The following is a 1,153,433-nucleotide window of genomic DNA, read 5'->3' as shown; positions in this document are numbered from 1 at the left end:
TGCTCAAATGCCTTATAGCATTGAATGCTGAGCAATGACTGACCCAGTCCAAATCTTCTCTCATAAATGGCTTGAACTTTCTGTCTGGCTGTCCATAGTATTACTTCTTTTTCCTTAGAATTCGTCACTTTTACCTGGATAGGTCTCAAGAGTGACAGTTCTGAGACTATTTTTCCTCGGACAAAGTGTGTTCTTTTAATGTACAGATTCAAGGGGGCACCTGGGTAGCTCAGTTGGTTAAGCATCTGCCTTCGGCTCAGGTCATGATCCTGGAGTCCTGGGATTGAGCCCCACCTTGGGCTCTCTGCTTAGTGGGGAGTCTGCTTCTCCCTCTGCCACCCCCCAATACATTAATAAATAAAATCTTTTAAAAAGGTACAGATTCAAGTCCTCTTCTAATCTTAGAGAATTGTCTTATGTATTTATTGATATATGTGTTCTCTTTCTGTATTTCCATTTTCTGCGTTGGGAACTCAAAACTGTGTGTATAATTGGATATTGCTTGCCTGTCTTTCACCTCCATATTTTTTTCTGCCAATTCTTATTTTAATAAGCATTTTTGTTGAGTTAAAATATACCTACGAAAACTGCACAAATCATAAATGCATAGCTCATTGAATTATCACAAAATGAACATACCCATGTAGCCACAACTCATATTCTAATTTTTAAAAACATTTTATTTAATTTCATTTTGCTTTCTTTTCTCATTCCTATTCTAGGTGTTTTTTTTTTTTTTTTAAGATTTTATTTATTTATTTGACAGAGAGAAACACCGCGAGAGAGGGAACATAAGCAGGGGGAGTGGGAGAGGGAGAAGCAGACTCCCCGCCGAGCAAGGAGCCCCATGCGGGACTTGATCCCAGGACCCTTGGGATCATGAGCTGAGCTGAAGACAGATGCTTAACTGATTGAGCCACCTAGGTATCCCAGGTGCCCCAGTCTTTCTAGGTTTTCAGCATGATTCTCCTTCCAGTTTGACCCTCATTGCTGTAATGACTTCTTTTTTTTCTTCCACATTTTTCCTGAGTTCTGTTAGCTTTCAACTCTCATTGCTATTTCTCCATTTCCTTCCTAGGCTCTTTATCTCTACTATGTTCTTTTGGTATATTGTATATTTATAGGAAAAAGCTAGATACTAAGGATACACTGTCTATAATCACACAATACATGCAACATCTAAATATGTAATGATCTGTGGTCCATCACCAGATCACAATACATAACATTTCCAATATATAGGATCCCATATATTCTTAACAGATAATACCCTGTACCCAGAGATAATTTCCATTCAGACCTCTATCACTCTAGATAAGTGTTGTTTCTGCTTGAATTTCTTCATATAAATGGAATTATTCAGTAAATAGTCTTTTGTGTTATTATTTTTAATTGTGGTAAAATATACACAATGAAAATGTATCATTTTAATCATTTTTAAGTGTACAGTCCAGTATTATTAAGTATCTTCACATTGTTGTTACAGTACATAGTCCTTTGTGTTTGCATTTTTAAAATCATTATATGAATGAGTTTATCATAGTTTGTTTTTTTTTTAATCCATTCTCCTGTTGAGACATTTTCAGTCTGTGGCTATTATGAATAAAGCCGCTAGGAACATTATTGTCCGAGGCTTTTTTTGGACGTATGTTTTCATTTCTCTAATACCAATACCTGGGAGGGGAGTATGTTTTCATTTCTCTAATACCAATACCTGGGAGGGGAGTATGTTTTCATTTCTCTAATACCAATACCTGGGAGGGGAGTATGTTTTCATTTCTCTAATACCAATACCTGGGAGGGGAGTATGTTTTCATTTCTCTAATACCAATACCTGGGAGGGGAGTATGTTTTCATTTCTCTAATACCAATACCTGGGAGGGGAGTATGTTTTCATTTCTCTAATACCAATACCTGGGAGGGGAGTATGTTTTCATTTCTCTAATACCAATACCTGGGAGGGGAGTATGTTTTCATTTCTCTAATACCAATACCTGGGAGGGGAGTATGTTTTCATTTCTCTAATACCAATACCTGGGAGGGGAGTTGCTAGGTCAGTGAGCACACGGAGACTTAACTTTGTAACACATTAGCAAACAGTTTTCCAACGTCGTTGTACCATCTCATGCTCACCAGCAACGTAGGAGAGTTAACAGCTGTTCCAAATGCTTGCAGCCCTCGGGGTTGTGGATTGTGTTTCATTCTGATGTACCATGTAATGCAGTAGTGGTACCTCCTTCAGGTTTCAATCTGCATTTCTTTGATGATAAATGATGTTGCACACTGTTTCATGTGCTTATTGGGCACTTGATTCTGTCCTTTTTGATTACATATCTTTGAATGAGGTGAAGTTTTCCTAAAATTGTTTTTGTGGGAAGTTTGTATAGTGTGTGTTCCATACGTGGTCATCATGTTTCTTATGATCCGATTAGTCCAGGTTTTACTTCTCCCGTGCAAAGGGAGACGTGTAACCGTAAAGCTGTTCATCGTGTGAAGTTTCTCTTCTCTCCCTCTGCCATGGCGATGAATTGCTTCCGGGAAATGAGAGATAACAAATAAGTGAGTCGTGTTTCAGGCCCATATCTTTTGCTTCTTGGAACCGAAGTGTGTCCTAAGTAGCTTCTGTCACCAACGAATGCATCTCATTCTTCTTGTTGCAAACAAGATATTTGGGTTCTGCGCTATAGGAAATGCCTCTGACCTTGAAGAAGTCTCTTGCCGCGTTTTTTTTTTTTTTTTTAGATGTACATTCTAAAGCAGGCATCTTCTCTCTGATTCCTCTGCTGTTTGGCATCACTCCCACTTACTGAGGTGAGAGTTGGAGATTCAACATTCTCCTACATTTTGTTACAGGTGTAATTAGCTTTTCTGTTTCTTAATTTACTGCGGTGATGGTGGTGGCTTTGGGTGATTTCCAAGAGGGAAAGGAGATACTGAGAGGACACTACCATCTTCAAAGTAGGAGTTTTGATAAATATCAGTTACCAAGTTAAAGCAGTTTGCTTCCATATTTTGCTGAGATTATTTTTTCTTTTAAACATGAACGAGGGCTGTATTTTATTTAGGGATTGATTATATTAGAATGATTTTTCATCTGCCTGTTAACTTGTTGTATTTCACTGAAAGATGTTCTGATGTTGATCTATCCTTGTGTCCCTGGATCCTATCTTCGTGGTTACCTTTCATTTTTAGCTGCACGAATTTGATTTGGAAATATTCCATTTAAGACTGCTATATCTAGTCTCATAATTGATGATTTCTTTTTCTCTCCAATTTTAGCATCAAGCCTCTTAAAATGAGTCAGAGAGATTTTCCTCTTTTAAAAAATACTCTGAAATACTTTGTATAAAGCAGGGATTACAAATCTGTGGGGGCCAGTGGCTTTTTTAGGAAAAGACACATAATTACTAATTTACTTTCTTTAATAGCTACTAGCTTACTCAGGCATTCTATTTTTCTTTTCATCTCTACTTTCAAATTCGTTGGCATAAAGACATTAAGTGTTTTATAAATTAAAACATCTCCACCATATTTGTAGTTATGTGCTTTTATTTTTAAATTAAATTTTTTTTAGAGAGAGAGTTAGAGCAGGGGTGGGGGGAGGGGCAGAGGGAGAGAGAGAATCTCAAGTAGACTCCATGCCCAGCATGGAGCCTCCCGTGGGCTTGATCTCAGGACCCTGAGATCATAACCTGAGCCAAAGTCAAGAGTCAGCCACTCAACTGACTGAGCCACCCAGGCACCCCAATGTGTACTCCTTTTAAATTCTAGTATGTCTTTTCTCGTTTTTTTTTTTTTTTTTTTAAGCTTGCTCTATTTTTGTTTGTTTTGTAACTTCTATCAATATTGAGCTTTTTGGTCTAGATCTCTCATATTTCTTTGCCACTCCCCATACAGTAATTTCTGCTCATTTTTTCATTATTTCTTTCCTTTTGTTTCTTTATTTCTGTCTTATAGTGTTTCTAGCATTCTGAGCTGAATACCTCATTCATTTCACTTGCTTTAGCAGCATTCCACAAATTATGATAATGTAGCATTTTCATTATCATCTTGTTTTGGGTAATTTGGAACTTTTGTGATGATTTTGTCTTTACCATGACTAATTTAGAGACAATTTTTGTTGTTGTTGTTCCTAAGCACATGACTTGGAAAAATCTGTTTATTGTGGACTTTCAATTTAACTGCACTAAGTCAAAGAACATGAAATATATGATAACAATTCTTAGGAATTTGTAAAACTTTCTTTGTGAACTAGGATTTGGTAGATTTTTACAACTCTTCCATATTTGAAAAAAATGTCTTATTTGGTAGGCAGAGTATAATCTCTCTCTCTTTGTTAGATAAAGTATTAGATAAAGCTCATTAAATTTTTGCTCGCATTTACTAAGATTTTCTAGGAGTTTCCAATCCTTACTAAGATTTTTGTGTGTGCTTGGTCTAAGAGTTTCTGATGGTGATATGTTTTAAAATGTCTTCTAATTATTAACTCTCTCACTTTGTGTTCTAGAGGTTATTCCATCTAGTAGTAGTTCTGTGTGTGTGTGTGTGTATTAGATAGGTTGTTTTTTTTTTTCAAATTTCAGGGGCTAATCTTTTTTTTTTAATTTCTAAGAGTATTTATTAATTGTTGTGATGGGTGAAATAATTCCCCTCACCCCAAAATTCAAGTCTGCTCAAAGCCTCAGAATATGACTTTATTTGGAAATAGGGTCTTTGCAGATGTAATTGGTTAAGAAGAGGAGAGGACATATAGAAGAATGCCACACAAAGATGGAAGCAGAGATTAGGGTGATGTACTACGTGCTAAGGAATGGCAAGGATTGCTAGGGGCCACCAGAAAGGAGGGAAAAGCAAGGAAGGATTCTCTTCTAGAGGCTTCAGAGAGAGTATGGCCCTGTTAACTCCTTGATTTTGGACTTCTGGTTTCCAGAACTATAAGGAAATAAATTTCTGTTGCTTTAAAACTATACACTTTGTTGCAATTTATTATGGCAACCGTAGGAAATTAATACAATATTTTTTGCATCCACCTCTTCTCATTTTGTTTATGCCTGTTTTGTTCTGTACTTCCTTTCTTATATTTATGGATGTATTATATTGGATGTATTGTATGGCTGTTCTTGTACTTATGTCTATAAAGCATCCTTAGTCTATAAAGTTAATTTCCTCTTAAGTGAGTTCAGGTTCAGTTGTTGATTTGTTGCCTGTCTTTCTTTGCACCTCAGTTCTTTTTTTTCTTTAAGATTTTATTTATTTATTGGAGAGAGGATGCACTAGGAGGGGCGGAGGGGAAGAGGGAGAGCGAGAAGCAGACTCCCCACTGAGCAGGGAGCCCGATGCGGGGCTCAATCCCAGGACCCTGAGATCATGACCTGAGCTGAAGGCAGATGCTTAACTGACTGAGCCACCCAGGCATCCCTTTAACATTACAGTTCTTGATGTTTTGAACTTTTATTTTGCAGTTCCATTTTGGGTGGAAAGGGAAGTTTTTGTTTATCTGCTTACTTGTTTTCCCACTTTTCTTTTTTTCTATGCTCACTCTCTCCTGTTGTATAACATCGGTTCCAGGCTGATATTGCAGAGCCAGTCAGGAGCGGCTAGATTCCCCTTTTCTGGGTTTCTACAATTCCATGTAAACAAGTAGTCATAACAGAGCTGCTGCTGGTGGAGTCAGTGCCAGGGAGAATGAGGAGGCTGTCTCTGGGTTACTTTTGGTCCCTTCCTAGATCTAAAACATAGGCTAGTATTGCCACGGCTTCTCCTTACACGTGACTTTGTGGGGGTTTTCTTCCCCCCTACTTTTAGTCCATGGAAATGTTTATCTTGGCTTACGCTCTTGCGAGGTCCTTTTGTTTGCTTGTTTTCTCATTTTCATTTCCACATCACCATTATGAATTTGAAATAGAGGTTCAACGAGTGAACCTTTTGTGTCCTCTTGCCAGTGGCCTTTTCAGAGCCTATCAAAAATATTTTAGGCTACACTTTTGTATTGCAATTGAGTAGAAATTAACTGAATGAATGTAACCTGATTACTCACCTGGTCCTACTCCCATCTATCCCATCTATTACCCCCCTCCATACATGCCAAATTTGTTGGCTTCTCTCCATCTCTATCTCTGCTGTTACCACCATACTTCAAGCTACCATCACCTTTCATCTGGAACGCGGCAAGTTCCGCCTAACTGCGCGCGCTGCTTATCCCTCTATAATCTGTTGCTTATACAGCAGCGAGAGTGATCGCTTGTAAACCTAAATCCAATCCTGTCAGCCCTTTGTTAAAACCCTCTGGTGATTTCATTGTTCAGTAGAATAAGAGGAAGCCTCTCTTGTAGTGGCCTAGATGGCACTGTAAGATCTGACTTCTGTCTGCCTCCTGACGTCATGTCATCCTGCTGCCCCCCCCCCCCCAGCTTATCACATTTCAACATGCTATTCCTAAAACACACTAAGATTGTTTCCATTTCAGAGCCTCTGTATTTGCTATTTCCTCTGCTAGGCTCCTAAACCAGCTGGCTGCTTTTCCTAAATCAGGCCTCATTCTCTGTCCTCCCCATCTACCCCCATTCATGAGCAGTCCTATTGTCTCTGCCTCCAAGATACTTTCCAAATCCTACCATTTCTTTCCATCTTCACCATTACCATCTTGGGTATAAAACCTGCTACCTGGTAACTCTGTTACTGTCCTTGCTCACTGAAACAGATGTATCAGGGCTTATTGACTATCGACTATCGAGGGTGCCCCAACAGACTCCCTAGTGCCTTTGAAGTTATGTGGAGTCATGTCACTAATTATAGCCAATGGAAATGTAAATGGCATCTGTCACTTCTGGATTCAAGCTCTATTTTTCTTTCCATGCCTGGGCAACCACAAGACGTTGGCTACGTTATTACGGTATTCACTACTTGTAGAGGGTTGTACAGGATTTGCCTTGTAGGGAGTTTCACAGGAAGTATGTTGGAATCTGTGTGCTTTGTGCCCCAGAAATTTTGGTATGTTGTATTTTCATTTTTATTCAGTTCTGATATTTTGTAATTTCCCTCAAGACTTCCCTTTTGGTCCATGGGTTACTTCGAAGTGTGTTGTTTTCAAGTATTTGGAGATTTTTCCTCTTACCTTTCTGTTATTGATTTCTAGGTTCATTGTAACATGGTCAGAGAACATACTTTATATAATTTAAGTTCTTTTATAATTGCAATTATTTTAAATTGGTTAAGGTTTATTTTATGATGTAGGATATTGTTTATCTTGGTGAATGTTCCATGTGCACTTAGAAAGAATGTGTATTTGGTAGAGTGTTCTATAAATGTTGATTATATTCAGTTGGTTGATGAACAATTCTATTGATTTTCCCTGCTGATTTTCTGTCTACTCATTCTAGTTATTACTGAGAGAGGAATGTTGATGTCTCCAACTAAAATTGTGAATTTGTTTCTTTTGCCTTTCAGATCTGCTAGTATTTTGCTTCATGTATTTTGAAGCTCTTTTGTTAGGTGTGTATCAATGTAGAAGAGGACTTTAGCCTAAAGATCAGACCTTTTATTTTAACAGGTATAAATAGGTATTTAAGGTATGCAATAAAATGAGCATGACATACCTGTAACATTTTATTGCTTAGAATGGAGCTAAATATAAAAGCAAGGTGACAAAGAGAAATGTTAAATATAAATAGTAACCAAATTTGAGAATTGGAGGAGTTGTATCCAATGTTACACAACTCAGCTCAGGAAGCACTCATCAAGGCCACATGTAACAGGTATAAATTGAACTGTTATAAGGTCTTCAAAATCTGTGAACACAGCAACAGAACCCACAGTTCATGACAGAGATTTTCATTCCCATAAGTGGGGGAGAACTTAGTCCTGGGCCTTTCACAAGTAAACATCCAGGGGCTTTTCCCAGGTGGATTCGAGATTCTTTTCTCCATCTCAATGTGGTACCCAGCTGTGGCCCTCGTCCTCCTGGCAACGCCCCCCGCCCCCCACCAGGAGGCCCCTCTGGTGACTTTTATAATTGCAATTATTTTAAATTAGTTAAGGTTTGTTTTATGATGTAGGATATGGTTTATCTTGGTGAATATTACATGTGCACTTAAAAAGATAACCTTCTCATTGAATCGACCCTTTTATTATTATGTAATGTCCCTCTTTATCCCTGGTAATTTTGTTTTTCTTTGAATTCTATTTTGTTTGATATTAATCAGTCATTCTAGCATTCTTTCTTTTTTTAATGTGTTTTTCCACAGCTGTACAGAGATTTAGTACATTTTTAAAAATTGTGGTAAAAAATGCATAGCAAAATTAGCCACATTAACCACTTTTAAGCATACAGTTCAGTAGTATAAGTATATTCACATTGTTGTGCAATAGAACTTTATCATAATGTAAAATTGAAACAATAGCTCCCCATTTCTTCTTCCCCCAAGCCCCCGGAGATCCCAATTCTACTTTGGTTCTATAGGTTTGACTACTTCATTTATTTATTTATTTAATATTTTATTTATTTATTTGACAGAGAGAGACACAGTGAGAGAGGGAACACAAGCAGGGGGAGTGGGAGAGGGAGAAGCAGGCTTCCCGCGGAGCAGGGAGCCCGATGTGGGGCTTGATCCCAGGACCCTGGGATCATGACCTGAGCCGAAGGCAGACGCCTAATGACTGAGCCACCCAGGCGCCCCAGCTACTTTAGATATCCACTCCAGGGTTCTTTTGATTAGTGTCTGAATGATAAATATTTTTTCCATCTCTTTACTTTTTTTTTTTTTTTTTAGGAGAGAGAGAGAGAGTGCACACACATGAGCAGAGGTAGGAGGGACAGAGGGAGAGGGAGAAAGAGAATCCCATGTGGGCTCCACACTCAGCATAGAGTCTGATGCGGTGCTTGATCTTACAACCCTGAGATCATGACCTGAGCTGAAATCAAGAGTCAGACACTTAACCTACTGAGCCACCCATGGGCCCCTCCATCCCATTACTTTTTTTTATTTTTTATTTTTTTAAAGATTTTATTTAATTATTTGAGAGAGAGAATGAGAGAGAGAGAGAGAGCCCATGAGAGGGGGGAGGGTCAGAGGGAGAAGCAGACTCCCTGCTGAGCAGGGAGCCCGATGTGGGACTCTATCCCGGGATTCCAGGATCATGACCTGAGCCGAAGGCAGAAGCTCAACCAACTGAGCCACCCAGGCGCCCCCATTACTTTTTTTTTTTTTTTAAAGAACTCTATTGTTATAATTGATATAATTTACCCATTTAAAGTGTACAATTAAATATTTTTAAGTATATTCATAGATATGTGCAACCATTACCACTACCTAACGTAAGAATATTTTCATTACTCTCAAAAGAAAGCCTATACACATTAGTAGTCACTCCCTATTCTTCCTTACTCCCAGCCCCGAATACCACTAACCTTCTTGCCCGTATAGATTTACCTATCCTGGTTATTTCACATAAATGGAAGCATACAATTCTGTGACCAGTTTCTTTCACTTACCATAATCTTCTTCAAAGTTCATTCATGTTTTAGCACGTATCAGTACTTTATTCCTTTTTTTAAAAAAGAGATTTTATTTGAGGGGCACCTGGGTGGTTCAGTTCTTAGGTGTCTGCCTTCGGCTCAGGTCATGATCCCGGGGTCCTGGGATCGAGCCCCACATTGGGCTCCCTGCTCCGTGGGAAACCTGCTTCTCCCTCTCCCACTCCCCCTGCTTGCATTCTTGCTCTTGCTATCTCTCTCTGTCAAATAAATAAATATTTTTTAAAAGATTTTTTTTTTAAAGATTTTATTTATTTATTTGACGGAGAGGGACACAGCGAGAGAGGGAACACAAGCAGGGGGAGCAAGAGAGGGAGAAGCAGGCTTCCTGCGGAGCACGAAGCCCAATGTGGGGCTCGATCCCAGGACCCCGGGATCATGACCTGAGCCGAAGGCAGACACTTAACGACTGAGCCACCCAGGCGCCCTTAAAAAAGATTTTATTTGATAAAGAACAAGAGAGAGCTCCCCACCCCCAGCACAAGTGGGGGGAGGGGCAAAGGGTGAGGGAGAAGCAGATCCCTGCTGAGTAGGGAGCCCAACAAGGGGCTCAATCCCTGGACCCCGGGGATCATGACCTGAGCCAAAGGCAGACACTTAACCGACTGAGTCACCTAGGTGCCCCATTTTATTTCTTTTTTATAGTCAAATAATATTTTATTGTATGGATCTAACACAGTTTATGCACTCTCTTGTTGATAGACACCTGAGTTGTTTCTCCTTTGACTATTATGAACATATAATAGCTAGGAACGTCTGTGTAGCAAGATTTTGTGTGAACATGTTTTCAATTCTCTTAACTGGAGACGAATTTCTGGGTCATATAGTAATTCTATATTTAACACTTTGATGTTTGTTTTCTAAAGTGGCTGTGCCATTTTACATTCCCAATAACAATACGTGAGAGTTCCCATTTCTCCATATCCTCATCAACTCTTGCTATTGCTCATCTTGATTATAGCCATCAAGGTGGGTATGAAGTGGCATCTCATTGTGGTTTTGAATTGCATATCCCTAATGGCTAATGATATGGAGTATCTTTCCATGTACTTATTGGTCATTTATATATATTCTTTGGAAAAATGCCTCTTCAGATTCTTTGCTCATTTTTTAATTGGGTTGTCTTTTTATTCTTGAGTCATACAAACACACACACACACACACACCATCTGGATACAAGTCCCTTATCAAATATATGATTTGCATTTTTTTCTCCCATTCTGTGTATTGTCTTTCCATTTTCTTGATGGTGTCCTTTGGGGCACAAAAATTTTAAATTTTTATGAAATCCACTTTAATTTTTCCTCTGTGTGTGTACTTTTGATGTTGTATCTAAGAAGCCTTTATTTACCCCAAGAATATGAAGATTTACTACTCTTATGAGTTATATAGTTTTAGATTTTACATTTAGGTCTATGATCCAACTTGAGTTAGTTTTTGTGTGTGGTCTAAGGAAAGGGTCCAACTTCATTCTTTTGCACATGGATATAGAGTTGTCCCAGCATCATTTGTTGAAGTGACTACCTTTGCCCCATTGAATTATCTTGGCATCCTTGTTGAAATCAATTGACCATAAAGTGAGGTTCATCATACCATGTAGACAGCTTATAATTGATTCATGTTATTTCTTTTATTATCCATTTTGACATTATCTGTCATTTAATTATTTTGTTTATAACATTTACATTTAATACAATTTTTCTATGCTTGGATTTAGATGTAAGGATATAACTTAGATATGAGATCTGGAAAATAATAAAGCTCTATGATTTGTGTTATAAGAATTTCACAAGAAACCTTTTTAAAGACATTGACTATTAGAATTTCACTTAATTTAGAAAGTTTGTTTTGAAGAGTTGCATTGCATATAAAACATATTGTATTGGGGCGCCTGGGTGGCTCAGTTGTTAAGCGTCTGCCTTCGGCTCAGGTCATGATCCCAGGGTCCTGGGATTGAGCCCCGCATGGGGGTCCCTGCTCAGCGGGAAGCCTGCTTCTCTTTCTCCCACTCCCCCTGCTTGTGTTCCCTCTCTCGCTGTGTCTCGCTATGTCTGTCAAATAAATAAATAAAATCTTAAAAAAAACCCATAAAAAACCATATTGTATTATCATTGATTTCATATAATCAAATCAGAAGAAATAGAGCTTTCTCTGTTTTTAAATTTTTTATTGAGATATAACTGACATATAACATTGTATTAGTTGTAGGTGTACAATGATTTGATATATGTACACATTGCAAAACGATTATAAGTTTAGTTAACACCTATCACCACATAGTTACACTTTTTTTCTCATGATGAGGACTTTTAAGATTCATTCCTTTAGGGGTGCCTACGTGGTTCAGTTGGTTGGATGTCTGCCTTTGGCTCAGGTCATGATCTCAGGGTCGTTTGATGAGCCCCCCATCCGGCTCCCTGCTCAGCCAGGAGCCTGCTTCTCTAGCTTCCTTTGCCCCTCCCCCTGCTTGTGCTCTCACTCTCTCAAATAAATATATAAAATCTTAAAAAAAAATCGGTTCCTTTAGCAACTTTCAAATATACAATATAGTATTGTTAACTATAGTCTCCATATTGTACATTATATCCACAGGACTTATAAACTGGATGTTTGTTTGAACTTTTTGATCACCTTCACCCATTTCTCCCTTCCCCACTTTGGCAACCACCAATTCCTTCTCTATATCCATGAGTTTTTTTTTAGATTCCACATATAAGTGAGATAATACAGTATTTATCTTTCTCTGACTGACTTATTTCACTTAGCATAATGCACACAAGGTCCATACACGTTGTTGCAAATGGCAAGATTTCCTACTTTTTAGGGCTAAATAATAGTCCTCTGTGTGTGCGTGTGTGCACATGTATGTGCATGCATGCCACATTTTCTTTATCCATTCATCTCTTAATGGACACTTAGGTTGTTTCCATGTCTTGGCTATTTTAAGTAATGGTGCAATGAACATGGGGGGTGGACACAGAGCAGTCTGCAAAAAATCAATTATTCATTCCAACTGCCCAAAGATTCATGTGTTTATCATAAATATTACATGAATATTTTTATACTTATTGGTAAACTAGTAAGTTTGCATTGGACAATAAACACAGAAAAGCATTACTCTTTTACTCCAGCTAAAACATCCCTGGTGTAGAGCGTGCACTTCGGATTGTGCTGGGGACGCCGGAGGAAATGGCCTTGAACAAACTTAACGCTAAATTGAGTAACTTGAGTCTTATCTTGTTCAAGTTTCTATCTCTCTCGTAGAGTTTCCTCTGATGAACACAAGATGCAAGATCCGTTCTAACAGGACCCTCCTGCCGCCCCCCGCTCCCAGCCCCCCGTTGACGTGCGCTACAGTCCCCGGAGCCCCTTGCTCTCTTAGCTGCTGCGCCTCCTGGTTTCTTCTTCGCAGAATCTTCCAGAATTGCTCGCTTTCCTGGGCACGCTGGCCAGTGGTGGGGAGGGGTGTTCCAGGCTTCCAAGCCATTCTTCCGGGCCTCAGGTCACCGAGATCCTTCTCGGCTGTCCCTGACCTGCTTCAACCTCCATCAGCTCCTCCTACCCTACAGAGCCCCGGCCTCTGACCGTTTCTCGCGCACTCTTCGGAGGAGGCTGTGCTCCTTCCGAGACGCTCGGCTTGGCGGTAGCAGGCTCTGTGAAGCGTGCTGTGCACCGGTCCGTTCCGAGACCTCCACGCCAGGCGCTCGGGCTTCCTGGGACGACGCTTGGCTCTTCTTTATTCGCGGACGCGGCGGCTTCACCTTCCTCTCTAAACAGCACCCCGGAAAACCTCCTCCTCGCTAACCTACCAGCTCCGGGAGCGACCCGAAAAGGCATCCGCGGGTTGCGCATGCGGACTCGGCGGCCGCCACACAGACGCCCCGCGGCCGCCTCCCTCCGACCCGCCACGGCCGTTTGGAGCTCCCTGACAGCTCCACGACCAGCGGACGCAGCCTCGTCTCGTGCCTCCACGTTGTCCTATCAGAGATGGGGCGGGGCGGAGGCCCCCGCAGCCTATCAACGCGAACCACGACCCCGGCGAGCCCAGTAGGAGAGCAGCCGGGAAGAAGGCGATTGGGCGGCAGCTGCGCTCGGGGCGTAGCGTCGCCCGGGCTCCGCCCACCGCTGCCTTCCTCCGGTGGGCGCCCGCGGCCGCTTAGGCCTGAGCGAGAGCCGACGGCGGGCGGGCGCAGCTGCAGCCTGAGCGCCGGCGGGGCTGGTGGGCCCCGCACCCTCTCTCGTCCTCGCCGCCCGCGCCCTCGGACATGGTGGCCCCCGGCTCTGTGACCAGCCGGCTGGGCTCGGTGTTCCCCTTCCTGCTGGTCCTGGTGGACCTGCAGTACGAAGGTGAGTCCTGTCCTGCCCTGGCCGGGGGAGGTGGGCGCCCGGGCCAGGCCCCCTGGCGCTTCCCCGCCTGCATCCGGGCGCGAGTCTCGGGGCGGCTGGGCGGGAGCCGGGGAGTCCGCGCGGCCCGGCTGGGCCTGAGACCGCCCCTGGGCGGGGGCCGGCACCCGATTCCGGGTTTGTCTGGGGAAGAGGTGGTGGGACCGGCGGGCCGCCCGGCGGGGACGGACGGGTTCGGAGTGAGGAGCGGGGCCGAAGGAGGTCGAGGGGGTGCGGGGGAGCGGGGCATCCGGCACGACTCCTGAGTGTCCCGGGACGCGGAGACCGGAGCAGCCGTCGGGTCCCGGCCTCGCTTGGGACCCTCTGGGGACACTTGGTCGGTGGTGCTGGGAGGAGGCAGTAAAGGTGGCCAAAGGGGAGGTCTCTTTCGCTTCGGAGTTCCGGGGGGCGGGGGGAGTGTGTCCGACTGCGCTTAGTGGAGGGGACAGTGTTGACTGTTCAGAGTTGAGTAACCCTCGCATTACTGTGTGTCGTGGATGGAAGTTGTTAGGTTGGTGCGTTAAGGCGGGTGCTGGCATTCCAAGCTCCCGGAGGGCAAGGCACGAAGTTTGTGGTTTAACTACTCCCGGCATGGTGCCCTTCAGCTTACCGCTGGCTTTCCTTTTCCGAGTTCTCTGAAAAAAGGTCCCCTTAAAAGGTACGGAACGCTTAAATTGTGCTTGAGTCCTACAGATTGGATTGTTGGCTACTCTAACAGAATAGCAAAAGCAAAGGGCTGTCCCATCATAGATGTCAGCGGGAGCAGTAAGAATTAAAGCTGAGGGTGCCAATTGAACTAATGCTTCCATCCTGGTGACTGCAAGAAATATTCGAGTGTGATGTCCTATCACATGCACTGATCTGCTTTCATTCCTATGAAAAGGGCTAGTCAAGGGGGTCACATATTTCAATATGAGACTTAATGTTAGATTTGGAGGGACTGAGGAACCACAGTTGGGAATTGTTTATGGTAAAATCCCCTCAAAATTCTCAACTTAAAAAAAAAGTAGGGCGCCTGGGTGGCTCAGGTGGTTAGGCATCTGCCTTAGGCTCAGGTCATGATCTCAGGGTCCTGGGATCGAGTTCCGCATCAGGCTCCCTGCTCCTTGGGAGCCTGCTTCTCCCTCTGCCTCTCTCTCTGTGTGTCTCTCATGAATAAATAAATAAAATCTTTAAAAAAAAAAAAAAGTAATACACTCTCCACATTTTAGGTCCCATTCATGGCAGTGTTAACGTTGTTCTCCTGGTGACCCCATATCAGAACATAGAATCGTGACAACATTGGGACAAAGAAATTGTCTAGGTTGCCCTAGACAATCTAGGGAATTGAACTTTGAATGCCCGGACCACTTTAATATGGGTCATGTATTCCAGTTCTCTTGCATTTTCTAATGTTAACACCCCCCCCCCCCATGTCACATTTTGTCCAGTTACTACTGGTGATTTATTTTGACCACTTAAGAGAAAGTTCCCTATGTTCTGTTTTATGCTTTTTAAGTTATGAAAGCGCACACTTTTATATGATTTGCTTTCCTACTAGCTTTTGGACTACCTTTTTGGAATGGCTGTTCTGTACGACTCAGTACTTCATTTCCTTCCTAGAGTATTTTCCATAAGAAAAACTTCATTAGAGAGTTTTTCTGTGTAGAAGGCATTCTCAGAGGAGTGCCAGAGTGCTGTTCTTGAGGAGCATTGCCTGTATGAAGTAGCAGAGACTTGGTACAGGTAGTAGGAAAAAAGGGGAAAAGATCTTAAATTCATTAAAGGTCTTCTGTGTGCCAGCCTTCTTTCTTTTTTTTTAAAAGATTTTATTTATTTGACAGAGAGAGATACAGCGAGAGAGGGAACACAAGCAGGGGGAGTGGGAGAGGGAGAAGCAGGCTTCCTGCAGAGCAGGGAGCCCGATGTGGGGCTCGATCCCAGCACCCTGGGATCATGACCCGAGCCTGAAGGCAGACACTTAACGACTGAGCCACCCAGGCACCCCGAATGTTTTATATTTTAATTTTTTTTTTTTTTAGATTTTATTGATTTGAGAGAGACAGAGATAGTGATATAGAGAGCAAAGTGGGGAGGAGAGGGAGAAGCAGGCTCCCCACAGAGCAGGGAGCCCGATGCGGGACTCGATCCCAGGACCCTGGGATCATGATCTGAGCCGAAGGCAGACGCTTAACGACTGAGCCACCCAGGCGCCCCATCCCAGGCATCCTTCTATAAGTGATCTCTCATTCATGGAGGTATGTGATACTATTTCTACTTTACAGATGAGGGAACTTTAGCTATAATGTCACAGAGCTGTTAAATCCAAGAACCATAAATTAAACTCAGTTATTTGACTCTGAAGTTCATCTTGTGTATCATGTGGGCCCCAGCATTTGTAAGTGGTGGCAGCTGAGAGAAATCAGCATTTTTTTTTTTTTTTTTTTTTTTGGTTTGTTTGCCACTGGGGGTAATGAGATGATTTCTTGTCATGTTAATACATCGGTTCTCAAACTTGAGTGTGTATCAGAATCTTAACTGAAGGGCTTTTAAAAGCAGAGTGCTGGGTCCCCCTCTCAGCATTTCTGATTCAGTAGGTCTGGGTGGGACCTGAAATTTCACATTTCTAAAAAGTAATCACTGGTGAGAATCACTGGTCTAATAATTCATATAGAGGAGTAAAGTTAGGTGTCTGCATGTACTAGACACTAAATTTGGTGATGAGGATATAAAGGTTAGAAAGAACCTTTGACCTGAATTGACAAACTGTTAACTCCTGTTTTCCAGAATAAGTTATGTTTGGTTTCAGGAACCTCAGAGTCCTCCAGGGGGATATAGGTCTGAGGTTCAGAGGGAGAGGAAGTGAAGGAGAAGGGTGTGAGAATAGTGAGTGTGAAACACAGAGTTGCATGCGACAGAGAGGGTCACCAGTAATTAGCTTAGTTGGCCTAGTTTTTTTCTGATTTAAAAATATTCATCTTGGGGCGCCTGGGTGGCTCAGATGGTTAAGCGTCTGCCTTCGGCTCAGGTCATGATCTCAGGGTCCTGGGATCGAGTCCCGCATCGGGCTCCCTGCTCCTTGGGAGCCTGCTTCTCGCTCTGCCTCTCTCTCTCTCTCATGAATAAATAAAATAAAAATCTTAAAAAAAAAAAATATTCATCTTTGTACCCCCCCCTTCCAGGCTTTTCTGTTAATTGTGATCCAAAGAAAGAGACTATGTAATAGTCTTATGAATTGAAAGATTACATCTTTTAGCACTCTTTTTCAAAAAGGCCTTTGAAAGAAGTCCAAAGCACTAGGTTAGGAATAGAATTTTTGGAGCAGAAAGAAAACTTTAGTAGTATCTAGTATTCTCATGTTACAGATAACATAGCTATTTTAATTCTTTGCTAATGGTTTGTTCTGTGTGGTGCCTTGAGTAGGAACACAGCCTTTTATCTTTTTTTGTTCCTTAACATGCTTCCTGGACCCAGTTTTTCTTTATTTCACTGAACTGACCCAACTAAACCATTTATTTGGCCGTAGGTAAAGAATAGTTGGAAATCTGTAGGTATAAATGATACTGAAATTTTTATATTCATTTAACCTACTTAAAGTATACTTTGTTTCTCTAGGATTTTCTGGCATTATTTAAATTTGTAAAGACACATAAAGTAGGGAAAATGAATGACTTTCAGTAATTTACACACACTGAGTATTTTAGTAGATGGTCAGATAGCTTCTAGAGTTCTTTTAATATGATAGGTTATAGATAATAGTGTAAAAGTTCCAGTTCACTTGACTAGCTAGCATTTGCTGAGCAAGGGCCTGAAATGCAGTAAAATTTTTTCTGTGGGACAGCGGTGGTTGTTCTGAGATGGGATTCCCTGCAGTAATTATTAGGCTTTATTTTCTCATATGAAGTGAATTAATTGTGTTTAAGTTTAATTTCTTTTGTCATGGTTTTCTTTTGATTAATGTCCAGCAGTTTATCTTTGTTTATATGGAAATATCATGGGAACCCAGTCACCTGCTCTTTAGAACTAAGACATTTCAACTGTAGATTTATTTTTCTTTCAAGATCTTTAGAAAGCTGGTTTTTAAAAAAACTTGTTTATTTCTTGTTTTGTACATCTGATAAGTTTGTGTCATTTGGAGTTCTGGAATATGGGAATCAGTGGAGGCTTACTCTATAGTGCTTTCTGGTGAGATATAGTATAGAACTCATGGTTTTGCCATTGAGTTTATAGACCACTTGAGGGTATAAGACATGCTTTGTGAAGTATGCATGTCCTCTTCCCTCTCTTCTCAGTTTAGATTTATTGGTCCACCTTATAGTCACATCATTGCAAAAATCTTTTAGTTTCCTTGCCCCTGCATTCTTTTGTTTTACTCATGTGGCAAAATTTGACACCTCTGAAACCCAAATTGACCAGCTTGTTTGTTGTATCTCAGAGTTGAACATGGCTGGAGAAAAATGGAAATAACCTTGCTGACTGGTCTCACTGTAAGCATATAATCTCAATTTCAAATGCACACTCAATATTGCCAGCATTCCTACAATTCCCTAGTATGTCCATTCCTGAAAAGCAGCATTTCAGACCTTTTCTTTTCCTTAAATCTCCAATGTAACCCCCCTTTCCTCCCTCTGTACCTCATTCTTTTAGACCTTGTCTTTATTTGAGAAAATGAAAGCCACCACAGGCAGTTTCCTTTTCTTTCTTCCACTAAAGTCACTAGCCTACCTATGTTTATACCCAGTCTGCTACTTTTCTTATATTAAAATGGCTAAAGTGGGCACCTGGGTGGCTCAGATGGTTAAGCGTCTGCCTTCGGCTCAGGTCATGATCTCAGGGTCCTGGGATCGAGTCCCGCATCGGGCTCCCTGCTCCTCGGGAGCCTGCTTCTCCCTCTGCCTCTCTCTCTCTCTCTGTCTGTCATGAATAAATAAATAAAATCTTTAAAAAAAATAATAAAATAAAATAAAATGGCTAAAGTATCTCTATTCCTGGCAAAATCCAATTCCTATACTTAGGCCCCGGATTCCACTTCCTCTCATCTTCTGAAAGTACTGCTCCTGTAGTTATCGTGTCTCTCCTGTGTCATCACTTTGTTTCTCTCTGTGGGATCTTTGACATCAGCACTCCAATGTGTTGTAGTGTTTCCATCCTAAACTGTTCTTGGATGTCATGTGCCCTTCAGCTACTGAACTGTGTCTTCACTTCTTTAGACAGTAGGACTTTGAAGAGTTGCTGATAGTCTCTATTTCCTCATCTTCTGTTCTCTCTTCAACACGTTACTGCACTGATAACTGCAAAGCCTTACTATCTGACTCCTACTTACTTACACCTCTTATCTTAATCTTCCCCTCATCATTAGGCTCCCACCACACCAACTTCTTTAATTTATTATTATTATTATATATAATAATATTATTAGAGGGAGAGAGCAGGGATGGTGTGGGTGGGTTGGGGAGGGGCAGAGAGAGGGAGAGAGAGAATTTCAAGCAGGCTCCATGCCCAGCATGGAACCTTTTGCAGGGCTCAGTCTCACGACCCCAAGATCATGACAAGAGCCAAAATCAAGAGTCGGATGCTTAACCGGCTAAGCCATCCAGGCGCCCCCACACCAACTTCTTTTACTTCCAAATGCCAACCTAATTTCTGACTGATTCTTGCTGTCCCCACCGTCTGGAAAGCTTCACATGAGGTCTTCAAATGAACATTCATATTTCAGAGAGGCCTATCCTGACACACTATGTAAAAAGGACTCTCTTCTTCAGTTAATAGTTTCTGTTTACCTTTTTGAATTTACTTCATAAAACTTCACATTGTCTGAATTATCTCATTTACTTTTCTTTCCTGCCTGTTCTCTCTAGAATATGAGCTTTGGAAAGGGCTCTTGTCTCTACCTGAAACACATTGACATGAGGTAGATGTGCAATAAATATTTTTTAAATGGGTGAGTGAAGTTGACTATTTAAGCTGTTTTTTTTTTTTGCATGGACTCTTCTAAACTTATTTTCTAAGTTGAAACTCAGGGGGTACTGTCAAAACGTTTGTGTTCACAGTTAATTGAAGCAAAGACAAATAATGTCCATTGAAATTGAGCAAACCTGGTTATAACAGATTTTATTTTCCTAGTTCACCTAGGAAGCTTTTAGTGCATTTAGTTCAGATGTACTACACAACTACTCAGTCTTTTCTTCCTTTCAATTTGGCTCAACCACTTTTTGGGTCATAGTGACTGGAAAGAGATGCTTAGGGTTTCCAGCTCAGTTTATTTTTATTGAAACTGTTATGTCATCCGTCCTTAGTTACGCTTAGTTGCACTTCTTGCTCTGTCTTTCTGTGGCCAATTTCCACTTTTTCTGTGTTTTTGCCATGAGACTTCTTTCAGACTCTACCCCATCTTGCTTGAATCTTGGATTCAGATTAGATCTCTTTCAAACAGTATTTTGTCTTTTTTGCCTCATGTGCCTTTGTAGGATGACCTTTGCGTTTTCCTCATCCATCATGTTCTTTTTTTTTTTTTTTTTAAGATTTTACTTTTAGTAATCTCTGCACCCAACATGGGGCTCGAACCCACAACCCCAGATCAAGAGTCACACATTCTACTGACTGAGCCAGCCAGGAGCCCCTCTTGTCCTTCACATTCTGAGTGCTCCAATCTGAATAACCACACTGGGCTTGCTACCTGCTGTGTCACTTGGCCTTAGCTTGAACCTTAGTAATTTGGCCACTAGTTCTTGCCTTTTTCATTCTTGTTCTTCAACTCTTGATTGTGACTCTCACCACGTCATATTCTTAACCCCTTATCTTTACATTTCTTTTTTTTTTTTAAGATTTTATTTATTTATATGCCAGAGAGAGAGAGAGAGCACAAACTGGGGGAGCAGCAGAGGCAGAGGGAGAAGGAGGCTCCCCACTGAGCAGGGAGCCCAGTGCGGACTCAATCCCAGGATCCTGGGATCATGACCCATGCCGAAGGCAGACACTTAACCGACTGAGCCACCCAGGTGTCCCTCAACTTTACATTTCTTAAAATTCTTTATTTCTTGCTTGCCAAAATGTGATGATTCTAATGCTAACTTCATAAAAAGACTTAGCTACTCTACCTTTTTCCTTACACTTCCTGTATATTTTGCTGACCTATGGTTATGCTCATCTAAGGAGAAACTTATTGTTTAATGCTGATTAGGCATGATGTTTGGTTGCTTTATCTCTTAGAAAGTAGGAGATCGCTCTTGTCGCTGTTTCCCAGTATGTGGCAAAGGAATAAAAAAGTACCCATGGCTCAAAACAGGGTTAAGATAGTACAGAAACAGCCACAACTTACAAATAATTTTTTCTTTTTACATATTAATGTCTTTATGAATCTTTGGTAGTATCAGTTTGATTTGATAATTGTTATTATGTACCTTGGATTCTATTCTTTTAAACTTTTACACTAAGTATTTTATTGTATGCCACTGTCAGTGTATATAAAATAATTACCCTTGTGAAATAGAAATTTATGAAAATTTAGAGAGGTAGATTTAAGGACTGATAAAGGTAGAAGTTTCGTGTGGTACCTCTTTAGGGATAAGCTTTTGTACAGGCTTCAAATTTAGTTCTCCTTTGAATATTCACCGGTTCATGAAAAGTGGTTTAGAAAACCATCCAAAGATTCATTTTACTACAAAAAAGAACAGACTTTCTGGGGTCTGAAGGGATTCCTACTTGAAGTTACTCCAGTCAGCAGGGGGTTGTGTTGAATAATCTGCAGACAGAATTGTTTCAAATCTGCAGCTGCCTGGGAAACCTTCAGGTGGTTGAGCCCAGGCTGGAGGAACCAAACCAGACATCAATTCTATTAATCGGATGACTTGTGATACTTTTAAGTCAGAAGGAAGATAGGTACATTCACTCAGTGAATATTGAGTGTACATTTGTGCAGGGTATTGAACTGGGTGATATAAAGAAGAAAAGATGGTTTCTTCTCTCAAACTCACTTTTTATCTGGATTGGGATATCAGGAGTTATGAGAGGCTGGCAAACTGTGAAGGTCAGTGTATTGAGATGGTATTGCAAAGTGAAGTCATGTACTTGTGAGTGTGGTGATGTCATAGGAACACAGAAGGGGCTTTCCCCACCCTCTCACTGCAGTAGTTAGAGGGGGTCTCACAGAGGAGCCAGCATTTGAGGGCAGAATCCTGTTGGAGGAGGAGCAATTTCCCAGGGGGAAAGTGGGAAAGGTCTTTTCATGGAACAGCAAATGCAAAGTGATGTGGCATGAGAATATAGTCTGTTCAAGGAAGTACAACCAGTTCATTATGGTCTAAGGGTCTAGGGGTGTAAAGTAAGAGGTGGAGGAGTGAGGGATGATGAGGCTGGACCCACATCATGGGATCTGATCATGAAGGGTCTTGTTTGCCTTTAGACCTGAAGAGGTTTAGACTGAATCTAGCCAGTGATGTGAAAATACTGCATAATTTTTATTAGGAGTGCATTTTGGAAGGATTGCTCTGGCAGCAGCATGGGGGCTGGATTTGGAGGAAGGTGGGGGGTAGGTCCCAGTTAGGAGGTACACCATCTCTTGCAGGGAGAAAGGAACCTACACAACAACACTTAACACTGTGGCAGAATCTGTTATGGAAATGTGACCAATATGCACTGAAGGAATAATAATTCTTTCTGGATGATTGGGGTAGGCCATGGAAGATTTTCTTAGAGGAGGTTGTATTTACTTACACAATATAAATGGAAATTATATTGGATAAAATTATAACGTAATAAAGATCCGAGTTTTATTCAGAAGGGACAGAAATCTGGATACCTTTTTTTTTTTTTTTAAAGATTTTATTTATTTATTTGACAGAGAGAGACAGCAAGAGAGGGAACACAAGCAGGGGGAGTGGGAGAGGGAGAAGCAGGCTTCCCACGGAGCAGGGAGCCCGATGGCGGGGCTCGATCCCAGGATCCTGGGATCATGACCTGAGCTGAAGGCAGACGCTTAACAACTGAGCCACCCAGGCACCCCCTGGATACCTTTTTTAATCCTAGAAGGTGAGAGAAATTTAGTTTGAAGAGTAATTTCACTTTTGGGGTGACAGAATGACATAACATTTTTGGAGGGCATACCAGATTTTATTTGAAGGAATAGTACAAATGAAATAACTTTAAGTGGATGTTTTGGTACAATTTAGAGAAAAGGTAAAGGTCACCCCAGCGTGCATGCCTGGCCTTGGTGACCAAGGAAGTCAGCCCTTGAGAAGCCAGCCTAAGGCTTAGCTCTTACTGTCCTGTCTCCCAGGATACACTTAGCAAAGAGATACTCTGCCATACCAGATTCCAGGGTCCCTATTCTTTGATGGATTTCACCTGTTCATTCAAGTAATGAATGTCAATGAAGTCACATTAATAGGGGTCATTTTTGTCAGTGACCAGTTGGTGCAGTTCCAGTAGTGACAGATTTATGCTTTTTTCCAAGTGTAACATTTGCACACTCCATTGCATTTAGACAGCTCTCCCAGTTAACCATGGTTTGTTTTCTTGATATCCTGAAGAATTTGGGATTTGGCCACCTTGTTGGTCTGCAGCTTCCTCACTTTCTCAAGCATGTTCCCTCTCTTGAGGTTGGTGAAGAAAATATTTGGCAAAGTTCTTCAAAGCCACACCATTGGGGTCAAAGCAGTAAGGCATGGACAGGTAGACGTAGGAGGCGTAGAGCTCCAGGTTGATCTGGCAGTTGATGGTGTCTGATTCCTGGTTATAGTTTTGGCGCATCTGCAAGAGGAATGCATAATTGTGATGGGTGGCCAAGAAGGGTCCTCTGAGGGCACTTTGAGGTGGTGGTGGAGAGCCAGTGGGTTGAGCTCTGGTTCCTTCCAAGCACTGTGAAAGCAGGAAACCACAATGACTCTCAGTGAGGAATGTCTATCTTGAAATAGCTTGATATAACAGTTCAAAGAACATTGCAAATGCATTCTTGCCTCCCACTAGGCTTAGGTTCAGATCAACCTTGGAGGTTGCAAACCATTCTGCTAAAATGTTGTATTAAATGATGGATTGCATGAGTGAAGCATACAGGGCTTAGTAACTGTGGAGCACCTAGCCTGGATTATAGGGGAAAGGATCATGGGCTGTGCTGAAAAGAAAGCTGGGCTTTGGAATTGAATCTTGTTTTGACAGTTACTGTGAGTCTTCCAGTAGGATGAGTTGGAGCCTAGTTTCCTGAGTTATAAGAGTATGAAAGATGTTCACTTTCTATGGTCATTGTGAAAATTAAGTGAAATTATGATACTGAAAGTAGCACATAATAGGTTCTTAATTCTTTCTGTGTTACATCTTTCCTGTTAAACATTTTCATGGTAGGGTAAGGAAAGCATTTTGACTAATAATTTAGCTCATACCCAAATTTCTTCCTTCCTCAAGTAATAGAATCCTCTATTCAGTGCATTGATCTGATCTTTCCTTTGAGAAAATGTAATAGGGAAATGTTTGAAAGCTTCGTGCTATTTTGAAGACTATCCCCTTCCTACCCCCTGCATTTTGAGAATACACAGAATCCCATCAACATGCCCCTATAATTACTTGTACCCCCTGTAATAGGCTGAATTGTTCCAGAGTTCATATACAGTGCTTTCATCATTCTTACTTGATTCTTAATCATTCGCTACTGTAATTTACCTTGGTTTCCATATACATGTTTCTCTCAACATGAGTGATGCACAGATTTTTGTTTTTACACTAGGAACTATAAATGTTTATGGATGGATAGTTCATATTAGAAATTATATTTAAAAAATGAAAATGAGCTATCTTTAACTTTTTTTTTTTTTTTAAGATTTTATTTATTTATTTGACAGAGAGAGATACAGCGAGAGAGGGAACACAAGCAGGGGGAGTGGGAGAGGGAGAAGCAGGCTTCCCGCCGAGCAGGGAGCCTGACGTTGGGGCTCCATCCCAGGACCCTGGGATCATGACCTGAGCCGAAGGCAGACGCTTAACAACTGAGCCACCCAGGCGCCCGTTTAACTGTTTTAATATCCCCACCCCTAGTCCCTTAAAGAGATTTAATATAAAATTTTATTATGGAAAATTTCACACATTTACAAAAGGAGGGAATGGTATATGAACCCCCAGGTACCCATCTCCTAGCTTTAACAATTACCAACTCATGACTGATCTTATTTTATCTATACCCATGGATTATTTTGAAACCTATCATACATGCCATCATTTCATTCATAAATATTTTAGAATCTATAAAGGCTACGTACTGTTTTAAGTTTTAGGATCTATCTCACCTATATTCTCTGCAGTATCTGATTACAGTGCTGTCCCTTTGAACTATAGTTTAACAAAAACATTTGAGGCAGGGTTTTGTTGTTGTTTTGGGGGGATCAAACCATTTTATTGAGATGCTTTGGGGAAAGGTCAAAGGGTAGGAGGACAATGACATCTGGGCCGGAATCTCCCCAGCTTCACAGTCGCTGAAAGGAGGAAAGGTTATTTTGCTTTTCTTTCTTAATTGCCTGCTTAACTGTAAAATATGTCTGTAGTGTTTACAAATAATCTTTAAGAGTTTTCAATTGCAAGTGATTATTCAATCAGGATCATCTTTAACAAGCACATTCCTCAGTTCACTTTATTAAATTTTTACTGTATTAGTAGTACATTAATACATTTTTACTGGAAAAAGTTAATATAGAATTACATGTTATATATCTATTTTATTTATTTTATTTTATTTTTTTAATTTATTTATTTGACAGAGATAGCACAAGTAGGCAGAGCGGCAGGCAGAGGGAAAGGGAGAAGCAGGCTCTCTGCTGAGCAGGGAGCCCGATGCGGGGCTTGATCCCAGGACCCTCGGATCATGACCTGAGCCGAAGCCAGCCGCTTAACCGACTGAGCCACCCAGGCGCCCCTATATATATTTTTTAAATCATAAAATCAGAGTACATATACTGTTAGGCAACTTGCTATTCTTAGTTCACACTCCCACACTTCTTTCCATCCTGGCCTGCTTTGAATCTCTTCCACCCTGTGGCCACACAGCCCCGGAGGGGATCTTTTTAAAATGTAAATCACATAGTTCCTTGATAAAACCCATTCTGATGACGTCTCTTTTTACTTAGAATAATGTAAGCTTCTTACCAGGGCCTGAAAGGCCCAGTGTGATCTACCTTGCCTATATTCTCTGTCCTTCCTAATATGCTTGAGCCTCCTTTTGATTCCTTGAAGGTGTGTTCCCCCCATCATAACACTAAGCCCTTTGCACTTGCTCTGTGCTCCTTGCCTGGTCATATTTTGGCTTTCTGGAGGCATTTGTCATTCAGGATCCTCCCCCCACCCCCCAGCTCCATTGTCTTTTAACTCAAACATTATCTTCTCAGGGGAGACTTATTTGACCCCTTTGTCTATATTAAGTCTTCCTCCTCCTTTCCTCTGGCAGCTTGTCTGGGCATTTAAAAATGGCTTTATCTGTCTTTTTATCCACTGCAAGAGCAGTAAGTGCAAAAATACTTGGTCTGGTTTTTATGAATGCTGCATCTTTTGAAGTTGTAAGATGTCAATTATATTCATTTTTGGAAATTTTTTTCCTGTTTGTCCCACTCATTTTTTCCCCCTTAATTCTCTTATTTGGTGTTAGTTTCTTAAAGATTGATTTTTATCATCTTTGTAAATTTCAGAATTGCTCATTGCCAATCTGTGAATACTCACTGTTGGAGAAGACTCATTGCCTGGCTGGAGGCTGGGAAATCCAAGTGTTCCTTCCTTTTCCTTGTATCAGAGTTTGGAGCCCTCAAAGAACTGCATCTCAGATCTGTACCTCTGAAACAAATGATGCAATATATGTTAAGAAAGAAAAAAAAAGAAGAAGAAGAATGTAGCAGGAGGGGACAATGAAGGGGGGGAAATCGGAGGGGTAGACGAACCATGAGAGACGATGGACTCTGAAAAACAAACAGGGTTCTGGAGGGGAGGGGGGTGGGAGGATGGGTTAGCCTGGTGATGGGTATTGAGGAGGGCACATTCTGCATGGAGCACTGGGTGTTGTGCACAAACAATGAATCATGGAACACTACATCTAAAACTAATGATGGAATGTATGGGGATTAACATAACAATAAAAATTTAAAGAAAGAAAGAACTGCATCCACCTCCATGGCACACTTCCCTCAGGAAGGTGTTTGGATGTGATTTTGCCCACTAACCCTATCCTGTCCTTTCTATGTTTTTGGGTTTTTTTCCTAAAATTTCTGTTTTTCTGATGGCCATCCTCTTTTAGAGGTCCCCCCCACCCCTTGGAAAGGTTATGCATGTATTCTTTAAATAACTTCTGTCATTTCTGGAATTTGAGCACATTGGGAGATAGGCTCATGTTCTCAGTTGGCTGTCCTGATCTAGTCCCTGTGGTCCACTTCAGAACATTTTTTTTTAATGTATGAGATTTTTATCTGCTGGTTTTCTCTTTATTGAAGGGATTTAAATTTTTTTAAAAACTTGGTTTGGGAAAATCTTAAAAAGTAGGGAGAATAATATCGTGTACCATGGTGTACTTTGCCCAGCTTCAAAAATTATCAACGTATGGCCGATCTTGTTTCACCTATACTTTCACTTTCCTTTCAAGATTACTTGGAAGTCAGTCCCATTCTTTGTATTATGTATTCTATAAAGACTTCAGTATGTTGCAGAGATGCCAGTGTAATGCTCAGAAGTAGTCTGTCTTCCTGCAGTCACTGCTGGGAACCCTGCTGCCTAGAGCATTCTCACAAATGGCTAAAGCCTGGTGGATTCTCCTCATTGTCTCTTTGGAAAAGACCACCCTATTCATCTCTGTTATGGCCACAGTTTGACACATAGTACATATTCAGTATCATTTGTTGAATGAAATACATTCGTTTCTGTAATCTTCGTTATGAAAAGCAGGTTATATTTTTGGATATGGTATGGAATTAGGTGGAACTACAGCTGACCTGTCAGAATAGAACTGGTTTCTGAATCTTTATTACATAGTGAATTTTCAGAGCAAGAGTCTATATTCTCATTTTAAAAGGGAAAGCAAATGATTTCCCAGCCCATTGAAAACTCCAACTAATTTCTCTAAGTGTTACCCATACAGTCTTAAATGGGTTAGATATCTTTATGTTGTTGCCCCAAACAAACAGGGCTCTTCAGGACCCTGAGTTTTTGAGGCCATCAAGTTAAGGTTCCCTCCTTGGCCTCCCTCCCCTTCTTCCCTTTCTTCCTTGCCTGGAGGGGTCCATCAGGCACCCAAGGAAATAAGACACTGTACAGGAACTAGGAACACTGAGAGCTGAAAAAGCTACTTTGTTTAGTAGGGCAAATAGCAAGATAAAGTGAATTTCTTTCAGCTCTTTGCTGTAGTAGAGGAAAAGAGTTCAGTTGCTTTTGATGACTAAAGTGGCAGGCACACATAGTTGCTCACATAGTTGCCGTGGGCATCCTAGACTCTTGTTCTTTCTTCACTTGGCTTCCACATCCAGTTGCTGTAAGCCATGTGTAGTCTTCTTTCTCTCTTCTGTTCTCTGAGCAATCTGTTCTTCTCTCTTTCCATGGCTGCTCCACAGTCAGATAACCATCATGTCACCTGCATGATTGTTACAGATACCTTATGGTTTCCCTCTCCCTCCGGCTGTTTATGAGACTCACCTAGCACCTGAAGTGACCCACTCCAGAATAATGAAATCATGACGGAGAGGAGAGCTACCCAAAATGTAGGACTTTAATTTCTCTGAAAGCCTCATTAATTCTCTTACTTCTGGGCATTTAAATGCAGTGTTCTTCGTGTTTGGAATGTTGGTTTTTCCCTGTTAAGACCTCTTCACCTTGGTGGTATTCCCATTTTTCCTTCAGGTTTCAGGTGAGACCTCCGGAAACCCCCCTTAGTGTTGTCCAGTAGAACTTTCTGTGATGATAGGAAGTGTTCTGTACTGTTCACAGTGTTTTCCTGTGCTGTCACTAGCTTCCCAGCACTTAAGCTGTAACTCGTGTGACTGAGAAATTGCATTTTAAATTTTATTTAACTGTAGGTGTTAGGTGCCCTAACTTGTGTCCTTACACAATACTGTGTGTGTTCCCCCATCATAACACTATATTATATATTTTCCTAAATTTTTATTATTAAACATTTCACAAAGTTGAAAGAATTTTTTAGTGTACATTCCTGTATCCGTCACCTAGATTCTACCATTAATACAAATACCATACTTGGTTTTAACACATATCCATCTGGGCCTTTCTCTATCCATCCATTAATTCTTTTTTAAAAATACATTTCAAAATAATACCAGTACTCATTCCCCTAAATACTTTTTTTTTAAACATTTTATTTATTTATTTGACAGAGAGAGACAACGAGAGAGGGAAAACAAGCAGGGCAAGTTGGGGAGGGAGAAGCAGACTCCCCGCTGAGCAGGGAGCCCGATGCGGACCTCCATCCCAGGACCCTGGGATCATACCTGAGCCGAAGGCAGATGCTTAATGGCTGAGCCACCTAGGCACTCCTCCCCTAAATACTTTAACATGCATATATCATCAACAGCTTTTTTGGATGTAAAGTTTATGTATAATTGTCCATGTTTTAAGTATCTGTTTGCTAAGTTTTGATAATTGCACATCCCAGTGTACCCCATACCTCTATCAAGATTAGAACATTATCATCACCCCGGGAGTTTCTCTCTTGCCCCTTCCCAGTGTGTCTTTTCTCTCAATTTCCCAAGAGATGACTGTTCCGAAGATTTTTTTTTTTTTTTCTGCAGTGTCCATTTAACACCCTGAATAGCTTAACATCACGCTCACTATAAAAGAGAAATGCTTGGCTTCTTAGTTTCCATATGCACCCTTCTATACACATTCAATTAAATTTTGTGTTTGATTTTCAGCTAGATCAGCTCTGTGGCTACCCAAAATAGGAGATTGTTTTAGGGCTGCCGTGGAAGCTCACAGAGGGATACTTGAGCTGAGGGTTCAAGCTAGCAGGTTCTTTCTCTCTGTAAGTGCTCTAGTGCACTTAAGAGAATCCCCCCCCCACCGCAGTCCTTACCTTCCTCACTACTGTCATTGGGATCAAGTGCAGCAGCCTTGGTTTTCCAGTTAGCATGTGATTACTGTCAACCACAAATGGTATCGTGATTAATTCTGATTCTAATACCTGCTATGGATTATTGACATCTTATTTCTAATTGACAGTGAGCTCAGCACTGCACTCAAGAGGCTCAAGGGCATGACCAAACCAGTATCTTTGTGGGTCTGTCTGCTAGGACCACTCCCCAGTGCCAACAGTACATAAGTCTGGGTCCATTCAGGAGACAGAGACCACAGAGTAATTTAAAAGAAGGAAGTTTAATATAAAGAATTGTTAAGTTATGATAGGAGAATAACTATAAAGATGTAAACAAAGCTCTACAGGATATTCTATGACTAACAGATGGTCCTCAAAGGAGGGCCAACTGAGAGGGGATCCCCCTACTCAAGTCTGGGGTTTAGATCTTATTAGACAAGTTATAGGTGCAACCTAAAGTTGCTGATAGAAAAATTTGTTGAGTTGCTGGGACTAGAGCTGGTCCACTGTAGCTGAGCAAGCAGGAAATAACCTTCTCAGGTATAGGTGAGCCCGGGTTGGTTGGCTTGTGAGTATGGGAAGTTGGGGTGCTGTTGTGGGCATGCAGCCTGGAGTGTATGATGTCCTCATTGGGAGATAGTGCCCAGTCAAGCCTGCCAGGTTGCTGAGGGACTGGACCTGTGGGCATCTGGCTAGGTTAGGGCACCACTGGATATCCTCCCATTTGCACCATGCAGCAGGAGCCAGAAAAAAATAAAGACAGCAACAAGATCCAGAAAGCGTCCTTCCTGCAATGCCCCTTTGGTACATTTAACTGTGACAGAGTGTAATATTGTGCTCAGTATAAGGAAGAAATGCTTAAAAACCAGTCCATTTTTAAAGCCAGGTACTGATGGATGAATTCAGAGCAGAGAAAGTAGCACATTGGTAATTGTCGTAGACAGTCAGATCATGTTATTCTACTCACAATTCCTCAGTAGCTCCCCATTTTACCCAGAGTGAAACCAAAGCCAGACACAGTCAGGCCCTCTACTTGACCTCATCTTATGGTACTGTCTTCCTGTTGCTCTGGGGTAGCCATCCTGGCCTCTGCTGGCCTATCTCAGTTTCATGCTGCAGTAGGTTTGTATCTTGGAACCATGTTTCTGGAACATGACCTGCCATGCTCCTGACATAGGGCCCTTGCACTGGCTGCTCCTTCTTGGAAAGCTCTTTTTCTTCGTATCTGCGTGGTGAGTTCCTTACTTTCCTTCAAGTAAGTCTTTGCTCAGATGTCAGTTTCTCAGTGAGGCCCACCCTTGACCACCTTGTTTAACACTGAAAGCCCCAGCACTCCTGATGTCCTCACATGGCTTGACTTTTTCCATGATACTTTTTACCTGCCATGCTATGTGATCTGTGTATTTCTGAAGTCTGTCTCCTCCCTCCATAATGTCCAGTGCTGTCCATGGCGGAGGTTTTTGTTTGTTTTGCTCACTTATCCCAAATACCTAGAATAGTGCCTGGTGCATTGTAGATGCTCAATAAGTACGTGAATATTAGAGTGGACTTGATATACTCATTAAAATGAAATTCTGAGGGAGCCTGGGTGGCTCAGTTGGTTAAGCGTCTATCTTCAGTTCTGGTCGTGATCCCGGGATCCTGGGATCGAGCCCCCACGTCTGGCTCTCTGCTCAGTGGGGAGCCTGATTCTCCCTCTCCCTCTGCCTGCCACTCCCCCTACTTGTGCTCTCTTTCTGTCAAATAAATCAGTAAAATCTTTTAAAAAAATGAAATTCTATTTTAACAAAGCAATTATGATTTTGTTGTTTGACACATTTTTACTACTACTGTGTTATGCAGTTTCCCTTATATTTTGGAGACTGGTTACATTCTTTTGATTGACCAGGGTGATAATGCGTATATTTTGGGGTCACTTGTACTCTGTAAAACGAAGCACTGTGCTTTTTTGTTACCTTTTCTATGTCACTCTTTAGCTTCTGTGACTCTTCTTATCTGAGCAGATTCCTGAAGCAGATAACTATATATATATTTTAAAGATTTTATTTATTTATTTGAGAGACAGGGAGAGAGTGCAGGTGATTGGGGGGCAGGGCAGAGGGAGAGGAAGAAGCAGACTCCCCACTGAGCAGGGAGCCCAACACAGGGTGATCCCAGGACCCTAGGATCATTGACCCGAGCTGAAGGCAGATGCTTAACCAACTGAGCCACCCAGGTGCCCCGTATTTTTAACATTTTATTCTTCAGAATTAAGTCTTGGTCACGGAAAGTTAACTTATTTTTGTTGTTGTTTTTAGGTGCTGAATGTGGAGTAAATGCAGATGTTGAGAAACATCTTGAATTGGGCAAGAAATTACTTGCAGCTGGACAGCTAGCTGATGCTTTATCTCAGTTTCATGCTGCAGTAGGTTTGTATCTTGGAACCAAAAACCCTCAGGGGCCATTCTAGTGAATTATAATTAACAGCTCCTTCTTTGGATAACATTTAAAATAAACATTATTTAATGTTTAAGGAAAACATTTAAAAATATTTACAGGATTCTGGGTGAAATAGATTAATAAAATAAATGCACAACACTTAAATGTGTATGTATCTAACACGAGAGAATTTTCCAGGTAACTTAAGACTTTCTACTGTAAGTACCAAGAATAATTCAAGGTAATTTTGACAGAAAGCTTTTCTCACTGTATTATATAGTTTTTTGCCCTCCTAGAAGATTTCACTGAAGACGGTTTAATTTTCTTGATGACTTGAGAACATTGGTATAATTATTTTACTTTGGGGCCTTTGGGGGATCCTCTTGTCCATTGCCTCTTCCGTGTTGGCCAAACTTCCTCCATCTCTTAGGCTGTTCTGTTGCTCACTTGTATTTGTCTGTAGTGTCAGCTGTCTTTGCACCTTTCAGTCTGTTGGGATTGAGAGAAACGAGATGGCCACAATAAATAGGTTCTAAGTGAGGGCTTAAAGGATTTTCTTACGAGTCACTGCGTACACTTTTGTGCTAGGACTTTTTGGCATTGACTTTTTGAATCCTTTTTTAAATTTATGCATTCTCACCTTTATTTGGGATGGTTAAGAGTGACAAGTTAACTGCGGGGTAATGAGGTGGGGTTTTTTTGTTTTTTGCATATTTTTAATAAGATACAGTTCTGCTCACCAGAAAAATTATCATCCTACTCTTAATAATTTACTTTGTAAACAGAACATGATTAGATTTTGGTTTGGCAATATTATTCTTCATGCTGTTTTGAAAACTCAGATTTTTATTACTGGTGTTATTAGCTCTCTGGAATAATAGGAAACCTAAATTTTAATCTTGGCTATGCCACTTGATAATCCTATGATTATTGGTCAAGTTGTGTAAGTAAATTTTGGCTTAAACAAGTGACCTGCATATTCCTAGCAGTTTTCACTGTGCTACCCAAAAAAGGATTTCTTTGTGAAGGTTAGGTGAAGAATAACGTATATAAAGATCTTTTTGAAAATAGGGTACAATAACACATGTAAGGTATGTGGAAATATAATTTTTATGTCTCTGAAAATTAAGACTTTTAAAAAACAGACTTGATGTGTTAATAGGATTTTCTTAACTATGTGAAGTTTCTATTAGGAAATTTTTTCATTTTGGCAATTAGCTCACCTTGGGAAGTGGTGGGTAATTGGCACAACAATTCACACAAGTTACTTTTCAGTAGAGACCATATACTATGTGACCATGTCATTACTGAGGCCACACTTTTCTGGTGATTTGAACTGTCTTCAGTGCTGCAGCATAGTAATGAAAAAAGATTTCCATTATTGTCTTAGATAAAGCATGTCTTAAAAAAATACTGATTCTTCCCTAGTAGCGCAAGAATATTTGCAGAAACTTATACCTCCTACCTACTTTACAGTTTATTATTTGCTTTCTTTAATCTCACATTTAGCAGAAACATTAGGGCCTGTAATATTGTTACAGTAGTTTAAAATGACTGCCTGTTTTTCTTTAGCTTCAGTGCCATACAAGAATTCTTGAGATGTCTCTTTCCCAAAATACCCAATAAAATGTTGTTGTAGTCGCTGAAAGACGTAAATTAGTAAAGCTAGAACATGGTAATTGATTTGTGGAATTCACTGAAGGTAGAAAGCGAAGCACTACTGTGTATTCAGAGCTCAGAGCAGTGTCCTTCTGTCTGTCATGATTTGGCGGGTTGCAGCCATTCTCAGCATGGTGCCCACGTCATACTTTCTGAGGAGGACCTGTGTAGTTCGGGACATTCGTCATTTTAGTTTGTGTAAAACACTGATCATAGCCAACTTCAGAAAATAAAGTTTAAATTGGATATGACGACACTGTGTGAGAGATAGTAATGGGGGGGTGGTGTCACGGTCCGTTGACTCTCTTATGAGATGTGTATGTGTGTGTATCAGAAAAGAGCTTTAGAGCCTCCGTTTCAATGGTCTCCTTTACCCAACATCAGATTTTATAATGGCCCCACTGGCTGCTTCGGGCAGCGCAGTGAGTTAGTGAGCGCCTCTCCCCAGCAGTGAGCGCGTCCGGGCTCCTGCCTGGTAGACGGGCCCGGCGTGCGCTCCCCGCTGCGGGCCGAGGGGCTGTGCTGTGGGGAAACGGCACTCGCGTCTTCATGCCTTGCTTTACGCGGACTGTATAAAGAGCTCATTAAATGCTTACTCATTTATTATGCTTCCCAACTGCTCAGTTTTGTGATGTACTTATTTCTTTAACTTCTGTGATTAGAAACTGATGGTAGGGTTTGTAATAGAATTTGGCTAGCAGCCTTGTGAGTTATCAACGGATTGTTTTTTTATTATAATGCTATAGTTGACATTATTTATGGTTGTGGCACCCTTCCATTTTCATTTTTGAAAAATTACTAGGTGCATTTTGAAAATTGGGCTTGGTATGTTTTATGATTACCTTTTTAACACAGTAAAAGGTTTATGTATTAAAACTCAGTAGCAGCACAAATGGTTTCTACAGTATGGTACAGATCTATCAGTGATTTGATATGAAGTTTTTTCGTATCTGGCAAATGAATATTTTTTGGCAGGAGTTTTAAAATTTGGAACTGATGGAAACATTCTTGATCTGTTGGAAACCGTGATTTAGGGAAGAATGTTGATTACCACTTTCCACTTAGTCTTCTGAAACAGTGGCACTTACCTCAGTCCTCAGTGTTACGAAGCAGTCAGACACAAGTTTTGTTTAGAGATCTCTCATTAGAGAAACTGCAGTGCAGTGTGAAAGATGCCCTCTTATTCCTGCAGCATGATCTTACGGAGGTAATGAATTCTAGGATCTGAAATCACTTTTTTGATAGACTTAACAGAATGTCTTAGCTCTCTATATCTGGCAGGAATGAATGTCTAAGGCGGTGGATTAAACGGTGGGCATTTCTGAAATGATGGGTTTCCCCATTTGCTTGGTAAGAAAATCAGCATCCCATTCACAATTTGCTAAATCAAAAAACAAAATCCATGTCTACATTTATTTGTCACTTAAACATATCATGATGCTTTCTTACCACATTTGTACCTCATTTGTGAAATGGGGATGGGCATTACTAGTCACATCTAGACAGAAGGAAACAAAGAGTATTTAGTAACTTTCCAGACGTCACATTCTAATTCAAAAGATTGTGAACTTCCTAGGGATAGGTAGAATCTTAGTATTATTGTTATTATCATTATTATTATTTGTATTGAAGTGTAATTAGCATACAGTGTTATATTAGTTTCAGTTGTACAACATTGATTTCACAGTTCTATACATGATCCAGTGCTCACCACAATAAGTGTAGTCATCTGTCACCATACAGTGTTATTACAATATTGTTGACTATATTCCCATGCTGTACATTTCATCTCTGACTTATTTATAAAATGACTAAGTTTGTGCCTCTTAATCCCCTTTATCTATTTTACCCATCTCTCCACACCACCCCCAGAACCACCAGTTCTCTGGATTTAAGAGTCTGTTTTTTTGCTTATCCTGTTTTTTAGATTCCACATATAAGTGAAGTCATATGGAGGGCGCCTGGCTGGCTCAGTTGGTAGAGCATGTGACTCTTGGTCTTGGGGTTGTTAGTTCGCATTCCATGTTGGGTGTAAAGAGTACTTAAAGATAAAATCTTTAAAAATGAAATAGATGAAGTGGCGCCTGACTGGCTCAGTCAGTGGAGCATGCAACTCTTGATCTTGAGCCCCACATTGGGTGTAGAGATTACTTAAAAATAAAAAAAAAACTTAAAAAAAAAAAATAAGTGAAATCGTATGGTATTTGTCTTTTCTGACTTATTTCACTTAGTGTAATACCCTCTAGGTCTACCCATGTGTTGCAATGGCAAGCTCTCATTCTTTTTTATGGCTGAGTAATATTCCTCTGTGTGTGCACGTGTGTGTATCAGCCACCATCTTAAGGATATGCAGTATCCTATTTAGTCATTATTTTATTTATTTTTTATTTTTTAAAAGATTTTAATTATTTATTTGACAGAGAGAAGCACAGCGAGAGAGGGAACACAAGCAGGGGGAGTGGGAGAGGGAGAAGCAGGCTTCCCGCCGAGCAGGGAGCCTGACGTGGGGCTCGATCCCAGGACCCTGGGATCATGACCTGAGCCGAAGGCAGACGCTTAACGACTGAGCCACCCAGGCACCCCTTAGTCATTATTTTAATCTCTGGTAGGTACTCAGTAAAAGTTTGAATGAAGCGGTAGAGCTGGGTTAGCTGGGAGCAAGAATAAACATTTTTTGTATCTAGGCAAGGGTGGTGGTCTTTCTGCTTTCCACTGCCACTGTTTACATCATTTATAATTGGCTTTCTGATGTATTTTCTCCAGTTAGTAGTTGTGGGTTTTTTTTATTATGGCTAATTTTCTTATATTTGAGTTGTTTGGTAGTTTGAGGATTAGGATGAACTCTCATGTTCACATTTTTTTTTTAAGATTTTATTCATTTATTTGAGAGAGAGAACACAAGCAGGAGGGAGGGCCAGAGGGAGAGGGGGAAGCAGACTCCTCGCTGAGCGGGGATCCTAGGTACCCTGAGATCATGACCTGAGCTGAAGGCAGACACTTAACTGACTGAGCCACCCAGGCGCCCCTTATGTTCAAATTTCTAATAAACTAGTATAACAATTTGAATGACCTGTTTTCAAGTGAAATCTAATATTTCTGTATGCAGACTTGTGAGTATTTTAAATAATGAACTGCATTGTGTATTGAATGGATAACAGGATAAGTGATTATTTTCAAGGTTATCGGATTTTGTATTATGAGACACTAAGCATGAATTTCTTAAACCAGCCCTTGTTCAGTTGCTGCTTCGTGCACAGTGATACGGGAATGGACATGAGTTCTAGGAACTGTTGGTCTTTTAAGATGAAGACACAGGGACAGCTATTTTGTTTGGCCATTCAGGTGACCCCATACAGCTAAGAACATTGATTCTTGATTCACACGTTGAGCCATTATCATTTGATTCCTCGTTTTTGTAGGTTTATTGTTATAAATTGGGGTTCTAATTCCCACTTCATGTCTTAAAAAATACCTAAAAACTGAAGAATAAAGCAAATGAAAGTGAATGCTCCAGAATTATTTTATATAGACATTTTGAATATATGTGTAATCAAATACTTAATACAAAAGCTGTGTCATATATAATCCTCCTTGGAGGTTTTTCTGCATAGACTGAAATGGTCAGTTTTTTCCCAAAGTGAAGTCCAATGCAATTTTTAGTGAAAGTGCCTTCTTGATAAAATGCCCAATGTTAGCACTAAGCATTCTTCTTTTCTTGAAAGAACTAGATACAGAGTTCAAAATAAGCAACATCTGTGTTTGCAAATCCATTGCTAATTTCATGAGAGAATGATTTGAATATTCTGGTGAGGCACATCTCTTTAAGAGCTATGTCCGTTCTCTCGAATCCCGGAGTGGGGTGGCTGGCAGGGAAAAAGGGAGCCGTGTGACCAGTTGTTTGCTTTGCCTCCTGAATGGAAAGTACTCCAAATGGAAAACTTTCTCGGACCAGTTAGGTCGGAATCTATGAGCAGCTCCTCTTCCAAAAGCAAGTGACAGCGGAGTTTGCCAGACTCTCCGTGCCAGCTCGGGAGGGCTGCTGGGACCAGAGGGCAGGCGATGGAGCAGAGACCTCAGCCCTCGCCGTCTTTGGTCTCCTCTGACAAAAACCTCTTCTGGGCAGAACAGAGTGTGGCAACAAACCATTTGTTCCCCAGGTTTACAGACCTGGCTCTGGAAGGGAGCCACATTCATCCGGAGGCTGGGAAATGTTTTCCTTGGTCTGTGGCTGGGCTGATGTTGTTGTGCTTCCTTCTTGTCCACAGCAGGATGGCACTAGGGAAAGCAAACAAAATAGAAGCCTTTCTCGATGAGAAGGACCCAGGAATCGAGGCCCGAAGCAAGGGAGGAGCTTCTGGGGGAGGGTAGGGGTGAGGAGAGCCTGTGGGGAAGCTGGCTAGCTCCAGGGACCTGCCAAGTATTATTATTACAGTGTCCTACGGAAATGAGAGAAAGACCAAACAAGCTGTGTCCGTTCTGACTTCTTCTAGTCCCTTGCTTGTCCTAGGCAGGTCTCAGTGTTGGCCTTGATTGTGGTGATCAGGAATTTGTTTCCATTTCCTTTTATTTGAGTCCCTGTGGGCCAGGTGATAAGGGAGACAAAAGTGAATTTACTCAAGGAATTTATTTTCTCTAGCTTGAGGTGTATGTATAAGTAATGTCAGAGGGAGTGGTAAGTGTTATGGGCATAGTAAGAGAGGTATGCTGTATTACAGAATGCTGTGGAAATTTAGGGAATGGAAGGTATATTTTCACATGTGTAATCAAATAGGTCATTTAAGCTGTGTCTCAGAGATCGAGTAGGATTTGGACATATGAAGGTGACAGTGTGTGATGTAAACTCCAGGCCTTAAATCATGTAATTTCTAGTATTTATTTTTTGCTTAGTGTAAATAAGTCATGAAAGTACTCCATGTTCATTGTGACACATTTTGGAGTATGTATATACAGTATAAAGAAGAAAACCCGATCTGTCTGCCCAGGTAGCTGCTGTTGACCAATGGTGAATTTCCTTTTCCGTTCAGAGGCAGTCACTTAAGCGTCAGAAATCCTTAGGTATCAAATCATTCTTATGGCCAGACCCACATGTTTAATTCATTGCACATTCTAAGTTGAATATGAACTGAACCTAAAAATAATCTATATCATGTATGCTCTAAGTGTAGTTACTCTGTTTCTTACTTTTTCTTCAGGCTAATTACAGTCTTTTGTAGGAAATACCCTATATACAGCTGCTGACAGTGCTCCTTTTCCCTTGTCTTCCAAGCAAAATTGACCAGGAAAGAAATTTCAGTGATGCTTAGCTGTGATATATGGGTTGTTTTTGGTTTTTGTTTTAGATTTGAAAAAAAAAATTAAACTTTTTTTCTTGTTAAAATGCCCAGTTCTCTTGGTTTTTCAAAAATATAACTACAATAAAATATGTAGTACAATATAATGCGTATTTCAAAATGTACCATTTTGACATTTGTGAGTGTACGAAGTTGTGGCACTAAGTGCATTGATATTGTTGTACAGCCCGCACCCCCATCCGTCTCCAGAGCTTTTTCATCATCCCAAACTGAAACTCTGTACCCATCGAGCAGTTGTTCCCCATTTCTCTCTGTCTGCGTTTCTCTCCTTCCCTCTTTTTTCCTTTCTTTTTATAATAGCCATCTTAATGGATGTGAAGTGGTATATCTTGGTGTGGTTTTGATTTGCATTTCCCTAATGATTAGTGATGGTAAACATCTTTTCGTGTGCTCTTGGCCATTTGTACACCTTCTTTCGTACGTTGTATAGCCTACTCTCTCCTCCTGGTCCACCTTTGCCCAGCAGTACTTCAGGTAGTTTAATGCCACTAACAACTGCTCAAAACCAGGATTTTCAATGATTATATACTATCCTGCCATACAGATTCCCATTTGTCATGTTTTTCAAATGATAAGACCTTCAGGGGTAGAACTTTCGGAGAGTTTTAGTTGTAAATCTTACAATGATGGAACATCTGTGTGCATAAATAAATGTTTATTTGTTTAAGACACATGGCTGGATTTGGTCAAGAACATACATGTTTCAGAATTGCTTTCTAGAAGGCCTGTTTGGCAGCACGAGGTTTGCTTCTAATTGTAGGCACTGCGCAGAGTGGAATTAGCTCAAAACCTAACGTATCCATCTGTTTTCCTTCTTTCAAATGTTGTTAACTCAGTTAGTCCTCTCATTTCCATTCTCCTCCTTTGTCCTAAGATTTGTACCTTTATTTCTTCACTGCCATTTTAGTTGGAATTTGTGAGGGAGCAGAGATTGCACTTTTTTTTTTTAATTTTTTTTTTTAAGATTTTATTTGCGACAGAGAGAATGAGAGACAGCATGAGAGGGAGGAGGGTCAGAGGGAGAAGCAGACTCCCTGCTGAGCAGGGAGCCCGATGTGGACTCGATCCTGGGACTCCAGGATCATGACCTGAGCTGAAGGCAGTCGCTTAACCAACTGAGCCACCCAGGAGCCCTGCACTTTTTTTTTTTTTTTTAAAGATTTTTATTTATTTGAGAGAGAGAGTGCGAGTGAGCATGAGCCAGGGGGAGGGGCAGAGGGAGAGGGAGCCTGATGCGGGGCTCAATCCCAGGACCCTGGGATCATGACCTGAGCCGAAGGCATACGCTTAACCAGCTGAGCCACCCAGTTGCCCCGAGATTGCATATTTACTATGTCAGTTTAATTGGAAGTCTATAATTTTCTAAAGTCCTATGAATAAGGCATAGTCACATTCTCAATCAGTATTTTACTTAAGGAAATTTTGGCAAAGACAAAGACTGAATTGCATACTTATAGAAGTTATGAGTTGAATATAGTTAATATTTTAACCCAGAGGTTGGCAGACTTTTTCTTTAAAGAGCCAGATAGTGAATTCTTTTCAGATAATGAATATTTAAGCTTTGTAGCCATATAGTCTCTGTGTGCATATTTTTTTATTTTTATTTTTTGGCAACTCTTTAAAAATATAAAAGTATTCTTTTTTTTTTTAAAAGAATTTATTTATTTGATATAGAGAGAGAGGGAACACAAACGGGGAGCAGCAGAGGGAGAGGGAGAAGCAGACTCCCCACTGAGCAGGGAGCCTGATACGGGTAAGACTGATGAATCACAGACCTGTACCCCTGAAACAAATAATACATTAGGTCACGAGCCCTAGGATCATGACCTGAGTTGAAGGCAGACGCTTAACTGACGGAATCAGCCAGGCGTCCCAGTCCTGTTCTGGCTTTATTTGCAGTGATCTTGCTACTCAACATGATGCATTATTGATGAAGAAATTCTTTTTTTTTTTTTTTAAGACTTTATTTTAGAGAGAGAGCACTCAAGCAGGTGCAAGAGAAAGAGCAAGCGGGAGGAGGGGCAGAGAGGGAGGGAGGGAGGGAGAAGGGAGAGACTCTCAGGCAGACTCTGTGCTGAGCCCAGAGCCCTATATGGGGCTCAATCCCACAACCCTGAGATCATGACCTGAGCCAAAACCAGGCGTTAGATGCTTAACCGACTGAGCCACACAGGTGCCCCTCCTTAATACCTTTCTTAAGAGAATTGCAAACTCAAGTACTGTTCAGGTTATTTGGGTTTTGAATAAATTACCAAGAGCCAATACTTACTATTTTAATTTTCAGATGGTGACCCAGATAACTATATTGCTTACTATCGGAGAGCTACTGTCTTTTTAGCTATGGGCAAATCAAAAGCAGCACTTCCTGATTTAACTAAAGTGATTGAATTGAAGATGGATTTCACTGCGGTAAGTGCATCTAAACTTTCTTTAAAGGAGAACTTATGGGAATTTGGAAGAGGTAATTTGTCTTTTAAGGTGAGGACCAGCCTGCTAGGCATAGCTGGAGGACAGAGAAAGCAGCTGTGGTGTAGAGGACTGGGCAATAAGAAAAACTCACAGTTTCTGCAATCAAAGGTCTGTGTGAAAAGAGGAACAGTGGGTGCAGCCTCTGATTTTTAGAAGCTTGGCAGTGGTGTTAGCTTTGTGGTTTAGAAAGACCTCTTAATCTCAGGAAACAAACAGAGGGTTGCTGGAGTGGAGGGGGGTGGGAGGGATGGGGTGGCTGGGGGATGGACATTGGGAAGGGTATGTGCTATGGTGAGCACTGTGAATTGTGTAAGACTGATGAATCACAGACCTGTACCCCTGAAACAAATAATACATTATATGTTAAAAAAAGAAGATAGTAGGAAGGGAAAAATAAAGGGGAATCGGAGAGGGAGACGAACCATGAGACTATGGACTCTGAGAAACAAACTTGAGGATTCTAGAGGGCTCTAGGATGGGTTAGCCCGGTGTTGGGTATTAAAGAGGGCACGTATTGAATGGAGCACTGGGTGTTATACGCAAACAATGGATCATGGAACAGTACATCAAAAACTAATGAAGCAATGTATGGTGATTAACATAACATAATAAAATTTAAAAAAAGCTGTTGAATTAAAAGGCTGTCAGGTGACTGATAATAGTTCCAATTAAGGCTGTAGCAGGAGGAATAAAGAAAAGGAGATAGGTCAGTTAAGCAGTGGTTTGTGGTGAGGACACAGTCGTGAATTAGACTGATCCTCCCCTGCACCCAACACAGAGGCTTCAGAAATGGAGGAATTGATAGTCTAGTGGGATATCCTGATGACTGGGAGGTCAGCATAATGGCTTAAAATAATAGGATAGGTTAGATGGTTTCAAAATTAATTTGGTGACTCATTTATTGTTTATATCTTGCCATATTCCAAAAAGGACTAGGGATAACTGATTAGGTGTGGGTGAATGTTTGGTTTGAAATATTGTTTTAGGATGGAATTCCCAAATGTCAAAAGTTTTTTCTGTTACTTTACCTAGCTAAGCACAACCTTTCACAAAGGTTAAGTAGTTCATTTTCCTAGTATTATAGTAGCTATTAGGTAGTTGAAGTGGCTTTCATCTTGCTTTTTATGTGTGTTGATGCACTTAACAGAGGATTAGGGACATTTTTATGTATTGTAAAAGTAATATATACGTTTTAGTGGACTATCAATGTATTTTCTGTCTTATGGTCACGTTGGTCATCAGAGAGTTGGTATCCTTAGAAGAGCAAAGGGTTGTGCAAGCATCACCACTGTCTAGTTCCAGAACACTTTCGTCACCCCCAAAAGAAATCTAGTACCTATTAGCAGCCCCTCCCCATTTATGCCCTGGCCTTTGGCAACCACGTATCCTTCTGTCTGTATGGATTTACTTATTTGGACATTTCATATAAATGAAATTATACAGTGTGTGGCCTTTTGGGTCTGATCTTTTTCACTATGCATATTGTTTTCAGGGTCCATCCATGTTGTAGCCTGTGTCAACACTTCATTCCTTTTTGTTTAGATAATATTCCACTGTATGGATAGATCACATTTGCTTACTGATTTATTAGTTGGTGGGAGTTTGGGTTGTTGCCACTTTTTAGCTATTGCTATGAATATTACATGTACAAGATTTTGTATGGACACCTATTTTCAATTTTGGGGGATATAGCACAAAAAGTATTTTTAAGAAAGCATACTTTAATAAAAGTAATACACATTCAATGGTTCCAGGAATTGTTCTCAAGAGTGCCTTTGTCAAGTGGACATTGGAAAAATAAATATTTCATTAATGCTTTATTAGCGCATTTGGTTTTATTCTTTGTGCTTAAAGAAAATTTGGAAATGCATGGTACTCGGAACACCTTTTCTTTTTTCTAGGCAAGATTACAGAGAGGTCACTTATTACTCAAACAAGGAAAACTTGATGAAGCAGAAGATGATTTTAAAAAAGTGGTAAGTTCAGTTTGTATTTGGTTTTATGAAGATGTTGAACATCTTTATGAAGACGAGTGAATTTATGGGACTTTTTATAGTAAGACATTTAGCAATAACTTTATAGCTAAAAGGGAAAATCATCTGATTTGTGTATATAAAAATCACAGTTTCTGAATTAATACATAGTGACTGACATGAGGGAATCACTTTATTTTTTTTTTTTAATTTTTTAATTTTTAATTTTTAATTTTTAATTTTTTTTTTAAAAGATTTTATTTATTTATTTGCCAGAGAGAGAGATAGCAAGAGCAGGAACACAAGCAGGGGGAGTGGGAGAGGGAGAAGCAGGCTCCCCACCAAGCAGGGAGCCCGATGCGGGACTCGATCCCAGGACCCTGGGATCATGACCTGAGCCGAAGGCAGACACTTAATGACTGAGCCACCCAGGTGCCCGGGAATCACTTTTAATAGTTGGAAGATAAAATATGTGGAAAGAGTATATAATTTTTTTTTAAAGATTTTATTTATTTGAGAGAGAGAGAGAGAGCATGAGAGAGGAGAGGGTCAGAGGGAGAAGCAGACTCCCACTGAGCAGGGAGCCCAACATGAGGCTCGATCCCAGGACCCTGGGATCATGACCTGAGCCGAAGGCAGTCACTTAACCAACTGAGCCACTCAGGCACTCAGTAATACGTAATTTTAATTCAGTTTATATAGCTCACATGTTCTGCTTTGTTTTCCATGAGAATCTAGAGATGTCAGCTGAACTATTCTAAAGTGCTTGGGAAACCCTTCATTTGATTTGAAAGGAATAATGAGACATTCTTAAAACGGAATTTTGTAATTTCCCATATGGCTATTTTACAGTGTGTAAAGTGTTTTGGATTTGTTGGGGGATGGTACAGATTACATGTAATTGAAAAACGATTTGGAGAGAGAGCCAAAGTCTTCATTCCCTCATGAAGCTTATTTTAAGACCTGCATTTTTATTCTGTCTGGATTTGTTTTTGGAGTGGTCTAGAAAGAGCATATATACAGTGGGCCTTTGAACAAAATGGGTTTGAACTGCATGGGTCCACTTATATGTGGACTGTTTAAGTAGTGTAAATGTATATTTTATTCCTTATGATTTTTTAAATAAAATTTTCTTTTCTCTAGTGTACTTTATTATAAGAATACAGTATATAATACATATAACATTTGAAATATATGTTAATTGACTTTGTTATTGATAAGGCTTCTGGTAAACAGTAGGCTACTAGTAGTTAAGTGTTGGAGGAGTCAAGTTGTATGTGGATTTGACTGTAGGGGGTGGGTGGTGCCGTGCCCCTAATAACCCTAAGGGTCAACTGTATAAACCTCATTGTTCATTATTTGCATTTTTGTACTTTATAAAAATGCTCAGTTATGAGATGATAACCACTATGAATATAAAACTGAAATTTCTACTATTTTCATAACCTTTGTCACAATGCTCAGTCATATGCAGAGAAATCCAAAAAACTAAATTAGACTTAATTGTATTAAAATCTAATCAGTAGCTGTCTCATGGTCTCAGTAAAACTGGATGTTCCTTTATGTTTGTCTACTTTTCCTTACTATTTGGGAAGATGCTTGAGAGCAGGCTGAAGGACAGGTGGTGGGGAGGCCATGGTGTTGGGGTCACTTTTCCCCAGCCCAGTTCTTGTACATAACAAGTGTTGTGAGAAATTTGTTGAATGGATGGATGAATGATAAAGCATAAGAATGGGTTTCCTTCTTTTTAACAGATGGTTAAATCTATTACTTAGAACTTTGTTCCAATCACAACATTAGAGTAGCCTTTTAGAAATAACACAATTTAGAATAAAGCTTTAGCAAAAATTAATCCTTACTGGGCAATGGATGTATCTTTTTGGAGAAGTGAGTTCTTGGAACTCTGGGTATGTCTTGATTAATGTCTTTTCTGTGATTGATATTAAAACCTCTCGGAAACAAGAAGGGGGACTTTCATGAGACTTTACACTTTTAGATTGTTTTCTGACAGTCATACTTCCGCTAGTGTGTGTTTTTTTTTTAAAGATTTTATTTATTTATTTGACAGAGAGAGAGATAGTGAGAGCAGGAACACAAGCAGGGAGAGTGGGAGAGGGAGAAGCAGGCTTCCTGCGGAGCAGGGAGCCCGATGCGGGGCTCGATCCCAGGACCCTGGGATCATGACCTGAGCCGAAGGCAGACGCTTAATGACTGAGCCACCCAGGCGCCCACCGCTAGTGTGTTCTTAAAACCACCCCCTGCTCAGTATGTTAACTGCAGTGTAAAGAAAAAGGGTACTGAATTAAACACACACAAAGAAGTGAACACTACTACTAAAACTGAGGAAAACTGAATAGACAGGTAAATTGTATCAATGTCAATATCCTGGTTGTAATATCGTACTACAGGTTTACAAGACATTATCACTGAGGAAAAGTGGGTATTGGGTAAAGGGTACACAGGATCTCTCTGTATCATTAATTACAACTGTATGTGAATCTACAATTATCTCAATAAAAATTTCAACTAAAAATAAAAAATCATTCAGTACAGCTGCACATTCTCATGGAAGAATCCCGTAATAATAATAGCAAGGGTGGTTTTTTGTGTGTGTTTTTTTTTTAAAGATTTTATTTATTTATTTGACAGAGAGAGAGATAGCGAGAGCAGGAAGGATCCCTCCTGTTGCCTCTTTATAACCACACCCACTTCCCTCACATACTATTCCGGCCCCTCATCCATAACTTTGGACAACCACTAGTTTGTGATTCATTTCTTAAATTTTGACATTTCAAAAATGTTGCATACATGGACTTAAAACATTATATAAACTTTTGGCATTGACTTTTTTACTCAGTAGAATTCCCTTAAGATTCATCCAGATTGTTGCATGTATATCACTTTGCTTGTTTAATTGCTAAGTATTCCATGGTATGTGTATGTCACCTTTTATCCATTCATCAGTGGATGGACCTTTGGGTTGTTTCTACTTTTTCACTATTATCAATAAAACTGCAGGGCGCCTGGGTGGCTCAGTCGTTTAGTGTCTGCCTTCGGCTGAAGTCATGATCCCTGGGTCCTGGGATCGAGCCTCGCATCAAACTCCCTGCTCAGCAGGGAGCCTGCTTCTCCCTCTCTCACTCCCCCTGCTTATGTTCCCTCTCTCGCTGTGTCTGTCTCTGTCAAATAAATAAATAAAATCTTAAAAAAAAAACCACCAAAAAACTGCTATGAACATTCTTTTTTTTTTTGCTATGAACATTCTTGTACAGGTTTTAGTGTGAACAGAAGTTTTCATTTTCCTGGGATAAATGCCTAGGAGTACAATTTCTGGGTTGTATCATAATTGCCTGTTTAGTTTTAGAATGAACCACCAAATTGCTTTTTAGAGTGACTGTGCCATTTTATGTTCCTCTGCATCCTTGCCAGTATGTGGTTTTGTCACTTTTTTATTTTAGCCATTCGGAGAAGTTTGTAGTGACAGCTCATTGTTTTTTTAATTTGTATTTCCCTAATGTTTAATGATCTATTCTTGTGCTTATTTGTCATCCTTTTTGGTGTAAAGCTGGTTCATGTCTTTTGCCCATGTTCTAATTGGATTGTTTGCTTTTTTACTATTGTGTTTTGGAAGTTTTCTATGTATTTTAAATACTTTATCACATGTGTGGTCTGCAAATGTGCTTGCCCACACCATGGCTTGTCTTGTCCTCTTCACAGGGTTTGTGAGAGAGCGAATGTTTTTAATTTTGCTGATGTCCAATTTATCGGTTTTCTGTTTTCTCCTATGTATAGTGTTTTTTGGTGTCCTGTCTAAGAACTATTCACCAATCCCTAGGTCCCAGAGTTTTTCTCCTGTGTTTTTTAAATTAAATTAAATTTTTGAGAGAGAGAGAACATGTGTGCAAATGGCAGGGGAGGGCAGAGGGAAAGTGAGAGAGAGAAAGAGAATCCCTAGCCCGGGTGGCTCAGTCGGTTAAGCATCTGCCTTCGGCTTGGGTCATGATCCCAGGATGGGATTGAGCCCCATGTCAGGCTCCCTGCTCAGCCGGAAGCCTGCTTCTCCCTCTCCTCCCTGCTTGCACTCTCTCTCTTGCTATCTCTGTCTCTCTCAAATAAATAAAATATTAAAAAAAATATTATGGTATTATCATAAAATAGATGATTTCTGGGTCTGGTTTGAAAAGATAAATTTTGTGTTATGACTGTATTTTATCTTTACCAATCAAATAATTCTTATACTTTAATTTTTAGAGATTTGTGATTACAGATGATATATAATAACTTGTTTGCTTTATATGTTTTTACTTAAATGGGCTTTTTGTGGTATTAAGGGCATTTACCAGTCTATTAGAGGTAGCAAAGATTTATTCTTACTAATAAAGTGCTATATATACAACCAGGTAAGTATACTCAGCTACATTTTACATAATGGAACAGAAGTTTGAATATACTTAATCTCTTTTTGGGCTACAGTGAGGATCTTGTTCTTTGTTGTATGTACAGGTTACTCTGCTGCTGGAGGGTCTCCTGTAAATAAGCATCACCTCAGGTCCATACCAGCTATCGTGATCCTAAACAGTATCTTACATGGTTTAGTTTGTCTTTGAGCTATCACTGACTCCTGCTGTCCCCAGTGCATTTGGTCACTTGTTAGTTCAGTGAACACTGAGTGCATATTATTTGCAAGGCAGGGTGGTAGATGTTGGAGAGTTGCTGATGAAGAAAACTAGTCTCTGCCTTGGAAAGATTTTACTAGGGTAAAAAATAATCAGGCAAATATGATACCATATAACTAAAGTGTGGTGATTGAGCCCTACAGGAACAGACAGAATGGTCCCCTAACTTGACTGGGATTTGGGAGTCTGGTCAAGAAGGGCTTTCTTAAAGGAGGGGATATACTGGAAATCTGAATGTTAAGAAGGTGAATGAATCTGTGTTAGCAAAGTGGCTGGGAGGCCCATCCTGGCAGGAAGTGAGCATCCTTGTCATTTAAGAAAACGATGCCTCGGGTATGATGAGAGCAGGAGCTGAGAAAACTGGACAGGGAAGCAGTGATCTGATTGCAAAGAGGACATATGTAGGCCCAGGAGCTGGGTTTTTTGGTTTCTGTTTTGTTTTTATAGTCATGGAGGCTTTATGCTGGGAATCAGGGTTTTCTTCCATAAAATCCAGGCTACTCCGGAGAATGGGTTGGAAGAAGACATGAGTGAAAGCAGTCTGATAGTGAAGCTGTTACAGTAAGTAATCCAAGTATGACTTTATGGAGGCCAAAGATTAGACTAGCGTAGGTGGGGATTGAGAGAAATAGGTAGACATTTAGGAGATTGGATCCAGAGAGATACAATGAATGGGGTAAGGGAGAAGGAAGAATTAGGTATGATGCCCAGGTTTCTGGATTGTTCAGATTGGTTACATGTCCATGAGATAGGAGCCCAGAGAGAAATTATGTAGGGGAGAAGGATGGGTAGAGAAAATACAACTCTCTTCTTTCTTTTTTTTTTTTTAGAGAGAGAGAGAGAGACTGTGTGTGTGTAGAGCAGCAGAGAGAGAGGGAGAGAGAGAATCTTAAGCAGGCTCCATGCCCCGTGCAGACCCTGAACCAGGGCTCGACTCACAACCCTGAGATCATGACATGTGCTGAAATCAAGAGGGATGCTTAACCAACTGAGCCACCCAGGCGCCCCTAAAGTTTAATTTCAGTTAGTTAACATACAGTGCTAAATTAGTTTCACGTGTACAATATAGTAATTCAGAACTTCCATACATCACTCTGTGTTCATCACCCCAAGTGCAGAAGCTTTTTATTTTGATGTAGTTCCAATAGTTTATTTTTGATTTTATTTCCCTTGCCTCAGGAGGCATATCTAGAAAGTGACTTTGAGCCACAGAATCCCCCTGTGTGTAAAAGGGGGATAATCCAAAATGTCCTTTAGGTTTTTTGGTTTAGCTTAGAATAGGGCCTGAAGTACAGAAAGCGCTTAGTAAATGTTTTCTCCTGTCATGATTGATCTTCATCATTGCTATCATCCAAAGCAAGACTTCTGGCAAGTTATATAATCATTCAATTTCTTTATCTAAAATTAGAGATCGTACAACCTAGCTCATAGGTTAAATGAGTTAGTATTAAATGAAAAAGAAAAATAGGCATTAATTTTAGGCATTAAGACATATATCCTGTTCTTCAGCAGTTTACCCTTTAGTTGGAAGAAATAAGCCCTAAATATGTGAAAAGTTAATAGCACAGAGATATTTATAAAAAGTGACATATAAGCTTGTCAAGATAACAAGATAAGATTAAGAATGATACATGAGGGGCGCCTGGGTGGCTCAGTTGTTAAGCGTCTGCCTTCGGCTTGGGTCAGGATCCCAGGGCCCTGGGATCAAGCCCCACATCGGGCTCCCTGCTCCGCAGGAAGCCTCCTGCTCCCTCTCCCACTCCCCCTGCTTGTGTTCCCTCTCTCGCTGTCTCTCTCTCTCAAATAAAATCTTTTTATAAAATTATAAAATTATAAAATTTTTATAAAATTAATAAGTGGTATTTTTTACATTTTTGCAAATCTCTTTAATGTCTGGCTTACTTGAAGACAGTCAGGTTCCCAGATCTGATTTATATTTTGGTTGAAGTATTACTGAAGAAAATGTGGCTCACACATTTAAGTGGTTGGAAAAGGAAGAATATTTTAATAATCGTTTTATGTAGTTGTGGATATTCTTTGATGTTATACCAAACTCCAGTAGTTATTGTTGGTTAGTTGCAGTGTGGACTCTGAAATCTTATGAGTGAACTTTTAGTACCCTGTCATAATGAAATCCATTAGTTTATCCTGCACTTTGAATGCATTGTCTTTTATCCATATATACTTTTGTCCCCACAGACCTCTGAAAGGGTATTAAGGGTTCCCGAGGGTCCCTGGATCACCTCCAGTTGCTGCTATAGGGTATATACCCAAGAGGATAGTTGCTGCTTTGAAAGTTATGGGCATTTTTAACCTGGCCAGACAGTTAGGCACTGTCCTGTTAAGTGGTTATCCAGACGTCTATTCCCACCAGCGGCGTAGGAGGGTTCCATGTGCCCCATATCTTCCACAACACTTGGTATGAACAGGGTAATTTTCGCTGGCTTGGTTGGTATAAGAAATGCAACTTGATGTCTTTTGTGTCTGTTTCTATTAGATTCTGTTTATCCAACTGTTTCTTTTCTTCAGTCCACCCTTCTCTTCCCTCCTGCAGCTGATTTAGATTTTTCTTCCTTATTCTGTTCTTTCTATACTGTTATACATACTGTGTCTTTTTCTCTTAGTCATCACTCAGGAATTTCAACATGCATGCTTAATAAGGTTTACAGGTAATCACTAGCTTCCTCTAGAAAATTACAAGTACCTTAAAACACTAACTCAGTCACCCACCCCTTCACTTGCATACAATTGCTTTTCAAAAGTTGGGTCTTACTTTTTTTTTTATTGACATTCAAATTAGTTGGTATTATTTTTGTATAGTTCCCTTAACAAAGATTGCAGAAAGAATTTGTGAAGGCAAATTTTAGAAGTCACTGGGGAATGTTCCAGTATACCTCAAATATTACATATTTTTCTATGTTATCAATTAGTATCAAATGAAAAATGTAAATTTGTGCTACTTACCTCTTAAAACCATAATTAAATTTAATAGAATTGGAAAGATTAATTTCTTGAGCAACAAGTGGTTTGGTGAATGTATTTTATGCCAAAATCTAATTTTATTTTGACCTTGAGTCAAATTTTTTTTTTAAAGATTTTATTTATTTATTTGACAGAGAGAGACACAGTGAGAGAGGAAACATAAGCAGGGAGAGTGGGAGAGGGAGAAGCAGGCGCCCTGCGGAGCAGGGAGCCCGATGCGGGGCTCGATCCCAGGACCCGGGGATCATGACCTGAGCTGAAGGCAGATGCTTAATGACTGAGCCACCCAGGCACCCCAACCTTGAGTCAAATTAAGCTCTTATTATTCTGAGACTTTTTTTTTCTTAAGATTTTATTTATTTGAGAGAGAGAGTGCATGGGGTAGAGAGGGGTGGAGGAGAGCAGAGGGAGAGGGACAAGCAGACTCTGTCTGCACTGAGCACAGAGCCCGAGGTGGGGCTCGATCTCACGACCCTGAGAGCACAGCTGAGCCAAAACCATTAGAGTCAGATGCTCAACCGGCTGAGCCACCCAGGTGCTATTCTGGGACTTTAATTATGCAAACTTTCATAGAGGGCACCCAGTTTAAGTTGGCTGATATGTAATGCAGTGGGAGGGAAATAAATTGAATAGCCATTTAAAGTATTGCATTCTGTCCTCATTGTCAATTTATATACTATAGAAAGTTCAAAAAAGGAGCTTGGAATTTTTATTAGCATTTTTTGGAGTACTTGCTATGTGTTGCATGAAGTATCTTTTTAATTTCTCAGTGACTATTCCTCAGGGTGTAAGCATTATTGATGTAGGAAATGTTGGGGTTCAGAGCCAATGGCCAAGAAAGAATTCTTGAGACATCTTGGTCCAAAAAAGGTGGTTATTATTTATTTATTTATTTTTAAAAGATTTTATTTATTTATTTGAGACAGAGAGCATGAGAGGGAGGAGGGTCAGAGGGAGAAGCAGACTCCCTGCCAAGCAGGGAGCCCGATGTGGGACTCAATCCCGGGACTCCAGGATCATGACCTGAGCCGAAGGCAGTCGCTTAACCAACTGAGTCACCCAGGCGCCCCAAAAGGTGGTTATTATTAAAGCATGGCTATAGGACCCATGGGCAGAAAGCTGCACTGGGGTTCTGATTATATACTTTGAGGTTGGGAGGGGGTTAGGGACAGTATTTTAGAAACAAGGTTTCCAAGGTATTTTGGAAACAAGGTTTCCAGGACCTTGAGGGGGCTTGCCATTGTTAGGAAAAGGTCATTTATTACTGTCTAGTAAAATCTTAGTCATGAGACTCTTCAGATATGTATCAGTGGGCCATATACTTGGAGGATGATTGCTAACATGTATCTTGGCAGGGAGGGGGGTTCAGGTAGAGATAAAGGAAGTTTCCAAAGGAAATTTTTTTTTTTTTTTTAAAGATTTTATTTATTTATTTGAGAGAGAGAACACATGAGAGGGGATAGGGTCAGAGGACGAAGCAGACTCCCTGCCGAGCAGGGAGCCCGATGCGGGACTCGATCCAGGGACTCCAGGATCATGACCTGAGCCGAAGGCAGTCGCTTAACCAACTGAGCCACCCAGGCGCCCTCCAAAGGAATTTTTATATGTTAAAGTAGACTCACAGGATCCTGGGCGTTGGGCTAAGATTGCCTTTTGCCCTTAGCAAAGTATCAACATCGAGGTACTTGAGTTCCTGGAGCAAAGTCACTCTGCTTGTTTCAAGGACTTGTCAATGGGCTATAAATAGTAAGGAAATTTAATTTTTTCTTTTGCCTTTGTTTCCCACATCATTATTATCCCCCCCCCCCTTTTTGGTGAAGATAATGTAAATAATATACAGATAATAAGTGATAAAATCAAGGTTTGGGCTTAGGTGTTTTTTTTTCCCGCCATTTAGACTTTATTTTAAAACATTAATAACACAAAATCTGTTTGGCAATATTCACAATCTAGCCACTGAAAAGTAGTAAAATACTATATTATCTATTGCTGCTAAACAGATTACTCAAAGTTAGCAGCTTAAAGCAACACACGGCTCATGGGGTCAGGAATCTGGGCGGGTTGAGCTGGGTGCTCTGCTTCGGAGTCTCTCCTAGGCCACAGTCAAGGTGTCAGGTAAGCTTGCAGTATTACCTGAAGATTTGGCTGGTGAAAGAACTGCTTCCAAACTCATTTCACTGTAGGCAGGATTTAATTCCTCTTGAGCTGTTAGTTAGACTTGAGGCCTCTTTCTGAGTGTCGGCTATCGCTTCCCTTGGTTCTTTCTTTTGTGGGCCTCTCCATAAAGCATCTCACAGCATGGTGGCTTGCTTCATCCGGGTGAGCAGGTGAGAAGACAAGAGACTGCCAGCAAGAGAGAATGAGTGCTAGTCAGATGGAAGTCACATTGTTTTGTACCTAACTAAGGAAGTGACATCCTGTCATCTCTCTCATATTCTGTCTGTTAAAGGGAGTTACCAGCTCCATTCTATACTCTAGGGGAGGGGATCACACAAAGGTATGAATTCCAGGCGGTGGGGGTCTTTTGGGGCCATCTTAGAAGTCTGCCCACTACAATTATCGGCCCATTGTTTTCATTTGAAGTCCCAGAAATAGGGGTGTATTTAGATTAGAGAGCGGCTCATCCCTTTTAACAAACCCCCATCCCATAGCTATTACGGGTTTTTTTTTTTTTTTTTTAAGATTTTATTTATTTATTCATGAGAGACACAGAGAGAGAGAGAGAGAAGCAGAGGGAGAAGCAGGCTTCCCGCCAAGCAGGGAGCCCGATGCGGGACTCGATCCCAGGACCCTGGGATCATGACCTGAGCCGAAGGCAGACGCTTAACCATCTGAGCCACCCAAGCGCCCGCTCTTACGGGTTTTTATCCAGAAGCTCAGTGATCACAGTAAATGGTAAGAAATAAGAAATAAATTAATGTCATGGGTAGAGGTTTGTCTGAGAGGGTCAGAAATATGAAACACTGAAGAAGAGAAGGGTTATGAAGAAACATGAAAAAAAGAGGAAGGGAAATGCTAGCAGGGTCCAGTCTCCACATGTATATATCCTAGGAGGAGTCCCCCACCTGCAGTAAGAGTGAAAATGTTCATCTCCCTTAACTTACTTTGAAACTTCTCAGGGTTATAAGTCCTTAGTTTGTTTTTCAGACTCCTTTCTTACCTCCTTGCAAGAATCCCCTCCTTCTCTCCTAGCTCCCTCTATCCTCAAAGAGGTCCAGAGGACCTGACCTCACTCCCTCTTTCCCATTCCCGTTGTCTGAGCACTGAGTGAGGTTGAGCCCTCCATCCTCAACCTCAAGCTTTAGGGCTTTCCCTGCTCTCACCTTCCAACAAGGAAAATCGTGTGGTAGAGATCAGACTCTAAAGTTTGAGGGAAAAAAGGATGCAAATCCCATCCAGAAGAGGCAGTCTCTAAAACAGTCTAATGTATTCTGTTCAAAAAGGAGCAGTAATGTACATATAGGAAACAAGTTAATCAATAAATTACCTTTACCTAGAGCAAAGGACATACACATTTGTCTTTCTTCCGACGTGGTCTGCCAGAAGTGTTCGAGACCATCCTGATGATGACAGAACAGTCGTAGGTTAGCATGCCATGGCTTACAGCAACTCCCTTCACCTGGGGAATTCAGTCATGCAGGGACAGTCCTCCTCAGAGCAAGCTGAGGTTGTTAATTCCTAGTTACCTATGAATACTTGGAGCCCTATCCATTCTGTCAAAAGCCAGTGGTTTAAACAGACAAAACAATACCTAAAGTATCCAAAAAACAAAATGGAGAAATATAGAGCCTCTACTCAGAAATAGTATTCTTGAGGTTTCTCATTTGGAGTGTTCTCTACTACCAGGTAGCTAGTGGTGGGGGTGTTTTTTAGCTAAAAGGGGGAGCAGTGTGATTGGTCAGTTGAAGGAGAGACATTTCTAGAAACAATCTACCAATGGTTGTACCTCACCCAAAATAGGAACCTATCAACTACAATTTCCGTCTTTAGTAAGAATATTTGATTTCAGGAATTATTACACATAAACTATAATCGCCAGGAAAAAAGTCCCCCTTTGCCCAAGTCAGAGCTTTTTAATGTAGGCACCCAATTTTTCTAAGCCATGAAGCTTAAGATTTTCCATTTGGAGGAAGAAATTGTTAAGAGTCGCTGTGCCTGAGGCCGGTCTGGGAGTAGGAATGAACTATAAACAGACATAAGGGATCTTAAAAGGTTGACAGAAATGGTCTAAAACCGTGGTAGTGGGTACATACTTGCTAAATATGTTAAAAATCAGAATTGCACACTCAAAATGGATGAGTTTTATGGTATGAATTATACCTTGATAAAGTTATTAAAAAAGAGAAATGTGTAGACCTCTTAAAACTGTAAGTCTTTTTAATGTAAGGTATTACTCTCTCATTTTTCCCCATAAATTCTTCCTTTCTCATTACACCTTAGCCTCTCTGGTATCAAATCTTCGTCCTATAACCTCTAAAAAACATGCCCTCTCCTCAGTTTCCCTGTTTTTCATTATTTTGGTAAAATTATACTTAAAAATACATATTTAGGAAATAGAGCTAGAAGGCAGAATACATGAAACTCACATGACTCTGCTGAGCTGTACCTAAGAGTGAGGCGAGAGCTCTCCATACTTCGTTCTTCTCTGCCCTTTCAAGTTTCTAACTGTGTTTGCTTCCTGGTCAGGTTCGGGGGACCCAGGTCTTTTGCCCCCAGCTTCCAGCTCACGCCTGTGTACTGTCCGCCTGAGTGGAGGCAAAGATGCCCTCCTGCTGGTCAGCCCCACGGCAAGTCCTGGGAGGAGCTGGTGTGGCCAGCGTCTCTTTACCCTTTGCCTCCAGTGAACTTCAGGATTTAAAATGGTCAGATAGTGGTGTGTACTGCACGTGTTAGATTTAAGAGATTGAATATTTCTCATTAATTTCTCATTCTTACAGCTCAAATCTAACCCAAGTGAAAATGAAGAAAAGGAAGCCCAGTTGCAACTTGTGAAATCTGATGAAATGCAGCGTTTGCGCTCCCAAGCACTTGATGCTTTCGAGAACTCCGATCATACGGCTGCTATAACCTTCCTTGATAAGATTTTAGAGGTAAGTTTCTCAGACATTGCAGCTGGCAGGCCTGACACACACTGCTTTTTACTCTAAGGCATGTTTATGCACTTTGACATGTTACGTATTACAAGAAACCTAGATAGGATAAAATCAGGTTGATCTTTGGGCTTTTAGCTCTGAAGTGAAAAGATGGTATTTAGATAGAACAAAATTTGGAACTGAAGTTTTCAGTAAATGTACTGAATGTGCTGTGGAGGAGGAGTTACGTATTTTTATATATTGCTTGCTTTGCTATTTTTGTTTGATTTTACATTTTGTGTTTGGGGGAGAGAACTTGGGAGGTTAGATAATGGGATAAAGGATGAAAGAATTGCTTGAAGGAAAAGGAAAAATAATGTTTGTGGCGAAGAGGAGTGTTTAGAGTAAGTTTCTAGGGAAGAAGCAGATGGAGTTGACAAGGTCCAGAGTTCTAGATAGGAAACCTAAGTCTATAGTTTTCTTGCCTCTGAAGGATTGAATGACAGATGGCTTCAGAAGGAAGTCTACTGAAATATTCCAGTAGAAGCAATCATAATTCATGTTTATTTATCATTTTCATAGCACTTTGATGTATAGTTTCACTTAATCTTGGCAATAAACTTGGGATGTATGTAGAGTAGCTTCTTTGATGATTTTGTAGAGGAAATTATGTGGTGTGGTCTAGTGGAATTCATGTTTTATTACAGTATTTTGTTAATGCTTTATTAAGGAAATACAAAGTTAAAATTTTTACCTTCCAGTAGTTAGACTATCCATTTTGACCTAGCTTATTATTCAAGATACTTAATGTACAGTGTTGATTTTGATGTCTTAACATATGTGAAGAATTGACATGACTGTAGAAAGAACAGCTCTGAGAAATAGTTAAAAGATACAGGCTTTATTGGTGGACTTTTGGGCTTAAGTTTTATTTATTTATTTATTAAAAAAAATTTTTTTTAAAGATTTATTTATTTGACAGAGAGAGACACAGCTAGAGAGGGAACACAAGCGGGGAGGTGGGAAAGGGAGAAGCAGGCTTCCCGCTGAGCGGGGAGCGTGATGGCGGGGCTCGATCCCAGGACCCTGGGATCATGACCTGAGCCGAAGGCAGACGCTTAATGACTGAGCCACCCAGGTGCCCCTGGGCTTAAGTTTTAAAGAATACTAGTCCATTTATGAACTTTGTTGACTTTTTGATAAAGTAGAAATGGTGAAGCCTCAGCCTTCCCACATTGTTTTCCTCTTTTCTTTCTTTTTGTGATATGAGGATTTGATTTCAAAGAGGCAACAATTTATAAAAGAATTCTATTTAGTTATTAGTAGAACAGAAATATTTTGCAGATGTAGAACCTAGATTTTATTTTTTTGAGACTAGAAATTAGAATTGTTGATTAAGTACAAAATCTGATTATGGAATATTCTTTTCAAAATCAGATATGCTTAACTGGGAACAACCTTTTAATAGTAATGCCATGTATTCTTATTTTCAAAGTTTTAAGATTATATAATTGAAGGAAGGAGGAAAGGGGCCTCGTTAGTATATACGGGATATTCCTTCCCTCTTAGACTTTATTTAAGATATCCTTGGAGAAATTATTTTGTCACATCTAAATTGTATCAGACTTTTTAATACTATTTACGACATAGAAATCACATTACCTGAAGATGGTTTCATGTTGATAAGTATGTAGGCAAAATATGTGGGAGGGAAGCATGACTGTGCATAGTTTACTGTTTCTTAAAGTCTAGTTCTCTTGTTTCTCAAGGTTTGTGTTTGGGATGCAGAACTGCGGGAACTTCGAGCTGAATGTTTCATAAAAGAAGGGGAACCTAGGAAAGCAATAAGTGACTTAAAAGCTGCATCAAAATTGAAGAATGATAATACTGAGGCTTTTTATAAAATTAGCACACTGTACTATCAACTAGGAGACCACGAACTGTCCCTCAGGTCAGTTCCAGTGACGTGCACATCTCCTGTCATCTTTTTCTTGTTGGCCGTAGGATAATAATCTCATTTTCTTTTTAATTTTAAGTTAAAACTGTGGTTAAGGCTGTTTTTACATTCTTCATTTATATATTTTGTGTTATCCCTAAGTTATTCTATTTCCACAGTTTATTTTCACAAGCTATGCTTATGAAGCTAGAGATACTGTATTTGCAGAAGCAAAGTGGGGTGTTTTATGTATGACCTATTTAAGTCATTTTAATTTGAGTTGATGTGTGTGTGACAATACCATATGTAAAATGTATGGTAGATTATTAGGTCTGTGTGTTGTGTTTAATTGTTACCAAAAAAATACCTTTTATTGTGATTTCTGTATTTGGTATGGAAAACTACTCATTGATTATTTTGACTTGGAGTATTTTCCTCTTTTTAAATACATGAGCAGCGAAGTTCGTGAATGTCTTAAACTTGACCAGGATCATAAAAGGTGTTTTGCACACTATAAACAAGTAAAGAAACTGAATAAGCTAATTGAGTCAGCTGAAGAGCTCATCAGAGATGGCAGGTAAGAGTACGCTCGTTTGCTGTACAGCCTCCCTTACACGTCTTTTCTGGGCACAAAAGAACAGTTGAACTGCTCGCTCTTTTACTCGTTAGCCATTGAGGATAGAATATCCTAGAAAGCACTGGGCCTTGGCAAAATTACTACAACTGTACATTTTTTTAATATGGCAGAATATAAATAATAGTAACTGCATAGTATTCTTACCAGCAGATTTGTTTATATTTCACCAAATATTTATTATCTCCTGTGTCAGGCACTGACAATGTACTAGTGGTGTAGAAATGAATATGACATGGTTTTTGGTCTTAAGCTTCTAGATTAGGGTGAGAGACAGACATATAAATTGATTATTAAAAGATAATGCGGTATCTAGAGTGATAGAGATATATACAGAGTATATAGAGATTTTCTTGTGGTATAGGATTCTGGGCTAACAGCCCTTTTGTTACAGCCCTGAAAAATATTGTACCTCTTCTTTGTGACCTCCTTGGTTTCCATTGTCATTCTAATGGTCTTCTCCCTAAAAATAAGGCATTTTCCTCTGACTGCTTTCAAGATTTTTTTCTTTGTCTTGAGTACTCAGAAGTTTAATTGTGTTGTATCTAGGTATGGATATCTTTGTTTTTATCCTATTTGAAGTTTACTTAGCTTCTGGAATATGTAGGTTTATGTCTTGTCAAATTTGGGAGGCTTCAGTCATTATTTCTTGAGTACTTTTTCAGTCTTCTCTCCTTTCCATCTTAGATTCCAACTGACATAAATGTTAGCTCTTCTGTTATAGCCCCTCATGTCCCTGAGACTCTATTCATTTTTCTCAGCTCATTTTCTTTCTGATCAGATTTGGTCATTTTTTATCATTCCAATTCACTGATTCTTTTCTCTGTCACCTCCGTTCTACCGTTGAAGGACACTCAATGAGCTTTTTATTTGGGTTTTTCTGTTTTTCAGTTCTAATAAACAGATTCCATTTGGTTGTTCTTGTATCTCTTCTGTTACTTTGCCAAGGCTGTCTGTTGCTTTCATTTGCTTTAAGCATGTTTGTCACTGCTGCTATTTCCATGGCTGCTTTAAGATCTTTGTCAGATAGTTCTTTTTTTTTATTTTTATTTTTTTTAATTTTATTTATTTATTTGAGAGAGAGAATGAGAGAGAGAGAGCAGGAGAGGGGGGAGAGTCAGAGGGAGAAGCAGACTCCCTGCCGAGCAGGGAGCCCGATGCAGGACTCGATCCCGGGACTCCAGGATCATGACCTGAGCTGAAGGCAGTCGCTTAACCAACTGACCACCCAGGCGCCCCTCAGATAGTTCTAACACCTCTGTCCTTTGGGGGTTGGAAGTGTCTGTTCTCATTCAGTTTGAGATCTTCTTGTTTCTTGGTATGCTGAGTGGTTTTTAATTGAAACTTGGACACTTTGATTTTGTAAGACTTTTTTTTAATTTAAATCTTCTGTTTTGGCTGTTTTTTTCTGACATTGTTCCAGCGAAGCAGGGGTGGGCATTGCGTTGTTACTGTCAGGGAGGTAGAAGTTTCCTACTTGACCTTTGTTGATACTTGAGGTGTGGGGCTTCTCACTACTGCTTGGAGCAGGTGAGAGTTTTGGGGGCTATTTGTAGCCATGGATGAAAGTCCTGGCTCCGCACTTGGCCTTGTGTGCACCACCTCGGTACAGGGCGGGGCACACCTTGGCGCGGCCTCAGCAGGAAGTGAGGGCTGTCCACCGGACTGGCTGGCGTTGGTTGAGGCGGGGCTTTACTCGCTTTCTGTGGCGTTCGGCTGGAGTGGAGCTGTTGTTGTCAAAGTTGCCATCTAGGCTGCCCTTCCCAGGTTTTTTGGCCTGAGAGAGCAGACTCCTGGTGGGTTTTTGATTTTATTGTCTGCACCCTTTGGCATTTCTGAGTTGCTGGCTGCTTTAGCTCCAAATTTGGGGTATAGGAAGAAAAAAAAAAATCCAGGAAGTTTACCATATTATGTTTCCCTCAGGTCCCAAGGTCCCTAGCTGTTGGGTTCCCCCCCCCCCAAGTTTTACCATTGTTTTAGTTAGTGAAACAAAATCAAGATAAATCAAATTATGTGCAACAATGTTTCTAACAGATGTAAGAGGTCAATACGAATTTTATATGACAAAATGTCATACTAGTATTACTATAACAAATTTCCAATAATTTGACAATTATCTTTCAAAAAATTTCCCCCAAATTCTAAGCAAAGTATGCATATTGGAAGTTAACTCTAAACAGGCGTAACTGTCTTCTTATCCAGTTTTGTGTGAAGAGACTCAAGAGTTCAGGTCTGACCAAGATATTGATGGTGAACATAGAATTCTCCCCTCCCCACCTCTAAGCTTCCAGCCCCGCAACTACAGCTACCTGCCCAGACAGGTCAAAAAGAGCAACACAAGTGCCCAGTGTAGAATTAACAAGTATATTAGATTTGTATTATCATCTATATAACTTTATGATTTGTATGCATAAAACATAAAAGCATATCAGCATTAAAAAGAACACAACATTTGGGATTAATTCACTCTAAATGTGCCATCCTCAAATGGTCTACCTTCTTCTCTCCTCTTTCTGAGTTTTTTCATATTTTTACAAATATGTAATGTCTAGGGTATTTTAATTTAATTTTACCTAGTTGGAGGAACTGGGGAAAGTACATCCATTTCACTTTCTCAGAAGCTAACTTTTTTTTTTGTAAGTGAAATGCAGTTATTTTCTAATTGAACTTTTTATTTGGAGCTAATTATAGTTTCAAATGTAGTTGTAAGAAGTAAAGTGAGGTTTTGTATTCTCTGTACAGTTTCCTACAGTTGTTGGACCATCTTGGAAAACTACAGAACAATATCTCACCTACGATTTTGACATTGATAGCTTCCATTTTAAATGTTATATTTAAGTCTGTGTTTTAATACATCAGCATTTAAATGTGAAGATTGTAATGCATTTTGGGAATAATGTGCCACAGTGGTATAAAAATATCTTTTAGTTTGCCATTACTAAGGAAAGTAACTTAGTGTATAACATGACTAATACTTTTCACTAGTTTTTTTTTAAAATGCTGAAATAGCTTTTATTGTTCTTAGAAAGCTGGGAATTCTGCAAGGAACTACATTATACTTAGCTGTGAATATTGACATTCATTATTTAAAATGGCATGTAGCTAATGGGCTCTGTTATTTCATGAAGGTGTGTAGTGACCAAGAAATAAAACCTGATCTCTGTTTTGCTGAAAATGCTTTGTGTGAGTCAGACTTTAACAAGGTGTTTTACTCCGTTTCAAAATTGTGAGCATTTTTCTGTAAAGAAATTCATCACTTTGTTTGGTATTCACAGGTATGCTTTTATTTGTACATACACATTTTCTGTGGTCATGTGTTCTATCTCCCAACTTTTCCTGGCAGAGGTACCTTCTTTGCCACTGTAGATTAATAAGGGAAAAATAGTGTTTGAAGGCACCTGCTCATTCAGGTGAATTGATTAAGTAACATAGTGAAGAGTAGAGGGTCCTTTCTTTAGCTCTAGGTACTCATCATGATCTGCTCATTCATAGATACACAGATGCAACCAGCAAATATGAATCTGTCATGAAAACAGAGCCAAGTGTTTCTGAATATACGATTCGTTCAAAAGAAAGGATTTGCCACTGCTTTTCTAAGGTAACAGTTGATTGGTTCCCAGAAATGTAAAAACTTAATATATGGAATAACAACCATAAATCCTTTTCTCAACATTTATTTATTGTAGGATGAGAAGCCTGTTGAAGCTATTCGAGTATGTTCTGAAGTTTTACAGATGGAACCCGACAATGTGAATGCTCTGAAAGATCGAGCAGAGGCCTATCTAATAGAAGAAATGTATGATGAAGGTAAATCTTTAAGGAATTTGATTTGCAGTGTCTAAAAGTTGATGTATATGAAATCACATGTTTAACATCCTTTTGTTTAGAACGAGTTTGCCAGAGTAGCTAGAAATGTTAACAACTGTAGGAAGATGGCAGAGAACTTGAAAATTATTCTTCCTTAGTGGAACTTGAAAGGTATACCATATGAGGAGAGCGTTCTGCTGTTAAAACCAGTTCAGTGGAATATAAAAATAAAAATTTTAGCCTTTATGTGTTGTAGACAAGTTAGAATAGTTAAATAGCAACATAGAAAATTTAAGTGTTAGATTTCATATCATCCAGAGGTAATCACTGTTCATCTGGGATTTATATCTTTCAGACTTTTTCCTGTGCATATATATTAGTTTATGTTTTATGCATGTGTATGTATATATATATTCTCTGCATATGCATGGTATACATATTACACCTGCAACATACATATATATGTCATATATGCCTAGATATAAAATGATCTCCTGTGACCACTGAGCTGTTGAGTAACATTAGGATAGTTGCTTATCCTACTTTGTTCAAGTTGAAGTAACAGAGTTTCCTGTTAGTTGTTGTAAGGGCCTTGAATAAACAAGGGCAGTATCCTATTTTTGGAAGAGAACTAAGGCGCATACAGTAATATATATTAAAAAGAATTCTTTCATATTTATTGTTTTGTGACTTTTTCATGTGACAGTATGCTATGAACATTTAAGTATGATGGTTTTTAAAAGAAGTGAGCCTTATAGCCCTTATTGCAAAGTTTTCATTTCAAATCAGGTAAAGCATTTTATTTTATTTATTTATTTATTTTTAAAGATTTTATTTATTTATTTAATTGACAGAGAGAGAGAGAGAGAGAGAGACAGCTAGAGAGGGAACACAAGCAGGGGGAGTGGGAGAGGGAGAAGCAGGCTCTCCACCGAGCAGGGAGCCCGACGCGGGGCTCGATCCCAGGACCCTGGGATCATGACCTGAGCTGAAGGCAGTCGCTTAACCAACTGAGCCACCCAGGTGCCCCCAGGTAAAGCATTTTAAATTGAAAATGGTAAGAGTATTTTTCTGGTGAAACTTGGCTTGTGGTACTCTTTTTTTCCCCTCCATTTAAGTGCTGAATATTTATATAATAAAACATGCGGCTGTTAATACGTATTACTGTCATGTTAAAGTAATTATATTATGGTAAGTGGTAATCCTGGATAACATTTTAAATGCACTGAGAATGCATCTGCAACAGTGATAATTTAGGTAGGTTTGTGGTACTCTTTTTTTTTTGAGAGAGAGCAAGCATGCAGGTGGGGAGGAGCAGGGGGAGATGGAGAGAGAGAGAGAGAGAATCTTAAGCAGGCTCCATGCCCAGCGGGGCTCGATCTCATGTTCCTGAGATGGTGACCAGAGCTGAAATCAAGAGTTGGGACACCTAAAAGACTGAGCCACCCAGGTGCCCCTCTTTTTTTTTTTTTTTAAGGCACACTGATCATTCACTTTTTTCCTGCTTTTCACAATTTGTAAAGAATCTTATTCCTTAGCAGTTTCCTGTGAGTGATGATGGCGCTAGTTACTGCTATTTGTGGGACATTTTGTAGTACAGTCAGTCCTTGGTTTGATTGAGGCTTGAAGTGTATGTAATCAAAATGATCTTCAAGAAGATCCTGTTAGCATCCTTTTCTTTTCACTTTTGAGCTACTGTGTCTACTCAGTGAGATTGGCTGTACTCTAGGATTTTTGCATTCCTGTTAGTTTTTGGAACTCTTCATCAAAGGTACTTTTGTCTTCTGTATTTAAATCCTCAGCTCTAATTGTGAAATTAGAGAAGTTGCTGAATATAAAAAGCTTAGCTGTTAAAAGAAGGTTAAATCTTGTAGGCTGCTAAAGATAATTTGAAGATGCTTTTGTAACTTGAATGCTAAACTGACTTGTTTTTTAGGGAAACTTGACAGCTTAATTCTTGAAGAAAAAGATGCTTAGTACTAATCTAATAGAATAGATATGTCTTCGGAGTCTGTTTTTGCCTTTAAAAATATCTTTTAAATAGGAGTTTATTCTTTGTCTTCATTGGTATGTTTGGATTATACACTGGGGAATCTTTCTGAATTTTGGTTTTAGAATAAAATGGTTGTTCAAGTCACAAGTATGGCAACTAAGCAACCTCATGGAGAGATTGAGAATGGGATTGGTAGGTCTTTCAATTTGGGGGGTGGGGTGGGGTGCCAAGGAGGCCTGTATAACTAAAACTGAAGGGTATTACTTGACTTGTTTAGATTTGAGTTGGAGGTTTAGTAAATGATGTAGATGAGTGGTAATCTTACTTAACTAGGCTAAATCATATTTTGAAATCCCGAGCTAAAACATGAGGGCTTTCTATATTCTGTTTACTGGTTTTATCTTTTTTTAAATAAGCAATTTAAAGTGATGATAGGAATGTAATGAATAAAGAAAAACAAGGTTTAGGTTAGTGAATAATGGAACATGGAGATTTATTAATTTGGGGATTATGACAGAATTATCAGGAAAGATATTAGGGGATTCCACTCACTAGAAAGTAAAGTAAGCCTGTTGTTTGAGGATGCCTCTGAGATCATGAAAAATGAAGGAGGCTCTTCAGAACTATATGAGTAATTCTTTTCATAGCTTTTGAGAGGAGCAAACTGACATTGAAGCATTACTAAACAGTAGGTAAAGTTCCTTTGAATATAGGGATGATTCAGGTGTCCTTATGAGATAAGCAGTTATATTGGCTAGAACTTAAGCTATGTGAGGACCTGTGTCTATTTTATTAATCGATCCGTCTCTGCTACTTGTGCCTGGCATGTAGCAGGCCCTCATATATTTGCTGAATGAATGAATGGAGTTAGTTTATCAAGAAGGGCATAGTGGAAAGAGTATGGGATTTAGACTTAGTCCTGAATTTGAGTCTGACTATACTATTTATTTTTTATTTTTACTTGTAGGAAAATTCATGTAACCTAAAATTGGCCCTCTTAGCCATTTTAAGTTTTTATTTATTTATTTGTTTGTTTGTTTGTTTGTTTGTTTGTCTGTCTGTCTGTCTGTCAGAGAGAAAGAGAGAGCGAGAGCACAAGCAGGGGGAACAACAGGCAGAGGGAGAAGCAGGCTTCCCGGTGAGCAGGGAGCCTGATGCGGGGCTCAATCCCAGGACCCTGGGATCATGACCTGAGCTGAAGGCAGACGCTTAACAACTGAGCCACCCAGGCGCCCGCCAAGCTTTTATTTTAATCACTGGGTGCTCATCATGACAAGTGCACTCCTTAATCCCCATCACCTATTTCACCCATCCCCTTCTCCACCTCCCCTCTGGTAACCATCAGTTTGTTCTCTATAGTTAAGAGCCTGAAGGACACCTGGCTGGCTCAGTTGGTAAATCATGTGACTCTTAATCTCTGGGTTGTGAATTTGAGCCCCACTTTCGGTGTAGAGATTACTTTAAAAAAAAAGTGTCAGTTCCTTGATTTGTCTCTTTTTCCTTTTGCTTGTTTTGTTGTATTTCTTAAATTTCACAATGAGTGATATCATATGGTATTTGTCTTTCTCTGACTGACTTATTTCACTTAGCATTATACTCTCTAGTTCCATCCATGTCATTGCAAATGGCAAGATTTCATTCTTTATTATGGCTGAATAATATTCTATTGCAGATATATACCACATCTTTGTCCGTTCATCTGTCCATGGACACTTGGGCTGCTTCCATATCCTGGCTATTGTGAATAATGCTGCTATGCACATAGAAGTGCATGTATCCCCTTGAATTAGTGTTTTTGTATTCTCTGGGTAAATACCCAGTAATGCAATTGCTGGGTCGTAGGGTAGTTCTAGTTTTAACCTTTTGAGGAACCTCCATACTGTTTTCCAGAGTGGCCGCACCGGTTTGCATTCCCACCAACAGTGTAAGAGGGTTCCTTTTTCTCCACATCCTCGCCAACACCTGTTGTTTCTTGTATTGTTGATTTTAGCCATTCTGACAGCTTTGAGGTGAATAACAAACTCATTATAGTTTTGATATGCATTTCCCTAATGAGAAGTGATGATGAGCATCTTTTCAGGTGTCTGTTAGCCATCTGGATGTCTTCTTTGAAGAAATGTCTGTTGATGTCTTCTGCCCATTTTTAAATTGGATTACTTGTTTTTTGGGTGTTGAGTTTTATAAGTTCTTTATATATTTTGGATACTAACCCTTTATTGGATATGTCATTTGCAGATATCTTCTCCCATTCAGTAGGTTACCTTTGAGTTTTATTGATCCTTTCCTTCATTGTGCAGAAGCCTTTTATTTTGATGTAGCCCCAATAGTTTATTTTTACTTTTGTCTTCCTTGCCTCAGGAGGCATATCTAGAAAAAAGTTGCTATAGCCAATGTCAGAGATATTACTGCCCATGCTCTCTTTAAGGACTTTTAATGGTTTCAGATCTCACATTTAGGTCTTTCATCCATCTTGAGTTTATCTTTGTGTATGGTGTAAGAAAGTGGTCTGTTTTCATTCTATTCTAGTCTATTTATGTATGTGTGTATGTATGTATGTATGTATGTATCTATTTATTTGACAGAGAGACACGGCGAGAGAGGGAATACAAGCAGGGGGAGTGGAAGAGGGAGAAGCAGGCTTCCCGCGGAGCAGGGAGCCCAATGCAGGGCTCTGTCGCAGGACCCTGGGATCATGACCTGAGCCAAAGGCAGATGCTTAACGACTGAGCCACCCAGGCGTCGGGTTTCATTCTTTTGCATGTGGCTCTCTAGTTTTCCCAACACCATTTGTTGAAGAGACTCTCTTTTTCCCATTGGATCTTCTTTCTGGCTTTGTCAAAGATTAATTGACCATATGTTTGTGGGTGTATTTCTGGGTTTTGTATTCTGTTCCCTTGATCTTTGGGTCTGTTTTTGTGCCAGTACCATATTGGTTTGATTACTACAGCTTTGTAATTAACTTGAAGTCTGGAACTGTCATGCCTCCAGCTTTGCTTTTCTTTTTCAAGATTGCTTTGGCTGTTCGTGGTCTTCTGTGGTTCCATACAAAGGTTAAGATAGTTTGTTCCAGCTCTGTGAAAGATGCTGTTGGTATTTTGAGAGGGATTGCGTTAAATGTATAGATTGCTTTGGGTAGTGTAGACATTATAACAGTATTTGTTCTTCCAGTCTGTGAGCACAGAATGTCTTTCCATTTCTTTGTGTCGTCTTCAGTTTCTCTCATCCCGGTGTTTTCTCAGAGTACAGGTCTTTCACCTCTTTGGTTAGGTTTATTCCTGGGTATCTTATTATTTTTGATGCAGTTATAAATGGGATTTGTTTTCTCAATTTCTCTTTCTGCTGCTTCATTATAGGTGTATAGAAACACAACAGATTTCTGTAGATTGATTTTGTATCCTGTGACTTTACTGAATTTATCGGTTCTAGCAGCTTTTCGGTGGAGTCTTTTTGGTTTTCTGTGTGTAGTATCATGTCATCTGCAAGTAGTGACAGTTTGACTTCTTCCTTACTGATTTGGATGCCTTTTATTGCTTTTTGTTGTCTGATTGCTGTGGCTAGGATTTCCAGTGCCATGTTGAGTAGAAGGGGTGAGAGTGGACATCCTTATCTTGTTCTTGACCTTAGAGGAAAGGCTCTCAGTTTTTCCTCATTGAGGATGCTGTTAACTGTGGGTTTTTCATATATGGCCTTTATTATGTTGAAGTATGTTCCCTCTAAACCAGTTACTTTGTTGAGAGTTTTTTTATCATGAATGGATGTTGTACTTTGTCAGATGCTTTTTCTGCATCTATTGAAATGATCATATGGTTCTTACCCTTTCTCTTATTGATGTGATGTATCATGCTGTGATTTGAACCACCCTTGCAACCCAGGAATAAATCCCACTTGATGGTGTTGAATGATCTTTTTAATGTATTGTTGGATTTGGTTTGCTAGTATCTTGTTGAGGATTTTTATATTTATGTTCATCAGAGATATTGGCCTGTAGTTCTGTTTTTTTGTGGTGTTTTTATCTGTTTTGGTATCAGGGTAATGCTGGCTTCATAAAATGAATTTGAAAGTTTTCCTTACTTTTCTATTTTTTGGAATACTTTGAGAAGAATAGGTGTTAACTCTTCTTTAAATGTTTGGTAAAATTCCCCTGTGAAGCCTTCTAAGTCCTGTACTTTTTTTGTTGGGAGTTGATTATTGATTGAATTTCTTTGCTGGTAATCCATTTGTTCAAGTTTTCTGTTTCTCCCTGTTTCAGTTTCGGTAGGTTATATGTTTCTAGGAATTTATTCCTTCTGGGTTGTCCAATTTGTTTCCATATAGTTTTCCATAATATCCTCTTATAACTGTTTGTATTTTTGTGGTGCTGGTTGTTACTTCTCCTCTCTCATTTGTGGTTTTATTTATTTGCATTCTTTCTCTTTTTTTCTTGATATGTCTGGCTAGAGGTTTATTAATTTTATTGTGTTTTTTTTTTTTCCAAAGAACCAACTCCTGGTTTCATTGATCTGTTTTATTGTTTTGGTTTTTTTTTTTCAGTTTCTATATCATTTATTTCTGCTCTAATCTTTATTCCTTACTTCTGCTAATTTTAGGTTTTGTTTGTTCTTTTTCTAGTTCCTTTAGGTGTAAAGTCAGGCTGTTTGAGATTTTTCTTGCTTTTTGAGGTAGGCCTGTGTTGCTATAAACTTCCTTTTAGAACAGCTTTTGCTATGTGCAAAGGTTTTGAACTGTTGTGTTTTCATTTTCATTTGTTTCCATGTACTTTTAAATTTCTTCTTTTATTTCATGGTTGACCCATTCATTGTTTAATTGCATGTTATTTAAGTAGCATGTGGTCTTTCCAGATTTTTTCTTGGGGTTGACTTCTAATTTCATAGTGCTGTGATCAGAAGAGATGCCTGGTATGACATCAGCCTTTTTAAAATTTGTTGGGGTTTGTTTTGTGGCCTAATATGTGATCTTTTGTGGGGAGGATATTCCATGTGCACTTGAAAAGAATGTGTATTCTTCTGTTTTAGGATGGAATGTTCTTAATATATCTGTTAAATCCAGGGTGCTGGGGTGGCTCAGTCGGTTAAGTGTCTGCCTTCAGCTCGGGTCATGATCCCAGGGTCCTGGGATCAAGCCCCACGGTGGGCTGTCTGCTCAGCGGGAAGCCTGCTTCTCCCTCTCCGTCCGCCTGCTGCTCCGCCTGCTTGTGTTTGTGTTCTCTCTCTGTCAAATAAATAAATAAAATCTTAAAAATATATATATATGTATATTATCTGTTAAATCCGTATGTTCCAGTGTGTCATTCAAAGCCACTGTTTCCTTGTTGATTTTCTGTTTAGATGATCTGTATGTTGATATAAGTGGGGTGTTAAAGTCCTGTACTATTATTGTATTATTATTGATTAGTTCCTTTATGTTTGTTATTACCTATTGTATGTATTTGGGTGCTCCTGTGTTGGGTGCATAAATATTTACAATTGTATATCTTCTTGCTGGACTCTTCCCTTTATTATTATATAGTGTCCTTCTTTGTCTCTTGTTACAGTCTTTGTTTTAAAGTCTAGTTTGTCAGATACAACTGTTGCTACTCTAGGTTTCTTTTGATATCCATTTGTGTGATAAATGTTTTTCTGTCTCCTCACTTTCAATCTGTAGGTGTCTTTAGGTCTAAAATGAGGCTCTTGTAGGCAGCATATAGATTGGTCTTGTTTTTTTTATCCATTCTGTCACCCTAAGTCTTTTGATTGGAGCGTTTAATCCACTTACATTCAGTGTAATTACTGATATGTATTTATTGCCATTTAATTTTTTTTATTTTAAAAATTTTTTATTGTTAGGTTAATCACCATACATTACATCATTAGTTTTTGATGTAGTGTTCCATGATTCATTGTTTGTGCATAACACCCAGTGCTCCATGCAGAACGTGCCCTCTTTAATACCCATCACCAGGCTGGGGCGCCTGGGTGGCTCAGTTGGTTGAGCGACTGCCTTCGGCTCGGGTCACGATCCTGGAGTCCCGGGATCCAGTCCCGCATCGGACTCCCTGCTCAGCAGGGAGTCTGCTTCTCCCTCTGACCCTCCCCCCTCTCATGCTCTCTCTCTCTGTCTCATTCTCTCTCTCAAATAAATAAATAAAATCTTAAAAAAAAAAAAATACCCATCACCAGGCTAACCCATCTTAATTACTTGCTTTGTGGTTGTTTCTGAAGATTTTCTCTGATCCCTTTTTGTCTTTCTCTCATGGCTTGCTGGGGTTTTTTTTAAGTGATATATTTGGATTTCTTTCTCTTTATTCTTTGTATATTTATTAGTGGTTTTTGATTTATGGTTACCATTAGGTTTGTATATAACCTCTTCTGCATATAGCAATCTATATTAAGGTGATGGTCGTTTAAGTTTAAATCTGTTCTTTTCTCCTCCTCACGTTTTAGGTATATGGTGTCATATTTTTTTAATTTTTATTTTTTAAATTTATTTATTTGAGAGAGAGAGAATGAGAGACAGAGAGCACGAGAGGGAAGAGGGTCAGAGGGAGAAGCAGACCCCCTGCTGAGCGGGGAGCCCGATGCGGGACTTGATCCCGGGACTCCAGGATCATGACCTGAGCTGAAGGCAGTCGCTTAACCAACTGAGCCACCCAGGTGCCCCTATGGTGTCATATTTTATATCCTTTTATTTTGTGAGTTCCTTGACTGATTTTTTACAGAAATATTCATTTTTATTGCTTTTGTGTTTCCTCCCTTCATACTGTCGCTTTTGGTCGAAATTTCCACTCAAAGAGTCCCCTTTAATACTTCATGCTGGGCTGGTTTAGTGGTCATGAACTCTAATTTTTGTTTGTTTGGGAAAGTCTGTCTCTCCATCTATACAGAATGATAGCCTTGTTGGATAGAGTGTTCTTCAATGCAGATTTTTCCCATTTAGCACTTTGAATATATCATGCCACTCCTTTCTGGCTTGCAAAGATTTTGCTGAGAAATCCACTGCTGGCCTTAGGGGCTTTCCTTTGTATGCAGCCATCTTCTTTTGTCTTGCTGCTTTTAATATTTTTTCTTTATCATGTATATTTGCCATTTTAATTGCAATGTATCTTGGTGTGGATCTGCTTTTGTTGACTTTGTTTGGGGTTCTCTGTGTCTCCTGGATCTGGATGTCTGTTTCCTTCCTCAGATTAGGAAGTTTTCAGCTATTATTTCTTCACATAAATTCTCTCTCCCCTTTTCTTTCTTCTTCTTCTGTGATCCTCTAATATGAATGTTACTACCTTTGATGGAGTCACTGAGTTTCCTAAGTCTATTCTTGTGTTGCATAATTCTTTTTTTCTCTTTTGTTCAGCTTGATCACTTTCCATTACTCTTCTATAGGCCATTAATTCATTCCTCTCCTTTTTCCAGCCTGCTCTTCTTTCCATCAGGTGTGTTTCTCATTTTGTTTATTGAGCCCTTCCTCTCTGCTATGTTATCTCTCTGCTATGTTATCTCTGTGTTAATTATCTCTCTGCTATGTTATCTCTCTGCTATGTTATCTCTATGTTAATTATCTCTCTGCTATGTTATCTCTGTGTTAATTATCTCTCTGCTATGTTATCTCTCTGCTATGTTATCTCTGTTAATTATCTCACTGATGTTCTCTGCTCTTTTCTGAAGTCCAGTGAGTAGCCTTATGATCAATCATTGCTTTAAATTCTCCATCAGGCCTGTTACTTAGATCTGTTTCACTTAGATCTGTGGCTGTGGCCTGGTCCTCTTCTTTCATTTGGGGTAGAGTCTTTTGTCTTCTCATTTGTCTAAGTCTCTGTGCCTGTTTCTGTGTGTTAGGAAAATCAGCCCTGTCTCCTGTTCTTGAGGGTGATGGCTTTATGAAGAAGAGGTTCTGCGGGTCCCTGCCGTGTGCTGTCCCCTGCCCCCCAGGGCCTGGCGCTCCCGGGAGTGTGTCCGGTGTGAGCTCTGCTGTTGTGTCCTGGCCGCTTTGTCCTTCAGGCCGGTAGTCTGCAGAGGCTCTCTTTGCCTGTCGTGGGCAGTGTGTGGTCCCTGGCCTGAAGATGGCGAGTTTTAACCCCATGTGCCCTGGTTGGCTTGTGAAATGTGACCTGTTCCCGTTGGGACCAAGGCCTCGAGGCGCACGACTCCCAGAGGGGGAGATGCAATGCTGGTAGGAGTTTGTGGGGTCTCGGGGAGGCTGCCCACCCTACTGGGACAGAGGCAGGCGTGCCTAGCATGGGTGCTTCTTCTGGCCCACGGTGTTGGGGGGACCTGGTATACGCACGTTAGGTGGCGAGTGTTGGCGCGGCCGGGTTCCTGCCAGTGGCTCTGTACTTCTGCTGAATCACGGGGCAGGGAGAGGGCCCGGGCCACCAGCGCCTTTGTGCCCCGAGGGGTCTCTCCGGGAACACAGCCTCTCTGGGACACACTCTGAAATGAGCGAGCAAGCCACCGGCTGTGTGCCCCAGGTGTCTTCAGCCGGGCAGCGGCCGGCTTGCCCTGCCAGTTCTCTGGGCGCAGCGCCGTGTCCCTCGGTGCTTCCTCGGCGCTCCCGGAGCCCGGCACACCGAGCCCTACAGCCCCAGGCTTCAAGCGCCGCTGGTTGGAAGAACTTACACGGTTTGGGCGCTCGCTTTCGCAGCCGATTGTTCTATCAAGCTGCCATTTTTTTCTCTAGGCGCTTTAAACTCTTTATTTCCATTTCGTTAGGGCCTTCTTTTTTTCCCATATGCTTCTGCTTCCTGGGCTCCTTCTCATTTCATCTGTGCTTCTGTGATCGTTTTGGTCTTCTTTTTGAGTATTGACTACTCACGTTTTTATCTCCTCTTTGTCTCTTTGCTGAGTTCTTATTCTGCTTTGTGAGTACCCTTAAAAGAGGTGATTGGATTTTTTAAAAATTCATGCCATAATGTCTGCTCAGAATTTTCATGTATTTGGCTATTGTTCTGATGAATGTTAATCAGGTAAGTTTAGGTGCTCTTTTCCTGTTTCAGTTTAAAAACTGGCTTTGAATTGCTGCTGTACCATTTAAAAAAAATGATCATAGAATGACTTGACTTATCCTGCCCTATTTGTGGGAAAGTGCCTTGGCTGTGTGTGTGTGTGTGTGTGTGCACGCGTGTGCGTGTGTAAGGGAGTGCCAGGCCCAGGGCAGCCTTCTGTATTTAACAGTTGCGGTACTCTCTGCTTCACTGTTTCCACAGACGTTCTGCCTCCTGCTAAGAGGGCCTTTCTCCATGGCCCTGCCCTCTCTGCTTCTCTGAACCCAGACCATGGCCAGGAGGTCATCTGCTGCCAGCCCGGCTGCTCGTCTGCCCACTTCCTTTGCTACACCAAAGGGGTAGATCTTTTGCACTTGAGGGTGAGCCCCTCACCTTCACAGAGCACATGGTTGCTGGGGGTTCCTGAGATGTACTGCCCAAGGCGATTTGCTCTTCTCTTTGTTCCCCCCTCTCTTTTCCCCAGTAAGGCCTCTGCTTTATCTTCACTCTCTGGCTCTGGATTTCATGGTTCTCGTAATATGCAAAGGATAGAGGTTGTCACTCCGGGGTGAGCGCATACACCCAGAAAGTGTATTTTGCTGGCATTTTCTGTGATTTTTTGCCATTGGGCTTTCTCAGTATTTGCTTCCCCCTCTCATCTTGGATTCATGGCTGATACTAGCTCATTTTAGCGGGCCTGGCGCAGTTTGTTCTGCATGATATTCTGGACGAGAAGATGAGTGTTGCGTGGGCATATTTATATTAGGGTCTGATGTGCTCTTTAAAAGGCTCTCCAAGGCCCTGTACTGAGAACAGACTCTGAGGGGAATAAGGACGGAAGCTGGGAAGAGCTGTTCAGGTGTGTTAATGATGGACTGCAGCGCAGTGGTGATCGGGGAAGTGGTGAGAAGCAGTGCGATTCTGGATCTGTTTTGAAGGACAGCTGATGCGGGATTTGCTAATGGACTGTGGACTGAAGGAGGCCAGTCATTTGCAGCCATGCACACCTGTCTTTCAAATGCTGCTTCTGCCATGGGGAGCTGCGGGCAGGGTCTCCGTGGGTAGGACTGCTTCACGGGGAGACTTCCCCTGTGGGCCTTGCCATCTTGCCCAGTTGCCAAAGTGAGCAGCTCCTTACCTTACTTATCTGCTGGGGTCCTTTGGTGTATTTAAATTCTGGGTGGAACTGCTTTTCCTTGGTTTGTTCCAGATCTGTTGTGGAGATCTCGAGTGCCCGTGGGCTTGGTTCTGCAGCTCTTCCTGGTCCCAGCAGCCACATCCGCGGCCCCTCCGCATGCACAGCAGTGATTCAGTCTAGACTCTGGTTCTTGGGCCCCCTGGGGGGCGGGTGCTGTAGAAGCTTCACACCCAAGGGGAGGCTTTAGTCATCCACAGACTATGCCGGTGGTTGCCTTTAAGCTGCTCCTGCTAAATGCTAAACTGAGGATCCTTGGCCAAAAAGAATGGCTCCCAAATCTGCTAGGGCTTCTACTTGGATACTTAGGTTTATTCATTATTAATAGGATCCCATTTGCTTCCTCTCTTTCAGAAATTTAAGAAAATTTCTGGTCTGCTGTTTTCAGTGCTGCCACAGTTCTGTTATTATTAGTAGTAGTAGTAGTAGTATTTTGTCCTTTCGGTGGGGGAGTGGGGTGGAAGGGAGGCACACTCGTACGCTTCCCTTGTTTGCATTGTCCCTTCAGAACTGAGTGGGGGGAATATGGAAGAAAAAGTTTTTCTTAGGCTCAGAGGATAGAAAATGAATTGGCTAATATGTAATAGATTTTTTTTCAGGGCCTTAATGTTTCTGACTTATTCTACTTTTCGTGGATGCTTAATTATGGTATAGGATAAACATAATTGGATGTTATTTACTTTTTCTTTAAAGATGACTCCTTAGAATGTAGAATCTGAGAAAATATAATTAAAAATGATCTATCTAGTTTATGTCTATGGGAAGTTTTAACACCACCCATATTAAATTTCTAATTAAATTACCTACCTGTAATGATATGAATGTAGGAAACAACCTATAATTTTGTATTTTTTCTGGATTGGGAAAAATGTGTCTACCTTAAATTTTAATAAAAGGGTAGGATGTAGAAGACCGCTTTGGGGGAGATACTCTAAACGTTTAAGAATGAAAAACATGTTTTAAATGTAGAGTTTGCATAAATAGCAAAATTGCATGTATTGAAATATTTTCCCCTTGTATTACATTCCTTCAAAGTACATTTCCTTACTAGGTTGTGATAATTTAAACCTCACTACTATGATAGTTTTGTGTACTAAATTGGAAAGGTATTTTATGTTGTCACTGTGGGTTGGGTGACTGTAGTAGTTTCATATTAATATTTAATATTAATGCATTGAGGCAGGAATTAAGATAAAAGCATAAAATGTACTACTCACCCCCCCCCCCCGCCTCCTGGGACCAGAGGTAGTGTTGGTTCATTTTTCTCTCTAGTGCAGGTTAATTCAGTCATTCTCCCTTATCTGCAGGGGATACCTTCCCAGACCCCCAGTGGATGCCTGAAACTGCCAATCATATCCATCCTGATATATACTATTTTTTCTTATACATACATATACCCATGATAAACTTAAACTTATAAATTAGACATAGTAAGAGATTAATAATACTAGAACAATTACAGTATACTACTGTAGTAAAAGTTATGGGAAAGTGGTCTCTCAAAATTATCTTATTGTCCTATATTCATCCTTGTTCTTGTGATGATGGGAAATAAAATGGCTGATGTCTGCGTGATGAGATAAAGTGAAGGAATGACCTACGCATCGTGACATGGCATTAGGCTGCTAGTGACCTTCCAGCAGTATGCCAGAAGGATCATGGGCCTTCCTGAAAGTCGTCTAGGATTAGCTGTTGCCAAGACAAATCCTCAGACCTGTTGTCCAGAGAGATGTTTTTTCCCACGGTGAAATGCACTTCCCTAAAAACTAGAATTTGAATCCAACAGTTCCTTATTTGAGATGTCTGCTTCTCAAGACCACTCCCAGATTTGGTGATTCAGTAGGAGGACACATGGGACTCGGCACACAGTTGTACCCAGGCTAAGATTTATTCTACTGAAAGGATACAGTAACATCAGCAAAGGGAAAAGACACATGGCACAAAATCCAGAGAAAAGCAGGTAGAAGATTCCAAGAGTCTTTCTCTTTGAAATCATAGGACAAGCTGTAATTCCTTAAGACGTGCAAGGTGCTGTCTGCTGGGGAAGCCTGCTAGAGCACCCGTGTCCGGGGCATTCATGAGGGGTTGGTCAGCCAGGCACCTTCTGCCCTGCCAGCACTCAGATTCCCAGAAAGACAGACGATGTGTAACGTAAACCACATTGTCTGTACAAACATTGAGGCACAGTGAGCCATTCTTGCCAGGAAATGGTGGGAACGCTCCTGAAGGCCGTCTTCTGATCTGCCAGCCAGGACCAACCTTGCCAGGAGGCCTTTCTAAGGGTAACAGTCTCAGGCTTGCTACGTTGACTCTTTTCTACATGACTTAGATATCCTGATGCCTTGTGTTCTAGATAGTATTCTAAAATAAGGCAAAAACTGTAATACGGATTGTTACCAGACTTCCCATATCAGGACAATGTCATCTGCTTTGATCGATAGCTTAAAAACAGTAGGTTTGTAATAGTTCCTTTTGAAACCCCTAGATGACTTAGACATTCTGATTGCTGATGGTTCTTCTTGCTCCCTTTCTAAGCCTCTGATTCTTCTGAATTGTGGACCTGTAGCTGACCATGCAGATTTTCTTTGCCACGGTCTTATTTTCCTATGTAACGATCAGTTCAGTCGTAGTGATGGAAAGACTGCTTTGTATAAAGTACGGATATGAAGGTGTGGCGGTGGGAAGATGGGCGAGTAAACAGCAGTGAGTTTTATTGAATGGGAGTAAAAAGCTACCTAAATTCAGCCTTCATTAGGCCTTTTGTAAGTTGGCTAACAAAATCATCACCGTCCCTCTTAGGCTCTTAGCAATAATGGCAAAAGAGTGAAGGGGCTGAGATGGTGACTTGAGTATCAATCTTACAGGATAAGTAGAGTTTATAAATTCCCGTTCCTTTAACAGCATTATCTTCAACATTTTGACAGCTATTCAGGATTATGAAACTGCGCAGGAACACAATGAAAATGATCAGCAGATTCGGGAAGGTCTAGAGAAGGCACAGAGGCTATTGAAACAGTCGCAGAAACGAGATTATTATAAAATCTTAGGAGTAAAAAGGTGAGTTATTTAAAATTTACATTGTTATTTTTAATCAACTGTTTTAAAGCTTCTTTTTTCTCCTCTGATTCGGTTCCTTGCTTTATGTAATTTCAGTCCAGGATTAAACCTAAGCATCTTTCACATCGTAACCATCATTTTGTTACAGGTAGATTTCTTTAGACTAGTTCTGAAACGATGGGGGAGTAAGTAGTTGGTGACAGAGGGATGACAATGTAGCATGAGTAGGCCCTAGCCCAGATTTTTTGGGAAGGGTAAAGAGGAGTGAGCTTTCTTTTGGTGGGGACAGGAGGGTTTTGGAAAAGCAAACTTCTCTAGGCTGAATTATAAAGTGGCACTTTGAGAATTAACTTATAGGCACTGAGATAAGACAAAAGCTGGGTAAATTATACAAGATCCACCTTCCCTGAGCAAGGGAACCATCCGTCTTTCAATCAAAAGTCTGAACCAGAACTAAGGAAGCTAACCAGAAGCAAAACAGGAAGTGTGGTTCAGAGTCAGAGTTAGCTCTTAATGCCAAGAATTGTATCAGGTAGTTTGGAAATCCAGAAAGTTTAAAAATGGGTCTGTGCAGCTTTCTCTTTTTTTTTAAAAAGAGAAAAAGATCACAAAGATCAAAAGTAATTTCTTCCCATTGAGATTCTGAAAGCTGACCAGCTTTAATGATCACCTAGAACCGGACAACATTGGCACGGTTAGGAAAACCAGGCTGCTGATTTGCCAGGGGGATCATAACTGTCTCTCAGTTTTTGGGGGTGGTATGTCGGGCACTTTTTGACTAATGAGCGTTAATTTTAATACTGCTCAGAAACGCCAAAAAGCAAGAAATCATTAAAGCATACCGAAAACTAGCACTGCAGTGGCACCCAGATAACTTCCAGAATGAAGAAGAAAAGAAAAAAGCGGAGAAAAAGTTCATTGACATAGCAGCTGCTAAAGAAGTTCTCTCTGATCCAGGTATTGTTTTGTTTTGGGTTTTTTTTTAAAGATTTTATTTATTTATTTGAGAGAGAGAGAATGAGAGCGAGCACATGAGAGGGGGGAGGGTCAGAGGGAGAAGCAGACTCCCTGCCGAGCAGGGAGCCCGATGCGGGACTCGATCCCGGGACTCCAGGATCATGACCTGAGCCGAAGGCAGTCGCTTAACCAACTGAGCCACCCAGGCGCCCTGATCCAGGTATTGTTTGTCTCTCGAAGTGGCTGAGTCAGTGGTTGGTGACTTACTAGCTCTCTTCCCAGTGTCACATGTGGGGGGTGGCCAAGCTGCCCCCCCCCCCCCCCCCCCCCCCCGGAGCTGGGGTCTGCTCCCCAGCCTGGCAGTTCCAGAAGTCCAGTTTCAGGCCTGCCCCTGCCAGACTCGGCCCCCGTGGGCCCGGTGCAGTGGGAAGACCAGCAAACACGGAAGCAGGAAGCCTGGTTCGACTCCTCTCTTCTGCACAAGTGACTAGGGCTTGTTGAGTCTCAAGAGTCTCAGCTCTTCCACCTGCGACAGCAAAGCACAAAAGTGAGGGGAAGGTTTCAGGTTCCTCCCCCCGCCCCCGACCAATGATGAACTCTTCATACTAAACTTGTAGGAGCGTGATTAGGAAACCGGGGCACCAGGATGGAATGTACTAGCCTGGGGCTGCTTATCCTCTGTGTTCCTCAGGAATCTTGCCCTAAGTCAAATGTTCATTAGATTTTCTGGTTGCTGGAAATGCTTTTATCATATGCTAAAATGGCCTGGAAAATGAGAGAGAAGGCAAGGAAATTAGGTAATAGTGAACAATGTTTAGAGATTTGCAGAGGGAATTGAATATTAAGCTAATAACTACTCCTTCTTTACATCTTTCCATGTCGGCAGGAGCTAGGACTAGGGCTAGACAAATTCATCAGAAATAGAAGGAAATGACATTTTATGCCCATTTGGCCAGTCTTTTTTGAACATCTGCTTCTGCTATGGAAGCGAAGCTTTATGAGCCTCTGTGCTCATTTATGATCCCGCAAGAGAGGTAGAGCTGTACTTACAGAGTACAGCAGGATGCTCTGTTCTTTTACTCAGCAGCTGAGGGCCGGCAGCCCCTTGGTCTGTCCTCCGAGCTTGCCGAGTGCACGCGGGAGGGGGGCGGGCACAGAGGCATCAGGAACTGCGGTTGCCATTACTAAGGGTTCTTTTGTGTTCTGTTGCTTTTTCTTAGCCCCTGTTCTTATTTTAAGGATGAAATAGTTCTTTTGGTCTCTGAGGATGTTAGTCTGCTCTCCTGCCCGCCTGCCCCCCCCCCCCCCCCGGAAGTGTTCCTCTGTCCCATTTGTTGGCATTAGTCTCGGTCTCATCGGAGACCTTCCTCAGGACCGCTGGGCATGGCAGTGGGGGTGGCCTCCTGAGCTGTACGCCAGGGAACCTTAGTTCTGCTCGGATCTAAGACGGGGAGGCCCAGAAAGACGCTTGGAGTGTTGGCGACGTTGGACTGCATTGCTGGGGCCAGGATGGTGACATGGCTCTTTGAGTGGGGACTTTTGGAGGTCTCCTCCTCTGCAATTATTTTTTTTCAGAGAAGAATTTCCTTGGGTAGATGCTTGTGAGGTGAGAAGATTCAGGGGGCCTGAATTTCAATGAATTCCCATTGTCAGCCCTGAACATCAACCCCTTCTCCGTGATGGGTCCCCTCTAGGACCTTTCTCCTGAGACCAAACCTTGGCGCTGGGTGGGAACGGGATGTGTATCAGGCACAACTGTTTGGATAAGAGGAGAGGAAGCCTCCCCCTCCCCGTGCTTAGTGAATACCTGGGTCTTAATTTGCTCCTTTCGTTCCTAGAAATGAGGAAGAAGTTTGATGACGGAGAAGATCCGCTGGATGCAGAGAGCCAACAAGGAGGTGGTGGCAGCCCTTTCCACAGGAGCTGGAACTCATGGCAGGGGTTCAATCCCTTCAGCTCAGGCGGACCTTTTAGATTTAAATTCCACTTCAATTAAACCAGCTGTTTTTCTGCTCTTCTTCCTTAAGTTTTTTAAAGATTAAATACAAAGAAACCTTGTTCCAGGATCCTAATGAAAAAAAAAATTCAAATCTTTTAGTTTGTCCATGACCAAAGAGTTGTTTTAATAGGAAAAATCGTTCTATCCCTTTTAGACTGGAGGTTGATGGGTCCATGGAGGCAGGGAGGCGAAGACCAGGTCTATCTCTGACAAAGCAGCGCCTGTAAGTGTTTGGAGGGCCTGGAAGAACGGTCTGCGGGAGCGCACCTGCGGCAGGGCTCCCGCATGTGCCCGCACTGGAGCCCGCCGAGACTCTTCTTCCCGGCCTTGCAGAGGGCAGCAGTGCCCGCGTGGGTAAGAAGGAGCCAGGAGCCTCATGAGAAGGGGCTGTGTTTTAGGATTCTTAAAGAGAATATCAACATTTTGAGTTGTACGTTCTTAGGGACACCTTTGCTTAGGTTCTGCTCAGTCCAGTTGCTTGCCAATACCTGTTAAATTACAGAGCCTCGGCCAGTCCACATGCGTTTCCCTCTCTCTGCTGGCGTGAGCAGAGTCTGGATGGATGTGGAGCATGTATTTTATGTCTGGTACGTTCAAGAGAACACAGAAGACCACAGACATAGAATTAACCGTAAAAACATATGGGCCCTTTTGTTTAATAACGTGAAACAAATTAAAAGAGAATATGTAACACCGGTTCAGATAATAGAGCAGTGGTGTCACTTAAAATAAGCTTGAAGTGCAGAATGTAATACTTTAAGAACTGAAGTTGTGAGTTAGAATTTCCTGTAACAGGACTGCCTTAGAAATGTAAAGTTGCTCAGTTGACAGAGAATGCCATGTTCCCCATTTTTAATAAAGGCAGTGGGGCAGCTTCTCGTCCATCCTGACCGACCCTCTTGAACTGTAGTCCCCTCACCCCCCCATGTGGTACTGTCTGAGGCGGGCGTGAGACAGGAGACCTGCCTCTTGACCCGACCCTGATGCCTCTGGATGTTCTCCTGCCTAGAAAAAAAATACACGTTTACAGATCTAGTCAGCTCTGGCTATATTTCCACCATCGCGATGGCTCTCTTCTTGGGATACCTTCTTAAACCTTTTAAGAAATGAACTTATTCAGTCTTTGTATACTGGATAATTTTTTCCCTAAAAACTGAGTGTTACTTTAATCAAGAACATTAAATATTTATGGAACTATTGATGCTGCATTTAAACTCTAATTACTTTAGATAAGAATTACTACCTTCATTCTGGAAAGGTTTTTGTTTTGGCCTCAGAGCATTTTGATGAGTATGGGTCTAATATGTTGTTTTTATGAAATCAGGCATTTTAATTTTAATGGCGGGAGGTGTCCTGACCATAGCAGCCAAGTACAGGGCCTTTCCTTCCGCAGTCATCCTGAAACAGACGGGGAGATTTCCTTAAATGGAGGGGCAAAAATCACATAGTTGAGCTGAGCAAAACACCTGTGTGCTTTTTGCATCTATTTAGAAGTCTGTTTCTTACCAATAAACTTAATGCATTTTGAAAATTAGTGAATAGTTCGCAGCTTTCCTTTCGTTTTAAGGTCTCAGAATTCAAGTCAGTGCTGAAGGGATTTCCAAGGGAAATTCCGTTTTGTTTATTCTTTCATCTTCGTAAGCTCACGACTGCATTAGATCAGCACTGTTTGCCAGTCTGGTTCTTTGGTACATGAGGTCACTGTGACCGTTTTGCGATCTAGCAATGGCCTCTACCTACTTTTAAAGTAAGAACTTTCACACAGAATCAGACCGAGGAAATAGGAAATCACTTGCCTTTCCGCTCAGAGAAGACGAGAAGCCGCCCCAAGGAGCCGGAGGGGGTCAGGACGGTGGCGGGCTGGCCGGGGGGCGACGCGCCCGGGTGCTGCCCACACGGCTGTTGGCGGGCTCTGTCCACACTGGCGGTAACTGTAAGTCCCGTTCCTGAAATTCTACCGTGGGTTCAGTTTAGTCACCGTAACTGAAATGCGCAGCTACTTGCTGGTCTTCAGTGGAGAGAGAGGAGCGACGGGGCCAAGGGCCAGCGCCCCAGAGACCCCCGAGGACAGTGCGGCCTGTGACTGCGCCCCGCCTTGACGCGCCGCCGACAGAAGCTGCGTCCCGCCGGCCTGCGGGGCGGCGTCCTCACGCCCCGGAGAGCTCGGGACTGAGCGTTTGACCTGTTCGCGGCTTCCTTCTACTTGCCCGTCTCCTGGCTCTTGTTTCGGGGCCTGTGGCTGTTTCCGGAAAAGTAGAATCACAGGGCTGCCCAGCCTTAGCTTATTAGACTCCTGTCTTAAACTCCTTCCTCCCTTTTTGGGAAGCTCCTGAAATGAAGGAGCCCTTGTCTGTATATTGTGGATATTTTCCACAGCAGCAAGTATTAAACACATCAGCCTGTAAACACGAGACGATTCTAAAAAGAATAAATTTATTGCCCATTTTTGAAACTGTGCTTTCTTAGCATGGATAAATGAAAACTTGAAAACGAAAACTAATAGTTTACTACTGTGAATTGGATGGATGTAATGCTAACTTTAAAATATCTTTAGTCAGTATTAAAAATTTATCTTAAATACCAGTATGAAAACGACTTTTTGGGACTCTGATAATGGAATGTAAAAACTCCCCATAGTTTTTTTTTTTTTAAGGGGAAAATACTGATAACCAAGTATGAAAAAAGTTAATAGAATCACAATTTGAAATTGGCAGCATTTCCTATTCATGGTGGAAAATGGAAGATTTCACTTTAAAGGCATGAAATTGGCCAGAAGTTGTGACATTTACTATGGAAAAAATGCATAATAAGATGGCTTACGTTGAAACCGGTTCCTCAGGTTGGGTCAGAGCTGCCTGCCTTCAAGCACAGGGTGCCAGCAATGGGCCCTGCAAAGGCTCTGAGTACCGTGCGTGGTGTGACCTGGAGAAATTCATGCAACTTCATTGAATGTAGTAGACTTTCCCATATTTATAAAGGAAGGAGGAAGGCAAATGCTAATTTGTTAACAAATACTATCCTTATTCTAAATCAGATCATTCCTTTTGTTAGTAGCAGAGTCTGTTCTGCAATTGCAAAAGATATTAATAGGTGGGGACTTTTTTTTCATGGATGATCTCATTTGCTGAATGATTTAAGAGAACAGTTAGCCACCGCGTGGCTTTATGTATAGTTGACAGGTGTTGCACTCATCCGCGGTGACCTCTTGCCTGCAGCGGAAAGCAGTTGGAGGAGGGAAGACGTGGAGATGTTTGAGCAGTTAAAACTACTCCTACTGTAAGGCTATTGCTGGTTCTGAGACAAGACTAATTTAATCCATCTCAATTTAGTGTTTTAATAAAAAAAGAAACTGAAAATTAATTGAAATGGATCTCAGATATGTCTGCAAATATGGGTACTATTTTTATGCCCGTGTATTTTCACATTTAATAAAAATATTTATGGTCAAATCAGTATTTTCTTGCTTTCGATTCATGAGAAGTCTACCTTCCAACTTGGCTTTGCATGTAGTCCGGAGCTGGGGTGACGGGAGGGCGGCCCGTGTGTGTGGAGCTGAAGGAAAGTCCGAGCACGAAAAGCAGAAATGGTTAAAACCTCTTAACCCCAAAAGTCCTAGCACAGCTAGGACTTTCAGTGGACAGTTCTTCGGTTTCAATACTATTAAAATCTAGTATTTAAATTGGCTTTGTTTGAAGCCTTTGGTTTTTATACCATAATTTGCACATTTCTGTAAAAGTCTTTAAAAGGGGTTTGCTTGGGGTGGGGGGAATGCGGTTTATCTCGATCAAAGTTCTTTTTTCTTTTTAAGTAATCTCTACACCCAACATGGGGCTTGAACTCACAACCCCGAGATCAAGAGTCACATGTTCTACCGACTGAGCCAGCCAGGCACCCTGTCACAGATTTCTAACTACAAACCCAAGCAGCTTTCTTCTCAAGTATTCCACACACCCTAAAATTAAAGGACTAGAACACTTATATTTAGAACCTTCCCAGAAAGTGCAGTTTCCAAATTCTTAATAATGCTATCTTTGCAATATATGAGCACTCAGCCTCTGTCTGAGGCTATGAAAGTCCCCCCAGGCATGAGGGCTGCCAGAAGAGAGAGGGAGGGCAGATCCATTTTCTCTTCCCAGATCCTCAGGACTCTTCCCGGTGTGAAAGATGCTTTAAAGATAGCAAAGGATAGCTCTTCTAAGCGACATTTCACCATGTTAAGTTTTTCTTAGGATTTTATTAACTCTCCCTATCACCTGTTGCAGTGTTTTTCCTGTGGTTTAATGCCTTTTATCACCTCAAGTTCATAGGACCTCACGAGAGTGGAAATTGTACAATTTTAGTGCAAACAAAACAGCATGTCTTCCTCCTACTGGATGCCCTCTGCTACGCTAACGGGGGGGGGGGGGGGGCGGCGTGGGCCGTGGCCTTTACAGCAGCCCAGCTTTATGATGGACGCTGTGCGGAGAAGAAACACGGCATCGCCAAATCCCAGATCAGCCTGTTTGTCCTGGTGTCCAAGAGCTGTGGCCCAACAGACCGCTGTAGAACACACACTCGGCATAAACAGGACCCTCAGGAAACAGTGCAGGCGGAGAGATCCGGAGAGAGCCCCGCCGAGCTATCCTGGGCAAGTGGTAGCAGATGCCAAAGCCCATCCCGGCCCTTTGGACCCAGAGCGCCAAACTCCCCCGTGGGACCCTGTGCCTCCCCGCCTCCCCAACCCTCCTCCTCCTCCCCCTCTGGCTAGCAGGCTTCTCCCACCTCCTTTCATCCCCAGTGTCACCACCTGACACTTTCCCCTCCATAACCTTCTCATTTGGATATTTATTTAATGCCATTTATTCTGATCTGGTAAATTCAAAAGGACACATAGTAGATACTTAGTCACTGGATTGGTCCAGGTTATATGGAGACTTCTACTTTAGCCTTCCTCAGAGGAAGCCTCTTAGAAACATTTTCTGGTAGCTGCCGACTGTGGGAAGACAGAGGAAAAGGCCACGTGCGGGCAGCGCTCACGACTTCTGTAGAAAGGGGTCCGAGTGCGCTGTTCTGGCCTAGATTCTCCACCTATGATGAGTTACGCTTACCTCAACTCACCCTCCTCAGCCCGGCTCGTGATTATGCCTTCTCCGCCTTCTCCCCAGTTTCAGATGAAACATGAGGTTGACCTTTGTCGTTCAAATGTTTTGGTTTTGAACCAGTCTTTCAAAATTTGAGTAATTTTTATTCCCTCAATTCTAATTAAAAATTTTACATTTTAAAGTGGAATCGTATCAGGTAGGAAACAAGCCTGATACAGTTGGGCATGTCCACGGGATCAAAGAAACATTTTAAAATGCAAGTAATTAACTGTAGGGTACAAGATTATTTCCCAAATCTGGAATCTTTGAACAACGTTGTTAACAGTAATTTTTAAGTCGAGAGGTTCCACTCTGGAATTTTCCGGAGAACAGAAGTTTGTGTTTGATGACCTGAGCTTTGTAATCCGCTACAAGACGGGAGCGGCTGTCCCATTTCCAGGATCCCTCCAGACTCCAGAGGAGCGGCAGCCTTGCCCCCACCGCCCCCTGCGCACCACCGGCCCCGCCCGCACCCACGACCGCGCACCGCAGGCCCCGCCCGCACCCACGACCGCGCACCGCCGGGCCACACGATCTCCTGTAAGCTGAGCTCGGGCTCTCAGAGTCTGGGCCTTCCTGCCGCCCCTCCTCACTCTGCCACCGAAGGTAAGATTTCAACAAATCCCACCAGTTCTTTGGAAGTGAATGGATTGCTTTAGTCCTTCCAAGTCAGGTGAGAGAAGCGGGCAAGACAGGGGTGGGACAGTAGCTTAGACTTCGTGGTCCTGAGCCTGATTCATTGGCGCCTTTCATCCCTGGAGCTGAGACCTGTCCGAGTCCTTTGGTGAATAGTCTTACTTGTTCTAGTGGAAAGTTAAATGTCGTTAATTTTTTTCCCCCTGCCCCCTAAATGTCACTAACTTCTTGGAGATACAGCAGCAAAGAAGAAATCGGTCTCAGCCACGCTTTAGTCACCGAAGGGTACCGAGTCGGCGGCTACCTACTGAAGCCCCTTCTGGGGCAGGGCCCGCGGTCAGGCCGCTTCCCAGGGGCCGGAGTCGGGGCCTGGCTCCCGCTTGTGTCAAACTACATTTTTACCATTAAAGAAAAGACCAATTTTATCTAACTCCAGGCTGAGATGGCCTATGTGTTTTCCAAAGTTCTCGCTCTCTAGAGGCTCCACTGTCCTCTGAACTTGATACCTGGAGCCAAAGGATGGGCACTTCCAAAATCTAACCTTTTGAATATAAGCTTCCAAGTGGTACAAAGACTGGATGGTCTTCAGTCTCATATTTTGGGTTTACTTTATGCCTAAAGTTTACAGGTCTTTCCATGATAAGCTCAAAATCTCCTAATTCTTGAATAAACTGTTGACAGTTTCCTTTAAGGAGGGGGAAAGATAAGTGGATTGTACTTCTCGAAGAAAGTGTTTTCTTTCTCTTTCAGGATTTGACTTTTGTTAACGTTTGACAGGGGGCCTGCACCGGGATCCAGAACGGCGCAAATGCCCCAGGCTACGTGTCAGCATTTACAGCTCAGGGGAGCTGGTGGCTTTCCTTGTAAGAGCTGGAGGTCACTTCCCGCCCTCGGCCCCTGAGAAGAGCGGATTTTTGTATCGCACAGCAGTCTATATGCACTTAACGTAGAAATTTAAAAGTGAGCCATTTTATAAAAGAATCTTCCTGTAAAGAAGTATCTTATTTATAGATCTGGATTTTTAAAATTTTTAAAATTTATTCTTTTTAAGTGGGCTCCACGCCCAACACAGGGCTTGAACTCATGACCAGTCAGGCACCCCTTAAATCTGGATTTTTAGATACAAGCTCTTACTCATCTGGAAATGAGACATGGACACTGTGCCCTTCGAATCACAACATACAAACTAGAAGGGGAGCATCAAGACCATTTACATTATTCTGCAATATTAGCTTATACTCCGTGAAATAGGAAGTCTGGCATACCGGAGATGGTAGCTAGTCCCGAGCACGGGAATCAGGTGCCTTTGGCTAGCCGATCCTTCTCCCCAAAGATTCTATGGAAGTGAAATCGAGCTGACAATAAAGGAAAGCACAGTGCCATCTTACCATCAGGTGGGGATTCTGCCCCAAACCCCACGGCACACCTCAGTTGGCTTAGAGAGTCCCTTACCGCTCCCCAAGCCCAGACGTTGGAGGAGTCAGCACCACGGAGCTGGCCACCCCAGGCTAAGTTACCACTCCAGCCTTCCACAGCATCCCTTGGGATCCTTGGAACTCACTCACAGGAATAATCTAGTTCCATCAGGGCAGGCCACACCTGGAACACTCCATTTTACCGCAGACAGAGGGGAACAAGTGACAAAGGGAGGGTGACCAGGAGAGGGAGAGCTCTTGTGACTTCTCATTAGGAATGAAGGAAGCAGCTGGGAACAGGGAGGCTATTTTCAAATACCCTATGGGCCGTGCTGCCGAACAGAGGAGGGCTAGACCCGTTCCGAAGAGCTCCAGGAACAAGAGAGACCCCGGTAGCCAGCTCTGGCTCACTGTGGAGCTCAGATGGACCTGCCTGTCTCCTGAAGCAGACTGCTCCCTATGGCCTGGCAGGGTTCCCAGGTGCACGGGGCCCGGAAGGGGGCCTGCCGCGGTGGCTGGGGCGAACCTCTGTGAGACATTTCCCACAGCACACTCGGCAGCAGGTCATAGGGAGCGCTCCGTACACAATCACGATCGCCCGTGCTCAGTCCCGCCCAACGGATCAGCTTCTTCAGGGGATGGGGTTCAAGTGACACTGAGGTCTCTTCCATTCCCAAGATCCAGATTCTAGAATAAGGGGATAGTTTTTGAACACTATTTCTATTCATCTATTATTAATACATAGCAGGAAAACAAACTTCATATGTTTAGTTTCTATAAAAGTGACTACTTGATATTTCTTTTTATACTCCTTCTTTTAAAAGCATACAAACCTCAGAAGCCCATGAATATAATTTTGTGAAATAAAAATTAGAAACATTAATACAAATACAGCTTAGAATTGTATCATATCGCTTAAGTAAACGATTATAGTATAGTATCACACTTCTTTCATTTTAAAGTAAGTTATAAATGGGCTTAAATTTTTTTTTTTTAATTATTCAGAGGTAACCATGAGTCCTTTTCTTTCTCAGAAGAAAAAAACACAAGAGGTTTCTCTAATTTTAAGTGCATTTTGCGATTAAAGAAGTATGGACGCATAAAGAGGGAATACACAGACGTAGATGGTTTGATAAATCCCAATGAGGACCAGCTAGTCAGTTATGTTCTTCTACTGGGCGATCTGGCAAAGTATCACTTTAATGGGTGAAAACCTAGTGTTTCAAGCAATAAAGAAAAAGAAAGAATCTAGTTTTAAATACTCGATGGCCATTTTTTATATAACTTAAACTTATTCAATACATTAAGTACATGTATTATTAAATAATTAATATTATTTAAATTGAGGAATATGTCACTGATCTTTAAGGAAAGCTCCAGAAGTCTTAGCAGTAGTTCCACACTTCCCCAGCAGGTGGCAGATTTCTTGTCATACTTTCCTCTTCTTTTCCTAGAAGCCAGTGCTAGAGCTCATCATGAGTCACAACTGTAGGGGAGGAAAATGTATTTAGTTATTGAAATCTTAAATATCAAATTAGCTTATTAGCATATATCTCACCAAATTCAGAGATACAGAAAAAGCAGCATAGGTGCTGACTGAGGATCCTTTCATTTGTTTAGTACCTATTTCCTTCCTTATGTGAAATGCGATTAGTTCTTTGTACATTACGGTACTTATTATATTGTATCACAAGCCCTCACATTTTACCACTTAGAGGGGAGTTCTCATGGGTCACAAGGACCACATCTTTTTTATCTCTGTTATCTCTAAAGCCTAGCACCCTGCCTGGCAATGGAAGCCTTGAAAAATACTGAGAGGTTACTCACCACGCACAAAGAGCCTATGGTTAACATAATGGAACAACAAAGAGCAGAAGCCATATGTGGTCCTCTTCTGAGATGGGAGAGACAAGAGCACTCAAACACTGACAGAAGGTGACACAAATGTGAGGATCAGTACTAGCGAAGACTCTTAGACACCAAAATGGTTTCTTCTTCCGCATCACTGAGCTGTCACATACTGGTCTTAAAACTAACATATTTAGGGCGCCTGGGTGGCTCAGTTGGTTAAGCGACTGCCTTCGGCTCAGGTCATGATCCTGGAGTCCCGGGATCGAGTCCTGCGTCGGGCTCCCTGCTCGGTGGGGAGTCTGCTTCTCCCTCTGACCCTCCTCCCTCTCATGCTATCTCTCATTCTCTCTCTCTCAAATAAAAAAAATCTTAAAAAAAAAAACCAAAAACTAACATATTTAAAATGACATTTTCAAGCAGAAATGTATTAAAGTACGATTTAAACGCATCCTCTTCCATAATTCGAGATGTTAGACTATGTTTCTCTCTTCACTAAATTCCACTTGAGAGATAATAAAGAAATATAAAAGGGAGTAACAATGAGAATGGGGGAAGTGGTTATGAAACATCGTTGGAGCAGAGTTATGAATGAATTTCTAAAAATTGAAGACAGAACACGTAGCTGATACACGAGCATATGGCTGGGAAGAGGAGCTGATTTTCCCGACAGAGGAGGATCTCGTAACAGCAAACACTGGTGGGGCGTGAGTGAGAAGGTGAAGCAGTAACTGAAACACTGTCAGGAAAATCTGTGCCTCTCAGCTTCCCACTCTCATTCTGTCCCTACGTTTCACAGAGAACTGGTCCGGCTGTTTATTCCAAGACAAAAAGTAGAAGATGATTTTTGAAAACAAAAAAAACCCCAAAAACAAAAAACAAAACTGAACAATCTACTGAGAGACAGAGATTGATTTTCATATGAGTGTCAGTGCTATTGAATAAAATGCCCTCATTTTGGCTTTTGGCCAGGCTGGTGTGTAGCATGGCCTTTATCTGTTCCGTGCCCGTACATCCAGAGAAGTCTGTCAGTTCTGCACATGCTAATGCACCTAGAGCTATTGATTAACCCTCCCACTCAGGGAAGAAGCCTATTGGAAAAACAGACATTTTTACACAGAGGAAACGCTTGCCAGCTCTCTGTATTGATCAATCTAATCTTTTACTCTTAAAAATATAAAAATAGCCAAGGATCTCCAGGCATCTGAGGAAGACCAATAGCAAAAGAAAAAAGGACCAAGATGAACAATCAACATACCCAAAAGAAATAAAGGTAACAAAGAGAACCAAAGAGGTACTTAAGATAATTCTAATATTTTCCAGATTATTCTGAAAATGAAATTCGATGAAATCATAAAACAAGAAGATACTGAAATTCAAAGGCAGCAGAGAAAAAGATCTGCAAAAATTAAGATGGGATTGCCCCCTTCAAAAAAAATCAATAGAAGTAAAAAAAAAAAAAAAAAATCCCCTGAACAGAGGGGAAAATTAGGAAATATAAAAAGAAAATATAACTACAGAAATACAAAGAACTGTAAAAGACTACTATGAACAATCATACACCAAGGAACTGGGACAACCTAGAAGAAATGAATAAATTCCTAAAAACATACAACTTACCATGAATATACTGATTCATGAAGAAACAGAATACCTAAACAAACCAATTACTAGTAAGGAGACTGAATGAGTAATCAAAACCTCCTGAGAAACAAAAGTCCAGGACCAGATGGCTTCACTGGTGAATTCTACCAAACATTTAAGGAATAATTAATACCAATCCTTCTTAAACTTTTCCAAACAATAGACAAGGAAGGAACACATCTGAACTCATTTTATAAGGCCAGCATTAACTTGATCCCCAAACCAGAAAAGGACACTACAAGAAAAGAAAATTACGGACCAATATTCCTGATAAACAAAGATGGAAAAATCCTCAACAAAGTATTAGCAAACCAGATTTAACAATACATTAAAAGGATCACACACCGTAATCAAGTGGGCTTTTTCCTAGAGATGCAAGGATGGGTTCCACATCCACAAATCAACCAACACGACACACCACATCGACAAAACGAAGGATACAAATATGATCATCTCAATGGATGCAGAAGAAGCATTTGAAAAAACTCAACATCCATTTATGATAAAAACTCTCAACTAAGTGGATATAGAGGGGACTCTACCTCAACATAATAAAGGCCATATATGACAAGTCCACAGATAACATCATACTCAATGGCAAAAAGCTAAAAGTTTTTCCCCTCAGATCATGAACAAGATAAGAATGCCTACCCACGCCACTTTTATTCAACATAGTATTGGAAGTACTAGCCATAGCAATTAGGGAAGAAAGAAAGGCATCCAAGTTGAAAAGAAGTAAACTGTCGCTATTTGCAGATGACGTGATATTATATATAGGAAACCCTAAAGATTCCACCAAAAAACGGTTAAAACTAATAAATGAATTCAGTAAAGTGGCAGGACACAAAATCAATATACAGAAATCTGTTGTGTTTTTTTACAGTAGTACCAAACTATAAGAAAGAAAAATTAAGAAAGTAATCTATTTACAATTGCATCAAAAAGAATACAATACCTAGGAATAAATTTAACCAAGGAGGTGAAAGCCCTGTACATTGAAAACTATGAGTTGCTGATAAAGACACAAATAAATGGAAAGATATTCCATGATTATGGACTGGAAGAATCATTACTATTAAAATGTCCCTACTATCCTAAGCAATCTACAGGATCAGTGCAACCCGTATCAAAATTCCAACACCATTTTTCACAGAAATAAAACAAACAATCTTAAAACTTATAAAGAACCACAAAAGACCCCAAATAGCCAAAGCAATCTTGAGAAAGAACGAAGCTGGAGGCATCCGGCTCTCCGATTTAAAACTACACCACAAAGCTATAGTAATCAAAACAGTTTGACTCTGGCATAAAAACAGACCTACAGTTCACTGGAATAGAATGGAGGGCCAAAAATAAAGTCAGACAAATATGGTCAATTAATTTATAACAAAGGAGCCAAGAATATGCAATGGGGAAAGTACAGTCTCTTCAATAAATGGTATTGGGAAAACTGGACAGCCACATGCAAAAGAATGAAACTTTGCCCCTTTCTTACACCATACACAAAGAGTAACTCAAAATGGATCAAACACTAAGGTGTGAAACCATAAAACTCCAGGACAAAACATAGACAGGAAGCATCCTGAGATCAGTGTTGGCAATATTCTTTGAATTTGCCACCAAAAGCAAAGGCAACAAAAGCAAGCAAAAGTAAACAAGTAGGACTACATGAAACTAAAAAGCTTCTGCATAGCAAAGAAACCATCAACAAAATGAAAAGGCAACCTATGGCATAGGAAAAAATTGCAAATCATATATCTGATAAGGGGTTAATATCCAAACTATATAAAGAACTCATACAACTCAATAGCAAAAAACCAATCAATCCAATTAAGAAAATGGACAGAGGCTCTGAAGAGACATTTTTCCAAAGATGATATATAAATGGCCAACAGGTCAACATCACTAATCATCAGGGAAATGAAAATCAAAACCACAATAAGATACCATCTTGTACCTGTTAGAATGGCTATTATCAAAAAGACAAACAACAAGTGTTAGCAAGGATGTGGAAAGAAGAGAACCCTTGTGCACTGCTGAGGGAAATGTAAATTGGTGCAGCCACTACGGGAAACATATGGTAGTTCCTCAAAAAATAACAAAAAGAACTACCATATAATCCAGAATTTTACTTCTGGGTATTTATCCAAAGGAAACAAAAACAGTAACTTGAAATGTATCTATGTCCTCACGTTCATTGCAGCACTATTTACAATACCCAAGACATGGAAACAACCTAAGTGTCCATTGATGGATGAATGAATGGATAAGGAAAGTGTGAGGTGTGTGTGTGTGTGTGTGTATAAAGTGAAATATTATTTGGCCATAAAAAGAAGGAAATCCTGCCATTTGCAAAAGCATGAATGGATCTTGAAGACATTATACTAAGTGAATGAAGTCAGAAAGAAAGACAAATACTCTATGATCTTGCTTATATGTGGAATCTGAAATAAAACAACACTGAGCTCACAGATACAGAGAACAGGTTAGTGGTTGTCAGGGGTGTGGGGGATGGGCAAAATAGGTGAGGGGGTCAAAAGGTACAAACTTCTAGTTATAAAATAAATGTCATAGGGATATAATGAACAGCGTGGTGACTGTATTTAACAATACTGTATTATATATTTGGAAGTTGCTAAGAGAGACTTTTAAAGTTCTCATCACAAGAAAAAATTTATAACTGTGTATGGTAATGAATATGAGACTTATTTTGATCATTTCTCAATACATACCAATAATAAATCATGTTATACACCTGAAACTAATATAATGTTGTATCTGTCAATTATATCTCAACTTAAAAAAAGGAAAAATAAAGAATAGTAGGTCATGACCAAGCTGAGTTTAATTCTGGAACACAGGGATGATTCAGTATTAGGAAATATATTAATATAGTTTGCTATATTAATAAATCAAATATAAAAACCAGATAGTCACCTCTATTTCTGCTGAAGAGGCAGTCAATCAATTGCAACCCATTCTTTTTATTCTTTTCAAATTCTAGTTAGTTTATATACTGTGCTAAATACAATTTATTATATTACTGATAAAAACATTTACTAAAATAGGAATCAATAGCTATTTCCTCAACATGATAAATTTTTGTAGTCCAAAGCTATTATCTTACTTAATAGGAAAACACAGAAAGTTGGCCAGGCAAAGTGAGAAAGAGGCCTAGTGCACTACTGTTATTTAACACCATATTAGAAATGTTAGCCAAGGGGCACGTGGGTGGCTCAGTTGGTTAAGTGATTGCCTTCGGCTCAGGTCATGATTCTGGAGTCCCTGGATCGAGTCCCGCATAGGGCTCCCTGCTCGGCAGGGAGTCTGCTTCGCCCTCTGACCCTATCTCCTCTCATGTGTTCTTTCTCTCTTTCAAATAAATAAATAAAATCTTAAAAAAAAGAAATATTAGCCAAAGCGATTAGATGAGAAAAAGCAATGTGAGGTATAACGATTAGAAAGGACGAGGAAAAACCATTTTTGTTTGCAGATAATCTTGGGAGGAAAAAAATCAAGAGAATCAACTTAAATATTACTATAAATGAGAATTCAGTATGATCACAGAAATAAAAATTCATATGCAGAAAATAGTCTTTCTATGTACAAGTAACCACCATTAAGAAGATACATTGTAAGAGAAAATGCCATTCATAAATAGTAACAAAAAGATGAAATACCTAGGAACAAACTTAAAAAGATACGTATAAAGCTTAGATGATTAAAATGTTATGATTCTTGACAAACATAAAACTGAACCTGAACATAAAGATACAACACATGCTTAAATGGGAAGAACAGTTTTCATGAAGATGTCAATACTCCCTAACCTAATTAATAAATTTAATGTAATCTTCCCTCCAGCACCCTCACCCCCCCAAAAAATCCTGAAAAATGTTGACCTAGATAAGATGATTCTAAAGCTTATATGGAAAAATGAACAGGAGTACCGGGAAAACAACAACAACAAAGTAGCAATGAGGGGAGAGAAGCCCTACTCAGTATTAAAACATGCTCTAAATTTTCAAAAAGGAGTGTGAAATAGGCACATGTATAGACAGAGATCAATGGAACAGGATAAAAAATGTGCCAAATGAGACATAAATAATACAGGAATTTAGTATACAATAAAGGTGGCAACACAAATCTCTGGAATAAAGATCATTAATTTTTTTCCAGTGTTGGACAACAATCCTCTAGAAAAAAATGAGCAAAGGAAAAGAATAAACAGGTGGAAAACAGAAGAAATTACAAATGGCCCTTAAACATATGACAATAGCCTCAACTCCATTCATGTTATGGGTTGAACTGTTTCCCTCCAAAATTCATATGGTGGAATCCTAACTTGCAGGACTTCAGAATGTGACCTTATTTGGAAATAGAGTCTTTACAGAGGGAATGAAGTTAAAATGACGCCATTAGGGTACACCCTAATCCAACATGACTGGTGTCCTTGTTGAATGAAGAAATCTGCACACAGACATACAGAGAGAGAAGACAAGGTAAAGGGAGCCAGAGAGAAAATGGCCACCTACAAGTCAAGAAGAAGGCCTGGGACAGGTCCTCCCTCACTGCCCTCAAAAGGAACCAACCCTAATGACACCCGGATCTTGGACTTCAAGTTACCAGAACCGTGAGACAAATAATTTCTTTTGTTTAAGCCACCTAGACTGCGGTACTGTGTTAGAGCAACCCCAGAAAACTAATACAGCTTGCAGTAAGAGAAATGCAAAAGTTATAAAATATATACCATAGCCTTAAAAATGATTGCCTCTTCGTGTTTGAGTAAAAGACGTCTTCCAACTTTATCCTATATACTTCCATGTTGTTTTAATATTTATAACATATCTTACATTTATAATTCAAAATTAAGTAAAAAATTCAATAATCTTTCATAAAGCTTATTTTTTAATCTCTTATTTTTATACAAATACATATGTAAACACATACAAACACACCATTTTTCTTTATGATGGGGTCAATCATATTACAAATATTATTCTATATTTTTAACTTAAAATATGCTGTCAGCAAAACACATTTATCTCAATTCTCTTGAAAGGCTATGCTATATTTCATTGTTTGTATGTAATGATGTTTATATAATCAATAGTCTATTTATGGATAAATTATTTCTTATTTCTTGCAGGGCTTGAACTCATGACCCTGAGATCAAGACCTGAGCTGAGTAGATCAAGAGTTGGATGTTTAACCAACTGAGCCACCCAGGTGCTCCACTGGATAAATTATTTCTATCTCATTAAAAACAATGGTAACAATCATACGTATACATCTATCTTTTTCTTTTTTCTTTTTTTAAAGATTTATTTGAATGAGAGTGAGAGAGTGTGTGTCTGTGTGTGGGGGGAGGGGCAAAGGGAGAGGAGGAGAGAGAATCTCAAGCAGACTCCTCACTGAGCATGAGCCCTATGTGGGGTTTGATCCTGCGGCCCTGAGATCATGACCTGTGCTGAAACTAAGAGTCGGCCTAACCGGCTGAGCCACCCAGGCACCCCATCATTTCTCTTTTTTAAATGTAAATTTGTTAAAGTGAATTGCTGGGTCAAAGGGCACACATATTTTAAATTTTTATACATACCGTAATATTTCCTTAATTTATACAGCTACTGTATGTATGAGTACATGAGAGTGCTCACTTGTCAATACGCTTGCTAAAACTGGATATTATTAATCCTTTTAACTCTTTCCAATATGATAAGAGAAACATTTCATCTCATGTTCTGTGCATTAAAAATTTTTGAGGTAATTATGTAAAATTTCATTTTTCTCTTCCTTTTACTTTCTTCCTTTTCTCCCCCTTCTCTGTCTTATCTCTTTCCCTTCAAAACAGTTATATCACACCACTTACAGAATCTTCTTCTGCACTGAAATGGTGTCTTAATTATTTATTAATTAAAAATACATGAGTGTGTTTTATTTTTTAAAAAAGATTTTATTTCTTTTTTGACACAGAGAGACAGCGAGAGAGGGAACACAAGCAGGGGGAGCAGCAGAGGGAGAAGCAGGCTTTCTGCCAAGCAGAGAGCCCGATGCGGGGCTAGATCCCAGGACCCTGGGATCATGACCTGAGCTGAACGCAGATGCTTAAGGACTGAGCCACCCAGGTGCCCCCGTGAGTGTTTTAAATACTGAACTTCTCAGAAAATAACCACACTAGTTTTGTTAAGGAATACAGAAAGTCAAGATAAAACACAATTTCATGCTTATGTGAGAAATAACATTTTTATGTTTATATTTAACATTTGAACTTCTTGAAAAAATAAAGCTGAGGAAATTAAGAATTTTATTCTGAACCACTGGAAAGAATTATTGTTAAGGATTAATATAACCTGTGAAAGTCTCTAACACGGACTAGAGCTCAGTGCTATTTTTAAAAAAGAGTAAAGAAAAACAGAGAACTAGGCACTGATGAGGAAAGAATTACGAGGCAATCAAGAAGTTTATATCAGCTTTAAAGGCATATTCAACGCTTATTTGTTGAAGGTTTATGCTGAGTGATGAAATGCTCAGGTAACCACAGTTTAATCTTGGAAATGGAAGCACATCGAAACTGAGTCACGCTCCAGCCCTAAGGCTGCGAGAATCAGGAACACATGGGAAATCCCTATGCTGTAGGAGATTCGTTTAGGAGATAGGAGGTAATATTTCTAGTTACTATGTAAGTCTTTTACTAAATCTCAGGGCTTGGATTTTTACCTTTTGGGAAATTTGATATAATCTTAAAGACAAACATTTTTTTCTTTTTTTACACTGTGTCAGGAGGCTAATGCCACAGCACCCGGATCTGTGGTGACATGAACTGAAGTTCTATCCATGGGGGAAGAGATTCTCTATCCATGTTTTTTTTTTTTTTTTTTTTAACGGTTTATTTATTTATTTATTTGACAGAGAGAGAGAGATAGCGAGAGCAGGAACACAAACAAGCAGGGGGAGTGGGAGAGGGAGAAGCAGGCTTCCTGCCGAGCAAGGAGCCCGATGTGGGACTCGATCCCAGGACCCTGGGATCATGACCTGAGCCGAAGGCAGACGCTTAACGACTGAGCCACCCAGGCGCCCCTCTATCCGTTTTTAATTTGTGAGCTTAGTCCATACAAAAAGGAAATCCTTAATAATGTCACAAATTTCTTAAAGAAATTCTGATCTAATTTACATTTAATAAATTCGCCAAGAAATGAGTTTGTAGTCTATTATAATCTCAGTTAATGCAACACCACCCCAGAATGATGACTTACTTGCATTTTTCTTCTTGTTCTCAAGATGATCTAACAGTTGTCGTATCTCAGTGTCATACTCCACCCATTCTGGGACAATCCTCGCAGCAGCTTTTAGCTTGGGTTCTTTTGTTTTGGGATTATTGCACTGAAAGTTTAAATAAAGTTTTGTTAATGAAAAACTATTATCCTTGTATGTTAATTATACTTCAGTTAAGGAAAGAAGGAAGGGAGGGAGGCAGGGAGGGAAGAGGGAAGGAAGGACTGACTGACCATTGTTCAGAAAACATAAAGGAAATGCTTGAGGACATTACTATGTCACTAGAGCAAACAAAACACATTTTGTAAAAAGCTGAGTCCTAAATACTAAATATTTAAAGTACTACAATTAGTTTAATAGGGAAAGGATCAAGTGAAATGACAAATCATTATGTAAGCAAAAAGTGTTTAATGCAAACACCTCAATCAGAAATTTAAACAAAAATTAATTAAAAACATTCTGATGCTTAAAAAGGAGTTTGTCAAACAATTCTGCAAACTGTTTTGACAAAAGATCTAATTACATGACCATTTGTAAAAGAACATAGGAGACTACATTAATAAATATTTTTTTTTAAAGATTTTTATTTATTTATTGAGAGAGAGAGAGAATGATAGAGAGAGAGCAGGAGAGGCTGGAGGGTCAGAGGGAGAAGCAGACTCCCTGCTGAGCAGGGAGCCTGATGTGGGACTCGATCCTGGGACTCCAGGATCATGACCTGAGCCAAAGGCAGTTGCTTAACCAACTGAGCCACCCAGGCACCCAATAAATATTTTCTTATCTTTTCTTTGGACTAAAGTCTGGTTTATATGCTTTATGTTTTCCACAGACAAAAGTATTTGTTAGCCTTTAGAAACTCCTTGAGTTTCTTTAGCAAAAACATTCATTCCCCTTCTTATGCCTCTGTTCTAATTAGCAACTGTGATGCTATTAAAAATCAGTTAACTGGAAAAAAAATCAGTTAACTGGAACTCATTTGTCAAAATATTGATAGATGTGAAATTCAGAGTAGTTTATCAATCTCATGTCTAAAAATATTAACTAGTCTATCTGACAGACACAGTGGGAAACCAGTGGATTCAGATCCTCAGTCATGGTTCCAACTCCACTCTTTCTAGTAGTGCGATCCATACATTCACCTATATGTGTGTCCATGTGTGTTATATGTGTTATGTGTGTGTGTGTGGGGGGGGGTCTAGTGCTTCATCATAGAGGAGGGAGATAATCTCCAGGGTTCCAGTGACACGGGATCCATTTAAACTACTCAATGAGCAATTGGTCCTACTGTGGAGTTCCTTGGGAAATTAAGGGTTAAAAGGCAAAACGTATCATAGGAGAAGGATCTGATTCTGGATGTAGGGGATAGTACAGCTGACAAAGGTCTGCTAATGGGCTGCATGGGAGTTGTGAGGAGAGAGGTCACAGGTGCCCCCAGAGTGTCTGGCTGAAGCCATGTGAAGAATGGAGATGCCACTGGCTGAGACATGAAGGACAGTGCAAGGAGCACAAACGTCCCCAAGCTCCACAAGCCTCGCCTTGCTCTCTACAAGGCATTCACAGAGGATGCATCTTGAAGCTCACGCTCTGTGACATTTTCTTATAGTTGCCACAGCTTGCTTTCTCCTTAATTCCTTGTGGGAAAGCTATTGGTTATAAGCCATGAGCCTGCTGTCTTGATCCTTTCCTCACCAAATATTTTCAGTTCATTCCATTATGGACTTTTTCGATAGTAATATATTCCTGAAGTAAGTGGGAAAAGAGGATTTTCTTTGCAGAAATTAACCTTACAGACAATATGTTCTATAAAGTGAAGATAATGGAAACATTTTCTTTCATTTTGTGTCAGAAACTGTTAAAAATACTATGTTTTCCTTATTTTTTTGTGCTATAATTTTTTCCCCCTCTAATCTCTATCAGTGGTACTTAAACAGGGCTATTATGCCCCTCAAGGGAGCTCTGACAAGGTCTGGACACATTTTGGGTGTCACGGCTCAGGGTGGGGTGGGGTGGGGTGATACTGCCATCTAGTGGGTAAGGCCAGGGATGCTGCTAAACATGCTACAAAGCGCAGGACGGTCCCCACAATTACGGATTATACGGTCCTAAATGTAAATAATGCCCAGGTTGAGAAACCTGATTATTGAAATGGAGCTGAGACAGTATCATGACATTCATAAATGCTCTCCTTCTCACCTTCAATACCATTAATCATGCTTTCTCCTCTTCATTAGGCCATTTCCTTGGGATTTTTCTGCACTCCCTTAACTTTTTCTCCAAGAAGCTGGCCCAAATTAGCATGTTCTCTCATTTTGAAGTGTTTCTGTGGAGGGATTGCTAGCTGTCCACCAAAATTTATGCCACCTTTTCTCTATGTAGACCCATCCCTAGGAAGTAGCCCATCTGGGAATGCCATTTCTCAGCTCTTTTGACATCTAGATGTGGCCACACAACCAATTCCCACCCAAGGGGCCACAGCTTTTAGGAGTCAGGAAGCATTCCTCACACTTCTTACCTCCCCTCCAGATCAACACTTCACAACAGAAATATGTGGAAACTACATATGTCATCTTAAATTTTCTAGTAGCCACATATAAAAAGAACAGGTGAAATAAATTTTAATACTGTATTTTATTTAACCAAATATGTCCAAATTATCAGTCAATATGTAATAAATATAAAAGTTAGTAATATGAGATATTTTTACCTTCTTATTATTGTACCGAGTCTTCAAAATCTGGTATCTTATACTTTACAGCACATCTCAGTTCAGACTAGCAACATTTTAAGTGCTGAATGGACACATGTGGCAAGTGGCCACCATCCTGGACAGATCAGCTCCAGATGGATACAGATGATGACAGGACCTCAGAGGATGAAGTAGCCCCCAGGTAGATGGAGGCTGGTCCCTGAGTCATGATGGACAGGGAAGCTACTCACTGACAGAATACTCACTTAGATCTGTATTCAGGTGAGTGAGAAACCACTGAAATTTGGGGTTTGTCACAGTTAGCTCATGCTAACTATCTCTAAGTATTATAAGTATTAGAGATCCCAAGGAGATCTTGCATCCCTAATGTATGAGTCACAACCTTTTATGTCCCAGCACAACTTTAACAATCTCTTAGGAGTTTCGTTATGTTCTTGACCTCTCTTTAGAACATTCCCTTGCTTTCTTCTTACAAATGCCATCTTACTTGTTTCTGCTACATTCTATCACCTTTGACTGAAACCTAACATACTGGCATGCTACTTTTTTTTCTATACATTTCTATACATACCTAGAAAAATGTCTATTTTATTGTCCTGTCTTATTTTGTTCAAAACTGTATGAATGCTAATATTTTGACAGCTTATTTTTTACTGAAGATCTTGTAAATAATTATTTAAAACTTAAATTAGCACAAAAAACAAGATGGTCAGAAAAAGAATGACAACATCTCGTAACTACCAAAGACAATAAAGTATTGGAATGTGACTTTGAGACAGCTGGAAAATAAATTAGTTTGAACTATTTCACGTTTAGGAGACTTACACTGTGTAGCATAATTAATCTACTTAAAATTAAAATGAAAAAAAAAATTTCTCACAAGGAAGAAAAACAGACATATATAGGATAATTTAGTAGAGACAGAATTATTTCGGTTGTCTTCATTTGGGGAAAATATTGGCAGGAGAACCAAACTGGTTATATATTAAGATAACAGTTAATCCATGAACACTTCAGGCAGCTCCTGGCCTTTCTTTCAGAAGCCCCTGAAAAGTGCTGAAAAGAGTAATGCGGCAAGCCCGAGATCGGATCCTTCGAAAGGCCTGCTTGCAAGGATGGCCCCTGGCTGGCGTCTGGGCACTTGGGTTTCAGCAGTGTTCCCACCATCCCTGGTAAGACTGGCTCACAGTGCCTAAACCCTGCCAACCCCGTGGTTTATGCTGAACCTGCTTTCCTTTTGATTGTTGGGAATTTTCAGTGTTTTTACGTATTAAGTGTCTGGTCAATGCGACAGGCAGGGGGAGTGCTTGTGCGAGCAGCCCCCCTGTAGGAATCCTGGGCCCTGGGTTCCTAACCAGCTGCCCTGGGACACAGCACCTCACCAGTGTTGTGGAATTCCCCACAGCTTACGGGGTTAAGCTGCTCTTGTGTGACTGCACAGGGAGAGGGCTCCTGGAAGCTTGCACCTGGCTCGCTCTGCACTTTGCCCCATACACCTCTTCCCTCTGTGGACATGGATTTGTACCCCCTGGAATAAAGCACAGCCATGAGCAGGACGATATCCTGAGTCCTGGGAGTCCTCTTAATGATTCCTCAAAGCTGGGGGTGGTCCTGGAGGCCCCTGACACAGCCCTGTACTTGGCCGACCTAAGTAAACAGAATGGTACTAACAGACGAAGCAGCCGGGTGCCACAGGGGTGCCATTCTGTCTATAAAAGAGAAACGATTCTACTGGAACACGTTCACACCTGCCTGCATGCAGAGGACAGCGCGCACACTCACCAGATCAATGGTTTTGGCTCTCTGTTTGGAGTCATCATCACACCACGTTTCACACCACAACCAGTCTTGAGGAAGAGACTTAATGGCGACTTGGTAAATCATATTATTGGGAAGATCCTATGGAAACAAGTGATTTAAACAAGGAGGTACAGAAATTAGAGGGAACAAGGTCAATTAGATTAAAAACAGGTTCAAAAAAAACATTCGCAGATCTAAGGTACCGATTTGTAGGCTATTAAATCCTTAATATGACCCAATCATCTTGTGTCACGATGAACCCATGCACTAGAACTACACCCACAGCTGTCCTGGACGTCACCCTGGGTGTCAGGATGCAGCGGGAAGCCCAGACACCCACCACCCCACAGGCCCCCAAATGGACAGGCTCCCTGCCTCCGCCTGCCCCAAAGCAGCGCAGCTGGGCACCCGCACTGGGCCTGCCCTTGCCAATGCTGTCAGAAACCGCCACGCCCTCCCGATTCGGCGGTGACCCTTCATTTCCCTGTTAGGAAACAACGTTCCAGGGATTCTCACATCCCTTCATGCTCCGAGCTTTCTAAGCAAAGACTGCTGGCACCTGGGTTAAAGAAAGTTTCTAAGGCAGATGAGCCTCGTAAGTGGCAAAAGAGCTCGGCGTGCTGCCTGTAAGCACGTGCGTGACCGAGCCCAGTCAAGTCTTCGGAGGAGATGGCCATCCCTGGGTCCACAATGATTCCAGCCTCGTGAGAGACTGTGGAGCAGAACACCAGCTACGTCAGGCCCAGATTCCTGGCCCACCGAAACTGTGTTATTGCAAGCGGTTATGTTTTCAGGTAAGCCGTTAGGGAGTGATAGATAATGAATATAGGGTTGTTGCAGAATTTGGATTTTCCAAATAAAGCTGCTTACAACTATTCATGCACAAGTCTTTGTATAGACATATGCTTTTATTTCCCTTGAAGTAGAATGACTGGTCATAGGGTAGGTGTAAATTCAAATTCATAAGAAACTGCCAACTGTTTTCCAAAACGGCTACAGCATTTTACCTGCTTGTCAGCAGTGTATGTGAGTTCTAGCCGCTCTGCATCCTTGTCAACACTTAGTGTGGTCAGTCTTTTTAATATCAACCATTCTAATAGTGTGTGGAACAGTTCATTGTAGTTTTAATTCTCATTTCCCTAATGACTAATGATCTTCAGCATCTCTCCATGGACTTATTGCCACTTGGTCATCATCTTTGGTGAAGGGTCTGTTAAAATCTGATTTTTTAAAATGAGATGGTTTTCTTATTAATGAGTTTTTTTTTTTTTTAAGATTTTATTTATTTATTCGACAGAGAGAGACACAGCGAGAGAGGGAACACAAGCAGGGAGAGTGGGAGAGGGAGAAGCAGGCTTCTCGCCTAGCAGGGAGCCCGATGCGGGGCTCGATCCCAGGACCCTGGGATCATGACCTGAGCTGAAGGCAGATGCCCAATGATTGAGCCACACAGGCACCCCTTATTAATAAGTTTTAAGAGGTCTTTTATATATTTGTCAATTATTTTCTTATGTGAATCACACTTTTAACGGGTCTAAAAACATCTGCATAAACAAAGGCCACAGAGACTTATTTTCTCCTATCTTCTAAAAGTTTTATAGTTTTACATTATGTCTTTAAGATCTATGATGTGTTTTGAGTTAGTTTTTCCACGTGGCATGTGTTATGGATGGCAGTGTTTGTCTTGAATTAGACGTGGATGTCTAATTCTTCCAGCGCCATTTGTTTAGAAGGCTGTCCTTTCTCCACTGCACTGCCTTCACACCTCTGTCAAAAGTCAACTGTTGACATGTGTGGGTTATTTCTGGAATCTCTATTCCTATTTATGGATTAGAATTATCTATTTTTACACCAAACATTAGCTTTATAGCAAGTCTTGAAATCAGGCAAAATAAGTCTTCAAACTCTGTTCTTCTTCAAGCTGTTTTGGCTATTTCGGGTCTACTGCATTTCTATATGAACGTAATTTTAAAAATGCTATTAGAAATAATATTGTCTTTTTAGTTTCAATCTCCAACTGTTGCTAGTAAATAGAAATACAGAATTGATTTTCATATATTGATCTTATATCTGCAGTATTACTAAATATAATTATTGACTCCATATAACTTTTTAGTAGATTATAGAGGATTGTCTACATAGATGATTCTGTCTGAAAAAAAGTTACTTATTCCTTGCCAATCCAATGCCTTTTATTCTTCTTGCCTTGCTGTACTATCTAGTACCTCTACTACAGACTAAATAGAAATGATGAGTAGATATCTTTTCTTTGTTCCTGATCTTAAGGGGAGAGTATTCAGTATTTCACCATTAAGTATGTTAGCTACAGGTTTTTCATAGGTGTCTTTTTTTAAAAGATTTTATTTATTTGAGAGAGAGAGAGAGAGAAACAGTGAGCACAATAGGGGGAAAAAGCAGAGGGAGAGGGAGAAAGAATCTGAAGCAGACTCTGCACTGAGCATGGAGCCTGATGTGGGGCTTAATCCCACGTCCGCGAGATCATGACCTGAGCCAAAACCAAGAGTTAGATGTTCAACCAAAGTCACCCAGGTGCCCCTCATAGGTGTCCTTTATCAGGCTGAGGAAGTTCCCTTCTTGTCCTAGTTTGCTGAGAGTTTTTATTAGGAATGGATATTGGAATATATCAAATGCTCTTTTGTATTAAGCTGATCATATGGTTTTTCTATTTTTTGGTTTGTTGATATAGTGAATTACACTGACTGGTATTCTTTTTTTTTTTTTTTTAAAGATTTTTATTTATTTATTTGAGACAGAGAGAATGAGAGAGAGGAGGGTCAGAGGGAGAAGCAGACTCCCCGCCGAGCAGGGAGCCCGATGTGGGACTCGATCCCGGGACTCCAGGATCATGACCTGAGCCGAAGGCAGTCGCTTAACCAACTGAGCCATCCAGGCGCCCTACACTGACTGGTATTCTAAAATGGAATGAACCCAGGGATAAAGTCCATTTAGTTATGATACAGGGTCTCTTTTATATATTGCTGGATTTGGTTTCCTGAGATTTTTATTAAGGATTTTTACATCTGTTCATGTAGGATGTCAGTCTGTAATTTTCCTTTCTTGTAATGTCTTTGTATGGTCTTGAAGTCAAGGGAATGTTAGCTTTGCAGAATGAGTAGAATTGGTATTTTTTCTTTAATGTTTGGTAGAATTCACTAATGAAGGTATCTGGGCATGGAGATTTAAACTAAACTCAGTTTCCTCAACTGACATAGGACTATTCAGACTATTTCATTTTGAGTGCATTTTGGTAGGTTGTGTCTTTTAAGTTGCTGACTAGATTAGACTCTTTCTAACTAACTAGGAAACATAGATTCTTCTGAATTGAAATATACAGATGTTCTGTGTATGGGTTTGCCTTTCCTGCTCACAGAGACTTAGCACCATTATCCAAGGGCTTACAGAGCTATCCCACTGAGAGAGGATTCCATTTAATATTGCAGTAGACCAACAGACCTACTTGATAGCAAGGAAAGGAAGCCTGGCAGGGGGCACATGACCAAGAGATCCCAAGGTCCCATCTCATACTACATCACCCAGAAGCTGCTGGCCTGACAAAGCAATAGAATGATTTTTGGAGACAATACCCTGCAAGAGTGGGGTGCAGCATTATATTCTAAATCACCAACCATTATATGGTGCTGTGTTACCACATGGAAAAATGACATGGGTCCAGGGAGCAAAGAAGTGATCCTGCTTATCCTCACTCCCAGTGACCCTCTTGGGGAAGCTGTGTTTGTTATCCCCATAATTCTGGGAGATCTGGGTCATATCATTAGGTTAAGTAACTCTAGAAATTAGTTGGATATTGAGAAAAAAGGTGTTTATCTATTAGGTAAAACAAAATGTAAGGCAGTAGCCATTTGGGACGCAGGACGAAGGGAGTTTGTCTTAAAGATCGGAGACAGAGGGTGCCTGGGTGGCTCAGTTGGTTAAGCGACTGCCTTCGGCTCAGGTCATGATCCTGGAGTCCTGGAATCGAGTCCCGCATCGGGCTCCCGGCTTGGCGGGGAGCCTGCTTCTCCCTCTTACCCTATCCCCTCTCATGCTGTTTCTCTTTCTCTCTCTCAAATAAATAAATAAATAAAATCTTAAAAAAAAAAAAAAAAAAAAGATCGGAGACAGAGACATATTTAACTGATGATGGAAGTGAGTAAGAAAAAGGTACGGTAAGTGAGCCAGGGCATGTGGTGGGATGAAGAGGCCTAAGGATGGAAAAGTGAAGGTAAAATATGATTAGTTTTGAAAATGTTGAGCTGAAAGTGAAAAATAGTATGTAAGTCAAGACAGATGAGATATCTAATACAAAATTGTACCAAGGGGAGAAAGAGGCTGAAAATGTCAGATTTTGAAGTCTACAGGAAGGGAACTGGAGCAGTCTGGATCCATGTCTATGAACATTCTACCTACCTGATCGAGGTTTGAAAGGCTGTTTGGATCTTGACTGAGAGCTTGGTACTGGCCCCGGAGCCTGTCTCCTGCTGCAATTCTCCTGAACTTCTTGAGATCCACCACATACAAGGCGCTGCAAAAGTGAAGAGTCTGTGGTGGCCCATGTTGTTCACGTACTTTTACTCTCCCCCAGTGACGGTCCACAGTAATGGGACTGACTTTAGATCTCCCTGGGTCTAATAATGATGAATCCTTTCATAAATTTTCTCCCCATGTCCACGCTGTTTCCGAGGGGTCTGAACTTTGTTATAATACTGTTAGGATCCATACCCTCGTAGAGTCACCTCAAGTTTTTCCAAGATACCATGAAAGTCATGGCTCTACAAAACAACAGTTTTGAAGACAGTATGCTCATTGTGCTATGTAACAAACCAGTTTATTCTGTAGTGGTGAGGAGCCTCTCACTTGAGTCCTATTACTTGGGTTTAACTGCCGGCTCAGCTATGCACTAACAGTGTAAGCCTGGGAAAGTCACATGAATGCTGCATGCTGTGGTTTCCACATCTGTTAAATGGTATCCGGATAACGGTATCTCAGAAGGCTGTCATAGGGATTTTATGAGTTAATACATGTGAAGTCTTGTAAGAGTGACTGTCATGCCATAAACACTAACTGGTTGCCATTACTGTCTGATTTCTAAGAAAACTGAATATTGTGATCCAGTAAGTTATTTAGTTACTAAAAAGTAAGAATATAAATTTTCTTACCTGATATGGTATTTCCTTCTTAAAAGATGTGATGCCCAGTATCCTTTTTTCCAGAAACGATATCCATCCATTTCAGTGCGGCTATCACAAAATGGAGTATACCCATAAGGTGCTCCACCCAGATCGAAATCTCGGAGTTCTTTTAGGTCATGTCTCACAATCTAAATAATTAAAATAGTTTCTCTGATGAAGACTATAAAATAATATAATATTATGTTGTTATAATATAATAAGTCCTTTTTATGTGAATCTCAAATCATCACCTGATTGTAGAAATAAAGAGAATTGTGTTTTTCTCACAGCTCTTTCAAGTGGTAGTGAGTTTACTAAGTTCCTTTTTCTCTTGTTCTTACAGGTGAAAAGAAACCAGGGTGCCTGGGTGGCTCAGGTGGCTAAGCGTCTGCCTTCAGCCCAGGTCATGATCCTGGAGTCCCAGGATAGAGCCCCAAGTTGGGCTCCCTGCTCAGCGGGGAGTCTGCTTCTCTCTCTGCCCCTCCCCCTGCTTGGGCTCTCTCTCTCTCTCTCACTCAAATAAAATAAAATCTTTAAAAAAAAAAATGAAAATAAACCTAAAATGTATATGCCTAGTCTATACAACAGTGGTCTTACTCATTAATAAGAATAGTTTGTTATGTCATTTTATTTTTTTTTAAAGATTTTATTTGACAGAGAGTATTTGACAGAGAGAGCATGAGTGGGGGAGGGGCAGAAAGGGAGAGGGACAAGCAGATTCCCTGCCAAGTGCAGAGACCGACACAGAGCTTGATCCCAGGATCCTGAGATCATGACCTGAGCTGAAGTCAGAGCCACCCAGGGGCCCCTTGTTACACCACTTTAATCAAGATAGTTTAAACAAAATGTATTTTGGGAAGAGATGAAATATTTCACAAGTACATCAATCTTAGTTTATCAAGGTATAGATTAATAATTCAAAATCATTTTATGATAAATCTCTATTATTGTAATATTGGCAAATATTAGTCTGAATGATAAAAACCTCTTGGTTACCCTCAATGGCTTTAACGAAATAACAGTAAGTTCCTTTTTTTTTTTTTTTTTTTAAGATTTTATTTATTTAAGAGAGAGAGCAAGCACAAGCAGGGGAAGGGGCAGAGGGGGAGGAAAAGAATCCCAAGCAGATTCCATGCTGAGCCTGATGCAGGGCTCGATCCCATGACCCTGAGACCATGACCTGAGCTGAAACCAAGAGTTGGATGCTCAACCAACTGCACCACCCAGGAGCATTTTTTAACAGATTCAGGCCTGCTGGAAAATATCACTATGTAAGTTGGGGGAAGATAGGAGAAATATATTTTATGTTAGATGGTATGTTTGGAAGTGCCTAGTTCATTACATTTGCCTGTTTTCTTAGTTTTTAATTATAATGTTTCATATTTATCACTTTGAAAAATACTACAAAAATACTAAAAGTTTACAATGTAAGTAAATCCTAATATAGGATTTGAAAAATATACTTTTTGCCCTAAATAGAAATTGTACTAACTTGTACACTTAATTTATATAATGTTACTATTTACATTTTACTGTTCTTAAAAATTCTGCGTATTTTTCAAATATTTTTTCCCATTAATGATTACAAAGGCATGCAAGGAAGGGAAGGGGAAAAGTCATAATTTTTGGATATATAAATTTTGAAAGCTGAGTACTATAATGGCTTTTAGGGGCCAAATTTGGGACTTTCTTCCCCCTTAAGTGGTAGAATGAGGAGGATTTGGCTAGTGCCCACGAATACCGTGGGAGGTTCAGAAGGAAAGGAGAGATGTCTGTAATCGTTAATTTTTTCAGCAAGAAGAAATAGCTCATTTTAAATAAGTAGCTCATATTCATAGGAACTCAGACTACTTTTATTGTGACTAGTATCAGTACTTATTTTTTAATTACCAAAATTAAAAAACTACTATTTCAGAGAGAAAACTGCAATGTCCTAAATAGTAAATGGTACTTCTTGCGATACAACATTTGATTTTCCCCTGGAATTCTGACAGTTTTGTTTTGTTTTGTTTTGTTTTAAAGATGCTTTCCTTATGTATGTTGTATATTTTTATGTAGCATGGCAACAAAGATAATAATGAACACCAGCAATATAAACTGAGCCCTACACTCAAACAGAAGTGCAGAAAAAGTTTAAGTACTACTAAAAACAACAGTTAATCTTATTACCTGGTCAGCATCAACAAAAATGATTTTGTCCACCGCTAGAGGAAAAAGGACATCGAGGAAAAGAATTTTGTAACCCCAAATGATCCTCTGTTTTTCAGTCTGCTGATGAAGCCAGCTGGGCCATCTATACTGCACTAGTTCATACTGGAATCCATACTCCTCAGCCATGGGGGGAATGACTTCCTAAAAACATACACATACACACAAATCAAAGAATATGTTCAAGGAAGAGGAAGTAGTTTTTGTTTTAGAGAAAAAAATCAACATTTTAAAAAGCAGAGTTTACTATAAATTGTTACAAATGACTTGGTAAAATGCCTAAACTACTTCTACAACTTATACCTACTAATGAGGAATATGGAAATGCTGACAAATATAAAAATACAAGTATACATGAAACTATATAATCCACTGACATTAAAAAATAGGTACACCATTTTGAATAGCAAGTTTATTAAGTAAAAAAAATGTTCCCCTAGTTTTTACTACCAGTGTTTGACTTGAGAAAGCCTGACTATACAAGGAGAAGCGTCTGGATCTTGGAACACCGATGCGTCACACAGTTTGTGTGTATGTCAACATGCTGGCTCCTCAGACAGACACAACAGGAAGAGGGAGTGCAAAAACCCATAAAATGAGTTGTAAAGTGATAAGTTAGGTTTTCTACATGAGTTTCATGTTTGAGATTTATGACCTATTTAATTCAAGAATTAAAAATACAGGGTAGTCATTATGGTTCTGGATGTTTGGTATTTGGTGCATAGTCTTACAGACTTAGAGTATCTTATTCTGTTTAAAGCAGAGCAGTTAATGAAATGCACTGTTGGCTAAGTTTGGTTCACGAGCCCCAAACTGAGAGGGAGAGTGGTAAAGGTGGGGGTGGGGAGGGAGATGGGTTAGCAAACAGAGAATTCGCTTTTTCCTTCTCAGTTCTCATTTGTAGCTTGTTGCTGGTTATACACCTAGTTTAATTTTCTTCCTGCTTTTGTAAGAACAGTATAGATTTAAATTACGTTCCTTAGTGTAAGCACTGGTTTTATCTGTGAATTGAAATGCTGCAATTATGGCTAGAATGGTTGCTGATAATCATTGTTTTGATTTCAAAACTAAAAAATATATGTATGTATTAGGAGAAAGTAGAAAAGCTCTCTAATCAGCAAATATGCATTAATATTTTCACTGAGCATGCACTAGGTGCTAGGCACTATTTTAGGGCCTAGGGATACAGAAGTGAACAAAACAGATATAAATCATGGCCTTCATAAGGCTTACATTTTAGAGGTGGTAGGTAGAAAATAAATGAAAGAGTAAGTCATCTATAGAACATAGTGCTAGGGGAAAAGTAAAAGGGAGGAAAGCAGAGTGAAAAATCAGAAGGGACTGTAATTTCAGATTGTGCAGTCAGAAAAGGATTATTCCCTAAGTAGGTATATAATTCATCAAAGATTTGAAGGAAGAGAGAGAGATGTTTTGAAAACTGGAAGGAAAGGATCTAGGGTACTAGTAATTTCTGTATAGGACTGCTGGTTACATAGGTGTTTTAACTTTGTAAAAATTCATCAAAGCTGCACACTTATGATTTGTACACATTGTACTTCACTGAAAGATTTCAAAAAGATAAACATTTTGCGGGAAAGGAACGAAATTCCCAAAAGAAAAAAAATATTATTTCAGATATGCTATTACTTTTGGCCACATGGTAGAACAAGAACTTTATGCAGGCACAGCATGTATTTCTACTGAATGGTATCACTGCCTGCTAAGAGAATCTTCAGATTGTACTAGCTCAGTTTATGTAGAATTAATCCCAGCATGCAGTGTTTGCCTAGTAGGATAACATCAAAAATTTGGTAACAAACTAGTATGACTTCTTGTTTGTATTTATAGGTTCTTTTTCGGTTGTCTTCTGCTAAATGAGCATGCGAGGTGGCACTCTTGGTGGAGGTGGCGGGAGAGGATGTGACATAGGGTTAAGCACCTGGGCTTTGAGGACAGGATGCTTGGGATCAGATCTCAGCTATGTTCCTAATTAGCTGTTTGATCTCAGGCCTGGGCTTTAAAGGACAAATCTTGTTCAAAGAAAGGTTGGGCCCTTTGCCCTGCACTCCTGGGAGGTAACTCTACCCTTGCCCTGTCCTGCCTTGGGCCACACCAAATAGTCTATGCTAACAATGCGACTTAACAGCTGGGACTCTGAGCCACAAGGTATCAGCTCAACCTCTGGGGGGCTGTAGGCGAAGGTCAGCCACGTGGCAGTCAGGTGGGTCTATGTGGCCAACCCCCAGTAAAAAGTCTGGACACCAAAGTCTGAGTGAGCTTCCCTAACTGGCAACCCTCCACGTATATTGTTACATTTACTGGGAGAAATAAGCTCTGTCTGCCAACTCCACTGGGACAGGCCAGCTGGAAGCTCTTGGTCCAGTCTCCCCTGAACCCTGCCCTATGCACATGCATCTCTTTGCCTTGCTCATTTTAATCTGTATTGTTTTGCTGTAATAAACTGTAACTGGGAGTATAATGGCTATCTTAGTTCTGTGAGTCCTTCTAGTTAGTCTCTGAACCTAAGGGTGGGCTTGGATACCTCCCAGCTGTATAGGCCGGTTATGTAATTTCTGAGTCTTGGTTTTCTGGGAATAGAACTTTATAAAGAGCAACTAAATAATGTAGGTAAAGCACTTAGCAATGTGCTGGCAATAGGAATAAAAACATGGCTGGCTAGTCTTATTTCTGCTTTTACCACTGGTTTTGGATTAGAAAAAGAAAACTCCTTTGAACTGCTACTGAATGAGACCCTAACTTACATGAAATTTGATGAATCTGTCATGAGAATAGGGAGACATATGGTACACCTTGTGGCAGGAGTGTGAGGCTGAGTAAAGGGTAACAGTGGTTGACCATCTGAAAACTCCCAAGATAAAATGCCTCATTTTAAATGTAGTACCCAAACCATCAGCACAGCAATCACCGTGCTGCACAAAGATAAAAGATCCTTTTTATTCTCAGGATTATCAAACTATTTCCTATGGTACAGTGTTCATATTCTCCAGATACTACTGTTCCAGCCTATCTTTGTAAAATTATGACAGAACCTAATTCTTTTTATTGACAATCTGTGCATATCTTTCATTGCCAAATTTTATTTAATTATTTAATTATATTCATTTCATATTATGAAATAGCACTAATCTTTCTGATTTTGAGCTTAGTTTAAAATAAACCATCTCTTTCTGTCCTTTTAAACACTTCTTTAAATAAAAACAGCATAGAATTTTTCTTTAGATAAAAGAATAGTGAATATCGAAGTTTTAAAAATTGATTAAAAATAGTAATTTAAAAAGACTCATTCTGAAATTATGTGAACTTACAATGATATAAAGAATTTACTATTCAAACATTGAACCATTCTATAATAAAGATTAATGTACTTACTTTAAATGTTGGTGAGAGATAATTTTTTAGAAACCAGAATTTCACGGGTGTTTTGGTGTTACGTAAAACAGAAAGCATCATAATTCTGTATAAAGGAACGTTAAACCCAGTGAGTTAACAATAGGAGTTCACCCTGCTTTTTCTAAGGCTTTTAATTATTATATATATATAATTACTTAAAGATATTCACTATGAATTGTGGAGAAATAGACTGAAGGACCTTCACAAATTATGGTTCCTCATCAAGTATGTAATGTGTAAGGATATATACATACAAACATACACACACATACCATGCAGAATAAACGGATTGCTTTTCATTTTTTCCAATTGACTCTGAAATAGTCTTGTTTAGTTGAACTACACTCCAATCTCCATTCTTTTACTATGTCATTAATATCAGGTGTACAAAACTCCAAGAGCTGAATAACCTGTGTTAGTAAATTCACTGGACAGGTCACTTGTCTTGCTATGCTAGATCTCTGACTAGAGAAGATACAGATGTATCTAAATTTCCATGTTAAAATATCAACACATTTTCAAGTATTTTTGAGGGATTCTCGGATATCCTTCTATATACAAAGTTAAAAAAATAGCCCTTTGTAGTTTGGAATTAAGCTTTTCTCCTCTTATCCCACCCATGTTTTCTATAAAATAAGGAATTTCCTCACCAGAAAAGGGAAATTTACTATATATACTTTTCCTCACTTATAACATATGTTCATTTCCTAGCCATACAGAACAGCAGCATTCTAATCAAACTCATGAAATGTCACTGTATTTCATTTTATTTTATTTTTTTTAATTTTTTTAAATTCATGAGAGTCAGAGAGAGAGAGAGGCAGAGGCAGCGGAAGAGGGAGAAGCAGGCTCCCGCCTAGCAGGGAGCCCGACGCAGGACTCGATCCCAGGATCCCGGGATCATGACCTGAGCCGAAGGCAGACGCTTAACCATCTGAGCCACCCAGGCGCCCGTATGTCATTTTATTTTTTAAAAAAGATTTTATTTATTTGAGAGAGAGAGAGAGATAGCAAGAGAGAGCGTAAGTGGGGAGGAGAGGGAGAAGCAGGCTCCCCATGAGTGGGGAGCCTGAAATGGGGCTCAATCATGACCTGAGCTGAAGGCAGATGCTGAACCAACTGAGCCACCCAGGCGCCCCTCACTGTGTTTTAAAAATATACTGCTTGGTGTACTGGGGTAGCCCAGTCGGTTAAGCATCCAGCTCTTGATTACAGTGCAGGTCATGATTTTCGGGTCATGGGATCAAGCCCCGCATTGCAGCCTGGAGCCTGCTTGAGATTCTCTCTTTCCCTCTCACTCTACCTCTCCCCCTGCTCACGCTAAGTGAATAAAATCTTAAAAAAAAAAAAAAAAATATATATATATATATATATATATATATTGCTCTTATATTTTTAGGTAATCTCAGGGTCACGAGATCAAGCCCCACATCTGGCTCCATGCTCAGTGGGGAGTCTGCTTGAGATTCTCTCCCTCTCCCTCTGCTCCTCCCCCGACTTGCTCATGCACGCTCGCTCTCTCGCTCTCTCTCTCAATCTTTAAAAAAGAAAGAAAAAAGCAAGGTGCAGAACAACATAAATTTTGTTACTACTTAAGTAAAAGAAGTTAAAAATGAAGAAAATATAGTTGCTTATTTACATGTATCTTTGGCAAGATATGAAAATAATAATACTAGTTTCCTGTTGGAAGGAGACTGGGTAATAAGAAAACAGGTGGACTTTTTCACTGTACATTCTTTTATTCTTCTGAACTTTTGAAATTCCTTTTGAACCATGTATTACTTTTCAAAGCATTAGATAAAAATATATACCTACCTTAAAAAGCGTTCATATAAATGGCCAGAAGCAACTGAAAATATGTTTAGAACATCTGCTTCCTTTTTGTCTTTTTCTTTATGCAAACTTCTTGTGAAACTTGGAATAAGAAAGTAGTGATTGAGAGTTTCTTAATATGGATTTACAAACTGTACATACCTAAATACTAAATTTAATATGCAATAAAATTAGGGAAGCCTCTCAAAATAAGCCCCATCTCATATACAAAAGTGACCGAATCTTTTATTTGGGGTATTCATAATGTAAAATTGTTTTTCTTCCTAGGTAAAAATTTTATTCAATTAAAATTTTCATTTTTATATGCACAGATATTTAGAATGACTAAAATTTGGAACAAAATAAACTTATAATCACTACAGATATATTTTGCCAAATAGGAATTGTATGACAGCATTTTTCAAATCTTTTCTTATTGTAATTTCCCAGATAAGAAAAACACAGTTGATACTCTGAGCTGATAAAACTTAGGATAAAAAAGTGAAAGCATTATATTATACACAATACTCATGTGACCGGAGGAGTTACTGTCCCAAATGCACACCTTCTCCTTTTCTAACACAGCAGTATCTGCTTCTGGTACCTTCTGTAGACTTAGTGGCTGTGCTGTTGTTTGATGGTCATCTGTATTCATTCTTGTCTCCACCCTCTGGTTTTAATGGAAGCTAATGGACAATACCCTTTAAAATGCCCACATTCTGCTTCATTATCCTCCCAAACATACCTACTCTCCAAATGATCTCAAAATGAAGGGGCTTGAGCCCTTCTCAATCAGTAACAGTTCAATGTACATAAAGGAATAGGAACACCATTCTTATCAAACAAGAAGTCAACTACAGAAAGAGGCCTAAACTGGGCACAATCCTAAATGATGGGAGTGCTTCTGATTGGCAAAATAAAATCTGCCTAGGTTGTTGAATCTATTTCTTACCCTTGATAAAAATGATCACTGGTTCTCCATCATAAGTCACGTGAAGCTTAGATCTCTGAAACGGACTTTCAAAGTTCTCTACCATGTGGATCTACAGCACACAGCTTTTGTTTTTGCTCACCTAACATCCTTTATATGTCTAGTAACAATAACCTAGTATTCCTCCTCCACTTTCATTCTGTGAGGTCTAGTGGGACAGGCCCTCTCACTGGCTCTGGAGGTAGGCATATGACCCAAGCACGGTCAGAATTACAGTGACCCCCATTTGGGACAAATAGCTAACAAGTGGACCAATGAGTCAGCCTGGGACTTTATGGAAAGAACCAATCTCTTCCCACTGGAGATGGCAAACTTTTTCTTCTAAAACTTTATCTGAAAATGAAGGAGGCACAGAGAATAGAACTAAGACATGGAGGAATAATTTCTAGACCACATCACCTGAATGCCCAAAGCCAGCTCTACTCCTGGACTCTCCACATGCGAGCCAATATAGTCCTGTTTTGATTAACTAATATAGGCCCCAACCTAATTTATAGATTCCCTATTATATTCAATGTCCCAGTGTCTCAGCTAAGCTGGGCTACTTTCTGTTCCTATGAACATACTCAATCTTTTTGACTTCATAACTTCGCTCCATCTCCAACTTCTGAGATCCTGTTCCTCCTTCAGAGCACATCTTAACCACATACTTCTCTACGGAATCTTTCTGGAGGTTCCTCCTCACTAGAAACAGCCTTTTGCTCCCAGGGTTCACAGAGCACCTTACTCTCAGCTGTCTTACAGTTCTAGTTTCCTATCCTGTTTTAGTAATATTTATGTACCGATCTCATCCCACAAGAGGAGAGGATCTGTGCTTTACTTAGATGTTTACAATCTGCAGGCCTGCCACATACTAGATTCCTGATGGATCTATCGTTATAGGTTAAAACATTCACTAGTAATTACCTTTTAATGGAATCCCATATTCCTTTTTTCTTTTCTTCCTTATCAGTAAGGATATCCTCCTTAATTTTGTCTGGCTTTTTTTGCACCTAGATAGCATGGTAAAGGAAAGTCTTAGAACTGTGCAGCTTTAAATATTATGCCACGTGGTTAGAAAGTGAAACACACAGGGCAAGGTGACCCCTGTAAATCTAAGACAGGTGCAATGACAGAGCCAGGGAAGTACGTAACAGACACAATCTGGTTTCAATCATCAGGTCAACCTCTTGCTGGTAGTTCTTTTGGTGGTTACCTCCATACTACTAAATAATGTGCTTATAAACTTGTAATTACTGATTTATCAACTTCAGACATTATCTACTAGCATATCTAGAACCACAGGGTTTAGACCTTTTTCATTCTCTGTGATGACAGAGGAGTAGCTCACTTATATCACTCTTCCTCTCTTTGGAAGTTTTGGCAGTAATATCATTATCATTAGTTCCACTGAGTGTCTTTGTAGCTTCAAATACATAAATATATATTTTTTTGCTCCAACAACTTCAAGTTTCTCTTGTATACTCTGTAAGATAAGGATACTAATATTTCTACCTTTTCCCTCCACCTCCTGCCTTACATTAGTTCAACTTTTACTTTAGCATTGTAAATACAGATAATATCTACATTTATTTTGGTAAAACCTAATTATAACTTCAGCACTTTGCTATGTTTATTCTACAACTTGAAAGTCAGTAGACAGTGCTTATTGTGACAATGTAAATATTATTCACTGAAGAGTCTGCAAGGCCACCAGCACTGGATTACCTCTGTGTAGTGACAGTAACGTGACCACTGTGCCTCTCATGAGAGACTCTCGGTATTTCAAATGGATTCTGCTTTCTCACATTCCTTCAATAGACAAACACTTTTCCTTAGAATTTTATTGCATTTATTTTTTCTTGTGGTGAGATAAATTTCTTCTTTACCATACATCTAATATTTTCCAGTTTATTATTCATGGTCATTGTATGGAATTCCTGTCTTCTTGCAGATATTTTTCTTGGAGCTCAACAATTAACTGCCTATTTCTTTCAAGGCTTTCTTTGTGTTGGTTTTCAGATTAATTCACAGTTTCTCAAAATACCTATCTTCCTCTTTCTTGGTCTTCATCCTCATTGTGCTTGCAAACACCTTCAAGAAGGGGTGTGAAAATAATTTTTCTCCATCTTCACTCTTCAGAAAATAACTTTGTCTTTGTGTTTAAGAATTTGGCTAAAGAATCCTAGCTTCAAAATAATTCTCAGAACACTAAAGGCTTTGTTTTGCTGTCTTGTAACATCCATCTTGAAAATGAAAAGTCCGATGCTAATGCTGGTGTCATTCTATGGCTGTGACCTGCTTTTCCTCCTTGATACTTATTAGGATCTCATGGGGGCCATTTTTTACTCATGCTAATCTGTGGACCCTTTTGACTGAATATTTTTCTCTTATCTGTGAAATATCTTCCCTCCTCCATTTTCTGTTCTTTCAATGTGGGAATTCCTATTCATGGGCTGCTGGGGTTGATGGGCTGATCCTTAACGTTGTCTTTTCTGCTCCTTTTTTTCTATGTAATTGTGAGAGATGGACAGTGAGAAGATAAAACTATGTTATTAAAATCAACTGAAAGACCTAGGTGGTTGGGCTGCAGAAGGTCTGACTCAGGTAGGGCATGATTTTTACCCTCAAAGATTTGGTGGCTATGGTCAAAGAGTTCAAACTGCTCTGTACTACAGACCAACAAGCCAAATTAGAGCCAATACACAGAGTGAAAAAATTCAGCTCAAGAGAACTTAAGTAGCTTTTCAATGGTCAAAATAGCTCAAAGATGGATATGTTCTTTCCTGCGCCCAGCCCGGCAGAAATGGTGTTTCTCTCCTGTTTACAGGACTATCTGGAATACTGTTCCTACAGGGCTTGGACCTTAGTATCTTAAGTAGCTGGTCTGGATTTCATGGGGTTTTTCATCTGAAATGGCCAGAAAGAAATGTATTCAAGGAGAGACTATGTTACTATTGAGAAAGAAAATCAAGGTCAATACAGGAGAAAGAGAATCAAGATAAATGTGAAGCAACATGTATAACTGATCACAGGATAAAGGTGATTAGGAACAGGTTATGATGTGGGATGCAAGGTAAAATTTGGTGATACAGTAGTTTAGAATCCGGGCAATACGTAAGGTGTGAGCTTTGGTGGCCTATTGTTATTGGATCTTAGAAATTACAACCACATAGTATTTCTTAGTTGTACGTGGAAATTAATTTCTACTTTACTGCATTGTAGATAGAGAATGTACTCTGTACGATTTCATTCTTCTGAAATGTACTGAAACTTGCTTTCAACTAAATGTAAAGCTAATTTTTATCAACATTTCCTGTGTATTTGAAAGACTGCTCATTTGGTGATACTGGGTGTTGTGTTCTATATGTGTCTAGGTCAGAATTTCTAATCTGTTCACATCTTCTCTATCTCTTGATTTTTTGGTCAGCTTGTTATATCAAGTACTGAGAGACAGGTATTAAAAATATCCCAGGAGCGCCTGGGTGGCTCAGTCAGTTAAATGTCTGACTCTTGATTTCAGCTCAGGTCATGATCTCAGAGATTGAGCCCTGCATCAGGCTCCACGCTCAGTGAGGAGTCTGCTTGAGATTCTCTCCCTCTGCCCCTCCCCCCACCGTTGCATGTGTGCTCCCTCTCAAATAAAAAAATTTTTAAAAATATCCCAGCATGATAGAAAATTTTAAATTTCTCTTTGTAATTCTATTTCTGCCTCATATATGTAAAATGACCTTCTTTATCTTTAGTAATGTTGTCTAATTTAATCTCTGGTATTAGTATAGCTATGCAAATTTTCTTTAGCTTAGTATTGGCCTACAATACTTTTGCCACTCTTGAGTTTTATTTTCATCTTCACCCTAAAGTTGTATTCTTATGTATTAGGTGTTCTTTCTGCAAACAACACATAGTTGTAATTAAAACAAAAACCCAATATGACAGTTTTTGTCTTTTAATTAGAACATTTAGTCCATTTACATTTAACATAATTGAGTTAAATTCTAACTTATTATTTTGCTTCCTTTATATCCCATATATTCTTTCTTTTTTCTTATTCCATTTATATTAATTTATTTTATTCCATTTTTCCTCTTTATGGCATTATGCTTTCTTTCTATTCTTTTAGTGGTTATCTTAGAAATTAAATTCATATTTGTCCTAAAGCCAGTATCTTCTGGCTTTCATTCTTACTGCTGAGAAATCAATGATCAGACTATCTATAGCTCTTTGAAGGTAATTTTTCCTTTTTTCTCTGATTACTCTCAAGATTTTTCCCTTTGGTTTTCTGCAGTTTTACCAGAGTATAGGTGTAAATTTTCTTTTAATTATCTTGCTTGGGAATCATTGGACTTCTTGAACATGTAAATTGGTATCTTTCATCAATTCATGAAAATTCTCAGCCATTATTGCTTCAAATATTAAATATCTTTTTTTTATAGAAGATTTTATTTATTTATTTAACAGAGAGAGACACAGCAAGAGAGGGAACACAAGCAGGGGGAGTGGGAGAAGGAGAAACAGGCTTCCCGCAGAGCAGGGAGCCCAATGCGGGGCTTGATCCCAGGACCCTGGGATCATGACCTGAGCTGAAGGCAGACGCTTAACGACTGAGCCACCCAGGCGCCCCCTTTTTTTTTTTTTTATAATGTGAGTATAGTTGACACACCATGTTACATTTACCTCACACTCTTTCACCTTTGTCTGGAACTCCACTTAAAATGATTTTAATTATTCAATACTCACAAAGCACTTTACAAACTGAACTATCTTATCCTTATAACAGACATGTAAGGTAGGTTCCATTATTAATCACAATTTATAAATGAGGAAAATGAGACAGAAAGAGGCTAAGCAATCTGTCCAAGGTCACACAGCTAGAGAGTGGTGGAGCCAGGTTCAGTGCAATCCTGGAATCTTTAATTTCTCACTCTATTCTCTATGCCTTTTATGCTCTCTGCTGCATTATCCTCTTTTTTTAATGTCCCTGTTGCATTAGGAATACTTTTTCTAGTCTATCTTCCAATTCACTAATTCTCTCCTTAGCCATGTAAAAGTCATCCATCGAATTCTTAATTTGGGTTATTGTATCTCTCAGTTTCAGAAGTTCCACTTTAAAAAATATCAGATATGCATTTTTTATAGTTTTCTGTTCCCTGAATTGTTTTCAAGCTTGTCTTTTATTTCTTTAAATATTGTAAGCACAGTTGTTTCGGAGTGTCAATAATTCTAATATAGAGAGTGTTTATATGTTTGCTTTCTGTTGTTTCAGCTGGTTTTCTCTATGTATTTGGATACAGTAATCTTATTCCAGAGACGTATAGGAATTTGGCCCTATACAACCTCATCAATCTGGAACTGGTATAGTGCAAATTCAAGGCTCAGAGTTTCCTGGACTACTTGCATGGAACAAATTTGGGCTAAAAGACTGTGTGGAATAATTTACTAGGGTTCATCCTTACCCTGAAGCTACAGCCAGCTTATTGCTGAAAGGGTCTTCTAACAGATTACCCACTTTATATGGGTCCAGGGATTTACTTTCTGTCCCCATCACCCTGCAAATTAAATCAAAATGATAGTTCAGGTGTACCAGGATGGACAAATGTTCTCAGGACAAGAGAAGATTCTGTGCTTGCTTACTTCATTAGGATCTTATTTTCCCTTTAATTTTGGTTTTGTAGTTCCTTGTTATCCTTATTATTTTGTTACTGTCAGCTCCTCATTGCTTTTAAGATGTTTCAAAAACACCCAACATTTTTACTAGTTTTAAGAAGGTGAGTGGTAAGTTGGTCCAAAGGAATAAATCTGCCATCATTAAAAACTCCTCTTCTCTCTCACTCTCTTCCATTTTTGGGGGGGTGGGGTGGGGGGTAAAGGAAAGAAACATCACTTTTTCTTTTCAAGGCTAACTTTTCAACCTGTGTTCCTGAGCTCATCTCTAGAGCCTAATTTGTAACGCTATCTGGTTGGCTATAGATACAGTAGATATAACAGACACATCCTAACTTAGAAAACGTTGTTCCTTTTCTTTTATCTTCAAGCTCTCTGCCTTCCCTTCATGAACTTAATCCTCTTCTACCTTTCATGCCAGAATTCCAATATAACATTTTAGGTAGTAAAATTGCAAAATTAGTTGTAAAATAATATTAATCAATTAAGGGCAAAAAAGATAATTCTTAATACTAGGAACAAAACAGCAAGAGCTTCTGCCTCACACACTTGTACTTCCAGTATTTTGCTCTTGAAGCTGTTTATCACAACAATGACATCTCCCTGGTCTGGTTGAGAGTCAGTTCCTTCATGCCTAAAAGCAGAAAAACATGTAAATGTCCATAATCAGCTCCAGAAAAGACATGTAATTATGATGGTATAAATAACAGAATTCATTTTGCAATAAGCATAAGCGTAAGATCACTGTGTATATATATTTGCTGTTTCTACAGTCAATTAAGATATACTATAATACACTACAATTTTCAAAATTATCCAATTTTAACTTAATACAAATTAATATTGTACAAAAGTTACTCACTAAATTCAATATTGCCTAATCACTGAGCAAGCTCAAATTATTGCTTATCTTTGCTACTATATACCAAGATTATCACAAAAGTCAAATCTATCATGTCTTTGATATATTACAATGATAATTAAAATATGAAATGTTTTTGAGACTTTAAAATAAGTTGTTATATATCATAATCTAAGGAATTCTATACCGTCCAACAACTTTTCAATATTCAGCAGCCATTTTCAAATACCAAAATTTGAAGTATATTGTTAAACCTGTAAGACTGAAAATGTGTCTATGATGGTCACCTGCATCACTTGAATATTTCTATTTTATATTATAACATATTTCATTGTCTGATTTTCAAAACTGCTTAATCAAATATGACAGCTCTGACCAATAATTTTTGATACCATTCTATGTATAGAAAAATACATAAAATACTGTTAAAAACATTTACAAGAGAGTCGAATTTTGTCAAAGAGGGAATGCAATCAGAGGTCAAATTAGTAGATACTTTGAGTTTAGTCAGATTCACAACACACCTGAATACTTTCCTAAAAGGAAATTCTGAGGGGTTATAGGACTATGCTGACTAACACATGCCTTTGACCCCTTTCATCCAACCCCCCAGCTGAAGTGGTTAAACCAAAGTAGAAGGCACACCCACACCCACCAGTTACCACTAGGAAATAAAAAGGGTTCCAACTTATGTACTAGTAATGTCAAATTTCTTAAATTTTTCAAGAGCTTCCAGTCGTAAATGTTGCTCAAGGGCATCAGCAACTTCAGCCATTGAATCCACTGTCCAGCGAGAGTAGGACAGACCCTGGTCACACACACTGTAGCTAGACCCACACAAGATCTAAAGCAAACTCCTTCCATCCAACCAGATGGTAGAGGTAGTAGTGATGAACACTCTTACTCTATTTCAGGCATCATTTCAAGCACTTTAGAGATGTTGACTCATTTGATCCATATAATCATCCTTTGAGGAGGGTACAATTATCCTAGATCCAAACAGCCCAGGTAGCCTGGATCTTCCCAACTGCACCGTTTGATCTTTCTAAGTAAAGCTAAGCAACTAAAACTCATTGCATACATGAGTACAGTCAGCAGCTTAAATGAAGGGAACAAGCTAAGCAAGCAAGCAGAAGACATGGACTTCACTTAGAAAGAATTAATGCAGAAAAAAGGGGGAGAATTCAAATAATTTATATACTCAATGAGATTTCAAAGAAGATCGTATCTCAGTAAAAGCCATTTACCTCAAAATGAAAGGATTCACTACATCTCAGGAAGGATTATATTTTTTATAAAAGGACACACACCTATTTTTCTGGGAATTCTAAATATAAAAATCATTTAAATTTTTGTAGAGGAAAAATAAATCACCCTGCCTCTCATTTCTTATCCAAAAGACTAAAAACTTAATTTACACATAAAAACTTTAAAGTGGTTTATATAACTCACCCAACTATTTGATAAATATCTTCAGATTTTCCTTCACGTAATTTCAGAATCCAAGCACCTGGGTTTGCTTTTAATTGAAAATATCCCTTTTAGGATGAGAAAAATATGATGATAGCTATAGGACTAAAAACATCCAATTGTTCAAAAACGATTATACATGAATGACTCAAGAGAGTGTTACCTAACTGGAGTGAATAAAATCTATAAATGAATTCCAAAAGGGAGATTTTGCAATACCCTGAATAACACATCATGAAAGTATGATTCCCTTCATTTTTGTTTTATTTAATTACCTTATTTAAGGATTCAATTTTGTTTTCTGGGAGCTGTTCAGCAATAGCAGGACAAAATCGATTTCATCTTATTATTAGGGAAACTTAAGAGGATTTCACCAAAATGTGTAATTAAATACAATTGATTAAGTATGTATAATACTTACAAGATTGGCCATCACTATTGTATCAACCACAACAGGTTTATTTTTTGTGCCCAGTGTAAACTGCAGGCCCCGAGGAGGCTGTTCTGTCATTGTATCAAAGCAATGTCCTTCAAGTAGTAGATATTCTAGTTCATATTCTGCTGTAACAGTTCTCTCAATCTGTGGGAAAATAGGTCATTGTTTTGGTATTAGTAACTCTCATCATACAAATTTTCTAATAAATAAATGTAATTATTTTAATATTAGCCAATTTACTGTGGGGGCAACGTCAAGTCTTTTATATGAATGACTTAATAGTTGAATCAATTTCTTAAAGACCAAAACTCAGGATGAGTTTTTTTTTTTTTCCTGTCCCATGACATCAGCTCTACTCCAGCCTCATGATATATGCACCATTATCACAAGCAGGAAAGAGGTCATAAAGTTGTAGTATTTGAAGATCTCTTCAAGGCAGAGTGAGATGGGAAACTCCTCAAAGAATCTGCTTCATTGGTTGTTGCCCTAGAGCTCCTTCAGATCTGGCAAAAAAGCCAACCTATCAACATCCATCACCTTTCTTGTAATTTAAAAAAATTAATGTTTGTGCTCAAAATAATATATGCTCATCAAAAAAAGATTAGCAAATAAAAAAATGTGGAAAAGAAGAAAAACAGAAATCACCGTAGACTAAACATTCCTATACATAACACACTGATTTCTTTTTCTCGTTTCCATACATTTTTTTTCTAAGAATGTATACTGCTTTTTCATTAAGTATAGTTTTCTATGAACATGTCCCTGTCTCTACAAACATCCTTTTAAATGGCTGGGCATTCCAGTTGTTTCCAGCTTTTCCTCTATTGCAAATGTCCTAATATTTTAGGGATAACACTTTTTCTCCACTTCATATGAAAAACATAAGTAAACACAAGAATAAATCCAATGGTAAGTGATTTTTACATAGTTTGGTAATTTTGTTGAACAGATAAGACAGTGATGTTATCTGTATCTTATTTCATTATGAGGTTTTGACACTTTTTAAATGTGTTTAGGCTATAAAGTATTTGAAAATATTCTATATTGTATAGCTGTTTTTCTTTGTAATTACTACAGAAATAATTATAACCCTTGTGTATGTAGCATTTCTCTCTTAAGTCCAATTCTTAAGAACAAGAAGTAAGTACCTTCTTTGACAACAGTGCTTGTTTCAACTTCAGCTGGGTTCTGAATCAGCTGTTGAACTCTTACTAGCCTAGTAATGAGGTTCATATACTTCACTGACTCTTGTTCCCAGTGCTCACAGCACTGTGTGCATGCGTGGATGGAAACATTCACACGAGACAGTCTCAGAATGTGAGAATATTACAAGTTAGAAAAAAGTTGTAGAGCTCATCTAGTTCAACTCCTTCATTTTACAGACAAGGGAACTATACCCCACAGTGGTCATGAAGCTTATATATTTTTCCTTATAAATTAGATATTAGGGCAGAGCCCAAATATGTTCCATCAGGTTGTGACTAATAAAACCTTTATTTTATTTTAATGTGAAACTTTCTCTCATCCCTATAGGATTGTATAACAGACATCAATTCTGTGGATTTACTCAAACCACAACACCAAATAGCCCAATTTGTTTTTCAAAGAGTTCTTTCTAGTGAATATTTTAAGTTTATTGTTGTTTCATAAAGGTAATTTAAGTTAAATTCATTCCTATTATCAAGGTTTATTTTTAGCAAGGATGGGAATTTGTGATTTTTTGTGATGTTTACATCTCCTTTATATATTTAATTATCTGTTCTAAATATTAACTGTTGATATGAGACATGAATTTAATACCTTTCAAGTAGAACTTTGGGTGCATATTAATATCTCTAACAGAAGTGTTTATTGTATTGTTCTGTGGCTAAATAGTAAAGAAGTTAGCTTCTTCCTTTAAAAGAAGTGGAAGTTTAATTATAAAGATTATCATTTGGGTTTATTAACAATTATCTATGGTGCTAAAATAGGAGTTTTTTATTTTTTAAAGATTTTATTTATTTATTTGACACAGAGAGAGAGAGAGAGAGAGAGAGAGAGACAGCGAGAGAGGGAACACAAGCAGGGGGAGTGGGAGAGGGAGAAGCAGGCTTCCCGCTGAGCAGGGAGCCCGATGTGGGGTTGATCCCAGGACCCTGGGATCATGACCTGAGCCGAAGGCAGTTGCTTAACCAACCCAGCCACCCAAGTGCCCCTAAAATAGGAGTTCTTTAACAATTACATTGGCAATGGGTGTCTAAATTACAGCTGACCCCTGAACAGCACGGGCCCACTTACACGCAGGTTTTTTTTTTGATACAGGACAGTACTGTAAATGTATTTTCTCTTCTTTATAAGAATTTTCATTATGTCTTCTCTTCTTCAGCTTACTTTAAGAATTTAAAAAATTAAGTATTAAGAGTACAATATATAATACATATAAAAGGTATTGATTGACTGCTTATGTTATCAGTAAGACTTCTTGTCAACAGTAGGCTATCATTAGTTAATTTTTTGGCTGGGGGGTCAAAAGTTATATGTGGATTTTTGACTGTTCGACTTAGGGGGGTGGTGGGAGAGGTGGGGATGGAGAGGGGTGGGGATGAAGAGGGGTGGGGTGGAGGGTGGTGGGGGTGGAGATGCAGGGGATGGGGTAGAGGGGGGCTGGGGCAGAGTGGGGGTGGGGATGGAGAGAAGTGGGGTAGAGGGCAGGTAGGGAGAGCAGGGGTTGGGAAGCAGAGCACCCAGCCTGCAGCTCTGAGTGGGCACTGTTCCCTGCTTTCTACCTTTTCAGGCTGCTTTCTCTGGCCATGAGTTGTGGGGCAAAACAAGAGCTTGAGATGAAACTGCTCCTTTCAGAGTTAAAAACAAAACCTCAAGGGCAAAACAGGTATTTCACGGTGTCGTTCTAAGTTGCTGTGCATCCATCTCTGTATTCTCTACATTGTTCATCTTAGAGGAGCGCCTGTGAACCAGGGGGCTGAAACCATAAAGCAGGTGAGAGCATCCAGGAATGTGGGAAACTTGGGAAGCTGAATTTGGAAGTTAGAGCAACTCAAAAATCAAAGGAAAGACTGGATCAGGACCTAGAACCATAAGGAAGACAACCGTGCAAGCAGCCACAGCATGATCACACTCTTGCTGCAGTTCCAGGCACCCTGTAATTTGCCCTTTTCCTCTTTCCTGACAGGACTTTCCAGGAGCACTTACATCCTTGAGGTGAATATTATCAAGGTCACAGTTGCTGTGCACTGTTTCAACCAACCAGCCTTCAGGAGTAATCATGTTGAGGGTTAGAAGGGGCGCTTCAGGGATATCCAAGAATGTTGCCACGGGTCCAGTAATGCCATTAGCCACTAACACCAGCTCTGGTTCCAGAACAAAACGATAAAAGCTGTCAAAAGAACATAAATAAAAATACATACTGTGACCAAAATTGAGGTTTCTTCTGTAAACATGACCAAAAAGTCTCACGTTAAAAAAACCAAAACACACTATACTGCAGAAGAGTTAATGCTTATAAACAGTAGACAATCATCTACTATAGGATATTATATATCCTTGTTAATTATTCCTTAATGAACACGATTAGAATGCCTTTAACATATACTGACTTATGTCTGTTCTGCTAGTTTATGATCTGTATTTGCTCACTGATCCTTCTTCAGATTTGACCATGGTCCATTTTTCAGCCATTTTATTGGATCCTAGCACCACTAATCATATGAAGAGAAATGATAACCAGAAAGCAATTAAATGCAAGCAAATTAAAATTCTGGTAAAAGTTCAGTTAAAAACAGGACTGAGTTGAAAACAGCTGCTTATTAACAGAGCTTTAGTGTATTTTGGCCTTATCCCCCAATGAAGAATTAGCTTTATTACTATAAAGAATCGTGACTTTCACTATTTGGAGACAGCAGTCAAGGTGTCAGCTGTGCTGTAGTCAGCTCCAGCCCCTCCCCAGGGGAGGGGACCCACGTTGAGGCCGGTGCAGTGACCCCCTAGGGCCACCGGAAAAAGGACTGCAGCTGGTTACGGCAGCTGTCTGCAGTGTGCTCTCGGGTCCTCGCCACAAGGGCCCCTTCAGCTCGCTCGGTCAGAGAAGCATGCAAGAGCAAGAGATGGAGAATGCCAGCAAGACACCAGTCACAGCCTTTTATAACCTAGTTGCTGAGGAGACCTTCCATTACTTTCACCTCGTGCTTTCCACGAGAGGCAAATCACCAGCTGCAGCCCAAGCTCAAGGAGAAGCTACAGAGCAGATGAATCCCAGGAGACCACGATCCCCGGCAGCCACGTCCAAAGCTGCCTACTGCAGGCAGGCAGAGTGAAAGGGAAGAGGGGTAAGAGGAGACATGGGAGAGAAGGGAGCCATAAAGAAAATGAACAAAACAAATACTCGGTACCGTCCAATGCAGCGGAAATGTCAGAGTAAGAAGTATTCCAAGGATGCTGCCAACAGCAACATGTCTGTGATTTAGTAAAAACAATCCAGCAGCAAAGAGGAAGTTAAAGGCAAGCTGCAGGGGGAGGTACAGTGAATGAGAGATGAACGGGGGTATGAGTAATCTGTGAAGAAGCCGTGAAGAGAAAGAATGCAGAAGAGGAGAAAAAGTCAGGGCTCCAGGGAGAGGAAATTAAGAGAGCAGTTTATTTCTCTTTTTAAATTGAGTAACTCCCAGGATGGAAAGAAACGGGCTGGCAGAGAGGTTAAAGATATGGAACAAAGGGACTATGTGATGAAGGAAGGCTCCAGAACAAGTGGGAAAGCACAGGCTCAAACAGAAAGGGAGGGTTGGCAAGAGGAGAGAGAGCACCCCCTGCCGCTGCCTCGGAGGAAGGCTGGACACACGAGAGACGAGAGACAAGAGACGCAGGAGGAAGCTGCCCATGACCTCTCCCCGCTCTGAGAAGGATGGGGTAGTATTCTAAAAAGTAAAGGCCTGGGGATCAATATGTTATCTTGTTGGCTTGATCGATGCTACTGAGCCAATAATGCTCCTTTGAGTTCACAGTTCCAAACCAGTTTCACAGTTCTTGTGCTGTGCAGAATCATTAACCACTCAAAGTATTAAGGGTCATTTCACCTTAGAGAGGTCAAGTTCTTTCCCTAATGGATTATGCTTGCTTATGTTCAATATTCCTACTCTTTATTATATAATCCAAAGCTTTATAGAGATACTATGGAGAAGATCTCTACTTGTATGAAGAAAAATTCTCTACTCAGAAAGCTAACAGACCTCTCAGTTAGTGGCTAAAATAAGATGAGAGCTTTTGTTTGGATTTGGGACATGATAAAATTTGAAATACACAAGATAAATGAGAAGTCGGAGAATAACATGAATGAAATATGAGGACAAGAGTCTCAGGAAAGGAATAAATGTACCCTAAACTTTCATCTAAATTCTCTACATTTCACATTTTATTGCTTTCCAAATATTAAAAATATTTGCCATGTTTAAAATATCTGCTCGAGGCAATAATCTCTGGTATGGTTATCAATTATAACAAATACAATTTTATAAGTAAACAAGGGATTAACTGAATGCAACTCTTCGGTCTTGTGTTTGCATATATTCTTTTAGAGCTACATAATTACATTATACATTTAAGAAAAGCATATTAATAAGCCCTTTTTCTGCACCATGACACCTGAAGGATACTGTATATCCCTATCAGTAAAAGTGGCTCAAAATGATACCGATTCTGAGCCTGAAAGAGGAGGAAGGGTATATTTCTGTCCCTACTTGAGAGACAATGTTATTTCTTTTTCTTTTTCTTTTTCTTTTTTTTAAAGATTTTATTTTACAGAGAGAGACAAAGCGAGAGAGGGAACATAAGCAGGGGGAGTGGGAGAGGGAGAAGCAGGCTTCCCGCCGAGCAGGGAGCCCGATGCAGGGCTCGATCCCAGGATCCTGGGATCATGACCTGAGCCGAACGCAGACGCTCAATGACTGAGCCACCCAGGTGCCCTGAGAGACAATGTTATTTCAACAGCACATTATTAATGTGGAATATCTGCATACAACAATAAACATTTTCTATATTATTGAAAGATTATTTTACACTAATTACATCTCAATACTCCCAAATAATGAGATGATATCCTAAAGATCATTTTCGTAAGTCAGCTCTAAAATATTGAAAATACAGCTAAACAGGGGCCTCTGTGGGGCTCAGTCGGGTAAGCGTCTGCCTTCAGCTCAGGTCATGATCCCAGGGTCCTGGGATTGAGCCCCATGTCAGGCTCCCTGCTCAGTGGGAGTCTGCTTCTCCCTCTCCTTCTGCCCTCCCCCCACCCCCTGCTTGTGCTCTCTCTCGCTTTCTCAAATAAATAAAATCTTTACAGACAAAAAAAGGAAAATATTGCTAAACCAAAAATGGTTTCATTCAACTTTATTTTCCTCTTGTGTATTTCCAAATAGGTATTCCTAGATCACATTTTCAAAAATACCCATGGACAAACATAAATCCTTGTAAATTCTGCAATTAGATTAGATCAATCTTACTGCTTAGGTTATTTTAGTTTTATATCAATTAAGGTTAATAAATTATCCTTGATCTTCTGGCCTATTTCAATTAAGCATCTTATGAAGAAAAAACCAAACCCAGTAATTATGGTCCTCTTTTTATTTTTGGTCTTAGCATTTGCAAACCTTTTGAAATGAAATTATGTTCACTTAGACTCACCTCTTTAAAGGGGCTTCTGAAAGCTTACCCCTACAGTTCATGAACAATTTTATCTTCATGTTGATAATCTTGCCAAGTACCTATTAGAAAAAAAATTCCCATATTTGATATTAAGTAATCTTACTATCTAACATTTATTAAGCATTTACTATGTACCAGGCACTGTGTTCACACTTGATACTCATTATCTCATGTGATCCTCACGACAGCCTTCAGAGGTAGCTACCTTCACAGCTGAGACACAGAGAGATGTGGTAATTTGCCCAAGATCACACAGTAAAAGTCATGGCAGAGGTCAGATTTGAATCCAAACAGCTAATTTCATGGCTCAAGGGTTACGCTGCCTCCCTTTTGCCTCATGTGACTGTCTTTCATGGTATATAAATTTCTTTAGCATTGAAGGACAAGTAAAGTAATTGCGAGAACCATGACGTGCAAATACAGAGTGGTGGCCTCCCAGAAACAATGGCGAGGGTACCCCCGTCCATTCTGAATTCCACCCACATGGTAGGGATGTAGGAAGTTCCTGGCTACATATGGATGAAAGACACTCTTTTTATTTCCCTGGGGCATATGACATAGAAGAGTTATTAATTTTGGTAGTCTCTATCTCTAGGAAGGCAAGTCTGTGCAGATTTGAAAGATATTAGACAACAAAGGACATAGGTAAAGAGAGAAGGGAAAAAACAGGTGCATGGAACAGAAAGGACGCAGGCTTGAGAAGGAATTAGGACAGAGGACTGAAGAGCTCTGATTCTCATTCTTCACTCTACGTATTTGCTACAATGGAGGTTGCTGAGCCAATGTTTTTCCCAAGTGTTAAGTGAGACCCTATCCACTTCTTCTAATAAATTAATTTCTCTTTTATAGCATAAGTTTTCTTTATAGTAAGAAATAATAAATTATGTGACGTGCTGAGGTGCTCAGGAAGACTTATTATTTCCAATCATGTAAACTGGGATCCAATCCCATATTTTATATTTCTGTATAATCTCTTATTTCTTATTCCTAAATTCTATCTTTACCTAAAAACTTCAGAGGTAAGCAATGTTTTTTTCTGAATAACGACTCTGTAGAAACAGGGTGTGTGTAGACTATAATGTATCGTACTAGCTCCACCCCTTACGGGTATGATTACTAATTGCTGTTCTCTAAAGAATAATCTGAATAATGTATCTCCAGAAGTTCAAATTTGAAGGTGTACAAATGGTAAAAGAAAGGACGGGGTAAGTAAAGCAACTATGGAATTATTTACCCTGGTTATACACTAAATAAGTAGAATGGCAAAGATTTTCCAAAATTATTTGTCCAAACAATGGTAAGAGCTATCGATAATCCCTTTTTCCAGTATGGTTTGGCAGGGCAAACTAATTTGAGAGAAACTGCAGGCTGAAATTTCGCTGGCATGTATACCCATATGACCCAGCTTGATCCCTCCCTTACAGAGTCCATGAGACTTAATGTCTAATCACTTTTGCCTGTTTCCAAAAGTGAGGCCAACTGTCAGAGGACAAATGGTTTCCACTTGAGAATGTTTTTTTTAAATATGTCTTTAAAAGAACCACGGAGTAATTTCAAATAGGAATACCCCCAAATTTTGAACATCACTAGAAAAAATATATAGATTTCCAGTGTAACTAGCTTACGTGATTTACCCGCTGAAAGCTGCATCACAATGTGAACCTCTCAAGTTTTCAGTATAATGAAAAACACATAATCTCCTTTCAGAGTCAGCTAGCTCCCCCCAGTGCTCCTTCTCTCTGCTTTCTCAGTGAATGAATGTTCAGCTTCATGCACAGCTTCTGGTCTCCCTTGTGTCTAGGTGCAGCTGCATGACTCGCTACATTCTGGTCTGTGAGATGTGACAGGACGGAGTATGCCCTTGTTGTCCCCTTCCTGCTCGCAGAAACAGAGGAGAGGAGCCTGACGAGTGATCTCAGACCATGAGCCAGGAGGAGCTTCACGAAGATGACTGAACCACCAGACAGAAGTCGCCTGCGTCCTCATGCTGTGGAGCTGCCTTAGCCACTCCAGGCAGCTCACGCTTGGACTGTGAGATGAGAAAAATAAACTCCAGTCTTGAAGCTGCTGTTACTGCGGCCAGACTTACTGAACACAACCTTCACTCACCTATTTGGCTATTGTTACTTATTAGATCATCGGCTTCTGCAGAAGCCATTCTTCAGAACTCAAGACAGGATGAAGAGGGGAATTAGGATGAATTAGCTCAAAATGCTGTCATAAAATACCACAGACTGGGTGGCTTAAGCAACAGAAATGTACTTATTTTAGATCAAGATGCTCGCTGATTTGGTTTCTGCTGAGCGCTCTCTTCCCGGCTTGTAGACAGCCCCCATGTTGTGGTGCGCTCCCATGACCTCTTTGTGTGCGTGAGGAGAGAAAGGGATCTCTCCCCCTTCCTCTTCTGTGAGGCTATAAATCCTACTGGATTAGGGCCCAAGCCATAAAACCTTATTTAACCTTAATTACCCTCCAAAAGGCCCCGTTTCCAAATACAGTCACAGTAGGGGTGAGGGCTCCAACATACAGATTTCAGGGGAGGCAGGGGACAATAACTAAGTCCACAGCAACACCTAACCTTGGGACTGCCATAACACCCCAGGCATAGCTCTACCATTTCATTTTCTACATTGAGAATATGACACGCTAATTAAAAGCTGCACAGATTAAAGCATCAAGAACACAAATACTTGAAAACAGACCTGAAAGATTAATTATAAATTTCAAAATGAAAATACATAATAAAATGATATAGAAAATATATAATAAAAACATTATATTATCTTACAATCAATAACTGGGCCATTTTCTGTGCTTCTCTTGTCAATGGATCAACAATAGCAATGACATCAAAGAACATGTCATTCTCTTCAGGGTTTATCGTTATAATGCTAGGAAAATAGAAAATAAGATGAGAGATGATCAGTTAAATTAATTATCTAATAAGTCGTAGTCTCAGCTATATACATTCCCTTTTTTTTTTTTTTTTTTTAAGTAATCTCCATCTCCAACATGGGGCTTGAACTCACATCCTTGAGATCAAGAGTCACATGCTCTGCCGACTGAACCAGCCAGGCGCCCCTGAGCTATATGCATTCTTATAAATGGCTTTTTTTTCTTAAAAAAAAAAAAAAAATTGCTTTCTTTCTCACTGGATTAAAAAAAATCCTGGTTACTTCACGGATGAAAATGCAAATTTATTTATTTTTAATTCTAAGTTTTTATTTTAATTCCAGTTAGTCAACATAGAGTGTAATATTAGTTTCATGTATAGAATTGAGAGATTCAACACTTACATACAACACCCGGTACTCATCACAGCAAGTGCCCTCCTTAATGTCCCTCACCTACTTAAACCCATCCCCCCACCCACCTCTACTCTGGAAACCATCAGTGTGTTCTCTATAATTTAGTCTGTCTCTTGGTTTGCCTTTTTCCCCATGCTATGTTCATCTGTTTCTTAAATTCCACATATGAGTGAAATCATACAGTATCTGTCTTCCTCTGACTGCTTTATTTCACTTAGCATAACACCCTCTAGTTCTATCCACATCCTTGCAAATGGCAAGATTTCATTCTTTTTGATGGCTGAATAATATTCCTGTGTGTGTGTGTGTGTGTGCACCACTTACAAATCAAAAGTGATATATATATATATATCACTTACAAATCAAAACCACAATGAGATACCACCTCACACCAGTCAGAATGGCTAAAATTAACAACACAGGAAACAACAGATGTTGGGGAGGATGCAAAGAAAGAGGAACCCTCCTACACTGTTGGTGGGAATGCAAGCTGGTGCAGCCACTCTGGAAAATGCAAATTTAAAAGCCTAACGTTTGTGTTCAATAAATTAAAAAACTGGAAAGAATCAGAGAAAATGAAAGATTTTATGAATGAGTGACTTTTAAAAACTCTTCAAAGAACAATACTATTACAGTGAAAACTCTAATTTTAACCCCCCCAAAATTCTCATGGATCACACAATATTAAAAAATAAAGCCAAGATAACTTTTGTGTTTGTTGAATGCATTTTCTCAGATTTGAGAATAAAATTAACTCTTCAGTAGTTTTATTAAATTTAGTATTTAAAAAATCCCAACATATAACAGGAAAGTTCAGGGGAAAAAAGCCCAAATTGATCATACTTATTTTTGACCCCAGTCACCCTCTCCTAACCTCCTGCCCTTAGTCTCCTTCCTTGTGTCTTTCACTGAACTAAATTCTAAGTTAGAAGATGGAATAATCTTTACTGAGAAATGTTGGGGAAATTAATAAAAGCACAGAAAACGCCAGTGGAAGATAATAAATTCGATATTTACTGTAATCAAAAGTTAAAAGTATATATTTGACTAAAAGTACAGAATATTCCAACTGAATTACTATTTTAACATTGTAAACAAGAAGTCAGTTTTTCAAGATGTATGAATTAAATATCTTACATATTACAAAGGGAAAAAGATTTCCAAATCAAAATGTATACCTGTAAAATTACAGGGACATTAGTCTTCTTTGGTGCAGGAAGACATTTATAAATATCTAGACTTTTTGCAGTGAAAGGATTAATTTCTCAGCAATAAAAGCTAATGTAAAAGTCACTTCAAATATGGGTCCTCTGAGAAAGAAATAAAAGACATTTTATTTTATATGCAGTTGACATGATTTGATTTTGCTAAAACAGGAGTGACAGAATCAGACAACAGGTCCTGCCAGATAACTACTGCTAAAGACTACAAATCAGATGTTTTAAAATTAAAGGGCCTATCTACAGTGGTTAATGATGTTAGTAATCTTGGTGAAAATTTCACAAATTACTTCCATACTTGTAGCATTATTCAAAACTGGTCATTTTCTGTATGCTTTATGAGATGGTATGGTGGCCAAAGTAGGCATGTTTACTCAGACTACTGCTAATTCTGTGAGGTGGTATGTATCAGAACCCCAGAGTGCCTATCATCTACCTCTCTGTGCATTGGTATAGACTCAGGACAATTTTCTGAGCAGAATCCTGAGCCTATCAGTAGGTATTACATTGATTCATCTAAGAATGGAAGTAGGAGGTCTCATTCCTCACACAATATCAACAAAAAGATGCTAACTCTACCTACACCACCTTTTTAAGGCAATGGATTTGTATTCAATTGTCAAGAAACTATTGCTATACTTCATGCCAATAGCCAGGAAGAATAATGCCAATTACGCTGACAGTCAATAATTATTATTTTTATTTTTTTAAAGATTTTATTTATTTATTTGAGACAGAATGAGAGAGAGAGAGAGAGCTCATGAGACGGGGGAGGGCCAGAGGGAGAAGCAGACTCCCTGCAGAGCAGGGAGCCCGATGCGGGACTTGATCCAGGGACTCCAGGATCATGACCTGAGCCGAAGGCAGTTGCTTAACCAACTGAGCCACCCAGGCGCCCGACAGTCAATAATTATTAAAAGCTTAAGTCAGAGAAAGCCATGAAGGGCAGCTTGAGGTATGTGCAGTCTGTCAAGTCTTAGAGATAAACTAAGGACATTTCAAACAGGCCATAGCAATGAGAAGTTACTACTCAGCCAATATCCTATCCATTCCATGCAGAGTTGTTTTACTGAATTAAATGATCAGTTTTTTATAAAGACAGGTCAAACTGTCTATTTTAAAGATGTTGTTGAAAACACTATTCATCCTATAGTATTCCCTCTGTGAAGATTTCTCAGAGAAGTTTCTGTGTCCTCCCTCTTCTTAAAACAGTTACATTTCACCTGAACAACTCATTTATTTTCATTTGTGAACTCTGTGAACCGTGTACACTGGAAAACTTACAGTTAAATTTGGGGTGTGGCATGGCAGGCAGAAAGGCCGGTCATCCCGGCCTTAAAACCTCCTCTCCTTCCTGCCTGCCCTGTGAGCTTCAAGCTCTAGAATCAACAGCCTTAGAGGGACGGCTTCACCAGCTCTCACAACTGTGTAAGGGCAAACCCTACAACAATTCTTGTATAAATAAATCGGTTCTCATCTACACACCCCCATATGCATACGCGTGTGCGTGCACGCATACTCACACACATGCACACATTCGCAGCATCTCTGTGGCTCTGACTGAGCCCTGACTGGACAGTCCAGCATTGCTAATGTGATCCTCTCTACTTTTCCTACAGTTCCAACACAAATCAAATCCAACAAAGTCATTCTTTCTTCATTAAATTAATACCTTCAATTAGGTTATCATTAAGTTTTGCTGGCCTGGATCCTACTTTTAAGGTGGGTATTCACATGTCTCCCCCCAGATTGATGTGAGTTGATTTTATGGTTTAACTTTCAAGTCCAATCCTCTTTCTCTTATTTCCAAGTTTCATTATTTGTCTACAAATACACATAATAGCTGCAATGCATTAATTATCTATTATATTCAAGGCAGTAGGTCTGAGTCTCATAAAACCCTTGTAGGGTAGGAATCAACACTATATTTTATAGATTAAGAAACTGAAGGAATAAGAGGTTACAGGGCTATGGTAACTGGGATTCAAAAACTGGGTGTTTGGACAAGAAAGCTCATGCTATGTCACACGACCAATGCTGACCTAGATAAACATATCAACATGGGTAACCACATAGAAAAAAAGGCTAAATGCCTAAATTATATCCATGAACTCAGAAAATGGCAAATTACTAACTCTGCATGTTCAGAAGGCAGGCATTAGGTGAGGATATTTATTGTATAAACAGAGAGGCATGCCAATACATACATGTTACATGCCCATTTATAAATATTTATAGTAATGCCCCAGAAATAACAGAAAAAATTGGAGAATTGCAGACCACTGTCACAAAGTCCCATCATACTCTTCCACCTTCCATTTCTAGAAAATAAGGCAGTAGGCTTAAAAGCAGCAGATGCATTGACAGACGTGAAAGGTAGAGAAAGAAAGTCAAGACTAACCGACAATAAACGATAAAAGATCAAATGTATCAGACATTTAACACAGGCATAAGTAAGTTCCAAATGTACCAAAATTCCTAAGTATAATATAGCTTCATGGAACAGTCTAGTGACTAATGTTTACAATGACGATTTTGAGTAATCTGTGTTAAATTATTTCAGCGCATGGTATGCAGAAGTCAAAGATGTTTGTAAGAAGAATTCCAGGAGATGTGTTTAAAAATACAAGTACTGAATCTCAGCTATCTGAAAACAATAAAACTTCCTTTCCAACAGTGCTACTTTCTTTAGAAAGTAATCTTCCCCGAGTTTACTCCTGCGTGTGTGTAAAGACCTCTCTCTAAAGACAGACGCCCTGCAGCTAAAGCTGGTGTTAGTGCTGGAGGTACGCATGAGCAACCTAAGACAGCATCTGCCATAAAACCAGCAAACTTACGAGGGAGTGTTAGCCATTCCGAGTCTGTGCTAAAGTGTTTGTCTCAGTTGAGTTTTATAGGAGCGGTGATTAGAAAAAGATCATATAAGGGGCGCCTGGGTGGCTCAGTCTTTTAAGCATCTGCCTTTGGCTCAGGTCATGGTCCCAGGGTCCCGGGATAGAGCTCCGCATCCGGCTCCTTGCTCTGCGGGAAGCCTGCTTCTCCCTCTCCCACTCCCCCTGCTTGTGTTCCCTCTCTCACTGTCTCTCTCTGTCAAATAAATAAATAAAAAATCTTAAAAAAAAAAAAGAAGATCATATAATAAAACATGCCCATAGTTTAATTATATGATGTCTATTTTTTCCCCAATTTTATGTGGTCTGTAATTAAAAACAACAGAAAAGGTTCTCTTCTGCGGACACAGATAATTGTATGTATGTAGACAAAGCTTGGTGAATTTCATTTCGACTATCTTAGAGGAACTGTGTAATATAGTGAAATTACACACTAGCTTATTATCCCAAAACAGTATTTCTCTGATGGCTGCCTTCGGAAATCTAATCTTCATGAAGTAATTTTTAACCAAAAAGTGTTCTATGGATAAGCAAGTTGCACAACTGCTGAATTAACCAAAAACGAACTTTTCTTTCACCTTTAAGTAGATCACATCTCATAACTGTTAGTATATTGATGCATACTGAAAATCTCTCCCTATTCCTTCCCAAGAATGCAGTGTTCTCTAAACTTACTTGACCAGAGAACAGTTTTCCTCTCAGAATATATGTGTCAACATCTCAGAGTAGTGTTCCATTGAACACATCTTGGACACGTTATTGTACATGTCTACATTTTATTTATTTATTCATTTATGTAATCTCTACACCCAGTGTGGGACTTGAACTCACAACCCTGAGATCAAGAGTTGCATGCTCTTCCGACTGAGCCAGCCAGGCGCCCCCGAATTATTAATCAGAATTCTTTAGTAACTGAATCTTTTATACACTGAGAATATAAATGTATTATTTATATATAATGATAATCCCAAGATACTGCAAAAATTCCAAATGATCTTGAACAAGAAAGATAATAAATTATACTAGATAGAACTTACTTGAAGCTTCAGATCCTTACACATCATCCTTTATTTACTAGAATATATAATTAACTGGAATTTCTTTTCCTAATCTTGTCAAATACATTTCTTCTCTAACAATTTTTAATTCTACTTTAAGTTTTGCTATATTATAAATACAAATGGAAGCCATAATTGAGTATGGGATGCAGTGACAGGAAAAACACAGACATTATGTTCTTACCTGTGATTCTCTCTAAGAAATGTGATATCATGGCGAGATGCACGTTTAGGCAAAGAGGAAAGAAGGGCATCAGCTTTCATAACAAGGTCGCTCATGCTAGATAAACGAGACAATGTGTGAGTTTTCAAAGGAGAAAGGTCCACATTTCATGTTACAATTAATGCCCTGAGAAAAGGAAATTGAATTTTAAAATATCTCCAATAGACAAGCTTTATGTAAATAACTTTTCTTCCAAACGTGTTGGTAATTTGTCAGTTTAAAGAGGACTGTTGCTTTAAAAACCATCCTGCTTTTCCTTATCATTGATACGATCTTTAAACACTTGTAATTGGTGTTCTCAGCAGTGTCCATAAGCATAGGGTGAATCATTCAATTCAAGGCAATATTTGCTGAGTGCTGGTTATGTGTCCAAGCAGTGGGGCCCACACAGGAAAGAAAGGGCAGGAAGATCCAAAAAGGGGGAGTTTTTAATATAATTAAGAAGTCCAGACTTCTATGGTCACAAATTAGTTTGAAAACTAATTAAAACTGCATAAAATACCTAGATTACATACAACCAAATTTGAAAATCCATGATGGAGGAAATATATTTTATGTTCATTGATACACTGGGGCAGAAAATGTTGGCTGAACTTTAAGACAAGTTTTTGGAAAGAAAAGGAAAAAGAAAAGAAAGAATAAGCACTTCCATTTTATAAAGAAATTTAGATTCCGAGTGGTTGAGAACCTGTGTCTACTATACCATTTTTTACTGGACTATCAGGTTCTGACATGTAGGACTTTGCTTAATGGCCACTTAATAAACATAAATAAAATGAATGAATTAATCAAAACCAGTCTCTATAATCTCTATTCCTAAACTCCCTCAAAGGTATTTTATCAGCTACATACTCTCTAGTATGTGAAATTGGAGGCACAATGCAGGAAATGTGGTCAAACATGCTCCCCACGTTTCAAGGAGACCAGATGCACTGAGAAGAAGATATGAGGAAAGGGAAATTTGGGGCCCAAACAGCGTTTTTGTAGATTCTCTGAATACTGTGGTATCCAGATTGTTTTTTCTCTTTTTGCCAAGAACTGAAGAGGGGAACGGGCACGAGATGCTCCGCGCCTCCTGTCTGAGGAGCGGGGACCTCTCTGAGAGCCGAGCAAGAAGTAAGCACTCTGCTACTGCACGTATCACGTGCTCCTGGGGAGGTTTCCAGGGACTCCGCCTTCTGCATCCAGAGTCTACCTTCCTAGTTCGCCTACTCTTGGAAAGCATGAAAACAAGGCCACAGATCTTAAGCATATGTTCATATTAAAGCAACTATGAATTTATTCAACCACAGCACGACTTGTTCAGCATTGTGTGTGTGCATGCAACAACTTCAGACAACTAGAGGGGATGTTCTTATAGTTTAATGTTATTGGTTTTTATTGTTTGGGGGGTGGTTTTGCTCTGAAATGCACCTTTAAAGTAGCTGAAATAGCTTCTCAAGCCTACTTAAAACTGTATTTTTTACCAAATAAGGTTAAAAAAATTAGCTCTGAAATGTTAACAATATAGTCATAAAATCCAATAACTACTGAATTATACACTTTCCAACATATACTAGACCTAAATTATTTAACTAAAAATTATAACTTTTTTTTTCTTTTTAAAGCTTTCTTTAGTTTTACTCCACTTGAAAATAACTGTGGATTTTTTTTTAAAGATTTTATTTATTTATTTGACACACAGAGAGAGAGAGCACAAGCAGGGGGAGCAGCAGGCAGAGGGAGAGGGAGAAGCAGACTCCCTGAGGAGCAGGGAGCCCGACGCGGGGCTCGATCCCAGGACCCTGGGATCATGACCTGAGCCGAAGGCAGACGCTTAACGACTGAGCCACCCAGGCGCCCCAGTGGTACTCTGAAGTAAAGAACAGAAAAAGATGTAACAGCAAAACATTAACGCAAAAGAACACTGAGGTGGCTTAAATATAAGATGCCACAGACTTTAAGACAAAATAAATACTAGGAAAGGAGTAATTTATTTAATGATAAAAGGAACAATTCACTAGAAACGTAACAGTTCTGAATCAGGGTATATATGACTATAGCTCAAAATATTTAAACAAAAATTGGCAAAGTTATAAGAATTAAATGATAGATCCATAATTCTAGCAGTGTTTTAACAAACTTCTTTTAGTAACTGACAGATAAAACAAGGTATTCAGTATTTCGATGGCTGGAAAAAAACCAGCATGTTCAGTATGATAGACATGTATAAAATCTTCCACATAATTAGAAAATATGCTTTTAAAAAAATCAAGCATGAGACAATGGTAAGAATGAACCCTGTCTTACAAAATTCAGAGAAATAAATACTAAATAACTGGTTCATACACCATGTTCTCTAATCACAGTCCAAAACAAACTGAAAATCACACACTGTGCCATTTAAAAAATTTAAAGCACATCTTATTCATTTATTTATTTGATAAATATTTACTGGGTGACTAACAAGATCTAGGCAGAATTCTATATAGAGAAGATAAAAACAATAAAATAGACCACAAATTTTGCCTTGATGAAGCCAACAATTTTAAATATTTTAAAAATCTTAAAAAATAAATGTTTAAAAATCAAAACAGAAATTTGAACATATTAGCACTGATTCATAATGAAATATTTATATTTTAAAACTTATGTGATACAACTAAATAAGTGTTTACAGAGATGCTTTAAGCTGGTAATTTAAGGATATATAAGGAAAAAATGTGATATTAATAAGCTATGAATTCAACCTGAGAAGTTTATAAAAGAAAACGGATTAAAGAGAAATAACAAAGAACTGAAACTGATAAAAACAAAACAAAAACAATTGGGAGGTTGTCATGTTCTATATCCACATATATGAAAAGTAAAAAAATAAATTAGTAAAGTAGTTAAGTCTAGTAAAATAGATATATCTTTCACTAAATTAAGCAAACTAAGATAAGAGAAAGGCCAACATAAATGAGATGTTTAAAAGCTGGAAGCTAAGGAACAAAGCTGTTAAAATTCACAAATGACAGGAGTGTCTAATATTTGAAAAAATGTTACAAAAATTGAGAGTCAAGCAAGGAATATCGATATAGAACCTAATATTGTTCCTGTAATTTAGCATTAAACAATTTGAAAATGTAATTTAAAATACACCATTTACAATATGAACTAAAAGCATAATGTACAAGGGAATAAATCCAAAAATACATGTGTAAGTCCTCATGGGAAATAAATAGAAGCTTCACTGAAGGACCCAAAAGGAACACTAAGTAAGTGTATGTAACTATCTACCTACATATTCTCATATATATGTTTATATATAAATTATATACCACAATTATATAACAAATCATCAGTTATATACATTATTTTATATATTATATTAAATTGTATATACTGTATTATACATTTATATAGCTATATACAAACAATACATGTCTATATTTAATAGATGGGTAATTTAATATTATATAAAGATGGTAATTCTCCTTAAACTAATCTATAAACTCAAAGAAATTTCCATAAAAATTCCAGGAACATTTTTTATGGAACTTGTTATGCTGGTCCTAATCGTATTTATACAGAAAAACAAGTAGCCAAAAACAGTCAACACAATTTTGAAGAAGAGGCAGAAGAGAGAATTTCTGCTCTCCAGTATCAAAATCTATTATAAAGCTGTGGTAACTGGAGTGTGGGACTGACACGAGACAGTATACCAGTGGAACAGAATAAAGATCCAAGAAGAATTAAAGATATAAACCAGTAAAAAAAAACCTAAAATTTTTAGAGGAAAATAAAGGAGAATATCTTTATGAACTCAGGCTAGAGAAAACTCTTATACATCTCACACACACACACACACTTGTGCGCGCAGACCACAGACAAGCTATGAAGGAAAAATCCTGATAATATTTTGGTATTGAAATTAAAAACGTCTATGTATCTGGTAAAAAATTACAATAAAAAAGTAAACAGCCATGTCACAAACTGTAATATAATATGTGAGGCACATATAACTGACAAAGATTAGTATACAGAATCACAGAAAATATTTATATATCATTAAAAGAAGAAAATAACCCAACAGCTAAGCAAAAGACAGGTACGAGTATTTTACAGAAGAGTAAACATGAATGAAAATAATTGTATGAAAAGATACTCAACTTTACTAAAAGTCAAAGAAAAGCAAATTAAAAAAGACACAATTTCACATCCACCAGATAGAAAAAATTAACAAGTCAGATAACACCAAGTATTGGTAAGAACCTGGGGAAACAGAACCTTCACATTTCTGGTGGAAGTGTTAATTATCGCAACTATTTTAAAGGACAGAATTTAACAGTATCTGGTAAAGCAGAGGACATGCATACCCTACAACCCAACGGTAACACTCCTGTGCTCTAGAGAAACTCACATTGCACAAGGAGACATACATTTATTTATTTATTTAAAAGATTTATTTATTTATTTATTTGACACAGAGACAGATAGTGAGAGAGAGAGCACAAGCAGGGGGAGCGGCAGGCAGAGGGAGAGGGAGAAGCAGGCTCTCTGCTGAGCAAGGAGCCCGATGCGGGGCTCGATCCCAGGACACTGGGATCATGACCTGAGCTGAAGGCAGCCACTTAACTGACTGAGCCACCCAGGCGACCCGCACAAGGAAACATTTAAAGCTGGTTCATTATAGCATTTCTGTAACAGTAAAAAACTAAAGCCAAGTTAACTGTATCTCAGTATTGGACTTTATAAATGAACTACAGTATATTCATTAAATGAAACACTAAAAAGGAACTAAAATGAAGAAACTAGCTCTACATACATGAACGTAGATAAAGCTCCAGCAGAAGTTGCAAAGGAGCCTACAGTAAATAGCATTTCTCTATAAAAGTCAGGCATTCAACACATCAACACTGATCATGGATATTCACATAAGAAGCAAAAGCACAAACACAAATATGGAATCATGCACACAACACTTAGGAAAATGGTTACCACTCAGGGAGGATGGAGACTGGCTGGGTGGGTAAGAAACAAAGAGGACTTAACATCTATGGTTTGGTGATGGTGAGTATATGGAGGCTTTTCGTTATTTAAATATTCTCCACATATCTCTTATTATATCTTATGTACATATTTGAAACATTTTCTAATCTTAAAAAGAAAAAATAAGATGCAAAATAGCACCCCCCCAAAATGAATTGCTCTTATGATTTTAAATACTTACTTCTTTGAGCTGATTTCCATATTTTCAACAATGCCTTCAATTTTCTCTACTAGATTAGTAAATGTTATTTTTTCCAAGAAGTAAAAATCTTCTGTATAGAAATTTTCATCTAAAGGTCCTAAGAACTTAAAATGAAAATAGTTTTATTATTGTATATCTTCTAGAGGATACCAGTTTGGGACAAATATTTTCTCACCAGATATTTAAGCAAAAACCGATTACAGATTAAACAGATGGTGGCTATCAGTCCCACCATTTACTAAATCTACTGGGAAACAAAGAAGAGAAAAATGTTTCTCACTTTGATATTACAAATAACATCTGCATAAACACCAAAATCAAACTGACAAAATAAAAAAGGAGTAAATTATTTCCATTTGGAAATCTTACTTTGAAACATAATGCTTCCAAAAACCAAAGGCTTTCCATCCTAAGGTAAATTATGAAAGCAAGTGTCTATATTTTATAAATCTTTTATTTTCAATTTGCTTTTCTATTCACCTATAAATTGTGGTCTACACTATGTCGATGCAAGTTAGTACATAAGCAAGGCATAAAAGAGCAAAAAACAAGAGACAAATCACATAATTACTTAAATGCACCAACCCATCTTCATCGAACTGATGCTGTATAATGGTTTGGAGCCCAGCAAGGTCATGCAGGTCAGCTTTAAACCAGTAACTCTAGAGGGGCAAGGTGTCAAACTGCCACATACCTAATTTCATCAGATGGCTACTCCATCACAATGACCACCAACTCGACTACCATTAGCACGCCCTGAGGGAACTAGTACGTAGAGTCATCATCATATTATGAACACAAGCCCTATGTAGAAGGTGAGCCTGACATAGTCTTATGCACTAAACAACTACACTTAATGACCAACAACTAGAATATTGTCCAGAGTATTTTTTTTTTCTTGGTAAAAAGACCAGAATAAATGGTTATAGCAGACTTTCTCACTTGCCTTTCATCTGCTTGTGCAATTAATATTTTCTAAAAATTGATAAAGTTCTTGAATCTCTTCTCATTTGCTGATATCACAGATGATATGAGCTGGGATGTCAGCATTCCAGCTAGACAAATACCATGTTTCACTTTAAACATAAAACACGGGCTCTTAAAAATGCAAAAAATGGGCACTAAAAAACTAAAAGTACACATATAAACATTTCATTGCCTCAAGATTTGGTACTCCTTTTAAGATAACTTTGAAAGCACTTTCAAAGTTGTATTTTATGGACTATGACTAGCAGAGGCTTGAAAAAGAGCTGAATTTTATCTATACTACCTCTAGTGATTGCAGCACTTTTGTTAATAACTAAGAAAAAGGAAATACAATCTCAAATTATTTTAAGGGGTTCATTAGATTGGCTATCTTCACTGATCAAAATCCACCAGAGAAGTGGTTATATTTCACCTATGTAAGTACAGTGTGAAACAGCTGGGAGAAACTTGATTCTTTTGTGTCTTAATTCTACTTAAAGTTGAATGCAATATTTGTGGAATAAGGTAACTTAAATAGTATAAAATTCACATAATGTCCAAGTTGGGAAAAAGGAACATTGAACTTGAAAATCCTGTAAAAACACAATTAAACCTGTGCCTATCCAACCTATCCATCTTTTTTACAACACTTGGGAAATGTGATCTTTCAGTTATACAGAATAACTGTTGTAATAGAAATGCATTACCTCCTTTGACAGCTCATTAATATTTTAGAAAACTCAGAGTGTTCATCCATGTACTGAGCTAAAAATCTCTCTACACTCATGGGGGTCTCAGCAACTGGCCTTGATTCTATTCTCTCATCAAGCGTAATGCAAATCGAGACTACAAATGTATCCACTACTTCTTATAACAGCCTTCAAATATTTAAAAGAGAAAACAGGACGGGCGCCTGGGTGGCTCAGTTGGTTAAGCGACTGCCTTCAGCTCAGGTCATGGTCCTGGAGTCCCTGGATCGAGTCCCGCATCGGGCTCCCTGCTTGGCAGGGAGTCTGCTTCTCCCTCTGACCCTGCCCCCCTCATGCTCTCTATCTCATTCTCTCTCTCAAATAAATAAATAAAATCTTTAAAAAAATAAAAAATAAAAAATAAAGTAAAAGAGAAAACAGGAATTAATATTTATTGAAAATTTACTGTCTGTGGCTGTTTTATGTGCTTTAGGTTTAATAGTATGTTTAATCTCTGACAACTCTGTAAAATAGATATCATCATTCCCTCTGTCCAAATGACATTTCCAAACCAAGTCTCATAGAGGTCATATAATTAATGGTGCAAATGGAATTTGAATCCAGACTTGTTTGGCTAAGAAAAAGGCCTTGCTTGTTTCTCTACCCTCTGCTACCCCTCGTCTTTCACCAATTTGTAAACATGTAAGTTAATAACAGTAAATTTATTGTAATTATAGTAACAGAGTTATTTAGCATTTTATTTAATACTAAAAATAATTTTTTAATTCTTGAGCATATAGTAAGAAAGTATAGATGATTGCTGCCCCCAGTTTTAATCATTACATTAAACAATTTGACGTTGAGTCTGTTCCAGTTCTAACAAACGTTTGGACAGGTTCAGAATGAAGACTCATTCTAAAATGTCAGATTTCAAGCACTGAACTATCTGGTTCAGAGTTGTAACTATCTGCTACAATTGCTGTGATTATTGTGCTTTTTAAGCATTACTCTGAGACAGAGTAATAAGCTAAGTATTAAATGACAGCTCATAAATCACAGTACTTCTTTTCAGATATACTTTTCAATTTGAATCACAGTTCCATAAATAAAAAATAATAAAATTATAATTTTTCTATGAACACAAAAGTCAACATAATTTGACTTAATATCCATCTCCAGCCCCAACCTCTCCCCTGAATTCAACTCATACGTTCAATTGCCAACCCAACAAGCTTCAGTGGAGGTCCAGACCTGACCACTGAACTCTTCCTATGTACAGAATGAACTCTCTTTCCCTTTCCACTCCTCCTCAACAACCCCACTCTGTCTGCAGACTTCCTCACCTTAATACAGGGCAACTCCACTCTGCCAGTTACACAGTTCTCTCACATCCCACGTCAAGTCTGTCAGCAATTCCTGTTCACTCTTCCTCCAAAATATATCCCACAGCCACTCCTCTACTACCTCCACGAGAGCCATTCTGGTCCAAGCCACCAGCATCTCTCCCCTGGACTACTGAAATAGCTCCCAACTGGCTTCCTGATTCCCTACAGTTTATTCTCAACATAACAGCCACTAGAGATCCAAATAAAACATAAGTCAGATTATGTCAGTCCTCTGTCCAGAACTATGTGCTTCATGACTCATTTAGCATAAAGCAGGAGTTCTTAAACGGTCTATAAAACCCTACATCATCTGGTAGGCAGCTACTTCTTGGAGCTTCTCTTCAGACCACTCTCTTTGTACCTGCTATTCCTAGAACATACAGCAATCATCTCACCGTGGGACCTTTGTCCTTACTGTTCCCTCTATCTAGAACATTCTTCTTCCAGATATTCCACATGGCGTGCTCCCTCACCTCCTCTGGTTCTCTCCAAATGACACCTTATCAATAAGGATGTTACTTGTTCTCTGTTGCTGCCCACCAAAATATAAACTTCATGAAAACATGTTTGTTCACTACTATACTCTCAGAACCTAGAAGAATGTTTGGTTCACAGCTGGTGCAAAATTAGGATCTGAATTTTTTTTTTTTTCAAGATTTTATTTAGAGAGAGAGAGGGAGAACTCAAGCAGACCCCGTGCTGAGCGTGGAGCCTGACATGGGGCTCAGTCTCATGACCCTGAGATTATGACCTGAGCCGAAATCAGGAGTTGGAGGCTTAACTGATGGAGCCACCCAGGTGCCCTTAGGATCTGATTAGTTTTGTAAATTTCAAGGAAAATGAGGAGAAACCTTTATTCTAGGAAAAATAAACATAACTATAGCTAACATTTGTTATCACTAAAATTGATGACAACTTATGAATTACATTAAACAATGACAAAGAAAACATAGGGGAGCTTTTTCATAATGTATTACCAAAAGGCAAGGTACTAGATACATCAGGTGTAATTTTTTACTCTTTATCCCTTAAAATGCCAGACAGAGCCAAAGATAGCCACATACTATAAAACTGTTCTAAAAAGCTACATTTCTTCCCAAAGCAACTGTTAAAAAGAAAAAGCAATGCAATTTCTTGGCTTCCAAATACCTCACTATCAAATTCACAAATACTTTGTATTACTGTAATAATATAAGACAACTGTCCTCACTGATTTGTAAAACAGCACTGTACAAAGATGAACCTTTAGGAGCTAATGCAATTAGCTTGAAAATTGCTACACTGAAGCAGATATATTTGATCTGGGAAGTCTTGCAAATATGAGTCCCTCACTATTCTCCAATTCCTAGTGTTTATAGATTCAAGTAAGAAAGAATAGCATAATTTTAAGGGAACATGATATGGTAATAAAACATAGCGAAATGTAGAAAATGGGCGCCTGGGTGGCTCAGTCAGTTAAGCATCTGCCTTCGGCTCAGGTTGTGATCCAGGGTTCTGGGATTGAGCCCCACGTTGTTGGGCTCCCTGCTAAGCGGGGACCCTGCTTCTCCCTCTCCCTCTTCCTCTCTCACCCCTCTGCTCATGAATGCACTCTCTCTGAATCTTAAAAAAATGTAGAAAACAAAGAAAACGTTAAGAGTGTATTATAGCTTGGAAGACAATTTAGGTACATATAATTTGGTAGTTCAAGCAAAGATATGTCAAACACATTGCATTGGTTGATATCTTAACAAATCTAAGCACCAGATTCAATTTTTTAAGACTTAAATCATTCCTGAGAAATAAAACCAGATTCTCATACTCAAAAAATAAGTAGATCTCATCATGAATTCTGTAGTTCTATAAAGATTCTCTAATTAACGAGAAAAATGTTTCTGATGTACCAAGAGAAAAAAGTGATATAAATTATACATACATATATACATAATAGGATTACAATTATGTATTTTTACAAACCAGACATGGCTATGTAGAGTAGAAAAAAGGGTTAGAAGGTAAAACAATAAACTATTAATAATAAATTTTATTAGGAGGGTAGGAGTAAGAGTGACTTTTCTTATAGATTTTAATGATTACATTAATAACTATTACTTTATACCTCAAAAATAACAATTCAATACTTTTGGAAGTTAACAATCAATTGTAGAGAAAAGCTGTAAGAAGAAAAACGTGTCACAGGGTACTTTCTGCCCCCATTACAACAGTGGTTCTCAGTCTCAGTGTTGTAGTGGATACTAAGTTGTTCTTTCTAGCACTTGTATTACAGCAAAACAAAAGCAACCCCCAGGAGACATTCTTACCCACCACATTCAACGATGCCCTCCCTGGGGGATGTGGGAGTGTGCCCTTCCATTCACACTGAGACCTGTGTGGTGCGTCCAGCATAGGAGCCCCATCCTCTGCAAGTGCTGCAGCAGGTGTGTTGGGACAGAAACAAACCTGAGACCCCCATCATAGGTCCACAGAAGAGTGAGCAACCGCTTTTTCTACTTACTTTCCCATTGCTGACAATACCTATCTCTCCAGGACGCAACTTAAGTACATCTTGACAGAACAGCTGATGAGTTTGGAAAATATTCACTCCAACAGTGTTATATTTTTTCTCAAAAGCATTCTTATCCATCCCCTAAAGCATAGATTAAGAAGGATGTAATTAGTAAGAGAAAATATATTAAATCATTTTCTTAAAGCCTACTTTAATATATTGATGCAAAATTTGAAATTATTCTAAATCTTGATTTTTAAAAGTACTATTTTCTTCTGCAACACTAAAAAAAGAATATTTCTTCCAAGTCAATTATGGTATCTGTACATCTTGTTACAAGTAGATATCATATGTCATCCATTCTTTGAAAATTTCAGGTGGATTATTGATTAGTAATATGCTAGGGGACATCAATGTAAATAAAATTTAACATTAAAGAAATGGAACAAATGTTTATTAAATTCTGAACTCAGTACCCCCATTTGGTACACTCGGTAAAAACAACTGTCTAAAATAGAAATACCCTCTCTAACCTCATTCTACCAATCTCACAAAACCAATTTAGTAATAATGCATTTTATTTCTGAAATACACAAGTAACCCTTGGTTAAAGTAAAAAAAATATATGAACATTCATAGAAAATAAACCACGAATAGGTTCTTCACATCTTCACACTAAGACACATTTCTCCTTATCAGTACTTATCAAACTTCAATGTGCCATCACCTGGTGCCTTGTTAAAATGTAGTTCCTACTTCGGAAGATCCAGGGTGAGGCCTTAAATTTTGAACTTTTTTTTTTTTTAAGATTTTATTTATTTATTTGAGAGAGAGAATGAGAGACAGAGAGCAGGAGAGGAAGGAGGGTCAGAGGGAGAAGCAGACTCCCTGCTGAGCGGGGAGCCGGATGCGGGACTCGATCCCAGGACTCCAGGATCATGACCTGAGCCGAAGGCAGTTGCTTAACCAACTGAGCCACCCAGGCGCCCTAAATTTTGAACTTCTAACAGGTTCTTGGGTGTTCCCACGATGGTAGGAATGTTCCACTGCACTGTCCAATATGGCAGCCACAGCCATGGATGGTCACTGAGCACTTAAAACGTGGCTAGTATGACTGGGGCACAGAATTTATATTATTTATTTATTTAATTAATTCTAAAAAATTTATTATTATGTTCAATTAGCCAGCATGTAGTACATCATTAGTTTTTGATGTGGTGCTCAACGATTCATTAGTTGAGTATAACACCCAGTGCTCATCACCACACGTGCCAGAATTTAAATTTTAACTTAATTTTAAGTTTTAAAGAACCACATTTAGCTAGTGGATACAGTAGTGGACAGTGCAGCCTTAGATCCTGCTTACTTCCAAAATCTCCATCTCAGTCATCCCGTCTCTGACCACAAGCTCCTGAATTTCCAGCTCATGCAACCTAGTGTCACCAGACCAACCATTACTCAATCCTTTCAGTCCTCCACCCCTACCACTTATCTACTGTCCATCGTACCTCCCATAGTTTTCCTCCTATATGAGTTACACCACAAAGTCCCTTACCACAACAAAAACCTTCCATGCTTCGCTCCCTTGAATGCTTCCCTGAATTCACATTCACCTGGCAATTCCCCAACTCTGTTTAAACACAACTCTGCTTCCCCTGCAACTAGAACCAAACTGTTAATACAGCTAGAGAAAAACATGCAACTAATACTGATCTCACTTTCAATTTGGGTCACTAACATCAAGTGGGTCCTCAGAAACCTTCCCATGCTAATATATTTAATTCATGTGCTCACTTTCAGAATAATAAAAAATATGTGGCATTTTCTCCTCTTTCCTCAAACCTCTAATAATACCTACTCTTACTCTAATAATTGGCAATGACTGGAATTTCTTTTGAAAATGAATATAATTAGAAGTACTTCATCCTGCTACCACCAAATAAATCTACCCTTCTGCAACCATGCCCACACATTCTGCATTCCTTCTGGTTAAAACAGATGAACAGTTCCTTTTCTTAAGACCAACAGTTAACACTTGTCCACTGGATCCTGGCACCTCTTCTCTACTCAAGAACTTTGCTCCTAACTCTGCTCCCATCTCTCTGTATCATCCTTTCTCATTGTTTGGATGGACTGTGTCCATTAGCATACAAAACAGTGACATCTCCCCAGTTTAGAAATTCTTGACCTCAAGTCCCGTTCTAGATACAAAATATTTCTGTTTGTGGTAAAATTAAAGTTTCTTAAAAGAGCTACCTATACTCACTATCTCTATTTCCTGGTTTCCCATTCTCTTTTCAATCTAGTTTACTTTTATACCTACTATTCCACTGAAACAATTCTCATCAATGACCACCTTAACAAGTAAATGGTCAATTATGAAGCCTAATTTCAGGAACGTCTGGCATAGCTGATCATTCCCTCCTTGAAATATTTTCTCCAACTGACTTTCAGGATACCATACACTCCTGGTTATCTTCCTAACTTGTTGGCTGCTCCATCTGTCTCCTTTACTGGATCATCCTTTTCTTGCATACTTCTATATGTTGGAATGTTCCAGGGCTCTGCTTTCAGCCTCTCTTCTCTCGCCCAACTCACTCCTGAGGTATCTGATCCAGTTTCTTGGCTTTAAGTTATATAGAATATTGGTAACTCTCAAAGTGTCTGACTCTAAAAATACCCCGACAACCCTGAATTGATTTCTACACTCATTAACTCAATTGTCAACCCAACATCTCCACTTGAATGTCCAACAGGAATCTCCAACATGTACAGACTTAACTCTTGATCCCTTATGTGTCCAAATCTTCTCTTCATCTAGACTTACCCATCTCAAAAAAAAGACACCACCATCAACTCAAGCCACTCAAGCTAAAATTTAAGGATATTACATTTTATGTCACATACAATTGATCAGCTAATCCTGTTGACTAGAGTTGTAACAAATACTATGCGCCAACTGCCTCACTATCTCTACCACTAGTACCTAGTCCAAGACACCATTATTTCTTGCCTGGATTATTGCAATAGCATTCTAACTGTTCATCTTATTTCCACTCTTGTCTGCCTGCTACCAAATCTTCACATGGCATCCAGAGTCATCTTTTTAAAGATTACTCACTTCTTCAAGATTCCTCAATGGTTTCCCATTATACTCAGGAAAGACTTCAGTTCCTTACCATGGCTGATAGGTGCTTGAGATAACTGGGTTCTGTTCCTGACCTCATCTCCTTGTACTTGCCACATCACTGTCTCTATTTTGCTCATAATGGTCTTCTGCCTATACCTCAAACCTGGAAAGCTGATCGCTGTAGCAGTCCTTTAGACTTACTGTGTTCCTGAATCTGGTACATTCTTCTCGCAGATTTTCCATGGCTTGATTTCTCATTTCAGACCTCTGCTTAAATGTAAACTCTTTAGAGATGCCTTCCCTGACCACTCCAGCTAAAAGAGCATCCCTCAAACTATCTACCCTCTTGTTTCTTTATATTGTTCTAGTACCATTCAGTTTGTCTGTCCTTCCTACTATCATGTAAGCTTCACAAAAACAGGGACTCAATATATCTGCCTTGTTCACAAGTGTATCTCCACCGTCTGGCAGACAATCAGAAAATATTTTTGAAAGGATTAATGAATCTTCCTTCTTGAGGATCATCTTCCATCTTTAGAATTTCCCTCATACTGGATCCCTTCAGGGAAATACCTATTATTTACATAATCCTTTAACTCCCATTTTTCATTTAAGTACATGTGCTAACCAGAATGCCATCAACTTCAAGGATCACAAAGTGGTAGTAGTAATATTTGGTTTGCTAAAAGCCTTGATGCAAAGTCATATCGTTTAATATTTATCTTTTTCCCGTATGAAGGAATGTTTATTATGCCCAGTTGATTATACTTATTTATTGATGTTTTTCAGGAACATGGTAACACTGGCTTACACTTCTTAAATATGCAACAGATACTTATTATTCCAAACAAATAGCTACTGACCTCAGTAAGAAATGTTTTAATTTTTTCTCCGGAGTAAATAGCCGTAGCAGTTTCTTCCCTTGCCAGTTTCCTGAGAAAGTTTCTCAAAAAGCTGTTTTTCTGTGTAAGAAAAGCTGCCAAAACTCCTCTAGAAATAGCTGTGTTCTCTTCATTTATTTTTGAAGTAGGATTATAAATAACCCCCAACCGACTATGAACACTTGTTTTCTGCAAAACACATTTATAGGTGAAAAAGATCAGTATCTCGCATATCTTTGTACAGCTGAACTTTTTTCTTTCTCATCAAGTTTGTTCAGTTTACCACACAGTATGTTTCACTGTAGATGATTTACCACACAGCATCTTTCTATGTGGACTGTCCTGAATGTGCACCTACTAACATAGCCTAAAAACAGCCATTGTAGTAACTCTAAGAGCTTCACCTCTTTGTATAAAGAGTGTTTTAGAATGCAATGTTGTCTAACCTCTTTTTGTGTGTGAAGTAACACATATAAAACAAGACACAAAACATAAGTGTAGAACTCAATGAAATTAGCCCATAAAACTATAATTCGGGTGGAGAAACAGAGCACTCTAGTAGGCAACCTAAAGTCATCTCTCATATACCCTGCCCGTTACTACACCTTCCCACTTTTCTAGAAACAACCACTACCCTGTTATTTATTGGTTGTATCATTCTTGCTTCTTTCTGGTTTATCACCTAAGTTTCATCGTTAAACATGTAATCTATTTTGAACTTCATATAAATATAATCCTATGGTGTGTATTCTTTCCTGTTCTGTTTCCACTTAACATATTGATTGTGAGATTTATCAACATTGTTTTGTGTGGCTGTAGTTACTTTACTTTTTAGGATTGTACAGAATTCCATGATATGAATATACTCTATTTTATCTGTTCTACTGATGCTGGGCATTTGAATTTTTTTTTCATTTTGGTACTCTACAAACAGAGCAAGAAGAATACAGCACCAGCCATGAAGTCTTCTTGCCAGAACATGTTGAAGCTGAATCTAATTAAGCTTCAGACATAACTTCCAGTACAGAGAAGATGTAAGGGCTAAAGAACAAGTTAAAAATACTACAAGAAAACAAACAAACAAACAGTGAAATTCAGAATGTGGGATTTTTCTACAAAGCAACTAGCTTGGTCTCTTTAAAAAGTCACCAGACAAAATGTAGATGTTACTGTTTTACAATAAAAGAAACTAATGAAATTTAATAATGAAATGCATTGTGGGAAAAATGTTTGGGTCCTGGTTTGAAAAAAGAAAAGACATCTTTGTGGGAACAATTTAATGAAGACTTAGTACTAACAATGTGAGAGTGGTATTGCAGTTACGTAGAAGAATACCCTAATTCTTGGAAAATGCATGTTGAAGTATTAAGGGATGATATATGCTGATTTCTACAACTTTTTTTTTTTTTTTAAGATTTCATTTATCTATTTGACAGAGAGAGACAGCGAGAGAGGGTACACAAGCAGGGGGAGTGGGAGAGGGAGAAGCAGGCTCCTCACCGAGCAAGGAGCCTGATGCGGAACTCGATCCCAGGACCCTGGGATCATGACCTGAGCTGAAGGCAGATGCCCAACGACTGAGCCACCCAGGCGCCCCTGATTTCTACAACTTACTTTAAAATGATCTAGACCATTCCTGCCCTTCCCCCCACAAACAGTTAATTAGATAAACCAAATATGGCAAGATGTTAACAATTATAGAATCTAGGTGTTAGGTATGTAAGTGTTCATTACATCAGTCTTTTGAACTTTGTGTAGTTTTGAAAGAAAACATGGTCTTCAAAAAACAGACCCAGAGAACATGGTCTTCAAAAAACAGACCCAGAGAGCCATAAGGAGAGGCCCCAGTAAGATAAAGGCAGAAGTTAAAAACAAGCTGGCTAAAATGAAATGAAAATGAGAGGCTGAAAATATAATACTGGAAAGAATGAAAGAATGAAACTCAGAGCTGATACCACAGATAATTCAATTAATGAACTAGATTCAGAGTCAGCAAATTACAGCCTGTTGGTGAAATCCCATCTGGAGCCTGTTCTTATATGGTCCTCCAGGTAAGAAAATGTTCATTGAAATGATAGAGCAGCCACAGGTCTAACAGAGAGAATCAGAGAAAGAGACAGATGAAAAGAGCTGTCCTGGGATCACATTCATCCCTAAGGGTCTGTAAAACTGCATATATTCTACAATGGCCCCATTTAGGAAAATGGGAATGAGGCAGGGGACACACTTGGAGGCATTCCCTGAATAAACACTGCTGAATAAAAAGCTACTCTGAGGGCGCCTGGGCGGCTCAGTTGGTTAAGCGTCTGCCTTCGGCTCAGGTCATGATCCCGGGGTCCTGGGATCAAGTCCCGCATCGGGCTCCCTGCTCAATGGGGAGTCTGTTTCTCCCTCTACCCTTCCCCCCTGCTCGTGATCTCTCTCTCTCTCTCTCTGAAATAAATAAATAAAACCTTAAAAAAAGAGAAAAAGCTACTTTGACCAGGCAACTCCGAGGAAGGCAGGTTTAAAAATAATTATTAAATCTATTCTGGGCAGTCTGGAAGACTTCATGCCAAAGGCTGGATCTTCTCAGGAGTAATGAGAAAGAGAAATTCCAAGACATTATTCCATGGGTGAATGTGGGGCAAAATCATAAAATCCCTGAACTGGGAAAGTAGCCTTTAAGTCAAGTACACATCCAACAGTAAACGGTGAACATCTAACCACTTACGGGGACTTAAGCACAAACTTTGAGCGGTAACTGGCTTTTGCTGACTCAGAGGCAGTCTCTAGGAAACCAAGATAAAAGATAAAAACAAGGAAAAAAGTCTAAGCAGGAACATCAGAGATAAACAATGAGAGGGAAACAGACAACAGAATTAGCTCAGTCACATCACTAAACAAATAAACGAATGATCAAACAAACAACGGGTAACCCTGGGGATGAGGTGATATTGGTATCCATATGTGCTCTGTATTATCTAAAATGTTTGGTTTTCAATAAAAAATTATGAGATAAGCAGTTAAACAGTAGAGTATGATTTATGCAAAGGAAAAATACCAAGCATTAGAAACTATCTTTGAGGGGCCTTAGATAATGGTCTTAACAAACATATAAATATGTTCAAAGAATTAAAGGGAACCATGTTTAAAGAATTAAAGGAGAGTATGGTAATAATAGTTATTACACTGAGAATAATAAGAAAGAGATAGAAATTATAAAAAAGAACCAAATGGAAATTCTGGAGTTGAAAAGTAAAATAACTGAAATGAAAAGTTCATTCAGAGGGGTTCAACAGATTTGAGTTGGCAGAAGGAAGAGTCACTGAGTTTAAAGATAAATCCATAGAACTAGAATCTAAAAAATAGAATGTAAAAAGAATGAACAAAAATTAATAGATCCTCAGAGAAATGTGGGACACCATTGTAACTATTGGGAAAAGGCAGTCTGTCAGCCTTGCAAAGAACATGCTACCAGAAATTCTTGAGAAGAAAGAGAAGGAAGAAGTGACGTATTCCATAGATCCCAAATACCACTTTTTGGAATGTGCTGGTCTGAAGACCACTTAAAGAAGGCCACAGTATGTTCTGAGATTATCTAACATGACATGAAAATTCTCCTAGCTGATGTTATACTTTGTTTAACATGTATTAACTATTTTTGATGTGGTAGAGCACCTCCAGATGGCCCCTAATAATCCCCACTTCTTTGTACTCATGCTTTGTACTTACTCAGCTGAGTCACTCCTGAATTTTTAAACCCCAGACACTGGGAAAAAGAAATGTTTGTTGTTTTAAGCCATTAAGTTATAGGGTAATTTGTTATCAGCAACAGATTTACACTTAGCTAATATAAAACAATTTCATAAAATGTTTTGGTTTATGTTTCTTAGGTGTTTTTAATCTAGACAGATTTTTATGCTCCCATAGAAATAGAGAAGGTTATAAGAGTTTTTTGGATTTTCTTTGCTTGTTTTTCTTAGAGAGAATGACAGTTGGGAGGGGGAGAGAATCTTAAGCAGGCTCCACACCCAGTACAGAGCCCAACCAGGACTCAATCCCATGAACCCTAGGTCATGACCTGAGCTGGAATCAAGAGTCAGACGCTTAACTGACTGAGCCACCCAGGTGCTCTATATAGAAATGTATCCTACTGAAGTATATTGGTTTGTAATTCTCTAATAACAAAATAATTAAGGTTGATTTAAGGCTTAAAATACTCTTCAGTGAGATAAATTTGTTTTTTCTTAAATATTCAGAGAAATAAAGTGCTGCCTGATAACGTGATGAAAAATTTCTATTACGAATTGCTATTATTGCTATTGGTAAAAAGCAGATTTGGGGTCATCGATGTAATGGTAGGGTCTAGAACCATTCACTCTGATTTAATAGCCTTTTTATAACTGCTAAATCTTAGTTTTGGCTGCTACAACAAAGTAACCACAAACAGGGTGGCAACAACGGAACTGAAATTTATTTCCTACAGTTCTGGAGACTGGAAACCTGAGATCAGGTGCTAGCCTGGTCAGGTTCTGGTGAGGACCCTCTTCCAGGTTACAGACTATTGATTTGTCCTTGTATCTACACAAGATGGAAAGAGAGTGAGCAAGGCTCTCTGACCTCTTCTTACAAGACCACTAATCCCATTCATTAGGGCTTTACCTCATGACCTAATTACTTCCTCAAGGTCCCACTTCCAAATACCATCACACTGCAGATTAGATTTGAACATAGGAATTTTGAGGGGGAGTTCCTGTCTTAAGTTTCCTTAGCAACAACTTGAGGTACTTAAAATGTTAATATGGAGGGGAATAAAGATTTAATGCATGTTCTTCACTTGGCTTTCTCAGAATTAACAAAAAATTAAAATTTTTATAGTAAGAATATCTAAATACTCACCATGAATTTTAATGCATTAAACAGTAGTTTTCGCCCAGATGGTTTGTCAAAATCAGCAATAATCCAGAGAGTAACTGAAGAAATTACATCATCCTCTGAAAGTTTCAAATAGTTTAGTCAAACTACCTCTTTTATTTTTTTATTTTTATTTTTTTTAAAGATTTTCTTTTTTTGACAGAGAGGCACAGCGAGAGAGAGGGAACACAAACAGGGGGAGTGGGAGAGGGAGAAGCAGGCTCCCCGCAGAGCAGGGAGCCCAATGCGGGGCTCGATCCCAGGACCCTGGGATCATGACCTGAGGCGAAGGCAGATGCTTAACGACTGAGCCACCCAGGTGCCCCCAAACTACCTCTTTTAAAAATCAAGCTAAAAGCAGGGAACATTTCTAGTTAACAACATACATTAAAAAGTATTAAAATATTAAACTTAATTTTTTAAAAATACGCAAATATTGTTAAAGATTATGCACACATGCACATACACTGACATGCATATAAAAATACTAGAAGAGTGTTCTATAGGTTTATAGAAACTCAGATGCCAAAAAGAAAGAATAGTCCCTATGGGACATATCTGTGGAATACTTTTATTAGTAGACAAAAATTACATTATGCTTATTATGTTTTCAGTGTTGGCAAGCAAAACTATCTTCCAGCTACAGCTACATTCTTTTTAAACTGATACTTATACCCCACTATATGTAAAACTAGATACAATAAAACTTATCAGTAGATATTAAAACAGCAATATTTTATTAGCTTACAATTCATTTACTTCAAAACGTCTGGCTATCATTAACTTGGTCTAATCTACATCATCTTGTGCCATCAACAGCAATACAGTTATTTTCTTCAGAAAAATTTGAAAATTTGGAAGCAACGAAGAGAAACAATTTTTAATTCTGAAGTCAGTTAAATGGGTTTAATTTCACCTAGGCTCAGCATCTGTCATCTGAAATAATACTTTTCTAGCCATCATTAAAACCTATAGAAAAATTAGTCCCTCTGATCACATGACCTACTTAAAACAAGTGCAAAAAATCTGCTATACCAAAAACTTACTCCTGAATAGAAGTGAGGTTACAGTTACTACCATACTCAGGAATATCTATACAATATTATATAAAAACTGTAACAAAAAGAAGGTTAACATTGAGTCCACATTGAAGCAACTTAAGAGTAAGGCAGTAGTGGTACGTTCTTTTCAAAGAAAAGTAAAGAATTTTAATGCCTTCTTAACACCAGCACTTTTACCATCATAGTAAATTGAGAAATATTTCAGAAGTGCTAAGTAAATTTCTCACAACCATTATTTCTTTACACATTTACATAATTGCAAGAAAGAGGAAAGTAGGTGTTTCTCAGTTAATATTCTTTTAAATTGTTAGAGATTTAACAAAGGGCATTAATTATAGGCTAACTTACTCTGAGAGACAATTTTCGAAATACATCCCAGAACCTGATAAATAGATTTCTCCTATTTTTTATTCCCTGTTTCTGTTTCCTTTTCTCTTCACTAAACATAGTCAGGACCTTACTCTGCCATAACACAGAACTGCATTATATTTTATTATTTGTTGGATTTCTTGGAGACAGACCACTTTATGAACATAAAATCAAGGATCTGTTAGAAAATGATTCTGTGGCGATCTGGTCCACACTTGACCCCACAGCATTATAAAAAACTGGCTGTGTGGCTTCTGCTTAAAACTCTCATATATAAAAATATACCCCTTACTACACAGTTCATCCTATCTTGAGATCACTCTCATTGTTAGATGACTGCTTTATACCCCGAGATAAAAAGCTGCCTTCTCTTATCTTACGTGTATCGGCTCTCATTTTTCTCTCTAGAGCAAAGATGGTCAAACAAAACAAAACGAAACAAAACCAACCAAACTCTACCTTTGTCTATCTGAATAAGTCACTGTCCTCTAATAAACATGCGGACGGACCCACTGCAGACTCCCCTGTCCAGGATAAATCCGTATTTCCAAGTACCTTCCTGTATCGGTCTCCCCTCCTTTGTTATAATCCTCAACATACGCAAAAAATCCAGATGTTGTTTAATCAATGTGTGGAACTACTCTCCTCTGATCTGGGATTTATACTCTTATTCATGCAGTATAAAGTGTCAGTTAACACAGTCCTGAAAGGGTTTTACCACTTTCTAAAAAGGTGAAAAATGGAATAGCTTGCTTTGAGAAAAGGCAAAAAACCAAGATGAACTCTTGTGCATGTATGATCCAGTAGGGTCAAAGGCAGTTTCTCAGCACAATGCTTATATCCTAACAAACTACAGACTCCCTTGAAAACCAGACCCCTAGTCAAATAGCAACATACAAATTCATTATGCAACCACCTTACTAAAATTACAAATTTTGCTACTTTAGGAATAAAGTCAGGAAAATAAAATATGCTTATTACCTTCTTGGGTTAAATAATACATGTTCTCTGCTATTACAGCACTCTTATCTTGTGAATCCAAGAAAAAGAACGTAGAGAAATCTTCAACATCAGCAGTTACTGAAAATTTTCATATTAAATGTTAAATAACCAATTAATAAAACATTCACAACTCAATAAACATTTGTAGAAAGTATATGGAAGGATTATTTTACCTGATGTGGGTATTAAATTAAGGTACTGCCATTTTGTGTGCAAAATCAAAGGATTTAAACGGGGTACAACATTATTCTTTTCCATAAGGAAATCAATTACATTTGTTCGATCATTTAATGTGCCCTACAACAACAAAAATATTACTTAGGTAACCTAGGCAATTTATATGTATATATTTTAAAGTTTTGCACAGAATACACTTAACTACTTCATCTAAAATAATAAATAAATAATGTAGGCAATTAGGATTCATACAATAAATTTTACAACAAATTTGCCTGTAAAAATTTGAATTTTCTTTCCAATAAAGCAGTTGATTCAATTATGCACAGGTAAACTTAATTAACTAATTACTACTTTTAAAGAAACTACTAAGTGATCAGGATGGGAATTTTTGCCATGAAAAGATGTTTTAATACAAAAAATCATTTTTAAACATCATTTATCATGTATTTTCTCATAAATGCTCACCTACCATGAAAACTTCCTTCTGTAAATTTATGGTTGCATCCATCATTCTGTGAAGAACACTTGTTTCCAGCTCTTCAGTATTCCGCTGTTCGAGCTTAAAGGGTTCTCCATTATAAAGGGCTTGAGGCAAAGGACCCAGACCAGTCATCTTATAAAAGCTTGCTCCTTCCTATTTAGTTCAAAAATGCCAGAGAGTTAAACTGAATATGGTTGTCTGGAAAAGAAATGCATATGAAAAACAAGGGACGGAAACTGCCACATTTTTATACGCCATAGAAAAAAATGTGAACTTTGCTGATTTCACTTGTCCTTTCCAAACATTTTTTAAAGGAAAGTAATTTACCCACATAAAGCAAGAATCAGGTAGCTTTTTCTGTAAAGGGCCAGCTAGTACCCATTTCAGACTTTGTGGGCCATCCAAACTCTGTCTCAACGACACAGTTCTGATGCTGCCATCCAGCTGTGATACCCAACACCTGGATGCATACCCACCGCTAGGTCCCAAGAAAACTGTGTATGTAAAGGCAGGCAGTGGGCGGGCAGGATTTGCTGACCCTTGTATAGAGTGTAACATTAAAAAAACAAAAACAAAAACCAAAACACCATTTACCTGTATCAGAGAGTCATTCATCCCTGCATTCATTTGTTTAATAAACATCTGCTGAATTCATGCCATCGGCACGAGGCTACACACTGTGAATACAGAGCTGAAAGTCTGCCCTCAAGCGGTTCACACAGACACAAAATAGATGTATGCACGCGCTTCTCTGGGAGCCAGAAAGAAACGTCTAGCCAAGCTTGAGTAAGGAGAGGAAGGGGTCAGAGAAGCCTCTGGGAAGGAGTGGCATGGAAAGTCTTAAAGGATGAGTAAACATTTGCCAGGAAGATAAACTGGAAAAAGATATTCCATGGGAAGCGAGACAGCATAGCAAGGAATGGAGGGGAGGAGAGAATACAGCATCTTTAGGCAATGGCCAGTAATTTTCTGTGTCTACAGTGGGCAGAGTTACATATGTGGGTGTGGTCAGATACAGGGGCAGAGACCAGATCCTGAAGGTGCTCAACATCTGGATTTTATCTTGTGAGTGATAAAGTGTGACTAAACAATTCATTTGCTATTCAAAACTATGTATTATTATAATTATTATTGCCAACATTCTCAAAATTACTCTGTGAAGCTAAGTACTACCATCACATCCATTTCACAGATGATGACGTATGACCTCCAGCACCACCCAGCTACTGCATTTTATTTGAAAATTTTTTTTTAATTTTTCATGTTTTTACTTAAATTCTGGTTAGATAACAGTTAACTGTAATATTAGTTTCTGGTGTAGAATTTAGTGATTCGTCACTTACATACAACACCCAGTGCTTATCACAAGTGCCCTCCTTAAAGCCCATCACCCAGTTAACCCATCCCCCCACCCACCTCCTCTCCAGCAACCCTCAGTTTGTTCTGTTGAGAGTCTGTTTCCTGGTTTGCCTCTTTTCTACCCCCGCCATGTTCATCTGTTTTGTTTCTTAAATTCCACATGTGAGTGAAATCATACGGCATTTGTCTTTCTCTGACTTATTTCACTTAGCATAATTGCTGTAGCTCCATCCACATCGTTGCAAATGCAAGATGTCATTCTTTTTATGGCTGAATAATATTCCATTGTACATATATATATATATATATACATACATACATATATATATATATATATATATATATACCACATCTTCAGTCGATGAACATTTGGGCTCTTTCCATAATATGGCTATTGTTGATAAAACTGCTATAAACATCGGGGTGCATGTATCCCTTCCAATCAGTATTTTGGTATCCTTTGGGTAAATACCTAGTAGTGTAATTGCTGGGCGTAGGGTAGTTCTATTTTTAACTTTTTGAGGAACCTCCATACAGTTTTCCAGAGTGGCTGCACCAGCTTGCATTCCCTCCAACATTGTAAGAGGGTTCCCCTTTCTCTGCATCCCCACCAACACCTGTTTTTTTTCTTGTGTTGCTACTGCATTTTAGAAACAAAATTTGTACTTAGAGCTCTCTGACCAAGAGTCTGAACCCTTAATCACTATTATCTCTGCAATTATTGGGCACTTATGGTATATTAGGCTTATGAATGCATATAAATAAAATGCAAATTCTATCCTTTAATGTAGATGGGTACATTAAAAACAAGTGTGAACATAGCATCCAGGGCTACCAAGGAGGGCATGGTCAGTTCCGTCTAGAAAGAGGGTAAATAATGATAAGTAATATGATCAGATTTGCGTATTTAAAAAAAGACCACAGTGGCAGTGGTGAGAAAGAAGGGCATGGGAGAGCATGCCCTGGGAATGTTGGTCAGGGACTCCTGCACTAGTGTGGGGAAGAAAAAGCAAGAGCCAAACAGAAATTCATGGTAATGCGCAAGGGGAGAATGAGCAAGTTTCTGAAACATTCAGCTGGCAGGATGGACAGAACCTAACAACGTATTGTTTGGGATGGTATGAGAGAAGCAGTAGGTTAGGATGACGATGAGACTTCTAGCATCGGTAGCCAGGGTGAATGACGATGCTACCCTCTAGGATAGGGCATAAAGAAGAAAAAAATGTTTGGGGTCCCAAGGAAGATGATGGGCTTGGTTTCGGATTCTTTTAAGATGCTTATGGGCAAGCCCCAGGTAGCTGCATACATGGGTATGGACCCAAGAAAGAGGTCTCTGCTAGAAATACAGGCCCTCTTTTGATTTACTCTGTGATTTCTAATTAGGCAACCTGTCCATTCCGAAAGCTTTAATTACAACAAATACCACAAATAAGCCAATGACACTGAATTTTATAATTTTAGCCCTGCCAGACTGAGTTCCTAAACAGGGGCTTAATACCCAATCTAACTGCAGCTTCAGTCTCCCTCAGAAATGTAGTCTTAACCCATCAGTCAGGAATTTTCCCATCAGATCAGTACCAATGAGTCCGCCACATGGGCCCTCTCCATCCCCCAAAGATAGATGAGGTAGTCTGCCTGGTAAGACCCTTGCTTTGCCCCTAAAGGAAAGCCACCTTGCCCGAAACAATCCCCTTTTTTTTTTAAATTTATTTTATTAACATATAATGTATTATTTGTTTCAGGGGTACAGGTCTGTGATTCATTCATCTTACATAATTCACAGCGCTCACCATAGTACTTACCCTCCCCAATGTCCATCACCCAGCCACCCCATCCCTCCCACCCCCCTCCACTCCAGCAACCCTCAGTTTGTTTCCTGAGACTAAGAGTCTCTTATGGTTTGTCTTTTGCTAATAACATTCCTGCCCCACCCTCCTATAAAACCTTCCACTTGGTTTAACTCCTCAGAACATCCCTCTATTTGCTAGACGGGATGCAGTCCTAGTCATGAATCATTTTAAAAAGCCAGTTAGATCTTTAAAACTTACTGGGTTGAATTTTTGTTATTGAACAGATCTGGTGGCAGTGACAGGACCCAAAGGGAACTTCCGGCAGCATTCGGGGACACAAGAAACACATACACGGTGCCCGCACACTCTTGGATTTCATGGTCTTTCTTGCCATTTCTAAGAGCCGCAGGGCAGTTCCAGTCGCCTTCCCTCTTCTGAGCTACAGACAACCCCATACACTTTTACCCTCCAACAATCGCTTCAAAATAACGGACAATGCCCTTTCAAAATAAAGCAGGTCGCAGTCTCTTCATTGCTTAATATCTTCTCAGATTTTTTACTGTTGCCAAGGTGTTTCACTGTTCTGAGTTCAATTTAATATTGTTCACTGTGCAAGCCGGCCCCCTACTTCTCCAGCTCACCCTGTGAACTTCCCTCCACGACACAAACACAACACCTGGCTGCTATCCATACGGCGGCAACACCAGCTTCTCCGTACTTCTTCACGACTCAGGACCTCCTGACATTTTTCTCTGGGAGGTTAATCTCCTGTCACTTTGTTTTCTTGCACCCGGCTCTTCCTCCTACTTCAGGACTCAGAGACGAATTCTTCATGTCCACCCTCAGAGCACTTCTCCCCTCATTCTATGTGCTATGTGTCTGGTGGGCCCCTTCCAGCCAATACTTGTGTCCATCAGTCTCGGGGATTTCATTGTGTTATTTCTCTGATGCTTTCCTTCCTGTTGTTTTCTCTGTTCTTCCTGAGTCTTCTGGATTGAGTCTCTACTTGTTTACCATTTATTCTTATTTTCATTTCTTTGAATTTGTCTCTCTGTTCTATTACATTTTTATTTTGTTTTGCTAAAATTTGCTCTATTCTTTTACCTACTGCGCTTAGAACATTGTAAGTACTCAATAAATATCTCTTGAAAGGGCAGATAAAGTTTAGATGAAGAGAGAAAATTATAGGAACATGAGTTTAGAGAATGAAGGCCTAAACTCATTTCTTTTCTTTGTGATGGAGGAGTTAGAATGATTTTCTAGGCCTGGAGAGCAAGCTGGAAAAGGGGCTTAGGGGACTGATGAATGTCTAGAATGTTTGGGAGGGGCAGGGAGCGGGGGAGACTAAGCATGACTGAAGGGCTCTCAAGTAACACAGAGTCTGGCTTAAATTAGAGGTTGGACAGATTTGGGGAAAATGGGCCAACAGGACACTGAAGCTGCAGATCATCGTTATAGGACAGCCGCAGGGAAGGAGAGCAGTAAAACGGGAGCTTTAAGGGGAAGCGTGTACTCACACACTAAAAAAAACGGAACTTAATATTTCTGAGGAGTGTTCAGTGTCCTCAATCTTTACAAAAATCCTTAACATTTCTAACTTTAGTAGACAATGACTGCAGACACCTTAAAATAGTAACACCACAAAAATACTCATTTCACTATTAACTCTTTAAGAGTAAAAGTGGGTTTCTGATTAAATATGGTAGATTTATCCACACACATGCTCATCTCTCCTCTCCTCACACATTTCACTGAAGTGAGAATATAATAATAGAAAATATGAGCCCACAAGGGTCAAGAAAAAACAGGAGAAAAGATAAAAAGTAGGTAAGCAAAGTAAAAAGCGAAGTCACATCTGTTTAGACAGAAGAGAACATGAACATTTTTCGGCATCCCTGGAGACACTCAGTGCCCTAGAGGGAGGACAAGAGCAGAGTGCCCAAATGGCCGAGAGTCTGCACACAGGGTAGTTGCCTCTCAAGGCCTGTCTCTCAATGCTGCAAAGCCACAGTGTCCTGCTTTTCTTATTCTCTGCAGAAATTGAATCACAAAGGCTAGCCTGGGTGACAGCAGGCAGAGAAAGGGGATGGAGACCAGGCGGGAGATTAAAGGAGAGTGCCCATCCTTCACACCCAGGAGGTGACCACATCCATTCCCGCACATATCCTGTGCCCTCACCTTCGACACGTGCACCCTCTCCACCCTCTTGTCTGCCACATGTACTCCTTCTAAGAGCAAAATAAAGAATTCTTATTTGAAGAATCTGCTTTAATCGAGAAAGTCAGCTCAGCTCCCCAAGTGAGGCTCACCAACTCATAAGAACTTTGTATTTGTCGTCAGCTTTTTAGGGTTTCATACTTACGTGTGGAAAGATAACCGGATATCATAAGACATTTGACAAATGCTTCAAACACAAAAGAGAGAAATCAAAACGAATGAAAAAAGGGAAGCTGTAGAGGGCAGAGGTAATGCAGGGAGAACACATCACAAAATTAACATTCTTAGATTAAAAAAAAAATACTGTGTCCATGAAAGAAAAACTGAATGTTATAAAACAGGAATAGGATAGAAGAAAGATCTCCAGAGAATTTTAAAAAATTGAATGAAAAGGACAAAGGAATACAAAAAGAAGAAAAAGCAAACAGAGACTCACCTGAGAAGATTCAGAAAGGACAGAAAAAAATGAAGGAAAACATTAGAGAAATAAAGAAATTCCCAGAATTGATGGACACAAATCTCCAGTAGAAGGACCTCACCAAATGCCCAATACACTGATTGAAAGAGGATCAATACAAAGACATACCGTCATGAAATTTCCAAACACCAGGGAGAAAGCTTTCAAACTGGACAAATACATAATTAAATAAAGCAGAAAGACAGAGGAATTAAAATCAGAATGATAACACTGGTCTCCGTAGCCTACTAGGAGATAGGAGACAGAAAAGACAGCCTCCAAAACTTGGAAGAAAAAGGATCATCCAGTCCAACTACCAATAAGATGGAAATGTAGCATAAGATTTTTAACCACAAAAGAGTTAAAATATTTTTTCTATCATGCATGTTTACCTGGGAGAGGAATAAAATCAGAAATAAATCATAAATAGGAAAGGTATAGTACTCACAAAACCAGAGATAAAGCAGAGACCTGTAAAATGAAGTGGCAATGGCACACCCAGAAAGGAAGGAAGCTGTATTCATTCAGGTCCAAAGCATGACCAGTTCACTTTAGAGAAAGAGTGGGCATGGCTACGGAAGGGCATTCAAGGGGCTGGTGTGAGTGAAGAAGGTGCTCGTTTGTTAACTGCTGTGTTTATTTGTAAGAAAATTTCTGGATAGGTTATCTGTCCTATCTACTATCTGGATACATTTGCAATAAAGAAGAATACTATGGGAAATGGGTAAAAAAAAAAAAAACGAAGTAATTTTTAAAGTTAAAAAAAACAAGTTGCTAAAAAATGGAAAGACAATCATAGTATTTGATTTACTAAGCAAGGAATATTTAAAAAGTCACACACACTAAGTATTCACTTAACCAAAATGTGTTAAAAACAGACCTGATAATCAGCTGGCTTGCACTGGACAGGCTTTACCACTTCTCGACGTATTGAAATATATCTGTACCAGTTGGTAAATAGCTGCTGTCCTGGGACGGTGATCGCCCATAAGAAGCACTTTGACCTCTTTCCCAGACCCTCAAGGTCAACACAATTCAGCCACTACAGGGTGACCGTCAGCACAAGGGCCTAAAGACTCCACTCCAGCTCGGGATCTGCCTCCGGTTGACTCTCTGACTGGCTGCTCTTGAAGCCAGAACAGTTTTTAAATATTTTAAGTAATGGCCCTGGACTTGGAGAGAGCAAGCGAAGGTAGGGAGGTAGAAGGGAGCTCAAGCCCCAGTTACCATAACAGGAACTCAGCAAATATATCTAAAACTTAGGACTTGCAAATACAAAACTGGAGGAATACAAAAGAATAGGAGTCCTTTTCTTGAAGTATAGTCCAGTTGGAAATGACATTTATATCCACATATGGTATGAAAGGCAAGAAAGGCAATTAATGGGAAACGATGCTATTGGGTTGTGAATTCCAATATTTGAGGGTAATATGGTGTTTATTCAGACGACATTTTTATGGCATCTGATAATAAGTATCATGTTTTGGCTGCGTAATATCTCAAATTCACTTGTATCACAGCAGATATTACTGTTATATTTACCTACAACAGACACAAGTAAATGAATCCATTTCTTTCCACCTACAAGTTAGATTATGAATAATATTTTATTATTATAAATTATTATTATTATAAATAATAATAATTATTATTATTATTTAATATCAATATATTACACTGAAATAAACAGCTTGAATATTTCTTACCAGCTGTTCTTAGGAACGTATTTTATTTTAATGCACTTAACAGCCTCAGGTACACAGGTGTTATAAAAGGCTTTAAATATATAACTGATTTGAACCAGAGAAGGGTTCTTAAGAAACAAAGCATACACAACTTAGTAAAAAATCAGTAAGTAGTATCAGACTCATTTTAAAAGAGGGCAAATCAATCAGAAAAAAATTTTTACTCTCGCATAAGAAGTGGTTCTTAGTATCACCATTATGCATCTATCAGTCATGCTTAATAGATATGACTCTTGCACAAGTGTCAGTCCTTAAGGAAGGTAAGGTCTGAATAGAAATTGTGCTCTACCAGTGAGTAGCAAGCAGAGAAGAGCCCACTTCTATTAAAAAAGAAGAAAGAGAAAGAAAAGCACAGCATGTAAGGTCTAAGTATGGAATTACTTCCAGGTAATTACTTCAGCTGATATTAAAACCCAAATGGTGCAACCTTTTGCTTTCAACCTGTGCAAATAGGATCCTTAATATATAAAAACTCACTGCTTTTCTATTCCATGAGTTTATATAATCACTACAGGAAATTTGTGTTCCTTCTCCCCATAAGAGTACCTGAAGAGTACTTATAAAAAATAATTTTCTTTCTAAATTTCCTTAGTCCGTGATCATTTTATTATAAGAGATGCCTCCATGCAACTTTGGCCCCAAAAGAAAGTTCATCTTGGTTGCTTTTTAGTTTTGTTTTTCATTATATGAAAATATCGTAATGAAAAATAGCAATGAAACTCGTTCTCAGTTTAGAAATTATCATTTGGAAAACCATTCTTACAGAACTAAAAACAATCCCTAATTCCTACCACACTGGCTTTTCAATTGTACTGGGACCCCCAGACCTCTGGCTTCCTGGCTTTGCGGCTTTGCTTCCATTTCCAAGCAGCCTACACATGCCCCAGAGGTCTCCTCACAGGCTCTGGGCCTCTTATGCCAATACCACATCCAGCTCCTAACGTTTCAGCCTCACAGCACTTTATCTAGCTACCTTCCTTCATTCATATGCCTGGTATTTTGGACTTTCTTTAAAAAGAAAGAGACTGATGCTCCTGTAAATTTATGGTAGGCAACTCCAGCAGGAATTCGGCATCATAGCCATTTTTATACATGGCTTCACCGTGCCGCCTTTCCTAGCCCCCAGAGCAGCAATTTCTAAAACCTCACTGCTCTCGTGAAGTTCCATCCTACAACATAACCCTCGTTCTCAGATGGCCCTGCCTCCTCAGTCACGTCATTCAGGAGATGTTTACTGACGACACACTATGTTCCAGTCGCTGGGCACTGGGCCTGCAAGACCCAGCAGGAGACATGATCCCTGCTCCCAGGGAAGATTCAGTCCAGGGAGAAGGCAGGTAATGAACAGCCCACTATAACCAGCATTATGCAGGAGTGTGCAGTATTAGCATGTGGTGCTAGCATGAGCAACTTAATCTCAGGTGGAGGGTTAGAAAAGGCTTCCCAGAAGTTCCTCCCAAAATGTTACTTTTCCCCCAAAGTAACATTAAAGCCAAGAGCCACAGAGAAGCACACACAAGCTAGAAGAGAAGGGAGGCAGGCTGCACGAACCAATGGTGGGAACAAGCACATGGAGGCCCTCTGGTGAGAAGTAGGAACCCATTCGGGAACCTGAACTAGTCTGCCTGCGCAAGAACAGAAGAGCAAGGAAAGAGTCATGAGAGGTGAGACTAAGGAGTTAAACAGGGGCTGAGTCAGGTGGGACGTTACAAAGCCAATGATTCTGACCTTCAATGGTTAGCATGGAGACAGGACCAGATCTGCGGTCTAAAAACTCTTATAAAATGCAAGAACCCATCTAAAACACTTGAAATCTGTATGGGCATGAGAAATTCAGCCCCAGTGATGCTCCATCTCCCCAAGTTTGGTTCTTGTCCTAGCATTTATCTAAAAAGCCAGCTTTCCATTTCTTCCTAAGAAAGTACAAATTACATTCTTTAATATTCTACATTCAGGGCACCTGGGTGGCTCTGTAGGTTAAGCGTCTGCCTTTGGCTCAGGTCATGATCTTGGGGTCCTGGGATTGAGCCCCACATCGGGCTCCCTGCTCAGCGTGGAGCCTGCTTCTCCCTCTGACCCTCCTCCCCACTTGTGCTCTGTCTCAAATTAAAAAAAAGAAAAAAAAATTTCTACATTCAAGTTTCCTATCCTGTAAATCCTGACAATTCTCGTCTCTCATACTTTTCAAAAGGTTAACAATGGCAATTTGAGTACTCGTATACAACTTGCATCATTCAGAGGTGTTAAACTTCCCTTCTTTCTGAGGGTCTAAAACCCAAATCATGAGTTAACTATATTGAGATCATTTATTCATGAGATTATAGTGAAAGTTTCTTGGATCATATTTTTGAAAATTTGCATTTCAACTTACCTTTCTGTCATTGTCATATTTAGAATGAATTCCCAAAATATCCCAAATATTAGCATCTGGAAATAGATTTAGGAGAACACTCTTCACATTGTCTACAGTGAGCATATTGTCATTCTTCACTTTTTGGTACATCTGTAGAAATAAAGATCTTATCATTAATTTTCATCTTATGGCAATTAGTTTTCTTTCTTTCCCTGAGCATGCAGATTTATATAAAATATACTTTATACTTTGTAAGTTCTAAGTATACCACATATGTACATATATACACACATCCCCCACCCACACAGATAAATCATTTTAACCACACAATATATCATCTCCAATAGAAATAGTTTTGTGAATATTCTATAGCTTTCAAAATACCAGAACAAATTTATGTTATGGTCCATTTTGATCAAACTAGACACTGTGATTCCCGGCAAAATAATAGCTCCCTTTTTCTTTTTTTAAGATTTTATTTATTCACTTGAGAGAGAAAGAGAGAGCACGAGCAGGGGAGAGTGGCAGAGGGAGAGGGAAAAGCAGGTTACCTGCTGAGCAGAGTCTCCCATGTGGGGCTCGATCCCAGTACCCTGGGATCATGACCTGAGCTGAAGGCAGATGCTTAACCATCTGAGCCACCCAGGTGTCCCGGCTCCCTTCATTTAAAAAGGTATATATAAAATATATTTTTAAAAGATTTTATTTATTTATTTGAGAGAGAGAGAGACAGAGGTAGTGACAGAGAGCACAAGCGGGGGGCGCAGCAGGCAGAGGGAGAAGCAGGCTCCTCGCTGAGCAGGGAGCCGGACAGACATGGAGCCTAATCCCAGGACCCCTGGATCATGACCTGAACCAAAGGCAGACACCCAACCGACTGAGCCACCCAGGCACCCCTATATAAAATATTTTAAATGGCTTATTTCAGAAAGGCTTTATTTTCATTCCTGATTGCTCTCCAGTAAAGATCTTAACTAGGTTTCCTCTGTACCTCCATTCTTCCCCCCCTGCTCAGATGTTGTAAGCACAGTGGCATGATGTAAACTGTAGCTCCTTTATTTTCTTGCTTCATTTCTCCTTCATTATAGACCCTCTATTATGCCCCAGGCTCTCTGCTAGGCATGGGGTAAGGGACAGCTCTGCATCGAGAGAGAAGGCATCTCCGAGCAAATGACTCAGCTGAGACATAAATATGAACACTGAGTTAGCATTAAGGCATTCTGGGGGAAAACTTCCCAAGCAGAAGAAACTTGTACTTACAAACACCATCAAGTACCATTTTGATATACAGGTGTCTCTCACTTCTCAAAAGATCATGTTAGGCTACTTTTCTTTTAAGAGAGTGACATCAGCATCTGTTTTCACTAACCAAAAGAAATCCAAAGAGGATTTTCATTTTTATGAAAAATGGTAGAAAGTGAAAATAACATTTAGTGTTTGTTTTGCAGTGTGATTGGCCCCGCCATGCTCCTTCCCCAGGAACTACAACTCGGGATCCAGAGTTTGAACCATGTCTGTGAGCATCTGTGCTTTCTTTCAATTTATTCTGTGCATATCATTAGCAAGATGTGTCCTAAGATGTCAGAAAAGCCTAAAAAAGGTTATTTTTTGGTTCTGGAAAATGCTAAAAAATTTTTCCATATCAACTGATGATTACTGCTGTTTTACACCATTTGGGCTTATTACAGAGGTTTCAAGGGAATGCTCTACTCAGAAGCGGGGGAAACCTGCATCAGTTAAGAATGTTATTTTGAAGACGCCTGGGTAGCTCAGTTTGTTAAATGTCTGCCTCTGGCTCAGGTCATGATCCCAAGGTCCTGGGATTGAGCCCCAAGGGGGACTCCCTGCTCAGCGGGGAGCCTGCTTCTCCCTCTCCCTCTGCTTGCGCTCACGCACGCACACACACACACACACACACTCTCTCTCTCTCTCTCTCTCTCGCAAATGTCAATTAAGTCTTAAAAAAAATGTTGAGTCCCAATTCACTTAAGTCATTATTGCCAGAGACAGTCCTCATATGCGGCCTGACGGAAGCCCCACACTATTCCTCATGATAACCTTTTCCTTTTCTCACTGTAAACCTAGTGACCTATTCCTTGAAGAAAAGCCTCAGTCCTATAATTAGGTCCCACAGTTTAATTTTACAAGCTTCTCAATTTATAGGCAAGTTTCCTCCTCATAATCAAGCCGAGCATGCTATGATCTTAGTAACTAAAAAAACAAAAAGCAAAAATTTTAGCCTTCTGTAAAAAATAAGGATTAGAAAAAATGTGATTTTGAATAAGGCAAAAATTATATATGAAAAGTTACTGATATTAGTCATCTTACAAATTAGTCATTTTCAAATAGTAGATATTCTTAAGCTATCTCAGGCAGCTAGAATGTCTAGCATAAGCCACTTAGATATATAATGATTCAATCTTCTTATACATTTTACAAATTTTAAAACTGTTATATAACTTGGTAAGCAAAAATAGCAACCTGGGGTCTTTACTTCTTCATATAAATTTTATTTATTTTTCCCTTTTTTAGCTTCATTAAGGCATAACTGACAAATAACACAGCAATACATTTAAAGTGTACAACATGATGGCTTGATAAATGCACACCGCGTGAGGGGACTCCCACCATCGAAATAACTAATATATACAGCACCTCACACATATTTTTCTTTTTTGGTGAGAACATTAAAATTCTACTCTTAGCAAATTTCAATTATACAGTACAGCATTATCAACCACAGTCACCATGCTGTACATGAGATCTCCAGAGCTTGCTTTTTTTTTTAAGATTTTATTTATTTATTTGACAGAGAGAGACACAGCGAGAGAGGGAACACAAGCAGGGGGAGTGGGAGAGGGAGAAGCAGGCTTCCCGCTGAGCAGGGAGTTCGATGTGGGGCTCGATCCCGGGACCAGGGATCATGACCTGAGCCGAAGGCAGACACTTAACAACTGAGGCACCCAGGTGCCCCAACTTATTCCTCTCATAATTGGAAGTCTGTATCTCTGACCAACATTTCCCCATTTTGCCCACCCCCGGACCAATCACTTTTCTACTCTCTAAGGGTTCAGCTTTTTTAGATTCCACATACACGATATTATACAGTATTCATCTTTCTTTGATATATTTCACTTCGCCTAATGCTTTCCAGGTTCATCCATGTTGTCACAAATGGCAGGATTTCCTTCTTTTTAAAGGCTGAATGATATTCTGAGCTTTGTATACATATATACCACACATTTTCTTTGTCCATCCACCCACTGATGGATACAAAGTCATTTCCATACCTTGGTGATTGTGAATAATGCTGCAACAAACATGGGAGTACAGCTAACTCTTTGAGATACTGGTTTCATTTATTTCATTTCCTTTGGAAACAGGTGAAGTGGGTTGCTGGTTCATACTATCATCCTATTTTAAATTTCTTGAGGAAGCTCCAGACTGTTTCCATAATGGCTGTACCAGTTATATTCTCAGAGGGTTCCCTTTTCTCTGCATCGTGCCACCATTTGTCATCTTATTTGTCTGGTAACACAACCCCCTACAGGTGTGAGGTGACAGCTCACTGTGGGTTTTGATTTGCATTTCCCTGATGATTAATCAAGTTGAGTACCTTTTCATATACCTGCTGGTCATCTGTATGTCTTCTTTGGAAAAATGTCCATTCAGATCTATTGCCCATTTTTTAATTGGGTTTTTTTTTTTTTTGCTATTGAGTTATATGTATTCCTTGTGTATTTTGGACATTAACTCCTTACTGGATAGGTAGTTTGCAAATATTTTCTCCTGTTCCACATTTGCCATTTCGTTGCATTGATGGTTTCCTTTACTGTGCAGACACATTTTATTTTGATATAAATCTCATTTTTGCTTTTGTTGCCTTTGATTTTGTTGTCAAATCCAAAAAAAATCATCACTAAGATCAATGTCAAGGAGCTTACCCCCTGTTTTCTTTCAGGCAACAGTTTCAGGTCTTATCTTCAACTTTTTAATCCATTTTGAGTTGACCTTTGTGTATGGTATAAGATAGGGATCCAGTTTCATCATTTTGCTTGTGGATATCCAGTTGTGCCAATTTACTACAATCTACTCCCTCCTAATCCTAACTTTATGTTGACAAAATATTGAATTTTAAGTTCCAAAATAGATTTATTTTAATCCCCTGTTCCTTTGTACAATTATTGTCATATGTATTATATCTATGTTAAAATCTGTTTTCTTCAAACTTGTGCAATTTAAACGCAATAGAATATATTCTTTTTTTTTTTTGTATGTACCCATATATTTACATTTTATTTACAGCTACCATTTCATTTCTTCCTGTGAATGTGCGTTACCATCTGGTGTCGCTTCCTCTTAGCCTGAAGGATTTCCTTTAGTATTTCTTTTGACGCAGCAAGAATTCTCTCCATCTCTACCTGTGAATATTTTTATTTCAATCTTTTTGCAAGGATAATAGTTTGTGTTAGCTCTTGTTCAGCTTCTGAAAACCGACTTCTTTCATGTATTTTGTCCAGTTTTATACTTGCTTACTGTGAGATGGTTCATCTGTTGTCAATTACCCCATCATAAACAAATGTTGAAGGCTTAAAGTACTTCTGCATTCTCAAACATGCATTCAACAAATATTCATCAAGTACATGACATACATTTTTTTAAATCTTTTTTTTAAAAAGATTTTATTTATTTGACAGAGAGAGAGAGAGACAGCGAGAGAGGGAACACAAGCAGGGGGAATGGAGAGGGAGAAGCAGGCCCCCCTGCTGAACAGGGAGCCTGAAGTGGGGCTCGATCCCAGGACCCTGGCATCATGACCTGAGCTGAAGGCAGATGCTTAATGATTGAGCCACCCAGGCACCCAACATTTTTTTTAATCTTAATCTTGCAAGGTAGGAAGAGAAAATTAAATTAGTAAATTTGCATAGCCACTCTGAAGAGCTGAGATACATAGTCTGATTGTTTTACCATATAAATACTGTACTTACTCTATCATAATTCTCCATCACATGTCAAAAATTTTCATATAATTTTGACCTTCTACATTCTTCTTTCTCCTGACACCATATTTTCAAATTACCTAACTTAGATAAAATAATTTGCTCATTGAAAGTAATGAAAAAATATTAAAGAGATTTTATAATTCACATATTTTAGTAAAAGACTAGATTTTGCTCAAATTATTCTAAATTAGTGAAGCTAAGTCATCTGAAGGATACAATACAATACATTCCCAATAGGATGTTAGCTCAATCATGTTTTGGTTTTCTATGGGTTACAAAAATTTTAGGGTTGAAGCATACATAGTCTGAATAACCACCAACATTTGCACACTTCAGACCCTGGTGGATTCTAGTATGCTATAAATATTCCTTCCTCACACATTTTTCCCTCTTTTTCCTCTAATTGCTTAGTACAACTTGTAGGCTATAGCACATATTTAATACTTTTCATGCTGCGTTGTATGGAAACCTATGGTTTCAAGTACAATTTGGTCTTCCAAGATATTACAGTATTATGCTGAACATCACAGTAGATAATTCAAAAGGCCAGTGATTGCGAAGTACGAATTCACATGCAAATTTATGTCTGATACAAAGCGCTTCCAGAATAGAGAGTCAATAGAGAGAATTAAGATAACTTAGGTAAGGAGAATTTCAAAAGGTCTTCAAGTTTCTTAGTTTTGACTATCATACTGATCCTTTCACGATAAGGTGGCCAGACTTCAATAAAAGCTATGTCAGTCTAAGTCCCTTATAAATTCTTACACCAATCAGTTAATAAAAGTAATAGCCTGAGATACAAAATTGACACGTAATCCACAGCACTATTTTACAGAACAAAGTGTATCCCCAAGTCACTGAGGCTCTGGTAGTTTCTGTGTGGCAGGACACTGAGTTCATGAGGTATTCAGTGGTCTTCCCAGGAGCTATGGAAGCAGGGCAGGGAGTATACAGGGCTTTTGTAATTTCACACTCTCACTTTGAAGAACCATTCCTTGTTATAATAGTGGGTGAAAGCGAAAAGACCAATGAATTTTAAAATGAACAAAAGCTAGTTTTTTTTTTTTTTTTAATTTTTAAAATTAATTTATTTGACAGAGAGAGACACACAGAGAGAGGGAACACAAGCAGGGGGAGTGGGAGAGGGAGAAGCAGGCTTCCCGCTGAGCAGGGAGCCCGATGTGGGGCTCGATCCCAGGACCCTGGGATCATGACCTGAGCCGAAGGCAGTTGCTTAACCGACTGAGCCACCCAGGAGCCCCCAAAGCTAGTTTTTAAGCTATGGTCTGACTTTCTTAATAATAATACAGTTCTTCAAAACATCTGTTTCCACAATGGGCCGTAATAGTTTCAAAACCTCAATTATGAGATAATCTTCCCATTTCTTATTGTTCTTTAAGTTCTTGCCAATTTCTAACTTTTTTTTTATACAATCTCTTTGTCAAATTCAGTACGCATCCTGCTATTTCCACCTAATTTGCGGTCATGAAGTGATCTCCTTCTCCTTTGAAATTCTCTAGGAAGGGTCTGCATACCTTGTCATTTACAATATTTAAGTTTGCAGTAATCTTTTTTATTCATGATTTTTTTCAAGACCTGGTTCAGGAATTCTTCCCTGACTCATCATTTTCTCTGAGTATGTTTTCCTCTAAACTTATATATACAATTTAAATTCTATTAGCAGCTGGAGGAACTCAAGCAAATTCACCTATTTTGGCAGAGTGTCAGTTGCCTAATTTATAAAGTGGGGACAACATTATGTATTTCAACTGGGAGTTGCGAGAATCAAATTCATCGTCTGTATTAATCTCCATGATTGTTTTTTATAAACTTTGAAAGATAAAAATAATAAATGATAATTACAGTAATAATGCAGAAAAACCCACTGTACAGTCTAAAGAAATTATACCTAGTGCACTCACTTGTACTATGGAAATAAACGCTTGTGATACATCACGTTCTTCTGCAATATACTTGAAAGCTCGCCAAAGAGCAACGCCAACGTCATCTGCTCCATCAACTTCATCATCTGTGTTAACAATGAACACAAAACCAATTCTGGGAAAAGAAGGTGAATAAGGAATGTCACAACTACCCCTTGGATCACAACCAACACGATTTTTCAACATTACTAGCCTATAACATCTAGATGGATAGAATGTGTTAATAGGGGGGGAAGAGGGAGTATTATATTTGAAATGGTTTGATTTGTAATGTCTAGTCACCAACATCCGTCTGTCTAATGGATTCCTCCAAACTGTCAAACTCTCTCTGGTGGTGATATTATCAAATGACCATGTTTTTCCAGAAAAATAAAGGGAAAGTATACTCTTAACGCAACCTCAGGGAAATGGATCCAGCTTTAAGCACCCAAAGTGATCAGATCATTCTCTCAGGAAATGAACAGGGTTAACGAGATTACTAAGCAGCTTTGACTAACAGAGTCTACCATAAAGGTAAATGATGTTTCACAGCACAACCATGTTGTGTCAGGCGCTAAAGACCACCCACCACTGCTTTGAATTTCACATGAATACTCCGTGCAATACTCTATGGCACAACATGAACATCACTGGATTTCCTTTAGCTGTTTAATGTTATAAATTGACAATTACCTAAGAGGAATTTTATGATAATAGAAAAGTTCAGCAAGTTTTATAAAATCCAAGGTATATTCTTGAGCAGGATCAATAAACAGAACCTAAAAGAAAGTAGATAGTTTATAATCACTATTTTAACGTTTTGGAATTTTCATGAAATTCAAGTTTAGTTTAGTTTCTGTCACTAAAAGTATGAAATTCAAGGTGCAATCTTTTTTAAAAGAAATTTTCAGCAATTCTAAAGAATTCTATATAAGAGAATTTCATAGGTAATGAAGGATTTCTAAAAGCTGCACATCTGAATAACACATAGAATTTAATATCAGATCACTCATCCTTTTTTTGGAAGCACAGCACAAAGTAAACCTTTTTAATAACAAGTGAAATACCTTATTCTGAATGTGCATTGAATTTTCTGTATTTTTTTTTTAAAAGATAGTAATTGAATTTTGAAAAAAATAGCATTAATATAACTGCTTACTCTACACTGCTGTAGGAAATAACATATTCACTTTCTTTGTGGAGAAAAAATAAAGCCCCAGCTAAGTGTTCTCTGCACATTTCACAGTTGTATCAGGTTATTTAATATTATAAGAGTGAACTCATACACATAGATGATAAAGTGATATCCACGAATTTTCCCCTGAAATGTACTAAACTTTAATCTTTAATTAGTTCTTTAGAACACAGAAGGAAAAAAGTTCAATCAAATTCCTTTCAGAAAATGTGAACGTAACTCATCAATTTCACATCGGAACTATAAAAGCACATCTAAATAAGAAGAGGCAGCTTTGTGGCATTGCTGGCTTTGGAGGTCTCATTGGCCAATGCCACCTCAAGCTTGCTGCATCAGGCAAGTATTTCCCTCCGTATTACACAGATGTCTATTCACCAAGAACAGGCTAATCCAAAAAGAATGCTGTTACCTTTATAAAAGATGTATACAAAATGTCTTATAAAACTCACCAAATTATGAAAATTACGCCTTACAGAAGGTATAGTTCCAGGGAACACGGGCTTCAGAAGCTCCTGGCAACTTGCAGGCCATGTGACATACAACTCATCATTTTCTAGGTCATTAATCCACTAGAGAAGAATCCAAAAATCTGTGAACGCTATATTAAGCTAATACTTAAGTCATTTTTCTTTTTTTTAAGATTTTATTTATTTTTTTGACAGAGAGATAGAGAGCACAAGCAGGCAGAGTTACAGGCAGAGGGAGAGGGAGAAGCAGGCTTCCTGCTGAGCAGGGAGCCTGATGCGGGGCTCGATCCCAGGACCCCGGGATCAAGAACTGAGCCGAAGGCAGACGCTCAACTGACTGAGCCACCCAGGCGCTCCACTTAAGTCATTTTCAAAGCCAGTTTTCACTCTTTCAAAGTAAAAATACACAAAGATTTCTGTATTTCTGATTAAAAATAAGAAGCCAGTTGAATATTCTTTAAATTAAGAAATATATTATGTGCAACAATTTTATATTCCCATGGTCTTTTATTTTTTATTTATTTATTTTTTTAAAAGATTTTATTTATTTATTTGAGAGAGAGAATGAGATAGAGAGAGAGAGCATGAGAGGGGGTAGGGTCAGAGGGAGAAGCAGACTCCCCGCTGAGCAGGGAGCCCGATGCGGGACTCGATCCCGGGACTCCAGGATCATGACCTGAGCCGAAGGCAGTCGCTTAACCAACTGAGCCACCCAGGCGCCCCTCCCATGGTCTTTTAGATTAAGCCTGACCCTCCTCCCAGAACTGACTTCTTCTATTCATGTTTTTCATATCAAAAATAAAATATTATAAAAATTACTCTCCATAAACCACTTGACAGAGATTAAGTGTTTATCTTAATTATCAGCAGTATAGGAGGCAGTCAGGTCCTCCACCTCCCTTCTCAAATTTTAACCCTTAGACATAAGGAAAATAAAACATGATACCTTGGATGTCTGATTCTAACCAAGAGCTAACGGTTTATACTAGACTAAGCCGCCTGCCTGAAAGAATGCTAAGAACTGGGGAAAACATATAAACCACTGTTCAGACGCATGGAGGTAGGGTCAACCAATTATCAAGAGTGAAGGAATTACAATCCTTGAAGGCAGGAAGCATAGGAGACAAGCTCCATGTTCACCTCAATTCTGTCCCTAGGGACATTTTCCAAATTGCAGCTTGGAATAACTCATTCAAACAGCAAGTGACAGTCATATTGGGCTGGAAAGACAGGAGTCAAAATTAGGGTTGCCTAAATGTTAGGAGTTAAAGGGGCAGGGAAATGCAGGAGAGGGGGAAAGTGCAGGAAAGAAACCAGACAGTCCCGTCTCTCTACAAATTCCTCTCATTTGCTGACTAGGAACCTGCACGCACCCATGGCAACATCCTGGCCCCAACACCACCAAAAAAAACCCCAAAAAAACCAAAACAAAACAAAACCACTACACAGTAAGGAGACAGAAGTTGAAGTCTGAAGTGTTAAGACTTTGGCAAACACTGTACTTTGAGAAACTGACAGGGCTAGCTCCCAGGAGTAAGACACAAAGTGGAAGAGCTCCCACAAAGCCCAGAAACATGCCTCAGCAGAGCCAGGTGAGGTCTGGTACTCAGGCTGCCGCAGCAAACCTGAGAAGCATTTGCTTCTGTAACTTTACATAGGCAATTTCGGGCTCCTACCAAAAACTGCCATGCAAAAAAAAAAAAAAAAAAAGGACCAAATATTAAAATGAAAGAGAAATACCAGACAATACAAAGGGACTTAGACAAGGACTTTAAAATAACTACGATTAATATATATTTTTTAAAAAGAAAAAATAGATGGAAAATGTTAAAATAACTAAAAATCCATCACACGAAGAGCCAAAGGGATATTCTAGATTTTAAAACTCTGTAATTAAGAACTGTAAGAAATTCTAAAGAAGATTTAACTGCAGACTGGACATGGAGGAAGACCATGATTAGTCAACTGGATGACAGATCAATAGAATGTATATTAACTAAAGTGCACAAAGAAAAGAAATAATGCAAAATCAAAATGAAGGGTGAGAGAGATGAATGACACAGGCATGTGGTCTAGCAAGTGCCACTGAAAGGCCCAGAGGAGAGGAGAGAGGAGACCAGTGGTGCCCAAGAAATCAGGTGGCCTCTACAATGGTCCAGACATGAGGTTTTGGGGAGTGTTTAATCACGTCAGAGGCAATGACTTCAGAGAGAAGACTGAAATCACTTTGCATAGGCCCAGAGACTGAACTGCCCATTTTTTACTCTCAAGTAAATTTACAGAAGCAGCAACAATAACTGGAAGAGTGGCCTCACAAAGCTGCTTGCAGACCTGGCACTGATATTCCAATGATATATGGCCATTAGTTTTGTTGGCCATAACTCTGGCCTTTGTATCTACTGGGCTACCAAGATATTGAATAAAAGATATTGTCATTAATAGATTAGAACTTATAAGACGATTTCCTCACTGTCCAAGGAGCTACAATAGGTTAGCAAATGGACACAAGATGGGTCATGGTGTTAGAGGATGAATTTCTGAGAGAAGTGAAGAACTTAAAAGACTTGAAATTTACATCTTTTGGCTTTTGTCTAGGGAGTGACATCAGCTAAAATGGCTGAGTAAGGAATTTCAAAACTCCACCCTGACACAAAAGCAGTAAGCAATTAGAATATTGGGGGGAACTCAACATTTTAAGAACTATGAAAACTAACCAAAAGCTTACAGCAACCTTGAGAGCATTTACTCAAGAAAAAGGGCTGAATCTCAGTCAGAACTGTGAGATATGTGGTGTGAAACTTATCCTAGTCCCACCTCGTGCTCCCAAGCTTATCAGTAGCCTTGAAAATGACAGCCTGAATTCCAGTATCAATATTGGAGAAAACAGAATGGACCTCATTCTGAAAGAATTTTAGTTTTTGTTTGAACTGTCTGGTGACTCCCTAGAAAACCCACTAAAAAGGCTTGTCTTTATCCTGCCTAACTCAAAACAGTGTTAGAGCTGCTACCCCATTTTGTGGAAAACAATTATGGGCAAATGTTTTAGTCGCTCCTGCCTGCAGCAATAGAAAACAGTTGGGACGAAAGCAGAGCAACCAAAATCTAGTGAGGAAAGGTTGGGGAATGAGAGGTTTTGGGAAACAGGGCTTTGAGAAGTTCTGACATATTCTTGGGATTCTAAAAGGCTGTGCACAAGCCCAGGGAAGACTGAGAAGCCCCAAGTTCCCTCCTCTGGTTTACTCTGAAGCTCTGTGCAAGCGACAAGTGAAGGCTAAGGGGGATGCAAGCTGCCTGTCTGAGGGTCCGACGTGGACTGCTCCCTCTCCATCTGCCACACACACACACAGCCCCTATGCAAGACTGGGAAGCTTTTGGGGTCCAGGCATTTAAGTAAATCTGTGTCTCATACTGAATAGATGACTAGGTGAACGTAACAGAGACTTCTGTGGCCACACATAAGAAAGAATACAGGCTTTACAAAATTAGTTCAGAGAAGTCACTAAACAAGTAATCAAAACAACAGCAAACAGCAACAATAAACCCAGGGAAGGTAAGAATCTGACTTTCAGAAGTGCCATACTGTAATATTCGAAATGCCTAGTTTTCAACAAAAAATTCAGAGGCACTGAAAAATCCTAAAATAAACATAAGAAAAACAATTCTATTTACAATAGCATCAGGAAGGATAAAATACTTAGAAAGAGGTTTAACAAGTATGAGACTTGTATACTGAAGGCTACAAAAGCTACATCATTGAAAGATAATAAAGAAGATCTGAATAAATGGAAAGACATCCCATATTCATGGATCAGAAGACTTAATATATTAAAATAGCGATATTCCTTAAATTATCTATGTATTCAATGAAATTTCAATAAAAATTCCAACTGTCTTTTTTCCAGAAACGGACAAGCTGATGATGCAATTCATAATGAAAGGCAAGGGTCCTAGGACTGCCAAGATAATCTTGAAAAAGAAAAAAGTTGGAGGACTCAAAATTCCAAATTTCAAAACTTACTCCAAAGCTACAGTAATCAAATAGTGTGGTGTTTGCATAAGGGGAAGATATAGATCAATGGAACCAAATTATGAGTCCAGGGATAAACCCAGTATCTGTGGTGAGCGGATTTACATCATTATGGGGCTTGGACGGGGAATTGCTGTTATAGATTGTGGGGCTCACTGTCAATAGCAAGTTACATCCTTAACCTAGATAAAGAATTCATTTCCTCTGCCTGTGCTGGTTGGTGTTTACTAGTTTTGAATCTTATCACTGTCATCTTGGTGACAAGAATGAAGAATTAGAACTGTTTTGAGAGAATAACAAATGGCTAGGGTGACTTGGGAACTTTAAGGAAAAGGAAATTAAAATGATCATAAGCACCTCGGGAATATGACTAGAGCATGAGCATCACAGGATAGAAAACAGAAAACTGTAACTAGGGGCAGGGGTAATTTAGGTGGAATATGACCAAAGCCCCCACCACTGTGGACTGAAAAGGAATTACAATCCAAAGGAGCCAAACATATAATCATATGCCTGTTTTTACTGACTTAAGTACTAGCGAAACCTGAGGTACCATGGCAAGGCTAAAAACAGGAAATAAAACTATATAAAATTTAAATTGTGTCTTCTCATATCTGGGACAGAGAAACCTAGAATGGTTAACCAGGCATGGGAGAATACCCAATGACTCCCTTGAGTTTTTACTCAACTGTTAAGCAAGCAACTTTTAAGAAATAAACTGCCAAGGTTTGTTTTTGGGAAGGGTATAAATACAGAGGTCAGAAGTAATGTAATTCAGTGACTCAACTTTCTCTGTAAAGACAAAAAGTGGAGGGACAGATCCAGGGGGTGAAAAAGAATTAAAAGCAAAGTATTGCTTTCATTCTTGAATAGCTCTGTTTTAGCATTAGGATGTCCAACAGATTTTCTGAGTGCTTCCTATGTGATAGGACCTGATGGATGTTGAAGATATTTAACAAAGTCCTGGTTTTTGTGGAGCTTACATTCCACTGGAAGGAGAGTATACATAAACAAATAAATGCATAATAAATGCATATCATATTGGGTGGTAGCAAATGCTATGAAGCAAAAATCAATCTTAAGTGTGAATTAATTTTGCTGCTCTAACAGACCAAGGGGAAAAGAGTGCTCAGAACTCAGGGCTCTGCATTTTGTGCAGTTAATTTTATTTTTTTCAAGTAGGCTCCTTGCCCAGTGTGGGGCCCAACAATGGCCTTGAACTCACGACCTTGAGATCAAGACCTGAGCTGATACCAAGAATAGGATGCTCAACCGACTGAGCCACCCAGGTGCCCTGTGTCAGTTAATTTTTTTTAAAGGAATCTACAGAATAAAGTATCACAAATAATTATCTACTGAAAGCAGGCACTTTCCAAGTAGAAAAGTAAAAGCATTTAATTAAGACACAAAACTGCTCTTAATAGTATGCAAAAAAATATTTTAAAAATTAAGTTAGTCTTAAAAAGTAATAAAATTCTGATACATGCTACAACATGGATGAACCTTGACAGCAGTAAGCCTAATGAAATACACCAGGCTGAAATGGACAAACATTCCACTTTTATGAGGCACTCAGAAAAGGCAAATTCATAGGGACAGAAAGTAGAACCGAGGTTACCAGGGAGCTTGAGAGAAGGGAGTGGGGAGTTACTGCTTGATGGGTACAGAGTTTCTGTTTGGAATGATGAAAAGGTTCTGGAAAAATGGATCATGGTGATGATTTTATGACACTGTGTATGTAATTAATGCCACCAAGTCATACACTTAAAAAGGTTAAAAGAGCATATCTTATATATTTTTTACCTCAATAAAAAATTACTTCCCGACACTCTTAGCGGGAATGGAGAAGAACGCCTCCTCAGGCGCCCAAGAGCTGGGCCAGAGTCTGAGCCCTCACAGCAGAGCAGTGGGGAAGTGGACCAGGCGTGGGCGATGGGGACAGCAGCAGGGCTGCTCCTCCCTGGTGCTGACAGGCCTCTGCCAACCTGGGGGGACCAGGGTGTTACTTTATGAATGGAGCTGCAAAGTTTCCTCATAGATGCCTTTCTTCTTCAGTGTAGTCTTGAAACTTACGGCCCTCCTTTCCTTACCGTGGCCCATGCTCCCAGTGCTCTTCTACAAATGTTTAAAAGCATAAAGGCTTAAAATAAAAGTCCCAAAGTATTAAGATTACTAACATGGTCATTCCTTTTTCTGATAAAACATTTTTAGAGAACACGTTTGTTAACTGAGCTTAAAGGTATCCAAGTCAAAGTAAAATCCAGCCAATGAGAGAAGATGGTCTAAAGAGCAGGAAAACACAGTAAGGATAGATAAACAGTTATAACAAGGCACTTAGTGCTCTAGAAAATACAAGGGTAACTAATTCAGAACTTATGTAACTTGCCCTGAGTCTAAGGTCTTTATCCCTCAGGGAATATACAGCATTTCTTTGGTGCTGTTATCTTTCTGTGATTCTTGGAGGGAGGACCAAATTTGTAGGTGGGAAGGCTGGTTGGGTAGGACAAAAGTAACTGTAATAACTGAACATTTCCAAGAAAATCCCTTAAATTTTTACATGAGACGATTAGCAGGATGGTCAGAGAGGTTTTCCCCCCCCCCCTTTTTTTTTTCTGATCATGTAAGTCATACATACCCATTGCTAAAAATTTGGAATTTACAGAAGAGCATGAAAAAAAAAAAACCCCACAAGTACCTATTAAACCACATCACCCATTAATAACAACATTTTATTTCCTCTGGATCTTCTGTCTATCTTTACACATGATATATCATGTAAGTCTGTGTTTCTTACTTAACATGAGAGCACAGTCATTGTTCCTGGTTGCTGAAGCATGATTATAAGCATGATTCTAATGTCTGAATAATATACCCAAGCACATGGATACACAATTTACAATATTTCTGTTATATACTTAACTCATTTCTATTTGGTTTTAAGAATATGCAGCAATGATCATATCTTTGGGAATAAATACTTTTCTCCATTTCCTACTATTTCTTGATGGTACTTTCCAGGGAAATTACTTAGATCAAAATTTATAAACGCGGGAAGGACGCCACAGCCACAGCTGCTTCCAAGTCTGCGCCAATTAATACTCTGTCCAGGCGTCCTTCTATCTTTCTGCATTTCCTCAGTTAAGCTGTAGTTTTATTATTGGTTATTAAGATTATTACATAGTAAAGATATTATCAAGGTATCTGAATTTTTATGTTATTATGAATAAATCACCGTGTTTTCCAAATGGTTTTTGGAAATAAAGCTTTTGACCTGCTTACTGTCACTTCAAACCCATTTTACTAAGGTCTTATTAATTAAAATGCTGTTTTGGAGGAGTTTTAGTTATATAATCTGTCACATAATACTTTTATTTTCTCATTTCTAATAGTTATACTTTTTTACACTGTTAAATCATAATGGTGATATGGACATATTTATATTGATTGTGCTGTAATTAGAATGTTCTCAGAGTTTCATTGTTACAAATTATGTTTTATGTTGGTTTGAGATATTTACTTATTTGTTCAAAGAATACTTATGTTTATTGAGTACCTACTAAAACCAAGGACATAATGGTGAGAAAAAAATGGATAAAATTCCTACTTTCAAGAAGTTTATATAGTCTAGTAAGAAACAAAGACATCAAAGAATCATAGGACAAAATTATAAAATTATAATAATTCACTGTGCAAAGTATACGGAAAGACTGGTAGTTCTGTAACATAATAAATATGTATATATACAAACACACACGTGTGTGTATGTGGAGGGGTAGAAAGGGTTAACTCGGCGGGCCAGCTTGCTCACACCTTGCACATTCCCTAGAAGGGCCTGTTTCTGTGACAAAGGTTCTCTAGGTTGGCTTCTGAGAACTCACTCTTGAAATGTTCTGATACAGTTCCTCCCATGCTGAGGGTCCTGCTGCATGGAGTTTCTGTGAACATGAGGATGAATACCCGCTTTTCCTCGGAGGGTCTGGAGCTTCAGTGACTGAGATCAGTCACACAGGCATTACATTCCCATACGACAGACCCCTTTTCGAACCCTGAACTCCCGGGTCAGGCTAGCCCGGCACGGATTGTCACACATGAAATCAAGCATGTTGTCTACGACTCCGTGAGGAGCAGCTTCTTGGAAACTCCCGCCTGGTTTCCTCTGGCCTTTGCCTCATGCTCTCTCTCCCTCTGCTGCTCTAATAGATTGTAACCAAGGGTCTAACAATTGTGAGGCTTCCTGAGTCTCTTTAGCATATCACTGAGCCTGAGGCTGATCCTGGGGCTCCTCAATACAATGCCTATATGAAAACACCTTCTAATCTGGGTAGTTGAGGTCAGCTTCTCTCAGGAAGTACTGTTTGGAGCAAAACCTGAAGAAAGAGCGGGAGTTGACTGGATAGAGAGGGGAAACATTGCTTCCCTGGCAAAAGAGAGAAGGGAAAGTGGTGAGAGGAGTACTTCACAGTCTAAGAAATGAAAGGAGGGAGAAGGCCACTGACAGCCTCACAGGCCACACTGAGGATGGGACGGCACCCTCGCTGCAAGCAGGGGTGAGGTGAGCAGATTCCCAGTTTCCACAGGTGGTAGCATAGACCAGAACGCTTGGAGGCCCCTGTAAGCTGGCCAGGCAAGGTTCTCACGATAGTAGGTTGTATTCTTACATTCCTCAGATTTTAATTATTTGATGTTTTGTTGCTGTTGTTCATGGGGTTACTTGGTTGTTCGTGTTTGTTTGTTTTTTTAAAGCTGGAAAGGATCCTGAAGGAGTGAGCTCTTGAGAGGAAATGCCCAGAACAGGAAGAGGGGGAGAAAAGATATGAGAATGAGAGGAGGATGAGTCCGTATTTTTACTTTTCTTTTGAGTTCTGCAACCTCTTTCAAAATGCTTAAATTTATTTGAAAGTCTGCCAATATTTGGTTTTATATTAAGTCTTAAATCTAAAGGTTTTAAAAACAAGGAATTACATGAGCACTTACCATTACAGAAGAATGCCTAATATCTAATGCATAGGTATGGTCCAAAACATGTGAGTTTAATTTTAAAAATTTGCTAATATCTTCTTTGTTGATCCCAAGATTGCGGAGGCCATTCATCATTTTTCCTTCTAGTTTCAGCATATCCAAAAGACTTTTAAAGAAAAAAAATAAGTTTTATTTTGATTCGCCAAATTAAAAAAAAAACCTTTAAAGTTTATAGCTTTCTTAAAGCATTAGAAATGAATTCCACTGGTATTTTTATTAACAGCAGGAAAAAATATTATTAAACTCATTAACAAACAAGACAAGGAGTTCTAATTAGTTACCTGGGGTAAACTCATGTTGACTTTTTTGTGTGTGGTGACAAAATCTTGTTATTTAAAAGGTAAGGCAACAAGGTATATTTATTACATTCTTTAGCAAAGAAGTGAAGATATGCTCACCCCTGAGTGAGCCAAAAATGAAGGGAAAAATATCCTAGGTCACTATTTTGGTAAATCTACTATGAAAACAAGGGAAGCTCAAATAGGACCTAAAATATAAAATTTTAGCACAGAAAAAGAGCCATTAAAGCCAAAGTTCACATCTGTTTGAAATACATATAAAAATTTCTAATCATATATATAATACTCTGAGAGCTTTTAAACATGACAGAAAATATTACTGCTAAAAAATAACAACATCAATAAATAACCCTACTGGCAAAAAGTCTGGGCAGTTTGAGTCTTTAAACGCCTACTGATCAAGCTCCCACATGTGCCAGGTAAGTGCCACGTTCTTTCCAAACAGAGCGCCTCTCACAACTCCTCAGGAAGTCCCAAGTGGTGCAGGTGAGGCCAGACAGGTGGTCTCCCACCCAGGTCCCGCAGCTGGTGCACAGAATGGGGATATGAAAGTTGTGGGAAGACAGTGCCTCCCTGTAGCTGTAAAGATAAGGCTTTACCAACTGTGGTAAAGTGTGCTTATGTTTGAAAAGGTAAAACTTTACCAGGCAAGAAAGAACTTTATTACTTTTAGAAACCAAGTGTTAAAATTCATATTTATAATATTAACCTAACTGCTTCCTTAAAAAAATCCAATCATGGAAATCACTTTGCTTTTCAGAAATGAACAGAATCAGAATAAAGCAATATATGGATTTTAGAATACCATTCTCAGGGAGGTCTATAGAGATCTACACTTATTTTTATTTTTAAAGATTTTACTTTATTTAGGGGCACGTGGGTGGCTCAGTCAGTTAAGCATCTGCCTTCGGCTCATCTCCCTCTCCCTCTGTCTGCAACTCCCCTTGCTTGAGCTCTATCAAATGAATAAATAAATCCTAAAAAAAAAAGATTTTATTTATTTGAGAGGGAGAGAGACAGAGATAGCAACAGAGATAGCAAGAGAGTAGGAGCGGAGAGGAAAGGGAGAATCGCGTGGGCTTGATCCCAAGACCCTGGGATCATGACCTGAGCCCAAGGCAGATGCTTAACTGACTGAGCCACCCAGGTGCCCCTAGAGATCTATATTTAAAAAGTAAAGATCTAATATCTGAACTCTTACAAAAGCAGTTTTTTGGTTTTTTTTTTTTAAGTATTTCAAGTTGGCCTGGAGGACTTACCTCTGAACATCTGTATCCTAAGCAGTTCTAACCACTGCTTTACAAAGCACGCTTTTTAGCCTCCCCTCCCATCTATTAGAGGATGAGTGTGGTAGAGAGAGCACTAGCTTTGATACCACAAATCACCCTTCTAATAATAAGATTTAGCTACTTCACGTGTGGCTTCTTGAAGTTCTTAACCCCTTTAGTCTAAATTCTCTTATTTGTAAAATAAGAATTCTGGATTGCATTGCCAATGTTTTCTCCATTTTTAAAATTTTATGATGCTTACTGATCAGACACTTTTTTGGGGCAACAGAACTTTAATAGTCTCCATAGCTTTTGTATCTACCATCTTTGTAATCTCAATCTAGTTTCCAAGAAAAACCATCAATAGAAAGACCAGATCGAGTTACGGGGTACACTGGAAAGAGCATGAGATTTTAAATCCTGCTACTATTTGCCAGCTGTGTCCCTATCTTTGTGTGACATTTGAGTCTTCATTTCCCTGTCTAAAAAAGAGAATGGTGATAATCACTTTATAAGGCATTAAGATTAAATTAATTCCCTACTGGGCACACAGTTGCCCTCAATAAGCATGTTTCTTCCTTGCTCTTTTCAAATCTTGAATTTTGGCTACCAATTAAAAAAAATGGTTCTTTAAATGTGCTAGGTTTGTTTATCAGGAAAACTCCTTATATCTCTGGAGTTTGAAACAATATAATTTATCATGCTTCTCTTTTAAATAGTTACTATCTTTAGATTTGCTCAGAGCCCTTCACTGGCTTCTCCTGCCCTAGAGAGGAAAGGTGAAAATCTGAAACCTGGTTGCACAATCTGCCCCTTGCCCACCTGTGTGACCTCAGCTTCTTCTGGCTCCTCCTCACTCCACAGCCTGGCCACAGGAGTGGATTTTCATTTTCTCAAATGTGTCACTGCTTGCAGAAACCCCCCCCCCACTTTGCCTGATCTGTCCTTTAAGTGTTAGTTTAAATGATCACTTCCTTGAAGAAATCTGACATTTCTACTGTCCCCATGTTCCACCAAGAACTAGTTTAAATCTCTGGAGTTATATACTCCCAGAGCACTACACTTTATCTTTTGTAAACTTACTGCACTATCATTATATATTTACTATCAGTTATCCTACTAGACCACTTATTTCTGTCTTCTTCACCACTACACCCCCAATATCTACCAGTTTCTATAGCATAGTAGGCACTCAGATATTCACTGGATTCAATTTTAATATTGATTTTATAATACTGAATTTTAATGTTACATGCATTACAAATACATATTTAATCGAGAGCCCCAAAGGATTCTGAGCCAGACAACTTCATTAAGATACAGAGAAAAACCACCCAAGTAGGGATATCAAGACACCTTTGTTACGTCTTTCTTTCTGGTAGGTATACTGCGGGGACACAGCTCAAGCAGAATAGGTTGGCTATCAAAATGATTAACATCCACTTTGTACCAGTTTGTCTGCTCAAATCTGTGGTTGAGGTGATTGCTTAGAGAAAAAGATGTGTCAGTGGTTCTAAGGTAGAGATGTGAGACACCATTTATGGACCTCCTCAAATTTACTCAGCCCTACCTGCCTTCCTCCCTGGCCATGGCCTTCTGCAGCTAACCTCCCCGGGGGATGAGAGCCAGGCTTGGACCAGGCCTTGACTCAACCAGTGCCGACCAGCTGGGCCCACCGAGGCTTGGGCCCCTCCCACTACTTCCAGGGGCCGAAGGCAAGGACTGCATCAGTCTTCTACAACCCACAATGCAGGGAGAGATGGGCAGTAGGAAAGAAGTGTAAAATAATTCCTCACTCCCGTTCTTTCCCCAAACGGGTAATTCTGCAATACTAGTCACAGGGGACCTCTCTCTGGATCTAGGATATAACCTCAGGAACATGACATTTTCCTTCCTTCTCCTCTTTCCTGAATCATTCTCTTCCAGGATCCACACTGATTTTTATTCTCCATGTTCTGATTTCTTTCTGGGAATTTATTTTGTGCTAAAAATGTTAGAAGATATAAACATCCTCACATCTTTTCTTGTCCTCCTTGAAGGGCCTCAGAGGAGATGCAGCTAGTGATCACATCAGTGAGGAACAGAATGTGTCACAAGTTGCACAGATCACTACCCACCAGCTGCAGGAGCTAAGGGGGCTGTATTTCCTGAATAACCTGCAGCCTTTCTAAATAACTGGGCAAAGTGTTCCTGCTATGAAAACCTTCCCAAAATCTACCCACCACTTACTCCCTCTCTTAAACCCGTTTTCACCATTCCTGAGCACAGATGGCATTTCTCCTGCTGAGGCTTGCAGGCCAGCAGCTAACAACCGCTTTACTCCTGCTGTGGATAGTGCTTACCCGATGTATCTTAGCTATCATTTTCCCCAAGGATCCAACTAAATAAAGAGAAAAGCCTCATTTGGGCTACTGTATTTCTCAGCCTTTCGTACATTTTCCTACTCTTCCCAAACTGGTAAGAAAAGGAAATAAACATTTAATCAATTGAAGTTCAATGGAAGTATATTCAATTGAATTAAAATTGAATATCTGAACTAAAGTATTGTGTTTACTAAATTTATCTTATAAATATGAATTTTTAAAGTAGTTTTATGCTTCTCTTTAAAAGTAAAATAAATTCAGTTTGGTTTTTCTTCTATTTGGCCCATGATTAATTTGTGGATCAATGCTCATGACAAATACAAGACTTTCTAATTTTGCCCTACAGCATTTTTTTTTAAACATTTTATTTGCGGGGGGGGGGGACACATGAGCAGTGGGATGCGCAGAGGGAGAGGAAGAAGCAGGCTCCCTGCTGAGCAGGGAGACCAACATGGGGCTCGATCCCAGGACACCGAAATCCGGACCTGAGCCAAAGGCAGACACTTAACCAAATGAGCCACCCAGGTGCCCCTGCTCTACAGCATTTTTTAATAATTTTTTTTGACCTACGAAAATACACAACACCCTGAATTCTACAATTTCAAATTTCCTTTCTGACAAATACAAGTACTTTAAACTCTTTCTGTTAATTCCATTCTTCTGGGAAAATGTCCTGTGCTCCTTTCAATTCCTTTCTGGGGGGTAGAGTCCCTGGCTGCTCAGTGCAGTCCCATGGAACTTCCCTGCTAAAGGACAGACCTACTAAGGAAAGACAGTTTCCAAAAATGTGACAACTACAGGCGCAAGGTTTAGAAACTTCAGTTTTCACATCTGAGCAAATGTCTCCAAGGTCTCTCCCAGGTCTGCATCCTAAGACATTTGAGAGTATTCTAGCAAAATAATAGAATTGTTTTGCACAAAAACATGTCTTTGCTTTACCTTTAGAGTGATTATTTGCATTTTGGCAAATACTAAATATTTTCCCTTATATAAATCACAGTTCATATTAATATAAACTAATATACAGTTTTGTATTAGTAATTTAATACTTACCTAAAAGGATCATAAGCACTCATATCAACACGAAGTCCATTTATGAACAGACAAGCATCACCTGGCTGAATTTCAAATCTATCATGAAGACCCTTGAAACAGAGCAGGGTAATAGTCAACCAAGTCATAGAACAACAGCACGATCTATGCCAGGAATCGGCAAACTTTCTACAGAGTTATACAGTAAATATTTTAGGCTCTGCTGGCCATGTCATCTCTGTTGCAACCACTCAACTCTGTTCTGTAGCACAGAAGCAGCCACACAACATGTAAACCAACGGGCATGACTGTGTTCCAAGGGAACTTGTATTTATGAAAAGAGGCGGCAGGCCGGATTCGGCCTATACGTGGCTAGTAGCCTGCCCACCCCTAAGCTAAGTGATGGAAAGCTCATGATAGGTTAGAGACACAAATACCTGAATATTTTGATTCTGCAATATATATTAAAGTTCTAATTCTAGGGCAATTACTTACCTAATACATCTTACAACGTGTGTGTGCATGTAGGCGCATACACACTTAGAATTTGATAGTTGCCACACTCCTAGTCTTTAATATCCCAAGACTCAAAACTTTGGTGTATTTGTAAACACCTGTTGGAGATCACTCTAAATTCATAAAGGTGAAACACATAATGCAGTGTTTCAATGTTCATCTTTTTTTCATTCAGTAGATGTTCCCTGAGCACCTGTTTTGAGCTAGAAACTAATCCAGGCACTAGGGCAGTAACAAAAGTAAAGAATGTAATGTTCTTGCCAGTACAGAATAGTTATAAGATAGTGGTGGGGGGAGGGGGGTCATATCAACTTTAAATCCTAGTCTTGCTATTTAGTCTTGAAGAGTTGGACAAAGTTACTTTGCTTCCATATGTCTCCATTTCCTCATCTGGAAAATGGAGTACTTACTTCTATCTCACAGGTAATAAAGTATAAATGTGATATATATCTGTGTCTGGTCACACAGGCAGCACTCACAAGTGAAGCTTTTATTACTATTATTATTAGGGCAGGCAAATTCATTTAAAAGGAAAAACAACTTCAAAACAGTACATTTCAGTGATGCCACATGGTAAGTGACCTAACAGAAGTTTGTTTAAATTATTCTAGAAAGGCAGGTGAAGCAACTAACAAGAAGAGATTCAGAGAAGGTTTGGCAGAGGTGAATTTTTCTATATGTTATCACTCACCACAACAGTTTACATAAAGAGAGAAGGAACTAAATTTGTAACGGGACAGAAAATATTTCCACTTGATTTATACAGAATACTAGCAAGAGGTTAAACTCTAACATGAGAAGATTCATAGGTGAAATTCTGATTTATCTTTAACTATTTCTATGCCTTTCTATCAAACACTTATTCTATGAAATCTGCATTCTAACTTCAAAATCTACAGATGCCTAATGAACTCATCGCTTATTTTCCCAAAACTTGCACTGAACCCTCATACACATTATGTCAAGCTCTCTCCAGCACTTCATTCATTTTAGGCATCTCAATAATAAGAAGAAAGCACATCAAGCACACAGATCTATACTAAATTGCTAATTCCCTCCAGAATGTTGATGTTGGCTGCAGTGCCTTGAACAAAGATCGTCAAAACAGGGTAACCAATTGAACTCAGTGGATCTGACTGCTGAAATACTGTCTGTCAGTCTACTGGAGACCGCTGCTGACAAATTCTTTCTCATTCCCCTCAGAGGAGTAAACCTCTTACTCCTCTGTAAGGAAAATTACCCAGAGTGTACGATTTAAGGCAGATTTTTGCAAATCAAGAGGTTAAGACTTCAGTTTCCAGCGACAGGATGAACCAGAGATCTTGAAATCCTACTAAAAAATGCTAGATTAAAATATTAATAATGTCTTCTAAATAGATGGTTTATTTTTTATTTTTATTTTTATTTTTTTTGTGGGATGGTTTAGTTTTTAAAAGTAAAGACTTCATTTAAGGGCAGAGAAGAGGTAGGAATATGAGTCCAAGGATATAAGCAAACACTGAAGGCCCTGTACCTAGGAAATCTCAAGCTTCCTAGGTGGCCTAAACCTTGGGGCTTAGAGGGCTGATCTCAGAAGGACAGCAGGCGAAGCTTTGGGCCCACTCAGGGCAGGGAGGAGCGTAAGAGATATCCTATGCACACAAATGAGTCTTACACTCACAGTGAAAGGTGACCTAGAAAACAAATTGCCCCGCAGAAACAGCATAGAAGCTTGCTGGTCTCACCTTGGTTCTTGGTGAGGTAAGAACAGGTCTTCTTTCTTTCTTTTTTTTTAAGATTTTATTTATTTATGTGTGAGAGAGAGCACGCACACAAGCAGGAGAGGCAGAGAGAGAGGGAGAAGCAGACTCCCCATTGAGCTGGGAGCCCGATGCGGGGCTTGATCCCAGGATTGAGATCATGACCTGAGCCAAAGGCAGACGCTTAACCATCTGAGCCACCCAGGTGCCCCAAGAACAGGTTTTCAATAAGAATTCATGACCTCTTTCATCTTCATAGGAGCTTGAGGCTGATTTCACATTATTTTTAAGGTCCAAAAAATATACACCGACCTTTTATTTGAAGTGGAGTTAAGCTGGGAGTGCTCTTTGGCTTTGAGCAGAAACAAACAAATTCCCAATGAGAAACAGAACTTCATTCAAAAAAAAGAGGGACTACATTGCAACATATCCCCCTTTAACAATAGATGGAGCTGGGCCATTACCTGAAGCTAAAAAAATTCCAACTGAGTGGATCTCAGAAGACTGGTTTGAGCTTTCTAATGGTAAATTTTTTTATAACTATGTCTGGAGGCCCTTAAGCTGAAACTGCATCCATCTGAAGTCAGATATATCTTAATGTAGGAGATGTCCTTTTTTTTTTTTTTTTTTCTAGGATGAGTGATGAGAGAAGATAAAATTAAAAAAAAAATGTTCTACAGAAGAACTTTTGGAAAGGATATTCTAATTTAGGGATTTTCTTTAGAATTCTAAAATTTTCATACCTTTTAAGTAATTAGTTCACATAATTAGAAAAAGTGTGAGCTTTTATTTGGATTAGGTATAATCCTTTACTTGGATTTTGTATTTAAATATCTGCATTTGGTTTATTACATAATTATGAAATTGAAACAATAGGTTTCACAACTACTGAAGTAAAAAAAAAGTTACCAGATTACCCTCTCATATCTCCATTTTATTCCCCCAAATGAAAAAATGTTATGGAATTAAACAGCTCTTACAGTAAACAATAACACATACACATTGGACTGACATTTAAAAATCACCAAAAGTAGGGGCACCTGGGTGGCTCAGTTGTTAAGAGTCTGCCTTCGGCTCAGGTCATGATCCCAGGGCCCTGGGATTGAGCCTCACATTGGGCTCCCTGCTCCTCGGGAAGCCTGCTTCTCCCTCTCCCTCTCCCTCTCCCACTCCCCCTGCTTGTGTTCCCTCTCTCGCTGTGTCTCTGTCAAATAAATAGAAAAAAAATCTTTAAAAAAAATAAAATCACCAAAAGTAGATTCTGACCAATATCTGATTAAAATAACAATTCTGAACTTCAAAGGGAAATTTGCTGTACTTTGGAGTGAAAGCAGTTGCCTCCTGAATAAAACCAAACCCAAATTCACTTATATAACTTCAGCATGGTCATATCTTCTGAATAATCTCTGCATGAGTTCGAAGTCAAACCATATAAAAACCTATACACAGGGACGCCTGCGTGGCTCAGATGGTTAAGCATCTGCCTCCGGCTCAGGTCATGATCCCAGGGTCCTGGGATCGAGCCCCATATCGGGCTCTGTGCTCAGCAGGGAGCCTGCTTCTCCCTCTCCCTCTGCCTGCCTGTCTGCCTATTTGTGATCTCTCTCTGTCAAATAAATAAGTAAAAAATCTTAAAAAAAAAAAAACCCCAAAACCTATACACAAAGAATTCTCATGCTCATTCAAGCACCTTTCACCCGGTCTCACGGCCCCTCTTGGTGGCCCAAAGAGGTGATTGGGGTTTTCTCCCCAGTTTCTTATTCATCCTTCTGGTGTTCCTTTATGCAAACACTAAAATATACAAATAAATATCTTGTTTTCCCTGTTTTCTTTCACAAAAGAGAGACTTGCTAACTGAGGGCAATATCAAACTTTTGAATTCGTAAAATCTGGTGTCTCAGTTTAACTCTGATCTGTATTTCTTATTATGAGTGAAGATAGATCATCATTTTACATATTAAAGACCACTATTATTTCTTTTTCATATGTAAAACTTTTATTTATGTGTTGTACGGGAATTGTACTCTTTGGTGTGGATGGATGAGATGTCACAGCAGTGACCTACGTCCAGGGTGTCCGTGTGCCCAGTCCATGCTCAGGAACACTGAAGGGACACCCCAGGGTTCCCGGCCTTCTAGTCACCACCACCCTCTCCTCTAAAACTGGAACTCCAGGTTTTTTTTTTTAGGCACCACTCACACTCATATCCCACGTGGTTGTGGGTAACATGAACTTCTAGTCCGATCGCATTTGGCCAAGATTAATAACACGAAATCCATGACCATCCTTGTCTTTCTCCCGGCACGCTCTGAGGGAGATGGCTAACCAAGATGACCATATACACCATGATTATTTATTTTACTGATTAAATTCAGATTTCTTGCTCTGAACGCAAAGCTATGTCAAAATTATTTCACTGACTCCAAATGGAGGAGAGATGGAGAAGGTGAGGCAGCAGTGGCCCCGGGGACCCTGACCAGGCTGGAGCAGCTGGGGGCCACCACAGATGAAGAGTGACAAGGCATGATGGTTGCTAACAGGCTGTGCTGGTGCGCACGTGGGGCAGGTCCCTACTGCTCTTTTAATGTTTCAGAGTATTCCTATCTTTTTCACATGAATTTTTAGATTCGTCAAGTATCAGAAAAAAAGAAACTCTTGATATTTTTATTAGGTTCTGATTACATCTATAAATTAACTTAGAACTGACTTTGTTGTAATCTTCCAACATAAGAACGCCCATGGGGCGCCTGGGTGGCTCAGTCGTTGAGCATCTGCCTTGGGCTCGGGTCATGGTCCCGGGGTCGTGGGATTGAGCTCCACATCGGGCTCCCCGCTCCACGGGAAGCCTGCTTCTCCCTCTCCCACTCCCCCTGCTTGTGTTCCCTCTCTCACTGTGTCTCTCTCTGTCAAATAAATAAAATCTTAAAAAAAAAAAAAAAAAAAAGGAAGAACGAACGCCTACAAGGAGTGTTTCAAATTCTTCCTTCTATAGGCTTTATCCACTTATTACTAGATGCTGTTTCTTTTGCTATTATGAGTCTTTTTCTTTTCTTTCTCAAATCTTCCAACTAGCTGTCTACAATACATGGAGCCTATTGGTTTATATATATATCGTGTAACCTATTACCTTTTGTTGTGGACTAAAGATGTCCCTCTCCAAATTCAAATACTGAAACCCTAACCCCCACTGTGACTATATTTAGAGATGGGGACTTTAGGGATGTAAATAGGGTGAAATGAGGCCATGAGGGTGGTACGCTTCGTATGCATAGAGGAAAGGCCATGGAAAGACACAGTGAGAAGGTGGCTGTCTGTCTATGAGCCAGGAAGAGAGCCCCCACCAGAAACAGTCTGCCCAAACCACCATCTGGTTAGGCTCCCAACCTGCAAGAAAATAACTTTTTTTTGCAGCCATCCAGGTCGCAGCAGCCTGAGCAGACTGGTACCTCTTTCTATCTCTGGTTTTTGGCTTTTTTAGCGATTCTCTTACACCTCATCTTCCCCAGTGTTTACACTTCAACATATTTCTCTTGACAAATAACGTTGGCTAAGAGCTAATACAATAATAAATTACAGTGACAATAATGAGCCTCACTGTCTTGTTCCTGATTTTGGTGAATATGCCCCTAGTACTTTTCCACTAGTAAGATGCTGATTTTTAAGCCAAGATATACACAAATACACACGCACACACTTTTTTTTTTTTTAAGGAAGAGTTTTGTTTTTTTTTTTTAAAGATTTTATTTCTTTATTTGAGAGAGAGACACAGCGAGAGAGGGAACACAAGCAAGGGGAGTGGGAGAGGGAGAAGCAGGCTTCCCGCTGAGCAGGGAGCCTGATGTGAGGCTCGATCCCAGAACCCCGGGATCATGATCTGAGCCGAAGGCAGATGCTTAACAACTGAGCCACCCAGGCACCCCCACACGCACACACTTTTAATCACATTTGAAAAAAGTATCACTGATTCCCTTATGAAGGTTTTTTTAATTAATTTTTTTACAATCAGGAATAGGTCTTGAATTGTGTAAAATGCTTTTCCACCTCTATGGAGATAATCATGCTACTTTACAACTAATATCTTTTTTTTTTTCCCCAGCTCTGTTATTTATTCATCTTCCACTCGGTCTAAAAAGCCATAAACCTTGCACTGATGGATGCAAATCATCTCAGACAATTAGTTCCAATTGTGTGATAGCAAATTTGAACTCTCTGCAGTTTAATAATCAGAAAGCCTTGGAACTCGGATGGGAGTGAAGTCAGGAAGAAAAGGGGGTGCTGCTTGAGACAAACTGAGGGTTCTAGAGGGGAGGGGGGTAGGGGGATGGGTTAGCCTGGAGATGGGTATTAAAGAGGGCACGTACTGAATGGAGCACTGGGTGTTATACGCAAACAATGAATCATGGAACACTAAATCAAAAACTAATGATGTAATGTATCATAATTAACATAATAAAATTAAAAAAAAGAAGGGCTATAAGTTTACCTTGAAGAATGGAAGATTCAAGGACTCACAAGAGCTGTCTTCAAATTTATGAAGGCTGACACAGGCATGGGGCTAGCCATGTTTTCACAGACCCCAGAGGTTGGTGCCCTGACCAGTGGGAGAAAGATTTTGTCCCAATGAAATGAATTTTCTAATACTAAGAGCTTCTCAAATGGGACCAGTCTCTCAGGAGGAAATAAATTTCCCTTTATTTCAGATGCTCATAATAAGCTGGTTCATGCATGACATGGAGATACAAGGTGGAGGGTTGAGTATCATGTGTCTGTCTGAGAATGTATGTGGGTTTGTGGCCATGTATGGGTTATTCAGAAAATGGGGGTTTAAATGGATGACCTCCTAGGGTTCCTGTGACCCTAGGTGGCTGTAATAACTGTCACGGGCAGATTATTTCTCCAAGTCCTCCTTTTTAACATATCTAGTACATCCAATCCAGTGCATCTATGGATTCACTTTATTTTTTAATAACCAGTGAGTGCATATGGGTGGAAAGAGGCTAGCCTGGGGTTTAGATGTGGGTTTATCCTAATCACTGCCATTACTAGTGGTGTGACCTCTGGCAACTACAACTAATATTTTAATGTTGTTATTATATGAATAGATTTCTTAATATTGAACCATCCTTGCATTCCTCAAATAAACTTCATTTAATTATGATACATTATCCTTTTATTAGTTTTGCCATTTTTGTCTTTTAATGCATTAATTTTTAACATGTATTAATTTCTTCTTTCTTTTGATTTTCTTTATTGCTCTTTTCCTAACCTTTTTTTTTTTTTTTTGAAGATTTTGTTTATTTATTTGTCAGAGAGAGAGAGCATAAGCAGGGGGAGCAGCAGAGGGAGAAGCAGGCCCCCTGCTGAGCAAGGAGCCTGACGTGGGGCTCAGTCCCAGGACCCTGGGATCATGGCCTGAGCTGAAGGCAGACACTTAACTGACCGAGCCAAGCATCCCATTTTCCTAACCTTTTAGGTCCAGTATTAAGTCCTTTATTTTTATTCTTTCTTTTTTACTGATGTAAGATTTTAAGGCTTTTCTCTGAACTTTGTTTTGTGCCCCAAAGATTCTAATAGCTTGTGTTTTTAAACATCATCAAGAAATACTGCAGTTTGGGGGCACCTGGTGGCTCAGTTGGTTAAGTGTCTGACTTGATCTCAGGCCTTGATCTCAAAGTCGGGAGTTCAGGCCCTGTGCTGGGTATGGAGCCTACTTGTAAAAAAATACTGCAATTTTGACATGTATTTTATTTTTCCTTCTACTTAAGAGTAAATAGAGTTTTAATTTCTTGGTAAATAAGCCCTTTCTCCTGATTTTGTTACCAACTTCTAGTTTGACTGCACTGGAATGAGAGAATTCTTTTCTATCATATCTACTTTCTAGATTTTTTTTTTTTTTTGCCATTTATTCCATAAAAACTTGAGAAGAGGTATATTTTCTCTATTATCAGGATACAAAATCTATTATATATCTGGAAGACTTATCACATTGATAATGTTGCTTGGTTGTCAATATCTTTACTTATTTTTTTGACTACATCAGTCTTAGGTAAATTCTGCTTTTCCTTCCATCCCTAGTAGTTTCTGTTTTATGAATGTTGCTACAGTGCTTTGATGTATAGATACTAATACCTGCTATATTTTATTAGTATTATACAGGGCCCTTTTTTGCTCATTAATATTTTTAGGCCTGAATTTGGCTTTATGGTATTAAGATCACTACCCCTGCAGCACAGCATTTGCTTGGTTCACCTTTGCCCCAACTTTAATTTTTAACATTTCTGAATTAGTTTAAGAGTTTTTATTTCACATACATTTATCTGCCCAATGATTCAAACTGAAAACTTTTCTAATGTTAAGCTTATCTACATTTATTGGTATGACAGAGATTAGCCTCAATGATCATTCTTTCCTGCTGTATTTACTCTTCCTAGATATAATTTTTTTTTAAAGAGATTTTATTTATTTATTTTGAGAGAGAGAGGGAAAAAGAGAACCCAAGCGAGGGAAGGGACAGAGGCAGAGGGAGAGAATCTCAAGCAGACTCCGTACGGAGCGTGGCGACTGAGGCGGTGCTCAATCTCATAAGTCTGAGATCATGACCGGAGCTCAACTCAAGAGTCAGACACTTAACTGACTAAGCCACCCAGGCGCCCTGTCTTTCTAGATGTTGTGTTTTTTTTTTAAACGTCATTCACAAATGGTTTGGTCTGTGCGTGTGTGCGTGTATTTTTGTTGTTGTTCTTTTCCTGCTTGGGTAGATTAGACTTTTGCTCCACCAGTTACTATTACACATGTATCATCATGTAATACCCTCAGTCATCTCTTCTCTAAATGGTATCTAATGATTCTATTACAAAAAATAATAAAGTCAGTTGCTGACCTCTTCCTGCTGCCTCTCCTATTGCACGGCCCAACCTCACTCAATAATTTTCTACTCTTTAGTGGTTAACTATGTACTTTTAATATGTTTACGCTTTGAAGCACTGCTTGACTTTTCAGCTTTAATCCAACTGGCTGATTCCCAAGTATCTAAGGTAGGGCAATCAGAAAGTTTATCCTATTTTCGACCTCCCTCATTACCTGTATTAGCTGCAATACTGTATCACGTCAGAGCAGGTGCTCTTTACATACTACATAATGACTCCTTCCCTGAGGTTTGGCAGTTACTCTGCTAAAGTATCTTCAGTTAGTCTTTGGTTGGGAGAAATTCCTCAGAAGGCACTCTTTCCTTAAGTTCTTGTTGTTCAACGTTTTTGTAGCCTACATATGCATATCTACCTGAAAGTCAGGTTGAAGGACAGTTTTTCTTTCCAGGAGTATCCCATAGGTAGAACTTCACTGTCTCCTGGGGTTGAATACTGTTTTTGAAAATCTGATGCCAATCTGGTTTTCTTTCCTTATAATCCTTATTGCTAAATTCACAAATAATTCATTTTTTCCTAAAGCCTTTGTTTTGATGATTCCTAGTCAATTTTCCCAGTTACACAGTGTACCCTTTTAATAATGTGGGTTCAAGTCTTTTATTTCAGAAAATTGTCTAATTACAGTTTTAAAGATTTGCTCTGTCCCTTTCAGAGACTCCACTATGGGAATGTTGGATTTCCTTTACCTGCCTTTTATTTATCATTTTTCTTGAATCCTTTCTATTTCTGTTTTAATTTCTTTGCATTTCTTAATTCTATCCACTATGTCTTCTACTGTGTTTTTTATAAGGTCAGTTCTCCCTTGTGCCATTTGTAATTTTGATTTTCATTTATGAAATGGTTACTTTCAAGATCTTTGTAAAGTGCTTCCAGCTCTGGTTTCACACTCTCTGGTGATCTGAGCATCACTCCCTCTTCTCAGCCCATCTTTGCTGTGAGTCACTGTCATTCTGCATTGTGTTGCTTCTTGGTTTCATTAGCTTTTCAAGCACATGTCTGAATGTCGTGTTGCGATCTTTCTCTGCTTACTGAAGTTTCTTCATCTATAGTATAGTTTTGTTCCTCCTCTCCCCCTTTACAGTGAGATCGTTAGATGGATTTAGTAGTTCTACCTTTCTGATTAAGAATATCTGAATCACTTAGATTTTCTTGGAGTAAAAGAGGCAAAATTAGCCTTCCAGATTTCCTGGCCTGAAGTTTCCTTATAGAGATCAGCAGTTTGGGTGACATTGGTCACCCAATGTAGACAGTCTTCCTTAGATTCTCCAACATTAACCCGGCTCAAAGGCTCTGATCACCAGGCACTTGATTTCTTCACTTTGCCACCAGAGGATGCAGCCCTTATCTCCTGGACAAGCTGTCCCCTTGAACTGGCCAGGTTTTCTTATGTCTGCCACTTCCATGCACTTCGCATGACTCCTCTCTCCACCTCCCTCAGCAGACGTGTCCTCTCCTATTTGTTTTAGTCCCACCTGCCCATAGTGTTCCGACTCAGAGTAGAGCCCTCTCCTCTGACGGTGAGTGCTTGATGCTCTCTGGGGCAGTCATTCTGGGACCCCCGCCATGTTCCACTCTTCCCTCCATGCGACTGTGGCTTTACACTTCAGTTCCACTGGTGCTGGGCATTTCCCCCCATACACAAAATTTAGAGTTTTAGGTTTTTGCCTTCTGCTAGTTTTGCTGAAAATGTTGTTTCATTCTTCTTGTTGCTATGTATGATTTTTAGGAGAATAAATAGGACTATTTTGAATTGGGCTGCAGCCATATTCCTATTGGAAACAATCACTATATTCTTAACAAAATGTCAGCTTAGGCCAGCTTTAACTCAAAATATAACTAAATAAAATTAACCAAAGCCAGCCTCCCTACCTAAGTTGATAATAAAATGCTGAATTATACAAATAATAAAGATACTACAATTTAAAAGATTCAAATAATTCCTAAAAAATGAGGAGATACAGCAAATACTAGGATTGACAGATAATGTTAATCCTAGATAATGTAAATGAAAGATCTTTTTAAATGTGATATTAGAATAACTCTTTCTGTAATAATTCTAACCTTAAACTTGTTACTTTGACTACATTTCCATTATTTCTGCCATCTTGCAGTTGTATATGTTTATAAAATACGCTCACAGATGCTAATCTGAACCGTATAATTACATTTTACAGGAGAGGTTTGAAGAAGATGACTTCCTCAAAGCTAGTACCAGGAACTAAACCCAGAACTTCTGCCTGTTCTTTCTTAATTTCCATAGCTATTTTATTCCTTCACTTCTTCTAATAGCCCTAAAATAATGGTTTCATAGAGCAACAGAAATTATTCTGAGTTTCTTTCAAACACAGAAACATTGTTTTATAGTTTCAAGAGCGTAAGATAAAATGCAATTTAACAAATGGAAAAGTAATGTATGAAATTTAACATATTTGATGATATTACTGTAACCAAGTTCTTAATATAAAGAACTCCCAAATCTCAGTGGCTTACTAAAGGAAACATTTACTTCTTGCTCATATCAATATATTCACACCTTCAAGTCATCTTCGGTTCTACTCTAGGGCCTTTTTCATTTCAGGCGCCAGACCAGGCAAGCAGCCTCTATGTGGGACATGCCTCAGGATAGCAGAAGCAACAAGGCAACTGAACCACAAAAGCATCTGCTTGCACAGATGTGGGTATCTGCTCATTTTATATTAGCTAAAGTGACATGGCATCAATCAACATCAGAGGGAAGAGAGTGACTGTGAACAATAACATAATCCATCTCAATATTTCATGTTTTCCCTCTGCAAAATATCAACCAATGATCTTAAATTTTTAAACAGCCCTTCCCTATGACTATCTACTAGCAATATCAAACCTTTGGTTATGAAGTACTATAGGGAAAATAACACTGTCTCTCCCCACTTTTCTAGCTAGGGTCTACTTCTTGAGTCATCTCTTGCCTTGCTAGAGCGCAATGAGACCACCTACGTCATTATAGCTCAACTACTGGGACTGAGAACGGAGATCCCTTGAGCCAATACCACTTAACTATTACAGGAAATTCTTGTCCAGGAAGATAAAGTTATAGATGAATAAATAACCATTTGCTTCAGGAAGTTCTTGCAAACAAATTGTTCCAGGCAAATCTGGAATAGATGTGCAAAACAGTCTGGTTTGCAAATCTGAACAGTTACCTAATCTGGGCAAAGAGCTTGCTTGTAAGTTTGCTCATCAAAACCATCACTTTTGTGTTGACCGATCCTAAACTACTGTGTTACAAACTCCACACAATCCCAAATAATTCCCTCCACCTTGAAAGACCCAATCAAACCACTTGAACAGAAGCTCTAGAATCTATAAATAATCTACCTTAACATCCTTCATTTGAGAGTCAGATTGTACCAGTGTTATTCTCCCTTACTTCAGTAAGTGATTAAACTCAGCTTTGCTTTATCAACAGGGTTTCCTGTTGGTTTTCATAGAGGAGCTGACAGTCTACATTAGACTTCTCCTACCCCACCTGGTTTTATTAAACACATTTCTCTAAATTTTGTATGTTGTTCTTCTGGAAATAGGAGTCAATCAAGAATTTTGAGAAGAAACAAAAGTAGATCAAATTTCTTAATCTCCCTGAATATCTTTGTTTTCTCATCACCTGGCAAGATGTTTGGCCCTTGAACAAATTCAAAGTGCTTATGAAATTGATCTGAAATGAACTGTGTATCAGAGCATAAATTCTGGTTCTTTTACCAACTCTGTGACCCAAGAGAAATCACTGGATCTCGAGGCGCCTGGGTGGCTCAGTCGGTTAAGCGTCTGCCTTCGGCTCAGGTCATGATCCCAGGGTCCTGGAATCAAGCCCTGCATCGGGCTCCCTGCTCAGCGGGAAGCCTGCTTCTCCCTCTCCCACTCCCCCAGCTTGTGTTCCCTCTCTCGCTGTGTCTCTGTCAAATAAATAAATAAAATCTTTAAAAAAAAAAAAACCTCACTGGATCTCATTTTATAAATTGGGGTATTAATAACTGCTATAATACACACATAATATTTAAAAAACTACCTGTTGCTAAACATTGACTGTATTACAGATAACATTTAAACATTCAACAGTTCTCAATTCAACAAATATTTCTGAGGGAAAGCGCCATACCAGGCACCATACTCATTCAAGCCTCCAGATTCAGAGTTTCCTGATTTCCTCAATTCTATCACCTTCCACTTCCACTCTGCTTCAGCAACCAGCTTTGGCCGTCACCCTATGATTAGGCCATCGCACTGGTCTACCTGTGAAATTTTCCAGTGCAGTGATCTGGGTCTTCAGTCCTTCCAATGACCTCTCTTTCATCCCCACTATATTCTTCTTTAACCTCATGAAGTCCTCCAGCCTTTTGACCCTAAGTGACCACTTGGAGCAAAGCTCGGATGACCAGAACACCCACTTGGGACTGTTAAATGAGCACAAAAATATACTGGATGAAGCCACTTATACTCTGGCATCCTTTGTTTTTCCTCCCTTTTCTTTGCTGCCCTCTCTTCTTTTCCTACTGCAGGTACGTTGTTCAAACAAAATTCACTGGAAATACAGCAACCTTCATTAGAAAACAATGCACTCTGTTCCAAGAGGGGTAACAGCAATTAGGAAAATTACAGAAAGGATACTACTACAACTAGTTTTGGAGGATAAGCAATAATTTGTTAGGTGGTCAGCGAGGCAAGGAATATCCCACACAGGGATGCTGTATGACGGCTCCCGACACCCAGCCTCCAGGCACGGACTAGGCATCTACTTCTTCACTATTACTGTTGGAGTTGTTGGTCACCATCAGAAGAGCTGACATCTATTGAGAGCTCTGTCTCCATGGGACAGGCACTGTTGGCTGGCTAAGCTAACCCACCTCTCCTCGGCTTGCCTCAATTACTAGAAAAGAACACGAGTTTTCTAGCCTCCCTTGCAGCAAGAGATAGCCGCATGACAAAATTCTGGCCAATGTGATGGAGGTAGTCAGCTCAAGTGTTCCAGGAAGGCTTTAGAGAGGATACATGTGGCTAATACCATCCTCCTGCCTCTTTCTGCTTTGAATACAAGTAAGAAGCCCAGAGCTCTGGGAGCCACTCTGCAGCCACAGAAGGAGAAAATCATGTCTGTACCTATCTACTCTGAGACTTCTTTATGTGAGAAAAACAAACTCCTAGTGTTCAGGGCCCTGTGCATCTGGTTCTATTTCTTAAAGCCAAGGCAGTCCTATGTCATTAAGCCGGGCAGTGTTCTAAGCACTTCACAAATACTAACACAGCTAGGGTCATTTGGATTCTTAAGGTAATTTAAGAGACCACTTGGCAGAATCTTATCAAATTACTGATCAACTGTGCCCTATATGACATACGATTCTAATAATGTTCCTATGGTCCAAACCTGACTCAGGCCTCACAAGCTTTTAAAGCAAAACCAATTATGAGAAACAGAATAGTTAACTCATAGTTTTATTCTTTATCCTATAAAGAAAACCATACTACATGGGCAGAAGATCTGGAGTAAGGGTGAATGAAGAAGATATATGTCAGGAAAGATTGGCTAGAATCACAGACTGTAAGCTATATAAAGTAGACAATCTAAAAATGGAAAAACCTCAACTGTTTTAACAATCAAAAAAGCACAAATTATGATTTTCTTTTTTGCATGAAAATTGGACATCCAAAGTCTAAAATAGTGATATTCATGTAGTAAATTAAAAAAAAATTCAAACAAACCTTTTGATTTTCCTGTATTTCCTCCCTCATAAGTTGATTTACAGCAATTCTGGTCAGAGATCTGGGAAAATAAATAGTGATACAATTAATTTTTTCTTAAATGTTTAAGACTAATCTGTAATTCAGTGTAATATAATACTCTGGATAAGAACCTAAAAACTCGAAATGCTTCATAACCGAAAAGTATACATTTCCATGTAGCCTATTTGACAACTGGTACAATGGCTTTCATTTGACAAGGGTGTTCGATTCAGGTGGATTACAGACTGTCAAGAGTTCATGTACACTCTGGGTGATGTATGGAATTGCTGAATCACTGTACTATACACCTGAAACTAATACAACACCATATGTTAATTACACTGGAATTAAATTAAAAACTTAATTTTAAAAAAGGGCTCATGTGCACTAATTGTATGCATTAAGTACTGTCAGAACTTGTTTACTACTAGATACTTATTTTTCAAATATACTTGACTGAAAATGCTATTTTGTGCTATTTGGCCCATACAGAGAAATTTTGTATGAAACTACCAATATCATCAAATGTATCAATGCAAACGGGCAATTTTCAGAATACTTGGACATTAAGATCTTGGTTAACCTGGGACCTCTACCAGAGCATGTAAGTTCTAAACAACTAATAAAACTGATTTCATGTATTCACTCTTGAATATCCCCTATAACGTAAAGACAGAGAAGATGCTTTTTTTTAACAAGTCTATTAACTACATTTATTTGACTTGATAACTCCTAGCAAAATTAGTTACATATTTGTCAATTTTATGCAAATAAAATGATTGAAAAATTAAAAGACTGATAATGTAAAGTTCAGCTTTAAAGGAAGGGAAAAATGAAGGTGGGGAATCAGAGGGGGAGACGAACCATGAGAGACTATGGACTCCGGGAAACAAACTGAGGGTTTTAGAGGGAAGGGGAGTGGGGGTATGGGTTAGCTCAGTGATGGGTATTAAGGAGGGCACGTACTGAATGGAGCACTGGGTGTTATATGCCAACAATGAATCATGGAACACTGATTCAAAAACTAACGATGTACTGTATGGTGACTAATATAACATAATAAAATAAAAAATAAAAAAAAATAAAGTAAAACACAAGCAGAAAGGGGTATCTTAAAACAACCCACAATTAAGTATCCATTATCTCCTAAAATTTGGCAGCATTTGAGAGAAAATACAATAGATAATTTGATAATACAAATTTTTCATTCATTTAGCAAATAGTTTATCATTTACTGATTGTCTATCGAGTGGCTTTACAGATATGCTCAAGCCTATAAATTAGCCACTAAGCAGTGTTACCATAGTTTGCAATTTTTTTTAATGATCAACCGCAAACTAAGAGCAGAGTTTAGCAACACAACCCCGGATTACAACTGTCAACAGAGTGAATAAACAGTCTTCTTAAAACTAGAGTTATTTCACTTAATTTGTATTTGACCTAGTAATTTCAGAAACAGCAGCAGAGCTAAACATTTATGCACATATGCATATTTCTGTTCTAATATATAAATACTGACTTCTCAAATTCTTGACTGTTTAAACTAAAATGAACAGAGTCACAAAAATGCATTAATTCTTAATCTGTAAATAAGGTGACAAACCCCTCTACTTCAGGGTCCCCTGGAAAGGTTCTTGTTATCTTGTGGCCAACTCTGTACTACTTATTTATCTTACAAAGGAAAGAATATCTAGATGTAAATTCAGTGATTTGCACTGTGGACAAATGTACAACCTAGTGTCTGAGACACATAGAGGCACAGCAATCCCCCACAGGTGGAGAAAGGCTGCGGCCACGGCAGGAATGCTCTCCCCTTCCCTTCAGAAAAAACACGGCTGCACTTGTCACGGGCTCTGTATCTTCAAGATAAGCTAACTTATTTTCACTGGTTGCTTATAATTGTAGATCCTGTCAGTCCTAACCAGACTACAAATGCATAAGAGTTTTGTTATTTTGTAAAAGTACGGATTACTTTTAGACATGCAAATGTATTATCTATTGAACTGCCAGATACGTTTAATGTAAAATCTGTATTTCTGGAAGGAGCTCGATTAGGTATCCTACTGGAAAAAAAGCACTCCACAAAATATTGCATTAATAAGACATTACTACCTGTTTAGAATCTGAAAGGGTTAGAACATGATCTAGCCATACTCTGGGCATAAATCTATTTAGAGTAATACTTTTCATCATCCCCTACCTAGAAAAGAGAAAAAAATTTCCCTCATTATTCATTCCTTAAACAAGTTTACCGTATCTGGATTACCATATCACTGTTTATGTTTAAACAACTTTAATAATTTTTCCTTTCTAGTTGCCTCTAATTCAGGAGTTCTATCTTGCAATATACACACACACATATACACAAGCCAGTATTTTCCTCTGATAAAAAAACAACATGCATAATGAAGAAATATCCTGATTTCCTTAACACTATATCTATTAGAATTAATTGATATCACCATGTTAAAATAAAATCAGCTATTTTCATAAAATTTATTTAATGGAAAAAGTTCTGGCTATAATCAAAGTAATAAGCTTTAACATACCTGGCTTTTATGGGGAAGTTCTGTGAAATGTCTTTCATTAATTTTACAGCATCATAAATTGGAGTGGACATTATTTGAGAAGCTGCCTGAAAACTAAGATCTGGAAAAAAAAAATCATTAAGCAATCTAGCATAGTATCAGATCTTTACCGACATCACCATGTAATTTAAATAATTTAGTCAACACTTCTTGCCATGTATGTATATATAGATATTAACACTCTTATATTTAACATTCTTCAAAAGTTTTAAATGGAAGGCTATCACTTATGTCCAAATAAGGTAAGCTTTACACTTTCATGAAGGACTAATTACCATTTTTTTTTTAAGATTTTATTTATTTATTCATGAGAGACAGAGAGAGAGAGAGAGAGAGAGAGGCAGAGGGAGAAGCAGGCTCCCAAGGAGCAGGAAGCCCGATGCGGGACTCGATCCCAGGACCCTGAGATCATGACCTGAGCCGAAGGCAGACGCTTAACTATCTGAGCCACCGAGGCGCCCAGGACTAATTATCATTTAATACCTATTGTTTTCCACAAATTACAGTATAGCTTCAAAAAGATACAGGGAAAGAAATGTTGAGGCAAAACTATTTTTTCTAAGGTTGAAGAAAACATGAAACAAAAAGCTTTGGTAAGAATAACAAAAGGAAAAAAGAGCTTCGAGGAGCCAATTCTGGAAAGAACTTTAAAATCCAATGTGTCCAACTCAGTAAATATCAAACATTCACTTTCTCTTTCAACATGTCTTAACTTTATACCACAATGAAAATAAAATCCTAGACTTTGTATTTTCCTCGATACTACAGTTCGACGGAAAGAAAACCATGGCTTATGTGGTCAGTCTCCAGTATGCCCGAAGCAGTCATTTTTCTTAGTCTCCTTTACCTTGTCAAGATTCAGAAAAGATTTTAAAGCTGAATTCTGTTCATTACAGAACAGTGAAACATATTGTTTCTCTTTAACATTTCACCATGGGTAGAAACCTAGCTTACCATTACTAGCAAAATAACCAGTTTAGCCTAACAAGGTTAGTTTTGTTTCCACGTTCTCAGGGTGGTGAATTGGGCTGGAGTCAAAGCTTAGGAAGAGAGATTCTTATTAGCACAGCTTCCCATGGGATGGAGAGCCTAACAACCAAGGTTCAAATTCCAGCTCTGTATCACTTTCTAGGTGAATAACTTTAAAAAAAAATTTTTATTGTTGTTAATCACCATACATTACATCATTAGTTTTTGATGTAGTGTTCCATGATTCATTGTTTGTGCATAACACCCAGTGCTCCATGAAGAATGTGCCCTCTTTAATACCCATCACCAGGCTAACCCATCCTCCCACTCCCCTCCCCTCCCCTCTAGAACCCTCAGTTTGTTTTTCAGAGTCTATCGTCTCTCATGGTTCGTCTCCCCCTCTGATTTCCCCCCTTCCTTCATCCCCTCCTGCTATCTCTTTTTTTTCTTAGCATATATTGCATTACTTGTTTCAGAGATGAGTAACTTTAAATAGCATTTCCTCAGCCAGCTTCAGCAAGTTTCCAGCTCCAGCACTGCTGTGAAATTGTCAGTGCTTAGTACTATCTCCTGATTGCCAAACACAACAACCATTTCTCAATGCTTATCTCACTAAGATCCTTCTGCAAGAGGATCACTTCCTGCAAAGTACTGACTTTCTATTCAATAAGTGGTGCTGTGAAAACTGGACATTCACATGCAAAAGAATGAAAATGGACCCCTATCTTACACAATACACAAAAATCAACTCAAAATGGGTTAGACTTAAATTTAAGACCTAAATCCATAAGATCCTGAAAGAAAACATAGGGGTAAGCTCCTTGACATTAGTTTTAGCAATGATTTTTTGATTTGACACCAAAACCAAAGGCAGCAAAGTGAAAATGAACAAGTGGGACTATATCATACTACAAAGCTTCTGCACAGCAAGGAAATCAACAAAATGAAAAAGCAAGCTACAGGATGGGAGAAAATATTTGCAAATCATCTGATAAGGGGTTAATAACAAAAATATACAAGGAATTCATGTAAACTGGTATTGCCACTACGGAAAACATTATGGGGATTCCTCAAGAAATTAAAACTAAAACCACCATGTGATCCAGCAATCCCACTTCTGGGTATGTATCCAAAGGAAATGAAATCAGTATCTCAAAGAGATATCTGTACTCCCATGTTCAGTGCAGCATTATTCACAATAGACAAGATGGAAACAACCTAAATGTGCACGGATGAGTGAACGGTTAGAGAAAATGTGGTATATACATACAATGGAATATTATTCAGCATTAAATAGAATGGAAATTTTGCCATTTGTAACAACATGGTGAACCTGGAGGACATTATGCTAAGTGAAAACAGACAGACAAAGACAAATACTGCACAGCATCACTTATATGTAAATCTAAAAAAAAAAAAAAAAGTCAAACTCACACAAACACAGTAGAAAAGTAGCTGCCTGGGACTGGATAGAGGAAAGATGGAGAGGTTGGGAAAAGGGCATACATTTTCAGCTATAAGATGAAGAGGGGATGAGAATCTAACATACACCAGGGTGACTAGAGTTGGTATCACTGTACTGCATAATTGAAATTTGCTAAGAGAGTAGAAAGTAAATGTTCTCACAAAAAAAATACCTGATACACAAGTAGGTGCTCACTATTGATGAATGAATGAATAGTAAAATTACAAGATCCTTTATGTTCGGTTTCTCATTCTATTGTTATTAAAGGCATTTATAAGCAATACAATTTTTAACTGATGTGTATATTTAGGGATATACATATTTTTAGGTGAGAAAACTTAGTCATTACTTACATGACTGAATGGTGTAACAACTTATAAAAGAGGAAAGTGTATGATCAAAGATCTTGCCTGACAGTATTTGGCTGTACATTATACTCAAAAAGGCACAATGCTAGGCAGAAGAAAGAATTTAGACTTTATGACACAGACCTGCTCATTTTAGGTATCCCTGATTTGTGCTTTATCAGATTTGTGAACTTAGACTCATTATTGTATGTGTCCATTTCTTAATTTCCTCATCTGGAAGAGTGGAATATATAACGCATATGAGTTTTTTAAAAAGTAATTAGGATAATGTATATAAATAGCCTAACACTTTGCCAGACACAGTGTTGGCTTTTTTTTTTTTTTTTAAGATTTTATTTATTTGAGAGAGAGAGAGAGAGAGAGACAGCGAGAGAGGGAACACAAGCAGGGGGAGTGGGAGAGGGAGAAGGAGGCTCTCCGCCTAGCAAGGAGCCCAATGGGGGGCTCGATCCCAGGACCCTGGGATCATGACCTGAGCCAAAGGCAGACGCTTATCGACACCCAGGCGCCCCGGCTAATTTTTTTATTATCGTCAATCACCATTGTGATGATCATGGACAACTACCTTTTACTCAGGTTTGAGAACACAACTAGTCTTTTAAAACGTTTTATAACATGAATGTAATTCTTTACATGACCAATTTTATGTGTATAAGTTATTTGAAAGCCCCCTGAAAATCCACTTATGAAATCAGATAGATTATAAATAACCAAATGAATATAGTATTATCAGATTCTATTAACATTTTTTGCTTTGTTCTAAACTGTTCCATACCTATTGATTCATAAGTAACTAAGTCCTACACTTTGCCTATTTAACTGTTTTACCACTTGGATATTTCCAAAGCAGCATGTTTAATAATAACTTTGTGATATTCCTGTCCCATCTTTGCCCAAATCTGGTCCTCTTTAGTCTTCTCAGAAACCACCACTGTCTATGTAGCTGGGCAAACCACCATCTAGTCAAGTTCTTAGTATCTCTTTTTCCTTCATGTGTCCATATCTAACCTCTCACAAAGATCTTTGTGTTCTCTTTAAATAACCCTCCCCCAAATTTATTCCAACCCCTCCTCAGATCTCAATTCAGTCATCACTTCTTGGCAAAGACTTCCCTTTCTCTCCCTGCCCCTCACGCCCACCGGTTTGGATCTTCCTGGCATATACCCTTCTTAATCCTATCTACCTTTGCTTTAAAGCAATTACAACCATAATTTTTATACTGGTTTTCAAAAAAATTTTTTGACAGCAAGAGAGGGAGCACAAGCAGGGGTAGTGGGAGAGGGAAAAGCAGGCTTCCCGCGGAGCAGAGAGCCCAATGCGGGGCTTGATCCCAGGAGCCTGGAATCATGACCTGAGCCGAAGGCAGACGCTTAACAACTGAGCCACCCAGGCGCCCCTCTGGTTTTCAAAATTTTTATGTTTATCTAAGATCCTTTGAAGATATGCAGGGTCTATTTTAGCTCAGTTTATCTTCAGAATCCAGTGTTTTCCAAAATGTCAGTTGGAACCCATTAGTTAGTAGTGAAATCAGATGGATAGGTAATATGAAGTTATTTTTCTAATGAAATAGGGTAGGAAAAAAAGTTTGTCAGAGTGAATAAAATGTAGTAAACATACACACATTGTATGCGGAAGCCTTTTTTACTTTTATTTTTTTTAGTTTTGAGCATATCTATGCATTCTTACATCATACACTTGTATATGGGTCTTGAGGTAAAATAGGTTTCCTACTGTAGCTCTCAGCCAAAAATTATGAAACCATGGATGTACAGACATGGCTGACCTGTAGTAGATATACAATAACTATTTGGTAAATCAATAAAAAAGGAAAAAAGATAGCGCTTACATTCTCTGTCTTGGAAATCTATTTTGTTTAGCTTCTGTAATGTGCTCCTCCACTTCTTCACGGACTCTACTTTCCACACATGGATGAGCACCACAGCGCCCGCCCTCGTGTACCAACTGGTCACTCTACACCACCAGTTAGCTCCCCCTCCTTTGTAAGCTTTTGTGCTAAGATGTTCAGCTCCTTCAATCTTCTCCTTTTAGCTTACAGACTTTATGTTCACCCCATGCCTGGACCCTGTCATCTGAATATGTCACAGTCACTTTAAGCAATCCTTTTAACACCAGTCTCGTTATTCTTGAACTCCATCTTCAACCCCGAAACATACTGACATGTTTTATATTCTCCCTATTCAGGCTCAAAGCTGGAAATCTTCAAGCCATCTTTGACTCCTTTCATCTCCTCAATATTTGCTCAATCCAGCCTTCCTTTCTACGTTGTCTACCAGTGACAGCGTGATCTCTCACCACAGGATTTCAAAGATGTCTTAATGGAGGTCCTGGTTCTGGTTCATTCAAATCTATCTTACATAGTCATCAGCCAGATCCATTAAAACTAAGCTGACTGAGCACGTCCTGTTTATAAGCCTTCAAAAGCACCCCATCACCTCCAATTATCACCTGCAATTATATTTTCTAAATTATGGGTTCCTTGGAGAACATTTTAAAGGAAAAAGTAGAATGGTGTTTGCCTACAACAGTTGGAGAAACTGGAGAGCAGTGGGCAGTGACTGTTAATGGGTATGTTACTTTCCTTTCAGGGTGATGAAAATACTCTAAAATTGACTGTGGTGGCAGTTAAAAAAAACTCAGAAAATATACTAAAACCCATCAGATGGTACATTTTAAAGGGATGAGCTGTAGAGTATGTCAGTTATCTCAATAAGCTGTTAATAGAAAGTTGATGGGAGATGTGATAGAAGTTATGGATTACACAGCAAAATGATGTCCCCATGAATGACTAAAAATTACAAGTAATAAAAAAGAAAATTAAAAATCGAAAAGAACTTACAGTTCAAACTGAATTCTGATCACGAGATATCTGCTTACAGGAGGTCAGCACAAGGCTGTTCTAAGCTAACATTGAAATATGCAATGGTCTATTAAGCTCAAAATTTTAAACAGAAAAAACTAGTATGATTTAGTTCTGTCTTCCTGACTAGTCAGGATTTTTATTCAATGTTATAGATTCCCTGAAATGTGATTTAATACCTGAGATGAACCTACAAGATAAATCAGTGTATACTTTAAAAATGATTAGATAATATCAAAAACTACACTCTGTATAATTTAAACTCTTACAAACATAAAAACATGCTTTGCTTGGTGGATAACCTTTTAATTAAATATCAATTTCTACAAAAATTCACATCAGTAATTATTATCTAGGAAATAAATTTTTTTTTTAAAGATTTTATTTATCCATTTGACAGAGAGATAGAGAGAGAGCACAAGTAGGCAGAGAGGCAGGCAGAGGGAGAGGGAGAAGCAGACTCTCCACTGAGCAGGGAGCCCGACGCGGGGCTCGATCCCAGGACCCCGGGATCATGACCTGAGCCGAAGGCAGCCGCTTAACCGACTGAGCCACCCAGGCGCCCCTATCTATGAAATAATTTATATCGTGTTATATAAAAGCTTATTTATCAGAACAGAGATCAGTTACCAAAATGCTACATTAAAGTAGACCAAAATACTATACCTTGTAGTTCCCAGACTTTCAAAGGTGTCATTTCTTTGTTACTCTCAATCAGGTATTTTTGGAATGCTGTCAGATTATCTCTAAGATCTGAATACCTTTCTCTGCATTAGAATATGAAGTAATGTTAATTATCATCACCTACTACAAGTTATACAAGCAGTATGTTTTTGAAATTAACCCTTTCAAATAATTAGACAAAAACTGTTCACCAAGATCATACCTCATGAGGCAACTTTGTCTGCAGAGCTTAAAAATAATGAGAGCTGTGTATGTGCACTTTTTTCAATATATAAAACAAAACAAACCAAAACCTGAAGGGATAGACTCTCGATTGTTAACATGGTAACATTACCTAAAAGGGACCCAAGGGAGAGGGCAGAATTGTTAGCTTTCATGCTCTATACTTTTTTTTTTTTTTTTAAGATTTTATTTATTTGACAGAGAGAGACACAGCGAGAGAGGGAACACAAGCAGGGGGAGTGGGAGAGGGAGAAGCAGGCTTCCCACGGAGCAGGGAGCCCAATGCAGGACTTGATCCCAGGACCCTGGGATCATGATCTGAGCCAAAGGCAGATGCTTAACGACTGAGCCACCCAGGCGCCCCTCATGCTCTATACTTTTTAACATTTTATAAATTACAGTATTGCTTTTATAATTTAAAACAAAACTATTTTATAAAGAAAACATGAATGCTTCCTATACACTTTTGCCTGATGTTAAACACATCTAGGTATCTTTTTTGAGAGTGCCAAATAATGTAATAGGAATGACATTTTACTACACATAGGACCTCAACTATGGTTTCTTTCTTCTAACTCTTATGAAATCAAGACATGGTGCCATTTTAGATTTAAATAGGATTCTCTCTTAAAAAAAACTTTACCTCCAACACAACTTACAAAATACATATTTTCAACAGTAAAAAGATTTTAAAAAGTGAAATAAAAAATATACAGAACCATATACACAGAAATGCATTAATCTTATATTTAACAATAAACATAGTGTCAATACCATGCAATTTTATTACAGGGACCATGTTTTAAAAACAAATCAGGACTGACTACAACTGTTCTTACAGTGAAGCGAAAAAGCACCAGAACTTCTCCTTTTATAAAAGGAAATTTACTACGAATTAAATTAACCCCTTTCTCAATTTTTTTTTTTTTTTTAAGATTTAATTTATTTACCTGACAGAGTGAGAGAGCACAAGCAGGGGAAGCGGCAGGCAGATGGAGAGGGAGAAGCAGACTCTCCACTGAGCAAGAAGCCCGATGTGGGGCTCGATTCCAGGACCCCGGGATCATGACCCAAGCGGAAGGCAGACGCTTAACGACTGAGCCACCCCAGGTGCCCCTCAAATATTTTAAATCACAGAATATTAAGTTTATAAGAGCTATTGTTGTTTTTCATATTTAACCATAATCTTAACAATTTTCACTGCTGAATTTATGTAACTCAGACAAAAATATATTATTCATATAATATCTCAAAGCAAAGGGTTTTGCCTCAATCGAGTAACTGTGTAAGAACTAATTTTGAGCACTGCCTCTTTTAAAAAACTAATATCCCAGGGCTCCAAAATCTTCTTGTAAGTTGTGCAATTTATTCCAATAAAAAGTTATGTGTAGAAAAGAATTAAGAAAAAAATAGAACTGTGGATTCCAAGATGCTGAGACTGCTGACAATGAAATAAAATGTATTGTTACCTACTAAATAAATACCTTACTTAGAATAAATCTGTTTTATGCATTAACTTCTTAAGGCCACTAGTATGCCACTGGGCCAATATACTTTAGAAATCGAACTCCATCATCTGTATAAATTAGCACAGTCTCCAGAAATGTTCCCTTGCTCTGTAACAATATCTACTCACCAGGAGAACTGACCTTAGTGTCCTTTATAAATACTTAGAATATCAGGCAAAAATTAAAGCTATTAATAAAAACTGGCCTTTACCTTTAATTAATTTTGCCTTTATAATGAAACCGCAAACTTTCCCTTCTTGTAAATAAGGGAAAGCACACAGAAAACAACAACCCCCACTCATAAGTATTCAGAGAGCACTTACCATCCTATTCCTGGTCTTCAATCAGTGATGCAGGAAAAAAAAAGGGGGGGGGGCCACAACTTTAATTTTTGAATGGTTACTTATATATGTAAATGAAATTAAGACCAGATGTTAAAAGGTTTTTAATATGGCACTCCACACACAGAAAATTAAGAAATTAATTAAGGAAATAAATTAATTTAATTAAGAAAATAAATATTTTCTTTTGAGGCACAAAAATTTTGATTATTTCATGCTAATGACCCAAAACTGGCCATGATTTTTCTAATCCAGCAGATCTGTAAGAGATTCTATAATGTTTTTTGACAAAGATAACTTTGATCATTTCCAATTCTTATTTTTCTAATCATACTCATCGTACTGTGAAATTCGTGATTATTTTTCCATTGTGTTTTGCATTAACCATGTATTACTTCTGTAATAAAAAAACCAATTACGGGTATATTTTAAGAACATGAAACACAGGCCAGCATAGCATACTGAGTTCCTTTAAGGACAAACTTAAGAGCACAGCAATACAACTTCATTTCAATTCAGACTCACTTTAGTTTCTGGAAGAGAAATCCTTGAACTTCATTTGTCTCAATCTCACCCTCCACAGTAGTATTGGTCACTGCTGTTTTGAAAACAAAAATATTTTCAGACTGGGAAAGGAACAGGTCATCAAAAATTAGAAGAACACAAACTTAAATTCCTTTTGTTTTACCTTGTTTTTCTTTCACAGACCAGCTCACTGATACACACACATGCACACACTTGTATTTCTGAGTGTGCTCTCTTTTTAAACAGGTTTGGGTTATTAAATATTTAACCAATGCTTTACAGATTATTTCACAGTCGTGTTCTATTTTAGAACCAGAATCATAAACCAAAGTGGTTGCAACAAATCCTTTAGCTCTTAAGCCAGGCAGGAGCTCCAAGCCCTAATTAATATAGGCATGCTTACCTATTTCCAGTGCCCTTAAAGACCATCAGGAAATCTTTAGAAAGACACCAAAACTCATGATCTCAAAGAGTAAGGATACAACATGTTACCATTATTTCCCTTCCCCTTTCCTTCTCCTCTACTCACCAAACAATTATAACATACAGGGTGGCAAACGGTCTATGTGCAGGGTACTTGGGATCACAAGAACTTGTTACGTCTTAGAGCATGGGGCTGCTCTCGGAGTGTGCCTGAGCCCCTCCAGTACGCTCCTCCCCTCTCTCCTGAAGGCCCGCATCCCCTGGACTACAGCTAAACGCCCTGGGTGCTCTGATCCAGTTTTCCTTCTCCTTCCTTTTATTTCTTCATCTGGCCAACATCTACTGGCTGCCTGTTATGCTGTTTCCTGTCAGATATACACCAGGAAGAAGAGAGACAGAAAAGACACAAACTCCACTTGGTAGAAAGGAGAGACACAAATAGACAATTTTAATACAGTGTGTAAACCTTTTATGAAAGAAAGCATAGACTATATGGGATATAGAGAAGAGAAAACCACCCTTGACAGAGCAAAAAGACAGCCAGCCATCTCAGAGGTACTGACAGGAGTTTTAAAAGATGAGTAGGCCTTTGATGAAAGAAAAGGGGGGCAAAGGAGGAAGGTTTCAGGCAGTGGGAACAGCATATGCTAAGGAATAAAAGTACTCTATAGAGGTCATGAAGGCTTAGCATGGAGCCAAACATGGAGGTATCCAGGCAACAGAAAATTATTCTGTATAGTAGTTTAGTGTTGCAGAACCAGCGGGTACAAATGAGAGGCTGAGGGAGAGTGATAAGGCAGAAAGAGGCTGGAGTATGAAAAGCCTTCTTTGCAATGCTACACTACTAGGATTTATGAGGGGGGTTATGGGGACCCTCTGAGGGATTTTAACCAGTGGAGTCACAAAGTCAGATTTTTATCATAAGGCATTCAACCCGAAAGCACTGTGAAGGACACTGATTCATCTATTTTGGGGGGTAAGGAGGACTGGGGGCACAGAAGGCCAAAGATCAGAGAGAAGGCCAGTTAGAAGTCTGATGTATAGAGGGAAAAAACAACTGAATTAAAGGAGTGGTGACTAGAATGGAGAAAAGATCTATTCCACACATATGTTTAGAGGGTGACAAGAGAATTTAGTGTGTAATGTGTAATACAGATCATTCATGTGATCACCTGACTTTTAAAATTTTTTTATCTGACTTTTTAAAGAAAATTCCACAAGCCCAAGGATAGCTAGAAAATGCCTTCTATTACTATTATGACTATTAATGAGATACTAAGTTATAAAACATTGTAAAGCTACATATAAGCTATATAGAAATACATAAAACATGAATATTACTACCTGCACGATACTTTTCCAGCACCCTAACTGACAGGACTTAACAGTAATACAGATCTTTATTCGAAGCACAATCAGGAGGACTGGCCAGAGCTAGGTCTGTGGTCAGAGCAGGGCCTCCAGGACCAGATCCTGAGTAGATAAAGTTGAAGCAGAAGCCACATCTGAGAGCATATAAAAGAACGAACTAAAAACGCTTAACCAGGGGTGCCTGAGTGGCTCAGTTGGTTGGACATTTGACTCTTGATTTCAGCTCAGGTCATGGTCTCAGGGACCTGGGATTGAGCCCCATGTGAGGCTCCCCGCTCAGCCCGGAGTCTGCTTGAGATTCTCTCCCTCTCCCCCTGCTTGCACATGCACGTGCTCTTTCTCAAATAAATAAATAAAATAAATCTTAAAAAAAACCCCAAAGAACTCTTAACCAAGAATCAGGTATAAATAAATTTTGGATGATCCAGGTAATAAAAGATTTTCATAAGAATCTGAAAACTACTTTAATTTCTTCAGGTGTCCAGAGTCCTTTATCTAGAGCATGCAGTTTAGTGTACAACCAGAGATATGGATTTGTAGATCTCAAATCTGATCAAATCTACTTCATCTAAACTAGCAATTCACAGGCCTCTCCCATCCTACTTCAAGGGCAGCATCATCATGCTAACTTCATTATAAATATGTGAGACAAAGCTTCCTAAGACCATGTGTTGCCAATGACTTTCAGACTGAGACACTGACCCCTTAGACGCCCCCTACCCCCACCGCCAGTCCCACCCTCACTCCGCCCCCAGCCCCCGACTGGCTGGGTACCCCCTTAGATACCCCTCTACCCCCAGCCCCACCTCCAGGCCAGGCTGGCTGGCCATATCCGGCTGTCACGATAGCCATGACCAGCCTCATCTACTGCCTCAGCCTGCCTTGCGTAGGTTACTATTTTTTATATGTTGCTGAAAATGGTTGGGAAGCCACCGGATAAAGCAAAACAAGATGCTTTTTCCAATTTTTAAAGAAGTTTTTGAGAGCACTATATTAAATATATTTCTTTCAGATTCATATCAAATTCTAAACTAAGGAGAAACAGGTCTACCCTATCTCCAGCCTCAAATTAACATGTGTAAGACTAGAGTCATTAAATATTTTTGAAAAAGTATATAAGCCTCCAAATTTTTATTCTACTCAAGTACAGAGTAAACTTACTTTTAACTTGGGTATCATCCAAAGCTTTGTATTCTGTACTTTTAATCGCTAGCTCCACACCATAGCCAGATAGGTACATTTTCTGTGAGACTGGTTTCTGTTCCAATACATTTAGATTTTAAAAAAGAGAAAATATTTAGTCATACATCTTTTAAATTCAGTATGTTTGTGTATTAGGACATTAGGGTAAATTTACTAAAATTTTTAAAAATATTTTATTTATTTGTCAGAGAGAGAAAGTGAGCACAAGCAGGGGGAGTGGCAGGTAGAGGGAGAAGCAGGCTCCCCACTGAGCAGGGAGCCCAATGCAGGACTCGATCCCAGGACCCTGAGATCATGACCTGAGCCGAAGGCAGATGCTTAACCGACTGAGCCACCCAGGCGCCCTTACTAATATTGACTTTTTAAAATCACTGTGGAATATTATTATTTGGGGTATATTTATATTCTTTCTAAATAGTATATCAAGGACCCAGAATTTGGTTGACCACCACTTCTTTACTTTCTAAAAGCGTTGTCATGGCTCTAATGTTTTAATTGCTCTTTTACAAAGAAAAAATACCTCATCTTTTTGTGTTATACTATGGTAACTTCCCCATTTCTCCTATGAATTAATTAACAGAGGCTCCAATACAATCAAGTTTCAATAAAACTGTACTCCTTTCAGTGAACTACACAGGATTTGCTAACCCAGCAAATGCTATTCATTTGCTAGTTATCTAGATATAGGACAACTAGAGTGTTGCCAAAAGCAATACTAAAGAGTAGAGGCAAAAGACACAAAAAAATGCAGTGTCTTGAACACCCTGATTAAATTTTTCCTCACATTTCTCAATGATTAAAATATACCAAATGCCACAAATCAATATCTACTCTCGCAACAAGGAGCAAAAGTTGTCTAAAATGGAGTTGTCTGAAGTACTGATGATCGGTATTTTAATACCTAATTTTCCCCTTTCTGTAAAGGGCAAATACAAAATGTACTTGTAGAGATTACCCCATCAAGGAAGAGAACTCACATTTTTTTCAAAAGGTAAGCAACCTGGATGAATATACATAACATTTTTAGAAGATGTCTAAAGTTCTTTCTAGCTTCCAGATGGAAATTCTTATCAATTTTGCTACAGTCATCATCATTTGGCACATTCTTTCACAGCTTAGGAAACTAGTTTAACCTAGTGCCCAGCAAACTCCCTAGAACATGCTATGCATCTCTCTTACTCAAGTTTGCAAGGGGGCAGTTTTGCAATCCTACACATGATAGAGGAAGAGGTGGAGATCGGAGGGAAGGAGAACCTCAATAGTTTTTTTTTATTTTATTCTCTTATTTCCTAACTCCTCCGCCCCCAACCTTAAAATTAAGTATATGACTAGAGTGACTATTCCTGGGCTGTTCTATTTCCAAATAAGATGATATAAGAATTAGTTTCAGATATGCAAAGAAATATTTAACACTGCTGCCCACATGAAAATGTATAATTTCTCAGGCACATGCTATACTGAAAGATAGCACAAGGGAACTGAGTTGCTTATAATTATGGTCATCTGAAAAAGTTGAAAATATTTTAAAGAATTTTCAATTTCATACAGCTCAATTTAAAAATGCATTTGACTCTCCACCAAAAAGACAATCAGCTGGTAGAGAAGCAACTGAAGCTCCAAGTCTACATATTTTGTTATAGTTCATAAAAGAAATGCAATTTCACATAACCAATTTCCATGATCAATTCTGAGATATTATTAGCTCCTCAGGAATAAAGATATATGTTTATTAAATTCATATTTACTGTCTCCATTTGAAAATGTATTAATATAAAATGTGAACTGTAGTCTAATAAGTTTGGATTTGCAAACCAAAAATGCTCATAGACTAAAGTGGTGAGAAGAATCTTTCTTCATTTTTCTATTTCTTCTCTCCCCATAAAAAGGCATCTGTTCCAAAGGCAGCATAAATATGTCCATTTTATTAGAATTACATGTTGACTAGATTTAAAATATAACTACTTTGAATGTACGATATATCATTCATTAAAATGAAGGCTCTGATTTGATGTGACAAAGTGCCCAGATAGTTGTCTAGTATGATTTCATAGTACATTTAATGGTCACATTCTCCAAAAAATAACCTGGGACACTGACTCTTGACCAATGAGCATAACCCCCTGCAGGGCACATTAGAATCACTTGGGGGACATTTTTTAAAAAGATAAACAATAATTTGATCTCCCATTTCCAGTCCTACTCTAATTGACATAAACACTGTATTAGTTTAAGGTGTATGACAATGATTTGATAGAGACAATATGAAATGATTACCACAGTAAGTTTAGTTAACATCCATACCTCAGTATTTTTTCTTGTGATAAGTACTTTTAAGTTCTATTCTCTTAGCAACTTTCAAATATGTAACATAGTATTATTAAGTATAGTCGCCCCAGAACTTATAACTGGAAGTCTGTACTTTCCAACCACCTTCACCCATCATCACCACCTCCCGTTTTCTAGAGTTTGGTTTTTTTTAGGTTCCACATGTAAGTGACATCATCACAGTATTTGTCTTTCTCTGTCTGATTTATTTCAATTAACATAATGCCATCAAAGGTCCATCCATATTGTCACAAATGGCAGGATCTCTTTCCTTTTAAGGATGGATATTATTCCACTGTATACATACACCACGTTTTCTTTATCCATTCATCCACTGCTGAACACAGGGGCTGTTCCCATGTCTTCATTATGGTAGGTAATGCTGCAACGAACATGGGACCACAGATATCTTTTCAAGTTAGTGTTTTGTTTCCTTTGGATATATACCCAGAAGCAGAAATATAGGATCATATGGTGGTTCTTTTTAAAAATTTTTGAGGAACCTCCATACTGCTTTCCATAGTGGCTGTACCAGTTTGCACTCTCATCAACAGTACAAAAATATTCCCTTTTCTCCACATCCTCTCACACTTGTCTTTTTGATAACAGCAATTCTAACAAGTGTGAGGTGGTATCTCATTGTAGTTTCTATTTACGTTTCCTGGTTAGTGATGCTGAATGCCTTTTCATGTACATGCTGGCCATTTGTATGTCTCCCTTGGAAGAATATCTATTCAGGTCCTTTGCCCATTTTTTTCATCAGACTTTTTTTTTTTTTTTTTTTTTTACAATTGAGTTGTATGAGGTCCTTATATAGTTCAGATATTAACCCCTTATCAGATATATGATTTACAAATATTTTCTCCCATTCCATACATTTTCGATTTTGTTCATGGTTTCCTTTGCTGTGCAGAGGCTTTTTAGTTTGATGTAGTCCTACTTTATTTTTTTCTTTTATTTTTGATTTTATTGCACTTTATTTTTGCTTTTGTTGCCTTTGCTTTTGGTGTCAAATCCAAAAAATCACTGCCAAGACCATTGTAAAGGGGCTTTTCCTTGGGTTTTCTTCTAGGAGTTTCATGGTTCCATATTTTATGTTTAAATCTTTAATCCAATTCAAGTTAATTTTTGTGACTGTTTTAAGATAGGGGGCTAGTTCCATTTTTTTGCATGTGGTTATCCAGTTTTTCCAGCACCATTTAAATGAACATGCTTGGCTCCCTTGTTGAATATTAGTTGACCATATATGCATGGGTTTATTTCTTGGCTCTCTGTTCACTGATCCATATATTTTTATGCCAATACCACACTGTTTTAATACTACAGCTTTGTAATATAGCTTGAAATCAGGAAGCATGATGCCTCTAGCTTTGTCCTTTGTCAAGATTGCTTTAGATTTTAAAGCTGTTGCAATTAAAATATATTTGTGTAGAACAGACATCTACATTATTGGAACAGAATAGAGTCTAAAAACAATGCCTATATGAAAACTTGGTATATGATGGCTTAGAATAAAGACTTAACTGTTCAATAAATTATGTGGGGACCAATAATTTTCCATATGGAAAAACTAGAATTGTATCTCTACCTTGCAGCATATTCACATACATTCCAGATGAATTAAAAACCAAAACTTAAAAAATAGCATTTTAATTCTCACAAGAAACTACAGATGTCCTTATGTCGTCGTGAAGCGAACCACTAAAGAAAAGTTGGATAAATTTGACGTCACAATTATTACGTGCACTGAACCAAAGATGTCATAAATAGTTTGTTTTAATACCAGAAGACCAGAAATACTATGGAAGATGTTTGCAAAGTATAGAAAAAAAGATTAGTATTCAAAACATATTTTTTAAAATCTGCAGATAAGAAAAAGAGAAACCCAAATAATCCAATATAAAAACATGGGTAGGCAATTAGCAAGTATATCTGTGATGCTTTATTATCTTAAACATTAATATACAAATCACTAATATTTCAAAATAAAACACTCTTTCCATGTTGGGAATATAGTGGTAAAATAAGCAAAGTGCAGGGCGCCTGGGTGGCTCAGTCGTTAAGTGTCTGCCTTTGGCTCAGGTCATGGTCCCAGGGTCCTGGGATCGAGCCCCGCATCGGGCTCCCTGCTCCGCTGGAAGCCTGCTTCTCCCTCTCTCACTCCCCCTGCTTGTGTTCCTGCTCTCACTATCTCTGTCAAATAAATAAATAAAATCTTTAAAAAAAAATAAGCAAAGTGCTTCTCTAATGGTCATTCTAGTACATTTGTGTGAGTGTGGTCGCATGGGGTGGGAGGAATGGTGTGGAGGTATGAAAGAAATAAAACTTGAGATACGGCAATGGGTCCTATACGGTCATTAAACCAGAATACTGTAACAAGAGTGTGACAGCAATGAGAGGTTGCAAGAGTGGGAACACACCATATTTGATCAGAAACTTCAATAAAACTGTAGTCAGCTACCTAAGAAATAGTTAACAGCATTCCTATACCATGCTTCACACTTTGAACTAATATATACTATGAGTCTATCAATTAAATTAGATTTCCTCATCATAATACATTTTCATTACAAATAATTGTATTTGTGGGGCACCTGGGCGGCTCAGTCAGTTAAGCGTCTGCCTTGGGCTCAGGTCATGATTCGGGGGTCCTGGGATGGAGCCCCGCATCAGGCTCTCTGCTCAGCAGGGAGCCTGCTTCTCACTTTCCTCCCTGCTCATGCTCTCTCTTGCTATCTCTGCCTTAAATAAAATCTTTAAAAAACTAATAATAATTGTATTTAAAGGGGGTGCCTGGATGGCTCAGTTGGTTAATCATCTGACTCTCCATTTCAGCTCAGGTCATGCTGAGCATGGAGTCTGCTTAAGATTCTCTCTCTCCCTCTGCCTTTACCCCTTTTTGCCCATGCTCACACTCTCTCCTTTCTCTCAAAAAAACAAAAAAAACCAAACTATATTTATGAATCCTAGCAAATATTATACACATATGGTTTTGTTTTTTATCCAAGTTTTAAATCTGTTTCAGATTTAAGAAGGAATCTGAAGAGAAAGGAGTATCAACAATATACAGAATCCCCATATATTTTTCCACATAAAATTCACATTTGATAGGTGTGTTAATTTAAAAAAATCTTTAATTGTTCAGTTGGAAATTATGTAAAACCTAGTAAGGAAATTATCAAACGTAATTTTTATAGACAAAATAATCTTGGATAAAACCATACCTGAATATAATGCCGAAGAACATACAGAATTTCCCCATTTTGAGCTTTATCAGACAATACTTTGTGAAATTTACTAAATGCTCTGGTACCAATTTCAGCATAGAGTATAGTCACTGGTAAGTTCTCTTTGTTTGTAGGAAATTTATGATCGTCTTTAAACAGATAAGGTCTGGGCCTAAAATGGAAACCAAACACAAACATACATTTATTTATTAAGATTTTAAGTAATCACTACACAAAATGTGGGCTCAACCTAAAATGGAAAGAAAACACAAACATTTATTTATAAAGATTTTAAGTAATCTCTACACAAAATGTGGGGCTCAAACTCACAACCCCAAGATCAAGAGTTGCATGCTCTACTGACTGAGCCAGATGGGCACTGCAAAACACAAACTTTTAAAAGAACTCGAAGAACATATTGAAAACATATCATGACCTTTTATAATTTCTACTTATCAAACAACTTACAGGAAAAAAATACAATATATACACACATATTAACCCATACACATACATACACACACATATGTATATACACACATACATACATATATATACATATACACACATACATATATTTTTTTATATATATGATCACAGAAAAAGAGTTTAAACTTCCTGTGGTGAATTTTCATCCTGTGTACAGGTTAACATAGTAATTTCTGTGGGAGAATTAAAAAATGTAAAGACAATATACCTACAAAATAACTTTCCTTACACACAAAACAATATAACATATGAGACAGAATGTAACATTGAAAATTTTATAGCTACATGTGAGTAAAAATCCACATTTAGTATATGAAATCTGAGGGAATCAATAGAAAATGACTTCTATTCCAGACAGAAATCTGGTTAACCCAAAATTGAATATTACAAATATTTTTTTTTATAAGGTAAACTTTCTTTTTTTTTATTATTTTTTAAAGATTTTATTTATTTATTTATTTATTTATTTTTTTTTTTTTTTTTTTTTAAGATTTTATTTATTTATTTGAGAGAGAGAATGAGAGACAGCACAAGAGGGAAGAGGGTCAGAGGGAGAAGCAGACCCCCCGCTGAGCAGGGAGCCCGATGCGGGACTCGATCCCGGGACTCCAGGATCATGACCTGAGCCGAAGGCAGTCGCTCAACCAACTGAGCCACCCAGGCGCCCAAGATTTTATTTATTTATTAGAGAGCGAGCGAGAGAGAAACAGCATGAGAGAGGAGAGGGTCAGAGGGAGAAGCAGGCTTCCTGCTTTAAATAACATATAATGGCAATATATTTTTCAATGAAAAATTTTTTTTCTTCTATTTGAAAGGTATAATTTTTCATAGCTCACATTTCCTGAAAATGGGTTCCAAATAATTAAAAAACAAAAGCACGCTATCATACAAAGGTTATCAGTACTTAATATGAACAACTCATTGGGGCGCCTGGGTGGCTCAGTTAGTTGGGCGACTGCCTTCGGCTCGGGTCATGATCCTGGAGTCCCGGGATCGAGTCCTGCATCGGGCTCCCTGCTCGGCGGGGAGTCTGCTTCTCCCTCTGACCCTCCTCCCTCTCATGCTCTGTCTCTCATTCTCTCTCTCTCTCAAATAAATAAATAAAATCTTTAAAAAAAAAATATGAACAACTCATGAAATCCTCAAGGATAATCAAAGAAACAGGGAAATCCTATGGTCTGGCCCTATCGTAAACTTTCATACCTTCTTATTTGCTAGGCACTGTGCTAGATTCTTTATACATATCAGTACAGTCTCTTTTCCCAACAATTCCTTTAGATAGTTACTATCATTTAAACTTTTAAGGTTCCTGAGGCTCAGACAAGTTAAATATCCAGGACAAGATCAAACAAAGCCAGGATTTCAACTCCTGTCTATGGAATCCTAAACCCACATCTTTTAACAATTTATACAGGTAGAAAGAAAAACGAGATAATGAAGTTAATTATAACAAAGGTGTTGAGAAATAAATTTTATTTAATGAATTCAGATATCTACAACCTTTTAGTCATTTACTGTCTTTAAATAACAAATATGAAAAAAAGGCGAGAGGGATAGGGACATGAATAACAACACTACAGCATACTCGTGAAAAGACTGTGGGGTTTGAAAGTAGGCAGAATTGGATTCAAGCTCTAGTTCAATTACTTACTAGCTATGTGACTCTGAGCCAGTGATTTGATCTCTCTTGGGCCTATTCCTTTTTCTGTTCAAGAGAAGGTATTCTCACTACCTGGTAGGAGTGTCCTAAAGATTTACCAAAATGACTTGCAAATCGTCTAGCAGAGCATAAAGCACATGCTTGATGCTCAAGAATCATTCTTCTCTCATTCTTGCAAACCTCCCCTTATTTTAACTATTGATCACGAGTACTGTCAAGGAAAAAAGGAATCAAATGTTGGATGGTATACCTCCATTAATGACCAAAGTAGGGAGGGTGCCTGGGTGGCTCAGTCAGTTAAGCGTCTGCCTTCGGCTCAGGTCATGATCCCGGAGTCCCAGGATCAAGTCCCACATCAGGCTCCTTGCTGGGGGTGGGGTAGGGGTCTGCTTCTCCCTCTGCCCCTCACTGCCCCCCCTTAAGTATTTTTTTTAAAAAATGATGAAAGTAGGGGGTATTTATCTATGTAATTATGACTATATATACCTTATTTCCAAAAGGATACACAAGAACTTGATAGCACTGGTTGACTCTGAGGTGAGGAGAAGTTCTAGAAGTCTGGAGTAAAAAAGAATCCTATAATTTGCTGTATGTATGCACTGTATTAATTTTTAATGTTTAAACTTAATGCATTGGGAACATGTCCTTTTGTTGTAAATTAACATAAAATTCATAAAAAAATTAAAGGGACAAATTCTACACTCAGATGAACATACTGAATTGTTAGGTCACTTTCTATTGAATCCCTCAGGTTTCATATACTAGATGTGTATAGGATTCTTTTTTACTTATTGACATAACCATAAAATTTTACAGCATGTTTATATTACAGTCTATCTTATGTTTATTATATTGTTTTGTGTATAAGTTACTTTGTAAGCATATTTTCTTTACATTTTTTAATTCTCCCACAGTAGTTAATTTAACCTGCAGAGTAAGGAAAAAAAATTCTCATCATCAAAATTTAAAATGAAATGGAATCTTTTTATCAAGAAGTAGGATTTTAAATATGAAAAATTTAAAAATAATATTCTATTACTTATTTGAGCTAAGTAGGAACTGATAAAATGGTTTGGTGATAACCATTGTTATTTTATAGAGAAAACATTTCTAGAATATTCATGATAGACTTTCTACAATAAACTATGGTAAATAACATAACTAATTTTTCAGTTTTCTGATATGGCTGGGAAATTGTACATTTATAAATTATATCTTCTAATACAGAAATTCAAATTTCTATTTTAATTACAGAACAAGGCTTACCAATGAAAATGTTAACTATTACATTTAAAAACTGGCCAAACTACTTTTTTTTTACATTTTATTTATTTGAGAGAGAGAGACACAGTGAGAGCAGGAACACAAGCAGGGGGAGAGAGGGAGAAGCAGGCTGAGCAGGGAGCCTGATGTGGGGCTCGATCACAGGACCCTGGGATCATGACCTCAGCTGAAGGCAGACGCTTAATGACTGAGCCACCCAGGCACCCTGGCTAAATTACTATTGTTCCTGGTTATTGACTTATTTTAAATCAAAATCACTCAAGTGCTCAATACTTCTTACTAACAGAATAATGAAAACTTCCACTAATTACTTGGCTTCAAATGTGTTTTATTTCTGGACGTTAACATGGAATACTGTGTTTATTTCAGGTTTATAAGATTACATGAGTTTAAGCACCTTTACAGTGATTTATGGTTTGGCTGTCATTGTAAGTATGCACACTCACCCACCTTACTTTAATAAATTTCTTTTGAAATTTTACACATTCATCCACTTTTTTTTTTTTTTAAGATTTTGAGAGAGAAGGAGTGTGAGCAGGGAGGGGGATGGCAGCAGTGGGAGAGGGAGAAGCAGACTCCTCACTGAGCAGGGAGCCTGATATGGGCTCAATCCCAGGACCCTGGGATCATGACCTGAGCCAAAGGCAGATGCTTAACTGACTGAGCCACCCAGGCGCCCCATCATCCACTTTCATTAACATTTAAAGTAAGATAGGATTTTAAAAATATTACTGTCAATGTTTGGATATTTGAAACATGAAACAAACAAGATTTTATCAGCCCCAAGAGTTGAGTTCACGATTAATCTCTTCTGCAACAGGTGAAGAGACAAGAATGTGCAAAACAAGAGAAATAGAATTAGTTGCCATTCTTCATAGGATCCTATTAATAAACACTAAAGAATGCTAAAAGCATACTTCATTTAAAAAGTAAAAAGGAATCGAACCAGATGAAATTATTAAAATCATTTCAGAGGCGCCTGGGTGGCTCAGTCGTTAAGCATCTGCCTTTGGCTCAGGTCATGATCCAGGGTCCTGGGATCGAGCCCCGCATCGGGCTCCCTGCTCCACGGGAAGCCTGCTTCTCCCTCTCCTGCTCCCCCTGCTTGTGTTCCCTCTCTCACTCGGTCTCTGTCAAATAAATAAAATCTTAAAAAAAAAAATCATTTCATTAATTTTAATTGATACCTTGGAACTCAAATGGCACTAAGTCAAATGGATTATTAAAATTACTGATTTTTATCAAATCAGTACTGTAGAAGTACATTTCAGAATTTATACAGGATATCTTACATTTTAATATTGTCTGAAAGAAGATGTTTTCAAATAATTTATTATTGTAATTGGGAAGGCTGCTAATGAAACAATGCTAGTGGATAAATCTTTAAGTGGAAAATAAAAGGAAAAATTACAAGAAAGGGGATAGATTTTCCAGAGACAAAGGTCTCCTGAGTGTAGACCCCCCCCAAATTCACGCATAAATATGCAGACTGGCACAACTTCATCTTGATGATGCAAACTTGTGTACTTCTGGGCTGGGAGCAGCCTTACGTGAGGCAGCATGAAGACAGAGACTGCAGCTACCAGGTGCGAGTTCAACAGTTTTGGAACTGGAGTGACATGTGCCACTTTCGGGGTTTCTGTCTGTATTTGGGGAAAGCAGGCACAGAATGTTTCCACTGGGGACAGGGCTTGCGTTTGGGGCCTGTTTACTGTCCCCAGGGAATTTCTCCAGTGACAGCAAAGATCAGGTAGGTATAAACTCTCCTGTACAGGTTTTAAGGGATAACAGACTGACATCCGACTACAGCCCATCTGTCTGACATAGGACATACTCCTCCCCCTGGGACTTATTCACAGTCGGCTGAATCTGGGACCCTGTGGGCATGGTTGAGGCTAATCCTGCAGATGGAGCTCTTCCTGCTGCTTGGAGTCCTGTTGAGAGTAGCCTTCATTAAAGGCTTTCTGAGACAGCAGAATGGCTGATGAGGAGCACCGTCACAGAAATGCTGAGTTTGGTCAAGAATTTGTCAGGCCCAAGGATGGACTATTGGGAGAGGCCTTCTGCCAGAGCCATTGACTGTTTTGCTGGAGACATCAAGACTATGATAGGCCATTTCTCAGGGTTTGCAGCAAGAGACTTTGAGGGGTATGTTAAGGTCTCCCTCTGGCACAAACAGCAGGTTGCTTACTGCTTGTTATAAGTCCTAGGTTCCCCAAGCTCCATGTCCCTCAGCTGTGATGCAATCCCAACTGCTCGTGTAGTGTTCTTGTGGGCCCACTTTCATGCCTGGGGAATGTATAGCCATAGGAACTAGTGCCAGCAGGCTAACGCTCATGCTGCTCGTGGCCACGAAGAGTACCGTTCTTTGCTTCTGACCCCAGAGCCTCCTGTCTTGGGCCAGAATCCATGAAACAGTCAAAGGCAAGCTTATTAGCTTGTAGGCAGGACAAAATCAATTCCCCAGCCTGAGAGAAGCTATATATAGCATTTAGGTTAACACATTTTTTTTTTCTTTTTGGGAACTTTAGGCACATAATCCTTGGTTTTATAACCTATGGATATTTGTCCATAGTGGTTGTTTTTTTTTCTTTTGTAAGCAAATAACTTATGTATTTGCATATATATTTACAGTAATATTTTAATTTTTTCCCTCTACAGATGTTCCTCATTCCTAAATTTTCTTCAGTTTTATTTTCTTTCATGTTTTTCAGGTTAGATTTTGTTTTTTTCTTTAAAGAAATTACTGATTAGAACAACAGAAAAGAACAAGTCTATTACCTTTTACATTCATATTATTTTCTTTTCCCTTTGGTTGAGCTGAACACTTGGTTTATTTTTTCCTTTTTTTAAATCATAACACATTTAGGGCATCAAAGCTGTCTTTCTTTTCTATGTGGTATTTTCACCATTCCAATTTCCAAAAAAATATTCCTCAATAGTTTTATTTCCTTGTTGGGGGCGGGGGAGCAAGTAATACTAATTTAGGATGGCGATGACTGCTGTCACTTTCTCCCAAATACATAATACATATGTATTTACATATATAATATCTGTCAAGTTTTAGGGCAGATCCAGAGCACAGATCTTTAAACAGGAGGTAGGGAAGAGACAAATGATTCTACCTTTTTTTGGCTAGAAAGTTCTTGTGTTTGAAGTAGTAAGGGATTAGGTTTTAAGTGGTAAGCAGCTTGACTTCAGACTAAAAGAATGGGCCTAACGCTGTGTACGTTTACAGAAATAACTCAGACTGGCAGATGGGCGGCTGCAATTTATGTCCACAGTGTACAGCCCCAAAGAGTGTGCCTTTACTCTGCCAGTTGGTGGTCTTCCAAGTGGCCGACCAGACGGGCAGGCCACTGGCAACAGTCCGAGAGTCAGCATAAATGTACCAACTTTCACCAAGGGGTCAGAGACTAGTCAGGAATAGGAGCACTGCCTTGAATTTTGTCTGCTGACTGCAGTGACCACATCTGCTTTTGGTGTTACATAGCTGTCGTCGACTGAACAGTAACAGGACCCTGAAGATACCACCAGCTTTAACTTAGCTGAACATAACAGTAACGCAGCCCAGGCATTAAGGGAAACCACTGTGGACTGAGGGCCCCACTGAGCCAGAACTTTACCTGAGGTAGTGGAATAGGGCACAGGGTTTGTCCCAAAGGGTTGCTACCACTTTTCCATGTAAATCGAAGATCATGATAAGGCAAAACAACTATGCACTTGAATATACCATTTTCAATCGACCAGGGACTTGTTGGGTCCCTCTATCTCGTTAGTCACTGAATCCTATTTGACCTATGCCAAAATGTAAAACATCAGATGTTAGAGTCACAAGGCTTCCCTGGGTCAGGCCGTCAGTTTCAGTATGAGCTTAAGAGCCCCCTAGGAGCTGCTTTTTTAAAAAGGAGTGTACTTGATGTCCGAGTCACGCAGGTGGCGCTGTTGTACTCGAAACTGCCTGTGGGTAGTCCAGCCGCCACTCAGACTGTAACTAAAGTTGGGATGGGATTCTGGCTCAACTTTCTCCTCCTGAGATTCTATGCTGTTCACCTGGGAACAGATGGTACATGTGTGGCAGTCTCCCCTGAGACTTCATTAGCATTCAGAGCATTCACAGTATAAACAGAAACAGTATCAGTGCCAAACATGATTCAGTCATGGAAGCCAAAATAATAAAACTTCATCGAATTGGTCTAGAGATCATTTTAAACCCTTGCCCATCATGAACACCTTCCAAACCCCATCAGTTGAGTTTGGGTGCCTTTTCCTGTAGGAACATATATCAAGGAGCTGTGACAGGGTTATCAGAAAACTGCTCCCACCCAGCCAGGAGCAGAGAGTACAAAATGGCAGGGGGAGAGAGAGGAGGGCAGTAGGGAAAAGTTTTAAGTGTTGAGTTTTTGTCTTCCTCCAACCATGTGGCCCTTGTTCTTCCTCTTCTGGAAAGCCATGTGTCCGTCAACATCTCACCCTTGTTTCTAAAACTGTCAAGAACTGTTAAAGATCTAAGGTTTGACTTTACCCTACTTACAAAACATTAAGTTAGGTTTTTATCATTTCCTGGTGGTGGGGGTGGGATGGGCAAAATATGGACCTAAATGGATACTACACAAATAGTGGGTGTACGTTGTAGCTGAGGGACACTATACTTGGGGAACCACTGTTTTATAGCAAGCAGTAAACAAGCCTGCTCTTCTTTCCATAGGGAAAAATCACCTCATTCCTCCAGGTTGCCTGATACAAACACAACCCTGAGAAATGTCTCAGGTAAAGAGCAGTCAGGGTCTTCCACTTTCTACTCATCAGACCAAGAACATGCAAGGCTCACAGGGTCCATTGCAGATGGCCTCTCCCAAAAGCTTGATGTTAACCTCTTTTTAATCTTAATTTTATATTTAATACCTAAATATTTAATATTTAAGAAAATTATAAAGCCAGACATCAAAAATTAATTTTAAAAGTCACCAAAATTGTTTTAAAAATGCACTAGGAAAAGAAAAAAAATGCACAAGGGCTGACAATTTCACAGTCTATTAACGCTATAAAGGGGAAAAAAAAGCTATAAAGGAATTGAAGATCTTGCCATTTGTGACAACATGGATGGATCTAGGGGGTGTTGTGTTAAGTGAAATAAGAGAAAGACAAATATATGATTTCACTTATATGTGAAATCGAAAAAGCAAAATAAATGAATAAATTAAAACAACCAGAAACTGATAAATACAGATAACAAACTGGTGGCTCCCAGAGAAGGGAAGGGGATGGGCAAAATAGGTGAAGGGGATTAAGGAGGTACAGACTTCTAGTTATAAAATAAGTCACAGAGATAAAAAAAAGTACAGCATAAGGAATAAAGCCAATAATACTGTAATAATGTTGTGCGGTGACAGAGGATAACCACACTTATCATGGTGAGCACCGGAGAAAGTACAGAATTGTTGAATTACTATGTTGTGCACCTGAAGTGAATATAACGTTGTATATCAACTATACTTAATAAAATAAAAGTTCAATGCAGACACCCTTAAAACACAGCAGAGGTACTTTTCATAGAAGCTTAATGGATCTAAAACTTAAATACAAGTATCAAAACACCTGGTTCAGACTCCTTTGAGAAATAAACTGCTATATTTAAAAAAAAAAAAAGGAATTGATCATTTCTATGATATACTTTTCTATGACATATATATGTACAAGAACAGAATTTAAAGAAATAACATGGTTGCCTAATTCACTGTATGAAGCTAAAATGATGGTTTTAAAAAGATAGCATTTATAGTTAATAGCTAACCTCATCTATTAAAATAGAAGCATGAATCTTAAAACATAAGCAATCTTAATTTAATAGAAATTAAGATATCCCACACCATAACAAATGCAAAGATGGTACAATATTTTAATATACATTACCATAATACACAGTATGTCCAATGAGAAAAACTTTGTACTCATCTCAATAAATAAATAGATAACTCACTTCTGATTTTAAAAACATAAAATTACAAAACTTTAACATTGTAAAAGGTATGAACAAAAAAAGGTATGAACAGAAGACATACCATGTCATCTGTTGAGAGACTCAATATAATAAAGATTTAAATTGTTCTTAATCAACAGGTTTAATGTAATTCTAATTAAAATCCTACCAAGGCTTTTTAGGGAGGCAATTTGGCAGGAGAAAAAGGACTCTAATGTTATTTTGAAAGCATCAATAACCGCAAAGAGCTAAAAAAATTTGCAGGAAATAAAGCAGCAATGAAATTGTCCTGTGAGATATCAGAATATATTATAAAACAATAAATACTAAAACAGCATGGCACTGCTACAAGAAACAGTTAATGTACTGGACAGCTATGAAATAGAGCATAACATAAATATAATGAATATATAATCAACTAGTCACCTGAAGGGAAAAAGATCTGACTGGATCCTTACCTTTGATAACAATAACTTACATGGATTAAAAGTTCATGGAAAAATGAAAGGAAAAACTTTAGGAAAGCTACTGGAAAATAATAGTTAAAATCTCTCAGGTTTGGAAAAAGCTGTAAGTATAAAAACACACACATAAAAGAAAATTTGGGCTACATAAAATTAAAGAGGTTTCTGTATATTAAAATTAATATAAAATGCAAGAAAATATTTTAAAAGGTTTACAACAACCAAGAAAGTACTGATATGAATTACTAAGTATATATTATGTTTAATATATAAAGAACTCCTTCAAAATTATAGAAGCAACTTTAAAACTTTTTAAAGTATAAATAAATCAGACAGTAAAACATATACTGGTACTAGTAAATTAATAATTTCCTTTTGACTGCCCATCCATATCCATTTGTATTAAATACTTGGAAGAAGTAAAAAAATTTTTAAAAATACATTATAACAAAGCAACTCTGTACTCTGTATTACTGTATTATTATTTTTTTATTCCCAAGTTATACATTCAGTTTATATTTAAAGAGATAGAGTCCAAATAAATGCAGTTTTGTGTGTTTATTTGAAAAAACAATCTAGGATTATATAAAACATATTTAATGTATTTTATGGTATTTTGGTATAATTTATATTCTAAAATCAAAAGCTAATTAGAAAAAATATTGAAAATACTTGTATATTTTAGAAAAGGACTTGAACTACCAACTCAGATTCAATTTTTCAATACAGAGTACATTCTTTAATAAGCAGTATCTTCATTATTAAAAATTTTTATTATAAGAAATTTCTGCTATTTCAACCCTCATCTCTTTTTATAAACCATGTCTTTCACTATAGGCTATCATGAACTTACCTTGAAGTAGCCTTCTTCAGCAGCTTTTTAAGTTCATTAATTTTACAGGTGTGTTTTTTATGGATAACCACAAATGCATCACAGCCATCTGGCGGGGGCTCATCAGCTGCAATCTAAGATTTCAAAGATTATATTTAGCTACAGTAGTTGATAATTACAACATGATCTTTAAAACTCATATATTCCTTTGATTAAAATAACTCATCAACTACTATTAAGCTACTGCTCTAATTAAAGTAAAAAATATCTATACGCAGGCAGAATCAAATACTTGAACAAAATCAACTTTATAGTAGGGACATGCTTCAAAGTCACTGAAAATTGCCATCAAAAAAGAAAAAAAATGCCTTCAAATTAAAATTTTAATTATAGTTAATTTCAATAATCATTTGTTCTCATAATTTCCTTATTCCAAATAACTATAAAATTATATAATGTATTCAATTATAATTGATTAACAATGATAATACAATCAATGACAGGCTATGGAAGCAGGTATAAGTCTATAGGATTTTTTCCCTCAGGGTTTTGTCAGAGCGAGAGCGAGAGCGAGCGCGCGTGCATGCGCACAAGCAAGGGCTACTTCTACATACCTGTTGAAACATCTGAATAGTTGGTGAGTACGCCCTTATAGAGAAAGCAAACTTTAAGAGATTGATATGTAAATTGTCTAAGAATTGTCCAGCTTTCTTCAGGATTAAGTTGTAATGAGAATAAGCTGATTCTAAAAAAAAAAAAAAATTCAAGAGAAAGGATGTTATTTTCATTTTCAACACACTGGCACAACTCTACTGTAAAGCTAACTTAGTATCATCAAATCTGAAGTTTGGTTATGGGTGGTGTTGGAGAAAAATGGAAAATCAAGATCTGGTTTATTAACTTCATTTGGATACTCCAGTGAAGTATACAATCAAGCGACAGGAGTCCAGGTGAAAATAATCCTGCCATTAAAATCTATTTGGAAGATGCCAGCATATCAGATTAATTCACTCAAAGGCTGTGGGGTTATAATACAAGGATAAGATGCAGGGCCTACCTACAATTTAAGAGGAGACTAAGAACAGCACAAAAAAATTAAATATGACTTAATAAATTTTAAATGACACGTATAAATAAATTCCACTCAGATTTAGTACACATAGCCTAGAGCAATTAGTGTGTCCAGAATGCTTTAGGAGACAGAATTTGAAGCAGACCTTAGAGCATACGAGAAATGTCTTCTTGTATACAACAAATAACCTGAACTGCCGTTTCCCTCCTCTAAACCCGTCTGCAAAGGTCCTGAACAACCAAAGAGGATGAATCCTAGAGTGTAAGAACTCCTGGACACCCCTGGGGAGATGGAGATCATGTGGCTGGGAGAAGGACCGCAGAATGGAAGCCAGGAGCTGAAGAGGGCCTGGTGACACTCATGGGGTAAGCGGGGAAAGAACCATCTATTTTTGCCCTTTCCTCTTGTCTGCACCGCCTGGGGTGTAATATCATCTGCACTGTTGCCCCTGTGCCAGCCAGAGGTGGCAGGGCAACAGCACAACAGCTCTGGAGCCAGCTGGCATAGCCCCGTAAGCTGGCCCCATAAGCCGGCCCCCATAAGCTGGCATAGGCCCCGTAAGCCTGGCCCCCATAAGCCAGCATGGCCCCTGTAAGCTGGTCCCCGTAAGCTGGCCCCCGGCCATTCGCTGCTCATTTCCTCACTCCTTTACTCCCTGGTACTAAGTTACCAACTGATAGGAGAAACTTCATTAAAAGAGCAGAGCTAAGGTAGACTCAGATCTTTACCTCACCCACAGATCACAGTTCCTGGATGTGAAAAGGGAGGACAAAAGGAATGTGTAACTACAGACACGCTCCTGTGGCGGGCCGGGGGGGGGTTGCTGCGTGGAAGGAGAAACTTTGGGGGTACTGGGGGAGACTGGACCGTTTGCTGACTGCTACAGTGTCTACTACTTGTTCAAAAGGTGCTGGGCTCTTGACCCTTGGCTCCTCTCCCTACTACAACCCATTCATTCAGGTGTCATCTGGCCTCTATGGTGCCCTGTGGGAAGCGGGGCTCAGGGAACCAGCACAAGTATGTGGACATGGTGGGTGCTGCTTTTTCTTTGAGTAATAAAGTCCTCCATCTCTCATCCAGGGGTTTCAGGTCTTCTGTCAGCATCCATGAAACTAATCTGTTAGCTTGGAAACGGTAAAAATCTGAGATCCTTTACAGTACTTGACAGATCTGACAACAGAGATGGAATGCTGACAGATACACAGATTTTTGGAGGAGAAAAGACCCAGCCTCATGGGTCAACTGAGAGAATTTGAAGGAAGTCCTTATAAATTGATAGTGAATATACTGATAAAATTGTATGGTCAATCAGACAATCAATGGTCCTTCACTTTGTTGCCTATTATTGAAAAGAAAATAAGGAAGAGGTTACAGATCAAGAACTGGGCAGTAGATTCAAAGGCATTTACCTAAATGAGGTCTTAGTTGTTAACTCTCTTCCATGCAAGTGGACTTCCCCACCAGTGGTTCTGTCAGCTTCAAGTACAACCGACTGTGACAAGTACAAAGACCTATCTTGGATTAGAATAGAAGGCCTTCTTCAGACAAGAGCTACGGACATGCATACCTACACGAAGTGAAAAAGGAAGGAAATCTGTTACCACTATAGACAGAAGGCCGGAAAGTCATTAGAACTTTTGCTTGCCTGGCAGAGGAGAGGATGGAGTACATAATGCAGAATTACAACCAACTTACGATTCAACAACTCCTACAGTCTATCACGCCAACCTTAGATCCTTTCAAACAGGACAGAAAAAAGCCTCAAAAGTTACTATAATGGGTTGTGGCTGAGAAGAGAGAGCTGTGGCCCACTTGGGAGATTTCCCTTGGTCAGTTAGAAAGTCTTTCAAGTTCTGATCCAGGACTCTCATGTCTCATGTCTTATGTTTGATCCTTGAAACCATGGGAAGCTAAGTTTTTAGCTTGCAAGTAGGATAAAAAAAAAAACTTCAGCCCCTTTACAGTTCTTGATAAAAAGCTCAAGAATGAGAGAACTAAAAAACAGGGGGATATGCAAACCGTCCTGAAAGAACTAAGGAGAGAACAAGAAAGAATACCAGAAAATACAGACTAAACTAGAGGTAACACAAAAGTAAAAAGAATCAGGAAAAACAGAAATAGAGAATATGCAGGGAAAATGTGAAGAAAGTGAAACAGAAATAAAAAGAACAGAAGATGAAAAAAAGATTTAAAAGTAAATGACAGATGCAGAAGTCCCGCAAAGGGGATCTACAGTATATATAGTTATATCCCTGATGCAGAAAATCAAAGGAATAGAAGAGAATGAACAGAGAACTCTCCAGAATTAAAAGGAACAGTGAGTCTACATATCTAAGAATGAAGACTCAGAATGGTTAGCACTGCAATATTTTCTAGTAAAACTAAGGGACTCTGAAGTTTAAAATCTGAAGTATAAAATTCATGCATACGTAGTCCTGTATGTGAAGAACTTAAGGCCATTATTCCTAGTTGTTGTTCATGAGGCATCAACCAGGGAGCAAGCTTTACCTAACTGAGAAATAACTGGAGGAACTGTAGCATAAAGTTTGATGGTGAGCTCTGAGTATACTTAACTGTAGAAACAAGACCAAATGAAGGAGCTGAGATTTACAGAAGACTATGTAAATGCTGCACGCCCCAGTGGTGCAAAAACGCATACCACTGACTAACCTGCAACAAAGGGGAAATTAAGTGGAAAGTAAAGTAAGCTCGGTAATTCCCCATAAATGTTAGCTGGGAATAAAAGAATATCACTGAAGCCAACAAAGCAAGCAGTAGAAGCTCATGTATACTTAAGAATACAAAGATGAAAACTAAGAATAGTGGTGACCCAAATCAGATGGTGGTGAGGGGAAGAAAGGATCACTAGCTATCTCATCACTGCCTCTAGGGGACCAAGAGACCATACCCACAGAGAGAAGAGGCTAACAACGCTGGGCCTTCACACGCCACTCCTCTGGTACAAAATGCAGAAGGGTAAGCAGTGCATGTTCAGCCAACTCCTATTCAGCAAACCTCAGCTTAAGAGTCATTTGTTTTGGAAAGAGTTTTCCCTGACTCCCAGTGCAGATCCTGTTATACACGCTGACAGGTCCATACCATCTCTAGATCAAGTCTCAAAACTAATGAAAAATTATTTGTAAATTTGTTAATGCTGTCCCTCCCATTAAGCTATAAGCTGTGAAGGCAGGAATCTTTTCTAGGCTTTCAGTTGTACCTTTCTGCTCCTGGCACACCAAATCGGTCTTCAATACATTTCTGGAATTAATGTTTAAGAAATGTATAGGTCTCTTCCGTCTAGGCCGTAAGACATTCCTAATGCAGTACTTTTAAAGAGTTATATAGAATAGGTGTATGCTCATTCACTCCTACTTCTTAAACTATAGATGATTTCTCAGGGACTTATGGTGAGTTTCCCTCAAGAATAAAAAAATAATGTAAGACTCACCTTCAACAGTAAGAGCAGCACAGATCAGAGAAGAGATTTTATCTTAAAAACTCATCTTAAAAAAGATGTAATAGCTACAGGGCCAACAAAAAAATAGCCAGAATTAGTGTAATAGCCTAACTAAGACTGTATCAGTCAAAAAGGGATCAGTCATCCATGAAAACAGAGTCAACAGAAACAAATATGAGTCGTGCCTGACAACAGACATTAAATTTTGTCACCAGTCACTGTTAAGGTCTCTAATGTAGAGATGGATGTAGGGTTCAGGGGTTTAGGTTCTATAATTTAGGCTTAACTTGCAAGATCACCTCAATCACAAGATGGATGCACTGGACTATTTTAGCTGATGTTTTAAAATAACTAAATTCAGGGGCACCTGGGTGGCTTAGTCAGTTAAACATCCAACTCTTGATTCCAGCTCAGGTCATGATCTGAGGGTCATGAGATCGAGCCCTGCATGAGGCTCTGTACTGGATGTGGAACCTGCCTGGGATTCTCTCTCTCCCTCTCCCCCTGTTCACTTGAGCTCTCTATAAACAAATTAGATTAAAATAAAACTCAATCCAGGCTCACCTACTAAACTACTAATAAGGACTTCGCCCTTTCAATATCCTTCCTCTTTCTTCAGCCTCAGGTTTTACTTGATTTTTGCCTACTGGCCTTTAATATACATAAATCACTCTCACCTTCATGGGGGGAGAAAAAGCAGCAGCCTCCACAGTCTGCTACTAATTCATCTTATTTGCTTCACAATCTTTTTTTTTTTTCTTCAGGTGTAGAATTTAGTGATTCAACACTTACATACAATACCCGGTGCTCATCACAAGTGCCCTCCTTAATGCCCACCACCCATTTAACCCATCACCCCACCAACCTCCCCTCTGGTAACCATCAGTATATTCTCTATAATCAAGAGTCTGTTTCTTGGTTTTCCTCCCCCCCACCCCTTGTTCATTTGTATCTTAATTCCACACAGTGAAATCATATGGTATTTGTCTTTCTCTGACTTATTTCACTTAGCTCCATTCAGGTCATTGAAAATGTCAAGATTTCATTCTTTTTTATGGCTGAGTAATATTCCAGTGTGTGTGTGCATGTGTGTGTGTGTATACACACACATCACACTACTTCTTTATCCATTATCACTTGATGGACACTTGGGCTTTTTCCATAATTTGGTTATTGTTGATAGTGCTGCTATAAACATAGGAGTGCACGTATCCCTTCAAATTAGTATTTTTGTATCCTTTGGGTGAGTATGCAGTAGTGTAATTGCTGGGTCGTAGGGTAGCTCTATTTTTAACATCTTGAGGAATCTCCATACTGTTTTCCAGAGTGGCTGCACCAGCTTGCATTCCCACCAACAGCGTAGGAGGGTTCCTCTTTCTCCACATCCTCGCCAACACCTGTTGTTTCTTGTGTCATTAATTTTAGCCATTCTGACTGGAGGTGACAACTCATTGTAGTTTTGATTTGTATTTTCCTGATAACGAGGGATGATGAGCATCTTTTCATGCTTCACAGTCCATCTTGAAAGACTTAACAATATCTTTCTCTGCTTCCAACCTCGACTCATACCTCACCCTACCATAGTTTTGATAACTATACCAGTGAAACTGCTAGCTAAATCACCAATAATTTTTCTGTTGTTAAAACCTTAATATTCACATTATTTGATCTGTCTATAGTATTTGATAACATCCACCACTTACCACTCAATAGTCCCTGGCTTTCATGACATCACACTGTAGGTTTTCTCCTGCCTCTATGGGTACTCCTAAGTCTCTATTGTGTGTTCTTCCTCTGGTTAGTTCTTAAACATCGATGTTCTTCAGCGTTCTGCCATTGGGATCTGTTTTCTTCTCATTCTATACCTCTTCCCTATAGCTTAAATTACCCTCTTAGTGCTGATAACTCCCAAATCCTACCCCTTAGCCTCGATTTTTACCACCTAAATCTCCCACACAAATATCAGCTTACAGAATATCTTCACTTGGATATTCAACAAGCATTTCAAATGTGACACATCCAATCTGCAATCATCCTTCTATCCAAACCCGGTTCTCAGTTATAAGTAACTGAGTTAGAAATGTCATAACATTTTCCAAAAATCTTTCCATTAAAATATATAAGCAACTTTACTTGTGTAAAAACCATTAAAATCTTCCAAGGATTTTGAGAATGAATTTCTTCTATGTGGAGCACATGGGGAAGTAAAAATAAATAGGGACTCTGGAATTAGGTAAACCTTGGTTGACATTTCTAACTCACCACACAAAACTCATAGGTTAGCTAACACAATGCCACTTAATCTTGAAGCATCAATAAATACACAACTCCATAGCAGAACCATATAAAATGGTTGAAAAGTCAGGCAATTCAATTTTTAAAAGGTCTTAATTTGCTGACACATAATATAAAGTGTTCTCACTAAATGGCATGAAACTAGCACCTGAATTCAAAAAGTTAAATCTTCAATATTTACAACTTTTTTAGGCAAGTAAATCACTGGAATTATTCTTCATTAAAGAGTATTTACAGGGTTTTATGGAGATTCAACAACCTAAAAAATTACACGTAACTGAGGATTTAAAATGTTTCCTCTAGGATAATAATATCTTGAAGTAAATTCAGTAAGTCTGACAGTCGACATATTTAACTGCTCATATACAGCATCCTCTCCTACACCTAACAGTATCAGTGATGATGTAGCATATGCATTTGACCCTTGCCATTATAAATAATTTTAATGGAATTCTATTTTCAGTATTAGTAATTCTTATTTAATAGAATTTCTTTTAGGTTCAACCCTGAAATACACACCTCCTATTTTATATGCTTGAAGTAGAGCTTAGGTATTCCTAAGCTTATATTCCAGCTTGTTAATAATCATCTGCCATCAGATTGTCCAGACATGTCATTTCATTTAGGGAAAATACATGGACACATCTAAGCAACTAAAGAGTTCAAAATCTGTAAGAGTAATTTTTGAGAATAGCACTGAATAAGACTATAAAGTATCTACCAAGAACTAAAGATTTGGGAAAGCTACACTTAGGATTTTAGGTGAGGGCCACAAAAGTTGGATTTTTTAACTGTGAGAACCTTACATATTAACCTAGCCTTTTTTACCACAAATACCAAAACTAAAATTATCAGGACAAATACAAAGCCAACCAACAACAGTTTCCCATCAATTTGCCAGTCGACCTGTAAGTGGTCCAAATTCCTCTGCTCGTCTCCCTTCCCTATACCTGGCTCCCGCGGCTATCATCCACACTGAACTTCAACACTCACCACTAGAAAGTCCATCCTGCTCTCTCTGAAGTACTGACCAGGTGCCCTTTTTCATGCACTTCCTTGTCAGCGCGGCCCATGAAGCTCTATGAAGCTCTCTTACCACCTCAGAGCAGAGCGGGCTCTTCCGCTGTCCCCTTCACAGTATTGTGGGACCCGGGGAGTACTGATCACATTTATTCACCTTTGTATTCCCAGTAACTACAGCAGTGCACAGTAGGACTCAAATAATGATAATTAAATAATGAAGCTTTTCAGTAAAAGTTTTTTTAAAAGAGCAAATTACTTGGTTTTGAAAACATTTCAGTTTAAAATATCATGAAAGGCATGTCTGCTCTATTTTTTTTAACCTATCTCATGAAATCCTAAAACTGCTGAACTTCAAGGCCACCTGAGCCAAATGGAGTCCAGTAAATGAACACTTAAAATAATCAAAACTGTTGTTTCGGTAACATTTACATTCAAGAACAAAATTAAACTAATCACCACAGTAAGTTGTCTCTAAACTATTTAATCTCCATAGTTAAGAAGTTCTCCCCATGTCTACAAGGCTAAAGAAATCCCCCTTGAGGGATTCCATGTTAATATTTATTCTGTTCTCTGTAGAGACAGAAAAATAACCTTTCTTTATAATTAGTAATTAACCTTTTAGCCTCTGCTGCTAAAACCCCATTTCAGTATCTTTAATCTACTGAGCTTCTCTCAGAAACATATTAACAAACACTTGTTCATTCTAAAGATATATGCATATATACAGGTATGTAATATGTATTCATATATATCTAAAAAGGAGGAATGACTAACTGCATCTTCTAGATAGTGAAATGAAAACACATAGTTTACCTGATTGTTAAGGGCAAGTATTAAAAAAATCTCTTTAAAAGAATTTTGGCAAAAAAACCCAAAAAAACAAAAAACAACACTACTAGATGCAAAACTAATACTATTTCAAATAAATCTAGGTAAAAAGAAAGCCATAATTCAACAATTTCTAGTTCTCTTTGATATAATGCAATCTGCAAACACTGATAATTATGTGAGAGTTCTTATAATAAAGTATTAAACCTTTATTTTTTTGGAAATGGATGCTTAGAATAATTTTCATTAAAACATCTTTTCAAATATTCAGATTTACTAACCCAATTAAGCATTTACACTTACCCTTAACATTAAAAACAATAAACATATCTAATGTATGCACACAAATACAAATTTTTTAAGTTACAGTATTCACATCACCTACCTGTTCGTTTATAAATTGCTAATTCTTGTACAGTTTCCAAAAACTGCCAAAATTTTTCATTACTTTCTTCTGCCATAAATTCACTATTAAAATAAAAGTAATCAGTTAATAGACAGAAATGAAAAATGAAATGAAATGAGAAACTATACCTTAAAACCAAATTATACCTTAGGGTTAAAATAAAAACCTCCAAAAATTAAAGTGACTGATTTCCATTTACTATAATGCAGAAAGAGAACAAATTAATGATTCTTACATGAGATATCATTCCCAACTTACAAGCATATACTTGTGACTAGAAAAGATTGCACGAGAAATTACTTCTGGCTTTTCCTCATTATTAGCTATAACTAAGAAATGGATAATTTATTTTGTTTCTATACTATATAACCGTTTAGTTAACATACAGTGTTATATTAGTTTCAGGTGTACAATGTAGTGATTCAACAATTCCATACATCACCCAGTGCTCATCACAAGTGTACTCCTTAATCCCCATTACCTAGTTCACCCATCCCATCTTCTCTCTGGTAACCACCAGTTTGTTCTCTACAGTTAAGAGTCTGTTTCTTGGTTTGTGTCTTTTTCCCTTTGCTCATTTGTTTCCTAAATTCTACATGAGTGAAATCATATGGTTTTTGTCTTTCTTTGACTTATTTCACTTAGCATTGTACTCTCTAGCTCCATCAGGGTCATTGCAAATTACTGAGAAGTATAATTTAACAGTAATGGAGTGTTATATAAAGGTAAAGAAAAAAATAGACTGCCTATGTTTCACAACCAAAAACTGGTTTTATAAACATTTTTTTAAAATGTTACTGGGGCGCCTGGGTGGCTCAGTTGTTTGGGTGTCCAACTCTTGATTTTGGCTCAAGTCATGATCTCAGGGTCCTGGGATCAAGCCCGGCACTGGGCTCTGTGCTGGGTGTGGTGGAGCCTACTTGGGATTCTCTCTCCCTCTGCCCCTCCGCCCCCACTCTCTCCCACGCACTCTCAAAAAATAATATCTATTATTTTTATTTAGCTACTTATTTGTATAGACAATCTTTTTATTATTTGAAACAGAAAATACCTTAATGAAAAAATTAATAGGAAGTTGGTGTATCGAATTAGGTCTTTGGCCTTCAAGCCCACTTTGATTTTTCCAGAGTGTAGGTCAGAAAAAATGACCAAAGCCATTTAAAACCTTAGGAGATAATGGGGACAAAAATAAATAAAAAATTAAACCTTTGGAAATAATTGAGAGGTTATTCAGTCCTATACAAAACAAAGTGCAAGACACCCAAAGGCAAGTAGATCCAACTATTTTTTTTTAAAGATTTTATTTATTTATTTGATAGAGAGAGCGAGAGCAGGAACACAAGCAGGGGGAGTGGGAGAGGGAGAAGCAGGCTTCCCATGGAGCAGGGAGCCGATGCGGGGCTCCATCCCAGGACCCTGGAACAATGACCTGAGCCGAAGGCAGATGCGTAATGAGTGAGCCACCCAGGCACCCCAAGATCCAACTATTTAAACTAGAAAGGGAACAGCCATCAAACAGATGATACAGATTTATCATCCATCTTATCTTTCTCTCTAGTCTCGGTGAATTTAAACTAATGCTTAATAAAAATGGAAGGTATGAGGACATCCACGACACATGTAAAGTAATTCTTGTGAGTCTGGTCACTAAAAGGCAAAAGGAGGGGAGAAAAACTGGTTTATCCACATAAATATGATAAGCACAGGAATTGAAAGCAATGCATAAACAACTCTTGCTATTAATGGTGTCCAACTCAATGGCATTTAAAAAAAAAAAGAGAGAGAGAGAGAAGCTAAAAGCAGAAGAAACAATGGGATAAACAGGATGTGACCTGAAAAGGTCAAGGATGGTACAAAATCTTAAGCAAAGCAGGGAGCAACACTTCATACCTAACCGACTTGACTACAACTACAGACACACTCACATACTGTGCAACCACAGGCAAAACTTTCGTATGCCAGAATTTACACATTTAAGTATGATCCTTCCAAGTGTTCACCTTGAGAATGTATTTTCACACTTATTCCCTCAATATACCACCACTCTCAGCACTTTTGGAACTCTTGTGGAATTTACTTTCAGGGGCAATTTGCCAGTAACTCATTAATTTTAAAAGAGGAAATAAATATCCTTGAGAGATCATCGAAATCAGTTCCTCACCTAAAGTTTAAAAAGACACAAAAAACTAGCATTTCCAATTTGTTCACTTGTTTTAAACAATATTTAGCTCCAAATAACAGTGTTTCCCAAAAAAGTTCTACCACAGAGGAAAAAAGTGATCTGCAAAGAAGATAGGTTTAACATATGTATGAAAGAGCATGAAAGTAGTTATAAGTGAAATTCCAAAAAATATTTTCATCAAGAGTAACACCAGGGGAATAAAATGCAGTTTTGATGTAGAAGTTACATGTTATAAAAATTTAGCCTCATCAGTCTATAATTATCCCTAGCAAATAGTCCTAAATTATAAATTTCTTTAGGTAGGGGACATACCTCATTCATCTTTGCTCCCTACACAGTGCCCATCATAGGGCCATGCACCACTAGATAAAAGCTGTAGTGGGAAAGACTTTATATAACAAAGGACTTGCTGACAATTTATATTTGTTCACAGGTAAGTGCATGAGGGAACACTAAGCATCCCGTCTGGATAATGCCATAAGGACACCAGTTTCCACAGGTCAAGTATATTGTAGAGGTAATTCTGATGGTGGTCTGGAGAAGACACTACCTAATATAAATTATATTATATAATATATATAAAATATATATATATATATAAAATATAAATCCGGTGAATCAACATTATTGGGCACCTACTTCTTTCGTACTGAGCCTTGGGAAAATAAGTATAACTAAGAAATACTCTTGGGGCCCCGGGGTGGCTCAGGCAGTTGGGCGTCTGACTTGATTTTGGCTCAGGTCATAATCTCAGGGTTGTGAGATCGAGCCCGTCATCAGGCTCTGTGCTCAGCGGGGAGTCTGCCTGAGAGTCTCTCTCCCTCTCCTCTGCCCCTCCCACTCATGCTCTCTCTCTCAAATAAATAAATCTTTAAAAGAAATACTCTTATTGCTTCTACCAAGCGAACACTTATTACTAATACTTACTGAGCACCTACACTGTACACTGTGCCTTGGCAAAATAAATGTAAATAAGAAATAATCTTATCCCTTGAAGCTCACATTTTTGCAGCAGAGGTTAGCATACATACCTTGCAATAAGAATTATTACAGAAGTATTGACCAAATGCTATGAGAACATACGAGAAAGACATTAGTTTTATCAGGGGATAGGATCAGCCAAAGAGAAAGTAATATGGTAGGTCCATAAATAAGGTGGCAGTGAAGAAAAGACTGTAGTAGAGTACTACATTGCCTTCCTAGGGCTACTATATCAAATTACTACAAACGTAGTGGCTTAAAACAAGAGAAATTTATTCTCACAGTTCTAGAGGCCAAAAGTCTAAATTCCTGGTGTCAGGGTTAACACAACAAGTTCCAAAAGTCAGGATCTTGATTTATCTTTTTTGGGCGGGCCACCATTCAAGCCACTATAGTCCACCCTGGGCTCCCCAGAATCCACATCTGTCTCACATACAAAACGCATATGCCCTATCTCAACAAGCCCCAATGTAATCTCAACCCATTAGAGCATCATCTCTAAGCCAAAAGCGCATGGAAATATCACCAGAAGTCTCACATCTCATCATGTAAATCATTTAAACCAGGTATAAGTAAGACACTGGGCATGCTCCATCCTGGGGCAAAATTCTTCTCCATATGTGGACCTGTGAACTAGAAAACAAGTTGTCTGCTTCCAAAATGCAGTGTTGAGATAGGCCATCCAAATTCCAAAGATAGACATTCCGATTCCAAAAGGGAAAAATTAGAAAGAATAAAGCAGTTACCAGTCCCATACGAGTTCGAAACACAGCAGGACAAATTCTATGAGGTTTCAAGCCCTGAAGGGTTTCATAATCCTCAGTGGTTTATTGCTCTACTCGCTGTGCCACCTGCCATGGCTCTGCCCTCAGTCTCTTGAACGGTAGCACATGTTTGCCGCCAAGTAGTGTATCAGCCAATTTCCTGCCTATGGAATTTTGAAAGTCTGACAGCCCTGTCTCATTTCATCCTGTCTCTGTCTCTTTTGTATGAGCTGGCAATGTTTCTGCTGATACAACGTAATAAAAATCCTTGTAAGTCTCTTGTAGGTCTCACCAGGGTCATGCCATTACAGAAAAACCCTCCACAGATCCTTCCTGCATAAGCCCACCTCTATTCCTGGCTTCTGCTGAGATGGTTGCCATGAGTCAGATGCCAAACCTAATTAGAAAAAGACTGTCCAGCCCTTTATGTGGTCTTCTTTCCAGAGCATGCATTCCCAACACTGAGTTTCCTCATTTCAACACTCTTTGCAATCTGGACAGGTGGAGAAGCTCCCAAGTTATAAAGTCCTGCCTTCCTTTTTCCTTAACAGCTCCTTCTTCAGTTTCTCTTTCCTCTTGCATTTTACTATAAACAAGGAGAAACCAGGAGACACTTTTAATGCTTTGTAGGAAATCTCCTTAGTTAGCTATCCAAGTTCATCACTTACAAGTTCTGTTTTCCACACAACTATAGAATCCAATTCAGCCAGCTTTCTGCCACTATAAAACAAGGATCATCTTTGTTTCTGATAACAGGTCCTTCATTTCCTTCTGAACTCTTACTAGCAGTGCCTTTAATGTTCTTACTTCTACCAACATTCTACTCATGAGGACATAAGTATTTCCTATGACAGAAGCTTCATCCCGATCACACTCCCTGCTTTCCTCTAAGTCCTTAGCAAAATCACCTTTAATGTCCCTATTTCCGCCAACAGCCTCCTTAAGGCAAACTAGGCTTTTTACCATATTTCTCAAAACTCTTCCAGCTTTTGCTTGACTTACCAGCTACTTCCATATTTTTAGCTATTTGTTACAGCAGCACTCCACATTAAGTTATCAAGTCTGTACTGGTTTCCTAGGGCTGCTGTAATAAACTGCCAAAAACTTGGTAACCTAAAGCAACAGAAACTTATTGTTTCACAGTTCTGGAGGCCAAAAGTCCAAAATCAAGGTAGTGGTGTGGCTACACACCCTCCAAAGGCTCTAGGGGAGAACCTTTCCTTGCCTCTTCAAGCTTCTGGAGGATACAAGTGTTCCTTGGCTTATGGCTACATCAATCCAATCTCTGCCTCTGTTCACATGGCCTTTTTCTCTTCTGTCTCTTATAAGGACATTGGATTTAGCACCCATCCAGATCAAGATCCTTAATTACATCTGTAAAAATCCTTTTTCCAAATAAGGTAACATTCATGGGTTCCAGCAGTTAGAATGGAGACATCTTTTTGGGAGCTGCCATTCTCCCACTACAAGTGATTAGGTTGGTACATCACACGGGGGCTAGATTGTGAAGGACCTTAAGGAGCAACCTACAAAAGTTCCAGTTCTAAGACTCAAGGGAAATAAAAATCAGGACACTGCAACTACAAATCTAAGACTGGGAAAAGTTAGACTGATTTGGAATGGAGTATGGGATCAGATCCATGCAAACTCTGGGAGAAATAGGGGAAGAGACAGAGGAAGAGGACACATGTTAGCCTACAATACTTTATTCAATAAGACTATTTTATTACACCTGATATCATAAAATACAATGGATTATAATATACTATGAATTATGTACCAATAAATCAGACAACCTCAAAGAAAATAACTCCTACCAAGACTGACTCACAAAGAAATAGAAAATCTGAACCAATTACAATGAAGGAGATTGAGTCAGTAATCAAAAAACTTCCCGGGCGCCTGGGTGGCTCAGTTGGTTAAGCGACTGCCTTCGGCTCAGGTCATGATCCTGGAGTCCCGGGATCGAGTCCCGCATCGGGCTCCCTGCTCGGCAGGGAGTCTGCTTCTCCCTCTGACCCTCCTCCCTCTCATGCTCTCTGTCTCTCATTCTCTCTGTCTCAAATAAATAAAAAAAATCTTTAAAAAAAAAAAACTTCCCAAAAACAAAAGTCCAGGACCAGATGCCTTCATTGGTGAATTCTACCAAACATTCAAAGATGTAATACCTGTCCTTCTCAAATTCTTCCAAAACTTAAAGAGGAGGAAATGCTTCCAAACTCATTTTACAAAGCCAGCATTACCCTGATACCAATACTAGGACACACACACACACACACACACAGAAATTACAGGCCAATGTCCCTGATGACCATAGATGCAAAAATCCTCAACAAAATATTAGCAAACTGAATTCAACAATACATTTAAAGTATCACACACCCATGATCAAGTGGGATCTATTCCAGAGATGCAAGGATGGCTCAACGTCCACAAATCAGTCTACATGATATACCACATTAACAAAGTGAAAAGTAAAAATCATGATTACCTCAATAGATACAGAAAAATCATTAAACAAAAGTCAATGTCCATTTATAATAAAAACTCTCAACAAACTGGGCACAGAGGGAACAAACCTTAGCAAAATAAAGGCCACATATGATAAGCCCAGAGCTAACATCATACTCAACAGTGAAAAGTTCAAAATTTTTCCTCTACCATCAGGAACAAGACAAGGGTGCTCACTCTCACCACTCTCACCACTTTTATTCAACATACTTGAAATTCTAACAAGAGCAATTAGGAAAGAAAAAGAAAAAAACATTCAAATCACAAAGGAAAAAGTAAAATTGTCACTGTTTGAAGATGACATGATGTTATATACAGAAAACTCTACCAAAAATCTATGAGAATATTAAGTGGCAGGATACAAAACCAACATATGAAAATATATTATATTTCTGATACCAAACTATCAGAAAGAGAAATTTAAAAACAATCCCATTTACAGTTGGATCAAAAAGAATAAAATACCTAGGAATAAATTTAATCAAGGAGGTAAAAGTCTATACATTGAAAACTATAAGACACTGATAAAAGAAATTAAAGACACAAATAAATGGAAAGATATTCTATATTCACGGATTAAAAGAATTAGTATTGTTAAAGCATCCATACTACCCAAAGCAATCTACGGGTTCAGGGCAATCCCTATCAAAATTCCAATGCCATTTTTCACAAAAATAGAACAATCCACAAATGACCCTGGATACCCAAAGCAATCTTGAGAAAGAACAACAAAGCTAGAGGCAATAGGCTTCCTGATTTCAAACTATATCACAAAGCTATAATAATCAAAACAGTATGGGACTGGCATAAAAAAAAGACACATAGATCAATGGTGCAGAATAGAGAGCCCAGAAATAAATTCATGTATATATGGTCAATTAATTTATAAGAGAGGAGCCAAGAATATACAATGGAGAAAGGACAGTCTCTTCAAAAATGGTGTTGGGAAAACTGGACAGCCACATGCAAAAGAAACTTCACCCTAATCTTACACCATACACAAAAATTAACTTGAAATAAATTAAGACTTGAACATAAGACCTGAAACAACCAAACTCCTTGAAGAAAACATAGGCAATAAGCTTCTTGACATTGGTTTTGGCAATGATTTTTTGGATTTGACACCAAAAGCAAAAGCAACAAAAGCAAAAATAAACAAGTGACACTATAAAATGTCTCTGCACGGGGTGACTGGGTGGCTCAGTCGGTTGTCGGTTGAGCATCTGACTTTAGCTCAGGTCATGATCCAGTGTCCTGGAATGGAGCCCTGCATCGGACTCCTTGCTCAGTGGGGAGTCGGCTTCTCCCTCTCCCCCTCCCCTTGTTCATGCGCACTCTCTCTCTCTCTCTCTCACAAATACAATCTTTAAAAAAAAAAATGCCTCTGCACAGCAAAGGAAATCATCAACAAAATTAAATGGCAACTTACCAAATAGGAGAAAATATTTGTAAATCATACATCTGATAAGGTTAACAGTGGTAATACATAAAGAACTCACACAACTCAATAGCAAAAAAAACCCCCACTCCATTTAAAAAAATGGTAAAAAGCTCTAAATAGACATTTTTCAAAAGACATACAGATGGCCAACAGGTACAAGAAAGGTGCTCAACATCACTAATCATCAAGGAAATGCAAATCAAAACCATGAGATACCACGTCATACCTGTTAGAATACCTACTGTCAAAAAGAGACAGCAAGTATTGATGAAGGTTTGGAGGAAAGAGAACCCTTGTCACTGTTGGCGGGAATGTAAATTGGTGCAGCCACTATGGAAAACCATATGGATGCTCCTAAAAATTTTTTAAAAAGAACTACCATATAATCAAGCAATTCCACTTCCGGGTATATACTCAGAAAAAAAAAAAAAATGAAAACATCAACTGGAAAAGATATATACACCCCATGTTCATTGCAGCGTTGTTTACAATAGCCAAGATATGGAAACAATCTAAGAGTTCATCAATGGATGAATAAAGAAAACATGGCACATGCATACAACAGAATATTATTCAGCCATAAAAAAGGAAACCATTATGATCTCATCCATATGTGGAATCTTAAAAAAAAAAAAAAAGAGCTCATTTACAGAGAACAAACTGATGGTTGCAGAGAGGCAGGCATTGGATGGGAGAAATGGGTGGAGGTGGTCAAAAAGTATGTGAAAATTAATAAAGGGAAACCTCACTAACATGGAGGGGGGATACTAGAAGAAACTAGAAGGGGGAGTTGTACCACTCAAAGTCAATTACAGAAAAAATTGTCAATTACAGACCTCTAATAATCTTCAATAGGAAAGAATCATCAATTACAGGGCCCAACAGGGAAAAAGGTACCTTGCATCTCCTACAATGAGAAACCATCATCACCCTGAACTCCTGCTTTTCTCCAACAGACTTTGCTTCAAAACAGCCCCTTCCAATTTCCTCTTTCTATAAAATAACATCCCTCTCCTTTGTTAGACTTGCCATAGGTTTTGCCATAGCTTGTTTGTCCCTAATTGCAATTCTTTTATTCCTGAGGAAAACCATTTTTGTTGGTAAAATAACTGTTTTAAGATTAACATTACTTGGTGATCAGAAGTAGGATCCAGAGATGACCCCCAACGATCCGAGGCTGGTGAGCCAAATAATGCCCATACCCACAGAGCCAACAGGGTTCACAGTTTTCTTGCCCACTTTGGAGTTTGAGGGTAAGTTTTCTCCTGGACTGCTAGCCATGCTCTCTTTGTGTTTGAGCTCTCCAAGCTTTTATTTGGGATTTTAAGGCCTTGTTCTTTCTGAGAGTACTCTTTTAGCCTTTGATCCAACTCCTTTTCAGAACCGAACTGTTTCTGTTGGAACTGTACCTTATGTTGGCTTTTGGTCCAATTCCTTTTTGGGATTAGACTGCTCCTGTTGGAACTACACTAGTCTTTAGTCCAATTCCTTTTTGGAACCAAACTGTTCCTGTTAGAACTATGCTAGCCTTTGGTTGGTCCAACTCCTTTTCAGAACCAGACTGTTCATCGGAACTGTGCAAGTCTTTGATCTGACTCCTTGTTGAAACTGGACTATTCCTACTGGAACTATGTTGGCCTTTAATTTGATTCCTTCTGGAACAGGCTTTTCCTGTTGAAACTGTGCTGTTTAGGACTTTTTTTTTTTTTTCTCCTTTAGAAAAAAAGCTTCTACAAAATGGGATCCCAAACATCAAAATGCTTTGAGCTCCCCACCCTACTCCTGCTTTTGGGATCCCGGTTGTTTTGTGTTTAAAAACTATGGTCCCTCCTCATCTACATTTCTAAATAAATGCACCAACTTAACCAAAAGTAATTTAGAACTGCAGTGGCCATTATGTGATCTCCCCTAACACTTTTCTCAAAGCTGAACTGGGCAGCCATGACTCTGAAATGGTCAAAGCTGTGTGGGATGCCTATTTGGATTGGTATTTTGAAGTTTTCAAAGGTTATCAGAAATCTAAAATTGCCTCTCAGCAAAATACGATTTCTGGATTAGCTGAGGCAAACAATTACAAAGACACAAGAGCTTCTGAGGTCTCTCCTTCCCTCCTGCTGTCTTGTCTCAGGATGCGCGGCAGCCACCTTGCCCGCACATTGCACCTCCCATGCCGTCATCCTCCTTCCCCTCCATAATGCCTGCACCTCCTCTACACCCTCATTTCCCTCTTCTTATTCTCTAGCTGCAATTACTTGCCCCCCCACACTTCCCACTCCCTTCTTTCCTGAACCCATTAAAACCTTCCCCTTAAAGTTAAGTCTTCTGAGGATCTAAATAAACCCCAAATTCATTATGTTCCCTGGACTGAGGCTGAATTGTGAGCCACAGTCAAAGAGTTTCCTAAAGTGACTGAGGACCTCGATAGGTCTGCTGAAGAATTTAGCATAGTTGTTCAAACTTAGCAGCCTGGTTTCTCAGATTTATATAAATTCGTCCACATGCTTGTTGGTGAGGGTCAGGCCAAACACTGGATAAAATTACTCCAATGAGAAGATCCTGAAAGGGATTTAGAAAAACAGACACCTAACTTTTGGCAAGATGCTGAAACACTTGCTGGAAATCTCCACTGAGCAAGTACAGTAGCTTTTCCTAAGCCTGTTGATTGGAACAAAATTTAGGCTGGCACACAAAAGCCTGGTGAATCCATTCATGACTATTACAATCAACTCCAAATTGTTTTTAAATTCTGATGTTCCTTTAGATGCTGAATCCACCTAAGTAGCATTTAATTCTATGTTTATTAATGGGTTCTCATTTAGTTAAAAGGACCAGGGTTGAATGGGAAACTATGTTTACTCCAGATTTAGTCAATTTGGCAGACTAACTTGCTCAGATCCTAGATGTGTCACCCCCCTCCAAAAAAAGACCGATAAAATTCTTAAAATTCTTCATTTTCATCTCCAGCAGATGAAGGCCCCTGAACAAAACCAAAAACCTACTCGTTTTTACTATTTGCAAAGAGGCAGGCCATTGGGGAAAAAGTTGTTACTGGGTTAGGAACTCCTGGCACCTTCAGCCCCCTAGCCAGTATTTCCAGAGTCCTCCTAATTCCCAAGAACAGGACTACAAGGAGCTACAGAGGCTCTTCCCAGTCTTCCCTCTTAATCGATCAGAGAAACCACTCTCCAGATTGGGAATGAATCTCTGTTCTTATTGACACCAGAGCTACACTTGGTGCTCAACCCCACTGCCATGGAGCAGCCCCTGCTCTGGAGTACTAAAGTGTGGGGTCTCCAATAAACCTCAACAGGTTCCTATCTCTGAATCTACTCCCTTTTGTCTAAGCACTCTGATACACATACCTTTCTCCTTAGTTGCTCTGCCACTCTTCATTTATTGGGCTGAGAGTTCTTAGAAAAATACACCAGAATTCCTTTCTCCCAAAAGGGGAAATAATTCTAGATTTTGACTGTGGTGATCAAAATAGGCAACCAGGTAAATTAAATGATCCTTTGACATCTTTTGTTTGCTGACTCTGACAGCCCTACAGCTGAGTCTGAGGACACTGGTCATTTGCGCTATTGGGTCCATCCTCTATGGACAAGATCTCCAACTAATATTGGCAGAATCCACAGTGTGCCTCCCATCAAGACTCAAATAGATTCCTCAAAACTTCTCCCTAGAATTAATGAATATCCTATAAATAAAGAAGCCTTTCAAGTACCAAGCACTATAATAGAAGATTACAAAGCTCAAGGCCTCATTATCCCTATTACGTGCCTATTTTACCTACGAAGAAATCCAATGGCCAAGGATGGAGGTTTGTCCAGGACCTCTGAGCAATAAATGACACTGTTATCCCTCAGGACCCTGCTGTTCCTAACCCATACACTGACATCCATTCCCACTGGAGGCAAATTTTTCACTATAATTGATCTACACAATGCATTCTTTAGTATTCCAGTTAAGAAAGATAGCCAGTATCTTTCTGCTTTTACTTAGGAAGAATGGAAAGACACCTGGACAGTAATGCCCCCCAGTTTCACAGAGTCCTTCTTTTCACAAACCTGAGAAGCTGATTTGTATGTTAAGTTTTTTACAGGCTCTACTTGGTTACAATACCTAGATGATTTGCTTCTCTGTTCTCCTTCTCAAACCTCTTCATAGGAAGACAGCAACCACCTGTTAAAACTTTTGGCATTAAAGGGAAATAAATACTCTAAAGAAAAACTCTTTGCTCAAGCTCAGGTTTGATACTTAGGGCATCTGCCCTCAGAAAAAGGACTACATTTGGATCCAGGGAGATTTCATGGCATTCTGAACTTTCCAAAAACCTAAAAATAAGGCCAATTATGAGGTTTTCTTGAACTGGCTGGCACTGTCAAAACTGGATTCCAAATTTCTCTCTCATGGCTCAATCTCTAAATGTTTTACTAAAAAACGTAAAACCTCACCCTATTATTTGGAAAGATCAGGAAGACATAAGTGTCTTTGCATGAGAGAAGGGAATATCCTTGGGAGTACTCACCCAAAAACATAGGGACCCATAGGGTATTACAGTCAACAGTTAGACCCAATGACACAGGGTTATCACCCTGGCCTCAGAAACATTCCTGATGAAATCATCATGGGCTCCCTTTTAACCACCCTTATATTTTGGCTAAGGGCAAAACCGCAGACATTGATACCGAGAGCAGTATGCCTTTGGGGTAGCTCATGACTCTGGATTACGGAAACAAAGTTTTCTTACCTCCAGTAGGGCTAAAATTAAAAATGGCTCTTACGTCCAAAATTTGTTAGATACCACACTTTTGCTGGCTGCCCTGGCTGTTGTTATGGCTCCTGAGCATTCCACACTCAACTCCCTGGAGGCCAAAGGGAACCATCTCATTGATATTTCTGCCCAAAACACTGCTCTCAAAGAAACCAATAACCTCTGTCATGGTCCAAAGAGATGTTCTGCCAAATGATAATTCAGAAAGACCTAGGAGATACCCAACAAGTGGGGCGCCTGGGTGGCTGTCGGTTAAGCGTCTACCTTCGGCTCGGGTCATGATCTCGGGGTCCTGGTATCGAGCCCCACATCGGGCTCCCTGCTGAGCAGGGAGTCTGCCCCTCCCCTCTGCCTCTCCCCTGTGTGTGTGTGTGCATTCTCTTGCTCTCTCAAATAAATCTTTAAAAAAAAAAAAAAAAGGAGATACCCAACAAATTGCCCCAGAGGGGTATAAAAACAATATTGGAAATCTAGTAATTGTTGGTTGGTTCAATAAGAAAGAGAGAACTCTGGTTTGGACCAAAAACCAATCTGGTGCTACCAGAAATCTTCAAGTTCCTACTACTTACCACTATACGTGCATTAAACCATTGTGGTCTACTGACACAAGATAACATTCATGAACCAGTACTGGTGGGGACATATTAGTGAGGTTGCAAGAAGTGCCTACCTCACTTGCCCCACCTGTCAAAAACACAATCCAGGGAAACCTGTTTGTGCAGATGGATTTCACAGCACTTTCCCATCGCATGGATAGAAACAAGTTTCAGTAATGGTCCGTATGTTTTCTCACTGGACTGAAGCTTTCCCTTATAGAGAGGCTGCTGTTTTTACTTGGCTAAAAATTCTGTTAGAAAAAGTGACCCCCAGCTGGGGAGCCCTCTCAAACTTCACAGTGATTGGGAACCCGTTTTAATGACCAGGTGCTTCGACATCTGTGCTGTTTGCCCAGTTTTACAACAGTGTCACGGGGCAGATCATCCTCGATCCTCAGAGTTAGGTGAACATACTAACAACACTATTAAGACTCAATTGGCAAAATTTGTAGAGATCCTCCAAATACCTTCGCCAAAAGCACTGCCACTGGTTCTTCTAAATCTCAGATCCACCCCTTTGACACTCAGACTCTCACCCTTTGAGATGGTCACAGAGGTCCAATGCACTTGGCCCCTACAGCTCCTTTGACCCACAGTAGATGAAAGGAGATATACTTCAATACTAAATAGCCTGATTACTTCTATGAAAAATAACTGTGCTTTGGTAGAGTGATCTTTTTCATTGCCGGGAGACAATGACCTTAAGCATCACATCTTGCAAACTGGAGATTTCATCTGCAGAAAAAGGCACCTCCAGAAAGACTATCCAATCTCGCTGGAAAGGCTCTTATCAGGAACTGCTAATCTTTGTGGCACCAAACTCCAAGGGACAGGCTCTTGGATTCACGTGACACATCTAGAGAAATCACCAAACCCTGACTGGACCTGTACACCATTTGGGGACCTGCAAGCAAAGATTTCCTCGAAAGAAAGTAGACCACATCTGACGATACAGCTTTCTCAGCTTGTCGGGACCAGGCCTGTATACCTTTTCTGCACTGTTTGCTTCTACTACCTCTTCCTTAGAAAGGAAATGCTCCCACGCATTTCCCAAACCCTTGTGAAAGGGAGAAAAACCTCTTGATTACGGCCTTTCAGCAACAGCCTCATCATGATCCCATGACAAATTAAATTTTCACTTGCTTTTTCTGAAGGGTTAGAAGGTTCAGAATTTACAAATGTCTTTCTTTCATCTGCACTATTATGATTCTGAATTCTTATTCAAACTCATGGTTTTTGAATTTGCAACCTTACAGGCTGTATTACTGGATAACATCTGTTTTCGAATGGTTCTTTTGAGATAATACTGTTTTAATACACCTTTGAAGTTTTGCTATTTTTGCAAAAGGTTCATTATTGCCTCATGTTTATACCTGCATGAATCTCTCAAATGCACGTGGTGAATTCTTTCAGTTCGCTCTTACAGTAGTCACTATTTTGCCTTCGTGGCTACTTTAAGTGGGGACTTCCAGGAGGCACACATGACTCTAGGTTTGCCTCCATAGGGAGAACTTTTCTCTCTTAAGTCGGAATAAGTGCCAATAAATACCTTCAGCTGGAAACTTTCTGACCTAGGGGCCCCATTTAGAACCATAATACAATTTGAAAGTTATGTTACTTCTTCTATTTTTGTATAATTATTTTTTTGTATTTAGTCGCCTGTCAAACTTTTATAAAAATGATGTACTCAATTAGGAGAGGATCTCCAATACTTTCTTGAAATCAGAGAGACTTTAAATGGTTAGGAGGGAGAACTCTGAGGCACTTCCCTTCCTTGTTACTCAAATGTGGCTTTAAGTGGTTTCCAACCCCTATGTACGTTCCATCAATGTAGGACAAGACAATCAGGAAAGACCCTTTCTGGCACTGAGGGACAAAACCACTAAATATGAAAAACCTGACTTTTGGTCAGTGATGCTTTCAAGGAAAGATTTTGATCAAAAGGGTGAAATGTAAAAATTATTAAACAGAAACCTCACTGAAGTGGACTGGGGATGGAGAAGGGGGGGGGGGTCCCTGTACCACTCCATGTCAATTACAGGAAGAACTGTCAATTACAGACTCCTAACAGAAAATTTTCAATAGGAATCATCAATTATAGGCCTAATAGAGAAAGATGTATTTTGCATCTCCTACAAGAAACTGACTAGTCCTGCAACTCAGCCAAAGAGAAACTGTCATCATACTGGCTCTGGCTTTTCTCCAAAGACTTTTTGTTCAAAACAACCCCTCCAAACTTTCTCAGTCTCCATAAAATAATGTTCCTCTCCTTTGTTTGTTAGACTTGCCTATGGCTTTGCCACAGTTTGATTGTTCCTAACTGCAATTCTGTATTATTCCCAAATAAGTCCATTTTTGCTGGTAACTTATTTTTAAGGTTAACTGGTACAAACTTTCAGTTGTAAAACCGGTCATGGGTACCTAATGTATAGGATGGTGACTACAGTTAATTGTACTGTACTGCATATTTGAAAATTGCAAAGAGATGTTAAAAGTTCTCAACATGAGAAAAAAAAACTTGCACCTATGTTAGGTGATGGATGTTAACTAGACTTATGGCTATGATCATTTCACAATATATAAATACTGAATATTATTACACCTGAAACTAATATGTAGTGTTAATCATATCTCAATTAAAAAACTGTTAGTATCTTAAATATGCAATGTAGTGCCAGGTGACGGACTCTTCTTAGGACCATAAGCTGCTTCTTGGGCGAACCGACAAAACTGGCGTTAAAAGTTCATGCTGGGGCGCCTGGGTGGCTCAGTTGGTTAAGCGACTGCCTTCGGCTCAGGTCATGATCCTGGAGTCCCGGGATCGAGTCCCGCATCGGGCTCCCTGCTCGGCAGGGAGCCTGCTTCTCCCTCTGACCCTCCCCCCTCTCATGTGCTCTCTCTCATTCTCTCTCTCAAATAAATAAATAAAATCTTTAAAAAAAAAAAAAAGTTCATGCTAACTAAAGAAAGGAACTTTCAAATTCTGTTTAACTTCTAGAACACTAAGAGCAAAATCCAACAGCTATAGGTTTTGTTTCTGCAAAGTGATATCTTACGAACTAATTTCAGGGAAGAAGTAACTTGTGGGAAACCGCCTTCTCCGCAGGAAGCCTAGAAGCCGAGCCTATCAGTGGTGTGGCTATGAAACTAGGTGCTTCCAATACCGTTTCCTAAAAAGAACTGCCTACATCCGTGGAAGTTGCCTGCGTTAAACGCCACCCTCCAGCTCCCGTTCTTCCTTTCTTTTTCGTAAACGCTAATGAAATCCAAACGAGCTGAAGGCCCCGAAGTTTGGAAAACCGTGGGTGAGGAGGCAAAGTAGGAACTGCAAGGGAGTGCCGCGCTCGGGGTCGCAGGGGATGTGGTGACGCTCCGGCGCCCAGCACGAGGACGCCTGCCGCAGCGGTTGCAAGGAGCTGGAGGGCCGGCCGCCGGCGAGACGGGGCCCGAGGGGCGGCAGGCGCCGGCGCGCCCACAGCCCCGCCGACCGTCCCTCCGCGCTGGGCTCGGCAGAGGGGCCGGCCCGCACCCACCTGGCCTCCAGCAGCAGCGGGGTCTCCGGCCACTTCGCGGCCAAGCGGGCCGTCACCGCCTTGGACGCCGAGGCCGTCCGGGCGCCGAGCAGCGAGAAGCACAGCGCGGTGCAGCCCAGGAGCAGCCGCGCCACGTCTGCGGCCTCTGCCATGGCGCGGAGAGGGAAGCGCGAGCCCCTCGGACCCGGCGCCCACAGCCCGCAGCCGCCACGGTACCGCCGGCTCCCCGCGTCGCGCGGCCGCCCACTTCCGGTGGGGGGAGCTCGAGTCCGTTACTCGGCGCTCCGGGCCTGGCGGGCAGCGAGCGCATGCGCGTCCCGCTCCGGCGCCGTCCGGGGAGCCCCCCGGGGCAGGATCCTGGATCCACGTAGGTGCGGGCGGTGCCGGAACGAACCGCCGCGTGGCCGATGCTCCGGCCAGTCTGCGATCCGGGCCTCCTGTTCTCGGGCAAGGCTGTGGGACACGGGGAGGGGAGGCTGGCTCCCGGAGACCGAACTGGGATTGCCGCCGACTAAGGCTGGGTGGACATGCCAAAATTTGGAAGCAAAGGCAGGAACTGTTGTGGATTTTATCCACGTTTACACACGAGGAAAATAAGGCCCATCGAGGTTCATTTGTCTACTTTATGGGCTTCTAAATTTTATTGCATGTTAGAATCATCTGGTAGGGCTTTGAGAAAGCCTGATGCCCAGTAGTATTTAACCCACCCCGCCCTCCTCCCCATCCCCGTGATTCAAGAGGGCAGTCAGGTTTGGAAACCAGTGACATCACCTGGAGGGCTTGTTAAAACCCTGGGTGTTGGGGGACATCTGGGTGGCTCAGTCTGTTAAGCGTCTGCCTTCGGCTCCGGTCATGATCCTCGGGTCCTAGGATCGAGCCCCAAGTCAGACTCCCTGCTCAGTGGGGAGCCTGCTTCTTCCTCTCCTCCCCCAGCTTGTGCTCTCTCTCTCTCTCCCTGTCAAATAAATAAATAAATAAAATCTTAAAACAACAAAAACACCGGTTGTTGGGCCTCATCCTAGTGTTTCTGATTCTGTAGATCTGGTGTGTGTGTGTTGGGTATGGGGAGGGGGCAAGAATTTGCGTTTCACATCTATCACGTTCCCAGGTGATACTGATAATGCCGGCTGGAAACCCCGCTTTTAGCCTTTGGACTAAACGTGGTCCACAAGGTAGAAGCAGCATTACCTATGAGCTCATTAGAAATGCAGAATCTTAGGCCCCCACCCCGGACCTACTTAATCGAAATCCCCAGGTTAACAGGAACCCCAGGTGGTACTGTGCTCATTAAAGTTTCAGAGGATCTGGTTTAGAGGGTGACGGGTGAAAAATGCATGGGAAAGTGACAGTAGCTTATGTCATTATCAGCCCAAATCACACAGCTTTGACTGGGTCTTGATTTAAACCAAGGACGGTCTGACCCGGAAGCTCCTGCATTTACTACATCAGGCTCAAAGACAAAACCTTGCAACAGAGTTAAGTGGTTTTCCAGTACATATGATTCATCAAATCAAAACATTCAGTTTTATTTAACTGGGCAGAGGTGGAGCCTCGAGATTCTGGCTCCTAGTCAGGAATGATTCTTTTTCTCTTCAGAAGGCTGTTAATTTATTATAAATATTAAAATATACAGTAAAGAGAAGGAGTAGCTGGGAAAAGTAGTTGAGAATGCACTGATCCATTCCTTTTTTCCAGTTACTCCCCTGCCTCATAAGGAATCTAGATCTCTTGAAGCTGCTGATCTTTTTTTGTTTGTTTGTTTTCATTTCCCTTCATTTGCTTAGTATATGCCTTTCCTTAGAAGACCTTGCTCTGGAAATTCTACTCAGGTGTCACCTTCTAAGTTTAGCCTTCATTTCCTGATTTTTCCTCCTTGATATGGTCTATCCCTCCTTCAAATTCCCATAAGCTCTTTATTTTCCGGGTCATATATCATTTGTAATTCTCACTTTAGAATTTGAATACAGTACTTACTTATTTCTCCTATTAGAGGTGGTGTTTTCCCTCAGGACTCATGCCTTACTTATTTTTAGCATCCGTTGCAATACCTAGCACAATACATGTTATTGGGGCTCAATAAATATTGAACAGTCCTTGTGTTTTTTTGGATAAGTAGGCAGAAAGCTAAGGCAGATGAGTAAGGAGCTTCATTTTTATCCACAGAACATAATGGAAATATATATTATGAATCTTCCACAACTATTTGCTTTGATTAACTCCTCATGTGCACTTATTCTTGGACTGAAATTTTGACTGAAATTGTAGGATGAAGGAAATAAGATATTTACAGTGAATGTCTTCAATGAAAGCATATCTGATGTTTGCAAATTTTTAAGAAATGACTTGTGGCATGAAGAGTCACATAGAATACACTATGAAAGGACACTACTAAAACATATATACATTCAGTATATTTAAGTTCACAGTGGGGAGGAATGCTACATTTCTCTTTTAAAGAATGAAATTAATCTAATCCAGGGTCATTTATTTACATAATTATTATACCTTTTAGCTTACATAGTATTTTCCTAGAAATTTAAGTGGGTTTGAAATATTCCTTAGACTGACCATCCTTGGGCTTGTTTCCTCATCTGCAGAACAAAAGAATAGGACTAGGTGAAATGCAATCATTGGAGGAGATCATCAAGAGACCTGCTAGTTGACCTCAGAGCCGGACTCGGGCGATGGGATTCCTTACTCTCTCTTCTGTCCTTGGAATGTAAGCTCTGCCCACCGTTCCCACATCAGGAGCCGCTTCGAGGAAGCAGCCTTCGGAGAGTAATATTATTGAGACCATCTGCTCTGTATAGGAGACTGAACTCTGGTAAAGCTTCCGTATAAACTTTTAAGCTTCTGGCAGGTGGGTGCACAGATCTACTTGTCTTGCAGTTGTCCCGAACAAGCCTTGTAAGAAAGTTCCTTTGCTTCTTAAAACTGCCACCTACCAATGTGGAGTGGTCTGCTTCTTTCTTCGATTTCTCCTTGTCCTCTGAGTATGGCAGCCAGTTTCAAATTTCACCCAGGAAACTCTCCAGGTTGAGAGCCTTGAGATTGAAGTCTCTTCTATATGTCATTTCTACGTACAGATAGAAATATTAAAATGCAAAAATTGAATAACTCAGCGAAGGTCACTCAAGTTAGTGGAGCAGCAAAGCATTCTAACATTCATTATCAATAACCCTTTGGCACAGATTGGCTATGAAGTGAATGTAGTTCAGGGACACAATTGTACTTGAATATTTTTTAGCAAAATGTTATTCAAAGTTATTCACATCAGGGTGATATGAATGAAAATTGATGATGATAGCAGTTTTCATTGTATGTGGAAGAAGTGATTAATGAGTGCTTCATAATATGAATATTGTGTTTAATAACATAAATCATCTTGAATTTTTTTTAGGTAGGTACAGCATGGACTATATTTATTTCATGAAAATAGTGGTGCTATGTGAGGATAAAGTTACTACCAAATTATATAATATAATAAAACTTTAATTTTCTCTACCTAAAGAAGTCTCACAGCTGAAATGGCTTTTAAAAAATATTACCCAATAGGTCTTCCAGATTTCCTTTACTATAACAAAGACACCTTTCTCATTTTTTAAAAAAGATTTATTATTTGAGAGAGAGAAAGAGTGCAAGTAGGGGGAGGGGGAAAGGGAGAGAAGCAGACTCCCCACTGAGCGCAGAGCCTGACGCCAGGCTCAATCTCATGACCCTGAGATCATGACTTGAGCTGAAATTAAGAGTTGGACACTTAAACTACTGAGCCACTCAGGTGCCCCACCCTTTTCTCATTTTTTATTTGAATATCTTAAGTACAAGAAAATGTCCTACTCTTCATTTCAGTTGGGAAGAATTTGTAGACTTATTTAATTTATTATATTTCTGCTCCCTAGGCAAGATTATACTAAAATCATAATCAAATGAGTTATTGTTAAGTGTCAGTAAGTTCGATTTTTATAATTTTGCATATTTTATTTAACATCTATTACAAATGCCTCACAAATGTCTAACTCCAGGTATGTTTCAGGAAATTTTTTACTGTAGTGTATTTACTACAGTGACTTTCAAATAGCAAATTAAGTATACAAAATAGATAATTTTTTAATCAATTGGGATGATATAAGAACTTGACATCTACTATTTAACAACATCCTTTTATACTTACATACATGGTCAATATTTTATAATTATGCATTCAAGTTTGCTAAGTCACTATTCTATTGCTTCTATTATTTTGTTTTGTTTCTTTCACAAAACACATAGAATTGGGACATCTGGGTGGCTCAGTCATTAAGCATCTGCCTTTGGCTCAGGTCATGATCTCAGGGTCCTGAGATCGAGCCCCACATCAGGCTCCTTGCTCACTGGGAGGCCTGCTTTTCCATCTCCCACTCCCCCTGATTGTATTTCCTCTCTTGCTGTGTCTCTGTCAAATAAATAAATAAAATCTTAAAAAAAAACCACACATAGGATTGAAACATGTTGGTATCAGACAAACATGTGTCCCGTTTTTACATCTAGGAGAAGTTAGTACAGTTATATGCACAAACTCACCAATTTATTCAAAATATGTTGTTTATCATCTATGGGAAGCTGATTGTATCATATGTTGGGAAAAATACTGAGGTGAATAAAATGGTTAATGTCTTCGAAGGGTTTATGGTGTAGTGAAACATAACATATACCAATAAATTATTACAGAGAAAAGTCAATAAAATTCTATGGAAGTCAGAAGAAGATACTTTTTTTAAAAGGTGTTATTTATTTGAGAGAGAGAGAGTGTGTGCAGGGGGGAGGGCAGAGGGGGAGAATCCTCAAGCCGACTCCCGGCTGAGTGCAGAGCCTGACGCGGGGCTCGATCCCAGGACCCTGAGATCATGACCATGACCTGAGCTGAAACCAAGAGCAGGACACTTAACCGACTGAGCCCCTCAGGCACCTCCAGAAGAAGATACTTTTTCAGAAACCTTGTTGAGCAAATAAACAAATAAAAAGCTTTAGTAAATTTTATCAAATTATTTCATGGATTTGAATCTAGAACTTTGAGAAGCTGCACAAATCCTTTCAGCCCCTAGGGGGGCGTCTGAGTCTACGTCATGAATTACCAGCAACACAAATCAGCATTTGTAGAGTTGCTGCTTCACATTTATGTCATGAAACGTGGTCTCAAACCCTCAGTGACTTTGTCGTCTGGTTGGGAGGGCAGTACAGTACATAAAAGGGGGATTACAATGAGGAGTTTTGTGTGAGAAGATCTAGAGGGCTGGCATGTGACAATAAACATGACAGGAATTAAAGGAGGAGGCGGTCTCAAGAATAGGTGGTGTGACTACAGGCTGAAGGAAGTAGGGATGACCCGTCTGCCATTGTCACATGAATGCAGCCACAGACAGTATGTAAACAAATGGACGTGGGTATGTTCCAAAAAGCTTTATTTAGGGACCTATGAAAATCTCCTATTGTCACATACCATGAACTATTCATTTTCTTTTGCCTTTTTTAAATTTAAAAATGGAGGGGCGCCTGGCTGGCTCAGTCAGAGGAACATGCGACTCTTGATCTTGAGGTCGTGTGTTCAAGCCCCATGATGGGTGTAGAGATTACTTAAAAATAAGTCGATAAAACTTTAAAAAATAAAATAAAATTTTAAAATGTAAAACCATTCCTAACTCACAAGCTATACGTATTTGGCCCATGGGCCCTAGAAGGCCAAACTTTGCTCTGAAGGAAGTTTTGCAGGAAACTTATACAAGAAAGAATTATTTATAGAATTATTGTTTATGATAACAAAAAACTGGGTATAGCTGAAATGTCTATTGAAATACAATGACAAAATGTGGCTTATTTGTTCAATGGAATACTAAACAGCAGTGACAATAAATGAGTCACAGATATGTAGATAAACATGGATGAACCTCAAAAACACAGTACCAGTGAAAAAGCGAGTCAAAATACATACTCTACGATTCTATTACACAGGGTTCAAGGACAGGTAGACTTAACAATATAACCTTTAGAGATACATGCAAACTCTAATGAAAGCAAGGGAATAACTAGCACAAAATTCAGCATATTGATTATCTCTGAGTAAGAAAAAGAAGATGAGATCAAAGATAGGTCTTCAAAGATATTAATAGTCTACTTCTTAAGAAAGGCGGTAAGTGCACAATTTCACTTGTGTGTGACATAGTTCCTAATGTTTACAAAGTGGAATAAAGAGCCACAAAACAAATTATGTCGATGTCTTAAAAAATGATGCTTCTCCATTGCCTACAGAATTAAATTGAAATTCCTTACATATATACTGCTTGACACACTTTTAGATTTTAAATGTTTAATTGAATACTGGCCATGGCTTCTTCATGTCCTGGAAGAGCCTCCACTGGTGTTCTAGGTCCTGTTATGCTGTTTAGAAATCTTCTCTCCAAGAATGAAGTGGGGGAAATCGGAGGGGTAGACGAACCATGAGAGACGATGGACTCTGAAAAACAAACAGGGTTCTAGAGGGGAGGGGGGTGGGAGGATGGGTTAGCCTGGTGGTGGGTATTGAGGAGGGCACATTCTGCATGGAGCACTGGGTGTTATGCACAAACAATGAATCATGGAACACTTCATCTAAAACTAATGATGTAATGTATGGGGATTAACATAAGAATAAAAAAAAATAAAAGAAATCTTCTCTCCAACAGGGCCTGTTAGAGTCAGTTAAGCATCTGCCTTCAGCTCAGGTCATGATCTCAGGGTTGTGGTATCTAGCCCCACATCAGGCTGTCCGCTCGGTGGAGAGCCTGCTTCTCCGCTGCCCCTAACCCTGCTTGTGCTCTCTCTCTCTCAAATAAATAAATAAAATCTTTAAAAAAAATTAGAAATCTCCTCTCCTAGAGTATGTCAGTTTTTAGAGAATCTTTCTATAAATATTTTCTTTTTCCTACATTTAAAAAAAACTTTTTTGTTAACACTCTGACCCCATTATACCCATGACATATGGGTTTGTCCTCAACCTCATTATCATGTTCCTTATTTTTTAAAATTACTTTTCATTTCCTGAATTTTCCAAGGCCTTTGGTGTACTGTTTTATGTGGATGTTGTACCTTTTAGCTAGAATTCACTTTCATTCTTTTTCGTCTGGTCTGACAGCAAAGCCCCTATCTTTTCTATTATGCCAAGATGTAGAATAAGGTCTTTGTCACCATGGCTCTCTAGTCCTTGCATGGGGTTTAGCTTATAGTAAGTGCTTAACAAATATTTATTGAATATTAAATGATGAATAGAATAGAATTGTAACTTCTCTAGAATATTTGGGTTTTCTTTTTCTTTTTAGTGTTTTCAGTGGAAAGAATGTACAAAATGACTCTAAAGCAACGAAGTTAATTTTCAGAATTTACCTATTTTTTATTTATTTCTTTGAGATTTTCTTCTTCTTCTTCTTCTTCTTCTTCTTCTTCTTCTTCTTCTTCTTCTTCTTCTTCTTTTTTCTTCGAGAAAGAATGCATGCAGGGGTGGGGAGGGGCAGAGGAAGAGGGAGAGAGAGAATCTGAAGCAGGCTCTGCGCCCAGCGTGGAGCCCAATGTGGGGCTCAATCCCACAACCCTGAGATCATGACCTGAGCTGAAATCAAGAGTTAGATTCTTAAATGACTGAGCCACCTGGGCACCCCCAGAATTTACCTATTTAAACAATATCCCAGGAAGTCCTTTTTCAGGGAATAGACATTTTATCAGATGTTACAACTGGCAAAAGTATTTTTACATCGTGGTTAAACGTGCATAACAAAAAATTTACCATCTCAACCATTTTTAAGTATACAGATCAGTAGTATTAAGTATATTCACATTGCTGTACAGCCAACTTCCAGGACTTTTTCATCTTGCAAAACTGAAACTCTGTATCCATTTATTTTTTTAAAAATTTTATTGTTATGTTAGTCACCATACATCATTAGTTTTTTCTTTTTTTTTTTTTAAAGATTTTATTTATTTGAGAGAGAGAATGAGAGAGAGAGAGCATGAGATGGGGGAGGGTCAGAGGGAGAAGCAGACTCCCCGCTGAGCAGGGAGCCCGATGCGGGACTCGATCCCGGGACTCCAGGATCATGACCTGAGCCGAAGGCAGTCGCTTAACCAACTGAGCCACCCAGGCGCCCCTATCATTAGTTTTTTCTATATCCATTTAACAACTCCCCAACTCTCCATCCTACCAGCCCCTGGCAACCACCCACTCTACTTTCTGTCTTTGTGAATGTGAGTGCTCCAGATACCTCATGTAAGTGGAATCATGTGGTATTTGTCTTTTTGTGACTGACTTAGCATAATGTCCTCATTATGCTAAGGTTCATGCATGCTACAGCATATGTCAGAATTTCCTTCCTTTTTATGGCTGAATAATATTCTATTTTATGTACACACCACATTTTGTGCTTTCTTCTACTGGTGAACACTTGTGTTCTTCCATCTGTTGGCTGTTGTAAATATTGCTGCTATGAACAAAGTATCTCTTGGTGTCCCTGCTTTTAATTCTTTCAGATTAAAATCAGAAGTGGAATTACTGAATCGTATGGAAATTCTACTTAAAGTTTCTTGAGGAATTGCCATATTGTTTTCCATAGTGGTTGCGCCATTTTACATTCCCACCAACAGTGCACAAAAATTTCTTTTTCTTTTTCTTTTTTTTTTTAATGAGTCATCCTGATAGGGGTGAGGTGATATCTCATTGTGATCTTGGTTTTTTACGTCCCTAATTGGTCAAAGTATTTTTGAAAAACAAGTTTTGGAACTACTTTCAGACCTAATTTATGAGCTATTCAAGTAAATAATTTCTATAAATTATGTAAGTACAAGACATTCTTCTTTGTTGTTGTTCTTTTGCCAATACTTAACTCAGATTATCTCTCAATATATCACTTGAGAGATTTAGTAATTCAAAGGGATACATGTGCCCCAATGTTTATTACAGCACTATTTACAATAGCCAAATTATGGAAGCAGCCCAAGTATCCATCAATAGATGATGGTATATATGGAAAAAGAAGATGTGAGATATATATATATATATATATATATATATATATATATATATATATACACCACATATATATACACCATATATATATATATATATATATATATATATATATATATATAATGGAATATTATTCAGCCATAAGAAAGAATGAAATCTTATCATTTGCAACAACACGGATGGAACTAGAGAGTATTATGCTAAGCAAAATAAGTCACAGAAAGACAAATACCATATGATTTCACTAATATGTGGAATTTAAGAAACAAAACAAAGGAGCAAAGGAAAAAAAAAGGGAGAGAAACACATAAACCAGGAAAGACTCTTAACTATAGAGAACAAACTGATGGTTACCAGAGGGGAGGTGGGTGGGGGGATGTGTGAAATAGGTGATGGGGATTATGGAGTACACTTATCATGATGAGCACTGAGTAATGCAACAATTGTTGAATCACTACATTGTACCTCTGAAACTAATATAAAACTGTATGTTAACTATACTGGAATTAAAATGAAAAACTTCTTAAAAATTAAAAAAAAAAAAGAGATTGAGTTAGGCTGACATGATCAACACCCCCAAAAAGAGTAGTCTGAACTAGCAAGAGATTATATTTTTTTCTCATGAAACTAATAAAGGAGCCTGAAACTGCTTATAACAGCTCAAAGGTGCCCAATCTTTTGTGCCTTTCTGTTTTGCCATCTTTAATGTGTGGATTTTAACCTCACGTTACAGATCACTCCTATATCCCTAGTCATCATCTCTAGATTCCCAGCAGGAGGAAGAGGAAAGAGAAAGGGTAATAGGCAAAACCTGGGTGTCTATAGAGTGGGATCCCCTTAATAAACTTTCCCAGAAGCCTGTCCTCTGACCTCATTAACTAGTTCTTTGCCACCTGGCCACCCCTTGCATGTGGAGTCTGGGAAATGTACTTTTATAGCAGGCACGTTTCCCCTATCTCTCCCAACAAAATTAGGATCCTGTTGCTGAGGAATCAGGGAGTGTTGTGGATTGTGTAGACAACTGGCTGTGTTTGCTGCACCCATGTAATCTCTTTGCTCTCAGTGTTTCATTTAGAGGAAAAGAATTAGCCTGGAAACTAGAGGGGGTGACATTCCAGAAGCCAGAGGACAATTTGTAAGGCAACATCAGGACAAGGACTATACGCCATAAGTAAATATCTTGTAGCCTAGTATAAGTACCATAATTTGTGTTTAATTGGTTGAAGAATCACTTGAAAGTCAAATTGCAGTACGTTAAGAAGTGCCTTTATTTCAAAAATACTGTAATTCAAAAGTAGCAAAATATCAAAATTTCGTGGTGACTGTTGTCTTGAATCTGTTATATTTGCAGCTGCAAACGCTAAAAATCGCTTTGTCTAAAATTAGTTGTGTCAAGTATCATGAGCCAAGAAAATGTACGTCATTTGTATAATTTTGGTTTAAAAAATCCTCCTGATCCAGCAACTGATAGTAATATAATCAAATAACAATTTGTTTCATTTCAAAAGCCAAAACTTGATTATTCTTGCCTAGCTAAGAAAAGGAAGCCAGGGAAATTCACTCTTCCCGCTTACCTTCTCGTCTGCTTCTGAGTGCATATTTCAGCTCTAGAATTAGGAAAGGGGGATTCTAGACAAGAAAGAGGCATGAAGGCTGTTGAAGTAGCACACCAAATAGGGAATTTATTTCTTGTGTATACTGTGTCAGATGGAGATCCTGAGTAGGGCAGAGAGATGAAAGGGAGGGGAGGTTTTACAACGTCAGCAGACTTGGAAAATCTTTTTATTTATTTTCCTTTTTGTGCCCATTCCACTGTGGGGTCCAGTATCATTTTGTTTTCTCTTCCCTCTTCTCCTTTCCCTTTCCACGGTTAATCTGATATCATTCATTTTTAATTTAGTGTGAATGCATTTCTGAACCTAAGCTGGAGTTGCCAGAGTCCTATTTGCAGGAGTGGCTCTGTCTGTTCAAAGGTCATTCACTTCTCCCAGCTGCAACTACCCTAGAAAAAAAAGGGACATGGACATGACCCAAGGGGGCACAGGATACGCGGCTTAACAAAGGCCCTGCTTTATCCATCCTTGGCTTCTATACTCTTTTCCCCGGAGTTCAGACTTCTCTCCTCACATCAACCCCTTTAGCTCTGTGATCCTGCTGCCTCCCTCCCACTGAATAACCACTCACTAGACTAGCCCTTTGGTCTCATGCCCCCGAGAGCTTTTATTTTGAATCATTTGGTATCCAGAACATCTGGGGATGCACCTTCTAAAGACAAGTGGGATGCACGTGGATGTACTTCTCAGAAGCATCATAGTGGGACTAGGCAATAGGTAAAAACAGATCAGAGGGTACATTATGACCAGGTGGGCAACCTCATTCATGTGCAGCAAAATTTCCTGGCAGTTGGTTGCTGGGGAGCTGGATTCAGGACTAAGGCATTTTAGTGTATTATGTTCATATATTAACATATGTGACTCTAATAATGAAGATTAACTTGCCGGTGTGGGCACTTCATGGATACCCAAAAAACAACAAAGAGAGGATAAGAACTCTAAGAACAATGGCACTGACTTAGGTGAACATCTCGTTGTTTTTCTACTTCGTTGTAATGCATCACAAGAAGCATATGTAAAACTACATTAAATAAAATAATGTATATAAACAATGCCTTGTGAATGCCTAGTACATGGTAGGCACATGCAAAGGCAAATCTATTACTAATTATATTATTATGTTATATACTTGTCACATTATATTATTATTATATTATAATGCAATATATCATTTTTTCATTACTAGGTGCTTTATGAGATTATCTTTGTTTCTTACTATTATAATGTTCATGTTCATGTAGCAGAATTTTCTGTTCAGACATTTCCTAAACTGGTGGGAATATTTGTGTGGATTTTTATTAAGTGGTGTTGGAAATTATGTCATATCTTCACCCAAAATTTGTGTTCCAAATTTCAATAATTTAAAATGTCAGAATGATTTCTGCCGTGGACTCAGAAGGTGTCTCTCTGCCTCCCTGTGTCTCTGCTGTTTTGTCTGGATTTATAGTTAAGCATTTGGCTTTCATTTTTATCTCTAATTCAGCCAGGCTGTAAGAATTGAATAGCAATACCAGCTGGAATAGAGTTGAGCCTGCATCAGCATATTGATGATAGTGACACCAAAATGTCTGTCTCACGAAACGGCCTCACACAGGCATTAAACAAGTGTGGTGACAAAGGAGATTTGACAGGACTCATCCCCTAAAGTGGTTGAATGGTTGCCCATTGGAAGAGAGAATGTTTACAATGAGGTGGTACATTATCATCATGGTATGAAACAAATCAGTAGATCCCAACTCCCCATAATACATGTAAGAATGAGTATGCGACTTTCTGCTGGTCATTGAAGATTAACTATTGGGACCAGAATACTTTGGTTCTGAATGTGATTTAAAAAAACAACAACAACAAAAACTCACCATGATGAAGACATTTAGAAAACATTAAAACTGTTGCTCAGTCCTGATAGGGTGATCACTGTCTTATCAATTATGTTTTTATTTAACTTTGTAATTGAAGAAAAACATATATACAGGAAAGTGTCCACATACTTAAACAATTCAATGAATTTCATGTATCTACCACACTCATGGAACCTCCACCCAGATAAAAAAGATGGTACATATCGACAATACTCCTCCTGCCTCCTAGCAGTCATCACCCACAACCTCCTCCCCACAGCTAACCACTAGCCTGAATTCTTATACAATGAATTAGTTTTATTTAATTTTGAACCATACTTCTATGCTACCTTTGAGAGTGGTTTAAAGTGAGGGAGTGTATTATCAGACAAATGTGATAAAAAGATTATTCTACACCAATATGAAGAGCAAACATGAGCCACAAAGGCCACATAAGAAATGATTGAAATAGTTCAGGTAAGAGAGAGCGAGTCAGTAGAGTAGGGCTATTGAGTTTGATGTACCATATGGAAAGGAGATGGGTAGCATTCAAGATATTAGGAAGTCAGAATGCAAAATATCTGTTGGTTGAATGTGTGAGGGAAGGACACATTAAAGAAATAAAGGTGTGGGGCCCCCGGCTGGCTCAGTTGGAAGAGCATGCTACTCTTGATCTCGGGGTCATGAGTTCAAGCCCCAAGTTGGGTGTTGAGATTACATACATACATACATACATACATACATACATACATAACTTAAAAAAAAAAAAAAGGAAATAAAGGTGTGGTGATGATCCCCAGGACTCTGGCTTGGGCAAGTAGGTGAATATGATGGACATTCACTGAACTAGGAGAACTGATGAGTTTTAGTGAGTTTGAGGCACTTGTAAGGAATCCAGATAGAGATAATTAGATTGTTGGATACATGGGTCTGGGCTCAAAATATGGATTTTTTTGAAGAAGATTAAAATAAAATAAGGTATTTCAAAGCACTCTGGAAATTATAAAGTGCTCTGTAGACCACTATTAGCTATTACTTTTTGTTGACTCAGTTTAAAAAGACCCTGATAGTGATATCCAACTAGTCCATGATTAATTGCTTGAAGAAAAACATCATTTGTGGTTTTTGTGGAGGTAAAAGAAGACATCAGCATTTTGTCACTGATAACAATGGCATCATGCCAGTCTTTGCAGCCATTTCAGCCAGGACTCATCAGAAATTATTCACCTAAAGTTTAACTGTGTGGCAATTCAATGCTATAAGAGAGGAAAGTTAATATATTTTTTTTAAATGGTTACTATTAATTATGGCACTAAAAATGCCTTTAGTTGGGTAACTGGTTAAAACTGAGGAACCTTCTGTAGTCCAGGGTGGTAAGCCCTGTGACCAAGAAAAGTTCTTTGCTGGGGCACCTGGCTGGTCAGTCGGTAGAGCAGGTGAGTCTTTTTTTTTTTAATGTTATGTTCATCACCATACATTACATCATTAGTTTTTGATGTAGTGTTCCATGATTCATTGTTTGTGTATAACACCCAGTGCTCCTTGCAGAATGTGCCCTCTTTAATACCCATCACCAGGCTAACCCATCCTCCCACCCCCCCCTCTAGAAACCTCAGTTTGTTTTTCAGCGTCCATTGTCTCTCGTGGTTCGTCTCCCCCTCTGATTGAGCAGGTGAGTCTTGATCCCGTGAGTTTGAGCCCCACTTTGGTGGTAGAGATTACTTAAAAACAAAATCTTCAAAAAGAAAAGAAGGGAAAGTTCTTTGCTATGACATTGTCATCACCTTCATTTTCAGATCCCAGTGATTCACCTAGGAACCAGGGAAGCACCAGTAAGAAAGTTGCATAGTGCTTGAGTTTCAAGTTCGTGGGACTCCATTGAAAAGACCTGAAAAGGCTCTGTGAGGACATCACTGGATGTTTTAGAAAAGCACCATGTCTTTAAAATTCCTGAGGAGGTTATTCTTCCTCTTGCAAAAGAGTGTGGCCCCTTGATGCTTCAGTAAGTATGGAACAGAGACAAGGTAGAAGAAGTATCCACCAACGGATGAATGGATAGAGTAGATGTGGTATATACATACAATGGAATATTATTCAGCCTTGAGAAAGAAGGAAATCTTGCCATTTCCTACAACAAGGATGGATCATGAGGGCATTACGCTAAGTGAGATAAGGCAAACAGAGAAAGGCAATAGAAACGCGGTTGCCAGTGGCTGGAGGTGGGGTCAGTGGTAGATAGAGTTGGTAAAAGGGTAGAAACATTCAGCTAAAAGATGAATAGGGTCTGAGGATCTAATGTGTACCATGGTGACTATGGTTGATAACGTTGAAATTTACTAAGAGACTAGGACTTAAATGTTCTCATACACACCAAAAAGATAAGTAGGTGAGGTGATGGATGTGTTAATTAAGTAGCTGGGGGGAATCCTTCTACAACGGATTCATATATCAAATCACCATTATGTACACTTTAAATATCTTACAATTCTTTTTTTTTTTTTAATTTTATTTATTTGAAAGAGTAAGAGAGCAAGCGCACAAGCAGGGGGAGTGGCAGGCAGAGGGAGAGGGAGAAGCAGACTTCCTGCTGAGCAGGGAGTCCAATGTGGGGCTCGATCCCAGGACCCTGAGATCATGACCTGAGCTGAAGGCAGATGCTTAACTGACTGAGCCACTCAGGTGCCCCTAAATATCTTACAAGTCTGTATGTCGATTATACCTCAATAAAACTGAAATAAAAGAAAATGGGGGAAAAAAAAGACCAAAAAAGGAGAACAAATTTGAAGAGGAGAAATAAACTGAACAAGAGAAATCATGGCTTCCTTCCACCAGTCAGAATACATATTCACCAGTCACTATGCTGAGCGTTGGGGCTATCAAGTATAAATATGTGTTCTCTTTCAGGGTCTTACAGGCGGGTGAAGAGACAAACCTGTAAATAATGATCATGCAAAAGTGTTAATTATGGTCATGGAGATATAAGCAACACGCAATGGGAGAATAGGTGAAGAGGGCCCCTAATACCCCCAGTAACAAATACTTCACAGAGAAAGTGGTATGAAATAAGAGTAGAGGCATGAGTTGGAATTCAAATAGGTCAGAAAGCTTGAAGATCCTTCCACTAGTCAAATTAACAATAGCCTGAAATAAAAGATGACAGTAATTAATTATAGTACACTGAGCAAAAAATATCCTTAGATCCATAGTGATATTCAAGAAAGAGGGCAGATGGGGGGATCGTAATGGAGAGGGGTGGGAGAAAGAAAGCAGTAAATATAGAGACAAATGATAACATCTGAAAATCATCATTTGAAATCCCCAATGTAATGCTTGATTCAGATATGACTCATGAATAGATGCTAAAACCACTGGGTAAAATGATTTTGGAGACTGTGATACTTGAACAGTACCAAAGTATCACCCCAGAGTTGACTTATTCATTACAAAAGTAAAATTGTATCTTTACAAGAGAGTGATCTGGGGACACTGCCTTAACAGAGGATCAAGTGTACCGTCCCTTGGAGTGAGACAAGGTGATGGCAGCCGCCTTCTGATGAGATGCAGTGAGATGCACCCAACATCACTTATGAAGTATTTTTGGCTAAAATGCGAAACCCGAATCTATTCAAGCCTCTAAGCTTAACTTCTACTTTAGAGGAAATACAGGGAAGAGAGGAACAAGGTAAACAACATTATGAGAAACAGTGGAACAAATTCAGAATGTGCAGTCCTTCTACAATAAAACTGTGGCCTGATCTTTTTGTAGGTTAATGTCTTAGGGAAGAAAATGATGGTACCGTCCTAGATTAAGAGAGATTCAAGAAACATAACATCACAATGCAATGTGTGAGCCTTGACTGGATCCCTGTTTGGAAAAACAAAAACCAAACCAAATAGCTACTAAGGACATTTTGGGGGAAAACTGGGAGGAAATCTGAATAGAAACTGGATATTCAGTTGTGTTGTAGAATTGTTAATTGTCTTTTTTTTTTTTAGAATTGTTAATTTTCTTAGTTGTAATAAGGAAACTGGTTACCCAGGAAAATAGACTTATTCTTAGGAGATGCATGGAGTTTAAGATGTCTGTGACACACTGTCGAATGATTCAACCAAAAAGATGTATGTATCTGGCAAACATGTTAACAGCCTTCTTCATGATGGCCCAGGGGATTCTGTGTCAGATCTGTCGCTTGCTTCCTGAGCTTAGCATCGCAGACTCTTGGTGACAGCCTGTTGCGCCTGGCCCGACAACAGATCTTTTGGGGCCTTAGACTGATGTGAATGTGGCCTGTATTACTATATGACAAGATGGTTTGAAGTCCCTCCAAGAGCTGCCTGTTATTGTCTGAGTCCATTCCTGGCTCCAGTTCTGTGTCCGCTATGTGACAGTAGGATGCTTCACTTGTCACCACAGAGCCATGTGTCCCAACAGACATCCTCAGACTTTCTGCACTTACTGTAAGAGACAGTTCTTTTCTTAACTTTCTGTAGATGGCTCTCTCATGCCATGTTTAAGTGAAGACTACACCAGACTCAAGCAAAAAGAAGCAGGAACATTTTTCTCTGTTTGCAGCTGTTCCAGGCACCACTGCAATGTCTGGGGGCAGAATGTCCAGAGGGCTTGGGAAAGATGTATCGCCCAGGTTCTAGTATTATATTCAGCTTTCACCAATCCTACCCCTATTACAATCAAATCCTCCTATGTTTTAAGGGGGGGTCAGTAAAACAAAAACCAAAAATACACTAATAACTAAAACCAAAACATTATCAGGCAGTCAGGATATTTGATGCATGCTTTGGGAAATACAATAAGCCACACTCTGATTATAGCATTTCAAATCGGTAGACTAAAGAGTATGAATTAAATACTTTCTTCTAAAAAACACTGAGTCTATGTAACAGTGCATCATTTTTTTGATGTCAAACAGAACATTTAAGTTATGGTCATTCAATCCTTGAGTCCATGCAATGCCTCGTATTGAGTGTAACTATGGTGAACATGGAAAAATTATTTTTCAATAATGCAAATGAATATCTTATATCTTTTCCCATTAATTTGAATATGTAAAATTTTCAACTCAGTTGATTTACATGGGGTCATAATTATAAAACGTCGAAGAAACAGTTTTAAAATCAATGCAAAATATAAAAGGCACACATGAATGAATATGTATAAAAAAACTGCAGCCACAAGCTATTAAATATATAATTAAAATGGATTTATTGCTTTTGGCTTTGATTTTTTTCCTCTCTGTTATTGAATCATTATGGGGATCCCTTGAGTTCAATTATAATTACACACATACATATTATAATGTTTCACATATATAAAGTACATATATAGTCTTTAAAGCTGAACTAATATAATAATATATATGCAAATTTAAATGTGTAAAATTCAGGTAATTAAAAATTATGATTCCCTAAGCAGCATTAACATACAGGTAGTTATGCATCATTGCATTGTACATTAAATTTATATCACAATACATCTCTCTGGCAAGGTGGATTTATTGGTGTATGTGTGAATTCCTTAAATTTCATAACTTACATTCTTAAAGGATTAGGCACAGATTTCCATGTTTAACAATTTTATTCTATATTTGAAGGCTTTCTTTGTGTCCTGAACAGGGTCCCCTCCTAAGCAAAGTGGCCTTAGAGGACTGCTTAAGGGTAAGTGGCTTAGGGACATTTCACGCCCATCTTCCTGTGGCCACAGGTGAGGTAATGGGTGGGTGGGCGTCCTACCAAGTTTTCCCCAATGTGTAGACTTGTCAAAGTCCCAAGGGGGGATCAGAATTAAGGGCTTTGCACAAGAGAGGAGTCGGTCACTTATTAGAATAATCATGTTCTCTCACTGATTTTGAATGTGTGATTCAGAGAAGCTGAGCAGTTAGTAGATGGAACAAAATCATTAAAAAGATGAAAATAAAGATGGTGAAGCATGTCAGTAGGGAATACTGCAACAAAGACTCATAAAATCTGGTTCACTTAGGGGGACAGCAAGGTAAGCTGGTTGCTGAAGCTGATCCTAAACACCCTTGTAGGTCAGACTCGTTGTGGATTGAATTGTGTCCCTGCAAAAGATATGCTGAAGTCCTCACCCCAGTACCCGTGATTGTGACCTTATTTGGAAATCGGGTCTTTGCAGATGTACTCAAGTTAGGATGAGGTCATTAGGGTGGGCCCTAAGCTAATAGGATGGGTGTCCTTATAAGAGGAGAACATCATGTGAAGACAGAGACTGACAGAGAGGAGGTCCTGTGATTGCAGAGGCAGAGACTGAGGGAGGCAGCAGCAAGCTGAGAAGCGCCAAGAATTGCCAGCTAAGAAGAGGTAAGGAAGGACTCTCTCTTACAAGTTGCGGACACCTTGGGTTCTTCTGACTTCTAGCCCCCAGAGGCATGAGATGATGCGCTCCTGTTGTTTTAAGCCACTCAGTTTGTGCTACTTTGACAACACAGCCCTAGGAAGCAAATCACTCACGCAGACCAAGTTTCCTGCTCCCCCACCAGGACCGGCTGTCTGACTTCCAAAATTCCAAGATGGCTGAGCTTCACATGCTCCTTATTTCTGTCTAATGTAAAGTGAGCTGATCTATGTTCCTCGCCACCAAAATATCAGTGTCAGTTGGAACCAGGAGTAGTGCAGTAGGCACATAGGAAATGAAGGACATATGGAATTGGCTACAGTGATGAGGTCATATTGTCCATGAAGTGCTGGTTGCCTGCACTTTGTGGTGATGGAAAAATTAATTAAGCCACACCTAGTCATCTCTAGACACCCAGGTAATATATCCATCAAAGGCAAGTCTTTGAGGGCTTTTGTAACTCTAAAGACTAGATCCAAAGGCCCGTAGGGTTGTAGGGTCAGCTGAATTCCTGATTAGTCCATACTTCCATATAAAGATTTAAGATACTGGGGCGCCTGGGTGGCTCAATCAGTTAAGTGTCCGACTCTTGATTTTAGCTCAGGTCATGATCTTGGGGTCGTGGGATTGAGCATCCCCTTGGGCTCCTTGCTGAGCATGGAACCTGCTTGGGGTTCTCTCCCTTTCCCTCTGCCCCTCCCTCCCTGCTCGCACATGCTCTCTCTCTCCCCCTTCTCTCTCTTTCTCGAAAAAAAAAAAAGATTTAAGACCTAGATGGCAGCGTTTGGAATCCAAATAAAGAGAAAATCTGAGAAATAAGAGAAGTTAAGTGACATGCTCAAGGTCACACCAATGCTATGTTATGTGCATTTTATTGCATATAAATAAGTAGTAAGTAAGTAAAAGCACTCGGCTTATTATGAGTCAGGCAAAAGAAAAAGTAAAAAAAGTTAACTGTATGAAGTGCAAAAAGGATGCATTGAGGATTATATGTGGGAACATTTAAGGCTGAAGTTGGAACAAGATCTGTGCCAAAGGCCTTATATTCTCCACTCAATGTAATCTGTTGGCCCAATGAAGGGCTTGTCCCTGCAGAAGTTTTATTATTTTAAAATAAGTGTTTTGCTGAAATGTCCCTCTAGAGAGTGGGACAAAAAAATTTTAGGATAATCTAATCTTTATGATCTTCGCAGAATAGGTAAAAAATGAAGAGTATCTTACTGCATCTAATACTTTGGAAATATTCATGATATCTTTGGGAGAAATAAAATTATAAAAGACATAAGGATATAATGATCAAGTACTTCTTTGCTTTAACACTTTAACTAAATTAAGAACTCACAGAATTTAGTTCCATACTGTTTACCTGACATATGCAGTCAGTTTCCTCAGGAGAATCCAGCTTTTCTAGCCTATATGTATATACCTTACATATCTCCGGTGTCAGTCATTCCTTAAATGGAGGATACAAAATAAAGGTGGAAACTTTCAGTGTTGTCACTTACTGTCTTGGTCTCATTCTCTGAGTGACTGAACAGAATTGAATATTAAACCTAATTTTGCTTCCTGGTTAAGGAAAAGAGAAGATAAAGGATCCTCTGGTTTTCTTTCTTTCTTTCTTTCTTTTTTTAACATTTTATTTTTAAGTAATCTCCCTACCCAACGTGTGGCTTGACCTCACAACCTGGGATCAAGAGTTGTGTGCTCTACCGACTGAGCCAGCCAGGCACCCTGGTTTTCTTTTGGTAGAATACAAATCTTGCCAATCTGTAACCTCATTCCTTTGCCCCCATATCTAGAGCCAACAAACAAGCCAGCAAACACAAATACTCAAACTAAAAGCTTCTGTGCTTCTTGCGCATCTTCCAGCATTACGCAGGGATTAGTCCCACCCCAGAAAGGAGTTTTTCCCTCTTCGCTAAGGAAATGTAAATTTTGGCCATGCTAACTGGTCAAAGATAGGTGAGAGAGGGAAAAAGGAGAACAGACATTTATCAAAGGACAACTCTTCTAACCTGTTCAATCCCACTGAGTTATACGGAGGACTATCTCCATGTTACAGAAGCAAAGATGTTTATTTACTCAATCAAGACCACTCAGCCAGTGGCGCCCGGGAGGCTCAGGTGGTTAAGCGTCTGCCTTCGGCTCAGGTCATGATCCCAGGGTCCTGGAATCGAGCCCCGCATCGGGCTCCCTGCTCAGCAGGGAGCCTGCTTCTCCCTCTCCCTCTCCCCTTGCTCGTGCTCCCTCTCTCTCTCTCTCTGTATCTCTGTGTCTCAAATGAATAAAAATAAATTAATTAATTAAAAAAAAAAGACCACTCAGCTAGTGACAGATCCATTCTGATTCCAAGCCAGGTGCTTTTTCTCATACATCACCCAAACTCTCCTATTAAGAGAATATTTGTTCATGGTTAAAGTGGTTTTTGCTTCACACTTTCCACAAATACCCTATTGTCTTCAGATCCGCAATAGTTAAGATCCCTTTTCTTAGGATAGTGCATGCACACATTCACTATACGTCATAAAAATGATAGCAGTCTGCTAATTGGTGAGTCCCAAATTCCTAGCTGTCTTTGATATTCTTCATTAGTCCACTTTTGCCAAGGAATGCCTTTTTAGGCACAGAGGCTGGATGATTGATATTTGAAACCATGATGATAACAAATGATAAAGGACCCACTAAGCTGTCTAAAATTTGATATTATATAAAGCACTCTCTTTAAATTTGGAAAATCCATATTTCCAAATGGATGTGTAAATTCTTTAGTAAGCTGATCTTAGAAAAGGGAATAGACCATTATTTAATCAACACATAATGCACACTTTGCTATTTTAATTTCACCATTTCTACTTTCTCTTTTACTTATTAATCAAAACTATTCTGTTTCTTGGCTTGGAGGAGATGATGCTAACAAAATGTACTGTAATTGTTTAGAAGTGATTTTCTCCAGAGATCCAGGAAGCTTAAGTAGTTGAGTTTCCTATTACTTTCTGCCCCCTGGGCTTTACATTAGTTCTGCACCGACTTTCCTGTCTTGTGTATTTGTAAGAGTAAACGATTAGGTAGGAGAGGCTCCAGGGGACTGTTCTTGGCAGTAGCAGGTTGTGCTTAACTACCTTCTACTTGCATGCACCTGATGCTGTCGGTTATTAACAGAGTTTGTGGGAATCAATGGCTACAATATCTCTTTGCTTAATAGGTGCACCAAAGGAAGAAAAGATGTAATAACATTTATCTGCAGGTGCATCCGATGGTCTTAATCCAAGAAACAGAATTTCGGAGAGTTGTTGACAGCTGTTTTACTTGTTCTGTGTTTTCATTGCACAGGTTGAGCCATGAATATTCAAAACATGGTCTGCCTGACTATGCCACCCCTGGGAAAAATCATCAAGAAGGCATGTATGGGGTGGAGAGCAAGGATCAGGGAAGGTTATTGCAAATGGAGTGGTAGGAGGAAGGCATAAACCCACCAGAATGATAGTACAATCAGTAGAGGATTTTAAAAAAGGAAAATGTGATACCAGTGTTGAAGTCATAATACCCAGGGATGCTGTTGGATACTTGGAGGACGCTGATGACCTCCAATCCATCTACACAGTCTGAACCCTAGAGATTAAATGAAGTTTTGTGACTGTTCAGAGAAAATTTAAAGTGTTAAGTTTTTGCATGCTAGTCCTATCATGTTTCTAGAGAAGAAACTACTCACCTTCCTTTTCTTCCTTTTTTTTTTTTCTCCATCTCTTCCTTTCTGTCTTCCCCTTATCTTCCTCTTTCTCTTTTTTCTCAAGCTACTAGGCTTTCTTTGCTGCTGTGTGGGAAGAAAAATTGGAGAAAACAAAAGCCAGATGGCTCTCCATGATGAAAAGGGAAGGGAATGTTCAGAAGGAAAAAAATCTAGTTGAGAGATTGGAGGCTGGAGGGGTGGTGGCCAGCAGGGGGAGAGGGAAGGGGAGGGGAGGTTTAGGTTGGGAAGGTCGGCAGAAGCGTGGAGCCAAATGGCACATGGGACTTCTGGAGAAGAGGAAATGGATAATAAAGATTTGTTGCTATGGGATGCATAATGTAATCCTTACATCTCTATTCCCAACCAAATCCTGGAAAGGTCAGGGGTGTGTGTGTGTGTGTGTGTGCACACCATCTGTTATATCAACACGTGTCTGGGCATTAGGTAAGAGCAGAGCTGACCCACTAAGACCCAAAGAAGAAGCAGAGTGAAAAACAAGTATTGAAAAATAGGAATCACTTTCTTTACTGTCCTGTAAATTATCTCCTACAGCCGAATGAAACTACTCACTGCTTCCTGAACTTCTTGCCCCTCCTTACTCCTGCACTTTTGTGCTTGCACTAGCTCAGCCTTAATACCCTCTACCACTTCCGTTCCCGTGGCTATCTAAATCCTACCAATCTTCCAAAGTCTAAATGCCATCTTTCCCTTACAGCCTTCTCTGACTCCCTGGCTGGAAATGATTTTCTCTTTGATTCTTACTCTCGCATTTTGTTTGCAGCTCTTCCAAGTTCCTCATCATCCACTGCCTTGTATGACAGTCACACAGGCAGGTCTCTCTGGGCTGAGAGAGTGTGAGCTCCTGCTATGAAGATAACCTGTTTATTTATCCCATTTTATTTATTTATTTATCCACCTAGACCCCGGGTCAGTACACTTAGCAGATACTCAATCAACATCGATGGGGGCAATGCATGCCTGGCTCATCAAATAGAGGTTTTTTTGTTTTGTTTGTTTGTTTTACCTGCATTGTCTCTTATAATTCATGGAGTTTTTTTTTAAAAGCAATTTTGCAGGTAAAATTCCTTCCCGTGGTACAACACTGAAAGGTAAATTGGTAATAACAAATTGCAACAGGTGATATAGTTCTAAAACAAGCAAGTTGGAAAAATAATCAAGAAATTCTTTAAAGGATACTACTTGTATTCCAGTAACTATAGTATAATAGGTGCTCATCCATTTGGGAAATATATTTACAAAATAAAATTGTGTGGAGGTGAAAAACAGCAAAACTGTCATTCTAAAGATTTTTATACAAATGGAAGGGGATCCATGCTGTTATCTATCTTTGTCTTAAATTAAAAGAATTATAAAATGCAAATTATTTTAGAATCAGAAAATGTAAGTAACCTGAAGTGATAATTAGAGGTAATTTTCATCCTTCCCTGTGGAAAGAATGGATACTTATGGCGGTACACATTTCTCAGTTTCATATTGTCCCTGTGCTTTCTGGCAATAAGGAAGAAGAGAAATTCTGATTTGAGAATCTACTTGGAAGAAATAATAGGAACCCAAAAAAATGAAGGAACAATAGCCATATAAATCAACATAGATCAATTAAAACACACACACACACACACATTGATTAGTGAAAAAGGAAATCACAGAAGAATACATGCAGGATGAGTCTCCTTACATAAAGTTAAAACAGATAAAACAAGACATGTTGTTGAGAGATACATGAATAATGTTAACACATAAGGAAAATAGGAAATGTTAATGCAAAATATAAGAAATTAATTTAAGGGGCATCTGGGTGGCTCAGTCAGTTAAGCGCCGAACTCTTGATTTCGGCTGAGGTCATAATTTCAGGGTTGAAAGATTGAGCCCTACGTTGGACTAGTGCTGGGCATGGAGTCTCTCTGCCCCCTCCCCGCTCTAAAAACAAGAGTCTCTCTGCCCCTCCCCTTCTAAAAACAAAAAAAGAAGTGAACCTTATATCTCTTTAAAGAGATGGAGGAAAATGACATTTAGGAGGGATCAGAGGGTCTCCAAAGATGCAAATAATATGTTATTTCTTAAGCTGGGTGGTAGATTTTAAAAACTGTACCTATATGTTACATCACTTTTATGTATACGATATAATTAACGTTGACAAATGAGTATTTACTGTAACTTCACAGTCCTGTTGCAAAACTGGTATATAAACAGCAGCTTGGTAGAGAGTTATGTCAAGGGTGATGCAAAACTACCAGATAGACTATTTGAGGCTATCATTTTTTGTCAAAGTGTTTAGGCAAGATATTTTTAAATAAAGCATACTGGAATATTTTATGGAATAAAACAAACCATTTGCATGAAGTTTCCAAGATAAAATGCAAGTGTTGCCAAGTAAGTTGCTGTTTGCAGTGAGCCATTTTAAGCGTGACCCCAAACCATTGTCTTCCAAAGTAATGTATGGTGTATGGAAAGAATCTTGGAAGCTCCAAGGAGTCAAGGAGAGGCGCTTGGCCTGAGCCACCAGGGAGAGTAGACTCATGCCTGATCTGAACACAGCAAAGGGGGACTTATAAATATAACCCTCTAGCATATGGTGTTAGACAAGCTTGTTTCCTTTTTGCTATTTTAGAGAACACTGAGCAAATTCCTTTCAAGATCTTTGCTGAAATAGCTATTATGTTTGGTGCCCCCTAGAGGTTGTTGGGGATACAGTAATAAATTAGTCTAGCTCACCAGTGACATTTGTACTAAGCCACTTTTAGAAGAGTGAGTGAGGGATTCTGGAGAGTTTATAAGGGCAGATAACACACACAGTAGGCTATCAAAAGAGAAAAGGAGGCTTTAGGACACAACAAACAGGCATCCTTAAAACGCTGGAAGACTTTACTAACTTCCTTTGTCCACGTACAAACTGAGTTGTCTCTTGTCAAAAAGGGGAATGTCAGTTTTCCTAATATATGGACATCAAGAAAGAGTAAAAGTTGTCTCTTGAGACAAGCAGAATAAGGATATTAAGAAAGTCTAGATTCCTTCATTCAGCAAATATTTACTGAGTGTCCATTATGTGCCAGGCACTATGATAGCCAATGGAGTGACGGTGATGAGCAAAAGCATTGTCACTGGCCTTTGGGACATATATTGGTAAAAAAGATGGAAATTAATCAAGTGACATACCAATACATGTATAACTGAAGATCGCTAAAATGTTATGGAATGAAAGCACATGTTGCTAGAAAGGAAGTGTTATATAACAGAAGGATTAGATATATTGGAGGAATATATCAGGAAGAACTTCTCTAAAAAAGTGATATTTGAACTAACATCTGATGGATGAGTAGAAATGAACTAGTTGAAATGTGGGAAGGATGTTGTGCTCTAGGACAGAAACAGTATATGCAAAGGTCCTGAGGCAAGATGCAATATTCATGGCATATTCTGGAAATTAAAAGACTAGTGTGACTATAGTGCGAAGAATGAGAGGGGGCAAGGTGAGCATGCAAAGGCTTTGAGGTCCATGCTAAAGATTTAAGTCGTTATCTTAAAGGCATGAAAAACCAGGGACGTATTGTGAAGAGGGGAGGGGTGCCTGGGTGGTGCAGTTGGTTAAGCATCTAACTTCTGGTTTCAGCTCACATGGTGATCTCTGGGTTGTGGGAGAGAGCCCTGTATCAGGCTCGGCGTTGAGCGCCGATTCCGCTTGGGACTCTCTCTCCCTTTGCCTCTCCCCACTGCTCCTTCTCTCTTATAAATAAATAAATAAATCTTAAAAAAAAGAAGGGAATAATATGATCAGATACATGAAAAGAGGGGCGCCTGGGTGGCTCAGTCATTAAGCGTCTGCCTTCAGCTCAGGTCATGATCCCAGGGTCCTGGGATCGAGCTCTGCATTGGGCTCCTGCTGAGCAGGGAGCCCTGCTTCTCCCTCTCCCAACCCCCCTGCTTGTGTTCCCTCTCTCACTTTGCCTCTCTCTGTCAAATAAATAAATAAAATCTTCAAAAAAAAAAGATACATGAAAAGAATATTATGACTTTAGAGTGTAGAATGAGCTGAAAGATGTAGAAAGAGGGATACCAGTTGGAATTGTGAGTCAAAGCCGTGGATAATGGTACTTTAGCTTATCATCCTAATAGAAAGAAAAATGTTCTAAGAAGTATTTAGAAGGTAAAAATCTGCAGGACTTGAAAAAAATGGGATATCAGGGGTAAGGAAGAAGACTTGTCAGGGATGACTCTCAGATTTCTGGCTTAAGATAGTTTTGCCATTGGCTTGGGGCACACATAAAGGAAAGATCATGAATTTGGTTATGCACATGTTGAGCTGGAGATCTTAGGGAAGCAACCAAATAGAAGTATTGAGAAGACAGGTTAGCTACAGCTGGAGCTGGAGAGGGGTCAGAAAGTCACTGGTGTACAGGTAGTAGATTAATGCTAGGGCACAGATGAGGCTTTTGGCGGAGGGGGTTTACAGGGAGAAAAGAGGAGGGAGTGGTCGTAGAGCTCAAATCACCTCTGGAAATTGTGCACAACCCGGCCTTTATAGCTCCAGTGAAGGAGACGGCACAGGAAAATGAGAAAGACTCAAGTAAAAATCATTCATTCATTCATTCAGTTACACAAGAATCACCTACTGAGTGTCATTGAACTAGGTTCTAGAATTAATCTAAAGAAGAGGAAGGCATAGACTCTGCCCTGAGTAGACCATAAACCCATAATCCAGGGGGGAATCAGCTCTCAGTCTCCAGCTCCTCAATTTGATGAAAACAATATGGGGCCATGGAGAAATTCATGCCCCATCCTCACAGAAACAATCACCCCTTCTTGCTGAGCATTTGGATTTCCAAAACACGGTTCTGATCTCTACCACAAATAAGGCTATCACGTTGAATCTTTGAGGAATCATCAGTCCACTGGGCAATTAACACCCAGTTGGAGAAGCCTGGGCCTTTTATATGCAAGAAGGGACAGCCCAAAACAGGGTCAAATGGGGAAAAAGTCTCAATCTTTTGTTTAGAGCAGTGGTCTTCAATCTTGGCTTGGAATCACAGGGGGAATTTAAAACATTCCAAGGCCCACATCCTGATTTAATTGGTCTGGGAAAAGTCTGATATGAGGATTTTCTGAGCTCCCAAGATGATTCTATTGTTCATCCCAGGTTGAGAATCTCTGGCTTTGAGCAATCAAAACTTAAAACACTCACCCTCTATGTCCCTACCAGCTTTTTCTTTGTGTGCTTTACCTGGAACAGACCTGTGATTGTCAATCAAATCTGAGCCTAGCTCACCTACTTATCTTGAGTCCTGTTTATCAGGTAAAACTGATTCTATCATAAGTCTTTATTCTTAGCAAAGCCCATAGCTACAATCTAAGTTTTTCCCCCAGTAATAACAACAACAACAACAACAACAATAATAATAGCAATTTATTACACTCCTGCCCTTGGCCTCAATCCAAAACTACATACTTTATGTACTCTGGAAGTTAGGAAATTAACGCCCCTTTTACCACTTAGGAACAGTCAAGCAAAGTTTGTGCACAGGGTTTGGGAGAGTTTTAGGGGCTCAGGAATGGGGAAAAAGCAAGGAACCAAATTTGGTTATTTCCCAAATGTGATTCATGATCAGATTAGCTGCAATCCTACTTTGATGCTAGTCATTGCTGTGATAGTCATCTCCTGGTCTCTATCAGACAGGGAACACGAGCTCCTGAAAGCTCACATTTTAGATAAATTTCAAGTGCCCTCAACCTTGGAGAAGAGAGAGGGTTCTTGACCTTTGATACAAACTTTTACACTCAGCTACTTTGAGTTTGACATTCCCCAATGATGAGTCCTTAAACACCTGTGGCAATGGACATCCTCACCTCTGTGGAGGCTCACCAGCTAGAGACCACGAGCAGAACACCTGTAGTAAAACAAAAATGATTGTATTGCTTGTTGCAGCTAAGGAGACCACACACCATGACCAACAATCACTTGTCTTGAGTTACGAGGGGTTTATTATAAGATTTCAGCATATGTAAAGTAATTTTGGGGAGGATTCAAAGGAACAAAGGAATGGATTGGGTTCTGTCAGAAAGCAGGACAATTCGGTGATTGGGTATCTTACTACATTTTATCTAGAGAACAGGAGAAATAGAGGAGAGCTGTAGTCACCATTGGAAAAGGAACACTTGTCATTCATATTTTCTGGGAGAAGGAGACATTAGGTTATTTCGTGGTTGCAAACTGTCTCTGGTTTGACTTCTGTTCAGACGTGTTTATGGAGTGGTCTTTTTGTCTTGCTCATAATTGTGGAGGGTCTTCACCTGATATTGATATTATGTGAAGCTGTTTATATTCAACAGGAAAACACCATGGCCTAGCCGGTATAGACTAGGCCAGCTACCAGCTGACAGGTTGTCAGGGCCCGTTGGGGGTCACCAGACATGTTGCGGTCAGGGTAGGGATGACAAAATGGTCAGTGATAACTCAGGGATGAGGAATGGGATGGAAGTTAGGAAACATAAACAGAAAAAACTAATTTAAGCAACATAATATGTCTGCCACCTTTGTTCAGCTCAGAAAAAAGGCCCATCAATCATTCTAAGAAATCAGCTATCTGTTCTCCATAACGAATTTGTACTTAAATGGGGCACAAGAAAAACTCTTGTCCTAAATAGTATATTTCTTTCTCCCTCCTCTCTTTCTTATTCCTTCCTTCCATAACTTAATTGATTAATCTAAACCATCCATCCAACAAATAACCAGCCAATATTTTATTATGTACCAGGCACTGGGCCAGTGTATTAGTTTTCCATTGCAATATAACAAATAACCATAAACATAGTGGCCTAAAAAGACAGTTTGTGGGTCATAGTTCTGTAGGTCATAGGTCCAGGCTTCTCATGGCTGGGGTCTCCACTCAGAGTCTCACCATGCTAAAACCAATGAGTCAGATGGTCATTTCCTGTCTGGGGGTGCTGAGGAAGAATCTGCTTCCAAGTGCATTCCAATTTTGGCAGAATTCATTTTCTTGAGGCTGTGTGATTGAGGAATGGTCAGGTGCTGCTTTCAGCTCCTGGAACCTGCTTGAAGTTCCTTGCCAGGTTATCCCCATGGACAGTTCACAACATGATTATTCTCCAGGATCAGCAGGAATGACGCTCTCTGACTTCTTCCTCTGCAACCAGCTGGAGAAGACGTTCTGCCTTTAAAGAACTCAGGTCTAACCAGGATCACTTCCTTTTTACCATATAACCAGCCAGAATCACAGCTTTGCCCACACTCAACAGAATGGGATTATGCAAGGGGTTGGGGTCACTGGGAGTCACCTTGGAATTCTGCCTACCTCAGCTGGATAAATACAGATATCAATAATCAATAGTGCCTGCCCACAAGGAATTCGCAGTCTCATTTAAGAGTCAGTCATACAGATGTAATTTGAATACACAGTATGGTATTAGCACTGCATGATTGTAGTGAGGTGGAAGAGAGAAAGGAATAGTTAACTTTACCTGCAATAGATGGATATGGAGTGTCCAAATCGATTTATAGAAGAGGAGATATCTCAATGGAGTGTGGGAGGGCAAACTGGATCATGAGGTGGACGGGGTGCAGAAAAGCATACCTTTTCTTTCTTTTTTTTTTTTTTAAAGATTATTTATTTATTTATTTGACAGAGAGATAGAACAAGTAGGCAGAGAGGCAGGCAGAGGGAGAGGGAGAAGCAGGCTCTCTGCTGAGCAGGGAGCCCAATGCGGGGCTCGACCCCAGGACCCTGGGACCATGACCTGAGCCGAAGGCAGATGCTTAACCGACTGAGCCACCCAGGCGCCCCTAGAAAAGCATTCCTGATGGAAGGTCGCCAGGACTAGAAAGTATGTGAGTGTGTGTGTGCGCTGTGCACACATGTGCATACACATGTGCGTGGTGGGGAGGTGTAGGTCTTTGCCATTGGAATGTAGTAGAGTAGAAAGAGGAAGCTGATAGTAGAGTCTAGACTGATAACATATACAGAAAAGTGGTTAAACTGCAGCTGGTAAAGCAGACCCAGGGAAGAGCAGTGGTCAAAGACCCAGTGTTCCTTTTTTTTTTTTTTAATTTATTTATTTGACAGAGAGATAGCACAAGTAGGCAGAGCGGCAGGCAGAGGGAAAGGGAGAAGCAGGCTCTCTGCTGAGCAGGGAGCCCGATGCGGGGCTTGATCCCAGGACCCTGGGATCATGACCTGAGCCGAAGCCAGCCGCTTAACCGACTGAGCCACCCAGGCGCCCCAACCCAGTGTTCCTTTTAATTCTCCACAAACAAACCTCCCCAGCCCACTCCTCCATGAGTGGTGCACCTGATTTGTACAAGTAGCCGTCATGTGATGCACAAGACCATTTTATCTTGCTCTGCTATTTTGCACTTTTAGCAAATAGAACGTCTCACAACAAAGACCCAGAAAGACAGATGTTCCAATTTCCCTTTTTCCAGGGAAATGAGATGTTTTTGCATTTGCTACATTAGGACAACACCTTAGTGCTAGACACTTAAGTGATGTATCATTGCCTTATAAAATCACAAGAACAACATTTAACTAACAATAGTTGGGAGGAATTAGCATTAAATGCTTGAGAGCAATTCACAGGAAAGAATGATCAGTAGACAGCTATACTCCATGGAGGGAAGAAAAATGAAAGAGCAACTGTTTCAAAATGACTTTTTGTGCAAAAACATATATCGAATTTGGGTGTCTGAGCACAATTAAGAATTCATTGGATTAAAAAAACATGCATTTCACAGCATGATTTTAAAAATGACTTGCATTAATTAATTGAATAAAAATGGATACGCATTTCTGGGGTTGTGTGTAGGACCTTGACTTGGGTCTGGGTAGGCAGCTTTACAGCTACATTAAAGTTGGTTTTTTACATTTAGAATATGCTTTCTTGGTAAAATAGAAAGCTAGAACAGTAATGAGCAGAACAGAAAGCTTTAAGAAAATGCTCTGAGGACAATAAGTGTTTACTGCCTAATTCTTTGAGGGGAAAAAAAGGAAATAATTACAAAATTTGGAAGACAATAAGATTCTATACAGTAAGCATTAGAAGGTAGCAAAAATAATTTCGCCTGGTAGCTCATATACTTCCATGGCAAGGTGACCAGTCTTTTTGATAAATGAATACATATATTCATATACATAAGGGAATTTTGCTTTTGTATGGTATAATTCCTCAGACCATAAGAACATCAGTTGAAATCTTAGCAAAAGGTCATGCTAAAAAGACTATCATCAGTAGTAGGAACACAGTTGAATGATTTGCTGAGGGGGTCAGCGCTCACTTCAACTTAGAACATGTGAGTGAGACTTGTCAGGGGTTGGAGATTAGGCACAGGTTAGCAAGGGACTTCGTGGAACTCATCTGGCAATCTAAAATGGGAGCGGATATATTGCTTAACTTATTCAAAGAATATTTATTCAGATGCCTATTAAGTGGAAAGGACTGGGCTTTAAAAAGAGTCGGAAATTAAAGTCTGCCCTAGGTGAGCTTTCAGATCACCTGTCTTTCTGTGTTGTTGGAAAATGCCAGCCTACTGGAGCAAAGAACAGCTACTTGCGCTCTCAGAACCTGCTTTAGATATTTGATTTCTTATAAAGATCTCTCTCTCTCTCTCTACCTATCTATTGAGAGACAGAGATTGAGAGTGAGATAGAGATGTTGAAAGGAAGGATAAAATTCATTGCCAATGTGGAAAAGAGGAGCATTGCATCCTGATTTATCATATGAAACATTAGAAAAGAGGAAATAGTCTTTACAAAATATACTTGTACCTAGACCTACCTACCTTCCCTCCTTTCTTCCTCTTTCTTTCTTTCCTTCTTTTCTTTCTTTCTCTCTTCCTTTCCGATTTATTTATTTGAGAGAGAGAGATTGAGAGCAAGCATGAGTGGGGGGAGGGGCAGAGGGAGAGTGAGAGAATCTCAAGCAGACTCCATGCTGAGTGAGGAGCCCAAGGGGGCGGGGAGGGCTTGATTTCACCCTGAGATCATGGCCTGAGCCAAAATCAAGAGTTGGACGCTTAACTGACTGAGCCATTCAGGTGCCCTTAGACTTTTCTTTCTAAAGCTAATAATTAAACTAAGGTTATCTGTCTAACTACAGAAAAATTAAATTATATTTTTAAAGTCTGCTTCCTTAAAATGAAATGTAAATGTTTTGAAGCTCAAACCCATTTGAAAAATGCAAACATTTTGATTTGCTGAGAGAACTAGTACTTATCTACATTGATTTTTCACTCCCAGTCCTTCAGCCATTTCTTCTCCCATATTAATGGCATTGCCATCCATGTAGTTTCCCAACTTCGAACACTTGGAGTCATTCTTAACTTCTTTCCTTCCTGCTGCTTCACACATAGTCACTAGATCTTACTGATTCTACTTCTGGAATATTTCTCAAATTTTTACTCTTTTGTTCTACTGCCATTTCTTTGCGCACGTGTGTTTGTGTTCTCATTTCCTTCTTACACCATAGTAATTGCTTACTTAGTCTTTCACAAATTTTTTTCAAGAAATATTTATAGAGCACTTACGGCTATGTGTTACCTATGTTATTAAAACCACCACCATTTTATCTCCTGTCGTAGCTGAGCTCCAGATCCCATAAACAGCTATTTATTTGCCATCTCCATCTGGCTGTCTCATTAGTATTTCACACTTAACTTATTCACAGCAGAACTCGGAGTTCACCCTTCCTGAATCCTCAGACTCCCAACTTGTTTTGTTTTAGTCTCCCCTTTTCAAAAAGTAAATAGAACTGTCAGCCTTCCAGTAGCTCAAATGACAAACCTCAGAACCATCTTTGATTCATCCCTTGTTTACTCCCCATATCCAATCTTGCAGGAAGTACTATTGATTTGGCTTCCAACATCTATCTTGATGGAATAGATCTCTCCATCTCTGAATCAGAGCACCTGGTTCAAGTCCAAGTATGTCACTTACTAGCTATGTGACCTTGAGTAATTAATGTCTGAGAGTCTTGGTTTCAAATGCAAAACCAGATTTTTAAAGAAAAAAAAGGTGTCATCAAAAAAAAAAAATCATCTAAAAGTGTGGCTTTACCTGTCAAGAGCCAAAGCCTCACTGAATGAGGAAATGTGTACTGATTTGGCCTTTTTATCTCCCCCAAACTGATTTATTTTGACAGGAGGAGAAAGAAAGAGGAATACTTAGATTCTCAATGGAAGTGATTATAAGGACTGGGGGTGTGTGTCTTTACTGGCCTTTATTTGATGGGGACAATGCTAGAATTGTCTTGCATTAATGCGACTTCCTAATATTCTACTATGTTCAGAAATCAGATTAATTTTGATGTGTAGTAGGATTTCAAGATAGAAGGTACATTTTTTTTGAGATATTTTGCATAATAGAGAAGTATTTTGACCCGACACTTAAAAAAACCTACCTCATTTATGGGAATATCATATTTCCCTGTTTTCTTTAATGCCAACGTCCATCTGATAATTTGTCTTGGTGTGTGATCTTTGCTTCATTTAGAGTTATTCCCCTCTTTTTCTTATCATATCTATGTATTTATAAGCCAGGTCTATTCCTTTTTTAAAAAATTTTATTTATTTATTTGATAGAGCAAGAGAGCGAGAGAGCACAAGCAGAGGGAACTGCAGAGGGAGAGGGAGAAGCAGGCTCCCCACTGAGCAGGGAGCCAGATTCGGGGCTTGGGGCTCCCTGAGGGGCTCAGGGCTTGATCCCAAGGCCCTGATATCATGACCTGAGCTGAAGGCTGCCGCTTAACTGACTGAGCCATGCAGGCACCCCAAGGAGGTCTATTCTTAATTGTCCTACCACCATTTTTAATTCTAGCGTCCACTAACGCCTTTTGCTCTTTCAGTTTCTTCTTGGAAGGAATGGCCTCCAATCTCACTTCTTTTATACCCAAACAAGATAGTTAAGAGACACAAGTGTCTGATGTTTTTATGTTGTCTACTGTAGTTGGGTCTGAGCATTTACACAGGGTTCTAGTATTAATTCTTTTAAAAAATATCTCCTTCACTTACAATTGAGGCATTTTATATTAATTTTGCAAAATTGTGTGTAGGTAGGTTCTATTTTCTACGACATTTAAATTGGGACTTTTAAGAGGGACCATTTCAAAATATTTGTTCAACATAAGCAAGTGCTGGGTCGGATGGAGTTGAAAACCACTGATACAGATGCAAAAGTGCTCCAGAGAAAAGGCCAGAGAAGAGCTGAAGGAGTTGGCAGACAGAAAGGGCCTCAGTTCATCTGAGGAAGTGTAGATTGTACAGACCGGGGCTGTGATGGTTGGGGTTATAAATGGCAGCAGAGGACCCAGCAGGAGTCAAGCCCTACTCGTGAGTCCAGGTGAGACTAGCCACACACTGCAGGGAGGGCTGTGGGAGCAGGAAACTCCCCACAGACCACATCTCCTTCAGCCAATGTGAAGATTTTACATAAGCTCCCTTAGCTCAGATAACCCCAGATGAAGGCGAAGAGAACAAGGAGAGGAGACACATGAACTTGAATATTTACCCCAAAGAGATAGAGGTTAACTGAGAAGTGGTGAGCTAACTTAAGTTGGATACTTTTAAAATCCTCCAGTGGCTTTCCATTTCCTTCCCAGTAAATTTCTTATAGGGGCCAACAAGCCTGAACAGGACCCGCCTCCCACCATCCCTCTAACTTCTTCCCTACTATTTCACCCTGCTGGCATTTACACTCTTGAGGGCAAAAACTATTGTCTTTTGTGTTCACCAAAGTATCCCAAGTACCTAAAAGCACTTAGTACATAGTAGTGACTCCATAAATATTTTTGGATTAAATGTATGGATCCTATTGTCCTTATTCATTATTTATTTTTCCACTGTTAGGATGTAAGTCACATGAAGGCAGGGTCCTTTTTGGTCTTGTTTAATATACGGAAAATGCTTAACAAGTTTTTTTTTTTTTTAAGACTTTATTTATTTATTTATTTTTTGAGAGAGCACACAAGAGGGACAGAGGGAGAGGGAGCAGCAGACTCCCTGTTGAGCAGGGAGCCCAATGCAGGGCTGGATCCCAGGAGCCTGAGATCATGAACTGAGCCGAAGGCAGATGCTTAACCGACTGAGCCACCCAGGCCCCCCAATGCTTAACAAGTTCTTATTGGAAGACATATATGAATACCTACTATGAAAAAGTTATTGCCTCTGCTACGCTATACTGAGTTAATGAATACATTATACATACCGGTGGCATAGCGTGTATCCATCACTCATGGCAGCTATCTATGGTGGATAAAGAGTGTTATACAATAAGTCAAAGAATGAATTGTTCATATAAATAGTACTTTATGGGAAGCAGTCTGTAGGGGTATGGTTGCCCCAAAGTTACAATCATGTAGTGAACTGGAATACACTCTGTATATAACACTATTTTTTCTGCAGTTTACCCTGTCTGCAAACTCTTCTACTCAACTTCCTCAGGAAAAAAAAAAAAAAGCCACCGCTTTGCTGCTTATTTGCAAAACTGCTTACCCTGGGGGCTTTTTTTTTTTTTTTTTTGGTTTGTTTATAAAAATGAAAAAAAGTCATTTCAGTGTATAGGAGCACTTTGTGTTCTTGAAGGAGAGATTCATGCTGCCAATGACTTACATAATCTGTTTTGTTTTTCATGTGTATTGAAGGGCATTCGCATCTATACATTCCTGTGTGCAAATGTAGGGGATCCAAAACTATTCTCTGTGATTGTTTGGATTGTTAATCTCTCCAGGGTTTCCTCAACATTCTCCAAGGCAGTTTCTGGCACCAAAGGGAAAATGGAGAAGTTGAGATGCAATTTTATCTCCCAACTGAACTTGATTAAATGGGGACTCTTCTAATCAAAAGTTTGAATCCTAGGGGAGTGCAGCGTTGTTAATGGGTTTGAGAATATTCGAGAAGAACAGGGAAGAAGAGTACTAAAGTCACGGTGGAGAAGGAAGCAGGCAAGAAAATAATTGTAGTAAAGCTTATTAAGGCATAAAATTAGGTGAACAAATTGTTTCACAGATAGTGTTAAGCTCATTGCTAGACTGGCAAAGGAAGTGGAAGAAAGCTCTTTGAAAACATTATTTTTATTATTTTAATAATTTGTGTAGGATTCATAGTAGCTGCAATCTGTTAGCCAGAAACAGTTACCAGCTGGTGTCATCATGGAGTAACTGTAGCAGGCTGAATGCAAACATGTTTTTCCTTTTACCTGGAGTGCATTCAATTTTACAAAGTTTCTATTCATTTCCACCTGAATGTGAGGACTGCCCTTGTAGATAAGGAAACCTGTTTATTGCGTGATTCAAGTACTTCGACTGGGTTCACACCAAGTTCCACAACTGTAATAGGGAGACCACACCTGGGACAGGCAGTGTTTACACAACTAATATTACCTCTCATTAAAAATGCATACTTGGGGGGCACCTGGGTGGCTCAGTCGGTTAAGCATCCAACTCTTGATTTCAGCTGAGGTCATGATCTCAGGGTCCTGGGAGGGAGCCCCTCATCAAGAGTAGGGAATCTGTTTGGGATTTTCTCTCTCCCTCTGCCCCTCCCCACTGCGCTCTCTCTAATAAAAATAATAAATCTTTAAAAAAAGGAATACGTGGGTACATGCTTGAATTGTCTAATTGCTTGATTCTATGCATTGCTTTCCTTGTGGTTACCTCGAGGAAATGGTGGTACTCCATTAGTTATTTTACTGAAAGCAAAAGCAGATTTGCATGTTAAGAGTGTTATTGTCTTTCCCCTGTTTATCTGGAAACTGACAGAGTAGGTGCCAAAATACTGCAGGATGTAGAGATCACTCAGCTTTGCCTATAAAGCCAGAGGGAGAGGGAAAATAATTTAATTGTTCTATTGCAATTCCATTGCCCCTTCCTGCCTCTTGACTCAAAGGGTCTCAAGAGGAGAGAGAGGAAATTATGGACTCTTTTGCGGATGTTCATGGGGTTTCTTCAATGGCGATTTGAATGTATGTCGGGGATGTTAGTGGTTGCTCATCCTGGCTCTGCTTTCTCCTGGTTGTCCTTGGTTCCGCCTCCTCATCTCTGAAATGGGATATTATACTTCTCTTATCTCCTTAGAATGTTGTTCTGAGGAGCAAATGAGATAACATCTAGAAAGTGCTTTCCACCCTATAAATTGCCGAAGCACTCACATTATACATTTGGATAGCTAACAAGGTTATACTTATCCATGTGATATCAAGCGACTTTATAGGAAATGAGAAACGTCTCAAATAAAGCCATATAAAAAAGTATACTGAATTTTTACTTGGTAAAGCAAAGGTGTATATTTTAAAATAAGTAATATCATTAACCAGATGCATTCAGGAAGTGATCTTTGAGTTTTATTTTTATTTTTTATTTTTTTATCCTATCACAATTTCTTGCTTTGGAGAGTAGTGTGATGCCATTAATAGGATTGTAAACTTCAAGTGAGAGAAAAATAAATAGATTAAGTAAGCCCTAAAGAAGCTGATTCATCTTGCTCAACACCTTTTTTACTAATATAAGCTCATACAGTATCAGGAAGGGCACTGTTTGTAGTTGTTTATAGAGTTGAAAAGAGGAAAGGAAGCAGAGGTGGGGAAGCTTTGTTGAGAAAAATCCCACCTGTCTAGAATAAAAATAACTTCCTATGCAAAAGAGTTAGCATCCCTGAAAGAGATCTGGATCCTAACTGATGGCTTGAAGGGGACAGTCTGACAAATGGAAGAGATCAGTACAGTGTCTCATGAAAAGACAAGTACCGCACAGATCCATAAAGAGGCCCGGTGGGAAGGTTGACTGCTCTGAAGGCATGAGATGCCAGGGTAGCCAGGAGGGACATGATGACCTTGGCAAGGGGATCAAATTGCATTGATTCCCTCTTCAACACACTGCCACTCTCCACTTGGGTCCAGCAAGTGGGGGACTGTGAAGGGGCAGTTACTGCCATTTGATGGTACATCCATTCATTACCTGAAAAACAGAAACCATTATTAAACAAAGATTTGATTCTCAGGTAAATGCAAACTTTAGATGTTTGAAAAAGAAAGTTCAAAAAATCTGCACATAAACAAGAGCTTATTTAGCTTATGAAATAGAAGTAAGTGTAGGTCTTATCATCCACATGGGGGGGGTAAGGGGTGAGTCTTGCACATTTAGGAACTCAGTGTGTGTTAGCAGGATGAATTTTAAAAGGTGACCCCTCAGCTCCTCTTGCATTGGAAGTACTGCATGGTTGTGGGCTGGTGGGTACGGTGCTGGAAGAAATGAAGTGTGCGTTCAACAAAGACCCTGATAGCAGGTGCCTAATGGCTCATGGATGGATGCCGATTGAATAAAATTGTAGAGTTGGACACACAAAGTTTGTGGTTAAGGAGGGACCGGAATAAAACTTGGGCAACAGTTAGAATGTCTTGGGTGGGAATTAAAAGCAGTCTGGAGCCAGTTTCCCCAGCCAGCTCGAGCGCAGTCCTGTCTAGGTGGGTCTGCCCAGCGGTGTGCGAGTGTTATCCCTGCACAGAGGCCGGCCAGATTTGCGTCCATCCTCAGAAGGAGAAAGCTGCGCATGTAAAGGTCTCGGTTCCGTGTCGGCGACGCTCTCCTCGGGCCTCTCTCCGTGCTCCGCCTTTGCTTCTCTCCCAAATACCTCCTCGCTCTAGGCTGAAGGGATTCCCACCCCCAGCCGCCTCCTCCGAGCCCCGCGGAGCCGCGGACTCCTCCCCTGGAAACTCCTCCGGGGCTGGGGAAGGCTTCGGCGCATGCTCCGTACCTAGGGTAGGTTTTCGCTGCGGGTAGCAGGGCTCCTGTCACACCGGCTGGCGGGTTGTGGCGGTGCCAGCCAGTGTTTGCGAGTGTGCCTGCGTTCCCGCGCCGGGGCGGACCGACCCGGAGCAGCCGTGCGACTCTTCCCGGGGACGCGGCTCAGCACAGACGCCTCGCGGGCGGCCGCCGCGGGGGCTCCTCTGCAAACTTGCGGCGGGCGCCGTCGGCCCTCGCGGCTCCCGCGCCCCGCGACCTGAGGGCAGAGGCGCCGGCCGGGTGCGCGTCCCGGGCGCGGTGCCCGCGGCTGGCCGAGGCGGCGGGGCCGGGCCGCGCCTTCGCCCTTGGCCCGCGCCCCGGCGAGCCTCCTGCAGCCCCAGCGCTCGCGGCCGCACCGCCCGGCTGCCCCGGGCAGGTGCAGGACCCGAGCCGCGCTCCGCAGCGCCTGAGCGCCTGAGCGCCTGAGCGCCGGCGGCGGGATGCCCCGCGTGGCCTGAGAGCGCGCGCCGCGCCCTGGCCGGAGCGGGGAGCGGGCCACGCCGGGCGCCCCCGGGAGCGCAGGGCGCCCCACGCCGCAGCCGTAGCCGCGCGCGCCGGCGCCCGCCTCCCCGCTCGGCTCGCAGGCCCTGGCGCTGCCAGCCGGGGAGTGCGGGAGTGCCGCGGGGCCGCCAGCCAGCCGCACGCCTCGGCGTCAAGGGCATGGAGGAGCGGCGGGCTCGGAGCCGCGCCACGGAGTCCCCGAAACTTCCGAGCGGGCGCCAGTCCGCGCCGCTGCCGCCGCCGCTTCTTCGCCTGCCGGCCTGAGAGCGGGACCATGGATGAAAGGTTCAACAAGTGGCTGCTGACGCCGGTGCTCACTCTGCTCTTCGTGGTCATCATGTACCAGTACGTGTCCCCCTCCTGCACCAGCTCCTGCGCCAACTTCGGGGAGCAGCCCCGCGCGGGGGAGGCCGGGCAGCCGGCCGCCCCGAGTCCCGCCCGCCGGGCACAGGCGCCGCCCGAGGAGTGGGAGCGGCGGCCCCAGTTGCCCCCGCCACCGCGGGGGCCGCCCGAGGGGTCTCGGGGGGCCGCTGCGCCAGAGGACGAGGATGAGGAGCTCGGGGAGCCGGAGGAGGAAGAAGAGGAGGAGGAAGAGGAGCCGGACCCCGAGGCCCCCGAGAACGGCTCTCTGCCCCGGTTCGTGCCGCGCTTTAACTTCACCCTGAAGGACCTGACCCGCTTCGTGGATTTCAATATCAAAGGGCGCGACGTGATCGTGTTCCTGCACATCCAGAAGACCGGGGGCACCACGTTCGGCCGGCACCTGGTGAAGAACATCCGGCTGGAGCAGCCGTGTAGCTGCAAAGCCGGCCAGAAGAAGTGCACCTGCCACCGGCCGGGCAAGAAGGAGACGTGGCTTTTCTCCCGCTTCTCCACCGGCTGGAGCTGCGGGCTGCACGCCGACTGGACGGAGCTCACCAACTGCGTGCCGGCCATCATGGAGAAGAAGGACTGTCCCCGCAACCACAGCCACACCAGGTACCGTCTCCGGCCCCCTCTCGCTTCCTGCCGCCTCCCCGCCTCTCTCCCCTTGGTCCCTACCCTGGGCGGCCCTGCGCCGCCTGAGCGTGCGTGTGGTTCCCTGGTGTCTTCCAGCGATTGGGGCAGAGGCTTTGGGAGTGGGGTGGGGAACCTCTGGATAGCGCCCTGGTCTTGAACTCACTCTTCCCCTCCCCTCTCCTTCTTTCTCCCCGCCGCTTTCCGATACCCCCTTTCACCTTCAAAGGTGTCCCGAGCAGTCGTGTGTGTTCTTCCTTGTGCCTAGGACGGCGTGGCCTGCCGCCCACCGTGCAATGCAGAGGAGGCCTGAGTTAGACTAGCGAGGTCGGATCTTGCACCTAAATTGTGTGAGTGGAAACCCAAACCCGGTGAAAGGCAGGAGGAACTGGGCATGGAGAGGCAGGGCAGGCGTTTTCCAGGCACGCTGAAGCCAGAAGCGAGTCTAATCCCTCTATAAGTGGCTCTTGGGAGGCTCCTCGCCAGCTCAGGAAACAATCCTCTTGATGTGTCTTTGAAGATACACTTTCAAATTCCCGCTGTACCTCGATAACCCTAATTCTGGAGGTGGTCTTTGTTGCTGAGCAATGCCGGGATTTGGACTCATGCTGTTCTCAGCAAGATTTCCACTCTCCCCCAGACCAATCCATCAACACATTCCAGAAGTACTTGTTAAATGCCTACTGTGGGCCGGGCAACGTGCTACGGGGACAGAAAGATAAAATAAGGAAAATACCTTCCTTTCAGGATAGGTGGTTTTCTCTCTCCACCCCCCCCCCCACTTTTAAATAGTAATACTGCTGAGAATTAGGAAAGTTTGAAATCTTAATAGCCAATGATACTGCTTACATTAACATCCTTTGAGAGAGGCATGAGCTTAAGAATTTGGTTGAATGTTCTTTCTGCCCACTGCAATTTGAAGATTAATCTGACATGCTTGCTCAAGGGACTAAAATATTAAAAGCTTGGAACACTAGTTTATTGAAGTTTTTATCTCAAAGGTTTCAAACAATTTGGTGTAAGGAAACAGGAATTTAAAAACTCAAGCTCAATATGTTGATATCAGATAGCTTTTGCCTTTGACATTATGGGAAGACTTCATTTACTGGAAGCTACCCAGATTCTGAATTCACCACCACTGAAGCATCTAATTCTACTTCATTTCTCCAAGAATGAGCAAAATTTCATTATGGGATTTTTTACTCTGGCAGTTTTTCAAATACTTTCTTTCCTCCCTGCTCCTTTCCCTGTTTAATGGAAATTGGTTAGAATAGGAAACTGGTTGGACTTGGAATGAAGGCATTAGGCTCCTTCCTTAGCATATTTTAAGGACCTTTTACTTTTAAAAATTTCTAATCCTGTAGTGTTTTAGACCCTGCACTTCTGTTTTAGCTTAAAATAGTTTTTCAATTAATTATTACTTTCAAACCTTCTAACAGACAAGACTGTTATTTCAATGAGAGACAATCTTTGCTGCATCTTACCCCAAATTGTACCTTTTGTATTTCGGCCTTTACCTATTAATTACTGACTGACCCCAAGGAGTTTGCTACTCTGATTCCTGGCTTCCATTTCAATAAAACTAGAGACTTTGATTATCACAGAGGAACATGGATTCTACAGTAGGGATGGGCATTTTATTCTGTCAATATATATATAAAAGTCTCAGTGGATAGATGAAGAGTTTTGGAGGAACTAGAGATTATGGAACCCGAAAATAATTGGATTTTTGCTTAGTGATGAAGTGTTCTTCTGCTATAGACCCTACCTGGATTAAGCAGTAAGGTCTCACTCCTATAGGAAATACTCAGTATCTCTCTACTCTGTGATGTGGGAAAATTCCGCCTTGGCTATTTGAACATACGGTTTCTATTGCAGAGTCAAATGCTTTTCTCTGTTTAATGATGGACCATGAACATTTATTTCTCTCTGAATCACAAGTTATCAGATAATCACCCTGCACAGGGTTGCTTTTTTTTTTTTTTAGTTTTTTAATTTTCACGTAGGTTTTTTTTCGGGAGGGGGTGGTTACCAATTTATAATTCCTTTTCCTTTTCTTCTTCACCTTCTCTCCCCTTCTTGGTATTCTAAATTACTTCTTTCGTTCTAGATGTCGTAGGAAGGAATGGTTGTGGGTTATGTGAGGCACCCTGCATCGAACGTTATAGGGAAAAAGTTGAAGGGATGTCCAGTAGCGTCTTCCTCACAGAGAAGATTGAATTACTGGTCTGGCATTGGAATGCCTGTGTACAGCATTCTACAGTCAACGAGATTAGCCTGGATAATGGAGGGTACATTTCCACAATGCAAAATGGCAGATAATCTATCACTACATAATGGGAACAAGGTTCTTCAAATAGGGCTGACTCTAAGCAAACTCGAGAAGTAGATCATGTTGATATTAGTTCCCTAGTCTTTTTGCTTTTGGCCCTTTTGAGGGTCCCCCTCCCCATTTCTCACAGGGATTAGTGCCTTTGTAAGGCATCTAGTGAGCAAGAGCAAGGATTCTGGATCCGGATGGATGTGGCTCTTGTGTAACCAAGAGTGGCCCTTACTAGCTATGCAACCAGGAGTATGTTACTCCTTCTGAGCCTCAGATTCTTTATCTTTAAAGCACAGGTAGTAATTAGTACTTCTCTTATAGAGGTGTTGTGAGAACTAAATGAACAAATGTGTGCAAAATGCTTACCGCAGTGTCTACATATAGTGTAATGTGCTGGAATATAGTACTTACTTTGCAGGTGTATAGTAATAGTTAACATTAGTTGTTAGTTGTAATAACACTGTTTTCCTGAGTCAAGGCCTTCTTTCATGAAAGGATCTGAGGTCCGTTCCTTAGAGCAGCGCATTGTAAATGGGTCACCTTATTTTATAGAGATGCTATTTTGTGATTACTTGTATTGAGGCAGAATTCAAACTTAAGAAATAAATGGAAAATAATGGACATTTGAGCATCAATCAATGCAGGGGACATGATGGAAGACAGGGACACAATATAATTGGGTATATATTCTGTTGGTGATGAAACAAACAAGCAAACAAAAACCAACCTGTCTGGGATGGTGTGAGCAAATGGGAATATCGAGTACCAAAGGCAGAAGTGGGAAGCCAACTCTGAAAGGAGATGCATGGTTTAGATGAAGGAGCCATCATATGGACTGTATGGACCCAGGAAGGGACAAGGCTCTGGGGCTGGCAGTTTGGATCCAGCACAGAGGGCTTTTTTTTAATGTTTTATTTATTTATTCATGAGAGTCGCAGAGAGAGAGAGAGGCAGAGGGAGAAGCAGGCTCCCCGCCTAGCAGGGAGCCCGATGCGGGGCTCGATCCCAGGACCCTGGGTTCATGACCTGAGCCGAAGGCAGACGCTTAACCATCTGAGCCACCCAGGCGCCCCTGAACACAGAGATTAGTTAGAGTAAAATAGGAAGCAAATCAGAAGGTGGCACAAATGAATGATCTCTTCGATCCTGTGACTGATGATTTCTTCTCGTTATATTTTTTTTGCTTTCCCCTGCAACTATCTTTTTGGTAGGTTATTCTTTCTTATTCTTGTGCTGCCTTCTTTATTACTGTTTTTCCTTTTATCTGCATGTTCAGGTCTTTAGAAGACTATTCTTTACCATTGTTGAGTATGGATAGAATCATAGCATTTTATGGCTAAAAAAGACTGAAGAAGTAATCAAGTCCTATAAAATATCTGGCAAATGAGTAATTTAATTCTAAGGAAGTGAAATGATGTATCTAAGGTTTCTTCAGGGAACTTGAATTTTCATTTTAATAAGTTATATTTGGTGTTTTGCCTGTTGTTTTCTTCTATACTTCTATATGCTTCTATAAAAGTAGAGTGGAGAGTGTTTTAAGCACTTATTATGTGCCGGGTACTGTGATAGTTCTGGCAATAGAGTTTTGAATAGTGTCAGTCCTATGGGGCTTAGGCTATTAGGAAAGAAAGACCTTGATCTTCTTTGGTAGGTGAGTATCACTCTCATTCTTAAATAATGGTAGAAAGAGATTTTTTAAAAAGATTTATTTATTTTAGAGAGAGAGAAAGAGAGAGAGAGCGAGAGCATGTGTGTGGGGAGGGGCAGGAGAGAATCTCCAGTAGACTCCACACTGAATGCCGAGCCCCATGTGGGGCTTGATCCCATGACCCATGAGATCATGACCTGAGGCAAAAGCAAGAGTGGGCCACTCAACCAACTAAGCCACTCAGGTGCCCCATTGCTGGGAGGAGATTCTATTCACACCTTTTGTAAGGGGGGGGGTAGTGATTTTTCCCTTTTATGACCTGTTTTCTGTTGGTTCTAGTAGACTAGTTGGAATCTTATGAATATTGTAGTAGATAGGACCTTCTGTGTTGCAAATGATACAAACCTAACTCAAACTCAGTTCAGCCAGGTGGGAATTATTGGCTTAATAACCAGACCGTAGGAAACATAGGGGTAGAGTTGGTTCTAAGAACGACTGGAACTGGAGGTCTGGGGTCTTTCTCCCCACACTCCTTTGGATATTGACCTCATCAGATTGGCTAATTCCATGAAATGGGTAAATGGCTATCATATCTAATAGCTCCACAGGCCAAGCAGGTAGCAAGCTTTCTCCATGTTCCAATTTAAAATCTTGGGGAATGACTCTGATTAGTCCAGCTTGGAACTTGTGACTGTCCTTTCTGCCAGTCCATGTGGCCAGGGCAATGAGGTTTTCGGACCCACCTGGTATCACAGTACCATCTGTGGGACTGGTTTGTGTGTGTGTGTGTGTGTGTGTGTGTGTGTGTGTGTGATGATAAGAAGGGGACCTCACATAGATACAGCTCCCACATAGACCATTGGGTTCTGGATAGTCTTTCTAGTTGTGTCAATTATATGTGTAAGTGAATAAAAAATAAACTTTCAGATCTCCCCTTTGCATTCTTGCATGTAGGAACATTTTCAAGTCAAGCTATAGCTCCAGTTTACTTGCAGCAGCTGAAAACCATGTCATATGAGGAATAATTTGAAGGAACCTGAAGTATTTAATATGGAGGTGGAAAAATTAAGGAGAGATGTAAAAATTGCCTTCCATTAGTCAAAGGAAGATGGTGTGGAAAATGGAGGAAGCTTGCTCTGTATTTCTCCAAAGGATGGAACTAGGATACGTGGGAGACCAGTGGTAGGATAAGGTTTCAACTCAGAGTAAGAAAGAACTTCTTAAAATTTGTAGCTGTCTAGGTGCCTGAGTGGCTCAGTCAGTTAAGCATCTGCCTTTGGCTCAGGTCATGATCCCAGGGTCCTGGGATCCAGCCCTACGTTGGCTCCTTGTTCAGTGGAAAGTCTGCTTGTCCCTCTGTCCCTCCCCCTGCTTGTGCTCTCTCTTTCTCTCTCTCAAATAAATAAATAAATTAAATCTTTAAAAAAATTGTAGCTGTCTAAAACGAGAATGAAATCTGTGCAGCGACATACTACCTAACAGTGAAAACTTTAAATGTGGCTGATCAACCACTGATGTTGTGAAAGCATTTCCTTCCCAGGAAGGGCTGAACTCGTATGGCCTTCTATTTTAAGTTTCCGTGTTCTAATCTAAGCTGAATTCAGGGTATCTTTCTTTGTCCCTTTCCTGCCCCATGCAGAGAAAATAAAACGAGAAAAAAAAAACCCAAAATGATTACAAGTGAACTACTCCTTTCTCAAACATTTGTAGATATTTCTACCAAGGAAACTTTTGGTAGAGCACTGTCTGATGGTATAGACTGTTGTATTCGTTTGGGGCTAAAAGCAATGGATAGGTCCTGTGTACTAGAGCGTCGCTTCTTCATAATAAGTATAAAAAGGTAAGATGAGAAATAGAACTTCCACCGAAAGCTGTTACCACTTTGAAACATCATCTGGGTATTGCTTTTTCCTGTGGACATTGGGCTAAAATATATAAGGAGGCTACAGAGTTCTGTTTCAGACTGTCTAGAATATTATGGCCCGTACTGCTTTCTAAAGCATAATCTTTTTGATGTCTCTTCTAATTAGAAATGTTGAACTGTGAAGAAGGTTAATTTTCACCATCAGGTTTGTGTGCTGTGTGAAACCAAGGAGATAAGAGATTGTTCTGTCTATATGCCATATCCACTTATATGTTCATTACAGAGTCTCTGGAAGTATTGCTTCTGGTCCAAACCACCAATATTTGCTATAAATCAGAAGGAGGTTGAATTAAACCCATTCCTTTTTTTTTTTTTTTTTGAGTTGTGAAGATAAAACTGGAACCAGTAAATGGTGATCGATGATTTATTTTTTCTGCCTTTTTCGTGCTGGTTACCTTGGGATGTTGGCAAGTGTTGATTTTTTTTTAGAGAAATACAGATGCTCATGTAATAATTGGAAGCTAGGTAAATTTAGCCTCTAACAATGTGGATTGGCTTAATCTTAGACTCTTACTTTATTATTCCCCAAAGCTAATTATTATCATCTCATTTTTACTAAGGACAATCAGAAGCTTATGGCATTTGAAAGTTACTTATGTTTGATAATGAATTAAACAGGTTTAATTGAGACTGCCAAATCTTAATGTGATTTTAAGACTCATGAAATAAATTATTGAGCCGAGAAATAGGTTTAGTATGAAAACAATTAAATGGGGAACCCAAATTAATATTTTCTAGTAATCAATTATCTTGTTTTTGAGTTTGTTAAATTATGGATATCATATATAAATTCTCTGTTGATTTTAATGGGCCAATATAACTCTATTTAAATTATAGCTAAGCATTTAACTGCATTTGGGAAGTGTACTGGACAGTTAACTTAGATGGTGTTATTTGTTTATATCTCCCGTAGCATATACAGTTGCTCAGTAAAACCCATGTAAAGTTCCCCAGCACAGAGACCGACCTATAAAAAATGCTCAACACATGTCAGCTAAAAATCTATCATATTCTAGTTTATCTTGTAAAAATGTCAGCATAACTTGACCAGACTGTGGTTTTTTTATGGAATGATCCAATGTTTTATGTCATGACTCTCTTATTTCAGGTGAAAGTTCTAATCATTAGGAATTGCCTTCCATAATTAGCAAGGTGTCAACTGCCCTGATTCTCTAGAGGAGGAGTAAAAGTCAGGACAGAGGCCAGGACTTATTGGACCATTCTAGAAGGTTTCTCCCAGGAGGCAGTATGCTATAAGTCAGGAATTCCTTTGGGTACAAGGTTAATCTCATTCATTCTCGGTTTAGGAAAAAAAAATCAGCCTAACTAGAGAGAATGGGCTCCTTGATGTAGGTTGGGAGGCTGAGAAAAGTCTAAACAATGTGGCCTGGATTACTACTGATCAAAGTCAGACAGTTGAGGTAGTTGTGGTTGGAGATTGTGATATTGAAGAGCATTGGAAGGAGACCCTTTATTAGGAAAAATGTCCTCAAGGGAAATTGGAAGAAATCAATGACAAAGTTATCAGCCACTGAAAATCACTGGAAATTGTGCTGATGCCCAGTTTGTGAGTGTCATTTGGGTGATGTGTACGAGCATGGGCTGTGACGTAAAATGAGCTGGGTTTTTTTTTTTTTTAATTTAGAATATATAAGTCTTTTTTTTTTTTTAATTTAAATTCAAGTTAGTTAACATATAGTGTAGTATTACTTTCAGGAGTAGAATTCAGTGATTCATCACTTACATACAACACCCATCCCAACAAGTGCCCTCCTGAATACCCATCCCCCATCTAGCCCATCCCCCCATCCATCTCCCTGGCTCAGCCTCTTACTTCCTGATAACCCTGAAGTCAGTTACCTGTTCTGTACTTTGATTTCCTTCTCCGGAAAATGGGAGGAATAGTGGTACTACCCCTGGTGAGTGCTAAGAGTGCACAGAGCCTGACCCGTGTAAGAGTTAGCCATTATTTTGTTCTCACGGGGCTTGTCTTACACATCCATGCTGTTGTGCGTAAAAAATAAAACGATGAGAGGCAACTGTACCATCCTTTTTGAAGGGGGAACTTCTCATCCCAAGTGATGCAAAAATGAATTGCAAGCCGTGATGCAAAAGAGAAGCCATAAATGGTAAAAGTGAACATTATTAATTCGTAAGCCACCGTGGACACTCAGTGGGCACTTAATGAACACTGTTGAATGGAAACTTGCCTTCTTTCTTCAGCATATCATTTTATTTTTTTTTATGGGAAATTAATGAAACAGCGGCAGAAATGTTTAAAACACACACAATTAAATTCATAAATGGAGCAATCCTGCAGTGAAATTGAATTAGTTGCCTGTGGGTACATAAATATTTGCAGTTCGTCGCAATTATTAAAATCTTACCATGCTTTTATTGGTAAGTACTGTGCCATTTGTTGTCAGAACCTTGCATTTAACACCGTATGTTCACGGTTACCGCTGCATTCTAGTTTCTTTAAAAACATAAGAGGGTAGAAATGCTAACCTCCTTGCTGTCCTCCAGATTTATCTGTTAGATTTTGCAGAGTATTTTTTCCGAAGGAATCAAGGTTATGGAAATATGACTGTAAACCTGGATGATAGCTTCCATATTTTGGGGACTCTAATTATGAACTTGTAGAATTTTATAGGTTTGCTTAAAAAGTGAAAACACAGATCTCGAGAGAAGGGTACATGTGACTTTAAACATATAAAACCTGTGTGTGGAAGTCTGAAGGAAAGATCTGTGGAGTACAGTGAAAAACAAGGTGACATGCCCCGGGAAGAGAGACCAGACACTGATCATGTGGAGTGTAAATTAGCAGGTTGCTACCAAGGAGGGAGAGAAGAAGGACAAAAGTAGTCAAGGTGAAGAATGAAATCCTAAAAATCCAAATCCTGAAATCCAAAAGAATATTGAAAGTATTCTTACTTTCAATATTCTTGAAATATTGAAGAATATTCTTCACCTGTTTATCTCGTATGCATGGTTGTCTCATTAGTGCATTTATGGGGAGTCCTCCACTATCTAGGCGGCTGTCCGCCTCGGAGGGCTGCTGGGGTTCTTTGATTTACTTACACATTCTTCTTCTATATCACGGGGAGCTGTATTAGTCAGCCTGGCAGCAAACAGAGGCCCACTCTGGGACGAAGAAGGGGCTATTATAGAGGGATGGACTGGTTAAGGTCCAACACTGGACCTGGGGCTCCTTGTCACTCCTAACAAGGGGATATTCTTATCTCTTCTGAGCCTGAAGTGGCAGAGGGAAAAAAACCCTGTTGTCAGCATCCATTGTCCCCTGGAGCCTGACAGGAGCTACAGCCTCAGAGGCAGAAAGCAGCCTCACCCCCCGCCCCCGCCAGAAATACGGAGCCGAGGCAGAGGGGACGGGTGGGGAGGAAATCTCTCGATCACTTTCTCCTCCCACCTGTCCTCCGTCTCCTTCCATTGTCTTCCACTGGCTGAAGCCACATGGAAGCTGAATGGCAAGAGAGCTACCTGTTACAGTGCATGTGCTTTCCCAAGGCAGAGAAAGGCAGAGAATGGATTTGGGCTTGGGGTGGGTGGGGGTGGGATGAAAATGGAGAATAACGTGCACAGTGCCTTTAAATAGCTTGAAATTTCTTCTCATCCACCTTATGAATGTCCCATTCGGTTCTACAAACGAGACCAAGTACAAATATCCATTCCTTTAATACCTGAACCACATGTTTTCTGTATGGACCATTAGTCTACACCTAAAGAATGGTGAATGCAGCAAAGGACATTCGGCAGCAGAACAGTCACCATAGACAAGGGGCTTTCGACCGAATAGTAGAAATAATGCTAAATTGGGGTGTTTTGTCACTGTTGTACCCAGAATCAGCTGGTAACACATTTGGGCAGTTATAGCTGTATGATGATGCATGGTGGACAACACACATTTTATATTGTATCTGTGTGGGGTATTTTATAAATTTGAAGTCATATAGCAATATTAGTTAAGACAGGACAAGATAGTTTGCAAAACTGGCTGTGGTTTGCAAAAGCATGCTTGTGAGATGAGCTGCTTCCTGTTGCTTAGATTTTCTTCCAAGAACATTAAGAACGTTAAAAGTAATATGAATGTGGCTTTCAGTCTCTGAAGGTAAAAGGTGAGGACAGAAAAAAAATTGTATCGGATTTGAAACTATTTTAATGTTTTTGGTTTTAATTTTAAGACTTTTGAAACACTATTTCTGTATTTGTCTTGGGGGAGATATGACAGCTTGATACTCTGCATATGTGCAACTCTCTGCAAAACATTAAGTAGGTGGAATCGCCTAACATTAGATACTGAAAAACAGTTGAAGTTGACATCTGAGAAAACTCAAGTAAGAACTATCAAGTCACTGCTTTAATTCCAAGAGTCAAAATGTCATGAGTAAAACGCTATTCAACGTAAGCATTTGTAGGTGACAAAAACGATATTCAGCGCAGTATTTGTTCCTAGTACATCTGTTGAGCTTGGTGCATATGTGTTAAGTTCATTTCTTCTTTTTTTTTTTTTTAATTTTTAAAAAAGATTTTGTTTATTTGAGAGAGGGAGAGAGTGAGAAAGCTTGTGTGCACGAGTGGGGGTAAGTGCAGAGGGAAAGGGAAAAGAAGCAGACTCCCTGCTGAGCACAGAGCCCATTGCAGGGCTTGATGTGGGGCTTGATGTGGAGCTTGATCCCGGAACCCTAAGATCAAGACCTGAGCGAAAGTCAGATGCTTAACGGGCTGAGTCACTTAGGCGCTCCTCCCCAAGTTCATTTCTTCCATCCCTAGGAGGGAATTTTGCAATGCTGGGAACAGCATCATCCATGAAGAACTTACCCACCTCTTTCCTCTTTTTCACAGCTCCCACTACCACACAACACCCTTTTTTTGTTCTCTGGAACCCCATCATGTGACCTTAAACATGAGGATCATCTTCAGGCCCTTGCATCTGTATGAAAGTTACTTGCCATGATAAAATTGCCTTAGGAAATTTTTTCCACTGGCTATGAGAGTTATTAGCTCTAAGGGGCCTGCACTCCATTCTACTGAATTTAAGTCCAGTTAACTTAAAGATTCCAGGAGAGGTGTTAGAGAAGTTTTTCTTTCCCACATAGCTTCATTGAGTTTGTCATTCTGCCTTCCGTACACTTGATGAAAGAGGTGGATTAATGGGTAGTTCTATTTCTAATGTTTCTATTAAGAAACAGTTCTATCAATACTTCTCTTGATAAATAAATATCAAAAGTATTGTGTATAAAAACGCCCGGACAACATGAAGGAACTCGGGTACAGTGGAGCTATCAAATTTATTATCTGATGTGTATTTAATCTAAAAATATTTGTCAGCTCTCATGGCCCATTCTTTGTCTTTTAAATTCAGACTTAAGCCTACAGCACCACCGCAGATAAATTTCTTTGCTTTGAAAGTTTTATTCTCCAAGTTCCCTATGTGTGCTATAAAGAATAATTAATGTAATGAAAAAATCAATATTGTGTATAAATTATTTAGGCTTTACTATCATTGTAATTTTCTCTTGAACACCTATTGATCGGCGACAATTCATTTGTTAATTTCTTCCTAATAAGATATTCATTGTATTAGGTCTGTCGTAGTGCTGTCCCTGCACCTTCAAAAATAAGTCATGAATTACTAATGATACATGGAGCAAGTTAACCTACTAGTGAGTGCCGTGAGGTGGAAAACTGGCGGAGGGGAGTCATTTGAAATGTGGAAAGCCTATGTAGTCAGACAACTGCGAATAACTAAATGAGTAGACTCTTGCAGGGTATTAATTTGCACTTTAAAATTTTATGTGAGTGTATTTTTCCAGGTACAAGAAGGTCTTCCCATTGGCAGTAGCATTTTCTAGATCTAGTAAAATAGAGAGGCAAAGAACCTATGTTCTGAAACACAACTGGGGTTCAAATCCTGACTCTATTACTTATTACTCTGTGACCTGGCACGAATTGTGTAAGTTCTCCAAGCCTCATTTTTTTTGATTAGTAAAACAGTGATAAAAATATTCCTATTTGGGGGGCGCCTGGGTGGCTCAATCAGTTGAGCATCTGCCTTCGGCTCAGGTCGTGATCTCAGGGTCCTAGGATCAAGCCCCGCATCTGGCTCCCTGCTCAGCAGGGAGTCTGCTTCTCCCTCTCCTACTCCTGGCCCCTCTCCCCCGCTCATGCTCTCTCTCTCTCTCTGAAATAAATAAAATCTTAAAACAAAAAACAAAAAACATCCCTATTTGAGGTTAGTGTCGGTTCGAGACCTCGGGAGCTTCCTGGGTGAAATCTGAAACACCCCTGTACATGGAGGGCAAAGAAAGACTGAAGGAAGAGACAGCCACTCTGGACTGGTAGGTGGGAGGTTGGATGAGCAAGGGAACTTACCTCTGAGGATTGTGTTGGGCAGCCCCAAGATGAGTAGCTCTCTGCACCTGCCTGCCAGAGTCTGAAAAGTTTATATAGAGATCTTAACTGCATTCAGTCCAGGCGGTCTCAACACTTTCCTATCTCAAGGCTGTTTCCTCAAGACTGCTCCTGGCATGGGGATGTAGGCAGAAAGTGCATTCCAAGGACTTTGAAGAGAAACCTCCGAGTGCCCGAGTCCAGCTTGTACCTGGTCAACCAGTGGTCATGTCCTCTAGATGACTTCCTCCAACAGTCTGCAATGACGATCATGTGAGATAATGCACACACACATTTATAGGTGTGTGTGTTTCTTTTTAAAGTTAATTTTAAAATCCACAATTCTTTTGGTTTTTTTTGGGGGGGATGAGGAATAATCTTCCTAACTATCTGTAACAGTGCTCTGAATGCATTGGTTATTAAATGCTGCTTTGATAGTTGTCCACTGAATTTCTTCAGAGGAGTAGGAAAAATCTGAGACCTTTTGGAAACCCAAAGAGGTTTGAGTCCAAGAAATCAAACTGCCAAAATTCCTGGCAGAGACAACTATTGTGTCAGCTTATTTGGACCAGGGAGGCATCTAGATTTGTGATTAAGCGACCACGGTTTGAGTCTAGGTTTCATCATGGACTTGCTTACTCACTTATTGTGTGGCCTATCTGCCAACGTGTAATTTTCCTGAACCTAGTGACTATTTTGTTTCCCTCTGCATCCTCAGTGCTTAGAATAGTGTCTGGTCATAATGGCTATCAAATAAATGTTGGCTGAATAAATGAACGAAAGAAAACAAGCATAAATAAATTTACTAATTTATTGGACAATTTGGATAAGAATATGTGTCTTGTCTTCCTTTTTGGACTTGTTGGAGGTTGAGGAAATGCCAGTGAAAGCACTTTGTAAAGGATAAAGTACTATACAAATTTAAATTTTACATTGACGGTGAGAAGCCTTTTGATATAGAACGGAAAAGGAAGGAAAGTTGGATTTTAGAAATGCAATGAATATATAATTCAGCTTTTACAGAGAGTTTCAAAAATCAGGAACGACAAAGATGCATTTGAAAAATATGCAGAATACACATTCAGCTCAACAACTTGTTAGAGTAATGAGCATTTTCCTTTAAAACAGGACAGAGTATATCATAAAAGGCTTATCAAAATGCTTAAGTTTTTCTCCTTAGACCATCAGGAAACCTAGATTTGGTACAGATCAAGATATAAAAGTTTTGTATTTTTTTTCCCAATGCTTTACCCCTTTGAGGAAGCTTTCCTAAAATTGGTATTTTTAATTTTATATTCATGACTTTATCATTATTTTCATATGACAGCTATAAATTATGGCTTTCGGTTAGTATGTCCTGAAAGTGAGCTGAGAATGTAACTTATTTTCATTTAAGCTGATTTGGCATGTGATAATCCACTGAGCTGTTCTCTACATGCTTCTGAAGCTAATTACAGAGAGAGCAAAAAGTTACCTTAGAAGAGAAAATAAAATCTAAAATCAAGAGTGTGTGTTATAATAAAGATCTATCAGCAGAAGAACTTTGCTTATTAAGTAATGAGCTGGTTTTCATACGTGAGGCGTGCCTGGTCACTTCTAGGAGGATGTATACATTTGCCTGGGTGCAGATCTAAAGTACACAAAGCAACTGAGCTGGGCTGGAGTCTTAGAAGAAGTTCAGTAAGCTGATGGAAAACCACGGTCACAAAAGTGATGACCGGCAGTAGGAGGGGATTCAGAAGATTATTTATTGAGCTCTATGTTAACAGCAATAGCCTAAGGCATGGAGAAGCATCCCCATTTTACAGATGAAGAATCTGAGTATATTTATTAGGATCCTACCAGCTGCTTTTAACAAAAACTCCAGTTCAAATTGGCTTAATAGTAAGACATTTAAAATTGCATAACCAGCCCAGAGAGAATTGGTTGATTCTGTCTTGAGAGCATTTTCCAAATCCAATAAAGCAAAGAGGCAAAGAACCTAAGTTTTGGAGCCCAACTGTGGGTTTAAATCCTGACTTTACCACTTATTGCTATGTGACCTTGCACAGATTACAAGAATTCTTTAGATCTCAGTTTCTCAATCTGTAAAACAGTGATAAAAAGATTCCTACCTGGGATTAGTGTTGAGGATCATGAGTTAATGCCCACAGACATTTAGAGGAATACCTGAAACATAATAAATATTCCTTAAATGGTAGCTATTGCTATTTTACGGAGGACTCAGGTGTTTTTTTCACACCTTTACCCTGTACCTTAACCTTGTTGACTTGGCCCTTAGGCTGCCTCCCTCCTGGTTGGTTGCAAGGATTTTCTGGCCAAAGGGACAATATTTAGAGCAGAAAGGGTCACGTTCCCATCCCTAAACCCATCAGGGGCAATGGGAATGAGACCTCCAGGATTTGTCCCTGAAGATGGGGATAGGATAACCCTCCCCTGAATCACAAGTAGATAGCAGAACAAAAGCAAGGCTCTATCAATGAGGGAAAGGCGGGATGGATGTTGGAGAGCCTATCAGTAGAATCTCCGTCCTGTCTTAGAGAGACCATGTAAAACTGTAAATTCGTAAATTGTAAAACTAGACTTCAAATCCAGTCTTCACTTCTAAGTTCTGGGCTGCCAATTATTCTAAAAAAATAAGTGTTGCTTTTCTACAATTAGTCAAAGATTATTCATTGATTTTTTTCATTCATTTCTTTGTTGGTTTAGTGAACTTCAGCATACATTTATTGAGTGTCTACTATGTATCAGTCACATGCAGTGTACTTTGGGGGAAATCACAGGGTGAAGAAATAGTAATTATTGCTGACACATTTTAATTGCTTACCTTGCTTTAGGCTAAGTGCTTTATTATGTAAGTACTTGCATTAAGTAGGTACTATTATCATCTTCATTGTACAGATGAGAAAATGAGGTTCAGGGATGTTCAGTGACTTATCCATGGTTGCAGAATTAATCATTGGTGGAGCAGCAAGGTATTTTAATCCAGGCGTATCTGATTTCAGAACCATGTCTTTTTTTTTTTTTTTTTGAGCGGAGAGTAGGAAAGACTTTATTGTTTTTTATTCGGGTATACTTAACATGCAGTGTTATATTAGTTTCAGGTATACAATATAGTGATGCAACAATTCTTTACATTACTCTGTGCTCATCAAGATACGTGCTCATCCTCCATGCAGGACCATACCTCTTAATATCTTGACTGTGCTGATATTGTGTAGATATGACTGCTCTCTAGGCAGGTAGGACGAATACCAGCAGGAGCAAGGCAGGACCAAGGTAGAGCTACGTGGGTTGTTATAATAACCATGTTTTCTAGTTTTTGTATTTCAGGCTTTGACATCTGGGGCCTTACTAACCCTGGAGGGATTGCCCCTCCCAGAATTAGCTAATTCCTACAGATAAGAGTACAGGACCATGACTTTGAGCATGTCTTTCACATGCAAACCAATGAATGCATTCAGAGCCCATTCCCCCAACCATTTCCTTATCAAGCTCTTCTACTCCAGACCACTCCCCCAGCCCCAATCACCTGAGGGCCAGGTACTAGACAATTTAGCACAGCCACTATACCCCAGAGCCCACAGCAATTACCCCAACTAGCCAGTCCTAAACCGGCTTACCCTGCCTCCCTTGTTCCTGCCCTCAGAAACCACAATAAAGGCTCTTGTCCAAGCTTTCCTCCTTGCTCCCTCTGCCACCTGACAACGGTGCTTTCCCCTGTGGTCTGCTGTGGCATGCTAGGGGTCTGTGAGTATACAAAACTCCTTCCTTCACGACAGTCATTTCTGTGTCTGCTTTTTTTACCAAACATGATTAAAACAAATCCCCAAGTATCCTTAACACAGCTATCAAGAATGGAACTCAGATATAGGACAAGGAATCTGGTTAATCAAAAGCATCAAAGTGGTAAAGTCAGATCAGAAGCAGAGTAAAAACCAGTGATCAGAGTACAGATGCAAGGTCAAGTTGGGACTGGGTCCTGGATTAGACTAATCAGTGCTCTCACATCCATAGTCAGGACTGTGCATTGGTTGCAGAGATTGGAATGGGACCAAGTCTTCAAGTCAGATGGTTCTGAGCTATAGGAGGACATGGATATAAGAGGATGGGGGGAGGAAAGGGAAGGGCTATAGAGCTGTGACATCAAGTGATCCCTTATAATTTAAACAATGTTGTGGAAACACCGACTGGTTGACAAGAGTGATGTAATAATATTTTATTTCATTTCATTTTTTAAAGTTTTTATTTTAATTCCAGTTAACATGCAGTGTGATACTAGTTTCAGGTGCACAATATAGTGATTCAGCAATTCCATGCATCACTCAGTCCTCATCAGGACAAGTGCGCTCCTTAATCCCCATCCCCTATTTCACCCATCCCCCCAGCCACCTCCCCTCTGGGAACCATCAGTCTGTTCTCTAGAGTTAAGAGTCTGTTTCTTGGTTTGTCTCTCTTTCCCTCTCTCTCCTCTCTCTTTTTTCCTTTGCTTGTTTTGTTTCTTAAATTCCACATACGATTGAAATCATATGGTATTTGTCTTTCTCTGACTGACTTATTTCACTTAGCATTATACACTCTAGCTCCATCCATGTTGTTGCAAATGGTAAGATTTCATTCCTTTTTTTGTGACTGAATAATATTCCATTGTGTGTGTATATGTGTGTGTGTATGTGTGAGCACCACATCTTCTTTATTCATTCATCTGTCATTGGACACTTGGGCTGCTTCCATATCTTGGTTATTGTAATAATGCTGCTATGAACATAGGTGTGCATGTATCCCTTTGAATTAGAGTTTTTGTTATTTAATTTAGTTTTGAAGTGGTTTTATTTCTGTAGCTAGCTGGCTAGATTGATTGATTGATTCATGATTATATGTAGCCCAATACTGGGCACTGTGCAGGACAGAGACTGGGGAGAAGACCTGGTCCTGGCTCTCAAGAGGTGAAATCACAATTTTGTAAGGCATAGACAAAATGACTTGGAAATATTTACATCATAACATTTAAGTCAATTCATGGTATTGTATTCAGAATTATATATAAAATGTGTGGAGCCCAGTGTGGGGCTTGAACTCATGATCCTGAGATCAAGACCTGAGCTCAGATCAAAGTTGGATGCTCAACTGACTGAGCCATCCAGGCACCCCAATATATAAAGTTTCTAAAGAAGATGTGCATAAGAAAGAGTATGAATATTTTCAGTAATAAACAGGCACATAATAAAGGGTTTGTATTGGCTGAAGAGAGGGTGATATTGAGATGGATGTAGGGTAGTTTATAGGGGGCTCTAAATATATACTGGACTGAGGAGATTATTTTTTATTCAGTATCCCATTTAGAATTACCTTAAGTTTTTTTTTTTTTTTAAGATTTTATTTTTAAGTAATCTCTACGCCCAATGTGGGGCTTGAACTCATGACCTTGAGATCAAGAATTGCATACTCTACCCGTTGAGCCAGGCAGGTGCCCCTAGAATTACCTCAAGTTCTTAAACAGTGATGGTTTTACAAATCTATCCACAAATTTTCTGATACTTGTGCCCAGGATTGACTTTAGTGACTTAATTCTAATGAATAGAACACAACCAAAGGGATGAGATGCCACTTCAGATGTTAGGTTATAAAAGGACCATGGCTTCTGTATTGGTGTTCTCTCTCCCCCTCTCTCTCTCTCCATCCCCCACTCTCACCCACCCCCTCTCATTGCTTGCTCTGGGTAAAGTTGTGTCTGAGCACCCTGTGGAGAGGCTTATATGGCAAGGAGCTGAAACCTTCTGCCCACAGCAGTGTGAGCGAGCTTGGCAGGGGATCCTCCAAGCCCCTGTCTAGTCTTCAGAGACTACAACCTTGCAAGAGACCCTGAGCCATGTTTGAATGCGAACGGGAATGATAAAACAAAGACAGGTGATTGTAGGAGCGATATTTTTAAGACAATGACAGATGATCCAGTCACAGAACACAAGATCTCATCTATCTTCTTCTCTTTTTAACAGAAATGAAGGCAGAGTATTTGAGTATAGATACGGGAAGGTTGGTGAACTGATAGTTGAAAGATGAGGTCATTCTAATCCGACTGCATCTCTTTTCTCTATGAAGTACAAAGCAAGGTCATTAGCTGAGAGTGGGGCAGAGAGGAAGGAATGTTGGAAACTTGAGGAGAGCAGAGAAAGTGTAAATAATGATCTCAGAAGTTGGGAAAACAAATTTCCTAGGAAGTAAGCTGTCTGGCAGAATTCAGGTCTGTTTTGAGCCTGTGATTATAAATTTGAAACCGGTCCCATCAGCAACGTTCTGTGATTTTCTTCAGCAACATTAGGCTGCTCTAGTGGAAGCAGTGCATGGAATAAGTGCATGGGGTATTAACCGGGATTAGGGTTTTGCCAGTGGAGGAATAGGAGAGTTATGTTTGCAAGGAGGCATTTATAGCACCTTGTTAATCAAAAACAGAATGGTTAGGAGATATGTGAAGATGCAGAGTGATAGGGTCAATGGCGTGTGTTAGGGTTGATAACGTAGGTCTGCCTAGGGAGCCGTAGGAGGGAAGCTGGACTGTGGTGGAAGTGTGCTGGACCGTAGGAGATGATGGTCAGAGAACAGGGTGTGTGAGGTTGACATGCTGGAATGGGTGCTGTAACTTGCATGATCTATGTGAATAGGCGCTGAGCTGGGGCAAGAAGTGATCCCTGGAGTTAAGAAGGTCAAAGGACGCCAGGGACAAGATGTTGGATGGATTATTCATGGGAATGTTGAAGTCAAGAATGATGATAAATGTGGAGTTGAAGAGGAAAGTAAGGAGCCTGGTGCTGGGAGTCAGGAAGTCAGTGGTGACAAAGAATGACATGTACTCCAGAAGGGTGTGGGCATGCGATTCCTCAAGTCAGGCTTCTATGCTTTGAGAAACCAAGAAGGAAAGGGACAAAGGAGAGAAGGGAGTAGAACATAGAAATAAAATAAAAAAGAATAGCAATAGAAAGTTAAAGAAGGAGATAAAAGAACGTGAATATCGCCCTGCAGAAAAGGGCAAAAGCCTTCTGTCCTCCAATATCCCATTAGGATAATCCCTATAGGGGTATAGGGACTCCTATGTAAGGAGGTCAGCGTGCAGCATTCGATAAAAGGTTAGGGCCTATGACTTCCACTATCTTTATATTTATCACTCAATCACAGTTATCAAGACACGGTTTTTTCAACATTCTCTCTTTATGAAAGCAGTAATGGGAATAATATTTGTAAAATTTTTTGTCTAAAAGCATTTAGAAATTTTAAGCCTTGGTATCAAAGGGACCGAGATTCTGTTGTCTGCGGACTTCCCTTATGAGGGACAGCTCTATCCCTGTATTAGCAGATACATGAGATTTTCCAGTGGACAGATGACCTCACAGGAAATAAGATCTTAAATATTGGCTGTGAGCTGGGCCCCAGAATCTGGAAACAGTGACTCAGCAGATCATATGTCAGTATGTGAGTAGGTAGGTTTCTGAGAAATAAAGGTTTCTCAAGGAGACAGCTCTCATTTGTAAAGGAGGGTTAGACTGTTTCAGACTACTTGTGGTTTTCATGAGATGGACTGGGAGAAGGATGCGTTAGGGGATAATTATTATGATTTCCAAAAGGTTATGCATTGCTTGTATGTGGAAGGGGCCTCATTCATAGATAGGTTGGGCTGTGTTTTGTCTAAAGCTTGATACTTTCCACTTTGGGAGAGCTACTTACATTTATTCAGAATCTGATATCCTCTTCTGTTCTGGAGAAGGGCTAAAGGCAGTATAATAAATTATACTGGTGTTCATGACTTTGAGGTATCAGGAAGGTCAAGAGGGACCAGGGACCAAGGAAGGGTTTTGGAATGAAGATCCAACAGTGGCCCAAGAGATGTAGACTAGAAAGGTACACATGGAGGATGGGCACACAACTAGTATTCAAGTCCTTAAACTTCAAGTTGAGTAATAGAACAAGTTGGGGCATGCAGAGGTGGCTAAGGCTCTGCTGATAAAAAAAAAAGTTCTCTTTTTGGCTGGGAGAGAACAATCTGTTCAGCTAAGATCCAATGTGAGTAGGTTGGAAGTGCTAGTTGCTGGCTAGGTGCTGGAAATATAAGGTGACTCAGACATCATCCCTGTTCTCAAGAACCTTACAGACAGACTTAGCACTGGAAAGTTTCATGATTGTACCAAGGGATGTGCTGGGACAGGTAAAGTAGGGGTGTGGTAAGGAGAGAGGCGTGGTCTGCGAGGACAGGAAAGACATCCTAGAGGTAACGGAGTAACTAGAAAGGGCGATCAGAACTTGGGATAACGAGTGGCTAATTTTGCTAAGGGTATGGTAAAGACCTCAGAAGTTATAATCCAGGAACCATGCACGAGTTACTTAACCTTGTCAGGGAACTCCTCCAAAATCATTTTTCACCATTTCTCACCCATGTGGGTCCCAGATGTGTCTCCATGACATGCTGTTTGCTGCACTTTGACTAGTTATTAAGTTGTATCATAAGTGATTTTATTATTATTATTATTTTTTAATTTATTCTTATGTTAATCCCCATACATTACATCATTAGTTTTAGATGTAGTGTTCCATGATTCATTGTTTGTGCATAACACCCAGTGCTCCATGCAGAACGTGCCCTCCTCAATACCCATCACCAGGCTAACCCATCCTTCCACCCCCCTCCCCTCTAGAAACCTCAGTTTGTTTTTCAGAGTCCATCGTCTCTCATGGTTCGTCTACCCCTCCAATTTCCCCCCCTTCATTCTTCCCCTCCTGCTACCTTCTTCTTCTTCTTTTTTTTTTTTGTATCATAAGTGATTTTATTACTAAAAATATCAGAAGTACCAAAGTTTATGAAAAATGATTATATTTTTCTTTTAAATTAAAGAGGGCTCAAGGTGACCTGTGGGATCCCTCTCACGTTCTCTGATGCTTTCTTAAGTGGGATACAAAGGGATAGATTTACAGTGTGTCCTGAAGGGAAAAGGTTGATTACCTTGTTTTTAGCATATATAATTAGGAACAGATGAACAATACTATTCAATTATCATATAGCTTAATTACTTGTGAATGTGCTTATTAAAGTACATAACCTTCCTAGGCTAACTGCCTACCTCCAAAGACAATTTGAGGTGGATTACAGAATTAAAATAGGACAATTAAAAATACAAGTAAAACAAAAACCAATTAAAAGGAAAAGAAAGATATGTGTGCCAGGCATCTAAGTTTAATTCATTCGTGCAGTTAAACATGAACTTAAGCTTTTAATATCTTGGCTGCTAAGACAAAAAAAAAATAAAATACTTAGAGAGCCTTTGTCATTGGGTTAAGTTTATCTCAGAAAAAAAAAAAAAAGACAACTTGTTTTTTCTGACCTCTGGAAGGAATTTATTGCTTAAAGGGACATGGGATGACATCATGAACAATGTTTTCACGATAGCTTTGCCAGAGGTACAGAAACATTCTTCAAAGGGCTGTTACTTACATCAATTCTATCAAACAGAGATTTTGGTGTATCACTAATAAGTGATGGAAGAATATAATGAAAAAAAAAACTCATTTACTATAGTGACAAAGATATAAAATACTCAGGAATGAGCTTTATTAGAGGATGACTGTGACCCACATAAATGAATGTACAGCACTTCCCTGGAGATACACTTGAAGCATGAATGAACAGAGAAACGTTTCCTGAATGGAAGAATGAATATTGTAAGGATTGTAAACTTTTAGTAAGTTAATTTATAAGTTTTAAAATTAAAAAACTCTGCGAGACTCTTTCTTGACAAAATCGTTCTAAAACATTCCGAAAAAAAAAAAATCACAGGATACCAGAAATAGTACTAAAGAAGAAAAGTGATGAGGTGAAGTTAGTACTGTATACACACACACGTGCGCGTACACACACACGTGCGCGTACACACACACACACACACACCATGTTAGAAACAATAATTCATACTGTATATATTGATGTGTAGCTAGGAAAAGGAAAAATAGGACTTAAATAGGATGAAAAGCTCCAGAATTGATATAATTGTTTTTGTAAACTGAATGTGGGATGCAGTAGTTACCAAAGAACAATAGAGAAAAAAATACTCACTTTATAACCAGATTCCCAACAAACTTTAGAAACACAGTGAACTCTTTTAGGTCTATGTCTCATATTATACAGTAAACTGTGTTTCAGATGAACTGAATAGTTAAACATAAAGGTGAATATAAGCTTGAGGATGATATAATATTGGGCATATCTGAGGACCTTGGCAAGAGGGATCCCTTCCAAAATATGAAGGGATAAAAGAAAGCACAAGAAAAAGCCTGAGAGATTTATCTGTATTAAAAATGTGAAATGTGTATCATGAAAGCAACACAACTGAAGTGAAAGGGGAAAGGAGAGCAGAGTTCCGTGGGTATGGGTTGGCAGGAATACCAGAGATGCACAACTCCACTGTTAGGTTGGGTTACATTCCTGATTTATTTAACGAAGGGTGCAGGGTTTTATTGGGATAAGAAGGTCACACAGAGCTGGAGCAGATGCAGTGGGTCTCCCCACCTTTTCTGTCTGTGGAACTTCTAGTGAGGTGAGTGCATTAGCCCTGTGCTGTGGCACTGTACCCCCTGGGGTGGGGTCCCTCCCCATCTGAGAAGCTCAGGTCTTATTGCCCCCTCAGCTCTTTTATACCTCAGGGCTTAAATCACCATCCAGGGTTCAATCACACAAAAATAGATTCACTTAGACTGAAGGAGATGTTTGCAAAACAGATCAGGCTCTCCTGGTTCTTGAGCCAAACTCAACCTCTTGAAGGTCACTGCTTTGTCTTTGGGCAGAAGGTGGACTCAGAGACCATTTGTCACTGAGCAGCATCTTTGCTTCTTGCTTTCCAGGACCTTAGAATGCTCACTCCCCAGTAAACAGACTGAGGAAAAGCATTTGAAGTATGACAGGAAGGGGTTAATGACTTTCTTAAAGGCATTCAAACTGGTAGAAAAACTATTACATTCTTAATAGATAATAGGACAAAACCATGTACAGAGAATTATCTCATTAAGAACCTCAGTTAGTAGGTAAACAACTAGGAAAATATTAACCTCATCAGTAAGCAATGCAACTAAAATATAAATTTAAAAAAACCCCATAACTTATACCTACTAAATTAGTAAACATTAAAAAATATAGGCATAATATCCAGTGCTCATGAAATTGTAGTGAAACAGGTTCATTGGTGAGTTTGCAACCTTCCATTGCTGATTTTTGGAAAATAATCTGACTATATATCAGGAATTAAAAAACTAGTCATGGATATTTGTACTAGGAATCTCCACTTCCTACTCCACTACTTCCTTAAGATAAGAATTTATCTTAAGGAAGTAATTCAAGAGAAGGAAAAAACCCCTACTAACATAGTTCTTCCACCATTACTTATAATGGCAAAGAAATGGAAAGCCAAGGAGTACCTAGGAAATTGGATGGTAGGGGAATGGTAGATTAAGCTGTGGTACAACAAATCAATGGAATATTTTGTCCCCATTAAAATGATAATTATGAAGATCAGTGTATTATGAAATTTTGAGGCATTGTTAAATTAAAGAAGACAGAAAATAGTATCTATTCAGGGATCAGCTTTGTATCTCTCCTATAAAGTTTTACAAGGGACTATAATAAAACAAAAAAAGAATTTTGTGAAAAGGTGGGTAATTTTAGTTTTATTTCTAAATTTATTAAAAGTGGCATGGAGTAGTGGTTAAAAATGTGGATCCTTAAATTGCTGGGTACATTTACAAGTTCTATTTACTACCTGTAGAGAAAGTTACTTACCATTTTTGTGCCTCGGTTTGCTCTTCTGTAACATGGGGATAATCATAGTGCCTAATTATAGAATTGTGAAGATTATGTGTTAATATTTATAAAGTGCTTAGAGAAGTACCTGGTACATATAAAACACTATGTCAGTATTAGCAGTTAGTATAATGTTGATTCTGATAAGATATAAAAGGGTGTAAAACCCCCCAAATGAACAAAACTTTATTTTCACAAGACACCATCATCCAAGGCTTAGTAAATAGACATTGACTTCTCATAAGTCGTGTAGAGGGCAAAGCTATTGCCACTGGACCATGATTTCCTTTAATACAAGGACTCCAGTTGTACCCATTTCTACAACATGCTGGTTCATGGTAGGCAATCAGTAATTTTTTTTTTTTTTTGACTCATTAGTCAAGCTATATGGCTTTTTGATGATCTGGCTTATTAGTTAGCCAGGGTTTAGGGAACCACAGGAGGTGTTCCTCCCTGACTTGTGACTACCTGAGGCCTTACCTCCCACCCTCCATCTGCGTGTCTCTGTTCAGTGTACTAGTTTTGCAGGACTCTGTTCAGGTGTCGAGGTTGGATCAGGAGCTCTTCCATAGCACAGACACAGAACCCTGTATCTGTTATAGCATTTCTCATATTATAATTACATTTTTGCATTCATTGGAGCTCACCTACTTCCAAGCGACAGAAGCCAGTCTAATTAGCTCACACCAGAAGCAATGCTTATTTCAGATGCCAGCAGGCCACAGCAATATCTCTGGAAAGTAGTCATTAGAACAATAGATTTCTGGTAGAACCTTAAGAATCTGGTCAACTTCCGGAACTGGGCAGCAGGAATGCATGACTACATATTCTCTTCATTCATTGGCTTCTCTTACACTGGTGCTATCTAGCTCACTTCTTATAGGCCTAATCATACATTTTTTGGCTGAGAAATCTGACTGGCCTACCTTACCTGATCCAACTCGGTGGGGATGGTGGGAAGGAGTATTGTGGTGCTGAAGTGCCCAGGGCTGTCTCCTGATCAGTCGAGATGTAGCTTGTTGTTCTTGAGAAGGGAATAGCAGCATGGCAGACTCCCCAAAACATGTTAGTGTATAGCAGTCTCCCTTCCCCTCCTGATTCCCAAACCATAAATTTTTCAAAGGCAGATGAGTATCTCATTCATCTATGTATTCTAGGCAACTGGCCTGGTGTCAGGCATGTGGCAAGTGCTCAATATACATTTATTGAACTGAGCTTTCTAAATTGCGGTAAATTTTCCAATGAATGCCTGCAAACCACTATTTTAGACCGTTGATTAAAGAGGAGGGCTGGAGAGGTGCAGGTGGCAGAACCACGACCCTGCTATGATTTTGTGGGTACCTGAATTGTATTCTCACCATTCTACTTGTGCAGAGAGGCTCAGGGGACTTGAAGGTAGGTAAAACTGTATGTAAGGACTGATGGGAGTTAATATGAAGTCATGGGAAAAGCATGAGTTTTGGAGAATACTAATTAATTTTGACCCTCAGGTTTATCATTTATTATATACATGAACTTGAGAACGTCCCTAACTTCTCTGAGCCTCAGTTTACTCATCTGTAAAATGAGGTAGAGAATTTAACCCATTTTTTTTAGGATTGAGTATTAAATGAGATTGTGAAATGCTGTTTCTAGGATGCAGTAGGTATTAGTAATGTAATTCCCTTCCCTTTCTCTCTCCTTGCTTTTTACCTCCTTAAGTGCTTTGAGAGTTATTCTGAATGGAGTCCTAAGAGTCCTGATTTTTGTAGCATGAAAGAGACAGTTTGGGCCTGAATATTTCATAAGACAAGAACTTCCAGGAAAATGCTAAATGGATTAACATTGTAAGACGCCCCCTGTGGTTTAAACATATCAAAATAATAGCAGAAGAATTACAAAAATCATAGTAAGCATCACAAAGGGAAAATAACCTTTGAAAATAATAAATGAAAATTTAAAGTAAAAAACCAGATCTCATTGTGAAAGTATTTTAACACCAAAGAGGAAGAACATATTTGTAGGACCAGGCTTTTGCACTGGTAGAGGTGGGAAACAAATATCAAGAATCACAAAGAGATAAGATTGAATGATGATATCCACTTGAGAAAATAGAAAAGAAGACATAATATTTATAAAAATACACAGTGATGATGAATGACTTCAGTACATGGAGATGCTACAGAAATACCAGAAAACAAGATAGGCTACAAAGCGTAGGTTTAGAGCACCCGATTAAAGATTTACATTAGTCGTAAACTGTAATGCTAAATGATCGAATTAAAAACATGTAATAGATTGCATGAATACAGAAAATAGATTGAGATAAATCTGTGAAGAATAGGGACACTATTATGGGTTGGATTGTGTACTCCACCAAAATTCATATATTGAAGTCCTAACCCTGGTACCTCAGAATGTGATTGTATTTGGAGATGGGGACTTTAAAGAGGCGATTAAGGTTAAGTGAAGTCATTGGATTGGGCTCTAATCCAATATGACTGGGATCCTTATAAGAAGTGGAGATTGGGACACAGACACACCGACACCTTGATCTTGAACATCTAGCCTTCAGACCCATGGGGAAATACATTTTTGTTGTTTAATTCACCTAGTCTGTGGTACTTTGTTATGGCAGCCCTGGAAAACCAATACAGGTACCAAAAATGTTGGAGAATCAACATGAAAACCAAGGAAGGAAGTAGAGACTTCTTTCTTTCTTTTCTTTTCTTTCTTTCTTTCTTTCTTTCTTTCTTTCTTTCTTTCTTTCTTTCTTTCTTTCTTTCTTTCTTTCTTTCTTTTCTTTCTTTCTTTCTTTCTTTCTTTCTTTCTTTCTTTCTTTTTCTTTCTTTCTTTCTTTCTTTCTTTTTAAAGATTTTATTTATTTGAGAGAGAGAGAATGAGAGAGAGAGCATGAGACGGGGGAGGGTCAGAGGGAGAAGCAGACTCCCTGCTGAACAGGGAGCCCAACGCGGGACTCTGTCCTGGGACTCCAAGATCATGACCTGAGCCAAAGGCAGTAGCTTAACCAACTGAACCACCCAGGCACTCCTTTTTTTTTTTTTTAAAGAAGATTTTATTTATTTATTTGAGAGAGAGAGAGCATGAGCATGAGCAGAATGGGGCGGGGGAGAGCCATGGGGAGAAGCAGATTCGGGGAGGGAGCCTTACTTGGGGCCTGATCACAGGATCCATGAGATCATGACCTGAGTGGAAGGCAGACGCTTAACCGATTGAGCCACCCAGGTGCCCCAGGAAGTAGAGACTTCTAACCTAGAAAAAGAGAAATTATAAAAGTAGAATTAGGAAAAATGTTGAAATTCTTTCAATCAGTAGTTAACAATGTTAGAGATGCTTGCTGCAGGACTATGAATGGAAAAAATATGAAGGACTAGATGAATAACTGATGTTACTAAATGCATACATGATTATGTATATAGAAAACCCTAAGAAATCAAATAAAACTATTATAGTAACAAAGTTCTGCCAAATTATAACATAAAATATATCCCTAACCTCTAGTGCTTCATGCACCTATAAAATGTCATAAAAATCAATCTCTTTATAAATAGTAAAATAGCATTAAATAATTGCCAATTAATTTAATGCAGGATATGAAAGCTATTTAAAGGAATTTAAAATAATGGGAGAAAAACTGGAAAAAAGAATAATTTTTTAAATAAAACTGGGAAAAAGAGAGTAGTATGTTACTCCAGAATGATCTTACTAAGTATGCAAATGATTTTAATATCTCTTTATTAAATGAAATGAAATATAATAGATATTGGTGCACTTTATAAATTATAAAGATTTGGATGCTAGATATTGTCTTATTACTAGAGTTAAGGATAGCAAAATTGAGACTCAGGAATTTTAGGGGAAAGTAGATTTTAAGATGGTCTAAAATACTTAAGGATTGAGATCAACAAAGAATGCCTGGTTGCTCAGTGATCAGTCATTTTGACCCTTGATTTAATGAAATTTGTACTGGATCGCTTCCATTCTCTACTATAGAGTATGATTAATCTCAAAGACCGTGGAACCAGAGGGCTCTTTCATCTGTTATCTGAGTGTCCTTGGGCAGTTATGTAATCTTCTGCTCAAGTTTCACTCTGTAAAATGGGGCTAAGGTTGTTATGAGGACTAATGAGTCCTGAAATACTGCATAAAGATTAAAATTACTTTTGCAGACGGTTTTCAGCATTAAATAGAATAGCAAAAATAAATAAAAAAGAAAAAAGAAAACTCTTTCACCACAGGGGACTATTAAAGACTGAATTGTGGGGGTGCCTGGGTGGCTCAACCAGTTGAGTGTCTGCCTTTTGCTCAGGTCATGATCCTGGGGTCTTGGGATGAAGCCCCACGTCCGGCTCCCTGCTCTGTGGGGAGCCTGCTTCTCCCTTTCCCTCTGCCCCCCACTCATGCTTGCTCTCTCTCTCTAGTGCTCTCTCTCTCAAATAAATAAATAAATAAATAAATAAAATCTTTAAGAAAAAATAAAGACTGAATTGTGTCCTCTCTACTGGAAAATATGTTGGAGTATTAATTTCTAGGATCTCAGAATGTGACTTTGGTTGGAAAGAGTGTGGTTACAGGTGTAATTAGTTTAAGATGAGGTCATATTAGAGTTGGGTGGGCCCCCTAATCCAATATAGCTGGTGTCTTTGTGGGAGGATGGCCATGTGAATGAAGACAGAGAGACACACATGACAACAAAGGCAAAGATTGGAGTTACGGAGCTACAAGCAAAGAAACTCCCGATACCCAAACACCAGAAGCTACAAGGAGGGCAAGGAACAATTTTCCCTACATATTTCAGAGGGAGCAAGGCTCTGCTGACACTTTGGTTTCAGATTCCTGGCCTCCAGAACTGTGAGAGAATAAATTTCTGTTGTTTTTAAGCCACCCCAATTTGCGGTACTTTATTACAAGAGCCCTAGGAAATGAATTCAAGAACTATGCAGTTTTTGCAGGAATTTAAGGCATATTTTTGAATATTTTAAGGATATGAAAAATGCTCAATATATTAATCATTGAAAAATCAGTTTGTAAAATATTCTGTATACTCTGACTCCTATTATCTAAAAATACGTAAATGTATGTATGTATATTCCTCCATTTTTTTTCTATGCATCCTATTTTTAAAACTGGTTTCCTCTGGTTGGGGCATTTTGGACAACTTTTATTCCCTTCATTATATTTTTCTGAATTTTTCAAATTTTATCAGGACACAAAAATCTATAAATGTTATCTTTTTTGAAGAAAAATGTATTTTACTTGGTACTGTCTTCCTGTGACTTAGACAACTGTGCTTCTTCATGAAAAGCACACAATAATAAGCATTTTTTTTCCAATTTAAATTTCTATGCATGGAGCTCAGCAGAACCATAACAGCTCTGGCACACGAGGGACCTAACATGGACAAATCAGTTGTGTAAAATATGGAAGGCTGACATATCTAATGGACACATATCATAAAAGCATTAGAAAGTTATACATCAAGACTCATAGCAGTAAAGCCTTATCTGGAAACTGGATAAGGTTTGGGATAAATACAGGAAGTTCCAAAGCTAATGGAGCTCCATTGACCTACAGTGAAATTATCTGGTCTGGGCTGGATGGGAAAAGTGACTAATAAACCTTGGGCACCAAGAATTTCATTACCCAAATCTCAGACCTCCTAAAATAGATGCTGTTAAAACTGGTCACAGAGGATTTAGATTTGTTTGCACACCTCTCCAAAGAATATTTTAAATTATTTTTAAGTATATTCCCAACTATACTAGGGTTTTAAAAATGCCTTCATTTCCCTTTAGGTTTTAAAAATATGCAATTTCAGAGTTGCTGATTTACTAATACTTTGAATTTACATGTATTTAATTTAGCTGAATTAAGATATACCCAAGCAGGTAGATTCATGGGCTTCTTGGTACAGTTTATTAGCAGCTTATTAAAGAGTCAAGCAAATGTAGAGTAAAGCTAGGATTATTTGAAGTGAAGTCACTCTGAGAGGTGTAGAATGGAGATGTCTGCAGAAAATGCATTCTCTTATTGCTATATTTGATTATAATGTGTGTTGACACCTTGTGGCCATTCTTCCCTCTGGGCAGCTAGAAGACTGATGCCACTGAGGACTAGAGAGAGCAAATGGGGCAGCAAATGACCACAAATGCTAATAGCCCAGGCCAGTTCATAACAGCCACTGAAAGAGTGAGCTCAAATTCCTGCCAGCCCAAGGTCTCTTCCAGTAGCAATACTTATGTGTAAGACATGACAGACTCATGAACACTTGGCTTATTTTTATTGGTTCTAGTCACTCTATTTGGAGGAGCAGCTGGCTTCGGGCCCCCAAAGTTTTCCAGCTGCTGGACTCTCCTAAACATCTCTTGTTTACTACCTAATCCCTTCCCTAAATGAACTCACTGTGTGTTTGGTACTTCAGCCCTCCTAAAATCCATCCCAACCTTGATGACGAACCCATAAGACTCCACGTTACTCCATAGCGATTACTTACTTTTGCTTTATGTACTGTGATTTTTATCCTTTATAATGTCATTAGCATGAGAAGAGAGTCTCAATACCATGGAAATGAGGAGTCAGTCATGTTTGTACAACCCACTGTCACCCAAAATTTTGTTCCCTTTGTGTATACTAACTTATACTCTTTCGATAGCTGAAAAATGTAAAACATTTCCTATCATATGATTCCAAGAGATTTACATGCTGGTAGTTTCTTTAATCATCAGAATAATCCTTTCAAATATGGTTACTAATATTTTATTACTATTATTATCTGTACTTTGCAGATGAGGAAATAGAGGCACAGAGAAAATTTGCCTGAGGTCACAAAGATAGGAAATGGTGGAGCTAGGATTTGATTTCAGGAGTGCATGTACTTACTTATATGCATTTGCATTTGATCTCAAAATCTCAGACACTTAGCTATATGCATTTGCTTCTTCCCAGTTACATCTTTTCGGTTATATCTTTAGTTATCACAAGACAACATTCAAAGACATGTTCTTCTAAATCTGTTATGGTGGTGTATTTCTATTAATGTAATCTCATGATTATATTTTGCAAACCCTCTAACCAGATATATATATTTCCAGCTTAGCCTAATATATTTTCCCACTCACATTGTTGTATGGGAAATTACACCAATGCAATGGTAGCCTCCCAAAAGGAGACCGCTGAAAAGAAAGGCTCATGGACAAAATTAAGATGCTCTAATCATATGGTTTACTAAATCAGTTTAAAATATATAATAAGAATCAAGAGGAGAAATATGGGGTAAGTTAAGGCACTTAGGATAGTATGCAGATGGGTGAAAGGAAACCCACTACCTAAATTCTGAGGTATACAATGTTCATCTATCTTGCCTCTTTCCTGAATCACCTTCCAAATTGGTGGTGTGGTTAAGAGGATGAGAGTGGGGTTTGAGGAGGAAGCCCCAACGGACAGATGGAAGGTGTCTGGGGGAAACACTTGCTCTATCAAGGAGAGGCAAGGGCAAGTACACCTGCCAGTAACTTTAGCTTGCTAATTAGTCTGCTTAACATCTTTGGGTTTTATTTGTGTTCTTTTGGAGAAGAACACTTCTTCAGCCAGAGTTGAACCACATTAAAAAGCTGATTTAAGGATAACATGGTTGTCGCTCCAGAATGGTGTGATTTTACCTTAAGACTTAGTCTTTCTCAACCTTCTTCTTCTTCTTTTTTAATATTGATTTATTTATTTGGGGGGGGGGAAGCACACAAGCAGGAGGGGCAGAGAGAGAGGGAGAGAGAATCCTAAGCAGACTCCACACTAAGCACAGAGCCTGACGCAGGGCTTGATCTTCCGATGCTAAGATCATGACCTGAGCCAAAACCCCGTGGGATGCTCAACTGACTGCACCACTCAGGTGCCCCTTTTCTCAACCTTCTAACTGAAAAGTAATACCCTTGCTCATTCCATCATGCATTCCATTTATTCCATCTTTAACATGTCTTACAGGTTACTAACTTCCTATTTATATTTAACAGATCATCTGCCTATGTCTCACAAGCTACTCTTTATACTTAATGCATCCTAAGAATTTAGCCTTGGGTGCCTGGGTGGCTCAGTTGGTTAAGTGACTGCCTTCAGCTCAGGTCATGATCCTGGAGTGCCAGGGTCGAGTCCCGCATCAGGCTCCCTGCTCAGCGGGGATCTGCTTCTCCCTCTGACCCGCCCCCCTCTCATGCTCTCTCTCTCATTCTCTCTCTCAAATAAATAAATAAAATCTTTAAAAAAAAAAGAATTTAGCCTTTTCTCTTAAGCTATTAGTTTACTTCTTATCTATGTGCAACAATTTTTTTGAGTTCTGTACATTCTATTTGTTTTGCTTGCCTATTTTAGAATAATTGAGTATTCTTAAATAATAGAGCAAGCATATATTACTCAAGTGAAATAGATTTCCTCACCTACCATCAACTGGTGCGTAAAAAGTATTCAGATCGAACAGAGTGAGCATTGGACAAATGGTCTTGTGATTGCGGGACTTTTGGGTGGAAGTATCAGAAAAGGTTTTGGAAAAGGAGAATTGGAGCCAATGCTCAGGCTTTTCACATTGGTTAGTTTGTTTTGAAATGCTTCATGTCAACTATGAGAATATTCTGTCACCCTTACAGAGATATAAATAACCGTCAAAGAAATTTCTCTAGTTTTCATTACTGAGGAAAACCATTCCTGGAAATTTGGCATTGAGTATGACTAGAGTACATGTAAATTCTCTTCCCTTGAAGGGGTCTGGAATTCAACTAGGGTTTATTGCCAAAGGAATTTTGGCATGATATTATTTGTGAAAAGGGCAGGGCTCTTGTGGTTATGGTTGTCTTTATACTCAGCTATCTCTTGATTTTCATGAGTGAAGGATGCAGATAAAAGATGTAAAAATCTTTTCAAAGCTTGTTCCAGAAAGCTAGTTTGCTGAGAATTCAAAACAGTGTAGATAAAGATCCTCTATTGTGCTTCCCTCTTGGAAACATTATAGGAAAGGACCACCTGGTTGTTTTAGAAAATTAAAAGTGCAGAGCTTATTGAAATGTTAGTTGTGTGCATGGGCCGATTAGGAGGTTTGGCTGATAGCATAAGGTTAAGCCTGTTGAAGATCATGGATTTAAGTTCTCCTGTTTGTCACATAGGGACTGAATTATCACAGATATTAAAAAGAAAAGAAAGTTAAAACATTCAGGAGCCTTCCTTAATAGTTTTTAGAAGTGGGGCTTATTGCTCTCTTGATGGCAGTTTCTAGCCCGTTGTTCCAATGCATTGCTAGGAATAGCGATTTTAGGTGTGAAATTATTAACCATCTCAAGAGGGTCATCCTTTAGGACAAGACCATTGGGGACTTGAATGGAAGAACTGATTCCAGGCATTAAAGGTGGCTAGGGACAAAATTATTTAGCCAAGCTTCTTTGACAGGCCAGGCCCACCAGTCTACTTCCTTATTTTGGCACTCCTCATTCCTTATTTAATTGAATAGATGTGAAATAAATAACTAAGATAAGATAAAAGTTAAAGATAGGTACTGCTTTTTTCGCTTTCAGTAATGGAAGGTATAAGCAACTTTGACCTAAAAAGCCTATAAGCATCTAAAGTCGGTGAGAATGGATAATTCTTTGGTATGGTGTTTGGAATTACCTTGGATTTCTACTCTTGAGCTAGAGGCCCGTGGGTTACCTGCTGGGGCATAACTGGACAGACATATATTTTGCTAATCCAGTGAGTCATCCACATTAAAACATGTTGTATATAAGCAGTTTCCTCATCTAAGCACTCTTGACTTGTGACTAGCTATTAAGGATCCTTGCTTTTGATGACAGATTACAAATAAGTAGTGGCAGGTAGTATAGAGTGATGATAAGTAACACAACTTATAATAGGTTTTATGTACAGTATGTTATCAATGATACTCCATTGTAGAATATCATTTAGACTGATCAATGTAGTGATGTGCCAAATTCATGGAGGATATTTCACTGCATCATATTCTGCCATATGTAAGAAGGTGGGAGAAAACATTATAGGATAACTTGAGAAATTATTATTAGGATTTGAAATTAAGTGTGGAGCTGGCAATTTTAAGTAGAGGTCTAGTGGCTATCTGGATCACTATTAGAAATGAGATTTCTGAATACTTATTTTTAATTTCTGTTGTATCTACTCCAACAGTGTTTGAGGTGGCATGCAATTAAAAATTCCACAAAAATCTATTATATCAAGGATAAAGAGCAAGATATAAATAATGAAGAAAGGTATTGGTTTTAATAGAAAAACCCAGGTTAAGCATAGTTATTATAATTGGGGAAAATATTTGTTTCCATATTTTTGGAGTTAAGATCCAAATGGAAATGTAATGAGTTAAATAACTCTTCTTGTTTAAAAGTAGGGAATATACTAGTGAGTTGGGAGAAAACTTTCATCTGGCACCAAATTCTAAGAAGAATTTATTGCATTGATCTTAAGGAGCATTAAGCTTCATAAACCAATCTCAATTTCAGTTCCATCTTATTTGCTTAACTTTATTAACCCATTGTTCCATCTCTCTTACTTACCTTAAATTTATTCCATCATGCTATATTTTTATAACTTTGTAAACCACCCAAATCTGACATAGGATAAAGGTGTAGTGTAAACAAAGTAAAATAAGCAAGGTGATAGTACAGCCTTCAATTGCAGTTTTTATAACATATGTGACCTCACTTAATATGGTCATTTATAACCGACTCGATAAAATTACACAAGTAACAACATGTGGTCAAGGTTCTGTTGGGACATTTTAGCCAGTGCCCATGGCTATTTAATTTTAGTTCTGTAAGTGCATGTGCTTCCTTCCTGATGTCTCAAAATTTCACTTCCACTATACCTGTTTGTTGACTTCAAGCAGACCGTTAATCTCTTAGCCTCTCTTTTTTCTCTGCAACTACCAATCAGTCCCCTCTTGACCTCTATTCCTTTCCAGCTGACTAGGGGCCATGTGGTTTATCGTTCAAGCTCTTCCTTCACCAGCACCTTTAGCCGTGCTACACGTATCCTTCTGCTGCACTTCACTTTGCAAAATCTGGAATGGGGTTGATACTACAGTTTGCTTCCTCTCGCCTGACCCTGTCTGCTGAACCCTGTTGGGGCGCCTGGGTGGCTCAGTTGGTTGAGTGTCTGACTCTTGACTTCTGCTCAGGTTGTGGTCTCTGGGTCATGGGATCAAGCCCCGTGTTGGGCTCTGTGCTCAGCATGGAGTTGGCTTGTTCCTCTCCCTCCCCCAGCTTGCCCTTGCGCTCTCTCTTAAATAACTAACTAACTAAATAAATGTCTTAAAACAAAAAAAACAAAAACAAACTACACAACTGTGCAGGCTCTTGTCATAACATTATCATGGAATTCTGGCTCATCCAAGCCGCTAGGCTGTCTTTATACTTGTTCTCTCATTAGTCATGAACTCAAAGTTTGACCTCTGCAGGCTCCCCCTTCAGCCTCTATCCTACTTTGTTTTCTTCTGCTTCGAGAAAATTGGGTCCATCAAGGTTATTTCTTCCCACTTCCACCTAAAAATTTAACTGTGTTCCACCCACCTTTACCCTATTTTTTCTCCAGTTAAAGACAATGAAATGTCGGGCGCCTGGGTGGCTCAGTTGGTTAAGCGACTGCTTTCGGCTCAGGTCATGATCCTGGAGTCCCTGGATCGAGTCCCACATCGGGCTCCCTGCTCGGCAGGGAGCCTGCTTCTCCCTCTGACCCTCCCCCCTCTCATGTGCTCTCTCTCATTCTCTCTGTCTCAAATAACTAAATAAAATCTTTAAAAAAAAAAAAAAAAAGACAATGAAATGTCTGGCTCTCCATTTAATAGCAGTCTACCCAGCCAAGCCCTTGCTTTGGTCTCCCAACTCCTCTGTGCACTTGCTTCACCAACAGGGACCCTTCTTGAACTGGCCGCCCCCGAAGCTCCAATATTTCCTTTCTTTGAAAGGATCTCAAGTGTCTCTCTTCCTTAAAAAATGAATAACAACAACAGCTCTTGGCTGAGTGGAAGTCTCACTCTGTTCTGGTGCATTCCAACTTCTTTATGCTTCTGCACTTGCTTTCAGTCTTCTTACTATGTTTCCATTCCTCCCTGTACTGCAGGTGGATTTCAGCCTCTGCTACTCTAGCAAAATTGCCCTTGCTAAGGTTGCTGGAGATATCTACTATGCTAACTCCAATAAATACTTGCTATCCTTCTGTGTGATTAATTAATTACTGGTTGAAACTATCTGTTAAAGTTATCAGGTTTTCCCAATTCTTCTTCTGTCTTTGCCTATTCCCTTTTTGGTTTTTCCAGAGTTCTCTTTTTCCTTCAGATGCCCTTCAAATGTTGGTGTTATTTAGATGCATGCCCTTAGTTCTGCTCTTATCCTTGACACTTTCCTTGGAGGATTTTACACTTCTTTGTGGTTTCATCAACCCCTTGTGTGCTTGCTGATTGATGGGGAAGCTGAGGCAGGCCACCTTGACATGCAGTGTTCTGGTGATTTGGACTGTTCTAGAGTGAGAGCATGGGGAAGCAAGAGGCGGTGACAGCATCTTCCCGGAGGTTTTGAAGTAAGTTCCCCACACCTGCTGCAGCAGAATCATTTAAATATATTTACCCAGCCTCATCCCTGAGTTTCCAAGTCAGTATGTTTGGGGTGGGGCCTGGGAACCTGTATTGTCAAAAAATTCCCGAGTTGCTTCTGATGCACATTTATTGAGTGCTTATTGTATATCAGGTACTGTGCTCTGTTAGGAAAACCAATGTTTTATTATGGAAATTAAAAGTCCTGTCTGTGTTCTCTAGTTAAAGGTAAGCTTTCTGGCTGCAGGAAAACTCAAAGGCAGGATCAGAGCTTTGTACTGGGTATTTACCTCAAAGATACAAATGTAGGGATCCGAAGGGGTAGGTGCACCCCGATGTTTATAGCAGCAATGTCCACAATAGTCAAACTGTGGAAAGAGCCAAGATGTCCATCGACAGATGAATGGATAAAGAAGATGTGGTATATATATACAATGGAATATTATGCAGCCATCAAAAGGAATGAAATCTTGCCATTTGCAACAATGTGGATAGAACTGGAGATTGTTATGCTGAGCGAAATAAGTCAATCAGAGAAAGACATGTATCATATGACCTCACTGATATGAGGAATTCTTAATCTCAGGAAACAAACTGAGGGTTGCTGGACTGGTGGGGGGTGGAAGGGATGGGGCGGCTGGGTGATAGACACTGGGGAGGGTATGTGCTCTGGTAAGCGCTGTGAATTGTGCAAGACTGTTGAATCACAGATCTGTACCTCTGAAACAAATAATACATTATATGTCAAAAAAAAAAAGAAGAAGAAGAAGATAGCAGGAAGGGAAGAATGAAGGGGGGGAATAGGAGGGGGGGATGAGCCATGAGAAACGATGGACTCTGAAAAACAAACTGAGGGTTCTAGAGGGGAGGGGGGTGGGAGGATGGGTTAGCCTGGTGATGGGTATTAAAGAGGGCACGTTTTGCATGGAGCACTGTGTGTTATACACAAATAATGAATCATGGAACACTACATCAAAAACTAATGATGTAATGTATGGTGATTAACACAACATAATAATAAAAAATAAAAGCAGATTTGAATGTTCTTATAACTAGTAAAGTTGATTAATTATTAGGTTCTGTCTCATGAAGAGCTAGCAGTGTGGTGGCCCAGAATATTTTGGGGATTTTCTGGTTTTCTGTCCCAGAGATGTCCTCTCATGGACAGTCTCTGACTTTGGGCCATGCTGTATCATGATGTGTGCACGGTGGGTTAGCCTTAAAGTGTATCCTGAAATAACCAGATGGAAGAAGTTATTCCTATAATCCAGATGTCAGCTGAGGTGCTTCTCCCTACCTGGTTTCTCCAGAAGAGTGCTCAATGGTTTTGCCTCACATGGGTGCAAAGCTCAGCTTCTTCAAGTGCCCAAAGCCCCCATTTCCTTTTGTTGGTTTCCTAGAGATTGGAGGGTTCAGAGATTGGGGGGAAATTATCTTATACCAGACAGCCTTTCTATGTCTCCAAGTTCTCTCCTTTCCCTGCTTCTCTTCCTTCACTGTCCTCCCCTCATCCCCATTCCCTCTCTCTGCTAGAAGCTATGCACATTCTCCTGATTTGATGTAGAGAGCTTAATAATGGTCATTTTAAAATTTAAATGTACTTGGGATCTTTTCCTTCATTCTAAAAGGTTTATCAAAGTATTTATTTTTTTTTTTATCTTCTTCCTCAGAGGAATTCTGGAAATAAATTTTTTTCTGTCTCACTTTTAAGATGTCTTCTTCAAAACTGTCCCTTAAACATGACAGTTTCGGTGGTTGTTATAGGCAATATTGTGAGTGGCTTATTCTGGCCATGATTGTTCAGTTTCTGAAAGAAGACCATTTCTTGCTTCTTTTTTTTTTTTTTTTTTAAGATTTTATTTATTTATTTGACAGAGAGAGAGACACAGCGAGAGAGGGAACACAAGCAGGGGGAGTGGGAGAGGGAGAAGCAGACTTCCCGCGGAGCAGGGAGCCTGATGTGGGGCTTGATCCCAGGACCTGGAATCATGACCTGAGCCGAAGGCAGACGCTTAACGACTGAGCCACCCAGGCACCCCAGTACAGTATGTTTTAAATTGTAGTTCCTTATGCAGAATGTCAGACTGACTAATCTAGCTCCAGAGTTTGAGGGGACAATAATAGCAAAGAGTTTGAAAAATATTTCCACCAAAAATGAAGGCTATACAATTTTGGGGAGAAGGATGGTAACTTTTTAGTAAATACAACAACTTATCCTAGGGTTTTCCAAATGTTATTTGTTAGGGAGCTTTTTAAAAAAGAATTTTATTTTTAAATTATTTTTATTTATTTTTAAAGATTTTCTTTATTTATTTGAGAGAAAGAGAGAGAGCACAAGTGGTGGGGAGGGGCGGAGGGCAGAGGGACAAGCAGACTCCCCGCTGAGCAGGGAGCCCAATGCAGGGCTCCATCCCAGGACCCCAGGATCATCACCTGAGCCGAAGGCCACCCAGGCACCCCTTAAAAAAGAATTTTAAAGGAGGTAATAGCAGAACTGAGTTGCTTTGATTGAAAAAGCATGTGTGTGCCTGGGAGCTCTTCCCCTCTTGATGTCATCCACCCCTTTAGGTGGCCTGGAACCCTGGGCCTTTTAAGAGACAGTGGGAATACTCTTGGCAACTAATTTGAATTGACCCAGAAGGAACCATTCCTGAGGGGTTAATTAGGCTCTTTGCATGGATTAAGATTTGCTGCCATTGAAGTAAGTTATATTGTCCTCTAGGCAAAATATCATTTCTGGGAAAGTCATTAATGATGTATGTTGTTACAGGGAGGGGTTTCCAGATCCCAGTTGGGGAAGGTTTTAGGGTCTATGAAACATGGGGTGAATCCCATGGGGAGGAATAAGTTACCTAACCAATCATTGTGAACTTGTCTTTCCCTAATTCTTTTTTCTTGAAGTAATGCCAAGAGCAACTATATCCCCAAATCTGCATTCATTATTGGCCCTGTTGGTTAAGCCTTGGGCTTTTCAGTGAGCTCTGTAGTATTGCATTAAAAACTGCTTTATAAAAGGATTTACATTTAATGAATTTCTCTGCAGTTTTCTCTGAGCTCTGTATCCTAGCCTATCTAGTCTGGAACTTCCTCCTTCAATTACCACTGCTCTCAGATTTCCAACTTCCTCCTCTCTGATGCCTCACTCTCTGTAGTTATTGGAAATGTTCAAACCTTCCCCGGCTTCCCAATCCCTGAAACACTCCTTTGGCCCCGCAGCCTCTCTCAGCTGCGTGCATTTTTAAAACCATGCCCTCACTTCCCTCTTCCTCCCTGCAAGCAAGGCATTTGAGGGCCAGTGGATGTCAGGGCTTGGGTGAGCATCTGTCATGAGAAGTGTGCTGTTTTGATCTTCCTAGGCTCTCATCAGCTCGATACCTCAGCTTTCCATTAAAACCATCTTGATATCCTTTGCCAGGAACTGTAAGTCTTGGGCTAATCTGCAGGGGATCTGCCACGTTTGCACCAAACTCTAAAGTTCTTAACTGCATCTAAGAGAAGCATGTATCTTACTTTACTATTTAAAGAACGTCTTCTATTCATTTATACTGTTTTAGTGTATTCTCCTTTAGACTGTTTATCTTGGTTTATGAGCCCAATTAACGCTTAGGATATTTTCCCTTTCTATTATAAAAACGTTCCTGGTTTAACTTAAAAAATCTTTTTGCCGTTTGCTATTGTTATTCTTTTATTTTCTATCATATTAATTTATTATTATAATTTTATTTATTTTATTGCAGAAAGAATACTTAACATGAGTTCTCCCCTCTTAAAATTTTAAGTGTCTAATATACGATTGTTACAGTGTTTTATTGCAGCTCTGTAGAGCTTGTTCATCTTGTTTGACCGAAACTATGTCTGTTGACTAGTACCTTCCATTTTCCCCTCCCCCAGTCCCCAGAAACGCTGTTCCACTCGTGGAGTCTATGAATCTTACTATTTTAAATACCTCATATAAGTGACACATGCAGCATTTGACTTTCTGTGATTGCCTTATTTCACTCAGCATGATGTCTTCAAGGTTCGTCCATATTGTCACACACTGCAGAATTTCCTTTTTTTTTTTTTTAAATTCTGAATAGTATTCCATTGTGTGTATATATACATATATTTATGTACAACACACACACACGCCAGTTTCTTTATCCATTCATGAATGATGGATGTTTATGTTGTTTCCACACCTTGGCTGTCTTGCTATTGTGAATTATGCTACAATGAACATAGGAGTGCCAATCTGTCTTTGAGATCCTGATTTCAGTTCTTTTGGACAAATACCCAGAAGTGGGATTGGCAGATCATATGCTAGTTCTATTTTTAACTTTTTTGAGGAAACTTCAGACTGTTGTTTTCCATAGCGGCTGCACCATTTTGCATTCCTACCAGCAGTGTGCGAGTATTCCAATTTCTCTACATCCTTGCCAACACTTTTTTGTTTTATTATAATAACCACCATACTGACACTTGTGGGGTGACATCTCATTGTGGTTTTGATTTGCATGTCCTTGATGATGAGTGACATTGAGCATTTTTCCATGTATGTCTCGGCTTATAGTTTTATATATTTTTAATGTTTGACTTTCTCTTTCTAATTCTTTTAATATTCTACATAATAATTATTCTTTTTCACTTGTCTTACTTCTTGCCCCCTCTTTTTTTTTGGTGCCCTGATTTTACCTTCATTTATCTTTCATTAATTTTCTATCTTTGATATTTTTTCCTTTGGCTCTTTTTTTCTGATTATTATTTTTCACCCATTTAAGTTTTTCTCTTTATTCTCTGAGGTTTTGGTTTCATCTTTTTTATAGGTTTTAAATTTACTAATTCTTTGCATTGTAATCTCCCATACACTTTCCTGTTATTTATCTATTTCTTGTTTTCCTATTACAGTCCATTCCTTTAACTTCTTTAATTATTATTTTTTAAGATTACAGGCCCTAAGCATTTTGTTGGGCTTGAAAATTGCAAAAAAATTCTTCTCAGTAATCACGGAGTTTGGATGTTTTTCTCCTGACTGTCCCTAACAGTTGTTCCTTTGAGTTTGTAGACTATCTCTTCATTTCCCTTCAGTGTTGGCTCTCCAAGAAAAATAGTATCATCACTGAGACCTGCAGAGTTGCGTATGATACATTTCTTATCCAAGACTGATAATGGTGCTCTTTATGGAAGAGGCACATTTTATATTAGAATTGGTAAGCTTTTCTCTCCATGTGTCCCATATCGACCAACTGTTTATTAGGAGCTGGGTATTCTCACAGCTGTTCTCTCTGACGCCAGCACTGGGACCGTCAAGTTGTTCACCAGAGTGCCACGTTACTCAAAGAAGAGGTCAGCAGGGGAAGGCCACCTCTGAGGCCTGGCTTTGCTGAGGAAACTTCCAGTGAGACCACCAGAGACATGCTTCCGAAATCTGCTGTCTCCATCTGATTTATATATTGAGTTGGACCTAGCACCTCTCTTGTTAGTTAATGAGAGAATCCTGGCTGAAACTCTCTTCTTCCTTCATCTCACACTTTGGGGAATACATTGGCTGTGATTATCATCAACAGGCTTCCTTTTCTTTCTTTCTTTCTTTTTTTTTAACATCAAATAGAAGTATGGATGAATAGAAGTATGGATGAATGAAAGTATACTTTAAAAATAGAAAGGTAAGGTAACTTAAAAATTGTGCTATACTGAGGAAGAGTTGAGGGAATTGTTCAGTCTAATTATAACAGGAGCTGAAAGGAAATTTGCTTGCTATTGGCAGATATCCCTAGGGCTGTCATGGAAGAGGGGTTTGCTAAGGAGGGCAGAACTAGTTGCAATGGGTGGGAATTTAAGGGAGCCAGCTTTGGCTGTGTTTATGGAAGAAAAACAATTCAAATATGAAAACTGTTTAGCTCCAAAATGTGCTGCTTCAGAGTGGACCATGATAGGCCAATTTTATTTATTTATTTCTTTATCTAATGATCTCATCCGTTTACGGGGGGGGGAGGGGCAGGGGAGAGGGTGAAAGAGAATCTGAAGCCGACTCCGTGCTGAGCACGGAGCCTGACATGGGGCTCAGTCTCATGACCCTGAGATCATGACCTGAGCCAAAATCAAGAGTCGGGTGCTTAACTGGCTGAGCCACCCAGGCGCCCTGAGAGTTTTTTTTGAAAGGTTTTATTTTTTTTTTAAGTCATCTCTACACCAAACGGGGGTCTGGAACTCACAACCCTGAGATCAAGAGTGGCATGCTCTACCAACTGAGCCAGTGAGGTGCCCCATGCAATAAGAGAATGTTTAAAAATTATTTTTATAAGCTTTATGAGGCATGGTTGACATTCAGTAACTGTGAATATTTAAAATTTATAAAATTCAATACATTTTGATACATGTTTTACTATGAAACTCTCCACAACCAAAATAATGAACATATCTGTCATCTCCAAAAGTTTTCTTGTGCCCCTTTTAAATTTTTTCTCCTGCCCTATCTTTCCCCTACATCAGCAATCACTGGTTAGCTTTACTCTGTAGGTTAGTTTGGATTTTGTACAGTTTTAGTAAGAAGATATTAAAATAAGTTATGGTACGTTTATTTTATGTTAAAATTAAAATGATCCTTTTGAAGAATTTTTTGTTAAAGATTTTATTTATTTGAGAGAGAGAGAGAGTGCACAAATGGGGTGGGGGAGGGACAGAGGGAGAGGGAGAAGCTGACTTCCTGCTGAGGAGTCAGTCCAGTGTGGGACTCGATCCCAGGACCCTGAGATCATGACCTGAGCCAAAATCAAGAGTTGGATGCTTTTAACCTGCTGAGCCACCCAGGCGCCCCAACTTTTGAAGAATATTTAATTACAGGGAAAGTACTCATGATATAATGTTAGGTAAAAAGTGATTTATAGAAATCTAAATATAGAATAATCTTAAATTTACACACACAAAGTATCTTTAACATGAATAGAAAAAAAGATGAAGGAAACCTATTAAAATGATAGGGTTATTTCTAGGTATGTGGGATTATGGGTGATTTTATTTAATTTATACTATTTTCTGTTTTCTAAATTTAGTATAATCAGAATACATTATTTTATAATCAGGAAAAAAAATCAATCTGTGACCTAGGTGATCTGCATCAACAATGAACTCTTTATATAATGCATTTCTACTTGGCTGAGGAAACTTTCACTTGGGGATTTTAACTGTAAATAGTAAAGAATGTGTTCTCTGTGCTAAAGGAAAAATTCTGATAAAGAAGCATTTCTTTTTCCTGGAAGTATTGGAGTGCCTTGGATATTAATATAATTTCTCTGAGGGGCACCTGGGTGGCTCAGTCGTTAAGCATCTGCCTTTGGCTCAGGTCATGATCCCAGGGTCCTGGGATCGAGCCCCGCATCGGGCTCCCTGCTCCGCAGGAAGCCTGCTTCTCCCTCTCCCACTCCCCCTGCTTGTGTTCCCTCTCTCGCTGTGTCTCTCTCTGTCAAATAAATAAATAAAATCTTTAAAAAAAAATATATATAATTTCTCTGAGTAATCATGTTAATAACTATGGTATGTAAAATAATTCCTACAGTATCTGACTGCTTATCCTCTTGGAACTGAACTGAAAGCATTAAATGAGCTCTCTTGGTAATGAAGGTCACAAATCAAAAGAAAGAATACATGAAAAAAGGATTAGAACAAAAAGAGCTAAAGCCATAACTCTACATCCCTGTTATAATGAATCCTATAATTTGACAAATGTCAGTGGGTAAAAAATGGCACTTAATGAATTAAGGATGAGCTGCTGTTCCCTATTGTCAGTTGGGAATAAAAACTTTTTTCCTGAAATACTGGAAGATTCAGCAAAAAAGCACATATAAATTAAAATAATTTGTTAGATGTAAGCAAGTTTTTTTTTAATAAATAATGTTCATAGAAAAGAGTAATTTTTCTTCTTGAGTTTTGCATAGGGCTCACAGCATGTATAACATAAACAAGAATTTACAAAGTGTATATATTTATTTTTACTTCTTGACTTAACAGAATGGTAACTTCCTAGCATGTGTTAGTAGGACTCTGCTCAATGCTATGAGAAATACAAAAATGAGCAAGTAGTGCCACAGTTCATAAGCCACATAAAGTTTAGTACATTTTTTGGGTGTGGCACTGGGCCTTAAATCAAGTATCTATTTTGAGCCTGGAGAAATTAGTATTTTCAAGTCTTACCACGACAATATTAGAAGAAAATGAAAGTGACAGCATAGATCAATGTATTCTCAACTGCCATTCAAATTAGTGCTTAGGTCATTTAAAAAGACTGTATTTTATTAAAAAAATGTGAAAATAATCGTATTTTTTTCCTCATTTATTTTTAGTAGTGTAGGGAAAACGAGACTGATGGGAAAGAATCTGGGATCAAATCAGTACTTTGTAAGGCAGTGATTTAAGTCCTCAACCAGAGGGTAAACCCATGATGTTACATGCAATAAAATATTCACAAGGACACAGATGATTCCTCACACAATGAGAAGGCTGTATCTTGCACTTCCATTTATCTGTAGTAAAAAGGTATATGAATTGTGCTTCAGACAACTCTGAAACCCATGACCGTATCTTATCACTATATTGTTCTAGAAGTTTATAAATGCAGCAAATACATGTCAGTGACAATGGCATGTCATCAAAGTATAATTAATACAATTAAACATTTTATCCTTCCTTTATGCTTACAGCCTGTTTTTCTTCACACATCCTCCCACTTACTAAAGTGAATTCATTTTCAGAGATGCATTAGAAAATCTAGAAACCGTAATAGGGGATTTCAGTAATGTCTTTAAAAAAGATATTTCAAAGTTAAAATGCTGATGCTTTCTGAGAGCTTAATTGTATTTAAAAATAAATGAAACTCTGATGACTTCCATCTTTCACCTCCCCCACCCTTTCTCTAATATAAATGCTATTTCATAGAAAACTCCTTAAGTAGAACTTGATATCTTTTGAAATCATTCACTATCATAACATAATGTAGTCTACAAATGTTTTTCACTTCATTTGAAATGTCTCTGTGGATGAACACAGATCCTACTGATAGCAGCGATTGAACACGTTGCATAATGAAGCTAATATCCCTATAAAATAAAATAATGAGTTTCAAAATTTACAGAGCTCCCGAAAAACTTTTTCACAGATCGAAACAAAACTTGGAGTAAAAATAGTGATACATGAATGTTCCTTAACCGCTTTATATTTAGGCAAGTGACTCAATATATATATATTAACAGGCAGGGTAATTTCAAGAATAACCTTAAATACTTGTAAGTGTTTTACTGCAAGTGATTAGAATTGAATCTCTAAATTATTTAAGTTGAAGAGATATCTAAAAATAGTATGCTTTAAGTACTTGAGATCATTTTTCACTTTTAAAAATGAATTCAGTTTACTGAAAAAATACTAAAGACTGTTCTTTGTAATTGAAAATAAATTATTTTCCCTTTCTAGACACACACTAAGCAAACCATTTAATTCAGTTTACTCTTGATTGTTTGGGAGATGGTTACCCAAGTTTGTAGATTATTCAGACCTTCTGTGTCTCTTCTTCTCGGGCTGGTATTTACCTCCCGTTCATATGAGTGCTTACCAGCATCTTGATGGCGCTGGGTGATAGAGGGGAAGCACACTAAAAAACAGAAGTTAGATGAGTCAGTGTTTTCCTTATTAATGTTAGGAAAATGTTTTGCTTGAAAGCTGTTAGTTAAAATCAAGGTTTCAATGTACTGTTGATTTTAATTTATGGGATGTGTGTCTTTCACGAATTTAGGGAATCCTAAACTTAATTGAAAACAAAGGCAGCATGATATAGTGAAAAGCTTTGAAATCAGACACAGTGGAGTTCATATCCCAGCTCTGCCATTACTACCCATACGACTTGGGCAAGATAGTTTAATTTATTAGCTTCTCTTTCTTCATCAGTTCATGGAGGATAAAATATCTGTCATACAGAGTTTTATGAGAATTAATAATGATTTATGTTAAAATCTGTTATGTAGCATATTTATACCTTGTACTTGAGTCTGTCTCTCAGTTTATTAGAACATATTCAATACCAGAGGCCCATTACTTGATTATTTTAAGATTTCTAAGATTCTGATAACTATGAAGAGTAGTTATCAGAAATACCAGTGGTCAAAGGTTTATTATATCAATGTAATGATGCATTATTCACATAATTCTGTGAAGCTGGTTATTCTGTCATAGAAAAGCACTTATCACTTTATTTAAATCATAAGGGTTTCCATCAGAATTAGGAGACCACAGGAGAGAAAGGTGAAAGTAGGAACTCCGGAGACATGTTTTTCTTCAGGTTGTGTTCACTATGGAATAATCATGTATAAAAAGATCTCAATTTATGTCCTTTATGGACTAGATGTGATCCTGAAATTGCTTACAAATAAAATGCTTTTTAAAAAGTAGAAATACAAATAGATTAGAAAACCTTTATGTTCAAAGAAATCAGACAGAAACTCCAGATAGATGCTCCCTAATATATTTTTAGATTTCTTCAAAAATACATTATAAATCATGTCATGGGGATCATGTCTCATTCTTCTCATTCCTGCCTCGCTCTGCTTCCCAGGGCTCTCATGCTAGCCTTGGACAAAAGCAATTTTATAAAGTAATTGATACCCAGGTGTAGTCACTGTATGCATAAATCTCTTGGAAAAATTGTTTTTCAAGTAAGTTATGGTTTATTTAAAGTTTTTTTAAAAATTCAGAGAACATAAGGCTTAGTGCCTTTAATAAGGAAGCTGTTGCATTTGCTAGTGTTGAATTATTAAATGGAGTTGAATCATGAATCAGGTGGCATGTGGCATTGACCAGGAGAATCAAGCTGCAAAAGAAGGTGGCTGTACCATTTGTCGTTAACAACACCAGGAAAGTTCATTATATCTTCCAGATGTGGAATTGAGATGCTAAGAGATGCAGCAAAGCCAACAAAGTGACCAAGTATGGTTGAAGGACGTTTTACTTTACTTTTTAAAAGATTTATGTATTTATTTGAGAGAGAGAGAGGGAGGGAGAGAGGGAGAGCATGTTTGCCCGCAATCACATGCGGAGGGGCAGAGGGAGAGGGAAAGAGACTCCCAAGCAGACTTCTGCTGAGCTCAGAGGCCAAGGCGGGCTCAACCACAGGACCCTGAGATTATGATCTGAGTCGAAACCCAGAGTTGGTCGCTTAACTGGCTGCACCACCCAGGTGCCCCAAGTTGAGGGACATTTTAAAAGCCAAACTTTCATTTTCTCAGATTTCTGTACTTACTCCCACATATTTTAATTGAAAAAAAGGGCAAATGTGTTTTGTCATTCTTGATAGTGATCAGTGAAGCACATAATGAAGGATTAACTTAATTACTAATCACTGTGGGGAATGTCATTCATAAGAAATCTACTTTCATTACTAAGTTCACGCTGTGTTTTTCCCATTTTACTCCATATTTTTTAGACTACTCAGAATCACTCATAGACAGTTAATCTGCCCTTCGACCAGTTTATTAGCTATCTCTGACAGATGTTGCCAGGTTTCAGCCATCTTGATAAGTCATGATGAGATTGAAGACAAACAAACCATCATCCTAAGTGTGTATTGGACACAACTATTTAATGAGAGAATCATAGCACAGTCTGTGGATTAAAGGCAAGAGAGTATATGTGGAACATGGTTATAGAAACACCTCTGGGTAGGGTCTGGGGAGAGAGAGCAAAAAGAGGTGAGATTATGTTGGTATTTATAGTTACTCTTGAACTTTGGCCTGTCTACTAGAGCTCTTTCTTTAATGAACATTTCATTTAAATAAGAAAATGCATTTAAAGATTGGTTGTCTTTGTGTAAACTTCAAAGAAGTGAAAACAGCAATCTAAAGAAAATGGATTTCCAGAAAGTCAACTTCCTTAAGCTTAAATAAATGATAAGAACAGGATCTCTAAGTGGAAGGATCTACGCGTACTGGGTTGCTTCTTAGAACAGCCCTTGAAAGGGTGGCAAGAGGATGAAGAGAAGAGGGCGGAACCTTTGTAACTACACAGACCTGCGGATTTGAAATGGCCAACAGAGTAGAGATTAGAAAAGAGTATTGCACTAGAAATAGGGAAATAGGGCATATCAGTGATGGCAGATGAGGGTAAAACCAGGAAATTAATGGTGAATAGAATGTGAAATGAACCAAAAATGACAAGAAAATATTCTTTAGGTCTGTATGAGATGAAAGGAAGACTGAAAAAGCACTTCTCTGTTAGATGCAAAGAAAAAGAGAATTGGTACCAAAAAAAGAAAAAAAGCAGAATCCTGTTGTTCTTTAAGAAAATTTAGCCTTTGTGATAAAATGTAGTGTATTAATTTGGAAAGTGGAATAGGAAACAAGGTGGTTGAAGAGCAGGGAAACAAACTAGACTTGGCAGGGAATTGATCAAAATCACTTAAATAAACAGATTCCAACGACTTTCAAATTAGAACGCCAATTATTGATGATTCCAGCTCCAAGGTGCTAAAAATAACGCCCCCCCTTTTTTTTGTTACAGTAGAAAAATGTTCTTAGTGATTTCTAGATGACTGTGAACTGCTAGTGCCTGCTTCATTATGCTTTATGTCAAAGGACACAGAAATGAAAGTTTATTTTTTTTATTATGAAAGTAGTTCATGATCATTTTTTTTAAAAAGTGCCTTCATTTTTATAGCTTTTTTCCCTTTACAACCACAGTCGTATGACTCCCATTTTCCTGTATCAGGAGGTGAGGGGAAAAAAGTTCACTTCATTTTAAAATAAGTTGCACTCGTGGTAAGAAGTGTAGGTCTGTCTAGGTGAGGAAAGCCCATCTCTGTGTCCCAGACCTGGCAGGGCATCAGGGACGAGTGGAGCAAAAGCAGCACCCCATGTCAGCACCCTAGTCTTATTTTTGAAAAGCAAATCTCTTATTTGGGTCAATTAAAGAATATATAAACTAATGATGTATGGTGACTATCATAACATAATAAAATTAAAAAAAATAAAGAATATATAATGTATGCTATTTTTTTTAAAAAAATCATCTACTCCTCACCATAAAGACAGCTTTTTATTACATCCAGATAGAATACAATGTACAATTTTATATATGTATATATATAATATTTATTTATTTTTAAGTTGTGAAAGTAGCTTTATTTATTTTATTATGTTATGTCAGTCACCATACAGTACATCATTAGTTTTTGATGTAGTGTTCCATGATTCATTGTTTGTGTATAAGACCCAGTGCTTCATGCAGTATGTGCCCTCCTTAATACCCATCACTGGGCTAACCCATCCCCTCACCCCCCTCCCCTCTAAAACCCTCAGTTTGTTTCTCAGTGTCCATAGTCTCTCATGGTTCATCTCTTCCTTCCATTTTCCCCCCTCATTTTCCCTTCCTTCTCCTAATGTCCTCCATGCTATTCCTTATGTTCCACAAATAAGTGAAACCATTTGATAATTGACTTTCTCTGCTTGACTTATTTCACTTAGCATAATCCCCTCCAGTTCCATCCATGTTGATGCAAAAGTTGGGTATTCATCCTTTCTGATGGTTGAGTAATATTCCATTGTACATACGGACCACATCTTCTTTATCCATTCATATTTATTGATTTTAGAGAGAGAGAAAGTGAGCACCAGCAGGGGGAAGGGTAGAGGGAGAGGGATAGAATCCTCAAGCAGACTCCTAAGCACAGAGCTGAGAACAGAGCCTGATGCAGGGTTTGATCCCAGGACCCTAAGATTATGACCTGAACTGAAATCAAGAGTCAAGACGCTTGATTAAACGACTGAGCCACCCAAGCACCCTGTACTACTTTATATTTTATAGTTACAGGGATTTGAAGAATCTGGCAAACTTCCATGAAGATTTGCAAAGTTTATTCACCAGTAGCTAAATAATGCTTATACATGCAATTTAATGTGTATTTTCTCTTAAGATGTCTGAGAATGACTGAATCAATCTTGTGGAGATTAAGACATGTTATCTGAAGATAACTAATTATTGAAGACTTCTGATTACTGACATCTGACAACTAGTTTCACTAGCAGCCATACTGTTAGTGGTAGAATTTCAATGGCATATTTTGAGTTTTTAAAAAATTAGCTGGTAAAACAAATAGATTCTGGTGAAGGTCTACACTTTAAACCTAAGGAAATAATACAAAGATAAAAAAAAGATACGTGTAGGAAATTTCCATCACAATTATGTCCATCACAAAATTATGATGACTAGAAGCAATATTAATGGCCACCACCATGGAAATGGTTAAAATAGTATTTCAGTTATATGTTGTGTAATCAGCACGTGTATCCATGACTGTGTACCAGTGGAAGTATTAATTGAGAAAAACAGAATATAAATTATGTGTACACCATAATTAAAGTTTTATAAAAATATGCATGGAAAAAAAAACTTGAAGGAAAAGCCCAAAGAATGGTAGCAACTGTGACCTAATAGAGGTGATATCATAAATCTTTTCCCCTTTGTACAGCCTCCAAATTTTCTTTGCTATAGTTAAATTTTATATAAAATATTTTATGAAATAAAAATAGAGATTCTCTCCTCATTGAGCTTCACTATTGAGCAAATATATTCTTGTCTTGTGGACAAGTTTATCTTGGCCTCTAGGGCAAAAATTGAATACTTAAGTAGGTATTAATTAGCCCTAGATTTGGTACAAGGGAAGGATGAAGATGTCAGAGGTTAATACAAATTTTGATTGGGATAATTTATACAATGAAAATTCATGTCCATGCTATTCTGGCCAGCTTTTCTTTGAAAAAAGGTTAAGGACTTTTTTTTTAAGGGCTAAGAATGGCAGTGATTTTTAAAAATGAAAAACTGATAATAGAAAAAAGATTTTGGTATATACCAAGTACTTCTGTCTTCCATGGCCAACAACATAAGTATAGTTACTTTATCTTAGTCTGTAATTTATCATACTATTTTTCTGTCGAAATAAATGAAACTTAGGATTCCGTTTAATCTTCCAAAAATGTTTCCCTGAATAAAAAGAGAGGAATTGTAAACATGCTACATTGTTGGCTGAATAAGTCAGAGTCATGAAAACTTATTTTTAAGCTCACTGGGGACCTCCTTTTAGCCAAACCCCAAAGTTACTTTTTCGGTGACTGTTACAGACTGAAAGTTTTTGCCCCGCCCCCCAGGGCAGAATACATAAGTTGGAGCCCAGATCCCAGTGTGGCTGTATTTGCAGATGGGGGTTCCAAGGAAGTAATTAAGTTTAAATGAGGTCATAGGGTGGACCCCTGATCTGATAGTATTAGTATGCTTTTAGTTTTTTTTAATTATTATTATGTTACGTTAATCACCATACATTACATCATTAGTTTTTGATGTAGTGTTCCATGATTCATTACAGGAGGGGACGTATTAGTATGCTTTTAAAGGAAGACACAAGAGAGCTCAAACTCTCCCTCCCTGTGTTCACACACTGATTTCTTCTCTTTGGTGAGAGCTCTCCAAACACTAACCCTGCTGGCACCTTGATCTTGGACTTTCAGCCTCCAGACTCTGAGAAAGTAAATTTCTGTTGTTTAAGCCTCCTAGTCTGTGGTATTTTGATATAGCAGCCTGAGCAGACTAAGACAGTGACCTCCGAAAGCATCAGGCTTTAGAGAGAGGGAGAGAGCACAAGCAGGGGGAGGGGCAGAGGGAGAGGGAGACGGAGAGAAAGAATCTCAAGCAGGCTCCATGCTATGTGGGGCTCGATCTCACAACCCTGAGATCACGACCTGAGCTGAAACCAAGAGTCGGATACTCAACCGTCTGAGCCACCCAGGTGCCCTGTGATTTTCCTTTTATTTCTTTCTTCTCACAATATGGACTCTTCTAACCATCTGTGAAGTATCTAATATTTATTGGGTTTTATTATATAGGCAGGACTATAGGTATTAATTCACTATAGAATCATGGAAGCCCTTTGAGATAGGTAGGGCCATCTTCCCCATTTTACAGTTGGGTAAATTGAGGCACAGAGAGTTAGGTGACTTGCCTAAGTCACATAGTGAATGGCAGACCAGGGATTGGAACCCAGCAGCCTGGTTTCATAGTGTGAGTGCTTTACAACTGTACCCTTCTGTTTCTTAGAGTGACCCTCAGTGTAAACAGTGGCTGGAAACCCAAAGGTGGCTTGGTGAGGACAGGTATTGCAATGTGAAATTTATTTTATTTTATTTTTTTAAAAGATTTTATTTATTTATTTGAGAGAGAATGAGAGAGAAAGAGAGCATGAGAGGGGGGAGGGAGAAGCAGACTCCCCGCTGAGCAGGGAGCCTGACATGGGACTTGATCCCAGGACCCCAGGATCATGACCTGAATCGAAGGCAGTCATCTAACCAACTGAGCCACCCAGGCGCCCGCAATGTGAAATTTAAAGAGGGAAATGTGCATGGCTCTCTGATTAAATGGCATGATAGAAGGGTATGTTTCAGAACATCTTGAAGACCAATAGGATTGAATATGACTTATAACTGAATTTCAGAAGAGTAGAGCCAAGTTCCTGGTGATAGTCTCAGGAAAGATCCTGCTGATTTAGGGCAGCATTGGCTATGTTGAGACAGTAGAGTTGGCTTTGAGAATACATTTACTCTGTTCCTCTAACTGGGAGATGTTGAGTTTGTTTCTGAACTTCAGGTCCTGAGCTTCATTTCCTCATCTGTAAGGCCATAACTCTGCTCTACCTCATATATAACTCATTCAGTGATTAAGTGAAACAAGGGATGAAGGCTCTTAGCATAAATGCATGCAGAGTATAGGATTGCTGTTCCCTTATGGAAACAATTGGTGATTGACCAGGAACCATATGTCAGTGAGCAGAAGCAGTAACCTTCAGGCAGGTCAGTTTTTCCTGAGAAAATTACTTCAGGTCATTCCACCATATGATAAGGGACTACCATTTATTATCTGGGTAACTTTGGGCAATTATTAACCCTCTCTGAACCTTAGTTTATTGATCTGTTAAACAAGGGTAGTGACATTTACTTTGATGAAGATTAAAATGTGATAATAATGGTTTTAATTGCCGACCTACTTTCTCATTTCTTTAGTAGTTGATGCCATTTATTAAGTGTTATTGCTGGAAAAATCTTTAGCTATGATTTTTCCAGTTTTCACTTTTTAAAAAATATATTATTTTTTTATTTTAGAGAGAGAGAGAGAGAAGGTGAGTAGGGGGAGGGTCAGATGGAGAGGGAGAGAGAGAATCTCAAGCAGTCTTCACACCCAGCATAGAGCCTAAAAATGGGGCTCATTCCCACAACCCCGAGATCATGACCTGAGCCAAAATCAAGAGTTGGATGCTCAACTGACTGAGCCACCCAGATGCGCCTCCAGTTTTCACTTTTATGGTCATCTTACTTGGGACTCAATTTCTTCTTCCTGGCCTTCCATGGGATAATGAAATTATAGATATTTTAACTCCCAAAGTTTAGAAATTAGGGGTAGTTTATCAGAGAAATTGTATCCTGAAAAATAACAAAGGGGAAAAAAAGTTTTATAAAACAAAATGTAGGCTGGCAGGAAGAGATATTTCTGTTGGTTTAAAATGAGGCAAAACTGAGGAGGTGTAGGCATCAGCATTGACATTTCAAAAAGCAATGAAGTATTTGCCAGGGACCTGTGAGATAATTTGTCATTTTGGACTTTTAAAGTAGGATTTAAGAAAGCAGAAGTGAGCAGCTGGCTGACTTGCGAAACTGATAGGTGTTCTCAAGAGAATCTGTTTTCGGGGCTCCTGGGTGGCTCAGTTGGTTAAGCGGCTGCCTTCAGCTCAGGTCATGATCCCAGGGTCCTGGGATCGAGCCCCGCATCGGGCTCCCTGCTCAACGGGGAGCCTGCTTCTCCCTCTTTCTCTGCCTACCACTCTGCCTATTTGTGCTGTCTCTCTGTCAAATAAATAAATAAATAAAATATTAAAAAAAAAAAAAGAATCTGTTTTCTTTGTTCAGGGGAGGCAACCTTCTCCCAACAGGAACCTGAAAGGGTTGTATATTGTGATAATGTATTTATATCAGGAGGAAAAAATTAAAATGTTAATTACCTCTTTGTGTGTGTGTGTGTGTCTTACATAATGAATTATCAGTGTTGAAAGGGATTCCAAAAAATCACTTAGCATAAACCCTTACCTCTGAACAAGATTGTATACAAACCTGACCAGACAGATGCATCAGTTAAATAAAACAGACATTTTTGAAGACCTACTATGAGCCTGGCACTTGTTCAGTGTTACATGAGGTAGAATGAGGAATATAACCCAGTCCCTTTCTTTAAGGAAAAATGAAGACAAGCACAGGAATGAGGAGGGACAGGCCCATACAAAGTTACCATGGTATCAGTGTGGTAAATATTGTAAATTACTGGTATGTATAAAGTGCTTTGGGAGCACTGAGGAGGAACTGAATATTCTTAGGAAGAGTAGAGAAAGCTTCACAAAGACAGTGGAAATCTGAAGGTTAAGGGCTCTATCAAGTGAAGGAAAGAATATGTATAAAGGCATGAAAGGCATGGGTCATCCAGGTGAGGACTCTGGTGCACCGCCATGATGACCTGGCTGCATTCGAGAAGTCAGAGGAGGTGGGGCTGCAGAATAAGTTTAGGAAGGGATTTCAAAATGGCAGGGTGATTTTCATTTGGGAGATGAAATGGATCTAAGTTAGGGGAAAAAAGGAAAGGGTTTGAGGAGAAAAAGCTAACATGGCTTTGAGTATTTTGATGTGGCATGTCCTGGGAATATACTGGGAAGAGTAGAGCAAGAAGAAAAATGAGAAGCTTGAACTCCTGGAAGGAAGGGCCAAGGAAGAGACCTGTGAGTAGGACAGAGAAAGAAGGAAGGCTTGCAGAGGAACAGTCATAGAGGTAGGGAGAGAACCGGGAAAGTTTAGTGTTGACGAATCCCAGAGAGAACATCGGAGTGGAGGAGGAGGCAGTATTAGCAGAAGCTAGGGAGAGATCAAGTAGGATGAGAACCGGAGACTAGTAATTAGGGGGTCACCGGGGCCATTGCTGAGAATGATTTCAGAGAAGTGAGTGGAGCCAGGCTGCTTTGAGAGGACAAGTGGGTGGGAGGTGAGGGAGTAAAGGCAGAATGTCAGGAGTCATTAAATGCATATACTATACAAAAGAAAAAGAAAATAATCCATTTTTGCTACAAAAATAGCAATTTCATACAGTTCAACATGATGATAATGCCAAACTTATGAGAATATCTGACCAAATATATTCTTCCAGTGGACACTAAAGGGGGTCAGTGTCCATAGTGGGGAGGAGCCAGGACTATGACACGAGAAAGGACTAGGAGCTATTCCTACCTCCCTCTCTTCTTAGCTGCATGACCTTGGACATATTACTTCATATCTCTGAGCCCCAGTTCTCATTTTTAAAATGCGGCAGTGATAGTACCTAATTCATGGTATTTTTATGAGGAGTAAGTGAGATAATTTACATAGCTCTTAGTAACGTGCCTGGCGTGTAGTAAACAATAAATAGCAAATGAAATGAATAATAAGAGAAATAACTTAAAATCTATATATTTATGTGAGATTTTAGTAGAAACATCTTGTTTGTAGGAGAGGGTGTTACATGTAATGAAAATGCTGAATGGGTAGAAATTAACATGCACTAAATCTGGTGATGTTTATAGCTTTTTAAAGTTCTTCTGAACAGGTTAAATTAACACGGTTGCCCTGGGCAGCTAGAAATGGTTATGCTGTGCTGACCAGTGTGTGGAAGCTACTTTGTTTATAATATTAGTTATGTTCTAGAAGCTCTTAGTATTCAGTGAATGGATGAAACAGAACTCTGTAGGTTAATTAAAGGTTGGTTTTATTCACTACATTACTGTGAGGGTGGTTTCCTTTATGTAAAGAGATCCGAGTTGTCCCATTCATATATTTCTGATCATGGATGCTTCCTATTATATAGGAGTAAAAAGAAATGGCGATTTATTTCAAGAAGCCCTAAATTCTGCTACCAGGTTCCCTTCCCCTGTGACCAGGAGTTCATTTAACTTCCATTTACTCTGATTTATCTATTGGAAATGAGAATAATAACAGCTTTTCTTACAGCTCGAGGCTGTTCTGAGGACAAATAAGGGAAGATGTGGTATTTAAGCATTTATTTAGCCAACACACTTTTATTTATTCTCTGATAAACACTCTATCTGGTTCCTGCTCTCAGAGGGGATATAATCTAGTGGTGTAGACAGATACACGGGCAGTTGCACTTTAGGGTGGTAAATACAATGAAAGAGGCATGCAGGCATGTAAGAGAGCCCAGAGGACTGGGCTATGACTGTGGGCTTTTTTTAGAAAGGGAGGTGGTACTTGGGGCTGGTACACATTCAGAATGTCAAGAAGAGGAAATTTATTTTTCCTACAGTCTAAAGCTAGGATACTGAATCCTAGTTTGAATGTCTTCACTTCCTTCAATTCCTTAATTCCTTGAATTTAGTTTTATAAATATATATTTGCTAAATAGCATTTCTATTCACTGGAATAAGGGTCATCTTTCATTTTAAAAAGGTTCTTGAGTGCCTGTTATATGCTGACCATTGTGCTAGGCACTGCTTGAAATAAGGAAAGAAATACTGAGAAACTTTTATTCTCATGAAGTTATGGCCAAATGGGGATTATTATTATCATTTTTTTTTTTTTTCCAGAGAGAGAGACTGGGGAGGAGAGGGGCAGAGGGCGAGGGAGAGAGAGAATGTTAAGCAAGCTCCACGTCCAGCATGGAACTGATGCAGGGCTAGATCCCATGACCCTGCGATGACCTGAGCTTAAATCAAGAGTTGGACACTTAACCAAGCTAACTTAACCTTTTTAAAAAAAGATTTATTTATTTATTTTAGAGAGAGAGTGGGGTAGGGGCAGAGGGAGAGGGAGAGAGAGACTCCTGAAGAAGACTCCCCACTGAACACGGAGCCCAAGGTGGGGCTTGATCTCATGACCCTGAGATCATGACCTGAGCTGAAATCAAGAGCTGGCTGCTTACCTGGCTGAGCCACCTAGGCGCCCCCTAGTTGGGGATTCTAATGCATTATTAATACAGAACGAGATAAGTACACCGATAGGGATATGGGTAATATCTTAGGTAGGTCCTGATCATGAAATGTCCATAACATATGGAAGGTTTCATAGAGGAGATAGTAGGATTTTATCTGGATTTTGGCAAGTGAATGGGACATGGAAGTGAAGTGAAACCACAGCAAAGGCAGGGAAATGTGAAATTGCATAGATTCTCTGAGTAGTTGGGATGGTTAGAGGGTAGTGATTATGAAGAGACGGAGTGGGGAGGTAAGTTAGAAAAGGATATGGGGCTAAAATTAGGGGTTTTACCTTATATGGTCTTTGCTAAGATTCCTACTCTAGAGTACTTTTTTTCTCTTGAGAGTGAAGGGTCTAGAAGCACATTTTACTACACTTTTTTTTTTTTTAATTGAAGTAGACTTTAGGTAGAAGAATAATACTGAACACAAAGATTGGGTTCTTAGAAGAGCTGTTAAAGATGGCAGTGGTTGCCATGTGACTTGAAAGGCTGGGGAGGACAGATGGGTTAGGAGGTTATTGTCAAAATCCCCCAAACAGGTGATAAAAACCTTTAGTTCAAGACTGATGGAGATATATTGAAATCACCTCTTCCCATACAAAACTCAGACAAATATGTAAAAGAGAAGATTATAAAACCAAAAAATGCATATATCTGGTTGAAGGAAAAAGTAGATGGGATTAAGCATAAGAGCACAAGGGAAAATTTTCTCACATGAAAGAGGAAGTCAGTAGGGAATTACAAAGGGCACCATCATTAAAGAGATCAAAATCTCTTAACACACATAGGGATTTGCTCCCAAGGAAATAGAGACAATAGAATAGTCTGAAAAAGACTTTAAAGTGAGAATATTTAATATCTTCAGGGTGATAAATATCTCCACATTTATAAGACCAAAGTAAGTGTTACAAGAAACCTTGGAAATAATAAAATTCTTAAAATGAAAACATAGCCAATAGGCTAAATAATAGCCTAGAAACATCTGAGTAGCAAACTAGTGATCTGGAAGCTCAACCTAAGGAATTTTCCTGAAATGCAGCAGAGATAAAGATGTGGAAGAAATGATAGAAAATTTTAGAGATGTGGAGGATGGATTCATAAATTCCAACATCCATTTAATGATATGACAGAAGGTAAAAAGACAAAAGGGGGTCTTTTTGGAGTATTGGGAACATAAAAGAAGGAATTGAATTGTTGAATCAAATGGTTGAGCATGTGCAAACCTCAGGGCACTTGTCAAATGTTTGGATATAGAGTGTGAAGATGAGTGAAGAGGATCCTAAGAAGGTAAATAGGTAGGGATGGTACTACTGAATACAGGAAGAAAAAGAAAGTTGTGGGCAAAGAATTTCAGTTGGTTTTGGACATTTGGTTTGGAAATGCAAGAAAAATGGCTATATGGACCTTTTTACCCAGTACTAGAATTTTATGTCTGGAAGCTCAGAGGAGAGGTAGGGAATAGATCACAGAGGTAGTATTTGAAGGAATTCAAATGCATAATATAATGGAAAATGAGATAAAATGTGGTATGAAGAATTCTGTTTGACTTATGATTGTTGTACTATGTGGCTTAGCTTTATCAAATCAAAGTTGATTGTGATACAAAGAGTTTTCACCCATTAAAAATTTATCACAGTTAAGATGAAAGGCATTGCATTTTGTTATCTGGCAGTTCTTTTTCAAATTTCGTGTTGGGATTATGTTGTTTAGTTTATGTTTGATATGCTAATTAACCATTATGTCTGATTATTATTAATGTTTTTCCATGTAAAATGTAATAAGACTTTTTTGTCCTACCCCACCCCCTTCCCAAAAGAAATGCATGATAAAATCATCATAGCTACTAAATTGCTCACCCAAGAGGTCCCCCAAGTGATCTGATGTTAATATATATAAAACCTTATTTTGGGATCTGATCTCAAACTTCTAATAAGACTAGAATCATCACAGTCACCAATTCTTAAGAAAGGAGGAGAGGTATTGATTTTATAGAGTTGTTCTTTTGTATTTGGAGTAGCTTATTGCTTTCATAGGGCAGTGGGCATATAAGCACGATATTTTTTTCTGTGCCATTTCCATGCATTTTGGTATGTAAGTCTTTCTGAGATAATTTTTTTTTAAACCATCCCAGTATGCAATGTTTTCCTTGGTGCCTGTCCAGGTGGGGTGTTGAACTGTAGTGCTCTGTTCAGAAAATGCCATCGAAATAATGGTAGAGGATTAATTTGTAATGATATTTAATGTATCCATGGCTTAATAAAAAACCTCTTTCTCCCCCCAGGCTAGGAATATATCATTATTAAACTACTCCTGCATGACATGATGTACTTAGATCATTCTGTTGTGGTAAATTCTTCTCAGCAGAAGTTCTGAATCTTCCAGTGTTGACAGTTCTTTATTCAAAAGTGTAGTTGCTAGCAGGGTTCTTTTTAGGAGAAGAGTTTAGATATATTACCCATGAATTCTTAAATATGTATAAAACTGGGAAAAACTTTTATGGTTGTGTTGGCAGATATATGATTTGTGTTCTGGGGAATGCAATTCTCAGTCTGCCAGTGGTGCTCCAGGAATGGTTCCTGGTGCTTTACTGGAGCTGTGCAGATACCATAGCAGTGAGGAGTTGTCCCGTGGTCTTGGGGAAGAATCACTGCAAATGGGAGTAGGCTTTCTGCTCAGCCTTGTTTTGTGAGTCCAGAGGCGTCTATGAGAAATAGCCTGCTCATCTGCTTCTTTGTCACACACACACAGCAACTGTGTTTTATCCGTATATAAAACATTTTCTTCAAACAGGGCTTGCACACTTTCATGCATGGATAGGCTTAAGGATTTGCAGTAACATGCTGCTTTCACGATTCTGTACTTCTGCATTGGTTCTTTTCTAAAACTGCCTGAGAAATTGTCTGCTTTGCACATTTCTTCCCTCACTTTACAAATAAAGGCCTACTCTTCACTGATCTGAAGTGTTAATATGGTACATTTGCCCCGGAATTAGAAATACCCCATGCACCAAAAAAAGATATGCTGAGAAATAGGAGTTTTGGAGGAGAGTTCCTTTAATGATTAATCAAGGAAACTTAAACCTGGTAAGTTTCTTGCCTTTCTGTATCTTACATCTATCGCTGATAAGGATGAAGCTGAGCCTTGCAACAGAAGTTAGTGGTGCCATTTCTTTTAAAACTAACATCTATGTTTTCCAGGACTCACAAAGTTTTAAAGATACATTGGATAAGACTGCAAATACATATTTCATGTGGTTCCTTTTGGATTCAGTGTAGTTTTCAATATGATAGTTAAAATCTATTTTACCAAAGCATGTCACGAAATACTGCTTTCTGTTAAAGTTGATCTCCATCTTATTTTGTCTCATAAAATATTTAACATTTCATATCTTCTATTAACAAAAAATTAACTTTAAAATTTTTTTTTTAAGATTTTATTTATTTATTTGAGAGAGAGAATGAGAGAGAGCACATGAGAGGGGGGAGGGTCAGAGGGAGAAGCGGACTCCCTGCCGAGCAGGGAGCCCGATGCGGGACTCGATGCGGGACTCGATCCCGGGCCTCCAGGATCATGACCCGAGCCGAAGGCAGTCGCTTAACCAACCGAGCCACCGAGGCGCCCCAAAAAATTAACTTTTAAAATTTAAAACTTTGGGCTGACAAGTAAAAAATATGGAAAGGGAGTGCATGTATATTTTAGGAGGAGTGTGAACACAATATTTTGAGTAACACTGAAGAAAGGCCTCCTTGAAACATCACCTGGGATCGTCCGAAGGCCTCTGTTGGCCCCTTATTTCTACAAGCTTACCTCTTTAGGTGCAGTACACATGCTGCTTTTAAAGCCCCATGGTTTACCCAGAGTGCCCTGTGGGATGGCTTGACCAGGAGGACTTCTGAAGCTCACTACTAGTTTCCAGAAGGCAGTGTCAGAGGGAGGTTTCCAGGAGACACTTGGTTCATTTCAGAGCTTCCCTGCTAGTTGTGCTGTGGTAAAAACTGATACCAATATTTCAGTGGCTTACAACTGCCAAAATGTATTTCTTGTTCGTGGTGCATGTGCACGTGCACACAGTGGGTCAGCTACGATTGTGTTCCTATTGTCTTCACTTGCGGGTTCAGGTAGATGGATCGGCTTCTATGTGGGGAAGAGGGAACTGGGCAAACTCTACGCCAGATCCCGCAGCTTTGGCCTGGAAGTGGCATATCTCTTCAGCTTACTTTTCATTGGCCAGAGCAAGTTCCTGGGCCAAACCTGGTATCAGGGGTGTATGTGAGGAATATGGTGGTCCTCTCTTAGGGAGGGGCAGTGAATATTGTCAAAGCCAAATTTACACTGGACAAAGTTAAAGAGGCAAGGAAGACTTGATTCAAGGACACTGCAATAGAAGAGAGAGACCTGAACAGAGTCTACTCTCAACTCTACTGAAACAAAGGGCAGGGGAGGTTTTAAGAGCTGGAGTGGAGGGTAGGGGGTGGGGGTCATTGGCCATCTGTGTTTGCTGTTTGGCCTTCCCAAAAGGAAAAGTAAATTTTCTCATATCTTCATGATAGGAGGTAGTTTTAAAATTTGGAGCAAGGCGGGCGCCTGGGTGGCTCAGTCGGTTAAGCGACTGCCTTCAGCTCAGGTCATGATCCTGGAGTCCCGGGATCGAGTCCCGCATCGGGCTCCCTGCTCGGCGGGGAGTCTGCTTCTCCCTCTGACCCTCCTCCCTCTCGTGCTCTCTGTCTCTCATTCTCTCTCGCAAATAAATAAATAAAATCTTTAAAAAAAAAAAAAATTTGGAGCAAGGCACCCACCTAAGTTAGGTTCCTACTCTCTACCCTCCCACAGAGACTGGAAATAGGAGCCCTCTCTTCTTTGATGATGACATTTCAAAGAGGTGGCTCCCAGATCCTTGAGAAACCATCCCTGGGTTGCAAAACTGGCAAGAGAATTTTAAAAAGGTTTACACATCTCAAAGGGGCAGAGATAGAATTTACAGCTATAAGTTTTTTAAAGTAAATGCTTCTCAGATATGGCAGGTCAGGGGCCTAGAGTCAGAAAGAAACCTGTGTAGAGTTCGGTCAAGCCGAGGGGAACTTTAAGGACATTTTGGTCAATATTTAAGAACAATAATGCAGTCTGCCACAGGGTAGAGGTATGTGTGTGTGATTTGCTTGATGCCCACAACAGAAACCAATGCTGGCTGCCTTACGTGGAAAAATGCCTTTTTGAAGACTATTGGACTATTGGGGTGTGGGGAGGGCACAAAACGGATGGGAGCTGAAGGAGCAGATTTGAAAAACATACACTGCAGGTCCTGACAGACAGTCCCTCATCTTTTGGCAGGGGCGGTACGGTCAGAACTTTGTCACTGCTAGACAAAAATGTGGCCACCACCAGACACTTCTGCAGCTGCAGTGAATAAAGGCTGGCCATGCCTTCAATTTTGCTCCAGTCAGAGTCTGGGCTGGAATATCTGACTGGTAGAGCCAAGACCACACACCTTGGATCATGAGGAGGACATTATCTCTCTTACACACCCGTGCCCTGGCCCCTGGCTGGTCGGGGAGTGGATGAGCTCCAACTCTGGCTTTGGTAATAGGAAGTGGGGGTCATGAGTTCCAGCAAGACTGAACATAACTAGAATTAACCTCTTACCTACCCATCCAAAGAGAAGGTTGGATAGACAAAGCAAAACAAGACAAAACAAAGAAGTAGCATGCAACCACTAATGTCCACTACTGAAGGATGGAGTGGTTGTGGAGAAAGTTGTAGCAATTGCTTACCCATCTCCTCTTTGAGACCCTTTGATGGCCCTCAATGCTCTGACTACCCAGTTCCTGTTGTAATTGCCCAGCTCTCGTTGTAGGGCTCTGAGTGGCTAATAGTTGGAAACTCCCTGTCTTCTAAGCTCCATTGGTAAGATGGGGTGTGTGGACAGGCAAGCTCGAAACCCTTCATGTCTATCAGTTAGGAATATGAAAATCTCTCTTAACATAGCATAGATTTCCTAACTTAGCTCCTTCAAAGGAGAGGCAAGGGGGCAGTTGCAAAAACTAGAGTTCAGGACCCTGCCCCTCTCTCTCTGAGCTCCAGGTTCCCATCAGATTAATGGTGTTTTCATGCATCTTTTGCAGGGAGTTTTGGAGAATGTATCAGATGATGTCTGTAGAGTACACAGAGCTGGTGCATTAATATGGTAGCTATTATTAGGAAAAGGGACATCTTTGACTCGTCTACTTTCCCCTCTGCCAGACTGATTTTGCCACAGCCTCTCACAGTTCCAGTATTTGTTCAGGAGGAAGGACACAGTCTATTTTTGAATTGGCTTCTGGGGGCTGCAGAGTGCCATGTGCTCTCACTCTATCTTTCCTTATAGCCTGAGGATCTCCCATGCGACTCGCCTGGCCTGAATCAAACAGAGCCAGAAGAGGCCTGATGTTCTGCAGAACAGATTGGAGCGTTTCTGCCAGGCTTCTGGGTCATTTACTGAGCCTCAGTGCTTTACAAATATGAAGCATTTTGAGGAAGGGTTTATTAGACAATCTTTACTATGTCCTCACCTTAACGCTGCATTAATTAATTCTGCCAAATCATGCAAGTACCCAAGTGTTTCAGGATTAGGTAATTAATTGAAATGTTTTATGCAAGTGTCATGCATGTGAGTATGTGAAGATTTTTATGGAAATTATTAAAATTTCTATGAAAATTCTCTTGGGCATATACATATATATATATGCCTACGATGTGTAGTATCTCTGATATATAGATATAATGTGCATGCATGTGCGTGTGTGTGTGTGTGTATGTGTGAAATGCTTGATGATGATTAAGATTTTATTGGTGTGGGCTTAGATTATAAAGCTGGAAGTTAATACCGAGAATTTTTCCAAGTGTTGTTAAAACTTAGCACCATTTTTTTTCCCAGTTTTAAAGAGTAACTGTCTTACAAAATTGAACAAATCAGAAGATTTCATTGGCAGTAATATTATTTCTTAAACTCTGGTTGCCTTGGTTACTCTTGGAATATTAAAATAATCTGGGCCTTTAGACAGTTAAGGACTAGTCTCCTCTATTTATTTTGGGCCCACGATAGTGCTAATTAAGCAATCGTGGGGCATGTGAGGAGGAAATGTATGTGCTATCTAGGGGGAAAGATGGCTGTGGCAGCCAGGAGTTTGGATAATTTCTTAGCCCCCAAGGAAAACAGCATCACTGATATGGAGGATCATTATCTTTAAGCCCCCTTTGTGACCTTTTCTGGATGTTTCTGGTGCACAAAGGCACATCCCTGATCAGTTATGTGAAGTTACTATTTTGGAATAGAGAGCAGGGAGAATCTACTGATCCTAATCCACCTCTGTTATTTTTTTCTTTAGTTATTGTTCTCCACCCCACCCCTTTCTCAGAGGTAAGCAGTGCTGAAAGTGGCAAGGGTCCCAGGGCACTTCTGAAGAGGGAGCGGCTCTCCCATGTTTTTGTATGACCTGCTGTTGTACCAAGCACTCTGATAGGCTGCAACCCTGTCCTAGAATCAGAATGTCACTGTTGAGATGAAACGTACACGTTTACTGAGCTCAGCCCACATTTTCTGGATCTGATGACCGATGATCAGATCAGATTTCAATTCTGAGTTCCTGATTTCCAGAGTGGTGTCTTCCTTTCTTTCTGGTTTAGACTGAGGACAAACCCAATCCCACCTTTTCCATGTAAATCGAAGTCCCATATTTAAATAACACTGCTGTAGGAAAATTGTTCGGTAGTGTTGGAATTTTTGAAGTTGTCTTGGAAGAGTTATGGAATCACAGAGTGGAAAGGAACCTTGAGCAAATATGTCATCATCATGCCACCTCCAGGCTCCAATGGGAGTGTTTTTAATACCACACATGCTTTCTGCAGATCTCGTCCCAGCGATGAGCTCTCAAGATGTGTGTGGACACAGTGTGAGGAGAGCAGGGCTCAGAAGCAAGGGTGTTTGTCCAAATAAGCCCATTTTGCTCATTTAGCTTATTTCTGTTAGCCTACCTGGTGAAAATGCTTGCCTATAGTAGTGTTGAAGCATGGAAACATGGCTAGGGGAACAGTGAGATCTAGCTTATGATGAAAATGAAGCTACCTGATCTGTATTTTAGAGTTTCCGCTTGTGGTGTTTCAGGACCATCACGTGATCCAACTAACTCCATTGTTTAACTGATTAGCAGTTAATTGATGTTGAGAGTAAGCAACACAAGAAAGAGGAAGGGAATGATGATGCTTCCTGTGTGCTATGTTCTGTCTGTCCATCATTTATTGTCGATATCATCATCAACATCTTACACATGAGGACACTGGGAGTCAGGAAGGTTCTGTGCCCTTCTCAAGGGGACACAGTTAATCAATGGGGATACTAGGATTTGAATCTGGCCTGCTGCCTCCAACAGAAGAGAAAACTAAGTGGGGAAGAGCATCTCGATATGGGTACAGTTCAGCCTACTTACACTTACTTCCTCTTGCCTAAAAATAAGCCATTTCATGTGATCTTGGTAGTGAGCTTCTCCTGCTGGAGCAAAGACTCAGCCAAGGAATTTCCTTATGTCTGCAGATCTCCTGAAGTTTAAAAATGGTGGGGGAATGTGTGTGTGTGCGTGTGCATGTGTGTGTGCGTGTATGTGTGTGTTTAAGGCTAGCAACTGGAGGAAAGCCGATGAGTAAGGAGAAACTGAAGATACAGATTGATAAAGGCCTCACTGGGGCTGTCAGGGGGAACTCAGTGCTGTGGAGGAGGGAAATGGGGATGAGGAGCCAGTGAACCCACTTAACTGTGTAACTGATAAACACAGAAGTGGTAGAAATGCTTCTGTATTTCGGAAGCCTAAAAGAATGCAACATGATGAAGCAGGCAGTTGACAGACAGCATGTGAGGCCTCAGCATAGCACAGAAACTAGGCGGAGGGAAATGAGCTGAATCTGAAAATAGGAATGATAGATTAAGCAAGGGGCTTATTTAGTATGCAGGCATGTGCACCTGCGCGTGGTCCAGTGAGATTCTATTAAAATCATTAAAAACAGAAAAAGATTGGAAAAGATTTAATGTCAGGACAGGCTGTGGCAAGGGAGATGTTCAGTATATCTACATATAGATTAGATGAGTATCTTTTAATGAAGAAACGTAGACCTTAGATTTTTGGTTAAGACCACTAAATCACCTAGTTTTAGGATCAGCTTATGACAGGAAATGCGCAGATATCTAATTAAAAAGCCAATATTCTACCTATTAAGATGAAACCTTAGAGAAGGTGGTTGAGGGCAAAATACCAATGACAGGAAATGCTGGATTTCCAGCTTTCTTACCAGCCTCCTTCCCCTGCCTTCCTCCATTGACCCCTTCCCATGTCCCGCCTCTTGCATCTGTCCTGCACGGGGGAGCTTCATGGTTCAGAGTTGGCGTGGTGTGTTCAAAATGCCTTTCCTTCCTTTCTTTGGCCACAGGGAAGCATGGCCCAAGCTGTGGGTGTTGTTCCCATGGGATCAAGCATCCTCCGAGAACTGCATCTCACACTGGGCTTCCGCATCCGAGGAGCTTGCTCAAGCCCCTCTGGTTGCTGGAATATCTCTTCTTTGACAATATTCTTCTCTCAGTGGGCCTCCAGGACATCTCCCAATATATCAGGATGTCTTGGCCGATTATATGAGTTTTGTTTTCTGCAATCATGTGATCATGTGGTTTGTCTCTAGCTTATCCAGCAGAGGTTTCCAAACCTCATTGATTCATGCAGCCCTTAGTTTTCAGTGATTTTTTTCCCTGGGGCCCCAAGGCATAAACCAAACAAATAAACTTAATGGTTCTGCTTATTAAGTGGTTAGGTTCAGACAGTTTAATGAATATTTATGTCCAAACTATTGTAACTGTTAAAAAAAGTTCACACACGGAAGTTGAAAGCAGAACTATTTTAATTCTTCCAAATGGAATGTGTGTACCTGTTGAGCACTGTGCCACTTCACGGACCCTGATATCAGACTGGACAGCATCACTCTCATTTTCTGTTCCACACTGGTTTTCATGTGATACTTGTGTTTTCTCACGTCAACTGCCCCAAACCCAGCTTTGTAAAGAGACAACATCATCGAAGGTGTATAATGCAGTCTCACATTGAAAGTTGAAACTGTGAAATTTCTCGACTAGTAGCTCATGCAGTGTCTGTCAGATGGTGCTAGTTTCCCTCAAAAATTAAAAATATCTCCTGGTGCCCTGTGAGTTCACTGTAGTGCCCTGGAGTGCATAGTTTGAGAACAACCACATGGCCTTTTGTTTCACTGACTGATCCATTCAGCATAGAGTTCACTTATTAGTTTCCTTTTACTTAATTGCCCTCAACATTATGCTCTACTTTGATTTTATAACAAACATTTGTGACTGCTTTTTACTAGGAACATAGTAACATTTTTATCTGTGTTTATAAATTATTATTATTTACAATCACTATTATATGCGTTTTTTAAACTTCCTTGAAATAGTCACTGTGGAATTCTGTCCACAGATGGCTCAGGTACATCATCTTGCTTCTCATTGTTTGTTTGTTCATTTATTTATTGACAGAGAGAGAGACAGCAAGAGGGAACAAAGCAGGGGGAGTGGGAGAGGGAGAAGCAGGCTTCCCGTCGAGCAGAGAGCCTGACGCGGGCCTTGAACCCGGGACCCTGGGATCATGACCTGAGCTGAAGGCAGATGCTTAATTGAGCCGCCCAGGTGTCCCTTGCTTCTCATTGTTAAGAGAAGGTCTCATACAGTTAGTGATGAAAAGGAGAAAGCAGAAGAACACATTCTTTGTCCTCATCTCTAGAGATACTGCTCCTCTTGTCTTTTAATATTAGGTGAAAAATAGAAAGTATCAACTCAATAGATGCAGATGATTTCATCAGGTGCTTACTTTTTGCCCAAGCACCAAATGTTTTATATATATTATCTCACTTTAATCTTTGAGCAATGTTCTACATTCAACCATTCATTCTAGAAACATTTATTGAACAGGTGCTATGTGCTAAGCATTGTTTTAGGGGCTGCAGATACAGATGTGAAAAAGAAAAACTAGGTGGAGCTCTATCCTCAAAAACCTTGCAGTCTAGGGTCACCTGGTGGCTCAGTTGGTTGTGTCCAACTCTTGATTTCAGTTCAGGTTGTGATCTCAGGGTCGTGAGATTGAACCCTACGCTTAGCGTGGAGTCGGCTTGTGATTCTCTCTCTCCCTCTGCCCCTCCCCCTCCTCTCTAAAAATAAATAAAATCTTTAAAAAAGAAAACTTGCTGTCTAGTATGGGAGACAGGTAGTAAACAAAGAATAGGTATAATAGAGTGATAGCAGACAGAAAGAAGTGCCATGATTAAGAAAAGTAGATCAGATAAAGGGGAAAGAGAATGATGGAGATGTCATTTTAGATAGGGTGGTCAGGATGTAACTCTGTGAAATGGGTGGTATTATCTCCATTTTGTGGAGGAAGAAACCGAGTCTCACAGAGGTTAAGAGACTCGTCCACCGTAGCACAGTTATAAAGACCTTAGCTGGGATTCATATCACTCTAATCAAGGAATTAATGCAATGCAACCAAGAGTCTTGAATTAATTCAAGGATAAAGTTATTAACATATTTGTCAAAGTATGTGAGTTGAATATTATTGTGTCTGAGTAGCTGAAATGTTCTAACGTTAATTCCCATCTATAAAGAACTTGAGAACTACAGAAAGATCAGTCTCATTTATATACTTATCAAGGAGATAAAACCTATTATCACAAGGGTGGAATTATTAAATACACAAACAAACATTGTCCAGTGTGATAGAACCAAATGGTTTCTTTGAGGACAAACAAGACTTTGTTTCTTAGAAGAGGTAGATTTTCAGGTTGGGAAAAAAATGGCATTTGGAGGACAATAATATTTATCTAGTTCAAGAAAGAGAGATCATTTTCTTGGTAATTGTTGGCTAGTAAATAAGAGAAAAATCAATTGGGAATTGCATTTCAAATTAAACAACTTCATTTCACTTTCTATGAAAGAAAAGTAAAATATTCCTCTCACCTGAATTTTATGAACAGAAAAGGGATCATAGAATAAAGACAACATATAATGGATAGTAATGTACTTTAATTATTATTATTATGACCAGTTAAATGGAAAAAAGAACAAGAGAGTGATGGACAGAAGAAGGAGGGTGAGGAAGCTCCAAGGGGGAATGTGTTAGCTATAAGTAAATCATGCTTGTCACACTGTGTTTTGGACATCAGAGTAAATTATCACCTGTTAACATTACTTTCGGTAGGTTTTCAGCAGATAAGAATAGTCTTCAGTTCCTCAGTGCTCTGAAACATGTTGCAAGTGAAAGCCTGTCAATACCAGCTCACATTTCTTTATTCATTCTCTTATTTTATGTTTAATTAAAATATTATTATGAAAAAATTCTAGGTATGCATGAAAACGATTTCCCAACGCCAGTACCACCCCCAGAGGCAATCACTTCCATATTTTCTGTTTATACATTAAAATTTGAGATAGGTAGATACATAGATACACACACATACACATAACAGGTTACTCATCTATCCCCTGATTAATCAATGTATTTGTTGGACACCAATCACGAAAGAGCAGTTTATTTTACACTTCCTCCGGGGGTATTTCACTCTTGTTCTCTCATTTTCTCACATTTTTAAGCAGTTTATTCTTATTTTATGACTGCAGTATCCTCTTGATTCCCTCTGAGGATACCAATTAGGTTTTTAAGTTATTTTCACTTTCTCTGGAGTCAGTTTCTAATCTTCATGCCTCTCAGACTTCTTGCATTTGTTTTTTATTTTCAAAATTTTTGGTGACATTTATTTCTCTGTTTACATTCTAAAATGAAGGGCTCCCCACTTGTAGGAAATGACAAAAGTATGGAAACATATATGACCAAGGTTATTGTTTATACCACTATTCGTAGTAGTAAAGGATTGGAAAAAACCCACATGCCCATCAATTGGGGGACTGTTTGAATCAACTGTGGAACATCTTCAGAAAGGAGCTTGTGATGCTGTAAAAAAGATATTAGAAAGATGACCTATCTATCTATCTATCTATCTATCTATCTATCTATCTATCTACCTACCTACCTACCTACCTACCTACCTGTTTGAGGTGTGATCTATGGGATATAATGTTAAGTAGAAAAAAAGGTAAAGTGGAGAAAAGCGTGTATAGTATGATAGCATTTACTGAGAAAGGGGAGATATAAATATATACACATGTACTTATATTTTAGTACATAGACGGATGAACATGAAATTTAAAAAATGTTAGCTTTTGGGGAGGGAGGGAATTGAATTATGCTATTTTGTCAGTTTGCCTTTGGAACCATGTACATATTTTACATAATTACAATACAAAGTTGAATTTTAAAGCATAATCCTCTCAAATCAGTAGTAAAATGAAATAGATGAATCTGATTGTATGTTCATTTGGCAATGTAACCACACAGGAATGAGCCATCCCAAGTGATTTAAAACACAGTGATCTGTACATCCTTAGAAGGATGTGCCCCCAAGGATGAAAATAATTGCAAAAAATCTTAAACTGTTTTTAGCAATTATACCATTGAAATCAGACTGTTTGTGTGATATACAATAAAGAAAACTAGTAATTATGTTGGTGCTATTGAGGACTGGGATTTTTGCCATGGAGGATGGATGTTAAGAGATACAAGATCAATGAGATTAAGCTAAAGCTCTGTGGTCCTGGTTCTGAATTGGAAGTGTCATTATGAACTCATGAGGTATTTCGTGTATATGTACATGCATATATTTATGTTACCACATGCCTGCACATATATATGTATGTTTGTGTGTAATACTACCTTTCTCCACCAAAAAAACTGCAGAAACAGTGACCAACTCAGTAGCAATGAACACCCCTAGCACCTAGGTTCTTGTTTCTAGATATCATCTTTATCTAAAATGAAAGGACTTCTTAAAAAAATGGCTGATTCCTGGTCAGAGGTAAGAAGTACACAGAATGAACTGACAGTATTTTGATATTCTAGAGAGCAAGGAAGATGTCAAAGATGGGTAGGGTCATGTCAAAAGGAGTCAGGAACCAACTCGTATGGGCTCCTGCTGGATAAAGCTGGAACAGTTTACACATCAAAAAGAATAACTGCAATGAATTTCAACATATCGAATATGTTTAACTCCATGGATTCCTAATCAACAACTCCCTCCCCAGCTATCCCAAAACTCATGGCTCACTTTTATAAGATACAAAACTCAATTTTTTAAAAAAAATTGGTGAATAAAGGGAAAAATTAGTATTTATCTTGCCTTTCTTATATGCCCGAGAATAATCAAATATTTGATGAGATGGAACTTATCTTTATAGGAGTATTCCAGATAATAAACGAAGAAGGAATGATTGAATGAGAGTATCATCTTTATGCAACCCTAATGAATTACTTGATTTAGACAGTGATTACCGATACCAACTTTGTAAAAAGAGAGCCAGATATTATGTCCCTCCTGATGGAAGTATACACGCTATATTTGAAGTGGTATTGCCCTCGGCAACCCAAATTGAACCAGTATCAGACAAAGCTTTCAATAAAACTATCCATGTACAAGAAATGTGGATGGTAGAGGAATATGTTAAGTGATGCTATGGAGAGGCAGTCAGTAAAATCTAGACTTTGAGACACTCTACTGAACAAATAATGTGATTTCTCCAACAAATTAAATTGCAGGGAAGAAAAAAGAGGCAGAAAGAAAATCTATAGACTCTAAGAATCAAGAAACTTACCAACCAGTCATAATGTATGTTCCCTGTTTTGGTACTGATTCAAATAAACAAATGGTAATTTTAAAAAGATCATTTATAGGATAAATCAAGTATATGAACAGTGAATGATGATATCAAGGAATTGTTGATTTTGGGGGGCTGTGACTTAGTTATTATGGTTATGGTTTGAAAGGGGGAATATTTGTCTTTTAGAGAAACATACCTTATTTATTTATTTATATATTTTTTAAAGATTTTATTTATTTATTTGACAGAGAGAGACACAGCGAGAGAGGGAACACAAGCAGGGGGAGTGGGAGAGGGAGAAGCAGGCTTCCCGCCGAGCAGAGAGCCCGATGTGGGACTCGATCCCAGGACCCTGGGATCATGACCTGAGCCGAAGGCAGACGCTTAACCATCTGAGCCACCCAGGTGCCCCAGAAACATACTAATTTAACGATGGAGTAGTATAATGTCTGGGAATTTCTAAACAATTTTGTGGATTGGGGAAGTAAATTAGGGTATGTAAAGATCAAGACTGGCCATGAATGAATACTTTTGAAGCTGGGTGTTGGGCACATAGGGATGTCTACCTTTGTATATGTTTGGAATTTTCCATAATTAAAAGCACAAAAGAATAAAGAATGAAAAACCAGTCTGGGTTGAAAATAGGTAGCCAGCATGTATTTCTTTGGTGAGTCAGTGGAACTTTTTAGCTGTAAGACTTCTTTCCTGTAAGGAGGGCTGACTTTGAGCTCCATGTAGTTAGGTGGGGGAGTTCTAACTGACAGACTTCACTTGAGGGTGTGCAAGATATGCACTGCTTGTTCAAGTGCAAAAAGAAAGAGGGCTTCTCTTTGGGAGTAGCCACCCCTGCTCCAGAATTATATCTGTCTTGGTAAATTCTTTGCAGAGCCAGTCTTAGGTTTCATTTCAGAGTAAATGTCCTGGCTATCAGTCTCTACGAGGGTGGGGAGTGTTCCAAAAATATGTCTTTGAGGAAGTTAGCCTGATTACCATTATGTAGCCCACTGAGGACACATTTAATCTGAGGTCTCTTTGGAGTAAATCTATCTGTTTCCAAGCATTATTTCCATCAGACACCTGGGAGACGGCTTTGTCTTTGCTCTTTTGCAGACCAGGAATACTTCTTTACAGGTAGGAGTAGAGAAGATGGAAGGTTGGAATTCTCTTCTGGGAAAAGATGCTGTTGCCTCATGAAGTACATGTCTGACGAGGTTAAAACTAGAGCCTGATCTTTCGTGTAGATTTCTAATAGTTATTGACCAGGTTTTGTATAGAGGACTATGTTAAAAGCTGACATATATTGGCTTTAGGCCAAATACTATGAAATGGAGAGACTGGCTCACACTAAGGAAATGAATGAGTCTTTCAGTGGATGAAGTTAATGGATTAATAAAATAAAATAGTGCAGAGACTGTCAGATTTTTTACTTAATTAAGTCAAGAGACAGGCTTGAGCAGTGAAATTTCCAGATTGGGAAATGACAAACTCGATTAAGTAGTAAAATATTAGTGGACAGAAAAGGGAGAGTTGAGTGTGAGTGAGCCCTGGGCAAAGTATCTTTAAAATAAGAGATACAGACTTTATCTGTAATAGTCTGAATCCCATTTAAACTGGGTTCTTTAACCACAGTACGGGGACTGCACTGTGGAAGGCCATTGTTAACTCTGTGTTCTGCAAAAACATGGGCGAACTCATGCATCAGTGACCAAACTCTTTATCTTTTTCCTTCTCCCTGCTGCAAACTAGCATCATCTTTATTTAGCATCTGTTTTTTTTTTTTTTTCTATTGAAGTTCCTGGTAATGCTGTCTTTGCACTCCTTGTGCTCATAATCTCGAAGGCATTATTTATCCAGGCATTCATTCAACACACATTTATCAGTGCCTACATCCACCAGGCTCTTTCCTAGGTGCTGGGGATACTGCGGTGAATGAGATGATGGTGGTGGTCCTGGCATTCATGGGGTTAAGAGTCTAGCAGAGATCACTCCTGGCCCCCCTCCTCTCCCTAGGGCTAATGTACAGGGTCAATCCAGTTTCTCTCACCATTATCACCTTTTCCTTGGCATCTCTAAAATCATCCTCACCACAGTCTGTCTTAGATTATAGTTATGTGTCTATCACTTCCATTAGGTTAGGAACAGAATTCATTTCTTACGTATTTTTCTTTCCCATCTTCTAAACCCTCATATATGTTTTATGTTTTCTGGTTTCAAGATGCAATTATGTGATTTCTGAACGACAACACACACACACACACACACACACACACATCAGCCAACTTACAAAACCCCTTTGTGTGCAGTGGTGAGGGACTTTAAAGCAGATGACCAGATGCCTTACACAGCACCATACCTCTCTCAGTGGCAGCTTGATGCCTTCCTCCATATTTGTCAGCTTCCTACCAGGAGGAGAGTGAAAATTACATCTGCCTCCCTTCTCTGATATTGTTATTGTTAGAACTCTTCCACCTCAATTACAATTTTTGGGGGTGCTTTCAAAAAGAAAAAAATAGCTTCTATTCATAAAACTTCAGGGGTTCCTCCTGGAGAAATAGAAATAATGAGTGGTTAATAAATATTTATAAAAACTTTTCAACTATTCTTAGTGATATCAATAGAATCTCGAAACTGGGAGATTAATTGCTGTAGAGCAAGCATCTGACGTAGAAACAATAAGAATGATTGAGTACTTCTAGGTACCTGGCACCAAGCCAAGTCTTTTATACAGAATAACTTATTTAGTCCTCACAATTGTACGAGGTAGGTATCTTTCCTATCTCTATTCTACTGCAGATTAAGACCCTGAGGCTTGAAGACATTAAATAATTTGTTCATAACTATCAAGTGGTAAATCTGAGATTTGGACTAATCATAATTGTATGGAAGTATCAAATAGAAAGCTTCCTTGCTTGCTTTTCCCTCCCTCCCTCCCTCTCCCTTTCTCTCCCTCTTTCTCTCTCTTTCTCTTTCTTTCTTTTGTGGATAGCTTATCAACAGGTATATGGAACCAGAATGTATGACCACATTTGGTGTGGTGTTATGGACACCATGACATACTTAATTTTTAAAAAACAATATTCTGCTTCAGGGCACCTGGGTGGCCCAGTCAGTTGAGCGTCCAACTCTTGATTTCAGTTCAGGTCATGCTGTCAGGGTCATGGGATCGAGCCCCGCATTGGTCCATGCTCACCAGGGAGTCTGCTTGAGATTCTCTCTCTCCCTCTCCCTCTGCCCCTCCCCTCTCCCCCTCCTCTCAAATAAATAAATAAATCTTCTAAAAAATAATACTCTGCTTCAGATACTAATATTAATGTCCTAGTATCACATGCTTTTATTATTAGTAAACAGTGGTCACCAATTGAACTTCAGTTGTTGAATTTTACTCTGTGTGTAGTAGAGAAATATGTTGTCTTATTACATAAATTACTCAATGCAATTGAATTTGGAGATTTTATTTTCTGTAATTCATGGCACTATATTTAAAAAAAATTCCCCAACTCTAAATTTGTGGTATATTACAGAACTTTTTTTTTTAACTTGCAACTGTGAGAAACTTTGGAGGCACATTTTCTCAGAAGAGGAGCAATTGGTCTTTGAATGTATGCCCATTTATATTTCTTACTGCAAGTCATTTACATTTACATGTTTCACTTATTGAGTCGTGCTTCTAAAATGTCAAATGCAATTATTATAGTCCGCAATGACTGGAAAAACTTCCCTCCAAATATTTTCCTCGGGAAAGAAGAGATTTCTTCTGCCTTATTTGAGCTCAGTAGCCAGAAGCTTCCAGGTTATCTCATTGTCCTCTGGCGTCTTACAGACCTTCTCCATCAGCGTTGCATACGGTCTGCTTTTTCAGAACCTCTTGCTGGAAATCCCTCTCGTGAAGCTACACGGGAGGTGTGATATGCTCTGGAAGGCTGATCTACACGGAGATCCTCACTTCCATGTCAGGACTCTTGTAGTCACCAAGACTTTCCTAGAACAGAATTCATATCTCCAAACTCTACCCGTTGAAAATTGTCTCTAGACTGAAACAGAGCCTCTGGATTTATATCTGTATCTCTGTGGACTTCTACTTGATGATTCTTTACCCAGTAGTTATTTTTTTACTTAATAATACCTTATAGGTTTAGTAATTTGTTTTTTTTTTTTTAAAGATTTTATTTATTTATTTATTTTGAGAGAGAGAGAATGAGAGAGAACACATGAGAGGGGATAGGGTCAGAGGGCAAAGCAGACTCCCTGCCGAACAGGGAGCCCGATGCGGGACTCGATCCAGGGACTCCAGGATCATGACCTGAGCTGAAGGCAGTCGCTTAACCAACTGAGCCACCCAGGCGCCCCGTAATTTCTGGTTTTAAAAGCATTCCACACCTACCCTCTTTTGTTTTGTCTGCTCCATAAGCCTAGGACTTAGGAAAAGAACTATTATTAGAAGAGAAACTGCAGCTGGGAAGAAGTTTGGGGACTCATAGAATGACAAGGCTAGTTGGCAAAGGGATCAAAACATCAGCTTTGAATTTGTGACTATTGGTCCCCACCTCTTGAGACTAGACCATGCTGCTCATGTAGTACATTTTCAAAATAGCACGCTTCATAAATTGGTCAGTTCAATTAATTTGAGTTTCTGACACTTTGTTGTATTGCCGACCCTTGGCTTTTCCTAAAATGATATTGAACCCCACAATTCATTATAGCTTCCAGGGCACAGCAATTGCAGAAGCTGCTAAAAGTATGCCAGGACATAAAGGCAATGTCTTAATGATTTAAGACAAGAATCCTTTATTCCTGAAATAATTCTGTTCACTAATGTGATCAGGGAGCTTAATTTCAGTTTGACAAAGGTTTCAAAATAGAACTTCATGAGGGCAAACTGCAATTAGATATTCATGGGTAATATTCTTAAGTTTGTGAAGTAGAATGTTAATGAGGGGAGTACTGATTTTATTTTAGCTTAATTATACTACATTTGCTGTTATGTCTGCTACAGATTGTAAAGAACTTGATATTATTACTTTACCTTCTCTTCTTGTTCAGGACCTGTTGTGCTTTAAGGCATAGAACTCTGTAGAGTTCATAGAATCTGTAGCAGACATAACATTAAATGTAATATACCCATTGTGAGTAAGCAGATAAAATCCTTAACAAAATCCTCGTATTTTTAGTTGCAAAATAATGTCATTGTCTTTACCTTCTTATACTGGAAGGTTCTCGTCTGAACTATGGACCTCTGTGAGATTAGGAATCAAATACATAGAATAGCAGAAAAATAGCCAACCCATCATGCCACTCTAAATTATTAGCTTCCTTTTCAAAGTCTTCTGCAATTTCTTTCTTTATCCAGTATTTGGAGATTAAGAATTTCCATTTTGTGGGGGGTAGCTGCTGTCAATAGGCTCCTCCTGGGTGAATTCAAGAAGTGATAGAAGTGATAGAAATTGTTTGAGAGCTGATGCCAGATAGTAGCAGAGACTCACATGAGACATGGCCCTGTTGTTTTTCTGTTACCAAATGTTGTGGATAATAACAATCATTTTGATAACCTCCATTTTCTTAGAAAATGATTGAATTGAAAATATAAGCTTGGAAATTACAGAGTGCTATGTGAAAGCTTTGTGGGGAAAACTTGTATAGAAGTTGATTTTTCCTCACCTTTTCTATTGTCTTGGTCCAGCTTCATGTTCCATGAGGGGGAGGCTAAAGCAAATCATGTGGGTTTCCACAGGGTCATGCCCCAGTGCCAGTAACCCAAGAAACCTGGATGTTTCAGGGTGGGAAAGTCTTTGGATGATCTTCACTTTACTCACTATGTCTTAGGGGAGATTGCTGTGGGTACCTGGGGGTGTTTATCAATTTTCCTCCCTGGTCCTAACAGTTACAAACTAACCCCATCCTCTTTCAGTTATTGCCCCATGAGAGAGTTTTGCCAAGCACAGGTCATCTCTGCCTATTTCAGTGTGAGGCCCAGATAGACCTAGTTTCAGGTTCCATTAGTCCTTCCTTGGCCCCCTCGTAAAAATATCCTCTTCTCAAGGGAATTTGGACACCTGCTGCAACATGGATGAATCTTGAGGATATTATGCTCAGTGAAATGAGCCAGACACAAAAGAATACTGTGTGATTCCATTTCTGTGAGTTTCCTAGAACAATCAAATTCACAGGGACAGAGAGTAGAAGGGTGGTCTCCAGGGGCTGGGAAGAGGTGGGGGATGGGGAGTTACCACTTAATGGGGACAGAGTTTCAATTTTGCAAGGTGAAGAGAGTTCTAGAGATGGGTGGTGGTGATGGTTGCATGACATTGCAAAAGCATTTAATGCCACTGAACTGTGACACTTAAAAATTGTCAAGATGGTAAAATGTGTTATGTGTATTTTATGAGAAATAATTTCAAAAATCTTCTATCATGCCATTTATTATGTCTAGATTTTCTTGCCTCAACTAGATAATCTCACCTTTTCTAATTGTTACCTATAAGACATTCACCCGGTACTCAGATGTAGGATTTGTATCCTCCCTTTCCCCCATCCCACACAACCAGTCCATTCCTGAATCCAAGTGATTTTACTCTCAAAGTATATCTCCATTCTGTATGCTGATTTTGGTCTCTACCACAATGAGTTTAGGCTAGACTACCATCCTCTCTCCCCTGGACTCCTCTGGCACCCTCCTCACTGGTCTCCAACTATGTCTTTCCAGCCTTTTTTTGCTGTTCCTTCTACATGAAATGTTCTTCCTCCATTATTTCACTAGGCTGGCCTTCTCTTCTTTCAGATCTTCCTGGGAAGGTCCCATCATGCAGAGCGCTTCTCATCCTCTGTTCTAACAGGTCCTTCTTCCCTCCCCTTCCGTGCTGGCCTCAGGGATTCTCTCTGCTCCCTACTTATTTTCTTCAGGACACTTACCATCATGGCCTTTTCTTGTTTACTTGGTTGATTATTGACTATCTTTTCGAGGAGAATACAACCTTCATGAGGTTAGGGATCTCATCTCCTGTGCTAAACCCACAGAGCCCAGAGAACATGGTAGATATTCAATGAATTTATTGAGTGAATGAACAAAAATATATAGTTGTACAACATTTCTCACTTTCACAGTTTAAAAATAACAAAGTTTTAGATATATTACATAGTTCACTATGATACTGTAAAAACACGGATTTGAAGAAATTGTGTACTTATAGTTTGTTTTGAAGGTATTTAACATATAGGATAAGGAGTGCACTTGTCATGATGAGCACAGGGTGATGTATGGAACTGTTGAACCACTATATTGTACACCTGGAACTCATATAGCACTGTATGTTAACTCGCTGGAATTTAAATAAAAAAATAAAAAAATAGAGTTCTGGCAGAGAGCGAGGTGAGAAGCGCAGCGCGGCTGTCTATCCCGGGGCCCTCTAGGGCCCCCGGCCTCAGGCCGGCGGGTGCACTGCGGGACCCGAGGACAGGTCGCGGGCTCTGACCCGCAGAGACCCAGCGCCCTTGCCGCAGCGGTCCACTGGCCGGGCCCAGACTGTGAAGCAGCCGCGAGGCTCTCCCCGCCCCCGCCCCGCCCCCACCCGGCCCCGCCCCCACCCCGGCCCCGCCCCTGGCCTCACCCCGGCCCCGCCCCCGCCCGGCCCCCCCCCGCCCCACCCCCGGCCCCGGCCCCGCCCCACCCCCGGCCCCGCCCCCACCCCCGGCCCCGCCCCCACCCCCACCCCCACCTTGGCGCCGCTGGCGGTGGCCCCTCGGAGCCCAGACCTCGCCGGCTGCCCGCTCCCCTGGCCCAACAATGCGGGCCCCGCGCGCAGCCCCCGCCCAGCCAGCGAGCATGCGGCGCCTTTGGAAGTCGAGTGTGTCGGGGGGAGAAGGACGGCGGCCACTCGAGTGCCGCGGACCGCCGTTGGGGCCTCCGAGGGCCTGAGAAGGCGGGTCTGCGAGGATGCAAGCTCGACCACCATTGGGCCTTGGGGCCCCACAGATCTGGGCCCCGGATGACCTCTCCGTCCCCATTGGACAAAACCGCACCTTCTCCGGAGAACCGTGGACAGAGGCCCTACCGGGCCCGGAAGGCGAGCGAGGACCCGGTCGACGACGGGTGGAACGATTAGCGGGCCATGGGCTGCTGGGCTTCGTTCCACCAGACGTTGATGTTGGAAGATCACAATGGGAGAATTACGTACCGCGTTTGGCCGATAGGAAGACCACCCTTTGGGAGGACGTACTGGCCATTTTTAGGAAGCCTGCGTATATGATGTGGAAAAGCTGCTCTCGAAAACTTTCGCCCCATCTAGGCCTTGCAGATGCAAAGAGGTTGCCGACATATGATAAAGTAGAGTTAGAAAAATCACACGTCTTGTAAATGCCTATTTGCTTTTTTAAAAAATCATAGAAAAGTGATGTCTTTTGGAAATGACTTTGGAAATGGAATTGTTAGGCCACTTCCAGAAGCGACATCAGGAGCGACACACGTCCACGTTTGTTCAGTGGGTAAGAGGACATGAAGTAGACGACCTTGAGGAGGAAGAAAAGAAGGTTCTGTGCCAGACTGGTCATATTTAGAAGACATTTTCATATAACCATTGTTTTGTGTGTGCATTTTGTTCCTCAACTACTGTATATATAGTTGACAACGCTAAGTACTTCTTTGAAGTATCTAGTCTTTCTAGATGTTCTGAAGTGCCTGATACATGTTAAAAATAGAGGTAGTAAAACGACATTCTTGTAAATACCTTTTAACATTCATATGAAGTGCTGTTTAATTTGGGGGCAATGGCCAAACCACCTCTTTGAATAGTACACGTTGTTTGTGCACTGGTTCAAAGGAGGAGGGAGGAGAAGGAAGCGCAGAGAGCTCTGCCGGTGTGTTTATAGCGAGGAAAGATAAACCATTGTCCTTTATGTTCCTGCATTTGGTTTTACTCAGCTGCGTATGTATATAGTGTATATACTGGACAAATGAGTCCTTATTTTCAACATCTAGTCTTCCTAGATGTTAAAGAGGTTGCCAGTGTATGACAAAAATAGAATTAGTAAACTAATACATTGTGTGCACTTTGTGTTTAAATTCACAGGAAAGACTATTCTGAAAGCAACTAGAGGAAGTGAAATTGTTAAAATCCCCTCCAAGCATTACAGATGCTTATACTTTCCACTAGGTTGATAAGAGATGAGAAGAGGAAGGGTTCTAGGCCAGAATGTTCTTTCAGTGCTGCTATATATGTAGTGGGCAAATTTTAAATAACTCCTTACTTGAAACATCTAGTGTTCTGGATGTTTGAAAGTGAACAACATGTTAGAAGTAGAGAATTAGAGTAACAACGCCCTTTAAGTATTGTTAATTTACAGGAATGTCTGTATTTGGGGAATGGAATTGTTAAACTTGATGTCTTGGAGAGTATGCTGAGTGTTCACTGGGTTCACTGGGGGACGGGGCCGGGGCCAGGGAAGGACGTGAGGAGAGAAGAGTTCTGGGCCCGTGAGTCTTTAAAATTCTGTATGTGCATTTTAGTTAATATTGCTGTGTGTCAAAGGATAAACAAGTCCTAATGCCCAAAGTATATTAAAAGTAGAGGTAGTAAAATAATCCCTTTATGAATGCCCTTTTGTTAGTTTTTAGGAAGGACTGTTCTGGGAGTGTCTGTTAATCCACCTCTTAGAGCTAGATGTAATCCTATACTTAGTCATTAAAATGGTGGAGGGAGCAAAGGAGGGGTGAAGGGGAGGGCTTTTTGCTAGTATCTCCACATCTAGAAGACCGTTGTAGGTTATAACCATAGGTCTGTATGGGCGTTTTTATTAAGTACCTGTGTTTGTTGTGGACAAGTTTCATTATTTTGTAACATCTAAGCTTTTGGATGTCCTGAGGTGACAGTGTATGATAAAATGTACAGCTAATGAATTAACCAATTTATAAGTTTCCTTTTGTTATCACTGGTAGAGAAGAAGCATCTTGGATGTGGAATTGTTAAGCTGTCTCTGAGAAATGTCAGGACTTTACTAGGTTGGCGGCAGAGGGGCAGAAGGAAGTATAGAGGGAGAGATGTACGCGGATGTGTTCATATTTACATTGTAATGATAACTGTTAATGTGTGTGCGTCTCTTTGGCTGTTCTATAGGAATAAATTGATTCAATGGAAACGTACCTCCTTGCTAATATTTGAATAGTATAGATTGGATAATGAATTCTTTTTAGAAGCATTGTACGTTGTGTACTCTTACTTTGTCTCACTTTTAATTGAACATTAAGGGAATGCAGTATTTTAATTGTAACTCTGCCACTATCTTTATCTAGAGGCCTGTTGCCGTTTTTATCTTTTATGAAATTTTTGTAGCCAAGAAAGGCAGGATTACATTTTTTTTCTTTCAGATGGAGTTGGTGTAGTGTATTCTTGGTTATCAAAATACTCAAAAGTTTGGGGACTTTGAAATGGTAAATATTCATGGTGATAAAAAAGCATGATACATAACTGTACGATCTTAATTACATTAAAATGCTTACTTATGTAGATACACACATGGCACCTAGAAGTCAAACTGTAAACTGCTTGTGATTATGGATGACTTTGTTCTTTGCTTATTGTGTTTTTCAGTTTCTTTTTATGCACATGTTAACTTTTAAAAAATTAATTTTTAAAAACTTAATTTTTAAAAACCTAAAAAAAATAAAAAATATCTGTGATCTTTTATTTTTTTTTTATTTAAAGATTTTATTTATTTATTTCAGAGAGAGAGAATGAGAGAGAGCACATGAGAGGGGGGAGGGGCAGAGGGAGAAGCAGACTCCCTGCCGAGCAGGGAGCCCGATGCGGGACTCGATCCCGGGACTCCAGGATCATGACCTGAGCCGAAGGCAGTCGCTTAACCAACTGAGCCACCCAGGCGCCCCAAAATATCTGTGATCTTAATAGCTAATAGTACAAATGAGGAATTGTACTTTAAGACAAGTGAGCTAGGATCAGCTGGTCACCAATTTGGATATTGCAGAATGCTGTCTATCATATGAACACACTGAGTTTCTTAGTGTGAAATTGGGATAACAATAACTATTGGGGGCGCCTGGGTGGCTCACCTGGTTGAGCATCCAACTCTTGGTTTCAGCTCAGGTCATGATCTTGGGGTCATGGGATTGAGCCCCACGTGCGGCTCCGTGCTCAGTGCAGAGTCTGCTCGTCCCTCTCTGTCTGCTCCTCGCCCCTGCCCCCTGCTTGCACGCGCTCTCTCTCTCACTCTCTCTTTCTCAAATAAATAAATAAATAAATAAAATCTTTAAAAAACAATAATACCTGTCCCATCCATTTAGAGTAGTTAGAAAGATTGTTTTTCTGTTTTTAATTTCTTATTTGTAGAGTGCTTTAACATTTACAAAGTGTTTTCTTATTTGTGCCTCCAAGCAACCCGGTGACGCAGGTATGCTTATTTGTCTTTTATAGAAGAGGATCTTGATTTCTGATATTCTGGAGCTAATTAGTGAGTGGTAAAGGTGCAATCAGACTGAGGCCGTTGGTTGTGTATTTGTTATCCTGTCTTTGCCGCGGCAGCTGCCTGCTCACTGTACCGCAGCCGAGGGACAGAGACCATTCTGAACATTCTACGGTGCTACGGAAAACATCTATTCTTACTGTTACAACTTTTAACCTTGCTGAGTTTCACCTATATCAGTTTGCTGCATTTTCTTACATATTAATTGATTAAGCACCTGGGCGGTATACAAAAACACATAAATCTACGCCGCACATAAATTTTTCAGTAGCACTTGTTCACTCCCCAAATGTTTTATTTTGCTTGAATTTAGAGGTGGTGAAAATAAAGGCACTTGAAATTATTTAGCTTTCTGAATTTGACTCTGTATCTCTGTTTGCTTTTGCTGATCATGCTTTTGGTCATGTGAGGGTGTTTGCCATGTGATGTTTGCTTTTGGAAGCACTTGTTCACACATATAGAGTCCATCTGCTCTTCCCAAATTGGGCAGCGATGCTAAAAAAAGTGGAGTTGGTCTAAATGGAGTCATATACAGTATGTGTGTGTGTGTGTGTGTGTACTTATATGTGTGTCTATATCTGTGTGTGTCTTTTATGTGTATAAATGGCACATGTGTGTACGTATATAATGTGCATACACACAAATACACATATATACATGCATGCACACGTGTACATATATATGTGTATATGTAATTTTTTTCCTTTTGACAATGAGCAAACAGTCTGGCTATTTTTTCTCGAGGCATCACCTTTCATATATGCACTGTAAACAGACGAGGCTCTTCAAAGTGTGTTCCCTTTGTGCAAAAAGAAAGAAGAAAAGGAAATTGGCTCAGAGCGCTAAGAATACCTGCCCCATCGTTTATGTTTCACGCTATAGGGAAGGTGGAGTTCTGGGGATTTCATTAGAATGTGCCCTACTCGGTCTCCTCAACCATAGGAATCCTGAAGGAGACAGCGTATGTGATTGTGGGCAATGACTGAATGGTTCTTTAGCCTGTCTCTAGTGACCTTTCTCCTGCTGAGCCTTACAGCCCACGTACACAAGTCTAAACTTTGACTTGACATTATTATGCACCGGCTGGGTGTTATGTGGATGGGTCTTGAAAGTTTGATGTGATTCTAACTAGTGTCTGGGTGTCTTCTCACTAAGGAGACCTTTGTGTGTGGGTATAAAACACCCCAGGACTTAAAGCCTTATCTAAAGATACTTGAAAATCTAAGTAAATTGTGTACATCAGGGTCACTACTTTTTTATTATTTTTGACTCTGTGGGCAAATGTGTAAAACACTTCTCTGAGGGAAGCTGTGCATTTTTTCCCACCCTGAATGTTCCTTCAAGTATCTATTTCTAATCAGACTCTATGATATATAAGCCTCTTTTCCTTGTTTAGTTCTATGTGTGGATACTCATAACTCTCAGCATCTGCTCTTCACCTTTACTCACAGCGGAGTAGGGGCTGCCCCTTCAGGGGCAGAGATGATGCCATGAGGGTGGATGGGTGGATGTAATCGAAGAGGCCACTTTGATGAACAGATTCGGTGATGTAATTTGCTATGAAAACTGTTTCTTGGTTTGTGGCACAGGGCTCTCTGAGCTATGATAGATCTGATTTACTTTCATTCCCACAATCTGTCTACCACCGTTGCTACCAGGGAGGCATCTCAACACGTTCTCTAGCTACATGGAGTGGCAGCGGCTGCTTATCGGCATTTTGCTGGGAAAAGCACACTCTTTGAGCTCATGCTTCAGCGTGCCTTTAAAGTGCCTTTCTGCTGTCTTTTGTACTTACCTGAATTTGTTCACCTTGAGGCAACCTTTGTGATATCACATTTCTAGACCCGATCTGGTCGAGTAAATATACTGCCGAGAACACCATTTCCAAGCTGATCAAATGATTTATAACATAAATAGCTGTCATTTACTGAGCACCTGCTAAGTGCTAGCCATCTCACCGATGCTATCTCATTATTCTTCACCAGAAATGTAAGACATGATCCCCATTTTTCAGATGAGGAAATCGAGATTCTGGGTGTCGGTTTGCTCAAGATTCCCAGTTAGTAAGTGGGAGAGTCAGTGCAGGACCAATGTCTCTCTGATTCCAAAGCCCAAGTGTTCTGTGATGTGACCATAGTGCTCCACCTTGGGCTGTATCACAGGCTCTAGCACTTGATTTTGGCTCTCTGACTCTCCTTAATGAAGTATGACTCCGTGATTCTTATGACCAGTGTTCAGGACTCTAGTTATGGTAGATCTCTACCACCTCGATGCACTGTGGATTTGACACCTTTGATCGGCAGATCAATGCCATGTTGGTTTTCCTTACTGTCCTCCAGCCTGACGAAGGACATGTTGACTTTTCTGATTGTGGCTGGCAACTTCTTTTTTTTTTTTTTTTTAAAGATTTTATTTATTTATTTGACAGAGAGAGAGATAGTGAGAGCAGGAACACAAGCAGGGGGAGTGGGAGAGGGAGAAGCAGGCTTCCTGCCGAGCAAGGAGCCCGATGTGGGACTCGATCCCAGGACCCTGGGATCATGACCTGAGCCGAAGGCAGACGCTTAACGACTGAGCCACTCAGGCGCCCGGTGGTTGGCAACTTCTTTATCTGTCAGGCTACTGTCTAAGAGCTCGCTCCCCAGGTAGCAGAATTTCGCGAGTCTCTCTTTGTTGATAATGGACACCTGTAAGCTGAGTTTCCATTATCCTAAGCAAGGAGTGGTATCTCTGCTGATCCGCCTTGGGCAACAACCAACTTTTAGGCATTCAAGTTGTAATAATTTCATTTGTAAAGTGCTGCTGGTGATACATGGAATCACTTAGGTATGCAGTATTAAAAACAGGTATATTCCTGTTTTCTGGTGTGCCCCCTTTTTTGTATCAGCACTGGCTCATGGGAATGGCATCTGCTCAGATCTCTGGGTTGGTCACTGAAATCCTGTCACAAGTGATACTTACCATATATTCTATTTCATTTAACAAACTTTAGAGAACCTGACATACTGTTGTATATAGGGCTATGGTTTGAGTAAGTGTGATGCTCATAGTAACTTTTAGATAAAGTTGAATATTAGTCTTCACTATAATTTACATATAACATTGTTTCTGTTTCAAAATCAAAGTAAAATTTCTAGAAAATTAAGTAAAACCTTGGCCAAATTTTTAAATCTTTTCTGAGTCATTTTCCTTGTCAGTAAAACAGAGATAACACACATGCTTCTTATTTAGACATTGTCAATGCAAGGAAATATATATAAAGTGCCTTGTATGGTGTCTGGCATATTATTGCTCTAAATGGCATTTCTCTTCCTCTGTAAACTGCGAATCCTGCAAAGTAATCCTTAGCCCATTTTCTTTGTATGTTACTTTATCATTATAGTTATCAATATGTAATTGCTATTGTATCAGATGACTGCATTTAGGAGACTTATTGTCCTTTAATTGTCATTAAAGAATATGGATGTGAGAGTCTAGGTTACTTTGTATGTTAATTTAAAAGCTTTCTCCCAATATAACTAGTTTATATTTTAATTTTTGATACAAATATTAACATCCATATTGTCACATCAAAAAAAAATATGTAGCTATAGCCAGCAAGGATAAACTTCTTAATACAGGTATTTATATTGTCTTACTTGAGGGACTCATTTTGATCAAGCAAGAATGGAAAAAATGTATTTCAGTTCATTTTTCTTCACCTATAATTTTCTATAAATAAAATTCCATGACTTGATTAAATCCATAGGAATTATAGGACTGTGAAGGAAATGAAAATTGATTATTTTTATTATCATTACTTTAATTTTAATGCTCCTTTATGTTTATAGTTTTATTGAGTTTTCTTTCAGAGGAGCTTAAGAACTATAGGCTTAAAACTGAAAACATTCAAGACAGAGGTAGTGAGTGGGGGGCTGAATACAAGATGGCAAAGTAGACCACACAGGTCATGATAGAGTCCGTAATAGCAAATTCAATCAAATCTCACTTGATAATGAATATAAATTCCTGGATTATTCATCCTTTAGTTTTCAGTTAGACATATGCCATTATGTAAGGTGTAAATCACGTCCTTGTGGCTCGAACTCCCTTCTAGGAAGGGTTGTGGGGTTGTCTCTCGAGAGTTGTTTGGTGTGGAATTTGTCTAGGAAGACCTTGTCTTTGAGGTCTGCACTCCCTTACTTTCATCCCAGAGGCATTCAGTGTCTTCTGGGGATCCAAGAATCCGTCAACTTCTGCAGCAGTGATAACCCTCACATCTTGGTGGCTTACACTAGCAAAGATGTGTTTCTTGCTCCTGTTACTTGTGGCTGTGGTGGATTGCCTGTGGGTCTGTATATCATACCATCTGGATGTCCAGGCTGCTGAATTACTGTGGGTCTGTTCCACTTGTGTTATCATTCTGGAACACAGACCAAAAGGAGCAGCTCCTATCTGGGACAGCTCCTGGCAGGGAGAATGAACCCAGGAAGCTGAGTACATAATTGGATTTAAAGCCATGACCTGATGTGACATACCTTGTATCTGCTCACAGGCCATTGGCTGAAGCAAATCACATGGCCAATCTCACAGGGCAGGGGTAGGTCAGGGGCAAGAGGGGAAAGTGGATACTTGTGAGCAGTGATGTAGTCCATCCCACATTGACACAGATCTTCTGGACCCTAGATGTTAAGAGATAAATTAGGTGATAAAAATTTATAACATATTGTGAATTCCCTCAGTTGGCATTCATTGAACCATGCAGTAGACTATAAGTGTTAAAAACATAAATGGTCCAAACTTGATGTCCAAATGAAACTTATACAGCATTTTATAGGATCAAATGTGTGTGCAAGTAACTGTATCCATCCGTTCATTTGTTGATTTGTGCAATAAATACTTATTAAGTATTTACTGTGTGCCAGGTACTGTTCTAGGTGCTGGCTCCCTTGCCTTCTTTGCTTTACTCTCTGCCTGGTCATTTTCCTTCAATCCCAGGGCTTCAATTCCCATCTGTAGATGGATGACTGAATCCGTTCTCAGACACAGACTCTGTTCTGAGCTGCATATTAAGTACCTTCTAGATGGTAACTATGCTTTTATTGGTAATGCCCATCTTGTACCTCATGTCAAAAATTGAACTCTTTGTGGGTCCCAAGCTTCCTGTCCTTTGCCACCCATTTATGCACTCACTTATTTATTCATTAATTTATTCATTCAGCACATATTTACTGAGTACTTACCATATGCTAAGTGCTGCTTGAGCTGTTGGAGTTTCAGCAGTGAACAAAGCAAGCTTCTCGCTTTCATAAGAGCATACAGTTAGAAGTGGGGAGATAGCAGTTAACAGGTGGTAAATAACAAAGAAACTAAGTGCAAATAATGAGAAGTACTATAAAATAAAAATTAAAAAACACCGACTGTGTTGTCAAGGAAGGTCTCTTGAGGAGGTGGCATTTCCGGAGGGACCTGATGGACAAGAAGGAACCAGCAAGGTGAATCTGGAGAATGTCTACTTCGGGTACAGGGAGCAGTTGGTGAGAAGAGGTAAAGGTGGGGACAAACTTGAGGTATGCAGGGGAGTTCAGCAGGGCAGTCTGGTGAGTGACACTGGGCTGGGTGGCCCAACCCAGACTCGATGGGCTTTGAAGGCTGCAGTAGATGTGGTGCAAGGGTGATGAGAAGCCATTGGAGTGGCCTTGCCATCAAGCCAGAAGCCTAAGCCTCATTCTTGATTCCTCTTTTTCATTCCTGTATCCAATCTAATGTCTATGACTGTCTCTCTCCCCAAAACTTCTCAGGTCTGTCCACCTCACTACCTCCTATACCTCCTACTGCCCTTCCTCCCCAGTCGGTGCCATCATCGTTCAGGGTGGCTTCTGGCTGGTCTTCCTGCTTCTAGACTTGCCCACTTCCAGCCTGGTCTCCATCTCACTGCCAGAGTGATCTTCCCAAAATGCAACTTCGTTCAAGTCAGTCTCAGCATAAAGACATTTGGTGCTTCCAATCGCCCTATGCTCCGACGCCCTTCCTGTCATGCGTGCGCGCGCGCGCGCACACACACACACACACACAAGCTTATCTTTCAGCCCTGCTGCACTGCAGACCTGTCATCCTCTGAAGGACCAGTTTCCCTCCATGACAAGGCACAGTTAGTCCCTGTGCATTCTCTTCCTTCTGTTCCCGTTCCCACAGTTGGATGACTTCAGGTCACCTTCCAGGTCCTAGCGTAAGTTTTCCTGACAGCTCTGCCTGGGTTCATCCCCTCTCTTCTGTGCCCTCACTGTCCCCTGTATGTTTTCTTCCCATCGTCACATCATTCCACAGGGTACTCGTCTGTCTGCCCGTCAGAGAGAGTGTGAGGTCTGTCTTACTTCCTTTTGTTCCTGAAGGGCTTAGCACATGCCCAGAACTAGTAGCTGTTAAAAAAAATTTGTTGATTGAACAAATGAATATATATGTATAATTCGAGCAGCCAAAAATGTTACTCTTTCGTAGAACACCTTCTATTTGTAAATAGAAGATGCTCTACAAAAAGCTAACTGAGTTAAATAAAGCTGGGGGACATGAGTCATTTCTTGTCACAGAAATAGGAGTAGGTGAATGGAAAGAAAAAGGGAGCATCCCTTCAAGATAGCAAAGGTAGCTCAGTGCGGCAGAGAGATTATTGAGCCTGGGGTCAGAATACTAGAGTTGAATCTTTAATATGATTCACTGTGTAACTTTGGTCGAGTAACTTACCCAGCACATTCTCAGGAGCCAGAGAACTGGGTTCAAATCTGGCTCTGGCACTTTCTAATTGTGACCTTGGGCAAATTACATATCCTCTGGAGAATGGGGAAGACATTGGTATCCACCTTGTAGAACTGCTGTGAGGATTTTTTTTTTTTAAATCCAGCTTACTTGAGGCATAATTGACAAATAAAATGGTAAGATTAATTTAAAGTATACATCATGGTGATCTGATATATATGTGTACATTGTATAAAGAGTCTCCTCATCTAGTTAATGAACGCATTCATCACCTCACATGTTTATTTATCTCTTTAATTTTTTGGGGGTGGAAATATTGAAATCCTACTCTCAGCAAATTTTCAGTTATACAATATAGTGACCATGTTTTGCATTAGGTCAGACCTTACTCATCTTAGAGTTGAAAATATATACCCTTTTACCTGCCTCTCCCTACTTCCCCTACCCCAGCCCCTGGCAGCTTCTTTTCTACTCTCTGTCCTACGAATCTGACTTTCCCCCCAGCTTCCACATAGAAATGATACCCTGCAGGGGAGCCTGGGTGGCTCAGTCGGTGAGGCAACCCATTCTTGATTTCAGCTCAGGACGTGATCTCAGGGCCGTGAGATCGAGCCCTGCGTCGGGCTCCATGCTCAGCGGGGAGCCTGCATGAGATTCTCTCTCTCTTTCCCTCTGCCCCCACCTCTGCTCTCTCTCTTTCTCTCTCTCTCGTTAAAAAAAATCAATCTTAAAAAAAAAAAATGATACCGTGCAGGATTATCTTTCTCTGGCTTATTTCAGTCAGCATTGCTTTCAGGATTAAATGAGATAAGGAGGTGCTTACAGAAGTGCCTGATAAATATTACTGCTGTTATCATCAGTACTAAAATAGAGATAGGAATATTTTCACTAAGAGTTATAATGTTGACCAAGTATGATGATTTTTAAAAAGCAGCATTGATAGTAAGTTAGTATAAAAATATATTCACTTATAATGAGTATAACGGTAGGAAGAAGTGAAAAATAGGACAATGTGTGGCAAGGTTGAAGGAAAGAGTTTTTGCATTCTCTCAGAAGTATTGTGTTGCTCAAGAGTCTTTCGAGAGGTCTCTGAGCATCCTTCTGTGTCCTCTGGGGCTGCTTCTCTCCTCTCTCCAGCAGATCACAGAAATGCCAAGTCCATTACCTTTTCCATGCCAGCCCTATCTCTAGCCTTTCTTCTGGTGCTCTCATACCTTTGGCTGCAGGCTTCTGTTTAGAGCCACAGGACAGAAATCAAGGTTGCAACGGTCCATAGATCTCTCTTCGGTTTTGGGAGAAATCGGATGAACCCAAAGAGTTTTCTGACCTTTACCCTGTTCCTGACCAAACTGCTCATGCATCTATGAGTAGACTCATCCACTCAAAGCTCAAGGAAATCAGAAGGAACTTGGCCTGACAGTTCAATTCCATTCAGCCAGCATTTTCACGCCCCTGTAGGGGACTTCATTCTAAGTCTTGCCGATATCATTAAGGGAGTGTAAATAAAATATGGGGAGTAAGTGGTTGAGTAAAGACAGAGGATAAGAAACATGAAGGGAGCTTTGGTGTCAGTTTTGTCAGAGAGGTGTGACTCTGGTGATGGGGAATTGGAGAATAAACAAAAGTTGTGGACTCTCGGAAAGGCAACTGATTCGAGGAGGTTGGAGGCTGTGTTGTGGATATGTCATAAACATTTAGGATGATACTGATTATGGGTATGCTCTTCGAAACTGGAGATAGTTCAGACTGTAAAGAGAAGTCAGAGGAGAGAGACAGAGAGGGAGGGAGTGGGAGAGAGAGAGAGGTAAGGGAGACTAAAAATGATAATGACCTAGCCTCTGGTTTCGAGCTGGCGGGTGCTTGGGCAGTATTTGAGTGTGCATTGTGTAAATGCACAGGGCATTTAGCAAAAGGGGTAGTGAACTTTCTTCTGGGATTTCATTAAGCCCCTCTCTAACCATCTTATTATTTTGGAAATTGAATAAACTCTTTCAGGACACCAGAGCTAATTAATACACTTGGTAATCTGCGACTTCATTAAGTGGAACTCCTTGAGGATCCCGTGAAGCTTCAAAATGTGCATTCTAGGAATAATTGTGTTGCTTTTCAGTAATAATAACAATAGATGGGAGCTGTTGGACATTTTTAATGTGTGAGGCACTGTGCTCAGAGTTTTATCTAATTCTCTGTGAATCCGCACAGCCATCCTGGGGGGATGATTGTCCCCAGCCCATTCTCAAAGCCTTTGGTCCCCTTATTGGCTGCCGTTTCACATTGCAACTGTGTCCCTGGCGTCCTCATCTCATTATATAATATTGTAGAATGAAGAGGACCCACAAATCTGCTCACAGGAAATGTATTGTGTCGCCTAAACCCAATTGCCATGAAACCAACCCAAAAGTCGATGTGAAAGACATGCAACACACTTGACAATATTTAGGCCTGGTCTCTGAATTTTCAAAATATTTCCTTTGATGCATGTTGTCAGTTTTCACCCCAAGGAAATATGGAGGTCTCTGTTCTTTAGGCTTTGCTTTTTATTTAAAAAATTCATCTTATTATGTTCCTCTTAACTTCTTTTTATTCCCTTTAGCCTCTTGTGCAGTGGTTATCTATCATTCCTATTAGGTAAATTGATCCCATTTCCAAACTTTAATTAGCATTTTGTTATTGATTAAGCTTAGAGGTCATGTGCTATTCATGGAATTAATGAGAATATTATGTGTAATGGTTTTTTTAAAAGGCAATTTTATTGATTTCAGATACAAAGCCATTACATCCTTCAAGAGAGCAGTATGTTGTGGGGAAGGGGGAAATGATGCCTTCACTGTTACTAGTTCAAGATTTGTCTGCTAGTTTCAAGGATTTTCTTTTTGAAATGTCAAAACTAAAAAGGGAAACAAAAATAACATTAACAGACCCACGTAGGAAATTATATTATTTGAGGATGTCAAATTGGAAGATGGAACATGTTTTTTTGCAGACTTCCCTGCTTCCTGAAAATAGCAGTGAATAACAGAGACAATCTTTAATGCCATCTTTGAGCTTTTGCTTGATAAAAAGAAATGCTGTAGAGCTTTGAAGGTTTTTTTTTAAAAAACAAAACAACAAAAAAAACCAACAAAAAAACCCCAACCCTTTGCAGAAATAGTTTATCCTTTCCAGAGCATCTTCTTGTCTCCGTGCATAAGTGCACTCCCAGTGGCATGCTTAATCCATCTTCACAGCCCTACATATCTTCAAGTATGTGCATAAATTCTGTCAGAAAGGAACTACGACCTCGTTGTGAGTAACTGCAGGCAGCGCCGAGCGTGGGGCTCTATTGCCTGATGTAAAACATAGCCCTGGATGATCACTCTCTACGTTGTTCATGAGGGTTATGAGGTTGGATGGGAGCTCCTCGCCCTGGTGGCCGCCATCACTGAGGATATGTTGCAGAGCCCATGCCCAAGAAAAGCATTGCTTTCTGGAAACGGTCATCCACACCCCCCATCACTCCAGGTGTTCAGAGTCAGCTTAAAGTCATTTCACCTGTCTCTGCCTCAATTTCCTCCTTTGCCAAAGGGGGGTATTATCATGTCCCCACCATAAATTCGTTATGTGATGAAATGAAATAGAGCACCCAGAACATCTCCAGCACCGCATGGCACGTTGTGAAGAAATATGCTCTTGGTAAATGGGAGTTTAAGGCAATTTTTGTCTTGGTTCTTCAGAATAGGACTGAGTTCATCAATCTCAGGAATCACATGATTTCTTTCTATTTTAGATCTGCTTTTACTTGTGTGCTTTTTCCTGAAGTACAAGGCATAATTTTGTACTCTTCTGCTATGTTCCTGAGAGCACAGATGTGAGTGAACGTGAAGAGCGATTTAGTGTGAAGTGTCACGCTGGGTCAGCCTGTTAACTGCTTCCTCTCTGCAGTGCCTGTAAGAGGCTGGGGCAGCCGCACAGGATGGCTGGAGCCAGTCTCCCATAGAAGTGCCTGCCTTCCAGCCTCCTATTCAGATCTCTCCTCTTAGCGGGTCTCTGCCGTCCTTGTCCTTGTCACTTTGGTGGTTTCTCAGCTGCTCTGTCCCTCTCAGTCTCCCGTCTTTGGATTGTGACCCCTGTCTGTTGCCTGTTGGGTTTCTGTTGGGCAACTCTTTAAATGCCTCCCCTCAGGATGTCCCCTCAGCTCTCTACTATCTGGAAGGTAAATGAGACAGGAAGGGGGAAGGTGCTGTGTTGACTAAAATCCTCACAAGAGCCCTAATACTGTAGGCATTTATTATCCTCTTGTGCAGTTGATGCTCTAAACAGCAGAGAGAGAATAAATAACTTCCCAAGGCCATAGGACTAATTCATGATTTTCGGGGTCTTGAGGACCATGGTTGACGACAGTTGGTGACTTTGGTAACTGTGCAGGGAATTAGGAAGACAGTAGTGTCCCTGCTCACCCTATGGCATGGTAGTGCCATGGGGGCAAAGCTCTCATAGGCAGGCATCAGGGATCTCAGAAGGATCTTTGCAAGAGGATCATGAGTCAGACAAGGCTCCACAGATGAGGAAGATGTGGCTGGTTTCCACCCGGTAATCATTTCTCCTTCTGTCTTTGTTTCAGGATCCTGATACTTAGCTACCCCTTTTGCAGTGCATACAAACAGCTTTTCCAGCATTCCTTGCCACTGGGTGTGGCCATGTAACAATTCTGGTTGGTGGGTCGTAAATTACCCACCATAAGTGTTGGTGAGGCTTTTGAGAATCGTGCATCCTCAGTAGGATGCCTTTTTCTGTTCTGACTTCCCTTCTCCTGGCCTGTGACTCAGACAGGACGACCTTGAGGGTGGAAGCCATGTGCTAGCAAATTGTTTCCCTGATGACACCACGAAGCTTTCACACCAGACCGGAACTGCCTCTTGGGACTATGTTAAGTAAGAAAGAAAAAAACTTCTGTGTTTTTCATCACCAAGTGTGTACAAGAAACACAGTTAAGTCTGTGTTATGTCTACAGTTAAGGAAATCAGCATTTAGAAGAAAACTATAAAAATATAAGATGGGAGAGAAAAGGCATAGGGGGCAGTGTAAACAGGCATGAAGGGCCAAACAAACAGCAGAGAATCTGCCCAAGGACACAGTCGTCCTGAGGAAAGGACAGAGGAGCTCTTGGCATTCTAGAATCCAAGGTATCATGGGGATAGGTGAGCTGGCTTTCTGTATCAGCCACCACTGGGTCCAAGATCTAGGAATCAACTCTGGGCTAGTGGCTCACCCATTCATTGCCTGACCCCCTTCAATCATGAGGCCATTGAGAGTGACAGCAGTGGACCCAGCATTGGGAAGTGCCGACCACATGTGCAAACAACCTACCTTTTGGGCGAAGGACCATGTGGCTTATATTTGCTCATTGCTACCAACCACCACTGCCGTGGACCCTGGGAAAAATCAAACCCCAGCTTTCCCGCCATAGCTGCTGGGCCTCTGGCATGGGCCACAGTGGAGTCCTTTCCAGACTTACTGTTCATTGCTCCCAAACAGTATGGGGCTAAATTTATTCATGCTCCGTATGCCTGTTTTATTTTGGTCAATGCTACAGACCCAAGGCCCTCTGGTCACGCATCACATCCAAACTATTACCTTCATGAACTGACCATCCACTCTTCTCTCTTCCTGTTCTTTTTACATCTCCAAATATTTTCCCATCTTCTTGACTTGAATTGAAACCTGGCTGGTCCCCAAGGCCGCGACTTCTCCCATAGTCCTCTCAATGGTCAGCTGTCAATCTTCTCACAACCTTTGTTTCTCAGGGTTACGAAATGCCTTTCTTGCTCTGAAATGCAACTTTCTGACCAGTGTGTCTGCACCATCCTGAGGCTCACGTTGCTGGCTCTATTCCTCTTTCTCCCTATGACCTCCAGGTGGATCTATATGATTCATGGAGGACTGGTTCATTGGCAGTGATCTACATATATTGAATAAGTAGATGATAGGAATTTTCTTTGGCTTGTAGGGCTAAAGTACAGTTAAATGCTAACAATGTATAAATTAATTTGCTTTATTGAGTTAAAATGGGACTTTAGCAACATGAAATTGTATTCTCCGTGTATACAGCTGAACGATTATGGTGAAGGCGAGATTTTGTATATAGGGTATAGATTGCTTTACTTAAAAAAAGAATGACCATAGAGGATCTCTTGATAGTTACATATCTCAATTATATTATTTATAAAATTAATTATAAGGCCATCGGATAGGAATGAGTGGGCGATTATGTGCCAGGTACCTAGTCAGCATTAATTCATTTTAATAATTGAGTATTAGCTATAAAGAAATGAGAACCATTAAACATCTATTGATTTTTTGGGGGGTTCTGATTCCTGCATCACTTCTGTGTATACAATTTCATTTTTAATTTTAGAAGGAGTGGAAAAAAAAATTTCTGACACTGATAATGAATGACATCTATGTGTCTCAAGTCTCCAGATAATAACTATAGACCATGTTTAGTTCTGTGCTGTCTGTAGGACTGTAACTTTCATTCATTCCTACCCTGATCCCATCTTCCTCTTTTTGTGTGTGTTCTAGTGTTACCCATAGGCCTATCAGGACAAAGCCCAGGTCAGAAAACTTATGGCTGTGAGTTCATGGCAGGTGGCCATGGTATTCTGCCTGGTTATCTCTGAGATTAGAGACACAGTTGATAAATGCCAGCCTGCCAAGCATTTATTACCACATCCCAGCTGTGTGTGGGGCTGGGTGTGCATCCCTCGGATGGCTGTATGCAGATGCACCTGTTTCACTCTGAGCTCTGGCATGTCTCAGAATTTCTGATGATAGTGGCTAAATAGATGGAGCTATTTGGGGCCTGATGGAAGGGGCAAAATTCCTTGCCTAAAAGGAAGCTTGGCCTGCAAAATGGATCATCAGAAATTCAGATGAGAGCATATCTGCTTTCCAATTAGTTTCCATTTCAAATTTGTAAATCCCTCGCATGGTGGAAACCATCCTAGATGAGGTTGGTTGGAATAATGATATCTTACACCCCAGGTTTCTGTGACTAATATTGGTCTTTACTTGTGAAATCCACAGGAAATTTAACAAAACAGGAAATTTTAGAAATTGATATAGAAACTGAAAATCCATCATTTTTATGGAGAGTTGTGTTTTGGTCCCATTGCACAAATGATGTTACATTAATTTTTAATTCCTACTGCATAATTTCTCTTCCAGTGCTCAAGGTACACAGCTCTATGAAACATATAATATGTTGGTGTTAACACTATTCTTAGAGTGTAAGTCTCAGATGTGACTGGAAAGATACCAAAAAATGACCTGATGACTCTCTATATCACTTGCTTTTATAGCCCTCAGCAAGCACCATATGGAAACCACATGAATGCATTGCATGAAATTGATGAGGGTGGATATTTAATACTTACTAGGTAATAAGAGCAGCATAGTTTCATTATAAAATAGATTTCCATCTATATGTTTGAACTTGTTCAGTGTAAATGCACAAAAATACTTGTATGTATATGTGTACACACACAAACACACACACATTGCAGTGGCTATAAAGATTTCATCCCCTGAATCCTGTTTTTAATGTCTTTTAAACAATGAATTGATCTGACACCAATGAAACTTATAATGAATCACACCAGAGAACTGCATTTTAATGCCTTGTTACGTCATGAAACAATTAGAGAGAGTGAAGAGGAAATGTATTTTTCTTATTCGGGTACTTCTCACATCTGTTTGAAATTCCTGATCAAAGGTTTTAATGCTTTCTAGCTACCCCTCTGCAGTCCACTTCCTCTTCATGTAACTGCAGTGATTTCATCAAATGCCTTAGTCTTTACTTCCTATCCTAATCCTCTATGGCCATTCACACTGCTGTCCCCTCACAAAGTGATAATGCAGGTTATATCCTTCATCCCATCCCACCTTGCTGACCACCCTGTGACATGCTGTGTGTCAGGATCCCCTGTACAACCCTAGGACATTGAACCAGAGCAGCCACTCCCCTCCCAGGATTCCCCAAGAAGGTGGACGACTCTCTTTCCATCATGTCTACGGTCCCAGGAACCCTCAAGGACTTTTCACGTCTTAAAATTTTAGGAACCGATCTCAAAACCAGTTTTCAAAAGCAGAAAGTAATTTACATGAGGAATTAAGGAAGTGATAAATGCAAGCCAAAATATTTCTATTTCAGAGTGTTCCCCTGTTGGTAAACTTTCTAATGTTGAATGTCCTTCACCTAACCTGTGGTTACTAGGAAGAGAAGGGTTTTTTTCTTATAATCTTCTTGGGGGACCCACTTCTCTGCTAGCCACTGTTAGGTCGGGGTCAGTTTTGTCATTTTCGGCATGTCCTGAGGTGTCACCTTGGGTCCCCAGAGTATGCAGCAGTCCCCAGCTCACATACCCATAGCCTGAGCAGAAGTTAAGGAGAACAGATGTTGTCTTTCTATATTTTTTCTTTCTATGACACCAACTTCCTCACCCATTTTTGTCATCATCATTATTATTGTTGTTATTACTTCTATTTTAATTATTATGGTTATTGTTTGGCTGGCAAGACAAACTTCTGTCCTTGGGCTTATGCAGACCTTACCATCATCAGTTCCCAGCCAGTCCTGTCTCCCCCACTCACTCCACCCCAAACCCCGGTCCACCGCACCCCTGGAGTTGGGTCAGCAGTGATCACCCCAAGTGACTGCACCACGGCCACAATTCTCAGCCTGCTCTCTCCTTTTTACATAAACAGATGTATAGCAGGCGTGTGGAGTCCCAGTTCAGTCCTTTGCAGGACTGAATTAGATGCTCCAATTTTTAGAGAACAGAGTTACGTACTGTCTAAATGTCTTTTATATTGTGAGAATGTCGAAACTCTTTAAATATATTGTTTTCTGTTATTTTATTAGATACTTTATTACTCCAAAAATCTTTATTTTCTTCTCTTCTCAGAAAAAGAAAGATAATAGAAAGGATGCTGTTTTCCTGGGGAAGTATGGCACCATAAGTGGCTGTCTTTATATTGTGTTTGTAGGAAACTTAAAATTTTACATTTGGGTTGTATGAAAGTCACCTAAATGTCTACACAGTGCGGTGATATACTGCTGCTTTTCTTCCACTTACCCTCTCTTTGTCAAGAAAACACAAAACCTTTTATAAATATTAACTCTCAACAACCCCAGAGGACAAGATAAATGGCAGCTGGAAAGAAAGTTACAGGATGGATAGACGATTTTCTGGACATCATAGAGGACACCAGAAACAAGAAAGGTCTGTTAATTTCACAGTTTCTCAAACTAGGGTATTTTCTGATTAGGATGAGTCTCCCAATTTGTATATATTCCTCTAACTGGAAAGCTTACATCAAAAGGAACTTTTATCCAACTGGGCACTTGCTGTCAGGCACACTAATAGGAAAATACCTCTAGGGTAAAATTTAAAAGAAAGCATTTTGTAGAATTTTAAATATATTATAAAAAGAGGAATTGAATTGAAATACTGGCATCAGTTTTAATGCCTGGGTATTATAGCAGTGCATATAAGAAAACATGATTTCTTTATCATTACATATGCTAGGCACATTGTAGGTACTCAATATATATGTCATTGCTTTGAAAGTTTCTATGAAAGCCTATTTCCATTGTGGATTATTTGCCTGTAATTTAAAAGTTGAAGTCACATTTCACTTAGTTTCTTCAAAAGATGTGTATTAACAGTGTATAATGAATCTCAGTGCACATCTCTTTCAATAATAATGTCTTCCTACAAAATTTGAGAAAATTAGAAAATTCTCTGAGTCTGTTTGTAGAGCTAGTCCACATGTATTCGAGTTATATAAATGTAGTCAATGTTATATTTTCAAAGAAAAACAAAATATATTCAGGGTTGAATTTGGGTCTCAAATGCTAATTACTTTCTGGAGTTCAGATTATTTTATTCAAGGGAATATTTTATAATATAATGTAATATAAATATCATAAAATATTTTATTCCCTTGAATAAAATAATCTTGCCCTTTTGCGGGGCAAACAGGGCAAGAAGTTTGGAAGCAGGAGGACCAGGGGAGAGTGTACTGCAAAATAGATGTGATACAGGTTTGCTATTTCAGTGGTGAAGAATTCTATTCCCGAACATGGCCAACTTACATGTTCAAATAATAGTATTTCATTTTTCATTGCTCTATATAGTAAGTGACTAGATTAACTATTGAAAATATATCTTCTTTCTCCAGAATCCAAAGAGAGAAGAAAATTTCACCAGCTAAATTTATTAACTTGCACTGCTAAAGCAGATGGTATGATAGGAAAATATTGATTTTTCTATACTGACAGAGCAACTGATAACTTATTTTTGGTTTGACTTAATGTATAAACTGTAAGTTAGGTCAAGGGATTTTTATGCTATTTTGTACTGGCTTATCTTGGACTTTACAAATCCAAATATTGACTTTTCAAGGGAAAAAAAATTAATTTAACCCATTGGGGTTTTCATAAGACAGCCACAGATTTCCCTTAAAATTTGGCCTCCTTGGGGAAGGACTTGTCATCTATTTCCCATCACGTAGCCATAAAAAGGGCACCATTCAGGAGGGGAAGATAGCCTGGCTGTGTCCACACATATTACTCTTTTTTGTGGTCCCGGTGTTCCTTTGCTGTCTGAATTTGCTGGGGATAAATTCTTCACTATTTGTTCTGTCCATACCTAAAGATTCTGCATTATGCTTCTGCGGGGTCTCCTTTTTTTCTGTCTGTGACATGGTAGTTGAAGTGAAGACCAAGGTAAGTGAATGAATGTTCCCTACTCTGTGGTTTATAACTGACTCCCGCCTCAGGGCAGGATGTTTTGATGTCCACGAATGGTGAATCTCAGTGCATCTGTCTCACTCACAAACAGTGCCCCTCTACGAAAGAAGGCAAACTTAGGAAGATCTCAGGAGTCACTTTTGTATGTGGACCTATACCTATGTGTTTAGGTTACATACATTTAGTCATTTTCAGAGATAAGCAAAATACATTAATTTTTGCAAGTGGATCCCAAATGCTAAGTTTGGATATTTTGGTAATGGAATAATATTATAGAGCATGTGTGTCATGGACCTCATGTCCTTATTTCACTGATGACACTTACTTCCATTAGTGGGGTTCTTTTATTCTCTATTTTTTTATTATGAAATTTTTTTTACCTATATAAAAGGTTAGAGAATAATGTAAAAATATCCTTAAATCCCTGGTGTAAGGAAAAAAAAACCTAACAAGTACAGTTGAAGATCCCTGTGGATCCTGCCAGATCGTTAACCTTTCTCCTAGATGCAAACCTAACATAAGGGTAGTGTGATCTTTTTCTGCATGTTTGTATACTTTTACTATGGGTGCCTGCATATCTAAACAAAAAATGAGACGACAATTTTGCGTATTTAAAAAACTATGTAAAAGGCACGAGTTTTGCGTATTTAAAAAACTATGTAAAAGCCACGATGACACCTGCTATGCTTTCACAATCTGCTTTTTAGCTTAACATTGTTTTTGGAGATTGAGTACATTAATATGTATAGATGTGGTTTATTCTTGTTGCACTATACTTTTGCATTGTATGAATTTATCTAATCCAATTTTATTTATCCTTCCTCTTGTTGATGGGCATTTTGATTTTCCCAATATAGGCCGTTGGTGAAGTCTACCTTTCCACGCGCACACATCTGAGATTTTTCTCTAGGGCATCTACCTGGGAGTGGAATTCCTGGGTTGTAGGGCATCCATATCTTTAACTTTACTAGATATTGCCAGATTGCTCTCCAATTTATGCTTGCATCAGTGGTGTATAAGATTTCTAGTTGCTCTATATCCTTGCTAGCAGTGGTAGAGTCAGATGTAAAATTTTAGTTGTCAGTCTGGTGCATACAAAACAGGATCTCATATTTTTTTATATTTTTATTTACTTTTTTAATTTAGAGAGAGAGCACACACGTGAGCAGTGGGAGTGGAAGGGGGAGAGGGAGAGAGAGAATCCCAAGCAGGCTCCACACCCAGCATGGAGCCTGACGCAGGGCTTGATCTCACAATGCTGAGATGGTGACCTGAGCCGAAATCAAGCGTTGGACGCTTAACCAACTGAGCCACTTAGGTGTCTTGGTATCTTGTATTTTTTATTCACTTTTCCCTGATAACTAATAAGGTTAATCATCTTTTCATATTATCGGTCGTTTAAGTTTTTTCTTCAGTGAGTTATTTTGTAAGCCTTTGCTTTTTTTTTTGGTGGCTGTCTTAGTTCAGGTTGCTGTAACAAATATACCATAGACTGAATGACTTATAAACCCTGGAAATTTATTTCTCAGAGTTCTGGAGCCTGGAAGTCTGAGATCAGGGTGCCACATGCTTGGGTTCTGGTGAGGGCCCTCTTCCAGGTTGCAGATTGCCAACTTCTGGTATCCTTACTTGATGGAGAGAGAGGGAGGGAGCTCTCTGAGGTCCCTTCTTTTGTTTCTTTTATTATTTTATTTTTTCCAAGAGGGAGTGGAGGGAGGGGTAGAAGGAGAGGGAGAGAGATAAAATCTTAGTAAGGCTCCACGCCCAGCAAGGAGCTCAACCTGGGGCTCCATCTAATGACCCTGAGATTATGACCTGAGCCAAAATCAAGAGTCTAGATGCTTAACCGACTGAACCACCCAGGTGCCCCTGCTCTGAGGTCCCTTTTTAAGGACCTTCATAATTCCATTTATAAGGACTCCACCCTGGTGACCTAATTACCATCTAAAGGCTCCACCTCCTAATAGTGTCACACTGGGCATGAGGATTTCAATGTATGAATTAGGTGGGAAGGTTTTTGTCCATAACAGTGGTGATATTTCTTATTGTTTTGTAAGAATTCTTTATATATTCTGGGTTCTAATCCTTTGTTACATGTATGGCAAAGATCTTTTTCCTAATCTGTGACTTCTCTATTCATTTTTTAAAAATTGTGTCTTTGGTTGAACTGTAATTTTTACATTTCATTGATCTATTTCACCAATTTTTTTCCTTTTAGTTTCTTGTTTAAGATATCATTCCCTAACTTCAGGTCATTAAGAAACTCTCCTAGAGTTTTACTGTCTGCCGTTTCATTTTTGTGGTTTGTATTTTCGTGGCTACATTCTACTTTTATAATCTCATAAACATGTCACTAGTGGATAAGTCTGCACCAGTCAGACCAGGATCCAGAATTCCTCCTGTAGACCATTTCTATATGACCTCTGCTCATACTCAGCATTTTTGTGAGCCAGTCAGTTTTGCAGGATTTCCTTTGGGTGAGTGGGATCCAGGTGAGAGAGGAGGAATTACATGGAGGTACAGTTGCTCACGTATCCCACCAAGCCCCCAAGAAGTATTATCTTACCTCATCTCTGACTATTTCTTTCTTGGGGAGTAGCCCTTCCATGGTGTTCTATTTCCTCCAGACACCTGGAGTTCTGGTAAATAAAATTTCTCATCTCATTACAATGATTTTTTTTTTCTTATATTTTTCTTTTTTTTTTAAATTTTATTCTTATGTTAATCCCCATACATTACATCATTAGTTTTAGATGAAGTGTTCCATGATTCATTGTTTGTGCACAACACCCAGTGCTCCATGCAGAATGTGCCCTCCTCAATACCCACCACCAGGCTAACCCATCCTCCCACCCCCCTCCCCTCTAGAACCCTCAGTTTGTTTTTCAGAGTCTATCGTCTCTCATGGTTCGTCTACCCCTCCGATTTCCCCCGCTTCATTCTTCCCCTCCCGCTACCTTCTTCTTCTTCTTTTTTTTTTCTTAACATATATTGCATTATTTGTTTCAGAGGTACAGATCTGAGATTCAACAGTCTTGCACAATTCACAGCGCTTACCAGAGCACACACCCTCCCCAGTGCCCATCACCCAGTCACCCCATCCCTCCCACCCCACCCCCCACTCCAGCAACCCTCAGTTTGTTTCCTGAGATTAAGAATTCCTCACATCAATGAGGTCATATGATACATGTCTTTCTCTGTTTGACTTATTTCGCTCAACATAATACCCTCCAGTTCCATCCACGTCATTGCAAATGGCTAGATCTCATTCCTTTTGATGGCTGCATAATATTCCATTCATTACAATGATTTTTTAAAAGCCTTTATTACTTATAAAGTCTGGATTAACTGGAAAGCCTCTAAGAGTGGGCTACCTATCCCCCCAGAATGATTATTTTAATGAAGTTTATTAAATACCATGAATGTACATCATCAAGGGCCCAAAACTGGTAGAAATTTACCTGGGGCTGGAGCCGTGAGTATGAGTAGCTAACCTCGTGACCTGAATATCTCTTCAGTTAGCATAATTAGGAGATCTACAGATCATAGAAATATCTATCTCTAAAATTTTAAAAAGGAAATCAAGCAAGGAGTTGTATTATTTGAAAGTAAATGAAGATGACCATTATAACTTCAAGAGCAAAATTAGGGATTTGAGGCTGAGACCAATGAAATACAACCGAATTCTGAGAAAAAGAGAAACATGCTGTTTAGCTTGGGAGCTGAGCAGCAGCTGAGAAGGTGCCAGCCTATGTGTAGTTAGTCCAGTGAACCGTTTCTAATCCCCACCCCTTCCCTCACCTTGACTCCTCCTCCAGACCCTTTGTCCCCCGGTGGGGAGCAGGTGTTCAGAGATGTAGGAAGGTTTCCGGGTGAGGCGAGGTTGGTGGTAAAAGCAGCTTGCTTCTCACACCCTTCGTATCTCAGTCTAAATGCCTGCATCACAACAACAGCTTCAAACTATCATGGACCTGCTTTGTCCAATTTGCGTTGTGGCATATAAGCAATATTCCCCCAAAAGGCAGGAGGCTGTTTTTGTGATGTGTCATGTGCCTGTCTGTGGCTTTCCGCGCACCCAGTGATTAGTAATTCCTGGTTGCTAATGGGTAATGAGACACAGCTCGGATAGCTTGGAGAGAAAATCATTGGTCATCCTATTAAATTGAATTCTAGATGAGAACTGCCAATGGCAGTGGGTGTAGCCAAACAATCATATGGAGAAATGTTACCCTTCCTGAGTGTTGCCAGACAGAATCACTTCTTGGTGATAGGAAGTTGCATATAGCCTCTTACAGTAATGTGAGAAAGGAATATGAAAGAAGACTTAGTGGAATGCTGTAAGATGGGAGTTTAAAATTTGTTTTTTATTTAAAATGTTCCATTACTTTACATTTTTCATTGTGAAAAGTACCTTTTCTTTTGGACTTTGTCTGTTTTTTATTTATTTATTTATTTATTTATTTATTTATTATTATTATTTTTTATTCTTATGTTAATCCCCATACATTACATCATTAGTTTTAGATGAAGTGTTCCATGATTCATTGTTTGTGCATAACACCCAGTGCTCCATGCAGAATGTGCCCTCCTCAATACCCACCACCAGGCTAACCCATCCTCCCACCCCCCTCCCCTCCAGAACCCTCAGTTTGTTTTTCAGAGTCCATCGTCTCTCATGGTTCGTCTGTTTTTTTTTTTTAATTTAAATTAGGGACACCTGGGTGGCTCAGTCAGTTCAGCGTCTGCCTTTGGCCCAGGTCATGATCCTAGGGTCCTGGGATCAAGTCCCACATCGGGCTCCCTGCTCAGCGGGGAGCCTGCTTCTCCCGCTCCTCTGCCACTCCCCCTGCTTGTGTGCTCGCTTTCTCTGACAAATAAATTAAAATATATAAAAAATTAAAAAAAATTTAATTAAAGTAATATATGCTTATTGTAGTAGGTTTAGGAAAGCAAAGAATTAATGTGTCCCATCATGATTAGGACATGGGCTAGGATTTCTCAGTCTCTGGCTTTGTGTTTTTGGGTGTGTTATGTAGACCTCTCTCTGATGAGTTTTTCATCTTTTTAATGGGGTTAATAATCTATACCCACAGGGTTATTGTGAGGGTTAACTGAGGTGATTGCTGGCCTTAACAGTTGGTACCTATTGTGATTATTGGCCTCTTTCTGGGAGGTAGTATAGCACCGTGGTTAAGAGCATCTTCTAGAGTAGACTGCCTTAGGCTCAGATCCCACTCCTGCCACTTCCTAGCAGTATATCCTTTGACAAATTCCTTAATTTCTCAGTTCCTCTGTTTTCTCATCCATAAAATGGGGATAATAATAGTTTTTAGTCATAGGTTTTTTCTGAGAACTACATAAATTCACATAAACAACATAAAATAAAACCTACTGTGTACATAATAAGTAAATGTTAATTGTTACCATTGTGCAAGTTCTGAGCAGTCAGTGCTGACTTCTAGCATATTTTGTGTTGCATGTACATTTTCTGTTCTGCTTTGTCACACCTGTAAGCAGTCCTTTTAATGACTACATAATATTCCATGGAATGGGCACTGTGATTCCCTGAGCCTCAATATTGGCCTCTTAAAGTTTCTTTCCTTCCCCCCCGATAAATAATAGAGAAATATCATAGTGCATACCATTTGTTGAAAATTCTGATTCTTTCCCCAAAGCAGAGATTCATCTTAATTTTTACAGCACTTCACACATACAAAGAAGTATGGAAGGTACTACGAGACACCACAACCACATTCATACAAACTAATGTGTTACCGTATTTACTTTTGATTTACTCTTTGCTGAGAAATGATGTCATCATGGGGTGGGCAGAGGTAAGAAGTGGTGGGGGGGATGTAATCTGGCAAACAGCTCCTCTTAGAAGCACTGAAGGCTGTCTCCATCCCACACCCCTCCCTCCTACCACAGAGGTGACCTCTTACTGTACATTATCCTGGCCTAAGTGTGGGTCGTCTGCGGCTTCTGGTTTTCTCTGAGCACACTAAGACAGGTCGTCATTTCAGAGGGACTTTGACTAAAAATAAAGGGAAAACAAAAAGGGAAGGAACACACAGGAAGCATAGCAGTCTAATTTTCTGCCAGCACTGGTCTTGCTTTCCCTACCCTCCGCACTCCTGCCCCCTGGGCCCTGACTCCCCTGGTCCCCATAGCCCACAGAGTCGTCTGTCTCCACCCTGGTTTCTCTCTAACTCCGGACCCCGCCTGCAACTCCAGGATGCATTTCTCGAACCTGTTTGTCACATTCTCTGAGTGCCTATCCTCTCCTGCCTTGGGGCCATTGTGGGAAGTCAGGGAGCAAAAGGGAAGCCAGCAGTGTTCCTAGGGTCAGTATAGGTGAAGCTGATTTTGAACATCATATCTAGTCTAAGCGCAAGGAATCTGAAATCACAAAGAAAGGGATAGAAGACGATGAGCCTTTATTGAATGATTCCTTGTACAAGGTGTTTTACATATATAATCTAATTTACATCTTCCTCTAACTGCAAGATAGGGTTTATTTTTCTCACATTAATAGATGAGAAAACTGAATCTTGCATAATTAAAGTGCTATGCTTAAGATCATCATTGCCCATTTATGATATAACTGAGTCTGCTTTATTTTTTTAAGTTTATTTATTTGATAATAAATTGCCCATTTATGATATAACTGAGTCTACTTTATTTTTTTACGATTTTATTTATTTATTTGAGAGCAAGCGAGCACGAGCAGGGGGAGGGGCAGAGGGAGAAGCAGGCTGAGCTGAGGAGGGAGCCCAATGTGGGGCTTGAACCCAGGACCCTGAGATCATGACCTGAGCCGAAGGCAGACCTTTAACTGACTGAGCCACCCAGATGCCCTGTGCATTCTGTACTGTTAGTAACTACGTTACAAACACTGCAGAGTAGCAGTATGTGTGTGTGTTTGTGTGTGTGATTATATGTGTGTGTGTGTGTATTTCTTTGCCTATCATATTTCTGCTGTATTTCCAGCACATAGAATAATGCCAAGCACACAGTAGGTGTTTAATAAATAGTAGCTGAATGAATGAATAAATTTATACAAGTCAAGGTCCCAGTGTAAAAGATATGAAGGAGATGGTGCTCTAAAATTAAAATGATTCAAGATGAATTTATTGATAAAATGATTCACTATAGAGATACAGGATAGAAGACACGCAGTTAATCCAGTTTCGGGACTGGAAGCAGCCACAGTCTTTACATTTCTGTGTCCACAGAGAGAAGGGACTGGGGTGGGGGGCAGAGTACCAGAAGTTCCCAGAAGCAGGGGAGAGAGTTGTGTAGAGCAGACCACCTTGAGAAGACTATCAGGTGAGGGACACAGCAGCTGGAGGGAACCCTGTGAGGAGGAAGCCAGAAGAATAAATACCCAGGCCCCACTCTCCTCCCCCACCAACTCTTGTCTCCTGCCAGGGCTCCCCACCCATCTGCTAAACCCAAACAGAAGCCAAGGAGCAGGGGGCCCCTCACTCTAGTCTATACAGTTGAGCCTCAGGGCAGTCAACAGGGAGGACAGGGGTGGAGAGAAGACCTGGAAGGGCCAAGGGATGAGATCTGCCAGAGAATGACTGTCTATGATGTCTTCCTCTTTCTATGAATCTGGCTCTTTCCATAACTTCACATTTCCTGTGGGAACATGCCAGTTACCAAATGTCAAATATCGAAGTCACGTAGAGCCATGTGGGGAGAAGGCAAGCATGAGGGATATGTTTAAAGCTTACATCAGAAACTGGCCAGAGATGGAGACTGCAAGGAAGGAATGTGGACTGGCCCCACTTCATTAAGAAGGCATCTGTTAGAAGACTGGGGTTTAAGGAGTATTTTTGTCTTGTGCTATCCGATATTATTTGCTGCTGTCTGTCACTAGACAGATGGGCTTTCCTGGTGCTGAACCAAGCCTGGATGTGCACCATTCTTTCTTCATGATGGCTTTGCCTGCTCTTGGCAGGGACAGTCTTTATTACCGCTTTTGTTTTTCCCTCCAGTCCCTAGCTCACATGACTTGTTGGTGGACATTTTCAGTCAAGAACTGAGAGCTGTTGCTCACAGTTGGGTCTGGTGCGCCATTTTTTTTTCCCCTGCAAAGGCACCAATGGCTCCCTCAACACCCCCTTCTAGAGCTGCATCTTTTCACATGGGACAACTGTGACACCTGGAAAGTTCTGTACATCTTCCTCTTGGATAATTAAGACCTTTACTATAGGTATATGCTTCTAGAACTTCACTCACTCAAGGAGCTTACCTGGCTCCCAGATCATCTTATTCTCATTCACCCCTGCCCGAAGTTCCCATCTTAGACAACTGCCCTGTTAAATTCTTGGCATTTTTCTTTCCTTCTCTTTTGTCCATTTTCCCTTCCAATATAGTTTTATCAGCCTTGTGAAGGTATTTTAAATGTGCAACATCCTCTACATAGTATGAATCAATTGCTCTAAGTCGTAGAGGTTGCATTTCATGAGAACAATATTATGTGGTGATTTTGTCCTGTGACTGTTTTGAGCCTCATACTTTCAGCATGGCATGTTGATAAAAGAATTTGAATGGTGGAGGTAGATGGACCTGAGCTCACATGACTGTAGGCACTGAAACTCTAGTAGCATCATTCATTCATTTGTTGATTCATTCCAAGAACATTTATTGAGTGCATCCTGATATGAATATCAGGTACTTTTTAAAGCTCTGGCAAAATGGAGATAGACAAAGCTGACTGCAGCTGCCTTTATGAGATGGTGAAAATAGTGTCTCCTGGAGGGTGGTGCTTAGGATGAGATAAGATGGGGTATGTAAAGTGACCAGCAGAGAATTTGGTACATAGTAGTTGTTTATTAAACCGTATTTGTCATTCTTTCCCTGCAGATAATAAACATGATACTAGATACATTTTTAAGAATTTTGTGAAAGATCATCTGGAGGAAAAATATTTTTGAAAGGCCTTTTAAATAGACAAATTTAAAGCATCATTAAAGCTTTAAATTTTCTGATTTGTTTCCTTGGCTTTTAAGTTGTAAGAAAAGACACCTTTTTTTTTTTTAAGGGTGTAAGGTAGAGCAGTCATATCTCACAGTCATCTTAAGTCAGCTTCCTTTTTTCCTGCCACTTAAAGACCTTTAATTAGAAATCATGATGATTTTCCTTTTCTCAAAGCTATCAGCTTATTTGAGCTGGTTAGGTTCTTTGTGATGATCTGTTTCATATGGACACTTTACCTTAAAAACTTTTCAAAAATATTTTTTAATAGATTTTATTCATTCATTCAGAGCATGAGCAGGGGTAGGCACAGAGAAAGAGGGAGAGAGAGAATCTCAAGCAGACTCCCTGCTGAGCCTGGAGCCCAACAGAGGGTTGATCTCACGACCCTGAAATCATGACCCGAGCCAAAGTTAAGAGTCAGATGCTTCATTGACTGAGTCACCCAGGCGCTCCATCTTAAAAACAAAACAAAACAAAACAAAAACGCTTTAACTTCTTTTCCTGATAATCGTTTTATATCCCCTAATAAATCTGTGACATTTTATCTGGCCCAGGGCTTCTATAAATTCACATATTAGATAGCTAAGCCATATGATATAAAATTTTAAGTCTGTTCCATTGGCTTCGTGAATTTAATTATGTAATTGTTGAAATTAATGTGGTTTGCTAATGTCATGATTTTCGCATTTTTTTTTGCCTCAGGACTGAAGCATCCTGTTTGGGGTAAATGTATGGATACTGAAACCATGACAGTCTACTACAAAATACTAATCTCATTCAGAAAGTAAATATCAAAAAATATTCTTAAAGCCATAATACTACTGGAGCACAGATGAACATTTGTTTTGCCAACTCCTTTAAAATATTTTACTTGCCTGTTAATGGTGTTTGGAAGCTGGCAAAAAAAATTTGAGGAGGCCTTCTTTTTTTTTTTTAATTTTTTATTGTTATGTTAATCACCATACATTACATCATTAGTTTTTGATGTAGTGTTCCATGATTCATTGTTTGTGCATAACACCCAGTGCTCCATGCAGAACATGCTGAGGAGGCCTTCTATCCTTAAGTGGCTAACAGAAACTCGGTACACAACATATTTAGCAATAGCACATTTTCTGACTGAATTAATAATTTAAATATCAACCAGTTCACACTTTGAGCCCTACTATTGATAACTTTTAATTTATGAAAGATATCTGAGCATGCTGAGTATTGTCTGCTTGCCTCCTGAGATCCACTTCCCATCCTTCTCCACCTGCTTTGTTTCATTTTGTATTAGTTGGCTTAGGCTGCTATAACAAAATAAAGTAGACCAGGTGATGTAAACAACAGATTTGTTTTCTCACAGTTCAGAAGGTGGGAAAGTTCAGGATCTGAGTCCAGCAGGGGTGGGTGTCTGATGAAGGCTCTTTTCCTGAGTTGTACTTGGCAGCCTTCTTATTGTAGACTCATGCGGCCTCTTCTTGGTGTGTGTATATGTGTGTGTGTGTGTGTGCACACATGTATGTCTCTAATACTCCTCCTGCCCTCTCCCCCACCATAAAACAAAACAACAAAACAAAACCATTTTTATTTTATATTTATTTAGTTATTTAGGCATGAAGCCCAACATGAGGCTTAGACTCATGACTGTGAGATCAAGACCTGAGCTGAAATCAAAAGTTGGATGCTTAACCAACTGAGCCATCCATGCACCCCTTAAAACATTTTTTTAATGGGGAAAACAGGTGATGCTTTGTTGATGGGGAATAGGTTTGTGACACCCTTACCTTTTGATTGGTTAGAAAGCAGTTAGGGTTAGGGGAAGTCTTTTTGGGAAAAAATAATCAAATGACCTCTATCTGTGTGGGGCAAATAATATTACTCAAATTACTGTGAGGTTATCACCACTCCCTCAAATTGTCACTTATTTATTTGCTTCATTGCTTATGGCTTATTCCCATCTATAGAATTCAAGCTAATGATTGTGATTGTCTTAAATACTACAGTGTTCCAGGCACGAAGAACAATGCCCATGGTAGCGTCCAATAAATACTTGTTGAGTGATTTTTGTTATCCAAATTCTGTTGAACTGTAATGGAATAGAGAGTGGAGAGGCAGGATTTGGGGGGAATGAACTCAAGTTAATGCCCTAAATAAAGTCCATTCAGCAGACAGCAAACAGGAGAAGGAAAACATGGTACAGAGGGCAAGGAGTGGCATGGGTAAACTGGTGGCCTCCAGAGTCACTAAAGTGGTTCCCAAAAGCTCATAGATCAGGAGGAAAGAGGCCATTGACACTTGGCGTCCTGGAACTCTAGACAGTTGGAATGTCTATTGGCATGTTGTAAGATGTAAGCTACCTGGCAGATTATGTGGACTGAGGTGCTAAGATACAAAAATGAATAAGATGTAGTCCCTGACATTGGGTTATTTGTCTCTTTAGCATGGATGACTGAAAGAAATGATTATATTCTCCCCTTCAAAATGGAAAAAAATCAATCAACTTCAGTTATAATATGAAATTTTCTTTTTGGATGATAAATTAAGTGCTATTTTAAATTTTATAATTGATTCTAAATGATTGAACAATAAACTGTAGTGTGTTGACTTGAAATTTGCTCATGTTCTGAAATACAGATAGTGAAATTGACAATACGATTGGATAAAATCAAGGTTATTTTTCCGTGGGTAACCATAAAATACCAATCTCAATTCTTTATTATTTTTTTTAACTTCATAAGACAATCTAGAGATGCTGGAGTAAATATGATTTTCCTCCTAGCCACTTTATGATGTAACAGGGAATACATTGATTTCCTTTCTAACAAGGTACAAATCACATAAGCCAAAAAAAGTTAAGGCCTTGAAACAGACTTTAATAATTTCCAGGCCTGAGAAGATGCTACAGATGTCTGTGTGGAAAGGTGATGAGAAACATTTCTTATGGGTCCACATCACCTTCATTTTCCCTAGGCTGAAGATTAATCACACAGGAAATTCAAGAATGTAGTAAAGCTTAGAGAAAACCAGAGGCAAAATTGTAAGGTCAATATCCAAGCAAGGAGCTAACAAGATCAGTGAAAGCTAACATGAGTCCCTAACTTTCTTTAATGAAAATTGCCCACTGAACTCATACCAGGTAAATGGGCTTAGTTGCTCTACCTGGTTCTTGGAGGATTTTGCTTCTTGAGCACTACCCTTTAAACGGGAGCATATTATTCAGGCCGAACAACTAGTAATTGCTCCAATAGCTGAATCCATAATGGAATAATCAAAAATAAACTTATTTACAGAGAATTACTGTGCGTGTGTTAGTGATCACTATTTTAGAGGAATAAATAGGGAGTTAACACTTGGGATCACTAAGCCATTAATTTCTTAGATTTCCATTCCTTTTTTCTCATAAACTAATTTTTCATTTATCTGAAAGCATGCTTTAGCTCACAAATTTTAAGGATAAACTTCTTTTCCTTTTTTTTTTTTTTTATGGAGGGGATGACTCTTCTTGTAGCTTGTGTATGTGTATTTCAGTGGCATTTATGGATATCAACTTGGTAAAAGATGTCAAACCAGGAGCTTCGTTGCACTGTTATATCTGGAAACTGCAAAATTGAAGATGTTATGTGTTTTGGTTTAGAAATGGAGTATAGCCGGGGCGCCTGGGTGGCTCAGTTGTTAAGCGTCTGCTTTCAGCTCAGGTCATGGTCCCAGGGTCCTGGGATCGAGCCCCGCATCGGGCTCCCTGCTCAGCGGGAAGCCTGCTTCTCCCTCTCCCATTCCCCCTGCTTGTGTTCCCCCTCTCACTGTGTCTCTCTCTGTCAAATAAATAAATAAAAATCTTAAAAAAAAAAAAAAGAAATGGAGTATAGCCATGTACTATGTCCTAGTATTTGTTGATGATTTGTAAGATGCATTTGTGGGCTAAGTAGCCATGCTTGTTTTAGAATATTTTATTTCATCAAAGCAGAAAAGGTAGTATTTTATTTTCTGGTTTGAATTTTCAGTATTAGTATGTCAGTTGTGTAATCCGATCAGGACAAGAATGGATCAGTCGGGAGCAAAGTTGGAGGAGGGACGTAGAGATGGATAGGATAATGAGTCACCCTTATTTTGCAGTAGGAAATGTGATAGTGGCTATTTAGCAAATGGCCCGTTGCTGAGGTGATAACACGTAGGCGTTCTTGTCACACTGACAGCACAGCCTCCAGCGCTAAAGCAAGACAACCTGTTCCAATGCCCTTTGCGGTATGGTTGCCCCCACAGTTGCTCAAACCCGCCATTGATGGCATCCAGCTAATTTCCACATTGGTGTTGGCAGCGTTGAGGTACACAGAGTATCTTTCCGATGTCCCAGTCTGGGCCTGAACCCAAGAACCAGTTCTAGCATTGCCATTCATGGATGCGACCAGGGCAATTGTGTTGGGAACAGAATACCTATACTTTGTGGTGACACAAAATAACCCCTTGGAAGTTCTTTCTGGAATAGATGCAGGGGAAAAAAACCTTTCTGTTTTTCATTTTTTAGGTTATTCCTGGATTTGTGTCTAACTTGGGGAGGGTAAGAGAAGGAAGAAAATTGCTTAGATGTTGCAATAACATATACACTACAATTTTTGGCAATAACTACAAAACTGACCCTAATAGTTGCTACCATTAAAGGTCAAAAAAGCTATCCTTGGATACCTAGTTGAGAAACTCCAATTTCTCTCTCTAAACTATGGCAATTGCTTTCAGACAGAAGCTCAAACAGAATATTCCAATTACTTCCATTCTTCCCTTGCCGCCTCTCTCTTCTGCATCCTGCCCCTTCCCCTTCCCCCATCTCTTCCTTTCCCTTCTCCTCTCCTCCCCCCTCTCCTCTTTTCCCTTAGCAGAGCGCAAATTAACTGAATATATATGGGCATGACTCAGCCCTGTAGCAGCAAGTTGTCCATCCTAGTGACACACATAACTCCTTTTGCATGTTACCTATGGGTTTGTAAGATGTTCTAATTTCTATGTTAGGATATTAGCCTCTACGGCGCTTTCAGTTATTCTGTGGTTCTTAAGGCTAATGATTGCAAATGGGACTCCAGAGCCCTATCTAACTGTGAGCACTGCTGGTTTGGACAGGGAAGATAAAATCTTCAAGCTTGCACCAAATCCTAACATGAGAATGAATTTGAGATTAGGAGTTTGGCACCTATTAGAAATTAACAAAACAGTCTTGCATTTTTATATATGTTCATAGTCCTGTGTTCTAGACAGAATATAAATTATCTTTGTTTTAGGATAAGTGAGTATAGGGTTAGAGAAAGTCAGTGCTTGGCCCAAGGTTACAGGCCAGCTAATTGTTTCCTGATTCCCTCGACCAGAGATCTTTTTCCGAGTTTCTTTTGGTAAGAATCTTACAATCTCTTAAAATGAATGTCCTCTCCATCATCCATTACTTAGATTTCTTGTAGGCTGTTCTTAAATAATTTGGGCACACTTTTATGTTTGTTTAAGTGCAGCATGTTTGCATTGTTACTGAGAGCGTGTTTAATTTTTCCAAAGGGTAATTGAATTATTCTGAAGTTGAATGCTTGGTTTATGCACAGCAATATATTAGCTTGTAAGTTGGCAATTGAGGGAGTCACTAAGAATAAAACATTTCCTCCAAGCATCATAGTATTTTGGTAGCTTAAAATGTAAATTTTAATCACAGACATCCTTTGTAGACAACAGACTTAATTGGTCGTACATGACAGGTATACCCATATGCCTGGCCATTTGAGAAGTAAATGTGTATCAAACTGAGTTTGGCCTAATTAAGTTATCTAGGGGACATAAGTGTGTAGAAATGCTGATGCTGTTATTACAGATCGCCTACACTAGGAGGTGCAAACAATGAGTTATTCTGGGAATATTCCTTTTGGAAACCTCTTCATGAATTGTCAAATAATTTCCAAAGTCCATAAATTAAGAAACAGCAGACTTCAATATTCTGAGTCATGTTTCTTCCCAAAGTGGAACATTTTTACTGGAAATAAACATCCTACTTTAAAATATTTTTTTTCACTGCATAGATAGGATTATTTTAGATAATTACATTGAATGTGTCCCTCTTTTATGTATGTATTTATTTATTTATTTTTAAAGATTATTTATTTGAGAGAGAGAGAACGAGAAAGAGAGCACATGAGAGGGGGGAGGGTCAGAGGGAGAAGCAGACTCCCTGCCGAGCAGGTTGCCCGATGTGGGACTCGATCCAGGGATTCCAGGATCATGACCTGAGCCGAAGGCAGTTGCTTAACCAACTGAACCACCCAGACGCCCCTCTCTTTTATTTTTTTAATGGAAGGGACAATACTGGAAAAGGCAAAGCAGTATATCTGAAAGTTCTTGTATACCCATCCCTACCTGCATCAAGATGTACCTGGTATAACATTTCATTTTAATAACTATAATTTCCTGTTTTTATTATTTTTTATTATATATAATTTTCCTACTTCCCTGTTTTTAATAAGTGATCAGTTTACAACCTGTTTGCTACTTTTCTTTCCTGTGGTCTCTTTCTCTGGCACTGCTGTCTACCCAGATTTTTCGGTTTTCATGTATGTATTTTCTTTTCGCTATCAACTAAAATTGATGATTACTAAGTCTTAAGGTTTAAGAAAGAAGAGAAAAATGTACTTCAACCAGGGGAAAAATAAAAGGGAAGCCTAGAAGAGCAAGGAGACTTTGTAGAAAAGTGGATTATAAGCATGGAATCATTTATTACGGTAAGTCCTGGGGAATATGGTAGGAAATTTGGTTTATGGTCTTGCCATGACCTAGCTAATCTTTGGTAAATAAGTGCTTTTTGTTGCATCTCTGGGCCTCTGTGCTTCCCTAAGTGGTAGGGGGCATAACTAAGTGAAGATATGGCCAGAAGTGTCCCTTTAGTGTAGAATGACGAGCTTTGGAGAGGGCATAGTGCTCTTAAAAATGGTTTGATAGGCTAACTTAAAGATTTTAGAGCATTTAAAAATAACTATCATACGGTTTCACTCATGTGGAATATAAGGAATAGCATGGAGGACATTAGGAGAAGGAAGGGAAAACTGAAGGGGGAGAAATCAGAGATGGAGATGAACCATGAGAGACTATGGACCCTGGGAAACAATCTGAGGGTTTCAGAGGGGAGGGGGGTGGGGGGAGGGGGTAACAAGGTGATGGGTATTAAGGAGGGCACGTGTTGTGAGGAGCACTGGGTGTTATATGCAAACAATGAATCATGGAGCACCACACCAAAAACTAATGGCGTACTGTATGATGACTAACATAATAAAAATAAATAAATAAATAAAATAACTAATAGCAGGATTTATATATATTTCAAAGGAGAAATACCTTGAACAGTTTCAGGATTTAGATGGGGAAATTAAGACCTGATGTGGTCTTTTGTCTTGTCTTTGCTGTTGTTGTTTATATTTTTGTCAAAAAATGTGAACTCTCTTTTAAACACAAACCGTTTAAATGGGACAACACACTCTGTAGTTATAAGCTTTGTCATGTATAGTGTAATATTTTTCTGTTTAACAAAATATAATGGCATGGTTATTTCCTTGGAGGCCTTAATCTAGGTTAGAGGCCTTGGTGTGAATGCACATAAATGGCACTTACATACGGTAAAATGAAATGTTAAACCAAGATAGGAGAGGATATTTTTGTCAGTTACATTACAGGCAAAGCATTTTAGTGGTGGATGTTATTGATAGGGGCCAGCTCATCTGACATCATCCACATCAATCTGCTGATCCTTAGACCATCAGGAGCTTCATGATGCTCCTTGGTGACTTTTATCGAGTTAGTGTTCTGCATAAATATTTTTATGGTATTGAATTTGTGCCCAGTTAAATCCATGGTTGTTGGGAGTAGTCACTCTATCTTGACGAGCTGGAACTACTTTTAGCCAACCTCTTTGAAAGAGTAAGCCCTAAAACGTTGATTTTGCAGGATTCCATCTTTTGTATGTCCCATGCAAAAGTCAAAATATGGTCTGACTTTTTCGGTGTGGTTGTTCTTAACATAGGAGACATGTTCCTTCTCATCAACCTACTATATTTACTGCAATCTTGGGGATAACTATTTACCCATCTTTTGCTCTAAAAATAGGCACTTAACAGCGTTTGTGGAGATCCAGCAGAACAACAGTAATCAATTTGATCTGGCCTCTAAAACAGGTGTCATTTTGATAAATGGTCCTAATTAAGCTGAGATCTCAGGTAGGAAGCCAATGGAGTTAATGCATTGGCACCTGTAGGGCAAGGGCTGTGCAAGTACAGATGTTACAGTGAGGTAAAGGCGGTGCTTTGTTCACTTAGTCAAGTCTCCCAAGTTTTGCATCTCTCATCATTTCCTCAAAATAGCTCTGTGTTGTGACACCATTGGCTTCAGCTTTCATCTGCTTACAGTGTTGCAGGAGGCGAGGCAGCTGTGGAAGTCTCAGCTCTTTTAGGTCGTTTTTACTGATCCCTATCCCGTAGTGAGAGACAAGTGCATTAAAATGATTAATTAGACAAGAAACCTCATTATTTCCAATCCATGATTCATATTCCTTCTGCACAACATGGGTTTAAACTGCTGGAAACAAGGCTCTTTTATGTCTTCTTACATTAATTTCAGTGGAGATTGTCTAGGTAAAGAGTGTGCAGGATGCCTGCACTGCGTATTGCTTTGTGTCTAGAGAGACTGTCAGTGCAAAAGGATACAGGGACATGACCTTCTCTCCTGGATTAGCGATGCTTTGTGATCTCTTATTATCAGATTATGCCATGGATGGCTCTGTAATTGGGTTCTCCAATAGAAGACTTGTGATTTTCTTCTTCATTTTTTTCTACCTACTCATTTTTAAGTGTTGTTTTTTTTCTCTTCTTGGAGGGGAGGTATTTTAGGTGAATATTTCAATAGTCTCTGTGAACTTCATTCAGTTGCTTCAACTTATCAGCAAACTTTCCGTAAAGGATTGAATAGTAAGTATTTCCAGCTCTGTGGGCCATATGGTCTCCAATGCAACTACTACATTGCAGTTGGGATGTGGAAGCAGCCACAGACAATGCACACAAGAATAAATGTGGCTGTGTTTCCACGTAACTCTATAGAGGCTGTTATTGGAATTTAACATAATTTCCCCATACCATGAATATTCTTCTTTTCTCTTTTTTTCTTTTGCAACCAATTAGAAATGTAAAAAATATCCTTAGCTCCAGGGCCATAGAAGAATAAGCAGTGGGCTGGTTTTAGCCAGTGGGCCACAGTTTGCTAATCCCTATCTAATGCATTTCATGAAATTCTGTGCTATATAATTAGTGCTGTGTTTAGTGTTAGAGTAGACACACAGAAAATATTAAGTGTTGTCTCTGCCTTCAGGAGTTTTTCATTCAGATGGAGAAAAAGTCAACTGCATAAAGACATCAATATTAGAAACCAGAATGTAATTAAATGCTAAAACCCAAACCATACTAGTTCTCTAGCTAGCTCAGAGAGAAGGAAGAGGGACCAGGGAGAGGGAGGGATGAACTTATTTCTCATAGCTCTGGAGACCAAGATCAAAGTGCTGGCAGATTCAGTTTCTGGTGAGAGGCCTTTTCTTGACTTGCAGACAGTCATCTTCTTAGTGTCCTCACATGGCAAAGAGAGAGGGAGAGAGAGAGAGAGATCTGGTGTCTCTTCTAATAAGATCATTAATCCCATCATGAGGGCCCCACCCTATGACCTTATCTACATCTAATTACCTCCCAAAGACCCCATCTATAAATACCATCACACTGGGGGCTAGGGCTTCAACATATGAATATGCTGGGGGGGGGGTGCACATTTCAGTGCATAACAGCTGGGTACTGGAAATATAAATAGTAGAATAGAACATAATCACAGCCTTCTAAGGGATCATCATCTCAAGGGGAGACCCCATTTTAGGCTCTTAGTACATTGGAATGATAAATACTAAAATAAAGGGACATAAAATTTGCAAGGGGGAACACACAGGAAAGGTGCTTACTTCTGCCTGGGGGCTTTGGAATGGAAATGATTCATAGAGGGGGCAACATTTGGACTGATCTCAAAGGATGAGTTCAAATGAACAAAGTGGGAGAGAACAGTCTCAGCAGCAGGGGCAGAGTTGGGAAATCATAAGGTATATTCTGGAAATACAAGTCACTCAACATGGCTAGAGCATGAGAAGAACATGTTGGGTTGGCAGGAAAAGAGTCTAAGAAGGTATCAGAAAGTTTAGGATTTTGAAAGGTCTTTCAGGTTACGTTAAGGAGTTTGAGCTTTACCCTATGAGTAATAGTGAGTTGTTGAAAGATTCTGAGTGGAGTAGGGATATGACCAGTTTGGTCATCTATTTGGGCACAGTGTAGAAGATGGACTGGAGTGGGTATCAGGCTAAGGCAGGGAGACCAGTTAAGAATCCATTGTCTTAACCCATATGAAGTGATACAAAGTTAAATAGACTGTGGGAATGAGCAGGAGGGTATGGAGGAGTCTTAGAAAACTCTCAAAGTACTGGTTTGGAAACTGGATAGATGATGTGCTCATCAATACCCCGTCAGATCTGGATCAGTGAATTGATTTGGTGGGAAAGAAAAATTCAGTTTTTGGAGACATTTCATGTGGGGTTTCAAGTGTAATTGTCCAGCCCTCTGGGTGAAATATGAGTCTGGAGATGCACACTTTGGGAATCAATCAACATGAAGTTATAGTTGAAGCATTTAGACCTGAGAAAGTGTCCAGGGAGGGTGAGTCATGTAGAAGATGAGGTCCAAGGAGAGAACTTTGCTGGAGGCCGACATCCAGGGAAGAGCAGAGGAGCTACAAGGAGGCCAAGGGAAGATGGGGCAGGGACAGAGGAAGTGGAGGCATGAATATAGATGTCTTCTAAGAAACAAAATTAAAGAGAATGACAAGGTAGAGGTTGTCATGAGAAGCTTTGTAAAAGGTAGGCAGTATCTGAGCATGTTTATAGGCTGAGACAATGGAGCCCATCAGAGTGAAGACCGATAGGTTCCTGACAATGCAGAGAAAGGAGAAAATTCCTGGAGCAAGATGCTGAAGGGATTAGAGGGGAGAGGAGGGCTTGCCTCGGATAGGAGGGGAATCCAACATGAACAGCAAGAGATGAAGATACTTGTGGAGACTGACAGACTTAGGGGCTGAAGATGAAGAAGCTGAGGGAGCTCCCACCTCATGACCTACCTCTTGTCTATAAAGGAAGTAATAAGGCTACCTACTTCAGGTGAGGTGGAAAAAGAGGTGTAAAGAAAAAGGTGGAAGTAGCCAATTAGGAGAGTGGATAGGGTACTGTCCAGCGAAGCTCCTATAACTTCTATACTGTGTGTGCGTGTGTGTGCGCGTGCATGTGTGTGTTGTTGCAGGGGAATTGGACAAAAGGGCAGGTGGGGCCTGGGCTGTGCTTCTCAACCTTTAATGTACTTGTCCATCATTTTGGTTCTTGTTAATATGGAGATTTTGATTCATTAGGTCTGGGGTGGGGCTTCATATCCTGAATTTCTTACAAGCTGGTAAATCCCAGGTGATGCTGATGTTACATGTCATATCACCAAACTTTGAGTAGCAAGACACTAGGGCATTTTCTAGAAGCTGTTGCATGTACTCACTGTTTTTAACTTAAATTGTGTGTTTACGTGGGGGAAAGACTTTGATGAAGAGTGCTGATACAGAAAGGGGGGTTAAGGACTTCTGAAGCTAGCCTTAGCCCCTTGGCCCATTATAAAGGACAAATAAAAGCTGTTTTCTCCCCTGAAGTTGGAAATCAAAACATTGATGATACCAGCATGAATGATTGTGTGCTGTTTCCAGCAGTGTTTGTTTTCTTGGGTGTAAGTGGGGTGAACATGGATAGTTGGACCAAAGGGGTGTGGTAGGAGTCTTAAAGAAATATGTCATGTTGATCTAATACTGATTTGGAAAAAGGTAGAGCTCGTGGTCTGGGGAGGGAGGTTTAAGGTGTAAGGGTGAGAAAACAGAATGTCAGGAGGTTGTGTTCTGAGAGAGTGAGTTCATAGTCTGATGACAGAGGTCAGGTAGAGCAGGAGATGACAGTGGCTGTTGGAGCTGGTTGCGAAGAGTGTTCAGATGAATGTAGATTTGAGGACGGGAGAAAGACAGATGCCAAAGCCGGCCTCCATTGTTAGAGTGATTATAGGATCATAATCTCCAGGTAAGGAAGATGTTGAGGATGTGATAGGCTGATGCCATGAGCCTCTGAGAAATGTGATAAAGAGTGGAAAAGTAATGGTTTAGAAATGCAGACAAAATGCTATGCAAGAATGCTTGTGTATGGAGTGTGTGAGGGTGAGCAATTTCCTCGAGAGAGGGCTACAAGTGGAAAATGAATCCTTAGAAAATCAGGATCTAGATAGGGTAGGGAAGAATCTGAGAATTTTTGCATTTTTAAAAAAGATTTATTTATTTATTTGAGAGAGAGTGTGTGCGAACAGGGGGTGGGGAGGGGCCGAGGGAGAGGGAGAGAGAGAATCTCAAACAGACTCCCTGCTGAGCACAGAGCCCACTGTGGGGCTTGATCCCAGGATCCAGAGATCATGACCTGAGCCGAAATCAAGAGTTGGCTGCTTAACTGGCTGAGTCACGCAGGCGCCCCTGAATCTGAGCATTCTGAGAAGAGCTTGAGAATACAGGGGTAGAGTTAGGGGGAGAATGGGGACTGGCAGGGCTGTTTCCAGCGAGCTCAAAGAACGGAATTGGAGCAGATTGGCTGTAGAAGGGGCTGGGAGGAAGGAAGAACAATGGGAGAAAATGGTTGGTATCTAAGGCGATCCCCCTTGGGCAGTGCTGAAAGATGAGAACAAGGAGAAGGGTAGAGATGCTGTTGACTGGTCTTGGGTTCTGGCTGAGGCTTGGGTAAAAGAGGTTTTTACAAGGCTATGGGCAAACCTGTTCCTGGGGAGGATGTGTTGGGGATTTAGGCTCAGTATCTTTCATACTGTGTGTGGTCTTGTCAGCCAAAAAAAGGTCTGCTTATTTTATGCATACCAAATAAGATGTTAAGGGATTCATTCCATAATTTTGATAAGCATGTTATGCATTCTTTTTGAATGACAGTGCAGAACAATTACTTGATTTATATATCTGTTTTCCCTTATTGAAACATTGGACTTTATTTTAGATAATGTATTTTCCTCTAATTGTGTGGAAATATTTGCTTCCTACAAATTAGAAAACAGAAAATTACAGTAGAAAGGAGTTCTAACTTCCTTCCCTAAGTGGGACCACTATCAGGCTACCAAGACTAGAATTTCCATCCAGAAAAAGGCCCTTTTCCTTTTGAAGCTATATAACATAGCACATGCAAAAAGACTTGTCATGTCTATCAGAATGGATAGGATATTACAATATTGCAATATTGGTTTTTTGTTCTTTTATTCCTTTAGTTTTGTGTAGTAACTATTACTGTCCTATTGAAAGCAATAGCCAGTGGGAAATGTAATTTTGAACTCGACAAATACAGAGCATTCATTTTATTATAGAGGGTTTGAAATACCTAAGAAAGAAACTATAGTTTGAAGAGCTCCAGCAAAATAAATCTGAAATGGAAAGAGATACAGTGATGAGGACTGGAAAAGATACCTAATAAATCAAAATGAAACCAGTATGAGGAAAAGGGAAAACACAGTAGGAAATTGGGAAAATAATAAGAGATAATGAAACACAGTAGAAAAATATGAAATGATAGCAATTTGTATTTGCCTGGAAGCTTTAATCCAGAAATTAAATTTGATAGGAGTGCAGGCTTAGAGGAGAGGCTGGGAAGCAAGCTGATAATGACTTGGTTCTAGGAGGTTAGGGATGGGGTCTGAGCAAGTCTGTAAATAGGAAGTAAAAATTGTGAAGGAATTTAATCTAGGGAGCTTTGGGGGAAATTCTGTGTAAAGGACTGACATGGTCAAATGAGAGCAGGGAAGATAATCAGCATTCAGAATACAAGAGCAGAAAGAAAGGCATCTTAGGGAAAGTGTGTGCAGTGAATGTTTCCTGTTGCATGTTGGAACGGGCGCACCTTGGCACATCAGCACATCCAGGTTCTGGAAAGGTCTGAACAAGACCTTTTCTTTTGGGTCCTCATTTTATCATCTATTAAAAGGACAGAAAGAAAGGAAACAGACTATACCCAACCTTGGCAAAGTCCAAGGGAAATCTTCAATGCTACTCATACAACATTTTTGGGAAGATAATTGGATGATATATCTCAAAAACCTTAACATGATCCACTTCCTAAATAATAGCACTTCAAGGCACTTATTATAGGTAATAATAATTAGAGATGTCTTCAAAGATTTATGCCTATGGATGTTCACTCTAGCATTTTTTATAATATCCCAAATTTGGAAACCACCTAGACCTAGAACAATAGCACATTGCTTAAGTAAGTCTCAGTTGATTTATTGATGTCATACGATGTATTTATTAAGATGATGTTGTAGAAGAGTATCTAATGTTGGAAAATCTTTATGATACATTGCTAAGTGGAAAAGAAGCAGTTTCACAGGTAGTTTGTACAATATGGGAAAAATGTATATGTCTGAATGTATAGACAGATACTGGATAGTCTCTCATTACTTATGGTTACTTATAGAAAAATGTATATTAGAGGACTATCTGGAAATCTGGCTTATAAGAGGTCCTGTGATCGAGCTGCAAGATAACAGGGATTTGTACTAGGTAGAGTAGGCAGTCAACTGGTGTTTGTTGAAGGTAGGCTTCTTTCTAGTCCCATCAAGCAGAATTTTTTTCCACTTACAGCTTGAGGCTGCTTTGGGGCCAAACAGAGAGTCAGGAAAGAGAAGGCCACGTACTGGTTCCGTCAGATGGGATCATCCTTCATGGCAGATAAATTGTTTCTATCCAAAAGACCAAAAAAAAAAAATGTAGAAAATAAATTTTAAAAACCATGGAGAGGCACGGTTGTTTTTCCCCTTGTTCTCTCTTACTCTTTTCAGACCAATTCTTCCCTACATCAAAAACCCTTTGAGTGTTACATCAAATAGATATAGCACCTTCACCCTCAAATCCCTATGGTCATCTGCTGATCTTCTGGTCATCTTTCTTCATTCATTGAAGATTTTAGCTCCTACTGCATAGTGTTAGTCCCCTCCCTGAACCCTGTCATTAGTCTCCTCTCAGGGACGATAACACCCACCCACTCTTCCAGCTTCATTCCTCCACCTTCTCAGACAATCATCTTTTCTACTTTCCCCTCCTCCCAAACCATTCCCACTGTTCATTCATCACCTCCAGCACCCTCTCTTCATTTTTCTCATTTTCATTTTTCTCAGCTGAGAGTTCATGGTTGTCTAGGATAGTAGCTCCATTAAAATATTCAACTCTCTTACCTTTCTTCCTCTGTTATTTATTTCTAGAAAAACTCTGACACTGAATTTGCCCTTTACTATCTCTTTGCCAGCACCCAAGCAGCTGAATATTCCTAGAAAAAAAAACAACACACACAAGAAGGCTGCCTGGTTTAATTTTAAATGCATGATCACAAACCTAAAAATTGCGATCCTACCATATTTCTCCAGTAGACTCACTTTCCCACCTCCTGTATTGACTATTTCCTATCATCTGCTCTCCTCAAATCGCTCAGACCTCTTCTTCCCACCTCTCTAGCAGCTGGTGACCTTGTTTCTTATGTCACTGAGAGGATGGAAACCATCAGGAAGATGTTTATTTGTCTTCTCATTACCAAATCTGTAAACCCACTTGCATTATTATTCTTCCCTCTTAGTACAACAGAGGAAATATCTTCCTCCTCCAACCAAGCCCGTTCTCGGATTCCATCCTACTTTTCTGCCTTCTGCAGGACTTCCTTCTCTCACTTACCCTTCTCCCTGGATCACTGATCTCTTACTCACTACCAAATCAGTGTGTAAAAACAAACTTACCATCTCTGGCCCATATTTCTAACATTTGCTCCTTTCCTGTTTTAGTAATACCCCTCCTTAAAATCAGAAGGCAATGCTAATGCTTTCCTTCTGATGCTGTTTTTCACCCCAACATTCAGTTGTAACTGCTCTTATTAAGGTCACAAATGACCTTCACTTGGTCTAATTCACTGGTCACATCTTTGCTCTTTTTGTTTTCAGACTTCACTCAGCACTAGACTCACTTGGCCACTCCTTTTTTCCAAAAATATTTATTTATTTATTTATTTATTTATTTATTTATTTATTTATTTATTTATCTATCTATCTATCTATCTATTTATTTATTTATTTATATTTATATTTATTTAGGGGGGCAGAGGGAGAGACAGAATCCAAGCAGACTCCCCGCTGATAAAGGCAGGGCTTGATCCCAGGACCCTGAGATCATGACCTGAGCTGAAATCAAGAGTCAGATGCTTAACCAACTGAGCCACCCAGGCACCCTGATTACTTTTTCTTGAAACATCTCATTTTGACTTCTTCAACCTCAGACTCTCCTGATTTATTCTTACCTCACTTAATAGTTTTTCATTTCTCTGCCTCAGAATCTTGGCATTCCTGTCAGCTAAATCTGAACCTTCCCCCAACCCTCACACTGTCTCTCTAAATAGGTCTTACCCTCTACCCATGAATCTCATATGGTCTCCAACTGCCATGTTGATACCTCCAGTTGATCGTCTTATAGGCTTATCAAGCTTATTTCCAAAAATTGAACCTTGGATTCCATCCTCTCTTCCTGTTTTATTCTTCCCCATCTCAGTGAAGACTGCCACCATCTTCCCAGTTGTTTGAAAAAGAACACTGGGAGTTAGCTTTAATTCATCCCTTTCATCTCTCACATCCAATTTACCACCAAAATCATTAGATCTCAAAACCTTCTATTACTGTCCATTTTTATCATCAACATCCTAAGCAACACCACATGGCCCCTTACTTGGACAACTGCTATAGCCTCCTCAGTTTCCCTGCTCCAGTCTTGCCACCTTTCATCCATTCGTCAGCCAAAAGTGCCTTCTTTTTTTAAGTTAAATCTGATTTTGCCACTTAGATGCGCTATGGGCTCCTTACGACAATCCACAAGGCTCTTTTTTGGAATTTGTTTGTTATTTTTATTGTTTAAAAATTTAGTTCCAGTATAATTAACATACTGTGTTACATTAGTTTCAGGTGTACAATATAGTGGTTCAACAATTCTATATATTACTCAGTGCTCATCATGATAAGGGTACTTTTAATCCCCATCGCCTATTTCACCCATCTCCCACTCACCTCCCCTCTGGCAACCACCAGTTCTCTATGGTGAAGAGTTGCCTACAAGGCTCTTTTGTCTATCACTGCATTTGTGCCTCTATCCCCTTTGCTACTGAGATGTCATTCTTTAGGTTTCCAGATTAAATGTAGTTAATTCCAAGAGGTTTCCTCAACCTTCTGATAAGAGGAGATCTTCTCCATCACTAATCTCTAGCACACAACCATTTTAGTTTTCTTTACAACATTTATGATCTCGAATTATGTATATTTATATGTTTATTGCATTTCCTCAGCTAGGTTGGAGGCCTCTGAAGTCAAAGTTCAAGTCTCTGATCACTGTTTTATCCCAGTACCTCGCACAGTGCTTATGCATCGTAGAGAGCGTGTTTTCAATAGATATTTGTGAAATGAACGAACAAATGAATATTTGCCAAGTGTTGATTTTGTTTGGTGCTGATGTGAAGAGAAAGTATAAAAATGACCTGGGTTGAAAGATGATTATCGTGGTGCCTGGGTGACACAGGACAAGTGGGAAGGATTGGCAGCACAGTATAGGGAAATGGGAAATCCAAAAGCAAGGTTTAGAACTTGAAAAATGACGAAATGGGGGCGCCTAGGTGGCTCAGTCGTTGAGCGTCTGCCTTCGGCTCAGGTCATGATCCCAGGGTCCTGGGATCGAGCTCCGCATTGGGCTCCCTGCTCCGCGGGGAGCCTGTTTCCCCTCTCCCACTCCCCCTGCTTGTGTTCCCTCTCTCGCTGTGTCTCTCTCTGTCAAATAAATAAATAAAATCTTAAAAAAAAAAAAGAAAAATGATGAAATGATTATATCTTTGTGGGAATGAGGAAATAGGACAGTGGAAAGATCTGAGGAAAGAATGCTAGGAGCTCAGGATTCTCTACATTTTGTGGGGGATCTTATACTTAAAAAAATCTCTTCAGGCAACCTGCCTCAAAAGTAGAATTTATGAAAGTACTCAGGATAGAATACAGAGTAGAAACCCCAAAGATATTAAAGTTGAGAAAGTGTGCAGATAATGGGTCCTCAGTATTTATATTCGTACTAGTGAGTACATGAATGCAGACCATGGAAATGGTTAATAGGAAGTTTAATTATTTTCATGACTGGTGCTTATTGATTATTGAAGAATTCCCTTGGTGATTGTCTTATGCTTTAGAGTGTTGATATGAAAGACGTCTCTTCATCCGGCTACACAGATGAAATCAATAATTTAACAGCAGTTGGCTTATCATATTGCACTACTTTGTATGAAAGATGCTATCTATAAAGGCAATTGTAATGGGCGGTTTAATAAGGCAAACACTGTTAGAGAATACAATTTAACTGTGTTCATAGCAAGTACAGTGCTTTTTGCAATGCACTCATTTGTTTTATTAAAGCCAATTATACATTTGTTTTTGCTAATTTTTACTGTACAAAAGAAATTTGAAATACTTAGTAGTCAATTACTGTGAGCATGCAGATAAAAATAATGTTATCACACAAAGAGTTTATATAGAAGAAGCAAGGCAAACACAAATATGGTATGCAGAAATTTGTCAGAAATTAATAACTTCTATTTTAAGCCCCTTCAGAACCTTCAGGGAATGAGACCCTTTAAATTAACATAACTCCTACCTGGGTTCCTCTTGATGACTGACATGATTCTATCTAATTGGAATGCTGGTAAAAGCTACAGCATCCTTTCACAAGAGCTGGCTTTTTCCTTAAGAGCATCTTTAACACAATAGACAAGCAAACTCTTGGTGCTTAGGTCTCTATATTTAGTTGCTTTGGAGTATTTGATGCTTTTATGAGTCATCAGGAAGGAACTCTGAACTTGCTTTCAAGTGATAATGGAGAATGATATAGTTCAAACAAATTTTGTGTTAGAGAATGATAAATATACTGATAATAAAATTTTGATTATGTATTAATAAGAATGTTTTCTTAAACAGCAACTATTCATTTATGTATCATTTATAATATTTCAAGTTCAGTACTATGTATATAAGATATATATGGTCCTGGCAGTACAAAGTTGATAGTCTCAAAGTCAAATGAAACATTAAACAGGTTGCTCCAGTGACACAGGATATGTCCTGTGATAGAGAAATTAAGAGTACCACAGGAGCATTTATCTGTGAGGTCCTAACCTAATTTGGGGATCGGGGAAGGCTTCCTAGAGGTAAGAACAGTTAAACTAATCCTCTCATTTAAGAAGAAATTAGGCAAAGAGGGCAGAGGAAAAAGTATATATGTATGTAGGAGCCTCTGAAAAATGGAAGGAAGCCCAGATTGGCTGGAGCTTAGCGTGTTAAGAAAAGTGGCAGAGATGTGTCCAGGAAAAGGGCTGAGACCAGATTTGGATTGCCTTGTGCGTCATAATACAGAGTTTCTACTTTATTCTAAATGCTGGGACAACACTAAAGATTTTAAGGAGATTCAGAACATGATCCAGTTTTATTTTATCCTTTTAACCACTCTCTGTACTGTGGAGAATGGGTGGGAAGGAAATAAGACTGGGGTACAGGGAGATGAGTGAATGAGGATGTTAAAATGGCATTGCAGGAAAAAAGTATGGGCCAGGGCAGGGGGTTGAGAAAAATAGATGGATTCAGGAAATGTTTATGAGTTAGGATGCCCACTAGGTTGGTAGATAGGTGGTTTTGAATCTCAGGAGAGTGGACTGACCTGATATATATTAGTTATCAGCACTTAGACATTTGGTAATTGATGTCATGGGAATCAGTGAAAGTCCTATAGCCGTGGTCTTCAAATTGATGTACCTGTACTTCTGGGGATACATAAAGACTCCAAGGTTTATGTGGGTACACAAATAATTTTAAAGAAATCCAACTGCCAGGCTCTCAGCTTTCGTATGTTGTCTTTCTAAGATCAGTATTCCTGAGGATCCTTCTGTGGTCAAGTAGATTCTTCTTCCCCACCTCTCCTTTCAGAGTTCTTTTCCCATTGGCAAAAGAAGGGCAGACCTGCAATTTAGTCCTACTTGACATGGTGCCTCTGTGGGCCCCACACAAAAGCAATAACATTTATACAGAGAAAATGCATGACCCAAATGGGTAATATATCCTTTTGTAACTCGGGTACCTTCTCTTTCTTTCTTTCTTTCTTTCTTTCTTTCTTTCTTTCTTTCTTTCTTTCTTTCTTTCTTTCTTTCTTTTCTTTTCTTTTCTTTTCTTTTCTTTCTTCTCCCTTCCTTCCTTCCTTCCTTTCTTTCTTTCTTTCCTTCTTTCTTTCTTTCTTTCTTTCTTTCTTTCTTTCTTTCTTTCTTTCTTTCTTTCTTTCTTTCTTCTTCTCCTCCCTCCCTTCCTTCCTTCCTTTTCTTTCTTTCTTTCTTTCTTTCTTTCTTTCTTTCTTTCTTTCTTTCTTTCTTTCTTTCTTTCTTCTTCCTTCCTTCCTTTCCTTTCTTTCTTTCTTTCTTTCTTTCTTTCTTTCTTTCTTTCTTTCTTTCTTTCTTTCTTTCTTTCTTTCTTTCTTTCTTTCTTTCTTCTTTTTCTCCCTTCCTTCCTTCCTTCCTTTTCTTTCTTTCTTTCTTTCTTTCTTTCTTTCTTTCTTTCTTTCTTTCTTTCTTTCTTTCTTTCTTTCTTTCTTTCTTCTTATTCTATGAAATGAAAAGAATGCTTAATAGAACTGTCAGCTAGTAGATCATTAAAAATACTATGTGATTCTAGATTACTATTTGATTTTTATCATATAATCAGGAGTTAAATAATTGAGTGATGTTCCTATAATAAAACTCTTTCCATTTCTGTCTACCTAATATGTAGGAAATGTTTTAGGCACAAAAAATTAAAAACAGGAGTAAACCTGATGCAGAACATTGTTCCATTATGGCAATATGTTATATTATCCATGGACCCACAAATTAATTGAAAAAGTAAAAACCACCTTAATTAATTAATAGTTCCATCTAAATTCTGTTTTATATAACTAATAAATATCTGTCAAATGTAAAATATGTTACGTTGTGTTTATCAATTGGATATAATGGTAATTTAATGAGAACTCAATCCAGAAGAAAAATGTTATCACTTAGAAACGTATGGTCCCAGGTGATTAAAAAAAATCAAATTTATCAACATATTTTTTTTCAGAGATGTAGGATAAGGTGATCAATAAAAGACTTCCAAGCATAAAATATATTACATTAGGTTGAAATTTTGTTGGAGAAGTAGAACAGATTTATGAGTTCCAAGAGAAAAAGGAATTATATAATATTTTCTAATGTTAAAGAAGAGCTTATTTGTGTTTTTTTTTTTTTTTTAACTAGATGAAGGTGGGAATGAAATCCCTAGTGATTTCATACGTTTTAAACATTGGACATGTTTAAAAGAATGAAGTAATGCTTATATTTTGAAACGTTGTTACAGAATTTACAAAATGGAGGGAATTATATCCTTTGCCAATGATACCTATATGAAGTTATATGGTAATTTTTGGATGTCAACTTGAAAGTGTTAGAGGGGTGTTTCAAAATCATTTTAGTGAGCCTATGGGAATATAAGTTTGAGGACCACCAGTCTAGGGAGGGACGTAGGCTGAAGCAAGAAAAGGGCATAGGTTCAGTCCCTAGAAGCATAATGTCATTATTCAAGGATCCTTCTCCCTTCACCCGTTTACAAGGAAGGGAAGCAAGAAAGGTCTTGCTGGATGTGAGTTTGTAGGTTGTCTCTGTGGGACTGGAGATTAGACCATCAGTGAGATAAGGAAGGTTGGGGGAGGATGGCCAAAGAGAGCATAGTGTATGGACTGACTGTTGTGGAGAGTGGGAACTTCAGCTGATGGCTAAGAAGCTGATCTCAAGGTTGGCTGACCATGACCCTAGAGGGATACCAATCTGTTTGGTATGTGATGTTCTTCAAGCACTTCTTGGCAGAAAATTCTTTTTATTTTTGTAAAGATTTTATTTATTTGTTTGAGAGAGACAGAGTGAGTGAGAGAGAGTACGAGCAGGGGGGAGGGGCAGAGGGAGAGGGAGAAGCAGATTCCCGCTGAGCAGGGAGCCCTACGTGGGGCTCGATCCCAGGACCCCGGGATCATGACTTGAGCCAAAGGCAGACACTTAACTGACTGAGCCCTCCAAGCACCCCTTGGCTGAAAATTCTTGAAGTCAATAGATAACTTGGCATTATGAAAAATACTAGAAATTCATAATATTAGGGGACTGTGGGAGATAATCACAGGCAGAAATGCTAAGTCATTTATACAAGGTTACCTTTGGCAGATAGAATCTCAGCTTCTCACTTTTTTCACTGAAGGTTTTATAAACTTACCTTGTACTTCTCTATGGTATCTCTTACAGTGAGTATGCTTATAAAGTGTGTCAGAAGTGAGAGGAGAAGTTAGAAAAAGGGTATATGTGTGCCCTTCTGTGTGACCCCAAAACTTGGTCTCAACCTAAATATCCAGACCCTCAAATGCACTTCCTGGCCAATGTCCTCTCTGCCCCTAGAATTTTACATTCCAGTTCTCGCCTGGAACATACCTACTTCCCAATTCCACCTGTCCAAGTGCTCTGTGTCTATTAAAGGCCAGCCCCTCCCTGAATATTCCCAACTTCACTTGTACTGGCCATCTCTATCAGCAGAAGGAAAAGAATAATCCTGAATGTGAATTACACATGTAATTCTTATTTTTCACCTAGGTACATTTACAAAACTAAAAAGAAACAGTTGAAATTCATTTTAATGTATTTTATTTTATATCCAAGATATTATCACTTTAATGTGTGATCAGTACAAAATTATTAATGAGATATTCTATATATTTTATGTAAGTGTTCAAAGTCAAGTGTGTATTTGACATTTATAGCACATTTCAGTTCGGATTGGTCACATTTCAAGGGCTAATTGCCATATGTAGCTAGCGACTACCATGTCGGACAGTGAAAATTTACATGACAAATACTAGATACTAGTACTAAAAATTCCATTTTGATTTGCTGATTATTTCAGGTTTTGGTTTGGTTTGTGTGTTTTTGTTTTTTTGTTTTGTTTTGTTTTTAGCAGACCTTAAAATCCTTAAGGGCAAGGATTATATTTGAAACTTCTTTGATATTTATAAGGTGAATATGCTCAATACTTTGGCTGAAGATGAATATGAATATACGATGGCTGACTCACTGTTCAGCCGTGGTAAGATAAAATGATCTACTACCTTTGTTGAATTATTTTGACTAATGAAAGTTTTTGTTAAACCACCTTGATGATACCAGTCTGTTGACTGGCCCTTTGGGAATAGGGTAGCTCTTTTTGGAACAAAGAGCGGTCAGAGTTTTAAATAATTGACAAGTCTGCTAATAGCTGCTGCTTGTATCATTAGACCATCATTTAACTTTGTGAGCATCCTGACGGTGGGACTGTGGTGTCTTTTCAGCTATATCCAGTCACAACAGCTTTTATTTTAAGTACAAATATCTTTACGCACAAATTAATAGTTGTTTGGAAGGCATTAGATGCTCTTTTTTTTTTTTTTTTAAAGATTTTATTTATTTATTTGAGACAGAGAGAATGAGAGACAGAGAGCATGGAGGGAGGAGGGTCAGAGGGAGAAGCAGACTCCCTGCCGAGCAGGGAGCCCGATGCGGGACTCGATCCCGGGACTCCAGGATCATGACCTGAGCCGAAGGCAGTCGCTTAACCAACTGAGCCACCCAGGCGCCCGGCATTAGATGCTCTTTAAAAGAAATTATGAGTTTAAAATTTCCCTGGGGTGCTCGTAGAGTTGGTTAATATTATCATACTTATATTTGACTTATCTGAAAACCTAGGTTGAAAGTAAATTGCCTTAGCCATTCCAACCGGTCTCTTAGAAACTTTTCGCTTTTTTTAGGGGGGGCGGAGAGGAGGGGGTTTGCGGAGATTCTGAAAATGTCATTATCTCTTTCTGATAAGCCTTTATGTTGAAAGTGGTGGCCTTCAGGATAAACAAAGTGGAAAAACGGCCCTTGAGAATCTTAATTTGTTCAAATTAAAATGAACGTAGGAAGATAATAAAGCTGTTTTAAAAAGCTGGTCTGAACTTTAGCACAGTATTTTAACCATTCCTTTGGGGGGAATGACATCACCTTTAGTGCAGGGTCGATGAAAATGCAGTAATTATTCAGAGTTGCAGGATTTTTTTTCTAGTTTCCACCATTGTGAATGCAATGATATGAATTTGATAGTGCAAATTCTGGAACGGCCACTCTATGGCATTAGAAAACCTCTAGGGTGTCCTGGGTAGGGAGGAGGGTTGACAGAGTGATTTTGTTGTTCTAATGACTTTATGCTAAAATAAATTTATCATATCAAAATCAGTTTTGTAATAGAAATCCTAGTATCAGTTGCAGAATGGAGGTCTTTTGCATGAAAGGAGATTTTTTTTTCCTCTGTAATTATGACCACTATGTTAAAGCAATCAAGAAGGTGTGCTAATTTACTTCTAACTGATGCAGTTGATTTCCTAAAAGCTTTATGGGAATAGGCGATGTCATTGTGATGAATCAGAAATGCTTAATCCTATCACCATACAAAGCAAATTGAGTTGTTATACATTCCATCTATTTTGGTATTAATCAAAGGAGGAAAAAACCAACTGTATTCTTCCTCTGGTTCTAGGTAACTTACAGATGGGAAGAGGATTATGTAAGCTAGTTTTAAACTCTCACCAGAAGACATTGAATTGAAGTTTGAAGCCTCTGGTGCTAATTATTGAGGTGCATTCTGCTAGTGACTTAAGTCTATGGGTGGCTCATAACGGAAGTCTGCCAAATATCATCTGTTTTGTGCAGAGACAATGAGCTGTTGTCAGTGCTCCCTCAAGGGGGATCCGGATATATTGCATTTTCTTTTTAAGGTTGGTGTAACTGTGTTTGAAAATAAAATTGTTGTTGCTGCTAATTCCTGTTAACTTTAAATATTACTCACTGTCTATGTTAGGAAGTCGCAGCATGTGTTGAATATTAATTGTAATCTCTTCCAGCAATACTGAAATTTTACTTCATAACCCACTTAGATGAATGTGATCAGCTACAGTGGCACTAGTTTTGAGTGCTGTTGCTAAATCATCTCAGATGATGGAAATCAGGCTTCCAGGGCTGATTTGGAATCAACAGGTGATGTCACAATGAGGTTATTCTTGGACTCCCTAGTGTTGGCCCCTCAGTCATCATGTCTAGTTTGGACTTTGCCACTTACACAGGATTCTGAGAATTGAGTCAGAGAAGAGTGCAAGAGGTATGGTATTAAGACCACAACCTCAGGGTCTGCACTAGATGTAACTCAGTTATTTTTCCATTTTGAGTCTTTCACCAATTCAGGGTAGCTCAGGTGTTCAGAATTTCCTGATCTGGAAATCCTGTCAGTTCAGAATTTCCTTAGTCAGCTCTTGGCTTCCACTTTCTCACAGGTTCCAACTAATTTGGAGGGACCTTGCAGATGCCAAGGCATGAAGGTCCACACAGATGCTCTCTCTGGTCCCTTATGTGTTGGTCTCCACAGCTTGCTGCAGACCTTCCTTGTTCTGAGGATAAGGTCTATAGGATCTCCCACAGAGCTGCTTTCTTCCCATCTGGTACTCCTGGGCTTGTTGAGGGTGTCTACACCCATGCAAACTGCAGCAGCCTCTTGGTAACTTGGGGAAATAGCATATTCTTCTTCCAGATAAGTCTCTTGCCCATGCTCCATCCTTGGCCTTTTAGTTGCAAAAGTCAAGAATTTGCCTCTTTGGTTCTTCTCTGGGCTCAAAACTCCCAAATGCCTACCTGTCTCCTAGATTGCAGTGACCAGGGAGTGAGGGAGTTTTCTGGTCGAATAGGAAATACAGAGGGAAAAATGAGTTAATATGTTAAATCAGTTGATATGTCAAAAGCATTATTCTCTACAAGAACAAACAAACTGAGTGGAGTTTGGGAGATGTCAAAAAAGAGTAGGACTGGTCAGTCAGTAAAAGAAATCTACCTAAAGTACTAATTTTATCTCTATTTATACTAAATACATATGTACCGATTATATACATAATGAGTTCATTGTATATGTAAAATGTGTTATATATAACTAATATGTAAATAAAATACAGGATAGTTATGTATATGTACACCACACAATACAATAGTACATACATATACGAATGACTATTTTGTTTGGCTTGTGCTCACCAGCTAGTTACATACTGTTTGAGCACTTGCCATACCTTAAAGATCAGTAATCTAGTGTAGTAATTTATTTTAACAATGAGGGAACAGAGACCCATAACTAGTATGACATCACACAGCAAATGTAGCCAACCAGAATGTGAAACCAGGTCCTCTGACTTGCTCAGAATTCTTTGCTCGTTTCTTCCCTCCCTGCCTGAGAATGATAGTATCTTGCAATTGAAGAAAATTAGGTTAGCTATCGGGATGAACTTTTTGAGGCTGATAGGTTGAAACATTGAAATACATTATCAAGGACATTTGCAGTGGTTATTTTTAAAAATGGTTAGGCGGCTACCTTTTTGCTCTGGCCTGGGAGCAGTCCTGTGGAATCAGGGAAGATACGACTTATTGAAGTCGATTTTTAGATTATATGATTTTAAGGCAGATACTTCAAAAAAGGTTTACAAATATAGACTTGATCGAAATATTTACCACAGGGTCTGTCCCTGTGGCTTCTCTGAATTTACTGTGTTATTTCCTGTGTGTGTGTATGCGCACACGTGTGTAGGAAACATCAGTTTGCCCTTTCCAGCAAATGTAAGGATTTTTCAAGATCTTTAAAAACAGAAGAGTAAAATTGTCTTCAGATCCCTAGAGAAGATTGGACTGCATAGAACTTTAGCTTCTTCCTTGCAATGGAATGGATTTCTATTGGGAGAGGATTTATAACTTTATGGGCCAGATAGTGTAAAGGATGTGATAGGTTTCAAAAATAGTTTTACAGTGCGACTATTTCTTGGGAATGGTAATTGATTTTGCTTAGTGTCTGCTAAAAACAAACCTGGAAGACTGTTGCATTAAAAAAAAGAAAAGGTTAAAGCAAAGTATTCACGTTTTTGGGAGGATGTGTGGAGATTTAGACAGATTTTGGAGAGATTACTTTGTATTTTATTTCTCCCTGATGAAGAGAGCTACATTTTGGAAAGCCAATCAGACATTTCCTTTTCCTATGGTAATATTTAAAATCTTAGCTTTCAAGAAAAATCTTCCAGAAGAACTTTTCTTTCCCAGACTGTACCCCAGTGTATACTCCAGTCCTTGGGTCTTTTCCTTTTGGTGGCAGTGTGTCTATTTAGACAGGATTTTTGATAGGGGAAACACCTGTTTAAATGCAGCCTCTCTTTCTCTCCCTCCCTCCCAGCTTTCCTCCCCCTTTGCCCTTCTGCTTTGTAGTGAATGACTTTGAGCTGCAAAATCAAATAACATGAAAACATAGCAGAGCCCATTTTCCCCTAGCTTTATTTAGATATAATTGACACATTGTGTAAGTTTAAGGTGTACAACGGGATGATTTGATGCACATGTATACTGCAACATGATTATTGCCAAAAGGTTAGTTAACACCTCCATCACCTTACATAATTACCTTGTGTGTGTGTGTGTGTGTGTGTGTGTGTTGAGAAGATTTAAGATCTGCTCTCTTAGGAACTTCCAAGTATATACTACAGTATAGTTGACTCTAGTTGCCATGCTGTACCTGAGATCCCCAGGACTTATTTGTCTTACAACTTGGAAGTCTGTACCCTTTGGCCAACATCTCCCCATTCTCCACCCTCCAGCCCCTGCCAACCGCCATTCTACTCTCTGTTTCTATGAATTTTGCTTTTCCGATTCTACGTATAAGTGAGATCATACAGTTTTTGTCTCTCTGTCTGACTTATTGCACTTAGCATAAAGCCCTCAAGTTCATCCATGTTGTTGCAAATGGCAAGATTTCCTTTCTTTTTTATGGTGGATTAATATTCCATTGTGTGTGTGTTTGTGTGTGTGTGTGTGTGTGTGACATTTTCTTTATCCATTCATTGGTAACAAAGGCTATTTTTAATATGGTTGAATGTGAGAATCTAAAGTACATACTTTTAATGAATTTGAGAATCTCAAGTACATACTGCAGACCACAGTTTCATATATTAGTATATTCAGCTAATCTGAGGGCACTTTTAATTTTATGTAATCTCTTAAGGTTATAATAATAGGGTTAGTTGTTGGGGCACCTGGGCGGCTCAGATCATTAAGCGTCTGCCTTTGGCTCAGGTTATGATCCCAGGGTCCTGGGATCGAGCCCCACATCGGGCTCCTGGCTCAGCGGGAAGCCTGCTTCTCCCTCTCCCTCTGCCTCTCCCCCTGCTCATGCTCTCTGTCTGTATCTCTGTGTCTCAAATGAATAAAAAAAAAAAATAGGGTTAGTTGTGTTTCCAATATACCCTCCAGCTGGGTTCTCACTCTGTGTCAGTTCTGTAACATTAATCCCTTAGAGACAGAAACTAAAATTTGAATTTAATTTAGAATTAATGTAATGTAGGAATATATTAATATTAATATAATAAGGTAATGTGAGAATAATTCCCTATGGTCTGTTTTTCTTTTAAAATATACAGGTGTATATAAACTCTCATTATTTAAATATTTTTCATAAGGATTTATAGGCACTTTTATCCAAAAGTCACTGGGTGAATCAACATCTCACCATAATCAATATGCATAGGCGTATAATAAAAAGGTTTGTTGCTATTGAAATCACGCAAGAGGATGTAGAGTGAATGGGATGCAGGCTTCAGCCTGTTCTCAGGTTGTTTGAAAGTGTTTACATGGTCCCTGATGATCTTCCTCATGCTTTGCCCTGAGCATTCGGCCCTTCCTGCATCTTACTTCCTTTCTGCCAGAATCTGGGAGAACTTCCAATTTAGGCAGAGTTTACATAGGATCTTTAGTATCTCTAACATATTATGGCATTGTTTACTTATGTATATGTTTCTTGCACATGTAAAAGGAAAATATTCCCATTTGGTACTGTAAGGAAGGACTCCACGTATATCTGTGTGCAGATATACCCACCATATGCTTCATTAGGTATTAAAGAATTAGGTAATTGGTGTTTTGATTATTTAATTTATATCATTCAGAAATCCCGGGTGGATTTGGATTGCTATATAGATGTTTATAAGTGTTTTATTGATATTTGGGGAAACTGGATGGGTAGATGAATTGGGAACCTATTAATTTTCCCCATTAAAATAATAGAGCAATACGGTCCCACCACCTGAAAATTGCTATGTAACATACTTGCAGAAAAAGATTGAATTCAGATGAGGAATGCCAGTCTTTCTTCTCTGAGCACATGCATGCACATATAATTCCTGTAGGAGCTGATACTAGTGAAGTGATCTTGAAAACTTCTGCATGACTAATTCTCGTATTTTCCATCTAGTGTAAACAATGTGGCTACCTGTTCTATCAACCAGTACTCCTATGACTTTTAGTGCATTTCTTGACAGTTTTCTAGATTGCTGGCTCTGTCTTCTGAAGGGTCTCTGTCCTCTGGTCTCCTCTTTCCTCCCTCCGCTGAAGGCCATTTTGTTCTCATTCCTCTGCTAAAGTCTTCATCTCAAACCCTGTTCTCTCTCTCATCCTCCTGTCCCTCATTTTCAACTAGCTGCTCGTCTACATTTGTGTCCCAGTGCCACTTCCGATGTCACAGAGCAGGGAGGGCCCCAGAGATCCATCTTGAGAGGCAGTGGGCTTTGCCTAGAAAAATGCCCTGTAAGTCAGTCAGTGCTACAAATTGGGACCCTGAGAAAAAAGGTTGACAGAAAACAAGGTGAGAAATGGTAGCTGAATGACCCTGGATACATCATGACCAGAAATTTGTGGTTAGAAGGGAAGGTAAGGGCAGGGGAAGGAGTGGGAAGAGGGAGGAAGGAGAAGGAAGGGAGAAAGTGGCCAGAAAACTTAGAGAGAAGCAGAAACAGAGTTGGCAGAAAGGGCCAATGGACTTTATAAGGACAGGTTGCTTTGATAATCAAATTTTGGTTGTTGATATTTTTTGCAGTGTAAATGTCTTCATCTCTCCAGTACAGTCTGCTGCATTCACAACAGCCTTCTATCGGTGACTTTTTCCACGTCAAAATCTAGAGACAATTAGAATAGAGCAGCATAATTCCCAACAGCCCAAAAGTGGAAGCAGTCCAGATACGTATCAACAGATGAATGGATAAGCAAAATAGAGTGTAGCCATACAATGAATATTATTCAGCCTTATAAAGGGATGAAATTCTTGTATCTGCTACCTGATGAATCTTGAGGACATTATACTAAGTGAAAGAAGCCAGACACAAAGGGAAAAATATTGTATGGTTCAACTTACATGAGGTATCTAAAGTAGTCAAATCTATAGAGACATAATATAGATTAGAGGTTATCAGGAGGTGGAAGGAGGGTGAAATGTGGAGTTATTGTTTAAGGAGTACAGATGTTTAAGGAGTTCAGTTTGGGATAATGGAAATGGTTTTGAGGTGCATGGTGGGGATGGTTGTACAGCAATGTCAATGTTCTTAAGGCCATTGAACTATACACTTAAGAATGGTTAAAATGGTAAATTTTTATGCTATGAGTATTTTACCACAATAAGTTTCTTTTTTAAAAAATGTGGAGATGGGGTGCCTGGGTGGCTCAGTCAGTTAAGTGCCTTCTGCTCAGGTCATGATGTCAGGGTCCTGAGACTGAACCCTGCATTGGGCTCCCTGCTCAGTGGGGAATCTGCTTCTCCTTCTGCTCCCCCTGCTTGTGCTCTCTCACTCGCATGTTCTCTCTCTCAAATAAATAAATAAAAGCTTTAAAAAATGTAGAGATTGAGGCTGTGTGCCATGCCTGCACAATTTGTGCAGGATGGAAGATGATCTAGGAACGGAATCGCTTCAGTAGAGGTTGGGTTATAGAACTAGAGAGAGGAAAAAAAACCCATAAGACCCCTGTAGTGGGTTGAATGGTGGCCCCCTAAAAGATGTGTCTATGTCCTAACCCCTGGAACCTGTGAATATGACCTTATTTGAAAAAAAAGGGTCTTTCCAGATGTAATTAAATTTGGATCTCAAGATGAGATCACCCTGGATTACCCAAGTGGGCCCCCAATCTAATGACAGGTGGAGGAGAAGAAACAGAACAGGAAAAGACCATGTAAAGATATAGGCTGAGATTGGAGTGATGCCAAGCAGTGCCTGGAGCCACCAGAAGCTGGAAGAGGCAAGCAAGAATCCTTCTCTAGGGTCGTCAGAGGTACATGGCCCTGCCAACACCTTGCTTCTGAACTTCCAGCCTCCAGAACTGTGAGAGAATACATTTCTGTGTTTTAAGCACCAAGTTTCTGGTAATTTGTTACGGAGCTCTAGGAAACTAATACAGCCTCCATCTCCTCCATGCTCTGGAAAATCTGACTAGTCACTGGCAGTTCTAAGAGCTCCCACTGCAGAGAAGATTGACTTGTAGCCGATTCCATCAGCATCCTGAAGGCGTCTCTACTGACTTCTAGGTTATAGAAAAATAGAAACACTCTTACTAGGTCTGATTAATGTTCACAAAAACCCAAAGAAGGTAGGCATTAACATGTGTGTTTTTAGATGGGGAAACTGAGGCGCCCCCTGCTCAGTGTTTGTCTTAGTGTGTGTGAACTGTGGACCATGTGCATGAGAATTACCTGTGGTGTTTGCTGGAATGCAGTTTCCTGGACCCTGTCCGAGAACTAGTGAATCAGAAACTGTAGGCATATTCTCCAGGAATCTGCATTTTGTGAGATCATCTTTCTGTAATACTCATGCATATTGGATTTTGAGAATCACTGCTCTAAGTAGTGATTTGCTTGATGTGTAATGGCTTGTAAAAGGTGCAGTGAAGGTTTGAATCCAGCTCTTGTTGTCTAGGCAGCATTTGTCCTTTCCAACAGAAACCAGCCAACTTTTCTTTTTTAAAAATTTTTTAAAGATTTTATTTATTTATTAGACAGAGAGTGAGCATGAGGGAGGGTGGGGCAGAGGGAGAGGAAGAAAGAGAGGGAGAGAAGCAGACTCCCCATTGAGTGGGGAGCCCGATGAGGGGCTTGATCCCAGGACCCTGACATCATGACCTGAGTGGAAGGCAGATGCTTAACTGACTGAGGTACCCAGGTGCCCCTCATTTTTCTTTTCACTCTAAATTCCTTTAAGGATTCACTGGCACCGGTGAATAAATTATTTGCTTTCTAAATATTCAATAGCTAATATTTATCTACTCTTTTGGTTCCACATCAAAGTGATGATAGTACAGCTAATTGTGTGTGTGTCCATTTCCCTGCGATCACGAACTGTTCCATGATGGGGCCATGTTCAATTTATCCTTGTATCTCTGGTCTCTAGGGCAGGGCCTTGCATAAAGAAGGCATTGCATGCTGAAAAAGCCTAACCATTCTTTCATTACAAAAGAAATATGTGCTTATTATTAAAATTTCAAACAATTGCCCAAGTGTAGAAAGTGCAAAGAGTGAGTGTTGCCCTTAATTCCAACATTTGGAATGTATCCTTTCATTCTGTGGGTGTATACAGATTGTTATAAATTATATTATAAATAATATATTATTATAAATATAGTTTTTCCACAAAAGGGCATATTGCTTTGTAATATACTTTTTCTTTTTAACAAATACATCATGGACAGCTCCTCTTGATTAGTGCCTCATTATCTACCTTATTATTTCCAAAAAGCATGGCCATTTAAAAGGACAATTAATCTTCATACTTCTTGTCAGAAGAGCTCAAATGGGATCAGCTGAAAAAAGTGATGTCATTTTAGGCCTGAAGGTGTAAAGATGTCGAAAAGCTCAAAGGGATGGACAGACTCCAGAGAGAAGCTTAGAAACTGTCTAGCTCAGAGGAACCAAAGAAAGGAGACTTTTGCCTCAAAGGAAAAGAATTTGCTTTAGAAGAAGGAACTTCAAGTTGTTCCAGAAAAGAGAAGGCTGTATGTTCTGAAAACCCGGAAAAAAAAAAGCTGACGATGTTGATTCCTGACCTTGTAGCTTTCTCCGTAGCAGTGAATAGAAAGCCAACATTCAGCGAGAATTATAAGTGGATTTCAGCTGCTTAAAAACCAATTGCGAAAGAGCAAATCAAAGTAAAAATGGCGCAAGTTAGGTTGGAAAAGACATTCTATTTTTCTTACTTTTGGAAATATTCTTAACTTTTGGACTCTTTTTAAAATTTATTCAACAAGCAATTAATATCTGCCACTTCGCAGGAACAAGGCCAGGCATGAAGACTCAGAGAAGGCAGTCTCCACCCACAGTGAGTTAAATTAGGCCTGTGGGACCTCCCCTACCACAGGCTTACTGTGAGAGCAAACAGTTTTCATTTTATCCTATTTTATTGCTGAATGTCTTCCTGAAAACAAGGGTGGAAATCAGATATAAGAACTGAGTAACACAGACTGGCTGGTTAATAGTATGGAGTTGAGGAGAGACAACTCCATGGAAGTGAAAATGTTATAAAATCCCTAATGATGGCATCAAGCATGGTATACGGGCCCTAGGTTTTTCTTTGTAAATTCTGCAATGTCTATATGATTGTCAGTGGCACTAAAAGCCATGTTAAGCCTTAAATATATGTAATGTGAATTTATTTTAAAACTAATTTCCTACCTTGGGTTTTAGGTTTCTGAACTTACTTGGTGTGACTTGAGGAGTTGGAAAAAAAGTATTTAAACAGCGGGGTGGGCTTTTGGGTGGTAATTTTTCAGGGGACTCAGCAGGCAAGTTTGATGCTGACTTTCATGGGACTTACCAACTTCCATACAAAATTTGTTCAGAAGAGTTGAAACTAGCCTTTGTCTTTCTTCCCTTGATAAGAAATCTGTAGAAAACTTCATCCATATCAACAGCCCTAACGATTTCCAAGTCTCCCTTTGCATCTGAATCACTTAAATCCTTTTCTGATATTGATTCTTAATCTACAAATTTATGAATCTCTCCATTTTCTCTACCCCACTTCAATTATAGACACAGGGTTTTGACCCCAGTCCATCATTTCATGTATGTCCCTGAAGAATTGCTGTTTCCTTCACAAATAAACTCACCATTGACCAGCTTATGTCCCATGAGCTTTTGCTGTCTTGCTTTTGGTATTCTTTTTTTTTTTTTTTTAAAGATTTTTATTTATTTATTTGAGAGAGAGAATGAGAGGGGGGAGAGTCAGAGAGAGAGAGAGGCAGACTCCCTGCTGAGCAGGGAGCCCGACGTGGGACTCAATCCCGGGACTCCAGGATCATGACCTGAGCCGAAGGCAGTCGCTTAACCAACTGAGCCACCCAGGCGCCCTTGCTTTTGGTATTCTTGATGATAATTTGCATTTCCTAAATTGTATTAGCACCAGTATTAACATTTTCATTTTTCTGTCTTCCACTGTGTTGTATAAAAACAGGAAAGAAAAAGCAATTCAATTAAATATTCAAATATTTACGCAAATGCTGGTGTGCAGACAATGTTGTGCCCTCAGGTCATACTTTAGCCTGGGGTTTCATGAGCTGAGATGGGCACACAGAATTGGTCCTAGAGAGGGAAGAGGGTTTCATTACATAATAAATGCAAGTAAAGTTTGTGTGAACCTCCAACACTCTTGTCATGTGTATATTAAAACATTCTGTCATCTCAAGAGCGTGGTAGGGATGGGAGCTAAAAATTCCATGTTATTTCAACAGGGTCCGGATTATTAATTTACTTTCTCAGTTCAACAGTGACCTCTGAGCCTGTTTTTCTTTTTCTGGAAAGAGGGTCCTGATGCTTATCTCACAGCGTTTCTGTGGTTACTGTGAGGATTAACTAGCTGCATGGTGGGGGCCAGCAATGTAACTTCCGTCTGTTCTCATCCAGTGGATGGCGCATACCTGGAGGACAGGGGCCACGTCTCATCTTGCATGCCTTTATGGGGCTTTGTACAGGTTGTTACATAGGGATGAAGCATTTTTAAAAAATTTGTTAATCTTTCTCTGGGATGTGGAAGGCGATTTAGCCATTGGGTTTTAGATGAAGGGTTGTGAAACAGATGTGGCAAGTTTGGACATTTTCAGAGAAGCCATATATGCTCATCTGCAGAAATCATTCTTGCCTGGATGTATTAAGAGTTACCACCAACCCTTGGCTGTCCGTGGTGAGGGTTCCAGCATATGCTATCACCCAGATTGGTATGCCTTTGAGAGCGAAAGAGCTGCTCTGTATATTTGCACTTGAATCACAGTTGAAATCTGGAATTCTCCCAGGCAAACAGAGATACATGGCCACCCTATTAAGGGTTGATGTTCTGCATTTGGGATCTGATTGAATTTAAGGTGGAGCATTTCTCAAAAGGGCTTCCCGTTTCTGTTGAATTAATATCATAACCACATTCTAAGCATGAGTGGACTTCTTCCTGAGGATGGCCTTTCTCACAATGTTAGGGATCCTTCTGGAGACAGGTGTTTAGCACTGCTTGACTGTCCTTAAATGAGCAATGGTACTGGGACCTTGCGATTAATGGGTTTATCAGGAGAACATAGGATTCCCCTCCCTTAATTCTGATACCTCTGGCCCCAGAAGAACCTTCCCATCTACCTACTGTGTATCCACTGGAGATTTTAATTAGTCTTGCAGTAGCACTTGGAATATAAAGCTGTATGATTCAAACTCAATGATTATTCATATATTACTTGCAGTTTTCTAATGACCCATGCTGACATTCCTTTCTAGGATTGCTATATGGATTATCAAATTTATCTGAGAGACAGATTATCCTGGTACTTAGAATCAAGACTCTTGCTGCCAGATGGCCTGGATTTGAACCCTTACTTTACCCACATCGATTTTGTGACCCTTGACAAGTTATTTAATTTTTTTCCCTTCAATTTCATTAGTAATATGAAGATAGTAATAATACCTACCTCCTAGCAATGTTGCAAGGATTAAATGAATTAATACTTGTAAAATGCTTATCACAGTGTGTGATGCTTAGCAAGAACTATGCAAATGTAAGTAAAAAAATATAAATAAAACTTCTACATATAATTGGGTATTGGTGATATTAAGCTTGAAATGCTCATCACCATAAATATGGAACTAAAGAAAAGAACAGAAGAAAAAGTGAGGGCTATGAGGGCTACAGATAGTACTGGGATGTTAGAGAGAAGAGTAGGAAATACATTCTTCAGGAGATTTAAAGATGGAAATCTCTGTTACCAGAGCTAGTGTTTTATTGGGTATCATGAACCTGAGAGACAAACATGATTTTTCCTTTGCTTTCTTCTTTGAGCACTGTTGAGTTTTTCTGGGGTGCACTACAATCGTTTTAGTCATTGTTAATATTATCATCACTATCATCAATATTTTGATAATTGTATAAAATATTAAATTCCATTTGATTTTGGCAGTTCACTATATTATTTAAAATAGTGGTCCAGCCTCAGCACTTAGAGGTTCTGAATTGATAGTTTCTTTTCTTTTCTTTTCTTTTTTTTTTTAAAGATTTTATTTATTTATTTGAGAGAGAATGAGATAGAGAGAATGAGAGGGGGGAGGGTCAGAGGGAGAAGCAGACTCCCTGCTGAGAAAGGAGCCTGATGTGGGACTCGATCCCGGGACTCCAGGATCATGACCTGAGCCGAAGGCAGTCGCTTAACCAACTGAGCCACCCAGGCGCCCTGAATTGATAGTTTCTTACTGAAGTCTGGATGAGACCTCAGTGGATTCACTTATGTCTACTGCTGAGTTTTCTGAATGAAACAGGAAAATGGAAACATTCATAGAGCTAATGGCCCAGCAGCTGGCGGTGAATGACTGCTTCTATATCCTGGATAGAGTGGTCTGAGAATCACTGCTTCAGAGTGATGTGAACAAGGTCATCTTATTATCCAGGTCCCAGTTCTCATGTCAGAAGTAAAAAAAAAAAAAAAAAAAAAAAAAAAATTAACAACAAAGAATCCAAGAAGTTTAAACCTTAGAAAAATACAAAGGCACAGAAGAAAGGGGTTTGGAATTTGATAGACTTGTATCCAAATTTTGACTCTGGGATCATTTGTTATGACCCTCAAGAATTTGTTAAGCTCTCAGATCCTAACTGTGAAATCGGATTAACGCTCCCTCATATAGTCAGAGTAAGGATTAAATGAGATCATATATGTCAAAGCAGCTTTTCTTAGAGGCACTCGGTATAGGCAATTTCCTTCTCCCTACCATTTACTAGACCTTTTCTTGGTCTTAGAGATCATGCCTTTCTATTTGTATATCCCCAGCACCCAACACAGTGTCTGACGGATAGTAGAGATTGAATGGATATTTATTCAATATGGACTGAATAATGGTCTAATTAAATCCATCCATTCATCAACCAGTCATTAAGGAACCAATCTCTGTCAGTTACTATGCTAAGAAGTTGAGAAACAGAGATGAACCTGGCATAGTTCCCTCCTCATAGGGGCTTATGGACAGGAAGGAGAGGATATACCCGATAATGAGTTCATTGTAAAGTCTGTACAAGGCATATGGCTGCACAAATGAGGAAGTGCCTCACTCCAATTGGGGAAGTCTGGGAAGGCTTTACAGAAGAAGCGATTTTAAGCTAAATCCACTCAGCAGATGTAGTGAGGGGAAGGGCCCTCTTCATAAGGGGAATTGCCTGTACAAGCCCTCAGGGGGAGGGGAGCATGTGCGTGATCTGGAACTGCAAGTGTTTGCACATATCCGGAGAGCAGTGTGTGTGTATGTGTGGGGGGTGCTGGTGAAGGAGGGGCTTGGTGGAATCTGGGGTGGAAAGCTAGGCAGGGGTGCAAATCATGACTGGTCTTGTAAGATTTGTTCAGGCCCTTGAACTTTATTGTAAAGGTGATGGAGAACCTTCAGAGGATTTTAAGCAAGGATGGACAGGACTGATGTAAATAGGGCCCTCTGGCTGCCACATGGAGGGGCAACTAGGTGACTATTGTGGTATTCCAAGTGAGACAGAGGGGGACATGGGAGCACACAGTGGCTCTGGGAAGACCAGTGGGATGGATTCAAAAGGACTTTGGGACTGATTAGATGTAAAATCTAGAGAAATCCAATCCTGCTTTGAGCTGTATCAGTAGAGATTCTTCTATATTTTAAGAACCATAGAAAATAGTTTGTATTTTCATTACATTTTCTGGCTTAACTATAAAGATAGTGTTTTTAATATCTGAAAGCCACCACTCTCGTCTGTCATCCTTTTAATTTTTCTTTGGTTCTTTCTAGCTCATGTCCTTACAAACAATTGGCTTCGAGCATTTAATTTTGGATTTTTCCATTGGTCTTCTCCCTTTTCTACCTGCAGTTGATTAATTAGAGGGAAAAAGTAACCACTGATTAGCATCTCTGTCAGAGAGGAGCCATAAAGAGCAGGAGTAAAATTTTGTTTATTGTTTATATTAGTTCCAATTAAATTTATATTACAATATGAAGTTTAAACCAATGACTTATATCAAACCATGATTTGGATGCATAGCAGTATTTTCCATAAAATTGTTTTCTTGGTTGTGCCCTCACTTGGTGGTGAGTTTCCATCTGAGTTCTGTAGATACACAAAATGAGTTAAGAATCTGAGCCTTTCATGTATTATATCTTTGTTACTACCACCACAAACAAAGCAAAGTGTTCAATACTACCACTGTATGTGACTATTCTTTGATGTCCTTGCTTAAATCATTTGGTTGCTACTTTGCTAGGATCCAAGCTCAAATGGCCTTTTAAATATTTTCTTTCCATTGAGCAAATTTTCTTTATAGTGTAGCCTGTTTGCCCTTTTACAATGGCTGACTTCCTGGGCTTTGGAGTAAAAGCCAAACGGGATTTATTTATAAGAACAGAAATTCATATATTTGGGGATTTTTTTTGAAGATTATTCAACTTAACAAATCCATTACTTTCAAAATGTCTTTGAGTTGCACCCTAAAAATTTTATATTTAGTTTCACAGAAATTCATTAGCAAAAAAATAGAATGGGAATTGATTCTTTGTTTAGTAGTTGGATAGTTGGAAAGCTAGTACACGCACTTTAAAGCGGTCCAGTTTTGCAGGTATAGATTGGTATGTACGGTAGGCTTCCAGTTGTTGCGCTGTAATCAGTTATAGTAAAGCACCAATTGAAAAAGGGGATATGGAGCTGTGAATGAAAGAAGAAAATTGGCTGTATGCTGCTGTCTTTAAAGTGTTAGCAAATATCCTTGATGATCTTTTTTTCAGTATTAAATGTCTATGAATACAAGAAAACACAGGGAGGGTGAGGAAGCAGCATGGTGAAATGGAAGAGGCACAGGGAACATGTTTTCCTCAGCTCGGGCAGCTGGATGGGTTTGCATGAGTCACTCGACCTGCTTAGGTCTTTACCTTTCTTTATCTACAAAGTCCGGAGATTGAAACATTTGAACTTTGGCGTCTTTAAAATGTGATTCTTCAAAGCTTGGGAAGTTGTGTGAAGATAGAAATACGTGGAGGCTGCGGATCTATCTGGTCCCTGATTTTTTTTTTTTTTTTGACATTGAAATATCAAATTGAGGAATTTTGTGGTCCCAGGCTAATCCTCTTCAGCCAGGTCTAGTGAATGTGTTAGGGATTTACAGCAGGTACCTCACAGGTCACTTGAACCAAGTTTCTCATAGAAGAAACTGATAGGAGAATCAGCTGTATTTATAAAGGTACAATGAGACCTGGAGTCATTTTAAACATGCAAAGATTTATCCCTTGTGGTGTTTACCTGGGATGAATGAAGGTTGTCAGAATGGTGAATGGTAACTGTCATTCAGGAATTAAAAAAAACTTTTTTTTAAGAGAGGGAGAGAGAGGGTGGAGGAGGGGCAGTGGGAAAGAGAGAACCCTGAGATCATGACCTGAGCCAAAATCATGAGTCAGACACTTAACCCACTGAGCCACCCAGGCGCCCCAGGAATGTTTGTTGAGAAGTCAGATGGCAACAACATCACAACGAGGTACTTTTGTTCCCAGAACACTGAGAAGGACCATGTAACTACATATTTGACTCTCCTGAAATGAAGATAAGGATAAAAGAGATAGTTATTAGCAGGTGAAAAATATAAAGAAAAATGAGATGAAAGAAAGTGAACATTTCCTTTTTAAAAAAACCCAAACAAACTGTTAAGGCAGAGGGAACTTTTGTCCTAGTTTGGGCTTTTTGGCTGAATAGTCACAGGTGATTAAGTGCCTGGATAAGTCTGAAACCCATGAAGAGCCTAGGTGGATATTTCTGGCCCCTGTAACTTATGTGTCTGAAGATAGCATGTGCTTTTTTGGGGGAAAAATCAAAGAAATTACGATCAAACCTTGATTGTAATTGTTCCTTTACACAGTAAATGATTTGATTCTTTTTTTTTTTAGGATTTTATTTATTTATTTATTTGTCAGAGAGAGAGAGAGAGACAGAGAGCAAGCACAAGCAGGGGCAGTGGCAGGCAGAGGGAGAAGCAGGCTCCCCGCCGAGCAAAGAGCCCGATGTGGGACTCGATCCCAGGACCCTGGGATCACAACCTGAGCCAAAGATAGACACTTAACCAACTGAGCCACTCAGGCATCCTAAATGATTTGAGTCTTAACCAGATTTAATGAAATGAAAAACCAGGCAGCAAAGAATATAAGAGTAAGATTCTCTGTGAACAGTCTTCATGAACAGCATGCTCAGTTATGTATCCATCTACCTATTCTGGGTCTATCATGACAGAAATTTGTCCTTATCCAACCCATCTGACTCCTATGTCATGCACCTACCAGAGAGCTGGGAGGGTTCCTTTCTCTTCAACTTTCAAGAGAGGATACCATTTTGGTTTTTTCATGTTATGTGCAATGTGCTTTAATTATTTATTTTTATTTAAGTATAATTACCATACAGTGGTAGTATAATACCCTCTAGGTCCATCCATGTTGTTGCAAATGGCAAGATATCATCCTTTTTTATGGCTGAGTAATATTCCATTATACATATATATATTATGTATATGTATAATGTATATCTTCTTTATCCATTCACCTATCAATGGATGCTTGAATTGCTTCCATATCTTGGCTATTGTAAATAATCCTGCAGTAAACATAGGGGTGCATATATTGTTTCAAATTAGTGCTTTTCATTTTCTTTGGGATTACTGGATCATATGGTAATTCTATTTTTAATTTTTTGAATAACCTCCATACTCTTTTCCACAGTGGCTGTACCAATTTGCATTCCCACCAACAGTGCACAAGGGTTCCTTTTTTTCTGCATCCTTGCCAACACTTGTCATTTCTTATGTTTTTGAGTTTAGCCATTATGACAGGCATAAAGTGACATCTCATTGTGGTTTTAACTTACATTTCCCTGATGATTAGTGATGTTGAAGATCTTTTCATGTGTCTGTTGGCCATCTATGTATCTTCTTTGGAAAAATGTCTATTCAGGTCCTTTGCCCATTTTTAAATTGGGTTATTGGGTTTTTTTGGTATTGAGTTGTATAAGTGCTTTATATATTTTAGATATTAACCCCTTATCAGATATACCATTTGTAAATATCTTCTCCCATCCAGTAGTTTGCTTTTTTGTTTTGTTGATGGTTTCCTTTGCTGTGCAGAAGCTTTTTATTTTGGTGTAGTCTGAATAGTTTAATTCTGCTTTTATTTCCCTTGCCAGTGGAGATATATCTAGAAAAATGTTTCTACAGCTAATGTCAAAGAAATAACTATCTTTGTCTTCTTCTAGGAATTTTATGGTTTCAGGTCTCACACTTAGGTCTTTAATCCATTTTGAGTTTATTTTTGTGTAAGTGTAAGAAAGTGGTCCAGTTTTATTCTTTCGCATGTAGCTCCTCCCAAATAATACCTAGGAATAAACTTAACCAAGGAGATAAAACACCTGTACTCTGAAAACTATAAAACACTGATTAAAGAAATTGGAGATGACACAAATGGAAAGACATTCCATGCTTATGGATTGGAGGAAACAATATTGTTAAAATTCCATAGTATCCAAAGAAATCTACAGATTTAAGGCAATCCATATCAAAATATCAACATTCTTCACAGAACTAGAACAAATAATCCTAAAACCGGTATGGAGTCACAAAAGACTCCAAATAGCCAAAACACTCTTGAAAAAGAACAAAGCTGGAGGTATCACAATCCCAGATTTCAAGATATACTACAAAGCTGTAGTGATCAAAACAGTATGGTACTGGCACAAGAATAGACACATAGATCAATAGAACAGAATAGAGTCCAGAAACAAACCCACATTTATATGGTTAATTAATCTACCATAAAGGAAGCAAGAATATACAATAGAGAAAAGACAGTCTCTTCAACAAATGGCATTGGGAAAACTGGACAGCCGCATACAAAAAGAAAGGATACCTTTTAAAATGAACTTGAACTAATGAGAATTGAAATCTGTACTTAATTAAAAATGAGTCACATGATATTATCAAATATTTAAGCGTTTGAGTATAAAAAGATTTTTTATTTTTATTTACTTTTTAAAGATTTTTTATTTATTCATTTGAGAGAGAGAGAGAAAGAGCACAAGCTCAGGGGAGGGTCAGAGAGAGAGGGAGAAGCAGACTTTCTGCTAAGCAAGGAGCCTGATGCAGGACTCGATCCCAGGATCCCGGGATCATGACCTGAGCTGAAGGCAGACACTTAACCAACTAAGCCACCCAGGCACCCTGAAGATCTTTTTATTTTTTTGTTCTCTCCCTGTATTTATTTATGTTATTAAATATGAGCACCTAACCAGTGATTCTTAACCTCCTTTGTACCTTGGGCCTCTTTTTTGGTCTGTAGAAGCCTATGGATGACTTCTCAGAATAATGTTTGTAGGTGTATAAAATAAGATAAAATATGTGGAATTACAAAAAAAAATCATTTGCATTAAAACACTATTTTCAAAGTTGTACAAAATAGGTGACCACAGTTAAGAATATTGTATTGCATACTTGAGAATTGCTAAGACAGTAGATGTTTAAAGTTCTCATCACAAGAAAAGAATTTTGTAACTGTGTGTGGTGACAGATGTGAACTAGACTTACTGTGGTGATCATTTCACAATATATACAAATACTGAATCATCATGTTGTACACCTGAAACTAATGTGGTGTTATATGTCAATTGTACCTCAATAAAAATACAACTTTTAAATATCATTTTTTTAAATTAATAAAAAGTTTTATAAACAAAAAAATTATACCAAATAAAACTGTGATGTGGGGTTGGTGTCTTAAGTACCATGATTTTTGATTTTGAAGTAACGATGAATATAATTGGTTTTGCGAGACAGCTGTTGCAACCTAATGTGATATGAAAACTTATGTGAATGCTATTGGCAACAGTCACAGGATTGACTAATACTGTGATGATATGTTGCCTACATTCATAATTGAAGGAAATGGTAAGTTTTCACTGAAGGTAGAGAAAATAAAGATGCAGGGTTTTGTTTTTGTTTTTTTCCTATCCCAATTAATGGATTCCTTGGGTTTTCTTCTTGAGGGTTCCAGGATCCCAGGTTTAGAACCATAGCTAGAATGTTTTCCTGGTCTGTACCCTATAATTGACTTAACATTCACAGAGGAAGGAAAAATGGATATAAGTCCCTACATTATTATAATACATGGAAAATAAAGTAATCCTGTAATATTTATTATAATTGGAATACTAGGTACTGATAGAAAATACTGATGTGTTTGGGTATACCTCTCTAGCTCTACTTTGTTTTTAAGACATAAAATCTTCTGTATAGTTTGTGTGGAAAATTATTAAAAAGCTGTGGACAAACTTCCAAAAAATGAGGGATTTCTTAAGTATTTAATGAATCACAAAAGATTCGGTATAGATTATAGGTGGTAGGAGCTAAGATTCAGACATTTGTTACATGGAGTCAACTGTTGGCTTATAAAAACCAGATCTGGACACGAACAGAGCAGCCCCTGGCCCAGGTCTAGGTCTGGATATTTCTTCTCACTTACAGTATTATTTTGATTAATACTTTCCCAGGGGGAAAAACATCTTTGACAAAGAGCTTCTAGTTGGTGAGGGGTCGGGGGATTCCCTATGGAGATAGCCACAAGTCTGGGCTCAGGGTGGGGTGAGAACCATTTCATGGCCCACCTCCTGGGGCTAGGAGCCAGCCAGGATGGGAGATTCACCTCCATTTTCCTCCCTACCCCTAGACGGATGAGAATGTTTGGGAGTTAGTGGCTTCATCTGGGTGGTCAGATGGGGTGCAATTGGGTGGACACAAACCCATGCCTATGATAATTTTTTGTTGTTGTTTTAATCTCAAATAATGCAGTTTCTCCTAGTGAAGAATATGAAGAGCCCATCTTCCACATTCATACAGATATCACTATGGCTCCCCGAACTGGCTGTGTCAATCGGAAGAGGTGTAGAAGTTAGCAGATAGGTGAAATCTCCAGGATAATGATCCTGGCAGGAGAGGTGTCTTTTGTTCAAGCAGAGCCATCTTTAACTAGCTTTCATTGAAAGGTGTTTCTAAGGCTGCACAACAAATTGTCAGCTTCTCCCTACCTACATAAAATCCTCAAATTTCTAGGGAAGGGCTCTGACTAGTCCTGGCTTGTCCACACTTAAGGGGCAATTCACACAGCACATGGACCACGGGAAATTAGGTTATTTATATTTCTGGTACCACCAAACAATGAACAACCTGGTCTGTTTTTAAAGACTCCCTGACCCTCACGGATGGCTGTAAACAGAAAGTAAACTCATCTACTCTGAGTTCAAACCTTTGGAACTCTTAATACAAGCCCCTTTCTCAGCTTTACTTTACGATACAGGGAAGTGAGTTTTGGGGAGATGAGAGGCTTTACAGTTCTCCAAAGCCACCCAGGGTCACTGTGGGTTATTTCTAAAAGGCGAGAGTATAAGGCTTAATTTGTACAGCTTTTTAGAAATTATTTGCGAGCGTTATAAGTTGACATTTCAAAATGCTGAAATTTGAAAATAACTTTAAAAAAGTTCTAATTAAGCAGTAATAAGTAGGAATTGACATTTTCTACCATTCACTGAGAAGCTACCCAGCTAATAACCCCTTCTTTTCAAATTTTCAACCCAAAGCCATTATATAAATATAAAATGATGTTGTGATGCTGTGTAGGAAATTGGGGTCTTAGCATCTAGCCCACTTCCCCTCCCTCTTAGTTCCCCTGCAAAGCGCTATTGATATCACCCTACACAGAAAGAGTTGCTGTTCCTTGGAAATTTTGAATAGAAATTGACTTTATTTAAGCAATCCTAATTTAATTAATATACTACAACACTATTGACTCTAATTCATTTAGAATCCCTTGAAACACTCCAGCTACTTTTATAGTATGCAAAGTGAAAATTTGTACTTAAGAATTTTAAGATGTATAGACACATAGGCTGATCCAAAAGTAGCAAATCTTAATGAAGGAGTGATTTAGGATTATGGTGATATAGACATGCTTTGTTAGAGGAAGAGATCAAGGGACAGGACCAGAATGATCTTCCTCAAGTTTTTGCCAGGACAGAGCCAGTTTATGCTTGATGTCATAGTACTTTCATTTTCAAAACGCATCCTCATTTGGTTAATGAAATAGACGGTCATCCTGTTTAATTGTCCAGCGAATTCCATGGTTTCTCAAGATATGGAAAATGAATGAAGTAGAATCAAAACATTTGTCTTCAAATCTCTACTAACTGAGGAAGGTTAGGTGGTTGGCTTAATTTCTCTGTGGCTTTTTCTTTATGTCTAAAATGGAGATAACAATCCCTAACTCACAGAATAGCCCAGATGTTTGCATAACAACCATGGATGCAAGAGCACCACAGTAATGCTTGGCTAGTGGTAGACACAAGGTGTTTTAGTTTGGTTGGTCTGAATCTATAGCCTCTTATTGGGACTCAGGGTACTTATATGTTGATTCATCATATAAGATGTTCTGGGAAAAATAGAGGTCATTAATTATTCTTCTTTGGACACAGTTCCGGTTGTTTAATTGACAGGACTTAAAAATGGGAGACCCAAGTTTGAAGTCTGCCACTCTCTCTCTGTTTTGACCATGGGCACATCACTTGGATTTCTAACATCTCTCTTATTTTCAGTAGTTGTGAGGATTGGCTAGAGTGGATACACAATAGTGAACATATTTGACTTCAGATTTTGATTAGACATTCATTCATTCAATGAATATTTATTGAATGTCTGTTCAGTAAGGGCCTGTATGCCTGTATGTATATATCCCAGTGACTGATACATCAAAAGCAGACAAAAGAAATATGGTGCCTACCCCAAAGGAATTGCCAGTCTGTCTGTCCTGTGATATTTTCTACGTAGTCCTGATAGACAGGCATCTCTTTTCTTACAACAGGAAAGAATATTTTAGATTTCTTCACCTAATCCTATATAACAATTTCTAAATCTTTAAATCTAACTAAACCTCCTCTGGTTTCAACTTGAGCATTTTCCTTTCTGTTTTTTCCACAGCAGGAAAGGAGAAAATCTGTTCTTCAGACTACATGAATATCTTTATGTTATTAAAAATCTGTCAGGCTTTTTCAGAGCACTCTAAAAGTGTGATACCATGTGGTAACCTTAAGTACCATAATGAACTCAACTATTAGGTTGCATTTTTTTCATTTTCTTCATGGTAATACAAACTGTTTTGTAAAGTTTAGGGTATGATACCAGTTTTGTGAATGCTATATTGTAACATTTGCAAGGTGGTTCCATTTAGGGTGGGAAATTCTTTTAGATGGATCAAGAATTACATGTGTGTTGAGGAGGGTACTGGGGCCACATTGTCCCTGCTGGGAGATTGGTTGCTTTTATGATGAAAATGTGGGGACCATACTGATAGGAAGGAATGGATATGAAACATATTCTGGGTATTTAGGTCATGAAAGAGCCCAAAAAAGGAATTGGTTTATCAAGGGACAGGTTGGGAGTGGAGAAAGAATCAGGCTTTAAGAGAGATAACTAGGTATAGCTGACCTCCCACCATTGACCCAAGAACACAGTCTGGTTGCCCTTGGCAGCATTCTGATGAATCTTGCTGGGAGGAAGGGATTGTGGTGCAGAGCCAGAGACCAACAAGGCTTATCAGGTGGTTCTCCAAGCGGCTGAAGTAGTTGAATAGAACAGAGGGTTAGGCTCAACAAAAGATAAAATCTAACATAGCTACATTTTGAACTGCCAACAATTACTTACATTTATCGGACTGCAAAGGACATCAGATCATCTTGCTTATCCTCTTGCTTCCTGGCAAAATTGCACATTAATGATTCTGGATGGAGGTGTGACTCACATATCAAATGACTTTAGAATGAAAGCTCAGCCAGAGCTAAAGACAACTTTCCTTTGGGTTTAGTGCACCCTATGTTATTTTGTCAATTCCATCTTGGTAATACTTCAAGGAAATGGACACAATTTTTCTACTACAAGTTATTTAAATAATGGCAGAGATGTACATTTCTGAACAGGCAGGAACAAATGTTTCTTGGAAAGCAGCACAATGATCCCCCCACCCTGCCTCTGGGTTTACAAGATGTCCACGCTTCTCAGCTGTATGCACGACGCAGCCACATTTTATGTGAGGAATAGGTTCATAAAGACTTTGCATTTTTCAAAACTCACATAATACAACACTAATTTTCTTATTGTAATAAATTGTAATGCAGGGGATGCATTCCCAGACCTCATAAATCTACCACAATTGTAGTGTAATTTTACTTTTAAGTATACTTTTTATGTATATCAAATAACGTAAAAATAACACATGAATAAGTAAACTATAAAACCTTGACCCTTTTCATAGCTTTTTATCACATGTAATTTCACTCCATGGCTTTTGATTTGGGGGGGTGGCACATTTCACAGCATCACAATTCAATACATTTTGGGATATTGTATGGGATATAAACACAATTATAAATTATAATAGTACTGGGCATTAAAATAATAGTACAGTAGTAACAAAAGCATTCAGGATGTTCCCAGGCTATAACGCCAAATGTGGTTCATGGGATACTTTTATTTGTTATTTATGCTTATCAGCCAAAGTGCTGCTACATTGTAGGAATGAGAGATGCTGTCTGTGGTCAACCTACTTGGCTGTCTGCTTTGAAGGGATGTGATTTGTGGATGGTTTTCAAAGTTGTGTGTGTGTGTGTGTGTGTGTAGGGTTCTATTATATAATGTATAAGATGTAGCATATCCAGTAGTGGCTATTATGATTATTGATGTAGTTTTAGAAAGGATTTCTTTGTATTCTTGCACCAAAATATCTGGCATATGTTGTTATATTAAATTATATTAGTATACACTGAATTGTGTCCCCCTTCCCCAATAGTCACATGTTGAAGTCCTAACCCCCTTGTGACTGTATTGGAAATAAGAAATAAGGCCTTTAAAGAGGTGATGAAGATTAAATATGGTCATGAGGGGAATGCTGTGATCCAACAGATCTGCTGGTGTCCTTATTAAAGAGGAAGCGATACCAGAGATCTCTCTACCAGAGAGCTCTCTCTCTACACGTGTGCACGAAGAAGAAGAGGTCATGTGAGCATAGGGTGAGAAGGCTGCTGCCTACAAGTCATGAGAAGAAGCCTCAAAATGAAACCTACTTTCCAGCACCTTGATCTTGGACTTCCCAACCTCCAGAAATGTGAGAAACACATTTCTGTTGTTTGAGTACCCCTTGTCTGTGGCATTTTGTCATGGCAACTGGAGCAGACAATACACACATCATCTTTTAACATTGAATATGTTTAAATTATTTCAGGTTTGGTTTTTCTCACTCATAGTGCATATACAGAGTAAATGTATTTCACTTAAAACCTATTATTTTTGTTTAATTTAAAAAGTTGAATTATACATTTTATCTTTATTTCTGGAGAAGTTCATGGAAACAGATGGTTGGGTGCAGTTGACTTGTAGGAACCTACACAGAAGCTGTCTCAGAAAAATCTCCTAGTCTCATGGGAACTGCCACTGCTGATCCTAGGGATTCTTAAGAACTAGACTTTTGTCCATGAGTCTGCCCACAACTTCCCCAGAGATGTCAAAATCCCCTGAGGACTTCTGTCATGGGATGGCTCTAACCTGGTACCTACCATACTTAGGAAGGGCATCCTGAAGAGTCTGGTTTCTGTGTTCTCCTCTGCAAGGCAGAGTATCTGTAGAAGGGAGCAGAGATGATACCAGGTTGGTCATAGACGATCTATCTCTCTTGCCTACTAACATATCACCAGCACCTAGAATATTCTCTTGTGCCTAGGAGGTGCTCAGTTTATGTTGGTTAAATGATTGAAGCCCAGATGTTGAAAGTGTATAACACAGCCATGACAAAGAGTTATTGACTTTAAAGCAAAGGATTTATTTGGACACCTTACTCAGTTATCTTCACCTGCTACCTGTAGCATTTAGTTAAACCAACGTATGAAATAGTATTCTGAAAGTTAATGTATAACTTTGGTGCTTGGAATTTAAAATGTATTTCTGACTATAAATGGTGGGGAGGTCCCTAGACTGGTCCATAAAAGCCCATTTCACTCATAATATTGCTGAAATATAGCACTCATAATGTAGTAGCTCACCACCTTATAGAATATTCTGCAAGAAAAACATACTTCAAGTTCCAGTTCTGATGCCAGATCTACAGTTTCTGCTTTTGCATGTCTGGCAACAATGGTATAAATTCCTCCCCACCCTCCCCCACTCCCGATTCCTGTTCAGGCATTAAGCAACAGGAATAGGAACATCTTGATGTAGTTTCAGCCCTAGTTGTAACGGGGCAACTTAAGTTCTGAGTGCCCTGGTAGCAGGAGATAGAAAATTCTGGATGGGGAAGGGAGTTCCAGTAGCTATAATGAAAAAGTCAATTCTATGTAAAGGACATTGCAAGTGCTTTATACTAGGATTTTCTGTATTATGCTTATTTAATTAAGATCAGAGTTTTCATTGCATAAGGATATAAGCTATAGAGTTAAAATTAAATTAGCAGAATAAACTATATTAAATTTGCATAGAGATTTTCCTTAGAGGTCTTACCAGGTGAGTGAACCATACCCTGGGGATATTAACTCTAGCAGTTCTTAAAGGAATCACTTAGTAAATTACTAGTACAATGAACTAAAAGATACTCTAAAGAATATTAAAATTGGTGTAAGTTTCTGGGGGCAGGGATCATGTCTTAATCATTGCATTATCCTTCAAGAGTTAGCACTTTATTTAACAAACAGGGATCCAATGAATGTCAAATGAAATGGTGCAGGTTGTCAAAGAGGTAAATTTAGAAAAGGAAGCATAAACTAAAATAATCTAATCTTCATCTAAAGACCCACATAATAGTCCATTAGAAAAAAATGAGTAAGATAGATTTACAAATAGGAAAACCAAGACACAATAAGAGAGAGTGAGAATTTGGAAGTCATGAGTACTGCTGACCAAATAATTTGACTTCTTGGCCCCTTGCATTGAGGTGGAGCTGTGAGTAACTCTGGCCAGTGAGTTGTGAGGAGACATGAGACATCTAGATGATGCGTCTAATCTGGAGCATTTCATTGCCAGTTTAAGACACTTAGAACTCTCTTTTCCTTCTACTATGTGGAGTGGCAGCATTCCAGATAGTGATCATCCTATCAGCCTGGGCCTCCTGTGATGAATGGGTAAGGTAAGTGAGAAATAGATAGTGTGACCATGTAATTTTTCATTCAAAACAGATCACTTTTGAGACTCAGAAGAGCCTGTACTAATAACTTGGCCAAGATGAGAGGCATAAACCACAATTGTCCTGAGCAAACAGGGACATACGGTCATTTAGAGCTAACTCTTTTTTATTTTATTCTACTGAGCATGGAGTTGTTTGTTACTGCAGTGTAACCTCCAGACTGATACATGGAGTCCATGCCAGGGCTAAAACTGACATTCTCTTTTTTGATTCATTGCCTGTAAATGAATGCGTATGTATCATTTGGATTGCACGTGACAGAAACTCACCTCAAACTTATTGAGAGAAACGAAGGGATTTAGCAGTGCTTGGAATCCAAGAAAGGTTAAAAAATAAAACACTAGGAGGGTACAGATGGAGCTGAGCCTCAGGGAAAGCCCGAGCCGTGGGATGGGACTGAATGCTGCCAGCCCCTTTGCCTCCACCTTCTGTCTCTACTCCTCTCTGTGTGGAGGCCTCATTGATTCTCACTAAAGCCAAATTTCTTCTGCAGGGGGTCAAATTAGGGCCACCAGCAGCTCCTAAATTCTAAGTCTGATTGCTTCTGTCATCAAGAAAGATAGACTTACAGATGTTCTTTGAATCCGATTTCAAAAATCCCAGGCAAGGATTTCTGTTTGGCTCAGTTTTGGAAAGGTGTCAACCTCTTAACCAACCAGCCGAGGCCTGGAGGTTGAGTCAGTTAGGACCAATGCAGTGTCCCTGGAAACTATACTGGGATAGGGGGAGGAGCAGCTTCAAAAGAATAGGATACTTAAGAAGACAAAAACACTAGGTGTTTATTTCATATGTCCTCATGGATATGGGCAGACATCCTTAATAAGGCACTTGCTTAGAGGTTTTCTGGAGTAACTGTTGGAATTTGTAAAAATTTATAACGTTCGTCCCCTCCCCCACCCCCTGTATTTTCTTTTGTGATTCCTTTCAGATAAAAGCCTCACATCTGAAAATAGCTGGGTGAAAAAAATGATGAGTTATGGGGCCAAGAGACTGAGTAAAGCTAACTGACCCACCTGAGCATTGAACCAGAAATTCTGTTCTCTGTAGAATTATATTCTAATCAACTGAGCTGAGCTGTGGGAACATTAATGACATAATGACATTCAAAGTGACTTTTTAAAGCTGACCATAAACTTCATTATCTGCAATTAGCTAACTTAGTCCTTTAAAACACACACACACACAAACTAAAGAGACTACATCATAGTAAGCCTGCCTTCGAAGGTTAGACTGTGGGGTTTATGATTCAGTTATAGGCTCCAACACTGGGTTCACTCCCTATTGTGCTTTCTCCTGCCTCACCTGAGTCTGGTGTCTCACATATTTTCAATGTAAATTTGGGGGATATATTTCCAACAAGGTTACCAGCCAAACTTGCCTACAGCTCTGAAGGTACTTATGATTAAGCGCTGTGTGGTGATGAAAATAATTGCTTTAATTAGCCATTAAGCAGGCTTCAGGGTCAACATGACAATGGGTTTCTTTCTCTGTTTGATTTAGTAGAAGAAGTTAATGATTTCGTTTTTATTATCTTTACCCCCTGCTTCAGAATTATTTACTTAGCACATGGAAGGCAACAGATATTTGTTATTATAAAATCAATTTCATGCCTGACTAGACCATCTCTTCCACCTTTGTCATTACTCTTTGAGCTTTGGGTATTATCTTGGACTCATTTATGTTTATACAACTCTATGGCAAGGACTCTACCAATAATTATTTGGGGAATTTGTGTCATACAGCAACAGGCAGTGCGTTTTCATTCTCATTCTTAGAGAATTTCCATGTCTTTATTTTTCTCCGCTTCTATTGAAATTTCTAATCAATAGAATAATGTTTCTACAGTAAAAGTATTAGATCATACTTTTCCTAGTTAGCTAGATGATGTTAAGAATGGTTTATGTATCTGGAGTAAAAATTCAATCTGTGAGGACTGAAACGCATATCCATAAGCTATCATTTTGGTGAAAAGCATCCTTCTCTGAAATCTTTGTTTACTGAAGTTGTGTTCTTTTGTTTTACCTAGCTTTTATGTAAGGCTCAAGATGACAATCATGACTTTTCTGAAATGTCAGTAGCTGTGAAGTTAACTAATCTAAATGCCACCAACATTCTTTCTTTCTTTCTTTTTTTTTGTAGTGGTGATGGTTCTGAATTAATTCTGAAACATACATACAATTAGGGCTGCAAAATCTCCTCAAGCTTGTTAATCACAAGCTGGATATAGCCTTGTGGTTGTGGGGTAGGAAAGAGTTGGCCTAGTTCTGTTAGGATTAGCCCATTGTTCCCATCATGCCTTGCTGTTCCTAATTGTGCCTTGATAGCCTCATGCCTCTGCTCAGTTGCTGGCAGCACCCAGAACACTATCCTGACTGGTACCCTGCTTCCAACAGGACAGTTATCTGGACCCATAATGCCACTTTCTGATCCCACTGCCTAATCTTTCCCACTAATTAGCTTTGACCTTCAACACCCTACAAACATTTATTGAGCATGTACCCAAACCTGGCTGGGAGCACTTCCTGGCTATGTGATGCTCAGCAAGTTGCAAACATTCTGAACCTTACTTTCTACATTTAGAAAATGGGACTAATATAAATATTCACCTTATCTACTGCACAGTTGTTTTGAGGATTCAATACAGTAAAGCATGTGAAAATATCTTTTCTAAGTTGCTGTATAGAGGTTAGTTATTTCATTTCATTGGAGGTTTCTGTTGAAGAATAATCTCTGTAATCTCAATTAGTTGATTTCTCCTAGAAAGTTCTAAACTGGTCTTATAGTTTAACATTGGCATAAGTTATATAGAAGGTTTCTGTGCTTTTAAGCATATCAGAATCACCTGGGGTGCTCTATAGAGGTAGATTTCTGGGTCCCGTGCCCAGAGATTCTGGTTTTAGGTTTGCCTGGAGGACTTGGGAGCATGCGTTTTTAATAAGCACTATGGATTAGTTTGCAGTGACTGCTATAACAAGGTACCACAAAGTGGGTGGTTTGAACAACAGAAATTTATTGTCTCACAGTCTGATGGCTAGAGGTTCAAGATCAAGGTGTTGGCAGGGCTGGTTCCTAATGAGAGCTGTGAGGGAGAATCTGTTCAGGCCTCTCTTCTAGTTTCTGGTGCTTTGTTGGCAGGCTCTGATGTTACTTGGCTGTAGATCTCTCACCCTAATCTCTGTCTTCATGTTCACATGGTGTCCTCCATATGTACGCCTGTCTCCAAATTTCCTCTTTTTATAAGGACATGGTCATATTGGATTAGGGCCCATCCTACTGACATCCTCTTAACTTGATTATCTGCAAAGACCCTATTTCCTACTGACATCATCTTAACTTGATCATCTGCAAAGACCCTATTTCCAAATACTGCTACCTTCTGGGGTACTGGCAGACTTCAGTGTATGTACTTCAGACTTCAATATGTGAATTGGGGGGACACACAGTTCCACCTATAACATGCCCTAAGTGATTCTGATCCAGACGTGGATTGTATTCCATTTCAAGAAACACTGGAGAGGAGACTGCAGACTAAGCAAGAGAATGAGGGGCTAGGGGCTGCCCAGTGCTGTGCTTTCTTTATATTTGAGAGAAGCAGTTGAAATGGAATGAAGTGTGGTAAGTAGTGTGGCTGGAGAAGAATGCCCCTATAACTAATGGGAGGTGTGCAGAGACCTTGGGGATTGCTTCCGAGTAACTTTGGAGGAGACATTATTAACACTCCTGTTAAAAGTAGAAAGCTGTTGGGCCATATCCTCAACCCCGAAACGGGGCTGTGATCCTTCGAAACCTAGCTCAGAGTCCACACTCGAAATCTCAGCTTACTTGGATAGTTCTTCTGAATTATTTGGTAATTCCTCCCACAGACCCATGTTTACTCTAGAACCTGAGGCCGCAGTACCTAAGTGTAGACCTTTCCAAAATATTATCTCTCTCCATAGACAGGCTGGTCATGGGAAAATCTGAATACATGGTGACCCATCTAGGGCTTTCCTCATGACATCAGTTATCACCTTCCCTGAGCTAAACCTGTGGGAGGGCATTCTGGAAGGTACCTGAAATGAATGGCTCACTCCCAGCTGGTATGTATTTGGAGAGCACTGCTTTATAATTTGGAATTGATAATGAGTTTACATTTTAGCTCTAATACTGCTAGGCATATTTTCAGGCATATTTCCAATAAAATTAAAAAAGAATATGTATGGGTACTGTGGTCTAATATTTGAAAGTATTCAGGATTTTTTTTTCTTAATGTACCTCCTTATCACCCATTGCTCTGCCTGGGCCAGGTAACTAGAGCCTTCTAGCCCCATGCCTCAGGAGAGGGCTGTTATAGATGAGGGGAGGTGACACATAGGCATTGGAACATCATGGCAGACATAATTGAGAGATTTGCCCTAAAGGTATGAAAGAAACAATAGATTTGGAAAAGTGCATTATGATATAGAACAAAGTTTTTTGTTTATTTTTTTAAAGAGATGTAGGTCCTACAGAGTGTGAAGGGAATTGGGGAAAAATCAAGGTAGATGGGGGCAACTCTCCATGAGAAGGGTTCCCATCCTCTTACCTGTTTCCTTAGGTCAAATCATAATTCAAGACCCAAAGATAATCATTTTTATTTTTATGTCCATATTTACATTTTACTTTTACTTTATTTTTATAATGTCTATATTTAGTGGTTTATTTATAATTGTACATTTTGTGTTTTACTTAACAACATATGATGACTATTTTCCATGTCATGATATTCTTCATGTTTTAATGCCTAAAAAATAGAGCAGGTAGTAGCTATACCCTAATTATGTTGTGAGTCACACCTATGTATTGCAGTGATTATAATGAAGCTACACAATGAAGGGAAAGACCCAGGGATACATTTGTAAGGGAGGGATTACCAATGAGTCTTTACCTCCTTCCCTACTCTTGTTGGACACACACTGCCAAGGGAGTAGGTTTATTCACCTACCCAGTTCTCTGTCCTTGATCCCCACTGACCCTCACAACCAGAAAGTATGAAATGCCCACTTACAGGTCCAATCCTGCTTCAGACTAGGACAGATTTCACCACTCTTGCCAAAGCTCTTGTTTTGATATAGTCAAATAACATTTTCTCCTTCTGGAATGCTCTCCTGACATTTTTCTGCCTATCCAAACATTCTCTCTTCATATTTCCAGGCCCCACACAAGTTTGACCTGCCCAGTGAAAGCTTCCTTAATGAGCTTTCCCCTGAAGTTCTGGTTGAATTTTATCCTCTGTTTTATTTTACCTCATCTGCTATATTGTAAATTAGCTGCAATCGGGAATCGTGTGTTTTCCTTCTGGGTATTTCTTACCATTTCTATTATAATGTGGAATCTCTAGTTGGCAAATACCATCTTTTAAAAATGGAAGTCTTTGGAAAGATGACATTTTCCAAAAGTCCCTGGAAAAGAGTGATGGTTACAAATATTGTACAAATTAAATGGAATATATGCATTCATTAAAATCATAACTGTGGTGATTATGTATCAGCATGAAAATGTCACAAATTCTATTTAATTTTAAGTGAAGAAAATAGAAGATAAAATTATATTTATATTATAATTACAGCTATGGGAAAACATGAATAAAGTCTAGGAGAGAATGTAAATATAAAGACAGCTACATTTAGGTGATAGATCAGTGGGTGAATTTCTTTTAATACTAGAATACTATTTTTACAATAATTGGGAAACATAGAGCAATAGTTCAGACTGTGGTCAGCTATGGAAAAAAGTAGTCAGTTTCTGGGAATGAACAATGAAATGAATTACATAGACACTTCAAGAGCTTTCAGTGCATAAACTAATTCAGATAGTTTGGTACTTTTAATTTTTATCTAAACAATAATGAATATTCACTTAATACTGGAGGTATTTTAAAGACGTAGCTACCATGTCTTAGGAGATCCACCTTGAAATCCTGCCATTTATATAATAAGCATCAATTTCATCCCCCCCCCCCACAAAAGTATAACTGCCAGGAGGATTATCTGGAATTCAAGACCTACCCTGAACTTCTTTTGTTCAAAATCCACATCTTTTGGGGGCTCTCATATTTTGTTTGCATGAAAGAAAGAGTTCTGGTTTGAATCATCATGTCCTTTTCCCACATAACAATGTCATGTGGGGTTTTCATCAGGGAAGAAAAGGCAGCACACCAGATAAGATTTCGCTATGATTATCTCATCATCTCTTTTCATTTGCTGTGCCACTGGCAAGACTCTTTTTTAAAGAAGGTTCAGCAAGATGATTGGCACTCGGTAACTGGTTGATATTGAATAGGAAAAGCCAAGAGCTAATTTGAAGTCTTTATATAATGTTCTTTGTTTAAAAAAATGAAGAGAAAAAATCCAAAATTAGAATACTAAGAACTAGAGCAGTCTTGCACCATACTGTTTTAATTGGCTGTTGCTCATGAGAAGAATCAATAATTTCTTTTGAAGTTTCACATCAACTGCTTAATTTTATCAAGTCTTATAATTAATCAGCTGTGAATAAAATGAATCAGCTGTAATTTTAACCTTAGGTTTTTTAAAAAAAATAGCTACTGTGATATAAGTAATAGGTTATCTAATCTTATTCAAAAATGTTATAAATGATTTTAGCTGTATTTTGGAGGAACTGCAACTTATCAGTTTACTCCTGAATTTCAGCAGTCGTGTTTTCAATACCTTTTCAGAACACATTTATTGAAATGTTAATGTAATTTTGTGTTCTTCGGGTATTTTACCTGTTTTATTTTAACCACTGAGTAATAATATAGGAATACCTAGTGTATTTCCAACACTGTGCCAGGTACCACGGAGGCAAAGAAGTGAGTCAAAACCAGCATAAGGGATGGATCTTATTCTCAAAGACCTTCTCATATAAATGGAGGAACAGACAGACTGGTCATACATGAAAATATCAAGAATAACAGACTTTCAGTGTCATCTTAACTGATTATAGATAAAGTAATTTCAGAAAAGTAGGAAAGCTTGAGTAGTCTGAGCTCCCTGGAGGACATGAAACTTGGGTGGAGACTTGAGGTGTGGTGTGGCTGAGTCTACTGCTTTTCTCTAAGACCTGTTCTTCCCTTCTTAGATAGGAGTAGAATTTAGCTGAATGCTGCTAAATGTTGCACTTCTCAGTCCTCTTGCATCTATGCGTGATCACGTTCTGTAGAGTGGGTTGTAAGTAGAACTGTGTGTGTAGCTTTCAGATCATGCCATTATAGCAGGAAGGATGTCTGCCCCTTACTACTTTTCAAGTTATTTATTTATTTATTTATTTATTTATTTATTTATTTATTTGAGAGAGTGGTTGCAAGCACAAGCCAGGGGAGGGCCAGAGGGAGAGACAGAAAGAAGCAGACTCCCCGCTGAGCAGGGAGTCCGATGCAGGGCTCGATTCCAGGACCTCGGGATCATGACCTGAGCCGAAGGCAGACCCTTAACTGACTGAGGCACCCAGGCGCCCCCTGCCTCTTATTACTTTTGTCCATCTTACTGGGTGGGACACAGATTAGACAGCTAGAAGCTGGAGCAACCCTCTTGGGCCACCCAGGATACTGGAGTCGTGTGAATATGGCAGATAACAAAATAAAAGGAGCTAGAGCCCCTGTCAACCCCATCAAACAGAGTTATTATGCCAGCTAAGAATTTTATACATAAGAGAAATAAAATAATGTCTGGCTGAAGCCATTGTTATTTTGAGTGTCCTTCTTACAGCCAACTCTATATCCCAATATAAATGGATAGAATTTAGATCAGTGGAAGAGTGGAGGGAAACATTTCATGGAAGGAACTAGCTGGAACAGAAGCCTTGGATAGGGATGATTCTCTCCCTCAGAGTGTCTCCAGCTTAAAGAGTGAGTAGAGTTATAGTTACTACTTATTTAACTTTATGTGGTCAAAGAATACACTTTGTATGATTTGGATCCTTTAAAATTTATGGAGACTTGCTTTATGTCCTAACATATGGTCTGTCCTGAAGAATGTTCCTTGTGTCCTTGGAAAGAATATGTATTCTGCTGTTGTTGTGTGGAATGTTCTATAGATGTCTGTTCGGTCTAGTTTATCGTATTGTTCAAAATTTTCTGTTTATCTTTTGTCTACTTGTTCTAGCCATTATTTAAAAGTAGGATATGGAAACCATCAACTAGTATTCTTGCATTGTCTATTTCTCCCTTCATTTCTGTCAGTTTTTGCTTCATATATTTTGGGGTTCTATTGTTCACATAGGCTTATAATTTCTTATAGTTATATATATTACAGTTTCTCATAATTTTATATATTTTCTTGATGGATTGACTTTTTTGTCATTATAAAATATCCTATTTGTCTCTAGTAACAATTTTTGCCTTAAAAATCTATTTTATCTGATATTATGTAGTCATTCCTGCTTTCTTTTGATGTAAAGCCCACCGTATCAGTGATTATATTAAGTGAATGAACACTCCCATTAAAGGCAGAGAATGTTTTTAGTCTTTAGTTTTCTATATGTGTTGTCATTTTTGTTCCCATCTTTCTCCATTACTGCCTCCTTTGTGTTAAGTAGATATTTTCTAGAGTTCCATTTTAATTCCCTTGTCATTTCTTCTACTATGTGTTTTTCTATATATTTTTGAATTGATTTTTAGTGGGTGCCCTGGGGATTACAATTAATACCATAATTTATAACCCTCTAGTTTGGATTAATACCAACTTAATTTCAGTATTGTAAAACAACTTTACTCCTATATAGCCCTATTTTTCCCTTTACAGAGGTTTTTACTCTGGCATTTTTGCTTAAGTCACTCTGGCATCCACCTTTATGGCTTTTTATAGGTATTACTTGTTATTGTTTGGGCATTTTTAACAAGTGATTTTTCACAAATTATTTGAAAGCTCAGTGGGGAAGTTTTACTTTTGCTCGTACAGTTATATTGGCCCAGAACATGTCATGCTGGTAGTCTGTTATACTTGGGAATACCATATTTGGATTCATGGTTAACATATTTACAAAAATTAAATTCTTATTGTTGACAAACAAATACATGATTTATTGACATTCATATATCATTATTTAACTAATACTTATATAGTGATTAATATGGATATTTACTATTCTAACCACTTTATAAATATTGATGTATTTAATTTTGATAACCTTGTGAGAAGAGTGCCATTATTAACCTCACTTTGAACTGAGGAAACAAAGTCACAGATGGGCTAAGACACTTGCCAAAATTCGTATAAATAGGGAGTGGCAGAAATAGAATTCTGATCCAGGCAGCAGGCTCCAGTTTTTGCCTTTAGTCATTACACTTCCTCTCCAAATACTTATATAATGATTATATTTAATTCATTTATTCTAATATTTTTTGAGCATATATATACCATATGCTAGTTATTGTGCATTTGGAGATATAGTCTCTCCCGTCACAGAGCTTATAATTGAGCAGCAGGAGAGTATAAACTTTAGACAAAAATTATACAAATTATGAGTGATACCAAGGGTAAGTTTCAGGGTGTTTGAGAGCACCCTGAAAGTGTCATGAGGAAAACGTCAGCTTATTTAGAGGGACCAGAAAAGGTTTGTTTCAAAAGGTAAATGGCAAATTGAGAACTAAAAGCTGAGTAGGATTTATCTAGACCCTACCCAGGCCATCCCTGCCAATGAATTCTACTGCTTCTGTTAGTTGCCAGTCTACTTTCTTCCCTGCTTTGTTCTCCTTTCTTCTTTCTTGCCTTCTTTATCTCATAACTCCTCTTTGGTCTTTGGAATATCACATAAAAGGGTAGTCATTGGCATTCAATCAGTATGTTTCTTTCATTCTGCGTTGGGCATAATTTGGCAGTGGTTGGAAATTTTTAATTGTGTCTGCAGTTGTTTGGTGCTTAGGGGTTTCTTCTCCATGTCACCTCATAAAATCATATTTTTGTGCTACTTTAACTTAATTTTTAAAGATTACTCGTATTTAATTTTTATAAGAGATCCAATACATTTTGGAAAATGTTTATGGCAGGGAATCACAACTCCCTAAAGTGTTGTGAATTTTTGCCTTTGTGGCTTTAATTGTAGGTGGACATAGCTTCTGAGCTTTGTCAGTTCTTTGCCTTGGTGCCCTCAATCAGTAGCTTGGCAACATATTACACTGGCAGGTTCTTATTGTCTGTCAACACAAAGCTTGTTTTGTGCACAGTATTAGCTCCTGGATGGTTCTGCAAAGGTGATGTGTCACTGAAATTTTCTTTTTTGACATGTCTTTTACCTGGTGGTTAATGGCTATGATGAAATATTTGTTCTTCAAGAAATGAACCATTTTTTCTTGGCCATATAGTCTAGTTTTTGATGATATATTTGCCAAAAGATTGCCAACGAAACCTCCCTTTTTTTCTGTTCATTTAAAAAATATCTACCATTTCTCCATTTTAGGTTTATTATTCCTATCAGTAAAGTGATATGAAACGGCAGTCTATCAGGCGTTCTGTTGTAAACTGATTGATTGATTACCTGCCGCATGAGGGACTCTGTGTAGAGAAAGAAGAGATGACAAATTCAGGATGTGTTCTATCCAGCAACAAATGAAATAGGAAAGTAGATTTCTCCTAAATTCTTTGAACAATCAGAGAGTTGTGGGAGAGTATATATTTTGTAATCAATATAAAGTGAATTATGTTTTTGTCTGTCTTGTATCACATAACACAGAACCTGCTGGGTGTATTTTTGGCTAGAGAGTAATCTAGAGGATAGGTCTAATGTAGTTTATCTTAAAAGAGGTTTTGTGGCCTAAAGAAAATTTCTGCAGGGGTACTTCAATATGATAGTCATTTTCTGAAATAATAAGCTAATACTGAGATAGAATAATGGGTCCACGTGACTGACATTCCAGAGAGATGAACCACACATATTCAGATGTCGTATCTTTATAAAACAAATGGTGGTTTTGATATAAGTTTCAAATCAAAGTAACAAGAACAGATGTTTGAATTGTAGGTATTGGTTTCTGATAGTGTTGCTTCTCTTAAGGGCAGCTGTATTTAGCATATTCTAGCACAACAATAGTACAACAATATGAATAATAGGAACTCTAACAGTGGTTAATGCCTTGATCTTTGGGATGGGAAAAAAACCCAGCCAATCTCTCATAAATCTGAGTATTGCTGTAGTGAAGAATAAAAACAAATGTGCATGCTTTTTTTTCAGTTCCAACAAAAGAGAAAAGGTAAAATTGCAATAAGAATGATTTAGAGAACCATGAAGAGAAAGACCAGTAGAAATATCACTCTAGCACAACAGAATTTTGAGGGCCACTGTGGAATTTTTGTCCTGGTGGCTGTAAAAATAGCTTAGTGTCACCAGTCTGAAATAGTTAAATTGACTGCATTCAGAAGTATTACCAGACATCGTAAAATTACTGTAATTATTTTTACCCTGAGACTTGGATTCTAGTTCTTATGGTTAGTAGTTAGTTATATGATCATAGATGTATTTTAAAAATGGAAAACAGGGGGGGCACCTGGGTGGCTCATTTGATTGAGTGGCCCACTCTTGATTCCAGCTTAGGTCATGATCTCAGGGTCCTGGGATTGAGTCTGGTGTCGGGCTCCATGCTTTGTGGGGAATCTGCTTGAGATTCTTTCCCTCTCCCCCTGCCCCTCCCCCCAACTCATGGTTGCTCTCTCTCCTCTCTCTCTCAAATAAATAAATCTTTTAAAAAATGGAAAACAGGGGAGTTATATTGGATTTTTTTCAAGGTTACCTTACCTAGAGCTGTGAGTTCTTTTGGACCTCCCTCATGTAGCATTCAGTAATTACGGTCACGTTATTTTGCATAGCTCTCTATTGTTCTCATGGAAATTAAGTTCATATCTAATCAATGCCACAGGAGAAGCTTAAGAAAATTTGCAATAAGAATCTTCCAGTGGGGCGCCTGGATGGCTCAGTCCTTAAGCGTCTGCCTTCGGCTCAGGTCATGATCCCAGGGTCCTGGGATCGAGTCCCACATCGGGGCTCCCTGCTCAGTGGGAGGCCTGCTTCTCCCTCTCCCACTCCCCCTGCTTGTGTTCCTGCTCTCACTGTGTCTCTCTCTGTCAAATAAATAAATAAAATCTTTAAAAACAAACAAACAAACAGCATCTTCCAGTGGGTCTACTTGGTGACACAGCTGGACGTAGGACCTCTGGTTGTGATAATACTTGGGTGAAATTCTAAAATTCTGTCATAGTTGGGAAAATAATCAATTTTATGAGTATTTTTGACAGGTTAACCTCTGCTGTATTCTAATTTCCCAATTATTCTCCATAACTCTTCTAAACTTTTCAAAATGCCTTCACAGCTCGTGTCTACTTTGGTCTGCAAAAATGGGAATACAGTATGCCATGAATTCTCACCTTGGGGCCAGTCATGTATAGGTGTGGGATAAGCTAGATAGGGGTGGAAGGAAGGATGAGATGACTCTTCGGGAGTCAGTATCCCCTGGGAGAAAGAGAAAGTCAGTGGTCAGGAAGCCTAGCCAAGGTCAGGTGGCTGGAAGAAGTCTAGCTGACCATACTTTGGCAGAAGCACAAACCAAGAGCCGGTGAAGGTTGATATCCAAGAAGTCAGGACATAGTGAAGTAGGTGACGATCAGGGAAGATATTTCAGGAGATACACTTGTGCCTAATGAATGTGGGGTCCATGTGTTTAAAAAATCTTGGTTTGCTTAGTTAACCAGTGAGGAATGCATGGGCGTTCGTGGGGTGAGCTAACTTACCCGAGGTTTTCTTCCCCAATCAATGGGATGCCAAGAATCAAACCTGTAAGTTTTGAGTACGTTATCTGTTTAGTTTCTCCTCTACTTCTCATTGTCAGGATTAGGGTGCTCTATGGATGTTAAAGAATATGTAAATTCTCATATAAAGTTTTAATGAGAAGCATGTCATCCATGGTTTGAAGATCCACTTTCTCATCAGGCACCAGACATGAGGTCAAGTCTGTGACACAATGTACAGGTTAGGATCATGAAAACCTGAGGCTGCATATTTGCACACTCAGGTTGCTTTCCTTACAAGCAGAGTGTTAGAATTTACGGTTTAGACAAAGTGTTGTTGTAAGCATGATTTTTAAAATATGGTATTGATTAATGCAAAACTGCAAATAAGGAACACATGCCTGGTTACCTGAGGGCATCACTGTTGGCTGGAAAATCCATTCACTCCACATCTGTCCCTAGTTCCAAAAGTCCCCGATGGATAACCTGGCTCAGCATCTCCTGAATATCTCTTCCTCTCTGTGCTCCAAGCATCTGCGGCCCCAGACCTACCATTTCCTTCGCATGTTTCAGAGAGATGTTGGTGATGCAGGGTGGGTTTTTTTTCCTTTGATGAAAAATGCAAACAAATGCTCGATCTCATCAGTTTATGTATTTGTTATTTGTTACCTTTCCACTCTTAAGTAATAAAGCATTCTTTATTACCCATCTGGATTATTTCATTGTTCTTCTTGCTTAGTCATTCCCTACAAGGCTGCTAAGTCAGTCCTTTTCAATTCTCTATATACTTGGCCTATGCAAAAACTGTAATTTTATGTCTACAAAACATTATTTTTATTCTAGTTGAGATTATGTTTCCTCCCTTTTGAAAATGTTTATTATGCAATATTGGAATATACAAAATATATGTAGCATAATAACAGGAACACCTGTGAATCCACACTTTCAATTATGAACTAGGATGATACTATTGAGTCTTATCTTGTCCTCCTTTCCTATCTGGTCTCTCCCTCTTCTGCCCCCAGAGGTAACCAATGCCCTAAATTGCTTTTTAATTTATACTTTTAATCACATAAGTCTGAATCTCTAAACAATATGCCATTTAGTTTCGTTAACTTTGTGATCTTAAAATGGGTATGAGGTATACAATTTTCTATGATTTGCTTCTTTTGAGACAAAATTATGTTTCTAAGCAATTTCTGTGATTTGCTCCTTAAAGAGCAGTGCTTTTTAAACTTCAACGTGCACACAAATCATCTTGGGAGCTTATTAAGATCTGGGTTTTGATTCAGGACATCCACAGTAGGACCTGAGGCTCTGCATTTCTGTTAGGCTCTCAGATGTTGCTCATGTTGCTGGTTTGTGTCACACTTTGACCAGCAAAGTTATGGAGGGCACAGATTATTTATAATTAATAGATGTGCCTGACTCAAAGATAGTTTATTAAGCTCAGGCATGCCTTCCTAAAAAATACATATTTTCATTACATTTATTTCTTCCCCTAAACCTTAGTGGAAAGATGGAAATTAAGAGAAGAATTATGGGACTGGCTCCCTTTAACCTAAGAACAAGGTGAGCGATGCCCTTGGCTGAAACCCACTTGGTTAATATTAAACTGACTTTCCCCCTGCAGATGCATTTGTATGCTAGTTTCTGTAAAGAGAATGCTGGTCTTTTTTTTTTTTTTTTTTTTTTAGAAAACTGGGATGTTTGGGCAATGATAATGTATATTGGCTATGGATATCTTTCTGTGCGGGATCTCTAGGACTGAATGTATATTTTTACTTTCTTTGTCTTGCACTTCATCACTTCATGAACCTTTGGCTTTGGGAAGGTCCTAATAGTGTGAGATAACCTGGAAGAAAAGGGCAGGAAGCTGTGTGACAGAACTTTGGGCATCTCTTCAGTCTGACTCAGCTGAAAGATGGGCAGCTCTGATATGTAGATGATTTATCATCCTTGTGTCCCCCAGCGCATACATTTCAAGGCACCCCTGGCCCTCCAGATCCTCTTAAAGATACACTACCATACAGCAATCTTTTTGCTTTCAGAGAGACTAAAAGATACTTGTTAGTATTATTTATTCTACTTCTGAATTCACAGTGTTAAAGTGTGAAACTACCATCAACTTCCACTTTACGAAGAGCAATTTTGCCTTTGAGAAAATGGAAAATGTGGCCACATATTACACGTTATTTAATAAAGTGGGATAGAAGGGGGAATTGAGCTCTTTGGTTCTAATACTTGTCTGCCTTAGTGAGAGAAATTAGTGTTCTGAGGAATAAGTCATGAATTCTTTCACCCACTATTTACCATTACTCTAAATAATGATGAATTTGATAGGTGTGTTGTGTATTTGAGAGTCTTCAAGGCTTGTCTGGAGATAGAAGTATTGATGTTTAATTAAAGGACAAGGTGTCTTTTCATTGCAAATGACAGGAACTCAGATTATTTTAAAGTGGAAGAGGAATTTCTGTGCTCATATGACTGGCAAATTCTTATGGTTTTCTAGCTTCAGTCAGGGATAAATCAAGGACTTAATGAAGTTACCAACTCTCTCTCTGTAGTTCAGTTCTGTTTTCCTTGGTGTGCCCAAGGGAGTGGTCAAGTTAGTCACCTGCAGCTTGAGGCTGATGTCATCTATTAAGTAGCAATCTGGGAGAGCAGAGTGGCTGCTTTTTGGGTAGCTTAACTAGTTAGTTTGCCCCTCTTATCCTTTGTTTTAACCTCTCTCTCTTCTCCTTCAGCTGTTTAACTTAATCTTTTAACTCTTCAATCAATCTAATTGAGAATGTCCTATTTCCTTCTCTAATGATTCCCCTCTCTTTCTCTATGTGCCTAAGATGATTGAAAGCTCTGGGTGTGTGTCTGAGGGTGAGACGGGGTTTGTTGGTGTAGCCATTTAAAATAATATAATAGGGCGCCTGGGTGGCTCAGTTGGTTAAGCGACTGCCTTCGGCTCAGGTCATGATCCTGGAGTCCCTGGATCGAGTCCCACATCAGGCTCCCTGCTTGGCAGGGAGCCTGCTTCTCCTTCTGACCCTCCCCCCTCTCATGTGCTCTCTGTCTCTCTCATTCTCTCTGTCTCAAATAAATAAATAAAATCTTTAAAAATAATAATAATAATAATATAATATTTAACATCATGTAAAAATGTTCACAATACATTAAATAGAAAAGCAGATCCTAAAATAGCTATAGACTGTGGTATCTTTTAAAACACATATGAGTAGAATATCTAGATACATAAGCATAATAATATATAGGCAATAGCAAAGGAAAATAGAAAATATTCAATAGGACGTACTCTAAAGAGTTAACAGGATTATAACTAAGTCAATTCCAAAAATTTAGCGTAGTATCCTTAAGTCTTTTCTCCTGGGTAGTTAGTTCGTATTCCCAAAAGAAGGCTCTTTCACTCACCTGATAGGAGATTTGCTTGTATATGCAAATATATTTGCTTATACATCCTTTACCTTGGAAGCTGAGTAGAGCAGAAGACTGGGAGCTCTAACACTGGGTATGCAAACTTTCATTTAGTGCTCCTGAGTTCGGGATGGGACACATGCCTGCCCTTATGCATGAGGAGGGATGCTGTGTGTGTGTGTGACTGTGTGTTGTGAGGAGTTGCCAGGCTGAGCATGAGAAGCAGAGAAAGAGACATGGGAGAGAAATCCCCAGGTGAGCCTCTTCTCTGGAAGACCTCGGAACACAAAGAGATCTTTGTTGCCAAGGCACAAAACAGTAGAAATTGACTCCAACAGTCATATTCCCTAACCCCCAATGTTTTCTCATAAAAGTAAATCAGATGAGCTTCTCTATAACATCCTACAAGTCCCTGTCTAATTCCTAATTAAAAATTTAAATGAATCTTTTTTTTTTATTAAGGTATACTTCCAAATGTTTAACATCTATGAAATAAATCTGAGTTACCTCATTTCAAGATGACTCAACCATAAAAATATACAGGAAAATTTTATCTAATACCTTGAAATATTTTAATATTTGGCTATTTTAAGGACTTTAAGGAACATTTTCTCTTTAGAGATATTTTAAGATCTTTAAAGAGTATTATCCACATATAGCTCTATATAAGTCATTATGTAATATCAAGCTATATGCAGGGAGTAACTTCGCAGAAATTCCAAAATGGAATAATACCTAACATCAAATTTAAGGTGACTTTGGTGATTTATTTTATTTTTCTTTTCAGGGAATTTAAGAGTCAGGGCTGAAAATCATCACGGTATTTTTTATGCTCACCTTATGCAGGGATGACTATACTCTTCTTAATTTAATTCTTCTTGCCATTCATTCATATATTAGATATTGACACAAAATGGCACTAGTCCACAGGTGTTGGGTGCTGCATTCCTCTTCCTTCTCAGCTCTTCTCCCCTCTCCCTCCTTCCTCTTTATTCTTTAATTCTTTACTTCCCTAGTGAAAAATAACGAACATTTATTTAATGTGTACTAGGTGCCAGGCTCTGTTTAAATGCTTTACATACACTAGATTGTTTAATTATCATGCCAATCTTCCAAGGAATGATGGTTTTCTCCTTTTTTCAGAAGTTGAGGCTGAAGCTTCAGAGTGTAAGCAATTAGAAAGTTGAAAGCTTTGAGTGTCATGCTGCCCAGGTTCTCAAAATGTGCCCCTGAAACTGCAGCAACGTCAGCATCATTTGGGAACTTGTTAGAAATGATTATTCTTAGGCACCCTGGATTTACAGAATGAGAAACTGGGGGGGGGTGCCCACCAGTCCGCATGCTTTAGCAAGTCTGAGGAGTGATTTTGATCCATGCTGATGTCTGAGAACCGTTCATTCCATTCTTCCCTGAACTCTGTGTGAAAATTACCTTCTCTATTGTTGACCTTTCCCTTTGTTATAAATGTACTCCTATGAATTTGCTCTTGTAGGGTGTGTCACATTTTATTTTACCTCTTAATATATTGCTGAAAACTCTTGGATTTAAAAAGGTTTCTTATAGTTTCTTCTAGGGATTATTTTTTAAAAATTTTGTATTTTAAACTAGGCTACTCAAAATGTTACCAGCTAGAATCTAGCAATGCAGTCATGTATTAAAAAATATGCACTATGACCAACTAGGTTTAATTCTAGGAAGATAAGGATGGATCGGGTATCCAGAAAATTATTAATATAATTTCCTGCGTCCACAAACTAAATGAGAAGAATTCATACATTCATTGAAAAAGTTTTTGACAAATTTAGCAGCCATCACTAATAAAAAAAAATTAAGCCAAATAGGAATAAAAGGAAAACACTACATTATGATAAAGACTATTTACTAAGACCAATAGCAAACATCATCCTAAGTTCAGCCTAAATAATAAAACACTAAATTTATAGCAACTGAAGTCAGGATAGAAAAATAGATGTCTTCTATTGCTGTTATTATTTAATATTGTTTTGTTGGTTGAAGTAAATGCAAAAAGTCAAAGAAAATACAGAAAATAGAAAAATAGCTATAAATATTTTAAAAAGTAAGGTTATTAAGTTATTTTTGAAGATATTTCTTCTATAGCTAGAAACCCCAAGATATGTTAGTAAAGTGACTAGAATTGATAAGGGAACTTTATAGAGAGCCTGGTTATTAAAAAAATATATTAAGGGGTACCTGGCTGGCTCATTCGGTGCGCGGGACTCTTGATCTCAGAGTTGTGAGTTCGAGCCCCACATTGGGTGTAGAGATTGCTTAAAAATAGAATCTTAGAAAAAGAGAGAAAAATACTAAATTATTTATATTATTAATAGCCATTTAAAAATGGAAATAGCAAAGATTTCTCAGTCTTGGGAATTACAAAAACCATAAAATACTTAAGTATAATTTTTAAAAAGAAAGTCACATAATCCATATAAATGAAATTACAAAGTAGTATTGAAAGATATAAAACAAGACATAAAGAAGAGAACTAATATCCTATTCATAATAATATATAAACTCAGTGCAATTTCATTTAAAATTTCAAATTACTTTTGGAATTCAATGAAAAATTCAAGGTTAGGAAAAATCAGTGTCTGAGAAAAAATTAAAATATGAAAAAGAGGAATAATGAAGAGCCCTTTTTCTTACCAAATACCAAAACACCATAAAGCAACTGTAATAACAGCTATATGGTCGGGAATAGAGGGGTAAACTAGGACAAGTACTCTGAAATAGTTCTCAGTATATATGGAAACTTAATATATGATAAAGCCAACATTTTATTTCACTATGAAAATGATGATTTATTTAATAAATTGTTCTCACACATCTGGAAATCACAGTAAATGGCTATCACTACTACATACATATATAAAATTAATTTCAGTTGAGTAAAAGACTTAAATTTAAAAATAGAATTCTAGAAGAAAATTAACTGTTCATGTGGTAACATACAGGTTGTGGAGACCTTTCTAACAAAGACAAGAAATCTAGAAGCTACTAAAGAACAATGAAAATTTAGAGGATGGCAGATGCTACAAACACAATAGATCATAGCTTGAGAAGTTATTTCCAATGTATATGATAATGTAAACATCATCATTATCATCATCATTATCATCATCATCATCATCATCATCATCATCATCATCATCAAAGAAGTCTGACAAGTTGATGGCTCCCTTGGCCCACTTTCCAAAGAAAGTAGAGTCTGAGGCAGGATTAAAGTGCTAATGCTTTATTTATGAGGAGCTAACCCAAGTTACGAGGGTGAGGATTAAAGGAAGAGAAGCAAGGGAAGATGTGCTGTGATCCAAAGTGATGTATTACTGCTGCTCAAGGCACAGTAAGACACAGCAAGTTGTTTAGCAGGTGTATTACTCAGCATATGGAGCTTCTCAGATGAGCTGCAAAGAGAACTCAGCTTTGGAGAAGTCCATGGGAAGGATGCTGGAGAGGAAAAATCTGCCTAGTACCCTTCTGTGTCTTCTTTCCTATTGGCCAAAGCTTACCCAATGGGCAATTAGCTTTTCAAGTGTGAAATGAGACCAATTTAATGGCTCTGTGTGCCAATTCTCATGTCCCTCATTGTTTCATTCTAGTCTGAAAGTAACAAAGCAATCAAAAACTCTGAACATACAGCTGGTCAGCCCAGTACAACAATGACCACAGGGGATGGCCTGACACATGCAGGACTGGTGACCGCCTGGAACCCAGTGGTGTTAGTGGGGTCTAAGAGACAGATAGTAGAACAATGGGGATCTGAGGAGCAAAAGATTTGTATCCAATACAATAGCAGAAAGATATAAAAAAGCATTTCAAAGAAGTTCAAATCTAAATGGGCAATAAGACAAGGTGATTGACCTCAGTAAATATATTATTCAAAGCATCTGCCACGGTAAGAGTTAAGAATTGCCCAAACCTTGGAGTTATTCTAATGCATGGATTAGGAGGAACTAGACTTTAATTGGCCTCCCTACTTCTTTCTATTCTCCCTTCAATGAATCTATTCTCACTACAGCAGCCAGAGCAATCCCATTACAATAGAAATAAGGGCACTTTATTTTTGTGCTCAAAACTCACCTCAGAAAGTTAAAAATAGAGCTACCTTACAACCCAGCAATTGCACTACTCTGTATTTATCCAGAGGTTACAAACAGTGATTCGAAGAGGCACATGCACCCCAATGTTTATAGTAGCAATGTCCACAATAGCCAAACTATGGAAAGAGCCCAGATGTCCATCGATGAATGGATAAAGAAGATGTGAGATACATACACATATACATATGTATGTCTCCACAACCTATATTCTTTTTGTTGGCTCTATCTATCTGTCTGTCTGTCTATCTATCTATCTATCTAATGGAATATTACTCAGCCATCGAAAATAATGAAATCTTGCTATTTGCAACAATGTACATGGAGCTAGACAGTATTATGCTAACGTAGGGGAAGGGAATGAAAAATAAAATGAGATGAAAATTGAAAGGGAGGCAAACCGTAAGAGACACTGAACTCTAGGAAACAAACTGAGGGTTGCTGGAGGGTATGTGGGTGAGGGGTTGTGGTGATGGGCATTAAGGAGGACACTTGATGTAATGAGCACCCCTAGAGATGGGGAACTTGGGTGGCTTAGTCAATTAGAAACAAAACAAAAATGCCAAAACTCACTGTGGCTTCCTATCTTCCTTAGAGAATAAATTAAAGTCCTTAAGATAACCTGTAAATCCCCATGTAACATGGTTTGTTACCTCTCTGATCACATCTTCTACCACAATCCCTTTGTTTTTTTAGCTCTAGTCATTGTTCCTCCCACAGGCCAAGAGTATTCTATCCCAGGGCCTTGGCACTTGCCCTTTCCCTGGCTGTTTGGCTTGTTCCTTTCCTGTCTCATCACTTACACAAAAGGCACCTTTGCAGTAAAGCTTTTACCGATCACCCTTTAAAAATTTTCAAATTCCTACCCATGACATTTTATATCCCTCTACCCTGCCAATTTTTAAAAAATTTCTAATGTTTATCAATATAATATTCTGCATTTTTTACTTACTGGATTCTGTTTATTGTCTGTTTCTCTCATTGAAGGTGGGCACTATGAGGGCCTCTATGTTTCATTCACTACTGTATTCCTAGGCCTAGAACAGTCTCTGACATATAATAGATGCTCAATAAGTATTTGTCAAATGAATACATGGTCATGATACAAGAGTCAGGTCTGAGTGCTGCCAGTCTTAGTCTTATTTAGCATTGCTGGGGAGGGTTGGTGGTGGTGGGAGGAATTTGAAAGAGGCACTCCTGACTTCTTGGCATCACTGGTGTGGGCCCTGCTTTGAGATATGACAGGAACTGTTGGCTTCTTGAGTGTGGATTAGGTAATAAGGGAAATTGATGTGTTGGGGGGAAGATAGAGGAATCTCATTGGGAAAATGAAGTGATTGGGATTTAGTTTGATAATAAACTTTTGTTTTTAATAAAACTTGATGGTCCTGACAAGTGAAAATGCATTTATTCAAAAACTTACATTCTCGGAAGGGAAAAACTTTTCTTGATCTAATGATATGAAGAGTTACTGAAATATTGTTTTGTGCTATGACAGAGCTTTCTGTCAATGACTTAAAACTGGAAAGAGAAGTGCAGCTTGCAAAACCAAACCAAAACCATGATTGATTTTGAAAAGCTCAGGATTCTAATCAAATGAAGTCAGTGTAAAATAATGAGCTGATTCACCATCCAGGAAGATGCCAATGATTGTTTTTGTTTTGTTTTGTTTGGCAAAAAGCACATTCTTGTTCATACCATCGAGTATTTATTGAGTACATACTCTTTGACTCATTTGTCAAACTGGTGTTCCATGGAAAGCAATATTGCAAGATGCTAAGAGCTGGACAGCAAAAAATTTCCTGTGATTAACTATGTTTAGAAAACCTTGACTTCTGAGATTATAAATGTCTAAGAGGGGCTTTGAAATATAATTTCCATATAATGGAATAATTTTATTATCAGACACTTGTTAACTTACTTGAGAATGATATTCTATACAAACCAATTTAGAACCATTCTACCTAAAAGACAGTAGTCGTCTGGTTATTTTATTTTAGGAAGGTAGGTTTTGGTATAGTCGTTTTAATTTTAATTCTCCTCCAAGCAATAGAGTGATTCATCATGGATTTGGGGGCTGTGTGTGTTTAAATGTTTGTTACTACAGTAGCTATTTAAATTAAAAGTGCTTTATTAAAGCGAAACCACTTTTGATTATTCAGGATATTTTTTAATCTATAGAAAGAAATGGATGTATTTCCCGTTCTTAATTCTAGTTAAATTTTTATTAAAAGGACAAAACCATGATAATATATAGTACTTCAGCAAAATGAACAGTCCAGTTGACAAATACTTATTGAGCTTGCCACCATGCCAGGGACTATATAGGCCACTGGGGTGTAGGGGAGAGAAAATCTCTGTCCCCAAGGTGAATTCATTCTAATGCAGAACTCATCTCGATGAGTAAACAGCAAGATTATTAGAATAACTTTAATCTTCTTCCTAATTATTAACTGTAAAAGAAAAACAATTTTTCTGTTTTGTTCCATTTCAAGTGATTTCAAATTTTAGACTGAAGATTCTAAATTACTTAAAATGTGTCTTAGACATAATAGTTTATGCTAGTTTATTAGTTGCTGCTTTTATATGTTGTATTATCACGTCTTACTTTTCAAGTCACAGGCTTATTTTATGACTAATGGATGATGACCTTCAGTGATAATGAACCCCGTCGTTTCTCTTTAAAACTGAGAGACTGTAGGGATATTAAGATGGTATGACAGTCTTCCTCGTCAATCAAGATTTATAGTATTAACAAAAGATAAGATAGATATTTATGGAACAATAATGCCTTGAAATAGAGCAAGCACAACTTGTAAAATTATTAAACAGTTGGGTTCAGTTAGGAGCTTAAGGACTCATTATATTTGGGGATTTTATTTAACAGTTATTTGTTATTCCTTCAGAAAAAAATAGCATCTCTAATAACAGTTTCTGAAGCTCAGGGCTATTGATGGTCTTTTACTTCAGCGTTGGTGCATTTATTTATTTATTATTTTTTTATTTTTGAGAGAGAGAGAGTGGGGAGGGGCAGAGGGAGAGGGGGAGAGAGAATCTTAAGCAGGAGACTCCACACCTAGTGCAGAGCTCAACGTGGGGCTTGATCTCATGACCCTGAGATCATGACCTGAGCTGAAATCAAGTCGGACCCTTATCGGACTGAGCCACCCAGGCGCCCCCAGCATTGGTGCTTTTAGAGCTTGTCAGTAATCTTAGACCTTATTTTTGAAGCTCAGAGCAAGGGTCATTGGTAGATTTCAACACTTAATATATCCAGCTTACCTTTTCAGGAACCCCCTTCAGGTACAGAGAGAGCATCATATGCCTGATTTATGGTATAAAGTAATATCTGAACATGGCTGAAGTTACTACAATATCTGGGTTCCCAAATAATACCTTAAGTTAAAAGAAAACAAAACAAAATCCGTCACTTTCTTGTCCCAGTGGATGGAGTTAACCTAAATAGAACACTATAGATGGGTGAAGAAATTGGTGGAAATTGTGTTCAGATGAGAGTTTGCAAAAAGACACTGCAATTATAACCTCATATTTTTATATAAAATAGGCTAAACAAGGTTTTTTATTCTGTGACCATTTGTAGGGTAAGTTACTTTTTAGATACTTAAAGAGTGCTGTATGTTTTAGGTTGTAAAACTGTGGATGTTGGTAATGAAAGTGGTTTTTTTTTCCCCCTGAATGAGGAGTGTGTATTTATATAAGTATATTTATAAATACAAATGTAGAATGAAAGCATGTGATAGAAACCCCGCCTGGTCCTTAACAGCATCACTGTGATTCTCTGAAATTTAAATTTTCCTTTGTTGTGTGAATAGAACGAAAGTCATCTTAAAGGATCCATAGCAAGAAACAAAAGGATTGGATTTTTATAATCATTTTTTTTAAATAAATAGTATGTGGTTAAAACCAGGGTCAGGGAAGCAATCACAAGAGGGTGATCAATGGACAGGCTTTACACTCCAGCTATTTCACCAGATGGCCATTGCCAGTATTTTTGTACCTTTTAAATAGGTTACATGTAATAGCGTGAAAATACTTCCATTTAAACCTTACCAACTTGATGATAATCTCTCAAATGTTTTCCTTTTCAGACTTTTTAACAGAGGTGAGGTATCTTTAGTACTTAATAGGTTATTAACGCTCACTTAAATTATTAGTTTTTTTTTTTTTTTTACAAAGAAAAATATTCAATATCAGAACACAGAGGCGCTTTCCTTTTTTTTTTCCCTCCCAAGTATCATTGTGATTTAGAAGTGGTTGCTGAGGAGAAGTCATGTTAACATAACAACAGTTGATGCAGTTGCAAATCTTTCCGTTTTAAGGCTCAGGATTGTCCCCAAGGAGCAATCTTGGCCTGTTGTGCAGATGTTGAACTCTCTTAAAAAAAAAAAAAGTGCTGAGCCTGATACAGATGTTCTCACATTGCCCAGCACTTTGATTAACCTCTTATGAAGTATCTGCCTACAGAAATCTGGATTAGTATGTTCCCATGTGTCTTATTAAAAGCCTGCCAGGCTTTATTGAACATGGTCTTTATACTTTTTGTTCTGTGGACAGTTTTGGTGTCTCGTAATTATAAAATGGAAAGCATTAGCCTCCACTAACAAGGATGTCTGATGCCGACTTGACTTTGAAATGGAAACCATCATGGTTTGATTTTAGCAGATTGTTATTACAGAATAACTGCAGTAACGCAGATAGGAGGGGCTCTGATTTTCCATAAACAAGTTGCTAGTGGAGGACCTAATTTTACTTCCTTTGGAGCTATTATCAGACTGTTGGGTTTGGGTTTCCAAGCGTGTGCCATACTCTAGTCTAGCCCTGAGCCCTCGATGTAGGAGCCACTAGCCAAATGTAGTTATTTAAATTTAAATAAAAATGAAATATAATTCAAAATTCAGTTTCTTAGTCACACTGGCTTCATTTCCAATGCTCCATAACTACATGAGGCAAGTGATTACTGTATTGGATAACACAGACATAGAACATGTCCATTATTGCAGAAAATCCTACTGGACAGCATTGGTGTGATCTTAATTTTATTTTTTAAAATATTGCATTTATTCGAGATAGAGAGAGCACAAGTGGGGAGAGTGGCAGGCAGAGGGAGAAGCAGGCTCCCCACTGAGCAGGGAGCCCCATGCAGGGCTCTATTCCAGCACCCTGAGCTGAAGGCAGACACTTAACCAACTGAGCTACCCAGGCACCCCCTGGTCTGAGCTTTAAATACTTGAGTGACCGATATGCTATGGGGTTCCCATTTATTTTCTACGTTCTTTTTTTTTTTTTAAGATTTTATTTATTTATTTGACAGAGAGAGACACAGTGAGGGAGGGAACACAAGTAGGGGGAGTGGGAGAGGGTCTGCTGAGCAGGGAGCCTGATGCGGGGCTCGATGCCAGGATCCTGGGATCATGACCTGAGCCGAAGGCAGACACTTAATGACTGAACCACCCAGGCACCCCTATCTTCTACGTTCTTAAAAAGATTTCTTCAATGGGCTTGTGATTCATTAAAATTTATAGTATTAATGAACAGGGAGCCTGATGCGGGGCTCGATCCCAGGACCCTGGGATCATGACCTGAGCCACCCAGACACCCCTATCTTCTACGTTCTTAAAAAAGATTTCTTCAATGGGCTTGTGAGTCCTTAAAATTTATAGTTTTAAAATCAAACGCATCATCTTTTCCCTAGAGGAATGATCAGTTCCTATTCTTTCTAGTTTAACATTTCAATCTTTGGGTGATAGTTTATACTTAGAGATTTTAGAATAGATTCTTGGAATAGCTGATTTTTTTCAGAGACTTGGATAACCCTAAGGAAGAGACTCCTGGAAATAGATGGTAGATGGCGTATCCCTGAACTGCAGAACTATGGGAGAAAAGCTGGCACAAAATTCAGAGTTTAGGAAATACCAATGATTTCCCAGGCTATTTATTTTATTTTAATTTATTCTTTTATTTAAAAGAATAAAATAATTTTATTCTTTATATAGCTATTAGAATAACTTTCAGTGGATAAGATCATGATTACTTTACCCTGAAACTCCCCCCCCTTTTATTTTTTTGCCTATTTTGAGTGAATGGGTTCAAATATTTTCCAGTTTTCCAACTTGCATCTCTTGTAATATGAAATATCTTTTCAAGTGACATAGCTTCATTCAGATGTTTTACAAGGAATGCTTGTGTTAATTTTGTTGGATCTGCTCTTCTCTGTATTTGAAATTGACTATGCTCTGGTTTATTAATCAATCAGATATCCTCATCTCTCTCTTAGCTTATTGGATTGGACTGCAAACTGGTTTTGTCATCTCCAGTTTATCTCCTCTCCTCAATGCTGCTTCTAGCGTTGTCTTCTGAAAATGCACCTTGGATCGTGTTCTGTCAGAGTCTCATGGCTTGCTCTATCAGAGTCAGAGCCCTTTTGTTCAATGGCCTGTCACAGCCTGGCTCCCATCTCCTTCTAACTATATTTCCAACAACACCCCCCCCCTTTTTTTTTAAAGATTTTATTTATTTATTTATTTGAGAGAGAGAGAGAGTGCACATGAGAGGGGGGAGGGCCACAGGGAGGAGCAGACTCCCTGCTGAGCAGGGAGCCTGACGTGGGACTGGATCCCAGGACTCCAGGATTATGACCTGAGCTGAAGGCAGTCGCTCAACCAACTGAGCCACCCAGGTGCCCCAGCCCCCCCTTTTTAACTTCCCTCTTATTTTATAACATATTTCTAGTAAATCCATAAGCCTTCATAACCAACTTTCACTTTCTGCATAAGTTCCCAACCTCAACTCTATCTACTTGCTCTCTGCAAGGACCATTTCATTTTACTGTAAGAATTGAGGTGATTTTTCCCACCTTTCTGCTTCTAGATTTCTCTGTATTTCCCCTATGTTCTTTTTCTTCCACCCTTCTCAGAGGAAGAAATATCTCTTCCATTCAATTACCTCAACTAAAGCCAAACTCTGAATCCTTACTCAGAAAACTTCAGTGGTTTCCCCTGTAGAGGGTAGGTTCAAGTGGATAAAGCTCTTTGCTTGGTGTTCAAAGCACGCCATGATATGGCCCAAACCCACTTTGCCAGCGTTGTCCTCGGGGTGTTCCCTCCTTCAGTGGTCCGTGCAAATGGGACTAATTCTCTGTGCTTTGCTTTGCTTACTCCCTTGCCTTGTCTAATGCTCTTTTTTCTAAATGTCATGTTCCTCTCTCTTCTCTGTAATGATTTTGGGCATCCAGACAAAAGCTGTGTCCCAGATGAAGACATTTCTGATTCCCCCAGTGTGCAATGCTCACGCCTCATCTGCACTCCTAGGACACTTTATCATCACTTTTGCTGGCATCCATAAGCTCCATACCAGAGGAGGAGCTTCTGGGTAATAATTTGTTGCTGATTTGGCTTTTCCTTGTCCCCACAATGCCTACCACCCAATCTTGTATTTAGGACATGCTCAAAAAATGGGTGATGGGTATTCGGGAGGGTACTTGTTGTGATGAGCACGGGTTGTTATATGTAAGTGATGAATTACTAAATTCTGCACCTGAAACTATTATTACACTGTGTGTCAACCAACTGGAATTTAAATAAAACGTGAAACTAAAACAAAAAATAAAATGATAATTAAAAAACATGTTTTGAATGAATAAATGAATGGAATCAATTATTTTCAAGCCTCAACATTTCATTAAACATTATTTATAAAACTACACCTATTTTAGATGAAAATTTCTTAGAGAACCTATTTACTTGGCTGTTCATTAATGAACTCTGGATTAGGATGGGGAGTGATTAATTTTTTATTTTAGCTGGTTGGATGTGATGTGTTTAGACAGGTTCTGAAATGCTCAAGTTGGTTAGATTTGAACATAGGGTGATACCTTGCTTAATAGGGCTTGTTTCATAGATTCCTCTTTAGTGTGCTTAAACACCAAGATGTCAGGAGTTTTGACGAGGTAAGCAGAGGTGTGTTTACACTTATGAGACTGTGGTGTTGTATGTGCACACGCAGAGCACATCATGCATAGTAGAAGGCAGTGGAGAGATGGGAAATGGGAAAGGACGAGAAACTATTTACAAGTTTTGAGAAGGTCTGATGCTAAGATGAGTATTCAAAGTGAGTTTACTCCTTAGACTCCTTGACAGAGAACATTAGCTCTAAGATCCAGCACACAGGCTTGTATTTGTTCATTTTACTGAGGGTCCTCTAAGGCTGAGCACTTTGCCCTCTTCTTGTGCACCTTCTTTGAATCCAGAGACATCTCTAATCATCTGCTACCTAAATCAAGATAAAGTAGCACCCAGATTGTTCTACAGCAATTGCAAAAATTTTTTTTATTACCGAGCTCCATTTCAACTTTATAGATATTAGTTGACCTGTCACAAGGAACGAGGTTATCATGCTTGACCTTTGTATCCTCTGCCTGTTTTAAGGGCGGGAACTAACAGCTCAGCAGAAGTGAAGCTGAGTACCTATTCTTTGTCATGGCAACTTTCACTTCTGCCAAACACCTGGAATTAAGTGGAAGAGCTTTCATACTGCAGGGGAAAAAAATATGAAACTTAGCAACACTATTGGAGATGAGAGAAAAACAATATTGCAACCTTTTCAACCTGTAAATTCAGTAGTGGTATCACAAGATTGCATGGCAATGGGTATTGTAGTTTACGGATGATGGAGATATAAGTTGATCAATCCGCTCAGAAGGGCAATCTAGCAATGTGTATCAAAAGCCACAAAATTAAAATAACAACAACAACTTTTTCGTGCTTTTTGACTTCACAATTCGCTTTCTAAAAATTTGCCATGGGGAAGTAATCAGATTGTTGTACACAGATCTATGCACAAGGAGACCCATTGTCTACTTATTTATAATAGCATAGCAACTTGAAAGAAATGTCTGGTGTTAAGGGACAGATTAAATAACTTATGGCATATGCAGCTGATGATAAAATTACGTAGCCTTTTAAAAGTATACTCTTGAGGATTATTTAAGGATGTAAGTAAACGCTTTTGAAAAGTTGTTAAATAGATAAATGGCTCACAAAATTGCATAGCTGGTATGATACTTTGCAAGAAAGTGCATATATACTATGAAAAAAATTTATACATGAAATTTATACATAATGACTACAAGGTTAAGTAGCAAAATGTTAACAGTAGCTATCTCAGTGTCATGAGATTAGAGGGAACTTTTGCTTTCTTCTTGATTATTTTATTTGGAAATCTTCAGTGGAATGCTTATGTATTTTACAAAAGACAGTAATTGGTTTGTAATACCTTTGATTACAAGACAGTTGCTAAGCTAGATAATTTATAGTGTTAGCTCTGGCTCTAAGGGTCTAATAATCCCATGATTTTATCTTAGAACATGGTTTGGCAAACTACAGCCTTCAGATCTAAATCTGACCTGCTACCTGATTTTGCAGATGAAGTTTTATTGAAACACAATCTTGCCCATCCATTTACATATTACTTCTGGCTATTTTCGTGCTATAATGGTAGAACCAAGTAGTTCTGATAGAGACCTTATGTCCCACAAAAGCTAAAATATTTAGTATCTGGCCCTTTACAGAAAAAAGTTTTCTGACCTCTATTCTAGAATGTTGAGTTGGAACTTTCCATCCCTTAAAAAGCATGCTAATTCAGTTAAAATATAATTTAATATTGTAATTTCAGGTAAATTTTGATGCCTTAAATTCTGTAAAGATGTGTACTTTATTTAAATAGTTTTGTGAATATTAAATTCACAGGACCAGGAAAGAGCAAGATTCAGCTTGACTCTCTTATTGAAGAGTCAGAGAAGTTTAGAGATGTGGGCCTTCTCTCATCCTTCTGTGCCCTAACCTTATGGGCTGCAAACTGATTTCGGGTCTAGTTTTGTGGGGGAGAAAAGGGGCTATGTTTGCTTTTTTTGCCAAGTGGTTAGCCCACTATCCAGCTGAAGGTGAAATGCTATCTGCATTTCAATAACACGTACTTATTGCATGAGGCCCTCTTTGGGCTTCTGTGGAGGATGCCTGAAGACCTCCTGACCTTGAGGAACAGGAACAAAATGGAGAGGGAAGCACGTTCTGGATAAGGAGAGAATCAAAGTACCTGTAAGGCACTGAAGGCTATCTGAGAACTGAGGAAATATTGTGGGCATTGTGTACCTGGATCTTACTATGACTGGAAAACCTAAGGGCTTTTTTATTTGGAAACAAAATTATGGGAACACTATTGATAACGATAAACTTGGTTGTCAAATAATGTGATTCACATTTGCTTGATATATTTATAAATATTTCTGAAAAATCCATATTTATCCCTGAAGTGAACATTTAGTTTTAAGGCACTTCATGAATGTTTTAATTTTTATATTTGATAGATAATATATTTTGATAGCAAGTTTTTGTTGAAATGCAAAGAACATATAAAATGCATCATTTATGGAGTTTCCTACTTGTATTATTCTTTATTCTCATCAAATTTTAGACAGCTCTGTATTTTCACAAATTATACAATTTATGCTGTGGGATCTGTACAGATTCTACTGTGTAGCTATACATACTGCATCCAGAATTTCTCCTATATATGAAAATGAAAATAATGTAAGTTCTTTTACATTACTATATTTGTATAAAAAATATGTAACTAATTTTAGAATCTAATACTGGGTCCTATGGAAATCATTAATAGTTTAATATCTTTAGTGATTATTACAAATAAAGGTAATGATTAGTGATCTGTACTGCAATCTACATGTATTCCACTAAACATATGTAATATAACTTAGACATAAATAATTGGTTCAAGATTGGTTTGTTACTTGCCCTGCTGTGAATTGTTATCTGGCTCATGGTTAACTATTCCCCCCTTAGTGAAAATGAATCCACATCATTTTTGCTTATATGACCTGTATGAAGATGAGTTAAATACTGTTTCTCTTAGAACAGAAGAGTTAGTTAGTAGTTTATCCTTTCAGGAGAACCGGATGAGTCCCGTTGACTGAGTCTGTTTCTCCATGTGCTTGCTCTGCACATAGGCTCTGCCTGCTCCACTGTGTAAGTCAATAGCTACTTTTTGTGTGCCAGGATTTCTATCAGGAAGTGTTTAACCCCGTAAATAAGGTCTTTGCTTTTAAGAAAAAAATACATTTCCCTCCCTATAAAACTGGATTCTAGAGGATAAGAAATCTTGACTTTAACAAATAATTTATGTCACTCTCATCATTTGTACCAAACAGCTTTGAAAGTGCCTTATCTGGAGCTGGTCCTAGGTTGGGTGCAAAATAGACGGGCAGCATTGATTCAAATAAATAGAAGGAAGATGCAGACAGCTCAATCAATGTTAAAATAAAAAATGCGTGCGTCAGATAGATGATTTAATAGCATTATAACCCTCAGGGGAATAATTATATAGGAAAGGGTGGTAGTAAGTGGTAGGAAGCCGTAAAATTTGTTAGTCTTCTATATTCAATTAGTCTGGAGAGGCTTTAAGAAAGAGGAAGGATTTTAAGATATGCTTCAATGAAAGAAAGTGCTCTCTCTAATAATGTATTTTGGATAGGAAATTACTCTTTCAATATTTTGCCTGCATTCATAATCTTGGGCAATTATTTAGACACGTAGACATAGTGAATCTTCAAAACTGAAGGAGCAATATTTCTACATTTCTGCAAATAGGAGTCATTATTACATGTGGTTTCCTGGAAACATTAGAAGTTGGTAATATCCTAATTGTGGACATTTGGGGACACTATAGATAGGGTTTTTAAAATAGTACTTTTTTTGCTTTTTACATGTGTGTGATGAGTCTGTTAAAAAAAAGAAACTACCAAGGTATACTTACTAATATAATACCTTAGATATGTTTGAGATTATTCCTGAGGATGTGGTGTCCGTTAATTTTGTTCCTCTGACTGATTTATTATGACATAGGAAATATTTTAATTTATTGTATTTTGAGTTATTCAAAATTTCTATAACAAGATAGCTCCTTCAGTGTCCAGTGTTTGTATTATGAATCTGAATTTGTGATACAGAATGGGATTTAATAAAATAAAGTTTTATTATCACCAAGAACAAACTCCTACTTCATATACATATTTTCTTAATATGCTTTATATGTGCTACTGCAAGAATGCTGTAATTTGCTTTTTGAAATTACAGCTCTTCACGATGAGAGGGAAGCTTGATTTGATTAATTATGCTTACAAGCTGTTAGAGAGGGGGGAAAAAAGAAAACGGTTTTGACTTTAGTTTTTGCATAATTACTGCTTTTTGGATTTACATTACTTCCATCAGTTGTTGAGAAATGAAGAACTAATTTATTTTAAAGAAAAGAGATAAAATGAAGAATTGAGGGCATCAACACCGAGAAGTAATGACATTTAACTACTACTTTAATATGGTGACCAGTAAGATGAGAGAAAGCATTTATTAAAATGTTAGTGTCATACTTTATATTTTTCAGTCTTTAAGAAAATAGTTATTCTTATATTTAGCAGACTGATTCCTTAGATGATTTTCATTTTACTTAACTGACAACATTAGGTGTTACATTAAAAGGAACACAATCGATTCCCTATATATTGCTTCATTGAAAGCATTTGTGATGATCTTCGAATTTGGTATTCATTATCCTACTAGAATGGTAATTGAGATTCATTTCAGTTCTTCTTAGTCAAATAATTATAATAAGACCGAAAATATTTATTGCTGGTACCAAGATAGTGCTGTAGATTGAAGCATTAGGAAAACAGAAAATATAAGGCACCTGAGTTGTAGACAGTTTAAAAATTAAATCTAAAAGTCATTAAAATAATCAACATTGTTTCCTCTTCTCTGTCTGTAATTAATTAGTAGGTATTGCATCAGGCAGCAGACTTATGTAAAAGACAGGGCATGACGCTTAAATACTGTAACTGACTCTGGGAAATGAGAGGCTAAGGTAATTCCTGAGGTGCCATTTTCATTCTTGTTACTAGTTCCATTCCCTTTCATTCCATTCTTATTCCCTTCTTCCTGTACTCTCTTAAGTCTGGAAGCCAGCAAGAACCCCTCTCAACAGCCATGTGTGGTTAAGATTAGCTTGTTCTTTTCAAGTTCGCAGCTTCATAGATATGCATGCTATTCTGGGAAGCAAAGATTCTGTCCATGACAATTTGGTGTCTTGTGGCATGCATGATATAGTCTGTTACAATGGGGAAATTGCATACACATGTTGACTGAAGAGAGTTTCACTGGTAGGAAATTTCACTGATAGGAAATTTCCTGGGAAGATTAGGAAAATTCACCTCTGTTTAGAGGGAAAGAAAGAAAAATTGTATTTGGCATGTTTCTCCTATATTTGTACAAAATATTTACATAGCCTTCCACTATAGGGAAACTAATTTAAAATATTTTCTAAGTGAGTTTTCTGATCAAACATGCACTTGGCATAGTTTGCAAATATTTATTTTTCTCAAGTTTTGTTCTAAAATTGTTCTGGCACTGGGATGCCATAGCACTTTGATCTACTCTTAACTTCTCATTTATGACTTTCTGGTTTTATTATTTGTTTTTCTTACATAGTCATACATTTCTGAGGGAGACTGCATTGATTTTAGCATCTGCTTGGTTCCATGCTGAGCATGACACATAGTGTTCAGTAAGTACTGTTTAATTGAAAGATGATAGACAACATTAGTGATGCTCAAAACGACTGGACACATCATTTTTAACTGTGATAAAAATGTAAAAGTAACATTTTTAGAGACTGGTTTTAACTTATCTTTTAAAAATATTTCTTTGAATTCCCATTGTAAGTAAGGTTAGTTTCTTTAGCAGCAAAATTTTCACATATACCTGCATACTTAAATCAAGTTCTGTAGTCCGCTGGAGCTCCATAGATGGGTTTAATATTGATACAAATTCTTTGAGATAGTTGCACACATGCATGTGAGTTTTTCTGGAGAGAGGATCAAAGCTTTTATTAGATTCTCAAAGAAGTCCTTGACTTAAGATTAAAAATGACTGAGTTAAAGAGTAGTTATTTTGGTGAGAAGTCCAGATTTTGTTAGTTATCACATGTTCTCTCTGTGCTTTATCATTTGAATTAAATTTTGATTAAAAAATGAAATAAGAACATATGTTCCTATTCAACATTGTATTTGATATTTTCAAATTTAAAAATGCATTAATGTCCTTATTTTTAACTATCATAAGAGACTTTAAATGAGAGGAATATTGGTAGAAAAAAATCAATAGCTAAACTATTAAGTGGAAAAGTAGGTTACAAAACATATATAGATGAATAAATTATATTAACTTTGTTATTTTCATTCAAATTGTTTTATTATCTGTTTTATTTTATTTTATTTTTTTTAAAGATTTTATTTATTTATTTGAGAGAGAGAGAATGAGAGACAGAGAGCACGAGAGGGAAGAGGGCAGAGGGAGAAGCAGACCCCCTGCTGAGCAGGGAGCCCGATGTGGGACTCGATCCCAGGACTCCAGGATCATGACCTGAGCTGAAGGCAGTCGCTTAACCAACTGAGCCACCCAGGCGCCCTATTATCTGTTTTAGTTTACTTGTTGCTGTTGTTGTTTGTCATCACTTAGTTACTGAAAGATCTCTGTTAAAAATCTTCTAAAATTATAATGAATCTTTTAAATTCTCTTATTAGTTCAGTCAAATATTGCTTTATTTATTTGGACTTTATGTTATTAGCTGTATACAAGTTTAGAATTATTACATCTTTGAGGATTCAATCTTAGCATTATATACTTATTTTCTTTTTCACTACAAGTCCTTATTGCCTTCAAATGTAAACACATTTTAAGTTAATGTAAGTTTAATATCACTTTCCTTTGGGGTAATGTTTGCTTACAGACTGCTTTCCATCTAGGTTACTGGGAACTGGCAAGTATAGTATAGTTGCTGGGTTGAGAGCCTGCTTATCACCTTGGATTCTTGTTCTTACTTTCTATTATCTTCTTGGGATTTACTTCATTTTCTTATTGTCTTACAAGCCCAGACATGCATGAGAATGGATTTTTTTTTTTTTTTTTTTTTTTTACAGAGAGAGAGAGAGACAGCGAGAGAGGGAACGCAAGTGGGGGCGGGGGGAGGGGAGAAGCAGGCTTCCCACTGAGCAGGGCGCCCGATGTGGGGCTCGATCCTAGGACCCTGGGACCATGACCCAAGCCAAAGGCAGATGCTTAACAACTGAGCCACCCAGGTGCCCCAAGAATGGATTTTTAAAAAATAATTTTATCCATCATTTTAAGGAAGTTTCTTTTATTTTCTATCTTGTGAGAAACAGAAATTCTCCTCCATTGTCTACTTATTTAGATCCTTATCATTCTGAAATGCTCTAAAGCTACCTCTTTAGAGAACTCTTTTGTCAGACAAATTTAATCATCCTTTCCTCTGGATTTCCCCATATTATTTATACTTCCACTTAGCATTGATTTCATTCGACCACAGTCAATTCTCATTTATATATCTTAGCTCATGCAACTCTTCATGCAACTCTTGTGCCCAACAATGTGTTCCCTCTTTCTGCCCATCTTCTGAAATGCCATAAATTCTAAGTCTAGCATAAATTTTATGTCCTGCCTGATGGTTTCAGATATCCTACTCCTCACTGATGTATTCCATTTCTGAACCCCTATTACTTTCTTACCTAATGTCACAGAAATAACACCTTATGGTTCATAATCTTTTCTTGTTCTCTTGTGCTAATCTTGTGATTATCTCAAATATTGTCCATCGTCTTATCCTAATTTTATGATGTTCCCAGATAGAAACCAGGAAGAGGTTAATATATTCTTGTTCTATCACACCCAGATGTCAGCTGGAGTCTCCTTGTCTCTTTAATTGTAGGTAAGATTGACTTGAACTACCATTGCACACTGAGCATGTGTCCTCTCTGAGCTTTTGGGCCTTTTCCAGGCTGGAGTAGAAGTATGGTTCTCAAGGTTACCTCTGTCCCCAATCTCCTGTTGTCATAGGCTTATCTGTTTATGGGTCATATTTATATGCCATGCTTGCTATTTGTGTTCTCCCTGCATCAACTCAGATATGAAATTCAGTCTCTTAATTTCCACAAGAAAACCTACTCGCCCATGCAGTTCTTGTCTATAATACACTTTACTAAGATTCTAGGAGATATGTATCCAGCAATGCAAGTAAACTTAAATTTATTATTTTCCATATCTTTTCTTAAAAATCACCCATCTATCCCATCATCAGGAATCATGTTCATGAATACCTTTACCCCAAACATTGCTCCAACCTTACATCAACTTCCTGGCTTCTCTCTTTTCCCCAACTCTTCTCCTAATACCCTCAATTTTTAAAAATTATTTTTAATGCTAAGTATTAGAAAAAATTTTCACTTTGGCAGATCCACACTCCCAGGTTCTCATGAATCCATCAAGTAACCTATCAAGGTATTTTCCTAAATCCAAATCTCTAGGGCAGCTGTTCATTGACTCCTGTCCTAACTCAAGAATATCTTCTTCCAGCAACTCAAAACTAACTCTTTTATAAACCCTCTTTTAGCAGTGTGGTCACTAGGACGTAAGAACCCAGGTGGCAAGATGCAGCTGGTGTTAGCTATTTCTGGTGGTGTGATGGTGCAGGAGAAAAGAACTATATAGCATTTTTTTTTTTTAGCATTTCTTTTTTTTTAAATTTTTTTTTCTAGTTTTCCCCATCTCTTTATTTCTCTCACTCTTTTATTTATTTATTTATTTTTGATGTAGTGTTCCATGATTCATTGTTTGCGTATAACATCCAGTGCTCCATTCAATACGTGCCCTCTTTAATACCCATCACCAGGCATTTATTACTTGGCTCTACCTATTTTCCGAACCTGGTGCTGTACCTTTTATTTTTTTAGAAAGATTTTTTATTTATTTATTTTTGGGAGAGAGAGAGAGCACGTGCCAGTGGCACTGGGGCCCGAGAGTGCTCAAGCAGGGGGAGGGGCAGAGGGAGAAGCAGACTCCCCGCTGAGCAGGGTATACCTTTTGTTTTGTTCTAAGCATTCCAATATAAGAAAAACTGAAATAGCTCTACAAAAAATGGCTTATTTTTTCTTGGAGGGGGCTTGTGGGGGTGGGGTGCAGGGGAAGAGGAAGAATGAGAGAAATGGAGAACTATATATTTCACGTCTATGAAATCATGGATCTCAACATTGCTGGGTTCAACAGACTGGGCCCTTTCATCTAATGCTTATTCTATTTCAAAGAGGCAGATCAGTCTATATGTCTTTGAAGGGGGTAGGTATTTTGTGTGAAAACGAACCAACATCATGAACAATAGCTACACTCATCGACATGGATGTATTTCAAAAAACATATTTTCTCAGAAGAGAAAATCGTATTATTTCATTTAAATAAAGTATAAAAAAACAGGTAAAACCAAACTATGAATTGCTTTAGGTTATATGCAAGAGTAGTAAAAGTAATTTGAGGATGTATTGGGGTGTCCTACTTATTGGTCTGAAAGTCAGGTGCAAGTATTTTATTTAATTACTGTTCTTTATACAGTAGCATTTATATATTTTCATACACTCTTTTGTATGTGTGTTATATTTCAAAGTATAATAAGTACAAAAATTAGAAAACAAAAACAAAAAACAAATAAAATACATCAACAGTACACCCATATCACAAAGCAGAATGTTCCAGAAACTGTATTTCCAAAGTCTGCATTAGATCTATCTGTGGATGAACAAATCTTACCTAAATGTATTTGACCTTGGGAAAAAAAATAAAGTACAATTGCTACTAAACAAAAACTCTTTCTCCTTGCTGAATATATCAACTGTAGAGGAGAAAATCAGTGACTCATATCATACTACACCCAGTGTCTGCACAAAGGATTTAGATTAATTATTCTTGGGAGGTTCAGACATATTTTTCTAAGATCTTGCAACCGATATTGGTTGGTTATGACCCAAGCCATTACTAAGAAACGGAAAGAAACAGACCATCATCATTTCTGTGGAAATAGAAAAGTTTAAATATAGCCAATTATTATTAATAGTTGCAGAATAAATAAGAATAAACATAACACATTATTTAACTAGATACTTAGGGATCTGTTATTTGAGGTGCAAGAATCTGCTTTTATTTACATTCAGAACAATCACTGCACTGTTTACATTCAGGTTTTTAGATAGAATCCTCTTTCAGAGATTAAAAATGAAAAAAAAAAAACAACAACAAATCTTTCCATACAGAATGTGTCAAAGCTCATGAGGAAATTAAAGCTTTATATAACATAGAGTGCAGTTTCTCCATTTGTATGCATTAATTTCTGTACTTTTTACTTGATTCTCCTTGTCACCCAATATAACAAATGAAAATGCCATTTTGTTTTTAAAAGACTTTTTGTGTTAATCATACAATTATATGTATTTTCACAGACTTGGTATCTTTCAGCTGAGGTTGTATTCCTCTGCATTTTCAATAGCAAGCTTGCGAGTACTTTGAATAGGTAAAATAGATACCCAAGAGAGATGTGACTTTTTCCAAGTCATATATGAAGTCAGTGGGTTTTCTTTATAATAAGGCCATGTTCCCTTTTTTCCTTTTGTAAGAAAAACAGGAGTTGACACCGCTGTGGAGCAAGCCAGACATACTTTAGTGCCTGGCTTCTTTCCAGAACCCTGGAGTGTTCACTTCTGGTTGTATTTTTTAAATTATCATTATTGTGTTAATATTTACAGTTTGTATTGAGCAAATATTTGCAGCACATATTTAAGTGCTGTTTTGTTTTCTTAAACCAGTATTTGTGGACCACTACAGGTATAAGATTACCCATACACACCCACCCACACACACATACACACACACTCATGTGGGTATGTGTAGTGTGTGGGGGTGTGTATGATTGCAAATGTGTGAAAGCCTCTTTTTAAGAAAGAACCAAAAAAGAACAGTCAAATAAAGAAAAAATAACCCCATAATTTCCCTAAATTCCAAGCTATCCCAAGGTGCTCATCTCCATTGCCTCATTGGATTTTCTCCAAATACAACTTATTTATCATATATTTGGAATATCTGGGAGGAAGTGTAGTTCTATCGATGGAGAGGGTCTTTGTCCATCCGAAACCATAAGGCCACCCTTCAGGGGAGAAGCCCACTCTTCTGGAGTTACCATTTGGCCTCTTCTCTCCTAAATGATGAGAAAATTGCAAGTCACATCCAGTTTGTTAGTTTTATTTCAATTATGATAATTTTGGCTGAAAGCTAAATTAGAGCTTAATTTTAGTCACAGCCAGCAGGAGCAGATGCTACTTTTCTGGCTTCTGGACATTTCTTCTCCTCATAGGAACAAACACGCCCACCCCCTTTCTCTTTTTTCCCAACTCTCTGTATTATATATAAAGTAACATGGGAAAAATGGACAGGCATTCTTAAATCACAGAGAATTAATCTTTAGATGTCGCTCACCTGTTAAGTCCAAGTTCTAACGATGACATTAAAAAAAAAAAGTTTTTTGGCACGTAGATATTCATAAAGGAAAATGTTAATTCTGGCTTAATATCTGGACTTAGCTTTCTAAAATAATAGTTTTATTGAGATATAATTAATCTATCATACATTCATCCATTTAAAGTGTATAACTCAATGGTTTTTAGCATATTCATAGGATCATACATCCATCACCACAATTAATTTTAGAACATTTTCATTAACCCAGAAAGAATCCCCTTGCTATTAGCAGTTACAGCCTCCCCCAGGCCCTGACAATCAGCAGTCTACTTTATGTCTCTATGGATTTGCCAATTTTGGACATTTCATATTAAAGAGATAAAAAAATATATATAATCTTTTGTAACTGGCTTCTTTGATTTATCAGTGTTTCCAAGGTTCATCCATGTTACAGCATATACTGATACTTCATTTTATTGTCAAATAATATTCCTCAATTATATGCCACAGTTTATTTTTCCATTCATCCGGTTGATGGAGATTTCAAGTGTTTCCATGTTTTGGCTATTTATGAATAATGCTAGCATGAACATTTACGTACAAGTTTTTGCCTGAGTATATGTTGTCATGACCCTTGGGAATACCTAAGAGTGGAATTGCTGAGCCACATGGCAACGCTATTTTAACCTTCTGAGGAACTGCCAGTCTGTTTCCCAAAGCTGTTGCACCCTTTTTGGTTGCTCTTTGTCCTTTGCTTTTCATTGGGCTTTTGTTATTGAGCCATGCTAGAATAAAACTCTTATACTTAGCTCAGCACGACAGTGTCAACACCAGAGCCAATAAGGATCAAACTTGTTAGGACTTTTGCAGGTGCATTTTAAAAAATTGGTTATATACAAGCATTTGAGAGAGGTCTTTCTTTCTTTCTTTCTTTCTTTTTTTTTAAGATTTTATTTATTTATTTGAGAGAGAGAGAATGAGAGATAGAGAGCACGAGATGGGGGAGGGTCAGAGGGAGAAGCAGACTCCCTGCCGAGCAGGGAGCCCGATGCGGGACTCGATCCCGGGACTCCAGGATCATGACCTGAGCCGAAGGCAGTCACTTAACCAACTGAGCCACCCAGGCACCCCTGAGAGAGGTCTTTCTATAGCTCTTTGCTAGGAGTCAGAAAATTTACCAATACCAGAGCTCTCTGAACACTGGAAAAACAAGATTACCGCCCTAGAAATTGCTTTTCTTTGTTCTCTGAGGACATTAGACCTGGTTTTGGTTTCTGATGAGGTTTGCTCTGAGTGCTTCCTTGATGGTGGGCTTTTCACTTACTTCTCAAATGACTCCTTTCAAAATAGAAAAGAGAGAGAGAGAGAATCTATCAGAGAATCTCTGACATACTGTCTTGGTGCTGTTTATTGGGGAATTAATATGCAGCTTCCTGTGGAATCCTCCTCCTTTTGTCCTGAAAAGTCATTTGCATGCCTAAGTGAACACTTTGATCTTTTACTCACAGTTTTCTTAGCAAGATGCTTGTCTTATGTTCTTCCCCTTTGGATTCTGAAAGTGTTGTTTACTTTTCATTCACAGCTCCCAGTACATATGAATGTGTTTCTTGACCCCAAATTGAACTGTTGGAGGAAGAGATTCCAAGCCTTCACAGTGCCTTGTGTTCTCTTGTCTCCCACCCTGAAGTTTGCATTGAGATGTGAGAACATTCAGTTCTAATAAGTTTTACTCACTCTTCACAATTGGGCATCACAGTGTTGTTATGGAAATAGAGTGTGTTGAGGCATAAATATGTACAGAAAGCTGACAAAGAAACACAGAAGGTTTGAAAATGAGCTTTGTTATCTTTGAGATTGAGTTGAGAGTCACCATAATGCTGATTCCCACTTCAAATTTTCTCTGAACTCAGAGTGTGTATTTATTTATTTTTATTCAGGACTGCATTTCAACTGACTTCACCTGAAGCAGCCACCAGCCCCACCATGGCCCAGGGGCTGGTTGAACAGCTTCGGGCTGGTTCTCAACATCCCAGAGTCAGAGAAGAGCAAGGATGCTGGGATCCCGATTTCCTGTCATGCGTGGGATCTTGAATCCACATGTAGTCTAGAGCCTGTGGTGCCTTGCTGAGCTTGCTTCATTGTGTTGCTGCCTCTGTTTCAAGGCCCATCGTGCCTGGTCCTGACCAGACGGACATCTGCCTCACACCTTTGACTATTATAATGTGGGATTTCTGACCCCTTCCTAGGGCTGACGTATGCAGCAGGGTTGATGTCTTGGGTGCAGGTCCTACTCCTTTTATGATTACTCCTCGTCATCCCTTCCTGGCTATGATGAATAATCGGTATACTTTTCTTTGACTCTGTCTAGTAAATTCAACTTTTAAAAAATGTAACATAGGGTTGTCTTCTTTTGGCTTTCTTATTTAATGCAAGATAATGCTAAGGAAAAAAATATTCTCTAATCCCTCTGTTTTGAATCTCATGCTCTGACTAAATTACTCATGAGCTCTCCATGTTGAAGGCGTCTCCCTATCCTCAGCTCATTCTTTCTCAGTATCTGTGAGGATGATCCTTTCTATATTCTTGCCTCTAATTTCCTTTATCACCACTCCTCCTCTGATGATAATGATTTTTCCCTCCAGTTTTCCCCAGCTGGTCCAGTCTAGATCTTATTATTACTATTAACTTCAACTCTTCCACATCTTAATTTCGGGAATCTCATTCTCTGACTACCATGTTCTATGTTTCTCACTTATTTTCTCTGGAACATAACTCTAGGAATTCTTCAACTTCTCTGGAACTACAATCCATTGACCACCATGTTTTCATTGTCTCTAACCTCCTCATGCCCTACTTCCCTCCATACTCTGTGTAAATTCCAGTCAGTCATTGTATTCTTTCTTTTGCCTTTTGTCTCAATGTCCTGCTTCTGTGTCACTTCATTGGTAAAGCTACAGTCCTCAGTAGATTCTATTCTCTGCATCTGTACCCACGCAGGTGAATGGGGACAGGGAAAAATAGGCAATCAGACTGATAAGTTTCACTTTCAGTCGTGACCATGAACCTTAAATGCACATGTACCATGCTTTCCTAGTCCATTCAATTTGCACTTTCCTAGGCTATTTCATACCTTTTCCCCCTCAAAACTCATAATACCTCTTCTCCCATCTTCATTCTCAGCTGACAACTTTATTTCTACTTCACTGAAAAAAAAAAGAAAGCAATCAGAAAAGAACTTCCAGACTCCCATTATCTCATCGATCTATTCACATACTCTGCCTTTATAACAACTACCATAGACAAACCTTTTAGCCTCTGTAGCAAGCCAGTCCCTCAACCTATTTAGTCATTTCTACTGCTTTGTCTATTCAGGAACTCCAAAAACTTCCCCTTTTCTGACTTGCGTCAGCTATTTTCCCTCTCTATTTGACCATCCCCATCAACATATAAAAATGCTATTTACTTCCCCTATTAAAAAAAAGAAACCCTCCCTTGACTCACCATGTCTTTCAAGATTTTGCTGTTCTTTTTCTCCTTTCCACTTTATAACAAAACTCCTGAAAAGGAGTGTCTGAAATTACTGCCTCCATCCCACTCTTTCCATCCTTTCATAAAGCCTCTATAATCAGGTTTTGTTTTGTTAAAAAACAAAATTCACGCAAACAATGAATCATGGAGCACTACAACAAAAACTAATGATGTACTATATGGTGACTAACATAACATAATAAAAAAAATAAAAAAATAAAAAAAACGAACAAAACCAAAATTCAGCCAACTAAATTTTAAAGATTGAACTGGCTTTATTAAATGATTCATGAATTGGGCGGCATTCCATCTAGCAACTAGAAAGGAGCTCCATCAAACTGCAGAAAAGGAAAGATTTTTAAAGGTAGAGAGGGAGCAGGAAAAAGGAAATTATTAGCAAAGAATCCATTGTTTTAGTCAAGGTTGCCCTCTTAAGGGGAAGGGAAGGGGTCTGTCAGTAAATTTCCTAGTGCTGATCAGGAAATTCCCATGCTGACTGGTTGAAGGTTACATTCCAGGGGGGTTGAAACTGCAGTTAGGTTATGTATTAAGTCTTGGTTTACTGACTTGGGGCCTTAACCTAAGTGGCTCCATAATGGCCCTGTGGTTTTCTTGTTAACAGTTCCTACCACTCCATTGAAATTGCTTTGTTCAGGCTGTTGATGACCTCTGTGTAGCTAGATTATTGCAGTCAATTGCCAGTTATCTTGCCCTATCAGCACCCTTGACACAATCCATCACGTCCTCCATTTTGAAACACTGTCTTCACTTGGCTTCTGGGATACCATACTAGCCTGGCTTTCCTCCTGCCTCACAGTTGATTCTTCTCAGTCTCCCTTGCTAATCTCTATTTACCTCTCCAACCTCCTTTTATTGGCACATCACAAGCTCAGTCCTTGGACCTCTCCTCTATTTCCACCATTGGCGGTCATATCTGGGCTCATGATTCTAAATACCATATATATTTTCCACTTCCAAAGCTGCACCTCAAGACACCACATCTCCCATCATTCTGCATCTATCTAATTGCATATGTAGCATCTTCTCTTGGATAACTGAGAGATTACCTTGGTTTAACACATCCAAAACAAAAATCTGGACTTCCCTCCAAATCCGCTCTTCCCACCATCTTCCCTTGCTTCATAAACAGAAACTCTTATCTTCCAGTTGCTCAGGCTAAAAGTCTGGAGTCATCTTCAAGCTCCTTTTCTTTCTGAATTTCTCACATTCAATCTTTAAGCCAATCTTTGTGCCTATCTGTCTTCCAAATGTATCCAGGATATGAGTTCTTCTCACCACCCTACCCCCTAGTTGAAGCCCATAGCTTCCTAGCTGGTCTCACTAAGCCCACTTTTGCTTCCCTAAAATTTATTCTCAGCATAGCAGCCATAGTATAACAGAGCATGGCACTCTTTTGCTCAAGGTCTTCTGGTGGCCCCTTCACTCTGTTCCAGCCACACTGGCCTACTTGCTGTTCCTGGAACACAAACTCTCTTCAGGGCCTTTGCTCTTCCTATTTCTTCTGCCTGGAGGGTTTTTTCCCATATCTTCTTCCCTTCTTTGTTCAGCATCATCTTCCCTGAAGAGCCTATTTAAAGTTGCAATCTGCTGCCTTCTGGTACTTTCTATTTTCCTTCCTTCTTTATTTTGTATAGCATTTATAACCATGTTAGATGGTTAGATGTAAAATATATTTACATCTTATTTTGTTTATTTTCTGTCCTTCCCCGCAAAAAAATGGTCTTCGTAAGGGACTTTTGTCCATTTCATTCAATGCCGACAACAGTGCCTGGCATAATAAGAACTCAATAAATATTTGCCACATGAATACCATGTGGATTTAAATTGGACCTTCTTTCTTATTATAACCTACCTCTTTCCACAAACTGCATGAGGTAACGAGTCTCCCTTAAATGAGCCACACTGAGAAACTGAAGGGTACTTTAACAGTCCTTCGTGCCTCTGCGCTAGCCATGAAGATTTGTAGCAATAGTGGGTAGAAAGCTAGACTCTCAGAGAGAACTTACAGAGGCAGCTGTTTAGCACAAATAGGCTGACAGAAGTTGCAGAAAATCCTTCTCCAGACGTCCTCGAAAGCTTTATTATGTGGCTAACAGCTTCACTGATAGAATTGATGGCCTCATAGATATCTCTAGGATAGGGGTGTAAATAACCCTTTTCCTTAATTGTAGAGGATTAAAGAATTCTAAGGGAAGTGATTACCAATGCTACAGGATTTCATGATATTTAGTTAATACCTCTAATGGGTTGCATTGTGTCCTCCTCCCAAAAGATATATTGGGGTCCTATTCCCTAGTACCTGTGAATGTCACCTTAATTTGGAAATACGTTTTTTTGCAGATGGTCAGGTTCAGATAAGGTCATTAGGGTGGATCATAATCCGATAAGGACTGTGCCCTTAAAGAAAGCAGAAATTTGGACACAGAGACACACATAGAGGGAAGACAATGTGAAGACACAGAGATAACATCATCTGCAAGCCAAGGAATGGCTGAGGGTACCAGAAGCTAGAAGAGAGGCATAGAACAATACTTCCTCAGCCCTCAGGAGGAGACATTGGCATCAGCTTTGATGCCGAACAAAGAAGGGAAGAAGATATATAATAGCTGCCAACACCTTTGTTTCAGGTTTCTAGACGCCAGAACAGTGACACAACAGATTTCTGTTGTTTAGACCACCCCGTCTGTGTTACTTTGTTATGGCAGCCCTAGGAAACCAATATACTACCTTATTTTAATTTTATGATTATGTGTGGGTTAGGCATATTATTTTAGATTTTAATTATCTAGAGAAAAGTTTCATTTATTTCTTATTCCCTTGTAAAATTGTGGTATGTATGGTAATATTCTCAGACACTTAATGAAAAGAAGTATAATTTTACTGTTTTTTAATGTGTCATTTAGAGGGAGACTTTACAAATAAAAGGACAGATTATGTTTATTTAATGCTAGACTTTAAGAAGTATTTTTGATAAATACTGCTTTACAAATGCAATTTATATAAGTGATACCCCTTCAGAATTTTCTGAGGTTAAGGTAATATTTTTACATAATCTTAAACATTTAACATTAACTATTGAGACTATGAATGGAGTCTGGAAGTAAGGGTTATTCTTTGAGGGGTTAAAATTAGTCATTTAAATTGGTTGAGAAAGTTTTTAAGACATTTGAAATTCGGGCACCTGGGTGGCTCAGTCGTTAAGCGTCTGCCTTCGGCTCAGGTCATGATCCCAGGATCCTGGGATCGAGTCCCACATCAGGCTCCCTGCTCAGCGGGAAGCCTGCTTCTCCCTCTCCCACTCCCCCTGCTTGTGTTCCTGTTCTCGCTGTCTCTCTCTGTCATATAAATAAATAAAATCTTTAAAAAAAAAAAGACATTTGAAATTCATTTAAATTGACAGACTTTAATATTAGGAAAAAGTGGCTTTGTATGTTAAAATCTTTTCCCGCCTATATTCATTATGCATTTTAAGATATGGTAATATATACACAAACTATATTTTTAAAATACTTAATTTAGTTTGAAATTATTATAAGAAAAGAAAGATCTAAGAAGAGATCAGTGGCTTAAAATTCCATAATGATAATGAACTTGGAGAGAACCTTGTACACTAAGTGAATTATATACTTAAGACAGTGGGAAAACTACTCATGTAATAATGTTGAATATCATCTAATTTGCTCTATTTATGAAGATCCATAACTTTAAACATATCTGAGATATTTGATTACTTTCTTTCATGTTTCAGGTTTCTTTCCCCCAGATTTTATATCATAGTTTTAAATTTTGTTACACTTAAAGATACATGACAGTTTTGTACAATCCATAAAAGTACTGAAGGTCTGAATATATATGGCTCTTGTAGGCCTTGTAAATTTTGGATCTTAGTTGTAGCTCTATTTTACTACCAAGTAACTGGTGACCTTGAGAAAGTCTCTACACCTTTTTGATTTCATTTTTGTCATCTATAAAACTCTAACAGTCTGTTTAATTTGCCTCTTGACAGTCTTTGTGGAGCCTGACAAAGTTTAGATAAGTGATTCTTTCTCCTGAGAATTTAGAGTTGTGGCCCTGTTTGAAATGTTCTCTTGGTTTAGGTGGGCGTTCTGTCTTGCTCTGCTACCAGCTTTCATTTCCTTTAATCATTAGAGACCCTCTTTGGACATCTCATTTGAAAAAGTACTGCTCAATCTGTAAGAATCTGGAGAATGCCAGTATGATTTAAGCGCCTGCAATGGAACAAAATTGAAGGCACTTGACATTTTCTACAGGGGATTGCTTAGTATTGAAAACATGCATTGACTTGTGTAGTGCCCACTGATATGTTCTATCAGCATCACATAGGTAAACACTTGTTTGACATCTACTCGAGGAAAGCAAATGGCAATGTGGTCACATTGCTGGGGCTTATTTTGGGTCATAGGTTGATATTTAGGACCTTAACTGCACTAATGTCATCTGAGTCAGACAAAGATTCTGTGTTTGTGATTTAGGGTAGTGGGTGCCTAGAATATTTGTGTCCTTTCTTGGCAGTTCATTAACCTAAAGTAATAACTCTTAAGGGTTATCTATTGTCAGGACCTGTGGTAAGGTCAGGTGCAAGCAAAGGAAAGGTGACTAGCAGGAGGGAGGCATTCTGGGTGCCAAGTTTCTCCTCTCTTTTTGGAGGTCTGCAGTGCTGGATGGTCCTGAGGGTTTTGGAGAAGCCTGTACCTTTCCCCAGGAGCTGACAAGCTTTTGGAGTAACAGTAGTTCTGGGATTTGCAGGAGACATTGGCAGGGGTGGAAGCCCTCGTTGTGTCCAAAGCAAAAGAATACGGTGTGTCACCAAAAACAAATTCTGTAAGATACGGATTTGGGGGGTAGATGCTTTAAAAGTCTTTTGATGGCAGGACACAGCACATTGACCCTTGGATAGATGAAGGCAGCACTCATTGTTGCCTACAGCTCCCAATTGGAGCAGGCTGCCAAGCAGGGCTACCCAGGGGGTTGTTCCCAGGGACAGGGTAACAGCAAGCCAGAGCTGCAGGGGATAGCTTATGTATGGCAAGTGGACGGTGTTAGCTAGGTTTCATGGGTTCTCTGTGGATTTGATAATTTGAATAATTCAGTGGGCTATGGGGCATAGGGTCTGTTCCTAGTTTTCTGTTACCTGGCCCTGGGGCCATTAGGATAGATGCATTGTAGCCCAGGGTGTGAGAGCCTGATAAGGGAAATGGTTGAGGTATAGACTTAATCAGCTGGGCAAGAAGAGTTGGCCAACCTCTATCCAGAGTCTAAAAACTGGATCAAGACTGTATTTAAAAAAACAAACTAACTATGGTAGGTATAAATTCTTTGTAGCTATTCAACTACCTAGTTGATGCTTCTTGTCTCTGCCTTGGGTTGGTGAATGGCAGGGGAAGACTAGTATAAAAGAAACTCAAAGACCTTAGAGAGCACCCCCAAAAACTTCTGTGCAAATTGGGCTACGTGTGGCTGTTGGGCATCTTGATGTTCCGTGGAGGCTGAGCATCTTGTTGACAGGGAGGGTGTTGGTTGTTGCTAATTGGGGGTGGCTCGTGAAGGAGATGTCATGTACCTATCGAAGGACATCCCCACAGTCGGGAGATCCTTGGACTATGCCAATGGTAAGGTAGAAACCATATTCAGGGTAAGCTGTCACAGGAACACTTGAAGGTTGAAAGGGGTTGGGAAGTCTTTGGAGTCACCCAGGCCTGTTCTTGACCAAGAAGGTGTCCCAAGTGGAGGTTTATTTACCATACATGTCATGCCAGCCGTTCAGTGGTTTGAACAAACCTCAGTGATTAGCCCAGGTCATACTGTGGCCCCAGTGACTTGACTACTGGCTTTGCCAACTGAGCAGCACAATAGCTTGTCCTAATAGCTCCGGCCTCCCTTTTCATCCCCTGTGTCTTTCGCTCTCTGGTACCTCCGTTAATAGGGCTCTACTCACTGCCCACAGCAGCAGTCTTCTAGTTATAGCTGCGGGGAAGGTTTCCATGGCAATTCTAACTCCTGGAATGAGGTATCTGTGAGGGGGCAGTTAGGGCAGGCCCACATGGCCCCAGTGGACTAAGGTGCTGCCTATGGAATATAGTTTTATAAATCAGATGGGAATTGGTGTAATGCTCCTCTCTGGAGTTATTTCCCCCAGCCTTTAGGGTCCTCTTTGATAGGATACTAATGGCTTGCATAATTTCCTCCTTTGTGTTTTCAAAAGATGTATAGAAAACAAAGAAAAATACTCCTTGTGTGTGTGTGTCAGTGGTAGAATAATCTCTTCTTTGATCGGGTTTATGATGTCTTATAGACTTGGCCTTTCTTTAGATTATTGGTGCCTGGGAAGTAATAAACCTAAGTGTTTGACATTTTAAAACGCTGTGAGTTCTGGTTAGTTTATCACCATTTTCTTACTTATTTATGCTTTAAGTGTTATAAATTATTGCTCCCCCAAGCATCTGGTAATAAGCTAAAAATTTTGACTAACTGGTAGTGATATATTTTTGGCTATTACTCACATTTTCATAATTATTTTTATGTTGAAATACTCTAATTTGTTTTTTTTAATTGTATTTAAATATGTGCTTTTTAAAAAGACTAGTTCTGTAAGATTTATACCACAAAAGCAATTCCCTTCCATTTTCTGTGCACCTGATGCCCACTCTGCAGAGACAAGTACTTTGAATTCTTTCAGCTATTTTTATTATTTGCTTCCATGTTTCTAATAACATGATTTTTCACTTTTAGATTATTATTTACTAACCTATTGGTTGTTACAGGCTGGATTGTGTCCTTCAAAATGTTGTGTATTGAAACCCTCACCCCAGCACTTAAGAATGTGACCGTGTTTAGAGAGAGCCTTCAAGGAGGTAAATTAAAATGAGGCCATTAGGGTAGGCCCTCATCAAAACTGAGTGGTATCCTTAGAACCAGAGAAGATTAGGACATGACCATGCATAGGAGGAAGGTCATATGAAGACATTGGAAGAATATGATCATCTATAAGCCAAGGAGAGAGGCTTCTGAATGAGACCAACCCAACTGATGTCTTGATCTGAGATTTCTAGCCTCCAGAATGCAGGGGAGATACACTTCTGTTGTTTGGGTTCCCCATACTGTGGTGTTTGTTATGGCAGCCTGAGTAAAAAACACACTTCTCCTGTGTGCCTTCTGTCCTGTTACTACCACACTTACAACACTCTCACACCAGGTCTGTCAGCTTTTCCCATTCAAGAATTCTCTGTGACAGTAGCTGGGTGTCCTACAATTCAGTTCAATTCTGACACAGGTTAAGTTAGCACTGACCCCACAGATTAAGGACTCAGTCCCATGAGACTGCTCCCCACTTAAGATACCAATTTCAAGCAGGAGGTCCCCAGATTACTCAACTTCTCTCTGACTTGTCTATGAATTGGAGGTTCTCATGACCCCCTCCTTAGAATCGATTATTTGCTAGGACATCTCACAGAACTAAAGGGAAGCAAATGCATTTACCAGTTTATCATATAATAAAGGATATGATAAATGATACAGATAAATAGCCAAATGAAGATATACATAGGGCAAGGTATGGAAGAGTCCTGAGTACAGAAGCTTTTGTCCCATTGGAGTGGGGTGCGTCACCCTCCCAGCATGGGGATGTGTTCACCAACCCAGAAGCTCTCTGAATCTTGTTACTTTTGGAATTTTTATGGAGACTTCATCCTATAGGTGTGTCCATTTCCCAGTCCATTTTCCTTTCCTGGATGATAGGGGGTGGGGTGGAAAGTTCCAAGCTTCTCATCATGGCGTGGTCTTTCTGGTGATCAGCCCCTGTCTTGAAGCTTTTCACGAGCCCACCAAGAGTCACCTCATCAGAACAAAAGACACTCCTATTACCCAGGAACTTTCAAGGGATTTGGGAGCACTGTGTTAGGAACCAGAGTCAAAGCCCAAATGTTAGAACAAGAGTTGCTCCTAGTGCTCTTATCAGTTAGGAAATTATAAAGATTTTAGGAACTCTGTCAGGAACCAAGGCAGAGACCAATATATGTATTTCCTATGATTTCACACAGCTCTAGCAAATTAATAATACAGTGGTATGAAAGAAAGATAAAATTTTTTGCTTTCTTATGCTTCTATAGCTCCATCCTGAATTTATATACACCAACATCTGAAGTTATTATATCCTTGTATTAATAAATCAATCTTTGGGATTGTAATATTATAAAAACTATTACTTACAGATCAGCCAAGAAATATATCATCATTAGATAAACTTTTTGTTCTTTCTGAAATTAATAATTGTTTCATTCTCATTTGGTCGGTTTTCTCTGACCAGTTACTACCGGTAAATAATGGATTCTGATGGAAGTATGAATCTCTTCTCAATACATCCAAACACATGAAGTAATTAATCAGTTGAGCCACCCAGGTGCCCCCAGAAACATACTGTCTTTGTCTAGGGACTGAAATTGTTTAAAACGCCAAATTCTCTCCCTAACACAAGAAGAGTTGGATGCTTAATAAGAGATGAAATGGGGTAGTGAACTTGAGGATCTCCCAAGTCCCTCTGCTGGAGCATTTGGATCTGCAAGGTGATCAGGCCTGAGGGGAAAGAAGGAATTATCAGTGGTGCATCCCTGCCCAAGGTTATGGTTTCGAATTTCATCAAAGTAGAGGTCTTTAAAATGAAAGCCAAATGATGGTCAGGCCCCCAAAAGCCTGTGGCAGGAAGACAGGAATTCCCAGAAGCAAAGATTATTTAAGAATTAAGTAGATCAGGAGTTTATTAAATAATTGAAGAAGTGGATTGCCAAAGAAATTCAAACCAGTGAATTAGAGCCTAAAATTGTTTATCTCTTATACTCCTCAGGCCACTACCCCCTCTCAATTTGAACTAGCAGTGGGTTACTATTGTTATTCAAATCTTGAGAAAGGGCTACTTCTTATCTCCTGTGTGGATTTAGAGAACAGTGGAAAGGAAGATGCTGCTTGTGGGTATAAGCAAAGATCTTGGAAGACAAAGGATCAAGAAAATCCCCTAGAACAGAAATGAGGTTGTTAAGTTTGCTTATGAAGAACCTACTCATGTCCAGAGAGGAGTCCTGGCTCTTTCTGTCTTGCTGAGTATGATTCGTAATGTCAGCCAGGGAGCTCTGTGCAATGTTTCCAGGATTACTTTTTCTGAATTAGGGGTTTTTTTTTAGCTTAAAAAATTGCTGTTATTGGGTCCTTATTGACTATTGTATGTTAGGTATGTTGGAAATAGATAATTTATCGTTTAGATGTATGTTGCCGAATCAGAGAATCCTCCCAGATTCTGAGAAGTGAACAAGGTGTCACCCAGAGGTCCTGAACTTGGAACTGGTTGCAGAAATGAATTCAATGTATGAAAACAAGAATAGCACAATCCACAGGCACCTTACATGCTAGGAGCAGTTGGTGGTTGATTCAGGGCAGAAAATTTGGAGATGGATGGACCCTGTGCAAATCTGAGCTCTGTCATCTACATTGTGTACCCTTGGGCACGTTGACCTATCTAAACTGCCTATTTTTCTTTTTTTTTTTTTTTAAGAATTTATTTGTTTATTAGAGAGAGAGAGTGAGTGAGCCCACAGAGGGAGAGGGAGAGGGAGAAGCAGACTCCCCGCTGAGCAGGGAGTCTGACCTGGGCCTGGATCCCAGGACCCCAGGATCATGACTTGAGCCAAAAGCAGATGCGTAACTGACTGAGCCACGCAGGCACCCCTAAATTGCCTGTTTATCAAATATAAAGTATTTCCATTCCAAGGGATGGAAATAATCCCTACATTGTAGATTGATGCAAAGATCACAGGGGGGTTAGTGTATGTGAAGTATGTAGCAGAGTGCCTGGCGTGGAGGTGGTACACTGTCTGTTAGCTGTGTTGATCCCGATTCTGATAATGGTCATGCTGCAGAGACAGACATGCTACTGAGCTAGGTACTGAGATGTGCGGAAGTAGGTGGCATGGTTGGGGTCCTTGGAATCGGTCTGAGGTTTCTTTAACTTGTCAACACTTTTCCCATGGGGTCATTTCATTTGTGTGTCAGTTTCTCTTATCAAACCCTGTACTCCACCTCCCCATCACAATTCATTTTATAATTCTAGTCTCATGGCTGAACACAGTGCTGTGTAATAGACGCTCAGTAAATGTTTTTTAAGTGAATATATGTTTATACATATATGTGTGTGTGTATATATATATTTATGTATATATACTTATCACTAATTCTTTTAAGTCAATATTTGTACACACACAGATTTATATTTTAGAGAAATGTTGGATGTTTTATTCTCAGACATAATGGCTAAACTAACAAAGAAAGTCTTTGAAGTTCCATCTTTTCTGGTTGTATGTAGAAAACTCAGCCATTTATTCCCAAGTAGGCTTCTACAGTGTTGTGGGGAAAATGGTATTCTTTTTCTGTGGAATAAAAATAATCTGTATCTTTTCAGTTTAGATCTGTGTGTGTGGTATTTGGCCAGTGTTCAAAATGGGAAGAGAAAATCTGATATATTGCTTTCAAAAACATTTACTGTGTTTAAAAAGTAGTTTAAAATATTAATGGTGTTAATTTCTAGATTATGTTTCAATGTATAGATTAAAACAAAAAAATAAAATTTAAGCCATTAAAAAATCACACTACTTTAAACTCGAGCAATGCTTTTGCCTATTAGGAATGGCTCTTATTTCATTTTGTAGGGCCAGTTTTTCCTTCAGCATGGCATCTTGCAAGATGAAGCAATTTATAATATATATAAAATGAAACAATTTATAAATATATATGCATGTATATGTAGATAGTTTTCAAATATATCAGATGCAGCCCATATATAAATTTATTATATTTTAGAAATTACATTTGTACAAATTCCTTTCCACAAAGAGACCATTCTAACAAGTTCTTTATGGTGCTTTTAAAACTGAGATATTCTTATTCTGGGGATATATGGTAATATGCCAGGGGTATTGTGTAGCCCTAGGGTAAACATGACACTTGGCATATCTACCTGGGGTGTCACTTCTGCTGGATTTTTTTCTCTTTTTTTGGAGAGATACAAGGCTGAGAAATGGAGGTTGGGGGGCTAAGTTAAGGATTTATTAAATGTCAATTAAAACACTTTTTAAATGAAAAAGTAGATATATTATGGAATTGTATAAAAATTCTTATGGAGTTTTTAAAACTAAAAACTGAGACTTTGAGAATGTGTCGATTTGGGCTCCCAAGCTCTGTGGGATGCCTCTTCATTCTCCTTTACCATTACTGTAAAATTTTTTATAAACTTTGCTAAAAGATAATTATTTAGTATGTTTATTTGAATTACCATATGTAGAGGTGATTTGCAATTTACATATCCTCAGTTGATATAAGATGCCCTAAATCAAGGGTTCATATGTAACATCCTGAAATTGAATGCAACCATATGTGAATATGTTTGTATTTGGTACCCTTTCTCCACCATCTAACCTTCCTTTTATCTAAAAGGAATTATGTACTGATAGAAGAACTTTCTTATTCTTCAGCATCAATGACAACCAGACTCAGTCTTCCACCCAAAAAAGATCCATGATTTTCATCAGATTCATGAAGGTATCTATGGTGAAAATAGTATTAAGAACTTACTGATTTAAATTTTTTTTGAAAGTTTGTCATTCACAGATTGGGGGATCTATGGGCAAATGGTCACTTTCCAAATTTGGACTCTTACGATTTGAGACTCAATAGCAATTTGTATTTCTTTGCATATTATTTGTTATATTTATTTGTTTACCATATCTTCTTACTCTAGACTACGAATTTCATGAAAGGTAAGGACTGTGTCTTATTAGCTTTAAAGGCTAAGCATCTAACAGTATGTCTGGCTCAGTAGTAGGTGTTGAGTGGAACTGAATAACAAACATTCATATAGCTCCCGTGAAGCATTGCCCTTGTAACCAATAGAACATTCTGTTGCACATTAGTTTGAACTTAAATGATTCAATTATCATGTTTACTTGCTAATGTCGTCCTATCAATTGTATTTTAGAGTTGGATGTTTTGAAGAATAGCTTCCCTTTAACAAGACAGAATCCAGACAAAGCAATAATCTGTCTTTTCTCAACCCAGACTTAATATGTTAATTCTGATTTAATTTAATTTTCTTCTGCTCATGGCACTGAAATTTTCAAATGGTTCATTTGGTGCTTAATTATCAGCTAAAAATTTTACCCTATCTAGAGAGAAGCCATGCTGTGTCAAGTGCAGATAATTTATCTGGGCACAGTTCTGTTCTTCTCACTATTGTTGGGCTTTGTGTTATTCAAGAAGAAATGCTTCCATCTGTGATTCTAGTTTAGAGATTACTGATATATTTCAGAAAGCATTTCTAAATTTCAGGGGAAAATGCCATGTCTTCAGATTCTGTGTCTGTATTCTGTACTTAATATTGTACTGTTTCTCTCTTCTCTTAAAGGGACTTGTCATAACTGCCAAAAGGCCAGAGGGTCATGGAACTTTTCCTTTCATCTGAAGGAAGTTGTGTACTAAAAGAAGGGGTTTCTTACTCTTCAGCATCGATGACAGCCACACTCAACAGTCTGTTCCTTTGCTGCTTGAGAGATGTACTATCTTGCTTTTCCTCACCCTTCCTGTACGTTTCCTATTGCTGCTACAACAAAATACTACAGACTTAATGGCTTAAAACAAAACAAATGTGTAATCTAGAGGTCAGAAGTCCAACACTTTTCTCACTGGGCTAAAATCAAGGTGCTGACAAGACTGCATTCTTTTCTTAAGGCTCCAGGGGAGGATCTATTTTCTTGTTTTTCCAGCTTCTAGAAACTGCCCACATTCCTTGGCTTGTGGCCCCTTCCGTCTTCAAAGCCAGCAGTGAAAGTTCCAGTCCTCTGCATCACACTGACCTGCTCTTATGACTCTCTCTTTACTTTTAAGGACCCTCGTGATTACATTGGGCCCACCTACCTAATGCAGGATAATTTCTGTTTTAAGGTCAGCTGATTAGCAACCTTAATTCTGCTTTGCCATATCACATGACACATTCATAGGTTTTGGAGATAAGACATTGACATTTTGGCTGGGAAGTGGGGGCAAGGTAATTTTTCTCATGATCACACCTCTCGTTAACTTTTCCTTCTCTTAAACTTTTAATTATCTTTCCATATCCCTTATTTCCTCTGTGTTACTCCTTATTCATAGTATCCCTCATTCATCCATTTATTATGTTGCATTTATTTTTACTTTATTTAACATACACTATATGCCTGTGTGTTTGTGTTTGTGTGTGTGTGTGTGTGTGTGTGCAGGTTCCAGCTGAAGCCTTTTAAAAATATTACCACTTTATAAGAGCTCTATAAGATTGTCCTAAGATAGGCACTATTTTCATCTCATTTTACAGATGAGGAAATTGGGCCTCAGAGAAAATAGTAATTTGTCTAATTCTTCAGCAATCAATATAATCCTTCCTTATTCATACATTTTACTTTTGATTAAAAGAAAAACAACTAAAGAAATAATCAGGAGGGAAGAGACACTTATCTGAATGTCTTCTGTGAGGTAGAGGTAAAATTGTCATCTTTTCCTAGATCGAGTCTCAAAACTGAGAGGACCTGCCCAAGGTCAAACAACTATATTGGAACACCAAAGCTTATGATCTTTGTGTCATAGGACACTATCTTGCCCAATGAATATTTATAGATTTGGGTATGCATTGCCATTGTTCTTTCTCTTTGTTACTGATTGACTAGTTTTTAAACATAGTGAGTGTGCGTATTGCATTTTGGTATGTGTTTATTGAATTTGTATTCACTCTTGTGGTAGTTAGTAGCATATCCCGACCCTGAATTGTCATTTACTACAAAGAAGTGTTCAGTTTGTATTTCAGTTCCTCCTTTTTATGTTATTTTCATACTGGATGTTTCTGTTTAATGGAGGTCATTGCTTGTGAACAGTGTCACTGGTCTTCTGGAACACCAGTCTAAGAATCAGTGTGATGAGCCAGCTGATTGAAGTATTATAAGAACTCCTGTTTTTCCCATAGATAGATGAGGAATTTCATTTTCTTTCTTTCTTTCTTTCTTTCTTTCTTTCTTTCTTTCTTTCTTTCTTTCTTTCTTTCTTTCTTTCTTTCTTTCTTTCTTTCTCTTTCTTATGTTTAAGATTTTATTTATTTAGAGAGAGCATATGAGCGGGGGGAGGGGCAGAGGGAGAGGGAGAGAATCTTAAGCAGGCCCCACGCTGAGCACAGAGCCCAAAGTGGGGCTTGATCCCATGACCCCGAGTTCATGACCTGAGCCAAAATCAAGAGTCAGATGCTTAACCAACTGAGCTACCCAGGTACCCCTAGATGAGGAATTTGATGACATGATCTTTTGGCTTTCTCCTTTATTATTTTCTTGTCCACATGTAAATAATAAGGACAGACAGGAAATTCTTTTTCAATTGTTTGAGGATCAATTTTGAACAAAAGTAATGGAATACAGGTATATTTTCTAGTAAAATTATCTTCAGGTTTTATATTGAAGAAACTTTTGGGTTAGTAATAATCTCACCCCACAGCATGGATTAAGGTAGCAGTTTAGAAACACACTAGAATGAGGGGTGCTGAGAGACATTTTGCTGTTTGTTTTGTTTTAGAGATATATTTGCATTGAAGTAGGCAGGCTTTGGAGGAACTCTTCCTTAAAGTGAGCTCATAGTGACTTGTTTTTCATAAGGCTCTCATCAATCCTTGAAAAATGCAATTACTTACAAAACAAAATATAGCCTCTAGCAATTTACCTGAAATATTCCTATTCATATTGTTGTTTCAGAGCATTGTTGTTTTCAGGCTAGACAGGTTTTTTTCTTGTGCATGTTTGTCTTATGACTAGATTAATTTTTAAGTGTGTGTGTGTATCTGTTTGTGTGTATATCTAGTGCCCAGTAATATTTATTGGAGCAGCATGAGGATATTATATTGCTAATGGATTTCAAAAACCACTAGGTGTGCAAGAATTTTATTTGGCTGGTAGAATTCATTTCTACCACACCCATATTTACCGTTTCCATTTTCTACTGTTTCCTTCATGTGTACTAGAGGACAGTATTTACCATAGTGTTCAACCGAGTATATTTGATTCCTTATCTATGATAAAATCCTTTGTTGGAACCAGCTGAGCTTTGACCATACTAAATACTACTTATAAAAATAAAACCAAGAAAAAACAGGTACTGTAATTCTGTGTTTGTATATTCTTGCTAGGGGTTTGGAAATGTGCTAAAACTTGAGCACATTTTACCCTGATCTGTGACACTGACCATCAGTCAGCAGGTAAGGCAGACAGCCTGTTATATGCCACCCCCCACCCCCTTAATCCTAGCCTCTGGGCATTAATGGGCCTTGTGTAATCCCCTTCCCTTGAGTAACTTTCTTCTAACATACAGAATATGGTAACATTGGAGAAATGTCCCTTCCATGATTAGGTTACAAGAGATTGTGACTTCTGTCTTGATAGTGGACTCTATTGGCTTTTCTGCTTGTATACTTTGGTGAAGCAAGCTGTCACATTGGAGAGGTCCCTGTGTCAGGAAAGGGAGGATGGGTTCCAGCCAACAACCAGCAAGGAACTGAATCCTGCAAACAACTACATAAGCTTCAAGTGGGACCTTCTTAAGTCAGGGCTACAGCTGAGACCCCAGCATTAACACCTTCATTACAGACTGTGAGAGATCCTGAAGATCCTGTGAATTAATAAGCCTCATTGTTTTAAGTTGCTTTAAGTTTTTTGCTAATTTGTTACGTAGAAATAGACAGTTGATATAGCCTGCTTCCCTGGATTTATCTGCCCAAGCTTCCATTCTGTCTTGAAATGTACGATGACATTGCCAACAAAAGCGTGTCATGGTTGACCATTCATCCCAACCATATTCATGCCTCATTATGTTCTTTTGCTGCCTTTATTTTCGCCTGAAACCCAGGCTTGATGAAATTAATAATAATTTCATCAGCCATTGTTCAGAAAATTGAATTTTATAAATCAAACCAGTTGCCTGACGAAAGCATCCCTGTTACCTATTCCAACTTTGCAATTTGGGGGAATTTTAAAATTTTATACTACGGGATCCCCTAACATTTGGAATCTATAACAAATCCCTTCCTTCTGACTGGATCACAGTTAACATTAATAGAGATTAATAATATAATCAGAAAGGATGCTAGCCAGGGAGACCATGTTGCTTTTGGACTTAGAATTCAGAGGAATGGAATATATTACACAATTCTGTGATTAGGAAAAATTCCACTTCTATCCTCTGTTACCTTTTGCTAGATCTCTTTGTTCCCAGTCACTTTATAGGTCTCAACTGAATGATACCCTCTGCAGGTACTTCGGCGGACTCCCTCCTTCACTTTTCTCCTCCCACCATGAGTAAACTGGGTGCCAGCATTCTGTTCTTTCCATTCCAGAGTTCTTACACTGAAAAGCTATCATTTAATTATTGGTTGCCCATAAACAGAAATTTATAAACTTAAATGAAAGATTTGATTCTTCTTTGGTCGAATGTTTGACTTTAATTTTCTCCTGAATTTGCAATAATCTTAAAGCATTAGTACAATTTCCAGTGAACATTTTCTGAGTTATTAATGGGGTTTGGACTGCTGAGTTAAAGTTAAAAAGTAGAACAATGGGTTCTTAGGTTTTCAGCTTTTTTTCCATGATTTGAAATACACAAATCAAGTGTGTTTGTGGTGTTCTATATTAAATTTCTAAGGAAGGTGTTCCGGTGGTGGTGGTCTGTTTGTTTGTTTTAGGATATTGTTCTTTGGTTAAGTTTATTTCTCTCCCTTTCCAAACAACTCTCTCCAAAAGTGCTGCATAACATTTTCAAAAATTTAAATAAAATGTCACAACACCTTCCGAAAAAGGAAATATCCAGGGGTATGATATTTCAACCCCATGAAGATTGAGATTCATTCCACTTCTGAAAGTATATTGATGGTGTAGCTTGGTGCAAGTTTTAGCTTGCCAGTCATCTTTCTTTAAAGCAAGTTTATTTTTCAAATATGTGTTGTTGAACTTTATTGCAGCATAAGACAAAAATTTAAACCACTGTGTCCATTTCAGTTCAGCAGAAGTAAAAGAGGAAGAGAAAAATTTACAAAGAAAATTCAGTTTAGTTGTTAATGCCATGACCTTGATATGTTTGTTAAGCAGACTAAGGAGAATCTATTCATTTGAAAACCAAATAATGTTGGTGTAAAAGTTGACTGGAGTTGTGATTGGGGTTCAGAAAATCAACAAACTATTTATTTTAAAGGAAACCATTTAACCCCAGTTCAGATGGTACAAGAAGTGAAGATAAAACCCTTTCTTCTTAGTTGTTGACTAAGGTGCTACAATAAATCTTACACTGTGCTTCTGAAGAGATTAGTTGGGTATTTGAAAAGAATATTCTCCCGTGCCCTAAGGGAAGACCCCAAATCTTCAGAGTCCCGACAATCACAAATTTCCTCACCCGGATTAAATAGTCTTTCTTGTTCTTGCCATTACTCATGTCAATCCTATAGCTATACTGAGTCAGGCCGCTGAAATTAGTATTGAAATGAATCCAGTTTCCCAAGTCTATTGTTTTTCATCATGCTCGTAACATATGTTAAGACTTGAAAAGGTTTGAGCTGAACACATCGGTGGTTCCAAGTTAAGCACAGAAAAAGCCAGCTTACATGTTACTGTCACGGTCTGTACTCTCGTAAATCCTATAATGTTTGGTGTGAGATGATTCTGCTAGTGTTGATCAAACCTGCTTATCAATGTGGCATTGTGATAAGACTTTGGAAAGTCTTGGCATAACATTTGCCTGGGAAGCACAGAAGAGGGTCTTCTCAAGCAGAAATATCATTTATATGCAAGATGATGTTTTTGGAATTAGAATAGGGAAAATGTGGGTCTCCAGCTTGAAACTTATATGTTCATTTGCCTTCGTATGAAGTGCAAGATGTTCTTCTGTTAGACATTGGTAAGGGGAAAATTGACACTAAACAATTCTAGGCAATAATGAACTTTTTACTTGCCTAGGTGTTATTTTGGCTTTCCTTTCCTTCACATGAATATAATAATGAAATTGAAAATCCTTGGAGGGTGTTTTAGCACCTGCTAATGTATTCTCTTAGTGCAGCACAATGAAGAGAGAGGGTTTGCAAGCTTCTAACATTATTAAAAATCAATTTACCAGTTACCCTGTAGTGTTCTCATTTTCCTGGGTCTCAAAGATGTTCCTCATTGCTTCCTCCCTGTCCTGTTTTATCTGGAAATTGTTTTCAACTTAAATATTTCAGAAATTGCATTACTTTGGAAAGTTATTAATAGGAAAATTTATTTGGGAAGATTTTTTTTTCCTCAGCAATCTCAAGATCTTGCTCTCTTTTATATTAACCTTTTTCACTGAGAAACATGTTTTTATTTATTTCTGTAGTTCTGATTTCTACTTCCCGTGGGTTAGGAAGATAATCAGATCTTTTGGTTAAAGGTCAAGTAGGATTAAGGAGAGAAAGTGAAAGATCGTGAACTGTGACAATGACTAGCATCTTTTAATCATTTTTTTTTACATTTTTTAATTCATATTACTAAGAACTTGAAAGCAAGGTTTGATTTGATATAATTAAAAAAATTGTTAATATTTCTATTAAAATGAGATGTTATAAAATAAAAATGTTAACCATTTCAACACAACTGGGGAAGCTGGCAGTCTTTAACTGCAAGAATGTTCGGAATAATGGGGGTGTCTGGGTGGCTCAATCAGCTGAGCATCTGACTTCAGCTCAAGTCATGATCTCAGGGTCCTGGGATGGAGCCCCTCATCCTGCTCTGAGCTCAGCAGGGAGTCTGCTTCTCCCTCTCCCTCTGCCTCTCTCCCGGCTCATGCTCTCTCTCTCAAATAAATAAATAAATAAATAAATAAATTAATTAAAAAAAAGAATGTTCAGAATAATGGAAGAAATCAAACTGATAAATATTAAGGGCTTATAATATCTTCTGCCATAATACATTTTTAGCACTAATATTTATTACTTCAGCCAATGCAATTAAAAAATAATAGCTATAAAATAATAATAGCTCTAAAGAAAAAATAGCTATAAAAAGGAAAATATAGGGCAATGTTATCATTATTTGTAGGAGATATGATTACCTACCTGAGAAATCCAAAACTGTCAGTTGTCTAGCTCCTAGAAAAATGACAAAATTCAGCAAGTTGGCTGAATTCAGCAAATTAATAGATGATTAATAGCATTACAATTGATAGTATCAGCACAATTTAGGGAATAAAATAGAAGGAAATATAATAGCAACAAAAATTATATGAGAAATGTACCAGGCATAGATGAACAAGACTTATAATATCTACTGGGCTGGCTTGCTTTCTTTTTTCTTTCCTTCTTCTTCTTCTTCTTCTTCTTCTTCTTCTTCTTCTTCTTCTTCTTATCTTTCTTTCTTTCTTTCTTTCTTCTTTCTTAAATCTTGACTCAGTGGAAAGACAGAAGTTCTACTTGGATAAGAATGTTCAATATTGTGAAGAGGTCAGCTCTCTATAAATGAGTGTATAAATTCAGTGCTTTCCCAATAAAATTGCCAATAGGAAGATGTATTAGTTATATATTGCTGCATAACAAATTAACCCAAATTTAGTGACTTAGACCAACAATAAGGGATTATTAATTTAGACGGTTTCTGTGTGTCAGGAATTTGGGGGCAGTTTAGGTGGGTGGTTTTGGGTCGGAGTCTCTTATGAAGTTGTCGGCAAGACTGCAGTCATGTGCAGGCATGACTTAGGCTGGAAGATCGCTAAAATGATTTGTTCTCATGACCACAGTTGTTGGCAAGAAGCCTCAGTTCCTCCCATGTGAGTCTCTCCGGAGGCGGCTTAAGTGTTTTCAAAACATGGCAGTCACTTTTCCCAGGGCGAGTGATCCAAGAGAGGATAATGTGGAAGAAGCAATGTCTTTTATGACCTAGTTTTGAATGTCACACACTGTTACTTCTGCAGGATACTATTGGCCACACAGATTAGCCTTAGTTAAAGTGAGAAGAGACTACCTAAGGGCAGGAATTCAGGGAGTCATGGATCACTGGGGACCATCTTGGAGGCTGGCTACTACAGAAGGTTAGAATACGGGGAAGTCAATCCTGATAGTCATATAAAGAAATGAAAATCTGAGAATAGCCAGAAAATCTTTTGGAAAGAGAAAAGTTAACATTTATTTAAAAATTACTCTCTACCAGGGACAATTATAACCATTCTGTATGAATTATATCAGTTACGCCTCCTCATATTCCTACAGGATGTTTTTATTATTATTATCCCTATTACAGATGAGGAAATAGAGGCACAGAATATGTAACTTCGCCAAGGTCTTACAGTAAGTGGCAGAAGCAGGATTTGAATCCAGGCAAGTGTGGCTCTAGAGCTCAAGTCCTTAAGTCTAAGTGGAAAGGGCAGGTGTGCCTCCGAGACCCAGCACATGTTTCAATCTACGATAATAAAAATTGTTCTGGGATAGAAACAGAGAGAAATTAATGGAAACAAATAGAGACATAGGTTCAAATCCATGGGAGAATTTTGTGGAATGTGGGTGACATTTCAAAGTAGTGCAGGAAGTTCAATAAATGGTATTGTGATAGCTTGGCTAGCCATTTGGGAAAACAAAGCTAGCTATAATCATTCTTTATTTTAAACCTCCATGGATAAAGTACTGTGATATAAAAATATGAGGGGTACCTGGGTGGCTCAGTTGGTTAAGCTTGATTTTGGCTCAGGTCATGGTCTCAGGGTTGTGAGATTGAGCCCCTTTTGGGCTCCATGCTGGGCATGGAGCCTGCTTAGGATTCTCTCTCTGCCCCTCTCCCTCTAAAATAAATAAATAAGTCTTTAAAATGTTATCAAAATTTTTAATAACCAGTAGGGGAAATTCTCTCTTTTCTTTTTTAAGTAGGCTCCATGACCAAGTGGGCCTTGAACTCAAGACCCTGAAATCAAGAGTCGCATGCTCTACTGACTGAGCCAGCCAGGTGCCCCAGGAAAACTCTCTTAATCAGTAAATCATATAACAAGACAGCAATTATTTTGACTACATATGCAAAACATGCCATAAGCAATCAAAAGATAAACAACAAACTAGGGAAAAAGATATGCCTTCACTTATGCAACTGACAAAGCTCTAATTTCCTCTTTAAAATGAGTTCTTACAGAATTGTAAAGGAAAGACATATAATTCAATGAAAAATCACAAAGATAGTGACTGACAAAAAATATAAAATATTCATAAACAAGAAAGATGCTCATCCTCCTATTTAAAGAAATTAAACTTAATTTGCACTTATCACATTGGGCTATGGCAGAGATTTAAAATTTGCTACTTTTTAGTATCACTAAGGATGTAGGGGAGGAGATAACTCGTATGCACTACGGACAATATCTCTCAGATAAAAAGCCACTCTGATCTTTTGACTTAGTATTTTTATTATTAGATATTTATTCTAAATGGGTGCTTCCATCTGTGTCCACGCACACTTATGTTTATTGCACCATGGCTGGAAATGGTAAAAAACAAGCAAATAAAGGTTTTTACCAGGTTATAGCTACCTGATAAAAACAAACAACAAACACACAAACAAACCCCCCAAAACTAGGCATGTATCTGTTAAAGAGGGTTAGCTACCTGGGATGTGCTGATAGGAAATGAAAAGTTCCTCAGATTCCATATGGGGAACTAGTTAAATGCAGAACACTGGCTGTTATAAATTCCCCTTTCTTTAGCAACAAGAACAACAACAACAACAACAAAGGATTTAGCCACACTTATGTTTAAGAATTTGAAAATTCTGGAATTCCTTTCTCAAGAAGCTATGAAAGTGGATGGTTTTGAAGAGGGACAGATAGTCTTGAGTAGAAGGAAAATGTGATTTCATTATATTTCATCTTAGACTTTTTGACTTTCTTTTGTCATGTGTCTGAATTGCATTTATAATAAAAATTAATTAATAATTAAAAAATGTAGGCTGTAGTTAGGGTTTGGTTTTATGATACATGGTCTGAAACTCCATATATCACTGAGTTTTATGTCTGGTTCCTCTGAAAAATTAAATGTTACCATATATTAGGTGAAAACAACAAATAATAATATGTATTATTCTTACATCAATGTAAAATCTATAGAGGTGACTTAAAATAGACAAGGTAATTTAGAGGTTGTGAGATTCTGGGTAATTTTCGATTTTTAATACCACTTTACCATTAGCATTAAAAGTTTTATTTAAAGTACTCTGAAATAAACCCTACTAAAATGGAATTATAGAACTGGCTTTCAAATACACAATCATATTGTATGTCCATATTTCTAAGTATACTAGCCCAGACTACTGTGATTTAAGCTATTTTCAAATGATCACTAGCTTACCCACGTACCTAAACTATGTAAATTGTTCCTCATAGAAAATGTCAAAATCCACTTATAGTGAGAGTTCAATGAAAAATTTAAGCAACTCCACAAAAAACTAAAGTAAGAATGTGTCCACCTTTAGGAATTGGCATGAAGTACATTTAACTGGCTAAATTTGGACAATTTGAACATCAAAAAAAATATGATAAGGGATTATAACACATTAAATAAAAAATAAAAGCATGAGTCTATAGTGGTATATATGTACATTTGTGTATGTGTACCTATATATGTATAGAGAGATCCCTTTTTAGAAGAACCCCTTTATTAGAAGATCCTTTTATTAAAAGAATGCTAATAATTATGGAAGAAGAGATAAAATAAGAAAATCACAGTTTTGCAACCCCCAATTCAATATTCAATCCATCAAGGATCATCAGTCAATGCTAACCCTTTTGGAGAAAGGTGGTTGGGAAAGGATATTCACATGGTCTCAAAGTATCTCCTTGCAGATTACTTATGTTTTTATAAAGTGAAAAATTTTGTAACTGTACAGTGCAGGTCACCTTATTCATGTGATCAAACTTAGTACCACCAGTAATAGAACAATCTGATATTATATGTCTCCTGATTTGATGTAATAATACCTAGGTAATATTCTTGCCAAATATGTTAAACTGAATCTAGTCATAGGGGAACAATCAGACAAATCCAGGAAGTGGGATATTGTGACAGATAGCTGGCCTAGATTTAATAATAATAATAATAATAATAATAATAATAATAATAATAATAACATGAAACACACACACAAGAGCAGAGGGAATATTTAAAAAGAATTAGGGGCACCTGGGTGGTATAGTTGGTTAAGTGCCCAACTCTTGGTTTCAGCTCAGGTCATGATCTCAGGGTCCTGGGATCAAGCCCCATGTTGGGCTCTGTGTTCAACAGTGTAGAGTCTACTTGGGATTCTCTCTCTCCCTCTGCCCCTCCTGCTCATCCTGTCTCTTTCTTCTCAAATAAATAAATAAATAAATAAATAAATAAATAAATAAAATCTTAGAAAAATGCAAGAGGAGGCAAAGAGCATTTATATACCAGAAATTTATAAGTGTTTGACTCAGAGATGAAAATATTATTGGAAACACTATCTATGTAAGAATGTATATTACTTAAATAAAAGTGATAGTATGAATAATTAGGCTATTAATAGCTAATGAGTTGATTATCCCAGTTTGGAAAGTGCTTTGATATACAATATTTGATGTGGTGCCCCTGTGAGTAGTAAGGGACACACTTTTATCCCCATATTGCAAATGAGGAAGTTGGGGCTAAGAGTAATTACAAGACATGACTCATCAGTGGAAGATGGTGATTCCAGCCCAGTCTCCTGGGGCCTCACTTTATCACAAGGCTCTGCTGATCCTACTAAAAAAATGTTTTTGGCTCTTTTTAAATCACTTTATTTTCTCTTATTCTGAATAACATGTAATAGAAAAAATGTAAGAAGATATTAGAGATTTCTTTAAAAAGCTGTTAGGGAATGCTAAGATGGTTTCATTCTCCCATGTCTGAGTTTGGGTCATAATTCACATCATTTTAAAGTCACACCGAACTAGCCTTTTCCCATCTGACAGCATCAACTCTCTGAAAAAAAACGCAAGGGTGAATTACTCATCTCATACCGGGGAAGTGCTGAACACAGCAGGCTGCTCCCTTGTTTTGGATGCAGAGTTTCTTGCTTCGCGAAGAGGTTTGAGGAGGTAACCTTTAAGTCTGACTGACAAGATTCCATGAGAAGCTGGAAGCAAGTAGAAAACATAAACGATAACCAGCAAATAACGATAGCAAAACCCAGTTCCTCCAAGCCAAAGCAGATGCTGTAAAGTGTGGCTAGCTAATGCAGCTTCCTTGCTCATTAGAGACACACTCAAGTACGTAGGCGTTCAGGGTCTCGTGGCTCTGGTTTGAAAACATTGGAAGTTTATTTTCCCGATTTTCTAGATCAGCGGTTCTCAACATGTGTCTCCTAGACCAATGGCTTTAGTATCACCAGGGGAAACTCGTTAAAAATGCAAATGGACCAGCAACTCTAGGGGTGGGGCCCCACAGTCTGGTTTTAACAGCCTTCCAGGTGAACCTGGGTGCAGCTTAAGTCTGAGAACCACTGTGTTGGGAATCGGGAGAGGAGTTACATAGGCAGTCTGTTGGGAGAGTCATATTCAAGGAAGGCACGAATGGAATCAAGCCATTGTGTTTGGGGATCCCTTAATGTGGGGAATTACCTGCCCAACCCATATTACTGCGGTGATAATGCAATATGGTGATTTTATTTTACAAATAAGTAAATAACTAAAGTAAATAATGTTTTATAAAGATTTCTACCAAAATAGTTACAATTTTCCCCAAAAGTTGTTTTTGAATGTAATTTATTTACAAAAAAATCGATTTCATCCTTGGGTTAGAATATATTGTATTCGTTGGGCTTCATTTAGTTTGTTAGCTGTTTAGACAAAATAGGCTGAACTTCTGTAAGACCTAGGCTCAATAAAAGTTTATTTCTGGCTACTTAGCATCCAAGGTGGGTATTCCGGAGCCATAGGAGGCTCTCCTGCACTCAGTGATTCAGAAACCAGGCTCCTTCCATTTCGTGACTCTCTGTGTCAGCCCCAGTGCCCTGCTGTCCTTTGCGTCCCACTGGTGGAAGGGAGAGAGAGTGGAGGAGGCACACATGCTTATTAAAATGCTTAGCTCATGGGCATTTATGCGAGTGAAATGAAAATGCATGTGCATTCAAAAACTTGCTTATGGCGGCTTTATTACTCATAATAGCCCAGACTTGGAACCAAACCACATGTCCTTCAGTGAGTTAATAGTTAAACAAACAGTGATATATCCATACTGTGGGATACTACTCAGCAATAAAAAGCAATAAACTACTGATATATGCAACACATTTGATGAATCTCAAAGGCGTTATGCAGAGTGAAAACAGCTGATCCCAAAAGATTACATACTGTATGATTCCATTATATGGCATTCTTGAAACAGCAGACTTGTAGATGTGGAGAAGAGATTAGTGATTGGCAGGGGTTAAGGATGAGAGGGAGGTTGTGACTATAAAAGTGCAGCGTGGGTGACAGAACAGTGTGGGTGGCTTGACTGGGGTGGTGCCATTACCACTGCATGAAGCTACCTGGAGGACAAAGTTCCATAGAAAGACACACACACACACACACACACGAATGCTTGTAAAATATGAATGCACTCTATGGATTATGCCAACGTCAATTTCCTCCTTTTACTATTACATTAGAGTTATACAGGATGTTACCAGTAGGAAAGGCTGGGTGAAGGGGGCATGGACTTCCTGTACACCTTTTCTGGCAACTCCCCGTGAATCTGGAGTTATTTCGAAATTAAAAAGTTTAAAGGAAAGAAACTTGACCCAGTGGTGACACCCATCATTCCCTATTTAAGAAGTATCGATTGGACTGTCTCTCTTTTTCTGCTCTGTGCTGGGCACTGGGAGTCATGGGTCAAAAATGAATGATTTATAAATAAGGAGTTCAAAATTGTGCCTGTTATATTATTCTGTTTATATTATATGGCTCTCCTTGTGAAAACACTGTCCACCGTAACACGTACTATGCACCATGTAGTTATTATTTCTGAAACTATTGTCTAATGAGGAAGATGAAGGAGAGGCCATGAGTATGAAATGTGAGTATTTTCAAGTTTGGTACCTTTATCAGGGTAGAAACTATGATTTCCTTCTAAGAAATATGGTCGTTGTGTATACAGAAGAAAAAGCAGATATTTGAGGAAGAAATTTGTGATTCTTGTGTTTTGATTTCACGACTAAACTAGCTAATTTCATCTTGGGTGAGTCAAAAGCCCTGAATCTAAATTTGCATTAAATTCAAAATTGGAGTCAAAAGACTATCTCACAGAGTTGTGGTCATATTAAATGAGATAAATTACAAAGACAACCTTTGATAACACTAAGGCATTCTAAAGAGTTATTTAAAATGATCATATCTACCATTGAATTAGTTCTGCTCCTTTCCTGGGTGGAGAGACTAAGGTTAGGAGGATACTGGATTTTGTCATACAGTTGAGTATCTTTAAATCCTTTTCAGATACATGTAAATCAAAAACATTTTTTATATTCTTATAATTTATTACATTTATGCATCACTTGGTGGGCCTGAGGCCTGATAAGATTCTAGGACCCATCTCCAGAAATTCTTTAGTGGGTCTAGAGTACTGATTCTCAATCTTGAATGCACATCAGAATCTCCTAGGAAGTTTTAAAAATTCCCCATCCCCAGGCTGCACCCCAGACCCATTATATCAGAATCCTGGGGATGAGACTCATGCATGAGTGCCCCGCATAACTCTGATGTGAGTACTTTAAGAGCCATCCCTTAAGAAACACGGCTTTAAAGAATAAGTTGGTAAACTAAGCTGTGAATGATTACAATATGCATTTTACTGTTGTATCAGGAAGATACTTGTCATAACAGATTAGTAGCAATATTTAAAAATATTTTTGTAAAAAAATCTAAAGTAAAACAAGTATCTTATTTCTGTATGGTAAGACTTTATATAACTCTAGGATTATATTCTTAGACAATGGTGCTGTTATAAAAACAATACTTATTGAAAAATGAATGATACAAGGATGAGTATTTTTTTATTATGTTAATCACCATACACTACATCATTAGTTTTTGATGTAGTGTTCCATGATTCATTGTGGGCATATAACACCCAGTGCTCCATTCAGTACGTGGCCTCTGTAATACCCATTACCAGGCTAACCCATCCCCCCCATCCCCTCCCCTCTAGAACCCTCAGTTTGTTTCTCAGAGTCCATAGTCTCTCATGGTTTGTCTCCCCCTCCGATTTCCCCCCTTCGTTTTTCCCTTCCTACTCTCTTCTTTTTTTTTTTTTTTTTTAACATATAGTGTATTATTTGTTTCAGAGGTACAGGTCTGTGATTCAACAATCTTACACAATTCACAGTGCTCACCATAGCACATACCCTCCCCAGTGTCTGTCACCCAGCCACCCCATCCCTCCCACCCCCCACCACTCCAGCAAAAACCTGTTTGTTTCCTGAGATTAAGAATTCCTCATATCAGTGAGATCATATGATACATGTCTTTCTCTGATTGACTTATTTTGCTTAGCATAATACCCTCCAGTTCCATCCATATCGTTGCAAATGGCAAGATTTCATTCCTTTTGATGGCTGCATAATATTCCATATATATATATGCCACATCTTCTTTATCCATTCATCTGTCGATGGACATCTTGGCTCTTTCCATAGTTTGGCTATTGTGGACATTGCTGCTATAAACATCGGGGTGCATGTATGCCTTTGGATCCCTACATTTGTATCTTTGGGGTAAATACCCAGGAGTGCAATTGCTGGGTCATAGGGTAGCTCTATTTTCAACTTTCTGAGGAACTTCCATACTGTTTTCCAGAGTGGCTGCACCAGCTTGCATTCCCACCAACAGTGTAGGAGGGTTCCCCTTTCTCTGCATCCCTGCCAACATCTGTCATTTCCTGACTTGTTCATTTTAGCCCTTCTGACTGATGTGAGGTGGTATCTCATTGAGGTTTTGATTTGGCTTTCCCTGATGCCGAGCAATGTTGAGCAGTTTTTCATGTGTCTGTTGGCCATTTGGATGTCTTCTTTGCAGAAATGTCTGTTCATGTCTTCTGCCCATTTCTTGATTGGATTATTTGTTCTTTGGGTGTTGAGTTTGATAAGTTCTTTATAGATTTTGGATACTAGTATTTTTAAATCTTAATTACAGGATGATAGTGTTCAAATTTATTTTTGTAAATCTGATGTTTGTGTGTTTTGTTTCCTGTGCATAACATGTTTAATTAAATATTGATCCGCACTTTACTGAAATCATAGTTGTTGACTGTGATGCTGGTACAGTCTTACTATGCTTATTGCTTATTTTCTGAGATAAACTCCTAATTTTTTGCTTCTCAGTTCTTGCTGGCTCTTTTAAGACTGGTTCACCTCCTAGGTGTTAATAAAGATGAAATCGAAAGGGATGTGAATGCGATAATGTGAGAGCTTTCTTGCAAAATGTAAGAACAAAAACACATGTTTCCTATTATTATTGTTGTTGCAAACAACTCAGACTGTTCTAGAACTCAATTACATGGAAGTCGCAGAGGAGGAGTGGCTCGCAATATCCAGCTTGATTGGCTGGGCTTGTCTTGAGATTCAGTGTATTTTATAACCGCCCACTTCCCTCTTTTTTCCCTTCTGAGGACTCTTCTGACTATGCGCCACCAAGCAGGGCTCAGTGTCTCATGTTTCTATTGATAATTCAACACAAACTCATTTCATGATTTTTAGTACCGCCTCCCTCCACCTGTAAATGTATGAGATCAAAGAGGGAGTTCACAGAGCACAATAATTTACTCCAAAGAGCCTCCAAAATTTCCTACATCTTGCTCAACATTTCCTATGGTTGTTTCACCCTCTCCCCACCTCCAGCCCCAGCCCAGCCCACCCCACATTGCTGGCTACTTCGTTTTTGTTTTCCTCAGACATTCTACGTTTTTCTCTCCTTTATTAGGCATAATAGTTCACTAAATTCAGGTCCCACTTCTACACTTACAGGCTGAATCCTATTACCCACTCCAAAATAAAGGGCTCTCCTGGCATGGTCCACCCTATTTGAATGGAAGAATAGAATTTTCAGAACTCAGTAATCATAGAATGGCTGCTTTGTATATAAATGCCTATTAAGCCTTTACTGTATTTGAAGAATACATGTTTTCCATCCAGCTGGTAGACATGTTCAATGAAAAAAGGACTTCTCACATCATAAGCATTAATCCAGGCTCTAGCCAGCAAGCCTGATATTTGGAGCTGTTAAAAAACCATAATTTTCTTCTTTATTTTAAATTACATGGTATAATTTAGGATCTACAGTATAATTCTTCATTTTAACAGAAACATAATAAAACAGTAAAAATTCTATTTTTTGCTTCCATATTTATGCATTTCCTCTTAGTCAACTATCAGTTATTTAGAATTTGTGTGTTGTGGACTATTCCATTTTCCTCTTTCTGTTTTGAGTTTAGACAAAACATTGTGGATCCTCCAGGGAAATGAAAGGAGCCTAAATTCAAGTGAGTTAGTTATGATATTGTAAGGGTTGCATAAATGATCACGAGCAGGACACACTGAACTGTTAACATACATGCCAGTGTTTATTATTACCAACACTCCAAGTCTTTGCAAATTGCCTAATACTTATTTCTTGGTGTAAATGCATAAGGACACGTTTTGCCTTCAGGATACCTTTATCTTAATATCGCTGGGATCTGGGGGAGACATACAGTCCCATCACAGTGTAGTGTGTATGGTCTTAGGATTAAGTTTGTGAGCGAAAAAATGGTGGCTCCTTGAGGTTGTGTGTTAGAGAAGGAGCGTGGGAGGCGGGTGTGTGCACCCATAATCATGGAAGGATGGTATGGACCCAGTGCCTTTCAGCATGGTTATCCCTTCCCTTAGAGTAAAAACCAAATCCTCCAGAGGGTTAGTGGGGGCTAAGTCTCCTGCAGCGTATTAGAGAGAGGAACTGAAGGTGCTTTGGGCCAAACTACCAAGCAACAACTGGTTGACTCCCTGTCAGAACAAACTGCAGGAGAGGCATGCAGAAGGCTTTTTGGTTATTGAATCAAAAGATCACCCCCTCCTTCCCCAGTTTTCTGCAGATGCCCCAACATACCCAATTGCCTTAGGTATTGTTAACAGCTGTCTAATGAGTTCATGGGAGTGTCATCTGGGATCCCACGATATGGCCACCGTTTGAACCTCTATGCTACCTTTCTGGGCACAGCCCAGGGAAAGAAGATGCTGCAAGTTCTATTTTTAATCTGTGCTCCTTCTAGCCAGCCCTGCACATTTGTCAGTCCCTCCCTGGCCTCTGTCATCTGGGCAGCAGTTGCACAAAAAGACTGATGAGCTCCAGGAAGAGGCTGTTAGACACCTCTTTGGGGTGATTTCTAGGGTTTGACTGCACTTCAATAAGTACAAAGTGGAGCCGAGGATATAAGGCAGGGAGGGTTCCTCCCACCCACCCAAGAAAGGGAGGGAAACATGATGAAGCTTTATGTAATATTTGCCTGGAGAAAATGTGTGAGGAGAACACTGGTGACTATTTTCAGAATGAGATCTTAAAATGTACTCTTTCCACCACTTGTGCTTAGTTTTAGTAAAAGTTGGGTGAAATTTCCTGACAGTATAGTTGTATTGGTGACTTAGCAGTTGGTTTCAAGCTTGAGCTTTCCACTCAGATAGCCAGTCACTTCTCTCTGGCCTCAGTTTCTCAACAGATAATAGGAGGTTTGGTCTAGATCAGTGATTTGTCACCCTGGCTGCTTGTTAGAATCATCTGGCAAATGCTGAAGGCAAACTCCAAAGAAAACAAACATACAAACTGATGACAGGTGTCCTGCCCCATAAATTTTGATTTATTGAATCTCAGGCAGGATCAAGGCAGAGCTCTTTTAAAAAAATCTCTACCACCCTGAGTGATTCTAATGTACAGGTAGGGTTGAAAGTCGGAGGTCTATAGTTAAAGTTATTTTCAGCAGCAGTATTTTCTGTTCATTTGCAATTTTTCTTTCTTCCCTTAGAACACTGAAATTTCATCAGTTCCTTTGTTTATTCCAACTTCTACTTTAAGAAATTTCCTATGTAATAGTTGTAATATATGAAACATTTATGTAACGTGTATAAGTTTTGAGCATAACAATAATATGAAAATCCATGAACATATTATCCAGCTTAAGAACTAGAGGTGTTACCCTAACTATTGAACTTGCTTATGTTTTCCTCTAAAATCTCCTGATTTCCTCAAGGGTTATCAGTGTTAAGGATTTTGCCTTCATTTTTGCTGTTTTTAAAATATTTATTGCTTTATGCCTGGGTACCAGACAATATGCTATTTAGTTTTGCTGGATTTTGAACATTATAAAAATAATACTATGCTCTATGTTATCTTATCCAATTTGTTTTTTTTTTCACTTAATATTATTTCCATGTCTTTCCTGATGTACATAGCTATACTTCATTCATTGTCATTGCTCTGTAATATTTTATTTGTGCAAACAAAGCACAGTATGTTTTAGTCATCCTCCTGACAATGGATATCGGGTTACATGTTACTCTAGTCCATATGGTGAACACATGCTGTTGCAAGCCTTCAGGGTTCTTAGTTTTTTGTTCTGTTTTTGGCCAATCTAATGTGAATAAATTGTTATTTCATGGTAGTCTTAATTGGCATTTCCCTGATTACTAAACATCTTTTAACATGTTTATTTCCATGTAACAAGTTTTCATTTCCATGAAAGACAGTTCAGGCTTTTTGCCCATTTCTCTAATGGTTGTTTTTATTTCCTTATCAACATGTAATACTTCTTCATACATTTCTGGTATTAATGCCTAGCAAGCCATATATGTGGAAATATCAATTTTATGTGTTGCAAAGACCACTCTATGATGTCTTGATGAGAAATGATTAATTTTAACATGGTCAAAACTATCAATCTTTTCTTTTTATAACTATGCTTTCTGTAGCTCTTGTAAGAGATTGTTCTGTACCCAGATGGCCTATCCAGCCATCTTGCTAAAATTCATTCATTCTACAAATCTGTAGATAATTTGGGGTATTTCCTGTATAGATGATCATATCATTTGCAATTATGATAGTCTTCTCTCTCTTTTTTTCAGTCCTGTATTTTCTTTTCCTTATTTTGTGGTGCTTTTTGGATTTCTGGTGCAATGTTAGTAGAAGTGGTGACAGATGGTATTGTTTCCTTGTTGCCAGTTTCAAAGGAAATGCTCCTAACATTCTACCGACGAAGCTTGATATTTGCTATAGTTTTGAGAGATGCCTCCTATTAAATTAGGGAAATCCCTTTCCATTTCTAGTTTGCTAAGAGTTCTTTCTTTGTTGATCGGACTTATCAATTTATCATGTTCATAAAATATGTTGACTATGTTTTATCAGTTTACCTCTTGGCTATGATATAAACCAAAAGCCTACATACTTTATGTTACTACAGCATTCCTAAGACCTGGAACAGTGCCTGGTACTTAGTAGTTTCAAGAAATACTTGTTGGGTGACTGACTGATGGTTCTCTGTCCATAATTCAGCAATGTTCACAATGATGCAATATTTGCATCAAAAATATCTAGGACTTGCATCTGACTGTAGTTCTCTGTCATTTATTAGAATAATATAAGAATCAGTCCAGACCTTCAAAACTTGCAAAATACTTAAGTAATTATATAGTGTGTCAATTCAGTGGAATTTATACAGAAATTAAAATACATTCAAAGACCATTATAGGCACAGTGAAAATGCTTATGATGTAATGTTTAGTGGGAAAGGACAGTGAAACATCATGTGTTCAGTTTAAGTACAGCAATGTAAATATATGGGCAAAGAGTCAACAGGAGTATACTAAAATGAAAATGCCTGCTAGATGATTAAATGCCTAATGATTTGTCTCGATCTTCTGGTCAAAACTTTCTTTAATGTTGCAATAGTGCTTTTGTAGTCATTAAGAAAAAAAGCAGAGGGGCACCTGGGTGGCTCAGTCAGTTAAGTGTCTGCCTTTGGCTCAGGTCATTATCTCGGGGTCCTGGGATCGAGCCCCGTGTCGGGCTCCCTGCTCGGCAAGGAGTCTGCTCCTTCTCCCTCTTCCTGCCATTTCCCCTGCTTGTGCTCTCTTTCACTCTCTCTCAAATAAATAAATAAAATCTTCAAAAAAAAAAAAAAGAAAAATAGCAGAAAATTGCTGTATTAATTTCCTAGGGCTATGTGGTGGCTTAAAACAGAGAATTTATTATGTCATAGTTCTGAAGGCTGGAAGTCCAAAATCAAGGCATCGGCAGAGCTGTGTCCCCTCTGAAATGCTTGCCTTCTCCAGCTTCTTGTGGCTCCAGGCATTTCTTGGCTTTTGGCTGCATCATTCCCACCTCTGCCTCCATCCTCCCAAGGCCGCCTCTTCTTTCCATACTTTTTCCTCTGTGCATCTCTTATAAGGATACTTGTCAGTGGATTTAGATCCTTTTTTAAAATAAGATCACACTCATGTTAGGTTCCTGGAGGTTAGGATGTGGACATATTATTCTGAGGGCCACCAATCACCCCACTAGAAACATCTACCTTACTGTAACTAAAGTACATGACCTTCAAATATTCCAATATTTGGATACTACGTATAGTGTACACTTAAATTGAATAGCACTATATACACATTTTTAAGAAACCTACTTTATAAAGGGATTTGGGCTATGTATTATTTTTATTAAAAGAATTGTTGCTCAAGTAATTTATAAATCTAACATTGGAATGAAGCGTCCTGACGGGTAAGCTTTCTATTTTCTCTGTCTCATTGCTTGCTTTCCTCACCAATTTGAAAACAGGGCCATTTAGACCAATATGTGATTTAAGGAGATGTAAGAGGACTCTTTTATGTGAAGCTGTGAGTGTTAAGCAAAATCTTCCTCAAGCATTCTCTGCTTATTTCCATCATGTCTGTTCTCATCAATTTGATTGAAATAAGTGACTGGGTTTTTTCCATTGTAATCCCAGGGGTATACAAATCATGGTTTGCCTGACACATTGATAGTGGCATTAAAAACACTGCTGTGTCTGACTATCACAACTTCCATGTTGCATTTATCTTATTTTGTCATGATGTTAGTTTAAATCTGCTTTCCTTCTCTCTTACAGGATTTTGACCTTGTTAATCATGCTCCGCATTCAGGGAGAACAAAATGATTCTGTTTGTTATAGGGAGCATTAATTATAAAGTTACTTGGTCTAGCTTCTTGCCCCCAAACAGGTAAACACCTTGACTAGACCACTCGAAGCTCTCTTTCCAGAAATAGAGGGCCTGTCATAACCCTTATTAGTCTATTCCTCAAGTAAGCATCCTATCGTGTGTCCTGATATTATTATATTATTGTTGTACTCTCTATAGTATTTTTATTGGTGTGTGTTGATCAGTTAAAAAAAGAATGGAGAAGGGTTGCAATTGGGAAGAGACTCTGACCTAACTGACAATCAATAATTGGAAATATTTTGCTAATATTGAAATTTAAAGGTTATTTTTAGTATGTTTTTATACATTTATTTTATCTCTCTGGCAAACTTCATGTCTTTCCCAACTTTAGCTGTTGGTATCTGCTACTTGAGGCTATTTCACCTGTGGGGTTCCCCATTCTCTGTAATTTCATCAAATTTCTCTGTCTTATGGCACTTCCTGGGTCCTCATCCCTGTCTATTTCTGTAGATCCTATTCAAGGCTGTAGTTTCTTTAAGAAAGAGTAATTCATGAGGGCCTTCAGGCATTCCTCCCATGGGCATGCAGTACTGCTCTTTGGTTCTTTTTCATTTCCATCTTCTGAGAAAAGTTTGAGTGGCTTTCTTTAGCTGCTAGATGTTTACAGTGCACGGGGTCTGGTAGGAAGCCATTAGAGTCTTAAGTGGTAAAAATTGTAAGCCTGCAGGTGTCATGAAAAGGTCACTAGACATCAGGGAACCCAGAATTCTGACTCCCCTCCCCACTGGGTCTTCATGGTTCTATGAAACAAGGGGTAGAATAGGTAATCCATCAGTTTCCCTCCAATTCTAAAATTTTATTATTATTTTTTTTCTTTGAATTCACTAGCAGGCCCAGATAGATAGCATTAATTTTATATATCAACCAAGTTACAAGGAACTTTACTTATCTTTATCATTTCTAAGTCTTTCATGTCACACAAGGAAGATCTGCCTCCACTCACCTCTTTAGCTGCATCATAGGCCATCCTCCTTGCTCACAACACTCTAGCCACACTGGTACTCTTGAACATAGAAAGCTCTTTATTGCTTCAGGCTCTTTGCATTTGCACTTCCCTCTGCTCAGCACATGGTTCTTCAGCTCTTCCCTTGCCTTGTTTCTTCTCATTGTTCAAGACTTAGCAAAAATGCCACCTTCTCAGTAAGCGTTGCCTGGCTTCTCTACATAGACCTAAACTCTCATCCACTCGCCTCTGACTCCTAGTTGCTTCCCATCACTTTGCTTATTTTCTTTATAGCTTTTATCATGATCTGTAATGAGCCTTCTTTTCTTTTTTTTTTAAGATTTATTTATTTATTTATTTGACAAAGGGAGACACAGCGAGAGAGGGAACACAAGCTCCACTCTGCATCCCAGCGTAAAAGTACTTTGAGGGTAGCAAAGATTGCTAGAAGATCTCTGGGTTATTTCTGCTGTATCCCAGTGCCTAGAAGGGTATATAGATACATGTCCAAAAAAAAATTCTTTGAATGAATGAATCTTCCTGAGTGGATCACATTGCTCTTCAATAAAACACATTTAATAAATTATCATGATCACTCTAAGAATCTTTATATTCAAGTCTGTGACCTGGGTCAGTGTGTATAGCAGGGTGCTTATTTTGGTTCTCAATTATTTGTCTTTGTTGCTGATTAATATCTCTCAACATGAGATAAAAGCCAATTAACATGTGCCACCAAAACTCTAGAAAATTGTAATATACCAACTACACTTGACCTTGAAAGAAAATTGATTGCTGGTATTTACTTGATGTGGAAAATATATCCTATGGACTTAAACAACTTAGACGTTCCTGGTGGGGTTTTTTTTTTTTTTTTTTTTTAATGAATCTTACTGTTCATGACACTAACATCTAATTAGTGATGCCAGAGGCCCTGGGAAGATAAAAGCTTCCCTGTGTATATCTTTTTAAGGCCATATTTCAATGATAATTTCAGCCAACATTTCTCTCTGGATTTATTTACATATTTTGTATTCAGTATTTTGAGTTCCTGGCATTTCATTTCCTTAATAATCTGTTTTCTGAGCTTTGCAAGTCAGGCAATATGGTAACCATGCCCCCAGAAGCATAAGGAACCCCGAATGATCAACATAATCTAAGCTTCCACCAAGTAGGTGATGTGACTTGAGTCGAAGAGCAGATGGAGTGGAAAAGGGGGGATAATAATATCCTAGGGACTAAGCTAAATAAAGAAAAATAAACTTGCCATCATGGCTTAACTAAGATATAAGTATATTTTATCTTTTATAGAACATATGTGCAAATATGCTACAAGTACCATTTGCGCTTTTTATGGATTGATATTGAAAATTGGTTTTGGATTATTAACTACAGATGCTAATTTGTTACTGTAAACTCATTTAAGAGGCTTTTGGTAAATAGACAAATGCTTAGGAGCCATTGTGTTATTCTTCATGTCAAGCAGACAGAAAAGTATTCAATCTAGAGATAAATCTGGTCTTTTAGTGTTGTATTCGCATGACATTGGTATGTCATGATCTGAAAATGGATTGTGATGTTTAGAAAAAATTGTATTGCTTCAAAAATGTCCACGCCTGGTAACATGACAGAGCCTGACATACCAGGGATTGAATCCTTGATCTGCCTTTTACCAGCATCTACAACATGTATTGATTATGACATTATTTATGATCTCCAGCAAGTTCCTTCCCTTTTATGAAACTCCTCATCTGTAAACTGGAGTGAACAATACCAACATCACAGAATTATTTTCAGGATGTTTTGAGAAATATTGTAAATTTCTGGAGTATAGTATATACTCAATAAGTGCTTATTTATTCCCTCTTTTCTGTTCTCTGTTTCCCTAGAAATGTGGCTTTTGAAAGTTAAGGGGTATTTTTTTTTAAGAAAATGTAGCTTAACTCTAAAAGCAATCCTCCGCACGTGTATAATTATTGGTGGTAGTTCTCAAGTATTTTTGCTGTATTTAATGAGGTCTCCTAGACACAACGTTATGAGTACTAACAATTAGTAGGAATTTACAAAAGAAATAAAAACAGTAGTTCTTGAGATGTTCTTTCTAAGTAAAAAAGCTACAATTCCTACAATGACTGTAAAATATCTGTAAAATAATGAACCAAATGGTACATTAAGGCACAGTCTTAGCATACAGGTGCTGACATCTGTCTCTTTCCATCTGGTACACATCTTCCATCAAAACAATTTAAGCACTGTTATAAAAAGAACAAGGAAATTAAATTACTGTGACAAAAAAAAAAATGACACCACTGAAGAGGGAGAGAAAATCTAGGATAGGTATACAAAGCAAAATCTTGCAGGACCAGAGTTAGTCAAAATCAGACAAATGCTTTATTATAGAATAACCTGCAACTTGGGTCAACAGAAAGGGAGATACAATAAAATGCCTGGTAGAATTTTCCCTCTTTTACAATTGGGAAATCTCCAAAGGAAGCCTATTTTACTTTATTTGCTGAGTTTTGATGGGATTAATAGAATAAATTGCCATTTCTTTTTTTTTCTTTTTTTTCAAGTTTTTATTTAAGTTCCAGTTAGTTAACATATAGTGTATATTATTTTCAGGTGCAGAATTTAGTGATTTATCACTTACAAACAACACCCAGTGCTCATCACAAGTACCATCTTTAATATCAATCACCTCCCCTCCAGGCTAAATTATCATTTATAAAGTTGGTCTTATTCATGTTATTTTACAGTACTAGGAAAGTAGATAACAGAGAACCCCAAATCATGTTTTCACAAATGAGGTGAAGAATATCATTGAAGACTGGACTTCAGGCATCATAACAACGTGCTGGGTGCTGGGCATAGAGCAGTGAATGAAACACCATCCCTGCCCTCTTCCGTCATGTGGTCTGGTGGGAATTACCTGTGGCTGTTACTCTGAATCCCACAGCAAAGATCCCTCCCCTAAATGGGTCCTCACTTCAGTAATATCTGACCTAGTGTCAGGCAGGGTGGTGAGGCCTTCCATGAGGTTTGTAGGGGGCCTTTTAGGAAAGCAATCCTAGAAGAATTCATTATGCATGTAGGCAACCCATCCATCAATTTCCCTCACCGTTCCTGAGAGTTGTCCCATTTAGTGAATTTGCCTCCTTTCTGTTCGAACCACCCATTGCCAAGGCCACTTCCTAAATCTCATTAGTGTCCCTCTGGGCCAACTGCACATTATTCTTTACATGAGGACCCTTATTTGAGGGGCAGGTGGGGGCTTAAATCCAGCCTTTGTTATGTTTCCCCAGGTGTGGCTGGCACAAGGCTATGTTTGCTCACAGACTGGAGCACCTTCTAATTTGCCTGAAGGAGTTTCCCACTCACCAAGCTGTGCCTAGAGGTGTACTTCTACATAAAATATGGTGACTTTTCCAAAGTTCTACAGAAATACTCTATGAACTGGCAGTATCCCTGTTGGTTTGTACAAGTCCCAAACTTGACTAATAACCTGTCTCACTTAGTAACATCTCCAGCTTGTCCATCTGCAGAGCTTGAATTCTAGAAGTTAATTTGTCCTTCACTATTCCCAATCTTATCCCAACTCTCTTCATCCTGCTTTGCCTAACTATTGAATCACCAAGTCTTATCGATTTAGTTTGTGAATATTGAACCTCTTCAGTATTTTTCTTACCATCCTCCTTCCATCCTATACTCTTCTTCAATCCTGCATAAACTTTTATCTGGATTATGGTAACAGATTTTCTTGACTACAACCTCTTTCTCCTGAAATCCTTCTCCACACCACTGCAAATAGTCTTGCAAAAATCTTAAATTTAGGTTTGCTATTCAAACTTACTTCACATTTTCTGAAGCAATATTTTTCCTAGTTGATAAAACCCATGAATTAGACAGGACCTGATAAAAATCTAGACCCGTTAGCCACATCCCAGATCTACCGAATTACAACCTCTGGTGTGAGGTATGTGGGAGGTTTACTGGGATCTAGGATCTGCATTTTAATAACCTCCCTAGGGGATCTTACAAACTTAGGTTTGAGAAATGGGTTGAATATTGCTTCGAATGAGACTGTGCTTTATCATAAAGTTTCTTGCAAGGAAGATTTCTAGAATTTTGGACATAGCCTAGTACATAAAAGAACATTTTTTTTTTTTGAGTAGAGAATCAAAAGGGAAGAAAAAATACTCTAACACTGTTTAATGTTAGAATAATAAGATATTTGTGGTTTCTGTAAAACCATGTCTTATAGTTAAAAATGCTTTTGAGAAAGAGGTTTTTTACGAAGGCAGAAATGTTTGATGAATGGCTACTGAGCACTCTCTTTTCTGTGAGGAGTTCACTGCTTCATAGAAGTTCTGTTTCAATGTTGATCATCAAAAGTTTCTGTTGGTTGACTGCATGTACACGGGACGTGTGTTTGTGTTCATAAACAACATATGAATTGCATAACAGATATTAGTTCCAAATTATCACACTTTTTTAAAAAGATGACAAGTTTTTAAAAAAATTATTTTTAGGGAACTACTTTATTACTTAGTATGAAAACCATAAATTCTGTTCCAAACATCTGTCAGAATGTTCAGAAAAAAATCTAGCCTCTAAATGAAGAACTAGTTTTGGATAAAAATAAAGTAGCTTCTAACACCTTGACATTTTTTTAGAAATAAATGGTTCCTTGTTTGACCTTATTTATTTTATATTCATTTATTGACTCATTTTCAAAACCATTGAGGGACTGAGCTAGATTTTGGTGATATAAAAAAGAAATGGGTAAAACCTGGTCACTAATCACAAGCAGATCATAGTCTAGACTGGGGAGAAAGATATGGACATAATGAAGTTAGACTGAGATGTTCAGCAGGCAGATGGATGCATAAAAGCTGGATTCAAGAAATCTGAGGAGAGCTAGCTTGAACTAGACATATTATTGTGTATAATTATATCTGTGTTTGAAAATGAGTATAGCATAGAAAAAAGGGAGGACCTAAAATATACTAAGCTTTTTAAAAATATTTAATAAAAATGATGACTCTGGAGGATAATAATATCTGGATTGTGTGCTCCTTTTCCTTAACCATGCTTGAGGCAAGTCTTTCTTTCAGTTTGTACACTCAGTAGATATCGCTATTTACTTAGTGGTGGTGACAAATCAGACAGACTTTGTAAACACAACTTTGTACTCATAAACTTATACTTTTCAACTCTATTCATCTGGTGGCAGAGTGTTTCTATAAAATCCATTTACCAGGACACTTGGTGGCTCAGTTGGTTAGGTGACTGCCTTCAGCTCAGGTCATGATCCCAGAGTTCCAGAATCGAGTCCCACGGGGAGTCCTGGCTCAGCGGGGAGTCTGCTTCTCCCTTTGACCCTCTCCCCTTTCATGCTCTCTCTCAAATAAATAAATAAATAAATAAATAAATAAATAAATAAATAAAATCTTTAAGAAAAAAATCTGTTTACCAGAGGACTCATCCATTGGAAAGCCAGTAGTTCTTTTGGTAGTGGGGTTTGGCTGTGGCAGGCTATGAGATCTCAGCTCCAACACCCTCTAGTTGATCACTCAACTTCTTTGTGCTTCAATCTCATTGTCTGTAAAATGGTAAGAATAATGGTACCTACCTTACAGGATAGTTGTGAGACTTAAATGAGATAATCCATGTAAAGAGCTCGGCACAGAATGTGGCACATAGAAATTTGCTCCTAAGTGCTGACTGTCATCATGTGGTGGGTATAACTCTGGGGACTGGAATAGCAGATGTTGTGGGGTCAGAAAGTTTGGCTTGGAACATCCTCTCTGCCAAATGCTTGCTCTATGTTTTGATCACCTCCTCTTCACCCTTTTGGTGAGTGGAGGGATCTTTTGCCCAGGGTTATTGGGATGGCCAAACACAGGACACCTGCTACTAGATACACAAGATGAAGACCAGTTTTTTAGTTACATGTGCTCACAGCCTGAGGAGGAGGACTGTGTACCATGCAGGGTCACACTGGATTTCACTCAAGATCAGAATGAACAACCAGGAGCTGTGGGAGGCAGGCTTTGTAGTATCAAGAGGGCAGAGTGTCTCCTTGTTCTTGTGGGAGGATGTGATTGGCTTGTTTGAATAATTTTGTGGGCTGACAGGGAACTAAACCCTGCTACTCAGGGAGAAGCAAAAACTGGACTTGGTCCCTTTAATGAGGAGGGCTATTAGGCTAGAACACTTTTTCTATGGATGCAGTGTAGGGAGGGGGACTTATAGTGAGGCTAGTCAAGGCCCACCCGATTTTACCAGATGTCAAGTCAGCATATAATATTGAACCTACATTATAGGTCATACATCACACTCTGATGCTGAAAAGTTCACTTTCATCCCATTGGAACTATGCTTCTTCCTCTATAAACAAGGTATGACTTAAAATGAATGTGTCTTACTAACTGCATATTCCACAAATATGCAGTGTTATTAAATAAGCTATTACTGAATATGATTTAGAAACTGTTGCCTGTATTTTGACTGTAATGTCCTGAAAAAAATATCTTAGTAAACTCTATTGCAAAAGTCAAGGTCTTTCTTACATCCTTATTAAAACTTCTTTCTTTCTTTTAGAGTCAAAGACAATGTTCCCATATAGAAAATTATGAGTTTTAATAAGATTTGTGATAATGTAACTAACATAATTGTCAAACTTAGTCATATCACTTTAGTAATTGAAGCCCAAGGGCCATGCACTTCTAGTAAAGGGTGAACATAATAAAATTTACCTTGTAGATCGCATACATCAGTTAATGTTTCTGGCTGATCATGCTATTTTACTTCTCAGATCAATATTTGCATCTGACAAATAATGTCAAAATTATGAAGAACTATATAGTTAAGGACATTTTTCTCTTTCCTTATTTACTTCCCTTAATCCAGGATTAATTTATAATTAATTTTTTTCAGTACATTACATTCATGGGAATGAATAGTCAGATAAAAATGAAAGAATGCCTACGTATATTTAATTTTTTTGGTTTTTTTTGCGGGGTACCTGGGTGGCTCAGTCGGTTGAGCATCCAACTCTTGGTTTTGGCTCAGGTCATGATCTCATGGGTAGTGAGCTGGAGCCCTGTGTCAGGCTCCACACTCAGTAGGGAGTCTGCTTGAAGAGTCTTTCCCTGTGCCCCTCCCCCAACTCATGCGCGCGTACGCGAGCTCTCTCTCTCAAATAAATAAATCTTAATTTTTTTTTCTGTGTGTTTGTGTATGAGTGTGTATAAAGTTTATCCTTGTTGAGTCTAAAGCATATCCTTGACTAGGTGTGAAAAGCCAACAATCCACCTTCATACCGTGATGTATATTTTTATCTACTAATTTATATGGGACTAAGGGGTCTAATGTAGAAAAAAAAGTATCAATGATTGAGATTCAGTCATACAAATTGAGGTTCAGCTACATAGAGGCAAGGCTGGGAGGCAGTAGATGCTGTGAGGATGGGAGAGAAGAACTCAAGAGAACCCAACTACAAAAGAGATTACAAGGATTCATTCTTGGAGAATCATTTCTGGAACAACAAGGCACACTGGCAGAGGAATCAGCAGCTCAGAGAGAGCTGTGTTTCTGGGTCAGCTATGAGGTTGTTGATTGATCTTGCTGTTTGCCAGTTTGTGTCTGAACTGAGGGATGAACACTTTTGGTGTCAAACCTAAAAGGGTGAAATCCTGGGGGCCAAATAGCTCAAGGAGTGGAGAACACAGAGGAAAGGGAGCAGATCCCAGTTGGGCCAGAGGTGAACACGAAGTGGTTGAGAGCAGTGAGCTGGCTTCAGGGTGAATGTTGGTGGAGGATAGTGTCTGAGGGAGATCAGAGGTCAGGATGAAGCCCAAGCCTGGGGGAGACCTGAGCCTCATAAGGCAGGTCATTACAGACTGAGAGAGCATCAGCAATCTGGGGCAGAGTTTCTATGCCCTAGAGTGGCCTGAGAAGAAACACTGAAAAAAGGAAGGGTCCAGGGCAGATGGTGGCTCACTGCAGTGCAAAGGTGGCACTGAGGTAGCTCCTGGGGGAGGAGAGCCCTGACCTCATGGGAGACACCTGTTGAGAACTCTCTAAGCTACCAGAGGCAGAAGCAAGCCATGAAAGGTGGAGGCTATTTGAGACCCTGAAGTTATATTTGTGGAAAAGGGCCTCTGCCTGAGCCATAGTTGGGTCTATTAATATAATATCATATGATGTTAAAATGAGGTGTCCTTAGTCTTTCAGGCTGTGACTACAAATAACATTATATTTTATTTTATTTTATTATTTTTTAGAAAGAGTTGGGGGAGAGGCAGAGGGAGATGGAGAGAGAGAATATCAAGCAGGCTCCATCCATGTCCAGAGTGTGAGCCCGACGTGGGGCTTGATCTCACAACCTTGAGATCATGACCTGAGGCAAAATCAAGAGTGAGACGCTTAACCCACTTAACTGACTGCACCAACCAGGCACCTCACATTATATTTATTTTAATATTCAAATGAGAACTCTGAGTTCCTGCCTTACTTGCAGTAAATGTAATTTTGCTTCTCCTCAGGAACTCCTCCTATCTTGTGTCCAAGACTGTCAAGGGTGGCTACTGAAAACCAAAGGCCAGTCCTCCTTGGTCTTGTCTCTACTAAGTCCAGGCAGCTGGGAGTATTGTTTCCTTTGCCAATGAGAGTTTTTGCTATTGCTGAGCAGTCCTATTGGCTGCTGTGGTTGTGGCAGTGGGTGGGAATGTTTCTTCCCTTCCCTGGTGTTGCCCAGCCGGAGGTGTTCTCTTGCTTATGGTGAATTGGATCAGGGGCTTCTCTGACTTGGCCTTAGGGCTAACTCAATGAGGTTCAGTAACATTGAGCATCAGAGAGAAGGCTTTGAGTTCTCAATACTTGCCATCCCAGAACACCCCTAAGCTGCAAATGTGTACAACCCCTTTTTAACAACCTCTAATCTCCATATACCAGTGGCTGTAGGTAAGGGACAAAGTGATTCCATCCACTTACTACATCAAGCTTAGATTCTAGTTAAGCTTGTCATGTTGTATATCCCAAAGATAAAGCATTGGAAACTTGCTTTGGATTTATGTAATTAAAAGAGCTCTTAAAGTGTTCTTTTCAGATTAAAAGAAGTTTTTCCTAAGGAAGACTTCTAGTTTCATAATAGAATATGTGTTGGGGCGCCTAGGTGGCTCAGTTGGTTAAGTGCCAGACTCTTGATTGTGGCCCAGGTCATGATCTCAGGGTCATGAAATTGAGCCCTGCATCTGGTTCTGCGCTCAGCATGGAGTCTGCTTGTCCCTCTCTCTCTGCTTCTACCCACCCCCCCACACACACTCTTTCTCTCAAATAAATAAATAAATAAATAAATAAATAAATAAATAAATATCTTTAAAAAAATGTATATGTGTCAGTATTTGTCAAAAGACATTTCACTGACTTAAAAAATATCTTTCCCTGTCCTGGGAACTCTTTCATGTACATAAAACCTCAGTTAACATCCCTTTTTGCTAACTTGTTCACACTGCAGCATAGTATTGGTTGTAGGAATATGTTAAACTCACAGCACACATTGGTCATAATTCTAGCTCTTCCCCAGATGGATAGCACTGTGAGAAAGTGGATAAAGCACTACCTGGCTTAGAAGACAGAAGACCCTGGATGGACTGGATCTCTATCACTTACAAGCTGTGTGATTACAAAGAAGTTACTTAATCTCTATGGAATTTATAGATGAGAGGAACTTGGGCAATGGTCCTCAAATTTATTCTTTTGAAAATTTTTGTCCATTTCTTAATCTGTAAGTGTATAGTAATGCTATCTTTGGTCGTAGGGTTATTCTATGTAGTGAAGTATAATTAATACTAATGACAATTATAGTATAACAAGAATTATTTTTTTGGATGTGTACTATTTTTCAGATACTGTAATTTGTGTAAGTTATCTTTTTTTAAAAAAAAGATTTATTTATTTGTGGGGGGAGGATGGGTGGGAGGAGGGGCCGAGGGAGAGGGGAGAGAAAATCCCAAGCAGACTCCATGCTGAGTGGAGAGCCCAACGTGGGGCTCAGTTCCAGGACCCTGAGATCAGGAACTGAGCCAAAATCAAGAGTCAGATACTTAACCAACTATGCCACCCGGGTGCCCCTGAATGAGTTATCTTATTTAATTAAGGTGTGTATAAGGTGTATATTAGTATATCCATTTTATAGTTGTTAAGTGACTTGTCCAAATCATTTACCTAGTTAGTAGCAGATAAACCCAGGTGTATATGGCTCTTATTACGTACATATATTGCATGCAGAAAAATACACAAACCAGTGTTCAAGCATAATTGGTCTGTAAGGAAACAAATTAAACAAAAATGAATTAGATAATAAGAAAAAAAGAGATAGGAATAAATTGTATAGAAAAGAAAAAAAATCATAGGAGAAAAGGCCCTGGAAAACTTCTTCTTTTTTTTTTTTTAAAGATTTTATTTATTTATTTGACAGAGGGAGAGAGAGCGCACAAGTAGGCAGACAGGCAGGCAGTGGGAGAGGGAGAAGCAGGCTCCCTGCTGAGCACAGAGCCTGATGCGGGGCTCAATCCCAGGATGCCAGGATCATGACGTGAGCTGAAGGCAGACGCTTATCGACTGAGCCACCCAGGCGCCCCTGGAAAACTTTATAGTGACACAAATTGACCAAATACCTTCAGGGAAAAAGCAACAAGATTGATTTGTGTGAATAAATATTGATTTGACAAGAAGTTAGACAAACTAATTATGTGAGTGAGTATATCTACAGTATTTTAAACAAAGCAGCCCCAAAAGCAATCTGGGAAGAAAACTGTTGCTGTAGACAGTTACCGATATAACTTCTCCATCCCACTAACATACTCTCACCTCTGAAATAACATGGAGAATGACACCTTCACCTGAAGTAAGCTCTCCTTCTAGATGTTTCCCTGTCTCTCAGCCTCCATGTTAGAAATCTCACAAGCATTTTGACCTCCTTCTCTCCTTTGAATCCTGTTTGTCACTTTCCTTTTTATTTTGTGTGGATGCTGGGCATTAATGTTGATCCAGATAGACACTTGTTTCTGGAAGCTTGCTGTTTATCGAGGGTGACTTGTTGTTGAGGCTTTGAATCCTGTGAGAACAATCCTAGCCAGTGTGGGATCTTGCTTTGGTCAAATTCTAATGGAATCAGAGCATCATCAGGAGAGATGAAAAGGTCTGCCTTAAGGTTTTAGGGGAGGAAGATGAGAGAAATAATCATAAAGAATTCACATCCGTGTAAGCAATCCCCCCCACAATCTATATTTCCTACTGGTTCTTGGAATTGTCTTTGTCTTTTCATTCCTCTGCTTCTGTGAAGCCAAAGCTTTTCTTTCAAATGTCCCCTTTGGTTATTATGAGAGACTGTTCTAATCGGCCTTCAAATCATTCCTTTTTTAGTGCTTTCTGCCAAGTGCTGCCATACTTATTTCCTCACATATGAAGTCATTGTTTTACTTTTAAGTCAAAGACTGTCGTGTATTCTGTGTCCCTGCTCTTTTTCCAAGTCAAGGCCAAGTTCCTCATTTGACAATCCAAGGATCTCCATCAGTTGTTCATGCTTTCCCTCTTCACAGATCTTAGCCTCCGTCCCCTCACTTCTCAGTGCCATCCATCCTCCTAATCTAGTCCCATCTGACTCATTATTTTTCTCCCCACAACTATTTATTTCACTGAGATTCACCAAAGCCAAATTTGCTTTATCTCTCTTAGTGGGTGTGTGTTTATTTATAGATTTGTTTTTTCACTGAACTATTTGAGACTAAGTTGCAGACATGATACATTGCCCCTAAATACTTCAGCTACATCTCTTAAAAATAAGGATGTTCTCCTACACAACCATTATCACATCCAGTAATTCAGCAATGATTCAGTAATATTATCTAAAATGCAGTCCATATTCACATTTCTGTGATTTAGGGGGAAGAATTTCAGTACAGCTGTTTTTCCCCTCTCTAGGATATAATTAAGGAATTGAATTGCGTTAGATTGTTATGTTTCTTTAGTATCCTTTAATCTAGAACACTCCTGTGTGTTTTATCTTTTGTGACATTTGTATTTTTGAAGTGTTTTATAAGATATCCTTCTATTTGTATTTGTCTATTTGTATTTGTCTTACGATTATGTCCTGGTTAAACATTTTAGCAAAAATCCTATATAGGTGATATTGATTTGTTACTTTCTTTACTTTTCTTTCCTTATGTCATTCTCTTAGCTTGAAAGTTCTTTCACTTCCATTTCATTATTGCAAACCCTATACTCCCTTCAGTTCAATTCAGAAAATTGTTACGTGATCCTTGCAGATCGTGTGCCAGGTGATCTGGACATGTGAAGGAAGAGAAGAGTCTCCTTTCAGGGCAGCCCTATGATCCACATCCTCCAAGAAATCTTCTCTGATGAGCCCTGCTTAACAGTGATCTTATCTTCCCTGAATTTCTATAGCACTATAGTCTATAAACTGTAAGCTTACTTTGATTAATAATATTTGGCCTTATAAGATGCTGTAATTTTCTTTTTTTTTAAAAGATTTTATTTATTTATTTGAGAGAGAGAATGAGAGAGAGAGAGAGCATGAGAGGGGGGAGGGTCAGAGGGAGAAGCAGACTCCCTGCTGAGCAGGGAACCCGATGCGGGACTCGATCCTGGGACTCCAGGATCATGACCTGAGCCGAAGGCAGTCGCTCAACCAACTGAGCCACCCAGGCACCCAATGCTGTAATTTTCTTAATGTATGTGAATGTATTGAGTAAGTCTTGTTCAGTAAGACTCTTAAGTTCTCTTAAGGCTGATGTATGTCTTTTACCATTTTTTCTCGTTTGTTAAAGAACTCAGCACTGTGGTAGAGCAAAGGCAAGTGCTTAAGAAACATTTCTGAGTTGATTCTATTTTTGTGATGCCTTTTTTGTTCTAAAGTCTTTTGCTTCATTTTCAAATGAAGGTAATTCTTGATAGTCTTCTGCATTGAAAAGAAGCTGTGGCATAGATGATACATTAATATATAGCTTTGGAATGCATTAGGTGACCTTTGAAAAATCATCCTTTTACATCATCCTTATTATGTTTGTCTAAGACCATGATCAGTTTGTGTTCCTTGAGTATAAACTTGAACACTGTCGAAAGATAACCAGAGGTGTGTTGAGTGATTCCGATTTTTAAATTAACCATGGATGATCTTCAAAGCAAAAGTAATCATTTAAACCCTTTGTCCACATATAAGATAAAATGGCTGAACCATTATGCTATTCTGTATAGGAATTGCTCTTCTCATGGAGCTACTTATCATCCATCTGTGCATGTTGGTTAAAACATTTTCTTTTGGAAATCAAGGAGATGGCTCAGAATGCAGAGAATTATAATACAGTCAAAATCCATGTTGAATAGAATCCACTGAGGAGGCTGGTATTTTATTAAAGTACAATTTAAATTTTGCATTGTACTTTATTATTTTCCTTTAGGGGAAAATCATGTTGACAGTCATGGACCAACTGGATTACTTCAGCTACCCCAAGATCCCAACTATTGCCTGAATCAATCAATTACTAAAAGTAAAGCTTTCATGTGTTGCTGCTGGTTTGTTTATTCATTTATTTATTTATTTTGGAACCATCAATGCACAGAGGTTTTGCATGATGCTCTCAACAAGGAGTTTCACGAAGCCTGTCTTTTGTCCCACACTGTGCATCAGGAGCCATTTGCAGGTAACTGTGCCAGGTCATTTGATTGCTGGCCATCTGGTGTAGCCTTGGCCTCTGAGTCTTAGAGCCATGGAGCCCCCAGCAGTGGACTTACCACCCATCCTGGTATAGAACAATCATTTGGCCAACTTTGTTGGCTTTTAAGCTGTCAGGTGCCCTTTGGTATGCCTTGACTGCCATGGATTCATCTGTGTTTTGTTTGCTGGTAAATAAACCTCAAGATATTTAATCATATACTTTTAGTCACATCCAGGTTAGGATGTATTACATTTGCATTTATGGAGTTTAATCATAGAGCAAGTGTGAAAGACTTCTATATGGATACGCAGAATGAATCAAAATAGCCATGTTGAGTTATTTGAGTAAAAGTTAGACATGGTTTTAAGAGCAGTGAGTCCATGGATTGTAATTAGAAGAGTTTAATATTCACAAGGATGGTGTGATATAGTTTCTAAAGGGTTGCCATCACATTTATGCCTAAGAAATATATTCTTCATGAATATGCGCCAAGGCAATATTAATTTGCTAAATGAGATGGTAGTTACAAGGAATAATTAACTAAAATGATTTCAAAGGATTCTGCAAACAAAACAGGTCATGTAAATAAACCCTCAAATTCGAATGGGCCCATTGGTTTAGAGCTCATGAAAATGTGATCATACCTAAAATCTGACAATAGTAAAGGAAAAAATGTCACTCATCCTATACTTTTTGAAAGTTTATGAAACTTCTTACCATTGGCTACATCTCCTGTTCCCTCCCCCCCACCCCAGCCCCGTTTTACTGACATGTAATTGACATCTATCCCTGTATGAGTTTTGGGTGTACAGCATAAAGGTTTGACCTACATATATTGTGAAATAATTGCCACAATAAGTTTGTTTAACAGGCAGCATCTCATAAAGATACCATAAAAATAAATGGGAAAAAAAGAAAAAATGTTCTTTTTCTTGTAGTGAGAACTTTTAGGATTTGCTTTGTTAACTTTCCTGTATATCATAGAGCAGTGATAACTATAGTTATTAAGTTATACATTCCATCCTTAGTACTTACTTATCTTATAACTGGAAGTTTGTGAGTTTGGGCCTTTTGACTGCCTTCTTCCAATCTCTGCCCTTCTCCGCCTTCACCTCTGGTAACCACAAGTCTGATCTCTTTTTCTAATCGCCTACATTCTTAAGCTAACAGCTGGGAAAGATTTGTGGAAATCCTATTGATTTGTTAAATACTCAATCAACTTATAAGTTAGAAATAAATGTGTATACCAGATTGATATAAATAACAGTTAATTATTTTAAAAACCTGTTCCAATGTATATATATATTTCTTCTCTGTATGAAACCCATTGATATGCAGGCCTGGCATTTAAAAAATTGAGGCATTTATCTGTAAGGTAATTAGTGCATTCCAGTCCTCTAAACTCACCTTTCCTTACAAAAAGCACTACATATGGGAATATGAATATGTAATATTTAAGCTCTTAATTAGCACAGTGGATGAAAGACTGTAAGAAATGAATGGATTCTTATAAACCCTCTAGCTGAAATCTTTATTTTATAGATGAGAAGACTCAGGACCAGATCACTAGAGGGACCAAGATGTTAACAGTGACAGAGTCAATGTTTGCACTCTGCTTTCCTCTCTCTCTGGTCATTATTCTTTTCACGTTCCAAGAGAAAACAGAACATTCAAAATAACTTAATGCTAACTGAGGACCAACTCAGCAAGGAGACAGACTGTCACTTTTGAACTGGGCTTGAAATTTCTTACTTCCTATACTTTTTTTGTAGTGTCAATGACAGTATCTCTTCAGGGCTGAAATGAGTTATTTTTCTTTGCCATTTTAATTTCAATAAAATGTAAGAATGTCTTTAATATACAAACTAAGCCTTTTAATTTAAAATTATCTTTAATTTTAGTATCATTTGAAATATTGCATAGGATATTTAATTCAGCCCAATAAGCATGAACTGAATGATCTTCTTCCATGAGAAGCTCATAATTCACATCTAAGGACTCTTAGATATTAAAAAAGTCTTTGTAGATCCTTAAAAGTGCCATGTGGTATGCTTAGATCATTCTTCCAGTCTTCAACAAACTCTTCCCTTTCTCTCATCCACCACACTCGATCTGTCACCAAACTTGGTTGACTTTTACCTCTTACGTATATGCCAATGCATGTTCTCCTCCTTACCCTGTAACTGCGCTAATTCAGGTTGTATCACTTCTGGGATGACTTTTGCAACAGCCTCCAGTCTCTTACCTCTTCTCTTAATCCCAAACAGTTCAGCTTTCTTAACATACAAGTTTAACAAGTTAAATTGAGACAGCCAGAGCTTAAACAGGCCAAGATTTCTTCTTAGTGGATGAGGTCAGTAGGTTAGCATCTCAGATACTAGTAACCATTTCTAGCCTGTGATGCCAGAAAATTATTTAATAACGAAAGTAATGGTGGGGCAGGAATGGTCACAGTCCTATGTCATATGAAAATTTTTATAAGGTATCAATTTTAAAGATTAGGCAAATATGGAAACACTGGAGTATTCTTTTAAAAAATATTCTCCTCCAAAAAATTAAAAAAATATATTTTCCACCTCTCTTGGCAGATTGTAACCTCTGTGTTCTCTTAGCTTCCTCTCTCAAATATATATGTGCTGAGGAAGCCGGGTAAACCAGATGTCTGGTTGTAGGTGTGGCTCCTTTACTGCTTAAATTTCTTCAAGTCTGTTCTTATGGCCCTTAATGCCTACTGAGAAGACTGCTTCCGTTGGAAACAGGCTTAGTCAGTTTTCCCAATTTGTTCCAGAATAGAATGGCCACAGCTGGTAATCAAGAGTTCAGTGGTATTTAGGGCTCTAACACTTCTTGGGATAAGGGGTAGGCCACTTTTTTAGGCTCTAGTCAGGGACTGAGCTTCTCTTTCAATCTTTTTTTTTTCTTTTTTTTTTTCCTGAAAAGTTTTTGATTTTATTTCCAAGATCAAATATTACAACAAGACATTTACATGTATTTATAAAAAATGCAGCAGTTGAATGTATAGATCAGAGATTTCCTTGAGTTTGGTCCCTCTCTCAGCATGGTGAGCTGATGTCTTCAAAAGACTTACCCAACTCCCCTCCCTCCCCTACCTGATATATCTATAGATACACATATTCTCTTTCAATCTTAAGTCTTATCCTGTTTTCATGTTGACTCTCTCAATAGGATAAGGGCTTTTATATCTTTTGTAGTTTTGGTTTAAAATCAGCATAGTATCATTTTTGTAAAGCTACACCTAAAGTTTGATAAATTAACTTTAGAGGTGACATGGTTCATATCTGGTAGAAATATGGTTTGTATGAAATATGTAATCCTCATTGTGCAGGACATTAAGAAAGGCATGAAGTTAGCTTTTTGCCAATAATCTTTGTAACAAAGAGCTTAGAGTGTGGTCCTGTTATTTGAGTTTCCCCTACCTTATGGTACATTGTTTAGCACTATGATAGAGAATAGTTAAGAATACTGCAGATTCAAAATCATTTTTGTACAAAGTGAGGCTTAGATCTTTTAAAGAAAAAAATATACACAAAGGTGAGAGAATTGTAATATCAAACACTCAGAATCATTCAGTTTTATATACTATGTGAAAACTAATTGATATATTTAATTATTTTATTTTATTGACTGTAGAAAAAACAAGTGGTGAAGGTGGCTAAAACATTAAAATATTACTGCCTCTCTATATTTGCACCAAGAAGATCTTCTTGTTAAGTTTTCATTTATCAATTTTTGCTTTGTGGTCTCCTTGAAAGGAAAGCTTTTGGCTAATATGCTTATATTATTTGGAAGAGTTCTGTGCGCTCCAAAGGATGTGGGAAAGACTCTTTCTTTTCCAGCATCCGAGTTAAAAGATAAATTGTTTTTGTAATAATAATAGTATTGTAAAAAATTTTATAGTATTTCTGGAGAACAACAAAGAGCGGTGTCTATTACAGTATTCCAGTGGAGTTTCTAGCAAGTGTAATTGTTCCTATTTTGTAGAAAAAACAAACTATGTTAAGTCAAATTTATCATTAATAGCCGACTAAACTCTACTCTCAATTTTAAGTAAATGGTCTAGTGCTAAGTCTGCTGTTGCAATATGAATATATTTTCTCTCTCTCAGATCCCATGTGGTTCTTTCTTCCCAGTGTGTCCTGTACTTGGTTCCAGGCACGCTGTCTTGAGCATACCAAACACTAGGTGAACATAGAGTAGAGGAGGGCCAGTAAGGGGTAAAAGGAGGGAGAGAGGAAGGAAGGAGGGAAGAAAGGAAGGAAAAAGGAAGGAAGAAAAGTAGGGAAGAGTCAAGGAAGGGAGGAAAGGGTGGAAGGACCTGCTCCTTACTAGCTATGAGGACGTTTGCCTGAGCTGCTGTTTTCTTATTTGTAAAATGGGGGAAATGATACTTACCTTTTGTGGTTAATCAGGGATTACCTGAGAGAAAATTTGTAGAATGTATAGTATGGTTAATTACTTTCTCTTTAATTCTTTCTTTGAAAAATTCTATACTTCCTCCAGAGATCTTCCCAAGCCCAGTTTGGAAATTCCAAGACCTCAGCATATAGATACATAGGTTACACTACACTAAATTGAATTTTAACGTTCTCTCGATGGCTTCCTTTTGATCTTTCACTAGGTCTGTGTGGTGTGCTAGGGAACCATTTCCTACCTCTTGATCATTGACATCCTATTGGTAGCTTGAAATTGGCCATAGAAATTGCCAAACCTATTTTTCCCTCAGCTATTGTCGAACATTTACCAGTATAGCACTGTCCTATAGAGGCCCTTGGGTATGGGTAATGGGTATCCCATTGGTATCCCCTATGAGAAGTCAACACTTATAGATGGTGGCAGCATTGATTTGATTAGTAACAATTAGAAATGAAAACAAGTGGCAAAGATAAGCCAAGGAATTCAAGGAGAAATATATAGTCATCTCTGGTCTCAGAAATAACTGTCTTTTTCGTCTAGACAATTAACAATATAGGTATCTAATTTTTAAGCATGTAGATTATAGATTTATTAAGGATGACTTACCTTATGTAATGTTCTATAATGTTCTTACTATATGATTAAATATTTCTGAATATCTTGTTTTTTCTTTGATCCACTCATTCTTTTGAATAATCCATTTTTGGCTAACTTAATACTTTACATTTTAACAAAGGCTAACTCTAACATTCTTATCAGGCAGATAAGCAGTCTATGTCTTTGACCCATAAACAGGAATTGTTAAAAAAATGTATTTTACATTTCAATTTATTGGTGGATAAGAGTTTTATTTCTTCTCCTACAGAAGGATAGATGGAATATTTTTTCCTCTTTATTCCTCAAGAGCCTTTTAAGCATAGAAAAGTAGTGGACTGATTAGTAAAAAATCCTAAAAATTCCTTGCCAATTAAAAAAAAAACCCACAAATAAGACATTAAAAAAAAACCCCATTAAACTTATCATCCTTACCTATACTTTCATATGTGTAATACTTCAGCATTTACACAGCGCTTATAACTGAGCATTAATGATACCATTTATTAAGCACTTACAGGTGTCAGTTTTTCAGTGAAGCGCTGTACATATCCTATTATGTATGTATGTATTTTATCTTCACAACAACCTTAGGAGATTTCTAGATGAGGTATCATAATAGTCCCCATTTTACAGATAAGAAATCTGAGTCTCAGGGTTATTATGATCTGCTGAGTAATCTAGTTCCTAGATTTGCAAAATGCCTAGACATTCCCTTTGCTGCTGTACAGAGTTCTGAGCAGGTTCTGCTTTTTTCTAGCTGTGTGGACTTGTGCAAGCCACTTAACCTATCTTTGCTCATTTTACTTACTGTAAGATGAGGATAATAACCCCACTTTACAGATTTATTATGGCTGTTAAAGGTGTGTAGTGCCCACTGCTTAGAAATGCTGAACAGAGGCTTTGTACTGTTATTCTTGTCATGGCGACTATTACAAGATGTTTTCCAACAGTAACCTTCCATTCTCATTTTACTTCTTAACTTTCCATTAAAAAATATATTTTAATTGACTGAAGGAACTTAGGTGGCTGTAGTAACACAGTTGTTTCACATTTCACATTGTTAAAACACACCCTAAGGTGACCCTCAGTGAGTCATGCCTTTGTATAATCCACCCCCTTGAATGGTGGGTAGAAGTTGTAACTTACTTCCAGCAAATAAGATTTGGCAAAAGTGATGGGATGTCCCTCCAGCTGGCCCTTCAGCATCATGGACAGGCTGTCATGTTGTGAGAGACCAAAGGAGAAGGCCACATGGCATACAGACAGCCTCTAGGAGCTGATGGTGGCCACCAGACAACACCCAGCAAGTAGGATAGCAACCTCAGGAATGGGATATTCCCATACCACATGAGCTTGGAAGAGGACCTCAAGCCCTAGAAATGAATGCAGCCTGGCTGACCCCATAATTATAGCCTTGTGAGAACCTGAGCAGAAGACAATATGCTGTGCCCAAACTCCTGACCCCCCAAAATTACCAAATAATAAATGTCTTTTTATCTAAGCCACATTTATTACCACATTTGTGGTACTTTGTTATGCAGCTGTAGGTAACTAACTGATAGATGATGCATCTATTTCTGAATTACCTGTCTAACTTTGACCCATTTTTGCCACATTAGTAGTAGACATTAAGGTATATCTTAAATTTAATTTGTAATTAGAGCAAAATAAAAGCTAGATTTTTAGGTTTTTAAAGGGCCATTAATAATTTTTAATTATCAACAAATTTAAAATGTGAGTGTGATTACAGAGCTAAAACAAACCCTTGTAGACTCAAAGTGATGTTAGAGTTTCTCAACCCTTTTATTTTATAAATGAGAAAATTGAATCACCTTTACACTACATTCCATTGCCTCTATGAATTATGAAATTCTCACTGAGATTTTTCTTACCTCACTAAATGAGATTTCCAACAAGGTTTCAAAGGATGTTGAAACAACATTCCTTATATTTTTTATTTATAGGAGGGAAGAAATGCCCAAAGTTGCTCTGTACAAAGAAAATACTTTAATGTTAACAAGAGCCCTACCCATTATAGAAGATCACTGATAGTTGCCAGAATGGAGACAGGCCTAGAGGTATCCAAGAGTCATCCATGTCCACTGGCTGGTGCCATCAGTCATGCTCTTCCTCTTCTCATGGGCTATCAGTGGGTTGGCTTCTGATTTAAGATTGGGTGACCCAAGTTTAATAAGTTTACTTGTGTGTCTACTGCAGAGAATGCAATATTTGGTTAAGTCATTGACTGATGCCTATAGAATAAGTAAACACTCTGCATCTTCCCATTTAAGGTCTTTCCTCAGTGATCTGGCCTAATTTACTGCTTCAGTTCTGTGACACTCTGCTCCAGGACTCAAACTTTCTTTTCAAGGGAGACTGGTCTTGTCATTTCCACCTTTGGGTTTTGGGCACGCAACTCACTACAAGTTTGAACTCTGCTTTTCCTTCAGAGAGGGAAGTTCAAATCTTCCATCTCTTCAATGGGGGCTGCCTCTGCCTGTCTCAACACACTGGGAATAGTACTGAAATCACACACACACACACACACACACACACACACTCATACCTGTGGCTCCCTAAACAGACTGTAAATTCTTTGAGTTGAGCAAAGAGTGTCATATACCAATTTTCATCCCCTGCAGTATCTAGTAATGTGCCTTGATAAGTATTAATTTGATGTTTATTAACTGATTAATTAATTAATTGGTTAGTGGGTGATGGACATAATTAGAGGGATGATAACAGGAACTTATCACAGTTGATGGGAACTAGAGAGTTGGAAAAGACTGTAATTAGAGACCTAATAACAGGAGTGTATTGGGAAAGGGGTACTGGTGAACAGGAGGCCACCGGGGAGGAGTGACAAGAGAAGAGGCATTGAGACTGTGGCAGAGGGAAGCTCCCTGCAATGGCGTAAGGCTGTGTGGTTTTGGGATTGGGGGTATAGGATAATTCTTTGACTAGGAGCAGAAAAATATGTTGTAGTTTGTACAGGATATTTTCCTCTCGTCCATGTCGTGTCACTATAATGTCCTTGACTTATACTCCATCACGATTTCAGAGCATTTTCTTTTCCTCTTCCTAACAGTAAACTTAAACCCTGGTTTCCAGACCCAGAGTGTCAATTTGAAGATAATGAAGATAATAGAGAGCTAAAATCTAGAAAAAAAATTTTTTAAGGCATATCTTTCTGGAATGAAATGATATGAATGTGAAACTGAGTATCTCTAATTTAAAATGTGTTGATTATTGCATGTTTAATTATTTTAAGCAGGGATTGGGAAGACATGGAAGTAATTAAGTGGTGTGGAGACCAGGTGAGGAGACACAAGAAGCTACACTCTCCTTTAACTGGGCATCTTATAACAGAAGACTTTCCTTTTCTTTTGTACTTATGTTTTTTTCTTCATTTCCTTAATTGAAAAGATCTATCTTTGTTACTATGGAACATCATTCTGGTTTTAACTCCAACTTGTAGGGGTCATTTGACACAGTGTCTGACCCTCTAAGCCCTCTAAGTTGGGTGTTAATACAGACTTAATAAGCATCCTTTTTTTAAAAAAGATTTATTTATTGGGCGCCTGGGTGGCTCAGTCGTTAAGCGTCTGCCTTCGTCTCAGGTCGTGGTCCCGGGGTCCTGGGATCGAGTCCCACATCGGGCTCCCTGCTCGGCAGGAAGCCTGCTTCTCCCTCTCCCACTCCCCCTGCTTGTGTTCCTGCTCTCGCTGTCTCTCTCTCTGTCAAATAAATAAATAAAATCTTTTTTTAAAAAAAAGATTTTATTTATTTAAGAGAGAGAGAGGGAGGGCATTGGGGAGGGGCAGAGGGAGAAAGAGAAACTCAAGCAGACTCCATGCTCAGTGGAGAGCCCAATGCGGGTCTTGATCCCAAGACCCTGAGATCATGACCTGAGCCAAAACCAAGAATCTGATGCTTACACAACTGCACCATCCAGGTGCCCCAGCAGCCTTTGTTTTTTCATAATGCAAGTCACAGTTCAACATGCCAGTGGTAGCAGGTCCCAGGTCCCTGGTTCCCTTGCTGGATGGCCCTTAGTAAATTGATAGCTCTGCCAGAGCTGCACACACCTGTTCTGCCTGTAAGGATTGGAAGTGCCTGAGTGCACTCAATGAGTCTTGGTAAAAACTATCCCTTCTCATGTTCATAGAGCTTTATTTGTTGAGTGTTACAATTGTGATGAGCATACACATTCATGAGTCAGAAATACTCTTTAACACCCTTTTTATTTACTGTGTAAACTTGTGTAATAATAATTCAATAATTTGTGCGTTAAAGAGCACATCAACCCAAACTCTCCAAACTACTTGGGACTCTTTAAAGTTGATATAACATATGTTTAACTTACTGTCTATATAAGGGACAGATGGATGCATAAGCTATGAGACCTTGGGTCAAGTTATTTAGCTTCTTAGATTTTCATCTATCTAATGAGGACAATAATAACATTCACCTCATAAGATCGTTAGGTGGATTTAGTGAGATAATATACATAAACTGCTTAGAACAGCCTGGAATATATGAATAGCATACACATCTTAGTTGTTGGGTGGTCTGAAATGGTCAGTGTTAATGTGACCATTCTCGGTACTGTATTTGTTAACTGAGGCATAATTTACATGCAATAAAAACGCACAATTTTAATTGTGCAGGTTTTTTTTTTTTTACTTTTGACATCCATGTATGCTTACATAATTCACACTTCAACCAAGATATAGAACATTTATGTCACCCCAGAAAGTTACTTGTGCCCCTTTGCAATCAATCTCCTGTCTCCTAGAGGGAAAAAAAAGATTCTGATTTCTGTCACCAGTGATTAGTTTTGCCTGTTCTAGAACTCCAAATGGGTGAAATCGTAGAATATGTACTCTTTTGTGTCTAGCCTCTTTTCTGCAACATATTTTTGACCTTCACTTACGTTGTTGCAGGTGACAGTTTGATCCTTTTCCTTGCTGAGGCATATCATAGTACATGAATATACGATTTGTTTATCCAGTCTCCTTTGGTTTATTTCCAGTTTGGGGGTTCTTATGAATGAAACTGCATATTCTTATATACATCTTTTTGTGGATATATGTTTTCCTTTCTCTTGGGTAACACCTAAGAGTAGAATCGCTAAATCAGTAGGTAGGCACATGTTAGCTGTTTTGTTTGTTTTGTTTTGTTTTAGAGAGGCGGAGAAGAAGGGCAGAGAGAGAGAGAATCCTAAGCAGGCTCCACACTCAGCATTGAGCCTGATGTGGAGCTCGATGTCATGACTCCAAGATCATGACCTGAGCAAAACCAAAAGTCAGACACATAACCGACTGAGCCACCCAGGCAGCCCGGCATGTGTTTGCTTTTTAAGAAGCTATCCAACAGTTTCCCAAATGGTTTTGCCATTTCTGTATTCTTACCAGCGGTGTATGAGATTTCCAGTTGCTTCATGTTCACACTGATTTCAGCCATTCTAGTGGGTGTAAGAGGATCTCATTATAGTTTTCATTTCCATTTCCCTGTTGACTAATGATGAGGAGCTTCTTTTCATGGGCTTACTGGCCATTTGCGTATCTTCCTTTGTGAAGTGTCTATTCAGATATTTTGCGAATTTGTAATTGGTTTGTTTGTTTTTATTAGTGATTGTGTTTATGCGATTTCAATACTTGTTAACAAATTCTTTGTGTACGTACAGGACATTTACAATGTATTTATTCCATTTGTCAAAGGAAGGAAATCACTGCTAGAGTGGTTTACTTGTCCTCAAATAGACTCAGTAAAGTATCAATAACTTTGTTTTAGAGTTTCACACCAACCAGAGCCAAAGCAGGTGTTGCTACCACCTGAGAATGATAATCATTTGCAGATGCTACATATGGTATTTCTACTAACTCAGATCCTACATTATGTAGTTCTCTACATTTTTACACTTTTGTGACTTAATCATTTCCTTCCTACACTTGTTTTAACTGGTCTCTTCAAGTAAACACAATCCCTTTGAGAATATGAGTTTCTATGAGTTTCTATGAATTGGGTATATGCAACCAATTTTTTTTAGGTAAGGGGAGCAAATGTCTTTTGGGGGGGAGTTATTGCCTTCTATGTACAATAATGTAGCTGTGAAATTCGAATGCTTTCATTAGCTTGTATCAGGGTCATTATAGTAGTGACAGCTAAGAAATGTTAATACATATGTAGAAAATGTGTTTGTTAATGGTTCTCAGGCAAAGACTGTGACAGAGCTGCCCTTAATTCCATAAACATAAGGTGTATTAATCCCTTTAGTTGACAGGTGCTTAAATGGGCAGATTGGATGAGTAATTGGGTTGTTCTCCTAATCCTTAGCTTTGAATATAAATGAGAAATATCTCGATATTTTTATTTGTCTTCAGTAATGTCTTCTAATTGATTTATTTTAAAATGAACTGTTTCTGTAGAATGGTGATTTCTTTTAGCATCTGTTGTTCATAGGAGAGGGGTTACAATTATAAAACATTTCTAAAGGAACATACCTTTTAACACTCAACTGTGTTTCTAGGACTGAGGAAGTCATCCTCCAATTATTTCTTTTTTGTTTTTGTTTTTTAGTTTTGTTAAAAAACATTCAGATAATTCAGGAAATAGGGGTTTGGGAGTGGTGGTGATAAAAAAGAGGGAAGTCATGGGGTGGGAGTTGGGGGTCAATTATTTCATTTTAAATAACGTTATTTTAGGGGAAAAACAACTATTCCCTAGGAATAAGATGAATTCCTTTGGAGGCTGCTCTATGCCTTATATGCCCCCAGGATACAGTTCAGTTATACTCTGTGACCCAAAAATTTTAAGATAGTTTCCAAAAGAGTCTAATGTGCTCTCAGGACGCAGTGCTTGTCCTGGAAAGACCTGGCTCAATATTCCTTTTTACTTGATGACAAGGAGAGAAATTACTTAACATTTTAAAGAGTGGGCTGGTATATTTTTGAACCTTTTGTTGCAGTCTCTCATCTGTCAGCGTGATGAAGGATTGGGGAAAAATTTTAGAGTAAGTAAGAACTGTGGCATGAGAGACATTTTGTGGAGCACATAGGAAGCAAAGTTTGGAAGGAAAAGTTGGGGCGGTCTTCAGTGCCAAATCAGGCTAACCAGCCAAGAAGCTCGCAAAAGGTCAGTACCTTAGCAGCAATGGAGTAGGCAACCCCTCACACCAAAGCCAACGTGAGTCAGGGAAGGACAGTGAAATGCTGGCGAGTGAGGTCAGGTAATGGAATATAGTATATCCAGAGAGACCCAAGGGCAGAAAACATCTGAGTAGCCCAAATTTTGTTTTGTATTTTCCCCCAAGTTTAAGTGTCTTTCTATATTTTGCATCCATATACACCACCCTTTGTACAAACATTTGAAAATCTAGTTCATAAAGACATGTAAATTTTTAATTGGTTAGCATTGGTTATGTTAACAAATGTTGACGTTTTATTATGGGGGGTGGTGAACAATATGAAGGTTTTACTATATGTGGAAATACGATGTTACCATGTTTGGTCATGGTTGATGGGAACTCCTAGAAGGAAGGATCCATATATCTCTTCATTTTTGTACCTTCTGGATCTAACATAGTGTTTTGCTTCTAGTAGATAGACAAGGAACATCAATTAATGGAATAAAATCAGATTTATGAGATTTCTACCAGACTTGGGTACTTCTTAATAATCATCTTTTTTGATGGGATGTGACAAACCCCTTTTCTTAAATAGTATGTACATCCAACAGTGTTGCTACATTTTTTTACCTCCTTTGCTGGTATAAATTACCTTCCTAATGCAGAAAAAGATTACCTATGGCGTAGCAAATCAAGAATCTTTGGAATGATTTTTTCCATTGGTGTTTAAGGCCTGGAACACAGAAAGGGACACGTTTGGAAATACAATGGGATTTCAGAGGATTATTTACATTTTCTTGCAAGTGCCTTTGGTATGGTGTTTAATTACTTTTTTTTTTTTTTTTAGAAAAAGAGCAGGTATTTATTTTAACACATCCTAGAGAAAGAAATAAAATAAGCACTGCAAAGACATAGGTGCAGTGATACTATTTCTTAGGATGAAACCAAAGCCGGTACAAATTAGATTAAATACTAAAATAAGAATAGTACAGATAAGAAAGGTGAAATATAAATATTAACATGTATAAACAATGTATTATACCATGTTGTAGATGTTTATAATCCAGAAAATGGTTAGGACAAGTATGATACCTATAAAACCAGATACCAGTTAAGATAGCATAACTATGACTCCCGATGCTCTCCTTGAGCCACATATTGGAGGAGGAGCCAGGATATCTGGTCTTTTTTTTTTTTAATTATTATACCTTCCTGTTTTTCTTTTTTTTTTTTTTTAATTTTTATTAACATATAATGTATTATTTGTTTCAGGGGTACAGGTCTGTGATTCATCAGTTTTACACACTTCACAGCGCTCATCATAGCACATACCCTCCCCAGTGTCCATCACCCGGCCACCCCATCCCCCCACCCCCCTCCAATCCAGCAACCCTCAGTTTCTTTCCTGAGATTAAGAGTCTCTTATGGTTTGTCTCCCTATCTGGTTTCATCCTGTTTCATTTTTCCCTCCCTTCCCCTATGATCCTCTGCCTTCTTTTTCAAATTCCTCATATCAGTAAGATCATATGATACTTGTCTTTCTCTGATTGACTTATTTTGCTTAGCATAATACCCTCTAGTTCCATCCATGTCATTGCAAATGGCAAGATTTCATTTTTTGATGGCTGCATAATATTCCAGGGTGTGTGTGTGTGTGTGTGTGTGTGTGTGTGTGTGTGTGTGTATGTGCCACATCTTGTTTATCCATTCATCTGCTGATGGACATCTAGGCTCTTTCCATAGTTTGGCTATTGTGGACATTGCTGCTATAAACACTGGGGAGCAGGTACCCCTTTGGATCACTACATTTGTATCTTTGGGGTAAATACCCAGTAGTGCAATTGCTGGGTTATAGGGTAGCTCTATTTTCAACTTTTTGAGGAACCTCCATACTGTTTTCCAGAGTGGCTGCACCAGCTTGCATTCCCACCAACAGTGTAGGAGGGTTCCCCTTTCTCCGCATCCTTGCCAACATCTGTCATTTCCTGACTTGTTCATTTTAGCCATTCTGACTGGTGTGAGGTGGTATCTCATTGAGGTTTTGATTTGGCTTTCCCTGATGCCGAGTGATGTTGAGCAGTTTTTCGTGTCTGTTGACCATTTGGATGTCTTCTTTGCAGAAATGTCTGTTCATGTCTTCTGCCCATTTCTTGATTGGATTCTTTGTTCTTTGGGTGTTGAGTTTGATATGTTCTTTATAGATTTTGGATACTAGCCCTTTATCTGATATGTCATTTGCAAATATCTTCTCCCATTCTGTCAGTTGTCTTTTGGTTTTGTTGACTGTTTCTTTTGCCGTGCAAAAGCTTTTTATCTTGATGAAGTCCCAATAGTTCATTTTTGCCCTTGCTTCCCTTGCCTTTGGTGATGTTTCTAGGAAGAAGTTGCTCCGGATGAGGTTGAAGAGGTTGCTGCCTGTGTTCTCCTCAAGGATTTTGAGGGATTCCTGTCTCACTTTAGGTCTTTCATCCATTTTGAGTCTATTTTTGTGTGTGGTGTAAGGAAATGGTCCAGTTCCATTCTTCTGCATGTGACTGTCCAATTTTCTCAACACCATTTGTTGAAGAGACTGTCTTTTCCACTGGACATTCTTTCCTGCTTTGTCGAACATTAGTTGACCATAGAGTTGAGGGTCCATTTCTGGGCTCTCTATTCTGTTCCATTGATCTATGTGTCTGTTTTTGTGCCAGTACCATACTGTATTGATGATTACAGCTTTGTAATAGAGATTAAAGTACGGAATTGTGATGCCACCAGCTTTGCTTTTCTTTTTCAACATTCCTCTGGCTATGCGGGGTCTTTTCTGGTTCCATACAAATTTTAGGATTATTTGTTCCATTTCTTTGAAAAAAGTTGATGGTATTTTGATAAGGATTGCATTAAATGTGTAGATTGCTCTAGGTAGCACAGACATTGTCACAATATTTGTTCTTCCAATCCGTGAGCATGGAATGTTTTTCCATTTCTTTGTGTCTTCCTCAATTTCTTTCATGGGTATTCTATAGTTTTCTGAGTACAGATTCTTTGCCTCTTTGGTTGGATTTATTCCTAGGTATCTTATGGTTTTGGGTGCGATTGTAAATGGGATCGACTCTTTAATTTCTGTTTCTTCTGTCTCGTTGGTGGTGTATAGGAATGCCACTGATTTCTGTGCATTGATTTTATATCCTGCCACTTTACTGAATTCCTGTATGAGTTCTAGCAGTTTTGGGGTGGAGTCTTTTGGGTTTTCCACATAAAGTATCATATCATCTGCAAAGAGTGAGAGTTTGACTTCTTCTTTGCCAATTCAGATGCCTTTTATTTCTTTTTGTTGTCTGATTGCTGAGGCTAGGACTTCTAGTACTGTGTTGAATAGCAGTGGTGATAGTGGACATCCCTGCCCTGTTCCTGATCTTAGGGGAAAAGCTCTCAGTTTTTCCCCATTGAGAATGATATTCGCTGTGGGTTTTCCATTGATGGCTTTTATGATATTGAGGTATGTACCCTCTATCCCTACACTGTGAAGAGTTTTATCAAGAAAAGATGCTGTACTTTGTCAAATGTTTTTTCTGCATCTATTGAGAGAATAAGATCATTCTTGTTCTTTCTTTTATTAATGTATTGTATCACATTGATTGATTTGTGGATGTTAAACCAACCTTGTAGCCCAGGAATAAATCCCACTTGGTCGTGGTGAATAATCCTTTTAATGTACTGTTGGATTGTATTGGCTAGTATTTTGGTGAGAATTTTTGCATTCATGTTTATCAGGGATATTGGTCTATAGTTCTTCTTTTTGATGGTGTCTTTGTCTGGTTTTGGGATCAAGGTAATGCTGGCCTCATAAAATCAGTTTGGAAGTTTTCTTTCCATTTCTATTTTTTGGAAGAGTTTCAGAAGAATAGGTATTAATTCTTCTTTAAATGTTTGGTAGAATTCCCCTGGGAAGCCATCTGGCCCTGGGCTCTTGTTTTTTGGGAGATTTTTGATTACTGCTTCAATTTCCTTACTGGTTATGGATCTGTTCAGGTTTTCTATTTCTTCCTGGTTCAGTTTTGGTAGTTTATATGTCTCTAGAAATACATCCATTTCTTCAAGATTATTTAATTTGCTGGCATATGGTTGCTCATATGTTCTTATAATTGTTTGTATTTCTTTGGTGTTGGTTGTGATCTCTCCTCTTTCATTCATGATTTTATTAATTTGGGTCCTTTCTCTTTTCTTTTCGATAAGTCTGGCCAGGGGTTTATCAATCCTATTAATTCTTTCAAAGAACCAGCTCCTAGTTTCGTTGATCTGTTCTACTGTTCTTTTGGTTTCTATTTCATTGATATCTGCTCTGATCTTTATTTCTTTTCTCCTGCTGAGTTTAGGCTTTATTTGCTGTTCTTTCTCCAGCTTCTTTAGGTGTAGGGTTAGGTTGTATATTTGAGCCCTTTCTTGTTTCTTGAGAAAGGCTTGTATTGCTATATACTTTCCTCTTAGGACTGCCTTTGCTGCAACCCAAAGATTTTGAACAGTTGTGTTTTCATTTTCATTTGTTTCCATGAATTTTTTTTAAGTTCTTTAACTTCCTGGTTGACCCATTCATTCTTTAGTAGGATGCTCTTTAGCCTCCATGTATTTGAGTTCTTTCCGACTTTTCTCTTGTGATTGAGTTCTAGTTTCAAAGCATTGTGATCCAAAAATATGCAGGGAATGATCCCAGTCTTTTGGTACAGTTGAGACCTGATTTGTGACCCAGGATGTGATCTATTCTGGAGAATGTTCCATGTGCACTAGAGAAGAATGTGTGTTCTGTTGCTTTGGGATGGAGTGTTCTGAATATATCTGTGAAGTCCATTCTGGTCCAGTGTGTCATTTAAAGCCTTTATTTCCTTGTTGATCTTTTGCTTAGATGATCTGTCCATTTCAGTGAGGGGGGTGTTAATGTCCCCTACTATTATTGTATTATTGTCAATGTGTTTCTTTGGTTTTGTTATTAATTGGCTTATATAATTGGCTGCTCCCATGTTAGGGGCATAGATATTTAAAATTGTTAGATTTTCTTGTTGGATAGATCCTTTAAGTATGATATAGTGTCCTTCCCCATCTCTTTTTATAGTCTTTGGTTTAAAATCTAATTTGTCTGATATAAGGATCACCACCCCAGCTTTCTTTTGATGTCCATTAGCATGGTAAATGGTTTTCCACCCCCTCACTTTCAATCTGGAGGTGTCTTTGGGTCTAAAATGAGTCTCTTGCAGACAGCATATTGATGGGTCTTGTTTTTTAATCCAATCTGATACCCTGTGTCTCTTGATTGGGGCATTTAGCCCATTTACATTCAGGGTAACTATTTAAAGATATGAATTTAGTGCCATTGTATTGCCTGTAAGGTGACTGTTACTGTATATTGTCTCTATTCCTTTCTGATCTATGTTACTTTTAGGCTCTCTCTTTACTTAGAGGACCCCTTTCAATATTTCTTGTAGGGCTGGTTTCGTGTTTGCAAATTCTTTTAGTTTTTGTTTGTCCTGGAAGGTTTTTATCTCTCCTTCTATTTTCAATGACAGCTTAGCTGGATATAGTGTTCTTGGCTGCGTATTTTTCTCTTTTAGTGCTCTGAATATATCATGCCAGTCCTTTCTGGCCTGCCAGGTCTCTGCCAATCTAATGTTTCTACCATTGTAGGTTACAGTCCTCTTGTCCTGAACTGCTTTCAGGATTTTCTCTTTGTCTCTGAGACTTGTGAGTTTTACTATTGGATGTCAGGGTGTTGACCTGTTTTTATTGATTTTGAGGGGTGTTCTCTGGACCTCCTGGATTTTGATGCCTGTTTTCTTCCCCAAATTAGGGAAGTTATAATTTGCTCCAATATACCTTCTGCCCCTCTCTCTCTTTCTTCTTCTTCTGGGATCCCAATTATTCTAATATTGTTTCGTCTTATGGTATCACTTATCTCTCGAATTCTCCCCTCGTGATCCAGTAGTTGTTTATCTTTTTCTCAGCTTCTTTATTCTCCATCATTTGGTCTTCTATATCACTAATTCTCTGTTCTGTCTCAATTATCCTAGCAGTTAGAGCCTTCATTTTTTATTGCACCTCATTAATACCATTTTTTACTTCAACTTGGTTAGATTTAGTTCTTTTATTTCCCCAGAAAGGGTTTCTCTAGTATCTTCCATGCTAGTATCTTTATAATCATCATTCTGAACTCTAGTTCTGACATCTTATTAATGTCCATATTCATTAGGTCCCTGGCTGTCAGTACTGCCTCTTATTCTTTTTTTTTTGAGCTGAGTTTTTCTGTCTTGTCATTTTGTCCAGAGAAGAATAGATGAATGAGAGAACAAAATGCTAAAAGGGTAACAACAACCTCAGAAAAATATACACTAAACAAATCAGAAGAGACCCGAAACTGGGGGGAAAAGAAAAAAAAAAAGAATATGATCAGGCTGGTGAATAGAACAGAGCCACACACTAGATTTTGTGTGTATTTTGGTCTGTTAGAAGAAACTGCCTCTCAAAATTTTAAAGAAAGAAAAGGTTACATATATATACAAAAATAAGGGTAAATACGATGAAGGGGTGGAATATGACTGTAAAGATGAAAATTAAAAAAGATTTTAAAAAAGGAATTGATAAGATAAGAAATTGGTTGAAAAAAAACAAAAAAAATTTTTTAAAAAGGAGAGAATGTCATCAGGGAGGAGACTAGGAAAAAGTCAGACACTAGATTTAGGGTATATTTTGGTCTGTTAGAAGAAAGTGTATCCCAAAATTTTAAAGAAAGAAAAACTTATATATATATACAAAAAATAAGGGTAAATACAATGAAGGGATAGAATATTACTGTACAAATGAAAATTTAAAATGATTTTTAAAAAGGAATTCATAAGATGTTGGTTGAAAAAGGAAAGAAGAAAAGTGAAAAAAAAATAGGAATAGAAAAAAAATAGAGAAAATTTTAAAAATTAACTTTGAAAGACTAAAGAATCATGGGAAAAAGCCATAAATTCTATGTGCTGTATTCCCCTAGTGCTGGGGTTTTGCCATTCTCATTGATGGTAACCTTGGTCTTGGATGGATGTTCTTTCTTATCTTCTGGGGAAGGAGCCTGTTGCTGCGGTTCTCAAGTATCTTTGCCAGAGGCGGAATTGCCCCGCCCCTGCCTGTCCAGGCTAAGTAATCTGCTTGGGGGTTTGCTCTCCAGAGCTTTTGTTCCCTGCAAGCTTTCCATACAGCTTTGGAGGACGAGAGTGAAAATGGCGGCCTCCCAATCTCCGCCCTGGAGGAGCCGAGAACTTGGGGCCTGCTCCTCAGTGAGTCCCCAGAGAAAAGCAGTCAATCACTCCCATCTCTCCAGTCTCCAGCCGCACTCCGTGCTCACCCAGACTGTGACCGAGCGTTTCTTTCTTTTTTTTTTTTTAAAGATTTTATTTATTTATTTGAGAGAGAGAATGAGACAGAGAGCAGGAGTACGAGAGGGGGGAGGGTCAGAGGGAGAAGCAGACCCCCCGCTGAGCAGGGAGCCCAATGCGGGACTCGATCCCGGGACTCCAGGATCATGACCTGAGCCGAAGGCAGTCGCTCAACCAACTGAGCCACCCAGGCGCCCTTGTGACTGAGCGTTTCTAACTCTAGCACCTGACCCCGTTTGGAGTCTCTAAACCCAGCAGATCCCTGCGGTGCACTCCCGCACTACTCCTCTGGGGGAGTGGAAGGGGAGTCTCCCCAGATCTGCCACTTGTTGGGTCTCTGCTGGGAGAGCAGTGGTCCGACTGTGCTGTGGATCACGGTTTATGGCAACCCCGAGCTGAGAGCCCGTGCCTCGGCTCCTTCTCTGCAGCCGGCTTCCCCACTCAGGCACCCCTGGTCTTTCTGTGACCCTGAGGGTCCTGAGACCACACTGTCCCGGCGAGGGTTCCACCCCTCGCTTAGCCACTGGAGCGACGTCCCTCAGCGGAGCCGACTTCTAAGAGTTCTGATTTTGTCTCTGCTGCTCTATCACTTGCCGGTAGTGGGTGACGGAGGCCCCCTCCCCCGCCATCTATCCTCCCATATATCACCTTGGATTCACTTCTCCCCATGTCCTACCTTCCAGAAAGTGGTTGCTTTTCTGTTCAGAGAGTTGCTGCTATTCTTTTCTTCGATCTCCTGTTGAGTTTGTAGGTGTTCAGAATGGTTTGATCCCTATGTAGCTGAATTCCTGGGACCAGACGAAATTTAGATCTCCTAATCCTCCGCCATCTTGCTCCTTCTTGTTTAATTATTTTTTAAAGAGATTCAAATTCAGAAACTCTTTATAGCTGAGATTTAGACCACTTTACTTTTCCAGCAAGAAAGGGAACCTTCGAACTTTGGAAACTTAGAACTATAGAAACAAAAATTCTCGTTTGTTCACTAGACTGGGGTTTTATTCACTTTTCAGCTACATGGTTAATTTAGTTTCTTTGGAAATTTGTTATCCTTTTTGCCCTAGGTGCCACAACTTTTTAAGGAGCTGGAATACTAATGGAATACTAATGGAATACTAATACTAACTGTTGTGTTTATTTTGGATTAGTTCAGTTTAATTACAGTCTTTTCTAACCGGTTTTATATTTTTACTCAGACATTAATCTGGTATCACACACAAGATAATTATGACAGCTTCTTAATATAAAAAAAAATTCAACTAGCTCTTCAAAGAGTATAGGACCTTGTACCATAATTCTTAGGCTCAGTGATATTAATTTCTTCCTTCTCAAACCCTGGTGAATACCACCATAACTATTCCTGTACATTTTGCTTAGCTTCATGAAATCATGGTACTTACTTGGCTTTCATACTGAAAATATCCATGCTCTCCATTAATAATAAACTGGAACACTAGAGTGCCATGTGTATCCATCTTGCATTGGAACTTTGGAATTAGCAGAATGTTTTGTCTGTCATTTGCATTTCATGACCAGGGAGCAGTTCAACCCAGACAAATCTTATGGGGAGGTAGGAACTGGCTCTGTATTCATTCTCAATTTTCTTTGGAATGACTTGATTTTTTAAAATGCAGCTAGTGTTCTTTTTAGGGAACAGGAATTGTGAACTGTAAAAGAGCAACATCAACAACTTATTTAAGCATAGCATGTCTTCATGCCCTCAAGGGTGGGTAGAATGTACATCTTTGAGTTAGATAAAGGTACATATCAGGGATTTAGAATCTTCAGTTGGCAGAAGTTACTCTAAATAGGTTTTTGATTTGGCAGAGGCTATCCTCTTTTTGGGGGATGTTGTGGAGAAATCTCTTCCTCTATTGATTCATTAGGTCAACATTCATTAAACATTTTCTGCAGACAAGATACACATACAAGTGTACGTTTGAAATGTGGTATTCTTGTTTTCAGTGGGAGCTGCATCCTGATAATTATTCTCCACTTCAGCTTCTACATATTTGTATTAACATTCTACAGTGTAGTCATTTACAAAAAATTGCATTTTTCTTATCATATTCGATTTTAAATCCAGGGAATGTCTTTCAAATGAATATATTTGTTAATATCGAAACTTAATGCAATAATTTGTTAATATTGAAACTTAAAATATTGCTTGTGAAATTTAAAGCTTAAAAGGAGAGAACTACTTATATGTTTCTATCAATTTCATCTGATACACCATTTATCTCTTAGGTGATAAAGCCTGTATGTATATTTACTTCTATAGGCAGTATACATACTGGTTAAGATGTTAAACTTGGCTTTTGGATAGATTGGGACCATATTTTTGCTCAGCTATTCACTGCCTGCTTAAATTTAAGCAGCTTTTTGTTTGTTGTTTTGTTTGTTTTGTTTTTACTGATGAAATGGGAACCATGATAATATTCACCTTATAGAACTGTATTGATAAAATGAGCAAGACCCTGTGAAGAGCCCCATATAGAGTACATATTAGAGGCTCAGTAGATGTTCATCTTTTATATCCCATACCTGGGACAGTTTATTGCCCATGCTCAAAATTACTTATTGAATAAACAAGTGAGTGCATTGAGGTTCTGAATACAAAATTGATTTTGAAACACCTGGCTGGGTAGATTGTATTCACTTTGGTAATCTGTTACACATATCCCTGAGTAGAGTGCTAATTACTTGAATCAGTAAATAAGATTTTTGATGACCTAGCAAGATCAAGAGACTGTGCTAGGTGCTGTGAGACATACAAATAAAAGAAGAAATTGTCCTTGTCCATAAGGAATTTACATTACAATTACAGATGGGGGATAAGACCTGAACATTTGAAAAGTTCAAGGGTAATATTGAATTTAAGTAACAAGTGAAATGATAAAAGGAAATAAGACTCTAGTAAGTAATAGAGATAATAAAAATCTTAGGTGTAAATTAAAATTTCAAGTCTCTGGATTTAGGGAAGATTGTTACAACTCAAAGCTTTAATATTGAGAATATTTGGGATTTTTAGCAGTTTTTAATACTGATAATGGTAAGTATGTCCTATTCTTCCCCCAATATTCATATTTCAAAGTAGATAGTATAAATATAAATTGTAATATTGATGCTTCACCACATGAGGACCAACACTGCCAACAGTTGGATATACAAAAATGGATGAAAAATATTCCCCAACCTTGCAGCACATTGCACAAACATACATGTAGCTATGATATGACATGCAATATGATAAGGCCATTCAACTAACATATCCTAAATGAGGAAAGAAACTGAGTGTCATTTGTAGGTGCCTTTTTTTTTTTTTAAGATTTTATTTATTTATTTGGCAGAGAGAGACACAGTGAGAGAGAGAACACAAGCAGGGGGAGTGGGAGAGGGAGAAGCAGGCTTCTTGCTGAGCAGGGATCATGGGATCATGACCTGAGCCGAAGGCAGACACTTAGGGACTGAGCCACCCAGGCGCCACCCCCCCCCTTTTTTTTTTAAAGATTTTATTTGTAGGTGCTCACTATTGAATGGTAATGGTTTGCCAAGGATGCAAAGGTGAAAAAGATACAGCCCTGACCTTGAGGAGGAGGGAGTCTAAAGGGAGTCTAAAGTAACAGGCATACAGATAAACACAATATCCAGACTAAAATGCCCTAATTGAATTTTGTACGAGTGCTCCAGGAGGCCAGAGGGATGTGCCACTTGAGTGGATATAAAAGAGGAATGAAGAGAATCGGCAAGAGGGTTCTGAGTAAACAGTAGTGGCCTCTAATGGGGAAATCAGGGGAAACTTCATGAAGGAGGTTTTTGAGTTGAATATGGAAGGGAAATTATCTCAGTGAATTCCCCAATATTGGTTCATATCTGATATGTACAGCATCAGGTCTGTGTGGGGAATCCTGGGCAAAATACTCCATGCTTATATTCAGCCCCTAACATTGTATCCAATCATAGCAGGAGCTAATAAATATTTGGTTGAATAAATAAATATTGCATTTACATTGTGCACTAACAGAAGAGGCAGGGGTTAGAAGAATGCTGAATAGCACCCCTATTTCTCATTTATCTTTGTATCCCCTACAGGGCCTAATACAGTGTCTTGCACATTGTAGGTGCTGAAATATTTGTTAGATTTATGACCATTGGGTGGGGTGGGGGGTATTGATAATTAGGCTTATGTAGTAAGTAAACATGTCAGAGTTTTCCCATGGCTGATGTGTCAGAGCATATGGTAAATTTCAAAATTGTTTGTCATTGTGGTACTGGCCCAAGATGAGATACAAATCAATTAAAAAAATGAATAAATAAAACAATAAATAGGAACTTCTGTTTATTGAGTGCTCCCAAGTTTACATGTGCTGTGATAAGCATTTCATATAAATCATCCCTAATCTTTAAAATGATCTGCAAGTAGATCCAATGATCTGCAAGTAGATCAACTCTGTTTTATAGGTAATGGAATCAGACATCAAGAAGTGAACTGACTCATTCAAGGACACAAAATCAGTAAGACCTGAAAATGAGTCTAGAAACAGAAAGCTCCTGAAAGGAGCTATTACACAAAAGAAAATAGACTATGATCATGTGATCTTAAAAGAAGTACAAAAATAGAGATTTATTCAATAAATAGGAATAAGGTCTTAATTTTAGTGGAAAAAGAGTTCCATTCCTACCTGAAATAGTACTTCAGGGTGAATGCCAAATGGAGTACAGAGTTAAATGTAAAAAAAAAAAAAGAGAATAAAGAATAAAGAAATTATAAAAGTACCATAAGGTTGATATTTTCCTCATATGCATAGGTAGAAAGACATTATGAATAGAAAAAGGAGCAACAATGAAAATAATGATGGATTTGACTACATAAATATGTATAGCTTCCATAAATCAAAAGAATAAAAGAATACCATGCACAAAGTTGAAAAGCAAATGACAAATTGTAAAAAACACTTATAAAATATGCATCAAGAGATTAAGATCCATGATATAATAATACATAATACAGTATAATATAATATAGCATAATATAAAAATGTCTTACAAGTAAGAAAAATACAAATTTCCCATTTAAAAATGGGCAGAAGAAATGAAGAAGCAGTTTTCCAAAGAAGTACACATAAATAAGCATATAGAAACATGTACAACCAAACTGATACTCAAGAAGTAAAATTTATAGCCATAATGAGATGCCTCATATTATCTATCAAGTTGATAATGATTTAAAAAACAAACAAAACCTTTGTCCTGGGGAGAAGTTCTGGGAAAAAAACCACAACCCTCTAATATACTGTTTGGATATTTGTTGATAGTGTAACCTCCAGCTGTGAAAAACTGAAAACAAATCTATAATAGAGAAGTGCTAAATTATTGTTTGTTAATCATAATTATTGTTAGCCAAATTATCCCAATTATATCCAGTGGAATATTAGTTAACCAGTTAGTTATAATATTTAATTATACAAGAAGTGCCTTATATTAAATAGCACATACATAAAGGATAATATCACTTTGTTAAAATAGGAATATAGATAAATAGAAAGATTGGAAGCAATGCATTTAAATGGTAAACATGGTGGTCTAACTTTGGAAGATCATATTTTCCAAATTCACTGTAATTAAGGAATGGTAGGAGAATAAAGCAATAATTATTTTTTAAAAAGTGGTGAGAGATTCTTAGCTACACAGTTTGAAGTTTACTGTGAAGCTTGGTGCTCATAGCTAGTAATGGGGATATTGCATTTCCAGAGTAAAGTTCTTCAACCCCGTTATCAGAGAATACACAAGTGTATTAGGTAATATATAAATGTAAATGTCAAATGTGATAGAAACAATAGGACTAGGTGAGAAATGAAGGGGGGCGGGGGGTGTGTGAGAGGAAGAAATAGAGTGACCTGAAGTTTCAGGGTTAGGGCACAGGGGAATGAAGGAGCTCTTTATACAGACAGGAGAAACCAGCTGGGACGCAGAGAAGGGTTGGTGGTATGCACAGTGCATGTATGAGGCATGTCTAAGAAGGGAGGGCCAGGAGTGCACTGAAAATGTCTTCGGGGCCCCAGAAGAAGATCTAGATTGGAGATAAAGATTCTAAGTCAAGGGCGAGAATGAGAGCACATCCTGGGAGAGTTTTTGTGGAGAAAGAGGGTGGCTGAGATAATGGCGGGCAATGTTGAGATTTAGAAAATAAGATGGATTGAGAAGATGCTCAGAAAGATGATCAGGTGCAGGGGTGCCTGGGTGGCTCAGTCGATTAAGCATCTGACTCCTGATTTTGGCTCAGGTCATGATCTCAGGGTCGTGGGATCAACCCCTGCATCAGGTCCTTGCTCAGCTTGGGGTCTGCTTGTCCCTCTCCCTCTGCTCCTCCCCCACCCGCCCCCCCTCAAATAAATAAATAAAATCTTTAAACAAAAAACAAAAAACACAGAAAGATGGTCAGGTGCAATGTCCAGACAGCTAAGAGGAGAATCAAGAGAAGCTATTCTAGAATCATAAAAAAGAGAATTTTTGCAATAAGAGAGTGTTAAAAGCCACAGAGGAGATTAGTGAGAAAGATATTGGATGGTTTTGATTGGATCTCTTTCTTTCAGTAATTTATAGGATTTCAATAGAAACATCTGCAACTCAATTTGAAATGATTAGTCTTTATAGGGAATAAATCCCATTAAAACCTGCAAATTTCCATTTTGAAATATGTTTTTGCATATGTAATATATACACATACATAGCAATGTAAATATAAACCTTATGCATAGTGTTGGAGCAGTATTTATGGAATGAATAATTGAACACAAGTAGAAAAGAAGAAATATAAAGGGACCCCTTGGGCTCTATCCCCTCTTCCTACCTTTTTCCAAATCAGTCTGGCCCTCTGTTACTTCCTGTCTGCTCCTGAGGGTGGAAATGGACTGCCTTTGTTTCAGTCACAGAGAACATGACCATCATAACAATGTCGATGCATGGACACATGGCTGTGTTACCTGGCCCTCTCTCATTGGAAAGGCCTTTTGGGAGGTGTGCTTTCTGTGTTTTACTGTCATTTTCAGCTGGCATTGTTTTTAATTAGAATTTGGGATTCCAGCCTCAGACTCAATATTGTTTCACCTCTTCATGAATATTATTCATTGGTTTGTCCGAGTATTTCTTAAGTTTATGAATAACAGTACCTTGAACACATCTGAAAATCAAGTAGTCTGGAAATCAAGAGAGAGGGGGTCACAGTGTAGAGTTTAATTGGTTAAAGCACACAATGTTATCTTTAGAAGAGCAGAAAATACACTGGCACCACTGTGGCATGAAGGATAATCTTAGTAAATGTGGCCAGAGAAGAAATTGGGGTGAAAGAGATAGGAAACCAATGCATCATTTTATGTAATATGTCTTAAGAATTTTTAGGCTATGGGGCGCCTGGGTGGCTCAGTCATTAAGCGTCTGCCTTTGGCTCAGGTCATGATCCCAGGGTCCTGGGATAGAGCCCCACATCGGGCTCCCTGCTCCACGGGGAAGCCTGCTTCTCCCTCTCCTACTCCCCCTGCTTGTGTTCCCTCTCTCACTATGTCTCTCTCTGTCAAATAAATAAATAAAATCTTAAAAAAAAAAAGAATTTTCAGGCTATCCATTAATTCTTGCAGAATATTAACAGGAGAACTTATAGAGGATATTATGGCAAAGCTTAATTTTTAGAAGAAAACTTTACTATTTGATTTCAGCAGCATCCAAGTATCTGCTGCATGTTAGATTTTGTTTTGCTTTTCAAATCCTTCTTGAATTTGCTTATAAAGGTTACAGGTGTGCAAATAATATAATATTTGGTGGCTACTGAGGGCTTGAATATAGATCATGTGATAATTGTTATGATTTGTGTTTTGGGTCTCTATCTCCTAAGATTTGCAAACATTATCAGTCTTGAACTTACCAGCTAATGATGCCTAATATAGTTGTCCTGTGAATAACTTTGATTACTGCTGCTCTCTTGCATTTATCTTACCAAGATCCATGGTGGAGTTCCTTTCTTCTTCTAGCTTTTTGATGAGATGAAGAGTAGATCGTTGGAGCTTAGGTTTCAATTATGAATGCATATCATGTCTGAAATTATGTTAAACACAAGCAACAAAGTGTTACATAAATTAAACTGGACAATAGCCAAATTTCTTTCAGAGGATGGCAAAGTCAAAACTGAGAAAGAGGCTTTCAGTGCCTCTTCAAACCCATATGGTGAGTTTTGCTGATTTTGTTACAGTTCTAAAATTCTTAACTAATGGCCTTGTTTAGTCATATCTTTAAGAAAGAAGGTATTCTAATAATGCACTTTAGGAGATAAATTAAAAAATAAAATAGGATTTTCACATAGATCAGCCCTGCAGAAAGAAACTTGATTTCATTGTGGTTTGCTAAGTATTAAATAAAACAATTGAGTTTTAGTGGTTTTTATTCATATTGCTCCTTAGCTGATTAGAATAATGGAATTAGGAACTTTGAAGAGATCTTAATATCATTTAGCCTGACCTTTTAATTTGTATATGCAAAATATGTGGAGACCAAAGAGGTATATTTACTCAAAGCCAAATTTTAGCTAGCTTTGTGATTTCAACTTCAACTCAGATTCCTAGATTTATATTCCAGTTCTCTTGCTCAACATAGTGCTACTTCTTGCTAAATAAATATGGGCTTGTTTTCATTTTGCACAAAATTGACACGTAGGTGTTTTAAAAATGGTGTATTTTATAAGAAATGATGGAGGCTTTCTTAGGACACTGTGATATTTGAGCAAGAAATTTAAGTCGTTGGCCCTTTAAAAAAGAAAATACCACCACCAAAACCCAAAACATGTCTTGAGGGTTCAACATATTTTATTTTCCTAAATTTAGCCTTCTTAGTTATAATAATTAACTCCTCAAAAAGGTAGATTTAAAAATAGGATATTTTACACATAACTGAAAAAATTCAGGCTAGGATATTTCTGTCTTACAATTATGGTTCTTTAGGGAATGGAATGACCTGCTCAACCATTTTGAATCTTCTCACTGTGTAACATTAATCAGAAAATTACAGTTCCTGAGGGAACTTGTCTGGGAACATGATGTTCAGTACAGATGGGATGGGAGCAGATGAGGAGCAGGAGAGAGGTAGAGTCATCTTACTCCTTCGCCCGGGAAATCTCAGGCATCTGTGAGGAGCCCCTAAGTCGTGTTGATGTAGAGGACACAGTATAACACAACTCTTAAGCCTCCTCTAGCCCAGTGATGCACTTCCATTATCCTCTTGCTAAGCTATAACAATTTTTATTGCCTTTTGGTGGAAAGAAAAAATAAAGTGCTCTGCTTTTATTTGGAAGGAAGGGCACATCATTTCCTCACTCTGTCTTCGCTGGTTCTGCCTAATGAAGCAGCTTCGGTACCACGTGACTGGAATAGCCGGAGTTGGGGAAATAAAACCAGCTTGCGTATTGGCACGGAAGACCTTTGATTGGCTTTAGAAAATAATGGTTGATGTTCTCTGTGGATCTTGCAAGGAAATCTTACTGAAAAAGACATGTTTCATTTATGCCACTTCCTTCTGTTCCTGGCAGCCCTGCAAATGATCTGGAACAGGTGGGCATACCAATAAGCAAAGAATATGCTTTATAGCTGTCATCCTCCACTTATCTTATTTTGATGAAGATATATAAAGGGAGGATCACATTTGTACTTGATCTTGTGTTAGGAATCTGTAAAGCACTAACAAAATAAAAAGTACAATTTCTCTTTGGTAAGTTACTTGACTATTAAAATTGAGAATAATTTTCTTGCAATTTCACAGTACAGTTTTTCATTGATGGCAGTCATCATTTGGGGCAGGAAAGGGAGAAGCAGCCTATCAAAAACAGATAAAGAAAAGCCACCCCACAGCCTGCTGTTTCTGCTATTTTGGATGATCGAGCTTGTGCGCAAATGAAATCATGACAGATTCATTTATATGAAATGGCCATTGCTGATCTCCTTGCCAGAAATGAGATTGCTTTTTTATTTAGGAGATTTGCAGAGCAGTCCTTAGCTTTTTTAGTTAGTGGCAAAATGGCACCTGGCCAGACTGCCTCTTCTGGTGTTGCCAATATCTTGGGATGCAGGCATTAAAATGTATTTGTAGTCAATTGAAAGAAGAATGTTTCCATTTAAGTTTTTTAATCATTTGCATAGTTGGGTTGGGGGATTCCCCATTTAGCCCACTACGAAGATTAATAGCTGCAATGGTATCAATTTTGCAGTCGATGAGCATAGAGTTATGAAGAAAAAGACGACAACACAAAAAACCTATGGATGGTTTTTCATTAATGGTATTTACTATTATTGATCATATCAGACGTACTTAAAGTATTTTCATTGTTGGTTACACAGGCCAAATTTATTGAGCAACCAAACTCAATAAATTGACTGATTGGAGAACATAAAGGTATTTGGTAGCCACAAAGAAGAATCCTTTAGAACACTAAACTAGCCAAGCATGTTTTTGGATAGCTCATTTACCAATTTCCACTGTCCCCTAGAGAGCCTGCCTGCTTGCTTATCATAGGCTAATCTTCTTGCTGCCAGCACACATTCAGAAATTCTTAGCAAAGACAAAGGAATTAGAAGAATTGTTATCAGGTAAGTGAATATATTTTGCAGTTTTATTTTGCAGTTTGCTTCTGTTCCCTTTTCTTACTGGTGCTAGCTCTTGGTGTGTTCAGTGGACGAATAAATTTATTCATTTATTAGACTCTGTTACGTACAAGGTACCCATGTTAGGAGCTAGGGGTTCAGAGCAAAATTAACAAAGATCCCTGCCCCATTGAGCTCACATTTGAAAACATTGCTCTACTTCATAGCCAGTTGAGAGAGAGAAATCAGTGAAGATAAACACATCAAGTTTAACTACTGATGAAGCTGATTGGAGAATGTGGCTTTGAACTTAGCAGCCCGAAGGGGTTTGCTAATTAGTATTTTACTCCTTTTACTAGACTTTAAGGTTCATGAGAGGTGAAGCCATATCGGTTTTGTTGACCACCAGCTGTACAGAGCCAACATAGTGAAAAGTAATATAACATCATATAAGTTATATATATATGTATAGATGTAAAATATAATCTATTTTATGTTCATATAAATATATTTATATATGTATATATAGTCAATTTTACCTTATACATAATTGTATGTATGGACTATATACATATATATAGAGAGAGAGAGAGAGGGAGAGTCTTCTCGTTATTTGTGGTAGTTGTGTTCTATGAAGTTGCTGTGAACACTGAATTAGTGAATATTAATTACTCCTAGGGGAAATGCAAGTTTAGATTCCTGCAAGCCTCTGGTCACACAGCAGTTTCAACTGATCAATACACAGTCTTGTTTTATGTATGTTTCTGTTTAAAGACACATATTTAATATCTATTATTTGATTCATTAACATTGAACTCATGGCCGAGTGCGCTGTAACTTCTGCCTGTAAGGAAGTTTATCTAACATGTGTATTTTCTCCATAAGGCACATCCCAGCCTTATTGCACTTAGGAACACCAGACAGCACTTGCGCTCTACACTTGGGGACCATTTTAAGCAGCAAAACTACCAAGAAAAAGCACAAAAATGTAAAAAACATGGCACTAAATAGAGCATGATAAAGACACTTGTTTGCACTATGAGAGCTGAACCAAGAAGGCAGAGCAGAGTGTTGCCTTGTTCAACCCCAGTTGGGAATGTGCCCGTCGGGCGACTCAGAATTGTTGCTGCTCTGAGCATGTGGTCTGAAAGATCACAAAGGCACTATGAGTGTTGATTTTGGTGTTAACAAATACATTTTAGCGAGTGGGTGATTTTGCACATATGGAATCTGCAAATAATGAGGATTGGCTTTATACGTAGATACAGATTAAATTACACCTTCTGTCTTTCTCAGTGAGTTCTGAGCTGTGGATTTAGCTCTGGACCAGTTGCAATTCAAAGCTGGGAATGCAGTCTCCAGCTCAGAGCAGGGAGGTGAGATAGGCCCCTCTCCCTAAGGGCTGGGTTCTGCAAGCCAGACCTCCTCTCTCTGCCTTTAGCCCAGTAGGCATCAGAAGAGATGCGATGCAATGACTCCATCAGCCCCAGTGTGCCTCCCGACCGTGTCCCAGCAATGGTGAATACTGAGCTGGAGAAGAAATGGCTGGAACAGAGGACACAGACAGCGTTGCGTGTGCAGAAACACAGGAAAAGCAGCTGTCAGAACTCCACCAGGCGGCAGTGTGGCCTCGCTCTCTGTTTTGGGCCAGATTCCTGTTTCTGGGCTGTAACTCCAGGCTTTGCTGAGTCACTGCACACTTAGAAGCCTGCCAGCCCCGGCCTCCTGAAGACCACATCCTTCCCAGCTGACTGGCTGTCCTTTCAAGGACACGGGACCTGACCCATTGCCCTGGGAGCCTAAAGTTCAGCACCAATGCATGGAGGGCCCCCCTAAATACCTTTTTTGATTAACTATCTTCAGGCTTTTTACTGATTTTTAAGTTAGACTTTTTTCAAGTATTGGTTGAATAGGGGGATGCCTAAAATTCCTTTATTGAGGAGGGAAAAAACCCTTTCATTCCAAAATACAGCAGCAAGGAAAAGATCACAGAAATACTCATTTGTAACAATTTAGTGTGAATGCTTTTCCCTTAAAGTGCAATTAGTCAACAAATGCACGTTATTAATTATGAGTTTCTTTTCTATTTTGATGTGAAACCATCCTTCAGACATCTGTAGCAAAAGGACACCTTAATATACTGAAAAGTGTAGGGAGAAAATGGAACAGCCAATTCAAAAAAAAAAAAAAAAGTAAATTTGACTGGTTTGCATTTGGTGGGGCCTGGACAGAAAATATAACTGAGTTCTGTGGCATAGTATTTACTAAAGCATCATCTCTGCTTGGCGTGATATTTTGATGACGATGATAGATAAATAGAGAGGCAGGTAAATAGATGAATTTGTATGAGAACGTGTTTTAGTTTCTTAGCACAAAGCAGGTGGCTTAAAACAATAGAATACAGATCTGGAGCCTAGGCGTCCAAAGTCAAGGTGCCAACAGAGCCATGTCCCCCTGTAACATGTAGGGGAGAATCCTTCCTTGCCGCTTTTAGATTCTGGTGGTTGCCAACCATCCTTGGTTTTTCTTGACTCGTAGAGACATTATTCCTACCTCTCTGCCTTTACTGTCGCCTGGCGGTCTTTTGCCCCACGTGTCTCTGTGTCCATCTGGCATCTCCCACTTCTTCTGACACCAGTTATATTGGAATAGGGCCCATTCTAATGATCTCAACTGATGACATCTTCGAAGACCTTATTTCCAAATAAGGCACACTCCCAGGTCCCAGGAGTTAGGACTTCAATGTATCTTTTTGAAGATGAGATTCAGCCCCATCACAGCAGGGTGAGGGGATGATTTTTGTTGTCCATGAAAATCTTGGAATTAACTTTGGGGCACAACCTTACAGTCACGGATCGTCTCTGGGTTTCTCCAGTTCTCTCCTGTTGGGGTGTTCCTCAAATTCTCGAGCCAGCAATAGCTGCCATCTGCATTCCCTGGAGTCATGTACTCTCACCAACTGCATTCTGGCGAGATGGGGGAACAGTGTTGGGAATTACCTGATGAGCACCTGGATTTCTATGAAGGGATTTCCAATACATCTTTGAGGAATAAGAGGTCACATTTTTTGTGTTTGGAAGCATCCGTGTGTTCTATCTACTTTCCTGAAGATCTTTATACATTTCCCTCTTCCTTATCATCCATCCTTTATGCCATCCGGTTTCTCTATCAGATTCACGGTTGACTGAATCTGAATGCACTGTAATGTAACATGCAGAAGGACTCTACTGGGTGAGAAATTTTCATTTGAAAAATTTATCTTACATGGTTTAACTATTTTGCCAGTGTGGTGAATATTTGGGAAAGAGCTATCTTTAGATCAACCAATACACTTTTTAAATATTAAAAACAGTTCATAATTGATGATCAAATATGTACGAGTATTGGATTTATGACTGTTTTATCACAACAGTGCCCATGTTTGCACTTTTCATGCCTCCTTATGTGATGTACACTGATAGAGGAGGTCTTTATAACCTAGGTATTTTGTGCTTTTCACTTATAAGCATGTTTTTCATTTGGTTTGGGAAACAGTTCTGCATAGTCAGGAGGTAGTATAGTTATTCCAACTTTGTCAGGAAGGAATAAAATTGAGAGAGTGTGAACTGAGATTCACCCCCTCAGGAAATGAGAATGTGTTTTTTTTGTTTTATTTATTTATTATTTATTTATTTATTTATTTATTTATTTAATTTATTTATTCCTTCATTCGAGAGAGTGGGGGAAGGGCAGAGGGAGAGAGAGAATCTTAAGCAGGCTCCATATCTGGTGTGAAGCTCTGCATGGGGCTCGATCTCACAATCCTCAGATCATGACCTGAGCTGAAATCAAGAGTCGGACGCTTAACCGACTGAGCCACTCAGGCACCCTGAGGATGTGTTTTGAATCTTGTTCTCTTAGCTCCAGTTTGGCCTTCTTTCCTACCGCCCTATCACTTTCTTTGCAACTTAACCTTTGTTTTTGTCCCACTTTTTAGAAAATTTAGCCACATCTGATTTACTCTTTGTGATGCTTTATTGAGAATTTCTGACCAATACTAGACTCCATTATGTTGACTCCACTGGAGGTTATTTGCAGTGGAAATCAGAGTTGCAGAAGACAGCTAGTCACAAACATTAATATTGATTACCATTAAATTATTAAAACCCCATTTCTTTAGTTGTTGCACAGAGGCACCCCTTGTGTAGGTTGGCTGTAAAATTAAGATTGTTTTATCATCATTGATAGAAGAGAAGAGGGAATTAGTAAAATATTAAGTCGTTCATTCATTCACGATTTTTTCTCTCCTCTATGGAGAACTTTAGGGTATTGTCAATACCTCAAATTCTCAGGGAAGGGAGAAGGACCATACTGCTATATAGTCTGTTTTAGTTGGATTGAAAATCTGATCATAATACTCCCTTATTTAAAATATTTCCATTTTACTCAAGATGAAAACCAAGTTCCTTCTTAGCATGGTATTGAAGGCCCTTTATGATCTGACCTCTGCTACACTCAATGACATGCAGTCACCTGAATGCACCATTCTCTTTCTCACCTTGGAACATGCTGTTCCTTCTATCTGGAAAGACCTCTTTGCCTGATTCACCAGTCATTTGCAATCATCTCCTTAGGTTCTGTTTTAGTAATCTTTAGTAAAAGTGTTCCTAACGAAACAAGGAGAATTGATGTCTTCCACCTCCATGTTCCCAAAGTATTTTTCATACAGCTCTAGTAAAAGAGTCAATGTATTGTTTATTTCTGTATAGATTTTTCCATAGTAGATTGCAAGCTCTTTGAGGTCAAGGAATAACATTTTCTCATTGTCATATGTCTAGTTTATAAATCCGGGTATTGGTTGAGTGCCCCCCTCTGGCACATAGATACATAAATGTTTATTAAATGAATGCATGCTTTCATGCCTGGGCTCATTTTCTCCACAATTTGGTTTTTCATATTTTTATATAATTGTTTTATCATTCGTGAAATAATTATCACCTCCTTCTGAATATATTGCATGTTTCATGCTTCCCTGAGTAATTCTGTTTCATTTTAGTACTATTTATCATAGAAGTGTTTTTGTAATTAAAACAAAATCACAATACCCTAGATATAGACTCTTTGCCGTGCACTTTCCGCCAGGGAGTGTGATGGCAGGCTGTGCCTTACGCTCCTGGCCAGACTACATTAGCACATAGCCTGCACATTCTCTCAGCCAATGAGCCCACTGCACTATTCTGAGTTGAGTGGGTTCTGCAACACATGTAGTTTGGTCTGGAGTGTTCTCTCTCTTTGTCACACAGTTTGTACTGTGGCAAACATCTCTGCAGAGCAACAGTGTCCTTTTTGATGTTGAAATGTGGGTTTTATAGTGGCTTAGAAGTCCTCCAAGTAACGACCTAGGAAACAGAGGATAATCTTTATCAGGAAATTAGGGATTGGTAGAAGTCCCTTGACATTATGGAGGGCATATATACATCACTGTGGACTGGGGAGGATGTTCAACAGAAGATTGGAATCTAGAAGAAACTATGGTGGAAGGTGTGTCATGATTCCAGGAGACTTTGAGGAGGATGAAGGAGCAATTGTCACTGTGTGATGCATCTCCACAGGGGACAAAGATATGACTTCAGGTCATGTGAATCGCACTGGAGCTAATTCTCTTAGGGCTCCGATTGGGGAATGTACCTCCCCATCCCCCCATCCTCATTCCTATTCTTAAAATGAGATGTGTATTTACTCTTAGAGTTAGATGCAAGATAGCAAGGCATGTGATAGAAAGGATTCAAAATAACAAATTAGCAAGAGGTAATAAAAAAATAAATACTCCCATTTATCTTCTTTTTAAAGCATGTTTTCTCCTTTTTTCTTGCTTTTTAAAGCATTTGGCCCTCCCACCTAGCTTATATAATACTATCATAACATTGTAAGTAATATACCTGTAAGGTGGACATTAAAGGAGGCATGCATATTTAAAAGTAAATAGCACTAAAATGAAATAAATACATAATTGAAACAAGTCTTCAGTGGACAATAGAGAAATTGCAACGATTTTTCCTTTCTTATTTTTCAGGACTCTGTATAGTTTCCCTAAGATTTATTGGATTTTGGGAAAGTGGTCCTCCAAATAGAATCCATGAATCTGCAAACCCTGCTTTCTTTAAGGATGAAGGTTCCATTTTCATTCTGATATTTCACTTTACATCAAAATGGGCTATTCATTCATTGACAGTCACTCAGTTTTTCAGATTCATTCATTCCCTCATTCCAAAATTTTTTAGAGAATGTCTTGGCATTGTTCTGGGTCCTGGGTCCAAAAAAAAAAAAAAGAAGTCCCTTCCCTCAGTGAATTTATTTTCTAGCAGGGAGGACAGGAAACAAGCAAATAAACAGCATGTGCTCTCAGGGAATGAAAAGCAAGTGAGAAATAAAATGGGTCAGTTGCCTGGAGAGAATGCTCCAGGGGTGGGATAAGGGTGAGTCTGAGATGCGGTGGATGGCCGAGGCCTCTGGGGATGTGACATTTGAGCACCTGGATGAAATGAGAGTTCCAGCCATTTGAAATTCTTCAGGAAAGCACTGCAGGCAGAAGGAACAGCAGGTGCAAAGGCTCTTCGATGGGGGCCCACGTGGCAAGTGTGACGCCATCATGGCTGGAGCAGAATGAAGGCTGGATCTTGCTGGCCACTGTAAGGATTTTATATTTTATTCTCCCCTACAATGGTACACCTCAGAAGACTAATCTGACATACATTTGACTGGCTGCTGTGTTGAGAATAGATTACAGGGGGTGAATAACGTGAAGTTAGGGAGGCCAATTAGGAGGCTTCTCTGTAGTACTGCACAGTAACACAAACTTACTTCATTCCCCAAACATGCGATGGTATCTTGGCTGCAATAATCCAGATTATTTACATGCATTAAGTACTCTAAGCCTGTTACTCCAATTTTACACTTCATGAAGACTGGACTCAAAACTACCACAGGGACCAGTCATGTTCATATTACATGGGTCTGTTTCCTACGAAGCATCATCATTCTCCAACGAGATCAGTATTATGAAATTCAATTCCAATGACCACATTTATTAAAGATAAATTTTTTCCCACAGTTGACATTCTCTGACCAATGAATTCTGGCAGTGGAATCTTTCCAATTAAAATTAAGACATTTCGATTTATATTCAGTTTATACTCACTCTTATTTTGATAAAAACGTGAGTTCAACCAATTCTTGTTTAGTAATTATACCTGTAAATGCTTTCGATTAATTGGTTTCCAAACACAAAACAATAAAATTGTTTAATAAATTAAGAGAATGATACTCTCTAACATCATTTGCTAGCATTCCATTTAGTAACACAGTACACATTCAATGGGCACATCCTCATGTTCTTTTGACAAACATTCTTCTCCACAATGAACTTGAAATAAACCCTGAAGTGATAAACATAATAAAACAAACATAATATATGCCTGTCCGGAAGATGATGCCTCTCACTTTGTTTTCATTGAGCAACACGTAGGATAGCTGCTAATAACCTACTCTACAGATCAAAATAATGCACAAGTGGGTTATGTAATTCTGGAATATTATTGTGGTTGCATTGTCGTTTGGCTGGTGTGAGCTACCCACGTGAGGCAGGCGAGTGGCGGGTCTGAGCACCTGTTCTGGAGAGAGAGCCCACAGAAGACAGAGGTCAGGCTCTGCCTTTTAAGAAGCATGTGTCTTTGGTAAAGGACCTATTGAAGCCTCTCGTTTCTCAGCCAAATGGAATAAACATGGTACCAGTCTGTTAAGATCATTGCGAGTATTAAATAGCTAATATGTTTAAAGCACTAGAACAGCAAACATGGCAAGCACCAAATAAATGGGAGCTTTTATTACTATATCCTGCAGTTTGCTCCCTGCAGCCTGGAAGAACTTTGCCGTTCTTCTTTTGAATGAAACTTCCTATAGAAATCTCTCTTTGGCATATATGAGAAAGATCTGCCGAGTCCATATATGGCTTTTCAAAGACAAAATGTGTGCCATAGGAATTCACACACAGGTGTTCATTACTAAAAAAAAAGTCAGTTAAGAATTGGTTTGTGCCTTTCTTGGGGATTGTTCTTTTTTCCTAGATTTTTTTCTTATATCTACAAAAATGAAAGATCAATCATTAGCATTTGTAAATCATGCATATGTCAAATTGCTCATTACAAGCTGTGTGTGTGTGTGTGTGTGTGTGTAAATACAGTGGGGGACTTCTAACCCCACTGAGTTTCCAAAGCCCTCTAAGACAAATTGGGAGGGACAGTAAATAAGCATTCTCTAAAAACCCCAGACAGCCGATTTGTAGGTACAATTTGGTATCTGGGCCAATTACCAGAATGTAATGTTATTTGGTATATAAATCACAGATGGTGGTTTCCGGGGCTTCTCAATTTGTTAGATATTAGAAAATATAGCTTTTCTCTATAGCTAGGTGAGTTTTATTCTTTTATTGTATATGCCTTTACTGAGCTTGCTCTATTATTCACAGCTCTGCGGGTGGTGCTATGGATGTTTCAAAGGCTCTAGAAAAAGAAGTCTGTGCCCCTGAGAAACCCAAGGGAGATGAAGGAGATCTTCATATTGTAACTCAAAATATGGAATTGCCATTTTTGTAGGCCAAATATTGACAGTTCCGTATGATTCACCCTAAATTGTATTTTTTCAAAAGCTAAAATACAAAGGTGGCCCCCTCACTCCAAGGCCCAACAGTGAGGAGGCACTGTTCCTCAGGCAGGGAGCTCATCAACCTGTCATAGCTGTGTAATTACATAAAGCTAATAAGTTCATAACCTCATTTCAGGGTTACTATTGTTTGCATTGCCTCTATTTGTGTTTTTAGACTCCAGCTCGTAAACCCTATAATTAGGAAGAAGTATCAAAGTGCCTACTTACACACTTTTTATTTGTTTTCTAGGGTTGTAATTGTCTGTAAGTGCTTGCCTGGCTCACAATTCAGCAAGCGGAATGGTTTCCCAATCCCCACATCGCAGCCTTTCTTGATAGTGCTTTCTGTTTCATTCCTCACCTTGAAGCTATTCAGTTTTTTCCCAGCTTTAATTCCACTCAAAAGTAGGAAAATGTTTATTTTCAATTAGAGTCTTACATAGCTTGATAGTTTCCCTTTGCCATTTTAAAGGGACCAGAGGAAATTAAAATCAAAGACAGTAAGTCATTCGACTTCTACTAGTCAAAAGATTGCTCCTGAATTCCTCTCTGTCTCGAAAGAGTTTTGAGATTTTTATGTCTTAAGTCAACTGCCTCTAAATTCTTGGCACACATGCAATTAGCTGACGGCAGCCCTTCTAAAACTGGTCCCTGTTCTCCATGTGTCTTCGGAAGAATTTCTACTTCTCTTGTTGTTCCCATAAAGAAAATGTTGCACGAGTCAGATTTAATTGATTTGATGATATGTGCTTACTCCCAAACAAATGAGAGATATGATTGTCCTGTCCTTGGGAAGGTTTTAGTTCTGTTCTGCGTGACCCTAACATTGATAAGCTAGTAGAGTTCTCTACATATTGAATCCTCTGGGGAGATTTTTTAAAATCCTGAAATCAGATTGAACCCTAAAACAATGACATCAGGGTCTTGACTGGGGTGGGATCAGGGCCTCCGGAATTTTTAAAGCTCCCCAGGTGATTCCAGTGTGCAGCCAAGAATGGGAGCCTCAAAGGCAGAACAGATATAATTGGATGAATGTTTAGTTGGTGGAGAGGCCAGTAGAACGAGCATGTGCATTGGATTTAAATGGACTTAAGTCTGAAATTCAGGCCTCATACTTGTTATGTGACCTTGAATGAGTTACTTAAATATTTTTGAGCTTGTCTCATCAGCTGTCACATTTTATGGATGACAGTGTTGTGAGGATTAAGTGCCTGGGTCTATCATCCAGTAGATCTCAATGAATAGTAGTAGCTCCTTCCTTCTCTCCTGCTTTCTTTAATAGAGTTTATTTCAGAGGATACTCCAGTGTTTAAATATGTGGTTTTTCTCTTTAGTGGTTATTTATTGGTTCATTTATTTTATTTATTTACATTTTTATTATATTATTTATTGTTTTATAATATATATATTTAGAACATAGAATTTTTGTAATACATCACTTATATGTTATTTATTGCTATGTGTTTATTATTTAGTTTTATTTGGAAACAATCTTGGGATTCCCAAAGTATTGCAAAGGTAGAACTAAGAGTTTCCATGGACCCTTTGCCCAGGTTTCCCTAATGTCAACATTTTGCATAACAGTAATACTTTCATCAAAATGAAGAGATCAACATTGGTACAAGGCTATTAATTAAGAATAGACTTACTTGTGAATTCACCAGTTTTCTACTAAGGCTCTGTTCCTGTCTCAGGATTCAATCTGGGATCTCCACTGCATTTAGTTTTCATATTTGCTTAGTTTCTTCCATTCTGTGACAGTTCTTGGACTTTTCTTGCCTTCATGCCTTTGACACCCGAAAGAGTACTGGTCAGTTGTTTTGAAGAATGCCTCACAATTTAGGATTGTCTCACACCTACTTCTGGATAGAGTTGATGCCTTTTTGGCATGAATCCCACAGAAGGGATGTGACCTTTTCAGGATAGGGGATTTTCAGTATGTGTGGAATTCTTTACATAATTAATAATATGGTTCGTGAAATGAGACTTTTGGAGAGTTGTGCTAGTTTCCCAGTGCTGCCATAATAAGTACCACAGACTGGGCAACTTTAACAGCAGAGACTGATTTTCTCACCATTCTGGAGGCTAGAAGGCTGAGATCAAGGTGTTGGCAGGATTGGTTTCTTTGAGGCCTCTCTCCTTGACCTATAGGTGACTGGTCTTTTTATCGTGTCTTCACAAGATCTTAATTCTGTGCATATGTCTGTGTTCTAATCCCTTTTTATAGGGACACTAGTCCCATTGGATTAGAGCCCACCCCAATGACTTCATTTAAACTTAATTACCTTTAAATGCCCTAATTCCAAACACAGTCCCATTGTGAGGAACTGGTGGTTAGGGCTTTAACATATGGATTGGGGGAGCACAATTTAGCATATAACAGGTACCTCTCGAGTAGATACATACACTGTAACAGAAGAGGCAAAGGATTTTACCAGGATGGCAAATGATCTGCAGTGCTCCTTGACAAACAGAAGCAGCTTCTTGGCACATTGGAGAAAACGGTCCCAGCAAACATCATGAAACTCAATGAGGACAAAATGCTCAGTCAGGGGAACCAAGCTGCTTAAGCATTAAATAGAGGACAGTTGGTTAAAGAACATGACGGGAGTGGGGGAAGGGTCGGTCCTTGGGGTTAAAAATGATTCCCCCCAAAACCGTGTGCCAGTATTCCAGCTGTAAAAGTCAACACAATATGGGGATGCTGCAGGATATTTAAGGGTACAGAAATCTTTTTAAGGAAACATCGAAAAGGGCTTATTCAGCCAAAAGAAGAAATCGCTGATGGAGGATTTAATTATCTCCAAGTACTGTATGTGAGGGAGTTCTTAAACCGAGGACAGTGACCAGCTGTTTCAAAACTTTACAAGAACAAATTTCAAGTAAACAGGCTTAAATGAATGAGGTTTAGAATAGGATAAAAATTTCCTGACGGAAACAATGGCTAAATATGAGAAAGGTTACAGATGGGAGAAACATGATACTGTAAAAAGAACAGCAATGGCGGAGGTAGTAGATACGTTGGTTTTAAATACCAACTCTACCATTCAGCTGTGTGAACTTGGACGATGAACTTAACCCCTATGATAACACTACCGGCCTCATTATTTTTAAGGACTAAATGAGCTACTGGAAGCCATTTTAGCAGAGTTACTGATGTCAATTGAGCAGGTTGAGATGGGAGCTTGCCACTCAATAATTGTTAATTAGGTTGTTACTTACTCTCCTGTAAAATTTCATTTCTTAGATGTGTCTAAAGAGTACATTGTTCTCTGCTCATCCTGAACTGGTATATATGGTACCATTTCAAGTCCAGGGAAATGATATTTCCAGTCCTCTTTAGCTCGAAGACTTTACATTTTCTATCACAAAGTGGTTTGGGGGCTGAAATTCCTAACCCTCTAAGAATCCAGATAAAGCAGAGATATGCTGTAGGTTCAGTGGAAAATTATAGGGACTAGGTAGACTCTTTTTGCTGTCAGAATAATGCAGGGCTTGTGTTTGGGGAAAAGCACGAATTATTTGACAAATCATAGTTTATAAAATTTGGCTATGGTTAACCACTGTGTATTACTGGATTTCACAGAAATATTTTTCTATTGTCAATTTAAGCCCCTTAACAGATAATAAACCCTGACAGAAAGGCATGGTAAAATCTCGGGGCTCATTCATAGAATCCAAATTGACGTTGATCACCATGCTTCCGCAATTTGATGTGGTGTGCCTGCTGGGTATGCCCTCTCTCTCCCTCTGAGACAACACTGCTGCCAGTGTCTTCGCGTCACTGTGAATGTTAGCAGCTTTGGGCTCTAATTTGGGGTATTACCCTTTTTAGTTTGAGGAAATCTCAGTCTTTAAATTTCCCATCTAGGAAATCAGAAGAACCCTAATTTCTGGCTTCAGAGGAGTTTATTTTAAATGGAATGCAGATGTCTCCCAGGTCTCACCAGCATGGGGAATACAAAGGGTGTCACATTGAAGTTAAATTCAAATCCAGCTGCTAGGTGAACTCTCTCCCTTCTGGGTTCTTCAAGGTCACCTCCTTTGGCTAATATTGTTTCCAGGACAGTGCCTCTGAGAACTTCTGATGGCAGACTGGGCCCTGGCTGGCCTTTTGCCCCACTGCAGACAGCTGACTTCAGGTTCTCCTGGGACCATGGTCTTCATCGTTGCCATGATGGCAGCCTCCACCCCAAGTATCTGCTTGTGGTGGCACCTGGGCTCCTGCTGCGATCTCCTTGCCCTCTGTGCTAGTCCCAGAGGGCCCTACTCTTCTCTTTACCACCTCGGACTTGCAGTTATTACCTACAGCACAAGCTCAGAGATAGCCTGGGGGGAATGCACTACCCAGACCAACTTGCCATTGGCCAGTAACTCTGGCTCCGCTCATAGGTTAGAACCTTCTTCAGCCTTTCCAGCTGAGCTGCTTCCCTGCTCAGGCAAATAAGGTTTCCCTGCTTGACCAGAGGTTGTGCTTTTGCCAGCACTCCGCTGCCCATTTGCATCTTTCAGAGGCATATTTCCTCCACTCTTTATGTCTGCCCTTGAGATAGATTCCTTCGGGTCCAGGCCTAAGAAAACAATATCAAGAGAATTTTCCTCTTCCCAGCTTAGTCCCACCCTCCAGGTCTTGCTGTCTCAGTCTCCAAGGTGACTGAGAGTGAGAATGTCCAGTTCCTTTAGATCCTACCCTCTATTCATAGGGCTGGCTTTAACTTTTCTCCGAAAAACACAGTCACTCTCTAGAAAGCTGTAGTCTTAAAATACTACACCTCTTTCTCATGTGTTCTCCCTTCTAAATTACAAGGACAAAAGACAGGTCATTTCTGTGGATTTCATTTTTATACACCACCCTGGATTGGACTTGTAGGTGAGCTTTGTCAAGCCTGGTCTAGTTCTTTTTCAAAGATCTTCTGTCATCTGAATGTTTTCAGGCTTTGCTTACCTATGAGCAGACAGCTTTAATAAAACATACACTTGCCCACAAGAATGAGCAATGGTTGGCACACAATATTTCTCCAATTAGAAGATCATGTTCAGAGATGCAGATCTTGCCTATTACATAATCATCTCTTGCAGACCAACTTAGTTCCTCAAACTCTAGCTTCTCAAACTTTCCACTGTACAATATGTTCTTTGTTTTATATTTGCATGACTCAGTGGTCGACACTTGTGTCTTTCCCAGAACAAAGACGTGGTCAGCACTAAGTACATGTCACTCATCCCACTTCATCCCTCCATGGTACATGCTTTGAAATTAGTGGGGTTTTTCCCCTCTGAAGATTCCAGGTTCTAGTTCTGCTACCCAGAAGGGGGTGTTACTCTAACCCCTCCCCAGCACATGGCCTAAAAATAGGATCTTCTATTTTGTTTTGCCTTTTTTTCCTTTACATTTGGAACGTAAACATTTCCCAAAACGATACCCTACCTTATCCCTACCTTGGGCCTAATAGTGTGCTCTCTTATGTAAGAATTAATAGATTCACAAAGTCCTTCAAAACTGTGGCTAATGAAGCCTATAGAAATATGCAAATTGCCTTAGTGGGCATAGATTACATTTACTACATATTTTAAATTGCTGACCTAATTCTGAGAAACTTTATTGTATTATATTTAATGATGTATGTCATCTCATCTTTAACAAAAAATGAGAAATTTTATTTTTCCTCTTATCCCTCTGTTCTTTCCTTTTAAATAATATCTTCTCTAGTATATTGTTAATAAAGGAAAAAAAGCATTATACTGAATTATGGTTCATTGGCTAAAAGGGACTCCATATTATTTGAATTATTTACTGTTTTGTAGCATTAGCCTTCTCTTCTGAATTTAAAAGTTTATTTGTAATGCAGTAATATTATAATCAGAGTTATTCTGAAAAAGCTAATGGAGCTAGAAAATAAAAGTTTTCCAGGCCTCAATCAGGATGAAATCATCAGTTTTTTTCATGGTAGATGTTCTTTCGCAAAAGGTCAGCAAACTCATCTTCTTTCTTATAAAATGTGGGCAGAAATGAGAAGAAAGTGAGAGGACAAAAATGAGAGAATCAAAATTACTTATAATTATATCTCTATGCAGTAATAATGACTTTATTACTATGTTGCATATGTGCTTTGACATTCTAAATGAGCTATATGAAATTAATACCAATGAAACTACAAAGACAATTACGGGCAATTGTATAAAATAAAAAGTCTTTAAGCTCTTTTTAACATATTGAAAATCGTAAGTGAAGAGAACATGGCAATTTTCCCTCCTCTTTTTGACTTTAAATCCTAAGTAGGCTTATTTAGCTAATAAATAGTAAGAAAAATGAAGCTGGGAACTAGACAAAGCCGCAGATTATTTAAATTTGTTCTTTTTTTTAAAAGCATCTTCCACTGATTTTCTGTTCTGTGTTTTTATTTGAGGTAAAATGATTGGATAATAGTAAAGGTCTCAGCTCTGATAAAAAAGAGCCTATAACAAAAGTTGTACTCAGTGTTCTGGGTCCTCGACTGAGCGAGGGTGATATCTTTATAGGGTGGAGAAGGTCATCTGAATACTGCTGTATTTTTCAAGACTAGGCAAGTATGCCTATGATTACATTTTGACCAGAAAGATTACCTGGTGAATTTTTCAAAGAATCCTATGATTACCAACGGTTATGGGCTGCGTCATTCCTTCCCCTCCCAAGTCATATGTTGAAGTTCTAAGTCAAGTGCTTCAGAGCATGACTGTATTCGAAGATAGTCTTTAAAGAAGTGATTAAATTAAAATGAAGTCATTATGGTGAGCCCTAATCCAATATGACTGGTGTCCTTGAAAGAAGGGAAAATTTGAACACACAGACATCCACAGAGGGAAGAGGACGTGAAGGTACAGGTTGAAGGTATCCATCTGCAAAGCCACGGAGAGAGGTCTCAGAAGAAACCAACCCTACCAACACCTTGAACTTGGCCTTTCCACTTCTGCAAGTGTGGGAAAGTAAATTTTTATTGTTTAAGCTACTCAGACTGGGGGACTTAGAATGGCAGCTCTAGCAAACTAATATACCACCTGGGTGTTTTCTTCTTATTTTGCTGCATGTCAACCTTAATTACCACCTGATTGCCTCAGCTCTCTGCCTTCCTTGAGCAGTGGCTGCCTCAGCCTTGGGCTTAGGTGTCCAGATGGCTTTCTCAAGCACTCTTGCTCTCCAGTCAGATGACTGGTTGACTTCCTAATACAGGTCAGGTTCACAGCCTTGAAGACTATTCTGAAGGGTTACAGATGCATCCATATCACAATCCCTTTTTTTTGCTGGTGGCTTTCCTCTAATCTTGCCAGGTGTTGACCTTACCAGCTCTACAGAAATCCATGATTTTCTCCCCAAGCTTCTCACACTTTCTCTGGAGTTCTCTTGTTTTGTTTTTGTTTGCTTTTTGGGAAGTGATCTGATCCCTAGATAGGATTAACTCTACTTTGATTGTCTTTATGAGGACTGCACATGTACTTCTCATACTCCAATTTGTACATCAGTATTTTTGGTTCATATTTAATATCTCCTGTGAGATTGTTTATGCCTTGACTAATTCTCATCGTAAATTATGAGGAGGTTAATTGAAATAATTCTCGTTTTGATGCCTTCTTGTTTGATCAAATAATACCTGTTTGTACCTACAACTGAGCTGTTTGTCTTGATGGACAGCACCCTTGTTGTCTGCCTGATTTGAATTTTTTGCCTTTCTCTCTTGGTTAAATTCTCAAACCTACCCTCTTATTTCCTTTCTTCAGTACTTGATGCTAAACTGCCCCTTCAAGCACTTTGGCAGTTTTAAAAGTGAACATTCACAATGTGAATGGTTATATTTGACCACTAGCTCATGTGGTTTAAGAAGAAAATGGCAAAAATGGGGTCCCTTAGCCATAATGTCCTCTCATTCCCCTCCATTTTCCCCAAACTTGACCATATTGTTTTCCATGTTTTCTGTTTTTTCTTCTTTGAATTATGGAAGTGTCTCATTCCTTTTCTAGGTGAACTTCCCTCTGGAGTCTATCTGTATTCTTCATGATTCTGGTTTTGCTTAGATGCTTCTACATGAAATGCCTCATCTCTCCTGTTAACCTGACACACTGCCCATCCTGCAAGCCTCAGCTCCAACTTTCCTTCTTTGAAAGGAAAGGCCTTCTCAGACTCCTGAGGACACATCAGTGCTCCTTTCCTTGTGGGTCTTCTTCAGTCGGACATACAGCCATGAAAACAAATAACTTAGGGTAATTGTCTCTATCCCCACTAATCTAGAACCCCTTGAGGACAGGTACTGACAAACACAGTGCTAGGGGTTTCTCAGACATTGCTTAAGGGAACCATTGGAGAATTCCCTCATTCCCTAGTTCCCTCAGCCCTACTTCTAAGCAGGGTTCTTTCTTTAAACCTATAAACAAGCTCTAGTTTTATCACGAGAGAGAGAGAAGAAAAAGAAAAGGAGGAAGGAAAACTTCCTTTGTTTGGTCTTCCCCTAAGCCACCATGAGATTCTCCAGTGGTCAGACTTAAAAAAATCACGAATTCTCTACACTTTATTTCTCATTCATTTCCCGATCCACTAAATCTGTCTTTAACTGTCTCAACTTTTCTGGCATTGCTCTTGTGAAGGTGGAGTGAACTCTGAAGTGTCTTCTCAGGCCTTGTTTGGCTGATCTGTTCACAGCAGGGGGCTCTGGGTTGACCTCTTCTTCCAATCTTGAATCTCTTTGGCTGCTACAGTGTTCTTTCCTAATTCCTCTTTCTTCAGTCTCTTTGGATACTTCTTCTTCTGCCTCAAGCTAGAATCCAGAACACCCAAATCCTAATCCATGGCTCTTTCTACTACATTACTCTGCTTTACATTTCTCTAGGACAAAGTCCTTTGTTTTTATCAAAAAGCCTTATCACCAAATTATCTTTTGAGATATTTGATCAGTCCAGTGGAAGGGAAGTAGAAGGTTGATTATCATCTCCTGGTCTAAATTTGTGACTCCCCTGTCTTGCAAGATTTTGGAGTTTAATTGTTCAAATTGTAATGTATTTATTTGTACTTTTATATAAGTCTGTATTTTAATTTTTTATTTTCTTAAAGCTTTTATTTATTTATTTGAGAGAAAGAGATGGAGAGAGAGACAGGGAGAGAGAGTGAGAGGGAGAGAGAGAGAGAGCATGAGTGGGGAGGAGAGGGAGAAGCAGGCTCCCCATGAGCAGGGAGCTTGATTCAGGGCTCAATCCCAGGACCCTGGGGTCATGACCTGAGCCGAAGGCAGACGCTTAACCTACTCAGTCACCCAGGTGCCCCTAAATCTTATTTTTAAATCACATTTCACATTTACAACAATGTCCACTATATCATGTTGTGTTTACTATATATAGTTTTCAGTGTCATTCTCTTATGATTAAAAAACATAAAATACATATTATTGGCTGAGTTATTTTTCCTTAAATTCATATGTTGGAGCCATCACCCCCAGTATCTTAGAATGTGACATATTTGGAGATAGGATCTTTAAAGAGCTTATTAAGGCAAAATGAGCCTCTAGGGTGGGTCTTAATTCCATCAGACTGGTGTCCTTCTACAAAGAGGACATTTGGACACACACAGGGATACGACAGATATGTGCACAGAAGAAGGACCATCTGAGGACACAGCAAGAAGGCAGCCATCTGCAAGCCAAGGAGAGAAGCCTCAGGAGAAACCAGCGTGCACATAAGTTGATTTTGGACTTCCAACCCCCAGAACTGTGACAAAAGAAGTTTCTGTAGTGTAAGCCCCCAGTCTGTCCTATTTTGTTGTGGCAGCCTGAGCAGACTCATACAAACTTGTAGCAAAAGCAAACACTCAAATATATGTATTGATAGAGTTCCAAGTGGAGAATATTAAAGGGGGGTAATAAAGGCCTTCTTTTCTTTTCCACTTTTGTCCCTTCCTATTATCCTCACAGATTTACTGTGGAGATAGACCTCAGGACAGTGGTCTAGAAGGCCATGGTAGTTACCAAATATGTCATCAGAATGTGCCAAACCACTTACAACACCTGTGGTTCATTCCATCTTTGTCCCTTTACTAACCTATTCTTAGTTTGGCTTGTTGAATGCTAGTCAAGTGCTGAGTTTACCAACTCAAGATTTCTTCTCACTCCTTCACACATTTCTAAATCTGGCCCATTCTGCATGACCTTAATTTTCCCTCCTTCCTGGAGATCATCCTGATTCCCCCAGTCTACACTGATCCCTTCCCTTTCTATCTGCAGTTCCTTGCTGTTCATGTAATTCACCGAGGTTGCTTCCTCATTGGTGAATGCCATTATCAGCTGTTTTCATTATTTAGCCTCTTCAGTATTTTGTCTTCCTTGTCTTAAAGGAATTTTCTATTTCCTGGATGCAGGGAAAGTGCTATCACTTCTCTCACTTCCATCCTTCCCAACCATCTCTGCTTTGCCCCCATCCCAGATGGGGGCTTATGTACCACTGAACACATGAGGATGCTTAATTATAGAATTAAATTAAGAGGATTTGACCATACTTTCCCCCCTATGATTTATTTATTTACTTGGGGGAGAGAGAGAGAGAGAGCGCATGAGCGGGAGAGGCAGAGGGAGAGGGAGAGAGAATCTCAAGCTGACCCTACACTGAGTGGGACTCAATCTCACAACCCTGAGATCATGACCTGAGCTGAAACCATGAGTCAGTCGCTTAACCGACAGCACCACCCATGCACCCTGGATTTGACAATTCTGATTCCTCATGGCTGTTTGGGGTGGAAACCACCAGAAATAGTGTTGGTAGGAATATCAACATTTGTTTTCTGAAATGAAGAGAATGTCTGAATGCAAAGAGATTTATTATGCTAGATGAAGCCTTTGCCTTCTTTTGTTTGGTATCTTTCTTGATGTAGTCAGTTCATGATATGCCAGGGAACAGAGAACTGCTATTGACAGTTTGATACAGCTGATGAAAAGACCCTTGAATTATTTAAGGGGAACTTTTGTTTCCCCAGTAACTCTGCTGGGGATACTTCTCATGTTAAAAAGTATGAGGCTTGGTCTCTCTTCTAATTTTTCTTTCTTGCTTGTGTAAATGCACAATAAATTCCTTTGATGGTCTGAGGCACAGACAAATGTTATTGAAAATCTCCAACCTGTCTTTGGGAGGAGTAACACTTTTAACAGTGAACTCGCTGGGGTACACTCTGTTATGATGTCATGACTTTTTACTCTTTACAAATGTCAGCAACATTCATCTTTTAAGAGTTTCACTGCTCTAAATATATATTTCTTGCCCCTTGTTCATTCATTAAGTATATACTCCACTGTGTCAAGGGACTGATGTCTGTTTTCAGTTCCAGCTGCTTCTTCTGTCTCAATACACTCCATTCATTGTATAACAATTTGATTTCTTTCCTCCTCCACTGTTGGTATATAAAACAAGAGCATTTTGTAGGTTTAATATATACATAAATTTTAACCATATTCTGACAAAAATCTCAGACCGTGATTTAGGATTTCATTAAGCTGTTTATTCTCATATGAAGTTCTTATTTTACAGATAAGGTCCAGAAAGGTGAATCAACTTATTTAAGGTCTCATAGCTGATTAGCGATGGAACGAGGATCCACATCCAGATCTCCTAACTTCTAGTCTTGTGTTTTCTTTTCTCTCTCTCTTTTTCTAATTTGGCTCCTGTTTGACCTGTGTTAGCTCCTAGTGGGCTCCTTGGGCACTCTAATGTTATTCACATTTCTTAAGCAGATGAGTCGGCTTACCATGAATGGCACTTCAATAAAAATGTATTGACTCCATTGAAAGACCTTGCAAGTATTTCAGACCAGTGCTGCCTGTAGCTGGGTGATGCTAATGAAGCTTCTCGAGAATCTTAAGAAAGCATCTGTATGGCCGGGTGGTTCAAAATTCTGAGGCCTTTTCTGGTTTGAAATATGATATATGTGGCCTCTAGAGCAGTGGAAGCTGCAGTGGCTTGAACTAAAGAAATTTAGCAAGACTATAGCCTTAGAGGCCATCAGAAGAAGGGGTTGAAAAAGAGCAATGGAGCCACCAACAGGGACCATTAAGTAGATTAATTAATCCCTTCACCGCCACCCCCTTTTCTCCAAGCTTATTACTAGGTAGATGAAAAATAGAGAGTGAACTTAACAAAAAATTGAACACACTTTTTTTTGGGAGGGAGATAACTCAGAAAACAAATGGAGGGGTGGTTTTGCCACACAGTAAAGCTTTCCATGTGGTAGGACTTGGGGAGCTGTCGGCTCAGTGACTGCTATTCACAGGCTCACCCTAAAGTGGAGTTTTCCAGTTGGCGAGTCTTACCCATGAACACAGAGGCCCCATTATTATTATAAATGAGCAACAGAGAAGCACAAGATAGCTGATAAGGTCTTCAAATTAGAGAAAGACCTACAAAAAATATAAGAAAACAGACCCTACAGGAAGCAGGTAATTTAGAGTTCAGAACACATGGAAAATGAAAAAGTTACAATTGGTCTCCTCACAGAGATTTAAGATGTTCCATCCATAAAAGGAAGAATATACTGTGAAAGTGAATAATCAGAGAATGCGAAAGAGCTCCTGAAAATAAAAAATATACATATTATTAATATACAAAGTACAGTGGGAGATTTGGAAGTTAAATTTTAGGAGGCCTGTAAGAATAGAGAATGAAAAGACAAACATGAGATAAAGGTAAGGGACATAGAATTCAATCTGAAATATCCAGTGTTCAACTAAGAAGAATTTCAGGAAAAATAATTGATGGGAATCAATTTCGTATAATATAAGAAAGTTTCCAGAGTTAAAGCTTGTCACAGATTTTCACATTGCAAATAGGGCTGAGCAGAGGAACAATGCCATTTAAAAATTTTAGGCATCAAGGTTAACAGAGAGAATTAAACTTATTACCTAAAAGAAAACATACCCAATTTTCCTTGCACTGCTCATTAGCACACTGGATCCTAGAAGTCAATGGAACATTGACTTTCAAATCTGAAAGAAAAGGTTTTTGGTCAAAATTCTGTATTCTGATAAATTATCAGTCAGAAAGCCAGGATGAAGTCATTTTCAGACATGTACTCTTAGGAAGTTACTTGATGATGCACATCAGCAAAAAGGTGAGACTTTTTTTAAAAGGTATGGGTTTTGGGGCACCTGGGTGGCTCAGTTGGTTGAGATCCGACTCTTGATTTTGGCTCACGTCATGATTTCAGGGTCATGGGATCGAGCCCCTTGTCAGGCTCCACGCTAGAGATTCTCTCTCTCTCCCTCTCCTTCTCCTCCCCCCCCCCCCGCTCTCTCTCTAAATAAAATCTTTTTTAAAAAAAGTTGTGGGTTTCAAAAAGCAATGCATCCAAGGGAGGTGAAAAAATTAAAGGATGACATTTCTGTAGCACACCCTGGGAGATCAGATGGGAGAAGAGAAAAGAAGATCTCAAGGAGGGCGGTTCTGGGAAAACAATGGATTCAATATACTAAAGAGTACAATGAACAGGAAGAAAAATATTTGGGAATATAATAAGAAATAGACCATAAAATTAAATTTGAAATTCTAAAAAAAATTTTATGAGAAAATCATGGTTCAAATATGAAACAACCAGTCCAAATTAGACTAGGACATAATTGGGCTTTGAGAAAATGGAAAAATTTTCAATCAACAGAAAGAATGGGTAAATTGGATGATATTAGGGACAAGGTGAGAAATTATACATCCAACAAGAACAAAGAAAGGAAACCAATACAAGGAAGCATTATGTAAATGTGAAGCTCACTAAAATGTCAGCAGATTTTGAGCAATCATAGACTGTTAAAAAGGAATCATTCTTTGTTTTTCTTCAAAAGGCACAGGGCACAATAGGGGAACCATAATACCAGTTTCTATTTAAGATTGTATTGTTTATTTGTTGGCTTATTTATTGTTCTTACTAGAACGTAAGCACTGTGTTCGTCTGATTCACCACTCTATCTCCAGTTTCTAGAAGAGTGTCCGGGTCATAATAGGTATGCTGTTGGAATGGAGAAGTAAATAGTTTCCCCATGGTTCTTTTTTTTTTTTTTTTTCTCAAAGATTTTATTTATTCTGAGAGAGAGAGAAAGGAAGAGAGAGAGAGAGAGCACAAGCAGGGGGAGCTGCAGAGGGAGAGGGAGGGGCAGACTCCCCACTGAGCAGGGAGCCCGATGTGAGACTTGATCCCTGGACCCTGGGATCATGACTTAAACTGAAGCCAGACACTTAACTGACTGAGCCACCCAGGTGCCTCCTCCCCACGGTTCTAATAAGTGTCCTTTCCTAAAAAAGTGTTCCATTTCTGGAGTTGATCTGTAGGCAAGGAATTAATCCTAGTTATAGGACAGAATATAACTTATATTTCTTGGTATTGTTGGTCCTGATAATGTAAAAGTCATGATCATCACAAGATTACACTTACATAGTGGATCCCATGCTCCTGACACTGCTTCAAGTATTTATATGTATAAACTCATTTACCCCTTACTCTGAACTGCTTGCACCGTTATTATTCCCGTATTATTGGTTTTCACTTACTGCTGGAAGAAGCTGAAGAGAGAGGTGGAGACAAGTATGGAATGGGGGGCAGGAGCTTCTTTTTACTTTAGATGCTCCTGGACTACTTGCTTTTTAAATCAAATCACTTTGATCAAAATTTAAAACCAAATTACCTAATGCAGTGGGTACACAGGGTTGGGGTGTATAAAGGGGAGCACTATACAATGTGAAGCAGTTAGCCCTTATGGCTTCTTGGAAATGCCCAGAGCCTGTATCACACAGCATGTGGATTTAGAAGCACTAACCAGTTATTCTGCAGTGGGTCCTGGTGTGGGAAAAGGCGAAAAAGGAAGTTTTATTATAATGAAGACTCCCCACTAATGGACATTGCCTGTTTAATGAAAATTGACTGAAAGCATTGAGGTCTCACCCTTGTTTTTGTGAGCTGAGCGATTTGAACATCAAGAATAGCCCAATAATGAAGTGATTCATCTTAATTTCTTAAGACTAAAATCTTGAAGTTTTTATTTTCACATAGAACACAAATGGGTGTGTATGTAATTGACATTTTACACGCTGCTTTCTGGGTTCAATGTGATCCCTAGATGGTAGGGTTTCTTATGTAGGAATCTGTTTAGTGGAGTTCACCTTTTTATAGGCAATAGAAGGATTTGAACATGATCAAGTATACAGTTATATGGTATATAAAACAGATACAGTGACTGTGCTATTTATATGTGACGTCTCTCTGGATAGTGATGGGAGACAAGGTTTCATCTGCTAGTTTCTTATAAATAGACTGAGAGGATGGCATCTGCTGAAACAGCATTTTTAGAGTTTTTTTCCCCCTCATTTTCAAACTGCACTTGAAGCTCGTAAACGTATTCTTTGAAGATCAGAAGATTTAGAGCATACTATACCCCATCTAAACTACAGCATAATCTAAATGTAAGGAGTTGTTAAAAAAATGGGGGTATCAAATGTAGTGAATGACCGCGGTGTAGTTAGGGGTCGATTGTAGAATCAGAAATGAATTACCCTGCATTAGAGATGCTGGATGCTACAATAGGTTGTGGAAATTGGAAAGAAATAGGTAAAAATAATAGGTCAAACCTATTACACTGGCCTTTCTTTGGTGTAATTTTGTGCTGAAAAGCACTGAACCAGATATCACCCAGTGTTTACTGAAGAAGAAAACCCTGTTTTACTTTTTTTATGAAATAAAACAATCAGTTGGGCAAAAAGTGTGTCAGAGGCATGCTTGACATCGGTATTGGAAACCAGAGTATATGACAGCCAACTATGTTTGTCCGTTTATAGGTAACGTTTATTTATTTATTTTTAAGTACTTTGAAGTCTTATAGATTATAGTTTGTTAAACCTAAAATGCCTTCTTGAGAGAGCAAATAAAATCCATTATTACCAAAACATTACCAAAAAAGATTCAAATAAGCCCCATGAGAGTATACTATACTATATATTTTCCTCCATTCCACTTTGGTAGAAGTAATAAAAAAAATATAATGTTAAACTTTTTGAAATAAAAATATTTTATTTATGGAATCTGTGCCAGATGGCTGTCAGTCTTAATATCTATATCTTTTTATAAAAGAGGAGCTCCAAAGTAAGTTAAATTTTTTTTTTTATATGTAGGATTTCTTCATAGACCGGTGAACTGGGGCTGGATTTAATCAGCAGCATCTTATTGTGCATATTGACCTATCCAACAGTAACACCTTTAAATATGTATGCTTTTCTGTGACTGTTTAATAATGAAGGAATTCTCTACCTCTGAGAAGACTGGTGTGGGGTTGTAAGAGAGTATTTTCCTCCCTTTATTAATGATAAGGGAACATGATTGACAAGGTCTGTGGTGTGACCTCCCTCTTAAAAAAAGAATACTTGGCACCCCTAATGGCCTTGAACTGGGCTTCATTATTCCTATTCCAGAAGTTTCTTCCTTTTTTTTTTTTTTTTTTTTGCTGAATTCAGACACAGGTTTGGTAGTGGAAAAGAGAAAGCATGTTGATAGGTCCAGGAGAGCTGTGGGAGTGAGATCCATTAGTTGAAAATGGAATGTTCTTGATGAATTCCTATTTTCAGAGACAGCCAACACTGACGTGGACGTTAGGCTGCACCAGGACAATGCCCTTGTTCCACGAATGTGAAGAAACTGAGGGCCAGAAAGGCAAGCAGTTTGCCCTCCAAATGTGGTCCTTCTGCCTTCCTTAGTTTGGTTCCTGGGACTAGCATCCGCTTTATTATCCAGTCAGAAATCTGAAATTCCTTCCTTGCCACACCCTTTCTTCTAGGTGTTCCCAGCTTGTCCATTTCCTCACCACAGCCCTCAATATCTGGTTCCCAGATAAGGGCGCTCAGGAAAGCGTTAGTCTCACTCAACAACTTTACCCACTGAGGCATTTCGGGAGGTGGAGGTCACTGACGTGGCAGGGTATCAGCTGTCTTGTATGCTCTCCATTCATAACTGTCCCAAGCCAGTCGCTACCTCCAACCCTTCTTCCTCCTTCATTCTTCCCTTTTGGGTCTCGATTCTCAGCTCCCAGAAGGCCTACCCTTGTGTACTATCTCCAGAAGTGTTTACTTCATTTCCATCCTATATAGGCTGAAGAGGTGGTGCTCTTCCTCTTGAGGATGCAGTGGGGTTTTGCCACCGAGGAGACCCTTCAAGTAGTTTTTCTTGGTACAGTAAATGCAGCTGGGTGAAGCCAGGCTACTACTCTGCCTGCATCCTTTAATCTTTAGTTCTGATCTAAAAACTTGAGGATTGTGCAATTTGTTTTCTCTCTTGGCACAAAACTTCTGGGTTACTTTTAAAAACCAACCCGTGAAGCATAACATTTTACAGTCTTAAATTCTAGGCTTCTTGTACAGACCCACGTATCCCACGTAGCCCTTAAATAATCAACCGTTGTCATCATCTTCATATGTGCCATCAAAATGTCTCTTTCCAGTGCAATTATGATTGTATTTTTCCCTTGCCTAAAATTTTTCAGTGTTTTTTAAAATTTTTTTTAAATTTTATATTTTTTATTTACTGTTATTATCAGTGTTTTTTTTTAATCACCTACATGGAAGGCCAGAATATCTTAGAATGGCACCCAGTGCTTGTTCCATTCTGTCTCTGATTTAACTTTCAGTCTCCTGAACACAGCTTTTTTTTTTTTTCCCTTCTGGATATTTCCAATGTCTATTGTGGTGCCTCAGAAATACTAAGAAATGAAATCGTATCCACCCAAAACCACTTGTGCTTCTAATGAATCATGTTCTCTTTTGCCACTGTGCCTTTTCCCTTCATCTAATGCTCCTGTAGTTTCTCTTTCTCCCCATACACTTGACTTTCTAGATTCAACTCTAGAGCGCCCCTCCTGGGGAGCGTTCCCATCCAATGCCCAAATCTTCTCTAGCAGAATGCCTTTCCTCTTTATTTCTGTAGCTCTAATGTAGCACTTAGGTTGTATTGCAATTAAGTTTAATTGCCTGTCTCCATTAGACTATGAGAATATTTGTTTTTTTGTCTTTATATGTCATGCCTAGAACTTTAGCAGACATAGATTGAGCATAATGTTTGGATGAGGTATAATTTTATGTCTCCTTCCACCCCCACTTTTGGAATGAATGGCTATAATCTGGAAACCTTTAGACTGGTTGAGGGCTAAATAGGAACTATTGTCCAAAGTGGGTCCTCTCTTCTCTCCCATCCCAGGAAGACACTGCTAATGTTCTTTATGACCTCAACCATGCCAACCTTGGAGAAATAAAATTATGTCTTTGCCACAAGTCTGCATGATTCCAGTTCTTGTAGAGTTCCTGTAAGAGAGGATGCCTCATGTGACTCAGTCTTAAATCTACCTCATGGACAGTGACTCCATGTTACCAAATAATACTACTAAACAGATCTCTTTACATACACATATACATGTATTTATCTTGAGAAGATTATACTTCCATGTGTGTATGTGTATGCATATATTGACCTATATCTACCTACCTATCTACCTATGTACCTACCTATGTTTAATCCTTTAGAAGGCTGTACCAATCTAGATGTTCTTTACTAAAGACAGTGCAGGTATAGTGGGCTATCTAGCTATTTATCACAGTAGACTTATTACTTAGGAACATGTTCAAAGACACTGAAAAATGTTGGGTGCTTTTGTTGCCTTTCTCCCATATAGAAAGAGATCATAGAATTTGAAAGTGAGAATTTTCTACAGATAAAAGGTGTTATGCATTAATATTATATTGCTTGCTAAAACTCTAATTGGACTTATGAAAACCACAGATCAGGTATATAGCTTCGATTTTTTAAAACCCTTAATGGAGCTGCCCCAGGTTAGCAAGTGATTTTTATTCCTGTTCTTTCCCCATGCTTATGCCTTCTGCTCCCAGAGACCCCACCAGTCCTTCCGCTAGTGGTGCCTGCCTTGCTCGGACTTCAAGCAAGTGTTTTGCTAGGAAACTCAGTCTTCGAGAGATGGGTAGTTCTAATAAATGAGTCGGTTCGAAGAAAATCATTTTTTCAGGGGGTGTACGATTGGCTTTTTATCAGTTTTATGAGCCTTTTTGATGGACTGTTACTTTCTCGTTTTCCCAGTGGTATTTGCCATGGGAACTTTTATGATTTGTTTTGAGACTTATTTAAAAACTTCTCTATTGATCTCAACAGAACATTGATATTTGTGAAATATGTCACCAAGTTGACTCTTTATAGAATTATTGTTGAGATCTGCTTATTTTTCGTAAAGAAGTCTTTAAGCATTTTGTGTTGGCTAGAGACTCCTGTTCGCCTACCTCTATGCTTTTTTTTTTTTTTCCCCTGGCTGGATTGGAATGACTATCAAGTATTTTTTCCATACCCTGGAGACTGGCCATCTATCTCTCATTCTTCAGTATAAATATTTACCAGTCCCACCGGAAGTTGAGATGGTTGTCTTGAGCATACAAATTGCCCCAGAGGTTTCTGGCTAACTTGTCCTCAGGAACGGTGCTTCTGATTAACACAAAATGATGCTCAGGCCATATTTTTCTCTGCTGAGGGAGAGGCAGTGATTATATGTGCTCATTATGAAGTAGATATGGCTGAAAGTGCAGTTGTAGTCTGTCACAGAGCATTTGGCTTCTCTGCTAAGAGGTAAAGTTATGCTGTTGGCAAAACAGTCTGGGTGGGTATCAAGTGCATGGCGCTAGACAAACACTAGGCTGTGGCTTGTGAAGTCATAATGGGGACTCTCCAAACCCCCATGTGAAGACCCCCGCTGGAACCAACAGCCAACTTCTGCCACGTCAAAACACCAACCAATATTATGGAGGCAGATTTAGTCTCCTCTGGTTGCAGCTATACTTTTGTAATTTTATTTCTGTTTTTTTTTCTTGTTTCAGAGGACATTATTTCCTCCAACATATTAAAAAAAATCCCCTGACATTAGAGGAGAAAAAAAGAAGGGATAGATGGCAGTCACATTACCCATTTTTCTACAATTAAAAACACCAAAACCCTCAATGATGTTCACATAGGTAACATAACTTCATCCTTAACAAAAAGCGAAAGTATGCTTTTATTGTGAATTTCCAGTATCAGAAAGGATCATTTTTCACACTCATGTTTCTTTTTTTTTTTAAAGATTTTATTTGACAGAGATAGCGAGAGCAGGAACACAAGCAGGGGGAGTGCGAATGGGAGAAGCAGGCTTCCCGCTGAGCAGGGAGCCCGATGTGGGGCTTGCTCCCAGGACCCTGGGATGGTGACCTGAGCTGAAGGCAGACGCTTAACGACTGCGCCACCCAGGCGCCCCTGTGTTTCCTTCTGCTGAGTCTATGGTCGTATCATCCAGCCCTGAGTGTCTAGAAAATGTAAAAAATGCCTCATCTTCGCTTTCCAAGCAATAGTATTGGTTTAATTTAGATGCTGCACTTCAGAATTTTAGCTAGATATTGAAGTTTGAATTCTCAGCTCAGGCTTCATTAGTAGTGATTAGCTAACACAAATGCATCTCTGATTTATGCATGTCTAAAAATGATTTTGAAAAGCTGTCTTGTGCAGGGTTGATTGTTATTGTGCACAGTTTTGTCCTTCTAAGAATTAGGCTGTCTTCTTCCAACAATCCGATCAAGTAGGCCACCTTTGGGAAATGACACTGGCAGACTGCTGGTACTCTGCAAATTAATATTATAGATACAGTTCTAGAAATTGAGAAGACTGACATTTTTGTGATAATGAGAGGTTGGGACTAAATTTACAGAAAGGCAAATTTATACTAGGAATGTTTTTTTTTTAAAGAGTGTAAATTTTCTAAACGAATTTCTGACATTTTGAAATGTTTTGACAGTGCTTCATTTGTATAAAGCTTTATGTGTAGCAGCCTCATTGACTTGTTTCTGTTTAGTCTGGTTTTTATGTGATCATTTTTACCTCTGTTGAATTGGTGAAAAATAATTTAACATTTTTTTCTAGGCTCTGGCTGGCACAAGAAAACTCTGAATCCAGCCAGGGATTTTTCTATGGCCTAATTTGTGCATTGCAATGAGCATAAAATTTGCATCTAGTTTTATTTTTCACTCTCTTTACTGGTATTTATGTAATGCAAAATTAAATGTTGCAGAGCGTTAATTAACCAAGGAGAACCATAATCATCATCAGAATCTGTATAGTAAACCTGTGAAATTAATAGAGGCTCAGAACTTGAGGGTAAATAGCCATCTTTTGGAACTATATCATTGAGTTTGTACTCCAACCAAATGACACAGCTGAGCGGTAGAAACCCAAGTGTTGAAGGAGACATTTTTCCATACTCCAGAGAATTATAAAGGTTTCCCGTTCTCACTTCAGAAGACTGAAAAAAACCAGTCATAGGAAAATGATTGAACTTAATATTCATATTTTGTGGGCAGCCAGGAAATTAATATGGGGAAATAAAAAACTTGATTTTTAATGTCATTACGATTTTATTTTTAAATGAGTTTTAAGATTTTCTTAGTTTACTGAAGGTGTCTTAATTTTATTTGAATTATGAGCTCTTCTAATTCTATCAGGAATCAAAAAAGGAATCTAATGTCTTAAAATAATATACATTTTTCTAATGTACAATAAAAGGAATTATTAGATTATTTGGGGCAATATGACTGCCTCCAAGGTCTTGAAAAAGTTCTTTTCTAGCTGACTAGTTAGTCTTTCGGCATCAGAACTACCTATATGGGGGATCCGCCATCTGCGGTGAAACTGCCGCCAAGATGCAGATTTTCGTGAAAACCCTTACGGGGAAGACCATCACTCTCGAGGTTGAACCCTCGGATATAATAGAAAATATAAAGGCCAAGATTCAGAATAAGGAAGGAATTCCTCCTGATCAGCAGAGACTGATCTTTGCTGGCAAGCAACTGGAAGATGGACGTACTTTGTCTGACTACAACATTCAAAAGGAGTCCACTCTTCATCTTGTGTTGAGACTTCGTGATGGTGCTAAGAAAAGGAAGAAGTCTTATACCACTCCCAAGAAGAATAAGCATAAGAGAAAGAAGGTTAAACTGGCCGTCCTGAAATACTATAAGGTGAATGAGAATGGCAAAATCAGTCGCCTTCATTGGGAGTGCCCTTCAGATGAGTGTGGTGCTGGAGTTTTCATGGCTAGCTACTTCGACAGACATTATTGTGGCAAATGTTGTCTGACTTATTGCTTCAACAAACCAGAAGACAAGTAATTGTATATGGGTTAATAATAAAAGACATGAACTAACAACAACAACAAAAAGAACTACCTATATGGGGATAAGACATATTCCTATTTTTTTTTTCTAGGGAGATGGAGAATCCATAGCAACTTTCTGCCCTGCTATCTGGGAGGATAGTCTTATCCTTCCAGGGATTACTCTTTTTTTTTTAAAGATTTTTTAAATTTATTTATCCATTCATGAGAGACAGAGAGAGAGATGCAGAGGCAGAGGGAGAAGCAGGCTCCCCGTGGAGCAGGGAGCCCAATGCAGCACTCGAACCCAGGACCCTGGGATCATGACCTGAGCCAAAGGCAGATGCTTAACCGACTGAGCCACCCAGGCGTCCCCTTCCAGGGATACTCTTAAAGGAATGTTATTTTACTCTACTTGCAAACTAACAAGTTAGCCTGCCACAGTTTGGATGCTGGCAAAAGACATAAGACTCCTGGGTCCCAGACAAAAGACTCACTCATGGCACCACAGATGGTGGGAGCTTCATGCTTGCTTTTATTCCCCTTCTTCCCTATTCTCCCCCTTATACCCAAGTCCCATGGGAGTGATGAGGAATAGCCCAGCTAGATGTTGTGCATCCAGTGGATTTGTGGCACAGCTGAGGACCCCTAAGTATAGGAAACCCAGTATTTTATAACGGACTGTGTGTAACCTGACCAACCCATGCCCTGGAGAGAGACACTATCTTGATCTTCTAGGACTGTTTGCCATACAAAAACTCCTGAAAAGTGAGGGCAGAACAAAAGCTGATACAAGATGTGCAGAAACACCTTGGCGATTTGTTTCTCAATGCTGCTGAGTGAAAATGACCGGGCTCTGCCTCAAGCCACTTCTCCACGAATAGCGTTATCTGCAGCGTTCTTTTAGCAGTACGTGGAGGTAGAAGAAAACCAGTTCTAGTATATTTTTATTGCAGCCACAAGTCATCTCATTAGCTGTTGGTGACTTTGCTCATTTGGAAGGCTGCCAAAGTCATCACACACCTGGAAATCAACAACAGGAAGCTAGGATTGCATCCCAGAACCCCTGGTACATAAAATTTCTTCTTACCCCTACCTCTGAGTAGTCTAGAAAATTTAAATATTTCTCGACCAACTTTTGCTGGTTATAGTTCAGTCAGCCTTAACTGAAACATTGATAAAGAAATCAGTGTCTGGGGGCACCCGGGTGGCTCAGTCGTTAAGCGTCTGCCTACGGCTCAGGTCATGGTCCCAGGGTCCTGGGATCGAGCCCCGCATCGGGCTCCCTGCTCGGCGGGAAGCCTGCTTCTCCCTCTCCCACTCCCCCTGCTTGTGTTCCCTCTCTCACTGTGTCTCTCTCTGTCAAATAAATAAACAAAATCTTTACAAAAAAAAAAAAAGAAAGCAGTGTCTGTCATAAGGGTAACTGTACTCCCCTTTCTGGGACTCCTTCCCTTAATTTTACTCTCCCTATTTTGCCCTGTTGGATATTATTGTAAGGAATTGTATAAGATCCTTGAGAGAAGTTAATAGAAAAGGGGAAGCATTTCTCCCTTCCTTCCATACTAGCTCACCCTTAGCCTTCTAAGCTCAAGGTGTCTACTCTCTTGTAGTGTTGGCTCTTTGGCAAGTAAATGCTGTTAAGCATTGAATGTGTTACACTGCGTCCTTTTGTGGGGTCTGTGGATCAGAGTCTGGGGATTAGGGCATGTGTTAGGAAGTAAATATGCCTCAGCTCTGGGCCACCAAGAAAACCATAGTAGGTCTGTGTTGATGCAGGGTGGAAGTGTTCACCAGCCACAGGAGGCTAAGATTTGATACCTTGGCCTTTTAATTTTTTTTTATTAAAAAAATTTTTTTTTAAGATTTTACTCATTTATTTTAGAGAATGAGAGAGAGAGTACGAGTGGCCTGGGGGAAGCAGAGGGAGAGGGAGAAGCAGGCTCCCCACTGAGCAGGGAGCCTATGGTGGGGCTCCATTCCAGGACCCAGGATCATGCCCTGAGCCGAAGGCAGACACTTAACCGACTGAGCCACCCAGGCACCTCTACCTTTGCCTTTTTAATCAGAGCTACTGGGTATGATAGCAGACATTGACTTTGGGGGTAATTTAATGAAAAGTGTAGTACTATGAAAATCTGATTTTGCTGTGTAAACCTAACGTTAATTTTTGTCATTTGTGTGAAGGACTTAGCATTTATCCCTAATTACCATGCAGCACAATGATTATTCATAATACTAAATATGTGTCAGATCAATGTTTTTAAGTTGCATTGATTATAACACTAAAATCTGCTATATATGATGCTCCATCTTCTTTCGGATGGTCATCTACTAAAGTATCAGGGCTTTCTTCTTACAACTTAAAACATTTAGGGTTTGGTTTTTTTTTTTTTTAATGAATGAGGAGATTCTTTTGCATTAGAAAAGATAAGTCTGGGGCACCTGGGTGGCTCAGTGGTTAAGCGTCTGCCTCAGCTCAGGTCATGATCCCAGGGTCCTGTGATCGAGTCCCGCATCGGGCTCCCTGCTCGGCGGGAGTCTGCTTCTCCCTCTCCCACTCCCCCTGCTTGTGTTCCCTCTCTTCACCGTGTCTCTCTCTGTCAAATAAATAAATAAAATCTTTAAAAAAAAAAAAAAGAAAAGAAAAGTCTGCAGCCAGTTTGACTGTGGGTCACTATGGGCAATAGAATCCTCATATCTTGAGGACAGTGGTAGGAATAGCAGGAGCACCAGCATTTTAGACTTTGAGTCTAGTAGCTAATTATCTAGTTCTCTTCTTGTTTTATTTCTGCCACTTGTCTTATTACTGAGGAATGATATTATTGAATTCTAAACAATATGATGTCTACCCTCAGGCCAATCAAGCAGAGGCATATGCAATATCTTTGATATGCCGAAATAAATTGAAGTTCAGGAATTAGCTGTGTCGGTGTATGGCTGTGAGGGATAGGTGATATAAATTCCTCCTTTTCCTACTTTATGGATGAGGACTCAGCTTTCTCCTCTACATTTTTGTCTGTCAGTCTGACTTGCTTTCAACACTGTGTATTAACCAAGACCACTTTGCTTTAAAATTTATTCATTTGCATGATGTTAGAATGAAGTAAAACAGAGCAAGACATCTTAACGGGATGTCCTTAAGAGGATCCCCAGTAAGCATTAGCTCTATAAATAATGTTTTCCCCACCTCAAGGGGGTTGCTTGAACATCAGTCTATCAAACACATATAGAATATCTGCTGTGTAGGCAACACATTTGTGTCCCTAGCCCTTGATAGATGAAGTTTAAAAGAAATTAATTGCTTATAAGGTTTGAACTTGAATGACTACTTTTAGTAAGTACATTTTGTATTGTTTTTGAAATAATATTTTAGTGATTAGATAATTTATAACTTTGTCTTTATTGTAAACCAGAGTGAACTGTTTATCCATGGTCAAGTGATCTCCTGGATTTAAGGTTGGTTTAAAACTCGTTAATGCTGGGGTTTATAATGGAAACAGAAAGCCTGTACTTACGTGAAACAGAACTAACCAGGCCAGTGGAATTATTGTAAAACAGTAACTTTTAAATGCTGATGATTAGACCTTAGCCTCTTGAGTTAAATATAGCCTCTCAGTTGTTCTTGGCAGAGTGATGAAGCTGTGTTATCTTTTGTGGAAGACCCAACCTCTCTGAATGCTTTTTATGACAACAGGTATGTTTAGTTGGACTCTGAGGCTTCATTGGAATTATAAAAACTTGGCTCTTGTAGGTAAATTTTTGAAAGAACAGATTTATTTTCTGTCTTATTATCTGGGTGTGGTAAGATGAACACAGTAAGTATACCACATATAAAGTGACAATGTTTTGATCCTTTTGTCATAATTACCACTGTGGAAAACTGAAGACGACTAGATTCAGTTAGCTGGATAATCAGCATTTTGACCCTTTGTTGCAAATCATTTCTGTTGTGTAAAAATGAGGATAAATGGATTAATCAGACCACGTGTTATCCACTTGCAATCTGTTTTCAGATGAGACAGAGTGGTCCCCTATATCCAGCTTTGAACGTCCAACAGCTCTCTACTCCAATTACACAAATTAGTGATGTGTAAATTCATGTTCCTAAGTGATAAGCAAGTGCATTTTTCTTCGTGATGTGTTACATATTGTTTAATCTTAGTTATATATTCTGTAATATATGTGTCTATTATGTGTATCTACTATACATATCCTTAACTTTGTCAGTTCTGATAGTCTAAGATTTTGGGTTCCTAGGGGATAATTTTACTTCTGTGTAATTTATTTTAAAGTCATCTGAGAAACTGACTTATGTAATTAGAGACAAATTAGGCAAAAGCTTTTTTCCCCTCAGTGATGGTGATATTTAAACTGAGATTTTCTTGTTCTAATCTGTTTTTCCCTACAACTTTGTTTATATGAAATTATAAAACTTTACTTATATTTATATCTAATTTTTTGGGCACAAGTCATGGGTTTGACTATGCAGACCTGACTTTGTAATATTTTTTTTTTAAGATTTTATTTATTTATTTGACAGAGAGAGACACAGTGAGACAGGGAACACAAGCAGGGGGAGTGGCAGAGGGAGAAGCAGGCTTCCCGTGGAGCAGGGAGCCCGATGCGGGGCTCGATCCCAGAACCCTGGGATCACGACCCGAGCTGAAGGCAGACACCCAACGACTGAGCCACCCAGGCACCCCTGTAATATTTTTTCAATCTCAGATTAAGCATTTGGTTTGCTGTATTTATTTGGTTTGCTTTATTTTTTATTTTTTTGAAAGTGTCGTCATTGTACATATTTATAGTAATTGCATATTTATGAAATAAATTAATCTCTTTGAATTTTTACCATAGCAATCCTTACTTAGTACATGCAGATCATTTTTAATCTCTGGAATTTATGATTGAAATATTTTAATAAAAGAGCAAAATAATAAGCAAAAAATGTTGATGTGTATAACATTAAATTCTATCAATTACATGGAAGCTGATTACAATTAGTTTAATGACCCTGGTTAGAATTCCTCCTCTTATTTTGTCCTTGCTCTGAAAGGTCAAACACTTAGTTATCCTCTTAGCCGAAATTTCTATCATTTGAATATGGCCAGATTGGCATTTATCTTTAAAACACTTATTGGAAACAGCCTAAATTGAAAAAATGCTTAACGTCACAAGCTTCATCATCCCAGGATGGGCCTCTTTAAAAGAAGCTCAAACGTCAAACAATATGAAGTGATTTCCCTTAACTTATAAGATAGCTGGTAGCTCAGGCAGTAGAAAGAGAAAACGGTTATTTGCTTGGTGACGATGTGGCAGTTACATAAATTTCATGTACAAAGTGAACACATAAATAGTATTTCAGAAACAGAGAATCATCTGAGTCCCTGTTGATTATACTATAGATGCTAGACATTTTAATGGAATTGTTTCTTAATTACTGAACTCTCTTTGATAGCCATGAAAAAAAATTGGATTGGACAGTATTGATTTCAAGCACTTCTGTTCCTCTTTAGGGATATTCTGAGCTGGCCAAACACATACAGATGGGCAGACAAGACTGCTTAGTTTGCCCTGTGCTGAATTTGATCCATAGGAACCTATTTCTGTATCAAGGAGAAGTAGCTCTGTTAATTTAGCCCTGGAAATCTCATCATTAGATACTCTTGAGTAATAAGATTTAAAATATTTCAGCTAAGATAAAAAGTGCATGTTGGCATTTCTCACAGTAAAATTTATTTTTCTTTATCTTTTTTTTTTTAAACATGTCAAGTGTTTCTTTGAGTTGTTTTTTTCCTCCATAAGAAGGCTAAGAGGGCATTCACTAGTAGATAATACCCCTATTGCACCCTATTCTGCTAGCTAAAAAAATTTTTTTTCTGTAGTACAGCATTTTCTATTTTATTATCTGGATGAGGTAGGATGAATACAGTAAGTATTCCACATATAAAGTGACTGTATAATCACTGTTTTGATCCTTTGGTTATAATTACTGCTGTGTAGAACTGAACAAGACTAGATTCAGTTAGCTGTATAATCAGCATTTTGACCCCCTTTTTATAAATCATTTAGGAACTGGGGGAAAATAGAATAATAAAAACAGAACCATTTTGGCTAATAACATGGTAACGCTTTTTCTTTTATCATTATCTGGGTTAACACAACTCCTGCTTTGTATTCTGTGTTCTCTTACTGTGATATTACCTTTATTCATTCAAAAACTATTTACCAAGCCTTACTATGCTCAAGGGTAACTGGTTGATAACTTGGAATCAAGAATACACTGCATATTAGGAATGCCAAATTTTATTTTCTATTTTAAGCATTTATACATACAATTGCACTTGCAGTAACAAAATTATATAAGGTGTATGGATTGGCTGTGTGACGTCTGATTTAGGATATTTCCATCTCATAACAAAGCACCCAAAGCAGTTTTTCTTTGATGTTTACTCCTCAGTCCTTCTAATGGAGCCATTTTTCTAAGTGCTAAAATAAAGTTCAGACTCACTCAAAGAAGTAGGAAGTAATCGAGAAGGGACAAAGCCTTGGCAAGCAGCACATTTCAGACTCAAGGTGCTCTGGCTCTGATTTGACTTTCTTTTATAACGTTTGGAATAGGTTCTAAGAGACTGTCCTGCCCAATCTGTTACATTTGTCAGGTTCTCAAGACAAAAAAAAAAAAAAAAGATCTTTGAATCGCAGTTTGAGATTTGAAATTCCCAGATCATATTTCCATTTCCTGATATACGTATTCTGAGGGAGCTGGGATATTATTAAAACCATCAAGGAAGTGGAGACTGCAGTAGACACTGATAAAAATGAAGCAGTTTGTAAGAAAGAGGTGATGTAAAAAGAGGGAGACAATTCAGATTGCATTTGGTCTTGACAGGAGAGACCCTGCAAGCTGGTGGTAGGTGTTCTCCTGAAATTATATTCATGCTCATTTGAATTTTATTAATTTTATCATAAATAAGGAAGAAAAAAATAAATTCCTTAAGGAGTCATCAAAACAAACAAAAATACATACGTTTTACCTTGTTCTGAACCCAGAATACCTGCATAACCTCAAAAAAGGGATGTGAAGGTCATCATTGAGTTACTTATAAAGATGGTCATCTTGGTCATTGCATTGGATAAGTCCTACAAACTGTGAGAATCATACGGATTTCAGGGCAGAGTATAAAGCAATAAGGAGAATACTGAGTATATCTGGAAATACAGGTACAATGCCAACTAGGTCAGCCTATATCTCTGATATCAGGACTAAGCGTGCAGTTTTGGAATAATGGTGGACTCTGATATTTATACTGTTGTAGTGTTGCAATGTGTTCACTCCTACATATTCACTGGGATTCAGGAGTGACTTTAATTGTGTTCTTGTTTTCGGCAATTCTTGGTACGATTGCATAGTATGTTCCTTTCCTAGCTTTGGGCACACAAATGGCAGTAACTTTTTCCCCAAGAATGATGCTCTCCAAGCTGTAAAGGGATTGATCAGTGTTCACATTTGCTTTTGTAACTTAAAAATGATAAATTGAATAATGGCATAATTAAGATCTGCTTTAATTAACTGGTTACAGTGTGTGCCTGTATTTGGAAAATAAAAAAGTTGCAGGAGTGATTTGAAGTTTGACCTGAGAAACATTTTGAAAGGTTATTTGCTTGATTCTTTTTGTAACTGTAATGATGATTAATGAGCATATTGGTTTACTTTAAATACTTTTCGAGTAGCTAAATTCACTATATTGCAATTATTAAAAGCAAGAGTCTCATTAAATTCTTCTACTTGGAGATCAAGATAAGGCCAAAATATTATACATGGCATAGCAGCAAAACCATCAGTTCTGTGAGAGTATTGCTTTCCCCAGGATTGGACCATTGTTCTGTATGTTTTTAACCCAGCCACTGTGCCATTATCAGTATGTGGGAGAGAAAGCAGACCCAACAATGGACAGAGAATTCTCGTTTCGGACTATCAGACATTTACCAGGAGTTTAAACAAACTAAAGGAGTTGAACTGTGAAAGTAATTTATTTGTTTGGAATTCTACTTGTTATTTAAGTTTGTTGATGGTTTTATATATAGAAAGAAATTTCTTTTAATTTGGTAACTAAGCTTCATTTCAGAGCACTTTCCTTCTCAGGGCTCATATTTTTTGTAAGACCCCATAATGTTTTGTAAACATGTATTTAGCTGGTTTATATTCCCTGAGCTCTGGGGTTTGGGAAACACACTGCTGTTTTCAGACTTTGACCTCAGCAGGGTCACACAGCCATTGGCCTGGTCCATACAGGCTTTAAGACTAGATGCTTGGTTATTGCAGATGCATTTGTCTTTCTTCAGAGAAATATGTGTGCTTCGGTATTGATTTTTTACGTCTTTATACTTAGCAGTAAACTATGGGAGGCCATTACTTCATGTAACAGTGGCTTTAAGAATTAGACAGCTCATACGACTCTAAATTCAATTTGCAGGTAGTTTTCACTTAAGGAAAGAGGTCTGGCAGCATGCCTGCTTGGCACAGGGCTACTTGAATCCCCTCTCTTTCAGTGGTGAGGTCAGAGCATCTTGTCAAGAAGTGTAACTTATGTTCAAATAATGTATGTGAGCTGGACATCTACTGCCAAAACCAAGCTGCCTGGGGGCAGAAACAAGAAAAGCATCATAAGTGCTATTGAACAACTCACTGTATGCTTTTAATTATCTGAGATTTACATAAGCAACTCCACAAAATGGGAGAAACACCCAATTAAATGACAGTAAATTTACTTTGCTGCAGAATTCAATAATTTACATCTTGGTTTCCCTGCATTGCATTAATTACCGATTTGGTAGCAGATTAAAAGGCATCTGGGTAAAATTTAACCTACATATATTCAAATTAACTACCGTGATTGATATATCTGTATTCACTCATTTATTCAGTATATTTATGTGCTAGTTACTGGGGAGAAAAAGACGTATAAACAGATATATACAGCTCCTGTCCTTCAAAAGCTGACCATTCAGCAAGGGTGATGAACACCTAAGTAAAAATTATCATGTGTTGTGATAAGGACAACAACAAAACATGGGATATCCATTTCTGTCCGTGTGAAAGACCACCTGATCAAATAACCATAGGGTGGTGAAAATGTATTTAAAAATTTTTTTTAAATGCATTGCTGAATGAACACAAAATGAAGCAGAGGAAATTAAAGCTGAAGCAAAAGTTGGAATTCTGCAAGGTGGATGAATTCCAAAGCTGGCTTTCACCCTGAGGGGTTTCTGCCAAATCCATGAGACCTTGAACCTTCACATCAGGCCAAGTGACTCTGCCAGATAGCTGGGGAATGGGTAATGCCTATGTTACAGAAAGTCCTTCTGAGAAGAAGGAAGAGGGAGCAGTCTCAAACTTATTATATGAGGCAAGCAAAATGATGGAGACAAGGAAGCACATAGATTAGAAGAAAGAAAAATTATAGGCTACTCTTCTCATAAACATAGTTGCAAATATCTAGTTAAAGTTGTAGCACATGAAATCCAGACACATCTAAAAACGATAGTATATAATGTTATTTCAGTAATGCAAAGTTTACTTAATATTAGGAAATTGGTTTGTAACATATTACCCAAACCCGTTGAAGAATTTCTTAAAACTCCCAGTGGTTTCAGGAAAAACTAAATTTGATAAATTTCGGCATCTATTTATGACTTAGAATAATTCTTGGTAAAAAAAAAAAAAAAAAAAAAAAAGAATAATTCTTGGTAACTAGGAGGGTAATGAAATTTCATTATTCTGGTAAAAGGAACTTATACAAAACCTACAGCAAACATCCACCTAAGGTGAAATGCTGAAAGCACTCTCTTTATAATCAAGAACAAGATAAGAATACAGACTATCACCACTTCTATTCAATGTTATTGGAAGTGTTAGCCAATGTAATAAGACAAAAAAAAAAATAATTGAAAGGCAGAAACAAAACTGTCATTGTTCAAAGGTTATCTGTGTAGGAAACTCAAAAGATCTATAAATGAAATACTAAAGTTAACAAGACAGTTTAGCAAATTGATGGATGTAAAATCAAGACATAAAAGTAAGTTGCATTTCTCTATATGAACACCCAGGAAGTCAGTGTAACAACATATGTAGAGTAACAAGAAATAAATCTAATAAAAATTTTGTAATATTATATTCCTATTTGAATAATGTGTGAGGTTAGAACTAGGGAACTAATATAGAATATCATAAATTATATTGCAAAAGATAAAGAAAATCTAAGTAAATGGAAAATGATATCATTCTTCTAGTTAGGAAGATGCTAATTTTTCCCAGGTTGGTTCACTGCCAGTTTAATAGGGTAGTATGTATTTGTGTAACTAGATAAACTTAAAATTTTTTTGTTTGAAAAAGGAAAGTGCAAGGATTACCAAAGACACCCATGAAGAACAGTAAGGTGAGGCAACCTCTTTCAAATAATCCAGCTTAGTTAACTTTATATTTCAATTTTGCCAGTTAACAGGGTTGGCTATGTAGAATTATGGGGTGAAATGTAGAGCACCCCACCAAACGCAGGCATATATGAAAACTTTATCAAGGTAGCATTGCAGAAAGCGGTAAATGTAAATGGTGATAAGGCAAGTGATTAATTAAACATATGATAAGATTGAAGTTGGATTCCTATCTTCCTCCAAAGTGATTAAACTTTTAGAAGTGAAGGAAAAAAATATAAAATGTTTAGAAGAAAATGTAGGATTATATTTTTATGACTACAGGGTAGAAAAAGATTTCTTAAACAAAGACACAAACAATGCAAGACACAAAAATGCAAAACCATTAAGTAGGGATTCAATTTGACCATATTAAAAGTGAGATATTCTTTATCAGAAGATACTGTAAACAGTGAAAAGACAAAATGCAAAAACATCAAAGTAGCAAAATGTACAACTGGCAAATAACTAGTATCCAGATAAAAGAACTTTCTCAAGAAATTAGAAAAAGAAAAAAAGAGAAAAGAAGAGGAAATTGAAAGACTCACAAACATATGACAGATGTGCAATAACATTATTTTTCTGGGAAATGAAAATTAAAAACATGAGATAGCATTACCTACCCACCAAAGCTCCCAAACTAAAAAGTGTCATGAGGTTGTGACTGCAGTGAGAACCTTAATTCACTTTTGGGATTTCTTAGTAACTTTAAACACTCGCACACTTTCATGATTCTAAATACGACTTTCTAATATACATCCTAGAGAAATGCTTGCACACTCCCGTACAAAAATGCTCATAGCATCATGCTTTGTAAGAGCTACTCTTGAGAGATAAGAGTAGAGCATATAAATAGTTATATATTATTCCATGGAAAGAGAGGAACCACTTTTCTAGTTAAGAAGTGGTCTCAGTAGAATTTGATCACCTGCTGGAAGGTAGCAGATGACCTACCTTCCGGAAGGTAGAGTAACAGAAAGTGAGAGCAGTAGAGTGATTTCTACTTCTAATTTGGCCAATGATGCCAATAGTGGTCCCATTGACCATGGTACTTTTTCTAGTTATTGCTATATATTTTTTAATTTTAATGGCCAGAGAAGTGCTTCTTACCTCTCTCAATTTAAAAACAGCACATAGTTATCCATTGTGTCCATAGTAAATTCAGACAAGACATTGCACATACACACTGTGCGCACACACCCACACAAACATACACAGAGAAACTCAAATGGCAAAGCAGATTGAAAAAGATGCTCCAATTCAATAGATATCAGTGTTAAAACTATACATACCCACCAGATTGGCAAAAACTAAAAGGTTGGAAAACACTAAATGTTAGGTTGTAGACAGAGACTCTCATTCTACTTCTAATGGGAGTAGAAACTGGTATAAATACTCTGGAAAACACTTTGATATTACCTAGTAACTTTGAACTTGCCCATAACTCATGAACCTAGAAAATTCATTATTAGGTAGAAACCCTAGAAAACGTTTGCATATTGTCACCAGGAAACTTGCATAAAAATATTTTTAGTGGCAAACATAGAAACACCCCAGATAGCCATTGACAGCAGAATCAAAATATACATGGGGGCTTACTCATTCAATGGGATACTACAGAACAATGAAAATAACTGAAAAGAAATGACACACACCATGTTATCATTTTTTAAATTGGGAACAATTATTTGATGGGAGGGTGCACTAGGTATAAAAGCTTCCTGGTCATAGAAGAAAAGGGTGGTGTTACCTGAGTGGAATTAGATTTTTTCATATTTCTTAGCAAGAAATGTTAGGGAAAAAAAGCTAGAAAAAATATGGTGTCCCTGGAAGCCAGTTTCCTTTGTTTTAATTATTTTACCTTTATGTATATGTTTGTAGTCTGTTGTTCCTGACTCCTACTTACAAGTTGAATGGGAGACAAACTTACTGGACTCAGAGTAAAACTGGAGTTTTCTGAATTTTTAGCTTTTTCCCCCTTAACTTGACATCACACCCTACTTTTCATTTTGGGTGGAGAAAGAGGTACAATCTGGGTAAATATTAGGGGGTCTGTCTAGGGGCTTGTTTGCATATCAGTGGTGGTACTTGTCAGTTTTTCTTCTATCTCGAAGTCTACCATGCTTGCTTGAATTCAGTGTGTCACATGCATAGATCTTTTTGTTGTTGTTTATGATAATTTTCAAAATACGATTATACTTTCCAAATCTCCTTGTGTTCCATCTGCCTTTAAGTGGGAAGGTCTCTCGGAGCCCCTGGGCAGCTCAGTCGGTTAAGTGTCTGCCTTCAGCTCAGGTCATGATCTCAGGGTCTTGGGATCGAGCCCCGCATCGGGCTTTCTGCTCAGTGGAGAGTCTGTTTCTCCCTCTCCCTCTGATCTCCTTCACACTCGTGCTCTCTTTCTGTCTCAAATACATAAAATCTTTTTTTTAAAAATGGGATGGTCTCTCAAACATCTCTATTTGATATGATGTTGAAAGAAAAAGATGGCAGGACAACTCACAGGAACGCCATATTAGCAGCTGGAACCATCTTCTGCTTAAATCTGTCCTTAGTCCCATTTTTCTTTAATTAGTCTCATAGGAAAAAAGAAGCAAGATCATGCTGCAAAATGGGATATTTTTGGAATTCTCATTATTCTTTTATAATTGTGCCCCTGGTCATTTTTTATCTTTACCTCAGTAGAGTTTCTAATAAAAACCAGGGGCTAGATAGATTTAATTTATTGAGCATCTACCATGTACAAAGTATTGTTTGGACTACACAAATATACAGGGCCTGCACCTTTCTTCAAGGAACCTATAATTCAAAGGGACAGAAAGTCACGATAATGATAATAAGTCATTGTAAATAATGTGGCAATGAACATGGATGCACAGATATCTCTTCAAGGTATTGAGTTCATTTCCTTTAGGTATATACCCAGAAGTGAGATTGCTGGATTACTTGGTAGCTCTATTTTAATGTTTTGGAAACTCCATATTGTTTTTCATAATGGCTTTACAAATTTACATTCCCACCAACAGTGTATAAAGGTTCCCTTTTCTCCACATCCTCACCAAGACCAATATTTATTATGTTATCTTTTTGAAAATAGCCATTCAAAGGTGTGAGGTGGTATCTCATTTTGGTTTTGATTTGTATTTCCCTGATGATTAGTGATGTTGAGCATCTTTTCACATACCTGTTGGCCATCTGTCTGTCTTAGGAAAAATGTCTGTTCAAGTCCTTTGTCATTTTTAAATTGGGTTGTTTGGGGGGTTTTTTGCTATATATTTTGGATATATATTTTGAATTAATTGTTTATTAGATATTAGGTTTGCAAATATTTTCTCCTATGGTTGCCTTTTCATTTTGCTAATTGTAATTTTTGCTGTGCAGAATCTTTTTAGTTTAATGTAGTCCTGCTTGTTTATTTTTGCTTTTTCTGCCTGAACTTTTGGTGCCATTACAGCATTATTCATAATAGCCAAGATATGGAGACAACTAAGTGTCCATTGTCAGATGAACGGATAAAGAACTTATGATATATATATATATATGGGAATATTATTCAGCCTTGAAAGAGAAAGAGATCCTAACATTTGCAACAATATAGATGAACCTGGAGGGCTTTGTGCTAGGTGAAATCAGCCAGACACAGAAAGAAAAATGCTGCATGATCTCACTTATATGTGTAATCTGAAAAAGTTGAATACATAGAAGCACAGGGTAGAATAGTGGTTACCAAGGGTGAGGAGGTAGGGAAAATGGAGAGATGTTGGCCAAAGGATACAGCTACAGAGGATCTAGTTATGTAGGAAGGTTGCTGTTATATAGAATGAATAAGTCTAGGGATTTAATGTACAGAGGATGACTATAGTTAATAATCTGCATTGTATACTGGTAATTAGCTGAGAGTAGATTTCAGGTTCTCTTACCACATAAGCACAAAAAAGGTAACCGTGTGCGATGGATATGTTATTTACCTTGACTGTACTAATCATTTCAGTATGTATATGTGTATCAGAACATCATGTTGTACACCTTAAATATATACAATATTTATTGAAAATAATAATTGTTATAAGAATAAGCAATAGCAACCACAGAATTAATTTGAGCATTTCCTAGATGATAAGCAGTCTCCATATGTTAACTCACCTTGTCTTCCTAAACAACTACATCACATGGGTACTATTTGGCACCATTTTGCAGATGATGAAATTGAGACAGGGAAGTCAAATCATGTGCCCAAACTCATATAACTACTACAAGGTGCAGTCAGAAGTTAAAAAAAAAAAAAAAACAGGTAGCCCAATTGAAGACCCACTTTTTTGTACCCACTGCACACATGTCATTTAAGTTCACTGCAAAATAAAGCCAAGAACAAGGTTGGCGCAGGGCTAGGTATGGATTGAGAACAGCACTAATCATGTTGAGGTTCCACCTGATACCCAGGAATTTGGAACTGACTTCATTAAAGACTCATTCCTGGAGTGGTGTATTTAGTGTTATTCAGTCCTGTGTTTCTTTATGTTGACACCCAAGGGCTATGTCTTCCTAATGATTAAAACTTCTGTTTTCTTGAAACATACCTTATTGTTGACTTTTCCCAGCAGCTATTTGCATTTTAAAATGTCAGAGACTGCTGCACACGATCCTAAATGAGAACTTCAAGCCTCAAGTTTAGGAAAATGACAAATGAGGCTTAGAAACAAATGTATAAACAATGTATGCCATGATGCGCAGGCATCTTGAATGGGCATTTTTCCTTATAAATTATGAGAAGACCCAGAAAGCCAGAAATTGGATGTCTTTATATTGAAATAAGTGTGGATAAGAACACAGAAATTGAACTGAAGGAACATTTATTTGGTTATGTGGTCATTTAATTGAATGCTTTTGTGTGGTCATTTGAATTTTATTTAAAAGGCTATACACACACACACACGATGCGATCGATCAATCACATCTCCTTTCCCCGCAAGGAATACAAGGAAATGGAAAGAAAAAGGCATGCCAATACAAGGCTGTGTCTGAGTGGTCCTTCCTACAGCATGTGTCAGTCCACTCAAAACACATGCTGGGGCAAGGGGTGATCAGAAACAACAAGGAAAATCTAAGTAAATATACTAAGGAGCCCTGTTTACAGAGGCTACGGAAACTATAATTGAGAATTTTAAGTGTTTTTAAGAAGTAAAAATATTTATCTTGGATCTTTGGCATTACATATAAAATATAACCGTTCACAGGAAGATACGACCTGACTGATCTCCTCTCTTTGGCAAGACCTGAAAAAGACGATTTCGATTCCTTTTCCACATTGATCTTCTTCCAGTAAGCTAGTAAATAATTTCAGCACCATTGTTTTCTTCTTGTTTATTCATGTCTTTTACTGGAGAAAAGAAATATTTGCTAATGGAAGAAACAAAGCAAAATATTTACACCATGCTGTGCCTTTCTTTTTGACAAGGGTAGGTGTGGTAAGGAAGCTTTCTCTCTCATAAAGTTGTTTACACGAAACAGTGGGAAAGAGCTAAAGAATAACAGTTTCCTTTAGCAGCTGGAGGTTGTCTGAATAGAGTCTTCTATTCCCATGCATGTTTTGTAATGCAGATGTCTTTGAAAATGGTCTTGCCAGTGCACCTTAAATACATTTTCGAATTATTTTACCATGAAATTAGTTTTCTCCATCATTGGCTTAGTTGAATCCCCCCTTTTTTTTTTATCAATGCCGGGACATTAAAAATAAAGCCCTGGCTGCACATGCTATTTTTGTAAGTTCCTATCAAAAATCCATCCTGCAGCAGGCCAGTGTACTTTCAGAGTCAGGTCATTATTGCAGCGAGGCTACTTAGAATCCTGCTCCTCCACCTCTCACCCCGAGGCTTAGTTTTCCACTTCTGCCCCAGCCACTGGCCTGCATTTTTATGTTTATTAAGCAAATAAAGAAGGAGAGGAATTTCAGGAGAAAAAGCAGCATTGAACTGTATTGCAACTGAATGAGTCTTATCTGAATTGATGATTCCAATTGGTGGTTCAGAAACCATTCTTGGAAACTAGCTAGTGGTGATGACGTTGGTAGAGGTGATGGTGCTGATGGTGATGTAGATGGTGGTAGGAATGGTAGTGGAGACGGTTTACTGCTGGTGATGATGGTGGTGATGGTGATGATGATGATGGTGGTGATGGTGATGATGATGATGGTGGTGATGGTGATGATGATAATGGTGGTGATGATGGTGGTGATGGTATGATGGTGGTGGTGGTGATGGTGATGTAGATGGTAGTAGAAATGGTAATGGAGATGGTTTATTGCTGGTGATGATGGTGATGATGATGATGGTGATGGTGGTGATGGTGGTGATGGTGGTGGTGGTGGTGATGGTGATGATGGTGGTGATGGTGGTGGTAATGGTATGATGGTGGTGGTGGTGATGGTGATGTAGATGGTAGTAGAAATGGTAATGGAGATGGTTTACTGCTGGTGATGATGGTGATGATGATGATGGTGATGGTGGTGATGGTGGTGGTGGTGGTGATGGTGATGGTGGTGTTGGTCATAATGGTAGTGATGGTGGTGGTGGTAGGGGCATAGCAATGGCTTACAAACATCCCAAATAAGTTTCTAGGAAATGTAATTGGTGCAACACTTTACTTCTATGCTCTGCTCATTTCACAAGTGTTCTCTTTCTCTGCTAATATTTTCCTGTGTCTAAAAATACAACTAATTTCAATAGGACAAGTCTGTATTGGATGTACTGCATACATATAGAAGATTCTTCAAAGTCAACAAAATTCATTTTCAATTATTTGTTTGGTATGTATTCAATACCCTTGAGAAATGAAGAGTTGTGAAAAAGGAAACCAATGCTGTCAATTTAGTAGAGTTAGAAATCTCCATATTCACTTTTCCAATTGCTATTATACCTGAGATCATTGTCTCTGTGTCATTGCTAGTTGTTACATTATTTTTTCATTCCATACTTTGAGCTAGGAATCTATTACAGAAAGAGCATGTTGGTGAGGCATTGAGCATGAATAAGTTAGGAATAGTAATTAGTTTTCAGGCATTCCATTGAGGATGGCAATGCATTTTTCCCCAAAATAATTTCCTCCCAAGCAGTTGGTCTATAATAAACTTACATATTCTGAGTGGCCTGTCTTTATCTTCTTGACACATTATTTCCTAATTTCATTGTACCATTCCTTCTGTTCATCATTTCCCCTCATCTAGCCCTTTCAAGATGTATCAGCCGATATTCCCATGTCTGGGAAGTGAAGCCTTTCTTTTCCACTTAGACAACAAACAACTTTTCAATTCCATCCCACGTATCCCTCCACCTAAACCCTGCCTCTTTCATAGATATGGTTCTGGAAAGTATTGTAAGAGTTGTCTTCCCTTGTTTCTACTTCCCACTCTTCTCTTCACCCACTGCAGTCTGGCTTCTGTCCTGACCACTCCTCAAAATTCCTCCCAATATTAGCCAGTGGCCTTTTTTGGGCTCAACTGAGAGGCCATTTCTTAGATTCTTACTGGCCACCTAGATGGCATTTGACCTTACCAATTACACCCTCTCCCATAAGCTTTTCAACTGATATTCAGCTTAAATATAAGTTCCTCCAAGATGATTTTCTGGACCCCTCCATGTGTGGGAAAGTACTCCCCTAGCATCTGCGTTTCCAGCGTAACTTAGAAATTGTTTGAAAATGTCTATCTTTCCTGTTTCTTTGTACCCCTCATACCTTGCACATATAGGGCACAAAATAGTCACAATTTTCCTCAAGTTTCTTTTGGTTTGAGGTAACAGATCTTTTCTCAAGCTTAAGCAGGTGGAGAATTTATTATTGTGATTCAGAGTCACATTTTGGGTCAAAAGGCAGGAAGTGCAACTAGGCCTTGTGAGGACTGAGAATAAGAGAGACAGCTGTGGAAACCAAGGCAATTTATCTTGGATGTCCTCTGCCCTCCAAGGCCAAATAAATACTAGCTTCTGCTGTTTTCTGTGGTTTGGCCCCATTTTTTTCCCTGTCCCTCCTCTGACATCGTCACTTCCTGTCCTCAATGCTGAGGGAGCAGGAAGGAGTGGTAGAGACATGGTGTTCCCTGAGGGGGCATAGGCTGCTCACTGAGGAGAGGATAGGAGTGGGGCAGGCACTCCAGCATAGGTCTGTTTCAGTGCTCATTTTAAAAATGTGGCAAAAGATTTGAGTATCTATTTCTCAGTATTTTCTCATTCCTTTAAGCAATCTAAACTCCCCAAACACCAGTATTTCCCACCAAGAAGGAGATGATTTTATCCAGGATACTTTCCACATTCCTCTGCACTTTCCTTATTCCCACACTGGGCTGTATAACCCTTATCAAAAGGGCTATTTTTATCTAAAGTGTGTGTTCCTTATGGAGTCTGAGTGGACCATCATTTTATTATTTTGCTTAAAAAAGTGGAGAGAGGGGCGCCTGGGTGGCTCAGTCAATTAAGCATCAGACTCTTGGTTTCATCTCAGGTCATGATCTCAGGGTCATATGATCGAGCCCCTCGTGCTCAGCGGCGTTGGGGGGGGTGGTTCTGCTTGAGATTCTCTCCCTCTGCCCCTCCTCCTACTTGCACTCTCTCTCTCTCTTTTTCTTTCTCTAAAATAAATAGATAAATCTTTAAAAAAAGTAGAGAGAATGAGCTCAGTACTTATGTCAGTCAGTTATTGCTACAACAAGGCAGAGTAATAAACAATGGCCCAAGTCTTAGGGGCTCACAAGAAATGCATTTATTTTTCTTGCTCATAGTTCTGTAGGAGCTGAGGTCTGGCTGATTTGGTTGGGTTTGATGTAATCAGGTTTGGGTCTGTTCATTTCAGGACATGGGCTGAAAAGACAGAGGCGACCGGGGGTTTGCTCCTCCCAGGCAGAATCCTGAGCAGAAATATGGGGTGTTTCTTTGGGCCTGGGCACAGAAGGGGCAGTTGTCCTATTGTTTAAAGCCAGACACAGGGGCGCCTGGGTGGTTCTCAGTAGGTTAAGCGTCCAACTCTTGGTTTCGGCTCAGGTCATGATCTCAGGGTCATGGGATTGAGCATGTGTCAGGCTCTGCGTTCAGTGGGGAGTTTGCTTGAGATTTTCTTCCTCTCCCTCCGCCCCTCCCCCACTCATTCTTGCACTCTCACTCTCTCTGTCTCTAAATAATTCTTTTTTTTTTTTTAAAGATTTTATTTATTTATTTGACAGAGAGAGACACAGCGAGAGAGAGAACACAAGCAGTGGGAGTGGGAGAGGGAGAAGCAGGCTTCCCGCGGAGCAGGGAGCCTGATGCGGGCTTGATCCCAGGACTCTGGGATCATGACCTGAGCCGAAGGCAGACGCTTAACGACTGAGCCACCCAGGCGCCCCTGTCTCTAAATAATTCTTTAAAAAAAAATAATAAAGCCAGAGACAGGGCAAGCTCAACCACCACAGTCCTTAAATGCCTAATGATTTCAATGAATTTTTAGTTTTTAAGGTAGAGTTCAAGTTCCTTAGCAAGGTGTGCTAGATTGCTGGGTCTATAACTGCCTCTGGCTGATGTCTGGAGCCTCACTTCTCTTTCATTGGCCCTTCAATTTGTTGAACCTGTCCTTTTGTTTCATACCTTCTCCCATGCTGTTCTTTTGGACTTTCCTTCCGTTCTCTAACTAACTCCTCCTTAACCTTGAAAACTAAGGTCAAGAAAAGACTTCCTCCCAGAAGCCCTCCATGATTCCATTAAACTGACATTAATGCCCCTCCACTGTGCTTCTTAGCATCTTGTGTTTACCTTTATCATTGTACGTATCCCTCAGTGCCTCATTGTTGCCTTAACTCTGTTCCTCCAGACAGAGCTGAAAGGGCTTGAGGCAGTTATTCCAGGGCTCTGGTAACACTTTAGTTGACGTGCATCCCCAGGAACTAGTGCAGTGCCTGACAGAGGCGCTCAATCAATGTTTGTAAAAGGAAAGGAGAATGACAAGGTGAGAGGCTGGAAGGAAGGGAGGGAGGGAGGACAGAAAGAAGCGAGGAAGGATGATAGCCAGTTACTTGTGGGACAGGTCATTCACTGGGTGCAACCAGTAAGCTTATGCTAGGAAGGTAATTAAGAGATGCTAGACCTTAACCCATATACCATTGTATACCATTGTTAGCCCAGTTTTCTAGGCAATGTTCTTACATGGCCTGCATCTAGGCAATTAGTACTGGATGCACATGCTTAAATCACACATCCCTTTCCAAAGCCAAGTTTGTGCCCTTCCCACTTCCCTGCAATTTCTTAGGCTTCTACCTTGCCTAGTGGTGTCTGCATGAATGTGGGCAGGCTTCATTACACAGGAGCACTCTTGTTATTGACTGATATGTAGTTAAATGCACAGCCTTGTGTAGCCCCTCTAGAATGCTAATAAGGAAACGGGGACTTGGTTGTTATTTCGGTAATTTTCCTTTTGATGAAACAAAGGGCAATGAAGGTGGCCCGGGTTGAGTTTCCCCTTATTCCAGGCAAGTATCAAAAAGTTTATCGTTATCTGAGCTTCTCCAGAGCCCAAGTGACTGTGTGACACATCATGGTAAATAACTTCTTCAAAAAGTATATGCTGACTTGTTTTAGAATGCGTGTGCTGTTTAAAAATAGGTAGGGAGTTTGACACATACCTGATTGCCTCGGAGATGGAATCCGAAGCGTTGGGCATTGCAGCCTCTTCCGGGAAGGTTCCCATCAGCTCACCTCTTGTCTCCAGCTGCTCAGCAGCGGTTAGGTTACAGAGGCGGCATCCAATTACTCAGAATATCTGCCCCTGCTCTTGGCAGGGACTTATACTTCCCGGCGTTTGCAGATGATGGATGGCACTTTTTGTAAAATGTGATTTCTCTAGAATACTAGGAGGTTGAATCTGGAAGAGGGTAGGTCTTGGTTCCCACAGGACAGCAGATCTGAGATGGTGGCCAGATAAAGTGAAGAGGCCATTGAGTGAGGGCCATGGTGTGACTTCTTCAGGCTCCAGTGAGGACAGCTTGCTCACAAATGTGCTGGCTGCCATTTACTAAGAAAGAATCTCATTGTTTCCTCAGTGTGCATTTCTTTCTAGTATGTTGCCGTACCCGGTGGAATGGAAAGGGCCTGGCCAAGTGTTGTGAGCATTTCACGTTGTTGTGTGGCCTCCCTGTGAACTACAAAGAGTGGAAAGTTGCAGAAATGGCTGTCAACATACAATGGGCAGTGAAAATCAATGAGAGGAAAATGGTCCATTTTTGCTTTATTGATTTTCCTGGTCAATGAATCCTCTTCATTTTATGTACCTCCCCTTCAGTGTTTTTCCCCTGTTGGGCACATCTTAATGTTAGTGCTCTGCATCAGACACGGAACTGAGAGTGACAGGTTCCTTGAATCATAGAAGGCTCTTAGTGATGGCAACGTGGTAGGTTTGAAGGAGAGCTCGGGGAGATGACACCAAAGCTTGGGGAACGTGATGCTTGCTCCTGATGTTGGAGAGAGTGTCTGATGCAGGGGGTGGCTGGAGGGGGCTGATGGCATTAGGATTGAGTAGCTTAGCATAGAGACTGTGGTGATTGTGTCCAAAGGGATAAGAAATATTTAAAAGGCAAAAAAGGATGGTGACAGATACCATAGATGAAGAGCAAGTGTAGTACCCTGGGAAGTGAGTGGTGCCAAATTTGTGTGGGCCTAATGATAGGATTTCAGAGGTACCCTTTTGCCAAACACAGTTACAGCATCGATGTTTCTGTGTGAATGCAAAGAAAAAAAAGAGCATTTGATTTCCAGTGATATAAGTTGAATGTAGTAAGTTAATCATGTTTTCAGTCACCACACTAGGTAGAAGAATAACTTGGCTATCCTGGGGAAAAATCAGAAACCCAGAAATCATGACCTCTCTGGAATGTTTGCCCCAGGGAGTCCTGTTCACATTAAAGCAGAAAGGATCAAAAGAAAATTTTAGTAACCTTCAACAATTACCATCTTAAGCTAGAGACTTGTTTTAGTTATTCCTTTCAAATAAGCATTGGATGGTTCTTCATATTTTTAATTTTCAGGTGAAACTATGGCACAGAACATTTTTAAAAAAAATTGTGTAACATCAGATAGAAGCTAAATATAATGCTTGGACGAGAGCTCAAAACCCTAAACATTTAGTCTGTTGATTGGCTATTGAGACTTATTAGCTTGTAGTGAAACAGTTGACAGAGGACTTTCCCCAAGTAGAAAAACCAAGGTTCAAGGCTAAATCGCAACTCTCTTCTCACCAGCGAGGCTATGTTTTTGTTCCTAAATAGACCTTTTGTATCTTGCATTTGGAAAATCCTGCTCCAGTATTTAACACCAAAGGGTCCTGAACATTCTTGGGTTTAGAACATTTTCAATTCTCTGAGCTATCCTTACTCTTCAGCCTTCTACTTTTTTGACCAGAAATGTGGGCAATTACTTAAAAGCCTGCTCTCTCTGGTCTAAGCAATGCCTTTTGATGGGACAGTATGTACTTACATAGCTTCTGGGCACATGAAACAGGGATGACAGGAGGTTGATAGCAGTTATTAAAACAAATTCCATGAATGCACGTTTTCCTTCCAGCCTTGGGCAGCAATACAAACATAATAGCTTAGTTGTTTGATAATAAATATGTAGTGTGTTCCTTCAGCTAGTTGTCCCAAGTTTTCTTTTATTTCCCTGGAAACCTTTTCCTGCTCTTTGACCATCAGCAGTCCGTGAAGTCACACGTGGGCGGATGCTATTTAGCTACAATATAGCCCTGAGAAAATAGCAGCGTTACCCATCAACCAGTTTTCCAGAGAGGAAATGAAGTCTTGGACTATGCTAAATTTGTTTTGCTAGTGGTATGAACTAGTTAATTAGGGACTTTACTCATCCAACAATGGTCACAGAAAAAAAAAAATGAGATGAAATCATTATAACTTTGTCCCTTGGTAAACCTATTAAAACACAAAGACATTTGTGGTCGTATTCCAAAATGAAGACTTCAGAGTTGAAATGGAACTTACGATAATTAGCTTACCTACATTTAAAATCTTCATCCAAAAATGGCCAAAAGGAGGAAAGGCAGAAAGAACCATGAAATAAAACATAACCTCACCTGCTGAGATGGCATAGTGATCTTGGCAACTGGTAGATTTTTACTTGAAGAAAACAAACACCATCTGAAAATAAGAGGGAACTATCCTTTTGTTGGAAGGGATGGATGGTGCTTCTTCATAGCTGGGGAAAGCTCTTAAATTTAAGGAATAAATGTGACAGACATGAGAAAAAGAGGCTGTTTTCATCTTTGCTGGAGACTGAACACTCCTAGAACACAGATAATTAGGTTAATTTCCTCTATAACTACTCAGGATCCCTTGACAAATCCAGTGATGGGTTGACCAAGAAGACAGGGAACTAAGACGTGAATCATTCCTTGAGACTGTTTAGTACCTGTGGTGACATTAGATCTTGTGAATGTTGCCAAATGTGGCTCACTGGGATGGGGTATATTTGTGGTGTAGTATCTTGGATCAAACTTTAATCATCAGAAAGGGAAATCTATTCATGCTGTTAATGATGGGAAACCAATCTCTGAGGAAGGGTTCCTATCAAAGGATGGTGCAGTAGAGCTTATAAGGATGCCACCTTGATTTGATGGTGTCCTTGAGTTCCCCTAAATAATTCAGAGCAATTCACACATACTGAGGGTTGGAGTAAGTTGTAAGGAGGAATTTCCTGAAAGGGCTGTTTAATATTGGACATGAGTTAATGAGGAGAGCTAGTAACTTCGTGTGTGTGTGTGTGCATGTGTGTGTATTTAAATCAATTCTTTTTAGTAAAACATTGGTCATGTAGCATTTCTTTCCATGTCCTCATGAGGACCCAGAGTCTGATAGAGGCCAGTTCTCCCTCACACACCATGGGAAGGCCAGTCTTTAGAATTCTTGACCAGCATCCTGCCCACAATAGTATTGCCTCATTTAGTTTATACAGAAGGCTGTGGGGAGTGGGGGAGAAATAGGGGAAGAAGAAAAAGGTATAAACTGACTTTTCATTTTGGTCATCAGATCTCGGTAGTAATGAGAACCTCAAGTTACACAAAAGGAAGTTAAGAAATCACCATGTCATTTAATCTGTGACCATGCTCTTGCTACACTGACACCTATGAGATTTTTAGGTGAAAAAGATAAATGCATTTATGTATTGACAGGTTCAGGTTCTTCGAGTATACAACGAACGTTTCTGCATGCATGCCCTCACATCTGGTTCAATCCAAAGAGTGGCTAATTTTCATGACTAAAATGCAGGTCTCATATATGCCCCAAACCAAATTCTGTGCTACCAACGTGCTACGTGATCCATTAACAACAACAATACCACCAAAATAGAAACCCTTCTGTCTGCCTGGGTCCTGAGACAGCCTGAGTATGGAAGGGACTGGCTCTTCCTCCAAGAAATTTTACTCTCATCGCTATGCCCAGCAGTTTGTAACTAATTAATTCTTGTTTAGAGAAAGAAATAGCACCTCGTTCAATGCCCCAGGCCTAGATCTGTGGGCACTCGATCAGGGTGTGTGTCCAGTAAATGACTGATGTGGGCTCTGGAACACCTGGAATTAAGACTTAGTATTTTCAGCGAGGATAGATTGCTCTGTCTCATTTGTGTTCATTAACAGCCTGCTTCTTCTTGGCCAGGAATATAAAAAAAGGGAAATGCGCAGAGAGGAGTTTCAAGGATGACAAGAGAAGAGAACGTGAAGAGGGCAGGGAGGAATGGCAGGAGTCCTAAGAGGCAAACGAGGAAGGAACTTTGGGAGTAGCTTAAACATTAATGTATTTGGGAAAATATAAAGGATGAGGAGGACAGATGAAGCTGGCAGGGGAGTAGAGTAGAAGTCCATTATCCCCCATGTAGTTCCCTAGACTCATTTCTCCTCTAATTCTTTACTCTTTGTTCCTGCTTGAAATGGAAGCTGATCTCACTTTCAAGTGAAGTGCATTTCCATTGCTGCCATCAGACTAGTTTTTATATGATCAATAATAATAAGAACAAGAATAATATTATACCTCCATTTATATGTAGCATTTGCTTTGCACCTCTCATTCTGTGGCTGCTTTATGTTCACAAGTCCAATTTTTACAACTCTCTAATGGAGGTGCGATTACTCCCCTTTCACAAACGGAGATTTGGGGGCTGAGAAAGATTAGGTTATTTGCCTGGGATCACACAGTTTCCAAGTGGTAGAGGAATAATTTAAAGCCAAATTGACCAGACTTTAAGTCGTTTCTCTTTCCTTTTGTTCTGTGCCTGAGCTAACTGAGGAGGGAATGGTCACAGAGAAGGGAAGCTGGGCGAGAGGGGTCTGGGATTTAAGCATTCATTTATTCATTTGACAAATACTTGTTAAAAGGTCTGTTGTGTTCTAGGCCCTTCAGGGAGCTCTCACTCTAGCAGAGGAGTGTCAAGGAGACAGGCAGTTGTATATCCTGAAGAAGTGACCAGGAGTGAGCAGAGGTTGACTCTGAAACACTCCATTCAGCCTTAAGAAGTCAAAAAAGTAGGTGTTGCTCGAACAGGTTCCTGAGGAATCTGTCTAGAGAAAGTTGAGTAAGATGGACAACAGTGTTCTTGGTAATTCCAGGGACATCAGATGTTTATAGGATTGAAACATGGAGAGTGGGATGTCCAGAGATGAGGGTGGAGAGGTAACCAGAGGGCCTTGAAAACTATGGAAAGGTGTTTGCATTTTATCCTCAGAGCAATCGGTGATATTGAATGGTTTTAGGTAGAGAAACATAAGGCTCCAGTTTGCACTTGAGAATGATGACTCTGGGTGTACAGGAAATGGATTGGGATGGATCAAGCCCAGAAGCAGGAAGACTTTTTCCACTGATACAGGTAGGAGAGATGTAACCTGATTTAAGGTAGGTGCAGTGGTTAGAATTATGTGGATTTGAGAAATATTGATGAGATGGAATGAAGAGAACTTGGTGATTAATAATATGGATGTTGGGACTGAGTCAGGTAAAACCAAGTTACATTGCTATAAAAAAACAGCACCTGAATCTCTGTAGCATAACAAAAGCTTATTCCTCTCTCATGCAGAGTCCATGTAGGTCCAATTCTCTTTCAGGCAATTATCCTGCATGCTCTGTGATCTAGTTGCTTCAACCTGTGTTAGCTCTTTCTCCACACAAGAACTGCTCTGCCATCACCTTGATGAGGGAGAAGACGACTTGGAGTGTGTGGGAGCTTTTCACCACCTCAGCCCAGAAGTGACCCACTTTATTCTGCTTCCATCTCATTGGCTAGAATTAGTCACATGGGCCCACCCAATGGCAAGAATGCACTAGTATTGTCTACCACAAGGACTAGCAAGTTCTGTGCTTTAAGAATTATAAGAATGTATGTAGGGGTGTGTGGGTGGCTTAGTCAGTTGAACAACTGACTCTTGGTTTTGGCTCAGGTTGTGGTCTCATGGGTGGTGGGATCAAGCTGCATGTCGGGCTCTGCACTCAGTGAGGAGTCTGCTTGAGATTCTCTCCCGCTGTCCCTCCCCCCAACTCGTTCTCTCTGATTTTCAATAAATAACTTTAAAAGATTTTAAATAAATCTTTAAAAAGAAAAAAGAATGTATGTATGTGTGTGGAGAGAAGAGAGTCTATCCAGTGTGGCAGCAGATTAACTTCCCAAGTTTTGGGCTGATTCATGAAATGGGGAAGGGCATACAGGTCTTGGTGGCTTTTATGGATTTGGCTGCTTTGTCCTGAAGACAATCAATGTTTATTAGAGTGTCTGTTTGCATATCGCTAGGTCCTTTAGGCTTCTGCAGCTTGCCCTCACTACTCCCCACCCCAGTTCCTGCCCACCTTTTGCCATCTTGGCATTAAGTGGTTATAAATGCTTTATGGGGAAGTTTCATGCAACACTGGGAAGTGACTCACCAGAAATCCTCAGTCTTTGTGTGGACGGACCCAGATTGTGGGTTCATCTGAGTGTGGTCTCAGTGTCTTCTGGAGCCCACAGTGCCAGGTGCTTATGAAATGCGTACATGCACTTGAAAATGGCAGTGTGCTGAAGAGAAACTAAGTGATTCGGACACCTTTGGTTTAGATTAAGTCCTAACCATAAACAAGATTGATTAATCACAAAAATATCTACTCCATCTAAAAACCTTTATTCTCTATTTTATAACATGGGATTTAGGGTTTTAATAGGGAATGATAAAGTCTTTACTTTCTCAGCTTAATAAATTTCAGGATCTGAATAATCAACCACCAAGTATATCATGGACATCTTCATCTTATGCTTTAGACACCAATTAAGTCAAAGTCAGACAAACTTTCTGAGACCCAAGAGCCCCTGATTTAGAATTCTTCTCAAGGCTTGTTGAGAAGAGTTTATGATGCAAAGTGAGAAATTAAAACATGTGTTTGTTGATTACAAAAAGCCATCACAACAAGAACTGTGCTTCCTACTTTTCCTCCTGCATAAGCAGAGGGAAGTGGTGCATTTTTAGAGAGGGATACAGGGTTCTCTTTTCTCTAGGGTGGGCCCATCCTAGGCCTGCAGGAAACATTTGTAGAATGAGTCAAGAGTAGAAACACAGGACTTAAAGGATTTCTGCTTTTCTGGCAGCAGATCTGCAGGCTCACACTCTACCAGTCGCCCTCCCCACATGCGTACCACGGACAGAAACACTGTAGATCCCTCCTGCTCCTCGCGCACTGGGTCTGGGATTTTGCATCCTCTCTGAGCCTCGGGTGATCAAGACAAGGGTGGTGATCCCTGCTCCGCTGGTCTCACAGGCTTGATGTGAGGCGGGGTAAAGTCACATGTGCAAAGTGCTTCAGAAACTGGGAAACAACTTACAATGAACTCTAAAGGGAAACGAATTATTTTTCAGAGTTGTCTTTCTCTGGCCATAGTACTCCCACCTCTCCTTTGCTTCTTTCTTCTCTTCTTTGTTCTCTCCGTGTCCCACTCGCCTCTTCTTCACACCATGCTGGCTTCCTCCCTGTCAGATCTCCGCCCTCTGTCCTTCATCAACCCACCAGATAAAAGAATACAAATGGGGAAAACCTGTTACTACAGCTGAAAGTCTCAGCAAAATGCTCTTTTCTCTTTCTCCCTTCTTGTCCTCAAGTGTATTATTCACAGCACCTCTGTATACTGTGGATGCTTTATAAATATTCCTATTCATAATAACCCACAAAGTTCCCTCTTTCTACACCGGCGATGAGATTTACCAATAACCTCTAACACTGATCTTCGGGGTCCTTTCTCCCGGGGCAAATGCAGGTTCATTATTTTGGTCTGTCAATCTGCTTTCTTTGCTATACCTCCCAGCAGAGACTGATGGGGAGGCTGGTTATGAGACTGAGATCATTCGCTTTCAAATCTGGCTCTTTGAAACCAAAGAGAATGTATTTTCTGCTCAGGTGACAATATCTTTCAGTATCTTAGGATTCACATTCCTACTCTTGTATTTTCCATAAAGCTCAGCTTGGATATAGCACTGTCTGTCCTGCGTGGACTAACTTTTTATTTGGTCTCTTCAGCAGTGCTTTTAGAAGCCCATAACAATCAAATGATTTGAGTACGGTCATTTCCTAGACTGAGGCAGCTTAATCTGTCTAGATCCTGAGCCACTTTCAAAATGACTTGCCTTCAATCCCATACAGCAATGGTGTTTCCCCAGTTCAAGCTCAATCAAACATTAAATACAAGGAAATAGGTAAAATAGGAATCTATAGGAAAGTATAAAACTAAACAGAGAGATTAGTCTGCATGGCTATGTTCCTTTTGGTTATTGATATCATTATGTTCAAAGGAAATCCTAGGAAAAACTGTTAAATGGAAATAACTTACAGTTATGGTCATCCCTTCAGTACTGATTACCTTTTTCTGGCTTCTCTGAGGTCCACCAACAAATGTTCTTTTTCCCTCTGGTGTTACTTCTAACACACCATACATACGTAAAGAGGTTCTTAATCCATCAACAGATTTGATATAAGCAGTGTTTATAGAGAACTTACATTGTGCCAGATACTAGCTCTGGAAGATCCCATTAATAAGCAAAAGCAGATGCAGTTTCCATCTTCATGGCACATATAGTCATTAATGAGATAATCATACTCATGGAAGTATAAAGGCAAACTGAGATCTAACTTCTGAAGGAAAGGAAAATGGTTTTATGAATGCATTTCAGCCCAGAAAATGACCAGATTTTGAGAGCATGGCAGGCAGGGAAGTGATCCTAGAGATGTGAAGAGTGAGTAGGGATTACCCAGATGAAAGATGGAGCTGATAAGGAGAGTATACCACACAAAGGGAATAGCAGCTGCAAAGGCCCAGTGGTGAAAACTGAAGAACTGAAAGGAGGACCGTGTGTTTGGAACTCAGAGATCAAGGGGGCAGGGTTTGGGATGAAGTGGGAGAGGTAGACAAAGCCAAGGCACCTGAGGCCGTACAGACCATCCATGCACAGTCATGTGAAGTGGCTATAGTATTTTCAGTAAAAATTAAGACATAATCAGATTTTTATTTTTAAAAGAGGTGTTCAGCTTCATAGTAAAGAATTGATAAAATACACTCTCAGAATTAGGAAATATATGGAGAAATTTGGAGTATATGGTTCTTTGGCTTACTGTTATAGCACTCATTACATTATATTACTGTGTATTTTTTGGGCTATTTGTCTGATTCAAGAGATGAGCATTCTTAAGAGGAGAATATTTTTGTCTTGTTTCTTTTTACACATTAGTCCCTAACACAGTGCCTGGAAAATATTGGATGCACATGAAATTGTTTCTGGGTAAATGGAGGGAGGGAGAGATATGAACAAGAATGAACGTTAATGTTATGAACACATATGGGATTGTACTTATTTAGTTCATATAGTCTGAGTTACCTCAGAGCTCTCCAATTCTTTTTAGAAATCTATGTATTTCCTTGTTTATTCTCTATACAGTAGGAAACCTTGAATATATAGTTAGAGCATAGAGTGACTAATATCAGTGGCTGGGGAGTCTCCACCTGATCTATGACATTCTCAGCTACAAAGGCAGTAGAGTGGGATGACTGTATTTGGGAGCAACAATGCCATTGGGTCAGACTTTACAAATAGGTAAAATTTTTGGTTTAGAGAATGTAAAATCTGGCAAAAGTTGAATAAAGGGACAGGATCACTGGGAACTTTAAGAGGTGAGACATTATTTAAAAAGGATCCATATAAAGTGACTAAGGATAAGGTGGATAAAGTTAGACCCTATTCCATCATGGTCAGTGTGTTGTTAAGTATCTCAATCCCACTGGCGTTGGCATTTTGTTTTGTTTTGTCTGTTCTTAAAGGGAGACCTGACTTCTTTTGTGCAGGTTCTCCTGTCCACCCCCCTCAAACAAAATAAAATGGTTAAGAAAATGGAAAAAAATAAGAAAACCCTAATAGAGCTATGTTATTTAGAAAAGTAAAATTGCATGGGGTTATTTGAGGTGTCCTAGAGCACACGTTGTTGGCTTGGGGTTGTGAGCCATTGCCTTAGAGGCTTGATAGGTAACTGATAAATAATTTTAGAAAATATTGGATGCCTGGGCACCTGGGTGGCTCAGTTGGTTAAGCGACTGCCTTCGGCTCAGGTCGTGATCCTGGAGTCCCAGGATCAAGTCCCGCATCGGGCTCCCTGCTCAGCAGGGAGTCTGCTTCTCCCTCTGACCCTCCCCCCTCTCATGCTCTCTCTAGCTCATTCTCTCTCAAATAAATGAATAAAATCTTTAAAAAAAAAAAAAGAAAATATTGGATGCCTAAATTTCATTTCTAAGTGTGATATCCCTGTAAAGTAAACAAACAACAATTGAATTTTAACAGGGACTAATGTTTCTGGGTGGAGCTGGTGTCAGAAGATCCTACTGGTGATCCCCAAATTCAGAATTCATGGATGATCTCTAGTTTATATGATATTTATTTATATGATTTACATGACATTTATATGATATGAACATTTATATGGTATGAACATCACATTCATATAGAATATTAGATATTAAAGGATAGGGGCTATGCTTAGTATCTGTATGTTATAGTTCCCAGCACTGGCTCCTAGAATATTTTACAGATACAATCAATATTTTTTAAAAGCAGAGCAAATAATTAGATCCTAGGTCACATTAAGACTGTTCACATTTGGCTTATAACCCTTTTCAATGTGATTTTGAACATGACTGCAGAGTTTCTGCAGCTGAGGGCGTGTAAACTGATACCATGAGGCATGTTCAATGTTTTCTGTATTGCCAAGTTATGTTTAAAATGTGACACTGGTTATGTACATCTATCATTGTGAGTAGATGCAGCTGTACCACCTAAGAGTGTCTAGTGTGAGAGATCAACCACATTATAAGCAAATTAACTTGAGTTTACTTGGCAGAAAAAAACAAAAACAAAACAACTTAACTGAATAAATCCACATAATCAGATGCCTTCTGTATGGGAGGAGTATAATTATCTTTGCAAAATGTTTCATTTTTATTGTTACCCATACTTTAGTTTTACCCCAAATGATCCTTTGTGTTTTTTCTCCCCCCTTTGGCTTCCTTTCTTTGGATGTGTGTGGACCCCGTGAACTTGACTCCTTCTCTCCCATGACAGGTAAGAAAGGACAATTTTGCTGCTTATATGTTCTTCCATGCTTCAGTTATATTTAGCAAGAAACATCATTTGTCTGTTCCACTGCTGTACTTTAATATGCTGAGAATATGCTCCTAAACTTGAAAACTGATACCTTTTAGAATGCCTCTGAGATGAAACCTTTAAATTATTGATGATATATGCTGCATGTTGTTATTTAGATCATGTGTTGGTATATGTGTATCAAGGCGTTTCAGTAAGAAGGATGGGTTCCTGAAAATCAGACTGTAAATTGATTCATCCTTCCCCATTGACTCCTGTCATTAACTTCTGATGGGCAGTGCTGCCTTATGTTTTCAAAGCTAAGCTTCCTTTGTTTGCTAGCTTCATGGCCATCAAGTATTTGGCTATTTATAAAGATCAGGAAAATGCACTTGGTGAGTAAGGACATGACCATGAAGCGTTTCGTCAATCAAATCATCTTTGATATTATAATCACTACCATCTGTATGGTAATTTGTTTTTTTTAAGCGGAACATATATGTAATTAAAATAATATTCTTGGTCACTTTGAATGCTCCCACATCAATTTTACTTTTGGTATAAGTGAATATATTTTATATCACTCCCCCAAAATTTTAGAATCCTTAAAAAGCATTTTTTTAACTTCTTGAGGAAAATAGATTAAAAAAATTTCAAGCATGTGTGCATAATAGTGCTATATGTCTAAGACAGCCTGTGTCTTAGGGGTATATGTCTTATATACGGAGGAGGCAGAGTAGCAATATATGGTAATCCTCAGAAGTAGTCATGAGAAATAATACATGATATTACAATGGGCATGTTAACCAAGCCATTCCGTTAGGTTCTCTAAGATATATCTTTATATTATTGAAGTGAGAGGAAATAGCATTTCTAGCGTCTATTAGCTTTCTTCCCCAAAGAACTGCCTTTGAAGTTATGATTTAATATTACATCTCCAAGCTTTTAACCAGGCAAAAGCAAAATGACTATGTACAGAACAAACTACAGTTAGTAAATAGCTCTTCATGTTACTTGATGGCTCTTAATTCATCAAGACACACAATAAACTTACAAGATTTTGTGCCAGGATTTTTTTTTTCTGTATATAGAAACATGTATCTTTTTTTCTCAAATTAGGAAAAAATAAAACAAAATGGGTTTCTGTTTTTTACTGCCAACTGTGAAACTTAGAATTAAGTTTTGTTTTTGATTATAGTACCTAGTCCATTGTAGTTCCTGGTGAAATTCTTTTTTTTTTTTTTTCAGTAACTTTCCATGTTTTCTAAAAACACCCTTTATTTTAAGAGCACTGCTTATGCTGTATTATTATGCTATTTACTAACTGTAATTTGTTCTGTATGTAGTCATTGTTGTAATATTGTGAGTCTCTGTATTTAGCCAACATTATAAATGATAAGTAATATTAGTATGGACCATAATAAGACCTAACATTCTTTAAGAGTTTCCCGAGTACCACACCCTGGCGTTAACTTGTTTAAATAACACGTGGGTACTCCTATGCTTTGTATCTGTTTGGAGCAGGTTTTGTTGATGTTTGGGGGAAAGAGTACATTTATATCATAGCGTATCAGATAATACTATTCTTAAAGTATCCTCCTCCATATAGCTCAGGCAGTCTTTTTTCTCTCTTCTCACTTCTGTCCCTTCCTTCTTATGTATAAATATAAATTTCACTCTGTTTTCTTATGTAGAGCAAATCTGCTCCATTTGGCCGTTCCACTTATACTCAACTCTGAGCCTTCCCTTGCATATTAAAGAAACCTGGAGATGCATTAAATAGGGAGAAGTATTGCATTTCTGAGAATTTGGTCTTTCAGTTATATTGGCAGTAATTATAATCAATGGTACCAATTCTTTAAAACATACTTGACTTGGCAGTAGCTGAACTTAATTCAATAGGAAAACATACATCATTAGTTCAATCGCAGAATCTTAATTCTAGAACTGTTCCATGTTTGTGACATACAAGAGAAGAAGGGCATCTGACATGTGTTTTCATGGTAGAACCTGAACGAAGAAAGTAGAACGTGTGCACCCTAATATAAACCTCAGAGTGTGAACTGAAGTCTGAATTGTCACAGGGAGTTCAACCATAGACAAATATTTCCAATGTGTTTTTAAGGGTCGTACATAGAAATAAATGTGTGAGGCAGAATTTTAGGGATATTAAAATGAATAAAATGAAAACAGTATTACAATGCTGAAAGATTTATGAGATGCCTATTTTGCATTGACCAGACAAAGAATGCATTTAAAATATTAATATGGGTACATATTACAGTACTGAAATGCTGAGGATATTTAAATGACATGGTTATAGACTCTGTCTTTCTGAGTACCAAGGAACTGCATTTCATGGCTATGATATCACTTGAGAGACCTATTTTATTGGCTCCCCTGTATCATCTGATCTATAAATAGAACTCCCTAAAATACCTACAGAGTGGTAACCTTAACACTACATCAAAACTAATGATGTAATGTGTGGTGATTAACATACCATAACAAAATAAAATAAAAAAAATAGGTTTCTTCACAGCATTTATAGGGTAGTAAGCAAACTTGTAGCTAACCTTATGCTCCTGTTCCTATTATTGTGTTAATACAGGCAAAATTGCTTCAAATTTGGGGTCATGTTGTGCTATTTGTTGTCTTAGCAATCAATATTGAATCACAGCTGGACAGTGTGGGTGAGCCAACCATGGTGAACCGTACAAGGACCCTTAGAGCTATTGTGTAGTTAGGACATGAGTGTGTGGCTTGTGACTGCTTGTGAGCTACTTCTGAATACTTATCCTAATGACTTCCTTGATAATCAAGCTGGGGTTACCATAGGGTATAGGTTAGTTCTTAACATAATTTACCTTCTTGGACCAGTTCTGATGAAGACCCATGTTAATCTGAATATTATACTTTAGCTAATTAAGTTCAAAGAGATTCCATTTATTTGAGTAAATTATCCCATTATTTTTGCTAACTAAATGCATTTTGAAAAGCTTAAAAAAAAAAAAAAGATTACCATTGCTGGAAGTTATTTCTGAAACCATATGCATGCCATCTGGTATTTATCCTCATGGTTATTGTTTCAGTATTCTGTGGTAGGCCGGAGGGACTCAGGGACACATTTCATACCACCATTAATAAAAGAACAGGAAAAGTGGAGAGATATTTTGTTTTCAAAGGGTAGAAGGGGATTTTCCTGTTACATGGTTATTACTGACTTCACAATTATATTAATGAGCATAAAATACCCAGAACAGTGCAGATGTATGGTTATGAGACTTTGACAGGGGTATGGTAGAAGTGAGGGTTCCCAGTGGCCTGCCCCTGAATATGCCATCTTTCATAAGTGGATAATCTGCTATCACCTGCCTGCATCCTCAGCTTGCATATTAATAGGCCTGTGGGCCCCACCGGACCAGTTATGGTGGTAAGTTATGCTCTAGCTGTTAGCAATATTTCCTGCTAGGCAATCTATAAACACATACCCTCTTCCAGTCTCAGTCATATGCTAAACCCTTCAATGAGACCATGGTCATGATACACCTTTGCTCATTTGGCCTCATTTCCAGATCTCTCAATCCCAGCCACTCTTGCTGAAAAGTGTGTCTCAAGGATCTCCTGGACAACTTTGATATCACTTGCTTCTTGTTTCCCATCCAGAGAATGAATTCATTGTACAATAAGAATCATAATTAATGTTGATCAATAAATCCTTCCACCGTACTTCCCCAACTATTCTCCTTCCCCAGGTAATCAATATGAACATGATGAAGTTTTAGAATATATGTGAGGTTCAGTGGGGTGAGGTCCAGAGCCGACAACCAAGAAAATTCTTGAGACATCTTTGGTGCAAAATGGTGGTTTATTAAAGTACAGGGCAGGACCTGTGGGCAGAAAGAACTGCTGCATTAGGGTGGGGAGGGGTGGCTGATTATTTCCTGTGGGATTGGGGGAGATAAGGAAATGGGAGGTTTCAAAAGGATTTTCATATGCTAAAGAGGACCTACAAGATACTGGAGGCCTTGCCATTGTCAAGTTAAGGTTGTTTACCCCTCTAGTAAGGCATTAACATTAAGATAGTTGAGAACTTCCTGGAGGAACATTACACTCTGCCCGCCTCAATTATCTGTCAATGGGCTGCAGGTTATAAGGGCATTTAATTGTATCTACATTTCCTTCTGGAAGCAAGGTTATTGATGATAGGATTGCTTTGTTCTTGTAGATTGCTAACACATTTGTAAATGAGGGAGTCTCCTGTCTTGCAGGATTGTGATCTTCACAAGTTAACTATTAGTTTTTCCTTTCCTTAGCTTTAGGGCAGCCAGGAGTGCCTGCGGAATGTCACATATATCCCTTGGGGGGTGGGGGTTGTGGGGTGTCAGCTTCTGCTTTGTCCTCAGCTTGCCTTCTGTTCCCTCATCAAACACATACACACCTTCCATTTCCTTAGAGTCATGCCTCATTCTGACTGCTGCCCAAGAATTGGCTGTAGCGTTCAGCGTTCACCCAAGCTATGTTCTCATCTTGTCTTCCTTCCTTGTCTGTGCCTCCTTTGGGGGTACTTGGTACATAGTTTTCCCAGCACATCAAAATTGAGTTCACTTGAATAAAAAAATCTCAATACAACATCCCCTTCCAGCACTGGAAATCTCACACCTCTCTGATAATTGCAACTGGACACTCCTGTACTCGTCTGCTTCCCATGTCATTAGTGTGTGATCCATAGAGACTTGATGGCCCATTGTTAGTTAATATGTCCTATTTAGCAAGCATTTATTTGTGTCAGTCTGGCTACCCAATATTGTGAAGGTATGGTCATGAGAATGAAGGTTACTGTCTTGTTGGGTCATTCCTGTCAATCTTTACAGTAGCTTCATAGGTATCATCATCCCCAGTGGTTTTTCTTCTCCCATGTGTGACAGAAACATTATTAAAGTTTTCTTTTCTTTTTTTTTAAAGATTTTATTTATTTATTTGACATAGAGAGACATAGCGAGAGAGGGAACACAAGCAGGGGGAGTGGGAGAGGGAGAAGCAGGCTCCCCGCAGAGCAGGGAGCCCGATGCGGGACTCGATCCCAGGACCCTGGGATCATGACCTGAGCCGAAGGCAGTCGCTTAACCAACTGAGCCACCCAGGCGCCCTAAAGTTTTATTTTCTAAGTCTGTACCCAAAAGAAAAATTAAAAGCTAGTGTAAGGATGAAGTGGGTAGATCTGGTCTCAACCCAAATTTTGTTACTGGGGCTCCAACTTCTGACTCTTCTAAAAGGTGTATTTACGTACTAGAGGACGAAAACTCCTGATTTTTCTTTTCTTCTCTTACCTGCAGATTGGAGGTAGGTCAGGTTGCTTTTGTTATTGGGGTCCTGCTCAGTATAGCCACTGTGTCTCAAGTCCTATTTCCAAACGCTGTCATTTTGTTGGTTAGTCCACACTCTCTAGAGATTTGGTTCATTCTTACGGCCTTTCTGCTAGATCCACACTTTCTCCAGGCATTCACACTCTTTCTGTGGCAACTGGACAGAATCTCAGTTCTTTCAATCAATTGAAGAGAGATTAGCCTCTCACTTTGCTTCAAAACATGTTCTATTAAGGAACATACACCAGTTGTCAAGAAGCTGGGATTAGGGCTAATGGGTGATACTATTCTGTGTCACAGGTATGTCTTCCTCCTTGGTCTTGACTTGGTCCTGTATTAGAGTGAATACCCTTCAATTCCACCTTAGGAAGTTGAGGACTTTGCCTTTTGGGGCATTCTGTCTCTCTCTTCTTCCTTGAGAGTTTTAGTCCTAGTGTCTACAGATAGATGATCAGTCCCAAAATACCTTCACCATTTCTAACAGGGAAATTTAATTTTTTTGAAGGATGGCCTTTGCTGAGACCCTAATACATGTATGTGGGCATATATCTGAGTTTGAACTCCTGCATGACTTTTAAGCACAAATTAAAATTGATTTGAGTCTTCTTATATATTGACAAGAAGTACCGTAGCTTCCCTTTTGGGGATCCTCCCTCTCTTAAAATTTCCATGACCTGAAGGCTTATCCGATCCAAATGGGGGCTGAAAGGTTAGTTCAATTTCCATTATAAGAGGGGAGAGATTGAATCCTCTTCAGTTTGCTAATGCTGTTGCTTGAGGCTGCCAAATTTGGTGGCTGTTGACAAAATCATACTCCCTGCTCTGACAGATGCTGCTAATTCACGTCTCCACACTGGCCAAGGGCACTCTGCCAGTGTTGACTTTTGAGCGAGGACATAATTTCTCAGAACCATGCTCCGAAAAAGTTGCCCTTCACTTGGCTTCCCAAGGTCATTGTTCGTGCCGTTCAGTTCACTTAGTCCCTTTCCAGACCTAGAACCACCGTTTTCTAACTGCCCCTGGAGACCTGTACCAAGAGATTGGGCAACTTTTCTCTTTTTGTTCTTAAAACACAGAAGGTTTCACTGTATCCATTTCCCAGACAGTTCCCCATTCTCAAGAGATTCCCTTAATGACTGCAGGCATCCCTCTATTCATCCTTCTCAAAGTTTCCTCAAGGATTTCAAAATAATTCTCTGACACTTCTCTTAATAGAATATTAAAAAAAAAAAAAAAGAAAGAAAAAACCAGAATAGAGCATTTGGCTATGTATATACCTAATAATAATCATCATTTAGGTTTTAGAATGTTTTTCAGGGTTTAAAGTGACTCATTATTGCATTTATTCTTCACAACCATTCTCAAGATCAATGTTACCATATTCCTTTGTGACAATATGTGGCACAGTTGAGGGTGTTGGCACTCATCAGCTCAAATAAATGAATGTTACCCTCTTGACCTTTATAATGATGGGGAAAAGTTAGTATCTTAACTTATGAACTGAACTGCATGTTTCCTCAATAGCAAAATATTAATTATACTGTGATTTTGCTTTGCCAAAGAGCTCTGAAAAAAGAATAAGTTTTCTTGATCTTTTTTTGTGTGTGTGGTCATGTCTTTTTAACTTCAAATGACATGTGCTGGAAATTAGAGTAGAATGATAAAAAGATAAAGGCAAGTATAGAAAGTTATGAGAAATATGATTTATTAAAGAATGAATGTCAATATCTCCCATTTTGAAACAAATATAAAAATTATTATTATAATTTTTCAGAATGGCTAAGTGAATTACTGAAGATCTCATGGTCCTGCTTAAAAGCCATCAGCTCAGGGTCAGAATTCAAACATACTGTCCTTACTGTCTGTACAAGTCTTTCCACTGTGCCCGTGACTCTCCGTCTTTGTGATGTATCAGAATAACCTCAGGAAACTTTTGGGATTAAAGGTGCCTGGAACTGCCACATATATAGTAAATTACAATCTCTGAAGATATGTATGGTCCAGGAATCAGTGCTTTTGTCAAGGTCTACTGGAAATTTTGCAACATCATTTTGGAATCACCAAAAATACACACACACACATGAGGGGAAGTGATAAGAAAAGAGAAATGCTTTTGAGTACATGGCCCAGCACATATACTGGAGGAACTCCATTAGTATGGGTATTCACGAAGGGGCAGTGGGACGACTGCTTCCTTGCTACTGGTCTCACTAATAATCTATGCTTCAACATAACCAGTATTGTTGGGAGACCTTTCTTTGAGATGTCTCTTTGGTACATGCTTCCGGAATATAGCAATATGAAGAATAACTAGAAATATTTTTGCCCCAAGGACAAGTTTGACTACATATGGTGGATGTTTCTGGTTACTTTACTCCTTTACTTCATCCTCTCTATTTCTCCTGTCCTCACTCCTGCTTCTTTGTCTCCCCTCATCAACCTGCTACTTTACTTCTCTTATTCTGTGTTGACATCTCTTTCATTCCTCCTGACTGATATTATACTGTTTCCTTTTTCACAATCACCTTGAAGGAGATTTTTATGTTTTCTCCCACATCCTATTTATAACACCCAGTTCTTATTAAATCGATTCAAGAATTTATTGGTGCAGAATTCATTAATGGAATGAGATTCCCTCTCTTTTAGTACTAGCTGAGGATACTATGTATGAGGATTTTTGTTTTGAGGGCTGTTGCCACTGGTAAGAAATATCCCTCCCCTTTTGTGTTTATTTTTATTTTTGGCTAGTTAGCAGTTCCCCTATTGTCAATATTTTATAATGGTCTTCATTAAGACAAAGACCCTTAACTCTGCCATTACCTCCTTGGAATTTTAACAGTGCCTTAAACACTGAGCACTTGTGGTTTTCCATCTTAGGTGGAAAGAGTTGATGAGGAAAATAACCACAGAATAAGTGGGGAGATTGTTTTTCTTTTGTTGATGGCTTCTTTTAGTAACTTCTTTAGTCTTGCTCGAGCTAAGATTACTAAGAGCTTAATGAAAGAGCATATTGCCTCTTTACTTAAAGAGCCATTTAATGAAGACTCTAATATCATCCCAGCCTGGGGCTGTTGGAATGTAATTGATATGACTTCATAGGGCCACATATTGGTAGTTGTGTAAATGTGTGGCCAAGACCTAAATCTTAGTATTTTTTAATCCAAGTCTTTGCATACCACTGATACTAGATTTGTGAGAAATATATAGAACAAAGCATGCTTTTTCTGTTGTAACTCATTAAGGTTTGGACTTATTCTCATGTATCTGTTACCCTTATGAATAGGCCTGTGGTTCCCTTCAGCATGACGCCTGGACACAAGGCAAGCATGAGCAGCCTGTCCTGAGTCCAAGACATCCTTGGCTGAATTTCCCTGGGTAACTGGGACGTCCCGGGGTCATAGATGGAGGCAGAAGCACTCATAAGTGGGAGGTGGCATCAGGACTGCTTTGCTGTTTGGGCCACATTAGAAGAAGATGGTAAGAAGAAAGGGCAGTGATCCAAAGATCACTCACCAAAGCCAAGAGTTCCAAGGACAGGGCTGTGCTCCAATCTAATTCCACCTAAAATCCTTTTTATCCCATTCCTGAAAGCTCCACCCGTGACTCCAGTGGCCACATTCTTTTCTTAGTACTTATTTTATCTTTGACTTCGGGCAAATTTCATTCTTCTTTGAAATGGAGTGAAGACCATGGGGACAGAACATCTGAAGTTCCTAGAAATCATTCTGCTCTGCAAACTTGTTTCCAAAGTTGATGGCCACCATCAACTCCTCCCAACTTGTCTGCTCTAGCTGCTTTATCCATCAAGAGGTGGAGTCTTTATTTCCTGTCCTTGAATGATGGGCTAGCCTTCTAACAGGCTTGAACCAGAATTTAGCAGATGTGACATTCTCGGTCTTCTTTCCTCTTGGAAGCTAGCTGTCAAGTAAGAGATGACAACTTGAGACCAGAATGCCTACATGAGTAGTTCTAAGGGAGAGGCCATGTGGGAAGAGGAAGGCCTGCCCCACACCTCTCTCTGACTTGTCCAGCCACCACGGTTGAAATGCCAGACATGTGAATGAAAATGAACTGGGTTGTTCATTTTCTGCTCCATGTGGTGCCTCCTAGTGTTGAATGTCTCAATAGATTTGCCTATTTTGGACATTGCATATAATTGGAATCATACAATACATGATCTTTTGTGACTGGTTTCTTTCATTTAGCAACCATTTTGTAGGTTTTGAAGGTCTATGCATGTTGTAGCATATATCAGTACTTCATTCCTTTTTATTGCCTAATAGCATTCCACTGTATGGATATACTGTAGTTTGTTTATTCATTTATTAGTTGATGGACATTTGGGTTGTTTCTACATTTTGGCTATTATGAGTAATGCTGCTGTGAACATTCATGGACAAGTTGTTGTTGTTGTTGTTGTTTTAAAGATTTTATTTATTTATTTGAGAGAGAGAGAGAGAATGAGAGAGACAACATGAGAGGGGGGAGGGTCAGAGGGAGAAGCAGACTCCCTGCTGAACAGGGAGCCCGATGTGGGGCTCGATCCTGGGACTCCAGGATCGTGACCTGAGCCGAAGGCAGTCATTTAACCAACTGAGCCACCCAGGCGCCCCTCATGGACAAGTTTTTGTATGGATGCATGTTTTCAATTTCTTGGGTATACACTTGTGAATGGAATGACTTCTGTTTTAAAAGTATCACTTTTGTCTGCTCTGTTGAGAATAGACTGAAGGGGGTCAAATGTAAAGGTTATTGTGCCAATCTAAATGTGAGAAGATGGCGACTGCAGGTTATTGACCAATCACAAGTCCTGGGATATAACTGAGCTGTGGACCCTGGTGACAGTCACTGCTCAGGATGGTGCCATCACAACATGTCAACATATCAACAAGTCTGCCTGCCATCCTGAAAATGGCATGAAAAGCCCCACATTTAATGTATTAACACTCTGTGGCATGTGTTTTCTAGAGAGAGTTTCTATTCATAGATCTAATGATATTGTACCAGATCAACATGGAATCTATTAAAAACAACTGTCTGATAATATAAGAGCCATAAAGCATAACTGTAGTAGCTTGCAAAGTATAAGTTTGTGGCCATATTATTTAAATGCTTTCACCAATTGTAGGCTTCCTCAGCTGTGAAATGCATTGCAATTTATGATTCTTGGCAATCTCAATTTCTCTTTGGTAGAATGAAAGTTTGGGAGGAAGGACTTGTGGGAAGAGATAGATAGGGATAGAAAAAAATAGATCCCACACATCTGACTCTAACATGTCTTCTGGAGGTGATGAGAGAGAGAGAGAGGGAGGGATGTCACAACCCACATCTGTCAAGTTCTGATGCCCACGGTTGATGACATCCTTGGCACACTGGGTTTATGCTGTGGTTTAGAACCTAATGGTCTGTTTGCTTAACAGAGGAGTTTCTATTCTTTGAGCACCCACAGTATACAAAATTGGTTTCTAAATAAGGGAAAGTGGCATTAAATGTGTCGAGTGCCTACTAGTGTGTATATTTTTACATGTTAACCTTCATTATACTCTCTGAGCAGATGCTGTGGCCAACAGAATGGATTCTGGAGCCAAACTGCCTGGCTTCCAATTCCGGCTCCTGCCATTTATTAACTGCTGATTCAGGGCATGTTATGTAACTGTGCTGTACTTGTTTCCTTACCTGTAAATGGGGATAATACTGATAACCTACCACCTAGGGTAGTTGTGAGGATTAATATATGCAAAGCATTTAGAGCAGAGCCTGGCCCATAGTGAGTCTTCGATGGCACCAGTGTGAACTGAGTTCTGCCAGAGAGCCTGGCTCATCTCCTTTCATCTTACACGCTGCTTCTTTGCAACGCATATAAGAACAATACATCACACATGATTTATTGCTTTCCTAATTTATCTGTTACACTTCTGGTATGCTAAGAAATCCTGATGAATGTAGGGACCTAAAGCCCTCTAAAGCATCACATGAGTCTAGTTGAATTTGTTGGTTGATTAGGATTTGAGCCAATTTGTGAACTTGACCTTTGACACACACCACAAAACTTTTGTAGTCTAGCGTACAATCGTAATGGTGAATGAAGCAAAATTTCATGGAAAACAAGACAATTTTTTTTTTATTTTTTTTTTAAGATTTTATTTATTTGTGAGAGAGAGAATGAGAGACAGAGAGCATGAGAGGGAGGAGGCTCAGAGGGAGAAGCAGACTCCCTGCTGAGCAGGGAGCCCCATGTGGGACTCGATCCCGGGACTCCAGGATCATGACCTGAGCCGAAGGCAGTCGCTTAACCAACTGAGCCACCCAGGCGCCCAAAAAGAGACTTAATTTATGTTGCTTCTTATACTCCTGCTTACATTTGTTCTACCCTTTTCTTTTCTCCTTAAACTTATAACCAAATATAAGGACCATAAATCATGACTGTTTGTTAAGGCCCTATATGATAGATATCTAACTTTTCCCCTCAAGAAAAGCTGAAATAGGGGCACCTGGGTGGCTCAGTCGTTAAGCGTCTGCCTTCGGCTCAAGTCATGGTCCCAGGGTCCTGGGATCGAGCCCTGCATTGGGCTCCCTGCTCAGCAGGAAGCCTGCTTCTCCCTCTCCCACTCCCCTTGCTTGTGTTCCCTCTCTCTCTGTCAAATAAATAAATAAAATCTTTAAAAAAAAAAAAGAAAAGCTGAAATAATAAATAACAGTGTTCTAGCAACTCTCAGGTACCCTAACCTCACTGTGTAGACTGCAGTATTCAGTTAGCCTACTGTTCCTGACCAGATTGGAGATTTATTTTAGGTGATATCTGAAATGCCAATTCCTGATATCTTACAGTTTCACGGTTCTGGGCACGTAGCAGGCACTCAGTAAATATCAGTTGATTGATTGATTTGATTTCCACAGCTTTCTGGTTAGTAAAGTGCCAGCATATCCTGCCTCATCCATGTGTGTGCACATTTATATCACATTATTTTCTTTCATTTGTCAGTTTTGGACACTCTAAATGGGAATAGATCACAAATTTCGACATATAGAGGGAAATGGTACAATGTACTGGTTCCCTCCTGACATTTTCTCACAAATGAGCTTTTTTACTATTATTATTTAAAAAACCTATTTATTAGCAAGCAGGGACAAGGCGGACAAACAGCTTGCTCTGGAAGTTAGGTGAATCCCTAGCTCTTCATTCTTTTTAGGGTCTGCAACCATGACCTTGCCAGAAAGAGTCACTGGAGTTAGATACACAATATCCCAAAGTAAGGATTTTGTAGAAGTTCCTGTAGGTGGCTTTATGCAACCAGAGGTCTTCCAGAGCCAGGTCTGCACTGCCCCTCAGAGTGTAGGTTATAGGCTTCAGTAGTTCTTATAGCTTGTTCTTTCAAGAATGGGAATATTTCTAAGATATTTAGTCAAACCACATATCTTGAACATATCCTAGTGCAGGTGAACAAACCATGAATTTCACCAATGAAAACCCATTTTGGGCATTCGTTATACTAATGAGCAAAACTTCTGGTGTTGATTGAAATGCAGATAACAGAATCTCCTCTATAGGGTTGGTGGATTTGTTATGAGTTCCCTGGATTGGGAATTCCTGATTAGGTCAATTGACTATACCTTGGTTGTAACTTAACTAAATTATATACATGCTATCTACCCACTAATCTCTGCTATTCACAAAAGAACTTTCTATTTTAAATGTGCTGTTATTAAGCCTCATTTTTTCCACTTTGTGTGTGTGTGATAATTGGAACCCCTCCTGCATTTATAAAGTTTGTTTTCTAAATGCTTGGATTGCATAAAATGAAAAAAAAGACAATTGGAAAGCTGCTTTTTCTCCTTCTTCTTCTTTAAATGCCCAGAATACTCCTCTAGGATGTTCACAAGGGAGTGAACTAACACCTATTTGGAACTACCATTGGTCAGCATCTGCCACACAAGGAGGGTCAGGGCAGTGCTGCTCCTGGCATTTAGCTAGGAAGGTAACAGGAATACTTGGAAAACAACTAGAGAATAGCACACTAAAGTGTGTATAATGAAAGGATATGAGAGTGTAGATGACACAGAAGTAGTGGGAGAGCACTGTGACCTGACATACCCCAGGAATAGCTTAAGGTGGAGGTGAGTGTAACAGAAAGGGTAGGATTTATAAATGAAAGAACATGGGGAAAGCATTCTAGATTGATGGGATAAGAGATCATCATGGGGTGAGGGTGGACATGTGGGAGCATGGTGCGTTTCTAGAACAACAAAGAAACCAATCTGAGTGGGGTAGTAGGGTAGAGGGGTTTGGGCTAATAATAATAGTTCATATTTACTGAGCACTTATTATGTGCCATGTCATATGCTAAGTACTTTATATCTATGAATACATTTAATGATTCCAAAGTCATTGTTAAGTAGTTGCTGCTGTTATTCCTACTTTACAGAAAATGAACTAAGGTATGGTGAAGTGAAGTAACTTGCCCAGGGATCATATAGCTGTTAACGGACAGATGTGGGATTTGAATCCAGGCACCGGACTCCAAACATTGCAACACTCACATCTGTAACTACTATACAGTTTTGTCTCTCTGGTGGCCACTGGCTGGGGTAGCTGGTGTATTGTGGGGAGTCTTGGGTACTGCAGATGTTTGAAGCCGATTCTGATCAGGTGTTAGCAATTGCTTAGCTATGAATGTTGCTAGTAGAATTAAGTAAGGCTTAGAATGTAGATAGGAAAAGGAGACCTTGAGTGACAACCAGTGACATTTAGTGGCACCCTTGCTCTCCATTCCTTCAACCTAGTCCTAAAGAACCTAACGTAATTAAATATGACCTTTCCCCTTAGAAAATGAGGCTCCCTCTCTCAATCTCTCTCTCTCTCTTTTTTTTTTTTGGCTTTCAATGTATTTCTTACGAGCATGTTGTGATTTAACACAACTTCAAAGAAGTTCAGTGGTGATAGAATAACTTACAAAAGTGTTCGAAATGTATAAAATTCTGTTGCATAATTCCTACACAACAGGAATAAAGTAATACTAGAATTTCAAGGTGAAACTGAGAAATGTAAAAATAAAATTCAAAATAATAAAAGACCCAAAGTCCAGCTTTCCTGCCTGACACTTTGGGGAAATATTACCCCAATGAGACAACTCTGACCCACTATATTATATACTCAAGCACTAAATTTTGGTGACATCCTCCCTATGAGGATGTAAATAATGCTTATTCAACAAGATGGAAACATTTCCAAATTTTTCTAAGGAATCTCCAAAAGCAGCTGAAAATATCTTTAATGTGGAACAAATTTATTCCTTTGTAATTGCTATTTTACATCCCGTGTAATCACATGGGAGAATTCCCAAAAGATTGGCAGGCTGCAGTTTAAATCCATCAAAAACATGCGAGAAAATATGAACAGGCAGGCTTCCATTAAAATGAAAAAGCGCTAATAAGTACAGCAAGTGGGTCACGAAAGTGGATGCCTTTGTAGGACAGCAATGAACCCTCTTAGGTGGAGTTCTATATTTGGAAAATATTTCTAAGACTTCTCAAAGTATAACCCAGGCTGGAAGCTGGAATAGTCCACAGGTTAGGTGTGTTGCCCCACTGTGCCACGTGGCTACCCAATTCACACATGTCTTTCGGCCACGCATCACCTCACAGTCCTGTCCATCACCCAGAGAATACTGACTTCTGCAAAGCACTCGGAAAACCCATCAATGAATTGAGGGAAATACATTGGCAGGAAGATACTTGCTTTGCCTTCATCTGTTCTAAAAATACATTGCAAATGAAGACAACTTCACAGGGGTAGACCTCTAGTTATTCGGTGAAGAAATTGTGCGGGCTTTTAAAAAATGCTGTCATAAGCACAAAGAGAGAATGCATACATAGAAGTACATCTCTCTTGCTTACTCTCAATACAAAATATATGTCACATCAAGAAATCGAAAAGAATCGGAAAAGAGAAAAATGGTCTGTGCATGCTTTTTCTGCAAAGGGCTTCTCTAAGATTTTTACGGGGCTAGTGTTTTTATTTTTATTTTTTTATTATTATTATTTTTAAAGATTTTATTTATTTATTTGACAGAGAGACACAGCGAGAGAGGGAACACAAGCAGGGGGAGTGGGAGAGGGAGAAGCAGGTTTCCCGCGGAGCAGGGAGCCCGATGCGGGGCTTGATCCCAGGACCCTGGGATCATGACCTGAGCCGAAGGCAGACGCTTAACGACTGAGCCACCCAGGCGCCCCTGGGCTAGTGTTTTTAATTGAGTGTTTTTTAAACGTAGAAGCTGCTGGTTAAAGGCTCTGTCTGATATGAATGGTTCCGAGTTTCACTTTGCCACTGTGGGACGTGGTGCACAGAATCAATATTTCTGTTTCTTTAGCTGCTCTGCCATTGTGTGATCTTGAGGAAGTTTCTTATTCTTTTTTTTTCCCATTTTTTTTGTATTATTATTTTATGTTAATCACCATACACTACATCATTAGTTTTTGATGTAGTGTTCCATAATTCATTGTTTGTGCATAACACCCAGTGCTCCATGTAGAATGTGCCCTCCTCAATACCCATCACCAGGCTAACCCATCCTCCCACCCCCCTCCCCTCTAGAACCCTCAGTTTGTTTTTCAGAGTCCATGGTCTCTCATGGTTCGTCTCCCCCTCCGATTCCCCCCCCTTCATTCTTCCCCTCCTGCTGCTTCTTCTTCTTAGGTCTCAGTTTACCCACCTCTAATAAGAAGCTAAATAATGCAGGATTTTTTTTGGTAAGATCTGAATAATAGATGTCTGAAAAAGCGTTTAGATTTGGGATTCGAAACCACTGTATCATTGGCGGTGATAATAATAGTACTAGCTTGGATTCACAGAACTTTTCTTCCAAACGCTCTAACCACTTTTACATTATTCTTCCATTTGCCCTCAAAATACCCTGTCAAGGTAAGAATGAGGAAGTATGAGCTTCCTTATTTTGCAGATGAAAAAATGAGGAAGAGAGATGGTGGAATGAGTACTAATTTTCAAAGACAATATTTCTGATTCCAGGAGGTTTTTCTGATTTTAAAATGGCACGTGTATTTCCACTACATGTTCTATATGAGCAGAGAAACATCCCCTGAAGGCTACCTCTACAAGTTGTGTGTGTCATTCATTCATTCCTTAAATCGGATAAGAAATCTTTCTTTGCAATGACCCCTTATTTTCCTATTGAATGCTGCCCTTCCATTTAGATGGTGATCATTATTTCAGTGCTCAATGCCATAAGGGAATGGAGAGATCCATGTTATTCCTGCCCCCCGTGAAACTGATTACATTGCCGTAGTCCTGAATAAGCACTTGTAGGGTACGTACACATATCATTAGGCTGCCATGCAGGTTATCCATATGCTGGCATCACAGTTTTCCGATGACTTCCCCCTGTAACAGTGTGTAACTGAAAACCAATCATTCCTCTCCTGAGAACATCATAATTTCTGCTGCCGAAATGGAAATTGACAGGAGGAGTTAGATACAGCTGTACCTGATCGTCGAGGGATAAATTATTTTGTGTAATTGTTAGAGCCTGGCTAAGACCTAATGGAATGAACCTGTTGTTTTCCACACCCGTGGGTATGGATCGTCCTAGCAAATATTGTGTGCTTGGAGTTAAAGATGTGGGAGTCTGTCAGCCTGTTGACAATGAGAAAAATTAATTTGAACTGCTGATAAGGAAGAAAAACATACCCAATGAATTAAATTTAATAGACTGAAAAAAAAATAGGTTTCTCCGTACTGGTTCCATGTGGGAATGTGTCAGACTTCATTTAACTCAAATAACTAAGGATATCAGAGACTGTTACACCGCAGCCTTTGTTGGAGAATTCTGGGTGGCAATTTGGTGCATCCGTCATGGGCACTATCTTGGTTAACCTTACCTTTTAATGTAAAATGTAATGATGTGTGTCCCTAGCAGAATAGAGAGTGGTTGGCTGTCAATGACAAATCTGACATTGTTTCCGTTCACTGTCTCCTATGGTTTTGCCTTTCTAGTCATGAGTAGTGGAAGAAGGTCAGACCCTAGCTGGGCTGAGACTTTCTGAGATCCTAAAAAGATAGATCTCATCTCTGGAGGAGGAAGGAAGGTTTTGCAACCAGGAACTCACTCAGAATAACATGTTTGCTCTCAGTTGTCTGCAATTAATATGTGGTCCTGGGAAATCTTGGCATACAGAGCTTGGTTTCCTTGCCCTGTATCTCTACTGACTTGTGTCACCCAGCAGCTAATCAGCCTGGTTCCTGCCGTGGTCCCCACGTACTCACTATTTTCCTCACATTTTATTTGCAATAACTTTATGGTTCCTCTAAAGAAGTTACAAGCATCGTAAAATGTAAACAATTAAAAAAAGACAAGGAAAATGAACAGAAACTTTCAAGTGTAATCATCACTAACATTGGGTGAGCATTATTCCACACGTTGCCCTAAGCAGATTGGTAGAGGGACTGATAAAAATAAAATCAAGATAACTTTAGAATGTATTACACCATTTATACAATTTTAAGACTATCCAGTTGAATTTTAGTTCAGGGTAACAAGAGAAGCTGAATGAACCCAAAGGGGTTGAAATTCAGGTAAGTCTTTCACGAGGAATATTGGAAACTGAAAGGATCCAAAGTTAGTAAAGAACCAATGAAAAACTTTAAAAGTTGAAATTACAGGGCTTATTTTAGCTACATGTTTGAAATTTAGACTTTATCTATTGACTTCCTGCTGTGAAAACTGAGGAAATTAGCACACTTTTACCCTTTTATACCCCACGACCCACTATTTTTATTAGTTACATGGTTAGGTTTTCCATCATCGAGGTTTATCGCATTTACCTGTTGCTGGGTAGCATTCATCCCCGTGGTTTCATAATCATAATGAGCATTTAAAGGAATGGAATGCTCAGCTCAAGCCCTCCCACCTCTGGTCTTGCATTTTTAGTTTTGCTTTGATTTATTCCATAATTGGCTGGATCCCTTAGCAGTGGCCATCCCCCCACCCCCATCATTTTGAACTCCGTTCTAGAAGCTGGGTTAATCCTACTCCTCAGTTCATGGGACACAGTCTCTCTTTTAAAAAAAATTATTATGATAATTATTTTGTTATTGTTGTTATTATTTATTCTTTTAGTCCCCAGTTTCATTTTCCTGACACTAACCCATAGACAATCATTCTAGTGTGTTTGATGAATATCCCATGTGTTTGATGAATGAGTTTGCTTCCTTATAAAACACGTAGTGTTGTATTTTTACATAAATGACACTGTGCTAAGGACTTCATTGAATTTCTTCTTCACTCAAAATGGTATTTTTAGGTTTTATCCACGTTCCTGTGTGTATAATTCGTGGCTTTTCTTTTCTTTTTAAAGATTTATTTATTTATTTGAGAGAGAGAGAGAGAAAGAGTGATTGGGGGAGGGGCAGAGAGAGTCCCAAGCAGACTCTGTGCTGAGCATGGAGCCTGGCACGGGGCTCAATCCCATGACCCCCAGATCACGACCTGAGCCAAAACCAAGAGTCAGACGCTCAACCGACTGCACCACCCAGGCACCCCTAGTTCGTGGCTTTTATCTCTGTAAAGCATTATGTGTAATTTATTGTCCAAAATGGAACACTGTTGAGGCTAAAACACTGTATTCATAATTACACCAGGACCTAAGCATACACTGGGGCTGACCCAGGCCACTGAGGTTCACGGTCACCTTATCTGTAGTGTACCTTTTCCACATTTTATATTTTCAGGGCTGTATTCATGGAAACTTAGGTTGAGTCCAACTTCCTGCCACCACTAACCACACTGAAATGGATAAGCTTGTATGTGTCCTCATGCAACCATGTGAGAATTTCCTGGGAATTTATACCTAGGTGTTGCTGGGTCAGAGGTGTACCTATGATTAATTTGTCTAACTAGCCAGTTTGCACTCCAGCATGACTGCAGTGTAAACTTTATCAGTAAATGAGGATTCTCAGATTCCCACACCCCTCCAACTGCTGACCCGAGGCAGCTCTCTCGTTTTTGGCAATCTGATGCTTTAGAGTCATAGCTCAATGCTATTTGAATGTGAATTTCTCTAACTACTAATGAGCTTGAGCTTGCTATCCTTTGAGTTTCTTCCTCCACTGAATGGCCTGTACATATACAGAGCCTGTTTTTTTTTTTTTTAAGATTTTATTTATTTATTTATTTGAGAGAGAGAGAATGAGAGACAGAGAGCATGAGAGGGAGGAGGGTCAGAGGGAGAAGCAGACTCCCTGCCGAGCAGGGAGCCCGATGTGGGACTCGATCCTGGGACTCCAGGATCATGACCTGAGCCGAAGGCAGTCGCTTAACCAACTGAGCCACCCAGGCGCCCAAGCCTGTTTTTTTTTTTATTGGGTTTCTTGCTTTAGTTTGTTTGATTTTGACTTGCAGGCATTCTAGATAAGATATCTTTGCTGGTGTTAGATTTCAGGCATCTCTCAGTTCTCTCATTTTATTGTTGTTGTCATTAATTTTGCACATGGTGTCCTTAGTTAAACAGAAATTGTTATTTTTATTCAATCAAATCCATCTATGTTGCTTTATTTAAAATGTGCTTTGAGGCTTATATTTAAGAAGTCCTTCTGTATTCCTAGGTTACAACAATCTTCTCCTACATCATTTACTATTAACTTTATTGTTTTAATTCCCACATTTTCTGAGATCTACTTTTCTATACACTATATAAGGGCATATAGTTTTATTTTTCTCCTCGTAGTAAGTCAATTTTCCTAGCATTACTTTTTATACAGACTACTATTTGTCAATTGAGTTAAGGTATGAACTTTAGCATATAAAAAGATATGATTACCTAGCCTCTTTTTCTTGTTCCAGTATCATATGGCATTTATTACTGTAAGTTTGTTTTAATATTTTTAAATTAAAAATTTGTTTTAAAACTTTTAAATCTCTTTGGGCAAGGCCCCTGTCTTTGCTTTTCTTTTGTGGTGTTGAGCTGGCTATTCTTGGAACTTTTATTTAAATTGTAAAATAAGTTTTAGATTGAGTTTATCTAAATTCAGCTGGAATTCTGATTTTGGTTGCACTGAATTTTAGATTGAAGAGGGAAGGACTGACTTACTATTAAGTGTTCCCACCCAAGAGTTTAAACCATCCGTTATATCTTCTTTAAGTCCTTCAGGAGATCTAAATTTTTTCTTATACAAGGGACTTAGGAATTATTTAAAAATTCCTAGACAACTCCGTTTGTCTATTGTTAATGCAAATGCTATCTTAATTCTTAGTTATATTTGCCAGTAGTTCATTGTTGTAGAAGAATGCTACTGTTCTTATAAGTGGATCTCGTATCTGTCAACCTCAGGAAACCCTCTTACTAATTCTAGTCGTTTGTTGACTCTATAGGTTTTTCTTTGTGGGCAATTACATTATCTATAAATAATAATGATCATGTTTTCGCTTTCATTTTTATAATCTTTAACCTCTCCTTATTGTACTTAAAGTGTGCACCAATCTTTCTCTAAGGAAGCAGGGATGGTGCTGCTCCCCAGTAGTTGGAAGAAAGCTTCATGAAGTTGCATTCCCTTCATTCTTGTAAGCTTGAGAACATCTTTCTGTTACTCTAATTGGATGATTCTAAAATTATGGTAAAACCTTTTCTTTCCCTTGAAATTCTATGGCCTGCTGCAGGGTGACTTCACAGTATGTGTTGCTGTGGATAAATCTGAGACCAAACTATAATTTTCCCTGTTTACATGCCTCTTCCTTCCCACTCCCCCGCCTTTATTGGATATCCATATCATCTCTCTCCTTATCCTTGAAGTTCAGTGACTTTCCACAACACATTCTGGCTTTGATCTTTCTGTGCATTTTTTTTCCTGGGATAAGATCTGGAGATTCAAGTCTTTATTTTAGGAAAGTTTTTTTTCTATTATTTCATTGAACATTTTTTTCATTTACTTGTTTTTTGTTTGTTTGTTTTTTAACCTGTTCTCTACTTTCTAAATACCAATAATACTCATTTAGCGTTTTTCTTTGTTTTCATGCCTCTCCTCACTGCCATAAGCATTTAAATATCCTGGCTAATTTCCCTTTTGTCTTGTGTGATATTCACTGTTATCCTCACTTTTTTATATGCATTAATTCTAATTTTTATAACTTTTTATATGCCTTGCCCTTTCACTTCTTGTCTGAGCTCTGCCAGCTTACTTTTCATTTCCTTATGGTGTCTTAAATATTCTTTGAACTCCTGAATCTCTTTCTGGAGCTTTTTTTCGTTAGAGCCATCATGCTGTCAATAATTTCTTTGAGGCAGCAGAGAAGTCTCTCAACCTCACCTCTGGATATTGTTCCCTTGGATATTGGTGCCTCTTATAATAAATTTTCCCCGGGTGCCTTTGTTTGTGTTCCTTTGCTTTTCTCTTCTCCTAGATTTTATGCATAATTGGGCCACTGGATCTTTTTAGAGGATTACTTACATAGTAATGGGGTCAGCTACTAACTGAAGGAAAGCCCATAAATACAATGAAGGCAGGGTGTTTAGGGAGCTGAAACAGTCTGAAACCCCTTATACTCAATCTCACTGGGGATGCGTCTCTCGATTGGGAGTTCAGAAGGTTGCTAAGGCTCAGGGTCGGACACCTTACTGTCACCATGTGGCTCTTGTATGTCTGTCTCCTTCATTCCCTCCACTTTGTCAGCCATGGTCTCTCTGAGAAGAAGATAGATGGTAAATAGTAGAAATAGATGAGTGGCATGTTTCTCTCTCTCTCAGCAATCTCTCCCTGATTCCCTGATTCTAATTGTGATTCACAGAATCATCACCCACTCTTCCGGCCCGTGACCATGACTCTAGATCTCATCACTCTGATCCAAGGATCTCTAATATTTTTTTTCAAGATCCTATAGGTAAATTGGAAAACATCTGTGTCCTGCCTGGGTTCGGAGGAAGTATACACCAGTTCTCAGGTGATTCCCCTCCCCCAGCTAGGTCTGGACTCCACATTATATAGCAGATGCATTCATAAAGTCTAGTGGATACTTTATACAAAGTACACTTGTGTAAGTAAGGACACATTAATGTGAAACTGTCAAGAATTATTCATCCTCATGTTTGCTGAGCGTTTGTTCATTACAGGTTAGTACAGTGGTTCTCAAACCTTTTATCTGTGGCCCATGCTCTAAGGTTCTACTTTCCAGTGGAAAAATAACTAAAAAGAAAACAATACAATGATGAAGTAGGAACAAATGTGAAGTGTTATGTTTGCATCTTCAGTTCAGGAGTGAGGAATTGGATGGTTTATATTTGAATCATAGCCCATATGGGCAAACAGGAGACAACTGAGATTAGATGACACAGGCCTGAATTCAGCTGATAAGAGTGCAGCAGGGTAGAATTTACTGGATTTAGGTCCTATATTGAAGGTAGAGCCAGTAGGATTTGGTGATAAATTCAGTGTGAGTTATGAAACGTTGGAGAGAAGACTAATTTCAAGGTTTTCCTTGGCCTGATCATCAGAATGAATGGTGATGCAGTTTACCATAGGTCACTGTTATGGACTGAATTGTATCTGCCCCCAAAATTAATATACTAACTCTCAGCATGACTCAATTTGGAGATAGGGCTTTTAGGAGGTAATTAAGGTTAAATGAGATCTTAAGGGTGGGGTTCTAATCTGGTGGCCTTATAAAAATGGAAGGAGAGAGCTCTCTCTCTACCGTACAAAGAAGAGGTCATGCGAACACACCACCGTATCATGGTGTTGACAAGCCAGAAGAGGCCTCAGAAGGAAACCAACCCTGCCAGCACCTTGTTTGGACTTCCAGCCTCCAGAACTATGAGAAATACATGTCTGTTTTTAAGTCACCCAGAACCCCTAACCCATGGTATGTTGTTACAGGAGCTTGAGCACACTAATACAGGAACCTTGAGTGAAATACCTTTACTTAGTTCCTTAGTTCCTTAGTTATTTTGAGGTGGTGTTATTAATCAGAGAGTTCAGTTTTTGACAAGTTAAATTTGAGATTCTATTAGACATGCAAGTGGTGTTATCTGGTAACAAGCAGTTCAGGGGAAAAGTGTTAATAATGATGAAAGTAAACTAACAGTAATTTGTAATAAAAAGCCTCGAATAGCAGTTGAAAGTCAGAGCTACCTCAAGGCAACTCCGATTTTGCACTAAAAACAAAGCGTTCTGTCTGAAATTGGAAAGAATTCGATCTATCTTTATGTGTACCTTCGCCTTGGAGGAAGGAGCTTTGCAGTTGGTGTGGGAGCCGGCCTCCTTGTTATGCTCCTTCACCGGAGTCCGAGTTAACTGTAGGGATAATATAATTTTCTATTATGAATACCAAATATTGGTAAACTTGAATAAATCACTAAGATGCACCTCAAATAAAAATAAGATCTGTTGCGTTTCTTATAATTCCTTTATAAGAATTCAAGAAGGCAATTACATTTATCAGATCAGTATGCAGTTCACCAGGAAGGCTCTCTTGGTTCAAATTGTGGGGAAGCATCAAGGTGGTGAGGTCCTTGCTAGCAGTAGGCCTGAGGGGTTGGCCTTGTTTCCCTGTTAGTATACTGAGTCGCTCCCACCTTATTCATTCTACACATGCTGAGTACATTCATGTTTCATGCCTTTATATATGCTAGAATGCCTTTCCCCTACTCTTGTATTTGCAAATTCTTAGACATCTTCCTACCTTCACCTTAAATGTCTACCTTCTCTAAGAGACTGTCCAGACTCCCTACAGTAAATGGAGGCTCTGGGCTGCAAAATCTTATTTCAACTTTGTGCCGAGTTCCATTTTAGTCGTTACTATATTACATCGTTATAGTACACTCTATTGTTTGTCTAGGTGATTATGAAGATAGCCACAGCATTAATATTTATTTCATACTTACTATGGGGCTGACTCTACCCTATTTAGTTAACCTGTACTTCTCATTTATATATTTTGACATCTATTGAGCACTTACTAGGTGCTCAGTAAATAATCTATTAAATAGCAAAACATTTTCCATCCCTGAAATATTTTGCTGAAATTTAAATGTTCTTAAATTTGCATAATTTTTTGAAGAAGGATTTTTTTTAAAGATTTTACTTATTTATTTGACAGAGAGAGAGACAGTGAAAGAGGGAACACAAGCAGGGGGAGTGGGAGAGGGAGAGGGAGAAGCAGACTCCCTGCTGAGCAGGGAACCCGATGTGGGGCTCGATTCCAGGACCCTGGGACCATGACCTGAGCTGAAGGCAGACACTTAACTACTGAGCCACCCAGGTGCCCCTTGAATAAGGATTTAATTTGTGTTTTCAGTTTTATTTTCTATGCAGAGGGAAAAATAATGGAAGAACCCTTATTGGTTCAGAGCAATCGTTTGCATTAGAACCTTAATGAGCACACTGAAAAGAATTGCGTTTATTCTATTCTAGGGGTATTGACACCCTAAATAACTTTCAAAGCTATTGGTGTTAACTTTAACTACTGCCACAATAATGCAGTGTGACAAACTGTCCTAAAATCTAGTGGCATGCAACAGTAAGCATTTTTTGGTCACAGATGGATCTGCAGGGTGTTAGGGATTCAGTGATCAGATGTGGGCTTAGCTCGTCTTCGCTCAAAGCCATGGTGAGGTACAGGTCAGCTCCTCATCTTTCTCGTTCTTTTGTGACCAGCAGGCTACCAGGGATAAGCTCTATTTTGTGGCCATGGTTGGAAGCTCTCAGAGGGGCAAGAGGACTTGCTCAGAACTGACATATCATCACTTCCACCTGTGTCCCATTAACCAAAGCGAATATTATGGCCAACCCAACAACAGTGAGGCAGAGAAGAATACGCCCCTAATTTGGGTTCTGGGACCCAATTCCAAATGTGTGTGTGAGGTGGGGGTGGATGGGTTTTTTCTCCACACAGTCAAGCAATGCTCTGGACACAAGCTGGGTGTCCTAACAATTCAAATCAATTCTGACACTGTCTATGTGATCCCACCGGTGAAGGGTTCATTTGAACAAGACTTCTTTCCCCTGTCACGTGCATGCTTTCAGTCATCAGTCACAAGCCCGGGCTGTTACCTGTGCTTCTGATCAACTGGCTACAAATGAGAGGTTCCCACAACCCCTACCTTGGGTTCCATTAATTTGCTAAAATGGCTCACAGAACTCGGTGAAACACTTTACTTGCTAGATCACCAGTTTATTATAAGAGAATATAACTCAGGAATGGCCAGATGGAAGAGCTGTGTAGGGTAAGGTATGGGGAAGGAGTGTGGAGTGGCCATGCCCGCTCCGGGGGGCCACTCTCCCAGCACCCCTACTCGTCCACCAACCCGGAAGCTGTGTGAACCCAGTCCTTTTGGATTTTTATGGAGGTTTCATTACATAGGCATGACTGGTTAAATCATTGACAGCTGGAAATCCATCCAACCTCCAGTCCCTCTCTCCTTCCCAGAGGCCAGGGAGTGGGGCTGAAAGTTTCAAGCCTCTAATCACTTGATTGGCTCCTCTGGAGGCCTGTCCCCATCCAAAGGTGGGCTCTCAAGTCACTTCATTAACATAACAGAAGACACCTTTGTTACTCTCTTCCCTTAGGAAAATTCCATGGTTTTGGGAGCTTTTTGCCAGAAATGGGGACATAGACCCAATGTATATTTCTTATTATAAATCATAATATCACAGCCTCCTGTGGAGGTTAGGGTTGGGGACCAGGAAGGGGGGACAATAATCAAATCTACCACATTGGGCTTTTAAGTTTTACTTGACATAGAAGCTAAGATAATTGTAGTGGCCCACGCACCTTTATTAAACTCTAATTTTCCTCTGCTCATTTTGGGTTTCCTTGAAATGCTTCCTTTTCCATGGAGGCAACACTATCTCCTAAGCAGATTTTTATTAAAAAGAAAAGCAGTGGTACCTAGACCATTTTGAATTTCTTTTTTATTAAGATCATTCAAATGTTAATTAAATATATCTTACATGAGTGGAGGGCATGACTGCAAATGAATTCTTATTCTCCTTTTTATGGGAAGCAGTTGGAATGGTACTAGTTAATTTAGTTGCTTAGAGCATGATATTCATTAAAGCAGTACTATTTATTTGATCTATGTAGTATGTTAGGTATGTTATATAGCAACTTTGAAATTATTTATAAAAAAATAGTAAAAGAATATTATACCATATACACCACCTGTCCTCCTTCCCCTTTGGGTGGTAAATAAAAAGTCAGCAAACATTCTTTTTTATTACTTGCTTGGTGTAAGTAGCTATTTATCTTAAATGAGTAGTTAACCACATATTTCAGTTGTAGGAATTCAGATGTCTGGATTAAGATAGCAGTAATTTAATTATTCATCTATATAATGTTCCTAGTAAAGGCAACTGTCAAGTGAGAAGGAAGTGTCTAATAGCATTTTTGAACTTCTTATTTATTTGGGTACATTTTACAATGCCTATCCTTCAAAGTCATCTTACAGTTTTCAGGTTGTTTTATGAAGCAGCATTCATGCTAAAATCATTCCACTTATTTCTAAAAAGGACAGATTTCTATGTTCTGGAACATTATCTCTATCCTTTCTAGGTACAAGCCTTTAGAAAACATTTATTTTCACATTTTGGCTGAAAATGACTTTAGAATAGATAGAGAGTTTATGATCCAAATATGTGCATTCTGTTTTATTTTATTTTTTTATTGGTAAGTTGTCTAAAATAATAGAACACTTGTTTAAAAGCTATTTACTTAGCACAAGGTAATAGAGTTCATTCTCCCTGGCTTTCAGAAGATGTGTTCTTAGTGGGCAGGACAGAGAAATGCCTGGAGAATCCTCTGGGTCTAAAGCATGGTTAATGCTGCAATTGAATCACTTTGTTAATGACTGGTGGTCTCAGTTCCAATTGACTCCAGCATTTTCCTAATTGGTTGGTAGGTAATTGGTATAGTGCTTGATAGTCTGTCTGCTAGAGAAGAACTATGGCTTTACTCAGTGACCTGTATACTTTCCATAAATTATAGGAGAGAGATGGGCTATTTTGGGATAGGTCTTGTTTCTGTGCTTTGAATGTGTCTAAACTGAACTCTTGGGTGCACTGACCCGCCACTGGGGGACAGAGGAGCAAATGAATGAATATTTCTGGGCATGTGCTGCCCAGTAGACATTTATTGGGTTCCAATGATGTGACTGGTAATGAACTGACCACTTAAGAGTATATGAAGATGAGTAACAAATAGCTCTGCCCTTAGGCAGTTTAAACTTACTTGGAGAGACAATGTTTATTGGTCCATTTATAGCTTAGGAGATAATATGGTGTAATGGCTATAAGCACAAGTCAGGCCAAATGAGTTTATATCCCCCTTATGTGATTTATTAGCTGTGAAACTTTAAACAGATTACTTAACCTTGCTGTGCCTGCATTTCCTCCTGTATAAGTAGGCAAAATAATAGCACTTACCCCATTAAGTTGTTTGAAAATGAAGTTCCTGGTTCTGCTGGTGATAATCTCCGTAATGCTAAATTATGAACATATATACTTACATCTTGACTTGGAAAATTTAAATGTTACTTTTTGACCTCTTAATATGAAAAGTGAAGGATTACTTGGTTTCCCCCAACCTTTCTTCCCTTTACTTCACTAAACTAAGAACTGCTTTAATATCACATTTAGTAATTTTATTGGTTACCTTTTAATAATCAATTTGAAACTCCATTGCTTGTTGTTCCGTTAACTTTAGGCAATATTTCACGATTCCTCACCACAAAAGCTGAAGGAAATGACATCATTACCTTTCTCCACCCCTTCCTCTAACTCCCAAATTCTGTTAGCTCTACCATTATTTTCATATCATCTAGGTTTATAAAATTTACCCCTTCTTCTGAAACCGTCATTTAAATATTTTATTTTGTCTGTCAGTTAGTACTAAATTATTATTATAATTTATTAATTATATATTAAATAATATATTAAACTATATTATTATGATTATAGAAATGTGGTTCATTGAAGAATCAAATGGTGATTGATCCTATAGAAATATGGAAACTGATACCTCTAGTCTTATACTATCCAGGAGAGAACGTTTCAGGCTTCAAGATGAAATGCATCCTTGTTTTAAAAATGACATTAAAAGTTCAAAAACGTGCTACATTTTATTTCATTTCTTAAGACTTCCTTGATTAACTTTAAATTATTTTTATTATTTTTTATTTTGGGGGCCTGTCTAATTACCCTTTTTTCCCCTTACACTTTTTCTTATTACTAAGGTTAAAAATAACATTAGTTCATCCATGTATCAATCTATCTATCTATCTATCTATCTATCTATCTATCTATCTATCTATCACCTATCATCTTCCTGAGTCTACTTTATATCTTCTTTTTAAGGATTTATTTATTTGAGAGATAGAGTGCTCAAATACACGTGAGCACCAGGGGGGGGGGTGTGGGGGAGGGACAGAGGGAAAGAATCTCAAGCAGACTCACCAATGAACAGGGAGACCAAGGCAGTGCTCGACCTCAGGACCCTGAGGTCATGACCTGAGCCAAAAATCAAGTGTCAGATGCTTAACCAACTGAGCCACCCAGGTGCCCCTGAGTCTACTTTGTATCTTAAGATATTCTCTTAAAGCCTGCCCACTTCCTCCCAATGTGGATAGGATTCTTTCTAGGTCTGCAGCCCAACATCAGGCAGGAAACAACTTTTACTGATATCGGGGTCATGTCTTATATTTCTAGGGATCCCTGTTCTTATTTTTCTTTATAGTTTTTTGGTTTCTTTTACTGTGTTCTTATCTTTATTTGACAGGTACTTTTTTTAAAGAGTTTATTTATTTGACACAGAGAGAGACATTGAGAGAGGGAACACCAGCAGGGGGAGTGGGAGAGGGAGAAACAGGCTTCCCGCTGAGCAGGGAGCCCGATGCGGGGCTCGATCCCAGGACCCTGAGATCATGACCTGAGCCAAAGGCAGATGCTTAACCGACTGAGCCACCCAGGCGCCCCTTGACAGGTACTTTTTGAGCACACTATGTGGCAGGTACTTTTGATACATTTGTGTATAAAAAAGACAAAATCCCTGTCTTTGTGCAGGTTTCCTTGAAGCCAGGAAAACAGAAAATAAACAAAAAATAGGTAAATTAATTCACATGTTTAGAAGGTGACGAGTGAGTGATACAGGAAAAAAATAGACAATGTAGATCAGGGTAAAGGAGACCAGCATGGTTGGTGAGGGGCTGGGTTACAATTTGTTTTTCTTTTAAATTAACAAATTTTATATTTTAGAGTAGTTTTAGGATTATAGAAAAACTGAGCAGAAAGTACAGAGAGTTCCCATGTACTACCTCCCACTGACAGTTTCTCTTACTATTACTATCTTGCATTAGTGCAGTGCATTTGTTACAATTGATGAATGAATATTTATACATTATTATAAGCTAAAGTCCACAGTTTACATTAAGGGTCATTCTTCTTATTGAACCTTCTGTGGATTTTGACGAACATGTAATGTCCTATATCTATGATTATGGTACACGTCAAATAGTTTCACTGTTCCCCAGTACCCTGTGCTCCATCTATTTATCCCTCCATCCCTTGTCCCAAACTCCGGTGATTACTGATCATTTTACTGTCTCTACTGTTTTGCCTTATCCAGAATGCCATAAAATTGGAATCATATGGACTTGCTTCTTTCAGTTAGAAATATGCATTTTAAGATTCCTCCATGTCTTTTTGTGGCATAATAGCGCATTTATTTTTATTGAGGGTTAAAATTGTTAATAAGCCAAGCAACACAGGTTGCTTTGTTGGAGAACACACTCTCATAACTTCTTATGAAAGGGTGCCTGGGAGGGAGATTTTCTGAATCCTTGAATGCTTGAGCATGTCAGTGTTTTATCCTCACATAACTGATAATTTGGGTTGGCACAGCACTCTAGGACAATGGAATGTCCCCTCAGTATTTTGAATGCATTGTTCCATTGCCTTTTAGAATCTAGCGTTGGTAATGAAAAGTCTAACACTCATAACTTTGTAGATAATCTTCATGTTTTATTTTTCCCCTGGACACTTAGGATTTTCTGCTAATCTTCATTGTTCTGAAATTTCACAAGGATGTGCCCCAGAGCTGAATTTTTTATTTTCATTCTGGTCTTAAAATTTTTCTTCTATTATTTATTTGATTATATATTTCCCTCCATGTTGTTTGTTCTCTCATTTTGGAACTCCTATTGGTTCAATATGGGCTCCCCTGAATTGAATCTTTTTCTCCCTTAAATTTTATTTCATGTCTTCTGTCTCCTTCTATTTCTAAGCTACAAAATATTCTAAATTTTATCTCATGTCTTCTGTCTCCTTCTGTTTCTATGCTACAAAATATTCTAAAAATAATTTGTCTTTATTTGAATTTTTATTTTGCTAATTATATAATTATAAAAGATAATTATATTCTTTTTTTCACATAGCATTCTTCCTCATAGCATCCTATTTTATGGTGACAATATCTTCTTAAATGGCTACAAGAATAATAATTCATTTTTTGAAAGTTGTGTTTTGTTCTCTGAATTACGTTTCTTCCAGCATCAGTTAAATTTAGAGTGTCTGGGTGTGAAATAGGCTAGCAAGTTGACCCTCAGTCCCTCTATCTACTCACACCAGTTTGTCACGGGCAAATTATTTAATTTCTGTTTAAAAAGAGAGGTCCTTAGTTTGTTTTGCCTTGGGGTGAATTTTGATCTGCTCGTTGCTGGGGACTGGTCTGTTTCTTAATTGCCCACCTCAATATCTGTTTCATTCTCCACCCGTCCTGGTTACCAGTGGACTCTGAACTTTGTGGCCACCGTGAGGCTTCATCAGGAGAATTGCTCTTACTTCCAGAACCAACAGGGCACACCAGCTACTGAAAATATACTGAGACAAAAGCTTTGAACATTTTCTTAATGTTTCAGGTTACACACACACACACACACACACACACACACACACACACACCCTAAACTTAATTTGGGGTCTTAAAAATCTGTTTAACTATCAGTTATTTCAGATGTAATCTGTGACTTTGAATGAACTTCACTTGGAATTATTAGGTGCCTAGTTAGAATGGTTTTGTGTCATTATCAATTTTCTTTTGTAATGTGCCTATTAGTTGTAAGTGTGATGAAAGTCAGTAAATGACAAGCCTAAACATGAATTCGCTTGTTCTACAACTATGTATTGTGTAAATCATGAACCAGGCATTGTGTTAGGGCTCTGGTGACAAAGTAATGGAAGACATCATTCTGATCTTGAGGATTTTGCACTTCAGTCAACAAGGTGGACGAGTAGATCTACAATGATAGTGCTATGTATGCATTAATCTAGAGGTTTCCAGGACGCAGGGACCCATCATTAGGTAAACCAGGGGGAGAGGAAAGGCTTTTACTAAGTCGCTGAGTTGAATTTGGAGACTTTTTGGAGTTGGCTTGGAAAGGGGAAGATACAGTATATTCTGGGCAAATGGCATGGCTCAGTGAAAGAAGAGAGAGGTTCCTGACCAGGAGAACGTGTTTGGTGTGGTTAAAGAGTGTGATGCAGATGGAGAGATGGAGATGAAGGTGAATGAGGAACGAGGGAGGACACAGCTGCTCACCCACAATGAGCCTGTGTGATGTGCTGATGAGCTCAGAATTTCTCTGGAGGATGAAGTGCACAAGTGAAGGATTTAAAATAGGTGAGTGTCATGATCAGAATTGCATTTTAGGAAGGTTACTCTGGATGCTGTGTGGAGACTTAGAATTATTCCCTTGGATCTTTGTGGTGCTGTGGGGGATTTATTTTATTTCTGCTGAGATCCAGCAGTGATAGTTAAGGGCTGGGCTGCCTGCTTACCCGCTCCTTCTAATCCTCTCCAAATTAGGAGGTATTAGTGAACATTCTCAGCAAACTGGTAACTCACCTTCTTTTCATAGTACCAGTTCTAGGGACTGAGTGGGGATGGCTAGAAGGGTGGGGCTATGGCAAATTCTCTGCCTCATTCATGGACGCCATTTTTGTATAAGTACCGCACGCTGATTGCGCCACTGGAGCTCCATGCCTTCATTTTCGTAAAACGCATTGCATTAAGTTGGACTTTGCCTTTATTTGGCTGCTGCTGGTAATTATTATTTTTCTTCTTTGCTATTGTTCATAATTTTTCTCTTCATTGCATTAAGTTTGAGAGATGGCAAATACAATGATCTAGTTTCCTCTAATTTTTCCTGAGATTGTGCTCCCTGATCGGAATGGAAATGTTCTGCAAATGTAAAATTACACACCAGATTTAAAAGATTAAGTAAGAAAAATAAGAAAATATACTAATAATTTTTATATTGGTTACATGTTGAAATCATAATATTTTAGATATATTGGGTTAAGTAAAATAAACTATTAAATTATTTTCACCTGTTTCTTTTTACTTTTTTTTAGAGTGGCTAACTAGAAAATTGAAAATTATATCTGTGGCTCACATTATATTGTTATTGGACAGCACTGACTTAGAAGACTCTCTTTTATTCCTTTAAAACAGTAGCAAAGGTATTAAGGGAATTTTAAGTAAATTAATTTATTCATAAAACAAGTACTTATTGAGCACTAGATATCAAACACTTTTCTAGGCATCAGGGCTATAGTGGTGAATAAGACAAAGTCCTAGCTCTCATGGAGAATATATTTTGGTGGGCGTGGGAGATGATCAACAGGTAAGCAAATAAATGCCTGATGGAATTCTGGTTAGTGATGAGTCATGCGAAGAGCTAGGGCAGGGTAAGGACTAGAGAATTTCCTGAGGCTCTGCTGAAGAAGATGAAGCCCCACATGGGTAGGGGGATTGGGGAAAGCATCTTGGAGGGGATATCATTTCAACAGAAATGAAGTGATAAGGAGGAGCCGGCTAGGTGAACATTGCAGGTAGGAGTGTCACCAACAGAAGGAACCGCAAATATAGAGCTCGCCACCCCTGAGGCAGAAACAAGCTCAGTGTGCTCAAGAAATGGCAAGAAAGCCAGTGTGGCGGGCAAAGTGAGGTGGGTAGTAGTAAGGAGGTGGGGTTGTTCTGAAAGTCTGCTGTGCAGACCCCTGGGGAATCTCAAGACCTTTCAGGGGCATCTGCAAGGTCAAAACTATTTTACTGTGTTAATATTTGCACTCCTGATGGAAAGGGGGTGGTGGGGCCCTAGTGCTCATCTAGGCGGGGCACCAAACTGTACTAGTCACTGTATTCTTCATTGCCATTCAGGACCAGTACACATAATGCCAGGTTCACTTTAAGATTGACCTTGCTAAAGCAGTCTAATTATTAATTGCATTAAATCTTGAGATGTGAGTACACATCTCTTTAACAGTCTTTCTAATGACATAGGACGTACTTATTAAGCAATTGTGCTGCAAGCCCAAATCTGATGGTCATCTCAAGGAAAAGCACTGGCACAACTGATTGTGAGCCCACCTGAGTGTTTTTGATGGAACATCATTTTCTTTTATTTGAAATAATGTCTTACACATTATGGTTATTCAGACTCAGGTATTTGGCAGAAATGAACCTATCACTTCGAAAGTGAGTCTGGCACTTCAAGGGAAACAAACAACATTACTTGTTGCTAATGATAAAATTTGAGCTCTCAGGAGAAAATTAGAATTTTTGGAAGACCTGTATCAGCCTCCATGAGCTTGACAGTTGCCCAGTACTGATGAGCTTTGTGGTAATATTAACATGTAATTTTTAAATACTGTTTAAGGAAATATGTTAACATTTGACGGTTCTGCATAACCCATTGAACTAATGACCAATACATAATGTCAGAAACATGCCTGAATTAAGATTCATTCACATTGCAAGACAGAGCAATGTATCTTAGCACAATACCTTTAAGTGTTTATTGATAAAGCTTCAGATTCCACATTGCAACTCACCATGAAGACACTACCACTCGTCAAGTTTACATGTAGTACCAAAGAAAAATATCCACAATTATCTAAAAGTGACTTGAAAATATTCCTGTTGTTTCCAACTACATATTTGTGAAAGGCAAATTTCTCATATCCTTCCACCAAAATAACATATCAAAACAGATCATGTGCAGAACAGATATTATAATCTAACTGTCTTATTGATAATTTGTCCCCATATTGTTATTGGTCTCCCACCTTTCCCGGCCCTGCTTGAAACATTAATCTCATACTATCATCCCCATTTTTAAAGACATAACCAGCGAGTGCTTCTAAAAGCTTAAGGATCATTAGAATCACCTGGGGTCTTGTTAAAATGCAAATTCTGATTTAGTAGATCTGATGAGTCTGTGTTTCTAACAAGTTTCACATGAATCCTATGCTGCTGGTCCATTGGCCATTCTGAGTAGCGGGGGTTTAGAGCACTCCTCATGGCTTATCAACGCCTCACCTTCAGAGCAGCATTCAATGCTCATCAGAAACCCTCAAGTCTATATTGCTAGCCACATCTCAACACTTTCTCCCTCCACTTCATCCTCCTATCTGCCCTCATCATTGTTCTAGTCACTCTCCCAATAAAGAGTGAATTTATTTGTGCCAAGTAAAATTTTGCACACCCTCTATCCCCCACCTTGTCCACACAGTCAGACTTTGAGAGATTCAAATTCTCTTGGCCTCGTGGCAAATTGATATTTGGAAAAAAAAAGATTTTCCTTGGATTTAGCCATGTTCTACAGCCACGTTTTAGACATACTGCAAAAGATTTGATTCTTTTCCAACTCGTCACTATAAGATCACTATATGCTCAAGGAAGGGGAATGGTCTGGGAACATCTCACTGCTGACTGGGTGTTAGCATAAATTTCAATTCATAATAATTATGTTAAGCCTTGAACTGTTTTTTATATTTATTGCTCTTTCAGTGCAGGTCAGCAGGGCAGAGGATGGATGGTGATCCATTAGTGCTGTTGTTGTTTGTTTGTTTTTTTCTTGGTCTTTATTTTATTTTATTTTTTTATTTTATTATGTTATGTTAGTCACCATACAATACATCATTGGTTTTTGATGTGGTGATCCACGATCCATTGTTTTCGTATAACACCCAGTGCTCCATGCAGTACGTGCCCTCCTTAATACCCATCACCGGGCTAACCAATCCCCCCTCCCGCCTCCCCTCTAAAACCCTGTTTGTTTCTCAGAGTCCATAGTCTCTCATGGTTCATCTCTCCCTCCAATTCCCCCTCCCCATTTTTCCCTTCCTTCTCCTAATGTCCTCCATGCTATTCCTTATGTTCCACAAATAAGTGAAACCCTATGATAATTGGCTTTCTCTGCTTGACTTATTTCGCTTAGCATAATCTCCTCCAGTCCCATCCATGCTGATGTAAAAGTTGGGTATTCATCTTTTCTGATGGCTGAGTAATATTCCATTGTATATATGGACCACATCTTCTTTATCCATTCATCCGTTGAAGGGCATCTCGGCTCTTCCCACAGTTTGGCTATTGCGGACATTGCTGCTATGAACATTGGGGTGCATATGGCCCTTCTTTTCACTCCATCTGTGTCTTTGGGGTAAATACCCAGGAGTGCAATTGCTGGGTCATAGGGTAGCTCTATTTTTAAATTTTTGCAGAACCTCCACACTGTTTTCCAAGTGGCTGTACCAACTTGCATTCCCACCAACAGTGTAAGAGGGTTCCCCTTTCTCCACAACCTCTCCAACATTTGTTGTTTCTTTCCCTGTCCATTTTGGCCATTCTAACTGGTGTAAGGTGGTATCTCAGTGTGGTTTTGATTTGGATTTCCCTGATGGCTAATGATGATGAACATTTTTTCATGTGTCTGTTAGCCATTTGTGTATCTTCTTCAGAGAAGAAGATACACAAATTCATCTCTTCTGCCCAATTTTTGACTTGATTATTTGTTTTTTGGATGTTGAGTTTGAGAAGTTCTTTATAGATCTTGGATACCAGCCCTTTATCTGTAGTGTCATTTGCAAATATCTTGTCCCATTCTGTGGCTTGCCTCTTTGTTTTGTTGACTGTTTCCTTTGCTGTGCAGAAGCTTTTTATCTTGATGAAGTCCCAAAAGTTCATTTTTGCTTTTGTTTCACTAGCTTTTGGAGATGTATCTTGAAAGAAGTTGCTGTGGGCGATGTCAAAGAGGTTACTGCTTATCTTCTCCTCTAGGATTTTGATGGATTCCTGTCTCACATTGAGGTCTTTCATCCACTTTGAGTTTATCTTTGTGAATGGTGTGAGAGAATGGTCGAGTTTCATTCTTCTGCATGTGACTGTCCAATTTTCCCAGCACCATTTATTGAAGAGACTGTCTTTTTTCCATTGCATGTTTTTTCCTGCTTTGTCAAAGATTATTTGACCATAGACATTGAAGGTCCATATCTGGGTTCTCTATTCTGTTCCACTGGCCTTTATGTCTGTTTTTGTGCCAGTGCCATGCTGTCTTGGTGATCACAGCTTTGTAATATAGCTTGAAATTGGGCAACGTGATGCCTCCAGCTTTGTTTTTCTTTTTCAACATTCCCTTGGCGATTTGGGGTCTTTTCTGAGTCCCTACAAATTTTAGGATTGTTTGTTCCAGCACTTTGAAAAATGTCATTGGAATTTTGATTGGGATGGCATTGAAGGTATAGATTGCTCTGGGCAGCATAGACATTTTAACAGTGTTTATTCTTCCGATCCATGAGCATGGAATATTTTTCCATCTTTTTGTGTCTTCTTCAATTTCTTTCATGAGTGTTTTGTAGTTCCTAGAGTATAGATCCTTTACCTCTTTGGTTAGGTTTATTCCGAGGTATCTTATGGTTTTTGGTGCTATTGTAAATGGAATTGTTTCTTTAATTTCTTTTTCTACAGTTGCATTGTGAGTGTATAAGAAAGCAACGGATTTCTGTGCATTGATTTTGTATCCTGCCACATTACTGAATTGCTGGATGAGTTCTAGTAATTTGGGGGTGGAGTCTTTTGGGTTTTCCACATAAAGTATCATGTCGTCTGCAAAAAGAGAGAGTTTGACTTCTTCTTTGCCAATTTGAATACCTTTTATTTCTTTTTGTTGTCTGATTGCTGTTGCTAGGACTTCTAGTACTATGTTGAACAATAATGGCGAGAGTGGGCATCCTTGACGTGTTCCTGATCTTAAGGGAAAGGCTCTCAGCTTTTCCCCATTGAGGATGATATTTGCTGTGGGTTTTTCATAGATGGATTTTATGAACTTGAGGAATGTTCCCTCTATCCCTATACTCTGGAGAGTTTTAATCAGGAAAGGATGTTGTATTTTGTCAAATGCTTTTTCTGCATCAATTGAGAGGACCATATGGTCCTTCTCCCTCCTCTTATTAATGGGTTCTATCACATTGATTGATTTGCGAATGTTGAACCACCCTTGCATCCCGGGGATAAATCCCACTTGGTTGTGGTGGATGATCCTTTTAATGTATTGTTGGATCCTATTAGCTAGGATTTTGTTGAGGATTTTGGAATCCATATTCATCAGGGGTATCGGTCTGAAATTCTCCTTTTTGATGGAATCTTTTCCTGGTTTGGGGATTAAGGTAATGCTGGCCTCATAGAATGAGTTTGGAAGTTTTCCTTCTGTTTCTATTTTTTGAAACAGCTTCAGTAGAATAGGTATTATTTCTTCTTTGAATGTTTGGTAGAATTCCCCAGGGAATCCACCAGGCCCTGGACTCTTGTTTTTTGGGAGGTTTTTGATCACTGCTTCAATCTCGTTACTGGTTATTGGCCTATTCAGGTTGTCAGTTTCAACCTGTTTCAGTCTTGGCAGCTTATAGGTTTCCAGGAAGGCCTCCATTTCATCCAGATTGCTCAGTTTATTGGCATATAGTTGTTGATAATAATTTCTAATAATTGTTTCTATTTCCTTGGTGTTAGTCGTGATCTCTCCCCTTTCATTCATAATTTTATTAATTTGCGTCCTTTCTCTTTTCTTTTGGATAAGTTTGGCCAGTGGTTTATCGATCTTATTAATTCTTTCAAAGAACCAACTTCTAGTTTCGTTGATCTGATCTACTGTGTTTCTGCTTTCTAATTCATTGATTTCTGCTCTAATTTTAATTATTTCTCTTCTAGTGCGTGGCTTAGGTGTTGTTTGTTGCTTTTTCTCTAGTTCTTTAAGGTGTAGAGTTAGTTGGTGAATTCGGGATTTTTCTGTTTTTTTTAGTGTGGCTTGAATGGCTATGTATTTCCCCCTTAGGACCGCCTTTGCATTATCCCATAGGTTTTGGACCGATGTGTTTTTGTTCTCATCGATTTCCATGAATTGTTTAAGTTCTTCTCTGATTTCCTGGTTGACCCAAACATTCTTGAGCAGAGTGGACTTTAGCTTTCAAGTGTTTGAATTTCTGCCAAATTTTTTCTTGTGATTGAGTTCCAGTTTTAGAGCATTGTGGTCTGAGAATATGCAGGGAATAATCTCAATCTTTTAGTATCGGTTGAGACCTGATTTGTGACCCAGTATATGGTCTATTCTGGAGAAAGTTCCATGTGCGCTCGAGAAGAATGAGTATTCTGTTGTTTTAGGGTGGAATGTTCTGTAAATATCTATGAGGTCCATCTGGTCCAATGTATCATTCAAAGCTCTTGTTTCCTTGTTGATTTTCTGCTTAGATGATCTGTCCATTGCTGAGAGTGGAGTATTGAGGTCTCCTACAATTAACGTATTGTTATGAATATGACTCTTTATTTTGGTTAACAGTTGGCTTATGTAGATGGCTGCTCCCATGTTGGGGGTGTAGATATTTACAATTGTTAAATCTTCTTGTTGGATAGACCCTTTAAGAATGACATAGTGTCCTATGTCTCTTATTACAGACTTTAGTTTAAAATCTAATTTGTCCGATATAAGAATTGCTACCCCAGCTTTCTTTTGAGGTCCGCTGGCATGGAAGATGGATCTCCATCCCTTCACTTTCAGTCTGGTTGTATCTTTAGGTTCAAAATGAGTCTCTTGTAGACAGCATATGGATGGGTCCTGTCTTTTTATCCAATCTGCAACCCTGTGCCGTTTTATGGGAGCATTTAGGCCATTCACGTTGAGAGTGATTATTGAAAGATATGAATTAATTGTCATCATGTTGCCTGTGAAGATGTTGTTTTTATAGCTTGTTCTTGTAAATTTCTGTTGTATATCACTCTTGGGGGTCTTTTTCCTTTTAGGAGAACCCCCCTTAATATTTCTTGCAGGGCCGGCTTAGTGGTCACATATTCTTTCAGCTTCTGCCGGTCATGGAAGCTCTGCATCTCTCCATCCATTCTAAATGAAAGCCTTGCCGGATAAAGTATTCTTGGCTGCATGTTCTTTTCATTTAGTACCCTGAATATGTCTTGCCAGGCCTTTCTGGCTTGCCAGGTCTCTGTGGATAGGTCTGACATTATTCTGATGTTCCTCCCTCTGTATGTAAGGAATCTCTTCCCCCTAACTGCATTTAAGATGGTTTCCTTGGTTCTAAGATTTGCAAGTTTTACTATTACATGCCGGGGTGTTGGCCTGTTTTCCTTGATCTTGGGAGGGGTCCTCTCTGCCTCTAGGACTTGAATGTTTGTTTCATTCCCCAGATTAGGGAAGTTCTCAGCTACGATTTGCTCAAATACATCTTCTAGTCCTCTCTCTCTCCGCACTCCCTCCGGGATTCCAATTATTCTGACATTGGAACGCTTCATGGTGTCACTTATTTCTCTGATTCTATTTTCGTGGATTCTGAGTTGTTTTTCCCTGGCCTCCTCTTTTCCCTTTTTATCTATTATATTGTCTTCCAGGTCGCTTATTCTCTCTTCTGCCTCAGTTACCCTAGCTGTTAGGTTATCTAGATTGGATTGGATCTCATTGATAGCATTTTTAAGTTCTGCCAATTCACCTTTTATTTCTGCCCTTAGAGACTCTATGTTGCCATTAATTTATTTCTCCATTCTAGCCATTGTCTTCACAATTGCTAGCCTGAGTTCCATCTCCGACATCTTGGTTATGTCTGCATCCATTTGTAAATCTGCAACATAAGTCATAATCTCTGAGTCTTTTCTATTTTGGGGGCTCCTCCTCCAAGTCATTCTGTTGATGGGTGTTTGAGGGAATGTATAGAGTCCAAATTATTGACCAGAACCCAAACAAGATGCACCTGTTTTCTTGGGACCTTAGGATTGCTGGCCTCTTGTTCTCCCAGCCTGTCTTCTGGGGGCGGGGCCTGCGCACTGTTACTCAGGCAACCCTGTTTGGGCGGAGTTGCCCTGCACCCCTGTGGTGGGGGATGGGCTCAGTGGGAATCAGTTTTTGGGGGCTTTTGTTCTCTGGTGCCTTTCCCTGGCAGCTTTCCACGTCTCTTCCGTGAGTCAGAGCAGAAGAGACCATTTCCAACCCTCTGCCTCAGAGCAGAGAGACCTCAGTCTGTTCTTCAGTGAGCTCTCCAGGCCACACTGTCTCCGTTTCTGTCCGTGCTGCTATAAACTGCAACGTCCTGGTTGTGCACCCCTCCGCAGCGCTCCCCGTCCTGCCTCCAGGTCGGGGCACGTCTCTGCCCTTTGTGCTTCTAAAACCGCCAGCTGCTCCCAGTTCGCGCTCAAGCGACGCCACTCTGGGATTCTGCCCTGGGGGCTGCAGTTGGCAGGTGCAACCCTGCGGCTCCGGGTTTCCGACCCGGGGGCTGCAGTTCCCGTGCGCGTGACTCTGCGGCTCCGGGTTTCCGCCCCAGGGGCTGCCCTGGAGTCCTTTCCCCGCCGCTACCGGTCTGCGAGTCTGCCCCGTCCGCAGCGCAGGAGGCTGTCGCTCACCGGTGGTGTAGGATCCCCACGGCCAGGGACCCTCCAGCTGCCGTTTATCCTCCGATATCTGCCCGCAGAATCACGGCTCCCTGCTTGGAACCTGAAAACCAACCACCTACGATATTCTGTTTGTAGAGATCCAGATCTTCTTTCATCTCAGGTTGGTTTCATGGGTGCTCAGAGTGGTCTGGTAGATATCCAGCTCAATTCCGGGGACCAGTTGAAATAGGGTCCCCTACTCCTCTGCCATCTTTCCCCCTCCCTCTAGGCTAACCTTCTCCATTAGTGCTATTGTAGCTAGGACCATCCTTCTGGCTATGACAGGGTCATTGGCCAATCCATGGTGATCTTTAGAGCAAGCATTATGAAAATGCCAGCTTCCCTAAGGTGCAAGTATTTTGGCAGCAAGATGCTTTTGAGCAGGGAAAGTAGCACAGTGGGCTGGGGTCATCATGGAAGTTGAAGAGAAACCATACACTGAGAAATCCAAGGGACTTTCAGAATGTGGGGCGGCTGTTGCAGAGATCCCTCCCCTCTCAGACACACGAGAATAAAAATGCAATGTGTGGTTGTAGAAAGTGCACTTGGGTGGGAATTACAAAGCTTGTTTCTTCTTGTCTTGTATCCTAAGTCTTGTGAACTTAAGCCCATCACCAAACATCTGTGAAACTCAGTTTCCTCATCTGTGAAATGGAGGTTTTATTTGCCCGACTTGCGGACCTGGGGTGTCGTGAAGGCTAGGTGGGACAAGAAATGTCACTCCCATTTTGTATCTCATGGAGTCACTTACTTTTTATGAAAGCCACTGGAAATGGCGTCATTGGTATGTCCACTCATCCCTGTTGGAGCGATGTGTGTAATAAATAATTCATGCTGCACCTCTCCCCGGTCCTTTCCCATTTGAGGAATAAACACCACTGTCAGATAGCAGTTTCATTACCCTGAAAGCTGGGGAGAAGAACACACCATGGACTGGAGGCCAATTATGTGATTCTTTCTCTTTTTCTCCTGAATACAACAGACCCACCTCCAAAAGCTGGTGAGCTAGACATGGAAATGCAGGCCGTTCCAGACATGGCAGCCCCGTATTGTCCCCACAGAGGTAGGATCTGCCTCAGCTGGATCCAAACAGTAGCCTCATGGCAAGGTCGCCCCTTTTCTGACTGTTAAGAAGACTGATAGCTGGTCCCCAAGACTTTTGAGAGAGGGTAATTGCTATCTGATGCATCACAAGGTGGTAACTGATGGAGGGAGAAAATGGTTTCCTCTACACATACATTATTCCATCCTGGCACCTGCAACTTTGACATCAGAGGTCTTCTTCCAATGAGAAATAGAAGGGTTGAAGAAATGGAAGGGTTAAAGAGCTTAAGAAATGTGCTCAAGGGCGCCTGGGTGGCTCAGTCGTTAAGCGTCTGCCTTCGGCTCAGGTCATGATCCCAGGGTCCTGGGATCGAGTCCCACATCGGGCTCCCTGCTCGGCAGGAAGCCTGCTTCTCACTCTCCCACTCCCCCTGCTTGTGTTCCTGCTCTCACTATCTCTCTCTCTGTCAAATAAATAAAGAAAATCTTTAAAAAAAAAAGAAATATGCTCAAGTTTCTTCAGCCAGTGTGGATATGCAAGTGCGCTGCCCACTCCCAGATTTTCGGTGATGCAGAAGGTGTGAGGTCTGTGGCTTCTCTCAGCAAATATATTTCAGGGCGATGCGGGTGGTTGGCAATGAGTCAGTTCAAAAGGAGAGTTGATGGAGGCCTCGGATGTTCTAAAAAAGACTCCAGGCAAGGTGAGAAAATGCTTGGTGTGAACTTCTGGAAGTAAAAGAGTACAGAGGACAGGCAGGTCTGAGTTTGGGAGCTGGACTGGAAGGGGACCTCTGGTGCGAGGGTAATAAGAGGACCCTTCCAAATATGACAATGACCCAGATTTTATACTTAACACCACTGACTGGGGAAAAGAACAAGCATCGACCTCACACTCTTGCAGCTTCTGCTTGTCTCTTGAGACAGCCCTCTCCTGTGTTCCCCCAAAGTGGAGGCCTTTTCCAGGCAGTGGTCAGCAAGAAGCCTTTCTAAGCAGGAGGTTAAAAGCTCTAACATAAGAGGCATACTTAATGTGATTTTCTGCTTCATTCTCCTTTAAAGATAAACTGGGAAGCTAAAGTGTCAATGTCTGGAGCTTCCTTCTCCATTGTAATTGGATGCTGTTGTTTGCATTTGAAATGGGAGCCAAGTGAAGTGAAACTAAAAAACTTCTTAAATGGTGCTTTGATTTTTCAGGGGAGTGGGGACATAGAGACAGATGAGTTATTTGGATCTTCCTAAGAAAATCCCCCGCCGTTGTCGAGCCCTCAACGTGTATTTACTTAAAAACAAGTTTCCCATTCCTCAGAGTTTCAAAAATGATCCTGCATATTATTGACAAATAATAATTTAATGGACAGCCTGATTAGATGGACACAATGAATTAGCTATTGGTCTGACAGCCATGTAAGCATTATGTTCTGTATCTGTTTACTCAGCACTAGGTGAAATGCAGAAGTCTATTGAAAATCAGATTTCCATGCTGCTTTGTCAAAGCAAATTTAATCACAGCCAGAACATGTGGCATCCATCATTTCCACTTCAGAAGGCATCAACGGGGACGGATCAGCAACAAGGAGCCTGGCTGCCATGGCTGTCCTCCACTCACAGGAAAATTAAATTTAACTATAGATCCTTGATAAATGAGGCCTCCGAAGCCATCAAACATGATGACGAAGTGCTCGGTATTAAAGTAATCCCCAGAGGCTCCCAAACTGGAAAGAAGCACAGTCTCATTTGATCTGGCCTTGAGGTCTTTGCACACATTCACACCTCTGCTCTGGACAGATAAATATAGGCTTTAGCACACGGCCCCAGGGATCCAGAGATTATTTTTCTAGAAATCTGTATACTTGGTCTTGGCTTTTCCAGAAGTTTTTGCCAGAACTCTCCCAGTCACTTAGCCAATCTGTCTTTTCCTTATATACCTTTGCCTTTCTCATCATTCTTCACCCCATCAGGCATTGATCATCCAGGCCCCAAAATGACTATTGGATCTTGATTGCTTTTAAAATGCTCCTTCTCTACACTATCCCACACTAATTCCCCCAGGCTCCAAATCATAGGAAATAAGGCTATAGATATAATTTTGGGGGGAATGCCAAGACTGTCAGCTGTTTGAGGGCAGGGACCATATGTTTTTGATTTTCTTTATCCCTAGAGTTTAGAAATTAGCATATGGCACATAGAGTTGGCTCAGTTAGTGTATATTGAATGAATGAGTAAATGGGTGATCATGATACTCAGCTGAATATTCTTATCATAGGATTAAGAGTTATGTATTTCTGATTGTGAGCCGGATGTATATGCTGACTCTATTAGTAAATATCTCAAGGATAATAATATACCTACCTCTTTGAAATTCACGGTTTTTAAAAAGATTTTATCTATCTATTTATTTATTTATTTAGAGAGAGACAGTGTGTGAGCAGGGGGAGGGGCAGAGGGAGAGGGAGAGAGAAAATCCAAAGCAGACTCTGCACTGTGCATGGAGCCCGATGCGTGGCTCCATCTCATGACCCTGAGATCATGACCTGAACTGAAATCAAGAGTCAGACGCTCAACTGAGTCACCCAGGTGCCCCTAAAGTTCAGTTTTGATTAACTGACTAGCTAATCAATGACCTCATATGCCTCCATTTCTCATGCTTGAAATAATGTATTTAACCTTATCTCTGGATGTTAAGAGATTTACATGCAATAAATTATTGACATTGGATAGCATGGGGCCTGCCCCATAAGCAAAGTAGCAATATAATTAGTTGCAACTTAGTCATAGTCATCATCATCATGGTTGTCATAGCTTACATGCTTCTTGCTCAGCATCAGTCTTGGCATTGTAGAGGAGGCAAGAGACATCAAATTTGTTCTTTTCCCGGAAGGAATCTCTAAGGGCCTGGGACGACGAGAAAAAAGACACACAAAAAGGAACAATATACCAGGGAAATGCAGAAAAGACCATAAATGCAAAGACTTAAAAGTAGGACCTGCTCAGGTATGTATGGAGAAATCTGATGTGGTGGGAAAGTATCTAGGTCTTTGAGGGCAAGTCACCATAGCAGAGAGTCCTGAATGACTTGGGGGATGGAGGTACACCTAGGAGTGGACCCCAGGGATATTAAGTAGACTAGTCCAACTTGACTAGAAGGTTTGATTGGGGGTGAGTAGAAAATTAAATTCTGTAGGTGTGGGTGGAGCTAAATTCTGGACAATCGTGAAAGCTAGGTAGGATTTAGACTTGTGGCTTGATACATGTGCCTAGAAATCCATTTTGTATTCTTTAGCAGGAAGTCACATGTAAAAGTGAGGTTCTTGGAAGAGTAATAAATATGGCCTGGGATGAGAGGCCGGGATGGGAGAGATGAGTGAAGCAGAGTTCTGCAGCAATCCCATAGGAGTTAAGGGGAGATGAGTAAAGGACAAGCATGAGTGTCTTTCTGCATCTCTCAGAGGAAGAATCTGTGGGTTTGGGCGACTCTTCACTTTCTATTGCCAGTCAATGAGAATCACATCACTGGTGAAGAGCAAACTTTTTCATGATGCTAGTAAGAGAAGGGCAGGGTGAGTTCCCCTCGCTTTAAACTGATTGACTTGCTGGGATCATTTTAAGTGTTAGTAATTGAGAATAACTCTACAGCCTGAGAGCACTCTGCACATGGAGGTGTATTTATAACTCTTCTTAACCTCATCAAATGTCAATTTAAAAACTTACATAGTCAATAATCAAGCACATTTTAGCTTCCCTGAAAAAATTATATTGCACACTTAAGCATACCCCTGCACTTAAATCTCCAACATGAAGCATGCAAAAGGAGGAGTTGGGACTAAGTAAGTGTACTGTCTACCTCCTTAACAGATTTACACAGAAATTTTTCAAACTTGTTATGAAATTGTTAAAGCATTTTCCTTGTATCTCTTGGAAACACTTAGAAGCTTTGGCAGAAATCATTGTCTTTGGCCTAATCACATATTTCCAAAGGCAGTTTACAAACATGTTATTTTGCTATTTGCTAATTATATTTATTTGATCACTTAATAGCCTCTGGCTGCATTTACAAATAGTATTGAAAAAGCTCCCGCTGTTACACTTACAATTTATTATAGACAACATAAAAACAAGATGCTCTCTCTCCACATGAATAACACATGCAGGGATACTTAGAGAAAAACTGTACAGATCCTGAATGATCATATATAAAGGGCATTCTTAGCTGAGGGCGTTAGTTTCTAGACAGCTGGAGATTGTGGCTCTTGTCCATCTGTCCTTAGGGAGAGGAGAGGCAAAGCGATGCCTAGAATGCTGACTTTGGTTGGCCAAAGAAGGTGGAAAACTGTGGCCCTTGAGAGACTGGTTGGTGCTTGCCATCTTCTTTTTGGAACAATCTGAGTCAGCCAGGTAGAATGTGGTCCTAGGAACTCTCGAAGCGTCTGTGATGAGGAATACTTTCTTCCTGGATGATCATGTAAAAAAGAGAAGAAAAATTGTCAGAAAGTGTGGGAGGCTACCTAGGCTGGGTGGTTTCAGAAGCATCAGTAGGCCAATAGTCTACTTTTTTGGGAGAGATTCTCCCACCTACCTGTGTACTTGATGGTCTTCCCTTTTGGTCTCTTCTCATTTAAGAAATCATTCTTTAAATGTTTAGTAGGGCCTTTGCTCTGTGTATGATGTGAAAAGCCATTGAGAAGCTCATACTCTTGTAGTTAGACTTCTCTCTTGCCTCCAAGACACGAGGAGGACTCTACAATGGGCCAAGATTGAAAAGGGGTCCCCATTCCTTATTACATCTACTTCCATGTTCATCTTATATTGGGCATTTTATATTTCTGTGCTGGTCCCCCATTCAAAATAGTCATTCTGTTACTCGTATACATTTCCTTCTTTCGCTGGAGATCGTAAGATCAAAAACATCTCTGAGGACAAGGGACATATTTCATACACTCCTGTATCATCGACTTCCCTAACGACTAGCAGGGTGCCATTCACATAACTAAATGTTAATTATAATGCAACAGAAAACAGTTGTCTTAGCTTGGATCAGTTAATTTTATTAACGTGTCTCAAAAAACAAGGGTACTAACGAATAAACCAATGCCAGGACAGATCAAGTTTTGATGGTAGGTTGGATGTCAGAAGTCTGTTTTCTAAAGGAGAGTGAGGGAGAGTCTGCCTCTGTTGGCAGAGGCTTATGGTGAGACACAACTTCAGCATGGTGCGAGGTGCGGGTGGGTCATTGTGCTTTCAAAGGGGAAAGTAGGCACCAGAAAGCATGGAGGAGAGAGAGAGATTCTTCCCTTCAACCTCACAGTTCTGCTGAAGCCCTGGTGTATGTACCTTAAAGGTGATGTTCCACAGCTAATGGATGCAGATGAAGTGGATGCTCATGCAAGTGGGTTGCTTACACTCTATACTTCAAAATACGATGAACCAAACACTAATCACAGCTTGGGATCCCTTGTCTTATGTGTTATCAAAACATTTTAAAGGAACTTGGCTGCACACTCCAAATAAGTAATATGATATATGTCAAATGAGATGCTGTTTTATTATTCTAGCAGAACATGTGAATAATTTATGAAGTAATTCTAATCACACTTTGAGGAAAAATAGAGACAGTGGTCATGCCCCTCTCTTGCCTTATATATTAATTATAGAGATCTTTTGCATTGTGCATTATTAACAATTTGGAAGGAAAATAGTTTTAAAATATTGGGGGATATCCTAATGAAATATTTGGGTATGTGAGAATTGAGTTTAGCAATATTTACATCATATCAAGAGTTCAAGACTTAAATTAGGAAAAATCTTATTTCTAAATTTTTACTAATTCTGCTTTTTCAAGTGGGGTTTTTTATACCAGTTTTACCATTTCTTGGTGAGGGTAGGTTACAGAGGACTTAGGTCAGAGGAGATCCCAAATCTCCAATTGGTCTATAAGTTCTCTTTGGGCAGGTCCCTTGTTCGGTTTTTGTATGATCTCAGCCTTTTTGCATGATCTCAGCATTTTTCCTGCCCCAGTGCCCCTGTAGGTTGTGATGTCATCGTATCGCAGGCATAAAAGTGGTCCACTTCAGGGGCGCCTGGGTGGCTCAGTTGTTAAGCGTCTGCCTTCGGCTCGGGTCATGATCCCAGGGTCCTGGGATCGAGCCCCGCATTGGGCTCCCTGCTCAGTGGGAAGCCTGCTTCTCCCTCTCCCACTCCCCCTGCTTGTGTTCCCTCTCTCACTGTGTCTCTATCAAATAAATAAATAAAATATTAAAAAAAAAAAGTGGTCCACTCCTCCAAGTTTGCTCAGCACAGTATTTCTCGACAGAGAATGATACCCAGGCCATCTAGAAAAGAGTGGTTGGTACAAAGTAGGTGCTTTTCACTTTGGGCAGACTTCTTGCAAAATAGGGAAATGATAGATGTAAGAAAAGTCCTTCTCAGTTTATGTCCTGTCCTAGCATTCATCGTTTAACTAGTTTTCTCTATAAATTTTAATCTGGGGTTAGATTTGTATCTATCATATGACTACAATGACTACGACATCTAGCTCAACAAAGCATCTGCAGGACTCAATTTGAGTGCTCACGTGAAAGTCTGTTTATCTTCAAGTGGTTCTTCATTGTTTCCATTCTGTTTTAATGTATTCCTGCAATTGAAAAGGAAACCCGGGGCGGGCGCCTGGGTGGCTCAGTCATTAAGTGTCTGCCTTCGGCTCAGGTCATGATCTCAGAGTCCTGGGATCGAGCCCCGCATCGGGCTCCTCGCTCTGTGGGAGGCCTGCTTCTCCCTCTCCCACTCCCCCTGCTTGTGTTCCCTCTCTCGTTGTGTCTATCTCTGTCAAATGAATAAATAAAATCTTTAAAAAAAAAAAAAGAAAAGGAAACCCTCTACTGGATAATTGGCTGATTAATAACAGGTGTTGAGTCCCCTCATGTAAGCGGGGCCAGGCTCAGAAAGCCACAGTGGTTCCCTCTTGTATCTCGACACATCCACTTTCTCTCCCAGTTCCCTAAATAATATCCTCAACTACTGTTCTGATTTTGCATTTCCCACTTCCCTTGTGGCCTATACCAAAAACGTGCTTGGTATTTTCCTGTAGCCCAGGGGCTGGATCTTTCCCAAATGAAAATATCTTCTTGATTCCTTCTCTGTCATGGTTTCTCTGCTTCTCAAAACTAGAGCAGAGTGTTGGGTAGAGGTCATTGACAGGCCTGGCAAGAGGGCAGTGGCTCTTAGCTAAAACCCAACGTCTATGGAGAATTCCTTTACGGTGATACGACATTGAGAACTAACTTTGGGATGACCGGGCAGAGTTCTGAAATTTCCTGGTACGTTGGGTCTTGCCATGTGGGGAGCATTGCTCTAGACCATCATACGTAATGGATTCTTTGGCAAATTCATCCTGATTGCGTTTCTTCCCCATACTTTCCAATATATGCTTTGTATTTATTTCTTCTAAGCCACTTTCCAAAACAAGGTCTACCTTTCCCTGAATGCTCATTCGGAGGTCTTTATAGCACTTGGTGGATGTCAAACTGATTCAAGATTTCCCAAATATTTATTGTGTGCTGTCGGTCCAGACATTCTTTCTTTTTCTTTTTTTAATTTGCCCCTTCCCTAAATGTTTGATTCATTTTATCTGCTAAATTATAAGCACGTGAAGGGCAAGAAACATTTAGGGACATTTTCTGACCTCCTGTATCTACCTCAATATCCCCAGGTGCTCCTCAGCAAAGGGACCTTGTCAGCATTGTTTAAATTTGGCTAATGGATTCCTCGTGGAGGATAATCTCTTACATTGATGTTTTAAGCTGTGCCATTAATTACTAACTAACATGCTCTTGTAACTTAATGCCATTTCCTTCCCTTCACTCTGCAAACCATTTTTGTTCTAAAATAAATCTCATGAAGGAATCACTTCTCTTTGCTTAGCTTGGGACATCTAAATTAGCCCTAGGCATTCCTATTTAATTCTGGTTCTGAGTACCTTATGGAATTAGATTTGGCATGGGGTCCTCCACAGGGAGCTGTCAGCTGAAAGGGCCAGGATGGATGATGCACTTAAGAGAGTGTAGAGGAAGAGTGACCTCAGGAACAGATTAATCCATATCTATGCACAGATATATGTCAGACACATCTTCCCGAGAGCTCTGATACACAAGACCTGAAAAGCTTAGAGCTGAAGAGGATTTTAGAGGACATGTAGTCCCATCTCAACCTTTTATCCAGTAGCAGACAGAGACCCAGAAAGAGGTAGCAACTTCCCCTAATCACAGAGCCAATCAGGGGGCACCCTGGTATTGCAACCCAGGCCTCCTGGCTCCTGAGAACGTGCACCGGTTTGAGTGCTTAAGAATTTCAGTTCTCCGTGCTGATTTTAGGGTTTAGCGCATAAGGAGACCAGGGAGTTGACTAGCCAAATTGAAATGCCTGTAATAAATTAACAATGTATAGTGCCTGGGAGCTATGACTACGGGTGCTGTAAAAATGCAAAATGCAATGAGAATGATAACTTTACTGAGAAGCTTCTGAAAATGGGATGATATGATGCCTGCCCAGGGCCAGATGGGAGGTGTCTCCTCAGATCAACCTGTACTGTATGACCTGGAATCTTGAGGAATGTTAGCCCAATACCATTAGCTCTGGCTTGCAACCCTGATGCCCAGAATAGTCACCTAGGGGCCCAACACATAAAGTATTTTCATCAGTGCTAAATTATTCATGGAGTGATTTTGTTGGTAGACTACAGCTCATTGTATCCTTTGGTTTAGAGGCAGTTCCACAATTAACAACTGCTCTTCTTATGTCAGCTGCATAACACAATGTGAGTAAAGTTTGACATCGTGCTCATTTCCCGAGTTTTTTGTTTTTACATTTTTGTTTTTACATTTTTTCTCAATATTATTGAATCAAAATATTTTTTACTTCCTGTGGTGGATTAGTTATGGATATCCTTAGACCTGAAACCTTTTTGATTCAAGGATCCCTGGGGGCAAAAAAACCTCAGGAACAAATAGTTGACAAATTATGTTTGAACAATTACATAAGAAAAAGATGGTTCCTGGCTCATTAAGAACAAGACATGACAAAGATACTTCCTCACATTTGTAGATAGGATTACTGGGCTGGCAGATGAAGGGAAAAACCATTAACCATAGAAACAGTATATCTTTATTTCATTAAGATATCCAGCAGCTTTTCTGCTGGTATGGATATATAGGCCTGTGGTGAGTAGGGAGAGATTGGAAGGCATGATAATAGAGTCACATGCACCCTTTGATTGAACACCTATCTGTAAAGTGTTAGATTCATATCACCTTAAAGATCCATTTGGGGTTTTTATTCATGATTATGCAAATGCATAATTAAACAAAGTAACAGCCTCCCACTTTTGTAAGAGTCTGTCTCTTCTTAAGAAGAGAAGTATTCGGGAAGGCAGAACTTGATCTCATATTGCCAAGGCAGTTAGGGGCTTTTCCTTCATTCCTGTTCCCTTTCTGACACCTCCTGACCACAGTCCCCTATATTTGCTATTTCTTCCTTCTCACAAACTTCAGCAGCATGGTAAGTGTGGAAATGGCTGCATTCACCTTTCTCAATCTTTAATGGAGATTTTCTCTCAGGGATGTAGTCTAGGTCCTTGCTCTGCCACTTTCAAGTCCTCCCCTGTCTCCATCTGCCTTTCAACACATCATTACAGTCACACATGGTAATTGAGAGCCTCTCTGGGCACCGTTCTAGGACACATGAGAAAAAAAACAAGATGGCAATTCGTGCTCAAATGAGATTTACATTCTGATGGTAGGAGAGAGACAATTAAAAGTAATCAAATAAACAAATGCTTTCAGATAGGGATTAGTGCTATGAAGAAAAAGACACTATAGTTTTTAGTTCTTCACATGTCTATATCCATATCCTCACACATTCGTGATGGAATCCCTTCAGGACTCACAGACAGGACTCTATTTCTCTCCCCATTTCCCCTCCAGATAGTCTGGGACACAGCATCCCCAGCAGCATTATTGGACACCCGATTTATTCAGTCTAGATCAATCTGCTGGGACACTTTAGCCACCCTCCTCTACCAGGGCTGGTTGGTTCCCGGTCTTGCCCGCATGTAGTACAATAGCTCTCCTCATTTTGGTCATCAACCACTGGGTGATCACTGAACCCAATTAGGCTCTCAACTCCAAGAACAATTCTCAGAGACAGGACAGTCAAAACACATGTTGAGAAAGAGAAGCATAATCTTCACAGCTGCCCCTACCCACAGCAGAGAGATCATGAACAACTTCATGAACCTTAACTGATTTGCAGATCTTTGCTCTTTACACTGAAATCTATAGGAATCCAAAAAAAAAAAAAAAAAAAAAAGGAACCATTACAGGACCCACTACTCCATATGGACCATCTCTTCGCTATATAAATATTGAGCAAACACTTTGCAATTAATGTATTTTTGCTTGAATCTGGGGCCAAGCCAATTTCGTGACCGGAACATCTTCCTGTAATCTTCATGTGAATGGAATCAGTTCCAGGATCAATTCTTCTTCTGTCTAAGTAACACTTCAGAAAAGTGGGAGTGAATTGTGCTTCAATCACACATCGAAAACACACTTCTGAGTTACGTGTAAGACACAAATTATGAAGGATGGCAAGTAAGTTTTAAAACATGTCTTCATATGAGATATTCTAAGAAAAAATGTTGAACAGGCCAAAGCCAAAAATAGATGACAGAATCAAAATTTTTTCTTAATAGGAAGGAATCATGTGTTTCAACCATGGATATGAAATATGACGAGATGAGATTAAATGTAAGGTACTGAATTCTAAACCTTATCCGTGCTAGCTCAGGGTTGGAAAGACCTGATGTGACTCTCTAACAGTTGAGATGAAAAAAAGACCTTGAGGGGTTCTGGGAGATCACGAGCTTACCTGGTGTCTACAGTGTGGCATGGCCACAAAAGGGCAAATGGCCAGAATGAGGGAAGATATAGATCCACAGACATCTGCACTGGTAAGCTGCAATCTGGAATATTGTGTTGAATTTGGACACTATCTCACTCACAGAGATATATACAAACCACAGAGCATTCAAAATAGGTTGACTCCAATGGAAGGGCATCTGAAAACTGTGTAATAAGCTGTTTCTGGAACTAAGGAATTAAACACAGAGAGAGAAGGCTTGTAGTAGACATCATAAGTTTCTTTAAATATTTATATGGGTAGCATATGGAAGAATGAGTAGATAGAACTGATGTCAGGCAGATGGGACTTCTAGAATAATCTAATAGTGGAACAAACTCCCAAATAAAGTGGTCAGTGCTTTCTCACAGAAAATGAGCAAGTAAGAGCTTGAACAAATCTGCAAAATGTAAATCACTGTTAGTTATCTTGGTTTTAGTTATTATTATGATCTTTAAGACATCTCATTGTCAGTCTTCCTCTTCGAACCATACTATGGAAACATCCAAAATATGTTAATAGTTTCCAGCTTTGAGTCCATCTTTCTACCTTCCTGTGCATGCATCACGTTTGCATCAACTTCCACAGTACCATCTTTGCTGGTGGATGTCTGAGGGAGTGTGATAAGTAGTCCCCTGCTGGCCAGGAACTCTTCCCAGGAGTGAGTTGGGCACTCAGAGAAAATCTGGCTCATTCTACTATTTAAAAATGAACCTCGTTGGAAATTCACATCTGTATTGCTTTGAAATGAAGCTTGTACTAGAAGAAGTTTGGGGAAATAATAACAATAAAGAAACTACTTTCAAAATTGGTATTCTAGAGAGAATCAAATGGATCTTTGTTAATTAAGAAAGGGAAAATGCACTCCTTGCCTAGTGAATATATAACAGACATATTGGAGAACATCTCTGTATACTGCTAAGCCTTGCTGGCATAATTTATGCAGCCTGTGTCAGCCATGAGAAAGTTGTGGTAGCTTCTGTGCAAGACTGAAATTTGTTTTTCTTTTGAATCAATTCTTGCTCAAATTTCTGCTACTTATTTGGATTGTGAGTTTGATATCTCCACTTATTGTCCTCATGTTCTCCCATGTAAGAATGGAGCAATTATTTCAATTTACCTCATCAAACCATTGTGAGCAGACTTCTCAGCTGAACATAGTCAAGAGAAATTAAATGACATCTTACAAATGATGCTGGCATATTTACTATTCTGTACTCCCTTTATAGCCAAAACTACTCTTTTGAAAAGCTTAGGAGATATTTTAGAGCTGATCTCAAATTATACTCAAACCCACATCAATAATCATGGGAAGGAGGGAAGTGGTATAACGCAATACCCTACTTCTGATGGAGAGCAGACTGTTAGTATCTTAAGAGTGGTCAGTATAGTTTGTGTTGAACTTTTATTTCTCTCATAAACTTCACAACATAGGGTCAAATCCTCATGAGGAAATAATAGTTCCTATTTGTCTTTCAGGTGGTTCTTTGAAATGTTAAATAGTTCAGAATTGGTTTATTACCTGTGTTCTTATGGCTCATATAAAGATATATGAGTTCACTTATTTTCATCTTTATTCGTGAGAAATTTAAAAACAGGAGTTCCAAGTAGAAAAATCCAAGACCTACTTTAAGAACCACCTGATATGGAAAGTAAGTATCGAGAATGGGTAGAATATTAGCCAGAATACAGAAAGTAGGAAGAGCGATGCACAAATATCTGCTGAACTCTATACTCTGTGAAGATAGGCATGTCCATATTATTCCGGTATCTGCAGGGCATCCTGTGTGGCTGGCACATTGTAGGTACTCAATAAATACTTGTTGAATTTGCTAACATCATAAATCGCAGGGCGAATTAGAACAGCCTTATAGGGTGGTCTCTGAATTTATTCTTCAAGTTATTTAACAGGGGGGATTTAAATTCCATGTTATAGCTTTGCCTATAATAATAATCTTAAAATACTTTAATATAGTAAATCTCAGTCTAGGCTGTATATTTGCTTCACCTGGGACATTTGAAAAATCTCAGTGCTCCAGACTACCCACCCCCCCAAACCAATTAAAACAAACGCTCTTGGGGTGGAACCCAGGTATCAGAATTTTCTCACACCCTCCAGGAAATTCTAGCATGCAACCGAGTTTGAAGACCATCATACCAGTATGGGGCGCATGTGTGTGTGCATGTGTGCATGTGTGTAAGGGAATTTAAGCACCACGTTGTGAGTTTCACCGGATACCATTTCTGTCCTGTGGTAAGGGCAGAGATTAGGGGCATGGAGGGGAAAACTTGTACCACACTGCAGAAAATACATAAATATGAATGGAAAAAGTTGGTGCGATAAATCATATCACTATTAATTATGCCGTGGCCTGTTTTTATGTTCACTCTTCTTTATAAATGAGATGAAATAGCTTTACAATGTGCCTAACATCGTTTTAAAATGCCACATAAATTCACTCCTGTTTTTATGGGGTCGAAAAATTTTAACACAAAAATAATTTGCCTTGCTTGAAGAATTTGCATAAAACCATCGTAGGGGTGTGTTAAAAATTACTCTTCTTCCCTTTAATGTAAGAACGCAAGACAGGATGGAGGATAGATTTCATTCTTATGGTGCCCCAGGTGAATCTCACATTTGCATATTAAAGATTCAATTTCAAATAAACTCCCAAGTCACAATGGGCACTTACCCTACAATACATATTTCAGCATCAGCCTGGGATCATGTAAGGAAGATTCCTAGAGGGCTAGCAGGGTCCACAGTCATCCAGCCATGTGGCCCTTGAGTACTCTGTTGTAATAGGAGGAGGAGAATCTGATCTGGGTAGTCTACCGCTGATGCCAGAGAGAAAACAGTAAATTACAGAAGCGGGAAGCTATACTGATTTGGATTTCACTTCTTAAAGTCTTGTGGCATCATTGTCCCTGGCAACAGCTAGGCTTTTTATGGGAGTTAGGTGAAAACTTGCTAATATTAACAAGCACCATGGGAACAGAAGGGAAGTGAGAAAATACTGGGGAGAGCTCCTCTCAGTAGGGTACAATATTTTCAGAAGAAATTAACCCTGGAGAGAACACCTCGGGGGGATATAGGGTATGGGTGAAGGTTAAGGTAAGCTCAGGTATGGCTCAGGCAGCTATTAACATTAGGATGTTAACTTGGTACCAAAATCAGCTCATAGCAAATCCATGAGCTGATTCTAGCATCTCTTTCCTCCTTTTTGGGTTTGCCTAGCCACTCAGACTAATATTTCTTTACTCCTTAAAGGGCATTGGAGACAGAGAGATATCAGTAGATATCTTTCATCAGGGAGAAATTAGAAAAACTCCATTAATGTGATATTTATTACTTTCTTAGTATTGCTTTTGAAACTTAAACACAATAGAATAATTTTCCTTAAGATTATCCTTAGTGGTTCCCTTGTTGCCAAAAAAGTGAAAGCCAGAGAAAGAGAGAGAATTCAACTTAAGTATTTTAATGCATTCTGCCCTTTATACAGTCTTAATGCTCTATCTGCCGCCTTGATTGTGTTTTGCCTCATCTCCGTTTGTCATCTGAGTTGCTTGGGGTTTGGCCAGTGTATCTATGAGTAGTGTGTTTACCTGCTGAAATGGGAAAGGTTCCAGTTTTAGGTCTTAGGGTTGCTTGGTTTGTAGTTTGTTTTTGGCTTAAAGGACTTGCAGTATCATGGGTGTTTTAAGGCCTGAGAATCCTTTTTTTAATCCTAGAGATTTGCTTAAAAGATGAAGCTGTCACAGGGGCACCCATGGAAGTCATAACAATTCCCTTCCACTGTAAAGCTTTATTTTAGGAGAAATGCAGAAAAATGCAAAAGTCTCAAAATTGTAATGTCTAGAGAAGGACAAATCCAGTCTTCTTACATTTTGTTTAATAATTCTGTTTTACTTGAAGTGTGGCTGCCCCTTTCTACCTTGGCCAACTTAATTGGTAACTCAAAATATTTTCCAGTTCTTATGATTCAAAATTGTGTTCGTATGGAGGAGCTCAGTCTTCTTCAGCCTGTGACCGGACCCAGGGCCCCTGGACTCTTCCTACTCTAGAAGGTTATACACTGCATCCAGACACATCTTTCTAAAAAATTATACTAATTATATCCCACCCCTCTCAAAGGCATCCAATGATGTGGAAACCTGCAGGAATCAATCTCGTGGCTCCAGTGTAACCATTCCATCTTCTACTCTACAATGCCCTGGTTAGAACTCTCCTCCTATAAACTGACCTATCCATTGTCAACCAAAAATGTCTTATACTCTCTTGATTTTTCATGTTTCCTCATGATATTCCTCCTTGGTTATTACTTCCTGTATTAGTCAGGTTCTCCAGAGAAACAGAACCTATAGGAGATCTCTCTTTCTCTCACTCTCTCTTATAAGGAATCAGCTCACATGATTATGGGGGCTGGCAAGTTCAAAGTCTACATAGCTAATATTCGAGCTGAAGCCCAAAGCTGCTGTAGAACCAGGAAGAGTTGAAATTCAGTGCGCAGGCTGTCAGGCAGGAAAAATCTCTCTCTTAATTGGGGGAGGCACATCACTGTATTCTGCTTAGATCTTCAACTAATTGGATGAGACCCACTCACAAGAGGGAGGGCAACCTCTTTACTCAGTCTACTGACTTAAATGTTAACCTCATCCAAAATACGCTTACAGAAACATCCAGAATAATGTTTGACTACATAAATATCTGAGCACCCTGTGGCCCAATGAAGTTGACATGGAAAATTAGCAATCACCCTTTCCCTACAACATTTGAAGACAGTTATTATTATTCCCCTTGATACACAACTCTTCAACCTAAACATCCCAGATCTTCAGTCATTCCTCATACAGCTGAGTTTGAGGTGCCAGTGTCCTGGTTGTGCTCCTGTGAATCACAACGCACCTTGTTCCCCGCTGTCCCTCATCCCCACAGTCCAGTCCCCAAGGAGGAGAGTTGTTTCTTCTCCATTTCTCCAAGGGTGACCAGACCTCACTTGTCATTTTGGTTTTATTCTCCTGAAGCACTCAGTGGAAATTATTCTTGGGTGTGCACACAAAATAAAGAACCTCCACAGCCTCCACAAGCCACCATTTCTTTGTTGGTTGGATGTGTGTGTTAATTTATTTGTTTTTCTCAATACACAGTGGAGATGGTTTATCAGATGGGGGCGGGGGGGGAATGGTGGCATGGGGAATTTTTGATGCTGGCTTTTTCAGAGTATAGGAGATTAGAATATTAAATCCTCACTGACTCAAGGAACAGCTGTGGCTCTCATTTGATTCCAGGCTTAGAGAGAAATCATCAAACTGTGTTTCTGGAAGTAATCAAAAATACTAGTATTTGAAAAGAAAACTCTTAATTGAACTTTGTAAATGATATAGTAAAAGATCCTCTAGCCTTGATTAAATAATTGTAAAAAATCAACATCAGTCCAATAGTAATTTTTCACTTAGATGACTTGCAGAAGCATTGTTTTTGTCTAGATAACAACAGTTTATAAGGAAACCTGAGGAAAATCCTGATGATGTCCACAGCACTCTTCAGCGTTCCTTATCAGCTGTACCAGAACATTGGTGGGTTGAGAACACGCCATGTTCTGTCATGCTTCCATGCCTTGACACATGCTGTTCTGTCTGCCTGGATCACCCTCTCATGCCTGGCATGATAACGCTTCGTCCCAAAGGTGCTTCAGCCAAACAATGGCTCCTGGGAGAGGTCTTCTCTGGTCTCTGCAGGCTGACTTAGGCATTCCATCCAGGCAGTGTGCATTGTGCTCTATTCCTTTGTTACCTCACTTATCATGTTGTGTGTTGGTGTGTTTCCACATTGGTCTTTCTACAGCACCTTGGGAAGCACCACACACACCCACACACACGCATACTTATGAATACTGCTGCCATTGGACATTCCATGTTAAGCAGCAGACCCTGGCTTGTACCCTCCTGGAGCTTCAAGCCTGATGTGAACCCAAGTCTTGGCATCTGTAAATACCAGTGCTTATGAAATCAACAAATAAAAACCAACTCCCCATAGACTCAATGATAGGGACAGTATCTTATGGGTTGTTTTGTTTTGTTTTTGCTGTTGTTGTTGTTGTTGTTTTGCATCCCCAGAACTTAGCATAATAAACAACACACACCAGATACTCAGTAATTATGTATTGAGTGAAAGAAAGAATGATTAATTTAAGTAATTTCATTGTTGACTTTCAATTTTATATGAGCAAGTAGCCTTTCAGAGAAACCTCATTTAAAGGTTTATGTTAATTTCTTTTCATAAATGCTGTTTTGAAGTTGATAATTTTAGGGGTAATGAAAATTCAAAAGTCAGGTCATCTCCCAGGAAAACAAGTTGGAATCATACGACACTTTTTACTAGCACAGGATATTTAGACAATTCTAATCATAGTTTCACTAATTATAAAATTATTAATATCAACTGCCAGTTATATTTAGACTTTCAAGGTAGAATTTAACCTTTAACTCTGTCCAAATCTGTCATGTAAACAAGCTAAATTAACTATCCTTTGAGATCAAAAACTAATATCATACAAGGATTTACTCAGAGTGTTCTGGTTCTTTGAAGCTTCCTGGAAACCGAATTCAAATTCAAGACAATTAAATGTTAATAAATTTCTAGTGATCAGAGAGACAAATACAAGGAGGATTAATATTCTTTCTCATGCTTAAAGATGGGCTCTCAAAGTGATAAAATAAAATGTTACCTTTGAAAGTGACACCTTAAATTACAATGCTTGGGTATCCTTATATAGAGAGTGAATGGGCAATTTTTTTTTCTTTTTTTTAGTATTGAGTAGGTGCTAAGGTTGGTGAGCTCCCTTGAGAGGGTCATAGTAGGAATAAAAATGTATTCGTTCATTGAACAAATATTTACTGAAAAACCACCATGTGTCAGACACTATTCTTGATAGTGGGATTATGGTCATAAACAAGGAACCCAAAAATCTTGTCCTGGGGAGTTTACTGCTGGGGCATAAGGAGATGCAAATACAGAGGAAAACAAATGCCAAATAATTACAAAATGAAGACATAATAACTTGTGTATACTCAAGAGAGCATTCTATTTCACAATTCATATTTTGACGTTTCTTTGGGAAGGGATTTAGCTGGAGCCTTGAGTTGGGGATTTACCTGTAAATATTTACTCTGCATGAGCAGTTTGCCTTGAGCACGGGAGCCCACAGCCCACCATTTCCCTATTGCTCAGCTCACACATCTCCACCCCCAGGATCACATTTTCTCACTTTAGAAAATAAAGCTAATGTAGGAAATATCCAGCCTCAGCTCTCTGCCAGCTTTGTATTGACCTTGTATGTTCAGCTCTGTAATTTTAAGACTTCATAAATACAAAAAAATACTTTTTATCTTCAGTTTGGCTTTAATTTCTCTTCTCTGTGAGAACTGTAAACCTGCCAACTTTGAAGTTAGTTGATCTATTTATTCTGAACTATAGGAATACAAAACAAGTCAGTTGTTATTTTTTTAAAAGTTAGAGCAATCTTAACGGATATGCTACAGAAAAAAAGTTTATTGCATGCATTAAAAATGAAATTTGCTTTATTTCAATGGTTTGGAGCAATCCAAAGTGCATGTATTTATTGCTTAGATGCATGCTACATACCTATTATAGGAGTAGAGAGGCTTATGATATTTTCAATGTCTTTGCTCTTAAAAATGTTTAACTTTTTTGAAGTATGTTCCTTTGTATTTTTCTGACCACAGCCTTACCGGGTTACCTGAGGTCAGATGCAGCTAGAGGCAGGGGATCCTGACTGTTCTGAAGGGGGCATGGTGTTCGTGTTGTATGTTTCTGGGTTCTCTATAGCTGGCCTTTCACCAACTTGTTATATCTGTGGTCAGTGCCAGGTCAATAGAGCAGGAAGGGTCAGAGGGCAAGAGTCCAGGGCTCTAATCCAGACCTTCCCATCTGGGCACCATGGGCACTGTGGACATACATCCAGCTGCTCGCTCTTGGAACAAATGTAATGGGGCTGCCAAAGTAGATATCTGGGCCAGCAAGAGCCAACACAGGACAGACTGCAAAGTAAGGACCTATAGGGGCATCTGGACAAGTGGCTGGAGCACTTTTTCAGGAGTCAGTACTTGGTATCAAGAGCTACTTCAGCAGGTAGAGGACACCTGGCTAAGGTTCAAGTTTAGGAGTTTATACTAGAAGAAGTGTGAGGGTGGCTCTGAGAAACACAAACTAGAATCATAGAGGGGACAGGGAAGATTAGTAAGCCACAGCCATAGCACAAAGTGAAAGAATACAGCTGCCAGCCTGGAACATCAGGTGGAAGAAGAGTTAAGCCTAGTTATAATGGCTGAAATAAAGATTCTGAGCAGAACTTGGAGCAGACACCCTTGGAGTCTAGCAGGGGTTTGAGTTGTCCAGCTGCAGGGACAGGGGTAACGTAAGGGCTGAGAAAGGATAAACCTGACATTAGGGATCAGCGGGTACTCCCTGAGGTGTGGACACTGGGGTCACATGAAACTCAAAGTGTATTTGCAGGGGTTCATTGTAACTCCCACACGTACCATGTATTTATGTTATCCCCTGTCAGTTATGGATCGGGATCTCTCTATTCCTTGGTTTAATAGCACTTCTAGCCTCTTCCTGGGAACTCAAATGTCCTTTGTTTCAAAATTCAACATGTGCTTACTTAGCATCTACTATGTAAAGGCCATGTGCTGGATGCTACGAGGGTCACAGTGGTCAATAAGGCATGATTTCCATCTCAAGATGCTGACACTATGGTGGAGAGGTACAACAATGGTACAGATGAGGACAAGTCCAGGTTCTGTATCACAGATGCATTGTGAGTGGTCTAGAATGCTACAGTAGTCAGGGGCAGAAAAAGAGCTTCCCAGGAATGTTCCCAGTAAGTGTAGATGAAGGGGATAAGACTGAGGAAAGAGCAGGGGTACAGACAGGAAAGTATTTTTTAGGCTTGCTGGTATTTAGGACAACAAGAAGACAAAAGGTGAGCATGGAAAGGCAGCCTTATGTAGACATGCCTACATGTTGGTACATGTCAGATTAATTCTGCTAAATTACATTGAAGCTTTGTGTGGTAGTTCCAGAGCCTTACTGAATATTTTATGCATAAGATTAATAGAAATCAAGGAGGTGCTTAGTTTTACCCAGACTGAATTAAATGGAGACTTAAAAGAAGAAGGCCATGTCACAAAGCATATGCATTTGTGACATCATCATAAAGTACCCATGATGGTAACAATTTGGTGAAAGAGAGAAAAGAATCAAAGATAGCTATGGATTTGAATTTGATTGACTCAGAGAATATTGGCACAATGAATAGCATTAGGGAAATTAGAAAAAGGAGTTGGCCCTTTGTATTTGTGTGTGCGTGTGCGCATGCACACGTGTGTGGGTGCGTGTGCATACTTGACTAGGCTGGGTAATGAATGCTGATGACAGTAATACAAATACGTTGATTAGGCAGCTAGCTGGAAATGGATATCAACATGTTGGGGTAATTAGAATATGGTGCCACAGCTCGGGAAATATGTTAGGGATTAAAACAGAAGAGAGGTCAGAACCTCAGGGTTCATCCTCATTTAAGGGATGGAAGAAAAATGAGGAATAAAAGAAAGAAACAGAGAAAGGACCATTCAGAATAGTTGAGAAACAGTAAGTATAAGTGTCACCAAACCAAGAGATGACAGCTTCATGGAGAAGGTGTCATATCTTGCTCTCCCTAAAATATATGTATTTATGACTTAAACATGTTTGGATAAATTAACTACAGTGGGATATAGATAGAACAGTAAAAGTCAACAGATGAATAAGAAGTATCATAGCCAAACAAGTACATATATCCATTAATATCCGTTTTCAGTATGGGAACAGTTGAAAAATAGCTGATAGAAATCCCGTCTTTGCTATAACAAAGCCAGTCTTCACTGTACAAGTAACGTTCTATTTGGGTTCTCTGCTGGAGTCTGGGCACAATCTCCTTATATGTGGGCCTCTGGTCAAGGAAGGAACCTAAAAGATGGTAGTAAAGCCCATTTCATCAGCTTCTGGGCACAGGAGCCCCCTCCCCCGCCTTCAGCAGCCCACACTCTCCTCCAGGGCATAATCCTGCATCACGGTCCCAACCTCCCTGAGGCACTTTCCGTCACAAGCTAGGAAAAGGCGCTGTGGGATTTCATGGAGTGCAGTGGTTGAAAAATGTTACAATCTGCAGAATAAAGTGAGATGCTGTGTGGATATTTGTGAATAAAGAGTATTAGACTTAATTCTCCTTCGGTTCTTTTTTTTTTTTCTTCTACTCTTTTGAATACCAATGGAAACAGGGCCAGTGGTCAAATGGTTCATGAAGAAAAAATGGGCTGAGTGAAAACTTTCCAGAAAACGTATGCCTTAGGTTGGAGTCAAATACGATATTATTAAAGAAAACAATGAAATAAAATAGAGATTTATAGTGAGAATAAAATCATAGCCTTACCGCAGAGTTCACTAGACCTAATGGAAACTCTACAGGGACATTGTATTCTGTTATCAGAGCTTCTCTACCCATGATCTTGGTGTTAGCAAACATGGCTTCCATTTTGTACAAATTACTTGGGTACGTATGTAAATACCACTTCTATATTTAGATTCTCATGTTAGATCCTGCCTAAGCTCCATGAACAATTTGTTATTAGAAAATTTATGATCTGTAATTTGTACACATGTCAAAAAATACACCAAAAGGAATTAATAAAGTCCTTTAAACAGATGGTTCTTTATTTAAAAAAAAAAAAAAAAAGTCCTGAATGGAATACAATGCACTGAACTGGAGCGAGATGTGGGAGACAATACATTCTTGTCTGAAAATCTTCACAGATGTCAATGACAATAAATGCTAGACAGAGACAATAAATTCTAGATTTTTTAGTGGGAAAATTGCATCAAACAATTTATTTTCCCAGGATCTCAGCTACCTTAAGTTAGCACCATAGATTATTAGATGTTGGTCTCTGTGTGTGTGAATTAAGGAGAAATGGCAAATTTCAGAAGGGTCTAAAGGGTGAGATGGCTCTATGCTTTTGCCCTTTGAATCTAAACCATTCTTAGTATAATGGAAATGAATTTTTGGTCAACCCACTACTGGCCATGTGCCTTTCCTAGGCTATTCTTACATTTGGAGAGAGGTATACCTGGGTTTTCCCTAGTATGAGGGTAGGAGGGGCTGGGTTGCTCATAAAATAATTGGACTGCCTTAGTCTTTCATGCCCATATATTTATAATGCTTAAAAAAAAAAACTGGACTTGGGGGAAAGAGACTTTGAATTTATTGCTAGTTTTTGTACTAACTAGGCATGTAGCTAGGTAGTGTGAGTTGTGGCTCCCATTTCCTTAGCTTTAAAATAAAGTTCTTTTCCAGAATAAGCAATATATTTTTTAGGCTTTACCCTCATTCTAATGAATCTGTTCCTAGAAATTGATATCTAAATGGGCATCTTTGGTTCTCCAGAACCACCCTCAGATTTGGCCAGAACTCATTATCCCTAAATTTGTCAATTGGAATTACTCCTTGACCATTAAAAAAAAAAAAAAAATCCTGCTTCGGTGTACTTTTGGGCTAATTGAGAAAATGATTTGCTTTGAAAATATGACTGTATTTTAATCCTGGTTGATGAGGCTTGATTTGACTATAAGCAATACAGGTAAAACAGTTTTCATCCTGATTCTGATACCAACACTTTTGTATTTTTCCAAACCGTCCACTTTTTTTTTAATTTAAATTCAACTAGCCAACATATAGTACATCATTAGTTTCAGATGTAGAGTTCAGTAATTCATCAGTTACGTATGACCCCCAGTGCTCATCACATCATGTGCCCTCCTTAATGCCCATCACCCAGTTACCCCATCCCCCCACCCCCATCCCCTCCAACAACCCTCAGTTTGTTTCCTGTAGTTAAGAGTCTCTCATGGTCAAACCATCCACTTCTATGAGAACAGTGAACAATGGTAACTACATTCCAGGCACAGGTAAGTCATTCCTCATAAAAAAGACAGAAAAGCAGTTTCCAATGCTAAAAGTGACATTAATGGTATATAATAATGGCTCAGGATATTTTGAAGGCACTCATTTTTGTCGGCAGCAGCAGCTACGGCTCAGTGCCATCGTTGGGTATGCTGAGACGAGATAGCGTTATATCTGATGTCATGTCCATTTCTTAAACTACTTAATCCAGGTGATTCATAGGTCATCTTTAAAGTTGAGATGGATTCACCAACAATGAGGGTCTAGAAACAGTCAGTCCGGCCATTCATAAGTCATATTTTCTCCTAAAGTCCAGATTCAATAAATGTTTATATAATACCAGATTATTTTCACAGGTATAATCTCATTGTACCTTTGCACCTACCCTGGGAGGTAGATCCTATCGTACCAGTTTCTGTAGATGCAGATGTACTCAGGGAGGTTGAAGGTCACATGGCCAGCCATGGTGAAGCCCGTTCTGAATAAGTTCCAACTGCAGAGCTCGTACTGAGGGGCTTCAGCTGTTAGGGACTGTGTGGGAAAGGCAGCCGCTGATGGACAAGCTGAAGTGGCATTGCTCATGAGTAAGGGGGGCAGGGACTAGCATAAGGAAAACCCTGAATGATGCCACACTGAAATGGAAGCCCAGCAAACTCTGCAGCCAGCTCTCCCAGAACCTCTCTGAACTTCCAGTGAAAGGGCAGTCCTCATAAGCCCGATGTGTGGAAAAGATTGCTGGGAGAACTTAGTGTCTTTCAGCCACATCACCCACCGTAAGTGATCCCTCAACCATCTTGGGAGGTGAGTGAAGAGCCGTGTCTACGTTGTATTCTTATCATCCCCAGCTCTTAGCAAACTGATACACTGAGCTGGTATGTCCACACCACAGCACGCTCGGGCGATGTTTACCCTCAACACACATGTCCTTTTGTTGAGTTATTCAGTATGTTCAGTGCCCACTCTACCTCTCGGCTGCCTTTGACCACCAGCTCTGACTAGGAATATAATAGCACGGAGTAAGGGCGCAGACCCTGGAGTCAGACAGCCAGGATTTGAATCTCAGCTCCGTCACCTACTGGCCGTGTGACCTTGGATAAGATACTTAACGTTTCTGTCCCTCAATTTTCTCTTCTGTAAAATGGGGACAGTAACAACAATAGCTATCTCATAGGGTTAGCGGGAGGATTAATAACTACAACCATGTTCTCTCAGCTTTGGGCCCCACAGTCATTGTCCACAAGCTGATACCTGTATATGCATAAGCATCATTAGTTTCCTTGAAATCCCTTTCTGATTTCCCTTAGCTTTTCCCTTTGTCTCTTTTCCTCTCTCTTTCCAATGCTCTTGTTTCCTGTTTTATAGATGAGCATGCCATCAAGTCCATTCTCTCCTGACCCGTACCTCCAACAATCCCGTCTTTGAAAAGAAAGACTACATCCACAGCTCTAATTATCATGGAGGTTCTGACAATGCTCCAACTGAGATGCATAGTAAATAGGTCACTTTGAGAGCTCCCTATGTGCCAAGGTCTGTGAGAGGTCCTCCGACACACTCTTTTATTGCTTTCTCAATAGGCAAGTATGTTATTATTTCGATATTAAGAAGAGAAAGGGAAGTTTCAGAGAGATTTACTAACTTGCCTTAAGTCTCACAGCAGGGAGATAACAGTTATCGCCGCCTGCTGCCTGCTGTGCGTAAGAGGTTCATTTTTCACAAACCATTTACAGATTCATTTACAAAGCGTGTAATAATGTTCTGGAGAATTGGGGCAGTATGGTGAGTACCAGGTAAGGGGACAATTTTAACTTAAAAAAAAAAAAAAAAAGATAGCCCTAGTATAAAAAAGCCTGGAACCAGTTCCAAATTCTGGCTTGGAATCCTTTTTTCTTTTCTTTTCTTTTCTTTTTTTTTTTTTAGCTATTTATGCTCTCTGTCATCTCAGGCAAGTCAAGTCAGGGTACTCTTTTTGGTCCTCATTTTCGGCATCTGAAAAACGGGAATCATAATATTGTCGAGGTGAGGGTTTAAAAATGGAAACAGACATTAAAATCACCTGTAGATTTTATATCACAATATAAATGTAAGTTTTATTAATCTGATTATTTGTTTTTCAGACCAGGAGGGTTCCACCTGTAATCTTAGATGTGGATTGGGGAATATTAATTGTCAGGCAAGATGCGTTGGGAATGCCTGATAAAATTTTGGCCAGGCAAAAATGAGGAATGGTGGGCTTCTGCTTTTCAAAAACTGTGTTCTGACTTTAGAAGGCAGTTCTGTTAGCATCAGACTGAATTTTGGGGTCATTTTGACCAAGTTCTAAGTGGGAATATATATAGCCAATTAAATTTTATTGGTCAATAAAGCTATGTGTCATTCCACTCCTCTATTTCACAACCTATTTATTGCACTGATAACTAACTTGTTTTTGAAGGTTTCCATCATAATGAAACTAGACCACAGGAAGACATGTGTAGATTATATCTTTGGTTCATTTAATGGGTCAGGAAAAGGGGGTGTAGCTGTCTCTTTAATCAGCAGACCTCAGGCTTGTTTCAGTGAGAATAACCCAGGTGCTGATCACCTTAATGACAACACTATTTTAAAAAGCATTTTAAACACATTATACTGTAGATTATTCTATTTTTTTTTCCCCTAATGGAGCTGTCCTTGAAGGACCATTTTGCCATTCCTTTCAGATGTTTAATAAAGCACGAGATTATAATGATCATGCTTGAGAATAGGTTTTGTGCAGCTGGGTATTGCAATATAGCAATCTTCTGTTAAATCATTGAGATGCTAAAATGTATCTTTAGAGGAGTGGTGATGGGCTTTTATTAAATTGCTCCAATCAGTATTCCCTATGATCATTCATACCATTTTATTTTTAATTATTATCATCCTGATCAAAAAGCATGTATTCAAAATTCCTTTGTGCTTATTCCTAAGTTGAGATCTAGGAGCGTTTCAGCCAGGCCCTCCACAAGCTTATAGTTCATTGGAAACAACCCTGAAGCTTATCTAACCTCTTAAACGAGGGGCGAACACATTATTTATTGTAGAAGGTGTTGGTGTGGTGGGTTGAGTGTGGGCTTCTGAATGTGCTGGTTTGGGTTCGAAGACATGCATTTAATCTACTAGTGGCCCCGCGTTGGACATGTTACCTAATCACCTCTGAGCACGACAGCTACCTTGTGAGAAATAAGGTGTGTGAAACAGCTGTGTTTCACTGTGTCTATGCACCAGGCAGGGGAACTGTGTGACTGGAATCAGCATCTTCCACCTAGAAATAAGGAGCCGGGAGCGCTCCTTGTAGCAGGTGGTGGAGGGGCAGAAGTCAGGTTGCAAGAGGAGCCTTGTTTGTGGTTCACCAAAGGCTAGGGAAGCAGAGAGAGAAAGCAGCAAACACTGAGATCAGGGATCCAGATAGAAACTCTCAGGTTACGGAGGTCTGGTTAAGAAAGAGAAAGCAGAGCTGGTTCCTGGAAGTAGGGCTAGACGGAAAAATGGAGTCAACTAGAAGAAACAGCAAAAGAGCCTCAGGATGGAAAGCTCGTTAGCAGTTCAACCAGTAAAATATTTTCTTTTGATCTCGATTTAATTTTTCTAATAAATCAAACTTCTAGTCATCTCATACAGAAATTTTAATAAGAAGGATCCCATGACGTAGGTCTGACAGTGGCTGGGTTACTTTTACGTTGTTTCAGACGTGTCCTGATTAAATGGGGAAACCTATCACTCTTATGTCTATTTCAGAGGAATGAAAAAAAACCTTAAAAAGAAATCAAACCCCAGGTGTCTTCGATGGTGACAGAGCAACAGCATTTGTTTTGCTTTGAAAGTTATCTATTTTTTTTGATCCCTGCTCTTTTAGAATGAACACCCATTAGTCTTAAACACTTTTTTTTTCGAAGCTGCCCCATCTTCAGATATGTATTTTTATGCTTGAAGAAGTCTCGTAGCAGTAGGGAAAAAACATTTCAAGTTACATTTGAGAGGAAGAATTTAAAGTACGTAAGAAAGGGAAGGGAAGGCTGGTCACAATCCACAGGCCTTAATGGCAGAAGCTTTAGTGGATATACAGGGATGGGGCCTATGATTGTTCCGGAGAAGCCCAGAAATAGTCACTCCACATAGAGCTGCTCAAAGGTTTGGAAAATGTGCCCTGCTCTTTAGTGTAGCATCCCAGCATGATCATGACACCCAATTTAATGATCAGGATCCGCCACATAGCATGAAAGGAGGGATTCGAAGGAGATTAATTGTGCACCTGTTAAGTACAATGTATTGTACTGTCTCTGTTACCTGGATTGTAACTCTCTGTCAGTCTTCATGGAGTCCCTATGAAGTATGTATTACCATACCTTTCTCTCATAAAGTTGGGTGACTTGCTAATATCCATGTTTTGGGGAGGCATGCCTGATGCCAAAATTCATCACCTTCCTTTATGATACAGCTTCCTTCTGGTTTGATGGGCTTTTGGAAGAGAATTGAGCCCAAAGAGCCTCTCATGCCCACCTCTCCACCAGATCCCCTCCCACTGCTTTGGCCCCAAGTCTGTGCTCTATCAGTATGGTCAGCCTGTGTGCAAACACTGTCTTGACTTTTCTCCTGCCTCTCTTTGTTGCCTGCCCTGCAGATAACAGGAAATAATATAATTGGCTATAGCCCTCTTCAGATATAAATGATAATGATACATATCTAGTTTATGAGCTTACTCATTTCTCACCACCCAAAAATAGGAAGAAGAAACTACTTTGTTGTTCCTTGTCATTGAAAATAAACTAACAAGTTCAGCAAGTGGTGTGAACTGCATTTTGAAATTTTCGGGAGAGCATGAGTAATTGGGCAATTTAGCACAGTACTTTTGGCTGATGCATTTTGTAGAACTTTTCTTCTACCTATTCAGGAACTCTTTGTTTGGGGAAAAACTCAGAGGGCATGCAGCTTATGTGTTTTTAAGTGAAGATAGTACATACTTGCTATTCTTTTGTCTTATAAAATTACTTGAGACTATTTTGTTTTCCCCTTTGTGTTGAACTGCTATAATCTGTCTTGGAAAGTACTCTTAAAATACCAAAGATGAAGTTCTGTTTCCTTCACAGATCACTGGGTGCTTTGCCATAGCACCTTGCATAATGAATGTCTCATTGGCATACTGCTTAAGCATCATTTAGTCACACAACCAGAAGAAATTCCCTCTTTGACTAGGAGTGACTCTTTAAAACCATAGCAATAAACACAGGAAAATAAAAGAAGAAGAAAGCACAAGATCATGAGAATTTATGTGGGGATCTTTTCTCCACGAAATGATCTGGGCAAATCTAGAATAAAGAGCTCTTAATTAAATTTGCAGAAATGATAGACTGTCTCATTAAACTGAATCTTCCCTCATCCCCATCCCTAGTGTTAAAACAAGCAGGATATTCCTCATTACCCGAAATAAATACTCAACTGCCTTCTGGGATAGTGCTCAAACATATCAAGACTAGAACAAACAAAAAATCCAAATTATTTAAAGAACTCATAATAACAAAATTCATACTAAATTCATGGAAAATGCTCATTTTCCATGTGCATTTGCAGAATAAAAGTGTTCTTTCCACCTGCCTCTTTGGCGAGAGAAGAAATCAACAGTGCTATGGTGGATGTATAGTAGAGGGACGAGGTCAGAGGCCATGGCAACATTCCTGGTGCAGCTATATGCAGATAGCACGTATGAGAGGGCATAAGTTCATACGTATGACAGACCTACTTCATACGTGAAGAGGATCTTAATCATGGAGGGCTCAGGACTTCTAGTTGACATAGTGAGTTGGGCACATACCTTTACATCCTCTTTCATTCCAAAACCCTTATTAAATGAGACTAAAGGAAAGCAGGAATTGGGGTGCCTCCAGCTTGGTTCTTCTTTCTCAAGATTGCTTTGTCAGGGTCTTTTGTGGTTCCATACAAATTTTAGGATTGTTTTTTCTATTTCTATGGGAAATGCCATTGGCATTGTGGTAGTGATTTTATTGAATCTGTAGATTGCTTTGGGTAGTATGGACATTTTAACAGTGTTAATTCTTCTGACCCATGAACATAAGATATCTTTCCATTTATTTGTGTCTTCTTCAGTTACTTTCGTCAGTGTCATATAGTATTCAGCGTACAGATCTTTCACCTCCTCAGTTAAATTTATTATTAAGTATTTTATCTTTTTGCTGCTATTTTAAATGGGATTGTTTTCTTAATTTCTTTTTCAGGTAGTTCATTGTTAGTGTATAGGCACAGGACTAATTTTCATATATTGGTTTTGTATCCTGCAACCTACTGAATTTCTTAGTTCTAAGAGTTTTTTTGGTAGAATCTTCAGGGTTTTCTATGTATAAGATTGATTATGTGAGTTTAACTTCTTCCTTTTTGATTTGGATGCCTTTTATTTCTTTATTACACAACTACAGTAATCAAAGCAGTAAGGCATTAGTGTAAAATCAGACACATAGACCAATGGGAAAGAATAGAAAGCCTAGAAATAAATCCACACATAAATGGTCAACTAATCTTTATCAGTGGTGACAAGATACACAATGGGGAAAGAATAGTTTCTTCAAAATGGGGAAACTGGATAGACTCATGCAAAAAAATGAAATTGGACTCTTATGCTATACAAAAAAATTAACTCAAAATGAAGTAAAGATGTAAATTAAGACCTGAAATCATAAAACTACTAAAAGACAGGGAAAAATCTCCTTGGACATTGGCAATGATTTGTTTTTGTTTTTTGGGTTTTTTTTTTTTTTTTTGGATATAGCAACAAAAGCAAAAATAGATAAGCGGGATTACATCAAACTAAAAAACTTCTTCACAGTAAAGGAAATCATCAACAGAATGAAAGGGCAACCCACAGAATGGGAGAAACTACAAACCATGTATCTGATAAAAGTTTAATATCCAAAATATGTAAGGAACTCCTAAAAATCAATAGCAAAAACCAGAAAACAAAAACAACTCAAGTAACCTGACTAAAGAATGGGCTTGGTTCTTCACAGGACCTTCACAGACATTTTTCCCCCCAAAAAGACATGCAGATGGCCAACAGGTAAATGAAAAGCTGCTCAGCATTACTAATCATCAGTGAAATGCAAATCAAAACCACAATGAGATATCACCTTATACTTCTTAGGGTGGCTATTATCAAAAAGATAAGAGATAACAAGTCTTGGTCAGGGTGTGGAGTTTCCTTTTGGGATCCTTTGTATACTGTTGGTAGGAATGTAAATGGGCACAGCCATTTTGGAAAACAGTTTGGAGGTTTCTCAAAAATGAAAATTCAAACTTCCATATGATTCAATAATACTTTTGGGTATATAGGCGAAGGAAATGAAATCAGTATCTTTTAGAGATATCTGCATTTCTATGTGAGGCACTGGATGTGTGAACTTACTTGATTGTGCAAATCATTTCACAATATATATAGGTAGATTAAGTCGTCACATTGTACCCCTTTAAAAAATCACATTGAACTCCCTAAATATATACACGATTTTAATTTTTCTTTTTCTTTTTTTTTTTTTAAAGATTTTATTTATTTGACAGAGAGAGACACAGCGAGAGAGGGAACACAAGCAGGGGGAGTGGGAGAGGGAGAAGCAGGCTTCCCGCCGAGCAGGGAGCCCGATGCGGGGCTCGATCCCAGGACCCTGGGATCATGACCTGAGCCGAAGGCAGATGCTTAACGACTGAGCCACCCAGGTGCCCCACGATTTTAATTTTTCTACCATACCTCAATAAAACTGGAAAAAAAGAAAATGAGGGTAAAAGGATAAAGAGGCATCAACCCACAAGAACCAACATATGTATGAAAAAACTTAGAAAGTCATATGAAATAGAAAATATCCCAATAGAAAAACGAGCAAAGAGAACACATAGGCATTCTTTACAAAGAGAACGGCTTATTGTGGCTAAGGAACATACAAGAGAAAGTGTTCAAGTTTAATCTCATTGGGAATCTGGGAAGTGCAAACGAATTAAAAAACGAGGTCCCATTTCTCACCCACCAGAATGGTAAAAATTAAAATGTCTTATCATATCATGTGTTTATGGAGAGTTCAGTGAAACAAAGACTCTCATATACAGCTGGTGGGATTTAGTACAGCCATTTTGGAAGGTAATTTGGCAGCATTTAGGAAAATGAGAAATGTGCGTATCCTATGACCCAGAAGGAATTCTGCTACTAGGTCTCCAGCACAGAGAAACGGTCAGTAATATGCTCCAGGAGGCATGTATTTGAGTGTTACTACCACATTATTGGAAATATGAGAGAAGGACCTGGTTACATATTCGGTGATATAGTCATACTATGGTGTTTTTAAAAAAGCAAATACTGCCACTTGACTCTGGGAATCTTTACATTCAAATGCCTGGATATTATGATTACTATTTCATCACATACTCCATTTTTAGACTCTAATATAATACCATTTCAAAACCAGGTCATATCTGAGAACAGTGGGTTTGGGAATGAATTGTACATACCATATGTGATATATGATATATTTTAACTGTAGCGACTATGATTATGTTTTGGATTATGCTATGTTTATCTTGCTGAAATTTTATTCTAGATATCTCAGGTAACCCTTGGTTTTTATCCACTGCAATCTGAAATGCATTCTGCATTGCTGAGCTTTAGTTACTTCAAGAACAAGGTCACTGTAGCCTACAATAAATGGATTCATTAAAAAAAAAATCATCCTTAAGCATGGAATTTATAAGTATGGAATTTATTCTGTTCTGCCAGTGAGAATGAGGCAACACTGTCTAACTGTATCTGGAGATTCAGCTAGGGCTGGGTTAACCTCATGGAGAGTGTTTCTGTCCTGACTTAAGGCTCTGAAACAGATATACTTGATTTTCTGTATTAGTCATCATTCCGCAATGAAAGGCGGAATGGATTTTCCTTTATACTTCTTTTCTTTCTATGACTAACAGTTCCTAGCATCATACTGGACTTCTAGGCATTCAATAGCTACTTGCCAAACTACCTTAATAATGTGACAGAAAGGAGGAGATGCTTAGCTAAGTTGTTGGCTGTTTGCTTGGAGGAAAATGATGACGTCATCCCAGCAGATTGGAAGTTATGAGTCCGATCTTTGTATTCTCCATTGTGCCGTTGTACCAAGACAGCCATCTTCTTCCAAATCTGAAGAACAGGCTGACACCCAGGAGGGCAGGGCCGAGAGATGGAAAGAACCTGGGTCCTTGATGATACCTTTCACCTGAGCCCATCCCCACTCTGCATATCCTAGTATATGAGGTAATACTTGCATGAGGTTAGACTTTCTATTACTTGAGGCCAGAAACACCAAAAGGGATACAATTTTTAAATAAACTGACTTTGTAACTAACCAAAAATGCTAAAAAAAAATTGTATATGCTTTTATCAGACCACCAACCTTTTCCTCTGAGTGAGGAATAAGAGCAGGGAATACAAATCTAATCAACCTTAGAAATAGAGATGAATGAATATTCATTGAAAGGACATAAAGATAAACTTTTCTAGTCCTTTCATTTAAGTTGAGAACTTTAGGCCCAGAGAAATACAGACCTTGCTCATGGTCATTCAGTAAGTTGGTGGCATGTCAGGAAAGTATCTCAGGGCTGGATCAACCACTTCATATTGTCTCTATATGGTGTTAGGGTCAAAGAGAGAATATTTAGTAAGAGAGGATACTGAGGTCTTATTAACTCAATAGATGCCATTTCTAGTGGTCATCAATGCCTGCCCACCTAAAACTTCACAGGATCCTTTTTCAAATGTATCATTAACTTGAAGAGATTGTATAAAATTGAGGCATTATTATTTTATGTTTCATTATGTAGGAATATGCAGTGTCAACACTTCCAGTGTTGTTTATAAATAATTAATAATTATAGGCACTTTAGGGAGTTGAGAATATTTTTTAAGCAATAAATACGCCTCTGGTTTGGTTTATTTCCTTTTTGATTAATGCACAGTCTATAACACTTGTTCATTTCATCCTTTTTTAATTGTGAAATGTTTTAGCCTTAATTTTTGCTCTAAGTTTTTACACAGTACAATCTCTTTACTCATACTTCTTTGCCTAGTTAATGTTTAATGTCATTTGTATTTTTACACCTCTGAATATTAACCCACAGACAGGTTTTTCAATGGTATAAATTATAGCTTCTATCAAAAGTGCTGGTAGAATTAATATCCCAGATTAATGTAAGGCTGAAATCTAAGTGGACAGTCCATTAAAAAAAAAGTAAACAAAGATCCATGAACTCTGGTTTGCAGCATAAATGAAAGGTCAGGGAGTTGAGACTTGGGGTCAATGCATTATGTTTAGAAGGGTTTTCATGACACATAAATCTGGCTACTGATTGGATCCTGATTATCTATTGGCCACGTTCACTCTGGTTCAGTCAATAAGCATTTATAGAATACCTACTCTATGCCCATCAGTGTGCAAGACACTGGGAAGCATATCGGCAAGGGTCAAGTGTAACGGGCAGGTGTCGAAGGAGTAGCAGAAATATAACAAGGAATAACACAACAACCCAAGCCATGAAGAATGTGCCATCTAATGGGTGAGAGGTAGCTAATCGTAATTCCAGCACATTATGGTCAGTGTCATAATAATGGTTTTGACCAGCCTACTTTTGAATACAGAGGAGTGCACATGTACTTCGGGATTCTCTGGGAGGTGATGTATAATCTGGGTCTTTAAAAATTAGTAGATTCCCACCGGTGGAGAAGAAAAAGGAGAAAGGGGCTTTATAGGTCAGGAAGTATCATTTGCCAAGGAATAGTGTAAGCAAACTGTTGTTGAAGCAACCAGGAGTAAGTAGCTAAGGAGGACTGGGGTGGAGGCTATGCATGGTGAGAAATCAAGCTGAAACATCTTGATGATAAAGGACTGAGAGAGTGATGTCAGGAAGGCTCATTTAATCCACTCACAGCATTATTGAAAGCTCAAGGTGTCTTTCCTCCTCTCTAGGCACGTTGGTCCTCTCCCGTGTAGATCAGCTATTAGTGGATCTGGTCATCCTAATCTGCGGTCACAAGGCAGTTCTACATGTACACACACTTCAGTTAGTATCACAGATGATGTGGTTTTGTAGTGTAGATTGTTGGGATCCGGAGCCAACGGCCAAGAAAGAATTCTTGAGACATCCTTGGGGCAAAAAAGGTGGTTTTATTAAAGCACGAGGACATGACCTGTGGGCAGACAGAGCCGCTGCACGGGGGTTGTGAGGGTGGCTGATTATATACTTGGGAGGTGGGGGCGGTAAGGACAAAGGGAGATTTCCAAAAGGACTTTCATATGCTAAAGAGGACTTACAAGATATTGGAGACCGGGCTCTCCTCAAGATAAGGTTGTTTGTTTTTCCCTCTAGCAAGGCATTAAGGTTCAGATAGTTGGGAGCTTCCTGGAGGAACGTTACGCTTCTTCTTCCTCTCTCAAGTACTGTACTTATCAGTAACCTGGGCTGCAGGTTATAAAGAAATTTAATTTTATTTACATTCCCTCCTGGCTTTGTTTCCCACATCACTAGGAATGTGATGCGTGATGTTAGAGCTCTAGGAAGTCGAGTCTACGAGTCTCTGGAAGTTAGGCTATTGATAAGAACGCTCTTTCCTTATAAATCATGAGGACATTTGTAAACTGAGGGAGACTCTTGTCCTGTAGGACTGTGATCTCCATCAGCTAACGGTTTGTTTTTCCCTTCCCTTGGTTTTAGGGCAGCCAGAAATGCCTGCGGAAGGTCACACATGGGGAGATGCAGGGTGTTCGCTTGTGCTTTGCCCTCAGCTTGCCTTCTGCTCCCTCATCAATATAGAAAGGCTAAGAGGTGACATTTTACTACTAAAAACTTCAAACTGAGCCTTAAGATCATATCTATATCAACATGAGTAGGCCAATCATAAACATAATATTGGCACACACACAAGATAAGGTGCAAGATTCTACAGTTGAACAAGTACATGTTTATTTTGGCTTCCTCTTCAGTAATAAGTTGACAGCATAAAGATTTTTTTTTCCTTATCCTGCATGTGTTTCTTCATTTAACAAATTAATCTCCAAGATTCTTTCTTTGGGTGTCTCTGCCATGCTTGCCAAAGTGAGGCTCACAGTAGCTGTTGCCTGAGAAGAGATTATCCAGAGGTTTAGCTCTTGGTAATGTTAATGGTAGATAAGGAGCTACCGTTTTCCCCTGCTGTTACAGTAACTAAGGGATAGTTGACTTAGTTTCCTTTATCAATTAAACTCAGTGTTTAGGAAAAAGATAGTTTGAATATTTATGCTCACCTCGTACCAACAAGGATTTAAGGTAGTGAACGCAGGGGGCGCCTGGGTGGCTCAGTCGTTAAGTGGCTGCCTTCGGCTCAGGTCATGATCCTGGAGTCCCGGGATCGAGTCCCGCATCGGGCTCCCTGCTCAGCAGGGAGCCTGCTTCTCCCTCTGACCCTCCCCCCTCTCATGTGCTCTCTGTCTCTCTCATTCTCTCTGTCTCAAATAAATAAATAAAATCTTTTTAAAAAAAAAAAAAGGTAGTGAACGCAGGTACCGATCCACAAAACAATGAAAACAGCCCACTGAAAGGCGATCAGAGTCCCTGAAATCCAGTGAAGTGAAGCCTCAACTGCACCTATGTGGATTTTGTACCTTTCTCCCTGAGGTCAGAGTTCACAGAAAGCCATAGAAATGTAGACTCTGGAGGTCTTGGGCAAGTCTTGTCACGGCTATGTACCCTCAGGGCACAGAGCTCTTGTAGGGTACAAATTAGAAAATACATGTGGACTCCCTATGAGTAATAGAAATGAATTATTATTACTATCTTTATCACTTCTTATAGTAGTAAGAGCATTAGTACCATGAGACTTTTTGATAATTTAACTAGAAATAGTCTAATTTTTACCTCTGTACTTACTCCCTGTAGGGAAGAGTTTTCCATGTGAAGTTTGGAATAAAAAAGATTCAATGGCACATTTTTAATGTGCTAAAGCATTTTCAAATGCTTTCTGATGCCATTTGCATATAAACAATTTGTCTGCTAATTACAGATGAGTTATTCAGTTATTAAAATAAGCCCTACAGGACTTATATTTGGCAGTATTTAAGTGAGTTACTTTTACTTACTTCGAAATAATTGATTTGTATTTCTTCAAAAGTATTTCATTTTAGATTTTGTTTTTTCACCAATGCACTTGCCCCCATTTTGTACTCCATTCCTCCCAAATAGTCTGAATCAATGAAGCTTTAGTGTAGTAAGCTCAGCCAGTGCTTGACACAACTCTTAATTCTAAAGCTGGTGATTTGTTGATGCTGTCTGGGTTCCTGTTTGCCCATGACGAACTAATAATGCATTAAAGACACACGAGAATATCCTAAAGCAATGGTTGTTTATCCATTCTAATTGCAAGGAGCAATAATAGACACATTGTATAACACCGAATAATAAAAAAATCATCTGTATCAGAGTTTGGAGTGTGGTGTTTGCATTTATATTTAATATGATTATCTTATTCAATGAAGAATTCCTTTTCAATGTTACAGTGAAGCCTCACCCTGAAAACACAAGTCAAGGACAAGATGCAAAGGAAAAAATCCTAGACTAGATGGGTATATGGGGCTCAAGTCCCATTCCTGCCATCAGCTAGCTGCGTTGACATGGGGGGAGCCATAGCGCCTCTCTGGACCTCCCTTTGCTCATAGATATTCAGATGAGATTAAAAGCGAAAATCTCTTAGAGTCATTTTTCAATTCTATCTCTTGCTCAATATCTCCCAGTCCACTCTTGACGGGAATAGTGTTTTTATATCCCTGACCAAAGAGCCCTTCAAACCTCTCCCAGACTTTCTTAGAATAGATAGAATATTTAGCCTTTCATTTAAACAAACAAACGGAGAAACCAACAACAAGCAAGATGTAAGTAGGACAAGTAATTAGCTAAACTAATTCAGGAAGTATCAATATTTCTTCTGAAGCAGGAAATCCAAGTTTCAGCCCTTTGACCTTGAGCAAGTCATTGTATGTGGTTTTCTTGGTGCTCTTTCTAGAGTGACAGGTCTTAGACGCTATTCCAAGTGCTAATGTGATATATGATCCTATGCAAATGATATCAGTAAGTCATGTGATGTGATATGAACAATATAATCTCCCTTGGATAATTAAGGACTGCTATCTTATATTTGAGTTGATCATTAATTTTCTCTGTTTACTGATTTTTTAATATTTTCTTTGATTTTTTTATTCACTATATGGTATCTTACAATTTAATCTAATCAGAAACTAGTGTATATATATATATAGAAATTTCCCCGAAAATTCCTCTGTATTGCTCCAAAGAATCAATTGCTTGAGCAGTGTTTTTTTTTTCCTATTTGTTAGTGAATAAACATCTTCCAAGCCATATATTTACCTATATATTTATATATAAATTTACATACATATTAAATTTATGAACAATACAATTCATATTTCACAGAGCATATCAACACACGAGCTTCTCCTAAGAGATTTGTCTATCATGTTATTTTCACTTTCACTGGCTATAATGAAAGTGACTAAAAAAAAAAAGTGGCTAAGCCATGCATGTTTGCTATTTTATTCAGTCCTTTGAATTGTGTTTGTGTGTGTGTGTGTGTGAAATGGTTGTACCTTATGGATGAGTTCTCGGCACTAAGCCCATTTAAAATTTGTCATGCCTCATGATCCTGACAACACATCAAGAGGAGCTGATTTAGGAAAACACAGATTGTTTTTCAGTATAAAGATAATACTTTTTTTTCAGTATAAAGGTAATACTTTTTCAGTATAAAGATAATCCCTACTGTGAGTGGATTTCTTACTAATTATTTTTTGACTTTGAACCTTTTAAAAATATTCTTTAAAGGTAATTATTATATGGAAAGAATTTTTTTTTTAATTGAGGAAATACTGCTTTTCTGACCAATTTGAATCTTATTTTTTTTAAGGTGTACAATTAAAGTAAATTATTTAAAACTCACTGCCTTTTTACCAGTTTACCAGTTTAAATAGATTTTGGTATCTGCTCACATAGTTATTTTTTTTCCTTAGGACTCAGGTTTCTCATCTATTCCCTTGTGCTTTAATAGATACATACAAACCCAGAGAATGCTTTATTTCCTCATTTCAAGCTTTTAACATTTAAATAATCAGCCTTCTTAAAATGATAGAAAATTGGATCTTTGAGTTTAATAATCTCATAAGAAGTAAGGGCAAAATGAAATTTTTAGTTTTTATTGGTCATAGAATCAAATATATCTACGGAATAAAATGAGATAATGTGGTTTAATACAGGGGCTTTATTAAATTACTTTAAACAGAACTTTAAAAGAGCTTTTCCAGTTTCTATTTCTTATGTGCTATTTTTTAAAATAGTTGATGTCAGGAAAAATGACCAGTTTCAAACCATACTGGTGTACCATTCAGAGAAGGAATAAATTCAGGCCCACTTTTCTCTTTCCATGCTGATTAGATTGTGGTATAGTCATTTCATGCACCACCTACTTTCTGAGTGCTTCTGGAAGCTAGTAGAGGTGGTAAGGAAGACTCTTGTCCTCAGGGAGCTGACACAGTCATCTTGGTGAGAAAAGGCAAGGTCCTAGGAAACACCTACAGAATATCTGCATGTTAACTTTCAGTAAGAAAATCCAGGTAATGAACAGTGTTGGTAAGATTGTACAGAAAACCTCTTATATAGGGAATCAACAGAAAGACGAAATAATCAGAACGGTGGAAGAGAATGTGGATTCAGCCTCTGGTGGCTATTGGAGGTGAAGTAACAGGGAACAAAAGGAGATTGCTGGGGCTATTGGCCTAATCCAGAGTTGGACTCAATGGAGAACAAAAAGAACTTTTGGAGGTCTCCAATGCTCACTATGGAGGCATCTGAATGTGATCCAGTGTCAGATCCCATCCAAGTCCCCAAAACAGGCAAGGACGTACATGCTCTGTCTAAAGAAGGAAGTTTGCTCTCAACTCCAGCTGTGGTGGTAGCCAGGTGTGGCCAGATCTTCACATCTTTCAAATGCAGCCAGATGCCCAGTTTTTAAAGGAAATGCTCCTAATTATAAATGTTTACTCTTCTTCACTATTATGTGAGCCAAATTAAAGATACCTGCTGGCTTGATACAGCCTAAGAATGACCTGTCTACAACTGCCAGGGTAAGGGAATTGGGAAGGTTTAACCCTGACAGTGACATCATGAGAATCGCGAATAAGAGAGAGGATCTGGGCAACCACGCAAGAAATGAGCAGGAATCAGATCCAGACAAAAATGGGTCTCTAGAAACTGGAGTGGAGGATCTAACTTAAGAGGAATTGCAAAAGAATTGACAGAATTTGGAAATGTTATTAGTTCACAGATGAAAATTAAGCCATGAAAGAAGCCTACCCCAAGGTTTTGAACTTGGGGGTCCAGGTCGATGGGGACAGAGAACAGCTTAGGGCCAATGAAAACCAATTTATTGTATATTTTCCTGCTTTCATTAGATTTTAAACTAATGAGAGGGAGACATAAATGTCAAAATTGATTAGGGACTTAATTGATCTCCTATATAAACACTATCTATTTGAACACATCCTTCTTCTACATATAGAAACCATTCATGCAGAACCTTTTATTTTTGAATTTGAGAAATGTAGCAGTTGGCTCATTTTTCAAACACGCATTATTCTCTGTTTACCTATGCAGATATTCATCCATTCATGCATGCATAGGGTTGCCAGATTTTGCAAATAAAATACAGGATGCCCAGCTGAATTTGGATTTCAGATAAACAACAAATAATTTTTGTATAAGTGTATCCCAAATATTGCATGGGGCATACTTACACAAAAAAGTATTACTTGTTTCTCTGAAATGAAAATTTAGCTTGCCATCCTGTATTTTATTTGGCAACTCTGTGCATTCACCATCCTGTTTCTCTTGGATTGAATCTTCTTTCTCACTCCATTGGTTCCTCTTTGGCTCTTCTACAAGCCATTCTTTACAGAACAGGCCGGTTGATTTTTAAAAATGTGATTATGGTCATCTCCTTGCTTAAAACGTTTTAGGGGGGCGCCTGGGTGGCTCAGTCATTAAGCGTCTGCCTTCGGCTCAGGTCATGATCCCAGGGTCCTGGGATCGAGCCCCGCATCGGGCTTCCTGCTCAGCAGGAAGCCTGCTTCTCCCTCTCCCACTCCCCCTGCTGTGTTCCCTCTCTTGCTATCTCTCTGTCAAATAAATAAAATCTTAAAAAATAAAAATAAAAATAAAAAATAAAACGTTTTAGGGCCCTCCCTTTGTACTTAGAATAAAATTCAAACTCCTTACCCTGATTTGCAAGGCCCTAAATGATCTAGTCCAGCCCCTACCCCCCGCCCAAACTGTTCCTGCATGTACAGTCATCTGCCCAGACTCATCTTGAATACACTGTCCCTCCCCCTGGCTAAGGTCAACCCCTCTATCCTTCATTTTCTTCAAACCACCGACACTGATTTGCACCTTAGGGCTTTGGCACTTTCTATTCCCTTGCCTTGGAATCTTCTTTCTCCAACACTTTGCTCACCCATCTCTATCATCATTCAGGTCTTAGTTCTAATGGGACCTCCTCAGAGAAGCTTTCCCTGGTCACTCTATCAAGTACAGTTTCTCAGCCTCAGAACTATTGACAATTTGGGTTAGATAATTCTTTGTGTGAATGGGTTGTCTTGTGCATTGTAAGATTAGTTTAGCAGCATCCTTGGCCTCTTCCCACTAGGTACCTGCAGTTGTGACAATTAAAAAGGTCTCATCAAATGTCCTCAGAGGCAAAATCACCCCTGGTTGAGGACCACTGAAGCAACCAGCCCCCTTCCACTTTTTTTCTATCATATGGTCCTATTTTCCTAACTTCACTCTCTGCAGTTTTTCTATTTGCATTTATTTGTTACTTGTTTATCATCTCTTTCTCTCTCACTAGAAGAGAAATAATGTCTGCAAGATTTGATCTGTTTTACTCACCTCTCTATCCTTATTGTCCAGAACGATGCCTGGCACATAAAGGTGCTCAATAAACATTTATTGACTATATGCCAGATACATTTAGATGACCTTTATTGAAGAGTTAGCATGCCTCACGCACTGTTAGGTTTAGATGGAATAACAATGAACACGACATTATGCCTGGTCTCTTGACTCTGATATCTTATACTGAAGCTCCATCATGAACTCCAGGTTACATGTAGTAAGAATGACAGGCCCCTACAGGCTTACTGTCACCTTGTGTAAGGTCCATGGAAGCTAACCTTGCCACAGTGCTTGGATCAGTTCCATACAACAAAGAATTAGCGTACCCCAATGAGAACATTGTCCCTGAGAGAAACACTGGCTTGAGCCATTCAGCACTCACCAGCTGGTGAGAATGTCATTGGGCACAGACCATGGAGGAAAGTTGGGGAAAGGAGTGTCACAAATTAAAATTAGGTTACTCACCAGAAGGAGGAAGGTCCATTGCTTGGGAGAAATAACACATGTCTCCTATAACAGGGTAGAGGTACCAAAGAGAAGTTCCTGAAGACTCTCTTGGAATACGGAGATTGGAGAATTTTTAAAAATATTTTTTATGCTTTATTTTTTTATTATGATCAATTAGCCAACATATAGTACATCATTAGTTTTTGATGTAGTGTTCAACGATACATTAGTTGTGTATAACACCCAGTGCTCACCACAACACATACCCTCCTTAATACCCATCACCCGGTTACCCCATTCCCCCACCTCCCTCCCTTCTGTAACCCTCAGTTTGTTTCCTGGAGCCCAGAGTCTTTCGTGGTTTGTCTCCCTCTCTGATTTCTTCCCATTCAGTTTTCCTTCTCTTCCCCAGTGGTCCTCTGCACTATTCCTTATATTCCACATATGAGTGAAACCATATAATTGTCTTTCTCTGCTTGACTTATTTCACTTAGCATAATCCCCTCCAGTTCCATGCATTTTGATGCAAATGGTAGGTATTCATCCTTTCTGATGGCTGAGTAATATTCCATCATATAATGAAGCACATCTTCTTTATCCATTCATCTATTGAAAGACATCTTGGCTCCTTCAAAGTTTGGCTATTGTGGACATTGCAGCTATGAACACTGGGGTGCAGATGCCCCTTTTTTTCACTACATCTGTATCTTTGGGGTAAATACCTAGTAGTGCAATTGCTGGGTCATAGGGTTGCTCTATTTTTAACGTACTGAGGAACCTCCATACTGTTTTCTAGAGTGGCTGCACCAGCTTGCATTCCCACCAACAGTGTAGGAGGGTTCGCCTTTCTCCGCATCCTCACCAACATTTGTTGTTCCCTGTCTTGTTAATTTTTATGAAAAAAGTGATCAGATAGTATTTGTTGTATTATATCACTTGTGTTAACTCTGATAGTATATAATTCTTGCTATTAATCATGGCATAATTCTTTATGTGGCACTGATACAGAGGACTTTTTCCTTTCTTTCATAGTGTCTGTTTAGCTTCTAAAGTAAGCTTCAAAAAAATTGAAGTCAACATACCTACTAAGAAGTTTACAAATCCTTAAATGTGGGGCGACTGGGGCTCAGTCATTAAGCGTCTGTCTTCAGCTCAGGTCGTGATCCTGGGGTCCTGGGATTGAGCCCTGCGTTGGGCTTCCTGCTCAGCGGGGAGCCTGCTTCTCCCCCTCCCACTCCCCTTGCTTGTGTTTCCTCTCTGTGTGTCTCTTTCTGTCAAATAAGTAAATAAAATCTTAAAAAAAAAAATCCTAAGTGTGCTACTCAGTACTTTTTCACAATAGGAATCTACCCATATAACAACCTCCTAGATCAGGAAATCCCAACACCCCCAAAGAGCCCCCTTCTGTTTCAGTGCCTGTTCCCCACTTTTCCACCAGAGAACTTGTGTATGTTGAGTCCCATCATCACAGAATGATTTTTGTCAACCTTTGAAGTTTATATATATGGAATTATATAGTACATGCTTTTGTGTTAGCCTTCTTTTGCTCGGCTTTGTGTTTGTGACATTCACTCAGGTTGTTCTGGTAACTTGTTCCTTGAGCTTCATTTCCTACATCATACCACTGTATCAGTATGTCACTATTTATTTATTGATTCCATATTGGTTTGAGCTTTTTCAGAGAGTGCTTCTGTGAATATTCATATTTGTGTCTTTTGTAGGTATGAGTCTGCATTTCTGTTGGGTATATAACGAGGACTGGAATTGCTGGCCCGTCAAGTATATGTATGTTCAGCTGTAATAGACACTACCAAACACCCTCCCACAGTGATTGATTCAATTTACTTGCATGAGCGTTCCATTTGCTCTACATGAGAAAAGAATTTTTTAAAAAGGCAGTAACTTGTAAGATCAGGATATGATGAAAAAAAAAAGTGTTGCCTTAAGAGAAACACTGCCTACTCTGTAATAATTTTATGTATGCTTGGCATACTTAAGCGTTTATAACAAAGTTGATCACTTCCTTTTGTGAAATTTTACCCATGTGCCCACTTGAACCTCCTTCAGACCAGATAATGATGGCAAGGATCTACTGAGTCTAGGAAATTCAAATTATCCCCAGAATATTGGGGATATGGGAATAACTTCCTCTATAAGTGTATAGTGCTCCTTTAACTAAATCATAAAAATCATTGCTGTGTTATATGAAAAGTTTATGAGGTCACATGAATGCTTGCTTACTGTGCATATGGTAAGAGCTGTGCATTTCAAGTTAAATATAGGAGCAGTTCTGGCTGTAAAGAAGTAGTTTAAGAAATCAAGAGAACTATAAATGGCCATCTGCTCTCTTCTCCATTTTTATTTGCTGAATTAACCCAGTGCAATATTTTAATGAATAATGGTTTGGGATTCCATCTGCTCATTAATTTTTTTCACACTATACAATAATCCATCATTTTTACCGAGTGGAAACAATTTGCTACTTTGTAAAAATATTTTTAAAATAAAGGCAGTGGGTGTAATTCAACTTTCCATTAATTTCAAGTATATTTTAGAGATGGAGATACTGAGAGCATCATTAGGGTCAGGGTGCTGGGAAAAGAATTTCAGTTCTTTGGGATGACGCTGCATGTTAGGTGGTGTGTATCCTTGTTTCATAAGATATGTATGTTTGGGCTTATTTGAAAAGAACAAGAAGAGGACCTTTCTCCGTATGACCAAAGGTTGCAGAGATGTAAATGGCATCAGTGATAATGGACACTTCGGCAGAAGAGTACGAGGATTAGTTCTTTGAAAATAATGCAAAGCATATGTCACTATCAGAATGGAGCTTCTGGTATTCCGATTCTGTACTCAATGCTATGCATCTAAAACAAGTTGAGCATATTGATGCGTGTGTGTGTGTGCGTGTGCATGAGTGCACGTTTAAATTAATTAATTAGATTAACTTCGATTTCATTTAAGTACATTTTTAATTCGTTTCTGTTTTCTTGCGTCTGTCCTTTTATTTCTCTTAAGTTGGCATGGCACATTATATGCATTATATGCTTTTGGGCCATTTAAGGCTCACGTGTCTGGGAGCAGATGTCAGTTTAATGGCATCTTTAATGCCTGCTGTGTCACATCCACAAGTAGATTCACTGAAACAGGGTTTGGCCAGAGGGTTTCACCTGACATTTGGAGAATTGATGAGTGAGGTGAGAGGTGGGGAAGAAAAGGGAAAAGGCTTTAAAATATTCCGGTATTGATGATTTTTAGGATTTCTACATAATTTACCAAATATTTTCTCTTCTGGTGGTTTTCCAGCTCAGTTGGTTTAAATAATTTATCAACAAATTTTTAAAAGCCTCCACTCCAGTTCTTATAGGTTCTGGGACCTGAGGGTATTCTTACCTATCAGTAGAGATATATTATTCCCTTTAAAGATAAGGGGTATGTTGTGCAGAGAGTATGGAAAATGATTGGTAACAGGGTTCCTGTGGATTACAAGAGCCTAGCCTACATTAATATTATTTTGAAATAATCACTAAATTCTGAAGAATATGACGATGCACTAATCATCATGTCTAAAATAAATGAACCATCTTAGAGGCACACATTTTAATCCCATCAGATTTCACTTGTATCTTCTTTCTATCAGATTGGAAGAATTAAAGCGGTAGCTTTTTATTTACTCCTTAGAGTTTGTCTATGAAATATTACACACTTATATTTTCCTAAGACTCTTGGGCCCCATACATTTGTTCGTAGGAGCTCCCATACCCAATTTTCCCCTATATTACTAACCAGAGGATCTGGTAAAACTAGCATTATTCCATCCCAATACATAAAGAAAATGATATATTGGGAATTTTTTTTTTTGAGAGAGAAAGTTCCATTAAAATTTAAAGACCAAGCAAAAAAGAGACTCAGAAAAATTAAACTAGTCAATATTTTAAATGGTCCAATATAAGAAGTTAAGGATTTCTGTTTGGTTGTATATGAATATAAAAATGTCTGGACAGATAGCACCAAGTTGTAGAGAGGTTTTCTCTGTGGATTATATACCTTGGAGGAATTTTATTTTTCATTTCTTACATCCTTGTAAAATTTAGTTTCAAAACAGACTATATGGACATCTTTGTGAACGAGTGTTCAGAGAGATGACACTTCAAAATGTTTCTATGAGCTACAAAACATAAATAATAAATGAGTGTTTATTGACCACAATCTGTTATAAACTGAGGCATGCATACAATGCGTATTTTATAGTGGGGAACAGGCTCTATTGTGGCAACACCAGGACCAGAACTCAGCTGACACTGGTTCCAAATAGGTGCCAGTAAATTTATCAGTAAGTCCTCTCAGATGGAGTCAAGATCATAGAAACATTTTCTTTAATTATGAAGTAGGAATGTAACGGGAAAAGTCATTATGTTCTATGAAAATTTACCCGTGAATTTATGGAAATAATCCCATTCAAACGTACTTTCATTTGAAATAGACAACACATTAATATTTCTAATACAATGTGATGATGGAAAATGAACTAGGAGGGGCGATATAGCCTTCCTCTTGAATCTTGAAGAAAATATACACCATAGAAGCCAGGCTCCAGGAGAGCAGTTACCGAACTGTTCTCCAACAGCCCATCCCTAGTGACAACACAGGCACACAGGAAGGTCTCAGGAAATAGACTGTAACATACAGATATGACTCTGTACATGGATTCTGGCATCAGGTAACCTGGGTTCAAGTCCCAGCTCCATATGTTAATGACTTCTGTAGCCTTGGGGCAATTACATAATCTCTGTAAACTTCAATTTAAGCATGTGGGGATAATATTAGCTATCTTCTGGGCTATTGTAAAAATTAAGGTTTTTATATATAAAATGTTCAGTTCCATGCCCGGCTGAGTTTGTGCTCAATTAATGGTAACTATTTCATTTAATAAGGTTGGTGATCTTTCTGCCCCCACATAAAATTATTTATTTTTAAGCAAAAATTTGGGTGGAAAGTGAGGTTTATGCACCAGTATAAAAAATGGTAAAGGATTTCTGAGACCCCATTATTGATTCCCAGTGTCCCTGGTATGATTTATTCTAATCAGCACCTGGAAGAGTTGGGGACTGGTGTTATTCCCTTATGTAGTCAGTCAATTGTTAGCTAATTTATAAGTTAATGTCGGGTTCTTCCTTTGTTCTTTTGCCTTAATTGTATACCTTGGTGTCCAGAAAAGAGAAATAGCACGAGAAGCTTGAAATCCCTCAGAGAGTAGAGTATGTTTATCAAAATCCATAAAGAATGTTCGATTATACAGTCTCTTCCAATGAAAAGGACTGTGCTGATTATCATGTTAATTAGAATACCTTCCACTCTACTGAAATGTTGTATACAATCAATGTTTTACTTCCCTGTGTCTCTAAGCACATAATTTGTACTTTTCTGAAGTGGGAGAGACAGATAGTACCAAATCTTTGTGTTACAGCTGGTTCCCCAGAGAAGCTTGTAGCTGTGCTGAAAAGAAAAAGAAAAAAGAAAAACTTAAGGCAGATTGCCTGAACTATATACTAGGATATCATAGAAAAAAATTTACACTTTATCATGTGAAGCTCAAGAGTATTACCTTCATGATCAGCCAAAGAAATGTATCAGGCTGAAAACAAACACAAAAAAACCAGAGACACATCAATCCTCCCTTTCCATTTTCCTTTCCTTTCCTTTCTACCTATCAGCATTTTATAAACAAAGAAAAAATTTTAATTCAATGTTTATTTGATGAAATAAAAAATAGCAAAATTGTGAAATCAACATAGTTTGAAGAGAGCACTTGCTTGTTTTCATATCAAAAGACATTGTAAGTGATACTCATATTAATTTCATTTCAACAAAAATTTGAATGTTTTTCTTAATGCAAGCGGTGTGTTAAGAACTATGGACCTATTGACATAAATAAGAAATGATCTCTACCTTCAAAGGGCGTTCAGTCTACTCAAAACAGGACCATAACTACGTAAAGTAATTTAATGTGAAATGAAGTATGTATGACAAGAGTGGGGAGCCCAAAGCCTTCTTCCCAGAAATATCAGAGAAGGCTTCATCGGAGAAGTGGAATTTCGAGTTAATCACTGAAAGATTGAGTAACCTTTTCTAAGGCACCTAAGAGGAGGAAATGCTTCCAGGAGAGAGAAGATCATGAAAAAGTCATCACATTGTGAAAGTTTGGGGACCAGTGATGGGTGGTGTGGAGTGTGGCTGGAGCAGAAAGATCGTGGACAAAATGGATGGAGCACAACCACAATGGTAGCCGGCAGGACCTTGATTGAGTCCAATGCCCAGAGGACTGGACCTACTTTACAAAGTAAGCAGGGCCCACTGGAGATTCCTGAGGAGGAAAATGATCTGACCTATGTCAGATAAAACTTTCCCTTAGTTTGCACATCTACAATGATAGCAACTTCATCATTGCAGAAGCTTAGACCCAAAACCTTGGAGTTACCCGGGACTCTTCTCTCTCTCCCTGCTTCTCCCAGTCGGGAAATCCTGGGCAGTATACCTAGAAACTAACCGGAGACTGGCCACATCTGATGTTCTTCTCTGCTACCATCTTCATCGAAGACAGACCATCTCTCACCTAGACTGTTGTCTGCTTGCTCACTGATCTTCCTGTTTTACTCTGGGCTCCCCACCTCAAAGTTTCTACATAGCAGACACAGTTGTCCTTTTACCACAAAAACCCAATAACATTAATCTTCCATTCTAAATCCTCCGGTGGTTTCTCACCTCGTGCTCATTAAAATGTGTGGTCCTGCCCATGACCTGCAAGGCCCTGTGGGATTTACGGTCATCCCCTCCTTATCCCCGGTTTTGCTCAGCTGTGCTTTTTAAGGTTTCAGTTACCTGCAGTCCAGAGCAGGAGAGCAATGTCATTCCTCCTCACTTCATCTCATGCAGGCATTTTATCATCTCACATCATCACAAGAAGAAGGGTGAGCACGGGACAATAAGATTCCTTGAGAGAGAGAGACTACTTTCACACAACTTTTACTACAGTATATTGTTATAATTATTGTTCTGTTTTATTATTAGTTATTGTTGTCCATCTCTTACTGTGCCTAATTTATAAATTAAACTTTATCATACATATGTATGTATAGGGAAAACATGGCATATATAGGGGTCGGTACTATTTGTGGTTTCAGTCACCCACTGGGGGTCTTGGACCGTATTTCCCGTGGAAGGCGAGGGGCTACTCTTCTCCCTCAGTTCCGCTCTGAACTGGCCTCTGGCCAGTCTCCTGCCTCTTTATTCCCTCTGATTCTTTCAGTGCTCCAAGCATAAGATAGCAGTGGCCAACAGCCTCTGTTCCCTCTGCCTCCGAAATCTGTCATAGCAGTTGTTCCCAGATGACCTATCCTGTAGGGATGCCGTTTTGTGCCTGTCTCTTTTTTGGTAGACTTGAAGCACCTTGAAATTTTGTCAAATGCTCACATCATACATGTGTGCCAGGCACTCCTAAAAGAACTTTCCAAATACTAACTCATCGAATTCTCATAGCCCCACAACATAGGTAGTAGTATTCCCATTTTCTAGACGAGGAGATTGCAGCACAGAGAGGTTTAGTCAATTATATAAGCTCTCACAGCTCCTACGGAGTGGAGCTCAGTCTCAAACTCAGGGAGTCAACCATCTTCACCATCACTTCTGTCTTTCGAAGGCAGAGACTTCGTTTTGTTCACTGTTATGCTGCTTCCCTGGTACCTAGGATGTGGCTTGGCTCGGTATTTAATGAATAAATAAACTTTGGCTTTATTGATTTGAGGTAGTGGTACATCATTTCTTTCTTGTGTTCAGAAACCAGTGGAAAAAATAGGAAGATAAGAATCAGAAAGTTTGTTTTTGTTCAATCACCAAATACTATTTCTTTTGAGAGTATCACTTAAGTTGCTTTTTTTTAAGCTGTTATTTTTTTTATCAGCCTGCATGATTCCATTTTCCATTAAAACACTGTTATTGTAAACTCAGCAGTAAATACTAAATGTTAAATACTTGACTGCTTTTCTATGATCACGTGCTGAGTTGAGTAAATTAATCAAAAGAAAGCTTGTCTCTAAAAGTTCCTACTTTTAATTGCACTGTGGGAAATAGTCAATAAAAAGATATTTGATGAGGAATGTTAGCCTTATCAAACTAAGCAAGCTTATATTGATTGTGGCAAGTGCCAAGCAGTGTGCTGTGAATATAAAGACCTTTATGATGTCCCTACATCTATGGAGTCCACTCTGTGGTCTAAGAGATAGACTAGTAAATATGTAAGTACAAAAATGATCACTCGGGTACAACAGAGGCATAGATCTATATGTTTGGAGAATTGGGTAGAGTGGGAAAGGTGACAAGAAAGGCTCAGTGGAGGTGAGGGAGTTAGGTGAGCATTTGCAAGGCTGACTTGGTGGGGGCTACTTAGGGGCAGGGGTATTGGTGGCGATGGTGGGTAGAGGGCTTTCCAGATAGGGAAAAATGCAAGACTAATGGAAACTTACCATATTGTGAATCTTTGTTCAAGTTGGTCTTTCATGGTGAAAAAATCTATTAATTTGTGAAAAACCAATTTCTTATTAATTCTATAAACTGACCCAAGCATATTGAAGGTTCAGAATTGCATATGTATAAAAATTGCTGATAGAAAATAAAATAATGTACTATCATTTTATAGGTGGTTTAAAATGTATTCCCATTTAATTATGAAAATGCAAAATTATGGTCTTATTTAACTCCTTCTTAGAATTAGCATTTTGGTGCAGTTCTTGAAAGCAGCCAAATTTCTACAAATGCTCTTAACTTCTGGCTAAACTTCAGGTTTGTTTCTATCTCAGATACATTTTTGTAGTAAGATTATTCATAACACTTACTTACAATATACCTTTTTTTTAAAGATTTATTTATTTATTTTAGAGAGAGAGCACGCACCTGAGCTGGGGGAGGGGCAGAGAGAGAGGGAGAGAGAGAATCTCAAGCCAACTCCCTGCTGAGTGCTACACGGGACTCTGTCTCTCAACCCTGAGATCATGACCTGAACCAAAACCAAGAGTTGGATGCTCAACTGACTGGGCCACCCAGGTACCCCCAATATGTCTTTAAAATGTACCCGATCAGGGGCACCTGGGTGGCTTAGTCGTTAAGCGTCTGCCTTCGGCTCAGGTCATGATCCCAGGGTCCTGGGATCGAGTCCCACATCGGGCTCCCTGTTCGGCGGAGGGAGCCTGCTTCTCCCTCTCCATTCCCCCTGCCTGTGTTCCCTCTCTTGCTGTGTCTTTCTCTGTCAAATAAATAAATAAAATCTTTAAAAAAAAAAATAAAATGTTTCTGATCAGTTTATTTGTGGGTAAAACTTGGCATAGATACTTTGTGGTATTCCATGCATTTTTAGCAAGACACCTAGGTTTTTCTTTAAGAAACTTTCATATAACAACGGCTTAGGTTTTATGATCTTGAAAATTCCTTATATCTGCACCATGCTTTATAGTTTACAAAGACTGTTGCTTTAACAGTTTATCTACTTTGTATCAGTTGTTTCTAGCAATAGTTCTTTGAGTTAGCAAAGGCCAGTTGGTCCAGAATTCCATGTACAAATTTCTGCTTCTCTTCTACTTGATCTTCAAATGTCTGGATGCAATGCACTCAGATAGCTGTTGAGAGCATGTAATTCCAAAGAAGGTGTCAGGGCACCAGGTAAGATCATTGATCAAGGGGCACAGTGAGAGCGATGCAGATGGACAGTGAGTCATGTGACCAGGGATTCAATTAATCTTGGCTCTTTCATCACCCGGATGTAAACCCTGGACATATCGCTACACTTCTCTGTGTCTCGATAAATCGTATCTGAAAGTGAGTTGGAAGGGAAGGGACTAAATCATGTCCAAGGTTCCTTTTAGTTCAAAGTTTTGAGACTTGATGTGAACTTGAAAGTCAATGAAGCAGAATAAACACAACCGTTAGAGGAATCTGTTAGAGGATTTTGGTGAAGTATGGTTTTAAGATGTGACACCAGTGAAGTACATTTGGACAAGTCATCATAGGCATTTTGCAAATGGGCAACATTCCTCATATGGAATGTACTGGAAGTTGGTTTCATATTAACATGGGCACTTTTTGACATATATGACTTGAAGCTTACTTTGGTAAGGCAGTTGCACCATTTAAGTGATCTGCTTCTATTACAAATTTATGATTTCCCTTAATTATACTAAATAAAAATTTTCTAACAACTTTAAGACAGGATCAAAAGAATTACTTCCAGATATTGCAGATTAATAGAAACACTGTTGATACTGGCGAGGAAATGTTTGTGTTTTCTGGGTTTTCATTTCTTTGTTTTGGTTTTTTTGGTTTGGTGGGGTGTTTTTGGTTAAACGGTATTTTTTAAACCATCTGCCTATGAAATGTGTAGTGAAAATAAATTTATAGAAATGGCATCAAAGCCATTTTTAGAAAGCAAGAATGGTATCAAATGTTGATATTATAAACATATATTTATTTTCTTACAGAATTTCTTGTAAATGAAGGTGCCTGTAGCCCATAATTGTTGGGAATTCATTGTTTTCTTGTATTCTGGTCCCTAAACTAGGTAATTGACTGGAGGTCAGAGCTAAGATTTATTGTCACCCTTGGTACATTTTCTAGGAAAATGCAGAACTTTCTTGCATATCATCTTAGATCAAAGGCTAAATTTTATCATTAGTACTTCAGAAAATCTGTGGTTCTTTTTCCAAAATCTGTGCTTCCACTTGGAAAAACTCTAAATTTCTTTTCATTCTCACTATTCTTTGAACAATTCCTACACAGATGCCAATGCAAGCAAACCCTGCCTATGAACCTCTGTTCCTCAAAGTAGAAAGTGTTGTTCTAACCGGGGCCCATATTCACACACACAAAAAAATTTTTTTTTTAGAAATTAGTCTGTTTATCAATACAAAGATCACTATGTGAGAAAAGTATGGCTCTCTGAACATCCATTTTTATAACTTCCATGGAATTAGCAGAGGAAAAGTTCCATGAACCCAAAGCTCAAATTATTTCTCTCTCTGACATGACTTACTGATAGTTATATTAATAATTCTACTTTCTTTCTTCCAATAAAAGTAGACAAAGAAAATAATGTAGTCAACTAATTCTTTGAAGGCTGGATCAGTATCTTATTAATTTGTGTATCTTTGGCACCTAGTAGGTGTCAGTAATTCTTTGTTGAGTAAACAAAGTGCCTCATAGGCTTTCAACCCAAGGGCAAAATATACAGGATGCTTACTACAGAATAATTCATGAGATGCTAGTGACCAAAAGGGTCATTTTTTCTTTCCGTGAACATGTTCAAGAGACATAAGAGTTCAGAGTGAACTGAAGTCTTTCAAATCTTAATATACTTAGTGCTGGCATCTTAAAATAATTTATGGATGTGATTTTTGTAGTATGTCATAGAGATAATTTGTCTACAATCATTTCATAAGTATCACTGAATAGCTGTCTTGTAATAAAAGTCCATCATTATTATATTGAATCAGACTTAAATACAGAATGTAAGTTGTACTCTGTTGTAGAATGCATTTAAATACCTTGATTAAATCCTACTAACTCAATTTCAAATGACATTTCATGCCCTTAGTCTCTTAGTATTATTTTTCCACCCCTACATGGTGATTGTCTTTCCCTGACTTCTTACCATATTCATTGATTTTATTTTTCTATTAGTTTGAAGAAAAATTAGGTTATTTATATGAGTTTACATTAACTACAATTACTTAACAATTTTAAATCGGGCTATAGTGAAGCTAATTTAAATACACAGTTTATCATGGTTGAATTGTGTTTTAGGAATCAGTCTGTACGTCTGACATAATCCTTCACTAACGTTTTTCCTTTTCTGTATCTTTTGGATTTCAGCCACTGTTAATCCAGCCTAAGGCTTTCATGAAGGGCTGGGGTTAGCTCCGTTTTAGCTGAGCTGGTAAAAGTAAACCTGAATGATAGTAGTTGTAGTTTTACCAGAGGAAGACAACAGATGCACAGAATGCTAGAATTAACTCAGCTTCTCTAGGTCCGTGTCTGAAAGTATGGTTCAGGAGCAGTAGCATCGACGTCCGCTGGCGGAGTCCCAGGCCCCGCCCACACCTACTGCGGGAGAATTCCTGGAGGTGGCAGCCATCCATCTGTGGCTTTCCAAGCCCTCCAGGTGACTCTTAATTCATGCCCAGATCTTCCCTTGATGTGGAGAATTCTCTGGGGCCTAAAGCAACTAAGAATACCAGCCCATCTCAAGGAGGTCCAGGCAATACAACCCAAACCTTCATCAATATAAACTGAAATTCATGGGTTTCAATGTAGACAAACTTGAGCTTGCATCCCAAGGAATGGATTCCTAACTCCTCATCCGGGGTAACCCATGTAAGCATCAGGTTTGTCATCTGAAGAATAATGCCCACCTTGCTTGGCTGTCGTGAGGATTAGAATGATATGTAAAAAGCAAGACCCAGAGATGCTTTTACCACATTGCAAATGAGGTTTAAATGTGGGGCCTTTACTTGTTTAAGTCCCTTCTAGGTAATATTAAGTTCTGAACCAAATTTTGTAGGCGTTTTTTTTTTTTTAAGTTTGTATTCTTTTCTTTTTTAAAAAAATTTTTTATTTATTTATTTGACACCGAGAGAGAGAGCGCACGCACAAGCAGGGGGAGCTGCAGAGGGAGAGGAAGAAGCAGACTCCCCGCTGAGCAGGGAGCTCGATGTGGGGTTCCATTCCAGGACCCTGGGATCATGACCTGAGCCGAAGGCAGACGCTCAATTGACTGAGCCACCCAGGCGCCCCAAAGTTTGTATTCTTTTCTTAAGGAGGACACTCAAGTTGGCTTAGCTTCAGAACCCACAGAATCCCACTATGCGCTCCTGCCTTATTACAAGGCTTGGCTTGTAATGGTCCTGAGGCTCAGGAAGTGGCAGTTCTTTGAGTACTGAGTCTACTCCCTGTTCCACCATTTTCTGTCACCTACATATGAGCCCTGAATTGTATTCTGGAATGACTTCCCAGCATAGAACATAAGCCAGGTGATGGGTGCATAGTATACATTTCTGGATGCCAATGAGTTTGAAATGTGTTTAGGAAACACAACTTAAGTGCGGAGGAGTGTCGACTCTCACAAAGCAAGAGTCTGCTTGCTTGTCAGGTCAGGCGAACATTGCAGCCACTCCGTTTACATTTATCTAGTACATGGCAAGCAAAGAGTATGGACAGTTGAGTTTTTTAAAAAAAAATTTTTTTTTGAGACCACAACCTTTTTAAACTAATGTGAAGTTGCTTAAGATTCAAATGACAGTTCTCTGAAAGTCAGATTGTATTCTTTGCCCTCTCTTTGACAATGATTATAGTAACTGAACAGAATATAGGCTTCTCCATTGAAGTGTATGAATGTAGACACTTAGGTTATATTTCCAAAGTAGCATGTGTAGACTTAGCCGTGTGTCTCCTTGTAATACTGATGGTGTCGTGCAAAAAGTGTTTTTGCTCACTGGCTTGAAAATGTATCCCAACGACATTAATGCAGGTATCCTTCAGCATCATCAGTTATCCCATTTCTCTCTACTTCTTTTCGATTCTTTTCGATTAATTTCCTTCCAGAATGTAGAGTTATCTGAGCAGTGATTTTGTGTGTGTGTGTTTTAATTATAGTAGTGCTAGCATTTTCAGTATTTATCAAATGCTGACTGAATCTTTTTGGTTGAAGAGTTGGTTAGGAAAGTTGCTGTCAAGCTCACTCACCACCACAGTAACCGAATTCGAATACCTTCTGGGGATACAGACATGTACGTAATCTAACTCTGTGGCACCGAGGCACAGTATGTAGTGTATTTATGATTGAACAGAAAGTTTCAAACAGCAGCCTGTGAAATTGGATTTTAGATGTAATGTACCATAAATAAGTGCTATAAAGATTGCCTTTAATGCTATAAATCAGATTTTATTGGTTTCAGCTATCTCATTCTGGTTATTGTATTACCCACAAAATCAGAGGAAATCAAAGAGCTGGAATATTTTTTATTTTAATATCCCATATTCTACAGTAATGGCACATGAACCCTTACAGCTTCCTTTTTGGGTAGGTTGGACAAAGTGGACAGGTGGCAGGCCCTGGCAACATATCAGTGGCAGGATCGATGTAAACAACCAAACTTTGGGACTTGAAACCTTTTAAAATTTCCTGTCTGCGAAATATACAAGGGAGGTGAATTGGCAGATCCCTTTCCTATCTGAGAAGCTGGTTGTCATATTCTTCGTGCAAGGCGGACACCTGTAAAGATTGGCAGGTGAGATGTGCTTTGCATCTTTGCCAGGTGGATGGAGTTTGGTGATGAAGCTATTCATTGGGGATGGGGGTACCCGTGCATGACCTATCTGAGGTATTTAAAGCACCCCAAACTGTTGCTATGAAAGAAAGTGGTGTCCTCAATCTCTCAATGTTCCATTTAGAATCAGCCCTTCCCTCATCCCCCCCCCCCGCCCCCACCACGGATACTTTGATGTTTTGTTTTTTTTTTAAAGATTTTATTTATTTATTTATTTGAGAGAGAGAGAATGAGAGAGAGCACATGAGAGGAGGGAGGGTCAGAGGGAGAAGCAGACTCCCTGCCGAGCAGGGAGCCCGATGCGGGACTCGATCCAGGGACTCCAGGATCATGACCCGAGTCGAAGGCAGTCGCTTAACCAACTGAGCCACCCAGGCGCCCGATGTTTTTTATTCAGTATGGTTTAGTCAAGAAAATCAACATACTGGCATTTTAAAAAACGCTTAGAAGAGCATACACATGGACTGGTAGAGCCCAGGAAGCTATAGTAATTTAAAGGTGAACTAGTTAGGACTAGAACAGTTTTCAAGCTATTAAAAATGTAACTGTTCTTGGTTTATGTGTAGTTTTCCTTAGCGTTTACTTACATAAGTACCCCACATTCAAGACACTGACACTCGGGCCTCATGGGTACGACTTTCATTGTTCAAGGTCAAAGCCATAGGACCCGAAGAAGGCAAGAGGAGCAAAAGGGGTTTCTTGAAACTGAGGATATCAGAGAGCTACATCTTCACTGTGCTTCACTTTTTATTTTTACTGCAGCATTACACCAGATATTTATTAGTTCCCCCACCTGAAAACCATTCTTAGCCGTCAGAGAAGGCACGAAAATGCTGTGCTTTGTCTTGATTACAAAGAAATCTAATTCCCCCAAATGCTTAAATAATCTTGAACCTGCTGGTGACAAAAGCTACAGATAATGTTAATACTACTAATATTATGCCAATCTGAGTTCAGCAATTATTTTTTTTTTCCAAAATAGGAAATCTTCCTGATGCCACCTTTACTCGATGCGAACTAAGCTGGAAGAACTAAGGGGATTATGTTGATCAGGGCTTGACATTTATGATTGCCAGTTCTCTGCTGAAAATACAGCCCAGGAGCTCAGCCCTAGCCCTGGGAGGCAGCTGGATCCCAGAGTGTGCTTTGTCACCTGTTTTAGACTGCACTCAATTTTCTGGGAGCTCCAAGGGCTGCCTGCATTGAACAAGAAACTGTCCCCTGTCTGGAAGCGTACATGTAGTTGTGGCGGGGGGGTGGGGGGAGCTTTTTCTTTAAGGACCTCTGTTGCTAGTTCCATGTTCTTAATGGAACAAAGGGAACTTCTCTTCCTCCAAAACTAGCCTTCTCCAAGAAGCTATCATCAATGAAAACCCTCCCTATTTAGTTACAGACCAACCAAATGATCCTATCATTTGTCTCTTTTGTATTCCTCTCTGTATGACTCTCTTTAGGCAAATGCTAAAAATATAATTTTATATTTTGGTTTATTTGGTTTGCTTTCCCTTGCCTCCTGGCCTAGCCTAGTTGGCCTAAGATCACCAGAAATGAGCTTTTATTCAGCAAAGTCAGGTTTATCGTGCCATTGCAGTGAGAGAGACCCTCACCAGGGAAACTGTGGGGCATCTCACTAAAGAAAGGAAAGCATAGGAGTTATTACAGGATTTTGAGGGATAATGGAGTTGAGGTTAAATTTAAATAAAGCAGTGTTTGGATAGGCTCAAAGCAGAGCAGGGCTGTGTGCAAAGGGTTTAATATCAAGTCTGGACTGTGAAGTGCATCTAAAGTCCTGTTTCCTTGGAAACTACAAAGTTAAGACACACGTATAATGCAGTGTCCTGAAACCCCTTATTGGAAGCTCTGCACCAGGATTGGAAATTGAGGCTGCCTCTGGGTCAAAGTGGCATAGATCCTCTAGGTGAGAGTGGGATGTTTCATTTTTACTGATACAATGTCAAAAAAACAAAGTTTTGATAGTTAATGATTTTAGAACAAAGTATCCAAGTGAGTAAAATAACAGTAGTCACCCAAAGGTGTTTGTTGAGACACTTTACATCTGTAGTTTGTACTTGGGAGAAGTATGGTTTCCTGTTAACTTTCAGCTGGCTTTATCTGTATCTATTTTTCTAGATGTTGCACGTAGGGGTACATTTTTTTACTTTCTCAATTTAACTATTTTTAATTTTCTTACTCCCCATGTCAGTTAGAAAAACTTAATTTGCAAAGAAAAAAAAATACTCAACACAAATAGGGTTAAATAATTAAGAAAATATATGGACTAACAACAGAAAGGTTGAGGAATTGAAAGGGCTTAGGTAAGGTTTGATCAAGCACCTTTTGAAAATCGCTAAATGTCTTATTTCTTTCTCTTCCCATGGCTCTCCATATTGTCTGCTTTGCCCACATCTTACAGCTTCTTTTGGACCTCATAATGATATTGGTCTTTATATTATAACCTTTACGACTCTTTCATATTTTATACTTTTTTCTTAGTCCTGCTTTCTTAATAATTTTATCCTTTCTGTATTTCAGTTTATGAATTTTGTCTTCATCTAGGTCATATTTAGCTGTTAATCTGTCTCTTGGGTTTTATATTTCAATTATTTTATTTCTAGAAATTCCAGGTGGTTGTTTTTCAAGTCTGCCTGACTTTGTGATAGTGCTCATTCCTTTTAGATATTTTCAACTTCTCCTTTTATGTCCTCAATCATTTTTTAATATACTTAACTTTTATTCTGTATCTCATAGTTCTTTTATCTGAAATCTGTTTGGAGATCCACTCTTATTTATCTGTTGACTTTTACCTGATGGATTTTTTTTCCTGTGTTGTTGTTGTTGTTGTTTTGGTTTGGTTTGGTTTTTTTGGTAACTTGGGATTGTGAACTTATGTCTTTTGGGGTTTTATTCAGTGGAATCCTTTACAGCCTGGGTTCAGCATTAGAGTGGGGCTGGGTATGGGAGTCAGGAATACACTGGCAGAGAATATTCTATGTTAAATATCAGACTGTAGGTTCCTAATCATGTTGTAGTAAAGATTCAGACTCCAAATCTATGTGAGAGCATACTTATATTCTCTTGGGTATATATTCTCAGGGAAACTTTTATTCACCCGGACCCCAGTAGATCTGTGTGTGCGTGTGCATGTGCGTGTGTGTGTGTGTGTGTAGGTGAGGTCATATATTTATTTAATCCACCATTTTTCAAAAGATTGGACCTTAAACTGTATGTATGGTCCCACTGGTACATCATATGGTTTGCAAATAACTTATCTCAACTTCTGTTAGCCCCAGTGCTCTAGGATTATATTTATAATGTGAAGTTCTTAATTTTAGAATAGTCTAATTTATCAATATTTTCCTATTTTTGAGATTACAAATATTACTCTGTAGCAATTTTACAAAGATATTCTCCCATATTGTCTGTTAGTATGCCTAGATTTGATTTTTTGTGAATGATGTGAGATAGGGAATCCAACTTTTTTTCCCTTAGTTTTTGGTGTAGTGTTCAGTGATTCATTAGTTGCGTATAATACCCAGTGCTCATCACATCATGTGCCCTCCTTAATGCCCATCACCCAGTTACCCCAACCCAGGGAATCCAACTTCATTTACTTAACATTTTCTCCAGCATCCTTTATTTCTCTATAGCTTTTCAACCAACTCTGCCAGTTATTAGTTTTCATAGATGCTTGGGTCAGTTTGAAAGCTGTCAGTTATATTTCTCTGGTTTATTTATATGTACTTGAATCAGTGTCTTACTGTCTTATTATACAATAAGTACTAATACGTGTTAGGTAAGTATTCTCAACTTATTTTCTTCAAGTGTATTTTGGCTGCTCTTGATTATTTGATATTCCATATAAATTTTAAAATTTATTTGTGTATAGAAAAATTGGGGAAGACCTGTTATTTTCATAATATTGGGTCTTTCTATTAATGAATTTGGCGTTCCTATCAATTTTTTTTGTAGACTTTAATTTTTTGTTCGAAATGAGTAATTTTTTAAAAGTACTGCATATCATTGGTTAAACATTTCTTGGCACTTAATATGATTTGGTACTATTTTAATTGGCATATTTTAAAATTTACCTTTCTTATTGCTGCAGTATTGGAAATATAATTTAATTTTGCGTATTTATCTTATATCCAACAGTTCTGATAAAATTCTCTTATTAATTATGTTATCTGTATATTCTTTTTGTGTTCTATGGATGCACTCATATCTTTTGCAAATGGGGACAGTTATATCTTTTCCATTCTGATTCTTGTATTTTTATTTATTTGTATTTCTTACTGGCAGAGATTTCTCAACCAATTTTTTTAAGTTCAATTATAATTGTAAGCTTAAGGTCTACAACATGTTGATTTAATACATTTATATACTGTAATATGATTATCATTGTTAGCATTAGCTAGACCCTCTATCATGTCATATGATTTAATCATGAATGCATGTTAAATTTTAACCAGTGGTTTTATGCATCTGTTTTGTAGAAGATCATATACTTTTCTCCTTTAATCTTTTAATGTGGTGAGTTAGAATAATCAACTTTCTAACAATTTTGTACTTCTAGGAGGAAGACAAGTGGCTACAGTGAGTGTATTTTTAATATAATGCTAGATTTTGTTTGCTAATATTTTATTTAGGAATTTTGGAACTATGTCCAAGATCTGTCTGGCCTATTATTCTCACATACTCTTCTCTTTTTGTTTGTTTGTTTGTTTGTTTGTTTGTCTGTTTTTTAAGGCTATATTAGCCACATAAAATAGGTTAAAGAGTGTGCGTTTTTTTTATTCTATGAGTTTCCTTATGCCTTGTATTTTTTATTTATTGAGTGTGTAATAGGCTTCTCCATAAAGTAATTTGGGCCTGGCGTTTTCTTTGTGAAAAGATTTTAAACAATGGATTTAATTGCACTAATGATTATATGACTGTTAAGGCTTTCTAATTCTTCTTGAGCCAATTCTGATAAGTTGTATGTTGTAAAAGTTTACCCATTTCAGCTGTGATTTCAAATGTCTTGGTACAAATTTGTTTATAATAACCTTTCATTATGGTTTAAATCTCTTCTATATCTGAAGCTATGCCTTCATTCTCATTCCAATTACTTTTCATTTGTACTCTTTCTCCTTTTTAAAATTAATATTACCAGCAGTTTTCCTATTCAGTTGATATTTTCAAAGAATTGACTTGGTGTTTTGATCCTTTCTATTGTATGTCTGGTTTTTCATTCTTTATGGATTGCTCTTCATTAATTCTTACATCATGTTTTATTTGGATTTATACTGTTGTTGTTTTTCTGTTTAAGTTTGGTACTTAACTCATTTATTTAAAGATTTTATCCTTCTACAGGTGCCTGGGTGGCTCAGTTGGTTAAGCGACTGCCTTCGGCTCAGGTCATGATCCTGGAGTCCAGGGATCGAGTCCCACATCGGGCTCCCTGCTCAGCAGGGAGTCTGCTCCTCCCTCTCATGCTCTCTGTCTCTCATTCTCTCTCTCGCAAATAAATACAATCTTAAAAAAAAATTTAAAGATTTTATCCTTCTTCATACATTCATATAGATGTATAAATTTCCCTCAGAACTTATTAGCTGAACTTATTAGCTGAATCGCACAAGTGTTAATATGCAGTTATTGTAATTATCATTCAGTTCATTAAAAAATTTTCCATCATGATTTTTCTATGATTCATGTATTTTTCAGAAACATATGCTTTTTTAAAATTTCCAAATATATAGTTCTTGTTCTACATACCTTTTGTTTTTTATTTTTAACCTAATTACTATTTATAGAATACCGTCTACCTGATATCAGTCTTTTGAAAAATATTGAGATGTACTTTGTGGCCTCTCATGTGGACAGTTTTCATAAGTAGTTCACATGTTCTTAAATGAAAGGTAAATTCTGAAGTTGTTTAGTTCAGTGTTCTGTATTACATTTATCCATTTAAATCAAGTATGCTGTCCAGAACTTCATCTCATGCTGGCTTTTTTTTTTTTTTTTGCTGGATCTATCAATTTATTAAATGTTTTATCATTATGAGCAGACCTTATTTTTCTCTGCTCACACTTTTTTCCCCTTAAAGTCTATTCTTTTTGTGATGTTTTGGGTTAGTATTTGACTTAACTGATCCCTTTGCATCCTTATTTGTTCAGAATGGGTGTGTATGTATGTATGTTTGTGTGTCTGCATATATATATATATCTATGTATATATCTCCATATATATATGCACATATATGTGTGTGTGAACTCTAATAATCTTTTAAAAAATTCTGGATAGATTATTTCATTGGAACTTTATTTTACCTTTTTTTAAATTTATGTCTGCTTTGTTATTCAATTTTTTCTAATTTCTTGCTTTCTTTTGAATTTTATCTCTGTACTCATTTAAAAAATTTACTCTTTATGCCTCTTTTTAGTGGTTACTGTGGATTATTTAACATCCTTAAATTGGCACAGCTTAAAATTAATCATAGCTTTACTCTCATCCCAAATGATATAAAAACCTTAGAATGCTTTAGCTTTATCACTACCCTCCCAACTTATATGCTATATTGTCCATTTATTATGTTCTATATTTTTTTAACCTTCACAAATTAAACTGTTTTATACATCAGTATTTGTATTTACCATATATTTACTGATACCATTGCTCAGAATCCCATCTTGCATTTTAGGTCTGACTAGATTTCTTTCTTTCTGAGGTATATCCTTTAGAGTTTTGGTTAGGGATAGTCTGTATATGATGAAAACTTGCAAGTTTTACTTTTCTGAAAATGTCCTTATTTTGCCCTTGTTCTTGCAAAGTTACTTATACTGGGTGTGAAATGCTAGGGTGATGATTGCTTTGTCTCAGTGTATTGTACTCTGTCTTCTAATGTCCGAGAAGTCAGTCATCAGTATAATTGTTCCTTTATAAATGATATCCCTTTTTTTCCTTCTGATGCTCTCAAATATCTCTTCTTTATTTTCATTGATATATATTTTTACTTTCAATATGTCTAGGTGTGGATTTCTTTTTATTATTTAGTATGCTTGGAAATCATTAAGCTTTCTGGATATGAGTTTAGTAGTTTCAAAAATTATTGAAAACATTACTTATCTTTTTCCAAATTTCCTTTTAATTTTATTCATTATGAATAAATGAAACTATGAAACTCCATGTAGATATACTTCAAATTTTCTCATATCTATCTCTTTTTATCTTTTTTCTATTTTTAATATTTTTCTCTCTGGGTTGATTATTTCAGGTTTATCTCCAAGATCATTAATACTCTCTTCGGCTGTGTTGAATCTCCTAATTTATCCTACTGCATTTTAAATTTGATTTCAAAAATTAATAAATCCAATGTATACTTTTAGAAATGGATTGGTTTTAAAAGTATCTTAATTTTTCATGTTTTTGAATCTTTTATTTCTTGGAGCATGTTAAATTTTTTTATATTAAGAGGATTATGTATTCAATATTTGAGATCTTTGCAGATTATTCTGTCATCTCTCATTCTTAGTGTGTTGTTTCTTGTGTGTGTTGTGATCCTTTTTATTGTGATTTCCTTGTTTTTCTTAGAATTACCTGTGAGAACTAGTAGAGCTCCACCACCGTCCTTTAGAGAAAGGATGTCCAAGATTAATACCAATCTGGCTGCACATTTAAATATTTTCTATGCTTGTGGTTTTTCAATACATACAGAAAGCACAAATGTGGGCCAGAAATCCCAGATTGTCCATAAAGATTGATTCGTGATTATGAATTCTCCGGGAGATTTATTTTTCGTCATACTTAGTATCAAGTTTATGGTCGGCAAGTTCCCTTACTCTCCTTTCCTGATGGTTAGGATTATTTATTATTTACTCTTCCATTTTGGAATCTTAGCTCTGTGTAGAGCTCTGTTAAGTTCCTCACTCTAACCCAGACCCTGGCTCTGATCTCTTACTGCCTCCCATACCCTAACAATCCATCCGAATAGAGAGTCAAGGTCACACAATTGGGCCAATACCCTCAGGACAGCTGAGGCTTTGATGCTGGTTTACCTCTCTGGGACCGGCTTTTATTTCATTTTGGGGATTCAGTTTATCTGGGATTCCTTTTTTTCTCAGGAGCTCCAAGATGGCTTTAAAGAGCTATGCTTTAAAAAAGATTTTATTTAATCATTTGGGGAGCTTTCAAAGGGAAACAGAAAATTTAGCCTGCCATACTTTCAGAAATGGGAAGCTCTCCCCAAATGGGCTTTTTCTATGGTGCTTGTTGGAATAGGGATATGAATGAAATTTACTTCATTGAGTTTGGCATTTTTTTTGGAAATGCAGCTCACCATTATAATTAGAAATCAATGGCTTTCAGTACTCTTAAATGTAAAGTCAAGGCAGAAACATTCTAAATGTGAGAGTACAAATGCATATGGGATAGAGATTCTTGCTAATTTCCTACCAGGAAATAAAGGTATATAGAACTGGGTTGTAGTCAAATGAGCTGGGAGGTGGAGGTGACATTTCAGACAGGCCCCTCTGGTTTCAAAGGCAAGATAAAGCATATACAAAACAGCTCATTTTTTCCCAAACTTTTCTTCAGAGTAGTTTTATTCTGGCATAGATTATGGGCCTTTTCTCTCCTTTGTGTCTGGTTATCATCTATCCATTCTTCTCTGTTTCTAAAAATAAAGTAGCACCCGTGGCCCTGTTTAGATCAAAGGGCACAGCAATAATAAATGTTTTTATCATGAAATAACAGCAATGAATACTGTCAATTTCATTCTCAAAAGGCTGGTAACATAAGACACTGACTTTGTCCAAGAGTTGTACATTTAATGAGGTAAACAAGAATGTTCTAAGAGTAAACAATGTTGTTTGTGTGGAAAAAGAAATAGCCATTTGTTCTATTTTTCTTTTTCTCTGCACCAACCCATACTGCCTGTCATTCTGTTGGGAGATTCTGTTACCATTAGGGACTGGTTTTCAACCCCAGTCCATAGCATCTTATCTACTGATATCCCAGACATGTTGCAAAATTCTTAAAATACAATTAACTGCAGTATACTTTGGTTGTATGTCATATTTTAAAAACATCAACTAAAGGTTTTCTCCAGATATCTCCAGATAATACTGCAAATTCCTCAAAAAGCCAATTAATTTCTAAATTGACTTTGGTAAAGATGTCATATATTTCTTAAACATTTCTTGCAATGATAGGATGTCGGAATCCTTTCATGAGCTCTGGGGCTCATGAAAGTCTCCTGGAAAGAAAACCAAGGGAGTGTGAGTGCCAAAGCAGAGTGGGAAGGGTTGCCATTTGGCCAGCCCAATGGAGACCTATCTGGAAATACACGCAAGTTAGAGCTCCAACTAGTTGAGATAAGAGTGAGTTGGCTGTTCTCTCATTTGAACATAATGGAGAGCTTTTCTAATTCAAGAATATCAAATAGTAGGGGGAGCCCCAGAATATCTGCTAATATAACTTGATTTCTGAACATCAAACATGGCTTGCTTTCTGCAATTCAGTCTTTTAAAATGCCTTTGCAAAGCAGTTGCAGAGCACCAACCCTTGGAAACAGAGAATTTAGACTACCAGTAAGGATTTGGATGTATGTCAGTGGAAGAAGATGGGCTTGCTGCTTTTGTTATTTAGTCACTGCCTGGTGAGCCCAGAGAACCGTATATAACATACACAGGATCCCTGCCCTTAGCAGCTTCCATACTGAAAGCAATTCACTGGTTTTCAGCAGCAATACCATTTCTTTTTATTGTTAGTGTTGGCGAGGGAACTTTGATAGTTCAGGCTGTACACTACACTAAGGATTAAGGAAAACATTGCCTCTGTCCATATGGTGTGTCATCTGAATACGCCAGGCAAGACATTAGTAGATATAAAAATCTGGAAATACACGATCGGGAGAGGGGCATGTTTACAGTGACATTGGCCAGGTCATTTGTTTGGATTTCTCCTCTCACTGTGATGCAAGCCACACTTGTAATCAGAACCTCTCCTGATTCTTTTCTTCTTCTTTCATCTTGCTTTCCTGTCACTCTTCTAACAGTGGAAGCTGTAGGGTTGGCAGCGTGCTCCTTCCCTGCGGTGAGTCAAACATGGAGGAGCGGATTTCGGTACCATTCCTTGGATCAGTCAGCATGTGTGTGCACGCTGGCAGCAACCAGTGTTTCTCAGACTTCCAGAGAGAAAGGCAGGAATATAAAGTGAAGGCACAGACACGACAGAGAAGGCAGAAACGAAGAGCAACCACAGCAAGCAAAATAACTCTCAGCTCGGTTCAGAAACAAACAGCACACGGTGTTGTTTGCCAAAGTATAAAACTTTCCGTCTCAAGGGACTGAATTAGTGACTGAAATCTTTGCTGAGCACTGACTGAGTGAATATAATATGCTTCAAAGGCATCCGAGAGAGAGAGAGTATCTAGAAAAACTTTAAAATGGAAGAAAACATAGAAAGTCCGTTAGTCTGTTGCTTCAATTCAAGGAGGAGGACATGCGAGCCCAGAGATGTCTTAGTGGGCTTAATTCTAGGCACTGAGCTGGGCAATGAAAGAGCTAGGGCTGAAACTTGGATCTTGTGGCATCGAGTTCTCAATGTTTCCAAACACGGACTTGTGGCCCTAAATATACATGAAATGTGGAAGTGGGTCCTGTTTGTACAAGTGATGAAGGGAGCTTGTCCCTGGATTCTGCATTTCCACCTTAGCGCTCGCCTCATCTATCATTGCTAATATGCAGGGTGGCAAGGCATATGGAGAGGAAAAGTCAATAAGAAAATGACAGAATGACTTATTCTCTGTCACCAATACTAAGGAAGGGTTTATAAGGCTAGAGATTGGGCTCCTCTGAAACTCAACCTTCACCCAACAAATCAAGCCTCATTCTGTATTTCCTAAGGTGACAGAGTCTCTGGAGATTTGGTGTCATTCATTCATTCATTCATTCATTCATTCATTCATTCATGTATAAAGTAAGCAATATATAGGAGTGTCTTTACTACAGAAAAGGTGTTCAAAGACTATTTTATTGCCAAAATTATTCACATTACTTTATGTTTACTTTACCACAATGTGGTATTGACACTGTTCTCTGCCTTTTCTATGAGAATATTTACTGCCGAGCCTCCAGGATTTCACCCTATCTTTGTCGCACACGTAGGTCTCTGAAAGGTCTCATCACCTTCAGAAGCACCTGCTCTTCCCACCCCCCCAAATGGTATTTTTCCCCAAAGATTCCCAGCTACTGTTTTTTTTCTCTTCTAACAAGTTCTTCGTGGGGAATCTCATCCACTCTCAAGGATTATTTTGACTCCTATAAATTTTGGAGGCACATAATATAATCTTAATCTCTCACTTTTCTCTGAGCTTCAAGCTCACATAACCCAAGGCCCAGTGAGTACCTTAGGCCACTCACTTTCCAGCACAATATCCTTCCCATTCTGCCTTGTCAATGTTTCTTGCATAGCCTTACTCCCAGGCCTAATAAAACTGCCCTAACACAGGCTCCCCTGGCCTTTCACCAAGATGATTAAAATTGTTCCCCAGTTGGGCTCCTTGTTTTCTGTCTTGCACAAATAAAATCCATATCCTTTATTAAATTCCCAATTCAAACTGTTTAAAACACAGATATGAGCCTGTTTTCTCAGTGTTGAAATTATTCAGTGTCTATCTTTCTAAAAATTTATAAGATTAAAAAGAAAATCCTTGGTTAGTTGGACATTGCCCACGTCTCCAGTTTTAATGGCCTACTCTTCTCAGCCTGGCCCTTGAGATTTGCAGGGCAGACCACATGCTGTTCCCTGCCCTCTTGCCTTTGAGCATGCTATTGCCCATGCCTGGAACTCCCTGTCCTCCCTGCTCATTCTTGACGTAATTCCTACTTGTTTCAGGATTCAGCTCTGGCATAGTCCTCTCCCAGTGGTCTTCTTGACTATACCACCAGGATTACACACACATCTGTTGTACTCCCTTGGCACCCTGGTCATACTCTACATAACCTCAACTCACATTGTGCATGAAATGTTATGCTTAAGCATCCGTGTCCTGATTAGACTCTAAATTCCTCCAGGGGTAGAAGTATGCAACTCCATTGTATCCCTGGGCAGAGGTGCAGTGCCTAACACTGAGTAGGGAGAGAATAAATTTTTCTTGACCTCACTGCCAGACCCCATGCTACATGCCAGCAATATGGAGATGCACACTACATTGGCCCTGCCTCAGGGAGCTCATTTTGGACAGTGGGAGACTTAGGTACCTGGTAAGTCCCATCCCCACAAAATAGGATGTGAGATGCACACAGGAAGTGGAAACCCCCAACTCAGCCTGAGGAAGGAGAGCCGAGAGAAGGGTCAGAAAATACTCCTCCATGAGATGAACCTTCAGCTCTTTTCTTCACTTACCCTCTTCTGCACTTTTACTTCTTCAATTAAGGGCACACAATCCCTTTAAAACCTGACCAGAGAAGCATAGGACTAGTTCATTGACGAGCTCATGAGATCCTGAGCTTTCCCTGGGAGCTGTTGCTTTCATCTGGCTTCTGCAAGTGTTTAAGCCAAGGAGAAAGTACACTTGTGTTTGCCAGGGACTTGCAAAATGTGCTCCTGACTGGCAAAACACAAAAAGCTTTAAAAAGTGGGGAAATTGTACTGCAAGCACTGCCATCTGATAATAGCAAACAGGCTCACGTTTGTGCAGAAACTGGTAGAAAGGCACTTGCTACATAGTAAGTATGTGGCCGATAAGAGAACTAAATGCCAGTATTGCCAAATGTCACTTGTAGATATGCACTTCACACCTACTGACTTTGGATGAAGTTGCCTACATGGAGCTGAGGGAGGATTTGGCTCCAAGTGTGCAATTTGTCCACGGCTAAAACTCTGACTGTTGAGAAAACAGCAGCTTGCAATTGGAGGTATGGTCTGGGCACATCAACTGGATTTCTCGTCCTATCTCTCGGGCTCCCTCATGCCTGGAGCACAACGTAGGCCATTTTATTTACTTTCAGGGCTGTGTGGTACCAGACTTGCAGCAGACCAGCCCCAAAGGGGAGCTCAGCATATTTTTCCAAGAGTCCCCATTGCTAGAAACTCAGAATGGAGTTGACACAAATCTAATGAAATGAAAGAGCTCTCTTATCCTCCCCTGAATCCCAGAAAGCAGTAGCATTTGGAAAATTGTGTTCTAAACGAGTTGACAAGGGCAGGAGTTCAGTAGAAGCTAGCTATGAATCTATATATATTTGAAGATTTCAACTCACCTCCCTTCTCTCTGCTGTTTGAAGATAAATCATGTTCAGTTTTAGGGAGTTTAGTTTAAATATCATGCATGTACACCTGAGGATTCTTTTCAAAAAAAGAAAAGAAGAAGAAGAAAGGAGAGCTTTAAGAGCCATGTTGGTAATGGACAATAAAATATAGAAATTTAAAAATGAATGAAAGTGGTTTCCTTAATCAAGGAAATTTCTATCCTTAGAAATTAGAAGAAGAAACAACTTTGGCAAATCATATGACTATGGACTCAAAATTTGCTGGTGCCTGCGGAATTCAGAGGTTATTATTACCACTACTATGACCTTATATAACTCTGTGTTAACTTGAATTTTATTAATGAGAGAGGGGCCCAGCTGAGACTGCCTTTATGCCAGATATGAAAAATATTCAGCTAACCAGATTGGTATGATAAACAATGTTGGAAGCGTGGAGAAGTGGTCTATATAAGGAACATTTGTGAAGCATCTGATATTTTGTGCTTTACACTGTGTGGACACAGAAATGTTTCTTGCCACAAGCATGATGGAGTTGGAAAACTATAGCACACATTTGTGGAACAAATATAAATTAACTTTGAGGTCTTGGACAGATTTAATCTCTCTTTTCTTCAGTTTCCTTGTCTAGAAAATGGGGATAGTTGCCTCAAAAACTTGTTCTGTCAATTAATGATGATAACATCATGCCTGGGATGCTGTGAGTAAGTCATACCATGAGCTTGCGTTACTATTAAGGCAGGAGAATTAAAGTATTACATCAAAGCAGGTAATAAATGGTGATTAAGAGCAAGGCCTTAGAAGTTGCATGGTCCCTATTTCAAATATGTATTGACTACTAACCAGGTGCCAGGCATTAGCTACATGCTGCTTATTCAATGGTGAACAAAAGTGTGAGCCCTCTGCTCTGATGGAGTAAATAGCTTCCTGTCCACAGCAGGAGAATAAACAAGTAAACAAACAATAATGGTACCCAAAATGGTAGTTCCTTCTCGCAGAGTTTCTGGTTTTTTTCAAAGCCTGGGTTGAAATCCCAAACGTTTCTGTGTGTCCATGGTGACTGAGAAGCGTGCCTTGTAGTGGGTAGATACAGAGATGCTCCTGTGGTTTAGAAGCCACTTAGGATTGTCAGGGGAGGAGGGTTGGCTGTGGCTCTCATGTCTTGCTGATAGCTCTGATCACTTATGGAGGGAATGCCTTGTTTTGTGGCTTCAATGAGGAAACACTTGTAGCTTGTTTATTCCTTAGTGTGACCAACCACCCTGGCTTCCCGAGGGCTGAAAGGATTTCCAGTACTTGGAACTGTCAGTGTTAACCCTGGGAAAGTCTCAGGCAAACAAAGACAAGTTGTTCACACTAGTTATGTTATCCATTTGTCCATCGTCAGATCCAGAAATATATAATTTCACCTTGTGAAAAGTTCTGTAAAGAAAGAGAATAGGATGCTATAAGAGTGAATTGCAAGAGGGACCTTGTGTAGACTGGGTGGGAATTATCTCTGATGAGACAGCATTTAAGCTGAGACCTCAGACATGAGTAGGGCCTTAAGTTTAGCTCCTTTGTTTCTTATGAATTGTTCCATCTTAGGGAAGTCATATAACCCTTGCTACTGTAGTTTCTTCATCTGTAAGAAGTGGATAATCATCATACCCAATCATGCTTCTTGAACCCAATCATATCATACTTCATTCAATATTTTTGAGAATTAACTAAAATAAATCATGTAAATAACTTAAAAGATTACCTGGCTGTTGGTTTTTGATTCATTCCATTTTAGTAAAATAGACTTAAAATTAATGAGACTTGTTTTATGGCCTGACATATGGTATATCCTGGAGAATGTTCCATGTGCACTTGATAAGAATATATATTCTGTTGTTGAGTGTTGAATAAATGTCTATAAGGTCTAGTTGTCTTATAGTGTTGTTCAAGATTTGTATTTTTTGTTGATCATCTGCTAATTCTTTTACCCATTTTTGAAAGTGGGTTATTGAAATTTTCATCTATTATTGTTGAATTGTCTATTTCTTTAATTCTGTCAGTTTTTTTTTTAGAAATTTTTAAAAGATTTTTTTTTTTTTTTTTTTTTTACAGAGAGAGACAGCGAGAGAGGGAACACAAGCAGGGGGAGTGGGAGAGGGAGAAGTAGGCTTCCCGCTGAGCAGGGAGCACGATGCAGGGCTCGATCCCAGGACCCTGGAATCATGACCTGGGGCCAAAGGCAGATGCTTAATGACTGAGCCACCCAAGCACCCCTAATTCTGTCAGTTTTTGCTGCAAGTATTTTGGGATGCTATTGTTAGGTGCATATACGTTTATAATTGCTATATCTTCTTGATGGATTGACTCTTTTATCATTGTAAAATGTCTGCATTTCTAGTAACAATTTTGGTTTTAACATGTATTTTCTCTAATATTCGTTTGGTTTCTATTTGCATGATACATCTTTTTACTACCAACCTATTTGTGTCTTGAAAGTGCGTCTATTGCAAACAGCATATAATTGGATTATATATTTTTCTGAATTGGATTGTTCAATTCATTTACATTAAATGAAATTACTGATAAAGTAGAATATACATCTGCTGTTTTGCTATTTGTTTTCTATATGTCTTCTGTCTTTAATGTTTCATCCATTACAGTCTTCTTTTGTGTAATATGGATATTTTCTAGTGTTATTTTCAATATAATTTCAGTAGTATACAAATCTTTGCTCTTATGTAGCTCCATTTCCTCCCCCTCTTTTTGCTACTATTGTCATGGAAATATCTTTATCCACTGTATGTTATTCAACACATATTTACAAGTGTTATTTGTGCAGTTGTCTTTTAAATCAGATAGGAGAAAAAATGAGTTACAAGTGAATAAACAAAAAGCTTATACCATGTTTTATATTTACCTATATAGTTACCATTACCAGTGCTTTTTATGACTTTATGTAAATTCAAGTTATTGTCTAGTGTCAACTTTTTTTTCCAACCTGAAGGGCTTCCTTCAGTATCTCTTGTGGGGCAGAAAAGCAAGCAAATAAATTCTCTCAGTTTTTATCTTAAATTCTACTTCATCTCTGAAGGATAGTGTTGCTAGATAGAGAATTCTTGGTTGACAGTCTTTTTTCTTTTAGCATTTTGATTATATCATATCACCACTTTCTGGCCTCTGATGAGAAATCAGCTTGTTAGTTAGTCTTATTGAGGATCCTCTGTGTATGATATGTTGCTTCTCTCTTGATTCTTTCACGATTCTTTCTTTGTCCTGGGCTTTCAGTGATTTGAATATGATGTGCCTAGCTGTGGATCTTTTTGAGTTTATCTCACCTGGAGTTTTTTTGAGTTGATTGGATATATAGATTGATGGTTTTCTTTAAATTGGGAAGTTTCAGCATTAATTCCTCAAATATTCTTTCTGCCCCTTTCTCCTGCTCTCTTCTCTTCCTCTGGGGCTTTCATTATGCATATGTTAATCTACTTAATGCTCTGAGGCTATATTCATTTTCCTTTATTCTTTTTTCTTTCTGTTCTCTAGACTAGATTATTTCAATTGACCTATCTTCGAGCTCACTAAATTTTTTTGAAATCATTTTATTTCTGAAATGTACATGTATATGAGTTGGTGATAATCCTAGACACCACTTCCCCAAAACTCAACATCACACACACACACACCCCCACACACACCCCTTCTCTGATACCTTTTATATCATGAAATGCAGATTATGTTTATTGTTATTATTATTACTTGTATATCTAGTATAATTGACATACAATGTTACATCAGTTTTAGGTGTACAACATAGTGATTCAACAGGTTTATACACTATCCTGTGCTCACCACAAGTGTAGCTGCCATGTCCCCATACAACACTATCACATTGCCACTGATTATATTCCCTTTGCTGTACCTTTTATTCCTGTGATTTATTCATTCCATAACTGGAGGCCTGTACCTCCCACTCCCCTTCATCCATTTTACCCATCCCCTCACACCCTCTTCCCCACCAGTAGCTCTCAGTTTGTTCTCTGTATTTATAGGTCTGATTCTGTTTTTTGTTTGTCTATCTATTTGTTTTGATTTTTATATTCCACATGTAAGTGAAATCATATAGTATTTGTCTTTCTCTTACTTATTTCACTTAGCATAATACCCCCATAGATCTATCCATGTTGTTGCAAATGGCAAGACCTCATCCTTTTATGTGGCTGAGTAATATTCCTTTGTATATGTGTACCACAGCTTCTTTATCCATTCATCTATCCATAAACACTTGGGTTGCTTCCACATCTTGGCTATTGTAAATAATGCCGCAATAAACATAGGGGTGCAGATATCTTTTCAAATTAGTGTTTTTGGTTTTTCTTTGGTGGGGGGTAAATACCCAGTAAAAGCTCACTAATTTTTTATTCTGCCTGCTCAAATCTTATGTTGACTTCCTGTAGTCAGTTTTACATTTCCTTTATTATACTTTTAATCTCCAGAACTCCTATTTGGTTTCCTTTTATAATTTCTACCTTTTTATTGACATACTCTCTTTGGTGACCATTCTTTGACCATATTTAAAATAGCTAATTTTGAAGTTATTGTTTAAGTCCCAACATTTGGCCTGCCTCAGGGACAGTTTCTATTGATTGCTTTTTTTTCCTGTGTGTCTATGGGCCATAACTTCTTGTTTCTTTATTTGTCTCCTGCTTTTTGTTGAAAACTGAACATTTTAGCTAATATAATGTGGCAATCCTGGAAATCAGATTCTTCCTCCCCCCCCCCCCGCCCCCAGGGTTGCTATTGGTGTTTATTGTTTTTTAGTGACTTTTCTGAACAAATTCTGTAAACTCTGAATTCTTTTTTGTGTATGACCACTGAAGTCTCTGCTCAGGTCTCTTAATGGTCAACTAATAATTGGATAGAGATTTCCTTAAATGCCTGGAACTAATTAGTCCCCCAGTTTTTGCCAGGAGCTCTAGGTATGTACTGGGGAACACCTTCAACATTCAGCTAGGCTACTTCTTCTTAATCTTCATTTTCTGCTTGCAGAGAATGTCAAGTTTAGCAAGAGGTTAGAGTTTCTTAGGTCTTCCTGAACATGCACACGGTCCTGGCCATATATACTACACATGCACATGGGCCTCTAGATTACTAGGAATATGTTGGGGATTTTCATAGCCTCCCCGTCTTTTCCTTTTAAGCTTTTGCTTAGTCCATTGTCTGAATTATTGCCCACTGCCTCAGGTGGCTACAGTGTTAAACAGTTGCCTCTGATTCTTTTTTGGAGGGGGGCAAACACCCTTGGGACAAAGGCTTTTCACACTAAATGAGCTGTAAATCATGTCATATAAAGATAGCCATGCAAATAGGGTCTTCTGAGGAACCCCTAGGCAGGTCAAATAATGACCAATTCTCTAGGAATGGGGCTTTGAAGAAGCTCCAGCTCCATTCTGCCCCTTGGGAAGGCTGCCAGACTGCTGGCTTTAGCAGTGATAGTGGCTGTCAGTTTTCAAGAGTGCTGTAAATTTAGGGCTGGGGGGTGGAAATAGGGCAAGTTAAAACACCATGAAGCTTGCTCTTTTTTTTTTAAAGATTTTATTTATTTATTTGAGACAGAATGAGAGACAGAGAGCATGAGAGGGAGGAGGGTCAGAGAGAGAAGCAGACTCCCTGCCGAGCAGGGAGCCCAATGTGGGACTCGATCCCGGGACTCCAGGATCATGACCTGAGCCGAAGGCAGTCGCTTAACCAACTGAGCCACCCAGGCGCCCTGAAGCTTGCTCTTCTTAACAAGATTTATCCTTTAACAACAACAAAAAGTTCTATGAATTGCTACAAGTCTTCTGCTAATATTCAGTTATAAAGAAGTAAATTCTGATAATATTTGCCAGTGTTCTCATTGCTTTTATGGAAGAGAGACTTTTTGGAGCTTACCAACATTTTCATGGATGCGACCTCTCACTATTGAGTGACTCAGTAAATGGTGTTTATTTATTGTTATCAGTTAGCAGAGGAACCTCATGAGATGAACGTCATTCTCATATTAGAAATAATAATGAAGCAAAAAGGAAGCAAAATATTTGATGTCTTCCACCCCCTTTGGCTTCACTTTCCCCATTTCATCAGCCAGTATGGCTCCCGCATCAAAGTGGCATCCTCAGGAAGAAATTTGATATTAGTCAATTTTGTCAGATTAATCAATTATATAGATTTCAGGTCATATGTTTTCCCAGGAAACTGTGTACTGAGTCAAAGCATGTCTTTATTCTCTTAAAGCAATTTGAAGCATCAGTTAGAAAAGTGGAATTTTGTTTTTAAGGCAGGGAAGCCCTTGAGATGCCTGAAATAGCATTATATGAGCAGGAGACCTTAGTCTTGTTAATGGGTCCAGTTTGGAGTCCAACTCCACCCGTGGGCATGGAGATCAGCCAGGGCTCCTGTGAGATGATTAGGGCACTGCCTCAGGGGTGTGGAGTGAAGGGAGTAGAAATAGCCTGGAAAACCGATTGACATTCTTGGGGGGATGTAGTAAGGACTGGCTTCATAACATGCAGCCGACAAACTCAAAATTGGATGTGAAAATCAATAGCAGAAACCCATGGCTGTACCTTAGGATCAGAAATGTCCTAGGAGCATCTTACTCAGAAAACCAAAATTGTCAAACCCTCTTGTTCTCTTGTTGGTATAGCAAACAGACAATATTTCAGAAAGCAAATCTCTGGAAATGATTTTCTTCAATGGATCTAGCTGCAGAAATGATGTACTTCCATAAATGGCAATTATTTGAAGGATGATCTCAAAGAAGACTATTTTAGGTGGAGGAAATATTCTATCTCATAACCTGGACCAATCCTGTACCAGAAATACTAACTGTCCAAATTCCAGTATGTGTACTGTGGTCACTAGAGATGAACCATGCAAAGATCCAGAAATCTAAGACTTGAGAAACATTTTTAAAAAGATATGTATTGTTTAATAGGGTTAGAGCATCATCAGAGCATCTGAGCAAGGGTTGCCCCAGTAGTGCTTCTCACTGCTAGCAAATATTCTCATAGTGCTTGGGAAGCAGGCGTGCCAGACTGGGAAATTCAGCACCATCTCAGACACAAACTAGAGCCAGCTGTGTCTTTGCCACCTTTTCCACCTTTATTTTTTTGCTTTGCATTGTTTTGCTTTGGGAGAAGAGGGAGCAAAAGCCTGCTGTGAATCTGGTGTTTACTTGTAGTGACATAGACCTATGGGATCATATGACTTCATAAATAGTTTTATGAATGAGGAAGGTGAAGCCCAGGGGGTTTGAGTGACTATCTAATAGAATTCAGAAGAATCAGAGAGCTGGACTTAAACCCATACCTGTGATTCCTTTTGGCCAGTGCTTGTTCCATTTTCCTGCTCTACCTTACATAATCCATTTGGGTGAAATATAACATAGAGGTGAGAGAGCCTGAACATGCATGGAAATCTCCGTAAGTGTGTTTGACCTTATTATGTGCACTTCGGTTACAGGATTCACACTACCTGAAAAAAAAAATCAAGCGCATATAATAGCGAACATCACTTAGTGTGGACCCTCTGTTGACACCAAAACAATCTGTGTTGAACGATACTCCTTTAGTTCATAAATAAATATATTTAAGGGGGCGCCTGGGTGGCTCAGTCGTTAAGCGTCTGCCTTTGGCTCAGGTCATGATCCCAGGGTCCTGGGATCAAGCCCCGCATCGGGCTCTCTGCTTGGCGGGAAGCCTGCTTCTCCCCTCCTTCTCCTCCTGCTTGTGTTCCTTCTCTCGCTATGTCTCTCTCTGTCAAATAAATAAATAAAATCTTTAAAAAATAAGTAAATAAATAAATAAATAAATAAATAAATAAATAAATTTAAGAATGATGACTCACCTTGATTGTTGATTTGTTGGAATTAACTCCAATTCAGGCGAAAGAACTTGGACCCCATTTACCAGATTAAAGGGAACGAAATACCATGCAAATTGCTAAGAGAAGTTCTGGGTCTGTTGAACATGCAAATAGTTTATTAATAATTTGGTAGTTTATTTCCCCTCTAGCTCAGTTTGCTCATGGTCTGCTTGAAACTAAGTGACCTTTCAGATTTCTTCAAAATCTATGATGCTTGATTGGATGCCGTTGCAAAAAAGATTTGTTACTAATAGTCAAGATGAAACTCAACAGACTCAGAAAGATGACCTCATAGCTGACAGTACTTAGGATTTTCAATGATAAAGAGGAAGACACAGAAGGACCAGTATTAAAAGCTCCTGTTTAGAGGGTTAAAAAATAAGTAATGTAGCGTATTATGCATTGTGATTATAAACTGCTGAATTGGCGTTTGCTGTGACAAGAGTCTCCAATTTATTGGATGCATGTCATTGGAATTTGCCCTTTCTTTTATGTGTCTTTCCATGATGAATGCCAGTGCTGGGAAATGAAGAGCTCTTACCCTTTTCATACTTTGCTGAATGCTGGCGAACTTGCCAATTGATGCTTCTATAATTTTTGCTTCAAGGTCACCTGAGGGGACAGAGTCATCCAAACAAGGTCACTGACTATGTTGAAAGCTAATAGTTGTTTCTTGAAAAGAAAAGTCATGGAAAAATTAGGACATTGTGGGAATAATTACTATAAGATGGAAAATGGATCAAGAGAATATTTTCTTTCAATAATGTAATTCATTTACAATACAATGTGATAAATAGTGCTTGGACAACTAAGGTCATTTGGTCTGTTCTGAGTAATTCAATTAGGAGAAATCTGAAAGTGGTAAGTGCATGGTAGGTGGGAGCTGTAAAAGCACTGGACTGTTAATAATTTGAGACTTTCTCATCCCTTTATGTGGATGAAATTGGATCAATTATGTGAACATGCAGGTCTCCGTATTGTCCTCATTTTGTGTATGGGTCCTGAGGGAGATTGCACAAGGACCCCAAATGGTGAGGCAGACCTTTGCCTTTTGGAAGAGGTTCACTGTCTTCAATGTGATTTTCAATCCAGGAAAAATGCAATAACTGTTTTTTTTTTTTTTTTTCTTTTCAAGTCATAATTTCAATGTCCTGAGAACATAGAGCTCTTTTGACTCAGAGTGGCTCCTAAGAACTAGGACAAACATTCAACTGCAATTTGGGGAAACTTATAATATGATAGCAAGCTTGGGCTGGCCAAGCTTTCCTGAGAGTGCAGACCCAATGAGCATGGGGGTTAGGCTTTTAGTGCATTTTCCACAAGGAATCCTTAGATTTAGTAGGCTTCTCTCTACCATCCAGCAGACTGGGGGTGGACTCTAAATTTAATTTAGCCCAAGGCAAATCTGCTAATAGTGTTCATGTTTTTCAAATGGAAAAATTAGAATACATGATTTGACAATTATAAATACATTTCTGAGGACAATGAGATTGTCCCCCAAAATTCCAGAAATGTGATCAGCCCACATATGAACTGCACTTCAAAGGTACATAGAACTTTTAAAAATTTGTATCAAGTATCTGATTGTTATAACATATATCTACTTATCTATAGCATGACTTGTATCTAAATGACTATGAATTAACTATACTCTTTTGATTCTGTTCTTCATCAGTGAAGCTAAGTTGCACACAAAGCAAACTGTCTAGACACCACTGTTTCCTAATGGCTTTTCTTAGTATTAATCAGTGTAGCAGGGCTCTTGGCTGTTAAGTGCAATGCCTTGTGCCAAATGTCAGTTGACTTAAAAAAATTTTTTTGAACATGTCTGAAAACCCACATTGATCATTTGGAAAATCTAAATGGTGTATGTGTTAGAGTATGCAGATCTCCTGATGACATTTTATTTTAAGGAGAGCTGAAAGTGGTTAAAATTATTTGTAAAATAGTTCATACTAAAATTCTTGTATAGATATGGAAAAGAATTTGTTGTGCCCATTCTCTCCGGGGCTAAAAGAAAAAATTCTTATCTGAGTCTGATATACTTTCACCTACCAGGGAAAAAGTAGGAAAAAAGGAAAGAAGAAATACTTTACAACAGTAGCAAAATGATCCTTGTTTATAAAACCATTCTGGAAATTAGCTTCTTGCTCTTCTTTCTTCACTTGGAAATCTCTTGAGTTCCCTTAAAATGGACATTTACCCACATCTTGCCTTCAGTTTTCTCCTGTTTATCACAATTTATCCTCTGAAGATTTCATCCTTTCCTATGACTTTAATTGTTTCCTCCCTAGAGCTGATTTCTCCAATCAAAAACTTAATAAATTTTTGTTTTGGGTCTTAGTCCTATATTGCCATCAGCCACTAAAATGCAGTGACTTCAAGTTGGTAGCCCAAAATTGGAGGTGTTGGGAACATATACACCAGAGAAATTGGCAAAATCTACAAATTCCACTCCCCTCCCCTGAAGGCAGTTGTTTAATATTTACCTGTCACTTCAAACACAACATGTATAAAATAGAATTTGTTTATTAAACTAGCCATCTTTCACCACACTCAGATTATCGCTTGTTGCCTTATTCTACCCAATTTCTTAATGTTGATTGCCTGTGGACCCAGTCCTTGGTCCTCTTCTCTTCTCTGCCTCATCTCTACTCGCTCCTTTGGTAATTTCATCCTGTCTCGTGGCTTTATGTAGATTATATGCTGAGCACATTCCCAGTTATGTCTCCATCTCAGACCTCTCTGCAGACCCCTACATACCATCACCAATTGAACATGGTGAACTTGGATAGCTAATAGACATCTTGAGCTTGACATGCACTGAACTGCATGCACACATCTGCTCCAACCTCAGTCCTCTCTATCTTAGTTTATAGCAACTCTATCTTTCTAGTTGTCCAGGCCAAAAAAAATAAAAAACAAAAAACAAAAACAACAAAAAAACAAAAACCCTTTGACTCATCCTTAACTCCTGTCTTTCTTTCAGTTTGTCAGGAGGAAATCCCATTGGTTTCACTATGAAAATATATCCTGCTCACTTCTGACCACGTCCTTTGCTGGATCCAGGTGTGACCATTGTCTTGTCTCACTTGGATTCCTGCTGTGCCCTCCTCAGGGATCTCCCTGTTCTATCCTTGCTCCTTTATAATTTTCCTCAATGCACCCTCAGCATATTTCCCTTAAAAATGTAAGTCAGATCATGTTATTCTTTGAATCAAATGCTCCAGTGGCTTCTATTTTACTCAGAGGGAAAGCCGAAGCCCTAATGATGGCCTGTAAATGCCTTCAAGATTTACCCCAGATTTACTGTGATTTCATTTCCTATTCTACCACCTCTTGCTTACTCTGAAGTAGGTATACTACCATTCTTGTTGTTCATTGAACTTGCTATATATGCTCCTGTTATTCCTTCTGCCTGGAATATTTTCCCCCCAGATACAAGCATGGCTAATTTCTTCCATCTCTTTCATGGCTTTCTCTTATCACTCCTCTTCAATGAAGTAAACCCTGACAACCTTATTGAATATAGCATCCTGTCCCACCTCTTCCCTCAGTGCTGATACCCCCATACCCTGCTCTACTTTTTCCATAACACTTAACATCTTCAAACATGCTACATCATTTCTATTTTCATGATACCTATTGTTTATTTGTCTCCCCCACCTAGAAGTTACATGAGAGCAGGACTGTTGGCCGTTTGCATCCCTGATTTATGTAGAGCATGAAGAGCTATGACTGGCATGCAGTGGAAACTGTATAAATACCTATGAATGAATGATCTGCCTTGGAAGACAATTCATCTTTGACATTTATTTCCTTTCCATTTTCAATCTATACTGAAATCCGACCTTTTCTAAGTCCTTCCTTGGTGGCTTTTCCTCTAAAGAGCTCAAAGAATAGGATAGGTTCTAAACGAGGCAGCCACCTTTAGGGTTTTGGTCCAGAAGCTGAGGCTGGCATGAGGGCTATGTTTATCTGAAATAGTCAAGTACAGGAAGAGTACAAGAATGAGTGCTGAATATCAAATCGGGAAGTAGAACTTACTTTAAGTCCAAGAGGCATGTGGAACTTGCCTGGAAACAGATAACAAAGCTAAAGGGTCAGAAGACTGGACTACAAGGATGATGCAGCAGGGGAAGCGAGGTGTGAAGACGGCAACAACAGCCATAAGTAGGCCTATGGGTATATTTCTGTCAGCCTGCAAACCCTGCTATGTGTGGGTGGGTCGTCTGATAAAGCTGTAATAGTGGTAGTTGGTTCTGTCTTTCCGATGGTTCTCCCATTCATTCTGTCCTTTATGTTCCTTCTATTACCTCAACCCTGGCAAACGTGAGTTGGTGATACAGGAATAGCCTGTTCTTTGTGAGCACAGCTCTCTAACCCAACATTTACCTCAATACCAGATTCATTTTCCAGATCACAGTGTCGATTCTGTCCCTCCTTCCTTTTAAAATTCTTTAGTGTCTCCTCATTGGCTACTGGATAAGGGCCTGACTTGTTAGTCTAGACTTCAAGGTTTGACCCCAACCTAGATTTTGAAACTTCTTTTTGCCTTACTTCTCTATAATCATGTGTTTAGTAGATATATATGTGTGTGTGTATACACATGTGTGTGTATATATATAATACTGTATTAAATCTCTACCATTTTATATAATACAGTCATATAGTACAGTCTTTCTGTAGAGATACATATAGAAATACATCTCTATATATACACACACATAAGCATGTATGTATATATATAAAATTTGGCATGCAGTCCCTAGTACATAATAGAAATTTAATGCCATTGCCTTCCCTTGGGCTAAATGTATCAAGAAAGCTCAAGAGTTAAGTAACAGGAAGTACAGGTCAGAGCATCATGGTCTCATGGCTGTCTAGTGCAGACCATGGGCCACGTGTGTGAAAGTGGTGACCTGGGTGGTGTTGGCAAAGGGAACATGCTATGAGCTGTGAGAGTATCTCATAAGCTTCCCGATGGGGTCAGAAACAATGGTGCTTTTCCAGTTCCTGACCTTGTCCCTTTGTCCCACATGTTCTGACACTGTGTCTGTCAGGCCAACCCTCTTATTAGTTCCTGACTCTCTTTTCATCTCAGGGAGCGATCGTCTCTCCAAGAAGAGGTTAGGCCTTCTGGAACACTGGCAAAGGTAGTGCCAGGGCATGCTAGATGACTCTTCTGTGTGAAAAAAGGATTTCCCTGAGTGTAAATTCATCCATCCACCTGACCCCCATTCAAACATAGATAAGTCACTCCCTGCCAGTCACCACATCAGTGAATCCCCATCTGCAGTCTGAGGCCCAGAAATAGATGCATAAACACACGTTTTCTTTCCTTTCCACCCTCCTCTTCTCTTCCTTCCCTCCTATCCTCCTCTCCTTTCCTTCCCTTTCTGTCTGCCCACCTATCTCTTGCCTTCTAGTTCCTTAAGATATGGCTCTGCTTTGATGTACTTTGTACACACAATACAACATTCTGATGGTTAAAATAACCGTTGTCACCTTCTATTGAATTGTTGATATGAAGGCTTATGGATTGAAAGCATCTCACCTATTTGCTCTTGTTTGTACAGTGCATTAGAAATATTTTTTGTATGCTTCTTTGGAAGAAAGATGGAATTCAAACAGGTAATTAGCAATCTGTGAATTATGCCTCTAGTCTTTGAAGACCTTTGTGGGCTATGGTTCTGAAAATATTGCTGCAGTCAGCAATAGGACTCTTGATTACTCTAAAACTGAATTTAAAAAGGCATTGCTGGCCATGTTTGATCTCATGTTTGGTAGCTCTTTAGAAATGCCATAAAAACAAGCAGCACTGCTAGAGGAAGTGAGGAGGATTTTCTAATGGTATCACAAAGTTCAAATCACATCATAATAATCATCAGTGGATTGACAACCAAATTCTCATGGTTGACTGCTGTGCAAGAAAATAAAAATGCTTTTGAAAAGACATTTTTTTTTAAATGTCACTACTATTTGGGGTCTGGTGTTTGTTAAAATCTTTTCTGAGGTAAATGTGAAGTCAGGAGATCCTCACTTCATTACTCATCCTGGTCTTGAACCAAGAAGTTTGGAAGGACCCAATTGTCTATTCATGGAGCATGACTGATTGTTACCTTCCACCCCTTCCCAAAGAAACTGAGGCTGAATTGTAGGCAACGTATAAAACTTTAGAAACTTTTGTGTTTAAAATCACCACCTGCAAAAAATAAATATTCTGATTGAAGCAAAGGAAATCTATAGTGAACCAGACCCTCTGTGGTCCATTTTTAATTATGAATGTAAGAACACATTCCATCTTTATCTCTTTTACACATACTAGATGTGCCTGTTCCTCAAGCCATCATTATTAGGAAACAGCCTGGAGTTAACGTGTCTGAAGCAATTATTTAATTTGACAAGGGCAGTATCAGTTTTTCCCCTCAAGAGTTTACATTACAAAATGTTGAAGAAGGAACTTCTTGGTTGAGTTGGCTGGCTTACCAACAACTTTTGTTATTTTTAAGGTGTTTATAAGTGAGGTAATAGCTCACCTGAGCCCTTAGGACACTGTTGAATTTATATTTTCTCTCTGCCAATATCTGTAAGGGGAGAGTAAAATGAGCATCTTAGTTCCTTACTGTACGCTTTTCAATGCAACTGGTCGTCCACCTTCCTTGAGGGGGCTTGATAAATCAGGGGACATTGCAGATGTGCTAAAAAACGTGCTTCAAAGTCTAGTTCAACAGGGAATACCAAAGCGTTTAGAACACCCAAGATTACTGCTGATCTCCAGGAGGGTGAATGCATTAGGAAATATCATTACTGATGTTCAAAACATCATTGAGTTCTTACTTGAAACTTGTAAACAGGCTGCAGAAGGGAGGCTTGCTGATTTTTGTTTAGGTTTTCTTCATTTGTATCTATCCCAAAATAGTTAGTCTTCTTGGAAGTCTATAAAAACAACAACAACAGCAACAACTAGTCCTTTCATTTACAAGATTGTTCGAAGACCGTCTGTTATATCAGTAATGAGCTGTTTCCAGGAAGAAAAAAACTGATTGTATGCACTGGAGAGTATCATTGCTAGTGCTGAGAAAAACCAGGCATTGTGGGTGAAGAGTAAAATGAAACTCTACCAAACACACACAGATCTTGTCCCTCCCATATGTGCCACATGCACATTTTGGTCCTGGAAGCTGGGTGAGGATGGCTGGGAAAGAAGGAGAGACAGACAATTTGATGATAGAAAGTAAAGAAGTGTCTTCTAACGCTTGTTTACTTGTCAGCCTTCTATCGTGCTGTTCAGGGCTCTCTACAGATTCTGGAAGAAGATCCAGCATCTCAAGAACAAAGAAGTGGGCTGAGCATAGTTCATGCTAGTAAAAGATGTCACTCATTTTCATTGTTATTATGATTACCACAATTATAATTCAGAATCTGTGGTTGCCAAGAGGAAATTAGATAATGTATAAAACATAGCAATAGATATAATCCCCTCCAGAGCTTCCAATTTAGACTCCTATTTCTGTGCCTTTGTTCATAACCTGAGAGAATTATGAAGATCATCTTTGGTCTATGTTTGAAAAAGCATTATTACAAATAACTCATGTCATTTTTAAAAAGGCAGGAAAAATAAATTATAGCAATGGGACTAGATGCCAGGTATAGTTAAAAGTTATACGCTGAGTTGAGCAGAGCAGACCACTAATGCAATTAGTAATTTATTCTCCATTAATGCTTTCCATCCATGATTTCTCAGAATACTTTACAATATCCCAGTTATATCACACACCCTTTCATTTATTATAGGGAAACCTCATTTTATTCCTATCACAAATCAGAAGTTCAGATCTGTAAATTATTAGATAGTGAACTGATCTTCAAAAGATAGACCAAAAATACATTGTTGGAACTCATTCTCAATCCTATTTCAAACTTCTACTCACTTTGGGACTAGAATAAGGATCAGGAACCTAAATGAAACCTAAGTATGATGGTATGGAAGAGGTGTGTTTGGGGCCAAGGCTCTGGGCTTAAAATAAGGGCTACCATAAAGCTTTCTTCTTCTGGCGAGTGCTCCGCTCTGAGCCATTCCATAGTAGAATGGGAGAGAGGGGCGAAAGAGGGGCAAAAGAGGGATGCTGGTTGGGTCCTTCAACAAACTGGCTATACTGAGAAACTAGGGCTGATGTGCCTGAGTTCCAAGTATTTAGGTGGGTTCTAAATCTTAAATCTCATAGCAAACTGACTGGATTTATGTATATTATACCTAAAACAATGTCATTATTGCTCTAAAGCCATATTTGGAATGCCTCTCCACTGGATGCTGGTTGTCAAAACCTAGATGTGTTAGAGCCAAATGGATTACTCAGACTTCCTTTAATTGTGTGTGTGTGTGTATGTGTGTGTGTGTGTAAAAGAGAGAGAGAGAGAGAATGCATGTATCTCTATGGCTGTTTTTTGTTTTTGTTTTTGTTTTTTTTCTGGAACATGCCTCACATAGTAAAGCAAGAAAAGAAGAAAGGTAAAATTCAGCCAGCTCTAATATTTATTCAGTACAAGCAAAAAGAGACACTCTTTTCCTATTTTCATTTATTACAAGGCAAAATTGTAAAAATAGTAAGGATAATTTTAGAAAGAGAAAGACATCTAGAACTCATTCACTTTTAAGATAAAACAAGAAGGAACTGGAACAAGAATGCAAAAGTGTATCTTGTCATCGTTGTTTCAAAAGAAATTTTTGGGGAAGGGGCGCCTGCGTGGCTCAGTCGTTAAGCGTCTGCCTTTGGCTCAGGTCATGATCCCAGGATCCTGGGATGGAGCCCCGCATCGGGCTCCCTGCTCAGCAGGAAGCCTGCTTCTCCCTCTCCCACTCCCCCTGCTTGTGTTCACTCTCTCGCTGTCTCTCTCTCTGTCAAATAAATAAATAAAATCTTTAAAAAAAAAAAAGAACGAAAAAAAAATTTTGGAGAAGTCTGAAAAGTGTTTTGCTGTGAGTGCTGGTGGTTTAGAGATGCTATTGGCAACTTTTGCAGAAGGAACTTTTGTGAAGAAGCTGCCTGGCTGTGGTCATGCTGACACCAGAAGTGTTCAGTGGAGTCTTTCAGATTGTGTATGGCAGTAGACGTGGAAAAAGAAGTGGAGAGAGAGGGATGGGAGCACGTCTGTTCTAAAACTCTATTTTAACACGTGCAAGTTCAGTATTCAAAGCTACCATCCAGACAATTGTGAAGAAGAAGGGGCACACCATGACCAGTAATGGAACTCAGGCTTTCATAAAATGATTAAGAGGCATTGGCCATAAAGAAGCACATCAAAACTGAAGCAACATCAGTTGCATGCAACTTCACCCACATCAAGATTAAGAACATTCCTGGCATTCTAGAATGTTCAGTTGTACACTTCCCCCAGAGGTACTAATGATTTTTTACTTCTATCACCATTGATTAATTATGCCTTATTACTGATGTTGATAAAAATGAAATAATACTGTGTGAACTTTTTGTGTGTGTCTGGTGCCTCAACATGATATCTTATGAGATTTAGTCACATTATTTTATGTATTGTTAACTTGTTTAATTTTTAATGCTGTCTACTAATTTTATGTCACAATTTCTTTATCTTTTCTTCCATTAATAAACATTTGGGTTGTTTCCAATTTCTGGCTATTATGAATGAGAATTCTCTGAACATTCCCATACATGTCTTTTGATGGATATATGCACTTGTTTCTCTTCGGACTATGCCTAGGAGTGTGATTGCTGGATCATAGGGTAACAATGGCAAACAGTTTTTCAAATTTGTTTCCACCAGTTTGGCTTCCTCAAGGAAGACATGAATGTTCAAGTTTCTCCACATGCTTGCCAACAAGTGATATTATCAATCTTCTAGATTTAGCTATGCTAAAAGGAATGTTTAATTTTCATTTCATTAATAATTAATTATATTGGTTTTTGCTAATTTGTTATGTGGATATTCTTTTTTGTATAGTGCCTGTATGTTGTATACTTGTCCAATTTAAAAAGTAGGTTTGCGGGGTACCTGGGTGACTCAGTCGGTTGAGCATCTGACTCTTGATTTAGGCTCAGGTCATGATCTCAGGGTCATGAGATCAAGCCCTCATTGGGTTCCGTGCTGGTTGTGGAGTCTCCTTGGGATTCTATCTCTCCCTCTCCCTTTCCCCTCCCCCTCCTTCAAAAAGAAGTAGGTTTAACTTTTTCTTACTAGTTTGTAGGAGTTTCTGAGATATACTAAACTAAGCTTTGTGTTGGATATTTGTATTATAAATATCTTCTCTTCCTCTTGGATTATTTTTCATTCCTGGTATCTTTTGATAAATTAGTTCTTAAATTTAATGAGCTATAATTTATCATTTTTTCTTTGATATATATTGCTTTTGCATACTAATTAAGAAGTTATTTTCTACCCTAAGGTATGAACATATTCTGTTTTCTTCTGGAAAAAAAATTTTTTTTCACATTTGGTTTCTTGGGCTATTTCATGTTAGTTTTTAAATATGGTGTGAAATAATGGGGCAAGGGTCTTTTTTTTTCCTCATATAGATACTCAAGTTCTGTAGAGCCATTTCTTGAAAATAATTTTTTTCCTACTGAATTTTAGTGGCATCTTTGTCAAATCAATTGACTGTATATGTGTGCATCTATTTCTGGACTGCCTATTCTGTGTACGCATAGTCTTTTGCAAATTTCTTTTCCACTTAGTATATTATGGTTATATTTTTATGATAATAAATATTCAACATAATGCCCTTTTAATGAATAGACAGGATTTAATTTATAGATACACTAAAATTTACTTACTCCCCATGGCTTATGAATTCACTTATTAAATTTATTTTCTCTCTTATGTATACTGAATCATTGTGAATTTTCCATAAAAAAGCTGTAAGAATATCAAGACAATTAAATTTTTAATGAAGAGAAGCTCTATTATATACTGTGAAGTGCATTAACATAGCATCAAAAGAACTGCATTCCAATGAAGAGTCTGCCATTTTACTTGGTCTCATCTATAATTTGGGCACAATAACACCTACTTCTCAGAATTATAACAGAATATAGCACATTAATGGACATGAAAATGCTTTGACAATTATAAATTATTATAAAAACATCTTTCCTTATTGATAAATAATAAAAGCTTGACAAGCATAATATCATTTTAGCTTATTTGACAAACATAAAGTCATTCAAGCTTGTTTATGAGGAAATGGACCTTACCTGGGACAAGACTCTAATGTGGAAGAGACCTCCAATCTTCAGTAACTTTAAATTGTAGTAACCTTTTAAACATTAAGTACGTGTCTTAGCTCCAAAATTGGGGCCATCCTAAATCTGTAATTGTTAGGTTAATCAAATAAATGATTTCAAAGTTTCAAGAAGTACTTCCGCTGTGTTCCTTGTCATCACCTGATGAGGCATGGCAGGCAGACTTGCTCGCCTAGATTGCAAAAATCAATGAAGGTGTCTCAGACATAAATTCAAAGACCTGGGAAAATGATGAGAATAAAACAGCCCATAAATTTACTATGGTTGGAGTCAGATAATTATGCATTGCTTGGACACAATGACATTGCAAAAGGATGGTCCTCTTAGACATTTTAGAATGGTTTGCAGGAGACATGATGACCTTGACATCTTCAGCCTTCCCAAAGTAGAGAGCAACAAAGAAGTGTCTGCTTTTGCTCATTCCAAGGTGTTGCTCCTCACACTTAGCTCCTTGGATAGTTCTCAGGCCTACATTCCTGAGTTTCAGGGAAATATGGATTTATTCAGAGCACTAGTCCCAGTCCTGTGACATTTTAGTTAACACAGTGTCCTGCTTGTTGCATGTTAGCCAGTGGAAATAATAACCTAAATGACATGGAAACAGTGCATTTCCTAAAAATTGAATGACTGGAATTGGATGCAATTCTATTCATAGTGAATACAATCTATCATTACAAGTGTTTTGAAAGCACAGACTTTGGAAAAAGAGTACGTGTTATTGGTGGGCAAGGAGAAGATAAAATGTCCACAATAAGCTGCTGAAAAGAAGCAATGAGTCATTACTTGTAGGTGCAGGGTACAACAGAGTCATGAAATTGTTGAGGGTAAAATGTCACATATCTGTTTTGTTGGCATATCAGTCACTGATCTGGTTCACAGTTTTGTGAACAATAAGAAAAAGGGCACTCTCCTTTAGTTTTAGGGGAAGGACTATTATGACAAGAATAGTGAAACATTCTTTAAATTTTCCTTGTATCCTTAGAACTAATAGGGTATCTGAAATCATCAAAACCATAGTAAAAGAAGATAAAGTGACTGAGAAACTAAAAATCACTTATCTGTGTTCTCCCAGAATAGTTAAACATTTAATTCCAAATTGCAGAGATAACCTAAAAGGAAAGCTATCCAAAGAATAGGGTGTTAAAACTTCTTTATCTCATTACCTATTCTCACAACTGTTTAGTTAAGGTGGAGGGTGTCTTCATGAACTTTGTAATTTAAATCCTTGACGTGCTAATTAATGAGGAAAAAAAGTCACAGCTTCTTTGGTGTTTTGTGGTATCTATGTACTGTCTAGAAGAAATGCAACTTAGATGCAGACACAAAGAGCTTGAGAATAAAAGGGTTGGAAAAAGATTCACTGTGAAACAGTAACCATAACGGATCTGGAGTAGTTATATTAATATCAAAAAAAGTAAACCTCAATATAATAAATATCGTTAGAAACAAAGAAAGAGATTTCATAATGTTAAAAGGGTCAACATGTTAGAAAGATATAATCATTATAAATGTATACACACCTAATAATAGAGACCTCCAATACTTAAAGCAAAAATAACAGAGTTGAAAGGAGAAATACACAGTTAAAAAATGGTTGGAGATTTCAGTACTGCACTCCAATAATCAATATAACATAACAGAAAAACAGCAAAGGTATAAAAGACTGAACAACATTACCAACCAGTGTTACTTAACTGATATTGTAGCACATTTCACTCAATAACTATAGAACACGTATTTTTGGAATGGAATATTCGACAGGATAGACTATATGCTGGCCCATGCAATAATTCTCAGTATGATTTTTAAAAATTGAAATCATGCAAAGTGTATTTTCTGACCACAACAAAATTAGATATCCACAACAGAAAGAAATATGTGTCAAATATTGGGGTACTAATATACTTCTAAATAACCCAAGGGTCAAAGAAGAAACCAAAAATGGAATAAAAAATTATTTTGAGTTGAATGAAAACTAAAACAAAGCAGGTAGAAACTATGGAATGCAATTAAAGCAATGCTTAGAGGGAAATTTATAACTCTAGATGCTTATAACACCAAAGAAGAAGGTTTCCAATCCCAATAATCTAAGCTTCCATCTTAAAAAAGAAATAGAAAAAGAAAAGCAAACTAAATCCAGAATAAGAAGAAGGAAGGGAATAATAAAGATTAAAGTAGAAAACTGTGTGTTTACAAATTACTGAAATGGACTCAAGAAGAAATAGAAAGTCAGAAAAGATGAGTAAGTAATTACAATTAAATTACAAGTAATTTAATTCGTAATTTAAAATCTTCCCACAAACAAAAGTCCTGTCTCTTATGTCCTCAATAGTGCATTCTGTCAAATGCCTAAAGTGATAACAATTTTTACGAACTCATAAAATAGATGAAAAGGGAACACTTCTCATCTCATTTTTTTTTCAGGCCAGAATTACTCTGATACCAAAGATAGACAAAAACATCGCAAGAAAAGAAAACTATAGATGGATGTCCCTCAAAAATATAGATGCAAAACTCCTCAACAAAATATTAGCAAAACAAATTCAGTGGCATATCAAAAAGGATTCTATACCATGAGTGTGTGAGATTTGCCTTAGGAGTGCATACTTGGTGTTACAGCTGAAAACCAACTAATTGAATAACCATATTAATAGAATAAAGAACAGAAACAACATGGCTATCTCAATAGACACAGAAAACACATTTGGTATATACATTTCTGGTCAGGGGTATACATTTACTTTGGAAAACATTTTGGGAGCTTCCTAAAAAGTTGAATATATCCTTACCACACAGTCTTGTAGTGCCAAGTTCCACTTCTAGGAATCTACACAAGAGAAGTAAAAAAATATGTACACACAAAGAATTGTATGTGAATGTTTACAGCAGCAGCATTCATAATAGTCCCCAACTGGAAGCATCCCAAATGCCTATGAATTTCAAAATGTGGTGTATCCATATAATTAAATGCTATTCAGCAATAAAAAAGGAACAAAATACTGGTACATTCTACAGCATGGATAAACCACAAAAACATTACCCTAAGTGAAAGAAGCCACACAAAAACACAAATCTCTATAATATTTGATTCCATTTATATGAGATGTCCAGATCCTGAGACAGAGAGGAGATCAATGGTTGCCTGTGTTCGGATGTTGAAGCAGGATTGAGTACAGACTCGGGAATTTTTTGGAGTGATAGAAATGGTCTAAAATTGACTTGTGATGGTTGCCAACTCTGGAAATTCATAAAAATCATTTAATTCTACGAATGCAATGGGTGAATTTTATGGTATGTGGATTATACCTTAAAAATGATATAAAAAGTCTTAATATTTTCATCTGTAAAAAAAGGGATATACACATTGTGTGTGTGTGTATAAGGAATGAGATAATTCATAGAAACAACTCTACAGTGTTTGACAGAGTAACAGTGAGTCCACATTTGTTATCATCATCATCATCCTCCTCTTTCTCTTCCTCCTCCTCATCTTTATACTGAACCTAAACATCAGTCTTCAAGACTGTAGTTTTGAACTGGGCAGCAGAAAATACTATCCAAGCTGGTATAGATTGGTAACGTTCAAAATTAATGGTCTCTAACTGGCTGAATGCTTTGATGCCTCGTGGCAGTTCTCTGGCTCTCACTTTGAACCTTCTATTCTTTTCACAAAGCTCTTCAAAACCCCATCTCCGTCCTGCTACCTCCTACTTCACGGAGAATAGCATGTCTATGAAGGGATCCTTTGAAAATATTTCTGCATCTCCAGTGATCTTTCCATCTTCTTTCTCCATCTTCTGTCAAAATTTCCCCTTCTCCTTTTCTTGGGCTATTCTTGCTTCTGCCCTGGATGAAGTCCTTTGACTTCCTCAGAGACCTTATCAGCATTTTTCCATTAATAAACAATATCAAAAATATTTGCCAATCCAAAGCTCCTTTTCATTCTTTGTTTGTCCATTCATGCCTTCACTGATGTATCCAACAAATTTTTATTGGATGCCTACATTGTGCCAAATACCTTCCCAAGGTTAAGAGACATGATGGTCAGTAAGAGAGAAATGGCCCTTGCTCTCATGGAGCTTATACACTTCAGTAGAAACAGTAGTTAAAAATAGTTAGAAGAAGGGTGCCTGAGTGGTTCAGTCAGGTCATGATCCCAGGATCGTGGGATCAAGCCCCGCGTCTGGGCTCCCTGCTCTGAGGGGAGCCTGCTTCTCCTTCTCCCTCTGCCGCTCCCCCTGTTTGTGTTCTCTCTCTCAAATAAATAAATAAATCTTTAAATAAAGTAAAAATAGTTAGAAGACTAATTAACTAACTTTAATTATTAATAAGTACAATGAAGGAAAAATATGGGAATACTGAGAGAATATATAGTGGAAGCTCCAGGGATAGATCACTGAGAGTTATATTTAAAATGAATTGTGAAGTATGAATAGGATCTAACAGGCAGTTGGAGATGTAGGACAGGGGGGTAGGGAAAGGAATTCCCAGCAAAGGGACCAATATGTACAAATGTCTTGAAGCCAAATATAGGAGAATTGCCTGGGTTTGGGACTAGAGAGGCATAATTTGGGTCCCAGCTCTGCCACTAAGTGTCATGATGTGGTCATGAGCTATGAGTGACAGAGCCCATCTGAAGATCTAAGAGCACAGTAGTCTTACTATCCTGCATGAATAACTTCATACTTTTCATACATTATCTCGCCTAGTCCCCACAGTAACTCTAGGTATTATTACCTTCACTTTGAAATGTGGGATCAGAGATTCATAGGGCTTGATTCGCTCAAGGACATTGACTAGTAAGTGTTAACACAGGCTTTACTAAGTCTTTTGGAATAAGTTATGTTACGGTGATTTTGGCATACAGCAAGAGCTCGATCTGATTTCTTTTTTACCTATTTCTTTCTTTTGCCCTTTCCTTTGACATCAGAGGACCATCATCAATTCATTGAAATACATTACATTCATGCTGATTTTTTTCTGGTATTCTTTTCTTTCCAATATTTTTGTTAGATTAAGATTTTGCTACTATTAAACAGGGATATGGTTAATTTTTTAAGTGGCTGAGTGTGTTTTCTTTTTCTCTTTATGATCACTGCTGTTTAATATCACAGTTAGAAGGGCACGGCAATATTTTTGAGCTTCAGCTTCCTTATTTCTATAACACAAGGGGTTTGATCTAGAGAGTAAGTATGGTCATTTCTATCTCTAATAGGCTGTGAATGTATCTTCTGGACTTATGTGTAACTTCCGAAATTTTACTTCTTTATCAAATAATAGTTATACTTTATACCTTCATGAGAATAAGTAGATGAAAGTCATTCATATAACTATTTCATCTTGTTTCAAGATATAGAATTTGTAGATAGGATGATGCATCTAGTTAGGTGACATTTTTATATAGAATAAATTTATGAGCCAAAACATTTGAAGTTTACACTGTAAGACATTTAAAGTGTCTTAAAGGATAATATCAATACATTTTAATTATACAATGTCATCTGTGATGAATTACACCAGTATATTTGCCGATTTTTTGTTATGTAGGATGACATTTAATCATGGAATCAAAAACGTCTTTCTCATGCTAAGATAGATGGTCTTTTAAGCCAAGAGAAACAACAGATTTCCATTTGTATTTGTTTTATTTATGATACTCACAAGATACTATGACTATGGATTGTGCATAGAGTAATTTATATTTTGCTAATGCCAAGGTCTATAAACAGTATTGAATATGAAGTAAAAGTACATTTGTAAGGCCGTATTTAAACACAGAAATAGATAACCGAAAGTTGCCACCACTTCAGGTAGATTTTTCTATTCTCTTAATATCTAACTTTAACTTGTAACAAATGTTCTGAAAGGGTCAGTATCCAATTAAACTCTTGTACTAAATGTTGAATGCAGAAGCAGTTGCTTCTTTACAGAAAATATGCCTTCTGGAAACTTCTAAAATGCATGTCATCTTTTGAGTATAAAAAAGCACATTTGTTATCCTAGTTCAGAGATAATTGCTTGGCATTAGGTTGGTTGGGACGTAAATTTTACTCGTTTCTGTCAGCTAGTGTGTCAACTTCCTAAACTCCATCTCCATCTGCCCCTCCAGTGACAAGCCGAGTATCATTCTGCCTTCGGCCAAGATGATAATGACTCGTAAATGTAAATTTCATTGAAATCACACGTGTGGAAACATTTATTAACTTTTCTTTCTTTTTTTTTTTTTTAAAGAATAGAGAAATCAGATGGGTTGATCCTAGTTCAATAACATTATATAAAAAATCCCTTCCAAACTAATTTGCTTTCCTTGTTACAATGGTGTAAACATATTATTGGTTTCCTCCCCCCCTCCTTTTTTTTTTTTTTTTTTTTTTGTAAGAATTATACATGCATTTGGCTGTCAGGGCTTTAGATATAATAGTCTCATAGAAGAGGTACTTACTATGCCTTCCTCTAGGTTGAGGGAGAGAGGTAGGGAGACTAGCCACCTGCGTATGTCCTTATGCCAGGATTCTTGTTTCTAAGCCCAGAAGCCACAATTTAACACCACAGACGGTGACTCTAAGGGAAATGCCTTTAATAAAAATGGCTGTTATTTTCAAAGTACCGACTGCTTTTGTTTTTTTCCTAATGTTCACCAAGTCCTAACTATTTGCCATGCTCTGTTTTAAGCTATTTGAACATATTAACTCCTTTTAATCCTGACAAGAACGCTTTGAGATAGATACCTTCATGACGCCCATTTTGCAGATGAGAAAACCAAGGCACAGATAGGTCTCTCACACACACTCACGCATAGCTGGTGAGAGGTGAAGCCAGGATTTGAACCCAGGCAGTCTGGTCGGGTGGAACCTACCCTTTTATACACGACATGTTGGTTTTGTGTTTGTTTACCTTTTAGCATACTGTCTTAGTCAGTCCTGAGAAAAACCTAATCACGCAGAATGAGAAAACTGATGATCAAAAAGTTTAGACAATGTCCTTGAGTGTGCACAGCTAATGGAATTAAGTGGCAAAGTGATGCCTAGTTGACACTAAGGCGCATGCTCAGAACGCGTTCTGGCATCCTAAGAAGCGCCACCCACTGGCCCATTCTCTGCAGGGCATGGCGCTGCTGAAGGGGGCAGGGTAGGAAAACCTCTCAGTGTTACTGTCCCTGCATCCCATCCTATGCCTGGAAAAATCCTGTCTGGGGGCTGCTGAACTGGCCGGTGCACGCTCAGTGCTGTGGCCCACCAGTTCTGGGAAAAAGGGAAGGCAGAAATGGGAGGTGAGCACACAAGTGTAACTCGCCCCTCCTCCCCTGCGCCTTTTTTTTTTTTTTTGGTATTAGGTACATTTGGTATTATGTACATTCAACCTGTTCATCCAGCCTTTAAAAAAAAAGAAAAGAAAAAAAAGGCAATGTAGTTTTCTTATAAAGATATGAGATCCTGGCACATTAGTCTTACATTTACCCTTGAGGATAAGAATTCTTGCTGATAAGAAGTGAGCTATAAAATATGGATACCATGTCTCTCAAGTATTTAAGGATAAAGCGATAAACATGCAGATGGGGCCATTAATGAACATTAATTGCTTTAAATTAGGTTTTATTGTGCAGTGAGTAAATTGGAAAGTACACATTTGCATTGGTAATAGAAAATTAATTTAAATGCTTCAGGAAGCAAAATATCACCTGATGTGCTAAAACCTGTTATTTGTGGTAGACTTAAAAGAAAACTGGAAGGGCACTGTGTATTAAGATAAAATAAAATAAAATAAAACTATGTTAAACAATGCCGGAGGCACACACATGTGTAAATATCTCCTTAGGTGTAAACCCTGGCTAGCTACTGAGTTTGCTTAGGCCAAGAAAGGTCCCAGATGGCAGCTGGCTTAATGTTACGTGTTTACTGCACTGTGTCGATAAAGCATGGTGGTAACGTAATGGTGCACGGTAAATCTAGGAGTTACATGGGCCCTCAGGAGGTCATTGGATCCTTCCTCCTCCCTCCAGGGAGGACATGTCTTGAAATCTTCCAGAACAGATTGTTACCAACCCACATCTTATAAGTGCTCAGAGGGATGATGTGGCTCCCCTTCCTCAGTGGCCCATTTCTAGCCAAGACCCAGCTGCGTAAGGAAGTCCTCCTTCATGCACCTCGTAGTCTCTCCAGCGATAGTTTAAACCTCTGTTTTCTTATTTTATTTCTGAACAGCTGGATATAAGATTTGGTGGCTCTTCAACTTTCCTATACTTGGCTATACTTTTCTTCTCTTGACCACTTAAAAAAAAATTTTTTTTTTTTAAATATTTGTATCGTTTTGCCCTGGATCCGGCTCTGAAAGGGATAGTATTTAAAAATGTTAAAATTTCAGGCGCCTGGGTGGCTCAGTTGGTTAAGCGACTGCCTTCAGCTCAGGTCATGATCCTGGAGTCCCTGGATCGCGTCCCGCATCGGGCTCCCTGCTCAGCAAGGAACCTGCTTCTCCCTCTGACCCTCCCCCATCTCATATGCTCTCTCTCTCTTGTTCTCTCTGTCTCAAATAAATAAAAAAATTTAAAACAATCTTAAAAAAAATTGGAATAATACAGTATGTAACCTTTTAAAAAAAATGTTAAAATTTCTCTAGCAGCTGGAGGAAATTGTCATCAGAGTTGTCATACTGACTTAGCCAGTGGTGCTGGTGTTCCTTAAGACCAGGAAGAGTGAGAGAGACGTGGGTCTGGGAGACAGAGCAGGGAACTAAGGATTAAGTAGCAGAGAATACACTGATGTGGGGTTGAGGGGACAAAATGAGGCTAGAGACTTAAATGTGAGAGCCGTCATCAGTTCATAGATTATTTTCAAAACGGTGGGATTGAATGAGCTAACTGAAGGAGTAGATGTAGAAAGTGAAGTTACATATAAAAAGAACTGAGCCTCGAGCCTCGGGGCACTTTGGCATTTTGAGATCTGAAAAGAGAGGGATGAACCTGCAAAGAAGACTCAGAAGAAGTGAGCCAGAGATGAATGGGAAAATTAGGAGAATGTGGTGTCCTGGAAACCAAATAAAGAAATGCTTTAAGAGGATGGGAGTGGCCAGCTGTGTTTGATGCTGCTGGGAGGTCAAATGACAGAAGGTCCTTGTTGACCTTGGCAAAGTCATTTTTAGTGGTGTAATAGGGACAAAGTCTGTTTGAGGTAGATTCAAGAGACAACGGCAGATGAAAAGCAGAGCTAGGTGAATACAGACATCCTTTTCAGGGAGTTTAATAGAAAGGGGAATAGAGAGCAGGATGGCAGCAGAGGGGAATGTGAGATCAAGAGTAAATGTTTTTCAGGGATGAGATCTACCAGCAAGAATGTATACTAGTGGGAACAATTCAGTAGAAGAGAGAAATGACGATGCTGGAGAGAAAGGAAATGCCAGGGAGGGGATGGTATCCAGTGCACACGAGTGGAGTATTTTGACCCTACATCTATCCAGGATAGTTCATCTATGCTTATCAGATGGAAGCTAGATATATGAACAAAGATGGAGGAGGTTTAAAGATTGGGCTCATTGAATAATATATTGAACTCTTCTTTATTGATATTTGAATCAGATTTGTTTCAGGTAATCAAATATTTTCTTAGTTCTTTGAATAATCCATTGGCCCTTGGTAGAGGGCCTGCTGTGCCAAATGGATAATGAACAGCTAACATAAAAAGAATGTATTGTGGTGTTTGTGCAGCCAAAGATCTTATAAGTGCTTTTTGCCAGGCATAGCTGTCCTCCTTGGGGTCCACCACTGATGCTCCTTGGCCATACCATCCTATACCTGGGATCAGACCCCCCAGTGCAAACAGGAACAAGCTATGAACTTTAACAGGGTTTTCCTGAACACTTAGAGAAAATGAAGGCAAATTTAAGCTCCACATAAAACAAAATATAGCAAAAGAAAGGAAACATAATTCCTTTCTGGATTGTCTGTGAACAATACATAGTGACAGTAAAGTAAACATTGACTAACCATTTGGCAGGATGGGAAGTGTGTGTGAGTGGTACAAGAGAGTAAAAGCTTTATATTCTACACTATGGAGCCAACACATAATATTTACAATGAAAAACTTAACAGAAGTATGAACATGGTGTTCAGAAATGTGGGCATAAATGACAAGGAAAAATATTTGAAAGTGGCTACTGTGGAAGAGCAACTATTAGAGATGGAGCTGGTGGGGCAGGGAGTGCTGATTTCACTGTAAGTTATGTAATAGTCTAACTGTTGAAACTATTATTTTGTTTTTATTTTTACTTTATTTTTTTAAGGATTTCATTTATTTATTTGATATATATATAGAGAGAGAGAGATTGAGTGAGAGAGAGAAAATGCATGAGTCTGGGGAGATGGAGAAGCAGACTCCCCGCTGAGCAGGGAGCCCAATGAGGGGCTTGATCCCAGGACCCAAGATCATGACCTGAGCTGAAGGCAGATGCTTAACCAACTGAGCCACCCAGGCACCCCTATTATTTTGTTTTTAGATGTTACTTTGATAAAAATATTTTAAGACTGAATAAATTATAACAGCATTAAGGGCTGAATTGTGCCTGTCCCAAAATTTATATGTTGAGGTTCTGAACCACATTACTTCAGAATATGACGCTATTTGGAGACAGGTCGTTTAAAGAGTGATTAAATTAAAATGAGGCCATGAGGGTGGAGCCCAGTCCAAGAAGACTGGTATCCTTAGAAGAGGAAATTTGGACACAAGACAGAAGGAAGGCCATGTGAAGACACAGGCAGAAGACACCATCTACAGGCCAAAGAGAGAGGCCTCAGGAGAAACTAACTCTGCCAGCATCTTTGACTCAGACTTCCAGCTTCCAGATCTGTGACAAAAGCAATGTCTGTCGTGTAAGCCCCCCAGTCAATGGTACTTTGTTATGGCAGCCCTAGGAAACTAATACGCTTGGGAACTCCTTTATGGCAGTTGTCCTATGGAGGACATGGATCCAGGACCCATCCTGGTGATTAAGTATTGATTCAGTTGAAGGCATTTGCCACTGTCAGTCCTCTGGGGGGACAGGGTAACTTCTGGTGCAGGAAATGAGCAGTCTTGAAATACATAAGGCCAGCATCTTCAAGTCTGTCTCTGCTTTGTCTTCACATTACGTTCTTCTCTGTGTGTTAATTTTCCCTCTGCCTCTCTCTTATAAGGGCATTTATGGTTGCTTTTAGGGCCCACTGGGATAATCCAGAATAATCTCCTCATCCCAAGAGCCTTAACTTAATCACATTTGCAAGAACCCTTTTTCCAAATTTACCATTCCCCAGATTAGGAACTGATATCTTTGGGTAACCATTGTTCAGCCATCTAGAGGAGGTAGCTAGTATTTTATTGCTCAAAGCTAATAGAATCTTCCCTTCTGAAATTTCAAAATGATGTGCTTTGGTGTTAGTTTCTGTCAATCATTTGCTTTGTAGGCACTTTGTGAGCAATTTAATCTGGAAACTCATGTCCTTTATTTCAGGGATATTTTCTTTATTGATTCTTTGAACTTTTTTCTCCTATGTCTTCCTGATCTTTGTCAAGAGTTCCTACCTGTCAGTTTTGCAACCTCCTGGTTCTTCCAGGTGAATTCTGTGGTCACTTAGGTTTTCTCTTGTCTTTTCTGGTCCTTGAACTTTTTGCTCCAGTTCCTCGGAGCATTCATCTTAGATCCTCTAAACATCCTATCGATATTTTACATTTCTGATATTAAAATTTTAATATCTAAGAATAGTGTTCCTGACTTTCATTATATCCAATTCTTGTTTCATATCCACAATATTTTTCATCTCCAAGGATTTTTTTAATAAATTTTTTTAACTTTCCATATCATCTTTTTTTCTCCCAAGGGCTTTAAAAATTCAGTTTGTTTGTTTTTAGCTCTCTCACTTATGTGGGAAGATTTCTTCAATGCCTGGATGTTTGCTCAAACTTAGTAGTGAAGTAATGCACACTTATAAGGTGATTACAGTGAGTCCGCTCTTTTGATGGGTGACCTCTGACCTCCAAGTGTCTGTTTCTATAACTGTTTTTTCCCTTGAGGTGGTCTTTGCTCTTAGAGAGAAACCCTCTAACTTTTTGGGGGGGGCGTGTGAGTGAAGCTGCTAGTATTGTGGGAGCTGAGTGGGGAAGGGGGCCAGCTTTTCACCACATATGAGCAGACTTTCACTTAGTCCTCCATGGCCCTCAAATGGACTCGTTGTTCCTGAGTTCACAGGCTCTGATTTAGTCTCAGCAGAGAGTCAACATTCCTTCTTTAAGATGGGGAAAAGCCATGGAAACACATGGCACCTCCAACTTCTGAGCCTTTTTCCATTCAGCAGGTGCTCAGCTGCTTGCTTCTTCTTGGCCTGGCCCCATCCCCTCCCCAGTCGTCCCTCCCTCACACACAGATGTGCAGTGAAGCTCTGCTCTCAAAACTTGTGTTGATATTCTTACTTGCCACTGTGTCCTTTTCCATTCTCAAAAGATATGTCCTTGTGCGTTTATGCCCTTTTTTATTCCTTTACTATTTTTCAAAATTTTTTTAAAAATCATGTTTCAGGAGTAAACAGAGATGCACGCCTGGATTCAACTTACCATGTTTAAGCTTAGTCTGAAATAACAGTAAATTTAGCACCCAAATAATCCATTCTAGCTTTAGCTCTGCCATGCCTAGCCTTCTTCCAGAATAACATGAAGAGAAATTCAAACTTGCATGTCTTATCTTTGGGAAGCTAATACTTGGACAAGAATATAAAAAACAAACAAAACCAACACACACACACACACACACACACACACACACCCTTTGTATAAATTGTAATTTTAAGTATAATTTGATTTTATAAATTAGATCTCCCTTAAACTAAAGCTAAATCTAGATTTGAGAAAATGTATTTTCTAATTTCGAGAGGGAATCATTCTTCACTCTTTTCTAAACATATATAAAATCTCTCTTTCTATTATATACTTTCTATTTATATACTCCCTTTATATATTCAATTTCCAACTCTAAAAGATATATTTTCTATCTCATTCTAAAGAAAGAGCATTTTGGGTATTTCATTGAGTGTCAGGCTTCCTCAAGAATAAAATGGTAAAATGGGCAGGAACTTTCTCATATTTGCAGAATGAAAGGTCCCACTTTTTAGAAGAGAAAAAAACATTTTTTTTTCCAACTCCAAAAAACAGTTTTTCCAGTTTCAAAAATGTTGTAAGATCAAGTCTCTCCTGGACATCTAGTTATATAAAAGTGTTTTAAGAAAGCATTGCTCATCATCAGGAAAATGCAAATCAAAACCACAATGATATATCATTTCACAACTGTTAGAATGGTTATCATAAAAAAGACAAGAGATAAGTATTGGTGAGAAAAGGGAACCCTTGTGCACAGTTGGTGGAAGTGTAAATTGGTGAAGCCATTATGGACAATAGTATGGAGGTTCCTCAAAAAGTCAAAAATAGAACTACCATATGACCCAGCAATCCCACTTCTGGGTATATGTCCAAAGGAAATGAAAACAGGATTTCAAAGAGATATTAGCACTCCTGTGGTCATCGAAGCATTATTAACAGGCAAGATATGGAAACAACCTAAATGTCTGTCAATGGATGAATGGATAGAATTGTGGTATATATACAAGAGAATATTATTCAGAATGAGAAAGAAGGAAATCCTGGTGTTTGCAACAACATGGATGGACTTTGAGAGCATTGTACTAAGTGAAATAAGCCAGACAGAAGAAGATAAACATTGCATGGTATCACTTATATGTAGAACTAAAAAAAAAAAGAAAAGTCAAACTCATGACAACAGAGTAGAAGCATGGTGGCCAGAGAGTGGGAGATGGAAGAAGTAGGGAGAGGTTGGTAAAAGGGTACAAACTTTCAGCTATAGCATAAATAGGGTCTGAGGATCTAAGGTATATCATGGTGACTAGAGTTGACATCATTGTATTGTATAATTAAAAATCACTAAAAGAATAGAACTTAAATATTCTCACCAGAAAGAAGGGAAGGAAAGAAGGAAGGAAGGAAGAAAAGAAGGAAGGAAGGAAGGAAGGGAGTGGGAGAGGGAGGGAGGAAGAAAGAAAAGAAGAAAGAAAGAAAGAAAGAAAGAAAGAAAGAAAGAAAGAAAGAAAGAAAGAAAGAAAGAAAGAAAGAAAGAAAAGAAAGAAAGAGGGAGGGAGGAAGGAATGAAAGAGAACAAGGAGTGAGACAGGAGAGATTATTATAAGACTAAACGAAGATTGGAATCAGATTTGGAAATTGGTCTGAAGCAGCTTGAAGGACTAACATATCTGTCCAGTTTTCACGAACAGACCACATGGTTGCTCCCTATACTGTCACTTTTTTCTGTATGGGTCTGTACCTTCTTTAGATTTTGACTATGAATCCACTGTACCCACCAGTGCAAGTGCTGGGATGAGCCACCCTGGTTGGGTAGCTTATTATAATTGTCCCATTGCCCGAGGAGCTGTGCTCTCAGCACCATATAGGATCAGTCAGCCTTCGATGAGTTACCCTGGTGTCACTTGCTAATCCCTGGTCCAGCCAGAGCCACCTGCCCAACACAGGGGACCCAGGGCTGCTTCTTGGCACAGAGCTCTGTATTAGTCGGCTCAGGCTGTCGTAACAAAGTACCACAGGGTGGCAACAGTCAGAGCTGCTTGAACCAGAAGCCAACTCTCAGGGCGTAAACACCATCACCTACACGCCCAGTGCAATGTTCAACCCCATTACAGTTCCATTAAGCGGGTGTATTTTGACTGAATCGAATGCAGTCAAATTGTCCAAGATCAGAATGCCTCGTATCAATTACAGGTAGTACCAGGCTCAATAAATTTCCCTGACAAGTTGCTTTATGATTTCCATTCTACCCCAGGAGACAAAGGCAACTATTGTTTTTTTAAAGTCCCCTTTCCCAGGTTGTAGTTGTCTCCCTTAAAGTTTTTGAGGTCTAAGTCATAATTTTCTAAATTATTTATGATTGTGTTCTTCAGAAAAGACCAAGAAAAGTTGACAAGTCTTGTGAAGTCAAGATAAATGACACCTTGTGCTCTCTTTCATCTGTAAGATCCATTTCTCTGTCAAAGGAGTAATTTAGATGGCTGTGATTTGTTCCTCAAAAAATTATTTTGATTTTGCCAGCACCCTCTTCTTGGGCGTGGTGGTCAGCAGGTTGTATTTGTTCGAACATCTTTCTGAGTAAACTCGAAACAGGACAAGGGCAAGGTCATAGTCAGTAAAGCAAAGTGGGCTTTATATTTGCCTTTCTTCAAATACTGCTCTGAGGTAGAGCGCGGGTCACCTCTGTGGGTGGTTAGGGAGGTTTTCAAATTAAAAGAGAAAGTTGTGGGCGCCTGGGTGGCTCAGTTGGTTAAGCGGCTGCCTTCGGCTCAGGTCATGATCCCGGAGTCCTGGGATCGAGTCCCACATCGGGCTCCTGGCTCAGCGGGGAGCCTGCTTCTCCCTCTGACCCTATCCCCTCTCATGCTGTTTCTCTCTCTCTCTCTCTCAAATAAATTAATTAATTAAATAATAATAATTAAAAAAAAGAAAAAGTTGTTTGCCACATCACTGGGTCTTAGATTACAGTAAATGGAGGTAAAGCACAAGAACCTCTATGTGGTTGTCTCTTGGATGAAAGCAGGTGGTTTGGATTGGTTTGCATTTGGTAGGGTATACTTTTCTCTCCCAATAAATATGAAATAAAATGTCATATTAAGAAATAACCATTAAAAAAGGAGGTAAGTGAGTCAGATTTCTGTTGATTATATTTTGGTGGGCTTTGTGTTCCCCCCATAGCATATGTGATGTATCTGGCTGGATCAAAAACCTCTCCATTAAACAGGATGTGAATGTCTCTTCTTCCTATAATGGTCATAAATGTTTCTTGGCATTTTAAATTTCAGTAAGGCGTCTGCGTGTGTGTGTTTGTGTGTGTGTGTGTGTGTGTGTACAGTTGACTCTTGAACAACGTGGGGGTTCAGCCCCACATTGGGCTCCATCCTGGGTATGGAGCCTACTTAAAAAAAATAAAAGTCCAAATATAAGTGGACCCATGAAGTTCAAATCTGTGTTGTCCAAGGGTCAACTCTGTATATACATGAATATATATGTATGTATATACATCAGACATTTTTTGTCGTTTAAGAAAAATTAAAGTGAAAGAGAAGGTTACATGTCATTTTCATTCTCTGTGCTGTATTTCTTTTTAAAAGAGATTTATTTTCAGGATATTATTAGCAGCTCTGTGCCTATATCACTTTGCGCTCAATTTTCTTATATATCTTATGACATTGTGTTGTAAATATTTGATTACATCTTTTTTCTCTCCTCAAGAACTTGAGTCGTGCTAGATTCACATAAATCTCATTTCAAATTTAAGTGAATATTGTACTTGATCAAAATGTTTATTTATTTATTGTTTCATGCTGAGTTCTTTAATGTGGAGAAATATTTTTAGGACTTAGGCCTATACTATTTGGTGATACTCCTAGTTGTAATACATCACTGTAGTATTCTGATGAAGAAAAACCAGTTAAAAGCAAGATTGGCTATCTGACTTCAAAAGCAATACGAAGAAGTGACAATGATATAGAGTTGTTTTGATTCCGATTTCAATTTATCTCATTAACTGTGCACCTATTAACCATCACACTGTGCACTTCGTTATTTATTTGTTTTTTGTAACAATTCAGCTATTTGTGCAGCCTGCGCAGCCTTTGGCAAAAGGAACAAAGAATGCAGAATTTCAAACAGGTACTTTTGCTACCTATAAAACGATTTATTAAAATGTCAACCCTGAACTCACCCTCCTGAGTGTGGAGATGATAGGAAAATTGCATCAATTTCCTCGAATGCTCATAGAACAAAGGGGTCACTCCTATAGGGACCAGAGGAGGCAGCTCCCTGGCTCTGCTTTCTTAATCATCACGCCCTCAGCCCTCGGGCTGACCTTAGCAAAGTTCTCCTATGCTTGTTATTTCCTTTCCACACGGAGATATAGAATCTGCAGATACCATCCTGCTTCCCTGGATGGGGCCGGGACCTCTCTTGGGGTTCTGAGCATCTTAGTAGTAGCTGCAGGACGCTAGCATCCCAGCGTCTTCATATGACAGTCACAAGTTGACTGAGGACTGAACTAGTTAATTAATTAATGATGAGAAACATAAGTATCACTTTGAAAGCCCACTGCAGCATCCCTGCCTGCCTCACCACAAAAGCCTGGACCAGGGAATCCTCCCTACCCTGCACACCAGTGACTACACAGATACTTAACGTGAGAGGATTGCACAGCCAGATGCACACGTGCATATTTGGATCCCTTTATTTGGGAGCTTTATCCCCCCTACTCCATCCCTTCCATCACCCACACCCACTTCAGCATTCAAACCCCAGCCCACCTGAGCAATTGCTGCAAGGCAGAGCCAAAGACACTTCCCCCTTAGTCCTTGTTGCTGCTTCCCGGTCTTTGTCGGGTGCTTCCTTTTTATTTTCCTGCGAGGACTCAACTCGAAATGCTGCTGTTTCTTAGCTTCCTGCCCCCACAGACACCTTCTTTTAGGGAGGTCACCCACTGGTTACTGTGGCAACCACACTGCATGCAGCAGATTGTTCTCTGCCATTTCTTTCTTTGAGCTAGACATCACACATTCATTCATCAAACATTTAAGGCTCTGGTATGGACTAAGATACAATAATGGGATCAAAAGGTCCAAGAGAACAGGTCCTGGCCTTGAGAACATTATACAATCTGTCGGGAGAATTTGGGCATAAGAAACAGTGTGCCCGAGACCCCAGAGGCCCTATTCCAAACCGAAAAGCGGAAGTGGTAGAAGCATGGGAAGGAGTGCAAGTGGGGGGAAAGGGATACAGCTCTGGGTTGTAAGGGAAGAGCCTCTGAGCCCATCCAGCACAAGGCTCCAGGACAGCCTTGTCCACTGGAGATGCCACTGTCTATGGATGGGAGATTTGCTAGGAAAAACCTTGTACCCATCCTCTAGCATCTCTTTCTGGACCCAAGCAGGCTACCACACAGTCCTTGGTCACTGCGTGGTATCCATGAATCTTGTCACCTCATTATTGCATGAGTCAACCACACAGTCCCCTAACCCAAAAGATATCACATTGCATTAGAACCCCTGCAATATGGATACCTGTAGCCAGGCACTCCTCCCATACATTTGTAGGCTATATGAGATGGCAGGACTCTGCTGAAAGGGTAGGGAGAATGAGTTCAGATTAAATGTTATTAGAAGCCAAGCTTAGTTCATCCCCTACTCAGGGATGAACTAAGACACTTTAGTGCACTCCAATCTGGGGACACAGGGGAGAGGACACTTCTATTACACAAGTACAGTGAGATGTGTTTCCACAGAGGTGTAGACAGTATGCTAGCACAGCTGAGGAAGGTTCTAGCACCACCATATTCCTAAGAGATTAGACCAAAGCTCTTGGTCATGTCTGCATGGGTCCCCACAGCCAACTTGTGAAGACTGTTACACTAGGGGGTTGACCTACCATCTTGGTGCAACTGTCCCCTCCTTCAAACCTGGGCGTAATTTTCTACCCACTACAGGGATATTTAAACTTCCAGTAGACTTTATACTTCAGAAAAGTCATTTCTAGAATCCCAGGCATGATGAGAAATAATAGAGAAGTGTTGGGAGCACATAGGTAGGTGGTAGGGGATGGAGAGTGTGATGGCTTTAGAGCTTTAGAGCTCATAAACGTGATTTGGAATATAGGTTTCACCACTCGTTAGCTGTATGACTTGGGATAAAGTATTTAAATTTTCTGGGCCTCAGTTTTTAAATCTTTAAAATGCAAGGAAATTACTTACCATCATTAGGTTGTTTTTCCTAAAAATCACCAAAATGTGCCGTATAGGTAGCTGCTGACTTTGCTTAGTTGAGATAGTGGCTCTGCTTCTATGGGTTTTCCACAATTAGGGCTCCAATAAGAATAATAACACTTGATCATATAAATTTTGTTTAGATTTGTTATATGTATGAATGTTAGAAATGAAACTAGTCCCCCCCAAATAAGCTTTACACTGATCAAGAATGACACCTGTTTTCAACCAATCCCCTTTGTCAAATCTGGGAAAACAGGGTAGCCTGTTCTTTTTCTCTCATCCTCACAGTCAAATACTTGACAATACTTTCTCTCCACCTAGGCTTCCTTTGCTCTAGGTTCTTGTGAGCTCTTAGTTTCTGTTATTCTGCCTGCTGCCCGCCACAAACCATTCTCCACCCTGCTGCTAGTAGACTTATTTTCCGCAAAAGCAGAACTGATCATATCACTAACCATATTACACCCTTCATTGGCCTTATTGCCCTAAATTCAAGTCCATACTTCTTGGATGGGCATGCAAGGCCCTTAGTTAACCTAGATTCTTTTTAGTATCATCCATGTTCCACCATGGACTAGGTGCTGATAAAGAATTAATTTTCTAATATGTTTTCTTCACAGTAGACTACTTCTTCAAAGAAAATCCAATTTAAAGCCTGATATGAAAATGAATGAAACAGGCTGTCTCAGTTGAGTTCTGGGTATGGGGGTGGGACATTCATACCCATTCCCTTCCTTTGCTTTCTCCTGCACTGAGAGATTCTGTGTCACCCATGTTTTAAACCACTCCAAGTCTGGAGTTGCTGAACATGTCGGTCATTTACTGACTAGTTCTTGTTGTGTCATGCTTCATCTAGAAACCTCTTTTCCTCCTTTCTCTTCTACAGGGTCCCTGTGAAAAATACCTCCTCTTCCTTTGGTATTCAGTTCAGCTTCAAAATTCACCCCCCACCCCCACCCCCGGCCCCACCACCCCATGCAAAGCCTATGCTGACTACTTGGGCAAAATCAAAGGGCTGTTTGAATGTAATTGCTTGGATATATTCTTTTTTTTTTTTTTTAAAGATTTTATTTATTTATATGACAGATAGAGAGAGAACACAAGTAGGCAGAGTGGCAGGCAGAGGGAGAGGGAGAAGCAGACTCTCTGCTGAGCAGGGAGCCGGACGTGGGGCTCGATCCCAGGATCCCAGGATCATGACCTGAGCCGAAGGCAGCCGCTTAACCAACTGAGCCACCCAGGCACCCCTGCTTGGATATATTCTTATCTATCCCATAGACTGAGCTGCTGGAGACACCAGTGAAATGCATTATTGGTCTTTGTGTGTGGACCATCGTGGGAGTCTCATAAATAAATAAAACAAAATCCATAAACATATTCATTATTTTCTTCTCCAAAAACATTAATTAATACACAGAGCTCAATCTGGATAATAAGGATACATGTCACCATGCAGACATATATGTATTTGTAAATGAATATATGACTCTTTCTATTCACAAATACATTTTAAACTTCCTGAAATTGTGTTTGTGCACAAATATTTAGGTGGCATAGTAACAACTTTTAAAAGCATGCAATCTTCATATCATTTATTTTCTCTTCATATTTACCATGCTCAGTAAAACCTTGCCTTCTGAAAGTGAATGTTTTATTCCTCTTCTATGTTTCGTCCATCCTTTGTTCCTGTGTAGTTAGGTTTAAAGATTTGTAGAAACAGTGATTCTGTGGTATGTGCGGAATTCTCAGGAGAACTCCAGCTGTAAATTGGACAAATGAGGACAATGATTTTGACTCCAGAGGCCACCAGTGACCCTTAAGAACTGAATGCAGTGCACTGCATATAGACCCTAGAGCCTTGGTACCTGGATTTTAGATCCAATACAAAAGAGACTTCCTAATAGCAAATTTTGTTCATTAAGCTAAAGTGCTTAAGGTGAATTCATGGTGGAAAGCTCATTAAAGGCCAATAAAGAAAGAGGCTCTTATATTGATATTTTTAAATAAATGATGGGTTTATTTCTTTTGTCTTGATCATAATGCAACCCTGCATTAGTTGATCGATTTTTTTCCCATGTCTTTTGTTACTACCGAATGAAAATAATTCCAGAAAAGCACCTTATTAACATTATTAAAAAAAAATCCTTGACACACTTTCAGAAGCAACTTTATATTCTCCCATTCCTTTTTATAAGCCTGAAATTAAATTACTTTCAGGGATTCTATGGGAGGCTTTTCCCTGCACGCATGGAATGGAAGTGATTTCATGAAGGTTCGTTTCATGCAACTAAGGTTTATTTACATCACTTGTGCTCTCCTCTGTGCCATGTATATTTAAAGTATCTGCTTATCCTTCTTAACATTGACAGTGCATTAGTGAGGGGAGCATATAATATATCGTTTACGATATTTAAATGTCAAACACTTGTTCATCCAGCTAGAGTCCAGCTATATATAACTGCTCCCATTAAATCTGTCTTATCTGTGCCTCAGTTGGAAATGTCAATTAAAGTAGGAATCTAATCTCATTAGAAAAGCTCAGTGACAATGCCATGATATCTACATTTATCTGTCAAATTGTGTTTCTCCCTCTCATTTTGATGTTTTAATTAAACCTTGGTATGCCTTGGTGGAATTTTTACTGATGGAGACAATCCTCTAAAGCAGTCTCCTTTTCCTCCTTAATGTTCATTAAGGCATTGTGGAATCATGAATACTAGCGGTGTTATTTCATCATTGGTATAGTACATTCATAATTCATCTATTGTCATTTTGGTCCAAGCAAGTGCTAGTGAAAGCAGAGGGGAAACAAGATTGGTAGCCATTTGTACTAATAGATGTTGGTTAATTTGGCTAAGTCATTGCATTGTTGTGAAACAATCTTCAGTCTTTGGGAAATACTCTCATCATCTGTTTAATTTCTGTTGGTGTTATTGGGCTATTGTTTGCTTGCCCAAGAAAGAGTCTTATGTTTTTCGGTAAGGGGAAGATCTTCAGTAATGATAATAACAACAAAACCTAAACAATTCCTAAGTCATTTAGCATAACAGAACACAATTACTACTATTTTCAGTTGTATAAAAACTGGTATAAGAATTACCAACCGTGGAGAATCTGAAAACAAGTGAAATGTGGGTGGATGGATTTGAAGGCTGTGGTTTTTTTTTTTTAAGATTTTATTTATTTATTTGACAGAGAGAGAGAGAGCACAAGTAGGCAGAGTGGCAGGCAGAGGGAGAGGGAGAAGCAGGCTCTCTGCTGAGCAGGGAGCTGGGCGTGGGGCTCGATCCCAGGACCCCAGGGTCATGACCTGAGCCAAAGGCAGCCTCTTAAACTGACTGAGCCACCCAGGCGCCCCTATGTTTGTTTCTTTTTAAAATAAGTAGGCATTTCTGTTCCACATTACTATGCGTACCTCTCTGATTGGAATGATCTTTGTGTACTGGGGAATCGGAAAGGTTATGTTGACCGCTAAGTCACTTTTTGCAAGTCTGCTAATATTTACTTATATAGAAATAGTTGAGCAGTTTAATTCTGGAGAAAGTAGATTCAGGTGGCACAGATTAAACACTGAATTTACGCATGCATTTGTTGCCCCAATAACTAAACTATTTTGGTCAGAGTAAGCATTTCTATATTTTTTGTCATATAATTTCTAGGAACCTGGGTAAAATAATTATCTTTTCTCTTCATCTCTCTTTGGTATTTTGATTTTTTTTAAATGTGCCTTTTCACTGGTTTCTATGTGGATGCTCCAAAAGATAGTCTCTTTTAAAATACATTTCCATGTATCCAGAGCTACCAAGGGCGGGGGCAAAAGGAGATGTCTAATTTTTGAACTGTTTTAAGTAGCTGAATTAAATGTCGGCATTAATATTTGATACCATCCAACACTTTTGAAATGAAGTCTTCATTTGCAGTCAGAAATGTAAGTGGCATCAGGACCGGGAAGTGTATGTGTATAATTAGAAGCTTCTTGAAAACTCAAGCCTAAGAACAAAGTTCTCAGTTTGCACATATGGGGGTGTGAGGGCGGCGTGTGACGAGGGCCAGTTGATCCTAGAAATAAATTCCTTTGCCACGGTAGCCTGTTGCTTGATAAAGGACAAAACTTTGAATGCCTCCTGGATTCAAGTATTCCCATTGTGTTGTCATCTGCACTTAAATATCCTTTCATATTCTTGACACTTGAACTGACAGCCCTAACCTGTTATCACTTGGTAGTGCAGCTCCATGACATGAAACGTAGAGCTAATTACAATGCACTTCACAGTGGTAGATGACAGCAAGAATGCCCTCAGAAGACCCATCCAAGCAAGAAGTTACTAGGTGCATTTGAAAGCTGCTTGCCAGGGCAGTCATAGTAGAAAAATGCTCTGTGCGTGTGCGTGCGTGTGTGTGCACGCGTGTGTGTGTGTGCATGTGTGTGTACACGTATATACATATATACACATACACAAGCATACCTGCACAGCATTTGTATTTCGTTCTTTAGCCTTCAGCAAAGACATATGGGTGAAAAAAAAATGATCAATACATAAAAGGAGTATTCAGCACACAGCACACGGAAGCGATCTACTTCGCCGGGGCTGGTTCTTCTAATCTGACAGTCCTCTATTTTTAATGGTTAAGTATCATCTCACTGTTATTCTCTCGGCCACGATTCCAAAACCAACCAATGAAAAGTGATGATGCGCGTCAGACCAGTCATTTTGGCACTAAGTAGACCAGAAATTGATGATTTTACTTAAGTCCAAAGGATCATATGCAGATAGTTTCTTTCTCTTATTCCTTCATCCTTGCTTTTGCTTTTTTGTCATGAAAAAGAGGGAAATAGGGTGGCTGGTGGTGGTTGTCGAAGGAGTGTTAATTCCTACACAACCAGCACAGAGATTGTGTTTTGTGCTTTACTCAAGTTTATCTCACACACACACGTTCATGTTTCCAATCAGTCATTGATGCGGTGGGCTCCATACTACCATGGGCAGTATGTGTGTTAAGATACAACGAAGAGAATAAACACAACAGGAATTCACTAATTCGATTAACATATGCTGAGCATCCACAATACTTAAGGCACCATGCAGTTGAGATCTTCCATTCTGTAGGAATGTGACATGCGTGAATCATATCCCCCCACCTAACCGTCTATCTATCCCTTAAAAAGGAAAAGAAATCGAATTAGACGTCCAATAGATAAAGCAGCATCCCTTCTACACAGATACCCCATGGGAAAGATCACAACAACCGCATTTCATTTCCATTTTCCCTCCTCTGCCCAGAATAACTCCCCAGAACTTCCAAGGAGCTGAGAAACATGGTCTACATCCATGTTTCCCCACCAGATCGTAAGGACCAGAGAGGAACTCAGAGAATGAGATGTTCATTTTAGGTGCTCGGTTAATGACAGTGGCAGATGAAATTGCAGGTATATAGATAGCATCGGGGTTATATTTTAAAACTGAAAATAATTTGATTTTTGGAGTGTACAACTGTGCTCACCTAAGTTATTACTTTCCCATTGGAAAAGTAACCCATCATTAAAATTTCATACAAGGAAGAAGGCATTTGCCTGCAGTTACACACAACCCATCATCACACTTTCTCATTACCATACACATCTCCTCCAATTTGGGGTCTCATTTTCCTTCAGACGCAGCTTGAAAAGCTTCCTCTTTACCTATTTATTCAAGCAAATGATGACCTTTTGAGCCAAGAAAACAACTGTCACAAGTGAAAAGATATTTTTATTGATGTGAAGACCAGATTGTGGTTTAGCCCACAGCAATGCATTTATTCCCCTTTAATAATTATGGTTTATTACCTGTGTAAATAGTGCTGAAATGGTGCTGAGTCATACAGCTCAGAGGCCAGAAGCCATCTAAAAAATGTCTTGAGTTGTTGTAGTTTCTTACTGAAGGCAAGGTAACTGAACCTCTTCGGGTTTAATGTGCTATCCTAAGTTGGCTGGGCACATCTGAGAAGGATTGATGGTCATTTATTTTTATTGCTGTTGTTGTTGTTTTAATTTAGTACATCTAATAACTTCCATTCCTAAGACACTGAATGCACAAGACAGCCCCTTCCATCAAGAAGCTTGTGATCTGGAGGGGAAAGATGGCGGAGGAGTAGGGGACCCTATTTCAACTGGTCCCCGGAATTGAGCTGGATATCTACCAGACCACTCTGAGCACCCACGAAACCAGCCTGAGATGTAAGAAGATCTGGATCTCTACAAACAGAATATCACAGGCGGTAGGTTTTGAGGTACAAAGCAGGGAGCAGTGATTCCGCGGGCAGATACCGGAGGATAAATGGCAGCGGGAGGGTGCCTGGCCGTGGGGATCCTACATCGCCGGTGAGTGACAGCCTCACGGGCTGTGGACGGGGCAGACTCGCAGACCGGTAGCGTCGGGAAAGGACTTTAGGGCAGCCCCCAGGGAGGAAAACCAGACCGGTGGGGTCGTGTGCACGCGAACTGCAGCCTACCAGACGGAAACCCGGTGCGCCAGGGTCGTGCCGGTGAACTGCAACCCCCGGGGGTGGGAACCCCAAGCGGTGGAGTCGCCCGCGCACAAACTGGGAGATGCTGGCGATTTTAGAAGCACAAAAGGCAGAGACGTGCCCCGACCTGGAGGCAGGACTGGGAGCGCTGCGGAGGGGCGCACAACCCAGGACGCTGCAGTTTATAGCAGCAGGGACAGAAACGGAGACGGTGTGGCCTGGAGAGCTCACTGAAGAACAGACTGAAGTCTCCCTGCTCTGAGGCAGAGGGTTGGAAACGGTCTCTTCTGCTCTGACTCGTGGAAGAGATGCGGAAAGCCGCCAGGGAAAGACGCCAGAGAACAAAAGCCCCAAAGACTGATTCCCACTGAGCCCATCCCCCGCCACAGGGGCGCAGGGCAACTCCGCCCAAACAGGGTTGCCTGAGTAACAGTGCGGCAGGCCCCTCCCCCAGAAGACAGGCTGGGAAAACAAGAGGCCAGCAACCCTAAGGTCCCTAGAAAACAGGTGCATCTTGCTTGGGTTCTGGTCAATAATTTGGACTCTATACATTCCCTCAAACACCCATCAACAGAATGACTAGGAGGAGGAGCCCCCCAAACAGAAAAGACTCAGAGATTATGACTTATGCTGCAGATTTACAAATGGATGCAGATATAACCAAGATGTCAGAGATGGAACTCAAGCTAGCAATTGTGAAGACAATGGCTAGAATGGAGAAATCAATTAATGGCAACATAGAGTCTCTAAGGGCAGAAATAAAAGGTGAATTGGCAGAACTTAAAAATGCTCTCAATGAGATCCAATCCAATCTAGATAACCTAACAGCTAGGGTAACTGAGGCAGAAGAGAGAATAAGCAATCTGGAAGACAATATAATAGATAAAAAGGGAAAAGAGGAGGCCAGGGAAAACCAACTCAGAATCCATGAAAATAGAATCAGAGAAATAAGTGACACCATGAGGCGTTCCAGTGTCAGAATAATTGGAATCCCAGAGGGAGTGGAGAGAGAGAAGGCTAGAAGATGTATTTGAGCAAATCGTAGCTGAGAACTTCCCTAATCTGGGGAATGAAACAGACATTCGAGTCTTAGAGGCAGAGAGGACCCCTCCCAAAATCAAGGAAAACAGGCCAACACCCCGGCATGTAATAGTAAAACTTGCAAATCTTAGAACCAAGGAAACCATCTTAAGGGCAGTTAGGGGGAAGAGATTCCTTACGTACAGAGGGAGGAACATCAGAATAACATCAGACCTATCCACAGAGGCCTGGCAAGCCAGAAAGGCCTGGCAAGACATATTCAGAGTACGAAATGAGAAGAACATGCACCCAAGAATACTTTATCCGGCAAGGCTTTCATTTAGAATGGATGGAGAGATGCAGAGCTTCCACGACCGGCAGAAGCTGAAAGAATATGTGACCACTAAGCCGGCCCTGCAAGAAATATTAAGGGGGATTCTATAAAAGGAGAAAGACCCCAAGAGTGATCTACAACAGAAATTTACAGGGACAATCTATAAAAACAACATCTTCACAGGCAACATGATGACAATTAATTCATATCTTTCAATAATCACTCTCAACATGAATGGCCTAAACGCTCCCATAAAACGGCACAGGGTTGTAGATTGGATAAAAAGACAGAACCCATCCATATGCTGTCTTGTGCCGAAAATCAACAAGGAAACAAGAGCTTTGAATGATACATTGGACCAGATGGACCTCATAGATATTTACAGAACATTCCACCCTAAAACAACAGAATACTCATTCTTCTCAAGCACACATGGAAATTTCTCCAGAATAGACCATATACTGGGCCACAAATCAGGTCTCAACCAATACTAAAAGATTGAGATTATTCCCTGCATATTCTCAGACCACAATGCTCTAAAACTGGAACTCAATCACAAGAAAAAATTTGGCAGAAAATCAAACACTTGGAAGCTAAAGACCACTCTGCTCAAGAATGTTTGGGTCAACCAAGAAATCAAAGAAGAACTTAAACAATTCATGGAAATCAATGAGAACGAAAACACATCGGTCCAAAACCTACAGGATACTACAAAGGCGGTCCTAAGGGGGAAATACATAGCCATCCAAGCGTCACTCAAAAAAATAGAAAAATCCCGAATTCACCAACTAACTCTACACCTTAAAGAACTAGAGAAAAAGCAACAAACGACGCCTAAGCCACGCATTAGAAGAGAAATAAATAAAATTAGAGCAGAAATCAATGAATTAGAAAGCAGAAACACAGTAGATCAGATCAACAAAACTAGAAGCTGGTTCTTTGAAAGAATTAATAAGATTGATAAACCACTGGCAAGACTTATCCAAAAGAAGAGAGAAAGGACCCAAATTAATAAAAATATGAATGAAAGGGGAGAGATCACAACTAACACCAAGGAAATAGAAACAATTATTAGAAATTATTATCAACAACTATATGCCAATAAACTGAGCAATCTGGATGAAATGGAGGCCTTCCTGGAAACCTATAAGCTGCCAAGACTGAAACAGGAAGAAATTGACAACCTGAATAGGCCAATAACCAGTAACGAGATTGAAGCAGTGATCAAAAACCTCCCAAAAAACAAGAGTCCAGGGCCTGGTGGATTCCCTGGGGAATTCTACCAAACATTCAAAGAAGAAATAATACCTATTCTACTGAAGCTGTTTCAAAAAATAGAAACAGAAGGAAAACTTCCAAACACATTCTATGAGGCCAGCATTACCTTAATCCCCAAACCAGGCAAAGACCCCATCAAAAAGGAGAATTTCAGACTGATATCCTTGATGAATATAGATTCCAAAATCCTCAACAAAATCCTAGCTAATAGGATCCAACAATACATCAAAAGGATCATCCACCACGCCCAAGTGGGATTTATCCCCGGGATGTAAGGGTGGTTCAACATTCGCAAATCAATCAATGTGATAGAACCCATTAATAAGAGGAGGGAGAAGAACCATATGGTCCTCTCAATTGATGCAGAAAAAGCATTTGACAAAATACAACATCCTTTCCTGATTAAAACTCTCCAGAGTATAGGGATAGAGGGAACATTCCTCAAGCTCATAAAATCCATCTATGCAAAGCCCACAGCGAATATCATCCTCAATGGGGAAAAGCTGAGAGCCTTTCCCTTAAGATCAGGAACACGTCAAGGGTGCCCACTCTCACCACTGTTGTTCAACATAGTACTAGAAGTCCTAGCAACAGCAATCAGACAACAAAAAGAAATAAAAGGTATTCAAATTGGCAAAGAAGAAGTCAAACTCTCTCTTTTCGCAGACGACATGATACTTTATGTGGAAAACCCAAAAGACTCCACCCCCAAATTACTAGAACTCATCCAGCAATTCAGTAATGTGGCAGGATACAAAATCAATGCACAGAAATCAGTTGCTTTCTTATACACTAACAACGCAACTGTAGAAAAAGAAATTAAAGAAACAATTCCATTTACAATAGCACCAAAAACCATAAGATACCTCGGAATAAACCTAACCAAAGAGGTAAAGGATCTATACTCTAGGAACTACAAAACACTCATGAAAGAAATTGAAGAAGACACAAAAAGATGGAAAAATATTCCATGCTCATGGATCGGAAGAATAAACATTGTTAAAATGTCTATGCTACCCAGAGCAATCTATACCTTCAGTGCCATCCCAATCAAAATTCCAATGACATTTTTCAAAGTGCTGGAACAAACAATCCTAAAATTTGTATAGAATCAGAAAAGACCCCGAATCACCAAGGAGATGTTGAAAAAGAAAAACAAAGCTGGGGGCATCACGTTGCCTGATTTAAAGCTATATTACAAATCAGTGATCACCAAGACAGCATGGTACTGGCACAAAAACAGACATACAGACCAATGGAACAGAATAGAGAACCCAGGTATGGACCCTCAACTCTATGGTCAAATAATCTGACAAAGCAGGAAAAAACATGCAATGGAAAAAAGACAGTCTCTTCAATAAATGGTGCTGGGAAAACTGGACAGCCACATGCAGAAGAAAGAAACTTGACCATTCTCTAACACCACTCACAAAGATAAACTCAAAGTGGATGAAAGACCTCAATGTGAGACAGGAATCCATCAAAATCCTTGAGGAGAACATAGGCAGTAACCTCTTTGACATCACCCACAGCAACTTCTTTCAAGATACATCTCCAAAAGCTAGTGAAACAAAAGCAAAAATGAACTTTTGGGACTTCATCAAGATAAAAAGCTTCTGCACAGCAAAGGAAACAGTCAACAAAACAAAGGGGCAACCCACAGAATGGGACAAGATATTTGCAAATGACACTACAGATAAAGGGCTGGTATCCAAGATCTATAAAGAACTTCTCAAACTCAACACCCAAAAAACAAATAATCAAGTCAAAAAGTGGGCAGAAGAGATGAACAGACACTTCTCTGAAGAAGATACACAAATGGCTAACAGACACATGAAAAAATGTTCATCATCATTAGCCATCAGGGAAATCCAAATCAAAACCACACTGAGATACCACCTTACACCAGTTAGAATGGCCAAAATGGACAGGGAAAGAAACAACAAATGTTGGAGAGGTTGTGGAGAAAGGGGAACCCTCTTACACTGTTGGTGGGAATGCAAGTTGGTACAGCCACTTGGAAAACAGTGTGGAGGTTCTGCAAAAATTTAAAAATAGAGCTACCCTATGACCCAGCAATTGCACTCCTGGGTATTTACCCCAAAGACACAGATGGAGTGAAAAGAAGGGCCATATGCACCCCAATGTTCATAGCAGCAATGTCCGCAATAGCCAAACTGTGGAAAGAGCCGAGATGCCCTTCAACGGATGAATGGATAAAGAAGATGTGGTCCATATATACAATGGACTATTACTCAGCCATCAGAAAAGATGAATACCCAACTTTTACATCAACATGGATGGGACTGGAGGAGATTATGCTAAGCGAAATAAGTCAAGCAGAGAAAGCCAATTATCATAGGGTTTCACTTATTTGTGGAACATAAGGAATAGCATGGAGGACATTAGGAGAAGGAAGGGAAAAATGGGGAGGGGGAATTGGAGGGAGAGATGAACCATGAGAGTCTATGGACCTGAGAAACAAACAAGGTTCTAGAGGGGAGGGGAGAGGGGGGATTGGTTAGCCCGGTGATTGGTATTAAGGAGGGCAGGTACTGCATGGAGCACTGGGTGTTATACGAAAAGAATGGATCATGGATCACTACATCAAAAACTAATGATGTATTGTATGGTGACTAATATAATATAATAAAATGAACAACTACAAAAAAATAAAAAATAAAATAAAATAAAATAAAATAAAATAAAAAAAAGAAGCTTGTGATTTGTGCAACTATATAATAAAATAGAAAAGGCTCCTTGATAAAGCAAGCACGCTTACAGTCAAGGAAAGTTAAAATGCCATATGTTTGTTCCAGTCCTCTAATCTCTGTCTCTGTGTAAAATTATAGCTCTGGAGCTTGATTTTTCCATTGTGGAAACAGACTTAGAAGTTAACTCTATCTAACACTGGTGTTGAGGAATGGGATTCACAGCCATATGCCATAAATACATTTTATTTGACATCCATTGTCTATAGTTACTTTTTACACTATTCCCCGTTGTGGAGTCCAATGCATGTGATAATCAGATATATTAAAATGTGGATTTGGGTATTTAATATTCACGAGAGATAAACGTGCAATTTAATTTATGCATACTTGCTGCTCCCTTTCCTCCAGGCTCTCTTTTCTCCTTTTCGTTAAAGAAACACTGAGCAAGTATCAAATAGATTCAGAAACAGCCAAAAGAAACTTTATTTTTTTTATAAATATGATGGTAAAAATGTTCATTTTGTGAATAATTTTAGTATAACAATTACACAAAATAATTCTGTTTAAAGAATAATCTGTTCAGGGAGACAAATTTACACCCTCCACCCCCAGTGAATACATTATTTTTATCCATCGTAGAATATGTGTTTGGTTTCAAGGCAGGCTATTAAAAGTTTCCGTGGGGTGGGAACTTCTGAATTTGGGGTGGGTTTTCATGCTGTAACACATGGTGTCTTCTTTTTTTGTGTGATTTGGTCACAGTTGGATGAAAGTCAATTAGTTTGAATTTGGGCAACTTGAGTTTGTAACACATCTAGACAGGGTGCATTTAAAGAATGACTACAATATGCAGAATGTCTCTAAACATGCCCACAGTTGAGCTCACTTTGGTATATGAGATTTGTAGGAAATGAAGGGCAGAAATGATTATATATTTCCAACTCACGTATCAGCCAATCTCTGAAAAATCTGAAGAACTTTTCATCTCTAAAATGATCCAGTAGCGTGCATGTCAATCCAAGAGGCAGTTCACAGGGATGACCTGGCATTATCTAAATATCCCTGAGGAGGAGGGTGGGCAGGCCCAGTGGTGGCACTGGGAATAGAGTAGTAAAAGCTGTGTGTGTGTGTGTGTGTGTGTGTGTGTGTGTGTGTGATATCTAGGGTTGAGACCCTCTGTTTTTTTAGGGACATGGACAAAAAAACAAAGAGGAGAAAGCCAATGAGGCACAATGGCTGGCATAATGCAATGTCTCACAAAAAATTGGTTAAGACAATGAATGAGATAGTCAAACACGGCTTTAGTCCTTATTTGTACCATTTGGATACTAGATCTGTGAAAGGAATGGATTTTGTCCAGCGCAAATCTTACCAACCAAAACCTTTCAAACTTCCGCCTGGTGCTACTGAGCTAGGCTGTGGGAGCGTGGCTGGATGCTGTGCTTTTATGCACAAATAAAATTTGTTTTTATTTTTTAATGGATTTTTGTGATTTGTGATTTATGTGATTTCACCCAGCTGGTGGCATGAAGAGGTAGGATTAGTTTAGTGTGGATCCAAAAGATGCTAGATCGAAGGCACTTTCTTCCTTCTGTTTTTAATTGCTACCCCCACATTTTCAGGTCTTGGAGGACACTACTGAAGGAGTAATCGAGAAGAAACATTCACTCGATAGAGAAGTTTATTCTAACCTGATCAGCTGTCAGATTTACAACCTCTGAATTTAAGTGTGTTTTTGTTAATGACTTTTTTCTTGAACTTATGAATCTGTCAGTTGTGTAGGAACTCTCTCTACTCTTCGGTGACCTGTTTCGTGTGATGAAATAGATTCATATCTTCATTAAATAAGCTGCCCATCACCATGCAAAGGGTCCCACCAGTCCCTGGCATGTATCTTTTGTTAGCCACTGTGGTCGGCTTATGACAGACCAAGGATGCTTTGCTAATTCTTATTTACCCAAGGACTCCCCAATTTAAGCATCCTTCCACTGCCACCTGTTTATCTGAATCTGACTTGTGCTTTAAAATCCAGGTGAAATTAGGGCATCTGGGTGGCTCAGTCTGTTAAGCATCTGACTCTTGATTTCGGCTCAGGTCATGGTCTCAGGGTTGTGAGATCAAGCCCCTCATTGGGCTCCACACTGGGTGTGAAGCCTGCTTAAGATTCTCTCTCTCTCACTCTGTCTCTGCCCCTCTCCCCCTCACTCACACACACTCTCTCTCTCAAGAATAAAATAAAAAATAAAAATAAAATAAAATCCAGCTGAAATCTTGTCCTCCTCGAAGGCTTTCTTATCACCCTAGTCCAAGGAATCACAGTTTATAAAGCACCTGTTCTCTCCACGTCCTGTCCTAGGTCCTTGTACTTCCTGCGAGAAAGCCGGTGATGAAACAATGTAGGGCAGTGCTATTGATGTGTGCTTCACCTGTGAGTCCTGGTGTCATACTGTGTAAAATGGGGATCATCAAAATACAGTCTTTTACAACCCTTCAGGGTTGCTCTGAGGGTTACATAAAATGGCATCCATAAGGGTCAGCTCAGCACACGTAGTTGGCACCAAGCAAATGATTATCACTGCCAATCCTCATAGGGGTCCAGGAAGGTAGGTATCACTGATCTCTTTGGCCGCTAATAAGTGTTGGAACTGGAATTTAGAATCATATTTGTGGGACAATAAAGTCCAGGCTCCTCTTTGTTTCTCATGTCTTGCCCTCATCTAAGTTCCTAAAATACTGATCTCTAGCAAATTCAGCTTTATTATAAACTGTATTCTGGTGTGGTTTATGTATATGCCTTATATCCCCAACTGTGTTGCCACTGTCATAATGACAGGCACAATTTTGTGGTTTATACTTATGAAAGGGTCTCCAAGAAATGGGTTAATTGTTGTTTAGTCATCAGGATCATCAGTTGTATTCATGGGTTTGTGTTTTGTTTTGGTTGGTCTTTTGTACTTGACTGTGTGGTTGGTTGATACGTAGAAATTACTATGCCTACTTATGTATGAAGGAAATACAGTACAAATTTTGGCTCATCTTCCTCCTAGAAAAAGGAAGGCTGATTCCTTGGTTATTCTTCCTTTACTCAGCATCTTAAAGTTTGTCAATCAGTGTTTGTTGAGAAATATACTATTAACTTCAAATGATACTGGCCACAGCACTTCCTTTTTTATGATAATATGCAGCATCCCTGTTTTGATTTTGTATCAATATCAAGAATTTAGTTATATTATAGACCGGTTGCCAAGTTGAAGAGTCACAGGAGAGGGGGTATTAGCAGGGGAAATTGACTCATTTTGAGAAAGGCCCTAGAGGTCCTTTAATTGCTCATGTTTTGAATTATAATGAAGAAAACCATGATGGTTACCATGGACAGAAATCGCCTCATACACGCTGAACATTGCTACATGACAGATTTGAGATTTGACTCAGTCCTTACCAAGGGAGCTTCATGCCATCCCATGGATTAGATATAATAGTGTAAATGAATCTTCAAATTAAGCAAAATAGAAACTTAAAGGGAAAAAAATTATCTTAAAAAAAACTGGAAACACAATCGATGGACTCCAAACCTTAGGCAAAAGTACACAGATACTTGAGCATTTGGTTTCATTACTCAGGTTATAATTTATATGCAGACGTAGTATGCTGTGTATGATTTACTATTCAAAATGCAATCAAGTCATCTTTGTTTGATAGATTGATATTTTGAGTTTTCATAACAAAAGCTTTTCGAGACACTGTTGCCTGAATCCCTTCCGACTTGGCATTTGAAACCAGATAATAGGCTATCTTATAAATGCAACGTAGACATCTCTAGTGTGCTCCCTAAGACCTTCATGGATCATCAGAAATGAAAGTCCTCTCCCATGCCAGGAGGGACTACTGAGGCAATACTCTTGGCTCTGCATCTTGTGATGCTTACCTCTATTTAAGTAGACAGAGACTACCCTCTAAGCAGTGGCAAGGACTTCTGAAATTGTTGAAAGACATTTTTGGATCACTTTTCAAAGTGCCTCTGTGCAGAGACCATTACTCTGCATGAAAACTCCTCAGGGATAGGGAAATAAGAAAATACATTTCGAACACATGGGAAGGTTTGGCCCCTTGTGGAATGAATGCCTGCAAGAGATATTAAGAAAAAAATCTGACTCTGGTTTTTATTCTTCTTACTGCCACTCTTCAGCTATGGTAGGTTTCAGATTTTTCAACTCCCAAGTTGGAAATGAATGCCTACCTAAGAGATTATTATAGGGAAGCACAAAATGTAGTCTAACACAGTCCTGGGCATACAGCAGGTCCTCTGTAATTTCCAGTTTCCTCTCTGTCCCATGAAGAATACAATCACATTGGTTGACTCTTACTGTGTCTGCCCAACAGCAAATACTACATCAGAAAGTAATACATCAACACACATGACTAGTAGTCTTTAATGGATCTGCTTCATTTCACATCTCAGCAAAATGTTTATTTCAAATTAATGTGTCCTGACATAAGGAGGGGGTGTTTTCAGCCAAAATATTTAATTTGCAGCTGTCTTATAATTGATAAGTTGTCAGAGGGCCGTGTGTCAATGATTGCTCTGGTTACAAGCTACTGAAGATGAAGGACCAGAACGGGGTGTTAAACGTGGGACTTGTAGCTACCTTCCGCCTGGCTCTGCCCTTGCTCACTCCAACTCCATAGGCTCACACCTGGCTGGCCAGTGAAGGAAACCTGCTGTATCTTTTCTTCCTACTGGTAGTCCTAGAGAGAGAAGAGAAGGAAGAGGCAATCGGTTGGAATTGACATAAGCATGATTCTAGTTTTTGACTCTGTAAGCCGGCAAAACTGGCCTCACACCTTTTGAGTTGGCCGGCCAGCTCAGGCAGCTCTGCTTCGCATTCCTTTCTTACTTTTCTTTCTCCTTTCCTGTTCTCTCCCTTTTGCGCTCTTTATTTCTTTTCTCTTGCCTCTTCCATTTCTCATCCTGTATCATTGGAACGACCTGATCCACCAAGTCAGCACAGAGACGATTTTAAAGAAAAATAGCAAATTTGGTGGTTGTGTATCCTAACGACATTAACTCCTACTTGAGTATCCGCTCTTAACTGACTTTTCCTCAAGGGACTGTTTCATCTCATTTAGCTCTTACCCTAATTCATCACCATTAGCTAAGGCATTAATATTCTGACTAGACGGAAGGAAAAACGGATGGCAGAAGTCAAAGGATGCATCTTCAAAGTCAATCAACGACGTGCAAGTAAGAAGCAGCATTCAGACTCTGGGGAGTTTACCTCCACCGCCCTACCTGAGCTAATCATGTCTAGTGTGACGAAGAAAAAGACTTAACACTTACAGGGCAGAAGATTGATCATTCAGTAATCAGCTAAAAATCGAAATTTTCAGATTCATTCAAACAACAAATATTTCCAGGAAAGAAATACCTTCTTCCTGTCTGGAGAATCATGTAGCCTTGGGGGCCTGGCCGATTTCACAGTATATTCAAGGACACTTGCCACTATTAAGACAACTACAGATTCCTGAATCTGTGGGGAACTTTAATCACAGATTGTTTTCAGGGAGCTTGCGCAAATCCTGAAGATGGAAATAATTAAACCCCATTAAGATTCCATACTGAATGATTCAGCAGCAACTATTTCTATATGAATATTAATAAGATTTCATGGAATAACAGATGTTCATTTTTCACTTCTTTTTCTTGCATAGCTATTATTGGTCAAATTACGAAACAGAAATGTGTATTTTTTCCATTCACTTATTTACTAATTTTGGTCTCCTATTAATTCTTTTGTGTCTTATTTATCTGTTGTTTTGTATGCAGAATTATGCAAATCCAATTACTACTCCCAAAAATTACTGTGTAGGAGAAAATACGTTGTGGTCAGACTGCTGCATTTTCTGATGTGCTATTTGAGGGACGTGGTGTGGCATGTATTTTACCAAGCTTGTGCTGGAATTTTTGCTTGGAAAGGCCATTTGTGGCCAGATGATAATTCCCATTGGAAAAATTAAGTTTCCTACTCAGGTACAATGACTCCCTAGTATTGATGTCCACCTACAATCCTAATTTACAATTTCATTTTGGTTCTCTAAGATGAAATTTACCCTTCATCTGGTACCTCACTTTTATGTAGATAAGGCTGTTTTCTCTATGCTACAGGTGGCAGACAAGAAAGCTTATTGTTCTGCTTCACCTGTTTTTAATAAAAATGTGAAAACAGATTCCAACCTCATCATTGAAGATAGGACAACCTTCTCTAAGGCCAAAAATATATGTGACTTTGTTCTTCCATTTACAAAAATTTAGCCAGATTTGGGCACCTGGGTGGCTCCGTTGGTTAAGCATCTGCCTTCGGCTCAGGTCATGATCCCAGGGTCCTGGGATGGGGGGGGGAACTCCTGCTCAGCAGGGAGTGTGCTTCTCCCTCTCCCTCTGCCCCTTCCCCCGCTCCTGCTCTCTCTCTCTCTCTCTCAAAGTAAATAAATAAAATCTTAAAAAAAAAATTAGCCAGATTCTTTAGAGTTGCATTGGAGTTACTGCATAATCCAAAGTATTTCAGCTATTTATTCTTGTGGTAAAATGATGATTGGCTATAAGCATAAATTGGAGGAAATTAGGCAGAGCTAGTGGGAGACCATTCCTCACAAAGGTTAAAGCCAGAAAGGACTGCTTTCATATTCACATTCTCAACCTCTGAACATCTTTCATTTGGAAATTGGCTCTAGCCCTGTCACAGAGACTCATCTTTAAATTAAAGTTACACAGGCCCAGATTTGACCCTTACTACGCATTCACTGCTGCCCTCAGCAGCCATTTATAACCTACAGATCTGAAACTCTGAAAGCAACTAAGCTTAAGCAGTAATATCCTTCTCCTATCTGCAGGCAGTTGTGTCTTCTTTCCCTAGTCACAGTTTTTAAACCTTATAGAGAAAAAAAAACCTTGTATATGAAAATAAGGAATCCATACACACACTCATATGCGTACGCGTCTGCACAGAAACACAGACATGTAGAAGCTCTGGGTTGGAAGTATCCTGAAAAATATTTTGGTTCAAAGTTCCAGCTGTTTGGGGGCACCTGGGTGGCTCAGTTAGTTAAGTGTCTGCCTTCGGCTCAGGTCACGATCCTGGAGTCCCAGGATCGAGTCCCGCATTGGGCTCCCTGCTCGGCAGGGAGTCTGCTTCTTCCTCTGACTCTCACCCCACTTGCGCTCTCTCTCTCTCTCTCAAATAAATAAAATCTTAAAAAAAACAAAGTCCCAGCGTCCCAGCTGTTTGATGTTTGAGAACACCCATTTCATCTAAAGATACTATTATCATGTTTAAAAAAATTATTTTTTATTATTTTTAATTTTTAAAAATGTAACCTTCTTTCTTAGGTTGGCCAGGAAAAAATAATCGTGCCCTTTAGATTCTACTCATTGGCCCTAGTTTGCTTCTTTGAGACAGAATATTGAAGACTGTTTTCATGTACCACTTGCATCTCCTCCAGGTCACACCTCCCTGGTTCTTCTGAATATGGGACATCTTCAGATTCTTTACTTTGTCACGGGCAGTCCCATTTGAAGGGGTTCTGGTTCCACGGCCCTTCAAAAAGTTTGACAGCCACCGTCACACACCGCAGGCAGGAATGAGAAATAAGCATAGAATTCCTGAGGACAGTTTGGCAATATGCAACAAAAGTTTTTAAAATGTACTTACTCTTTGATGCGTCAATTCCTCTAGAGGAATTTAGTGTAAAGAAATCCTTATACCAGTTAGAATGGCAAAAATTAAGACAGGAAACAACAAATGTTGGTGAGGATGTAGAGAAAGGGGAACCCTCTTCCACTGTTGGTGGGAATGCAAGTTGGTACAGCCACTCTTGAAAACGGCATGGCGGTTCCTTAAGACATTAAAAACAGAGCTACCCTATGACCCAGCAATTGCACTACTGGGTATTTACCCCCAAAATACAGACATAGTGAAAAGAAGGGGCACATGCGCCCCAATGTTTATAGCAGCAACGTCCACAATAGCCAAACTATGAATGGATAAAGAAGATGTGGTTCATATATACAATGGAATATTACTCAGCCATCAGAAAGGATGAATACCTACCATTTGCATCAAAATGCATGGAACTGGAGGGGATTATGCTAAGTGAAATAAGTCAAGCAGAGAAAGACAATCATATGGTTTCACTCATATGTGGAATATAAGGAATAGTGCAGAGGACCATTGGGGAAGAGAGGGAAAACTGAATGGGAAGAAGTCAGAGAGGGAGACAAACCACGAAAGACTCTGGACTCCGGGAAACAAACTGAGGGTTTCAGAGGGGAGGGGGGAGGGGAGATGGGGTAACAGGGTGATGGGTATTAAGGAGGGCGTGTGTTGTGATGAGCACTGGGTGTTATAAGCAACTAATGCATCATTGAACACTACATCAAAAATGAATGATGTACTATATGTTGGCTAATTGAACATAATAAAAAAAAATAAAAAAAGATTGAGATGTACAAGGTTGATATACAGTGATGTACAATGCAACATTAATAATAGTAATGATAAATAATAATCATGAAAACCTGGGAAAATCTAAATAATAAGTGAATTAAATAATTGCAGGCTTCTGGCACCAAATGGTAGAATTTATGTTCAGGTCTTCTTCCTTCACTATCATTTACTGAAATATAGTAGTATAAATTCATAACAGTAAGGAGAACTATACAGGGAGAGGAGTCTCTGAGTGGAGGAAAGAATTTAACACTTTTTAAAAACATATCAGTCAGGGTCCAACCAGAGATATAGGAGATATATAGTAAGAGATTTATTGCAGAGAATCGGCTTACAGGACTGGAGTCTCACTGGGTAGGTGTGCAATCCACCATCCAGGCTCAGGAAGGGTAGACTGGATCTCTCAGGTATGTGCTGAAGCAGCTGTCAGCAGGTAGATTACCTCCTTTCTCAAGGAAGCCTCAACTCTGCCCTAAAGCCTTTGGATTAATTGAAGCAGGCCTACTCAGATTAGCTGGGATAATCTCCGTCATTTAAAGTCAACTGACTGGGGACTTCTAATTTCATCTACAAATACCTTCACAGCAGCTGCTAGATTAGTCTTTGATTGAATAGCTGGGAACTGTAGTCTCACCCAATTGATACATAAAATGATGACTCTAGAAGACACAAATGGATGAAAGAATGTATGGGATAAATCAGAGAGGAGGAGGGCCCAGCATAGGTAATACACTGATGGGATCAGGGTCAGGGGAGGGACCTGATGAGCTTGACAGAACCGCGGGGACGGGTTTTAGGGCAGACTGGGAAGTGAGGCGGAAGAGTGGATACCTACTGAAGGTCAGATGACCTCCTCTCATCTTTCTTCCTTGGGTTCTTGCACAGTGACATACAACTAACCTTTAAACCAAGGCAAAAAATGGGAGAGTTTTTCTCTAAGGAAGCAGAACTAACACCTGGGAAGAATGAGGACAGCCAGTGTGGGCACTGCCAGATGAGAGTGAAGCCTGCCTCATTGAGCGTGTAGAAGAGGCACTTAGCCTGACAATGAGTTCAGGATCTGCCCGCACTAAAACGAAACAGTGAGCAAAGTGCAGTCCACACACGCAGACACAGCTCTCAGGCCGCCCCTCTGTTTTCTCTTCCTTAAATATAAATGGCCAGCCAGAATCCTCAGACACTTGAGGAAGAAGACAGCAGTTTTTAAAAAAAAGAAATAGCAGGGAGGCCTGGGTGGCTCAATCAGTTAAGTGTCTGCCTTCAGTTCAGCTCATGATCTCAGGGTCCTGGGATTGAGTCCTGAGTCTATTGAGTCCTGAGTCGGCTCCCTGCTCAGAGGGGAGTCTGCTTCTCCCTCTCCCTCTGCCGCTCCCCCTGCTTGGGTTCTCTCTCTATCTCGCTCTAGCAAATAAATAAAATCTTAAAAAAAAAAAAAAGAGCACATGGAGAAACTGCTCCAGAGAAAGAAAATTCAAGAACAAGAATAAGATGTTATGAACAAGAGAAAGAGACAAAAAAAGTATCCTGATATATATATATATATATAATGTGTGTGTGTGTGTGTGTGAGAAAGAGAGAGAGAAAAGAAGGAAAAAAAGTCCCCAAATCGTAAAATTTTAACAGTAGGAAAATATGAGGAAATATTACAGACATTGAAATCAATCTCTGCCCTTGAACATATGACAATTAAAAGTCCCATTAAACAAAAAGAGAAAATATAGCAGGAGAAACTAAAGACAATGCAAGAACATTCTGAGAACTAAGGAGAGGCAAGATCCTTCCAATTAAAAGTTTTCACTGGGTGTTGAAGAGGATGAAGGAGATAACACCCACAGTTAGACACATCGATGTGAACTTTTAGAACACCAAGAGGAAAGAGAATATCCTAAAAGTTCCCAGATAGAGAGAAATTTTTTAAATTACAGGTAAACTCTGTGTATGCCTGGGTGGCTCAGTCGGTTAAGCGTCTGCCTTTAGCTCAGGTCATGATCAGCTCAGGGTCCTGGGATCGAGTCCCAGGTCCCACATTGGGCTCCCTGCTCAGCAGGGAGTCTGCTTCTCTGCCCCTCCTCTGGTTTGTGCTCTCTCTTGCTTGCTCACTCTCTCTCATAAATAAATAAAATCTTAAAAATTTTAAAAAAACTCACAAAACTACAGGTAAACTCTGAAGGAGTTTGAAGACAATGGTACAATGTCTTTAAATTTAAACTATAAGGGAAAATAGTTTTGATCATGAATTCTACTAGCTAATGGTTACCTTTGCGTGGTGAATTGCTGGATTATTTTATTTGGTTTTGGAGCATTTTTATATTATACCTCTGATATTCTCCAGAGACTGGTGTAATATGTTTTTATATATTTTTAAGTGTGCATCACAGAAACAAACACAAAAGACCATATGTAGTGTAATCAGTGCTTAACAGTGCAAGTTTGTTACATAACTCATTTAAAATACTTTATTTCTACTGAGCAGTGAACTGAGATTGCATTAGCCTCTTTGGTGACAGTAGTTTTTGCTGGATCCTTTTGAATGCGTTGGCAGTCTAAGCCCCTAAACTATTTTTCATTTGTATGTCCCTAAGGCATATCTCCCTTGCTCAGAACCTCAGCATTTATTTCTTATTTGTTTGTTGGTAGCAATGTCCAAGGCTTTGCATTATCCCTTTTCAATTTTTTGTATTCTGGATCGTTGTCACCATTTTTGTGGATGCTGATTTTTATCTTAATATACGAAACCTAAACTAATAAATCTGTTAGTCCTAAAGCGAAAAGAAACAGCTTGAATCCTTTGCTTGTCATCTTATGGTATCTGGGTCTGTGTAGGAGAGGAGGAAAAATTATCCAATGTAAGGAATAAGAGGACTTAATTCCTCCTGGTTCCAAAGGGACTGCTTGTCGCACTGGAAAAGGTCATTTGCAAAATTGTTTCCTTTTGGCCCAAAATAGATGACACACTTCCCCTGGAGCAAATGATTCACTCTCATTTCATTGGGTTTAATCGTTAGGCTAGATAATGACTTAATAGTGTAAACTCCTTACTCCTGTGAGGCAAGGACATTGGGACATCTGGGTCTCATTTAGTTCACCCAAAGAAACAGTGGGGCTAGTGGAAATTCACATCCTGCGATGACCTGGTCACAACTTTAGGGTGAATGCTTTATCCACAGAGTTGGTTTGATCGTCATAATAAGCAGAACAATTTTATTTGGGCTGATTTTGGGGAGAAGAGAAATGGTGGATAATAATCAGCTATTTTAAATAGTTGGGTTGACCTATCAATCAAAATTACCATCTAACAAAAGAAGTACTATACTTACCAAAGTCATAACATTTCTATCCAGACAACTGGCATGGCGTATTATTAAAACCAGCCTTTCACTTTGTTTTCATTTCTTCTAAGACACTATACACAATTTGAGACAGGTGAAATGTTAATTACTGGTCTGAAGATGGAGAGAATGACTAATCGAATAGTGTGGTAGCTCATTGAGATTCTACATTATGTATAGACAATTCCTAATGATGGTGTTTAAGAATAAAAATAGAAGAGGCTGGATTTTAAATAACTATTGAAAGTGGTTAAATATACATGCTTAACTTGCCTTAGACTTTTTTTTTTTCTGGGCACAAAAATAAAATTTAACACTATCGAACTCACAAAGGTGGGAAGAAAAGACAATCAAAATTTAATACTCAGAACACTTTACTGGATCCTGGGCACTTGATGGGCTTAAAAAAGTGTCCCCATAACCAAACTGTTTATCATTGAATGAGGAGGACAAGAAAGATGCAAGAATTACCTATAAGCAAAGGGAGGTGAAAAAACAATGCACAGACAATGGATGTCAGGACAGGCTGGATCAAGGTGATCATTGGACGTCGCAGGCAGATGGAGGGAGAGAGGGTGTGAAGAGGCAGAGGATGAGAGGAGCATGTATGGCTGTGCAAATATCTATGGGATTAGATATTTAGGTGAAGTCAGTTGGAGGCAATATTTGTTTGTTCCATTTTAGTTGTGGGGAGGAACCATAGATGTAGAAAACACCATTAAAGAACACGCAATCCATTCCACATAGGTTGAAGCTGTCCGCAGTCATCCCAGTAAGATAATACAGAAGCTATCTGGTTTATTTATAGAGACTTCCCTGCCTTTCCGAGAAACCATTCTGGTGGTTCCATTGTTTAAAGTAGCCCTCTGGGGACAATATTTCTGGGTAGTCCATTGGCACTTTTTAAAGGAAATCTCAGTGAGTATTTAATGAATACCCAATTCAGTGCATATACCCAATGAGTACGCCAATGAACCCAATCAGTAATATTACTCAATAGAACATATTCCTACCTTACTTTTAAAGTAACTTTTAAAGCACCTGTCATTTTCTGGTGCACCCTAATTAAAAATGGAAAATGAAAAATTACTGGGGTGCAATGAGGATTGCCCACTCCTTTCTGGATGATACCACTTGGGCATCAGCACAACTGTATCAAATCTTCTGCCCATGTCTCTATTGAAAACCTACAAAACAAATCTCTTGCTTCTGTATACAGAAAAAAGAAATGTTGAGGGACTCCATCTTTTCATTTCAGAAAATATACAAGAGAAATAAAACTAATATAATTGGATCTCTTTAAAGAGTTTTTAAATATCCTCCATGAAATACCATGAGTATTCAAGTTCACAAGGTGTATTGGCTGGATCTGGAGCAAAGCAAGTGAAAGGGGAAAGAGTAAGTGACCTGGGCAACTCAATGAAACCTCAGTTTCCAGAGCAGAAATAATACCCTGATCAGTGTTTTTATAAAAATTAACAAAACATAAGGTGCTATTATTATTGTTATTTTCTGCTCTGTAACTTTGAGCTAGCCCATCCAACTAGTCCAAGACTTCTTTGTTTAATAATATGATTGAACTATAGGCTCTCCAAGGCCTAGTCTCTTCCAGGTTTTAAATATTCATGTATCTTGGACATATTTGCTCTCCAAATTGCTTCCATTAATGATAAAATCAAATTCTAAAACTGGGCATAACCTCTGTTATCAGGAAGAGTTTCTGCTTCCAAATAGCAAACTCTGTGTATCTATGAGATGGCTTCCACTAAAGATGAACTTTTCTAAATGATCTATTGAATTAGTATTACCCATCAATTGATGCTTTTACTTAGCTTGCTTAGGAACTGTATTTAACAAATGGCACCGAGAACTTCTAGCGTCAACCCGTGAAGCGGCCCAGCTCCTCTGCGTTTGTTAAGGTTGTAAGAAGAGTAACCAACCTGTCAGTTTCTGGTGCATCCTAATTAAAAATGGAAAATGAAAATAATGTTGTGCTCTCATCAGAGGCCCTTAGCCTGATTGAGCACTTGCTTTTTGTTCAGCTAAAATTGCTGCAAATATTTTCACATGTCTAAAGTGGGGATAACAAAGAAAATGCAGCAAATTCACAGGCATCGATGTTACTGCTACTTACTGACAATCTCTGTATTATGCTTGTTTGCTGGATTTGTTGGGATTACTGATTTCACTAGCACTTAACAAAGGGTACTAGATATCTTCCGTTATAAAAGAATTTGTCTTAAACATGTTGGTATTAGTCATTGCTCTCAAAATAGTTCTAAGTAGGCACTTTGGATTGGCCGCAAATATCTCAGGCAACTCTACAACCTTGCCTAGAACAAATAGAGATGATATCAGCCCACATCAAGCCCTGTCTCCAGTCAACGTTACACAGATCAGATGGGACTCTGTTGTGACGTTCTCCAGAATAAATCCCAACCTGGAAGTCTTTTGGTTCTCCATACACAATCTGGATCTAATCTGGATCATTTGTAGGACTCATTCCCCAATTAGCTTGCTGAGGGCAAACATTAGCAGTTAGATCAGTTAGGTTGATATGGATGCTTCAAGGAGGAAGATAATTAAAGATTAATAAATTATAATTTGGTCAAGAACAAAGACCAGAAATGACAAGTATTGAATCTATCTAGAAGCAGTATGTCTAACATTCTATATTGGAATGAAGATGTTTCTCTTGCGCTGATTTCTCCAGAGCCTGGGCTGAAGAGCAGGGTGAGGAAGAGTCAACTTCTTGGGGCTTAGCAGAGAGGGAGCCAGGTATGAGGGAGCAGGATGGAAACTAGGAAAACTGGGACACCAGCCACAGGGAGATTTGAGTCTACAGGGGACTAGAAGAGCAAGAAATTCCCTCAAGTTCCTAAATGTCTGAAACTGCAAATAAGCTTAGTGGGTAACCTGAGGTCTCTATCAGGGATGAGAAAGGAGCTATTAAGGGTCCAAATGGCCCAGGATCCCTTGGGTGTGCTATCTGGTCTCTTGTGAGAAAGAGTGCAAATAATTTTAAGAGATTCTATTAGGGCATTTTTAAAAATAGGCTTTATTTTTTTAGAGCGATTTTAGGTTCACAGCAAAATTGAGCAGAAAGTACAGAGATTTCCCATATACCCTCTGCCCCACCACACCATCCTCCTCCACCATCAGCGTCCCGCACCAGCATGGTACATTCATTACAACCAATGACCCTACAATGATTTGTCATTACCCCTGAAGTCCAGTTTATGTTAAAGGTTCACTCTTGATGATTCTGTGAGTTTGGATGAATGTATTAATGTCAATACCCACCATTATTGTATCATACAGAACAGTTTCACTTCCCTAAAAACCCCCTTCTCTGCCTGTTCATCCCTCCTTTTCCCTTAACTTTAGGACTTTTAAAATTGCCTCTGAATCAGTATAAGAATCACTTTTAGAAAGGTAAGAACAGCCAAAAGAATGAGTCAGATGAACTCTTCTGTTAATGGGATTCTTAGTCACATTCTTCCACATGATACCATTTGGTACATTTTAGCATAGTTGCCTTCCTGAGAGTATTTACATCAGATGTTACATAAGGATGCTGCAAAAAGACACGGGAGTTCACTGGGCCACTCAGTGTCCCACCCTTACACCCAGACACTGATGGTCTTTCCACCAGCCCACATGTGATACTCAAAGGCAGGTGGCTTCTGGCTCAAGCCTCCAAGTCCGGTCATGACTCACATCCTCAGGGAGCTGCTGTGTTCATTCTTTCCCCAAAGCAAGTCCTTGCCTGCGGTGCACAAGAAACCTAACAGACAGGCAGGAAAGCAGCCTGCTCAGGCTCCAGAACTTCCCCCAGGCCTCGACCTACCCACAGTCTTGGCACTCAGCACGTCTGCACAGGCGACAGAGGTCTCATGGAATCTCCAGCCGTAGGTCCCATCATCAAGCTCTTGCTTCTCTCACCCAAAGGACAATGACAGGGACAGATACTTCTCACTGGTCCTTACCCTGTTTTCTTCTTTCCCTTCTAGATATATGGCTTGTTCTTTCCCTCCTATTTCTGGCTTGTTCTCGACTTTTAGATTGTAAGCCCAGGCTCATGTAGGAGTCTTTTCTTTCAGCATGATCCATTGCCTCCTTTCTTTGAGGCACTTCCTGCAAAATATAATAATCTCGAATTGTCTTTTTTATTCTTTACAAATAAGGAGACTGACTTCTTTTTCATATCTCCATCCCCTAAGAGCAGCAAGGAAATAGGTATGTTCTCTTTGCCCAGGATCAGATGCACGGAAAATGAGCAGGCGGCCCCCAGAAGCTGTGTTTGGGGTCATGTGTAATACACCGAGATGGACTGAGGAGCAGGCAGAGCTGTTAGTAGCCTGGGTCTCTGAACAAAAAGTCATGGGAAAAAAAAAATCTCTGGAAGCTAAGACATTACTGGAAATGGAACAGCAAGGACTCTGCATTTTCAAGTCTCCACATGGCATTGTGATGGATCCAGACAGGCCTGCGCCCTGCAGTTTACAGGAGGGCCCCTGCAGCATACTGGCTGTGGTTCATGGTGGCGGGGCCTCCTTCTGCTTTCTACGTGCGCTGGGAGCCAGACACACTGACATTTTCTTCTTGGCACTGTGTGTGCTCAGTTCATGTAGGGATGCCCTGACAATCCCAGGGCTCACGTACATGTAGGAAAAATGTAGGAAGGTTCTAGGATGTGTTGATTTCTCTCTCTTCTTCTTTTCCCCCATAGAGAGCCAAGCTAAGCATGCAGTGAGAAACAAAGGAAAAGTATTCACTGTCAGTCCTCTGAATGAAAAGAAGTTACTAGTGAACCATCTCAGGCCTTGCATTGATCATTAATGATCTAAATGAAGAACTAGAGTGCGTGAGGTTTGCTGATGGTATAATCAGCTCCAGTCAATAAGAGTTGCAAAGGAATAAGGGCATTCCAGATGGGCCGGAAAGTTAGGAAATCTAATGAAATAACTCCTGGGGATATTGGATTTGTGAACCCTTCAGGCAGCCTTCAGAAAAACACTAAGTGCTGGTGTCATGAGTTTAAGAAAACAGTGGCCAGAAATCATTCTGGGACTCTTGTTTACATGTTCGCTACTTCACAGTATGTTTGCGGAAAATGAATAAACATGGCACTCAGAAGCCACTTTACTTTTTTTGCCATAATTATCTGAGAGCAGCTAATGACTTCGGATTAGGTTTCTGAGAAACATGAGACCACGTGCGAGTCTGGACCTCATATTTTAGTGTGTAAATGGAATTACGGAATTTTCAGCATGCGCATTCTGACTTTGCAAGGCACGGGCAGGCCAGGTTGAGAATGCATCATTCTCCTCCTCTCTGTCAGACGAATTGTCTCAATGAGGAAGGTCAGGAGAATATTGATGCATGATATCAATAATATTCAATTTGCTTAACACATCCTTCACTTGCTTCCTCATTGCCCATTCTACTCTCTTCTCTCTTTCCCTTCCTCGTTTGGTCCCTGCTGTCTCCACACACGTAGGTCAGGCTTTTATTTAACTAAGCAGCCCTTATGCACAGCCTTAAGTCTGATTCTCTCCAAGGAGATGTGGGTCTCTAGAGCAAGAAGGGCCCAGTGATGAGGGATCCCAGGATCCTGGGCAGACCAGACCAGTTTGAGCTGGAGGAATGTGATTGTTTCTTTCAACTCCTCTGTGGAGCAGCTGTCTAGGACAACAAATTAAGGGAGGAGATACAAAATGATAGGCCTGTCAATGCAGGATAAGGGAATAGAAAGGTAGCATCACAAAGTAGATGCTTTTCAGTGGTTGATAGGATGAGGGAAAGGATAGGAGAAAAAAATGACGTGTGGCTACCCCTCCCCCCATTCCTAAGCACCACTTCCCACTGCCCCACCCCCATAACATCTTCCTTTCACGTTCTGTCTTTCTCACACTCACACACACAAGCACACACGCACATGACCCTGGTTTCTCTCAGTGTAGGAATTCTTACTTGTCTGTATATCCCTGGAGGCTTTCCCATGGACAAGTGCTGTGGACTGAATGTTTGCCCTTCCCCAAAATTCATGTGTTGAAGCTCTAATCTTCAATGTGATGGTATTTGGAAGAGAGGCTTTTGGAGATAATTAGGCCATGAGTGTTAAACCCTCAAGTATGGAATTAGTGCCCTTATAAGAAGAGATGGAAGAGACATGATTTCATGCAAGGATATAGCAAGGAGGTGGCTGTCTATAAACTAGGAAAAGGGTCCTCACCAAAACCGTGACCATGCTGGAGACCGATCTCAGACTTTCAGCCTCCGCAATTGTGAGAAATAACTGTTTGTTGTTTAAGCCACCCGGTCTATGGTATTTGTTACAGCAGCCTGAGCAAAGACTGTAAGCAATCATTAAGTGTCAAGTAGATTACTCAAGGTGAAGCATTTTAAGATAGTGTTTAATTTTATTATCTACATAAAGTGGTAAATTGAAATAGAAAGCTCCATCTTCCTTATGATGATTACCATTTTGTAACTTGGAAAAGATGTAAAGAAAATATTTCATAAGTCAAACAAAAGGCTCCAAGCAACAGATCCATATTTGGACTTGAGTCTCCAGTCCCTGTCCCTAACTGCAGCTCTGCTGCTTCTCAGTCCCTTGCAGAGGTAAGGGAAGGTACAGGAGCTGACACAGGTCTGGTGCATAGTAAGTAATCACTTGGTGGTATTAATGTCTATTGCAATGACTATTATTCTAATTTTCTCTGCTATGTGTAATTAGTCTACTCAGTATATAATTCAAGGTTTGGAAAATGGCTAAAAAGATAGCCAAAGGAAATAGGATGAAGTATTAAGCAGTGTAATTTAACCATGAGTTTAGAAATGAAAGCATAGTGCAGACCCCAGCCTTGAGCTGACCACAGTCACTTGGGGGTCTGACTCAGCAGAGTTGTGCCCAAAGGCAGCTGGCTTTGGGTCACCCCTGAGCCCTCACCTACCAGGAAGGTGTCCTTCCTGAACATAGCCCACCCCGAGATGGTTGCTTCATATGTTTCTCCGGTAAACATAAGTAACAGTGGACATTCTCTCTGTAAGCAAAAGCACAGACTCCTCTTTCATTGGTAATTCAACAAATGTTTATTAAATACCTGCTAAGCCAGGCATAGTCCTGACCCCCAACCTCCTCTTGCTACCAAGAAAAGCGGGCTGACCCCACTGTGGCGGGATGCACATCATCACTTCTGCCTCCTGCTAGCAGCTGCCTCTGAGGCAACGTCTCACCAGTCCAAGCGGAAAGACCCCTGTGTGCAGGGAAATGCTTCTCCAGTGGAGAAGGGAGCCTCATGAGAATTCTGAATGGATGCAGTATCTCCTGCTGCCCTGGGAAACCAGGCTAGATGGACAGTCTCTGCCCTTGGGAAGATGAAGCGAGGGGCGCCTGGGTGGCTCAGTCGTTGGGCATCTGCTTTCGGCTCGGGTCATGATCCCAGGGTCCTGGGATGGAGCCCCACATCAGGCTCCCTGCTCAACGGGAGACCTGCTTCTCCCTCTCCCACTCCCCCTGCTTGTGTTCCCTCTCTAGCTATCTCTCTCTCTGTCAAATAAATAAATAAAATCTTAACAACAACAAAAAAAGAAGATGATGTGAGAGGTATCCCAGAGTGAATTTAGCCAGCTGGACCTGAAGGAACCATGCTGGTATCAGAATAGAACATTTTTCTCAGACTTCTCGATGATTCCGTACCTACCTTGACTGGTCTTTTGCTAGTCTTACTGACAAAAATGTACCTTTTGTCCTAAGTCTGTCCTACGTCTGAACCTGCTTGTGCGTAACCTGCCTCTTGCAAAGGGAGGTGAGCAACCTGTGTTCCATACTCAGCTTTGGCATCTTTCTTCGACCTTGACCTGCCCCTGGCCAGCAACCTCAGCCTGACCTGTCTCCCCCCCAGCCAACCACATGTCAGCTCAGCCTGAATGACCCACCCTTCTCAGAACCTGGCCAGCCAGAACACCCAGCAGTCATATAATTATGTGGTGAAAATAAAATAACCAAGCACTCTAATGATACATAATGCATAAATGCCTAAATATATGTATAATTTATTAATAAAGTATTATGTGGTAATGAAATAATAATAAGAAATAAAGAAAGAAGCACTTTCACATGGAGAGGAATCATTTTTTATGTGGGAAGTATATAAATTTATTAAGTAATTCTCTGTAGGAAAATACAGTATGAGCAGTTATGACAAGATGGTCCTCATCTTCCCTGTCTTCATTCTCTCTGGCTTTTGTCACATCATGTCCTTCTATGAACCTCTTAGTTTCTACTTTGCATATGTATGTTTTTTCTCCTAGTCTCTAAGGATGTCTCCTTAGTAAGCCACCATCCAAAGCATCAATTAAGCACCTGCTTATCCATAGGAATTTTTCAGGGACTGCCTTCCCACATATTTTCTATTTATGTGTCATTGCGTGTCTCTCATTTCAGACTTTCCATGTGTTTCCCAATCTATTTTGTGCCACATTCTCTTCTGTGGGTTATTCTTTATATCTCCGTGTTTATTTATACTTCCACCTGTGATTCTATCATCGAGATTGTGATCAACCTGAATTGTTTTATAATTTCTGGTACAACCTCTATCAAGAATGACATCGAATTTGATTGTAATAGATTGAGTAGATCAGTTAGTATTCTATCGGTGAAGTTAAGATGTCTTACTATGATTCTCTGCCCCCACAGAATATAAAACATACGAGTTGTGTAGAACTCTAGTTTTCTGGAATAACAGATGGCTTGCTGTATTATGGGATACATGTCCAAAGGTACATAAGCTAGGAATGAATGGTTTGATTTCATTTCTTGTCTATTGTGTAAACCAGTCCTGATTTTCTTCACTTCATTCAGTGACCTATAGATCAGTGATCATGTAAGGGCTGCCTAGACTAGTGAAAAATGACTCAATTGAACTGAATTGAACTAGGGTGAATGGTAGAGAGAATTAAATAGAGTTTTAAGGCATGAACACTAATGAACACTGAGAGATACAGATTCATCTTTCTTGACACCAGTATCTGTAGGTACTTCCTGGTGTGATAGCCTCCTAAGAACTTGGAACAACAATAAAGCAGGGAACGGATGGATTGGGCATCACTTGATGATTTAGGGCTATGGAATTTTCAGTTCCATGCTGATAGACTCTGTTATAGTGGAAATCCATGTGCTGAACTCATTGAGGTATCAGGCTCACCCACGCAAAACCATACGGTCTCTACTATTCCAGGGTAGGGGTTGAGGTGTGTTGTGTGGCCAGATAGCAAACAAATGAATGAACTAGCCTCCAGAACTGCACCTAAATGCTTTGGGAATGTCAAATAGCCATTTTACCAGAATAAGGAGTATTGGCTTACCATCCAAATCAATCAAGATGACTTCATTTCATATGTTGATAGGCAACTGTTGGGTAACTTCCAAATGTCCCCCGCAGTGTCCTGATACTCTTTAGCCAATAAAGACTTTCCAGGAATCTGACACAAATTCTAGTTCTATGACACCTTCTCCCTCCCCAGACACCCACTGCATTTAAAGGATTCAATAGGTGTGATTCTTTCATTCAAACAATATAATGGAAATGTAAGTGATTCTAAAGGGAGAAGAGAACAGAAATAGAAACCAAGGACTGTGCAAACTGAATCAAGTGAGATTTTTTAAAAACAATCAATCTCCAAAGCTTATTTTCAGAAGAAATTGTCTTCAAACTGACTCCTACTGAGTAACATAAAATGAAAATCCTTTTGAGGCTATAAAAAGGATGCACCAGCTTTCCTTGTTTGGTACCACAACTTTACTATTGTGAAATGTCATCCTTTTCTGTGCTACATTTTCTTGGCCTTTTTTTCGTGTGATGTTAATGGGATATTTTCAAAATTCCACATCTGTCCCAAGCTACAAAGAAGCATTTATAACCATAAGTTTGTAGGCTTGCTTGTTATAAGAGGTTTTTTTTTGTTTTTTTTTTTTAAAGATTTTATTTATTTATTTGAGCCAGAGAGAATGAGAGAGAGAGAGAGAGAGCACATGAGAGGGGGGAGGGTCAGAGGGAGAAGCAGACTCCCTGCCGAGCAGGGAGCCCGATGCGGGACTCGATCCTGGGACTCCAGGATCATGACCTGAGCCGAAGGCAGTCGCTTAACCAACTGAGCCACCCAGGCGCCCCGTTATAAGAGTTTTAAATATGGACTCTAAATATTCTACATCTTTCAAAACCATTGATCACCATTGATCAAATAGGACTAAACTGCTTTTGAGTCTCTTTGGATCCCTTGCATAAATACATATTGGGGGGCTGTTTTAAATGTCCATTAGAGCTTAATGTTTCTCTTTAGAGCCATTACCATTTATCATATGACTGTAAATATAGATTCAGGGATGTTTAAAACACACATTATTTACCTGGCAAGGCTTAATGGCTCCAAACGATGCGTTAGAGTCCATTTATAACTCCTCTCCAAGAATAGATCCTCAACACCTCCCATATATGAATTTTATTTCATACTAAGGAAGGAGATAATGCCACTGAGTCATTTACCCAATGTTTCAAATAAAATATATTTTCCAAGTCATGTGCATTCAACAGTTTGGTGACTCTTTGTAAAAGTAATTTGCTTTGAGTGGTGCTTTGGTAGAAGCAGCCAGCCACGGTTTCACTGAAAGCACTTTTTTCTTCTAATAGTGCCACAAAAGAAAAACGAAAATTCTTTACCTTTATTTTTTCTTTAATTAAGTCTTTTTTATTGAAGAATAATTGGCATATAATATTGAATTAGTTTCAGGTATACAACATAGTGGTTTGACACATATATATGTTACAAAACAGTCACCACAATAAGTCCAGTAACCATTTGCCAACATACAAAATTGTTACAATATTATTGTATTATAATTTATAATTTATTCATAATTATAATGAGCATTATTTATAATTATAGTATATTGTATTTTATTCCCTATGCTGTACATTATTACATCCCTGTATCTTATTTATTTTATAACTGGAAGATTATAATCCACTTTGCTTCTTTTTTTTTTTTTTTAAGATTTTATTTATTTATTTGAGAGAGAGAGTGAGAGAGAGCATGAGAGGGGAGAGGGTCAGAGGGAGAAGCAGACTCCCTGCCGAGCAGGGAGCCCGATGCGGGACTCGATCCCAGGACTCCAGGATCATGACCTGAGCCGAAGGCAGTCGCTTAACCAACTGAGCCACCCAGGCACCCTCCACTTTGCTTCTTTTGTCCACCTACCCCCTCCCCACTGGCAACTATCAGTTCTCTGTATCTGTGAGTCTGTTTCTGTTTCGTTCTGTTTTGTCTTTTAGATTCCACATGTAAGTGAAATCATATGGTATTTGTCTTTGTCTGACTTATTTCACTTAGCATAATACCCTCTAGGTCCATCCATATTGTCACAACTTGCAAGATTTCATTCCTTTTTATGGCTGAGTAATATTACATTGTGTATATACCACATATTCTTTATCCATTCATCTATTGATGGAAACTTAGGTCGCTATAAATAATGCTGAGATGAACATAGACTGTAGATATCTTTTCAGATTAGTGTATTTGTTTTTTTCAGATAAATAGCTATAAGTGGAATTGCTGGATTGTATGTTAGTTCTATTTTTCATTTTTTGAGGAACCTCCGTACTGCTTTTCATAGTGGCTGCCCCAATTTACTCTCTGCCTTTAGAGAAAACATGATTAGATTTTCTATTTTTATTAACATTTATTGTTTTGAAGTTCATCTATATTATGGTTAAAATAAATATTCCAGAAGACCTGGTGATGAAACATAGTGATTACTGGAACAGGACGAAAAGCCTCGTGACTTCCTCCACATGTATGGGACCTTGGTAGGCAGAGTAGCATTTAAACCAGGGTGGAAAAAAATGGGCTAGCCAATAAATGATACCAGGATAATTGGTTATCCACGAGGACCAAATTAGACCCTTCCCTTACCCTGGGCCCTAAATAGCTACCATGTGGATTAAAAAATTAAATGTGAAAATGGAAAACATTAAAATTTTTAGAAGAAAGCATCAGAGAATATTTTGGGTAGGAAGAGATTTAAGGTACAAAACCCCACAAAGTTAAAAGAAAAAATAGATAAATTAGGCTATCTTTAAATGTATAACATCTCTATAAAAATGTGTACCAAGTGGAAACATCATCTAGAAAAAGCCTGTGTGAGGTGCATGCGGACCTGCGGGCCTCCCGAGTCAGCTGCCTCGGCCCTGTTCGCCCCTGCCCCACACGGCCCCGTGGTCCTGGCCAAAGGCCTTCTTCCCGTCCCAAGCCTGGGGAGGGATTCCAGCTGTGGAAATAAAACTGTTAACAGTTGTCATTCAAAACAAACAAACAACAAAAAAAAACCCCGTATATTACGTAACGTATATTACAACAGAGGATTAGTAGCCCAAGCATATAGATAACTTCCACATATTACCAAGGAAAACCAAATAACAGAATTGAAAATTGGGTAAAGGGCAGGAGTTACGATAATCGTAAAGGAGGAAACCCAAGTGTCCAGCAAACATATGAAAAGGTGCTTTCTCTTCCAGGATGATCAGGTAAAGGCAGAATAGCCCACAGGAATGCCATTTTACCTCATCGAGTATGCAGAATTGAAATGTTTGAGAATGCCAAAAGTTGGAGATTGTGAGGCCACAGGAACACTCGTGTTGCTGGTGGGAATTTTAATTGTCCTCACTGCCTTAGATGTATGAATCATATTGAAGGTGTGCATTCCTGACTCTCTAGCAACTTGCTGCTAGTTACATAGCCTAGAACAACCTTTGTACCTCTGTATCAATACACAAGTAGATGGCTAAGGATACTCATGATTGTTTATAATTGTGAAGATCTGGAAATAGTCCAACTGTCCATTAATTGGAATTGTGGATAGTCATTAAATACAAATAGCATTTTGCTAAATATACTAATAGCAAAAACAAACAGACATCCTGAGTGGAGTAGAGCTACATACGTCAACATGGATAAGTTTCAAAGAAAGAAAGAACGTCGAAGGAAAAATGAACAAACTGGTCATTTAAAGTTCAAAAACATGCAAAATAATCCTTTATGTGCTATGGATTTATACATATGAAGGGGAAAACAAAATATTCAAGGGGATGAAACACTGACCCCAAGCCAGTCCTTAACTCTGGGGAGACAACTGAGAGAGTTACATTGGGTTCTTCAATTTTATTTTACGTTTGCTTTTTTCAACATTTTTCAAATTAGAAAAAATCTGGAGCATATATGGGAAAACACTAAATTTGACAAAGTTGGGTGTATTTGGATGTTTATTATGTCATTATCCTATCTTTTTAAAATTCTTGAAATATTTCCCATTTAAAACAATTTCACATCAGTTTCCTTCCCGACTCCCTTCCATTCCATGTAGAACTTCCCAGAGGCAATCCTTATGAACCACCTGTTTCTTCTAGCAGTTATTGCTCCATCTTTATCTAGTTAAGGTAGAAATTTGTCTAATTGAAACATTATCTATTTCTCATGATGAAAGCTAATGATTGTCTTCACTTTTACCACGTCCTATCTTCCCTCCACATTTTTGAGACATAGTTACATCAAGATTTTTAGTTCCCTTATTGATCGTATTGAGTTTTAGGAAACATGATATACTTAAATCTGAATTTCTTGTGCCATCAGTGAGAGAGAGTGTTTCTTACTCCTCTACTTTCTAAGACGGGCCCTTCTTACTGTTTCCCTCCCCTTCCCCCTCTGAGACTTTTTGTTTTGTGCTTTGACATTATTCAGGTTGATAACATCTACATTCTGCTCTGTAATCATAATTAAATCTTTTGTGCTTTGTCTCTGAGCTAATTCTAAAGGATCAAAATCAATAAGGAATATTTATGTTATTGTGATTATTTAATGTGATTTAAAACAGATCCTAGCTGTGTATCATGGTTTTATTACTTTTCTCATAGTGCTTTTGTTTTTTCTGGAAGTTTTAATTGTCTTTATTTCTTGAATTAGCTATCATTATTATTTTCTGAGTTGTTCAAATATCCCATAAGCATTCCACTTGAGAGGCTGATATGATTAGAGAAGTTTTTTTTTTCTTTTCTTTTTTTAAGTAGAAGTGAATCCGGACAGATAACTAAAATAGCCTGCTAGCCTACTAAGTACAATGTAATTTCTGTCTCTAGCAATAACCAAGAGGGTATACATAACTGATCTAGACTCACTACCAAACAGTCCTCCTATTTCATGTCATTAAGTAACTAATTTCAACTAATATTTTAATTAATGTAAAATGCCAGCAATGATGTCTGTCTGTCTATCTATCTACCACCTATCTATCTAATCTACCTACCTACCTATCTGTCTGTGTTAGTTTTGTGTTGCTACATAACAAATCATCACAAACTTTGCTAATAACTCTGTAGTTTCGAAGTCTGGTTGACCTAGGTGGGTTCTTAGGGTCTCACAAGACCAAAATCAGTGTGTTAGCCAGGCTATGTAGAGGCTCTGAGAATGAATCCGCTTCAAAACTCATTCACATGGTCAACAGAATTCCGTTCCTAGTGGTTTTAGGAATGAAGTCCCATTTCCTTGCCGGTTGTCTTTGGACAGTTGCTGTCTGCTCCTGGTGGCCACCAGTATTTATGTTTCCATGGCTGGCTCCATCTTCAAACTTGGAATCTCTGACTTCTAAACTGTTATCAGTTGAAGAAAGCTCTCTGCTTTGAAGAGCACCTGTGATTAGATCAAGCCCATCTGGGGCTTTAATTACATATGCAAAATCCCTTCAAAGCATCACCTAGATTAGTGCTTGATTGAATAACCAGGGTAGGAAAATCTTGGGGGTTAAGGGCATCTTTAGAATTTGGCCCACAACTCTATCACCTTCCTTCCTTCACCTACCTATCCACCTACCTACACCTAATCTACCTATCATCTGTCTGGCTGGCTAGCCATCCATCTTTCTAAATATATGCCCATCTCTACGCCATTTTATTTCTGGTTTTGTTCCAGAAAGGATACAAGTTAGTTTTTGGACTTAGAGAAGACAGCATGCAGTAAAAGTAAAGTTAAAAGAAAAAAAAATGCACAGATAAGGATAACAAATGCTCCTGACCCCTCCATCAGTGTAGGTAAGTGGGCCAAGTAAAGGAGCAAACATCAGCCACAGAGGTAGTGGACTACATCAGACTGTAATGGAAGAATGCCTGGTATCACTTTCCTCTATCTAGATGAGCTAGCAGCAGATCCAAAGTCTGCAATGTGAAGCTCTGATGGGAAATTGTGTGAAAGCTGGGCAGCACAAAAACCTCTAGCCTTTGTGTCTGGGATGCCAGTAAACATCCAGGGAGTAATTTGTAAGCAGTATACATTGATCAATTTTTGAATCCTTTTATCCAAAAACATGCAGTCAAGAAAGAAGGATAAGTTTATAGAGTAGGGACACTTGTGTGGCAGATCAGATGATTCTGCTGTCCACCTGTATGAACTCATCTCTGATAATGCATACCAGGGACTGGTGTTTAGGTAGGCAAATGGAGAGCATATAGGCCCTTCTAGAATTGATAGATTATGCACTTAGAAGAAGCAGGATCTGGGAAGAATAAGTGTCTGGTCCCAAGTAAATGTGAAGTACCATACTGCTATGCTTTTTTCAGTTTTTTTTTTTTTTTTTTTTTAAGATTTTATTTTATTTTATTTATTTGAGAGAGAGAGAGAGAGCATGATCAGCAGGGAGGAGCAGAGTGAGAGGGTGAAGCAAACTCCCTGCTGAGCAGGGATCTCAATGTGCGGGGCTCGATCCCAGGACCCTGAGATCATGACCTGAGCCGAAGGCAGATGCCTAACTGACTGAGCCACCAAGGTGCCCCCCCAACAGTTTTTTTCTTCCTAATACTATTGGAAGTATACAGCATACTATATGCTTTCACATAGTGAATGATACTTAATCCACACATGAGCCCTTGTGAGTATGTATCCTAATTCCTGTCATGTGGAGGAATAAAAAAGAAAGAGATAAGGAAATGGAAATATAACCTGTGTTGCATGGCTGTTACTAAGTACTGTACCAGGTGCCTTTCATATTTAATTTTATTTATTCCTCCCAACTCCATTTCACAGGTGGGGAAATCAACACTCAAAAATGAGATAGAACTTGCCTGGTGTCAAGCTAGACTTGGTGAACTTGGACTGAACCCTGGCGTATGTCCTCAAGAACTTCTCTGATGGGAGGGCAACTTGGGGATCCCAGAGAGGTGCTTTAGAGGTTCCATATATGTAGGGGAAATTTTCATTTTTTAATGCATCATTTAGCTGTATGTTAAAAATACAATCAAATACACTCAGCAGTATGATATTCCAAATTTTAACACACTAGAGATTGCATATATGACTACTGCCTGCCCTGCAAAATGAAATGATAGTAACAAACCTGCTCTACCAGGGTCCCCTGTCTCAGACTCTTCTCCATAGCCCTTAGCACCTCCCTGTTCCAAGCCTCTAATGCACACCCAACCAATCAGCCGATTGTGAGATTTCCTGAATCCTCAGCCTGGGTCAGCATCCCAGCTACACTCACATAGCACCTATTACAATGATAGTTAAACAATAATTTGTGTAATTAATTTCATTTAATGTCTATCTTCCCTGCCAGATTTAAATTACGCAGGGATTCAGAGACAGTTTCTCACCACTGTATCTCTAGCGGTGACTTATTGAATCTATAAATAAATGCCAGGTTAAATCATTTTTGTACAGACCTCAGATCAAAGCTTTCCTTCCATCTCTATTTAATTGAAGAGCACCCTGAGATTACAAGACATGCTGTCATGCAGTTAAGGAACTGTTACCAACCGTGACTCCTTTTCAGTATGAATCTAAATTTCTTTTTATATTATGAAACCACCACCAACAAAAAAACGGGAGGGTTGGCAAAAAAAAAAAAAAAAAAAAAAAAGGATATTAACTTCCTAACTACCGATCTCAGATTTGGGGGTTCATGAAAACAGCCATATTGTTTGGTGATTGACTATATAAAATAAAGATTATAAATTTGAAATTATGACATATATCTAGCTTCCTAAAACCCCTCTTTAATCTGTTTTATATAGACAGTGTAAGATTTAATTTGAAACAGAACTGAATAACTACTGATGTAACTTTCAAAAAAATAATGCTGGGCATAGAAGAGGCCCTAATTAAAACCTAATATAAGAATGAATGAATGAATGAATGAATAGAGGAATGAATGAATGCTCAGCTTGGTGTTAGAGACTGGATGTTTGTGTACCCTCTAAAATTCCCATGTTGAAACCCTACCCTCCCTAATGTGCTGCTCTTGGGACGTGGGGCCTTTGGGAGGTCAGGGTAAGATGAGGCTGTGAGGGTGGGGCCCTCATGAATGGGATCGGCACCCTTATAAGGGTCAGGAGAGCTAGCTTCCTCTCTGCTCTCTGCCACGTGAGGATACCATGAGAAGTCAGCAGTCTGCAACCCAGAAGAGGCCCCCCACCAGACCTGCCCATGCTGACATCTGATCTTGAACTTCCAGCCTCCAGAACTGTGAGAAATAAATGTGTATGCTTTATAAGCTCCCCTGTCATAGTACCTTGTTATAGTTGCTCAAACATACTAAGACATTTGGTGAATGCCTACATCAGCCATTGTGGCTACTGTTTTCCACTTTATTCATCACCATGTTCCTCCTTTTACTTTGTATCCCCTTCTCTCTTCCCAGTTACATCTTTCCTTCAGTGATGAAGCTTTATAAAGCTGTAGTAAAGGTGTACCTTTGTAAAGAAGCTTGTTCCTTTAGAGATAGCTTCAATGTGTCCCATGCAAATTTCTCTTCAAAATCTACTTTAAAAGGGCAACTAAGAAGCTCCTACTTCAAGAAGCCGGAAAATGTGAGACCACAAACCTTCCTTTTGGCTTACAGACAACAGAAAAAGCAACAGAGGCTCTTTTATTTTATGAGGTTTTTTTGTTTTTTGTTTTTTTGTGTGTTTTTTTGTAATGTTTGTGTTTTGACTTTTAAAATTATTAGGATTTTCATAAATATTTGAACCCTGTGGAAATAATCTCATCAACATTCTATTTCTAGGACTATAAAGCAATTACAAGCTTGAAAGTGCTATTTTATTGTAATAAAAAGGAGAGTATTGGTGATATGTGGTTTGTGGTTTATTAAAGCCAGCTTGCTTAGACTTTAAAATGAGTAATTGCCAGCATAATTACTGTTTTACATTACGTGATCTGCACGGAGCTGTTTCAGTGAATCCGTCTTTCTACAGGTTTATGGTGCTCTTGCTTGCAGGACTAAAGAAAATGTAGTTAAATAATTTAGCACCTCTGCCGTTACCTATAACTGTAAATCTACCTTCCACAAAGTTGTCCTAGAGATTCTTTGAGTCAAGCCCAGACAAGAAAACCCACACACTCCTGGCTGCCTGAGAGCCCAGTCTCCTAACACCCTCTCTGTCCTCTGTGTCTGCGGAGAACTCCCAAGGTCCCAGGTAGCCACATCTCTCCCTGGCCTCAAGGGGGCGCCCTCTTGCGCTCGCTGAGGACGTGTTGGCACCTTGCAGGTGTGTGTCTTCCCAGCGCCACATGCCAAGACGCTGGTTTGGCTCACCTGTCCTTTCCCAGTGCTCCTCCTTCCTATCTTCCTCTTTAGGTCCCCCGAACACTGGAGGCAGTGATAAAAGAAGTCACTCAGCTTCTGGAAGCGACCTAAATATTCTCTTTCTCTAAACCCCTCTACCGTGTATCGGTTCCAAGACCCTGTTGTCACACATGTGTACTTACTATAGAATTTGTTATGTTCTTGCACTTTCCTCTCCGAAAAATAGATCACAAGCTCCACGAGTCCATGGCTATCTTCTTCCCTTTTGTATTACTCACAGCTACTTGCCTATCTATAGTAGGTGGTAATGAACTGCACAGAGACTATAACCCTGCAGGCTGCTTCTGCTGGGTCTGAAGCAGCTGCTGAAAGCCCCGGGGCTGGGGGGAGGGAATCAAGCCGGGAGAGGCACGAGTCTGCTCTCCTTCCTTCCCTGGGTTTGGTACTAGCTTTCTTTTTTTCTCTTGCAGTTTATGGGGGTCAGGGGGAAAAAAATGAACGGACAGAGAGCTTTTTAATGACATGCTAGTCATCTTCCGTGTTCTCTCGAATTTCTTTTTAGGTGAGCTAACATAGCTCCTTAGTTATGGTTGGCCTCACTGATGAAGCCCCCGAGGGCCTGCTTTGGTTTCTATTTCACCATCTTCTGCTTTCCTCCTCATCCTGAAACGGTAAAACGGCAACACGGACTGTGAACAGAAGTCTCTTCTGTTGATGAGAAGCAATATGGAAATAAAGATTTTCTTCTTTTGTTTATAATCCTTGTATCTTCATAGGCCTCTGGCTCCTCAGACGATGACATAGATGTGCCTGGTAGTATTTTGAAGTTTGCTGCTCACTTAGGAAATAGTGTTTTATGTCATTCATATCGCACGTTTAAGGGTGTCATTAAAAGAACAATTCACATTAGCACATTTTCCTGTTCTCTCTTCATTGCGTATCTTTGTAAGAGCTCAATGAAAGACTATGTAATGATAACCACTGCGGGAACTGAAGAAAAATCATACAGTTTGTACAAAGACACATGGTGAGCAGATAGTCGAGACCTAGAAACTGAATTAACGAGCAGACTCGGCAGCAAAGTTTTAAATTCTTCAAAACCCTCTCACACTGATTGCCTCTGTACTGAGGCTAATGATAATTCCTCTCCAAGAACAAGGTGTTTATGTGTTTTTATGGTGCATATCACCTGAGTGCGAGGTGCTTAGACATATTATTTTAGAACAAGACACAGCATTTTTATATCTTTATCTACTTAATGACCTCATATTTGCCTCTGCGGGTGATTTATGTTCCAGTCAGGAGTCTTCAGGGATTAACCACACATGAAGTGTTGTCTCTGAGGAAGATTTTTCTATAACCAAATTAAGCCAAGCTAATTAGAATGTTCGCATAAATCACAGTATTTGTCTAATAATAATAATGTCTAAGAAATTTATATTCAAGGTAAATTTACAGACACATTCTCTTTATGGAAGAAAACACACCTCAGGTACTGACTGACTGAGCTAAAGGCAAAGGAGTGCATCGGGTCCTGGGCTATAATGATCTATTACATACTGATAACGGATTTCTTCCGTCATCCCTGTGCACTTCCACGGTTATTACCTTAGTTGGTTTTTTCAGTATTAGGAGGATTCTTATATAGTCTACATTACCTTATCTGAACCCTTGGAGTCAGATGTATTTCTTAAACAAAAGGTTTCAGACTTGTAAAGGTAATATTATACATGTATCACTTATTACATAGCATCCGGGGGATGCACAGGAGGTCCCTGTGGTCAAGCTCATTGATATTGCTGCAGTGAAGCTCATGAATAGTCACACCAAAGAAGCTAAATAATAAATTTAAAGTCTCTCATATCAGTTTAGATCAGGTTTTGCCAATAAATGATTTAGGGGAAAAATCGGTTTTCAGAGAGTGGGGATTTGGCATATAAGTAAGGTGAAGAAGCTATACAAAATATATGTCAAAGACCCATGTTTCCACTAACAAAAGCCAAAAATGTTCCATAGACATCATTTATTAATTTCTCATTAAAAAACCCCCAAATTATCAATACCCTGTCCTATTTTTCATAAAATTTTAATCATTCTGCTTGGGCCTGCTGCCTTCTTTTTGCATTCACATTTATATTCTTCTCAAGAATCTTTACCCTGGGATCATGACTCTTAAATTTCCAATTTTTAATAGTGAAAGGAATATATGCTGTGGAGCCAGACAGATCTTAGATTTTAATCTAATTTTAATCCTACTGTGACTGTCTGTAATATACTTGACTCTTGATACCTCATTTTCTTCACCTGTAAAGTGGGAATAATAATATTTCTCTTACAGGGTTTGCAAGGATTAAATATATATATGTATAATATATATTATATATATACATACACATACATAAGATACACATATATACATATTATATGTATATATATCTATATATATCTACATATTCATAAAATATGTATATACATATATGCATATAATAGATACACGTATAATATAATACATATATAATATGCATATATATAATATGTAATGTATATATTATATATATTATATATATATATATGTTTAGCCTAAAGGCATTTTTGGCAAAGACTGCTAATTGTGTACCCAGTGTGCCTGTTCTCTTCTTGCTTATTGGCAGAACCTTAATTCTGTGCCGCTTCGTAGCCACTTTTAGGCTGACTGCCTCTCCCGGCCTTCCTTGAAGCTGGGTATGTCTGTGACACACAATCACTGCCAATGAAATGAAATGAAAGCAGAAGTTCTGGACAGCACCTTCCAGGAAACAGCAGTGTGCACCCTTTGTTCTTTTCCCTTCGTTCCTTCCTCCACCCTGTAGGCCTCACAAGGTGCTCCAGTAGACATCCCTGGACCATGTTGGAGGATCCCCGGCCGCCCGGGGATGGTGGCAGAGTGAGCAGAAGACAGCCTGGCACTGGGAGCAGGTGGGTGGAGCTGGCCTTCCAGCCCGCACCGCCTGCTTCCGGATTTCCTGTAGGAGACAGAGAAGCCAGCGTCCATCCTGTTCCACCGCTGCTCTTGTGGGTATCCTGATGCTTACAGACGAACCTGATTCTAACTGACAAAGCTTTCAGGAAATGTTGGTTCTCCCAACCTGTCCTCACAATCTGCCCTTCATCAGTACCCAGAAGACTCTTTTTGCAGGTCTTCTGAACCTTCCAGTTGGGACATTCCTCCAGTGTGTTCCCAGCCCGGCTTCTCCCCATCCCCTCTCCCGGCGCTGGCTTCTTCCTCTCCAGGCTTCACCATGATCTTGACTTACCCAGCAGTCTGTCTGTAAGGCATTTTTCATGACATTCCCTACCTTCATTTCCTCCAGCCTCTTAAAGAGCTTTTTAATGGTCTCATCTTAAATCCCTTTAATTTCTATTTTATGATTCTAGAAATCTTTTGATGTTTCATTGTGAAATACTTTATTAGGCCTCCTCTTTTTGCCTCCTCTCTTCCAAGGTCTTCATCACATCTTTGCGTGCTTTCTTTCTTTCGTGGTGTTACTTTCCCATTTTAGAACAAGTTGCCTCTCCATTGCTTTATTCTCCCCTTGGGATTAGACTGGCTTCTTCCCAGAAGGCATACAGTTTCAGAAGCAAAGTTCATATATCCTTCACAGTGCTCTAGTGCACGTTATATTAACTGTTATGTACACTTAAAACACACAAAATAGAAGTCTATATTGAATGGGTACACAAAAATGTAGACAAAGTGAGAAAAACGCACTGAGTAGCTATATGTCAACTTTGATAGTGATTATTTTTGTGGAGGCAGGGAGGGAAATGGGGTCTTCTTTGGTTACATCTGTAACTTTTTAAGCAGCTTTATTGATGTATAATTCACATACAATAAACTATACACATATCAAGCATACCACATGATCAATTTTGACATACGTATGCACCATGAAACCACAATCAAGATCATGAACAGATCCCTCAACCCCCAAATTCTCTTTGTTCCCTTTTGTAATTCCTTCCATCGGCTCCCCTTCTCACCCTCATCCAGGCAAACACTGACCTACTCTGTGCCTAGAGATTAGTTTTCATTTTTGAGAATGTTATGCAAATGAAATCACAAAATACATACTTTTTTTGGGGGGTCTAGCTTCTTTCACTGAGTATAATTGTTTTGAGTTTCATCCATATTTTGTGTGCATCAATAGTTTATTCATTTAGTGGTGAGTAGTAGTTCACTGTATAGATTACCATAATTTGTTTATCCATTCAGCTATTGGTGAACAATTTGGTTGTTTCCAGTTTGGGGCTATTATAAATAAAACTGCTGGGAATATTTTATGTGAGCCCTGAATGAACATTTGTTTTTATTTCTCTTGAATAAAAACCTAAGAGTGGCATGACTAGGTCATATAGTAGGCACATGTTTAACTTTTTCAGAAACTACTGAACTGTCTTCCAAAGCAGGTGTATTACTGTATGTTCTTAGTACCAGGGCGGTGTAGGCTCTGATAGGTGTGCAGTGGTAACTGATTGTGGGTTTGATTTGCATTTCCCTAACAACTAATGATGTTGAGTATCTTTTTATATGCTTATTTGCTATTTATATATCACCTTTAGTAAAGTATCTCTTCAAATCTTTTGCTTACTTTTTACTGAGTTATTTGACTTTTTATTATTGACTCTTGTGAGTTCTTTATATATTCTGTATATAAACCCTTAGTCAGGTACGTGATTTTCTAAGATTTTCTCCCAGTATTTGGCTTGTTTCTTTAACTATCTTAGCAGTATCTGGAAGAGCAGAATCATTTAATTTTGAATAAGTAAAATTTATCATTATATTCACTTATGAATTATGATTTTGGTGTATTAAATGTGAAATTATCACCTAACCTATGCCACAAAGATTTTCTCATATGCTTTTTCTATTAGTTTATAAATTTGGGGTTTTATATTTAGAATTATGATCCATTTGATGTTAATTTTTATGTAGGTGCAAGATATGGATAAAAGTTAAAAATTTCTTGCCGAGGGATATCCAATGTATTCCAGCACCATTTGCTGATAAGCTAATTCTTCATTGAATTTCCTGTGTGTGTGTGTAATAAGAAAAAGGGAGAGAGAGATTTCTGACCCTCTGTTTTGTTCTGTTGACATATTTTTCTATCTTAATGCCAGTACTCTACTGTCTTGCTTATTGTAGCTTTATAATAAGTCTTTAGTTCAGGAAAAGTTTTCTTGTTATTTAGGTCAGTTGCATTTCCAAATACAGTTTAGAATAGCTTTAATATTTCTACAAAAATGCCTGCTGGGATTTTTTTTAAGTTTTTTTTTTTTAAGATTTTATTTATTTATTTTGAGAGAGAGAGATAGTGAGAGAGAGAGCATGAGCCGGTGGGGGCAGGGAGGGAGAAGCAGGCTCCATGCTGAGCAGGGAGCTGGATGCAGGACTCGATCCCAAGACCCTGGGATCATGACCTGAGACAAAGGCAGATGCCACCCAAGTGCCCCTGGGAATTTTTTAAGTTTCTCCTTAAATTCTAGTTAGTTAACATACAGTGTAATATTAGTTTTGAATGTACAATATAGTGATTCAACACTTCCATACAACACCTGGTGCTCATCACAAGTGCACTCCTTAATCCCCATCACCTATTTCACCTATACCCACCCTCAACCTCCTGTCTGGTAACCATTAGTTTGTTCTCTATAGGTAAGAGTTTGTTTCTTGATTAGCCTCTCTCTCTCTCTCTCTCTCTCTCCCTTTTTTCCCTTTGCTCATTTGTTTTGTTTCTTTAATTACACACAGGGGCGAAATCATATGGTATTTGTCTTTCTCTGACTGACTTATTTCGCTTAGCATAATACTCTCTAGCTCCATTTATGTTGTTGCATATAGCAAGATTTCATTCTTTTTTATGGCTGAGTAATATTCCATTTAAGTTTGGAATACAAATTTATATACTACATCTTCTTTATCCATTCATCAGTCAATGGGCACTTGGGCTATTTAGAACTACCCTATGATGCAGCAATTGCACTACGAGGTTATTTATCCAAAGAATACAAAAATACTAATTGAAAGGGATACATGCACCCTGATGTTTATAGTAGCATTATCTACAATAGCTTGCTGGGATTATTTTTGAAATTATTTTAAATCTATAGATCAGTTGGGGGAGAACTGAAATCTTAAAAAATATTGATTCTTCCTATCCATGAATGTGGTATAACTTTCCATTAAATTTTTTTCATAAATATTTTATAGTTTTCAGTGTACTGGTCTTGCACATCTTTGGCTAGATTTATGGCCAAGTATTTCATATTTTGATATTGTAAATGATACTGTTTTTAAATTTAAAATCTTCAGTGTTGCTAATATATAAATAGTAATGAATTTTTAAATATTTATCTTTTATCATGAGACCTTGCTGAACTCAATTATTTTTTTGTAGCTTTCCTTCTAGATTCCATTGGATCTATTGGCAAATCCATTGGATTTTCTTCATAGACAATAATGTCATCTGGAATAAAGAAAATTTTACTTCTTAATTCCTGTATGTCAATCCATATTGCCCTCTAGTATCATTTTCCTTATGCCTGAAAGACTTCCTTTAACATTTCTTTGAGTGAGGGTTTTTGGTGATGAATTATTTCACCTTTAGTATGACTGAAAGAATGTTTTACCTTTATTTTTGAAATATATTTTCACTGTAGCTAGTTTTTATTTTCTTTTAGTACTTCAGGGTTTTTGTTGCATTTTATTCTCATTTGTGTTGCTTGCAAAGAGAAATCTACAGTCATTGTTTTCTCTTCACTCTTTGTTATATGTTTTTTTTCTCTGACTGCTTTTAAGATTTCCTCTTTATCACTTTTTTTGAGCAACTGGATTATGATGTACTTTGGTGTAGTTTTCTTCATCTGTATGTGTGTGTGTGTGTGTGTGTATTTTTTCCTGGCAGGGTTTGTTTGGGGTTTTTTTGAGCTTCTTGGATTAGTGTGTTTAAAGTTTCAACTAATATTTCCTCAAATATAATTTTAGTTTCTCCTACTACAGTTACATATATGTTATGCCTCTTGAAGTTGTCTGATATCTCATGGATATTCTTCTTATTAAAAAAAAAGTCATTCCTTCTTTGTTTCATTTGGATAGTTTCTATTGCTATATCTTCCAATTCACTAATCTTTTCTTCCACAATCTCTAATCTGTGGTTAATTCTATCCAGTACACACTTTTATCTCATAAATTGTTTTCATGTCTAAAAGTTGATTTTGAATCATTTATATATTTTCAGTGTCTCTACTAAAATCTTGAACATGTTAAATGCAGTTATAATAGCTATTTTAGTATCCTTATCTGCTAATTCTAATATCTGGGTCAGTATTGGGTCTGTTTTGATTGACTTTTCTTCTCATTTTGGTGGTATTTTCTCACTTCTTTGCATGTCTGATTATTTTTGAGTGGCTTCCAGGCACTGCAATTTTACTTGTTGGGTGCTGGATATATATATATATATATATATATATATATATATATATATATATATATATATATATATATATTATTTTTTTTTAAGATTTTATTTATTTATTTGGGGGGGGTGTGAGCACAAGTGGGGGGAGGGGCAGAGAGAGAGAGAGAAGCAGACTCCCCACTGAGCAGGGAACCTGACGTGGGGCTTGATCCCAGGATCCTGGGATCATGACCTGAGCTAAAGGCAGCCACTCAACCAATTGAGCCACCTGGTTATTTTATATTCTTATAAATATTCTTAAAACTTTTACTTGGATGCAGTTAAGTTACTTGGAAATAGATTCTTTTAGGTCTTGCATATAAATTTTTGGGGGGAGGGTGGCAGAAAATAGTACTTTACTCAATAACCTGTGAATTTTGAGATTATATTGTGTTTGACTTATAGAAACAGTCACAATTCCCAGCCCTGAATGAGAAGCCAAGTCCTATTCCATCTAATTTTTTTGGTAGTTCTTTCCTTGGTCTTGGGTAGTTTCCTTACATGTATGTGCTTTTGGATAATTCCCTCACATATATTGTCCAGCTATACTGATTATAATTGTCCATTTTCTTGAATGTCTCCTCCATGGATTATAAATTCTTGAAGGCAAGGACAGTACCCATAACACACTGCCTGGCAAAATGTATTCACTCAATAAATACTTGTTCAATAAATGAGTAAAATAAAGTAAGAAGGACAAAGATATAAATACTGTAAATACAAGATAGATAATCAAAGTTTACTTTTAATATCAAAGGTGAGAGAGATTACTTTCAGCCAGTGCTCAGTAAATATTTACTGAATGAAAAAAGAAGCCCATATTATATTCATTTACCTAATGTGTGTCAGACCTGTCTACAATTCAGGTTCCAAGTCATCTAGGTTGGGGAGGGTACTTTTCATGACATCATTCATTCTTCTTAAAATATAGATAAGAGATACCCTAGCAGTGAGATTAAACATAACTCAGAAGTGCCTTAAATATTAACAAAGAAAATGTTCCTTTTTTTCCCCTAATACTTAAAATTATCTTCTCCTGAAAGGAGAGGCCACCTACCTACTGTTTGAGTATTTTTCTAAATGTTACACTCTACAAAGTATAAATATAATAGTGAGTCATTTTCAGTGTTATAAGGTCAATGTTCTCAGCTTCTTTTTTTGTTACCATTCTCATAGTCTAACAAGCTCAAATGTTGAAAGGCTTTATCTGGGAACCCAGTGACTGTGGCACCTTCCCACAATTAAGATTTTAATTGATCACCCCTGGTCCAATACATGAAAAATCATCACATTCAAGGGAAAATGGCAATTTTTTTTTCTGGGTCTTGTTAAAAGAAGTGCTCTCTAAAAATGGAGTCAGTTATTTTTATGTCATAATATTGTTATGGAACATAAAAGAGCTAATATGTGCAAAGGGCTTGGCATATTGTAGTTGCTAAGTAAAAGCTAGTTCTACTTTTAAAAAAGGCACTTTTTACCATTCATCTTACAACCAAACTATGAATCAGAGTGGTAATGGTAATGGAAATTACCTCCTTTATTTGGTGGAGGTGGGAAAGAGAGAGAGAGCAAAAGAGCCAGATAGTTGCTTAATATCAAATTGTGAATTTTCATGCTTAGGTGAGTAATACATGACTTACCAAGCACTGTGAATCATCTGTGAGAATGTACACATGGTGCCTGAAGAGCAGGGCTTGAAGCCTCCTTTCATTGTCTAATCCAGGGAAAAACTTAAATAATAAAATTAGTATATCGGAAAGTGGGGGGAAGAGGTTTCTAGTTTCAGTGGTTAATGACAGTGCCCATGCTGGGGGTGGGTTATAGGGAGATCTGTCCTCTAGAGTAATAAGAAGAACACCCACTTAGGCTGGACTTCCAACCTCCAGAGATGCTTTGAAACAAACAGCCTTCACTGACTAAAAAAAGTAGTTCTATTCTTGCATGATCTCAGCTGATAGGGATACAAAAAGAAGCTCTGCCTTCAAAGGAGTAGAGAGAAGGCATGGACCATCCTACACTCTGAACTACAAAACCCAAGAAGATGGAGCATAAACTGGATGGCATAAGATGCTTAATTCAGTAAACTCTTTCAGTCTTGACTTCTGTTTCACTACCTGTTTTGAGGGGCTTTAAAAATGGTTTATACTTTCTATCCTCAAAACGTCACAAAATATTTTTAGTTCATTTGGTTAGCAATTGGTTTTCCAGCTTCCTCTTCATTTTCTGTGTATATAACACCTTGGTATCTCCAGCTTTTATTGTTTTACTGCTTTATTTCACCTCCGGTATATGTTCAATCCAATTGGCATGCATTTATTTTTTGAATATTTATTCTTTATGTAGAATATGGAGATTTTTAATGTAGAACTTCAGCAGTAAGATCTTTTCTGTATGCTTAACCTTTATTTCTTGCTGTTATTAGCCTTTGTATATAATATTATTTCTCTGTTTTCACTGGTGTGCTTGACAATTCCCTATTTAGTATCATTTGGAAATTTCATTAATGTACGTCTTCTTCCAGATCATTAATAAAGTTGTACCTCAAACTGAACCTGACATTTATTCCCATGGCTCCCTTCTGGTCATCTCCTTGCAGCTCAATACGTTGCCCTTCATCATAGTATTTTTTTTTTTTTTTTTAGGATTTGCCAGCCACTTTCCAATCCTCCAGATATTGCTCATATCTAATCATTTAAAATTAATTTTGTGATCGGTGTTTCAGAATCTAGCAAAGTGCCTTACATATAATAAGCACTAGATAAACATTAGTAGAACAAAATTGGGTCACCAGATCAGCCATTTGCTTTTGTGTGTTTAGCAACCCCACCCCTACCAAAACCAAAACAGAATGAAACAAACAAGCCAACTGAAATTGTAAGTCAGGCCCTAGGAAAACTCTTGGCCAGTGATGGGCTCTAGGCATCCTTCTGCCACCTTTCCCTAATCTCAGGAAATAGCTCCTTCTACCCCATTGCTCAGGCCAGAAGTTCAGAAGACACCTGTGATTGGCTTCCTCTTTCACCTCCATATCCCCAAATAGCAAGCCTTGTTGCCATTTCTCAAGAATACCTCCGTTCCACCCACTGCCACCTCAGTACCTTGCCCCAGGGTCCCTGAAATGGACTATGACTCCCTGTTTCAACTGAGCCCTCTTCCAGTTCACTGCCTACAAAACCATCAGATTTAACCTCTTCAAGTGCAAATCAGATCTTGCCACTCCGTTGCTGGCACCTTGCAGGGACGTCTCTCTGATTAGATATAAAATCCAGCCCCTTTGCTTACTCATGATCTGGCCTCTGCCCTCAGACCACATGCTCCACGTGGACAGGGACCAGTCTGTCATTGCAACCAGGCAGTCTCGAACACACAGGAGGCCCTCACAAATACTTGCTGGGTGAAGGAAATACCCTGCACTATTGCGGCAAGGGAAAAGAAACACTTTTCTCCTAGCTTGGTCACAGACTCTCTTCTTATGTCAGTGTTCTAAAATAGATTGCTCAAAGATGTTTAGCTGTGACCAATGGTAAAACTATGATTGCTCCTATATTGTCCCCACCTCTGTTACCCAGACGCTGACATTTAATAATCATTGAGTATTCAAGAATGCAGTTCTTACAGATTAAAGCAACTATTTGTTAAAGAGGAGGGGACTGAAATTAAAATGGAGAACCTTTTGATGAACATTATATTCAAATCATTAGAATTTCATATAGATGTAATTGCTCCCTCAGAAATAGATTATATATACACAGCATTTTAAATGACATTTTTACATTGTTAAAGCACAGTTGATTATAAATTATGAGTATTTTAAGCCAGGCATGTTTCCTCTCCATCAATCAGTGTTATCACGGCCATCTTTTTAATAAGATTATTTGCTAATGCAAAACTAAAATGAGCAATGCCTGAAGCACCATTAAGGCAGAGAATGATCAAGTGACAGCAGCCTCCCTCACCCCCGCCCCCCAACCACCATTTGATTCTTTCCAGGACATGGTGTCTGGAGAAATTTGTTTTCCTTCATTCACACACCCCAGTGTAGCTTCTGCTAATGGGTATTTTTTTTTTCAGATGAGGAGTCATGAGTGCCTCTAAGCTTTGAGGTGCTAATCATTAGCAGTTAAGAAGCATCTCAGAGAGCAGACTCTGGCATTCTCCCCAAAAGCTGAAGGTTGAGATGCTGCGGGGCTATTTTGGATACTGGATTTTGATATTTATACTCATTCAAACCAATAACATAATATACTAAGTTGACAAAGAAAGTAAAGTCATCAGGCTTTCCACTGTGCAGTGGAGTAGACTGCTCAGCCAAAAAGTTCTATTGTGTGACTTTACCTGCACAATTTTTTTGAAGAGCCTAGGATGATGTATGATGAGCAAAAAATAAAGGAATGCACAAAATCTCTAAAGGCAAAATTATTTTTATTTAAAAAACCTGAGAAGGGCTGATGTCTTCTGTGTGTTGGGGATGGAATGGGCACATGGGAAGGGAACAAGCAAGTTCAGAAATGCTGAGACTTATATTAAAAGTTATCAGAAAAGCAATATGTTGATCACTCGCATCACAGGAGTTACCTATACTTATTGTTGATTAAGTAATTCTTATTCATGAAAAGCACTCACTATGAAAGAAGCATCAACATATATGAAAGGGACACCTGGATGGCTCAGTCGGTTGAGCATCTGACTCCATCTCAGCTCAGTCCTTGATCTCAGAGTTGTGTGTTCAAGCCCCACGTTGGACTCCACGCTGGGTATAGGGCCTACTCAAGGGGAAAAAAATCATATATGAGGAAGAATATTGAACACAAAATGTGAAAACTTACCCAAGACAAAGAAAGGATATTGGGTCAGAACACAGAGTGTGGAATTCTGAAAAATAAATAAATAAATAAATAAATAAATAAATAAATAAATAAATAAAAAGAGCCAAGAACTACATCCCTGGCATTTAAGAATGGGCCCAGTCTCTCCAGACTTCCAAGATCTCTGTGCTAAATTAATGGAACCTGTGCTCTCTCCTCCCATATGCCAAGTGATTAAAAAATAAGTAAAAGCAGTAAAAGATGTGAGGTAAGACTAAATATAGCTATCGTATAATTAAGTGTAAACTGGTTAAACTCATCTAAGAGGAAGACTCTCAGATACACAACACAAAACCCATTTACATTCTGTATGAAAGGAAGACTCCAAAAACCAAGTGATGGACAAAGGAAGGAAGTCACAGGAGACGCAAAGACGTCCCAGGCGGATGCAGACAAAAATAAAGATTGGCCACTATGTTGACCAGATGAATTTGAATCCAGAGTAAATCTAGACAGAGAATGGTACTTTATAAAGATACAGAGTGTAGCTCACAACAGAGTTCTCCCACTGTGGAGACCTAATCAACAAATAATACTGATTGAGATCCTTATGGAAATCATCACAAAAATAAATTTTATAAAAATCATCACTATAAAAGAAATATAAGGCAAAATTGGAGAATTTAAGTTATTTATTAAGGTTATTAATAGACCAAATGGGCAAAAAAGTAATTAAGGGTACAGAAAACCTAACTAAGAATAAGATGGATTTCATTTATATAACTATATTAGACCTGCTATCCTGAAGACAGAGAATACCTTTTTTTTTTCAGGTATTCAAGAAATATTTGCAAAAAATAACATATTGGCCATCAATAAAACTTCAGCAAATTCACCAAAGCTGGAATAGGACCAAAAACATTCTTTGATCAAATGTAATAAAATGAGAAATTTCAAAATATAGCTATTTTAAAAAAACATAGCCACATGGAGATTTTAAAATTTTTCTCCTAAACTGTTTTTGAGACAATAAGAAAATCAAAATGCAAACTGTAATATGTCTAGGAGAGCTTGATGAAAGTGTGATATGCCAGAATGTCTAGCATGCATCTAGTCATGCTCAAAGAAAATCACAACACTAAATAATTCACTAGTTAACAGGAAAAAAATGTAAACCTCTAACTAAGAAAAGCAAAGAGGGGTGCCTGGGTGGCTCAGTCTGTTAGAGTCTGCCTTTAGCTCAGGTCATGATCCCAAGGTCCTGGGATCCACCCCGTGTTGGGCTCCCTGCTCAGTGGGGAGTCTCCTTGTCCCTCTCTCTCTGCGTCTCCCCCCAGTGGTGCTCTCTCTCTCTCTCTCTCAAAAAAAAAAAAGGCAAAGAAATACTTAAAAAGGATAGAGACAGATTTTCATGAATGGGAAAATTGAAAAAGCTAGAACTAATAAATAAGTCTAACAGCTGGTTAACAGAAAAAAAGAAATTATTAGCTGACTTAATCATAGAAAAGAGGGTAAAGCAAAATACAAAAAAAAAATTGACAGTGAGTGCCAATGCAGTAGAAATTTAAAAAATCATGTCACTGTTTTGCTCAGCTCTATACAAACAATAAAGAATATGGATGAACAGGTGAATTTGTAGGGAATTACAGAATATATAAAAAATCTATACAGACCAACTTTTCTATAAGAGAGATAATTTCAAAGCGCAATTTTACTGATAGCTTAGATAAGAGAGAAGTCCAATGCTGTTCAGACTGCTTCAGAGTATAGAAGAAAGGACGACACTTTCTGTGTTATTTTAGTCATACCGTCATCTCTGGAGGAGAATCTGTTTCTTTGCCTTTCCGGTTTCTCCAGGCCTTCATTTTTGGCTGGTGACCCCCTTCTGTCTTCAAAGCCAGCAACTCTACCCCTCTGCCCTCTGTTTTTCTGACATCTCTTCACATCCCCTTTTCTGATCTCCTGCCTCCCTCCTTCGGTTATAAGGACTCCTGTGATTACATGGGGCCCACCTGCATAATCCAGGATACACTCCCCCTTTTAAGATCCTTAAGTTAATCACCCCGTCCTCCTTGCCGTGTAAGGTAGTAATCACATGATCTATGGATTAGGATATGGGCATCTTTGGGAAAGCCACTATTCTGCCTCCCACACCATATTGGCAAAGGTTAGCATATTTAATAACGTCATATATTGGATGAAGGTGGTCAACAGGCATTCTCAGACAATGCTGGGGGTTGGTAAAACCTTTATGCACAGCCATTTGGATTATTCATAAGATTATAATTGCACTTCTAAGAATTTCTCTTTCCAATTCTCCTAGACAAGGTATAGATGATTATATATCCAAGGATACTCACTGCAGCATTTTTGTAACATTATGGAATTGAAAATAAATCATCACCAAAAAAGGACTGGTTAAATATGCTATGGTACACTGATAAAATGGAATATACTGCAGCCTTTTGTGAAAGACACTTTTCTCTTTGTACTGAAATGGGAAAAAAATTGCCAAGAGGCTGATCATATGTCATTGTTTATAAGAGGCCCATTGTTTATGAGGTAATTTTTGGGGGGCTCCCCCCAAAATTTTTTTGGTTTTTTTTGTTTACATTTTGAAATCAGGATGTGTCTTTCAAATAATGACCTGTCACTTTTAAATGGTAGAATATGTTTTTTCCTTCATAGGAGTGAAATAATGATGTGTTTTCTGGTTAGTGAGAACTTAAATATGATGGAATACTGTAGTTAAGTGGGAAAAAGGTTCAAATAGCATGTAACTGTATCATATGTGCAACAAAATAATTATGTGTAACACACATACAGTTTCCCTCTTTATTAGATTGTTACCGTCAGCATTCAAAAAAGCTTTTTATTTCTCCTATTAAAAAAAACCCAAATCTCCTTTTGATCACATTTTCTCTGTCTAGTTAATACCTCTTTTCTTGACTTTCTTTCACAGCAAAACTCCTCAAGAGATTTAATCTATACTCATTTTCTCCAGTTTCTCTTTGGCTTCTTACTCCTTAAATCCATTCTGATTCGTTTTTGTCCCACTAAAACTTCTCGTCAGTATTACCACTGACCTTGATCTTGATAAATCATTCAGCAGCATTAGACACAAATTGTCGTGCCTCCTCCTTGAAATATTTTTCTTCCCTTGGATTCCGGGACACCTCACACTAGTTTTCCTCATCCCCACTGCAGTCCCTCCTAGGTCTTTTTGCTTTTTCCTCATGGTTTTCACCACTGTGACAAGACTGACAGGACCCCAGGGCTCCGTCCTTGTTCCCTGTCTCTTCTCCATCTGAGTTCACTCTTGTGGGGTCTCTTCTAAACTCAGAGCTTCGAATAGCATCTATTTGCCTTTGACTCTCAAATTTTTATGTCCTGCTCACATTTATTCCCTGATTTCATACCATGTATCCAACTGTCACTTAGCATATCTAATTTTGGTGTCTAATGGGCATCTCAAGCTTAGGATATCTAAGACTGAGCCTCCCAAAGTTCCCCCCAAACCTGTTTCTTCTTCAGTCTTCCTATCTCAGGTGTGACAGTTCTGATCTTTCAGTTGGCTGGCTAAAGTCCTTAGAGTCCCTTGCAGCCCACATTCAAGTCTTAGTCTATTTTTGTTGCCTCTGCCCTTAAAGTATGTCCAGAGTCTGGCCAGTTTCTGGTTCCCTCTACTGCTGCCATCTTGGTCCAAGTCACTGGTCAGTCTTTGGCCTGTGTTACTGCACTGTCCTGCTTAGTGTTCTACCAGCTCTTGCTTCTCTTCAGGCTGCCCTCTACAAGATATCCAGACATCCCGCCAAAATGGAATTCAGACGGTGCTACTTCTTTTTTTTTTTTTTAAAGATTTTATTTATTTATATGACAGAGAGAGACAGCGAGAACAGGAACACAAGCAGGGGGAGTGGGAGAGGGAGAAGCAGGCTTCCCGCTGAGCAGGGAGCCCGATGTGGGGCTCGATCCCAGGACCCTGGGATCATGACCTGAGCCGAAGGCAGATGCTTAACGACTGAGCCACCCAGGCGCCCAGATGGTGCTACTTCTTGCTCAAAATCCTCCAATGCTCTATTTCCTTCAGAGCAAAAGCCAGTCTTATTATAGTGACAAATCATAGGCTGATTTGGTCCGTTATGGACCTGGACTTCATTTCCCACTATTTGCTCCCAAACTCGCTCTTCCTGGATGCTCTTCCCTGGTATCCACAGAACTTACTACCTCTCCTCCTCCAAGTCTGCTCAAATGTCACTTTGTCTCTGAAGTTTTTTTCTGACCACTCTTAAATTTTGCCACCTATTTCTACACCTTCCAAAGATTCCCTACCACCATTCCTTGTTTGGATTTTCTCCATAATACTTACCGTCTTCTAATAGACTACAAAATTAGCATATTTATCTTATCTATTGCCTGTCTCCCCACCCTAGAACGTAGACTACTTGAAGGAAAGGAATATTGACTTATTTGCTCACTGATGTATATACACCATATTCAGTGCTTGACACATATTGAATGCTAAATACATATTTGTTGAAAGGGTTATTAATTCCTCATATGGGCACAGCATACTTCTAGAAGGATACACAAGTGAATGAGGACAGAGGCTTCTCTATAGAGGGGAAGTGGATTTCTGGGGGACAAATAGGGAAGGGGAAACATTTATTATTCTACACATTTTGATCTTTTAATTTTATGCTATTTATATATTTAAAACAATAAAATAGATCATTTACAAACAATGAAAAAAATATTAGGTAAAGGCTTTGTCTCAGCTGGGAGTTGGGGCACAGTAACAGATTTTGAACCGAGAATGTGAAATAGCCCATACCCATTCGAGGTCACCCAACACTCTTTGCTCTGGACATGTCTCTGTTAATCATATGGTAATTTAATGTAAGTCAGTAAGGAGGAGTGTTGGTGATATTCTCCATCATTAGATCATTCTTTCTCATTCCATTAACTCATTTCAGGGGGGTGGGGAAGGAGTGCTTTTTATTTATTTTTTTATTAAGTTTTTCTTTATTTTAATTCCAGTATAGTTAACATACAGTGTTATATTAGTTTCAAGTGTACAATATATAGTGATTCAGCAATTCTGTGCATTACTCAGTGCTCATCATGACAAATGTACTCTTAATCGGCTTCTCCTATTTCACCCATCCCCCCAATCACCTCCCCTCTGGTAACTGTTCTTCATACTTAGAGTCTCTTTTTGGTTTGTCTCTTTGTTCATTTGTTTTGTTTCTTCCATTCCACATATGAGTGAAATCATATGGTATTTGTCTTTCTCTAACTGACTTATTCTGCTTAGCATTATACTCTCTAGCTCCATCCATATTGTTACAGATGGCAAGATTTCATTCTTTTTTATGGCTGAATAATATTCCATTGTATATACCACTTCTTTATCCATTCATCTGTAGATGGACACTTGGGCTGCTTCCATAATTTGGCTATGATGAGTAAAGCTGCAATAAACACAGGGGTGCATATATCTCTTTGAATTAGTGTTTTCCACTGATAGGTTTTCTTTTTAAGAGAACTTGCAGAAGAGTAGTGTCCAGAGAGACAGGGCTCTTGAGATCAGAGTCAGATTAGCTCTGAGCTGCAACAAGATTCTATCTTTCCCTCCAAGGGGAGACAGAGGCCAGTCTTAGGACAGCAGACAACTAGTTGCTCACAAAGGGGTGACTCAGTGTGTCTGGCAACAAGACGGAGACAGAAACAATACTTGATTAAACAAGTGCCAGATACTAACTAGCATGCTATTGTGGGAAGTTAGAAGTAGCAGTTATGATGTTGCTAAGCAAAGGCACTTTGTTAGCATTAAGCATTTTCCCCTTCGACTGAAATATAAACCCAGAAGGAGAAACAATCCATTCTTTATTATTTTTAAAAGCAGTTTTCTGTCTGGAAAACAATTTACTGCCCACCAGAAATGTGCCTTCTTTTAGAAAAGTGTATAATTGGCTGCCATTTGACATTATGTGGCATTATTAAAGTCTTGAAATTCTCTTAATGTACTTTTTTTTTTCTTGCCACTGAGCAACATTTTCACAATTCCAGATTCCCTTCCTGTCCTACCTGGCATAATCTATTTTGAGAGATTTGCAGCCAGAGATAATTTTGAAAGAGTCAGGTTCTTGGTACAACTTTATAGAATTAAATGAGTCAGACTGATAGAAAGATAAAATGTATTATTACTTTGGATTAATTTTTATTCTGCAAACCACACTTGGAAGGCCTTGTCAACTAACATTGGAACTACTGGTCTATGGAAATGTAGACCCCTACCTGCCCCCTTCCCCCATTCTAGAGCAGCTATCTACCTCACTGTGGCAAACATTTATGGATCACCATTACGTCCAGAATTCACAGGACAGACCAGGCAAGTGTGGTCATGCTTCATCTTCATCTGAAAGAGTGCTGCTCGTTGACAATGCAAATCTCCGGGCTTCCCCCATGACCGTCAACTTCCCCATGATTCTGCGGCTCACTTAGGTTTGAGAACTACCAAGCGAGGGGATGAAAACAAATAGAAGACCATGTCTTTATTTCTTTGAAATGCACAGTGTAGTTAGTGGAAACAAACCCCTTGCATAGAAAGCAGTTCAGTTTTATTCATCAAGCAATATAGAGGCACTCGGCAAAGAATACACTTGAGTACATGGCTGGCTGAATGAACGAATTCAGCACAGACCAAGTATGGGAGCAGAACGGGTATACTTGCTTCTTTCCTATGCTCCTCTGCCTTCTATGTGGTTCTTCGGTTTTGCAAGGTTAGCAAAACATGCCACGTCTCTTTAGGCAAGATTGGGCCTCGCCACCTTTGAAGCTATACCAGCACATGCTGTTAAAAAATACAAAGTGCTTCACTTAGTCTCAGCAGATCCTAGTTACTAGATATGGCTACTAGACACTAGAAATAGATCGTGTCACGTCCTAACCAGCGGCAGGGGGAGGGGGAGTGGAATTTAAAAATTTGAATTAAAAAATGTGGCCAAAAAGGAGAAAAAAAGTAAAAAGAGGTAAAATCAGAAAAAATAGGAACAACAAAATAAAATGATTAGAAATAATTCCAAATCTGTTAATAATCTCAAAAGGCATAAGAGGGCCAAACGCTCTAGTATAAAGTATGGAGATATTAGTTTGAATAAAAGAAAACCAAAATTCAGCTCTGTTCTCTTTACAAGCAACACACATAAAATGACAGAGCTAAAACATAAGGACAGAGAAAGATTGAAAGTGAAAAGAGGAACAAAGATATACCAGGCAAATGTTAATGATAAATGTACTTGAGGCCATTGCAGTCATATTACTCTGTTCCCTGTAGCTGTAAGATTTCTAGCTCCTGCACATTTTAAAGGAACAAGAACACATAATTAAATACCACGGTTTCAGGTGCACGATAGTTCAGCTGAATATTCAGGTTTGTTTTAAATTCTGAGCTCATTTTTCCCCCTAGAAAATGCCAATTTCTGAGTTTACTTTCATAAGAGTTATATTCCTATGATTAGAGATCTTAATTTCATTTTCTTATTAAAATGCTATAGATGAAGACACATTCTATATGAAACATGTTTTCCATAGGAAATTGCACCCTCTGTCGCTATTGCTCATGAACTTGAGTCGTTGCGAGGCTGTGAGCTAAGTGCCGCAGACATTAACTGATGGGAGGCTAAGGACTGGCAACTTGCCCAGTGGAGTCCAGTTCAGACTGCCAACACTGGGGTGGAGAGAGACTCTTTGCAGGAAATTATGGAGGCTCCCCTCTAACATTTGTGGTATCCTCCAAGCTTTATAGAGAAATGTGGCTGGGTTTTTTTTTTTATTATTTTTTTAAGTGGTAATACCTTTCCACATATGGCTACAGTCATGTGTATGAGAGCTCCAAAGGGACCTCCAGTCTTTCCATGCTTCACTGCCAACCTTGGATTATCAGGTCTGATTTTACTAATCCTGGGGGACATGGTGGGTCTCCTTCCAGTCGAACCAGTGGTTAAATTATGCTGTCTCAAGTCATTGTTTTTTCTGAGTTATTCATCCAGAGTGTCTCAAAAGAAAGTCATTTAATGTGGAAAAAGTGAGTGCAAAAAAAAAAAAAGAGGTTCAAAATTCATGCTTTAAAATTATTGAGGATATTGAACAGTCACTTGGACTGTCCCCGTATTGACTTGCCCCTGCCTCTTCGGCAGTCTTGGCACTGCACGTGTGTATTGGGAGGGAAAGCTTCTGAGGTGACCCAACTTTCCCTGGAGAACACGGCCATTAAACATCCTCTATTCTTCTCTTGTGGGAGTGCTCCATACTGTGAGTAAAATCCCGTAATGACGGTGGAAATCCTGCTTAGCGAATAACTGATCTTTCTATTATTTTTGAAGTGGGGAAATGGGGGCATGTTTCTTTATAGTTTTTCTGGGGCTCTTAGTCCTTGTACTGTATGAAATAAACCCAAAACACAGCTTGTGGTATTTCCTTTGTTAGTTTGACAATGAAGGTGTTGTGAATCAGGACATTTCAAAACCGCTCTCTGTTGTAATATACATTTGGGGGTAGGGACTAATTTTTGAAGATTTATCAATCTGGTGCTTGAAGAGGCATATCACAGGAAACGTTTTGTACCTTACAACTCTTTCCTGCCTATGATTTATTGGACCATGGCACTATAAATCATGCTTTCTGATTCCCTCTTCTCTTTCTGAAATAAGTGACTCATTCTGTAGGATCAAGCCTGTCCTTTTTTCTTTTTTTTCTTTTTTTTTTTTTCATTTTCACTGAAAACCTTTTCTTATCTGCCCCAACCATGTATATGTCATTTTTCCTGGTAATTCTCCCATGTTCTGGGAATGCCCATTTAAAGAATATTTCTGTAAAAGTCATATATTATCATCTAGGAAATGCAAAAGTAAAAGAATTTAAAATATTTGAGTCCTTAAGAAAATGCATAGGTTTCAGTATATAAGCCACATTATTGCCCATAAACATGGTACAAATGAAATTTTATCTTATTTTGATTTTTCCCCCTCTTTCTGTAAAGACTGTAATTTTCACTGGGCTTGGAAAATATGAATTCAGATTATCAGTCAGATCATAAGCAATGTTTACTTTTTTAAGCCAAACTCCTAGAAAACTGGAAGGAAAATAATCATATTTTTTACAACACTACAGGTAAACAACAAACATATTTAGAAACTAGAAGATTTTAAAGCAAATGACAGGGTAAATCAATAACTCCCCCATGGAGGGAAGAAATGATTTTCTATTCAGGATATCAAACAAAACTAACGTGATTTTAATGGCTGAAAGAGCAGACTCCCCAATTGCACTTGCATGAGGGGGAGGTTAAGGATTGGCAGTTGCTCATATAAATCAAGTCTGGTAAGAACCGTATGAATAAGTGTTTGACATTTTCAGTTGGAAAGGAGCAGCTTGTCTTCAGTTCTGAGAAGACTTCCCCTTGTGACAATCATTTTTTTCCCTCTTTTGATGAACCAGATTTTTAATACCAGCTTCACATAAGCAAATGCACTGTAGTCCAGAGGGCAGAAGTTTCTGAGATGGCAAGGTAGCCAAGAGGAAAGGGGAAAATGTGACCATATTTGTCCATCAGAACCAAATCTGTTGCCTGTGTTTGCCAGCACATGTTATCTAAGCTCTTTCTACTCACTTGTGCAATGTTTCACAATTCCCAAATCCAAAGAAGCAGGGAGAAAGTGGTGACATATAAATCAGATTGCTTTCTACTTGACGTCAACTTCACAGAGGATTCTATTTTTTTTATAGATCAAATGTCTTAAGTGGAAATTACTCATTGAACAACTACTAACTCAACATTTATTGTTGAAGGCCTACTAAGTGCCCAGAAAATTATGTGATTCGTATCCAAGAGAAGATATGTTGCCTTGTAGTACAAAAGACCACTCAAAACATCTCAGTTCTTCTCCTATCTCTACCACTAGTAATATGACCACTACAGATCACCCAATCTCTTGGCTTTTATGAAAATGAGGAAATTTAAATAAATAGATTCTAATGTACCTTCCAGTTCAAACACGATAGCATCAGTGAACTTAACTGAACCTACATACCAACCTCTAGAAGAGGAAGTAAGAGGAGACCAAAAGGCATAAAGTAAACAAATAAAGTGCAAAACAAGGGGAGTGACAAAACATGCTAGGATTTAAGGCAGTGCCCAACCAAGGTGTAAAAGTGATGACTTCTCATTTGAATAGACATACATGACTCCATGTCCATTTAAAAGAGATGAACCAAATCTCTTTGCGAGCTATGTGTCAGAGTAGAGCGGGGGGACATTTATGCTTTGGCAGTGCACCAAAACTCATGAAAGTAACCTTAACAGGGTCACAGTTTCCTGAGTGAGCTGGCTTTGGCATGCAGGAAGAAGGCAAGACTCTCTCTTTGCGGAGGGCAAAGAATTTCCAGGATGGGCCAATTACACTTAATACTTATTCAGTATCTCAGAACTCATTTTAGTGCATTACATGTGTGAGGTCTCTGGCTCGCCCCTCTCTAGAGGTGGTTTGACATCGCCCCTGAAACGTCCTACTTTGACTCCAGTCATGTTCCCGTAGCCATCTGGCTGCTGGCCATGATGCAGAAGCACATTCCCTCTGGGACTCTGCTTCTACTCGTTTGGCCCTGTTCCTGCTGCCTTGCTTTCATCTGCCCGCTTTTCCGTTGCTGCAGAAAGGCAAGCCCAAGCAATGCGTCATAGCAGCAATTTCTGGGTGAACTGCTCTTCCCCACTGGCCTCAATAATCAGCTCTCGTGAAAAAACAAAGCAGGCATCAGTAGGGAGTCAGTCCCCCAGACTTAGGACTAGACGCAAGAAATGCATTTGACTCTTCGAAGATGCAAAAAATTTCACTTGACAATTATCCAGACCCACTCCCACTTTAAAGAGAGAATGTATTTTCTTGCCAAGACTAAGGGAAAGTAAAGGGACTAATCCAGGCACTTTTATGTACTTACGTATCTAATCTTCTTAATAACCTTTAACATTATTTGATATAATTCCAATTTTGCAATGAGGAATTGAAGATTTAAAAGGTTAAGTAACCTGCCTAAGGTCAAAGACTTAATATGTGATAGAATCGGATTAAAACCCTTGAACTAAAAATTCTATTTTTTTTCCACCAGGCTATTGCTTTTTGCAAGTACATAGAATAGCAATTACCTTAGTTCCTCTCAAATTCTAAAGATCAAAGAAAGGATAGTAAAGGAAGGATATAGATACACAAGGAAAGTAGAATGGAGTAACTATATTCGACTAACTAAAGAAAACCATAAGTGCTTCCTCTGTGATATTGGGCTTCTATCTTTTTTGAATATCAAGAATAACAAGATTTTGGCTTCTGTATTAATCTCATATGAAATCATGAGGCATCGCTGTAAATGTTTGGTTCATGAATATGAATGATCATTTTTTATAAAAATATAACATTTAAACACTTGCTCTATAATTAAATGTTATTTTGAAGATTTTCCATTTCCAGGTTAAGATTTCCCCTGAAACTCTAATCTAATTAATGGTGTTCTATCATTTGATTTATAAAGTGAGGGACTCACCTATAAGAGAGTCAGACTTCCGGTCCTGCAAGGTCTAACTTCATTGATAAAAAGCAAACAGCCAGTGAACATCACTGAAGACTGTAAGGTTCTCATGCCACTGATTCTTGCCATGGTACCAATAGATGTTTTTGGCTTTATGTCAGTTGTTTGTCAAGGAATTATAATAATATTTTTCAGAAAGCTTTGCTGTGACTTCCATTATACTGAAAGACTATTTTTTCCCCAACCTCCCTACCATCTGTTTTGATTCTACACTGGAAAATCTCCCTCGTATTCCATCCAGAAGGGCTAAGTGAAATCAATATGGCAACAGCAGATTGCTGATACATTACAGCTTTTAAGTGGGATGTTGTTATGATTAACAGTGGCCCAGCTCTTACCTCTCTATTATCCCAGTGCTATCTCAGAACATTTCGGTAGCTCATCACATTCAATTAATTCTATATGCTTCCTAAACATGAAGCATAAGGCTAAAAGAAATGTGAAGAAAAAAAGATCAATTATATTTAGCTTTCGGCAGGATTGGAATGATATGGTTTTCCCTTTTTGTCTATTTTGGTTAAAGACTGATCAATATATAAGAATACCATGTGTTTTAAAATAGGGGCAATGAAAATCATTAACAAGATCTATTATTTTACATGCCATATGTTTAGCTAGAAATTATATTGAACACTTGAGCTTTTTTCAATATTACTATCCCAAATAAGAAAAAAAAATTTTTAACTTTTGGGGCGCCTGGGTGGCTCAGGCGTTGGGCGTCTGCCTTCAGCTCAGGTCATGATCCCAGGATCCTGGGATCGAGCCCCACATCGGGCTCCCTGCTCAGCGGGAGGCCTGCTTCTCCCTCTCCCACTCCCCCTGCTTGCGTTCCCTCTCTTGCTGTGTCTCTCTGTCAAATAAATAAAATCTTTAAAAAAAATTTTTTTTAACTTTTATAACTCCTAATTATATTATGCAATCTTTCACTGTTGATTTTTCATAATCTAGCCACTAACAAATATGTGTATCTCTGCAATTAAGAGCACTTGGGTTATTAAGGATAGCATTTTATAGGTGCACAGTTCTGGGTAATGACAAGGATCCAAGGGTGTTTGAAGTAGATTGAGAGTCAGGGCCACTGCAGATGCTATAATAAAAAAATAGTGATGCTAGCCTGTTGTGTGAATTCTTCACATACGGAAGTCTCTAAGGAACAGGGTAGATATTGGGAAGATATATTCAGGAGGTATTTGATTACAAGAGTTGGAAATTTTGACTAATGCAAAAAACAAAGTCATTATCTCATATAAATGGGAAGGCTTGAAGCGTATCTCACGTCACACAATGCAGGGCATTTTTCGTGATCCATCCCTCATCGTAGCTTGTCTCTTTCACTCTTATGTTTACTTCATCCTTGTTGTGAACAAGTATTCTCCATATGGCAAGAAAGATGGCCATGAGCATCCCCAGGTTCCAACTGCTTTGTTTAGCAGAGTTTAAAGAAAACTTGTGTCTTACAAAGCCCACATACAACTTCCAGAACAAGATTTCTGTAACCCTGGTTGGATCTTGCATCCTCTCCTGGACCCATCACCAAGGATGGAGGAATGGGGCCCCAACGCTTGTTTGAGTGGGCTTGGGTCAGGGCTGTGCACCCCTGCGATCCCAGGGTGTTATGAAAAGGTGATTCAATTGATACAGAGGAAAAACTTCTGATCCAAGCTAATTAATTAATCATGGCTAATCCTATGTGGGACTAATCAGTCTAACTCATGTACTTATATTTAGCTACCTGGAGCTAATCTAGTTTGCAAATGTCTCACATGCAGTCCTTAGATACTCTTTTGTGTGCCTTCTTTTACATAAATGTTTTGCCTGGTCTCATTCATTATAGTGTCGATTTCCAAGCTTCATTAAGTGACTGTGTCCTTCCTATAGCCTGCCTTATAGTAGAAACTTAAAAATGTTTGCGAAATGTGCAGGGGCCATGCTAATCTTCTCTGTATAATTACGATTTTAGAATATGTGGTAGGAATATAAATTGGTATAGCCACTGTGGAAAACAGTATGGAGAGTCCTCAAAATATTAAAAATAGGAATACCATATGATCCAATCATTCCTCTATTGGGTATTTACCCAAAGGAAAAAAACCACTATTTCAAAAAGATATATGCGCCCCTATGCAGCAGTATTTACAATAGTCAAATATGGAAGCAACCTAAGTGTCCATCAAGCGGCAAATGGATAAGGAAGATGTGGTGTGTATAGACACATACATACATACATACATATGTATGAAACAGAATATTACACAGCCATAAAACTAGATGAGATCATGCCATTTGTGACAACATGCATGGACCTAGAGGGTATTATGCTAAGTGAAATATGTCAGATTGAGAAAGACAAATGCCATATGATTTCACTTATAAGTAGAATATAAAAACAAAAAGTGAACAAACAAAAGGCAGGATCAGACCTATAAATACAGAGGACAAACTGATATTTGCCAGAGGGATGGGGGTGAGAGGTTGGACAAAATGGTTGAAGGGGAGTGGGAGATACAGGCTTCCAGTTATGGAATGAACAAGTCAAGGAACTAAAAGACACAGCAGAGGGAATATAGTCAATGATATTTTGGTAGTGATGTATGGGGACAGATGGCAGCCACATTTATGGTGAGCACAGCATAATGCATAAATTTGTTGAATCACTATGTTGTACACCTGAAACTAACATATCATGTGTGTCAACTGGACCCAAATTTTTTTAAAAAGTTTGTGAAATGAATAATAATCATGCTTTTTCTCTTTTGTGGAGCAACCAGTAGAGTTTGATTGGCACTAACTGTTCTGTCACAGTATGAGTTCTTGCCATTTTGTCTTCTTCTGTGTTGGCATTCGGTACTCTTCCTCAAATTCCTGGCCTCTCCACCTCCCTGCCTCTCCTATTACCTCTTAGTTTAGGAAATAAATAGCCCAGACATTTAAATACTTTAAGCTCCACGGATCTTTGGAATTCCCTCCCGCTGCCCACCTTCTCTCCCTATCTTAGTCTCTTACTGAGATAGAAAATTAATAGTTGATTCCACAGCTGCTTGGGGATTTATTCAAACTAGCATAAAATGAGTAACTGACAAGTGTTTGGTTTTTTCCTAATACCAACTGCATATATGCTCTGTGTTCGATACAAATAAATTAATTCTTTATTTTGCCTTAAATTGGTGATTTCAGTGGAATACTATGCAACTAATTAAATACTATTGTTGAAGATGATAAGAAGTCAAGATATTTTTTCACACGTTAAATGAAAATAAGCGGGGCGCCTGGGTGGCTCAGTTGGTTAAGCGACTGCCTTCAGCTCAGGTCATGATCCCAGAGTCCTGGGATCGAGTCCCACATCGGGCTCCCTGCTCTGCGGGGAGTCTGCTTCTCCCTCTCCCACTCCCCCTGCTTGTGTTCCCTCTCTCACTGTGTCTCTCTCTGTCAAATAAATAAAATCTTTAAAAAAAAAATGAAAATAAGCATAATATATACAGTTTATTAAGTCTTGTCATATATATATAATGATATATAATTACACACACACATATATATACACATATAAATGCATATGTATGTTAACTAATTCGCCAATACACTGCTAGATACTTTGTTAGCATTTTATTTAGGATACTTGCACTTAATTAATAAGTGAGATTAATTTTAGATCATATGTATATGTGTATGTGTGTGTGCATGAGAGCTCTCCTTGTCCAGTTTTGGAGTCAATATTACATAAGCATTGTAGAATGAATGTGAAATCTTCCATCTTTTCTAAACTCTGGAATAGTTTAAGTAAGATAGCTGTTTTGCATTGCCTTGGGTTTTTTGGTATTCATTTGTAAAATTATCTGGGTTGGTAGTCTCAAATTAGGTATAGAGGTTTGCCTAAGTATTAATTTTGTCTATGATCATTCATCCACTGAACTATTTTAAATCTTTGTTCAATTTTGGTAATTTATAATTTTATTTAAAATTGTCCCTTTCATGTATATTTTAAAATGTACTTGCATAAGGTTGTGCAGAGTCCTCTCTTACAATTTTTTTAAAAAGATTTTTATTTATTTATTTGAGAGAGAGAGAGACAGAGAGACAGAGAGCATGCATGGGGGTGAAGGGCAGAGGGAGAGGGAGAAGCAGACTCTCTGCTGAGCAGGGAGCCCAATGCGGGGCTCGATCCCAGGACCCTGGGATCATGACCTGAGCCGAAGGCAGACGCTTAACTGATTGAGCCACCCAGGCGCCCCTCTTTGCTTCTATAGTAATGCCACGTTTCTATTATTTGTATTTCCCTCTTTTTATCAGATTAGTCAGAATTCTGTATATTTCACACTTGTTTACTTAGCTCTCTTGTCTTTTAGTTTTCTACTTTTATCTTTTGTCTTCTCCATTCTCTTTAGCTTTATGTCACTACATTTATTATTTAACTCATAATAATATCATAATCCAGAGTATAAACTGATAAACTGATTTATCAATTACCCTAATCCACGGGCATAGGGATAAATCAAACTTAAAATTCTTGGCAGTCAGTATACTATTCTATAATGAAATCGAAGAAGATATTATTTTGTGTAAAAAATTTTTAGTAACTGCAAAATCTCCCACAAGTGTTTTGCCTATAATAAATGCCATGACTTTAACAGGAAGACAGTTGAAATAATCAGAAGTTCTCAATTCCTTCATTTACACATTTAAATTATCCTGGTACCATTAGAGAGACCTTATAGCAGTTACCACACATTTTAAGGCTGGCAGTTGGTAAAAAAAAAAAAAAAAAAAAAAAAAAGTCACAAAGTGATAGTTACATGGCCCAACTAAAATTACTATCCTTTGAAAGTTGCTGCTATACAATTCTACTTCACTCTGCACAAATCCCGAGGAAAACCAGCAATTATGAGAGATGCTGCATTTTCACTCCTGCAGCCCCCAGTGGCCTAGGACCAGTGGCCTTCACATCGGGTCCAGTCCTAGACCACCACTTCCTTACTGGGTGGCCTTGACAAGCCACAGCCTTGTCTGTCTGTCTTTAATCATGAAGTGAAGACAAAGGCATGGCCACGTACTTCATCCCAATAACTCATTCATGATATCATTACATCAACAGGAGTGTTATTGTTAATGAGATAATGCTTTTAAAATTCTTTGTATGTCTTTGACCAAGCAAAAATAAAAACAAAGAAGAAGCTATTTTTAAAAGAAGAAATGCTCCACTGGCCTTGGACTCAGATCTGAGTCTGACCCCTCTGCTTCCTGTCGAGAGGGCGCAATTAACCATGAAGACATTCAAGGAAGCCTGGAAACTTTGCCTAACAGGGGAGGCCGGCCATGGCATAGTGTACAATGAAGTATCATCTGCGTCCTTTAAAATTTTGTCACCCTGAGTTGAAATGTAGGTGAAGATTTTAAAATATAAGAAAGAAACATGTCAATAGCATTTTCGTGTTAAAGAGAAAAGAGCTTAGTTTTTTTGTGTTTAGAAAAAATTAGAGGCTCATTGAAACACCTTCACACAACACAGAAAAATGTAAAATCAAACCTGCTTTTTCTCACACACAAAATGAAACATAATCTCGCTATGCCCTTTCCAGACATCTGTGATTATGTTGTCTATATTTGAATTAAGGGAATCACACAACTGTTTTGTCCCTCATCATACATTGTGAACATTATCTCAGATTTTTAAATAATCTTTAAAATAAAATGGGTATGGGTGACCTGCTGTTGTGGTTTGAACGGTGCCCCTCTTCCCAAAATATGTCCACTTGGAACCTATGAGTAGGACTTTATTTGGAAAATGGTCTTTGCAGCCATAATTGAGTTACAGATGTTGAGATGACATCATTGTAGACTATGGGCCATGAATCCAGCTTTGTCATTATATGAGAATGGCAGAGGGAATTTAAAAACACAGACAAGAGGGCCAGTGAGAAGAGACAGAGAATGGAAACATGCAGCCACCAGAAGCTGGAAGAGGCAAGGGACAGAGCAGGGCATTTAAGGAATCATAGCTAATGCAACGATTTTTTAAAATTTAAATTCAGTTAGCCAACAAATAGTACATCATTAGTTTCAGGTGTAAGGCAACGATTTTATTGAATATCGTGTTTAAAAGAACAAAAGCTGATTTCCAGGTTAGAGATACATATTGTATGTATATTGTATACTGTATCCTCCCTCTTTAAGAAGAGTATGTTCTGTGTATCTGCATATAGTACCTATTATATATATATATATATATATATAAAACAAATATACACACATAATCTAAGGTGTGTATCTATATATAGAATTATTCTGAATTACAGAAATATAGCATCATTTGTGTAACTTGCATATAGAAAAATTTTGAAGCAAATAAGTTAAAAAACAATCATAAGCTGACCAATAAATTTAAGGGCAAGATTATTACCAGTACCGTTAAGCTACTTGAGTGGTCTTCCTGCTCCCACATAACCCCGAAATGTAGCTACTCTCTGACTTTTTAAAATCATTTCTTGTTTTTAAAAGTTCTAAAAAATGTATGTTCTCCTAAATACTGTATTGTTTTTCTTTTGAGTTTATATAATGGTATTATACTCAGTGTAGTCATTTTAGAGATGCTTTAATGAACATTTCTAAGAGTTATCCGCATGTTACCTTCATTTGTGCATGTATTTTTTCTGGATGGACTTTGGAGCTATTTGAAGCATTTTGCTAATAGTTGTTGTTTACAACATGCTTGTGCATGTACCATTGTATATAAGGACTTGCAGATTCTCAGGGTGCGCCCATGTTTGGGGTACCCGGTAATGTCAAATTGCTTTCCAGTGGGTTGACAGCAATTAACCCTTCCTCGGGCAGTGTACGGAACTTTCCTGTTGTTCCACACACTCTCCAAAACTTGATAGCGTAAGGCTCCTTTATTTTGCCAAACTAGTGAGTATAAAATGGGATCCAGTTATGATCTTATTTTGCATTTCTCTGATTAATAACTGAGTTGAGCATTTTAAATCATTTATGTTCTCCACTATGTGAGATGTTTATTCACATCTTTTGCTCATTTTTCTACTGAATCATTTGTCTTTTTCATATTGACATTTAGGATTTCTGCACATATTTCAGATACCTTATCAATTATATAGGTTGTAAATATCTTTTCCTCCTTTGTAGCTTATCTTTCACCATCTTTAGAATATCTCTTAATGATACAAGTTCTTAATGGAATGTTATTAAATTTTTCTATTAATACCTTTGTTTATTTGTTTGTGCCTTTTAAAAATGCTTTCCCACCCACAGTGGGACAAAGATATTTTCCTGTATTTTCTACTAAAAGCTTTAAAAGGTTTACTTTTTATACTTAAAACATGTAGAATTGATTTTTGTGAAGGGGGTGAGAGGTAGTGTTCAAATTTCATTTCTTGGGGCTCCTGGGGGGCTCAGTCGTTTAAGCGTCTGCCTTCAGCTCAGCTCATGATCCCCGGGTCTCAGGGTCAAGTCCCGTGTCGGGCCCCCTGCTCAGGGGAGAGTCTGCTTATCCCTCTGCCCTTCACCCCGCTTGTGCTCTCTCTCTCTCTCTCAAATAATAAAAATCTTTAAAAAATAAAAAAGCAAATTTCATTTCTTTCCTCATGTCACCAGCCAATTGTCCCAGAGCATCTTCTTAAAGAGGCATCTCTGTTCTTAGAGATTTGTGTTGCTATCTGTGTCATAAATCATCTATCTGGTCTCTCTATTCAGTTTCACTGGAGTTTGTTTTGTTTTATATATCTCTGTAATTATCCTACAGTGTTTTCATTGCTATTGCCTTCACCTGGTCTTATGGGGCAAGTCTTTCCAACTATTTATCTTTTTCAGTAGTCTGGGTTGCCATTTTGCTTTTTAATGCACATTTAGAATCAACCTAAGTAAGTTGCTTTAAAAAAGAATGGGGTATGGATCTTTAGATAAATTTGGAGAGAACTGTATCTTATAATAGTGAGTCTTCCTATCTCTGAACATGTTCTATCTCTTCGTTTAGTTAGGACTTCAGTGTCTTTCAATAAGGTTGTAAAATTGTTCCCATAATGGCCTACATCTTTAGTTAGATTTCTGGATGCTATATATTTCTATTGTTATTTTAAATGATATCTTTTTTTAAAAAATACATTTTCTCAATCGTCACTAATGGCATAGAGGTTAAATATATTGATCTTATTTCTAGACAGACTGCTAACTTAATATCTCTAATTATTTTGGGTTTTTTGTGTGGATCATTATATCATCTGTGATGACACTTTTGTTTTTCCCATTCCAATTCTTGTATTTTAAAATTTGGTTTCCATGTATTACTACATAAACAAGAACCTTGAATACAACTTGCATAGAAGCAGAGAGTGTCCATACTTCTCTTGCTCTTGATTTTAAAGTGATTGCTTCTAACATTTTACTGTTAGGAATGTTTTCGATCTAGATTTTTGGAGCTACTCTTTTTTTTTTTTTTAACTACTTTTAATTAGGTTCAGGGAGTTCCCTTTTATTTCCAGCTTACCAATGATATTTATCATGAGTAACTCAATTTTATCACAGATTTTTCTTCATCTTTTAAGAGAATATATGACTTTTTCTTTCTTTTTTTTTTACTTATTAATGTGGTGAATTGTACTGAAAGACTTCTATCAAAACCACCTTTGCAATTTGGGGAATTTTTAAGTGATGAATGGTATTAAATATTGTCATTGTTTTTTTCATCTATTGAGATGATCATATACTATTTCTCCTTCATTTAAAGAAGATAGTGAATTATATTGATTCATTTTCAAATGGTAAACAAATCTTCCATTCCCTGATAAACCATATTTGCTCATGATATATTATCTTTTTTTATATATCAGGGATTCACTATCACTTATATGTGAAGTCTAAAACACACGGAACAGCAACAACAAAAACAAACCCATAGAAAAAGATGAGATTGGGGGTTACCAAAGGTTGGGGGATGGAGGAAGGTGGTCAAAAGATACAAACTTCACCTTGTAAGATAACTAAGGGCTAGGAGATGGAATGCATGATGACTGTAGTTAACACTGACAAAGAGCTAAGAGGAAGGTTGTTAAGACGGTAGATCCTAAGAGTTCTCACCCCAAGGAAAAACAATTTTTTTGTTTCTTTTTTATCATATCTGTATGAGAGGCTGGGTGCTAAATAACTAAAATGATAGTGGTGATCATTTCACAATATGTGTGAGTCAAGCTATTTTGCTGTACACCTTGAACTTATACAGTGATGAATGTCAATTGTATCTCAATAAAACTGGAAGAAAATGAAGTCTGTATATATGTAGTGCATATATATGTAAACTAATGAGATTGAAGTCACATTGCTTGCAATTTCAATGCATAGATAGTTAGGTATATGCCGTCAAATGAGAGTGGAGGAGGTGTTAAAATTGTTCTAAATATTGACAGTGGTGAGGACGCAAATTCTAAACTTTCACATTGGATTTGCTCAACACAGAGAGGGAGGGTGGTGTTTGCCCTCATGCCCATCTCTCTCCTAGGTGATGTCTGTGGATTTCCAGCTGGAGCCTTACTCTCTCTGCTTCAGGTTGTCCTTGCCACGCTGTGAATAAAACTAACAAAAGATTATTCACTGGCTCAGCGGCCTCACCCAAGACTGCTTCCTTTTGGGAGAATAAGGTATATTTATTTGAAGGCCAACCTGTGCTTTAAAAACTCAAATCACTGACTCTAAATAATTAACGCTTACTAAATCTGTCCTGTGAGAACTGAACATTTTAAGAGGCTCTGCAAAGCTGACAGGTTGTGTCTTTCTTACATTTCCTTATTCCTTCTGTCATTCTTTCTCCTCTTCCATGGATCTCCTCCACCCGTGGCTTGTGTCCACCATCTTTCCATTTCCGTCCTTTACATTTCAGAAACAATAAAGTAAAAAAACCAAAACGAACAAACAAAAAGAACCACACCACACAGACACTGGTACTGATGTTTTCTCCCCATTGGGTCTTTGTCCCAGTGACAGTTTAGCTCTTTTTGAGACAAATGACTCACGTGTATGAGACTCTTTGGAAATGAAATGAGTGTGGGTACAAGGCATGAGCAAGGAACATGGAGAAAAAAATGTGGCCTACTAAAAAGTTTCTCAAGCCAGTTAATTTTACAAAGACTAGTTTTAAATTTGACATAAGCGTATATAGAAAATGAGGCCGCATGGTCTAGCGGTTGAGAGACCCAGACCAGCTGTTTTCATTCCCCAGCTTCACCGTGAAGAACGCCAGGGCTGGGACAAGATTCTTCATCTCCTTTGGCATCAGCTTCCTCCTGTATAAGTTGGACATAAGAACAGTACCTACCTCCTAACATTGTTGAGTAAAAACCTTAACATTTGTAAAGTGCTAAGAATAGCGTTAGATATATAGCAAGCACTGTATAGTTTCCTAAATAGATGAAACTAAAAGAGTGGATGGAGAAAAAAAATTGGATAGGAAAGTAACACACAGGTCATATTACAATAATGTGCTTTTGAAAGATAACTACTCTAAAGTAACCTTGAAGTTAGAAAATAAGCACATTTTCTGGCATGCAGAAAAATAGTAGAAGTGAAAGAAATTACAATAACTTGCAATTATACCTCCAGAATCATAATCATTTGAACTTTAATTAGGAAGAGTTCAGGTTATTCTTAATTCAACGTTTACTCACATTTACTTCTTCAGATTCTGCAGACTTCCTCACACAGTCCTGCTCCTTCTTTAAATATTGTAAAGCTTTTTCTCTTGAGTACACGAACAACACTAATTTTAGCTCCAATTGTTATATTTTCAGAGAAGTTAAAAAAAGCATTAAGCCTGAGTGTTTTCAAAGGATGATTCTATAAGAAGACATGAGGCTATGGTTAGAAAGTGATTGGTCTTATTAACTGGGGAGAGAAGTATGGCCTGATAGAAAAGGAAAAAGGGAACAAGCGACGATGATATCTTACACTTTCATCTTACGCTTCCCCAAGCACCTGAAACCAAGTCTCATTACCATTTCTTCAAGCCGACGAAGCAAGTGAGATAGCCAGTTATGTGTGCTTCCCAAGGTCGTATTCCAACTTGCTAACATAGCGATAAAAATCCAATATACTTGATTAGTGTCCGCTGCCCACTCAACCTCCCAGCATCGATTCTGAGCGTGATGTGCAAGGGAGATGGGCAGGATGATCTTCTCGGTCTTTCCAACCTCGCCATCTTACTCAGTGGCTTCCCTTTTGTTCAGCCTTGATTGCATCTCAACAAGCTTTCCTTCACACCATGTCCGTTCAGGCAGAATTCTCTCTGGTTGAGGGGTCAGAATGACGAGTGTGTTCCCTGGCTGGTCTTGGGGGCCACTTTGGTTCTTTGTCACCCTTTGTGCACCTTGTGGGGCAGAATTTAAGTCCTCACAAATGTTTTTGTGTGTTTTAGGTCATTGTTTCCTTGATCGCCTTCCCTGGGAATGCCTGTCATGTTCGCAGATGGTTTCAGAAGGTCTTGAGGATTTCGTTAATTTTTTTTTCCATTTTTTTTTATAATGTTCAGTTAGCCAGCATATAGTACATAGGATTTCGTTAGTTTTGAATGAGTTTTGTCCTTTTTTAATTCGAGTTTTAACCCCTTGGCCAGGACTTTAAACCCAGTTGAAGAGAAAGATCTAGAAAGGGCCTCCGACCTGTCTCCGACAGGTAGCCATATGAGCCTACTGAAATTGAAGTTGGAACTTAAAGTAACCAAAATTTAAAGTTCATCTCTCAGTTGCACTAGCCATATTTCAAACACACAGTAGCCAACGCATTATCTTTCTCAGCTTCCGCCTCAATCTATTCATCTCTAGAGTGGAAAGGCTGCATTAGGTGACTCTAAGAACCCTCCTGCACTAGCATTTAGTAATGTTTCCAGTAGATGACTGTAAGATCCCTCTGGCACTAACATTCTGTGATTTTTTTTTTTTCCGGCATTTTTCTTGGGCTTGGCAGTAGTGCCTTGGGTTCCGTGAGCAGTGGCTCGCTCGCTCGCTCTCTTCATCCAGCAAAGTGTACCTTTCTTCTATTCACCTTGTATGTTGGAACCAAAGGCTTGACAAAGAATATGGTAATGTATTCAATAAAGGCTCTGTGTACTAAATATAGCCTCCGAGTTTTAAAGAGCTTTTTTTTTCTTTTATGAGTGTAGGCAGCTGTTTCACCATGAAACAGGTCTCAGATAGAGAGGAAGACACATTCTATTTTGAGATAAAAGCTTCATCTGAGATGTAGAAATGACACTGTAATAAATGCTATTATAGTTAATGAAATCAGGGTAGCAACTGATTTTTGTTTGATTTGTATGAGGCAAATTCTTCCAAATTTCCAGGTACACATTCTGAGCATAAGCCAGCAGTAGATCCTATTGTCAATCAGTCAGAACTACAAGTTGGTCTCTGTTCCTTTCCTTTTTTTTTGGAGCCCAGAGGTTATAAGAAAAATATATGTTAAAATCACAGAGACTAGAATTTTCCTTTCTCTTCCTGCTATCTACAGGAAAGGGCAGCAATTAATTATCCAATGGGAAACATTTATCAGCCTCAGTTTACAAACGAAAATCATATAACACAAAAGTTCTGTTTATATCCCTTTGAAAAGTAAATGTGACAATATGGTGTTAATCTAAATCTTTAAAAGGGATTTTTAAAACCTCGAAGACGGCAAATTTCCAGAGTGCTGATTATATGTGCTAATTGTCTTTTGCTTGTTATTTCAGTCCCTTAACTAGGAAGATTCTTAGCATATGTCTATTGCCCCACTACTTTCTTCAGGCGGAAACTCCCTTGGGTAGAGTTGCCTGACAAAATCATTAAATAGAAGTTTTATGAGCCTAGGTGGGATAACATTTGGAGATGACTGATTACACGATTGCAGCTAATTGTTTGTGGGACTTGGAAAGTCTCTAACATCTTTAAGGGGAATCCTTCCACTTGTAATCCATCAAAAGAATTGCAGCTTTCTCTAAGGATAAGCTTCCTTTGGGGTGTCACTGAGCAATATTTCCAAGGCAAACTTGCACCAGCTTTGGTCTTTTTTTTTTTTTTTTCTGATGAAAATAATCACCCCTTTGTCACCAAAATACAATTTATGACCACAAGGCCCTCCCCTGCTGGGATGTTTGCCCTTCGACAAGATTATTTGAGACCTCTTCCAGTTGCATGCCAGAAATTATGTGCTAACTTTGTCTTGTTAGATCCCTACTGATACAGATACTTAGCGCACAGGTGTAACTCACTCCAGCAGTAGTTTGCTTTTTTTTAAATTAATTGTTATGAATAACATACATACATTTATTTGTTTGTTTGTTTATTTATTTTTATGATGGTAAGGACGCTTAACAAGAGATACCCTCTTAACAAATGTTTAAGCGTTCAATACAATATTGCTAATTACAGGCACAGTGTGGTACAGCTTTTGAGCTGAGGCGATCCACGAATGAAGTGCCTTAGGCATTTGTAACTTTAGTGTATTTTTATGCAGAGTATAATTATTCCCCTATTTTTTTACCATCTATTCGTCAAAGGGTTCGAGTGACTTCCCTGAGTTATAGTTAATAAATAACTGTTAACTGTGAGATTACAGTGATGGTCGCGTTCCTGGCATCCTCAGCCCGATGTCAAAGTCCTATCCATGCTCTTCTCATTTCACATCTGCTACAGCTCCTTGCTAGTTAGGTACCAAGTATCCAACAAATATTTTCAACAATTCATTCAACAAACAGTCCCCACAGACTCCTCTATGTGGAGCACTGTGACTAACACTGCACCCCACCCTAAGGCTTAAGAAAATGAAGATCATCTGTGTCTCAGTCTATTTGACCAAAGCTCTGTCTGCTCGTTCTCATTACCGTTACTCTGGGAAAATGTGTGATATTGAGCAGTTATGAAACAATGGCTTTCCTGGGGGGTGGGGTGGGAGTTGTAAAAACACAAACTGTTAAGAAGATGTGGTGTATATATACAACGGAATATTATGCAGCCATCAAAAGGAATGAATTCTTGCCATTTGCAATGACGTGGATGGAACTGGAGGGTATTATGCTAAGCGAAATAAGTCAATCAGAGAAAGACATGTGTCATATGATCTCACTGACATGAGGAATTCTTAATCTCAGGAAACAAACTGGGGGTTGCTGGAGTGGTGGGGGGTGGGAGGGTTGGGGTGGCTGGGTGATGGACATTGGGGAGGGTATGTGCTATGGTGAGTGCTGTGAATTGTGCAAGACTGTTGAATCACAGACCTGTGCCTCTGAAACAAATAACACATTATATGTTAAAAAAAAAAAAAAAAAAAAAAGAAGATGGCAGGAAGGGCAAAATGAAGGGGGGGAAATCGGAGGGGTAGACGAACCATGAGAGACTATGGACTCTGAGAAACAAGCTGAGGGTTCTAGACGGGAGGGGGTGGGGGATGGGTTAGCCTGGTGATGGGTATTAAAGAGGGCACGTATTGAATGGAGCGCTGTTATACGCAAACAATGAATCATGGAACACTACATCAAAAACTAATGATGTAATATATGGTGATTAACATAACATAATAAAATAAAAAATAAAAAAACAGCACAAACTGTTGCCCATTTGTAACCTGTTATACACATTGCGTGAGGCTTCCATATCGAGCTGATGAAATCTTGAATTGCGAACCTGAAATAAAGCTGGGTGTGTGCCCGCTGTGGCAAACATGGATTTTGATAAAATTTCTGCCCATTGGAAGTCTGGGTGGTATTCAGTGGTAAATGGTGGCTGAAGCCATGTGGAATGGGTCGGGGTGGAGAAATTATGGATCTCAGGCTGTGGCGTGAAGCCAACCACATTCATCTCACATATTAACAAACCTCCATCAGCCCAGAAATTAAGGCAAAGCAGGCAAGAAACTGTACACACCCTGATCTAGAAGTGAAAAAAGAAAAGCATCGGATACACAACTTTATTGAATAGATAGCCCTCACCCAGGCCTGGCTTAGAACCAAGGATACCTAGAGTCCTTGGAAGGGGCTTCCAAGGAGGTAGTATTAAAAACGAGGTAACATCAGGGCACCTGGGTGGCTCATTCGGTTGGGCGTCTGCCTTCAGCTCAGGCCCTGATCCCAGGGTTCTGGGATCGAGCCCCGCATCAGGCTCCTTGCTGGGCAGGGAGCCTGCTTCTCCCTCTCCCTCTGCCTGCCATTCCCCCTGCTTGTGCTCTCTCTCTCTCTGTGCCAAATAAATAAATAAAATCATTTAAAAATTTTTAAAAAATTAAAAAAACAAGGCAACTTCCTTGTTCTTCTCCCTCAATTAGAAGCCTTAATATTTTTTCTCTCCCATCTTAGCCAAGAAGGACGAGGCCAGGGACTGGAAAGGAAAACCTCTCCAAGGTCACTCCGTACCTTGTTTTCTTTTCTCTCTTCTCACTCAGGCAGACAGAGTAGAGTCTGAGATTGTCATCCTCTTCTCTGACAGCTTGAGAAGGCTGTCATGATTTTTCCAATCATTAGCTTCGACACCCTCTCTTTGTTTACCTTGCCGATGCTTGCAAGGTAGGTCACACTTGCTCGGCATGCAGACACCACTCTTGACTGCCTTTGAGACAACAGATTAAGGGGAAGGGGAATGAACACTGTCTATGCAAAATGGAGCATGCTCAGTGTCCCTCCCTCAGCTAGCTGACCATGTAGGAACATAACTGCCAACAGTGATGTGGGGCCTGAATTTTGCAGGCAGTACAGTTAAGTACATACATAAGCCTTTCTTAGCAAATGAGCACAAACTCCGACCATGTCACTTTTGTATTCTTATCTGGCATTTTCTTCATTTCTCCTCAGACACAGTTGTTTGAAGGAATAGAATTTTAACATGAATACTCAAACTCTATTTCTTGTAGTCTGACTGAAGTGTGATTAAACTCAGAAGAAAATGAATTATTTCTTGCCACATAAGCCACAATGCAGGAGAGGGACAAAAAGACTCTTAATACCACTTTACTTTTTTGGATCCCATGAGCATGTCCTTCATAAAAGTCACTATCAAACTCTTCCGTTCCTGTACAAGCAATGCCATTGATCCTGTGGACCATTTATATAAAATCTAAAATGCCAGCGATCACATTATGAAGTCTCTGGCACCTGCTTGATTATACCCACTCTGTTCACAGCACAATATTGAGTCAAGAAAAACTCTAGACCGACAATTCACAAACTTCGGTGAGCAAACACATCACCTGCAGAGCTTGTGAACACAGATTCCTGGGCTCCCCTCCAACAATTTAGTAGATTGACAATGGGAAGGACCTGAGAATTTTCAGCTCTAACAAACTCTGAGGGCGTGCTGATGCTGCTGGTCCATGAACACTGGTCCTGCGGAACTCCTCACAATCGCGTGCCTGACTTAACACACACACACACACTCTCTTTCTCTCTCTCTCTCACACAGACACACTCTCTCACACACACATACACACTCTCTCATACACACTCTCTCACACACAGAGGCACGGTCACACACACACACACTCTCTCTCTCTCACACACACACACACACACGCACACGAGTCTGCCTTTATTTAAGGCGGGGCATTTGGTAGGTTCATTTCAGCACAGAGGGGTAACACATCTTCTTTATAAGACACTTCAACTGCCTTCAAGGAAATAGCAGAGAGAGTTAGAGGCCATTAGGATGGACCGTTGAGAACATCCCTGACTTTAAAACCCCACACAGAGAAGAAGCCGTTAATGCAAACATCCATTCTGTACTTACTAGGAACACAGTATTGCTGACACATGGCTTTAGAAGGACCATTTAAAACCGTAGTCAATTGGTAATTATTAATATTTATTACTGCTCTGATGAAACCCTCAGCATATATTTACGTTCTAAAGGCTGGTAATAAAATCAGATAAACTGATAAACAATTAGTCATTTGGGGCACTTTCTCCCTGTTTAATTTGTTTCTCACTCCTATCCTCTCCCTCTGTGTAATATATGTTATGTATATGTGCATTTGTATATATGTAACGTATGTATATGTATATTATGTATCATGTGCATATGTATAGATATATAATAGAGACAGATGCTTATATAGTTTTGAAGAGAATATATATAGGATATATATTTTATATATGGTTTTGAATGCAATTCTGTAATATTATATATGTGTATATATTATAGTTTTGCCAGCTAAGTTATGAGGGAGAAATAAATTATCCTCTCTACTCTACCCCTTTCTTATTTGGAACAACACAATTATATCATTAAGCTAATAATGCCAGCAATTATAAAGGATCTAGTTATTTGGGAACAGTTATTCATAATGAATTGTTCCTTAATGCCTGTACACATGGATTGGTTTGATGGGAGAGAGGGAAGTCTGTAGGTCAGTACAGTATTTCTTGTTGCATTTTGCTGTCGGAAGCTTTCACTCCTGCCCTTGAAGGGCTGAGAAGTACTGGATAAACCACATTATGCCGGTCCTTATCTTTCTTATGGGTATTAAGGACAGATATTCTCATTAACTCTCAGCCTGTGAATTATGGGCCAGCCATTTACTGTACGGAATAATAAATTGTCCAGAACTACGTGTGCACAGAGCTATGGCTCTAAATATTGGCTTTCCTGCCCAATGCAGTTCAGTTGTTTGTAGAAGCCAGTGGAAGAGCTTATTAATTGAAAATGGATCCTGATTGTGTTTTTTCGTCATTTAGCAATTCTCAAACAATTTCTCTTTAGTGTCATTTTAATGCTGGCTTATTCTTATTTTTTTTTTAAAGATTTTATTTATTTACTTGAGACAGAGAGAATGAGAGAGAGAGAGCACATGAGAGGGGGGAGGGTCAGAGGGAGAAGCAGACTCCCTGCCGAGCAGGGAGCCCGATGCGGGACTCGATCCCGGGACTCCAGGATCATGACCTGAGCCGAAGGCAGTCGCTTAACCAACTGAGCCACCCAGGCGCCCTATTCTTATTTTTTTAAATGATGAGACACTTAGATATAAGTCGAACTTAACACTTTCCTGTTTTCCTTACATACCTGCCTTACAGAAGTAAGGGATTCTGGATTGGACATTATATTTACTTCATAGGAGTCGTGGTTTTATAAGGCAACAGTTTGCTTGCCACGCTACGTAAAAAACTATAATGCAAAACAAAGAGCGCGTGATTTTCTTGGTGTGGATGAAATGGGAGATATCAGGGGGGAAAAACCTAGTAGATTCTGTGGCACAGTGAGTACTCAACAGATTGGTATTGAATTATGGATTGATTAATTATTGTGTCGTAATGGTCAGCAGTCAATAGAAGTTTGAAACAGTACTCACTTGGGTCAAGCTTCAGTTAGGATCTGAGGTCATCAGCTAGGGAGCTTTTCTGCAGGTGTTCTGGTCACGCCGTCAAGAGTAGACTGGATGAGGTGACACGTGCTTGGTCCGTATGTCTCGGAAAGGAAGGCCGTGCTGCAGATGATGGTAGTGAACCCATTGGCAGAATGGCTGGTTAGATCAGCAAGTTTCAAGGATACACGGACGCCCCACTTTTCTAAAGTCTTTGTTACGAAAAGCCCTACATGGGTACGTGTCTTCACTAACCGAAAGAAATCCGAAGAGGATTTTCACTTTTACAAAAAAAGGCCAAACAGGAAAATAGGTTTTGGTGAGCGTCTTCGGAGGCTGCACGCCCTCTGAGAAGAGCCCCCAGCGTGGCGCCACCTAGCTCCTTACCTGGGAACCACACTCGGCATCTGGGCATCCAGCCGCCAGAGCTTTGAACTTCAGTCTGTGAGCATCTGTGCTTTATGTCGACTTATTTTGTACATCCATTAGCAAGATATGCACTACGGTATCAGAAAAGCTTAAGACGGGTGATTTTTCAGATCTAGGAATGCTTGAAAATTTTCCTGTGAAAATTAGTGGTAATTGCTTCTTCATTTCAGGCCATTTTTGCTCATGAAAGTTTTCATAGGAACATCCTACTTTCAGATAGCGAGGGCAGCTTGTTCATTGAAAGCAAGATTCAGCTTTTGAAAGAATTCAAGAAACCTAGGTAAGCATTCTTTTTTTTTTAAAAAAAAAAGATTTTATTTATTTATTCATGAGAGACAGACAGAGAGAGAGAGAGAGAGAGAGAGGCAGAGGGAGAAGCAGGCTCCCAAGGAGCAGGGAGCCCGATGCGGGACTCGATCCCGGGACCCTGGGATCATGACCTGAGCCGAAGGCAGACGCTTAACCATCTGAGCCACCCAGGCACCCCCTAGGTAAGCATTCTAATGGGGTAATCACTCAACTATTCACAGAAGTATAAGATAAGCTGACCAAAAATGGCTGAGGGGTTCAGGGAGTAGAAACCTAATGATTCCAGCCCCAAATCCCAGAGAGCATATGTGCATTTTAGGAATGTTGTAATAAACAAATGTTCATCGCTTCCTCTATCAAGGTGCCAAGCTTCCCGAGATGTTGACAGCTTTGTCCTGGTACGCAGAAGGCATTCCATCCTCTCTCACGCAGTTAGAGAAGATCTTGACATGATTGCTTTTGATACTCATAACCCCAACTTGACTAACAAAAGTCCTCAAGAGATTAGGCATCAACCTTAGACAAGACTACCAGGAAGTACTATTTATATAATTTATATATATATATATATATAGTGTGTGTGTGTGTGTGTGTTTTGCAAGGAGGCCATCTTGCTCTTAACTTCTACTTCCAACAAGGATGGGCAATGAACAGCAATGGTGAAGTACTAGCTAGGAAATACCACAAGTCTATAGGGTATAATCATGACCAAGTTTAGGCTTCTTGTTCTTTCTTTGTTGTATTTTTGTTCCTCTTTCGTATTTGGTGAAGTCTTTATTGTTTGTTTTATTTCATGGTGTTTCAGCTTTGCTTTGCTAAGGGATTACAAGGGAAGACGGTTGGGTTCCTGCATTAGCCAGACTTGTATATGGATAGTAGCACACATCTGCAGCCAAGATATGGGTGCAGGCCACTCTCCTCAAGGTGAGAGGGACCTAAGATGGAAGTGAAATTCAGCAAAGCTGTCAGAATTGGTGCTATTTAGACCAGCTGTTGCTGGCCCCCTACCCATCCCCAATTTCTGGAGATTCACCATCCAGAGGTAAAGGTTTGCTCTATATTAGTGGGATTTGTGAGATGCCTAATTCTAGCGCATATCAGAAACATGGATGGTAGATTCCAGTGCTATTCTGTACTCTAAGCAAACACAGTTAAGGAAAAACAAGGAGAGCAAATAATATGTTTGTCAGAGGAAGAAAATGGACCTCAGACCAAAAAAAAAAAAGCTGTGTGGTTGTTGAGCCATGGTCACCAAACGCTCAGAATATTATGATATAAAAATATTTATAATAAATAGAAATAGAAATCAAAGATTCTATGTTGGAGTTAAATACTGAAAAATTGTCCTCAGGGCACAGGTATGAGGAAATAAAATGATATTTATTAAGCATCTTCCGTGGGCCATGCATGGTGCCAGAAAGCAGCAAGTTATACAGGTGCATCATTAAATTATATAGATCCATTGATATTTATGAATGGCCATGGAATGTACATTCAGTAAGAAGAGCATCCTTCCAAGTTATGGTTGGCAAAAGCATGGTCCTCCCCCCCTAAAGTAGACTGCGGTCTCAAATGCTATCTTGAGAAGTTTGGAGTTTGTTCTCTAGGACCAGAAGAGGTTTGGATGAGAATTCCTTTTGCGGGAAGGGATATAGAATTCACTTTGTGGGAATTTGTTCTATGGGAATGGAATGTTACTGGAACTTTCTGGGGTAGCCAACAACTATATCAAAGTTGCATATTGGAAAGATTGTTCTGACGATAATGTGAAAATGCATCTGAGCTTACGGGCCATTTTGGAAGAAGACAGTGAATTGAGGGCTTGGACATTTTGAGTGTGAGGAGCTAGCAGAACATCCATGCAAAGATAAATGTAATCCTTGTTGAAAATGCAGGAGGTACAGAGAAGAGGGATAAAAATGTACAGTAGTGGAGTGCTCCACTCACGGGGTAGGAGTGAATATGAGGGCAGATCCACAAACACAGGTGATGTAACACACGGCTCTTTGATGCATGGGCTTGCCCCAAGATCAAGCAGGTGTATTTGCTTTATTTGAAACCTCTGATCTTACTTACACTGTTTTTTTTTGTTTGTTTTTTTTTGTTTTGTTTTTTGGGGTTTTTTTTGGAAGGACATTTAAATCCTTGTCTGGCTCACCAAGATTGCAATTCACAATGAGGTACTGGGAAGAAGCCAAGATGAATCATAAACTACAGGCCTCAATGACCTATTGTCCAATCCCAGAATGGAAATGTGGTTATTGGAATGTATTGCTGAATAACATGATTAATTTTAAAAGCCTGTGCTTGGAGCAGGAGACTAAGGCAAAGAATTAGAACCGTGAGATCAGGAAGCAGAGTGGGCAGAGGGCAAGCATGGAGATTGGTCTCAGTGGCAGGCATGGAGCACAATTCCTAAGCCAGGGCTGATATCTGGAACTCTAGCAGTTAGAACTGAGGGAGAATGGATATACCAAGTGGAAGAAGTAAATAAGTATCTAGGAAGAGAAAGTGGATAGTAGAGATTAAGGATTCATGCAGAGGACCGACCGCACATGTAGAAAGCAGCAGTTGATACTGTTGACACTGTATGCCAAATATTTGCTTCAGCTCAAGTTAGGGGCGATTACCCTGCATTAGTAAGAACCAGCAGCCTTAGTTGGACAGCCCAAGTCTTATAGAAAGAGATAAATAGGAGGCAAAGAGCTGGACAGGGCAGTTCTTGACACATTCATTCCAGATCAGAACTCCATTTCCTGGAATAAGAGAGAACTAATCTTCCCCAATTCCTTCCCCGTCTCTTGAGTCCAGAGCTACGGGTCTTAACCTTGGGGTGGGAGGCACTTTCAGAATGGAGCGAATGCTAGAGACCCACTCCTCACAGAACTGCAGAGGCTCACAAACCCTCAAATATTTCCCATCATTATAGCAGTTCACAGACTCCTCTCAGCCTGAGAACACTAGTCCAGGATAAGAAGTCAGCTCTTCTGCAGCACACCTTAGCTTCTCTGGGGAAAAGTTAAAGGCTCTGCCTCCCTATCTTAGTGTATGGATGGCAGACAGAAGACAGAGTGGGGTTGAGCTGTGTCCTTGCCTTCCGAGTGTTCCTAGCTGCACATCTATGTATGGGAGAGCTCATTCTGGCAGAGGGACAAGCCTAACTGGGAAGTGGGGGGAAGGAAGAGATATTCATCAGAGCACAATAAAACAGTAGCAGTAGCAACTGCAACAACTACCACGAAGCACTGCAGGTCTGTTAACTACCAGCCACCATAGGATACACTTTACCTTGCTATATAAACATTATTATAGCTAATTTACTGATAAGGAAATAGTCTGGAAGGAGTTTTGGCTTAGCCTGAGGTCGAGAGCTAGGTCTGCCTCACTACGAGGAATTCTTCCTTCCATACCTACAATCCCACATCTTGCTTGTGGAGGCAGTCTCTTCTTTCTGCACCTTACAGAGCAAAAATTTATCTTAACACGTGAGAGTTTCGCCAAGCTAAATAAAGGCTGACATGAGTGCATAAATGCCTCTCTGAGAATTAGGAAAAGGCACTCCTTCCTCCAGGTGGATGCAGCCCAATGCCAGGACACACAGCTGTGCAAGTGAAGCATGGGCCAGATTTCAGCCCCCTTATCTCTTGGCCAGAGGCCCTTGTGCGGTGAACAACCTACCCAACTGTACATAGCAGCCTTGAGCCAAATTCTCCAAAATGCTATCAGAGGTGAAGAGCCAAGGACAAAGCTTTGTTCTCAGGAAAAAGCTGTATTGTATTCACAACAGTTTCTCAGCGATCTTGATATTCAGTAGCTGTATCTTCTTAAACAAATTGCTCTGGAAGTTTACTCTTTTGAAAAAGCATACACTATAAAAATGGAAAGATAAAACTCTCAACAGAAAACCAGAGAAGATCATAACTCTGCTGCAGTTCAGCAAATGAAAATATATCAATAATGAGATGAAGCCCAATTCAAAACAACTTATGTTGTCTTTGGGTCTCAAAAATAATCTCTTTCCCATTATTAGGAAAAACGTGAACCTTTTTTTCATCTCTCGCAAATCCAAATCTTGTTTTCAAGAGATGATCATGTTTAGCTAAAATTGCTTCTACTTAGCTATTATAGTGGAATGACAAATATGTTATTGTTGGTGTTTATTGGCATTATTATTAGTCAGTTGTCAAACCTTGAAGGAAAAATCATGAACTAAAACCCTAAAAAAGTAATCTTATTTTCATAAATATGTTCCCAAATAATTATCTCGCGTCCAGTATTCACATAGCCTTAATATAAACTTCTCATGTGGAACAAGAATGGTTGTAGATAACTTAGAAATCTGTTAGGGAAATAAATAGAAATTTAAGGCATATTTTGTGATATATTAGCATCCATATTGCTTGTGAACTTTCAAGCTTGTCTCGGCTACACTGTTTGTTTTTCTAGAGTCTGCTGCTTTTCTTCGGAGAACACAATCAATTTACCAATCTAGCCCTGATGCTGCCTCAAGTTTCCTCTGGTTATATATGTTGATGTTCAAGCAAAGAAAGCCATTGAATTATCTAAGAAACTGAAGGCAGTAAAATATCCCGGAGTTAAGGATTGCCAGTTTTCTCCATATTCTCCAAAATGGTTGCCACGAACATGTCACATCATTGCCAGGGAAAATGAATTTTCTTTATTCCTATCCAGCTTTAGTGTCTTTCCTTGCACGTGGATGTATGGCCATGGGTTGCTGAGTGGCCATTGGCCAACTCTAAAATAGTGGACATAAAAGGGGGATTTGGAATTTGGGAAGCTTTATTGAATAAGGCTAATCTGCTAATTCACTTAAAATCACTCCTTCTAAGTGGAGGGAGGAGGAACCCTCTAAATACCTCAATACTAAAATTTCTGGATCCCTATGGTGAAGGGAGAAAAAGAAAATGCACAGAAACTATCTATGGTAGGAAAGATAAACTCTGAGAAAGGTCAGAAATTCTCCTCTTGAAGAACGGGCAGAAACATTAGACCCAGAATAATTTATAAGTAAGCTGAGTAAATTATTTCAAACCATGTGCTCAGATGAGGACAAAATAGAACACATTATTTGTTGAAGGAACAAAGAGGCTTAGGAACTAAAAGTTGTAGGTGGATATGTGGATATAATGCAAAAATATAAAAACAGAATGGATGGCATGAATGAGTGCTTACTCTCAATGCACAAAGGCTGTGGGTTGGGATCACTTCTTTCTTAGGAACCAATGGCTATAGCTAGTCTTTGGGGTCCTGACGTGGTCTGATTTGTCTCCATAATGGGTATGACTCTGCCTTCCTAACCTCCCATCCCATTTGGGCATCAGCACTCTACCAGCTGAACATCACAGAAGCAGGCTGAAGTTTACATTTTTTTATCCAATGTTTTCGTGTCATACAGGCTGTAGCAATCTCTGACATGTTCTACCTTGTCTTCGTTTCTTTCTCTGGGTTTGAAATTCAAAACAGTTTCTATTTTTCTATTAGGAAATTGTGAATCCCACAACCCATTACCACCACCATGCCCTGTAACTATGGGGTAGTAGACACATAAAAGGTACTTATTCTCTCTTGTGAAAGGATGAAGAATCTTTGAGGGGTTTGGGCAATGATATTTTAGTTTACGGGCAGGCTGGAGACACTGACTCTTTGCAAAGCAATTTGAGACAATATAAAGCAATTCCTTTTGCTGGGGGATTAGCAGCACAGTGTTCAGTCATGAGAACTCAAATAGGAAGAGGAGACATGATTAAACAGAGCCTGGGAGCAATGTGCGGAAGAACTTTGCATCACAAGATCACATTAAAGCTGTTATTGATTGGATTAAGAAGAGGGTGCCTTAAAAAAATCATCATATTTGTTGTGTCATTGATCTTCACTCTGAACTTCCACCATGCAACACCTCAACACTTACCAATGAGCTCCACGACCACATCCCGAAGAAAGAAAGACTCAGTCAAAAAAGCAGAGGAGAGCCGGGCCCTGGAGGCCTCCTAAACCTTAATATTTTCAAGCTCTCCCTGCTGTAGTCCTTTGATTCATCACTAATGGGAGATTGGAGACTGAGGCCAAAATTCACTTCCTGCTGAGAAGGGAGCTTTGATATGAATAAATAAGTGGCATATTTATTTGTACTGATATCTGCTTGAACTCCTCATGAGGATCTGGGGAAAGATTAATGGTGGTAATGAAAACCCTTTGGAACTGAATGTGACCTGCTTAAGTGACCTGTCTGGGGAAAGTCGGTGCTTTGGGATGTGGAGTTAAGCAGATGTAGCACAGGGCAGGAGAAAAGAGAAGGAGTTGCAATCTGCTCTTCAGGAAATGAGCTTTCGAGATCTGTAACTTTTTAAATTTTTACCTGTTTATTTTTATTTATTTTGCCAAAATGACATCAAGCATTATTTTGTCATGCTAAACTATAGTACTATATGTACACCTACCCTTAACGTTGTAGGACAGCATTCAGCTAACACACAATAATGTTATTCTTGCTCATGGACAGATAAAGTAACTTGGCTTTGCTTAGAAAGCAGTGGAGAATAGATTTCTATTTCAAACAACTGATTAGTGGGCTAAAAAGCATTGTTCAAAATGCATTTTATAGATGTTACACATTATCCTCAAGGAACCATAAATTAGGTGCCTCAAATTGAACATGAAAACTAGAACTTTATCAACTGACTGAATTCGTTAAGACTTGATTCTCTAATCCTATTGTACCCTCTATCAAGCCTATCCTCAAGGAAGTGATAGAAATAGTGTTTCATGCAATGAAACCATAAAATTTGCCTAATAAAAAGATAACAAGGATTGAAAGCTTTTGATATAGAGTACAGTATTTGGGAAAGTTCTTTTGTATATCGGGGCTGTGACTCTGGAAAGAGCCTCCCAGAAATTTGTCGGTGATTGAAGCAGTTTGCAAGAGAGATGGATGCTCACTTATACCAGTGAGAAAGACTATGCTTTTGATCAGCACGGGCTTCATTACGGAATTTAGAACCATAATGGGTCTCAAAAATAATCTAATCCATAGCCGATGAAGTAACCACCGAGATCCGCGATAGTCATGTTTTCGTGCGCTGCAAAGCTCAGTCCCCTGAAATTGGTTCAACCTAATTCAATCAGTTGTGATCTACCAACACAGCCGCTTCATATGGTTCACCCAAAATGAATCTGAGCTGTGAGTGGGCAAAGAGAACAGAAACCAGAGGCTTTGACCATGCTAGTGCATGAGGACTTGCTCAGGTTTTCCTTCCAAGGTCACACAGAGTTCAACAAAAGATAGAATGGCAGAAAAAAGAGACAGAAGCTCACACAAACAGAAGAGCAATAAAGGGGTACACATACACAGAGAGAAAGAGACACATAGAGAGAAGGGAAGCCCATATCTTATTGAGCATCTTCTGTAACCTGCGCAATTCTCGACACACACGCACGTGTACATTTCTCACAGAAGTACTGCTCGGTAGGTATTACTCCCATTTGGCATATGCAGAAACCGAGATTCAGGGTTAAAAGAATTTTCCAAAGGTCCCATTGATAGCATAGACCAGATCATGGCTGCTCCCTTGCTTAAAGAAGCAAAAAACAACCACAAAAACCAATGGCTGCCCATTGCAATGAAAATCAGCCAGATTGTATACCATGGTCTTTTGAGGTTTCATGACGCGGCAGCCTCTCTGTCTCCTCCCAGCACTCCAGCCACATTGACATCTTTACTGTTCTTCGAATGCACCAGAGACTTTCTCCCCTCTGCTCTCTCACACTCACTGTTCCCTACAGCAAGAATGCCTCTTTTCCTAGGGCTCTGCACGGATGGTTCATGGCCATCCTTCAGGTCTCAATGTCCCCTCAGCCCCTCCTTCACTCTTCTCTAGGTCATCACCCTGTTTATTTTCTGGATAGCTCTTAACAGTCTATAACCATTTTATTTATCTACTATCATGTTTATCTGCTCACTGTTTGAATTCGTCATGAGATTTTAAGTGTCTTGTTGTCAAAACATCTATTTCACTTGCCCTTCTATTCCTAGAACCCAGCACATACCTAGCATATAGTAGGTGACTAATAATTAAATAAATTTGGGATGCAAGAATTCAAATTCTGATTTGCCCCCAAAGCGTCTGTTCCTTCCATTAGACTGGAAGGATCTCCTACTGGTGATTGCACAGATGAATGGAGAATGACACACAGGGACAAAATGCACACACACACACACTCACACACAAAACCACACACACTTGCATGAGAAAACTACAAACTTAGGAAAGTTTGACATGTGATCAAAAAAGACTTTTTAAAAATTTATATAAAGTAAAATTGACTTTTTAAAAAATTTAAATCCAATTAACCAACGTATGGTACATCATTAGTTTTTGATATACTATTCAGTGATTCATTAGTTGCATGTAACACCCAGTGCTCATCACATTACATGCCCTCCTTGTTGCCCATCACCCAGTTACCCCCCACCTCCCTTTACGCAACCCTCAGTTTGTTTCCCAAAGTCAAGAGTCACATAGGGTTTGTCTTCCTCTCTTATTTCTTTCCCTTCAGTTTTCCCTTCCTTCCCCTATGGTCCTCTTCACTGTTCCTTATGTTCCACATATAAGTGAAACCATATGATAACTGTCTTTCTCTGCTTGACTTATTTCACTTGGCATAATACCCTCCAGTTAAAACTGACTTTTTTTAAGATGTACAATTCTGTGAGTTTTAGCACGTGTATAGATTCTTGTAACCATCTCCACAGTCAGAGCAGAGAACAATTTCAAAGCTGTTACATAGTTTAAGTGGAACCTTTCCCCTAATCCAACTCCTGGTAACCACTGATCTCTTCTCTGCCACCGGAGTTTGACATTTTCAGAATGGCATAAATGGAATCATATAATATATAACTTTTTGAAATGGACTTTTATTCATTTAGCATAACTCCCTTGAGAACCATCCATTTTGTTGTGTGTATTGTTACGTGTCTTCATTAAGTAATCGTTCATTGTATGGGTGTACCACAGTTTATCTGTTCACCTGTTGATGGACATTTGGGTTGTTTCCAAAAATGGACAGTTATGGATCCAACAGCTGTACATCGTGTACAAGTTTCTGCGTGAACATAAGTTTTTATTTCTCCGGGGTGAATGTGTAGGCATGGGATGGCTGGGTCAGTCCATTCTTACCACAGGAGTGGTATATGCATGTTTAGCTTGGTAAGAAACTGCCAAAATGTTTCCCAGATTGGCTGTGCCATTCTGAATTCTGAGCAGCTGTGCATGAAAGTGAGAGATGCTCCCCATCCTTACCAGCTCTTGGCATTATCATTTATGTATGCATGGATGTACATGTGAATGTACTTACCCGTTTTAGCCATTCTAGTATGTGTTTCATGGTATCTCATTTGGCTTGAATTTGCATTTCCTTGTCTTTTCATGTGTTTATTTTTATCTCTCTATATTTTTTTACTGAAATGTCTGTTCAGATATTTTGCCCATTTTAAAAATGAGGTTTTTGTCTTATAATTGCATGATAGGAGTCTTTTATATGTTTTGTAATTGGGTTTTTTTTTTGTGAGGCATGTAATTTGCAAATATTTTCTCCAGCCTGTAGCTTATCTATTCATTCTCTTGGCAGTGTTGTTTGCACTGTCAAAAATTTCCAATTTTGATGATACCCAATTTATCCATTTTTTTTCCTTCATGGATTGTGCCTTTGGTGTCTGAGAACTCTTTGCTTAACCCAATGTCAAGAAGGTTTTCACCTATGTTTTCTTCTATATGTTTTCTCAGTTATGTTTTATATTTAGGTTAATGATCTATTTTTAATTAATTTTTGTATAAGAAATCAAGTTTAGGTCAAGGTTCTTTTTTTTCTTTTCTTTTCATTTCTTTTCTTTTCTTTCCTTTTTTTTTTTTTTTTTTTTGGTCTATGGATTTCCAATTGATCTAGTACCATTTGTTTTTTGCTGTTGTTGTTTTTTAAGATTTATTTATTTTAGAGAGAGAGCACACAAGTTGGGGGAGGGGCAGAGGGAGAGACTCCCAAGCAGACTCCCTGCTGAGCACAGAGCCTGAATCAGGGCTCAGTCTTATGACCCATGAGATCATGACCTGAGCTGAAATCATGAATAAGATGCTCAACCAACTGAGCTACCCAGGCACCCCTCCAGTAGCATTTGTTGAAAACACTATTCTTCCTCCATTGAATTGCTTTTGTGCCTTTGTCAAAAATCAGTTTAGCATACTTGTGTGGGTCTATTTCTGGGTTCTCTGTTCTCGTCCACAACCTGCATGTCTACCCCTTTGCCAAACCACACAGTCTTGACTACTATAGTTTTATAGTAAGTCTTAGAATCAAATAGTGTGAGTTCTTCAACATTGATCTAGCTTTTAAAAATTGTTTTGACTATGCTATTTGTCTTTCCATTTATTTTTTTTTTAATTTTTTTAGATTATTTATTTATTTATTTATTTGACAGAGAGAGAGAGAGCGAGAGCAGGAACATAAGCAGGGGGAGTGGGAGAGGAGAAGCAGACTTCCCGCCAAGCAGGGAGCCCGATGCGGGACTCGATCCAGGACCCTGGGACCATGACCCAAGCCGAAGGCAGACACTTAATGACTGAGCCACCCAGACACCCCTTGTCTTTCCATTTAAATTTTAGAAACGACTTGCCTATATCTGCAAGACACCCTCCTGGGAATTATATTGGAATTGCATAAAATGTGAAGATTAATTTCAGGACCATTGGTGTCTTTACTATATTAAGTCATCTACTCTATGAACATGGTATGTCAGGTCAGTTATTAGTTCTTTGATTTCTCTCATCAGCCTTTTTGTAGTTTTTAGCATACAATTTTGCTGCTCTTTTTGGGGGTGTTCTGTAAATGTCAGTTAGATCCATTGGTTGTTGATATCATTCAATTCTATATCCTTGCTGATTTTCTATTTACTTGTCATAGTGATAGGTGAAGGAAAAGTCTTGAATTGTGGATTGTCCATTTTTCCTTTCTGTTCTAACAGTTTTTGCTTCACAATTTTTGAAATTATGTTTTGGGTACATACACATTGTGGATTGTTATACATCCTGGGTGAACTGACCCTCTTATCATTATGTAATTTCCCTAACAATGGTAAATTTCTTTGTCCTGAATTCTACTGTTTGAAATCAATAAGGTCACTGTTGCTTTCTTTTGTTTAGTGTTTCTATGGATATCTTTTTAAATTACCTATGCTACTATATTTAAAGTAGGTTGTTTAAGACAACATATAATTGAGTCTTTTTTTTTTTTTGACATTCTAATAATCTTTCACTTTTAATTCATATATGCCCTGTTTACATTTGGTGTATTATATGCTTGGATTTAGGTCTACCATTTTTATTATTTGATTTTTGTTTGTTTATTTGTTCCCTTGGCTCTACTTCTTCTCTTTTCTCATTCCTGTTTTCTTCTTGATTATTTGAATATTTTTTATTATTCCATTTTAGTTTATCTACTGAATTTTAAGTATTTTGCTTTTGTTACTATTTTTTTGTGTTTGTCTAGGGATTACAAAATATATACTTAACTTTTTATAGCCTACTTATAATTATTATTTTATCACTTCCAGTGGAATATGGAAATTTACTGCCATTAAAGTCCTTTGGCTCTTCTCCCTTTATGTTATTCTCACTATTCATTTCAAGATCATCATAATCCCTGTACATTGAAGCTCCAGTTAGATAACATTCTAATTTTTGCCTTCAACCATCATTTATATTTAAAGAGTAAGATGAGAATAGTCCATTAGATTAACCAGATATTTACCATTTCTATTGTTCCATCATTCCTGAAGTTCCAAGTTTCCCACTGATGTCATTTCTCTTTCCCTTGAAGAACTTTTGTCTTTTAGAGCAGGTGTGCTGCTGATGGATTCTCTTAGTTTTTCTTCTGAGAATGGCTTTATTTCCTTTTTATTTCTGAAGCATATTTTTGCTGGGTATAGAATTCACAGTTAACACTCTTTTCTTTAAGCATTGAAAAAATGCACTGCCTCTTGGCCTCCATGGTTTCTGATGAGATCCCTATTGCTGTTTGCATTGTTCTTCCTCTGTATATAATACAACAATTTTCCCTCATTGCTTTAAAGAATTTTTTCTTTGTCTTTAGTGTATAGAAGTTTGATTATGATGTGTCTGGGTATGGACTTCTTTGAGTTTGTCTTGTTGGGATTTATGAGCTTCTTAAATCTATAAGTTTGTCACTACCAAATTTGAAATTTGTGCAGCCATTAATTCTTCAAGCAAATTTTTGCACCACCCTTTATCCCCTCATTCTGGAATTCTGATAATACAAATATTTTCTGGTATTGTCTCATGGGTCCTTGATTCGCTGCTCAAGTTTTTCAATTTCTTTCCTCTCCATTTTTCAGATTGCCTACTTCCTGTTACTCTTTCAGTTCACTGACTTCACTCTGTCATCACCACTCAGCTATTGAGGGCACTCGGTGGTTTTTATTATTTAGGCTATTATATTTTCTAATTCTAAACTTTTAATGGAGTCATTCCTTATATCTTCTATATCTCTGCCAGGACTTTCTATCTTTCCACTCATTTCAATGATATTCATTCTTACTTCTTAGAACATGGTTATAATAGTTGCTTCAAAGTCTTTGTTGATAATTCCAACATCTGACAACATCTCTTGTCATCTCTTGATTGTCTTTTTCCTTGAAAGATGTTGACATTTCCCTGATTCTTCTCATGTTGAGTAACTTGGGATTGTACCCTGCACATTTTGGATGTCATATTATAAGACTCTGTGGAGAATGTATGGAGAATGTTGATTTTTGTTTGGCAGGCAATTAACCAGATTATGTTCAGGCCAAAAGTTCTTACCTACCTTTTGTGAGCTGTGGTCATATTGCTAGTTCACTTTTAAAAATATTTGCTGTGTTCTTTGGATCTGTCACATATATAGGCTTCCTTATAGCCAGTCCAGGACCTGGGCAATCATCTACCTCATACTTTAGTTCTCAAAGCTTTGGAAATCTGTCTAGATTCAGATCCACATATGCCTGGCTTGGTGGTGAGCTCAGGAGATCATACACAGCTTTATGAGATCACTTTCTTTGGCACCTCATCTCTAGGATCTCCGTTATACATTCTTGCTTCCAAGGGTACCCCTTCATGGCATGCTGGGGAGAAACCCAGGACTTAATTTGGCCTCTTTGTCATAAACTCCCTGTAACTGCATCCACCTCTGGGGCCAAGTAGCAAAATAAAAGCAATAGGAATCCCTCCCCCATGCCCTCAGGACCACAGTTCTTCTGGTCAGAGGGAAAAGTTACCCCTTCTCAGAGTTTTAGGCTCTTACCTAAACCATAAGATTGTCTGGAAGCTTGGGCAAGAGAAAACAACAAAAAACAAAACAAAACAGATTTCTCCCCACTCTCTCTGACCCACAGGGCAGGGGTTTCTTTCCCACTCCTCAAACAATAAAAAGAGGACTTCCATTGGAGATTTTTCTGTCTGTAACTAGTGTGCCATTCCGGGTGTTTTAGATGGCTTTTGAGTCCATGCCAGGAGAACCAGAGGCAAGATCATTAGGAAAGTCCCCACTGATTTGATGGTATGTCAAGATCTGTCTTCCTTCCCCGATGTGTCTGTTATCATTTATTTTCCTGAATCCTCGAATAGTTGTTCCATGTATTCTATCAAAGGTTTTGAGTTGTATTTAGTAGGAGACACAGGGTAGGGTCTGCTTAACCCATCTTAACCAGTGCTGGAACCTCAAGAAAGACTTTTTAAAATTGTGTCATGTTTTCCAACTCTAGGCAAAACTATAACCAATAAGTCAGATTAGCTAAAAATGGGCTCTGAAACTAGTAACAAGGGTTATTGTTTCTAATCCTAAGCAAAAGAAGGCAAGCAAACGATCAGCTTTGGTAGGAATTCTGGGTTGTAAATTTTCCTACTCTGATCATCTCATCTTTTTTAGAAAAGTGTCAGACTGAGCAGTGGAAACATTGTATGTCCCTCTTCAGTGATAAGCGCTGCCGCAGTCTGGCCACTCAGCGGACAAGTACTTCTGTGTTTTAAGATTCATGGTTTAGGGGCACCTGGGTGGTGCAGTTGGTTAAGCATCTGACTCTTGGTTTTGGCTCAGGTCATGATCTAAGGGTCTTGAGATCAAGCCCTGTATCTGGCTCCATACTCAGCAAGGAGTCTGCTCAAGACCCTCTCTCTCTTTCTCTCTGCCCCTCCCACCCTCTCTCTCTCTCTTTCAAAAAAATAAATAAATCTTTTTTATTATAAGCTTGTTTCCTGGAAACTAATTCTATAATCCGATTCTAAGACACACACACACACACACACACACACCCCTCTTGTACACTATATGCCCCACTTATTTATAAATATTGTTGCAAGTGAAAGAAAAACTTAAAATCAGTCCCAAGAGCTAACTCAATATTTAATTTTAGGAAGTCTTGAAAAGTAACTCAGGATTCAGATTCAACTGGCATTTATAGAGTCCTGACTTCATGTTTCCATATATAAGTGAAATCATTTGGTATTTGTCTTTCTCTGTCTGATTTATTTCATTGGGCGTAATACCTTCTAGGTCTATTCGTGTTGTTGCAAATGGCAAGATTTCATTCTTTTTTTTATGGCTGAGCAATAATCTATTGCATATATACACAACATCTTCTCTATACATTCATCTGTCGATGGACACTTAGGTTGCTTTTATATCCTGCCTATTGGAAATAATGCTGCAATGAACATAGGGGTCCATATATCTTTTCAAATTGGTATTTTCATTTTCTTTGGATAAATACCAAGATGTGGAAATGCTGGAAAGTACCTTAGTTCTACTTTTAAAATTAAAAGTTAAAATTAAAAACAAAATTGTAATACTGTTTTCCAGAGTGGCTCCACCAGATTACATTCCCACCAACAGCACACAAGGGTTCCCCTTTCTCCACATCCTCACCAACACCGGCTTTTCTTTTCTTCTTTTTTTTTTTTTTTGTCTTTTCGATACTAGCCTATCTGACAGGTGTGAGGTGATATCTCATTGTGGTTTTGATTTGCATGTCCCTGATGATGAGTGATGTTGAACACTTTTCCTATACCTTTGGCCATTTGCATGTCTTCTTTGGAAAAATGTCTATTAAAATCCTTTGCCTTTTTAAAAAAATATATAGTTGTTTGTTTTTGAGATTAGTTTATGTAAGTTCTTTATATCTTTTGGGTATTAACCCCTTATTGAATGTATGATTTGCAAATACCTTCTCTTCTCCCATTCAGTAGCTTGTCTTTTCATTGTGTTGATCGCTTCCTTCATGGTGCAAGAGCTTTTCAGTTTGACGTAATCCCTTTTTTTATTTTTTTTTATTTTAGCGTTTGTTGCCCTTACTATCCTTTAACCTCTGACCTTTGGTTTTTTGGCATCTTGCATGCTAATATTACATTCTTTATGATCAATAGTAAACATTCAATAAGCACCAGATTAGGCACCAAGTGAGTCATGGCCAAGTGTATAAAGTGTCATCACCATCTGCCAGTCTTGTAGCCAGAGCAAGAACTATTTGTTGATTATCTTTTTTTAAAAAAAGATTTTATTTATTTATTTGACACAGAGAGAGACAGTGAGAGAGGGAACACAGCAGCGGGAGTGGGAGAGGGAGAAGCAGGCTTCCCGCTGAGTAGAGAGCCCGATGTGGGGCCCCATGCCAGGACCCCGAGATCATGACCTGAGCCGAAGGCAGATGCCTAACGACTGAACCACCCAGGCGCCCCTGTTTGTTGATTATCTTTGGTCTCTGACCCAGATGCAGCTTTGGAAACCTTCTCAGTACAGGGGTCCAGGTAGCCACTTCAAGCCCTCGAACTTGACACATGGGATAAGGTTTAGTTGCCCTAACTATGTCAGGCTATAAAAGGTAATAATAAGTATAATCTGGGAAAAACACCTGTTTACATTCTTATGTTAAAAATCTTTATTTTGTATGGCACAGTGGATCAGGAAAGAGTGTCTTGATCCTGACCATGACCACCTCTTCCTTTGTCTGTCCTCTTTCACCTGCTTTTATCTCATATTTCATGCCATTCTTTAGTAACAGCATGTATTTTAGATCCCTGACATACTGCTACAGATAATTGTTTCAAATTAATGAGAATGCCCTGTGAGTCCTTGGGAGGCGTTTGCCTGTCTACTTTTTATCAACATAATGGTTTTATGAGGCAAAATAATATAGTTATTATTTCCCTGTGTCTTAATATATATTTATCTATAAACAGCACACACACATACTATACCATATATATGTTAACATGTAGGCATCACAAACAGCATCCTACATCTCAAGTGAAAAATGAAGGATCAGTCAACCAAAAATTCAAGCAAATGGAAAAATTAATAATTATCTTTTGTGGGCGAGGAGATTAGATGTTCTGTTTTTTTTAGCCCTTAATAGTCTTTGTGAAAACAGTTTGCCCACAGTTTCACAGCAAGTTTTAAATGAATGTTCAGTGATGGATTTACACACGTGAGCTGTGAAATGGAAATACACGTTGATCCTGAATTTGAAACACAAACCATGGTTCAGGTGGTTCCCTGGAAGCTTACAGCCCTGGCCTGTTTTGACATTTTGGGAGAAAAGAAATTTTGAATTGGCCATGTATGTTCCCCTCTGGGGTTCCATGGAGCCCTTCCTACATTTGTTACAGTGGTCTTTAACTTTTGTGCGGTTACCCTATGAAATTGTTAATCTGTTCAGCTCCCTGGCTACCCATTTCTGGCAAGAGTCTCTAAAATAGTTCCATATTTGGCTTTAGGCATTAACTTAGAGACCAGGATGTTGCTTTGTCCATATGAGCATAGATTGCCAATTGAGAGGAAATTTTATAATCTGTATTTTGGCCTGGACCGAGAGACTTTGGTTCCATGTTCACTTTTCCAGAAACAAAGAGGACTGTTTACTTTGGGCATAACATTTCAGGTGCAGTAAGGGCCGCTTTTCCCATCTGAGCTGGCATGGCTTTATTTATCCAGAGAGATTTTGCTCTGTGACAGCCGGGCAGTTTGACTGGGAATTTTTGATTCTCCATTATCATGCCTCTTGTAATGAGAAACTTGCAGCGACATATGTTTATTAATCTTAGTTAAAAGACACCTGCCCAGATGGTTTATACCTGGAAAACACTTGCAGTCATCAATCCTTCTCTAATCAGCAAGTTTTCCTTCCCTCCTGGCGCCGCACCAATTTGTCAAGATGACCAAGAGTTGCTTCCTTTTGGTCATGTGTGGTCCATGCAGGGTGAGTTAGAAGGATGGAGGGAAATAAAAAGAGATCGCTTGGTCTGAGAAGTAAGTGAGTTTGTGTCTTGCCGACATACCCTAGTGGTCCCAACCTTGGCTTGAAGGATCCATTTCACCTCATTCTTGACCTTACAGTCTGAGAGTCACGGCGATGAGGTGCCCTCTGTGTGCCATCCCACTCCAACAGGCTGCATGAGGAAGTACAGCTGTGCACCAGGGCTCTAGTCACCAATTCCCAGGGTGGTGGTGGGGAGGACAAGACGTGGAAGCGGGGGCTGTTTTTGGATTGCAGAGGCTCTCCTCGTCATTCCGGCATCTCCTGTCCTTGTGTCCCTAGAATTCCCTGGGTGTTTGTTGCTTGCAACAGAGGCCAGACTTCGATAAACAGAAGCATTATTCTGGGGTGAAATTAGCCAAGGTATTAAATTGATCCCATATGATGGTGAGCAGACCGGGTAGCTGAGAGACAGAGAATAAGTAGCAATCATCTGTGAAATACAAAACAGCCCAGACATTAGAGAAGGAGAGGTGGTGAGTTGTGTGCCCACCAAAGATAACATGATAGTTCCCTGCATCCCATTATGTCAAAAGGGGATTTACTGGATTTTTACCTCATGCTTCCTTCCAGTGTGTGGGCAGGAGAATTGCAGTGTGCGCCTTGATAATTTAAACAACCATCATTAGGCAATGCACATTGGGCGTCTAATTAAATCTCTCATACTGCGGGATCACAACAACACTTTGTCATCTGGAGATCTTTACGGTCTGCTCCATACCATAGCAAGCAAAGATAAATAAATCTGCAGTCAATTCTCAGAAGACCAGAGTGCTAGGAATTTATTTCCACTACAATGCTCTAGGACTTCTATGCTAGCTTGAAGTAATCCCTCGAGAGGGAATAAGGGTATGATTATGGTTCTAAGAGTTCCTTCCTTCATAAAATATTGTTTAAAGATAATAATGCATTTCATTTTAGTTTTTCATCATCACCCAAATGTTTTCTTATTGATTGAATATGACACACTAAGAAGGATTGGAATCCTCGAGGAAGATTTAGGTGTGCATTTACGTGACTACTTTTGTTTCTACTAATTTTGCAATTAGGACAGTTTCCACTAAGCCAAATGGCAATGGCCACTGATTTTGTTATCTTGAGACCAGACACTTCAGTGTCATTCCTTATGTGAGTTCCTTTATTTCAATCCCTGATGATAGATTAAACAGTAAAACTTTTGGTCATTCATCTTCTTTGTGAAAATGTAAAGCCCTGACCTTATAATTAGGCACATGAGTTCTATGTGTGTGCAAAACTGTCTGATAAATACTCCTCTGTGCAGATAACAATTCCAGGAAACCGTGTAATAAAAGGTGGGCTTGATTCCACAAATTCACAATCTATAAAATATAGACGTATTTTAACAATGGAGAGTATTTCCAACATTTAGATTTCCTGAATATTTATGGCCACGCCTCCAAAAAGAATGTATTTTAAGATATCTCTACATAACTTCAGCATTCTGAAAACAAAAATGAATCTTCTGTTTGACAAATTACTTTGACTGCAAATAAGGTATGTGACCAAGTGTGTATTTTTTTCTCCCTTATTTCTTGGGCTGATAAGTAGACTTATATTACTGAATTCTGGTGTTGATTTCTGATAAGAACTTGAAAGGCGAAGAAAGGAAACAGTCTACATTGTGGCAGATTTTGGTCACCGTACCATCCTCTGGAAAAAAAAAGAAACTAGGCGAAGAGTGTTGTTTCAGCCCACAATTCTTGATTTGACGTACAAGGTCATGAGATGAAACATGAAATAGAGATGGGCTTTCTAACCAGCTGTGTATTTTGGTTCCAGCTGACTGACAGTACAAAGAAAATGTGTCAGTCATGAATATTAAGTTTCTTTCTAGCATTTTTCTTCCAGATGGAAGCCACATGCTCATCGTAGCAATGCTTCTTCCAGCTGATAAATTTTCTTATGTATATTTTTGGCAAAGCATATTGATTTTCATCTGTGACTTCCACCTTAGTATCCTACTGTGTGGCTTTAAAAATGATCTGCTTAGTTTCTTTTAAAACACCCCACCTCCAAAACAAACCTATTTATATCAGAGTCATTCCTGCACAAGTCCTTTTGTTATCACTCAAACCCTTCACTCTTTCCCATCCTCCTTATTATCTTTGGAAATGCATGTTATAAACCTACCTTTCTAACTGACTGATGACATTATTACCCTCTCTTGTCATCCACAATGCTATAATGATATTAATAATCAATTTTAATATTGAACTCTACTATTTCTAATGTTGTCTTTGTGCCAGGTATTTGAAATACGCTTGATATTCATTATGGCTCTTAGATTCTTCCAACAGCTCTCTAAGCTAAGTATTATTATTTCCATCCTACAGTTGAGATACTCAAGACAAAAGAGGTTAAGTAACTTCCCCAAGGCCACATAGCTAATAAGTGGCAGATGCAGGATTTGAAGCTAGTCTCTGAATCCCAATCTCATTCTCTTAACTGCTAAGCTATCAAAATTGTATAAACTTGATGCTGCTGCTACTCCTTCATTAATACCTGCCTTATATTTTTCAAACAAAAACCCAATAAGACTTAACTATTAAAAATGTGCTTAAAAGTTGTGCTCTCATTCCGATTTCTGACGTTTTTGCAAATTACTTTCAGCCTGGCCCCCAGAGAGCCCAAAGAGAATTATATCTAAAGGGAAGGGTTTTATGTTGGGAGACCAGTTTTCATTGAACAGGTCTTTTCCTGACTCTTATCCCCATGGCAACAAGCATCTGACTGAATTCTCCTTTGCAGTCTCCACCAAATGGCAAGGAGCAGCGCTTCCTCGAGGGGCTGCTGCTCATTGGGGATGAGGCACAGTCCAGCACGATGGCGCTCACTGGACTTGTCCAGCTGTGGTCTTTCCTCTCTGATGTATCTGTTGACAGCTTTGAGATGATGGGAAGGAAAAGGGCAACACAAACCCAAATTAACATCATCATGATCCTTGATGTTACCATTAGTATTGATAGAAGATCTGTTTCTAATCTGTCTGTTACCTTCCCGAAGCATTAAGATTCACGTATTTTAAGAGGCAGCCATCGCATCTAATTTACCTGGCATTTATTCAACCTTTAGTTTGTCTAAGTCAATCACTGAAAATGAAATCTTGCCTTTTGATTTGTTGCTGGCCCTTATTTGAAAGGGAAAAGGAAAACTTCACATTTGAATATTTCAAGCCTCGTCATATTTCCCTTTTCCACATGACAGCGATAAACAGATCTTGGCAAAACCTTAGACGCAAAAGAAATTTTTAAAATGAACCATACTGTCACTTCTTTTGACTGATATGGCAATAAACCAATAATTCAAAGGATCACTGAACATCTAGACTTCTAAAACAGGAGAGCAGTTCAGACTATTGGTATAAGAAAGCAACATTCAGCTTAATGAAGTTTCAAAGGGTAACTTTTTAAAGAAAACTCATATTTTTGGAATGTCAGTGATGATTGGCTGAGAGAAAATGTAATAGAGTGAGAAGACATGAGGCTTAGAGATGGAGAAGCAATCTCAGACACTTTATAATTCTGAAACCTTGGATACATTAGTTAAATTCACCAAGCTTTGGTTTCCTAAGTAATAATTGGCAGCTTGCTGTGTTAATATAAGAAGTTACAGAAGGGAAGGGGGTGGAGGATGGGGTAACCAGGTGATGGGTATTAAGGAGGGCACGTGTTATGATGAGCACTGGGTGTTATACACAACTAATGAATCCTTGAACACTACATCAAAAACTAATGATGTACTATATGTTGGCTAACTAAACATAATACAAAAATAAATAAATAAAATAAAATAAAAATAAAAAACATCTTTCCTTTTTGCAGAGAGTACTCAAAAAAATAAATAAATAAAGTAGTAATGCCAATAGAAATATGTGAGCCACATGTGTAATTTTAAATTTTCTAGTAGCCACATTAAAAAGAAACTGGTGAAATTAATTTTAGTGATATATTTTATTTAGACCCAAAATATTATCATTTCAGACCATATGATCAATATAAAAGTGTGCGTCATTTCACACTTTTTCTGAAAGTCTTCAAAATCGAATGTGAATTTTGCACTTAGAGCACATCACTAGACACATCTCAAGGGCTTGCCAGCTACCTGTGGCTAGTGGTTGCTTACTGTATATGTAACAATACACCTGTCTGAAAGATTACCTCAGGAACCAAGGATTAAGCATATTATGACAATTATAAAAACAAACACTAGATGATCTAAAAAATGGAAACTAGACATGTAATATTTTCACCTAGTTGTTGAGCTTTTGTATTAAATTGATGTTACTAAATACCCAGTAAAGAAGAAAGAAGAAGAAGAAGAAGAAGAAGAACTGAAGTATATAAGAATACAAAGAAATGCCCCATCATATGATAGTTGTTCAAGAAACTGCCTACTGCTGTTTTTCTCTCACTGTTATTTCCTGATGAGTCATGATCATTATTACCTGCCCATGAGGAGATCCGAGTGGGTGAAACTTCTTCAGTAGGGGACCACTTTCCACATATAAAAGTTGAGTCTAAGTTCCCTGACTACAATTTGCCAGACATTCAACTATGCAAATCAATAGGCTGAGGACATCTGCAACTTTTCAAAGCCCTCATGTTTTTGTTTTTGTTTTTTTTTAAGATTTTATTTATTTGACAGAGAGAGAGACAGTGAGAGAGGGAACACAAGCAGGGGAAGTGGGAGAGGGAGAAGCAGGCCTCCCACCCAGCAGGGAGCCCAATGTGGGGCTCCATCCCAGGACCCTGGGGTCATGACCTGAGCTGAAGGCAGACGCTTAACGACTGAGCCACCCAGGTGCCCCCAAAGCCCTCATGTTTTTAAAAAAATCCATTTATGACATGGAAAGGGTTGGCCTCCAAGAGAAGACACTCAGAAAATGAGATCCAGTTGAATGAGCCTTTTAATTATATTTATTGACCCTTCAACTGGAAGTCACACAGTACACAGGCATGGATGCACAAGGGAGATTTGAGGCTCCACTTTTAATGGAAGTGAACGGCTGCAGGGGGAAAGCAGAGAGCGCAGATGTTTGCAAGCCACAAATGAGGTCCCAGTCTGCACCGACATGGCACCATCCAGTTGCAACACTGTCCAGTAAACAGGGTCCACTCGAAGTTCTGATCTAAGCACCTCATTGAAGAATTGGCAAGCTGCAACCCCCTAAAGTGATCCCAGCTGAGAAGGGAACGAAGGCCGAGAAAATAAACAATCTGGTTAATTGAGTTTGAATGATAGAATTGCAACGAGGGACCAATAAAAGGTATAATAAGAAGGATGTTTAAAAATTCTAATAAACCTTGAAGAGATAGTGGTGTAGGAGCTCTGAAAATAACAACAGCAAACAGCTATGAAATCAGAGCATATAAACTAGGAATCTAAGAGTGTGGTTATGAGAAAGTTTTTTTTTTTAAATTCTGTTTCTATGACTTCAATTTTTTACAATTAACTTTAAGAGGGATTCTAAAGTTAACATGCACTCTGTAAGAATTTGCCTCATACATGACCTTGAGGAAGTCACTTCATCTCTCTGAGTGTCAGCGTCCTTGTCTGTAACATGAGGATAACAATACTTATCTTGTCAAGTTGGAGTAAGGGTAAGAGGTTTTATAGATAAAACAAAATAGGGCTCCCAGGGCTGCTGTAACACAATACCAGAGACTGGGTGGCTTAACCAACAGAAATTGATTTCCTCACAGTTCTGGAGGCTGGAAGTCCAAGATCAAGGTGTTGGCAGGGTTGGTTTCCTCTGAGGCTTCTCTCCTTGGCTTGCAGATGGCCACCTTCTCCGTTTCCTCACATGGTCCCTCCTCCATGTGCACGCACCCCTGGTGTCTCTGTGTATGTCCAAATTCCCTCTTTTTATAGGAACAACAGTCAGAGTTGATGAGAGCCCACTCTAATGGCTTCATTTTAACTTAATCACTGCCATAAAGGCCTTATCTCCAAATACAGTCACATTCCGAGACACTAGGCTTAGGTCGTCAACATATAAATTTGAGGGGGGGGGGCATGATTCAACCAACAGCAGTATATAGAGAGACTAGAGTTTAGGATAACTGTCCCAAAGTAGGCACCCAATAAGTAATAGCCCTTATTACTATCAGGGACATTATTATTGTTATTCTCATATAATTTGATTTTCATATCAAATATGTTAGATACACATTACCATAATAATTTTATACACAGGTAGAGAAACTAAAGTGCAGAGAAGTTAAAGTCCTGGCCCAATCTTACATAAGGTATGCCAATTTTAAAGCTGGAAGTGCACCTCATTTCTTCCAACCCCAAACTGTTTTCTTTCCACCATATTGTGCTGCCATAAAGTAGTTGGACAATTGTCAGAGAATTATTTTCCTGTTAAATTCAAGACTATCCTGTCCCAAGGCATGTATACTGCCTCTATGCCAAAGAAGCTATTCATCCAGGCAGCTCAGTGTCTGAGCAATTAGAATATTCTCTAATTAAGCCAAATTCTGCTCTTCCTTGTTCAGAATTTGCAGATTTTAACCTAAGGTCAAAACTTTGAAATCTAGAACAAGGGAAATGTGTAACACTTTTCCATCTCTGGGAAGTTCTATCTTTTGACTTTTATATCTTGTTTTCCATTGTCCAAGATGGAAGCCAACGGATAGAAATCCATTAATCTTCCAAATCACCAAAATCCCTGCATCTGTCTACATACAACCATACCTCCCATCTAACTATAATGAACAAAGTTTCCCAGCTCCTACCTAAGGCCGGATATCTCATTGTTATGTCTTTTTCTTGAGAACATCACTTCACTCTTGGGATCATCCCCCTTCTCTCTCTCTGCTCTGTCAGTTTCTGCTCTAGCATCTCTTATCTTAAAAGAAAGAAAGGAAAAAACACCTCTGGGGGCCCACCTCTGGGGGCCCACTGCCCCATTTCATTTTAAACTGCTCTAGTAAAATAGAAAAGGTACATATAGTCATTGTCTCCAGTTTTGCAGCCCTCATATACCACTCAGCCATTCCCACCATGTCTCATCATTGTCCTCCGTGGAAATCCATATGTTCACTTCTCTGTTCTTATACTCCTTGGTCTCTTAGCATCATTCAGCACTGTTGTCCACTCCAGACTTCATGAACATTTTCTTCTCTTGGCTTCAGGGTCTCAATATTCAATTTCTTCTTGCCCTACTTATCATCACTGGATATTCTATCTCAATCTCATTGTTTGATCCTTCTCTGTCCCTCTCAAGGACCTGAAACAATGAGTTTTCCCCAGATCCTAGATTTCTAAGGGATCCACCCCTCAGATTCTGGGTTCCTAGGGGACCTGAAAAGAATACCAATATTTTTGCACTTAATCATGGATTAGGTATAAAAAAAATAAGCTTTAAATTCTCTACTCAGCTGTCGTCCAATATACCATATGTCTTTCTAGTTTTATTTATCCTGCTGCTTGAATGGTGTTTATTTTCTCACTTGATTTGTTTCCTATTTGAAAACAGCTGTCAGAGTTGCCTTTAGAATGTATGCATGCTTGTATTTCAGATACTTATTGAGTACACTTTGCACGTGTTCTCTTACATAATCTTTACAAGGGCCCTAGGAAATAGTGGTTATTATTCCTTTATTGACAGAAACTTGAAGCTTAGAGAGTTTAAGTGACTTATCCAAGTTCACACAGTCGATGGCAAAGTCAGGCTCGAACATGTCTGACTCTATTCCTATTGCTCTTCATAAATGTGCAGGGTTACATTTAGCATTTCTAGAGTGAACAGGAATTTGGGGTCATTTGTTTTGGATTTGTAGAGTGCCTTTGACTGCAAGCAACAGAGAACTCAGTTCACCTGGAATAAATAATGGGCTTTATCATCTTCATGAAAGGAACTCCAGAGCTGTATCATAGTAAGATCAGTAGCTCAGAATATCATCAAGGGTCCAAGTTGCCTCCAGCTCTCATTTTGCTGTCCTCTGTGTTGGCTTCATCTAAAGGCAGTTTTTCCTTACAACTGTAAGATGGCTGAAGGAGTTACAGAAGCACATCAAAGTACAACATCATCCAGCAATAGAAAAGGAGATATTTCTGAAATACCAGGTATTTCAGAAATATCTGACTTATGAAATGTATCAGGAAGGAAAACTTTCAGAAGCCCTCCAGTAGACATCTCTTCACATCTCATTGACTACATACCCATCTGTGAACCCCCCACCTTGGCAACCATTGCTAATGGCTGAGATTTATCAGGACCTCCTGATTCCTGGGGAAGGAGAGAGGATTGGAAACTGGAAGAAAATCAAGGCTTGGACATTATGAAAGAAAGGAAGATGACTACTGTGTAGACAACCAAGAAGGTCTACTCCATATCTCAAGGAGTCTTTCAAGCCCACTGTGTTTGTGTATATTCCATTTTGAAGCCATTTTCCCTTAAAAAACACAAAACCCTGGGGTGCCTGGGTGGCTCAGTCGTTAAGCGTCTGCCTTTGGCTCAGGTCATGATCCCAGGATCCTGGGATCAAGCCCCACATCGGGCTCCCTGCTCCACGGGAAGCCTGCTTCTTCCTCTCCCACTCCCCCTGCTTGTGTTCCCTCTCTCGCTGTCTCTCTCTGTGTCAAAAAAATAAAATCTTAAAAAAACAAAAACAAAAACAACCAAAAACCAAAAGCTTTCTTTGTTAAGAACAACTTTTCAGCTGTTCTCCATACATATCTTTTTTTTCTAGAAGTCTAATTAGCTACTTGGTTGTCAAGAGCTTTAAATAAAACATGCTTCCTGTGGAACCAGGAATGGTTACTTATCCATCATTTTGGTCTGTGACTGTTCTGTGTACAATTTCCAATTTTTCAAAACACACGGGTCTGCAAAGGGATTGAACACATTCCCAAACCATCCAGAAGCTCATGCAATTTTAAAGATTGTCCTTAGAAACTCATTGTCTGAGCTACATAATCTCTGATCATAACTAACAATTTGAACACCTTCCAGTGACGTTCCCTTGTTAATAGTATCTGTGACTCAGATGCCCCGTGCGGTCTCACCTCATTCTTATTTATAGAATGTTCACATTTTCAAATACTTTCCCCTTGGTCTTTCCTTCAGCTCTGAAGTGAACCATATTTTCAAGTGGCATTATAAAGCCTCCCTCAAAAGTACCTTGCCATTCTGCATATCCAGTTTTGCTGCAGACCAAATCTTTCTTCAGTTCACACGTCACTACATAATCTTTCTCTCATTCAAAGACATGGAAACTGACAATTACTCTCCCACCCTGACTCTTCATTCTACTTTTAGGACACAGTCTTTCATGTCAAGAGGGCTTTTATACGACGGATTCCAATCTCTTCCCAACACTCTGGCTGTCAGTTACCCATGGGATAGAATGAATGGTCTCATCCCCCTCCCTCCCCTAGGAAAGGCTGGACAAGAATTTGTTGACAAGAGCCTACACTTTGTGTCACACTCATCCAGCATCCTTCAAATCCTCTTAACATGTACTCCCTATAGTTGTTAATCCTCGAGAATTTGATAAAGTGAAAATAACAATACTTCTCATCTTGCAGAGTTGACAATTAACTAATTAGCCAATTAACTCATTAGCCAATTAACTCATTGAGCCAGATTTGTCCCAGTAAGTTAAGGGCTTTGGAGGTATATTAATCCTTGAAGGCCACTGGAGCAACATTTGCAGCTAATGGGCCCATATCCCTAACTTACTACCAGGGAGGGACTAGGGTATTGTTAGGGAATAGGAGTCATTAATCCTCACTGTGCCCAGAGGGGCAGGTAAGAATGACTTTGCACAAATTGATGAGAAAATGTGTTTCATTTTGTTTTTCGCTTTTAAGACAAAAAAATAGACTCTGAGTTAAAAGCCAAGATTGGAACTCAACATTTTCTGGCAAACAGGCTCTATTGAAATTTGAAATCTTGCCAGAATTTGTTTATTTGTTTATAGTTTGAGATCCAGTACTGAGAGTGGACAGGCAAGAAATTTTGTGCTGGGGCATGGGTAATTCTATCATTGGAGTTTTTGACAACAGCAGAGGAAAATTAGGATTCCTTTTCGTTCTATACTCTGCTTAAATGAGCACTTATTAAGTCATGTGGAATGTTAACTCTAGAAGGTGTTTGTGCTTTGGGGGGGCGGAGTGTACAAAAAAAAAAAAAGAAAAAAGACCTTTTCAACGTGGTTCCTGATCTGTAGAACTGAGAAGACTGTGGCCATGAAGTGGGTCCTGCCCTCCAAAGGCTGCAGCTTATCTGAAGGAAAACTACTGAGGACCCATCTCTCCCTCTGACTGTAGCAGGAGGCTGGACACACCTGTTTGCATATCCTGGGCACCTGGCATTGCTCAAAGGGTTGCACCTGAAACACGGGCTTAGCAGCTTGAAGGCTGAGCCGTAGAGAAGTTACCTGTGTGGGTATTCCTGGTGGGGTTTCCGGTTCTCTCGTGCCAAGGCAAATGGTGTGGAGTCAAATTACCAAATCCAAACGGAGAAAATAGGGGTGTAAAGCCAGAGATTGGGGTGGTAGTGTGGGGATGGAAAGATAGTCAGCTGAAGTGATCAGAGGAGAGAAAAGTCAGTCTCTGTAGAGGAATGGAGGGCAGATGGCAGCCCCAAGTGTCCTTTATGTGGCTTCTGAGCCACGTGGTATAAAGAGGGAGGAGGGAAGTGTCTTGAGCGTTTAAGGGTAGAGCCTAGGGCTTACAAATGTATTTATACACTTACGTTCGTTACACATACAAAGCCATAAATCTTCAAGGGCTCTGTGTCTGGCTGCTCCCTCTTCTTACCTCCACAGATTAATCGCAGCTACCTTTGGGAATAAGAATAAATCGACTTTTTCTTTCTTTAAAAATAATATTAAAATCCCTGCTCCTAACAGTTTGCTATGCGATATTTAGGTTACCTAGGCAGTACGCAACACCCCAGGAAGCCTTTCTTTCTTTCCAGCTATTGTGGTCTGTCCTCTCAGGGTCCGTCCTTCCCTCGATGAAGTTTCTGCACCAAATAAGAAGGAAAGCTTTTATTTCAACAATAAGCAGCATGGAACGTGGCAGACAGTACATCAAACTCTTTGACGGGACTGCGTAGGAATTCAGCCAAAGAGAAGCTTCAGTGGCCTAGACAAAATAGGGCCAGAGCTAAGCTTTAAAACACAAGAATTCTTTCTGCTTTGCTACTTTGAGTTCAAGTCATTCCACTTCTCTGTGATCCATCTTTGCCCTTTGAAAACTAATGTACGTACTTATGTGCGTATTGATAACTCACTTGGTTCCACAAAGATCGTAAGCCAGTGTCTAATAGTATGAACACAAAAGTACTTAGAAATGGGTAAAACGACAAAAATGAGAGAAAAAAAAGAAATGTGTAAATGAGAAAAATGGTTCAAGGAAAAAGTAAGAGTAAGAAAAATTAGGATGAAGTTAAGGTTACTTTGTCCTTAAAGTAACTTCGCTTGGGAGGGGTGATCAGGAACGTGCTTTGGGATCTTTTAGTCATTAATGCCAAGAGGGTAATATGACAGTGATGCTGGTGACAGTCAGTACTTACTAATTACTTACCATGCACCAAGCACTATGCTAAGCAAGCATTTTATTGCTGTTATCCCATTTTATATTGTCCCAAACTTTCTGAAGTAGATAGTATTATTGTCCTCATCTTTCCAATAAGGAACCAAGACTTGACAATAGGATAAAAATAAACAGATTTCCAAAGGAAGTAAAATATGGAGCCTAGGATTGCTCCATGGGTCACTAACAAGAAGTCACAATGCAATGTAGTGACCAGTACCCTCAAAAATAGTTTTCTGGTGAATCTTACTGAGTTAAGAAGCATTGGAAAGACTATTTAGTTGCTACAAAGTTACATTTATATCCAAGTGAAGTTTGCTAATGAAATTCTAGAAGCTATACAACTTCGTTCCAGGTATGCGGGCCTTTACTGCAGCAGTCTAACCCAAGGATCTATTTTAGGGCATCTAGAGGCGTGAGTAGTTCTATCTTCAAAGCAATGTTCCACAAATTCTACTTCAGAGTGTTTATGAAGTATTTATGCTCCCTGAAAAATACCTGGAATTGTAGATGTCTATACCACTTGTTAAATACAGCCCATAGTTAGAAGAGGGATTGACTCTGTCTTGTAAATGTGGTGGAGACTAGCAAGGACACATAAGCAAACAGGTCACTATAAATTCACGCAGAGCATGTCCATGGGTAGAACCAAAACCCTTCTCATAAAGCATTTTTGAGATTTTCCAAGTCCCAGAATAATGAATAATCAAAGTTCAATTAATTTATGTATTCAGGCTCTCATGGAAACGTTATTGAGATGTGCCAGGTATCAGACGCATTATGGAGACAAAACATATCCAGCCGTTCTCATCACTGAGCATATGATCTACTAATAGAGACTGATAATTAAATAAGCCATTAACATGAAGCACAGTAGAACCAGGATCAGATAGATTTGTGGTGCAGGGCAGCACCCATCACAGGTAACTGCTTTATTTTGGGAGCAAGTGGAAGACTTTCTGAGGACATGGTATTTAAGTTGAAATTGAAAAAGAATATTAGGAGGAAGTCACGTTATAACCACAATAATTCTGGATTGGGGAAAAAAACATATTAAAGCAAATATTACAAACTCTTTACCTGGATCACTTAAGCAAAAAAAAAAAAAATCAGCACCAGTAAAGCACTCACTGCACCTTCCATCTTCCTGGTTATCAGACTGTCAAGTGTAGTCTTTTTTTTTTTTTAAGATTTTTAAAAATTTATTTATTTGACAGAGAGATAGAGAGCACAAGTAGGCAGAGTGGCAAGCAGAGGGAGAGGGAGAAGCAGGTTCTCCGCTGAGCAGGGAGCCCGATGCGGGGCTCGATCCCAGAACCCTGGGATCATGACCTGAGCGGAAGGCAGATGCCTAACCGACTGACCCACCCAGGTGCCCCTGTCAAGTGTAGTCTTAATGAACTGGATGGATTGATGTACATATAGGATAAAATAACCATGAATCCATTGAATGTTGACTATTCAATTGCAGTTTATAATTGTTCAATTATGTTCTGAGATTTGGACAGATTCTAGGATGTCCAAGCTTTTTCTAAGCTTCTATTTGCCAAATCTGTATCTTCACCTGATACAATTGCCTATTAGATCCCCTCTTATGTGGACTTCCCTGCAGGAGGAATATCATAAAGGTTGAGAGCAAGGGTTCTGGCTCAGAAATACCTGGGTTCATCTGCTCCTTATTAGCTGTGTGACCTTGTGCAAATGATTTCGACTCCCTCCAGCTTGATTTCTAAGCCTCTGGAAAGTATGAATGCCACCTTTAATCATTTGTTAAGCATCACTTGTGCAGAGTGAGTGAACTCCAGCACATGAAAAAATGAACACAGTACTTGGCACACGGCAAGCACTCAAGAAGATGATGGTTGATATTCCAGTTATGTCAGAAACTGAACTCTATCTTCCCCCATCTATCTTCCTAAAGTCCTCATTGAGTCCTGATCCTCCTATTATGGGTTAAATTATGTCCCCTCAAATTCATATGTTGAAATCCCAACCCCCAGTACCTCAGAACATGACTTGTTGGGACATAGATTCTTTGCAGATGTGATTAGCTAAAATGAGATCATCGTGGGCTCCTAATTCAATGTAACTGCTGTCCCTATAAAAAGGGGCAATTTGGACAGAGACACACACATGGAAAGTGTCATGTGAACTGAAGGCAGAGATTGGGGTGATGCATCTACAAGCCAAGAAACACCACAGATAGCCAGCAGAACACCAGAAGTTGGGGGAGAACCTGGACCAGATCCTCCCCCAGCACCTTCAAAGGGAGCAGAGCCCGGCCAACATCTTGATCTGGGACTTCTGGCCTCCAAACTGCCAGACAATAGATTTCTGTCATTTGAGACTCCCAGTCTGGTGCTTTGTTATGGCAAACCTAGAAAACTAATCTGGTACCCCCCCATTCCCAAGCCGGAAACCCGGGAGGCAACCTGACCCTCTCCCTCTTCTGTCAACCACCCCATTCAGTGACCATGTTCAACCATCCCTGGCTCTTTCATCCTGTACCTTAGCTGATGTCTGTCCCCTCCTTCCAAGTGCATTTGGCAGAGGCCTAGCTCAGCTCACACAGATGGATCAATTAGGATTCAATCAGGGAAGTAAACCACTCTGCATATTAAGGGATTTGTCGTAGGAATAAGAACTTTCACAACAGTGAGAGAAGCTAGGAAAAGTGAAGATCTGAAAAGGAGAATTTAAAATCAAAGGAAAATCACTGACCAGTCTTGGTGTGGCTGAATGGGTAGAAGCTCCCAAGGAAATCCTGAAGGAAGGCACAAGCAGTTGCACAGTGGGGCCATGAGGTGGTTGGTGACCTTCAGGTGTAATTCTGCCTCAAGTCCAACTCCAAATCTCACATCATTTGCTTTGCAGAACCCTAACCTGGCCCATCCAGAGAAAGGGATTCTGAGCAATGTCGCTCCCAAAGTGACAATAAAACATACAGCTAGAGCTGTAACAAATTATCACACACTTGGTGACTAAAAATGACAGAAATGTATTCTCTCACAGATCTAGAGGCCAGATATCTGAAATCAGTATCAGTGGGCCCAAACCAAAGTGTTAGCTGGGCCGCCCTCCCTCTAGAAGCTCTAGGGGAGACTATGCTCCTTGCCTCTCCAAGCATCTGGTGGCTGTGGGCATTCCTTGCCCTGTGACTGTGTCACACTACATTGTGATTTTCGGCTTACATCTGTGTCTCTCCCATGAAAATCTGGGCTTTTCATGCATTTTGACCTGTTGATTTCTGCCTTAACTGCTCAGTTTGGCCCATAGTAGATAAGAAGTCAGTGTTTGGAGAACTCTCCCTGGTCATGGGCTATATCAATTAGTATTATACTCCCTGATGTACCAGTCAGTGAGCCAGTTCATCATTTCTACAGGCTTCCTATACCTCCTCTTCCCCCCAAATTCCCTTTCTGCCTAAGTCAGCTAGAGTTGGCTTCTCTTGACTCTCCAGCCAAAATGCTGGAAAGTTTTAGAAATATCAATTGCATCCTAAATCAAAACAATATCCCTTTAACAGTTTTGGTGAAAGAAGCTTTATTTTGTTTAAGAATATTATACTGCACATTGTTTAGCAAATTTCTGTAAGCCTCAACCCATTTCTTCATCTGTAAAATTGGGATACTTTCTCTTAGGATCATTTTGAACATAGAATGAATTATTCAACCAGTACTTGTTGGATGCTTATTTTTTGTCAGTCACTGTCCTGTGTGTTTGGGATGCATGTAAAACAGGAGAAAACATCAAATGAGTGTTTGATAAAATATGAGTGCTTGATAAAACCAACAACTAAGGATATAGTATTTGAAATGATTGTCGTAAAAATTAAACTGGGTAAACAAAGAGTTCAAAGCTCTAATGTACAGTGGTACAAAATGAAAGTATGGTAAGACAGATGCCATATTTTAAATGTAATTTAGAAAAGTAATCAATGCCTACATGTACTATTAAACATCTATTATGTGCTCTTAACTGTGGTAGATTAGGTGAATGATTTCCAAAAAGACAATTTCTGGTCTCAGGAGAAATAAGACACATGTACGTGAAATAATCACTTAAAATGTGTTTGGATTTGGGGTGCCTGGGTGGCTCAGTCGTTAAGCATCTGCCTTCGGCTCAGGTCATGGTCCCAGAGTCCTGAGATCGAGCCCCGCATTGGGCTCCCTGCTCCGCGGGAAGCCTGCTTCTCCCTCTCCCACTCCCCCTGCTTGTGTTCCCTCTCTCACTGTGTCTCTCTCTGTCAAATAAATAAATAAAATCTTTAAAAAAATATGTTTGGATTTGGCCATGCCAAATAAACAAAACAACAAATACAAGTTCTAAGTGAAGGGAAAAAGACCCCGCTGTCATCCAGCTGGGCTCTGTGGGAAAAGCAACAAAGGAGGTATCTGAGTACTGATAGAATTTGAAAAAATACTTCTGCTGGTCATGAATGCTGTTTCCTGATATTTTTCCCATTTGAGCTGCGGAGGGGATTCTACATCCTGATTTCTCTGTGGCTGGGTGGGACCACGTGACTAGTTCTAATGAATGAGTGGAGAACAAAAGTGACGTGTGTCACTTGCAGGTCAAAGCACTTAACTGCCCACGTGAGTCTCCCTGAGCTCTCTTCCTCCCCTGGCATGGCAAGCAACAGTGTTGAACATGACTACTCTGCCTGCTGACTCTGCAGTGTATACGATGAGGCCAGCTCCGTGCTAACTCCTGAGAGGCACCTGACTGGCGCAAAAAGGAATAAGCCTTTGTTGTTTTGAGCCACTGAGAATTAGGGGTTGTTTTGTTACTGCATATAATCAAACCTATTCTTACTGATTTGGCGCTTGTGGGAGAAAAAGCAAAAGAGAAAGCATAGTTATGGGAATGTAGAATCTTAAGTAGGTCAACACCTTGAAAAAAAACTTAATTTTGAAAGGAAGTACATTCTATAAAAAGGCAAAGGAGCCCAGATTGCGAATTTTGCATGTCAGAGTAAGAAGTGGAGACTTCTTTCGGGAGCCTGGTACTGGTTTTGAGAAGAGGCTTGCTGTGAGAAGTTAATGTGATGATTCATATGAAGGCAGTGGTCCATGGGCATTCAAGAAGGGAGCCCAGCCAGGCTTCTGCAGAGTGCAGATGGGATGGGAGAAGAGTTTTCCTAAACTGGGAGCATTCCTTTCTTTTAAATCACACACACGAAAAAGGCAACCACTTTCTGGAAGATAGGATGTGCGGAGAAGTGAATTCAAGGCGATATTCGGGAAGATAGACAGCAGGGGGAGGGAGCCTCCATCAGCAGCTACCGGCAAGTGATAGAGCAGCGGAGCACAAAATCGGAACATTTAGAAGCCTGCTCTGCTGAGGGACGTTGCTCCAGTGGCTGAGTGGAGGGTGGGAGGGAGTGTGTCCCCCCGGGGACAGTGTGGTCTCAGGACCCTCGGGGTCACAGAAAGACCGGGGGTGCCTGGTGCGGCAGAGCTCCCAGGTATCGGAACGGGGAAGCCGGCTGCAGAGATGGAGCAAGGAGTGGCCTCTCAGCTTGGGGTTGCCATAAACCGTGATCCGAGGCACAGTCGGGCCACTGCTCTTCCAGCAGGGAAGGAGGCAAAGCTGGCGGCATCACAATTCCAGACTTCAAGCTCTATTACAAAGCTGCCATCATCAAGACAGTATGGTACTGGCACCAAAACAGACACATAGATCAATGGAACAGGATAGAGAGCCCAGAAATGAACCCTCAACTCTATGGTCAACTAATCTTCAACAAAGCAGGAAAGAATGTCCAATGGAAAAAAGACAGTCTCTTCAACAAATGGTGTTGGGAAAATTGGACAGCCACATGCAGAAGAATGAAACTGGACCATTTCCTTACACCACACACAAAAATAGACTCAAAATGGATGAAAGACCTAAATGTGAGACAGGAGTCCATCAAAATCCTAAAGGAGAACACAGGCAGCAACCTCTTCAACCTCAGCCGCAGCAACTTCTTCCTAGAAACATTGCCAAAGGCAAGGGAAGCAAGGGCAAAAATGAACTATTGGGACTTCATCAAGATAAAAAGCTTTTGCACAGCAAAGGAAACAGTGAACAAAACCAAAAGACAACCGACAGAATAGGAGAATATATTTGCAAATGACATATCAGATAAAGGGCTAGTATCCAAAATCTATAAAGAACTTATCAAACTCAACACCCAAAGAACAAATAATCCAATCAAAAAATGGGGAGAAGACATGAACAGACATTTTTCCAAAGAAGATATCCAAATGGCCAACAGACACGTGAAAAAGTGCTCAACATTGCTCGGCATCAGGGAAATCCAAATCAAAACCTCAGTGAGATACCACCTCACACCAGTCAGAATGACTAAAATGAACAAGTCAGGAAACGACAGATGTTGGCGAGGATGCAGAGAAAGGGGAACCCTCCTACACTGTTGGTGGGAATGCAAGCTGGTGCAGCCACTCTGGAAAACAGTATGGAGGTTCCTCAAAAAGTTGAAAATAGAGCTACCGTATGACCCAGCAATTGCACTACTGGGTATTTACCCCAAAGATACAAATGTAGTGATCCAAAGGGGTACGTGCACCCCAATGTTTATAGCAGCAATGTCCACAATAGCCAAACTATGGAAAGAGCCAAGATGTCCATCAACAGATGAATGGATAAAGACGATGTGGTTTATATACATGGAATATTATGCAGCCATCAAAAAACCCAAAACCTTGCCATTTGCAACAACATGGATGGAACTGGAGGGTATTGTGCTAAATGAAATAAGTCAATCAGAGAAAGACATGTATCATATGATCTCACTGACATGAGGAATTCTTAATCTCAGGAAACAAACTGAGGGTTGCTGGAGTGGTGGGGGGGTGGGAGGGATGGGGTGGCTGGGGGATAGACATTGGGGAGGGTATGTGCTATGGTGAGCGCTGTGAATTGTGTAAGACTGATGAATCACAGACCTGTACCTCTGAAACAAATAATATGCTATATGTTAAAAAAAGAAAAAAAGAAGAAGATAGTAGGAAGGGAAAAATGAAGGGGCAGAAACTGGAGGGGGAGATGAACCATGAGAGACTATGGACTCTGAGAAACAAACTGAGGGTTCTAGAGGGGAGGGGGGGGGGATGGGTTAGCCTGGTGATGGGTATTAAAGAGGGCACGTTCTGCATGGAGCACTGGGTGTTATACGCAAACAATGAATCATGGAACACTACATCAAAACTAATGATGTAATGTATGGTGATTAACATAACATAATAAAATAAAAGAAATAAATCATACACACACACACAAAGAACAAAACAAAATACATGCTAATCTGAGCAGAATTTATAGATTCACCTCTAACCATTTGAGCTATTGGCTTAATATTTTAGACTCAAGGAAAAAGCTCTTGGACCTCTGATTTTGCATTCATCACGCTTGAGTAATGGTCCTTGTTAGGCTTGTAATAATGTCCTCTTTTTTAAAGTGAAGCCTAGTAATAAAATTTTTATTGTAATCCGATGCTAACATGATTCTTCCTAACTAAGAATTATGTTTGGTGGATTTAAGCAACCCCAGAAAACATTCAGGCCAAGAATTTAGAAAAAGATACATTTGTTGAAAAGAACACCCTTATGGATGAATGTTTTAGGAGGATTTCCTAAGAATATGCTATTCCTTATTCTGTCTTGCCTTTTACTTTTAAATTTAAAACTAGTAGTTTTCAGCTTTTAATTACTTTATGAGTCACTGGTGACACATTAAAAAAAAATGTAGAATCCTCAGATCTGCCTCAGAGTGATTCTAATTCAGCGTAGATAGGGGAGGAGCAATATTAAGGACTAAATGTTTATATCCAGCCCCCAAATGTATATGTTGAAACATAACCCCCAATGTAGTGGTAATGGGAGGTGGGCCTTTGGAGGTGATTAGGTCATGAAGGTGGAGCCCTCATGAATGGGATTTGTGCCCTTATAAAAAGAGACGGCAGAGAACTCTCTCATCCCTTCCACCCTGTGAGGACACAACAAGAAGACAGCCATCTATGAAGCAGGAAGTGGATCCTCACCAGACACTGAATCCAACTCCCCAGCCTCCAGAACTGTGGGAAATAAATGCTTATGTTTAAGCCACCCAGTCTGTGGTATTTTTACTATGGCTGCCTGAATAGACTAAGACAGGGGCTAGGAACCTACACATTAAGAAGTAGCTCAAGTCATGTATGCAAGAGGTCTTCAGACCACACTTGGTAGGACACAGTACTGGCCCTGAGCTTCTAGACTTGACCATAAACTTTGTGAAGTAAGGGCTGTGTTTTAATTATCTTGATATCCGTGGCAATAATTATGAATCCCAGCACATTCAAGGCAGGGATGAATAAGGCTTATAGACACTGGCTTCACAGTTAAGCAGGCCTGGACTTACATGCTGGCTATAGCCCTTATTAGTTCTGGGACAGATGTTGTAACCTCTCTAAACCTGGCGTGGTCTTCTGAAAGTTGAAGATAATGATGCCTTCCTCCCTGAGGAATATGGAGCTTATGTGAGGTCATGTTTCCATAGAGCCTGTTACGGTGCCTGGGGCCAGAGATTGGAATGAGATCTTGGTACCATTAGGATGGTATTATGGCCAACACACGAGAATGCTACAGTTAGGTTTCCTGACCAGGGAAGAAATGCCAAGTAGGAATCAAAGTTCCTCTTGATTAAGGACTGAGATGGCATCCAACACCTTGTGGCTAAAATCAGGTCAAAGCTGATTTGGAGAATGTGATGTAGATCTAGAGGCCGCAGTGAGACAGCATGGCTTCCCCCCCCCCCCCCCCCCCCATGAAGGAAGCATGTACAGGGTGGTTTCACCAAGGTGGCTTCCTTTGAAGGTCTGCTGGCCCTTCTTATCAGGAAAGCATGGCTTCATCATGTTCTGGACTCAAACCAATTGATTAGAAATCCCTCTCCTTCCTTCAGTGAGGGAGACAAAGACGTGGAAAAGAAAAGGAGGAAGCAGATCTATTTTCTCCCCTCACCAGGCACATGGAAGTGCTCCATGAAAAGTATTTGTGTGGGTTGTTTTCATTTTATTATTATTATTATTCTAAAATATAGTGAATGATGAGAATAGCTGACCTTCATTTAATGCTTATTATGTGATAGGCTCTGTGCCAAGATTTTTCCATATTGGGTCTCACTAAATCCTCAAAGGAAACCCTATGAGCTTGGTACTATTTTTATCACCATTTAGAAACAAGGAAAGTAAAGCTCAGAAAGGTTAAATAATTTGTTCAATAAGTGGTGTCACAGCTTGGATTCTGTCTAATGAGCAAATCTTCTCAGGAAAATTTTAAAAACGGATTAATTGTGAAATTGAAATAGAGGGAAATATAAGTTGCCCTGACTTTGGGGAATTTGCTTGTGTGTGTTTTGGGGTGAGGGAATCTGCTTTGCCTTTACCTAATGGAAAACTGTCCACAAAACACAAAACAAAATAACAACAAAAGCGTAGCGAAAGAGCTTAGGCAATTTTTCTATTACTTGTGTTAGTCAAAAATGAGAAATTACCATTCAAGTTTTCCTGCAGCTTAATTATAGGCCTCTGTGCTGTGAACAATACACTAAGTACTAATAATAGGGGCCATCCAAAAACAAATTCTCTAGAGACCTCCCAACTCTATTGGGTCTGTTTAGGACAAGTGATAAGGAAACAATGTTCAGTATGAAGGAACAGCAGGCCCCTAGACAGTGTGAATCTTTTCCTTGTTAATGAAGCAAAATGAACATTCTTAGTGGTGTAAAACCAACAGCAGAAATGAAAAGCCATTCTTGTTACTTACCTTGGGGCTGCAAAGGAAATCTCTTCAGCATGTTAGCTAGGAAGTAATAAGGGACCATCACGAGACCCTGCGCTGCTCTGCTTTGGCAGAGAGGAATCCGAAAGAAAGAGTCCTATTTTTAAAGGGCTTTTCTCCTTCTGATATGATTTGGGCCCTGTTCCTAAATCATCTTAGAATCAGAATAGCAATTCTTTTTTACCCACTTGGCTGGAGTGTTAAAGAATCATTGGAAAATGTTCAATAAATGTCTGGAGCTCTATGTAAATAGGAAAAGTGCAGTTATTTGTAAAAAGAATACCAAAGAAAAAGCTTAATATTATTCAACTTTTTTATTTTATATTAGGAAGCAAATACATTGTTACAATGTACCAAAGGGTGGAATTACTTCATAGACTAGAACATACAGTGGTTGCAACGCTGTAGGTATGTAAGTATCTGTGGATTGAATTAATGAATAAAAAACATGAATAGGAGTCCCATTAAAAACAAATTAGAAAGTCGAACACATATAATAAATAACCATTTGTACCTACCACTGTAATTTAGTCTATTTATACCCAAAGAAAGCCTTGTTTAAAATATGAAGAATATCAAAGCTTGAAATCCAAGAGGGAAGTGTAGGAGAACCAAGAATATCTGGGTCCCACGCCCGAGTCACAGCCAAGCTAGAAGATTCTATTTCTATTAGGTCAGAAAGAATATGCTCAGAATGGACTTTGGTCATTGGGGAATCTTGGTCAGAGAGTATACGTGCTTTTGGCGGCGGGGGCGGGGGGGAGCAGTAAGTTCTACCAGGTGGGCTGGGATCATACTGTCAGAATCAGGGTCTGGAGGTTGGATAGGCAAGGGAGCACATATCCTTCCCCAGGTCTTCTATGCACTGAGAGAACTTCATTCCTTTTCAAGGTTACCTTTGGCTCTGATGGCCTGAATTCAGTGGCATTTCAATCCTAGCTCGGCTAAAGAAGTCAACCTCTTGTCCTGGATTGCCCCAATCCACCACCCACACAAGATGTTTGTTTGTATACCAGACATTACTGATGGCTTGGGGTGGCAAGGAGGGCTTACAGTACAGAATCACAAGAGATCAATTTAAGAGTTAATATTAGTCATCTCTTTTCTGCAAATCTTTCAACCACCCTGCCATCAGAAACTTCCTGCTGGCCAATATTTCCCTGCAAGCCTCTACCATGAGGCCTCCACTAAGCTAGAACAGTTCTTTTCCTAAGAAGAATTTGGAAGTTGAATCTTAAAATTAACCTTTCAACATTTTTTTTTCTTCCCCACTGGCACATAAGAACAATGACGTTTGCATAGAAGGGCAGTTTGCCTGCTAACAGTTGTCAGCTTGCTATTCTTCAAGCCTGGAGATAATCAGTTACTCCCAACTATTAGGTGAAGCTCTGCTCATTGTAAAGTTGTCAACCAATCATGGTATAATTCTAATCCTAATTACTATGTGTGGGGGGTTTTCCTACTCCACCAAGTAATTCTCTGATACCAGCTGGGTGTCCTACAATTCAATTCCATTCTGACGCCATCTACCTGGATATAATAGTATCAAATCCCACAGGTTAAGGGCTCAGTCCTACAAGACTGCCTCCCCCACCCCACCACCACTTTTTCAGACACCAGTTGCAAGCCCAGGCTGTTAACCCTAACCTTTGTTTCTAAGCAACTGCCTGCAAATCAGTTTCCCTCCACCTCCTCCTTGGGTTTAATTAGCTTGATAGAAAGGTTCACAGAACTCAGAAATATTTTACTTACTAGATCACCAGTTTATTATAAAAGGATATGACTCAGGAACAGTCAGGTGTAAGAGATGCATAGGGCAAGGTATGGGGAAAGGCTGCGAAGCTTCTATGTTCTAAGTAGCCACTCTCCACATATCTTCTCATGTTCACCAACCCTGGAAGCTCTCAGAAACCGGTCCTTTTTTTTTTTTTTTTCTTAATGGTGGTTTCATTACACAGGCTTTTGATTGATTAAATCCTTGTCCATTGGCGATCGAACTCTTCCCTCCTGAGGGGTCATGTCTGATACTGAAGGTCCAGATGGAACTACTCACATGGTTGGTTCAACCCTGGCAACCATCTCCCATCCTTAGGTTACCCAGGGGCTTTCCAGCAGTCGCCTAATTAACATAACAAAAGACACCTTTATGGGCTCAGCACTTCAGGAAATTCCAAGGGTTTAGGAGCTCTGTTCCAGGAACTAGATGAACACCAAATACATATTTCTTATTATAAATCACAATATCACACATGGTGTCTTTTCTCCTTCTGAATAGGAGGAATTATCTTTGTGTTTAAAAATGAACACAAACCCCTCTTAAGCATTGATATTGGATATATTTTTGATACCCTGATTTAGGATTTGCTGGAAGGTTTCATGTTTTCAGTTGACTCCTGCAGATTTGAACCTGAAGGAATATGGTACAGGGTTATCAGCTTCTTATCTTTAGAGTTTCTTAGGACTCAGGGCCTGCTTCCTTCTGGTCTTCTCTGATCATAGTACCTGTGAGATCAGGCTTGCCTGTTCTCTAATCAGATATCTGGCATGGCACAGGAACTATATATAAAGCCCTTGGTTCTGAAGTTAGTTGGCCATCAAGATAAATTTGCAATTTGCTTGCAGAAAAATAGTAGCATATGTGTATTTCACACTATCCCAGGATGTGATAAGAAGAAAGAAAAGCAAAAATAGGAAAGAAAATGTAAAAAACACAGAAAAAGGTATGGGGTGGACTCTACATCTGACTTTAGGAGAACCTCTCTCATGTCATTTCAGCTGAATGCAAGGGTGGGAAAAGGCATCAATGTGCATCTCTCCTTCTTGAGAAGGGTATACTCCATTATGCACTCTATCACTGATGGTGTCACTGTGCAATAGGGAATAAGACCCTGGACCACAGCCTCTTTACTGGTGTGCCACTTCTACTCCTGGCCCTGCTATGTAGGGGCTCAGCAAGTATTTGTTACTCAATGAATAAAAGTTTATTTCTTTCTCTCCCTCCAAGAGTTGTGTTGACTCTCCATCATGGAAAATGGGGACTTTAAGGTACATTTAGTTCCCTTTGTTCCCCCTCAAGTCACACCACCCTCAACATCTGTTGGCCTTACCTTCATTTTGTAAGGCTTTTATGAATATTTTCATTCTGGCCTTCAATGAAACATAGGCTTTGGAACTTGTTCTGTAAGATGATTCTAAAAATTAAAAATTAAAAAACCGACAGTAAACAACATGCCTAATGTGACCATGTAAATATTCTCAAATAGTGTGATTGAACTCACGAAAAAAGAAATGTACACAGGTTCCTCCAAATCACACCAAGTCAAATGGATTCTCCTTTCATGCATTCTATTTAGTCCTTAAAATATTACCATGTTTTAGTTTGCCTCACACCTTGTGACTTTCTCTTTCAGCTTTTTGTTTTTCCTGGAATTGTCAATTGTCTTTCTTTTATCTTATGGAGAGAATTCTATGCCTCTTTCATCATTATTGTCTAAAATATACAATCCATGGATACTGGTATTTGTTGAAAGGAAACCACTTTTCTCTCACTTCATCTCTCACTTTCCTCCTCTTCTTGGAGATATATGAGTTGTCATCTTAGTAAATCTTTCCCTTGTAGACTGTTAATTCACTGTCTTAGATCCCACCTCTTTTTCATGGATTTCTTTTTACTTATGTTGGGATGTTTTCTAGAATATAGAATTTTCTTTCCAGAGAGTATAGAAGAGGTAGATTTCCTGATTTTATTCTACACTTAATTGATAGTTTGACTAGGTAGAAAATTCCACTTTTAAAAGTCATTTTCCCTCAGAATTTTGAAGTCACTGATCCAATATTTCTAGCATTCAGAATTCTGATAAGAAAATTGTTAATAATTTAATTTTTATTTTATCCCATCTCTTTTTAGATCCCTCCTCTCTGGAAGCTTTTGGTCACTTCTCTTTATCTTTGGGGCTCTAAGATTTCATTTACATTCCTTGAATTTCACAGGACTTTTCAATTTGAAAATTCATGGTTTTTTAGGCTTAGGAAATACTCTACTTTTACTTTCATTATTTCTTCCTGTAGTTTCTTGTTTTTTTCTTTACTCTCTAGGCAATTTTTTCTAGACAGGTATTAGAACTATAGTATCAATTTCCTTGTCTCTTAATTCTTCATATTTTCCACATCTGCTCCCTCCCCATCTGCCAGGTTTCCTGGATCCTATCATTTATTCCATCTAATGATTTTTTTCAGGTCAAACACATATATAAATATAAATTAATTTCTAAGAACTCTTTCATGTTCTTTTTCCTACTATCCCATTCTTATTTAATGGATGCAATAACTTTTCAGGATAGTCAGAATAATACATTTTGTTTATTAAATTGCCTATTTCTCCCAGGCAGTTATTCTGTTTATTCATTTTTTCCCTCCAATGTTTAGTAAACCTTAATTGTCCACCCATATTTATAGAGGAAAAACTAGGCTTATTAATGTGGGTAGCTAGTGTGGGTTTCCTCTGCCATTGTGTTCTTCTATTTCTGTAATAAATATCTCCCCTCCATTAGTTTTCCAGGGCTGCTGTAACTAAAGTACCAAAAACTATGTGGCTAAAACAACAGAAATGTATCGTTTCACAGTTCTGGAGTCCAGAAGCCTAAAACAAGATGTTGGCAAGGTTGATTCCTTCTAGTTGTGTGAGAGAGAATCTGTTCCATGCCTTTCTCCTAGCTTCTGGTATTTTCAGACATTCCTTGGCTTGTAGATGGTCATCTTCTCCTTGTGTCTTCACATTGTCTTCCCTTTTCACATTGTCTCTGTATTAAAATGCCCTCTTTACAAGGATACCAGCCATACTGGATTAGCCATACTGAAGACACTAATGACCTCATCTTAACTTGATTCTTTACAAAGACCTGATTTCCAAATAAGGTCACATTCACAAGTATTGGGGGTTAGGATTTCAACATCTTTTGGGGCAACATAATTAAATCATAACACTTCTCAATGGGAGATCAGTGATGGGTTTTGAGTTGATCAGTGAAGACAAGCAGTTGGGCTCATGAATTCTAACTTGAGAAAGGTTTGTCCTGCAAAACCTCAGCCCCAACCCCAGCCCATCATGGCAGATCATTTAGTCATTTAATTTCTTTAGAAAGCGGGTTTTAGCATGGTCAGATATGTTGCAATGGATATTCTATGAGAGGGGAAGGATGGTGGACAGAGTGTTCCCTTATTTTCTCAAAAACACCAACCTTTGCTATCTTGATCAATTTGGGCTATTATAATAAGATACCATAGACTAAGTGGCTTAAACAACAGGAATTTATTTCTTACAGTTCTGGAGGCTGGAAAGTTCAAGACCAGGGTGCACATTTGGTGTCTGGTAAGACCTTCTTCCTGATTTGCAGAGTGATGTCTTCTTGTTGTATCCTCCTATGGTAAAGAGGGCAAGCTCTGGTCTCATTTTCTTCTTATGAGAGCACTAATCCCATCATGGGGGCTCCACTCTCCTGATCTCATCTAAACCTAGTGACCTCCCAAAAGCCCTGCCTTCTAACACCATCTCATTGGGGGTTACAGTTTCAACATGTGAATTTGGGGTGGTGGTGGCAGCAAACACAATCTATAACATTTGCCTTCTGCTGAGAGGTGGGAAATTCCATCTCTTTATAACCTTGAGTGATTTTAAGTATATAGATCAAAATATATTTTAAAATATATACTTAATCTCGACTAGATGTGCTTTGTCCAAAAACAAAATGCCCTGGGATCAGTTAAGGGTATGTTTCTACCTCCTTACTGCTTGACCTCCTCCTTCACAAGGTCTGCCTCAGTCCTAGTTGCCTTCTGGAAGGGGAGGGCTCTGAGTCAAAACCAAGCTGAGGGCCCTCATGTATCCACCTACCTAAGTCCTAGATTAAACTTCAATCCCAGGTCATGACCAGAATGTTTTAACAAGCGATGTCCCATGAGAAGGTCAACTTTCTGAGGTTGTGTGAATGAAAGTATTCTGGGATAGATGTGAGACAACACAAAAGTAACATGTAAAGTGATGAAGAGAAAGGATTTGAATGGAATTCTGGATTAGAACTGAAAAGAACATGATCTCTCAGGAGGCACCTTTTGAAATTAAAAAAAAAAATGATTTAGGCAAATTAAGAGGGACTACTGCTACCTAAACTGGAAATTCAACTTGGGGAACCACTGAAATGCAAATCAAAACCATGAGGAGATATCATCTTACACCTGTCAGAATGTCTAGAATCAAAAAGACAAGAAATAATAAGGGTTGGTGAGGTTGTGGAGAAAAAGGAACCCTCACACACTGTTGGTGGGAATATAAATTGGTACAGCCACTGTGGAAAACAGGATGGAGTTTCCTCAAAAAATTAAAAATGGAACTACTCTACTATCCAGCAATTCCACTACTGGATATTTACCCAAAGAAAATGAAAACACTAATTCAGAAAGACATAGGCACCCCTATGTTTACTGCAGCATTTTTTACGGTAGCCAGGATACTGAAGCAGCCCAAGTGTCCATTGTTAGATGAATGGCTAAGAAGATGTGTGAGATATGTATATCATTGAGATTGTGAGATATATATTCATATATATCTTATAATGAAATATTACTCAGCCATAAAAAAGGACGAGATCTTGCCATTTGTGACAATGTGGATGAACCTAGAGGGTATAATGCTAAGTGAAATAAGTCATAGAAAGACAAATACTATATAATTTCACTTATATGTGAAATATAAAAAAAGAAGGACAAAAAAACTAATAAACAAAAACCGGAACAGACTCATAAATACAAAGAAAAAACTGGTAGAGATGGATGAAATAGATGAGAGGGATTAAGAGGTACAAGTTTCTAGTTATAAAATAAGTAAGTCATGGAGTGAAAAAGCATATGGAATATTGTCATTAATATTGTGGTAACTGTGTGGTGGCAGACAGTAACTCCACTTATGCTGAGCATTTCACAATGTATATAAATGTTGAATCACTATGTTATACACATGAAACTAATATAATACAATTCATCCTTGAACAACAAATTCACTTCTAGCTGCTTTTTTAAAAATAAATGGATAGACAGTACTGTAAATGAATTTTCTGTTTCTTATGATTTTCTTAATAACATTTTATTTTCTCCAGCTTACTTTATGGTAAAAATACAGTACATCATACGTATGACAAGCAAAATATGTGTTCATCACCTGTTTATGGTATCGATAGGGCTTCTGGTAAACAGAAAACTATTAGTCAAGTTTTGGGGGAGTCAAAAGTTATAAATGGATTTTCAACTGTGCCAAGGGTGGATGCCCCTAACCCCTGCGTTGTTCAAGGGTCAGCTGTATTGTATGTCATTTAAACTTCAATTTAAAAAAACTTGGAGAACCACTAACTCTAAAGAGTGTTATTTAAAATGTACACACTTTGCACAAGGTTCAGTTCAATTTGCATTTGTGGTGTATGCCAAGCAGTGTAGGATTTCATGAGAGAGAATTTCTTTTTCCATAGCACATCCCTTGGGTGCCTGAGTCAAAGGCACAACACTGGCCTTTCCTGAACCAGGGACTTCCTCTATGATAATTCTTAATTTCAGAAATAAATGAATGTGTGGAAATTCTGATCAGGAGGGACAATTGAGCTGTCCTAGCTGGTGTCCCCCTCCTCCCTCAACCCTCTTTGTGTTGCCAGTTCTAGAGGAGAAGGTCCACATCCCCAAAATGCCATGGAAATACTCCTGCCCTATGGCAGTAAAGCTGTTACCAATCCTTACCCTTCACTGGGACTATGTCACCATTAGAGAAAAGGCAATTATCAAAAGCCATTTCATATCAAAGCTCAGAGGGGTTTCCTGAGTTTGTACAAAGATGATTTTGATATTTTAATGAATCTGACAGGATGTTTTGGGAGCACTTCTGTTCTCTTCCCATATTTTGCCCAAGGTAGGGGTGATAGGTGCTATTCTCTTCTGCCAGAGCTTTGGAGAAAGCGGACTTTCCAGTCTGTCCTTATTTGCTGAAACCTCCTTTTCTGCCCATGTACCACAGTAGATCCTACGCCTGTCTTCCGGCTTAACAGAGAATTAAAATACCCTCCTTCACTGCAAGCGTCTTTTGTGGTGTAGGCTGCAGACATCAACACCATAAAGTTCTCAGCATGAGCCAAAAACCTCCAGGACTAATGGCTCTAGCAACTGCTCCCCGGGCCCCAGGAAAGGGTCACTGCGTTTTAACTTTTGTGTATCAGCCTCCTTGGCTGTTTGGGGGTGCACGATGTGGTGGAAGGAGGCAGACAGCCTTTAAAATGCACTGGAGGTCAATGTATTCCATTATACACACAGTGCTTCAGATTCAGTTCTAACCTTTGATGAAATGTGCAGTGTTGGGATTTCTTATGCTAGAGCAGACACGGGAAATCACAGGTGCAACTCATTTTGTTGTTGTTGGTTTTTTTTTGACTTATAATCACTGTAGGCCCCTAGAATCTTTATAGGAAATTCTCTCTTTAACTTGAGCATAAAGTGTCAGAAGTCTGTAGCTTGTCTCTGTAATGGACGTTAATAGGTAATACTGATTTGTGGAAATTAATTACTAGAAAAACAGTTTTCAGCCCTTCCCTAGTGTTTGGAAAGATTTGAGGGCCCTCTTGTGGCCGTAATAAACTGAAACTGAAAGCTGATGGAACGCGTTTAGCTGGGTTTTGTTGATGTGTTGTGCTGATTTTTTTTTTCTTTCTCTCTTTTTGGCTACATTTGTTTGCCTGCGTTATGGCTTTGAATCGCTTTTCATTGGAGATTAACATCAGCATATTTCACATCATGTCAATGGAAGACAGGGATGGGAACGGTGTCAATTTTTAAAAGACAGACTCCTTTTTTTCCCCTGATTATTAAACTCGGATTCTTACCACCAAGAGAAATAACAAATGCAGAGGGGGTATGTTGAGGGAAGTTCACAGAGCAAGGGCATTACAGTTGCATTCTTCTTCCTTTTTTTTTTTTTATCTTAAGGGATGCGTCCTCTTATTTTTAATCCAGGTATTGACTGTACAAAGGTAACACTAACTCTGGCAGCCCCAAGCTACATTTATTTTGAACCTCTTAAAGATTATTTTCTCTGATTTACATATAGCAGAGTAAAGTGGGAAAATAAGTATCCTCATTTGAGTGTTTTTAAATCTCTAAGAAATGCACGTTGAAAGCTATTACCTCTCGGATGCTTCAATCACGCCTGAAGAAATATGTTTGCAACTTAAGGTCACTGTGCTCCACACTTGAATTGATGAAGGGAGCACCCAAGGCAAAGTTTAGACAGAACGAATTGATTTTCTTCCCTGGGAGACCTAAATTATCATGCATATATTTTTCTCAATTTCAGTCATTGCTTTATTAATTAGGCAGAATTACAGCAGGGCTTTAGAGCCCACTGCAGCTGGAAGATCCCATGGAGTGTCCACGTGATAAGCTGGGCTTCTGGAAGGAGCTCAGGCTGTTATTGTGAATAAGCGGATTTTGAAGAGAACCTGATGAGGGCTCTGTGTTACTTCCAGCATAATTTGGTTTCTCCTAGATTAGTTTGTGGAGTGAAATTGGCATCCAGTCACAAATGAATCACTAGCCCTGCCTATTGTTCCTAACACAGACGAAAATGTCATGTATGTGCATTGAAGAAGGAAAAAAGAAGAAGAAATGAGAGCAGAACCCCCTGATGTTTGGACCTAGATAGGACATGGGAGAGTTAAAGATGGTGTCTGGTCTGTTTCCCTTTCAATGCTCAGGTGTAATTAGCAGAAGCGGCAGTTACATTGCCTGGTTGGGACTGAGAGAGGTAACACTGGCCAGGAGGAGAGGTAACGCAGGCCAGGAGGGGAGGCTGAGCAGCAATCATTTTGTTCTGTAGGAGCGGTGGCATATTTCCGGCTCTAACTCCATCTTTCTTGGTCTTTGTCAATATGGAACTTTGGCAGTGTTCGAGATCCTTTAAGAATATGCATAAAAGGCTTACAAGGGTTGTATAAAGGGACCCAGGTTCCATCTTGAATAAGCTCCGGCTGGCCAAAAAGTAGAGAATTTGAACATCACATAAGTATAATGACTGCAATGTATTGAAACTCACTATGTTTAAATTCACATGCTAATAATGATATAAAAACAAACAAATGACATCAACAAAAAGCTCTTCTGGGGGATTCTAGGAAAGCCGTCTATGATTTTGAAAAACAGGAAATAACATGAGTCAAACCTTCATCTACCTTTCCTATCTATATCAACTATACCTTGGGGGATCAAATAGTGGATGGGGGAAGTTTCTCCTTATAGAAGCATTGCAGCTAACAAATGAAGCAGAAATGATGGAATTAGAATATCACCATCTTGCAATCCTTTAATGATCACCTCTTAATGATCTACTGGCATCACAGAGAGACCACCATGCATTATGTGCCTCCAGATTGAGGTCCACAACACTGCTGACTTAGAAATACCAGTCTATTATTTCAGAATGATTTTTTTTTTCTACAACTTTAACTATTACCTGAAGGTATATCCGTATCCTGGCATTTCTGGCTGTTTCTTCTGGGTCCCCCTTTTCTGTGCGTTTCAAGGAGAAAATGAGCTAATACACAAATCAGTGGAAACTCCAAACTATAGAATAATGTGCAAATTCCATGGTTTCTTTCCAACTTGACTAAGTTGGAGCAAAACACAACAGTGTGGGATCATCAAAGAAGGCTACATAGTCAATGCCTTGGGGTCAGGCTGCAAGACCTTTACATCCCAACATGTAATTACATCCCATTACATCCCAAGAACCTAGCACAGTGTTTGGCATGGAAGACATAATCAAAAACTATTTTTATATCAACAAATCAATGAATAGAGTGGCTGGAGAGGAAAAGAAAGAGAAGTCTCACTGCCTCTGCCTCTGAGTTCTTTTACCTCCGGAGGGATCATCCTTTCGTATCCCCGGGTGTCAGCCTCCTCATCGGTAAAATCCTGCTATGATATTGTCTTTTCCTGATGATCAAATGAAATAAAGGATGAGGAAAGTATTTTGAAAACTGTAAGCATGTTCACAAATAGGAAAGCATTCTCATTTTTTTTTTTTTTGTTATTAACACAGCTTGTTTAATACTTAAAACTTCACCGTTTTGGGGTTGTTTCTGAGGCTCTGATAATCACGGAGGAAGGACAGTTATTGAAGGTGAGGATGTGCATGCATGTGGAGGGGCTGCTGTGCATCAGCTACATTATTTTATTCTGGCAACTCTGTGAAGTAAGCATCTATACCCTGGCTATTTCGATGAGGAAACCAGGGCTCCCAGAGGTCATGTCAGCTAACCAGGTTACATGAAGAATGAGGTGGATCCGAAACTGAAATCCAGATCTTTCCGACTTCAAACCTATTCTCTTTCCACTGCACGTTAAGTGAAGTTTCCAGCATGCTTGAAAGTATGTGCTCTTGCCATGTCCAAATGAGTAGAGCTTGACTTGCATTTTCTCGAATCTGCTCTTCCGAAATAAAAGCCAACTGCAGGATTCAGCAACCTCCTTTGAACACATGTCTGAGATTTCGTAGCCGATTGCGTTCAAAAAAGGACTTATTTTAAAGCCAGAAAGAGAATTATGGCATTGCATGAGCTCTGGCTTATCTGAATTCTCTTGGGCCGCAATTTCCAACCATCCATTATTGTCCTGAGCTTACTACAGCTTTTGGCTTCTAGATTCCTCAGGAGTGTTAAAAAGGGATGCAGCTGCCCTGCAGTCTTTCCCACTAGTCTCTGTAGCTCAAGTGCAAATCTGTTATGCAGTTTCGTGTGCATGCTGAGGTCAGGAGAATTGTTTCTGAAGTGCTAAGCTGTGACTATCTAGAGGACCCTCTGGACCCATATACTCCAGAGGTTGAGAGAAGCCCTCTGCCCTCCCCGACCCTCATTTCCTGCTGCCCACCCCATCCCACCCCCAGGTAACCACAAACCCCTCACCCCGAGATGCTCATTTTGCTTCTAGAGTTTGAATTCAACAAACCCGGGACCACTGCAGCATTAAGTTACAAACTGCATCTCTAAGACAGCCTGACTCCTACAAGAAGACCATCAGAACTCTCTTTGTGAGATCTTTGTGAAATTACAGACATCATCTAAAAGCCTGTGTAACTCAAAGGGTTATTTTGTTGACTAAATTGGTTAATGCAAGTACAGCACTTAATAACTATATCGGGACATAGATGACACTCAATAAATGTTAGCCATTGTACTGCTATTAATACCAATTTTTGTTCCACTTGGAACTTTGCATGTTTTAGGTTAGCTTGCTCCTTCTTCATTGCTTGAGAGATGAGCTCCAAGTCACTCTTTCTTTGAGAACTGGCATGGAATGGAATCAAGCAGGGATCTCTCGGGTATTTCGTGAACTATCCTAAAATGATTGCCAAGTCCTGATAGCAGAATCTAGGAAAATCCTAACTCAGAAGAATCTTTTATGGAAGAGCACAGCAAAATCTGGACGGAGATGACTTTTTTTTTTTTTCTTTAAGTTCCTGAGATATTTTAGGAAAATCTGTATCAAAGCTGTCAGATATAAACCTAAATATTGAAGCACGTGCCTTGCTCTTAAACATCCTGATTTACTTCTTTCCCTTTCCAAATTGGCTAGAGCAAAACAATTGCAATGGAAACACCTCGTTGCTTCTACCCTGTGTAATTCTCACATTTGTTAAAAGCAGCGTCTGGGAAATTAGCGAAGAAGAGAGCCCAGCTGAACACGCGTGGCCCTGATAACACAATCTGAGTGTTCTATCTGGTGTTCTGCTTCGCCCGGCTGGGATCAGACCTGCAAGTGGGACGCAACTGGGCCTTATCTCACTCCGGGGCGGCTCCAGGCTGCAGGCGGGTGCCCACATGCATAAACGACAGCTCTGCAGAGCAGAGAGCCTTGAGCCGTCCTCACGCAGAAATCTCAGCAAGGCAGCTCAAAGCAGGGCGCCTCTGAACCAAATAATCACGGAAGTCACTGAATAATGCATGAGAGCAGGACCCTCCCTGGCACATTTGGAACTGTACTGCAAGGAACTGTACTCAGCAAGATAGCAAAAGCCAGCCCCTGGAACATGCACTCCCTGAAATTTATTCTTGCAACAACCACTTGGGGGAAAGTGAAAGCCAATATGACAACCACCTGAAAATCGTGGCATTTTAGTGAGTCCGGGGCTCCTAGGGTTCGTGTCAGTATAAAGCAGCAACGTGACAGGATTTAAAATTCTATCTTATTGATAAATGCTACCTCTTCCTCCAGGAAGGTTGGAGGGTGGGCTGATGGTCGCTGCGAAATGACCAGTATGATCCAGGAGCCGCTTATTCCACCATTTGGTTTGGTTGTTTTGGTACGCTGTGTGGCTTCCCATAATTAAAGTTAGTTGACATCTAAAAATTGCAGAAATGCTGCCTCTCGGGAGGCTGCTTCTTGGAGGCCTGGCCCCAATGTAATCAGCGAGGAAGCTCCATCTTTCTGATCCAGATGTCGGCTTTCATATAGCTGCAGTAGTGATGAGTGGGCTTTGATGCCACAAATGTCTTGTCTCTCGTTTGATAGTCCAGCTTCTCATTAAGTGCAAAATAAACAAATCTTTTTGGAAGAATGTTCCTACACCACTGTGTCACAAGCCCCCCCACCCGGCGGTCCTTGATCATCCATCTTAGATTGGTGTTCTTGGCAGGGCACCTGCCCGGTCCAGCCGGGAGGGAGCAGAGCCAGGAGCCTGCTGCATAGCCCTGCCTCGCGTCCAGGTAGCCTCCTGATGGCAGGCCCCACCGAATGGCCCTGTCCTCTCCTATGCTAACGATGGTCAGCTATATTTCGGCATTATGACTGTGAAATGGGGGCAATTCTCTTGGCTCAAAATTCTACTCCCAGCAATTTATTCCCTGCATAAATATTTATGGTTTAGGCTAGTCACCAGATTATTGTTTACAGTATCCTCCTTCAAACAGAATCAGCCTAATTGTCCCAAACTGGGAGATTAGTCACATAAATTATGGTACATCTATAATTGGAATATTATACTCTTAGAGAAGAATATTAAATAAAATAGAAAAAGTGTTCACTCTGTAGTTTTGACTTACAAATACAGGTTAAAAATAAAATGTTCGTTTATGATCTCAAATCTCTAAAGGAAGAAATAGGTATTTAACTGTGGTTATCTCGGAGTGGAGTGATTATAGATAATTTTAATATTTTTTTTCTTTTTTGGTGTTCTGCATTGCTCATATTTTCTATAGTGACAATGTATTGTGTTTCTAACTGGGGGAAGGGGGAAATCACAGATTAAGAAAAAGAAGAAGAAAAAAAAGCCAGATCAGCTACATCTAAAAGTATTCTCCCTCTAAAGTTACCAGGTATGCGGGCAAAAAAGGAAAGAGAAGCGTCTCTCCTCCTGAGGGAAGCACCTCGGGCTATGAGCATTCCTTCCCTCTCTATCTTAGCGACTGAAAAGAGTCAAGATCTCAGGGAGTACATAAAATAAAAATGCCTTAGCTAGAAGGGTCTGGCTGCTTTGTAAGTGGCCGGGAGGGGGGAGTGGCGGCCGCGTGGGGGTTGTGGGGGGATGCGTGGCTTCTGTTTGAAGTAAGATAACCACCCACATGTGCGTGTCTCCATTTTCTCATCACAATACTGGACATCCTTAGAAGCAATCGCTCTGACACACACCATTATCAGACGCCGAAAGTTCTTTATTACCATACTTAGCAGTCATAGTTCCCAATTTCCCATTTGCTTAGAACATCATTCTCAAATTCGTTAATTTGTTTTCAAGGCTTGAATAAAAAGCCTTTTCATCACCGTGTCAAAGGGCAGCCTGATTGCCAAGCTCTAACTGCCACAATGCCCCCTATCAGATACAGGATAGTGCCAATAATACTCTACAGAGATAATGAAGAATGGGTAGCCCATAATGAGTGTGCAGCTCTAAAGAGAGTCAAGAAATTAATCCCATTCTGAGCCTTTGGAAAATGGCTCCAGCACACAGTACAGCGGGGCAGAGGGGGAGCTAAGTTTCACTATTTGAAAATGCACACATCAGCTTGTGTTTAAGATGTATACGGTTAAATGTCTGAACTACTCCCTGGGAGGGCCAAAGATCTCCTTCAGATGACCCCTAAGTCTACCTTACAACTGCTCACAGTGTTCTTTGTGAGATACGGAGCTTTGGCAAAACCTGATTATCTAGGGAATACTCTGTGAAAAGTCTTCGGGGCAAGAGGAAGGTAGGAAATTGATTATTTCCCATACATTTCACAAGGTCTAGGCTAAGAGAAACCATTAGCCTGGGCAACTTTTGTTGGTTAAGGCAGCAAGTTCAGTTTCCTGGGGACAGGACTATCAGAATCCCTAAAATAGTAGCTGATAAAATATTTATTCATTCCACAAACACTGAACAACAGAACATCCCTGTTGTATAAGGTCGTGCATCATGTGCTCTGGGGGATAATGACTATGGCATGAGGCCTGTTCAAGGGCTAGGACAGTCACCAGTCACTGCAATAGACATAAAACATGAGTGGCATGGGTTTCAGGGGAATAGAAATCCCTTCCTCAGATGACATCACAGAGGGCTGGCTGGAGGAGTTTCTACTTGAGCCGGTTTTTCTGAATGCACAGAACTGTGGACCTTGATGATACTAACTTTGTTGCTTGATTTAACGAGGGTTAGACTAGTGGTGGAAGGAATACATTTATTAAATCTCCCTTGTGAACGTGGCATTTTGTAGGCTCTTCCAGATGTGTTTTCATTGGCCAGGCAAGTGATAACCTCATAAAAGTGAATCTTTTTTGAATCACCACAGGCAGGGTGATTCCAGAGACCTATACTCCTCATTCCACCATTTTGATGAACATACTGGCTCTGCCTTCTTTCATTGAGGAATTGAGAGGGAAGGATTAGGTAGAAGGAAAGAAGAAAATACAGAGGAGGAAAAGGTAGTTTGGAGAAAGCTGGCAATGCGGAAATGGGGAGGGAACAATGACACATGGGTGCATGATACGAATCTGTCCCTGATTTCTTCCTTATCAATACCAACAGTTCTGGGCTCTTCCCCACTGGCCCTTCACCATAGCTACCAAATGTCTGTCCTGGCTCTGCCTACTTTGTCCATCCTGAACCCTGTTGCCTAATGAATCTTCTTAAATTAACACTTTTCCCATTTTAGCAATTGACAGTTGTATTCAGAGCCCATGACTCCTTGGGTTCCGCATGCCCTTCTCGCTTATGCCCTCCTACCATCCATTCATTTATTAAGCAAACATTTTGTTTAATGCACAACATGAACTTCCTGGTCTAATTAGACCTCTCTGCTCTCTGTACATTCTTAACTCTTCTCTTCAGTGTTGCTTGTCCACTCTTTACCTCCGTAGCTTGCTACCCAGTGTCTTTTTCTAATCTACCATCCTTACACCCACAATACATGAGGGCATTTTATTCTTTTTTTTTTTTATGTTCTCCACATTTGCTAGAGCCGATCCTTACACATAACAAACCCTCGATAAGCATGTGTTAATTAAATGGCTTGCTAATTAAAGAAATGAGCAATTATACAATAAACTGCTTGGTGAAATACAGGTTCTTAAAGCAGTAGGGAAGAAAACTAGTAAGCTCACATTTTTAAAAAGCCACCTCATCGCTCCTAATTACCTGGTGTTTGAAACCCTCTACTTTTTACCCAAAGTCTGTGTTGAGTGTCTCCTTCTCTGCGTGTGGACCATCACAATCAAATGATGGATACGTTCGTAGATTATGTCTCTTTCTACTCTTTTCACACATTTTAGACAGTCAAAAATAATATCAGATCAGTTTTAGGAAAGGACAGAAAGTATTTATCAAAGGCAAAATTTGGGGTGCCTGGGTGGCTTAGTTATTAAGGGTCTGCCTTCAGCTCAGGTCATGATCCCAGGGTCCTGGGATCGAGCCCTACATCGGGCTCCTTGCTCAGCGGGAAGCCTGATTCTCCCCTTCTCACTTCCCCTGCTGTGTTCCCTCTCTCGCTGTGTCTCTCTCTGTCAAATAAATAAATAAAATCTTAAAAAAAAAAAAGGCAAAATTAACCTTAGTCATTAAAATACATTTATCTTCTGTGATGATAATCTCTTTTACGGAGCATTGGGTGTTGAACCTCTGCCATGAGTGTGACTTTGGGTGAAGTGTTCTGGGACGTGAGGCCTGAGTCCAGTTATCAAAGAGGAGATTTAAGGGTTGAGGTGACCAAGACGTTCACATGGAAGTTAAAAGTGCAGCAAGTGATGCAGTAAAACCCTCAAGACTGGGAAAGTCAGGCAAGATGGATAGGAGGCTTGAGTTGGGCCAGAAAAGACCAGGAAGTTTTTCGCAGGATGCAGATGAGCAAAGGACAAGGCAAAGACGGAGGGAAGGCGGTCATGCCTCTGTGCTGCATTCAGAATTGCACGATATAATTACTTCACAGCAGAACAAGACGCTGAAGCAGCCATGAAAAAGTGTGTGTTCTGTGCCTCTGAACTTGAGGACGCCGCAATGGCCCCTATGATCATTATCCGTTAAAACGATTGTTGAACTAACCAAGGTGCCCTGTTCACTAATCTTCCTGAGTACACGTGTATTTGCCATCATTACCTTAGGGCCCCAAGAATGACAAATTTTTTTTTTTAAAGATTTTATTTATGTATTTGAGAGAGAGAGAGCACATGAGAGCGGGGAGGGTCAGAGGGAGAAGCAGACTCTCCGCTGAGCAGGGAGCCCGATATTGGACTTGATCCTGGGACTCCAGGATCATGACCTGAGCCGAAGGCAGTCGCTTAACCAACTGAGCCACCCAGGCGCCCCCCAAGAATGACAATTTTAAAGAGCTGCAATTGCTTTACAGATGCCCTTAAATGAATTCACCCAAACTCTCAGTGAAGGAAGTGGCAAACAGCTGACCTGCTGATAGGACGCTGTCACCGACAAATAGTTATCTGTCTTGGAGATTGCTCTGGTCCCAGGAGATTGGTAGAACATACCCTTAACGTGGTAGTTGGCATTTCTTTCACTGCACCAAAATCCCTGGGTGCTGGCGATCCCCTTGAGGGCAATGTGTTAGTAATCTCTGAGTCCCTGATGCCTTGCCCGGGTGGTTGGCAAACACGAGGTTCACTTAACTTTTGCAGAATTAACAGATTCCTTTGCTGGAGAGCTGCTTGTCCTTCTCCGTTCATTGTTTTATCTTCCATTGCGCTGTTGAGCAAGTAAAGCCTAAAAAGGGAATCTTGCAAATTCAAGTAGTATAGAACCCTCTAAGATTTCTCCCTAGAAACTGAATTGGGTGTTTGGAGAGCAGAAGAAAATGAGTTCGCCTTGTTTTGGAGATTCAAAAACTGGAACAAAACTTGTATACAACAACCACCAATGACGTAGCCATCATTTCAATACTGATCTTTGCAGTTTTTTATCTGAAAGTAGAGAAGCAAATGAAAAAAGAGAAAAAAATAGAAATGAGAAAAGGTGATTCCATTGATCAATTTTAAGTGTTTTTGCTTTCTCCAATAGTTGAGTGCTCTTCAACCCTGTTGGCTTATTTTTCCTATTTTTCTAACTTTCTATTTTGCCCCCTTGGCAGGATTTAAACAAATAAACAAAACATACATGAGAATATGTCTGACTAAAGCCATATCCAAATGCTATATGAGCCACTCCATTCCAGAACCACGAGATGGGACAGGTTTATACTTCATCAATATAAATGTCCCACCAGTACATTTTTGTGTCTTGATGTCAGAGTTTTATTTACAAATTGATCTCTTATCAATTCAATCTCCAATCATTCAATTGGCTGGTAGACCTTGCAGACATTTGGGATTTATTTTACTCATGTAAGCATCACCCTACGATTTGGCTAGTCATTGTTAAGTGCAATGTTAAATTGAATGAAGTTAAATTTGAAACCAATACCATTTTAAACCACGCCAGCTTCAGTCAGCTTTGAGACAAATGTAAGTTTCCAACGGAATGAAAGCCCCAGGAAGTCTATGGCCAATTTTTCCCGAGTGAGACAAAAGCGACTAAGATTCCACGAATAGGTTCCAGATAAACCTTTATGTCATAAACCATTGTAATTCTTGCCCCTAAAATCCTCCAGCTCTTATGATTATTTTAAAAATCAGGATCGTTTCTAAATCTGAGACACATGAATAAGGTTGAGACTTACCCATTGACCATCATCATCTTTTTTCCTTAAATCCTCTTTTTGTGTTATCTGTTTTGCCCAATTATAGGAAGATTATAAACTTCCCATTTGTGACTCCATGTAAAGATCTCTCTGATTTAAATTCTCGTGTCTGGATGTGTTTGGCAGCCTTAACGCACCTGAGTTACATCACTATCATCATTCCTGTGTTTCTATATTTATTATGCACTTGCTTTGTGAAATAAAAATCAGTCTCTGCTTGTAAAATTGAAACATGGACAAGTCCTGACATAGAAGCAAAGCAAGATTAATAATGACCTGTCATATAATATTCAACCATAGTAACAGCCACTCCAAATAAAACTTTCCCGTCGACATTTCCTTGTGGAGCCCAGAAGCTGTGTCAGTCCTTTTCTGCCTTCCCTACTGACCTTTCAGGAAATTTCCTTCCACTGATGAAATTGTCATTCTGTCACTACAAAAGACAACAGAGTAATGTAAAATGACGATTGGCAAAAGCAAGTGATCAGGCTGGCCTGTCTGTGGCCGTTTCAGCATGTTCCTCTTTCTAATTTAAAGAAAAGCTAGCGTTTCTTAAGCTACTGTAGTTCCCTTAGCACATTTCAAGACGGTCTGGCTAGGCATTCAAAAGAACCAAATATAGTAAATGTACAGTTTTAAATATTATAGTTCATTGGGCGCCTGGGTGGCTCAGTTGGTTAAGCGACTGCCTTCGGCTCAGGTCATGATCCTGGAGTCCCGGGATCGAGTCCCGCATCGGGCTCCCTGCTCGGCAGGGAGTCTGCTTCTCCCTCTGACCCTCCTCCCTCTCATGCTCTCTGTCTCTCATTGTCTCTCTCACAAATAAATAAAATCTTAAAAAAAAAAATTAAATATTATAGTTCATTGATTCCTTTTTTTAAAAGCAGCATAAAAAAGCACTACACCCTTAAAGCCCTTCTGTTTGTCATTGCTTTTACTGGGTATTAATTTTTTTTAAAAGTCAGTTTAGCTTGGCCAAGGGAAGCATGGTGTTCCTTTCACAGCTCTTTAGGATCATGTGTGTGCTCAGGGGACCCCCTCTGCTCAGGGGTCCCTCCTGTGACAGCGGTGGGTGGGCAGCCTGTTCCGTAGGCAGGCTGTTCAAATTATGAGAAGGATTTTCCTCGTTTTAAATCAACAGTTACTTTCCTCTAATGCTTTGTGCTGTGTCTTTACCTGTCGACTTTTCCAACTCTCTTATTGCCTCTTTACACTTTTCTTGCCCCTTGAAGCCAGAAGCACCCTGATCTTTACTGGATCATCCTGAAGCTAACCATTTAAAAATATATATATATATTTCTTTTCAAGGTTCCATTTGATGCCATTAGATAAGATCTGTGATTATAATAACCACAGCACCTGACAATAGGCATTCAATACATATTAATTATATTTTTGTTTTAAAAATATCAATATGGTGCACAGGAAAGCACAGAGGCATTAAAATCAATAGGCCTAGACTCCATTGCAGTTCACATATTAATTTGTCCTAGGATCTTGGGCTATATTTTCACCTTTCTCAGTCTCTATGTTCTCAGCTTAAAAAAAAAAAAAAGTAATAATAAAGCCCATTTTACAAAACTGTGCTGAGGATTATCAGTGCTAGTATCATAAAGCACCTATCACAGTTCCCAGTATGTAGTAGGTGCTCAATAAATATCGGTCTCCACACACAACACATCTTCCCCACAACCCCACCTACCTTGTAATGCAGAACAGCAGTGTAAACAGAAAAGACTAAGGAGCCTTGGCTCCCAGCTTTGCCCTTTTTAGTCCCATAATCTTGGATAAATCACTTCACCTCCTTGCATGTTTCCCTATCACATAGTCCCACATCTGCTACAAATAAAATATTGGCTGGGGAATAACTTTCAAAAATCTTGGTGTGTTTTCTTATTGTAAGGTGTGTTTTCTTATTATTTCCAGTAGCAATTTATCAGTGAATAAACTGCTGAATGAATGAATTGCCCATTGCCCCCACTGCCTCCCTCCCCACACTGGAGCAGGGAGGAAAAATCAACAAATGGTGTTGAAAACCAGTCCACGCATGTTTATAAAAACACGCACATATGGGAGCATTTGCCTGATAGGCGCAAATGCAGGCAGCCACTCTCAAACGAATATTTGGCAGAAGAACCCGTTGACTCAGTGCTGCTATGAACACTATGGAGGTTCAGAATCCCAGCGCTGTCATTGTCAAGGCTGATGCTCTTCCTTCTCATTTCTTTCAGGAATTTCTATTACATCACCATGTTACGGGACCCAGTGTCGCGCTACCTGAGCGAGTGGAAACACGTCCAGAGAGGGGCCACGTGGAAAACCTCCCTCCACATGTGTGATGGGAGAAGCCCCACCCCTGATGAGCTGCCCACCTGCTACCCTGGGGACGACTGGTCTGGGGTCAGCTTGCGGGAGTTCATGGACTGCACCTACAACCTGGCCAACAACCGCCAGGTGCGCATGCTGGCCGACCTCAGCCTGGTGGGCTGCTACAACTTGACTTTCATGAATGAGAGCGAGAGAAACACCATCCTGCTGCAGAGCGCGAAGAACAACCTGAAGAACATGGCCTTCTTTGGGCTCACGGAATTCCAGAGGAAGACACAGTTTCTCTTTGAGAGGACATTCAACCTCAAGTTTATCTCCCCCTTCACGCAGTTCAACATCACGCGGGCTTCCAATGTGGACATCAACGAGGGCGCCCGCCAGCGCATCGAGGAGCTCAACTTCCTGGACATGCAGCTTTACGAGTATGCGAAAGACCTCTTCCAGCAGCGCTACCACCACACCAAGCAGCTAGAGCACCAGAGGGACCGGCAAAAGAGGCGGGAGGAGCGCAGGCTGCAGCGGGAGCACAGGGGCCACCGGTGGCCCAAAGAGGATGGGAATACAGAGGGGGCAGTCACTGAGGACTACAATAGCCAGGTGGTGAGATGGTGACCCCCTGCCCTCTCCTTCCTCAGGAGGGGGAGGATGAGCAGGTGCACTGACCTTCTGTGGCGTTGGTTACCTTGGAGGATGATGGGCCGTTCTAAGGACATCTGGCTATATGTGGCTTGATTTGGACACCTGCTTCCTCTTTGTCTTCATCCTATCCAGCTGGAGATGATCTGTCTTCTTCTTCTTTTTTTTTTTCCTTGACATATTTCCATCCGTGATATTAAGTAGGGTAGGAATGCATCCAACAGAGACGTCCTTAGGAGGTCAAGGAGGGAAGCACCAGAAAGGAAACTGTTCTTGAAGACATCCTTTGCAGTACCATGGGAACCCACAGAGGCACACATGAAAAGCCAAATTATGGCTTGGATGTTCTGCTGAAACTGGTCTGTTTCACACTGTCTCTGTAATGGAAATATTGGTCTGTCCAGAGAGAGAGAGAAAGAAAGAGTCCCTTTCAGCCCTTAGATGAGGTTTTCTGCCAACCCTCACTTGAATGTTGGCTCTCATCTTGAACCCTGTTTGAATGTGGTTTAAATAATAAGGCGCAGTGTTTTGTTGTTGCAGTTGTTTTTAAACAAGATTACCCTATTGACCATCACTCAAGACTTACACCCCACAAAGCCCCTGCATCTTAGCAGGGAGCCATGCTTCTTCCCCCATCTTTAAGGGACCAGCTAGTGGAATTGGGACGGGAGTGCCTGGCCCCTGAGAAATGAACATTGGTAAGGGCATTTAGGAGAAAATGTGCTTATTAACTAAGGTCTAAGGAGATCACACGTTACCGATTTCATTTTCATTCAAAAAGAATTGACTAATAAATTAAGGGCGGTGGGGTGGGGGGAAGCAGGAGGAAAACTATATGATGTTTCACATTTCCAAATGGGCTACAGAACTTTTAGCTTTTTTTCCAGGATATTTCTGTTTTACCTCTTTGGAGCAGTCATCTTCTTTGATATGGTACTGCTAAGTTTGAAATTCTGTTATCACAGAGACAAAGAAGTTTAAAAAGAATTTGGCCCAAAGATTAGGAGTTTAGCTGGCCCTTCTGCAAAAGATCTTCAAGGTCACTAAATAAATAACTGCTTTAGGCCAGGAGATGCGGAACTCAAGGGGCCGGTTGTCCCAGGAGTTTAGACAGACTCTACCTCCCAACACCTTGAATATCTCCAGCCTGCTGACTTTCTTCTCCCCACTTGATCTTTGCCTGTGGTTCGGCCATGGCTGTAACTGGCAGCTTGGGCTGGAGGACAGGAAAAGATGCCTCATTGCCAATTGCGTCTTATTTTCAATTTTTCCCAGTCACAACTACAAGAACACAAAGTCTGTCGAATAATCAGGGGAGAAGTTTGGAAAAGGGAATAAAAAAGCCTTGCCTGGCATTCAGGAGCCGGATCAGAGTGGGTAGAAAGTTTCACAACATTGATCTGATCAATCCTTTCAAGGAGCTCAAGGCAAAATGAGTGAAACCCCTAAATCAGATTGAAAAGCCTATTTCATTGATATCTAGCATGTTTGATGTTTAAGCCAGCTTTACATAAGCCACATCGAAGCCTCCAGAATACTCTCGCTGGGGTTGAGAGTCCATCAAACCACAAGCATTCATGGAGTGCATGCCTGTAGAGAGGGGGGCCCAGGGTCTCCATCAGAGAAAGATTTGGAGAAGCGGCTTCGATTCTTCTCTCATTACCCTTGGCTTCATCTGTCACGTGAGGGAAGGCATTATTGGGGATCTCCCTTGTGTCACTTACTGTGGGAGGCCCTATTCATACCTTAAATCTATTCACAACAAGGTAGATATTATTAAGTCCAGTTACGTAGATAAGAAAATTGAAACCCACAGACAATAGGCAGCTTCCTTGTGGATCGTATGCTAGGTCTGAGCGACTGCAGAGTGCAAGCTCTTTTGACTCCATCCTGTTTTCCATGTGGGACAAAAGCTTCCTGCCAGTCATGCAAAAAGCCAGCTATTAGAGCCCAGAAGGATTTGCCGCTGACCCATGCGCAGGGCACAACTCTTGACGACCCCGAGCCGGCCGTGACCCAGAGCCATGCTGCCTTGGGTGAGTCCAGCCCTCTCCACCTCCATGACCCACCAGCAAGCTGAGAGATTGATGATTTCTTAGACACTTGTACTTTTTGAGACCTATATGTTAAAGGGACCAAATCAATATTGCTTGTTAGTGGGTAGAAATTAGACTCACAAAATATTAGCATTTCCCTTATCGCTGATTTGTTCCTGAGGTTGAGAGGGAAGAGAATACTGCTACAATTAATGAGCAGCTAGCTCTCTCTCTCTCTCTTTGCATTTCAATGTTAAGATCTAATGTTCTGCCTAGACTGGCAGAGCTGCAAATTATCCCTCAGCCTGCCGCTGTGATACACACGCACACACACGCACACACACACACAATAACAATCCAGTGTTTTGTCATGTGGAAAATCAAAACAAGTTAGAAAGCATGAAAGCATTTGGGTTGTTTCTTTTAAACTCACTTTAAATTTTTTGGCAGGGAATTCATGCATAGCTGAGACTTGGAGGCAGCCTCTGCTAACTTCACGCTGCTCCTTAGGCATCTCGGGATTTATATCAAAAGGCTTTCCTCAGCCTGTCACTGAAGGCGTGATGTATGGTGCTCCACTTGAGACCAGATATCAGAATGTTCACAGGAGAAACCATCTCTTTGTGTTGGCCCGAGGCCAGTGCTGAGCAAATTAAAAAGACCAACACGGGCTTCCTCCTTCATATCATTTCATTCTAAAGGAGCACGCTTGTCATATCCCAGGGGTTCTATGTTGATAGAAATGAAGAGGTAGGGACACAGTTTGTTCTTCAAAAATTGACTGCACACCTACATGCTGAGTGATGCTCAGAGGAGGGATGCCAACAGAAGACATCTGGGCCTTGGGATCCATGGGGAGTCAGCAGCTTGAAGATCCAAAACCCAATCGATTCCAGATACATTGGTGTTAAGAGCCCAAAAGGAGGGGGAAGAATTTCTCCAGGGACTTCCACATCCTACTGACCCCTACAACTCCCAGGTAGACATTCCTTCCCTTCTCTTGACAAGGGCAGCCCCAGATTGGGATGGGGTGACCTTGTGTGCATGTTTGTATGTGTGTTTAAATTATCATCATGGACATACTATCTCTTCTGTCTCCTTATAACTTTTTGGCAGCCTACTCTTGGGAACCAGAGAAAACCTGCCCTGAGAATTCTTTGGATACTCCTTCTAATAACTAATAACATTAGCAATCAGTGTTGGGCAACAGCTAAGGATATCATGTGTGCTATGGTTTCTTATCATCTCAAGGAGGTAACTTTTTCATAGTTTAATCAAGGGTTTAAAATATGAGGACTTGTTCAAAAGTCTGAGTAGAGATAGTATTTATATGGGGAAGAAAGTCTACCAGAAGGAGACCTGGCAAGGAGATGAGCATAGATCATTAAAAAACAAACATTAAATCCATAGGATAGGATTCCCACTTGGCTACTTTAAGAGAGAAACTCAAAATAATAGTGACTTAAATGAGATCAAAGCCGTTGTCCTCTCATTTAAAAGGCAAACTTGTTGGATAGCTCTGGGGAGTGACATTAAAGAAGTCCAGGCCCCCTTCTGTTGCTCTTTCATACTAACATGTGCCTTCCAACTTGTGGTCCAAAGTGACTGCTGAGGCTCCTGCCATCTCATTTGTATTTCAGACAACAGAGAGGACGTGGGAGGAAGTTGCAGGTATCACTTCCACTTACATCTCATGGGCTAGAACCTAGTCATTAACTACAAGTAAATGCAAAGGAGGCCAGGAAATGTCTTCATTATTGGCTGCCATGTGCCTTGATAAACGGGGGGGAGGAAAAATTAATACTGATAAAACCATCAGTCTCTGACACAAAAGGGAATTGAAAAATATTTCAAGTGCTTTTCACAGTTATCTATTTCAACATACGTTTTGCAAAGGAGAAGATTAAAATTCATAGCTTTGTATAGTACTTAATGCTTTCAAAACATTTGTACATTTAGGATCCCGTTTGATCTTCACTACTTTCTCGTATGTTAGATACATAGGACCTCTATGCATTATCCCACCTGGTAGTTTCCAGTGGAGCTTCAGGGATGTGAAAAGATTTCTCAATTCGAGTTCATCAACAAAAAAGTTGCTGAGAGCCCCCAGTCTTGACTTCATAGCCTTCCCTATGACTTCATGCTGCTCAGCATCAGTATCAGGATTGGGAATTGCAAGAATATGAAATCGAAGTCTTTATTGATTTATGTCTTTCCTTACCTTCTAGTAGAACTGCAGTGACTTAGAAGAGGCCAAGGAGACTGGTAGAGTTGGCTCACTACCCCTGCCTCCAGTGAGGAGTCATCTTGTTAGGAGTGAAATGTCCCAAGAGATGGGCAGTGTTTCAGGGGAATCTGCGAAGCACAGACGCTCCAACACCTCCCACTGGCTGTTCACCCCAGCCAATCCGAAACTGATTCAAGATGAAGGCTGAGGGAATGTGCTCACAACTCCTTAGGGAAGTTCAGTGTCAGAAATATCTTGAATCAGTACCAGCCTGAATAGTGAGATGTAAGGGATGATCAGTAGAACCCTGCTCAAAAAAAAACCAACTCCCTTCCTCCCTACTTCTCAGGTCTCTGGAATTTTATCAGCAACTTACTGCTTTGGTTCTTAAAGGTTTTATTTGGTGTTAAGAGTCCCTGTGCCCCTGCTCATTTGCCAGAGAGAGGAAATGCAGGAGTTGCTGTCTTAGGCTAACATCTTCACACAGAGTTTATCGGATTCCTCTCCCACCATGACCTCTAGCTGAGAAGAAAGTCCTGTATAATGGGATCATGCAAGGGTGGGGGTTAGGGAGAGTAGGGGTAAGTAGAGAGGAAAGTAGGGCTCCTAAAAAGGAAGCAGGTCTTTCAAAGGTGGAAAGATGAGGAATTAAATATGTGCCAGGAAATCCTGAAAAACAGAAAAATGACATACGGTTTCTGTCCTCGAGAACAAGGGCAGACTGGAGACATGTGGACTGTAATTCTTTGGGCCATTTCAAGGAGCTGACAAGGGCATGAGGCTCAGGAAACAGGACCAGAGCGTTGGCAGCATTTTAGGGACTGAAGTAAAGGCTGAATGAGTTGGTGGGGTCGGATCCAAGGGAAAGCTGGACTGAGGCAAAGGGTACCCCAGTCTGATCACAGCTGTGTCTCCAAGGCTTTCCTTTCTTGTAATTAATGTGCCTCCACTGGTCATCAAAACTCCAGCTGAACGTCTCCCGGCTGGGTCTCAGGGCTGGCTGAGTCTGAGGACTCCGCCCCCCCACCAGCCACGGCACATCTGGGGAGCATGCAGCCTTTCCTTCTCCAAGTCACCTCCCTTTGTCCCCTCCTCCATTTTCTATGGGACATTATCCTGCTATGCTTTCACCATATTCACCTGGACACATCCGAACTAATTTCCTAAAACTTTGAATGAGCCCTTCTGGGCAAGTGGGCAGGTTCTGAGACCTGTGTGTTTTGTAGCCTCATGGATGGAATGGACATGGACCCATCGCACCGCACATTGACAGAACCAATCTTCCTTGCAGAAGTGCTGAGACTTCCAGAGGACTCACCTTGCCATGAACACCAGCAACATCTGCAAGACAAAAGCCCCGGGACTTCCAAGCAAGGACTCGAGGTAACCTAACAGAACTCCCCATCTGAGAACGCCAAAGCGCCGATGTTTCTTAAGCCTGTGTTCTAAGTTGTCTATGGAAAAGACTGCAACAGTCATCCTTTGACGCATTACACGTTCTGCTGCTCTGTGGGAACTCATCAAAGGGCCAGATGTCAGTGCTGAGAAACCTCAGTTCTTGCCGGGGAACACCGTGTTCTAAGGAAGCAGAGTTTGTGTGATTTAGTTATCGCCATTATTTGCCTTCCACCACCCTCTTACGTTTCTAATTTCTTATGTTTTAATCCTTGTTTTTTTGTTTGTTTGTTTTTGTTTTTTTGCTTGTGTTTTGTCCCCCTGGAAGTACTTTCTGGGCTTCTTTTGCATTATTTTTCATTTAATGTATCAAAGATGAAACATGTTGGAAAGAAAAATCTAGACTTTTATCTGGTGCCCCACTTTAGATGTAAAGATAGTTATTCAATAGATAGTAAATTATTTCACCTACGAGATATTTCCTTTTGTTTCTGTGCAATAATATGTATGAACTCGGGTACTAGGAGATTGTATTGTGACATTATCAACCCTTATTGCTATTTAAAAAACGATAGTTTGTAGAACTGAGGATCTCCATTGATGTGAAGCACAATTTAATGAATAAGTTAACATATTAAACTGTTGTGATGTCAAGAACAATTGTTTTCCCCTGTGATTTTGTTAGACATTTTTGCAAAATGAGAGAAGTTGGTCAAACACTTTAAGGGATTTATGGAAATTGAATCCACGGGATCAGCTTTGTCAAACTCTAAAAAAAAAAATCCATGCTTTGGATACAAATGTGGCTATTGAATGTGAAGCTTCAGAAACATAAAAGACAAAGAAAATATAGATTGAAACAATTTAAAATCTCCGAGGCCAGGGAGGATTTCACAGGCTCTCAAACACATAAGCTTCTAGAAAGGTGCTTTTCAGTGGCCCTCCCTGTTTTTCGCCCACCCTGACACATTGAAATTCACTTTGCCTGGAGAGCAAGGGGGTGGTGGGAGACAAAGCGGGAACTGAAGCAAAGCTGTCTGGCACTGACTCGAAAAGAAAGAAAAGAGAAAAGGAAGGAAAGGAGGGAGAGAGGAATGAGGAGACAGGGAGACAAAACAGAAGCAGAAAAATACAACAATGGCAACCACTGTGGGTCTCTCCACAATTTCAAAGTGTAGCATTGGTCCACATCGATTTTTAAATCAATATCTAGCTCCTGTAACAAATGCAAAGAAAGAGAAAATTCGTTTTTAGAAGAGAAAAGTCCCTTCATTCAAAAATCCCTTGAATGGTGGGTGCCTTTTATCGTTTTCTGTTTATTCTGTAGAAGTGGGATTTGTGGATTCCTTCCTTGCTTATAGGTTCGTGAGATTTAAAGCCTTAGAAAAATGCCATTTGACCATGTCCCTCTAACTCATGGGAATCATAGGCAAAGTCACCTTGACTCCAGAGCAATCGCAGTGGCCTTAGGAGAGGTTCCAAAGACAACAGAAGTTAAAGCCAAACACCCGTGCGCGCATGCGCACGCCTACCCCAACCCCCTGCCCCCAGCACAGACGTTTTGCGGGCTTCTGTCTTCCAAGAAAAAAAAAACCATAAGTTGAGAGAAGAACTAAGAAACCCTGAAGATTTACTTCTTTCCCCCATTCACCATGAAAATAGTGTTCAAGATAAGACTTGAAATGTCAAAAGTATTATTGAAAATCTGCTCTCAATATAGTAAGGTTTCCCTTTCACAGATCAGTTTTCATACAAAATAAATTTGAAAATTAATAGAATGTAATTTAGCATAATTATGTCTTTATTTTATATATAATGTTAATTTTTTATTAACAAAGTAATATGTGACCTTAGATCATTTGAAAAAATGTGAGAAGGAATGCATATATAAAAGAGCCAAATCCTGACATAATTTTGATCTATTTCCTTTCTTTTTTTTTTTATGTATTGGCAATTAGAGTAAAATTTTAAATAACAAATGTTTTAGGGATTTAGAAGCAGACATTCTATATAATGGAAATACATATTTTTACCTCTTAATGCCCATTCTTGAAAACATAATTTTAATAGCTGCATGTAATTCTACCGTTCTGATATTCTGGGGGCATTCTGTTCATTTTCAATGTTCCCACTGATGTAACTGACACTGAAATGAATATATTTGTACATAAGTAGCATCTCTGTGTCTCTGTATACTGGTGGGAGAGAGGAGAGTGGACCCTTGATTGTATCTTCCCAACAACCGAGAAAGAAAAAATATTCAAGATTGTCAAAATTGCGTGCATGCAATGAATTGTGGAAAAAAATCAAAATGAAAATTATTCATCTACTCAAGGAAAAATAGATGTAGCTCTCCAGAACCACCTTTCTGGCCCTGGATGGAAGCGCTCATTCCCCCAAGAGGCTGGGAGTGTGGCTGCTAACTGAGAGGTGTCATCTGAGTCTCTCTCGAGGACCTGCCACCCCCCAGGTCATGCCCCCTGTCGAGGCCAGTTCATCTCGAATGACGTGGCTGGGGAGGCCAAGGCCAGGCCTTTTAAGTGGGGACTTCTCAGCTCCAAAGCGCGCGCTGTAGGGTCAGCTGAGGATGTCACTGTAACGCGCCTTTCTGCCCCTCCTGCCCCCTCCCCTCCCCCGGCCAAGGTTGTTCCCAGTTTTCCGCACACACGCTGACAGCGCAGACTCTGCTCTCCCGGCACCGAGATTTGCCCGCGTTCTAGCCTCCGGGGCTCTCTGTTCTAGCTCCCGTCTTCTTTGGAGCTTAGCTGTTGTGAAGAGTTATTCTGGCATATTTTGTCCAACATTTCTACTTGTTTGTGGTTCAGAGAGGAATCTGTGTTAGCTCGGTCTGACAAGTTTCTAGAAACAAGTCTGTTCTTAAATTTTTCAATCTCCTTCACTTCTCTATTTCCATTGCTTTTTCATTATTCACCTCTTCATCACGTTCTATTTTGAAACTCCGGATTTTCACAAATAAACTTTCACTCCCTTTCTGCTTTGGGGGATTCTCCTCTGTGTTTGCTCAGCCCTCTCATAAACCTCTCTGTTGTAGTCATTCTCTTTAATAATATTTTTTTCTTTTCCTTTTAATGCTTATGTTTTACTTTATCATTCCACTTCTTAATTTTCAAGTATTAATCTTACATTTATGTTTGCATTTTTCATCTTAACTTGTTTTTATTTATAGTTTTTTCCATTGGTCTAATTTTTTATCTTTTATTTCAAATCCCACCAATTTCATCTAACTCGTAGTGCTTCACTTTTACTCAGTTTTCTATAAAAGTTTATTTCAGTTTGTCATTGTTGGTTGTAACTGACCCTTTCCTTTACTTTGAAACAAACTTATTTATTCCTATTGTCATGGATAAACATGTTGTGCTCAGATAAATCTGCCTGCATAGTTTCTGCTTTCAAAACTCTACCGAGGTTCCTTTGGGGCTTCATTTTTTTTTAAGGTTGTATTTATTTATTTCAGAGAGAGAGAGCATGAGCTGGGGGTGTGGGGAGCAGGGGAAGAGGGAGAAGCAGGCTCCCCAGTGAGCAGGGAGCCTGACACAGGGCTCAATCCCAGGACCCTGAGATCATGACCTGAGCTGAAGGCAGACCCTTAACTGACTGAGCCACTCAGACGCCCCACCTTTGGGGCTTTATAAGTGATCAGTTTTTGTAAAATTTCATGGATATCGGAAAAGGAAGTGTATTGCATTATCAATTACACACATACACACACACACACACACACAAAGTATACATATATAATACATATATATCCTGGTCAACATATGTATCTCCTGGTATATAATCAAATGATTACTATATATGTATATATATAATTATGTGTATATTATATATGTATACTCTGTGTATGTATTTATATTATATAGAGATATCTTTACTGTATACATGTATGTGTCTGTGTGTATATATATATCTCTGTGTGTCTGTATGTATATATATATATATATAAATTCTCAAAGACAGAGTGCATACTAAAATGTGTGTATCATTTCATAACAGTTTTTAGCTTATATAGTTTGGTGATTTGTTATTTAGTATTTATGACTTCCATATTCTTTATTGATGAGGCTACCATTTTCAATATAAAATGACCCCTTTTGTATCATTTAATAATACTTTTGCTTTCAATCCTACTTTCATTTTAATATTGTTTTCAACTTTTTGTAATTTGCAATTAACATGTGGTTTATTTTTTCTTCACATAGTTTGAGTCATGGTCTTAATTTGAAAAGTGTTATAATTTATAGATTATAGTCTTCTGTATTTTATGATTTCTACTACTTATGCTTCTTTTCTGTTTCATTTTCTGTTGTTTAATAGGCTATGATTTCTTTGGAATCAGTGGTAAGAATGCAATCATAGTTACTTGGCTTTCCTTGTGTAATTTGAAGATATGCACATTTATGTAAATGCAAGCATTTATAGGTTTCCCTTATCCTACTTCCAAGTGTTTATTTTATACCTGAAGTAAGAGCCCTGGATTAGAAATAATCTGGGAGTTTAGATTCACATTGTCACTGCTGTTGTCATATCGTCATTAGAGTTAGCATTGTAATTCTATCAAAAGGAGATGGGAGAGTGAAAATTAGGCAAAGTGTTAGTTCTGTCCTAATCTGGAAATACTGAGTTACTTTCAAAGCCAAACTCTTCACACTTCTGGCTGAGGCTTGCATGTATCTGAATTTAAATTATTTAAACAGTTGTTGCATGGGAAATAAGAAGATAGGACAATAAGAAGGACATTAGGGACCTCACAGATTGGTGTTTGAAAGCCATGGGGATAGCTAGCTTTCAGGATGTCATCAGTTCCTGTGAATAATATGTTTGCTCAGTGAGAAAAATTAAAAAAAAATTAAAGGAGTAAAAATTTTATCAGGGCTCTAGAAATGCAATTGTCCTCAAGTTTAATTTATTACTAACTAAACCCATCCTAATACACATAAAAGGGGGACTTGAAATGACCTTCTGTAGTAGGTAGCAGGGTTTTTGTTTTTTTTAATTTAAGAATATAATTTAAAATATTCCTGAATGAAAACACTGGCAATCTTAATATCAAGGTAGTAGTTATTGAATGAATAGAACATAAAGAATTCGTTTCTAAAAAGGTAGAGCCTTCACAACTGCACGTGGCTCACTTTATCTGGGGCACAGCCAGGTGTTAATGCCCTCCCCCCAACCCCCATCTCTCTACCTACAGGTGTTGGATGACAAGAAGTCATTAAGTCTTTGCAAATCAGGGCATCACTCCCAGGAGCTCTGCCAGGAAGTCTGCCAGTTAAGTTTTAAACAGAAGCATATATATTACTGCTTTAAGAAGTCACTGCTGATGGTTAGTATTCCCACGTGCAGCTGCAAGTCAGTCAATAATCCCACCGCCACCCCCTTGCTGCTCCCCATGTGGAAGGTAGACCAGCAGCCCAGGTAGTAAGCTCCGTCATGGCTGAAGAGCCACAAACCTCATCCCATATCATCATATCATCATTTTATTTGCTCTCTAAGAGCGAAAGCCATCCCTAGGTAAGAGTCTGAACTTTAGAAAAGGTGCATGAGACGTTCAGCATCAGACTATGACGTTGCACATCCTGGTGTTAATAATTATCAAATAATAATTATCAAAATAATAATTATCAAATTCACTCAAAGTCACTGCAGCAAGCTTTCATTAAATTTCAACAGACCTGAAACTCAGATTAGCAACCTTGTGTCCCCCTTAATAATTTCTATGATTGGGTTGAAGACCAGTAGAGATTCCATAATATCTTTACCACCTTCTAAATCTACAGAATTGAGGACAATTTAACTTTTTTCAATGTCTTTCCTTCCTTTTTATTGTTCCTTTGTCTTTCCATTTTAAGAAGAGTTCACTAAGCTTTCTAAGAGGTAGACATGATGCTTAAAAGTTAAAAGAATAGGGTGCGTCTGATGTTTTCAGCAATCTCTTTAGCACTCACAGGCCAAATGACAGGTGTGCTGGAAAAGGCTCTAACCTTGCCCCCAGCCGTACCTCCGGAAACATCTCTACTCTCCCGGCCATCTAGACCTGCACATGCCACCTTTCTTGTCCTGGGTTGTACACAGTTTATTCTGGATCAGCGTTTGCTCTGTTCTCAGACACTGTTAGCTTGGACAGTCTTCCCTCCTCTTGTGCCATGACCTACAACCACAGAGCAGCTCTGCCTCATCCCATGCCTGGCTCAGCACCCTGGCATCCAGCCCACAGACAGGGCTGGGCTTCTGGCTGCCCAGGATTGAAGGGCAGGGGCATCCTTGGCTCCCTTTGATCCTAAATCCTGATCTTGAGGATCAGGGACAACTTCTGTCTTTTCACCATTGTTTAATAACAATGACCTTGCACATGGTAAAAAGTAGATATTTGATGAATGAATTAGATGGAAGAATCAATGAGAGAGTGAATCCAACTTGTCCTCTTGCACAAGCTAAGCAAATCCCATAGTGACCACAATGGCCCATGTTCTGATGAGTCCCAAATAGATAGTGCCCTCTAGATCCCTATCTCCCTATCTTTAGTGAACTACTGACCACCTACACCTAAATGTTTTCACTCATCCCTCAATTCAAATTATATGAAATGAAACTCATCTGCTCCTTTTCCATCTGAAATAATCTGTGCTTCCTGCCTTACACCCCACTCAGTCATGAACTGTGCAGCTTACAGGGTGGGGTCACTCAAGATAGAAGGCTGACTCACCCTCAATTCCTCTAACCATTTTTGGTGACCCTGTCTCCAGCATCCATCCCCTGCTCTCCATTTCCACAACCACAGCCCTGGTTTAGACCTTCTTCTGTCTCATCCAGTCTGCCAATAGGAGCTTCTTATGCCCATTTTAACCTTCACAGCAACACTCTGAGGCATTACAACTTTTTTCTAATTAGGAAATTGAGTTATCAGAGAAAGTAAATAATAACCACCGAATGGATACATAGTTGAGAAATATTGGAACTGGGATTTGAGATCAGCTTTGCTTCGACCCAAAGCCCATGTTCTACTATGAAATAATTGTTCTCCCAGCCTCCAAACCCTTTTATCTCAGCCTGACTCTACTTTTTCAAAGACCTGGTCATATCACTTCCCTGTTCAACCTTCCCAATGGTGATCAATTGACCTTAGGATCAACACTGTAGCATGGCATTTAGGGCCTGCCAACCTTCCCCCCTACACACTCTCCCATGTCATCGCGCTCTTTACTAAATCTTTCTTCTCCTCTAGTTACGTAGAATTTCTGGAGAATTCTACCAAATGGTCTTGGGGGAAAAATACCTTAAGGGGATTATTGGGTGAGTAAGGATGGAGTTGATTAAGAAGATAAGAGAAGAAGTTAAAGGACAGCAGAGACCTACACATTCTTCAGGTGCAGGGACTTAAAAAGCAAGATAACCATTTTGTCTGAGTAGACAACTTTTATTCTACCCCCAACACAGAAAGCAGAGCAAAAACTGGAATTCTCTAGTGAAAGAGAATTCTTTGGTGAGCTCTACACTCTAGAATGACAATAGTTGAGAAGATCGAGACACTATCACAACAGTGAAGCCATGAGTTACCCATAGGGGGCCACGTTTCTGACTCTGCCCAAGGAGAAGTTCCTGTGCACCTCTCTTCAGTCATAATAAGACGGGGACCACTGGGGACACATCTTGTCCTACTTCTACTGCTTAGCCAGTCTTTGCAGGATAGACCCTAAGTACATATTAGCAACTTAAAAAAAATAATAATAAAGGCAATCTGCCAAATTACTGAAGTTGGTAACAAAGAAGAAAGGATATAATTACACTTGGTATAATTTTAGTATTATATAATAAATATTATGTTATATTACAAATTATAATAACTTAATTCTGTGAAGACAGATAATCCTAACTTAACATCTGGTTAACCAAACTATTTGTATTTCCCATGATACTGCTATCTTTGGATTCTTTTGTCCAAATAAGTGGAAGTTTATCATGAAGCGATACCTTTTAGTTTGAGTTCAGCTTTTTAGTTTGTTTTCCTGCTTTAGGACTCAATCTTGTTAGCATGTAGTTCCCTGGACTGTCTACGGATTTCTTTGATGAAAGCTTCAAGGTAAATTGGTTTGCTTTACCTCCTGAGATGGTAATTTAGATAGACAAGAAGAATCAGACTCTTGAACACTTTCATTGGCCTTTCATGATCAAATCTTCCTGTAAACAATCAGAAATAGGTGACAGTGGCTGATTAACCCCTTGCCAGCCAAAAGAAACCTATTCTAGACTTGGGATCTGCCCATCTCCAACCTAACTCTACTGTTACCTCCCAGAATGCCCAATCATGAGGCCATCCCCACATTTTCAGGACTAGGGGCAGCATTCTAATAGAGGCCCTGGCCTGCTAACCCTCCTGCTCCATCAGCCACTCCCCTTCCACCCCACACTGTGAAGAGGATGGTGTCAAGTCAGCGGACACCTCAGGCCAAAAGTCCCAGCTATGACCAGCTCTACCCACCACTCACCCCCTTGGATGGACTCCTATCAGGCCAGGTTGGACCTTGGGAAGAGGCTTATGCTGTTGGGGGTTGTTTGGGTAGGGAATTCTGGGGTGCTAGGCACCTGGAACATGGAGTAGAAGGTGGGAGGGTCACAGGCTTCAGTTGGACACATCCCTCCTGGCTCTGCAGAATCCTTCTTTACAGGGTGGGGCATGACTGTCAGAGGCCCAAAGTAGGTCCTCTAAGCAAAGGGGCCCCCATTGCCTGGGTCCCAGGGTGGTTCTGCCAATCAGTGTTCATGCTCAGACGCTCTGTCTTCTTCATCTCTGTATCTCCAGGCTCTGAATATGTAGTCAATATATAAATGTTAGATAAATGTAATTGACCACAAATCCCTAAGTCAGATCATGTCTCAAGGACTTCTCTGATAACATCTGAACACAGAGATGGATCAGACTGTTTTTCTGCCCACGAAAGGTAGGAGGGGCCAGCATGGAGAGAGGGATACATACACTGCTGTTGGTCAGTGGCTGGTGTGACAGATTCTGTGGCACACCTGTCCTAGTAATAAGTCAGCCTCTCCTGAGGCTCAGGCGGGGGGACAGGTAGTCCCATCCAAGCAGGAGGGGCTTGCCCTCAAAGGGGCACCTCTCCTGCATAATCACCTGCACATAGGCTGCATGACCCTCCCAAGAGGCCAGTGTGGTCCTGTTGTGCCTTAGCTCCAGGAACCTGCAGAAGCAAGTCACAGCTGAGCGCACCATTAGCTGTTGTCAGGGGTGTGGAAACATCTGCTCACTCTGTAGTCTCTGCTCTGGCTCCAGTTCCAATCGTCCTATTTCACATAAAGTTTAAAGCAGATCCTGCCTCAAATCTTCCTAGAAGTAGAGGAAGTATGAAGTCTGAGTACGTCAGTCAACATACTGATGTTTCTCTGTGTGCAACAAGTTACATAAGCTGGAAGGAGAAGCTTTGGGTTCTTATGTTCTTGGTTTTTTGCAAACAAATGAATTACAGGATGAAGATGCTGTGTACATGCAGATAGAGAGGGAGAAGTTGCGTGGCCTGTCCAAAGAGAGCCACAGTCCCAGGGGACCTCCGTCATTGGGTCCTTTACTCGCGCCCCCCCCCCCCCACCACCAGCCATCTTCTGTTGTAGCAATTCCAAACACTTTTGAAGTTCTATTTCTGCTGTTCTGGGGGGGAACATGTGACCCTTTATCACTAGTGAGTTACTTGGTTCTGGCTTTTTTTCAGCAAACCAAAAAGTGGGATATTTGAACGCCTTGCTATTGCAGACCATCAGCATTTGCATGTGGCTTTGAACCCTTCTGAGACTGGAACGGTAACCTATGGTAAGAGGCCAGACGTGGGAACACAGCCCATAGAGCTTCTCCTTGGGCAGTTGCTAATATATTAACTTTCACTTCAGGGTTTAAACACGTTATTGATTGCCAAGCACAAACATCACCTCCTAACTTGTCTCTTCCAAAGCAAATACTACTGTGGATATCTTTGCTTTGTCTCTGCTTTCAAAAAAGAGCATGAAGAGGGGTCCACAATCCTCCATCTATATCAACAATCACTAGCCAGAGTGAGCAGCCCACTAACAGGCTCTGCTTATTTCAAGAGCACTGAGGAGTTGAGACAAGGAGCAGTGGGGTCAATGGTAGACTGTGTAACTGTTCACCAGTGCCTGTGCCCCTCACTCGGCGAGGGTTATGCTTCTGTGCCCTGGTGAACTCAGGCATGGTCAGTGAAATGGGAGCGGAGTGAAATGGGTCACTCTGGGCCAGTGCTTTAGGATCAAGCAAATGCTTCAGCATGCTTGCCTTTCCTCTGGCCCAGCAGTTAGCAATGCTCCAAGGGGCAGCTGTTCCATCAGCCCAGGGCGAAGGGTGCAGATGATTACAGGGGTGACTTAGCGGGCAGAACCCCAACTGACCTGGGATGGGCAATCTGCATGAGGGAGAAAGAAACCTTTGTTATTTTAAACCACTGAGATTTTCATAATTTATCTGGAGATACAGAGTCCAATGTGGGTTATTTCCAGAAAATGGAGAGTGTGTCCCAGCTTTTCCTCAGAATATTTAGGCTTTAGTTCTGCCTCTTCCTAAAGCTTAGATTTTTAGCCAAGTGAAACCACTTTGTGAATCTCTGCCCAGGCTATCAACCTCACAGGGTCATTGGAAAGAACAAAATCGAGGTAGCGAGGTGCCTCTGCTTTTCAGAGATAGGTGTTAGCAACAATGAGGGTCTCCTGAACCTGAAAGAGCCAGATTTAGGCTTCTTTCGCTCTCTGAGTCCTTCCAAAGACTCTCCTTTGTTAGGGCCAGTGGGGGAGGGAGTGATGTCCACCTCACATCTGACAACTGAGGGTCTGTTGAGGATTGATGGTGGGAAATTGGCAAAGAAAGAGAGGGAATGGCTCCTGTTCTTAGGGTGCTGGCCCCTGGAAGAAATAACACAAAATGCCCAAGAAAGGTCTTTAGGACACCTTCGATGTAACAGAGGGTAGGGCAGAGCGTGGGCCACTGGAAACGGGTCCTATGAACTAGAAGGGGCAGGTTGCAAACGAGATGGCAGACAGGAGTGAAGTCCATCAGGGCAGGCGTGCTGAGACACAAGGAGGTAAGAAGGAAAGGCGCCGATTTCTACTTGTGTGATCTGTGTGCCTGGCGTACATTCTCTTTCTCTCTCTGCCCCCCTCCCCCTTATACAGACACACATCACCTCACACAGCACTTGATGAGGTCATTGTCATTGTCATTGTCTTTATGGTTTTCAGTGAGAAAACAGACTCCAGAATGAGGATCCCACTGCAGGCCTGAGTGGCTGCCGAGCCCGTGTCTCCTCTCTCCGCCCAACGCTCTTGCCTTTTTGAGAACTGTTCCAAGAGGCGCATCCCATCAGCCGTGGACCTGGAAGTGCCAGTGGCATATTCCATTAAAGCCTGTGCCCTCTCTCCTTCCCTCCCAAATTAGGTGGTTAAATTTTCTCTTCACAGGGCCTTTGGCAGCTTCCACTGCCTGCAGGGCCTAATTGAGCAGGAGTCTCTCGGGGGCTCCGCTCTGCTATTTCCTGATGAGCAAGGGGAGAAGAGAGCAGAGAATGCGACCATTCTTATTAAAGAGGGACCCCCGTTTGTCACGCCTCTTATCGGCATCATCACTATTTTAATTAATCCTCTTCACCATTGGGCCTGCAAATAATTGTTCTCGGTATTGTTCGAACCACTTGCGTGGATACCTTTAAAGGTGCAGCCTTCCACCTCCATCAGCCATTGCTAATTAGAGCAGGAAAAGCTGTAACTCTCTGCAGAAGGCCTGCAAGTCAGGTAGGATGCAGCCCTCATTAGCCCAGGGAAGATTACAAGCCCTGCTGTTATTATCCAGACCCTGGTCCCTCTTCTGAAAGTCACTGCTTGCTAAGAGGCAGTGTTGATCTGATGTAGATTTTTGCCCAGTAGAGCTAAGTTACAAGATAATTTCTTATTCTCACAATAGGATGAGATAACATTTACTATGTGGAGAGTAATTTTCCAGTTAGCAGGTGAAAAGGCAAAGAAAAAAGAAAAAAAGAAAAAGAAAACCTCCCCTAAGTCTGACTGTGAAAAAAGACCATAGTAAAGGGGTCCAGCAAAGAAAGCTACACTGCAACTCAGGACGATGGAGGTAAAGACTCTCCTGGGACTTGTTCTAGAAAAGAAGCCGCAGTGGGAGGAGTCCACTTAAATTTTGGCTCTGTGGAGAGCCACGCGGCCGAGAGCAAGGCGGGTTCTATGAAGGCAGGTGTAATGAGGGAGCGGCATTGCACACCTGCTTTCAGACCCTCATGAAAGGAGAAACGGGTGTGGCTAATACATGGTCACCAGCAATTTAAGTCGCACCAGTGACTTGTCATAGGTCCAGATTTCTGGAGCACGGTACAGCCACGCCTCTCCCAGTGGTATTCATTTATGGATTTACCTGGGAGCCTGTGAAAAAGCAGCAGGGGCTCCTGACGCTGTCCCTCCGTGACTAGAGATGTCCCAAGTCGAGTTGTGGGGATCTCCTGGACCTGGTTTTTTCATAGATACTCTTCCTTCTGAGAGACTGAGGATACAAACAGACGATGGCGGCCAGACCATATGTAAAAATGAGACTCTGACCTACAATCTGCAGCAACCAGCTGGTTATCTATGCTAAATCGTCCAAAAGGCCAGTCCGACCACTGTCTTTATCAACAACCCAGGTAACCAAACAATAATCCCTACAACAATTGGCCCCGAATGGCCAGGACTTGATAAATAAGCGCCAGATGTCCTAATTTTTGTCCTCACTTCTAACTGGGGACCAGCCACAGAAAGCCTCGTGTGCACCCCTAACCAGGCACACAGGACTACGGGTTCCAGTTAGCCCCGCCTCCAGCCTCCCCAGGCCAGCACGCTCCGATCAGGGCACCCGCGACCCACCCACCCCAGCCTGCCCCTTTCCTCTGGGAAGCTCTCCCATCCTCTGCTTGCCTTTGAGTCTCTGCCAAACGCGAATGATGGTCAACCTCTCCCTTGCTCCCACCAGCTCTGCGTAAGTAGCCTCCACTTTTCTCATTTAGTTGGTCTTCATCTATTCCTACACTTGTCCTTCTGTTCTCTGCCCCAGTGCCTCGTGAGGCCTCCTTTTTTAGCTTTTCTTCCATGTCAGAGACACATGTTTGGTAACAACACAGGTTCATTATGTAAGATCCTTCATTTCTTTTCCTCCAGAACCATCCCAGGTTATCCTACGTTAATCGGTGTATTAGTTATCCGTTGTGTAAGAATTTATCCCAAATGTTAGCACCTTGACATAATAACCGTTTATTACCTTACATTTTCTGTGGGTCAGGAATCTGCACATGGCTGAGCTGGGTGCCCCCGCCCCCAGTCTGTCACGAGGCTGCAGTCAAGGGCTCCCCTGGGGTGTAGTTATCCCAAAGCTCACCTGAAGCAGGGGCTGTTTCCAAACTCCCTCAGTAGTGGTAGGCAGGCTTCAGTTGCTTATGCACCGGTGGGCTCCGGGCCTCAGCTTCTCCTGAGCTGTCGGCTAGAGGCTACCCCTGGTTCTCGCTCCTCAACCTTCCCCATAGGGCAGCTCCCAGAATGGCAGCTGGCTTCATCAAAGTGAGCAGGTGGGGTGAGGAAGGGCCGGCAAGACGAAGTCACCCTCTTTAATGATCTAATGTCAGTAGTGACCTCTCATCACTTTGGCCATCTTCTGTTCGTTAGAAGCAAGTCACTGTCCAGCCAAGGACCAAAGCAAAGAGATGACACAGCAGGCATGCAAGGGACTTCAAGGCCCACTCAGGGATTTTTCTGGGGATCCTTGCTATATGCTTTAAAAATGCAAAGACAATTTATAAAGGTGCTTATGCACTTATGCAAAGACAAAATTCACAGGTAATGCAGTCTGCTTGGAGAGGGTGGCCGATCTGAGGAGGCTGGGAAATTTCTCACAGCCCACACTACTCTCCTCCACCCATCCCCAACATTCGTGCTCCTCCTGCTGGGCCATTTTTATCTCCAAGTATTTCCGAAGCTCTCCTGGTGCTTAAATTTAGAGATAGGAGCACTATGTATTGTAAAAATCATTATCCTTGGCAAAATCTAGAAGTCTCACTTTAAAATTAGCATCAATATCCAAAATCACTAGCTGTTTCCACAACTTCCTGTCCATGTCCTCCTTCCCAAGTGGCAGAGCTAAACTGCTTCTGGAATTCTAATGATGGTTCATCCGAAGATCAGTGACATCTCCAGATCCACAAGCCAAAGCCAAAGTCATTCTCTCTCCTGCCATGAATCTGACTGCTACTCTGTGTCTCCATCATACGCCAATCACACGAAATACATTGAATTTGTCTCCAAATTCTGTGGCTTGTTCCTCCAAAACTTCTCTCACCGTGATTCCTTCTTTGGAACTCACAGACCCAGTCTTGGTCCTACATCCTTGTCTGTTGCCTGGCTTGTTGTGGTTGGCTTCCGCCCGCCCTCCAGGTGAAAACCAAGTAATGCCTTTGCACATGATTTCTAGAATGAGACAAAGATCCTCAACTTCCATCTTTCCTGCGTGCCCCATATCCACCCTTCTAACAATTCAAAAGACATCAAGAATTCTACCATTTTATACCACCTCCACTGCTTCTACCCAGACCCAAGCTGCCATCAGCTTGTTCCTGGATCATTGCAGTAGTCTTCTATCTGGTTTGCCCTCACCTCCTGCATTCTGTTTTCATCATGGCAATCAGAGTGACACATCTTTAAAGAAAAATCAGATCATATCATAACTCTCCTTAAAACCCTCCAGTGGTTTTCCTTCTCACTCAGAAGAAAAGCCAAAAATCCATAAGAAAGCCTAGAGAGCCCTTCACAATCAGCTCTCCCTTCTCTCTGCCTACTGTTATTGCTGGGTGGACTGGGGAGATCCCCAGCTCTGAGACCTCCATTCAGCTCTGGGTCTCATGGCCAGAAAGAATTCAAGGATAGAGCGGTGCAAATAGGAAAGTTTATTAAAGTGAGTACGCTCTTGAGAAGTGAGAGTCCGTGAGCTCAAAGGAGAAGTTGCACCTGGAGGTTGGGTCTCTATCTTTTATTGACAGTTGTTAACTAGTGGGTGGAATGTTTATTACTTGGGGAGGGGATTTTTTTTGAGAGCAGGGTTTCACACCTTTTCTCCCTTACTTAGGGTCTCCCGCCTTCTTTGTCTTGGTCCTGTCCAGTTTGATCCGGCTCCTTGGGGCTTTGTTTCAGGAGAGCTGCCAGGACAGGCCTCTTGACTTTCCTGATAGCTGACACTAACTGCCCCCTTGCTGGCCTCCAAGCATCCCATGAAAAACCTAACTAACTGCCCACTCTAACACTATTGCTGTATTAACCTCATCTCCTACACTCTTTCCCATCTCCCTCCTGCCATGCTGGCCTCCTCTCTGTCCCTCAGAGGCCCCAGGCAAAGTCCATGCTCAGGGCCTTTCTGTTTGCCTCCCCCTCTAATTGGAACACTCTCCCCCATTTGGCTCCCACCCTTGCCTTCTTTGGGGCAAGGATCAAGTGTCACCTTCTGAGCAAAGACTCCTCCAGACAGAAGCACTCTCATGGGCCCTCCCTATTCCTCTCCTCAATCTTAATGTCTCTCCTTGGCATTTATTATCATCTGACATCCCCCATATTTCATTTGTCTGTTCATTTTCTACCCCCTGCTAGAATGTAAAGTCAAAAGGAAAGGCATTTTGAAAAATTAGTTTGTGACTGATGAACACCAGAACTTAAGACGCTGCCTGGCACCCAACAGGTACTCGATACACAGTTGTTGAATGAATAAGCAAAACATACAAGGGGACCAAAAGAAACCCTTAGAAATCAGCTCTTGCCACACCTTGTCACAGACTTATGTTGTTGTATAACTGCCCTGCCTCCAAAGAGTCACAATTAAAATATGTGTACACATGCATGTATACATATATTCCTTTGCTTATGTTATTGTTTTTTTCCTATAATGTGCTCCCAATGAACAAACTCCTATTCATCCTTCAAAACCCAGCTTATAAGTCTTCCCTTGCTGTACATTTCCCCTTTCTTCCTGTCAACTCTATTTACTTGCTCCTTTGTCTCCCCCATCACAATGTTTTGTGCAAACCTCTATCATATCCCTATGTCATGCTATTACTGTTACTGTCCATCTGTCTGTCTGACCTGGCTTCTTCATCTTTGTGACTGCTACAGCACCCAACCCAAGAGCTAAGCGTTTTGGTAGGCCAGGTGTGCAGTAGACATTTGTTGCATCCTCCATGACATTGAGTATGGGGGAGAAAGGGGCTTGACAGGCTGTTTCTTATATGCTGAGTATATCTGACAGGACCAAACACAACACTGGGCGCAGAAATAATAGGCTTCAGAAGGACTTAGAGAAACACTAATCCAGTGTGTCCCAACCTTGCCTACTTATAAAAAAATCACCTGGAAACTTGTCAAAAATGCAGATTCCTAGGATCTACCCCAGACCTACCAAATCAGAATCTCCAGGGGAGAGTCCAGAAGACCTGTATCATTCACAAATAGCACCCGTGGGAATCCTCTGACCGCACAAGTTTCCTGAAACCCTGGATAAATTCACTGCAACTCATGCTGGGGCCAAACGCTTATATGAACAGATTTTTGTTCTGTTGCCTCACGTATTTGCTTTAGATATTTGGAGGGAGGATGAGAAGTTTTCCTGACGCCATCCAATCTTGATTCCTCCCTTAAAAATTCTGGACCACTGCTCTGAGCCAGCGGGAGCCGAAGCATAGCGGAGCAAAGAACCACAGGGTTTCCTTAATGTTTTCTCACGGATTCAGGAGTTAACTTTCAGAGACTTGTCTTCTGTTGGCCTCAGTTCACCCAGCTGTAAAATGAATATGATGCCACTTCCTCACAGGGGTATTGAAAGATGTAATTATATTTTGAAATTCTTTGCATCTGCCAAAGAGTAAAGACGTGCAAGGTCTAATTACAAACCGTGAGCTAGTATCCCTGGGTTATCATGCCACTGATGTCATGTCTGCACTTAAATTCACAGAATAAAGAGCCCCTCGGCTTTCATTGTAAATAGTTCCCTTTCCTCTTGCTTTCCATGTGTGGGGGGCCCTACCTTGGAGCCCCTTTTAGGCAAAGGGGTCTCAGCCGTGGCATTTCTTGGTCTGTCATTCCTGGCGTCTCTTGTGGGTCAGCCAAGCCGAGCCCTGAGCTGCCCACTGACATCTGGACAAGCTCCCCCAGCCTGTTGCCTCGCTTGCAAAATGGAGCAATTTTAACTCCAAAGGGCTATCAGTGAGGGTAAGAGAATGGGAACTGGATCAATGGTAATTTTTTTTTTAAGATTTTATTTTTCCTTTATTTGAGAGAGAGAGAGCATGAGCAGGGAGGAGGATCAGAGGGAGAGGGAGAAGCAGTCTCCCCACCGAGCAGGGAGCCCCACACTTGGGCTCAATCCCAGGAACCTGAGATCATGACCTGAGCCAAAGGCAGACGCTTAACTGACTGAGCCAACCAGGTGCCCCTCAGTGGTAATTGTTTTTTTAAGAGCAAAAGAATAATAAGAGACCAAAGATTGAGTAGTGAGAGGGAAAGTTTTGCTGCTAAGGAACCCACTTCTGTACAGGGTGTAGGTTTCCAGGGATGCCGTGTGGAGGAGGAGAAATGCTGTGAGTCCTTAAAAACTGAAGGACCCAGAAGGGTCTCTTCCCATATCAAGAAAGCCAAGTCCCTGCATGCTGCCAACAGGATGGGGTTATCTGAGCTCCTTTCTTAGGTAAGCAGTGGGTGGCTGGAAGTTGTCCAGGGGTGTGGGGCTTCACTCGGGTGCCCCGCTACACATGGGAGCTGCTTGAGTCGGGATTTGCTTCTCTGTGACTAGATGGCCAGGTTGGGGCTTACTGATCTTATGATGATGATCATTCATAGTATTGTCCAACATAACAAAGCATCTTCCTTGCATCTTTTCACCTTCCTTCGAGGCATCCCTCGTAGCTCCTGTCTCATCCCATTCGATTGCCCTCATCTGCTCTTACCCCTGAGGGCTACGAGCATTACAGTATAACTCCATTTTCAGGAATCAATATTATGTCTCTCTCTTCAAGGTCCAGGGCCCACCCAGCCAGAAAAATTTGCCAAGCTAATGACCTAATGGGTAAGGATACTTCTATGGCCTTCTATAGGTGATGTTGTCCCTCTCGGTGACTTTCCAGAATGAATTTGCAAGCTGACTGGTAGACGGGGGGATAAAGAGAGGAGGGAGATGTTTGAGGATGGGCCATCTTTTGGCAACCCTTCAACCACACCTCCTGGGGAGCAGCCTATCTCCCCTTAACTGTAAGAGTAAGATGCTTGCATTAGTTGGATTCTCCAGAGAAACAACCAATAGGGAAGTCTGTCTATATAGATAGAAAGAGAGAGTGAGAGAGGCAGCGAGATCTTGCAAGGAATTGGCTCATGCCATTGGGGGCTGGCTAGCAAGTCCAACATTTGTAGGGCAGGTGGGCCAACGGGAGACAGGTAAGAATTGATGTTGCAATCCTGAGTCCAAAATCTGCAGGGCAGCAGGCTAGAAACTCAGGGTTTCTATGTTGCAACTTAGAATTTCTTCTTTTTCTATTTCTACAATAACAAATATATATTCAGGTTTTCACCAATCCTGGTGCAGAACTCCTAAAACACTTGAAGTTTCTGAAAGGATGAAAGCATAAAGGTGTCTTTTGTTATGTTAATGACACAGCATTTGAATGCCCCTAGGTCAACTAAGGGTGAGGACTTGTCACCAGACAACCAAGTGATTAGATGGTTGGAACTTTCAGTCCCACTATCTGATTGCTGGGGAGGGGAGAAGGGCTGGAGATTGAGGTCAATCACCAATGGTCAATGAGTAATCAGTTAATCAGTCTAGTCTGGGTAATGAAACTTCTGTAAACATAGAAGAGGACGGGGTCTGGAGAGCTTCAGGGTTGGTGGACACAAGGGGCTTTGGAAACAGTAGGGCGCTCCAAGAGAGCACAGAAGCTCTTCTGGGACTGAACCCCTAACCTGGGGGATCTGATGTTATCTTCAGGTAGATAGTGTCAGAATTGAGAACTGAGTTGAACTGTAGGACATCTGGTTGGCATCACAGGGAATGGCGTTGGAAAACACACATTGGAATTGGTGTCAGGAATTGTATCTACTAATTTAAATGTTAATCGTTTCTATTTTTTTAAAATTTTTTATTGTTATGTTAATCACCATACATTACATCATTAGTTTTAGATGAAGTGTTCCATGATTCATTGTTTGTGCATAACACCCAGTGCTCCATGCAGAACGTGCCCTCCTCAATACCCACCACCAGGCTAACCCATCCTCCCACCCCCCTCCCCTCTAGAACCCTCAGTTTGTTTCTCAGAGTCCGTAGTCTCTCATGGTTCGTCTCCCCCTCCGATTCCCCCCCCTTCATATCTAGAAAAATACCTTCACAGCAACACCTTGATTGGTCTTAGACCAAACAGCTGGGCACTGTAGGCTAGCCAAGTAGACACAAAATTACCCATCACCATGCTCAATTCTCTTCTTATGCCGCCATCCTGCAGGGCTAAAAGCCCATTGTTTCCCCCTTCTTTCCTCTGAGTTGTGGAGCCTCTGCTTCTAGTAAGGCAGAATGTGATAGCGAGAGCAAGTATACAAACAGACGGAGGAGAAAATGAGGGGCAATTTAGCGTGTATGCAGAGCTATTGTTATTTCCAAAGTTATTCCAAGTCACTTTTTAAAATATGAGCTTTTTTTTTTTAATTCTCAAATCCAGATGAAACGCGGGCAGACTTTGGCACACAGTGAAAGTCCCACTTGCTAAGCATCTAGCCCAACTCCTCGATGGGTGATGGCGCTACCTAGCCTGGAGAAGAACAATTCTCTTATCTTCTCAGACCAGCTGCCTCGTGGTGTTCTCCCGGCAATAGATCAGAGAGAGTTATTTCCAGCCAGCTCTCAGCTTCCAACCAGCAACCCAAGGGCCTTCCTACCTCCCTGCTGCCTTGCTAATTTCGCTCGCTCCACAGCCAGTGTTCAAGATGGGCAGTGGGGGATTTCTTGCCGGTGTGAGGGGCTGTGTGTGTACAGCCCCATTTTGCAGATGGAAATATGAAACATGGTGATGAATTGCTCTTCACTGACAGAGCCAGAAACAGCAGCTACAATAATAGTTGGTCTCCCCACTGATCAGTGCCTCAGGCCAGGCTGTGAAACTAACTCAGAGCCAAACTCAATTCCAGTTCTCAGCCATCCAGGCAATAACCAGCACTTAACTATTGGGCTCACAGCACTTGGTTACTTTCGGGCTGTCTGGGTGTAAATGGCGAAGGTGATGAGGAGGAGGATGAGGATGATGATGATACCACTATTGACTTAATTGCTTTGAAAGCTATGTGTGCAAACTATACATGTGCATCCATTAGTAAAATTAAGGTTGATTTACCCGATTTTGAGTTTGCCACATTAAAAATCTGTTTCACACAATCTTTGACTTCAGACTTAAAGGATGTTGAAGCTAGAGTGTGAAGTCACTATTAATGCAGGTGACTCACACTATCACACATCAGCTTCATTATATGCGGAAAATACCTGACCCTAAAGGGAAAGTAGGGAATGCGGAATTTCACAGAAATTTGCTCCCTGATTGGATACAGGGAACGCTAAAACTGGGAAACCTACGCAAATAAATAAACAAGTGGAAATGACAACAACCAGAAGTGTCCTTTAGGAGCTGTCCTAGGTACTGTCACATCTAGTCTGTCAGGAAGCTGACCGCCATCTTGTGCCTTTTCTCACAGAAAGACTTTCTTGTAACTCTCATTTATTGTAGGACTTTTCCCTGTGAAAACACCCATTCAACTTCTTTTGAGAGTTCACATAGGAAAATAGATTTCCTTTTACCAAAGAAACTGCCTTAGAGTTATCTTTACTGGAATGCATGTGTTCTGTTAAGTGATAGATACTGAGATATCTTGGTGGGCCCAGAAATTAATTTCCTTTATGTTTCATGGGCCTTGCACACTGGTTCCCACTGTTGACTGTTACTCATACATCACTCCTTCCAATTATGAACCCTGCTTGAGAAAAACTGGCTGGAGAAAACATAAAAGTAGATCAATCATAATATTTATACCTCCTGGGAAGGAACCCATTCCATTTTCCTGGCCCACAGATACAGTATTAAATTAACTTTCCTTTAATTTATCAAACACAAGGCATTTATTCATTTATGCACTTGACAAATATTTATTGAGTGCCTACTACATATCAGACCACTGTTGAAGTGGCCAGAGATGAGAGCAACAAATCTTACAGTCAAGTATACTTGTCTTCATGGAACTTACATTCTAACAACACACACACACACACACACACACAGAGCACACACGTGCTTGGTTCATTTAGATGTGAATAGATTATAACCAAATGTTAAGACTTGATGGGTTGAATTATTTAGCAAACTTATTTGTTAACTTCCATAGCATAAATAATTTTAAGTAGAATTTTTTAGTGTTTTTTATGGTGAGTGCTTTTTATGTCCTGCTTAAAAATTATTTTTGCCTTAACCACAGTCCTAAAGAGATTTTTTCATTTATGGCATAAGCCTTACTACTTACATCTACAATTTACTTGGCATTAATTTTTGTATATAATATCAATATAATCTCAGGTCAAAATTCATTGTTTCCCCACTTGGATATTTTGCAATGATAATTTTTTGAGGAAAATTAAAAAGATAACTAGGAGAGGCAGCAAAAAATATTAATATTTAATAAGAAAAATAACCGACACTTTACCACTTACTATGTGCAAATACTGCCCACCACATTTTACATATGCCACTCATTTTATGTACTATAGCTTAGATACTATTATTATGATCCCTCTTTCAAAGATTACAAAACTGAGGCTCAGAGAGGTCAAGCAATTTGTCTGAAGTCACACAGCTAATAAGCGGCAAAGCAAACATTTGAACTCAGGCATTCTGGCTTTGGAACCAGCTCCCTTAACCACAGGGTGATGTCACCTCTTAATAAATCTGACATCGTTTGCAGTCAGTTATACAAGTGGGGTTATAACTGTCTAAACTTGGACATCTTATTTACATGCTGCAAATTATATGACTTTAGACAAGTCATGTACTAAAGGAACAAAGCGGAGTTGCAGGAGATAAGCTCTGCTTATCTTCCCACCACCCTCTCCTTTTGCCCTGATTTTGGTGCCTCTTGCTTACATTTCAGGCAGACAGAACTGCTCTGAGGACAGGTTTTCTCTAATTTTAAGGAGCATGCCACTGTCTTAGTGTTCAGGACACAAGGCATGCTAAAAATGAAGCATTTATGTCCCCTTTCCCATTATGTCCCTCTCCCGCAGCAGTGGCAACCAGGAGCCCGAGCACGGTTTCCATCTCAACTTTCTTTGTTTCTGTGGCCAGCCTTTAAAATCCATTTCGCTTGCCCTTGACTCCAGTGGTTGAATTTGCATTTGATTTCTTTTCTTATTCTTTCTTTCTTTTATCTTAATCCTGGCTTCCATTCAAGACATGGGAGGAGAAAGAAAGAAAGGGGCCCCAACCTTCCAATACGGATCCACCAGTAGGCTGTAAAGTTATCGGAGTCCCGCACACAGAGACCGGGGACCGGCAGTCACAGGGGCCTCGGGGCGGGGCTGCCGCGACTTCCCTTAACAACACACACCTCCACCCATAAGCAAAGAGAGGGAGCCGAGGAGTAAGTTTGTGCTTTGGGACTCTTCGAGGGAGTGCATCATCATCAGGAGATGGAATCCACAAACCAACCTGGTGAGGAAAGTACAATCTGTCCTTCACAAGCAATTAATCAGCCTGCCTCCTATGGAAGCAATGCAAATGCTGGAGGTGACCAAACTGTAATACAGCTCTACTTAGGTTCCCAATCCAGTAGCCCATATGACTAAATGGTTTATAAATAGAACTTTAGATGTGGAAAACAGAAGCACAATGCATAAATCATGACTGACTGAGTTCGATTTAATTAAAAGTCATTTGAGGTGGTGCTGGGGGAGCTGCCTCAGCTCTGGCACCTGGGGAGGGCACTGTTCCTCTTAACTTTGCAGTAGAAACTTCAAAATGCAATTGTGCTGCTGGAAAAAAAAAAAAAATCCCTGTACTAAGTGGTGCGGGCTGGGAGAAGCCCTTGCGGGCTTCCAGGAACTACCTGTATCCTGAGGGGGAAAAGTAATACCCAGAACAAATTTTTCAGAAAAAAAAAAAAAAAAATCGGGAATTTTAAACTTCTTTTTGTAGTTAAGAGGTTGGAAGGTATTTCAAGACCCTGGCATTTCTGTAGTTCCTGGGCTCTCGCTTCTCTAAACCCCTGAGGGAAGGAAGGCCATTTGAAAATATCTTGGATTCTGCTCTGACTCAGCCTCTTGGCATTCATGTGACCTTGAGAAGGTCATTTCTCTGACTTACAAGCTTCTCAAAGGCAGAGGCATGTGTTGGTCAACATAATCTCTAGCAGTGGCCACTCAGATTTTTGTTTAGTGAAAGAGGGAATGAAGGAAGAATCAAAGAGAGGTGCCTGAGTGGCTCAGTCGTTAAGCGTCTGCCTTCGGCTCAGGTCATGATCCCAGGGTCCTGGGATCGAGTCCCGCATTAGGCTCCATGCTCAGCAGGGAGTCTGCTTCTCCCTCTGCCTCTCCCCCCATTTGTGCTTGCTCTCTCTAGCACGTTCTCTCTCTCTCTCAAATAATAAAATCCTACAAAAAAAGAAAAGAAAGGAAGAACAAAAGAGGTAAGCTGCCTTTCAGTCTTACTAGTCTATGTTTCTACATTGAAAAATATCTTACAATGACCAGTTCAGGAACAGGCTAACCTCGATCCTACACTCAAGCCGATGGTTTGATTTGCCCCGGCATGATTTAGAATTGCAACTACATGGTGATAATGAAATGACTGACTTTGTTTATTTTCCTATTCTTTCAAAATTGTGTAGTAACAATGTAGCCACTTACCTGGCGGATCCCACTGCCCTGTGTCTCCCATGGCAGGGACTCCAGCTTCTTCTTATCTTTCCTTACCAACATCACAAACGTGATGAAAGTGTTTTGTTTTGTTTTTCTCCTCGAGGCTTTCCAAAGAGGAGCCAACCAGATGAGGTAAGAGGATAGCACACCATGAAATTATTTCCAGTGGTCTGAGCTGGTAAGCCCCAACACGAGCATTCAGGGAAAGCAACTGCAGAACATACTGGCAAAACACACTCATAAAATGGCTCCTCCCAAGAGAGTTAGCAGAAAGGATACACTGCAGGGTCTTTCGAAGTTCTTAGAACCAAAGGATGCTATGGGAAGCAGTGGCAACGGCAGTGTTGGTGAAATGGGGTTACACTCGACCCTTGAACAACCTGGGGGTCGGGCATTGCCCTCCTGTGAAGTCACAACTCCGAGCGTAATTTTTGACTCTCCAAAAACTTAACTACTAATAGCCAACTGTTGACTAGAAGCCCTACCGATAACATAAACATGTGATCAACACATATTTGGTGTGTCATAGGTATTGTATACTGTATTGTTTAAAAGATTTTATTTATTTTTATTTGAGAGAGAGTGAGCACAAGCAAGCACAAGCAGGGGGAGGGGCAGAGGGAGAAGCAGACTCCCTGCTTAGCAGGGAGCCCAACTCGGGGTTGATCCCAGGACCCTGGGATCGTGACCTGAGCCGAAGGCAGACGCCTAACCTACTGAACCACCCAGGCGCCTCTATATACTGTATTCTTACCATAAAGTAAGCTGGAGAAAAGAAAATATTATCAAGAAAAATCATAAGGAAGAGAAAATACATTTACAGTACTGTCTTGTATTTACCGAGAAACATCCACATAGCAGAGCACCCACGCAGTTCAAACCCATGCTGTTCAAGGGTCAACTGTTTATTAAACCTCATATTTCAGTTTAGAGAAATTGGCCATCACTCTGCTGTGTGCAGCACTGCATTCAGGTGCCTGGAATGCACACTCTAACTTCCTAGCAGCTCCTCCTTGCCTTCTGCATCCTCTTCCCTGACCGCCACCACCAGCCACATTCCACCCAAGGTTCTGAATTCACTTTCAGAACAATCGGACATTGTTCAGAGAGAGTTTATTTAATGAGAAAATGGAAGTAATTGGGTTGACTCTGGATTTGGGGAGAAAAGGGTATTTTTGCTTTAGTGATTGCATTCCTTTCTTGCATTACCCCATTCTCGTTCTCCTGTCTCCCCTCCCAGAGGCTGACAGTGTCCAAGTCTTCCGTAGCCTGCCTGGGGTGACAGAATCACGGCCAGGGCAGAGTGGCAGGTGGTGTCCCTTGCCCCCCACTACCCCCCAGACCTCCAGCAACTAGCAACTGGCTGCTTGTCAAACACATTTCTCCAGCCCCTCTCCAGCTCCATCTCAGAGAGCCAGCCTCAGATAAAGCAGCTCCCAATTTATTTTGAAGACAGAATTAGGTTAAATTAATTGGTTTCTGAATGATAAATTTATTCTTTGAAGGGCAGAAATTCTGTGGCAGCAAGACTGATTTACACATAGGCATTGACAGGAGGTTATCTGGGCCATGAAGAGGCCTCCACGGGCAAATATATTCTGCCCAATCCACATCTCATTCTCTCTCTCTCTCTCTCTCTCTCTCACACACACACACACACACACACACACGGATATACTGCTAAGGAACAAGTACATTTTTACTGAGTCTGAGACATAATTACCCTACAGGTATTTCAATCTAAGTGCTTTGCATTGATATACCTCATATATCCAATGCTCTGCTAGGCACTGGGCTTTGGCAGGGAGAGCAGTGAGACCAACAACACAAACAAGCCGAGCCAGCAGAGAAGGAGGAGTTGGGCCTAAGGACCCCGGGCAGGCTTCCCAGAGGAGGTAGCACTTAAGGTGAGCCTTAAGAATGAGTCTGATTAATCACCTTGAAGAAGAACAATACTATAGCAGGAGAATTTACTGGTCTACTTGACAAGCCTGTCACTACCTGGTGTCACTTCTCAGAGCCCCAAGTTAAAGGCACATAAGATACATGACATTTACCGGGGGGATGATATTGAGAGTTCAGGGTGGTGGTTTGGGGCCCTTCTGGGGTGTGGGGCAGGTGGAGAAAGCAAGTGAGCTTGATAGTGAGAAAGAGACTTCCTCCTAACCCACCCACAGCCTTGGTGCAATAGAAGGAGGGGGGAAAAGTCTCCAAAGCTACTTCACATATGTCCTTGGGCTGAGCTCTATAGAAACATATTTCTTTTTATTTTATTTTATTTTATTATGTTATGTTAGTCATCATACAATACCTCATTAGTTTTTGATGTGGTGATCCACGATCCATTGTTTTCATATAACACCCAGTGCTCCATGCAATACGTGCCCTCCTTAATACCCATCACCAGGCTAACCCTTCCCCCCACCCCCTCCCCTCTAAAACGCTGTTTGTTTCTCAGAATCCATAGTCTCTCATGGTTCATCTCTCCCTCCGATCTCCCCCCCTTCATTTTTCCCTTCCTTCTCCTAATGTCCTCCATGCTATTCCTTATGTTCCACAAATAAGTGAAACCATATGATAATTGACTTTCTCTGCTTGACTTATTCACTTAGCATAATCTCCTCCAGTCCCATCCATGTTGATGTAAAAGTTGGGTATTCATCCTTTCTGATGGCTGAGTCCATTGTATATATGGACCACATCTTCTTTATCCATTCATCTGTTGAAGGGCATCTCGGCTCTTTCCACAGTTTGGCTATTGTGGACATTGCTGCTATGAATACTGGGGTGCATATGGCCCTTCTTTTCACTCCATCTGTGTCTTTGGGGTAAATACCCTGGAGTGCAATTGCTGGGTCATAAGGTAGCTCTATTTTTAATTTTTTGAGGCACGTCCACACCATTTTCCAAAGTGGCTGTACCAACTTGCATTCCCACCAACAGTGTGAGAGGGTTCCCCTTTCTCCACAACCTCTCCAACATTTGTTGTTTCTTTCCCTGTCAATTTTTGCCATTCTCACTGGTGTAAGGTGGTATCTCAATGTGGTTTTGATTTCAATTTCCCTGATGGCTAATGATGATGAACATTTTTTCATGTGTCTGTTAGCCATTTGTATGTCTTCTTCAGAGAAGTGTCTTTTCATGTCTTCTGCCCATTTTTTGACTTGATTATTTGTTTTTTGGGTGTTGAGTTTGAGAAGTTCTTTATGTTACAAGGCTCGAATGCTTCCTAAAGGAGCAAGCCCAAATCATTCTGTATAGAATTATGACCTACATTACTTTTTTTTTTTTGAAAAAAAATTGAGGTGAAACTCACACAGAATAAAATTAACCATTTTAAAAAGAACAGTTCAATAGCATTTAGTACATTCACAATATGGTGCAACCACCACCTCTGTCTAGTTCCAAAAGATTCTCATCATCCAAAAGGAAGCCTCATGCCCATTAAACAGTTCATCCCTAGTCTGTTCTTCCCCAAACTCCAGGCAACCACCGAATTGCTTTCTGTCTTTATGGATTTACCTTTTCTGAATATTTCATGTAAACGGAATCATACAATATGCAACCTTTTATGTCTGGGTTCTTTCCCTCAGTATAATGTGATTGAGTTTCATCCATGTTGTGCCATATATCAGTACTTCATTCCTTTTTATGGCTGAATAAACTGCATTAATTGTATATACCACAATTTATTTATCCATTCATCCACAGATGGACATTGAGGTTGTTCCTAACTTTTGGCTGTTGCAAATTATACTGCTATAAACATGCATGTACATGCATTTGTTTGAATACCTGTTTTCAGTTCTTTTGGGTACATACCTAGGAGTAACATTCCTGGGTCATATGATAATTCTATGTTTAACTTGTTGAGGAGGCATCAAAATGCTTTCCACAACAGCTGCCCCATTTGACATTCCCATCAGCAATGTACAAGGATCCCAAAGTCTCCATATCCTTGACAACATTTATTGTTTTCTGGATTTTTTTGTTTTGCTTTATTATAGCCATCCTAACAAATGGGAAGTGGTATCTCACTGTAGTTTTGATTTGCATCTCCCTGATGACTATGTTGAGCATCTTTTCATATGCTTGATGGCCATTCAGATAGCTTTTTCAGAGAAATGTCTATTGCAGTCCTTTGCCCATTTTAAAAATTAGGTTATCTTTTTATTGTTGAGTTGTAATGGTTCTTTATATATTCTGCATACTAGACCCTTATCAAAAATATGATTTGCAAATATTTTCTCACATTGTGTAGGTTGTCTTTTCAGCTACTTGATAGTATCCTGTGATGTGCAAACGTTTTTAATTTTGATCAAGTACAGTTAATCTATTTTTTTCCCTTTGTTTCTTGTGCTTTTGGTGTCACAGCAAAGAATCCGTTGCCAAATCCAAGGTCATGAAGATTTACCCCTGTGTTTTCCTCTAAGAGTTTTATAGTTTCAGCTCTTTTATTTAGGTTTTCACTCCATTTTGAGTTAACTTTTATATATATTGTGAGGCAAGGGTCCAACTTAATTCTTTGCCATGTGGGTATTCTGTTATCCCGGCACAATTTGTTGAAGAGACTATTTTTTTTTTTCTCCATTGAATGGTCTTGGCACCATTGTCAAAAATCAATTGGCATGGACGTATGGGTTTATTTCTGCATTCTCAATGCTCACAAACCCTTATTTTTATAGAACTTCCATGGTGAAGATTTCAGATGCAGTAAGTTCCATTTTGTTCATTTCTCTTGATTACAAGACTTTTGAGAGATTTCCGGGCCATGCATGTAATCATACTCTCATCTTTCCTCTCTCATTCACTAAAGATTTCTTGGCTTCTTTTCTACTGTACTACCCAACAGCAGAATAACTCCTGAAGACTAAAAAAAAATTTTTTTTGAGTAGTTTTTAAATAATAAACGTGGCCATTGTGATGATGTAGCACTTACAGGGCTAGTCCAGGATGAATGGAGGCCTTCACACATTCTTGCATTTGTTCTCTTGCGTTCTATTGACGAGTAGCCATTTATTGGAACTTAGATTATTCAACGTCCAAATTCTTCTCTTGACAAAGTTTTATTCTTATGAAATGTCACTTCTGTAGCTTTCCTTTTAAATTTACTCCACCTGTGACATTCTGTGTCTGGCTCCACATTTGTAGTTTTTTGGCCCAAGCCTTCTGAATGATTATTTACCTGTTGAAATATTTACATTGATTCTTTGAGGCCACAGCTGCTCCTGGCAGAATTACCTCTTAGCCCCCATGGGCCAGTCTCTGAACTTTTCAATTGAAAAGGTCAGGCAGTTATGGGTACTGATAATTTTTAATTTTGTAACCTCTGTAGAAAGCTGAAGGGGGCAGACTTGAACAAATAAGTTAGTGTGAGCTGGCCACAAAATTCACTGAAAACAGCCATGGGAGGAAAGAAGAGGCATTTGAACTCCAATAAATACAGAGGGGTAGTGGGAGTTCTTATGACAACATCAAGCTGTGCCATCCCGTGGACTGGAAGAAGTTTGAATTATTAATCCCTTAAATATCCTGCAGGCCTTGCCCAGTTAAGAGCTCTCAGCTGAGGTTCACTCAGTTTATTCTGATCCAGAGATTATTTACTGATTTATGATGTCTCAGAAATACTAATGTTGGAACGTCCATAGAGACTCTGTTTTCTGTAGGATGTTCAAGAGCTTTGCAGTCAAAAAGCTTCTAGGCTTCTTGACCACAAAGAAGCCTTCATGGGAATTTTGTCTTTCATCTGAAGCCACTTTCTGGTACTGCTACAAAATAGGGAAACATGTCCATGTTATCTCCTAAAGATATGGGGATAGCACTCAGTCACTATAGTTCTGGAATCCTTCCTATGGACAGTGGAGAGGGAATCCAAGGCACCCCAGCTCTATGAGGAGTGAGAACAAGACCTCTTTCAAATCAGACATTTTCTGTTGGTCTTGGGAAGAAGTTTGATTCTTTTGCATTCCCTACATTTAGTCTCTTGAGATTCATAGGACAAATTATAGTAAAAGAACTTTGTCATGTAAGTGTCACAGAGGAAGTCACAGAACGCCCAGACTACTATTTCTAATGTATCTAGACTCAAGAAATATAGAGTTGGAGAATGCCTTATGGTATTTCTTCAACTCCCTTCTATTTCCCTCCTTCTATAAAATCAGGCTTCCCTCCCTACACCTTTCTGCTCTAAAGAAGTTTCCATATGGGCTTGACCTTCTCGTGGGTTATCTTGGGCTTCCTCCCACACTTACCTCTACCTATCCATTCCTAAAACAATTGCCTTCTTTGAGTTTCAAAACATCAGTATCTTCTACTTCTCCTCTTACTTCTCTGATTGCTTTATCTCAGTCTTTCACTGATTTCTTGTCTTTTGGCCCCGAAGTCAAAAGTTATGAGCTTCATTTTCTCTTCTTCTCACCCAGGGTATTCCTTCTGGAAGACTCCATCTTGGCCCCTGGCTTTAGTTATCACCTATATTCTGAGGTCTCTGAATTCAGTAGTTCTCACCTGCCCCCAAACTCCAGGCACATTTCAACTGCCTTCTGGACACCACCACAGAAATACCTTATAAAATATCCATGCTAGTACTTAGTATATCTACAACATACTCTCCTGAAAACTTTCTTCTTATTCTCTGTATCTTACCTTGGTTAAAAATAGTCACCTATATTACTACCTTCTCTCAGATCCCAAGTTTGAACATCCTGTTAATTGAACTTCCAAAATATTATCTCACATTTCCTACCTATTTCCACTATCATTGCTCCACTGAAGGCCACAGTGGTCCCACAGTGATCTAACCATAGCCTTTAAGCTCTGTGAGGACAGGAATTTTTGTCCATTTTTGTCCATTTTGTTCACTGTCTAGTGTCAGCATTTAACATAGTACCTGGAGCATTTTAGCGCCTTATAAGTATTTGTTGAATAAATGAAAAAAATCTATTCCTATATTCTCTCCCCTTTAACTCATGCTATACACCCATCAGAATTAACCAAACAAAGACATAATCATATCATCACTTCTTCTGAACCTTTCTATGGTTGCCTCCCATTTGCTACAGAATGAAGGCCACCATATCTAATTGAAACACTCAAGACCTTTCACAGAGTGTCCTCAGTTTAATTCTGAGATCTCATCTCCTACCACTATTTTCCAGGACCCTACTCACTAGATGGACTAGACTATTCCCATGCCTTTGATGTATATTCCCATCTCTTTGACTTTGCTCCTTCTGGGCTCTCTGCCAGAAATATATCTCCCTCCTTTGTGTCTGATATGGGATGGTCTTTTATCTGTGGTCCTTTGAATGGTCAACTTTGAAAAAACCAAGAATTAATAACAGGCAAATAAAGTTAACATAATGAGAACTTTAGGGTGTAATTAAAGGTTAAGAAGAGACAAAAAGGCTGTCATTCTGAATCTCTGTCTTTAAAAATAACCCTTCTAGCTTCCTGCACTCTTAGACCCAAAGTTCTTCACATCCGCCTCCTGACCAACCCAAAGCAGAAACAAAGGGAAGAGCAAACAGAATGACTCACACACACATCGAAGGTTTCTGAAACTGAGGAGAAACAGTGAGGAAGGGCTAACAAGAGAGTGGTGGAGATCAAGACTCCAAGGGATGGAGGGAGTTAAAGAAAGTCCACATGCTGTTGGAGGCACCAGGGTGGTGGGGACAAAGAGACCATGGGCCGGGACAAGCATTAGACATGAATGCATGAGAATCTCCAGCTTTGTGCGGGGCATTCTACCACTGAGAACTGAAAGCAAATGCATGACCTTTTCTGGAGTGTGTGTGTGTGTGTGTGTGCACCTCACTGTGTATCATGCAGAGGATGGAGAATAGATCATCACCTCTCCCAACCCCTAGAAATCACCTGCAAGCATTTGAGATCGTTAACCATAGACTACAGAATGGAAGAGAGCAAAGCTGGGAGTTAAGCCAACCAGCTAACCAGAAACACTGATTTCACTGACTGTTCCTGGAAGCCCTCACCACCAGCCCCCAAGGAACAGATGCTAGTGACTCAGTTACACGCCTATCAGTTTCCTTCTCAAACTTCATCAAGCGTTGCTTCCCCAGACAGAATTGAGGCTTCTGCTGTCTTTCATGGGCCTCTCAGTTCTGCTCAGCTAGATCCTGTCTTCTCAACTGGAGGCTGAATTCACCAAGAGCAAAGCTGTTGACATTGCCTCCCTATCCTCACTCGGGGTCTTGCACTCTGTGGCCACGCAATAAATATTATCAACTTGGCTTCTGCAGATGCTGTCGCTGAGGCCCAAAGCAGCTAACTGGTTTTCCCAGTGCTCCATGACTTGTCAGTGGCTAAGCTGGAATAGGATAGCAGCTTTTTCTTTCCAACAGAAAACTCACTGTTTTCAGTCTGAAAATATCATTTCTTGACATACATTTGCATAGAAAGGAATTACAGAATGTGCACTGTGGTTATTTTCTTCAACCACATTATAGTCCAAAGTGGCACTTTTCAAATGGAAGGCAGCCTCATCCACAAACAAACACAGGCCTCAGAATCAGAGGGACCTTCTCATGAGGAGCTTGCTGCAAGTCCATTCACTTCCCCAGCTCCCTTTCCTCCTCTGTGGACAGAGGACACCAGTGCACATGCCCCAGGGATGCTGCGGGACTAAAGAAGACAGAGGGAGCTCCAGACAGCTACTTCGCTCTTCCTCAAGTGTCTCTTTTGGGTAACAGCTATATCAACTATTCATTGGCTCTATATTTTTTTTACAACATGAAAATTTACTCAAAATAAGAAATCACACCAAATGACAAAATATGAAAGCAAAAACCTACCTCAAACATCACAAAATCCAGAAAAAAAATCCCCACAATATTTATATTAATCCCTGACATACCTTTATCATACCTGTCCCTACATATTTTGTTTACATACTTAACAGTTTTTTTTTATTATGGCAAAAGATATGTGACACAAAATTTGCCATTTTAACTGTTCTTAAGTGTACAATTTAGTGGCATTAATTATATTCAGAGTGCTGTATAACCATCACAACTAGTAGTTTCTACCATGTTTTCATCTTTCCAAACAGAGACTCTGTAGACAGTAAGCCCCAGTAACTCCCCATTCTCCTCTCTCCCTGATTGCTAATCTACTACCAGTCAGCCAATTCTAGGTAAATGTAATCATTCAATATTTGTCCATTTGTGCCTGGCTTATTCACTTAGCATAACGTTCTCAAGTTTCATCCATGTTGTAGCCTCTGTCAGCCCTTCATCCCTTTCAAAGGCTGAGTAATATTGCACTGCCTGTATGCACCGCATTTTGCTTACTCACTTATCTGTTGATGGACATGGGTTGTTTCTGCCTCTTGACTATTGTGAAGAACGCTGCAGTGAGCATACATGCAAATATCTGTGAGTCCCTGATTGCAGTTCTCTTGGGTGTACACCTAGGAGTGCAATTGCTGGGTGAGGTGGTAATTCTATATTTACCTTTTCGAGGAAGCACAGAACTGTTTCCACAGCAGCCATACCAGGTCACAACCTCACCAACAATTTGCAAATGTCCCGATGTCTCCACATCCTCACCCACACTTGTTACCTTCCATCTTCTGTGTTACAGCCTTTCTAGTAGGTGTGTTCCCTCTATCTTATTTGTGGGCTGGAGGGATTTTGAGGTTTACTTCTCCTTCCCTGGATATCCTTATTTTTTTGCCTACATGACCAGTTCCTTAATTAGAGATTCATTCCTTTGGTTTGGTATTTCTCACCTTCTATTAAGATGCTGAGAGCAGAAGCATCTTGAGTCTTTTTGGTTATTGGCAGCACAGGACAGCTCGTGTCCTTGGGCAGTTATAAAGCAGCTGGGACGGCTTGCAGACACTTAGTAGGCTCTGACTGCCAGAAAACAAGCTCTTCTTCGGGCTCCCTGTGTCATTCTGTCCACGTCACCATCATTCTCCTGGAGCCCAGGGTTTGCAGGGATGCTCCTTACGTCCACCTACTTCACTCTCCCATATAATTAGGCAAAGTCCCAGAAGCCCTCCCTTTACAAACCACCAAGCCCATTGTTCCTGCCCCACAGCCTGCATTCTGGTTGATACCTTGAGCCACTTCACAGCTGAACAACTTCAATACCCTCAACTAGAGCTGCTTCCACTGTCCCCCCGGTCAACCCCACCAATGACAGTGACTCCATCCCTATGTGCTAGGTATTCAAAATGAAGTGACCCAAGGCACCTCCTTGTTGGCAGAAAGTTCTCTCAGTTTGATCCATGCTTATGGTCTTAGGAAGATCAACCCTACCTTCCCCGTTCTCTGACCTGAGGCCTCCTGTTCTCTCTCATGTTAGAGCCAGTGCGCACAGAGCATTTACAAAGCACCAGGCACTGCTGTGGCCACCTGGCCCCTGCCCCTTGCAGCCTTTGCTTCTGTAGATTTATAAACGCCGGAGAGAGCTGTTCATCTACAGCACCATGTGAACACTACTAGCCCCTTGAGCTGTCCAGCACCAAGGCCCAGAATGGGCTGCCTTCTCTCACTTTCAAACTTTGGCGCAATGTTTCCCTCTGCCCCAGACTCCCTATTTCAAACCTTTTCACCTCCTGTTTTCCTGGTACTCCTCCCTATTTGATGGCCTCCACCTGGGGGGGCATTTGAAACCCTTATGGAAACCCCCAGCTGGATGCCACCCTCCCACCGCTCTGTGCTCCAATGCTTACCCGATTATAGCGCTTTTCACACTATTTTGCTTTCACTGGCCTGTGAGCCCTTCTAGAATGTGAGCTCCCCCAGGGCGAGAATTGAAGCCCCCCCACACTAGCGACTGACACTTAGTGGGTATTCTATAAATGTCTGATGAACCACAGAATGGAATGGCCAGTCATCTACCCTGGAAGTTCATTTTACCCCACGTTATTTCCCTCAAATCTGTTCCTTCGTTCATCAAATGCTTACTAGGCTTTTCTTCTATGAGCCAGGCACTGGTTTAGACCCTGGAACTATAGCAGAGACTAAGAAACAAGAATCACTGACGTTGCGGAGTTCGAACTGTAGTTAGGGAGTGGGAGAGGGTATGTGGAGATGCAGAAAAGAAACGAACGAGGAAAACATACAGCATGACGAACAGATCCATCGGCAATAACACATACGTCTAAAAATTCAAATAGAGCTCTGAGACAGAATATGAAGATGGAGGGAGGGAAAATATTGGGGTGTGAGGCTCTGTGGTGGAACATAGGGGATCAGAACAGGAGGTGTGGGGCATCAGAAGAGACTGGGAGCTCTCCCTGGGGATGGAGGAGAGGAAGGCCAGGGAAATGAACAAGAGCCCAGGTACCGAAGACAGTATCGAAGTCTGGCCCTGGCTCTAGCATTTAGGGGGGAGAAAGAAAGTGGGAGACCTATGGGAGAAGGACCATGGGATTGTTACCATGGGACTCAGGAAGCTAGCTGGGAAGAAGCTGCTCTTCCGGAATGTGGTTACTCCACGAAAACTCTGACCTACTGCTTTCCTGCTGCAGAAGGAAAAGAACATGTGGTATAACTTTTCATTGGTAAGGGTAGTAGTGTGGGAAGACTGTCTTCCACGAAATATGACATCCACAGTCCTTTAACTTGAACTATGGAATTAAAATTACTTATGTGGGGTGCCTCAGTCGGTTAAGCATCTGCCTTTGGCTCAGGTCATGATCCCAGGGTCCTGGTATCAAGTTCCGCGTTGGGGCTCCCTGCTCAGCCAGAAGTCTACTTCTCCCTCTACCCCTCGCCCCTGCTCATGATCTCTCTCTCTTTCATGCTCTCTCTCTCTCAAATAAATAAAAATCTTTAAAAAATAAAATAAATAAAATAAAATTTCTTATGTCAAAATAATCGCTTTCAGATGCTCTTCCAGAAAAGACTGTGAGCCATTTGAAAACAGGCCAGGGCTTTCCTTGTCTCCTTCCCAGACTCCAACACAAGGCCTAGGACAGGGTGGACTAACAGACAAGATAAGCCCAGAATGAGAAGAACAATTTGTTATTAGGACTCTTCTTAGAAATACCTTGCCTCTCTGTTTTCCTTTTATACTTGAGACTCTAATTTTCTAATTTATTATAATTTTTTATTATAAATGCATTTTCTTTATATGTAGAATGCTCAGAAAATAGAGAAAATATGTAAATTTCTCCAGCTCACACCCTGAAAAATTATTAACAGTAGTAATTTCTATTTCCCTGGTTCTTTCTCTTCCTTCCTAATGCAAATTCTCAAATCCCTAACCAATTATTGTCTGCTCCATCCTCTTATTTCTAGATTAGGAACCCAAGAAGGGTCCAGGAGATGATGCTCATAATTTAGTTTGGCCCATCATTTCTAGCTTTTGACCTATTTCCCTTCTACATCTGGCCATACTCAGTGATATCAGCTGCTTACAAAACTAAATGAGTGGACCCCGAACTCTTCTTTTTTTTTTTTTAGATTTATTTATTTATTTGAGAGAGAGAGAGAGCGAGCGAGTGGGGGGAATGGCAGCTGGAGAGGGAGAGAGAGAATCTCAAGCAGACTCCATGCTGAGTGCAGAGTCTGATGCAGGGTTTGATCTGATGACCCTGAGATCATGACCTGAGTGGAAACCAAGAGTCAGTCGCTCAACCGACTGAGCCACCCAGGTGCCCCCCACCCTGCCCCTGGCTCTTTACATGACCACTCAGACTCCCCTCCCTACGCACTTGGAGCTCTCTAGTCCTCTAAGTTGCCAAAGGATGCCCAGTGCAACTAACACTCTGAGGTTTCATGCAGATAATCAGGAAAGCAAGCTCCATCCCCACCCCCAGCCAGACCTTCTGACTGAGGGCCTAGCACACTAGCAAAGGACTTCTTGTCTTCTCACTGTGGCCCTCTCTCCCTTGGCCTAAGTCTTACAGCCAGAGAATGGGTCTTTAGAGGTCACTTATTACCCCTTTGGTGCCTAAGCTGTAGGGCTTCTTCCATGAGAACATTGATCTGAATACAATCTGAATTTGCTCAGTCCATCCCACCCCAGCCCACCCCACTCCACCCCAGCCCACCCCACCCCACCATGCTCAAACATCTTCCAATCCCAACAGCTGGACACACTGTATGCCAGACTTTGGCACCCAGCTATAAATACGAAGGAGGCAAGTGACAAATCATCATACCAAGATGATAATTTTAACATTTTAATGTTTTTCTTCCCTTCCAGTGTTTTTTTGCACATTGATTACAAACTTGGAACTATGTGGTGTAAGTGTGATATTGGCTCTTTTCTTTTTAAAACCTTAGGTACCAGAGCATTGAATTTATTATGCGTTTCAGTTATAGAGCATTTCATCATTGAACATCCATCTAAGCAATGTCCTTTTCTATTGTAATTATAAATTAGGAATAGTAATAATAATATTTATTATTCCCTTCTAATAAAGATGCTTCCCTACCGATTTCTTTTTTTTTTTTAAAGATTTTATTTATTTGACAGAGAGAGAGAGAGCGAGAGAGGGAACACAAGCAGGGGGAGTGGGAGAGGGAGAAGCAGGCTTCCCGCTGAGCAGGGAGCCCGATGCGGGGCTCGATCCCAGGACCCTGGGATCATGACCTGAGCCGAAGGCAGACGCTTAACGACTGAGCCACCCAGGCGCCCCCCTACCGATTTCTATATACCCACCTGTTCTTGAAAAATATGCTGCATTGTTTCATATATGTTTTCTTTAATATTCATTTGTACTAAAATCTCATTCTGTTTTAACTTTTTTCATTCAACCCTTTGTATTTCAGATTTATTGATGTACACATAATCTAAATGTTGTCATTTCATAGCGTGCATTTACTACATTTTGCTCATTCCTTCCCCAGTGTTGAACACTTGGATTATTCTAACTTCTTGCTGCCACAATCAATATTATGACAAATGTCTTTTCCGTGTTCCTGTAGAGACCTGTGTAAGAATGTCTCTGTGATTTTTGTCCAGGAGTGCGTGGAATTATTGGGTGCTGGGTTCTCACAGAGGAAACTTCTCTAGGTACCGCCATACTGCTTTCCAGTGTTGCTCAAGTTCCCATATTCCCATATACTAAGTGACATTTTGTATTATATACTCCTAATTTTTACTATTTTGAGGCTGTAAATCAGTTTCTCATTCTTATTCATATTTGTATTTGTCTCATTGCTCTGGTGTTTCAACACTTTTTCATCAAATTGTGTACCTTCTTCTTCTTTGGAATGTCAGCTTTGCCCATTTATCCTATCTTTGCACTTAACATTACACCTTGAATATTTTCTGATACTGTCCATGAACATTATTTATAATGTTATTATTTATAATATTATTTTTATTATAAATAATATTATATAATGTTATTTATAATATTCCGTAACATGCCATATCTTGGTTAATCATTGTTCTTTTATTAGACCTTTAAGTCGTTTCCAATTTTTGCTAACTGTGATAAGCATCTCTGCACATAAAATTTTCTCTACATGTGAGATTATTTCCTTTGGACCGTGTCATGGAAAGATAATGACTGATTCAAAGAACATTTGAAGTTACTCAGTATTTATTGCCCAATCACTTCCCTAAAAGCTTACAGCATTTACAGTTCCATTTACAGTATATAAGAGTGCTTGTCTTACCATACACTCACGAATACTTTCCAAATCATCATCAACCTGAGACATAAAGTCTAGCTCATTTTTTTGCTTTAAAAAATTGTTCACTAGTGACACCTGAGCCTATTTTATGTAGATTAGAGATTTGCGTTTCTTCTTTTGTAAATTTGCTGTTTGTGCTCCTTGCCTAGTTTTTCCAGGCTATTTGTATTATACTGTTGATTCACAAGAGCTCTTTATAAGAATAGTTTTTATGTCATTTTGCCTCCCGTGTGTATGGCATGTGGTGAAAGTTCTTATAAAAGGAACCATGTTATGAAAAGATGGAAGTTGTTTGGGGCTTGTCTTCTGTGGGTGTCTAAGAACATTGGTTTGCAAGAGCACTGCTGGACATCTGTGAGAGTAAGAAAAACAGCTGTAGGCATGAGAGGAGCAGAACCATGCAGCCTTGTTGCCCCGTCTCTGGTCTCCCCAGGAAGGACTGACTATTGCCTCTCCACAGGGAGCTCCAGAGAATTCCTCCAGCTCTGAATCTCAGTTCATTTGCCTTACCGCTGCCCATGTTTGCATCTCACTGACTAAGGAATTTAGGAGACTCGTTGAAAACAGAAAGCCCAGAGCCTTTGAGGTAAAGCTGGAATAATGAGGATTCAGTAAATTTGAACTTTAGGACAAAGGCTATCTAGGCAAAGACAACTTTTCCTTAATTCTGGTTTTAATGTGACTTACACGTTGTTCCATTTTACGCAGTCTCCAAATCAAATCTGTTCTACCATAAACCTGTTTGTAATTCTTGAGTAGTTAATAACACAGTACCTTGTTCTGTGTCATGTCAAATCTTGCTGAAAGCCGGTGCATTAACCTCCGGAGAAGGATTGAAACTGTGACCAGGGCTCTCACTTGCAGTTAAGGCTGGACAACTGTAAGGCTAATTGTAGAACCGTGTAGCTGTCATGCTGCAAGGAGCACCGAAATCCTGCCTAATTGTATTTTACTTCAGGGGTAGCTTACCCTTTCTCCTGAGAGATGAGAGTACGCATTTAGCTTCTACCTGTTTGTCAAATGGCTGCAGAAGTTCTGTCTCATCTAAGTAACGCTTGACGCTTGATGCTTGATTTTTTGTCAAATCTTCAGCTTGGGTAAATGTCTGCTCAGTCCCAAGCCCTTCTTTCTTGGATGCAAAATGCAGGACCTATTCCAGAAGAGCCTCTGGAAACTTCAGAAAGATCAGTGTTTGCTGCTGGGCAGTAAGCCACTGGGCAATAATGAGTCATTTTCCCTATTGAGTGCATTTCTTTCTATTAGCCAAGGGAAGATAGTCACATGCTCTAAAAACCTAGACGAGATACTCATCTATCTTATTTTTTTTTTAAGATTTTATTATTTATTTGACAGAGACACAGCGAGAGAGAGAGAACACAAGCACAGGGAGTGGGAGAGGGAGAAGCAGCCTTCCCACTGAGCAGGGAGCCCGATGCGGGGCTCGATCCCAGGACCCTGAGATCATGACCTGAGCCGAAGGCAGGCGCTTAACGACTGAGCCACCCAGGCACCCCTTATCTATCTTATTTATCTGAGTCTGATTCACACTCATCCTGTCCCTTTTATGCCATAGCTTCAAGTTCTTGATCCTATTACTGCATGTTTTCATAGATGGGGAGGAGGAGGCATTTCTTTAGAATATTTTTAAGGGTGCCTGCGTGGCTCAGTCGGTTAAGCGTCTGCCTTCAGCTCAGGTCATGATCTCAGGGTCCTGGGATTGAGCCCCACATAGAGCTCCTTGCTCAGTGGGGAGTCTGCTTCTCCCTCTTACTGCTCCCTGCTCATGCACTCTTTTTCAAATAAATAAATAAATCTTTTTTAAAATAAAATATTTTAGGGCGCCTGGGTGGCTCAGTTGGTTAAGCGACTGCCTTCGGCTCAGGTCGTGATCCCAGGGTCCTGGGATTGAGTCCCACATCGGGCTCCCTGCTCTGCAGGGAGCCTGCTTCTCCCTCTCCCACTCCCCCAGCTTGTGTTCCCTCTCTTGCTGTGTCTCTCTCTGTCAAATAAATAAATAAAATCTTTTAAAAAAAATAAAATAAAATATTTTAAACTATAGAGATATACAATAAAAATGCACAGATTTTAAATGTAGTTTGAGGAGTTTTGGCAAATGCATATATCTGCGGAACAACTACTTCTATCAAGATACAGAACATTTCCATCAGCCCAGAAACCTCCTTCCTGCCCTTTCTCATCTCAGGCCCTGCTCCCCGTCTGATTGTAAGAAGCAGAAATTGATTTTCTTTGTTCTAGAACATCATATAAATAGAATTAATTACATAGTATAAATTCTTTTGTACCTGGTTTCTTCACTTTGCTTAGCAGTAGTCGTGTAAAAATACCATAATTTGTTTATCTAGTAAATTGTTGATGGACATTTGGGTCATTTCAAGGTTTTGCTTATGATATCATCTTTGTGGTGGTATGTTTTAATCAGCACATAAAAACCAACTAGAAAAGACTGATAAACAGAACTACTTCAAGATTACGAATTTCTGTTGATCAAAAGTCACATTAAGAGAGGGAAATGCTGGGCGCCTGGGTGGCTCAGTTGGTTAAGCGACTGCCTTCGGCTCAGGTCATGATCCTGGAGTCCCTGGATCGAGTCCCACATCAGGCTCCCTGCTCGGCAGGGAGTCTGCTTCTCCCTCTGACCCTCCTCCCTCTCATGCTCTCTGTATCTCATTCTCTCTGTCTCAAATAAATAAATAAAATCTTAAAAAAAAAAAAAAAGAGAGAGGGAAATGCGGGGCACCTGGGTATCAGTTAAGCATCTGCCTTCGGCTCAGGTCATCACCCCGGGGTCCTGGGATCGAGCCCCCCGATGGGCTCCCTGCTCAGCGGGGAGTCTGCTTCTCCCTCTCCCTCTACCCCTCCTGTGCCCCTCCCGCACCCTCCTGCCCCCATGTACTCTTGTGCACTCTCTCTCTCAATAAGTAAATAAAATCTTCAACAACAACAAAAAAGGGAAATGCAAGCTGCAGAGTGAGAGGAGATAGTTGCAATAATGCAAAGAACTACCACAAAAAACTGCTATGACTTATTTCATTTTTTCTGAGTAAATATCTAGGAACAGAATTCCTATGTCCTATACTAGGTCCACATAGGCTTTAAATGATGATGTTAGCTATATGATTTTTGTACATCTCCTTTATCATACTGAGGAAACTTTCTCCCTCCTTAGTGTTCTGAGAGTTTTTTTAAAAATTTATAAATTGGTGTTAAATTTTGTTAAATGTTCTTCTGTACCTGTCGAGCTGATAATGTGACTTTATTCCTTTATTCTAAGTAATGTGGTTAATCAACTAGGTCATTATGTAATATACCTGTATATATTGTTGAATATCATGTGCCAAAATTTTATTAATACATTTTTAATCTGTGTTCAGGAGAAATATTGGTCTGTAGTTTCCTTGTAATGGCTTTGTCAGGTTTTACAGACTGATACTAGCCCCATTTTCTTTGCAGGAAGGTTTTTCACTGTGAATTTAACTTCTATAATAGATACAAATCTATTTAGGTTGCCTTCTTGAATGAACTTTGGTAGTCAATGATTTTCAAGGAATGTGTTCATTTTATGTAAGTTGCCAAATTTATTGCCACAAAATCATTCATATTATTCCCATATTATCATTTTAATAAATGCACTATCAGTAGAAAAGCCCCACTCTAATTCCTGATACTGGTAATTTGTGAGTTTTTTCCAATTTTTTTTTCCTAGCTATCTTGGTCAATCTGGCTAGAGATTTATCTTTTTTTTTTTTTTTTTAATCTTCTCCAAGACCCAGCTTTTGGTTTTATTGACTTTTTTTTTTTTAAGATTTTATTTATTTATTTGAGAGAGAGAATGAGCTAGAGAGAGAGAGCATGAGAGGGGGAGGGTCAGACGGAGAAGCAGACTCCCTGCCGAGCAGGGAGCCCGATGCGGGACTCGATCCCGGGACTCCAGGATCATGACCTGAGCCGAAGGCAGTCGCTTAACCAACTGAGCCACCCAGGCACCCCGGGTTTTATTGACTTTTAAAATTGGTTTCTATTTTATTAGTCTTTCTTCTTATGCTTTTTATTTCGTTATTTCTGCTTGTTTAATTTTAATTTGTTCCTCTTTTAGATTCTAGAGTGGAAGCTTAGGTCATTGATTTGAGACCTTCTTCCCCTTCTAATATTAGTGTTTAGGGCTATTTCCCTCTAAACACTGCTTTAGCTTCATCCCATTATGTTTGATATAACATGTTTTCATTTCTACTCACTTCAAAATAATTTCTAATTCTCCATGTGATTTTTTTGGATGCATGGATTATTTAGAAATATGTTGTTTAGTGTCCAAATATTTAATGAATTTCCACATATCTTTCTGTTACTGATTTATAATTTAATTCTATTTGATCAGATAACATATTTTATATCATTTAGAACTTTTCAATATTCTCTCAACCAGTATATGGCCTAACTTAGTAAATGCCGCAGGTAAATTTGCAAAAATATATTTATTTTACTGCTGCTAGGTAGAGTGTTCTACCGATATCAGTTGGGTCAAGTTGGTCAATTGACTTCTTCAGGTCTTCTATCCTTCTGTGTACATGTTTCATCAACAGTTGAGAGAAAGATTTAAATATTCTATATAATTCTAGATGTGTCTATTTCTCCTTTCACTTCTAACAGTTTTGCTTTGTGTATTTTCAATTTTTGTTACTAAGTTCATAAAGATTTTTGATTACTGTTGGGAGAGAAGTGACCAGGGATTGCTTGCATTTCTGTGCATTTTCTCAACAGAGGAGAATTAGTAACAGTTTATTGGTTTTTGTTGTTCTTATTTTATTTTTTCCCCTAGCTGTCTTGTTCAGGTTTCCAAGCACATAGACCTGGAAGATAGAAATGTTGTTCTTCAGAGAAGAGACCAAATTTGTTTCCTGATCAAGATAATAGAGATTATGTCTCTAAGACAAAGGTTGGACATATTTCTTGCAGCCCCTTTAGAAGATCAGAATTTCCTAAGCTTGGAGTTATTTAGTTGCAACACAAACCCACAGTGTGAGTAGCTTCCAACTGGGCCATTCCACATTGGTTTTATTTTGCTTTCATTTTTTTAAAGGTATTTCTGCTGGGTATAGAATTTTATGTTGGTAGTTCTCCCCTTCCAGATGTTAAAAATATTTCTATACTACTTTTTGCTTGTATTATTTCTGAGCCTGCTGTCACTCTCAACTTTGCTCTGTGTACAAAATGTTTCTTTTCTGCTCTCGTGGTTGCTTTAAATTTTTTTTTCCTCATTAACATTAGCTTTAAATTAACAGTGGTTGATTATGATCTGCCACGGTATAATTTCTTTTGTTTCTTCTGCTTGAATTCTTTGAGCTTCTTGGAAAATTTGGGGCCATTATTTCTTCAAATATTTGTTCTTCCTCAACTCCTTCTCTTTGCAGGATTCTGATTACCTGTGTGATAGGCTACTTAAAGTTGTCCCACAACTCACTGATACTGCTCTTATTTTGTGTGTTTTGTTCTGTGCATTTGATTTTGAATTGTTTCTATTGCTGTGTCTTCAAGTTCACTAATATTTTCTTCTACAGGTAGAAGCTGTTACTAACTCTGACCATGTGTTTTTTTTTTTAATCTCAGATTATATAGTTTTTATTTATAGAACTTCAACTTGAGTCTTTTAAACATATTTCCCAAGTCTCTTCTTATTATGTGCATGTTTTCCTCTACCTTCTTGTACATATACTTTATGTTTACACTAGCTTTTATAATATCATTCTCTACTCATTTTACCACCGATGTCTGTGTTAGTTTGCTTGGGCTGCCTTAACAAAGTACCACAAAATAAGTGACTTAAACAATAGAAATGTATTATCTCACAGCTCTAAAAGCTAGAAGCCTAAAATCAAGGTGTCAGCAGGATTGGTTCCTTTTTGAGGACTATGAAGGAAAAATCTGTTCCAGGACTCTGTTCTTGGCTTGAAGATGGTAATCATCTGTGTTTCTTCACATCATCTTCCTTCATGTCTTCAAATTTTCCTTTTTATAAGAGCACCAGTCATATGGGGTTAGAAACCACCCTAATAACCTCATCTTACCTAATTATATCTGCAATGATCCTGTGTCCAAATAGCCTCACATTCTGAGGTACTGAGGGTTAGGACTTCAACATATGAATTTGGGCGGGAGGACACAATTCAACTAATAACAATGTGATTTCTGGATCTTTTCTATTGATTTATTTTTGTCCTTGTTATAGGTTAAACTTCCTGCTTTTTTGCATGCTTATTAACTTTTGGTCAGATGTTTAAATTTAACATTATGATTTGCTGGAGAATTATGAATTCCCTTAAATAATGTGGGGATTTGTTCAGTGATACACTTAAGTTACTTGGAAATAATTTGATCTTTATGTTTTCTTTTAACCATTTTTAGATAAGTTCAGAACAAGTTTTATTCTGGTTCTTATTTGGCCAGCATTATATTTGATGATCCAGGTGTTAAGAAGTCTTTCCACTCTGGCTAGTGGGAAACAAACTATTTTTGGCCCTATGTGATCACCGGGGATGGGTCCCATCTGATCCTTCCAGCTCTTTGTTCCTGGCCTCATGTAGATCTCTCATGCATGCACTGGCCAGTACCCAGCTGAAGATTCAAAGGGAATCCTCTGCAGATTTCCAGAGAGCTCTTTCTCTCTCCCTCTCTATAAACAGACACATAGATATAGATATATAAATATATAGATATCTCCTCTCCATTACTCCTCCCTATGAGTTCTAGCCACTTTGAACTCTCCAAACTCTGTCTCTTTGTCTCTTCAACTTAGGGATTCTGCTGGGGCCCTCCCTGCATTACACCCTATGAATGATCTCAAGGCAGTAAACTGGAGCAATCTCGAGTCTCATTTTGTTTCATGTCCTTCTCCCACAGGTATCTTTCCTGTGCTGCCCATTATCCAATATCTGGAAACATTATTTCCTATATTTTTCCCCTTTTAATGTTTTTCTAAGATTAATCTGGTCCCTCTTACTCCACTATGGTGAAAGTAGAAGTCTTCAAATTTGATTTTATATTTCCGTCCCACACTTATTGAGTGGCTACTACATGCCAAGTGCTGCTATACATGCAGGGGATGCATCAGTGAACAAGAGCATATAAAACTCCCAAAGAGCATATAATGTGGAAAAATCAAGCCATAGAAACAAACACATCAACAAGTCGATGTGCTACAAAGCAAATCAAGGCAAGAAAGGTTATAGGGAGTGCCGGTGGTGGAAAGGGATTGTAATTTAAAATAGAGTGAACAGAGGAGACACCACTGAAAGGGAATCAGCACAGCAAAGATCTCAGGAGGCAGATAACCAGTCATGGAGCTATTTGGAGGGTACACTTGGACTGAAGGAAGAGGAAGTGCAGAGGCCCTGAGGCAGGAGCATGCCAGAAGTGCGTGAACAACGACAAGGAGGTGGATGTGGCAAGGGTGGACAATGAAGGAGCAGCAGCAGGGGAGGAGGTCAGAGTGGTTATGGCTGGAGGTGGGGAGGCTGCTCTTTAAGATCTTGAAGGTCACTATCAGTCTTTTGGTTTTTGTTATGAATTATACACGGAAGTGAAAAGTTACCATTTCTCCTTTAGTAGGATCTGCTTAACTATTGTATTAAGAATACAAAGTGAAAGTGCCAGGGAAGATGTTAGGAAGCTTTTCAAATAATCCAGGCAAAATATGATGGTGATTAGACCCAAAGGAGTTACAGAGGGGGTGGTGGAAAGTAACTAGATTTGGGGTATATTCTGATGGAAGAGTTGGCAGAATTTGTTATTATTAGGTTATAGACTCAAGCAGTCTCCTCTCCCTCTCAGAAGGCTCAATCTTACCTTGAATTATTACAAAGAGAAGAATTATAAGGCCATACTCTTCATGTTATTTTACCCTGCTAGCTTAAAACCCTCTGGGATTGTCCAGAGACTTCCTTCAGAGACAGTGACAGAAGCAGCCTTGAATGTACTTATCCTAGCAGCATAAATCTGTCACTGGCTTCATTTTCATTACACACAGATCCCAGTAAGTCTGTGTGGTAGGGCTTTTGACTACCTGGAACAGTAGGAGGATTATTTTTTAAATCAATGTGCAAATGAAGATGGATTTATATTTTCTTCCAAATTTTACCTTGAGTATTCATTATAAACACCTAGGTAGTATTTTAAAACCGTCAACAAAATATGTCCTCAAAAGCTATCCACATATTCTATCTTTGGGGGACCTTTCTGATTTTTTTGAACTTACCTGCATTTGAGAGTATTTGGTGGGGGTTTCAAAATGATTAGTGTACTGCCTCTGGTTTTGCTATTTAAGTTGAATATGGCTAAGTTGAATATTTCTGGAGGTGCGATCCACTCATTTTATTTAATGGACATTTATTGAACAACTACTGTATCCCAGTCCCTGTGCTATGTGCTCTGAACTAGGGCTGTTTCTTTTCCATAGTTTGCAAAGTCCTAGTCCTCAAGGAATTTATGAATGTGTATGCAATTGTAACATACAATGTGGTGAAATTAGAAATGCTGGCAGGAACCTGTTTAGTGAGAAAATGGAGGACTTCTTCTATCAGCTCTGGGGGTGAGTTTCCTAGTTGAGGAGCTGGTAGTACAGGGAGAAAGGAGTGAAGAGTGAGTGGATGTTTCCTGCAGCAGCAGCAACAGACATAATGGCTGTAAAGTGAGAGAAATCACAGTGCACTGGGCATTTGCAAACACTTCAGAAAGATTGGAGCTTTCCATTAGGATACTCAGCAGTGATGCTGAGGAGTCCAGCACAGGGCAGATTGTGAAACTCCAGTGCTAAGGAGTTTGCATTTTAATTGTGGAGCAATGGAAAGCATTGAACATCTCTTTTAGCAGGAGAGTGGTATTGCACTGTGAAAGGTCACTCTGGCTGTGCTGTGGAGAATGGACTAGAATCCTGTAAGATCAAAGCATGGAGACCTGTCCATATACGGCTGTGGTAGTCTGGAAAAATGATGCCCCCAGCCTGAATAAGGCACTGCCAGAAGCAGAATTTAAAAAATAACAAGAGAAAATCTAAAGAATACATGTGGTGAGGTGTGGTGTATGGGAAAGGAAAGAGTGGAGAAGAATCCAAGACTTAACTACTAGGTAAAACTATAGTAACATTGATTAAGATATTGGGCATAGAGAGAGAACTAGATTTGGATTGTCTGTAATGAATTCAGATTGGAACAAACAAGAGTTTGAGGTGGCTGGGGTTATCCACCTAAAGATGTCTGCAGGTAATTAGACATGTGGAGCTCAGGAGAACCATCGGAGTTTGAAGTATATTTGAAAGTTATACTTGGGCACCTGTTAATATTTAATATTAATATTAATATTAATCAATATTAACTTAATCAAATATTAAGTTATTATTTGAAAGTTATACAGGGGCGCCTGGGGGGCTCAGTTGGTTAAGTGGCTGCCTTGGGCTCAGGTCATGATCTCAGAGTCCTGGGATCAACTAACCCTGCCTTGTGGGCGGGGGGGGGGGTCCCTGCTCAGCAGGGAGTCTGCTTCTCCCTCCTCCCCACCCCCCTGCTCGTGCTCTCTCTCTCAAATACATAAATAAAATCTGAAAAAAAAAAAAAAAAGAAAGTTATAGCACACAGATGGTTGTTGGAGTTCGGTGGTAAAAGAGATCACAGGAGGAGAGAGTCTAGAGGATTGAGAGTGGGACCTGAGGAGGGCTGACATATTTAAGGACCTGCCAAAGAAAGAAGAGCCAGCAAAGACGACTGTGTTGTAGCAGCAAATGAGGTAGAAGAAATCCAGACACCAAGGCATCAGGAGAATGAGGAGCTGGGGAAGTTGAAACAGGTGAGCCTTTCCAGAAGTCGGGGGTAGGTTAGTGTTAAAGCCAATGTTAAGCCATGATGAACAGTCAGGTAAGACGCAGCCAGAGCAGCCCATAGCAGAAGGAAGGCATCCGCGGTTCTCAGCAAGAGCTGTGTCAGTGAAGTACTGAGGGTGAAAGCCACACTGCAGGGCGGACAGGAGACCGCACACGGAGGGAGTGGGCGGAGGCAGTGGTGGAAAATAGGGCTCAGATCCAAGCCTGAAGGGGATGTGAGGGCCAGGGAAAGCTTTTCTTGTTGCAGCTGGTTCTTCAGAAGTGAGAGAAGTGAATTTGTTTAGAGGCTGATTAGGAGGGTCGATATAAAATGAGCAATGGCACCTAATGAAGAGAGGTGCTTCTAGGGGAGGCAGGAATGGTTGGTCTCCAAAACATCTGTGGAAGGAGGAGCCACATGGAAGAGAAAGGTACTTCTGGAAAGATCAGCATGGAGACCTGTTATGGATTGAATTGTGTCTCCCTAAAATTCGTAAGTTGAAGTCCTAGCCCCAAGTACCTCCAAATGTGACATTACTTGGAAATAGGTCCTTGCAGATGTGATTGGTTAAGATGAGGTCATACTGGGCATGGTGGACCTCTAATCCAATATGTCTGATGTCCTTACAGGAAGAAATTTTGGCAGAGACACGCACATACAGGGAGGATGCCATGTGAAGATGAAGGCAGAAATCACGGGGAGGCTGCAGACGCTGTCAAACCACTGGGCGTTAGGGGAGAAGCCTGGAAAGGTTCTTCACTAGCACCTTCAGAAGGAGCCCACCCTTGATCTTGGACTTCTGGCCTCTAGCACTGTGAGACAACACATTTCTGTTATTCAAGCCATCTAGTTTGTGCTACTTTGTTACAGCAGTGCTAGCTGACTAACGGGTACCAGCCATGCTAAGTTTATATGTGACAGAAGTCAAGGGGTTCTGACTTGGTGGTTGCTCCTTGCACTATGACTTTGGATTCAAGGTCATCTTTGGGGAGTCCATGCGGGAGGTGGCATGGGTGCTTGGAGACTTGGGGAGAAGACCTGAAATAGCCACTCTGAACAATGGAAGGCAGCAATCTAAAAGGAGATATAAGGTGACAGGACAGTACTCAGACCCCAGCTGAGTTTGGATCTCCGTCATTTCCAGTGTTTTTTTTTAAAAAATAGCTCAGCCCCGTGTGATTATTTGGGGAATATATTTTCTACCACGGAAGTCAAAGCTAACTATCTTTCTCTGCCCTGCCTGCCTTTTCCTGGGCCCTAAGTCCTCAGCAAAGGTACAAAGTAATAAAACCATTTTATTCATAGGAAAGGTCATTAAAATTACTGAGCAGGCTGCTTGCCCATGTGACTCACATCCTTCTAACACCAAGAATTTAATCCCCGGGGTTTAGCCAATAAAACCCATGACTAAAAAATGTTTTTGTCTTTCATCATCACCTTTCTCAGCGATTTGGTGGCTCTGAGCCATACTCTGTAGCTGAAATGTCTCCTCAAGGCATTTTTCTTCACCCTTACGTTCAAGATGTCTTTAGAGGCTTGTATTCTCTTCCCATGAATATGAATCAGGCCTCCTCAGGGTCTGTAACGAACCAGTCCTGAGGAAGTGCAGTAACATGGCTGATGGAGGAAATGTGTCCACGTAAGACCTTGCAATGGTACATTTTTGTTTTCCACATGAAGCATCGATTTCTTGAGGTAAAATATGGCAACTTGCGTGAATCACGTGAAACTCATGTGAAATACAACAGAGAAGATGAGACTTGGATTTTTATGAAATTTGTATTAGTCCCACTGCTACGGAAGCCAGTTGTATTTTAGATCCTATGCTCTGAGTAAGCAGCTAAATTCAAAGCCTGCCAGAGAACGTGAGGAGTTTCTAAGAGATAAGGCAGGAGCAGAATTGCAACTTCTGGGCAAGATTCATTAGGAAAATGGAGAAGAATGGAGCCTGGACAGCTCCAGGAGGAGAAAGAACTAGAGGAATGGTCAGAGCAGGACACAAGCAGTTGTGGGCTAACAATCTGGGTTGGCCTCAGAAAGTTCCATAGGTTGCCTATGACACCGCCCCCATGAGTACCCTCCCCACCCTGAAGAAGTCAACAGCTCAGACCCTGCCTGTGAAACCTGGCTGCCTGAGCTCCAAGCTCCTTAGGAAGCCCTCCAATTCGGAAGGCACTTCGAGATAGATTTGGAGTCAAATTTACCTCAACTCCTGCAGAAGTAGTTCTGAGTCCAGAGCAGGATTTACTCCCAGCTGCCCTATGTCAAAGGTTTCCTTTTAGGGGGAGAAGGGGAAGTGGTAATCTTGATTCTCACTCTGTAGCAGGGACCTCTCTGCTTATACGTATGCCTCAAACCCGGAGCATTCCACCTTATTCAACTGCACTCTCACTAAACTCTAGTTGGACATTAACGATGAGACCTCAGAGTCACAAAGGTGAAAACATGGAATAATAAAGCTGCAGCAAAATTTGGAGATGATGTACCCAATCTCCTCCACCCCACTCCCTCTCTCCATATACACGACCCCCAACACGATTGCCATCATTATTTCATTGAAATGAAAATACCAACTGAAACCCAGGGCTTAAATAACTTGACCATATGGTTTATTAGTGGTGAAACAGGTATTAAGCCCGAATACTTTGATTCTGTATTCAGAGATCTTTCTCCTGCACCACTCAAAAGGGCCCTGAGCCTAAAGACCACCCATCAGAAAGAAGGGCCCACTGGAGTAGACCCAGTAAACCCTGATAACACAAAAGCAGCTCTGATCTGCATATTAAGAGGCATAAGAAAATGACTCATAATGGCCTCTTCTAATCTAGTCAATTTCTATTAAGAAGTATTTAATACGATGGATATCATTTTATCTCTACTTCATAATTTATTTCAAAGCCCTCTCTTCCACTAGATTTCATTTAATTCTTCCCCTCCAAAAAAAAAAATTGTAAGAGAGAAAGAAAAGTTTGGTATGATGATCTCCCTTCAGAGATGAGAAAAATCAAGGTCAGAGGAGAGTGATAGACCCAAGTTCACAAGGTTAATAATAATCATTAGCACTGTGACTGGATCAGAGCCTTTTGCCAATTTCTAGCCAATTGTTAAGTTCCCACTATATGTCAGGACCTATACCAGAGCCAGAGGCATTTGATATGTAGCTAGAAGATGCTGGATTTCGAGGACCTGGAAGCCTGGTGGGTAGTTAGATAAGCAAACAAGTGAATTATGTTCAGTGAAAAGAAAATTATTAACTTGTGTCTACCAAAGAAGTCATCTAATAACTACTATGAGCCTCCCTTCCCTCATCTGCAATAATAACTCCTTTGCAGGACTGTGCAGAAGAGATGTAATGCTATTTTAAGATTTCATTTTACTGAATGCAATATTACAAAGCAGCTCAGAGAGCAAGCACAAGATGCTAACATTTGGGGGCGGAGAGGGAGAGTTCTGGACAAAACAGAAATTTGTTTCCCTGAACTTAGAAGAACCGACTGCCCACGGATTCCTACAATGCCTCTAAGGCCCTGTAATCTTTAGGGGTAGGGACCAAAGCCTGCAGAGTGCCTCCACACAGTATAATAGATCTTGGAGAGATCTATTCTAATTTGAAATTTGCTCACATGCTGAATGAATAAGAATAAATTGCTTACTTTCTCTGATTCTGGGCCCCTGGAGGGTAGAAAAGCATAATTATCCCAATAAATAACATGACATTATAAGTCAATGATGTGATAGCATCTTCCTGGCAGCTAGACTGTAATCGTGTGAATTCAGACCTTGAGTTTGCCAAGGTTCTTGTTACTGCACGGTTACCGTGGGCTTATTATATTCTTTTGGTCCTGAAAATGGCTGTCTCTGCAGCTGAGTTCGTTAGGTAAACAGCTGTGGTAATTGATAGTGTGAATACCATTTCATTTCCTGCTGCTTTAAAATAATTTGCTCTGAGCTGGAGGAAAATGACCAGTTCTGCCATTGTGAGTTCTGGCCAGTTTTCCTTGAGGAGCCTGTCTTAGCCTGAGTGTCTCCAAGATGTGTTTTTCCCTTGAAGAGTGCAGAATATGGGAGGAGCCTATTAGCTCCTCTCTTTCTCATGGCAGGGCTGGAGATCAAGGTCAGATCTCATTGGGCTCTGAAGAGTTTTACAGAGAGCTCCCCTGTCCTCCCTGGAAAGCCTTGGCGATGCCGGAAGGACCAGTGGATTATTGACCAGAAAGAAGAAAAATAAACTATTTTACTGCTGTCAGCCCCAGCCTGAGATTTCTAAATGTGGGAGGAAAGGTGTCATGGTTTTGTGGAGCTTAAAGCATATTCGATTTGGGGGATGATGTTCTTTGAGGAAAAGAAAGGGATATGAGATCTTACTTAATGGAAAGAAAGACTCTTTCCCCAAGTTAATTCATAAGTTTGAAGCAATTCCAATAAAAATCTCAGAAGGACTTGTTTAACTTGACAAAATTATTCTATGGTGTATCAAAAGAAAAGATAAAATAGTAGTCAAATTTTATATAATCAAAATAGTAAGATGTGACTTACACCTGCAGCAAATAAAATATACTACCAAGTAGTGGTGGGCCTAGAACAGACATACTTATCAGTGGAAACGAACAACCCAAATGAAAAGAAGCCCAAATTCATATACGAAATGCAGTGCAAAATAACATTATTTTATATCACAAATGGCTATCAACAACTTTTGCCTTCTTGGGTGAAGAGATTGGGAAGGACATAAACATAGCAAGTATAATTCATATCAGTGGGTAACAAAATAGCTATGATTAACTGTTGAATAGCACAGAATGCCTGGAATGGAACTTTGAGAGTTCCATTTTTTCCTACTGTTTTTTTTTCCCCCCTTTATTGCAGTGAAAGGGGCATTTTAATAATGATACTAAAGGCAAGTTACATAAATGGAAAGGTTGCTTGGTCTACAAAAAAAGAAAAAAAGGAAACATCTGAATTTCCATTAAAAAATATTAAAAAGTACATGTTAAACTAGGGAAAATATTTATAATGTATATTATAAAGAATTCATGTCCCTAGTACACAAAGAGTCTAACAAAACTAAAAGGGAAAGATAAATACTCCGATGTCTTAAATGGACAACCTCAAGAGGTAGTCACGTACAACACACAAAAATACAGAAGCACCAATATTCACATAAACAAGTGTGTTAACGTCACAAAGTTATATCAAGGAAAACTACAGTGACATTTTTGCTTATGGAATTGGCAAGCTATAACTTTTAATAATCACTGTTGAGGAAGCAGCAAAATGCACATCTGATAGAAACATAAATTGGTACATTTTTGGATAGCAAAATATTGGAAATTGGGAAAATGTTGATACCTTTTAACCTAGCGAGTTCTCTGCTTGGCATTTATCCTGTGGAAATTATTATAGATATTGACAAAGATTGACATGTAAGCATTTTATACATTGTATTCATAATTTAGAAACAATAAAGACTATAATATGGGACTGGCTATGTAGCAGGAGCATACAATGCAAAACTATGCATCTTTTGAAAAGAAAAGCACAGTGGAGAAGGATATTTAATGATATGGAAAATACTCTTTAGTAAATTACTTGGAAAAAAGTTTACTTGCCTACACCATAACAATGATTTTTCACTTGGTGGTAAGATTGCTGTGATTTCTTTTCCCCTCTTTTTTATGCTTTCTTATACTTTCTAAACTTTCAACAATGAACATTTGATGAGTTGTAAATTTAGAGGCCATGATATTCTTATTTCCTCTCTAGAATCCTAACAGAAAAATCCAAAGCATGTTATAGTATGAACTTCGAGTGACCATCTGTTCATTTCATTTTTTTTAAAGATTTTATTTATTTATTCATGAGAGACAGAGAGAGAGACAGAGGCAGAGGGAGAAGCAGGCTCCCCGTGGAGCAGGGAGCCTGATGCGGGACTCCATCCCAGGACCCTGGGATCATGACCTGAGCCGAAGGCAGACGCTTAACTGACCGAGTCACCCAGGCATCCCCATCTATTCATTTCATTATGGTGCCGGTGGGGATTTGTGCCTGCTTACAGCGATTCCCTATTATTCCTGTAGAAAACCACTTCTGCCATACTTGCGCTCAGTTCCCAGGACTGCAGGGTACTTGCGGTAGAGACTATTCCAATCTTACCTTCTAGGGTAGACGTAGGCCTATGACCTAGGCCTGGACCATCAGAGCATCCCTTCTTCTGGCCAGGTGGTTGGATCATGGAGAAGCAGGTGACATAAGTCAGTCCATCAGATCCTATTGGGATAGTCCCAGAGTTTTTGCCTGCATGGCCAGAAAGAAGGTATTCTTTTTTTTTTTTTTTTTTTTGTGCCATTGGACTTTAGATCCAGGAACTGTCTCCAGCAGCCATTCCCCAACCAAAAAAAAAAATTTAGTTAAGGGAGAAAATAATTTAAAAAACAGTACTTCTAGCCACTTTGGGCTGGTTTTGAGTTGGCTTCTATCAACTTGCAAATGAAAGAGACCTAATCAACACAGAGCTCAAAGAGCTCACAATCACTCAAAAATGCACCAGGGAAACTTTATGGACTGGGATCAAGTGTCCGAAGTCAGAACAACTCACCTTTTCCTCTTCTGAGCTGAAACAACCAACCTAGCTAAAGGGACTCAACAGCTTTCCTGAACTGTCTCCACTTAACCAGTTCTCATATAAATAAGGAGTACTTACAAAAATTACCAGACTTCCAAAGCTCCCTATGCCACTGCTTGGAAAGCACACACTTCATTCAGATAAACCCTCCAGGGATGGGGCCAGTGGCTTGCTGAAAATGGATAACTTGCAATGTTTCTTGCTAATCACATCTATAACGTAGACCAGTGCTTTCTGAGTTGTAATGCATTGCTAGTAAGGGTTCTACCAGGAAAGTAAAACCACATTGAGTAATAAAGAGTAAGGGGTTGACTACAGGAATTGAACCTATTATAATTGTAGGATGAGCTGGGAAGTAAGGTCCGGTAAGTGGAAGCAGAGAATTAGAGAGGTCACTGTGGAAACTTCCTGAAGCTTCGGCATGCGTGAACGAGTCGGAGCTTTCAGGGAAATCTCGGAAGCCAGTGGGAGGAAGGGATGCTAAAGTCTATGGAAGGCTGTTGTTGCTGGGTCTGGAGGTGGACTTGGAGTTCCTTTGATTAGCAGGGCTGACAGTGGAGAGAAGAGCTGGAGATGGAGGTGGAGAGAGCAAGGAAAAGCGGGGACCCAGCCGCATGTCTGTGGGGAGAGTGGCAGCCAGGAGGGCCCTTGGAGCAGGATGCACCCTAATTTGGGGCCATTTTATCCAAACTGACACCGTTATAAAGCCACCACAGATGTGTATACAATCCATCTAGGGAATCTGTTAAAAATGTAGATTCCGAGGCAGGTGCTCTGGGTGACAGTTGCTCCTGGCCCAGACTGCACTTTGAATAGCAGGCCTTGGTCCCTTGGACGAAAATGAAAAAAAAAAAGGCACAATAATGAGGGTCAGTATGAGGGAGGCTGCTCTTACCAGCTTCACTTTATTTCTTTTTAAAATAATAAATAGCACCTAAGCAGCCCTCACGAGAAAGCAGAAAATTGGCTCGCTTGTGATGATCAAAGGACCATTTTTAAAACTTTCTTAATCTTTGGCTTAGTAGTACATTAAAGGAGACTAAGGAGACCCCTGGTGCCTACTTGAGACTGGATATTTGGGCTTCTCTTTGATCCAAATGGCCCTTCGCCACCTGGCATTTCACGCATCCCCGGTAGGGTGCTGGTCTCCATCTTTCCTCCTTGGATCAAGAGCAAAAAGGCCAAATTCAGAAACCTCCTGTTAGCACAGAAAGGAGATATTTTTTGTGCATTTCATCAACTTGCTTCTTTATGAAGAGCTGTCCCAGATTTTGATTTGTGGAGCCCATGACCAAGTAACAAATTAGGGCACAGAGATCTCATTATATAAGAGATGAGTTATGGGAGCAATAAGCACGTGTAAATAGCATTTCCATATTTAATGATCATTTTATTCTATGGCAATTTTGCATTAAATATTCAGAAATTATGTTCTCTTTACTCATGTAAAAGCCTTTTGTCAAGTGCATTATTATTCTGGGAAAAGAAACTCTATTATGCCATTATATGACACGTGATGAAATTTAAGCTCTCATTTCTATGTCAGTCACCTGGAAGTCCTCACCTCAGCCTGCCTTTTGGGGTCACCTTTTCTTGTAATAGTGAGATGGGGTGGCTGGAGCTTCGCTCCCCCGCAAGGAATAACCCTGGTTCCCAGTTTCTCCATCCCCCACCTGCCACAGGCCAAGGAGTTTCAAGGGCTTTTCTTTCTTCTTATCTCCTCTTGCTTCTGTGTTTTATTTCAATTTCATTCCATTTCCCCCGAAGTTCACGTTCTCTGACTATTCATTTCACTCCTCTTTCACCCCACTAGCAACCCAAACGCAGAATGCTAACCCTGTTTGGTTTCGTGGTACTTTGCTTTCAAAACACTACTTGCAAAAGCCACTCGTGTTGAGAGAGATTTTTACTGATGAATTTGGTGGTGGAGTGAGCAAGCATGAAGCTGTAAATGCACAAAGCCGCAGGTAACTTTAAACAGGGCATCAGCCAGGCTCCCCGAGCCCCAAAGGCACTGGTCCTGTTTTCCACCTTCCCTATAGCATTCCCTCTTGTGCCCATTCTCCAGCAGGGCATCCCGTGCCTCGTGGCAACGTCCTGAAACTCACAGCTTCTCCCCTTTCCAAGGCAGCGCACCGTGCCTCCCTCTGGTTTGCCCTGACTATCCAGGCCACGATGGGTGCTCACTCACTCCAACCAAAAGGACCCACCAAGGTATCTCCCTACAAACACAAAAAATTTCTCCATCCCAGTAGAAAGGAATCCCGCCACCAGCTGATAGACCAACAATAGTTTTTTTTTTTTTTTTGCAGGGTGGAGGGTGGTGGTTCTGCTACGTTCTCTCGGCAAAATCTTTGCAGCCCCCATAAGGGTATCTACTCCTCAAATTTTCACCCTGAAGTAATGTGTGGGGAGGGAGGAAAGAAACACATCGTTTATGTGGGGAATCTGAATAGTTGTTTGCGCTGATCCCCAAGAGAAAATGGTTTTTATACATCAAACAGTGTAAGTGCATCATCCATATTTTGTAGACCAGAAGCCCTGGTTGTATCTCACCCTAACAAATACTCGGGGGCTCGGAGGCAGGAGTCTCTCTGCACTGGGGCATTTGAAGTTCTTGCCCAAGACATTGATCCAGTGTAGGGGCTCCTGGCTTTTCTGTCTCAGAGCCAGGCCACTGTGGCAGCAGACGTTGGTGTATTCTTGCCCTGTTTCAACACCCTCCTTTCCAGTTTCTGCCACTCCCAAGACAAGCCCCAGACTGGGGTTGCAGGCAGTCTGCTTCAAGGGGGATCCTTGCTCAGTCCAGTGGGGATCCTTTTCCAGATCAGTCTGAAGCCTTCCACCATCAAAAAATAGTATTATTTCTTTAAGAAATTCTGTGACTATAGGTGTTGGGTTATACCTTATCATCCGAGCAATTTGCCGGTTAACTCCCTTCCTTGGAATATAACGAGGCATGCGTGTCCTCAAACAGCATCCTTTGCAAAGTTGGAAGACCGATTTCAGAGGAGTGTTCCAGTGTATAGCTCAGGGTTGGGACTAAGTTATAGCAAGTTAGGTGTTTCAGACACAAAACTGGAGGGGGCACCAAACACTTCAGTGATCAAGATAAGTAACGCTTCTGATACATACTATTTAGTGCAGTATATTAAACAATCAAAATGAACCCAAAACTCCATGATGAACATAACACCAAAGTTTTAAATGAAGACAGGCTCAGTATCACTGGTTTTTTCCTTTGCCTCAGGCTCTACTAGGGTTAGGCCCACAGCTGTGACTGATTCTGTTTTTATTTAAAACGGATTTTTATTTTTGCTTCCGTTTTGGCTTCTTCAAATATTGCATTTAAATAGTACTTATCTTGATTACAGAGTTTTTTGGTGTCCTAGCCGTGCACCATGCTCCCCTTGTCCTAATCCAGGTTCTAGCCTTACCTTCCTTTTGGGCAAAACTCAAAGGATAGCCCAGCCCAGGCCCTGCCCAGTTGAACTTCTGAGCCTTATGCTGGAATACTCTTTCCTTAAGGTTCGAGAGCAATAGTAATGTGTGGCATTGAGGCAAATCGAAACATTGGACATCTTGGTTCTCCCCAGAGGACCACTCTGCACGGTCTTGCACATGCTGATGTTACAAGTTCTCTCTCTCATCTCCCGGATGCTTTAGTAGCTGTCTTTCCATCACTAAGGCAAATGAAGGAACCTAGCTAATCAAGACGTGTTATTTCACGAAGAGGAATTTGACAAACAGTTTTTAAGTAAGCATTTCCTCTTTTCTCGCTAGGGCACGTTAATTTAGCAAAAGATTGTGCCTGGCTACTAGTGACAGGTGCTAGTAATACAAAGATCAGTACAACTCACACCTGGCCTTCAGGAGCTGATTCTCCCTCTCCGTGGTCCTCATCAGACCTTGCCAAGGTCTAACCCCAGACCCTAGGAAACTGAATCTCTGGGGGTGGTGCCTGGGCATCTGTACTATATAAGGTCCTCGGTGGATTCCAAAGCACAGCGAGGACTGAAATTCGCTCTTCTAGCTGAAGAGCAAACACAAATACTTGCCAAAGAATAAAGTGCACCATAACAAAAGGCAAAGTGGAATGGGAGAAAAGTGGAAGGAACATTAGTTCTGCCTGGAGGGGTTGGGAAGGTTCTCATAGAGGATGTGACATTCTAGTGAGACCTTGAAAGATGAAAAGAAATTGCTTGCTACCCCGTTAGACTATGAACACGGGAGAAGTGTTTATTTAGTTCTGGCAGAGGGAAGGGACTGCGGGAGTCACTGTCAGAAATGACCCACAGCTTGCTCAACAGGACACCAGTCCTACAGAAGGCCTCTGTGTGTGTGTGTGTATGTGTGTGAGAGAGAGACAGAGAGAGAGAGAGATTGGGAGAGAGGGAGGGAAGGAGAGGGAGACGGGGCTGGCAGAGGGGATGGAATCTGTGGCCTGAGGTGTCTTGAAAAGGCTGCATATTTATTTCCCTTCTCAGAATTTCATGTTCTATATTGGCATTTTGGAGGTCTAAGGGGGCCCACAGCAACGTTTTTGAGAGCAAATAGATTTAACATTCATTTGGGCAACAATACTTTTTTATTGTTTTGCTTTGTATTGTTACCATGGAATGCCTTAACATCCTAGACCTAACTAGTATACCATGAAACACACCTACGAAGGAGTTCCCTTCCCAGAGACCAGGGACTCCCTATTGCTTCTCTGCAGGGCAGTTGTTCCAGAATTAGACTCCACGGCAGCCATGATTTGACAAATAACAACAAAGAGAGACCAACCAAACTTCCGCCAGTAACTGTTGATAAATATTTTTTATTTTTGCATTTTTTCTCATCATGGTCCATATAAATACATTTGAAAATTTGTAATCATAATATAGGTGATATTTCATGTTCTTCTTTTCTCACTCAAATTTAACTGCAAATCTCTCTTCTTACTGTTCCATGGTTTTAATAGTTAATATTGTTACTGACTCACTAAGGAAATGGCATAGTTTATATCTCACTCCCCTTGGGTGACACAAAGGTTCATCCTAGTAGTTCTGCAATTATGAATAATTTTGCTGCAAAGAACAGGTAAAACTATATTTTCTTCTCTAGAATTATTTCTGTGGAATAAATTCCCTCCAGTGTGATAACACAGTTATGGGATCTGTGATATTATCCTAATGGAAATATTTGGTCTTGATGGAATTAGTAAGTTTGCATCTCTGGAGTGAAGCTAAGGAATGGATGAAAGAGTTGTCAAGCTGCCTTCTACACGATTTACTGAAATCAGACTTCCCAGTGGGCGGACTCACAATACAGAAAGACCCCTCATACTCAGAGCGAACAGGGCCTTTACAACACTTTTTCTTTTTCTTTTTTAAAGATTTTATTTATTTATTTGACAGAGAGAGACAGCGAGAGAAGGAACACAAGCTGGGGGAGTGGGAGAGGGAGAAGCAGGTTTCCTGCATAGCAGGGAGCCCGATGCAGGGCTCGATCCCAGGACCCTGGGATCATGACCCAAGCTGAAGGCAGAGGCCTAATGACTGAGCCACTCAGGCGCCCCATACAACACTTTTTCTTTTACTATTGTGTCTATAGAGACAGAAAGGTGAATATTTGAAACATAATTCTCAGACAACCTGACAACCTCTGTTTTTGTTTTCTCCTGGTCTCTTTGACCACAGGAGCCCTTCTGTTCTTGGCAGGGAGGCACTTATAAGCTGCTCCCCACTCTCTGACTCTGGAACTGGAGATAAATGCCAATTTGGAATCCATCTTTTAAATAGGGAACTGCCTGTAGCTGAAAGGCTTTAGCATTCTTAGATCTACAGTTATGAATTCCAGATCTCAACACCCCAAAGAATTAAAAAAAAACAGAAAAAATATATATTTCCTTGTGAAAATTCATCTCAACAAAGTATAGGTACATGCATCTGGCTACCATTACACTTTGAGCTTGGGTTGCCAGTAAGAAAATTTACAAGAACAACAATCTTTTCGGTGGTTTTTTTGATCCTCTGGAGTTGGTAAAAAGTGATGCATTCTGGCTTTTAATTCTGAAACTGAGCAGAAGGGTCATGACTCTACACTTTCCCTGCTCTGGAATGCTGATTTTCCATAGTCTGAATCAATGTTTTAAAAGAGTTACTAGTTCATAATATAAGTTCATAAGTTCATAATATAAATATCCTTCTAGAAAAAATGTTTGCTCATCCATTTGGTTCCAATGATTGCATACCCCTTCCATTTAGGGATTCCGTGACAACTCAATTCTTTCCTGAAACTTCTGGTTGAATCAGGACTTTAGAGATAGGATAAAAACTTCAGTGTGGTCCACTAGAGCTACAAGAATATCTCAACTCACGTGGCCACAAAGGGGACATTGAAGTAGAAGAGTACCATGTGTATTTCAAGAGTTTCAAGACACTTTTGTAGTCTTGTGGGTTTATCTGTTTTGTTTGTGTCTTTATCCTTCTGGAGAACCTTCTGATCAAAATGACACTACTGAACAGAAAACATGCACAGACTGAAGTAGAAAAGGAAGGAAAAACTCTAAACTGAGTATTTGAGGTGAATGAAAATATAACTTAATTAAAATAATTGGAAACATACTCTTTACAAAACATCGAATAGGACAACAACAAAACAAAGTTGGAAAAATGGAAGAGAAAATATAAACAATTTAGACAATCAAGTCAGGACATCAACATCCAACTAAAAATGCCTTCAAGAAAGGAATAAGAGAGGGGCGCCTGGGTGGCTCAGACAGTTGAGTGTCTGACTTGATCTCAGCTCAGGTCTTGATCTCAGGGTTGTGAGTTTGAGCCCTGGGAGTCTACTTTAAAAAAATAAAAATAAAAAAGAAAGGAATAACAATGTGGCTCAGTCGGTTAGGCATCTGCCTTCAACTCAGATCATGATCCCAGGGTCCTGAGATTGAGTCCCACATTGGGCTCCCTGCTCAGCAGGGAGCTTGCTTCTCCCTCTGCCTTCAGCCCCTGCTTGTGCTCTGTCTCTCTCTGACAAATAAATAAATAAAATCTTTAAAAAAAAAAAAAAAAGAACAGAGAAAATGGACAAGTTATCAATGAAATATGGTAGATTTCTGAGAAATGAAGAAAATGAGTACCCAGTATAATTAAAGCAAGGACGGCAACATGAAGCTATATTTTTGCCAAATGTCAAAACATCACAGTGTAATGAAATGTTCCTAAATGTTGCAGGGATAAAAAGCAAAGGGTAAGGAGTCAGGAGGGCTTTAGACTTCTCAACACTACCATTACAAGCTTAGCCAATAGTGGAGCATCACCTTCTAAGTTGAAATGAGAAATCATTTTCAATCCAGAATTCCATACCCACCACGTGATCAGTAAAGTATGAGGAGGGAGTATAAAAGGAGTTTTCATTTCCCTCATTTTAGAAAGCTGCAGGAAGATGTTTTTGGCAAAAGAGGCCAGTGGCTGGATGATCACTAAGAAAGCAGGACAGCTGTGCCCTCACTGGACTGATAGATTCTCAGTGATGGGTTCTGAGGCAGCAAGAACCCATGCTCCTTGAGCAAGATTTGTAACGTGTTTTCTGAATGTTGCCATTTTACCATGAGCGCTGGTGGTACTAGTGTCCCCTGGGACTCCTAGAAATGAGAGCCATAGAACTTGAGAACCAGAGGGAACCTTCAAGATTTTGCTAGCCATCTTCCTTATTTTAAACCCAGCTTAGAGTAATGAAGTCCAGGAGGAAAACCCAACCACAGAGAACTGTTTGGTGGCAGAACCAAGGGAAAATCTGACTCTTGGACTCCCTCTGGTGCTCTGTTTCTGTTTAATGCCCTCTCCACTTTAAGGACTTTAAAGCTTTTTCTGACCCCATCCTGTCATCCCTTGCCTGTCTCCCATATCCCTAGATCCCTATACTTAGGAAAGTATTTACAAACCACATAATATAAATATCCTTCTAGAAAACAATTTTAAACTACATCTTGAAGAGGTGAAAAAATGTTTCAATGATGGGTTGAGCTATGATTACTAGTTGACCTGGGTCTATAGTTTCTTTTCCCATGGTGAGAACATGGGGCCTTCCTTAGAACAAAGCCCCAGGAAAGCCTTCTCCAAGCTCACACATATTTTATCCAATTTGGGATTTGCTCCTAGAAACTAGCATAGGTTCATAAGAGGTGGGATGTTGAAATTTCTGACTTTCCATCAAGCTGCTAATTAAATTATTTTCATCATGATCCATGCTGGCAGCTTTTTTTATGGTGTAGAATCATAAGCAGGCAACTGAGCCAAAGCAGAATATAGTGGTCACAATGGGACACATGGTCTAAAAAGAATTGTCTGTATCATTAGAATCTGAGTGGGCACTAACCCAATTTCACATGCATAGCAAATTGTGGCCCAATATCCTTGGATCTCAATCTGCCATGTGGCAGCAAATACCTCCCCCACAGACTAAATGATGTTGAATTATGAAATTGGAGGTATATTCTTCAACGTAAACTCCTGCCATGACTAAAATGCAAATAACCCCAGATTTGAAATCTGGCCATAGATCAATGGGAAGGATAGATTTTGTGGAGGATGGGGAGTTGGACAGAGGCTCTTGTCTGTGTCCCTCAAATCAAACTCTGTATTTGCCTATTTGCTCTGCTTGCTTGTAAGATTTACACTGATAAGGAAACAGAACCAAAACCTCTTACTGTGACACATCCAAATAACCTAACCCTGTGATAGGGATCAAAAGGAGTTCAGGTGGATTTGTACTCCACAGGTATAATATTTGCCTTGTCTGATTTGTCACCGTGCACAAACATTGGCTATTACTTTTATGGCCAGTAGAAGGGCAGAAGCTAAGGCTTTGGCGGAGAGTAAATAACATATTCCACAGTGACGGAAGAAGACATTAAAAGGCTTATAAGCAAGGAGTCGCTGTGTGCGGAGCCCATCCTTGTGATTTACAGCATTAATGCTTGCTGCACACAGCCCCTCCCTGTAATTAGAAGCTGGCCTTTCTTAAAATGGGGAAATTGTCGTAGTTTTACAGCCTTTATTGGGGTCTATTGTGTGTGAAAATGCACATTTGAAAGAGAGAGACCTGGAAAAATGGCGCTTCTGGCCCACTACACTCAAGAGTGTGTTTATCAGCACATATGGTCCATGACCCCTGCCTTTGAGGCAGCCCTGTGGAAGGCCCAGGGGACTGCAAGGACCAATTCAGACTCCTCATGCCAGATTCAGATTCCAGTCTCTGCATGCTCCACAAATACCACCAAATACCACATAACAGGCCTGCCCACTCACCACGGCCTCCCTCCCCTTGGAGCTCTAACTGGGTTTGTCTAACCACTAAGTTCAGGTATGAGAGGGGCCCCACCTCAGCATTCTGCAGGGGTCCAAGGATTCCGGGAATGTGTGTGCATGGTGGGGTTGAGAGGTAACACAATAACAGTATACCAAGCAATGGTCTAGAAATTTCATGTGCATGGAAGTGTTCAATTTTTACAATAATCCTACAAGGCATACACTATCTCAGTGGAGGAAACAGAGCATAGATGGACAGAGCTAGGAAATGGGTGGCAGAGTCAGCATTCAAACTCAAGTAGTCCGACTTCAGAGTCTGGGGTGGACCAAAGGCACGTGGCATTGATACCCCATTGCTCCGCCAAAAGCCAGCTGGTTCCCACTGTCCAGGCAGATGATGATGACTTGGTAGTTCGCTAGCAAGGACTAATTCATCAGTTCTAGAAACCTGAACACATTTTACCTGGCACACTCTACAGGCATCCCTCAGGCAATGGCCCCAAATGCGAACCACTCTTTTATCTGGGATGCGAGTTTCCAATCTCTCCTCACTTAGGCTCCCCATCCACTCCCCTTCATCATCTAATGTTAAAGCCCTTGTCTCCCTTTCCATGTCACTCATCTAAGGACCTGGGGTAAAGAGACAAAGGAGCCCCTGATGGCCCAACAGCTGGCCAGGCACTCACAGCCAGGCCTCAATATTCTCTTGTTGAATACAATCCATCTCACAGACCACCACCATCAGAGGAGACGATGAAGTGCAGTAAAAATAAGACTAGTCCATGATCCTGTCAAAGCACAGACAAAACAAGGGTCCCTGCACCACCCACAAAAATGGCCAAATGTCTCTATTTTTGGGTTCCTGGACCCAACTCCAGTGAGACAAGGCCACAGTCCAACAATCCTTGGACACCCTGCTGTCCCAGAATTCAACTCAATCATGACACCATCCCACAGAGACAGCACTAGATGCCACAAGCCCAGGGTGTCACCACTGCTTCTGACCAATCAGCTACAAATAGGAGGTTCCAACCACCCCCTCCCTGGGGACAATTCAGGATGCCACTCAGTGAGCTGTAGATAGTAAGGAAATTTAATAATTTTTCTTCTGCCTTTGTTTCCCACATCACCACCATTTTGCTAAGAAAAGCAGATGAGTCTTGTGATTGGAAAAACCGAACAGATGTGACTGCATTTGTTTTCCACTCTTGTGTAGTGACTGGTGTGGATTACATTTCCATTCAACCATGTATTCAATGAACATTTTTAACTTCTTCAATTTTTGGGACATTTAGCCTAGTAAGGGAGAATGTGATGATGAGTATCAGGTTTTACAAAGAAAAGTTAAATATTCAGACATTCCCCTGTGGACTTTTTAAGTATCAATATCTAGATTTATCAACTGTACCTAATATTTTTTAAGGCACTTCACGAAGTTATTTGTAGGTATAAACCCCAAATTGCAATACAGTATAAGTATCATGATATAAGTGAACCCAGATGACTAAGGAGCACAGAGGAAGAGAATTTTGTTGACATGGATAAGCTAAGGATAGACCATTCCTAGATAAGGTGATGCTCTTGCAGAGTTAAGTAGTCATGAGCCAGGCATGTGATCTACAAGGTATTCCAAGTAGAGAAAGCCACTTTGGTAAAGGAAAAGAGGTCAGGCTCCTTATGAGAAATTTCTGTAGATCAGTTTGACTTCCTTCAGAAAACTTCCCAAAGCCTCAGGCTGAGTTAGTGTGTTTCTGCTATTAGAAAGCACGTGATATATTTATATGCCAGTATATTTTCTATGCATTTGTTTCTTGTACTAGAGAGAATGTTCTGGAACATTCCTGATACCAATATGGGTAAGTGAGACTGAGAAGAGGGCTTTTGTGTCAGATAGAACTGGCAATGATATGTATATCATGCAACTTAGACAAGCATCTGGCAGCACAATGCAGGTGCTCAGATATATTTTTGAATGAATATATAAAGTCATTTAACCTTTTTGAACTTTAGTTTCCTTGTGTATAAAATAAAGACAATACCTATGTGGAAGAAGAGAGATCATTGAGGGGCTGATGGAATAATCTAGAGAAGTAATGATGTTGGCTTTCCTTTGGGTAGTAGTGTTCGAAATGGAGAGAAGCAGCTTGATTTAGGATGTGTTCTGCAAGAAAAATTTTCAGAGCCTTCTAATGAGTTCAATATGATGGGCAAGGGAAAAGGAGATTCCATCTTGTTTTTGACTTTCAGTTACAAGTGTCACTTACTGATAGAAGAAAGACTGGGGGATATATTGTGAAGGAAAGGTACTTAGTAACCAGTTAGATGGCATTTAAAAGATTTAAAAGGAGCCACAGATCGACTTCCCTCCGTCTGTGGGCATTTAAAAGATCTACATATTCACAAATGTGAGACTTCTTATCCTATAAACGACGTTGAAAGGAGATGCTTGACACTACCTAGGAAGAGTATGGTTGGGAGGAGAAGGAGTCCCAGACATATCCCTGGGAACATTCCAACATTCAAGGGCCAAGCTGAAGAGCAAGGGTCAACAAAGGAGACTAAGAAGGAGTGGATCTGGGCATGCCTGGGTGGCTCAGTCGGTTAAGCATCTGCCTTTGGCTCAGGTCATGATCCCAGGGTCCTGGGATTGAGCTCCACATTGGGCTCCCTGCTCAGCGGGGAATCTGCTTCTCCTTCTCCCTCTGACTGCTGCTCCCCCTGCTTGTGCTCTCTCTCTCTCTTTCAAATAAATAAAATCTTGAAAAAAAAAGAATGAGTGGCCACAATGAAGTAAAAGGGAAATCAGGAAGGTGTGATATCACAGAAGCCAAGGGGAAAAAGCATTTGAAGAAGGAGGGAATGTCTGACTGCATCAACTCTTACTTGGAAATCGGGTAAGGCAAAAAGAGAAAAAGAATACGGCAAAGTCGGGGTCATTAGGGATTGTAATGAGCAGTGTTAGTGGAGTCCCAGTGTGTAGTAAAGACAGGAACTCTGGACAACTCTTTCAAAAATGTTTGCTTGGGGAGGTACCGAAGATTAATAGATGGGTAGATTGTCAAGAAAGGATCCTGTGGTTCTGTCTTATATTGTATTAAAGATTGGAGGCACTTTTGTTTCACATTAGAATGATCTGGTACAAAGAGGAAACTAATGATGCAGGAGAAAGAAGGGTTACTTACACGATGATGTTCTTGAGAAGGAGAGAGATGGTTGACATGTGGTCCACAGATGCAGAGATAGTGTATTCATTACCCTTGAAGGGAAGGGGGGGAGCTTAGATTCATAGTGAATTTAGTGGACAGAAAGGGAAGGAATTCCTATTTCATTGTTTCTAATTTCTCTGAGAACTTCAGAGCAACGTCATTTGTCGGGGAGGAGGGGAAGGGGGAGGAGGGGAAGCAAGATGTTTGAGTAAAGAGGGCAATGTGTTAAAAAGTCACTTTAGGGAATGGGAAAGAGACCACTAGGGATCTATAATAAGATTAGCAAGCAGCATTGTATGCCCGTTTGAAATGTATGAACATGAATTAAAGTGAGGCAAACACATGAAATTATGTGCTTTGCTAAGCCAATGTTTGGCTACTCGGCTGCAGGAATGGAATAAGTGGATATTTGGTTCCTCCCTTATTGGTATCGACCAGGCTGGTAGAGAGCAAGGGAATTAAAGGTGTTTGCAAAGAAGGTGGGAACAGTAGGGGCATGGTGGCTAGGGCTGGATAAATATCTGGTAAATGAATGAATGACTTAGGACAGTGAAAAATTTCAAAGTGGAAATATGCATCCTTATTGAATTACCAATGAACTCTATATTAATTTGCCTTTTCTTCTGCCATTGCTACCAAATGTGGGCAGTCTACACCTGGTGGCCTGACACTTGGGGTCTCAACTGCCCCCTCGCAGCATGTGTTTGGGAAAGATGCACACGGCGTCTGGATGGCTTGGAGTAACCAAGGAGACCAAAAAGATTCCTGCAAAAACCTTGAGTGACATTTTCAGGGATGCAATCCTAGCTTCTTCCTAAGATGACTATATAAATTATAGGTTTGCAGGCTCAGAAAGCCCATCACTAAAAGGTCTCAGAGCCAGAGTGTGGGAGTTGGGGAATAAGGAAGGTAAGAGGACAAAATAGAGAGAAGGAATCTGCGAATTGTTTCTTCGGCTTTCTGAGCCCACAGACAGAGGGAAGTCGATCTGTGGCTCCTCGAAGGTTCTCCGTCTTCTTCCCTGTCCCAGGGCCCAGGAACACTGGCTTACCTACAGCTCTCTTTTTGAAAACACCTTCTGGTGTGAAACACATGAGACTCCAGATTCCTGTCTATTCTAAAAATCCGTAATGCCTTCTGTAATCATCAGGAGCCTTTCATTACTCTCAACTGATCATTTTGTTTTCCTTCCCCCAAAATGCCTCTTTGTTGTTGTTATTTCAAATACCCTTCTGCAGACAGGATGCTCACAAATAAAAACAGCAAACACACAGACACCTGTGTCTCTATTTAGAAGCATCATGAGTGAGAGGAGGGTGCCCGTTGCCTGGGGCCCCTTTTGATTCCACTTAGCCTGACTACTGAACTGGCAAGGGCAGGTAACAGCTTTCTCCTGGAGTCTCCGAGCACCGTGACTTCAGAATGATGACTCTGCTTGGAGGGCTCAGAGCTGCCACACAAATGCATTTGTTGTTCCTGAGGAAATGGTATATGAAGTGGGTTTTTTGAGTCCAAGAAAGAGAAGGCTAAAAGGTGCTTTAATTTCCAGGCTGCCAGGATGTGAAAGTGTGGGTTGTTTTTTTCCCCCCTTAGAACGGTAGCTTGCATACAACAAAAGGTGATGTCTTCAACGTAAGGCAAGAAGTCCTTCCATTGGGCGTAACCCAACCCTAGCCTTTAGTCTTGTGGCAACTCTCCAGTGTGCTACCTGATGTGGGAAATAAAGGCAGAAGAAAAATTATTAAATTTCCTCACTACCTAGAGCCCACTGACAAATCCTTGAAACAGGCAGAGTGACATTCCTCTAGGGACTCAATTGCCTCAATGTTGACACTCTGCTAAGGGCCAAAGGCAATCCAAACCCCCCCTCCCCGGATCCTGTAAGTCTACTTTAACATATAAAAATTCCTTTAGAGATTTCCTCTATCTGTACCCCCTCAAGATACGTGTTGGCAATCATGCCCCAAGCATAAGGCCCACCAATATACATCTGAAGGGGTCTCATGATGAAGGTTTTATTAGACGGTAATAAATGACCTTTCCCCAACAACAGCTAGTCCCCTCAAGGTCCTGGAAACCTTGCTTCCAAAATTCCTTAGAGACTTACGCTATCCCTAACCCCCCCCCCAACTTGAAAGTATATAATGGGCCACTCCTCATGACCCCATTGCAGCTCTTTCTGCCCATGGGTCCTGTCCCCGTGCTTTAATAAAACCACCTTTTTGCACCAAAGACATCTCAAGATTTCTTTCTTGGCCATCGGCTTCGAACCCCAACGTTTTCCTACATCACTACCCAGTAGATTTGCAACGTCTCTGTCTCTGGATATAGCATCCATGTGCTCTGTAAACTTAGCCCTTCACCTTTCTGAGCACAGGGAGTAGGGCCTCTTCCCAAATCGTGGTCCGATGTGCTTGTCCACCCTTTGGAAATGAATGTCCCCCTCGGTCCGTCCAGCATGACCTGCGCATCCTCTTCTGGAAGAGGGAGACGGTGGGATGTATATTTAGGGAGCACCTACCCTGTATTCAGCACCACGGATGAGAACAGCGATTCTGAGGCCGGAAGTCATTTGCTCAAGGGCTCTAGCCCGTCTGACCTCAGACACCAGCATCACCACCCTGCCGCGCATTTCTGAAGCCTTGAAAATTCGCCCCCTCTTGTTTTGCAGAGACTCTCTCTGCCTGGCCTATTTGTTCCAGTTTGATGGCAGCTTTATTTAGGTGATAATCAAAGAGCCCTGCTGTTCTATGAGGCGGTAATCCAAGCCCTGTGTGGGTAACTATTCTTTTAGGTTGAGTGGTTTATCCCTCTGATAAAAAGAGGTAGATTGTTGTTCTGAAAATCCAAAGTCTTCCTTTCATTCTTGCATTAGATAAAGACACTTGCATATTTACTTTTAGCCGAGGCCTCAGAGGGAGCCCCAAGCTGAGATGAGTAAGCCCGGCTGCCCAGCAGAGACCAGACATGGGGACTGTTCTTCCTTCACGGTTGGCTGAGATTTGAGGAAATCACCTGCAGTTGTTGAGAATGGCTCCTTTTCCTTTTATTTGAACTTTTAAAGGGTTACAGGGCCATCAACTGCTCCATTTGGGGGGTGGGGGTACTGTCCCACTTTTAGCACCCAAAATCCTGCATTCTAGAACACCCCAGTCCTGAGCAAACCAAGATGGTTAGTAACCCTAGCTAAAACCTCGGCTCGGGGGGTGCCTGGGTGGCTCAGGTAGTTAAGTGTCTGACTCTTGATTTTGGCTCCGATCATGATCTCAGGGTCATGAGATGGAGCCCTGCGTTGAGCTCCTTGCTGAATGTAGAGCCTGCTGGAGAGTCTCTCTCTCCCTCGGCCCCTCCCTCTAAAAGCAAAAACAAAAACAAACAAAAAACAAGATCTCAGCTGGAAGAAAGGATTGAAAGATAGGAAAGGAGTGGGAAGCAGCAACTAAAGCATATTTTTGTTAAAAAATGGTTTACCGTCCTAGTGACATTTGAAGCCACTTTCATGTTTTTTTCTGGTGACAGAACGGGATCTTTTGAAGGCCCAGGAAGACAACCTAGAAGTCCATAAAATAGTACAATGTGGAACCTCAATCACTAAGGAAACAAGACAGCCTTAGAAATTAAGAGAATTGGGCGCCTGGGTGGCTCAGTCGGTTGGGCGACTGCCTTCGGCTCAGGTCGTGATCCTGGATCCCGTGATCGAGTCCCGCATCGGGCTCCCTGCTCGGCAGGGAGCCTGCTTCTCCCTCTGACCCTATCCCCTCTCATGCTGTTTCTCTCTCTCTCTCTCTAATAAATAAATAAAATCTTTAAAAAAAAAAGTTATAGGGGCGCCTGGGTGGCTCAGTCAGTTAAGCGGCTGCCTTCGGCTCAGGTCATGATCCCAGGGTCCTGGGATCGAGCCCCACGTCAGGCTCCCTGCTCAGTGGAGAGCTTGCTTCTTCCTCTCCCTCTTCCTGCTGTTCTGCCTACTTGTGCTCTCTCTCTCTCTGTCAAATAAATAAAATCTTTTAAAAAAAAAAAAAAGTTATAAAATACAACACAGGGATACAAGGTATAGCGTAGGAGACATATTAATAACATGTAACAACTGTGACAGATGGTAGCTAGATTTATCTTGGTCACTTGGATAAACCTTAGTCACTTGGATCACTTCCTAATGTATATAAATATTGAATCACTATGTTGTATACCCGAAACTAATAATATTGTATGTCAACTACACGTCAATAAAGAAAAAACTAAAAAGCTTCCGCACAGCAAAGGAAATCATCAATGAAATGAAAAGGCAACCTACCGATTAAGAGAAAATAATTGCAAATCATCTATCTGATAAAGGGTTAACATCCAAAATACATAAAGAACTCCTACAACTCAACAGGAAAAAAAAATCTAATTAAAAAATGAGCAGAGGGGGGCGCCTGGGTGGCTCAGTTGGTTAAGCGACTGCCTTCGGCTCAGGTCATGATCCTGGAGTCCCGGGATCGAGTCCTGCATCGGGCTCCCTGCTTGGCAGGGAGTCTGCTTCTCCCTCTGACCCTCCCCCCTCTCATGTGCTCTCTCTCTCAGTCTCTCTCTCTCAAATAAATAAATAAAATCTTTTAAAAAAAAAGAAATTAAGAGAATAGATGTATATTATAACCATGTTGAATAATTTCTAAGATTGGAGCAAAAAAAAAAGAAAGAAATATCTAAATCTTTTGCACATGTTTACGATTTATGGCAGGGTAGTGTATTCGTTTCTTATTGCCATGCATCCATGTTATTACAAACAAGGATTAGAACTATGCATGTTTATTATCTCGCAGTTTCCCTGTGCTAAGAGTCAGGGAATGGCTTGGTTGGTTTCTTTCTAAGGGTACGGTCACAGTGACAGGCAGACACATGGGTGCGGGAATGTCCTAGGAATCTACCTGGAAAGCAAATGGCTATTAACATCTCATAGATTCTCTAAGTGGTCCACAGACCAGCAACACTGGCATCACCTTGGAGCTTTTGGGGAATGCAGTTTTTCTTCCCACCCCAGACCTACTGAACCAGAATCTGCATTTTAAAAAGATTCCAATGTGGGACCCCTGGATGGCTCAGTTGGTAGAGCATGCAACTGTTGATCTCAGGGTTGTGAGTTCAAACCCCACATTGGGTGTAGCGATCATTTCTAAAAAGAGAATAAATAAATAACTAAAATAAAAAGATTTGAATGTATTCCAAGTTGGGAAGTTTTGAACTAGAGCACCATGCATACCCAGAAAAACTCACCCACACCTTCCAGGAACTATCTACACAGGAAAGCTTATTGCAGTGTCATTTATAGTGGCAAAAACAATAAAAAAAAAAACAAACCTGGAAAAAATAAAACTAACTGATTATCTGTAGGGGATTGAAAAATAAGTTGCAGTGTATTTATCAAAGGAACACTCTAAGAAGTTAAAATGAACAAACTATAGCCACATCTATCATGGATATAGAGAGAAGTGGATATATGGATAAATCCCCAAAAGATAACAAAAACAACCAAGTTCCACAAAGGAATGTACAATATAAGATCATTCAAGTAAAGTTCAAAGACTTGGACTGTGGACAATTATGTGGGTAAGTAAGCATCAGAATGACAAACACCAGGGGCGCCTGGGTGGTTTAGTCGGTTAAGCATCTGCCTGTAGCTCAGGTCATGATCCCGGGGTCCTGGGATCGAGCCCCGTGTCAGGCTCCCTGCTCAGCGGGGAGCCTGCTTCTCCCTCTCTCCCTGCTCCTGCTCCTGCTTTCTCTCTCTCTCACTCTCTCTTGTGTGTGTGCACTCTCTCTCTAATAAATAAATAAAATCTTAAAAAAAATGATAAACACCAAATTCAAGACAGTGGGCTTCATGTGGAGGATCTTCTATGTGCATGCTTCATGCTGGGCAGTGGATACATAGATGTTTGTGACATTTTCCTTGTCTTTTTTATATACTCAAAATATTTCATCATAAAAAAGAAACAAACACTTAGCTTTTCCAGAGGATACAAAGTTCTCCTTCAGAATGTGTATACCAGTTTCTAATCCCACAAGCAGTGAATGGGGTCCCCATTACCCCACGTCCCACCCAGTCGCTGTTGGTCAGACTTCTAATTTTTGGCCAATCTGTTAGACAGGTGTGAAATGGCACGATACTGCTGCTTAATCTGCTTTTCTCCCTTTATAAGTGGGATGTGCTTATTGACCATCAGCTTTCCTGTTCTGTGAGGAGCACCTTCACATCCCTTGCACATTTCCCTGTTTGTTTTTCCTTATTGATTTGTAAGAAAGACTAATTAAGAGCACTAGGAATGCAAGTTGATGTCCTTTTTCTGTTTGAGTTGCAAGTAATTCTCAAGCTGGAGAGAGCACAGGCCAACGGGAGATGTATAGTGGGATTCTTGATCCAAATTGGGTCCCTCCTTAGGTTACCCCTCAATATCTGACAATTTCAAAGGCATGTCACTCTTCCTGCCTTTAAAAATATAATTAAAAAATCAATTCACCAACTAGATATATAGCATTAGCAACTCTTTACATGGTTTTCCATGGTAAGTTTATTTTAACTTGCAAAGTTTCTCAATAATGTTTATTTTTGCTGCTGTTGTTAGAGGGAAAAGAAAGAAGTAACAGCGACATAAATTAGCAAAATTTAAGATTTTCCCACTCAGCTAAATTTGTATTCACTTTTTTTTTTTTTTTTTGGACTTTAAGAAAATGACAATCTCTGGAAATTACTTAAGGGAAGAAATTCTTTTTTCTGTGTGATATAGTACTTGTGCAACTGTCACTGTTTATACCTGAAAAGAGAGACACATTTTATTATTTAAACGGAGGGGAATCAATTTCTTTAGAATGCTGGAAAATCCTTGTGCTTAAACGATTACGAAAGCTCATCTATGTGATGGATGTTCCTTAGAAAATTTTTGGTTGCAGCCCAAGGAGAGCTGTACTTCCATTTATAATGGGAAAGGTAGTATCACCTTGGTGAGTGAGACCTATTTCTTCAAGGAATAATGGGCTTTCTCTCAGACCCAGGGTGTAAATGGGATTTTTAAGCGTTGCAAAACAGAAACCCCACAGACATGTGTGACCTTGCTCAAATCTGAGGTCTAACCCTGTCTCCAGGACTGGCTGTCTTGCTCCAAGATTTCAGATATGTCTAAAGCCTTCAAGGACCGTAGATCACTAGATCACTCATTCTCATCCTCCAATACTGACCAGTGAGGCTTTGGTTTTGTTTGTTTATTGGTTTGTTTTGGTATCAGTATGAGTTCATGGGTTTAAACATATTCGCTGTGTGTTCTGGAATGAATGCATTAGCTGAGCCCCTCCCCCCCCCCAATTCACATGTTGAAATCCTACCCACTCTTGCAATAGTATTAGGAGGTGGAGCCCTTGGGAGATAATTAGCATTAGATAAGGTCATGAGGGTGGTGCCCTCATGAATGACATTAGTGTCCTTTTAGACTCAGGAGAGCGCTTGCGTCCTCTCTGGTCTCCTCCCTGTGAGGCACAGAGAGAAGTCAGTGGTCTGCAACCCAGGGGACAGTTCTCACCAGACCTGCTCACACTGGTACATTGGTTTTGGACTTTGAGCCTCCAAAGACGTGAGAAATTTCCGTTGTTTATAAGCCACCTGGCCTCTGGTATTTCTGCTAGAGTAGCCCAAACATACTAAGACATTGTGTTTGAATCCATTGTTCTCACTAATGGTCAAATTTCTTCATCTTTGGCCAGGAGGAACTCATCGAGATAGGCTCTTTTGGTGCAAAAAGACATTCCAGGCTCATTTTGTACATACTCTGGCCTAAGACCTAGGATAATTTCTTTCTCCCAAGATCTCTGTTTCCTTTCACTATTTATGGATGACATTCTGGGCCCTAATGGTATCATGGCAAATGGGTCGGTCATTGTTTCTAAACTTTTCATTGGAGGTAGCAGAAAATAATGTATTTTTTCTTAAATAAAAAATACAGCATAAATTTATAGTAATGCTTGTGATTCAAATTCAGGCCTATAAAGTTTTCATTTAACCTCATTGATCTAATATTTATATTTTCTTTCAACTCTTCTGAAAAGCTCACATAATTACTTGTTTGATATTGTTCCTAAAACATACGGAAAACAACAGCATCATTATATTAACATTTCCTCCAACAGAATGATGGCTAAAAACAGCTTAAGGATTTTTTCACAGTGCTTTTTTCCTCAAGGTCTATCCCACAAGGGTCAGACAATCAATTTATTGTTTTTTAAAGTCACTTGGAATAACGCTTCTCTGTGTGGTTTTGTCTCCAAATAGATATATAGCTAAGGTCATCCATTTAATTTTACTTTCAATTTTAACTAATTACCTTTTCATGTATTTAAACGCGGCTGAAATAATTTACATGGTACCAAAGTAAAATCTACAATATGGGGTGTATTCCAACAGACTCGTTGTCTCTTGCTCCTCTTACATCAGTCTGAACCTGGCACTCATTATGGTCTTTTCAAAAGGCAGAACTTGTCACCCCTGCCTCCCACCCTTTTTGCTCAAAAACATTTACTCACTGCTCCAACCACTTTCCTATGGTCAGCTGAACTCTGCAGGAGCAAGCCCTGGCCTGCCCCTCCAACCTCATTCCCCACCCTTACTTCTGATGCTCCAACTAAAACGGAATTGACTCAGAGCCTTGGAAGTACCAAAATCAGTAGCACTTTTGAGTTTTTATCAGTTTCATTCCCTCAGTCTGAAACCCTCCCATTGTCCACATTCTGTGTGTGAGTCTGTCTAGATCCTACTCAACCTCTGGTGTTAGGCTATTTTTCTGCCTTCTTCAGCCTCTACCTGGATCAGAGTCCTCTTGAGTGTATCCGTGGCATTCCACATATGCAATATCCCACACCCTGTTATATAAGTGCCTGCCAGTGGGTCTGCATGTTCCACTGAAACATAAGCTCTGTTAGGAGAAGGATTTTGTCCATTTGGTTCACCATTTTATCCCCAGAGCTGAAAACCTTTTCTGAATCTAGGGCCTCCACTAGTTCACATGGTTTCTTCGTGAGTAGCCAGGGGTTTTTGTACAGTCTACACATTGCACAATCATACATGGCAGACCTGCCTGGCACAAAGTATTCGCTCATTAAATATCTGGTGAATTAATTTTAATCATCTTTAGTTTTGATATTTACTTATTAATAGCTTTATTGCTGATCCTCTTTTCCTTCAAAAATTTTCTTTTAACTGTTTTAGAGCATCCTTGAACAGTTGCTCTGAAGATGATTGAACTACCATTTTCCAAACAAGAAGCTCAGGCTTCTAATATCACTTCATTTGGGAAGGCATGCAACTCACTCCTCCTCGCCAAGAGGTTTTACCTGGTCCCACCAAAAGAGGGCATGTGCTTTTTATTTGAAACTTGACTCTACCATCAGTTCTTTGAAGGAATAAGTGGCTAGTTTGGGAGAGGACACAGTTGGAATCATTACTGTTTGTTTTGCAGACAGCAGACCCCGAACTTCATCTACTCCAAAGCTTAGAGGGATCTGGAAGCATGAAGTTTACAATCACCACCATGCAGTTTCACCCTCATTGTCCCTTTCATTAAAGCACATCCTTGTGGCTAATCCACATTGTGGAACTCAGAACCACCTCCTTCCCCCGAATGCCCAAGTGGTACTCTGCCTCACCCCAGGGGAAGACCCTTTCCACAGGCGGAGAACCTTTGGAATAGTCAAGGAAGTAAGCCATTTGTGCACAAAGCCTTTTTTCTCCCACGGTGTTGAAAGAATTGTCAAAAGGCCACTTTTGTCATAATTAAAGTTCTTCAAAATACCAAGATGTTTATTTTGAATGCTCCCTCCTTCATTCCATCTCAACGTAGCCCTGCACTATGATGAGAGCGCAATGTCCCACACATGCCATAGACTAGGGACAGAGCAGTTCTGCTGTCAGCCCCTGGCTGGGCCTGTTTTAGACCCTCTCTAGACAACACTTCAAATCTGGAGAGATTGCGCTGATGAAGTATTTTTAGAACTGTGTTCAAAGAACAGGAAGAAAGAATGTAAGTGTCATAGGAAAAGAATCTGGACTTAAATCTGTATCCTCTTCAAGAATTCTTTCTGAGGCTTGTTGGATTGCTTCCTGAAATATTTATATGAGCAAATATCTTGACTTACCATAAAGAAAGTCTGGGATGATATAGTCAAACAAACTCGTCTCTAAAAGGAGATAAAAGCTCCCAGTGGAAACTGAGGTGGCCAGCTGCCATTCAAAATTTAGATCTGTTAATAGTAGTAAGTAAATATTAGTGAAAGCAATTTTTTCATTGACTCCAAGAACTGGGTAAATACATGATCATGGAAATAATTCTCCAAAGAGCAGAGTTAAAAATGTGTGTTGCAAAGACAGAGGACAACTGTTTCATGGGGTGCCTAAAGCGGGAACAAGCCTCTGAGGTTCTCTTGGAGATTCACTTTTCCTTTTCTGCACTTAGCTGTTTTTTGTTTGTTTTTAAAACAGCTTTATTAAAGTATAATCAGCATACAATAAACTACACATATTTAATGTATATAATTTGATGAGTTTGAACATATGTATATACCCAAGAAACCATCACCACAATCAAGGTAATAGACCTATCCAACACTTCCAAAGTTGGTTTCTGCCCCTTTGGGGATTTTTTTTGTGGGGGGGGTGGAGTAAGAATACTTAACCTGAGAACTACGCTTTTAAATTTTTAAGTGCATAATACATATTGGTGACTTAGGCGCTATGTTGGACATCCGATCTCTAGAAGTATCTTGCATGACTGAAACTTTAGACCAGTTGAACAACTCCTCATTTGCCCCTCTCCCTGGTCCCTGATATCCACCATTCTAATCTGTGCATCGAGTTTATTAGTTTAAGTACTTCATGTAAGTGGAATCATACAGTATGTGTCCTTCTATGACTGGCTTATGTCACTTAACAAAATGTCCTCCAGGTTCATTCATGTTGTCACAGGTGGCTGTATTTCCTTTATTTTTCAGACTGACTAATATACCACGTTTTCTTTACCCATTCATCTGTTGATGACCATTTTTTGTTGTTTCCATAACTTGGCTGTTGTGGATAGTGCGGCCATGACATGGGAGTGCATATATCACTTAGAGATCCTGATTTCAATTCTTTGGGGTGTATGCCTAGGAGTGGGATTGCTGGATCATATGGTATTTACATTTTTAATTTTTTGAGGAAACTCCATACTGTTTTCTACAGTGGCTACACCATTTTACATTCCCCAAAACAGTGTATTAGGGTTCCCTTCTCTCCATATCTTTACCAACACTTGTCTTTTTCTTTTTTTTTTTTTAAATAAAAGGCATCCTAACTGGTGTGGGGGGTGATATCTCATTGTGTTTTTGCTTTGCAGTTCCCAGATAATGAGTGATATTGAGCATCTTTTCATTGGCCATTTGTATGTCTTCTTTGGGAAAATGTCTGTTCGATCCTTTGTCCATTTTTAAATTGGGTTCCTTTTTTTTTGCTATTGACTTGTATGAGTTCTTTATATATTTTGGATAATAACACATTACAAGCTATATGGCTTGCAAGTATTTTCTCTCATTCTCTTACTCCATAGGTTGGCTTTTCATTATGTTCATTGTTTTCATTGCTGTACAAAACTTTTTAGTTTGAGGTAGTCCCATTTGCCTATTTTTGCTTTTGTTGCTTGTGGTTTTGGTGTCACATACAAGAAATCATTGCCATAACCAATATTTAAAAAGATTTTTCCCTATATTTTCTCCTAGGATTTTTGTAGTTATGTTTAAGTCTTTAATCCATTTTGAGTTGAGTTCTATGTACGGTGTAAAATAAAGGTCTAATTTCATTCTTTTCCATTTGGATATCCAGTTTTTCCAACACCATTTCATAAAGACACCATCCTGTCTCACTGTTTATTCTTGGCACTCTTGTCAAAGGTCCATTGACTGTATATATGTGCGTTTATTTCTGGGCTTTCTATTATGTTCCATTAATTTTGTGTCTGTTTTTATGCCAGCACCATACATACCTATTTTATTACTATAGCTTTGTAATATAATTTGAAATCATTTGCAGTGGCATTAAAGAGACTAAATATTTTGGAATAAATTTAACCAAGGAGGTAAAAGACCTATACACCAAGAACTATAAAACATTGATGAAAGAAATTGAAGAAGACACAAATGAATGGAAAGATATCTCATATAAATGGATTGGGGAAATCAATAGTGTAAAAATGTCCATGCTAACCCTGCCCCGAAATCTCCAGAATCAGTGCAATCCCTATCAAAATATTTACCGCCTTTTTCATAAAAAAAGAAAAAGCAATCCTAAAATTCATATGGAATCACAAAATACCCTGGATAGATAAAGCAATTTTGAAGAAGAAAAACAAAGCTGTAGTCATCACACTTCTTGATTTCATTCTACATTTTTTAATTGGAGAGCTGTATCCATTTATGTTCAGAGGAATTATTGCTAGGTAAGGACTTAGTATTGCCATTCTGTAGTTTTTTTTCTGTCTGAATTGTGGTTCTTTCATCCCCGCCTCTTTTCCTCTCCTGACATCTTCCTTTGTCATTTGTTGACATTTTTCATGTAGTGATATGCTTTGATTCCTTTCTCTCTTTTTCTTTTGTAAATCTACTATAGGTATTTTCTTTGTAGTTACCATGAAGCTTACATAAAACGTCTTGTAGTTACAACTGTTTATTTTAAGGTGGTAACATCTTCAATTGCATACAAAATCTCTACATGTTGGCCCTTCTCCTTGATGTTATTGATGTCATACCTACATCTTTTTGTTATGTTACTGATATCATACTTATACCTTTTTTTAAGTATAGTTCAAACACAGTGTCAAGTTCGTTTCAGATGTACAACATAGTGATTCAACAAGTCTGTACATTATGCTGTGTTCATCACAAGCCTAGCCACCATCTGTCACTGTAAGACACTATTACAATACCATTGACAATATTCCCTATGCTGTCCCTTTTAGTCCACATCCTTACATCCTTTATGCTGTATATCCATTGGCAAATATCTGTATTTGTAGTTATTCTTAATACTTTTATCTTTTAATTTTTGTATTAAAGTTAAAAGTGGTTTACATACCTCCATTATAGTATTTCATACGTAACTATATATTGGCCTTTACCAGTGAGGGTGATCTAAAGAGGAAATTGAAAACAAAGATGGCCAATAAAGAAATGAAAACTGGTAACAATGGAAGTGAAATTTAAATCAAACATAAAAGGAATTATAGAAACAATAGCTGGACACAGGGATGTTGATTCTGCCTCCATTTGAGAGACTCTGGATGTGCAGCAAGGGGAACTTACTGAAAGTGAACTTATCAGCATAAATGAGGACAGTGGTTGTAATAAAAAGATAAATATGTCCCAGAGGAAGCAAAGCTGGCAAAAAAACTTTTCATGAAAGAAATTCTCAGAGGTGTTTCATGACATTGAAGGCATAAAGAACACAATGTTGAAAGCAGATCCAAGTTTTGAAAGGAGGATAACAATTCAACAGGGCATAGGAAAGAGGCTTACTCCATGTTCTCAGTTCTACAATGAGAAAAAAGTAAGCACTCTTCAAACTACTCTTGATATATTTTTTACAAAGAAAACACTTTCAGTCTCAATGTTTCTGATGTTTTACAACTGACATAAGGGAGTTTTTAATGTTTCAACATAAATTTTTAAAGGCCAAGGAACAATCATGATTTTTTCCTATTGATTATTCAAATCACTTTGCATGGTTTCAGTGGCTATCTGCAAAGGGAGGACTACTTGTATCCAAAGGAATTTCAAAAGCTAGGGAGTGAATAGTAAATGGGCTTCAACTATAAAACACAAACTGAGATGATTCAAAATGTTGGACATCTTTTTTCAATGTATGTCAGGGAAAGAGCTTTAATTAAGGCTCTTTAGCTGGCTTACAAGTCCCATGGGGAAAAGCTAAAGGCATGAGAACAGGAAGGTGCAAGAAGAGGACTAGCTTTGGAGAACCAAGAACCAGAACTGAATATTGGCTCTTTTGCTCATCTCTTCTCCAGTCTTGAGCACTCATTCACTGACGCTTTTGCCTCATCTGTAAAATGAGGATGGTAAAACCACAGAACAGGATAGTTCTGCGTATTAAAAAAAAATGTGGGTATATACATATGAAAAACTATGGTGAAGAGTGCTTAGCAGACACTGGGGACCCACAAGCTGTTGCCATATTTTCTATAACCGCAAAAAGAATCAAAACATAAGTTATAAAAGTAAACCTCCAGTGGGGGTGGGAGAGCCCTTTCCCACCCAACAAGGACAGGAAGCTACCATTTATTACAGGCTTAGTCAATGTCAGGGATTTTGACAGAGAAGATCTTAGTCAGTACAACAGCACAGCAAGGTGTGACAGAGAGCACTTCCAAAGGCAGCCTGCTGATTTGGATGACTCTGAACTTTCCAGTACAGAACATTGCCAGCTCTGGGTGATTATGGTTAGGCCAGTAGCTAGGTTAAACTATGGGGCATCTTGGATTTTCTAATAAAAATTACAGGTATTCCTGGGGCACCTGGGTGGCTCAGTGGATTAAGCGTCCGACTCTTGGTTTTGGCTCAGGACATGATCTCAGGGCCGTGAGATTGAGCCCCACATCTGGCTCCATGCTCAATGCAGAGTCTGCTTGTCCCTCTCCCTTTGTCCCTCCCCCTGTTCCTTCTCTCTCTCTCTCTCCCTCAAATAAATAAATACGATTTTTAAAAAAATTACAGGTATCCCAGAAAAAAATTTTAAACCCTGCAGTTTCTTTTCACGTCTAATTATTTGCCTGATTCCACATTCATAGAAAATGTACCTTAGCTTCTCTGCCTCTCATTTTGTTTGAATATACAAAGAGAATCAAATCTTAATAATTAGTATTATTATGTGTTTACGTATAATGAGGCTATCTCCATGTTCGCACAGATGGTCTAGAATAACTAAACATCATTACAACCAGTTCTTGTAAATGTGGAGCGTCTCTTCTAGTTTCTTTGATCTCTATCAATAAAATATTGTTATTTTGATAGTCATTTTTATAAGAAGGTTTTATGCTACACTAGAAATTTGCTAGAATCATAAATTGTTCATGTTTCTTTCAGAGGAGAGTGGGGAGAAAGGTTTTGATGGTGAGAATGTCCTCTCCTAGAGGTTGAATACACAGATTTGGGTAGATCATTAGTTGGGTTAGCTGGGATCCAAGAAATGCGTAGATGCAGAATCGGCCTTAGAAAGAGCCCCGGGCCCTGTTTGTCTCTTATTCTCACCTCCTGTCATTCCTCCACACATTTTTCCTCTAACTCTCCTGAGTTAACATTCCATGTACCTATGGTATCATGTTCTGACTTGTCTCTGTACCTCAAAGTGATGTAATAGTCCAAGAAAAAGATATGGCAGCCATGGTCATAGCAGAGTGGATGGACAGTATGATCCGTAGAGAAGTGAAAGATCCAGGGGAGCAGATCCTGGTACCTGTGCTCCCCACCTAACACTTCACCATGACATAAAGACCCTTTGCTGTCTGCCCCTCCACCTGTCTGCCTATTGTTCTCTTCCACAGCCGTAGGAACTGTGAACTTCAGGCACCCTCCATGCCCTACAGATTGCTGCTTGTTCTATATTCGCCTCCAGGTAGCTCTACTTGCCTGACTGTGCTTTCCTCCCCCATCTTGCCTCCTTCATTTCCCAGAGCAAATATTGCCAAACATGAGCTTTCCTAAGAGAATTAAGCACTTTTGCCTCGTTGTTCAAAATACTCTTTAATATATTTCAGTTATGATATAACTGGGTAAAAAAAAATAGTATTATTTTGTTGTTGGCACCAGATTTCCTGTTAGGAAAAGAACCATTTTTATTTAGGAAAATACACTGAAAAGCTACAGCTAACAGAAAATAAGGGCCTCAAGAAAAAGCAGAAACGTGACAGAGACAGATGAAAAAACTGTGACCCACAAAAAACAATATGGAGCTGGGAGAGAAGTGAGGGCAGAGAGCTTGGGGGATGGGCTGAAGAGATCAAGAGAATGGGGTGGCAGTTGGGAATGTATGTCACCAGATGAAGCAGAGATGTTTACAAAAAAAGGATCTAATATTCAATTTAAATTCGTCTACCATGTGGTCATGAGATGCAATACCCCCATGCCGTGGGTACCACTTACCTCCAGTGAAAACCTCCTCTGTGACACCATGACATGAGTGGAATTTTGGAGTGTGAAGGAGACAGAGCTGTGACCCATCATGTGACCGAGACTGTGAGAAAGGCACAGAGATCAGAGAAAAAAGAACTCTGAAGAAACTGGGTCACCAGAGTTGGCAAGGAAATTTTTTAAAAAAGAAATAGAAATAGAAATACCATCCTTCCCCCATTCCAAATCCCTGCCTGAACCATATACCCCACGTGACCTGATACCAGTAATTTTCCCCACCTGTAAAATGAGAGGGAGAAACTAGATGGTCCCTCAGGGCCCCTCCAACCTTAATATTCTATGAATCTAAATTTTCCATTGAGCTTGGGGAAATTAATAAAAATTATGTCCTATTGGGCGCCTGGGTGGCTCAGTCGTTAAGCGTCTGCCTTCGGCTCAGGTCATGATCCCAGGGTCCTGGGATCGAGTCCCGCATCAGGCTCCCTGCTCGGCAGGAAGCCTGCTTCTCCCTCTCCCACTCCCCCTGCTTGTGTTCCTGCTCTCGCTGTCTCTCTCTGTCAAATAAATAAATAAAATCTTAAAAAAAAAAAAAATTATGTCCTATTGTAGAAAAATATTTGGTGCTCTGGATTAACTTGATTAGGCACTGGAGATGACACAGATAATGACCGTCATTTAACACCTAGGTGAGGGGGAAAAAAGCAAATTAAGAGAAGTATTTTCATGGCACCAAACAATGACTTGTTCCGATTCTTCTGGCACTTATATAGCGTCTGTTCTAAAAATTACAATGTGTTTTGAAATTACTACTTGAGTGCATACGCACTGTGTGTCATACATTTATGTAATTATGTTATTAAAATGAAGTTTCCAGGGCGCCTGGGTGGCTCAGACGGTTAAGCGTCTGCCTTCGGCTCAGGTCATGATCCCGGGGTCCTGGGATCGGGTCCCGCATCGGGCTCTCTGCTCCTTGGGAGCCTGCTTCTCCCTCTGCCTCTCTCTCTCTCTGTCTCTCATGAATAAATAAATAAAATCTTTAAAAAAAAAAAAAAGAAGTTTCCAGTATCTGTGGATACAAACGTGCCAACATAAGCAAAAATATCAAATGCCCCATTCTCTCCAAACCCAGCAATTAAAGCTGGTCAACATAGGCTGTCAAGTATCAAATGACGCTGAGGGCTTAGTCCAATCAATTGATTAAAATGCAATTATTTGGAAGGAAAATATTAAATTGTTCTCGTTTATCTGCCAGAGGCAATTATCTGATTGTGTTTAAGTAACAACAGTCCCAGAGAGCTATCACGTGGAAGAACAAGCATGGGTTTGTCAGTCCTACCCTATTTCAATGATGACAGGTCTGTCTGTTTTGCAAACAACAAGAGAGAAGACACTGTTGTAATTTCTCAACTGAGCAGATATTGATGTTATAAAGTCAATTCGCCATTAGTCATATTTTAACTGGATGAGTACAGAACCAGCGGGGTCCTGCACAGAGCTCCTTGGGAGCCATTATAAAATATTTGGCACCAGGAGTAGAAGTTAAGCCCATAGAATCTGGAAATAGCCTGAGTTCAAGTGCTGACTCCAGCACCTGTTGGTTGGATGATCTTAGTTGCTATCCATACTTCAGTTTATTCTTGTGTAAAACGGAGCTCTATATAATGGCTCCTAACTCTTGGGTTTGTAGTCGGGATTCAGTGAATGAAGACAGATGAAGTATGGAGAACCATGACTAGTGCATAGCAAGCACTATATTAATGCAAACTGTCACTTTGGTTAGAAGATTTTGTCATAAGGAGAGATTGAGAAAGAGTATTAATTAGGAAAGAGATACCCCTATGGGGTTAAAAGGATTTAAAGACAATATGATGTAATGGTAGGGTGGATACCAGTCATCTGGGTAAACAGACAGGAAGAAGCTACTGGGTATTTCTTGCCTACTTGATTCCAGACACTGGGCTAGGCACATTACCTGTGGCAACCTACACCAGCTTTCTAACATTCCTGGAAATAGTTATTATTCTCTCTGCCTTACAGGTAAAGGGATGGAGGGCTCACATCCTAGTAAGTGGGCAGTCATGATCAGAATCAGGTCTGCAGACTCCAGCCCTATGGTCTTGGTGCTGGAGGGTGGCGCGGTCCTCTGATGGCATGGAGCTTGGGGCCCCTAAGGCCAACTGTCTGAAGCAGAAGTCTTTAAACTCTTTGGTCTCAGGACTACTCTCACTCATAAAGAAGTACTGAGGACTTCAAAGAGCTTTGATTCACATGGATTATATCTATCAATGTGATACTAGATATTAAAGTTAAAAAATTTTTAATTTATTAATTTAAAAATGACAACAATAAACCTATCACATATTAATGTAAATAATGCATATTTCTGAAAAATAACTATATTGACAATCTTTCCTGATTGAGGAGTTTCATTAGGTTCCATCAAAGTCCTAGAGTTTTAAATTAAGCTCTACTTAAAAATGACTAACGGGAGGGAAACTTACCTTCAGAGAAAGCTCCAACACTTTGTGATTGATATCTGTCTTATGAAAGTTTCTGGACTGCTTGACAAGAGCAAATTGTCTACAGTCATAAGTATGAGGAAAAGTCTGGAAAAGGAAGAAGATGTGGAAGTCAGATAAGGCAGAGATGAGACGTGCTGAGTTGGTGATACCAGTTGTCTGAACTTGTTTTCTGATTGCCCCAAACCACTCCTTCCAGGTGACTAGGAATCTAAACATTTCTGGCATGTTCTAATATGAAGAACATTGTTGAGATCTGTTTCCTTAGAATTAACTATTTGAGATATTACTGTATATTTTAAGATACACAATCGGTATGAAACTGTGCACAGATATGGGTATTTATTTACTGCTCTTTTATGAGGGCATTCTTCTTAACCTGTGCAAGGGTCCATCAGTTGGTATGGGACACCTGAACTACAAGGGTTTACAGGCTGCTACCTTTCATTCACACAAGTGCTAATAGACAATAAAGTGATATAATATAATATAATAACAGACAATAAAAATGCTAGCAATTTATTTATTTATTAGAGAAGCAGTTTGGCTAGTGGTTAAAACTGTAGACCTCGAGACAGATTCCTTGAGGTCAATTCCATTTCCACTGTTTATTACTCCCGTGACCTTGGGCGAGTTCCCTAATCTCTCTGTGCTTCAGTGCCATCTATAAAATGGGGATAATAATAGTAACTTCTAATTTGTAGAGTCGCCGTAAGGATTAAATGAGTTAATATATGTAAAGTGCTTACAACCAAGCACTCTAAAGAATTTGCTGTCATTATCATAATCATTACCATCATCATTATTCTATGGTCTAATGGTTCCTCTTAACTCTGATTTGAAATGTCTCCACTATTGTACATGCCAAGCAAGCACACATTAAAGACTCAAGCATAAGGACTGCCTTTTCAGGAGAAAACTTAATCCTCAAAATTTCTGCTCACTCAGGATGCTTCTGACACTCAAGGGAATTTTAGATGAGATCCCACTGACTTCTTTGGTCTGGAAAGCCTACCTGTTGCTAGAGATGAGAGTCTCTTCCAAAAGCTTCTCCACACTTCATCTATGTTTCCATCCCTAAAGACAAAAGATAAGAGCCGTCTCCATGCTGAAATATTATTGACATATGCCCTATTATAACGTGTTATCTCCTTTGTTTCATTTTTCATTCTCCTTTTCCTTTCCATTCTGCCACAAGCCCCATGTAACCAAATAACTCACGAGATAACTTTTTATTCTTCCTTGACAATTTCTCCTTTGACTTCCATTTCCCCGCATATTTAAAACAAATGATTATCTGTTGGAATAAACCAAACTTGCCTCAGCATCTCCTCTCCAGCCCACACCCTCTGCCCCATTCTCCCCCAGGCAGGTGCCTCGTCTTCCTGATGCATCAATACTTATTAAGAGTTTGCTTGTAGCTCACGCTGATTTCGACAACCTTGGGGTGTTTTGTATCTCAGCAGACACAGAAGGAATGTAGTTGGCAAATGAAGTCATAGCATGACTTAGCAATTCATTTTTATCGCAAGGCAGGATTCCAAAGCTGATATGCATTTCTTACATTCTGGAGAGAGACCCACAGACCCAAGATGAACACCACCACCACCTCCCACCCCTCCCACCAGCATCAATGCAAACAAGGACCATAAACCAACCAGACGAAGTATTAGCTAGCTCAGGGATCATTCCTTTATATCCCAGTGAGTTCAGTGCACAATCAGATTCCTAAAACAGATGATCCTACTGTCTCCCAAAAAAGTCTCCACACACTAGACCCGCACCTCTTTTGGTTCAGGGGTCCCTTGGAATCTTCCAAGCACAATGAATTAGGAAAATATTGGTTTTGTAAACCAATAATGCTGTAATGTTTAATAGCCACTTTCTGGATGAAAACCACTGACATCTATGGGCTGATCTAAATTGTAAGGTAGGTTAGAAATTGTTTCACATCAGTGGGAAAATGAGCCCATGTACTAATTTTGTCTATTTAATTCATATTCCAAAAGAAGGATCGTATTTTCTAGAAAGAGATTGTATTTTTAAAATGCATCCTCACTTCGCCTTTCCCAGCTGTCTTTGGCTAAGATAGCATTTTAAGCTTTTCATTTTTTCAGATATTGAGGGTTTTCTCTGAGGCACTTTTATTTCTCATAAAGTTTTCTATGCCCTCTAGTGGTTGTTTTGTTTCTGGCGTTTGAGGCAAGGTACTGTGCAATTAGGGAGCAAAATTTTCCTGAGGGGAATAAAGGAGAGCCTGCCGGGCACTCATTGTAGTATTTGAAGTGGTTTAGGGAGTGCCTTCCGAGAGAAGGAAATTCTAGAATGGCTTCATCTCATGTTCCACAAAGACAGGTGCAAACTTCCAATTTATTTTTTCCAACCTCTTCTCCTGTGCTCCCCAACACAGGGTGTGTAAAATTCTGCCTCTTTTAGACTGCATTTGATAGTTTATTATAAGAATTGGTTATTTCAGTTTGAAAGTTGACAGGGAAGAGCCTATTTCTGTCCTTAAATCCTGGCTGCTGGGGAAGGAGCATTGAAATTCACTCTTCTAAGAAATGGAAAATGAATTGTGTCCGTCTTTAAGGCACCTGAGTACAGCCGTATGGCATATTGTGGGGCTCTTCTTCCCATTTTCAAGTCCAGTGCACGAGGTAGGAACCAGGCTCTTCTCATGATCGGGCTTTCAAAAAGCCAAGGTGATTTGAAAAATCTATTCTGAGAGGTAACATCTGTGGCCGTGTGTGTGGTCAGAGGCAGATTTATTTTGCTAGAGCCTTCAGGCCCTCAGTGCACCTTCTGTAAATTCGGATCCCTCGTAATTATTGGAAATGACACCAACTCTTCTTAATTAACCCCTCTGACATGAACAGAAGGTGTGCTTCTTCGGCTCTCTCCTCCTTTGTTCCCCGGGACTCAGAAGATTGAAATGACAGGGTGGAATTGTTCAGTCTGGCATTTCACATCAGTCTGAGAAGATGCTAGTCATTGCTTATCCAGTGATAGAAGAAAGGGCCACTTCTAAATAGGTAGGCTGGTGCAAGAGGCAGTGTAAGAAGTCACAAATATGTCCAATGTAACTGACGTGTGACCACCATCTTTTCCGTCATTCTTCCATTGTATTTTCAAAAGTACTGTGTTAAATGTTTATATCGTGAAATAGCTCTCTCTCTCTCTCACACACACACACACATATTCACACAGTTTACTATTGAATAATGAGAAAACAAGACCTCCATACCCACTACCCTTATGAGGCAATGGCAATCTGTTTTTACAAATTCGCTTGTGAATGTTTTTTCCTGACAGTGCTGTAAGAGAATTCACTTTGCTCCATCTCCTCACTGATACTTTGCGTTGTCCAACCTTTAAACACTTAACCAGTCTGCTGGATGTGAAATGGCAGCTGTCTGCTGTCCAATTTTGCATTTCTCTGAATTCCAACGAGTTCAAGCAGCTTTGCACATATCTGTTGGCCATTCGTGCTACTTCTGGGATATAGCTCTCTATGTATTTTTACTTATTGTTTCTACTAAATTATCTCTTTTGTTCACTTGTAAGGACTTTTTTGTGTATTCTGGATACGTAGGGTCAGCTGTTTCTATAGCAAATGCCTTCCAAGACAGCTTTTCAACACATTTGAGACCTGTCTTGTGCTCTCTTTACGGTGTGTTTTGATGAATAGAAGCTCTTCGTTTTTTACGTAGTTGAATTTATCTATTTGTTTATGGTTTGTAACTTTTGTGACTTGTTTAAGAATCCTTTCCTTTTCAGATTTTTAAAGATAGACTCCTTTGCCTTCTAAAGTGGTTACTGTATTACCTTTCATATTTGTGGCGAGGAAAGCTGGCTGCCTGCAGGCTCCCCCTAACTCATGCCCCGCTCCCCTTTCTGAGGGTAGTTACTGTGGGGAAGTAGCTGCTTAGTCGGCAATTAGTTAATTCATCTTTGCATGGAGATGGAGCTATATGACCTGCTCTTGACCATGGAATATGTGTAGACGTGATGTGACACTAATAGGTGTGCGTGCCTTCTCTCTTTCCTCATCCCCAAAGATGCAAGGACTCTGGGATACTGGGATTTGGTGAAGCCACAGATGGAAGGAACAAAGATGCTTGAATCCCTGCATGCAGGTAAATAGGCTGCCAGCCAGGAACACCGATATTGTGCAGTCACTTGAGCCAGAAAAGGACTTGTGTTATATTAACCACTACATTCGGGGGCTATTTTGTTTCATCAGCTACCATTACCCCAACCAGTTTGGAAACTGGTATCTTGAAGTCAGAAGCCCCCTTAACAAATTGTAAAATTTGTAGCATTGACCTATTATAGTTGGGTGGGAGGCAGCAGGAAAACAATAAAGCAAGACAGAAATACAGAGAGCTCCATTCCGTGGTAGCATAAAGCTTTGCCTGCTGTAATTTTGAAAGCGTATCTGGTGCCTACTAGATGTGTAGATCTGCAAGCAGTAGGTGGAAGGAGCTAGAAATGTTAGTGTGTTGGTTTCTCTTCACTGCTTATAGCAAAGAAGGTAAGTCCCAGCAAATAGCGGTTGGCTCAAGAACAGAGATGGAAAGTTATGGAGAGAGTCCAGAAACTTGGACTTGGCAAAACTGTTTCTGCACTCTAAACCAGGATTAAAAGTTGGAATGAGGGGTGCCTGGGTGGCTCAGTTAGTTAAGCCTCTGACTCTTGGTTTTGGCTTAGGTCATGATCTCATGGGTTGTAAGATTGAGTCCCGAGTCAGGTTTCTGGCTCAGTGCAGAGTCTGTTTGAGATTCTTTCCCTCTGCCCCTCCCCCTGCTCTCTCTCTCTCTCAAATAAATAAATAATCTTTTTTAAAAAGTTAGAATAAAAAGGACTTTGAACAGCGAAGGTCCAATAGGGGTTCTTAGTTACACGAAGGGATTAGGCCCTGTGGCAAAGATCGCATCAAAGTTATTTCTTTCCACCTCAAGGTTATTTTATGGCATAGCCTCAAGATACCTGTCATTGCATTGAGTCAACCATGGGAGGTGGGGAGTAGAAAGCAAAGATACGCATCAGAGAATTCTATCCAGGGGAGAATTAATATGGTTATTCATACATGGGATTTACTGGAAGCAAAGAGATGAGGAATCTAGTGAGTATCTGTGGGAATGATCTTGCTAAATCAACTGCAGTCTGGTTTTAAAAATGCCCGTGACTGTAATGTGGCTCTCATACTCCAAACTTGCCCCTGTAGGAAGTTGGCAATGAAAACCACTCCCTCAAGGAGGACTTACTCCTCCAGCCCGTTTCAGATGGGGCTTTAAGGCAGTGGTTCTCCCAAAGTGTGGTCCCCAAACCAACAGCTTCACCATCACCCAGGAACCTGTTAGAAATGTAAATTACCCAGACTCACTGAATCAGAAATTCTAGGGATGGTGCCTTAGCAATTTGTGCTGCAGTAAGCCCCCCGGGGGATTCTGATGCTTGCTAAAGCTTGAAACCCTTGCCTCAGAGGAGAAACAATCAGGAAAAATGTCCTGGACAGTGGGGAATGGTGGAAAGGAAGTTTCTTCTAGAGAACGTAATTGAGCCTAATCAAGGTAAAGAATGCCACAGCCAGGGAAGAGAGTCTTCCCAATGCCTGCATGGCAGGATTCCAACATTCCCATGACGATTGTCTTCTTTCTTTTCTTTTTTCTGAAGGAGCTTTTACATTGATATTATCTTTAATTTATTCTCTTTCTAGGTATTGGAGTGGGGATGGCTGCCATATAACAAGTCTTTTAATTCCTAAATAGCCAGATAATGAGGATCTACAACCAGACCATTTGGAGAGAACCGAGACCAGTTACTGCTGATGGAATGTGAGAAAGGTGGTAAAAAAAAAAAAAAGAAGAAGAAGAAGAAGAAGATAGCAGGAGGGGAAGAATGAAGGGGGGGAAACTGGAGGGGGAGACGAACCATTAGAGACGATGGACTCTGAGAAACAAACTGAGGGTTCTAGAGGGGAGGGGGGTGGGGGGATGGGTTAACCTGAGATGGTATTAAAGAGGGCAAGTACTGCATGGAGCACTGGGTGTTATACGTAAACAATGAATCATGGAACAGTACATAAAAAACTAATGATGTAATGTATGGTGATTAACATAACAATAAAAATTTAAAAGAAAAAGAAAGAAAGAAACCTCCCAGGCCCTGGGCAGCAGAGGCCTCATGAGATGAAAGGCTGTTGGGTCCCTGAATCACTGTGTGGACACAAGCGACCTTCTGACCAAGAACATCCACACAGATTTTTTTTTTTTTTTAGTGAGTAATAAACTTCTACTGTTTTGAGACAATTTCTAGTTCGATTTCTTTCATCATTATAATGATGTTGCATTTTTTATTTTTCCATAGGTTAGTAAGTTGCTTTGTGTCTTAGATGTGTCTCTTTAAAAGAGCATACATTATATTAAATGAAAGTGTAGTCTGAAAGTCTTATGTTTTTAACTGGGATATTTAGTTTTTTCACTTTTATTGTAATTACGGACATATTTGTATTGATTTTTCCACCTTATTTTATGGCTTTTGTTTGTCCCACATGTCTGTTTCTTTTTCTCTCTTCTTTCTTGGCTTCATTAGGATAAGTTGATATTTATTTATTTGTTTGTTTATTTACTGGCTGGCTGACTTCCTTATCTTTTATAACTCCCAGGTGAACAGAATTGGATCCATCATAATCCTTGGTTTATGACAGATTTTCATCACTGTGTGTGTGTGTTAGAGGGGTGGGGAAAGGCAGAAGGAAAGGGAGAGAGAGAATCTTAAGCAGACTCAATGCCCAGTGCAGAGCCCAACACGGGGCTCGATGCAGGGCTCGATCTCAGGATCCTGAGATCATGACCTGAGGCAAAATCAAGAGTTGGACGCTTAACCCACTGAGCCACCTGGGTGCCCCTTCTTCACTGTTCTATGCAAAGCCTTCCTCTGTATGATCCATTTATTTGCTTGTCAAGCAATACAAAAAACACTTATGACCTAATTGCACAACTGTTTTTGCTTTTTTCCCCATTTTCTTTTCCATCTCCTTCTGAAAATCTGCTCGTGTATATGTGGGGCTTCTCAGGCTTCACTCCAGATTCCTTTCTTATTTTTCATTTTCTTTTTTCTTTGGGTTGCATTCCAGATAGTTTTTTTTTTTCTTATCTCATTTCCAATTAATTAATTCTCCTTTTGCTGTGTTCAGTCTCTTGTTTTACCAGTCCATTAATATTTTTTTATTTCAACATATATTTGTTATTTCTAGAAGTCTGTTTTTCTAAATTTGCTCAATCATCTTATAGTCTCATTTTCATCACTCCTCTTCTCAAAGCTTTCTTAAAATTTAAACAAAATACACATTCTATTTTTCAACCCATACCTGATATTTCTCACATAGGGAACCTTTTGACAGTATGATTCTTCTATCCTCCAACTCTGATGTATTTCACCCATTGTGCCTTTTTGTTAGCATTTCTTGTGATTTCTTTTTAAATGTGTTTCTCATTTTCCTTGGAAACTTTACCACTAGGAATTCTTGGAGACCTAGGTTAAAGCTGTGTCCCCTCCGAGAGGCCTCTCATATGCTCTGCCAGTTGCCTGGTGGTACTACTCATCTGGAAATCACTTTAAATGCAATTCTCCACTTGAACTTCAATTTTAATGTGCAGATAACAACAAATTTACCATGAGGGCTTGATACTGACTATGATTTCTCAGGGACAGATTTGTTTTCCTTCTATCCAGTGTCAAAATAAATGCAGGCTATTTCACATGCTGCTCCCTACTGCTTTGTAACCTTATTTATCATTCTTCCTAACATGGAGAGTAGAGCCCATTAACATGCAGAGTTTTGCAAGATCTCCTATTGGAATCTCTACTTTTTTGAGTTTCCTACATTATGTCCTACCTCATATAGTTAGGATATATCATTCAAGACACTTCTAAGAATAAAAGTGGGTGCTATTAATAATTAGACCAGGGCAACAGACATTAACTAACGCTGTCCTAAGAGGGGAGGAAGGTGGGGGGATGGGTTAACTCCGTGATGGGTATTAAGGAGGGCACGTATTGCCTGGAGCACTGGGTGTTACACGCAAACTATGAATCATGGAACACTACATCAAAAATAAATAAATAAATAAATCTATCTTTAAAAAAAATAACTAACACTGTCCTGGGTAAACCAGGATATATGATCACCCTAATTATCCCAACACAGATAGCAAAACTTAGGCTCAAAATGCCAGATACTATTTGGAAAATTACTGCTTTTGCTGTTTGCTGACTTCTGTTTTCCCATCTTTATATGTATTTTTACCCTTTGTGGATTCTTTAGTTTCCTACCAGTTCAGTGAGCATTTTTACGGGTGTGTATGAAAATATTTTGTTTAGCCATTTTTGCTGTTTCCAACTGGAAGGTTGGAACAACAGTCTTCTCCCTCATCTTCAAAGGCAATACAAAGACTCACTTTAAGCATGAATTTTCCATATCCAGAAACTGGTCAAGTAAGAATTGGGATCATAAGCAGATATTTCTTATTCTAAGAAAGGCTCGTTTTTGTTGTTGTTCCATATATCATACCTTCTAGCACATTTCTAGGAGCTGGAGACACAAGTAAATGTGACTGTGAATTAGAGAAATTAAAATCTCACCAGCAACCAAAAGGACACAGGGGCATGGAAGACTGGTAATACAAATCCTGTGTAATAAAGTGGTCAAAATGCTTCAGGAATAGAAAAGAGAAGTTGTAGGCTGGCTATGCTAGGCTGGATGGTTGGAGAGAGGTTCTCAAAGGCTAAACTTTAGGGGCACATGGGTGGCAGAGTCGGTTGAGCATCCAACTCTTGGTTTCGACTTAGGTCATGATGTTGGGGTCCTGGGATTGAGCCCAGCAAGGGTGCCATGCTCAGGATAGAGTCTGCTTGAGATTCTAGCTCCATCTCTCTCTGCTCCTCCCGCTCGTGCTCTTTCTCTCTCAAATAAATAAACAAATAAATCTTTAAAAAAATAAGCTAAACTTTAGCAGTGCTTTAGTGAATGGTTAAAAGTTGAATAGGGGCCTTAATATTGGCCTTGTTTTAATTCCTTAATATGAAAAATATCTGGGTTTAGAGGGGGAAAACAGCACTATTATTTAAACTTTTAAATGGACTATGTGAATCAGAAGATGTTTGGCAAGAGGAAGGTAATTTGTTATTTGATACAGAGAGCATCATTTGTGGTGCATATGTAGATTTTTTTTTTTTCTTTCCTGGTGTAAAATTCAGATATTTATAATGTTGCCTCTGATAATGCGATAATACTAAATATTTAATACCAAATATTGTGGTATTGTTGATCTCCTAGGTGGATTTAAACAGATAAATGGGGGCATTTAACCATGTACAATTAGCACCCTAAGATATGTCTGTGGATTTGCCATTTAGAACATCCTTTAGAGTTATTGGTGAGAGAGATTTAGATAATTGTATATGTTCCTGAAATAATCCCTTTGGATTGAGCTCTTCAGAACATAACTAGAATAATGATAAACTAGGATGCAAAATGAATTGGATAAACATTTTACTGAGATTTGGTAAGTAAATGCAGCATAGCATGAACAATCAGCCTAAAAGGTACATATGAATAATGCCGCTGGTTTGCAAGATTGCAATATCTTTGAAAGTGTTCTTGCTTACCACGAAGGTCTCTGTCTTCAGGGGGGTAGCACAATGGCATAGAGGTTTACAAGATGCTGGTGTGAGTTAACCTGAATAGAGTTAAAACTGATATTGAGTCCTAAACATGCATTCCTCCATTCTAGAAATCCCTGTACTCAACGAGCAACAATATAAATGAAGAATAAAGATTTTTCGTATCTATGTTTTATTTTTTAAATGTTTGTGGAAGGCATTGTGATAAATCCAAAAAAACGCATCATTTAGAAACATTAAGGTAGTGTTAGTGAGCATTTCTAGAAAGAAAAACATGTGTTCAGGCTATGAGCATATTTTCAAATCACAGAAAACAAATTCTATGCTATTATGTAATCACATAACATCTACTCTTATATTATTCCATATCTAATCATAGAGACAAAATAAGAATAAGGAAATAGAGGGGTGCCTGGGTGGCTCAGTCGGTAAAGCATCTGCCTTTGGCTCGGGTTGTGATCTCAGGGTCCTGGGAACAAGCCCTGCGTCGGGCTCCCTGCTCAGCGGGAGGTCTGCTTCTCTTTCTCCCTCTGTCTCCTCCCCCCTGCTCATGCTCTCAGTCTCTCTCTCACTCTCAAATAATAAATGGAATCTTTAAAAAAACAAAACAATGCTTACCTCACTCACACATTCAACCTAGGTGTCATCTCACACCATCATAAGAAGGGTGAGTACAGTAAAATAATAATAATAATAATAAAAGAATAAGGAAATAGAGCAATTCCAAGAAACTCAGTGGTTTAGGTGCACCTAAAAGAAATCCCACTTTCCTAAAACCTCTGAAATGCACACAAAACAGAGAACGCTTCACCTGCACTGAAATCAGGCAATCACCCTGGCATCCTGTGACCAGCCTCTTAGACTTTCTTCTGCTTATCAAACAGAATACATTGAAAGGACATGCCAGGAGAACTCTCAACTCCCCAGTGCAAAGTACGTGCCAAGTTGTGGGTCATTAGTGAAGGGCATGTGGACTAACCCCACTCATCTCCCCCAGCTCAGTATCCAAGAGCTCTTTGTTGTTCTTTCAACGGTCATTCTTTTAGAATCTCCTGGTCTATTTCAAAGATGTCTCACAGAGTATTAATTTAAAGGTTTTTTGAAATCTTCTTATGCTCGCTACAGTGTTTCTGTTTCCCAATGTGCTTTTTTTCCTGTTTGTTCATTTTGGAGTCCCTGATTCTACCATAGGCTTTCATTGTTTGCCCTGTTATGTGTGGCTGTCCCCTCGTTCTGAAGAGTAAGGCACTAAGAAGTGAGTTGACAAGGGGGTCAACTAGTGCGCAGCACCATGGGTGAGCAGGCTGAGCTCTGCCCCAACTGTTAGCATCTAGAATTTTCTCTCCTTTTATGTAAGTAAGTCAGGAGAGTGTAGTGGTTCTGCACGTGGGCTTTGAAGTCAGATTACCCGGGTGCATGAAGAAAGCAGAGAAAGAAAACGGAGCCCTGTGCATCACTTGTGTTAATAAGTTACATTGGTTATTGGCATATTTTCATTTCCATAGAGAAGAATGTGCCAATATTCTGCTAGGAAATGCAAACATGAGTTTCCGGTGATATCACAGCCACATGTTTCTATCAGCTCTTTTGGACCTCGCTTTGATGCTGCCTTCGGTTTTATCTGTTGTCCCCGAGAATCTTCCTGTTCAACATCCCCAGAATGAAAAGCTTCGAATTCTGGTGTGGAAAAGGGTCAGTCATTGGTTTGCAGAGGAGAAGGGGGAGTATCTAGAGATGCCCTTGTTTCTTCTTCAGGCTTTAAATCAAACCCCTTGCTGTCAGCCCCACTTACAACCCTCTCTGAGAAGTAGCTGGGAGCTCGAACCCCTGAGTATTTTGTAGTTAGGTGGAATACATTAGCGTGCTTCTGGATTCGCTGCATGACCAGCTTTGTTTTCATCTGGCTTCACCATTCAGCCATGGGCTTTCAGTTTCTAAATTGTCTAACATCTTTATAGTTAGGTTCCTGTTGTTATTTTAGTGTCATTTGAGGAGAGGAGATGAGTGGTTTCACCTCCATGTTTAAATTAAAATCTCCCACAGTTTAGAAGAGTGAACAGTGGAAAAAACATCCCCCATGGATGCCACTCCGTCACGTGGCACAGATTATAGTGGAACAGAAGGGAGATGCTCTCGCACCATTAGCAGCAATAGGAATGAACAACACATATGATCCAATGTCATCAGGCTGGGACCATAGACAGAGCAATACAGTGAGCCCCACAGTCACCCCCGATCTCTGTCGGGGCATAATTTCCTAACTATGGTGCAGAGATCAGAAGTCTAGGCAGAGGACAGCGGTCCTGTAGTCCCACTGAGCTAAGGAGATGGAGGCCAGAGTTTGGCATTGCCGAAGTATCTGAACTATTTGGAGCAGAGCACCAAGGATGACGAAATCATGGGGAGCATAAGGGCAAAAATATACGGAGATTTCCTGTGATCCCTGGGCCAAGGGCTGTGTTTGCAGGGCGAGATCTCTTGAGATTGACCAGCAAGAGGCTGCTAAGGCATCAGAGAAACTAGTATTCGAGCAGTGCTAGGGGACGTTGCCATTCTGACCCAGCCAGGGAAGAAAAATGTCACTCACTCACTAACTAATAACTAATTTCACTGAGACAGCAGAAAACTGCATCTTAGTAGTAAAGAACATGCCCCAAAGTAAGGTTGATTTTAAACATGCTTTGGGGAAAAAAAAGCCTAAAACCAAGTCTGGACAAGACCAGAGGAGAAACAAAATTTGGTATTTGGGGTCCAGCTGGATTAGAAGGGTGTGGAAAACATCTTGGGCTTTTCACAAATGTGTTTTTAAAAAAATTATAAAACCAAGTCAACACAATTTTAAAGTGATTAACAAGTAATTGATGTGTCTACAAGAGAAAAGTCAACAATATTCAGAGGACAATAATAGAATCTAGAGTCTCCACAATGATGTATTCATTGTCTAATATTCAGTAAAGAAAAAAAAAAAAGATTAGACATGCAAAACAGAAAAATGTGTCTCACAGCCAAGAAAAGAAAAGCAATTAGAAATTAGCCTCGGGGCACCTGGGTGGGCTCAGTCAGTTAAGCATTCGACTCTTGATTTTGGCTCAGGTCATGATCTCAGGGTCGTGAGATTGAGCCCAGAGTTGGGGTCCGTGCTCAGAGTGGAGTCTGCTTGTCCCTCTCTCTCTGCTCCTCCTCCCACTTGCGCACACTCTTGCTCTCTCTCTCTCTCAAATAAATAAATAAAAATCTTAAAAAAAAAAAGGAAACTAACCTCAAGGTCACTTTACATTGTTACTATTGTTATATTAGTCAGTCGGTCTTTAAAAAACCATTGTGGGGGCGCCTGGGGGGCTCAGTGTTAAGCGTCTGCCTTCGGCTCAGGTCATGATCCCAGGGTCCTGGGATCGAGCCCCACGTCAGGCTCCCTGCTCCGAAGCCTGCTTCTCCCTCTCCCACTCCCCCTGCTTGTGTTCCCTCTCTCGCTGTCTCTCTCTCTCTCTCTCTCTCTGTTAAATAAATAAATAAAATCTTTAAAAAAAATAAAATAAAAAAATAAAAAACCATTGTGGTCAGCTACATGACAGCCTTCCAAACATATCCTTGTCCTAATCCCAAGAACCTGTACATATGCTACATTATGCAGAAAAAGGGACCTGGAGGATGTGATTCATTGACGGGTTTTGAGATGAGATTATCCTGAGTTATCTGGGTGGGCCCAATGTAATTGCAAGAGTTACAATAAAAGGAAAGCAGGAGAATCAGAGTCAGACAGAGGAGATGGACAGCTAGAAACACAGGTCGGAGAGATTCCAAGATGTTGTGCTGCTGGCTTTGAAGATGGAAGGAGGGGCCGTGACCCAAGGAATGCAGGTGGCGGGCATCTAGAATCTGGTTAATGAAAGGAAATGGCTTCCCATCTAGAATCTCCAGAAGTAAGGCAGGACTTCTGACCTCTGAAAGAAAGTAAAGTTGTGTTGTCTTAAGCCACTAAATTTGTCGTAATACATTACAGCATCCAGAGGAAAGTAATACAAACCAGATGCTAGATTTAACAGGCAAAGATGTTAAAGGAGCTATTTAAATACGTTTAAAGAGTTAAAGGAAAGTGATATATTTAGTGAATGAGGGGAAACTTAAGAAGAAAAGTGGAATTCAATAGAAATTTTACAATTGAAAAGTAAAATAACTGAAATAAAAAACCTCTCAGGGGAGCCCCTTTGATTCCTTTCAAATGCAATTTCTGTCATTCAAGCGAAGATTAATGGACATGCAAGGAGACAAGATCACATGACCTTTGAACATGGGTAAAATGGCGGGCAATAGAAGCAGATCCAATGGTTATATGATACTGTAGTAAACAGACAAAGACTTTAAAATAACTAATTATTCAGTTCTAGAAAATATAGGGAAAGGAACAAAATAGATCCAAAGACCAAAAAAAAAAAAAAAAACAAAACTTCACAGGAGTGGTAGAATAAAGATAACCAAAAGTCCATTGCATAAATTAAAAAAATACAATATCTGAAATTAGGAATTCAATGCATGAGTTTCATAGCAGATTATATACAGTACAAGCCAGGATTAATGAAAGATAAATAGAAAATATTCAGATAGAAGGATGCAGAGGGAAATAGAATTGAAAGAAAACAGATCAATGTGCATAATAATTTATTTTCTTCCTAGGAACTCAGTCACAGAAAGGGTTCTACCCCTTCAGGGATTTTTGCATTGCTGGCCTTGTATCCTTTGATATCATCTGGACTCATTGTGTTTTTTGTTGTTGTTTTTAAAGATTTTATTTATTTCTTTTGAGAGAAAGAGAATGAGAGAGAGAGAGCTTGAGAGGGGGGAGGGTCAGAGGGAGAAGGGAGCCTGATATGGGACTCTATCCCGGGACTCCAGGATCATGACCTGAGCCCAAGGCAGTTGCTTAACCAACTGAGCCACCCAGGCGCCCTCATCTGGACTCATTGTATAGCATCAGGTAGATTATATCAAACGGTGTTGCTGGGTAGAGCTTAAGAATAAAATTAGAACAGGAAATGAACATTTAACTTCAAGTGCTACATGGCCTTGTAACTACTAACGTCTTGTTCTACCTCTTCTCAGAGCTTTCTAGGGGAAAGTTAAACTGCCCTGCCCTGGTCCAAGAGGACACAAAGGCACGAAGGTGGGTTTCTAGAAGCATGGCAGCAGTGAAGCAAGCTCCTTCCCCAAGGGTGCAGCTCTAACCCTGTGGATCATAGGCATGGCTGTTAACCCCGAAGAGTTAAAGAACAGAAATATGGCCGATATAGAAAGAAAATGCTGCCAACGCTTACACTCCCATGGAGAGAGCACTGGAGGGGCAGCTTACCGATCTCTTTTCATCCCTTACTTGTGACTTCCCAAAGAAGGAGGAGGAGCTCAGTTTGATCAGTGGGTCTGCGCTCAGAGTGGATGGGTAAATGATAGTTGATGGGCCAAAGATCTTTACAGAAAAGCCGTAATGAACAAAAGCAGAAGAGTGTTCGAATTTTAAAATTCACCGTTGTGAAAGCCCTAGTGGGTCCAGACAAGAATTAGCAATGACTGATAAACTATGAAAGGCAAAGGAGGTTGGAGATCTTTATGAGATGAGCATTAGGCTGAAACATCCTGAAACCTCTGCTCAGTTGTCCAATGGAGGGCAGTGAGACATTGAAGCTCCTGAGGCAGAGTACTGTTGTGGTGGAAGGAAAACAAGGAGGAAGGGAGGGGGGAGGGGGAAAAAAGAGAGAGGGAGGGAGAGAGGGAAGGTGGCGGGAAAGAATCTGCATCTAATCTAACCTCCAGCTCTGCCTTCCAATTTCCACCAAATACAGGGCATGGAGGGACATGACAAACAGCAGAATTGAATTAAGACAGGCGAACCCACAATCAGGAAAATGCCACAGGACGAATGACACAATTTCTGCAGTAAATAGATGACAATAAATAAAAGAAACAGGAACTCTAATAGATTAAAAGAAATTTATTAGACCTCTCAACCACATGTGATGCATGGGCCTTGTTTGGACCCTAATTTGAAAAAAACAAAAAAACAAAAAAAACCCCAACTGTAAAAAGACATGTTTGAGGTAACCAAGGGAAAGAAAATAAGGATTAGATATTAGATACTATTAAGGAATCATTTTTTATTTTGTGTCGGTTTTCTGTTTTTTGAAAGAGATCAATGTTGAAGCACTTATAGGTGAAACTACTGTGTTTTCTAGGATTTGCTTTTAAATATTCTAGCAAAAAAGCGTGGAACGGGATAGATGAGACAAGGATAGGATGTTAATTACTGGTGAAATTCAGTCATGGATACGTGGGGTCATTTTGGTACTTTCTCTTATTCTGTGACAGTTTAAATGTCCATGATATACAGATAAAAACAAAGTGGAGGGGTTCCTGTGACTCCAAAATTTGGAACAGGTTTTTCCGGATTCCCTGCCCTCACGTGCAATGAGCCTAACTTGAACTTGGAGTCCTTACTGTGGTGAACAGCCCCAGCACCTCCCTCTCTGGCAGAGTCAGAACTCTGCTCTTTTGTCCTCATACTTTCTTGGCCTACCACTACGAGGCAAGGTCATTCGGGTCCCATTTTAGTCTCAGAAGAATCATCAATCTCTTTTTTTGGCTTCCATTCCAAACACAATTAGCCCAGAACTCTTTACTTTGGAAAATAAAACTCACCCTTTGAATCCAATTTGGCTTGGATCTTTGTGACCATATTCTATGCGCAGAACCCCGGAGGGCAGACAGTCATCTGCACCTGACCCCAAACTGCAGGGAGCAGGTCAGGTATAAGAGAATGACAACACAGCTGAATAAAGGAAGGTAGTTTGAGGATAAAGGAAAATTATGCATGTTCCCAAACTAAGATCGGTTATCCAGGGTAATAGAAAGGTTAAAAATTTGAGAGAGTGGGATTAAGTGTCAGAGCAAGGTCCCTAAGAGAGCAGAAGAAGGACCAAAGATGCAGCAGAAGAATTAGTATCAGAAAGAGAACCCATTTATTGTTCTGAACATGGGTGTGAAAAAGGAAAAGGAAAAAAAAAGATTCTACAGGGACAAGTTGAGATAGACATAAGGGAGGTTGAGGTGGCTTTTTTCCGGTGGGCAAAATCTTTGAAATAAGAAAGGAGAGAGACCGAGGGAAAGGAAAGGGGTTTGTGTCCAGGGTTAGAACAACAACAGCTATGGTATATAGGCTAACTAACCCGGCCACACTTTGGTGAGGGCCCCGGAGCTGGGCTGGGCATTTGGGAGACAGGAGAGGGGAGTGACCCCACCTCCAGGTTTCCAGTGGACCTCGGGATGCTGCCCCATGCTGTGCAGTCAGCATACGTGAGCACGTTGAGCCCTCCAGTCAAACAGCTCATTCCTTATGCTATAGAAAGGCCCCAAAGAGGATGGCTCAGAAGGCGGGTGGTGAAGACAGCGCCATCATCCAGAAAGGTCCATGTGCAGAGCCACTGCCTCCCCCCCATCCCACCCCCACCTGCTTGGCACAGGTTCCCCCCATCGTCCTCACTTAGGTCTAATGTTCTAGAAGCACCTGAAAGTCACAAAGCATTCCCATGGTACTCATTCTTCTGTTTCAACCATCTATTCCAACCTTATTCTAAAACTGATTCTTAAAATTATTTTTTGCTCCCTAAACACAGAGAACATAAGCTTCATGTAAATAGAATAATGGTAAAGCTGCGTTTTCACAGAAAAATGTTACCAGCTTATTCAGTGATTTTAAATTAGTTTATTAATTGTATCAACACATTGACTAAGGTTTTAAATATCCAGACTAGGCATTTTCTCAAATATTTATACTTAGTGATAATTAAGCACACACATAACTCAAAAACAGCCTTAGCTGTTACAATAAATAGATAACATATTTTCAAGAGAGTCACAAAAGAGAAAGGTATCTAAAGAGAATTGGTGTTTCCTGGGATAATTTTCCACAGAAATCAAAACACTTAGATTTTACTTAATACCCAATATATACATGACATTTCAAAGTACTTCTGTTCCCCCAAAAGAGGCCCCTCCTCCCTTTCCAGGGATGTGTTGGTAATTACTAATACAACTTGATAATTTTTCTCAATTCAGTAACAACTTCTAAAAATATCTACACCAATAAAGACATAATGCCTCCAATATCTTACGGGCATGTAAGTCATTCATCTGCATAGACATCTTTGAATTGTCTCAAGCATATTGTATCAGTTGGCTTGAATCTAAACTGATGAAAGCCTAGTGAGAAACACAGTTTAATGATCTCAAAGCAAAGTTTGAAGAAAAAAAGTCTTAAGGACATGAAATGAAAATAAAGAGAATGCTGAGAAAGAGACAAATAATGCCTTGCATAGTCTAAGGGTTCAATACGGACAGGCCCGAGTATGAAGGAGCATGAAACCAAGTGTGAGAAGAGTGTCTTTCTTCAGTCTTGGCACCTAACTTAACTGGGGCAAGTGGGTGAACTTTCGATTTTATAAAACTACTGAGACTCGTAGTTTTATTTATACAGAGTAAGTTGGTGAAACTAGATATCCTAGATTTTTCAAGATGTCCCTGAGTTCCAATAGTTTCAATCCCACACGTGAATCCTCTACTGATAGGTGTGTATCCCATTCTTACGTCGACCCTAGGGAAGATCTCAATAAATGGGTTGCACAGAATTCCTGGTGGCCCTGTCCTGGCTTTGGCACGTAATTACCTGAACATACAATATTTACTGAGAACCACTGAGGGAGCTATTCTGGACTTCTTAGAAGTTCAAGTCTGAGCAGGCTCTTCTTGGTTGACTAGCTGAAGTATGTCAAGGGTTGTTTGAGTAACTGATTTTTTTTGCTTGCTCTAGGTCCGCACTTGCGTTGCATCTCACCATGGAGCAGATGGCCTGCTGAAAGTTGTCACTGACCACCACGTACAGTAGTAGGTTACCAAAGGTGTTCAGGGCAGCCAAGGGTCTAGAAACGATGTAAGCTTCATGGATCTGGTTCTCAACAGAGCAGCTGATTGAAAGCAGGCGAGATTCGATCCGGATGACCCTCAAGATGTGGAAGGGTAAAAAACATATATAAAACACGAGGAGTAGCAGGATGGTTAGCCTTCTAGCTTTCTGCTTCAGGCAGCTGTGATTGTGAGGTCCTTGGGTTAGGGTGTAGATGATCGTCGTATAGCAAAGTGTCACTATCACCAGGGGAAGGCAGAAAGTAGTGGCCGTCAAAATTAGATTGTACCATTTGATGGTGGCGAGGTCATCCGAACTGGTGAGGTCAAGGCAGGTAGATCTGTTGGTCCCGGTGGTTGAGGTGATCAGGAAGGTCATAGGAACAACGGCCACCAGTGAAACGATCCACACCACAGCGCAGGCCACCACGGCCCATCGAGTTTTGTGAATGGAAAAGCAGCTCAGGGGGTGAATGATCACAAAGTACCGGAAGATGCTAAAGCAGGTGAGGAAGAGGATGCTGCTGTACAGATTGAAATGGAATCCAAAGCGGATAAACTTGCACATGAAAGCCCCAAAGATCCAGTTTTCATCGCTGGCGTAGTAGTGAATCAGGAAAGGGAAGCTGGTCAGATAGAGCAGGTCTGTGCAAGCCAGGTTCAGCATGATGACAGTGCTGCCTTTCCAGGGCCGCATTTTGAAAATGTAAGTGGAAATTGCTACTGCATTCCCTGGAAAGCCCACCAGGAAGATGATGCTATAAATAACAGGGAGGTAATGCCTCTTGAGTGGGATTTTTTCATCAGTGCAATTTCCGAACGGCGCTGCATAATCGGGGAAGTCAGAGGCATTTGCAAAACTGTCTGGTGGCTCATTCATGGCTGTCTTTCATCTTGCAGGAAAACAGGAGTTCGGCTTGGCAGTTCAAATCGGCTTCGAAATAACTCGCTGATAAAGGAAAATAGAAAACATTAATGATGGGGTAATGAAAACAATGATCTTCTTTTAAATGAAAATTGCTCTAAGATCCTAAATTTGCCACTTCTTTCTCTTTAATCTCAAAGAGACCCTGTGGAGAAGAGATTGAATTTCTAGGAAAACTGTTGTGAGGCAAGACATCTAATAATAATATAAAAGTTAAATTACCACCAGAATGAAAATGAAGGATTGGAAAAAACAACTGCGCTTAGCTGTGGAAAACAATTTGGCAAGGTTGCTGTTTGGGGACGCCGTAGGGTGTCACCATTAGAGACTTCACCAAAGACCCGCCATTACTCAAGCACGAGGCACTTCACCATCGTGTTACCTCTAAACTTCACAAGATACTGAGAAGTGTTTCTTACTTTCTCTATTTTACAGAAGAAACAAACACTGAGGGAGGTTTTGCAACCTGTCCCTGCTAAGGCATCTAGGGGCAAAGCCGGGGTTCAACCTGTGTTAGTCTGATTTAGAAGCCATCCTCTATTCTGCCTTACCTCACTGTGCTGTCTCTCCATCTGGATTCCCCCAAATACCTCATGGAATGTGAAATGGGAAGGCATGAAAAGACAGAATACCGGCCATTTTTTAAATGTAGATTTCGTGCCTTGCACCATCACGTGTATGGTAGATTTCATTTTCAAATGTCAGCTCTTCCAACCTATTTACTAGCTAACATAATTTGTTCATGGGAGGGCATGTGTGTCTGCCAGGGGAAGAAGAGCAGCAGATTCATGCAGCATTAAGAGCTTTGGGTTGTGTCGCCAGCCTGCCTGACCTTGATTCTCAGTTTAGCCGCTGAGAACTTGAATGTCCCTAAGCACCTTGCTGAAGCCCTCCAGGGCTAGGATCAGTGGGATTTTCACTTCCTTCTTCTTACTTATCAGTGTTTTCTAAAATTTTGTCAGTGAATTTCTGCAATGAGAAAAGCATGAAGATTATTTAAAAGAATTACTTACAATTGGCTTTTTATTCAGATGTAAATAGATGCTGGTAAAATGCATCCACTTACACATTTATGGAGTGCCCACTGTGTATTAATTAGGCACTCTGCCAGCTCTTAGAGATACAAAATGAATAACACACACAGATGTACAAGCACTATCACAGTCTACTGGGGGAGATGGACATGGACATAATTTTAACGAAATATAACCCTACCGCATGGAGCTCTCAATATATTTTTTAAAAAAGCAAGACAAACACTTGGAACACTACTGGGCATATGATAAGTGCTCAATAAATGTCGGGTAGTTGTTAATCACTAAGTCCTTTGATAGATGAACAGCACAAAGCTACCGAGATCACAAAGAAGGATGGGAATACCTACCTGGAGAACGGGGGAGGACACTAGAGGAAGGTCATTAGGAAGGAACATTTAAGCTGAAGGTAACAATAGGAAGGGAAAGGCATTCCAGGCAAAGGGAATAGCATGTGCAAAGCCACTGACATAGAAGGCTCAGGGGAGCTCTAAGTAGCTCAGTGTGGCTGCTACATTAGGGAGCAGTGGGAGATGCAGCTGGAAAGAAAAAGTAGCTGATAATGAAAATAATAGCACCTCCTGTGGACAAAGCTCTACTACTCTAAGTGTCTTCCGTGTATAAATTCATTCAATCCTCACAGCAACCTGGCGAGGTAGTTCTGTGATCATGCCCATTTTACAGAGGAAACTGAGGCATGAAGAAGCAGTGATTTGCTCAAGGTCACCCTGCTAGTCAGGAGTGAACCAAGATACAGACTAGGGCAGTCTGTGTGCAGAACAAGGCTGCCCCTCACAATACATAGGCAAGAATTGAACTAAGTGCCCTAAAATAACAAGGCTGAATTAGGCTTTATCCCAGAAGGGCTAAGTAAATCAAACATCATAAATTGTGTGATGCAGGGCTAAATTGTCAATGATAATGGTACTCAGCTCTTTGGGTTGAGAGAGGTTAAATAAGTTGATATGTTAATGTACATAAAGTGTTTTGAAGGATGCCTGGCACATACTAACTGCTATATCATTGTCGGCCATCATCATTACTATTACCTGGTACGAAAATCTACACTTTCATGCTTTCCCTCAGTGTAGCAAAGAGGTATATTTCAGACTGGCCCAACTTAACTAATCTGAAACTGATAAAATCTTCCCCTGTTCATTGGCCTTGAATATACTCCTCCAGCTCACACTTCAGGGGCAGATCAGGACGCCTTTAAATATTTATGACTTTTATTCCATATGAATTGGGGAAAGACTAGCCTAGGGATGGGAAGCATGCCACTGGGCAGCCATTAGGATCGTCCGGGGGAGAGGCCAGTACTCACTGGGATGTGTATTACAGACGGAAAGCAAATGTTTCCTTCCTTGTCAAGTTAATTTACTCTCACTGGACACAATATTCCTTGAACTATTACCTACACAGTACGGCAGGTGATAGGAGTCAGGTCCTGCTGACCAGCAAGGGTGCTCTGAGCCCAGGAAACTGCAGCAGAGAGCTTTTTCCTCGGCCAGATTCTTTAAATGGACTCATGGGCAGGTATTTAAACCCGAAAGCAAGGGGTCATGGTCAGAGAGTCCCTGAGGCAGCACTTCCAGAAGTCACTTCTTAATAAGTCCTGATTCAAGGCCACACTGTTTGTCTGTCAACTCCCTGAAAGCAGAAACATAGAATCACCTTGTATCCAAGGGCCGACTAGGAGAAAGTGCTCAGTATATATTTGCTTAAAAAAAAAAAAGAACAATGAACAACATCAGCAGAATTTTATCTTAGGCTCAAGGGTTAATGAAGTGGCAAATATTATTTTTTTAAAAGTTTGCTTCTTTAACCACTTTTAAAGCAAGAAGCACAATTATAATTTCTGTTATTGCCAAATAACCCCCTGGCCCTGGTATGGGGCCATTTTAAATAACGATCATATCAGGAAAAGACAGGTTGTAGGTAGAAACAACCACCTTACTGTTTTGAAAAATAACAGTTCAACTGGGGATTTAGTGAAGACTGACTGACCCGTTGTAAGGGAGGAGGGGTTAGCTAAGAAATTTAACCCCTCTTCCATAAGCTTCAGCAAAAGAATGGTTGAGTTTACAAAATATGGGTCAAGTTTAGAGCAATGGACAGAACTGGGCAGGGATGTGAGTGAAGTAGAAGAGGCAGGTTCCAGAGTCCTGTGAAATTCACCACCACCACCCAGATGTCCACAAAGGACTCATTTACATTCAAAGGACAGTAAAGAAAAATGTGATGTGTCCCCTGTTTTTTGCTACAACAGTGGATCTCAATCATAGGGAGGTTATAGACCACCTAGAACTAACCGACTCTTCATAAACTGGCAATAGTGATCTATTAAGTTTCAACATAACCAGATACATACATGTGAACTAAACTAGTGTTTAAATAAAATAAAAGCAAGCGCCAATAATTTGGGATATTTTTATAAAGAAAAAACACATCATTTTGGCTCTATTTTTTTCTGTGAAATTGGGAAGAGAATGTGATTATTTGAGGCTAGTTGCAGGACATCAGTGTTTTGGAAACACACAGCTTGGGGACCGCTATCCTAAATGCCAACTTGCCCATGAACCTCACACACTGGGATACCAAGCTTCTGCAGATAGGGAAGATAGGAACAGAAATAGCATCTATTCAAGTAGCAGCATATACCACTGTATGTCCATGGCACACTCTTGCCCATTTGGTGGGAACAAGTGGGATTAAGGATGAAATGTGATTTTCCTAAGGTATCTGTTAATTTTGTAGTAAGCTCCAAACCCAACTTCCCGGACCCCACCCTGTCAGAGTTCTTTTCCCTCCAGACTCACGCCCTAGGTTTTTCTGGTGCTATTCCAAGGCTGAGTTAACATTCATTCTTTCCTCTTCTCAAGCTGCCAGTGGACCAGGGACATAGAAACTTGTAACCCTGAACCTCTCACATTCCTTCAGAGTCCTCGGAAACTGCAGCTGGGGCTGCTTTTGGTTATCAAGAAGAACCGTAGATAGACATTTCATTCACAAAGATCCATCTTCGTTTCCTCCTCTACATATCTGTAAACTGATTTGATTTCGTACTAGTGAAAAACAGACCAATTCTTAATCCAGGCAAATTTGAGAGGCTCATGAATGTTGTCCTCCCAGAATTTGAAGGAATCCCTCTCTCTAACCCTTCCCTCAATCCCAGTTTTCAAATAAGAATCTGCCACTCAGTCACCCTAAAGACTGTTAGTACTTGCCATGTTGATGGGGCCCAAAGCTATGATTTTAGCTATTTGATCTTTAAATAAAGTCTATGGAAGCCCTCCTGGGAAAAATACATGTACGGGCACACAGAAATTTTACATACCATTTGGAGATTTAGAGACAGTACTAAACTTGTTCATTAAATCCACGGTGACAAAACAAGACAAAAAAAAAAAAAGAAAGAAATGCATGGGGGGCGGGCGGTGTTCCTTCACTTGTTGGGAAGACTGTGGGGAAGTGTCTTGGAACCTTTGCTAACACCAGGAAGATGCAGTAAGAGCTAAGAATGTATCCAGAAGTCAGAATCAATCAGTGTCAGAGATGAAAGCTCTCTGTCCCCAAAGTACCCCCACCCCCCAAAGACACCCATGCTTGGTCCTGAAAAAGGCACAAGATGGGATTGACAGTTCGGAACTTTTTCAGGCCTCCCTGAGATAAACCTCTGGCCATCTTAGGCTTTCCTTTTCCCTGCGGGGATGCGGGGTACTCCTGCTGCCTGCGAGAGAAGTCAGGGGCCCCTGCTCTGCCCGCGCCCCTGTCCTGCCTCAGAGACGTGCCCGGGGGGCTCTGTTCCCCAGGCTCAGGACGCCCCGTGTCCCTCCCGGATCAGCGCCGGACCCCCGCACCCGGCCCCCGCCGGCCCTCTGGCCGCTCCCGGATCCGATCTCCGCTCACCTGGCGCCCGGTGCGCGGCCCCCGTGTGCCCCGCGTGGCCGTCGGAGCGCGGCTGAGCGCTGGCGGCGGGACAGTCGGAGCCCAGGTCCCGCGCACCGCCCCTGCCCCTGCCCCTCCCACCCCTCTGAGCCCGGCGGCGGGTGCATGCTCCTGGTCCCGCCCCAGCAGACAGCATCCTCCCTCGCCCGCTTTGGAGGCCGACCAGGGGCAGCAACTTCCACTCCCGGGGGCTCTGGACATCCTCCATGCCGGCTGGTCGCGAGCCTGCACAAAGGGAGTATTTGCAGAGGTGGGCTCTTGCCCCAGGAGGGTTGGGGTCCTCTTGCCGGGCTCCAGAACTATCGGCACCATCGCCTGCTTGCCCACAGTTCAGGGCCTTTTATCTAGCTTGGAATGGAAGCAACTTCAATCTGACCCTCTAAATTAAAGACTTCCACTGAAGAGTCTTTTTCACTGTATCCAATTACAGGCCTGTCCTCCACCACTCTGCAAAGTCGTTTAAAAATAGTTTGTAACTGTGTAAGAAGAGCATTTGTCTGGATCTCCAGATCTAGGTCGAAGCCCTCTTGCCATAGGACTTGGGAACAACAGCCTCTTCGCTTCTCTGAAACTCAGCCACATCATCCAAGATAACAGGGCTCTGAGTCATTGGACTCGACGGTCCCTTCCAGCATTAAAGAAGAGTTTTGTGTACTGCCGAAAAGGAGATGAGTGGAGAAAGTGCCTTTCACGCTCTGCTGTGAATGGGCCTAGAACGCCGGTCTGCATTTCCATGTTGGTGGGCAGTATCACGACCAGTCCATCCTGTGGGCATGCAAGCCTGCTTGAGCAAGAATGGCAAACCTGGCATTCCAGAGCCCAAGTGAGAAAACTCCCCTAGCTGATGGTTGGGATAGTAGGTTTTTAAATTTTATGCTTATCATTATTATTATTTGGGTCCCAGCCTTTCCAGGGAAATACCTTGCATTAGGAGAAAAATTATTCTCCAGTCTTACTGTTTTTAATCACTTCCTCAATCCCTCATTTGGAACTATTTGACCCTATTTTGTGCCAATCCACCCACACATTCATTCATCAGACACTTGCTGCTTGGTTATTCTATATAATCAAGGCACTGAGGAGATAAGGAGGAATAAGACATGATCTCTAACTTCTAGGAACACATGTCCTAGAAAAAAATAAACGATTAATGTTGACACTGGTAAATTAGGGTGCTAGAACATGCATAACCCAGGCATAAGAGAAGGAGAGATCAGAAAAAGCTTCCTGGAGTAAAAAGACATTTGAACATTTTTCCATGATGAGCAGGATTTCCAGGTAAAGAGGAAAACAGCTGAAAGAAATGATTTAAGAACAAGTGTTAAGTCCTAAAATCTTAAATGCGCAAGGAACATTTTAAAATATCCAGTTCTGGGAATATAAAATGGTGCAGCCACTATAAAATACAGTATAATCGTTCCTCAAAAAATTAAAAATAGAATTGCCATGTGATCCAGTAATTCTACTTCTGCATAAATACCCCAAAGAATTGAAAGTAGAGATTCAAAGAGATATTTCTACCTATGTTCATAGCAACATTATTCACAATAACCAAAATGTGGAAGCAACCCAAATGTGGTTTGTACAGATAATGGAATGTAATTCAGCTTTAGAAAGGAAGGAGCTTCTGACACAGGGTACGACATACATGGATGAACCTTAAGGACATGATGGTAAGTGAAAAAAAGCCGGTCACCAAAGGATAAATACTGTGTGGTTCTGCTTGTATGGGATCTTTAGACTAGTCAAATTCATGGAGATAGAAAATAGCTATCACTTTATCAGAAAACAATGTCTTACAACCTAATACTCTAGATCTTTTTTTAAAATTTTTTTAAAAGATTTTATTTATTTATTTGACCCAGAGAGAGCTAGAGAGAGAAAGAGACAGAGAGCAAGCACAAGCAGGGGGAATAGCAGGCAGGGGAGAAGCAGGTTCCCCGCTGAGCAAGGAGCAAGGAGCGACATGGGGCTCCATCCCAGGACCCTGGGATCATGACCTGAGCCAAAGGCAGACGCTTAACAACTAAGCCACCCAGGTGCCCTCATAAATAAATCTTAAAAAAAAAAAAAAAAAAAAGAAGAAGAAGCACTGACATCTTAAAGCCCCATGCTCCAAAAAGCTCCAAGAAACTCTATGGAGAAGGCAGATTCAAGTAGCATTCTCCGAAGAGCCATTAATTACTGAGTTGGGGGCTGGCAGGGGGAAGGAGTAACACATGAGTTCTCGTCTTAGCTCTTACTCAGTTGAGTGAGAAAGGGACAAATCATTGGTGAAAATAGAGACCATCCTGTTTCTTTCTCCCCTGGTTATCCTGATACAATCATCAATGATCATGTTTCCAGATAGTAGTATCATTCCTGACCATTCGTATTAACCATGTGTTTTCTTTTCTATATTCTGATGCTTTGACATTTGGGGCTTTGCTGACCTGGGAGACCGTCTCCCAGGGTTAGCCAATTTCTAGAGAGAGTAAACTCACCAGAGAGTGTACTTTCAAATGCACACCAGTCAGTCCAGAGCTCATAACCCCTACCACCTCCTTTTTCAGGCTCTCACACTCTGGGCCACTATCCCTCTGCTCCAATCATTCCCAAGACAGGTACCAGACAAAGAAGGACAGTCCCTATGCTCCAGAGCCTGCTGAAACTATTCCAACTAGCCAGTCCTAAGTCTGCTTCCTCTGCCTTGCCTGTTCGTTCCCATGAGAAACTACAATAAAGTTCCCTCTCTCCTTCTGTCTCTTGGCCAACCCCAGTGCTTGCCTGTGTGTCCTAACCCCTGGTGTGGCCTGCTCCCTCGTCTTGGGATCTGTGAGCATAAAAAACTACCTTCTCAGTCATTTCCTAATCTGTTGACCTCTCCATACCTGAATAATAACAAACCTTTATAGCCTTGTCAGACTTTTTTGTAACTTCAGCCACAATATATCTCTTGGTATGATAGCAGTATTCTCATGAGATTAATTGTCTTGATTTGAAAAAAAAAAATGGTTAACTTCTTTTCTAATGCCTTTAAAATGGATTGCTCGGTGAAAATGCACTGTTTAAAAAAAGCAAGGTTTTGATCCATGCTCTCCTAGGCAACAAATTCAATTATTGAGATGCCTTCCAGATTCCTGCAATATTTCTCCGATGAAGAAGACATTATGGTGTAGTGGACAGAAGCCCAGAAGTTTGAAGCCTGAATTTTAGTGTTTAGAAAGCAACTCAGTTAGCTGGGAAAAGAAATTCCCTTTGTAGGCTTCCATCTAGGAAAAACAGAGGTTTGACCAGACACTTTCTATGGCCAGTTCCAGATGAAAGGGATTTTAGTCGTGAAAACCTAGGAAAAGCTCAAAGCTTTGTTTCTTAGAAAAGTAGGTATGCTATTGCTATGCCAACATGAGTCATCTGCTATGCTTCTATGTGAACATCGTCTGATGATTTTTACATGTTTTCAAATGATGTGTTGTTGTGAACACATCTTTGAAAAAGAGGCTTTTCTGGGAAATATGTGACTGTTGGGAAAGAGATTGATTAGATTGACTATCTTTAGATCCAATCCCAGTAAAATCTGGAAGATGAGTAGATACCTAACAGAGTGTTCTAGGTGGATAAAGAGTCAGGCAGTTAGTACAGCCAGACTGTTGAGCCAGAGAGAAGGATGGGATTGCCACTCTGCTCAGGAGGACTTTTAATGTGAAGTATGGTGACCAGTGGAAGCAGGGAGAAACGGATATTAGAGACAAAGAAAAGGTGGTATAGAAAAGTCAGAGAAGAAGAAAAGGCATCATCAAGAATTGAACTTTTTGCCTCTCCTGATCCCCGTATCCCATCTTTCTGACCATACTAACTACTCTATGACTCAGAAAGACGTTACAAGACTTAGAGATATGACAAGGTCTAATAAAACACTAACTACTTGATGAGTCTCTTTGCCCAGAAGTACTTTTTTTTTTTTTTCTGGGTACTTGCTGTACTTGTAGTCTGTACCATATTATCCAGCATTTATTCATTTTTAAATTCATTTATAAATAGTTTACTAAGTTTAATAAACTGTAATTGTTTTATTAACTTGAGTCTTGCCTAAGTCAGCAAGATTGTCTCCATGTTGTTGGAGGGGACTTTACAGTCTCCTCCTTGGATCTTAAATAGCATGTTACATAGATACATAGCAAGCAATAACAATTGCCTATTGTTTTGGTTATTACTATAACCACGATTCTGACTCCTCATTTGACCTTAATTAATACTAAGTTCTTTAGGTTTCTAGTTACAAGTTGAGATCAATCAGTTTCCCACCGGTGTCTGGCCAATCAGTTGAACATATGAAAACAACAGAGGGAGACAGTGGCCAAGAATTGAACAGAATGCAAACTAAGCTGAAAGATTGAATGGGGTAATGAGGAACTCACCGGGGACTGGAGAACCACTGTAGTCACGTGCTAGGGGCTGCCCCTAGTTTGTGCAATGCGCAGAAGAGTAGAACAGGAGGAGAGAAATAAAGGTGGAGTTTGAAGACTGACATGTTTAAAGGAGAAGTCTTTATTTATTCTTTCTTTAGGCTAAAGGTAACCTAAGCATTAGTGTAGACTGAGGAAAATTTAAAAAGCCAAAGGAGAAGAAAAGATTGGAGAGAGATAATTAATGGATAGGAGATATAATCACGATGGGGAAGTATTTCTCAGCAAATAATAAACGTGTTTGAATCCTGGCTCCTACCCTTACAAGCTGCATAACTTCTCTCTTTAAACCTCATTTTGTTCATTTTGTCAAACTGGAATAACATGATTGTTGTAAGACCTAAATGAGATAATAGATAGAAGTCATTAGCGCAGTGTAAGCTTTCATAAAATAGTAGCTATTATTAAGTCAGGAGCCCAAATGGAAAGGAGAAAGGCCACCAATTCCTCTGAGATGGAAAAGGGGGGATAGGGGAAGATCTGCATGAACTTGAGGTGGAATTCCATCATTTCTGAGTCCAGAGGTTCTCAACTATGGCAGAATATCAGAATCGACGGGGGAGCTTCAGAAATACTAGAATGCCAACATTCAGAAATGCTTTCCTCCTACCCCAGACCAATTATATCAGACACTCTGAAGGTGGGCATGACTATTGGTATTTTTTTAAAAGCTTTCCAGGTTCACCATACAAAGTTGAAAACGATTAGGAGATTAGGATAAATTTCGTTTCTCAAGTTTGACTAAACATTTTTGAAGTAAATACTTCAAAAATTTTAAAGAATGTTGATGGCAGCCATGGAAGAATCTCAGAAACATTGCGTTGAGGGGCACCTGGGTGGCTCCGTCAGTTAGGTGTCTGCCTTTGGCTCAGGTCATGGTCTAGGGGTCCTGGGATCGAGCCCTGTGTGGGGTTCTCTGCTCAGCGGGGAGTCTGCTTCTCCCTCCCTCTCTCTGCTCCTCCTCCATCCTCCCCCCACTCGTGTTCTCTCTCTCTCTCTCAAATAAATAAATAAATCTTTAAAAACAAAAAACAACAAAAAAAGTTATATCGAGCAAAAGAAGCCAGAAACAAAGAGACTCACTTTATATGATACCATCATGATTCCACTGAGATCAAGTAAAAAAAAAAAAAAATCTATGAGGATAAGAGTTAGAATTTGCTTCTGGGAGGGGAGAAGCATTGGCCAGAATGGACAATTGAAAACCTTCTAGGTTGATGTAAATGTCCTGTATCTTGACTCGGGTGTCGGTTACTGACCTAAATACATTTGCTCAAACTCATTGAACTGTATACTTAAAATCTGTGAATTTTACTGTGTGTATTTATACCTATATATCTAACTACACAGGCATTGGGGAGCCATTAAGAGTAGTTAAGTAGGGAAGCGTAAAGCATGATAAAAGTTATTTTAAATGTGTTTAGCACTTTATTATCCACTAGTTTTTCTGTTGAGCAGGCATTTAGTTCAAATCTCTTATCAGCAAGTTTCTACTACGTAAAGGGGATGTCCCAGGAAACTGTTGGGAGAAAGGAACCAACTTACTGTTTTCAGTTTAGAGATTTAATCTTTCATATTCTTATATTATTTAGATATCATTATATATAGTATATATTATATGTTGGTTATTTGTTCAGCTTTTCATCTTCTGGCATTTCCATCTGTGGTTAAGATTTTAGTTCCTCGGGACCCCTGGGTGGCTCAGTTGGTTAAGCGACTGCCTTCGGCTCAGGTCATGATCCTGGAGTCCTGGGATTGAGTCCTGCATCGGGCTCCCTGCTCAGCAGGGAGTCTGCTTCTCCCCCTGACCCTCCCCACTCTCATGCTCTCTCTATCTCATTCTCTCTCTCAAATAAATAAATAAAATCTTAAAAAAAAAAGATTTTAATTCCTCGTTTTGTTCCTTGGACCTTTGAAAGGATGGAAAGAACGTTGGGGCAGAATCATGTGGTTCCTTAAGCTATCTTCTTGTTTTATGAAAGATAAACAGATTCAGGGGCCAGTGCCAAGTCTCTCGCCAGGACGAGGAAACTTAAGGATACCAGCATAGCGCGCAAGCACAAACACGATCTTTGTCTTTACATCTAAGAAGGAACGCCCCCCCACCCCCCACCCCGGCCACCTGTGCACACACACCCAGAGACTCAGCATATAGAGCTCCCCTCATGCTCTGTCCTCCCCCGAGGCCCCCACAACGCAACGTGTGGCTTTTGTGAGTCCCAGTGTCGCTACTGACAACCAGCGCAGGACGGTCAGTGTGAAGCAAGTAGAAGAAATTGGTCCTAGCTCTGCTTTACCTCCTGTAGTCCCCACCTTTTCCCATTTGCCCTGTGTATGGAACATTAATCACATTTACACCCTAGAGGAAGTTTAGAGATTCAAATTCTTCAGCACTGAAGTACCATTTGTTTGCGTGTTCTATAGCAGCCAATGGTGATTGCATTAACTTCAACCCACACTAAAAAAAGTAATTCATTACCAGAGATTCCATTCCCTTCCTACCTCCGTTCATATTTCTCCTGTCTCACTAGAGTCTTTAGGGAACAGTAGGCCACCATGAGCTGTTAAAATTCATCTCACTCCGGGCTAGTGTCATGTCACTTCTCCCTCCCAGCAAGCATGCTGAGCAACATCGTCTTATTTTCTTTGTCAGGCTTCTGCGTTTGAATTAAAATGCACACATAACAGGCTTCCATCATTTCTTTTTTTTTTTTGACAGAGAGGGAACACAAGCAGAGGGAGTGGGAGAGGGAGAAGCAGGCTTCCCGCCGAGCAGGGAGCCCGATGTGGGGCTCGATCCCAGGACCCTGGGATCATGACCTGAGCCAAAGGCAGACGCTTAACGACTGAGCCACCCAGGCGCCCCCCATCATTTCTTTATTACAACATTTTCAATTTCTTCCTTTTGACCTTTTGATATTGCTTTCATGGTTATTTTTTTCTAGGGCCCTGTTGACACAACAGACCACTGAACTAACCTATTAACCTTTTGAAAAATCAAAGTTGAAATCTGATTTGAGTGAGAAACCCAAAATAGTTTCCAACTAGCCTGGGCTTTACCAACAATAAGCCAGACACGTTCATCTCTGTGGTGGACCGGCTCTGCATGCGGAGAAGCTGCCCAGCAAGAGGAGTTTAAAATGAAATGGGACGTAAAGATAGCATTGGGTTTAATCTTAGAGTGGCTCATCTTAGTCCTCACTTTTAGAAAAAAAGAAAAACACACGTGATTTAACCAAGAAGTGGTTTCTTCCTTTCTCCGACTTTGCATAGACAGTCTTCTGGAGTTTCTGCCCCGTCCACGATGCTCACGGATGTATGATTGCCAGGTGAAATCAGTAAGCTCTTTCTGTTTCCTCCCTTCCAAATTATACCAGACTGATATTTCATGAAACTGGGGGGAAAACTTTTTAAATCCCCTTTCACTGTAAATCCTGCTTTAATCCCAATTGTGAGTTTAACTGTATCCGGACTTCTGTGACGTTCTCGCAGCTGCCCAGTGATAATCGATGAGACAGGCATGCTCTGTTTGGTTAAAAGTCTCCACTTTGAGAACAGATGCCTCTCACTCATCTCTATCCCATCTTCAAAAGTGGTCTGTGCCTGGCCTTTGCCAACCCCTCTCACCCCCGTGTCCACGTGAAACATACCGATCACTGGTCCTGTGTGGTTTTACATGACTTTTGAGTCTCCAGGGCGAACCTTTCTGTTTTACTATATTTTTAACTATTTTAAGCAAAGGGATCGCCAGAATCCTAAAGTGATATTCTATGAATAGATACACCCATATTTGGTGATTTTATCGCATATTTATTCGAAAAGGAAATATGGCCACTCCGTTCACTCGTAATTGCTTTCAAACTGCTTTGCTTTATTTAGGGTCTGTTCATTCTGCAGTGACGCCTTCTGGGCGGGAAGGGGCAGGGAAGGGGCGGGGCGGGGCTAGGAGCCCGCGAAGCTCCAGGCGGGGGCAGGAAGCCTCCCCTGCTGAGAAGCAAACTTGCAGAGCAATTATGACCAAAGAGCAACTCCAGGGAAGCCTTCTTATCATCTGTGCACCTTGTGGCTTCAGCTACTTGCACTTTGAAGGCTGAGTTCTTGAGCGCGGTTGCTTCCTGACATTGTCACCTGAAGGGGACATTGACAGCAGGCACGACAGTCCTGTGCACTTATGAGGCCTTGAGCAGGGTCAGCTATATCATTTGCAGGGTCCGTTACAGAATGAAAATGTGGGGCTTCTTGTCTAAAAAGGAGAGTGCTCACTTAGGCAGCACATACACATACTAACATTGGGACGATACAGAGAAGATCAGCACGGCCCCTGCGCCACAAGATGATGCACAAATTTGTGAGGTGTTCCATAAAAAAATAAAAGGAGAAAAAAATGCCTTTAAAGCTATTAAAATATAAAGTTTGTCCTTTCTTCTGAGGTCTCCTTTTGACTTATCATTGTATTGGGGCTTTTTTATTTGCTATTTAAGGTCATTCTAAATCAAGAAAAATCAACATTTTAAATGATTAGCATGAAATTTGCCATTCATCTTTATGTGGTGCAATACCAGTGTTAAATGCAAATAGGGGAGCATTCAACTCATATATAGCACCCTCGGAATGACACAAGCCATATTTCGAAGCTCATACGTGTACTGCACAAAACGAACTCAGCTTTTCATAGCACACATTCCACCAACTCTATTTTCAGTTTACTGAAGAGTAGGGAAAGGCTGAAAGGAAAAGAAACCATCGCCTTATCTTTTCCTTTCTTTCTGTGTCATCGTTTTCAGTATCATTGGCCGATTCAAGAAAGTAACACAAGTAAAAAAAATGGGGTGATGGGGCTCCTTGCTCGTTAGTGTTCATTAGACAGCCATTGTCTTCCTCTGGGCCTGAAGCAAGTTCTTGTTTAAACAGAAAGCCTGGCCTAGAGGGGTTGTCAATGACCCCTCTTACCCAGTCACAGACCCAACATGCTGCACTTGCTTGGAGTCACTGAACTGCCACGCCTCATGGGTCCCCCGGAGTGCTTGGCTGTTTGTAAATGCCATTTGTAAATCAGGCCGCAAGGAACGGCATTCACTCGCATATGGCGTGGAACTTCTCTGTTCACACACATGCTCCATTGTCCCATCCTATTTCCCTTATAAAACACAAGCTCAAAGAGAGCATTCTTAAGAATTTCAAGATAGCAACCACAAGGGACCCTTTGGAGCATGGGCTCGGGGCTACTGCCTAGGCTGCACATCCCCGAAGTCAGCCCTGGCCTTGAATTAGGACATGACTTGTTTAACCGACTCGGGTTCAACCGTGGAAAAGTTATTAAAGTCAAGAATATTTTCAGAAGCCTCAATTAGGAAGAGACATTTAAGTTGCTGTTTCTTATGTGTGTAGACCACCAGAGATATCAAAATCTGGGTATCTTTGAATGAGTTGTACCACCTCTGGTTCCCCGTTCTATGCCACAAAATAATTTTATAAACTGTGAAGGAGATGGATTACCTCTGGCTTCTGGTGGATCTTCAATCTCTGAATGGTTACAGACACATAAGCTCCTCTTCTTCTTGAGGCTTCAGGTTGCAGAGCCACCCCCTCTTATTCATTCTGGGTCATTCCTTCTCAGGGCCTTGACTGATGATGTCTTTTGGACATGGCATGTGTGATGTATTAAAGGCTTTGATTCTGGGTGGACTTTATCTGCAGCGCCTGACCCTCCATCCACGAAGGGACAAAACGTAGACAATGAGGCCTTGAGAGACAAAAGAGGGACTGTGGAAAAAAGACCTTTGCCCAAAGGAGTCATATAATCATCCCGCAGCATTTTGTACACACGCTAACACACACACACGCACACGCAGAGGCAGGGCAGTGAGGGAACAGTAACACAGATTTCTTCCTCAGGGACTGACAGAGCGAGCTATCTCTTTGGAACTGACATTTTTAAAGTTGGCTCTGTGCACAATTCAAGCTTTTGTCTTATGAAATTACTGACGATAGGGAGGAGACTCGGGCTTTGCAAATAATCTGTTTTCCTCAGACATATCAGGACAGTTGCCAACCACTCCTTACATCTTTCACTTCTCTCAGAGAGTGAACCTGTTGCAAGTTAATAGAAATCACCAAGGGGATGCCTGCTCACATTTTTCTAGTGAACCGCCCCCGGGCTGCGTCCCCACAGTTTTCTCCTTGTGTCCTGTGGAGAGCTTCAGAAACACACCCTCACCCCTGTGGCATGGTCCTGCGAGCAAGGCATGAGAGCCCGCCTGTTGCATGCAGGGGCCTGGTGTGCCAGGCTGCACGGTCCGAACAGCGGCGACCGTCCTTCCTCTCCTCGTCCTTGGGCACTGACCTCAGCCCTGCACGTCTGCAGGGCTCAACAAAGACCAGTTTGGACCTGCCTCTGCTCTTGCTATCAGTCTCTCTCTGTGACCTAGCCTTCGGCCACAGCAGGGGGCCAGAGGCTTTGTGCCTGAAGCCAAGTGAGTGGAGTGGCAGGGCTGAGTCTAGAACACTGTAGAAAGGCGGGATGTCCTCATGCCTCACAAATCCTCCTTGAGGGGCCTCTCCAGGCACCCAAAACTCACCCGTGACTGTGTTCCTATCAAGCAACCAAAGCAAGCACAGGGCAGCCACTGTCTTTGAAATAATAAAAACCACAGTTCAGAGTTCGGCTTTGCCTATTTCTAACCGGATGACCGTAGACCAGTTATTTAATTCTGGAGGCTTTTGTTCTCCATAGTCAATTAGAGATGAGAGTACCTCCTTGCCTAAAACACGGTTTAGAGATTGAACAAGGTTTAAAACTGCCCGTACGATAAGACACCGTAAGAAAGCTGTTAAAGTCTATTGCAACAGGGCGCCTGGGTGGCTCAGTTGGTTAAGCGTCTGCCTTCAGCTCAGGTCATGATCCCAGCGTCCTGGGATCAAGCCCTGCATCGGGCTCCCTGCTCAGCGGGAAGCCTGCTTCTCCCTCTCCTACTCCCCCTGCTTGTGTTCCCTCTCTCTCTCTCTCTGTCAAATAAATAAAAATTAAAAAAAAATCTTTAAAGTCTACTGCAACATCAGGCATTACTACCAGGTACCTAATCCCGTGCCAGGCAGCGTGGAATAAAAGGTAACTAAGCCTGCATGCTTATCTGAAATCAGCTCACAATGTGGCTGGGAGGCAAGGCTCTATGTGTGGTACAAATACACTCGTTTAGATCTCCACATATGTATTGCTGATAACAAAGAACACTCTGTCTAGGAAGTTGATTCTATGATTATTCCCATTGTACTTATGAGGTAATGAGACGCAATGGTACCACATACCGTTTGAAGGTCCCATGCATAGCTGCAGGAAAACGGCAAACCCAAAATATGAAACCTATGAAGTCCAAGTTCAGACTCCAAACTTCACCTTGACACCATGCCGTGTCCTTTTATTGGTATTAAATATTTAGTACGGGCAATAAATGAAGCGGACTTCGTTATGGAAGAGATCAATATGATAATCCTCTTAAAGACCCTATGTATCGTTCCCTCAGAGCCCTACTTTTAGCTTTATGATGAGCTACACTAATAGCCTAACCATAAAAACTAAGCCTTCTTAATGTGCTCTCCTTCTGAAAGTTCTCAAAATCTGTCAGCTTAGTTAAAGTGTGGAGCTTTTGATGAAGGCTTTTATGGGATGCTCAGACCTGAGCTTCTGATGCTGGTGGAGAGGGGGTCTTCAGGAAATGGCCAAGCATGTCCCATAGATACCAGAGCTCTGCTCACACGTGCGGCTAATTCTGCTGATGAATACCATCTTTACTCGTATATTTTATTTTTATATTTTATATTTATATTTTAATTATTTTATGTTTTTAAAGATTTTAAAGATTTTATCTATTTATTTGACAGAGAGAGACACAGCGAGAGAGGGAACACAAGCAGGGGGAGTGGGAGAGGGAGAAGCAGGCTTCCCGCTGAGCAGGGAGCCCCATGCGGGGCTTAATCCCAGGATCCTGGGATCATGACCTGAGTTGAAGGCAGACGCTTAATGACTGAGCCACCCAGGCACCCCTACTCATATATTTTATTAGGACTGCTTCATTGTGCCCTCTTGCTTAAAAGTACTGAACTGTAGCCTCGTTCCTTTGAAACAATATTGGTCCCAGAATAGAATTGAATAGTATTTCTGGCTCTTGGGGGAGTCAAAAGTGTATGTCAGATTATAAAGAACAATTTGATCACACCAACGTAGCACAATAAAAAAAAAAAAAGAGGTCTTAGTGAGAAGGCTGATCTGGAACAGAATACTTAAGAGCCAGCCCATATTCCTTCTTCAAATATCTGGGAGAACTCACTGGTTCCTGAAACTCACTGGTTCACCTATGTCTTTTGATCCCTCCTTCCTAAACTAATAAAATCTTGATGTGACTATTCCTAACTCTAACTCTGCTAATGACTCTCTTGTGTTCATTTTGGCTCTGTCTCCCCACACGGCCCCATGAAACATAGAAGCCATATTCTAAGGGCTTGGAAGAGCAATGCTAAAACTCCAGAGATCTCTTGCTATCAGAAAATGGGGTATTTTTCCCTGAATGGCTTTTTTTTTTTTCATGAATTTTCTTCCTGAGTTTTCATTTAATGTTAAGTGTTGACGAGTGGTCTATTCAATCAGGCTCCCAGCACACTTTATTGAACACTAATCCTGTGCAGCTGAACTTGGTGTTCGAGTGACCCCTTACTGATGGCCATTTACCAGTAGAGATTTTAGAGATCTCTTGGAGATCTGTGCCTTTGGCAGAGTGCTCCCTCGGAACCAGGCATCCCAGTGGGAGGACTCCCAATCAAACGATTTCAGAGCACTTTCTTTGGTGAGTTTCTAAAAGATGGAGAACAAGTGGACATTGAACAGTTAGCCAGGGATGTGGTCAGGGAACCCATGGCGGCCAGCAGAAGCCAGGCACCCTGCAGCTGCAGCCACGTGATGCATGCTGAGTTTCAGATGTTTGTGCTCCATTAAGAACAAGCTTTGGACTAAGACAAGCCTTTTAAGGATCTCACGAGGAACCCGAGATCAGCCCCAGGATGACCTAAATGCCAGTGTTTTCTGGAAGTTCTAAACACAGTGAGATGCAGAAGGATCATCACACATTTGTCAGAATTGGCCTCCCCTATTAGGCTATAAGTCCGTGTCTTGTTGATCACTCTTTGCCCTGTGTCTAGTCCAGGCTCTGGCATATGGTAGCCATTCAGCAAGCTGGACTTATTTCAGGCGGTGTATGTCTTTAGGGACCAAGCTATAGGATCTGACCTGGCGAGGCATCCTCAGGATCCAGCCATTGCCCTGTAATATACACTGTATATTAGCAAACCCCAATGTTTCAAGCCACCCCTCTCCTTGGGGCCAACTCTTGTGAGTTCTGAGCATGAACATGCCTCAGGAAAACAGAGATGAATCTCTGTTTCTGTAGCCTCCTTCAAGTTGAGCAAACGTGGTCCAGCTGTCTCTTAGAATGAGTCCCAATTTGTTTTCATTTTAAAACGGAGGTCATTAACCTAAATGGAAAAGAGTGAAGCAGATGACCAGTGACCCTGAGTTTTGTGGGAAACATGCTGTGAGTCCGAGAGCAATAAAAATTCCCAACCCAGACAAGTCAGAGGCCGCAGAGGTACTTTCTCAAAGAACTGAAGCAGCCCCGTGATTTCGGTGTTGGCATTGTTGATGTTTCCTATAGAACATTCTTTTTATTTTAAATTGGCTGCTCTGTTTTTCACTTCAAGTTCAGTTTGTTAGGAGGGAGGCTGAAAAGATTAAGGATTTAAGTTAATTTGGGTATTTGGAGGAGTTACTGCAAATGTAGCATCTTTTCACTGGATGGATTTGTGGGGGTGACACATAGGTCCTCCCCACCTCCAGATGCTGGGACTTTAAATTGTCATGAGAGCTGACATTTTATCGTGCTCTTATGTCTCCAAAAGAAAGGTGGGTGTGCCATAAATTCCCTCAGAAAATCAGGCAACTTTTCCTTTGTTTCAACTCATGTGGAAAATATTAAACATATGAAGAGACATCGTAAGTGGTGGGGTTTTTCCCCAAGTTGGAAGCTAAGCCAACTATATGCATTTCACATACAACCTCCCAACAGCTCAATGAGGCCCCATTGTATTATTATCCATCTTACATGAGCAGAAATGAGCATCCTAGAAGTTTTTCGGCTTGTCCAAGTTCTCCCAGGCTGTACCTGTTATTAGTTTAGTACCTCTGAGCTCCACACAGTGTTCTTTATTCTGCTTTGTGAAGTGGGGACTCCAGGAACCTCATTTCTCCTCACCTGCCCACAGGTGGTCCCAAAGGGAGGCTGTGGGCTGCAAGAGGAAGAAAAGACGTGAGCTAGTTTTCTAGGACTGCCATAAACGACCACAGATTGGGTGACTTACAACAGAAGCTTACCCACTCTTGGTTCTGTATCCTAAAAGTCTGAAACCAAAGTGTCAGCAGGACCATGCTCTCTCTGATGGTGGTAGAAGAGAATCTGTTCCAAGCCTTTGTCTTGGCATCTGGTGTTTCTGGCCGTCCTTGTAGTTGCATCACCCCAAGTCCACACATCACCACACACATGGCCATCTCCCCTCTGCGTGTCTGTCTTCACATGGTGCTCTCTCTGTGTGTCTGACTCTGTGTCTCTCCTTTTCCTAGAAGGACACCAGTCACATTGGATTAAGGACCCCACCATACTCCACTATGGCTTTATCTAATCCTGCATCTTAATTACATCTGCAAAAACCCTCTTTCCAAAGGAAGTCATATTCACAAGTACTAAGGGTCAGGACTTCAGCATATCTTTGGGGGAATGAACTCTACCCACACAGGACTATTCTTTTTCTCTGTTTTGGTTCTCCCTGTGACAGCCACTCACAAGGCAGCTGTGGTCCCAGCAGAGTTCATCACACTGGTTAGGGCTCTCGGGCTTCAGAGGCAGGTCGTCTCCAGCGACTTACCTCTCTGAGGAGTCTGTACCCCCACTGACCACTCCTTCAGCCCAGAAGTCTGAATGTCATCTCTGAAGGGCCGTCCGCAACATTTCCAAATCCCTTCCTTGTACTCTGTTCCCTCAGCTGTGATGTTTGTAACTGCCATCCGCCATTGTTGCCCCAGTTAAATCTTGGAGTACTTTTTTTTTTTTTTAAAGATTTTATTTATTTGAGAGAGAGAGAATGAGCGGAGTGAGAGGCAGAGGCAGAGGGAGAAGCAGACTCCCCACTGAGCAGGGAGCCTGATGCTGGGCTCGATCCCAGGACCCTGAGATCATGACCTGAGCCGAAGGCAGAGGCTTAACCGACTGAGCCACCCAGGCACCCTGTGACGTTCTTTTTTACTCCTTCTTATAGTTAATCACCTTTTATCCAGTCAACAATTCTTTCTATCAAATTCTCTCTGTTAAAATATTGATCTCCTGACTGGACCCTGCTACGTGGGCTGTGGACTGGGAGGGAACTCATACTTCAGGCAGCATGGTGTTGGGTTTACACAGCTGAGCTGTGTCTTAGGAGAAAGCACTGGAACTTTGACCAGGCCTCAACTTTGCACTGTTCCTGTGAAATGACATGGATGAAAGTCCCCCATCCTCGCTAGTTTTGAAGCCAGAATAGGTCAAATAAACTGAAGAATCTTCTGGTCTCTAAATGTCTCCAAGCAGTGAAGAGCACCACTGACATCCCACTTCTATATACCCCCAGCAATCCACTGCCTGGTCGTCACGAGGGCTGTTTGCAGGTACCCCATTTTCATCTTCTATGTGGGAACATGGTAGCACGGCTCCTGCCTACCTCTTTTGAAGTTAACTGTGGCCGTGACTTCCTTGGACCAACGAAATGTGAAAGGAGTGGCCTGCGTCATTTTCAAGCAAAGCTTTAGGAGCCAATGCAGGAGGGCATCTTCCCCTGTCCTGTCAATCATGGAAGTGCATGTCAAAACAGAACTTCCGTCAGGCCCTGTCCCTGGGTGACTACAATGAGCAGGGCACCCAGCTACCCCGAGCTGCACATGTAGCATGAGGGGGGAATGAATGTTTGGTGGACCATTTGTTCAGGCAGCATAAGGAGCCTGTCCTGATTAGTACACACAGACTCCTGTGTCCAGGGGCAATCTCTCAGCTCATACATTTTTAATAGTTTATTCATTTGCCTCCTGTGACATTGTGCTTCCCTGGTATTCCTTCACCCTCATTGGTTTCTCCTTTTTTGCAGCTTTGCTGGATCCTTCTGCCATTCTGCCCTGCAAATGCTGAAATGCACGAGGGCTCACTCCAGTCATCTCTTCTCTATCCACACTCTCTCCCTAGAAAAATCCCATTCAGTCCCACAGAATTAATTCACATCTGTCCGGAAATAGACCTTCGTTACCAAATGCCTATAACAAACTACCTATTAATTGTCTCCATCACGATGTCTCATGGACCACTCTACATTCCAGATACCCAACAGAAACTCTGATTCTGCAGCACACCTGCAAAATCTTCTCCATCTCATTCTCATACCATCCAATTGCTCAGACCTCAAACACCAAACTCATGATTCTACTCTTTCTACCGCCTCTCCCAGGTGCCCGCCCAACCCACCAGTAGTTGGCTCCAATTCCAAAATGCTTACCAAATCGGATCACTGATCGCCACTCCACCCACCTGCATCTGAGCCCCCCCTCTGACATCTAGTAGGCTTCCACGACCTCTTAATCAGAGTTTCTGTTTTCACTCCTAGTCCCCAACATCCACATTACAGACAGCAGTCATCATGTTCTTTTTAAAATATGAATTATGTGATATTGCTCTCCTCCTTCAGAAACCACCAATGGCTTTCTGCTACACCTAGAATAAAATCAACTTTCTGTAGGAAGAGTAAATTATGAACCCCACAGTTGCTCATTCAAAAAATGTAGCTGAAGCTGGAAGCCATGTGCCTCCCTTCAGAGTTTAATAAGAAATCTTGAAAGAATGGAAAGAAGACAAACTATTTAACCAGCATCACCTGTTGCTAGGTAAATAAGGAAAATGTAGCTAATATATATACATACTAGTTGCCCACAAATGTAAGTGATGTCTCTGCTTATTCTTTGGTCTTCCTTCTATTTGCTGAGGAGGTCAAAGACCTCACCTGTTATCTTGAAAGGGTCCCTAACAGTGCCAGGACTCTGTTGACATGTGTCCTTGAGACTAAAAATGTCTACTATAGGAAATCACATTTGTAAGATCATTTTGTAGTTAAAAAAAAAAAAAAGCTATGTTCATTCACCTGAAGTTGTTAACTGATTTTGTCATGGGAGATGGATTTTGCCCACTAGTCTTTTCTTTTTTTTTTAAGATTTTATTTATTTATTTGAGAGAGCGAGAATGAGAGAGAGTACATGAGAGGGGGGAGGGTCAGAGGGAGAAGCAGGCTCCTCGCTGAGCAGGGAGCCCGATGCGGGACTCGATCCCAGGACTCCAGGATCATGACCTGAGCCAAAGGCAGTTGCTTAACCAACTGAGCCACCCAGGTGCCCTGCCCACTAGTCTTGTGATAATTATTTTACTCTGACCTCTCTCCTCTATCTCTAGGGAGACCTCATGTAAAAGGACTATAGAAGATTCTTTTAAACCTAGGAAGAACTCTAAGAAGCATTTCTTCCTTGTAATAATTTGTAAGTAATAATAAATTCTCTTAAAATAAGCTGGCATCAAAACACATTATTTTGTGTCCCAATCTTTCTCAGTATCCCGTGCCTTGGCTCACAAGGCTGTGTGGGATTGGACCATCATCTACCTCATTCACTACCTCTATGCACTCTGGCCTTGTTGATGTTTCTAGACCACAGCAAGCTCATTTCAAATGTAGGCCCTTTAGGTTTGTTGATCGTTCTGTCTGGAATTCATTTTGCCTGATCTTCCCATGACTCTCAGTACTCGACAGGTGGTTTTGGTTCAAATGCCACCTCCTTCAAGAAGTCTTCCCATATCATTCTATCTAACCTTCCCCCTTCCCCCCAGGCCCATCAAATCTCTCATTACCTTGCTTCTTTTCTTTATTTTATTTATTACATGAAACTGTGTTATTTGTTATTTATTTATTTGTCTTCTCCCACTAGCATCCAAATCCCATAAAAGCAAGGACCTCATCTGTCTTATTCATCAGTTTCTCCCTCACACATGAACTTAGTGTCATCTATAATGGATCATATAAAAGATTGTGGAATGAATGAGTAAAGGTTTATAACTTCAAAAGCATTTTAACAGATAGTAATAGCAGTCTTACATTACATATCTAGGTGAATTGGGGCCAAGGACAATTTTATAATAGGAAAATCGCCTGGTTCAGGCAATATTTTAGCATGCATCTTCTGCAGGCTACAGCTGTAAGTTGGTTTAGCTGATGTGCATGTTTTACAAAAAAAGACCACTTGAAAATCATCTGCATTGAATGAATTAGCAAGAACTCAACCCACACTTCCCAAGTTGGTAGGTGATCCTTGCTGCTGTACATTATGGATGTTAGACTGAGCTGGTATAGGACATACGTGCAGTTTATTGAAATAATTAGGGTTCCTTAAACCCTTCCTGCTAAGAAAATTCTCAGGATGTCTGTCTGCAGATCAAGAACTGTACCTGAATAAAATCTGATAGATGCAGAAGGTTGTGGTCTCACCCACTGGCTTTAGTTGGGTCAGCAGCTCTGACTGAGGGTGTGGGCAAGAATTCACACCTTACACTGAACCAGGGTTGAGTAAAGGACACATAAACCCAGGCTGGTGTTAGGCCCTTGGATATGGATGCATGAGTCAAACTCTAAGCAGCTAGTTGTAGGGAACATTGGGATAATCCTTCCATATGAGAATTCATGTTGCTTGTTCTTACTAGTAGAGAGTCAAAGATGGCTGCATAGAAGAGTACAAAGAACACTTGATTTCTACTTTTGTAGAAGGCCTTGAAGATTATCTGTTCTTCAAACAGCTGGTGGGAGGGCACCTGGGTGGCTCAGTTGGTTAAGCGGCCGACTCTTGATTTCGGCTCAGGTCACGATCTCAGGGTCCTAGGATCGAGCCCCACATTGGGTGGGCTTCATGGAATCTGCTTGAGATTTTCTCTCTCCCTCTGCCCCTCCCTGTGCTTGCACTTTCTCTCTCTCTCAAATAAATAAATAAATAAATCTTTTAAAAAAATAAAAAATAAAAGCTTGGTGGGATGCACCTGTACAAAATTTTTGGCAGGTGTTTTTGGTTATTACAATGACAATATTTAAAATGGTCTTTTAGCCCATTTGTATTTTCTGTTTCGATTTCTCCCTGTGTCATTAAAACATCATTTTTGCTAGAAATTTATCTTTTTCATTGAGGTTTTCAAGGTTATGGTAATTTAGTTATATAAGCTATACACATAATATATAGATAATATTCTATATATTGTATATGTTTTTATATACACACATATATACATATATGTAAAATACTCTAGGTGTGTGTATGTATATGTCACATGGGTGTTATATATGTATTATATATATTTAAAAAGTTATGTACACGAGGTAGAATTTGTGTAATATTTTAGTTATTTCTCTCTTTTGATTCTGCTCGTTATAGAGCTGTATCTTCCCTCAATCTTACAACTCGCTCCTGGCATCTGCAGGCTGGTCAGAACGCGCCAGGGAACTGACGACCTGTGCTTAGCCGAGCATTCCATCTGGGGTTATTTTTGCTTGCTTTTTAAAAAGTTTTGCCAACTGTTCTATTTTTACTGGCCTTTGCTATATACCGTCCAAATCAAAAAGACCATTTCCAATGGACGAAGCCGTGACTGCTGGAGTATTTTGATGCATGGGCTTGCCGTCACTAATGGGCCCTGCCTGCAGATACCTGCTTCTTTTCCAATTTCAAAGTGACTTTAATTAGAACCTGACAACAAACTCACACACTTCAGTATTTCACCAGGAAATTCTTTACGAATTGATTAAAATCATTTCATATGTAAAGCAAAAAAATAGCAAAACACCAAGAACTTGATTTCTATGCTTTCCTGCAAATATTGTGCACGTTGGAGTAACCTCCGTTGATCAGCTAACTGTTCAAGCTTATGCTTGGAACACATTAAAATTTGGTGTTTGAGTTTTTTTGATGGGACCAGTGTTTTTTTGATAGGCTGCCTCTCTCTCTCTTTTTTTAAACCTGAAACAGACTTAAAATCGCTTTAGTATAAAATGGCATCACTGTTTGCCCTCTTACATCAGTTTAATATTTCAAAGTAATTCTGAAAATGACCTGAATCATTCCATTAGATAAAATGGAGACATGGAATTCTGCTACCTTTATTCATGCATATGTTTAATAAAAATGCCAAAGAAAACCCTTACCTACATTGTTGACTTTTTAAAAAAGTGTTGACAAGACACTGCTCTGTTTCCCTGTGAGTCTGTGTACCCCCAACATAGCTCTGCCCCCAGGGTATGTGAATCTCTGTGTTATTTTATTTTTTAAAAAAGACATTTATTTATTTTTGAGAGCGAGAGGGAGAGAGAGTGTGTACTCAAACGCACTTGCAGAAGGAGAGAGAAACCTAAGCCAACTCCGCACTGAGCGCAGAGCCCAACGCGGGGCTCCATCTCATGACCCCAAGATCACGACCTGAGCCAAAACCAAAAGTCAGTGGCCTAACCTCAATGAACCTCTGTTTTAAAACAACAAAGATGGGCGCCTGGGTGGCTCAGTTGGTTAAGCGACTGTCTTCGGCTCAGGTCATGATCCTGGAGTCCCGGGATGGAGTCCCACATCGGGCTCCCTGCTCAGCAGGGAGTCTGCTTCTCCCTCTGACCCTCCCCCCTCTCATGCTCTCTCTCTCATTCTTTCTCTCAAATAAATAAATAAATAATCTTTAAAAAAAAATAAATAAATAAAACAACAAAGATGTGTCGACTAAATCTGTACTAACCTTGGGTGACTGTTGTTGTGGTAATAGTTCTCAATGTTTTGGGGGTTTTTTTTCCCCCTCTTACTGTAGGGGACGAAATATTCTAATCAATTCTTAATTCAAGCCATGTTTCAATTCTCAAAACAATACTGAGGTGGTTTTCGGTATTAGGTGAGGTTTCCAATAACGTGATTCAAATGATGCCCTTTAACATAGGCTGGTCTTGAGGATGTGTTTGTATTGAAGATAAGATTTAATATCTGTTCAACTTGAGAATATAAAGCTACTTTAAAATTATAAAAACCATTCACTTGGAATTCTAAAAGAAACAGAACTCTGTCTTCATGCACAAACATGATTTTCTATTTTTTCTCTTGATCTTTTTCAGTATATCCACTGGCCAGTAAAAAGAAAACAATTGGTAAAACTTTTAAAACAGCAAAAAATTTTTCTAGTTTTACATGTGCAAGAAGGTTTGTGAATTTTAGGATTGCCTGGCAGACTCATTTTGCTTTCATGTTGATTCTGATGATCTACGTAACATTTCTGGAGTTCTTTATTTTCTTTATTTCACCCACACGTGTTCTCCAGATAATCTGGATTACTATGAAACAGTTGATAGCACTATTTAAATAAGATAATAGTACTTAAAACTCAATAGGGTCCTTACTATGTTTTAGGGACCATGCCAAGCCCTTGCACATATTAGCTCATTTAATCCTCATGACAATGCTATGAGGTAAGTATTATTATTTTTATCCCTACATTATAGATAAGAAAACTGAGCCACAGAGAAATGCAGTTGCTTGCCCCAGGTTATAGCTGTTAATTTGCACAGTTGGGATTCAAATCCAGACTCCACAGCTCTAGGAGTCCACACGTCTAATCAGGAATTCTATATCACCATGGTTGAGTGTGATGCAGGTTTGTTGTTCATTTGTTTGTTTTGTGTCTTTCTAGAACTGGAAGTGGAAATTTGCTTTACATGGTCCCAAAATAGCTGGTAAATTAGTATTTTTCAATTTTAAGTAATCTTAGAAATGTGGGATCCTCTGGGCAATTCCCTGAGCTGTTCACCCATTTTGGTTAGAATCTCCTATAGTTATTGAAATAGTGAATAGCATATCCTAGACAGTAAAAATATACAACACTTTAAAAATAAAATGATTATGGCCAGTCAGGGATTAGATCTGTTCTTATTGGTCAGTGCTGTCTTGACCTGACTGTAGAGTTTCATAAACTCTGAAAGAAAAGGAAAAAAAAAAAAAAAAAAAATTAGCTGTGGCTGGAAGTGTTTCCCTTTACCAGCAGATGTCACTGTTGCCTCTCAGCAGGAATGTTCAGCATCCACGGGAGATAAACATGATGGAGAGCGGGAGAGTTATTTTACTAAAATCTCTGAAAGTCACTGGGTACAACCATGTTGCTTTGGCATGAAGACAAAGGATTATGCAAGAGAGAGAGAAAGAGTGTATCTCTCCACTTCTACAGAGAACAGAGAGTGTTTCAGACAACCTGGTGCCTCCCTGATACCTCAGGGAGGCTGAGGAATGTGGGGGAAGGAGCTCCTCTGCAGTCAGGGCAGAATCATTCTCATCCCACTTAGCCAGCAGGGCTCAACCAGAGCATGAGTGCTAGAAAATAGCCAAAGCCGCAGGCTGGGAGTGAACAGAACTTGTTTGCGTGCACATGTAAGGCACATTCTAGTAATGCCTAGAAATAACTGGAAGAGAATTTGCAGAGGCTGAAGGTCCTATATTGGCAGGTGGGACCAAAAGCAATGGAAATGAGACTCACCCAAAGGCATTCTGAGCATCTATCTCTGCTGGGTTTGGGAATGCAGAAGTAACAGGGCATGGACAACTCTGGACCTTGTCTTCACCCTAAAGGCAGAAGGAATGCACCAACAACCCTGGCAAACCAGAAAAATACGGCTGTGAACTTTGTACACTTTTTCCCCCTAAAAAAGAAATCCTACTACTTTAGAAAGTTGCCATGATCACTGCTGTCAGCAATATCAAAGTAAGTCATTAATTATTTTTATGATTCCATAAGCAAGTAATAGGATACTTGTTAAATTATAATTGTCTTCAGAGGCATCAATTATTTGGATTTTTAAAAATAACTCTTCCTCGGAGGTGTCAACATATTCTAGTAAATTCTGTTTCCTAAGGTAGTCAGGAAATATATTCCACCTAAATTTTAAGATGTAGTTATGGAACACTTTTCCAAGATCAATCAGTACCCTTTTCTAACTTGGTCCTGTGATTTCAGAAGCTCCTTTGACAACAAGGATAGGACATCAGTCTTTGCTTCTGGATATGGGCTATGTTTTGGTCAAAGTGGTTGGCAGTAAGAAGACACCTAGAGGGTGATCCTCAGTGGTAGGAGGGGAACGAAGAGTACTCTTCAACTTAAACTGATATTCAGAATCCTATCTCTTAATTCCTAGGTCACAAATAGTTGAAACTGCATGGTGAACCCATACATTCCAACTGCCTGAAGAACGTTACTATTTGGAAGTCTCCAGGCATCTTGAACTCATAGGGTTACCAGATGTATCAAGTAAAAATACAGAATTCCCAGTTAAAAGTGAATTTCAGATAAAAAGGAATACTTTTTTAGTAAAAAAGTATTGTACAAAAAATACTATATATACTAAACCTACAATATGTGCTGTATACTGAGGTACTAAAAGTATGCACATTCCCTAAGTATGCCTGTTTTTATATTGTGGATTCAATTTGCTAATATTATGTAAAGGATTTTCACTTGTCAGTTCTTGAGGGATATTGGCTTATAATTTTTCTGTTTTGTAAAATCTTTTTTTTTTTTTTTTTTAGGTTTTGGTATCTAAGTGATGGTGGCCTCATAAAATGAGTTAGAATGTGTTCCTCCTCTTCTACTTTCTATAAGAGTTTGTACAGAATTGCTGTGATTTCATCTTTAAGTGTGTGATAGACTTCACCAGTGAAACTACTTGAACTTGAAGTTTTCTTTGTGGGAAAATTATTGATGGCAAATTCAATCTCCTAAATCAGATTTTCTATTTATTTTGCATCAGGTTTGGGAAATTTTATTTTTCGTTGGAGTTTATTAAATCTATTGGCATGAAGTTATTCATACTATTCCCCTTTTTTATCTTTTTAGTATTGTAGGATCTGTAGAGAGATGCACTTTCATTCTTGATATTTATAATTTTTGTTTTTTTCTTTTTTCCTGAGTCCTACTATTTATCAATTTTATTAATCTTTTCAAAGAACTGTCTTCTGGTTTTAATATTCTCTATTGTCTCCCTTTTCCCTTTTTCAATGATTTCTGCTCTTATTTTTACTATTTCATATCTAATCCTTTAGATTTAAGGTGCTATTTTGGGGACACCCAGGTGGCTCAGCTGGTTAAGTGTCCAACTCTTTTTTTAAAGACTTTATTTATTTATTTATTCGAGAGAGAGAACGAGCTGGGGGGAGAGGCAGGAGGAGAAGGCAGACTTCCCACTGAGTCGGGAGCCAGACGTGGGACTCGATCCCAGGACCCAGAGATCACGACCTGAGCCGAAAGCAGACACGCAACCATCTGAACCACCCAGGCACCCCTAAGTGTCCAACTCTCGATCTCAGGTCTCAATCTCAGGGTCATGAGTTCAAGCCCCAATTTGGGCTCCATGCTGGGCATGGAGCCTACATTTAAAAAAATAAAATAAAGATGCTATTTTGCTTCCAGCTTTGTAAGGTGCATTGAAATCATTGATTTGAAATTTATCTCCTTTTCTAATATAAGCATTGACCCCCTAGTGCTATGTTAGCTGCATACCTCAATTTTCGATAAACTTTCTTTTTATCATTATTCAAAATGTGTTCCAATTTCCTTTGACATTTCTTCCTTGACCAATGGATTCCAAATATTTGGGTTTTAAAAACATATACTATTGTCATTTATTTTTCAACTTAGTTGCATACCCTGTAATCTTTTGAAATGCTTTAGGATTTATTTAATGGACCAGCACATGGTCTCTCTTGGCGAACATTTTATGTTCTCTGGAAAAGATTCAATGTTCTGCCATTGTGAGTGTAAGGCAAGATGAGTAATGTTAAAATCTTCCATATCTTTTCCAATTTTTTGTCTGGTTCTACCACATTCTGAGAGGGGGTGTTAAATCTCGAATTTTGATCATATGTTCTCTATTCTCCTTTCAGTCTTGTCAATTTTTGCTTCATGTATTCTGAAGCTCCGTTATTGGGCATATACATTTATGGTTTTCATGTTCTTCTGATGAAATGACTCTTTATCATTGTGCCATTTCTCTGTGTACCTCTGGCAGTACTTGTCTGGAAGTCATACCAAGCTTTCTTATTCTTAAATTTTCCAAGGTACAGGTTTCTCCCCTCCTTTTTCCTTCTGACCTACCTGTGTCCATTTCAGTTATACCTTTGGTGACTGAGAAAATGAGCACTGTGATCCGTGGACCCACTGAGAGCTGGTCTGGACCAGAACTCCATTTATCAAGCTACCGAGATGTTCTCACTCCAACAGGGCCACGGTGATGCTTCCTGTCTGATCAATATCACCCTGTCCTTTCCCCAAGGAATCTGTGCCATTTACAGAGGTTTCCATACAGCAGGAGAGGGGAACACCTGGACAGCTCTAGACTACAGGATCTTGCAAGAATGACTTTGTCTACCTTTCTAAACTCATGTGGCTACTCACCCCCGAGACAGGGTCCTCCAGCCATGCTGACGTCAGTCATAAGGCTGTCTTGTGTGGAGTAGCGCCCTGCTGCCTGGTTCCTTCACCTCGCTCGTCCTGTACTGGGATCTTCCTTAAGCCCTACCTCACTGGTGTGTTTTGTTCATACGCATACACATACGTACGCTTAGCTGTCAGTGTTTCTATTGAATTGAGCAAAAAAAAAAAAAAAAAAAAATCACAGCCCAGTTTTCGTTTGTTTCTTTACTTTTAATTTAACGGACTGCCAACTTTTTGGTTTCTCTTTCAGGTTTCTTTGCTTGTTTCATCAGGTCTGCAAACAATTATTTGAAGTCTCAATCCTGTTTCCCGAAGGTTCGTCCATAAACGTAGGCTAGTCTGCTCCCTCGTGTCAGGCCCTGCGATGCCCGCAGAGGCTATTTGTGCAGAGGATTTTTGAGGCAGTGGTCACCAACTGGCCAGGTCAGACCGTGAAAGGGCTGTGTGCTCCATCACACTCCAGGAGCCCCACTCCACGTCACACCCTCACTCTGCACAGAGAGGACTCGCACGTCCCTCTCTATCCAGACCTGAATCTGTTTATACAAAGTCTTGATTACCTCTGGGGTGAAAAAATGAAATGGAAAACATTTTTAAAAAATAACTTTCGTAACAGCTTTGGTCTCAAGGAGGTCTGTCCCATGAAACCATCGTCCTAGAGGAATTTTGACACTTATTTTAAAGTTTATTATTAATAAAATAATAACATATAAAAATATTTTGATAATAGCCCTTATTCACGTTTCCAAACTGCGTAAGAAATCATTTGAGGTCGACATTGTTTCTTCTGTGTTATGATCATTTTTGTGGTCTAATCGCTGTCTTTGGATCTGGCACCAACCCACTTTCTAGCATATCTCCAATCTGCTGAAGGTTTTTTTTTTTTTAAAGATTTTATTTATTTATTTGACAGAGAGAGACACAGCGAGAGAGGGAACACAAGCAGAGGAGTGGGAGAGGGAAAAGCAGGCTCCCGCCGAGCAGGGAGCCCGATGCGGGGCTCGATCCCAGGATCCCTGGGATCATGACCTGAGCCGAAGGCAGACGCTTAACGACTGAGCCACCCAGGCGCCCCTGCTGAAGGTTTTAAATGGGGAGTCTAAGGGGGCAGAGGGGCCTCCCTTCTCAAATAAGTTTTTCAATATAGCTCTAATGCTTGGCTCATCCTGAGAAAGTATGAAGACCTCAGCATCTTCCCTCCCTCCTAAAGATTCACAGCTGCCATCCAGAAAGAGTTTCCGTCCAAGCTATATAGTCTGTTTTGTATGACAAAACAATCATTTCCGTTTTCTTTTTTAAATACAAACTTGTGTTGATTGTTGCCTTGCCTACCCCTGACCTCCCCACTGCCACAACCAAGGCATATCACTCATCCTGCATTAACTACAGATATCTTGTCCTTTGCTGATCTCAGAAGATTCTATGAATGGATCTAAGCAAAATATAATCTGCACATTCTCAGGTATCATGAACGATCTGCAGCTCAAAGCCTGATGTCTTTCTCAAAGAAATATTTCATTTTCATGCTACATTTATTTTTATTTAGTATATATTGATCAACAAGCGTGGCAGACACATTACTACGGCCTTTGCGATTGATCTACCAGATGGTGCCTGCCCCCACGTTCTTTCCACCACTTGAAGCGAGGTGAGGCCCAGGGAGAACGAGGATTGAGGGTGCCTGATTTGCACAGTGGTTGGTCAGTGCTAAAGAGGTGAGAATTTAAAACTTTTTTAGTCATGTACATGGCCACTGATGTAGAAATTTCATGTAAGTCAGGGATTCAGCTTTTGAGAAGGTGAGAGTTTCAAATACTCCAAAACTCAGCTAGTTAATTCCTACGTTTTCAAAAAAAAAAAAAAAAAAAAGGAGACATCTTTTGGGGGAGAAGGAGAATGGAAAAAAAAGACAAACCAAACTTGTAGAGGAGTTATTTAAGATAACTCTTTGAATTTTATATTCCAAATTGCACTCGCTTAAAGTATAAATCTTAGCCCACTGAAAATTGGAAAAGCTACAGCTAGGTGAGGTCATTCATAATTATTGTGTGTGTGTGTGTGTGTGTGTGTGTGTGTGTGTGGTATAGCAGATGCAGGTGAGGGGTCTGATGGAAGGGTGATGATTTGGACAAAAAATTTTAGGTTAAATCAGTGAAAATAAATATTTCCGGTATGGATTTCAGTGCTTTCTGCCTAATGGTTCATGCAATAGCCACAAGGTGGGGACATAACACAATCTTCCTTGTCTGATGTGGCTGACAAGTAGAAAACTCAAAAAAAAAAAAAAGAGCAGTTTTTAAAGCCAGGTGACTCTGCTTCTAGGCTCATAACAGGTTTCCTCCCTGTTTTCCCTTTGGATTTAATAGTAATTTTGACCCTATATCGGATACAGAAAATATGCTTGTCAAAGAACGCATATATTTTTGAAAGTCGCTTGCTTTTAAAAATAATTTGCACAACATGGCAACCAAAACTTGCTTCCCTGACTTAACCCAGGTGGAGGCCACAGAATCCCGGAGTCACTGGGTCCTAGATGAAGCCTGGTGTATGGACTTAGAAGCTTTAGTCCCTGGTCAGCATTCTCGTAGCCAACTGAGTCATTATATCAAAGTGGTTCTCTCTTCTTTCCTCCCATATTTTTGAGTGAACTTCTCATCTTTTATATTTGTGTTTAATCAAAGAGCTTTTCAGAATACTGAATTTCAGCATTTTGAATAAGGATGTACCAGTTTCTCTTTACCATGGTGACTTTTCAGAGGTAACAATCTAGAATATACTGACATCTATTCTAACCTTTTAGAATATCAAGACGTATGTGTTATATCTATGAAATATCTCCATACAGATAAAGTTGCGGATATAGAGTTATCCCCATTCCGTATGTATAAATTCAATACATAAACATGCACTCAAGTTCTCATATAAGGTTATATAAACAATATTTACTGATAAATTCATCTCTATATAGGTATGAAAGATAAACGGCATTTTCACATGAATAGTTACATGTAGCTATGAATAAGATTGTGTGTGTGTACATATGTACCTGGCAATTTTTGTCCATATTTACAGGTAACTTTCTACAGCAAACTTTACATTTATCTGACTGCTCAAAACATTTCCAACTGGATATCCTCTAAGCATCATGTTTACAGTTGAACTCATTACCATATCCTCACCCCCAATCTCTTCTTATTCCCCTGTCTCAATGGGTGGTCCTATAAGCCATCCAGGGATTGCCCAGGGATCTTGATGCCTTCCTATCCTTCACCTTGATCCTACAATCAATCACAAAGTCTGATGGACTGTCTTCCAAATATTTCTCAATCCCACCCCCTTCTCTTGTCCTTCCATAAAGTGGGCCTTCCACCTGTCCCCTGGCCTCCTTTGAACCCATTCCTGACATGGCCATCAGCCTCATCTATGTGGTCATGTCTCTACCCTAGTTAAACTTTCAGTGCTGTCCCCACCCCACTGCCCAGATATTCTGGACACTTCTAAGGACCTACAAGGCTCTGAATTACAGAGCTGATCAGGTATTTCTATTCCTTAGCCTTTGCTTATACTGTGTTTTCCACGAGGAAAACCAGCCTTGATGATGCACCTTTAAATTACATTCAACTTTAAAATATATATTAAATGATAATTTAAAATAAGGATACAGTCTACGTGCATGTATTTTCATTATATATATATCTATAAAAATTTAGGTATGTAATAACTGAATCTATATTAATATGGTCATGAAGCAAAACTTCTGCTTGACCCTGGTGATAATTCAACACTGCTACATATGTTCATTCGTTCAACAAATATTTACTGAATTCTCACGACATGAGAGATGCTTGGGAGACATTATTAAATAAAATGGGTAAAAATTCTTGGCCTGGTAAAGCTTAACTTCTGGAATATAGAACATTTATTCCTTGTCTTTAAAAAAAATCCATTTCTGAATCTTTTAAAAGTGAATAGCTCTTGGATGCCTGGGTGGCTCAGTTGGTCTGCCTTTGGCTCAGGTCGTGATCCCAGGGTCCTGGGATCGAGCCCCGCATCGAGCTCTCTGCTGAGCACGGAGTCTGCTTCTCCCTCTCCCACTGCCTGCCGCTCCCCCTGCTTGTACACTCTCTCTCTCTGTCAAAAATAAATAAAATCTTAAAAAAAAAAGTGACTAGATCTTAAGAAATTTTCTATTATGAAACTGAAACTCTCAATATTTGCCGAAATCTGGAGTAGTGTTACTAAACAAATTATTTGCTCCGAAGGTAATTTTTGTTTCTAATCTCCTATTTTCCGAACATTTTAATTAATTGGTTTGTATATATTCAAACATATCACATACTCAGTATTCACCGGCTAAGGAAACCCGTTATGTGTATATCACACAGGATTAGATTCAGTAGTGTGTGATAGAAGACAAAAATAACTTTGACCCAAAAAAGATAGTTTATTTTTCTCTCGTGTGAAAAGGACTCTGGAGGCAGCCGGTCTGGGGCTGAAGCAGCAGAACTCTTGTTCCTGAATTAGATAGCCCCTGTACCCAGTCAAGGGTTTGAGCCAATTCTCTTATGGGATATAAAGAGGAGCTGTGATAAAAATGATCCCCTGTTGGAATTATACCTTCCAGGTGTCTGGTCAACCAGTAGGCAGTGGGAATTAGCTTGAAGACTTGCACATCATTTGCTCCAGAACTATGGATTATAGAAGAATCTTTGACAATAGTGGCTATATTTTGGTGACTATGAGGTCTGAGAACAGTTCCTTTTCTTTAAAGACTGTTAAGTGGAAAATAATGCAGTTAAGAACATGGACTTTTATCAAGATTTCTTCGATTCATAACAATTCTTTCAGATAGACTATAACCCGCCAGAAGACAGGGATCATGCGCTGTTCAGTTTTTGCATTTACAGGATCTTCTAGCACAAGATCCTGCATGGTCCTGCTCTTGTTCACCTCTCCAGCTTCATCCCATCATTCTCTACCCTTCCCTCCATCACCTTTCACTTGAGATTCTTGGAAAGAGCACATGGCCTTTAGTATTGGAGAAACTTCTAGATTTCAGAGAAAAGTCATGCAGGTATTGACTCTCAGGGGTCCCCAAACAAAAGAAGTTGGGTCCCTGAACTACAATGGTCCTTCACCCATTTCCCTTCCCCCTTTTCCATCATAGAAAGCACCTTCTTAAAAAGGTGGCACAGATGAAGAAAAGTCCAAGAATCTTACAAACATATAGCCCTGGGCATCACTGAGCCTCTATCCACATGCCCTGTTATGTAAGAAAAATCCTGATTTTTGTATTCTTGTTTGTGGATAGTCTGAGTGTATTCCTAACGATAATCCAACATCTGCTTATTAAGAATTACAGAGGAAAAAGAGACAATAGACGGGAGGGTATTACAAAAAAAATTCCAGAACAGAAGGACAGAGGTCTGCAGATTGAAAGAGGTCATTAAATACTTAAAACAATGAAGAAAATTAGAACTTAATAAGACACATCACCAGAAATTTCAGAACACTAGGTATATTTCTAAAAAAAAAAATTTAAACTAACAGAGAGGAAAAGAAAATCAGTTACACACAAAACTTTAGGAAGTGTAATGGCATTTGTCTTCTTCACAACACTGAAAGCTAGAACACAAGGAAACCATGCCTTCAATGAACACCTGTGGAGGAAATTATTTCTACAATACAATTCTGTATCAGCCAATCTGGAAAACAAGTGTCAAGGTGAACAATATTATTTTCCTATATTCATGGTCTCATAAGGTTTACTTCTTGTGCACCTTTCTCAGGAAACTCCAGGTGGAAGGGAACCAAAGCAAGGGAGTGTACTCAGAGAAAAGACCTGGGATCCAAGGAACAGAGTCTTTGGGAGAGAGAGGCAAATGGCACTCACCAATAAGGTAATGGAAAAGTCCCCAGAGGGGAGTGGGTCAACAGATCTGAGCATAGCTTTTCCATCCTGGAGCAGGACAACAGAGGTCGCCAAGAGGGATGCCCCCAAAGCAAAAGCAGTGGTGTTTAGCTAGAGGAATTGTACTGTTCTCCTGGAGAGTTTAAAGAAAAATTCGTTGGACAGACATGGCCAACTCAGCAAACAAAAAATAAGGTAAGGCAGGGTTAATTACAGGAAAACAGAAAGATGTGCAAGCAGAAAAGTGTAATAATTGCACAATGTGGCTCCCTTGTGAATATTTGTAAGTCGTAATAATAGAAACTATGAATATTGACTTAATGAAGAATTGTGGAATTTTGGGGAAATGGAGAGAGAGGTGGTAGAGGACTAGATTCTCATCTATTATTGTGAGAACCCATAGACGTCTAAATCTACAAATTGAACAAATAACATGATGACACTGTATCTTCAAACATGATGTAAGTTCCTGTAAAAATGGCTTAAAGATTTTTAAATGAAGGTTAAAAAAAAAAGGACAGGACAGAAGATCTCTATTTTTCCTCATTGGGAATTTTAACTTTCAAGAGCATGTGCATGTTTTATTTTGCTACTAATTAAACTATTATTTATCTATAAATAATTGAGGAAAGCATGAAAACAGATCTTCTTGAGTTGCAATAAAGAAAACTGTAAAAGCAAAAATGATTATTTGTTTCCATGTTCTGGTTTTGTTTCCATGGTTTTTGAGCAAATATTTCTGTATGGTTTGAAATGGACCTGCTAAAACCCACTACAGAAACTAGGTGTTTTAAAACATGAGAAAGGTTTCTGGCAGGGGAATTTAAGCATTGGAAGAGATGAATTTGCTAGAAAAACCTAAGAAATCTACTAATCTGTATAGTAAGTTTTCAATCAGTTCATGCCCTTCCCTTCTTTGGAATAACAAAATTATAAACTCTGAATTAAAGAAAATCTTTCAATTAAGGGATGATCTTCACTTTTTTATAGCTTTTTTAGTGATTTGACCATAATAATTTTATAAATTTTGTGAGCCCTCAATTGAAATGCCATTTTTCGGGAAGAAAGGCTCCTCATGAAAATTTGACTATGGTCCTGGAATACACAGATCATTTTTACAATAAAATTACATTGACATTATGAGTTTCTGATAAATCTTATGACCATATTTTCAAATAAATTATATTTTAAAGGGATTGAATATGTATGTGTTGCATGCGCATATGTGGGCGATGGGGTGAATATATATGTGAACAAACAAAATTATTTCTTAAGTTCTTTCAACTTTAATGAAGTGAAAGACCTCTAGATAAATATACCAGGGTATGGCACCATGCAAGTCAGAATTTTTCTTGTACAAAGTTTTTGCTTTAAATCAATTTATGTAGCTCCCCGCCCCCTCCATTCCCCTTCTTCTTTCTTTTTATCCCCATGCAAAGTCAAATGTTAACTCTGCATAAAGGGTATGTTCAATAATAGGTTCATGCATATAGCAACAGTATTAATTATCTGAGCTAATCGCCTTAATAAAGACTGGGTTGATAATCCTAGTTAACTATGTCTGAAAAGCAATTTCTTGTTCAAAATAATCTTTATTGGGATACATCCTCAAAATTCAGATTCCCCTAAATATAGTCCTATTTAAGAGTTTTGTATCTTTGCAAGACTTGGCCCCTCATCTGGAAGAGTTTTCTTCCTAGTCCACAGAGCAAATTTTAATCATCTTTTAAATGGCTTTGGCATCAACTCCTCTGACATTAGATGAATGCTCTTAACAACTTCCACGCCTTAGCTTTTCATATTAAGCAGCATGTCCCTTGCTCTGCAAAATGCCCACTGCACCCCTTGGGCAGCTTTCTTTTGGGGTGTTCTTCAGCGCTCCATCTGGCTTCTCCCATCATTTTAGCACGTACTCACCAAGAGTCACTTCGAACCACTTACGCCAGCGAAGTGTGTTGTAATCGTGCAATTCAAGCTTACACAAACCAGGAAAATGTGCATGGGCAAAAGATACATTTCTCTGAAAACTAATTTGAACACTCTGTTGAAAAGACTTGGTGAAGGTAAGTCTTCAAAAATACAAAAAAAAAAAAAAAAAAAAAGCAAAACAAAACCCACCACGTGAAAACGAATAGGCAAAACAAGTGTGAAAATTTGAGAAAACAATGAAATATCTAGAGGGATAGGGTACTTCAGAAGAACCTTTTTTGGCTCACTGCTCCGTAATACATTGAAACTGGAAATCACTGAAGATTCATTATAAAGGTTTGCACCAGCTCCAAACTTTATTTTATCTAAAAGTTCTAATACTTACACGCTCTTAGGGATCAATGTTGTGACTTATAATTTGTAGATTTGTCTGCCTTAAATCAGGGGATAGAATTAGAACGTTAAGTATATGTGATTTTATTTTAATGGAAAAAAATAACAGCATGATTGCACAATTACTTATTAAATGGGGCGTTATTTACCAGGGGAAGGACTTCCACAGCAAGCACCTACTTGCAGAAATCTGCACCACAGTCAGCCCTCAGCAGGCCTCCAGCACACATGTTCAGCAAGGAAATAACCTCACAGTCATGCAAGTGCCTTTTAATGAATCTCTCTGCACAAAAGATGAGTCAGAGAAACAATTCACTGCTAGTGGGGAGGAGGGGGGGCTTAAGCTGTGATTCTTCATATGTTGCTGGGTTCCTGCTCACACTTAACACTTTAATCCTGTAATAACAGACTGGAATAGACATAAGGATTCCTCAGAACAGCTTGCACTTTTAACAAGTTTTATTCGGCTCAAAAGCTCTTTATTCTCACCCAGCAGAAAAATTAATGAAAAGTCATATATGAAGCCATAATCAATTATCTTTGATACTTTCATCTTAGAGATCTAGATGCTCCTCCCCAACTCTGTGATGGAATCTGATTTTTGTCTCCAGGATTTGTGCCCAAATGGCTACAGTTGTCCACATGTCCCCAACTATATCTGCTCTGTCATCTGGCTTAAACGTCAGGCTTTGATGTTTCTGTGCTATCCACGGATGTCAAGATTTCTTTAGCAGATGGTAGAGTTTCACACTTCGTTTCTCAATATAACTGGAGCAGATATCTGGGTAACATGCAGCCTTCATTTACTAAAAGTACAGCCACCTTATTGTTTTTCTTGAGAAATTTAAAAATACAGAAAAATACAAATAGCATATATCGAGTATCCATGAACTACCACCCAGCATTAAATGTTAATATTTTTGACACATTTGATTCAAATCTTTTTTTAAAAAAGTAAACATAATAAAGCATGATGGATAAAACTGAAGTCACTTGTTCTCAATTCCTAGTCTGAACTCTCTTTCTCCAAACGTAGCCCTTGTCATGAATTAATGGGCATTATTTTCTAGCTTATCAAAAAAATGCACACACACATTTACTTCTGGGAGCATAAAAGAGCACTGATTTATATGTTTTTTAATTCATGTAAGTGACATGTTATTCTGTATTTTTTATACAAAATTACATACTTTGAAACCTATTTATATAGAAGTATGTATTAAATCCCTTCCAGTGACTATATGGCATTCTATTCAATCAATATTCCACAATTTATTTATTCATTCACTATTGATGGACTATTAGATGGCTCCTAATTTTTTGCCATCATAACATTCTGTAATTGTTTTACTTCTTGCACATGGGCAAGTTTCTCTAGACGTGTGGTCCATAGACTGGCCATGGTCCATGGCAAGATAAGGAGTCTATCGAACCATGAGAGACGATGGACTCTGAAAAACAAACAGGGTTCTAGAGGGGAGGGGGGTGGGAGGATGGGTTAGCCTGGTGGTGGGTATTGAGGAGGGCACATTCTGCATGGAGCACTGGGTGTTGTGCACAAACAATGAATCATGGAACACTTCATCTAAAACTAATGTTGTAATGTATGGGGATTAACATAAGAATAAAAAAAAAAGATAAGGAGTCTATAACAGAGCAGTCCAACTATATCACAAAGCACACTCTGCGGTTCACATTTCACAGCAAGACTTTTTTAAGGAAGGCAGTGATGCTCGGATTTACATTCCGGTACAAGCTCTTCATCTAATCATGGATTGGGTGGTACTGCTCCAGATCACACGTAAAAGTGAAATTTCTGGGTCAGGGAGTATGTGACTTTTCCATTTTACTTTGTACTCCTAAACTCCCTTCCACAGTGATTGTCCCAATTGACTCATGCATAGTATCTGAAAAGTTTCATTTTTTCCATTCTTTCCATTCTTACCCACTCTTTTTAAAAATATTTATCATAGTTTGAGATATAATTCACAAACCATGCAATTCACCCATTTACATGATACGAGTCAATGGTTTTTAGTATATTCACAGAGCTGTGCATCTACCACCATAATCAATTTTAGAACATTTTCCTCGCCACTGCCCCCCAAACCCCTTACCCTTTCGGTATCACTACTACCCCTCCCCCCACCTTCCCATTCCCCCATTCCGAGGCAACCACCAATCTATCTTCTGTCTCTACAGATTTTTCTATTCTGGACATTTCACATACACAGAATCATACACAGTCTGCATAATCCATATTGACTCCTTTCACTGGCATATTTTCAAGATTCATTCATGTCGCAGCATGCATCATTACTTCATTCCTTTTTATGATCAAATAATATTTCCACTGGGGGTGCAGCAAGGGGGCCACGCCAGGCCCGGAGTCCAGGTGTAGGGCATGCCCCCCCTTTCCCTCCTCCATACAGTGCCAAGGCCCAGCACACCACCCCCCCATCCCTCCTTCCTGCTGCACCCGCCCCTAGGGGCAAACAGCACCTGACCAGCCAACAGCGCCACACTGAACTGTAGGACCCCGGGGAGGGGGGGAGTCGGACCCCGGGGAACCTGGCGTCCGAGAGAGCCCTCTTCCAACTCAGGGTGGTCAGGTCAGCCGTGCTGCGATATCGGGGCCACAGGGAGGCTGTCTGGCACTTCGGAACCGCTCAACGAACCGCGCCTGGCCCGCTTTCCTCCGGGAGACGACCTGCGACTTCACCATCTGCGCACCCCTGATGGCCTGGCTGCGCTGAGCACGCGGACTGTGCGTGCGCGCGGGGGGCGGGGCCGCGGTGCACGCGTCTCCCGGGCTTCGCGCACGTGACCTGGCGGCGTGGTCGGGGGAGCTTCCAGTTCAAGGGCGGGGAGGCAGGAGCGTGCGTGACGACGGAGGTGAGGGGCTCGCGGCAGTCGCCTCACCGAGCCTGTGGCGGGCGCCCACCGGACATGCTCAGTGCGCACTCAAGGTCAGCCTGGGCCCCGGGCACCGCGTGGGCGGTGCCCTTGAGGCTCGAAGTGGCCGGGGGGGGGGGGGGGCGGGTCACTGCAGGTCGCTCCCAGACTGCCGGCGGCTGGTCGCGCTCCTCTGGAACCTTCGACCCCCCAGCCGACCTGTCTGTATTGGCGACTGTCTTCCTGGGGATGGGGCTGGGTCAGGGTGCCGCCGGCTTCTTGACTTCTGACCTCATCTGTTCTCCCATGAAAACAGGATTTAGGCTGGGATTCGGGGCAGCTCTTGGCATTTCTCCGGAGTGTGGCTGTGTCTGGACTGGGGTCTTTTGTGGGTAGCCTAGGGACCTGCCCCCGCCCCGGGGAGTGTTATTTCTCTGACAACATAGACCCTAGTTCCAATAACAGACTAAAGAAACACTTAAAGAAGAAAGAGCTTTATTGAGATAAAATTTCTTATCCCGTACAGTTCACCTATCTGAAGTGTAGAACTGAGTAGTTTTTAGTATATTCACAGATAGGCAACCATTACCACAATTTTAGAGCATTTTCATCATCTCGAAAAGAAACCCCATACCCTTTAGCTATCATCCCCCCATGCCGCCCCATCCCCTCCTCCCCTGCCTCAGCCCAAAGAACTGTTAGTCTGCTTTTCTGTCCCTATAGGTTTCCCTATTCTGGACTTTCATATGAACAGACTCATGCACTATGTGGTCTTTTGTGACCGGCCTTTTTCATTTGGCATAGTATTTTCAGGGTTCATCCGAGTCATAGCACATAATTCCTTCATTCGTTTTTATGGCCAGTTCCATTGCATGAATATGCCATATTTTGTTTATTCATTCGTCCATTGGTGGACATTTAGATTGTTTCCATCTTTTGACTATTACAGAAACACTACTGTGAACATGAGCGTTCGGTGGGTGTACCGCGTTTTATTTACTCATTAGTTGATGGATAGTTAGGTCGTTTCTACTTTCTTGCAGTTACGAGTAATGCTGCTATGAACATTGTGTACAAGCTTTTGTGTGAACGTATGTTTTCATGTCCCTTGGGTGTATCTCAAGGAACAAACGGAATTGCTGGGTTGTGTGATAAGGTTGTATTTATCCTTTTGGGGAACTGGCAGACTGTTTTCCAAAGACTGTACGCCATTTACATTCCCACAAGCAGTGTACAAGTCATGAGTGTGTAAGTTTTGTTCTGATTTCTCCACATCCTTAGCAATCCTTGTTATTAACTTTCTTATTATATCCATCCTGGAGTGTGTAAAGTGGTATTTCAGTGTGGTTTTGATTTGCTTTTTCCTAAGGACTAGTAATGCTGAGCATCTGTTGATGTGTTTATTGGCCGTTTGTCTCTATCTTCTCTATTAGAGAAATGGCTATTCAGATCCTTTACGCATTCTTTAGTTGGGTTATTTATCTTTTTATTATTGAGTCATAGGAGTTCTTTATATACTCTAAATACAAATCCCTTATCAGATATCGGCTTTGCAGTTTTTTCCCAATTAATGTGTTCTATTGATGTTTTTATAATTGTAAATGAGGTATAATATACATCAGTACAGATCAACTACTATATAAAAATTTAATATATAAAAACTGGCATGTGTGTTATATATGTGTGCATTTACACATGTATATGTGTATATCTACTCTATATAGCCTGCTAATATTATATATTTCTGGATTTGATTTTCTAATATTTTCTTAAAGCTTTTGTGACTGTTTTCATGGGGAATATTGGTCTGCCCAGTTTCCGTTTCTTATAAGCTCTTTGGGTTTGTGCCAGCCTCCTAAAGTGGCTGTTTTTTCTCAAGAGCCTGTGAAGGTTTGGTATCATTTATTCCTTAAATGATTGATAGAATTCAACAGTGAAGCCATCTGGACCTGATATCTTTCTGTGGCAAGAATTTGATTACAAAGTCCTTCTGTGTTAGATGCTGGGCGTAGTGGATTTTCTATTGTTGAGTTCTGGGTTTTGTTATCTTCCTACAAACAATGTTGGACTTTAAGAAGGCGCTTGAGTTACTTGTGGACCAGCTGGTGAGTTTGAGGCTGACTTTTGTGTTTTGTTCCCGTGGGGTTCCAGCAGTCTTTATATAAATCTAGCTGAGGCCTGCCCCAAAAGCTGGACTCTGGTGTCCTTATGGAATGCCTGGGCGTGCAGCAGGAGCTTTCCCCTCGGGCTGGTTGGATCTGGAAGTTCTCTCATCCCCTGTGAGCTCTGAGATTGGATCTGAAAGCTGAAAGCTCCCTGGAGGTTCTTTGGCCAGTTCTCAGGGTTTCGTACACATGCAAAACTTACTCTTCAGCCTCAGACTGAAGGGGAAGCCTCTTCACTGTTCTGGAGTTCTTACTCCCTGTAGCACTTTCTTCTCCATTACTCTGCCCTACAGATTCCAGATGCTTCATTCCTCCCCAATACTAATCTCTGTTGCCTTGCCTCTAGGAGATCACTGTGCTCTCGGTGAGGTCCCCCTGTCTGCACTCTTGTGCAGAAAGTCTCTCATGAAGAAAGCTGAGCCTCACCTCGTTTGTGTCCCTAATCTCGGGGATCACTGTCCTGCCCTGCCTGTTGTCCAATATCTGGACATAGTTGTCTTGTTTATTTTGTCTGGCTTTCTCTCTGTTTATGGTGGGAAAGGAAGTTCCTTTCCGGTTACTCCGTTATGGCTGAAGCGGAAGTGTCCACATAAAAGTCCAAATTAATAAGAATACCAGCCTTTATCCATTCTTTCCCCCCTTGGAACTCCTGCTTGCAATAGTGGGGGGCTCTTGCTCAGTCCAGTTCAGGACTGATTTCTGTCTTATTACCTAAGATATGAGCAGTAAATGTGCTCAGTGCCTGTCTGCAGTGCGTTTCGCCTCTGAGGTGGATCCTTTTCTGCCACCCCTCTCTCTCCACTACAAAATGATCTTTAGTAATAGGCATGAAAGAAAACGAGTATGTTTCATATGTGAATTAAGATTTTCACTTGCCAAACAAAAATATTACACCCTTCGGTGAGCCCTCTGCTTCCCACAGTTTTAAACTCCAAATAAAAGGTCCAAGAAATCACACGATTTATAGAATTAAACTAATAGTTTTGTTTCTTTGACTTTATAATCATTCGTACTATCATTGCTTGTATATAATTTACCGTTTAAGAACTGGAATGTGTCCGACCACTGAGGTGGGTGACACAAGGGAGCTCAGAATTTCCAAACCATTACAAACTTACCCTTGAAAAAAATCCTGTGTAGCTAATTCCACATGTTGATGGCTTAACTGCATAACTCAAAGCTCTCTGAGTTATGTAAAATGCAATATTTATTAAAGGACAGGTAATTAAAGTGTACATATATATAAAATTAACTCCAAGGGGAACTTTTTTTTTTTTTCACAAGAGAACATTTTATCACTGGGGTTAGAATTTCAGACACTTGGTGATAATATGAAGCAGACTAACTTGTAGCTATTTGTTTTATTGGTTTTTTTAAAAAAATTTATCTGAATTCATGTTAGTTAGCATATAGTGTATTATTAGTTTCAGGGGAGAGTTTAGTGATTCATCAGTTGCATATAACACCCAGTGCTCATCACAGCAAGTGCCCTTCTTAATGCCGATCTCCCGTCTAGTCCATCCCCCACCCACCTCCTCTCCAGCAGCCCTCCGTTTGTTTCCTAGAGTTAAGAGTCCCTTATGGTTTGCATCCCTCTCTGTTTTTATCTTATTTTCCTTCCCTTCCCCTATGTTCATCTGTTTTGTTTCTTAAATTCCACATATGAGTGAATTTATTTTGACTTATTTTGGTTAGCATAATACCCTCTAATTCCATCCAGGTAGTTGCAAATGGCAAGATTTCATTCTTTTTGATGGCTGAATAATATTCTATTATATACATATGCATATGCCCCACATTTTCTTTATCCATTCATCTGTTGATGGACATCTGAGCTCTTTCTATAGTTTGGCTATGGTAGACATTGCTGCTATAAACATTGGGGTGTAGGTGCCCATTCAAATCACTATGTTTGTATCCTTTGGATAAAGACCTAGAAGTGCAATTGCTGGGTCGTAGGATAGCTCTATTTTTAACTTTGAAGAACTCCATAAGAGGGTTCCCCTTTCTCCGCATCCTCACCAACATCTGTTGTTTCCTGACTTGTTAATTTTAGCCATTCTGACAGGTGTGAGGTGGTATCTCAGTGTGGTTTTGATTTGCATTTCCCTGATGATGAGTGATGTTGAGCCTTTTTTCATGTCTGTTTTTAAAACTGACTACAAAAAATAAAATAAAAATAAAATAAAACTGACTCCAGGCAGTTCATTTCCTTATTTTCCTTTACTCTGGGTGCACATCACCCTCCTTGATATGCCATCTTCAGCAGCCCTGTGTGGTGCCCCCTCGCTGAGGAAGCACTGTGATCATTACAGCCCCATAGTTTGAACCCATGCAGTCCAATCTAGGCTTTGCCCATCTCTGAGACTTCTTTGTGGCCCATGACTCCATAGCCTTCAGTCCAGCGGAGGTTCTTCAGGGTGTTAGGAGTGGGGGCAGATTATCTCCTTTGCTTCCACACAAAAGTAGGCTCAGCTGTCAATATCCAACTTCTTAGTGACATAGCTCTCACTTACACACACACACACACACACATGCATACATGCACACACACATACACACACACAAGGCTGGATCAGAAGGGATCTATCCTGTTGGAAATACTTTATTTAGCATTGTTATGTTCATTTATATTCAAATTGATTTGTGTTTATGTTTATATTCAAAATGATTGGCATATTGGTTGTTTTTTTTTTGTAAAAATTGCCTTGTTTTGGTATCAGTAATGTGTCATAGAATGAGTTGGAAATTTTCTAGCTCTCTGTGTTATAAAACAACCTAAATAGAGAAACTCTGCTTCTTGAGGTTTTAGACCTCACCAATAAAATCCTCTGGCTTGGAGCTTTTTGGTGGGAAAAATATTTGACTAAAATTTTGTAATAAAATAAAAATAAATTTAGCTTTTGTTTACACATGCCACATAAAGAATTCAATTAATGCAGAAAAGGCAAAGATGAAGGTAAAATACTCAGATTGCATCATCCATGAATAATTATTAACATTTGGGTTTTCATAAAAGCAGAGTCATGTATTTTTCAATAAAAAGTATTAAATGTAATTTATCTGAATTTAATAGAAGGAAGATAAGCTGAAGTAAAACCAGAGAGATCCCTAACCTTCACATAAATATTTTTTCATTCCATGAGATATTTCTCAACAAAAGATCCCTCTAAAATTGAGAAAAGAGACTAAATAAAACCTTGAAAATGTAGACTCATTGTGTCTCACTTAATATATAATATAATATTAAGCAGTATCAGCTGATTACCTGCAGGGCTAGATAAGTGAATTAGTAATTTTGTCCTTCCTCTTATCGTCAAATAGATATTTTCTGTAACCGTAATTCTCAAAGTTGTTTAGTATTTGTTTTATATATATAAACATCATATGTATATATGATATACATATGATAAATTCTGTTTTCACTGCCACTAGAGTTTCTTCATTTCTTAGTTCTTTGCTTTACATCATCTCTGGGTTTTTGCCATCAAATAATTTGCTGAAGAGGGTTCATCCTGTATTTCGTATGTGTGCCTGAGCATTTCCTTTCTACTAGAAAGCAGGGCCGGCTTCGTGAGTGTGCAGCCTGTGCTTCTTACTGCCCTGGGTCCGGCATTCAGAAGGACCCCGTGCATGGTTTTGTGTTGTTGTCGCAGCCTTAAAATTCTTCATGTTCTTTTAAATAAGGGGCCCCGCATTTTCATTTTGCTATGGGACCCCCCCAGTTATGTAGCTGGTTGGCCTTCAAAGACAAGGTATTTGCAGATACTAGTTCGGAGTCATCTTTCCTTCAGAACATGGCACCAGGGTCTTCTGGCATTCACCATCACTGGAGAGAGTTGGAGGCCAGCCTGACAGCTTTCTCCGCTTAGGTCATATGATATCGCTGCCCGAATGCCTGAAGAAATCCTTCATCTTTGAAGTTCAGCCACTTCACCAGGATATGTCACTGTGTTAAGCTTTCTATATTACAGTTTTTTGGAACACGGTATGCTTCTGCTTCAGTCTGCAGATTTGTTTCAGAGAATGATCCTTATATAATATATTTAGGTATTTTTTTTTTTTTTTTTAGAAAGTAAGAGGCAGACCTGGACCTCCATCTGCTCTTTATTAAGTTGCTCCCCCCTTGGATCTCAAACCTCCAGCCAGCACTGAAGAGGAGGCTCAGAACCTCTTCCTCCAGGAGCAAGGGGAGAGATCCCTTAAAAAAGCAAAACAAAGCCAACCCTGACCCCAAATCCCTTTCCAACGAATTATGGTAAAACTGCTTGAAAAAGCTGTCTGTTACTACTGATCCCGGCTTTGGAGTGGTGGTAGCTTCCTGCGGCTGCTAATCTCTTGGCTCAACAGCACCCATCTGTCATTGCAAGTTTTCCATCACATGTGTAACCAATTTCTTGCACTAAATCCCCTCACCCCTTGTTGCAAAGACTTAGAGTGGTTTCTGTTTCCTTGGTTGACTCCTGAGTGATAGATACATGGGTGAATATTTTAGTTATATCCAGTAGATTGCCCTTCTTATTTGTGTTGTTGAAATCTTGTGTATCTTTTCTGATAGCTTTTTTGTTTGCCTGGTCTATCAATTACTCAAGAATTGAAACGGTTTTCATTGTGTTGGTAGGCTTGTCCATTTCTCCTTATAATTCTATCATTTTAATTATTTATTTATTAATATTATTCATTCTGTAAATTTTATCATTCAGTGCATACAAGATTAAAATTGTTACATTTTTCCACTTGGAACTCAAAGGCAACTCTTGCTTTATGAATTGCATGAGCCCTTCCAAGTTTAAGTGGCCAGAGGGCTTCACTGGGGGAAAATGTGGTTTTAGTATGCACATATCTTTTCTGCGTGTAATATTTTTCTTTCTCTGGCTTCTGTGCCCTTCTGTTCCAGTATGCTTTTTCTTCCAAACATTGTTCAGACTTTCTGGTTCTCTAGTTTCACACTTTTCCCCCCACAAGGTGATAGATGTATATTCTTCTTCAGTGTGCGTGTGTGTCGGACACACATATATATATTTCCATTTTGATGGAAGGAATAAGGTAGCTTTACAGGTTTTTCCTTCCCTCGACTGTTGTTATGGTATTGAAATGGTCTGTTTAAAAGCAATGGCTGCTAAAATCATCATGGCTTAGTCTCTTTGGAAAAGTAATTCTTTGATAACTTCATTTTTTAATAGTTCTTCTTTCTCCAGCTTTCCTATTTTTTCTCAAGTCATTGTAATAGTTTATATTTTCTATAAAACTGAGCTTTTATCAAGATTTTCAAATCTGCTAGCATTATTTTAATTCTAATTTAATTTAAACAATTTAAAACTCCTTAGTTTAATTTTTCTTTTGGCTAAAGAGAGCCAATGGTTTATTACATTGATTGTCACTTTTACTCTTTTACAAATAAATAAATAAATATTTTTTTCTGCTTTTAAAAAAGTTTTTATTTAAATTCCAATTAATTAACATACAGTGTAATATTAGTCACAGGTGTACAATATAGTGATTCAGTACTTGCATACAACACCCATCATCATAGCAAGTGCCCTCCTTCATCCCCATCACCTATTTCACCCATTTCCCCCACCCACCTCCCCTCTGGTAACCATCATTTTATTCTTTATGGTTAGGAGTGTGTGTCTTGGTTTGCCTCTCTCTCTTTGTTTTTCCCCTTTGCTTGTTTTGTTTCTTAAATTCCATGTATGGTATTTGTCTTTCTCTGACTTATTTCACTGACCATAATACCCTCTGGCTCCATCCATGTCATTGCAAATGGCAAGATTTCATTCCCTTTTATGGCTAAATAATATTCCATTGTCTATATATGCCACATCTTCTTTATCCATTCATCAGTCGGGCTGTTTCCATAATTTGGCTATTGTAGATAATGCTGCTATAAACATTGGGGTGCATGTATTCCTTTGAATTCGTATTTTTGTATTCTTTGGGTAAATAACTAGTAGTGCAGTTGCTGGATTGCAGGGTAGTTCTAGTTTGAACTTTTTTGCAGAACCTCCATAGTGTTTTCCAGAGTGGCTGCACCGGTTTGCATTCCCACTAGCAGTGTAAGGGGCTTCCTCTTTCTCCCCATCCTCGCCAACACCCGTTGTTTCTTGTGTTGTTGATGTTAGCTATTCTGATGGGTGTGAAGTGATACCTCGTTGTAGTTTTGATTTGTACTTCCCTGATGATGAATGATATTGAGCATGTTTTCATGTGTCTCTTGGCTGTCTGTATTTCTTCTTTGGAAAAATGACTATTCACGTCTTCTGACCATTTTTTAACTGGCTTAGTAATTTTTAGGGTGTTGAGTTTTATGAGTTCTTTATATATTTTGGATACCCTTTATCAGATATGTCATTTGCAAATATCTTCTCCCATTTTGTAGACTGCCTTTTAGTTTTGTTAATTGTTTCCTTCACTGTACAGAAGCTTTTTATTTTGATGTAGTCCCAATAGTTTATTTTTGCTTTGTTTCCTTTGCCTCAGGAGACATATCTAGAAAGAAGTTGCCGCAGCCAGTGTGTTCTCCTCTAGGATTTTTATGGCTTCATATCTCACATTTAGGTCTTTAATCCATTTTGAATTTATTTTTGTGTATGGTGTAAGAAAGTGGTCCGGTTTCATTCTTTTTCATGTTGCTGTCCAATTTTCCAAACACCATTTATTGAAGAGACTTTTTCTCGTTGGATAAAAACTGTCAACAAAGTAGGATTAGAGGGAACATACCTCAACATAATAAAAGCCATATATACAAAACCAACAGCTAATATCATCCTCAGTGGGGAAAAACTGAGAGCGTTTCCTCCACAGTCAGGAACAAGACAGGGATGTCCATCTCACCACCGTTATTTAACATAGCACTGGAAGTCCTAGCCTCAGCAGTTAGACAACAAAAAGCAATAAAAGGCATCCAAATCAGCAAGGAAGAAGTAAAACTTCCACTATTTACAGATGACATGATACTACATATAGAAAACCCAAAGGCTCCACCAAAAAACTGCTAGAGTTGATAAAGGAACTCAGTAAAGCCACAGGATACAAAATCAACATACAGAAATGTGTTGTATTTCTATACACCAATAATGAAGCAGCAGAAAGAGAAATTAAGGAATCAATCCCATTTACAATTATACCAAAACAATTAAGATACCCAGGAATAAACCTAACCAAAGAGGTGAAAGAGCTATACTCTGAGAACAATAGAATACTTATGAAAGAAATTGAAGAGGACACAAGAAATGGGGAAAAAAAATCCATGCTCATGGATTGGAAGAACAAATATTGTTAAAATGTTTGTACTACCCAGAGCAATCTACACATTTAATGCAGTTCCTATCAAAATACCATCAGCATCTTTCACAGAGCTGGAAGAAACTATCCTAAAATTTGTATGAAACCACAAAAGACCCCGAGTAGCCAATGTGATCTTGAAAAAGAAAAGCAAAGCTGGAGACATCACAGTTCTGGACTTCAAGTTATATTACAAAGCTGTAGTGATCAAAACAGTATGGTATTCACATAAAAATAGACACAGAGCAATGGAACAAGATAGAAAACCCAGAAAGGAACCCACAATTATATGGTCAATTAATCTTTGACAAAGCGGGAAAGAATATCCAATGGGAAAGACAGCCTTTTATAAATAAATAAATAATTTAAAATTCAATTTTATTGAACACATTTTTATTAATAACACATCTTTATGTTTCATTTAAAAAATACAAGATGCATAGAAAAAAAGTTAATACTCTTCTCCGCGTTCCACCCTTTACTGCCCTGAGATAATGCTAACAACCTGACATTATATTTCCACTCTGTTCTGCAGAGTGGGGAAGGACAAAGACACACTTACCCAGGAGTTTGCTTGCTTTTTGTTTTTACAAGAAAGAGATACACTATACACATCACTCTCTAACTTCTAATTTTCAATATTTAGATATATTGAACACCCTTTCAAATTAGTAAGCTTTTTTAGGCATGAGTTGTAGTGCTATTGGCCAAGTTCAATGTCAATGAATCAATAATATATATTAAATAAGGTGTCTTTAAACAGAAGTACACATAAAACATGGTCATGTATTGATCCATTGACAGAAATGTGTCCAGATGCTCACAGGAGCCTAACCTTATGTTTCTCCCAGGAGCAATGAATGAGTATTCACTAATTCAGAGTTCATGGTGACTTTATAAAACATAACTCCCATGAAAAACAAGAATCCACTGTATTTCAGACAGGTGCAGATTTTGAGAACAAATACTTGTCACTCAAACCATTTTTAACTATATTCACACAAAATAGATAAAATAAGGTCTGGCTAGTTACTTTAGTCAAAAATCACACACACACACTCATACTCCACACTCCCCAACTGGTAACCCAATTGGTGCTTTATTTTCCTTAAAGATTTTATTTATTTATTTGACAGAGAGAAAGAGTGCACAAGTAGGGGGAGTGGCAGAGGGAGAGGGAGAAGCAGACTCCTCCCTGAGTAGGGAGCCTGATGTGGGGCTCGATCACAGGACCCTGAGATCATGACCTGAGCCGAGGTCAGACGCTTAACCGACTGAGCCACCCAGGTGCTCCCCAAATTGCTTCTTTAATAGCTAGGAACCATCATTGTCTCTGTCCTACTAGACCAGTGCTGGAGGAAGAGGTCTGGGCTACTGGAGGCGTATTTCCAGTTGAAGCTGTGAGAGCAGTTGTCTTAGAATCTGTAAGTTGTTAAAGATATCTTTTTAAATGTCTTTGTTTTCTGCAAATAGTCATCCAAAGTGGATCCATTTAATGAATTATTCTTTCCATTTTATTAATATTGAAAGTAAAGCACAAATAATCAAAAAGGATATTTTGAGATCTATTGAGCAGGCTACACACACACACACACACACACACACATGGCAAATAATCCAAATCAACACAATGAAAATGATCACTTTTGGAGTAGGAAGAGGATTCTTATCCATGGTCTCATGAACATTGCAGTAATAGTCATTATTAAGAATCTGAACCCAAGTCCTCTGTTTTCTTTTGAATGTGTATGTCTTTTATTACTTTAGGCAGCATTTAACGAGAACTGGGGAAAAATAAGAGTATTTCATTATTTCTGCAAAATGTAAATACAGCAGTCATTGAAGCATCCCCTGGTTAGTTCAAAATGTGGGTGCTCTCATCTAAATAATACTAATTTTAAAGAAATGATGGATAACTCTTCAAACTATAAACGTAGGCTAGATTTGGGGTTTATTTTTATGCCTAGACTTTTCCTCTGCTGTTAGAAGAGTCAGAGTCTCAGTTTAGATTTATCAGACATATATATAGTGCACACTAACTATTAATTATGGAAGAGAATTTATTTTTTTTTATTTTTATTTTTTAAAGATTTTATTTATTTGACAGAGAGAGACACAGTGAGAGAGGGTTAACAAGCAGGGGGAGAGGGACAGGGAGAAACAGGCTTCCTGTGGAGCAGGGAGCCCGATGAGGGGCTCGATCCCAGGACCCTGGGATCATGACCTGAGCCGAAGGCAGACGCTTAACGACTGAGCCACCCAGGCGCTCCAATGGAAGAGAATTTAATTAAGACTACGTGGATGGTCCTCCGCAAGCCAGGCCCAGCCTTGAATCCCTTTACCACCCTTCTCCTCTCTTCTGGTTGCTTTCACCTTCTACCCCCTTGCTCTGTCTGCCTCCTACCACCCAAATCTCAAGGACTCCTGGGTTCCCCTTGTCCTTAAATTATCTGGAACTTCTTCCTTCCAAATCCTGTCTACTTCCTAGAGCATCCCAAGAACCAGCTGAAAATGTTTCCTCCCTTTCTTGACTCCTAACTTGTACTGATAATTCATCCTATACATTTTATTTTAAAGAATAATGTTTCCCTTTGTGTGTGTGTATATTTAATATACCCCCATGTAATCACCTACGTAAGACCTGCCTACCCAGTAAGAGTTTTTGAGAACAGCCTTCTTGTCATCTTGTTTTTTTCTTCTGTTAGCCTGAGCATTAAAGCACATTTTTCAACTGTGTCATGTGTGAAATACAGTAACAGTGGTATTTCTTTTTTTTTTTTTTTTTAAGATTTGATTTATTTATTTGACAGAGAGATAGCGAGAGCAGGAACACAAGCAGGGGGAGTGGGAGAGGGAGAAGCAGGCTTCCCACCGAGCAGGGAGCCTGATATGGGACTCGATCCCAGGACCCTGGGATCATGACCTGAGCTGAAGGCAGACGCTTAATGACTGAGCCACCCAGGCACCCAAGAATGGTATTTCTTAAAGGCTGTAACTACAGGGGCACCTGGGTGGCTCAGTCGGTTAAGTGTCTGCCTTCAGCTCAGGTCATGATCCCAGGATCCTGGGATCCAGCCCTGCATCCTCCCTGCTCAGTGGGGAGCCTGCTTCTTCCTCTCCCTCTGCCCCTCCCCCTGCTCATGCGCTCTTGCTCTCTCTTAAACAAATAAAATATTTTTAAAAACCCAGCTCTAACTACAAATCAAGTGTGGGAGAATTAGGCTAAAGGTGCAGGGAGATTTTCCAGGAGGAAGTTGAGAATAAAACAAAGGGTGAAAGAGAAGAATTTTACTTCAACTATTTGAAAATAATAATGATGTGATTCCTTTCGTAATCATCTGTCCCAGGTTTCCTACTCACACCCTACACTGCAGCCAAACTACACATTTCCCCAAATACTGTTTCCTTCCTCTGTGCCTTTGCATGGCCTTGGGCCTTTGCATAGTCTACTGCGCTGGGTTCGAATTCTGGTTGCGCTACTGCATCACTGTCCACGATCTCGTTTCCTTCTCTGACAAACGATGATCATGGTCCCTGTAGCCTAGAATTTCTGGAACTCTCAAGTGATAGTAATCATGCAAGGTACCCCCACCTCTGCCATCCTTTAAAGCAGTATTTATCAAACCATAGTAGACAATCATTGGGTTGTGAAATAAACTTCAGGGGTTCCAATCATGATTTCTGGTTAAGCGAACCAAGTACAGCAGAGTAGAGTAGGATACAGCAGACTTCACTGGCCCGTAATAAGTGAAAATATTGCTCTGTAGACATTTTATTTCATATATATGAATATGTGTCCTACACTGTGACATGAAATGTATTTCTCTCGGAAGGTTCTGGAAAAAACACAGTTTGAAAAACACTTTTGCCATCAGTTTAAATTGCATGTCATTCGTGGGACTTTTCCAGATTCTGTGACCCAGACACAAACTTTCTTCCTTTGACCTTGGACTCCTGCCTGGCAGCCACATTCTGTGTGGCTTCAGAGTTGCTTCTGTAAGTATATCATTTTTATAACAGGTTCCGAAGCTCTTTGAGCATCTAGGACGGGCCTTGTTTATCTCTGCATACTTAGCAGGGCTCTTAGCATATTTTTTTGCACATTATTAATATTAAATACATATTTTGTTAATAAATGACTAAGTTTTACCCACATTTAATTCTGGAGGTGACACATTTCACAAAGAAAGCCTGGGAAGAGAGACTAGATCCAAATATTCAGGAATTTAACTTCAGTCAGAGGAAAAACCCGTATCTACTTATTTGTTTTAATGAGGAATACCTTCTCCCTAGCAAAATATTTCCAAACTTCTTGAAAGGGGCTTGTGTTATTAGATAAGGTATTTCCCTCTTAATCTATGTAGGATGGGACTTCTTAAACTGGATGTAATGGGTGAGTTTTCAGAGTACATAAGCTTTCTGAAGTTATATATAAAATCTGTTATATGTATGTGCGTGTGCGCGCACACAAACACACACACACACACACCCTGGAGTGTAAGAGTCCAAAACTTTATTTCTCAAGGGGGTGTTTCATGATCCAAGAAACCACAAATATAAGTCTCTGTGTGATATATCCCTATCAGTAAAGAAGAATTTCCCAACTATCTGCATTTTCCTTTAGCCTCAACCCACTTTCCTTTTATCTTAGGAATCATCCAGAGAGGATTAATGATCCAGATTCTCTCCCTGGTCCAAAGAGCACCCTCTGCTATTATGTTAGGTACGGAGGGAGGCACTGGGACTCTTTCAAGCCATTAGGAAATCATTTAGTCACTGATCTCCTGTGTCCTGCTCCCTCTAGTAATCTCTTATTGGTTTTCCACAGCAATAAATCAACTGTTTGCTCAGCATCTCGACAGCTCTTGGAATATGTGACCATCATGCCTATTCGCCTTCCTCTGGTGTTACAGAATCCCAGTGGGTGGTGCGGGGCATCACTAATGTTCAGTTTGCTTTTGGCCTTTCAGCTTGATAAGGGATGAGCACAAGGCAGGCCACTGCAATTAATGGTTATTTGGGACCTCCCACCTAATGGGCTCCCTAGGCTGGGGAGCAGGGGTCGCTGGGCCCAGAACAATGTGGAGATAAATGCATCCAGTGTTTAAGTGGAATGTGATATCTGCACTTTTGTTTGCAGCCATGCCTTCTAACTTCCCCCAGCAGTGGGACCTCTTCCAACACATTCTCCCAAAACAAGCAGGAGTGCCCAGATAGCCATCAGGGGAATGGTAAACACTCTGGATATTTAAACAGCTCTTGCCCTTCACCTTGAAGCTCATCCTCTCTCTTTCATACTAATTCGCACCATTAAAACTGACCTTGCTTTCCAGAAATGAGATGCCAGGGCCCCGGGGAACCTGACCTAAGATTTAGAAACCAGGTAAAGATTTCCAGCCAGCCAAGGAGGAGCACAGACAAATTACCCTCTGATTTTCTGGGCAAAGGGTGCCACCTCTGTAAGGCAACATGGTGATTGTATTTCAGTGCTTCTCCAGAGCTGTCCTATAGGCAGTCAGCTTCAAGGACAGTGGTCCAGGTTGGATGCTAGTTCCGGGAGGCTGGCCTCTCCCAGCAGCTATAACCTGGACGGGGGTGGTGGTGGGGGGGGGGGTGGAGGGAAGCATCATCCTGGTAGGTTAAAGAAACAGTTGATTCTTGATTTTTTTTTTTTTTTCTCCTGCATGGAATCTAAAAGCCTGAAACATTAATCTCTCCAAATGCAACTCCCCCTCTGCCCTAATTGAGCACTTATCTTATGGGCAAACAGCTTAGCGGTGAAATCAAATCACTTAAAAAGTGACTCTTTTTGGAGGACAGCATCTTAGGCCAGTAGTGATCTCCATTATCCATTATGCACTTAAAGTGCAGTTTTCTGTTCTTGGCTGAGTTTCCATTTTTTCCCCACTCCCATTACACTTCATACTGTTTGGCTTTCCACAGCAGGAGCTATGGTGCATCTGAACTTGGAGTCAGGCCTCTCTTCTTCCATTCACAAGAGCCCCCTTGCTCCTGGGTAAGCAGGATATTAATTCTTCACACAGCCCGACGAACTGAAAACACAGGAGGTGGAGGCCATTATGAATTCCCCTTCACCAGTGGGCAGTTTCCAACATTGTGTCTGCCAGGACTCTGATTTTCCATACAAACTGGAAAGGTTTTAAATCCGCACCCCAATTCTCAGCCCTTGGCAGCAAGGAATCTTGTCTCTCTCATGGTCAGATGGCCATTCTAATCGGTGACCATAGGGCTGGTGCCATGGCTGATTACCCTTCTGCCTGACCTGGAAATATCAGGGATAGCGGTACAACGAGGAAGGTTTTTGCAGATACCTGTTGTCCCTGTTTTCCAGCTCTTAGTAGGCCTGTTTTTTTGCTCTTTGTAGAGGTGGTGATAACGAATGCTTGACGTTGGGAAGTGTGCGATCCTCCATCACCACGGCCCTGTTAGCCTCCAGGCCTGCACTGGCAGAGCCGGGAGGAGCCCAGAGCCTTAGGCTCCTACCTCCCATCCTGTCCCTCCCCCACCCTCAGCCTCACAAAGAGCAGGACGGCCCGGGGACTAATCCCATCTGTCCACCACAGGAGCCCAGAGACTGCCATGTCCTTCTTCAACGCTGGACCCTCATGCCCATGAGACCCTCTGATGTGACCCCATCACAGACCCCTCCCCTCCACGGTGCCCTCTGAACAGACTGCTCAGTAGCAGAAGCCGCTGTGTCCTCAGTCTATTGTTCTAAGGAGATGTGACTCAATCTTCACGAGGACAACACGCTCCTGGCAGCCCCTGCTGGCGGTTTCCTCTCTCTCAGCCCTCAAGGTTCTGACCCTGGGCTTCTCATTGTCCTTTCAGAACATTCTCCCCCTTCATCTTCAAGGCTCATGTGGAAGACTCTACCACCAAGCCCTCCTCCACCTGGATGGTCTCCTTGGTCAGTGACCCCAGGGCCCTCCTCTTTCACAGGAAATTGTAGTTTGGAGTCCACGAGTCAAGCGCTGCTGTAGTTCTTGGTGAGAGAACAGACCAACTTCCCAGCTCTCTGCTGTGTCAGCTCTCTGGCTTCCTCTTCACCTCTAACTGTGTCCTCCGCCCCCTCCTAGCCCTCTGCCCCCATGGCCATACCTTGCACCTTCCCATTATGACATACCCCACCTCTCCCCTACCTCAGTTTCTCCACCCCACTTGGAGACCTCCACCTCTTCTTGTTTGCCAGATCCCTCCCTCCTACCCCCCAACCCAAGAACTTCTCCCATCCCACCGGAATTTGCAACCCACTGAGCCTCTGACCTCTCCACTCCCTCCACCTGCTCACAGCGTCACTGACCTTGCCCAGTTTCACTCCCAAGGCCCATCATAGATGCTTTGCACAAACCCATAGTGCCTTCTCTCTCTCCCTTCGCCATGGTCGTTTGGGAAAGCCCAGTCCCTGGATTAATCCAACTCCCTGCCTTCTCATCACCTGCACTGCAGCATCTGGCTGTGGCTGGAGGAAAACATAAAACCATGTTTCATGCCACCCTCTCTCCATGATGCTAAGCTTGCGTGTGCCCTCAGGCCCCCCAGCTACTTGTAGTTCACTCTCCCACTCTCCTGGTCTACTGCTGTTTCATGTCTTTTCTTTCTCCAGACTTCCACTACTTTGTCTCATCCTCACTCCTATCAGATAACCCTTCTTCTGTTTCACTGCAAATTAGAAGCAGGCAGAAGAGAAATTTCATGTGTCCTCCATCAACCTGCCTGAAGACACCTTGTACTCTGCCTTTCCTCCCACTCCTAAGCCAGGACCCACTCCCTCTTGGTTCTCCTGCTACCTCTCTCATCCCTTCTTCTTTGTTTCCTTTGCTTTGTTTCTCCTCATCTTCCAGAGCTCTGAACCTTGGAGTGCCCCCAAGGTTCTGTCCTCAGTTCTTTTTTTCTGTCCATATGCACCTGCTTGGTGCATCCAGTCCATATGCACCTGTTTCGTGCATCCCGTCCTGTGGCTTTAAAAACCACCTGCATCTGTATCTGTAGTCTGGACCCCTTCCTGAATGTAAGGCTCAGGTGTGCACCTGCATGCTCAGCATTGCCACGATGGATGTCTAATAAGCATTTCCCACCTAACGAGTCCATATTGGAACCTCTAGTTTTCTCAAGTTAGAAAGTAAGGCTGATCTTCCTACATTTTTTTTACCATCTTGGCAAATTGTTAACTCTCCTTCTAATTTCTTAGGAAAAAAAACCCTAGGATCATGAAATTCCTGATTCATATCTCTCCTCCTAGCCACCCATTTTCAATTCATTAGAAAATCATCCTCTTACCATCAAAATATTTCCCAGATATGTCTACTCACTTCCTACACATTGACTCCTGCCACCCAGTGTTTAGACCAGTGCCCACCATGTGGACAGGGTTCTGTGACTGTGTGTTGAATACTGAAGGCCTTGAGACCACGCAGAACGGATAACTTATAATTTTATAGATTAAAAAAATTGAAGTGACATGACATCATCAGACTTTTCACAGAGGTTGTTGTGGAGGCAGAGGTGAGAGAACCCAGTGATGGGTTTTACTATATTAGAGACTTGTCTCCACAGCAATCTCATGGCCTGCTTATTTGCACTTCTTTCTCAACAAAGCAAGAAGTTCACATTCTTCCCTAACCCCCTTTACACATAATGTGTATTTTTAAATATAGTATATCATTCATTGAGATATACTGGCTTGGGTGGCCGGGTAGGAATTGTAGAAAATTTGGAATGTGAAACCTTGTTTACAGAATTGCAACTTTATTTTTGACAACCTGTGGTAGTTCCAAATATATAACTGTTTATTTTCTCATTCTTTACACCCACTTCCTTCTACACACACAATCCTTCAAAATGATCAATCAGATGCTTCACAGCATTGATACCCACAAAGGATAGCCCTGGGTGTTTTCAATGTCAGACTGGAGCATATTTCAGTCTGATAATACTGGTGATCACAAAAATGAGTTTGATTGCCCTGTTGGACATTAAATGGTTTTGTCTCCAACTCAGAAAATTATTTCAATATGTTGTCTTGCCTGGTGAATTTTATAACCACTGTTCCCCTAATTCTTGTTTCAGCTGGCTTTACCTTTTTACTTGTTCCCTCATGTTGAGTTATATAAATGTAACTTGTATGTTTGTCCTGTATTTATATGAGAGTCCTGCCTTTAAGTAGTTTGTATTGTGACCAAGTGTATAACATACCTGGTTATGTTGCCTTTGCTTGTTTGTAAACACTTCTTATTGATGTGTAGTGCAGAGTTAAACTTAATATAAATTATATATTTATATTTATATTTATATAAATATACAAAACTATATATAAACTTCATATAAATAACTTTATATAAACTTTATATACTGTAGTTTTTGGGTATCTGGTTTATTTATTTATTTATTTGTAAAGATTTTTATTTATTTATTTGGCAGAGAGAGAGAGAGACACAGCGAGAGAGGGAACACAAGCAGGGGCAGTGGGAGAGGGAGAAGCAGGCTTCCCGCTGAGCAGGGAGCCCAATGCGGGGCTCGATCCCAGGACCCTGAGATCATGACCTGAGCCGAAGGCAGACGCTTAACGACTGAGCCACCCAGGCGCCCCAGGTATCTGGTTTATTTTGTCAACACCCTTCTGAGATTTATTCAGGTGTTGTGTGCCGCAGTGATGTATTCACTCATTGCCTTAGAGTATTCCACAGAATGAACATAACGCATTTTATCTACCCACTTTACTACTCATGGACATTTGAGTTGTTTCCAGTTTGGGATTATTATGAATATCATCGCTTTGAAGATTTTTGTTAATGTCTTTTTTGGTATATATGTAAGCATGTGTAGGAGTGGAATTGCTGGGTTCTAGAGTGTGCCTCTGTTTAGCTTTACCAGATACTGCTAAAAAGTGCTACATCCCTTTATATCCCCACGCACAGTGCACATGAATTAATTACTATTGTTCCGCATTTTCACCAACTCTTGGTGATGTCAGGTTCAATTATTATAGCCCATCTGCTAGGTATATAGTGGTATCTTGTTTGAGATTTAACTTGCATTTTCCTGATGACTCATGATGTTGAATAACTTTTAGTATGTTTGATGGCCTTCTGGACATCCGTTTTTGGTGAGATGCCTATTCAAATCTTTTGTCCATGTTTTGTTTGAATCGTCTGTGCATTTCTTATTAGTATGTAGAAGTGGTTTAAATATTGTGAATATGAGTTCCTTGTCCTTGAAAATAATCATTTTCCTGTTGTAGTCCTCTCTAAATGATGTCTTTAGAGGAACAGAAGTTTTCAATTTATTGGTCTTTGACTTTATTATTAGTGCTTTTTTGTGTACTGTTAAGAAATCTTTGCCTATCTCAAAATCCTAAAAATGTTCTCCCATATTATCTTTTAGAAGCTTTATTGTTTTATCTCTCACAGTTAAGTCAGTCTTCAATCTATCTGAAATTGACTACTTGGTAGTTGAGTGTAGTATATATATACAAGTTCAGGGTGTGATACTGATAACTTTGGAGTGTCGGACATCTAAAGGAGAAAGTCCTAAATATCACGTGTACAAAGACTATGCCAATAGATACAAAAACATCTCCTCAATTTAGGGCAAAACATCTGTTAATTCCATGGTTTGGTATCATGTTGACCAACTAAATGAATGATATTTTGACTAAAATCGTTCAGTTGCAATTTGATTTTGGCATTGTGGAAACATAGCAACAGGACTGAACATGAAAGTCTACTTAGAAGAAGAGAGTGATCTTGAAATTGGCTTCTGGCCCAGAGCTAATTATTCCCAAGATACACCTGTTAACAAAATTAGGCTTGATTTCTTTAGTCACCTCTTGTTATCATTGTAAATTCATCATTTTCCTGGCAGGGGCTGATTTGGGTCCATTAGGTTTCCTCTGTCTTTAATAGTCAATGACTCCAGCTTCTCTCAGTTCCAGGCAAACCAACTGATTATTATAAAAATTAAAATATAAATAGGTTTAAAATGACCACAGGCCACAACAGATAATTTTAGATTTTGTGAAGGAGGCAAGATAACTTTTTAAGGTCCTTTTAGCTCTAAGAGTTGATGTGTATATGAGTATGCATGATATTAATATATACACTTACAGACATACACATACACGCATTCACAGACACACAACACATTTTTGTGTGTATATAAAATCCTAAGCATTTATCTATTAGCAAACATAAAAATTTCTGTGAAAGAATCAGGTTATGTTCTTATTTATTTTACCTAACCATTACTAAAGTAACCTAACATTTCCTAAACTCTAGAGAGCAGACATCTATAATCCTATCACTCAGATACTACCAATTTTATCATTTTAGGGGTATTTCTTACCAGTCTTTTCAAAATCTCTAATGGAGAAATATGTTTAATAGAGAAAAATGTCTATAAATATTTTTTCTACCAGTTATCAAATTTTACAAAAATTGAGAAGTAGCATTGGGATGATTTAACTTAAAATATAGGTCATGAAACATACTAAAAAAAAATTCACTTTGTGTTTGAGGGTGAGGGTGGAGCATCTCAGGGAGATTTGTGGTGGTTTTCCAGAACAGCTGATATTAAGGCCAAAAACAACTGCCAATCAGGCGAGTCAGACCAGAGTAGTTAGATACGCCATGGATCAAGCAAGCAACAGTGTCTTCAGACATGGGCCCCAAATAAAAGTCCTGGGTGGAGGTGGCAGCACTTGGAACCAAGAAGATTCCTGATTGGACAGCTCATGCAGCAACTCCCAAGCAGCAGGGATTTATTTAGTCAATGGCCGTCAAGGCTTCTCCTGAGAGTCTAAAGGCTACGTGGGAGCTGCTTAGTTGTAGATCACTGAATTAGTTAAAATATTACCAACAGTCCATATTTTAATTCTTGTTAGTTTCCTCTCCCCTCTCATCACTGAATTGCCCTGATGGCACTCTTAATACCAGTAATTTATAAAATAAAGAGCCCTAAATATTTGGGAATGGACTTGGCATTAGTCTCTCCATCCTCTGCCCCCAACCCTCTATTCTTGGTCCCGAAATAGCCAACTTGGACAATGGGGGGGGGGGGGGGCGTGTGTTTCTAGGATGGAAGTTAAATGGGATGTCCATGACTTCTCTTTCTTAGACTATGTCTGAGCTCCATTGTTAGACTTAAAATTTATGTGGGGAGTCTGCATCCATCTTTGGCTGGTAGCATCATGAGAATAAACAAGATATCTTTTTGTGTATTATGATTCTTCAGAGAAACGGAATACACACACATACACACGAGAGAGAGAGAGAGAGAAAGAGAGAGAGAGATTATAAAGTATTGGCTCAGGGGGTTATGGAAGCTGATGTGCCATCTGCAAGCTGAAGACCCAGGAAAACCAGTGGTAAAGGAAGGCCTGAGAGCCAGAAAACCAATGATATAGATGCCAATCCAAGTCTGAAGATCTGAGAACCAAGAGTGCCAAGAGCAGGAAATCAATGTCCCAGCTCAAAAGTCAGGCAACTTTCCTGCACCTTTTTGTTCTATTTAGCCCCTCAGTGGATTGGATGATCTTGATCCACATTGGGTCTTTTTGTGAGATTTTTTTTCTTACTAGTTTAATTTCTTCACTGGTTATAGGATTGTTCAGGTTTCTTTTTGAGCCAGTGTTGTTAGTTGAAGCCCTTTCTATGAATTTGTCTATTTCATCTCAACTGTCATATTTGGAGTATAAAATTATAAAATCCTTTTATGATCTTTTGCAATGTCTGAGGGCTCTGTAGTGCTATTAGTCAGTTGTGTTTCCTCTCCTTTTTTTCTGGTTTTGGAGTCAGCGTCATCAAAGATTTAGCAGGTATATAAGGTTTTTTTCAAAGACCAATAATTGTGGGTTTTGTTGCTCCTTTCTTTTGCATATTTGTTTTTATCTTTATTTATCTCTTTATCTTTATTTTATTTATCCTGATTTTATTATCTACTTTCCTTCAGTCTTACGGGCTTATTTGTCTGTTACTTTTCCAGGTTCTGAGTTGAATACTTAGCTTACTAATTTGCAGCCTTTCTTCATTTCTAACACATTTATTTCAAGACTACATTTCTCTAAGTGATGCTTCAACACATGCTTCTCAACATTTCTAGTGTTTTATTGTTGTATTTAGATCTATCTCGTTTTAAAAACCCCCACAAATGGTTGTATTTTGTTTTGTTTTCATCCACACTGACAGTAGTCAGTCAAGTAATCCATTTATGTATACATTAACAACTACTGATATATTGGGATCAAATCTACCATCTAATTTTGTGTTTTCTAGTTGTCTAACCTCTTCCATGCTTTCTCTTCTCCTTTCTTGACTTCTTTTGGGCTGATTTTCTTTTTAGCATTTCATATTTTTCTTCTACTTACTTGTAATTGTATATCCGGCTTTTATTCTTTATTTTTAATTTGGAAATTGAAATGTAGGTTAATTTATCAAGTCTAATGTTAATTAATACTTTTATCCTCATCTTGAACAATACAGGGATCTTTTGAAAATTCTACCATTAATAAACCTCCTTTTATCTTTTTTAAATTCCAAAAAACATTGATTTAAAATTTTTTTTTTACAGTCAAACTCACTTTGAGTTACCTATATATTTCCCACTTCCTTTGCTTTTTATCCCTTCTTATATTTCAGATCTTCCATCTGGAATCATTTCTTCTACCTAAACTATATGTTTTAGAATTTCCTTTAATGAAGTGCTGGTGGTGAATGCTTTCAGTTTTTGTTTGACTGAAAATATCTTTTTAAGACCAAGATGAAATAAAGATATTTTCAGTGAGTTTGGCATTCTAGCTTGCTAGTTATTTTTTATTTTTATTTTTTTAATTTAATTTTATTATGTTAATCACCATACAATACATCATTAATTTTTGATGTAGCGATCCACGATTCATTGTGCTGTTTTTTAAATGTACATTGTAAATATCATTCCATGAACTTCTAGATACTATTATTTATGTTGAGAAGTCAGCTGTCAGTATACGGTAGCTTTTTAAGGATACTCTATTCTCTGTCTGCTCTCACTTTGATTTTCGTCAGTCTCTCCATAATTTGTCTGGGTGTGGATTTCTTCTTCTCTATTTTGCTTGAGATTCATTGGCTTCATGAGATCTGTGGACTGGTGCCCTTTATCGTGTCTGGGAAGCTCTCAGTTATCACATCTTTAAATAATGATTATGTCTCATTTCTTCTGTCTTTTTCTCTTGGGACTGTGATTTCACATATGTTACATATTCCTGCACTGTCTCATATCACTCATGCTCTTTTATGTAACTTCCATTCTTTCTTCTCTCTGTGTCTTCAGCTTGGATGTTTCTGTTGACCTGTTTGCCTATTCATCAATCCTGTCTTCACCAAGTCTCATCTGCTATTAAGTGATGCCTCTGTCCCATTCAATTTATTTTCCCCTTCTTGGATTCTAATATATATCTATATATTATATATATTATAATATTACATAATTATATAATATATAAAAACATATATTCTAATTATATATATATGTATATAAAGTTTAATATAGATACTAAGCTTTTTCATTCTGTGTTCCATGATTCTCATTCTGTCTTCTGCATTATTCCCAGTTTTGTTTACAACTTTGTGCTATACTCTGGATAATTTTTTAAATTTATCTTCCATTTTAGTAATTCTCCCTTTTGGTGTTTCTAATTTGATGTTAAAGCCATCAATTATTTCTAAGTAGGTTAATTTCTTTTTAATTTCTAGAACTTCTATGTGGTTATTTTTCAAATGCACAGTGGGACATTTTTATAGTTTTCTGTTTCTGCAGGTATCTTTAAGCTTATCTGGTATTTCTTTATGCATAGTCTAGTTGTTTTACAGTCTATGTCTAATATTGTCAATATATGAAGGCTTTGAAGGTATTTTGTTTGTTTTATTTTGCTGGTTTTGTTCATGAAGACTAATTTTCTTGGGTATCTGGTTACCTTTGGCTGTGTATTACATTGCATGTGAAAAATTATTTGTAGGAATTACTTGAGGCATATAGTGCAGGTGCTTCCCTCCAGAAAGAATTTATTTTTACTTCTCCAAAGTGCCTAGGGTCACTATAATTCCATGACCTCCTTAAACCAAATCCCAGGCTTTACATTACCTGTATAACCAAAGGATTTGAAACTGTGATGAAATTCCCCATGAGCTTTGCCATTTTGATTTGCCCTAACCTTTGAGTGCATGGCTATTTGAAGTCTCGGCAACTTTTTGGGAGGGATGGTGGAGAGAATTGGCTGCAGAGAGTTTCTTATAGCATGCCCCATCTTGGACAGACTCTGGGATTTCTTTTCAATCTCCTCTCGCTTAGAATCCCATCAAAAATAAGATTCTAATATATTGGGATACCAAATCTTCAAGGCAAAAAAGACTTCTATGCTTTCTTAACTTTTGTGGTACTCATTTATTTATTATTTATTTGGGACTTTTAGTAATATACTTTAAAAATCCATCCATTTTTTTTTTAGCTCCTGAAAGTAGCAGAAAGCTATATGAAACATTCTTTTTCCTTATAATGTTGAATAAAACTTGGATGTATTTTGGGATAAAATTTAAGTTTCCAAGAACTTTTAAGATAAAACAAAAGACTTAAAACATTTTTTGTTCATTGCAGATCACTTGATATTCTACCCCTGGTCAGAACCTCTTCTTCATCTTCTGCCAATTACCTTACCCTACTCCTCACTATGTATACACAGATGCATACAAATATACTTATTTTCTGTTACTGTTTTTCTCTGGGAAAATGTATGAAAAGCACTGTCCTATTTTGTTTATATTGTATCTCTTGGATCTATTCTCTTTGCTTTTTATATTTTTCGTATAGTCATTACTTGTGGGTTTTGTTTTGTTGTTTTTTTGCTCTAGGAGGATTTCTCAAGCTGTTTATCTAATTTCTTGATTTACTATTCATTCTGTTCTTTAGAGCCTCCACTATATTTGTCATTTTTAGTATAACAATTTCCCTCTGAAAGTAATCTTCATTGCTCTCAATTTTTTCCTTTTTCATTTATATAATATCTTAGGGAATCATATTGAGAATATAAATTAGATTTGAAAAACAGTTTTCTCTTGGATTTTGCTTGGTGCATAATCTGTTTCACCACAGAACGTTTCATCTGATAAAGATGCATGCACTTCTTTTGAACTACAGGATTTTTTTTCTTGTGTAGTATGTTCTTTGTTTTCTTATCCTTTCAGATGCTTATGTACATCCAGTATGTGGAGCTCAAATAAGTTGTCCTGAAAATGTATTTATTGAATATATATTTATATATTCACATCTTTATACCCTTAAAGAGGAACAGGAAAAATCTATTTCTCTACCTACCTACCTACCTATCTTCTTTTTGCCTTCATAGAGTTTCCTCTACCTGTTAAAAGAGTTGTGCAGGAGAGAATTCTCTGCTTATTGAGGAGGTTCTTACCTGTGTTTGCCACTGCACTGCTCACATTAGGAGTCCCTACAGCTCAATGAGCACTTGATCCATCCTCACATTCTCTGGAGTTCGGAAACCAGTTTTCTTCCCCCAAACTACAAGCCAGTTTTTGCTCACACTGAACGTTTTTGATAATATCTCACAAAGGCCACCACTAAAGAATATTTCCCCTGTTTGCTTCACCCATGTTTTCTGTAAAGTGCTGCCCTTCCCTCTGGTTCCGCTCTGGGAGTCCAATATCTCTTCTGTGTGTTTAGTCCTTCCCCAAAAAGCAGGAAGAGTCGAGGGCTTTGGTTTTCGGCTTCAAAAATTCTTTAGGCAAGAAAATAGTAAGGGCTTTGCTATGTGCTTGAAATTGGAGAATCAAAATATGCACGGAGTAAAATACAACTTAATAGCTCCTGAAAGGTACCTTGCTGGAAGGTATCTGACTACCAAAATAGAGCAAGTAGAGGGCATGTTTAAGTAAATGTTGCTTGAAAGAAAAAAAGAAGAAAAGAAACACAAGGAAAGAAAGTCACTTATTCCTTTCCTTCAGGAAGCTCTTTGACCAGTGTTGGGCCTGGAACTGTTTTATTTAGCCTGTTAATAGAAATCAAAGCAAATGAGCACATAGTTATTTTTCAACTACATAGGCTAAGAAGATGAAGAAAATACTTTTCACTAAATGTGTGCATCAAGTTGATCTGTCACCATGATGACATTAGCCTGATGTCATCAGCAACTCAAGGAGTCAAGAATGGGTTTTGCTGAGTGCATAGGTGTCTAAGTTATGATAAAATAACTAAATCAGACGATTGTACTGGAAGTCAGGGATCATCTCTATATTTTTGAACATTTCAGTGGGAATTTGGGAAGATTCAGAGTGCCGTAGTGAATCAAATTCCTAATGTGGCTGTGCTATCATTACTAAAAACTGTAGGAGATAAGGAGATCACTGGGACAGACTACAATACTTGACAATACTGACAGACTCCAACATGCTCCTTAAGTACTAAGTTGGAGCTCTCAAGTACATATCATGGTATTGTGTATTACCTTGTATTGAAGTTAAAGAGAAATCTTCCTAAAGAATTGTTTGAACATTTGTATAGTTTCGGATACTCCTATTAGAAGTACAAGAGGAAATAGATGCTTTAATCTTAATACCATGGCCAAAACTAACATTACCCATCCATGAGATAGAAGAGAAAAAGTTAAACTAACTCAAAACCCGGTGGATCTCTTCATCTTTGGCACGCCATCTTAGATAGCTTTATCAAGTAAGTTGGACAAATTGAGATGGTGGGCCCCTAGATTATTTTCAAGTGGTAGCGTGCTACTTTTGGCTTCTTAATGTGTAGTTGAAAAGCACAAGAAGCTCAGTTTGCCATATAGTTAATTGGCAACTTGCCAATTCAACCTCGTAGAGCTGAAAATTTTTGACTACTAAGAGAAACTGCTGGTACCCCATGCATGATGAAGAGGACATATGTCTCTGAAACACAGGCTCCCCCATCCAGATATCGAACCCTTACAAGTGTGAATAATCACTGACATTTATGTAACTATTATATCATCAACTTGATGATTAGAAAACTTAATGGAGTAATAGCATTTCAGATAATAATAAGAATAACTGACATTTACTGAATGCTTTATAAGAGTTGCCCACTGTGGTACATCACATATTTTTTCCCCCTTATTTAAGCCTTCTAAACCTCATGATCCATTTTACAGAGGAGACTGAGGCTTCAAAAGCTTAGGGAGTTTACTTTAAGTCTTATAGTGGACACGTATCAAAGCAGGGATTTGAACCAAATTTTTCTGATTCTAAAGTTGGTGTCCTTTCCAATTAAGCCATGTTGCCTCACGTATAAACCATCTGTGTAGGCTCTCTTTTCCTCTAGGATACAGCTGACCGTCGAACAACGTGGGGGTTAGGGGTGCTGATGACCACACCGTTGAAAATCCATGTATACATTTTGAATCTCCCCAAACTTAACTGCTAGCAGCCTGCTGTTGACCGGAAGCCTGACAGATAACATAATCAATTGATTAACACCATTTTGTGTGTTATATATATTATGTGCTGTATTCTTACAATAAAGTAAGCTAGAGAAAAGAAAGTGTTATTAATAAAATCAAAGGGAAGAGAAAATACATTTACAGCACTGTGCTGTGTTTATCCAAAAAATTTATGTACAAGTGGACCCATGCAGTTTAAACCCATGTCGTTTGGGGTCAGCTTTATTTACATTTGGGTTTCTGATTTTCTTACCTTGAAGTGGATACTTAAAAGGAGTCACAGTCAGTGCATAACGATTTTTCACACAATCTTATAATCTGTCATACCTCCCCTTAAGTAAAGATGGGTCAACTTCACACTATGTGTAAGGAAAATATTGGGCATGTTTTGGTGTAAAGTATACAACAAACCTGGAATAATTTTGAACATGTGAGTACAAACTGATGGATGCTGTGAGTTTTAAGTGCTGCCAGAGTTATCTTTTGAGCAAGATAACTGATTCAATAATATTTACCTTTCAACGACTGTAACTGTGCCTCAGGAGAAAATAAAGCAATGAGGGATATTCCCTGACTTGGATACAACAGCCAAGCAGCTGTGGAGAAGAGAAACTGTCTAGGAGCAAGTGGTGTGTTAGAAACATTTTTGTACTGTCTTGTGAGACTTGACTAATAAACTTCCAGGAATTTTGTAAGCAAGGTGTGAAATGTAGCTATTATTAAAAATTAAATTATAGAGTCTTGCAATTAAATTACATTAAAAGCAAAGTGATAAATACTCAGCAACACTTCCTAATGATTTTGTTACAGTTTGGTGTTATCTCCCTTCTTGCAGTTGTTCCATTGTCTCTGTATGGTGGAAATTGACCTAGGGTTCTGATACTGCATATCTCTTCCTAACTTTGCATTCAGTGATGCCGCATGAGTGTTCTGAAATTGACCACAGTGGGAGTATTTCCATGAGACAAATTGGCAAACCCTACATGTCAAGGCTTGATTGATTGTTTTGCTGATTGCCTAGGCAAGTTTTGGCAAACTGCAGCCAGTCAGCCAAATTCAGCCTAAGGTCTGTTTTCATAAAGTTTTATTGGAAAACAGCCATGCCCATTTATTAATGTGTTATCTGTAGCTGCCTTTTTTTTTTTTTTTTACAACAGCAGAGTTGAGTAGTTGGTGAGAGCAACCCTCTGTCCCACAAATCCTAAAATATTTACTATCTGGCTCTTTACAGAAAATGTCCTCCAGCCCCAGAATCTAGACTTATTAGGAAACTGACAGGGAAAATATTTGATAAGACACGGTTAAACATAAAAGGACATCGTATGTATAGACCTTGCATTGTGGCTAGCATGAAAACTTGTAAAAATCTTCCAGGATTCAGGGGCACCTGGGTGGCTCAGTAGGTTAAGCGTCTGCCTTTGGCTCAGGTCATGGTCCCAGGGTCCTGGGATCGAGCCCTGAATAGGGCTCCCTGCTCCGCGGGAAGCCTGCTTCTCCCTCTTCCACTTCCCCTGCTTGTGTTCCCTCTCTCGGTGTCTCTCTCTCTGTCAAATAAATAAATAAAATCTTTTAAAAAAACCTTCCAGGATTCAAAAACAATTATCCAGTTCAGCAAAAGAGTTGCTCACGTGGTAGACACATGGGTGAAGTTCCCATATCTGTGTGTAGTGCTGAAGTGGAAGTTTCATTTTAGTGAATATCATTTGTTTGAGATGGAGAAATAGTTTAACAGTCGGCAGTATATCAGATTTAATGACAATGTATTAAGGAAAGAATCAGCAGACTGGAATGAAATTTTATCAAATCATGATTGAATTGCAATAGTGGATTGCCTATGGATGCAAGAGTTTGGAGAAAATCGCTGAAAGCATTCTGTGAGAATCAATTGGCTATGTAAAATTTATAATAAAAAGTACTGCACACTTTATTATATGTAAATGATGTGCTACATATTCTTAATATCAGTAAAATTAACAATAGACTTATGCACTTACCAGTCTATGATTTTCTCCAAAGAACCAGTTGTTAAACTTTTACCAGTGCACCACGAAGCAGGCTGGCAGCAGCATGTAACAGCTCTTTGCCCCAGTGATGTTAGGAGACCCAACTTGTCACGAATTACTTCCCTTGTAGACAAAACCAAGCAAATCAAAATGGAACAGGAGGCAGTAGTAAATTGAACAGTAATAAAATTGGCCAGGGCAATAGACAAGACTTGGTCCCCAAAGAGTCATAAGCATCATATCCTTCACAGCTACATCCAACTGAAGGAGCACCTGGTATGATTTACCTTGAGACCAACGTAAGTAAAGTCGGGGGTCAGGTGGTGGCTACCTGTGTTGATTAGGAAATGAAGACAAATGCTCTTATGAATACCTCCACGGGCCGAGGGATTTACACAGCTTTCGTTTTTGCTCTTCTCACCGTTCAGTGTGGTTTGGGGATTGGAAGTATTGGCCCTGCTCAAGCAGAGACCCAGGCTCTTTCCACTGAGGGGCTCTGCCATCACCGGGGGACTCAGAGTCCTCGTGGGGTGTCTGGTATCTGGTCGGCCCTCGAGGAGAGCGCATGGTGGTTTCAGCAGGTGGCATTTCCAATCCCCATGTCTTTAGCCAGAATTGAGGTGGCAGGGGAGAGTGGGGAGAGGTGGCCTTCTTGCGTGCCTGGGAGGGACATGAAATAGGAATTTGTGGACGCATGGTATGACTACTGCCACTACTTCCCTCTTTCCCTTCTTGGCCTGGCAAGTCCCAGTGTGCGCAGGACAGTTCACCTTTCACAGCGCGTGCCAGTGAGGGTACTTGATTCTGTTGAACTACATGGTAAACTTGAAACAACTTGGGTCCACTGGTTGTTAGTCATCCATTACAGACATGCAGGCTTGTAGGTGGTCCCCAGGTGTTCTGATATAGGCATGTTGCTGGAAGACTCTGTGCAGGGGATGAACTAGGAAGTTAAAAAGATTTTCTTGTTCTGGTAGGATTTCTTTCTTCTTTGGCTTTACAACATAACCACTCGAAGAACTTGGCCAATTAATGCATATATATTTAGGTCAGTGCCTTCCTTTATGTCATTGCAATCTCTTGGGTTTTTGTTTTTTGTTTTTTCCAAAACTTTATATGAGGGAGGGTAAGGGCTAAAGAGAAGTGTTAGCCAAGGTGTATGAAGTGTAAAGAATGCTGAGGAGATGTCCCAGATAGACACTGCAGAGCTTCTAATTGCATTTTTACAATTGCAAAGACAAATGCTCAACAGTGTGAATTCGTGGTGATGTGCTTGCGTGTGAGCATTTTGTGTCCCTGTGTGTGTGCGGGAGTGGGAGTGACGTGCAGAACTCTGTTTCTGGAGCACAATTCTATGGGCAGCACAGCAGGCTTGTGCTCCTGGAACAATGTCAAGCAAGCAGGCCACCTTCCCCTTCCCAACCTGGGTGCCAGTACTGACATATATGTGAGGGAGGTGCTTCCACATGCTTCTTCCCATCTGCTCGCTAGGCTTTGTGAACAGAATGGAGATGCTGAGAGGCACGACAAAGCCAGAGCCACTGCTGTCAGTTGGCCCAAGGACACCTGCCCTCATGGTGTTTGGCACAACCTGGCTCATCTATGCTTTCATGAGAGCAGTCCAGGACTGTCCTCTCTAGGAGCTGCGCATGCCCTAACGGACTGTTCGTCATAAGTTTTTATCCTTAGTGAAGCAAAGAGGCCACGAAAAGATGGAGACAGTTGAGAATCCAGAAACTGGAGTGTAAGCAATACCTAGCATGCGGTGAGGGTCCACGTTAACCCCTTGTTTCTTAGCCATGGGAAGGCTCCCACCTGTGGAGTCCCTGCCTGCGATCCTCTTGTGGGTCTCTCCTAGTGTGATCCTGCCATCTGTCATGCAGAGTATTCTGGGAGAGACCTTCCTATTCCTGTAACCTGCAGAGGAATGACAGATGAATGTGGGGGCAGGGAAAACACACGGCCCCCTCTCTGAGTGGGCTTGTGTGACTTCAAGGGGAGCAGAGCTCCCTGCACATGAGCTTTGGAAAGGAATATACTCCCAGTGTCAAGGGTTTCATCTTCCCAACTATGTCTCTGTTTCCCATCTAACTTTTTTCCTGACATATATTTTTTGGTAAAAGGGGAGAATTCTGTTCTAAAAAAAAAAAAGGAAAAAGAAAAGAAAAACTTGGAAGTAGGGGTGGGAGAGAACCTGACTACAAAAGAGCAGCACAGAAGAATTTTGGGGGTGTGAGAACTGTTCTGTGTCTTGATTTTGGTGATGACTACATGACTCCATGCATTTATCAAACCTCACAGAATGCTACGCCAACAAAGGGACATCTGCTGTTTACACAGTATAAAGTACATTTATAAAAAGTTTCAGACACGTCACTAATCTTTGTAGCTCCCTTTATGAAAAGGATAATAATATCAACTAGAGGGACCAGAAAACATTTATTAAAATGTACTGAATGGTCCTGTTCCATCCAGTATGGCAGCCCCTAGTTACATGTGGCTACAGAGTACTTGAAATGGACAATCAAGTTGAGATGTGCTATCTGTGTAAAATATACACCAGATCTCAAAGATTTCATACAAAAAAGAAGGTAAATAGCTCATAAATAATTTTTATATATTGATTACATGTTGAGGTGGTAGTATTTTGGATATATATTATTGAATAAAATATACTATTAAAATTAATTTCATCAGTTTATTTATTTATTTTTAAAGACTTGATTTGTTTAGGGCACCTGGGTGGCTCAGTTGGTTAAGCGTCTGCCTTTGGCTCAGGTCATGATTTTGGAATCCCATGATTGAGTCCTGCATTGGGTTCCCTGCTCAGCAGGAAGTCTGCTTCTCCCTCTGATCCTCCCCCATCTCATGCTCTTGCTCGCTCTCATTCTCTCTCAAATAAATAAAATCTAAAAAAAAAAAAAAGACTTGATATTTTTATTTGAGAGAGAGAGAGAATGAGAGTGCATGCACGAGTGGAAGGAGAGGGCTATACAGTTGTGGACCTGAAGTTGAGAAACTGATAAACATTTGTTAATCTGTTCATTGATACAGCATTGATAACCTACCATGTATAATTCACTATGTTAATTTTTCTTCTGAGTAATCTCTACACCCAACATGGGGCTCGAACTCACGACCCTGAGATCAAGAGTCCCATGTTATACCGACTGAACTGGTCAGGCACCCCACTATGCTAAATATTTTGAGGAAGATAAAGTACTTTATCCACAAAAAAAGTAACAATATGGTCCCATATCTACAAAGATAAAGTAGATATGGATCTTGAATTCACCATATTTATAGAGCTAAGACATTTGTTTGAAACAGAATAGGTAATCAATAATGTCATAGTAAGGTAATCTAAGAACAGATGGTGAAGAGTAATAAGTGAACTATGGATGACTTCACACCTATTTCTTTGTTTCCAAAAGCTGACATGATATTTCTACTTGGATATCCACAACTAAAATTTAACTCATCAACTTTCCCTATAACGAACTATCCTCTAAGTATACCATCATTATTTTAATCTCTTAGGTTAGAAAATTGGGAGATAGTTTTGACTATCTCTGCTGGCTTCTCCATCTCTTGTCAAGGTTTTTAAAACTTTCTCTAACTTAGGAGTGCCTGGATGGCTCAGTTGATTAAGTGGCCGGCTCTCGATTTTGGCTCAGGTCATGATCTCAGGGTCCTGGGATTGAGCCGCGCCTCGGGCTCTGCACTCAGCGAGGAGTCTGCTTGAGGATTCTCTCTCTCCCTCTCCCTCTGCCCCTCCCCCCAACATGCACATGTGCACATAACGTGCTCGTTCTCTAAAATAAGTAAATCTATCTTTTAAAAAAATTCTCCAATTTAGTCAACCTAAATAATTTTGTTTCCTCCTCTTCTTTTCCAACTGTGGGTAAACAATTTTAGGGGGCATACCAGTACATTAAAAAGTATAAATATAGGGCGCCTGGGTGGCTCAGTTGGTTAAGTGACTGCCTTCAGCTCAGGTCATGATCCTGGAGTCCCGGGATCGAGTCCCACATTGGGCTCCCCGCTCAGCGGGGGGTCTGCTTCTCCCTCTGACCCTCCTCCCTCTCATGTACTCTCTCTCTCTCAAATAAATAAATAAAATCTTTAAAAAAAAAAGTATAAATATATAATGTGCCAATATATCATCTAGTGGAGGGAGTATGTGATCTCTTGAAATGCCAAAAAAAGATGACTACCACACAGGTTAAACTTAAGTGGCAGATAAATAGTAGAGATTCTGAGGAAAATAAGATAAATATAAAAATATGGCTTCTGTGAACAATTTGCTTGTTATTCTAGTCATGATTTCTCATAATTCTATTACTGAAATAGTTTCCTCTGCCTTCTGTTCTAAACCCCTAGATGTCATTTTTGGTTTAATTTTCCTCAAACATTTCTGTTATCGTGATTATTTCTCCTGCTCCAGAGTCCATAGTGACTTCTTCTTCCCTAAGGTATTAAATACTTGGCAATTTGACCCAACTCCACCTTTATTTCTCACGATCCCCCATCATGCAAGCACCACACCAGCCTGGTGGGCCCATTCACACACCCTTGCCTCCATGTGTTTGTGGGGCTGTCCTCCTCCACTCCTTTGCTGATACTAAGGCAAGCCATCTTTCCGGTCCATGTAGTCTCCTTGAAGTTTGCCTTACCACGCTAGGGCACACTGTTTCCCATCTTTGAATTGATTTGCACTCATAATAGACCCTACCCAACACAATATTCTTATTCTCTGGGAGTTGCATCCATAATCAACACCATCCAACACGAAATGTTCTCATTCTATGGGAAGAAAGAAGCCCTGCTTTGGTGTCCTTCCAATTCAATTAAATAGTCCCTAGGAGATACTCAATACTCCCTACCCTGTATACTGCTCAAAGAGAGAAGCATTGATACTGTGCCTTTGGAGAAGTATTGCTATGATTCTTGTATGAAAGAGAAAAAAGGTATGTAACCGATTCCTTTAAGCAAGCAGATCAAATAGTCCTTCCACATGAATGTTGCATTTCAATATAATTAACTTGAAAACTACACACATAGTCTAATTTTTAAACTTTGCTGGTCCTCCTTTTTAAAGGATTTCTTGGAGAGCCTGTGGCACATTCTTTTAATATATTCAAAGGTTATAAATCTTAATTCTGTGAAGGTGAACTTGCATTTCCAAACTGGTATTTAGAGCCATGTCAGAGGATTCAGATGGGGGAAGATGTGTGGTATCATAAAGGGTCTGAAAAAAAGGATGTGAGTGGAGTCAAGAGACTCACCTTTTCTATTGACACTGGTTTTAAATAAATGCTGGAGTGTTGACTCTCAGAGGGAAGAGCCCTGTCCTGCACAGGGGGCCTCACTGACATGACTAAGTCAAGATTTCTGTGGGTATCTTTATCCACCCTGTTGGCTGCTTTGTGCTTCTCTCCAGATTTCCTTCACCGATAAAGCACACCTTCAGGCAAGAAAAACGTGTGATTTACACCCCCCAGGGAAGCCCTGCTCAGTCCAGGGCAGCCATGATAATGGACTGAATGGGTGTGGGTTGAGCGCCAGGTGCAGCCCTGTTCAGGTTTTCATTGACAAGTTTTAGGATGTAGTGACTGCTCAGTGAAGCTAAAGGATGGTAAACAGTGGTAATCAAGACTTGAGAGGTAGAAGCTCTGTTGTGAAAGTGGAGCTACCTTTGCTGGGGAGAATGAGACTGTGTGCGTATGTGTGTGTTGGTGGGTAGAACAGGGGGACTCAGAGATGGGCCTCAGAGGTAAATTGCCTATGATGTCAAGTACCAACATTTAGACTTCTAACACTATGCATATTCAGTCCCCATTCGTCAAGCTCCCAGCACAGTTGGCTGCTTTGGCATATAATAAATTGGATTTTATGTACTACGAGGCATCCAGTCTTTTTTGAGCATTGACCAAACTTACAATCTGGTACATAGGTCTCAAATGGAGGGGAACAGGTACTTTTATTGTGTAGACTTTTCTTATCACACATTATTTCTTTGAAGACTCACAGCGGCTTTCTGAGGTAAATACAGTTGTCCTCATTTCCACAAAACGGGGAAGTAATCTTGGAGACTTTTAAGGATTTTGATCAAGGTCAGGTACGTAGTGAGTGTTTGAATGGAAGGGAGGATAGTAAGGGGCAACTCCAGGCCCCCGAGCCTTCTAGAAAATTCTAAATCCAAATATGTGAGTCTTCCTGAAAAAATCTGCTGATGTACTCTTAGCAGGGTTATATATTTCTGCTGAGTCATTTTCAGGATGATGACCTGCTTTGATGGACTGCCAGGATTCAAAAGTTCTTTGAATTAGGGGCTCCTTTCATCCTGTTGAACATTATCAATCCTGGACTAGTGATCCTTCCTTGTTTTCTAAGCTCTAAATGAGAGAGAACAATGCAGTCACATTTTGATATTCTGTAGCTTTTCTCTGCTTAGTCATGCCACTAAGCACCTTTTTGTGTGAGAGGCAACATATAAGCTATTTGCTGAGTGCATGAAAATAGGCTTATTTTCCTCCTCTCCGTTTATAAAGCATTTTCACATGTAACATCTAATTTTATTTTGCCTTGGCAAAAGAGACGGTGCTGAGGCCAAACGTTTCCACAGCCGTGGTTAATCAAGGTTACTCCTTTTAAATCATTTTTACTTATCTTTGCACTGAAGGACAGGCATGAAAGAGAAATGTGTTTAATAACTTACTGATAGGGCAGGCAAGGAAGCATAAACATGCTGTCCTAAACCAGGGCTTCTCAAGCTGCTTCAGATCACCCAAGGGTGCTTGTTAGATATTCTAGGCTCCTGTCCTGAACTGACTAATCTGTCTCTGAAGGCAAAACCTGGGAATCTGCATTATTTTAAACAGCTGTCCTGTGAATCTTTTATATAATATTTTGTATTATGATTGCCCAGCCAAAGGTCTTAAGATGGAGGTCACTGTACAAAACAATGTCTTACTATCCTTCTGGCACTGTTTTCCATGATCTGCAATATTCCCCTCCCTGAGACCCAGGTGACTGTTCTGCCAGACCTCCTGGAAGACTTCATTAAAATTAAAAAATTGATTCTTAGGCTACTTGGAGTGCAACTATCTTTCTGAACCTGCTGTGGTCTCTGCTCTGTTCACCACAGTCTGAGAACTAACACTGGCAATGATTTTGGGTTATTTTTAATTAGAATTTTTTTCATTCATTATCTAAAATTAACATGACTAGATTGCTTCAGAAAATGGAAACATTTAGATTTGGAAGGAAAAAGTGAAATTTTTAATCACTGGGACATTGATACACTCTCCATTTTTGCATTAGGTTTCATCAGGGAAATAAAATGAAACACATTGAGCTTTGTGACACCGGGAGAGTGAGTGCGGCCAAATTTGGTTACCAAGCAAAGCCAATAGGTGAAATGGTGTAGGGCGAAGCAAAAAGTTCTCAAATAGGGCATTCCATTAGTTAAAGAGATTTGGGCTTCTGAGAAACATAAATAGCCTGACCCATTTGGTTAACTAGACAACAAAATGGTTGTTGTCTAGGATGGAGCTGTGAGACTTCGTGCACTAAGTCTAAGACTTGAATATTCAAAACACAGAAAAAGGCATGCATACCAGTGTGCTTTATCTTCACTCTAAATCGACACCAGGGATTTTTAACCTCTGCCCTCCTGACATTTGGGGCTGGAATGTTCTTTGCTGTGAGGAGCCGTTTTGTGCATTTTAAGATTTTCAGCAGCATTTCCGGCCTCCACCCACTAGATGGCAGTGGCTAGATTCCCCAGTTGCCATCACCAAAATTGTCTCCAGACATCCCCACATATCCTCAGGAGCAAAATCACTTACAGTTGAGAACCATTGAACTACATGCACGAGTTTCTTTTAATTTTAACTTCTGCAATCACACACACACACACAAATTAAATTGAAGGAATTCTTTAAGATATGTTTTAAAATAACTCAAAATAAATTTATTTAAATATTTGAAAAACACTCCAAAACTCTATCAAGATCAAAGATGTAGAAGGGTGAAACATTCTGATCTTGTATATAATGGAACAACCTCCGTTATGAGGTGACATGGATTTATATAAGTGGTAAATGAAGACTCAAACTGTTAATACTGGCAGCAAGATTAGTTCAGTCAGCTTAGATTTCCTTCCACCCAAGCAATAGGACAGGCTTTTGATATGCAAAATAGACTCTGGTATTATCAGAAGAATGGAAAGGGCAGGCAGAAGAACATGCAGTCTCCCCATTTTAAATGTGTTCTCTTGTCGTTCAAATGTAGGAATCTCAGAAAACATTTTGGGTCATCCTGAACTTAACCCCTGGGTATATCCATGTGTCTGTGCCAGGACTTAATCCCCTGGATGCCCATTCTCACTTGATTCCCCAAATCGGTGAAACAAGGGACTTGATCCATGCCATGTCTCACTCCCTCTCAGTTAAGGAGCGTGTAAAGTGAGACTTCTCTAGGTCCCAAGGCCTCAAGTGGTGGCCAAGAAATAAACTTCAGGGAGAGTAAGATCTTGATGGACTCCAGGATAAGGGGCCTGGAGGAATGGAAACCTGTAAGCACCAAGGCCTCCCACTGGTGAAACCTCTTGAGGAATATTCTTCAAAACATTTTTTTTATTATTATGTAGATAATAAATGCCCATTTTAGGACCTCCAAGGATTTAAAGGAAAAAGTTGAAAGACAATCCAATTATCTTTCTTTTCTGTGTAGTGTTACCATCTATGTGGTATAAATTCTTTAGGTTTGCTTCGCTTTTAACTTTTATATAAATGGAATCAATGGTATATAATTTTTTTTTTTACAATTTGGTGTTTTCAATCCACATTTTTTTTTTTAAGATTGATTTATTTGAGAGAGAGAAAGAGCATGAGCTAGTGGGGGTAGGGGTGGAGAGAGAGAGAGAGGGAGAGGGAGAAAATCTCAAGCAGACTCCCCACTGAATATGGAGCCCGATGCAGGGCTTGATCCCACAACCCAGAGATCATGACCTGAGCCGAAACCTAGTGTCAGTGCTTAACCAGCTGAGCCACCCAGCTGGAATTAAGTTTTAAGATTCATCTGTGTTGATGCTTGTAATTGTAATTTGTTTTCACTGGTGTTTAATATTGTACTATAAGAATATATCACATTTAGTTATTCATTCTGTTGTTGATTTTAGTTGGTTGTTTTGTTGCCTATTACAGATGAGGCATCTATGACTATTTTTATGTGTCACTTGTGGAAAATGTTCACGAGTTGTTCTTACTTCTTACATGTGAGGGTGAAAATCCTAGACTTGGGGGATGTATGTTTCCAAATGTCTAGATAATGCCAGATTGTTTTCCAGATTGTTTGTACCATTAAGCTCTTGCCCGCTCACCATCCTTACCAACACTTGAAATTGATGGGTTTTTTAATATTTGCCAATGTGATAGTATGAAAAAGTAGTTCATTATGGTTTTAATTTACATTTCCATGATTATTAGAAAGCTTAAAATCTTTCCATGTTTATTTGGGATTATTTATGTTCCCCTTTGGTAATTTTTTTGGCCCATTTTATGTTTCATTATTTGCCTTTTTCTTATTGATTCATGTGTGTGGTTTTTTTTTTTTTTTAATATTCTGGATATAAATTCTTTTTCCAGTTCCATAAATGTTTGCGTATATGTGCCAGTTAGTAATTTGTCTTTTTATTCTGTAGAGTTTATTGATGAACAATAGTTCTTAATTCTAATGTAGTCAATTTTACCCATATTTTCCTTGTTTTATGCTTTCTTACCTGTTTTAGGAAATTCCACTCTCCCTTGAGGTGTTAAACTACTATCCTGTATTTTCTTCTAGAAGTTTTAAAGTTTTGCCTTTTACTGATAGGTCCTTAAACCATCTTAAAGTGATTTCTGTGAATGGTATGAGATATACAACAAACTCCATTTTTTCCATATGGATGCCTAATTGCCCAGTGTCATTTATGGAAATATTTATTTTTTCTACACTGATCAGTCTTCAAGTGGACAGCTTTTGTAGCTGGGAAAGCATGCCCTCCCTTAGATTGCAAAAGGCATCCCATTTGGATGAGCCAATTAGCAAACATGCGTTCTTCTAAGCATATCTATTAGAACAAGATGTCCTTTCCTCCTAGAAGATGGTGCCTTGACAGGCACATGACCTGCTCTACTTGGGCTGGTTCTCAGTTCCACTTGAGCTAGCTGCCCTCTAGGAAGCTGCCCTGTTCTGTTGTATTGATCCATGTGTGTATCTCCATACCATACCGCATCATCTTAATTTTATAGCTTTGTAATAAGTCTTAATATTTCAGAGGGCAGATCTCCCCATTTGTTCTTCTTCAGTTGTTGCAGCTTCTCTTGACCCTTTTATTTCCACATAAATGCTTGAATCAGAGTATCAAGTTCAATGAAAAAATCCTGTTTGTGGTTTGGTGGGAATGGCATTGAATTCATAGACCAAAATGGGAGGAATTTAAATCTTTTCATTATTAAATCTTACCCATGAATACAGATATGTCTTCATTCTTTCAATTCAGTTTCATATTTTTTTACCTAATGATTTTACTTTGTCAGACTTCTAAGATTCTTAGTACTTTTGCTGTCTTAAATTATTTTAATTTCATTTTCTAATTCTTGGTTGCTAGTGTCTAGAAATATCTTTTTTGCTCTTCATATTGATTTGGTATTTGGTAAATTTGCTAAACTCTTATGCTAATTATTCACGTATAATTTTGGTGGGGTTCTTTATGGACAGTCTTACTATCGACAGATTACTACAGATTTGTTCTTTCCTTCCCAATTCTTATGATTCATTTTATTTTATGTTCTTACTGTACTAACTAGTTATTGCAGACACTGACTAGCTCTCCACTGAACCTGCTTTTCCTGTCTTCCTCGGAACCCACAGCTGAACTACATTTCCCAGCGTCCCTTGCAATTAGGAGGTCCACATGAGTAAATTCTAGCTAAGGTAATGTGAGCAGAAGGAAAGCATGCTTGTTCAAGAGCTGCCCATTAAAACTTCCCAGGCATGATGCTCTTGTTTGTTCCCCTTCTGCTAACTTGATACACATGAATGTGTCAACTATCAAAGCTAAGTATTAAAGACAGAAGAAGCCATGATGTGAAAGGGGTCCCAATCCCTAAGTCAACACAAAGAGAAGAGCTGCCCGCCAATCTAGAACACCTAAGTAGCACTTTATTTGAACAAGATATAAGCTTCTACTCTATCTTCTCCACTGTACATTTTGGAGGTTTTCGTTTGTTTTGTTTTTTTAATGCTAGTTTTACCTGCGGGTATATACTGGGAATTCTAGTACGGAGTAAATTAGAAGTGGTGATAATGAGCACCCCTGTTATCTTCAATTAAAAAAACAAACAAACAGGGCGCCTGGGCGGCTCAGTTGGTTAAGCAACTGCCTTCAGCTCAGGTCGTGATCCTGGAGTCCCAGGATCGAGTCCCACATCGGGCTCCCCGCTCAGTGGGGAGTCTGCTTCTCCCTCTGACCCTCTCCCCTCTCATGCTCTCTCTCACTCTCTCTCTCTCAAATAAATAAATAAAATCTTTTAAAAAACAAAACAAAACAAAAACAAAAAACTTTTAAAGTTTGACCACAGAATTAGATGTTTACCATAGCAGTTTGTTTTCCTAATTTGCAAAGTGTTTGTACATGAATTGTAGATTTTTGTCTGTGCTTTTTCTGTGTATATGTGGATGCCTAGTCTCTTTTCTACATTTAACCCTTTAATACATTTAGAAGTTGTTTTGGCCAGCACTTTTACATAAAGATCCAAATTTATCTTTCCCTACCAGCTACCTGTAGGAATAAGGATTAGATTTGGCCGCATACAACAGAGAACCCAAAATAGCCATGACTTGAACAAGATGGAACTTTATTTCTTCATCATTTAAAAAAATGTTCAGAGCTAGGCAGTCCAGCCCCACTCTGTGGCGGCTTCCTCATCCCTGAGAGTACTGGTTTCTTATTCCATTCTGTTCTACTATTCTAGTACATAGAATAGTACTATTGTATGTACTAGACTTCCAGCTTGAAGGTCCCCTTCTGGCTTACATAGATACTGAAGCTCAGCCACCACTTCCAGCTTGAAGGTCCAGCTTGAAGGTCCCCTTCTGGCTTACATAGATACTGAAGCTCAGCCACCACTTCCATACTCCAGCGGAGAAAAGAAGGTAGGGATGGGGGTGGGGAGGATGGAACAAGAGTCCACCTGTGGCTGAGACAGCTGTCTTCAACAGTCTTCCTCAAAATGCCACACAGCATTTCCACTCATACATCATTGGGTAGGATTACACTGAGGCCCACTGCTGGACATAAACAAAGCTGGGAAATATAACCTGATGGTGAGACACATAACCACTCCTAAAAAATTGAGTCTTTGCCACCAAGGGAGAAGGGAAGACTGAAAGTTGGGTAGCAGCTAGTGACTTCTACCTCACTAACTAAAATCCTAATTTTAACAATTGGTGAATTAGACCTTCCCTGTTGTCTTGTAATGCTTTTTTTATTCACTTACGTTTTATATATCATGAACCTCTAAGGTGCTCTTCTGTTTCAGTAATCTATCTATATTTTTTTAGTAGTTGCATTTTGACTTATTTATTATCATTTATTCTATGCTTTTCCTTTTTGGGGGGGTGCTGGTGGTAATCCATCAACATCAATTTCCTTTTTCAATATTTTTCTTTGCTATTTTCACCTGTGGATTTTTCTACATACTCTGGGATTATTTTGATAAATTGCAAAGAAAACTCTTAGATTTTAGCATTGGATTTTGGCAAAAGTCCTCAAATCATCACAAAATTAAGTCTTCCCATCCAAAAATAGAGTAGGTTTCTCCATTTATTTAAGTCTTAACATCATATGTACATAAAGGTCTTATATAATTTTGATGTAACATTATTTCTACATATGTTATGGGTTTTTTGATATTATGAAGGGTCTTATTCCTTATATTTTAAATTATTTGTGATATATGTAAAAAACAAATGGATTTTTAGAAATTTGCTTAATATCCATTCATTTTACTATCCATGATTTATTTTGGGTGATTTGTATATTCTGCAAGTAATTATAATTTTTCCTCTTTCTCAATGATTATTTAAGTTTCATGAATTAATGTATTGGCCATATCTTCCAGAATACTGTTAATTAATCATGATGCTAGTGTGCTCATTACTCGTGGGCCTGATTTTAGTAGTAATTGGTCTAGTTTGTACTATTACATATGCCTGTTGTTCTGAGGTGAATATTCTTTTTATTTTTGAGAAATGTCCTTCTGGTCCTCTTTTAAAAAAAATTATTTATTTTTAGTAATCTCTATACCCAACATGGGGCTTGAACTCACAACCCCTGAGATCCAGAGTCACATGCTCTAACAACTGAGCCGGCCAGGCACCCCCCTTCTGTACTTTTTTAAAGAAGGAACGGACATTGAACAATATTTATTGAATGCCTTTTCAGTATTTAGTATTTTTTATCTGACATTAATATAATGGGCTATACCTATGTATAGATACATATAGATCTTATTTTAAACTATGATGACATTTTTGGTTTAGTGACTTATTAGTCTACTACATTTTAAGTTTTAATTTTCTAGCTTTTTGTGGGACTTTTGTAGGAGCTTTTGAGCTATCAGTTATTTTTGATCAATCGTTACATTTGTGGGGGGGGGGAGGGAAGGATAGAGAGAGAGATGTGTCAGGAGTTTTTAACTGATTATTCTGGCTTCATGAAATGAATTGTTCTTAGATCTAAGAATGCATTTCATAAAGCAAAAAAGGGAGCAACATAGCGCACTCCATGTGCTTTGTCTCTCCTGAGGCATGTCTCCAGCTTGGATAACAGACATTCTCCCCTGCCCTTGGTCCAGCCTGGGTGAGGACCCAGAGGCTTGGTCGGGAGGAAAGTGACTGACAGGAACCTAGCTACCAGTACTCACACAAAGTCTCCTCTGCCAGCAAGTGAGCAGGTGTGTGTAGGACAGCCGCAGTTCAATTCTGTGGCAGTGGAGAGGTGGGCCTCACCTGTGCAGCCCCAAACAATGAGAATGGACCTCAGTGGTGGTGGCCCTGCTCCCCTGCGCTGGGGCGTCATTGATAATGCAGATTCCAGTTGCTGCCCTTGCCAGAACTCTGGTCTTTATCCCCTTCCCAGGCTGCCTTCCTGAGCTTCTGTCCTCCAGCATCATCCAGCCGGTCCAGGTTCCTGCCACCTTCCCCCTGCTCATGCTCAGCGAACTCGTCTAATGCCGTCAGCTCTTCACTTACGCACAGCACTTCCTGGGAACCTTTTCGGACTCTCAGAGTCAGGCTTCGAATCTGTGCTCATGTGCTAGGTATTAACTCTCTATTCACTGGGTTGTGTTGCTTCCAATCAGCCTGTTTCTCTGTGTCCCTCTCTAGATGGAAAGCCTGATGCGGGGAGGAGACACATCCACTGGTCTTCGTCCTGACATCCTCAGTGCCTGGCCGAGTGCACAGCCCAAGGTAGGAATTTGATGACTATTCTTTGAATGAACGAGTCAACAGATGCGCCCATGACGGTTCTTCTCCAGTTAGGAGCAGACTGAGCCTCAGATCTTTTGGAAACACCAACAAGTGGCCTCTCTCAGAACCCAGAGAACAGTAGACTGCTCTCCATCAGCTGTCCTTCACATCTGGGATTAATCAGCCCAAAGAGAAGTCTTCTGTTTTCTTAACTGAAAAATTGTTAAAATTGCCTGCTGCCATGACTAGGCTAAATCAGATCTTGCTCCGGCGTGCCACCGATGTGTTACAGGTGTGACATCGGTGCCTTCCGTGCGGAGACCTGGAGCCGTTGGCCTCTCAGCCCCACACTGCTGGTCCTGAGCAGCCTCATCTGCTCTCCCACCGTGTCACCCAGATGTTCTCGCGGTCTGAACAGGCTTACAAGCACTGATAGCCACCATGTTGGCGGACTGGCCTGTAGTAGGAATGCTTCTGTTTAGCCATTACGAGCTCTTAGTTAGATGTGTCTTTAGGTGGGAAGGCAAAGGAAGCACCTGTTTTCAGGCTCTGCAGAACTTCATGGCAGTCCTGGCCCCCCGGAGTCCTGGAATTTCTCCCAACTTACAAAAGACGGAAAGGGGAGTACATGATCGTAGCAGTGGTAATAGCAGTGGGAGTAACAGTGGGAGTAACGGTAACGGGCAAGTTACTAGTAGGGGTGGCGGTGGCCGCGATAGCAGAAGTACTAATCATATCCTCAAGGCAGAGTCGGATGGAATGAACTGTCTAATCTGCCATTTTTCATATGTGGGCCGCCAAGGTGCCAGGGGGCAATAGCGGGAAGCAATCAGCTACAAAGAAAGAATGCCTTTAAAATTTAGTACCTTATCTTTAAAACCCACACAGGTTTACTTGCTACTTCCTAACATGTCAGTGTCCTCCCTTCTTCCTCCCCTCCCCACAGAGTAAAAACTGTGAGTTACAAATAAGCTCCTGGAACATGGGTCAAGTTCATCCTGGGGCTTTAAGAATCCCCCCATCTCACCCCCTCACTTCCAAGTGCCCTGGGAGGGGGGCAGTGCTCGGTCCTGGGCAGTTTCTTTGCTGCTCCTGATGGGATGAAATGAAACACAAACCACAGAAGTTCCATGTTAATAAGGAAAACAGTGGACAGGACTGAAAAATACCCAACCAACAAAAGACCAGATTGAAACATTCATTTTTTCTTTTTTTAAGGGAAAAAGAGTAGGAGTTTTCTCTAAGCTGGGATGATAGCATTCAGGGCTTGCAGCTGGACCTCCCAGTATCTCCCCATAATTCCAGAATGGCTGGGAATCTTGTTCTAACAGCATTGCAGTCTGTCAGTGGTCCATCACTGTTTATCATACTCACATTCAATTACACTTGGCATGTGCTCTCAGTCTGGAAATTCTGCCAGATACCGTCTCCAACTGCAACTTGGCTGCCTCTAAAGAGGTTTGATCAGTGTTTGATCGGTATTTTATCATCAGTTCAGGGGTGAACATGGCTTGGGCCTCCGTAGGTAGTGTGCGGTATAATGTTTCCATGAGACAGGAATAGCTCTCCGGGAGCCATGTTCGGAGGCAGAGCTCCGGGAAAGGCACTAATGTATTTTTGGCACTAGACCTGACTTTCTTAGCTGGGAATATAATAATCAGGCTGAACCCTAACTTTCTGGTGGCTGCCCTGGTTCTGTGTTGACTCAGCTTTCCTAATGCCTTCCTGCCGGTGTATGAAAGGTACCATCCAGAGCCCCGGGAAAAGATGCTTGGTCCCGCTCTTTCTATTGGTTTGCTTTGGGTTCTGTTTTATTGCTTTTAAAAAATTGTTTCTAGAGGACTATCCTTATTTGGACAAATAGCTCAGGTTGTCATCCATAAAATAAGAGAATAGGATCATATAATCTCTAGGGTGCCTTCCAGTGTTCGTGTTTTTGGATTTTGAAATTTTCTGTCAAATTGTCTGAGAGGCAGAGATGCTTCCTGGCCCCGTGTGGAAAAAGAGATCCTTAAAATATTTTACGACCTGAAGATTCCAGTGAACTAGAAAATGTCCTAAATCAGTATCCAAACTAGACTGGACTGAGATGTCCACCCCCTTCAGACCAGTAAAGAACCAAACTGAAGCTCCTGAGGATTGATGCAGGCTTGAAAGAAAGTATGCCTGAAGTAAAGAGTGAGTGGCAACAAACAGAACAACACCAACAAAATATGGGGCGGAAGGAAACTTTTGGAAGCTATGGATACGTTTATGACGTTGATTGTGATGATGGCTTCATGGGTATATACTTATCTCCAGACACCAAGTTGTATACATTAAATACCTATACCTTTTTGTATGTCCATCATACCTCAATAAAACAGTTTCTTAAAAAATACAAAAGGTAAATGGAGAATATAAAAATGTTTCTCATGGACTGATGGGCATTAGATGCACCTGCTTAGTTTGTAGTATTCCTTTCTCTGCAAAATAAACTGTATCTTGGACAGGCAAGGCTGACTCTGGTGCATTTCACCGCTGGTCAGATTTGCAAAGCTTGAAGGCTTGATTAGAAAACACAACTCTAAGCCTCTGACATAATCTGGAGGAAGGCAGAAGCCAGGTAGCCTCTGGAGAATATGGCAGGGGACCTGCTGTGCTTGGGACTGCAGAGGAAGGGTGCAGTTGTCTCCCAGTAATTATGCTTGATGAGAAATGCATGGTCCCCTGGGGGGAGATGACCCCAAAGTCCATTTCTATGCAACAAGAACAACTAGTAACAAAGGCTTATATTCAGAATGTGAGAGCTGAAAGGGAACTCAAGAGTTTACCTCATTCAACCTCTCATTCCGAAAATGAAGAGCACCAAGACCCAACACGACTGGAGTATGTATTTGGTCCAGCTCCCACAGCTAATTAACCGCACAGCCAGGTGTGGGAACTTGGTATCCCCACGTCGGAAAGGCCCTAATTCAAAACCGGGCCGGGGCTCTCCGCAGCTATGTTTCCCTCGGTAACGGACCCAGTCTCCCCTGAGCCTCAGGTTCCAAATCTACACAAAACAGGAGCAATCCACCTGCTTTTTAGGGGTCCCACGCAGACCCCTAATTCAGGTACATCGCTTGGCGCCTTCTGCGCTGCGAGGGCACTGGCTGTCTCGCGGCCCTCCCGTTCTCTCATCACAGGTTTAATGGAAGCGCCATGAAGTCAGTGATGTCCTTTTCTCCGACGTGCTCTGGCTGCAGTCGGCTGTTGCGTAAGCTGCTGGATCAGGACACGGGTCCCCCGGGAGCTGGCGCGCTGTGACCAGACAGGCTGGCGCGGGCTGCGCGTTCCGTCCAGCAGAGGGCAGCAGAGCTCGGCCAGGCGCTCCTCCGCGGCGGCGCGGGCCCCCAGCGAGCCATTGCGTGGCCCTTCGCGAAAGGCCGGAGGCGGCGCGCCGGCCGCCCGGGCTTTTTCGGTGCAAGCAGTTTTCCTGTCTCCTTGCAGTGAGGACGCAGTGTTTTGGCTCATAGGTGCCCAGGTTCTTTGCTTTTGTTTTTCTCTCCGTGATTGCTTGGTTCGGTTCCGTTTTGTCTGGTGGGGTCATCATGACATTTACTAAACGTGTTCCCCGCCCCAGGCACCGTCCTGGGCACCTGACCTGCGGTGTCGCAGCCATTCCCGATGTAGAGGTGACGACTGTGTTATTCACATAATTGAGGAACGGGTAACAGACAAAGGTTCTTTCTAAAAAAGGCGAAGAGGAGGTATTTTATGTTACTGTGTCTGTCCAATATATTAGACATTTATTAGGTGTTCCATAGGAGGTAGGCATTTTTATAAATGCAGGGGAACAGGAAACGGTAAAGAATAGGGCAAGGCTTTTTCGTGATTTTGAAGATTTTTTCCTCCTCTGAGCAACTAATTTGGAAGGAGGTGGGGCTTGTGAGCAATGGGAATCCCAGGCCCCATCCCAGATCCGCTGGATCAGACTCTGTAGCTTCACAGACTCCCCCACGTGAGTCTTGTGCCCTTTCAAGTGAGAAGCAAGGCCCAGAGGACAAATATTTAGAGGGCCAATATTTGAAAGAGAGGGTGTATTTGTTTTGCTTTGCTCTGAAAGGCTGCTTTGGGTTTAATTAATGTAAGCCACAAGAGAAGGAGGTTTGCAAATCCTTAAAGAGCGGGGGATTTGGAGTTGGACCT

General features: G+C 39.5%; 5 protein-coding genes, 2 long non-coding RNA genes, 1 other non-coding gene and 2 pseudogenes across 12 annotated transcripts; 7 read left to right on the top strand and 3 right to left on the bottom strand.

The window, feature by feature from the left end:
• The first annotated feature begins 13,653 nt into the window (after positions 1-13,653).
• On the top strand, positions 13,654-82,502 carry DNAJC3 (DnaJ heat shock protein family (Hsp40) member C3). Of its 2 annotated transcripts, XM_045869611.3 has the most exons (12): positions 13,654-13,879; positions 32,246-32,356; positions 41,661-41,785; positions 43,747-43,821; positions 56,414-56,566; positions 58,318-58,499; positions 58,942-59,061; positions 62,611-62,716; positions 62,805-62,925; positions 77,988-78,120; positions 78,929-79,077; positions 80,916-82,502. In XM_045869611.3, the coding sequence occupies exons 1-12, from the start codon at positions 13,798-13,800 to the stop codon at positions 81,071-81,073; spliced, it is 1,515 nt and encodes a 504-aa protein (XP_045725567.1). In that variant the 5' UTR covers positions 13,654-13,797; the 3' UTR covers positions 81,074-82,502. The 2 variants fall into 2 exon arrangements, with proteins under 2 accessions (XP_045725567.1, XP_054362367.1); XM_054506392.2 differs by lacking the exon at positions 32,246-32,356.
• Positions 82,503-89,496: 6,994 nt separating this feature from the next.
• Positions 89,497-268,054, bottom strand: UGGT2 (UDP-glucose glycoprotein glucosyltransferase 2). Of its 4 annotated transcripts, none has more exons than XM_045869607.1 (39): positions 267,788-268,054; positions 250,985-251,067; positions 242,539-242,669; positions 241,946-242,058; positions 231,213-231,387; positions 225,622-225,718; positions 222,667-222,739; positions 220,053-220,153; positions 213,668-213,767; positions 211,098-211,158; positions 196,208-196,299; positions 191,180-191,330; positions 182,161-182,280; positions 181,210-181,295; positions 180,517-180,652; positions 173,610-173,741; positions 163,659-163,823; positions 163,183-163,306; positions 162,989-163,087; positions 160,563-160,657; positions 155,664-155,870; positions 151,680-151,811; positions 146,125-146,249; positions 140,892-140,987; positions 135,019-135,121; positions 132,210-132,289; positions 128,730-128,913; positions 125,526-125,684; positions 125,087-125,172; positions 123,322-123,406; positions 118,036-118,121; positions 116,142-116,240; positions 114,306-114,390; positions 110,877-111,059; positions 108,696-108,856; positions 107,947-108,061; positions 103,501-103,617; positions 98,993-99,119; positions 89,497-89,733 (listed from the first exon to the last, which is right to left on the bottom strand). In XM_045869607.1, exons 1-39 carry the CDS (start codon positions 267,937-267,939, stop codon positions 89,711-89,713), a joined length of 4,539 nt encoding a protein of 1,512 aa, XP_045725563.1. In that variant the 5' UTR covers positions 267,940-268,054; the 3' UTR covers positions 89,497-89,710. The 4 variants fall into 4 exon arrangements, with proteins under 4 accessions (XP_045725563.1, XP_064442014.1, XP_064442016.1 ...); XM_064585944.1 differs by having other exon boundaries at positions 123,286-123,406; positions 222,667-222,736; XM_064585946.1 differs by having other exon boundaries at positions 123,286-123,406; positions 267,788-268,041.
• Positions 95,430-104,148, top strand: LOC135363818 (uncharacterized). Its single transcript, XR_010409945.1, has 6 exons — positions 95,430-96,372; positions 96,889-97,011; positions 97,713-97,872; positions 101,767-101,979; positions 102,759-102,890; positions 104,010-104,148. It is a non-coding gene; the product is annotated as an uncharacterized LOC135363818 (long non-coding RNA).
• On the top strand, positions 104,179-128,819 carry LOC135363819 (uncharacterized). Its single transcript, XR_010409946.1, has 4 exons — positions 104,179-104,312; positions 109,760-109,978; positions 128,314-128,516; positions 128,710-128,819. It is a non-coding gene; the product is annotated as an uncharacterized LOC135363819 (long non-coding RNA).
• Positions 268,055-307,612: 39,558 nt separating the features above from the next.
• On the top strand, positions 307,613-958,686 carry HS6ST3 (heparan sulfate 6-O-sulfotransferase 3). Its single transcript, XM_045869614.2, has 2 exons — positions 307,613-308,636; positions 950,308-958,686. Exons 1-2 carry the CDS (start codon positions 307,933-307,935, stop codon positions 951,014-951,016), a joined length of 1,413 nt encoding a protein of 470 aa, XP_045725570.1. The 5' UTR covers positions 307,613-307,932; the 3' UTR covers positions 951,017-958,686.
• LOC123839845 (ubiquitin-ribosomal protein eS31 fusion protein-like) lies at positions 622,946-623,494 on the top strand. Its single transcript, XM_045869615.3, has one exon. It carries the CDS (start codon positions 622,987-622,989, stop codon positions 623,452-623,454), a length of 468 nt encoding a protein of 155 aa, XP_045725571.1. The 5' UTR covers positions 622,946-622,986; the 3' UTR covers positions 623,455-623,494.
• Positions 785,096-788,232, top strand: LOC129045661 (ubiquitin-conjugating enzyme E2 variant 3-like; annotated as a pseudogene).
• On the bottom strand, positions 872,920-873,009 carry LOC123840063 (U6 spliceosomal RNA; annotated as a pseudogene).
• Positions 958,687-1,060,552: 101,866 nt separating the features above from the next.
• On the bottom strand, positions 1,060,553-1,062,631 carry OXGR1 (oxoglutarate receptor 1). Its single transcript, XM_045867805.2, has one exon. It carries the CDS (start codon positions 1,062,564-1,062,566, stop codon positions 1,061,553-1,061,555), a length of 1,014 nt encoding a protein of 337 aa, XP_045723761.1. The 5' UTR covers positions 1,062,567-1,062,631; the 3' UTR covers positions 1,060,553-1,061,552.
• Positions 1,062,632-1,076,301: 13,670 nt separating this feature from the next.
• On the top strand, positions 1,076,302-1,076,406 carry LOC123840043 (U6 spliceosomal RNA). The gene has a single exon (XR_006789866.1). It is a non-coding gene; the product is annotated as a U6 spliceosomal RNA (small nuclear RNA).
• Positions 1,076,407-1,153,433: the final 77,027 nt, after the last annotated feature.

The sequence above is a fragment of the Mirounga angustirostris genome, unplaced genomic scaffold, assembly GCF_029215605.1.
Source record: "Mirounga angustirostris isolate CCGP_5_RB_7025 unplaced genomic scaffold, mMirAng1.0.hap1 SCAF_3, whole genome shotgun sequence".
Classification (NCBI taxonomy): domain Eukaryota; kingdom Metazoa; phylum Chordata; class Mammalia; order Carnivora; family Phocidae; genus Mirounga; species Mirounga angustirostris.
Note: the sequence above shows the minus strand (reverse complement) of the source record. Positions and strands in the feature narration are given on the sequence as shown.

Bases quoted from the DNA above. Each gene is read 5' to 3' on its own strand.
- DNAJC3 (XM_045869611.3), top strand. From the start codon at position 13,798: ATGGTGGCCCCCGGCTCTGTGACCAGCCGGCTGGGCTCGGTGTTCCCC. The intron at 43,822-56,413 runs GTAAGTTCAGTT...TCATTCTTACAG, and splicing joins AAGATGATTTTAAAAAAGTG to CTCAAATCTAACCCAAGTGA. The intron at 59,062-62,610 runs GTAAGAGTACGC...GCTCATTCATAG, and splicing joins GAGCTCATCAGAGATGGCAG to ATACACAGATGCAACCAGCA.
- UGGT2 (XM_064585946.1), bottom strand. From the start codon at position 267,939: ATGGCAGAGGCCGCAGACGTGGCGCGGCTGCTCCTGGGCTGCACCGCG. The intron at 181,296-182,160 runs GTGAGTTTTATA...ACTTTCTTTTAG, and splicing joins GGCGTAATTTTCATAATTTG to GTTCTGTTTATTGATCCTGC. The intron at 163,307-163,658 runs GTAGGTGAGCAT...TTGTTGTTGTAG, and splicing joins TACAGAAGGAAGTTTTCATG to GGCACATTAAATGATCGAAC.
- HS6ST3 (XM_045869614.2), top strand. From the start codon at position 307,933: ATGGATGAAAGGTTCAACAAGTGGCTGCTGACGCCGGTGCTCACTCTG. The intron at 308,637-950,307 runs GTACCGTCTCCG...CATTTCTTTCAG, and splicing joins CGCAACCACAGCCACACCAG to GAATTTCTATTACATCACCA.
- OXGR1 (XM_045867805.2), bottom strand. From the start codon at position 1,062,566: ATGAATGAGCCACCAGACAGTTTTGCAAATGCCTCTGACTTCCCCGAT.
- LOC123839845 (XM_045869615.3), top strand. From the start codon at position 622,987: ATGCAGATTTTCGTGAAAACCCTTACGGGGAAGACCATCACTCTCGAG.